The 1153433-nt window shown below is 43.4% G+C and overlaps 1 protein-coding gene, 3 long non-coding RNA genes and 2 other non-coding genes across 17 annotated transcripts, besides 29 other annotated features; 3 read left to right on the top strand and 3 right to left on the bottom strand.

Moving 5' to 3' along the window:
* Nucleotides 8968-10167: an enhancer, noted in NCBI's record as "CDK7 strongly-dependent group 2 enhancer chr11:78333374-78334573 (GRCh37/hg19 assembly coordinates)". NCBI's record gives its function as "activates an origin of replication core promoter dependent on BRD2, BRD4, P300/CBP, MED14 and CDK7 cofactors, with strong dependence on CDK7, by STARR-seq in HCT116 cells {active_cell/tissue: HCT116}" and the evidence as "EXISTENCE:reporter gene assay evidence [ECO:0000049][PMID:35650434]".
* Nucleotides 38039-38538: an enhancer, noted in NCBI's record as "H3K4me1 hESC enhancer chr11:78362445-78362944 (GRCh37/hg19 assembly coordinates)". NCBI's record gives its function as "activates a minimal SCP1, AML or CMV promoter by ChIP-STARR-seq in naive H9 embryonic stem cells {active_cell/tissue: H9 hESC(naive)}" and the evidence as "EXISTENCE:reporter gene assay evidence [ECO:0000049][PMID:30033119]".
* TENM4 (teneurin transmembrane protein 4) lies at nucleotides 39468-827669 on the bottom strand. Of its 10 annotated transcripts, NM_001098816.3 has the most exons (34): nucleotides 827148-827669; nucleotides 684127-684182; nucleotides 602447-602548; nucleotides 535349-535445; nucleotides 456361-456648; nucleotides 451377-451646; nucleotides 289907-290162; nucleotides 277877-277975; nucleotides 276424-276659; nucleotides 249601-249771; nucleotides 242603-242817; nucleotides 240743-240953; nucleotides 200933-201034; nucleotides 198761-198955; nucleotides 191931-192131; nucleotides 173537-173722; nucleotides 165241-165267; nucleotides 157631-157777; nucleotides 143444-143660; nucleotides 125090-125209; nucleotides 118955-119216; nucleotides 116015-116282; nucleotides 112718-112861; nucleotides 109307-109556; nucleotides 107009-107029; nucleotides 99121-99353; nucleotides 95000-95154; nucleotides 88165-89042; nucleotides 74693-74865; nucleotides 62791-63026; nucleotides 58672-58968; nucleotides 55576-57190; nucleotides 48088-48230; nucleotides 39468-45455 (listed from the first exon to the last, which is right to left on the bottom strand). In NM_001098816.3, exons 5-34 carry the CDS (start codon nucleotides 456581-456583, stop codon nucleotides 44697-44699), a joined length of 8310 nt encoding a protein of 2769 aa, NP_001092286.2. In that variant the 5' UTR covers nucleotides 456584-456648; nucleotides 535349-535445; nucleotides 602447-602548; nucleotides 684127-684182; nucleotides 827148-827669; the 3' UTR covers nucleotides 39468-44696. The 10 variants fall into 10 exon arrangements, with proteins under 10 accessions (NP_001092286.2, XP_016873014.1, XP_047282692.1 ...); XM_017017525.2 differs by lacking the exon at nucleotides 535349-535445; XM_047426736.1 differs by lacking the exons at nucleotides 165241-165267; nucleotides 535349-535445.
* Nucleotides 100399-108931, top strand: LOC124902724 (uncharacterized). Its single transcript, XR_007062800.1, has 3 exons — nucleotides 100399-100828; nucleotides 102438-102691; nucleotides 108840-108931. It is a non-coding gene; the product is annotated as an uncharacterized LOC124902724 (long non-coding RNA).
* Nucleotides 101768-102967: an enhancer, noted in NCBI's record as "P300/CBP strongly-dependent group 1 enhancer chr11:78426174-78427373 (GRCh37/hg19 assembly coordinates)". NCBI's record gives its function as "activates an origin of replication core promoter dependent on BRD2, BRD4, P300/CBP, MED14 and CDK7 cofactors, with strong dependence on P300/CBP, by STARR-seq in HCT116 cells {active_cell/tissue: HCT116}" and the evidence as "EXISTENCE:reporter gene assay evidence [ECO:0000049][PMID:35650434]".
* Nucleotides 188717-189218: an enhancer, noted in NCBI's record as "OCT4-NANOG-H3K4me1 hESC enhancer chr11:78513123-78513624 (GRCh37/hg19 assembly coordinates)". NCBI's record gives its function as "activates a minimal SCP1, AML or CMV promoter by ChIP-STARR-seq in primed H9 embryonic stem cells {active_cell/tissue: H9 hESC(primed)}" and the evidence as "EXISTENCE:reporter gene assay evidence [ECO:0000049][PMID:30033119]".
* Nucleotides 275857-276471: an enhancer, noted in NCBI's record as "H3K27ac-H3K4me1 hESC enhancer chr11:78600263-78600877 (GRCh37/hg19 assembly coordinates)". NCBI's record gives its function as "activates a minimal SCP1, AML or CMV promoter by ChIP-STARR-seq in naive H9 embryonic stem cells {active_cell/tissue: H9 hESC(naive)}" and the evidence as "EXISTENCE:reporter gene assay evidence [ECO:0000049][PMID:30033119]".
* Nucleotides 315181-316048: an enhancer, noted in NCBI's record as "OCT4-NANOG-H3K27ac-H3K4me1 hESC enhancer chr11:78639587-78640454 (GRCh37/hg19 assembly coordinates)". NCBI's record gives its function as "activates a minimal SCP1, AML or CMV promoter by ChIP-STARR-seq in naive H9 embryonic stem cells {active_cell/tissue: H9 hESC(naive)}" and the evidence as "EXISTENCE:reporter gene assay evidence [ECO:0000049][PMID:30033119]".
* Nucleotides 316049-316916: an enhancer, noted in NCBI's record as "OCT4-NANOG-H3K27ac-H3K4me1 hESC enhancer chr11:78640455-78641322 (GRCh37/hg19 assembly coordinates)". NCBI's record gives its function as "activates a minimal SCP1, AML or CMV promoter by ChIP-STARR-seq in naive H9 embryonic stem cells {active_cell/tissue: H9 hESC(naive)}" and the evidence as "EXISTENCE:reporter gene assay evidence [ECO:0000049][PMID:30033119]".
* Nucleotides 360446-361053: an enhancer, noted in NCBI's record as "OCT4-NANOG hESC enhancer chr11:78684852-78685459 (GRCh37/hg19 assembly coordinates)". NCBI's record gives its function as "activates a minimal SCP1, AML or CMV promoter by ChIP-STARR-seq in naive and primed H9 embryonic stem cells {active_cell/tissue: H9 hESC(naive and primed)}" and the evidence as "EXISTENCE:reporter gene assay evidence [ECO:0000049][PMID:30033119]".
* Nucleotides 412101-412745: an enhancer, noted in NCBI's record as "OCT4-NANOG-H3K4me1 hESC enhancer chr11:78736507-78737151 (GRCh37/hg19 assembly coordinates)". NCBI's record gives its function as "activates a minimal SCP1, AML or CMV promoter by ChIP-STARR-seq in naive H9 embryonic stem cells {active_cell/tissue: H9 hESC(naive)}" and the evidence as "EXISTENCE:reporter gene assay evidence [ECO:0000049][PMID:30033119]".
* Nucleotides 446320-446820: an enhancer, noted in NCBI's record as "H3K4me1 hESC enhancer chr11:78770726-78771226 (GRCh37/hg19 assembly coordinates)". NCBI's record gives its function as "activates a minimal SCP1, AML or CMV promoter by ChIP-STARR-seq in naive H9 embryonic stem cells {active_cell/tissue: H9 hESC(naive)}" and the evidence as "EXISTENCE:reporter gene assay evidence [ECO:0000049][PMID:30033119]".
* Nucleotides 446821-447321: an enhancer, noted in NCBI's record as "H3K4me1 hESC enhancer chr11:78771227-78771727 (GRCh37/hg19 assembly coordinates)". NCBI's record gives its function as "activates a minimal SCP1, AML or CMV promoter by ChIP-STARR-seq in naive H9 embryonic stem cells {active_cell/tissue: H9 hESC(naive)}" and the evidence as "EXISTENCE:reporter gene assay evidence [ECO:0000049][PMID:30033119]".
* Nucleotides 453325-453891: an enhancer, noted in NCBI's record as "H3K27ac-H3K4me1 hESC enhancer chr11:78777731-78778297 (GRCh37/hg19 assembly coordinates)". NCBI's record gives its function as "activates a minimal SCP1, AML or CMV promoter by ChIP-STARR-seq in naive and primed H9 embryonic stem cells {active_cell/tissue: H9 hESC(naive and primed)}" and the evidence as "EXISTENCE:reporter gene assay evidence [ECO:0000049][PMID:30033119]".
* Nucleotides 456388-456944: an enhancer, noted in NCBI's record as "H3K27ac-H3K4me1 hESC enhancer chr11:78780794-78781350 (GRCh37/hg19 assembly coordinates)". NCBI's record gives its function as "activates a minimal SCP1, AML or CMV promoter by ChIP-STARR-seq in naive H9 embryonic stem cells {active_cell/tissue: H9 hESC(naive)}" and the evidence as "EXISTENCE:reporter gene assay evidence [ECO:0000049][PMID:30033119]".
* Nucleotides 473711-474433: an enhancer, noted in NCBI's record as "OCT4-NANOG-H3K27ac-H3K4me1 hESC enhancer chr11:78798117-78798839 (GRCh37/hg19 assembly coordinates)". NCBI's record gives its function as "activates a minimal SCP1, AML or CMV promoter by ChIP-STARR-seq in naive H9 embryonic stem cells {active_cell/tissue: H9 hESC(naive)}" and the evidence as "EXISTENCE:reporter gene assay evidence [ECO:0000049][PMID:30033119]".
* On the top strand, nucleotides 479487-485694 carry TENM4-AS1 (TENM4 antisense RNA 1). 3 transcript variants are annotated; one of them, NR_199025.1, is made up of 4 exons: nucleotides 479487-479522; nucleotides 479844-479990; nucleotides 480104-480225; nucleotides 480374-480474. It is a non-coding gene; the product is annotated as a TENM4 antisense RNA 1 (long non-coding RNA). The 3 variants fall into 3 exon arrangements; NR_199026.1 differs by lacking the exons at nucleotides 479487-479522; nucleotides 480104-480225; nucleotides 480374-480474 and adding an exon at nucleotides 482650-485694 and having other exon boundaries at nucleotides 479912-479990; NR_199027.1 differs by lacking the exons at nucleotides 479487-479522; nucleotides 480104-480225; nucleotides 480374-480474 and adding an exon at nucleotides 483989-485694 and having other exon boundaries at nucleotides 479912-479990.
* Nucleotides 486723-487017: a silencer, noted in NCBI's record as "tiled region #11539; K562 Repressive DNase unmatched - State 12:CtcfO". NCBI's record gives its function as "represses a minimal TATA promoter and a strong SV40 promoter by Sharpr-MPRA in K562 cells {active_cell/tissue: K562}" and the evidence as "EXISTENCE:reporter gene assay evidence [ECO:0000049][PMID:27701403]".
* Nucleotides 578390-578932: an enhancer, noted in NCBI's record as "H3K27ac hESC enhancer chr11:78902796-78903338 (GRCh37/hg19 assembly coordinates)". NCBI's record gives its function as "activates a minimal SCP1, AML or CMV promoter by ChIP-STARR-seq in naive H9 embryonic stem cells {active_cell/tissue: H9 hESC(naive)}" and the evidence as "EXISTENCE:reporter gene assay evidence [ECO:0000049][PMID:30033119]".
* Nucleotides 649327-649892: an enhancer, noted in NCBI's record as "H3K4me1 hESC enhancer chr11:78973733-78974298 (GRCh37/hg19 assembly coordinates)". NCBI's record gives its function as "activates a minimal SCP1, AML or CMV promoter by ChIP-STARR-seq in primed H9 embryonic stem cells {active_cell/tissue: H9 hESC(primed)}" and the evidence as "EXISTENCE:reporter gene assay evidence [ECO:0000049][PMID:30033119]".
* Nucleotides 656701-657200: an enhancer, noted in NCBI's record as "H3K4me1 hESC enhancer chr11:78981107-78981606 (GRCh37/hg19 assembly coordinates)". NCBI's record gives its function as "activates a minimal SCP1, AML or CMV promoter by ChIP-STARR-seq in naive H9 embryonic stem cells {active_cell/tissue: H9 hESC(naive)}" and the evidence as "EXISTENCE:reporter gene assay evidence [ECO:0000049][PMID:30033119]".
* Nucleotides 723343-723845: an enhancer, noted in NCBI's record as "NANOG hESC enhancer chr11:79047749-79048251 (GRCh37/hg19 assembly coordinates)". NCBI's record gives its function as "activates a minimal SCP1, AML or CMV promoter by ChIP-STARR-seq in naive H9 embryonic stem cells {active_cell/tissue: H9 hESC(naive)}" and the evidence as "EXISTENCE:reporter gene assay evidence [ECO:0000049][PMID:30033119]".
* Nucleotides 788661-788748, bottom strand: MIR708 (microRNA 708). Its single transcript, NR_030598.1, has one exon. It is a non-coding gene; the product is annotated as a microRNA 708 (primary transcript).
* Nucleotides 805183-806382: an enhancer, noted in NCBI's record as "CDK7 strongly-dependent group 2 enhancer chr11:79129588-79130787 (GRCh37/hg19 assembly coordinates)". NCBI's record gives its function as "activates an origin of replication core promoter dependent on BRD2, BRD4, P300/CBP, MED14 and CDK7 cofactors, with strong dependence on CDK7, by STARR-seq in HCT116 cells {active_cell/tissue: HCT116}" and the evidence as "EXISTENCE:reporter gene assay evidence [ECO:0000049][PMID:35650434]".
* Nucleotides 808808-808865, bottom strand: MIR5579 (microRNA 5579). The gene has a single exon (NR_049841.1). It is a non-coding gene; the product is annotated as a microRNA 5579 (primary transcript).
* Nucleotides 827258-827367: a silencer, noted in NCBI's record as "silent region_3814". NCBI's record gives its function as "represses an Ori minimal core promoter by ATAC-STARR-seq in GM12878 lymphoblastoid cells {active_cell/tissue: GM12878}" and the evidence as "EXISTENCE:reporter gene assay evidence [ECO:0000049][PMID:35858748]".
* Nucleotides 827628-827797: a silencer, noted in NCBI's record as "silent region_3815". NCBI's record gives its function as "represses an Ori minimal core promoter by ATAC-STARR-seq in GM12878 lymphoblastoid cells {active_cell/tissue: GM12878}" and the evidence as "EXISTENCE:reporter gene assay evidence [ECO:0000049][PMID:35858748]".
* Nucleotides 858430-858996: an enhancer, noted in NCBI's record as "H3K27ac-H3K4me1 hESC enhancer chr11:79182835-79183401 (GRCh37/hg19 assembly coordinates)". NCBI's record gives its function as "activates a minimal SCP1, AML or CMV promoter by ChIP-STARR-seq in primed H9 embryonic stem cells {active_cell/tissue: H9 hESC(primed)}" and the evidence as "EXISTENCE:reporter gene assay evidence [ECO:0000049][PMID:30033119]".
* Nucleotides 860242-860825: an enhancer, noted in NCBI's record as "H3K27ac hESC enhancer chr11:79184647-79185230 (GRCh37/hg19 assembly coordinates)". NCBI's record gives its function as "activates a minimal SCP1, AML or CMV promoter by ChIP-STARR-seq in naive H9 embryonic stem cells {active_cell/tissue: H9 hESC(naive)}" and the evidence as "EXISTENCE:reporter gene assay evidence [ECO:0000049][PMID:30033119]".
* Nucleotides 889720-890219: an enhancer, noted in NCBI's record as "H3K4me1 hESC enhancer chr11:79214125-79214624 (GRCh37/hg19 assembly coordinates)". NCBI's record gives its function as "activates a minimal SCP1, AML or CMV promoter by ChIP-STARR-seq in primed H9 embryonic stem cells {active_cell/tissue: H9 hESC(primed)}" and the evidence as "EXISTENCE:reporter gene assay evidence [ECO:0000049][PMID:30033119]".
* Nucleotides 938502-939701: an enhancer, noted in NCBI's record as "BRD4-independent group 4 enhancer chr11:79262907-79264106 (GRCh37/hg19 assembly coordinates)". NCBI's record gives its function as "activates an origin of replication core promoter dependent on BRD2, P300/CBP, MED14 and CDK7 cofactors, and independent of BRD4, by STARR-seq in HCT116 cells {active_cell/tissue: HCT116}" and the evidence as "EXISTENCE:reporter gene assay evidence [ECO:0000049][PMID:35650434]".
* Nucleotides 985866-987018, top strand: LOC105369405 (uncharacterized). Its single transcript, XR_950347.3, has 2 exons — nucleotides 985866-985948; nucleotides 986861-987018. It is a non-coding gene; the product is annotated as an uncharacterized LOC105369405 (long non-coding RNA).
* Nucleotides 1002535-1003734: an enhancer, noted in NCBI's record as "P300/CBP strongly-dependent group 1 enhancer chr11:79326940-79328139 (GRCh37/hg19 assembly coordinates)". NCBI's record gives its function as "activates an origin of replication core promoter dependent on BRD2, BRD4, P300/CBP, MED14 and CDK7 cofactors, with strong dependence on P300/CBP, by STARR-seq in HCT116 cells {active_cell/tissue: HCT116}" and the evidence as "EXISTENCE:reporter gene assay evidence [ECO:0000049][PMID:35650434]".
* Nucleotides 1061900-1062121: a silencer, noted in NCBI's record as "fragment chr11:79386305-79386526 (GRCh37/hg19 assembly coordinates)". NCBI's record gives its function as "represses an EF-1alpha promoter that drives an FKBP-Casp9 reporter gene in an ReSE screen in K562 erythroleukemia cells {active_cell/tissue: K562}" and the evidence as "EXISTENCE:reporter gene assay evidence [ECO:0000049][PMID:32094911]".
* Nucleotides 1065310-1066144: an enhancer, noted in NCBI's record as "OCT4-NANOG hESC enhancer chr11:79389715-79390549 (GRCh37/hg19 assembly coordinates)". NCBI's record gives its function as "activates a minimal SCP1, AML or CMV promoter by ChIP-STARR-seq in naive H9 embryonic stem cells {active_cell/tissue: H9 hESC(naive)}" and the evidence as "EXISTENCE:reporter gene assay evidence [ECO:0000049][PMID:30033119]".

Consider the following 1153433-nt stretch of genomic DNA (forward strand, 5'->3'; position numbering starts at 1 on the left):
AGATTGCCCTTCCTGACATGGGTGGGCCTCATCCAATCAATTGAAGTCCTAAGTAGAACCAAATGGCTGACATTCCTCATGTAAGAGAGAATTCCTCCTGCTGGCCTGTCTGCCTTTGAACTGGGACGTGGACTTTTCCCTGCCTTCACATTCAAACTCAAAGATAGGCATTTCCTGGTTCCCAAACCTGCCAGTCTTTGGACTGGAACTACGTCATCAGTTCTGGGTCTCAGTCCTTTGGACTCAAACCAGAACAACATAATTGGCTCTCTTGAGTCTCTAACTTCCCGACTCACCCTGCAGGTCTTGGAAATTAAGACCAGCCTGGGCAACAAAGCAAGATCTCGTCATTACAGATAATAATAACAAAGTTAGCCCGGCATGGTGGCATGCACCTGTAGTCCCAGCTACTTGGGAAGCTGAGGTGTGAGTATTGCTTGAGCCCAGGAGGCCGAGGCTGCAGTGAACTATGATTGTGCCACTGTACTTAAACCTGGGTGACCAAGTGAAACAGTGAGACCCTGTCTCAATTTTTTTTCTTTTTGTCTTTGATTTTCTGCAGTTTCAATATAATATGCCTGTGTGTAAATGTCTTGATATATATCCTGCTTGGTGTTTTCTGGGCTTCTTGGATCTGTGGTATGGTGTCTATCATTATTCTGGAAAATTCTTAGTCATTTGGAGTAATTATTTTGTTCCTTTCTTCTCCTTCTGATATTCCCTTTACATGTATGTTATACCATTTGTCATTGCCCCACATTTCTTGGCTATTACATTCTATTCCTCCCCCCCTCCACTTGCTTCCAATTTGCTTTTCATTTTGGGGTTTTTATTGACATATCTTTAAGTTCATTGATTATTTCCTCATCTGTGTCCAGTCTACTGGTGAAGCCATCAAAGGCATTCTTCATTTCTGTTATATATTTTTTTGATTTTAAAGATTCCTTTTGAATTATTTTTAGAGTTCCCATTTCTCTGCTTACATAACCATCTGTTTTACATGTTGGTAACATTTTCATTAGCGCTCTTAGCATATTAATTATAGTTCTTTCAAGTTTCTTGTCTGATAGTTCCAAATTTTGTGTCATACCTGAGTCTGGTTCTGAAGCTTGTTCTAGCTCTTAGACTATGTTTCTGCTTTCTAGCATGCCTTGCCATTTTTGTTCAAAGCTGGACATGATGTATTGACTAAAAGAAACTGAGTTAAATAGGCTTGTATCGTGAGGTTTTGTGTTTATCTGGCTAAAAGCTAGGTTAGGTTTACTATTTGCCATAGCTGTAGGTGTCAGAGGCTAAAACTTGCTCTAATGTCCTTGTTTCTGTCTCCCTGTTGTCTTTGGATTTTTTTCCTTCTTTTCTTTTTTTTTTCTTTGAGACAGAGTCTTACTCTGTTGCTCAGGCTGGAGTGCACTGGCGCAATGCAACTTCCGCCTCCTGGGTTCAAGCAATTCTCCTGACTCAGCCTCCCAAGTAGTTGGGGTTACAGTCATGCGCCACCACGCCCAGATAATTTTTGTATTTTTAGTAGAGATAGGGTTTTGCCATGTTGGCCAGGCTAGTCTCGAACTCCTGACCTCAGGTGATCCACCTGCCTCAGCCTCCCAAAGTGCTGGGATTATAGGCATGAGCCACCGTACCCAGCCTGTCTTTGGATTTCTTTAGAGACTCCTTCCAAAGCCAGCCTGAGCCTTGAAGTTATTTCAGTTGTAATCCCCTGTTATTATGTAGGAGCCTGACTGATGTGGTGGTAAGGAGAGGTATATTAGGATTCTCTAGAGGGTCAGCATTAATAGAATAGATATATGTATGAAGGGGAGTTTATTAAGGAGTATTGACTCACACGATCACAAGGTGAGTCCCGTAATAGGCGGTCTGCAAGTTGAGGAGCAAGGAAGCTAGTCCAAGTCCCAAAACCTCAAAAGTAGGGAAGCCAACAGTGCAACCTTCAGTTGTGGCTGAAGGCCCGAGATCCCCTGGCAAACCACTGGTATAAGTCCAAGAGTCCAAAAGCTGAAGAACTTGGAGTCCGATGTTCAGGGACAGGAAGTATCCAGCACAGGAGAAAGAGGAAGGCCGGAAGATTCAGTAAAGTCAAGTCCTTCCATATTCTTCTTCTACCTGCTTTTATCCTAGCCATGCTGGCAGCTGATTAGATGGTGCCTATCCAGATTGAGGGTGGATCTGCTTCTCCCAGTCCACCCACTCAAATGTTAATCTCCTTTGGCAATACTCTCACAGACACACCCAGGAACAATACTTTGTATCTTTCAATCCAATGAAGTTGACACTCAATATTAACCATCACAACAGAGGAAGCATTCTATAATTCTAATGTTATGTCTTATTCTGCTAGTCTTTTATTGAGCCTATGTCCTAGGGCTATAACCTTCCCAAGTGCTTCTCAGCTCTTTTTCCTCCCTTAGGTAGGGCAAGAAGGCTAGAAGGTTTTGGAATTGGGTATTTTTCATTCTCTGGGTAGGTAAGGCTCTGGAAAATAATTTCCCTGAGGGAAGGCTTTTGTTAAGAAGAACAGAATGCTGTAGGTGTATTTCACAATCATTGCTTTTTCCTCCCCCTGGTGGAAGCGTGAAAGGATTTTTCTCTGAGAACCTGGTGGGGTTCCTAAGGACAAACTCATAAAAGTGTGGGGATCTCCCTAAAATTGAGCCCCCAGAGTTTTAACTCTCAAACTAGTACACAGGGAGCCTCCAGTGATTTGCCAATTACAGTTTGCTTAAGCATTCCTACCACATTAACAACTTCAGTGAGATAATTTTCATGTGACTCAAAATTGAGAAGAAACGAAAGAAAATATTGATAATTTGTATATTAAAAATTCCTTTGCACAGCAAAACTCATTGCAAACAAAGTTAAAAGACAAATGACAACTAGGAAAATATTTGCTACTCAAACGACAAATAAAGGCCTAAATATTTTAAAAATTGAGAAAAAAGGACAATTATTTAGAAAAGTGGACAAAAGATAGAAACATACATTTTACAGAAACAAAAGCTTTTCCATATGTGAAAACTTGCTTAACCTCAGTCATGAGATATACAAATTAAAACTTGCTTATGTTGTTGATTTATCAGTTTTCATTTATCAGATTGGTAAACATCCAGAATTTTGACAACATAGTCTATTGGGAAGGCTGTATGGGAATTAGGCACTCTGGCACTCTAACACATTTCTGGGAGAATTGTGAATGACACAACTTTGGAATGGAATTTGGCAACATACTAGCAAAATTCATTTACTTTTTTATTGTTGTTTAGAGACAGGGTCACCAAGGCCCCCAGGCTGGTCCTGAACCTCTGGCCCCAAGTGATCCTCCCACCTTGACCCCACAAAGTGCTAAGACCACAGACATGAGCCACCAAGCTTGGCCTCATTTACCTTTTGACTCAGCAATCTTACTTCCAGAAGTATGGAAGTGTGATTCCAGAAGTGTGATTCCAAAGATATTATCAACAAAAATAAAATACAACTTATGCATTTCATTGTGATTTAATTTATAATAACAAATGATTGGGGATATCTCAAATGTTTGTTAATAGGGGACTAGTTGAAGAAATGATGGTACAACCACACAATGAAGTACTAGGAAGCCGTGAAAACTGATGAAAAGATCACTGTGTATTGATATAGAGTGATTTCTAGAATATATTGTTAGGTGGGGGAAAAATTAAGGTACAAAACAAGGTTTAGTATGCCAATTTTTGCAAAATAAAATAAAATAGAATAAAATAAAATAGCAAACCAAAATCTATTAAGGTGTTCCATGTGAAGAGAGAGAGAACAGCATGTAGAAGATAGGCATAGTAGTGAGATTTCTGTAAATTTAGGTTATATAGTTTTGACTTTGAAACCATGTAAATGTTTTACATGCTTAAGAAAAGATTAAATGAAGAAAAAATCATACCAGTCCTTAACAATACAAAATTTCTTCAAGTGATGCAATTTTGTTTTGATACAACAAGAACAAAAAAAGCTATAAAAATCTTAAATGATATTCAGTAGTCTTATCGTCATTTTGAAACTCTAAGTTTATTGTAGAATAAAGCAAATAAGTAATTATGTTGTGTTTTGAAATCAAGGTTTTCAACATAAGAAAGAAAACTAAGTATGAAATCAAAAGAGTTTAGTAAAAACCATGTAATTTGTCCAGGCACAGTGGCTCACACCTATAATCCCAGTACTCAGGGGACCAAGGTGGGAGAATTACTTGGGTCCAGGAGTTTGAAACCAGCCTGGGCAACATAGGGAGATCTTGTCTCTACCAAAAAAAAAAAAATTAGTTGAGTGTGGCGATATGCACCTGTAGTAGTCCCAACTACCTAGGAGGCTGAGGTGGGTGGATAGTTTGAGCCCAGAAGTCTGAGGCTGCAGTGAGCTATGATGGTGCCACTGCACTCCAGCCTAGGCAACAGACTGAGACCCTGTGTCAAAAACAAACAAACAAAAAACTATATAATTTTATATTTAAACCAGAAATACAGTAAGAATTTTATTCCCATTAAAAAATAATTTTTCTAGTTCTGTTCACCGAAAAAGTCTGTAAGCCATGACAACCCTGTGGCAATAAGCATTCATATATTCCAGAATGTCATATATGAACACAGTTTCTCAATAAAAGGAACCAGGGATCTGATTCCAATTCTTTGGCTGTACTAATTTTCATTCTGAAACACAGCGTATAAGGGTTTTCCTTTCCTACATCCTCAGTAACGTGTTATTTCTGTCTTTTTGATAATGGCCATTTAAACCAGGGTGAGATGAGATCTTGTGGTTTTGATTTGCATTTCTCTAATCACTAATGATGTTGAGCATTTTTTTCATATATCTGTTGGCCATTCGTATGTCTTCTTTTGATAAGTATCTATTCAGATCTTTTGCCCATTTTTATGTTGGATTATTTGGTTTTTGGTATTAAGGTGTTTGAGATCCTTATATATTCTGGTTATTAATGCCTTGTCGAATGAATAGTTTACAAATATTTTCTCTCATTCTTTAGACTGTCTCTTCACTTCATTGATGCTTTCCTTTGCTGTACAGAAGCTTTTTTATCTTGATTTGATCCCATTTGTCAAGTTTTGCTTTGGTTACTAGGGCTTTTGAGGTCTGCGATGTTTAATACTGAGTTTCAACTTGATTGGATTGAAGGATACAAAGTATTGATCCAGAATGTGTGTGTGAGGGTGTTGCCAAAGGATATTAACATTTGAGTCAGTGGGCTGGGAAAGGCAGACCCACCCTTAATCTGGGTGGGCACCATCTAATCAGCTGCCAGTGAGACTAGAATATAAGCAGGCAGAAAAATGGGAAAGGAGAGACTGGCCTAGCCTCCCAGCCTATGTCCTTCTCTTGTGCTGCACGCTTCCTGCCCTCAAACATTGGACTCCCAGTTCTTTAGATTTGGAACTTGGACTAGCTCTCCTTGCTCTTCAGCCTGCAGACAGCCTATTGTGGGACCTTGTGATCATGTGAGTTAATACTTAATAAAATCCCCTTTATATATATATCGATTCCATTAGTTGTGTCCCTCTAGAGAACCCTGACTAAGACAGATTTTGGTACCAGGAGTGGTTCTATGGGAACAGAATATTAAGGATGGAGTTCTTTCATTGGTTTTGGGGTTTCTGGAGTTGGCTGCTTAATATAATTCGACCCCTAAATGCTAAGGACTGTACTTCTCATAGTATGGAGAACAGTGATAGTCCTTGGCATAAACTATTTAGAGAGTTATACAAAATAAATGCATTCGGCACTCGTGATTCACCACTCGTGAGAGGCAAAGGGTTTAGTTACTCTATACATAATACCTTTGACCATATGTGGAGAACCAAGGAACATAACAAAGCTGGTTGGTTGCTCCTAAGTTCAGTGGACAAAGTGATGAAAGAAAATGATCAACTCAGGGATTCTGTCTCCTGGCTTCAGCAGCAGAAACTGAGCCTCAAATCTGCTAAGATTGCCCTGAATGAGAGCCTTATCTCCTGTAGAGTAAGAGCTGAAATTGTGGAAAAACAGACACAAGCTTTTATCATGCAAGGGGCTGACCTGTAAGGAAAGGTGCATGGACAGCCTTGCCAGGTGTCTATTGTTAAAGTGAGGGCATTAATTGGAAAAGAATGGGACCCTGCAACTTGGAATGGGGGTGTGTGGGAGGACCCTGATGAAACTGGGGACACTGAGTTTGTAAACTCTGATGAACCTTTTTTTGCCAGAAGAAACAGCTCCCCGACCTCCAGTAGTGGCAACATCCCCTCCCCAACCCATGCTGCCATCAGTCTTTCCACTTTTGTCTGAGGAGATAAACCCTGCACTGCCTGAGGCAACAGTGATGGCCTCCCAAGGCAATTGCCAGGCAAGATAATGCTGATTCTCCTCAGAAGCCACCCCCAACACCTGTTTGCTTCTAGACCTATGACTAAAGTCCCAGTGGGCCCCTAGAGGCGAGGTTGAGCATGTGACCCATGAGGAAGTACACTTGAAAAGAACTGCTTGAGTTTTCTAATTTATATAAACAGAAATCTGGGCAACAGGCATGGGAATGGAGATTAAGGGTGTGGGATAATGGTGGAAGGAACATAGAGGTGGATCAGGCTGAAAGTATTGATTTGGGCCCACTAAATAGGGATTCTGCATTTAATGTTGCAGCTTGGGGAGTTAAAAAAGATTCTGATAGTTTGTTTGCTTGGTTAGCTGAAATATGGATTAAAAGATGGCCCACTGTGAGTGAGTTGAAAATGCCTGACCTCCCTTGGTTTAATGTAGAGGAAGGGACCCAAAGGCTTAGGGAGATTGGGATGTGAAGTGAATTAGTCACTTTTGACCTACTTATCTCAGCTGGGAGAGTCCAGAATTTACACACTTGATTAATGCCTTGTGAAATAGATCTGTGAGGGCAGCACCTGCATCTTTGAAGAGCCCTGTAATTGCTTTTCTCTGTATGTCAGATCTAACAGTGGGAACCACAGTCACTCAACTACAAAATTTAAATACAATGGGAATAATAGGATCCCAAGGTTGCAGGGGCCAAGAGATCGCACTCAACAATCAAAGGCAAGGTGGGCATAGCTGCCATAATGGACAGTAGAGGCAAAGTAGCAATCAGAATAGTCGGACTTGTGTAGAGCTCTCACATTGGCTAATTAATCATGGTATTACTAGAAGTGAAATTGATAGGAAGCCTACTGTATTCTGACTTAATTTATACAAGCAGAAAATTTCTAGGTCGAATGGACAAAAGACTAATTTGAATTATAAAAACAGAATCATGGCTCCTCGATCAATTTCCAGACTTAACCCATTTTACAGACCCAGAATCTCTTGAATGATGGGGAGGCTGGGTCCCCTTGAGGAAGGACCCACTACATTACCAACAATTTATCTGGTGAATTCTTCTTCCATCCTTCCCCAAGGAGACCTCTGGCTTTTTACCAGGGTAACTGTGCACTGGGGAAAGGGAAATGATCAGACATTTCAGGGAATACTGGATAATGGCTCTGAGCTGATGTTGATTCCGGGGGACCCAAAATATCACTGTGGTCTTCCAGTTAAAGTAGGGGCTTATGGAGGTCAGGTAATTCATGGAGTTTTAGCTCAGGTCCAACTTACAGCGGTTCCAGTGGGTCTCCGGACTCATCCTGTGGTCATTTTCCTAGTGCCAGAATGCATAATTGGCATAGACATACTTAGCAGCTGGCGGAACCCCCACAATGGCTCCCTGACTGGTAGGGTGAGGGCTGTTATAGTGGGAAGGGCCAAATGGAAGCCATTAGAGCTGCCTCTATCTAGAAAAATAGTAAATCAAAAACAGTATCACATCCCTGGAGGGAATGCAGAGATAGTGACACCATGAAGAACTTGAAAGACACGGGAGTGGTGATTCCCACCACATCCCCATTCAACTCTCTCATTTGGCCTGTGCAGAAGACAGATGGATCTTGGAGAATGACAGTGGATTATTATAAGCTTAACCAAGTGGTGATTCCAATTGCAGCTGCTGCACCAGATGTGGTTTCATTGCTTGAGCAAATTAACACATCTCCTGGTACCTGTTGTGCAGCCATTGACTTGGCAAATGCCTTTTCCCCCATGCCTATCCATAAGGCTCACCGGAAGCAATTTGCCTTCAGCAGGCAAGGCCAGCAATATACCTCTACTGTCCTACCTCAGGGGTATATCAACTCTCCAGTTTGTGTCATAATCTTATTTGGAGAGACCATGATTGCTTTTCGCTTCCACAAGCTATCACACTGGTCCATTACATTGATGACATTATGCTTATTAGATCCAGTGAGCAAGAAATAGCAAACACACTGGACTTATTGGTGAAATATTTGTGTGCCAGAGGATGGGAAATAAATCTGAGTAAAATTCAGGGAACTTTTACCTCAGTAAAATTTCTAGGGGTCCAGTGGTATGGGGCCTGGCAAGATATGCCTTCTAAGGTTAAGTTGCTGCACTTGGCCCCTCCTACAACCAAGAAAGAGGCACAACGCCTAGTGATCCTATTTGGATTTTGGAGGCAACACATTCCTCATTTGGGTGTTACTTTGGCCCATTTATCGAGTGACCTGAAAAGCTTCCAGTTTTGACTGGGGTCCAGAGCAAGAGAAGGCTCTGCAACAGGTCCAGGCTGCTGTGCAAGCTGCTCTGCCACTTGGGCCATATGACCTAGCAGATCCAACGGTGCTTGAGGTGTCAGTGGGAGATAGGAATGCTGTTTGGAGTCTTTGGCAGGCCCCCCCATAGGTGAATCACAGTGGACACCTCTAGGATTTTGGAGCAAGTCCCTGCCATCTTCTGCAGATAAGTATTCTCCTTTTGAGAGACAGCTCTTGGCCTGTTACTGGGATTTGTTGGAAACTGAACGTTTGATTATGGGTTATCAAGTCACCATGTGATCTGAACTGTCTGTCATGAACTGGGTGCTTTCTAACTCATCTAGCCATAAAGTGGGTCATGAGCAGCAGCATTCTATCATCAAGTGGAAGTGGTATATATGTGACTGGGCTCAAGCACGTCCTGAAGGCACAAGTAAGTTACATGAAGAAGTGGCTCAAATGCCCAAGGTCTTCACTCCTGCCACCCTGCCTTCTCTCCCCCAGCCTGCACAGATGGCCTCATGGGGAGTTCTCTATGATCAGCTGACAGAGAAAGAGAAGACTAGGGCCTGGTTCACAGATGGTTCTGCATGATATGCAGGCACCACCTGAAAGTGGACAGCTGCAGCACTACAGCCCCTTTCTAGGACATCCCTGAATTACAGCAGTGAAGGGAAATCTTCCCAGTGGGCAGAACTTCGAGTGGTGCACCTGGTTGTGCACTTTGCATAGAGGGAGAAATGGCCAGATATGTGATTATATACTGATTCATGGGCTGTAGCCAATAGTTTGGCTGGATGGTCAGGGACTTGGAAAAACCACAATTGGAAAATTGGTGACAAAGAAATCTGGGGGAGAGGTATGTGGATGGACCTGAATCATCAAAAACTGTGAAGATATTTGTATCCCATGTGAGTGCTCACCAGCGGGTGACCTCAGTAGAGGAGAATTTTAATAATCAAGTGGATAGAATGACCCATTCTGTGGACACCACTTAGCCTTTTTCCCCAGCCACTCCTGTCATCACGCAATGGGCCCATGAACAACGTGGCCATGGTGGCAGGGATGGAGATTACGCATGGGCTTAGCAACATGGGCGTCCACTCACCAAGCCTGATCTGGCTACAGCCACTGCCGAGTGCCCAATTTGCCAGCAGCAGAGACCAACACTGAGCCCTCGATGTGGCACCATTCCTTGGGTGATCAGCCAGCTACCTGGTGGCAGGTTGATTATATTGGACCTCTTCCATCATGGAAAGGGCAGAGGTTTGTCCTCACTGGAATAGACACTTACTCTGGATATGGGTTTGCCTATCCTGCACGCAATGCTTCTGCCAAGACTACCATCCATGGACTAACAGAATGCCTTATCCACCGTCATGGTATTCCACACAGTATTGCCTCTGACCAAGGCACTCACTTTACTGCTAAAGAAGTGTGGCAGTTGGCTCATGCTCATGGAATTCACTGATCTTACCATGTTTCCCACCATCCTGAAGCAGCTGGATTGATAGAATGGTGGAATGGCCTTTTGAAGTCACAATTACAATGCCAACTAGGTGACAATACTTTGCAGGGCTGGGGCAAAGTTCTCCAGAAGGCCGTGTATGCCCTGAATCAGCATCCAATGTATAGTACTGCTTCTCCCATAGCCAGGATTCATGGGTCCAGGAATGAAGGGGTGGAAGTGGAAGTGGCACCACTGACCATCACCCCTAGTGATCCACAAGCAACATTTTTGGTTCCTGTTCCCGTAACATTATGTTCTGTTGGCTTAGAGGTCTTAGTTTCAAAGGGAGGAACACTGACACCAGGAGATACAACAACGATTCCACTAAACTGGAAGTTAAGATTGCCACCTGGACACTTTGGGCTCCTCTTACCTTCAAGTCAACAGGCTAATAAGGGAGTTACAGTGTTGGCTGGGGTGACTGACCCAGACTATCAAGATGAAATCAGTCTACTACCCCACAGTGGAGGTAAGGAAGAGTATGCATGGAATACAGGAGATCCATTAGGGCACCTTAGTATTAACATTCCCTGTAATTAAGGTCAATGGGAAACTACAGCAGCCCAATCCAGGCAGGACTACAAATGGCCCAGACCCTTCAGTAATGAAGTTTCGGATCACTCCACCAGGAAAAAAACCACGACTTGCTGAGGTGCTTTCTGAAGGCAACGGGAATACAAAATGGGTAGTAGAAAAAGGTAGTCATCAATACCAGCTATGACCACATGATCAGCTGCAGAAATGAGAACTGTAATTGTCATAAGTATTTCCTCCTTCTTTTGTTAAAAACATGCTTATGCATGTATATACTTGTACTAAGAAAATATCTTCATTTTATTTCCTTTCTCCTTTATCATATGACATAAGATTTAATGACCTCACATCAGCATTTAAGTATTGTTAACTTCATGTAATAGTATTTGGGTTGGGGACTGGTACATTTCTGATTATACAAAGGATAGTTATATTATGTTAGAAGCAATTATGACCTTATTATTGTCTTTATTTGAAGATTATATATGACCTCAGGAGATGCGTATGGGTCCGAATTGACAAGGAGTGGACTTGTGATGGTTAATACTGAGTGTCAACTTGATTGGATTGAAGGATACAAAGTATTAACCCCAGGTGTGTGTGTGAGGGTGTTTCCAAAGGAGACTAACATTTGAGTCAGTGGGCTAGGAAAGGCAGACCTACCCTTAATCTGGGTGAGCACAATCTAAGCAGTTGCCAGCATGATTAGAATATAAGCAGGCAGAAAAATGTGAAAAGACAGACTGGCCTAGTCTCCCAGCCTACATCTTTCTCCCGTGCTGGATGCTTGCCGCCCTCGAACATCGGATTCCAAGTTCTTCAGTTTGGGAACTCGGACTGGCTCTCCTTGCTCCTCAGCCTGCAGATAGCCTATTGTGGGACCGTGTGATCGTGTGAGCTAATGCTTAATAAATTCCCCTTTACATATTTATCTATTCTATTAGTTCTGTCCCTCTAGAGAGCCCTAATACGAGGTCCTACTCAAGAAATCTTTGCCCAGACAATGTACTGAAGTATTTCCTCAATGTTTTCTTCTAGCAGTTTCATAGTTTCAGGTCTTACATTTAAGTCTTTAATCCATTTCAGCTTGAGTTTTGCATATAGTAAAGGATAGGGGTCTAGTTTCATTCTTCTGCTCATGGATATCCAGTTTTCCCAGCACCATTTACTGAAGAGGGTATTCTTTACCCAGTGTATGTTCTTGGCATCTTTGTAAAAAATGAGTTGGCTATAAATACATAGATTTATTTCTGCATTCTCTATTTTGTTCCCTTGGTCTGTGTGTCTGTTTTTATGACAGTACCATGTGGTTTTGGTTACTACAGCATTGTAGTATATTTTGCAGTTAGGTAATGTGATGCCTCCAGTTTTGTTTTGTTGCTCAAGATAGCTTTGGCTATCTGGGGTCTTTTGTGATCCATACAAATTTTAGAATTGTTTTTTTCTGTTTCTGTGAAGAGCGTCATTGGTATTTTGATATGGATTGCATTGAATCTGTAAATCGCTTTGGATTAAGCAGACATTTTAATAATATTAATTCTTCCAACCCATGAATATGGGATATCCTTCCATTTTTTGTGTACATTCAATTTCTTTCATCAGTGTTTTATAGTTTTCACTGTAGAAATCTTTCACTTCTCTGTTGAGTTTATTCCTAGGGTTTTTTTTGTAACTATTGTAAATGGGATTGCTTTCTTGATTTCTTTTTTAGATTGTTTCCGGTTGGTATACAGAAATGCTATTGATTTTTGCATGTTGATTTTGTATCCTGCAACTTAACTGAATTCCTTTATCTCAATTGAAACTGTTTTTTGGTGGAAACTTTCATTTTTTCTTTTTCTTTCTTTCTTTCTTTTTTTTTTTTTTTGAGACAGGTTCTTGCTCTGTTACCTAGGCTGGAGTGCAGTGGCATGATCTCGGCTCACTGCAGCTTCTGCCTCCCAGGTTCAAGCAATTCTCCCACCCTAGCCTCCTGAGTAGCTGGGATTACACGTGCACCACCACGCCCAGCTAATTTTTGTATTTTTAGTAGAAATGGGGTTTCACCATGTTGGCCAGGCTGGTCTTGAACTCCTGACCTCAGATGATCCACTCTCCTTAGCCTCCCAAACTGCTGAGATTACAGGCGTGAGCCATCGCACCTGGCCAACTTTTGCTTTTTCTAAATATAAGATCATATCATGTGATACGATCAAACAAGGACAACTGAACTTTTTCCTTTACAATTTAGATGCCCTTTCTTTCTCTTGCCTAATTGCTTGAGCTATGACTTCTAGTACTATGTTGAGTAAAAGCGTTAAAAGTGAGCATCCTTGTCTTGTTCCAGTTCTTAAAGGAAAGGCTTTCAATTTTTCCCAATTCAGTATGATGCTAGTTGTGGGTTTGTCATATATGGCCTTTATTGTTTTGAGGTATGTTCATTTCCTACCCAGATTGTTAAGAATTTTTATCAAAAAGAGATACTAAATTTTATCAAATGCTTTTTCAACATTTATTGAAATGATCAGTTTTATCCTTGATTATATTAATGTGATATATAACATTTAGATTTTTTATATGTTGAACTATCTTTGCATCCCTGGAATGAATCCCACTTGATCATGATGAATGATCTTTTTAAAGTGTTGTTGAATTTGGTTTGCTAGTATTTGTTGAGGATTTTTGCATCTATTCTCATCAGGGATATTGACCTATAGTTTTCTTTTCTGTGTGTGTCCCTGTCTGGTTTTGGTATTAGGATAATGTTGGCCTCGTAGAATGAATTTGGAAGTATTTCCTTCTCATCAGTTTCTTGGAACAGTTTAAGAATAGTTGGCATTAATTCTTTAAATGTATGGTAGAATTCAGCAGTGAAGCCATCTAGTCCTCAGCTTTTCTTTGTTGGGAGACTTTTTATTACTATGTCTGATTACTTGCTATTGGTCTGTTCAGGTTTTCTATTTCTTCCTGGCTCAATGTTGGTACATTTAATACATCTAGAAATTTATCCATTTCTTCTAGGTTTTTCAATTTGTTGGTATATAGTTGCTCATAATAGCCTGTAATAATCCTTTGATGTCTTTTTTTGTCTCACATTTTGTTTATTTGGGCCTTTTCTCTATTTTTCTTAGTTTAGCTAGTGGTTTATTGATTTTCTTTATCTTCTCATAAAACCATCTTTTCATTTCATTTATCATTTGTATTGTATTTTTAGTCACAATTGCATTTACACTTGTTCTGATCTTTATTATTATTTTTTGATACAGAGTCTTGTTCTGTCTCCCAGGCTGGAGTGCAGTGGCACAATCTTGGCTCACTGCAACCTCCGCCTCCCAGGTTCAAGCAATTCTCCTGCCTCAGCCTCCTGAGTTGCTGAGATTACAGGCACCTGGCACCATGCACGGCTAATTTTTCTATTTTTAGTAGAGATGGGGTTTCACCATGTTGGCCAGGCTGGTCTTGAACTTCTGACTTCAAGTAATTCACCCGACTCAGCCTCCCAAAGTGCTGGGATTACAGGCGTGAGCCACCATGCCTGGCCCCGATGTTTAATATTTCTTTCCTTCTATTAGTTTTGTGTTTGGTTTGTTTTTCTAGTTTGTTAAGGTGCATTGTTAGGTTGTTTATGTGAAGTCTTTATACTTTTTTTCCTTTTCTTTTCCTCACCCATAGACTCAGGTCACAATCTACTTTTTTGGTGTAGGCATTTATTCCTATAATGTTCCTCTTAGTACTGCTCTTTCTGTATCCCATAAATTTTACTATGTTGTGTTTCAATTTTTGTTTAAAGAACTATTTTTATTTCCTTCTTAATTTCTTCATTGACCCAATGGTAGTTCGTGAGAATGTCATTTAATTTCCATGTATTTGTTTAGTTTCCAAAGTTCCTCTTGTTATCAATTTCTCATTTAATTCCATTTTGGCTAGAAAAGATACTTGATATGATTTTGATAATTTTAAATTTGTTGAGATTTGTTTTGTCGTCTAATATATGGTCTATCCTGGAGAATGTTCCACGTGCTGATGAGAAGAATGTCTAGTCTGTAGTTGTTAGATGAAACGTTAAGTGGAATTTAAGTCCAGTTGGTCTAGATTGTTAATTCTGACATTTCCTTGTTGATTTGCTGTCTGGATGATGTTTTTTGAGTGATCTATTGTTGAAAGTGGGTTTCTGAAGTTCCCTACTATTATTGTACTGCAGTCTATCGCTCCCTTTTGATTTACTAATATTTGCTTTATATGTTTGGGTGCTCTGATGTTGGTTGCGTATACATTTACAGTTGTTATATCCTCTTGCTGTATTGTTCCCTTTATCATTATATAATGACCTTCTTTGCCTCTTTTTATAGTTTTGACTTCAAATCTATTTTATCTAATGTAAGTACAGATACTCCTGCTCTTTTGTGATTTCCATTTTCATGGAATACCTTTTTCTGTCCCTTTACTTTAAGTGTATGTATGTCTTTATAAATGAAATAAATGAAGTAAGTTTCTTGTAGGCAGCATATAGTTAGGTTTTTTTAAACTTTATTCAGCCACTCTATGTCTTTTAATTGGAGAATTTCGTCAACTTACATTCATTGTTATTATTGATGGATAAGAACTTACTACTGACATTTTCTTATTTGTTTTCTAGTTGTTTTGTAAGTCATCTTTTCCTTGATTACTGGCTTTGATTGTGGATAAGTGACTCTCTCTGGTAGTATGTTAGTATGTTTCAATTCCTTGTTTTTTTTTTTTGTTTTTTTGTTTTTTTTGAGACAGAGTCTGCTCCATCATGCGGGCTGGAGTGCAGTGGTGTGATCTTGGCTCACTGCAACCTCTGCATCTTGGGCTGAGTAGCTGGGATTACAGGCGCACGCCACCACATCCAGCTAATTTTTGTGTTTTTAGTAGAGATGGGATTTCACCATGTTGGTCAGGCTGGTCTTGAACTCCTGACCTCGTGATCTGCCCACATTGGCCTCCCAAACTGTTGGGATTATAGGCGTAAGCCACTGCACCCTGCCCCTTTTTAAAAAATTTTTGGATACTTACTGTAAGTTTTTCTTTGTAGTTACCATGAGGCTTGCCAAAAAAACATATTATAGTTATAACAAGTTAAACTGAGGACTATGTAACATTGATCACAAAGAAAAGAAAGAAAGCGAAAACTCTACACTTTAATTTCACTTCTCCACTTTTGGACTTTTTATTGTCTATCTTTTTATATTGTCTACCGCTTAACAAATTGTTGTAGTTTTTGATAGATTTGTCTTTTAGCCTTCATACTAAAGATATCAGTGGTTTATATTCCGCAATTACAGTATTAGAGTTTTATGAATTCATCTGTGTACTTATTTTTACCAATCAGTTTTATACCTTCAGATGATTTCTTGTTGCATATTAGCATCTTTTTCTTTCAGATTGAAGAACTCTCTTTAGCATTTTTTGTAAGATAGGTGATGAATTCCCTTGGCTTTTTTTTTTTTTTTCTTGTCTTGGAAAATCTATTTCTCACTCATGTTTGAAGTGTAGCTTTGCTGGATACAGTATTCTTAGCTGGAAGCTTTTTTCTTCTTCTTCTTCAGCTCTTTAAATATGTCATCCCACTCCCTCCTGGCCTATAAGGTTCCCACTGAGAAATGTGTTACCAGATGTATCAGATCTCCTTTATAAGTTATTTGCTTCTTTCCTTTTGGTGCTTTTAGGATACTTTTGATGCTTTACCCTTGAGAGTTTTATTATTATATGACTTGAGGTAGTCTTTTTTTTTTTTTTTTTTGAGACGGAGTCTCGCTCTGTCACCCAGGCCGGACTGCGGACTGCAGTGGCGCAATCTTGGCTCACAGCAAGCTCCACTTCCCGGGTTCACGCCATTCTCCTGCCTCAGCCTCCCGAGTAGCTGGGACTACAGGCGCCAGCCACCGCGCCCGGCTAATTTTTTGTATTTTTAGTAGAGACGGGGTTTCACCTTGTTATCCAGGATGGTCTCGATCTCCTGACCTCATGATCCACCCGCCTCGGCCTCCCAAAGTGCTGGGATTACAGGCGTAAGCCACCGCGCCCGGCCGAGGTAGTCTTATTTGGGTTGAATCTGCTTGGTGTTCTTTCACCTTCTTGCCCCTGGATATTCATATCTTCCTCTAGGTTTGGAAAACTCTGTGTTATTATTTCTTTGAGTAAACTTTTACCCTGATCCTTTTCTCTACATCTTCTTTAAGGCCTGTAACTCTTAGGTTTGCATGTTTGAGGTTATTTTCTAGATCTTGTAAGTGTACTTCGTTATGTTTCATTCTTTTTTCTCCTTTCTGTATTTTCAAATAGGCCGACTTCAAGCTCACTAGTTGTTTCTTTTGCCTGATCAATTCCGCTAGTGAGAGAATGATGCATTTTTCAGTTCATCAACTGAATTTTTCAGCTCTAGGATTTATGTTAGAGTTTTAAAATTTCACTTTTTAAGTTTCTCTGATAGAGTTCTGAATTCCTTCTCTGTGTTATGTTGAAACTTATTGAACTTTCTCAGAACAGCTATTTTGAATTCTCTGAGAAGTCACATGTCTTCATCACTTTAGGATTGGCCACTGGTGTCTTATTTTGTCTGCTTGGTGAGATCATATTTTCTTGGGTGTTCTTATTGCTTGTGGATGTTCACTGATATTGGGTCATTGAAGAATTATATATTTATTCTGGTCACCACCGTCTGGCTTTGTTTGTACCTGTCCTTCTTCAGAGGGCTTTCCAGGAATTCAAAGGGGACTGGGTGTTAAATTACCTAAGCCTGTGGTCATTGCAGCGTTACAGCATTAGAGGGTGCTGTAAGCCCAGGTACAATGTGACTCTTGCAGACTCCTTGATACCCAGCCCTGATGGACTTGGGTAGTACAAGGGAGAATTTCCTGGGTTCTCAAGCACAGTTTCTCACTCTTTTCCCTTTCTTTGTCCCCTGTGGAAGGAATCTGTCTAATCATTAGGCTGCCTGGAGTTAGAGGGGTGATATGAACACTCTTGTGGCCACCACAGCTGGCACTGTTTTGGGTCACACGTGAAGCCCATGATCTCCCAGACCAGCACAGTACTGGCACTCACCCAAGGCCTGTAGCCACTAATGCTAGACTGGCAGTGATGTTTATTCAAAGTCAGAGGTCACTTCAGTCAGCAGGTGGTGAAGCTTACTAGGACTCGAGTCCATTCCACCAGGGCAGCTGATTCTCTTCTGGCCTGGGGTGGACCTAGAAGCACCATCTGGGAGCAATGGCCTGAAATCAGGGGCTTCTGGATTCTATCTGGTACTATATTTTACAGTTGCTGGGCTGGTAACCAGTTGCAAGACAAAGTTTCCTGTACTTGTCCCTTCTTTCCCACAAGTGGAAGGAGCCTCTCTTTGTGTTTCACTGCCTGGAGTTGGGAGAGGGGTGATGCAGGTACTCCTATGGCTGCCACAACTAGTGTTGCATTGGGTTGCACAGCAAAACTACAGCTTCTGAGATCAGTACAGTACCAGGGCTCACCCAAAGACTGCAGTTGCTATGGCCTGCCTGCCACTAAAATTTGTAGGTGCCTCAGGCCACATTAATAAATTGCTGGGGAAGTGGGCTGAGACTTGGATTCCTCCTGCTTGGGCAGCAGATTCCCCTCTGGCCCAGGGATTTTCTAAATAATTCCTGTGTAAATACCAGTGAAATTCTTCCCAGTGCTTTATTCCACTGTGACAGAGTGAAACTGAGTTCCAGTGCAAACTCCCACACTCGCTTTGCTGTGCCTTCCCTAAGCACACAGATTCTCTCCTGTGGCTGTGCTGCCTGGGGATGTAGGTTGCAGGACAGTGGCGGAGGCAATATAGGACTTCCCTTCTTACTCTCTTCAATGTGTCTTGGCTTGTTTTCATTTTCTTTCTCTCTCTCTCTCTCTTTTTTTTTTTGATAAGATGTGGCTCTGTGGACCAGGCTAGAGTGTAGTGGCACAATCCTGGCTCACTGCAACCTCCTCCTCCTGGGCTCAAGCCATTCTCCCACCTCAGCCCCCTGAGTAGCTGGGACTACAGGCACATTCCACCAAGCCCAGATAATTTCTGTATTTTTTTTTTTTTTTTTTTTTGTAGAGATTGAGTTTTGCCATGTTGCCCAGGCTTGTCTTGAACTCCTGGGCTCAAGTGATCCATTTGCTTTGGGCTCCCAAAGTGTTGTGATTACAGGCATGAGGCACCAGCCCATCTTTCCTTGTTATCAGGCCAAAACCAGATAATGTGAATGCTCAGCTGATATCCGGTTCTTATGAAGGTGTAGTATCTTGCAAGGATAGTTGTTTAATCTGATGTTCCTGTGACTGTTGGGGGGTAAGGGGAACGATTGCTGGAGGGTTCTATTCAGCCATCTTGCTCTACCTCCTGAGCAATATTTCTAGTCTGAGTTCTTAAAAAAATGCCAAATTGTTTCAATACTGTTTCTTGAAAAGACTATAAATAACCATTAAATTTCTTTAGCACCTTTGTCAAAAATCAATTGACTGTGTGGGTCTATTTCTGGTCTCTGTTCCATCCCGTTATTCTTTTGTCTGTCCCTTTGCCAATACATATCATACTGTCTTGATTACTGTTGCTTTATAATAAGTCTTAAAATTAGGTAACATATGGTCATACAACTTGGTAAATTTATTAAATCGTTGGATTGTATACTTGAAGTAGTTGAATCAAATAATATGAAAATGTCTCAATAAAGTTATATATTAAAAATCAGGTTGTGAACTTTTCCAACTTTGTTTTTGTTTTTAAAAATTGTTTTTGGGTAAACCATCAAGGTGACTGACTAGAGAAACCCGGCATCCACCTCCTCCACAAAGAAGGATCAAAACAGTGAGTGGTAATCACATATTGAATAGATAATTACATGTCAAATATAGAACCTAAGAAAGAATACCAGAATTCAGCAGGGAAATGATAGAGAACCTCTGAGCCACAGAAGGAGAAGGGAGAGAAGCAGCCAGCGTGACTAGGATCAGCTCAGAGTCAGGATAAACTCCTCAGTGTGGGGAAAGGATAAATGAGAGATCCTCAGTGGTTCACATTTCCACTGTGGACTCTTGCAATGCTAGCCACAGGAGAGGCCCTCAGCCTTTGTGGGTTCCGAGACTAGTATAAGGAGCTGTGTAGTCTTTGTGATGGCATTTTTCCAGAGAGGGAGTTTATGCTGGGTCCCACACATCTCCGTAAGGCCCAAGCAGCTGCAGCACAATTACATTTTGAGAGCCCAACCCCAACACACTACATCCTTCCCTGAGGCTTAACACCCCCTACATTTTCACATCCCTGGACCCCTGCAGACATCCTCCCTGTATCCATCCAGAGGGCGGCAATATTGTGACACCAGCTAGACAAAGCAGTACATGTTGGTCCCTAGCACTCTAGCCCATACAATGTCCTACACCCTGGGAAACTGGTGGTACAGTACACTGGGGACATTTGTCCCTAGGAAAAAGGGAGCTGAAATGCATGTTCCACAGATCCTGATAGACACCTATCTGGGGAAGATTTCACGGACAGCAGCAGGGCTACCGAGTGCCAGCATGCACTTTCAGGGGCCGGAAGACAGGCTCACCTCACCCATTGCCACGACTGCTGACCGAGAGTGCCACCCAAGGGCCTGGGGATTGACCCACCCCACGTGTCACAGCTTATGCAGGCCATGGTGGGGGGTGGCTCTGAGCACAGGCCTGTCCTGCCTAGCCTGCTGCTATGACAGTCATTCTGCATGCACCACTTGGGAACCTGGGAACTGGCCTACTCAACTCACCTGTGCCACTGCTGGCACCAGCACGTGCCATCTGGAGGCCCAAGGGGGTTGGCCTACCACTGCTACTGCTGTTGCTGATGCACACATGCCTCCTGTCCCTCTGGATAAGGTCCTGAGGACCCACTACCTCAACCCACTCTTGCAACTTCTGGCATTTGAGTTAGCCACCTGGGTGCCCAAGGGCCAGCCTGCCCAGACCTGCTACCACTGCTATTTGTGTATGCTGCTAGGGGACCCAAAGACAAACATGCTTGGCCTACTTGTGCAACCACCTACTAGTGCCCAAAGACCAGCCTGCCTAGCATCCCCAACTCCAGCAAGCCCTCATCTCAGCCTCCATTAACAACCACAGCCTAAGCCACTGAGGAACTCACTGACATCACTGATACTAATTACAGCCCAAGCAGTCATATAGAGACTATGCTACTGTACCCACCCACCCACCCAGAATCAAAGCCAAAGCACCCTACCCAACCAACACTATAGATGTATCTACAGAAAATGTCTTTCCCTGTGAAAGGCAACGCACACATTTGAAAGAAGCAACTCTTACACCACATGCATAGATATGAACATACAGACACAAGAAATATGAAAAAACAAGAAACATGACACCTCAAAAAAAAAAATCACAAACATTCTGCAACAGATTCCAAAGAAAAAGAAATCTATGAAATATCTGAAAAGGAATTCAAAATAATGACATTAAAGAAGCTCAGTGAGATAAAAGACAACACAGATAAACAATACAAAAAAACCAGTTTATAATCTGAATGAGAAATTCAGCAGAGACAGATATCATTTAAAAAGTACCAAATATAAATCTGATGTTTGAAAATTCAATGAATGAAATAAAAAATAAAATAGAGAGTTTCGAGTATAGATTAGATCAAGCAGAATAAAGACTTTCTGAACTTGAAGACAAGTCTTTTGAAATAACATAGGCAGACAAAAAAGGAAAAATACATAAATAAGAATGAAGAAAGCCTGTGTGACATATGAGATACCATAAAGCAACCCAGATTTCAAACTTGGCCAGGCGTGGTGGCTCACACCTGTAATCCCACCACTTTGGGAGGCTGAGGTGGGAGGATTGCTTGAGGCCAGGAGTTTGAGACAAGCCTGGGCAACATAGCAAGACCCTGTCTGTACAAACAATAAAAACAATTAAAGAAAGCTAAAGCACTTCTTTGACTGGGCACAGTGGCTCACATCTATAATCTTAGCACTTTGGGAGGCTGAGGCAGGACTGCTTGAGCCCAGGAGTTTGAGACTAGCCTGAGCAATATACTGAGATCCTGTTTCTATTTTTAAGAATTAAAGAAAAAAATTTTAAAAAGAAAGAAAAATCCTCAAATGTTATGTGTTTCAGGATAAGAGATGGGCAAAGTCATAGAAAACCTATTTAACAAAATAATAGCTGAAAACTATTCAAGTCTTGCAACAGATATAGATATTCAGATACAGGAAGCTCAAGGATCTGCAAAAAGATTCAAGCCATAGTGGTCTTCTGCAGGACACATTGTAGTCCAGCTGTCAAAAGTCAAAGACAAAGAGAGAATTCTAAAAACAGCAAGAGAAAAGCATCAAATCACATCTGAGGAAATCCCCATCAGACTAACAGTGGATTTCTCAGCAGAAACCTTATGAGCCAGGAGAGAATGGGATGATATATTCAAAGTGCTGAAATAAAATAAATTTAAAAAAACCTGCAAGGAATAATACCTTACCAAAAAACCACCCTTCAGAAATGAAGAAGAGACCAGGCGCGGTGGCTCACACCTGTAATCCCAGCACTTTGGGAGGCCAAGGCGGGCAGATTGCCTGAGCTCAGGAGTTCCAGACCAGCCTGGGTAACATGGTAAAACCCCATCTCTACCAAAATACAAAAAATTAGCCGGGTGTGGTGGTGTGCACCTGTAATCTCAGCTACTCGGGAGGCTGAGGCAGGAGAATCACTTGAACTCGGGAGATGGAGGTTGCAGTGAGCCGAGATTGAGCCATGGCACTCCAACCTGAGCAACAGAGCGAGACTCCGTCTCCAAAAATTAAAAAGAAAAAAGGAAAAGAAAAAGAAATGAAGAAGAAATAAAGTCTTTCCCAGACAAGAAAAACTGAGGGAATGTATCACCGCTAGACCAAACTTAAAGAAATTCTTAAGGGACTCCTAAATATGCATGCAAAAAGACAATATCTACAATCATGAAAACACATGAAAGCTTAAGACTCACTGGTAGAGCAGATGCACAAATGAGAAAGAGAAAACCCTGAAACAATACCACTATAGAAAACCACCAAACTGCAATGATAATAAGAGAGGAAGAAACAAAGCATATACACAATAATCAGAAAAAATGAACAAAATAACAGAAATAAGTCCTGACCTATCAGTAATAACCTTGAATTTAAACTGGTTAAATTCCCCACTTAAAAGATATAGACTAGCTGGATAGAAAAAAAGACCCAACTATGTTACCTACACAAAACTCACCTCACCTGCAAAGACACATATAGACTGAAAGTGAAGGGGTGGAAAAAGATACTCCATGCAAACAGAAACCAAAAGCAAGTGGGAGTAGCTATACTCATATCAGACAAAATAGACTTTAAGTCAAAAAGTTAAAAGAGGCAAGGTCATTATACAAGGATAAAGGGGTTGATTCAACAAAAATATATAACAATTATAAATATATTTGTACCCAACACTTGAGCACCTAGATATATAAAGCAAATATCATTAGATCTAAAGGGAGAGATAGACTTCAATACAATAATAGTTGGGAACTTCACTACCACAGTCTCAGCATTGGACAGATCATCTAGACAGAAAATCAACAAAGAAATTGAATTTAAACTGAACTTTAGACCAAATGAAACTAACAGACATTTACAGAACATTTCACCCAATGGCTGCAGCATACACATTCTTCCATCAGCACATGGAACATTCTCCAGATAGACTATATATGGCCACAAAACAAGTCTCATTAAAATTTTAAAAATTAAAATCATATCAATTATCTTCTTAGAATACAACGAAATAAAACTAGAAATCAATAGCAAGAGGAACTTTGGAAACTAAACAAGTACATGGAAATTAAACAACATTCTCGTGAATGACCATTGGGTCAATGAAAAAACTAAGAAGGAAGTCAAAATATTTCTTAAAACAAATGAATATGAAAACACAATACACCAAAACCTATGGGATACAGCAAAAGCAGGGCTAAGAGAGAAGTTTATAGCAATAAAAGCCTCCATTAAAAAGGGAGAAAGATTTCAGATAAACAACCTAGTAATATATTTTAAAGTACTAGAAAAACAAGAAAAAGCAAACCCCAGGTTAGAAGATAAGAAATAATAAAGATCAGAGCCAAACTAAATAAAATAGAAACTAAAAAGAAAATACAAAAGATCAATAAAATGAAATGTTGGTTTTTGGAAAAGATAAACAAAATCAATAAACCACTAGTGAGACTAATGAGACAGAGAGAGATCAAATAAAATCATAAACAAAAAAGGATATATTACAATTGATACCACAGAAATACAAAGGATCATCAGATACTATTGTCAACAACTATATGCTAATGAATTGGAAAACTCAGAGGAAATGAATGCATTTCTGGACATGTATAATAAACTACCAAGAGTGAACCAGGAACAAATAGAAAACTTCAACAGACTAGTAACAGGAAGTAAGACTGAGGCCGGGCGGGATGGCTCACGCCTGTAATCCCAGCACTTTGGGTGGCCAAGGCAGGCAGACCACCTGAGGTCAGGAGTTCATGACCAGCCTGACCAACATGGTGAAAGCCCATCTCCACTAAAAATACAAAAATTAATTAGCCAGTAGCCAGGCGTGGTGGCATGTGCCTGTAATCCCAGCTACTTGGGAGGCTGAGGCAGAAGAATTGCTTGAACCTGTGGGGCAGAGGTTGCAGTGAGCCGAGATTGCGCCATTGCACTCGAGCCTGGGCGACAGAGCCAGACTTCATCTAAAAAAAAAAAAAAAAGATTGAGTTAGTAATAGAAAGTTTCCCAACAAAGAAAATCCCAGGACTGAATGGCTTTACTGCTGAACTCTACCAAACTTATAAAGAAGAATGAATGGTAATTCTTTTCAAACCCCTCCAAAAAATTGAAGAGGAGGGAATTCTTCCTATTTCATTCTTTTTTTTTTGAAACAGAGTCTCGCTCTGTTGCCCACACTGGAGTACAGTGGCATGACCTCCACTCACTGCAACCTCTGCTTCTTGGGTTTGAACGATCCTCCCACCTTAGCCTCCTGAGAATCTGGGACTACAGGCATGCACCACCACACCTAGCTCATTTTCGTATTTTTTGTAGAGACTGGGTTTTTCCATGTTGTCTAGGCTGGTCTTGAACTCCTGAACTCAAGCCATCTGCCCATCTTGGCTGCCCAAAGTGTTGAGATTACAGGCGTGAGCCACTGCACCCAGCCTTCTATTTCATTCTGAGGCCAGCACTACCCTGCTACTAAAGTGAGACAAGAACATGAAAAAAACAAAAAACCAAAAACCACTACAGGACAATATCCCTGAATAACACAAAAACAAAAATTCTCAACAAAACATTAGTGAACTGAATCCAACAATACATCAAAAAGATAATCCATGATCAAGTGTGATTTTTCCTAGGGATGCAAAAATAGTTCAACCTATACAAATCAGTAAATGTGACACATCACATCAATAGAATGAAGGACAAAAACCATGTAATTATCTCAATCAATGCAGAAAAAGCATTTGATTAAATCTAACATTGCTTCATGATAAAAACTCTGAACAAACTGGCTATAAAATGAACATACCTCAAAACAACAAAGACCATATATGACAAACCCACAGCTAACATCCTACCGAACACGGAAAAATTGAAAGTCTTTCTGAGAGGTGACAGCATGCTGGCAGCCCTCGCTCGCTCTCAGTGACTCCTCAGCCTCAGTGCCCACTCTGGCCGCGCTTGAGGAGCCCTTCAGCCCACCGCTGCACTGTGTGAGCCCCTCTCTGGGCTGGCCAAGGCCGGAGCTGCCTCCCTCTGCTTGCGGGGAGGTGTGGAGGGACAGGTGCAGGTGGGAACTGGGGCTGAGCGCGGCGCTAGCGGGCCAGTGAGAGTTCCAGGTGGGTGTGGGCTTGGCGGGCCCTGCACTTGGAGCAGCCAGCCGGCCAGCGCTGCCAGCCCAGGCAGTGAGGGGCTTAGCACCTGGGCCAGCAGCTGCGGAGGGTGCGCTGGGTCCCCCAGCAGTGCCGGCCCACCGGTGCTGCGCTCGAATTCTAGCTGGGCCTCAGCTGCCTCCCGGTGGGGCAGGGCTCAGGACCTGCAGCCCGCCATGCCCAAGCCTCCCCCCAAACCCCCACCATGGGCTCCTGTGTGGCCTGAGCCTCCCCGATGAGTGCTGCCCCCTGCTCCGTGGTGCCTGATCCCATGGACTGCCCAAGGGCTGAGGAGTGTGGGTGCACAGCGCAGGACTGGTGGGCGGCTCCGCCTGCAGCCCTGTGCAGGATCCACTAGGTGAAGCCAGCTGGGCTCCTGAGTCTAGAGGGGACTTGGAGAAACTTTATGTCTAGCTAAGGGATTGTAAATACACCAATCAGCACTCTGTGTCTAGCTCAAGGTTTGTAAATGCACCAATCAGCACTCTGTATCTAGCTAATCTGGTGGGGACTTGGAGAAACTTTATGTCTAGCTAAGGGATTGTAAATACACCAGTCGGCACTCTGTGTCTAGCTCAAGGTTTGTAAACACACCCATCAGCACCCTGTGTCTACCTCAAGGTTTGTAAATGCACCAATCAGCACGCTGTGTCTAGCTCAAGGTTTGTAAACACACCAATCAGCACTCTGTATCTAGCTAATCTGGTGGGTACTTGGAGAACCTTTGTGTCTAGCTAAAGGATTGTAAACACACCAATCAGCACCCTGTGTCTAGCTCAAGGTTTGTAAATGCACCAATCAGTGCTTTGTGTCTAGCTAATCTAGTAGGGACTTGGAGAACTTTTGTGTCTAGCTCAGGGATTGTAAACGCACCAATCAGCGCCCTGTCAAAACGGACCAATCAGCTCTCTGTAAAACAGACCAATCACCTCTCTGTAAAATGGACCAATCAGCAGGATGTGGGTGGGGCCAGATAAGGAAATAAAAGCAGGCTGCCCGAACCAGCAGTGGCAACCCGCTTGGGTTGCCTTCTACGCAGTGGATAATTTGTTCTTTTGCTCTTTGTGATAAATCTTGCTGCTGCTCACTCTGGGTGTACACTGCCTTTATGAGCTGTAACCCTCGCTGCGAAGGTCTGCAGCTTCACTCCTGAGCCAGCAAGACCACAAACCCACCATGAGGAATGAACAACTCCAGATGCACCGCCTTAAGAGCTGTAACACTCACCATGAAGGTCTGCAGCTTCACTCCTGAAGCCAGTGAGACCACGAGCCCACCAGAAGGAAGAAACTCCGAACACGTCCGAACATCAGAAGGAACAAACTCTGGACACACCAACTTTAAGAACTGTGACACTCACTGCGAGGGTCTGCAGCTTCATTCTTGAAGTCAGTGAGACCAAGAACCCACCAATTTTGGACACATTTCCTTTAAGAACTGGAACAAGACAAGGATGCTCACTTTCACCACTCTTACTCACATAATACTGAAATCTAGCCAGAGTGGTCAGGCAAGAAGAAAAAAAGGCATCCATATTAACAAGAGGAAGTCAAATTGTCCCTCTTAGCATACAATGTTATTTTTTTATATAGTAAGACTTTAAGATTCTACCAAAAAAAGGGTAGAATGGATAAAGGAAGTCAGTAAAGTTGCAGGATACAATATCAACATACAAAAATCAGCAGCATTTCTATACGCTAATAATGAACTAGCTGTAAAAGGCATCAAGAAAGCAATCCCATTTATAATAGTTACAAAAATTACCCAGGAAAAAATTAACTAAGGAGATGAAAGACGCTTACAAGGAAAACTACTAAATGCAGATAAAAGAACTTGAAGAGGACACAAACAAATGGAAAGGCATCTCATGCTCATGGATCAGAAGGATATTTTTTAAAAGAACATACTCTCCAAAGCAATCAACATATTCAATACAATCCCTATCAAAATACCAATGACATTTTTTATAGTAATAGAGATAACAATCCAAAAATTTCTATGGAATCACAAAGACCTGGAATAGCCAAAGCAATTCTGAGCAAAAAGCTGGAAGTATCACACTACCTGACTTCATATGTACTACAAATCAGTCCCAGCTACTCAGGAGGCTGAGTGGAAGGATCTCTTGAGCCTAGGAGTTCGAGGCTGCAGTGAGCTATGATCACACTACTGCACTGCAGCCTGGACAACAAAATGAGACCCTATCTCAAAAAACAAAAAAGAAAAGAGAAGAAAAGAATAGTTACATTTATAGAAACCATTTTATCCTGAAGGAATTTGCAACTCTTTCAATAAAACTATGAATTCAATTTATTAATAATTATTATAGTACTATGGAAGTTATTTATTCCATCTTGAGTGTTTTGGTAGCTTATAATTTCCAAAGAATTGACTTATTTCAATGAAGTTGTTGAAATTATATGTGTAGTATTGTGTATAGAAATTATGTATTCATATTCTCTAATTATCTTTTAATTTCTGTTGGATTTGTAGTGATAGCCTGTTTATTCCTAATATTGGTAATTTGTGTCTTCTCCCTTTTTTGTCTTACTAGAAGTTTTATAGTTTTATTCATCTTTTTAAATAACTAAGTTTCAATATTTTTGTTGGTTTATTTGATTTCTGCTCTTTATTATTTCCTTTTTTTCTGCTTGCTTTCTGTTAATTTTGCTCTTATTTTCTTGTTTCTTAGGGTAGAAAGTTTAGATTCTTGATTTGAGAACATACTCTTTCAATTATCTTAAAATTGTGAAAACTTATTTTATGACCCAGGATGTGGTTTATCCTGGTGAATGTTTCACGTGCACTTGAAAAGAATGTGCATTTGGCTGTTGTTGGGCAGAGTATTATATAAGTGTTAATTAAATCTAGTTGGTTGATGGTTTAGTACAGTTCTTCTATATCCTTGCTGATTTTCTGTCCATTAATTCTATTGATTACTAAAAATGGCATGTGGAACTCTCCAACTATAATTGTGGATTTGTTGATTTTTTCTTTCAGTTCTGTCAGTTTTCGCTTCATGCATTTTGAACCTCTGTTGTTAAATGCATGCACATCTAAGTTTGTTGCATCTTCTTGGTGAATTGACCCTTTTATCGTGATAATTTATCTCTGGTAATTTGCTTTGAAGTCTGCTTTGTTTGATATTAATAATCACTGTGGCTTTTTGATTAATGTTTTCACAGTATTTTTATCATTTTTCTTTTTTTTTTGAGATGGAGTCTTGCTCTGTCACCCAGGCTGGAGTGTAGTGGCATGATCTCGGCTCAGTGCAACCTCCGTCTCCCAGGTTCAAGCGATTTTCCTGCCTCAGACTCCTGAGTAGCTGGGATTACAGGTGCCCACCACCATGACTGGCTAATTTTTGTATTTTCAGTAGAGACGGGGTTTCACCATGTTGGCCAGGCTGGTCTCAATCTCCTGACCTCGCGATCTGCTCGCCTTGGCCTCCCAAAGTGCTGAAATTACAGGTGCGAGCCACGGTACTAGGCCATCATTTTACTTTTAACTTATGCATAGCTTTATATTTAAGATGATTTTTAAAATACAACATATAGTTGGGTCATATATTTTTATCCTGATATCTCTTTTAGTTGATGTGTTTAAATCATTTGTATTTATTGTAATTATTGACATCTTTGTATTTAGGCCTTCTATTTTGTTATTTGCTTTTTCTTTGTTTTTCATTTTCTGTCTTCTTTTGGGTTCTTTGAACATTTTTTTCTTGTATTTAAATTATTGTGTTTTTACTATATGTCTTTTAGTCATTACTCGAGATTGGAATAGATGTTCTCAATTTTTTGCTCAGAAATAATAAGAAATATTCACTACTTCAAGTGGAATGTAGAAAGATTATTATGTAGTTCTTTTTACCCTCCCTCCTCTGTATTGAAACCCTTTGAGACTCTTTTACTTTCAGACTCTTTTACTTTCAACAATCAAACATATTTTAAAGTACTTAAGAGAAGAATAATCTGTCATGTTTACACAATTATCATTTTTTGTTGCTCTTTTCCAGCTCCTGATGTTCCAAGAGTTCTGTCCAGTTATCATTTCCTTTGTCTGAAGAACTTCCCTGAGCAGTTGTTGCAGAGCTGATTGCTGATGAAAAATTCTCTTAGTTTTACTTCATTTGTGAATTCTTACTTTTACCTTCATTCCTAAAGGTTATTTTCACTGGACTTAGAATTCTGAGTTGACATTTGTTTTCTCTGAGCACTTTAGAATGTTCTGTCTTCTGGCTTTCATGGGTTTTGATGCAAAGTTCACAGTCACTTGAATCATTGTTTCCGTATAAGTAATGTGTTATTTTTTTCCGGACATTCTCTTTTTTTTTCTTTTGCTTTTAATTTCAGTAGTTTGGTTATAATGTCTAGGAATGAATTTCGTTGAATTTGTCTTGCTTGGAGTTTCCGGGGCTTCCTGAATCTGTAAGTTTATGTTTTTCTCCAAATTCGGAAAGTTTTCAGTTTTTATTTCTGTAAGCATGTTTTCTGCACTGCACTGTCTCTTCTCTTTCTCTGACTCAAATGGCACAATTAGACATTTTCATGTGGTCCCATACATCCCTGAGGCTGTATTCATTGTTTCCAGTCTTTTTTCCTCTGTGTTGTTTAAATTGGCTATTTTAAAATGTCTGTCTTCAAGCTGATTCATTCTTTTTCTGTCATCTCCATTCTGCCATATTGAGCCCATCCAGTGAATGTTTAAACTTTTGGTCATTGTGTTTTTTTAGTTGTCAGATTTTCATTTGGTTTTTCTTTATATATTTTATTTCTTTTCTGAGACTTCATACCTTTCATTTGTTTCAAGTATGTTCCTTCTCACTTTTGGAGCACTTTTATATTGCTGCTTTAGTCTTTCATAGATAAGGTCAACATATGTGTCATCTCAGTATTGGCTAAGATTTTCCTCATAGGCCAAGTGTCTTGACTACTTCAAATGTTATAACACTGGATCTTAATTCTATGGAGAGTTTTTTTTTTTTTTTTTTTTTGCAAGCATTTGACTAGATTGGGTTCAGAACATGTTTTGACCAACCTTCTATAGATTGTGGTTTCAATGTCTGCTTGGTTTTCCAAGACACTGTCAGGCTATTCAAATCTGTTCTGCATGTGTGCCACCCAATGGGCAGTCTGGGACCAGAGCCACGGACTCTTTTCTGAGTTCAGTTCTCAAAGTTTATGGCATACTGCGTAGGATCAGATCTATGCATGCGATGCTCAGGGATGAGTCTGGGCATTCACAAACGACTTTACCACTGTCTTGAGCTTCTCCATCATCACCATCTCCCTTGGTATTTTTCATTGCCCTGAGGCCCACATTTTAGGTTTTCCAGCCAGAAATCTCAGGCTTTATTTGCCTCTCTCTGACACACACTTGCTGCAGCTACTGCACCTGCATCTAGGACCAATTGGTGAAAGGACAGAGAGAAAATGTAGTGGAGGTTCACCCATACTCTTGACACCCCCGCTCCTCCAATCAGAGAGAAGCTTCCCCCATGTCTATGGGCCTCCGCTGTTAATGCTGCCACTCTCAGGGGGCCCCTTCCCACTCCTCGAGGTGAAATAGAGGTTTCTTTTGGATGCGCACCTCTGGACTTTCAACTACCTGAGTCAAGGCGTGGGGATACCAGAGTGGAAAAGGGAGGTGAATTCTGCCAGTTCAGTGGCCCTCCAAATTTTGTTCTTCTCCAATCTGGCTGCCACTATTTGCTTTTCGGCTCCACATAGCTGCTCTATGCAGCCTGTGCAGGTTCTCTAACTGCTCCACTTACTTGGATATTTTACTTATTTAAAGAAGAGTTCCAGTTAATGAAGGAATAATAGACTAAGAAGTCAGCATTTTTTTATTTAACGTCACCAAATCTTATCACTAGAAGTAGAATAATCAAACACTATGTGTCCCCCATTAGATGTAATAGAAAGTACCTATGAGTTAGTCTTGCTTAAAACAATTGAACCTGAATTTAATTAAGCCTTTAGTGCTACATGCCAGCTTCTAGGAATTATGAGGCCTGAGAACAAGTAAAGTGACACCATGAAGAACTAGCCGCTAAATCCAGGTTGTGAGATATCCTGGAGTACAAATAACCTTTTTCTTTAATAAATAAATAGCATTAAAAAGAAGGGAAAACTATTATAGAATGGAGAGACTTCAGAAACACAACACATAAAGGGGGGATAAGTAATAGTACTCACGAGATTCTTAAGATTCAATTAGAAGAGCAATGTGAAGTGCTTTTCACAGTGCCTGGCAAATGGTCAATGGAAATGATTACTACCTTGTGCCACCTCTCAGAGTCTCAGTCTCCTTTTGTTTGTAACACACTAGGAGATGACAGCCTCCCCCTGTCTTAACAGTTAAGGAATTCAGCCACCTTAGTCCTCCATCCCTCTGCACCTGGTCAAGAAGGTGGCCTTGGCAGTATCTGCTGCAGTGTGCACAGTTGGCCGGTAGATGGCAGCTCAGGCCAGTTTATCTGGAGCCTTGGACCCAGGAAGAGCTAGTTCTGTTTTTGCTGCAAGAGGCTAGGTCCTGCTTGACCACCCATCAGACAGTATTCACCTTCTCTTCCTAGGTAGGAGGGATAAAGCTAAAGGAAGAGAATCGGTGGAGCTTTTTAGATATAATAAGGGCTAGCAGTTTGCTGAGAATTCCTTATCTGCTGGGCAGAGAGGTATTCTTCAGACCCCATTAGACCAGGGCTTGGGCACTGCCTGGCCAGCTGTCCCCAAACTCTGTTTCTCATCCCGTGAGTCCCAGTGCCTGCTGCCTCATCCTGAATCACTGGTGTGCAGGTACAACCTGGCTTAGCTTCTCTTCCCACCAGACTGAGGGAATTAACACCTACACACTCATCCACACCTGGTGTAAGATGTCCTTGAGGGAAAGTTTGCAGAATGAGTAAATAAGTGAATGCCTTATGGATCTTCAGTTATATATCTCTCTTCCTAAGTAGACCAGTAAATTCCAGGACAGGGTGTACACATTTTCTTTTTGTCTCAGCCTAGGAGGGAGTCTGGGTAGTGATGAATCGTGCAAGCCTGGAACTAGGTTGCTCAGCTTCAACTCCCAGTTCCATCTGCTTGCTACCTCACATGCCCTTGGCAAGTGCCTGCCTCTCCGCCTGAAAATTGGATACTAACAGTACCTCTCTTGTTGTACTGTGGTGAGTAATAAATGAGCAAATGCATTCAAAGTGCCTAGGAAACTGCTTGACACATTGTAGGCACCCAGTACATGTTAATTGCCATCTGAAGCTTTCCTTGCAGTGGGAAAGATTTAATGAACTTACAAAAATGCATTCAAGGAAGAAGTGTAAAAGGCCTAGTGTGGTTGTCTGATAGAGGGAATGGCTCTCAAGAAATAGCTCCTTCTCCTCCTCCTTGTTCTGCTTGTTATTGCTGTTAGCATCATTGATTGTTTAAAGATGCCTAAGTTAAATCTCTCCAAGCCCCATGAGTCGTGAGTGCTGTTTTGTCCACCTTTTTCCAACCTCAGGCACAGCAGCAGCCTCTGTAGTTGTCTGTATGGTGCTGGGGGCACCACATTCAGAACTGAAGGATCCTCTTCACATTGGCCCAGGGAGCAGAGGGAAGGTAGGGACTGCTAGAGCTAATTTTCCTGCTTTTCCTTTCTGGTGTGAGAGTGTGAGGTGCTTTTAGGGCATCATCTGAGAGTCATTGCTGAACCTTGGGACTGTTGTACAGGTCGAAAGGGTTCTCCTATGGAGGTCGTCTGAACTCTAGGAAGTACAGGAGCAGGACAAGGGATGAGCATGATCTTACCTGATCTCACCCATGTTTTTCTGCCTATCAATTTGGAGGAATGGGAAAGTGTGACAGGTGGCCACTAGGTGGCGTTATCAATGTGAAGAAATCAGGGGTGTGTTAATACATCACCTGTCCTGTACAGTAGAGTGGAAGAGCAGATAAACGCCTAGCTGGAGAAAATAAAGCTTCTCATATAAATGCTTCCCAGCCATCTGGCAAGATTTTGGGTGGAAATGGAGACTAACCCAGGAGAATGTGCATGGTGTGTGCATGAATATTTAAGAAAACCAGAGGAGGAGGAGGAAAAGTCAAGTCTACCTGATTGGCCTCTGCCCACCTGTTCAGCCCTAACTCTTAAGGCCCCTCCCCTGGCTCCCCCACGATATGCCAAGCCACCCGCAGGACACATTGGTACCTTAACTCTACGACACCCTCCACCTGGAATGCTCTTCTTCATTTCTTTCTTTGAACAGTTAAGGGGTTGCCTTCCTCTAGAAGCCTCTCCTGATTTATCCTCCCCTAGGCAGAACAGGTTTGTAGTTTCTTTGTGCCCCACAGTCTTTACCTGTGCTCCAAGTCTTTGCCACTTAATGGACTTAGATGTTTACCACTGAGTGGGGGTTTCCTGGCTTGGAGCTGGTGGGAAGGTCTCGGCTGGTTCTATCCAGTCCTGACCCAACATGTATGGAAGGGCTTTCCTGCCCACAGCTTCCCCACCCATTTGGGGGGCTCCAGGGCTCATCCTCTGCCTCAGGTTCTTGAGAATGTCCTAGAATGCTGAAAGTTTGTTCACACTGGGTAAGCAGTGTGGACAGGGCTGCCTCCATAACTTGCACAGCCCAGTACAAAGTGAAAACACAGGACCTTGTTCAAAAATTAAGTGTTTCAAGATGGCAACAGCAGAGCATTAAACCAAGAGTGGGCCCTAAGCGCAGGACCCTGTGTGACTACACAGGTCGCACGCCTTTGGAGCCAGCCCTAAATTTGGAGTTGAGCGAAGTCTCAGGTGAGCCTTGTGCCTGTGGATGGGTGACTTTCTGGGCACTGGAAAGGTGGTTGTCCATCTTCAGATGTCAATGTATGAAGCCTGTCACATCAGAAACTCCCTCACTCCTGAGCTTTAAGATGTAAGATCGATAGCCTAGAACTTGGAGTTAGGTAAATCTGGACTGATGCTGATTCTATCATTTAATAGCACAAACCATCTCTGGGTCTTATAAAGCTCATCTGCAAAATGGAAGGTAATAATACCTACCATGAATTTTGTTGTAGGTTCAAATGAGATTAAATGTAGGAAGTACTGGGTCTGCAGCCCACACCTATCGTGTCTACTGAGCCACACTGCTTGTCCTCAAAAGCATCTGATTAGAGAGAACAGGGCAGATGTTGGGCCTAACAGTTGGGTGGCACTTGCTCAGTGAGGTGGGTCACCATGTGATGAAGCCCCAGTGAGCTCCTCCTGAGCTCTGTGGTCTCAGGCAGCATCAGCTGAGTCAGGCAAGAACTGATGGGGGGAACTAGGGAGACCTGGAGCAGCTCTCAGATAACAACATCACCATGGGGAGATCCATTTATCATTTATCTAACAAACCTGTGTACAAGGTTCCTGTGCCAGGTACCAGGGATACGGTGGTAAACCAAATAGGTGGGGTCCCCCCACCCCGCGTCAGCTTTAATGCACGTGATTATTGTGTCCTGTTCTCTTGGATGCATCCTTTGCTAGCCAATAAGCAACCAGCATTTACTAGGTGCCTACTGCGGCGTAGGATATGAGATTTCAGTAGATGCTGTGAGACTCCTTCAACCCTCTTGGATGGAAATGAATGAAGCCTGTGTGCTTTCATTCCCAGCAGCTAACACCTGGGAGTCTTTGTAGGCAGGCTGTCCTCAGGCTGCCAGAGCTCATTTTGCCTGAGTGCACGGAGAGCCAGAAGTGCCTGGGTAAAGACAGTCCCAGGAGCAGCCCTTAACTGATGACTGGCAGGTGCAGAGGTGTCAAAAGCCCAGCTGCCTGCCCCCAGGGGGAAAACTCCCAGGTGTGACTTGTTATGTTTCCACAACTCTCCTGCAGGACTTAGCCAAAATTATTCTCTTGGAACTTTGCTGGATTTTCACACCCTTGATCGGCCCTCCCTATTTCCTCTCCCTCATCTCTATTTGTGTACCCATTTTCCCTGGGACCACTTCCTAGTAACCTACTTTCAGACACATCCTTATCTCAGGATCTGTTTATGGGGAACTCCCTGACCCACAACAGAAAGAGGAGAAAAAAGGAGGTAGCAATTGTTCCTGGTCTTTGTGTTACTACAAACAGTGAAGCAATGGGCCAGGAGTCAGTCATTATGAATACTAAAGTACTACTTGGCAAATTATTTTTGCTATAAATTAGCATGCCTTCAGAATTGTCCCTGTAACGTGATCTTTCTCTTTCTTGCTTGCATTCTGAGATGCTTTATGAGTGGGGGAAAAAGAAGAGGTGTTCCTGCGTGCTGGGATTTGCAGATCACCGCCACCCACGTCATCGCAAATCTAGGCATACCTATGGGAGTGGGTCCTACATCAAACATCAACCATTGTGGGTTTTGCAGTGTGAAAAAAGTGGAGACATGCTGGATTGGAGCCCCAGGAAATTTTGGCTTCATGCTTACTGGACTTGGTTTCCAGAAGTGAGGCTCGGAGGCCCAGGCTCCCCCAGGTCCACATGAAAAACACACTTTCCTCTCACCTGATCTTTTCTCACTAAATCCACCTCTTCCAGGAAATTTTCTCGGGTTCCTTCCTCTCTTCACTCAGCCCTCCCTGAGTTCTCCTTTGGTACCGTGGAAAGCAGGTTTTGTTGGAGCTACTTTCTTAGCACTTGGGTACTCCCCCTCTCTCCACCCCCAAGCCAGCTGGAGGCGCTGAGTTTTTAGCCCAGATCACAGGCTGATAGAGCACATTAGGAACCTTAGCCATGGGCAGGACGTGGGGGCTGGGGCTGGTCCTGCTGTCACAGAATCATGGCTATGGGCAGGTGATGAGATTGTGTCCCCCAGAGCTTGGTTCTCCCCACCACCAAACCCATGTGAGTCGAGTGTGGACACCAGGGCACTTGTGTCCATCTCACTGCCACGTTATCACCTTGCCCTGCTTGTTCCTCTAGCCCCTCTGCCTAGACTGACACCTCCAGGGTCTGGACCAGACTCTTGGGTGTTGATGGGATTCTGCTGCCAACAGAATTCTGCTCCTGTACCATCCAGTCTGCACCCTCACACTCCGTAGTGTTGGAGCCCTGGCTGCTGTAAAACTGGCAATGTCTCAGACGCCAGACTGAGCTCAAGCTAATGGAGCCTCTTGAGTCCACTGGGTGGGCCTCAGGCCACCTCTCTGAGATTTCTGGGTTCTAGCAAGCTTGGATGCCGAGGCTTCTGGAATAGTGACAGAGAGCACATGCTCCTTAGTATCACAGAGTCTGTTTTCTGAATCTTTCTAGACTCCCTGATTGAGTGGTGATGCTTATCAGCAAAGGGTCCTGTCTTACACCTTCAGGTTTTCTGAGGCTGCTTAGGCTGGGATCTTGTATATATGAAGTGCTCATTAAATGGCTGTTGACTGATTGTAATTCCTCCTCCAGGCCTTGTCAAGGGCCTGGCTATGGTGTTTATTCATACAGTCATCCATTCTCTACTCATCCATTTACTCACTCATATAATAAATATCCGAATCTGAAAGAATGACCCCATTTCCTCTATTCTCATATCATAGGTTGTTACCCTAAGAACTTAGATATTCATCAGAAGGAATTTCAAAGCTCTACTGCGTCTTGGCCCAGGTAACGGGTACAATTCCTAACTCTGGTAGTCCTGGGAGTGGGCTTATTTTGAAAGCTCTACATACAATGGCAGCTTCTGACGTTCTTTGGGACAGGATGGGCTTGCAGATTACAGGGCAGATAGGAGAATGCTTCTGTTCTTCTCCTTGGGTTTAAGGCTGCATTGCTCCTGAGAAGTGATATTCGTCCTTGCAAGGTGTGTGCGTGTAACTCCACATATATGTTTTGGATTCTTGAAAGGGTGAAGAATGTATTTGCAACTCCTATTGTCCATGAGACATTGGAAGGGGGCTGGTCTGGGGGTGGGAACTGGGGCCCACCCTGGGGTTATTCCAGACTGATTAATTCAGGCTTGAGAAATTAATTGCTAGATTGCCTGACGCGGGCAGGGGTGGGCCCTTGTGTATGGATGGAGTTTCCCAGGGTCTGGGGAGAGATTTCTAGTGTGAAGGTTGGAAGGAGAGCCTCCCACAGAGGTGACTATGAGGACCAGGAACAAGGTCAGGGTGGGATGTGACCAAGCGGGAAGCCCCTGTAAGACGTTTAACGTTTAGCTTCTTAGACGCTTCTCTGGATATGGGAAAGAAAGAGTAGTACTCACTTTTAAGGTCTTTTTCCTCCTATGTTGTAATTTTCTCCACAGCCTCTGATGGATCAGGAAAGTCCTAATTACCCACACAACTTTGAGGGCAGGATTTTAGCGGGACCTGAGGACCTGGGGCTGGCGGGGAAGGAGAGGCCCTGGTTCTTACCTCTTCCTCCTTCCTGAGGGCCTTGCACAGCTGCAGCAGCTTTGCGAGGAGAGTGGCTGAGGTGGTGTGGGTGGGGGGCAGGGAGCGGGCAGCCCGTTCAGAGGAGGCGTGGCCTCCATTCGGAAGGGAACAGGAGACAAGGCCCTCTTTCTCAAATACATCAGAGGGAGTGGGATCTTCGAAGAAAGCAAAAGCTGACCTTAGGGTGACCCACGGCTGAGAAGCTGTTTTGGGTACTGGGAAACACACAGGAAATTAGACAGCCTCGTTGGCCTGGAGGAGCGCACATGTAAGAATGATCGAGTCCTGAAAGGGCATGTGCATGGCAGATGCTTAGGGAGTGCCTTTCCAGAGGGGAATGAGCAGCAAGAGTTTATTTCAGCTGGGCTCAAGGCAGCAGCTCGTGCAAAGGCCCATGTGGGTCAAAGTCTAGAAACAACTGTGGGCTGGTGCATGACCCATGCAGCAGACTGTGGCTATGTGGGGAAGAGAAGGGGCATTGATTGAGCGTATTGTCATTGATTGAGGGTATCTGAAGTGCCAGGCTCAGTGGCTTATTCTGTACAGTATAAAGGATAGTGTAGTTGGCAGCGGCTCTCAAGCCTGATGGGGCATCAGAATCACCTGGGAACCTGTTATCATTGCAGATTATAAGGCTGCACCCAGACCCACTGATTGAGAAATTCTGGTGGTGGAACCTAGCAATCTGTGTTTTAATAAGACTTCTGGGTGATTTGGATGCAGCCCAAAGTTCGAGAACCACTGGTGTAGTGGAAACAGTACTAGACTTTGGAAGGTGGGGTGGGCTGGTGGGGGAGGGAGGTGTGACGGGGACAACTCATATTGGGCACTGGGGAAAGTCTGCTGTGTTCTGAGTCATGGGCTACATTACTCGCATGTTCTTTCAAGTGCTCTAAGCAGTGACTGGGGGTGGTGGTGGGGGGTCTATATCACCATAATCTCAGCATAGATGGAAAATCCAAAGCTTAGAGGGGTTAAATGACTTGCCAAAGATCACACAGTACTAGAGCTGCATTCTGCACCAAATTTGGCTTGATTCCCAGAGCGAGATTGTCAGTGCCTATTGGGACCACTGACCCACCAACGTGCAATGGTCTGGGCAGCAAGGCCTGGAAAACCCACAGGGGCCTGGGTGGAAGGAAGAGCCCCAAAGCTTGCGGCTCCTTCCCTGAGGACCTGGTGGTGACCAGTCCTGAGGCTGATGGGCGAGAGATGAGGACTTCTATTCTAATTCCTGTCCTCAAAGGACAATTATTTGAATTTTCATAAGGTTTGCCATTCACACCAGGGAGCTGGGCTTAGCACGTGTACTCTTTCAAGAGACCAGCTGTTGTCCCTGACTCCTAGGGCTGATAGGTTCAACATGAGGTTAAGTGAGAAAAGCAGGGTGAAAAATTACCCGTATGCTGTGATGACAACACCTTAGATAAAAAACAACAACATTAAGAACACACAGAGGCGGGGAAAGCCCGAAGGAATTTTCTTCCTTTCTCATTTCCCAAGGTGTATTATGTAGTTACAATTATTTGTATGATGAATATACAGTCATTTATTTTTAAAGTGCAACGGCTCACATCCCTTGTGGAAGGCAGTGGCATGGTGGATGACTCTGTGTGCCCAGTGGTGGAGCAAGGCTCCCTCCTCTGGGAGGGTTGGGTTCGTTGGCCCCTTCAGCCTGTCCCTGAACGAGGGCAGCAGTGGGATGGGGAGCCACGCTGCACTAGTGATGTCAGAGGAGCTGTGATATTTATTCCTGTCATGCAATTGCAAAGTCAAGCTTCAGGGTCTTAGAGACCCTCTGGACATCCCTCTTGACAGAGCTGCAGCCTGGAGGGATTTAGAGGGACCCTGGGGCCTAGGACTGAGTCCTCTCCCAGGTCATCCTGATAGCAGCCAGCAGGGAAGTGCAAACCCAGGATGGCTCGGGGGCTGGGACAGGCAAGAGGAAGCCTTTATCTCCAAGCAAAGGCCACCAGACACCTGTAAACACAAAATAGTCTTTATTTGTCAACGAAGGCTACACGGGATCACTTCTGGTTTTGTTTTTATGCTTTTTTTTTTCTAGAAGGTATCTACATCTGCATTTATTTACAGCCTTGTTGGTATTTACACAGTCAAGATACAGTGTTAGAAACACAAAAGTGTTGAGAAAAAAACTTCTCAAAATTAGTTCCAGACTTCAGGAAAATGATTTCCACATGGTAAGGCCAGAGTCTCCAGTGTTGGTCATCCAGAAGCAGCTTGGTACAGACTCCTTTTGCCGAAGCTGCGGGTTCAGAGGTGCTCAGAACAACAGGTGGATTTAGAAAAGTGGGATTCTGGTGTTGGGTGAATCCAGGGCTGCTGGGGCACCGCCAGACACCTGAGGCTCAGCTCCTGCCAGGACGGCCGAGCGTGCTCCAGACTAGTCCTCCCTTGGCTGTTCGCCCTCAGAATAAATCACATTTTCTTGGGGACCAGGAGGTCACCTAGTACCTTGCCTTTGGCATTCCAGAGGGGGTAAGAAACACAACATTGGCCCTCGCCTGGGCCTTCCCACACTCTGATATTCCACATTCGTAATGAAACCTAAGAGTCACCACTGTCTAGGGCAGTCAAGTACACAAGGATGGTTTTTGTGAATGTGAAGGTTGGAGAGGATAAGGTTTCTCTCTATCACCTCAGCAATGAGTCTTTAAAATGAGTTTGCTGTTTTTGGAAGGTTAAATGAAAGGGCCTTGAACTGCAGAGTTCTTTTTTAATTCCCTTTCCTCCAGTAAAATATAGACAAGTGTATAAACCTAGCTGGGAATGATGTGCCTTAAATAGAGAGGTTTTCATTCTAACAAGGACCCCAAGGGAAAGGAAAGACTGGGTTCTTTCTGGGATCCCTCAGGAGATGTGTCCCCGGGCCAGGTCTGGCTCCTGGGCTTAGTGGCTGCCGTGAGGACTGGAGAATAGCCTGGACTTTGAGCAGTGGATGCTCAAATCCCCAAGCCTGACACCCTGCTGAGAGCTTGAAAGCTCATTCCTCCTGGGCAGAAAGCTCAGCATCACCGCCCTCACCACATGGCCACCACAAATACAAGACTGCAAGTGGTAAAACTGCATTCTAAGATTTCACATTGAAATCTTAGATTCCATTTGCATAATGGAAATCCCTGCCATCTATAAAGGTGATACTTTAAAGTTGCAGCTGCGAAGATTTGTTTTTCTTCTTTTTTCAAATTCTGATTCTTTGTTCTGTGTCTACAAAACACTGCCCAGTCTGCCTTGCCATCATCTTCTGTGCCCCCTCCTGGTTATTTGGACACACACCTCCTGGCCATTCTCACCCTCAGTCAGTTTCTTAGGGATCGTTTCCAATCCTCTCTCCCTAAGTAGAAATCAGGCACTGGTGTGGTCCTTGGGTTAATTCTCAGCCAACAATTCTGAGAGATGAGGGTCAGAGGCTGACAAGGCAGTAATTTACCTGCATGCCTTCCCCTTCCTCCAGTCTGCCCTCCAGCAATGTCTGTTTGGGGTGTGGGGGGGTGGGATAAAAAGGAAATCTCATCCTACAAAAAAACAAAGTTGGGGAATCAGTAAAGTCCTATTTAAGGTGGTGGCAGAGGGGCTGAGGATGTAGGACCAGTTGGCAGCTGTGCGGGGTAGGAGAGAAGGCAGGAACTGTAGGATCATACACCTGGGCAGGTGAGGGAGGCCTGGTCACTCTATCGAATGAACAGATTTGGTTGGTGAGTGTCAAAAGGGCCGGTCCTCTCAGGATGGGAGTCGATGCTTGGAGCCTATTACATAGGCACAGGGTTAGGCCTTCACACTCACCCTTGCCATGGGTTTGTGACTGCTGGTCTTAGCAGGAGGACAGCTTGAGGAGGGAGTCACTGAGTCACCTGCAGCCCAAATGGAAACCAACTCAAAAGGGCCAAGGCCAGAAGCACCACCTTCAATACAACAGCACCAATGTGGCAGTGAGGCGCATAACACTGCCTGTGCCACAGCTGAGATCCTTTTTCTAAAGCTTCGGGATCCTTCAACTTCTCTCCCCACAGAAGCTGGGCTGCTGTGGTGGTATGTAGCACAGGAAAAATATAAGATCCTTTAAAGAAACAAACACTCAGTCCAGGCGCAGTGGCTCACACCTGTAACCCCAGCACTTCAGGAGGCCAAGGTGGATCGCCTGAGGCCAGGAGTTTGAGAACAGCCTGGGCAACATAGTGAGACCCCATCTCTATGAAAAAAAAAAGAAAGAAAGAAAAAAATAAATGAAACACCCAATAATTCTGTTTTTGATCCCTAAAAGTCCACCCTATTCCTTTGGGGAGGGGGCTGTGGAGGAGGGACAGGGCGTGGGGGAAGCGTAGGGAGCTGGTTCCTGTGGACCGCATGCCGTTCCTGACCTCTGAGCAGACATCCCCAGCAGGTCTTCACTGATGTCAGGCAGCCAGGATGGGACTGATCAACTGGGCAGGAGCACTTTGCCCAAGGGCCCTTGGTATGAAGAGTACATTTTGAGAGGCGTAAGTCCCTTCTGGAGGACAAAACTTGTGTTCTTCAGGCCAAACTGTTTTCCATCTCATCCAAGAATGATCCTGCCAGATGGGAGCCCCCATCTCCAGCTCATGCCTCCCACAGCAGGCCTGCAGAGCACTGTATCTGACTCAGTAGAGCTCTGGATCCAGGGGCAATGGGCAACCAGTGGACAAGCAGGCCAAAGCGCACTGCTGCAGCAGGGTGGCTTTTTTTTTGGAAACAGGAAGAGCACTTAGCGAAACACATCCTCTAATCCCAGTGGGATGACGTTAAGGCGAAATCTCCTCTCCCCAAGAAGTTTTGGTTGCCTCCCTCTGCCAGGCAGAACCCAGACTACATGCTGCTCCGATCCTCATGCAGTCAGACCTTCTCAGTTTCATTAACTTGTGTAATATTCTGAAGACTATGTGAGTAAGGCTATAGAGGTGCCATGAGCTTATCAGTCCAACAAGGTTTCCACGGGGAATAGCTCAGACTCAGAATTCATTTTCCACACTTAATGTAAATGTAACCCATAAAAGTTCCATTTTCTAAGAAGCCCAGCTTAAAAGGAAGCATTTGGCTTCCCCTCCCATCTCCCAGAGCCTCCTGTGAGTGGTAATGACAATGGTAATTAGGCGGATGAACCAGGAATGGAATCCTTGAACAAGGGGCTCCCAGCTCTGGCTGTGACTCCCCCTGCCCTCACTGCTCCCCCAGCCTGCTGGCTGCTGCCTCAGCTTGGGCGTGCTCTTCAGGTGTGGGCTGTCCCTGCTTCTGAGAGGGCTCAGGCCTCTCCCTGACGACACAGGCACAGTTCTTCACAGGAATCATGCCAGCCTGGCCTCCCAGATCTACGGGCACCCACCTTGGGAACTGCCCTGCTCCTGGTGGGGTTGTATGATATGGGCAGGCCACACCACATCAGCTCTTCCCTCCTTTCTTCCTGTCACTAAAAAACACATTGGGTGGGCTTCTCTAGAGGGGAAGCTGTTTCAGAACTTCAGGAATTTCCTGGAAGCCCAGCCTGCCCCAGTCCAGCTCTGCGATCAGCTGGTACATGGAGGCAGATGGGACTTTGGGAACTGGTTAGAAGGATGCTTAGCTTATGCCTTCCTCTCTTTGGCTGGCTTTTTTTGTTAAGCATTTTTCCAGAATCAAAGGCCACCAAGCACCTCCCTCCACATTCCTACGTCTCAGTGGTGGCGGCTGAGTGGTGGAGGGAAGATACTCAAAGTCATAGAGAGAGGGCTTTGCCTCGGAAGGCAGGCTGGTGCCCTCGCCACCACTGCCATGCCTTTGCCATGGGTGGCCTTCTGTTCTGTGGACATGGTGCCCACATTGAAGGCTTGCTGTGCAGTGCTCGTTCTCACATCTGGCTTTGGGAGAAAGGAGGAGATGAACAGGAACATCATGGAGGACCAACCAATCACAGGCATCCTGGGTGCTTTCCCTCCCGGGAGGATGGGACTCTGAGCCCAGGATGTTATGTCACTGGTCTGGGGGAAAGGACCTGGGAGACACTTTCTCTATCCCAGCATGGGGGTGGCACCGACAACTACACAGGATTTGCAAAAGTGGTAGGGGGTTTCATTCAGCATCAAAATAGAAAGCTTGAACAGGAGTTTGGGGCAGCTTAAAAAAGGTGCTGAACAACACCATGAAATTCCCTGGAGCAAGATGAAGCCATCTATGATCCTCTGGAGGCAGAGAACAAGGTGAGAAGAAATCCACCACTCTTCTGCAGGAGCCCTGCCAAGGAGCCTCAGGTCCTACAGACCCTCCTCCCAGGCCCCCTTGGAAGGGGTGTTGTACTGGCCCATCACTCCCTTTACTCCTGCCCGACCCCAGTCGAAGAAGAAAGGGTTGCACATGAGACAAGTTAGCACAGACATTCATGTCCCACATCACACTGGGTACCTAGGGACAGACGAGGACACACCCCAGGAGATGCATCTCAGAGAGGAGATACATACCCCAAACGACAAGGGAAAAATCCTCAAGGAAAAAGGGAACAAAAGACAATAAAGTTTTCATTGTGATCACACTACAGAAAAAAATACCTTCTGTTCTTTGCAAAAAATGTGCGAAGGCCAAATCTGTGTTTTTCTTTTCTAAAAAAAAGGATGTTGCATGAGTTACAATGCAACCAGTATCTTTTTGTTTCTGCACTTGTTAAAAAATCATTTTTTTAAAAGTACAACACAGTCAGGTATGCGGCCACAAAAGAGTAGCTGTCTTTGGCAAGAAGTCCTTGGTCCTCTCTGTCACCTCCGGCCCATCTCGCTCTGTCTCATGAAGTGGATGTTGTTGGCGCTGTCTGACAGTTCTGGGTACTGCTCGACAGAGATCACGAAAAAGCCGTCGTAGCCTTGCACCCGCCCTGTGCTCAGCACCTGCTGCTTCTCCCCCTCTGTCCAGGCCCGCAGGCCTTCCTCCCCTTCCCGCAGTCTCTGCTGCTCGCGGGCCCACGCTTGGCGCACGGCTCTCTGCCGGGCCAGCTCCAGGACCCGTGCCTTCTCCTCATCCAACGTTGTCCCGTAGCGTGTGTTCAAGCACAGTGCCCCGTACTGGAGCTGGATGTCTGTGTAGCGTCTAGTCCTGCCATTAAGTACTGTGTTGATCTGGGACACAGTGACGTTGACCCCATTCTCCAGGGTTCGCCGCCCCCCACTGAGGCCCAGGATGGCCAGGTCACCTTCTGAAGGTCCTGGTTTCACAAAGTAATGGGTATCCACCCCATCAATGGTGAAGTGCAGGTTCTCTAGGTAGTGGGCATGGTTCAAGATGGCAGCAACCCTTCGCCCATCCTCATTGGCCACACTGATGATGTCTGTGGTCACTCGGCCATCCTTCAAGGCAAACTTGACCCCCTTGCCAAAGACTGAGCCGCTGGATGCAAACTTCTTGGTCTTTGGAGCCTGCTGGCAGCTGGTGATTGTGGAGCCATAGAGCTGGTCAAACCGTTCTAAGGTGACAAAGGCCTTGAGCTGCTTCTGTACTTCACACTGTACCCCGAGGATAGACTGATGGGGGAGGAGAGTGAGAGAGAGAGTAAGACAAAGGGGAAAAAACCCTGAGAACCTGGAGAATCAGCTTAAATAATGAAGTCAAAACCACACATATTTATTAACCTGCGGCATGTAGCTCTACCGCTGACCACCAGAACATCCAGGTGGTCGCCAGAAGGTCAGAACATCTGCTGACCTTCATCCATCCATCCACCCACCCTTCCATTTAGAAACTGTTCAGGGGGTATCTAATCTGTGCCAGGTCGTTTTGTGAGCACTGGTGACAGAAAAATGAATCAGACATCATCCTTGCTCTTAAAGAACTCATCATTTAGTTGGGAAAGACAGATATGACAACAATAATTGCAATCAAATGTGATCACTGGTGGCCTAAGAGAGGAACTAGTAATAGCCATAGCTAACATTTCTTGATGTTTCAGCCAAATAATTACCACTCATTATCTCAGTGATCTTCACAATCACCTTATACGGTAGGTGCTGTCATTATTCCAATTTCATGTCTAAGGAAACCAAGGCTCAAAGAGGTTGTCACTGGCTCACAGTCATACAACTAATAACAAGTCAACCTGCAAGCCCAGGTCTGTCCAATTCTAGAGGTTCAGTTTCAAGGGCTGCTGGAGAAGGAAGGAGCAAACAAAGCTGAGAAGAATCTTGGCTTGAAGGTGGAGGAGGTGGGGTTTGAGGACAGGCTCAGGCTTGAGTTGGGACCTGAAGGATGGGTGGGGGTGGTGGGATGCCGTCAGATGGAGGATTGGCAAGAAATGCATTCTTGGCAGGAAGGCATAACATGGTGAGAGGCAGTGACTGTTATTAACCCTCCCACCCTGCTTCACTGCTCTCCACTGCATTTACATCTGATTTCTAAGGAAGGCCTCTGCCCCACCGTGCTTCCTTGGGGCTCCTGGGGTGCCCCTACTCTTGGCTGCTTTAGGGGACAGGTCGGGCCCTGCCAACTTGGCGTATCATCTACCTGTCCCTTCTGTGGCTCACAGAGCTTGGAGAAGCCACACTCAGGAAGGCTCCAGGGCCTTATCAGCAAGTTAGGGAAATGGCTTTAGCAACAGGCCTATCGGCTTCTCACTGAAATTAAGTCCTCTTTATAATTAATAGAACCCTGTCTGTGAACAATTATTTCCTAGAGTTTCACGAAAGCTGGAGTGCTCAACAACAAAGATCTCCGATGCTTGCCAAGGGCAGAAATCAATAATTCATTGACAGGCGAGGTTGGCAGACAGGCAGTCAGAGACCGGGGCTCTCTGGAGTGCAGGAGGGAGCCTGGTGAGGGAGGAGGAGCTGTGCTGCAGTGCTCAGCCCTGGGAAGAGCAAATGCCAGGATATCTGGGCGGGGCCTGGAGGTGGTGGGAACTGGAGAGGCTGGGCAGCAGAAAGACGATGGGCTCTGGGGCCAGGCAGACTTGGGTTCTCCATTGAATTCTGCTGCTTTCAAACCCTGGTCCCCTCACCTGTAAAATGGGGAAATGTCTGGGCTGTTTACTTCTTTCAGCCATTTATTTATTTAGCAAAAATGCTTCATGCACCTACTGTGTGCTATCCTGTATGCTGGGTACTAAATGAGACCCAGTACTTACCCTCTTGGGGCTCATAATCTAGTAGCGAGACAAGAAAGAGGCATTAAAGTACAGTGTGGGAAGTGCCACCAGCGTACAGGGGTGCAGAATCCCATTCTCCGGGGTCTGGTAGGAGATAGCTATGCTGAGGCCTAAAGGAATCAATCTGGAGTAAGAAATATGGATATGAAAGTTTCTGACCACCAGCAGCAAGCCATCTGGCAACCTGCTTTCCTCCTTAGTCTGTCATCCCCTGGGCAAGCATCCCTTGAAGGCTTAGTCTCTGCCTGATTCATCCCTGCGTTCACTGGGCACAGCATGGGGCTTGGCACAGAGTTGGGTTCTCATAGAGAATTTATGAATGGATTGGGGTAGTAGGGAGGGGAGAAGCGAGCAAATGAATGCATGAAGTGAGTGGGTGGGATGAGACTGTTTTTAAAGACCTTTCCAGCTATACAATTCTGAGTCTTTGAAATTGGGTTATAAAAGCGAGACAAGAGAAAGTGAGTCTTTTTGAGCACCTACAGTATGCCAGGCACTGTACTCAGCAAGAGGATACAGAACAGGCACATCTGGGTTTGAATCCCAGCTCTACCCCTTCCTTGCCGTGTGGCACTGGGAAAGCCTCAGGCACGAGTCTGTAAAATGAGAACAATACGGCTGTGGGATCTTTGTGAGTTACATAGAATAACTCACATAAGGCCAGGTGCATTGAAGTACTCAGAAAATGTCACATTTTTATTTAGAACCCACCTTCTCTCCCTGTGCTTTTGTTCTGGATAGTGACCAAGGCTTATTATTTTTGTGGAACTCCAAACTCAGTGTAACACACAAAGCTCCTTACTGCAGCTTGTAAGCGTCTGTGTGTGGTCATGGCTGCGTCCCTAGCAGCTTCCTAGTGGTGGGTTACTAAGTAGTTGTTGAACAACCTCTGGCAGGCACTGTGGAGGCACCACATTGGTGTCTATCACTGGCCCATGCTTTTCTGAAAAGCTGAAGGGACCCCCTCCAGTAATGTCTGAGTGGCCTGAGGAGTGGCAGCCTTGTGCAGGAATTACCTTGCTGTTGTCCCACTCCTGCGTTTTCATCTGTGTGTGGATGAGCTCGTAGGAGGGTTCCATGGCATCCATGTCTGGTTTGGGATAACCAGGGATCACGTTGTGTAGCTGGAATCCAAAGGTGAGCAGCCAGCTGTTAACATCTGGATGGGAGGGAAGCAGAAACATCTCCATGGAGTGAGTGGACCTCATTTGCAACCCATCCCCATCTCACAGCCTACAGTTAGCTGCAGGGTGTGGTGAGGGTGTGGATTGCTGCTGGTGGGAGAGTCAACTGCTACATACACTTTTCATTCTATGAAAGCCAAATGTACTCCTGGGACCCAGCAATCCCCATCCCAAGTATATACCCAAGAGTGATGACACTGAAATAGAACCCAGGTTTCCGGACTTCCTTTTCTATTTTCACTTCAACTCCCAGGACCTCTAGCTTCATACCCGGGGCAGCTGTTGACAGATGAAGATCCCTCCCTTTCACCCCAACATCCATAGGAGATACTTACAAAGGACAGCCAGACCCACCAAAAGAAAAGATTTTAATGATTGACTTGCAAAGAGACAATTCACTTAAGAAACACACTCCCCTGCTCTCCCACCCTCCTGTGCAGTAATTAGAGCTTCAGGGTCAAAGTCCCACGGGTTACAGAGATGGCCTAGGCTGCGATCAGAGTCTTCCCTCTGCTTCTACCTTTTATACTCTGACAGCCCAAGGATGCCACAACCTCCCTGTGCCTTCATTTTCTTTCTTTTTTTTTTTTTTTGAGATGGAGTCTTGCTCTGTCACCGAGGCTGGAGTGCAGTGGCGTGATCTTGGCTCACTGCAACCTCTGTCTCCTGGGTTCAAGCAATTCCCTGTGTCAGCCTCCCGAGTAGCTGGGATTATAGGTGCCCGTCACCAGGCCCAGCTAATTTTTGTATTTTTAGTAGAGACGGGGTTTTACCATCTTGGTCAGGCTGGTCTTGAACTCCTGACCTTGTCATCCACCTGCCTCAGCCCCCAGAGTGCTGGGATTACAGGTGTGAGCCACCGTGCCCGGCCACCTTCATTTTCTAGTCTTTACATTGGGCTTGGGGATCAAGTCCCATAGGCATGGGAATAATTGATTTGATAACATTCCTTGGGGTTACTAATTATAAAATATTAGGTGTGGGGATAGATAGGATTTTGCCATGAACATCTGGCTTACTGGAGAATGGAATCAGGAAGCCAAGACATGAGGAAATGAAGAGGACCAGTCACCTGGCCCACTATTGCTGAGTATCTTCTATGTGCCCAGGACTATGCCGTTGAGACCCTCATCTCACATACTCACAACTCTGAAGGAGAGATGAGACATGGGCATGAATAACATTGATACAAGGAAAAAGATTAGAGGAAGGCGGAAGCCTTTCATTTAGACAGGCTGACAAGACCACATGCAGAAGGTGGCATTTAAGCCAGTTACTGAAAGCTGTGCCATTTTTCTCAGGCACTGGTAGAGATGAAGTGGGCCCTTCAGGCAAAGATGACTATACTAGGCAAGGCCTAGAGAGGGAAGGTGTGGGTACAGGGAGTGTTCAGGTAACCAGAGAGCAGCTCAGCAAGGTTGAGAAAGAGCCAGAAAGGATGACTGTGGCCGGAGCAAGAAGAGCTTCAGATGGCAGGGGGAGGTGAACTGGGGCCAGAGGGAGACAGACAGACAGACAGACAGCCTGTGTCCCAGCAGGCTCAGCCTTCCTCAGGAAGGCATAGCTGAAGATGCCAAAGCAGATGTCAATCAGAGACTAAGAATCCAAATTCTTGGGGAGGCAGGATTTTGATTTGAGCCTTAGAGCCAAGGCTGATTATGGCTTCTTTCAAGTGGAGATAGAACCCTGATCGCAGAGGTCCTGTTTAGGTTCTAGGATGATATAGTTTGAATATTTGTCCCCTCCAAATCTCATGGTGAAATTTGATCCCCACTGTTGGAGGTGGCCTAATGGGGGGAGTTTGGGTCATGATGGCAGATCCTTCATGAATGGCTTGGTGACCTCCCGAGGTAATGAGTGAATTCTTGCTCTATTAGTTCATGCAAGAGCTGGCTGTTTAAAAGCGTGTGGCACCCCTCCCTTCTCTCTTGCTACCTCTCTTGCCATGGCCACACTGGCTCCCCTTGCCTTCCGCTACGAGTAAAAGCTTCCTGACACTGAGCAGATGCGGCTGCCATGCTTATAGAGCCTGCAGAACTGTGAGCTTAGTTCCTTATAAATTACCCATGAGCCTCTTTTCCTTATAAATTACCCATGCTCAGGTATTCCTCTAAGGCAGCATAAAACAGACTGAGACATAGGTAGGTTTAGGCAAAATTGTCACCTGCCACCCACTGAGTTCATCCTACTGGTGTGAGTGACTGTGTCCCTGTCACCACTGGGTTCCATGTTACCATCCCATTCAAGAACCTCGTGTTTGCCTTTGTTTTTGTTTTGTTTTCGGGTTGTCTGGGGCCCCCTCTCCCGAGTGTGCAACTTGGTGGTGCTGAGGTGGAGTGGTGGTAGAAAGGGAAATTTGGAGCCCAGTTCTACTTGTTTCAGCCTTACTAGGCAAAATCATAGGAAAGAACATGGTAGCTGAAGCAAGACAAACCCAGTGTCCAAATTCTGGCTCCCCAACTTACAAACTGTGTGAACTCCGACAGTTTACTTAACCTCTTTGAGATTTAGTTTCCTTATCTGCATATTGACAATGGAAATGGTTTTAACCATACTTCTATGGAGAAGAATACAAAGTGTTACCATTTGGTGGCAGTTATCGCGTGGCAGGAGCTATTCTAAGCTTATATATAAATTACTGGATTTAATGTATTTTGATTTTTTTTTGAGATGGGATCTTGCTCTGTCACCCAGGCTGGAGTTGAGTGGCATGGGTTCAAGAGATTCTCCCACCTCAGCCTCCGGAGTAGCCAGGACCACAGGCGTGCCATCATCCCTAGCTAATTTTTTGTAGAGATGGGGTCTCATTGTGTTGCCCAGGCTGGTTTGGAACCCCCAGGCTAAGCAATCTGCCTGTCTTGGCCTTCCAAAGTACTGGGATTACAGATGTGAGCCACTGCACCTGGCAGATTTAATGTGTTTTGAAGAATGCAGCTCAGTACCCACTCACAGAAGATTTTCTCTATTTTCCACCAACCCATGCTTCCACATCCCAGGACCTCCATTTTCTCCTCTCTAACAGAAGGAGCTTGGACTAACTTTTCTTCAAAGTCCCTCTTCTCACTGAGTTTTTAAGAGTCTTTGATTCTATAAATCATGGCAGATGGTTCTTTGGGAAATTAAAACAAACAGAACAGGAGGAAAAAATGCCCTATAAAGCCATTTTGCCTGAGGCTAAGAACTTGCATCTGAATTTGTAGTTGCAAAGGAATGCTTCTATAAGGAATACTGCAAATTCTCAGGAAACTAGGGGGCTGAGAAGAGGGCTGGGCCTTAATTACAAGTGACGGAAGGTGGAAAACTTTCCTATTTTGCCTTTAGGAAAAAATGCTGAAAATGAATTTATTCATAAGTTTTTCTTCAGTGCTCCTCTGAAGAGCTGGGAATTTTACTCTTCCTTCTTACCATATCAGAAGTAGATATTTCCCTCAAGTTAAAAAATTCCTCTTCACTCATCCATCCCAGAGTTTGGTGTTGTCACAGGGGAGTGATGAAATGTAGGCAACAATAATCTCCTTCCTTCCTTCCTTCTTTCTTTTCTTTTCTTTCTTTCTCTTTCTTTTCTTTTCTTTTTCTCTCTTTCTTTTCCTTTTTATTTTCTTTTTCTTTATTTCTTTTCTTTCTCTCTTTCTTTTCTTTTTCTTTTTTTTTCCTCTGTCTCTTTCTTTCCTTTTTTTGACAGGGTCTCACTGTCACCCAGGCTGGAGTGCAGTGGCATGATCTTGACTCACTGCAACCTCCGCATCCCAGGTTGAAGCAATCCTCCTGCCTCAGCCTCCCAAGTAGTTGGGATTACAGGTGTGCGCCACCACGCCCAGCTAAGTTTTGTATTTTTAGCAGAGACGAGATTTCGCCATGTTGGCCAGGGTGGTCTTGAACTCCTGACCTCAAGTGACCTGCCCACCTTGGCCTCCCAAAGTGTTGGGATTGCAGGCATGAGCCACAGCACCCAGCCAATAATCTCTTTCATGTGTGTGGTTTTGTTCTTTACAAAATGTATTTGAATCCAAGAATGAGGGTTTTGGAATCAGAGCAGAGTTCTAATCCAGCCTTGCCACTTCTTAGTGGGCCAGTTACTTTAGCTCTCTGAACCTCAGAACCTCACTTTTCTCCTTTGTAAATGGGGTCAGTGATCCTACCTCACAAGCATCAAGTGAAGATAGAGTGCAATGATGTACATGATATATCTGTAGCGGACATTTTTTGGTTGCCTTCCCAGCAGTCCATTCTGCCTTCTCTTTCCTTTCTGGAGTATTAGTGTAATTATAGGGAAGTTGAATCCACCTAAGGGGTTGGCATGTGACCTAGGCTAAGCCAATCAGTGCATTCTTTCCCTCTAGCCACCAGTAAGTGCTTCAGGGATTGTCCAGTGACCTAAGCCTATCTCACTGGAATACATCTCAGGACCCTTGAAGAAATTTTTGGGAAAAAAAGAATTTTTTTTTTGTTGTTGTTGCTGGATGGGAATGAAGATGCATGTAGTCTACCTGGATGCTAAGAGGTAAGGTTTAGTGAGAAGTAACAGTATCTTGGTTCTTATTCGTGATTGCACATCTTTTTAAATTTGCTAAAAACTGCTTATATGAAATCTCTTCTTTGCACACCATGGGTTTTCAAACTGTAGGATATGACCCACTATGCAATGAAATCAATTTTGTGAATCATGACCAGCATTTTTATTGAAATGGAACAGACTACATTAGAAAATGAGTGCATCACACTTAAGTATTCTTTTGCAAACCTTTTGTCTTCGTGTTTTATTGCAATGTAAAATCTTTTTCTTATGGTGGGTTCCTAGTCAAAGAAATTTGAGAAAAGCTGCCTTGGACCCTGTGATCTATGAAGGTGGGTATTATACCTCACTCCTCTCTGGATCCTTAATACAGGTTTGGCAAGGAGTAAGTATAAATAATATACTCTTTGCTGGATTTAACTGACTGGAATATAGAACCTAAACTGAAAATGTTAGGTGCCCCTTGATGGTTGGTTGCTTTGTTAAAAGCTGGATTTGGAGGCCAGCATGATTGTAGTGGAAGGTGTTCTAGAGTCAGAGAGCCCTGGATTAGAGTCCTAGCTCTGTGGTCTACATCTGTGTGACTCTGGGCAAACCCTTCATTGCAGCCTTGAATGACATTTGGAGTCTCATCTGCAGAAAGGAGATAATGATGGTGATCTCACAGTTGTTGCAAAGTTTAAAGGAGAGCATATCTGCCAAGTGCCAGATAGCATAGAGAGTTAGTCATGTTAGTGCTATTCTGGAAGGAGACCATATGTATATGGTGGTGTACAAAGGAAAAGGGGGAGGGAGTAATATTTTGGAAAGATGCAATGTTTTTTTTGATAGAAAAGTACATTTCCTATTGCACCATGTTTTTTTTCAGCTACAGTAACCTGCCAAGACATCTCACAGGAAACTCATTGGAGAGTGAGGCAGGGGGTGTGCTTAATGCAGACAGATGTAATGGAAATGTCATCTCAATCTGTCAAGTTTCTCTAGAACTAGCAGCCAAGTTGAGCATGGTGAAGGCTGTGAAACATTGTTAGCATATTCATGTTTATCCATAGGCCCCAAGTCTGTTTTCATCACACCTGTCCACCACCTTGTTCTCCCTTCTTCCCTATGCTTGGGATGCTATTCTCCCCTCTTTCCTATGCTTGGGATGCCTGCTCTCAATGTGTGACAACATGGAACTCTTCTTGAAAAAGGAATTCTTCTACTGCTGTCAGCAGAAACAGGGTCCAGGTGGGGGCTACCAAGTTTGGGAGCTGGGAAGCCACGTCTGTAAGGGGCATTCATGTGAGCTGTCATGTTGCCCCTCTACACTTCTGTATTATATGTGCTGCCTTCCCTCTCTGCAATGCCTTTCTCCCCCATTACCTGGTGAACACCAGCTCAGGAGCTGGCCTCAAATGTCAGCTACTTTGTGAAGACTTCCCAGAATGCTCTGGGCAGAGCAGGTGGCTTTTCCTCTGTGCTTCAATGGGCATCTGTGCAAACCTTTGTCATGGTCCTCCCCTCTTGACAGCAGTTGCCTGTCTCTCCCCTTACAGTGAGAATTCCTGGAATGCAGGGATCATTTTTCTCTCCTCAATGCCTGAAACAGTGGCTGCACAGAAGAAGCACTTGTAGAATGAAGGAAACTGCCATAAAAGAGGGCAGGAGAATTGAATCGCACGACAAAAGAGGGGAGAGACTACTGGCTTTGCAAGGTGGGATGTGCCCAATTTTTGCCTATCACAAACTCTCTTATGTAAAAAGTGTGGGCTTTACCCAAACCCCCACCCACTCTCTGTGGGGTTGAGGGCCTCTGTGGCTAACCTGGGACTGGCTGCTTGCTGGGAGGGCTGTGGCTGCTGGAGACATCCCTGCCTGTGGGACCCTGGGACACTTTATACTCAAGTTGGTTTCATGGTAATGGAAGGCAGAGCTCACTTTTCAAGTTAGGGGGTAAAGGAAAGGGAACCAACACGAGCCAGGCACTGCGCTAAGTACCTCATGAAATGTATTTCACTTCACCCTTGCAACCACCCTACCAGGTAGGTGTTAGTTTCTATTGTTGCATGTGTTCCTTATTCTTTTTTTTCCCTCTTTTCCTGCCCTCTTTGGATTATTTTCTTGTCTTCCATTTTATCTCCACTGTTGACTTATTAGCTAGGACTCTTTTTTTAGTTTTTATCTTTTTAGTGGTTTCTCTAGGGTTTATAATACACATATTTAATTATAGGTAGATGTTCTAACTTCAATTTACGTATCAGGAAACTGGAATTCAGGGCAGTTAAATAATTTTTGTAACATGTCATGGCTTCAAACTGGTGGATCCTTCACTCCATTCTTACATTATCCCAAATTGAGAACTAATTTTTTTTTAAAGCCATACCTTAACCCAATCAAGGACTCATTAGCAGTTTGATTTGTGTGTCAGAAACTCCTAAAGTGCAATCCATGGGATGTATCCCATGAGATATTAGGATTTCATGGTGAAAAAAGGGCTTTTACGGTCAAATAAGTTTGAGAAATAGTGGGCAAATATATTAAATAGTTCACTTTTATAGCACTTCCCAGAGCTTATCATACACTGAAATGTACTATGAAAATGTAATAATGGTGGTGACCCTGACAAATTTATTTGATGCTGGAACCATTTTTCCAGAGTATTTTCTGAACTAGTGTTTCTTCAAACGGACTTTGGAAAATGCTGCTCTAAGAGAAAGTCAGTGTTTCCTGTCACCTTATGCCAGCTTTCTCAAAGAAGACTAAGTATTGTTAGGTAGTAAGAGCACTTTATGGGGTCCTGCCCCTGAGTGAGCCGTGGTCCTTACCTGTCATGAAGCACTTGATGTCCTGGGAGTTGCTGATGGGGTTGTTGTTTTTGAACATATAGAGATTAAAAGGCATGACGTTGCTGCTACTAAGGTGCTTCCACAGCTCGTGGTCTGGGCTAGTCCAGCGTCCGGCCAGCACATCATAATCTCGCCGGCCCATGTGGACAAGCTTGGTGAGTGGATCATAGAGGCCACCATGGTAGCCTATGATGATCTGAAAGTTGGGGTTGGTATCCATGTAGATCTCCCCATAGGCTGTGTACAGGATTTGCTTGATCATCAAACCTGTTCCACTAAAGACAGCAAGAGGGGTCCCGATGTTGTCACAAGCTATGTAAAACTCATCACCACTGCTCAGCTCCATGGCAAAGAGGTGTCCTTGCAAGTCGTAGTAGAGGGAGGTGATCTCAGAGCTGGAGTGGTTGTACAGGTGGGTGACCTTGGTGGGGTTGGTCAGGTCTGCATAGAAGAACTGCAGGTGGTGGCTGTGGCTGCTCTTGCTGGACACGCGCCGCCCCAGGCCATCGTAGCGGTACCTGACACTCCAGCTGCCAGCCCGGTTGTAGGCCTTGATGAGCAGGCCAGCTGAGTTGTACTCAAAGATATCACCGCCCCGCTGCCTCAGGAAGCCATCCTCATCCATCTTGTATTGCACGTCACCCAGCCGAGTGATGCGGTCGCGGATGTCATACCGTAGTGGTGTGAGCCGTGCACTGTTCCCAGGGCTCAGTAAGTGCAGGTTCCCATTGAGGTCGTAGCTGTAGCGCCAGAGTGGCTTGTCATTGATGGAGACTGTCTGCAGCTGGCCGTCAGCATCATACTCATAGGAGTAGCGAGTGGTATTGGCGTAGGGTCCTACCTTCAGCTCCTTCTTCACTACTCGCCCCATGTTATCATACTGGACGGTCATCCAGTACATGAGCGAGCGGAAGATCTCATACTGCACTTCCTTCATCCTGCCATATGCATCAAAATGCTTGGTGTGGGTCATGACAGCTGTGGTGATGATCTGGTTAATGTCATAGTAAATGACACCAAACTTCCCAAACTGCTCTGTCTTGCCTGACACATCATCATAGCGATAGAGATCAATGGGCAGTGGGGTCTCGTTGATCACAGCCTGCATGCTGGTCACCCGGAAGCTGTTGTCATAGTTGTAGTCAAAACGGGCGTTGACCATGCCTTCCTCAGTGAAGCGGAAGATCTGTCGGTCAATCAGGGGCCCAATCTGACGGTAGCGGATGGTGCAGGTGAAGCCCTCATTCTGTAGGTTGATGGTCTTCAGCATGCCTGCCGTCTCGTCATAGGTGAAACTGACCTTGGTGGTGTCATAGAGCGTCTCTGCCAGCTTTGACAGTTTGCCATACTTGTATATCACCCTGCGGCCAGTGCCCAGGTAGAAGGTGTGAAGGAGGTGCCCATCCTCAGTGAAGTCCTGTATGACTGAGGCATTGCCCTCAGGGGGCTGATAGATGTTTCTGTAGTAGCCCACTGAGCGGATGGTCTCTAGTGTCTGCCGCGCCACGTTGGGCATCGTCACAGAAGAGAGGCGGTCATTCTTGTCGAACTCAAAGATATACTGCCTCTGGCTGTGTAGTAGCAGCACCATGGACTGGAGGGAGAGGAAAACCAAGAGATGAGAGGAGGGTGGTGAGGAGAAAGGGTAGGTCTACATACCCGAGACTTAAAGGGACGGAATGAATGTCCAAGGAGAATCCTGAGTTTCCATGGTTCTCTTGAGTTATGCTCCAACCAGAGCTCTCCAACAGGAGTGTCACGGGATACTGCAAATAGGTTACAGATGTGCCAAGATGAGGCTTTCTCTCAGCCTCATCTTAGCACAGCTTTAACCTTAGCACACCTGTAACCTACCTGGGGCCTAGGCCTCCAGGTACTCAGGCCATTTGCTGTCCTATGGTGAGCAGCCTCGTGGGTTTGCCCCTTTGTGCAGGACAGACCTGGTTACTTTTGTGCGTGGTGGGGTGTGAGAACGGCCAAGAAGCTTTGGCCTGAAGTATGTACAGCAGTCTGGCTTCCTTGCCCCAGACTTCTCAAACCAATCTTCCTATTCAGGCAAGAGTGAGCTCCTCCAAACACAGTCTCACAATTTCTTTTACCTGCTAAACAGTTTCCGCTGACTCCCTGTGGCTTACAGCACGAAGACCATATTTGAGAAGGGCATTTAAGGCTTTGCACAATGACAGGTCATAAGCCTACTCTGGGATAGGGCAGACTGTGATGGGAATGGGAGAACCTGGTTTCTAACAATAGTCTCCTTGTGTGGCCCTGGGAAAGTTCTTCCCCTCTCTGGGTTTGGGTTTTCAGTATGTTGGATGACCTCCAAGGTCTCTCTCTCTCTTAGTACTAGCGCAAAATGTCACTTTTGGGGGTACTCACCCAGTGGGTAGAGGAGACCCACCTCAGAGCAAGCACAGCCTATGCCCTGGACAGGTCACCAGGGTCAGGAAACAAAGCAGGGATCTGGATACTTGAAATGGGGCATGCAGTGCACTTGTTCTCAGGAAAAGATCAGCAGATAAAAGGCCTAGAGGCTTTATGCTGCAAAGCTACCATTTTTTCCTATTTGAGACCAACTTTTGATTTTAGGTCATTTCTGATTCTTACCCCTGGGATGACATGAGTTCTGATGCTAGAGCAGAATAGATTTACTAAGGCCATGCCCAGCACTTGAAGCTCAGGAGTAAGTGCCTCCTGCCTATGTACTGATGCCTAGGCTTCTGCCTGGTTCTCCACAACTGGATTGTACCACATGCCCTAGACCTGGGAGCAGACCCTTGGCCTGGGTCTGAACCCCGAGTCCTGCTCTGCAAATCCAGTGAGTATTTGGGCCTCTACTCTATCAGGCAGGTCTTTCATGTTCTCCTGCCCTAGGACCACCACCTGCCATGCTATCTCCCTGATCCATCCTGATGCCTCTTGGGACCCCATGCCCTCTGTGGCAGACTTTCCTGAACATTTCCTTTTGGTGACATGGGTCAGATACAGCCCACTGAGGCCACCAGGCTGGGCTTGGCCGTGAATGATTGGCCTTCTGTATGGCAAGGCCAGTGATGCAGGGAGACAGACACCTGCCTTCTCTAAGTATGTGTAGCTCCATGTCTTCCCATCAGCGAAGATCCTGGATGTGATGCGGCCCGCCTGGTCGTATTCCATTCTTTCAGACATGATGCCCCTCTGGATGCCAGCAATGTAACCCCCAGGGGAGTATGTCACGTTGACACCATTCAGCCTGCTGCTGGGTGACCAGAGGCTGGGCCGCCCCGCCTGGTCGTACAGAATCCGAAGGGTGAACTTGCGGTGGTCATCATAGATCTTCTCTGTGCGTGTTACGCGATCAAAGTCCAGAGATAGGAGATTTCGGTTGTGAACCTGGAGAAAGGGTTGGAAGGAAAGAGAAAATTAATCTGGACCATGAGAACTTTGGTCTGATGGGCCACGTTGCTCTCAGCTCTGCTGGGAAGCTCTTGAGTAGAGGAGGGAGCACAGTCCTGCGCAGCAACAGACATGGGTTTGAATCCTGGCTCTGTCATTTGTCAGCTCTGTGAAGTTTCCTCACCTGTAAAATGGGGACAATAATGCCAATTGCACAGGGTTGTTGTGAGGATGAAGATGATCCCTATGTTGAGAAATCAGTAGCTGTGACCAAAGAGGATCTGCATGTTTTCTAATGTGATTCTTCTAATGAGGACACGTTTTAAAAGGCAGATCCTTCTTGACTCCCTGCTGAAAGGAGACCCACCAAGTGAGCCCAGAAAATAAACTGACCCATCTCTTCCACACCAGACACTGCGGAGACCAAAGCTCAGGGAGGTGAAGGGATTTACCCTGGATCTCGTGGCTGGTGAGTGACGGAGTCTGGACTTGACTCTCACACATACAACGTGCCCCCAAACACTCAGTGGCCCTCTGAGCAATTCGTGGCCTTCTGGGGGCTCTGAACTTCCCAGCCCCTGTCGGGTGTCTCCTGCTTGCCACTACAATCAGGGCTTCTTGATTGCCACAGTCAGTACCCAAGACATATTCTTCCCAGAGGTGCTGGGAGGCAGTGAGTGTTTGTCACTGGGATGGCTTTTCTGCCTGTGGGCCGAATGGGGACACAGTCCTGGCTTTGAGGCACTTTGCTCCTGCCTTCAGGATCGGGAGTGCCTTGTATAAACTCCACCTGGACTGCTAGGCCAGCACACAGTTCAATTTCCTTTCAGAGTCAGAAAGACAGGGCTCCTACAGACGTAGTGGTAGGTTAGGGTTTTTATATTTTAATAAAGAAATATACTTCAGGGGCCTGTTTCTGTATTTGGATCTGCCCTGTAGGCATTGGTGGCCCCTGAAATATTGCCAGGTATTCTGGAACTAAAATACTGGTTTCCGCTAATTGGTGTCTGGCCTTATGGGACATTTGGGCACATTTTCTGTCTCTTCCACTAGTCATTGCTTAAGGTTGACAAGTAATACAGAAGACCCAAGAGGAAAGCAGATAATTAGGTCACGTGATGCAAAATGGCATGTGTGGACCGAGGCAATGAAAGGCCCTCTGGATCCCTGTGTGGTTAAAAAAAAATGGGTGCAGGTCTAGGAATGAAGGCCAGGATTCTAGCTGCAACTTTGTGACCAACTTTTCTATCAACCTTGGGCAAGTGCCTTCCCCTATCCGAGTCTCAGTTTCTTACTCTGTATAACAAGAGTTGTTGTGAAGGTTGAAGAAACTTAGTAAATCAGTGGAGTGCTAGGCACATAGAAGGTACTGAATAGATGGTTGGAATTATTTCCATTAAATGACAGCAAACGATCGTGGTCATATCCCAGGAAGGAGAGATGTGTGTGTTTCCTCCTTCTCCCACACAAATTCTAAGGCCTTGAAAATAACGATTTATAATGACGATGCTGACTTTAGCTGTGAATGACCTGGTTATAATAAGGTTACCTTCTCTGGGGTAATCAAACACAATTGCAGATGCAAAAACAGTGTGGCAGATGATTCCCATGAAAAATCAGAGGCATTGGAGGCTGAAGCTGTGTTATTTGCAGACAGGGCACAGGAAGATACAGGGGCTGTGCCACCAACAATGACAGAGGCCTTTTTAAAGTATCTTTTGGAAGGTCCCGCTGTGACTCCCCTCAGGGTGGTGCCACCCAGCCAGCTGTCCCCCTTTCTCCCTGGAGGATCTCTAGTGAAGGGGAGCTGTACCTTTTTGGCAAAATTAATAAAATTAAACAGCTCACTGGGGAGCCGCCTAATGCGTCCTGTGCTCGGCAGTGGCGGCAATGAGATTATTTCACCTCTTTATTAAAAAAGTTCCCAGTTGTATAAAAAATGAACTCCATTATGGGGAGGCACACCCGGCTAACATTCTAATTCCACCTGCCACCACTGTGGGTGGCCATTTATTTGGGAGGACATGTAGACGTGGCCACCCGTCCCAATCTCAGGTTGGGAGAGGGACCAATTAAAGCCTGGGAAACTTTTGGTCCAGTTCACACAGCAGAGAGGAAATCCTAATCATGCTAATCGCTGCCATTTATTGAGCACCTGGAGTCTACCTGTGCTGGGCTAGGTGCGTTGATTGTATCATCTTGTTTCTGCAGAGGCACCTGAGGCTCAGAGGAGCTGCTCAAGGCTCCACATGGCACAGGCAGGAATCAAACCCAGGTCAAACTTCCCATTGAGGACACTGCCTCAGAGGCGCATGCAGGAGTCTGCGAATTCAGACGGGGGAGCTCAGTGAGGCCACAGAGAACAAAGACAGCTAGGCCTTCCTCGGGGAGCTAGTGCAAGGCTGTTTCCCACAGTAGATAGTCACTAGAGCTCTTGGCTGTTGAGGGAACAAACGAAGCCTGGTTTTCTGGGTTCCAGTTGTGTGATATTGGATAAGTCACTTACTGTTTCTGTAGCTGCTGTGGGCCTATTTTCTAGTTTTTTTTTTTTGAGACAGAGTCTTACTCTGTCGCCCAGGCTGGAGTGCAGCGGCGCGATCTCGGCTCATTGCAACCTCTGCCTCCCAGGTTCAAGCAATTATCCTGCCTCAGCCTCCTGAGTAGCTAGGATTACTGGTGTCCCCCATCATACCCAGCTAATTTTTTGTATTTTTAGTAGAGATGAAGTTTCACCGTGTTGGCCAGGCTGGTCTCGAACTCCTGACCTCAAGCAATCCACCTGCCTCAGCCTCCCAAAGTGCTGGGATTACAGGTATGAGCTGCTGTGCCTGGCCTATTTTCTAGTCTTTACCACCACCTCGCTATGAGACTCTGGAAAAATCGTTTACCCTCTCTGGATCTCGATTGTCTCATGTGTAAAAGAGGGGCTTCAGTGAACTTTCTTTGCTGAAGGGCAGGGGACTTAAGAGAGTCTGAGCTGTGTTGCTATGAGGATGCTTCTGGAATGTTAGGAACATGTAGCTCAGTTCTGTAGTTTGTTTCATCTCAGCAGGTATCTCCTGAGCACCCATGGTGTGCAAGGTGCTGTGCTGAAAGCCATGGCTAGTTCATTAACTTTCCCTCTGTTCATCACCTGCCTTTCTCAAGGTGGAGGAAAAAGAAGCTGGGCACTCAGGCCCTGGCAGAGGCTGTACTCTACAGAAACACAGGATGTGAGGCAGACAAGGAGCTGGCTCAGGGCATCCACATATTCAAAAGCACTCTGAATGTCAGACCATGATGCCAGCCCCAGCAGTGATGGCTCGGGTGAGGTCATTTTGGAGAATGTAGCTTAGGTTCTAAGTAGCTGAGCTGAATTTTGGGACATGCTAGCAATAGTAATAGCAATAATGGTAATAAATCATAACAATAACAATAAGAGTAGCTATTATTGACCACTTGCTATGAGCCAGACTCTAAGATGCTTAATATATTACTTCTAATCCTTGTAGCAACTTGTAAAATTGGCCTTGTCCTTCCCATTTTATAGATGATGAAATTGAGGCTCTAAGATTACTGATCTGTCCAAGCTCACTCAGGGAATAATATAAGCTGGAAATTCAACTCAGACCTGTCTAACACCAAAGCCAGTAGTCTTTCCACAAGTAAAAACTAAAAAGACACACAAGGGTCTCTGATCACACATGGTTCCCTGATTTAGTTCTCCCCTTTTGCAGATGAGTGAACTGAGGTCCCAGGGAATTTCAAGAACAGAGCCCCGTTCTCCCGTTCCCCATTCTTTCCCCCCAGGACGCAGCCACCTCCAGAGGCCTCGCTCACCCGCAGCCGGCGCCCAAAGACAGTGACCTGGCCCCGAGCCTGCTCTTTGCGCTGGCGCCACTCCACCAGGTTGAGGCCGTTGTCGATGGGCAGCGTGACATTCCTCTTGCCCACGGTGGGGTTGACGGTGCCAGCCAGCAAGTGGGGCTCAGTCTGCAGCGCCACCTCCATGCCGTTGGCCAGCAGCAGCCGCAAGGAGCCATCGGCCCCGATGTAGTAGCTGTTCCGGACTTGGTCTGCAGGAGAGGACAAGCACAGACTGCTCAGAAGGAACGAAGGTGGAGGGAGGTGTGAGGACAGCAGAGGCGGTGGAGGGGACTTTAAAGGATGCTTTTCCTAACTATGAAAGCAATACATCATCACTGAAGAAAGCGAGGAAAATACATGGAGAAGACCATCCAGATTCTCCATATCCAAAGAAAACCATTGTAAATATTTTGTATGTTTGTAGATTTTAGGATATTTCCAAATGCCCTTACATTACAGTTTAAAATAGGTAAGAGTTTTAAAACAGTTATACAGTTTTTCACTGATCATTGTATTATATCATGTTACTGAATATTTTTCATAAACATTTTTCTTAATGACCATACAATATTCCACTGTATGAAAATACTTTAAGTTATTTAACCAAGCCTCAAATAGATACTCAGTTTGATTCCAGTTTTTCAGAATTATAAGTACCACTGTATATATTTAGTTTAAACATTATTCTAAGTGAAAAAGAAGTCACATGTAAAAGGCTACATATTGTCTGACTCCACTTATATGAAATGTCCAGAATAGGCAAGAATCTCTAGAGACGGTGGTTGCCAAAGGCTGAGGGGCAGGAGGGAACGTGGAGCAGCTGCGAATGGGTATGGGATTTCTCTTTGCGGTGATAAACATGTTCCAGAATCGGATCATAGTGATGATTGCACAGCTTTATAAATATACTAAAAGCCACACAATTGTATGTTTTTAAAGAGTAAATCTTATGCTATGTGAATTATACCTCAAAAATACTTTTTAGATAAATCAATATCCAATATCTTCATTTTAGATTTTCAAATCAAAATAGATTCCTAAAAGTAGGATTACTAGAGAAAAGGGTTGAACTTTTTTTTTTTTTTTTTGGAGACAGGGTCTTGTTCTGTTGCCCAGGCTGTAGTGCAGTAGTACAATGTGATCATAGCTCACTGTAACCTCATACTCCTCGGCCCAAGCAATCCTCCAACCTCAGCCTCCCAAGTAGCTAGGACTATAGGCATGCATCACCACACCCGGCTAATTTTTGAAATATTTTGTAGAGACCAGGTTTCAATATTTGACCAGGCAGGTCTTGAACTCCTGGGCTCAAGCAATCCTTCCACCTTAGCCTCCAAAAGCAATGGGATTACAAGTGTGAGCCACCATACCTGGCAGGTTGAACATTTTTAAGGCTCTTGATACACTCTAAGGTAACAATGTTTTTTATAACAAGGTGAAAAATAACTTTGACACTTAAACCACTGACAGAATGACAAAAAAAAATACATAAATATAAACATATTTTAAATCATTGTCACAGGCATATGACAATGATTTAAATATACATATGATTTGAAATTTTAAATTTGATTTAAAACATTCTAACTTAGATTCTTTTTTTTTTTATTATACTCTAAGTTTTAGGGTACATGTGCACATTGTGCAGGTTAGTTACATATGTATACATGTGCCATGCTGGTGCGCTGCACCCACTAATGTGTCATCTAGCATTAGGTATATCTCCCAATGCTATCCCTCCCCCCTCCCCCGACCCCACCACAGTCCCCAGAGTGTGATATTCCCCTTCCTGTGTCCATGTGATCTCATTGTTCAATTCCCACCTATGAGTGAGAATATGCGGTGTTTGGTTTTTTGTTCTTGCGATAGTTTACTGAGAATGATGGTTTCCAATTTCATCCATGTCCCTACAAAGGATATGAACTCATCATTTTTTATGGCTGCATAGTATTCCATGGTGTATATGTGCCACATTTTCTTAATCCAGTCTATCATTGTTGGACATTTGGGTTGGTTCCAAGTCTTTGCTATTGTGAATAGTGCTGCAATAAACATACGTGTGCATGTGTCTTTATAGCAGCATGATTTATACTCATTTGGGTATATACCCAGTAATGGGATGGCTGGGTCAAATGGTATTTCTAGTTCTAGATCCCTGAGGAATCGCCACACTGACTTCCACAATGGTTGAACTAGTTTACAGTCCCACCAACAGTGTAAAAGTGTTCCTATTTCTCCGCATCCTCTCCAGCACCTGCTGTTTCCTGACTTTTTAATGATTGCCATTCTAACTGGTGTGAGATGATATCTCATAGTGGTTTTGATTTGCATTTCTCTGATGGCCAGTGATGATGAGCATTTCTTCATGTGTTTTTTGGCTGCATAAATGTCTTCTTTTGAGAAGTGTCTGTTCATGTCCTTCGCCCACTTTTTGATGGGGTTGTTTGTTTTTTTCTTGTAAATTTGTTTGAGTTCATTGTAGATTCTGGATATTAGCCCTTTGTCAGATGAGTAGGTTGCGAAAATTTTCTCCCATGTTGTAGGTTGCCTGTTCACTCTGATGGTAGTTTCTTTTGCTGTGCAGAAGCTCTTTAGTTTAATTAGATCCCATTTGTCAATTTTGTCTTTTGTTGCCATTGCTTTTGGTGTTTTGGACATGAAGTCCTTGCCCACGCCTATGTCCTGAATGGTAATGCCTAGGTTTTCTTCTAGGGTTTTTATGGTTTTAGGTTTAACGTTTAAATCTTTAATCCATCTTGAATTGATTTTTGTATAAGGTGTAAGGAAGGGATCCAGTTTCAGCTTTCTACATATGGCTAGCCAGTTTTCCCAGCACCATTTATTAAATAGGGAATCCTTTCCCCATTGCTTGTTTTTCTCAGGTTTGTCAAAGATCAGATAGTTGTAGATATGCGGCATTATTTCTGAGGGCTCTGTTCTGTTCCATTGATCTATATCTCTGTTTTGGTACCAGTACCATGCTGTTTTGGTTACTGTAGCCTTGTAGTATAGTTTGAAGTCAGGTAGTGTGATGCCTCCAGCTTTGTTCTTTTGGCTTAGGATTGACTTGGCGATGCGGGCTCTTTTTTGGTTCCATATGAACTTTAAAGTAGTTTTTTCCAATTCTGTGAAGAAAGTCATTGGTAGCTTGATGGGGATGGCATTGAATCTGTAAATTACCTTGGGCAGTATGGCCATTTTCACGATATTGATTCTTCCTACCCATGAGCATGGAATGTTCTTCCATTTGTTTGTGTCCTCTTTTATTTCCTTGAGCAGTGGTTTGTAGTTCTCCTTGAAGAGGTCCTTCACATCCCTTGTAAGTTGGATTCCTAGGTATTTTATTCTCTTTGAAGCAATTGTGAATGGGAGTTCACCCATGATTTGGCTCTCTGTTTGTCTGTTGTTGGTGTATAAGAATGCTTGTGATTTTTGTACATTGATTTTGTATCCTGAGACTTTGCTGAAGTTGCTTATCAGCTTAAGGAGATTTTGGGCTGAGACGATGGGGTTTTCTAGATAAACAATCATGTCGTCTGCAAACAGGGACAATTTGACTTCCTCTTTTCCTAATTGAATACCCTTTATTTCCTTCTCCTGCCTGATTGCCCTGGCCAGAACTTCCAACACTATGTTGAATAGGAGCGGTGAGAGAGGGCATCCCTGTCTTGTGCCAGTTTTCAAAGGGAATGCTTCCAGTTTTTGCCCATTCAGTATGATATTGGCTGTGGGTTTGTCATAGATAGCTCTTATTATTTTGAAATACGTCCCATCAATACCTAATTTATTGAGAGTTTTTAGCATGAAGGGTTGTTGAATTTTGTCAAAGGCCTTTTCTACATCTATTGAGATAATCATGTGGTTTTTGTCTTTGGCTCTGTTTATATGCTGGATTACATTTATTGATTTGCGTATATTGAACCAGCCTTGCATCCCAGGGATGAAGCCCACTTGATCATGGTGGATAAGCTTTTTGATGTGCTGCTGGATTCGGTTTGCCAGTATTTTATTGAGGATTTTTGCATCAATGTTCATCAAGGATATTGGTCTAAAATTCTCTTTTTTGGTTGTGTCTCTGCCCGGCTTTGGTATCAGAATGATGCTGGCCTCATAAAATGAGTTAGGGAGGATTCCCTCTTTTTCTATTGATTGGAATAGTTTCAGAAGGAATGGTACCAGTTCCTCCTTGTACCTCTGGTAGAATTCGGCTGTGAATCCATCTGGTCCTGGACTCTTTTTGGTTGGTAAACTATTGATTATTGCCACAATTTCAGAGCCTGTTATTGGTCTATTCAGAGATTCAACTTCTTCCTGGTTTAGTCTTGGGAGAGTGTATGTGTCGAGGAATGTATCCATTTCTTCTAGATTTTCTAGTTTATTTGCGTAGAGGTGTTTGTAGTATTCTCTGATGGTAGTTTGTATTTCTGTGGGATCGGTGGTGATATCCCCTTTATCATTTTTTATTGTGTCTATTTGATTCTTCTCTCTTTTTTTCTTTATTAGTCTTGCTAGCGGTCTATCAATTTTGTTGATCCTTTCGAAAAACCAGCTCCTGGATTCATTGATTTTTTGAAGGGTTTTTTGTGTCTCTATTTCCTTCAGTTCTGCTCTGATTTTAGTTATTTCTTGCCTTCTGCTAGCTTTTGAATGTGTTTGCTCTTGCTTTTCTAGTTCTTTTAATTGTGATGTTAGGGTGTCAATTTTGGATCTTTCCTGCTTTCTCTTGTAGGCATTTAGTGCTATAAATTTCCCTCTACACACTGCTTTGAATGCGTCCCAGAGATTCTGGTATGTGGTGTCTTTGTTCTCGTTGGTTTCAAAGAACATCTTTATTTCTGCCTTCATTTCGTTATGTACCCAGTAGTCATTCAGGAGCAGGTTGTTCAGTTTCCATGTAGTTGAGCGGCTTTGAGTGAGATTCTTAATCCTGAGTTCTAGTTTGATTGCACTGTGGTCTGAGAGATAGTTTGTTATAATTTCTGTTCTTTTACATTTGCTGAGGAGAGCTTTACTTCCAACTATGTGGTCAATTTTGGAATAGGTGTGGTGTGGTGCTGAAAAAAATGTATATTCTGTTGATTTGGGGTGGAGAGTTCTGTAGATGTCTATTAGGTCTGCTTGGTGCAGAGCTGAGTTCAATTCCTGGGTATCCTTGTTGACTTTCTGTCTCGTTGATCTGTCTAATGTTGACAGTGGGGTGTTAAAGTCTCCCATTATTAATGTGTGGGAGTCTAAGTCTCTTTGTAGGTCACTGAGGACTTGCTTTATGAATCTGGGTGCTCCTGTATTGGGTGCATAAATATTTAGGATAGTTAGCTCCTCTTGTTGAATTGATCCCTTTACCATTATGTAATGGCCTTCTTTGTCTCTTTTGATCTTTGTTGGTTTAAAGTCTGTTTTATCAGAGACTAGGATTGCAACCCCTGCCTTTTTTTGTTTTCCATTGGCTTGGTAGATCTTCCTCCATCCTTTTATTTTGAGCCTATGTGTGTCTCTGCACGTGAGATGGATTTCCTGAATACAGCACACTGATGGGTCTTGACTCTTTATCCAACTTGCCAGTCTGTGTCTTTTAATTGCAGAATTTAGTCCATTTATATTTAAAGTTAATATTGTTATGTGTGAATTTGATCCTGTCATTATGATGTTAGCTGGCGATTTTGCTCGTTAGTTGATGCAGTTTCTTCCTAGTCTCGATGGTCTTTACATTTTGGCATGATTTTGCAGCGGCTGGTACCGGTTGTTCCTTTCCATGTTTACCGCTTCCTTCAGGAGCTCTTTTAGGGCAGGCCTGGTGGTGACAAAATCTCTCAGCATTTGCTTGTCTATAAAGTATTTTATTTCTCCTTCACTTATGAAGCTTAGTTTGGCTGGATATGAAATTCTGGGTTGAAAATTCTTTTCTTTAAGAATGTTGAATATTGGCCCCCACTCTCTTCTGGCTTGTAGGGTTTCTGCCGAGAGATCCGCTGTTAGTCTGATGGGCTTTCCTTTGAGGGTAACCCGACCTTTCTCTCTGGCTGCCCTTAACATTTTTTCCTTCATTTCAACTTTGGTGAATCTGACAATTATGTGTCTTGGAGTTGCTCTTCTCGAGGAGTATCTTTGTGGCGTTCTCTGTATTTCCTGAATCTGAACGTTGGCCTGCCTTGCTAGATTGGGGAAGTTCTCCTGGATAATATCCTGCAGAGTGTTTTCCAACTTGGTTCCATTCTCCACATCACTTTCAGGTACACCAATCAGACGTAGATTTGGTCTTTTCACATAGTCCCATATTTCTTGGAGGCTTTGCTCATTTCTTTTTATTCTTTTTTCTCTAAACTTCCCTTCTCGCTTCATTTCATTCATTTCATCTTCCATTGCTGATACCCTTTCTTCCAGTTGATCGCATCGGCTCCTGAGGCTTCTGCATTCTTCACGTAGTTCTCGAGCCTTGGTTTTCAGCTCCATCAGCTCCTTTAAGCACTTCTCTGTATTGGTTATTCTAGTTATACATTCTTCTAAATTTTTTTCAAAGTTTTCAACTTCTTTGCCTTTGGTTTGAATGTCCTCCCGTAGCTCAGAGTAATTTGATCGTCTGAAGCCTTCTTCTCTCAGCTCGTCAAAATCATTCTCCATCCAGCTTTGTTCTGTTGCTGGTGAGGAACTGCGTTCCTTTGGAGGAGGAGAGGCGCTCTGCGTTTTAGAGTTTCCAGTTTTTCTGTTCTGTTTTTTCCCCATCTTTGTGGTTTTATCTACTTTTGGTCTTTGATGATGGTGATGTACAGATGGGTTTTCGGTGTAGACGTCCTTTCTGGTTGTTAGTTTTCCTTCTAACAGACAGGACCCTCAGCTGCAGGTCTGTTGGAATACCCTGCCGTGTGAGGTGTCAGTGTGCCCCTGCTGGGGGGTGCCTCCCAGTTAGGCTGCTCGGGGGTCAGGGGTCAGGGACCCACTTGAGGAGGCAGTCTGCCCGTTCTCAGATCTCCAGCTGCGTGCTGGGAGAACCACTGCTCTCTTCAAAGCTGTCAGACAGGGACACTTAAGTCTGCAGAGGTTACTGCTGTCTTTTTGTTTGTCTGTGCCCTGCCCCCAGAGGTGGAGCCTACAGAGGCAGGCAGGCCTCCTTGAGCTGTGGTGGGCTCCACCCAGTTCGAGCTTCGCGGCTGCTTTGTTTACCTAAGCGAGCCTGGGCTATGGCGGGCGCCCCTCCCCCAGCCTCGTTGCCGCCTTGCAGTTTGATCTCAGACTGCTGTGCTAGCAATCAGCGAGATTCCGTGGGCGTAGGACCCTCTGAGCCAGGTGTGGGATATAGTCTCGTGGTGCGCCGTTTCTTAAGCCGGTCTGAAAAGCGCAATATTCGGGTGGGAGTGACCCGATTTTCCAGGTGCGTCCGTCACCCCTTTCTTTGACTCGGAAAGGGAACTCCCTGACCCCTTGCGCTTCCCAGGTGAGGCAATGCCTCGCCCTGCTTCGGCTCGCGCACGGTGCGCGCACACACTGGCCTGCGCCCACTGTCTGGCACTCCCTAGTGAGATGAACCCGGTACCTCAGATGGAAATGCAGAAATCACCCATCTTCTGCGTCGCTCACGCTGGGAGCTGTAGACCGGAGCTGTTCCTATTCGGCCATCTTGGCTCCTCCCTAGATTCTTAACTAAATGAAACTTACGGTGAAAAAAGCAAATTTCAGCTGTAAAATACACATAGAGTTTCTTTCTATAGATGAAAATACTATCTCTGGATTTGTGCTGCACTCTCCTGTCTCTGGCCCTTCCTTGGCTGTTTCCTCTGCACTGCCCCCGTCTTCAGTAAGTGCTGGCTTAAGACTCCCTCCAGGCTCTGCTAAAATGTCATCTCTTTCCAGAAGCTTCCCCTGTTCCACTGGCCAGAATGTATGACTCCCTGTCCTGTACACCCCTCAGCCTTTCTATGGGCCTCCTCAGTGGTCTTGCAGCTGAGGGGTGTGGGAGTCACTGCTCCGTTAATGAACAAATTCTCCAATATTTGAGTGCGTGCTGTGAGAGGCACTATGGCACAGAGATTAGGAGCTTGGCTTTGCAGCCAGGCTACTTCAGCTCAGGTTCCAGCTCTGTGGCTGCCTTGCTGTAAGACCTTGGCCAAATTCTTAACCTTCCATGCCTCTGGTACTTCATCAGTACACTAGGACAATAATTGTACCCTGCTTTGCAGGATGCTCTGAGGATTGAGTGAGATCATGAATATGAAGAGCTGAGAACTGTACTTGGCATATAGTGTTATGTAAATGTTAGCTGTCACTGGTTTTATGTGCCTGGCACTGTGCTAGTCACTGTCATGTGTGTCTCTTGTCTCTCCTCTATCTCCACCATCCCATTTCTCTCTCTCTCACAAACACACATACACACAGACACACACACACACATCATGGTGAACTTCTCTAGTGCTGACCATGGTCCTGGAATAGGGCCCCTTGTCTTTAGATTGGCAGTTAAGAGAATAGGTTCTATAGAGCCTGTTTGCCTGGGTCCAAACACCCAATTAGGTGTGTGACTGGGGCAAGCTACCTAACCTCCGAGTGCTTCTCACTGCCTTCATGCAGAAAACAGAGACAATAATACTTACCTCCTAGGCATATGCGGTACTATATGAGGTACCTTATGAGGTACTGCTTAATGTAAAATGCTGAAAATATGCTTTGCAGTTAATAAGTGCTCCAAAAATGTTAGCTATCATCATCGTTAGGATTATATGTGCTCAGTAAATTTTTGCTGGATGAAACTAGTTATGTTCCAGGCTATGTCAAGAACTAAAGATAGTTATTAAGCAATAGTTTTCATGGGAAACCCTCACTGAATATTTTCTGCTAGAATGGCTTCAAACAGGCCCCCCCCACTCCCTCCTCTCTCCATCTTTCTCTCTCACACATGCAAAAATTCTAAAATCTGCCTCAAACTTGCTATGCATTATTCACTGACAATCTATATTTTTCTGCCTTTGAACAGTGAAAAAGCCTGTGTCAATTTATCCTTTAAAGCTGCTCCTTGCTGAATCCACATATGTCCATTAATGGTGACTTGGAGGGAACAGCATCTGTAGAGGCCCATCTCAGATGATCCCATTTAATGTGGGCTGTGACTTCCCAAGGCCGCTGCTCATTAGCAGCTACTTCTTATTACTTTCCACAGTTTAAACAGAAGATGAAACCGAAAGAGCTTTTCACAGAGACTCTAGTGAGGCAGCTGCAAAACTGAGCATCTGAGCCTGGTACTCAAGAAGGAAAGAGCTTGGCAGAGCTACCAAAGAGGAAAAACAGGTACCATGTTTCCTGGATTCCAAGAAGTGATTTTTCTTTTCATATTTTAATGTTTTTTTGAAATTGGAATGTGTCCACGTATGCCTTTTGAGCAGTATGACTTTTTTCCCTCTGCCTAAAAAGTTATTAAATTGATGAATACATTTAAAAACTGAGGAATGTGGCACTTTCAAATTTTAAAAAGTTGCCCAAATATAAGAAAGCCCACATGAACCTTTGAGAAAAATACTCACAGCCAGTTTAGCAGTATGGAATGGATGGATAATTCTTAATCACAGGGAACAAGACAGGCCTGAAGGACAAGATGTCTGAGTAATTGGTGGTCCTGCAGTCCTTGGTCAGGCAAGATCTTGGCTGCCTCAGAAATTGTACCTTCTCTTGGCAATAATCCAGTCAGAGCATAAATCCCTGGGGTCTGTCCCAACCCACTTGTGATATTATGATTATATATCCACAGTTCCCAGCTCATAACTCCTATACCCCTTCTCATAGTCTTTGGTTCTAATGTTGAGGCACTTCAGGACTCAGAAGCAGGCCTTAGGAAACAATCTCTCTGCCTCTCTCTCTGACCTTCTCCTGCCCTCCTCTCCAAGGCAGGACTCTAATCTGACTGTGGGTCATAAGACGTACTTTCAGAGGGGATCCTGCTCCATACCCTGGAGGAAGGAATGAGTGCTGCACAGAGAGGCCAAGAAGAATCTGAAGAGACAGGCCTTGCTGGGTCCGATCACATTTCTACATGGTTGTCAATCATGCCTATCCAATGAAGGCTTCCTAAAAGGCCCAAGAAGACAGAGTTTGGGGAGCTGAACATACGGAGGTCCATGGAGGGGTGAAGGTGATGTGCCTGGGGAGGGTGTGAAAGCCCCACGCCCCTTACCCTATATCTTGTCATATACATCTCTTCGTCTATACCCTTGGTAATGTCCTTTATGATCAACTGGTAAATGTAAGTATTTCTCTAGTCCTGTGAGCTGTTCCAGTAAATTAACTGAACCCAAAGAAGCAGTCATGAAAATCTCAACTAGAAGCCAGTCAGATAGAAGTTCCAGAGGCCCAGACTTGTGACTGGTGTCTGAAGTATGATAGATGGGGTGGGGTTGGGGGGGCAGTTTTGGGGACTGAGCCCTCAACCGGTGGGATTTGAGGCCATCTCCAGGTAGATAGTGTTGGAATTGAGTTGAAGGACACCCAGCTGGTGTCCACTGCAGAGTTGATTGCTTGCTTCATGGTGGGGAGAACCCCACCTCTGCCTATATTTGGTCACAGAAGTCTTCTGTTGATGACTATTGTGTGAGAACAGACGAAACACTGAGTTTTCCTCAAAAACCACGGTTAAAGGTGCTTGGTGAAGAAGGAATTCCAGCGTGTGGTTTCTCTTTCTTTGAGAACCTTTATTGTTCTTGGAGCTCTTTGAAAGGCAAAGGACTAAATTTGGGAGTAAAAGTGGTTGTAAGAATATACAGACATTTATTTTCTCATGGTAAGTTAAACTGCTTGCTAATTAATTAATTACTTAAGGAATCCAATAGTATTGCTTATTGAGCAATAGTATGTGCTTGGCTCATGCTAGTCACTACACTGTCTAAAGAGATCGACTGAGCAGCCCTGTGGGGCAGGTGTTAAAATTCAGCCCCCTTTCCCAGACCCAGAGACCAAGGCTCAGAGAAGAAGAGTGACCCCAGCCAGTTCACACAGGTGGGAACTGGCATGATGGGCACAGGGCCCCAAATCGCCCACCCAGAACCCCTGCTCTTCTCACTGCTCCACCCCATTCCACACAGCTTCAGCTTGCTTTCTTTTCCTGGAGAAGAAACCAAGGGTCACGGTGGGTGATGTGGTGGCAGAGTCAGAACTAGAACTTGGGCTTCTGACTCTTACCCTGAGGCTCCTTTCACTGCTTCGTGTGAAAGCCTTTGGAGGTACAAAGAGCCATCCAGCGGGCAGGAAAGAATCAGGCAGAGCTTTCCCTGGTGATGGCTTCTTTCTTTTCAAGTTTACTAAATCCCACAAAGCTGCAAGCCCACCTGGGTCACCACATCCCATGAGAACAATTGAGGCAGATAATTAACAGCAAGATTTCATCATTGTGAAATCTTTTTACTTGAAGCTAAAAGACCAACCCGTAACAGGATGATTTGACAAATGCAAAGAAGGGTCTCTTTTCTATGAAATCCTAGAAGAGGCACAAACCTTCTCACCTGGGCTTCAGGAAGGACTTCTCCATAATCAAATCCCTTTCATAATTATGCGTAATTATTTTTGTCCTTTGTCCTCACCTACACCAGTGTGAGTGTGTCTGTTAATCTGGGAGTCATTAGGATGGCAGAATAGCGAGGTCACCTGGATTAGCAGCTAATGAATTCCCTACCCTTTGTTCTGATAACAGGATAGGACAATAAAATATTATTCTTAAGCTTCTGAGAGGGAATTTACTTGACTCAGGCTGGTATATTTTGCAAATTAGGTGATAATACAGAGAGTTGCAATGCTTTCCTGTTCTTGGGCAGCTCCAGCAGCAGCCTATTTCTTGTGCCATCCTCCTCCAAAGGGGTCTTCCCACCCCTCTGCCTCAAAGTCCCCTGGCCCCCACCTGACTTACCTTGCAGCAGTGTGTAGAAGGCGCCTGAGGCAGACAGGTTGGTGGTTATGGTGACATCATCCTTGCTGGAGGTCTCTACCTGGACATGCACTGAACTGTCTGTATCACTTCGGAAACTGCTCACCTGGCCAGTAGGGAAGGTCACATTTGTCAGGCGGCCAAAGCTGTCGTACCTGGAAACCAAGGGGTGGCACTGAGTAGTAGAAATATAATGGTGCTCTAGCTGGAACTTGGTGCATTCTACCTCATGCCATGGTTTTGCTGTGCTCTGCTTTTCTTTCTGGCTGGATACATTCCCATGTCTCCCACATATCTTGCACAGGACCTGGTACATAGATTTCAGGATGTGACTCCACCTGCTGATATCCAGCTGCAGGAAAATAACTGACCTCTCTGAGTCTCCCTTCCCTAACCCAGTGGGGATGATAACACTGACCTGCCTACTGCCCAGGAGTACAGCTATAAACTAGAATTCAATTGTGAGGGGGAGAGATGATGGTGGCCATAATGAGACAGCTGACCCAGAATCTTAGAACTGGGAGACTCCCCAGAAATGATGTAGTCAAGCTTGATGCCTGAATACCCTCTGCAAAACCCGCAAGAACTGGTTATACAGGTTTTTCCTGAAAAACACTAGAAATGGGAGCTATTACCCAGGGGTTTCCTAGGTTTCTACACATCCTGGGAAAAGGGGATTCTGAATTCAAACCAGGACTTAGCTAGATAAATGGTGTCTTGCCTCTTGCAACCCCTTCCATCTAGATTTTACATCTGGCACTAAGCATTTTTGTAACTGCAACTCTTAGAACCCCCACAGCTTTGCTCAGGTATGGTCTTTCTAAAGCATCATAATTGAATCTTAATTCTCTTTACTATTCTCCTGATAATAATAAAAGAAATACCTACCATCATTGAACACCTCCAATATACGAGGCATGGTGCTAGTTGCTTTTCATGCATTTTCATGTAATCCTCATTTAATACATTTTTCATGTAATCCTCATTTAATCCTTGTCTAAAAGGTATGTATTATCTCTTTTTTGGAGAATCAGAAATTGAGGCTTGGAAGAGTGAAGTCACCTGCTCAAGGTCACACAGCTAATTAAGTGTGGGTAGAATCAAAATTCAAACTCAGATCTATTTGCTTCCAAACTGCCACCTGCCTCTCTGTCTTCAATGAACATTTCTGTACCGTCCATTTGCAAGTATTCAACACATGCGCTCCTCCCTGGCAGGAGTGGGCTATTAACATTTTAATTATTGTTTTTAATTAGGGGAGGATGAAGTGTAAAAAGGCAGGCTTAAATAGCCTTTTTGCACTTGTGTGTGAATGGGGACACAGTTCTTCCTCTACATGGCAATATTCCTGACTGACTTGCTGGACACGGTTGCCCCTGTGTACTTCAGGTCTCCCTACTGGCTTTTTTTTTTTAAACTGTTTTGTTTTTACCTCTGGGGTAAAGCTGGCCCCTGGGTTCCTGTGAGGGTTTTCACAATGGGGCAATGAAAGGTCAGAGAGTTCAGCTCTGTCCAGGCTCTTCCTTCAGCTGGGCCTGGCTTCTTGCTGGGATTCCTGGGTCTGCAGCTCCTATGGTATCAGGGGAGACTTGGTGGGTGAGATTAGGCAGGTCTTTGCTCAGGAATTCTCTGCCCAAGGTCAGACTTGGGTGCTGCACTACAGACTCTGCCATTTGCCAACTGTTTCCGTGCCTGAGCCTGGCACAGATCACAGCACTCTACACTGAATCTAACAGTCCCTGGCACACTCTGCCACAGAGGAGGCATTGGTAGAGGTCTTCTGAATATATCACCCCTGTTTTTGTCCTAAGATCAATTCTGGGGGAGGGGCCGGTGGCCTTTGGGGAAGTTGGATGCCTCTGCGGCTGGGGCCTTTTCAGGATGGCAGGCAGTGCTGTGGCCTCGAATACACTCCCTGGGCAGGGCTGCAGGCAAGGCTGTGGCTCTATCAGAGGCTCTCCTGTGGGTGGTTGGGGGCTTCAAAAACCCATGTCCTGCCATGATTTCTCCTTTCTCTTTCTTAGTACGGAGTCAGGTTCTGCCAGGAAAAGGTCAGTCTGGCCTAGGGGAGGCTGAAACCTGGAATGGGTGGTCAAAGGGGTGGACTGCCTCGCAGAGCTAAGTGAGCAGTAGTTCTGAGAGACGGCGGCTAGGAAGGAGGGTGTCTTGGAGTAAAGATCTGAGATGCATGTCCAGAGACTTCTCTCACATGGAGACCCTCTCAGAGCTCTGCTCCCTTCAACTCTGAGAGAGGCTGGGATTCTTTTTAACCATTTGTGGCCACTGGAAATTTGAATAGGAAGGAAACATACAAAAATATTGACAGTGGTTATCTCTGGGAGGTAGAATTACAGGTGATTTGAATTGCTTATTTATGTATATTTCCATGCTTTAAAAATAATAAACATGGATTATTTTCATAATCAGAAAAGTGTTGTGACAAGCAAGGTAAAACCACACGTGAGAGCTCATGAGCATGGCCATCTGGGGAGGCAGATGCCTTAAATTCCAGGCTGTGCATAGGAGTCTCACTTATAGGGCAAGTTGAAGATAACAATTTCCAGGCATTTTCAGCAAAATATTACTAGGGTACTCCAAGTTTTTGAGCTAAAAATCAAGACCCCCAAAACTGGTTTTGCCCTGGTCATCTTAACTGTATCTGTGATTCATGATTAAGCTGGGTCCGGTCAGATCCTGAGTCATCTTTTAAATCAACAGGAAGATCCATTTCAGTCCAGCAGTTTAATGGGATGGGGATGCTGTTCTAGGCTGACTCTTTGAACACCTGTAATCCCTGTACATACTCTTTATTAAAATAAGACTATTCACTTGGACTGTCTATTTTCCTGACCTAACCACATGAAAAAGATTTTATTATACCATGCAAGACACTGCAAAGCCATTTGTGGAGTTTTACAGATAAGAATTGATAGATTGTTAATTAGGAGTCAGATGTCACTTTGACACCACTCCTACCATGGCCTTGCTCAAATGCCACCTCCTAAAGCCCTCCCTGGTTTTTCCTGTCCCTTCTCCCAGTGATATCCTGTGCACAGCTCTGTCCTAGAATGCCTCCCCTGCACTGCAGTGTTGATGTACAAGTCGTCCCCCTCTTTGGACTGTGAGTGCTTGAGGTCAGAACAGGTCTGTGGAGTCTGTGGATTGACACCACCTGGGTTCTGCCACCTGCCAGCAGCGTGACCCTGGAGGACTGGCTCTCAGTTCATCTCTGCTTCACCAGCATTGGAACTGGCATAGAGAGGACCGGCAGGGAATGTTGGCTGAACAAATAAATGAATGCAGGATTGGATGTGCAAGTCCTCTTTCCTGCTTTGTGGGAGAGGAGACACCATGATTCATTCACACATTCCCTCCTACAGGACTTGGCACAAGCTGGACACACAGTAGGTACATGATAAACACTTGCTGAATGCCAAAATATGGAAAAAACAACTCTTACTAAATAACACTTTGGCAATCTCCCTAGGTATCTCACTAGAGTTTTAGTCTTGAAGACAGAAAGAGGCTTTGTATAAAGGCAGACAATTGCAATTATTATTGAAGGTAGCTTGTAAGGCATAATTACATTGATCCTAAAGAAGATACAATGAAAAGGCCCCATACCTTCAAGATCTGGTTTTCATTTTATATGAGAGGGTCAAAAAAACAGTAATTTCCACTCTTCACATTTTCCATTAGAAGGACTGAATGTCTTAATGAAATGAACATCATATAGAGCAACCAATTTATAAAATTTTCTTGTCTCCTATTCATTCATTGTAGTACCTTCCAGAGCTTGGGAAATGACCTGGATCTCTTTGCTGCTTGATTGATACCTGTAATTATCCCACCAGAACTGCTCCTTCTGACTGTGGATGGGAAGAAGTAGGGTTGCCAGTCCTCTGGGCCCCGCACACCTTTGCCCTGTGAGCCACCTCTACAGAACCCTTTCTTCTCCACCACAGAGCTGCCACAACAAAGAGCAGGGACCTGGAAGGGGCAGTTCTCTGAACTCCCTGGGCTCCAAGTGGCTGCCTCAAGTCCCGGCCCCATGATTAGGTGGCATCTGGACAATGGCTTAGTTACATTTGTGACAGTTTTCATTATGGGAACCCACAAAGTACTGGCAAATTTTCTTTCTTTCTAACCAAGAGGAATGAAATGAATAGTTTTTTAAAAAGGTCTCTGGAGCCAGATAGTCTAGGCTTTGCATCCTGGCTCTACACTTGCCAGTAATGTGATCTAGAGGACGGGCACTTGGCTCTGTGTTCCTCCTAACTATCAAGTCTCCACCACAAATGATACAATTTCAGGCAGGCTATATCATATAACCTCGGTGAGCCTCTGTTTTCTCTTCTATAAATGGGGATAATAATCCTGTTTCATAGAGACACATGAAGACCAAAAGAGGTAACCTACTTAAAATGAAAGGGAAACTTCTTCCCAGGGCCCCCAGGACCCCAGGAGATTGCCCTCAGTGGAATGTCAACTCCCTGAGGGCAGGGACTTCATTTGGACCCTGCTGTATCCCTGTAGCTTAGAGTGTGTGGCATATAGCATGTGCTTCCTCGTGTCAATGAATGTTGGCTGAATGTTGGCTCCTTCCTGCCTTTCTTTCTGACTTCACCTGGAACGTCACTCTCAGCACGTCCTTCTTCTCCCTGTATCTGCTTCTGGTCCCCAAACATGCCAAAGTCAGTGCATGCTGGGGTGCTCATGCTTCCCGTTCCCTCTGCGGGAATGCTCTTCCCTCCAGTGTTGGCATGGCTTGTTCCTGTCATCAATCATGTTTCAGATCAAATGTTATCACTTCAGTGAGGTCTTCCCTGACCACCGCTTCTAAGACAGATAAGTCCCCCCAACCTTTGTATCATATTTTCTTATTGACCTCACTATACTTATTATTTATTTGTTCTTTGTTTTCTGTCTCCTCCTAATATAAGCTCCATGAGGACAGAGACCTTGTCTGTATTCTTAGTGCCCAGAGGAGTACCCAGCAGGTAGACAGTACTCAGTACATGTTTACTTAATGAATAAATATATAAGTAAATAATAGATATTATTGTTGATTCAAGACATGGGCTGAGAGCAACGAAGAAATTCATTTGTTTTGCCTTTCCTTGTCCAAATGAGGTGGAGAAAGGTCACTAATATTCATGTGGTACCTTTTAGGTACCAAGCATCATGCTCATCATCATCTTCTGATGTAGGCATTATTATTATCATCATTTCACAAATGGTGAAGAGGAGGCTCAGAGAGGATAAGCAACTTGCCTAAGATCACACAGCTCGTAGAGGAATATAAATTCAAAGTCAGGTCTGTCTAATCTTAAATAATGTGTTTTATTCATCAAGCTTCCCATAAAAATGATGCTGTTTCAAATAAAAATCTTTGGGTTCATCACTGCAGTATATAGAAAACACTGTTTTCCCAAGTCTCAGGTGGGTCAAGAAGACTGGCAGTTGTTTTATTTTCAGGACGCTTTGCTTGCTACCACTGCAATTGACTTTGCAGCGATGCCAAGCCCCCAGTTGGGGGTATGATAGGGATGACCAGATGACTGGCTTTTCATTATTTCCTCCCACTGATTTTTCTTCATTCCATTTATCCAAAGCATCTTTGGAGCACAGTGAAAGAAAACACATAAAACATTCATATAGGCCAGGCGCAGTGACTCACGCCTGTAATCCCAGCACTTTGGGAGGCCAAGGGGGGTGGATCACTTGAGGTCAGGAGTTCGAGACCAGCCTGGCCAACATGGTGAAACTGTGTCTCTACTAGAAATATAAAAATTAGCTACGCACGGTGGCTGGGTGCCTGTAATCCCAGCTACTCGGGAGGCTGAGGCAGGAGATTTGATTGAACCCGGGAGACAGAGGTTGCCGTGAGCCGAGATCGCACCATCGCACTCCAGCCTGGGCGACAGAGTGAGACTCCATCTCAAAAAAAATGATTCATATAGTTGCTGTGAACTTGGCTCTCAGAAGAGGATTGTCAAAGGACATCTTCACACACACTGCAAGGCTTTCTTTTTCACACTCAATACTTCATCTCGAGCCACTTACTATGCATGGCTGGCAAGGAAAACGCCGAATTGCCCTCTGATACTAAACTTTTGCTGATCTTAACTTTTCGGTTAAAAAATAAGATTTGATTTGTATGACTTTCATTTCTGATTGTTTCAAACAACACCATCACCATGTCAGGGAACTGGGCACTGTATTGTCTGTGGATAATTATGGTTCCTGGCCCAGGCACACCAATAGTTCCCCTGGCCCATGTCACTGTAATAGATGTCATCACGACATCATTAGCTACTCCAAAACTGGATCAGAGCCAGAGCACTTTGTGGCTTCTGCATTAAAACCTTGTACTTGCTGTCCATTTCCTACAAAATTAAGTACCCAAAATGAATTCTAGCCCTCAGGATTCCCAAGATCTGGCCCACTCTGCCATACTGTATTTGAGGTGGTGCCTCTGGTGGGAACTGCTTAGGGTTCAGGCAGATCTGGGGCTGAACCCTGGCTTGGCGACTCATGGCTAACATGTCACACAGCCAGTCAGTCTCTGTGCTGGTTATTCTCTGTTCCCCCTACCTCCCAGATCCATTCTCTGTCCTCTCTCTGCCCAGAGCAGCTGACCCCTGCAGACTGTGTCACTGGGGCACTCTGGCTGGCTCACTTCTGGTTAAGCTAAGTCCGTGGTAGGCACGGGCAAGAGACTGGAATTCAGAAGGTTTTCCTCACTCCTCACTCCTTCTTTCCTCCAGTGCCGAATCTCTAACAGTGGCTGCGTGGATCCATGATTTCAGCTTCAACTAGGGGGCTTCTCCTTCATCATTACAGCTCCCACTGGACTTCAGTCATGATATCCTTCAACTTTCCCACCTTGCTCTGCAGCCTGGGGGTTGGTAATGGCTATTCACTGTTTTTAGTGCCTGGGTGCCTCAGCGTCCTTTATTTTTATTTTTAATTAATTAATTAATTTGCTTAGGGACAGGATCTCACTCTGTTGCCCAGGCTGGAGTGCAGTGGTGTGATTATCGATCACTGCACCCTTGAACTCCTGGGCTGAAAAGTGCTCTTCCTGCCTCAACCTCCTGAGTAGCTAGGACTGCAGGTGTGTGCCACTACATCCAGCTAATTAAATTTTTTTTTGGTAGAGATGGGTATTTCTATGTTGCCCAGGCTATTAGCATCCTTTCTAGGTTCCCTTACCCCTCCCTATACCTCTATAACATGTCTTCATTTGAAAGATATTTTTATTGAGTATAATATCTGAGTGGACAATTTTTTTTGTTTGTTTTTGTGAGACAGAGTTTCACTCTTGCTGCCCAGGCTGGAGTGCAATGGCACATCTCAGCTCATTGCAACCTCCGCCTCCTGGATTTAAGTGATTCTCCTGCCTCAGCCTCCCGAGTAGCTGGGACTACAGGTGCGCACCACCATGCCCAGCTAATTTTGTATTTTTAGTAGAGGTGGGGTTTCACCATGTTGGCCAGGCTGGTCTCGAACTCCTGACCTCAGGTGATCCACCTGCCTCGGCCTCCCAAAGTGCTGGGATTACAGGTGTGAGCCACTGCACCTGGCTGTGGACAGTTTTTCTTTTTTTTTTTCTTTCAGCACTTCTGTCTTCTGGCTTGCACAGTTTCTGATGAGAAGTCTGCTGTAATTCTTACCTTTGTTCCTCTTATAAAATGCTTTTTTTTTTTTTCCTGGCTGCTTTTAAGGTTTTCTGTCTCTCCTTTTTAATTCAGCCATTTGAATATATGGCTAGAAATGTGTGTGTGTGTGTGTGTATGTACTTATTCTGCTTGGTGTTTTCTGAGCTTTTTGGATCTGTGGTTTGGTGTCCATTATTAATTATGGGTAATTCTCTGCCATTATTTCCTCAAATATTTCTTCTGCCCTATTTTTTCCCTCTTCTCCTGGAATTCCAATTACATGTATATCAGACTATTGGATGTTGTCCCACAGATCTTGAATGCCATGTTCTGCATTTTCCACTCTTTTTTTTCCTCTCTGTATTTTAGTTTGGGTAATTTCTATTAACCATCTTCTTTCCTCAGCTGTGTCATGCTGTGTCCTCCAGAGAGAGCAGCCCATCAAAGGCATTTCTCATCCTTATAACCGTGGTTTTCATTTCTAACAATTCCATTTGATTCTTTCTTATCGTTTCTGTCTCTCTGCTAAAATTATCCATCTGATCTTGCACATTGTTCGCCTTTTCCATTAGAGCCTTTAAAATAATTATAGTTATTTTAAATTCTCTGACAGATAGTTTCAACACCTGTGTCATACCTGAACGTGATTCTGATGATTTCTTTGCCTCTCGGGAATGTGTTGCCTTTTCTTGCCCTTTTGTACGTTCAGTTGAAAGCGTGACATCTTGTGTAGCATGGTAGAGCCTGAGTGAGTGATAGGTTTATGCCTGGAAATGGGTGTGAGTTTCCTTGTGCTAGGACTTTTGTGAGGGGGTTTGGGTTAACCTAGGATTTGAAGTCTGTTTATGGTTAGCCTCTAGGTATCATAGGTTTTAAATTCCCTTAGCAATTCCCTGTGTTTAGGATGTGAAACTGGTTTGCCAGAGGGTTTTTTTCCCTCAAGGTCCACAGTTCAGCCCTTGGGTCCTCCCTTTGTGCTGACTCAGAGAGGGTCTCTTTCCATGTTCCTGCCGTTCTCTAACTCCCTCCCAGCAGTCTTCTGCCCTTCACTGATGCTTTTAGCCTTCCAGCTAACTATGGTGGTGGCAAAGCCTTTGCTAGGGTTCTGACTCTCAGGTATGTGGGATTTTTTTTTTTCCATTTCTTTTCTTCCCTCATTCAGCTGAAAGGATTTTCCCCAGTGCCTAGGCAGGACAGTGTTCGCTGCCCTTCTCTTCACAGATGAAGGGTGTTGTTCCTGATGGAAGATGAGGTGAGCAGGGTCTGGGTAGAGTGGTCAGGGGTGTATGCTCCTCCCTCAGCAGCTGCTGTGACCTTCCCCCAGGTCGACCACAAAGGACACTTTCTTCTTAAATCTTTCCTCACTCTTTTCTGTGGGAAAACTCCTGGTGGGATTTGTAGAGAAAAAAGTCCCTAAGAAGACATGGACCTGCCCAATTGCTACAGCCTCCAAGGGCTTCAGACTCTCTTGCCAGTACACACTTAGCCTTTGTAAATTCACCAGCCATCCCAGCTGAACTCTTTCTCCCCGGAGCTGGTGCATCTGCCCACAAGCAGCAAGATGTGGTGCAGGGCCCACATCTTGTCTCTTTCTGCAAGACTCTGTCTCTCCTTGGATTTGACCTCAGAGAAGGAGTTCAAGGAAACGCACGAATTTACCTTTTGTCTGGCTTATTTTCATGATAAGGTTGGGCATGATGCACTTTCCAGCTTTCCTATCCCCAAGTAAAAACCAGAGGCCAAATCTCTTCATTTGACCCATTTCAGTTGAGTTCTATGTCCCGTTGGGAGCACTGGCAGTGCTGGTGCTCAGACGTGAATCTAGCATTCTTCTCACTACAGCATATCTTTTCTTCCTGTCTCTATTTCCCTTCCATTCTGAATTTACGTGTCATTATAAAATATTGACTATCTGTCAGCCGACTAGTTGGCAAACCCTAAGCTTGACGCAAAGACAAATTTGTAAGGGTCTCACAGTAGTTAAGGTGAGCATAATTATAATAGGAGTTGTCACAGGGCACTGTGGGAGGCCAGAGCCCCTTCCCCTATGAAATTCAGGGAAGGGGGTTGCTCATATCCATCCAGCAAGTCAATTCTGGAACCTGCCTCATACTTATGAGGCCATTTTCTCAGCCACCAAATGCCATCTGACCAGGAGCTAAGTCTGAGAGTAACGATGCCACACATGGGAGGTGGGGACTGCATTTCAGACTCCTTTGAGCTTCCTACCAGCAGACCTGTGGGCTGAGGGGAGGAAAGTAACCTTGATTCTCCAAAACTGTGAACTCTGTAAATCAAGGTGCTCTGAAGTGTGTGATGTTTATGTTAGGTGTACTATTTAATCTTTTAAGAGAATTGGCAAAGCTGACTTAAAACTTGTTTCAGGCCGGGTGCGGTGGCTCATGCCTGTAATCCCAGCACTTTGGGAGGCCTAGGTGGGCGGATCACTTGAGGTCAGGAGTTTGAGACCAGCCTGGCCAATATAGTGAAACCCCATCTTTACTAAAAATACAAAAATTAGCCGGGCGTCGTGGCAGATGCCTGTAATCCCAGCTATTCAGGAGGCTGAGGCAGGAGAACTGTGGAGGTTGCAGTGAGCCGAGATCGCACCATTGCACTCCAGCCTGGGCAACAGAGCGAGACTCCATTTCAAAAACCAAACCGAACCAAACCAACCAACCAACCAACCAAACAAACAAACAAATAAACAAACAGCTTGTTTCAATAATAGCCTATGTCACAGGCAAGCCTGGGCAATTTTTTTTTTTAGAAAAATAGAACATTTCGGTTATAATCTACTAAACTGCCTCATGAAGCTAAAGGTAGAAAATTCACTAGATTAATGGTTCATTGGCAAAATCTGTCCAAATCCTTGTTAAGAAACACCATAATGAAATATCTGTACACCTCTAATTCTAGACAGCCTCATAGTTTGCAAAGTTTTTTTACTTTCAGTATTTATTTAGTTTTTTAGTCCTCATAATAGCCCAGAAATGGGGTAGGGCAGGGGATTATTTCTGTCTGGTTGAGACTTGGGTCTGGAGGCCAGCTAGCCTGTCCCTGAGTCACATGGCTCGCAGCCAGTGAAAATAGGTGTCTGGCACCCTTGCTTCATTCTCAGCCTGAGCTGGACCATTTTGCCTTGGGTGGCTCTGCGTGTTATTTTCCAGCCGACTTTGGATATTCTCAGGGATCTGACTTCTTTCTTAGTTCATTTCTTGATCTCTCATATTTGATTCTGCTCTTCTCACCTGACCTCTGATTCCTACCTACCTCAATTAAAACTTTTGTCTACTCTTTTGATTAGTTTACTTGCAGTTGCTCCTGGGAAATACCTTTCACACCCAAACAACACTTCTGCAATTACTGGTACTGCCACTAATATTGCTTGCATTAACAACAACAACAACAACAACAACAACTGCAGCAGCTATCATTTGAGTACTTATAATCAATCAGACACTGAGCTTTCCATATTTTATCTCACTGAAATTTTGAACCTCATACTATTCCTATGAAATACATAACTATTGTCATCCCTATCGTACAGATAAGTCACAAAGAATGTAGGTGACCCTAGCCAGTGCAGTTGAAAGAACAGGGACTTGTGTTCTGGTTCTGCTACATACTCACTGTGTGGTTTCAGGCTTGTTATCTAATCTCTCTGTACTTCATATGTAAAAAATGTGGATGATAATTCCTGCCATCTGAGGTTGCTGTGAAGATTAAATGGGAAAGAGCCTGGCACATAGTAGGATCTCAGAAAACAAAAACAAAAACAAAAACAAACTAGTTTCCCTTTCTATTTTAGGACTTTTATCTACCACTTCTGGTTTGTGTTAACAAGGATAACCACTCTTGGGTACCGCTATGAAGTGCAGTCTTTGGAATTCCAGACGCCATTTTATAAAAAAGCAATTGTAAAAACTTTTCCTTCTTCACTAAACATCAACTATAGCTGTATATTTCATCAAGGAAAGAAAGGGAGGGATCTTTCCTGGTAGAAGTGTAGGAAACCGTTTTAGATTTCAGGGGTGGTGGAGCGTAATGGATGCAGTGATGTGTGAGCATTCGGTTTGGGATCTGAGGGAGTGACTTTGGGAACTAATTGAGTGCACAGACTTGCTCTGACAAAGAAACCCCTGTATTGGCTAAATAATGTATAAGAGATTTCCATCGGGCAATGGGCAAAATGGAATTATTTAGCGTATTTCCATTCCAATGAGTTAATCAAGATAATTGCTGTTTTCCTGGATCTTTGTCTTTTCTTTGTAATTAACAAGGTCCTTGTTTGGAGAAAGGAATTTAGCCAGTGAACTTTGTACAAATCGCTGTGACATGTCTGTTCAAATTATATTTAAAAATCAACTACAGATCCTTTTCCTTTGGATTCTCCTAGGACTGTTAGAAACTGATGCTTGATCAAGCTTGAGAAAAACTTTAAAGAGTCAGGTTCATTTGGAATTAACAAACTCAGTGTGGCACTGGTGCGGGGGTAGGATGCAGGGAGGGCAGCAGGGCAGCACTGAGAAAGCCCAAGCTCTGGCATCAGACTTGGACTGCGATCCCTGTTCTGCCATGTCTCACTATCAAACAGTGGGCAAAGGAGCCTTCAGAGCCTCAGTTTCTATGTCTGTAAAATGGATAATATCACCCATCCTCAGAGCTGTTGTGCAGATTAAATGCAGTGGTGTAGCTCCTAGCCCACAGCTAATACTCAACAAGGCTAGTTCCTTCCCCACCTCTCACATGCTTATCTAATGGTGACATATTCAGCAATCTCAGTCGTGTGAACCATGGCTAAGACCTCAAAAAGCAGCTTAAAAAAATCTAAGTAGAAAGAGCGATGTTAGTCCATTCATTAAATATCTCTTAGAGGAACACCCCAGATATATATATTTAATTGTTGCTAGGATTATAATAAGCTGAACTTCTGGTTCTCTGATCACACCTCTTAAGAAGTCCTCCACTGGATGAAGAATAAAGAAATGAGCTACTTGAGGTGGGCACTAGGACTGAAATAAATAGTGACACCACAGCACAACCCTGAGGGAGGAGGCAGAGAAACCTACCCTTTAGATACAGGGCCTAATAAAGTAATGGTTTAAAATCACTTCAGGCAGGGGCAAAGGGCTCTATATCCTCATTTCCCTACTTCCTGAAAGCTCTCTTCATATTACAGCGTAATATGCAATTGTTGTTCCTTATTAATGACCCTGAATCAGAAAAAGAAAGGTTTCATTATGTCTGTGTAGTGTGTTTGAGAAGGGAGGTATGCAATACACTTCATAAGAAAAGTCCCATGCAAAATGGTTAAAATGAAAAGGGTTTTTTTTTGGAATTTGAAGACAAGAGCTTCAATTATGTGGAAAATTCATCCACATGTGCCTGTTCCTTCTCCCCTTGCCACATTTGTGGACAGTGGTCATATGAAGATGCTAGCACTTCATCAGGTAAGTACTTTTCATCTACACCATCTCCCTGTGGTATGCTGGGCAGGTATCCACTGTATCCATTCTACAGATGTGGAAACTGAGGCCAATAGGGATTAAGTCCATGGTAGAGTGGGAACTGATGCCCAGCTCCTCTGACTCCAAAGCTTATGCCTTCTCCACTAGACCATTTCCTTCCTAGGAGAAATCATGTGGAATATGAACATGTAGAATGTATTATAAGTAATAGTTTTTATCCCAAATCCTGAATTAAAATAAAATACTCGATCAATTTACCTCCAATCCTACAATGAATTAATGAAACAAAATCATCAAATGGCCTTGTTTTAGTACTTACTCATAAAATGTTGTCCATCCGTTTTCATTGCTTTTGGTTGCCAGAAGGCCGGAATTGCCATGGTATGTCATCATGGCCAACTCGTGTCCTTGTGTGGTCACACTCTTGAGTGCACTGTTGGTGCCCATGGTCACCCAGTACACCTGGCCATCTGGGACCACCAGCCAGAGGGGCATCCCAGTAGAGTCTCGGCGGACATTTACCATGTTGCCATTGTTGTCTGTGATGAGTGTGATGTCGCCGTCCCCAGTGTAGGTGAAGTTGTACAGGTAGTCTCCTGTGGGCAGGCTTTGGGTGTACAGGTGCTTGCCGGTGGTATCAAACAGATAGAGCTCCTGGTCAATTGGTGAAGACAGCTCATACATGTTCTGGGTGTTGAGGAAAGGCTTGTTCTTCCGGATAAACCGAATTCGGATGTTCCCAAGGTCGGCCACGTAGAGCTCCCCATCAGCACACACAGCCAAGGAAGATGGGGTATTTAACTTTGCATCCTTGGCATAACCATCGTCTCCAGAAAAACAATCACAGTTGGCATCATTTTTACAGTCACAGCCACTGGGGGCCCCAGCAACGAGTGAGATCTCTCCACTAGTGGTGACCTGCCTGATGCGGTTGATCTTTTTCTCATCAGTCTCAGCAATATACAGGACCCCATTGTGTGAAACAGCCAAAGCGGTGGCTGACTCCAGGGTTGCGTGGATGGCCACCTTGCTTAGCAGGAAGTGGTCAATGCCAGGGACCTGGCAGTGCATGGGCCTCCCGGCGACAATGCGCACCTGGTGGTTTTCAGAGATTTGCAGGACCACATTGTTGTCGAGGACATAAAGTGAGTTGTCCATTGGGTTGATGGCTAAGTCTGTGGGCCACTCCAGGTGAACCTGACAATGAAGACACCGATACTCAAATGACTGGCAAGATGCCCACCACTAATCCATCCCATAGCCCATGTAGCCCATAACAGTGTCCAAAGTGGCTTCATATACAGTCTTGCTTGATCCTCATGCAGCCTATCATCAACAATGAAGCGTCAGCCCCCTGATCACCGGGAAACCATGAAAGAGCTGCCACTGAGACATGTGATGGTCTCATTAGACTGACAAAACATGAAGAAGGAGTTAACAACAACAAAATAGTAGGCAAAAGGGTAGACTTTGGAGTCAAATAGGCCTGAGTTCAGAGCATAGTCCACTACTTATGACTGTGGGCAAGTTACTTTGCCTCTCTGAGCTTCAATAGTCACATATGGGAAATGGGAATGACAAGAGCACAGAGTCCCTGACCCACCATAACCCACCAAATAATGGCAGCTGATGTTCTAAGATGGGAGGGAAAGGCAGATGGAGTCTGGAGGCTGAAGTAGGAGTTGTTCAGAGGCTTAAGAAAGATTCTTCATACATGGTTGATATGATACATGTATGATTTCTCAATTCTTTGAGTTCATGGATTAACAGCTGGCTAGCTGCTAGAGACATAAAGACAAGCTAACCATGGCCTCTGTCTGTCATAGTTCTAGACCAGTGATTCTCAAATCTGGCCTCACATTCAAATTATCTGTGGCGATTTTAGAAAATAATGGTGGGAAAACCCCACCCTTGGTGGGTGAAATCAGATCCCTGGGCTTGGAGCTTGGGCATCGGCATTATTTTGAAAAGCTTCCTGAGTGATCCTGATGTGGGCTTGAGAATCATGACTGGATCCTTGCTCCTTATGTGTGGTCATCAGCATCAGCTCACCTAGGAGCTGAGCATAAACGCAGAATGACAGGCCTCCTCCAAACCTACTGAATCAGTATCTGCACTTAAGCAAAATCCCCAGGCGATTTCTGTGCACACTAAGGTTTATGAAGCCCTGCTCCAGACAGTGGTTCTAGTACCTCAGAGAACAGGTCCACCTGGAAAGGATTACTGAAGCTGGTTGTAGGAACTAGGAGTTCAGAAGTGCTGGGCCCCATGTGGAACCTCCTCTGAGCCAGGCTGGGAAACTGGCATAGGTCATGGTGAGTCTTCAAGTGGGCACCCAGGGGATTGTAGCTGGCATGGTCTGAGGGGAGGAGTGTTTTCTTCAGTGGACTTGAAGGCTGGATTGTTGGATCTATCACACTAGGAGGTATTGGCACTAAGGGGAACCCTTTGCCACCTGTGTCTCTAGGAGGTCCAGCCATGTTTTGTGTGGGCTGGAAGTGCCGACAGGTGCACCCTACTGCTGATTTTTCCACCCCACCTAAAAATTCACTGCCTTAGACTTCCTGAGCCCCCTACAAACCCTTGATATTTGGTCCAATCTGGGGTGCGCTTAAGCAAGTGTATACCTTTATTTTAATTTACTTATGTATGTATGTATGTGTATGACTGGGTCTCACTCTGTCACCCGGGCTGGAGTGAAGTGGTACAATCTTGACTCACTGCAGCCTCCACCTTCCAGGCTAAAGCGATCCTCCCACCTCAGCCTCCTGAGTAGCTGGTACTACAGGCATGTGCCACCACACACACACACACACACATATATATATACACACACACACACACACACACACACACACATATATATATAAATATATACATACATATACATATGTATGTGTGTGTGTCTATATATATATATACACGTGTATGTCTATGTGTATGTATGTGTGTCTATATATATATATATATATATATATATATATATATTTGTAGAGACAGGGCTTTGCTATATTACCCAGGCTGGTATCAAACTCCTGGGCTCAAGCAATTTGCCTACCGTGGCCTTCCGAAGTACAGGGATTACAGGTGTAAGCCACTGTGTTTGGCCTAAGTGTATGCTTTTAGATAAGAAGTTTTTCTTCCAGGAATTTACTTTTGTATACCATCGTCTATAAGAGTGTTTTTAATAATGATGAAGCCATTTTTAATAATGACAAAGACCGAGAACCAACTCAAATGCCCAACAACTGAGAACTGGCTAAATAATAGTACATTTAGTTTGCTCATAAATTGGAATACTGTGTGTAGTTGTTAAAAGTGATGTTATAGATGGATATTTAATGACATGGAGAAATGTTTGCTATGTATTAAGTAGAAAGAACAGGTTACAGAACTGTAAGCACAGTGGGATACCAATTGGGGAAAAATATAAGAAGTTTAGCTAGATTATAGATAAAGAGGAGATTAAGTGCTTGAGGGATGGCATATATATCAAAATGTTAACCATAGTAAGATTAAAGGTGATTTTAATTTCCTTCTTTGTGATTTCTAACTTCTTATATTTTCTACAATGTACATGTGGTAGTTTACCAATGTAAAAAGAAACCCCAATACATTATATACACACGAGTGAGGCCACCTCCATCTGTCCCTGCAGCTCAGGGACATTCTCAGGAGGGGGCAGGCCCTTTCTCAGTTCTTTAGAGCATGATCTTCCGGTCCTGCTTTCTAAAGTCTTCTTGTCCCCTTACTCCCAGCTCCCTCTGTCCCTGCAGAGCCAGGGAGCCTGCAAACTCGCCAGGGCCGCTGCCGGCCAGTGCTGCTGCTTCACACTCCCCTCGCTCTCTGGGCAGTGTCGTGGCAGCTTTTGGCTGCATCAGGAACACAGTTTGCTCTAAAGTGACAGGGGAATTTTCAATTTCTTAAAACCCACTTCTTGTCAACTCTGGCCGCTAAATATTTTATGCCTTCTGGTCCTGTGGCACCTTGGGGACCTGCTTGTGGAGACCTTTCTGCCTGTCGTTATGATGAAAAGATCGTTCCTTGATGGGAAGACTAGGGGGAGACAGAGTCAGTGGAGGGAGAGAGGAGAGGAAAGAGAGGAAGGAATGTAGAGCAAGTGCTTTCCTACACTTTCCCCTTATGCCATGTGCACAGAGGTGCCTGGGAAAGGAGAAGGGGCATTGCTCTTGGAGTCAGTCCTCACTCTGTCACACTGCCCGTGTGATGATCCTGCACCAGACCAACTACCTCAGCCTCTCTGGTTTCACCACCCTATTAGCGATGATCGTGCTGAGACTTGATTTCCCATCCCCAAAATGAATGGACTAGACTTGATAATTTCAGAGGTCTTGCAGCTCCCACGTTCTATGGTTCCAGTGTGGAATGGGACCCTCTTCCCTGTCCACCGGAACATTCTGTGCCTTTATTAAAGCACTTGGAGCTGGCTGCCTTGTTGCAGAGTGATTTTCTTGCAAAAATGGATTGTCAAATGAATGAACGAAGGAAGGAAGGACCAGCAAATGGCATAGAGGGAGTGAGAGATTGGGGTCAGGACACCTCACTTCCTATTCCAGTTCCACAATTGCTACATGTGTCACCTACCTCAAGTTTCTTAAACACTGAACATCTTTCTCTATATCTAAAAGGGGATAACACATATTACATAGGGTAGTTGTAAAGCTTAAATGAGACAATGTACAAGGAAGTTTTTTGTGGATTTTAAAGGGAACTAGTATTCACATCCTATTACTAGCTGCTGGGCACTGTACTAGACAATTTGTGTACATAATTTCATTAAAAAATTCATTTCCATATCTCTGATGGAACCTGGTACAGGGCTCTACATTTATAAATGCATTTGCATTCATCACACCTCAGTATTCTTATCTATAAAATGGGGGTAGATCAGCTCTACCCTATGAGACTATTGTGATAGCTAAGTAAGAAAAGAGAAGTTGTACTTATTCTGTACCCCCATTTCTAACAGAGCGCCTGGCCCATACTAAGTTCTTATTTTGGATCCTAAGCATAGAGTTATTCTCTGTCGGTGGTGGCCATCTCCACTTCTTAACAGGTTGCAACAACTTCCTTCTGTTCCTTCTCTGCTCTGTGCCTCTCTCTTTAGTTTCTTTTTGGGCCTGGGTTTGTCTCCTCCCAAAGGAGCTGGTCCAAGTTCCTTGGCTCTCGCCTTCTCACTCATGCCTCTGAGCTGTGTGCTCTCCCTTGCTTACCTCCCTGCTCCCCATGGGGCAGCGGAGTAGAGAGGAAGCTCTGAGAATGAAAGCCAGTGACACCTGCGCAAATGTGTCTGTAAAATAGATGCCAGTATTGGAGAGTTTGGTTAAAGAAAATCCCATGCTGACATTCAGACAAAGGTAGTGAGGGCCTTTAGAGATTTCAGTCCAGGATTTCTGAATCTAAGTGTGGGTTTTAGCATTTTTTTCCCCCTCCGCCATATGCCAGTTGTCTTCCAAGCCTTTGATCCGGCTGCTTGGCAGTACCTCTATCTAAAGTTAAACAATTTTCCGATGTGTGGACTGAAAATTTTCGGCACCCTGTGCTGGCTGGTTGAGGGCCCATTTTGAGAATTGAAAATACTTGTATGCACATCCTTAGGCCATGGCTTCCTGACGGGTAATTCAAGCTTGCTCACAGACTGGAGAGGGAAACTCACTAGCCAGCAAGGGTAAGCCTGCCAAAACTGCAAAGACGAGTGGCAGAGAACAGCATCCACTCTGGAGTGTAATAATCACATTAGCTGGTGCAGAGGGAAACCATCCCAGCATGCGATGGGGAGGTGACATGAGTGCTGGGACCTCCAGCAGCATCCACAAGGCTCTGTGGAAGGACTTAGCGATACATGTCAGTAACAGAGGTAGGCATGACCAGAAAGGCTGGAAGCAGGTGACACAGTCAGTGGAAAAGGGCCTGTGTGTGCAGGCTCCCCTAAAAATGAAGGGGTTTAAAAAGCTAAATGTTGCTGGAGCTGAAATCAATTTGCAATTTGATGTAACTCAATGCTCCTGATTTCCCAGGTTTTGGTAATGTTGGCAAGATTCAGCACAGGCCACTGATTCAGCATGGGCCTGGCCCAGCCAAAGGATCCAGCAACAAAGGACATACCCTTGCCAAGTCATCACAGGATGTACTAAGGACATGCTGGATAGCCAGTCACTTGTGTCTCTTTTTGACCTATAATGGGTTCCTGGTATCCACCTGCAAATGTGCAAACTCTTTGGCATGGTACAACAGGGTCCGTCCCTTCCTGGACCCAAACCATGCTTCTTGTTTTAACTGCGGCCACCTGCTTCCAAGCACCCTATGCTATGGTTTTCAATTTTCCACTATTCTTTGAGTGTACCAGCCTCATTAACATCTTTGTGCCTTTGCACATGCTGTTTCCTTTGTGTGAAATGTCTCCTTTTCTTTCTTGCCACTCAGCAAACCCCTATTCTATTCAACCTGTAAAACTTGCATAAATGTCACCTCTTGTGTGAAAGCAGGCACTCTAACTTTTGTTCATTCATCACCTCTGAAGGGCCAAGCAATGCTAGGAGTCGTGGATGCATTGTTTCATGTATCTTCAGGGTAATCCTACTGGGCCGATGTGAATTATTTCCATTTCACAGATATAAAAAGTGAGGCTCAAAAGAAAGTTACTGAGTGAGTGAGTGGCAAAAGCTAGGATTCAATCAATCGATTAATCAATCAGCAAGTATAGACTGTGCCCAAATTTGGGTAGCCAGGCACCCTGGTTACTGACAGCATTTCTGTCCTCACATAGCTTAGAAAGAGAACAGGCAATGTACAAATACCCATCAGTGTTACCAAAGAGGAAGTTCAGGTGGCAATGGATTTAATGTCACGTGGTGTAAAGCTCTGTCTATCCTACTCTGCTGCTGCTGAGGTTTCCTTAGGGAGATTTCTTCACTGTCCCCTGGGCTTCCACTTGTTACTCCTGATGGTGAACTCCCAGGACATGGCTGTATCTTACTTGTCTTTGTGTCCTTGGTGCTCATCACAGCCTGGCACCAAGTAGGTGCTCTTTAAAGGCTTATCAGTGCAAAGATGAATGGCCAGCAGGCTGGCTGGGTGGCAGATGAGAGGATGAGTGGGCAGTCCCAGGGCTTTGGTAGATGAAGCCATCTTACCTGGGAAATATCCATGACAGAATCACAGCTGAGTGGCCGGGCTGATGTGAGATCATTAGAGCCGAGCAGGGTGGAGATGATCCCATTCTGATCGATGCGTCTGATCATGGTGCCATCCACGAAGTAGATCAGCCCAAACTTGTCCACTGTAATGCCTGGGGGCAGAGAAGCCAAAACAGGAACTCAGCATCAGAGATGACAATGACCCGCACATTCCTGGAGCCTTGCTAACTGACAGAGCACCTCCTCTACATGATTGGGTTTGAGCCTCCCACAACCTTCATTCCTCTCTCAAAGAGGAGGAGTCTCAGGCTCAGAGGCCTTGAGTGACTTGTTCAAAGCAGGGATTAGAACTTTTTCAGATCTTCCAGGGCTCTGGTCCTCCCACCTTGCTGCCTCCTGAGATTTTAATCTATCCCCTTAGCCATCCACTAAACCTGGATTCATAACTTCTGGGGGTTTTTAAGCACTAGAGATACAGTGGTAAGGAGGATCTTTTTCAATATTAACACTGTGAATTATTTAAATTCACCTATTTCTGAAGCTCTGTAATTATAATAATTAGTTCCCCTTTTTGGTAACCATTTTTCTTTTCTTTCTTTTTCTTTCTTTTTTTTTTTTTTTAAAAAAAGAGTCTCGTTCTGTCACCCAGGCTGTAGTGCAGTGGCGCGATCTCGGCTCACTGCAACCTCTGCCTCCCAGGTTCAAGCAATTCTTCTGCCTTAGCCTCCCAGTTAGCTGGGACCACAGGCATGCGCCACCATGCCTGGCTAATTTTTTTTTTTTTTTTTTTAGTAGAGATGAGATTTCACCATGTTGGTCTTGAACTACTGACCTCAGGTGATCCACCCGCCTTGGCCTCCCAAAGTGCTAGGATTACAGGCGTGAGCCACCATGCCCGGCCCGTCCTTCATGCTTTTCTATTCTTATTATTTTAGTCTCACTGATCATTACAAAACTACGGAATCTGAATAGAATCCTATGGATTTGTGTAGAGAATATTGTTGAATTGAATTTCTAAAGGCAGCACACTGAGGAGAGGAGTCAGAATCATTACTCAACATCACCTGCTCCATTCACTAGACTGTCTCACCCTGTTAACTTTCTCCCTGACCCAACTTGTGTGACCTCGGGCAAGTCACTGAGCATCTCTGTGTTTGTCTTCCCAGCTGTCAAACAATGAGATTGCTCCAAATCTGTATTTCTCACTCTTGGATGTGTATGGGAATCCCCTGGGGAGTTTGCTAAACTGCACCCCCCAGGTAGCTGCTTCAAAATATCTCAAGTGGAGTCTGAGCTACTATCTGCATTTTTGACAAGCACCTTGGGTGATAATGACACAAACCAGAGTCTGAGAACCACTCCACTGTATCAGTACCTCTCAGCCTGTGATGTGCATCACAGGCACCTGAAGAGGTTTTTCAATATACACCTGCTGGCCTAACTCCTGGAAATACGAATTCAGCGGGTGGCTAGGACCAGGAACAGGGTGCTTTAATAGTGTACATGGGTGATAGTAATTTCCATCCCAGGTTCAGAATCGCAAGAATCAGACATAACCATGAACTGTCGTGGGATACAGATGAGACATGGCCCTGGGCAGCACCCAGTTTAGATGGAAAGGCACAGGAATGAATCAGTACCATGTGAGCAGCACAAGAAAGGACAGACTCAAGAGGGTCATGGTAAAATACAGGAGATTCTGGTCACTTTTGTTTCACTATGTTTTCTCTGGGGAAGGCAGTGGAAGAAGGGTCAGGAAGCCTTCACCAAGGTGGAGAGACTTGAATTATAAAATTTTCTGGTCGTATTAACTTGGGCATATTACTTCACTTTGAAGTCTTCATTTCCTCATTGATAAAACAGGGATTCTAACATCTGACTTGTAGTAACTAGCCCTCAATAATTATTAATGACCATTGTAAAAATGAGAAAGTGGCTGGCACTTTGTGAGTTTCAAGGCCTTTGCTCCGGGGACCCACGTGTCTCTCACTGGCCAGCAGGGTGCTTTAAGATGCCCAGGGGCCTCTGAGTGCTGAGAACCTGCTGGAGCACCAACTGTTCCTTCTTAGGCTGGTCAGGCTGGAGAGTGATTTCACACAGAGGACCAGGCAGCCTCAAGGCTGGGAAGCCTTTCTCATGGTCCTGTCGTGAATGTACATTAATTTCATTCTGTAAGTGCCAAGACAGGCGTTTTCTTGTCTGCCTAGCTATGCCCCATCTTTCTCTTCCATCTGTTTGGACTGATGAGTGCTCCATGAATAGTTGGGTTTCTTGTTTACAGAGTTGGCTGCACAGGCTAATAGAAGTGATCTGTCCCCTGATTAATTACCTAATTTTTCTCCTTTTGTTGTGTTAAATAGACGGACATCTTTTCTCCTCCCTGCTGCAAAGTGCCTGCATATCGTGGCACCCTTGTCATTTCTATGTGGGTTAATCATAGGCTTTTGGGTAAATGCACTGCCGCTTCATCTGTGTGAGGGTGGGGGGCCACGAGGGCGGGGAAGAGAACACACATGTGTGGAGAACAACTGAAAAGCCCTGGAGGGAATAAAAATTCTTAGAAAAAACTGTTTTAAACCTAAGAGAGTAGAATGTTGTGGCTGCAAAGGGTCTTGGGGATTATTTAGCCCAACCTGTTCATTAATTGACCAATGGGGAAACTGAGGCCCAGAGGAGGAGGTCCCAGGGCCAGCCAGTAGCAGAGGAAAACCATATAGGACTTCTAAGTGCAAGCCTAGTGTTCTTTCCACTCCTGGCTACTCTCTCAGTATTTGAAAATCATAATTAGGCGGGATTAGCCTTTGTTGATACAATATTTACCCCACACAACTACCACCTGACACTCCAGGTATGTGGTAGAGACAATGTGACTTGATATGATGTGATGTGATATAATAGAACAACAATAATAGGAATCATCGTTTATGGGATGTTTACCATGTGCGGGGTACTACTGCGCTAAGCATTTACATTCCTAATATTCAATCTGTACCACAACTGTGCAGCATATCCCTATTACACAGATAAGGAAAATGAGGCTCAGAGAACTTCAATGATTTGCCCAAAGTCACTCAGCTGTAGATGACAAAGTCTGAATTTGAATGCCTGATTTCACTAGAATCTCCTGCTTTGATTTGAAACTAGGCCCTGAAATCTGGGATTATTTAATAATACAATCACTTAGAATGTTTCTACAGGTTATTATTAAACATATTAATTTTGACCATCAGAATAAACCTAGGAGGTAGACACGGATGGCATTATTACCCCCATTCTATCAGTGAGGATCCTGGGGCTGAGACACTGTAAATCACTGGCTATAGGGTTGCAACACAGTGAACACTCCACTGAGTGTGGATAATGATGGCTTCTCCAAAAAGCTTTCCCAGTCTCCAAGGCACAGGGGTCTCTCTTGGCTCTAAACCCCCATGAACAGCTCTTTCTTCTTGCCTCTCAGAGAGCACCTCTTCCTCTCACCCATGTCACAGTGATTCACACTCAAGTCTTATTTATTCTGCTGCAACAAACTTATCTATGCAACCACTCTATGTACTTGAATATTTGCTGAATAAGCGAATAACAAATTGTGATTGTGGGCATTTAGAGGTTCAACTTTTTGAGGGACTCAGAATTGAGACCTACAGTTAACCCACCCGATAGCATATGAACATATGAAAACACGATACACTAAAATGTTTTTGTGTAACAATAACATGAGAGACAGCATATATGTCCAATAGTAGAGGACTGGGACATCCATTTGCTGGAAAACTATATAGTCATTAAAAATGAGTACACAGAAACAATTTAATGACATGGAGAAATGTTAATGATCTAGCATTTAGGGAAAAAAAGCAGTTTGCTTAATGTGATCTCATTTTGTTTGTTTTTAGTAAACACTACATACACACAAACACTTTGAAAAAAGACTAGGAGAGAAGACAGGAAATGTTAACTGGGAGTATTTCTGGCAGGTGGAATTATCACAGTTTTTACCATCCTCCATATATTTCTTGGTATTTTCCAAAAATTTTTGCAATATTAATCATGCATGTTTTTCTGAAAAGGAAAATACCCCAATAAATGTTATTGACAATGTCTCTAAGGCAAGGCCTTACCCCTGGGATTGGTGAGTGTGGCTTCTGTGGCCTTCCCACCATCCCCGCAGCGAGTGTCATCAAAGGGGAGGCACTGGTCACCTGTCCCCGCAACCACCTCAGAGTTCTTGACAAGGTCCTTCACCACCACAGTGGACTTGATTTTAAAGACCCGCCGGCTGTTGCTGTCAGAAAGGAAGACGGCCCCACTCATGGGGTCTGTGGCCAGGTAGTATTTGTGTGCTGGACTGTGACTAGAAAACAAAGACATGGCCAACTGGTGAGCATTTTCTTCTTCCTATGAGTAGCTGGAGATGTACAGATGAACCCCTGGCCCTTTAGAATCCAAGCAAAAATATCTTATGGGGATGATGCCCCTATTTTGGGTGATGGTTCCCCAATTTTTCTGACCTCAGTCATTGGCTTAACTATCCTTCCCACCCACTATTCTTGCAAAAACCCCTTGCAATTCTTGCAAGAACCCCTTGCACTATTCTTGCAAAAACCCCTTCAAGATGAAATGATTAAGATGACCAGCTCAGTGCCATGTTTGTATCAGGTGCTAAATACACGTTTTCTTAAGAAGATGATCACTGAGGCCTACCACTGGTGTCCCGTTCATTCAAGCTAGAAGGATGGATGCTCTTGACTTTAAAAAAACACTTCAAGAGTTCAAAAACACAAGCCCTTTTCCACAGGATCTTTACAGCAGTCCCTCATCTCCATCTTGGGACTGATGGATGAAACCCTGGCTGGCTCTGACTCCCGGTCAGCAGCATCAACACCGTCTTCAGTGGATACTCATGTTACACTTATCAGGAGCCCAGGAGTCTCCCTCTGGCAGTCAGATATAAGTGAACTGCAGGATTAGTTTGTAATTTGCAGTGAAACCCAAGGAAAAAAAATAAGCAACACAGAAGAGCAGTGCTAATGATGGTTCTGTTTCTGGAAAACAGTTATAAAGATCAGGCTGTGCCAACAGAGAGAGAAGCTTGACTGCAGAGATGCCTTGGGGAGACAAAGCACTGCCTCTAGCCACAGGGTGAGGAAACGGCACAGGATTTGCAATCAGAACAGTCTGGGTTCCAAGTCTAGCTCCGTAATTTCCTGGTTCTGAAACTTGGGCAAGTTACCCGACCTCCTGAGCCTCGAATAGTCCTTATGTGCAAAATAGGGGTGTTAACAGCTACCTTGCTAGTATATTGGGGAAACCAGAGATAAAATAAAAAATGCAAAGTAGCATAGTGTAGTAGATGCTCAATAATAATTATTATTTTAATTACCAATGATTGTGTCTCTTCTTGCACTTGGAGATGACTACGTAGTAGATATCTCTTATTAAGACTGAATTTTTTTACCCCCTGGTACTGACATACAATTTCTTTCAAGTCTAGGGCACATCGGAGTTGAACTTGGTGCTTCTGAGAAGCTAATTTTAAGTTCCTGTGCATGGTCTGAACATTTGCCGGGCCCTAAAACTGCATCTCAATATTGGCAGCCCCTTCCAAGTCTCCGGAAGGTATTTTGATTCAAAGGAAGCTCTGTTTGGACCGGATGGTCTGGTGCTGGCCATTTTCATTGCACAGTGAGGCATAAACTGTGCTAAGAGACTCGGGACAGACTGAGCAGTGATGAGAGCACCAGCAGGGCCAGAGCACTGCAGACCCCCTTCAAGATGAAAGCAAGAGAATTTGAAAAGTCTAGAAAGAAGCTATTTTGCATTTATCAGGTATGTAAGTTTGGGGTCCTTTTGAAAAGCAAAATTTTATTTTACAGATTTGTGTTTTTTGAATTCCCTATGAAGGCTGGGGCACCATAATCTTTTCAGTATGTAAGTCACTGAAGGTCTTAATCTGGCCCTGGCAGGTTTGTCATTATAAATGTCTCTTGCCTTGGACAGTGTCCTTGGGGACTGGCTACCTCGAAAGGGGCCAGGCATCCAGATCCAATGCTTTCCTTCTTTGGTTTTCTCTCCCTGAATTCAACTAACCTGATATGATTTTCTCCAACTGTCCTTCCTCTTTAATCCTTCTCGAACCAAGGGGAGGTCTCTCCGCCTGTAGCCTGGGTCCTCTTCAAGCCATTCTTGATCTAACCCAAATACCAACCTGCCATTTCAATGCTTTCCCTTCAAGGATTCCTTAATTCTTACAGAGAAGGTATGAGCTCCCTGCCCCTGCACAAATCCCAGCTTTCTGCTGTGCTGCTCCACCCTCCCATCCTCCCTCCCCTCCCATCCTCCCTACACCTGGCCACAGACCTGTCCCTGCAGCATGCCTCAAGTCTGCCTGCACCTGCTGCTCCTGCTCTGCAGTGTGCCCCGCCCCTCCCTTTCCTACTCACCCTTCACCTGTCAGTTCAAATGCTCCCTCCTCTGCAAACCTTCCCCAGCCTTCTCCCCGTGCATGGAGATTTGCATCCATTCATTGCTGGACGATAGGACATAATGCTGTGACTGTTCATTTATGTGTGTGCCTCCAAAACCCAATCGTCAATACTTGAAGGGAAGAGACTGGATTTTGTTCGTTTTTGTTTTTCCAATGTTCTGCTTCGTGCCTTCTAGCCCATGGCAGCCACTTGTTTTAAGTAGATGGCATGTCTATTTTTAGATTACTTAGGTAGTGTTTGCATTCGCATTATTTAGCTCTTCTTTTACTTCTCTTCTGGGGTTAGCAGTAAACAGGACAGGTATCCTGTCTATTTTGAAATGTCCCCTGAGACTTACCCTATAATGTAGCACAGATTTAAGCTTCCCAGATGACATCAATTCTGGCTACATAAAAGGCGGTGACCTTAGATCCTACTGTGTAATCCTGGGGCAGCCTTGATCTTTCTGCTTTTCTGATGACAGCTCTGAGGCGGGGTGATTTTTTTCATTTCTTTGCACATCACTCATGATAAACTGGTGCTATTTACCTCGGCAGAAAAGGGTCCCTGAGGGGGTATGGTGAGGGGGCCCTGTCCACTTAGATTAGCCCCCTGAGTTTCCAGCTCCTGTCTCCCTGCACTGCTCCAGAGAAGTGTCACTCATGTGGAGTTTCTCAGATCAGTCAATTCCAGGACAGGGTGGCATTGGCAGGATTATCCCAGAGTCCGTAAGAGCTGTGGCTGCATCTTTCAGCCCAAGGACAAATCTGAGGTCTGCTGGTAAGTTAAGCATAGGGAAAACAACAACTAGCTTTGAGCTTAGAAGGTGTAGGCTCTCATTTAGGTGAGTCACCTAAATAGTTCAAATCGTAGGTCCCTTAGCTGTCGAATGACTAAGTCCCTGCTCGGCTAGGCTCACAGGCTTGTCGTTGGGATCAAATGAAATTATACATCTCAACAGCCCTTTCTAGTTTGCAGAGCTCTCTGAACATTCAGCTCATTTCGTCCTCCTGCCACCTGGCCCTGGGAGCTGCAGCTGCATCTATGATGCCCATCTAGACTCCACCAGGCTGCAGCGCCACCTGTCTGCAGAACAGAGCTGCAGAGATGACTACCACTGATAAGAATGCATCTGTGACCACCTAGGGATGCCCATTCTGTCCCAGACACTGCGCTAGCACTTGATGCACACATGACCTCATTTTCTTCACAACTACCATATAAGGTAGGTACTTTCCTCCCTTATATTTCAGAAAACTGAGACTGGAAGAGGTGAAGTGACTTGACTGGGACCACAGATTCCTAAGTGGCAGGATGAAATTCCAACCGAGTTCTGCTTGACTCCAAAGTCTGTGTTCTTTCTACTTCCCCACCCTGCTGCCCAGGATCTAAAAGGTTCCTCTGCCCATATTCACCTGGGAGTACCTGCTCATCTTCTGAGGTTCAGCTTATCTGTAATCCCATTCCTGAACCCCCTCTTCTTCCCCACTGGTAGAACTGGCCTCTTCCTTCATTGTGTCTCCACTAGAGCTTACAAAGTTTATACTTTTAGTATCTGTAGCACCAATTAAACTTTTCTGTTTAATTGTCTGTCTTTTGGATGAAACCTTGAACTCCTCAAGAGGAGGGACTGATTACCAGTCTCTGCGGCTTTGAACTGGGCTGATGCAGAATAAGTACTCCAGAAAGTTCTGCTGAATCAGCCTCCCTGGCTGGAGTATACATAGGAAACGCTCACTGCTAACAATCTTAGAGTGATGGTTCTCAAACATGGCTACACATCAGAATGGCCTGGAGAGATTTAAAAATAGCCCTACCCATAATGATTGAAGGGTGTGGGCATCTATACCTTTGAGATCTCTCCAAGTGACTTGGAGGCACAGCCAGATTTGGGAACCATGGCCTTCGAGCAGTTCTTTTTCAACTTTAATGTGCCACCTGGAGCCCTTGCTAAAATGCACATTTCAATTCTGTAGCTCTGGGGCGGGGAACTTGAGAGTCCACATTTCTAACAATCCCCAGAGCAGGCCAGTGTTGCTTGTCTGTATTTTGAGCAGCAAGGCCTTAGAATACTCTACAAATCATAAATGTCTCAGAGCATGAGACGGAAGACGGCCTTCAGTGGAGGCCTCAGGCCTGGCTGTGTGGACAGGGAGCATTTCCTGGAAACGGACCATGTCTGATTCTGATTCAATTCTGATGCCCAGTATCCTGAGCAGGGCTGGACACAGAGTAAGATCACAGCTTCATTTTCAGTTTGCTGTAGAAGTCTCTAAGGACCCACATTCTCTTCCAGTTCCTCAAACATAACCTTAGTTTCTCTGGAAGTGATGTAAAATCAAGAGGCCTTCAGGGTACCATTCCTGAAGTTAATGAGCTGAAGCCAAGCTTCACTCTGCCCTCATTCTGGATGGTGTTTGGAATTTCCCAGTAGGAGCTGGGAACCTAGGAGTCTGTAGGGACATACAGGCTCACTTCCTTGTGAGTGAGAATTCTCTTTGTCTCTAAGTAAGGTCTGCCTCATGCAAAGGAGTGTCCTTCAATGACAGCAGTTGGCAGCCCTGGCAGAATTTGATTCCCTGGTTCTCAGAACCAGTGGGAAGAGGTTGAGTGTTGGAGCCACACAGTCAAGGGTTCAAATACCAGTTCTACCATCCACTTGGCTAAGTGACCCTGGTCACATCACTTCTATAGCCTCAGTTTTCTGAAGCTGAGAAATGGGGATAGTCACACCTATTTCAAAGGATTATTTTGAGGACAAAATTGCATGAAGAATATAAACCTCTGAGCATAGTGCCTGTTCCACTAAAAAATAAAATACCCAATAAATGGCAGCTTTTAAGCAAAGCTGGTTCCTTTAGAAACTACTAGAAGATTTGGTGCACAGTGGAAACACTAAGTATGTCAGACTTTATTTTGTCCTGCTCAACCTATTTCCCGGGACAATTAAGGGCTCTGAGTTAATATAATATGTGTATCTGGGTTTGATGGACACTGGAGTTCAAATGTACTTCTGAAGAAAAGGCTTCAAACATCTTCCATGACCCTGGGGAAGAGCTCTGGGACGAGGCAAAGATGCTTATTTCCTGAAGGAGTCTGTAGAGGAAGATGCCCCATGGATTATGGGTTTCTGTACTGAGCATGCCCGACACAGCAGGCTGGCACTGAGGCTGGAAAAGCAAAAGGCAGACATGAGTCTGCTCCGGGGAAGCACACACACAGCCTACAGTTGCCAGTCATGGGGCCAGACATATTACTGGGAGTGGCTGGGACAGTTAATGGAGGAAGAGATACAACTCTATAATTTTTAAAATCCATCTCCAACATTTACTGATGGGGACACTGAAGCCCAGAGAGAGGAAGAGATTTGCCAATATCCAGGTGGCAGTTAATATCAGAGCTGAACCCAGGCTCTCTGTCTTCTGGTTGTCTTTAGAAAACTGCAAGGCAGAAAGTGATTCATTTTTTCCTTTCTACTTTGGTTCATCTTAGAAAGTTTTTAGTACCGAAGAAAACAATTAATTGACGAAGGGTTTAAAGTCATACCATGAATATATAAAAAGATCACTGAACATCAGAAACAAAATGTTCCCAAACCACAAACTCTTTCAGTTTATACATGAGACTGGAAACCAGAAACGCCAGGTAACCAGCCCAAGGCCATATGGTGAATGTGCAGCAGGGCTGGACAGCACCTGGCCTTCTGACTCTTCCCAGCTATGTCCCCCTGGGTCATGGCTGTGTCCTTTGCAGCCGCCACCACTAACTGAATGTTTCAACATTAAATGCTAGGCTTTAATCCAAGACCTGCATGTGAAATGTACTTCTGTGTTTTCTGTACAACTGAAGTTGAAGGCATGGGTCATTACATAGTTCAGTATCATCCATACAAATCTCATTGAAAATCTCAGATTTCAGTGTCAGGAAAAAAATGTTCTCTTCTGAGAAATGGGCATGTTTTCAATTTCTGATGCCATAAAGTATGAAAATAATTATGTTTTCTTATTTACACTGGCTGCCAGGAAGCTCAGAGCTTAATCAATAAATAATCACATATATGTTTCCTCCTTTTTTGTTACCAATTTCTCTTTGATTTACTTTAATACATGTGCCTTTGGGTGTAAGAGGATTTAATTCCTTTTTGGGGAAGATGGAGACATCATAATTATCATATAATAATAATTGTTATGATAATAAATTATAATACTGTTAACTCTATAGGATGTTATCATTATTATTACTACTACTACTATTTCTGGAGCTCCTCCCTGTGCCTAAAAGTACTGAATAGTTTACAAATATCTTCTGTGATCATTACAACAAGACTCCAAGGGAGATTTTATTAACCTTATGTTAGAAACTAAAGCTTAGAGAGATGAAGGAATTTTTTCAAGGCCACATAATTGGGGAGCTTCAGTTTTCTCATCTGTCTACTGATGTAATCATGGATATCTGCTTCACAGAGTGGTTTGGCGATAGAACGCTATAGTCCATGTAAAGGACATAACCCTCTATCTGCTACATAGTAAATGTTCTATACATGTGAATTATTAAATAATTATATTTACTACTTATAAATATATTATCTTAAAATAACACATACAATTATTACATGAATAATGAAGCTACTTCAATTGAAAGAGATAGAATCATTACTGGATTCTGGGTCTGTCTGACTCTTTCCACCACCCCTAAGACTTTCTTTCATCCCAACTTAGCACCACCCTCATGCCACTTTGATCTGAGCTGCAGGTGGATAACTGAGAGCCACTTCTGTGGCCATGCAAGCTGCAGCTCTATCTGCCCATGGTTACTTTCCAAGTCACCACAATGTGTGTGAGGTCAGGGGACTCTGAGGTGACTGCTATCCAGGAGTCAGGTGAATGCCATAGTGACAGGTGATGCTGACAGGCAGACACTTCTCTTGGTGTGCCTGACTAGACCCATTTCTGTTTACTGCATGTCGCTGTGAGTCTACATGACAAACCTACTCTGGGACAAAGTTCCTATTTGGGGATTGATCTCTGCAGTTGGTTCCTGGAGCCTGCTTTCTCACTGATGGCAAGCCTTTTGGGTGGGGTTGCCTGGCATCCCCAAGCTGAGGCACCTTGAATGCCCACAGAAGTGTAAATGTGAAATCTGTCTTCTTCCAGATTGTTCACCTGATCAAGATGTTCTCAGGACTTCCTATCATGACTATCAAAGTCGTTCAATGCAGTTAGGATGACATCCTCATTTATTCTAAGGATAAGCAGGCTGTAGCATTCAAATTACTATTCCAAGGTTCAAATTCTTTCCCATATTACTTTCAGACTATCAAAGTAACTGCCTCACTTTGCAACAGATCCAAGGAGTTCAGGCTCCTGCCACCCATTCTTGCCATTATTAATGACTTCCTCCCATTGCAACTGATTACCCCAATCAGTTCCAATCACACAGGATTCTTTTGCCATACAGCCATTTGAAATTGACATGTGCAGCTTACCATACAGCATGCAACAAGGCAGGGGTGAGGCAGGAAATTCTCCACTGGTTGGCTTACCTATGTCTGAAATCTTTATTTCTGACAGAAGACAGGAGAGCAGGGAATAGAAGAAAGAATGAGGTGTTAGCAGCAGGGTTAGAAGCATTATTAGCAGCCTGAAAACTTGACAGCAATGGTACTATACAATACTGTAATAAATAAAGACTTAGCAGCTGTGACACTGATGTATTTTATATTGGATATTACTTGTCAGTAAGTTCACTTACAAGCAGCTACATATCACAGAAGAGGCATGGTTTCACCTGCACCACTACTGCTGACTTTGGGGGAAGAGGACTAGGTTGACACATTCTGCTGCTTTAACAAGGGCTAAGACAGAGATTGGAATAGTGGATTCTCTCCTCTGTACAGACACATACCCAGAGATACACATGCTTACTGCCCTGTGTCTCCACATGCACACTTCCCTACAAAGAGTTACCCAAATTTGGGTCACTTCCCAGGAGCCTCCTCACAATAGAATACAGAATTGGAGATAGACTATAATTAGAAGGGAGGGTATGACACAGAAACAGGCCTAGGAAAAAAAGACTGGAAGAAAAAATATATCAAAATGATAATATACTTCTAAATTTATTTTTTTCAAATTTCACTTATATCTCCCTTCTTCACCCACTGTCATGATCTCCCCAACAACTGTGGGAGGGAGGCAGGGAAAATGGGGTCTCTTATTGGAAAGAGGTGAAAACGGAGGTCCAGGGAGGTTCAGTGATTAGTCCAAAGTTGCACAGCTTCTCTGCCGAGGCGAGCTGATTTCCTCGTCCATGGTGCTTTCTGTTGTGGTCCATATATGCAGTTGACTGACACAAATACGCTCAAAGAATCCTTCTTCCTTGACAGATGTCTGTGCCAGTCAGACTCATAATAGACAGCAGAAGGGCAGAGAATATTCCCCTGGTGGTCCTCTTCTCATTCAGCCGATATCTGATTTCCTATGAACCTACCGCGTGTGTGCTTGTCTGGCCCTGTGTGTGGGGCCAATACTAACTCTTCTCTTTAGGGCTTATGGCTGTTGGCCCTGCCTTCCTTTCACGCGTGCGCCTTAGAGTGAGATTCTTGCAGTAGGATCTTACCTCCAGGGAGGAACTTAACAAGGCATTAAGTCGAAGTGGCTCTCATTGGGCCAGGTGACAAGGCTTTGGCGAGGCAGAGGTGTGTAATGATCTCTGGATTCGGGTCCACCATTCTAGAAGCTGGACCTCAGGCAGGTTCTTTAAATTCCCTAAGCCTCCATCTTTTCATTTACCAAAGGGGAATAATAATAAACACCTTACGGAATTGTTATGCTTGGCAAATAGTAGGAACCCAGCAAAAGTGAGTTTTCTTTTCCCCTGCCCACTGTGGAGGAAGGCTTTCCAGCTCTAGGGCCTGTCCTGCTCACATGCACCCTGGCCCAGAAGACAGGCAGATTCCATTCCCTAAAGGAGTTGGGAGGGAGCTTGGCGCAATTCCTCTTGAAAGGGAGTGTGAGGCTCCCTTATCTCTAAAGCACAGCTCTTCCATGACCCCTAAGCCCACCCTATGACAGTGCCCTGGTTCTAAAATGATCTAGGTTAGGGAGGCATAGAGAAAAATCCAACATATCAGGTCCTTCCCGGAGCTCTAAGCGTGGCTGTGCTCCATCACTCAGGGTCAGGATGGGGAAAGAGGCTGACTCAGCTGCTTCTGCAGCACCTGAGGAGCAGAGAGGTCAGTTTTCTCGATATTGGTCAGTTGAAGGGAACTGCCCTTGGGCTCAAGGGATCCTCCTGCCTGAACCTCCTGAGTAGCTAGGACTACAGGCAGGTGCCACCACACCCAGCTAATTTTTTAAATTATTTTTTTGCAGATGGGGGTCTCATCAGGTTGCACAAGCTGATCTCAAACGCCTGGCCTCAAGTGATCCTTCTGCTTTGGTCTTCCAAGGTGCTAGGATTACAGGTATGAGCAATGGCACCCAGCCCCTTGTTTTTATAAAAAAGGTTCATGTGACTCATTCTAATCAGTTTACTTCCAGGAAACAGAAAGAAGATTCAGTGGCTTCCAAGGAGTCTAATTTTTGGCTGCTAGCAGCCTTCTATGTCACAGATGTACTCTGGATGCCAGGGACATCTCCCTGTCCTGGGTAGCTTGTCTTCACTGTAGTGCACTGGGGAAGCAGCACCTGCTTGAGCTGGGAGGTGAAAAGTCTCAGAGCCTGACGGGCAAGGCTCTGTCCTATCCCACTTCCCTGGGCTCAGCAGGTAATGTGGCGGGGCCCAAAGGATGGCAAAGGCATATTATTAGGAACTATGAAGAAAGCATCACCTTACATACCTCAGCTCTAGGATGTTGGTGACATTTCCAGAGGGGAAGATCCTTCTAATGTAGTTGAAATCACCCACATAGAGGCTCCCGTCAGAGCCACAGGTGAGGGCCACTGGGGCCAGGAGCTTGTTGCCGTCAGCAAGGCCGTTGCAGCTGGGGCAGGAGATGCTTCTCCGGCGCCCATTGCCCATGATGCTCCCAATGACAGGAGGCTGCTGAGACACAAACTGGTTCTCCCCATTCCCTTTGTGCAGGATGCCTGGGACAAGGAAAGAACAGAATTGCCTGTGGAGCAGGAAATGGGTATCTTTTCCTGTGGTTGACCACAGAGTCACCTGATTTTGCAAGGCATGCAAGATCTCCATCAACCATTTCCAGGATCATAGCCCAAGGCTTTGCCTCACCCCCCCAATGGAACCCAGATTGTCCTAAACAAGTCATACAGATTTAATTCACTCCATAGCTCTGTAAGATAGACACTATTATTATCCCTACTGTAACAGGGGACTGTCCAGGTAACTTAACCGACCTTACCCAAAGTCACACAGAAGATAAGTGGAAGAGCTCCAGAGTCTGGGCGCTTAGCCATTCACCTACACTGCCTCTCAGGTAGGTTGTCCATATCTCATGTACCCAGTCCATAGCTCTATGACAGCATGAATTATTTATCATACTTACTTGTTTTTCTCTTTCAATTGATACCATTTCAAGTGTGGAGACTATGTCTTTTTCCTTTCTGTATCCCCAGTGCTTAGCGCAGAGCTTGACACAGAGTAGATACCAGTGAATGTTTATAGAAATGAATGAGTGAAACTCACAGTCTCTTCTCATCAAAGGAGAGTCAAGAAGCGACAGGCTTTTACCTGGCTTTGTTATTAATGGGCTGATCCCAGCTCCTGTATAGATCTCTTTACTGCTTTAACTGCCCTTGGGCCTGTTTCCCCACCAACAAAATGAGGGGATTGACCTCAATGACGCAAAAGCTTCTTCCCATATCCATCCTGTTTCTTTTTAGTCTGGATCTTCCTTTTTCCTCATGCACACTTCACAGCCTCCAAACTGGATCCTCTGCCCGCTGCCTCACCTCTTCCATACTGAAGCCCAAGTGAGCTGTGCTCTTACAGATCATCAGGATCTTCTCCCAAACTGTTACCTGTTAGCTTTGTCAAAGCTGTCCTTTGTTCAATGGATAGCTTTAATTTTTACGTACTCTAATCAATCATTTTTCTACCTTAAAGTTTGTACTTTGTTAGGTTTTAGGAAATCCTTTCCTGAGATTTTTACAAGTACTCCACTAATTAATTAATTAACTACTTTCTTTCTTTTCTTTTTCTTTCTTTCTTTCTTTCTTGCCTACCCTCCCTCCTTCCCTCCCTTCCTTTCTCCTCTCCTCTCCTTTCCTCTCTCTCCTTTTCTTTTTTCTTTTCTTTCTTCTTTTTAATTGAGACAGGGTCTCACTCTGTTGCCCAGGCTAGAGTATAGTGGCATGTTCTTGACTTAACTGTAGCCTTGAACTCCTGAGCTCAAGTGATCCTCCCACCTCAGCCTCCTGAGTAGCTGGGACCACAAGCATGTGCAACCACACCCAGCTAATTTTTTAAAAACAATTATTTTAGTAGAGATGGGGTCTCACTATGTTGCCAGGCTAGTCTCAAACTCCTGGCCTCAAGCGATCCTCTCGCCTTAGCTTCCCAAAGTGCTGGGATTATAGGCATGAGCCACGGTGCCTGGCCTTTTAAATATTTTCTTCCATCAATTTTAAAGTGTTATCTTTCTCATTTAGATGTTTAAGAAAACATCTGAATTTACTTTATATATAGTGTGAAGTGAGGACTTAATTTATCTCTATATATTGAGCCAATTTTCCCAATACTAAGTTCTAAAACACCCATCCATTCTCCACTGATATATGATGCTATCTCTGTCATGTTCCAAGTTCTTATATACACATGGTATGTGGCAGAAACTTCTCCTTCCTATCCACCCTTTCCTTCTTTTGCAGTTACAGAATCCCTGCTATTTAGCTGGGCACGTGACTGCCTGGAACAGACCACGATCCCTGGCTCCAAGGCAGCTACATCCACGACTAAGTTCTTGCAATGGCATGTAAGTAAAAGTGATATGGGCAGCTTCTGGGAGGTGTCCTTACAATGCAAGGGACTTGCTCTTCATCCTTGACCTCCTTCCTGATGGCTGGAAAGTGGATGTGAAGGCTGGACCTGAAGTGGTCCCCTTGGATCATGACTTTGGAGATGAAAGCCTGAGTGGAGCACAGAGAGAGAGGAGCCTGGGTCTCAGACCCTGCAGCCCTGGATTATCTACCTCCAGACTTGCAGAGTGAGAAGTGAGGTGAGTGAGAAGCAAACTTTATTTCCAATTCAGTTATTTTGGCTTTTCTGAAACTTGGGGCCAAAGCTTAGTTTAATTACTCTTCCCAGGTCAGTTTCTGAATGCGTTCTATTCCACGGAATCAATTTATCTGTTCCTGTGCCAGCACCACACAGTTTTAGATAATATGGTTTTTCTAGGATAGCTTAATATCTGGTGAGTCCCTCTTCTTTGTTCTTAAAGGCTGCGTTAGCTATTTACAAGTCTGTATTCTATCGTAAATTTTAGAATTAGTTTGTCAATTCCCCCTGAAAACATGCTGTGGTTTTGATGGGCACTCACTGCCTTTTTAGATCAGGCAGGTGATATCTGACATCATTACCATATTTAGCTGTCCCATCCCGGCTCATGGTCAGAGTGAGTTATCTATAATACAGATCTGATGGTGCCACTCGCATGCGTTAGTCCCTGCAGAGGCTTGACATTTGCCTTGGATGAAGTTGAAAGTCCTAATCTTCTTACCCTGGGTTCCAGCTGCTCACACCCAAGTTTTGTCTTTTGCTGTTCCCTTCATGTCATCCTCTGCTTAAATCACAATGAACCTTCTCTCCAGTAACTTTCTTTTAGGCTTCAGCACTTTGGCACATACTGTACCTTCTGCCTAAAATGTTCTCCCTACTTGATACACAGGGCTAATCCTATAGACCCTCTGAGACTCATTTCAGGAGTTCTTGCCAAAGAGACACATTGATGAACCAAGACGCTGGGTGAGGTGCTCTTCTTCTAGCCTTCATAGTGCCCTGTGCCTCCCTCTGTGATGTCAGGGTGCATATGGCACAACATTGAAACTGCCTGGTGAGTATTTGTGTCTCACAGGCATAAAGCCTTGAGGCCATTCATTTCTACATCCCCAGTGCCTAGCACAGTGACAGGCTCAGAGGAGGTCTTCAAGCAATATCTGTTGACTGAGCTCTCTGACCACATAGGAGCCTATGGGATTCAAAATGTGAATTTTTTGTTTGGCAGGGCACAAGGGATATGAGACAAGGTTCCACCCCAGCCTGGTTCAAGTAATTCTATTAATCCACTTACCACTTTGAATGTTGAGGGCATGATGTTTGTCTAGGCTCCATCCTCCAAGCTTGGACGCGTCAATTTCATAGCCCTGCAGCACTGTTGTTCTTTTTTCCCACAGGATTAGATCTGGGCAGGATTCATATTCATAACCCACGGAAACTGTAGGTGACAGAATGAGGCAAAATGCATAAGTGAGCAAAGCCCACTCTTTGGCCTTTAGACCTGTAGGCAAGGCCCCTGGCTTATCTTTTGTAGAAGAGGAAAAAAGGGTCATATTTCTAAGTGGCAACCAGAACGATGTGAAACACTAACACAAGGTTGCTGAGCCTTAATCATTTTTTCTTTTTTTTGGAAGATCAATTTTACATTTGGGGAAAAGTTAAAATAAATGTACCAATTACTTTAAAAGGATCTAAGTGAATCCCTTCCAAGGAAATAATCTTTAGTATGTGATGGGGTTTGTTTCTGTGTTCCCAACCCAAATCTCACGTTTAATTGTAATCCCCAGTGTTGGAGGTGGGGCCTGGTGGGAGGTGATTGGATCATGGGGTGGATTCTCATGAACGGCTTGGCACCATCCTCTTGGTGCTGTTCTCATCATGGTGAGCGAGTTCTCCTGAGATCCAGATGTTTAAAAGTGTGTAGCACCTCCTCCCACCACCCCAGGTCCTGCTCCTGCCATGTAAGATGGCTGCTCCCGCTTTGCCTCTGTCATGAGTCAAAGCTCCCTGAGGCTTCCCCAGAAGCAGATGCTGCCAGGCTTCCTGTACAGCCTGCAGAATCATGAGCCAATTAAACCTCTTTTCTTATAAATTGCCCAGTCTCAGGTATTTATAACAACACGAGAACGGACTAATATAGTATGGAAAATATTTTGTGCACAAGTCTTCACCACATTATTTAATATTGGAAACTTAGATGTAATCTAAAGGTTCAAGAGGGGTGAGAGGGTGAGCAAACCCAAGTGCATCCACTGTAGGAATACTATGACGCCACTGGAAATCACAGTGAAGAAGAATGTGGTGACCTGGGAAATGCTTATGGAGCAATGCTCAGTTGAAAAGACTGGTTATATATGGTAATTTGCATTAAAAGAAATTACGGGTTGGGCGCGGTGGCTCACGCCTGTAATCCCAGCACTTTGGGAGGCCGAGGCGGGCGGATCACGAGGTCAGGAGATGGAGACCATCCTGGCTAACATGGTGAAACCTCGTCTCTACTAAAAATACAAAAATTAGCCGGGTGTGGTGGTGGGCGCCTGTAGTCCCAGCTACTCGGGAGGCTGAGGCAGGAGAATAGCTTGAACCCAGGAGGCAGAGGTTGCAGTGAGCCACTGCATTCCATCCTGACGACAGAGCGAGACTCCGCCTCAAAAAAAAAAAAAAGAAATTATGTATGAAAAAAGAAAACTAGTTGTATTTGTTTACAGAATCACATATGACTTTTTTCTATTTTTGTCCATTTTTCAAATTTTTATTAACGACTATGGTGTTTTTTAAATTAGGAAAAATGTTTAAAGTCATTTACAGTGAATATATAGAAAAGGAACTTAGTTGGATTACTTTTAAAAAGCTGGAAGTTACTTTGAGGTTTCAAAGCTTTTGTTTCATAAATCCAGGACCCCTTAGAAGGTCACTGGGATGAAGGCTAAACATGACAGCCTCCCTGCCCCTGGGTGTGTAAAAAGTCCTGTAACTGGACTATGGAAAGGAACCAGCAGAGACAGGAATGCTATTTCTTCCAAGCGTCTTTCTGGGCAGCCACTATTTTCCAGTGGACAATATTCTACTACATGTTCAAGACAGGAATTAACAACTGAGCAGCTCCTTAAAGTTTCTTGTAGATGCCATAAAAGACTGCCGACCATTTATGGCAACGGGGGAATGGGCTGGAAGACGTCCCTGTGACCCCTTCCCCCATGGCCTTGAGTTCCTTAAGCAGCCACTGTGGTCACTTGTGATCTTAGGAAAGTGACTGCAGCCCAGTCACTTCCCTTTTTAACTGACTGGCGGGCACTAGAAGTGCTCATTTTTTCTCAAGAGGTTATAAGGCCTCATTTTAAAAAAGACGACAGAAGTGGCTTGATCTACAGAAGGGATCATGAACAGTGAGAGATGGCACCTTTGCTCCCACTGTGCCCTTCTTTGGTAGGATTGTATGCGAACCCATAGGAAAGATCTGGAATAAATCCAGCTCTGTTCCTTTCTAGCTGTGCATCTCACTGGGAAGTCATCTCAATTCTCTGGGCCTCAGCTTCTTAATGCAGAATTTGGGGGTGACAATTTTTGACTCACAGAGTATAAGGATTAATGGAGTGACTAATGTACAGGGGCACACATTGCCCACAGTAGGTGCTCAAGCAACATTCTTTTATTTCCTTCCCACCTCTCTCCTCCTCTTCTTCCCCCCTCTTCCTCCCTCCCTTCCTTGCTTCTGCTCCCTCCCTCCCTTCCCTCTTCCCGCCTCCTTCCCTCCCTCTCTTCCTCTTCCTCCTTCCCTCCCTTCCTTCCCCACTTCCTTCCTTTCTAAAAACATTACTTCTCTGCTTCCTCATTCTGCCTTTGCTGAATCTCTACCTTTGCTGAACCTAAGGGAATGAAATTGGAGTGGGGTTCAAGACGAGAAGGGATTTGCTGGATGGTTACTCTTAAGTGCTTGGTGGATCAACTCCGCAGGGTTAGGCCTGCTGAGAGTCTAGCTCTGAGCCCTTCCTAGGACCTCCTCTAATCTGGAAGCAGAAATGCATACAGCCAGCCCCTGGAAGCCCAAGGGCCAAGAGAGGCTAGGACTCCAGGTGAGGCTACAGCCAACTTCTGTTTCATCTTACAAAGAGACAGCAATAACAAAAACAAAGAGATGACCTCTCTGACTGGGTAAAGAGGCCAAAAAGCATTTTTGATGGAGGAAGAATCTTAGTTACTGCACCTCAAAAAAAAAAATGAAAGAAACCATTTTTTAGCTCTCCTATTTTAATGGGTAAGTTCCCACAGGATGGCTGTGGGGTGGCCAGGCAATGTCCACCTGGCCCTGCCTTTGTGGCACATGACCTCTTTTAGCCCCTCACAAGCCAGCACAGCACTTTTCAGGGCCCTTTGGTTCTGTAGCCTCATTGTAATGGTCGGGTTTTCTACATTCAGGTCTTTCAGTTCACATTCTTTTAGGTCCTGGCCAGTCACGGACAGGTCTTAAAGGTCAATTAAGCCTTAGGTATTTTTGATCTGAGAAGAGGAAGGAAGGAAGAAGGAACTAGGGAGGTAGAAAGAGTCCTCCCTGCAAGAGCTATTCTCTGAGTCCTGCAGCCGGGAGGCTTACCAAAGGCTTCTGAAAGCCCAAACACCTTCTGGTTGTAGACGTCTGTCTTGTCCCAAATGAAATAATAGGACAGGTCTGGGGCTGCAGCGAACCACTTCCTGAAGAGGCGGCCCTCCACCGCTACCATGAGGTGCACCTTCATGAGGTTGAAGGGGATGGTCGGGTGGGTGAGGCTGATCCTCAGGACAGATTTGTAGCCAGGGGTCCGGCTGCTCAGGTAGCTCAGCCTCATCTTGCAGCCAGAGATAGAGATTTCCTCCTGCAAAGCCTAGAAAGCAGAGGCAGATCACAGCAAGGGACGGTCGTCGACTCACCGAGTGGAGGGAAGATGGCGTGGCCCCATGGACTCTGGGTGTTCAGGAGGTAGAGGGAAAGGCAGAAGGAGAGAGGAGGGGAAAAAAAGAGGAGACAGTGGAAAGAAGAGGGGAAGCAGAGGGTGAAGAGAAGCAGGAGGAGGAGGAGGAAGGGAAAAGCATAAATGAGATGGGAGAAAGATTGGGGAGGAGTAAAACATGTCAGAGGACCTGGTATCTGGGGCCAGTTTTCATGTGGTGACCCTGCAGGAGTCACCTCACCTCGCCAAGCCTCAGCCTCCTGCTCTGTACAACAGGGATGACAGCACTCATTTCACTGCAGTTTTGAGAGGAATACATAGGATATGCATATAAAATACTTAGATCACATTGCCACTGGTTCTCAAGCTGTGTTATCCTAGAAAGCTCACGGAACCTCTGAATCTCAGTCTCCTCACTGGCTTTGTGTGAGGACTGAGAAAGGTCACATAGGTAAAGTGCCTAGCACAGAAACGCTGTCAGGTGGCATGCAGTGCTGCTGCTGCTGGTGGTGGTGCTGGCAGGAGGGATGCCATGAAGAGAGACTACTGCGGCCAGCTGCCTAAGCAGGAAGGATGGTTTCTCTCTCAAAACTTTCCTCAAATGAGATCTGTTCCAAATGACTTTCCTTTTCGGGAAATTAAACAGACACTACGAGATGTTGACCAAACAAATAATTATGCAGAGTTCAGACCACAGCCTGGCAGGACCTGTGGTTCACAGCCCCAGCTCATCCACAGAGAGAGGTTGGACTGGCTGCACGGAGCTTCTGGCCACTCTGGGCCCCAGCTCCAGTGCCAGATGGACAGAGTGGGGAAGGCTATGACCCGGGGAACGCTCAGGTCACTTAGCTACTGGGTGCAATGAGCCTAGTTCTAAGTTGGAAAGTTTAAATGAATGCCAGCATGCCCAAGCAGACAGCAAAAGCAGATAACTTTATCAGCTTGATGCGCTGGGCTCTGTTTCAAGAAAGGAACATTAAATCAATTGAGGCTATTGTATCTATTCAAGGGACAATGGCTATTCTACCCTACGTTTACAGTGGATCTGGGCCTTTTTCATCCTGTCCATTTCATAGACAAGTGTGAACGTTTACCCTCACCCCATTCTCCTGAACACAGGAAATTTTAGGGATTGGGCTTAAACTAAGGCAATCTTCCTAAACTACAGCTTATAAGTTTGAGGCAAAGCAGGACTTATACCCTGGTGAGCCCCTGGCATGACTGAAGTGCCATCCTGATGCTCTCAAAAATATTTACCTTCTTTAACATACCCTTTAAAATTCATATCTCCCAGCACTTGCAAAGGTTAACCTGTGAGAGGACTGGGAAAATCCAAGAGTTTGTTTATGTGTATTTCATGAATCTGATAATAAGCAAGATTTTTGCCCTAACTGAACGTGCAGGCACCCAGCTCAGGGAGCACTGTAAAGAGGGTGTGACCTTTAACCCCTTTTGTTCCAGAGTCCCTGCTCCTGGGAAAAATGTCTAGCTGGAGCTGAGCCAGGGTTGAGTAACAAATTACTTCTCTCCAGCAAGCTCTGTCTCCACTGACAACCATTTCATAAGAAAGGTCAGCCTGGTAGTTGAGACAGGAGACAGGCGCTGAATCTCTGAAAAGGAGGTTTCAACCTGTGAGTGCAATGAGAATTTCAAAATGATTGTATGTCCTTCTTGTTGGCTGGCATCGGAAGCCACTCAACAGGGTACGCACGGAAAGGTGTTTGCTCAGCCAGGCATGAAATATACACAAAAAAATATATAAAATCCCTGCTCCACCAGCGCCCGCAATCCATTAATAGGCACATTGCCTGAGTTCTCATTAGGCAGGTGAGACAACCGGGACTTCTCCTGGGCTTCTACACTGACATCTCTCCACTTCCTCAGGCCTTCACTGCTGCCATTAGAAACTGGGCTGGGGACAGCGAAGGAAATTCAACTGGCAGAGCTTTGTTAGGTGAAAATATCTATCTTGATTTCCATCAGATTAAAATGCATCTTTCCCAATTACTTTCTTTTAATGATAGTTAAGTAAAGCAGTTGTATGTACAGATTTGAGCCAAGGCAATCCTTAATTGGCATGAAGGCAGCGTGTGTTAAATAATCTTAATAATAATAGCTAAAATTTATTGAGTACTTATTAGGTGACAGACATTGTGCTAAGCATCTCATATACATTTTTCTCATTTAATCTTTATTATAATGCTCACTCTTCGGGATCCTTTGGCACATTCCTCTTGGTAGAACCATTTATTTTAAGTAGTTTTAACAGAAATAATGACAGAGGGACACAGGAGGCTGGGGAAAAGGAAAGTAGGCAGAAGTGAACTAACCAGGAGAGTGGAAAGACAGAGAGAATTTAGTATAAACCAGAGTGTGCCAGGCAGTTCCAGGCACTCATGTGTTTTCCATGTGTAAGAGGGGTGCCCCTCATGCCCTTACACCATGCCTGCTGTGGGGTTTGGTGGCTGGATTTTGCATAACAGGCTGATGGGACCTGACCCAAGCCCTACAGAGGTGTTTTTTCTCTTTCCACTGTCTCTGAGATCCTCCTCCACCCCCAAAATGAAATAAAAGCATGGTGGAATGCAATTAGGAAAGCTGGGTACCTGAATTTCCGGCACAATGGGGCCTTTCTCTGCACAGGAGCTGGCGAAGGACGTCAGTGGGGATGGAGAGACGACTGGGTTGGGGCGGGCAAAATTGCTCAGGTCACAGCTGGGAATCTCATTCTCCTCATGTCTCATGATGATGGTTTCCATGACAAAGAAGCGATCCCATGGCAGCCACAGGGTGTGCTCCTGTGTGATGAAAGGTGCCCGCTCGAACCGCAGGATGATGGAGATGCCGCCATTTGTCACCAAGTCAAAGCTGTTTGGGAGGGGAAGGTTGAGAAGGGGCGGGGAGCAGGAAGAGCAGGAACCAGGATGAGAAAGAGAGAGACAAAGAAAGGGGAGAAAATTACACCAAAGGGTCTCAGCATTTCTTGAGGGAGGCTCTAATGCCTAAATATTTGACTGCAGCTCCAAACAATGGCAGTGATTTTAGAAAGCAGTTTTTTTTTACCCCATAAAATGATTCACATAGAGAATTTGCTGAAATGAACCACTGCTGTGGAGAGCCATTTTTCAGGATACACAAGAGCTGACAGTGGTGCTGCTGGTACTTAGGGCCTTTCAACCATGTCAGAGCTGAAAGCCCAGTGAAAAGTCAGTGAATAAAGTAGGGCAAGCCTTGATCTGGGTGTTAGAACCCCAAGCCTGGTCCTGGCTCTGTCTTCAACTATTATGTGATCTTGGGTAAGTCACTTAGCCTCTTTGATCCTCATTTTTTTCATCTGTAAAATGCAAAGGCTCAAATGGATTATTCTTAAGTCTCTAAGATTCTATGACTCCACAGCAATCTTAGCTCTAATTGTGATAGATTACTCAACAAAGGCCTTTGCAATTACAAAATAGCTAAGCAGTTTAAAGATGGCTCAATTAGAAACACAGTATCTTACAAGTGAAAGGAGAACCAGAAGACTGAGTGCCAGCCTCCTAGTTGAGATGAGATCACTGTGACAGCATCTGGAGAGCTGGCAGCCCAGCCTCTGTTCATCAGCCTCTGAGGATGCTGGGGAGGTCTGAGGAGAAACCTGCCCTCCTAGTCCTAGTTCTGTCTTCAATGTGACACCAAATGGGTTTGCTCTATGATGGTCTCCAGGCCTTCCCTGATCCTAGATGACCCCCTGCTAAGTCCCTCTTGTTTCAGGCTTGTGGGGATTGTACAGGCAGAGTCTTCCTTGCCTCACCCCAGAATATCTTGTGCCCAAACAGGACCCAGCCAGAAACATACTGGCAGCTCTGTTTGGTGCTGGCATCTTAACTCCAATCACCTGCAGACAAACCTAGCAAGGCACGTTCCCATCCAAGCCTTGGCATGCACTTTTACTTTTTGAACATTGAAGAAAACTGAGTTCCTCCCTATTTGTACACCCAATGTTTCTGACACTGCCCAGCCCCACATGGAACCTGATTTGAGGGTTCTGCAGCCACATGTTTAGAAGCCAGATGGACTCAGATTATAGATAATGGGAAAAGAGGGCCACATGTGAACCAAGGTACATCACTAATCCGGCAGGCTGGGTCTGCTGAATTAAGAAGAGGGCATAGCATGGCTGCTACTTAAAGCCCTATCATGCAATAAGACATAAGACTAGGCCAGGCATGGTGGCTCACATCTGTAATCCCAGCACTTTGGGAGGCCGAGGAGGGCGGATCACCTGAGATCAGGAGTTCGAGACCAGCCTGGTCAACATGCTAAAACCCCGTTTCTACTAAAAATACAAAAGTGATGTGAACTAAGTGATGGTGGGTGCCTGTCATCCCAGCTACTTGGGAGGCTGAGGCAGGAGAATGGCTTGAACCTGGGAGGCAGAGGTTGCAGTGAGTTGAGATTGCACCACTGCACTCCAGCTTGGGTGACAGAGTGAAACCTGTCTCAAAAAAATAAAAAATAAAAAATAAAAAATAAAAAGATGTAAGACTAGAATTTTGTGTCCTTTCTCTTCTTAAAACAGAAAGTTGAAATCAAGTAATAGGTGAACCACTGGAGAGGAACTTAATGGTCATCTGACCTAGCCCCCCTCCCATCTGATGCATCAGTTCCTTCTATAGAACCACCATCAAGGGCTCATTCAGTTCCTACTTATGCAATTCCAGAGATGAGGAGATTGCTATATCCACAGGAGGACTGTTCTGTTTTAGGTTAGTTCTGACTGTTAGAACTTTTTTTTTTTTTTTTTAAATTGAGTGTGGGTCCCTCTCTTTCCAGCTTCTTATTCACTGGGCCTGATGTCTGTCTCCTGGGTGACTTCAAACTAGTCCATTCCTTCTGTCACACCCTGGCTGTAGTAGGCATTTTCAAAGCCTGTCTTAATTGGCTTTGTTGGATGGAGAACTCCTAACTATCAAACTGTATAGCTCAAACTTCACCTCCCCCACACAGCCTTACCCAGTCAGAATTCCAGCTTCCTCCCTGGGTTCCACTGCCCCACACGCATGGCATTGCACTGTCATTGCTTGTTGAGCTCTCTGGCCCAGGGACATTGAGTCCTCTGTCTTTTCAGAAACTAGCCCAGTGCTTGATGCTTAAAAGTTGATGGAATAAATGCATGAGTGACAGCATCAGCTGCTCCTGAACTGACATCTACTAAACACCCTACGTCCCTTCTTACTTTGGCTGTTACTGCAGTTAAATCTAAGGTTCATCTGGGCAGTTGGTGTGAGAGACCTCAATGCAGGATCTGATCTTGACTCTGATAAATCCACCATGTGGGAATGGGCCCATTGCTGCAGCTTGCTCTTCTCTCCTCCAGAGACTGAAAGGATTCCGCATGGAACCATCCTTTCCTAGTGTCAAGTTCTGCTCTTGGTAGATGGCATCCCCAGATTTGGGGCTCCAAGCTCCAAAGCCTGACTCTTCCACCCTTTGCAGGAGCTATCACCCGTTTGCCTGTTCCTCATTCACTTAGATGAAGTTGAGTACCACCATCATTCAATGACAGAGAAACACCTGAGGTGGGGTTTATTTTGAATCAATAATTCAGGTTTTGGCTCTCCAGGAGAATACCCATGGTTTTGGGGAAATACTCAAAGAACAATTTTTCTGTCACAGAACTGAATAGCATCTGTGCCTTGATAGAACATTTTTAACTGTCAAACAGAATTTTAGCCAGACTTATAAGCTCCCTTCATGAGAGGCTGTATGTGAGGAGGGAGGAAAGACAAACATGAAAAGACATATTCCCAAGGCAGTGAGCAAGCAGGGGGCAGCTGGCCTTGCCAAGAGCAAGTAATGAGCTGGGGCTAGGCCCGCTCCTCTGGAGGGGAAACCCTGCTTTGGACATGAATGTGAATGTGACCCCAAAGGGAAGGCCTGGTTATCATATGAAGCCCAAACAGCGCAGGGCCATTCTGAACACTACTACTTGCTCCATGGGTGAATTATATCACCTTTCCAAGCCTCAGTTTTCTCATTTGTAAAATGAAGCTGATGATCATAATCATTTGGCAGGGTTATTGATTATACAGATGGGATAATAGATGGGAAAAGCACAGGGCCTCACACATTCCCTTGTCTTGGCTCCCACCCCTCCCCTCCCCTCCTCTCCTCTCCTTTCTTTTCTTCCTTTCCCCCTTTCTCCCTTTCCTTTCCCCTTTTCTCCCTTTCTCTCTTTTCTCTTTCTTTCTTTCTCTCTCTCTTTTTTCTTTTGAGACAGGGTTTCACTCTGTCACCCAGGCTGGAGTGCAGGAGTACAGTGGGGCAATCATGGCTCACTGAAGCCTTGACCTCCCTGGGCTCAAGCAATCCTCCCACCTCTGCCTCCTGGGTTGCTGGGACTACAGGTGCATGCCACCACACCCAGCTAATTTTTGTATGTTTTTTTGATAGAGACATGGTTTTGCCATGCTGCCTAGGCTGGTCTTGAACGCCCAGGCTGGTCTTGAACTCCTGTGCTCAAGTGATCCTTACGCCGTGGCCTCCCAAAGTGCTGGGATTACAGATGTGAGCCACTGCATCTGGCCCCCAATTTTTAATTCAATGAGCCTAATCTACATCTCTTGCCTGCTGTTCTTTTAGTTTTTCTTCATGGCCTCTATTTTCCATTTTTTAAATGATCTCTTTGGCTAACTTCTCTGCTACTGTTTTCTGTTTGTAAGCTCCTGTTAAGGTGTGAAGTCTGGGATTTCAGCAAGTGTGTGTGTGTGTGTGTGTGTGTGTGTGTGTGTGCGCGCGCGTGCATGTGAGTAGGGGTGGGGGAGCTGGATGAGGGCAAGTATCATGGTGCCTTCCTGGAAAGCGAAGAATACATGTCCCTGGACTTTCAGTCCACTTGTGCACACTGTTATTTCCAGACTATATCTCTTAGTCTTATGGTTTTTCGTAAGGTACGGGAGGTAAGAAAGAAGGTGAGTTAAGGAAGGGTGGGAGGGCAGTGATACCTGTTCACATGTAACAAACAGAGATTTTTGGATACTAAGAGAACAATTGATAACTTTCCCATACATTATGCAGTGGCTGAGTTGGGAAGAAAATTTGAGCCCCAAAATGCATTGGTAAGAATTGATCTGAAATTCAAGCTCTGTTGCAGCAATTCTGGCTACGTGATGTAATTTAGGAGGATGATGCAGGAAACAGGGCTGATATTTAGCTCCATGCTCTCAGTGGGCAGTAGAAATTGTAGAGGAAGCACAAACAGGAGGAATCAGGAAGTGTCAGAGACTGAGCTTTCCCCAAAGGCCACTGAACTTATGCCAGACTCGGTGTGTTTTATGAATCTACTCTAACCAACCACAACAGGGCATAAGGACTGACGATTTGCCATCTCACAGGAGTGACTGGCAAGTTTCATGGCAAAAGTCAGTCCTGAAAGACTCCTTTTGGATGAATGTTTCACAGCAGGTAATAATGTGGTCAGAATACCTGTTGCCTAGGAGGCTCACATCTGCCACTTTCATACAGCAGGCAGCATCCTTCATGCTGTAGTGGGAGTCTTCATGAGGGCCTTCCTGGGTGGGAAGGTGTATAGGGTAGGGAACAGTGGCCTGGCCTGGCCAGTTTATCCCTGAAGACTGGCCACTAATGTCTTCCAGCTGGGCCTCTTCCTATTCACATGGAGTGAGAGGTGGGGAGGGGGCACCCCATGCCAAGCTTGCCAACCCCATCTAAGAGGCACACATGTCTACAAACAGATGAGCCTCTACTTCATTATCACCTCGGCCGGGACATGTTCACATCTGATATTGGATTAAAGAGGTGCTAAAATCAATCAAGCTGGAGCATAATTTCCAACACAGAGTGAAAATCAACCTTATGGGCCCACGCTTAGCCAGATGGACTGCCACCACCTGGTTTTATTAAAAATAGAGGACTTGTCACCACTGACAGCCTAAATATTCCACTTTCCTCCTTTTTTCCTTTTCTCCAAAATATTCTCATTGCCTGTCCTGTCACCATCACTTACTCATTCAATAATCTGTAATTTTAACAAATAGCTAATATTTATTGTATACTTACTATGTGCCAGACACTGGAAATACAGCAATGAATCAAAGTGGGGTGGGGAACTAAGATTTGTTAACCACGTACTATGCGCCAGGTGCTTCCCCATTCACCATATCTTCTAACCCTCAAAACCAATCTGTGAGATAAACAGCATTAGGACCATTTAACAGATGAAGCCAAGACACAGAGAGGTAAGGAGAATTATCCTAGGACACACAGCAGGTGGGAGAGCTAGGGCCATTAAGGAAGTTTTATTTCATTCTGCTGATGGTTCTTGGAGGAATTCAAAGGTCAGAATTCTGTCATCACCCAAATGGCTTACATAGATCTAAGCAGCTGCAGGATGGAAACCACATAACAGGAATGGCTGAGATTTCTCAAGCTGTCTGTTCTGCAGAAAGTGGTTCGCATGACTGTTTTATATCATAAGTCATGGAGCAGGATATGTATAAGGTACCCTCTCCTTACTCTGAGAACCAAATGAGAAGAAACTGCTAAATCTAGAGTCAAAGGGACATAGGCCAGAGTTAGGTACAAGGTCATACAATTAGTAAGTTGCAGAGCTGGGCATTTGAATTCAGGCCCTCTGAATCCAAGACCCATCCTCTTTCCACATTATCAGTCCAGCAGCAGCTATATGGCAAGACCACAAGAGCGGGACCTTCACTGTTTCTGGCTCATAGAAGGTCTCCTACCTGCCATCTTGCCTGCTGATTGTATATCCAAAGAGAGGGTTATTGACAAAACTGATGTTCACACCAACCAGGGGGGTTCCATCTGATGTCATCACTTGGCCACGAATAACACAAGCATGCCTGTGGGAAGAGAAGAGAGAATAAACATGATACACCTTTCATGGTCAGAGCCCTGGCTGGCAGGGAACCCCGAGAGGCCAGAAGCCAGAAAATCAGTCACTCAGACACATCTTGTACCCAGGGGTTCATGGTGTTCACTCAAGATGCATAATAATCTTTAAAAAATATCACCTCAGTTTAGGGCATCAAAGTGTCCTTGAGAGAATTACTATTGGCAGGTGATTCAATGATCTCACTCGGAGGTTATTTTCTAAGGATACTGTATTATGCTGTAAGGAGATAAAGCTGATCACAGAGGGCAATATCGCCTAGTTCTGTGTGTGGATGTGTAGTTCAATGATCTGGGGTCTAATCTTGGCTCTGCCACTTCCTAGCTCTCTGAACTTCAGTAGGCATGTGCCAGTTCTTTGAGGCTTTTTTTTTTCATCCTGGTATAGGGTAAGCTCCACAAATGACAATGGCTATTACTGTTATTAACAGTCTCATTGGAAGTGAACATACAAAAAAGTGAGCAGGAGAGAAGGTACTTCCTTTCATCTGACATTCGAGACAGGAGAAGGACAGATGCTAGCATGCTCTCAGAGTGAGTTTTGGAACCTGACACCTCTCCCAATATCCCTCCTCCCACTCTTACTCTATATTTTGGACAAGAAATTACCTGCTTTTCCCAAACTTGCCAGGCAAATGTTGCTTAGTGCCTCTGTCTGTGCAATGTTCTTCCATCTGCCTAAAATGTCATTCCTGCACTCCTCTCCCAACTATTTCACCCTTGAAGAGCCAACTATTAATGACACCTCTTCCTTGAAGCCTTTCTTGATGTCCCTAATCAGAACTAGTTCCTCTCTCCCACAAAACCTGATGCAGACACCTTGATACTCTACCAAACCATACACACTCCTCCCTTCCACTAGATCCTGAGCTCTTTGAGGGTAGGTCAAGATTTCTTTCTTTCTCCTCACAGTGCCTGAACTATGTCTAACAAATGCTAGGTTGCCACTGAAAACATGGTGGTTGAGCAAATAAATGGGACAACTAGAGATCATCTAGAATGGTGGCTTTTTAAACATTCAGAAACAGAAACGTTAGGGTAGATGACATTTTATAAGGACTCCAAAGTGGAAAACGAATGAAAAGATCTACGCTGGATGAAGTCGGGATGGAGGCCTCCTCTCCCTTGGGGTGATTTTGAAGGCAACTCTGTGGAGTTTCCGTGTCTGCAGAAGTCAGTTGGAAGATCCCTAAGTTAGTGGAACTTTCTCATTGTATGGAAGAGGAAACTGGTTTCCAGAGAGGTTATATTATGTGCCCGAAGCTCCATAGAAAGCAGGTGATAGAGGCAGGACTTGAACCTGGGCCTCACCACTCCAGGTCCCACTCTAACCAGTCACTTGCCACTGGCCGTGGGTGGAAATGAAGGCACTGGCTGGTGCAATGTCCTCAAGGATCCGCACATTGGGGAGAAAGCCCTCGCTGAAAGACAGCTGAGTCAAAAACGCAGGTGCTGCGCACCACATAACCTTCTCTATTCACCTCAGGTGAGAAGGCTTTTTCTTCTGGCCTAGGGAAGAGCTACTGACGAGGCCCATGGGCATTCATTAAAAAAAGATCTCAAATTCAGTAACTGCCGTATGAAGTACCCACACCTCTACCTTCCTAGAGTGATAAACTTTTCTCTGTTGGACGAGAAAAGCAATTAACACCAGGCTTGTGAAGCAGCTGGTCTCACTAGTGTCAGCTTGTCCTTTCTGAAGGCAAGAACAACTACCCACAATGCACCAGACTCCCCACCCCACCCCACCCTCCTCACCTCACTCCACACAATCTGGTTAATGCTAATTCAGTCAGTGGTTTCCTTCCGAGGCCCTTGGTCTAAATGCAATTACACGGCAAACAAGTTAAGCGGGTGAGGCTCAGCAAAGACTTTCAATTCTGCTCTGAAGGTCTTCCAATGTATTTATGTGAAATTATCTCTCCGCTAATGGGGAAGATTTATTCCACCGATTGTATTCAGCTGGTGCTGAGAGATGTTTTCTTTAATGGAGGACAATTGAATTTCGTATTGCTGGAACTCTGTCCTTCCAGAGAATTACTGACAGATCTCATCTCCTGACGCTGGCCACCAGCCAGCCTTCTCCAGACATATGTGCCTCTGGATTCTGCCTGGACAGAAACCAGTCCTGGGGGGATGGCTTCCTTTCTGGGGCTGTCCTGGCTGCTGCCCCTAATACACATGCAGGCCAGCCTCCTCTGATTGATCTCTCTTTGGGGATTTCCTGATAATTGGGAAACATTGAATCGGCACCATTTGGCTACCATGTAGCCTCCAACTTGGCAAGCCAGAGCAGATGCAAGTTTAGCCTGGGCTCCCGTGGATTGCTTTTGGATTCTGGGGAAGATTAGGTTGACTCCCTGGACGCCGATAGGCCATAGAGGCCTCTTGCCAACACAGGCATTTGGCTCAGGAATTAAATCCTGGAGAAAAACACTTCCATCCCTGTTCTGTTTTCATGATTTTCACTTGTCTGGAAAGCCCAGATTAACATAAAGCCTTCCCTGGAACAAAGGAGATGGGAAGTCAGCTTGGTGGGGGCCTCTGAATTGTGTCTTGTGCCACATGCATTTGTCCTGGGAGGTTTGAAAAGATGTGAGTGCTGGGCTTCCCAATGCTTGCTTTCTGCATCCATTTATTTAATGGATACTATCAGTGGGGTGCTGGCAAATGTTTAATGACCGACTTTTGAAAAAAAAAAGAAACAAAAAGAAAACCAGCTTCAGTTGCAGCGTTTGCTCATTTCTGTGGTGTAAATACTCTCATCATGGCTGTTTTCAAGCTACCAATGAGATGCCACTGAACACAGAGGTGGGAAGAGACACACAGGAGGATGCCATTATGCGGTACTGCCACCGTGGAGACGCGATGGTCCTGAGTAACCTCAAGAGCAAACGTAACATCAAACATGGCAAAATAATTAGAAAGTAGTAAGTTTTGAGTATTTATTACCTTTGTTTTTAATGTACCTTATTTAATTTTATATAATTTAATTTTTAATAATGGCTGTGTTTAACAACCAGCTTGCAGAATTTCTGAACATTTAATAATCAGTTCTTGCGAACTGGTTCAAGCTGGCTTCTGCATGCCACTGGAACACTGACCCTACACTGAGGGTTGGGCACTCGCTCAGGGCTGGAGATGTGGCTAAGAAATAGTTGCTGCTTTGAACGTAGAACTCCGCAGTGGAAGACTGCCTTAACTGCCTTAGTGAAAAACCATTAACGTGGGAGCAAATCACTGTCACCGACTTGGCTTCCCAGCTAGCTCATATGATCCTCTATTACCAGTCCTCTATTTGACATGATTTGCTTCCTCATGGTCACTGTCTTGGTGTAATGGAGTTTTGGACTGTTATTTTCTACTCGTCCTTAGAGTCTCATCTAAGCTGTCACCACCTCAGTAAGGTTGTCATCAACTTTTCCTGACACAATGAATCACCCCCTCCTTTGGGCTTTTATACACCTTATAAGTATCTCTCTAGTATTTGATGGTCGTATGTTTATATCATTTGCATTATATAGCCATCTCACATGTTTACGTGTGAGCCAGAGGAGGGCTGGACCACATCTCCAGAGAGGATAAGCACGGGATGCTGCTCTCAGAGTGTTTGTTAAGTGAAAAACAATCAAGTAACTGAAAGAGAGAAAAAGACTTGCTCGAGGTCACCCAGAAATGAATTCACTTGGCTGAGCTGACACTAAAGCTAGGTCTTCTTACTTCTGAGGCCTTAATCTTACTACTGTGTTATGTACCTGCAGTCACTAAAATTCCTTTAATTTCACAAAAAATCAGGCGCCTACTATGAGCCAGGCTCTGTGTTAGGTGCTGAGTTCCAGAAATGTATGAATTACGATCTCCACTTACTTGCTAGAGCTCACTAAAGCCAACGTGAAATGCCCCCGTGTAGTTTTCTCTGACACCAGTGAGTCAACACTTGGGTTTGGCATATGTCAGGCAGCTGGGATATAAAACAAGCAGTTAGGCTAGGTGAACTCTGCCAGGAGGGAGCGCTTGTGCCAAGCCAAGGGTGGTGTCAAACATACTGGCATGAGTCCAACCACACACTCAGGGCCTGACTGAGGTGCCCTTGCCGACGCCAACAAGGGAAAAGATCTGCCTGACTGCTTCCTGAAGAGAGTGACAAGGTTTGGGATCAACAGAAGAATCTGCTGGAGAGACAAAACCACTCCAAAACAAAATCAAGCAAATAAAAAGCCAACCTCAACTGTTGCTCAGGGAAAAGTTGTAGGGCTGTGGTGGCAAGAGCACTAGGCTGGGAGTCATAGTTCCCAGTTCTGACTCTGGGAACTAACTGTATGATTTTGGAGTCATCTGACCTCTCTGAACCTCCATTCTCTCATCTGTCAAATGCAGGCTGAAGTTTTTCCCAACCTGGTATAAAATAGAATTCAACATATGTTTAAGAATTTATAACTGTTTTAATCTCATACTACCCAATCCAGCTAAAGCAGCCCTACTGCACGTGGCTTCAGAATCTTAATGGAGCTCATGCAATACTTATACTTATCACTAAATTGTTCCCTCTATCTGGAAACTTCCACCTCTCCTAGGGCATTCACCAAGCAGTATACACCACTCCTGCTCCTTCTGGGCTACTCCTCATGAACTCTGAGTGCTGTTGCTCTGCCAGGACAATCTTTTCCCCAGCAGAACATGAGCTCCATGAAGACAGGGACCAACCACATGTCCCTTACTGCTATATTCCCAGCATTGATCACGGTTGATGGTCATTTCTGAGTGGGGAAAAGAAAACCTCCTCCAAAACAGGTGTTTGCTCTGGAATTCGAATGCAGGGCACAGAGTAAGTTCTTGATAAATTATTTATGCAATGAATAAAGAGCTTATGTGCTTCTGTAACTTAAGGTGAGGGCGATGTTAGAGAACTTTGAGCTACTTGACCTTGACAGGGATATGGTTAGAGAACCTAGGGCTGGAAGGGTTGTGCCCTTTCAAGAGGCCAGCCCGCACTCTCCCTCAAGGCTTGGGTACCTTCCCCTGGAAGACTCACTTGCCTCAGCCTAGCCCTGACCCTTTGATTCTATACCCTCCTCATCTGTACCACCTGTGATCTGAAAAACTTTGAAAAAGAATGCCAGAAACAAAGTTAGATTGATTATTCAATGTATATTATACAAGCAGATAAAGGAAGGCAAAGGGAGAAAAACTGCAGCTTTTATTATTTTGTGTGTGTGTTATTTTGTTATTAAGTGAAAGCAGCTACTTTGGTATTCAGGAGACGGGAATATCATTTGGGATCTAGGTGGCAAATGATAAATCTAGCCTTTCTCTCCTTTAAAGTATTTGCTAGTCTATGCCATTATTGATTATGTAAATCACTCCTTTGCATTGTGTATTTTAAACAGGTTTTTTTGCCTGACTTGTGTAAATCCTTAAACTGTTTTCTGCTAACTTCTGCTGATTGAATGGGGATCTTTCCAGCATCTACTACAATTTACCTGAAGTCTTGTAAGAACATTACCTGGGCCCAAATGAGAAGCCTCACTTCAGAGCCTGTTAAATTACTGCCACTGAAGGTGTTTCCAGTCACAGCCTGACATTGTCCTCTCTGCAGCTCCCAAGACCATCTTTCAAGCCCAGCCACCAGGCTGATCTGTAGCTCTCTCTTCCTAGTTTTCCATCTGACGCTCTACCTCAGTTTCTTGAACCAGCTTTTCCAGCCCAACATCTTCTGCCTATATACGTATTCTTGGGAAACCCCTGATTATGAAACATTCGAGTCAGAAGAACCCTTCCTGATCACCTCTTTCAAACTTCTTTTGGTAAAGGTGAGAAAATAAAGTTCAGACAGGGAATGGACTTGCCCATTCTTGCAGACTTGTGGGGAGCCAGGACTGAATCAAATGCAGGATTCGCCATGAGAACTTGGGAGAGTCACTCCACCTCTTAAGATACTTGCAGTCTGACCGACACGTACTGAAATAATTGAGAATCCCAATTTGTCTTGGCTTCACAATTCAGGGTTCACATAATTAGAGCCGGGTTCTGGAACCATTTTTGATTGCACGCCCTTTCTGTAAACATTTTTGAGCAGGCTCCTTCAATGTACTTGCATTCATTTATAAATCGCACACATGTGCTACCATCGCTGGTTCACCTTGGGAAGGGTAACATACATTTGGTGCAAGGTTTGATGAGTATTCATATTTCAAATAGCCTGCTTGATAATTTTGACTCTTTAAGTGAACTCTGCTAAGATTGTTGATCATTTTGAATCTCTTAGTTAACTTTTTGTTCAGTCTTATGAAAATAATCATTTCTAACCTCATAGCGAGGTTGAGGAAAGTATTTAATATTAGGAGTAGAAGAAGTATCAGCTCTGCCATTTTGTTTGCTTGTACTCGCACTATTAGTATTATCTTCCATTTGTATTTACCTTGCAAGAAACCTTTAAAGCCACTTTACCATTTTATGAGTAAGTTTGGTTAACACTAGATTTTATACAGATACACAGACAGACACGCATACAAACAATTATGATGTAATATACTATTACATCATAATACACAATAATACACAACAAACCAGTGTGGGTCCACTGTCCCTCTTTCTTTTTTTTCTTTTTCTTTTTTTTTTTTTTTTTGAGACAAAGTCTGACTCTGTTGTCCAGGCTGGAGTACAGTGGCGTGATCTCGGCTCACTGGAACCTCCACCTACTGGGTTCAAGCGATTCTTGTGCCTCAGCCTCCTGAGTAGCTGGGATTAAAGGTGTGCACCACCATGGCCCAGCTAATTTTTTGTATTTTTAGTAGAGACAGGGTTTTGCCATGTTGGCCAGGCTGGTCTTGAAACTCCTGGCCTCAAGTGACCCACCTGCCTTGGCCTCTCAAAGTGGTAGGATTACAGGCATGAGCCACTGTGCCCGTCCACTGTCCCTCTTTCTGTGGAGTAGATCTTGATCTCCCTCAGAATGCCTCATGTGCTGGTCCAGACATGTAACCAAGTAACACAGAGACCAAAGGAACAAATCGGTGAGAATCCAACATTCTATAGAAATAAACCAGTCTTGCTTTCTTATTTCTTAAGATAAAAGAAACACTGTATAGATAGAGCCCCTAAAATTTTCTTCCTGTTCTCATGGCCCACCTTCGGTATCTACCTTGGGACTATGATAGTGTGTATGTGACTTTTTTGTATACAAAATAAACTTGAATATGCTATTTATTATTATACCCCAAAGCCAACTTCTCATTGTGCTTCAATCTTTATAACTTATTTCAAAGCTCATCCTATATTTACCATGTATATTTTCCAATAGCCTTATGCCCAAACCAGTAAAACTTGATCTAGTCCCTTTTTTTATTTTTTTGAGACAGGGTCTTGCTCTGTCGCCCCAGCTGGAGTGCAGTGGCATGATCTTGGCTCACTGCAACCTCTACCTCCAGGGTTCAAGAGATTTTTCTGCCTCAGCCTCCCCAGTAGCTGGGGTTACAGGCTCCATAGTCTCCTTCAGATTGACAGGAGGGAGGAGTTTACCTTTTAAGTTACAGGGGTCTTCTGAGTGACTGAGTCCACGTTCCTCATGTACAGGTGAGGTCAGTGATATCTGAAGGTGGGGCATCCCTTCCATCACTCCTTGAGGAGGGGGTACCACCAGCTCCGCCATGGTGCCGTGACACCACCTGGGGCCATCTAACAGCAAGATGGCCCAGCACTTACTAGTGTCTTCAGGGACCTGAGGCTGTGCTTCCCGCAGAGCCCAGAAACCACTGTTCTGTGGCCTCCTAGCTAAGCATGGCTGTTGAGCTCCTTCAGACACCAAGGGAGCGTGAGCTCCCAGGCTGCAGAATCAATCTGTCAAGGCTGTGGGCAGCCTGGCTGCTCAATGCTGATGCTTCAGGCTGAGTCCTCTCCCATAGGAATCTTCTGGAATATTTTCTGCTGGCTGATAAAAGTGTACACAAGACCAGAGCCCTTGACTTGTCCACCATACTATGCTTCCAGGGAACTGAGCCCATCGACTATGGTGAGGGAGAAGCAGGACTGAGACAGTCTGGCCAGCAGGGAGCAAGGCCCTTGTCCCAGCTAAGTGGGTTGGTCATGTCTGGGGACATGGCTCAGAAATACCGTCGTTGTGCCTGGGGACATGGGATATGTGGTGCATGTTCAGATAGGCTGTTTTCTATGCTGTGTGGCCAGAAGCTTGTTTCAAAGAAGACTTTTCAGGTGATGGTTTGTGCTGTTAGAAAAATACAAGGCAGCTCTGCTAAAATGTGACTCTAGCCACAGTCTCTCAGCAGACAAGTTCATTTCATGACCATGTGTCTCGCCTTCTGTCAGGGACAGGGCAGGTCCTGCTTCACCAGGAAAGGGGAAACCAGAATGAACCATGATCAGACCCACTTCATGGGGAAGGGGCTGATGCCAGGCAGAAACGCAGCTAAGGGAGTCTGCACAAAGTTCAGCTCAATAGGCTGGAGCTGAGGTGCACAGCAATACACAGCTGGCCTGTAATGGAAATAATAATTCAAAGGATGAGGGAGGAGGGGCTGACAGGAAGACAGCCATGGTGAAGGGGCTCCCAGAGGCATCTGGATGTGGACGTCCCGTGTGTCACTAGGTTATCATGCCCAGGTACAGCAGGGATGGAGCTCCAGACCCAGATGTGGCAGGGATGGGAGCCTGTCAAAAGAGGGCAAGGTTTGAGTCCTTTGGTGCCAGGGCACTAGGCTGCTGAAGTCAGACACAGAAAGTGGGGCCAGGATTCAGGGACAAGGCAGAAAGCCATTTGGCACAGCTGGCAAGTCATGGGTCAGACAGACAACAGTAGGAAGGATGTGAGGTTGAGCAGCTGGGGCTGCTCTAAGTCCTTCTTCTCAGATTGGGATTGGTCCTAGAGGCCTGCAGCGTTAGACCCACAGGGTGGACTCACATGGCCCCCACTGTGGTGGGAGGAGGAGATCCAGGCAGGGGAGGCACGAGGGGCTGGATCTCTCCCCTCTAGCAAAATGCCACACAGAGGCCGCATCCCTCCCTGTCAAGCCCCTCACTGTGGGATTTGCTTGGAGCAAACTCTTAATGCCTCTGAGATCTAATTGGAGGGCCAGTTAGACTACATGCAGAGGTGTCTGCAAGGCCTGATCCTATATTCTCTATTGAGGGCAATATTAGTAATGTGAAACATGGCTCTCTAAATATTTTAACTTCTTATTGCTTAAAATTTCTCAGTGTTGGATAAAAATGCAGAAAGTCTTTGATTTACAAACAGCAGAATTACAGTTTATAGTTTGAGATATACGAACCTTCACTTGGGACTCCAGGTTCTCTGGGACTCAGGCCTGGCTACTAACTTGCTGAGCCAGGGGCTCTCTCTGGCCTTGGAGATTCCTCTTCCAGCACAGAGGGCTGATGGTCTGGAAGGTCCATTCACCCCTGCCATCCTAAGGTGCTAGGACATTTGCCCCAATTACACAACTACACCGATGCTTCAGGTTAAGATTCTCATTTTTCTCCCAGTTCTCAGTAGTGACGCTAAAACCTGTATGTATACTAATGCTATAGCTAATGCTAATATTAACATTACTGCTATTTAGTGACAGTGGCCACTATCACTTAAATGAATGCTTACTGCCCTAATACCTAAGTGTTTTACATGTGCTAACTTAATCCCCACAAAATCCCCATGAGATATGGATTATTATTTTCATAGTGTAGAGGAGGGAAGTGAGGCACAGAAAGATTAAGAGACTTGTCTAAGGTCACACAGCTAGCAAACAGTGAGGCTGAGAGTCCAACCTCTGAGGTCAGTGCTCTTCAGCATGAAGCCTTACTGCACATGGGTTTTTTATGATGTAGTAGAATATTGGAGAGAAAGTCAGGGCCAGGTGGGGTGCTAGGGTTGTAGTGGCACCACACTGTATGGATTTCTGAACTGAAGATGCTGAGCAGGGAACATAAAGGACTCAGCGGAGAAGAAGACAGGCTCAGTACATGGGCTCTAGAGCCAACTGGGCGTGGCTTCCAATGTTGGCTCTGCTATTACAAGCCCTATGACCATGGCCCAGATTACTTAAATTCTCAGTAGCTCAGTTTTCATTGCTTAAAACAAGGGTGATAAAGTCCCTATATCATAGGGTCTGCCAGAGATTTAAAGGTGTTACTACCTATAAAACATTCCAAATAGAATATCCTTGGTAAATGTTAGGTGTTAGTACTGAACGCATGCTATGAGCCAGACATCGGGCTTCTGGGTATTTTATCTCATTTAATCTTCCAAACAACCTGGCAGGGTGGAATTAGTGACCCCACATCAGAGGGGAGGAAGTTGAGTCTCACCAGCCCAAGGTCCCATGTTCTCACTTTCCCAAGGACTTGAATCCAGGCTCTCTCCCTCTAACCCAAGCTGTTCCCGCTGCACCACAGCATCCTCTGCTAATGCTTTCTGTGATGGACAACTAGGAACAAGCTCAAGCTACAAAGCAAACAGAGATCGTAATTCATTTTTGAAATCAATAAAGGGATGATCAAGTGGCAGAGGAGGAGTTGTTAGCTGCTCATCAGGATGATGTGAGAAGTCGTTGCCTGCATCCTGAATTGAATCACCTAGTTGCTTTATCATCATAAACATTCATTTCAACGCGGGGAGGGATTTTTAAAAAACCAACATGAATAATATATAATGGCTGACATTTTGGAGGAAGCAGGATCTTTGCCTTCTTCTATCTTCCATCAGGTAATTTATCATTGTCTTTCTTTCCTTTTTTTTTTTTTTTAAACTGATGGGGTACCCTGTCAGCTCAGCTTGTTCTGAAAATGCAGGAGTATAATTCAATAATAAATTTGCTCAGAGGCCAGCTGTCAGGAAGTTGGTGTTTATTTGAAGTCCATTAGATGATCTCTGCTGCTCGCCCTCTTGAGGGCTTCCTGAAGGCTGTCTAAAGCCTGGGTGGAGGTGTGGGGTGGGGAGCAAATGCTCTTCTGAAACTGCTATGCCACTGACGCTTGCATATGGCTTTAGGTTCACAGTGGGCTGATAAAAAATCACATTGCATACATGGTCATTTCTCTTTTCCATCATTTTTCACTCTTGAAAACTCTTGCTTTTAAAATTCCTGGAAGCTTTGTGCCTTTCTATAGGGTGTGAATGGAATTCTAAGACTTAGGTGGAATCAAGGTTATTTCACTCCTGTTTAGAGCCAGTTTTAGGTCCTGATTGAGATGAAATGCTGGAACTTGGTTAGTGAACGGGTGAGGGTCAGATCTTTCTCAGTTCCTGCCCCTAACCCACTTTTCTGGCCTCATAGTTCCCTATGTTCCTCTTTCTCCCACATGCCCCCTTTGCTCACCATGCTCATATACCACAGATTTCCTAAGCCCATCTTGATTTCAAATGTCAGAGCACGTCTTCTGACCTTTGATGTGGAAAATAATGTCACCATAATTATCCTCCAGACACATTAAAATTTTCTCCATTCTCTGATTGTCCTGGAAAGTTATGCTGTTGCTCACACTGGTTCTGCAGTATAGAATGCTTTCTACAATCCTGTTCAACTGAAACCCACAGTAAGCAATACAGCTTATCCAGTAGTTCATGCATACACATACACATGTAACTGAAATAAGTTTCATGAAATACATATTCTTTTTACAGTGATGCACTGATATTTTCTATTTCCTTCTACTCCATTCCAGTTAAATTTACTTCTCTTTTTGAAAAGAATAGTTTCGACCTGCTGAATTGATTTCATAAGGTACTAATGGGTTTGTTGTGACCTGCAATTTGATAAATGATGCTCTAATGGCCAAGTCTCCCGACTGAAATTTTTGTCTCAGGCTGAAGGCCATCTCCTGCCAGAAGTCTTCATTTGTTCATTTGTTTTCAACAGCAAACTTTTAATATTGTCTACTCTAAGCCCGCCCTGTGTTACATGCTGGAGAAGCAAAGCTGTAGGAGAGGCAGCTCTCATGGTGTAGGCTCAGGGGGCAGACGTGCAGTGAGAGTGATGGTCTTGCCTTTGAGCTCACAGAGCACTTTTGTCTCTACTTCTCTTCAGGCACTCAGCAGGGACTGGCTAATTCATTGATTTATTCTATCATTCACTGTGGTTCACTCTGTGCCAATTCCTTTGGGTTCAATGACAAACAAGGCATGGGACCCACAAAGAGCCCCCAAAGTAATGGGGTGAGATATCTTCTTATTCCACACCTAGTACAGAGTAGGTGCTGGTCAATATTTACCAAATGAGGCTTGTGTGTGTGTGTGTGTGTGTGTGTGTGTGTCTGTGTGTCTGTGTTTTGAGACAGGGTCTGGCTCTGTCACCCAGGCTGGAGTGCAATGGAGTGATCTCTGCTCTCTGCAACCTCTGCCTCCTGGGTTCAAGTGATTCTCCCACCTCAGCTTCCTGAGTAGCATGGACCACAGGCGTGCACCACCACACCTGGCTAATTTTTTGTATTTTTCATAGAGACGGGGTTTTGCCACATTGCCCAGGCTGGTCTTGAACTTCTGAACTCAAGCGATCCATCTGCCTCGGCCTCCCAAAATGCTGGGATTACAGGCGTGAGCCAGCATGCTTGGGCAGCTTGTGTGTTTTTCTCTGCTCTGTCCCTCGCTAAGCCTGCCCAGTCTCTCCTCCTCATAGGCTCTGACCCTCTGTATAGGATACGATTCTCTGCCTCCTTTGGGGTAAATTCTCTGGTCACCCATCCTTCCTTTTGCTAAAGTCCCCTGACTTCTTGAGCCTTTTCTCTTGGGGCTCAGTGTCTCCTGTCAGCTGAGTCTTGTAGCTCCCTGTCCACGACCATCTATTGCCTGATGGAGCCAATAACCTATTAGAATTAGAGGAACCCAGCAAGATTTGCCATCACATGATTTCTCAAATTCCCTTCCTCAAATAATGATTCAACAATCTAAACCTGCCTCCTCTCTGGGTGGTTGTAATACTGTGTCCTCAAACCTATTCTGAATCTATATTTGAATAACCTGGGGGTGGTTCGTCAGAACCTCTTCCTGTAACTTGCTAACCTGTCCAGCATCGGCAACCTGTAACTATTCACTGAGGGGATATCTGACCCACATCCAGCCCTTTCAGTCAGAGGAGTCCTCCCCAAGAGCACAGATGCACCCAACAACGGGAAACAGCTCTGGCTCGAGTGCTTGCCCAGGAGATGTCTCACGTTGCCCTCCCTTTCCCAGCTCTCTGATCCCAAACCCCACAGTGTGTGTCCTGGACTCTTTGTATTGACAGTGCAGTTGGAGGTCCTGCAGACCTCAGAGCTCCTCCTCTCCTAAGTGTCAATAGTGGACACCCTTCACTGTATTCTCCCCATGACTCCATGGGAGGGACAAGTATTCCACTAGGCAGATGGGACCCGGGCATCCAGGCCAGGAGAGAATGGTGGTATTCAAACCACTTAATCTGGTGACAGTGGTTCCCATGCCTACTCTGTCCCCTCCTACTTTAGGTCATCTCTGTCACTCTCCATCACAGCTCTGTCACTTTCTGTGGGTTTGAGGACAGCAGTGGCAGGATGTCAGATAGAGCTACTGTATTCATTAAACCTGCATTAAACACCTGCTCTGGACCCAGCACTGTGCGGGGCCCTGGGGACACAGATGAACCAGAGAGGGCCCCTCAGGGAGGCCTTCATCACTCCAGGAGATGGGGTCTGGCCTCTGAGGAAGTGAGTCTTGGGGAGAGCCCTGGGTGCTGGGGACTGGCTTGCTTGCTTTCACACCCAAGGTAGGCCAGTTGGCTCCAAGCCCTGGGCTTGAATTCCCCTCCCTCCTCTGGTCCCAGCAGCTGAGGTCCCAGTGTGCCTCATACTTGAGGCTCCCTGAGGCTGACCCAGCTGGGAATCTGCAGAGAGAAGGAGCTCCACTCTGAGGCCTGCCTTTCCTTGCTGGTCTCAGAAATGCTGTTGGGTTCTGGGTGACAACCTGCTTCCTGGAGGCTGTTAAATGAAATCTCAAACTACAAATTGTGGCACAGCACATGGGGTGCAGGAGAATATGGGGTTTTGTTGGTTGGACACAGGCCTAATTGTCATACACAGGCACCAAGTCAGGTCTGCCTCCCCATCAGAAATTCCACTCTCTGGAGAAACGCCACTGGGCTCCACTCTAACAAGGATCCCAACTGACAGCTGGCTGGCAAGAATGCAGCCTTTTCTCCCTTCCTCAAATAATGATTCAACAGCCTAAACCTGCCTCCTCTCTGGGTGGTCGCTGGACCTGGAGGGCAGGTTCCTCTCAAGTTTTACTTTCCATTAAGGAAGTGGATTTGGAAACTCTTTTTAATTAACATCATCATCACCGCCATGTAATTAGCAAGCAAGTTTTTGTGTGGCAGGTACTAGGTTGAGACTTTATGTACTTTTTGTTCCCATTTAATTCTCATAGCAATCCCTAGACACATAGACGTTAACACCCTAATCTTACAGATGAGCAAGTTGGAGCTCATATAAGTGAACAATTTAGGAATTTTCCTAAGGTTACAAAACTGGAAAGTGGATGCAACAGCCTTTTAATCTTGGTCTGTCAGATTCCCAGGCTTGTGCTATTTTCACTATGATATGCGGCTGCTACAAAAGCCACCATTTACTGATCACCTAATATGTACCAAGCCCTGGGCCAGGTGCTTTATTTTAGTTTATCCTTTCAACAGCTTTCATGAAAGAGTACCATTATTGCCAATTTATAACTAGAGCCACCTACACAAAGGTTAAATCATTTCCCTGAGGTCACACACAGCTAGTGGGAGGTAAAGCCAGGATTGTAACTCTGGGCACTTGCTATTATACCAAACTCCCTCATATGAGAGGACAGAAAGCAACTACTTAAACTGGGTAGTTGATTTCACTTTATCCCAGCTGTGCAAATAAGCACTGTCCTACTGGTCCAGACCAAGATCATCGAATACCAAGTAGTTAGTCTAATGAGAAAAGCATCTGCTGCCTCATGTTTCTACATTTCTAGTCACTTGGGCATATTTTACACAGGAATCTGTTTGGGGGTCCTTCCTGATAGCTGTTTCTTCTGAATCTAGATCAGTGAAGAGCTGGTACATAATGATTCTGGCAAATGTTAGGTAAAAGGAATTTTTACAGTAACTTTTTTTTTTTTTTTAAAGAGACAGTAACATTTTGGAAGCTTCCATTATCTATTCATTTGTAGAGCAAATACTATATCCCTGGCCCTGGCCAAAGTATTACAGGTTTGGAGAGATGAATGGTCTCTGTTTTCAAAGTGTATATAACCAACTGAAGGTGACAGATATATAAACAATGATCTGCAAAGTTGACTTCTTCTGCTTCTGTGACTAATCTGCAATGTGATTTTTAGCAGGTGATTTAACTTCTCTGGACTCTGAATCCTCAGTATAAAATTAGGTAAAATAGATAATATGTCCATCCTTCCTCCCTCCCTCAGTTCTTCCATTTCTTTATTCTTCAAGGCAATTTATATGTATATGTTTTCAGCAACTACTAAGTGCTAAAATGTGTAAGATGAAGTGTTTCCCTGGAGGACTTGGTTTACAGGGGTTGACAGACATTTACAGGATGCACTCTATTAAGCTGCTTGTCCAGAGCTATGTATCTAGAGCGGCAGAGCCAGGATCTGAAGACCAAGCTGGCCTCTCTCTGAGGCCTGTGTCTTCCCTACTGCTGAGGGGTCCATTTTCCCCAGCACAGGCTTCTCAAACTCCATACTTGGCTGGCTCCTTGAGGCCAGTCAGACTTGCTGGAGCAACAATACCGAGACCTGTGTGCAGGTCCCACAGTGGCTCATGGCGCTTAAGCAGCAGGCTCAGGAAGTGACCAGGAGGACATACAGGAGACGTGTCCCTGCTGGCATTGATCAGGCTGGCATGGCAAGGGCATCCAGTAAGCAGAACAGCCATAGGCAGCCAACAAGCCATGGCCCTAATTGGATCCAATAATGGGCCCCGTAAAGAATGACTGAGCAAGTGACAATTTCCTTGGTAGGAATATTAGCTATATCTCTAGTGGATTAAAAAAACTCACACTGTGGGAAGGCCTACAAGCATACATACAAAATCACACAACTGAAGAAAATAGCAGGAAGCTTCCCACCCAGAGACAGAAGCAGCATTTCTGGCCAAGATAAATGAATAGGTTTTCTCCTCACTCCGGCTCTGCCACTTGACTAGCCTTGTGAATTTGGGAAAGTTACTTAACCTCTCAGCTTCTCAGTACTCCGGGGGTAAGTTGGAGGGTTCGGACCATCAAGTAGCTTCACCTCTAGAAAGGTGGAGGTTTGAATTCTGCCACGCACTTGCTGGGCTTCCTTCATCTCACCTTTCTCATCTCGTCACGACTCCTTGCAAGGATGGGCTAGGGTGGTGGAAAGTGCAGGGGCTCCTTCCCGAGTCTGACAGACCTGCATGTCTGCATCCCGCTCCGTCATGTTCCAGCAGTGAGGACTTCTCTTTGGCTTCCCTTGTCACCCTCTGGGGATGACAGCAGCTGCCTCACAGGGAGGCTCCCCATGGCTTCTTCTTCAGTCCCTGCTCTTTTCTCATTACATATTCCCCTTGAGCAAGGTTTTTTTTTCTCCCTGAGATGGGGTCTTGCTCTGTCACCCAGGCTGGAGTGCAGTGGGACGGTCTTGGCTCACTGCAGCCTCAACCTTCTGGGCTCAAGTGATCCTCCCACCTCAGCCTCCTGAGTAGCTGGGAGTATAGGTACCTGCCACCACACCCAACTAATTTTTGTTTTGTTTTTTTGGAGAGATGGGGTTTTGCCATGTTGACCAGGCTGGTCTCGAACTCCCGGGCTCAAGTGATCTGCCCGCCTGAGCCTCCCAGGGTGTTGGGATTACAGGCATGAGCCACTGCGCCCAGCCTCCTCGGGCAACCTTTTGTGTGCTCATGGTTTCAACTGCTTGTTCATTGATGGCTCCCAAATCAAGAACTCTAAGCCCTAACTCTAAATGAGCTCCAGAATTACTAACTGCAGATAGACATTTACTCGTGGGTGGCCTACTGTGGTGTGTCCCTTTATCACCTTGCTCCCACCCTGCTCCTGCTCTCTGCTCCTCAGCCTGGTGAAAATACCACCATTTACCCAGGCATTCAAGCGGGAGACTCCTCTCTGCAGCATCCCGCAGACACAATCAGTTACCAAGTCCTGCTGATTTCCCCTTTAAATAGAGCTTGAAAATGTCCCTTACCCTTCCTACCCCCATCACTACCCCATTGTTCCCTCAGGACAGGGACCCTCTGGCACAGAAAAATGAACATACGAGGTGCACGGTGACTGCTGAATTAACCACACTGACTTTTAGAGAAAGTTCTGCACATATGAGGCACCACTACGTTGGAAGACATTCAAAAGAAATGATTATAAATCCCTGCTCTTGGATATGCTGTTCACTGCCCTGATCTAGGGTGCAGAGATTAGAGAGCTATTTTGTGTCTCTGGGTCTTTGCATGAGCTCTTCCTTCTCCCTGGCACACTCTCTCCCTTCCTTGCCTAGTTAACCGTCTCTCCTCTTTAAGACTTGATTCTAAAGCCCTGGCCTCCCTCCTACCCAGGAGTACATCCTCTGTGCTCCACAGTACCCTGGGGACAAAGTTCTGGCCTAATCACACTGTAACTGTCCCTTTTTTGTCTTCCTAGTGGACTGGGAGTGACCAACAATCAGGAACTGTGTTCTGCTCAACTCTGCAATCCCAGCAAAGGACCTGCCACAGACCTCCGTATAAAATTGTCCAATGGATGACACAACTGAAAACAGGGAGATTGTATGGGTATGTGGCCTGGGATGGCAGCAGATGTACCCACCCCCTGCCTAGCAAAGTCTTCTGGATGTCTGCTTTGAGGGTGAGCAGCATCAATGCCTTTCAGTTCATCTGGAGACCACAGGATCAGTAAGAGCTGACTGCAAAGTGGGTATTGATCCAAGATTCCCCTTGGACCTTTGGTTTCTCACTGTCTTCATCTGTCACCCAGTGGGAGCAACAAAACTTTGCTCATAAAAATTCCAAACTCCTTGGAGAGTAGTTTTATAAATGTAGGTACCTGAGGCTGCTTCTCTGCCTCCCCCGACATTCCATCAGGAACCATGGATGCTCTCACGTTCCTGGCTTCCTCCCACCCCCATTCATCCAAAAGAGGCTCTAGAGTGATTCAGTTCTCCCTCAGAGAGCCCTGGCTGGAGCTGGGGCCCTCGGACTCACCCTCCATCAAAGGGGTTCTCCCCGGGGATTATGTGCGTGCTGTCCCTGCCCACGAGGAACTTGATGCGGTCATAGAAGGAGTGTAGGTTCTGCTGTGACACAGGGACCTGTGTCTCCTGGATGATGTCCAGAGGGTTAGGGGAGCCAAGGCACAGCGGGTTGATATGGCACAGGGGCTGGAGGCAGCAGTCAGGGTCCATGCAGTCCACCAGGCCATCTGCAGGAGTGACAGAGCATGTGGTTTATATTGCTATGTTCAATCAGCCATGTTTATCCAGAATGCCTTAATTCATTTCTTCTCTATTTTTCACTCATTCAAAAACTTTATTAAATGCTGATATAAGCCAAAGTCTTTGCTGGGCACCAAACAGATGCAAGTGACTCAGATGTGGTCCTAGCTCACTAGTCTAGAAGGAGAGATAGACAGTAAGTGTACAGTGTCTGTACTGTATGTTTTTCCTTCCATCGAGAATAGAAGAGATTGTATGTATGAAGACCCAGAAGTGAGATAACACATGAACATTTGTGATGCTATATTCAAATGCTGATGGCCAGAAGGTGAGTGGAAGAGCACCATGTGAGGCTGCTGAGGTTGACAGGGGCACACCAGGCTGGGCCTTGCAGGCCAAGTTAGGGAGTTTGAATTTCACCCTCAGAACAATGGGAATCACCGAAGGCTTTTAAGCAGGAGGTGACTTCATCTGGTGTGCACTCCTGAAACCAAAGGGGGCCTCAGTGGGAGCTGGGAGCCAGACAGGAGAAGAGGGCATCGCTGAGGTTGCACAGGTGAAAAATAAAGGTTGCTTAGACTGCAGTAGTAACAGTGGCAATTAAGAGAAGTAGATGGTATTGAGAGACATTTAGGAGGTAAAACTGTAAGCCCTGGTGACTGCCTGGCTTTGGGAGTGAAGGCACAGCAATTCTCAGCGTCTCTCCCAGCCTCAGTGTAAGCGTGTGGCCTGCGGCTGAATCCTCGGTCCTCTGGAGGCCTGCTCTGCTTTCTGTGAGAGGAGGCTGCAGGGATATTTGTGCTTTTTGAGTTTGCTGGATGGTTTCAGATCCCTGACAGAGTTTCCATTAGCAGGGAATTCTCTTTACCACATGGATGGGCTTCTTCAGGACTGGAACTTGTATTACAGCTCTACTATCTTCCCAAAGTACAAAGAAAGTCCACCAGATCACAGATTTTTGGCCTCATTATATCAAAGTACTTTTACAGGCACCTAATATTAATAGACCAGCTTAAAATACATAACAAAGAGATAAGCAGGTAGTGTCCAAAGTGGTGGACAGGAAAAGCCCAGGGGTACAGTCTATGTGCTTTGTCGGCAGACAACAGTCTAACGACATGTATTCCTGCCTGGGTTCAAATTCTGGCTCTGCTGCGTCTCAGCTGTGTGACTTTGGGAAACTTCCTCACCACCGTGGGAGCGCACAGATCTGTTCTGTGTTCCAGCACTTAGTGGAAGTGCTTAAAACATAACTGCTATACAAATAAATGAATGGGAATTGAATGAATTAAATAGTGAAGCAGGGGTTGTGACAAATGCCAGTCCATAAAAGCCAGAAAACTGTAACTTCATCCCATTGAGGTAAGCAGTGTGCTATGGTAGGAGGACCATGATGTTCAGAGACTAAAGTTCAAGACCAAGTATGGCCCCCAACAGTGACCCTGGACAAGTTCCTGTACTTAGTCTCTCTGAGCCACATTTCATAAATAATGTGGGAGTAACAGTGATATACCTACTTCTCTAGTTTTCTCCATGGAGTTTACAATACAGAAGCTGCCCACCAAAGTACTGCAAATGCATTGGTTAGACTTGGTGTCCCCGATCCTCCTTGCTAGTGGTGTGGCCTCAGGTAAGCTACTTGATTGTCCTAAAACCTAGTTTTTTCCTTAATAAATTAGTAACAAAAAGCCTTTCTGTTTCTCTCCCATTTCTGCATGGTGCCCAGAAGCTTATAGTCTCCTTGAAGGCAGATAGTGATAAAGAGTATGGATTCCAGAGATAGACTGTCTGGGGTCAAATCCTGGCACTGAAACTTACTAGTGTGTGACTTTGGGCAAGTTACTTAAACTCTCTGGCCTCAGTTCCCCATATCTCTTAAAGGGGGATCATAAGAGTAAGTGTCAAACAAGTATTTGTTATATAGATAAAAAGTGCAGCATTATGTCCCCAAATCTAGCATAGTATCTGACACATGGTATCATAGTGCTTAATTCTGGGTTAGTTTCCCTTCCTCATCCTGAACTTAGAACATGGCTCACCAACATGAAGAGCCATTCATCCTTTCTCTGCTCACCTGCTAGATTCACTCTGAGATACGGAAGGAATGCCTCCCCTCACCCCAGCATTGACCTGCATCCTAACTTGTGGCTCCTGTCCCAGCTCCCAGATACAACTGCCTAGCAAAGCACCTGTCTTCTCCAGCAGTCGGCAGCCTCCATCACACATTCTCATGCTGCCCCTGTCAGACATTGCTTAAACACATAATTACAGCCCGAGCTGAGGGTTATTTGCATTCTGCTATTGATGTTAGCATGACAGATTCAGCTGTTGCATCCATAACTCTGCAGAAATGCTCCATTATTCAATCCCAGTGAGCAGGGACATTGACCATTAAATCAGCTAGCACAATTGAAGGGCCGTGAAAAGTCATGGCTAATTTGAAATTTTATTAGCTCTTTCCTGGTCTTGTTTACCACCAAAGCAGTCCCTGGAAGCCTGTGTTTTACCCTTTTATAAACATTCAGCTCTGTGGCACCTGGAAAGAGCTGCTTCCTGTGAGAAGGGATGTCTGCTCTCTAGTCCTGGGGGAAGGTTAGCCAGGAATGATAGCTGTTCTTATTAATATCTATATTACAGTGATGGCGATGATGATGATGAATTGCCACATTTATTGAGTGCCAGGCATTCTGCTAAATATATTACAAGGAATGCATCATTGAATCCTCTATGAAGTAGCCACTGTTGTCACTCTCATTTTAGAGAAAAGGAACCAGAGGCTCAAAGTGGTAAAGCAACTTGGTAAAGGTCATGTAGTCAGTGAAGAAGCTGACTCGGAATCTGAACTCAGTTCTTTCTGAGGCATATAATGTTCTTTAAGCTCTGGAGAGACTTTTAGGAACTATTTCTTAAGCAGAGAACATGAATTTCTGAATCTTAGTGAAACACTACTCTTCTGTGCCTCTTCCAGCCTCTTGGACAACTTCCATCACAGTACGTCTCTTTCCAATATTGTAATTTTGATTTTCTCTCCGTCCCCTGACCCCCATACTCTGCAACCCAAACGATGACCTCCTAGAGATCAGGGGTTGTCTGATTCATTTCATTATCCCAGGGCCCAGACCTGGGCAGGAACAGTGACTGTACTCCACAGAGGTTTGAGGGATGAATAAATGACTGACCCAGGTCAGGCCTGTCCCACTAATCCAGCATCCACGTCACAGGACAACAGAGGTCGACGGAGCCTTTTATTCTGTGATCGGTGGCCATATGGTGCTTAAGAGAGCCCTCTCTCCAGGCAAACTACCTGGATTTGGACCCCAGTTCCCAATTCTCATGCAAACTGTGTGACTTGGTCCAAGTTGCTTAACTTCTCTAAACCTCAGTTTCTTCATATGCACAATAGGGGAGAAAAAGAAGGATGGTTAATTCCTTAGACTCACCAATCTGTCTCTACAGCCAAGCGTGAAGCACAAAACTTCCCTTGGATGTCTTGTGACAATGAGACAAACATTTTCTAGAGAGGAACTTTTAGACTGAGACTCTGACTGCAAGCATGGGACCCAGCATGTATGCCTGCTCCACATAGGAACTGATAGGCCACACCATGGCCGTTTAATTAGTATTTGTGTCTCTCATTAGTTCTGCAAAGTTTGGTTTTGAGCTCTTTGAATATCCTCCTCTCCCTTTCTCTCTAGTCTTCAGGAAATTAACTACTAAATGCTTAGAGGATCTTCTAGCTTTCATGTCACTCAACCTCTTCCTTAATTTCCATCTTTTTATCCGCGTTCTATCCTGATTTGTTTCTTCAAATCTCTATTCTACTTCACTTATTTTCCCATCATTTGTGTCTGGTCTGCTGTTTAATTTGTTCTTCGGGTCATAAATTATCTTACTTTAAAATTTCTGAATAGGCTATTTGGAATTTTTCAAAATCCACCTGTTTCTTTCTTGATATTGTCTTGTTCTATGGTTTTTATATATCGTTTTCTCTCTTTAGTCATTTAAAAGTGTATTCATTTTATAGCCTTTTTCAGACTGTTAAGTTCTCGGGAGTGGTCATCCTTCTGCATGTTGTAGTTGTTGATTCTAGCTCATGGTCAATCATTTCCTACGTGTTCTATGATTCTGTTAATTCTCGGAAGGCTTGCCTTCCTATGGGAATCTTGTATGGTTGAACTAACCCTCCAGGGTGGTTTTCTTTTTTTTCTTTTTCTTTTTTTTTTGAGACGTTGTCTCGCTCTGTTGCCCAGGCTGGAGTGCAGTGGCGTGATCTCGGCTCACTGCAAGCTCCGCCTCCCGGGTTCCCACCATTCTCCTGCCTCAGCCTCCCGTGTAGCTGGGACTACAGGCACCTGCCACCACACCCAGCTAATTTATTGTATTTTTAGTAGAGACAGGGTTTCACCGTGTTAGCCAGGATGGTCTCGATCTCCTGACCTCGTGATCCACCTGCCTCGGCCTCCCAAAGTGCTGGGATTACAGGCGTGAGCCACTGTGCCTGGCCCAGGGTGGTTTTCTGATTACGTCAGCTGGCCACCTCAAGGGTACCATTTGTCTGGGACCACTTTTCAGGTTGATTTCTTAGGTTGGGGTTCTAGGACTGCTCTAGTATGTGAGTTTAGATTTCAAGGTCTTTTGAGGTATAGGCTTGGTCTCTTAGCACACCCCCCCAGCCCCGACAAGCCATGGCAGAGAAATGCCTCCATGTCATCCTTCTGGTCTAGTAGGCACTGTTTTTTTTAGTCCTTTTCTCACATGACTTGCAGCCTTTGAGGATCCCAGCTTTATGCAGGGCCTCAGTTCCAACCTCCCACTGTGGATGTGCCCTGTCTGCTGACTCTGAAATTATTCTGTTCTGAGTCTCCCTGGCGCTGATGATCCTGCACGTCTCCCAGGCCTGCTGTAGCTTGGGCTCCTGTGCCCACTGCTCTGGCCCATCAGCTTCATCTTGTTTCTAGAATCCAGGGCTCCCTTGTCTCCCTTTTCTTCTTTGCTCAATTTTATACACGAACAGTTGTACCCTGTCATCAGAGAATCTCTGTATGACCTAGTTGGCCATTTTGCTGAAAATAAGAGTTCCAGCAAGAGCTCTGAGCCTCAGTTCTCTGATCTGTAAAATGAATCATCAAACTTACTTCATAGAGTTGCTGTGAGGATGAGGCGAGATCATGGATGTGAGGCACTTAGCACGATAACTAGCAACTAAGCAAGTACTTGGCAAATGGTAGTTACTTAAATTAGCTCCTGCCCAGGAGCCTCCCTTGAACCACATTCTGGTAACAGGCCCTATACTGGCCCCTCCCTACACGCACATTACATGACAACCCTTTCTGGATAATGCAGTTTGGCCTTAGAGAACTGAAGTGGATAAACATGGTCATAGCAATGCACTGTAAATTAGGGTAGTAGAGGCCTCTGGGGATTTGCAGATTGGGGTCCTCTGCAATGGAAATATCACAAACTGTGCTCTTATGAGAGGCTCTGGCACTGTGGAATGTCTTACTCCATGCTTCCCAGGTGGGAGTGATTAATGCCTATACCTTCCTGTGGTGATGCTTCCTAATCATTTATTTAACAAATATTTGCTGAGTAGTAACTGCGGACAAAACTTCCACCAATGGAGGCAATCCTGTATAAATGAGACACACAAATGAGTAGGGCTTACAGCATTCTTTTCAAAGGCTGCAGTTTACAAGACCAGCTTCTGAGTAAAACCCTCTTTTTATTTTCAAATGTAGCATATGGTGGCCTGAAACAGTGCATATGGCTGTTCTACAGTGAGGGGGAATGGCTCCCAATTTAATTTTCTTAGGCATAGATGACAAATTTTAGAAGATTCTCATTAAAAGGAAAAAAAAGCGTGCTGTAGGGACAGAAATGTAATTTTTGGGATAGACTAGAAACATATTAATACACAGTTTGGGGGATTCTCTGGTTTTTGGGTGGCTTGGAAACATTTATAGTTTCCAAATACTTCATATCTCACTTAATTATATATCATACGTAAGTTGGTTGACTTATAAATTCTCTGTGTTTTGTATATTTGCTATCCCCATTCAGAGACCCTCATTATCACAGCAGAAAAAGAAATCAGGAAAGCAGAGGGTTTGCTTCTATGTCCTTCAAATTTTCTGTAAAACCCTCCTAAACCCCAGCTTTTGGGAAATAACTTTTTTCCCGGAAATTTCATTTTTCCTCATAGTTCTAAACACACACCCCCTTTTACATGGTGACAGTGAAAAGAGGCAGAAGAAAATGTCAAAAAGGCCAGGCAGGCCCTGGACGCTAGGGATGCAGCCATGCTGCACTCGAGTGGCCCCTGATGGGGAGTGGAGGGCAAAGAAAAGGGGGAAAAAAAGAAGGGGGGCCAGCATCTGGGGGCACTCAATGAAACAATCCAAAGTGGTTCACATATTCCTGACCCTTGAACTTGAAGCTCTGTGGTGCTCACATGCTGCTGGTGCATGGAGGGCTGGCTTCTGCTAACGTTTTCATCTATGTGCTCTGGCTGGAGGATGAAGGCCCTGCCATACTCTCACTGAGATCCCTCTTTGATGCCTGCCTTGCAGGTAGTTGTCAAATGACCCGGAGAACGAGGGAAAGGGGTGTGTGGGAGAAAGAAATCCAAGCTAGATGCCTGAAGACCTAGCCTCTCCCCTGTATCTGCCCCTCTCTGGCCATGAGACCTTGGGCACACCCTTCCTATGCCCGAGACGCAATTTGCTCCTGTGAAACCAGGATACTAGGCTCTGCCAACCTCTCAGGATTGCTGAAGGGCTCCAGAGTCTAAAAGAGTGAACGAGTAAGTCAACAAAAGAAATTTGAGTGTCTTTCCCATGCTGGTAGCTGTTCTCTGGAGCTCCCTCTGGAGACAGGGGCTGGGCTCAGACATAGGCCAAGTGAACAATTGCAGTCCTGACTAGAAGTGGCTTCCTGTTTGTTGTGTGACCTTAATGGTGGCCAGTGACTGGTGGGCCCTTGGGCCCCTCATTTCCCTTTCTTGTGTCTGCGTCCTTATCAGGGAGGCCAAGAGTACATGGGGCAGTCTCAAGGCTGTGGGCCTGTCTGATGGCCACCTCCTGGCCTTTACACACCAGAGACCCATTTTCCCTGGTGGCCAGCTTGCTGTGACTTTCACAGGAAGTAAAAGGTATGCAGGAGCGTGCTATTAAAGATGGGGGCAAGGCCAACCTTCTCACCTTTACAAATAAGGACACTGGGGCTCAGGTTATGTAATTTCCCTGACATCGTACCGCTAGTTAAAGAGCAGAACTGGGAATTTGGTCCATTATCTTTCTGTACATCGAGCTGTTAGGCACAATTCCACAGTGGACAACTCTTTACAGCAATGCTCTGGATTTTCTGGCTTCCAAGCCCTGTCGCCTCTCCACGTGGGGCAGAAATTGACTTGTTTATTTCTGTATCTCAAATGCACAGCACAGTGCTTTGCACACAGTAAGCATCACAATGGTTGAATGAATGAATAAATGCATGCATTTTTTTATGTAAGAATCTCAAATTAGACAGCTCCATCAGCTTGACAGGGCCCATCAAGGGCCATGGGGTGTGGTGGAAGCCATTCCCTACAGGAGGAGCTCATCCCTCTCCTTAGAAAAGAGACACAGGGAACATGCCTGTTAACGTTCACTTAGTACCCATTATGTGGCTGGCAGGACCTGTGTTAGGCACTGGATGCTCAGGAATAAAAGAGTCACGCCTCTAAAGGATTTGGTGTAGTGGGGCAGACAGAGACAATTGAGTGCTGGAGAAGAAGGAAGTAGAAGGGGCTGTGGAAGCCCAAAGGTGGGACCCCAACTCAGGCTGGGGGCTGGATTATTTCCTGGAAGACAGAATGCTTAAACTGAATCTGGAAGGATGGGCAAGGATAAAAAGGAGAATGGGGGTGTGGGCGGGGGCAAGGTGGGGCAATCCGTGGCCTAGTAAACTCTTTGTACTGTAGTTGTTTGCATGGTTCCTTAACCTCACAGCCCCATGGACAGTGTATAGCAAGCCCATCAGTCTTTTTGCAGGCTTAACTCTTCCTTGGCTTGACGACCCATTAGCCAACCATATCTCGCTCTTGTCTGCAGTCTGGCCACAGAACTGTTTTACAATAGTATCTGAGGAGGCCCTGGGGGTGGAAGGTGGAATGTGTCTCCCCTTCTGTACACACTGGGGAGAAGATTTTGTCATTTGCTATAATAAATTCTGTGCCTTCTTTCAAAAGGCTTGCAAAGTCTTTATCTTCCCGTTAGAACACAAGATTTTTAAAGGTCAATTTCTCTCTTGTCTCTTATCATGAGAAATGTGGTTTAGAGATAGTTTGAAGGGTGACCAAATTCTTTGGCTTTATGTGAACTCTCCCTTCCAGCAATAAGAGATGAGGAGGAAAAGAGAAGACAGAGACCTTTGTTCTCAGTTTTCCTGAAATTTCTCCTTCTAGGTTGCATATATCAATTATCTATTGCAACCCATGATTGTTTTTTCATGGGAACAAGAGCACCAAAAGAGATTATCATACCTTGAAGCTGCTTAAAGATCCTTTATCAGAAGAGGACTGGTTGCTTAAAATCCAGTGGAGTTTTTATCCTGGAGGCTTTTTAAAAAGCATAGGTTCCAATCTAATCCTAGCTCTCCCGCTGAGCCACTGTGTGACTTTGGGCAAATCATTTCAGTTCTCTGAGCCTTAGTTTCCCTGTATGTAAATGTGTGCCTTGCAACTTTGTTGTAAAGGCTGGAGATGATGTACGCAGAGCGTCTAGCACAGTGCCTGGCACTCAGGAATGTGCTCAAAAATGGCTGCTGTTTTCCTTTATGTACGTTTGGATTCTTTTCTAGCAAAGAGCGTGTAACAGTTTGGAATACAGACTTTAACACAGAAAATGAAAAAGATGAAAACATATTATATAGAGAAATATACCATAATCTTAAATGAAAAAATAGAATGTAAAATTTTATAGAGGACATAATTCCAATTTTTAAAAATATTTACAAATACATATTTTATAATAAATATCATGTTTCTGTGATTGCAGGTGGAGAGAAGCAGGAGAAACAACTGATATCTGTAGTTGATAAACTAAGTCTTAGAGAAGTTAAGTACATCACTCAAGGTCACACAGTGAGCAAATCAGGGAGCCAGGAGTTGAATCCAGATAATCTGGGTACAGATCTTGTACTTTTAATCATTGTGCTATGTTGCCTCTCAGGGCCTTTCAATATATAACCTGTGATCCTTATAGCAGCCCTGCAAGGTGGGCATTATTATCCTCATTTTACAGTGACTTAGCATCTTTGGGGCATGGTGTCACCATCTTTGAAATGGGCATGAATAAACATCCCTATAAGAGGATAAAATCAGAAGATGCATGTGTCTGTACCTAATAAGGGGCTTCTCAAAGCACACAGTATGAATGGGGTACACCTTCTTTGTCAAGTGGGGCACATAGAGACTTCACTTTGAGTAGGTGAGTTAGGGCCCCTCTGCTTGTCTACCTTCTGGTCCCTCTCAGGAGCCAGTGCCCAAGGTGAGAGCATCAGGAGACTGGCAGTCATCGAGTCACGTGAGGGATCTTGTTTCCATTTTTAAATCTAGCCAACAACCATACATGAAAATAAAAACAAACTAATAAAGCTGCTCCCTGGCTCAGTCATACTGTTCGGCTCCCCCAATTTTTTTTTTTTTTTTGACAGAGTCCTCCTCTGTTGCCCTGGCTGGAGCGCAGAGGCACAATCTCAGCTCACTGAAACCTCCGCCTCCCAAATTAAAGTGATTCTCGTGCCTCAGCCTCCTAGGTAGCTGGGATTACAGGTGCGCCCCACCAAGCCCAGCTAATTTTTTGCATTTTTAGTACAGATGGGGTTTCGCCATGTTGGCCAGACTGGTCTCAAACTCCTGGCCTCAAGTGATCCACCCGCCTCAGCCTCCCAAAGTGTAGCTTTTTTCTTTTTGTCTCATAGTTTAAAAACACTGCTGTAGCATTCTTTATGAAACTTGAAATTCAAGTTTAATTTAAAATATGTTGTTTTAAACCCAGCAAATTGGGAAAGAAGAGTAACCCGGAGATCTTAGATAACTTGAAGGGCTACAGGGATCTACAATGGGCCATATGTCAGAGGTCTGGACACAGTGAGAAGCTCTAATGTCGCCAAGACCTCACATACTCTGGCAGTTTCTGCGACCGGCCAGCTGTGTGACTTCTGCGAAATAATCGCTAAGCTTCCTTTTCCTTATCATGAGGGAATAGTAAGTGGATAATAAGGCCACATTCCTCACAGTGTTGCTGGATGGATGCACAATTGCTTTGCAAACTGTAAAGTGACATACAAGTTATTACGCTCTCGTAAGCCTTGTGGTACTGCTGCAGCCTATTTAAATCTGAGTAAGTACTCACACTACACTTCTAGGTGGAGGATAAATCACTAGGAGAAGGCAGAAGTGCTCTAGGTTCACAAGGCCATGTGGAATGGCTGAAGAGTCTAGTCCAGGCCATGTAATGACTTTCTCTGTGATTATGATGTGTGTGATGTCACCTCTCCTCTCTGGGCTCCAGTTGTCCTGTCTGTAAACATGCAGGAGAGGGAGTTAAAGTCAATGTTCTCTGATGTCCCTTTCAATCCTGTTACTCAACATTAAACTCTGTTAATTTCTTCTCCAAGACTTGAGTCATATCATCTAAGAACAACCACTAGTGAGACTCTAACACAATTTCCCTCCAGCCTGAATGATTTATCTTGGATTATGCTGTATACCCTGTCATGGCTGAAATAAAGGCACTTATTTAATTCTGCTTCCATTAGATTGAGTCATCTGGATGACAATTTCTTACAAATGACTGTGAGCTTCTTGAGGGAGAAAGACTGGGCCATGTTCACTGGTCTTTATGTCTCCTTGGAAAGGAGCATGGTGCCTTGTAGATAGCATGAGCCCTACAAAGGTGTGCTTGGCTGAACTGAAAGTAGCCCAATGCAAATATGGTTTACTCTTGTGCTCCTTTCTTCCTCTCTCCCTCCACTAAAACTGCCCCCGTTTGGCCAAGGCACAGAGTAATAGAGGCCAATGAGGATAACCCTTACTACCCTGGCACTTGGGGACAGTCCACTCTCTATGGTTGTTTCATCTATGCCATCCTGCAAAGCAGGGGTCCTCAGCACCTTCCCCTTGGCTCCCGCAGTGGGTGGACAGCCCACTGAACTGAGAGGGCCCTGAGGTGAGACGTTTCCTCATTTAATAGTTGAGAACCCAAGGTCAAGGACCCTCAACAATTTGGCCTTCCCAGCTGGTTCTATTTCCAACCATGATGACCCACGGGATGTCTTCCCGGCTGTTCTGAAAGTCCCATGGGACAGAAACCACATCACAGTTCCCAGTAGGGCACCCAGGCATCTGATATCAGTTGAATGAGTGGATGCTCCTTTATCCTGGCAATTGTCCCACTGCATTGCAATTACTTGCTGTTTCTCTCTCTCTCTAGATTGTGACCTTCACAAGGGTAGGGACTGTGTCTTATTTATCGCTGAAGCCCCAGTACCCTGGACAGGGCCTGATAACAATGTAGACACTTGGTTAACATTGGTTGAGTGAGTGAATAAACTACGTGCAAGCTCATTTCAGCCCATAACATGCTCCAAAAATGCAAGTGGCATATTCTCCCACAACTGGGGATTTTCTGGTTGATCTTTTCCACTTCCTACTGGCTCATCTCTCAGAACAGCTGAAGGAGGCTCTATTCCCCTGGGGTCTGCATCAGCCCCATTTCCTATGACAAGAACCTCTCTCTCCCCCCGAGCTGTGGGCTTTGGGCTATGGTATGCCTATGCCCCATGTTACCACTGGTGCATTCTAGTGCTAGGAGGGCTGGCTCTGAAGTATGGCAAACAAAGGATACACTTGAATTGCATTTCATGGGAGAGAATCAATGAGCCTTGTTCTATAACCTACGCTTGTATGTATACCGGTAGGGAGAGAGGTACGCCCTTTCCCCACATTTCCTAAAGACATGCAGTCATTTTGCTGCCCAGATGTTCAACAGCTGTTTAAAGGCTTTGGCCAAGACTTTTGACTTGTGAGAAGGGAATGGTGGCTCTTCTCTTCTTTTCTTCTATTACATGAGTGTTATTATTAGTCATTGGAATTGTGCCTACACAGGCAAACTGAAGGGGAATGCTGAGGAAATCATGCAGATAATGTAGGCTGACATCTCTTTCCTACGAAGAGCAAATATAAATACACTTTGCCTTGTCTGAAGACATGGGTGCTTAGTGCCCTTCCCTGCTTTGTCCTGGCTTGGCCCATAATGATGTCTCTGAATAGAGAGCCCTTTCCTTTCCGGGAAACCGCTACCCATCCAAGTGTCACCTTCTGATGAATGCTTTCCTACTCCCACAACAACTAATATATAACTCTACAACAGCACTTATCACAGTTTATTAGCACTTAACTTTGGGTCTTTCTCCCTCATTTGAGGTCCTGGCATATAGGGAGAGGACTTCCTTATCTCTATGCCTGGTATAGGGCCCAACTCTAAAATAAGAACTCTGGATATTTATGGAGCACAAAAATTAATGAACTCCACAAGTTTTAGATCGATTAAGGGATATTTCAATCCTCCAAGACCTCAGGAGAACATAGGCCTTCTGTTTCTGCCTAGCTACTGTGGCCAGCCCCATAAGCTCCCTGTTGACAATTGCTCCACTGGGCCCAGGCCTGGGTACATCAGGCCCAATTACCTCCTGGATTTAGGCAGCAGGTGGAAGGGCTGAAAGCCGGCTGGCTCAAAGAACAGTGCTCCGAAACAGCCCTTTCTAGGCTGCTGAAACCCACTCAAGGCAAATAAACCACAGAAATCACAACATCACACACTTGGCCTTTTAATTCTTATGGTGCTTTGGGGTTTGAGAATCCCTCTAAATAGAAAATTCCCAAAGGTTAGGATGCTGAGTTTCTGACCTATTGATTTCCTACCCTGTGCAACATATTAGAAAGTCCTTTGGTATAAATATTAGGGAGCCACATAGACTTGTTGGGACTAAGCCAATTGTTAGGCCATCACTAGGAAGAAAGGGTTAACTGTTTTGATGTTTTTTCATATCTTTATCTTTTTATTCTCCTAATAACCACCTGTGAGTGGGAGAATCAGGAAGGATTGATGTATCTTCCAAGTGGGAAAGTAGAACACATTATGGTTGTATTTACCCAAGTGAATGCAACAGAAAAATGAAGGCTAATTCTACGACTAAGATAAGGACTGAAATGGTACTCATGGGCCAGCTGCCTCATTTTATAAATAGGGAGAGTGAGGCTCAGAGCCACCAAACAGCATGTGTAAGGATGCACAGGGAGTCAAAGCCAGAACTAGAATTAGAACCCAGGTCTTCACTCTCAGCTAATGAATGTTCTAAAAGATGAGCACCTCCTTCCTTGGGCTTTGACTGTCTAGCACTTTAAAAAAACCCAAAGCAAAGGCCATTTCTATTACAAAAGGTGTCTGCTGGTGTGCAGTGAGGGTAACCTCCAGAATCAGAGGAGAAGAGACCTTGACCAAAGGTAACTCAACCTCCTTCCCTGGGAGAAGCGTCCCTCTGCAGCTTCTGTGATAAAGAATTAGATGGTCTCTTCTTATCCATCTCCAGTGAGGGGGACCCATAACTTTGCCAGACATCTCATCCTACTGTTGAATTGTTAGAAACCTCTTTCTTCCATATGCCTTCTCTTCTATAGTGGCTGCTGGATATCAATTACTTTCATTTACATTAGTTAATTTCAATTGATTCAAATGGAACACCTGTGATATGCACTCATCCCTAAGCCACATGTGCAGTTTTTTGCTTGCCCCGCAGGTCCCCCTGACTGGATGACTGGTGTGTTGGTGGCCTGTTAGCTCAGTAATATCCATTCTCCACTCTGGGCCTCCCACCCTCTGGAGCCGCCTGGAGCCCATGGGTGCCAGAGCCCTACCTCCATCATTGTCTTTGCTGTCACCGCAGGCAGTCTCCATGGAAGTGTCACAGCCAGCTCCTCTCCAGCCCAGCTGGCAGACGCAGTGCCAACCATTCAGGTCTAAGGTACATCTGCCGTTGCCATTGCACAACCCAGGGCAACCCTCTGAAAGACAAAGTACAGGGTTGAGGTCTGATCACCCAGAGTCAACTGCCATCACACACACTAACACGCTACCTGCCAACTTGCAAAATGCCTTCATATCCATCAGCACACGAATGCCCACAGCAGCCCAGGGAGGTAGGTATCATTAGGAATTGCCACTTTACAGAGAAGGCAACTGAGGCTCAGAGAGGTGAAAGGACTTGCCAGGGTCGCACAGTCAGAAGCGGCAGGGACAGGGCTGAAACCCACACCTTCTGCATCTAAAAGCCCCTCTTTCAAAAGTGACCGGGATTCTGGAGCCGGAGTCAGTGGATGTTGGCCTATCAGAATCTAACCAATGGAGCTTTTTGCCTGATCCTTGCTTCTTGTTCATTCTCATGTGTTCCTCTTATCTCTGGCGGCTGTTTAGCACAAAGGAAACATCTTTCTGTTTATTCCTTGCTTCCTTCATCACTTCTGGGTATCATTCTAAAGGGTGTTACTTTTTCCAACTCTTGTAGTAGGTCAATTTTATTGGACCCTAGGCTTTTCATTTATTTTGTCTTATTTTCTCCTAAACAACTGTCTTTGCTTTGAGGAAGAGGGCTTGGGGCTTTTTCTTAACATCTTGTCTACAGCTACACTTAGAAAAGGGCCCTGCACCCAGAGGAGCTGTGATCGCCATTGTGAAACACTAACTAGGGCTGTCTGTGAGTGCAACGCAGGTACAGCCAGGCTGCTCTGCTCTCATTACGCTCATATGCACATCTGCCTGCCTGTCTGTCATTTATTAAGCATCTTCTTTGGGCTAGCACTGGAGGTACAGAAATGAATAAGACCCGTTCTTATTCATGAGGTGCATGAAGCCTATCAAAGGAGACAAATTTATGTAGGCAAAAAATTTAACTGCTAAATGCCCTAAAGGAGACGTACAAAATATGGTGGGAACTTAACACAGGTGTGGCCATCTGAGAGGGCTGTAGATGATTTGATCAAGAAGGGTCAGGCAATATTTAGATGCTGTGTTCGTTCTGCTTGGACCATATTATAAAGTGGGGAAGTTTTTAAAAAATACTATTAAAGTAGATTTGCAGGTTTTTTGATTGCCACATCTTTAAACCTCTCCGAGTTTGTGGCTCAGAAATCTACGTTTGAGAATATGTTAAATTACGTGGTTCACTTCAGCTTCTATTGTGCCACTTGGTTTTCACTCAAGTCCTTATATTAACAATCCTGCCAACCCCCTTCTCCAAGGGGCTATCAAAAACCACCTGTCACTGGCAAGAGTTCCATCTCCTCTCTGCTGCTGCTCAGTCTTGGGAGAGGTATGGATGTGAAAGCACTGTGTCAGCTATAAAGCTTCATTTGTTTTATTATTATGAGCAGCAAAGTGCTCTAAATATGGCCACAAACTGGATCTTCTGCCATGAATTAATGGGAAATTGACTCATTATTCTTAAATGGGACAACAAATGTGAAAGTGGCTGTCCAGTACAAGACCTGGGCCAAGATAGCCACTCACTAAATGGCTGATCAATCAGAATCTAAAACTTGAGTGTTCCCAGGACTTTTGATAGTTGACTGTTATTCCAAAGTAAAAGAAAATAACATGTTTATTTCCACTTGAGATGTTCCACACAACAACCAAGCAATTTGGCCACTGTGTTTTCCATTCAAAGGAAGAAACATGTAACAATTGTGTACTCCAGCCTCGGAGGGATTCCTCCAGAAGTTAGAAGTGTATGTAGACTATGGGTTTCTGTATAGCAGAAGCCTGCTGGGAAAGATGAGAGGCTACCAGCATGGCCACCCCAAAAAGTGATTGAGAAAGAAGTTTTAAAAGCGAGCCCCAGGAGCAGAGCTGTGACACACAGGCGGCTATCCAGGCAATCTGACTTGGTTGCCAACATCAGCCACCATTAGTGATCTAAGCAATCACAGCTTTCTTTTTTCCTCAATTAGTCTCATGTCAATTTTTGTCCGTCCAGCCGGGACTTGTTTTCAATTAAGCCTGGTTTGTATTTGGAATTAGTCCTGGAGGAAGTAGGGTCTGATCTTTAACAACGGTAGCTGACTGCTTTCTTTTGCTGTAAGATAAAGCCTCTTGTAAGATGCAAACAGTATCTCTTACGTAAGAGCACAAGCTTGAGAGGCATATCAAAGTTTGCCTGTACCACTCAGTGGCTGTATGACTCAGGCATGTTATTGAATTTCTTTGAGCCTCAGTCTTTTTACTTATAAAATGGGGTTTTGGGGGCGGTTAAGTAAGGTATGCATGATGCACAAAGCCTGGCATACAGCTCAAAGACAATATCTGAATCTTCTACTCACCTTTACCTTCTCTCTATTTTGGGCAGAGGGCATATAATATCATATGTTGTACCCACAACCTCAGGTGGGGCTCACAGAAAGGCAAAATAGGAAACTGAGGCAGTTATCTAGATCAGAGTCAGCAAACTTGTTCTGTAAAGACCCAGAGAATAAATAGTTTAGGCCTGTGAGCCATATGGTCTCTTGCAATTACTCAACTCTGCCGTTATAGCTTGAAAGCAGCCATACACACTTTTAAATGAATAAGCATGGCTGTGCTCCAACTAACTTGATTTACAAAAATAGGTGATGGGCCCGATTTGGTCTGTGGGCTGTAATTTGCCAACCTCTGGTTTAGATGCTTCAGGACAGTGAGACAATGACAGCTGCCACATACTGAGGGTCTACTAGGACTGGCCACTGTGCTAGGCACTTTATATAGATTTCTAAAATAAGTAACTTTTTGTTAAAAATGTTCAGATCTTGATTTTCTAGGGCAGATCCAATTTTACACCATTTAATCCTAAATTTTTAGTAAAAGCCATGTGTTGTAATAGAGCGAGGACTTTGGAGGTGGACAAACCTCAGTTCAAATCCTAGCACCATCATTTTACTTACTACCTGTGTTACAACTGGCAAATTACTTCACTCTAAGCTTCAGTTTTCTCATCTGTAAAATGGAGATAATACCTGATTCAAAGAGTATGTGAGAGTATTAAATGAGATAATATATATCAATTATTTATCACAGTGGGTAACATACATAGGGATTCAATAAATGAGAGCTGTTATTATTATTATTGGATTTACTTGTTTTAAGTTTGTATAACTTCACTAAGAAATTCATAAACAAGAAAATAAACCTTTGCCAGCCCAACTTGTGTAACGTTTAGGTCAAAAGCTATGGTCCTTATAAATAAATCCTTGCCAAAAACGGTCAAGACAAACACTGGGCTTGCCTCATGGCTCCGTGAACATGCAGTGCAGTGGGAGGCGGCATGATGGGTTCAGGGCTGCGAGTCCCAGTGCAGGCCACCATTCATGCTTTCCTAGCATATTGTACTTCTCTCAATAGCAACTGTCCCAAGGATACTGAAATGATCAATTCTGCAATTAGTTTCATTGTCTTACTTCTTCCGTTAGAATGTACCAGTGCCTGCATGTAGCAGACACTCAATATATATTTGTTAAAATAAATCAATGAGAGGGACAAGAGGCCTGCGTTCTGGCCTAATATGGGGGGAGTTGGGAAAGTTACTTTCTCTCTTTGGGCCTCAGTTTCCCCATTTATAAAATAAGGATTTGGATGAGATGATCCATTAGGTCCTTCCAGCATAACTGACCCAATAGAGAAGGTCAAAACAACGTCAAGTTAGTTGATTCTGTTCTTAAATTCAATAAACTTTACTCAGTACCTGGTGGATGCTGGACTTTGTGTTAATTCACAGAGATGAGATATATCATCTGCCCTAAAAAATTTTACATTCTCTTTATTTATACCATACTTTGTTCCAGGAAGGGTTTAAAATAGGTCTTATAATCACAAACCATACTTCTGAAAGTGAACCTTGTGAAATAGTAGTTCTATGAGGTCCTCAAGAAGAAGCTCCTGCAGTCAAATAAGTTTGGAAAACGTTGCATCCTATATTCTTATTGTAGAAAGTCACACTGAATATCAATATATTAAAGGCTCCAAGAAGTCTTAGAATAAAGAAAGCTGCTTATTCGATTACTAGAGCATTATCCAATTTGACCTCAGAACTCTTTACCCCACCCAGTAACCTGTGTAATATTCCATTCCATGGAACCCCCTCTGGGAAGCCCTGCTCTAGTGAACTCCTGTAGGCACATGGCATCTTGGGCACATAGTCCATGCTGCTCTGAGGCTGCCTGAAAATATCATCACCAGACCTTTAGTGGGATTGGGTCAATGAATCATTGAGGTGCCAGTTTGGAAGATGTGAAGCAGGTGTTCTCAGGGAGGGTTAGCTCTAGATGTGGAATCACAGAGAATCACAAATGTGGAAATCCACAGTCAATTTCTTCAAATGGACCAAGTGATACCCTGAAGATCTGCAGTATCCTATAAGTTTCAGAGGGACTTTGAGTACCTGTGGGTGGAACAAGGTTTGCTTTCATCCAGCCATTTGCTTCCAGGATAATCACACCCCCATTAGCCAGCATGAGGAAGGCTCTTCCAGGATGACTTGCTGACTTTCTTAAAGCAATATGCCCGTCCTTACCCACTGAGGCTAGTTCCGCAAACCCTGAAACTCATCAATAATTCAGACAGCCCACGTGACATTAATAATCCCTTCGGAAAGACTCACACCAGGCATTTGCTAGAGTCAAAGTAATGTAATTTTAAAGTTTAGAGAAGGGCTAACAAAGCTTTTCAAAAGAAATGATGCCCTTTAAATGACAAGGGACCACTTTATCTTCAATCTCCTGCTTAGGCCTATGAAGAAGTCCCCCTTGCAGCTAGCACCAGGTATGATTAGAAGACTTTCAGAATCCTTGAAGGTATTTATTTTTTAGTTAAGTGGCATGGATTCTATGCAATACACTTATCATATATCAAATGGCCCATTTCTTTATGTTTCTCTTACTGGTCCTCTTGTACTTTTTTTCTCTCTCCATATTCACTTCCCTAGACAAAGCCATCATCATCTCTTACCTAGATGACAGCAATAGTCTGCTAATCGGTCTTCTTGTTCTCAATGGTCCCCCCTCAATTCTCCTTTCACAATAGGGCCAGACTGAACTTCCAAATCACAAATGTGACCTAGTTATCATCTTGCTTTTAAAAACCTTCAGACGCTTTCTTATACCCTCATGTTAAATTCCGCAATCTATAAGGCCCCAACAATCCAAGTTAGTGGGGTGGTTACTTGCTAAGTGGTAGCCTCTGGACTCCCCTGTCATAACCCTCATCACACTTTGTTGGAATTATTGGTTTTAGTGTCTTCTCTGCTAGACTGCAGGCACCTTGAGAGCAGGGACCATATCTGTTATGTGGTATTCATATTTCCTACCACTTAGGAGTTCAGCATATTTGTTGAGTAAACATTGTTTCTTTAGTCTCTACCAAAGCAACTGGGAAGCAATGAACAAAATCCGGCCCATCTTTGAACAGTAAAGTACTCTACTCTGACAAGACCTGAGCTTCCATGACACAGATCTCTGAATTATTTTTTTAGAATTAGTATCCATTATACCAAAATATCAGCCAGATGAGGGCTTGGGTCAGACCTTGATTTTGCCAAGAAACATTTGCCTTTTAAAACAAGTTATGATTCATTGACCTAATCCAACTAAAGTTCTGGTGATGATATTTTCTGAACTGAAGAGCAGAGCAGGTGATTTGAGAAAGAATATAGGCCACTTCCCAGTAAGGGTGCCAGTTTGGAAGATGTGGTGTGGAGGAAAATATACTGGAAATTATGGACATTCTCGGTGACTTATGGTGACAGAAGATAGAATGCTGAAACATGGATAAAGTCAGGAAATGCAGAGTCCTGGTTCTGCTACTTATTAGAAGTGTGAGCCAGGATGACCCATTCAACTCCCTCAACTTCAGTTTCCTTTTTCAATTGAATGGGTATCATTATATCTATTCCCTCAAAAAAAAATCACATGACTCACCTAAGACTCATGGATGTGAAAAAACTTCACATAGTAGGAAAATTTTCCATCAAATAGATGGTAACATGATAAAATTTAGCCCACCCTGAAGAGTCCTCTGCTAATGATAATGTGTGAAATGCCTGTTTTTAAAGAGGCTAGGAAGTACTACTCTTTCTTGCTGGAATGATTTTATTGTCAGTTGAGGACCAGCACATGAAATATGAAGACCCTTGCTCTTCCTCCATCTGTTGGATCCTATGCGACACCTTTGCTGTATTTGGCAAAGCTGTCCTAGCTGAAAAGCATTTAGTCAGTTATGTTTCCCCAAAACCCTTTCCATAAGTTTTAAAACAGCTGTTGCTATCTCTTATTAAAAGCCAATTTAGCCTTTTCCTTTACAGTTTCAAAAATTAATTTAGCTAATGAAGTCCTTCTTCAAATTAAGGGTGAGAATAAGAATAAGAATATGATGATAAAGCAGTATAATTCATACTTATTGAGCATAATTCCTGCCTATATACTAAGCACTTTGTATTTGTTACTTCACTTAATCCTCATACTAGCCTTATGAGGTGGGTCCTGTTAGCAAGAGAAGAGAAGTTAAATCACTTGCCCAAGGTCACTTAGTTCCCTGAGTGTTGAAGCTGGGATTCAAACCCAAGCAGTCTGACTCTAGAATATGTGTCCCTATCTGCAGAGCACACATTTTGTACCAGGTGCTGTGTTAGGGCCTGAGAACAAAAAGATGAATATGACATGGTATTTCTCCTCAAGGAGCTTAGAGTCTTTTCAGAGCACACATATCTGATTATTCTGAGACTTGTTCTTAGAGCTATGTGGCCTATTTGGAAAATCAGGTACCACCCAACTAATGTAAATGTTTAAAATGGAAGGAATTACTTTGCCTCTAGGGAACACTCTTCAAAGACAAAACTTACCAAAGTCAGGCCTTCTCTGAAAAGGAAAACAAACAAATAAACAAACAGACCATCTGCTCCCTGAGGTCAGGGATCTGTTTGTCCCCTTGTCTCCAGACCCTGGCGCAGGTGCCTAGTACACAGTGGGTGCTCCATAGATGCTCGTTGGACGAATGAACACAGTAGTACTAGAAAGTAGTCCTTAAAATTTCTTAACTTGCTCTTGGGTCTCTTCCTTTCTCAGGCCACCCACCCTGGTTGCCAGCATCTTAATTCTGGTGGACCAGGGGCCATAACAGATGGGCAGGGTGACATGAGATGGGGTGGAAAGAGTGAAAGGTGTATGTATGTGGGGCGGGGGGAGGGAAAAACAAAAGTACAATGGTATTGTCACAAACAGATCTGAGCATCTTGTGGGGAGAATGACACTCCAGGTATATCAACCACCTTGTGACCGAAAACCCATCCCCTTTGGGCAATGGATGCTGCGACAAAACTGGGGATGCATTAGCTTCCAGACATCATGCTTATGTGGTGTATATACATTTTTATATACACATTTCTTCTTTTATACTCATACACAAACACACACACAAAGACAACAGGAAAATAGAGGAAGGAAGACCATACCTTTAACTACCCTATCCAGATAGTGAGCTAGGGAGATAAAAGACAGGACATTTAAGGTAGGATCCAGTAAGTGCAATATCGCCTGCCACATAACCATGCCAGATGCTACACAGACAAAGGGATTGTGCCCCACGTTTGGGACAGGCCTATGCCATGGTGGGGAAAATAAAACCAAAGACAGGATGACATGAGAGAGGAGAAGGGAGAGCAAGCATTCTCCAGGGATGGCCAAAAGGAACTTCAACTCATTCTGTGATCCAGGCATTTGGAAATGTGATCACAGAAACAAGAAGACATATGAATAAGGAAAACAGACAAAGAAGGATGGGAAACTGCAAAAGTGGCCACACTCCTGCTCTGCCAGCTTCGTCTGGCTTTACGGAAAACTAGAGCCCGTCCCTTTGACTACTCAGAGCAGCATCCAACCTCCCTACAGGTGAAGCAGCCATAACAAGAACAAGTGGTACCCCATCTCGGCAGAGGCCTTTCCAAGAAGTTGGAATTTAGAAATACGCAAAATTTGAATCATCTCTGATATGCACTAGTGAAGGGGGTTGAGTCTTTGGTCAAATATACTGCTGGATTATCTGTTTGCCATTCTTGAATTTTCCATGTACACATGTGCCCACATATGCTTGAATGCAAAATGCTTAGCGTTCTAAGTAAGATGCATTCCTCCTTTGTGCATCGTACACAGACTATGAGGTGCAGGTCAATGGATGTCACTGTGAAAAACAAGACAAAGCAAAGAAAATCTGACCACTTCTCAATGCTTATTAACCCTAAAGAAAGATGTGTGCTTTGTTTTCCAATGGAGGGGTTGTATCCAAGCCTTGAGTTATTTGGCCTTCTAAAGTTTTGCTTATTTGAGGATGAGCATCAAAGGTTGCTCTGAAATAAACCCCACTGTGTCTATATATGGGTGTCTGGCTGTGTGTTTAGAGCAGGGCAGGCCTCTTAATTCCCAGCATGAATCACTAATACCATTTCACCTGCCCTCCCTAGGCTGTAGTTATAGCTCTTTGAGGAGCTTCTCTTTCTCTGTCTCTCCACACCTCCTACTAGTGTGTTCTGCAAAGGCCGGGTAGCTGGGCAGTCTCCTGAAGGATCTGATGCCTTCAGCCAGGCTGCACTCCAGCCCCAGCTGAATTTCACACATGAATCAAAAGTCCATCAGACAGGACCGGACTGCAACGGTGTGGCCTTATCAGGAATCCCTAGGGTTCTTTAAATATTCTTACTCTCTTCATAAAAAACCATAAATTATATTTTTTCAATTCTCTGGATAGAACAGATATTGTTGTTCATCACTATATATTAGCCTCAAAGACTAGTGGATGAGAGGCTGTGTTCTTAGTTCAGGTATCCGTGTGGTCTCTGGTTCAAGATGAAATATGCTTCTGGAGCCTGCACAGCCAAGTGGAAAATTGGGAAGAGGAAATTTTAACTGAGGCTACATGCTTTTCTTCATTCTTACAGATGTCGTGGAGTCCATGAGATGCAGGATACAAGATAGGAACATGAAAGAGAGTACTTATTAAGTAGGGGTGAGTAAACAAAGCTATGGAATGCCAAACAATGAAAAATGGGGACAGCCCACACGAAAAATGGCCTAGGAAATACCTCTGGCTAAAGGGAAATCTTTCTTGATTCTTGGCTTATCTGTCACTTTAGTCTTAGTCAAGCTAATTTATCTAATTTTGCAAAGTGGTCTAAAATTTCTTATATCTCATCTCCCAGGATATGCTATCAAAGGGCATGAATACATAGAATCACCTGGCTCTTGTGGTTTTGTTAGCTTTCTTATCTGCAGAATTTTTTGGAGGGTCCCAATTATAAGTTCTTATAATAACTCTGAATCCAGTTATAGAAGAGGTGTAGTGAGCCTAGATTTTTTTTTCCCAGGGATGGCTAGGCTGGATGAGATGCCATCACTGGGATCCAAGTGGTCATAGCTTCCACCGTGAGGGAGTTCTCTGATGAAAAAAACTTTCCTGATTGTCTCCAAACTTAATGGTAGTATAGTGGTTCTGGTGGTGAGTGAAGCTTATATCCATTCTACAGGATAATCTCCCCAGGGCCAGGGGCTGACTTAAGAGAGCTCTCTCTCTTCTAATGCCATTTCATTTTCAAGAACCACATAACCATGAAGAGCACTATTAAGTGAAAATATGTTTTTGATACCTTTAAAAATTCTTACTAATTTCTCCAGACCACAGGTAGGAAAGAAAATCAGTGGAAATGATGGAGGCAGGCTCAGGTTACCATCAGCACTGTGAGTTTTCAGGAGACAAAAGTAGACATTCAAAACTTCAAATCCTGACTCCACAAATCAAAAGGGATTCCTTTGCTACAAAGAGCCCCCGAGCCACACTGTGAATCCAAAAGCTGGTAACAGCCAGTTAATACCAAGTCCATGAGTTTTCCGGGAATGGAATGGAGCTTCCTTGTCTCTGGCTATTGAAAATGGGAGTGACAAATGGGTCTTTGAACTTTACTGCCATTTATTTATAAAAGGCATATGCGGAAGTCCATACTGTGGTTGCTTTTATTGTTTGAAAACCTTGGCACATATGCTGTTGAGTACAGTTGTTTAAAAATTCATGATTTTAAAGTACCAACTTTTAGAAAAGATGATGCAAGCTTTGCATTATGAAAGGTGGATTCAGGACTTCATCAATTCCTGCATCTTTCTCTTCAGAACTTCAGGATGAAGATGATGGCAGTAGGCATCTTTTCTCTTGGGCAACGCTTGTTTCTTTGGCATTGTACAAATGTTTCTCATACTCCTACTATGTTCCTATCTCTGTGTGAAAAGCCGGAGATAATAAAGGTACTATAGCTATTTATGCTACAGACTGAGCTTTTGGCATGAGGTTGGTCTGCACGGTCTTAGCTCTCTTTGGCCTTTCTCTGATCACCAACATAAAACTTCTTTCCTTGACTTGCCTCTACCAACAGAGGTTTCCAAAAGTTTCTCTTGGGATAATCTTAAGAATCTTCAGGGGCCCCCTATCCAAAGTTATGGAGAACATGGCAAGAGGCTTTCCATTCTTACTCTCCAGGAGCCTCAGGGCAACTCGAACGGCTGCATCATTGGTACATGTTAGGCCACAAGAAACAAGGATCACTACAGCAGGTGATGGGTTGGCGGTTCTAGTCATCTGAACTTCTTTCGGATGGGTGACAAACCACCAAAGAGATGTTCTTGCTAAGCTCTTGGATACATCAGTGCTCTTCTCTCTTTGGATAAGTGGTCAGTGACACCCACACTGAGAGAAATTCAAAGCCAGATTCCCACCCCACCACGTGTGGGCTGAAGTCTCCCAGGATCATCAGCAAATTAAACTTGTGCTCTGATAACTTGAGGTAGATCCCTGTACATTTTCTCTTTCTCCTTGTCAGCATCTGTCTTGTCAAACCACAGGTCCTGTTGTGAGTGAATGCTTTCAGGAGGGATAACCATAGCGTTATCACAGGGTCCTATACCTCATGAGTGATTTGTGGGCTCTTGGTTAAGGATTTTCTGATTATGAAAAAGAAATCTGATAGCTATCATTCAAAAGCAAACAAAGGGCCAGGTGTGGTGGCTCGTGCCTGTAGTCCCAGCACTTTGGGAGGCTGAAGCCGGTGGATCACTTGAGGTCAGGAGTTGTTAGAGACCAGCCTGGTCAACATGGTGAAACCCCGTCACTACTAAAAATACAAAAATTAGGCCAGGCGTGGTGGCTTATGCCTGTAATCCCAGTACTTTGGGAGGCCGAGGCAGGTGGATCACCTGAGGTCAGGAGTTTGAGATCAGCGTGACCAACATGGAGAAACTCTGTCTCTACTAAAACTACAAAATTAGCCAGGTGTGGTGGCGGGCGTCTGTGATCCCGGCTACTTGGGAGGCTGAGGCAGGAGAATCACTTGAACCCGGGAGGCAGAGGTTGCGGTCAGCCGAGGTCGTGCCACTGCACTCCAGGATGGGCAACAAGAGTGAAACTCCATCTCAAAAAAACAAAAAACAAAAATTAGCTGGTGTGGTGGTGCACACCTATAGTCCCACCTACTCGGGAGGCTGAGGCAGAAGAATTGCTTGAACCTGGGAGGCGGAAGTTTCAGTGATCCGAGGTGGTGCCACTGTACTCCAGCATGCGCAACAGAGTGAGACTCTGTCTTTTTTTTTAAAAAAAAAAAAACTGGACAAAGCACGGAAGATTTTGTGGCTTTTCTTTATAATTTCTCTTCATTGGGAAGTCTGGTTTTACTCACACAAGTAATTGCATCTTCAGGGTATCATTTTGATCTTTACCCCCAGAGGAAGCTTTTGTTTAAAAATCAGGACTTCTAGGATTGGACAGCTCTCCTGAAGTCTGGTAAATAATTCTGTATATGTGGTATCTTGAACAATCACAGCTTTAGAGTCAAGCTGGAATTTTATTAATGTAATCAGAAGCTGGCATTTTCTACAGGTGTTTTCTTTACTTTAGAGACAAGGGGCACTGAGGTAAATAGAAAAACCATGATAGAATTGATCCAAAATGTTAGTAGTGTTTTCAAAGAAATAGGAAAAAAATTAAACGCCTTGTTAAATTTAACTACGATTTTCAGCTTTCTCAAAGGAAATCAGAGGTCAAGCACCAGACTTCATGGATCCATAAAACTCCTTGAAAAGATCCAAAAATATGCACTTGGTGACTCTCTGTCAATCATATACTTGAGAAACAGATCCAAATCAATCCATCTTAGCCTGACTTCTGGACTAGGAAAACTGGGTTTCATATATGCAAGTGGGAGTATTAGTGCCATGTAAGTAACAGTAAAAATGAAGAATCCCTTTTTCTTCATGAGATATTTTTAGGAGCAGGTGACTCACTTTTGGGCTGATGGGTGTGCAGTTCTGTGGGCAGTGGAGGAGGGGGATGAACTTCTGTCACCCTTGGGGACCTACTCCAGCCACTCCATTCTGTGATTCATGGATAGAGAAACTAAAGCCTCAGGCAACTGCGTGGTCTGGCCCTGGTGCTTTTACCAAAGACCCTTCTTCAAGATGCAAAGAGACAGGTGATTCCTAACATAAGGAATTAGGATTGAATGTGAAATATTTTTGCTGTTTGACAAAAATACTGTCATTGAAGAGGATGCCACTGTCAAATTCCCTTTCATTCTGAAAACCAACCTCTCTTGAGAAGAATCATGTAGCTTCCATGAAAGATAAGGTGAGCCAAAGGCTCCAAAAGAAGATATTTAATTCCTACTATAATAATCTGCTCTGGGAAATGTCACTGGGGTAAAAAGGCTCTTAACGCTGGGGACTTGGCCATAAGGGGCCCAGATTTGTCTTGTTCTTTAAATTCTGTATTCCTGCTGTAAGGTCATCAAGCCATTCCTTCCTGTTTACGCAGGTCGGCAGTATGTAAATAAACAGGCCCTCTTTTTTTGCTTCCACTGCCTAGAGGTCTCGAAATCAGTGTCATGGATACCAGCTCTTTCTCTGGTATGGGAAATAACTATTGCAGCTAGGAGCTAGCTACACGATAATGACCTATTGTATGATAATGAAATCTGATAACAAGAGAAAATTTAACACTTTGAATTTCTAACTTTTCACATCAGCAGTTTTTTTCTTTTCCTAAATGACTCTCACAGGGAGTAAAGTTCTCTGGAAACAAGGAAATGCTTCTTGTTACCATCAAAGACTAAAAATGGATTTCCCCTTCTCATTTCTATTTCAACAAGAAAAGGATGGGACCATTGTTTCTCTACTTTGCCTCCCCTCCCCCTTCCCTTATATCCTACAGGGTTATTGAAGTGTTCCTTCAGCACGAGGGTGGTGAGTTTCTCATGGGGACGCAGCTGGCCACGGGCAGAGACCCACAGAGAGAAGGTTACCATGCAGGAAAATTAGACAAGGACGAAGAAAATGCTCACCACACAATGAGAGGTATTAATAGAATTCCCAGCCAAAGTCCTTTCAGCTGAGCCACTATGACTAGTCTATTGCTTCTTCAATGTCCTATGACATTTCTTTGGTATTTAGGACCGTCAACCTTATTCTTATATTGTGCACATTTACTTTGATGTATTTCTTATCTGGAGGGGAAAAGGTATCTGCATCCCCAAGGTGGAATCTGTTCTAGAAGAGCGACAACAGAGCATACAGGGGAGGTAGAAGTGGATGGTTTGACTTCTTGGCATCAAAATAAAAGGGACATTCTTAAGGCCAGGCTGATGAATATCCAGAAAACACTGCCTGTAAAACAGCCTGCCCACAAGCCCCAACATGAGTCATGTGTGACTAGACGAAGGGAGAGGTTCCCTAAGATGAGATGCGTTTATCTTATAACATTTTTGTCCAACATTTGCAAACGTTTTGGAGTTTGGTAAGATGAGCTGAGGACTCTGTAAGCAAGAGACAGCAAACAGAATGGGCCCTCTCTGGGCTCTGGTTTTTTTGTTTCTGTTTTTGTTTTTTTTTTTTGTTTTTGTTTTTTAGATAGGTGTGGGCTTTCTTCTGGGCTGGGAGGTTGAAAGGTTGGTTCATCCTCAGTCATGCAGAAAAGGGAAGGTGAGGGGAAAGCAGAGTTTAAAGAAGAGGCCCCCTCAGATGACCAGGGCCACTTCTCACTAAGGGGTTTCCAGGACAAGTGTAAGGGAGGATGACACCGATATAAAGAAGCCATCAAGGTGCACACAGTAACATGACGCAGCACAACCTGCAGTGGCTGCCATTGTGATGGAGTGGCTCTGTTGAGGGTGGAGGCTGGGCAGATTAGGTGAGGGACTCTGAGTGCAGCTGCCACGACAGGGCACAGTCTCCAGGAGGGACAGGAGCAGATGCCTCAGTGGAAAACCAGGACTTTATCGTGCAAGGGCTGCAGAGTAAGCAGCTGGTAAGGAAAAATCGAGTGTCAAATTCCTGCTCTACCTCTTTGAAGTTCCGTGACCTTAAGCCTCAGGTCCTTGAAAATGAGGAAATAATACATACTGCTTCACAGGGTGATTGTAAGGAGGATAAAATAATGCAGCTAAAGTTCTTAGTGCAGCTCTCGGCACGTTGTGAATACTTAAAAATCAGAAGCCATTATTATTATTAATATTAATAAATGTAAGGTATTCCATGGCCAAAACCCAGGGATGTTGCAGGGGCAGGGACCAAGGATACAAACTAATGTTAGGCTTCAAAACAAAAACAATGAAGACTGAAAAAACCCTCAAGGGGTAAGAGGTAGCTCTGTTTGCTCAAAATTCCTTTGTCTCTCCAAAGCTGTGGGGCTTGTCTTCCAGTTTCTCTAAGACCCAAGAGGTCACTTTCTAAGCCAGAAAGGTACCTGGAATCCTGCCTTCTAAAGCCATGTGCTCACCATCTGATCACAGACCCTTCATTTAAAAAAAAAACCAAAAAACAAAAAACAAAAACGGAAGGGGAAGAAGCTAAAACACACATATATACACAAACCGGTTGATTCAATAAAGAGCTTTTGGTGAGTGCTCATTCCAGGATAATAAACCAAGCAAAACGTCTGGCTGAGTTTAAAATCAACAAAACCGGCAGGAAAGGCAGAAGGAAGGGAACGAAGTGATCAGCTTGTTTTCAGAGCTGCTTCAGCAGGAGCTGGTGCCGAGGAGACCCCAAGGGAGGGGAAAGGAGACAAATGCAGACAGGATGGAAGCTGAGGACGGGGGAAGATCCCAGGCCTAATGGACTCCAGATGTGGCCTTAGGGCCTGTGGGGAGCTCTCCCCAGGATTCCAGACCTCTTGGGGAATTCTGACCTAGGAGCCCAGTGGGCATGGAGGGCTCAGAGCTAAGCCCCAGCCATCCCAGCAAGATAATGCATTGGATAATAATGGCTGCATGTACTGGGCACTCCACTGTATGCCAGCCTTTGCTAAGGTCTTCACATGTATTATTATCCCCATCTTACGAGTGAGGAAACTGAGGCTCAGAAAGTTGACGGGGCTTGCCCATAGCTGCTAAGAAGTGCTCATCTGCCTCATTCCTCAACACAGAGCTCCCTGACACAGATCCATACCGCATGTAGCCTTGGAGGAGCTAAAGAGCAAGGTGTGCTAACCAGCTAACCAGGACATGGGAAATGGAAATTGGGAGTAATAAGGTTGAAAATACCAAATCGTGAGTTTAAATCCAACCGATGGCTAGGAAATGCCAGTCATAATACCTCCAGATGAAAGGACTTTCTTCCCCATCCCCACATGCGATGAGGGCCCAGGCTGGCCCTGAAATGCCCCAACAGACAAAGATGTCCTGCAGACCAGAGAAGGTACCCGGGGACCTCGGCCCGCCATACCGATGGTGCAGTGTTCGCCATTCCAGCCAGGGCTGCACTCGCACTTGCCGTCGCGGCAGGTCCCATGCTCGGCACAGCGCGGGTGGCAGGCCCGCTGGTCGCAGGCTGCCCCCATCCAGCCATCCTCGCAGCGGCAGGTGCCCCCTACGCACACGCCATGGCCACCACAGTCGGCAGCACAGATCTCTGTGGGGAGGAGCAGAAGAAGGGAGGACACCAGGGCCAGGATGGGAGGCAGTGGCCAGAGGGGCAGGGGAGAGAGGAGAGAGAAAAACAACAAGTATTGAGCAAGTTATTGTTGGAAACCAAAGTCACACTTGGCTACATACCTGGGCTTCTGTGACAGATCAGGATTCCAGAGGCTCGCGAGACTAATCTCCGTGGACAATGACCCTCAGATGAGAACAATTCTCTGGGCAGAAGCCTGCCCTGTGCCTGTTTCCCCACCAAAAGAGGAAGGATTGTAGGGCTCTGCTCAATTTGCTTCTCCTTCTTGCCAACCTGTCCCTGCCTTTGTGCTTGCCCCTTCCAAAGGGGACCGGCATTCTGAACAGACATCAGGAAAAGTCAAATGTAATTAAAAACCAGTTATGTGTGAAAACAAAGTAAGGATGAGTCCCCTTCGCCCAATGAAGTGCTTGTGGTCTGGCTGGGCACGTGATGAGTTCTGGGGCCTGCATTTCATGACGGCCTGGACTCTGATTGAGGTTGGGGTGCGGGAGGGAGGCTGAACCCCAACCCCATGAGTATACTCTAGGTTGTTGTCCAAAACCTGCAGTTTGTTCTGAGCTTTTGCTGGGTTTATTCTCTTTCAGCTTCCTGCTTCCTCACCCCAACTCCAAGAACCATCTAAATGGGGTTTCAGATCCAAAGCAAATGGTTTGGAGGGGGGCCCTTCATAGCCAGAGTGGAGCTGCCCACCCTTCACAAAGGCACATCTGTGAGATGGTGCAAAACACACAGGGCCCGATTCACAAGCCCCTCAGGCTCCAGGCCAGCAACAGCTTCATGCTTACTGCAGGGAGCGGTGGTAAAGTCTTCCAAAATACAACTGCTCTTTAGGAAACAGGTTGAGCAACCATGTCCACTGAAGCTCTCTGCCAGGGCTCTGAGGGAGAGAGACTGACTTGATTCTCATGCCTCGTGGCCCCACATGCTTCAAATTCACATGAAAATCTCAATCCTTTTCATTTCTTTCAAACTAAATTAGCTGGCACCTCTGTCAAGGTGCATTTGCTCATCTCCCTTCCAAACTGCATGCTTAGTTTAGAAGCTGCTAATAATCTTAGCTACTTTGAAAAAGAAAAGAAAACAAAATTAGGTCTCAGAGGCTCAGACCTTCCTACCAATCTACAAGACAATGAATAAAATGTTTGAGAATTTAACAAATAGTACGAGTCCCCATGTATGTTGTGTTCCTGTGCCAGACATCCTGCCAAGCACATTACCTCAAAAGGGAGGTACTTATTACGTGCAGTAACACATCAGATTCTTCAGCTGTAAAGTGGGAAGGGACATCTCTGACCTGGAGCCAGGGACCTGGATCCTATGCCAGGCTCAGGAGCTTCTGAGCTGTGTGACCTGGGGCAGGTCCCTTGACTTCACTGAGCTACGGTTCCTGTCTGGAGAGTTCCTGGTCCTGTCAGACAGTTCCTTGTCTGGAGAGTGTGAGCTGCATGATGCTGCCTTGCAGCAGCCCTTTGCTGACCTAACTGGGCTCTGGCGAGCACCCAGTGAAGTGGATGACAAAAAGGCATGACAAAGATCAAGCAACTCAAGAAAGGTTTCCTGAATTGAGGTCAGCACAGTGAACTTCAGACAGGGAGTCTAGGAGGTTTGTGAGATCTATACCTGCTCAGCCACTAATCTACTGTGTGGCTTTGGGGAGGTCACTTCCTCTCTTCTGGGTGTCAGTTTCCTCATCTGTTGCAGGTGGAACCTAATGGTATTTAAGATCCCTTCAGGCTGTAAGAATGTGGGATTCTATGACAGAGCACCCTCCCTGTTAGACAGTGTAATCTACCCCCAAGACCTGGCTGAAAAGCACCCCCTCCTCTGAGAAATCTCCTGTAATTCACCCTGTGGGTTATTCACTTGTTTCTTTCCTTCCCATTTTTACATGGTAGAGTGGTTTTCTGTTTCTTTGTCTGTCTTATCATCAGACTAGGAACCCGAGGCTGGTCTAATTCCTTTGATCACCTCCATCCCGGGTACCAAGCACAGATCCTGGTATAGAATAGACCTCTTACTAAGGTTTGTTGGATGATGGATGAATTACGGTATGCCTGGGGCTATAGGTGCCTGAGAATGGTAAACATTCACCACACCCCACTTAGCCTGGCTGAAAAGTCCAACCAGGCCCACCTGTCTGTTTCTCTCTAGCGACCTGCCTGTATGAGACTGTCCCACGTGAGGACAGGGCTGCGGAGCTATGTCAAGCAGCCCCCTAGGATGTTGTTCAAGCTCTTTTCCTTTCTTGCTCACATAGACAAACACTTGGGCTTGCCTCAAGATAAAGAATGACAATCTCCAGGCCCCAGGATATCCTAGGTCCTGTCTCTGTAATTCCCATTTCTTCTGTACAACATTGAAAGGGCAATGACTTCCTGGTGACTCTGGAGGCTGGGCCTGGGGTCAGGGCTGGAACTTTCCCTTGAGGGCCCTTGGAGAGATGAAAAATCAGCTTAGTATTTGTTTGGGTTTACTCAGCACTTTTGCCAGGTGGTGGTTTATGGTGTGAAAGTAAACAGCAGAAAGCATACTATTCACTGAGGTGTGAGCCAGGAGAGGGGCGGGCTGCTGGGGCCAAAGCCATGGTGTTTTCAGGCAGCAGAGCACATGGAGCCCATCAGGGACCAAGAGAAGAGGCAGGCTTTTCCCCACAATGAACTTCCAGACTTCAGGTCTTAGCTAAAATGTACTTCATTCCTTTATTAAGTCACCTGGAGACAGTACGGACAAAAGACAGTAAGACTTGGAATCAGATGTGATTCCAGATCTCAGTTTTGCCTGCTCTATGACCTACTCAATAGCTGTAAGCTTCCTTTTCTTCCTCTGCAAAGTGGCAATGATGATGACAACCACTTCAGAGGCTTCTTCCTACCTTATATATAGTAGGTATCAATCAATTCATACTAATTCATGTATTCTTCTAATAATATCCACACATGCCTACTATATGCCAGAGACTGTACCTGGTGCTAGAAATACAGAGGTCAATAAGATATAATCTCTGCCCCCCAGGAGATCTCAGTCCAGATAAAGCACAAACTAATATTGGCATTCAAAAGATTATCCAAATAATCTATAGCTATGACTCATGCCTGCACCTTTTTGCTATGTACAATGAATTAAAGAACATGGAACTTAGGGTCAGACAAGTCTGATCTGCCTATGGCTTTACCACTTACTGGCTGGGTAATCTGCAAGCTGCCAATTATGCAATTCATTGAGCCTTGCTTTCCATTTCTGTAAAATGGGGTTGATAATTCCCACTTCACCAATTTCACAGGGTTGGTGTTAGATCAAATGAGGTAATATGTGGGAAAGCCATTTTTTATTTAACTAATGCTCACATCAAGTTTTACAGTTTGCAAAGCACTCTTCATGGACAATTTCTCATTGAACTATCACAACAAGGCTGTGAAAATGCCTGGCTATTATCCTTCTTAGTGGTGTGGGTACTGAGGCCCAGATAGTATGAGAACATTCTATGAGGTCATGTGATCATCTAGTGTCTTTTCATTGTTTTGACAATCCTTGGAACAGTACTTCAAGGCAGACATTTCACAGATAAGGAAACGAAGCCTCAGAACAGGCAAGGAACACTGACCTGTCACAGGTGGGCTTCCCTTTGAGAGAAACTCTCAGCTTTTCCAGCAGATCCCCACCTCCTGCCACTCCTGGCCCTGCTTATCCTTTGTTATATCCAAGTCAGACCCTGATATATGTGAAATGAAATGAGGTCCTCTACACAGAGTTTCCCAGGCACTTAGTCTCACCCTTCCCATCTGGAGACTACTGCTCTGTCCATCCAAACACTCAACTTCCTTGCCAGTTTACACTAGACATGCTCTCCTGGCATGAAGTTAAAGTGGCCTGGTGACTGGGCACTCCTCCACCAGCCCTTTACAAGCTGGGTTGTGAGCTCTTACACATTTTAATGGAAGGGCCCTTGATGTTTATGGGGTGCTAACTGAAGGTAATACAGCTTGGGAGTGCTTGGATTCTCTGCAGATGGGCCCATCTGACTGAGTGAAGAGACCCACAGACTCAAGATGAGAGTAGAAACCTGTGATGCTACTTTACCATTTGGCCTCAAGTCATAGTCCCTATTGTTTCTTTTTTTCTTATTTTCAAATACCTTGAAACAAAAGGAACTGTTTTATTTTTCCTTCTCAGATTCTGCTTTGACATTAAAGCAGATAAAATTTCCTGAAGTGGCTAGTGAAAGCTAAACAGGACTATGCTAAAGAATGTGCTTTGACAGCTCATATGTCTTTTACATAATGTAAGTGGTCCTTTGTGAAATGTGGGTTACAGCTCCTCTCCTAGTCACAAGTTCCCTTATGTAAAACAGGGATGACGTCAACTACTATACTTTGGAGGACTGCTGTAGGAATTACTTTCATTTGGTTGATTTCTTGGGTGCTCCCTGTGTGCAAGCCCCACAGTGGGCACTGGAGATCCCATGGTGATTATGACAGGCATGAATTTTTCCTTGACCTCAAGGAGTTTACATTCTAGCATGGCAGACAGATATAACCTAAATCAATTTAGCATGAACAAAAGTATAGCTTCTAACATAGTGCCTGGCACATATTCAGGATATAATAAATACACACATTTTTATGAGAAAGGAGATGTAGTGGCAAGTACACTAGACTAAACTTAGAAGACCAGATATGAATTCTGACGTTTGCAACATACCCAATAACAAGGGAGGGTTTGATAAATGCTAGTTGGCTTTCACATGACCAACATCAGAGCTTTCTGAATTAATGGAGGAGGGCTGGGGTCTGGGAGGAATCTTTTGAAGTACTAGGAGTACACAAGCCATAGAGGAGACTTGAGTTCAGATTCTGACTCCCCAGTTTCCTAGCTGTGGGTACTTGGGGAACTTAATCTCTCTGAGACATAATTCTTTACCCCTAAAATGAGGAGAGTAATAATGGTCCCCCTCTAGGATGAGTGGTGACAACTGAAGAAAATAGTTTATATGAAAAGCTCTGTGTACACTATGCTGTGTATGACTAATTGATGAGGACCTAAGATGATTCCATCAGCACAGCTCCAAGTAACCCAGCAGAGGAATGTGTTCCTGAAGAATGAAATATTTGCTTTTCTAGTAGTGGTCTCAAACTTTGGGGCTACTACTAGAAAAGCATGCTCTTCCTCTGGTCACCTAGCATGGCATCATCAGCCAAGAGTATCAAAACCTAGGTAGAAGCCATTTGTATTTGTAGCCTGGACTTCCTCTCAAAATCAGAGGAAAATCTCCAACTGTCCAAAAATTCCTATTCCAAGCTTACAGAGTTCTTGATTGAACTGTACAGGCCCTTGGAGATGAACCTGGCAACACGTGAGCTCTTCCCCTACAGAAAGTCAAACCCATAGCACCACCCTTTCCCTACCCCACCTCTTCCCTGCCTCACCCGTGCACTGTCCTCTCTCTAGATTGGAAGCCCACCTGATGGGAAGATCAATGTGGTCCCCTGGCACTAGCACCAGGTGTGGCCCAGCATGGCTTTCAACAAATGTTTGTTGAAAGAATAGATGAATGAAAAAAGCTTTAATGGAAGAGGTGTATGTCGGTTGATGCGACTCTATCTCAGTGCCACGTTGTACACAGGTTATTTTGTTAAATATATTATGTAGAGGCTCAGTGTCCTTTGTGCCTAAGCTTCTTAGAAACTCATTTTCTCCAATCTCTGTGTGTGAACTCTGTAATTTAAAACAATGCCTCAGTCCTTACACCCACAGACACATCTTCTTCATGCTAATGCCCAAGTCACACTTGTTCTCTTTCTATGATGTGGAAGGGGGTGAACACACGAGGAAGAGGCGAAAGAGCAGGGAAAAGACACAAGGTTTGGCTCTTGGTTAATTATGTCAAAAAATGTATATGTACAGGAAAAGCTGCCCCAGGCTCGTCTCATTAGATGTTAATCCCCGTGCAAGCCCAGATGAAGCCTGGGACCTATCGCTGCTACGTTTTAATTTGTCTGGACTTACTTTACAATCCTGTTCATTAAAATAGCTGGTAGGGGAAGCTGTGCCTTTCTCCGAAAGGGAAAGACTTATGCACAATTTTCCCACAAAATTTCTTCTACTTGGAAAGATGCTCAAAACTGATACAAGTAGGGGGTAGAAGGGCCCCCGCCCAAAGATCTGCACGCCTTCCTGCTGAGCAAGGAACAGGTGCAAATGAAGCTGTTTCTAAAATTCCAGTCATGTGGAAACAGAGTCTTGCTCCCCGGGACCTCCTGGGAAGTCCTTTCATAAGTCTGCATTTAGCACTAGAAGAGGTAATAAGTATAATTGTTCTATTTTGCTGAGGACCTGAGATTCCAAGAGTGACCTTAAGAAATTTTAATAGAGGGTTAATTTTAAATGATTCCTGCCACGATTTTTTGTTTTATCACTAGCTCATCTGAGTTACTGCACAAGTGGGGGAGTTTATCAGAAATTCTGGCATACTTAAAGTCCAAGCCAAACCATTAATAGTCAGCATTTGAGGCAAAAATAAGAAAATGAAGTACCTTCAATGTTCCAGAACTGCAACTGTTGTTGTTGGAACACAAATATTAACTCATTAAATTCTCTCAATAGTCCTGCAATGATGCTTTCACTCCCATATCATAGTTGAGGAAACAGCTTGGAGACATTAAGTGCTCAAAGGTACTTAGCTAGAAATGAAAGGTGACTGTGATTCACATGATTTTTGGCCTATGAGTTGTGGGATCAGGTTTAGACAATACCTCAGATGCCATATGAGTGTATCCCCTGATTGTTAATTACATCTTAGATCATAGCCCCAGCTAGACTATAAGATCTCTGGAATCAGTGTTTTCAGTTTCCTTCCTCACCTCAACCCAATGCTGACTGTGTTAAGCACTTTTCCTTTTGTTTGTCTGTTTATCCGTCTGTTCATCCTCCATCCAACTGTCTGCTCATCCATCAGCCCATCTATCTGTCCATCCACCCAAATGTGTAATCACCTAACCAGCTGTGTGTCACCAGGCCATCTAAGTGTCCCAACTATTTCATGTTTATGTGCTGGAAAGCATCAGGGAAAGGAGGGGTTGAAGATACTGGAGGGAGCAAGGGGATGCTCAGCTGAGGTGCCTTTCAACAGGTAGAGAGGACTGTTTCCGAAGCACAATCAGAGGAACGGGCATAGTGGGTACTTCACCCTCTGGGTAGAGGGATCAGACAGAGTCATGTGGGACACAGTCTGTATGGGAAGCAGGCAGGATAATGGGGCAGCACTAAACTATTGGCCTCAGCGTTCTCCGTGAGGTAGGAGGCGGGAATCTCCCTGGAGCAGGGTGCTGGTGAATAGATGTGAACATTTGAAACAGCCCCCTGGCGAATGAGAGCGAGAACTCACAAAGTACAAGAACTGCAGCTGGGAGGGCCCAGGAGAGGCTAAAGATCAGGAGCATGATGTGATTTGGCTTAGTGGCATTCAGAAGCACAGCTTTGAGATCAGAAGTGGTGAATGGTTAAAATGATCCTGGGTTTTGCAAGGTGGATGTGGAATAAAGGCACAGAGACCAGGGAGCTGTGAGTGATGGACCAGCGGAAGAGCAGAAAATGTAGAAGGAGATTGAGCCAGGAGAGAACTGGCACTGGGTAGGAAGTGGCCTGGTTCTGGCCAGGACATTTCCTTTAGGTGGATTAGTGTCAAGGAAGAAAAAGAGCAAAACTAGAGGAGCAGGCTTTATGGTTAGAAAAGAATTCTCTAGATGGGAAAACTAGGGCCCATCTAGGAAGTACCTTATCCTATGCCACACAGTGACATGCATGTCAGTACTTGAGTAGGAACTTGCTGGCTGCCTTGGCAAACAGTCAATGTAAGGGGGCAGCTGGACAAGTAGCTGCCAGATGGTGGTCGCTGCGCTCTTTGGGCCTTCTTCTGTGCTTCTGCCTGGGCCATTTCCATAGTCTGGGCTCCTTTACCGTGATCTTCATGTATTCAAATCTAAATGTGCTTTGAGTTCTGGCTCCAATGCCACCTCCTCCTTGAAACCCCCTCCCGGCAGCTGGAAGGAGTTTCACCTTCTGCCTTCCCAAAGCACTTTTACGTGGATCTCCCTTTCTCAGGGTTATTAGTCTACCTGAGTTGTCTAGAGAACCCTGCCATCATCAAATTAATCTCTGCATTCCCTAGTGAGTCTTACACAGGAAACATGTCTTCTGACTGTATCTGTATTGCCAGATTCCAGTGGTACAGGACAGAGTGCTCACGTAACTGTTCAAGATTCTGTGATTTTTCAGAGAAGAGGCTTGGAATCAGGTAAGAGCCTGCTCTGCTACTTCCTAGCTATGTGAAACAAATACTGCACACCTTTGAGCCTTATTTTTGTCATTTATAAAATGGTGATAATGATATCTATCTATCAGAGTTTTAAAACAGATTTAAAAATATACTGAGCATCTACTATGTGACAGATAGGCCTAGGGGCTGAGGATACGAGATTATATGAAATTATTCGTATCCACAAGAAACTCAAGTCTGCCTATGTGTGTAAATGTGCACAATGCCAGCCACCATGCCCAGCACACAGTAGGCTAATTAAAAGTTAGCTTTTTCTCCCACAGACCAGATCTCCATATATTTTGTACAAATTAGCATTCTGAAAGTATGGCACCCACGCTGTCTCCCTGCCTCCCTCACTAAGTTGGACAGATGGCTTTCAGTCTCAGTGCAGGTTTCAGGAAGAAGCCAGAAGGGGAAGAAGGTACAGCAAAGGAACCTCTGACTTCCTTACAGTAATTAGTCTCCTTTAGACATTGAGGCCAAACCCAAGCTACTCTCCTGTGCTTTTCAACTTCCCTCCCTATCACCCGAGAGTCAGAGCTGCTTCAAGCCATGGCTCTGTTCCACGGATCGAGATGGCGGAAAGTTAATGAGCCTTGGAAACCACACGGCCTTTCACCTCATTCAAGGAGCTTGGAGAGCTTTCAAACCAAGCAGAAAAGTGGATTCCAGTATGTGGGTGCAGAGCAGGTCTCCACATCTATTCCCCCAGGACTAGATTTTCAAGTCTTTACAAAGCACCTACCACAGGAAGCAGTAAGCCACTGCTATTCCTCTTAATTGGAGAGTATCTGGCTTCCTGATTAGAGGAGTTCAAACCCAGCTTGGAGGAGGCCTCCAAATAGGAGCTGACTTTGCAGAAGGATAACAAGTCAGGAAAGAACTAGTGAGCAAGGAAGCCAAATAACGAGACTGGGATGTGTATTTTCGGCCAGGACTGGAACACAACCTGACCCCCACTAAAAGGGCCCAACTGGGTGAAATGAAGAGACAGCTGATGTTACACTCTCTTCCTAATGACCTCTGACCCTAATAACCTTTTGTAAAAGGCTCATTTCTCCACTCAGTCATAAGCTCATCTATCTAACTCTTTCCTGGACACTTCCACCTGGCTGTCCCCCAAGAACCTCCAACTGTATGCTGACAATAGAGTAGGTTTCTAAAACCAAACCTGACCTTGTCACACCTCCGCCTAAAACTTCTCAGTGGCTCCCAAAGACAGAAAAAACCTAAACTCCTTCAAGATTATTCATGCTGGCTTTCCTCATCTTTTCCCCCTCTCACTACTGCCACAAATATCCTAAAAGCTAAGCCACTTCAAGCTACTCATCTTTCCTAGAAAATGCCTTGATCTCCCATCTTTGTATATGTTGCAAATCTTTGACTTCTACAATTGGCTGTTGCAAGGTGCTTGCCTCTTCCTTTTATCACTACCTACTCATATCCAACCTCCACCACCACCTTGAATTCCACTTCCTCCAAGAAGCTTCCCTGACCATTGGTTGAGAGCAATTGTTCTTTTTCTGAAACCCTTGTAGTAATATTAGTACACCAAAGTCATGATCCAATTTACATGGTTCCTCTGGCAGTGTTACTAAATGAAGTGCTATCCAAAACCTGATACCTGATTTACTGGCAGTTTCAGCACAAACCTTGGTAATAGCCAATGGCAGAGTTGTGCAGAGGATAAACATGGGCTCTGAAGCCAGAGAAGCCTGGAAGTGAATCATTGTTTTCTCAGAGTGTCTTTGAGCAAGTCACGCAAGTTCTCTGGACCCTGGTTTCCTGGGAGTAACACCATCTGCAATGTCAGAGGTTAATGTATTTGCTGTTTGAATAAGTCATGAAGCACGTACATGAAGGAGCTCTGTAAAATATAAAATTTCCATTGAAAGAACAGTTTTTTTTTAAGATTACAAGTTATAATAACAGCAGTTTGATTCAGGAAGACAACTAGAGATTTTGTACAAGATATCAGCTTGGGCATCCAAATAGAAACTTCATTCTGAAGCCCAATTTCAGAAGGGCTTATATTTGCATACTGAAGAGATCCAATTCTGATAGAAAACGTTCCAGGGCTGTCAGGGGAAATTCTACTAAATTACAAATCTGCCAGCTCTTGGTTTATCAACCTTTAACTCTGGCAGTATTTAGCAGCATGCTTGTCTGGGCCCAATTTTCCAGTCTTTGATTAAATGTTAGGAACTGACCATCTCATTGTGTCTAAACCGCCACACTACCTCCCAGGCAACTGGGAGGCTCTTCCGTGCCGCCCTCTGACACTTCCCTTCCTCTCTATGCCACTGTCAATCTCCTGGATATTTATTATTCTGAACTTTGATTTCAGGCTATCACTTGCTGTTGGGAAGGGGTACAGGAAATGTCAAGTCTCAATGGATATTATTCCTCTGGAGAGATTCTAACCTTGAGTTTCCCCTCCTATAACATGCCTATACAGAAATAGCCTAACTTGATTGTTTCCTTTTGATGTTTAATTGGATGTTGGTGCTGTGCTTTCTGGACTGAGAAGCTAATGCTTCTCAGAGAAGGAACAATTCTAGCTACACAAATGAGACTTGTAACAGGGGAGAATGCTCAATGCTGAATCTAATTTTCTCTCCCATCCATGAACATAAGACAATTTCTCTGGCATTAAAGCATCTCACTCAGTCTTTCTGTCATTAATAAGAATTAAATTCTGTTCCCTCAAATTTAAATGTAATTATATTTTGCCTCGTAAATAAAATTGAATTTAGCTCTAGTGCAACTGCTATGTTTAGAGCTTTAATTATTTTAACCCGGTTGCTACTTTAAGCTTATTTTTGTTAAAGCATTGAGTTTATTTTGCTGTCGATTGTGACCTAATTTGATAACAGGGCTTTTCAGCGCCATATCCATCTAGTCGTTATTGTTATTATTTATGCTTTGTGATTCTCTTTCCCTTTGGGTAGGGGAGGAGATTAATAGAGAATAAACTGAAAGCTTAGAGGATCTGAGTGTGAATTCTGGAGGGTTCCACTGTGTTAAGGTAGAATCTAGGCCAGATTGAGTTGAGAGAGCCAAAGAAAGAGATCTGATGTGGAGTCTGAAAGGGCAACAGTCAATGTTCATTGACAATTATTTTAAGCCAAGATTTTCGGCACAGCATTCAGCGGGCTCCGAGGTTTGGATCCTGCCTACCTCTGGCCTTCTTTCCTGCCACCCACCCCTGCAGCTTCTATCTCCAGCTGGACTGAGCCGCGACTGTCCAGCTGATCATGCATGCTCTCTACTTGTGCACACGCTGTTCCCTTGGCCTGCACTGCCCTCTCCTCCTTGGCCACCAGGGGGCCTCCCTTCAGTCCCCTTTCAGGGTCTGGCTCACAGATCTCTGGCTGGTGACAACCTTCTCCATTTCCTCTCCCATCCCATTACTGGCCAAGTTCACTGCTTCTGCTTTTGTGCTCCCAAACCCTACTGTACACACAACAATCAGAGCTCTGCTCATGCTGAATAATTAGGCGTCTCATTTCCTGACCAGGCTGTGGGGCTGTCTGATCCTCGGTGCCTAAAACAGTGAATGCCCAGCACACAGGATAGGCCAGAAAGATTCAGTGAATGAATGCAGTGAATGTGTCAGCGTGGGAGCAGGTCTGGAGCTACTGTGGGGTGCTCTCTCTGAGGAGGTTGTGCTCTTCTCTGGAATGGACCTCAGGAAGCTTGTGATGCTGAGAGGAGGCTGACCCTAACTCCCTTGTGCTGTGGGCCACTGACCTAGTTGTTTGGGGTTAATGTGTCAGCTTTTATCTGACTCTTCATCTAGACAATGATCTAGATAATGACTCTTCATCTAGAGTCAATGACCAGTGTTGGGGCTGGGGAAAGGGGATGGTAGAGAGATTCAGAAACTGCAAGGAAACTGCGCCTCTGAGAGAGCAAGTGAGTTGTTTACGGTTACACAGATTCAGGTCCAGGCCTTCTGGCTCCAAACCTTCACTGTATAAACTGTCCTAAGAATTACACTTGTTAGAGTCTAAGGACTGTTTGGATAACTTAAATCTAATCATGCATTCTAAAACTATATAAAACTACTTCATTTATTGACTGCTTACTGAATGCAGCCACCATATACATGTGAAATCTGATTTGGAAAACAACCCTGCAAGGCAGGTGTCATTAGCCATAGTCTATGCTTAAGCTTAGTGTTGAAAATCTAGCCTGGTCCTACTCCAAATTTCATGCAATTCTTGCTGACTGCACGTGTTACCTCCAAACCTGTGCCACTGAATCTCTAAAACATCTCCACCTGTTATTCCACAAAACTCAATTGCAATCAAATGATAAGAATCATAAACCCGCAGCATGAGCATTTTACAGGCAAAATCTCTGCCATGTATTGCTTCTGTGAGCCAGCAACCCTAAGGAATAAAATATAGGGAGAGGGCCCTCTCAAATAAAAGTCATTTATGGGAGACAAGACTGGAGAGAGCTCATATAGCAGTGGAAATGAGGAATAAATTTATGAGGCTGAGGAGAGAGGCTATGGGGGTAAGGGTGGGGAAGGAAGACCTGAGGGAGAACCAACAGGGACAAATGATGAGTCTAAGGGATGGCTTTTGAAAGCGTACCATGGAAAATGCCACAGAGGCTAAAATCTTTAGAAGCCATTAAGCTCTGAAAGAAAGGTGAGCCTTTCCAATTCTAAGGACCATCTCAAAGAGATTAAATTCTTTCCCTTTTCTGAGACAGCTCTGAGCCAAGAGGGTGAAAAGCCAACTAAAGCACAAGGAAGGGGAGATGGGAGGAGTTGTTCTGCTCAGCAGTGCTGCTGAGTGTACCCACTTTATGCAAAAGTTGATGAGGCATTCAGCCCAGCAGGCCTGCTCCCTAGGGAAGATGGCTTGAAGGAGGTGAAATGATGCCAGCTCTTGTCCAGGAGGGCTTCTGGCTGGCTGGCACTGCGCATGAAACTAACATGATCTAGGTCTGGGAAGTGACAGACAAGGAGCACAGAGATTTGGTGTTAGCCCAGCACACTGTGTGGGGAGTGGGAGGGAAGGGGTTTATGAGGAGGTGGGGAGGAGGTGGAGTCCTGAGAGAAGGGATTAGGTTCGCTGTCGGGTAGTGTGCTGGGATCTTCCTGGACAGAGCTTTCGGCTGCAGCCCCTCTCTTCCCTGTGTTTCCAGGGGGCTCTTTTTCTTTCTTTGACTATTCACTGGTTAAGTCATTCATGCAATAATCACCAAGAACCTAATGTATGTTTGTCCCTATGCTAGGGATACTTATAGGCCCTGACCTCACAGAGTTCACAGGGGAGAGAGAGAGAGAGAGAGAGAGAGAGAGATTGATTAGAATACATCAGTCAATATAACATAGTGTTTAGGAGAGACCTTGGAGCCAGATGTGGTTTGAATCTGGACTCCGCCACTTATGAGTCGGGTGAGGGTTGGGGGAGAAAAGGGATGCCAGTATGTAATTTAATCTTTCTGAGCTTCAGTTTCCTTATCTGGAAATGGTAATACTAGTAATACTTCCTTCCCAGGGTTCTTATGAACCTTAGCTAAGATAAGGTTGTAAAGGACTTAGTTCAGTGCCTGGTACATGCTAAATACTAAGAAATGGATGGCTCTTTGTTACTCTATCCTGTGGCTTGTCAGAAAGAGAGATAAGAATGGCAACATGAACACCTCTTTGGATAGAAAGGGGGCATGAGGCAAGAGCTGAGGACTTGGGAACAAAGGGCCTGGATTTAATTCAAACTGCCTCAGGTAAGCTGAGTCACTTAGGGCCAGTCATTCCCCGCTTCCAACTCTTTTCTATCTGTTTAACAGCAACAGCAGTAGCCACCTCCCCCACCATCACTACCACCACCATGATCAGTATCATCCTCACAAGTGACTCAGGAAGTGAAGTCCCACTGGGGCCTATGTCCTGTGCTCTTCTGGGGCATAAGAATCTGTTGCAACAGTTATGTCGTGTGATTTATCAGGAAGGAAGACCACATGCATGAGGCTGGACTGAAAGAGGAATTTCTGAGACGAGACTGGAAGCCAAGTTGCCAGGAAGCCAGGGAACTGAGTAAACACTTGTATAAAATCTGACTTCACTGTTTCCACAAACCTAACCAAAGTGCTGAGGAACTTGTCAGCTCACATTTCAATACAGGGCTGGTTGTTGAGTGCAGGGCATGTTGATTTAAGCTGCTTTCATTAAATCCTGTTCTTGGTGCCAAACAGCAAGACACTCATCTCAGGGAATAGACAGTGTTCCCTCCTAGGAGGCAGCAGGCAGCAGGGGCCCATCTCTACCAACCCAAGAACCCAGAACCAATGCTGATGGTGCAAGGATCACTTGGGATTTGTCCTTTGGCCTGCAGCTCCTGATGGGAGGGACTGGGCAGTGTCTGTGCCAGCTCTGCCATGCCAGGCAGCAAGCAGCATAAGCAAGATGACTTGAGCTACCGTTTGTCTAGGGTGTGAGCTGTGCCAGATACTACAAGAACTACTTTGCCCAAATTTCCTCACCTAATCCTCACAGTGATTCCATAAAGTAATTTTACCTAAGGGAAAATTAAGGGTTAGAGGGTTAAGCCACATGATGAAGCCATTCAACGAGTGGGGAGCAACTCTTCCCCCAAAAAGCCCAGTGCCTGTTCTGCTGCCCTGTAGCTAACTCCCTAAACAGAAAGATAGTTTCTTGGCTCTAGTGAATCCAGGCAACGAGGCATTCCTTGCATAGCTTCACTGCAAAAACTCAATAGCTTTAAAACAGCTTTCACTCAATGAAAGTGCCCTTGGAAGGGAGGTGGTAGAAAGACATTAAGTGCTTACTGTATGACGGACACTGTTCTACGTGCATACCAAAACGATGTACTTTAATGATTACATAACCCGCTGAGGCAGGTACTATTACTATCTCCATTTTTCAGATAAGGAAACTGAAGTCAAGAAAAGTGAGCTTTCTTGCCAAGGTCGCATGGTTAACATGTGGCAGAAGCAGGGTGGAACCCAGGCCAGCAGTTCCTGCACAGCAGGGGCTGAGGAGAGAGAACAGTTGAAATGCCCTCATTCTCCTTCAAACCAGCTTCCAGAGGTGAAGTGACAGCTGAGGAGGAACGTGGCCTGTGGAGAGTGCTGGAAAGCAGGCTGCCCCAGCGTGGGGCCAAGCCTTGACTCCCAGCTTCCTCCCTCACCAGCATGGCTCATGCAAGTCACGGCCACTCCTCTAGCCTCATCACAGGAACAGGGGCAATACCGTACCTGTCATCCCAACCTCACAGGGCTGCTGTTGCGCAGGGTGTGTGTTGCCATGTGAAACATCTTTGTATGCTATGGGACACTCAACAAACGCCAATTGTTTTCACTATTACAATACTTTTAAAGCTGCCTTTTATATTCCTGGCCTTGTGGCAATCATGAGACCCTTCTAGTCATTTATAGGATAGAGATTTAAAAATTAGAATCTATATTTCTGAAAGGGATTTCATCTTCCATCTTATAATCAAATGTCTTTGTTAATATCAAGTGCTCTACCAATGAGTGTTTTAATCATCATCATAACAACAGCTAACAACTATTGAGCTCATATAATGGGCCAAATCTTTTTTTCTTTTCTTTTTTTTTTTTTGAGATGGAGTCTCACTCTGTTGCCCAGGCTGGAGTACAGTGGCACGATCTCAGCTCACTGCAACCTCTGCCATCCGGGTTCAAGAGATTCTCCGCCTCAGCCTCCTGAGTAGCTGGGATTACAGATGCTTGTCATTGCGCCCGGCTAATTTTTGTAGTTTTAGTGGAGACGGGGTTTCACCATCTTGGCCAGGCTGGTCTTGAACTCCTTGACATCATGATCTACCCACCTCGGCCTCCCAAAGTGCTGGGATTACAGGCGTGAGCCACTGTGCCCAGCCTTTCATTTTCTTAAATAATTCTCACTATAACTCCAGAAGGTAGGTACTATCATTATCTCCATTTTATAGCTTCAAAGGGTAAAGTAACTTGCCCAAAATTATAATTAGTAAGTAGCAGGGCCAAGATTTGAAACCCCCAAAAAAAGATTTGAACCCAGGTCTGTCTGACTCAGGGACTTTCCTCATCACATGGTTCTCTCTTGCCTTTGCACATGAGGACAGATACGTGTTTGACACCAGTTACGGGGAGTGGTATAGCCAGGACTGAGGAAAGGGAGATCTCATAATTCTATTCAAAGTCCCTTCTAATAGTTCGGTTGTTTCCGTTTACTGAGCTAACTAAAGAATACTTAGTAATCTCATCCAAAGTTATACGTACCTCCTCAGAGGCTGTGGGGTTTCATCAGGGATTAACAGTGCAAGACGCAGTTATATACCTATCATAAATTAGCTTTGTGGCCACATAATGAACAATGCAAGCCAGCGTAGCTTTAAGAGGACCATTTATTATATCGCTATAAACAGAGCTATATAAAAAGAATTATTCCTAAGACCCTGCACATCTGTGCTTACAATCATGCCTTTACATGAGCTTTGCAAACAAGGATAAAAGTCCAATTTAGACTGTGTATTGAACATCAATTCTCTATTCAACAGGGAAAGGTAATTCAAAGTATCCCAAAGGCATGAATGCTACATGGATCTCATTTTTGCCAAAGGTCTCAGCCATCTTTCTTGGTCACAACCAGAACTGTTAATACACAACATAATGAGCTAATCTGATACTCACTTTGTTTAAACAGCGTGGAGTGCCGAGGAAAATGATTTTGAGTAAAAAAGCATAGCTGGAGATGCTATCACTTTTTAGCTTTTTGTCCCTGGGCAGGATCACTTAAAATTTTTCCAAGCCTTAGCTTCTTTATCAGTTCACTTATCTCCATTTTGTTGTTGTTGTTCCCCTCCCCTTTCCCAGAATGCACACTCTACGAAGGCAGGGGCTCTTTGGTCTCCATCCTCTCTGATTAGAAGAGTGCCTGGTATACTGTAGGGGCTCAGTAAGTATTTGCTGTTTAAAGTATTATGTAAATTGGTAAAACATGGATAGCTGACAGCTTTCTTGTAGGGTTTTTGTGCAGATTAAATGAGAGATGAGACGTGACCATAACCCACTATATACCTATACTGTGCTAGGTGACTCACGTATGTTCCCATTTAATCTTCACTTTGAAAGGACCTGTAAATCATAGTGTTTTCAAACAGAAGGGTGCCAACATAATTATCCTTTGTACCTTATATGTACAAACCCTGTGATGAACCAAATGCCACAATCAAGAACACATTCAATCATGTGTTCATGCATTCATTTATCATTATTTATTGAGCAGGTGCTGTGGGTCAGGCCATGCTGAGTCCTGGGGCTGCAGAGGTGAACAAGACATGTTTGCTACCCTCATGGAGCTTAGTGACTAACAGAGCATTTGGCTAGAAGGGCAGGTGGGGGCCAGATCCCAAAGAACCCTAAACACTACACTGAGTTTGGACTTCATTCTGAGAAATGGGTGAAACTGAAGGGTTTGATGGCTGGGACATTTATCCTATAAGGCCCACCCCTACAGAGCTTACCTAGGTACACTTTCCCTATGGCCTTGCCTCCAGGGATGATGTCTTAACATGAGATGAGAGTTCGGTGAAACACATCTGTAATTATAAGCTCCATTGTTAAGGGGTAGTTTTGAATCTCAGGGCCACTACTATGGAAGGAATGATGTAAGGATGTAATTTTTGAATCCTCTCTTTGTCTAAGAGTAGAGGTGTTGAAGGCTAGAGTTCAGAGAAAGAGGAAAAGCACTCAGAGGCACGGGGAATGCATTGCTACGTGATTGGGAACAGTCACGTGATTGGTGACCATGTCACAGTGGAAATCCCCTCCCTCTACCCATGCTTCTTCTCCCCCTGCATTTACCGATAGAACAGTCGTGTCCAGTCCAGCTTGGGTCACAGCTGCAAAGCCCGGTGTCCGGGAGGAAGGTTCCGTGGCCTGAACACTGGTCTAAGCATGTGGCCCTGGGGGTCTCGCAGTTGGTGCCTCCCCATCCCACAGAGCAGTGGCATTCGCCTCTCACGCAGACACCCCGGCCTGAACATGTGGGGTCCATGCAGTCCACTGTGAGATGGAGGAAGGAGAACATAGGTAAGCATCTGACCAGCAAAGGTGAGGCTTCTTTAAGCAAACTACTTAGCTTTGTGGCCAAGGGGCTTCATACATTCTGGCAGAAGGATGCATAGGTCACTTAGTAAGGTGAGAGCAGTACTGCGGCAAATGGCAGACCTGGCTTCCCAACTCCACCCAGGTAGAAATCCCTACCACTTCGTTTGTGGGGCAAAGTAAGAAATGTGTCTCAAGCATCAGCATAGCACTTCATGTCTACTAGATTCTGTTTCATTCACTTCTGAATCTCCACCTCCTAGAACATTGCCTAGCACACAGGAGGTGTTTAATAAGTCTTCATAGAATGAACTTTTATTATCACTTCATAATGCAGGTTTATTTTTGTAGGCATGAGACTAAAATAGATTCCTTCATTTAAATGATAATTTATTTTTAATTAAATTCCATTAGATTTTATCATCTTCCCCAAATTCTTGAGATTGATATGAACTTTCAAACTTCACTTTCCTGGCCAGGTGTGGTGACTCACACCTGTAATCCCAGCACTTTGGGAGGTTGGGGTGGGAGGATTGCTTGAGGCCAGGGGTTTGAGACCAGCCTGGGCAACACAGCGAGATCCTGTCTCTACAAAAAATAAAAAAATGAAAAAAATTAGCTAGGCATGGTGGCACACGCCTGTAGTCCCAGCAACTTGGGAGACTGAGGCAGGAAGATTGCTTGAGTCCAGGAGGTCAAGGCTGCAATGAGCTATAATTGTGCCACTGCACTCCAGCCTGGGCAGTGAGCAAGACTCTGTCTCTAAAAAACAAACAAACAAAACAAAGACAAAAAAATTCACTTTCCTGAGGGCAAACACTTCAATATGTGCTGACTTTGCACAGCTTCTCCTCATGTGGTAGGTGAGTCACATAGTGGTGGCTCACAGCCAGGCAGCCCTTTAGTGCTCCCAGGGCCAAGGGTCAAAGTGGTCTCAGGAGACCAATCCAGAAAGAGGGAAGAGAGAGTAACATTGTGGGTTATCTGCTCTGTGCTTACATGCTAAGCACTTTATATACACTATCAGATTCAGTTTTCTCAGTAACCCAGTGAGATACAGATGAGGAAACCGAGGCTCTGAGAGGTAAATAATTTATGCCAGATCACACAGCTAAACTCTGCCAGAGAGGAATTCTTTTCCTGATTTCTAAAATGGTGGTAAAATACACATACATAAAATTTACCACCTTAGCCACTGTTAAGTGTACAAGTCAGTGGTGTTAAGGACATGGATACTGTTGGGCAACCATCACCACTGTCTCCAGAACTCTTTTTATCTTGCAAAACTGAAACTCTGCACCCATTAAACAATTTCCTATTTCCCCTTTCCCTCAGCCCTCGACAACCACCATTCTATTTTCTATCTCTATGAATTTGACTACTCTAGGTACTTAATGTAAGTGGAATCATCCAGTATTTATCTTTTTGTGATGGCTTATTTCACTTGTCATAATACCTTCAAGGTTCATCCATGTTGTGGCACGGCCAGAATTTCCTTCCTTTTTAAGGCTGAATAATATTCCATTATATGTTCATACCTCATTTTGTTTATCCATTCATACATCAACTGAAATTCAGGTTGCTTCCAACTTTTGGCTATTGTGAATAGGTTGCTATGAACACAGATATACAAATATCTCTTTGGGACTCTGCTTTCAATTCATTTGAGTATATGTCCAGAAAAGAAATTGCTGGATCATATGGTAAATTCTATTTTTGATTTTTTGAGGAACCATCATGCTGTCTTCCATAGTAGTTCTACCATTTTACATTCCCACCAGTAGTGCACAAGGGTTCCAATTACTCCACATCCAGAATCTGAAGACAGCTCTGTCTGATCCTGAGGCCAATATTTCTATCAGGGGCTGACTTTCCCTAATCAAAGCTTTAGTTATGGGGCTACAACAACATTAACAGAGACCTCTAATCTTCTGCAAAGCACTGCATGGAAAAGGAGAAGAGTACTGAGAATTAACTGAAGTGGCTCCAGTTCATATGGAAAGTGCAACAGGTGGCAGAGAGAAGACAGGATTGGTAAAGGAGGTCGATTCATGTTCTTTCTCTACCAAAAAGTTGTTAGGTCTATCTTTCTCTTTAGGGAGGTAGGGATGCTATTCATTTTATAATTGTTAGGGGACGGTGGTATCCTGGGGAGAAGGGGCAACATGTAGCTGTTGGAGAAAGGGTGCTGATGACACTGTGATGAGTATGGTCAGGCCCCTCCTAATAGGAACTCACTAGGGAGCCCTATGCTGCAGAAGAAAAAGCTCTCCATTTGGCCTCAAGGGTCAAGGGACAAAATGTACTGGTTCTAGGTCCATGGTCCAATTACATAACTGCTCTGTGCTTCCCATCTATAAAGCAGGTATGGTAAAGATACTGACTACTGACTTCTCAGGTTGCTATGAGGAGCAAATGACATGATGATTTGAAAGGACCGTATAAACTGTTGCAAAGAGGTTATCTTCCTATCCTATCAGGACATTCAGTAGCATAGCTTGGGGTAAACTATGGTCAGAGCTCATTTTAATTCAGACATCCTTTAAATGTATTCATTAATTATATTTTGTAACCTGGTATATTTGACTTTTACATAAAAGACTGGGAAACCCAGGCTGGGTAGGTAAGAGTCACAGACACAAATGGGCAAAAACTTTACAAATGGCAATATTCTGGGAACATTTATTTTGAGAACTAGCTTATTAAGAAAGTTATTTTGCTATTTAGGGTCTTAAAGGTGTTCAACCTAATAACCTAAATGATAAATAAGACGATCGGGGTTCAGGAGTGATCATTTGGTAATAACACAGTAATGATCACAATAACAATCAACATTAACTTATTCCCTCTTCTCTGCCATATTTTGCTATTAAGCATTTCATGGACATTATCTCATTTAATCCTAACAATGTAAGTATGAGGTAGCTACTTTTATCATGTTCATTTGACAGCTGAGGAAACAGAAAGCACAGAGAAGTTAAATAACTTGCCCAAGATTACACAGTAGTATGGCAAATGGAAGAATTTAAATTTGAATCACCCTTTCCTGGTTAGGCCTCTTACCATTTCCCCTTACAATCTTACTGGTTCAGAAATACATGCATGCATATATACTTACATAAACACAAAAAATGTCTTAAAAATAGAAATCAAAACAAGAAAAGAAATAGAGCAATGTGGAGGATTAATGAAGTCAAATGAAGGCAAAGAATCTCTTCTCCTGCAGTCTCCTGACACCATTCAAAAATGGTTAGAGCATGACCTGTTGGAATGCCTGATAATTAAAAATAATAAATGTAATAATTGTGATAAATTCTCATGACCTGCCTCAGATCTTGGAACCTCAGAAGGATTATTCTGGCCCATTAGGCTTCTGTGACAATCCCCTAGACCCAGAGAGCTTTCCAATTTGACAGGAAACAACTCAGCAATTCCTATCCTGAGGCCAATAAAGGTATTTCCTTTTCTGTAAGTGCCTGAACCTCAACTTTGGGTTGAAACTGTCTCTGAGAATCCCAGGGCACCCTTGAGGTCGAACCTATAAATCCCCATCATTAGCAAGCAGGCTGGGAGGGTGCCAAGTGCAGCAAGAGGCTCTGGGTGGCACAGGCGTGTGCTTCCTTAGACGTAATGAGTCTAAGGAAGGACTTAGGAACCAGCAAAGTGAATCCTACACTCCCAGCAGATGGCCCAGGCAGAGAACAAAGATCAGAAGGAACTGACGAGAGGCTACCTCCAGGCAATTAATCTTTGCTTCTGAAGGTCAACTGGGTCAAGTTATTGTGGAGCAGGAGGGAAGTTTTAAGGAAGACTGCATCTCAGGAGGGAAGGCAGCTCCCAGAAATCTAGGCTGAACTGGCTGAGGTTCCTGCTGGGGCTGGGCAGACACTGTCCTTGTGCTCTACTGATCCTATAGGGCCAGTATCTATGCCACAATGATGCTCTGCCAAAGAGGTGGTAGGTAGACTCTGCCTCTGCCTTTGCATCCTGGAGCCTCTGGGGTGGTGATTAAAGTTGGCTTCTTTCCATCACACTGGGACAGCTTCAGGAACAATGGTGATTTCCCAAGGAGCTGTGTGTAAAGTGGGGAGAAGCGGCCAGCTTGGGGTGGAAGGGAGTGGTGATGAAGGAGTAGGAGCAATGGTCAGGGAGGTGGGCTGGCCTTTGTCTGGAAGACAGCCTAACTTAGTTTCCTCTTAGAGATGTGTCAAATAGTTACCTTTTTTCCCCTTGCAGAGCTTGCCATTCAAGCCAAATTTCTGGCAGAAGCATAGCCCATTAACAAAATGATGAGGCCTGCATGACCAGGCTGCGGACACAGGTCTTTCCCCCAAAAATGCCATGCTTCAGTGACCACACAAGCTATTAGACACTCTGCAGGACCAAAAACACAGGGTCTCACTTTTCACTGTGAAAGGTCTAGGTTTTTTCTTTTCTGCTCCTCCCCCAACTCCTTCCCAGTGTCCTACTGGCTGCGTTCAAGCTTTAAAAAATATGGGGCAATAAACTTCAGAAGAAGGAAGGGGGAGAAAAAAAAGTGAGCTTGTTAGCTGATGTTTTATAAACACAGTGAAACCAGTTAGCATAGAGCAGAGGGAGGAGGGGAGGAGAAGTGTGGAGGACAAAGGCCCCAAGAAAACCCCATTATAAACACAAGGACAACGCAATGACGCTTCACCAGAGAAACAGAAATAATAATGGGAATCAGTACCAGATGGCCCTCCTCAGAAAAGAAAGCTGGAGTAAGAACATTTCTTTTCAAATAGATAACGTAAATCAAAGTTCCAGACATTTTTTTCTCTCTTATAAATAACACTGCAGCTCTGGGGTGCTGTGCGATGCCAGCTCATCTGGGGAAGGACGACTGCCTTTTCCTGGCCCACACAACATGGGTGGGATTGGAGGCAGCTCACAGTTTCAAGAGGAATCTCCTCTTTGTTTCTCTTTCCTTCTCAGGGTCTTCACCTCAAGTGACTCGAATAAAAAGGGACAGCAGATGAAGGTCACCATTCTCTGGATAAAAAGGCCCAGTTCCTTTGTTAAAGGGGTTGGCGTTCCTTCTCTCTCAGACAGCCCAAAGTAATCCCCATCAAAGTTAACAGGTCTGAATCAGGACTTCCAGCCACGCTTGGGGTTTATATACAGCTTGTCTCAGAGAGGCGATGCTTTTCAGACACTAATCTCTTCTTGTTCCCCACTCTTTGAAAATGGGCCTGTTAATGTTCTGTTTTATTTTTAGAGCAAAATGACGCCTGGGAGAGGGCTCTCTGTTAAACAGTAAATGGTTTAGAAGATCAGCTCTCCTTGGAGCCTCTTCCACCCACTGGGGAAGGTGCCAGGGTGCTAGATGGCAGAGAATGGGAGGTAATGACAGGCACACAGCATCATCCGTCAGTTTCAAACGGCAAATTCCAACCATTTAAAAAGACCTTGGATGAAGTGAGTGGGGCGAAACAGGAAATGTGCTTCAATTGTCCCCAGAATAATACTAATAACATAAGAGCTCACATTTATGGAGCGTTTACTATGTGTCAGACACTGAGCTAAGTGCTTTACATGGGTCATTTAATTCAATCCTCACAATGGCCCTCAGAGGAAGCCATTCCCATTTTATAGACAAGGGAACTGAGGCTAGTTAGTGGCAGGGCCAGGATGCAAACCTATATCTGATTCCAGAGTGTGCACTTTTAACAGCTACTTTACATTGCTTGCGAATAAGGCTCTTCCTCTCAGCTGGAAACACCATGCAGTCAAGAAGGAAGAGTCCTGGATTTGAAGTGAGACCTGGGCTGAATCCCAATTCTGCCATTAGTCAGTTCTATGACTGTGGGCAAGTCACTGCCCTTCCCTGGGCCTCAGTTTCTTAATTTGTGAGATAGAAATATTCATTTATTTCACTTGGTTGGATTTCCTAGCAAAGAACAGATGTCAGTGTTAAATCAACAGTTCACTTTTCCAGCCTCAATCTATACAGCCATATATTTATTTTATAAAGGAGAGGCATGCTCATGGGCACTGCAGAGCCATACACATGAACACACACACACACACACACACACACACACACACGAGTGTGATAAAAGAGGGCAGAGTTTGGAGGCCTATAATAGAATCACACTTCAGAAATGGAGATTAAAAATGAGCAGATGAGCCTAGAGGGGAGTGAAAAGAACTTGGGCTATGGAGCCAGAACGACTGGGCTCAAACTCAGCTCTGCTGTCTACTAGCCATGTGTCCTTGGGCAAGTTATTCAACCCTCTGAGTCTCAGATTCCCCAACTATAAAGTAGAGATGATTACTCCTCCCTAATAAGGTTTGAATTACATGACTCGAGGCTTCTAGCACAGCCCCGTATATGGTAAGTGCTCAATACATGACATTTCTCCCCTTCATTGACCAGGACTCCGATGTGTTTGGCCTCTTCCTTTGGATTAGTTACTGTTGCTGGTGGGTGGGCTCCTGGCTTGGGGAGGTGGGGTCACAAAATGGCTCAGGAGGCTTCCCCTGCTCCCTGGTCACCCTCTTGGCACTATATGCCAGCCTCTATCTCAGAGGAAGGTGCCGGAGCTGCCACCTGCAACTCTTACCTTCCTCACAGCTCTCGCCCTTGTAGCCAGGGTTGCAGATGCAGGTGCCCGTGATGCAGGTGCCATGGTTGCTGCAGGCCACATCGATACACTGGTTGGTGGGCACATCGCACTCAGCGCCTTTCCAGCCACTGTGGCACAAGCATCTGCCTTTCATGTATTGGCCATTTCCGCTACAGAGCACGGGGCAGGAGGCTGGGGAGACAGCACCGGAGTCTGGCATGAATCAATGTCCAGCACACCCCAACTGCCTTTGTCTCTTTCTCCTCCTGGCCTGCCTGGCTTCACCAGTAGCCTCAACTGCTCTGCCACAAACACCCATGTGTGCCCATCTGTCTTCTTCTCTTGCTTTATTTCTTTCCAGTTTAAACACACCTAGATTTGTAGGTGATAGTGCACAGTGCAGGGCCTGGCAGGGTAGGTATCCACTTAACCCCATCCCCTTCATGTTGCTGATGGGGTACAGTGGCTGCCAGGAACCTCAGACAGGAAGCTTCAGTCTGTTCCTCCATCTCACTGGAAAAGCCAGTGGCTGAGCCTCCTGCCTGCCCTGAATCCCTCCTCCAGCGCTCTCCTCTAATAACACTCCACTTTCACTTCCCCACACCTCATCTGCAGCGCCACTTACTGTCCTCTTTAACCCAGCAAATCTCAGCTTCCCTTGCCTTTCAGTCCTCCACTCCAGCCCCATATTCTACTGCCCCCTTAAGAAGAGAGCAGAGCCCAACTTGGCTCTTTAAAGTATTATCTTTTCATTCTGCCTCTTAGAGTAAAGGATTTTGTGATCTTCTCTATGAAGGATACTATATAAAAATAAATTATACTGCATTGTGCTGAAAGTACTTACCAGTCTTATCAAGATCCAATAAGGCTTTTTTACACGTGACTCTTAAGTGCATATGGGACGAGACGGTAATTCTTGTTAGAAGGAATGACTCATCTCTCTCTGCACCACCTTCCCCTGGTCCCCACCTGGCTTCTTTCCTTTTTAAAGCACTCAGCAGGTAATCACTGTGTTTCCTTGGGGCTGCTAGCTTTGCTGCCTCAAACTGAGTCTGTCTCACATTAGGAAGAATAAACAGACTCTCATGGCATAGTACTTGCAGGGTGTAGTTCACGCAGCCTGGAAAATCATCTCTGCCTTCTACTTATGAACAATTTCTCAAGCCTCAGGACTCGGGTGTAGTGTCACCCTCATTTGGGAATCCTTTCCTGAAATTCATCCCTTCTACTCTCAGACTGCTCTTCCCTTCTACTCTGATAGAAGCTCCCTGTATTTAACTGTGTTATAGCGTATTTCACTTACTATCGTACTGCTTTGCAGTTGTCTATTTACTTGTCTGTCTCTGAGACCAGACTCAGCGCTCCCAGGATTGGGTCTTGCCTAGCACAGGACCAATCCCTAAAAAGGCATGAAGCAAATGGCTACTGAATAAGGGAAAAAGGTAAAAAAACAAAACAAAAGAAGGGGCCAAGTTAGTTTCCCAGGGGAGTGCCAAATTATCAGGACTGCAGATCTCCTTGACACTTTCCTTGTTAATTATTCCAGGACAGAAATGATGGCCAAAAGCATGGGATAGATCGTGGGCAGGCTTTTAGACTATCTCCACAATGTTTATCATGGGCACTGGCAGTGTCTAAATATCAGGCACCATTAGGGTCCTCTGTGGAAAAAAGTGGCCTGGCCTCCTCAGTCCCTCCCCTTGGGGTCTTGGCTGATTCTGCCTGTGCTGTTAGAAAGTAGCAACAGAGCAGTCGTCAGGCTCCCCATTTACAGGCCAGAGAGACATCACACTAGCATGAAGATAAACTTCAAAGATGCACGGCCAGGGACGATCATTGCTATAAGAGGAAATCAACGTTTTAAAAGAACCCCCACTGCCACTCCACCTGCCCCAGCAACAGACACTGACTTCACTGTGGCCACCCCACAGTGAATTCACCCTCCCTTCCTGACCTCCCCGATCATCCACATGTGGATAACAGCAGCTGACAAGGTTATGGCTCTGCCTGCACACCTCCCTCCAAGGGCTTCTGGAGAATGGCCCTTGGAAACCCTTCTCGTGGGCATCAGAAGGTGGGCTGGATTCTGCACTTGCTCTGAGAAGTAGAAGTGAGCTGCCTGAGGGGTCTGGGAAGCAGAAATCCAGAGCTCCAATGCAGAGTTCTCACCTCTGCCACAGTCGGGGCCCAGGAAACCCAGGAAGCAGTGGCAGGTCCCAGAGATGCAGTCACCATTGCCATAGCAGTTGCTGGGGCAGTTATCCACCGACTCTGGGGAGAGAAAGGAGAAGGAGAGTTGAAAACAAATTTCCTTACCCAAACAGAGAGCCCAGGAATCAAGCTTTAGGTTAGCCAAGACCCACATATTTGAGCTCTTGTGGCCCCGTCACTGAAAGGAATGAATGGAGTTAAAATTCTATGTTATTTTTACTCTTATGGAAGCACAGTTCAATTGACATTAGCAGAAGTGTTCTGGAAAATGTCTGCCTGAACCAAATTTTTATAAATCAAATTTGTATCTACAAACACATTAGAGATTCTTCAGCTAAAAACACTGAGAGAGAACAGTTTAACCTGTTAACAGTGGTTTTCTTTGGGTGGTGTGTTACTGGGTGATTCTTATAGTCTTCTTTATACTTTTTGTATTTTATGCTTTTCTCAGAATGGGCTGATATTCCATACTTTGTTTTGATATAAAGCTACTGAGCATTTACAAATCTGTCTTTTCCCACCTCTGGCTTTTCATATATCCATGTAGGTCCCCACCGTCTCTCACTGGAGCCACTACACCAGCCTGAGGCAGGCCTTTCAGCCTTCCCTCTTGCTCCTCACCTTGATGTGTTCACCACCCATCAGCCTAAGTTATTTCTTTGAAACAAATCTGATCCTATCACTCTCCTTAAAACCCTTCAAGGGCTCCCCATTTGCTAAGATGAAAAAAATCCAAGTCCTTTCCAGAGACAAAGACGTTCTCTTTTCTGGCTGGGCGTGGTGGCTCAGGCCTTAATCCCAGCACTGTGGGAGGCTGAGGCAGGTGGATTACTTGAGGTCAGAAGTTTGAGACCAGCCTGGCCAACATGGTGAATCCCCATCTCTACTAAAAATACAAAAATTAGCCTGGCATGGTGGTGTACACCTGTAATCCCAGCTACTCAGGAGGATGAGGTGGGAGACTCACTAGAACCTGGGAGGCGGAAGGTGCAGTGAGCCGAGATTGCACTATTACACTCTAGACTGGGCAACAGAGTGAGACTGTGTCTCAAAAAAAAAAAAAGTTTTCTTTCCTATTCCTTCTGCACTACTTGCATCCCCAGACACGCTCTCTGTCATGCCCCCCTTTTGCAGAGATGTTCCTTTCTCTAACTCCTCCTAATACGTTTGTTACATGCTCTGTGTGACAGGTCAAGAAAATATAGAATCAATTTCAGAAAGATTTTAATCAAAAGTCAGGCACTGTTTTGTAGCTCCTGTTGGTAAACCTATTATCCAGAATGTGTGTTTATTTGGAACAGCTCATTTCTCAATAATGCTGGATGTGGAATGAGGCACAGAAGCAACTATATGCCAATGCCTTCTTTGTGCCATGTATTTCCACAAATTTATCTCATTTCACGGTCACCAAATCTGACAAGTACATATTGTTATTCCTATTTTACAACAAAACAAAACAAAACAAAACCAACAGGTGGCTGAGAGAAATGAAGTGACCTGTGGAAGGCCACAGATACTAAATCAAAGAGGCAAGACTGCAAGGACTGGAACCCGAGCCTTCGGGCTCCACGCCTGGCCTTGCTGCATGACACTATGCTATCTGGATCTTGAAGGAACTTATTCCACAGCAGAATCTGGGGAAATGAGCAAGGCAGATCTATCGGTATAGGATCCCCCAACTTCCCACTTTTTCTGTGTCCTGATTGAGAAATACAGGCCTTGACCGCTCTGTGACTGACACAGCCATTAGCAACTCTTCTGCAGGCTGGAGTCCACGCTGAAGCCTTGAACATTCTCAGGTACTGAAAAAGGTGTTTAGGTTGTTTCCCCAAACAGTAAAGAAACTAGCCCTGGCCTTGAGCCAAACTCCTTAAATCTCTATATAAACTCCATACCCTGGGCACCTTGCTATGGAGATACCTAGGTAGAAAATCCCTTTCTCTTGCTGTCTGCACGAGAATTGCTACAGCACTCTGTAAGTTCCCCTAATAAATGCTTTGGACAGATCAACCTGGCTTTTAGTGCTTCTTTCTTTGCAATCCCAACCAGCCCTATCTTGGGATAGTTTGGGGCACCCCCTCATGGGAACACTTCCCTGCCTCTATTTTTGTGGCGACTCTAGCTATGGGTTCACTGGATCAAACAGTGGGACAGAGAAGCCCATCCTGAAGGCAGCAAAGGATCTATTTGTAGGATAGAGAATTCTATAACTTTCAGAGCTTGGAGGGATCCTAGAGACATCCAGCCCAATGATCTCATCTGATACAGAAGGAAACTGAGACCCAGAGGAAGGGCAGTGACTTGCCCGAGGTCTCAGAGGGAACCAGTAGAGTCAGATTTGAAAGTAAAGGAAAAGGTTAGTTAAGCAGGCAGTCTATTGTCTTAGCTCACAACTATAAGTCATGAAGCCAAGATCTAGGCCTGTGTTAAATGAATGTTACTACATTAGATACAAGCCTTGCCTATAGGAAATTTGCAGCTTAACTGGGAGAATAAAATAATAAGTCAACTGTTGCATGAGGCATAGAAAAAGCTCTGCCTGGAGGTAAGAAAACCTAGTTTTGGGATCTACTCTTAGTACCATGATCTGTGACCTAAAGCAACTTCCTTCCCCTCTCTGGGCCTCACCTTCCTGATATGTGAAATGAAGGCAATGGTGGAGATGATTCCCTGCAACTGCTTCCTGTTCTAAAATTCTATGAGTCTATAATTAATTAAGAGATCAAGGGTGGAGAAAAGGCATCTAGACAAGGGCATCAAAACTTAAATGCAGCATAGCACTTAAGGGTAGTACTGTGGCAGCTGGAATGGGGCAAAATTAGCAGAGGGAAGGCTTCTCAGAGGACGTGGGCTTGAAAAATGGCTTGGTGATATATAGGTGGAGGTGGCGGCATTTATAGCAGATGCATTTTCAAGAAATGTCCTTCTTCAAGGTCTTAAAGTGTCAACTTAAGAACTATTTTTAAAGTTTGGAAAAATGGTCCAAATGTGTGGCTCCTTTAGTGAGTGGGCAATTCCACTCACTCAGTGTTGTCTCTGCTAACACAAGCAGTGCTTTATATTAACACAGAGTTAAGAACAAGAAGGTCTAATCCAACACGTGGCCTCGTTTCAGGGCAAAATGGTCTGGGTCCCAGCAGAGCAAGGCTTAGGCTGGGGACCTGAAGATCTCTATTCTCCATTGGCTTTACTTGGAAGAATCCATGTTCCCAAGACCTTTAAGTCAGTAGTGGATTCCTAAACACTGTTTTCAGAAAGAACCACTTAGGAAGTTTCACTTTGAATATTCTTTTAAAAAATTAAAATTTTGAGTAAAGTCTAAGGCAAGATAATTTCCACTTTAAGCTACTGGGCTAATTGTACAATTGGAGAGACAGTCCTGCCTGCAGGGCTGAGGAAGGAGTATAGAACAGAAAGGCAGACGGCCTGGCTTCCAGGTGTTGTCCTGCTACTGAGTGGTTGTGAACCCTTGGCCATGTCACATGATCTTTCGGTACCTGTCTTCTCATTATTGCACTTGCTCCTACCGTACGTTCCTGCTTGGCAACTTCTATTCCTTCTTTCAAATCCAGTTCAAATGCCACCTCCTTGGAAAGGCCTGGACATCTTACACAGGCTAAGTTACTTCCAGAACTCTTTTTCCCTCCCTCTTATTAAAATACCATATAGGTTTCATTGTTGACTGTGAACTCCTTGAGGATAGAAATTGAGTTTACTCATTTATGTATTTGCCCTGGTATTCAATCCAGAGGAGGGTCTCAATAAATATTTGTTTCTACTCCTGAAAGAATTCCACTAGATGAGCTCAGAAATCCCTCCCAGATCTAAATTTCTATGGTTCAATCCTTCTCAAACCCAATGGTATAAAGTATAGCTCCTAATAAAATTACTATAAATACAAGTTGCATTTTTAACAGGATCAACTGCAGATAAGTGTTATATACTTTGTTAGATTCTGATTTCCGGAGTCTGCAAGATACAACCTGTTTATCATCTGCCGAAAAGCCTTCATAGTGAGAAAGGGACGAAAGCATATTTTCTGTGACTGAGTGTAGTGTTGGTTGCTAAACCTGACAGCATAGAAGCCTGTTTGCTACAAAACTTGCCCCAGGCTACTGGTGTTAGAGAAGGCAGAAGTTTTGGGAGACACGAAATAATTTTAAGATAGCAACAAGGAAATGGAAAGGAGAAATATAGAGAATATTTTCTTTTGATAAAATGCTTATGTATATATTTTTCTTCCACTTGGAGGGATTTCAACAACTTGAGGTTCAGTTAGGATCCCACAAATAATGAGTCTCCACTGACCAGGTATCTCTGTGCTACATTCTAGGGCAGAAATGATATTCTTTGGCTTGGGAAAAGTGTGAACTTTAATGCGTAAGTACTGTGGATGTTCCCAATTAGTGTTTGGTGAATTTCTTCCCCCACAGTCTCTCCTGCTTTGCTCATGTTCACACTGCAGCTGCCTTCATTTAGCAGAAGGTGTGCCTTTAGATCTGCTTGGATCCAAATTAAAAATTCAGCAGCCTATGAATAATTGGTTTTCATAATTGGGTATATGGCATGTTGGAAAATGGGGCCTTTCCCCCAGCTTGTTTTTCTATCACAGCAGTGGGTCCTGGTAAAAAAAAAAAAAAAATACATGATTTTCAGGAACTTGTTTTTCCTTTCATCTGTATTGGAATGCAGAGTTTAAGTGTTTCCTTAGCTCATTCTCTGGACATGTGTTGTGAGTGGGAGTGTTCTCTGGATATTGAACAAAATGTTGCTTGAAATACAAAGGGGCAACTGCAGAAGGAAGAAAAGACAACAGTGCTTCTTCCCAGTGGAGACATGAGAGTCAGGAACCCACAGAGGCCTCAGGGAACCCACTGCGGTGCCCGTTTTGACTGTTCACTACTCCTGATTTGTTTTCAGAAACAAATCATTAGCGCAGCTATGTCAAGGTGAAAGATGATCACAGCTGATAACTAAGTTCTCCTGAGTCCAGGGTTGATGTTGAGGAAAGTCTGCCCTCATTTGCATCCTTCTGGTTTTCCTTTCTAAAATCCTGAAGCCTCATTTTGTAGGAAACAAGGAGAGACCACAGAAGAAAATCCTATTAGGAGGACTACCTGGACAGCCCAATTGCCTCCTTAACTGTCTCACAGGGGCAGTAATATCAGTAAAGGGAAGGCAGCTTTTCTCCTCTGTCAGCTCACCATGGCATGGGCATACCTGCCTCTTGCCTTGCTCTGAGTGGGCAAACCTCTGTGGACGTGCGAGCTTGATGCCGGACTCCAGCATCAAAGACAGAAGGAACCAGCTTTGTGAATGAGGTCAAGGCCCACTCGACACTCTCATTCTCTCCTTTCTGCTCACCCCACACTTTATCCCTCCCTCCCAGAAGCTCCTGTATGTCTTGTTCCCTTGTGATATGTCCAGGCTAATAGAAGCCTGCATTTACTACTAATATCTCCTTCTGTTTTTGTTGTCTCCTTAAATTATAAAAGTGGTTGTCAGGAACTCTTTGGGAACACCTGGTTGAAGTACCAAGGTATACCCATTGCCAGAGATCTACCTTCTGACTCCTCCTGGCTTCCCCAGAGGAGGATGGATGATAATGCTACAGGCAAGAAGGAGCTTGAACTCCAGGATGGCCACCTGGATATATCACTTTGACTGCAGCTGGTGACATTTATACTTCAGGTTACACCTATTTCATCCCCTTTGCTCCTGAAATAGAAGGGCTGGATTTATTATTAGCAACCAAAAAGAAGAAATGGAAACTAGATAGCATAGCTGGGATTTAATTCTACAGCAACTCAAGGTTGAAGGAAGAGTCCAACAGAGACCCTCTCATTCCCTGAAATGGAACTGCGAAAAGCAAATCATATATTCTAACTTAATCTTCATAAGAATTATGAGACATAGGTACTTATGTCACCATTTTACAGTCTTAGATAGAGAATGGGAGATGAAGTCACCTTCTCAAGGTCACACAGCTGATAGGGGAAAATCTGGTAGGTGAACCTGTCCTATATGCAGCCAAAGTTTGCAGCATTTGGCCTGGACCAGAGTATGGGCTCTGGAACCCTTACTAGCTAGATGCCTTTGGACAAGCCATCTCTATACATTACTTTCCTCATTTGTGAAATGGGGTGAACAGTAACACACACCTCAGAGAGTTATTTTGAAGACCAAATAGGGTGATGCTGTGCATGTAAAGAGGTTGGCCCAGGACCTGGCAGAGCTGGTATTTTGGTTTTAAGGAAGGGTCACACATGTCTTCCATTTATGAATTAAAAAACAATCTGACTTGGTCAAATGAATCCAAACAAGGAAATGTGGGTTTCTGGGGGGTAAACCCACAGACACATAGGCACACAAGACACATGGAAACTCCCCATGGTAAAAACTGGAAAACAAACAAGCAATGCTTCTGAATGTGAAGAAGGCAGGGTGTTTGAGTAAATTTTCTCCTGGGGGAAAGCGCTGTGAAAGCAAATTAAACTTGTCTCCCAGAAGCACAAACACAAGCAGGCTCCTGCCAACATCTGAAAGAAGTTTTCTCCCATTGCACTCTAGATTGGCACTGGGCAGGTGCCAGGTGCTGGAAAGCTGTTCCATGGCCTGTGATGTGTCGGTCCCTATGGATGTCCCAGCTTTCTTTGCAGACGATGGAATTCAAAGGCCTTCAGTCTACAACAGTCTAGGTCAATGCAATGACAAAAATTTGACAAAGCCCCTGACAGACTGGGCTTGAAGCCAGTTCTGTGCCAACATTTGAATTGGAAGATCTGTTTTCAGTCATATCCAGAAGTCCACCAACCACTATTAAGACCAGCTCTAAGGAAAGGTCTAGGAGAAAGATTGTTTCCTTATTATATTCAGTCTTGGCTATTTGTTAATTATTTCTTTGGGGACAAACCAAATTTTACCAATAAGACTGTGAACTCCTTCAACACAGCCATTATGTCTGGTTCTCCAAAGAGTCTTGTGATTGCTAAACACAAACCAAGAACTCAATAATATTTATTGTATTGATAAACAAAGCAGGAATACAAGGGGAAAATAGAGGAAAGAGGTCAGAGAAGTGGGGATGCCACAATAATCAGGTTCCAGAGGCGTTTGGTGGCCAAGAAACATACTGTTTCCTTTGCCTCTATTTTTTTATTACAATGCCTAGAATAAACAGTGATACGAAGCTGAATTCCACATTGTACTCTCAGACCATATTTGGAGTTCAGCAGTTCACATCTGGGAGCCACGTTTAAGACACTGATGAGTTAAGCTAGAACGTGTTCACTGAAGAACAACCAGAAAGATTAAAGAACTTGAAACCACATTTCAAATAAAGAATTCTTGAAGGAATTGAAAATTCAGCTTACTAAGGGGGTTATGACATCTGTTTAAAAATATCTGAAACGTAATCAGGTGAAATAAGGACTTTGTTTTGTGGCCCTAATAGGTTGACCAGGGTCCAGTGAATAAGGACTATAGTCCTTGGGAAACAGACTTGGTTCAAAAGAAGAATCAACTTACTCACTTTCTAAGAGTCAGAGCTGAATACTACTTACTACATTGGGTTACGTTCTGTTTACATGTATGTATCTGCCCAAATATTGTAAACTTCTTGAAGGCAGGAAATGTGTTATTCATCTCTGGATCTCTGGCAAATAATATCTGACTCAAAGCAGGTAATGAATGTTTGTTAGCTGAATGACTAAAACGAATGACCTAGGTGATCTACAAAGTCATATATTTTCAGTCGCTGGATGTATTCAAGGAGAGAGCAAATTAATGACTAGTGGGGATACTGCAGGGGGTATTAAAGATGAAGCGTATGACATCTTCCAAGCCTGAAATCTTATGACTCTGTGAGTCATGGTGTAAAGGAACTTGCTTGGACTGTCTCAAGAAACTTGGGTTCTAGTCCTACTCCTGCCATCCACTTGTTAAGTGACACTGATCAAATTCTTTCCTCCTCAGGGCCTTTCTTTTCATCTACAAAATTTATAAAATTTATTCAGTAAATATTTACTAAGAATCCACTCTAGCTCAGGAAGTGTTCCAGTGAAGTGGATGGCTTTAGTGATTGGTCAGGTCTAACCTCCTGTGATCTGATGAATCAACCTGAATTGTCAGGACTTAGAAAATGATACATATAGATGAAAAAGCTGAGAAAAGAATCGTCATGTTCCATGAGAACACATGGATACAGGAACGTGAACAACACACACTGGGGCCTGTTGTGGGGTGGGTAGAGGGAGAGTATCAGGATAAATAGTTAAGGCATGTGGGGCTTAATATCTAGATGACAGGTTGATAGGCGCAGCAAACCACCATGGCACACGTTTACCTATGTAACAAACCTGCACGTCATGCACATGTACCCTGGAACTTAAGATAAAATTTTTTTTTTAAAAAAAGAAAAACAATAGACAAGAAATAGGAACTAAGGGCTGATTTACATTTTATTACTTCAACCAATACAAACTGTAAGTTAAAATTAAGAAGAAGTCATCATGTTCGTGGCCGGGCAGAGGGCAGAGGGGGAGACGTTTGCTCATTTCAGGAGCTACCTTAACTTTTTAACCCTCCCTGCGGTTCCTGAGATAACAGTATCGCATTATCATCCATCCCTTGATGGGAGCCTCAAGCGGCCCCGAGGTTAGCCTCCTTCCTGGCTGTTGGCAGCAGCGCTCTCGGATGCCAGTGCCACACTCTGGGCTCTTGTTCTGCTGCGTCTCCCAGCGGTGCCCCGTGAGCACGTGCCAGAGAGATCACTGAGACACACACCAAGTACTGGGGAGACAGCCAAGTGCCGCGCTCTTCAAGAGCACTAGGCCCTTCTGAGGAGAGGCGAGCGCTCCCGGGAAATGCCTCGTCTTCCCTCCACCCTTAACCCACAGCAGCTCCAGTGCAATGCCCCGGCCTCAGCGCCTGCCCAGCGGTGGCCCAGGTGCAAGAGACAACACCTCGCCCCGTTCCCACTGCCCACAGCTGATTGGACCCGGCTGAGCACCTGACCCAAGCCAAGCTCAGGCACAGGCTGAACGGTGCTCTGTGACACAGCCCACTGGGCAGAGGTTCCGGGCCAATAAGAGCCCGTTCTCTAGTATTTGAACTAAAATGTACCCAGGGAACTTAGCATTCAGGAGCAGGAGCCAAGGGGTGTGATAGGAAGAGACGGGCTGGTGAGGTCCTTAAGGTCAAGGTGGAACCAAAGTGAAGAGGAAGCAGTCCTGAGTGAGGAGAGAAAGCTCATGAATGGAGCTGAAGCCTGGAAAGAGGCGGGAACACTGCAGCAAGACCAGCAGTGAAGCCCATGAAGGAAGAGAATGAATGAATGAAAGGCCCCTGAGCTGCCCGGATTCCTAGAAGCTTCTCGGTGCCTATTTTCGTCCCCAGCAATAGGAATGTTTTAGAAACGACTTCATTGCCACATCAGCTTTTCCTTGAGATTGCTTGTGTTTTGCCCCTTGCAACGGAAAAAACTAATTTACCTTGGCACGTCACCAGGATCTACTTCATAGCTTGGAGGCTTTGATAATAGCTGATAAGTGCAGAACTTTTTGTTTTTCAAGTATTTCCACATACAGTTTTATTTCATTCCTACAACAGTTCCGTATGTAGGAAGGGAAAGTGTTCTTTCCCATTTCGTAGATGAGAACATGAAGGCACAGATACTTGCCTAAGTTGATGCCGCTAATAAGTGACAGGGCCAGTATCAAAATCTGGATTTCTACTCCTACCTAACCTAGGGATTCTTCTACCATACCACAACTGCCAATCCGGTTAAAAAAATAAAAGCATGCTGTATTAGTCTGTCCTCATGTTGCTATAAAGAAATACTGGAGACTGGGTAATTTATAAGAAAAGAGGCTTAAACGGCTCATGGTTCTGCAGGCTGTACAGGAAGCATAACACCGGCATCTGCTTCTGGGGAGACCACTGGAAGCTTAGAGGCATGGTGGAAGGTGAAGTGGGAGCCTGCATATCACATGGAGCAAGAGCACAAAAGCGAGTGGGGGTAGGTGCTACACCCTTTAAAATGACCAGATCTCGGGAGAACTCACTATCATGAGGACAGTACCGAGGGGGATAGTACACACTCCCTTTTCAGAAATCTCCTCCCATGATCTAATCACCCCCTACATTGGGGATTGCATTTCTTTCTTTCTTTTTTTTTTTTTTTGGAGGTGGAGTCTTGCTCTGTTGCCCAGGCTGGAGTGCAGTGGCACGATCTCGGCTCACTGCAACCTCCGCCTCCCGGTTTCAAGCAATTCTCCTGCCTCAGCCTCCCAAGTAGCTGGGACTACAGGCGCACACCACCACGTCCGACTAATTTTTTGTATTTTTAGTAGAGATGGGGTTTCACCAATGTTGCCCAGGCTAGTCTCGAACTCCTGAGCTCAGGCAATCCACCCACCTTGGCCTCCCAAAGTGTTAGGATTACAGGCGTGGGCCACCAGGGGATTACATTTCAATATGAAATTTGGATGGGGACACACATCTAAACTATATCACATGCTGATCCCATTCCTTTTGCCTGTAGATTAGTCAATTATAGAGTCAGGACTACTGCAGAGGATGCTGCCAGGGCCAGTACATTCCAACTGGTATCTATTTTGGCTTTGTTAACTGAAACTCTGGTTTTCAAACATGCCTACCAGTATTCAAAAATCAAAATGCTGCTCCAGCCACTCGCAAATGTATCACACTTGGACAAAAATATTGATTTGTTGATCAAGTCTCTATTGACTCCACTGTGTTAAAGCTGTCAGGAGGGAGGATCCAAAGCATAGTCCTTATTCTCGAGGAGCACTGGGAAGGCTTTAGCCTTTAGAGTCACTACACCGGTCTAGGTCTGAATTCCAACCGTGTGACTTCTGAGGGTGTGATTTGGAGAAGTCACTGTATCTGAGTCTCAGTTTACTTATTAGTGAAATGAGAAAACTATTTGCCTTACACAGTTGTGAAAAATAAAACCACCATATATATGCACCTGGTACATAAAAGATACTCAGGAAATATTAGTTTACTCCTGTATAAGCTCTGTGATTTTCAAACTTTATCCTTGTCAGCCATCTGAAAGCTTGTTAAAACATGGATTGCTGGGCCCTACCCACCAGAGTTTCCAATTTAATAGGTCTGGGGTAGGGTCTCTGGTGATGATAATATCCTTGGGCTGGGGCTTTGAGAACCGCTCGTCTGGAAGAAAGACAGACTTTACACACAAGTCTGTAAAAAACAAGCCAGAGGGGGCAGAAAGATCTAAACTACCCAAGAATGCAAAAGAGCTTGTGGACCAGTTCCAAAGAGGAGGGCTTGGTCCTCCAGGAGGTAGTATTTGAATAGCTCTTAAAGAATATACAGGCTTTTGAAATGCAAAGCAGTTCTGGGCAAGATGGAGGTCAAGTAAGAGTAAGAGCCAGATCCAGAATAATCATTTTTGCTGCTCCCACACAGTGACCGGCTGATCATAATGCCAACTTCATGTCAAGTCTGTCTCTGGGACAAATTACTTAAGAAATCAGTGTAAAACACTCAACTCAGCTGCTGGCTAGAGAGTTCCATCTAATGAGCATCACTTTGTGTTGAATTCTTCTGTGATGACAGACAATGCAGGAAAAGAAACAGGTTCTGAGGAAGTGGGGTGTGGGGAGCTGCTAATTAGTCTCCAATCATTTATCCAGGCTTGTCACCAAGCTCTCTACTACTTACAAACCAAATAGAAAACCAAATCCCCCTCCTTTTTTTTTTTTTTTTTTTTTTTTTTTTGAGACGGAGTTTTGCTCTTGTTGCCCAGGCTGGAGTGCAGTGACACAATGTTGGCTCACTGCAACCTCTGCCTCCAGGGTTCAAGAGAGTCTCCTGCCTCAGCCTCCCAAGTAGCTGGGATTACAGGCATGTGCCACCACGCCTGGCTAATTTTTTGTATTTAATAGAGACGGTGTTTCACCATGTTGGTCAGGCTGGTCTTGAACTCCTGACCTTAGGTGATCCACCCTCCTTGGCCTCCCAAAGTGTTGGGATTACAGGTGTGAGCCACCATGCTCGGCCGGTCTCCTCCCTTTTAAGTCAGCATAGTCAGATATGAAAATGCACAAAACTATATAAAGATAACCTAGAGACTTACAGGTAAAAACCTCTATGTTGGCTTGGACTGTACCTGGAAAATGGAAATATCCAGGCCATGTTACTCATGGCCTGGACTGCTGCATCAGCATTCTAAGTGGACTTCTGTCTCCAGGCCTGCCCCTTTGTGATGTCTACTCCAGATGATAAGGGGCAGTAGCCTTCCATAGGGTTACTGTCCCTTATCATCTGGAGTAGATATTACAAACAGGAGCCCTATGGACACTTCTGTTTATGTAGTGTTTTCAAAAATTTGAATTAGTTGCCAGAACTTTTTAAAAATGAGGTCAAAGAAAAATCTTCATGTTGGCTTTCATATATCTATTTCGATACTTAGAACTTGTTAAATACAAAAAAAAAGTTTTTAAATTGGAAGATCCAACATGGGAATAATCTCTTCTCATTTAGGGCAGGCCCAGACCCTATGATCAGCCACAGGCCATCTCTGTAGCTTCCTGCACTAATGTCACCTGCCTGGTTTCTAGGCATCCGAGTATACCACCCAGGCCTGGAGCAGTGTTTTCTAAAAGTCACTTATTTGGGTACTGCTTTTATGCTGTTGCCATATTCACATACCATCTGTCCTATTACTCACTTAGCATTTTTCAATTCATTTATTTTCTTAACTTTATTTAACATAGAAATTCAATATCACTATGAAATAATGATTTGCTATATCTAACTATATTTTTCCAGTTTACTAAAATAAATACATAATTTTTGAAATAGAGTCTGTCTATGTATAATCTAAAATAATCTTGGGAACTATACTTTAGAAAACACTGGAGAGGAGAAAGCCCAAATTTCTGAACCAGGAGTTTAAGGATCCAATTGCCCTTTTCAAGTAAGGTCTTTCTCATGCCCTCTTTGTGCTGCTGCCAAATTACTCCCCACCTGAACCCACACTCCCTTTTCAGCCTCCCTGACTGAGCCCACTGCTCATAACTTTACCTGAAAATCCTCTTTTCCCACTTATCCGCTTGTCCAAGTCCTATCCATCCTTCAAAGCCTATTTATTTATTTATTTATTTATTTATTTATTTATTTGATGGAGTTTTGCTCTTGTTGGCCAGGCTGGAATGCAATCGTGCAATCTTGGCTCACTGAAACCTCCGCCTCCCGGGTTCAAGCAATTCTCCTGCCTCAGCCTTCTGAGCAGCTGGGAATGCAGGCATGCACCACCATGCCTGGTTAATTTTGTATTTTTAGTAGAGATGGGGTTTTTCCATGTTGGTCAGGCTGGTCTCGAACTCCCAACCTCAGGTGATCTGCCTGCCTCAGCCTCCCAAAGTGCTGGGATTACAGGCGTGAGCCACTGCGCCCGGCCAAAGCCCAGTTTAAATATTACCTCTTTCGTGAAGGTCCCCCTGGCTCTTCCTAGCAAGATAGAGCTCTCATTTGAATCCTGATGGCAGTTTACTTCTGTCTTTCACTTATTACCTACTGCTGTCTACTTTGCAATCTAGTTATGTATAAGTATGGCTGTTTTCCCCTAGTAGACTGCAAATTCATTGAGAGGAAGGATCCATTTCCAATTCTCCCTCTTATCTGTGCTGCCACAGTGACTAGCACAGTGTTCTGTCTGGAGTAGCTGGGCAGTCAACACTTTTTAAATATCAAATGACAAAGTGCAATTTCTGGTTGGTTTTATGTCCTTTGGTGTGTTCAGCCTCAAATCTTAAGGCTGGGCTCTCTCTGTGGAGAATGCACTGCTTACTTCCTTGCTGATTTCTGTTTTTTCAAATTCCCTTTTTATAAATTGTTTCCAGACCTGCAGCTTCACTGTGATCTGTCTTCCTCTGGGCCTTTTACGTTTAGCTAGACATGGTACTGGCCTCTCTTCTCCCAAAACAGCACTAACCATGTATTTGGGGGGCATGTAGTAATATCACTTTGCAGGACCCCAATTCTTTTCTCTAGCAAGAGCTGCCAAGATGGCATCTGTGAATTATGTACTTAAATTATTTCTATCAGGATATAACACAGTAAGTTGAATAGCAAGATGGATAAATTCTCAGGCTGCGGTGGATTTTTCTTCACAATAATTATAATGCGTGTTGGTCAGCAGCACGATGATTTGAACAGTATTTCTTTCTTATTTATCTACTAGGTAACACTCAACATAATAACTTGGGTCTATATCTTTGAGCCAGAGGCCAAGTTGGACTTCTTCTTGACACCAAATCCTATTAGAGATCATGGTAATGTAATTATATGTTCAAGTCAAATATTTTATAGCTGCTCTAGCCACCTAGGCAGATACTTCCTCAGCCTCTAGGCAGAAACTGCCCAGTGGCAAAAGCGGTAGCTACATATCTTGCAAGAAATTGAGAAATAGTTTCTGTTGTGAAAACTTTATAGAACCTTCTGGCCATTTCTGACTTTGGCAGCAGCAGGACTTTAAGCCACCACTGGATGAAGTTATAATACAAATGTTAGCTCCAGCCTGGGCCTGGCCTAAAGGGCCAGTTCCTCCCCAGTTCCCTGACCAATGTGACCAATGAGAGGGTGGCCTGTGGGGCCATCTGCTCTCCACCCAGTGGGAGGTTTGGAAGTGGTTTGGTGCTCCTACACTCAGCTATCTGTATGCCTAGATGAAGACAGCCTGAGGGGCCCCTCAAGCACTAGACTGCAGCCCCTCTGTCTGGCCAGCCTTCCTCCTGGGTCCCTGGTTCTTTCTACTTGTCCACTGGGCTGGTGTGTGAGTGTGACCCACGTGTGGCCAGCAGGGCCCTATCTCCCCATGTGAAGTCTCTGACTGCCCCTCAGTTCAGGGGTGGATCTTGTCTCTGGCATGTTTTGACTTGACAAGGCTGAACTCCCTGGTCCATGGCAGAGCATGGACTATGCCATCAGACAGACGTGGGTATGATTTCCAGCTCTGACTCTCACTAGTTGTGTAACCTTGGGCAAACCATTTAGTGTCTCTGAGCTCTGGTTTCCTCACTTATCTGTTTCATGTTGGGGTTGGAGGGCTCAATGAGATAATGCATGGGAGGCATTTAACGGGGCCTGCAGTAAATGTCTCATTAATAGTAGGTAAAATGAAACCTAGTCAGAACAAACCAAACAAAGCAAAACCATTGGGACAGGCCAAGTCGGAGGCTGCATGGTATAATGGAGAATGCACCAGCTTGCAGGCTTCAGAATGAGACTCTGGGGGTTCTAATTCTACTTTGCTATCTCCTTTGTGACTTTGAACAAGTTACTTCATCTCTCTGTGTCTCAGTTTCCTTGTCTGGAAAATGGGAGTGATAAGAAAGCCCCTGTCCACAGCAGGGATTATAGTATTAGCAAGGGAAAGACTGGAAATAGGGGCCTGCAGACCCTTCTGTGTGGGTTAGTTTCTAGTGGCTGTCCCCTAGCTGGCCTTAGCTCACTTCTTCTCCTTCACCAGGGGCTCCTAGCATACTGTGCATGCAGGTGCGTGTACTTTGTGACAACAGGATAAGAGGGAGCCTGGATCTTGTCCTGGAACAACAGCAATTAATGCTCCAACACCATCTCCACACAGTACTGGCTTATATCATTCAGACACAGTGAGTCCGTGTGAGATGATGTTTCTTCCGCCTACACCACAACACACAGGGATGCACCCACATGGACGTATTGGGGCTGCTGAATCCTCTCTTCCTTTTGGCTCATACCTCCAAGGTATGGACAAACATTTTACAGACATTACTCCCTCTTTCTGTGAAAGATGAGTTTTAAAGATCTAGCCTATTCCTAGAACCCCCCGGGGCATTTCCCATAAATTCCCATCATACTGGCCAATGTCTGGCTTCTTTCCTCCACTACTGCTCACCCTGGACACCTCGGTGGTGCCCATGACCAGGGAGGCTGTTCTGATGACTGGGCCTGATCCATCAGTACAGCCAGGGGCTGGGCCCAGCAGCCCAAGGTAGAGGGTGCACAAAGGAGAGGCCTCTGAGACCTGCTCACTGTTGGCTGTTAAACTGAGGGAGAAGTGGGGCTGAGGCTAGACTTGCTGGTCTCAAGGCTTCAAAGGAATGTAACGGAAAGCAGGAAGAACAGATCAGCACCCTCCCAGGGAGCAGACTCCCCCCTGCTGAGCCCTCCATGCCTGGCAGTGCACCAGTGTTTAGCAGGACGCAGGTGCACATCCCCTCCAGAGCAGTTGGCCTGAGGTGGCCGCTGCTCGGGTCATCTGATGGCTTTCCAGGCTACGACTCTCCGAAGGCTTGGGGAGAGCAGCTTTAATTAACGATGGCTGAGTGTAACCTCGCTTTCCTCTCAGACCCTGGGGAAATCCCAACCTTCACACTCAGCCGCCAGGACAGTAAATTAAGAGAGAGACTCCGGGCAGGAATACTTTCAAAAACATCCACTGAAAGTCAAAGAAGTACTAGAATATTTGACCTCTCATTCATCCCATCTAAACTTCTCTGATTTTTAGTGCAGATCCAAGTTTTTAATAATAAAGTGATGAATTTAGACATGAAATAAGGTAACAATAGTAGCCATCACCACCACCTGTTATTGAGTCCTATGTGCTAGGCACTGTGATAAACCCATTAAACTCATACATTATTTCATAACTCTTACCCCAGCATTAAAAGTTAGGTATGGTTATCCCTACTTTTCAGATGAGAAAATGGAGGCCTAGAGAAGTGAAATGACTTGCAGATCCCAAAACTGTCAGGCTTCCCAAACAACTAGTCACCGAAACCCTACTATGTGCCATGTGCAGGCAATTAAGGGATTAATTGCTTTCTTCTCTGGTTCACCCACAACACTGCCCAAGTTTCATGGCAGCTCAGGAAAACTGCACTGGCATTAGTCATCTGCATGTCTGCCTGCTGTACTGTAACACGAGCTTGGAGGACCAAGGTGGGACCTAACTCCCTCTATGGCCCCAGCTCCCAGCTCCCAGCTCCTGGCCGGGTGAAGAGCAAATGCTTGGTCAGTTGTGATATGATGAAGGCACAGCCTCTGCCCTCTACTCTCACAGTCTGATGCACAATGTGCTAAGTGCTTGCGGTAATAAATGCGTAAAGCCCAGATGATGGAGCAACATCTCAGGGAAGGCGAGGAAGGCATTGTCACTCAACCTTGGAGACTGGGCAGATATTCTCCAGGCAGAGAAGGGCACAGGGAATATTTAGAAAGAAAGAACATTACCTTCAAAGGCAGATGTTTTCAGAATTACAGGTAGTGCAGCGGGGCTGGCACACAGGAGGAGCGGCAGAACTGAAGCTGCAAAGGGCGTCAGCTGACAGATGCCAGTAATGAAGGACAAAAGAGACTTCCCATAGTTTGAGCTGAAGGCTCAAAGCAGCTTTATTTTAGGCAAATCACAATGCCTACTATTGTAAATATTTCTCCTCTCTGAACAGTCTTTTGAGACTGACAATAACCAGGCTGTTGGAACTACAGGTCTGGGCCTAGGGCTCTGACTCCCTCCAGAAAGCTTCCTCATTCGAACCCCAAGCCAGTCAATATACCCTTGCTTTGGGATTCAGACTAAAAGTACAAATTAAACAAAGTAATATGAGAGCCTATTGCAAGTCAGGCACAGTGCTGGTACATTGCATTGTGTCATTAATCCTTCCAAGGCTCAGGGAGGATAACTGATGTTCTCAAGGTCTCACAGCTGGGTGGCTGCAGAACCAGGATGGGAACCCCGCTCTCATTCCCAGCCAGTCTCAGGAGGTTTCCCGCATACTTCAAGCAGCTTCTCATCTTGGATTTTTGTTCAGTGCCTTTTCCTTTCCTTTCTTCCTATCCAAATCCTTCCGGGCCTTCTTGGTCCACCCTAGTCTATAGTGACCCTCATGGTTGGCTTTCTCAAAATTCCCTTGACAATTCACCTTGTGCCATATAGTACTCCCCCAATTGTTGTTTTTAATGCTGTCAACGTTAAGTCTTCTCAGGCTGTGAGAAGCTCTTAGAGGACAGGGACCTCAGACTTGCACTGCCTTTGTCTCCCTTTTGGGAGCAGCATAGTGCTTTGCGTATGCACGCACACACACAACACCAATACATATGTTTGTAAATGGATTTGCTTTTGCTTTTTATCCATATTAATAGAGTTGGGCTTTAAAAAGTAAAATCTAAATTTGGACAGTTGTGTGACTTTCATAATTGTGTGAAAGCAAATATGAAAGAGGAATTTGGAATAAAAATAATATTAACATCTATTGCACACTTAGTGGGGAGCCTGCTCTGAACACTTTGCATGTGTTAACTCATGTAATCCTCGTAATAAGGGCAGGGCCTATTATTAATCCATTTCCCAACTTGTTGCCTTTGCTAAGTCTGCCCAAGGCAATGTAGCTAGTAAGAGCAGGTGGAGGAATTTGAACCTGTGTACTCAGGCTCCAGAGCTTATCCTCTGAACCCGTACAACAGTGTATGGAAAGGCTGCTAAATTGTCGACATGTTCCAATCACCACAGTATCCTTAACTCGGATTATTCTAGATAATGAATGCCTAGAAACACAGACTCTCTTCCTGGAGAGAAATAAATGCATGCTTATTTGGGTCGAATGCTGGGTGTGGACCTTGCCCTCAAATAAGCCATCCAAATGCACGGTGCTAAGTGAGGAGATGTAGAAGAAACCCCACAGGTCTCCTACAGTTCCTACCGCTGCCTCCAATGCACATTCTTCAATGTCCTTTCTTCCTTGACCTCTGTAGCATTAAAATGTTTTCCCCCTAAATCAAAATAATATATGTAAACAGTTTAAGAAGCCAAAGAATACTATGAAAGTTTATAATAAAAAATAACAGTCTTCTGCTTCACCCACATACCTGAGTGCCATTCTCTCAACTCCTTTGCTATTTCTTCCAGAATTCACTTCAACATATCTAAATAATGTGCTTATACAGCAATTTTTGATTGTCATGTGATGTTCTCTACTACTTCCCTCCATTGCATTATCTGCCACTTCTGACCAGTAGAATCTAATGGAAAGGCGTCATTTTTTGCTTACTTAATTTCCTATGTTTCTATTAATACCTCCACCCAAATTAGCTGACAGAACTATAAAATCCCTCTGACATAGACTTTCCCGCATGGTCAAACACACCAGGTCATTTATCTGACCCACAGCTGTCATCTGCCCAGAGCCCTTGCTGCTGGAGCCCTCTGCCTGGCCACAGTCTGGTCAGGTTGTTTTCCAGGCCTGCTAAGCATTCATCATTTGTGACTTCTTATCACCTCCTTCTTTATTAAACCTTTTGCTTCCTGGACCCCCTTCCTTGGCTTACTTTATCATGTCAGCAGAGTGCATTTTCCAGCTGCTGTCTGAGAAAAGGTGAATCGGGGGTATGATTTTAAGATCTTGCATGGCTGACGTTATCTTTCTTTTACTCTTACACTTGATTGATAATTTGGGTATAGAATTTTAAATTGGGAATAATTTCCCCTCAGAATTCTTAAGGTTATTCATCTTCAGGCTCTTCTCTAGTGATGTCTATTGGCATCTGCTTCCTAACTCTTTGCATGTAATCTCTTCCCTTTCTGGGAGCTTTCAGGAAGATGAGTGACTTTGAAAAAGTTAACTAGGTTGGCCACTTGCAATCCGTCAGCCCATGTCCCTCAGCTATGGGAAATGTGCTTGTATTATTTCTCTGTTCTTATTAGTCAGATTTTGGACTTGCTGAATTGATCCTTTAGTTTTCTTACCTATTTTGTTCTATTTATTTTTAGCACACCTCCCCTTCCATTTATCTTTCAACCCATTTATGGGAATTTTAACTTTCCTATTTCTAATGTCCAAGAGTGCTCTCCTTTTCTCTGATCTATACCCCTTTGTGTATATGTTCTTGTTTTACATTGACAGTAATATATTTTCTTTCATATCTTGACAGGCTATAGTCTTTTTCTCTTTGAAGTTCTCTTCTCCTATATTATTTTGTTTCCTTTGAGTTCTTTTGTTTTCCTATTTGTCTTGGTCTTTTCTTACTTGCTGGAAGGTTTCCTCAGATGTCTGATGATCCTCTGTTCATATTTAAGAGTGAGATGCCAAAAAGCTCTGTGTCAACTGCTGACTGTCATCGTAAGGTGATGGAGTGGGGACCCAGGGATTTTGTGGAGGATCCACAGAAGGCACTACCAGAGTCTTTTGGTCCCCCCACTCTTCTGCTGATTTCTTTTCTAATCTCCTTCCTTATAGAGGAGATATGATACATTTGGCTGTCAAAAATGGGATCTAGAATGTCATTTTCAAAATTCAGTTGGTACTTATTTCCTCTGTTTTTGGTATGGTGACTCTCCCTTCCCTGAATCTGGAAGCTCCTTGTTGATATCTCTACGGAACAAGCCTCCGATCCTCTGCCAGGGTGGGAGAAGACAGTCGCTTGTCCATGTGAGATGAGGGAGGAAACTTAAGGGTTTCATTGCTGCTGCTTCCACGTCACATAGACTCTGAATCCACCCGTTTCCAGCTCTGTGCCTCACCCCTGCCTTTGCTGTACCTGGAGGTTTTCTGTGACTCTGCTTCTAATTGATACCTCCCTCAGCAGGGGCTCAGCATTCCGTGTCTCCACACTGCTAACTCCATCCACTCTTTTTTTCAAAAGTCTGCTGGCATCTCTTGCTGGCTCTTGTCTCTTATTCTGTTTGTCCTTGTGGGTTTACTCCTGCTTGTTTTAAATCATTACTCTTATTATAGTGGGACTCCAGGGCGGTGAGGCATGTAACAGTCAACCACAAGCTCCTCTCAGTAGCATTTGACATGATTCTCTAGCTCCTCTTTGCTGAAGCTCTCTTTTCCCTCAGCTTTAAAAACAGCACACTGGCCGGGCACAGTGGCTTATGCCTGTAATCCCAGCACTTTGAGAGGCCGAGGTGGACAGATCACAAGGTCAAGAGATCGAGACCATCCTGACCAACATGGTGAAACCCTGTCTCTACTAAAAATACAAAAATTAGCTGGGCATGGTGGTACACACCTGTAGTCCCAGCTACTGGGGAGGCTGAGGCAGGAGAATCACTTGAACTGGGGAGGCAGAGGTTGCAGTGAGCTGGGATTGTGCCACTGCACTCTAGCCTGGTGACAGAGCAAGACTCTGTCTCAAACAAACAAACAAACAAAAATCAAACAAACAAAAAAAGCCAGCATGCTTTCCAATAATCCTACCACTGTAGGCCCTAGTCCTCATCCTCCTTTTCTGGCTCTTCCTCTAATTATTAATTGTTGGTGATCTTCAGGCCTCTGTTTTAAACCGATCCCCCCTTCTCACCTAGCTCTCTCTATCCAATTTTTTGAGGTCTCAGCTTAGATGTCGCTGTCATGTACTTAATATAAACCTTCCCTGACTCCTACCCCAATTAGGTTAGCACCCCTTGTTGGTGCACTCCTAGGCCCCATACTTTTCCTCTGAGCTCATCACAGTCACATTACTGATCAATGTCTTTCCGGACAGACTTGAAGATCCACTAGGGCAGAGTCCCTGTCTGCTTGTTCACAACAGCAGCCACAGCCTGACCAGAGTGCAAGGCATATAGAAGGTGCAAAAGAAACACATACCGAATAAACACATTCACAAAAATACATGAATGAATGAAACGAGAGAAGTGCATTTAAATCTGGTCTTGTCACACTTGCTGTGTGATCTTGGACCAGTGAGAAAGCCTTTCAGGGTTGGGGGCAGTATGGTGGCTCATGCCTGTAATCCCAGTACTTTGGGAGGCCGAGGTGGATGGGTCACCTGAGGTCAGGAGTTCGAGAACAGCCTCACCAACATGGTGAAATCCTGTTTCTACAAAAAATTAGCTGGGCGTGGTGGCGCATGCCTGTAATCCCAGCTACTCAGGAGGCTGGGGCAGGAGACTCGCTTGAATGCTGGAGGCGGAGGTTGCAGTCAGCCGAGATTGCGCTGTTGCACTCCAGCCTGGGCAACAAGAGTGAGACTCTGTCCCAAAAAGTAAACAAAAAAACAAGAAAAAAACCTTTCAGAAAAGAGCCTTAATTTTTCTGAAACTCAGTTTGCTGTGTCTACTAAGTTGGGACAATAATCTTACCATCCTATTCAGTAGGTTGTGTGGATCAAAAAGGAAAAAAGAAAAAATGGTATGTCATTGTGTTCAGTAAGCTAAACTCTTACACAATGTAGGGGATTATTACTGTAATGGTAAACTCTGTTACACAGAAAATTCTTGTCTGTTTTGGGGATGCGGATGTAGGAAACAGAACAGCAGGCTCGAGTTTTCAAATCTCAGGATTCTTTAAAATATGCTTTCTTTCTTAAAGTGAATCCTCAGTAAGCCTTCTCTGTATTTTCTAACACTAGGCCTTCAAGATCTAGAGACCATCTGGGGTCTTTTTTTTCCTCTCAAGCAAAACTGGTTTAGAAACATGGTGGGCCTTCATGGCTAATGGTTTTAACTTAATGCAATTTCTTAAACAACAAAAGCAAACAACATTGGAAATATTTAAAATATTTATATGCATACAGGTGTGTAACAGAGCTGACAAAACATACACGTGCCCATGTCACCAGGGGCACTTAAGTAATTACACTGGCAGGAAGACTTTTGCTCAACTCAGATCCTTTTCTGGTCCTTTACATTTGTTCATTTTATCACTTGAGCTAAATGGGGAGAGGAGGAAACTCTTAGAAAATCCTAGCTCTTAGAGGTTTTAGGGTTGACAAAAGTGTTGTCTTTCTGATATGGTTTGGCTGTGTCCCCATCCAAATCTCATCTTGAATTGTAGCTTCCATAATTCCCATACGTTGTGGGAGGGACCCGGTGGGAGACAACTGAATCATGGTGACAGTTCTCCCATACTGTTCTCATGGTAGTGAATAAGTCTCATGAGATCTGATGATTTTATAAGGGGTTTCTCCTTTGGCTTGATTCTCATTCTCTCTTGTGTGCCACCAGGTAAGATGTGCTGTTTGCTGTTTGCCTTCTACCATGATTTTGAGGCCTCCCCAGTCATGTGGAACTGTTAGTCCATTAAACCTCTTTTTCTTTATAAATTACCCAGTTTCAGGTATGTCTTTATGAGCAGCATGAAAACAAACTAATACATTTTCACATCCCCATCAGAATCTTTGAAGCACCACATCAGGCTCAGCTTGGTAGATCCACTGGACTCCAGTGATCAACCTGATGAACCTTCTCCTGACCATACCCTGTAAATGGTGCCTTGGCTTCCAGGGAAGGAAGTGGGCAGGTGGAAAAAGCAATGGTCTCAGAGTTGAAAGACTTGAATTCCAGTTCAAACTCTACCTCTAAATATGTGGATTAGGCAAATTACCTTGTTATTAATACACATGTTTATATTGTAAACATAACTTCTGTTTTCTTTCTCTTGGACTGAAAATTATAAGCATTTTCCCATAGTTCAGACTTTTATGATAATTTTAATGGCTATATAATATTAAGTAGATATACTATATTTTATTATATGCTTTCTTATAATTAGACATTTGGATTGTTTCCAAATTGCCACAATTTTAAACAATGCTGTGATAAGTGTGCAGCTTTTCCTAGGTACTGGTTTATTTCTTTAAGAGATACTCTCAGAAGCTGAACATTTTTATGGTTTAATACAAAATGCCAAATTGCTTTCCCAAAGGGTTGTACTGATTTATGATGCAACTAGTAATATATATTGGTATAGTTCCACCGCAGCCTCAATGGGATTGGATATTAACTTGAAGGATTCTAACTTATTAGGCTAAAAAAAAGATACACCATTATTTTAATTTGTACTGCTTCAATTATTAGTGTGGTTAAACATATTTCATGTATGTTTATTGCGTACTATACATTTTTTAAAGCTTTTCTACACATAAGCTTTAGCCATTACCTGTAAGATCATAATGCCTTTTTTCCTCCCACAGCATCTGAGCTTTAATGTAATATACATATTAACTCTTGGTCACTCATGTTTACTGCATATATTTTCTTACTCTGTGATTTTTCTTATTTTGTAAGTTTTATAAGACATGTGGAAATTTTACATATTTATGTAAACATTTCTCAATCTTTTTCTTTGTGGTTTCTTCAGTGACTTTAGTGCTTAAAAGTCCTCTTCGACCCAGAGATATGTGAATATTGGGTTTTACCCTCTTCTAGCTTGACTTTTAAATATTTACCTCTTTAATCCGTCTGAAATTTATTTTGGCATATGGTATGAGGTGAGGTCTGAATCAGAGGTTGAAAATGAAAATTCCTCTAGGGGGCAGGCAGGTAAGTTAAAGGAGTAAAGCAGGCCAGGTACATGTAAGAAAAATGGAGGAGGTGGAGATGGGTGAATTACAGAGTATGAGTTCCATCCAAAGGGGGCAGGGCCTTGTTCTCACAGGAATTTTGGTCTTCTAATTTTTTAAGGGAAGCCATAAACCTGTAGTTTTATGGAGGGTCATCCAATGTTAAATAGTGGGCCAACACTGCAGGCTAAAACTCCTTCTCTGTGTCTTATCAACTGCATCCATCTCACTGAATGCCACTTTGCAGACTCGGGTTACATTTGATGCTTTTCCAAGTTATTGCAAAAACATTTATTGATCCAGCCTTCTCTTCTCCATTAATTTGTAATTCTTCATTTTTCAAATAATAAATTTTTACATGTAACTGGTAATATTTGTAGTACTTCACTAATCTGCTTGACTCCTATTCTCATTTATTAAGGATTTATGATATATTAAGATATTTAAAGATGAGTACCCTTTCATGATTCTTCTTCCTGTAATTTCTTCCATACTTTCATCTGTTTATTATTCCAGATGAAGTCTTTAGCCATGCAATCAAATCTCTTCAATTCCCTTTAGGATTCTGTTTGACATTCCATTAAACTTATAAATTGACATATTTAGAGTATTTCACCTTCCCATCTAGGAACATGTTATAGTTCCTAATTATTCATGTCCTGTTTTATAGCTCTCAATAAAATTTTGCAGTTTTTGTCACACAGGTCACATGTAGTCCTCATTCAGATGATACTTTAATTTTTATTGATTTTTTTTGACTGGGGCATTTTTCATTATATTTCATAAGTGGTTGTTGCAGGTATATGGGAAATCTATTGACTTTTGGAAAAGCTATCTTGTGCCCCAGTTACAAGTTCTGAATTCCTATTAAGTAAAATAGTTTTTCAGTTAATGTTTTTTTTTTCTCTAGGAATACAAACACACCCTTCACAAATAACGATGACTTTTTCTCAGCCTCTTGTTTCTATGTCATATCTTATCTTGGACAAAGCTTCTAAAACAATGCTAACTAATCGGTGCACCTTATTTTATTAGTGATTTTAAAGATAATTTTTCAAACATTTAACCAGGAACCATAATATTGACTTTTGACTAAAAGCTGATGTTCTTATGATGCTGTTTCTTTTTCTGTCTTTCGTTTTCAGTATTTCTATGACTTAGTATTGTCCTCAGAGGTGTTTCTGTTACTTAGTGAACACAAAAGACACATCTCAGCACGGTGCATTCAAAAGTGTTGGGGGCTTGCAAAATACATGTGAACCAGATACACCTGCTGGGGTCCCTAGCTCTGCCTCTGCCTGCCTTCAACACAACTCCCTGCCTAATCTGGAAAATGGAGATAGTAATTCTGACTGCATAAGTTGGTTATGAGAATTAAAATAAGTTAACGTAAATAAATTGTGCTTAGGGTAATATTTGGCACCTAAGAAAAGCTCAACAGATTTCACTTTCTTCCTCCATCACTTAAAAGAAAGAGATAATGGTAGAACAATCTCCCAAATGCAAGCTTTCCAAGGAATAGCGTGCACTTACAGGCCTGAGAAAACTCAAACTCTATTTGTGGAAAACATCACGTTAGCCTTCTGCTTTAGGTCACAGGGCTTTTTCTCACTTTCTCAAAATTATACAGTCCATCCCTTGTACCCTGACTAGACTCTCTTGGCCTATGACACAAATGAAAATAAAAAAAAAATCAGGCTGACATGTAATATGAACCAGGAATGAAACAAACTGGGCTTCTTTTAGCCGAGAACATGAGCATTGCTTAGATAAAGGCATGAACAAGCAGCTACTCAAACTAAAACCAGATGCTCAGAGGTTTCTGGCTTACAATTTGTTATAACCCTTCATATAACACTCATTGTGCTGGCGTTTCAACAGAAAGTCTTCTGCTCTGTTTAAGCAGCAAGAAACCAGCCCTAACCTCCCTCAAATTTGCCATCACTAAATCTTTGCTTAATTGTAAAGGAGCTCTTCCCCCAAACAGAGATTCTTGGTATATACTCTTCCGCCCAGAGAAGTGTCAGGGAGTGACAAAGCTCGCACCCTGCAGCATCCTCAGTCTGAACTGTCTTCCCAGTGTTGTATGAAAGGAAACACGGGGGTACTAAGGAACTGGGTACTGACTTGGGAGGGGCCCAGGAATGAAAGCCAGTGTGGATAGAGCATGATTCTTCAGGCAGACTGGCCTAGATTCAAATCCTGGCTCTGCTCTTACTCAATGTGTGACTGGGCAAGTTTGTTAATTTCTCGGAACCTTGTTTCATCATCTCTATAAAGAAAATAAGAGTTGTTCCTGCTTTCCCAGGTCTATTACAAACTTAAAGTTAGGTAATGCAGGTATAACACTTAGCATGCTCCTGGGACCCTGTAAGCCCTCAAAAATGTTAGTGCATGTTACTGCCAATAACAATAGCGAACACTTATATAGCACCTATTACATGCCAGGCACTGTTCTCCATATTTTACAATTAACTCATTTTAACTTCATAATTACCTTCATGAGTTGGGTACTAATATTATTGTCATTTTTCAGATAAGGAAACTGAGGCACTGATGGGTTATCTTTCTTGCCCAAAGTCCCACTGCTATTAAGTGGCAGAGACTGTATTCAACCAGCTACCTGGCTTCAAATCCATTCTCTAACCACTAAGCCACACTGCCTCTCTTTATTGTTATATTGCACACTATTTTATTTAGTGCCACCTTGAGACTGCCTTCACACAGAAGGGAACACACACAATTTAGGCCATAAGTGGGTTACTCTGTCAGGCAATCCATTTCTGGAAAGCACTGCTGACCCTGAGATCAGTGTGAATCCTACCCTGTATCCCACTCCCCTCCACCTTCAAGGTTGATCTCATCTTCCTTGCCCTCTCCCCATCCCATGGGAAGAGGTGTGTCTCCTCCTTTCCTAGGCTCCTCCTTCTGCCTCTGCCTGCCATTCCATGCCTCCCACCTTCTTCCATTAGTCATCTCCCCTCTCTCCTGGGCCTCCAGTCTTCCCCCCTGGCTCCTTTCCCACAGCTGACAGCACGTCCAGGGCTTCCCCACCTTACATAAACCTTTACTTGAACCTGCCTCCTCCTCAGGTTACTCCCATCTGTCTCCTTCCCTGCTCTGTCTAGAAGTAACTGTTTCCACTCTATGCCTCTCATTCACTCCTGAACTCGTGGTGACCCTGCTTCTGCCTGCACCAATGGGTGGAAACTGCTCCCAATGAGGGCGCCAGTGACCTCCTAATGACCAATGCCAGCAGCTTCTTTGTAATCATCTTCCTAAGTTTTCTCTACTTTTTCCCGTCTGTCTTCTGAACGTTGGGGCTCCATCCTTAACTCCTTGCTTCTTGGTTGATACATCTCCTCAGGTACTCTAAGCTCCACCTGCTACTCTGTTACACCCACACTCATGCTGTCCACCAGGTAACTGTCTCAAATTCAGAGCTATCTCCAAGTCAAGACCTACTTACCCATCTGCCTATTAGTAACTGCCAACAACTAACTTCCACTGGGAAGTTCCATTAGCAGCTCAACAACTAACTTCCCCTCCTTATTTCCTAATGTAATTAGTGATATCACCATCCATCTATTCTCCAAGGTCGAAACTCAATGCCTCTCCCTTACAAGGTAAAATACAAGTGGTCAATAGAACCAGCCTATAATGTCCTGGAATGTCTTCCCTCCTTTATACAAAAGCGGTGGCATTTGCTTTAGTGTAGGTTCTCTTCTCTCATCTAATCCCACTGGCTAAAGAAACAGTCTTCCAATTGGTCTCCCTGTCTCATTTATATATGTTGCTGCCAGCCAAAGATACCTATACAACACCCAACTCATGCTACATCTTCACTTAAAAACCATCCTGTGCTTCCCACTGCTTTCAAAACCAGACTTCCAAGCTGGCTAGCCAACAGAGACAAAGCCTGTCCCAGGCTGGCCTGAACCTCATTTTCCAGGCTCTCCTCTGGGTATCACCCTCTCATGTACTCCTCCTACTTCCAGTCTCCTGGACATACCAGGCACTCACACAACAAGCGCATACATGAGAGAGGACATGGTGAGAAATGTGTAGATATTAGGGTCAGACAGAACTGGATTCAAACTCTAGCCCCTTCACTAACTGGGTATTTAACTTCTGCCTAGTCATTTAAATATTCTGAGCTTCATTTTCCTATGGAGGGGTGGTAGGCAGAAAATATTTGCTTCATATGCCTATTGTAAAGGTTTGAAATAGTTTATGTAGGCCAGGTGTGATGGCTCATGCCTGTAATCCCAGCGCTTTGGGAGGCTGAGGTGGGAGGGTCACTTGAGGCCAGGAGTTCAAAACCAGTCGGGGTAACATAGAGAGGCCAGGCATAGTAGCTCACACCTATAATCCCTGCACTTTGGGAGGCCGAGGCGGGTGGATCACCTGAGCTCAGGAGTTCAAGACTAGCCTGGCCAACATGGTAAAATCCCTTCTCTACTAAAAATAAAAAATTAGCTGGGCATGGTGGTGGGCGCCTATAATCCCAGCTACTTGGGAGGCTGAGGCAAGAGAATTGCTTGAACCCAGGAGGTGGAGGTTGCAGTGAACTGAGATTGCACCACTGCACTCCAGCCTGGGTGACAAGAATGAGACTCTGTCTCAAAAACATAAAAATAAACATAGAGAGATCCTACTTCTACAAAAAATAATTTTAAAAAATTTAGTCAGGTGTGGTGGCACACATTTGCAGTCCTAGCTATTTGGGTGGCTGAGGTAGAAGGATTGCTTGAGTCCAGGAGTTCAAAGCTGCAGCGAGCTATGATTGTGCCACTGGACTCCAGCCTGGGTGACAAAGCAAGACCCTGTTGCTAAAAAACAAAAAAAAACAAGAAATAGTTTATGTTAAATATCTAAGATAATACTTAGATACAGTATGCATTGAACAAACAGTAGCCAAAATTATTAATTTTGCCAAGTAGTTCCAGAGAAGAATTTGTAAAGATTGAAAAGCCCCGAAACTAGAATGGGACATTGGAGAAGTTCCTTATGAACTCTGAAGAAAGCCAAATTTATAAGAACAAATAAAAGTTAGTGCTTTGGAATGTTCTGGAACTCACATTTCCATTTTTGAGTTAAGGAGTACTGGCAAAGAAAGATGGAATCTAGCAGCCTTGGGATGCATAAAGTCCTGAGGACAGAAAGAGCCTTCCTTAGCCAGGTACCTGGCAGTGCCTTGAAAGGGTGGCTGTGCCTTCATTCCCTCAAAGCTGCCGATAAGAAGTTCATGCCCATAACAGAAGCTTCTAGCTTGCAGGGAAAAACATCAGTGATGCCTGACCTTCTTGCTAGGTGTTCACTGACCCTCTGATGGGGGTCTTCCATGTTCCCTGTCTTGTCAGGCAGCTGGGCTCCAGGGGAAGTTACTGGAGTTGGATTCGAAGACTCGGCTTTATGTTGTGTGAGCCACTGGTCACAGACTGTTTCCTCATCTTTAAAATGCAAATAATGATCCTTTCCAGCCAGTTCATCTGTGTGGTTGAGCAGAGACTGCTACTATCTTATGGTCTTCTCAATTCCTCCTTGTTATTAACTGTGTCCCCTACCAAATTCATATGCTGAAGCCTAACCCCCAATGTGACTGTATTTGGAGATAGGGCCTATATGGAGATAACAAAGGTTAAGTGAGGCTCACAGTAGTGGGGCATTAATCTGATAGGACTTATGTCCTTATAAAAAGAGGAAAAGGCCGGGTGCGGTGGCTCATGCCTGTAATTCCAGCACTTTGGGAGGCCAAGGCAGGCAGATCACGAGTTCAGGAGATCGAGACCATCCTGGCCAACATGGTGAAACCCCGTCTCTACTAAAAATACAAAAATTAGCTGGTTGTGGTGGCGTGTGCCTGTAATCCCAGCTACTTGGGAGGCTGAGGCAGGAGAATCGCTTGAACCAGGCAGGTGGAGTTTGCAGTGAACCAAGATTGCGCCAATGCACTCCAGCCTGGCAACAGAGTGAGACTCTGTCTAAAAAAAAAAAAAGGAGGAAAAGACACCAGAGATCTCTTTCCCTCCATATATACACAGAGAAAAGCCCACATGAGGACGAGGACAAAGCAAGAAGGCGACTGTTGCCAGCCTGGAAGAGAGGCCTCACCAGAAACCAACCCTGCCAGTACCTTGATCTTGGATGTGCAGTGTTCAGAACTGTGAGAAATAAATTTCTATTTTAAACCACTCAGTTTGTGGTATTTTGTTATGGCAGCCCTAGCAGACTAACACACTCCTTTATTTCTTCTTTTTAGGGTGACTCTTTTCTTGTATTTTTCTTTCTGGATTCCCACTTCTGCTCTGGCCCCAAGTTGTTAATAATTATTTGTACACTGCTTTCCAGCTCACTAAGTACTCTTCTCAAAATATGTCCTTTCTGCCTCACAACCTCCTTCTACATGCCTGGCAGAGGTAGCAGCCCTCCTCTCTGCTCCCATGGAGCTCCCACAGACCCCTTTGTTGGCCCAGGCCACATTATACTAGAATTATTTATGAAAGGGTTGGTTCTCCCGATTGATTATAGGCTCTTTGAGGGCAAAGCTTCTGTTTTATTCACTGTGAAGCCTCTAGCACTCAGCAAAGTAGATGTTCAGCAAATGCTGAATACTTGACACATTTAGAAACACACTGAGTACCTACCACAAATCCTATGCTTTCACATCATTGTCAGATTCTCTAAAGTAAGTTTGATTCCCAAGGATAGATGAGTTTGGTGAGGGTAAGACTTATCCAAAATCCCACAGCTCATAACTAATACAGCCCGCATCTAAACCCAGGCTGGGCTGACTCCAAAGCCTTTGTCCTTTCCTCGGACCACACCATCTATCTGGTCAGCTCTACCCCCAACTGTACTCCTGCCTCCAACAACCTCAACTATCGACCACCAGTGCCAATTCCAGCAGAGATTCACATGTTACTTGCAGCTAGGTTATTCCTAAGAGGGTGTTACCGAACAGGCGGCCTCACATTTAATTATGTCCCACATATCAGTGGTGCTGTAAAGGGAAAGAAAAAATAATATCACTATGTGAGAACCCTCTCAAAGCTGCCGTTCTGTCAGTGGAAAAGCCAGCTGGCAAACGGGAATGAGCAACTGCCTTTAGCGACTGACAGAAAAAAAAAAGAGCTAAAAGAAAATAAAAATTTAATCATCAGTTATAAAAATTAAACCACTGCTGACAAAATATCTTCTATCAGAATCTACATCTGAATGGAGGATAGGAGCAGGGGTTCCTTCAACAGGAGTGAGTACCAGGTTAGAGATGTTCTATAAATAAGTCAGATGAGCGGACTGCAGGCACGTGGCCAGCACACTGTGAGCCTAGGAGGTGTGATGCCATGGTCTCTAAGACCCTATCTGTCTTGCTGATTCTCTGACTACGAGAGGGTATAAAGACACACATGGATGTCACCACTCCAGAAACTTGGATTTAGACCTGGTCACTGAGATGTAAGAGTAAGAATGTGTGTTTTGGATTGCTAACCTAACTCTGCTATTTCCTATTTATGAGATCTTGGCAATTAGCATTAGATCTCTGAGCCTCATTTCTGAATTAGGCTTCTACGTGTTTCTCTGGATATCTTTTCTAGGACGTGTGCTTACCACTTATCATTATTTATCTTTACATATGTGTATATATATTTGATGATTGTATTTAAACTTGAGAATCCATCTCAAACTGCCTCAGACCTGTCTATGAACACCATGGAGGCAGAAAGCATGGCTATTTTACATACCAGTGACAGTACATGCCTGCTCAGAACTGGCACATGAAAGGCAATGAGTAAACACGGGTTGAATAATGAACAAATGAACAGATGCAGTGTCTAGGTCTGTCTGCAACTGGCGTCTACCACTCTGGACTTGCTCCTGCTGTCTGTCCCCGTTAAAGCATCATGCAAGGTGCTTCGAGGCATAATGGAAAACGTCCATGGTTCCTGGATGATACAAAGAGACTGAACCAAGCCATTTTCCTTCCACCTCAATTACATGGGCAGCTTCTCCTTTTTCTCAGCTTCGCTTACCCTAACTTACTAGCCCATGAGAAACCTCAAGGCCAAGTACCATGTCTGCCTCCTGGCTATACCCAATGTCCAGACAAGGGTCTGGCACACAGTAAGAGGGGGTCTCAGTTGGTCTTTGTTGAACCAAACAGACCTGATGAAGTCTGTGGCAGACACTGCTATGTGCCTACCCCATATTCATTTCCCTTCTCTCTGAGAGAACCCTAATTTTGTTGAGAGTACCAATGTAGCAAGCTAAAAATATCCCCTTCTTCAGACTTCCTTATATCTCTGAGTGTCCAAGTGACACAGCTCTGCCAAAGAAATGTAAGCTGAATGTTTTAGGAAAAATTCTGCTTTCCTACTTCCTTATCTTTTCTTATTTTTCCTGCCTGACATGCAGACATAAGCCCCGGAACTATAGCTACCATTTTATGACCATGAGGTAGCAAGCATAAAAACAGCAGCCCATCTCCTAGACAAAAAGTGTGCACCAGAACATCAAAACTCTACTTAAATGCTACTCTAGTGGGGATTTTGGTTATCTGTATACCAAATGCCTTGCTAAGTATTTCCCACAGAAAGACAAGCCTTTATTGCTTGGTTCCTGCAGTGTCCTTGGGCTACTTTTTCTTCTTTCCTGCCCTTGCAATTCCAGGTAAAGATTCAGAAGGTTCAGCAATCGAAGGTAAGATCCCAAGGGCAGCAGAGATGCTGGGGGTGGGGACAGTGGGGAGCCCTGCCCTTCAGTGAGCAGAGACAGCTACTGGCAGGGCTAGTCTCTGAGTCTGCAGATGTAGTGCTCTGATACTCCTAGCTCTCTTCCCCTCAGCAGAATTTTAGCCACAGTCTGTCTCCAATGTGCTGACCTGAGCTCCCTTGGCCTACAATTTCATTCCACTTATACCAGATTGCTCCAAATAAATCACTGTATCAGGGAGAGGTAAATTCACAGGGTGCTTTTCCAAAGAAGTGTTTCCATTAGAAATTTCACAAAGTGCTGCCAATGTCATTTACAAGAAGGTTAATTTATTACCAAGAGACCTCAATTCTTCATTGCTGTATTTATATCTTATAATATAATTCAGAGGAAGGGGACATAAGGAGAGGTAGAGAAGGGGCTTATTAAAAACCAAAAATCACTCCTCAATCATTTTTCTTAGTGTCTTCAATGAAGTAGTGCAGGTTTTTACACAAATTATGGTATATAATGTCAGAGATTTTTCTCTCCGGATCTTTGCAAATGCACTCAGAGGCAAATACCCAATCAAAGTAGGAGAAATAAAGAAATAGCACAGGCCAGTGTTCTTTGGAAAATCATGAAGGACCCAATTTTGGTGACTCTTGGAAGATAGGAACTTAGGTGAAGTATCGAGGCATACCTAGAGAAAAAGAGGAATGGATTGTAGGGAAAGCAAATGAAAAACACCACTGAACATCATTGAACAAGTCCTTTGTCCTTCCTCACTCCCTCCTTCCCTCCCTCCTTTTTTTTTTTTTCTTCTGAAGTCACTAAGTTCAATCCCAGTAACCTCCCTTGACCACATAAATTCATGAGCTCTTGTTCCGGGTCTCATCAGATAGACCTCTAGCTCTAATCATTTTATTCCCTTGCTCAAAAGCCTGCGATAGTGCCTAATACTTAAAGAATAAACTTTTTGCTTAGCGTGGCATTTAAGGCTCTCCTTGATAACTCATTTCTGCCCTTTAAGGCATCCTGGGCTCTAGTCAAACAGAACTGCTGGCTCCTTATAGCCAGCTCTTAATTTTCTGCCTACTGAACTTTCACTCATGCTGGTAGTACCTACTACCTGGAATAATTTCCTTAACACCTGCCCTCCCATTTTCCTTTTTTAAATGTAAAAATTTCACCCATTCTTTAAGGTCCAAATTAAATGTCACTTCATCCAGAAAGCCCTCCTTGACCCATCCAGCTAGGCAAGTCCTCACCTTCCTTCAACCCTCATGGGTCTTTGACCAGTGACTCCAGGAGTGACTGTTCTTACTCTTTTCCTTGGCTTAGAGCTGTTTACCGTATAAATCTTTCATCTCCCTTAATCTGGACTATGAGCTACTTTTGCCAGAAACCATGTCATACCTTCCCTGTATCCTCAGCTTGGGAAAGAGCAAGGATGCAATCCTTGCTGGATAATGGAAAGCAAAGAGGAAGGAAGGAAGGAAGGAGGAATAGAAGGAAGAAAGAAACTAAATCTGTTTCTAATCCCTGGACATAAAGAACAGACTGATTTACAGCAACCACCTGGATACGAACAAAATGACTCTTCTCTTCAATGAGCACCAGAGAGGCCAGAGCAAGTTTCTCGTAAAAATTCCCAGTCCCTACATTTTCTAACAGCAATTCTCATTTCTTTTCTCTAGGTTTCTAAATCCACTGCAGGGCACCTCTGTTATGCTCCAGCCTGGCTCACATTGCCACAATGTCAGGCTGATCTGTCCTCTATGCTTCAGCATCAGCCAAAATGAAAAGATAAGATGCTACCTGAAGAATGAAAACGAACTTGTTAGGTCTTGAGTTGCAAGCAATGCATACAAAGGTATTTTTACTTTTAAAGTTTTAGATGTGAGACTTTCCTCATGGTCTTCTTAATGACTTCTCAAGAAAACTTCTTGGGTTGATGTAATATGGTTATTAATAATGGAAGGCAAGGGGGAAATTACATTCCATATAATACAAATGGAAAAAATATTTAATAGTAACCGTGACAAATAGTGAGAGACTGTGGTATTGTGGGGACCTTAACTTTGGGCTAGTCAACCAAGCTTTCTGAGCCTTGATTTCTTCATCTGTAAAGTTGAGGTCAACATATCTATTGTCTAAACTTCTTGTGAGGATTAAATAACATAAAAAAGAGAGCTAAGCATGGTCCTCAACACACAATAGGTGTTCTGTAAATATTTGCTGAATGAATGAATGAATGAATAGATGGAAAAGAGAAGTAAGTGATACCAAAAACGGGGGTTTGATGCTGGGAAGAAGGCAAATTGCTAAAGGAGGAGGATCATAAGCTTTGGAGTCAGACAGACGCAAATTCATGTCCTAACTTTTCTTTTAACAACCCTGAACCTTAATTTACTCATCTGCAATAGGGAGGTGATAATAAAAATAAGAATAATCATCTCATGGAATTACTGCAAGTCTTAAAGAATGTATGTGAAAACCCTTTGCAAACTGCAATGAGTGAATTATAGTTCAGCTAGTGATATACATTCTCCTCCTTTATTCAACATTCTGGGGTCAGCTAGGCAGCCCACCTCGGCCCAGCCAGGACCAGGGTCAGTACCCTCAGATTCTGGATCTCCACCTGCAGGGAAAGCCTGTTGTTTCTGAAAAAAGCTTCCATGTTTTATTCTAAAACTTGCTTGGTTTCAGTGCTCTGTGTGTGTGTGTGTGTGTGTGTGTAAATGCATCTAGTTCACTGGGAGCTCTGTCAACATCAGGTCTCTGTGCGTATATATTTGTGTGTACGGTTTGTAAAGTGCTTTTAGATTTTTTAAAGGCAAAAGTTAAACTCATTTCATTTAAAATCATCAGCTGGATTGCATTAAATGGAGGAGAAAGCAAAAACATACACAATATAGCCATTTGTGAAACACAATTATTTCTCCTGTTACTTAATTACAAACAGACATAAATACTCTGGATTCTGACATCTCAGATCTTCTTAAATTCTAGATCTGCATTTTGACATATAATGAAGGAAGGGTCAGATTCCAATTTGTGTGTTAAGCAAACCCGAGAGTTACAATTATATATTGGGGCCATAATGACTTCACTAAAACAAGACCTAAACTTTTAATTAACCTGCCAAGACAAATTACTACTCATAGCTCACAAGTAATGATCACAGACAGCTGAGACTCAATGCCAGGGACTCTTGGGGAAAGCGGGATTAATAGCAACATCAGAATCAGTCTGTTTTTGTATTAGAGAAAAAAACAGTATTCATTAAACCATCACTGTAGCTTGAAGGGACACAGACAGGTCAGAAAGGCAGCAAGAGAAAGGTGGAAGGAGAAAGAGGATGGGAGAGAATATTAAAACAGCTTCCATTTATTGAGTGCTTGTGGTAGCCCAGAGCCTGTGCTAAGCACTTTCTATTTCTCTGTTTAATTTTCACGATGGGGATTGCAAAGTACTATTGTTCCATTTTCCAAACAAGAAGAATGAGGCTCAGAGAGGTGGCATGACTGTCTCTGATCACAGAGCTAACATGTGACAGTGGGGAAGGAAGGAATGGAAAGTAGTTCTCATAAGGCGTCTGTCTTCAAAGCTTCCTTGACAGAACACCAGAATCAGGATCCCCTGGGCTTCACCGCAGGCCTACTGAGTCATATTTTCTGGAGAAAAGGCCCAGGAATATGAATGTTCCCCTGGCTTCCCAGGTGATTCTTTTATTCAACAGTATTTGAGAACCATCTGTAAAGTACTATGTCTAACCCCTTGCCACTTAAAATGTGGTCCACAGCAGCTTCAGTATCACTGGGTGATGGTTGGAAATGCTGAATCTAAGGTCCACCCAGACCTGCTGAAGCAGAATCTGCATTTTATCAAGATCCTCAGGTGGTTCACTCAAGTCTGAGAAGCACGGTATGACCTATTGGCCCTAAAATACAGGGTTAAGAGGAAGTGAAGACAGGTGTCCACATTTAGGTGAGAATGGCAGAACCAAAGGGAAAAGAAGACCGTCTCCCTAATTATGAGAAGACAGGTTAGCAAGCTCTGACAAGCCAAGGGTTGGCAAAGATGCCTCACTGTGCCTATGGTTTATTCCTCTAAGATGTGTATCCTAATTAAAAGTGGCTTTCTTCTGGGGTTTGATTAATATCCTTTCATATTTATGCTAAGTTATTAAAAATAAGGAATTCTGATTGTAAAAGCACTTAGTTTTGAACAAGCACTACTCTATGCTTCTCTGTAAACCACGCTTAAGGGAAATCAGGCCACGAGACCATGAAGCTGTAACTCAAGCACCACCACGACTTGATGATCATGTCCCTAAACTGTCGTCATCCTATCCGGAGAGAAAAAAGAATCAGGGCCTGTAGCCTCCCAAACCCTGCCAAGTGACAGCCTAACAAGATGACGGCCAGACTGGGGCCTCTGATGACAGGGAACAGGCTATACTGTTAGCCTTAATGTCACCAGTGACTCTGAGCTGCAGCCTCAAATACCAGAATCCTGAAAAACTAAGAGCTGGGAACCCCAAGTGATTTGTGCAAGGTCAAAACCCAAGTTTGTGCTGGAGACTGAAAATGGAGCACAATCCCTGCCACAGTTCACAAGAAGGTATCCAGGGAGGAAACCAACAGCACCACAACTGCCTGGCAGTTGCTGCCGCCAATCCTGCCAGGGGAGTTCGTTCCCTCATTCACTGCACGACACTGCACCCCACTGGGCTGGGTGCCAGGAGGCAGACAAGATCCTGTCAAAGCCCCTGCCCTCTAGGCATTCGGAGTCCAGCGGCTCAGACAGACATCTCTAAAACAAGGACTGTACAAAGTGATAATTTCTACATCAGAGCTAGTTGCCTGAAAGCCTCCACCTCCTTCATTTTGCCAAGAGGTGAAATATTGAGCCTGTATTTAGAGCAGAAGCTTTTCAGCCACACCCTGTATTTAATGGGAAGATACTTTCTGTCTCAACACAAAGGGCAAATTTCAAGTAAGCAGGAAATGGACTGAAAATGACTCCTGTTGTTTAGAAGTAAGAACCAGGGGCTGGGCATGGTGGCTCATGCCTGTAACCTCAGCATTTGGGGAAGTCAAAGTGGGCGGCTCACTTGAGCCCAAGAGTTTGACCAGCCTAGGCAATGTGGTGAAACCTCATCTCTACAAAACATACAAAAATTAGCTGGGCATGGTGGTGTGTGCCTGTGGTCCCAGCTATTCGGGAGGCCAAGGCAGGAGGATCACCCGAGCCCAGGAGTTCAAGGTTGCAGTGAGCCGTGATTGAGTCACTGCACTCCGGCCCAGGCAACAGAGTGAGACCTGGTCTAAAAAACAAAAAGTAAGAACCAGGGTCTTGTAAGAGTTTTGGAAACCTAGTACCAGATTCAGAGATTTTTTGGGGTTTGTTTGTTTGAGACAGTGTCTCAGTCTGTCACCCAGGCTGGAGTGCAGTAGTATGATCATAGCCCACTGCAACCTCAATCTCCTGGGCTCAAGGGATCCTCCCACCTCAGCCTCCTGAGCAGCTGGGACCGCAGGCATGCACCATCGCACCTGGATACTTTTAATATTTTTTTTTGTAGAAAGGAGGATCTTGCTATGTTGCCCAGGCAGGTCTTGAACTCCTGGTCTCAAGCAATCCTCCTGCGTCTGCCTCCCAAAGTGCTGAGATTATAGTATGAGCCACCACACCTAGCCTGGATTCAGAAACTTTTATCAAACTCCATTTTTCCATGTCAGAGAGATTCCTAGCCAACGACTGAGACAGAGTTTTCAGGTGAACTCCAGACCACATAGAACTGTTGATTAAGCAGAAACCCCATTCCCAGGTGTTCTGTTTAATGGAGTTATATTCTTCCATAACTTTTATTTTCCTGTAGGGAATTTTTATCTCCAGACTATGTCATAGTGCTTCTAATATAAACTCAGAAAAAAATGTTTTCTGACCCGAACTGCCAAGACCACTGTGTCCTGCAGCACATTAGGGCAGTCTAAGAAGCAGACACATTCTGTGCAATGTATTGGTAAAGAAGAGAAACTCTTTAAATAGGGTGCCAGGCTTCCCAGACACCTACAGGCTTCTGAGCTGGCCCAGGGGCTCAGGGTGAACTGGGAGCTGAGGCCCTCTTCCACTGCGAGGGAGAGTGAAGGTGTTAAGCACTCATTTATTTCGCACATCAGGGCCCACTCTTTGTCAGAGATTAGGACATCTCTATTCTCAACAAAACCCCAGTCTGACTGATGGCATGGTTCATCCAGCCTTTTGCACTGCTGTTCTTACTCTCTCTTCAAGCCTGTATCCTCTTTTCTCATTGGCCAGGGGTTGTTGGCTCCAAAACAAAAAAGAATGAAAACCAAAACAAAACCCAAACCACAAATCAGTGAGGTGAACCAAGTGAGACTCTAAAGACAAATACGTGGGAGAGAAGTGCCAAGAAGAGAGATGTTGCCTCTGTGTGGCTTGTCCAGGATTCCTGTCTCACAATTCCACTCCCACCTTGAAATGCACTGCACACCAACCACAGACAGCAGGAGAGAAGCAGCGGGCAACAGCCCTGGGCTCAGAAGCCAGCTCAGAATGGCGGGCGATTCCCTGTGTAGCAGGCCCAGTCAGGAGGGTCTCGTGCCAAGCTCCAGGGCCATCCACAGCTCTGACATCCCCTTGTCAGTGTCAGTCCCAGAATCTCCATGCAGCCTCCGACCAAAAGAGACAATATCCCACAGCCCCCAGAGGGTGTGGCTCCCTTACCAATGGCAGTGGTGAGAAAGGAAACCACTTCTGACTCCTTTCCGTCATTGTAAAAAGCCAAGTGCCAGATTCCTGAATCCAAATACTGGATGAAGCCTGTCTCATGGCTGGAGGGGGGCACAGTTCCCCGAGACTGGCGCGGGGTCCCCTCTAGGCTCCGCGCCTCCTGGGTTAGGAGCCTCCTGCCATCCAGCAGCTCCACAAAGTCAAACTGAAAGACAGAGAAAGCACAGTTAGCAGTGGGTCTGTTCCACCACGCACCAGCGTCCTTCCCGGGGCTTCTCCTGGAGAGGACATTGGGAAACACAAATAGAGGCAAAAAGGGCCCAAAGAGGCTAAGGGTGCAGGAAGGTTGATCAATCAACTCAACTCTTCCCCAGACCCATTTTTTCATGGTGATATTCTCCCGGTTCTCCTGTGAGTGAGGCATAATTAGAGGATTATTTTTTAGTCTCATTTTGTTTTAGTTCTTTTTGTACTGGTGGTGAATCTTCCCCTGGCTGAGTCTGTACCAGGACAACCATGCTTTTTTGCAATGCCGGGTGTGTGGTTAGAAACACAGCCACTTTACAATTGGTTGAACTTCATGCAAGTCCTGACAAGAATCTTGGGGGGTGGTGGAGGGGAGCAGAGGCGGGTGGCTGGGACTGGGATTGGAGCATTGGATGTGATTGGAACATCAGTCATGTGCAAATGAAAATTTGATTTATGTCTATTTTCCTTTGGTCAATGGTTCTTTCTGAATGTTCTAGTTTCAGGGAGCAAATTTAGGGGAACTCAACTGGATTAGCTCAAAACTCTATCAATAATTACATGCTGTGTCAAATACAATTGCCAATTGATCGGAGACTGCTTGTGTGAGACTCCAGAAAAGTCAGTTACACTGTGTTAACAACAAGTAGGTGGTTAAGTCCTACTGGCCTATTAGCAAGCAAATTGGGTAGTTATCTAGCTAGCTAGCTAGCTAGCTTTAAAAACCAAACAAGATATTTATTCAATTTCATGAAAAACTGTCTGGAGATATGCAGGCCAGGACTAGCATACCAGTCTGCAGTCAACAGGGTCTCAAGGCTCTTCTCCTGTGATTCCTTCTTTAGCAAACATATCTGTCTTTTAGCTAAAAATCTTAAATAACTACTAGGGCTAGGAAGGCTGCATTTGGCCTAGGAATGCCTGATGAATGCCTATGATTTACATTACTCCAATTCCAGGGCTGGCAGGACCTTGCACAAGTGTCTGTTCTTCATTAATCATGATTGGTAATATGTCAGTCATCCTGGACAAGGTTTTTTCAGTGTTTCTGGTGTGCATGTGTTTGAGTCAATGTGTAACCCTGAAGGAGAGAAGGAATAAGAAAGACTAGGGAAGAATCATTTATTCTGAGCCAGGTCCTGCACTAGCTGCCTTATAAATGTTATTCTTCTTTCTTCACAACAGCCCTGCCAAGTGGGTATTGTTACCGGCATCTTATAGATGAGGAAACTTGCTCTGAGAAGCTAAGTGATGGAGCCAAGGTTACAATGCTGATAACAAGAGGATTCAAACTCAGATCTGTCTGATTCTAAACTGCATGCTTTTTTCTCTAGATCACATTTCCTGGATAATTTAACTTAGGAGACTGAGTAATAGCAGAAAGGCTGTTAAGAGATTTCCTAGAATTCTTTCCTCCTAGAAAGCCCCAGTGATATAACCTTACTCATCTGAAAGGGTGGGTCTGAGAGGGACTACATGAATGAATGGGCTATAAAATATATAAATGTCCCTTCAGGCTTAAGGCTCTGGATTGGGCTTCTTAACTTTGGGTTAAGATTTGAGGTAGGAGCCCATGCAGATCAACAGGGTATGTGGGGTTCTGGTTACCTGTGTATGTGAAGGAGGGAGGCCTTTTCTGCCATAAATGCCAACCAGGGCTGCCTTTCCCAGAGACACATTGAATTTCAGATGCACAGGATGGTCTATGAACACTTGAGATCTCCAGAAAGTGCCAGGAGGAATCTTCTGGGAAGCTCGCCTTCCCACATCAATTTCTCCAGAATCTATGAAACTGTCCTCTGGAAAGAAACTACTGGGCTTTCCTACCAAGATAGAGGGAAGGGAAGACAAAGACATCTCGGTTAGCCACATGGGAAACGAGAAACCAGGGCATCTGAACACCCGGGACTCTCCTTAGCCTCACATCCTTCTCTATAATGTTCTGCTGTCAGCTTCCTCCCCACCCTGGCCCTCCCCACATGGAGGAGTAAAAAGGTCCAGAACTTTTTTTTCCCCCCAGCGATGCTCAAATTATTCTGCTAAAAATATGCATTCTTCCAAAGCAGTATGGGTCCTCCCCAAGGGCCATCTGTTTACTGCATAATTCCACAGCTTGTTAAGATATATTTTGATCCTAAAAATAATCATTTGTGGTCACATGAAAATAGCTCTGTGATTTGGTGTGTTAAGGGGCTCACGGTAAAATAGAAAGGATGGGGGAACAAAGTGTTATTAATTTTCCAACTCAGAATGAGTCCCCCAGCAGTGGGAAGCATGACTTGATGGAGTAAGGTATTTAAAAAGCTCACTAATTTGTGTATACATTGGAAGCCAAATTCTGAGGCTGATATGTGGATGGGGGGTTGTGCTTAGGGCAGGGTTAGGGGCTGGGGAAGATGAGGAAAAGGTACTTCTGAAAAGAGGAAATATTTCTGCAAAATGTTCCTTTGTCTTTGGATGAGGGTAAATATAATATCTGTGCTAAAATGGGTCAAGCTGAGGGAATTTCCCAAGTTCACACACCAAGCCTATGCCATACCTGGAAATTCCACCCAGGCTCCCAACCCTGTGCTAAGCATCCATGCAGGGTGTCATGAGTAAAGTCTCTCGGCCATTTCTATACTGATTAGGAGGGTGACAGCTCTCTGGGGGCACCACAAATGCAAGCAAGGAAGGCAGCTTATCAAACTCCTTCTATTTAGTAATTAAGCACACTCATATGTGAAAAATACAAACCCTAACTTCCTGCCAGACATCAGCCTCCTGAAGAGTTGAGAAGGAACAGGAGAGACTCTAGGGATGTTAGGAAGACCACCCTTAGCACACTGAAAGACCAGCATCAAGTCAACAGGCTGTATTTTATTTGTTGTTATGAAGGACTTCCTGGGTATCCTGGTTCCAAGCGGTTTTTTTGTGATGTTAGAGATGTTCGAAGAGACACTTCAGAGAACAAGAATTCATTTGTAAAGAAAACACACTTTGGAACTTTTTGTAAACAGCATTTGGGGAATAGGAAATTAAAATGTCTTTCTTTCCCCCTAGCTTTGTAAGACTCCTTACAAAGCACATTTGATGCTGAAATGAAGCCTGGCAGGGCATTGTTGTAGTCATAAAACATTTTACTGTTTTAAATAATAAAATTCAATTTAAATGTTAAACTTCTCCATATGTTATCACTCCCTTATAAACTCCTAGGCAGAAACATCAGGTTTTTAGCTTCAAACTGTTAAATGTTATTTTAATTAAAAATATGCCAACAAAAAAGTTAAAATGTGCACTATCAATAAAAGTACCACTAGTATTCTGTCATTAGCATGGGAAAGAGTTTGCTTTTTAATTCCTTTATGGAAGGAATGTACTTCAGACATCAAATATAGATACAAAAACCACCACGCTGTGATTCACAAAGTTCAAAGACAGAACCCAAATTCACAATGCATTGAGATGGAAGAGAATTATTTACATTCTTTCTTATCTGATTTTTGGGTTCCCAATACCACAGCCATTCTATATTCCAGGAGGAAATAGTCTGCCATCAGCTTTTAATTTTGCTAGGGAGGCAGAACTAAGAGGGAGAATGAAACAAAGCAGATGCCTTCTGAGCTTTTTCCTCCTAGAAACTGAAAAGAAATAAGCACAACACTGCTAGTTCCAAGGATGCGTTTCCTTTGTGAGTAGGTGGCAGTCTGAGCTGATGGGATTTGAGAATTGTCTGAATTCAAATAATTCCCATGTCTGAAAATAAATACTGGAAAACTGCTCCCCCATTTTAGCATGCTGCTGGAGAACCCTGCACAGTTCATTTTCTCCCTCAATGAGCGTATTTTTAGGAGACAGTGACTGTATCAGCTAGGTTTTGCAGCCTTATAAGTCAGAGGTCTGCAGGCCTCAGGCATAAATAAGTTGGCTCTTACCCCAGAGGAGGTGACAAAAGGGGACTTTTCTAGCACTTTAGTATTTCACCTAGATGGGCTGGATGGGAGGGAGAAATTGTCTTGAGTGTGTATATGCTGAAAAAAAAAAGTGAACTCTGCTCTGGGGCATATCCTCTATCAGGACCTTGAGGGCCTCTGGTCACCAGTGGTCTCCAAATCCCACCACAGGGACAGGCTGGGAGCTGTTGAGGGGGAAATGCTAACAGCCTGCTGATCACCTTTACCTGAGGGGAAAGAGTCATGACATGGGCTGGGCTGAGGGTTGGGAAAGTGAAATGCCTTCCTTCTGTCTTGCTTGTTAAAAATCCTTATTGCCTTACACTTTCTAGATGCTATAAGACTTTTTGTCCTTAATTCTGAGCACAAAGCTGTGAGCACTAGGATATAAAATATCCTCCACCATGAAGCAAAAGCCACCAGTGGTGGAATCATAAGGGAGAGGAGAGGCTAGAGGCAATTGGAGGCAAAAAGTCTTGTGTATACAATTCTTCTTATCCCTACCTACACTCTGGAAGATAAAAATAGTAATAGATTTTAATGGTGGAAATAGCAATAAAGGTAGAGGTATTAGTATTACTAGTCATATTGGCTTCCACTTGATGAGCTCCAAGCACAGTGGCAGGTACCTTCCTGTGTATCAGTTCAGTTAATTAACATCTGTATATGGAGGCTCAGAAAGCTTAAGAAACCATTTTGGGATCCATCTTTATTTATTAAAATATGGCTTCTGAAGGGATCAAATTGATGAATGATTAATTAAAACACTACAAAGACATTCTCAGTGGTGGTGGGGTGCATTGACCTTCTTAAAGATCAAGAGTCCGATAGGATTCACAGCCCCAGCAGGCTAAATATCAGAGCTTGACCAGGTAGATCCAAGGCCCATTAAAAAACTTCCTGGCATCCTAGGGTACAAAAAGATCATTTGTATGAATTAGGAACCTACAAACAGGTCCAAAAGTTAAAGGGCAACAGTCAGGGTCTCAAAACATTCATGAGAAGGACACTCTACAATCACTGGGTGCCCCCAGAGACTTAACAAACACTGCAAAAAGCTTAGGTCACAATTAGGGCTCCCCTACAGCAAGATTAGGCCTCACAAGGCAGATTTTACTGATAATAGTCCTTTGCTTTGTAAAGCTAGATAGATTCAGGCTTCCCATAGCAATGCTGTGCAAATATGCAATCATGTCTATAAAAGAAATTTCTTAATGAATTGCTAAAATGGATAGCTCAGTCAAAAAGCAAGATTTGGAAGAACTGAAATTTCATGCACTTCTCAATCATAGCCTTTACTTTCTTGAACTGAGATCTACCTATATAGATTCTAAATTCCTAATCAACTAATGTTCTTTCTCTCCCTCCACCTTTTTGGTTCTTTTCAATGCAATAACTTGCATGAAGAATTCTTTAGTTTCCTTAGCAACTGGTTGAAATTTATTTGGTTATCAAAATAAGCTGTTCTGTTTTGGAGAGCCCAGCTGAGCCTGCGCACAGCAATTTGCATGGTTCAAACTAATGGGCAATTTTTATTTCACTGCAGAAAGAAGAAAATGCTATCCCAAGCCCACCAATTCAACCATCAGAAATGCCTGTTTATTCAATGTTTTTTTCCCTTCCCCATTAATGTGTAACACAAGTTCTTGTGGCTTTAGTTCGAAAAGCTGCTGTATTTGGTTTCTGTCCCATCACAACCCTGGAATGGTTACAGCCATTTGGAAAATATAGTATGAACTGCAGTTTCATGTTATTCTCAAGGACATGATGAACATTTACAATTCTTGGATTATCATACATTTAATTCATATAAATAAGAAATATATATTCTTTAACATATTCAAAAATACCTCAAACCTTTGCAGAATCTGTGGCAGGGAGAGAATGTTAATTAGTCTGGACTTCTGGGATTTTAATAACTAATATGGAATGGCATGGGATTTGAGTGGATAAGAAGAAGAGAACAAATATTTGTTGAGTGCCACTTCAACATTAGGCTTTGAATGGATAGATATAGTTATCCTTGTTCTACAGATGAGGAAGGTCAAGGGAGATGCAGTAAGTGCCATAAGTTAACAGAGCCAATATAAAGCAGGGTCAGGATTAACATCCTATACTGTCTGGCTCCAAGGCCCATTTACCCCTTTCTATCACACCACATTGCTTTCTCCATCATTGTGAAGCAGAGACTCTAATCTTAATTCTGGAATCAGCTGTCTTCTTGAATATCCTCAGAAGGGATGAGAAATATGTGCTCACATCAGAGTTAAAGACTTTCTGCATTGAGATATATCTAGGGGAATGCATTTTTAACATCACAATGAAAAACATACACTGAGTAGACATTGGTTTGACCAGGGCAAAATAAAGGAAGAACATTGTGGTCTCACATAAACTATAGGAAGCTTTGTCCTCTGGTTTCCAGTCTGACGTATTTTTTTTGTCACAGTGATTGCTTCTGATGCTGACCACTTTGCAGCACAGTGCTGCATTGAAGGCATTTGCAAACAGGATTTCCATTTGCATCAGTAATGACAGATAATCCCTTTAAGCAAAAATACTCCAATTAAAATAAACCAATAATCTGGTGCAATTTTATTTTATCTCTTATCTGCACCTCCTGTTCCTTACAAAAACAAAACAAAACCTAAACAACCCACAGACTAATTTCATTAGAGTGAGAGATTTCAGATAGATCCGACTCCTGTTTAAAGAACGTCTGATAGAGATCATAGAGGGAAGAAAATACGTTTTGCCAAATGAGATCCTTTACCAGTTCCTTGAGGGTTAAGCATATTTTAAATCTACATTTGTACATGCTGATCTAAAGACAGTCTTCACATTATGGTATTAACCCATGGCATCTGACGCTAGAAGCTGACATGGGCACCACGAGCCAAAAGGCAGGACCATGGACAGGGCCAACATGACATTCTGAAGAGCCATCTGGTTACTTACATGATTCTATTGCTATTTTCATATGTAGAACTTACAAATCAGAATGCACCTTAGAGAGAATCTAGCTCAATATTCTCCTTTTGAAGAGGAGAAAAGGACTCCCAGAAAGTGTGTTCAAGGGATTTGCTTAAGGTGATACCACAGGTCAGTGGCTGCAGCTGGAATTGAACTCAGGGCTTCTGACTTCTAACCCAGAGCTCTTCCCAGGTCCCATTCATGATTCCTCCCTCCATATCCTATTAAGAGGCAAAGAAAGTGTGCACTATTTAGCATTTTAAGACTTAAAATCTTTGCAAATGAGAGGACTGGCTTTGTCCCTCAAAATAGTGGGCAGGGGTTCTGTGTGGAAATGATCTCAGTTCCCACTTCCCTTAAAGATGACCAGAAGCCAAGAGTTGACTTTGGCCCTCAGGATCCTCATTTCAGAGGTCATGAGTAGATACTCTGACCAAGTATATGCCACCCTGTTAAACAAACTGGTGGCTGGAAGGCAAATTATTGCAAGGGCAGAGAGGCTCAGATGCTATGACCCAAAAGTCAACTGAGAGAAAAGAAGATGTAAGCAGTGAAAGTTAGAGGCAGCTATTGCCAATGTGCTGACTGAAGGGTCACAGGGAGAGAAAGCAGGCCATAGCAGGTGCAGGAGAAGGGAACGCCACACTGCCCAGAATGACAACCAGGCTGGGTTATTAGCTCAGACATCTTTCTGGGTGCCAATTTTTGTGAGTCTGTGCCACTCTTGGCTGACAATGTCCATGGCATGTTAGAAATATTTCTAAGACATTGAGAACATGGGCCTATGGATATCCCACTCAGGAATAGCAAACCCAATGCCACCACCATTTCCATCATTGATAGGAAATATCCATGTCTCATTGTACAATAGAATTTCACACCCACATCTCCTTCAGGGCCTTGTAACCTTGGGGTAAGTCAGGTGGGGAAGCTTATGGAGATAGCGAGAGCCCTGGAGTCACAGACCTGGGCTCATATCCCAGACTCTACCATTTACTGGCTGTGTGACTCTGGCCAAATCACTTAATTAGTGCAATCCTTTGCACCAATTCTAGTTTCTATATCTAGAATAATTATAAAATAATTATCTTACAGGATCTCTGTGGGAATTAAATGTGAAATGCTTTTGGCAAAAAGTTTTAAAACAAACATGCTGTACGAACACTAATGATTATTGTTATTATTGCGGATGCGGAAACTGAAGCTCAGGCAAATAAGTGACTTGCTCAAGGTCACACGTTTAGTAAATGACAGACCACTTAAACTGGTGTTTCTATTAAACCACAAGAGTCCAAGAATCTTTCCATTACAACACCCCATCTACCTGCCTCCCCATACCCCACTCCCACAGATGCCCAACTGTCCCATGAGGTTTGCCCAGAAGAGCTCCTCTCACCCCACACAAAGATGGCCACCCCAGCAGTGTGAAGCCCCTAATGCTTCCCTCAAGGCATGGGATGGGATTCTGCTGAGCACCATGAGCCCTTCCTGAGCCTCCCACGAACTCTCAGTGACAAGGAACTGCGATGAAGACACAGGTGGACTGGCAGCTTGACAGCTGGCGTGGAGTGTGGAAGGATGGAGGGAGCGCCAGAGCATGGAGCTGTGAGCCAGGCACATGATGCACGCACGTTATGGAGGGCTCTTCAGCTCAGAGGCAGACACAGAGGACTCACAACACGGACAACGCAGCAACCCTACCTTCTGTGGTTCCTTTGCCTTTCCTGTCAGGGGTCTCTAAGCCAGTGCCCCCTGAGGGGTATAGGGAGACGTCGGTTGGCACAGGCCAACTGCTGGCTGTGTCCTCCGTGATCTCATACATCTGCCCCTCCATCGGCTGCAGGTGCCAGTTTAGGCCAAACAGGTGCATGGCTGTGGTGAGCAATGAGAAAAGTCATCTTTTTCTGCTGGAGGCAGAAACGGGACTCCCAAGCCATAAGGGAAAGGTGGGCAGGGTGGGGGAACACAGGCATTCAGTTCAGTTCAACAAGTAGCCCCAAAAGGAAGCTCTTGTAGTGCCAGCCCTGCAAAGGAGACTGGGGACAGAGAGGATCAAGGTTCAGACCCTGCCCTCAAGGGGCTCACAGTCTGGTGGAACTGGGAGTAGGCAGGATCGGGGAGTCTCAGGAGGTCTTGGTCTTTGCTTCGAAAGATAAATAACAATCTGGGGGAAAAACTGCAATTGGTATGACAATGTTAATTTCCTTAACGCAAAAATAACTTGTACAAATAATAACCAAAGTCCAACAACTCAGTAGGAAAATAGGCATTGGATATGAACAGTTTACTGAATAAGAAATACAAATAGCCCATAATCATATGAAAAGACTCTTGGCATTATTCATAGCAAAAGAAATGTAAGTTAGACTCTGAAATACTATTTTTCACATATGGTTTGGCAAAGATAAAAAAGGTTGAAAATACACTATATTGGCAGAGAATGGAAAGCAAGCATTCCCATATTTTACTGGTGTGAGAATATAATGTACAAAATCTATGGAGGGCAATTTGATAAAAGCTAGCAACATTAAAATACACATACCCTTTATCCTGGGACATAAAGCTTCCAATTCTAGAAATTCCTCCTCCAGATATACTTATACATGTACTAAATGATGTACATACAAGGTTATTCACTTCAGTATAATTTGTTATAGCAAAATATTAGAAACCAGTCCATTGATAAGGGGCAAGAAAATGAAGTAATATCCACACAACAAAATTGGATGCAACCATTAACAAGAATAAAGAGGTTCTTTATGTATTTTTGTGGAAAGATAAGTATAACATGCAGAAGTGTATTTGATATACTACCTTTGGGTTTAAAAATTCCTGGAAATGTATAAAATATTTCTGGTAGAATATGAAAGACTGGTAACAGTAGCTGTGTCCTGTGAAGGATAGAGATACTATGGATCGGGGGATAGGAGGGAAACTTGCTTTTCACTGTACACCTTTTGCACATTTTCATTTTGTGCCATGTGCATATATTTCTGTTCTAAAGATATTTTTCCATACAAAAAATTAGCCGGGCGTAGTGGCGGGCGCCTGTAGTCCCAGCTACTTGGGAGGCTGAGGCAGGAGAATGAAGTGAACCTGGGAGGCGGAGCTTGCAGTGAGCCGAGATCCCGCCACTGCACTCCAGCCTGGGCGACAGAGCGAGACTCCGTCTCAAAAAAAAAAAAAAAAAAAAAAAAAAAAAAAGATATTTTTCCAAGGTAGCAACTGCTAAAAAGTCTTGTACGACAATCTAGAAAGAGACCATAAGGCGCAAAAGAATGAACATTGTCCCTTGAGATATACATGCTTGAGAAGGCTGGGAAGTTCATCTCCAATAATGTTTGTGATCTAGCACAAAATATCTGCTTAAATCCCATTTTAGGATTCCAGGCTTGGGCCTTGTCAGTGGTTCAGGCTCCCCTCTTCTGATGCCCATCTGAATTCCCCACACATGGAAGTAAGCGCTCAAGTCCCTGGACCCTCATGACACCCTGGATGTAACATTCACTCCTTTGCTTGGTGAACACTGTCTGAAAGCCCACTCCATGGCAGATTCTGGAGAGCCAGAATGAAATCAGAGAGTCCTTGCTTCAGTGAGCTCACAGCCAAGTAGGGAAGACAGACAAATAACAAAGTCTCTTCAGCAAGACCAGAAGGCCTAGAGGAGGGGGTGCCTGACCCGCTAGGGGGGCTAGAAGAACACAGGGAAGGATCTTCAGAGAGATGAAGGCCCATAGTAATTGTATTTACTGTGTGACAGGCAGTATGTGGGGGAACTTGTATATATTAATCCTCATGGCAATCTCACCAGACTGAATTTACAGAGGTGCATATTAAGGCTCAGAAGGTTAATTAAAATTAAGATAGCCATAAAACTATTATTTATTGAGTACTTAATGATATGCCAGGCATTAGGCTGAGAGCATTACAAGCAATAATTCCTTTAACTCTCACAATAATCCTATGAGGTATTAATAACCCCATTTTACAGATGGAGAAACTAAGGCACAACAAGACTAATTAACACACGCAAGGTTAAATGGCTAACAGGTTGCAGAGACGAGACTATAATCCCAAACTCTTCCAATCCTGAAAACATGCACTGTCAGTCTTCTCGGCATCAAGGCCCAGGCTTGCCTGCTTGGCTAGGGCACCTCTTGCTTGGTGTATCTATCAGGGTGGGCGTTACAAAGACATCCCCCTTTTGTACATCAAACAGCCTCCAAGGCTTTTAAGTCTCTTTTTAGGCAGTAACACAGGATCCTGTGAGCTAGAGAGGGAACTCTGTTACCTGGCCCCAGTGTATGAAGGTGTCACTGATGGTGGTTTTGAGGGGCTGTGTGACTGCCATCAAGACACACACAAAAAAACTACCGAGGAGACTGGAGCACAGCATACCCGTTTGACTTCTAGTCTGAACACAAGCCATGGGGAACACACACAAGTCTGCTTCAGCCAGGAGGCCACGCTCGGGTGAAAGCAACGAGATCCGACACTTTGCTTTTTTCTTTGGTTACTGTGGTACAGGAGAAGGTGTGTGGGACCAGAGGAAAGAAACTAGTTTTGAATCTCAGCTGCCACTGCCTAGCTGCATTCTTCTCATCTGAGCAATGAGTATAGAAAGCTTCAAAACATTGTTGTACCTAATGAGGTAATACATGGTAAAATGCTTTGCAAACTGTACACATGTGTGATAACTATACGTGATAACCATTCATTGCATTTGTACTGTTGATGATAATGAAATGACAATAGTCACTGACATTTATTGAGCACCTTTTTTGGTACCAGGTACCAGGTGAGGTGCTTTGCACTGCTCTCCTCTACCTCCTATGTAGGTGACAATAATACTTGAACAGTTAACCTGCCTGGAAGCAGTGAATATTCTGCTATTTCCAAGGCTGGATTAGCTCAAAATTCTGTTTACCTTCTTACTTTATATATTAGCAACTCCAAAGGTAACGGAGAAATTGTTTGAGCTACAGACGAATCAGATATATGCAGCTAAGTAAGCAATGCTTCTTTCCCCATTAGAATCAATTATCTCATCTAAGTGTGCAACAGTGCTGTCTTGTTAAAAGGTCATGAGAATTAACTAATCCCAGAATGAATAGAACTCTCACAGCTTTGTGAAGAGAAACATTTTTATTGTCACAGCTTTCTTTTATATTTAACAAGATGCAAATAAGTCCTTGCTTAAAAAAAAAAAAAAAAAAAGATACGTTGTGGGTAGGGGTGGGAATAAGCCAGGGAAAAAAGTGTTGCAGGTGAAAATGATCAACAGGTCTGGGGTCCCAGGGAAGTTAATGAGGGCAGGACAGTCCACAGTTATGAGGGTGGGGGAGACATGGGGGGAGGGGTGTTGGCACCCCTTCCTCTCCACTGTACCCCCCTGGCAATCACAGAGGCCAACACAGCTGTGAGGCTGGCCAATAGTCTCCGTGGCCTGTGGAAGATGCACTCCTGAAAACTATCTGGGAAAGCAAAGCTCTGTATTCAACTCCAACTTAGACTGAATCTCTCAGGAGATTTAACCATTCAAAAATAACTTTAGAAGCTGGTGGGTAGGGAAGGAAACCTAGGGTCACCCAACCAAGGTTGGGCTGAGAAATGGCTACCTGGAAAGTAAGGAGTAGGATGAAGCAGAGATTCAGAGACATGAAGTTCAACCAGTAATGTCATCTTTTTAAAAAAAATTTTAATTTTTGTGGGCACATAGAAGGTGTATATACTTATGGGACACGTGAGATGTTTTGATAACAGGCTTGCAATGCATGATACTCATGTGATGGAAAATGGGGTATCCATCCCCTCCCTCCAGCATTTATCTTTTGTGTTACAAACAATCCAATTATACTTTTAGTTATTTTAAAATGTATTGTTTAATTGTTATTGACTATAGTCCACCCTGTTGTGCTATCAAATAGCACAGTTCTTTATTTATTCTATTTTTTTTTTGTACCCGTTAACCATGCCACCTATCTCCAAACCTCCCACTAGCCTTCCAAACCTCTGGTAACCATCCTTCTACTCTCTATCTCCGTGAATTCAATTGTTTCAATTTTTAGCTCCCACAAATGAGTGAGAATACAGCAAAGTCATCTTAAAGCCAAAATAAAGGGGACATTTAATCTGTGATCCAAGGTTTTAAATATAAGTCATGCTAGTGACCCTGTCATTCTTTTACTGTATTGTTAGGCAGGTGGTTAATTCTATAGTTCTGGGTTATGGGAGAGGGGGAGAGGGAAGGGAGAGAAGTAGTTTGCTCTGCTCTCCTCTTTCCAAAGGACACAGCACATTCTCAGCCAGAGTCTGCCCATGAAATACATATGATCGAGTGGCCTCTCTTCTTTATCCTTTGTAATAATCAAAATCATAACACAAAAATTAGTATCATTTGAATGCACACTACATGCCAAGTGCTTTATTTATATTATTCAGTTTCATACTTATATAAAAGTAGGTTGAAAAAACATTACTGGAGAATGGAAGTAGAATAGAAATAGAGCTATAGTGCTATATTCTGATTTACTCAGAGAAGTAAAGTAAGTTACTGGAGACCACAGAGCTGGTAGAAATTTGAGGCAAGTTTAAAACTCAGGACCCTGTGCTCCCAAGCCAAGCTTCTTCTTTTATATATTTTATTTTAAATAGAAGATAAAGCCAGCAGCAAATAAAATTTGAAATAAATATTTAGGGAGGGGGAGCTGATAGTGATGATAAATATTCCCTGGCCCACAGCAATCTTCATTTAAAGCTGTGTATAGCAGCTGAGTGCGTGTTATCCAAATGATTTGGAAGACAGAGCCACAGATTAAAAAAAAAAAAAAAAGCTAACAAATATAAACGGTTCTCCCCAGCCTGCTAAGGATAGACTGGGCCACTGAAACAATATAAATTATAATCACTGTATTCCATGTTCCCTGAAGAATGAACGGTAACTACTCATCATCTGTGTTACGTCACAGGATTCTCTATATGATACTCTGCAGTGTGTATTTATAACTGTTGTGCAAAACCTTCCTCAAGTACACTCAAAGTGACCTAGATAAGTAACTTGATACTGGTTTTCCCGTTAGACTAGTTTGTAATTCAGTGAAAAGGTGAAAAGATGCTAAGGAGTTCAGAAAAAGGCTGTGGAAAGGTAGCTGGTTCACAAGATCACCCACGCTGAAATGTTAATGATTTCTAAAAGCCAAGAGCCAAGGTGGGGGAAGTTCTGATTCTCTTGGCTCTGGTCAATCTCATCCCAGGGCTGACATTTTCCCCGTCGCCTTTTCCTGTCCAGTGAGACATGAGAGATGGCTCAGAAAGTGCAAGCTCTATCTTGACATTTTAAAGAAAGGCTCCATAGATGTTCAGACATTGAAGGCTCCCCTCAGCACCCGGCCAGCAGGAGGCAATTAACAAAGTCATTATGCAGGAGTCACCAATATCAGTACAGGTGAGTTTCTGCTGTCACGATGCACACTTCCCTTCCAAAACTGGAATGCACAAACCCACTTGCATCTGTGCATCAGCAGCTCCAGGGAGTGACTAGACACGGTTATAACCACAAGGAACTGTTGATTCAAGTGGCATTTTTGGTTTCAAAAGGCAGTGGGAACCAACCCAACCACGCAGCTACCCACTTTTCTGTTTTATATTAGTGCTCAGTTTTTTTTTTTAAATGACTATTTCTATGAAATCAGTCACTGAGGTTCTTTGACTTATGGTCCTCTAATGGGGTGAAAAACTAAAAAGATAAAATAATAACAGAAATGACAGGCTTTCATTCCCTAGGTTATCTTCCTGGTTTTGCTACAAAGCCACCACATTTAAAAGTTCCAAACCAAGAAACTATATACACAAGATGTACACGGCAGGATAACAGAAAAAAAATTGGAAGCAAACTCGATGTCTAAAAATAGGAGAACGACTTAGCTAACTTATGGTACAGGTACAGGATGGAATATAAGGCAATCATTACAAAAAATAACTAAGATAAACAGCGATGCAGGAAAATGCTTAAAACACAATGTCAGGAAAAGAAAAGGCAGGGCACCAAATTGCATGTGTTTCCTGACTGCATCTCTGCAAAACCATGTATGCATATGAAAAACAATTTGTAAAGAAATACATAAAAATGACCTCAGGATTTGAATTACAGCAGACGATTATTTCCTAGTTTCCAAACTCATTTTAGTGCATCAGCATTAAAAAGGAAGCCTCCAACTTAGTGTCACAAGCAATAGGTAGAAGAGAAAGATGATACAGCATGGGGGAGGGGTCCTGACTTTGAGCTTTTGCCTTGTGTCCGACCCCAGACATGAGGAATTACATATGCTCTCTCACTCAATCTTTACATGAATCTTGAGAAACTCGTTTGACAAATGAAGAAACTGGAGGCTCAGAAAGGCTCCTCAGCTGGCCCAAAGACACACAGATAGGAAGTACTAAGGCCAAATTTGAACCCCGATCTAAAAACAGATCTGAATGGTTCCAAAGCCCAGGTTCCCCTCCTGGCACATCACACTGGTGATGAGTTACAATGCCTGAAAACTACATTACAATTTAAAAAAAAATTTTAAGACAAAGATTTCGCTGACAGCATAGCTAGATTTGCTCTTTTGAGATAGTTTGTTAAGAGGCTTTTTTCTCAGGGACAAAGCATGGGCCCCCATCCTTTCATATCCTGACTGCCTGACCAGCAACTGATCCCCACAAACAAAAACCATGTAGATGCCAGTAAGCAACTTGCCACAGGCACAGTCAGTCTGTGTTTGGGTCTTTCTATAAAAGCACTCAGAGCTTGTTGAGTTACTGGTTTTGTGACTTTGGGCAAAGTACTTAGCCTGTCTGAATCTCAGTTTCTTCACCTGTAAAATGAAGCTGATAATATCCACCTCAAAGGATTGAATGAGATAATGTAATTTGCTTAGAACTATGCCTGGTACATACCAGGAGCTCAGTAAATGGCAGTTGTATCATCACTGTCATTTTGCTATGCTGATTTCCCTAATTCCTATATCTACTGAAAACTTTAAGCCAGCTCTGTGATACTGCCTTTTTCTTCTTTCTATATGTTCCCTATTAGTTCCCTTCCATGCCAGTTGCCAATTTCTTTAAATTGAGGGCCCTCACCTGCTCCCATTAGCTGACAGACTTTGGTAATGGGAACTAGAGATATTTGCCCAATAGATGAAACATCTTTTAAAAGCATGATTGCTATAAAACTGCCTGTCAGGATCCCACTGATGACTACGTGGGGGTAATTTTTAATCAAGTAAATATACTGCTTTTCCTCCTGTCTCTGGAAAAACTTGGCTGCAATAATCAGGGCTACTGTCTCTCACTCCCAAATTAAGTGTTTTCTGGAGAATGGATTCTGGCACAGTTAATCATTTCTCTGTGCCATGCAAAGTTATAGGGAAGGAGGCCTTTCAGCAAGGATTCATGGGTGCTGCTCAATGTTTCTTTAAATCATGGCGGAGTTGGTCCCGAGCCAGAGGATCAGGTGCAGTCAGCCACAGAGGCAGGGAACAGGTGAGCCCACCACCAATACAGAGGAGGAATGTCACCTTAACTGGAGGGCACTGAAAACTGGTGACAAGGCAAGTTGTAGGGGAACTGGAACTGAAACCTAATTTGTACAGAATAAACTGCTATTATTGCAGTAATAGAATAAGAAAGCTGTGTTTTCTGGGCACCTTTCCCCGGGTGGGCTCTACTAAGACCTCTTCCGTATATAACTAATTTAGGAGTTGGCCACCCCCCACCAACCTTTGGACTCACCTCAGCCCAGTTATCTGACCTCTCCCTGCCAGACCTCCCACATTGTGCTGGTTCCCAAGTCAAGAAAATGGCTGTGAAGAGCAGTGGCTGTGAGCACAGCCTCTGGAGCCAGAGAGACCTGTGTTCCTTCTCTGGTTCTGATGTGACCAGTTACATGACAACTTTACTCTTTTGAGCCTCTGTTTCCCCATCTATAAGACGGTGATAATAATACCTAGCTTTGAGAGTTGTGGAGATTAAAAGAAGTGACGTGTTTTATGAGCTCCTCATGGAGCTTGGTATTTACTGACATGAACTACCAGATGGGAGCTCTCTTTGTTGGCATCATCTTCATTGTGTATCAAGGTTTTCACTGAAAAATGAAGTGAGGACATATCAGGACCTGGGGAGTGAGAAGCCTGAGTTTTGTATTAGGGGACATTGCTATGACTGACATCTCAGCTCCCAGGTACCTACCAACCCACTCACCGCACAGATGAAGAAACTCAGGCTTGATTAGCGCCTTTGTGTCAGGGCCTGGGACTGAGCTAAGCCCAGTTCTTCAGACTTCTAGTTCAAAGCTCTTCCCACGAAGTGACCCTGTTATTACATTAATCACAATAGAAAATCATGTCCAGAGCAGGACAGCCATCCTCATTGCTTGTTCTTCCATCAGGCGCTGCTTCCCAGGTGAAGGGAACCATCTCCTTGGGTCTAAGGTAAGGGGAATGAACCCACAGCACGGGCCATGTCAGGCCATCAAGCAGCCCTCCCTTTAGGGCAGGGATTATTCCAGTCATCTCTGCCCCCCCAGAACCTGGTCCAAAGGGGTGAAGAAGAAAGCAAGGAAAGGAAGGAGACAGAGTGAGGATTATTATTAAAGAAACAACAGCTCCTACTTATTAAAATTTTACCTTGTGCATGATATAATACTGGAGGATTCACATTTATTATGTCATTCAAACTCACAACTCTTTAAGTTAGATAGTATTAGTAACTCCATTTTATAGATTAGGTGCCTCAAAACAGAGATAAGTAGTACATATTACTACTTTAATTTTCTATCTCTAGAAAACCGAGGATCCAGAATTGTCTACAATTGTACCGTTCAACATAGCAGTGCCAAGATCCAAAAGCAGATTCCAGTGATGCCAGATATGAAGTTCTTGTCACACTGTCATCAAGGAAGCACAGGACAGGCTTCCATTTCATCCTGATCAGGACAAAAATGCAGCTTTTGTCAAATCACTATCAACAGGGCAAGCATTCTAGGAAGCGGCTCCACACAGAAGGGGTGCTTAAACCTAGTACAATGCCTACCATCTGCCCTTCATAGTCAGGCCTCACTAGTGATGCAGTGATCACTGAACCCAAAGGATCTCCTGCCTGTTCAAACTGCTCTGCTGGTGTGAGGAGTCAGCATTGCCCTTTGGGTGGTACAACACGCCACTGCCAGGTCTGGGATGGTGCCTGTTATTTCCCAAGTGTGCCATCATCACATTCCTTTCTTTGTGGCCCTTGAGTCCATGATGACACCATTCCCAGTGCTATCTGAAGTGTCTATATAAAGGTGTTCCAACTTGCAAAGGACCAGCCTCTCACCTGAGATGCATCATCCCCTCCCTCACCTGTGTTAACGATCAAATGAGGCAGGAAAGAGAAATGTGTGTTTAGTTGGTGCTTGGGAGCTCACACAAGGAGAAGGTGCTTGTTGCTATGCTCCATTTCCATAGCTACAAGAAAATGTACTGCTACTTGGCTGTATAGAGCAACCCTCCAGTCTTCTGATTTTCTTTGGTGTGCCAGCCATGCAACTGATTTTTTTCATGATCAAAGTCAATTAGGAGGTGGTCCCCACTGTACCTCAAATGGAGTTTTAATTTGTGTATGTATTATTAGGAGAGGCCTTTTCCCTTTGGATCATTCACTTCAGCAAGAGGAATGAGGGCAGACAGCTTAACGTGGAGCCTGCCACCCAGATTTGTAACTTGGGATAATATTTCTTTATAATGAGAAACATTTCAAAATAGCACTTTAAAATCACACAGAACAGAGTGTTTGATGTCCCTCCTTTACACCCTACAGCTTCCCAGTCTCCAGTCCCATGGGTATTTTCCAGCCCTTGGGGACCATATCATATTTTCCTGCCCCCCTGCCTTTATCTGTGCACGGAGCAAGGCACTCATATGTGAGTTACCTCTGCTTCTTGTTTGATTACACACAGACCCTTGGTTTGGTTTAGTCTTTAACTAAAACTAGGAAGTTTAAGGCAGTAAGGAATTCCAGGGACCATGATGATGATAATGTTAACAGCCATAGTCATTACTTGGAAGCTATACTGTACCAAGCACTGTGCTGAGTGTTTTAGAAACAGTATCATTTAATCCTCACAAAGCCCAATGGGGTAAGTATTGTTATTACTCTCATTTGTAAGATGAGGAAACTGAGGCTTAAAGAGGTCTATCAACTTGTCCCACGTTACCTTCTAATTAGAGGTAGAGACCAAATTCAGATCTGAGTTAAGTCCAGATGGAACCTGCCCCTAACCACTATACCACACTGCTTTTCTGATTAGGTATCAAGCTGTGAAAATGTCAAAAATGGAAAACAAAAAACAAAGAAACCAACATTGCCAATCTCATTGTTATATGGACCTGCCTTTTTACTCAAATTTCGTTGGCAATATTTTTCTGAAAATAGACACTTGACATGGTATCTCTTCAGAACAGAAAGGATGTTAAAAGAGCATTTTAAATGTGTGTTGAACACAATATTCAATGGTCTACGCTACTTCTGCCTGCTCAGGAGTCTCACTTTGTGTGGATTTCTCTGTCTCTTGAGCCTGCCTGGCCATCTAGCCTCCATGCCTTTGCTGATACGATGCCCTCTGCTTGAACGGTCACCACCTTCTCTATTAAGAAAAAATTCCCCCATCCTTCAAGACATACTTCAAATATTGCCTCTTCTGTGAGGATTTCCACCATCACTCCCAGCCAAAAGTAGCCACTGCCCTCAGCCCTGGGCCCTTATCATTATTTCTGCCCCTCTCCCATAAACACTGCCCTCATGGTATGCATACCTGTGCTTCCTGTCCCTTGCTGATTTCTCTACCAGGCTTAGTACCCAGTGGAACAGATCTGTAGAGAGACAGTAAGGCTCCCAGCTCTGGCCCTTACCAGCTGTGCATCAACAGGGAAGTCACTTAACCAACCTGACTCTTAGTTTTTTCATCTGTGGAAATGGAAATAATAGAAAACCATCTCCCAGGCTCTTGTAAGAATTAAATTTAATGAGGATTCTTTAGAATTTAGAATTTAGAGATTATAAAGTATATTGAAAATATAAGGCATTATTATAATATTGCTTAATAGTTAATGAATGAAAGAACACCCAAATGTCCTAATGTAATACAGTCTGTGTTTAATACACAGACTGTTACAAAGATTTATATGTGAAACCACCCACACAGTTTCAGACCTCAACAATTAGGTGTATGCATAGTGCTATTTAATAGACTTACTGCACTACAGAAAAGTCAGAAGACATAAACAAGGTAGAAAAGAAGAATTTTCAGCTTCTAGGTAAAGAAAAGTGCTAATTATCCTAAAATTTTCATTTAAAGCTTTGTTACCCTCCTACTCCATCTCCTCTCAAATACCCTTTTTGCAAAGAGAGTTGGAATCAAGTGTGTGCTTATATACACAGTGCCACACACAGGCTGAGACACACACAGGGGTCTGAGGAATATACTCCATTCTACAGATGATCTGAGTGGTAAAATTTGAGACAATGTGATGAAATGGAGGCCACACTACAATTAATGATACTGGCATTTTTTCTTTCCCACTGGAGGCTGTGAACAAAATCTAACTCTAGGCTCAAGGGCATGATCAATCTAGCTGCCTGCCACATGCCAGCAGGAAGGGCTTTCTCCAAAGTGACATGTTACGCCAGTGACAATCTACTCATGCTGGAGGAAGCCTGGAGAACAGCAGAATCAGATACTACAAGGTGCTGTTGCTCAATAAGCAATAGGTTTTGAGGTCTCCTGACATTCATAACCTGGCCTCCTGTTGGCTCCAGTCCTGAAGCACTTTGGGTGCAAACCGCCGCCCCAGTCAGTGCACATGTGCATGGCAGTGCTGGCACAGTACACGGGGCAGGACAGACGGATGGATGTTCATTTTTCCTTCATAAGAAGATAAGTTAGTTTCTTTCATTTTTTTTTCTTTTGAGACAGAGTCTCACTCTGTTGCCCAGGCTCACTGCAATCTCTGCCTCCTAGGCTCCAGTGATTCTCTTGCTTCAGCCTCTCGAGTAGTTGAGATTACATGCGTGCACCACCATGCCCAGCTGATTTTTGTATTTTTAGTAGAGACAGGGTTCCAACATGTTGGCCAGGCTATTCTCAAACTCCTGGCCTTGAGTGATCTGCCCGCCTTGGCCTCCCAAAACGCTAGGATTACAGGTGTAAGCCACTGTGCCCAGCCTAGTTTCTTTCATTAGCAAGGAGCTACTTGCATCCTCTCAGTAGTTCAGAAGGGTGAAAACCTTCCCTAAATGCCCCCCAGCATATGGGAAGGGTAGAGGCCAATGAGGAGAGGATGGGCTCTGGGTGTGAGTCCTGTCTCTTTCTCTCACTAGAGATCTGGCTTTGGACATATCATTTAACCTTCGTGGCCTCAGTTTCTCATCTATGGAAATGGAAATAAAAACAGCATGGTGCCCCTGTTTGCACTTAACAAATACTTACTGGATAAGTAAGACTGTTGAAGAATATTAAATGAGGAAATACATGTAACACTCAGAATAGCACCTGCCTGGCACAAGGCAAACTCTAGATTTGTGTGTGCTGCCATATTTGTGTGTGCTGTTACATCAGCTTAGGCTTTGCTGGGAGTGGCTGGGAGCAGGGGCAAAGGCAAGCTGCAGACAGAAGGGCAATGTGGCCCTTGTTTGTTCTGAGCCTCAGGTATGGGGACAGGGACATGAGAGGAGGGCTTTTAGAGGCAGCACGGTCTGCATAGGGTTTATAGTTGGAAAACTGGATTTCTAGGTCCAGCGCTACTACTTACCAGCCATTCCAGCCGAACAAGTTATTTGACTGCAGCAGGCCTCAGTTTCCACATCTGGGGCTTGCAGGGCAAGGAAATGCAGTTAATAATTATAGAGAGTGCATTGACTGCTGGAGAGAAAAATTAAAAGGCCTTACATAAAGGCATGGTATTTATTCTGTATTTGCCTAGTGGAGCCTCTCTTCTAAGGGGAAAGGCAGCCAGTGTCTACCAGCACTTGTGATTTCTGTAGTTTTATACTGAAAGTCTTCAGTAAAACAGAATGAAAGTACAGATTGAGGCCCATAGATAGGTAAAATGCACAAATGGACACTTTAATGTGGACTCTTCTGATACAGATGCAGAAATATCCAACATTCCTGTCTACTATCCTCTACCTTTGCTTAGGCTGTTCGGTCTTCCAGAAAGCCATTCCGATCTTCTCTTTCAATATCTTACTTGATTTACAAGCTCAATGCCTTGTAATTTTTTCCTGATCCTCCCAGTTAGAATGAATTGCTGTCTCCTTTGGAATCCCACAGGGATAGGTTCAAACTCCAGTAATATACCTTTATCATCTGCATAGAATTGCCATCAGCTCCTTACACATCTGGCTGTCCAAGAAAGTATGGATGGCTCAGAGGCAGTGACGCTAGCTTATCTGGCTTTGTCTGCTCCTCACAGCCTGGGACACAGTCCAAAAGACAGGCTCAGTGAATGCTCCCCACCAGTTTAAACCTGAATTTGGGGAAGCTCCTTCTGCTTAATCACCTGAAATCCCTGCATCCAGGGATGGCTCTTGGCTGCTAAACCTGAAAGGGTTTAAAATCTCCTGGTGATTCAGCTGCTGGAAAGCTGCGTTTACTCCACACCTACTATGGGTCATCCACTGGACTGGGCCCTTTGCAGATGTTCTCTTGCTTAATGCTCAAAACACCACTTAGATACTAATTGACATTTTACCAATGAGGAAACCAACATACAGAGAGGTTTGAAAACGTGTCTGAGCTGGGTTTGGAATGCAGGTCTTACTCGGCCCAGTCTGTGCTTTTGCTCTGAGATCATATTGCTGTCTTTAGAAGGATGAAGCTGTTTAGTTCTGGTTTTGTTGTTTTACTGATAGGAAGAAGCACTGAGTGGAAGGAGAAATACTGTGGTTTTTTCAGCCCTCTCTCTTCCTCTCACTGCTCCCTTCTTCCTTCCACCCTGCTCTTCCTCCCTGCCATGAAAAGAGGCTGAGCTCTGCTCCCGCCTTGTCCCCTAAGCCTAGCAGACTTAAGTTTGGCCCCTTCCTAACTTCTCCTCCAGTTAGGTATTTACTCAGTGCAAGAATAGCCATCAGGGGGGCTGTTTTCTCTTTCTCTCTGCACTTAAGTGCAATTAAATTATGTTATTTCACAGTAATTAGTCTGGAATACAAACGAGACGGGGAAAATTCCTTTCCAAGAAGGCTAAAAATCTATAAAATCAACTCCTTTTCCATACTCCCTGGGCAATGTTGTAAAAGGAGCACCCAGAGATGCAGTTGGGGGTCCTTCCTGACCAACCATGGCTGTGCTGCCTCCCCTGGGGGCTTTAAATTGCCCCCAGGGCCTCCAACCCCTAGGAGAGTGTGTTGTTTCTGCAGCTGCTGCTGTTATTATTAAAAATGAATATATGAGTAAATGTGGGTCCCTTCTTTTTGACACATTTCCAAACTCAGAAACTGCTTGGCCCTCAAATTCAACACATCTTGTTTGCCAGGGGGAAGGGGCAGGCAGATTTCATTTATGAGTGGCTCTTACTATTAAGAACTAGGTGCCTGAGAATCATTTCATCTCCACAGCAGCCTCTTATCTACATTCATGGGTCAGGAAACTGAGGTCTGGGAAGAGTACACTTCTTGCTTGAGTCATAAGTAGTTAGGAGCAGATGAGCAGTTAGGGCAAAGCCAGCCTGTGCCCCGTGCCGGCTATGTTTCAGCAGCCGCCTCTGGCTTTGTCTCCTCTGGTTTTCCCTCCACATAGTTTCGAGCAGCCATTTTTCACTCACTGATATACACTTTCCACCTTTGATCTCTGTGAGAACTTGGAACCTCTATTCTTTCCTTTTTCTTTCTCCCCTCTCCATGCCTTGCAACATCTGTTGGGTTCTGATCTTGTCATCCTGCCCTCCTTTCTTTCCTTGAACAAACTTTTGCTGGACACATGCAACATCACGCCAGACCCGGCACAAGAAGCTGTGGCTATGATACTAAGTATGACGGAAATTTTTTCGGCCCTCATGGAGCTCATAATCTAATGCTGGGGACAGATATTAAACGATCCACGTCACAGTCATTTAGCAGCAATTGTGAGGAGCACCACAAGCACCATAAAGGCATAGAACTGGGTTCCTGGCTCAGCAGGAGAGGCTCACAGATGCTTCCCTGAAGTAGCGACACTTGAGCTAAGCTCTTGAGAAAGAACTGATTGGTAGAAGTGGGGTAGGAGGTGATGGGCAGCTCTCTTCAGGAATCCTTCAGCCTTTTTTGGTCTCAGAGCCACTTGTGACCCTGCGCCCACCTCCCACCAATTAAACTGGCAGACCCAAGATCAGAGAGAAAGTTTTCTTCTGGCAGGACTGTGGGGAAATTGGATACCTGGATGGGAGCCCTGAAGTTCAGTCCTACCCTTCTGAAGAGGATCTAGCAGTGAGTAACAGAGCTGTTCACGCCTTGTGACCCAGGAATCCTGCTCTGGGGAATACACCCTTTCTAAAATAATCCAGATATGAAATAAGAAAACAGAGCAGAGGCACAAAGATGTTTACAGAAGTGCTACTTATAATGCCAAAGAACTGGAAACAGCTGGAATACAATGATACAGTAATAGCACAAATATAATGGCTTTTACACTTGGCAAGAATGAGAATTGTGTCAGTACTTGAAAATGTTTGCATGAAAAAATGTCCTGTGCACCATCCCATCTGGGATGTGAGGAGCGTCTCTGCCTGGCTGCCCCATCTAGGAAGTGAGGAGTGCCTCTGCCCGGCTGCCCCAAATGGGAAGTGAGGTGTGCCTCTGCCTGGCCACCCCATCTGGGAAGTGAGGAGCACCTCTGCCCGGCCACCCCGTCTGGGATGTGAGGAGCGCCTCTGCCCAGCCGCCACCCCGTCTAGGAAGTGAGAAGCGCCTCTGCCCGGTCGCCCCGTCTGGGAGGTGAGGAGCGCCTCTGCCTGGCAGCCGCCCTGTCTGGGATGTGAGGAGCGCCTTTGCCCAGCCGCCACCCGATCTGGGATGTGAGGAGCGCCTCTGCCCGGCCGCCCCGTCTGAGAGGTGAGGAGCGCCTCTGCCTGGCAGCCGCCCTGTCTGGGAGGTGGGGAGTGCCTCTGCCCGGCCGCCCCGTCTGGGAGGTGGGGAGTGCCTCTGCCCGGCCGCCACACCGTCTGGGAGGTGAGGAGCGCCTCTACCTGGCAGCCCCGTCTGGGAACTGAGGAGCGCCTCTGCACGGCCGCCACCCTGTCTGCGAAGTGGGGAGCACCTCCACACGGCCGCCCTGTCTGGGATGTGGGGAGTGCCTCTGCCCGGCCGCCCCGTCTGGGAGGTGGGGAGTGCCTCTGCCCGGCCGCCACACCGTCTGGGAGGTGAGGAGCGCCTCTACCTGGCAGCCCCATCTGGGAACTGAGGAGCGCCTCTGCACGGCCGCCACCCTGTCTGCGAAGTGGGGAGCGCCTCCACCCGGCCGCCCTGTCTGGGATGTGAGGAGCGCCTCTGCCCGGACACCACCCCATCTGGGAGGTGAGGAGCACCTCTGCCTGGCTGCCCCGTCTGGGAACTGAGGAGCACCTCTGCCTGGCTGCCCCGTCTGGGAAGTGAGGAGCACCTCTGCCCAGCTGCCCCATCTGGGAGGTGTACCCAACAGCTCCAAAGAGACAGCGACCATCGAGAATGGGCCATGATGACGATGGCGGTTTTGTCGAAAAGCAAAGGGGGAAATGCAGGGAAAAGAAAGAGAGATCAGATTGTTACTGTGTCTGTGTAGAAAGAAGTTGGCATAGGAGACTCCATTTTGTTCTGTACTAAGAAAAATTCTTCTACCTTGGGATGCTGTTAATCTATAACCTTACCCCCAACCCCGTGCTCTCTGAAACATGTGCTGTGTCAACTCAGGGTTAAATGGATTAAGGGCGGTGCAAGATTTGCTTTGTTAAACAGATGCTTGAAGGCAGCATGCTCCTTAAGAGTCATCACCACTTCCTAATCTCAAGTACCCAGGGACACAAACACTGCGGAAGGCCGCAGGGACCTCTGCCTAGGAAAATCAGAGACCTTTGTTCACATGTTTATCTGCTGACCTTCTCTCCACTATTATCCTATGACCCTGCCACATCCCCCTCTCTGAGAAACACCCAAGAATGATCAATAAATACTAAAAAAAAAAAAAAAAAAAAAAAAAAAAAAAAGAAAGAAAAAATGGCCTGTGAAAAAGGCAGAAGGACATAAAGCTGTTTATCCACACTGACTATGCTGAGGCTGTGGCTGCTGTTGTTATTAAAAATGAATATATGAGTAAATGTGGGTCCTTTCTTTTTGACACATTCCCAAACTCAGAAACTATGAGCCATGATATGGAGGTCAAGGATAACACACAGAAAACCGCAGAATGTTTCTGTTGTTTGCCCCAGTATCTTGAATTCTGGATGATACCTTAAAAAATTTCTCAACAACACTGAAATATCTGAGTTTGGAGATTATTTTAGGTAATATCTGATTTTAAAGCCAGTAAATAAATCACTTCTTTACTATATTTCTCAAAAACAGTGCCTGAAACTACAGAGACAGAGAATAGATAGATGAGTGATTGCCAGAGGCTGAGAATGAGAGGGGGGTTGACTTCAAAGGGGCATGAGGGAACTTTTGGGGGTGATGGAATGGTTATGTGTTTTGACTGTGGTGGTGGTCACGTAACTCTACCAGTTTGTCAAAATTCATACAGTAGTACACTTAAAATGTGTTAATTTTCTGTATGTACATTATATCTCAATAAATCTGATATGAAGGAAGTGGCCTGGGCCTGGTGGCTGAGTGGGTGCAAAGGTAAGGGACAATGTCTGAGCAGTGGCTGGGGTTTCAATCCTAGTTAGGTCCCTAAGAGCACAGTCAGAGCCCTGTGCATGGCTAGGGAAAGGAATTATGACACAGGGGAAGACAGATGTCATCCCGCTGCCTTCCACACTCACTCTCTATCCTTTTTCACCCTGCTCTGTGCCCTGGGAGGCTGGTCCACATGGCCTGGATCAATGGTTCCCTTGAGCTGTGACTTCTGGTTGGGTTCCACCACCAGGAGGAGGTTGTCAGGGTGGGAAGAGAGTGAGGTGGAGATTTCCGTTCTCCGGCTCCCTCACCGCCATGCCTCTATTGAAGACCATACATCCATGTCAAGCAGCACTCTCAGCTGGCTAACTTCTCCAGGTTCTAGTAACCCCTCCTTCCCCCTTGCCCCTTCATGCCCCTTCATGGTATCCTAGAACCATTAGCCAGGGGGTAGTACCATTCCTTGACACACTGCCCTCACTTTTGTACCCAGCTTCTTAAACTCTCCTCAAATTAAAAGCAAATGAATGATCAAATGACAAACCCCATAACCCGCTGCCTGAATACTTCCATTGCCAGGAAGGGCACTGTCAAACTCTTCTATCATGGGGAGGCTCTGCAAACTGGAAAACGTTCATTTTCTTCCCTCTTCAGCCCTGCAGAGCGAGTTGGTCCCTTCTCCCTTCGTCAGCATTTCAGACAACTGCAGAGAGCCATGCTGGTCTCCTAAGTCTTCCTTTTAGGGATCTGGAAGATATCTGTCTGTGGCCTGTTATAATGAGAACAACCTATATATATCTTGCTATTAGCAATTCCCACAGAGCAGCATGAAGGAATCGATCTTGGAGAGAGAAGGCGTTAATGCAGGATCCTGTATCTTTATCACTTTTTCCTCCTTCTAAAAGACCAAGTTCAATCATCTCCATTTCCCATTCTTTGGGCTATAAAGTTAAATCTATGGCTCCTGTCCAAAAGGCCTGATGTGAAGTCAAAGAGAAAGGAGGGAAAATGAGCCTTACTGCACACAAATAACACCTAGGCCCAAGTGTAATAGGCTCATGCTAATGAGGCAACAGCATCTGAGATCCTGATATTGTATGAGCTGAGCCAGATGGAAATGAATGGGTGTTGGGGGGTGGATAAATTCACCCTGGCCTCTATCTGTAATTCTTTCTCTACACATCTCATGTCCATTTCACCTGTATCTTAGCCCCAGAACATAAAATACACAGTTCGGCCACCATGCTTTTGCCCATGCTGCTCTTCTGCCTAGAGTACCCTTGGCAGACTTAACCATTTTGCAAGGCCTCTTATTCAACCAAGTCTTAATTTAGCACAGGTACCTTGTGCCAGGCTTTGTGCTAGGGATTGAGTATGTGAAAGCAGAGAGTAAGACAAGAGGAGATGGGGGAGTGAAACTCCATTAAAAAGAAGGGAAGTCTAATATGTCTTCTAACTGAATTGCTACCATACTGAAGTCCAGTTTGTATGATGAAATGTCAGAGATATTGACAGTCTATACCACTCTACGCAACTTGCACTTAATGCTCAAGTTCACCTCTATCACCATTTCCTAGATAGCCTCAAGAACTGCATGACCCAGGGTCTTCCAGACCAAGAACTGCAATATTATTCCAACAAGCAAAGCTCTCTAATAGCTGCCTTTTGAAGAGCAGCAATTAAGCATTAAGCTTAGCAACATTCTCAGTTATAAATTAAACTATCACCACTTCAAGCAAGGGTTCTGATTTTTTTTTTGTACTCCACAATCAGTCCTTCTTGTGCAGTTGAAAAATGCAGATGCAACCTAATTTAAGAAAGGATCCCTCATTGCTATTACACAAATTGGAATGTTCCACTGTGGTTACCCAGAAGATGCAGAAGCCCACATCTGAGACTCCACCCTTTATATCCTGGTGCAATTTCCTAGAGATATAGAAATACAGACTAGGAAGGACCTTACAGGACAATCCACTCCTGCCACACTGTGGGTGAGGTCCAAGGACGGGTAACAACCATCTCCCAAGGCGACCAGTAAGGGACATCTCCTTTATCACATGCTCTGTGTTTTTCAACATCATCTCATTTAACCTGCACAACAGCCTTATGAAAGTAATACTATTATTCCTCCCACTTTGCGTTTTTCAACATCATCTCATTTAACCTGCACAACAGCCTTATGAAAGTAATACTATTATTCCTCCCACTTTGCAGATGAGGAAACCAAGGATCAAATGGCTAAACAGCTGGAGAGTGGCAGTGCTGAGATTTCTGCGGAGGTGGTCAGGCTCCAAATCCCATCTTCCTTCCTGATGAGAACCCCACGCTGCATTAGAGAAATCACAGAAAATGGCGCCACTGCCCTGCAGGGCAGACCTGGACCTGATGATACAGCAATCAGCAACCAGTGTCCTCTCAGGTCTTCATTTAAATGTAAAGCCGCTCCTCATTTTAGATTTATTAACAAGCCTTTTTCGTCTCCTATTCCAAAGGCCTACCTGGCAAGACAGGTGCTTGAAGAAACCTCAAGTTACTAATCTGAGGCTCTTCTGCAGCACGCAGTGTCTGCGTTTTACATACACATTCAGAACACAAGGGAAGCTGTCAGTTTTATCTGCACAGAAGCAACAGTTAGTGAATCACAAATCAAGTTTTGTCCTAGTTAGAGAAATGATGTGAGCTGCTTTGCAGCTGACGATTCTTCTTGTGGCTGCATTGCTGGAACAGTGAGACATCCCTACAAATGTTTTCTGACAGGTCCCCCTGGTTGTTCTGTCAGCTGCCCTTGTGACTAACACGGGCCAGGAAGCCTGTTGGTGCTGCAGTGAGACAAGCCAGGTCCAAGTTCTCACTCAGGAGTAACTAATACTCTGTTACATGAGATGCTAATAATTCTAATAATACTTTTAACAACAGTAGTGTCTAACTTTTACTGAGTGCTCTGTGTCAGGGAGTGAGCTAGGTACTTCTTGTAAATTATCTTACAGAAATTTCACCCCAACCCTGTGAAGTAACCACTATTATAATCCTCACTTTACAGATAGGGCAACTGAGGCAGAGAGAGGTTGTGTAAACTCGCCAAATGTCACAAAGCTTGGAAGCAGCAGTGCTGAGATTTAAAAGCAGGCAGCCTAATTTCAGAACCTATGCTCTCAACCATCATGCGGCTCCTGGTTCCCTCTCCTATAAAATGGGACAGTCTTTCCAGCCACTTCCATAAGGAAAGTGAAAACCAAGGTTCAGAGAGGTTAAGCAAACTGCCCAAGTTTACACCGTCAGCAAGTGATACAGCCAGGGTCTGAGGTGAGATCTTTTGATTCTACATTGTCTGTTCCAGCCCAGGGCTATTATATAGCATAGTTGGCTGAAAGCATGGCCTTTGAAATCCCAAGTCTTGGTTGCATCCCAGCTATGTCATATACTGGCTATGTGACCCAGGCAAGTTGCAAACTTCTCTGAGCTTTAGTTTCCTTTTCTAGAAAATACAGAAAATCATACTCATCCCACAGAATTGTGGTGAGGGTCCAGAGAAATGATACACGTAATGGGCCTGGCCCAGTACTAGGCACATAGCAAAAATTCAAAAAGCCAAATATTAAGATGGGAGAATTACAGCATACAGGTTAAAAGTGTGAGCTCAAAAGAGAAAATAATTCGAAAGCATCAGCTCAAGAGCTTGAGTGCCTGTGGTTGGGAGGATCATAGCCCTAACATTTACCATGCAACAGTGGGCAAGCTACTTAAGCTCATGGGGGCTCAGTGTCCTCATCTGTCAATTGCGAATAATAACTCATGATTGTTAGGAGATTTCAGTGAGGAAACACAAGCAACGTGCTCAGAACAGAAGGGCACGTGGACAGCATACAATCAAAACTAACTGCTCTTTATGAATGATAAACAGCAGCCAAATGTGATTTTTACTACTCTATATCACACCTTTTTTGCTAAACATGTTTTAAAAACAATTAAATGCTATACAATAAAGCATTTAATTGCTTAACAACTGGCAGTACAAGCTTCAGGGTCTGACCTAAAACTAGCATTGCCCCTTTCGACATCATCTCATGTAACCTGCACAACAGCCCCCATTGTGTTCTGCCAACAGATTTCTCCAGAAAAGAAAAGACCGGGTATTCAAATGGAGACTAACAAGGACCTGAGAACTGTACTAGGAAGAACTGGTGAATAAAGCACTGTAAACTCATCCTCAGTGGCTGTCCTTCTGAATTGGTGCCTTTGGAGACAAAAATACATATTTTCTCTCTGAAGAGATCCCACAGCTGTGTGAGGGTCCTCCCTGGATTCCCAGCTCAGGCCAGAGCAGCCAAGTAGCACTCCCAGGAGAGGAGGAGATGGCCCATGGGCAAGCCTCTGGCTTCCGCAGTCTCTGTTGGTGGTAAGTGCTGACTCCAGTGTCTCTACTTTCTCATGAAAATACCTGTAAATGTATCTGTAATTGAAATGTCCCTGGTGGCACAAGTTTCTCAAGACACTTTCTAACTAAGAAATGGAACATCAGCTGGGCGTGGTGCCGCATACCTGTAATCCCAGCCTGTTGGGAAGCTGAGGCAGGAAGATCATTTGAGGCCAGGAGTTTATGGCAGCTTGGGCAACATATTAGACCTCATCTCTACACACACACACAAATTTAAAAAGTAGCCAGGTGCAGTGGGGCACAACTGTAGTCCCGGCTGCTCGGGAGGCTGAGGTGGAAGGATCACTGGAGCCCAGGAATTCAAGGCTGCAGTGAGCTATGACTGTGCCGGTGCACTCCAGCTTGGGTGACAGAGTGAGACCCCCATCTCTACACAAACAAACAAACAAACAAACTAAATGTCAAATGAATCTGTCAGGATTACCAACCAGACGTGACAGCCCTAGGCAGATAACAGCAAAAGAAAAACTATTTTCCACCCTCTGTTTCTGCCTCCCACTCTGGTGGTGAGCTGATGCAATTCTTATCTGGAACCTGATAGGATGTAGAAAATAATTACAAATGAAAAGGTTATTCATAATTCTTAAATGAGTTAATTAGTAAACCCAGTCAGACTCACTCATTACAGTAATTAATAATTGATTATACTTGAAATTAAACACAATTTTTCATCAAAAATCTAATTAAATATCTGTGCTTTTGCCTGTTGATTAGATCGGTTGGTCTGCTGGAAAAGGGTCTTTGTTAGGGATATTTGTGCTCAGCTGAGACAATTAATTTGATTTTTAATAATTGATAGTTCCTTCCAAGTTAGTCGTCACAGCCTGTAATTATGGCCAAGCAACAAGATGCTTATGCCTTGTCCTCAGCAGCTGCAGGAGAGCAAGCAATAAGGCTGCTACCCCCTAGCTTGTGAAGCAAGGGTGGGATGGCCTGCACACCTGCAACGCGTTCACCTGCGTTGGCTTATACCAAGCTCACAAGCATCCTTCTGAGGTATGGGTTGTGCCTATTTTCTAGATGAGCAAATCAGAACTCAGAAAGAGAAATGACTTTCCCAAGGGTGAGCAGCTGCTGTGTGGTAGAGCAGGGCCTGGAATCCAGGGCTGTCATGGTAGGTGTAAGCTCTTCCCCAACACCTTGCTGACTCTCCAGGAAACAAAGGGAATGCCCAGGCTTGCCTCTCTGGCTTGATCCTTGTATATGAGCCCTAGCATCCAGTCCAAGTATTTCGACACAGACACAATATTATCTGTGTAGAAATATCTGTGTTATTCTTGGCAAGGACACACTATCAGTGAACTGACCATTCCTGGCTCAAGACACAAATTCTTCAAAATTGACCTTCCATCCACCTCCTCTTCTCCACCTACGTTGTCAGTGTTGTAATTGAAGCGATCAGCTTTTCCTGACTAGTTGACTGCAATAGTTTCCCAACAGGTAAGCTTCTACTCCTCCTTCCTCTACCCTTACCTTTCTAAAATAAAAATCTGTGTCCTATCACTGCTTAAAACTGTTCAGTGGTACCCCAGTTGCCCACCCAATTAGGTCCTCAACTTGTCCTCCAAGCTGATCTCCACAATCTGATGAAACACTTCTGTATTAGCTCCAACGGTGCACCCCACACTCCTCAAATGCTTCAAACACAGAAAACATCTTTGCTACCACATCATCCTCTTTCAAGTCTTTGTAAGCTCCCTTGCTTTGAAATACCCTTTCTGTATGTCTACTTCTGGCTAATGCCTACTTTAAAATTCAGCTCAAACATCACCTTTCCCAGGAAGCCTTCCCTACTCCTCTTGGCTGGGGTTGGGTATTCCCACAGCCTCTGAGCTCTGTGTAAATCAGTCACTGTTTCAGATTTGCCTGCTAACATAGCTATCTCTTCTTTTAAGCTACGAATACCTCAAGGGTAGTGACTATATATTTAACCCTGGCACTTAGCATAGAGCCTGGCTCAAAGCAGGTATTCCATATGGTTTGCTGAGTGAAAAATAAAATTCACAAAATTGTGGATTTGAAGACTGTCAACGTTGGAAGGAAAATTAAAGGTTACCCAGTGAAAACTCCCAGGCAGTGCTTGAATCTTATTCTAAGTGGTCCCTGAGCTCTATCTGTATCCTTCCTCAGACAGAGAGCTCACTAATTCCCACAGTTGCCCCTATCTTTAAATAGCTGAAGACTAATCATGTATTCTTATTAACTGGGAGAGAAAGAAGCCATGAGATGGAAAACAGGAGAGAGTTTGATTAATCATGTAAACACTTACTCTTTCTCACTGAATTAGGCTATATGATATAAACCTTAAGACTTCAACGCAAAACAAATGGATGTGTATAGCAGCAAACTACTCAAATTATGACTTATGACTGCCTGTCCAGAAGTCTACTCACTTATGAAAAATAATAATGTTAGTCAAAACCAAGAGCTGTGCCAGTGGTTGGTGGTGACATACTATTCGTGGTGCCAGAAGAAACCTTCATGCCAAGTAATGGTACTGGAACTATACAACCCTCATTGGTAACCCACTCTATATCAACGATGCACCTCACAGAGCCTGGGTAGGCCTTGACCTCTCCCAGTCTGGCTGTTTCATTTATACAATGACCCATAGCAGGGATGGCAAATACTTGACATGTCATCAATATTCTCCATTTCTGTGACCATAACAGACATCACTAATCAATCACAGATAGTCTCTTACATTGAGCCTAAATATAGCCCCAGTATCTTCCTCAACACAGCATTCTAGGCAGCAGCAACTAAACAATCAGACAGAAGAAGAGATGACATGCATGCCACCTTGGCCTTGGAGCCATGGAATTGTCTAAGCCAATATTCAGAAGGGGAAAAGAGACCTGACATGCCAGAGGAGGCTTATTACAGCTTGAGATATTGAAGGGGACCTCCCTCTTTGCAGGACTGTCATCTTCCTGGTCACTTATTTTTATAAAATTCAAGAATCTTGAGTGGAATTGACCTTACAGCTTATGCCACTCAAACCCCATCCATGCTTGAACCACTTCTCTATCTCTTGAACATGTGATGGCCCATGTTGTATTAATCATTCTTAGTGACACCTCTTACTACTTCTCAAGACAGCCCCTGTTCAGCCACAGTGACTTTGCTGGTTACCAAGTTCTTTTTCACAGTGGGCAGCACTGTCTTTTTTGGCCTCTGCCAGTTAGTTCTATTTCTGTTTACTGGGCTTGTGCTGAAAAAGTCCCCTTTGCTTGCAGAATTATCTTAGAATTCCTTAGCATGGGTTCGAGGCCTTCTCAAGCTGGCCCAACCTACCTTAAGCCTTTGAATTACAGGAAAGGACCTCTAGGGTTAAGCCAATCTCCCTTCCAATGCCTTTACTAAGAGGCTGATTTATATAGAGGCAGCAGATGCTACACAACACCCACAGATCTCTTTGGATTAATATCTTTCCTGGGAAAAGACCAAAGCAAGGGGTCAGAAGTAGGAAGGGGTCAGACTGTGTTACAAATTCATCAGAAGACTGCACAGGGGGAGCCATCTGCTGTATCAAGGCAGAGGTCGGGAGGAGCTCCTTATATCTGTGTTTGCACCCAGGGTCAGGTGAGCACTGCTCCGTGTCTGTGCGCCCTCAGCCAGCGTTCTCTGCTCTCTGTGCTGGCTGGGACCTTCTGCTTCTCAGTCAGAATTTCCCTGGGTTCCTGACCATGGTTTAACTCTGGACCTTGGTTCCCACAATACCCTCAGACTGCCTTGCCAGACATCTACCTTCAGACGTGCTTTCCTGCCAGTTTCCCTCCAAGCCCAGGGTGCTCCACCTCCTTCCTGCTCCTCACTGCAGCCACACAGTCCCAACAGGAGAGGCTACCTGCTGTTCAGCCTCTCCAACTTGTCATTTAGTTGTATTGACTCAATCCATGACACTTATGCCATAGATCCCCATCTCAAAGGCTAGTCTTACTGAGCACTCACGCCTTAATACCAGGCACCCAACACACAAAAGGACAGATGCCCAGCTTCCTTCCTGATATAAGTGCAGAGGGATGGAGAGGAAAGAGAGGAGGGCCCTGAAGAGCTGCCCTTGCAGTGTCAGGGGTGCAGACTGTCCAGAACTCCAGGGCTGCCTGGCTCACACTGCGTGCTTTGCCTGCCATGCTAGTAAGGAGCCTTCAGTGCCCACACGTGTCTTGGTTGCTGCCCTCTGGGCCAAAGAGGAGCAAGGGGAGCTGGGGTGAAGAGGTGCTTACCCACAAAGTATGCCAGCAGGATGACCAGAGTGGCTGAGATGACGATGGCGCTCAGGGCTGCGCACTTCCAGTTACAGTACTTGGAGGGCTTCTTGAGGTTAAAGGCCGGCCGGGCGAAGGTGCTGCGGGGCAGGGGTCGGGGCGGAGGAGAGTACACTGTGCTGGACGTCAGTGGGTACCCTGGTGATGTGGTGCAGAAGAGCGGGGAGGTGCCTCCAGGCTTGAAGAGGAAGTGCCTGCAGATGGAGAGCAGCAAGAGGGTGTCAGGGGCTGCCCACAGACCAGGCACCCAGACAAACCTGGAGGCCAGAGGCGGCAGTAGAAGAAGCATGCAGAGGAGCCTGGATAGAGAGAGTCACCACAGAGACCTGGGAAAGGACAGGAACAAGGAGAGCTACGGACTAGACCATGGAACAGGGCACACAGAGACACGTTTCCACTGAACACGGATGGGACAGCCCTACCCATGGGAAAACCCACCCACGGCAAGGCAGAAGGTGTTAACCAACTCAACAGAAGGCTGGCACTGAGATCCTTTTCCTGGGAACGGATGGGGCTGGGATACTGTTTCTTGGGGAATAAACTTCCTATTCTCTAAAATTATTACAGTAACTTGGAAAGGATCTAAAATCCTGTTGTGTACCCTGGAGATAATGAGACTTAAAATTGTTCTTCTCCCTCCAATGCTTCTGTTGCCGGTGTATCTCAACTGAGGATTGGAATACCCTTCTTTTTAAAGGGGGTTTTATTGGTGTTGAAGCCAAGAAACCACCACTAAGTTATGCCATGGCCATTAGTCCCCTAGTGGCTGTCACACAGCCAATGGCAGCAAATGCCTTCAAAGCACTCTGTCCAGAAGCCAGACTGCTGCCTCCCAAGTCCAAGGTGAAAGCTGTGTCGGGGGACAGACAGGCAACTGCACCCTACAGCCTAGTCATGAGGGCAGCGGGGTATGGTCAAAGCACATGGTTGTGACCAAACTAGGTGTCAGGAGCTCCTCCACAGCTTGGCTTTAACCATGGCCATGGGAGGACTTGCACACAGCCTGGGAAATGGAGTGTGCTGGTTGCACTGTACCCCCCAGAAGCCTTAGGGCAAACCCACCCCTATTGGGGTACAAGGTGCCTCAGGTCACAGAATACACACTCAGGGCCAGAGTCCATACAATACAGGGCCTGTGCTGCATTAAAAATGCTATGTGAGATGGTTTTGGAATGGCAACGGCAGCCAATGAGATGCCAAGAGCTGCATATTAACAAGACTGCTGTTAATATGCTGGGGGATAGGGTATTTAAAGGATAAACTGTTGCAAGTTGAACACGGACTTGGTGATGAGCATGCCACATGGATCACCTCCCCCAGAAGATCCCAGGGAAAGGTCTCAGGGTCTGCATGCAAGTGCAGGAGCCACAAGGAGAGCACACACAGAGAGGAGAATGGGGATGTCACCTACCCGTCACTGTAAGCCCCATCATGGCGGGAGGCGCCGAGAATGTCCATCTCAATGAGGTTGTCCTGCAATGTCCCTAGGAATGGCTGCTTGCCTAGGTTTCTACGCACACATGGAGACATGAATGAAGCAATGAGTCATGCATTGATGAAGGGGGCTAGTAGAGAAACACACAAAGTGGCTGTTTGGTGCAGCTGTGTGCGTAAGACCAGCGGGACACGGTTTCCAGGCAATGGGTCAGTGTGCAAGCCACATGTGCAAGGGGTCCACCTGGCACAGAGCATCCAGAGAGAATACTGTCTATATAAAAACAAGGTTTGGCAGTTGTGTGCATCAAATCACAGTTCTCACTGGAGAGGACTGACATGTGTCCGGGACTGAGCTAGGTATGCTACATCCAGCCTCTCAAATCTTCAAAATGGCTATGTGAGGAAGGCAATGTAATCCTCATTCTACAGGTGAGGAAACTGAGATGTGGAGAGGTAATGGGTCTTGCCAAGGTCACCAGCTAGCAAAGTTCAAAGCAGGAATTAGAGCTCAGGTTCCAAAGCCTGTGCTCTCTCTCTCTACTTGAGGCTGCTTACATCAGCTTAAACAGTGGCTAGAGACACTCATTTGGCTAGTCCAAAGAAAAAAAAAAGTTAGCATTTTTGGCCACTGTCTTCTAAAGCCATGGTTCTCCAACTTTCTGGAGAGCTGAGCATTGCTGAGGCCCATCCCTAGGGATTCTGTCAGCAGGTTGGGTGGGGCCTGAGGATCTGTATTTCTCCCAGGCCCCCAGGTTAATGCTGACCATGGTCAGAGGATCATCGTCCTTTAGCGGTGCAGGGACCTGGGTGATAACTGGCTAGCAAGGATGGAGCTCCACGGAAGACAAAAGAGGATGCTCTTTGTTCCCCAAGTGCATAGCATTTTGTGACTTTACCTATTTCTAACCCAGAATGAAGACAGACATACTTGCCCTTTTTGGTCTCAACCAGGTCTGCTGAGTGACATGATTCACACTCAAGTAGGCTGGAGCCTGTCTCCTGATCTTTTCAGGACAGCTATCACCTCACTTTCAGACTCTGTGGTGAATCATTTGTAACAATCCAGTGGTGGCTTCAGCCTGTTGCATGCACCCAAGAAAGGAACTGACTGCAGAAAGCCAACTTTGGACCCAGCCCTGCCAAGGACCTTCTTTCTGACTTCGACCAGGTCTTAGAGCCAGCATTCCCAAATTCAAGACCCTTTTATGCCACTCTCTTCCTGTGCAACTTTGGGTATAACCCTTAACCTTTCTTTATCTTATGTTCTTCATGTAAAAAGGGATTACAGTACTGAGCTCACAAGGTTGTTATATGGATCGGCTGAGATAATGGTGGAAGAAGTATTAAGGGCTATACAAATATTATAGGAGTACTAATGCTAAGTATAATAGTTACTACCTACCCTACATCTACCACATATTATTTATTGTTCCAGAAGCTCTGCAACTATCTAATTTAAATTTTATTCCTCACAATAACCCTACAAAGTCAGTACCGTCATCTCTATTTTGTAGATTGGCAAAGCAAAGCTTGTAGAAGCAACTTTTCTAAGGCCATATCATAAACAAGTGGAGAGCCAAGCTGGAGCCTGGGGTTATCTGACCCCAGAACTCAGGCTCTCTCCACTTTATAACCCTGTCTCTCTCTGCACAGCTTTGTGGCTACTGCCCCTGGTCAGCCTCAAAGACCCAAACGAGGAGGGGCTGTAAGTACTATCTGGAAATCCCCTTTCGTTAACATCCCTTGGGACAGTGGAAGCATATGGCAACACTATTTGCAGGTACAGTGCTGAGTATGCAGTGGTGGTGGGGACCTCCTCTTTTGGTGAGTCGTGAAGCACTGTCTGGGCCAGCGGCCTGGGTGGCAGTCTGTTCTGCTGGTGTGCAAGCCCCTAAAGTCTTCCCCAGTGCCTGGGAGGAGCTTCAGAGGTGTGGACATCCCTCAGAGTGGCTCTATTTCCATCACCAGGCAGATAACCCTGCTGATGGGAGGCCTGGTGGCCCAATGGGAGGCATACAGGCCCTGAGGCCAGACAGATCTAGCTTCAGGTCCCATAATCATCATTCACTGGCCCTGGGCAGGTGACCCAATCTCTCTAAGCATCCACAGAAGGGGATAATTGTTCATTTTACAAAACCCAAAGTGTAATTTGGATCATATCACTTCTCTGCTCTCAACCCTCCAATGGCTTCATAAGCATTTTAGAATAAACCATAGTCCTTACCAGGGCCCACAAGCTCCTATAAGCTCTGGCCTCTAGTACTTCTCAAGCCTCATTTTCTATGCTACAGGTACACTGGTCTCCTTGCTGTTTCTTAAACAAGCTAAACCTTGGCTTTCCTCTGCCTCCCTCAACTATCTTTATGAATCAGAACCCTCCTGAAAATATCTTCATGGAATATAACCTCCTTCCTCCCCTCCTCAACTATTAGCTTCTTACCCTAACTAAAATAGCTCCCAGCCCACTCTTCCCAATCACTCCCTGGCCCCTTGTACTGATTTTTCAGGACTTCACATACACACACACACACACACACTCCTCTCTTTCTCTCTCTCTCTTTCTGATGAAAAATAAAGCAATACCGGAGCAAGGGGCCAGGAAGTGATTAGGAAGTGATAAACACACACACACATATCCAATATATATATGCTTATCTGATTATTGTGCTTTTTCCTAATGCATTTTAAGTTCCACAAGGCAGAAGTCTTATCTGTCTTGTTCACTGCTATGTGCCCAGAGTCTAGAGGAATATGTGGTACATGGTAGCAGGCACTCAATAAATATGTGCTGAATACTGCTGAATTCAGGATACACAAAGGGAAGCATGCCCGGCATACAGCAGGCACATAGTCAGTGCTTCATTGAAGATGGCAGCAGAAGGCATTCTGATTGTTTCCTCCATCCCTGCATTTCAGGAGGGAACTGTCCACTCTCTCTACAGCATGAGCAGGTCCAAGGAAGAACTCCTGCTGCCCCCCGGGACCTGAGGCTGGCTGCATGGCATGCTCCCTAGAAGACCTGGGAGTCTGGCTTGAGTCAGAAGGCTCAGATCCCATTTTAAGATACAGAGTCAAATTTATACCTTAAAACCATCAGAAATAAACAAAAAAATACATTCAGAGAAAAAGACATAAAGGATAAAGATCAAAATGTTAGCAGTAAGGATTTTCAAGTGACTGGAAAAACAGTGATTCTGATTTTAACTTTTACAATTTAAAAAGAAACAGTTATTTTTAAAAAAAGAGAGACTGGACAATTATCTTCTAAAAGTACAGATCTGTTAGGAGAGGGGAAGAGGTGATGCAACAGAGTAAAGGATTTCTAGAGTAAGAGGGTGCCCCAGTCTCCTGAAAGAGCTTCCACACTCATGCTCATGTGCATATTAATTATTTAGATCTCTCTGGAATTTGGAGAGACATGAGCACTTGCTGAAAATGTTGGCTATTGGCCAGGTGCAGTGGCTCACACTTGTAATCCCAGCACTTTGGGAGGCTGAGGCAGGTGGATGGCTTGAGTGCAGGAGTTTGACGCCAGCCTGGGCAACATGGCAAAATCCCATCTCTAGAAAAAAATTCAAAAACTAGCCAGGCATGGTGCCACGTGCCTGTAGTACCAGCTACTGGGGAGGCTGAGGTGGGAGGATCACCTGAACCCGGGGAGGCTGAGGCTGCCATAAGCCTCTGCACTCCAGTCCGGTCCAACGAGACTCGGCCTTAAAAAAAAAAAAAAAAAAAAAAAAAAAAGAAGACAATTCTGGCTATTCAGAATGCTACTACCGCCTTGAAATAGTCTTGTTCTGCTGGGCGTTGTGGCTCACGCCTGTAATCCCAGCACTTTGGGAGGCCAAGGCAGGTGGATCATGAGGTCAGGAGATCGAGACCATCCTGGCTAACACGGTGAAACCCTGTCTCTTACAAGAAAATTAGCTAGGCACGGTGGCGGGTGCCTGTAACCCCAGCTACTCAGGAGGCTGAGGCAGGAGAATCGCTTGGACCCAGGAGGCAGAGGTTGCAGTGAGCCGGCGATTATGCCACTGCATTCCAGCCTGGGCGACAGAGTGAGACTCCGTCTCCAAAAAAAAAAAAAAGAAAAAACGAAATAGTCTTGTTCTGTACTTTTAAACTTAGTTCTGGGTCAAATTACTTGGTGTCATTTGATTGATGAGGAAACTGAGGCCCAGAGAGACATGTGCCCTGCCCTCATACCCATACCATAGCAAGTCAGTGGCAGAGCTGAAACTAAAACCCAGGCACCCTGACTTCCAGTTAAAGGAACCTCCCCTCAAATCTCCTATCCACCCACTCCCCAAAACTCTAGGTGTCTAGTTCTTCTGAGAAACAAATGCCCACCTTTCTTGATGGGGACCCTAAGCTGCAGAGCCCACCTTGGGTCATAGTCACGCAGGGTCTCCTGCTCACTGCTGCTGAGAGCTCAAGTGTGGGCACCTGATTCACTTGACCCTCACACTGGTGGGTGCTATTACCTCATTTTACAGATATGGAAACTAAGGCCCAGAAAGGTTAAGTGCCCAGCATACAGGAAAAATTAGGTGAAGATGGGATTTAAACCAGATCTCTCTGACCTCACAGCCCTGAGCTGCCTCTCAGGAAAGAGGTTCCTGAGTACTTGGAGAGGAACCTTCAGCTAAGTGGTGGGCTGTTCTTAAAGAGGGGATAGACTGGTTCCCTCTAAGCATGTGGGGAGGCCTTGGACTAGCCCCTGAACTGCCTGTAGGAGGGGCTCCCAGTCCCATGTGTCTGACTTAAGGCAGGCTGAGCTCACCTCTCAAGGGCAGAGCAAAGGGCTTTTGGGAAGGAAGTAGCCAGGAAGCTGCAAAGGCCAGTAGTTCCTCAGGACCGCCCTGATCAACGGTTCACCCTCTCACAGTGAGCCCGCTGTCCTGGGCCGTGTTTCCACCCACAAAGCCACGGGACAGCCACAATTGCCTCTGATTCTCACAACTACCTACTGGGGCAGGACAGGCAGGGATCACACCCCATATTCTGTAGCTGAGACCTCCAGGTGTGCAGGGGGTTAGTGACTCAGCCAAGACCACACAGAGTTAGTGATGGGGCTGGCAGCTGAACAAATGAATGGAAAAAAAAATGAACCAGGCACCAGGTCTTCCAAGCCACGGTCATCCTTCTAAAAGGCCAATCCCATAATGGCACCTTCTGATTTAAAAGCTCTTGCTAGCTATTCACCCTCATGTCTACCACCCCAGCCTCCAGGCCCACAGGGAAAAGTACAACCTCCTTTTCATGTAGCCCAAGATCCTCCATTGCTGATCTCCATTTAATCTCATCCTCAAGAGACTCCCTGTGCTCCCGCTTGAGCCAACTACTTGCCATCTCTCCAAAATGCCAAGCTCTCTCCTGGCTCTGTGCCTATCTCTCAGCTAAAAATTCCTTTCTCCCCTGCAAACTCCTACCAATTTATGCCTGGAGAAGCTATTTTGAACAATCAGGAAGACGGCACTGCATAGTGGTTAGGTGTGTGGGCCCTGGAGCCAGCCAGCCTGGGGATGGACCCTGGTTCTGCCACTTACTGGCTGTGGGACCTGAGGCAAGTTACTTAACTTGTCTGTGCTTCAGATTCTTCATCTCTAATATGGGGATGAGAATATGACTACCTACATGCGCAGAAGAGTGAAGACAGCAGCCCTGACTGCTATCCTTTGCAATGCCTTCTTATAACAGTGGCCCTGGGCTGGCATCTGGGAACTCAGGTTTCAGGAGAGTTGCCACCATTAACTGACGAGAGTGGCTGGCTCACTGTGCCTCAACAATTATGATGAATAACTGCTTTCCTTTGGGGAGTCTGGAATCCAGGTACTTGCCGGGCAGGGGGTGCCGACATGAGCACCCCCAGTAAAAACCCTGGAGCTCAGGCTTTAATGAGCCTCCCTGATTGGCAACATTTCACACGTTGTCACAACCTGTTGCTGGGGGAATGAAGTGCGTCCTGTGTGACTCCACTGAGAGAGGACCCCAGAACCTTGTGCCTGGTTTGCCCCAGAGTCTACCCCAGGCTTCTTTTCCCTTTGCTGATTCTGCTTTTCTGCCTTTCACTGTGATAAACCAGGGCTGTGAGTATTAACACCTATACTCAACTACGTGTTGAGTCTTGTGAGTCCCACTAGTAAATCATCAAACCTGGGGGTGGGGGCCTGGGGACTCCCAACACCCACCTTATGGAATAGCTGTGAAGAATGAAGTTAACATGTGCCAAGAACTTAGAACAGCACCTGGCCGTTCCCAGTAAGGGCTCTCTCTACTGCTGCTCCCAAGCAGAGGGAACCATGCTCTCTTCTCTGCTCAGAGGACTCCCTCTGTCACAACATCAGTCATGGTACCTGTCCTCATTCATTTACAGGTCTGTCTCCCTCAAAAGACGGTGAGCTTCTTAATAACAGTTGGCTGTGTCTTCTGCATGTCTTTGACTGAATCACCAAATTACAAGGAAGACTGTATATCCCAATTCTCTGCAACGCTCTGGGGCTGACCTGGCCTGCCAGAAGGCACTGTGTGTGCCATTCTGGGAACCACACTAGGGCTGGTCTGGAGACCACCAGGATGGCCCCCATCCCTGAGGGTGGGCAGGGTTTTTCCCCAAATTCAGTGTGACCACAAAATGGACCCCAGGCTTCCCTACCAGGCTTGAGATGAGATGAGCTGGAGCCAAGGTCTGGCAGCCTTCTGCTCTGACTTCCCCTCACCCAACAGGAACCTGATGGGTTATTAATCAGACAGTCCCTGGGAAATCAATTAAGTGTCTGATGCTGCAGAGTGCAAAAGAAGTGGATCAGGGTTTGGGGGACCCTAAACATATGGCTCCCTCCAGAATGGATCACAGATGCACCTATAGAAGCTTAAAGCAACATCTTACCCCAGCTCAAAGGGAGCACAGGTAGGCCCAGGCTCCTCAATGGGGGACTCAGTTAACATTGGAGACTGCCAGAAGTATGGCAGGTGCAGAGAAAGGAGCACATTTACCAAAGCCCTCTCTCTTCTTCATCCTCCTGCTAGCCTTTCTTTTTCTGCCAGCATGAAATCTAAATCCCTCTTGGTCATTCTACCAGCTGTTATAGTATTTATTCAGCCATTAATTCTAGACTCTCAATACAGACTGAGTTTGACAATCAGGGAAGGGCCTGTGACTATTTCTCTGATATCAAGAGGCTCCCATTCTGGTGGGGACTGGCAAAAGCTGTTTAGGCTCCCATTCTGGTGGGGACTGGCCCAACCTGCTCTGTTGGGCCGCTAGGCCTCTGCTCAGACTGTGCCCTCTCAGGCCCTCCTTTCTGCCCCTCCTCTGCCTGGGAGACTCCTGCTTGCTCTTCTCAGTCATGCTGTACCAGGTCTTCCAGGAAGCCTTCCTTTCTCCCCACTCAAGTCTCAGTTAAGTATACATATTCATTCATTTATTTCACCTGTGTTAATAATTATCAAACAGCTACCATGTTGTGGGAAGCCCTGTGTTGTGTGCTGGGGATCTCAGGGCAATTAAAAAGTAGCATTATTTCCTGTACTTTTCTCTATCAAAGCACTTATTCTATTATAGGAGTCTGTTCTCTGAAATGTCTTACCTGGTAGACACATAGTAGACACTCAGTGAATATTTATTGAATAATAAAACACTACATAATAAGTAGTTGAGCATTTACTATATGCTAAGACATTTTCAGACATTATCTTAATATGTTTGTTACAACAGCCTTATGAGGTGGTGTGGTGGATTAAAGATGGCCACAAATTCTTGGACACTTTTTCCACTGAGAAGTGGGGTCTGTTTCTCCTCCTCTTGAAGCTGGCCAGCTTATGACTGCTTTGACTAACAGAATATGGAGGAAATGACACTATAGCATTTTCAGGCCAAGCCTTAAAAGCATCAATAGCTCCTGTCTCAGTGCCTTGGAGCCGCAAGCCACTGAGTATGAAGCACAATTACCCTGCTAGGAAGCCTATTTGGAGAGGCCCTTAGAGGGAGAGGATGCTATAGTTTGGATGTTTGTCCCCCCAAAGCTCATGTTAAAATTTAATACCCAGCTGGGCACGGTAACTCACACCTGTAGAACCAGCACTTTGGGAGGCCGAGGCAGGAGGATTGCTTGTGCCCAGGAGTTCAAGACCATCCTGATCTCTACAAAAAATAAACAAAATCAGCTGGGCATGGGGGTGGCACATGCCTGTAGTCCCAGCTACTTGGGAGGCTAAGGTGGAAGGACTGCTTGAGTCTGGGAGGTTGAGGCTGCAGCGTGTCAGGATCATGCCACTGCACTCTGTCTCAAAAAGCGGGGGGGGGGGGAAAAAGAAAAAAGAAAGAAAATTTGATACCCAATGTTAGAGGTGGGGCCTAATGGGAGGCGTTTCGGTCACGAGGGTGGATCCTGCATGAGTAGATTAAAGCCCTCCTTGGGAGGAGATCAAGTTCTCACTTTTATTAGTTCCTTCCAGAGCTGGTTGTTAAAAAGAGCCTGGCACCTCCCCACCCCTCTCTCTGTTGCCATGTGATCTCTGCACATACTGGCTCCCCTTTACTTTCTGCCATGAGTGGAAGCAGCCTGAGGCTCTCACCAGAAGCAGATGCTTGTGTCATATTTCTTGTAAAGTCTGCAGAACTGTAAGCCAAATAAATCCTTTTTCTTTATAAATTACCCACCCTCAGGCATTCCTTTATAGCAACACTAAATGGACTGAGACAGAAGGGTACTGCCAAGACCAGCTTTCCAGCCATCCCCCCACAAGATGTCAATTATGTTAGTGAAGTCATCTTGGATCCTTCAAATGAGTCCAGTTGCCAGCTGAATACTACCAGTGGACCCCTGTCAACGCGATGTGGAGTGGATGAATAGCCTAGCTGAGCTCTTCCTAAACTCTTGACTCACACTGTGAAGTGTAATCAACTGGATGTTTCCAAAGCCACTAAATTTTGGAGTCATTTGTTTGTTGTGCAGCAATAGATAATCACAGCAGAAAGTGACTTTTATTTTCTCCATTTTAGAGATGAAATTGAAGGTCTTGGTCCATAGCTAGTGAGCACTAGGGTGGGGTTTCTGAGGATAGGGTATGTCTGATCCTAAAACCGGTGCTTCAAACTCACTATGGTGAATGGGCCATCACTTGTACCCTCAGAACATAAGGCCAAACTTACTTCTCTGAAGTAGAGAAGAGGTAGAACCTACTATTTCCCCTCAACTCCTTTGGGGCGAGTAGGAGCTCAAGAAACTCTTTTTGAATGACATTTTTATCCACAGGGTGGATATGGAGAGAAGATGTATATGAAAAAAATGGGAAATAGCTTTTAGAGTGTGTTTTCTAAATGCTAGGCACTGTGCTGTGTGCTTCTTATATATCACATTTACTTCCTCCCAACCTCTTTGAGAGGCACGAATTCTTATCCCAATTTATAGATGAGGAAATCAAGGTTCAGGGATGTTAGGGAACTTGGCCAGCTAGTAAGCGTTAAAGCCAAGGCAGGTATGAAGGTCCCTCTGACTTTGAAGGCCATATTCTGTCCACCTTGCCAAGGTGGTCAGCTTGTGATTCAGTCTGCCAGACTTGATGCTGATCCCTCCTAAACCGTGCCTTGTTAGTTTTGTGCCTTCAACCAGTTAAGGTCAGCATCAAGATCTAGAATTCTGATTGTGTATTCACTGAATTAAGCACCTTTTCCGGCTTTAGGTCATCCTTGGAGGGACAGGACTCTGGGGTCACAGAGGAAGACTTCCTCAAACATTTCAACCGGGGCTTCAAGAATAAGTAGGACTGGATAGACCACGAAGTGAGAAGGTGAGCGACTCTGGCAGAGCTCTGCAAGACTCTGTGAAAAGGCATGAAAGGGCCTCGCATTGGGGGAAATACATGTACATGCACATACATGCATATACATACACTGAATATTAAATATATATGATATATATCACAAATAATGTTATATATGTATATAGATGTACATAAAATGGTGTTATGTGAGTATATACCTACATGTTAACAATGGTTACTTTTGGTGACAAATAAAAATGATTTTCTTTTCTTCTTGCTTATTTCATTGTCTAGCTGTTTTACAATGAACATTTCTTATTTGAGTAATAAAGTATAAATAAAAAGAAAAAGCTGCATGTGTTTGAGCAATGGATGTGGGAAGATAGAACATCAGAAAGGCAGGTGAGCACAGAAAGACAGGAGACGTGAGCTGGGACCACCTTTACAACTCACACTAACCATTAGGAAAACCGCCTTGCTGCTCATCCTCTATCTTCCTTTCCTTGAAAAACCTGGAGACTCAGAATAGGAAGTTCTAACTTGATCCTAAGTGGGAAAGATGAACATCCAAGCAGAGGGAGTGGTGACTGTGGTCCATGCAGAGCATCAGAACCATCGATTAGTGGCTGGCTTCTTCCAGTCATGTTCGGTCTTTCAATGAGCACATTGGAAATAATGGAGATCTGATTAAGCTACCCTGGGCAGGCTGACACACAATTATCCTACTCTGTTACTGATGAGGCACACAGGGAAAAATCACACACGATTTTAAAGGATGCCAACAGAAATAATATAAATTAAGAGACTGGAGGCGGGAGCGGGGAAGCTGCTTGGGCTGCATCTCTAAGAATTTTGCTTTCGGAAAAACAATTCTACAGGAGTAAAGTGGTACAAACAATGTTCATTTTCTCTTACTGGCCTCCACAAGCTTGATGTGCCATTACCATAGCTGTGTGCTAGGCAGTCACATGTCCACACTTTTCACATGCAGGTTAATTTTACTTCCTTAACTGTGGGATGACCTTTGTTCTCTTCACAGATAAAGAACAGGAGTTTGGGGAAATAAAATCTACGTTTCCCACTACTTTAGGAAGTAGGGTAGAAGATAAAGTGGTTCCAGTTTTGCCAGCCTAGGACACTTCATCTACAGTTTAGAGAAAGGGAAAGGCTATGCTCCCAAAGTCAACAGCGCTTATCTCAGAGTGGTAGGATTATGGGTAAATCTTAATTTTTGTCTTCATAGTTTTCTGCATTTTCTCCGGTGAGCTTGTATGGTTTTTAAAATCATAAACAAACTTCATTTTGGAAAAACAGTGTGTAGGCAGAGGGAAGGAGAACAGCTACAGAACTCAAGGAGACTGATGTCCCTGAGCTGACAAATCACTGACCAACAAAGCTGGAAGAAGGAACAGGGCAGAGGGATCCCGGCCAGCAGAGACGAAGAGAAGGTGGCTGGGGTGTAGGTGAAGCAGCACTGGACAGGGAGTCAGGCAACCTGAGTTCAAGTTTCAGCTGTGCCTCAGTCGCCTGTGTGAAGTGAGCTAGTGATGGACCCGCTCTGATTCTCAGCTTCCAAATTCCCAAATGGGGATTATCATCCTAATACCCACTTCATAGAGGTATGAGGATTACATAATGTCACACACAGGAAAGCCCTTGTAACCCAAAGCTGATGTATACATGCTAGGGGTTATTAGGGCTTTGGGCATAAAGGTGGTAGCACAGCAGGGAAGGAGGAGAGGTGGGGAGACTGACATAGCTGAGTGCCGACGCCAGGCCAGGCAGGTCTGACACTAGGCATTGGGTGGTAGAATCATGTAGGGAAAGGCAAAGATGAGGGCCCGAGCCAAACCAGACTGAGAGCCTGCTGTTGGTCACACATCTGTGAAAGCCTCGTTCACACATTAGCTCTCATCTCCTTTAACAGTTCCGTCCCGCAAACATCATGGCCATTGTGTAGATAAGGGAAGAGAGGCAAGGGGTTGGTGCGGGGGGTGTCTAGCAACTTGGCCAAGGTCACACCTTTGGTAATCAGCAGGCTAGCACTGGACCTTGGGTCTCTCGGGTTCCAAAGCCCATGCTGGCAGTCAGGGAACCGCATCCCTAAACCGTGCACCCAACCCCAGCTCCTCCGGCCGGCGTTATCTGGGGACACTGAATGGCCCCGCCAGCCAAAGACCTTGGTCCGGGCCCCGGGTGCCCACCCTCCTCAGCCTCACCCTCCCTACCGGCCGCGCACCTGGTCTCCAGGGGGATGTTGCTGTTGAGCAGCCAGTTCTCCTGGGCGTGGGCAGGCTCCTGGGCGCCGCCGGCAGGGGGCTCTCCGGAGAGCGAGTGGTCCGTGGGGGCCGGGCTGGGGTTGCTCCTCGGCGTGAAGTTGCCCCGGTTCAGGGAGTTAATGGAGGCCGCGTGGTGCTGGTTGGGGGTGTGGGCGTGCGAGAGCGGCGGCGGCGGCGTCCGGAGCCGCGCGTGGTTCTGCAGGCCGCCCGGATGATCTAGGGCACAAACATGGCGGTCAGCGGCGGTGAGCTTGGTGCTGCCCCTCGGCTGGAAAAGCAGCCACGGAGGTCTGAGCAAGACCACAGAAGAGGGAGCCGGCAGATTATACATATTGATGCAGTCAATCAGTAATTACACGACAGTTGTTTATTGAGCACCTACCATTCTAGGTGCTAGGGATACCTTAACCAACTAAACAGACAAAAATTCCCGTCCCCACTGAGCTTAAATTCTAGCAGGGGAGTGAAACAATAAACAACATAAAAAAGACTAGTTACCCATCTCAGCAACTTCACATTGTTTCATGCTTTTAGGACGTGGTTTTTAAAGTGTGGCCAGGGACCAGCAGCTTCAGCATCGTCTGGGAACTTGTTAGAGATGAAAATAAGCCCTGCCCCAGGCTGACTGAATCATGAACCCTGATAGGGCCCAGGAAACTGATTTTACAAACCCTCCAAGTGACTCTGATGTATGCTAAAATTCTAGAACCGCTGATTATATATGATGGTACACAGTAAACGAAACAAACCAAGTTTTTAAAAGTAAAACGTGGCCGGTCGCGGTGGCTCAAGCCTGTAATCCCAGCACTTTGGGAGGCCGAGGTGGGCGGATCACAAGGTCAGGAGATCGAGACCATCCTGGCTAACATGGTGAAACCCTGTCTCTACTAAAAATACAAAAAATTAGCCGGGCGTGGTGGCGGGCGCCTGTAGTCCCAGCTGCTCAGGAGGCTGGGGCAGGAGAATGGCGTGAACCTGGGAGGCGGAGCTTGCAGTGAGCTGAGATTGCGCCACTGCACTCCAGCCTGAGCTACAGAGCAAGACTCTGTCTCAAAAAAAAAAAAAAAAGTAAAACATAGAGTTTACTGAGATGGTGATAAATCTAAGAGCACATACAGCCAGGAAGGGGACTGTGGCCTGTGTATGTAAGGGCAGTGGTGAAATTTTAGATAGGGTGGCCACGTAACGAGAAAGATGACTTTTGAATAAAGTGAGCCATGCTGGGGTCCGGTGGTTAAAAACCACTCAACATTTACTGAGCACATCGAATGTGCCAGAGTCCCGTTCTGAGCCTTCTACAAGTGTAAATTCAGCTAATTCTCACAACCACTGCAGAGTAGGGACTGCTTTTATCCCCAGTTTACAGATGAGAACATTGAGATACTTTATTTATTCCCTTTAATTATTCAGAACACCAGGTATCATCACCAATTTATAGATGAAAAACGTAGACTTGGAGCAGGTAAGTAAAGTGCCCAAGGGTTTGTGGCTAAGTAGGTGTTATTGGCAAAGAAAGAAAACAAATACAATTTCTGGTGATACCACAAATGAGGCAAGTTGTGGAGGTAAATCTTCACCATCCATCTAAGCTATGCTCACAGAAAGCCTAGTCTTTCAAAGCAGATGATATTATGCGGGTGGTGAAGAGGCCAAGAAATTAGATTCTAACCTAGATTCTACCACTTATTAACCACATGGGCATGGACAAGTCATTTAACCTCTTTAAGCCTCAGTTTTCTCATCTGTAAAATAGGGGAAATAGTTTATTTGGGGGATCACAGGGCTACTGTGAGATCAAATGAGGCAATTGGTAGGAAATAAATATTTCTGAAGTATTCTGCTTCCTTTGTTCCTCATGAGAATTCTGTATTTTATAGAGGAGACTAAGAATCAGAAAGAACAGCAATATTCCAAAAGCTGTGCTCTTCCTTGGATAGGGAGAAGGCTTTTTGGAAATCATCAAGCACAGTCAAGTATGAAGCACCATTAGTGTTATGGATTTTTTTAGTGTAAGATGCATCACTCTGCTTTTTGAGTAAATCAACCTTTTATGCCAAAGAGGTACAAAGCCAATCTGGTGGGGAATTCGGGAAAGGGGAGTTAGGGGTGGAAGGGAGAAAGAAACAGGAACCCCTCTAAGTGGATCACTTCCTTATTACAAGCTGCTACTTTCGGCATAAAGCCCACACCTGGCTTATTAATACAAAACCCTCCGGAATCCGATCCATGTCTTCCAGCCTCTTCTCCCATCAGCTCCATCATGCATCCTCCACTCCAGCCACATTTTTCCTCCGAGGCCAGGAGATGTACTGAGACCATCTGAATGGCCAAAACCTCAACTCCCACAAGGAGGGTCCCCAGGAAGGTGACAGAATGTGAATGGTACTCCCTGAAGATATGCAGTTCTGTAGTGCTGGACCAGAAGGGAACTAGCAAGGATGTTCCTTGCTGGGAAGGGAGAGAACCTGGCAGGCGAATACAACTTGTCCAGGCAGAGTGGTGTCCCACTCAGAGAACAGGGAGTATTGGACGAGAAAGAAGGTGAGAATGTGCAGGGTCATTTGTTTTGTCCAGCTGTCCTCAGGTGGCACTTCGGTGGAGACAGACAGAGCCTGGGACAGAAGCCAGCAGCAGAAGCAGCCTCTTGGGCTGACTGAATGTTCTTCCCAGCCTTGGCCTTTCAGGCTGCTGGCAGTAGTTCACCAGAGCAGTGGGAGGCAGTGGCTGAACCACTACTGTCCAATGGTTATCAAGAGGCCAGCAGAGAAGTGTGACCCAGTCCTTGCTCCTGCTCTGGTCCTAGGAGTCAACCTCATGGCATTTTACTTAATTGATATAGTTTCTGCTATGTATTGGAGCATCTGTAATGTGTGCTTTCAAACCCTTAACGTTTCTAATGCTCACAACAACCCTTCGGGGGCAGTATTTGTATTCCCATTTTACAGATGAGGACGCTGAGGCTTACAAAACTAGTCAGTTCTCATAAACACAAAAGCCAAATTCAGTCTACCAAACCATGGTGCCTTTGCATAAAACTTAAACACCTCCTGGAATGTCTGTCCATGGCTAAATGCAGGAAAAAGGTCCTCAGTGAAGACAGTAGCATCTGATGTCTGAGGCAGGCAAGCCTACAGACATTTGCTTTGTGACTAATGGGGACACCAGGCTCTGGCTTGATAAATGTTCAGGAGAACTGTCAAAAGTCCTGCAATGATGAAATTTTAAGTAAGATCACTGGTCCAGGTCTAAAAACTAACTTCTAAAAGGAAATTCTCCTATGGGGACAAGGAATGTTTTCTATGGGGACAAGGAATGTTCTGGGCCAAATCCTTTCTATCTTTTGAGCTCTCAGCTCAACTGCCTCCCCGTCCAGAAAGACTTCCTTGATCTGTCCTTTTCCTCTTGAATGCTGACAGCAGGCAACCCAGACCTCTCATTTTCATTTCCTCCCCAAGAGCATGCATACTGATGTCCACATGTTGCCTCCTCTGGGAGGTGTGAAAGTCCCTATCTTCTCTTCTCTGTGCTGGGTGAACACAGAGCCTAGAACTGAGCAGATGCTCAATTAAGTTTATTGAATGAATAGCCATGTGAATGGCCTGAGCTGTCAGTGCAAGCAAGTGAGGTTCATGTGGGGCAATTTGTGTGCAAAAAATCATAGTAGACCACTCTGGGCCTGCTAGACCATGGGTCTATGCAGGCCTTCACTTATTTGCCTGGAGCCAGAGTTGCAGAGGCTTGAGCTAGGCCCTTTATTTCCCTTCCCTCACCCTTTCTAGCTTGAGAATGTTAAGAAAGGGGACCTTGATGTTTCCTGGGTTCCCAAAGGAAAAGCTCTGTATTTGGGAGCTCAGCAATGGAAACCTCACTCACAAACCCCAGAAAGAAACATTAACTTCCCAAAGAGCAAATGTTTCCTCTGGTCTGAATGGACTCCTTTTTTTTTTTTTTTTTTGCTCCTATGGCCAGGAGGGAAGACAGAGGTGAGAGGCTACAGAGGAGACTTCTTTTATCCCCCGACAAATATGCACCCTCGTCTTTGGAGGGAATCTCAGAATCAGTTCACCCATTCAGCATTTATTGAATGCCTATTCTGTGCCAAGTATTGTACACTAGGTATTGGGAATAAAACAGTGAACAAGATAAACATGGCCTAAGAGAGAACTCTCTTATAGTTTCTATTTACTGGCTGGGTGACCTGCAACAACTCACTTCTCTTCGGTCCTTGGTCAGTGTGTGTGTGAAAGGGCACACTTTCCTACTTCACCACTTTCTGGAGGATGAAGAGCCATGGGTACCATCAACTCCTACTAAGCCCTGAGGGAAAGACCCATGTGTCATTTCTTTCCATATCCCCAGCGTCCGCACAGAGCTGTGCCTGATGCATGGTAGGCCCTCAGTAAATATTTACAGAATGTCGGGGAAAGAACAACAACTCAGGTAGTTGGGCTTTTTGCCTGCACAAGCAGTTGCTTCTCTCACGCTACCTGGGAGTACACATTGGTACACTTGCAAAGCTGTGATGGAAATTCCAATTTATACCCTCTTCTTACAGATATAGCTACCAAGTATATCTGTGAATCAAGCCCAAATGTGAGTCATTTTACTGCTATTTGTGCACACCACTGCCAGTAAAGGTCACTTGCTTACCTGAGTTTTGCAAGCCTGGTTTTCCAGGAAGTTTCTTTGCTTCCTACAAGTTCTTAAATATATTTGCAGTTACTAGTGTCCTCCAACACGTTAGGCAGTTTTCATTTTAGATGCACAGAAATCCTGAACACCGAAACCTCCTGGCTGCACCTCCCTGAACCAAGATCATAGTGAGGCTCCTTTACAATGCTGGGCAGAGCCGTATGTAAGAGAAAGAGACTCGGCTTTGGTGTCAGAGAGCCCTGAGTTCAAGTTTTGGCTCTGCCACTTAGAAGCTGTGTGACTGTCATCAAGTCACTTACTTTCTCTGGAGCTTTAGTTTTCTTATCACTAAATGGAAATAACGCCCACCTTATAGGATTGTTATGAGAATTAAAAGAGATAATGTATGTGAGTACTTAGCACCATGCTTGGAATATAGGAATTCTGAAAAATGGTAACTATTAATTCCACAATTACAATAAAGTCATGTTGAATGAATAAATCGCAAAGCCCTGAATCATCACCATGGTGATCACTCTTCAGCGTTTACAACAGGGGTTCCAAAGCAAAAAACCTTGAGAGAAAAAGAGCAGAACATATCTAACAGAAGTGTGATACTATTTTATTACACTGAATCCCACTCTGGACAACCTGCTGGCTCCTAGGAGCTCTAGTCGCAGGAGGGTGCCTGTAGCTGAACTTGCAGTTCAGAAACTGATGAGAATGGCTGTAGCCCTGACACTCAGAATAAAACCAGACACATGGGCTCACCATGTATTCAAAGATGAAAGCTCCTTTCTGCATTAGACTAGCATCTCAGAGCAAACCAGGCAGGGGCTGCTACCCAAATCCATACCTCTCTGCCCTGGGTTGAAGGTGTGCCATAAGGAGAAGGCCCTAGTGTTAATCAGCCAGGAATATTAAACAGCCCCTTGTTGTATGCAGGGACTTGATGGATTAAAAGATGGGGATAAGCCTCATCCTTGACAAGTAGTCAGTGGTTGGGAGGACAGCTGGCAAAGATACAAGAGCAGAGCTCGGGGATCTCACAGACCTAGACCTTAATTCTGTCTCCTACTGGCTACATTCACCTCTATGAGCCTCTAGTCATTCATCTATAAAATGTATATATAATAGTAATGGCAATAAAAGGAAGAGAAAGAATATGGACTACCGTAGGTTGAATACATAGAGATTGAGAAATAAAACAAATATGGTCCTTGACTTTGAGATGCTCATAGTCTAGTAAAGAAAATGGATATACAAACAGATATATACTACACAAACTGGTGATGATAAAATTACACATCAGCATCATCATCGCATACATTAGTTAACATTTACTGAGTATTTACTACTTGCCGGATACTTTCTAAGTACTTTGATTATTTAATCCTTATAACAGCTCTGTAAAGAAGGTACTGTTATTACTCCCAGTTTTGTAAATGAGGAAACTGACACATAAAGGCTAAGCAATTTGCCCAGGATTTCGAAACCTTTAATTGGTGGAGCCAGAATTTGAACTCAGGCAGTCTGCCTCCATAGACCCTACTGTTAAACATTCTTTTTTGTGTGCATTCAATGAGTGAATGCAGGTAAGGTGCTTACATCAAGGCCTGCCACATACTGAGCACTTTCCAAGTGTCGACCACAATAATTCTTATCGGCATACGCCACAGCCCCAGGGAGCACCACAGGTATGGAGGGCAGCTGCCAGACTGACTGTCAGGCTCAGGAAAGGTTTCTGAGAAGTGACATGAGACCTATGTCTGAGGGGCATTCTAGGCAGAAGATAATGCATGTGCAAGGGTTCAGAAGCAAGGCCAGCTGGGGACAGTTTTATAACTAGAGTGAAATGGCTATGTGAAAACAGTGGCTGCGGGTGAGGTAGAGACACTGGGGCAGGCCCAGGTGGTCACTTCCTGGAGGTGCCAGGCTAAAGACCTTGGCCTTTATCCAGAGGGTGGGGGGTCACATTAGTATGTGAGGAAGATTTCTGGTGGCCACGTGGAGGATGAACCAGGCCGGGACAGGCTATAAGAACCCCCTAGACTGATGGCAGGGTGCCTCCCTCGTGGAAAGATTCCAGTGGAGTCTACCACTATTCTTTTATAAGATCACATTCATGAGAAAAAGCCATAAACTTCCAGAGCTTTGGCTCAGGCAAGGAACTCAATCATGTCAATAGCCCTGTGATCTAAGGACAGCTCTGGCTCCAAGAAAGGGTGCCAGGCTGAGTGCCCACATCCAGCCCTGCAAATGGCAGACAGGTGCCTGAAGGTCTCCTTGCTACGGAGCTAATGATGACCCAAGCATACACTGCAGTCATTAATTGGGTCCTAAAGATTGTCAGATATGAAAGATGATGGTATTTAGTTATCATAAAACAAAAACTCCAGCTGCCTGAGAATGCCAACAGAAAGAGTTATTTGGCTTCCATTAAAATGCCATCGACTACCACTGACATGGGATGGTGATGTAGCAGTGCTGAGAGCTTAGCTAATGAATCTTGGCCTACACGACCAATTTATGAAGGCCGGAAAGCTCTTTATCAACACAGTCAGCAGTCGGAATCTGATAGCCTGACTTCCAGTCTCAGTTCTGCCTCCTTCAAGCTGTAGAATCTCAAGCACTTTATTTAACCTGAGTTTCAGTTTCTTCACTTGTCAAATGTGTATGAAAGCACCTTGCAAACTGTAAAGTCTTGTGCAAGAGTTAGAGAAAACAATCAGTATTATTGTTACCTGAACCTAGAATGGATCAAAACAATGAAGTCCACAATGTAACCACCAGTCTGAACATGAGGCTAGGGGTCACACTTTTTGTAGTGTTTTCTCTGCCTATTCACTCCTTCTCCGGACAAAATGGTTTCGGTTCATTCTCACTTTAGTCCTATGTCACGGCCAGTGCTCAAGGCTTCTAAACAGTATTTGGCCTGAAATCCCAGATGGACTCACACACAAGGAAGGGCCCACAGAGGACAGCAGACTGTGGGGCTTCCCTGGCTCCCCTTCCAGTATTCTGATGGGGAATAAAAAATAGCACCTTGAGGTCATAATATGGCTATTTCTGCTTCCTCATTCATTTAGTCAGGACAGAACTTTCGGTGAACACTCAGATTATTAAATTGCTTTGCATTTTACAAACAGTGATGAAGGGACAATGTATGAAAAAGCCTCATTGTATGATGCAGTGGTTTTTAAACAGGGGTGTATGGAAATGAGGAAGGGTGTTTTCTGGTTGTCACAATGGCTGGGAAGCACAGCTGGCCTTTGGCAGGAGGTGGCCAGGGAGGCTAGCTGCATGCAATGACTGGGACCAGTGATCCCAGGGGATATGTACTCCAGTTACAGTAGGATGGGTAAACAGCTACTGTAAGACTTTATTCTCTGTTTGCCTCCTCCAGCCCCATCCTTAGTTCCAGACCATTCTCTGCCTTTCTGTGTCCCAGGAGGCTGACTCCTAAGGACTGCATCACCTGGGCTCCCTTGCCCACTGGCTTCTGGATAGGTTTGGCTAATGGTGAGCACAGCAGGACACTGAAAGGTAGGAAGAGAGAGAGGCTGGAGTAACCTTCTTGCTATTGTTTGGATGTGTACCCCAAATGTCATGTGTTGGAAACATAATATCCAATTCATATATTGATGGCATTTGGAGGTGGGGCCTTTGGAAAGTGATTATGGTGAGACAAAACCATCAGGGTGGGGCCCCAGTAGTGGGTCTGGTGGCTTTATAAGAAGAAGAGAGACCTGGTCTGACGCACTCTTGCCCTCTCACCATGTGATGTCTTCTGCAAAGTTATGACATGCTAAGAAGGCCCTCACCAGATGTGGCCCCCTGGACTTTGGATTTCCTAGCTTCCAAATGTAAGAAGGAAATTTCTTTTCTTTAGAAATTACCCAGTCTGCTAGAGCACAGATAATGAACAAGACACTTCTTTTCCCCCAGCCCGTGGCAGCTCAGCTTCCGCTCTGAGTCTCAGGCAGTAGCCACATCCCTCCAGGATACAACAATTTACACATAGAGTGGTCTAGGAAAGCTTCTAGGAAGAGCAAGAACTTGAACAGAGCACTGAAGTAGAGGCAGGACAGAGGCAGACAAAAGGGGAGCAAGAGGGCATTCTAGGTAGGGGCCTGGCATGAGTGAGCAAAGGCCCACAGGCTGAAAGATACAGACCCCTTGTGGCAGCAGTATGGTGAGAGACCTGGGCACATGGAATAGAGATCTGGCAATGGACCACAAAGAGAGATGAGGTTGGAACCCACCTTTAAGAGCCTGGAGCCAGAGGGAGTTTCAAGGGTGTTCAGAAAGAGGGCTCACCCCGACTTCCAGTGAGACAGAGTCTTGCTCTGTTGCCCAGGCTGGAGTGCAGTGGTGCGATCTCAGCCCACTGCAACCTCCGTCTCATGGGTTCAAGCAATTCTCCTGCCTCAGCCTCCCGAGTAGTTGGGATTACAGCCGCACGCCACCATGCCTGGCTAATTTTTAAATTTTTTTAGTAGAGACTGGGTTTCACCATGTTGGCCAGGCTGGTCTCGAACTCCTGACCTTGTGATTTGGCCCGCCTCGGCCTCCCAAAGTGCTGGGATTACAGGCGTGAGCCACCGCGCCTAGCCGACTTCCAAACTTTTAAAGCTAAGAGTAGTCATAAGAGTGAACCAGAACTCCCAGGCTTCATTAAAATGCACATGAGGTTCCTCAACCATCAGTGAATGTTCTCTAGGATAGGACTGGGGGAGAGTGCCCTACTGCCCTTTAACTAGACAATTGAGGGAAGAACAGAGTTTTGGCAACTGCCAGAGAGAGGTGTAATCAACAATGCTCTCTATTCCTAGGGTCATGGTAATTCATAGACAAATTAAGCCAAGAGCATCAAAACCTGTCTCTTTTAAGCATGGGGCTTGCATAATTTGACTGGGCCACCATTTGAATCCAAAAGTAGAACTCTCTCACAACATATACTCCACCAAATTTCATTCTTGCGCTTATCCCAATCAGCGGCTAATTTGCTGTGTGACCTTGGGCAAAACACTTAACCTATCTGAGCCCGTTTCCCCAATTGACAAACAGAAAAGGAGGTGGTGGGAGTCCATTCCAATTTTAAAATCTAAGACTATATCATTCTGAACCTGTACTTGTTAATGAACATCTGCTTACAAAATATGTGCACAGCAAGTCGTGTATTATATTGTGTTGTGTGACTGGGCACCAAACAAGGCAAAAGGATGGAATGAAAGAAAGGGAAACATGTGATGGTTCTTCCCTTCCTCCTTCCTTCCCTTCCTGCTTCTCTGCTTTCATTTCTTTTACAAACATCACTTTTTATATGCCTTGTCCTCGATACTGGAGACATAGAGATGGATTAGACAAAGTTTCTGCCTGTAAAATCTGAACAGGCAGATTTTGTTGGGAAAGGCCAGCTGCAGCCGGAGGGGTGGGATCTTTTCTGGATACATGCTTTCCCCCAACTTAAAGCTGTGTCTACCTCAAGGCAGAATTTGTCCTGGGAAAGCTTTCTGGCTGTCAAGTGAGTTTTCCTTCCTTCCATTGCCACCTTCTTACCCTTTTCAAAAATGATCTGATCCATAAACAGTTAGGTCAAGTCCCAAATCAACAAGGAACCATAGTTGATGGGTAAGAGGTATGTGTGTGTGTGTGTGTGTGTGTGTGTGTGTGTGTGTGTGTGTGTGAGTGTCGGGGGTGGAATTCAGCTCAACAGGAGTCGGCAGTGTGATGGAGCGGATAAGCAGCTCATGGAAATGTAGGTAGGCTGCATTCACAGAGGAAAAGCACGAAGAAACAGGGACGGCCATGCTGTGCTGATTTGCTGGAGCGGGCCCAGAGGAGGGATACTGGATGGCGGGGTCAACTCAGTACAGTAGAGGCTGATCCTTCTCAAGGTCTCTGGAGCTAGTTAATGCTTTCCCTGGCTTCCTTGGATGGTGAAGGGTTTAGAAACTGTGTCCCTGAGGGAGTAGGGGGAGGACTGATGCTGTTAGCCTGGAGAGGAGAAGGGGAAGGAGAAGAGCTTAAAGAAGGAGTATGTGTTTAGGAGTCCAGCTGAAAAACGCTAAACGCCTTATAATGTCCAAGTCTCATAGCTTATGCCCACAGAATTCATGTGCTAGGAAATAAAACACCCAATCACACGGTGTATTCAACGGTCCTAGATGGAAGAACTATTCCCAGCCTTGCCTTTAACTCACTCTGTGACTTTGGGGAAGTCCCTTTCTTTCTCTGGGCCTCAATTTGTCTATCTGAAAAAGGAAGTTCCTTCATTTTTAATCTCCTGAGTCCCTTCCAGCCATTGATGGTCTAGTTCCTCTTGGCTTCCCTTGTTCCTCTCAGGGAATTTCTTGGAAAGAAGGAAATAGCGAGAATACTACTGCTGCCTTCAAACTGCCAAAGGGGTGGGAGAAGGAGTAAATCTACTCCATGGGGCTTTAGGAAGATGAATGACAACCAAGACCAGGAAGTTACCTGGAGCAGACAGCAGTTAAGCTTAAGAAAACCCTTCCTCCTGCCAAGCTCTCCAGTATTGAATGGGCTGCCTCTTAAGGTAGTGAGCTCCTTGTCAGTGAAGCAGGGCTAATATAATGAGCCTCAACCTCCTGCCTGAATGTCAAGCCTCTACTGCTCTAACTAAATGTATACACAGTTAAACTTAATGCCTCCCTGTCCCTGCAGCCCCAATTCTATACTCCCTCTCCTAATGCTCCTGATCTCAACATCACCAGCTGCTGTCAGAACCTCCCACCCAATCAATCAACCAGACCTCTGGGAACTGCCACTGTGTCTTCCTTCTTTTTCAGGTTCAACAACTTAACAATGTAACCAATTCCTCTAGCTGTCATCTTCCACATATCTGCTAGCTCCTCACCACCCCTACTGCCACTACGTTAGCTCAGGTCCTCACTGGTGGAGAGTCAGGCCAGGGGCATAGTGAACATTGGTGCCCCAGCCTGCCGGCTCACCCGCTTCAATTCAGTGGCTATCCATCAGATGGAGTGAACTCCCTAAAAGGAAACTGGGTTATGTTGCTTCCCTGATTGAAAGCATTTTTGTGGCTCCCCACTGCCTACAGTACGAGACCCCCCACCATCCGGCATGAGTCCACTGCTCCAGGGTAGCACCCCATAGCTCGCCACCTCCCTCTTTAAAAAGGTGCCAAGGTTAACAGGTTAATTAGACACCACTCATGAAACTGCTCACTGCTTGTCTCATGGCCATGGCTATGCACATATTGTTTTCTGCGTGGGAGGCTTTTCACACCTTTGCCTGGTTAACTCAGATTAGAAGTTTCCTCCTCCAGGAAGCCTTCTCTGACCACTCTCACTCCTAGTTTGGGCTCTCTAGCCTCCATGGCTCACTCTGAGTTATCACCATTTGTTTACGGGTCTGTCTCTTCCACCAGACTGTACGCTCCAAGGGCAGAGGTTGTATCTTAATATATCATAGCCTGTGTGAGGCTAGAAGTGGATGATTACCCTCTCTGGGGTACCAGGTAGGTTCCCATCTGTGGACTCTCTTACCTAGGAACTGTCACTGATTCTCGAGGGGCCTGGGGTGATTTGGGCACTCTGTGCATCCTCATCCTTCTCTTTAAACTTGACCTGACATTTCTCCAAACTGCACATTTAAGACAGCTGATAATTGAGATGGGCATAAACTTTTTATTTTTATCCACAGTTGGAGATGCCATGAAAAGAAAATCAAGACAATGAATCTCAAGGCTCCTGCAGGGAATAGCCTACTTTGTTGAAACTGATGGCCAGCATCAAAGGTCAAGGCAGGTTATCAGGTCATTTTCCAAATTCTAACCCCAATTCCATGGGCCCTGCAGGAGGCTAAATACCAGCACATGGAAGAGGTGAATTCTCATCCATCATGTTCATACCTTTCCCTCCACTTTGTAGCCATCAGTAATTTTGAAGAAACGACTTTCTCTTGGAAAAGACACTGAGATTCCTCAAATGAAAGGGACAGGTTGGCTAAAAGGTCGCTAGAACGCACAGAGCAGTATTGCATGGTGGGTAAGCACTGTGGCTCAGGCTCAAGCTGCCTCGGGATCAAATCTCACCTGCCCTGCATACACACTGGTCATATTACAGACCTTTTCTGGACCCCAGTTTCATGCCACAAACCTCATTCAAACAGCACAGTGGCCAGGAGGTTGAGTGCTGAATCAAATGGAACAAAGTTTGAAACCAGGGTTTACCACTTACTAGCTTTGTGGCTTTGAGTGCGTTTTTAACCTCTGAAAGCCTTGATTTCTTCATCTGTAAAATGGGGATAATAGCATAATCTACTTCTTAGCGTTGTTGTAGGAATTTAGTGAGACAGTGGATATGGAGTCCTTAGCATAGTGACCAGCCAATAGAAAGGATCAATTTAGGCTATTAATTCACTCTCATAGCTCCTTGGAATTACATCTAATTAATTTTTCCTTATGCTATAGGGTCTCCAAGGGCAGAAATCTTATTTGCTTTTCCACTTAGTGCTTGGTGGCTATAAAATGTTTGTTGAATGAAACTAAATTAAGCCTTTGTCCATGTACAGTCTTTAGGTCTGGACACTGGGAGGTTGTCAGGGAGGAAAAAAATAAATATTTATTTTTAAATTTATTTCCTTTATTTTAAAAATTCCACCATGTAGAACTAGAGACTGAATATTTATTGACACATGACAATGATCAGGGCTTTTACAAAGGTTTCCTTAGTTCATCTTCAGAGGAACAGTATAGAGTAGGACTTAATTTCTCCATTTTGCAGATGAGAAAACTGAGCCTCAGAAATCTACTCACATCTTTGTTTATGAAATTTTTCAATTTTTTTCAATGATGGGATATTTCAGGCCCTAGCATTGGGGTCAACTCTGTTAAATGTGACATCTTGATTTAAAAAGCAAACAACATACAAAACAAGAAATCTGCCCATGGTCACACTGCTGGGAAATGATAAAAGCTAAGATCCCAATACAAGCTTCTGATTGCTCTTTCTACTTTTGATGCCTCCTAGAGGCAGAAGAAGAAAAAATTAATTCTGAAGTACCTCGGCTACATGCACTGAGCAATTTATTAAATGCAAAAACCCCTCATGTATTTTTGTTATGCTTGAACAGCAACCATATCAATAGTTATATGAATGATGTTTTGGGGACCACAAAAAGTGTTGCTGTTTGATAACACACCAGAAGGACAATCCTAAGATATGGGTGTTATTATCCTCCTTTCACAGGTAAGAAAATGGAGACTTTGCAAGGCTACACAGCTTGCCCAGGTGGCAGAGCCCATAAACAGAGACTCCAAATGCAGAGTCCTTCCCAGCCTTTAGAGAAGTTGCATGCAAACGCCTCTACCTTCACCGAAGAGCGGCCATCCAAATCCAGCAAGTCACAAGGCAGCATGGTGGCCTCCTACTCATGTGACCCTTACCTTCTTCCTCAGGCCCTAAAAGGCCTCACTTGGGGGAAAAGGTGGAAAGCATCTAACTAAGTGTACAAATCAGAGAGATGCTTTTCATCATTTACGACTGACCACATGTGGGTTTTTTTATTTTTATTTTTTTTATATCGGCTCAGGAGATCTTGGGCAGGTATTCCATCCATCAATGTCCATAAGCCAAGTCATACTACAAACAGATAAAAGAAATTTTGTCTTCCTGAAGTCCTCTCCAAAGTGCCCAGCTCAATCCCTAGGCAACAGAAATGTAATAATAATACCAATGATGGCCTCAAAATATTGAAGGCTTGCTGGGCTGCTAGTTAGTCTGCAAAGCATCTTTAGGCCACTGTCTTTCCATTTCATCTTCCCAAGAGTCCTCGGACATAGGTTTAAGAGGAACGTAATACAGTATGGTAGGAGGGTGGCCTGGGTTTGAATCCTGGCTCTACTATTTCCTAGCTGTGGCCCTGCCCAAGTTACTTAGCTTTTCTTGTGCCCATTTTCCTGGCTTGAGATATAGAGACATTAGTCATAGGGTTGCCATGAGGATTCATGTAAAGTGCTAAGAACACGCATGACACACAGCAAGTACTCACCTAATGTTAGCTATTGTTATCTCTATCTTCCAGAAGAGAAAACTGAGGCTCGGGGAGAGAATGTGTTCATGCTCCATGGCAACTAAGTGCCAAGAAATCCAAGTCTGTCTGGCTTCGACTCCCGTGCTCTTAACGGCGACAGTATAATTTCCACCCCTCACTGACCTGTACGTTTCACCTGGCATGCAGTAGGTGTTCTGAAAATAGTACTATTATTAGTATTTAAGAATGTCCTCTTAAGTGCTGTGGTCCTCGTCAATGCCCTCCTACTCCTTCTCTTACCACAGCATCATGTGCTGTTTATAGAGCAGTCCCCTCACAAACCCCAGAGTCAAGGCACAAACGACGCTAACTTTATTTCAATACAAAAGGTGTACATTCTGTGGGTGCCACCTGGGCTTATTCCCCAAGTTAATTCTTTTCTCTCAGCTGTGGAATATTTTATTTTTCCAATTTTAGAATCTACTTATGTTAAAAAAAAAAAAAAGGGACAGAGAGAGAAATCCAATCAGCCCAGTTCAGGTTTGTGAAACAAATAATGCAGCCGGCATGGAACCTTAATCAAACAGTTATATTCATAACCACAGCGGTCACTGTTCTGCCTAATTTATACAGCCCAGGGCATCCTGAAGAAAATGTCTCTTGACAATGTAAGATGCAATGCAGAGGTGCGCTGACACCACTGAAGGGGTGTAGATCTCCAGGCCTGGCATCCTGATGAATCTGAAGCAAATTGGGATTCGGAGGCACATCCCCAGGAATTCCACCCATGCCTGAATGTCATTCTGTATTTTCTTTTTAAATAAGGAAGTGCGAGAAATAAACTTTTACCTGGCTGCTTCCTTTGTTTTTTGGAAGAAATAAAGTAGAAAGACCAAGCTGCCTTCATGTTCTAGAGAGGACAAGTGCTTCAGAGTCCGGTTGACATGGGTTTGAATCCCAGCTCTGCCACTCACTCAGCTGTGTGGTCTAGACAAGTTACTTAGCCTCTCTGAGTGTCATCTATAAAATGGAGATAATTGTACCTACTCAGAGATTGAAGCTTAAATGAGAGAAAGTGAGTTTCCTATATGAATTTTTGTATTCCTAATGGTCCCAGCACAAGACCTACTTATTGTAAATCTAATCTAAATGTGTATTCACTATGTCTACAGTCCTAATGTCTATGGTTACTGAGTGAATACTATGTGCCAGAGACTGTGTTAAGTTCTTTACATGCATGAACTTATTTTATTCTAAAAACAACCCCATAAAACATGTATTATTATCCAATTTCCAGTTTGAAATAACCAAGGCTTTGAGAAGTGGGTAGACTGGTCCAAAATAACACAATTAGTAAGAGGGGGAGCTATTAGAGGTGCCATGATCACAGAGGTAGAGCCAGGATCCAAATGCAGGCTTGTTGATTCTTCTTCTCTGTCCTGCCCCCTCCCTCCACATCACCCATCAAACTCCATGCTCAGCACCCTGGCTAGGGTGACTGATTCAGGCAAATATGTGACTTTGGTCAGGCCAATCAGAGGCAATCACAAGATTTTTCTGGAGCTATAGAAAAAGTGGCACTGTTTTTTTCCGTTTGGTTACAAGGCTGGTAGTAGATAAGCTTGCAGGGGTCCCTTTGTCATCATATGAGGAATGCCTGCCTGAGAATAAGGCCAAAACAAAGGGAAACAGGGTCAGGAGGGATTCATTAAGACGTCTGAATGCCTAGATCTAGCTGCGCTGATGGGAAAAGGAGCCCCTGGACTTTCAGTAACACCACCGTGACATTTTCCTTGCTTAAAAACGTGAGTTGGAGTTGGGTTTCCATCCTTACAGCTGGGAGTCATGCCTAACCCGCTGTGCTATCAGCCTAGAGTGCCTTTCCTAGACCCTCCTCAATCCGTGAGGTTAGAACTCAACTCAGAGGCTGAAACACCGCGTCACTCTTCAGGCAGACCTGACCACACCCTCCTTCATGTCCCAGGAACCCAAAACCACAAGGTAGCTGTGCTTGTCCAGCTAGCACACTAACTCGTATGCATGCATATGTCCCCCACTAATCTGTGAGCCCCTCGAGATGCCTCTTATTTATCACCATGTCACTTGCACTGAGTCCAGTGCTTGTCACATAGTAGGTGCGAATGTTAGTGAACAGATGAGCAGGAATCACTCTCTCAAACCTCATCAACATCTCAGCAGATGTTCACTATTTCCTCAGACCATCGATATCAACTCAGCCAAGCACTCCTTTCTCAAATATTTTTTTCCTGGAGCACCTCTCATATGCCAGGCATTGAATCAGGCACAGAGGGCACAATGACAAACAAGAGTAGTTTTTAAAACCAGAGATGTTTTAAAATATAATGCTCTACTACTATAAAGTTCTGACTATTTCTACTTCGTAAGAAAAATGTCCTGTAATGATCTGTGGATATTAAGTAATATTAACGTCCATTTCCAGGTGGACAGACCATGACCTGTGTGGAAATGGGAGCAGCTGCACCGCTGAGCCCGGAGGCAGGAATAGGCATCCTCTGGGTAACAGTAACACAGCCTGCAGCTTTGTTCACGGTCTCGTCCTCTCGCTGCATTACTCCTGGACGCTGTTACTAATCACACTTACTCACATTGATTTTTTTTTTCTCCCCGAGGATGAACTACCTCATCCTTCCTTAATCTAATGACTGAAATTAGGCAAAAGCAGCCATCTGATAGATGTTAGGCATCATCCCAGAGAGGAAAACATCAAACAAGATTATATATATGTGTGTATATATATATAAAAGCCTTTTAATGTGTCCATTCTCTTAACTGCCCATGCAAATCAGGCAGAATAATTCCAAATGGGGAAAAATGTATTTGAGTCTGTGGCTGTTTTCATGACCCTTCCTTGTGTCAGGTCAACCAAAGAGTGCATTTTTGTGGCGGCCAGTCTTTCCTCGTAAGTACATGCTGAGCCTCCTGTGTGCCGGGCTCTGTGCTAGGTACTTTAAATCTGGGCTTTCTGATCTGTGTTACAGCACTGTGAAGTTTAACGCTATCAACTTCATTTCACGAATGAGGAAACTGGGTCTCAGGGAAGTGAAGGGTTAGCATGAGTCTGTCCAATAAGTGGTGGATTCAAACCAAGGACTAGCTTGACTCTCCAAGCACAGGGTCTTTCTACCTCTCTCCATTGTCTACCATTGACACTGTATGTTACAGGGATCCAGAAAAGCTGGGAAGAGCCAGTCCTGTGAAGGCTGGCATTTATACGGTGTGTTGGGTCCCACCTATGGCGTGATATTACTTAGGTCTAGAAAGTAATGGGGGAGATGCCTGGGTCTGTCATGTGTCTGGATATCCCAAGCTGAGGTCTGGAGAGGGAGTGCCACGGCACAGCAACCATGTCCAAAGACAAATGCACTGTGCCCAAGGGAACTTGAGAAATACAACTCTGTTTTTCTCTCTCTCTAGAACTCAAATGTGGCATTTAGGAATATTTCTAGATGTCGAAAGCCTCCATGAAGATACAGTCTGACTGTCCCCTTTACATACACTTGAGGTACACAGACACTTCCTTCCTGACTGTTCGTATTTGCCGTGTATGAGCCTGACTGTACAGCATAGCGGGGCTGTAGCCAAAGCAACCAGGCTCCCTGGGGAATCCTGCTTTCCCAGTAGACTGACAGGGAAGGCCTAGAGATGGAAGGTGCAGGACCAAGGCAAGGAGGGAGGTGTCAGTCCTGGGCAGCCTGGGGTCTTATTGACAGCTCAAGGCAATGTTTTGGGCTCATCACTAGACTGAAATCACACACTGCCTATCTCACTTGTGATCTCAGACTGAGGATCATGAGAATTCCCTTGGGGCCCTCAAACCCACAGACTCTCTCCCTTCTCTGCCTTCAGAGTACAGAGGCAAGTCAACCAACTTTCACTGGTACCTACTATGTCCAAGATCATGTGATAGGCATGGAGAGAGGGAATAGCACGAATGTCATCTCTACCATCAAGGCACTGAGCCTCCTGAAGGAGACAGGCTTACAGACAACAGCCCTAACCAGATGCAGTGTGGGAACTGCTGGCACCCAGGCTGTATATTGAATGTGATGAGGCTGGAGTGACTGATGTTTTCTTGCAAAATTGGGAGACAGTGCCCAGGAGAAGGCAATAAATGCCTATCAGATGTCCATGTGCAGCAGGCGCTCTGCAGAACATTTCTATTCAAGGTCTCTGAGGTGATCTCTGGAGGCCTTGAAGGATGGACAGAATTAAATGATAGGGACAAGGTATAAAATATGCAGAGACAGCATGAGGAAAGGCAGGCAGGCAGAAAATAATAGGAGGGCAGCCTATACCTTTCAAAAGCCAATTAATTTAATTAAGCCTTGCCCTCATGATGTCTTTATGATGACAATTCTCTTGTTAACTCCTCATGTGTTTTTGCCTAGTGTCTCCAATTAGGACAACATGTCTAAATACTTCTTTAAATCTCTGTTTCTCCCTAGAGTCCACACAGTGCTCTGTTTGCAATAAAATCTGACTTAACTCTTATGATAAAATGAGGACTACATTCCTACATGCGAAAAAAACAGATTGGACTGACACAGACACAAATATCATTTCTGAATATCCTATCCAAAGGCAGATTTTAACTTCAAAAAGAAAACCCTTTGCATGGTGATCCAAAGACTAGCAGTGAATGAAGGCAACAGCAAGAGAATCCCGGTCAAACACGTCAAACATGTGATTATAGTTCAGCAGGCATCAGCCCCAAAGGCCTAAGACCTGTGACATATCAGGAAAGTGAGTTAAACAAAAATGTTCCTCAAGTACAAAATACAAGGAGAGGCATTCGGGAGGTTAGGTGCACCCGGAGGTAGAAGACTCTCAGGCCTGGGATGAGAATCCGCCAAGGAAGGAGGTGAGATGTATGATGCTAGCCTCCAGCCAGTGCTCAAGACATCCTCAGCATCTCCATCACTACCACTTACCACTATTTCCTCAGACCAGCGATATCAGCTCCACCAAGCACTCCTTTCTCAAATGTTTTTTTCCTGGAGTACCTCTCATATGCCAGGTATTGAATCAAGCACAGAGGGCACAATGACAAACAAGAGTGGTTGGTTCTTGCTATCAAGTGGGAGGCAGAGCAGTGAACACTTAAACATTGTATGCAGCAGGCAGTCTGTGGTGAGGGCCAGATTCACGGGTGTGTGAACTCTTTAGTCACCCAGAGCCCTGCACTCAGAGGGCCCGTGTTTGGTTTGATGGGCTGTCACTATCTTGAAATTCTGAAAAAATTTTGAACCAAGGGCCCTGTATTTTCATTCTGCCTGGGGCCCCATAAAAGACGTAGCCTGTCCTGGATACGATGAAAGACTTTTGCTCTCCAGCTTCCATTCTGCCTTTTCCCTTGAGTAACAACAGTGTGGTTTGGGGAACTGATCTACACTCAAGGTGCCTGAGTGACCTAAGGGTGACCTCATCCCCTGAGCCAATGAGTGTTTCAGGAATGAGCAGGTGACCCAGTTCAAGCCACTGAAACTCCATGGGAAGATTTCCAGAAGTTTCTGGAAAAAATTGTTATTTGTTTTTATTTTTATTTTTATTTTTTGAGACAGGGTTTCACTCTGTCCCCCAGGCTGGAGTGTAGTGGTGCAATTTTGGCTCACTGCAACTTCTGCTTCCTGTGTTCAAGCAATTCTCCTGTCTCAGCCTCCTAAGTAGCTGGGATGACAGGCATGCACCTGGCTTTTTTTTTTTTTTTTTTTTTTTTAAAGTAGAGATGGGGTTTCACCATGTTGGCCAGGCTGGTCTCAAACTCCTGACCTCAAGTGATCTGCCCACCTCAGCCTCCGAAAGTGCTAGGATTACAAGCATGAGCCACCATACCTCGCTATTCTTTTTTTTTTTTCTTTTCTTTTCCTTTTGAGACAAGAGTCTTACTCTGTTGCCCAGGCTGGAGTGCAATGGTGTGATCTCGGCTTACTGCAACCTCTGCCTCCCAGGATCAAGCGATTCTCCTGCCTCAGCCTCCCAAGTAGCTGGGATTACAGGTGCCTGCCACCACGCCTGGCTTATTTTTGTATTTTTAGTAGAGATGGGGTTTAACCATATTGGCCAGGCTTGTCTCAAACTCCTGACCTCAGGTGATCCACCTGCCTTGGCCTCCCAAAGTGCTGGGATTACAGGCGTGAGCCACCATACCCAGCCTGTTCTTTGTTTTTAATACTGAGCAATGGAAGCCAGTCTGTCTTGACCATTCAGTGAACAAGCACATGGTCCACAGTGCTGCTAGCAGCCACCCTACAACAAGGGGAAACTGGCCTGAGTATGGCAGAGCAAAACCAGGATGAGAATCTGGGTCCTTGATGATACTGCTGGTCTCTGGAGCAGCCAGCCCTGAGGCCCACCCTACCTCTGGGCTTCCTTTTATGTGTCACAATATATGTCCCAGTACTTGGTGTTAAGTTTTCTGCTAATTACAGCCAAAAGTATCTCCACTGACGCAGAATCAGATCAACCTCATTTTATAATAAATCTTGATTCTACCACTTACAGCAGTACATCTTTGGGGAAATCCCATTTTCTCTCCTCCACTAGAAAATGAAGGCAAGAAATTACACTGTATTAGACTGTAGTGAGTGTCAAAGGCTGTAATCTTAGTGAAGATGCCTGGACAGTGCCTGGCACATAGCAGGGGTTCACTCCGTGATAGGTATTATGATGATGATAATGTTCGGCCCTAACAGCTGTCTGCCACTGTGTTTCTGGTGATGAGTTGGTTAGGAGCTGAATTTCCCAACTGTAAGAAAAAAACAGCAGAAATCATTTTTTAAAAAGGTGTCTCTTGGCATAAATAGCAATGTATCACTATACTAATAGAATTTAAAGAATTTGACAAGCAAATTCAATCACTTTGTATGTTACAGAAGCAGTAAGTTGGTCAGTTGCCCTCTCGGAAATCTGGACATTCCCTGGTCACCCATAACATTGGGGCTTTCCTCTTTATGAATGCTAACTGCTAGGTTCACTTACACAGGCTGAGAGGGCAAAGCTGTGATTTTGCAAAATTAAAAGTAATTTCATACACGTCACCGCTGATACAAACCCTAGTTTCTTTCTGTTCTTATTTGAGTAACCTTCTAAATCTTAATTCTTATCCTGTATTCTAACTCTGATCTCTTGACATTTCCAGCTTTTTCCCCTTCTCTCCCAACAAAACAAAACAGAGCAAAGAGCGTCAACTGAGATTTGTGTGATTTCAGCTTCAGAGTTGGATGTCTGAGTGTAGAATAAATTCTAATTCACTGGTGATGGGAAATGCACAAATTCTATCCATCAGCATTTTAGCTATTTTTACTTAAAAAAAAAAAAGTGTGTATGTATGTGTGTGTGTGTGTTAGTAGTAGTAGTTTTCCTGTTGCCCATAACCTGGACCTCTTTGAGACTGGATAATTCCAAGCGAATCAGGAAATTCCAGTTGGGTATACTTGTGAGATGATTTTTGCCCTTCCTTATTTTCCATATTTTCAGGGAAGGAAAATGCAGGAGAGCTGGAGTCTGTTAGTGACTTGACAAACTCCCACCCAAGTGTGGGAGTTTCCTAAAGATGACACCAGTTGTGCTGGAAAGATTGTGAAAATGCAGATGCTTTCACACACTCCTCCATGTCAGTTTAAAAACTGTTTCCATATGGACCTCTCACATAGCCATGGGAGGAATGTTCCAGAAGGTCACCTCCCTGCCCTTCCATGGCTCCGTGCTACCCTCAAGTCCAAGTTTCTTAGCCTGGCATTCAAGGTCCATTAAGATCTAGTCCCTTTTACAGCCTTGTCAGTCACTGTATCCCTTATATTAAGGATCCTGTCCCAGCTACACTGAACCACTTAAAATTTCTCCAATAAGGCAAAGAAAAAAAAAAGCAATTAACAACTCCAAGAAAATAAATGAAGGCATGTACAAGAAAAGAGGAATAGTTACAGTGCACTATTTGGCTCAGGAGGAAAAGAAATAAAAAAAAAAAACAACCCCAAAGCCCATATATTACATAATTATATAACCAATGACTACCTATTTAACAAAAATGATTATAATATTATGATAGAGTTCTATCGGGGAGGGAAAACGAGAGAGAAGGTAGTGTGGGAATCTTCTTCTATTGCACAAAGTCAACAGATAATGTATAAAATTAATAAATGAAAAATAGCAGTACATGCATGTTATTTAGAAGCATGGAGGTAAATGGCAGAAGAAACAGGTAGAAGAGATTAGAGTTCCTGTCTCCTGGGGAGTGAGACTTGGGAGTGGGGAGGGATGGGGCAAAGAACTGACTTTTTTTTTTTTTTTTTTTGAGGCAGAGTCTTTCTCTGTCGCCCAGGCTGGAGTGCAGTGGCATGATCTCGGCTCACTGTCTCTGCCTCCCGGGTTCAAGCGATTCTCCTGCCTCAGCTTCCTAAGTAGCTGGGATTACAAGTGCATGCTACCACGCCTGGCTAATTTTTGTATTTTTAGTAGAAACGGGGTTTCACCATATTGGTCAGGCTGGTTTCAAACTCCTGACCTCATGATCCGCCCGCCTCGGCCTCCCAAAGTGATGGGATTACAGGCATGAACCACTATGCCTGGCCAGAAATGATATTTTTTATTATAAACCTTTTACTAAAATGTAACTTTTAAAATTTTGTACACATATCACTTTCATTTAGAAATAATTAAAAATAAAGGTGTTTTTTGTTTTTTTTTTTTTCTGCCACAGAGGCATAGCTTTAACATGAGATTTGACGTTAATATTATAGACACTTTGAAAAAGGACACAGTAAACAGAGCTGCAGGGTGGTATTTTACAGATCAAGATAACTTGTTTTCTAATGTGGTGAACACCAGTGATTAGGAGAACCATCTGGAATCCATCAGTGACATGGGCTTTTGAAGCTTTTAGAAATGTTTATTTACCTGGCTTTGCGTGATTTTCTAGGTTTGAGAGATAAAGATTAAAATCTTTATGATACTGTACATTTTTGTTGCTTGTTATAAAGCATTAATGCTGACCAAAATATGTTTTTTGTACAAACAATTAAAATGTTTTTCTTTGCTTGCTGTGCACTAATATTCAGTGAACTATTTGCTTGTAGTCCATGTATGAGCATGATGTTGGAATTCCTTCACATGGATTATTTTGCTGTATGTTTGGAGCTTGTTTCTGATGAATAATTTGCTTGCATGCATTGTGGCTACTACACAGGAACTGATTCAATGTTAAAATAGTTTGCTAGCTGCTGTGTGCCATTTTTTAACTGATATATTTTTGCTTTGTCTACATGGATTGCACAGCAATTTATTTCAGTTTATTTTCAAAGAAAAGGACCAATGATGTGTTATTTTTATATTAGAAAAAAATGCAGACAAAATTTGTAAGGAAAGTAGCTGGCTCTACTCCACCTCTTCTCTCATTTTTCTACTAAAGATAATTAAGCAGGTGTCAAGAAACATTAGAACATGGTTGCTAAGGGATGTAAATGAGAAAAAGTTTATACAGGTCAAAAATATAAAAGAAATATCTAGGGGATGGAATGGGACTTGAAGAGTGGCTAACAGAGGCTTTTCTTATAGAAGATGTTATTCAAAATAGAGGAGGTTTCGTACCTCCCTTTGCTCAGCGTCAGGCTGGCTCCATCTCAAAGCGCTTATTCAACCCAGACACACATGAATGACACTCATGCACCTGTGTTAAGGCAAAGGGCTCTTCACTTTGAAGCCCCAGAAGATGTGTGTAAAATTTTCTGCCAGTTTTGCTAACCATGTCCTTCAAGTCAGGAACCATGTCAAAACACAGAACCTGTCAGAGTTGGCACTCAACCAGGCTCCACTTTCTCCCTTCCATCCTAAAAGGAAGAAAAGCATCCTGTTCTCTCTCTCTCTCTCTCTCTTTTAATTACACTCAATCTAAAGCAATCCTTGGTGATAGCCACAGCTTCCATTTCAAACTTCCCGACAGCCCAAGGGTATGTTGTAGCCCACTAAGTCTGTCCTGCTGGGATCCCTTAAGCCTCTTCCAAGGAGACCACCAAACCCACATCTCCCTACTGCCTACTGGTTCCTGCCAACTAAAGACATAGTCCTGTGGTAGGGTCACTGTCTTCTGTGAAGCTGTCACCAACACCACCACCCATCCCTAGACTACCCCAGCAAGACCCCACCTTCCCCGTCTCCTTACTCTGCAGCTCTTTAAACAGAGCAGCCCCTGGGGGTCCCCGCTCTGACTACAGTCAGAATTTGTGTGCCCTGGAGCAGTTTCCTGGAAGGAGATTAGGAGGACCAGGGCTGTCCTACCCAGCTTGCTGGAAAGTTTTGAGAGGGCAATATCATACGTTAAGAAGCAAAAAATACACCGCCACCCCATGGTCTTAACACTACAGGTATATATAAAAGCCTGGAAGGAAAAACACCATTCTGCCACTAGTTCCTAAGGTAACAACTCTCAATATTTAAGTGTATAATAAAGCTAAATCAAAACAACAAGGAAATAGGTCAAAAATCTGCAAGGTGCTTGACGGAATAGATTCCACAGCCTTGGAATACACAAGAACTCACTATATAATTAAAAAGGGATAAAGTGGGGGGTTACAAGTCTGGGCTTTAGAATCAGATCCACATAGGTTCAAATTCCAACTCTTCCATTTGCTAGCTGTGTGACTTTGTACATATTATATCACTTTCAAAATCTCGTTTTTCTCACAATTAAACCTAGTTTATAATTATGTAATAAATTGTTGTAAGGATCAAATAACAAAATATAAGGGACTACCAAACAAGTACTGATTGGGTGGAGCAGGCTTTAAAGTGACATGGACCTGGATTGATCTAGGTGCCATCACTTACTAGTTGGAAAGTCTCATTTCACTTTTCTCATCTGTAAAAGGGAGTTAATGGCTACATTTATGAAAGGGGAGATCTGTGAAGGTGGCATGAGCCACTTCCTACAGTTTTGTGTCTGCATCTTGCAGAATGAAAAATGCACTGGCAGAATGAACGAGAGCAGAGTGAATTGTGAACCTCATGGCTGGGCCCGGAGTCTCTGGAAACCCACCCCATCTGTGCTCTGGCAGGTACCTCCCTGCACCTGCAGCTGGGCAGCTCACCATGCAGAGAAGGGAAGTCCATCTCACCCTCAGAATGCTCATTATCCACCCTTTGGCCCCATTTGCCTATAAATCTGGACCCATCAAAAGTTGCCTATAAATTCAGATCACCTTGCCTTCTGCTAGGATATTCCAGACACTCAAGGAGGGTGAACACGGCTGTCAGCTGAGGTTGAAATAGGACAAAGCAACAGCAATCAAACTGCTTCCATGTGCGGCAGGTAATTACAGAATCGGCTACATTACAGTGATTACGCATTGCCAAGGAGAAGTCAAAAGAAGTCTCCAGCAACTTCAGAGGTGGGAGGGGGAAAGTTTAATTAAACAGCTCTTTGCAACTGATTTAATCTCTCTCTCAGAAAAACTCACAGGTTCAGAAGAGAGACAAGAAGGAGAGAGGGCTAGGGAAGGGGAGCCAGGGAAATCCTCCTACAATGGGGCTGCCTAGGTCTTTAAATGGTTCTTGGGGACTATGTGATGAAATGGGAGCTGGTGGCCTTTATTATGGAAATGTAAGACTTAAGCTAAGGATCAGGGCCCCCGGGGGAGATGGTAAAGAGGGAACCTGGTTATAATGGTTTTTAATATCCTGCTGGGGCTGGGTCCACTTGCATAAATACAGCCAAGCCAAGCTTCAGGTGGCTGTAGATTTTCTCTTCAAGGATTTATTCTCTTGTGTCAAAAGTTCACCACCTCCAGACTCTGTCATTTTGGTGCAAAATGTGCCTTTTTTAGCCACCAAACATTGAAAACAAAGCCTTCTCTGCTGGGAGCCTATTTTACCAGCAAAAGTTTCTTTGAAGACTAATTAAATTAAGATTCTGGACAGAACAGAACCCGTTGCAATTGTGGAGTGGAGGACAGAGGACTGAACAATTTAAACTGGTTGGGGCAGCTCTGTGCCTCCGTCCTAAATGAATTTAGATTTTACCATGGGTGCTTTACAGAGAGGATGGGCTTCTGCAGACTACAGTTTGCTGCTGGGCTTGTGGTCCCCAAGGGAAAATGGTGCTCAGACTATAGTTAATGTCCTGGTTAAATGCTAAGCTTGTGACCTTGGGCAGCTTATAAAACTTTTGTGGGTCTCATTTTCCACATCAGTACAAGTGCCTACTTGCTCTGGGTACCTTACGTTATTTTGATATGATGGAGTAATATTGAGATTAAATGTGAATGACTTAGAAAGGAAGAGAAGCTAACTGATCAATGTTCCGAAAGCTCTGTTTATGCCATTATCCTACTCAGAAACCTTCTGTGGCTCCTCATTGTCCACTGAATATGGTCAAGTTTCCCCTTGATTAGAGAGTTAGCTGTAGTGTAGTAAAAAGGGAAAGGAACTTGGAGTTAGTCTTGCACACATAGGCAGGTCCCTCCACCTGAAACAGTTTTCCTCCCTTCTCCAAAGGGCTAAGTGTTACTCATCCATTAGCTGTGTATGATCTTGACAATGACTTATCCTATCTGAGCCTCGGTACGCTCACCTATAAATGAGGAAAATACAAAGCCTCAATGTCAGGATCCTGGGGAAGATGAAATTCACCCACCCATGTGAACTGGCCCGGGCCACAACGGGTTCTCAATGGAAGTTTGCTGAATGTGACAAAGGTCACACTGCAGATTACCAGGCAAAGGACAGGAAATCTTATCCAAAAAATTTTGATTGTAACCTCAAAGAACATTTCAGATATTTTAAAAAGTAAGCGGTGTGGATAAGAGCCCTTTCTTCTGACTGTGGCAATGATTAAAACCAGGCCCTGAGCGAAGAAAAATTCGACACACTCTAACCCTTCAGAGGCAGGAAGCTATCGTTAAAAGGTCATCTTTTGGGCCCAGACTTCATACGGTCCAGGGGAAGGGTTCCAAATGGTTATGCTTTTCATTTTGCTGTGTAGCCAAGAGGATTGAGAATCCACAGGGCCTCATCTGTTGTTCCTTAAGCAAACATCTAACGTAATTTGAAATTTCACTTCATCATGTTGATGGCCGCCAGCAACTCTTCCCCGGCCTGTTAACTCTCCCTTTTAGGTAGACTAGGGCACTTTTTGAGCAGCCAAAAAGGTGCCAGCTTGCTATGAATTCTCATGAGGAAAATTACAAAACAGGCTGTGGAGAAGCGCCCTGTCCACGATTTCCCCATGTGCCTTGCAAGGTTTCTCTCTATCTCTCTTTCTTTACCTCAAAGCCAGTATTTTTAAAAGACATGCTACGTCTGAGTCCTAACAGCAGGCCCATATTAAAAAGAAAGGATATCCACAGCCTTGAAAGGAGGCTCAGCAAGAAGGGAGTTGGCTGGGCCCTGCGGTTTGTCTGACTCTAAAATACACAGCCTAAAGCACTGGTGTTTTCAGTAGTTGAATGCAAAAGAGGTGCAGTAGAAAATAAGTGGTAGGTATAACATTTGCATCAAAGCATCTAAAAGTGAAGTCAGTAAATATTTACTTGCCACTGATCTCATAAGGAAGGAAACACCTTTATCAGCATCCACTGGCTTTTGGCAAATTGTCATCTTATTTAATCCTGACAAAATCAAGTGAAGTAGGTGTTATTGTTTCCGTGATAGAGTATCTGGTTAAGTGGCTGTCCTAGGCTCACTAAGCTGCTATGGGGTAGAGTCACAGTATGGAATGGTAAAGAGTACTAGTGGTTCTGAAATCAGACAGATCAGGATTTCCACCGGGGCTAGGTGTGAATTCAATTCTTTAGTGACCTTCAACCGGTTAATGAAACGCTGTGCTTTAGTTGCTTCATTTAAAAATGGCAATAAACCAGCTGCGGTGGTACATGCCTGTAGTCCCATCTACTTGGGAGACTGAGGCAGGAGGCTCACTTGAGCCTACGAATTTGAGGCTGCAGTGAGCCATGATTGCACCACTGCACTCCAGCCTGCGCCACAGAGCAAAGCTTCATCTCTAACAACAACAAAAAAAGGTAGTAATGGCTACTTCATAGGGTTATGGAAGGATTTCGCAGGCTTGGAAAGCACTTAATAGGCTGCCTGGCACATGGTAAACACTTGATAAATGTTAGCCATTGTTGTCATTACTGTGAAGTAACTAGATGGCATTGCTAGAGGACGTTCTCACTGTAGGCTTCAACTAAACTTCCTGTAGCTGTCTGTCAAAGTCCCAGATCTTTGCAAAACACAATAAACAAGTCAGAAAAACAACAATAACCCCCTCACCACCACCCCCAGGTTGTAGGAGCTCCAGCCCTATGAGATGATGGGCTAATTCCCCATGACAGGAGTTCTGCACATCAGTTCAGGGGACAGCAGATACAGGTCACTCAGTCTGATGATGCTGTGGCCTCCGATTTGCCCTCTGGTGGGAGATGGCTCCGTGAGCATGAGATGGGATTAGGGGGAGGCCAGAAGGGTTCTGGAAGTGTTCCGAGAAGATCTCTGACTACTCTCTGGATTATCTCACTTGATGGGGGGAGAGCTGGTATTGAAAAGGAAGCACTAACACTGATATGTGACCAAGCTAAGCTAAAAAATTCTCTGTTGCAGTTTCCTTATCTGCATAAACTGGGATGGGGAGACTTACTTTACTGCAGTGGTCCCCAACCTTTTTGGAACCAGGGGCCAGTCTCGTGGAAGACAATTTTTCCATGGACCAGTGGCAGGTGGGGATGGGGGTTTGGGATGAAACTGTTCCACCTCAGATCATCAGGCATTAGATTATCATAAGGAGCATGCAACACAGATCCCTCGCATGCGCAGTTCAAAATAGGGTTCGAGTTCCTATGAGAATCTAATGCCACTGCTGATCTGACAGGAGGCGGAGCTCAGGTGGTAATGCCTCCTGTCATCTCCTGCTGTGCGGCCTGGTTCCTAACAGGCCACGGTCCGGTACAGGTTCGCGGCCCAGGGTTGGGGACTCTTGCTTTACAGAACTGTTGGGCTGGAGTTCAATATCTTTGTCACAGAGCTGTTCCACAGGGGAGATTGATGTACCCTGGAGGCTGGGAGCAGGACCCGAACTCCGCTCCTGTTCTCCAGGCACCACATTCCACAGGCAGCACAACCTATAAATTTGAAGCTAGATTTGACTGTGGAATAGGCTTCCTGGCTGCATCTGAGGTAAAAGGCTGCCCAGTGCTTCTCCCTGGGACAAGTGAGAATCGGTTTTCTCATTGGTAAGGAGGGGATAATATCTCCTCTAAAGAGCTGAGGAGAGAAATAAAATAGAAATAATATAAAGGGCTTCACAGGGTAACTGGCACCCAGCTGGGGCTCAGGAAACGGCAGCAATAATTATTACAACACACGTGAAGGAGTGGGGAAATTAAAATGCTGCATAAACTCAACATATTATTATTAGTCTTCCTATATCTACTTCATAGATCCTCAATTAAGGCATAATTAAAGATTAGCTAAGGTTACAAGGTTGGCTGCCCACATTTTCATTCTTGGTTTGGTCTTCAGTGCTGCTTGTAACTTTTATTCAGGCCTCAGGCAAGACATAAAAATACACTCAAACACCCAGCCACGTTAAATGCCAATGAGATTCTGCAACATCTAAACCTGGAGAACACTGCTGCAGATTTGCTAAGTTTCAATCTCAGAAGCGTTCAGGAGGCCAAGGAGGTTCACTCTGGGGAGGCAGTGCAAGGTAGTTGCACTGGAAGGCAGCCAGCCACGTGTAAGCTGGGGGTCTCACTCGGCATCCCAGGACCTCTGTTTCTGTAGTGTGAGGGTAAGAATACCTGCCTCTGGAGAAGAAAGAACATATGTTGCTCCTGGCAGGTGCTCAATAAATGTGAGCACCTCTCTCCCCTTCTGTGCTTTATAAAGAGCTCAGGGCCTTATATTTGGCTATTTCTGTCCACCAACTGCAGATACAAATTAAAAATACCTTCCTGGGGAAAGGGGGGGACAAGAGGACAATTTCTCCTGGGGATTCTAGCACAAGGGTGCACTGGGAATTAGAGATACTGTTAGGAATTTTAAAATACCCCTCAAATGGGCAGTACTCAGGGCAGTATTTTTGCCAGGGAAAGGAGCATGGTCATCCAGTTGACAAAAATAAAGACCAATAAAGGGGGACTGAGGGAATGCTGCCTGGGGAGATCCTGCAGAAAGACAGAGTGGGGCTGTAGTCACAATATTGGGGCTTTGATGCAGGCTCTGTTTATTCACGCATTCATTTGTTCATCTTTCCCAATCCTAGAGAATCAGAGAGGCAATTAAACCTGACATGCTTATCTTAAAAGGAAGAAAAGGAACCATAAAACAAAGGCACAAACACAAACCCTCAGCAAGATCTCAGTTATTGTCCTGCATTGTTTTGCTATGTGATGAGCGAAGGATTCTCAGGGAAACATGAATCATGTGGGATCTTTCCCCAACTCTGCGTGTCTTGGGGACATCTCAGGTGTTCTCTAGGCCTTAGTTTCTTTATCTTTCACGGGTTAGACTGGCGGACCTGGAAGGTCCTTCCAGTACTAAAGCCTTGACTCTCTGAGTCTATGAAATCCACAGTGCTATTAGGAGTGCTTATGTACATCACAGAAAGGCATTCTCTCTTCCCAGAGTGAATTTAAAACAATTGCTTCACACGAGGTCAAATTTCATATACTTCAGGGATTCAGCCATTACCTAGAGCAAGCTCACCTGACCTGCTTTTATATTAGTTCATAAAGTAGGCGGTGGGAGATGTGTTAATAGTTTTCATGAGGTGCTATGGCCCAAGATCTGGAGATGATATGAATTATGCTTTGTGTTAAAGCTGTCTTTATTCTCCTGGGAGGAAGAAACTAGACATACTATATGCAAGTTTTTTTTATTTTTTATTTTTTTAGAGTAGAGGAACTTTTGATTTACTATGCAGGAGGGGGTTGTGTTTCATGACCAACACTTATTTTGGTTCTACTTCATTATTTCTGTGCATTTTGTGAGTGAGGAAGTATGCAACTTTTTTTTTTTTTTTTTTTTTTTTTGAGACGGAGTCTCGCTCTGTCGCCCAGGCCGGACTGCGGACTGCAGTGGCGCAATCTCGGCTCACTGCAAGCTCCGCTTCCCGGGTTCACGCCATTCTCCTGCCTCAGCCTCCCGAGTAGCTGGGACTACAGGCGCCCGCCAGCGCGCCCAGCTAATTTTCTGTATTTTTAGTAGAGACGGGGTTTCACCTTGTTAGCCAGGATGGTCTCGATCTCCTGACCTCATGATCCACCCGCCTCGGCCTCCCAAAGTGCTGGGATTACAGGCGTGAGCCACCGCGCCTGGCCGGAGGTATGCAACTTTTAAGAGTTTCTTGAACACTTGGAAAAAAGGAAGGGGAAGAAGGGCGCTAAACACCTATTAAGTTCCAGGCACCTTTTATTCCTTGTACTCCAATAACTTTACTCCAATAACTTATGAGATAGGTTATTGTACTCTGCCCATTTTACAGGTGAGGAAATGGGCTCAGAGAAATAAAGTAATTGTACCAAAGCTAATCGGCCAAATGAATCTGTTTAACTATACAGTTCCCACAGTTTGTGCAATTTTGGGTTGGGTTGGAAATGACCTAATGAGCTTGGGTAACAGGAAGCTGTCTGGGCCACAGAGTAAGGAACAGAGTATCAAATACACATTTAAGAAAGTTCAAAGTCATTGCTATGTTCTAGTGCTGTGTTATAATGCTGATAACAATTATACCAAGACATGCAGAAAAATATGAGGTAGGAACCATCAACTTGACATAAATTCCAAAGAAATATGTACTCTATTGAAGAAAATGGTTAACTTATTTTTAAAATCCCAGGCAGGAAGTTGAAGGAGCTGGATTCTAGTTTCGGTTTTGCAACCGTTGAATGGAGCCACCTTGAGCAGATCACCCAGTGTCCCTGAGCTAGCATTTCTTCCCCTTGAAATAATAGGGTTGTACAGTGAGATCTGTAAGGGCCCTCTGAGTGAAAGCTTCGTGATTCCATCTGTAAAATTCACTTAATGTAACAGTTCATTCCCCAGTGAGGGATAAATGAGGTGTTACAGGTCTGCCTTGTAAGTTTCATGCACACGTTTCATCTCCTTCAACTAGAAGGTGAGTTCTTGCAGGGCTGGAATGCATCTTATGGCACCCAGCACATGTCAATAACTGTTGAGTTAACTGGAAGAGTGAAAGAAGGAATGAGTCTTATCATTCCTTGTGCTAAAGAACATGGACTTGGGAAACAGGAAGATGTGCATTTTAATATAGCTTGAGTCTGAGCCTCACTTTCTTCATTTATAAAATGGGAGCAATATCACCTACCTCACTGGGTTGTTTACAGTTTATTATCATTGCCAAGTTCAGTGTTTTTATTGAAAGAAAGGCAAAAGAGAAAGAATAAATAAAGATCTTAAAGGGTGCAATTAACTCCTTAACTAATATCTTTATTAGACTAATGGCAGCTGTGTGCATGTACCTGTGTTCACTCAAGTATTTCTGAGGAACTGTTAACTGCAAAGTATAATGCTAATCACTGGAAAAGGGGCCATCAGAAAGAGTATTTACCAAGTACCTAAATATACTATGTGCCTAGCACTTTTCTGCACTAGCTATGGGAAGTAGGAACTGCTCTTCCCATACTGAGGATAAGAAAAGCAATGCTCAGAGAGGTTAACTAGCTAGCTGATGGTCAAACAACTTGTAGAAACCAGCAGATGTGACAAGATCAGAGGGTTTAATGAACTAAAATAAAATAGTGAATAACTTGTACATTTCAATAATCATCCTGTACTATTGCTAACGACAAGGTAGTGTGTTAGAATGAGAAGGTGGGTGGGGAAGGAGGAGAGGCTGCCCTAAGTAATTATAGCACATAGGTCAAAATCAAGGTGGGGTTCACTTATAAGGGGGGTAAGGAACTTAAAACTACATGTATTTGTACTGAAATGCAAAAAAGGGTTAATTAAGGAACTTGATTGAAAAGTGACACTTAAAGAATCCTTCAAAAATGCTTCCCTTCTCAGAAACACATCAAATTATTTATCATTATTGCAATTAAAAAAAATTGGGTTGGAAATTTGTCCTAGGCATCTGTGATGTTATTGTTTCTTTGCTGTTAACAAACCCACAGAAGAGCCTTCTGTGCATGGGGAAGGGCAGTGATCCTGGAGGTTCAGAAAGCTGGGGAAGGAAAGAGAGGGTCTGGTAGATACCCACTCTCCCAGTGCAAAGGGTTCCATATGCATTTAGGCCATGGTTTCTAGTTTGCAGGATATAGAAAGAGAGATCGTGCTACAAATACCTCTCCATTTCAGTGCCAGCATGTGTTTCCCAGAGGGTGCTTTTCTGAACACAAGTCCTGTGAGAAGTTCCTGAGAAGGTTCCATGTTCAAAAAGGTTTGGGAAACCCTGCATATCGTCTCTTCTGCTTAGACAATCACAGTGCACATTAGCTAACAAGTTAATGCTGCTGAGAACTCCTGTAGCAAGGAATCTCTTCCACCTTAACATTTCCCAAATGTATTTGTCCATGGAACCCCTATTTCAAATAGCTCCTATTAACAACCTGCAGAGCTAGTTCTCTTAGGTGTTAAATAAAATTTATAGGAGGCCATTGGTTTGGACTGAGCTCTTGCACTAGGCCCAACAGAGCAAACCAAAATGGAGTCACTCATGCAGAAATTCCACTACCAAGCCAAAACGAAGCTGTTCATCTGGCCTTCTAAGAAATCAGGAGAGAGAGATGATAGTCATATTCCCAAACAGGCCAGTTTTAGCCAGCATGATAAGGAAGCCCCCTCTGCTGTAATTTAAACAACGAATGCACTTTTTGGTCTCTGTTTCTGTTTTCCTTTTCTGTCTACAAAGCTAACCTCCTCTGCTCAGCTTATTGGAAAATGAGTATTGCCCAATTCTAGAATCCCAAAAAAAGCCAATTAAGATCTAAATTTGTTGTAATTTCATCTTTTGACATAGGGATACTTTTAAAGATCATCCTTTCCCACCGAGGTTATTTTAACAACCCCCAGGCTCACTTCTCTATAATCATCCTTCACCCTGATAATTGAGTGATTGTTCTAGTAGGAAATCTGACTATGTTTGGGTCTTAATCAAAAACTTTCCATGGCTTCACACTATCTACAGAATAAAGTGTGAACTCTTTAGCCTGATATTCAAGATTCTTCCTGCTGCAGCTTTAAATGACAACCCCATGCTACTCCTTTCTATATTCTGCCTGCTGGCACCCTGCCATTCACCCTAGGTGCTGGCCTTTTTTATTTTGAAATAATTTTAGATTCACCTAAAACTTGCAAAAATAGTACAAAGAGTTCCTATGCACTTTTCACCCAGCATCTCTCAGTGATAACATCCAGCCTTTTCCAAATGATAATCATCATTTACCACTCAGAGCATCTATCTTAAGGAACACGTCCATGTTTGATTCTTCTCTGCATTCCTCCTAGCACCTGGCACTAAGTACAGATCAACAAAGTATAGGCTCCGTGGTGCCCAGATTTGCATTTCATAGTCAATTTTTTTTTAAGTTGAGAACAAAAATAACAAAAGAAAAATATGCCCTCTACTTATCATTACTTCATTGAAAAAATAATATTTTAATAGGAAGGGCAATGTTAGAGTAAGAAACAATCCTGATGAACAAGTGCCTACATTATTCTGCTCGTCTCATTTGTTGCAAGCAGAACCCTTGTGGCCAAGCAGAGCAGACCATCATCTGGTAGGCCAAAAGCTTGGCAAACAAACCAAGGAGGGTTACATTGGCTTTCTAGCACTTTGTCAGATTTATGGTGAGGGGTTTGGGGACTTGTATACTAAATGCAACTCCAAACAAGCTTGGAGTATAAGCACTTATAGCATGGTCACACAAGACTTTCCTTTGTTCTTACAGCAAAAACAGAAGAGATTTGGACTAACGAAGCCCAGAAATTGCATGCAAGACCAAAAGTCCATTTGGAATTCCCAAATCTCTCTTCTGGTGGTAACACCTTTTCTTGGTCTGGGTAGTAAACACATTTCTGTGCACATACAGCTCCCATCTGGGGGCTTGATTCCACACGGCTGCAGTGACTTTCTACAAGCAGATAAGGGTAATGGAAATCACACATTTCTGTGGCCTCCCGTTGTTTCCTTTCTCCTTCTCTGCTACTTCAGCTGGAACGGAGATGAATTTTCCTGCAACACTCAGTCTCCCGAGGAACACTTCTCTCTCCACATACGGCTGAGCTTTTCACAGTGTTTCAGAAGCCCAGAATGATCTTTCTCCAAGGCAGAGCTGACCATGTCAGAGCTCCTTGATGGCTCACTGCTGCCTAATATAATCACGCTCAAACTTTACAGCGTGATCTTCTATGCCCTTCATAAACTGGCCCCGAAGGCCCTTCTAGCTTCTCACTGGGGAGGAAGGAACATGGTATTAGCAATTTCACAACAATGTCTTGTTCTTTCATTCCTTGATATCTTTGTGCATGGTATTGCCTGTACCCAAAAAACTCTTTCTTGCTCTGTCCACTTGGAGAACTCACATTTATCCTGAAAGAATTAGCAGATGTACCAATTCTTCGCTGCAGCCTTCTTGACCCCCACATAGAGAATTAATCTCTCCATTCTCTATGTTCCCATAGCAGCCTGTACAAACTATTAGTAAAATGGGTTAAAAGCCACCTACTTCATGGAACTGCAATGTTTAAGTGCAAGTACACATAAAGCCCTTAGAACAATCCATAGCACTTAACAAATGTGTAGGTATAATCACTGTTATTGTTGTTAAAAACAACGTATTTTTGTTATCTGCTTGTATATTTTTAAACAAGTTAGGCTATGAGCTCATGAAGGACAGAGACTAGGTTCTTCAGATAAATCTCTTATCCCCAGCACCTAGCACAATGCTAGCTATATAGTAGGAGTGAAATAAATTAATTTGTAAGAAATTAATTTCCTCTAGACTCTAAAGTAACATGTTTTCCCTAGAAAATATATAGAAGAAAAAAGTACAAAGGAAAAAAATGTATAAAAGAAAAAAGTACAAAGGAAAAAAAACAAAACCCAGTCACAGCTACAACAGTAATAACTGCTGTTAATGCTCCCTGGTATATATACATTTCCTCCTAGTCTTTTCTTTTACATATTTAAGCATATGTTTATCAAATTAGGTTCATACTGTATATACAGTTTATATCCAATCTCCACTTAACATTATACTATGAGAATTTTATCTTTCAAATATTATTTGAAAACATGATTTTAATGACTACCTAAAATTTCATCAAATGGACAGAAGATGTTATTTTACCAACCTCCTACTATTAGACATCTAAGTCATTTTCAGTTTTTCTGTTTTTGGAAATATTTCTTGACTTGAATCATAAGTTCTGCCAAGGGGTAGGCTAAGTCCCACATTAAACAGAGGACCCCCATCCCCACTTAGGAGTGATGATGGTCTGGTCTAGAAGAGCAGAGGACGAATTCCTCTTTCCTGGGGATGGTTTAAGTGTCTCTTGGAAGGACTAGCAGACATTCACGGATGAGCTCACTCAAGAGGCTGACAGGGCAGCAGGCTCAGACTGAAGTCAGTCTCTTCTTCCTCCCAGCCCCCCTCCATTCTCCATCCCATTAACATTCCTCCTGGGAGATGGCAGTACCAAAGGACAAACAGGCATTGTTGGGACTCAAGGACCCTGAGAATGGGCCCTGTAACCTGAGCCCCACTGGCTTGGATATGCTTGGGCAGGTCACCCTGGGGATGCCATGGTGACAGATGAAAGTGCATCTCAGGGCCTGGATTGTGTTTCCAGGGCACAGGTGTGGGGAGATTATCTTTCTGACAAGCCAAGCACTTATCCCAATCTCTACAGCTGCTTTCTCTTCTCTCCCTGGTCCTAGGCCTACCAGAAATAGCACCCTCAAGCCATTCTCTGTTAAAGCCAAGAGCTGTCTTCACCTGAGCCTTTTTGCCTGAAAAGTTACCAAAAGAACCTGACAAATTGCCTCACTTTGTCAAGTGAAAGAGTGAACAAACATCCTGCATTTTGAATGCCCAGGCAGGCATGTCCCCCGCAAGCCAATGGAGCCTTAAAGCTCTTCCAGGGAGCTCACAGCCTGGCGGGTGCAAAGACTGTCAGCTCTAGCACCGGATCCCCGTGGGCTTGACACTTGCTAGCTGCCTGACCTTTGGCAAATTGCATGATCTCTCTGAGCCTCGGTTGCCTCACTTGTGAAAAGAGGACAATGCTGGTGTCTTAGAACTGCTGTGAAGATGAAATGAGACCAGAGACATAAAAGCACTTAGCACCTTACGTGCTTAGCAAAGGTGTTCCTGTGGAAAACTGCAGAGCTGTGAAGGCACCAGGTGTGTTTGAGAAACAGAAAGTGGCACATGGGGCTGGTGGGTGGGCCTATAGGTGAAGGCCTAGGGACTTGCCTAAAGCATTTGGCCAAGCTGCCGAGGGAGGGTGGGGGAAGGGGTGCCCAAGTAGGGAAAGGCTGTTCTGTTCAGGCCTCAGCAACACCCATTCAGATGTGACTTGGAAGCAGCCTGACCTCTAGGCTCGGAGGCAGGAAGGCAAGCCCTGGCACGGCGCCGGGGCGGGGTGGGGTTGGGGGGGTGTCCCACAAGCAGCAGGTGCTGGGGCAGGGCAGATGTGGGAACAGGAACCCCTTGGCTCTCAGCGCCCACCCCAGCGTGTTGTAGAATCCAGAGCAGACTCTCCCTGCAGCCCGAGGCTGCCTGGACTCACTCTCACCTCACAAAGCTGTCCCTGAAATGGGCAGAGAGCTGACTCTGACACAACACAGGCTGCATTCTTGGCCTGTCTGTAATCAGATTTCTCTTTTGTAAGATTCAACATTTTCTGAGCACCTACTGTGTGCCAGGCACTTTTGTACACAGGCTCTCTTTGGCTCCCATGACAGTCCTGGGGAACTATGGGGCTAGACACACTGAGGACAGCATGTAGTGCTGTGGTGGACCAGGGCTCACTGCTGGCTTTCCTCTGGGGCAGGGGTGTCCAATCTTTTGGCTTTCCCTGGGCCATACTGGAAGAAAAATTGTCTTGGGCCACACATAAAATACATTAACACTAATGATAGCTGATGAGCTAAAAAAAAAAAAAAAAAATCACTTCTGGGTGTGGTGGCTCATGCCTGTAATCCCAGCACTTTGGGAGGCCAAGTTGGGTAGATGGCCTGAGCTCAGGAGTTTGAGACCAGCCTGGTGCAACATGGTGAAACCCATCTCTACAAAATACACCAAAAAAAAAAAAAAAAAAAAAAAAAAAAAAAAAAAAAAAAAGCTGGGCATGGTGGCATGCGCCTGTAGTTCTAATAATTGGATGGCTGAGTGGGAGGATCACCTGAGCCTGGGAGGTCAAGGCTGCAGTGAGCTGAGATCATGCCACTGCACTCCAGCCTGGGTGATAGCACAAGACCCTGTCTCAAAAAAAAAAAAAAAAATTGCAAATAAGGTCTCATAATTTTTTAAGAAAGTTGACTAATTTGTGTTGGGCCACATTCAAAAGCCGTCCGGGGCTGCAGGCGGCCTGTGGGCCAAGGGTTGGACAAGTTTGCTCTAGGGCAAAGGCTGACCGACCTCCCACTCCTCTGAGCCCGTAGTCATTCCTAAGTGCAAGCTCTGTGGGCAACACGAGACAGAATCTATCCCAGAGGAGCCAGTGGGCAAAAGGATGGTCTTGTTCTTGTGCCTTGTATGTGCCAGGCTTCCTGCTTAACTTTTCACAAATACTACCTCATTTGCCTCCCTCTCCCCCTCCTACGTAAAATTTATTATCCTTATTTCATGACAGACAAAAAAAAAAAAAAAAAGGCTCAGTGAGGGAGGTAAATTGCCCAAATGCTCTGCGGTCACAAATTGGAGAAATGGTGATCTGAAGCCAGTTCTGGCTGACTCCAAAGCCTGTGCCCTTCCACGGTACTGTGTCTTTCCAAGAGAAGCCCTGTCAGGCCGGAAGTGCTCAGATTTTCAAATCCAATGAAACTCTCCCTCAAGAGTCGGTGCATGGTCCTGCGAGGGTCTTTAGGACAGACTCTTTCTCCCTAGCCCAGAAATGTGCATCTGCTATTAGCTCCAGAGAAGAGGACTTCAACTCGATATCCTTAATGAATGTGCACCTTTGAGACAAGACGTGCTGAGTTTGCTCAGACAGCAAACGCAGTCTGTAGGTGGCAACCCCCAAGCTAGGGCAGGAGGCCCTGGAGGAAGGGGGAGATTTCACACCCCAACTTCTAGGAAATTTTCCAGTCCTAAAGGAAGTATGTTCTGAAGCTTGAGTTATGTTCCAAGAAGGATCTTGACTCTTGGAAGAAGTGAGACAGAAGAAAAAAAGGACGCCTTGGTGTGGGGGCAAGGGGTGGGCGTCAGTGTGAGCAGCAGACTCTTATCCTGAGGAATGTGGAGAGTGGAAATGTCTGACCCATTGTGCAAATGAGCAGGAAACAAGTCTGGTCCCTTCCTACCCTCTGCCCCTCTTTATATATTACTTTCTCTGCTTCACCAGGAGAAATTCACATTCAACAAATACACATACATCATTTAATTGCCTGTCATAAATTCTCATCTGTCCAGAGGGATAGAAATTTTCAAGGCATATTTAAAAACCATTTTTTTTTCTAGTAGGGAAATGTACCTAGATCTTTAGTGATACTGTAGACAACCTGTTTGAAAATCTTTATAATCCAGGTGTGCTACTTTAATGTGCAAAAATACACCGTCAAGAATCTTGATGACAAAATCAGAATAAATTAAAAGTAGTATGTGGTAAATAAATGTTAGTTTTCTCCATCTCCTATTCTGTACTTAAAATGCTTCTATTTATTAAAGATTCTATTTACCATGTATTTTAGTAACAACAAATTCTGTTTGGGTATAGCCTTTTGGGAAAACGCCTGTTGCACAAAGGTGTGTGTATAACGTGCCTGCCTCACTGCAGAGTGCGTGGTGAGGACTGCGTTTCTGTTCCCCACCTTGGGAGCACTCATACTTTCACATGCCTTATCTCACAGAGGCCATATGACAGGCTAAAGAGGCCACCAGAGCAGCTGGTTTTCTTCTTTCCTTAGAGATAAGCAAAGTGAGGGCCAAGAAGGCAGAGTGACTCTCCAGTGTCATCACTAGTGAGAGGCAGAACTGGGACTGGAAGCAGAAATCTGCCTGGGATGAACTAGCTGACATGTGGTGACTCCAGTGAAAATGCTCAACCTCTGCAGAAGCAGTTTGGGGTTCGTAGTCCTGACTCAGGCAGAAAAAAAAAACAAAGAACCTGATTCTGGTCCACACTTTCCTACCCATCCCTAGTACGTTTGCCAAAAGAAAAAGGCAATGATGAAGATCATTTTCCCTACCTGACCACATGTCTGGGAACCTAGGCTCTGAAAAAACCAGGTTGCCTTATCTGAAGGAGCTGCCTTACTTTGAAACAACAAATTGAAGTTTCTTCTCATCCTCAGTGTCCTCCCAGCCCATCAAATCCCTAGTAGCTTGAAGGGCTAGGCTAAGAGACAGCTTCAAAAGGGCAGAAATCACAGTGCATTTTTATCATCTATTTGAAGATCTGCAGGGCAAGGCTTTTGATGTCAGCTGGCTTCCCTTGGTCTGTCATTCCTGGTGCCCAAGAACAATACTTGAGAGACAGGTCTGGATATCAGGAGCGTTCCTGCTCTTCTCAGATTCGGTACTAATTGTAGCTCTGTTCATTAAATGCTTTCTATTTGCTAGGTACTGGGCTAAGAGCTTTTCACAAAGCACACTGTATCTTCACTTCCCTTTGCTGGGTCAGTATTATTATGCCTTATTTTACAGATGAAACCACTGAGGCTCAGAATGGATTACTAATCTGTCTGGGTCACTCTGCCAGTAAGTGGCATGGCTGGGATTTGAATTGAGGTCTGTCTGACTTCAAAGCTTCTCCCGCCCTTCTACTAAAAACTCTTAATAAAAGGATAAAATCAAATTATTTTCCTGTGATTTTCCACATTATTTCTCTTCTATTAAGGACTGTACTTTGGCTATCTTTTAGATGAAAGCAAGAGTAATTTTGGAAAAACTTCTGTTCATAATCAAAACAACGATTCTCTATAGAGATCTACGTAAGGGCATTCCTTGTTTTATTTCACTTTGCTGTAGCGCATTTTGCAGATACCATATTTTTACAAATTGAAGGTTTGTGGCAATCCTGAGTCAAGCAAGCCCATTGGTGCCATTTTTCCAACAGCACATGCCCACCTCATGTTTCTGTTTCTCATTTTGGTAATTGTTGTAACATTTCAAATGTTTAAACTATTACTATCTCTGTTATGGTGATCTGTGATCAGTGATCTTTGGTGTTACTATTGTAATTGTTCTGAGATGCCACAAACTGTGTCTGGTGTAAGATGGCAAACCTAGTGATAAAGGTTTGTGTTCTGACTGCTCCACTGACTGGCCATTCCCTGTCTTTCTTCCTCTCCTCCGGCCTTTCTATTCCCTGAGACATAATGATATTGAAATTAGGCCAATTAATAACCCTACAATGGCCAAGTGAAAGAAAGAGTTGTGTGCCTCTCACTTTAAATCTAAAGCTAGAAATAATTAAATTCAGTGAGGAAGTCATGTCAGAAGCTGAGACAGGCTGAAGGCTAGGTCTCTTGAGCCAAAGAGTTAGCCACATTGTGAATGCAAAGGAAAAGTTCTTGAAGGAAATGAAAATTGCGACTCCATTGAACACACAAATGATAAGAAGGCAAAACAGCCTTTTTGCTGTTTTATGTTTTATGGAGAAAGTTTTAGTGGTCTGGATAAAAGACCAAACCAGCCACAACACTCCCTTAAACCAAAGCCTAATCCAGAGCAAAGGCCCTAACTCTTTTCAATTCTGTGAAGTCTGAGAGAGACAAGGAAGCTGTCTAAGAAAAGTTTCAAGCAAGCAGAGGTTGGTTCATGAGGTTTAAGGAAAGAAGCAGCCTCCATAACATAAAAGTGCAAGGTGAAGCAGCACGTGCTGATGGGAGAAACTGCAGCAAGTTATCCAGAAAATCTAGCTAAGATTGTTGATGAAGGTGGCTACACTAAACAGCAGTTTTTCAACATAGACAAAACAGCCTTCTATTGGAAGAAGATGTCATCTAGGACTTTCATAGTTAGAGAGGAAAAGTCAATGCTTGGCTTGAAGCTTCAAAGGATAGGCTGACTCTCTTGTCAGGGGCTAATGCAGCTGGTGAGTTGAAGTTGAAGGCAGTGCTCATTTATCATTCCCAAAATCCCAGTGCCCTTAAGAATGATGCTAAATCTACTCTGCCTGTGCTCTTTAAATGTAATGACAAAGACTGGATGATGGCACATCTGTTTACAGCATGGTTTACTGAATGTTTTAAGCCCATTGTTGAGAGCTACTGCTCAGAAGAAAAGACTTCTTTTAAAATATTACCACTTACTGACAATGTACCTGGTCACCCAAGAGCTCTGATGGAGATAACTAAGGAGATGAATGTTGTTTTCATGCCTGCTCATGTAACACCCATTCTTCAGCTCGTGGATCAAAAAGTAATTTTGACTTTCAAATCGTATTGTTTAAGAAACACATTTTATAAGACTATAGCTGCCATAGATAGTGATTCCTCTGATGGATCTGGGCAAAGCAAATTGAAAACTTTCTGGAAAGGATTTACCAATCTAAATACCATTAAGAATGCTCAAGATTCATAGGAGAGGGGTGAAATATTAACAAGAGTTTGGAAGAAACTGATTCCAGCTCTCACGGGTGACTTTGAGAAATTCAGGACTTCAGTGGAGGAAGTAACTGCAGGTGTGTTGGTAGTAGCAAGAAAAATAGAAGTGGAGCCTCAAGATGTAACTGAATTGCTGCCATCTCATGATAAAACTTTTATGGATGAGGAGTTGCTTCTTATGGATGAGCAAAGAGAGTGGTTTCTTGTGATGGAAACTACTCTTGATGAAGATGCTGTGAACATTGTTGAAATGACTGCAAAGAATTTAGAATATCATATCAACATAGTTGATAAGGCAGAAGCAGGGTTTGAGAGGACCGACTCCAGTTTTGAAAGAAATTCTACTGTGGGTAAAATGCTGTCAAACAACATTCCATTGTACAGAGAAATCTTTCAGGAAAGGAAGAATCGATACATGAGGCAAACTTCATTGTTTACAGAGTACCCACCGTGTGCACTGGTCTCACGTACACAGTGACCACACACCTGTATGGTCTGGATAACCCTGTAATAAATATTGTCTATAAATAACCAAGAGGCTGAAGCTTAGAGAGGGGACTCAACTTGCCCAAGGCCAGACAGCTTCAAGGCTCAGTTTCAGAAACCAAGACTCCCTGGTCACAACAGAACCCTCCAACTACAGGATGCAGCAGCTTCTGTGTGTGACTGGATTGTGGTCTAGGCTTGAGGTAGGGAGTGAGGTGGGGACAGGGTGTGTGGGGACCTGGAAAAGCAGAAGGAGACAGACAAGACTTTATTCCCAAACACTGCCTCCTCAGAAAACTTTAAAAAGAGAAGTTTACCTTTGCAATCTGGAGGAGGTTTTCATGTTTCAGCTCATGCTGAATTGTTTTATGCCTTAGCTATAAACCTCCGACAGAGAGAGTGCGGGGGCAAGGCTGACCCAACTTTAAGTATGGCTGTGCTGCTGTAAAGCTCAGGTTACGAGGATCACTTCTGGTGCCAAGGCAGTTTAACAAGTATGAATGTGCATAATTCATTCCAGTTGTCCTGCCTCGGCACAGAAGGGCTATTTCTGGGGTGGAGCTCCCTACACTTCTGCCAATGTGGTTCCCATTACTGGATCCGGTGCCTTGCTGAAGTTCCCTCCATGCCCAGGAAGGGCCTGTTTTATCACAACTGCCAAACCATCGGTTCTCTGTAAAGGTTTGGAGGGGTTCTGTATTCCAAGAGGCGAAGTCAATGCTTGGTGTAAAGCATTGCTTGGTTGTGAGGGTGGGCTCTCATGAAAAAAAGCACCCAATCTCACCCGTCCCAAGAAATCTTTCCAAAACCCAATTGCTATTGTCCAGTCTCTAGCCAATCTAAGTACAGGCACTCCCATTTTCTATTTTGAAAAATCTCAACCCTAAGGAAAAGTTGAAAGAATAGTGCAGAAAAGCCCATATACTCTTCATCTAAATCTGTCAGTTAATATATTGCCACATTACTTCATCTCGATGCATAAAAAGTTTTTCTGAATCATCTGAAAGTTGTAGACTTCAGTACACTTTATATCAGCACACATCTCCTAAGAATAAGAGCATTCTATCATCTAACCACAATATGACTATTAATGAATAATTATTCCATATCACCTAACATACATACTATAGTTTAAAATTTCTCCAATTCTTCCCAACTGTCTTTTTTTTTTTTTTTTTGAGACGGAGTCTTGCTCTGTTGCCCAGGCTGGAATGCAGTGGCAGTGATCTCGGCTCACTGCAAGCTCCGTCTCCCGGGTTCATGCCAGTCTCCTGCCTTAGCCTCCCAGTAGCTGGACTACAGGCACCCGCCACCGCGCCTGGCTAATTTTTGTATTTTTAGTAGAGATGGGGTCTCACAGTGTTAGCCAGGATGGTCTCGATCTCCTGACCTCGTGATCTGCCTGCCTTGGCCTCCCAAAGTGCTGGGATTACAGGCGTGAGCCACTGCGCCCGGCCCCCAACTGTCTTTTTTATAGCATTTAGAAAAACAGGATTCAATCACTTGTAAGAGTCAAGTTTTTGGCTGATTTCTTTAGTCTCTTTTAATCTACCAGAGCCTCCTACCCACCCAAATACTCATCAGTCCTTTTGTTCATGGTATTAGCCTTTTTGAAAGTCCAGGCCAGTTATTCTGTAAAATGTCCTGCATTCTGGATGTGTCTGATTGTTTTCTCATAATTGGATTCAGGTTACATGTTTTTGGCAAGTGTACCTCATGTGTGATGAGACGTACATCTTACTGCGTCATATTAGGATGGCTCACTAATGGAGTGCTAAGTTTGGTCACTTGGTTAAGGTGGTGATTCCTAATCTCCCCACTATAAAGTAACTCTTTTCCCTTTGTAATTAGTAAGTAATTTGTGACACAAAGCCCAGTCTCTTTAGATCATTTACTTAAACTGCCTCTGCCAGCTCCCCTCCCATCTATCCTCCTCTGGTTTTAGCCTCCACATTCTGAAAATGCCCTTACCAAAGTCGCCAGTGGTCACATGGATGCCAAACTCAATAGGCATTTTCATATTTGCGTTTTGAACCCTCAGCAGGACTGGATGTTAATGCTCAGGCCCTTCCTTGAGGGCAGGAGCACTGTCTTATATATGTCAGTACTCTAGGGACCAGCTCAGTATTTGACACACAGTAGGTGTGCTAGAAATCTTTGTGTAATGAATAAATGAATACATACATTGAGAGGAAGTCAAGATTGGGAATCAGAAGGCGTGGATTTGAATCCCAGCTCTGCAACTTTCCATAAAATAAAAGGGTTGATCTAAATCAGTGGGTTTCAAACTTGGAAAAAATCCTAATATTAGAAGTTATCTTTAAATAGGATCTTTATTCAGAAGCAAATGTAGGAAACTGATCAAAGGGAGCAAGCTGCTTTTGTTGAAGCAGGCAGCAGAGGCTAAATGGTGTTGCTCACAAGACTAGGGGCTTGGGGAAGGATCAGAGGGGCTCAAGAAGTAGGGAAAGGGTGAATTCTGGTAGGCCATGGCTGCCAGGTGAAGTTGGAACTGAAATCTGCAGCATTAGGTTTCAGCAATGAAAGGAACAGCTGGGAAAAACAGCCTGGTCTGGTTAGTTGTGGGCCTGCTGCATTTGGAGAAAGAAACAAGCCAAGCTAGGAAAGCACAGTACAGAACTGGGTGCAGGGGGAGGTGGGAAGTCAGGAATGATCACTGTCCTCTCTCTGTCTCGGTTTCCTCCTCTGAAGTCCTTTGTCATTTGAATGCTCTTTGATTCTCTCTCTCCATTATTCCAGTGTTCCCCTTTGGTTGGCGGGGCGGGGGGTGCATCAATGGATGATGAGCAGGGTCAGCAGAGGCCTCCTGTGTTCTGAGGGGGCTCTAAGGGACTCAGGGCCATTCCACTGAGTGATTTGATGACCTGAGAAGCCTGCCCATTGTCCAGGCCTTAAAGGGCCACTGCCCCTTACCATTAACCCACCTCAGGACAAAGGCCATCACCAGCTCAGACAAATAAGCTGCTTAGCCAGACCTCATGCATCATCTTGTCATCCACACAGGGCCCAATAGAGGCATCTGAACAGAGCAGAGAGCCGGAGTGCAACTCAGCGGTTTCCATTCAGGGGCCTCTGGCCAGGGGTCATAAACTGCTCCCAAAATGTGCATGCAGCTTGATCCTCTGTGCAGCAGGGTAGGGTATAGTGCAGGGCGGGGGGAGAATAAATCCCTGATCTGCTTTAGAGGTTCCCTTAGACCCTATGGCTGCCTGAGGGTTGTCAAGAAAGGGAGAGATGGCTGTTAGATAAGGGAGGCAGTCTGGTGGGAGTGAGAAAAGATTGTGAAGAGCCAGGCACACCTGGGATGCAAAAATGCCACTTACTATCTCTGTGACCTTGGGCAAGTTATTGTATCTTTCTTAGGCTCTGTTGAGTAAAACACTAACCAGAAAAATGACAACAATGATAGAAATTTCCATTTATTAAGACTGTACGATAACTGGGCACTTTGCTAAGTACTTCACATATATTATTTCACATTGAATTCTAATACCACCAATGATGTAGGTATTATTAATATTATCCCTGTTTTACACATAAGGGAAAAATGAAAACTCCGAGGTTAAAAGCATTTGCTAAAGATCACAGCTAATAATGACAGAGCCAACATTCAAACCCACACTCTTAGCTCTTCTGCTCTAGAGCCTCCCAGCTGAGCAGACTCAATGGAATGAGAAAGGCGAAGCCCCTGGCACACTGTAGGTGCTCAGGAATGGGATTTGCTCATCTGTTCTGCTGTCCAAAGGTGTGATCAGGCCCTCTTTGATTCCAGCACACCTGCCTGCAGGTTATGTTGCTTGTCTCCTCCCACATCAAACCCCGGGAAAATGCAGCGTGCTCAAGGGCTGCTCCCTGAGAGCTGGAAGGGGATGGATGGAGAGTGGGCTGTAAAGCTGGCCTTTGCCATGGCAGCCCTTCCTTCCTAGAAAGGAAGAGAGCCTTGCCTTGTCCCCCTGTCTGCGCAGAGGACTGCAGTGCTTCCTTCATGTGTGCCCAATGCACATGGCTGCCCATGGTGGGCACAGATGAGGTCTGACCAGAGTTCACTCTCCAGCACAGGACCCCACACAGAGCACACACCAGGAAGAGTCTGCTAAATGAATGGACAGATGAATGAATGAATGGAGGAAATAAACACTTCCAGACCCCACAATTAGGTTGGGAGCATTTGGTTACACACAAATAACAGACATGCAAAGTCTGTATGTCTAGGCTCATCCTTATACCAGAGCTCTGGTCTTAGTCGGCTTAGGCTGCTGTACCAAAATTCCATAGACTAGGTTGCTTAAATAATAGAAATTTATTTTCCCATAGTTCTGAAGGCTGGGAAGTCCAAGATCAAGGTTCTGATGGGATTCGGTTTCTGGTGAGGGCTCTCTTCGTGGCTTGTAGATGGTCACTTTCTTGCTGTGTCTCACATGGAGGAGAGAGAGCTCTTTGGGGTCTCTTCCTCTTTTATAAGGACACTGGTTCTATCTGATCAGGGCTCTACCCTTATGACCTTATTTAATCTTAATCACCTCCTTAAAGGCCTTATCTCTGATGCCATCACATAGAGAGTTAGAGCTTCAACACATGAATTTGAGGGTGGTGAATGTTGATGGTGAACACAATTCAGTCCATAGGAGCCCTATAGATACATAAAAGTAAAGTTCACTTCCAGATAAGCCTGAATGTGCAAACTTGCCTGTGTTCCTCAGTAGTTAGCACCTTTCTCTAGGAAGTTCCCCCAACCTCCCAGTTTGCATTACACCTCTGTAGCCCCACACACCCTGGCACACTCCGTCACCAGTTCCCCTTACTAGTGGCTGCTTCAGGGCAAACTGTTTAGTGTGTTTCTGTCTCCCCAACAGGGGTGAGCTGACTGCTTTCTATCCTCCATGGACCCTGGCACACAGTAGGTCCTTAACAAAAAATTTGCTGAGTTGAATTGGTTCTGAGGGTCAACAAGCCTCATTTTTCCTCCATATCACTCGAAATCAGAAAGACCTTCCCTATTTTCACTCTGATTAGTGAGGCTTTGGTCTTTTCTGCCGACATCACCAGACACTGACCAGAGGCTGTGTTGAATCTGCATGAAAGTAATAAACTCGAGGAAGGATAGGGCTCTGGGAAGAAGGGCTGGGGCTGCCCTGCTAAGGATCAGGACCCGAGCTGCCAGCAGCGGGAAACCCAGGGAGGGCACTAGCAGGGGCTCTTTGAGAGGTAACAGCTGGAACAACGTGAGGGATGGATTAAAGGGAGAGACAGGGGCAGGGAGGCCAGAAGGATGCTACTGAAGCGGTCCAGGAGAAAGGAGACATAGTAGGAATGTTTTGGCTAAGAGGAGCAGCATTTTGTAAAACTAGCAAATAGACAGGGATCATCTCCACTTCCATTTTTGCTCCTTCTCAGGATAATAGCAGACCGGTGATCACAACTTTAGTTTTGATGAGATAACCTCCTTATCTCCTAAAAATGGTCTCTATTATTTTCCAAGAGAAGACCAGTAAACACTAAACACCTGCCTTGATCTCAGTGTCTTAGATGTTTTCCTGTTTCTCCTTTATCCTAGCAAACTCCCCAGGTTGCTATTCTTATTCCCATTTTATAGATGGGCAACTGGGTAAGAGAGGTAAGCTTGGTGAGGTCACTGAGATAGTGGGGAAAGGAGCTTGGTTCACATCAGGTATGCATTCCCCCAAGGTTCCACTGGGGCATCTGAAGAAGGGTTTCTGGAAGTGCAAATATAGGTACTGTTGTTGTTAGCTGGTTAGCAGCTTCCCAGAGTTATTTATAGAAATAGGATCCACCAGGAAAGAGGGAGTGGAGCATAAATGAATTACCAGTCATTTTCCTTTCCTTTCAACTCTGGGGGAAGGCCAGCTGACCAGAAGGAAAAAGCATCACAGCGTTTCATCTGGTACCAAACATCAGCACTCCATCGCTGGAACTATGGGGACTGGAAACAGCATACGGGCTCCAGCAAGAGCATCTGAAGCTTTGTCTCTGAGACTACATGCTATGTTTGTTTAGCTGGTGCCTTGGGCTTACTGTCCCACCCGAAATCTCTGGAAATCACCCAGGAGGGGGAGGGGGATTAAAGATCATGACTCCCAGGCTGAGCTGTTAATTGCTGGGGCTCTTCCAAGCCAGGAGGGGTAAGAGTGTAGGAATCTGCTTGCCTCCCAGGAGTATCTGGCCAAAAACTTTTGGGGTCCAGAAAGGGAATAAGGAAACTGACATTCACTGGGCATCTATTATATAGCAATCACTGTGAGAGAAGCCTTATCCATATTTTCTCATTTATACCACAATTTTGTGAAGTACAACTGCCCCTCCAAATCCATGGACTCAACCAATGGTTGACTGAATATCAAAAATAGTCAGAAAAAAAAGTATAAAATTTAAAAATACAATATAACAACTATTTACATAGCATTCACATTGTTAAGTATTATAAGTAATATAGAGATGATTAAATTATACAAGAGGATGTCTGTAAGTTATATGCAAATACTATGCCATTTTATATCAGGGCTTGAGCATCTAGATTTTAGTATCCCTGGAGGTTGCTGTTGCGGGGAGGGTCCTGGAACCAATCCCCTGTGGATCAAGAGAGAAGACTGTACTATTCTCCATTTTACAGACGAGACTGAGGCCCAGAGAGGTGAAGCAAATTGCCCAAGACTACACAGCACAGACCTGTAAACCTCCACAACCTATTTTTCCCTGCCATTGCTCCACATTGTGCCATTTCTGTTTTTCTTCTGGCTTCAGTCCTTTTAGGCCTTATAAAGCAGAGGGAATTTTTTTTAGTTGTTTAATCTCAAACACCTATATAAATAATGGCAGTTCAGAAGGAGAGGAAGGGAAGGGAGAAAAGGAAGCCACAAAGTTTCCTGGTTTAAACTGGGAGCCATTAACCAGTAATGGGGGATCCAGCTGAGCTCAAAGCACCCAGCTCAGACATGATGACAGGGGCAGAGGGCAGGGGGCTGCCTGGGGAAGGGTGGGAACAGATGGCTCCCAAAGACCACGTTTAGGAAATGGAAGAAGGATGGGCCTGAGAGCAGCGAGAGATGTTTATTCTCAAGGTGAGCAGGCTGTGTGGGGGCAGCATTAAAATCCTACAGAGTACTGGAAAAAGCCACAGAGCTGTGTACCCAAGGGATGTGATTTCAGGTGATTACAGTGAGAACAAACATTAAATAACACCGAGTCACATGCAGAATAGCTTCTATTTTCTTTCAACCCTTTGGATGATGTCAAAGAGGAAGTCTAAGTTGGGAACTAGTGTGTTTTCACCACCTATCAGTTGCCAATGTCCTTGTTTAATGCAGAGAGGCAAATCTCTCCTCACTGTCCTTGAGCAGACATTCTGTCACCAGAATGGGATAACCTGCTTTCATAGTATTTATTTTTACAGTTACCTTCTATTTATGGCAAGTCATACACTTGCCATATGGCAAGTGGAATGCAGCAGTAATATACAATTTCCTTTTGAAATAAAAAAATTCACTAAAGGAGAAAAAGTTTGGAAAAGGCAGCAGTTTAAAGGAACATAAATAACCATTTAGGTGGGCACACCGCTGTGGCACAGACTAAGACAGTGACACAGAAATGAATATGGTTTGGGAAATGCTGGTTTCATCCAGTTCTCTCACTGCTCAGACTAGAAAGCCGAAGAACCAACAGATGAGCCTTTTGCAAGGTGACACAGCAGGCTAGAGGCAGAACTGGGATCAAAGCAGATCTCCTGCTTCCAGGCCTGTGCCTCTCTGTAAGCAGGTTTTCATGATGAGGCTTCTCCAGATGAAGTTTGTAACTGGGAAACTGAGCTCACATGATAGCAGCGGGCCTCACATGATGGCAGTGAGCCTCACATGTTGGACTGACCATCCATGAACAAAGCCCAAACTAGTTCCAAGCCTTGTGGCCAAGGGGCAGCTCTGTGCTAAGCTGCATCTCCCTGAGCCTGTTTCTCACATGGACACAGTGTTCACCCTCCTTCACATTTCTCCAATCTCACAGGACTTTTCTGTGGATCCAGTGAGATGACAGAGGAGAACGAGCTTCGGGAATGAGAGGGTACACAAATGTTAGTTCTACTAATCTCCCACACTCTCCTTGGCCTCCTTCCAGGTGCCTCTTCAACGGTCTGGGCCCTAAAGTGTCAGGAGATGGTTTAAAATGTGGTCTGGTGTCCACAAGGGATCCATGGAGCAGACCATGACCATTTCAACAGGGTCACAAACTAGGCTTAGTTTCCAGATGGAGAAAGCCTGGACACATAGCTAATGTGCCTTCCTCGGGGAGTGGTGTAGGAATTCCTAGGTCCAATCAAGCCATACATGGAAAAGTGTTATTTTTGTACCTTTTAATGCAGTGGTATTTGGGGAAATTAGTGGAAAAGGAACTGCAAAGAGTCTACAATGAGTGACTAATTAGAGGGCCCTGGTTCTCCCAGGATGTTCAGTTACATTAATTCAAAACGTGACCTGTTTATTTTGCAAGGTCAGGAAGAAGCCTTACCTCCTAGAAAGCCAATGTGGCAATTAAATTAGAGTCACCAGAGTTTCCCAGAGGTAATGTATGAAAAAGGGCTTTGTCAACAGTATAAAAACAGAAGTGACCCCTGTGAGGTTGTCACCACTGCCCTCAATGCGGGGCCATAATGGTCTGCCCCAGGTGGAAGGCCATAGGTGAGAGCTTGTCTAATTAAGGGAGGCACCTGGTAGAGTGGAAAGAACACTGGAGTCTGGGGCCATGCTTTGCATCTTGACTCTGTACCTAGACAAATCGCTTCATCTCTGTGACTCTCCACAGCTGTATCATGTATGTGCCTCAGTGCCCCGTTCCTAGGGTTATTGCTGTGCATGTGTGTGGACGGGGTGCTGGTGGAAAGAAGGAAGAAAGGAAATCAGCACTTTTTTTTTCAATTTTGATTTTAGCACATACACATACACAGGGCACTGTGCTCAGCCCTGGAGATAGTGTACACAAGGCCTACCTCTAGGAACTGGGAGTTGCACGAGGGAACCAGAAATGTGAATAACTAGGTCCCAGACTGTTAGGGAGGAGTGAGTACAGAAGACAGTGGGGCATCAAAGAAAGGGGGCCCGACAGCAGACAGTCTATCAGGAAATGCTCCTTATCAACTCAGAGTTGCCAAGTTCTAGGCTTCTGACCACTTGGCTTCTTTCCTGCTGAATTTCCAGGCCTGACAGCCACCCAGCCTGCTGGTGTTGGCCTCCTGAACTCTCATTTCTATAGCAGAGCGGCTAGGCCTTTCTAAGCAGTGATTATGGATAAACAATAAGCACATCTATGGAGCTTCCTGGTCAGCAACTTGTACCTGTATCATGCTGTCTAGTTTTCAAGTTATCTAGTTATCTCTACAACCATGAGTAAGTTGCTAAGTCTTTCTGAGCTCCGCTTCCCTCATTTTTAAGAAGACACAATTCAGGATCACCATCTATTAGCCATCATTCTGAAACCCCAAAACTCTGAGACTAAATGTTTAACCAAAACTCATTTAGAGGCAAAACCTGACCTGAACTGACATGAGGCTTGGAGTCATTTTAAAATCCCATGAGTATAAGTATTCATGTTTCACGGCAGAAATAGTGATGTGTTTGATTACTGCAGGAGTGTTAGGAGAAATACAAAATATGCACTCCATTTTCTTTTTTAAATCTGAACATTTCCAAATTCTAAAGTGCTTCTGATTCCAAGGGTTTCATTTAAGGAATTTTAACCCAATAAATTAAATACCAATTTTAAAGGGTCTCTCTGTTTAGAATACCCTTCATCCCTCATCTCTCTGGAAAACATCCACAAACATTTAAAATGTCATCATGAATGAATGAATAAAGGAAGAAATCAATTTGTCTTGCCAACAGGAGTTAGGTACTTAACTTTGCTACATAGCTGGTGTAGTAAGAATTTATTTACCAACGAGGGTCTTTTGCTGCAAGAGAGTTGAGAGAAGTGGTGAACAACATTGCTGAAAACTTTACCTACCCCAGTGTTCTACACCCTCAGAACTAGGTAAAGAAGCACATCCAAGTAACTGCAGTTGGCATGAAACAACAACAACAACAACAACAAAATCCCAGGCTCCACGAAATTCATAGTGAAAGAAGACAAAAATCTCACTGGACCTTCCTTTCAACTGTTAGAAACAGGCACAATTTTGCTTTCTGATTTCATAAACTGACTTAAAAGGACCTTGGTTGACACCCCCAGGGACTCTGAATAGGTTCTCAATTAAGTTGAATTTTTTGTTTTAAGAAAACACTTTTAGAAGGAGCTTACAAACATGGCAGTGTTTCCCATTTAGAAAGAAAAATAAACACTCCTCCACTGGATTGGTAGTCAAAACAAAATAATCCCAGCTGCTTAAGACCTGAGAAAGTCAATGAAACTGCCAAACAACAGTGATGCTGACCAGTGAGAAATTTGTAAGGCAAGGCAGTAAGGACCCAGTGCTGAAAAAAGAAAAGACCCATGGACGGCCCAGCATCCAAAGTTTGGCTCTGAGGAAGCTGCACCAAAGTTTAGTGCCCGGTCATCTGGTCTGATTCATCTCATATAACAGGGGCTTCGTAAAGGTTTGTGAGGTAAAAGGAATCCAACAACTTGGAATTCTCTTAAAACCAGCTTTTCTTTGGTGGAATTCCTCTTATCTTCTTCAAACTCCTACTAAGGAGAAGACAAAAGTAACAGGATCTGATATTTGAAACAAAACAAAAAAAACAACAGAAGGAAAAAAAAATGGGGCTCTAGAGTCAAACAGGCTTGGGCCTGAATCTTTTCCATGCCCTTATGACCAATGACTAATGGGCAAGTCACTGCCCCTTATTGAGCTTCAGTTTCCTAAACAGTGAAAGGGACATAAATTGAGACACAAATACGATAATGCATGTTTTATAGAAAGACTTCGAGCACATAGAAAGTCCTTATTAAATGTCAATTCTCCCACCCACCCACTACCTTACCTAGGCTTTGAGAAACTGACACATCTCTCAGAGCTATTTATTCCCCGACCCTCTTAAATATTAACCACCAAGTTTTTAAAGCCCCTTTGCTTTAGAATTTAGATGAGAACAATTCACGAAACATTTAATATTTATTCTGAAAAGTTTCTATGGGGTAGGGACGAATACCTACTTAATCCTAACCACTTCCTTTGCTTTTTCAACTGTGACTAGTTGATATTTTAGTGAAATCTTTCTTTATATATATCAGTGATTTCTGGATGATTACCCTTGGGGAAGGATTAGGATTTTGATAAGAGAAAAAGCTACTTCCCCTGTTTTCTTCTCCACAGGGACAATGAGCTGTTCTGTGATACCCCACGGTCCTCTTTGCACTTTACATGGGGATTTTAGCAGGGCAGCTCTGAGGCCTACCAGATCTGGGATGGCAGCTCAGGCTGGAGTTGACACAGCTGTGGGCAGAGGGCCTCTGGGGTGATGCTGGAGAGTCCAGCGCAAGCTCCCGGGAAGGCTGGCTCCAACAGCCTCAGCTCCCACCATAGGAAACTGTCTCATTTTCACCCTTTAGGAGCCAAAGAGGCATTCTTTGTAATTTAAAATATAATCTGAATGCAGTCCCAGCTGGCCCTAAAGCAACTGCTCTGTTGAGGGTGGTCTCCAAGGTCTCAAATTGGTGGAAGGAGATGGGGGTGTGGAGATAGGGAAGAGAGATAGAAAAGTTTTATCAGCTTCAACTTTTTTAAATACCACAACAACCTTGGAAGGTTTTCTCCCATTTCACAGATGGAGCAACCAATGCTTTCAGAGGTTGGAAACATTGCCTAGAGTTGCACATCTGGGATCCAATTTCAGGCTTGTCTCTAGAGCAATGGCTATAGCTCTCTGCTACACTGTGGTCCTTAAGCATTGCTTGCTCATTGGTTCATTCACTCACTCATTCAATGAGCACTAAATTAAAAGTCTCTGAAAAACCATGCACCAAACTGTTAAACGTAGTTATATCTCGGAGGAAGGATTATAAGAGAACTTAACATTTTACCTTTCCATATTATTTGAATGTTAACAAGCATTGCTACTTTTATAATTGGCAGAAACAATAAAGATAATTCCATTAAAATAATTTCACATTTTTTCCATGAAAAAAATCAAATTAAAAACCATAAAAGCATTTATTAGGCCTGCTACATCTACGTACCAGGGCCCTCTAATCTTCACTCACTAGTGCTGAGTCCACACCAGTACCAGCATGTCCTTTGGCTCATAGAAGATCCCTGGTTTTGGGTTTCAGGAGAGAGGAAGGCAGTAGGCAGGGTCCAGATGGCAGAGACTCATTGAGCTCTCTCATGATCCCAACCCCAGAGGAACAGACCAGTAAGGACCCAGACTCTTCCTTCAGGCATGAGACATGCTTATTACCAACTTTTAGAGTGACATTCAGAGCAAGGGCCTGGGGAAGGGATCCAAAGTGACAAGGTCCCCTGGGGTGCAGGAGCATGGAGGAGCAGCAATGAGCAGACAGCTGCAGGCTAAAGTCCCCCATCTCCTTCCCTGCACATCAATAATGCAATAATGTCATCAATTTGCCTTAGAACTCGCAACAAAGTGATTGCTCTTGTTCACTAATTTGCAAAGGAAGAGATTAAGGACTTTAATCTCTTGCCTTCTCTTCTACGTGTAAGGCTTACTCAGAAATGAACAAAGAACATCATTACACATATACACACACACACATATATATATATTTCCCCCCTACCCCATAAGCTTAAGAAGGCTACTGGCAGGAATAACTTGTGACACTCCTAAAATCAGGGTACCTTAGAAATTGCTCCATCACTGGCAAAATGGGGAAACTGAGGCTTAGAAAGACAGTGATTTGCCAAGGATAAATAGCCAGTGAGCCACAAAGCTGGGTCTGGAACCAGGTCTCCTTGCTCCCAGCCCAGGGTTCCTGTGTTTCTGTGCATCATTTGAAACACAGGCAGCTAAAAGGCATAGAGGAGTAGGGACATTGAACCACCAAGAAAACAAGCCCACCCCAGGGAGCACTGAGAAAAAAGGAGGAGGTTTGGGTCTTGGTCATGGAGAATGCAGGGTGTAAAATCCTGTCAGAAGAGAATCATCAAGGACAAAGATCTCTCTGATTTCCAAAGACAGTGGAAGCGGGGAGGTCCTAGCTAGAAAAGGAGGGTAGGTAATGACCGCCCTTCATTGTCATTTGGTGGGGGAACTCAAGCCAGTTCTCAGAAGAGCTCAGGTGACTTTCACCACATGGCCTTCCATACCCTTCCAAGGTTCACACCTATTTACAGCCCAGGCTCTCAGGTTTAAAAGAGCTGGGGCAGGCTTCCCTTGTCCCCACCTCAAGTTCTTTGTCCATGTGTTCCCTCTGCCCAGAACACCCTTGGTAATCTCTGTCTGGCACACCTCACTAATTTCTTCAAGTCCTGTAAGTGCCTCCTTTAGGAGGCATTTCCTAATTCTCTTAGGCAGAGTAGAGGCTTCTTCCTCAGTCACAGAACATACTAGGTTCCTACCGCCTTTGCCACCTTCGGCTATAATGATGTACTCCCAAGAGAAAAGATGGCATCTGACATTTCTTGGAGCATCCCCAAGTGCCAAGCAGTGTGCTGGGAGCTTTCACAGACAGGCTGTCTGTAAATCCCCTAGAGGCAGGTGGAGGGGACCAGGCAATGACTAACAGTTACCACACTCCTTCTGTGTTCCAGGCACTGTGATGGGTGCTCATCATGAGGTGGGCACTACAATGGCCACTTGACCCTTGAAGAAATAAGCCTGGAGAGGCAATGTGACTTATCTAATGTCCCACAGCAATAAAGCTTGTATGTAATTCAAAGCTGTTTGGTTCCAGAGCCCATAGACTGTCTTATCCCTCTTTGAACCTCTGCCTCCTTTTTCAGAATCTGGCCTGGAATTTAGTACCACACAAGCACTTATAAATAAATGTTTGCCAAATCAACACAAAACCTACAGTGTTATTTGTGGGGAAACAGTTTCATTTCCTCTCTTCTCCAAACATCAGGAAATCCTGGGGCTATTAAGGTGATCCTAGGTTACCTCATGTACATCCTGCCCCACCTCTTAGAGGTTTGAATTCCTTCCTGGGTTTCCTTGCAAAGAAGCTGACTGGCCTCTGCTGGACAGAGAGGGCAAGCACCTTGGCTCAAGTCTAACAGCACCTGATCAGGGGATACAAGCTGGTCACCCTGGAGCTCTTCTGCCATACCCCACCTCCCACCTTAAGAACACCAGGACAGAGCTCAGAATAAGAGAGCTTGCAGATCCATGCTTAAACCCAGTGGCTCTCTCTGCAGCCGGCATTTAGCCCTGCAGCTGGCTGGGGCTTCAGGGCCGCCTGTCTCCAGGCTCTGTGAAACTGGAGAACTTTTAAAGCCAGCGCTGTTTTATGGGTAATGGGGTAATCCTTCTCAGTTTTTCCAGTGAAAATGGGGACACTAAAATACTGAGTCTCTGGGCATGGTTGTGACAGTGCCTGGCACAGTCCCTGGCACAGAGTAGGTAGTTGGTTGGTGTTGCCTATGTCTTAACCTTTTTTTTTTTTTTCTGTCTGTGTCAATCTTTGTCTCTACCTTTACCTGTCTGGGCCTTCACCTGATGTTTCCTTCTCGTGATGTCTGTCTGTGCATCTTTGTCGGTACATCTGCCTGTCCGATGTCTCTCATGGGGGTTGGGGACAGAAGCAGCCCTCCAACTCTTGCACACTCCAGCGGCGCCGCGGGGCAAGAGCGGGGCTGCCTGAGCCCGCGGAGCCACGTCAGGCCCCCAGCTCCCCCGGATCCCACCACGCACCAGGCCCCTCCGCCCGGCAAGTGGCCCAAGCAGGCATCCGCAACGGAAGGACAATTTTAAAAACAAACCCTCAAAAGTAGGAAGAGAGAGGGACTTACCGTTCGCCGCGACCCCCAGGCTGGCGGAGCCACTTTTAACTAAGAATGAATTAGGGACAAACTCTTCCTCAGAGTCTGAGTCCGGGGTTGGCTGGGCCACACCGTTGCCTAGCAACCGCCTCTGGCTCTCATTGGCCGGAGGGGAGGGGGGCGGGGAGGGGGACTGCTCAATAGGGGTTGATGAAGCAGGATGAACAATGCAAGGGAGCACCTGCGAACCACAAAGACAAACACAGACAGAAAAAATAATGAAAATTGATTTTGAGGCACACGGGGAGGGGGAGGGAGCAAAATAAAACACTCATCAACGGGAAGGGGGGGCTCCCAACACGGGGCGATCTACTGCACACGTGGGCCGGGGGCGGGGCTGATGCCTCCACAGAGAAAGTTGCTGCAAACTCCTTCTGAAGAGCTGGGGCCTCAGTGCAGGCTGGCAAAGAGGGAATCTCGGAAGCACACGGAAAGCCTTTTCTGTTCTGCCTGTTCTTTAAGACATACCTGAAAACCCGGGGTCTAGTCCTGACGGGGCTAGGTGATCTATCAAACAGCTGCCCCTCTCTGGCCTCAGTGGCCTCGCTGATAAAAGCAGCAGTGGGGACTGGGTGATCCCTGAGCCCCTATAAGCTGGCCATTCTGTGATGTCACCGAACTGATATGATGTTCCTATTACTGAGATTTTATTCCGACCTGCCTGGAACAGGCCCTAGGCCTCGTAAAAAGGTAGAGAGAGCTGGAGAGAATGATTCAAGGCTTCACCTTTGGCAGTCTAGGATTTCAACACAGCAATGTTTCATTTTTCTAAGAATCTCACATTTTATGATTCTTAAATTCTGACATTCTCTGGAACCTGCCTAAAAGCAAGACCCTTAGGAAATTTTGTTCATGTCTTTATATTCAGAATCTAACATAATGCCTGGCACATAGTAGGCATTGTAGAAGTATTTGTTGACTAGCTTAATTCTAGGGGGTCTCACATACTAGGATTCTTAAGTTCTGATGTTCAAAGATTAGAACATGCTATAATTTTAGGACACTCACATTCTGTGAGTTCCAAGATGTTGTAAATCAGTCAGTCTGACCCCAAGTTTCTATCATGCCACGGTTCTAAAACCCCAGCTTTCTATAGTTCTATGAGCAAACTCCCAACTCTTCAGAAGGAGGAGGCGATGGCTTGGGACAAGAACTTTGAGCTCAGACAATTTGCAGTCTTATCTGTGGCTGACCTTTCAACATGTGCAGTACATCGTCTATAAGAGAGCTAACATAAGCACAGACATATAAAAGTATACAGTACAAGACAATGCAACCACTTACAGCAAGGGCTGCTCATTTTCTCCCACCTTGAGTGACAGAAGGTTTATAACATAGTCATATCCATCCAGCTTTTCAAACAGACTGAACCTTAGGAAAAATAATGCAGACCCAGTGGGCCATCTTAAGGTTCAGCGGGGCTCTAAGGGGGAGGTGGCACAGAGAGCGGCTGATTATTTGCAGGGTAGGGTGGGAAGCTTTTTGTGGTCTGTCCACACAAGAGCAGCCCACTTGGTTCACAGTCACCAATTCCTATAGGATTTGGCAGGTTCCATGACTTTTTTTTTTTTTTTTTTGAGACAGAGTCTCACTCTGTCACCCAGGCTGGAGTGCAGTGGCACAATCTTGGCTCACTGCAACCTCTGCCTCCCAGGTCCAAGTGATTCTCCTGCCTCAGCCTCACAAGTAGCTGGGATTACAGGTGCCTGCCACCTGCCTATTTTTTTTTTCTTTTTTTGTATTTTTAGTTGAGATGGGGTTTCACTATGTTGGCCAGGCTGGTCTCGAACTCCTGACCTTGTGATCCACCCACCTCAGCCTCCCAAAGTGCTAGGATTACAGGTGTGAGCCACCACACCCAGACTTTTTTTTTTTTTTTTTTTTTCCCCTAGATGGAGTCTTGCTCTGTCGCCAGGCTGGAGTGCAGTGGTGTGATCTTGGCTCACTGCGTCGTCTGCCTTCCAGGTTCAAGCAATTCTCCTGCCTCAGCCTCCTGAGTAGCTGGGACTATAGGTGTGCACTACCACACCCAGCTAATTTTTGTATTTTTAGTAGAGACAGGGTTTCACCATGTTGGCCAGGATGGTCTCAATCTCTTGACCTCGTGATCTGCCTGCCTCGACCTCCCAAAGTGCTGGGATTACAGGTGTGAGCCACCGTGCCTGGCCCCAGGTTCCATGACTCTTAAGGTTAACCCCTGAGCTTAACTTTATGTGACAACATTTTACAGAGTTGATGTGTGTGCCACTTGGCTGGTTGATATTAGAAATTCAGCAAGAAGAATTGAAGCAGCAGAAATAAATGACCAAGGTACAACCTCTGGGTGGCTTCTTCCTCTGTGTTTTGGTTTCTTTACCTAAAAATTCAGGCTATGATTCACCGTACAATCTTTTAAGCCAGCATTCCCGATTCACCTTGAGAGCCTGCCTTCCCTGACACCACTGACCACCCAGTACTAGAGGGCTGAACATTCTGCATTCCTTTCTCTGAATTAACCTTGTCTTCAGTTCTGATATATCTGCTCTGCTATATTTCTATTTATCTGTATCTGTCTCCTACATGAAAGTATATAGTATATTCTTGGGGTACAGTGCACTTGTGGAATGAGCTTTGGAGTTCAACAGAATTGGGGTTTGTATCACAGACTTACCTCCTATTAGTTTTATGATATTAGGAAAAATACTTCCAGCTCCTCATTTGTAATTTTTAATTTTTTTTTGACAGGGTCTCTGTCACCCAGTCTGGAGTGCAGTAGTGTGATCTTGGCTCACTGCAACCTCCATCTCCCGGGTTCAAGAGATTCTCCTGCCTCAGCCTCCCCAGTAGCTGGGATTTCAGGTGTGCACTACCATGCCTGGCTAATTTTTGTATTTTTAGTAGAGACGGGGTTTCACCATTTTGGCCAGGCTGGTCTCGAACTCCTGACCTCAAAAGATCTGCTCGCTTAGGCCTCCCAAAGTGCAGGGATTACAGGGGTGAGCCACCACGCCCGGCCCCTCATTTGTAATTTGTCCACCCACCACCCCTACCTTTTATATAGCTGCTGTGAGGACTAAAGATAATGTATGTGAGTACACAATATGCATGAGCAGGTGGTTAGTGTTCACCAAATATCTATTAAAGGTAACAAAACCGCCCCACCAAGAACCACATTCATGACTCCCCCTACGGTTCCAGTTTTGGAAAAGTTCTGTCTACCAGGCCACATGTATTAAGCCAATATACGTTGATTTCCTCATCTTTTATTAACCAAAGACACAATATAATCTTCAATCGGAGCTTCTAATGAGCTTGAGATAACCAGTCCATGCTGAGTTGTTAGAATTTCAGACAAAAATTAAGAAACATGATATGTTGTTTCAGGGTGTTTGTTACAGCCTCTTCCTGAGTAAATCTGTCAAGCTTTACGAAATAAATAGTTCCAGAACTAAGTAAATTGTTCCGTCATAAACTTCAGAAGCCCTGGGGTGAGAACGGCAGAACGGCACTGAGCCCTCCCAGGCCTCGTCCCTGTCTCTTCTTTCTCCTACGCATTCCCTGGTCTCTCCTCTGGCCTCTGGGTTGCTCTGAATATTCATAGCTAACATACAGGAGCCCGTAACAAGTTGCCAGGCCCTTAGTAGGTGTGCAGAGTTTCTGTGAAGTACAGTTATTATTGGAAACAAGTTAATTTCCTTCCTCTTAGTCATTGGCAACTTTGAATTTAAGTGGTTTCCAAGGTAGGGTACACAGAACTATTTCCTAAGATGTAAGAAAACATTTTAACTCATCTATTTCAAATTTCTGTTTAGTATGTTTTTTAACATATGTAATACACGAGTGCTTGGAATATGTGTATGAAAATGCACTGCTGTACCAATCCAGCATGTACCGGAGCAGGGTAGGGTCACATTGAGAGTATGGCTCTGGAGCCAGATTGCCTACATTTGAAATCCGGTTCCATTACTTGCCAGCTCAGTGACTTTGGGTAAATTACTTTGCCCTTTGCACCTCCGTTTCTACACCTTTATAAAGGAAAATTAAAAAAAAAAAAAAAAAAGAAAGAAAAGAGTGCCTACTAATTTCTGGGTTGCTCTGAGGATGAAAGAAATTAAAATTAAAATAAGTAACATGTTGAGAACTGTGTGTGGCAGCCAGTAAATACCTATAATAAATGTTAGATGTTGCTATGCATAAATATGTACATGTAAAGTGAGGACTAGCTGTCTTCATGTTTTCTTTTTTATAAAACAGTGTATGATCACGAAAGTATGGCAAATCCTGTTTCATTCCACAAACATTTCCTAAACACTCAGTGATTGGGCTAGAAGGTGAGGGAGATACAATTAGGAAGCACAGCTGCAAGGGAGCTGGAAGGAGGGGAGGGAGAGTGCACAAGGAGGTCTCAGCAGGGCAGAGGTAGGACCTGTCAGAACAGAACCACAGCCCAGTGCAAGGAGCTGGGGGGCTCATTTCAACTGGAGGAACTGAGAAACGCTTCACTGAGCCTTGGAGGATTTCAATGAGAAAAGATAGGAGCATTAGTATCTGCGGCAGAGGGAGGATACTCTGGCCTAAAGCCTTCATCCTTCACCTGGTCTTCAGCAATCTGTCTCCCCACCTGTCCCCTTACCTCCCAAGTCTCATTGTTACCATTAGCTTCTCCTTACCAAGTCCACTGAGACTTGCTGAGACACGCTGGCCTGCTCTCATTTCCATGGACTCAGTGCTCTCTCTTTTGCCAAGTTTGCAGAGCTCTAGGGCACTTTTTGCATTAAATCTATCTGAACGGCAACCCATGGAGCACAACCACAAAAGTTTTGCCTCTGAGCTTTTGCACAAGCTTGTTCCTCCTCCCTGGGGCACTTCCTTTCCTCTTCCTTCCTCCTCACAACTACCACCCTATATGTCTCTTAGCTTCCACTCATCCTTAGGGTTTAATTTCATGACCTCCTCCCTCAAGAAGCTTTCCTGATGCTTCAAGCCTGCATTTGGCACCCCCTCTAGGTGCTCCCACAACTCCCTGGACTCTCCCTCTTGCAACATTTCTCTCCCTGCAGTATTTACTTGTCTGTGTCCACCCACTAGCTTGCCTTGCCATTACCATATGTGCCTAGTGCAGTGTCTTGCACATAGAACGCAGTAGTAAATATTTGTTAGGTGAATAAAGGATAGAAGGAAGGTAGGAAGGAAGGAGAGTACCTTGATTATGGCACAAAAGTCTATCTCAAGAGAGCAGTGAGAAATAAGACAGGAATGAGAACACTAGAAAAAGGAAATCAGACCTTAATTGGGGAGTCATGGAAATTTTTAAAGCAGGAAAGTGACAAGACCGGGGCTGTACTGTAGAAGGATCTGCTCTTTAAACATAAGGCTCCTGCTCAGTCACCTAGATCTCCTTTCTAATTGGCTCAGCTCGGGCAGGATGGTGAAAATCCAGATGATCTGAGCCTGCTTTTTGGGTGGGGCTCAGATGTATGTTCACGTGGGCAAATAAGGATGCCTGATTCCATGGGACTGGGGTGTAGGTGTGCCTTCCCACATGTCCTGGTTATCAGCTGAAGGGAACCTGGCATTGCAGATGCTTCTACTGTGTTTGTAGTAAAAAAGAGTGGGATGACTGAAATGAAACTCCTCACACCCGACTCCAACAACCAAGAGGACCAGTGAAGGTGGAGGGGAACCATCCAGGTTTCTAGAGAGGCAGTCTCAATGAGCCCAGCTCTGGCTTATAGGAGATGAAGATGGAGAAAGAAGGAAACAAAGTGAGTGATACAGTTTGGATACCTGTCCCCTCCAAATCTCATGTTGGAATGTGATCCGCAGTGTTGGAGGTGGCACCTGGTGGGAAGTGTTGGATCACATGGGTGGATCTTTATGAATGACGTGGTGCCCTCCCCCTGGAAATGAATCAGTTCTTGCTCTGTTAGTTCACTTGAGATCTGGTTGTTAAAGAGTCTGGGACCTCTCTCCTCTCTCTGGCTCTCTATACTCATGCTCTCTGTCTTGCCAGGTGACACACATGCTCTCCCTTTGCCTTCTGCGATAAGTAAAAGCTTCCTGGGGCCTCACCAGAAGCAGAGCAGTTGCTGGTGCTGTGCTTGTATAGCCTGTAGCACCATGAGCCAAATAAACCTATTTTCTTTTGTTTGAGATGGGGTCTTACTCTGTCACCCAGGCTGGAGTGTCATGGAACAATCTTGGCTCACTGCAACTTCCATCTCCTAGGCTCAAGCGATCCTCCCACCTTGGCCACCTGAGTAGCTGGGAGCACAGGTGTGTGCCACCATGCCTAGCTAATTTTTTGTATTTTGGGGACAGACGAGGTTTCGCCAGGTTGCCCAGACTGCTATTTTCTTTATAAAGAAACTCAGCCTCAGGAGTTCTTTTATAGCAATGCAAAATGGGCTAACACAGTTAGGGAGTGCAGACACCTGTATGGTGGAGATTGGCAGAGGGGTGGGGCATTTACAGAGCCTCTCCTGGAGGCCAGGAACGGGCCCAGATTCTTCACAAGATTTTTTCCTTAAAACATTCTCACTAGGAAAATTCATCTCCATTTTTCAGGTGAAGAAACAGAGGCTTAGAGAAGTGAAGTAAATTGTCTATGGTCGTAAGGCCCAGATGACAACCCATAACTTCAATGCTGTTTCCAAGTGGTGGTGAGAGTGAAATTCATCAGCTCTGGTTTGGATTTTCCACCAGGCATAGGGAAAGGGAGAGGCCTGTCTATCAGGGAAACACAGCTAAAGCAGAAAGACCATGAACTTCCTATTGGGCAAACCAAGGATCAAAGCCCAATGTCGCTGCTGGCTGTGTGACCTTTGATAAGTCACTTTACTTCTCTTAGTGTTAATTTTCTCCTTAGAAAAAAAGGAGTAATGATACCCACTGAAAACAGTTGCTGAAGGACTGGTGATCTTATGCTCACCACAAGCCCAGCAGTCTGCTTGCTCACTGTAAAGGCTCAGCCAATATTGATTTCGTCTGCCATCTCTCCAGCTGTAGGTCTGTCATAGAGAGAACATGGTGGTTTTGGGAAAGAAGCAATGACAGATTTGCAAGCCTGCCAATTACACTTTTATCAATGTGTTATTTGGTGATATCAAAAAAAGGGGCAATGTGTTAGGGAAACTGTCCTAATACATAAAGAGAACATAGGACAAGGGAATCCTAAGATCTGCAGAAACAATTTCTGTTACTCACATCCTTGTGTGAATCGGTGATGGTAACTTTCTCTTGCATTTGAAATCTAACCTATAAATAGAGCAAGCTAGTTGTCCAAGAAGAACATTCAACCATTCTGGATTCTTAGTGTATCTTTGGAATATACCACGAGACTAAAATTATGAGGGCTAGCTGATGAACAAGTTTATTACTCTGTCAAAAAGAAAGACCATTAACAAAATATACTTTTTAACACTTTGCTCAGCAGTCCTGAGAAATCCATCTAAATGCCCAAATGGAATCTTATTGGTCTATGATAAAACCCCATCTAGTCTATGGTAGGAAAATTCATGTGAGCTTACACAATGGAAAAGTGTGAGTCCTCAACAGTAACATGAGCACTAGCTGTGGGCTGCAGGGAAGGCACTTTTTTCCCTGGTAATTCCCTGGATTATCGGAAGAGCTTCCTAATAACCTTTTAACTGGCAGCCCTGTAATTTAGAGGCTTGTATGTAAAACACTTAGCCCAACACACAGCCATTACTCAATAAATGACACCTAGAAAGAAAATAAAACAAAATCCTTAGACCTAAGCAGGTACCTCATCTCAGTGGCACACTGCCCTGATGGATTCAACCTTTCCAGAAACATTTTAGTTTCTTCACTTAAAACCAAATGCATTCTTTTTCTTCTCATGTGCTAGCCATAGGGCATTCAGTTGCTTCACTGAATAAGTGAAATTATACTCAGTTCTGAGCAGAGGATGGGGCACTGAAGAAAACTGAAGTTTCCTTCTGATAGAAAGGTCTGCGGCTCGTGGAGGGTCAGGAATTCTAATGCAGTGGTATCATGCCCTGCTTTTTATTCCAGTGAGTTATGTTCTTGTCTACTGCTTGAATAGACTATCCTGCCAAAGAGGGACCACGTATTGCTCACCTATGTGTTCTGGTCTTACTCAGAGTCTCAGCTCAGCAAAGAGAGGCAGAGCTGGTTTCCCTAGTTATTTGAAATGGATTGGAATCCACTTTTGAAAGCATTTCAAAGAGCTGGAAATCTGAAAATCTAGAGTGACTATTCGTTCGGGTTTGTCAGTGACAGCCCCGATTTACATCTGTTATCCTGCATGGATTAATAATAGTTTCCCCTTACTGTAAAAATGTATTGATTTGGTCAATTAATTACATGGCCACCCTCTTTTAGGGCAGTAAAGTACATATTCAGTTCCACATCAGAGGATGCAGTCTGTAGCAATGGAATAGTGGTCCAGATAGCTGGGTGCAGGTCAACAAAGCAGTCCAAGATCGTGGGCAAAGCAGTCCAAGATCCTTTCCTCTCTGTTGGATGGATATTCTCTAAGGTTCCTTTATGGTCCAACAAAAGACAGCAGTAGCTGTAGTCTACACCTCAAGAGGTTGCTCTGAGGGTTAAAGGAGACTATGGAAAAAATGTAGGATATAAATGACTTAATTTACAATGGAGAGTCAGATTCCTCCAACATAGCAGATACTTAAAAATAGTTATGGAACAAATAAATTTGTATAAATGTACAGGAAAAAAGATTGGTTAAAAATAAACAAAAACCACATTAACAACGGTTATCACTGTTATGGGCAATAGAAAATTTTTAATATGCTTTTATATCTTCAAAATTTTCTATAATTAGCATATATAGTTCTTTTTATTTTATTTATTTATTTAAAAAATTTATTTTAGAGCTGAGATCTCTCTGTGTTGCCCAGGCTAGAATGTAGTGGCTATTCACAGGCACAATCACAGGGTACTGTGGCCTTGAACTCCCGGGTTGAGGTGATCCTCCCGACTCAGCCTCCCGAGTAGTCGGGATCATAGGTGTGAGCCAAGTTCTTTTTACACTTTTAAAGATTTTTTTAAAAACCTCATGAGAAAATGAAATAATAAATGTGAAAATATCTGGCATCTAGTAGGTATTCATAGATGTTGATTTTTAAATAAGATTTTTGTTTGTTTGTTTGTTTTGTTTTTACAGACGGAGTCTTGCTCTGTCACCCAGGCTGGAGTGCAGTGGCGCAATCTCGGCTCACTGCAACCTCTGCCTCCCAGGTTCAAGTGTTTCTCCTGCCTCAGTCTCCCAAGTAGCTGGGACTATAGGCACGCGCCACCATGCCTAGCTAATTTTTGTATTTTTAGTAGAGATGGGGTTTCACCATGTTGGCCAGGATAGTCTCAATCTCTTGACCTTATGATCCACCCACCTCGGCCTCCCAAAGTGCTGGGATTACAGGCATGAGCCACTGCACCTGGCCCCTTAAATAAGATTTTTTATACATTAATATTAGTAGTATAATTTAGTATAAACTGATTTTTAAAATGTGAAAGCTTTTCAATTGAGCAATTCCACTTTTAGGAATTTATCCCTAAAAGTATGATGTCTCAGAAGATTTACACTAAGGATATTTATCACAACATCATTTGTAATAGTAAAAAGTAAAACATTAAAAAAAATGTTAAAAAGGAAAAACATCCTAAATGTTAAAAATTAAATGCTTCCTTGTGTAATGAAGGGATAATGCTGATATCACACAGATATTGTAAGATAAGTTTATAAAGAATATTAAGTGACGTGGGAAATAGGATATAAAAAGAGCATGATGCAAAACTGCGTAAAAAGTAATTCTGACTTTTGTTGAATTACGTATGGGTGCAATCTGTATAAAAATGTTAAGACCAGTAATCTTAGGGCAGTAAATTAGAAATAATTGTTTTCCTGATTTTTTAAAATATATTCTAATTTTTTCAAGTAACACATTGTGAATATGAGATTTTTTAAAAAAACAATAAATGTTATTTTTAACAGAATTAGACACACATACAGAAAAGTCAGCCATGATGACAGTTTCTTCCTTGGGTCCCTAATGGGAGGAGCTCAGCAGACCCACAGCCTCCCAGGTCTTTTCCAGCCTATTAAATCTTGTGGGTCTTACTCCCCTGGTCCGGCAGCTCCCACTAAGTCAACTCTCCTCGACAATGGTTATTTTCAGGAGCGGGTCCCAGGCCATTTGTCTCTGTGAGTTATGTTGGAAAAATGGTCTTTAAAAAACAGGACGCAGTAAATTTCTCAGGCTCGTCATTTGATCTCTAGCTTTCCTCCTCACAGGTTTCTCGGGGACTTTAAAAAAATTTTTTTAAAAAGTGTTTGTCAGGAACAGACCTCTGTTTCACCCGCCTGCCTGGGAAGCTGGTCTCCTGAATATCAAGAAGAGAGCCCTTTAGGTTCCTCTGGTTTTCACACAGGGATGGCCTGCCAGCTAGTCTGCTTGTTTGACACAGGTATATTTGATGAGGACTTTCACTGAGTTTTTAAAAATATCAGCTTTATTGATGCATAATTCACACACCATACAGGCCACTCAACTAAAGTGTTCAATCCAATGGGTTTTAGTATATTCACAGAGTATTGCAACCATCACCACAATCCATTTTAGAACATTTCATCACCCTAAAGAGAAACTCCACACTCATTAGCAGTCACTCCCTATTGTCCTCCAATTCCCTGCAGCCTAGGCAATCACTCATCTACTTTCTGTCTCTATGGATTTGCCTATTCTGAGCATTTCATAAAAATGGGATCATATAATATGTGCTCTTTTGTGACTTCTTGCACTTAGCAAAATATTTTCTCAAGGGTTCATCCAAATTGAAGCAACGATTAGGATTTCATTTCATTTCACTGACAAATAACATTGCATTGTATGGATATGCCACATTTTGTTATCCATTATGAAACTTGGGTTGATTCAAACTTTGGTTGTTTTCACTTTTTGGCTATTATCCATAATGCTGCTGCAAACCTTTGTGTATACATTTCTGTGTGAGAGTATGTTTTTACCTCTTTTGGGTATACACCTAGGAGTGGAATTGCTGAATTGTATGCTTAACCTTTTAAGGAACTGCCAGATTGTCTTCCAAAGTGGCTATGTCATTTTAAATGCCCACTGGCAGTGTATGAGGGTGCCAATTTCTCCACATCCTTGTCAACACTTGTTATTATCTGACTTTTTTATTCCAGCCACTATAGTGGGTATGAAGCAGTATCTCACTGTGGTTTGATCTGCATTTCCCCTAATGGCAAATGATGCTTGGCATATTTTCATGTCCTTATTTGCCATTTGTACATCTTCTTTGGAGAAATGTCTATTCAGATCCATTGCCCAATTTTTAACTTGATTTATCTTTTTATTACTAAAGTGTAAGTACTGCTTTTTTTCCCCAAGAATTTGTTTTGTGCTTACTCTGTCAGGCAGTGTTCTAGGCATCACTGACAAAGAAGACAAAGCCCTTGCTCTCAGAAGCTTACATTCTAGTGAAAGAAAACATCAATGAACAAGTAAGCAAATAACTATATAGAACAAGATCAAGTATGATAAATATTAGGCTGGTGCAAAAGTAATTGTGGTTTTTGCCATTAAATATAATGGCAAAAACCATAATTACTTTTGCACCAACTTAATACAAAGTTGATGGCATGGGCGTGTTATTTTAAATAGCATGGTCAGGGAAGCCCTCCCTGAGGAGGTGACATTTAAGCAGAGATTTGAAGTAAGTGAGGGAGTGAGCCAAGCAGACACCCAGGGGAAGAGCTTTTAGGCAGAGGGCCCCACAACTGCAAAGTCCCTGCAGCAGGACCAAGTTCATCTAAGGGACAGCAAGGAAGCTAACAGGACTAGAGAAGCATAACAATGAGGTAAATGCTAGGAAATCAGCCTTGAGACATTGTCAGGGGCCAGGTTAAAGATGTGCAAATACTGCAAACTAAAGGTCAGGATGCCTGGGTGTTCTTGTTGGCAAGTTCCCTGAGGGTGGGGACTGGTTTATTCATATGGCCACAGGCCACATGGTAATTCCACATATAGTGGGTACTCACTACATATTACAACCGATTTTGACCTAATGACCTCCTAATAAAAACAACATTTACATGTGAGTAGTATTTATTCTACATTTTACACAGGATTTTCACAGCCATGATCTCATGTGATCCTTACCACATCCAGGAGGGTAATAGCCATCACCCTCATTTTATAGATAAAGAAACTGAGGCTAGGAGAGGTGATATGACTTGTGCAGGGACACACAACTTTTAAGGGGCCAAGTGGGGCTCCAACCCAGGAGACAGGCAGCAAGTAAGATCTGGATTTAAAACTGATTATTTTGATTTTAGGCAAATTGTTTGATCTTTTAGAGCTGGGGAGCCTCAGGATGTGGTCCTACCTTACAGGAGTCCTGTGCAGAGTAAATGCATAAAAGCATGCATGTCTGGGGCCTACCATGGGCCTGACATAGAGCAGGTACTCAAAAAGTGGAAGTGGTAGCTCTCCCACACCTCCCTTTCTTTCTTTTTCTTTTCTTTCTGTTTTTCTTTTCTTTTCTTTTTTTTTTTTTTTGAGACAGAGTCCCAGACTGGAGGGCAGTGACGTGAGCGCCTGGGCTCAAGTGATTCCTGTGCCTCAGCCACCCAAGTAGCTGGGATTATAGGCATGCCACCATGCCTGGCTAATTTTTATATTTTTAGTAGAGACTGGGTTTTGCCATTTTGGCCAGGCTAGTCTCGAACTCCTGACCTTATATAATCTGCCCACCTTGGCTTCCCAAAGTGCTGGGATTACAGTGGTGAGCAACCACGCCTGGCCTGCACCTCCCTTTCATCACCAGCCCCAGCTACACATCCAGGCAACCTCTCTGTGTGAAGCCCTAAGTGGGCACTAGAGACATAGAACTAAGTCTACTCCTTGCCCTGGAGAGGCATGCAGCCTCATGGGTGAAGGAGACAAGCAGGAATGGCTCAAGAGGGAGAAAAGCTGTGAGGGAGGTATTGGGGTATGGGGGTAGGGTGGGTGGGGCGACAACTGGAAGACTCACTGAGCTCCATGTGTCAGCTGCAGCTCCTGGTGTCTCACAGATTGTTCTAACCTTGCCCACGCGCTGCCTCCAGAGGGGTGTGAGATGGTTCATTCACACCTCTGGAGGCTGAAATTGGGCTGATGGAAAGGCCAGTTTCCATGGGATGTGGGAGAGAGGAAACGCACAAAGCAAGCTGGATTATCTCTGACTGTCAAAATCTGCTGGCCAACGTGACCAAGGAGTCACTGAAATTTATGGCAGACCTTGAATAATCTGTGGTCACAGAGTGCTCTCTTCAACAGGGAGGCTTGGGCTCTGCACTTTGGTACTGAGATTTGACTAAGAAAGTCCTTCCAAATAGCTGTTTTCAAGTCATTTATTACTTCCTTGGGATACACACACCCACACACACACACACACACATATATATATATATATGTTTTCCTCCCTCCATTCAATTTATACAGTGGCAAAATTCCAGGCCTCAAGATGGAGTAAGACCAGAATCTAATAGTCCAGCCTCCTACTCAGATACTGGAGGAATGATGGGGGTATTAGGTACAAAGGAAAGGGGCAAGAGATAGGAAGATTCTGAGGGAAACCAGCAACTGTGGGAGGGTGGGAGGGCAGGGATATTAATTGGGTACCTACTATGTGTCCAGCACTGTGGAAGGCCCTTGATGTAAATTATCTTAATCAACCCTCATGCCCCTTGAAAGTGTGAAGACTTCTCCAGCTGACAGATACAGACTTGGAGGCTCAAACAGAGGCGGCTTAAGGTCACCCAGCCGGTGGGTACCAGTCTGGGTGCTGAATCTTGGTCTGCTGAACCCTATGCCCACATGCTTCCGACTAAAATAACCTTAATAAATAATAGTAATAAACATAATAATGTACATTTGTAAATTTATGAGTTTACTTCCTTGATCTTTCATCAGCCCTGGGAAGAGGACAATAATGTTCAAAGTGAAGCCATTTGCTCAAAGCTACAGACCTAGTGAGGTGTGGATCTGGGCTTCCAGCCTAGGCCTCCTGAGCCTACAGCTAAAGCTCCTTCCATAGCATCTTAGAGTGACAGTCAGGGATTCGTGTAACCAATGAACCAGGCAAAAAACCAACCAGTGGGGAAGAAAACCCAAAGCATATAAAATAAAACCAGAGCTGTGTATTTATCATCTGTGGAGTTTCTGAATATCTGTTATATTTCAATAAAAAGTTTAAAAAAAAAACCAGAAAGCCATGTGGTGTGGATATAAGCATATACTAAGAGATATTTTTCTAAAACAGCTTTTCCCCAGTAAATGCCCTGATTCGAAACAGCTTTCCATGAACTTGATCACTGCGCCAAGGCCTCTTGCTTGCATTAGATTTCTATAAAGATTTGTGAAACTTTTTTGGGGAAAGCACAAACATAATGAGGACCAAGAGTTCTAGAAATTCCTCTACTGTCACTCCAAGAAATCTTGAAAATCGAGGAAGGCAGCTGGGGGAGAGTGGACATGTAGAGAAATGGCTTTCCAACCTTGCTCCTGAGTGACCAGGTCTGGTTCTTAAAGCAGGAACCCTTCAGGCAGCTTTAGGTCCAAATTGGAAGAAAAACAAACTTTTTTTTTGATCCTAAATTGCACTCTGTACAGAAAGGAACCTTTGAGATAAGTGAAGAGAAAGGAATAAGCATTTGCCAAATACCTTTTGTGTCTGGCACCGCACTAAGCACTTGCCACGTGCTTTCCAACATAGCTCCGTAACAGGAATCACTCTCGCACTCAGCAATATTACTTGACATTTAATATGCAACAGAAATTCATTGTCTCATGGTTCTGGAGGGCAGAAGTCTGAAATAATGATATGGACAAGGGCCATGCTCTCTCTGAACCCTGTAGGGGGATGCTTCTTTGCCTCTTCCTAGCGCTAGTGGGTTGCTGTCATCTCTGGCATTCCCTGGCTTGCAGCTGCATCACTCCAGTTTCTGCCTTTATCATCACATGTGTGCTCCCTGCGTGGCGCTGCCTTCTTCTGAGAACACCAGTCATAGTGGAGTAGGTTCCCACCCTCCTCTACTATGACCTCATCTCAATTAATTACATCTGCAACAACACTGTTTTCACATATGGTCACTGTCTGAGGTACTGGAGATTAGGACTTCAATATACCTTTCTGCAGGGCTGGGTGGTGGGTCAATAGTGCTCAACACATAACACTGTCCTTGTGGAACTTACACTATAAAAGTCCCCTTTTACAGATGAATACATTGAGGCACAGAGAGCCCAAGTGATTTGCTCAGGATCTACTGGCAGTAAACTGCAAATCCAGGTCTGACTCCAGAGCCCATTTTCTGTCTACTAGACTACCTTGTCTAGCCTACACAGGTTCTCCTCAGCAGGTGGTCATTTGTAGAAAAGGAGCTTTACTCATCATTACTGGTCATTAGAGAAATGCAAATCAAAACCACAATGAAATACCATCTCACGCCAGTTAGAATGGCGATCATTAAAAAGTCAGGAAACAACAGATGCTGGAGAGGATGTGGAGAAAGAGGAAGGCTTTTACACTGTTGGTGGAAGCGTAAATTAGTTCAACGATTGTGGAAGACAGAATGGTGATTCCTCAAGGATCTAGAACCAGAAATACCATTTGACCCAACAATTCCATTACTGGATATATACCCAAAGGATTATAAATCATTCTACTATAAAGACACATGCATACATATGTTTATTGCAGCACGGTTCACAATAGCAAAGACTTGGAGCCAACCCAAATGCTCATCAATGATAGACTGGATAAAGATAATGTGGCACATATACACCATGGAATACTATGCAGCCATGAAAAAGGATGAGTTCATGTCCTTCTCAGGGACATGGATGAAGCTGGAAATCGTCTTTCTCAGCAAACTAACACAGGAACAGAAAACCAAACACCCATATTCTCACTCATAAGTGGGGGTTGAACAATGAGAACACATGGACACAGGGAGGGGAAAAACATACACTGCAGCCTGTTGGCGGATGGGGGGCTAGGGGAGGGATAGCATTAGGAGAAATACCTAATGTAGATGACATGTTGATAAGTGCAGTAAACCACCATGGCACATGCATACCTATGTAACAAACCTGCACGTTCTACACATGTACCCCAGAACTTAAAGTAAGAAAAGAAAAGAAAAGAAAAGAAAAGAAAAGAAAAGAAAAGAAAAGAAAAGGAGCCTTAGCATAAATGATCCATTTAGTCCTTGCAACACTTTTACAAGGTAGGTATTATTGTTTCCATTTTACTGATGAAATGAGCTCCAGACAGACTAAAGTTAGTTGGTTCATAAGAGGAGAAGCAGGAATGAACCAAAGTGGGCAGGCTCTCTACCCATCCTTTTTTTTCCTGCAACCACACCAAACGGACTAATGGCATTGTCAAAGGGGAAGTGGACACCAGGACGGAACGAGAAATCAACTAATAAGAAGGCTGGTCACTCTGACCAAGGGCACTAGATTGGGAAAAAAAATTAGAGGTTTGAATGTTTTTGTTTCTTGTAACCAAAAAAGCTTATCTGGAGAGAAAAGAGTTCATACTTTGGAGGTTAAGGGTATTCACCATTCAAAGCTCAGAAGTTCAGATCTTGCCCTACTCTGGAGAGCAGAGTCTGACTGCTGCTAACAAAACAGGGTTTCTTGCTTTCTGGAGTGGAGGGCACTGAGTGAAGTTTGTGTACAAAGCTTCTCGGTGTTTCTTGGGCACATCGTGAGAAGCAGCATTCCTGTGACTTTAGTGCTGGTGCACATGGGCTGCATGTGCCTTGGATTTCATGGGATTGGGGAAATGACAGAAGAGAAAGGTGCCTGTAGGGTAAGAAATGCATTCAGAATGTTTCTGCAAGCCAAATTCTCAGTGTCCAGTGGTCTGTGAGGCTGGGAGGGGTGGCTGGTTCTGTGTGATTTGTCACAGGTCCCTGAGCTAGTTGGAGGAGGGCAGTGCCAGCCACTTGAGGAAGAAGGCCAAGCATCCCTCTGGGGTGTCCTGCCACTGAAATCCTGCCTGCTTAGTTCTCAGCCCTCCCAAGGGAGGGACTCCAACCAGCACCCCAATTTAGTCATAGAGGGGAAGTCGATTAGGTCCCTCACCTGCCTTTGGGAAGTTCCCAGTTTAGTGGCTGAGCAAACCCGGAATATGCAATTCCCCTACAATGCTGTGAGAGGCAAACACAAAGATCAAGGCCTTAATTGATGGAGCCTTGGGGCTCAGTGGCCCCTTGCTAGAGAAAGGGAAATTTAAACAGAAGCCTAAAGGTGAACCAGGAGTTGGCCAGGTTAAGAAAGCATTGTGGGCATGCATGTGTGCTGTGCATGCACATATGTGTTGTACATGCACATATGTGTTGTACATGCATGTGTGTCTACAGCAGTGGGCTGGTTAGAGTGTCCCAGGCAGAGAGAACAGCTTATGCCAAGGCTCACAGGGAGAGAAGAGCACGATACAGCTAGGGAACTCCAAGTACTAAGAGTTGAGTAAGTTGGGAGCAGAGATAGGGATGGTGGTAAACAAATGACTGAGGAGACAGGCCATGTTCACATCCTATAAAGGCTTCTGGTAGAATCCAGGGTCTGTCCCGACTCCCTGGGCTCTAGATCCATCATCAGTTATCAACTTGTCTGTACCACCTGAATTGAGTCACCAAACTTCTCTGGGTCTGAAATTTAGCTGAAAATTAGCATGGTTACATGAGTTCCCTTCTAAGCTCCCTTAGAGTTCCAATAATAAAACTAGCAAGACTGATTTGTGCTATTCCACTTAATCCTCATATTAAACTCTCTGAGTTACCATCACCCCCATTTAGTAGATGAGAGAAGATAAATTTAAAGAAGGTTAAGTGATTATATTCTGTAAGTCTATGATTTTCTGAAAGAAACTGCCCTCAAGCTTTCTGGCTGAATAACTGAGTCCTTTGCTGTCAGAAGAACTTTATTCACAGAAGAGGAAGATGACTTGCTAATAACAACAATGATAATAATTGTTGTTACTATTGATCGAGCACTTTCTCTTTGCCAGACATTGCATTCATGCTGTGTATAGACATGCATCCATTTTTAATTGTCACAGCAATCTTAAGAGGTAGGGACTTTCATTATCCCCGTTTCAGAGATAAGGAAAACAGTGGTCAATCAACATGGCCAATGTCACATAGCCACTGGTAAGGCGAGAGCCAGGAGGTGGCCCCAGGTGGATGATTCCACTCTGAACTCCTAATGACTTCTCTGTGAGGCTTAAAAGGAGCAAAGCTCTATAAGCTCAAGCTGTGGAACTGCACATGAGGAAGTTGAGGCCTGGAAGGTGACAGAATGAGCCCAAGGTCCTATAGGAAGGCAGCAGTGGAAATGGTTTTGTGCCATTAATATCAACAATAGTAACAGTAGCGAAGTCTGGCTTAGCAGGGTGGTCAGAACATGAACTCATGTCTGAGTCTGAATCCTCGCTCCACCACTTAGTAGCTGTACAACCGTGGGCAAAGTTTTAGTTTTCTGAGCCTCAGTTACTTTACTTATAGAAAAGGGATAATAGTACCTACCTCACAGGGTTGTACAGGGGCTTAAAGAGTTCTATGAGAGCTCTACTGAAGTGTTTGCTGTCATTGATTTGCTACCTGCTCTGTGCCAGGTATGGTGTTGATATACTTTATCTTTAATTCCCACAGAAACCTTTGGAAAGAGATTATTATTCCTGTTTTCTAGATGGAGAAATAAGCTTAGAGAAATTAAATAATGTATCTAAAGTTACATGGCATGAAAGGTGTAGAAGCTGGATTGGAACCTGTGACTGATTTCCAAATCTATGTTATATCCCACAATAATCTCTCCCCCATGTATACGGCTTTGCAGAGAGCACTGACATCCATAACCTCATTACTATGAAGTATCTGGCCTATTTTTAAATGCTGATGATTTTTATATCTCTATGACAGGTGTGTGTATGCGAGGAGGGGATGATGAACAAGAAAGCACACCACAAGCAGGATGGATGACTGCATTCAAGTGTCATCTATTATTCTATAACAGAAATATAATTATTCTATAAGGATAGTAACAACCCATCCCATGTGCAGAACACTCTATGATTCAGAAAATCCTTTTACACCCATTATCTCATTGCATCCCCACGACAGTCCTGTGGTGGGGGAAGTAGAGCTAATTATATTATCTTCCATTTGTAGCAGCCACTCTTGGTTGCATAGCAATACCTACTGCCCTCCTAACAGAATCCTGACTTTGCTCAGCTAGCCACACTGTGGTTATGTGTCTCAGTTGGAAGATCCTGACTGGCAAGTTACAAAAGTCCCCTTCCTCATGAGGGAATCTGGACCACCGGCCAATCTGATATGAGGAGAGGTCTGGGGGTTCCCTGGACGGGGAATCATCCGGACACAATGCCTGGGACTGTAGCAGTGGAAGCCAAGAAGCTGAATCTGAGCCTTGATGAACATGCCTGGAATTGCCCTATCTCTGGACTTCTTGCTAAATGAGATAATAAATGTTGAAGCTAACGATAATCATTGAAGCCGGTTTGAGTTGCGGTTTTGCATAAGGCATCTTAAGATCTCCTACCTCACTGTAGACAGAGTCTTCATAAAAACCCACTCCCACTGCTTTCGTTTCCACCCTTATTGTTGAGCCATGTCCTTTGCTAAGTAAGACTGTGCTGCTCTCATGGAGTTGCCAGCAACACCCAGCTCAGTTTTTTGGTTCCCTCTCCACCACCATGCACATCTCCTGCATGCCCCGTGTCTGTCCCCAGGTCAGGACTTGCCACAGGGTAGCCATAAAGGAATCACACCTGCAAGAAGCCTGATCAGTTTGGTTGCATAATGATTCTGAGGCTTTTGCTTCTTCAACCGATAAGTAGGATAATAATATCCGCTTTGCAGACTGCTTGTGGGGCAGGGAGAGGGTGGCATCCTCAGTCTCCCTCCAAGGAAATGCCACTTGCCTTAATCAGTAATAATCCTTGCATCTTCTGGTTGGCAAGTACCATGTGCCAGGCACTGGGACCCAGTGGTGAGTGAGCAGAGCCACCCCTGTTCTTGTGACACTCCTTGTCTAACAAGGCAGATACAATACATGCTTGGAGGCCTTGTCCCACATTAGCTCCAGGTCCACTCGCGGCTGTGGCCTCCTCTGAAAACCAGTAATCAGGAGTTGTCCTCTTCCTCAGGGATGAGGCCAGAGTCCATGGACTCACCCTGGGCTCCTGTTTCCTGTCTGCTTAAGTGATTGACAACTGGCTGACACCCTGGGCGCAAGTCTCAGAGGGTCCCCTGCAGTGAGTCCGGGAATCACAGCATCTCAAGTGGTCATGCTGGGCCCTGCCCCTCTGGCTCTCCTCACACCCCCAATAGGCCCTGTGGCCCAGGGATGCATTCACACTCACTGGAAAGTTGTTCCTCTTCTTGCTGCCAATTTTCCACCCAGCTGCAACATCCAACAATCCAGCCAGGCCTGTACTTATGCACATCCCTCAGAAGGGCTTATACAAAGCGCAACAGATGGCTCTCCACGTCAAAAATTATTTCCTGATGCCCAGCTGAGATGTCCCAGACCCTGCAGTGCCCATTAGTGCTAAATCCCTGTTTCTCCTGCCCTTTGGAAACTTGTTATTCTCTGAGATGCTCTGGCAAAGTCTCTGAGCTCAGCCTTTTTAAAGCAGCCCTGAGCATTGTCCTTGCTGGTCCCCTGCAAGGGTCTCCAGGGCAGCTCTCGCAGTTACTGACCACACAGTGGCCTGGGTCTGAGGAGTTAGCTCCCTGTGACCTTTCCCGAGGCACTTGGCACTTTCCTGGCCTCTGGCCTTTGCTTGACTATTTCTTTGACCTTCAATACCCTTGCCGGTATCTTTTCTTGAAGGCTCAGTTCAAATGCCACATTCATAGGAGGAGGAAAAATAATTCACACTTTTTGAGCACCTAGTGTATAAAATGTTCTCAAAATCTCACAGTCTATTCACATTTGTTAGTCATTCATGCATTCACTCACTCATTCAACAAGTATTTATAGAAAGCCATGCTTGTGTCAGGCCTTGGGTCAGGAACTGGTGATAGACCAGTGATGCTGCCCTCAGGAAACTTACCAAAGAGTGGGTTGCCCACTCTATGTCAAACACTCTTAGTGCCTTATTTTAAAACAAACCTGTTAGATATTTTAATATCTGTTTGCAGATGATGAAAACTACTGCTATTGTCACAAGTCAGCTAAACTGTGCCCTAGTCTGTGCTTTTGTTTGTCATCCATTCGACGACACATTCCTGATGCTCATGGTGTCCTGCCTTGGGCTCTAGGGACACAGATGCATGGGTCATGGCTCTATGGGGGTTCTGATGAAAAACCGACTGGCTTTTGCACAGTGTGGTACATACTGGAGACTAGCGGCTTCCTGAAGGCAGGGAGAGGCCTTGCCTGGCATGTGCCAAGCCTGGCAGTGGGGACACGCTGCCCCCAGGGCATGCCTACCAACTGTGGAGAGGAATCAGAAGACACGGCAGGGCCTGTCACCCTCCTCTAGAGGCCTTTGAGGCCAAGCCTCTCTCCTGAGTGCTGTCCTATCCTGTGGGGGTGGGGCTGGGTGGGCTCAGTGGGGTGGCAGCTCATGAGAGGGAGGCAGGAGCCCTGGCTTTTGGCCTCTGGGTCTCACTTTCTTTGTGACCTTGAGCAAATCACTAACCCAAACAGGACTTCATTTTCTCAGCTATAAAATGGAGGACTCAGGGAATGTTCTAGAGAAAATGGATGGTCATCTGTCTGTCAAGGGTCATGTGGAGAGGATTCCAGGAGTGAGGAGGAGTGGGAGGCAGGCAGGAAAAAGCCCTGGGCTCTTCGGACTCTGGCTTTCTCTGGGCCACCAGTTTCTTCTCTGAAAAATGAGGGAAGCAGGCTAGAGACTCAGGAAGGTTTAAGTTCAAACCCCATCTCTGCGTCTTACTTTGTAATCTGTAATAGGTGACTTAATCTCTCTGAGCCTTAGATTCCTCCAAAAGCAAAATGGGGATTTACAACCTCTGCCTTGTTACACTCATGTAAGGCTTAGAGTATCCTAAATGAAGCCTAGTAAAGTATTTGGCACAGAGCAAATATCCAGTAAATGTTAATTCCCCCTTCTCTGAAGGGCTAGATACCCTCGAGAGTTCTTGAAAGGAAAAGTTTTGGTGACATAGTTTCCCCTCCGAGGTGTCAGTGAGATGAGTGTGGATTGCATTCGCCATTTGGGATCAGAGTCCCACTGGTGAACTAAACTTTGAAAATCGGTAACTCTCCAACCTCTTACTGTTATCCGCCCTGTTACTCTGCCCAAATCCAGTGCCTGAATCCCATCTACAATGTGGTTGCTGCTGACATGACAAGGGACTCACTACTCACTCCAGAGGCAATCTATTTCAGTTGCATTGAGCTCTGATTGCCATAATGTTCTTCCTTCTAATGCACCAAAATACTGTCATTACTGCTGCTGCTGCTACGCTACCTCTACTACCGGTAACCACAGCCAATATGGCATAGTGATTAAGCACGGATTCTAGAGCTGTGCTGTCCAATATGGTAGCGATTTTAACTATAAATTTTAATATTTAATATTATTTATTTAAATATTTAATATTATAAGAACAAGTCTCAGCTCCTCAGGCATAACAGCAACATTTCAAGCGATCAGTGGTTCCACGCAGCTAGTGGCTACCGTATTGGACAGTACAAGTTCTAGACCATTTCTGTTACAGCAGTGAGTTCTACTGGAGAGTGCTGCTGTAGTGCTAGCATGTCAAGGGCGGAATCCTGGCCCTACCACTTAAGGTGTGATCTTATTCAAGTCACTTAACTTCTCTGTACTTCAGTTTCCTCATCTGTAAAATGGGGATAAAAATGGTATCTGCCTCACAAGGCTGTTTGTGAGAATTAAATGAGTTAATACATGCCAAGTGCTTAAGACTGTGGTGGCTTTACAATGCTCACTTATTCATAAAAACCACCACCAGTTTGGTACCTACTCCGTGCCATGTCCTATGTATTATTTGATGTACACATGCCATACAGATTTTTTTTTTTGATCATACTGGAATGAGTATCTTTGCAAGCTAAAAGACAAATTGCTGGGCCAAAAAAATTAATATTTAAAAAATTTAAAAGATAATGCCAAATTACTTTCCAAAAGAGAATGTATAGATTTTATACTCTTACTAATAATGTGTGCTTCTCCACAACCTAAGCAACCCTGGGTAGTCTTAACTTTTTAAATCCTTACTGACCTGATAGGCGTAAAATAGTTTAAAGCCATTTTGATATTCATTACTTTAACTATTACTGAGTTTGAGCATTTTTCTATGTTTACCAGATATTATAATATTTACTCATTCAAGAATTGCCATACTTATCTTTGTACATTTTTTGTGTTGTTTATTTTATCTATTTATTGATTGGTAGGGCTTTCTGTACGTTAAAGAAGTTAACCTATCTTATAAAATGCAAATATTTTCCTTGTTTCCTTTGACATAGCTTTGTTTTTTGTTCTTTTTAAATTTTTTTTTTATTGCCATGCAGAAATGCTTAACCTGTCTGTCTCAGTCATTTTCTTTACGGCTGCTGGGTTCAATGAAGGTCAGCCAAGTTACCGAGCTACTTCCTGCCATCAGCTTTGCCCAGGCTCCCCCTCTGGGTCTACAGGCAGCACAGAAGCTCAGAGACAGAATAGAGGTGCCACTCCATGCCCTCCCGTGTGCATTCAGGAGGCCCTATGCATCTAATGGAGCCTTTTCTTCCTTTCAAATCCCTGGTGTCCCTCCAAGGTGTATCAAGAGATGAAGCACAATGTCTTTAGAACATTGATTTTCATTTAGAATATACTAGGAGCAATTCCCTTTTTTTCTACTGGGCTCCTCTTACTCCTAGAATGGAGAAGCAGGGATGCTGGGGTAGATAAAATGTGATACAAATTTGCAGTTTCCAAGGAAATTCTAACTTGGGTGTTGGCTGAAGGAGTGAAGTGAGATTTCTGAAAGTTCTATAACTCAAAGAAACATCTCTGAAATTAAGAATTTTTAATTTGGCAGAAGGAAGAAAATGGATATTAATCAAACACATACTGTATTCCAGACACTGAGCTAAGTGATTTTATATCTTATTTTCATAAAATCTTTTCCCCTTCTGTGGTTTTCAGTACAATCCTCCCCGCTTTCAGATGAGGGAACTGTAGCTTGGGGAGATTACATGGGAACCTGTCATATTGTAAGTGGATGAGGTGGCTTTTGCCCAGGTTCTCTGACCCCTGGCATAGTAGTTAAAGGCTGTAGGAGCCAAATGGGCAAATTTTATCTTGGTTCTTTGGGTGACTGCCAGTTTGGTTTTTGTTGTTGTTTGTTTTTTGAGACAGAGTCTCGCTCTGTCGTCCGCCTAGAGCGCAGTGGTGTGATCTCGGCTCACTGCAACCTCCGCCTCCCTCCACCTCCCGAGTTCAAGCTATTCTCCTGCCTCAGCCTCCTGAGTAGCTGGGAATACAGGCATCTGCCATGATGCCTGACTAATTTTTGTATTTTTAGTAGAGATGGGGTTTTGCCATATTGGCCAGGCTGGTCTTGAACTCCTGACCTCAGGTGATCCATCCACCTTGGCCTCCCAAAGTGCTGGGATTGCAGGCGTGAGTGACCCCACTCGGCTGGTCATTGTCATTTTCATCGTAAGCAAATCACTTAACCTCTGTGAGTCCAGTTCCCTCAACTGTCAAATGAAGATAATTATATTCCCTTATACAGATTCCATGAGGGTTAAATAGGAAAAGGAATATATAAACACATAGTCTAATGTCTGGCCCACAGGAAAGGCTTAATACATTTTAGGTATAATAATAAGAACAGCAGCAGCAACAACTATTTTATTGCTTCCTCCCCATCATATTATTTCTCTATCAATCATAGTTTTCCAGCTGGGTACTTTCGTATTCTCAGTCTACTTGGTGGTGCTGATGATATAATAACAGTGATGTTCATAGCAGCTTTATTCATAATAGTCTGGAAACTTTCCAAATGTCTATCAACAGGTGAACTGATACATAAATTGTAGTATATTCATACAATGAGAAGCTTCACAGCAATTAAAAAAAAACTATTGATAAATGCAACAGCATGGATGCATCTCACAGATTCTTTTTCACAGATTCATTCATGTTGAGTGAAAGAAGCCAGATGCAAGAGTCCACACCACATGATTCTGTTTCTATACAACTTAATTTGAAAACTAAGCAATACTTACAGAAGTGAGAATAGTAGTTGTCTCAGGGTAGGTGAGTGCATGAAGGAATCTTATACGTTTGCTAAAAATGTTTTATATCTTGATTTGGGCTATGGCTGCAGGGAAGGATACATTGCAAAATATCATTGTACATGTAAGTGTACTTTACACACTGTAATGCATGCATGTTATTCCTTGAAATTCTTAAGGGAGGGCAAATAAAATGTAAATCTAAAAAATGATAAATGTGAAGGTGCTACATTCAAATAATAAAAATAGTAGTTACCATTATAGCCACTTTCTATCTTGTAGGCACTGTGGAGGACCTTATTTATTCTATCTCATCTAATCTTCATTACAACTCAGAGAAGTAGGTACTACTCTTATTTCTATTTGATAGATGAAGAAACTGACGGTAAGGCAGGTTACGTTTTTTCCCCCAGGCCATTCACCCACACAGGGCCAGGACTCAGGGCTGGCTCTGTCTAGGCTGGTGCTATTACCTCTTGACAACACAAGGGACTCTCATGTAAGGTGTAGCCAGGTTGAAGATGGATGCTGCTGAGCTTCACTTTCTGATATTCACGCCCTTGTATAATTCAGCTCAGTAGAGCGGACCTGTGATACCAATAGGATATTGTGGAAATAGAGAGTTTGACTTCCAAGGCTAGCACATAGAAGATATTGTGGTTTACTCCCTAGGTTTGCTCAGATAACTTGCTCTGGAAGAAACCAGCTGCCATGTTGTGAGGATACTCAAGTAGCTATGGAGGGGTCCATGTGTAAGAAACTGAGGCCTCCTGCCAACAGCCAGTATCAGTTTGTCAACTGTGTGAGTGAGCTACCTTAGTGACCAATGGTCCAGCCCTGGTCAGGTCTTCAGATGGCTGTAACCCTGGCTGACACAAAAAGTCAGATCACTGCCTGTGGCTGCCTGTGGATTCCTGACTCTCAGAAACTGTGTAAAATAATAAATGTTGTTGTGCTAAGCAGCTACATTTTGGGGCAATTTGTTATGTAGCAATTGAAAACTAATGCATAAGGCCTATTTGAATTCAATGGTAAGCAGCTCTCACTGATGAGCTTATATCTTAAAGAAGTCACACATACACACAAAAAGAAATCACAAGACCAATAATCTGTGCCCCACCTCAGAGCTCAGATGCAGGTAGCTGTTTCTCAATGTGTAGCCTGGGTTTTAAATTGTTCCTTGGTTTTCACAATCCCCCCACTCCCTTTTTGTAAAGACAGGATCTTATTCTGTCCTGTCACCTAGGCTAGACTGCAGTGGCATAATCACAGCTCACTACAGCCTCCACCTTCCAGGCTCAAGCAATCCTCTCACCTCAGCCCCCTGAGTAGCTGGGACTACAGGCATGTGCCACCATACCCGGCTAATTTGTTTTACTTTTTTGTGGAGACAGGGTCCCACTATGTTGCCTAGGCTGGTCTCACACTCCTGAGCTCAAGTGATCCTCCTGCCTTGGCTTTCCAAAGTGCTAGGATTGCTGGCTTGAGCCACTGCATGAGGCCACGATTCCCTTTATATTTTTATTTTTGTGCTCTGTCCACACAGCTAAGGTCCAGACCTCAGCCACTGCACACTTTAGCTGGGTCCTCACAACTCTAATCCTATAGGCCTGAATAATGTCAAATCTTACAGAGAAGAAATAAAAATTTGCAACTTGTTTATTAATAAGTTAGTCCTATTGAAGGCCAAAAACAGTTCAGCTGTGTTTGTTATCAACTCTCCTCCTTACACGTTATTATTATTATGTTCTATTAACATTAACCAGAGGTTACGTTTTGGTCAGAACTTAGAAATTAAAGACTGAAAGAGTCACAGGATGTGGGAAAGCATCTAGAAATATTTTTGGTCCAGTCCTTCTGTCTGAGGCAGATGTTTTAACTATGTTCAAATACAATCCAGAGTTAGAGAGCCACATAATATTTTTTGGTGGCAACTTCTGCTGTTTACTTTTTGTTTAATCCCAGTAATCAAATAAATGTCTTCTCCATTTCACACAAATTTCTACTGCTTTCATTTCAGTTCCTTTTCTTCTGCTTCATCTTCTGAGAACATGAAGAACAAGTGTTAAGAACTCTCTTTAGAGAAATCCTTCATAGATTCACAGAGATTAATTAAATCACAGTTCAGCCATCTCATCTTCAAGTTAAACAGCTCTAGTTCCTCTGCGCTAACTCATGGGGGTTTTTCCATTCCTTTCGTCCCAGGTAGAGCCGTCCCTGGATGCTCCCTCTCTTCGGAGCAGCAGTGCTTAATGAATGCAGCAATGGCCTAGCGTGGAGTATAAAAATGATGGTTTAGGCTGGGCACCATGGCTCACGCCTGTAATCCTAGCACTTTGGGAGGCTGAGGCAGGCAGATCACTTGAGCCCAGGAGTTTGAGACCAGCCTGGACAACATAACGAAACCCCATCTCTACTAAAAGAAAAAAAAATACAAAAAATTAGCCGAGTGTGGTGGCATATAATTGTAGTCCCAGTTACTCAGGAGGCTAAGGTGGGAGAGTCACCTGAGCCCGGGGAAGTCGAGGCTGCTGTGAGCATGATTGCACCACCATACTCCAGCCTGGGTGACAGGAGTGAGGCTTTGTTTAAAAAAAAAAAAAAAGATGATTTGGCATTTTGGCCTCCTTTATTGGGTCCCAGGGTCACTTTAGAACTTATTTTAAGTTTTAGACTCACAGATATGTTAGAGGTACAGGAGTCACTTTGTTCTAACCCATAATTTTATAGCTGAAGAAGCATGGGTCAAAGAAGACAGCTCAAGGTTACTCAGACAGAGTGGCTGAGCTGTATTTGGAACCCAGGTGTTCTGACTTCGCATCATGAGTCTCCAGTCTCTTCTGCTCAGCTTGGGGTCGCCTGGCTGTGGCCTCCCACCTGCTCTGAATGTCTGTCCTCAAATTCCCACTGAGAACAATAGGACCGGAGCACCCTGCCGCTGGCACAGAGGACAATCTCCATGGCAGCGCTGTTTGAAACAGGGAAGACAGAAAACCCCGGGGCACCCTATGCCATGGACTATTCTGAAGCTGTTAAAAAGAATGAGGATGATCTAAATATACTGCGAGGGAGTAATCCACGAGATATACTGTTCAGTGGAAAAAAACAACTTGCAGAGCAGCAAATAAAGTATACGATTCCATGTGTGTTTGAAAGGAGTACACAAACACACAGATAGGAGTCTGTATAGAAATTCCTAGAAAGATACATATAAAACTGTGAACGACAGGATGGGTGTTGATGCTAAAGACCTTTACTTTTCATTTTACACCCTTTAGCAGCGCTTGAATTTTTAACCATGTGATTTTATTACTTTTATAATAAAAATCATATAAATATTTAAAATGTTCATGCCGGGGATTTTCAGTTTGTTTTACTTGTCATGCTTCTCTGTTCTTTGACTTTTTCAACTACCATGTGTTAACTTGCATAATTAGAAAAAGGATATTAAAAAGAAATACACATGAGCAATAATGTTCTGCATCTGAATACTTGTTTTATAGCAGTGCTGTTAGGACACAGGGCCCAGAGAGATGATAAATGCTGCATAGGTGAGATCAGACTGTAACCTGGCAGTGATTTCTCAGATGGCGCATGGGGTGTCTGCGTGTGTGCCTGTGTATGTGGAGCTGTGTGCAGCTTGTTTTTGGTAGTCACAATGACTAAGATGGCTGCTACCGGCACTGAATACACTGAAGCTGAGAATGCTAAGACTGTCCTGCCCAAAATCCCAGGGTAGCCCTCCTGAGAAACACTGGTAGAATATTTAAAATAAAAGTTTTACAATGTCTCTATCTAGTCCCTTATTTGAACTTCACATCCCTTTTGAGGTTAAAAAAAAAGGATTCATTATTGCCTCTTGTTGATAGGAAGGAAACATCTGAGAGGTAGGTTACTCGAAGGTCTCAGAAAGGGAGCTTTCTCTGAGAAAGAAAGGCAGGATGGTAGCAAGATTGTACCGAGCAACCAAGAGGCAAGAGCACTTGTTGAATGCTTGTGCATATAAATACTGTACCACAACTGTGACATCCCTTACCACAGTTAATAGGGTGGTATTCTCCCTATTTTACAGGTGAGTAAACTGAAGCCTTGTATTAGACCACCAGCCCTAGGGCACTTGGCTAGTAAGTGGCTCAGCTCAAACCTGGGTCTGTAGGAGGTTTCTAAAGCCCTTGCTCGTCACATTTCCCCATGTGGCCTCTCTCACAGCCATGCAGGGAGACCAGGTGGCACCTGGAAGCAATTTCTCCCTTGGTTTTCCCCATGGACCCATGCTACTTTGGTAGGGAATTCACAGTAGGAAATTAACCTCTGTCTGCAAGGGCCAATTATACAGTCTAGGATTAAAAAAGAAATGTGGGCCCAGACCCAGGCAAAACACTGGCTTCCTCACCCTGTGCTGCTGCTGGTGGAGGTGGCTGGGATGGGAACAGGAGGGGTGGCAGGAAACCCCATTCTATTTTGAGAAAATAGTTGTGTTTGATTATCCAATAATACCAAGCTATAAGGCTGGGACAACTATGGATTTTCCCTAAATTTGAAAAATAGTGACTCATTAACTTCCCACTCTGAAGGTAGATCTATTCAAAAGAAATTTAATTCCCTGTAACAAGCACTAAGGAGGAGTCAGAGTTACTGCAGAGGCAGACTTCTGTTAGGAAAAGGAGTTCAGACCTGAGAGCACCTGCTGGTGCACAGCAAAGGAGAACGAGCAGCTTCTAAGAGGACTTCCTGCCATCCCACTGACCTTGGCTTCTCTCACTGTGTCCTCTAATGCAGGCACATGGACTTTTTGTTGCATTTGTATTTTATACTTTGTCCAGTTCTCATATCCTTAAGACTCATGTCAGGCATGACCTCTTCCGGGAAGTCCTCACTGAGTAGTCTAGTTGGCTCAGGGACTCCCAAACCCCTAGTATTGCCTTCTCTCTTGTACTGATCTCATTTGACCAAGGACTCTTTCTCTGATTACACTGTGCATTGCTTTAGGTTAGAAGACATAGCTCATTCATCTCAGGATTCCATGGCTTAAAAGAGCACGGGCACTCAGACTTGCCTTCTGGATTTGTGGTGGTATGTGAACTCATTTTTCCTGCCGAAGATAGTTTTGATGTGGATCTTGAGAAAGAACGGGACTTCACCAGGTGGGTGAGAGAAAGGCAGAAGAAATAGCATGGACAAAAGAAAGCGTAGAGCCATGGGAATATATGATTAAGAAATAGGTTGTGAGTAGGAAGTAGAGAAGGTGTTTTGTCCAGCTTTTGAAATCAATCTTGTGGGGATAACCTACAATCTCACTTACTATCTGCGTGACCGGAGGCAATTTACTTAGCTCTTTGCCCTTTGCTTTTCTCATTATAAGACTTTAATTAGGTGTATATAAATGGCTTACCACAGCACCAGGCATTCAGTGGGCACTCAATAAATTGTGGTTTTAAATATTATTATTCTGAAAGGGGAGGCATAATTCTCTTGTGGGATGACCTGGGTTCCACTGCTTCTTGGTGTTGTTTGCTTAGAAGTCCAGGATTTAATAACCAACCTGTGCTATTACCTTTATTCATTCAGGTACTTAATTCACCCATTTAATTGATTGTTGAACAGCTACTATTGGCAACATGTTGTGATATGCCGTGATAGCCTCAATGCAAGATGAATTCCCAGCCATTAAAAAGCTCAAAATCTTTCAAGGGGCATGAAGCATAGACCCAAAGCTATGATCAAGACAGAGTCAAAGGGGAGTTGAGGAAAAGGTGCTAAGGGAGCCTGGAGGAAGAGGGGGCATTACTAGAAGGAGAAATTCATTTATGAAAAAGGGGAATTTATGTCTTTTTCTGGTTGCTTTTTAAGATTTTCTCTTTATAATTGATTTTCAGCAATTTTATTACGGTTTTGTGTTTATTCCTGTGACTTGTTGAGTTTCCTGGATTTGTGGGCTTAATTTACATCAAATTTGAAAAAATCTCAGCTATTATTTTTACTGTTTTCATCTCTCTCTTCTCCTTGTGGGACTCTAATTACATGTTAGACCACTTGACATTGTCCCTCAGGTCACTGAAGTTCTGTTCATTTTTTTCAGCCTTTATTCTTCTCTCTTTCTGCTTCAGTTTGGATAGTTTTTATTGCCCTGTATTCAAATTCATGAAACTTTTTATTCCACAGTGTACAATCTGCTGTTAAACCCAACAGTGAACTTTTTATTTCAGATACTACATTTTTCAATTCAAGAATTTCAATTTGGTTCCATTTCTCTATGAAGATGTTCTGTTTGCTCACTCATTATATTCATATTTTTCTCTAATTCCTTGAACAGATTTATAGTATCTATTTTCAAAGTCCTTATTTGCTAATTCCATAATTCCTGTAATCTATGTTTCTACTGAGTAATCTTTCTCTTGGTTATGAGTTCCCTATCCTTCTTCTATGCACACATAATTTTTTATTGTATACTGCACATTATGGATATTAAGATGTTTGGGGTCTGGATTTTGTTGTCTTCCCTAAAAAAATGTTGAGTTTTTGCTTAGGTAGGCAGTTAATTTACTTGCAGATTAGTATGATCATTTCAAGGCTTATTTTAATCACCATTAGATTAGGCCTAAAGTAGCCTTGACTCTATAACTAGATTAACCCTATTCCTAAAGCATGGCCTTTCTCCAGTGTGTAGTGGAAGCCTAGGAAGTTCAACAAGGTCCTTCCCTTCTGGGTAGTTGGAACGGAAACATCTCTCAGCCTGGTGTGAATGTCAGCATGCAGCTGCTTGGTAGTTGTTTTATTTCCTGGCAGTTGTTTTTTCCCCAGTAGATGTTCTTTGACCAGCCACATGAAGTTTTTCCTTGCATATGTGAAGCTTGGCATTTAATCAAAGGCTCATGAGGACCTCAATGCAGATTTCTGTAGCCTTTTCTCTCTAGTACCCTATCCTACAAATTCCAGATTTGTCAATGGCCCTAAACTAGTAGGATGGTTGTGTTCTATCTGAACTCTACTACTTGGGAGTTTTATAAAGTTCCTCTAAGCTGAAAGCTGGAACGACCATGTAACTTGTGTAGTTTTCTACCTCTTGGAAGCCATAGCTTTGTGCTGCCTTTTATCTAAAATCAGAAAATAGTAATTTCATACACTGTGTTCATTTTTACAATCGCTTACGGTAGGATGGCTAGTCCAATTCCAGTTATTCTATTATGGCCAGAGTGGAAGGGTGGGAAATGGAGAATCGGAAGAGTTGTTTGAAGACTAGGGAAGATACAGACATAAGGCAATAAATGAAGAGACACCTCTCAGAAAGAGTATCAATCTCTGTTTTGTGTTAGGCACAGGGGATTTTGTGGTGAATAAGACAAACAGAGACTTGTCCTAATGGAGTTTATAGCTTGTTCTGATCTGTGTTCATTTCCACCATTCCCCGGATGCCTATTCTGTGCAAAACACTGGGGTGTGCAAGAAGTTGGTATTACAAAGAAGAATAAAACGCAATTCTGGTCTTCAGGGATTTCATGTCTTTTGGGAGATATGAACTAAGAGATAAATAAAGAGTTTCAACATAAAGTAGTGAGTGAGGTGACAAAGTTATGCCAAGAGTGCTATCGGGTAAGGGAGATGGACTTGGAAGTCTAGCCTCCTCTATGATATATGCACTATATTTCCTAGAATGAGTAAGAGTTAACCAGGAGTGGAAGGAATAGAGTGAGGCCCTCTAGAAAATAGCAACAAGATAATCAAAAGCACAGAGACACACCGTACCGGCTGAAAACTGTAAGCATCTCAGTGTGATAGGATGAGATAAGACTGGAGAGGCAGATCAGCTCTTAAAGGGGTTTGCATGCCATGTCAAGAGTTTAGATTTTGTCCTGAGGGCAATGGGGGAGCCATGGAAAGCTTTGAAGCAGAGGAGTGACGTCCTGAAAACTCCTGTCCTTGACATCTCCCAGCTGGCAGGGAAAGTACTGAGTACTCAAAAGGGGATTTATGGGACTGGAGAGGGCTTAGAAGTCAATTACCTTCTACCAGGAATTTGAAGGACCCTTTCATAAGAGCCATTTGGATTTCTAAAAAAATAGTATAAGACACTTACAAACAAATGCTATGGGTCAAAATCTTGTCAACAGAGATACAGAAAAGTAGCAAATGCAGCAGGAGGAGATGTGCTTCTTCAGGTAAGTGGTGGGTGGAAAAGAATTATAAAATTTTAAAGTTAGAATGGGCCTTGAACATCACTGCTTTTTTTTTTTTTTCTTAATATATGACATTGGAGGCAACTAAGATTCAGAGAGATGAGATGCAGAGTGAGGGTGGCAAGAAAGGCTTTGGAGTTAGGCTGACCTGAGTTTGAATCCTGGATTGACCATTTTACTAGCTGAAACCTTGCATCGATCACTTAAGCTCTCTGAATTTTAGGTTCTTCACCTGCACAATGGGGGATAAGAAAACCTACCTGGCTGAATTGCAGTAAGACTCATAAGAGATCAGTGGAGTGGTTCCCATTGAGCCTAAACTGAGATCGCTTATGTAAGGTCATCAGCTCCTTAGCTGCTCCTTTGCTCAGCTGATTTACGTGGAGAGAAGAAAGCCGCAAGGAGGACTGTTTCCTTAGGAACAGCCTCAAAAACTAGGGGGAATGGCAGTGGATTTTAAAGATGGCTGCAAATTCTTTGTCACTAACCTCATCATGAGCTAGGGCTTATTTTCTTTCCCCTTGAATCCTGGCTGGCCCTGTGACTACTTTAACTAATTGAATGCAGCAGATGCTAGCTCTGGGCCCACACCCTAAGAGAACTAGTAACCTATGCTTCCTCCCTATTGGAACACTCTTGAGATCCAACTATCATGAAAAGAAGTCTAAGCTAGTTAAGTGGAAAAACCACATGGAGAGACAGCGGTGCCAGCCTTCCAACTGACCCTGTGAAGGCACAGAACACATGAGTAAAGCCATCTTCGATGTTTTAGCCCCAGCCAAGAGCTCCAGCCACCATGCGACTAAAGCCTCATAAGAGACCCTGAGCAGAACTTACAGAGCTGCCCAGTCAACCCACAGAATTATGAAAAATAACACATGGTTGTTATTTTAAGCCTTTAAGTTTTAGGATAGTTTGTTACACAGCAAAGGATACCCAGAAGGGATAGGAAGGTTTGCTCTCCTGCCTGGGCCCAGGGTCAGCTCTGAGCCTTATTGGGAAGCTGAAGAAGCTATTAAATAGTGGACCCAAGCAGTGCTGCTTTGGGGCCTAGGAATCAAGGTTAGCATGGAGTCAAGGTGAGGCTCCTTCTCTTCCCTTCTCTAGGAAACAGCATGTTTATGGTACACTGTAGACAGTGCAGTGATTAAGGGTTTGCAGCTTTGGGATGACCCTGGGGCAGAAGAATGGTGGTCTTGTGGAGGGCTCCAGCTGTAAGGGCCGGGGCATGGTTCCACCTTCCCAGTGGCTTGTAGTCAGAGAGAATATTAACAAGGGGTGCGATGTGAAGGTGCCAAAGAAGAGTTCTTCTCAAACACATGGGAGGCCTCTGGAGGCTTCCAGAAAGCCCCAAGGGGGGACCTTCAAGTAAGCTGTAGGTCCTGTGCAAGTTGTTGGGGCGGGGGTAGGGTGGGTGTAGGAATACAGGAAATTTGGATTATTTCCATCAAAGTGACCACAGGCTGCTGAGGCCCAGGAACATTCATGTTTTGTGTATAAAGCTCCTAAGATAGTGTTTGGTACATGGTAAATGCTCAATAAGTGACAGACTTCATCATTAGGAAAGTGGCCCTAAAATTCAGAGCAGTCCAGCGTGTTCTCTCCATGAGACTGTGACCTCTGCAAAGAGCTCACACTATTCTCTGGAGACTCAGGCAAATCCCATCAGTCTCCAAAGTTTACATATGTCCTTGTTTTGGCACAGAAGATAATACTCTGATTTGAGGGTTTATGACTCTGAATCTTAAAGCAAATGTTACCTTTCTTTGCTAAACCATTCAACAAAGAAAGTTGGAAAAAATAAAATGACTGTTACAACTTTAAGACTGGTTAAAATACGTGCCATAGTTATAATTCAGGAGCTACCCACATGCAAAGCACAGTGCCTCTCAGTAGGATGGCTGCAGGAGAAAGGACGTCCCACCATCACCTCTTAGCTTAATGGGGAAAAGAAGAAAGGCCCTGAGCTTCAGCATCCACAGCTGGAATTTATCCATTGTTTCTTTCCCCCTGAAGTTTGGCTTTGATGAATATGAAGACCCAGTGAAACTCTACAGGCCTCAAGTCAGCAAGAGAAAGCTAAGTTCTGGACTGGCGTCTATTATGGGTTGAATGTATGTGTCCCTTTAGAATTTACATGTTGAAGCCCTACCCATGATGTGATGGCATTGGAAGGTAGAGCCTTTTTAGGAGGTAATTAGGTTTAGATGAAGTAATGAAGGTGGGACCGTGATGACAGGATCAGTGCCCTTATAAGAGGAGGAAAAGAGAAGTCTTCTCTCTCTCTTCTCTCTTTCCTTGGTGTATATACACCGAGGAAAGGCCATGTGAACACACAGTGAAAAGGCTGCTGTCTATTAGCCAGAACGTATGCCCTCACCAAAAACCAAATCTGCTGGCACCTTGATCTTGGACTTCCCAGCTTCAAGAAATGTGAGACATAACTGTCTGTTGTTCAAGCCACTAGTCTATGGTATTTTGTTATAGCACCCCAAGCTGACTAAGGTAGCTTATTTGCTCAGTGGTCAATGGAACCACACCCAGGCTTCATGGTACAGTAGAAAAGCACTGAAAGACAGAAATCCAGGCTGAAAACCTGGCTCAGTCAGTTTCAAGCTGGAGGACACTGGGCAAGTCACTTAGCCTCTCTGAGCTTCACTTTCTTTATCTTTGAAATGGCACTAACAACATTGCTCTGTCAGTCTCACCTAGACGTTGTTAGAATCAAAAGAGATTTAAGAGGACTTTAGAAATTATAGGGGGGATTTTGGCCTATGGCCAAATGAGGAGGTTGACAAATCATCTCTTCTCAAAAGGAAATGTAAAGTTTGACAAAATTGACAAAAATAACTATTTTAATTTTCTGGAAATTGACAAAAGGCATATAATGATCTCCGAAGTGATTATGCTTGAAAAACTGCTATATTTTAGGTAAGAACAGTGGGACTCAGTGGTGTTATCATCCTGGGCTTGTTCTGTCCACCACGCCTTGGCCAGCACAGTTCTGCCAGGGTGAAGTTGCTATGAGGATTGGCAACTTGGCTTACAAGGTCAGTGGGAGCAGCAGCTGATGCCCATGGCTGGTGGCATTGTCGTAAAAGTAGTGACTCTTGGCAGCAGGTAAGTGGGGAGGGCCAATGGTTCTGGTAGCATGAGGTCATAGTGGGGCAAGCATATTCTTGGCTGAGATGTGAATGAATAGTGGAGTCCAGAGAGGTTCCAGACCATTCTCATACTTCTGGCCAACCCTGAGGATGCATAAATGAAGGCATGCATACATACAGGAGATGTAAAAGGACCCAGTGGAAATCAAAAGCCAGACAGGTTTTAAAAAGACCTAAGCTTTGAATGTATTTCCCTTCATCTCACATCTCCATTGGCAGAACATCTGGCTCAAACACATGGAAGTGTTTTGAGCACAGTCTCTGTCCATCTGTCCATTGGTTGATCACTAAGCTATGTAGTCAGAAGCTGAAAAGTGACAAGAAAAAAATCAAGTGATTAGGGACACCAGTGGTCACACCGCGGGAGAGAAACATTTCACAGATTTAGCCCAGACATGTTCTAAACAAAGATAAACAATGGGCTGGGCGGGGTGGCTCACGCCCGTAATCCTAGCACTTTGGGAGGCTGAGGTGGGTGGATCACGAGGTCAGGAGATTGAGACCATCCTGGCTAACATGGTGAAACCCTGTCTCTACTAAAAAATACAATAGAAATTAGCCAGGCGTGGTGGTGTGCGCCTGTAGTCCCAGCTACTCGGGAGGCTGAGGCAGGAGAATGGCATGAACCCGGGAGACGGAGCTTGTAGTGAGCCGAGATCACACCACCGCACTTCAGCCTGGGAGACAGAGCGGGACTCCATCTCAAAAAACAAAACAAAACAAAACAAAAAAACCACCAAAGATAAACAATAAATAAAAAGAGAACAGTAACAACAATCTTCATAAGTGAAAATTAGAATCCAGAGTTGTTACAATATAGTAACTGAAGTGTCCAGTTTTCAACAACAAAATCAAAATTACAAGACATGCATACAAAGAAACAGGAAAGTGTGACCCATACTTAGGAAGGAAAGCAGTCAATAGAAACTGACTGAGAGTGGGACAACATTAAGCCCAACAACAAACATATAATAAAGGCTCCAGGAGAGGAGAAAGAGAGAAACCAGAGAAAGAGAAGAGAGAGGTGCAGAGGAAATTATTTGAAGAAATAATTATTAAACTTCCCCTTATTTGATGAAAAACATTAATCTATATATCCAAGAAGCAAAATGAACCCCTAGCAAGATAAATGAGAAGAGATCCATACAGAGACACATCATAAACTGTTGAAAGCCAAAGACACAGAGAAAATTTTGAAAATTGGTAAGAGAAAAATGACTGATTGTTTACAGGAAAGCATCAATACAATTAATGGCTGACTCCTCATCTTAAACAATGGAGGGCATATCAGAGCTGTTAGAGAAATAACTGTCAATGAACAATTTTATATCCAGCAAAACTATCCTTAAAAAGTGAAGGTAAAACAAAGACATTCTCAGATAAACAAAGACTGAGAGAATTTACTGCTAGGAGACCTGCCTCACATGTCTAAATCAAGTCTTTTAAGCTGAAAGGGAATAATATTGAGATATACTCAAATCCACAGAAAGAAGTGAAAAGCATCAGAAATGGAAAATACACACATTAATAAAAATAAACCTATCAATATAAATTTTCTCATTTCTTCTCTTAATATCTTTAAAAAATATAAGATTGAGTGAAACAATAATTATAACACTGTATAGTTAGGTTTATAATATGTATATATATATATGTGTGACAAAAAATAGCAAAAGAAAGAAGAAAGGAATACAGTCATCTTGGAGCATAGTTTTCAGGTTTTAGTGAAATTGGTAGTGACAAAATAGATTGTGACAAATTAAAATGCATTTTGTATTCCCTAGAGCAACCACTAAAAAAAATCCTCAAGATATAGTTAAAAAAATCAACAAAGGTATTACAATGCTACATAAAAACTTTATTTAACATACAAAAGGTAGTAAAATAGAAACAGAGAAATAAAAAAGACAGGGAAGTTATCAAAAGCAAATAGGAAGGGCCGGGTGCAGCGGCTCATGCCTGTAATCCCAGCACTTTGGGAGGCTGAGGCAGGTGGATCACCTGAGGTCAGGAGTTCTAGACCAGCCTGGCCAACATGGTAAAACCTTGTCTCTACTAAAAATACAATAATTAGCCAGGCCTGGTGGCATATGCCTGTAGTCCCAGCTACTTGGGAGGCTGAGGCAGGAGAATCACTTGAACCCAGGAGGTGGAGGTTGCAGTGAGCTGAGATTGCACCACTGCACTTCAGCCTGGGTGACAAATTGAGACTCCATCTCAAAAAAAGGAAAGTAGCAAATGTAAATCCAATCATATAAATAATGACAGTAAATATGGCCTAAATGACCCAATCAAAAGGCTGATATTGTGACAGCAGATAAAAAAGCAAGATCCAATGATATATTGTCTATAGGAAACATACTTTAGATTGTAAGACACAAACAGCTTCAAAGTAAAAGAATGGAGCCAGGAGAAATGTCTGCCACTGAGAGGCTGGGACATCAGGAAGACTGATACATTCTAAGTGGATCTTCAGAGGGAAGACATTGATAGTGGATGAAGGGAGGATGCAGATGCTGGGCTGAAGGCGGGGGGAAGCTGGGAACCCTGCATGGGGCTACTGAGCACCAGCCTGGCCCTCAGCAACTCCTGGGGAAGGGTTGGGTTGAACAGGCAAGGAATGGCATGCTCTTGCCATGAACTTCCAGAATCCTGGCAGCAGGAGACCCCCCCCAAATCCCATGAACACTTGAGCTGTCAAGGAGAGATGCTTATAGAGGTTGTAGGAGCAGGGCTCCAGCCTGCGCAGAGCCCAAAGGGTTTGGTGCAGGAACATCTGCAGTAGAGCACGGCCAGGGATGGCCATTCTCCATGGCTTACTATTCTCCTTTAGGAGATTTTAGCCTTGAGGGGGACTACTGAAGCTGGACAGAGCAGGGTGGTCTTACTTGTGAGATACAGCCAGTCTGAACTAATTGCCCCCCTGTATGTTGGCCTCTCCTGGGACCCGAGTTTGGCCATGCCTACTTGCAATGCAGCCTTGGATGCCCAACCAGGGTGCATCCTGGGGGCTCTCACCATAGCTCCTTTGTCAGCAAACCATGCCTGACCATTGGAGAGCTCCAGCAGAACATCCCCTGCCAATGTGCACCAACTCACCTGTATTCTTCCCCCAATGCCTGCAGCCTCCCTCCACTGTTTTGCTGTCATGCATTTGCCCATAGCTCCCCATCTCCCCTGCTTTTCTGGTGCATCCAGGGTGCACCTGGCTTCCCCACCCCCACCAGCACATGTGTGCAAGCATACCCCACTGCACTAGCTGGCATGAGCACACCCTGCCATCCCCACCCCCCCACTGATACATGGGTACCTGGTTGTGCTGCCCTTGCTGGCATGAAAGCACATACAAACACTAGTGGCCCTGCACCTCCCCTTCTGTAAACGTGTGCACAGAAGCCAGCAGCTTTGTGCCTGCCAGCACCTCACTCCTGCCAGTGCAAATGCACACAGGAATGTTGGGGTTCACTCCTGTGAGTACTCTGCCCCAGCCAACACATGGGTACCCTGCCATGCTGCTACAGCTACTGACATGTGCAAGTGAAATGGATCCTGCTGCCCCTTCCCTGATGAGGTGCTCTGGCTGGCACCACCCATTGGAGTGTTGTGGCCAGTGAACTGGGAACACCTCAGCCCCTCCAATGCAGCAGGTTCCTAACCTCTAGAACAAAGGCAGGGGCCCAGTACTAGTTTCCAAGAGTTACAGCACACAGCCCAAAAGTGCCAAGCTGAGTCTTGGCCCTCTAAAATCTTCAAGAAACAAGGCTAGTTGAGTGAATCCACCTTATACCAAAATCAAACCCCCAAGCGCATCAAACAAGATAAAATCAAAAAAACCCATTGGAAGGATAGCAACTTGAAAGACTGAAGGAACATCAGCCCACACAGATGAGAAAGAACTAGTGCAATAACTTTGAGATTTCAAAAAGCCAAGGGGTCTTCTCATCTCCAATTGACTGCACTAGTTCCCCAGCAATGATTCTTAACCAGGCTGAAATGTCCAAAACTAAAGAAACAGAATTCACAATATGCATAGGAGCAAAGATCATCAGGATTCAGAAGAAACCTAATCCAAGGATTCTAAGGAATACAACAGAACAATACAGGAGATGAAAGATAAAATGGCCATTTTAAGAAAGAACCAAACTGATCTGATAGAGCTGATCTGATACAGCTGATAAATTCACTTTAAGAATTTCATAATACAATTGTAAGTATTAACAGTAGAATTAACCAAGCTGAGAAAACAGAGCTTGAAGACCAGTTCCCCAAAATAACTCAGTCAGACAAAAATAAAGAAAAAAGAAGAAAGAAGAATGAACAAAGCCTTTAAGAAATATGGAATTGTGTAAAGAGGCCAAATCTGTAAGTCACTGGCATCCCTCAAAGAGAGGAAGAGAAAGCAAGCAACTTCATATTTGAGGATATCACCCAGGAAAATTTCCCCAACCTTGCTAGAGAGGCCAACATTTAAACTCAGAAAATGTAGACAACCCTTGTGAGATACTGTACAAGATGGCCATCCCCAAGACACACAGTCTTCATATTCTCCAAGGTCAAAATGAAAAAAAAAAAAGTTAATGGCAGCTAAAGGGAAGGGGAAGGTCTCCTACAAAAATAACTCCATCAGGCTAACAGCAGAACTTTCAGCAGAAATCCCACAAGCCTGAAATTGGGGGCCTATATTCAGCATTCTTTAAGAAAACAAATTTCAACCAAGAATTTCATATCCAGCCAAACTAAGCTTCATAAGCAAAGAAGAAATAAAATACTTTTCAGATAAGCAAATGGTAAGGGAATTTGCTACCATGAGACCTGCCTTACAAAAGGTCTGCAAGGGAGTGCTAAATATGGAAAGACAAGATGGTTACTGGTCTTCAGTAACTGCTAGATATTGTACAAGATGACCATCCCCAAAGGTCTATGTACACACATAAGTATATAGACCATTGACACTATAAAGTGACAACACAATAAAGTCTGCATAATAACCAGCTAACAACATAATGACAGGATCAAATCTGCACATATCAACTCGGATAAAGAAGCAAGACCCAACTGTATGTTGTCTTCAAGAGACCATCTCACATGCTATGGCACCCACAGGCTTAAAATAAAGGAATGGAGAAAAATCTAGCAAGCAGAAAGCAAACAGAAAAACACAGGGGTTGCTATTCTAATTTCAGAAAAAAAAAAAAACAGACTTTAAACCAACAAAGATCAAAAAAGACAAAGAAGGGCATTACTTAATGGTAAAGGGTTCAATCCAACAAGAAGATCTAGCTATCCTAAATATGTATTCATCCAACACCGGAGAACTCAGATTCATAAAGCAAGTTCTTAGAGATCTAGAAAGAGAGTTGGGTAACCAGATAATAATAGTGGGAGCTGTCAATGTCCCACTGACGGTAGGAGATAGATCACCAAGGTAGAAAACTAGCAAAGAGATTCAGGATCTGAATTCAATGCTTGACCAAATGGACCTAACAGATATCTACAGAACTCTCCACCCCAAACCAACAGAATATAAATTCTTACCATCTGCACAAGGCACACACTTTAAATCGACTACACAATCATCGGCAAATTAAGAGATACCAACCACGCTCTTGGACCACAGCACAATAAAAATAGAAATCAATACTGAGAAAATTGCACAAAACCATACAATTACATGGAATTAAATGGAAATTAAACAACCTTTTGTGTAAAGTATGAAACTAAGGCAGAAATCAAGAAATTCTTTGAAATTAATGAGAACAAAGATACAACATATCAGGATCTCTAAAGCATTGTTAAGATGAAAGACTATAGCGCTAAACAGTCACATCAAAAAGTTAGAAAGATCTCAAATTAACAACCGAACATCACACCTACACTAACTAGAGAAACAAGAGCAAACCAACTCCAAAGCTAGTAGAAGACAAGAAATAACCAACATCAGAGCTGAATGGAAGGAAATTGAGATGCAAAAAACCATAAGAAAGATCAATGAATCCAGGAGTTGGTTTTTTGATACAAGTAAGACTGACAAGCTGCTAGCTAGGCTAATAAAGAAAAAAAGAGAGAAGATACAAATAAACACAATCAGAAATGACAAAGGTGACATTATTAATGATCCCATAGAAATACCAAAAAAAAAAAAAAAAAAAACAACTCTGACTACTATGAATACCTCTATGTACACAAACTAGAAAACTAAGTAGGAATTGATAAATTCCTCAAAACATACAATGTCCCCAGATTGAACCAGGAAGAAATTGAATCCCTGAACGTACCAATAATGAATCCTGAAATTGAATCAGTAATGAAAAGCCTACCCACCAGAGAAAAACCAGGACCAGATGGATTCACAGCTGAATTCTACCAGATGTATAAAGAAGAGTTGATCCATTCCTACTGAAACTATTCCAAAAAATTTAGGAGGAGGTACTCCTCCCTAACTCATTCTATGAGGCCAGCATTATCCTGATACCAAAACCTGGCAGAGAAAAAGAGAAAACTTTAGGCAATATCCTTGATCAATATAGTTGCAAAAATCCTCAACAACGTATTAGCAAGTCAAATCCAGGAGCACATCAAAAAGGTAATCCACCACGATCAATTAGGCTTATCCCTGGAATGCAAGGTTTGTTCAATATACGCAAGTCAATAAATGTGATTCATCACATAAACAAAACTCAAAACAAAAACCACATGATCATCTCAAAGAGGCAGAAAAGGCTTTCAATAAAATTCAACATTGCTTCATGTTAAAAACCCTCAACAAACTAGGCATTGAAGGAATATATACCTCAAAATAATAACAGCCATCTATGACAAACCCATTACACTGAATGGGCAAAAACTTGAAGCATTTCCCCTGAGAGCAAGAAAAAGAAAAGGATGCCCACTCTCACCACTCCTATCCAACACAGTTCTTGAAGTCCTAGCCAAAGCAATCAAGAAAAAGAAATAAATAAAAGGCATACAAAGAGGAAGACAGCAAGTCAAACTATCCTTGTTTTCAGATAATATGATTCTATACCTAGAAAACTCCACAGTTTCTACCCAAAAGCTCCTAGATCTGATAAATAACTTCAGCCGAGTTTCAGGATACAAAATCAGTGTACAAAAATCAGTAGCATTTCTATACACTAACAATGCCTAAGCTGAGAGCTAAGTCAAGAAAAAGTCTGAAATCACACAAAGTATTTTTTTCACCACAACAGAATTATATTAGAAATCACCAACAAAAAGAAATGTAGGAACTCTACCTGCTTTCTGGTTCAGCAAAACATGGCCTACAGTAGCCAGGTGATGGGAAGCTATCCCTCTCCTGGGAGGGGAATACTTGCTTTTTGAGGCAGTCATAATGTTTTCCTCACCACTTCTCTTTTCCCCTCCCTAATCAGTACCTCCCTTTCTACCCCCTACTCAGTACCTCCCTTTCTACCTTCAGTTAGAAATTGCAACCCCAAGAAAATGGGTGGCACCTTACCTATTGGGATACCTTCAAGTTGGTTGATGGTCAGTGTCAGAAACTATAAAGATGGAGTATTCATTTTCATGACCCCAAACACATAATAGGATAGCTATGATATACGCAGATCTAAATGTGATGCTCTAGCAATACTAAGAAGGCAGGAAAGTACAGGGCAGGCTCATTTACTGAGTTCAGAACCTTGGTCAGGTATCACACAAGGCATTTTAATATCTGATTCCTGTGAATCTTCACCAAAACTCTATGAGGTGTAGACGTGATTCTCTTATTTAACACACTAGATAACTGAGGCTCAGATAGGTTAAGTCAATCACCACCCAAAGCCACATAGGGTGCATCAGGCCTGGGATATATATCCACCAAATTTAGATATACAGGCACAGGCCTTAAGGCCTACATTAGAAACTTTGCTATCTTTTGTTACAAAGAATAGAGTTGCAGAAAACTCTGAATGTGAAAAAGCACATAGAACATTGAATTTTCTTAGAAGCTTAAAAGATGAGTTCTTGTGATGGTTAATTTTTATGTGTCAACTTGGCTGGACCACAGAGCACAGATATTTGGTCAAACATTATTCTGGATGTTTCTGTGAAGGTGTTTTTGAACAAGAATAACATTTAAATTGGTGGACTTCGAGCACAGCAGATTGCCCTCCTTCATGTAGGTGGCCTTCATTCACTCAGTTGAAGGCCTGAATAAAACAGAAGACTGAACCTCCCCCAAAGAAGAGGAAACCCTGCAGCAGATGGCCTTTGGACTTGGACGGCAACGTTGGCTCTTCCCAGGTCACAAGCTTGCCAGCCTACCCTGCAGATTTTGGGCTTTCATAATCATGTGAGCCAATTCTTTAAAATAAGCCTCTTTCTATATATACAGACATCCTGTTGGTAGTATTTCTCCGGAGAACCCTAATACTGTGCCTAAATGCTATTTGAATGGTTTTACTTGACTGGAGTATGGAAATATTCTGTGATAATATTTTAATAAAATGGGTAGAAAGAGTGGGGGCTGGAGCGGGGAGCAGTAGTAGGGGAAGATGGGAGTTTATTATCCTCACTCTCCGAATGAGAAAACCAGAGCTGAGAGAGAGACTATGTGAGTGATTTCCCTTGGGTGACAAAGCTGACTGGGGGCTAAGCAGGGTGTAGAACACAGGCCTCTTGGAGCCCGTTTAGTGTGGAAAGCAGTGGCTGTGTCAGGCATCCACTGGGGCACTGCAAGCGGTATGCAGGCAATGGACTCCTGACCCATCCTTAGGTCTGGTCGTTGCTAAGAGGCTGCGGAGACCCTTTCCTGAGACAAGGAGTAAGGCAGGCTCCTTCCAGAGGGCTGTGGGTGTCCACTAGCTGGGGCCTCCTCCCCACCTGTCTAGGGGCAGACAGGAAAAGAGCACTCCAGCCAAAGTAGCTCCTCCTCCAACACCCTTCACAACCCCTTTTTCTTCTTGAAGGATAGCCATCTTTCCTAAATCCTCTCCCTTGCTTGGCCAAATCCGTGTACCTTCCTGAAAGAACAGTGGGAAGTTGGCTCTTTATCATGACTATGCACTGCACACTCGGCACAGGCCCATTTCTTCCTTTTTTTCCCACCAGTTCTGCCCTGGATCCCTGTCTTGACTTGATGCCTGGAGTTCTACCAGGCATCACTTAGCAATGCGCCAAGCCACTGGGTTTAAAACAGCAGGGGACTTGAGAGTTTCAAACCCGCAGCTCTTGGTCAGTGAATGGGATTTTTATGAGGCCGCTGGAATCAGTCTTGCATGCAGGGTGCTAAAAATTTTTATGGCTGGCTGGGATTCGTTGGAAGCGCCAAGCTGGAACGTGATGGAGTTACCCATTAGAGAATGTCCCCAGGAAAGTGGGCTTGCATGGTTCCCTGGTACTCAGAGGTGTCAGAGAGCTGGTTTTATGGAAAGCAATTTCCTTAGCAAAGAAAAAATATGCTCCAGAGACAGAGCGATTTCAGCACAAGGGCTCTGCCACCCCGGGTTTAACGGGCTTCCTTAGCAGGCGGTCCCTGGTGATTGCAAAGACAAATGGGTCCTACTCGTTCTGGCTGCCAGCAAACTTTTACTTCCCTTCTTTAGAAACATGTATTTTAAACATAGAATAATAAAAATTTAGAAAAAAAGGAAAATGAACTGTAGTGACATCATTCACACAACACTATTAACATTTTGTTATATATACACATATTTTTGACATAGTTTTGACATAGCTATGATACAGTTTTATACCTTTTGCTTAACATTTTATGATAAACACTTTGAAGCCATGAAAGCCTCTTTGTAGGACTCATTTTAAGTAACTTTATAATATTACATTAGCTTGGTATGCCATAAAGTGGTAGTACTATTTTCCATACTGTGGGATATGGAGCTGGTTTCTGATTTTTTTTTGTGATTATAAATAATGACATCATGAACATCTGGTAACATAAAGCTTTGGTCCTATTTCGAATGAGATCCTTGGAATAGATTTCTAGAAACACAATAATGGGGCCAAGGGATGGACATATTTTAAAGTGTCCTGTTATATATTGCCAAGTTGCTTTCCATAAAGGTGATCAGTTCACATTTCCATCCACCCTCCATGAGAGTGTCTATATCACCACGCCCTTGCCAACACTGAAATCTTTAATATAAACATATCTTCTATGTAATTTGCTAAGTAAAAAATGCCATCTCTTAGTGTTTTAGTTTGCATTTTTGGATTAATAGCAAAGGTGAACATTTTGCTCATTTGTGTATCATCTGTCTGCATTTCTTCTGTTCTATTGGAGTCTTAGTGCTTTCCTGTTTACTATACAAAGGGCTGTCTGCCATATTTGTTACAAAAATATTTTTACCAATTTGTTATTCCTGGAAAACTTTTCAAGCCCAACCCGAACACTAACCCTTACCCTAACCAAGCTGGACACACGTGGGTTTTTAGTTACTCATGTTTAGTTGTACAATGCTTACCCCAAGGTTATCTCAGGTCCCAGCTTTTGGAGGTTTGGTGTTTAACCTTTGGTTAGGTATGTGGGGTACACAGACTGGGCCCAAATTCAGCTTCAGACACTCAAGCAAGTATTTTATTGTTCTTATGAGCCTCACCCCATGTGCCCAGAACCTGGGGATGTGGAGATGAGAAAGGCACAGACCCTTTATGAGCTTGCAGCCTACCTGGAAATAAAACAAGTACACCTGCGACTAGAGTCCAAGGAATGGGGTAATAAATGCCATTTGTGAGGGGTTTGGCCCAACACCTGAGATTCAGGTTCTTTAATTCTACAGAGCATTATGGACAGTTTTTGGATCCTGGGACCCTGATTTTTAGGCCATAGGATCACTTAGTGTTGTTGAGAGGATCCTAGCAATCATTTGCTGAACATCTCCATTTTGCGGATGAGGAAACTGAGGCTCAGAGAGGGCAGGGACTTGACCAACGTCTTGGGGAAAGTTAGTGGCAGGGCTAGTCTGGCATCCAAGCCTCCTGCTTCCCAGTGTAAGCTTTCCCCGAACACTTCAATTTCTTTATATTCCAGTGATATGGTTTGGCTCTGTGTCCCCACCCAAATCTCACCTTGAATTGTAATGATCCCCACATGTCATGGGAGGGACCCTGTGGGAGGTAATTCAGTCATGGGGGTGGGTTTTTCTCATGCTGTTCTTGTGATAGTGATAAGTCTCATGAGATCTGACAGTTTTATATAGGAGAGTTCCCCTGCACATGCCCTCTTGCCTGCTGCCCTGTAAGACCCGACTTTTTCCTCATTCACCTTCCTCCATGATTGTGAGGACTCCCCAGCCATATGGAACTGTGAGTCAATTAAACCTCTTTCCTTTATAAATTACCCAGTTTTGGGTATGTCTTTATTAGCGGTGTGAGAACAGACTAATAGACCCAGTCTTTCCTGTCCTTCTCCTTACCTACCTGGCTACCTTTACATGATACTTTTCATGTGCCAAGCACTAGGACATGGAATTAAAAATACGGTTTCTGCTGCAAAGGAACTCACTGTTTGCGGGGAGAAGGGCTGTGAAGGGGGCAGTGTAAGTACTCTGAGGAATACAGAGTAAGTACTTTGGGCCACTGGGGCTCAGAGGAGACTTGGGGAGGCCAGGGAGGCCGGAAGTCTTCACTGGGCTTCCATTGCTCTGGGGGAGTTTTCCTTAGGGTATTAGTCTGTTATCATGCTGCTAATAAAGACACACCCAAGACTGGGTAACTTATAAAGAAAAAGAGGTTTAATGGACTCACAGTTCCACATGGCTGGGGAGGCCTCACAATTATGGTGGAAAGCAAGGAGGAGCAAGTCACATCTTACATGGATGGTAGCAGGCAAAGAAGAGCTGTGCAGGGAAACTCCCCCTTATTAAACCTTCAGATCTTGTGAGACTTACTATCACGGGAACAGCAGGAGAAAGACCTGCCCCCATGATTCAATTACCTCCCACCATGTCCCTCCAACAACATGTGGGAATTCAAGATGAGATTTGGGTGGGGACACAGCCAAACCATGTCAGGGTTCTAGGGGACAGGAAACCAAGGGAAGGCCAGAGCAAAGGTCCCAGCAGAAAGCCCCTCTTTAGCACCTGTCCACAATGTTTAGGAGAAAGAAGACAGGCTTTAGAGTCAGACTCTGCCCCTTACTAGCTGTGGGTCCTGGAGCAAGTTACTTTATTCTCTGGGCCTTAGTTTTCTGATCTTTAGAATGGGCCACTGGGTTATATGTGAGAAATAAACAAAACACATAGTAGAATGTTTGATGTGTAGTAGGTGTGTTCCCTTCTCTAGTCATCCTTATTAAGCCCTGTTAGAATATTTTCTTTTTGAAACCTACCCTGAATGTATGCTTTAGAAAAGGAAAAACAAAAAACCTTCCGTGAATCCAGAACAGATGGGCCCACGCATGGGCTCTGCCCCACCCTCCCAAGAGGGTGCTCGCTCAGCTTTCTGCTTGCTCCCTTATTGGCTGGGCACTGTTCTGATTCTAGCTCCCTTTTAAGTTGATGTCTGGGCCTCTGAGTTATTCTCTGAGTCAGAATCACAGCAGGGACTGTGTCCTTTCAGGTATCTGCATTTTTCCAAGGCTCTTACATGGGAATTTTGGAGTCCCAGTTCCCAGACCTGTCTTGGCCTTGGTCCTGTTTCTGGGTGCGTTTTCTAGTTGCCTGCCCAAGACTCTCCTAAGCGAGTATTGCCTTGCTTCTGTAAGACCCTCTTCCAAGACTGACCTCCCTGAGGTTCTTGGCTTAGATGCCCAGGTTCCTGAGTGTGGGATGTGGGGCCAGATCCTCTGCCTACACTCTTCCTCCTCTCCAGGAACTGGCTGCTGGTTGGAACCCCAACAGGGGTCTGCACCCCCGCTGGCTTGGCAGCCCCTATCCAGCTTCATGGAGTTGGCTTATGCCTGCTGCCATCTTTTCCCCACTGCCCCACCTGCTGGGAGAAACTTATGGCCTGAAATAATGTAATTTAGAGGAATATTACAACTGGAATCACTAGCACAGTCATCAAGCATAAAGAAGAGTGTGAAATTTCCTCATTAGGGGAGCCTGCCCATCTCTTCTTACTTTTCAAAAATCCAATGACTCTGTCATTCTGATTCAGACTAAATACCGATACAGTTCCTTCTCAGTTCCTTTCTTTAGATGAAACCCCCTTTTCCCTGGATGTAGCCCCCAGCCTATTTCCCACCTCCACGCATCTTTATGTAAAAGTTGGTGGGCAGCAGCCAAGTGGCCTGCTAGAACCCTTGGGACAAACTGCAATCCACGTTGCCAGCCCTGGGAGGATCAAGGAGGAACAAATGCCCAAAGCACATGTCTCCAGAAAAATGAGACCGGCTCCTCTGTCCTGGGGGACGCAAAGTTGAATTTGATCAGCACAATTTCCAGATATTTGAGTTAGAAAGACTCAGAAAAGTCACCATGAGAGTGGCCTCTATTTTTAAGCCGTGTGTATTTGGCTTTTCCCCGACGGCCTCATGTCTGCAATTAGATTCTTCGCCTTGTGGTAGGGCAAGGTTTTCCAAAGCCAAGGTCCTGAAGAAAACAGGAGGTTGCCAGACCATCCTATCTGCTCTTAGGATCTTGCCTGGAAAAGCTTGAAAGATGGGAAGATGGGTGTTGGTGCTTACTGAGTACCTACCATGTGCCAGGCAGTTCCCTCATTTGATCTTTGTAATAACCCTGAGCCCAGGAGAGTACCCTTGTTTCCAAAGGAGAAAATTGAGGCAGTTTTCTCACTGTCTGACACAAAGTGGGTGCTTAATAAATGCTCAATCTGAACTTATCTCCAAGTTCTTGAGAAATGATAAAGTTTTCTGAAAACATGAAGGATTATAATTCTTATTATCAAGGTAGTTTGCTGTGCTGAACGAGATATAGGAGGAGGTACAGGATGATGTTTACTGAGTTTACAGCATATTCACCAGGGGTAGGTGCTCACTGGCCACCACAGGTATGCTCTTCCCTCCAGACACTGACCTGGGGCTGAAAGTGGCTGCTCAGCGAGGACGACCTTTCCCAGCTCCCCTGGCAGCTCCATGGCACCAGTGCACTCCATCTCACAGAACTACCAGAAGGTGTGATTGTTCTCATCCAAGATGGCTAAAAAGTAGCCTTCACCCTTGATCCCTCTTTTGCAGATGACACTGAGGCTCCAGGGGATGGAAGACCAAAGAGAGGAGTCCAGGTTTTTCAGTGATCCCCAACATAAAGAAATGTCTGCTATCAGGAACACTACACCAGACTGATACACGAACAAGATTTATGCAGTCCTTGGAAATGGCTTTCCTACTAATAACTGGCATTATCCTAATATACTCAATGTGGCTGATATTATGGTGCCTCTTTCAGACATTCGGGAAATGGCAACATTCAGGGGGCACGAGAGCTGGTTAAGTGCTTCCTGGTATTTCCTGACTTAGATCCTTCACCAACACCAGCCACCAGACTATCCTCCACCCATTTCCACCTCCCGCATTCCTTGCAACGTCTTCTCAGGCTCTTCCTTGTTAATATCTTACCTATCTTTCCAGATACCCTCCAATTTGCCCCCTCTGGGAAGCTCTGTGTGCCCCTCTCCCAGGCAGAATTAATCCCCTTAAGTCTTTCTATGCTGCTTATCAGACTTGTCCTGTTGTTATATTTTGAAGCTCCTTCCCCCAACCCCCTTCACTGTGTTCTCTGGGCAGGCACCAGGCCCACTGCCTTTCCATCTGCCTCATGGGTGCAGGCCTGGCGCAGCCCAGCAGCCCAATCATGGGGTGGGGAAGTGACTGGAATCTCACACTTCCTCTGGAGCGCCAACAGGGAGGGACTGGTAGAGCTCCTGGAAGGCTGGATGAACAAGATTCCAAGGCCAAATCAGGCTCATGGGAAAGATGGTTATGATCACCCAAGGGTGCAGGAGAAAGCAGCAGCTCCTTGCCTGCCATGAGTCAGCCATTCCAGATCCAACACATACTAAAATTACAGACCAGGAAGTCCTAGAGGAAGTATAACAACTCCTCTGCTGGGCACCCTCCAAAGGCTCTTCAACTGCATCCCAGCCAGAGCCCAGGCCCCCGCAGTGGCCCTCAAGGCCCTCAGAGATCCAGCTGAGTCACTTTTCTAACCACTCTTTAAAATTGCACCCTCCCTCCCTGCTCACTCCCCATCTTATATTCCCGATTTGCCCCTCTTCTTACTTAATTTTTTCTCTATAGTCACTTTTTGACTACCTAACAAAGTCTATGACATTCTTATTGATTTGTTTTCTCTGGGCAGGAACTCTTGTTATCTGTATCCTCAGAGCCCGGCACAGTCTGTGGCACACAGTAGGCAGTCCACAAATATTCATTAAAAGAATAGATAACAAAAGAAGTGAGTGAGCCTGGGACTCATGTCCTGTGCCATTTCGACTATAACAAAAAGCTGCCCTTTTCCTCAGCATCTAACTTAGATGTTGTCATCATGATGCTTGAGCCAAGAGAACCTTAGGAACCATGGCCCAGGCACAGCCAGTTCCCTCTTCCTCCCCACACCTCCCTGGTGATAGAGAGGAAGCCTCTTTCTTAATGCTAATGCTGGCACAGGGGTAGGAGAGGCCACCGGAACTTTGGAATCCATTTATCTATTAATTTATTATCTAATTAAGGCTCACAATGACAGTGCTATTTGTTCCAAAATGCCCTCAGACGAAACCAATACAGCATATGCACATTCTAATCAATTAAAATGGTTCTCCTTAATGTCTGCCTTCAGCAGCCAGTAACTGTTGCACTCCTGGGTCCAGAGCACAAAATACCTTTGCACTTCATTAGGCCCCAAATGGTCTTCATGCACAGAGGCCACCAGGGCTCTTCTGCTTAGAGAGGAGGCAGCTGTTCCAGGATCCTGGGTGATGCATGAACAGGATTCTTTTCAGGGAGAACTGCCTTTCACTTGCCGTTTGCAAATCAAGTTATAACCACAGAGAAAGCCGGTTCTGGGAGACAAGAAGATGGGCAAAAGTGGGCAAGAGTGCCTTAATCTACCACACCTGTAGCCTTGGCCAGGGGCGGTGACTTTTATAACCAGGAAGGCTAAGTGAAGTGGATTTGCAGATAGGTCTCCATGGGATTAATGCTCTCCTGCCTGGACATGCCTCTGCCCCTGCACTAACTTCATTGTTTCACTCTACACAGTTGTAAAGTGTTCCTAAGAATTTGGGAGCCCCTTTAGGATCCACTCATCCCTGTATCTCCAGGCCCTGGCAGAGGGGCACAGGAAGTGTTAGTTGAACTAAACTGAAACATAAATATCTCATTAGGCCATTGGGAAAAAAAGTCTCTGTAAGAAGTGCAGCACAGTAATGATGCTAGTGATCACTAAGGACTTACTGCCTGCCAGGCCCTGTGTGTTAACACATGGAATCCTCACAACAACCATAGAAGGTGGGCATTGCTTTTTATCAACTCATTGTAGGGATGAAGAATTGAATCAGAGCTGGGATTGGAACCCAGGCAGTCTGGCTCCAAGTTCATGGTCTAAGCCACTGCAATCTCAAACACCTTTGCTGCACTGAGTGACGCAGGAATTATTCTCCAATGATGCTCTACTGCCTCCTTAGGTACGAGGAATGCTAGAGGCCACCTCTTTCCATTTCATACTGTGGATCACTAACCTATAGAGAAAAACTACACTGCTGATTTCATGAGAAAAAAAGTCATTTAGTGTGTGTGTGTGTGTGTGTGTGTGTGTGTGTATGTATTCTAAGAAACATTTTTATTGTTCAACTCTCCCACAGTGCAAAACCTATTCAATTAAAACAACAGGTAATAAAAATTATATTGCAGCTTTCTAGTAAAGCCTATTACATGGAAGAACCAGAGAAAGGCGAAAAACTAATTCCACAGTACTTGAGAGTCTGCTGCACTATGTGTCTGGCACTACGCTTACTGCTGGAGGTACCACAATGCATGAAAAAGACATGGTTTCTGCTCTGATGGAGCTTCTAGTTTGGTGAAGAGATAGACAATAAACACAAACAAAACAACCAAAAAGGAATGGTCATAAGTGCTCTGTCAGGTATAAATAAGTAGGACGCCTTGAGAGAGGATACCAAGGCATGAATTCTGATAAGGTGGTCAGAAAAGGCCCCTCAGGAGAGTGAGTTAGATTGGACCTAAAGATGTCAAAAGTGGGTGGAAGAGCATTCCAGGAAGGGGAAGAGCATATGTGTAAAAGCCAAAGGCAAGGGCGAGCCTGATGAGACCAAGGTACTGAGAGTGTGGCTGGGGCATGGTGAGTAGAAGGGTAGGAAGTGAGCTAGAGTGGATCCCAGACAAGGGAGTATTGTAGGCATGGTCAAAGCTCTGGATTTTATTTTAGGAATAAAAAGAAGGTTTTAAGTGGAACACAATGATGCTCTCAAAGATCTATTGTATAGGGGGCAAGAGTGGCAACAAGGAGAAATGTAAACTGGGTATCCCAGCAGCTCAGAGGGGAGATGCTGGGGACTTGACTTAAGGTTATGAGTAGAGAGAAAAGTGAACCTGGGAGACATTTTTGGAGGTGGAACCAACAGGACTTGTTGGTGATTTAGACACAGAAGATGAAGAAAAGGCGAGAATCAAAGATGACACTAGTTTCTAACTTGGGCGAGTGGGTAGATCACTCCATTTACTGAGATGGGGAAGACTTTGGAAAGATAATGGATTTGGGGTCATGATTATGAGTTTTGTTTTAGTTATGTTACGTTTGAGAGGCTACACTTTCAAGCAGAGATATCAACAAATGGTTGGAAACAGAAGTTTATAATTTGGAGGAGGAGTCTAGGCTAAAGATACACATTCGGTTGATATTTAAAGCATGGAAACGAGATTATCTTGAAAGTCAAGGTGGAAACTCTTAAATAACATAACAGGTAATAAAAGAAACAGCATTCATCATGCCCAAGAAAAACTACCCAAATGAAAGTTCATAGTTAATAGCATGTGTGTGAGGAAGTCTTTGGGGGAAGCATTCAGCTTTCAGTCCCATTATTTGGTTCATCAAAAGACCCCAAAGAGATTGAGAGGGGAGGTGAGACTGTGGTCTTGTTAAGAGCATGGTTTGGAGTTAGACAAACCTTGGTTTGAATCCTTTCAACACTTACTTGCTGGGTGACTTTTTGTATGTTACTTTACCTCTCTGACCTTGAGATGCCTCATCTGTAAAGGAGGGACTATAAGACCTATCTCCCAGAGTTGTCATGAGGCTCAATGTGATGTTTATAGATACATAGCATGGTTCCTGGCACAGAGTCAATTTCCAGTGGAACTATAATTATCATTAAGTGGGCTGCATTGAGGTCAGGTGACGAGAATGATGGAGGAGATCAATTTTTTTCTGCTGTGAGCAGAGCAGCCCACCTTTGGTGGGTCAATTGGCCAGCTCTGGGCCTCACACATTCAGAAAGTTGCAAACAGGATCAGTTTAGACATCACACTCTGTGAGGAATGGCTGAAGGAATAGTCTAGATAAAAGAGGCGGAGGCTGGAGGAAGTGGGGTAGGTGGGAGTTTAGTCTCTGCTTTTACATTTCTGCAGGGCTTTTCCAGGGAAGAAATGGCCTTGTTCCAAAGGTGGTGAGAAGAGTGGGTGGCTACTGTCCTGGATACCAGGAAGCAAGTTCTGATGCAGGGCACAGAAGACCTGTTTAGTATGCAACCTCTGAATTTTAAAAAAGGGAAAAAGGCAAAAATATAGACTTCTATTTGCAGAAAGAAACCCTGAGAGGATACACAAAAAAACAAAAAGTGGTTATCTATGGGAAGGGGATAAGGGATGTTGGGAATGGTGGGGGGAGAAGTGGAACTAATACTTTGTAACTACATAGCACTTTATGTTGTTTAACTTTTAAGCCAAGTGAGCATATTACACATTCAAGATATTAAATTAAAAATATAATTGAGGCAAACCTGCAAGCAAGCAGGCAGAAGGCAGGCAGGAAGGAAAGTACATTCTGAGTCTGTGCTCTTGAAATGCGGCACAGGCTGCTTAGGGAGCAGGTCCAGCCTCATGGGCACAGGCCCTGTGTACAGGGCTCAGGCTCAGAAGGGCCTCATCCTTGATTCTAATGCTCTACTGTCACTGTCTTGAAATTCTTAAGTCTTTGAATGTGGAGTCCTGCATTTTCATTTTACACTGGGTTCCACAAATGATGTTAACAGGTCCTGCTGGAGAGGAAAGGTGGTCCTCCCACTTGGGGATGTAAGCTGGGGCTGGAAAACCATTTGGCTGCCTGCTGTGGGATAGTCTCAAGCTGGGGAGGAGGGCTGGGGGATGAGGGCTGGGGGATGAAGCCACTTCTCCATCTGAAATAAAATCTTGTTGCCCAACTGAATGCAAGGACCTCTTAATCCTAGATGTTTGTTACCCTGGAACCCTGAGGCTGGGATGACCACATGTTCCAGTTGGCCCAGGATGATACTGGTTTGTGCCTGTTCTTCCAGTGTAATTATTAGCAGCGATCCCATTCATTCTGAGCCATGTCCTGGTTTGAACAACATATTATCTGGCTACCCTAACCTGAGGTTCTCTTGCCAGCAGCTGGCTCCTTGGTCTGATAGGCCAGGGGTAATCTCATTTCTCTGGGCTGCTTAAGGATCAAGGTTGCTTCCTGGCTCCTGTCCACTATCTCCAGAACCTCCACTCTCACACACATGCACACACACACACACATCCCCCCACACACATCCCTACCCCACATGCCTGGCCTAGCTCACCAGTAAGCTGATTATTTATAATGTGGCAGAAGATAGTTTTAAGATAAAGAAATGGAACTTGGGCCTGATTGAAACAATGTGTGCTTATCTCTGTCTCGGTAGGAAAGAGTGGTCAGAGAGAGATTACTCAGAAGAGGTTTACTTACTTCCCGGAGACCTCTCCCCCACGCTTATTTTCAGAATGGGTTTAATATGTGCATTGTGATTTGAGCCAGGCAGGGAGGGAGAAATGGAAGTGATTCACTCTGGCCATGCTGATCTACATGTTATTCACTGACATTTTTTTAGCCAGACTTTTAAATGAGCAGTCTTAGAATGATAGGGCTGGCAAAGATTATTAAGATTATTTTAGAGATGAGCTAGTACAACTTATTCATTTCACAGAGGGGAAAGCTGAGGACCAGAGAGGAGAGGAGGCTTGCTCCACAGTCTTACAGCTTGGAGCCTTGGCTCCCAGCCCCTCCACCCACCCTCCATCTCTTGGGTTTCTTCTGGGGGACTCCCTATTCCATGGTAGTGGTTTGAATGTCCACTCATGGGGAAGCGAAGCAAAGACTCTACAAAAAATACCCAGAGGCACTTCTGGACAACTAACTTCTCCTCCACACTTCCATGCCTCTGTGAAAGCCACTCCTTCACATGAAATGACATTGCCTGTTTGTACTGAAGACAGTTAATTCCTCCAGGGCCTGGACCTATTACTAGTTTCCTGGAGCCTGGACCAGATCTAGGTAGAGGACGGCAGCAAGGCAGAAGAAAAGATGGAAGTTAGTGCAGCAGCATGGTCACTAACCTGAGCATCCCACTAGACCTTCATTCTCTTACTTCTTTGGGAATGGGGGAAGGAAAAATGGCTACAGTGGAGGTCACAGAGTAGAAGAGCCCATCCTCTCCAAAGCCCAACTCTTCTACCTCTATAACCACCCAGGGTGCCATTTCCCCTCAACTAGCCATAATAGCTGACTCTGCTGAAAAGGCAGAATCATTGTCCCTATCTTTCAGGTTTCTATTTGAATGTCATATCTTCCAGAAAGCCCTCTAAAAGCTAGTTCTTCCTTTACTTTGCTCTCTAAGTACTTTTCCCACATTCTAATTTATTATTTCAGTGAATATTTATTCATCACCCACTATGCACTGTGTTCTATACCATGTACAGGCTCTGTGCTAGAAGTTGAGGCTACAAAGGCAAATAAGATGCCATCATTATCTTCAAGTTTGCAGTCTTGTGAGAGGGGGGTTGAGGAAGTGGAGACACAGACACTATGACATTAGACAGTGAAATTAGAAGGCAGCATTGGGAGTTAAGGGAACATCCCCTCCAAGCAAGATTCCTAGGAGAAACAAGACTTGAATTGCATCTTGAAAGGTAAGCCTGGAGCCTGGGGGTGGGGAATAAAGGTGAAAGTGAAAGACAGGTGCCAAGGCCTTCAGGCACCTGAGTACCTGGTATTCTGTTGCTATTACTTTTCTCAATATCCCACCACCCTGCCAGCCTGTTAGCTTTGTGGAGACTGCCACGGCTCATTCATTTTCTTATCCCCACAATCCCTTGCCCTTTCCCAAAACTCATCACTTCTTTGTTAAATAGAACAGATCAACAATGGCTCTCGCTCAGGGTAAAACAAAGCTTCTTGTCTTCTGGCACAGATGATGTTAGTGTGTGTTACTGATCCAGAGAAATCAAGAGAGCCCCCTTGCTGGAGAGCAGGGCAGCTGGGACCAGCCTTAGCCATCAATTAACACTACTGCAAGATCAACACCGAACACTAATTTTGCAGACACAAAAAGCACTATTAGAAATTTATTTCCAAATGTTGAGCTCATGTCGCTAATTCTGTTTTAATATTAACTATCTCATTTGGCAATTCTATTTCAATAATGAAAAGGTTATCTCTACTGTAAGATAAATAATGAGGAAGACTCACTGGCTTTGACTTGATCATTCAAATTTATGTGTCATTGGAGCTGTATTCTCTATTATGACCCAACAAACTGATTAAATATCAGCCAAGCATGAACAATAGCTTGCAGCTCTAATTCCTCCTTCCCATCCCACCTCTGAAAGCCTTTAAACCCTGGAATGTAAATGCAATTTTTTTTTTCCTGGCATTAAAAAAAACATGAAAAAATTGTATTTTTGACTCTGTTGTCTACTGTTGCTGACAATGTTCAAACCACTTGGGCCTTATTTCTTGTCTGAGATCAGTGATCTATGGGGAAAGGTGTTTCCTAGTTGGGCAAAGGAATCATGGGGTCAGAGGCTTCTTCCTCTTCCCCTGAACTGCTCAGTTCAATTCAACCAACATCGCTGAGCACCTACTCTATGTCAAGCCCAGACCTAGACCTAAGGCCCTAAAGAGAATTCCATAGGGAAAGAAAAACAACTGTTGCTGAACACATGCCTTACTCTTTGGAGTCCCCACAGTACCCTCTGCAGCTGCACACCTAATAGAATGCACAGTGTTGAAATGCCCTTTCCTGAGTGCTTCAGGGATAGAGGATGTGCCTTATTCATCTTTGCATCCCTGCTGGGCCAGCTCAGAGCCTAGCATACAATAGACACTCAACAAATGTTTGGTGGATTTTAACGAATTGCCTGAAATTTTATATACCTTACTGAGTCCTCACAGCCAACCAGAAAGTGACTCTTTATTCTACCCAGCCCTCATCACAACTAAACTTGAGGGTTTCTAAGTCTCTTCTCAAGAATATAAGCATCTGAAAGCAGGAGCCATTTACCATTCATTCACGGGTTCTCAGGAAACTTTTGTTGGATGAATGGCCATGTCTTTTTCAGTGGTTCCTCTTCTATCTAGGACTAGTTTCCTACTGTTTGGGTTCCCTCAGGAGCTAACCCTAAAAAAAGGATTCAAATGCAAGTAGCATCTGAGAGTAAACTACTTATAGGCAAAGGAGTGGGGATGTGAGATAGGGAAGGGAAGGCCCCTAAGAATGGGTGTGTTGCAGAATTGTGCCATCAGATGGTGGGCGGGGGAGCTGGGGTATTTATATGCCTGCCCATCAGTTATTTGTTGGGGGCTGCTTCCAGGGGGTGTTCATACCTTTTCACTTCTGATCTGCTCCATGTATGGGCAAAGCTGCCTTTAGAGGCCAGAAAGAGCTTCAGGAGAAGAAAGTAGACTTGGAAGTTGGGCTGGCTGTACTGAAATGGTCATAGGGTATAAATGGGGTGCCCACTGCCACAGCTGCAGGTGAGTAATTGTGATCACATGATGATGTGGGATGCCTCCAGAACATTCAAAGGGAAAGTGAGACACTCATAGGTCTGGAGGTTAGATAAGAGGACATCAGAGATTCCTTACAGTACTAACATTCTAGAATGCCATGACTTCAGCATACTGGCTTTTAAAGTACAAATCACCTTCAGAAGAAAATCCCTTTGTCTTTGGGTTGAGCAAGTAAAAGACCCAGGGAGAGGTGTGTGTGTGGCATGAGGGTGGCAGAGGATACGCAGACAATTTGGCTCAATCGTGCTGTCTCTAGAGAAACCAAGGGACATTGATGGTGAGATAACCCATAGTCATGGAGAGATGGATGGCTTAAGTCCTAACATAAGCGTTAGGGAGGTCCAATCACCTTGCTGGCCTCCACCAAATAATCTGATGCTTTACCGACCACCTATTTCACATCAGGCACTGTGTTTCACTCTTCACATATATGAATTTGTATTATTTAATCTTCACAGCAACCTTGGAAGATGTTATAAAGATACCATTTTGCAGATGATGAAACTGAGGTTCAGAGAGGCCCAATAGTCGACACAAAACCAAGGTGGGAATGTGAATCTGTTTTTCATTCCGTGACCCTGTGGTGCCCTTCTCTACAGCTGTTCATCCACAGACCTTCAAAGGATGTGCCACCAGTCTCAGCTATGCAGTAAACAGTCCCGGCAAAGGATCTTTGTGCAGATTTGTGATTAAAGGCAAACAAGATAATGAGTCCCAGGACCAGGGGAGAGCAGTCCGCACTCTCATGCATTCCTCAATTCACATGGCCCTGGAAACCTTTCAGTGTGGCAGTGGCTGTGGCAATCACTCTGCCAACTGCAGAATAAAGGGTCCTGTCTGGAAATGCAATTATTTCCAAATAAAAGGTTTTTAAAAGACACACACGATAGCATTTTTGGTTTTCAGAAACTGATATACCAAATAAGGACAAAAATTAACTTTGTAAAAAATGAAGATGATGAAGACAATGAAGAGATGGTGATGATGATGATGGATGAAGATTGTGGTGATAAGCATGATGAATATATTGAGAAGGTGAAGATGATGAAGATGAAGATGGTGATGATGATGGTAGCAGCAACCACCATTTTCTGAGCACATAAATGTGCCACTCACTATGTTGGCTACTCTATAGACATTATCTCTAATTATTACAATAACCCTGTAAGACAAAGTTTAGCACCTCCATTTAACACATGAGAAACTGAAGCTCAGAGAAGTGAAGTAACCTGCCTGAGGTCACAACCTTAGGCATGAAAAAGGATTGACAGAGATTACTGCTTGAATTATTACTCCAAATCCTGTGCCTCTAACCACTAACATAACCACTTCATTTGTTTACTCCTTCATTTATTTAAAAAATTTATTCATCTATTGAATGAATGTTTACTTGGTCTCAGATATACCTATGATACCTGCTAGACCTTCCTAATCCCCATTTGTCAAGAAAATGCCACCACCCTCACATTAGGGATAAATGAAAATGAGGGTGAATTATATTCAAATCAAGGTTTATCAGCCTGGCGTGGTGGCTCATGCCTGTAATCCCAGCACTTTGGGAGGCTGAGGTGGGAGGATCACCTGAGGTCAGGAGTTCAAGACCAGCCTGGCCATCATGGCAAAACCCCGTCTCTACTAAAAAAATACAAAAATTAGCCGGGCGCAGTGGTGTGCACCTGTAATCCCAACTACTCAGGAGGCTGAGGCAGGAGAATCGCTTGAACCTGGGAGGTGGAGGTTGTGGTGAGCCAAGATCATGCCACTGCACTCCAGCCTGGGTGACAGAGAAAGGCTCTGTCTCAAAAAAAAAAAAAAAATCATGATGACTCTTTCTACAACTAGTGTGAAAAGAGCTATCAATTATTTTTCAGCTCCTATAAGCTAATGACAATTATCTGCTTCACTGTTAATTAATGTGGCAGTAAAAAGCTACATAGTAATTGGTTGATAAAGAGAAGCGTGTGCTCTAGGCAGAGGGCCCAGTGGACCAGGGTGGGTGGATACCAGGAAGAGCTCCTGAAGGCTCTTAGTGCTGGGCCAATACTGGGGAACAAACATGGCTGGACAGTTGGGCAGTACTCACTACCTGGCTATTCCCTGATGTGGCTTGATAGGCAGGGGTGGGCCTCATTCTTTGGCATTTACTAAGTGCCACTACCAGATACGATGGCACCTACCACGAAAGAAACATTAAGCATTGCTAGAACTATTTCACAGTTCAGAGAAGTTAAATAACTTCTTTAAGGTCATTCAGTTAGAAAGTAGGGGAATTAAGATTCAACCTGATCTATGAGGTTTGTAAGTTTTCCCTTAGAGTTGCCATAAATAGAGATATCCTTCCCATCCCCTGTGTAGTGGGAAGGACGAAGACAATGAACGACTTGGAGAAAGTTTGGAAAAGGTCTGGTGGCCAGGGTACCTGGCCCAGTTCCACCACTGACTTAGAATGTCCACCTGCCTGTAACACCTCTGTTGGCTGTGCCTCAGGATCTTTACCTAGAATGAAAAGTGATTGGCCTGTGGTCTGTCTCAGTTCCATTCCAGCCTCCCTAGACTTCCAAGACCCTGGTTTACAGTTTGCTCAACTATTCTTTAACACATCTGATCATGAGAACTACTCTAGCAGAGAGGGGGGGCAGCATGGGTTGTTTATGTACTTTACATGGAAGGACTTATGATATTCTAAAGCTATTCACATCCAAGAAAACACATCTCTGGAGTAAGCATGTAACTCAATGGAAAAGTCAGATTTAATATATAGAAAATTGGTTTACACCATAAAATCAGATATATGGCCTTGTACTCTCTCATTCCCTGCCTAGATCATCTGTGTACATTTTTTTCTCCTCAATAAGAAGGTGAGTGGATTGAGAGTATTGCTTCTTTTGCATCCTCCATAGACTCTAGCATACCCCTGGGCATGGAAAGGGATTGACACACATTGTTGCTTGAATTATTACAAAGAGTAATGTTTCAGCTCGTGTGTATGGTGCCTTTATGTATTACTGCAGAGTTCACCTTGAGCAATACTGAGAATACTATCCTCATTTTCTACAGAAGGAAATGAGGGCTCAGAGGAGCCAAACAGTTTGGCCAAGGGCCACACACCAGAAAGCAATGGGTCTAGGCCTCTTGATTCTTACCCGGGGCTCTTGTCACCAGCATCTTAGAGAGAGACCAATTCCTCCCTCAGAAGAAGGGGGAAGATGTTAGGATATGCCTCTCTTGAAGACAGCAACATCCCTTGAAAAACCTGCCGGAGGCAGCATTTTGAGAATTGGCATGCTCCTTTGGGAACCCCTGGAGGATGCCAGGGGAGGAAGGAAAGGGATGGGGAGACTCTTCCAGTTCAAAGAACCCCCACTTCTTGCCATAAGATTTGGCTAAGTACCCCTCTGTCTCTCACACTAGCCTGAGAATTCCCTGAGACAGGGTAGGGGTCATATTCATGTCTATTTCCCCTACCCCTATCACATCCAGGAAGACTTGGCATAACACTGGAATGAATGAATGAATGAATGAATGAATGAATGAATGAGTGATTCAGTCTGCCAGAAGGGGACATCTAGAGGCTTTCACATAGGTGTGGCCTAACAGGCCCTAAGGACGGTTCTGCGCTTTTTAATAATAATTAATAATAATAGACATCCCCCTAGCTCCGTGAAGTTTTGTAAACACTTCTGTAGGACAAGGATTATCATCTCAGTTTGGGAGATTTGCCCAAGGCCATGGAGACAGCATAAGTAGCTATCATTTAATGAGCTTCCTGGTAATAGCTCATTTAGCCTTTGGCAAGGATAGATACTCTGTGGTAGGTATTATTATTATCTCTATTCTCTGGATGAGGAAACTGAGGTTGCAGAAAGTAGCCTGTGTAAGGTCCCATGGGCAGTCATTTTATGTAAAGCCAAAAGGATCTGGCTCCCCAGTGTGGGCATTTGCTCTTTACGGCTAATCTGCCTGAATCAACATTCCTGAAGCTTGGAGTGGGATGTCCTAATGAGGTGCTGTCAGGCTGACAACTCTCTGCTGAATGGAGGCTAATTGGGAATTTTACAGGAACAACAGGAACAAACCCGATCTCTCTCGATTACAATGAATGTGAATCTGTGTGTGTGCTACGGGGCTGGCTCCGGGACACATGCACTCTGCTTGTGAGTGTATGTGGGGGAGTGTTGTGTATGCATGTCTACTTGTCTTCCCTGAGGAAAAAAATACAACAGACCCATCCAGTTCTCTTTTCTTAAATATTTCTAGATGCTGTAAGCCTTCGATTCTCTGTGCTCCAACGAGGGCAACGATGTCAGTGATCACAGCATGTGTGAGCAGGATTCAGGGCAGTGCCTGGCCAGGTGTGAACACGAGGGCAAATGTCCCAGTTCTGAAAGGAATTACAGGTGGTACAGTCGATTTTGTTATGTATAACATTCATTAAGGGTATTCTACCAGTCCTACATGACCCTGGGTGTGAGGCCAGAAATAGTTAAAAATGTAACAGTGATTACAGTAAAACCAACTTGAAAGGGTTGTTCAACCAGGCACTGTTATCTCAGGGAGAAACAAAAGCAAACGTGTGCAGATGGAATTCAAGGCAGAGCTCTTTCTGACAGTGATCAGGTAGCAGGGAACTAACAATTGCCCAAGGAAGCGAGTGGAAGGAAGGCTTAACAAGAGCGCCATGGACACAGTGCATAGGACTATTTTCTACCAAAGGCATCTGGTAGGAAAAGGAATTGAGCAGGGAGGACATCTTCCAGCCCTTCAAAGTCAAACTTTGGAGAGATCAGACGTCCTAGAACCTAATCAGTGGTGTTAGAAGTAGTACTTTTAGTGCTTTTTTGAATATCTACTTTGGGTCAGGCACTGTTGGGTCCTTTCTATGAATTACTTCAGCTACTTCTCACAGCAACCAAGAAAGGGTATTATTAGTCCAGCTTCGCAGAGAAGGGATTCAATCACTCCTTGTTAGGTTGAATGAAGTACTGGGTGGTCTGATCCCCAAACCTTACAGAGTGGCTTCCTTCACAAAATGAATTAATCAAGATGATCACGCAGCAGAAAAGCCAGCTTCTTGGACTCTGGTAAAAGGGCAAAACAAATAAATTTCCTGGGATCCTTCCATCCAAACAACCCTGTGCAAAGCTGGCCACTCTATATAGATTCTAACAGAGAGAGAGAGAGAGTTCATGTGAGTAAGTGAGTGGGCTAGGGAGGCAGTGAGATCTGTGAATCAGTATCCTGGGTGTTCTAATACTTCCTACTGAGTTCCTACACACTCCCATGTGTAATTTAAGGGGTTAAGTGCTGAGCGTGGAGGCAGAGAAGAAGTAAATGTGGGTTGAACAAGAGACTTAAACTTGGAATTATCCAGACTTAAAAGTTCTAAAAAGGAATGCTGTAAAATTTAGGGGAAGAGGATAGGGCAGAAAATGCTTCTAACAGTAGGTTTGTGGTTTGTGGCTTCCCTTCTGAAACCACAGAGGGCTAGCACTTCAACCCAAATTAGAGCCCAAAGATTCACGCAGTCACCAAGTTTCTGACCTGGTAGAGTCTTAGAGATCCTAAGTCCTGATTCCCATCTATATTTCTAAATGAGGCTGAAATTGGGGAATGTGGACTTTCCCTGGATCACACAACTCTTCTGTGGCAGAGCCAGGATAAGATGCTCTTTGAGTCAAAGTCTAGTAGTTTTTGGCTGAGAGCGATGTAGGTTAGGTGGCCACAGGGCCTAGACCCTAGCAGACCATCCTTTGTCACTGTGCCAGAAACTGGCATTCTCAGCTGCATCCTTAGTTTCCTGCCTTCCCAAAAGCTCTGAGCAGCTGAGATTTGTGCATTGGTGCAAATGATTTTTTCCTTTGCTCAGTCTTGTTCAACACAGTCACCTCCTCTCGAATCCATATCTCTCATTTCCTTGGACATTTCTTCTCTGGCCTTCTGTGAACACCAGCCAGCTTAGGGCTTTCCATAGGAGACATATTTCATTCAGGCATTCCCTGAAAAGTGTTCACCAGAGACCTGTCAAGACTCCACAATAGCTAGACCTATCTGTTCAGCTGGTGCCTGTTGGGCTACAGGCATGTGTTAGATTCTTAACACCGACTGAGCCTCAATTCAGCCCCCTAACACGCTTGCAATGTAGGTACTATGAAGCCCATTTTACAGGTTAGGAAACTGAAGCTCAGTTGGGTTCACTCACAGGAAGGTCATAAAGCTAGCACATGGAAGAACCTCAAATAAACCCTGAGAAGCCATAGATTGTAGTGGTTAAAGGTCTGTTAGGCCAGACAGTATGGATTTGAAACCCAACTCTGCCACTGTGTGACTATGTGACCCTTGGCAAGTTGCTTAAGTTTCCTGTACCTCAGTTTCCTCACTTGTGAAGTGGGGATAAGTAACAGAGCAGTTGTAAAGATTTAGGGAGAAGATAAATATAAAGCACTGAAAACACTGTAAGAGCCCAATAAATATGAGTTGCCATTATTATTATATTATCTCAAGACTATGTATTTTCCACTGTTTAATGCTGCTCAAACCCATCTGAAGTATGCTTGTCCTAGGTCAGCTTCCCTGGGAAATAAACTCTGAAATGGAGATTTGCTGGCAGGAGGCTTCTTGCTCTCATGAGCAACCCCTGTAAGGGAGGGAGAAAAGCAGAACTGGGCAGAGGGAGAACTTGAGCTACAATGCGGCTGCAACACAGGCCTCAGCCAATCTTTTCAAGAGCTCTGGAGCTGGGCTGGCCTTTCAGAGTTGTCTCAAATTGGGTCAAGAAGGTTGGGTCTTTGTAATCCTCACTCCTACTCCCACCTTTCACATGGAGGACTCACTGGTGACAAGCTGCCTCCAGGGATGGGTCTTAACCTTGGGCTGGGCAAGGCAGCTCCTTTCAGGGGAAGACAATTCTCAGAGAATGAAGTAGCTGTGGGCTGTGAACTGCTGGTCTTGGGTAGAATCTGGGTGATACACCACAGCATCCACTATAATCCTGAATAGCAGAAGGGTAGGTATTACCCGCTCTCCAAGGCAAGGTTGGTGTTAGTATAGTTGCAAAGATATTGTGTGGGGCACTAGTTAACATGCAATTTTTTGAGTTCAATTTTAGAAGTATTGTTAGTCATAATCTCTGGGTAGAAGGCTCAGGACTCTGAGTTTAACAAGCACACTAAGTGGTATGTGTACACCATTAAGATTGAGAACCAGTGCCCTAAAGAGTCTTGAGAAATTGGCCATAAGTGGTCATTTCAATAAATTCTCATCTTAAGAATTTACTCACATTTTGCATCCTTTCAAAATATATTTTTTAATACAAAAATATTTTTCCCCTCGCATCTTCAGAAATACAGGCCATCGTTACCTCTCTGTCAATCTCTGCACAGGCCAGAGAATACTCTCATCGCAGTTTGAGAAGGCTGGCTGCCTCTTTTTGACTATCTTTACTATCTGCTGGGGATGCAAACAAAGTAAGATCCAGCCTCTGCTCTTAAGGAGCTCAAAGTCTAGCGGAGAGCTAATACACAAGGCATCTTCCAGAACTGCAATCTTTCCCCTGGCCTCCTCCGCCTGCTAGATTCACCTGCTTTCAAATTTGTTTTCTGGGAGCCGAATAACCAATGCTCTTATGGAGTTAGCAAATTTGTTTTTCCCAGGACTGCCACCTCCCCACCCTCAATCAATTTCTTTGTGTCTGAGGGCAGTGTATGGCTGGTTTAGTTTCTCCTGTGTCCATGTTCTCTACTTTCTGAATCATTAAATCATTCTCGTCCAAATACAGCAATCTATTTCATCTTAGAAGCTTGGCTGTCTTGGAAACCCAAGAGCCCCTGGGGGAGTGGAAGGCCCAAGAGAACTGAGTGATTTAGAACTCCTCAAAACCAGGCCTCAACATTTCTCAGTCTCATTCCCAGAGGGGCCTTCGCAGTTGGAATCTTAATTCAGAAAGTGCCTTCCAAGTTGGAAGGCAAAAGAAACACGGGGAGGGCATAAAACGGGACAAGAGTGACTTGGTATTTGTGACAAGTAGCTTTCTCTATCCAGGTGGGCTCTTCTCCAGGAAGCCCTATTAATAACATATTCACTTCGGTAACAGCTTTTATTTTGAGAAATCCCCGGGTCCTTTATGGGGAGAAATCATATCACCTGACAATGAACTTGATCTGCTGAACAGGGTAAGTTAACAGCTGTTAAACAGCTGCATTGCTCTAGCCCAGGGAAAGGGAGGTTTAGGGCCTTGAAAGGATCTAGGGAAAGGTAATAGGCAGAACCCCACCCAGTTCAATGGGAGGCAATCGGAATCCGCCCTGGATTAAAAGCAAGATTCCTGTCTACTTTTCATTCGGCAATCAGGCATGTAATCAGAGGAAGAGACTAGGAAGCTGAGAGGAACTTGGGGCCAGAGCTGGTGTTGACTGAGCTTTTCATGTACCAGGTACTGTGCTAAGCCACTTACATGGATTATTTGATTCCTCACACTGATGGGAGGATGTAGCTTTGATATTATCCTCATATATATAAAGGGAAATTGAGCCTCGAAGAAGTGAAGGGACCAGCTCAGGTTTACCTGGTGGGTAAGGGGAGCCCAGGTTGGGTTCCCAAGTCCTCACTTGAAATCAGGAAGTTTCAGAAGCCCTCTCTCACTGCCTTGGCTGAGATGCTAGGTTGGGAGCCACCCTAGCTTGATTCTATGGGAAGGCTGTGCTGCTATCAAAAAGCTAGAGTCATTTCGGCTGGACATACCACCAATGAAACTCGGCAGCAGGCAGGGAGGAGAGACAGCTCCCCACTGGATATCTGGCAGCCTGTCCTTCTCAGGGTGTCAGTCCTCTCCAATTTTAGAAATTTCCTCGAGCTGCATGCCAAGCAGAGTGAAGCCGTGTGCTGCTCAGGCAGGACTCTTGGTGGATGATTTATGGGCCCCGTATCCTTCCACAATCCCCAGGAAGGAGTGATCCTTCTTACTTACTGCCCAGCCCAGCCGACTCCTGTCAAACAGCCTCGGCAGACCTCCTTAAACGACAGTAATTCTCCTACCAGGAGGAAGCCAGGGTGACAGATTTCTGACCAAGATCCAGCGCCCCTGAGAAGCCTCTCAGCAGGCCCCCGCCAAGGCCCTGCTGGATATAGATGGGGCGTAGGATGGAAAGCACCAGAGAGACCCAGGAGACAGAGGCAAAAAGAGGAGCGAGACAGAGAGAAAGTGGGGGGAAGGCAGAGAAGGACAGAGAAAGGAGACACGAAGGTGGATAAAGGGACATATATGTGGGTGATCGATTATTTGACGAAAGCCTGTCCCTCCCACTGCATTGTAGGGACCACGTCTTGTTTTGCTTAATCTTGTATCCGTAGCACCCAGCACAGTGCCTGACATGGAGGAGGGGCTCAGAAGTACTTAGCAAATGATGTCACAGATAAAGAGATGTAAGGATACAGACAGCACAAATCCTGGCACATTAGAGGAGCTCAGCAAAGGCTCGCTGACTGACAAAATGCCTACATACAGATAATGTATTTGGGGCAGGGGAGATACCCAATTTTCAGGACAGGAGCCCAAGTAGATTCAATAGGGAAAAGAAGTAATGAGAGATGAAGGCTCATAGGCAACAGCTGCACCCAACAGATGGTCCAGGCTAGGGTCTGAACCTGGGAATTTAAAGCCAGGGTGGGGAGTCAGCAGGGAAAGGAGCTTTCTCATAGGCACCAGGAAGCCAGAAGCACACCTTCAACCTCAGGATCAGAGAAGGAGAAGGGCAATCAGTGGTAGGGTAGAGAGCTCACCGCTGCTGTCTCAGAATCCAGCACCGATCCAGGCATGCAACAGGCATGCAGCAGAAGTTTGCTTAATTAGTGAATGAGTACAGAATTGTGGGATAAGAAGGTCAAGGTGAGGGGTTTAGGACTGTACCTGTGGAAGGACAGTGGGACTTGTGAGGCGGGCACAGAGGCTTAAAGGGGCATGCTGGGTTGGACATGCCCTCCCTTAAGACTTGGTGCCTCTGGGCAAACGTGAGTGAACGTTGCTTCTACTTTCATGCTAGGGCATTGGTTCTTAACATGAGCAATTTTGCTATCCAGGGGGTCATAGAGCAATGTTTGGAGACATTTTGGACTGCCACAACTTGGGGAAAGGGTTACTGGCATCTAATGGGCCAGAGCCAGGGATGCCACTAAACATCCTACAATGCACAAGACAGACTCCACAACAAAGCGTTGTCTGGCTCCAAATGTGAGGGTTGAAAAGCCCTTTTCTGTAGCCTATGGGAGTACCACTGCTCCCTTGATCCTGAATCTCAGGCCTCACTTAGATGTATTTTAGTCACCATAATTAAGATTACTACCATCAGTAAAGATTTATTGAGTACTGACACATATAAGCAGATAACTACCATCTTGTACTTTTGTTCCTTAAAACTGATGACAGGGGTTTGGGATTCAGAGAAGGCCAATGGGAACACAATCCATTGTACAGTCCAGCTGGAGATGTGAGATCACAGCAGTAATCACCCTGAGGCGGGGGGCACCAGGCCGGGGACTTCCCTTTAGCCTTCTGGAATTTGTAACCCTGGATGTAGACCTCGAAGGGTCCATAGGAGCCTCTTGTCCCCCTGCTTTATCTTACAGGTGAAGCAGCTGAAGTCTGAGAAGAAAATGGCTGTCCAGGGTCACAGGGCAAGTACAGGCCTGGAAGCACAGATCTCCGGACTGCCAGCCTAGTGCTTTTTCTATGAGAAAGAGCCTCTGGTGATATAAGTTTCTAAAAGGCGCCTCCTGCAGTGAGAAGTGTGTGATAGGCATGAATGACGTGAAAGCCTTTCAAATGTCCAGGTAATCAGGCGCCGTTCCCCTTAGACTGACCACTGCTTAGGGAGCCAGAGCCTACTAGAAGGTTCTGGTGGGAGTCTGTGGCTCATTCACCTTCAACAGAAAGATAATTGCTTGAAGATACTGTATTTAAGCATTCATGGGGGATCCCCCTAAGATCCAAAGAACAACATGACTTTAAAAGAGTTAGAATACTTCTCCCCTAATGTCCCAAGGAAAGGCGATACTAATAAATGAAAAGATGAGCACCACAAATAGGGACTGATATTTTTTTCCCCATTCCTCAGGCCCCTGAGAATTATTTTCACGACAAAAAGTTGTTATTCACTTGTCCAGGGAGAACATGCTGGTGACTGGCTTATTTGGAGTGGAAATTAAAGACCACAGGCTCAGCCAGAGAAGTGGGGTCATCTAACAAGTCACAGAGCAGTAAAATTCCCTCTGCTCCTCAACCTCCCTCCACCTGGAGACTGTTCCTGCAGCATCTACCCTCTAAGGCATTTTTATCCCCACTCCTCAGGGAAGAACTAAATCTGTACCACTTGATGACCTACTAGATATCTATGCAAAGACCCCAATATGTAATGAATTTGTTTATTGGGTCACCCTTCTTCTCCTCTAGACTGCGAGATCCATCCCTAGTGCTTGGCACAGGGACAGCCATACAGCAGGTGCCCAATAAGTATTTGTTGATTTGTCAAAACCAGGTTCCTGGAGGTCAAGTTCCTAGGGGAAAATGTGCACACCAGAGGAGAAATGGGGTATGTGTGCTGGGAAGGAAGAATTAAGTTCTGTTTTCCTGTCCTGCTTGTACCCAAGAAGGAAGGATACTAATATTTCCTGATCTCCTACTCTGCACAAGGCACTTACACTCACAGGGTTAGTCCTCCCAACAATGCGGTGAACAAAGTATTATGGTCCCTGGTTCACTGATAATGAAATGGCTACTAGAGAGCTGGGATTACATGGTGCCAAAGCACAAGTTTTCCTGGTCCATCCACCAAGCTGTGTCTTGCACCATAAACAGTCTCTTTCCAGTGGGTCAATAAAACCTGATGATGCCTACTTGGACAGGTGGGAATTTGTCCCATAAGAGCTTCAGTCCATGGATGTTCTCATATTTAACATGGACACTAGTAAAAGTAGCTGGTTTTGCTATCAGAGCACTAGAAATCTATTTTCTAAGCAAATATAAATAAATAAATAGACTTGATTTGATTTGTGAACTTAAAATTTATGAAGTGATTTATTTGGAGGGTCCTAAAAAGATACAAATAAACTACATTTTGCTAAGCACTTAATGAACTGACTTTCGTGTTTAAATTCCCTGAAATCAGCTCTATTTCAAAAAATCTAGGGCTTACCACAATCATTAATCATAGGAGGCATTTAGCGTAATGGAAACAATACAGGATGGAGCGTGAAAAGAGCAGGGTTGGGTCACCATGCTGCCTTTTAGGAGCTGATTCTCAGTTTCCTTATCTGTAAAATGGGAGTAATAACATGCAGCTCACTCAGGTCTATTTTGAGGACATGGAGGTGAAAGCATTTTTGCAAACTGCAGAGCGACATACAAGCATTTTTACAGTTGTAGAAATTTCAGCATTTTATGCCCACTTATGAAGGCTCAATTTCAAAGAAGCTTTCATCATGTATATGGAAAAAGTTAAAAACTACCACCCTGAAGTGTGTACAGTGGTTGGACCACTTCTGCATGTCAGTTTCTGAGTTCACTGTCTTTCCTTTCCCACTGCATGCTGGGGCTGAGAGGGCCTTGTAATTTGTAGCATCCTTAACTAGTGTAACCACAAATGCTATTCTGCTGCCTTATGAAGGCGCAATCCTTATTAACCTCCAGCACTCAGAGGCACACGCTGGAGATCCTGCTCTTGTTGTGAGGATAATTACAGACATTTTTAGCTTTCTAGGAATTTTTTTTAAAGAACAAAATGTTCTGAAGAAATCTGAAACCACCATGTAGAAAATATTGTGGAAGTTTAATTAAAAAAAATTTTTTTTTAAATTAGGTATCTATGGGGCCTAAAAAGCATCTCAAAACTGTCTTTTGGAACACTCTATCTGTAAGATGCTAACGGGTGCTCCATAGAAAGCTGTCTGTGGTCAGACGGGCCTGGAAAATGCCTGGATAACAAGGTGAGCACATGGCTGTGGGACTGGCATACGTGGACCATGATGATATGCACGGACCTCTAAGAGCAGACATGGTGAGCGAAGGGTCTCAAACTTACCTGGAAACCTTTATTCCTCAGGACATCTGGGGAACTAGTTTTCATAGAACTTTCAGAACCTCTGCTCAAAACTGGCTTTCACACTGTGCTCAACAGGATCCCAGAGGCTACTGGAGGGGGTCTGAGGAGCTACAGAGGGCTGGGGCTAAGGTCCCCTCATCCCTTGCAGAGCACATCCCCTAAACACTTGAAAAAGTACTGCTCTAGAACATGCAAGGACATGAGGCCTTTGAGTTGGCCTAAACCTTATTGTTAATCTTCAGACCATAATATTGCCTCTGCTGTTCTGAGCCAAGCAGTGCAGAGGACAGTCACAAGATGAGGTCTGAATCCGGGTTCACTCCTCCCTTAACCTTGGGCAAGTTCCTTGACCTCCCCAGCCTCTGCTGCTCGGCTGTGCAATGGCCATGGTGCTCATCTTGCAGAATCCACAGGGGACACGGCTGGCACTCAGCAGAGGCTCAAGAAATAACACCCCCTGTATCCCAAACATTACCTTGTTGCTTTTATTTTTTATTTTATTTTAAAATTCTCAGCTCACCATCAGTGAAGCCATTTGCACCCTACAGCTCTGTGTCACTCTGCTGTGCCTGTGGTAACTTATGTCTCTTCATCCTGCCTTTGTCATTCCTCCTTAAAACAGTTTTGGTCTATTTTTCTCATCACACAAGGGATATACATTCCTTGTAGAAGATTTAAAAAAATTCAGACAAGAAAAAAAAAAAAGAAGGAAAACAAAGCAAGACAAAATCGCCCATAATTCCACCACTTGGAGCTATCTTGTTAACACAAAAACATATTCCTTTTCAATTTAAGCTCATCTCAGAAATGCCTGTGAAGCTTCCTGGGTTTATTCTATGCTGTGTTGTTAAACTTACATTTACCCAAATCTCCCATTCTTCTTCTTTACTTTTATCTTTCCTACTTTTTGGTTCAAAAATAATTCTAGCATATTCACATTTGAATTCCAACAATACAGAACAAGCTGAACACAAATATAAATCCTCCTTCCCTCCTTCCACCTCACCCATCCCACTCATCTCCCAAGGAAACCACTGTTAAATGTTGTATTTACAGACATTTTCCTATTTATTTTCATATTATAGTCAGTCTTGATGCTTAAAAACATAAAAGATGATCTTAGATCTACTGTTTTATTTCCCAAGCCTCTTGAATCATCTTTTTAGTGTGTCTGGCCTTAAAACTAAACCTAGTATTTTCCCTGAGATAACTTTCTTCAAAGTCTAGGGCATCGCTGCTCGACTTCAGGATGTATGAGGTGCTTGGAGAACTTGTTAAAAAGCAGAATCTGAGTCAGTGGGGTCTGGAGTGGGGCTGAGATTCTGCATTTCTCATCAGCTTATGCTGTAGGTTCCCTGGAGCACTTTGAGGAGCAAGGCTCCAGGACACTCGTCCACCCAAGGCAGGCATCCTTCTCCTTTGCTTATATAAACTCCACGATGAGTGTTGTTCCTGTGTATCGCAGGCACCTGCATCACCAGCTATCTTTGATTGGCCAGACTTAAGCCCAATGCACAAGTCTCCCTCAAGATTTGGGATAGCTGGTGGTATGGGGATCCCTGGAGTTCTGGATTCCCAAATAAAAGGGAACTCGGTGTTCAGGCATCTTCTGCATGGGGCAAACATCCAGAGGAGCAGCAGACATCATGACCAGTGTACCACACTCCTGAGAGTGTGGCATGGTACTGGACCAAAAGACAGCCAAGGGAGCAGTAGTGAGGGGCTTTAGCCCTAAGTGGGGAAAAAAGCCCAAAGAAGCACAGCAAGATGCAGACACCCAAGTTTAGCCAAAGTGGTCAAGTACTTGTTGGCAACTGAGTTGATGTTGTAGGTGGAGCCTGAGAAGTGGAGATGGGTGAGTCAGAGAAAGAATATACACTCGGCCAGGCGCAGTGGCTCACGCCTGTAGTCCCAGCACTTTGGGAGGCCAAGGCAGGAGGATCACAAGGTCAGGAGATCAAGACCATCCTGGCTAACGTGGTGAAACCCTGTCTCTACTAAAAATACAAAAAATTAGCTGGGCATGGTGGCGGTCACCTGTATTCCCAGCTACTCAGGAGGCTGAGGCAGGAGAATGGCGTGAACCTGGAAGGCAGAGCTTGCAGTGAGCGGAGATTGCATTGTGCCACTGCACTCCAGCCTGGGCAACAGAACAAGACTCCATCTCAAAAAAAAAAAAAAAAAAAAAAAAAAAAAAGAAAAAAAAGAAAATACACTCAAGATGTATTCTGACAAAGGACATCTGGGGTGAGGATGAGGGCAGGTAGGAAAGGGGCGATTGTATTACAACATCATCCAGGACAGGAGGGACAGCGTGGAGTGGTGCTATGCACATGGGCCAGCTGCCTGCTCCTCTAACCTCAAATGTGGTCCCTTTAGGAGGCTCTCTTGCTGTCAGCTGCTGCACCTATGAGGCAGCCCTCAACTACATGGCAAGTTTCATCCAGCACAGTTCTTAAACCACAGCCCTTTGGCACTTCATAGTGACCCTGGCCTTGGGTTGAGGTGCTGGGGGCAGAGCCTTAGGAGTTAATCCGATGGCCAGATTTCTTATGCATCTGGAGGGTCTAATGAGAATCTCCTTCTACTGCTATATTCCGAGAATGAAAGAGCCAGGATTTCTGATTGGTTAGTGATCAAATAATGAGAGCCTAGAAAACAAATTCCTTACAATTTTCACAGTTAAGCACATCATATTTCATTTGGCTTCATTTTTTTAAGCTGTTGGTTACTAGAGCTTAAGTCCATACACTTTGGGAGAAATCCTTCCCTAATCAACCACCATGTCTCAAATTTTCTTTGCTGATGTGTAAGAGACTTTTCTCCATGATTTGTCTATTAATACCTTTTCTCCCAAATAACTGAAACCTGCCCAAGAAAGCCAGTGGACACTTATTTGCACAGTTTTCATTCAAATCCATCAGGATATCCATAGCTAAGAATGTAACGGTCAAGGGAACTAAATATATGTATTTCTAATAAACTTTCATGAATTTGACCTGCATGAGAATCATCATAAAGACTCCTTCCCTAATCAAATCAGAATCAAGTACTAGAAAATGATTCCTATTGTGGAACAGAGAGAAGGGCTTGCACTCAGAACCAATGCTTGACAGTCAGCCTCTGCTCTAAGATGCCTTCTTTTTATGAAACATCTCCAGGGAAAGCATAATAGGGACATTTGGCCAGACCATCCTACCCAGAGGTCCTGCAAAGTCAAAGCTGGACAAAGGAAGCCGGAGACAACCATCGCCTGAGACATCTGTTTTGTTCATCATTGTATTCCCAATATCCAGCATAGGGCCTGCCTAGAGTAGGTACTGTACACATTTCCCTTGCCTGGGTGAATGAATGGATACATGGATGAGAGAACAATCACCTCTAAATCAATATCTCCAGGACCTCTTATTCAGCTCCAGGTGTCTGGTAATCATGTCTACTTAGATGCCTCCCAGGTGCTTCAAACTCATCACATCTGAAATTCTAACTCATCAAGTGCCACCTGCTGTCCCTGCAAACTCCTCCTCTGGGACTCTGGAATTTCAATGCCATCTTTAACTGTCTGTACTTCTCCTTCTTACCTTCTTCATCTACCAAACTCCCAGTACAAATGTTACCTTTTCCCCAATGCCTTCCTTGGCCACATCTTGCCTGCCCCTCTTCACTGGCCTTCTTTCTTATTTAAAAATAGATTTGAGTTTGAGGTGATGACTTTGACTTTTTGTGAACAGGGAAGGGAGGCTGAGCAACACACAGGCAGTTGAGCTCTCTCTGAAGGGCAGAAACTCCTTTTTTTCTCTTCCGTTTCATTTCTCTCTGTTGCTTTTCTAGCTGCAATAGGACAGAACCCTATTTGGGGGAAACAGAGAAAGCCAAGACCTCTGGGCACTAACTGCAGAAGTTCAAATCCTGGCTTGGGAAAAAACCATCTTAAAACTATGCAAGAGTTTAACTTGGCAGGTAGGTTGCAAGAAGCCTAGCCTCATAGAAGAGAAAGAGCCAGGGAAGGGAAAGAGCTTTCATACTGATGGTTCTGCTTTCAGGTGTCACAATGGAAAAGTAAGGTTTGAAACTTCTGATGAAGTCCACTGACTGCCCAAAGACCACCAGGATTACATCTAGAGTGATAAATAAATGTATTTAGCATGCTGAAGCAAGGGAGAATGTACCCCAGGGGGGCCTCAGGCACTTGGTGGTGGTAGGGGCTTGTGTTGGAGCATTCTAAAGAGAATGCAGAAAGTTCTCTTGGAACTTGGGGCCCCATTCTTCCAGCTTAAATAGCTGTTACCTGCTTTTTAAGCCCTGTCCCCTTTGCCCAATTTTCTAGCTAGGTGAAGAAACAACCCTTAAGCCCTATCCAGAGCAAAAATGATTTTGTGATTTGCAGCATCTGTGCCTGGTGCTCTGCTGAGTCATGCCCACTTGCCTTACAGCCTCAAAGGGTTTTTGGTGTTGTGGTGATGGCAAAGTGAATGCCACCAACAGAGGACAAATCCCAGCCCCACACTTGCTGTACGTCAGCACAGCTGTCAGCCTGGCTCACATTTCAGGATCTTTCAGGAAGCTGTGAGACGCAGAAAGAAGCCAGTTTTAGGCTCTGTGGGCAAGAAGATACCTTTTGACTTATAAACTGCAGATCCTCAGATGTGGATGTTGTCATAGGACTGAGTGTGTTGGTCCTGCACATGGTCCCCAGTAGAACTCCTCTACAGAAAAGAACCCTTTTATCAGCAGATGGGCAGGAACCCCTCAGAGGGAGAGGTAGACACTCAAGCCTTCACTTAAGACATCTATAATAAGGGGAGGGAGAGCATTAGGACAAATACCTAATACATGTGGGGCTTAAAACCTAGATGATGGGTTGAAAGGTGCAGCAAATCACCATGGCACGTGTATACCTATGTAACAAACCTGCACGTTCAGCACATGTATCTCAGAACTTAAAGTAAAATAAAATAAATCAACAAACAAACAAAATAGTACCTCCTATAAACTGTGAAAGAATGAAATGAGATGGAAACGTATCTAAAGCATTCAACACAGTGTCAGACATGTACTCAGTGCTTGCTAATGCTAGCTTATATTATTCTGATGAATCATATTAGCAAATGAAAATTCACCTATTCACTGAATCTTTTGGGGACCACTACTATATTCTCGGCTAAATAAAAGAGGCAAAATGATTAAAAAAAAAAAAAAGACTTCTATAAAAAGCCACCAGCCAGCTAGAGCAACCAGAACAGAACCTCTTCGTGTCTCTATTCCCTTTTTTCTCCCTCCTAACCCTGGAAGTCTTTCCTGAGGACTGAGTGCAGACCCGGTGCAAGGATGTTGGGAAGTAACTTTGTCTCTGAGCTTCAGTTTCTTTTTTTGTAACATGGGAGTCATAACATTGACCTAAAAGAGTTGTGTGCAATTGAAGAGACAAAGAATGCAAAACATAGTCTGTGAACCTACAAAAGGTGCTCGCTCAGCTCAGTTTCAACCACTATTCCCCTCTCCTTCTTCCTCACTGACTGCCTTTGTCCAGCCTCCAGGAGCAGCCAGCCTCCAGGAGCAGCCAGCCTCCGGCCTCCTGCCTCCTTTCTGTGCCAGCCCAGCAACCTGAGTCACACTCTGGATTCAGTCCCAGTCTGCTTGGCTGAAGTCTGGTGTTTGCTGCACTTACTATTCCAGGCACCCTGTGATTTACTTTTCTAGTGAGTTAATTGCAAAATCCATATGGAGTGGAGAGAAAACATCAACCCAAGCTTGCCATGAAAAGCAGGGGAACAGAGGAAGTTTTCCATCTTGGCCAGCACAGCCTGGAGAGGAGGCAAAGAGGGAGGATGATGCTGCTGCCCCACTTGCCAAGCTCAAGGCAAGTCACATGGTGTTCAGGCCTCTTTACTCCCCCTTTGTTTATTCTCTCATCTAATTAGACAAAAATTTAAGTTTTAGAAACCCACTGTGGGTATAAACTATAGGTGATCAAATCTCAATGTGCATAAGAAGCACCTGGGAAGTTTATTTAAAATGCAGATTCCCAAGCTTCTCCCTCCAGAGTTTCATCCAATAAGTCCAGGCACAACCCCAGAACTTGCATCCTGCTTGTGCCCAATGCAGGTAATCCACAGACCAAGGGTTAAGAAATGAAAATACAAAGGGAAGGGCAGTGCAGTAACTCGGGAGTTAGAAGAATTTAAGATTGGTTCTTGGACAAATCATTTGCCATTCTCCTCTTTTTTTTTTTTGAGACAGAGTCTCACTCTGTCACCTTGGCTGGCGTGCAGTGGCACAATCTTAGCTCAATGCAACCTCCGCCTCCCGGGTTCAAGTGATTCTCCTGCCTTAGCCTCCTGAGTAGCTGGGACTACAGGCATCTGCCACTGCACCTGGCTAATTTTTGTATTTTTAGTAGAGATGGGGTTTCGCTATGTTGGCCAGGCTGGTCTTGAATTCCTGACCTCAGATGATCCGCCAGCCTCAGCCTTCCAAAGTGCTGGGATTATAGGCATGAGCCATCATGCCCGGCCTCATTTGTCTCTTGAAGCCCCAGATTTCTTATCTCTATAGCAGGAATGAGAATACCTACCTCACAGGACCATTGAGAGAATAACAGATATTGAAATCCCTTAACACAACTCTTGGCACATTGGAGGCACTCAAAAAAAAAAAAAATCGAAGAAACAATTTACTTTTCTTTCCTGGAGAAGATTCTTTTTAAAACTGGCCCAAGGCATCTTTGCTCATGAATGTGAATACATTTTTGTATCTGTTTACAATTTACAACATCCAAAGAGTGGCCTTTGGGGAAGCAGGCTCTTGTTTTGAAATCACTTTGAAGATGAAAAGGTGTCAAATCCTCCAGTCTTGGTTGGTGGAAGTTAAAACAAATATTTAATTTGGTGAGTTATAATTTATTAAAGCCTTTTGGAAAATGAAAGTACTATTTATGTTGTCACAAGGGACCCAACAGTTTTGAATAGTTTGTAGTTAATTCACTCATTTTGTTTAAGAAACATTTACTGAACACCTGGGTGCCAGCCCTCGCAGGGCTCAGGGTCTGAACAATGATAGTAACTTGGTTCTGACCACAACGGGGGCTACAGAAGCCCAGGGAGCAGTGACTTCCCTTAGCCGGAGGGTCTGGGCCTTAGGAAGGTGATCAGCAGGAAATGACTCCATTTTGAAAGCACCCAGATTTATACACAATAGACCTGGTACCAATAGATGCGTAACTTAAAATCCCTGGAGGAAAGAACTACTTTCCCCAGAGGTTACCCCTACACCTTTAATTTCTTAGACACTTGGGAAGGGTAGGCTGACTCTCTTCTAAGCTTTCAGGCCCTAATATCCAAGTGCTTTAAGACACCTGGATTTAGAGGTTCCACAGGTATACAGACTCAACAATGTCTAGCACTCAGCTTATTACTTCTCTCTACAATCATGCTCCAGCATTTCCTTGCTGCATCCACACAGTTACCCTGCTATGGTCTGAATTTCTGTGTCCCCCACAAATTCATATGCTAATACCTAAACCCCAAATGTGATGGTATTAAGGAGGTGGGGCCTTTGGGAGATGATTAGGCCAAGAGGGCTCTTCCCTTATGAATGGGATTAGTGACCTTATAAAAGAGGCTTAAGGGAGCTTGTTTGCTCCTTCTACCACGGGAGGACACAGAAAGCACCATCTGAGAAGCAGAGGGCAAGCCCTCACCAGAAACTGAATCTGTTGGTGCCTTGATCTTGGACTTCCCAGCCTCCAGAACTGTGAGCAATAAATTTCTGTGGCTTGTAATTTACCCAGTCTAGGATATTTTGTTATAGCAGCCTGAAGGGATTAAGACATGCCCCAGTCAAAATTCAGGCCACAGACCTGTCCATTTCCTTTCCCCCAACCCACATCTATTTAGTTACCAAATTTTAATCACTTCTTTCTGCTAAGTACCTCTTGAATCTGTCTGCATGATTACTATTCAGATTCCGGGGGCCACAATCTGTCTCTATCTCTCCTCTGTCAGGTAGAACCAGGGTGATCTTCCTAAAATATATAGGATCATATCCTTTCCTAGAAAGCTTTTTAGTAGCTTTCCCTACCTACAGAATAAGGTTCCAACACCTACATGTGGTGCCCAAGCACGTCTTGCCACAAAAGCCACCTGCGCTGAGCTCCCTCAGTCATACAGTACATGCATGTATGAGCATGCCATGACATTTCCTGGCTAGACTGCCAGCAATCCCACCCCACTCTGGGATATTCCAGTAAATGGCTCCCTCCTCTCAGAGCTAACAGCACAATTCCTCTTCCCCCTCTCCAACACATTGTTGGATTCCCTCAGCTGTTACTTAAGTCTGTTCACTTGTCTCTTCTGCTAGATGGAAACACCTCAGAGGATAATGTTCTATTGTGTTCATACCTCAGATCTTTTTATTCTATGTTGTGTAGAGACTTTGGGTACTCATTGTGTCTGGTTCTCTTCTGCTTCTGGTGCATGGAAGGTGCACGTTTCCCTGCTCCTTTGTAGTTAAGTGGGGCCATATGAGTAATTCAGGCCTATGGGCTGTGAGAAGCAGCCAAAAAGGCTATTTGCTCCAGAGTGGGTAGCTCCACAAGATGGTGGAGCTTCTGTCACCCTGGGTCCATGAGAGACTGTGTGGAACAAAGTCTCCCCCCAGCCCCAAAGCATGTTGGGTACATAACATGAGAAATAAACTCTGTTAAGCCACTCATATATTAGGGTTGTTTGTCACTGCACCATAAATTAACCCTCTGTTGTTAATTTAGCTGTTAACCTATGCTGACAAATACAGAAACCTTATTTTTGTCTATAATCACTAAAACAGGACATGGAAATATCAGGTTCTCTATAAACATCTGATGAATGAATGAATGGCTGAATGAACAAATAAGCCTAGAAAAATGAACATGAGATCCGGAGTCAAAAGAAAATAGCTTATAATAACCACCCCCATCTCTTGCCCCACAGTGCTATTCTTATCTCCATTTGGCCTCAGAGGCAGGATTTAACCTGTTGATTCTGCTCTCTGAAGTATCTCTGTACTGATGCCAACCCAAACTGCATGCAGACCATGGCTTATGGCTCACTGTCTAGAGGAGGTGAACTGGTGACATATTTTGCCGGTTTTGCACTAAGCCATAATCCCACTGACTTTGAACTTCATGCTTCCAGGGTTACATCTGGACTCGGTCCCAAGGATGGGGATTCCTGAGCTCCCTGAACCAAAGGCTGCTAATTCTAACAGCTCTCCCAACCCCATCAGATTAAAGAATGGCCTCATTAGACCAAATATATGTTTACATGTGGGGAAAATATTCAATAATTATCCTTAAATCTTTCAACACGTTTCAGTTAAACACAAAAGCAGGGCTGTGAATTTTGGATGAATTCTACATATTTTCAAAAACAAACACAAACATAAAGAATGTCATTCCAAAGTCACAGGTTTGTGAAATTACTGCTTGGCAAGAAGGTCAGGGCACTAATAAAAACATCTAGCAGGCCAAATCTAGCTAATCAGGTCAGAGGGATCCCTGTGCAGCAGTGCTGACAAGGGAATAGGGTGGGGCGCATAGGAGGCGGCAGGACTGGGTAGGGAAGATGGTAGAGCCTTCAGCCAAAGGATGCAGAGGAACTGTCCTTAGCCAAGGTCTGTTTTGCTAATATGTCAGTAATACATGGTTTCTGCAACCTCTAGCTGTGCTATGCTTCAGTTAGCTTGTGAGTGCTGGGCCTGAAACTATTATGGAGGAAACACATCGTACTAAACGCAGGGTGGGTTCATATCCTATTACATTCCTTAAGAGCTGTGTGGCTTTGGATAAGTCTCCTGTTTTTGTGATTTTTAGGTTTCCCATGTATAAAGTAGGGGTGAATATAACAACATCTCAGTGATTTGAGGATTACGCAGACTACTTGGGTTAAAACGGAAAACACATTTCAGCAGCATATTAGTCTGCATCCCCTAACCCCAAACACATTTGTATCCCCGGGGCCTGATCCTACGGATGCACTCAATAAATGGATGCTGAAGTGAATAAAGCGAATAAGGTGCCCTGGGTTGTTTTTTTAAAGTATGTTTATTATAGAAAAGTATACATAAAACTCATCATTTTAACCATTTAAAAGCATGTAATTCAGTGGCATTTAGTATACATCCAATGTTGTGCAACCCTCGTGACTACCTGGTTCTAGAACATTTTCTTCACTCCCCAGAGAAACCCCCATACCCATTAAGCAGTTATTCTCTTTCCACATCCCCAAGTCTATGACGATTTTAGCTAAAATCAATACTTTAAAACATGGCTGGAGGATATTGCGTTGGTGAGAAAGTTGGCAGGAGCTGGTCAGGCAAGAATTGATTTCCTGAGTGTCCACTGCGTGCTCCTCTCTGTGGGAGGCACAGGTAGATGCACGGTCACAGCTCCACTGGGCATGTGCAACACTATGAAGGAGGTTGTGTTCCAGGAATGTGAAGAAGCACAGTGGAGTTGGAAGCTGAATTAAGGGAGAGTGGTGAGAGACGGGGTCAGTGGGGTCAGAAGGGGTTGGATCAGGAAGGGGCTTGGTGCAGTAAGATTGGGATTTAAGTCCATGAGTCGATGACTAGAGGCTCAGCCCTTTCCTCTCCTACCTAGTGTGGTTTGAGGATGCTTTTAGGAGGAGAGAGACAAAGAGACATGCACCCCACCCCCTTACTGACAGGTCTGCAGTGGAGGGCCCTGGCCTGGCTGCTACTGGAGCTCAGGCTGCAGAGGAGCCCGGCTTGGAGGCAGGCAGCCACGGACAGTTAATGAGTGATTTATTGGTGCTGCTGCAGAAGCAGCTTCTCTGGGACCTGTTCCTAATTAACAACCACTAACTGGATGACGCCTTTTTTTTTTTTTTAAATTAGAAAAAGCCCCCAAAGCCCTTTTTCCTTATCTTAGTGGGAAGAAAGACTTCACCTTTGCCTGCTGGTTAATTCTAAAATACAACAGGTATTTGGCAGAAATCCCCACCCACTCCTTCACTCCTGTGCAGACACGCAAAACACACCCTCATGTGGAGTCAAACCCACACATTCTTGCTCACGTGTTCCCCAGTCACACATTTGTTCCTGTGCTAATGTAACTGCACTGACATTGTCACACACTCCCACTCATATGGTGTCGAGAGCATCTGCACTTTGCACTTGCAGTCACTCTTACACGTGCATTCCCACACAGCCACATCTCCTGCTGTTCTAGGCAAGGCCACAGGTACACACATGGTCTCAGGCAGGAATCTTCCCTGTGGCATCATGCCTCCGGTGAAGGGGCTGACTCACTTAGAAGGGGCTTAAGATTGTGTGTCCTGGCCCAGCCTGGTCAGCTGTGAGATGCTGTGAGCCAGGGAGATGGGGAGGGAGTTGCAGCCAGGCCTCAGGGGCCCAGCATGGAGAGTGGCAACTGCTCCATTGTTCAGAACAAAACGGTTTCTTCTGTTACAGTTCATGGAGCACCAAAAAGCTGCAAATTTAAGACCCAGGCTTCTGAGGGGTGGGGAGTTAAAAGAGCCTGTCATAGTGCCTGGCAACTAATGGGGTGTGCTTGGCATCTGTTATGGGATGAACTCTCCCCCCCAAAAAAACGACAAGTTGAAGTGCTGACCCCTAGAACTTCCAGATGTGACCTTATTTGGAAATAGAGTTGTTGCAGATGTAATTAGTTAAGATGAGGTCATAGCCGAGTAGGGTGGGAACCTACTCCAATATGACTTGTATTCTTATAAGACAGCAGCCATGTGAAGGCAGCACCATGCAGGGAGAATGAAACCGTGTCACAATCCAGGCAGAGACTGGAGTGATGCAGCTGCAAGCCAGGGAATACCAGAGATGGTGGCAACCCACTGGAGCTAGGAAGAGGCAGAGAAAGATTCACCTACAGGGTTCAGAGAGAGCATGGCCCTGTCTATACCACCCAGAACCACGAGACAATGAATTTCAGTTGTTTTGAGGCACTTGGTTTGTGGTACTTCGTGACAGCACCCTAGGAAATGAATACAACACCCAATAAATATGAGTTCTATTCCCTTGTTTCTTCTTTCTGGGCCTCCATCTAGCATTCAGAAACATAGGCTTGATGATTCATCAAGACGCGATGAGAACCCATTCTAATCTATACATATTTATGGAATTTTATGTGCCAGGCCCTGATTACACAGAGATAGATAAACCATGGCTTTGCCAAGATTGACACAGATCTGTGAAAAGGTTTCACGGCATTACCTTGAAATAATACTTAATTAAAAGTAACGGCAAAACCCGCAATTACTTTGCGCCAACCTAATGTAAAGTGGACCACTGAAGAAAAATAATACCTCTGACCAAGAGACAGACTTAAAAAGGACTTTGAATTCCCCCTCCCTCCACAAAACAATGCTGGACCTCTGACAGGGATGACGAGGTCACCCATCAGATCTACTTAAAAGGTTTCACCCCAGCTTTTGAGCTCTAGATATTGAGTTTCATGAAGACACTGTTGTGGTGGAATACAAAGCTAATCAATAGTGGGCAGCTCTTTTTCATATTAATTAGCCAGCTGTGCAGGAATAAAAAATACATCAAGCTCACTCGTGCTCTCTGGGGATGCTCACTTTGCTGGTGCAATGACAGCAGCTCCCGGGAACCACCACACTCTGCCAGGGACTGGGCTTCTGCGGGCTGTCACAGTCTGTGGTCCTGGAAGTGCTCTGTCTGTGAACACACTTCGGATTTGTCTCAGAGCTCTTAGGCTCCTTGGACTAAGACCAGTCTCAGCTAACAGCTCGGCAGCACTTCTCCTTCAGTGCCCATGTGTCAAGGGGGCCTAGGGTAGTGGGAGGATGCAGGTTCGGAGTCAGGCGGGTATCTGTGTTTGAATTCAGCCTTATTAGGCAGGTGGCCTGACAGCTGGCACTTAATTTGTTTGAGCCCCTATTTCTGTAGCTGCAAAAAAAGAAAATACCAATTTTATAGCGATTTTAAGAGGAGAATGAAATGAGATAGTGTATTTGAATAGGCTTATGTAATATCTGACCTGTAATAAGTACTAAATGATAATTATTAAATAAATAATTATTGAAGAGCACTTAATTAATATAATAACACCTATTAAGTTATTTTCATTATTATTTTTCCCAGACACAGATTTATCATGGCCACAGGTCACTGAAGGCTCTTGAAGCCCTGTCATACCTGGTACAATTTTTCTTTTCATTTGTCTTTTGATTTGGGATAAAAAAGGAAAAATTAGTCCCTGACAGCCAGGAGCTGGCCTGGCACTCACAGTGAGGTGACGGCATTCACCTGTTGAATATCAACAGTTTCACATACCAACCTCAGACAAGGCAACTCTGACTGTAATGGATCAAGACAAAAATAAGGTCACTCTACAGTCATGTCTGAACTCAGACAAAAAACACAAGAACATTGTTCAAGCCACACAATGACCAAACACTCCCTATCCTGCCTAACATGAGTGACTGCCACCTTTTTTCCAGTGACCACTTCAACTTCACACCATTCTTCCTGCCTTCTACATAAGATTTATGAAGATACCCCGGCAGAAGATTGCCCATTCCCTGACAGTAGGCAGTCTAGAGCAAAGCCCTGATCCTGGACCCCACCCCCAAATCATGTGACACAAGGGCCAATCCTGCACATCCTTTCTAACACCCTCTACCGAGACCCTAATGGCTCTGCATGGTGTGGTGCTTCTGTGCTGCAAAGAGTCTGTGATCGTGTCTTGGTTCAACCAACTGTATGTGAGTTTCTGGTAGTCTTTGGCCAGATTGTATTAACAGAGGTTTCAGTGTTACCCTGACCTAGCAGGAAGACTGATTCGGGGTAGCAACACCTCTGGGCCTTTTCTGTACCCGGATACCAGGTAAAGCTTTCTCCCTAGCCTACTTTCTCTATCAAACGGGGATCCTGACTCCACAACCTTTAAGTTGCCTCTTTTGCCACTGGAACTCCTGAAAACCATGTTACAGGATGGGCAGGGGCCATTCTGGTGGGCATTCTTCTGTCTGTGGTCCCATCCCAGATCTCCCTTGGTCGGTGCTTAGAACCTCAGGGGACCTTAGGCATCATTTTATCCAGTTGCTCAAGCAGAGCTGGATTTCTTCTGCGGATTCTCTGGCTGATGGTTACCCAGAAGAGTCCTCAGCACTGATGTATGCCTACGTAGGTGTCTGTCTTCTGTATACCATGAGCCCCTGAGGTAGAGACCACGTCAGGTCCAGTTAGCCTTCCTGCAGCCAGGCAGCACTAGCACCTTGCCTGGCACAGATTGCTGAATGGGAGCAGCACACAGACAGTCACTGGGCAGCACAATTCCCTCCCCCAGTCCCCAGTTCATCAATACAACTATGGACCAAGTAGCACTGGCCCACTGTGAGAGTCATTTGGACACGGCTCTTCCCCCCTACTCAGGACGCATCATTTCATTTTTCTCTCCACTTTCATTATCAGCACTAGCAGTGCGCTCTAACAGAATTTCTCACAAAGTTTATAATCACTCTCTAAGAGTTATTGCATGAAGGAGGATGACTAGAGAAAGAACTACAAGGCCGTCCTGAGAAGTATACACTAGGGGGATCTGCTAGGGCCGCTCACTAATCAAACAGGAGGGCAGTCCAAGAGGCAGGGGGCAGAAAGGAGTTAACATAGCAGGCCGAAGCCTGCATCCTTAGAAAGCTCTGCTTGCAAAGCTGGCCTTGGGCTGGTGCCTGAGAACCTGGCTGGTAAACAGTTGCCTAGGTCCTAAATGATAGGAGGGGCTATCTGTGCCTAGATTGTATTATGCCTAGATTGTACCAATAATGAGTGTATGTTAAACACCTTATTTCCTTCCGGGAGATTGGAATTTGGTGCATGCTAGGCAGAGGGCACCTATGTGACTAGCACCTGATCAACACTTGGGGCCCTGAGTCTTGAGCTTCCATGGTAAACAGCACTTTGTAGGTGTCATCACAGCTCCTGGCTGTAGGAACAGAGCACTTCCCGCATGACTCTGCTGAGAGAAAAACTCTTGGAAGCTTTTGCCCGGCTTCCTCCGAACTTTGTCCCATGAACCTTTTCCCTTTGCTGATTTGCTTTTTTTTCCCTTTTGCTGTAACAAATATTGTGAGCCCCACTCCATGTTGTGTCCTGTAAATGCTTTTAGTGACTTATTGAACCTTGGGCACATCCGGACCCAGGCTCCAAGGCCAAAGGGCCACTGTCAGCATTTAAAGCCAGGGTATGGGCTCAGGTGCCCTGGACTGGGGAGATGATGTCATGACTTATGAAATGTCAGGTATTAAAGGGCATTGTGAGCTATTATGCACTCCCTAAATGTGAATAATAATGGCCAGGCTGCCAGAGCAGACTCTTGAAGAGCTTTTGAAATCTGGGGAAAAAAGTGACACGATCTTTTTTCAAAATAAAATCCATCTTTTAGCACTAGCTCTAGTGCTGGGGTTATAAATTATTGAAGGCTGTGGATGCAGGTAGAGAGAAGGGCAAATCCTTTGGGCTTAAGCGGTTTCCCTCTTTTTGCTACCAGGTGAGGCCGCATGTAGAGTGAGAGAGAGACGCCTGGAGGCACCTCACTTCTAATTGCTGTCTAACTTCTGACTTAGCCCATTTGGTTCCCATTTGAAGCACCTTCTTTTGCACTTTCATAGCCCACTTCACACCCATGAGGGCTCTTCTCTCCTCCCTCTTGCATCTTTACAAGCAGCTGGAATTGCAAACAATTTCCCTTTGTTTATACCATGCTTTGAACCTGGTTTGTTCCATACACTTATTTCCTTTTTGGAGGCACATTCAGGAAAGCAATTTGTTTTGTAGTTTAGGTACTACACAAACTAAGTACAGCAAACTCATTTAGAAGCCAGGCTGCTGAGCAATGGCAGAAAGAAAATCCCTCTTCGGTGTTTGGGACCAAAAGGATTTGGCTATTTATTTGAGGGAGAGTTTCTTCCAGAAGAAGGATCCTTCTCACAGAGCAAACTGGGAGAAAGTGGCCTGAAGAAAATCAGGCTGACTGGAGCCTTTTCACACTTGGTCCTGGTACCTAGGGAATCATCTCTGGCAGTTAGAGCCAGGCTGACCAGCTGCCAGAGAGAGTTATGAACAGCTGTGCATGCGTGTGGAGTCAGATAGACCTGGGGTTGAATCCCATCTCCTCCATGGGCCAGCTGCATGATCTCAAGAGCACTTCCAAATGAGAATGAGGCCGATATCTACCTCAAAGCTTGTCACAAATGTTAAACAAAATATGAAAACACTTTGTAAATCACGAAGTGCAATGCATTTAACAACATACACTTAAATAGCACTTCCTGTGTGCCAGACACGATTCTAAGTGCTTTAACTTTCTTACCTCATTTAATCCTTACAACCACACTGTGAGAGAGATACCAGAATTATCCCCATTTTACGGGTGAGAAGACCGAGGCATGGAGAGATGAAGAGACCTGCCTTGTTTAACACAAGGTAACACAGCTAATAAGTGGAAGTGCTAGGGTTCCAACCCAGGCAGCCTGGCTCCAGAGTATGTGCTTATAAGTTGGAGTCACCAAGTGTGTGTTTGCAGGGGCTAGTCTGATACATCAACACCTTTTTAACCTGTAAAATTACTGGCAGTCATTCACTCAAGTAGTTCTATATTCCTGTCTCCATCAGGTAATATGACTAGGGTAAGAGCTTTGGATTTGGATAGCCCTGGGTTAGCTATCAGCTTTTTAACTGGCTAGCTGGCAAGTTACTTATGCTTTCGAGGCTTGAATTTCATCAGCTCTAAAATGGGAATAACAACCCCTGTTTTTCTTCTTCAACTTTTAAGTTCAGGGGTATATGTGCCAGATGTGCAGGTTTGTCACATAAATAAACGTGTGTCATGGTTAGCTATTCTTCCTGATGCTCTCCCTCCCCATTGCACCAACCTCCAACAGACCCCAGTATGTGTTGTTGCCCACAATGTGTCCATGTGTTCTCAGCATTCAGCTCCCACTTATAAGTGAGAACATGCAGTGTCTGATTTTCCATTTCTGCGTTAGTTTGCTAAGGATGATGGCTTCCAGCTCCATCCATGTCCCTGCAAAGGACATGATCTTGTTCCTTTTTATGGCTGCACAGTATTCCATGGTGTATATGTACCACATTTTCTTTATCCAGTCTAACATTGATGGACATTTAGGTTGATTCCATGTTTTTGCTATTGTAAATAGTACTGCAATGAACATAGGTGTGCATGTATCTTTATAACAGAGTGATTTATATTCCTTTGGGTATATACCCAGTAATGGGATTGCTGGGTCAAATGATATTTCTGCCTCTAGGTCTTTGAGGAATTGCCACGCTGTCTTCCAAAATGGTTCAACTAATTTACACTTCCACCAACAGTGCAAAAGCATTCCTTTTTCTCTGTAAACTTGCCAGCATCTGTTGTTTTTTGACTTTTTAGTAATAGCCATTCTGACTGGTGAGAGATGATATCTCATTGTGGTTTTGATTTGCATTTCTCTGATGATCAGTGATGGTGAGCTTTCTTTCGTATGTTTGTTGGCCGCATGTATATCTTCTTTTGAGAAGTATCTGTTCATGTCCTTTGCCCACTTTTAAATGGGGAACAACCCTTGTTTTATGGGCTGATCATGGTAATGAAATGAAGTAATGCATGTGCACTATCTGGTTCACTGTAAGTATATAATAAATAGTGAGCATTACTCCTGTAATTATTGACAGGTAGAGTTTATGAGTAAAAAGAAATAAAGAAAGGAGCAGGGGGGATGTGGCGAGGGAGGGAGGGAGGAAGAAGCAGTTAACAGCAGCATCCATCACAGCTTATGCACCCTTTCAGTCTCTTGGGGTCGCCATCTGCTGGCCTCTCAGCCAATGGCAGCACTTCAGCTGCCACTGTGGCCAGTCGGTCCATTGAATTCTGCTGCCTAGCACCCATTAACTGCTTGTCTTGCCTTCCTCCCACAGACTATTCTGGAGAGTAGACTGCTATGTACAGCCTGCCTGAGAGCCTTCTCAGGAGGCATTCCTGCTTAGAGACCAGATATGTCTCCTTGCAGCTTGTTGTGAGGCACTGGCAAGCATGGTAACACATCACCGTTCTTTGCTTCTCATCTTTCTTTGTTTCATGTTCCTGAGTTGACTTCTCCTAAATAAAGCATCAGCTTTTAATCTTTGCCTCAGCTCTGCTTTCTAGGAAACTCAGACTAAATCAGGTTTATTAAGACAAGAAGATAGTAATTATATATACAAACAAACTCTTTATAAACAAAATCTGATAACCAGTTGGGCACCCTCTAAAGGATTCTTAAAGTCAAAATTTGGCAGAGGCGGGACTTGAGGTTCTTGACAAGTTCATGGTTAGTTAGTTATTCAGGGCAAATGCATTATGAATGTGGGTTCCAGCCTGACCTGCAGCTTTATTTATTTAAACTGCTAGTAATTCAAAGCTAAAGGCAATTGTAGTCTTCTCAAGAACAAGATCACTCTAGATGTCATGTCTGTTCTTACCTGAATCAGAGAAGGCATTTGTCACCTTTAACTTCTCCCTGCTTAAAATTTCCCTGTGGTTCCTATCACCTTCAGGACAAAGGCTGAACCCTTGAGCCAGCAATTCAGAACCATCTCCTGCTATGATGCAACCCAGCTCTCCTCTCTGGCCTCATCTTTTCTTAATCTCACAGGCTTTAGCCATAATAGATCTTTGCTGTTTCCTAAATAGTCTCCACCAGCCAGAAGTCAGACCCATGTTCTCTGTCTGCAGTCCAATGCCCCTTTTCCTGATTGCTGCTGCTTCCCACCATCAGAGGAAGCCAGGCTTGTCACTTTGGGGAGAGTTTTGGGAAGGTCTGGTCATCCCTAAGGGCTCTTCCTGAAAGAGATATTTTGTGGGGTATGGGTAATTGCTGCCTCCTGGGCTTCATGTATCAAACCCATATAAACTCCTGGAGTCCCTCTTCATCCTTTGCTTCCTATGCTCCCTTCCAGACTGAAGTCAAAGGAAAGCAACCAATTACTATACAGTGCTCTGTCCATCTGCCTGGGTTGATTAGTGTGAAATTAAATTTGTGGTAAGGATCTATGGGTTGGAAGAAGCCAGATTTCTCTTGACATGCTAGTTTCATGTTGTGCCCATTGCTATCTGCTCTGGGTTCCTCTCCAGTTGCCTTTGTGCTCAGTGGAGAGATCCAGGTGGGTGCGTGAACCCAGCTTATGCCTCATCTAGCCCCTGTATCTTCCTAAGTCAGCTCTCCCTGTTCGGGGATGCTTTTCCTGCTGTCCCCACAGCCCATAGTTACTCTACGGCTTATTAATCATCCCAATGACCATTTACATAGGAGGGAACTGGGAGAGGAGAGAGGAGAGATGTACAGGTTCTACAAATTAGGGATTCCAGCTTTATCACTGTACAAGCTGTGTGACCTTGATTAAGCCTCTGATCCCGGAGTCAATCTTCTTTCAGCTGAATCATGAGCCCCTGCCCAGATACTTAGTCATTCTCAGAAAGGGGATCCTAGAAATACTAGGCCAACAGTTTTTGACCAAGACTTTTACATCATGAATCATGGAGTTTTTGAGCTAAGGGGTCCTTGAAGGAAGGGAATTAACATTCACAAGGTCCAGGCATATTCCAGGTACCATCTTTTTTTTTTTTTTGAGACAGGGTCTTGTTCTGCTGCCCAGGCTAGAGTTCAGTGGTGTAATCATAGCTCACTGCAGCCTCGATCACCCAGGCCCCTACCTCAGTCTTCTGAGTATCTGGGATTTCAGAAGCACACCATCATCCTTGGCTATTTTTTGTTGTTGTTATTTTTAGTTCAAGCGATCCTCCCGCCTTGGCCTCCCAAAGTGCTGAGATTACAGGCATGAGTCATGGTGCTTGGCCCCCAGTTACCATCTTTTAAGCTTGTTTTTACTAAAACCTATAATAATAAATATATTTTACATGACAGTTGACTGCATGTATTGTGTGTAAAGTGTAACTGACTGGCTGGGTGCAGTGACTCATGCCTCTAACACCAGCACTTTGGGAGGCTGAGGTGGGTGGATCATCTGAGGTCAGGAGTTCAAGACCAGCCTGGCCAATCTGGTGAAAGCTCATCTCTACTAAACAAACAATTAGCCAGGCGTGGTGGCAGAACCTGTAATCCCAGGTACTTGGGAGGCTGAGGCAGGAGAATTGCTTGAACCCAGGATGCAGAGGTTGCAGTGAGCCAAGATCGCGCCACTGCACTCCAGCCTGGAAAACAAGAGTGAAACTCCATCTCAAAAAAAAAAAAAACCTGTAACTGGAATAAAAAGTTTACAAAATAATACTTATCTTCTATGTGCCATACACTTTATTCTGCTTCTCTCTATTCTATCTATTATATTATTATTATTACTAATTTATTTATTTTGAGATGCAGTCTCACTCTGTTGTCTAGGCTGGTGTGCGGTGGCATGATCTTGGCTCACAGCAACTTCTGCCTTCCAGATTCAAGTGATCCTCCCACCTCAGCTTCCTGAGTAGCTGGGACTACAGGCACACACCACCACACCCAGCTAATTTTTGTATTTTTAGTAGAGTAGGGGTTTCACCATGTTGGCCAGGCTGGTCTTGAACTCCTGACCTCAAGTGATCTGCCTGTCTCGGCCTCCCAAAGTGCTGGGATTATGGGCGTGAGCCACTGTGCCCAGACTATTTATTATTATTTTAAATGATGTTGCTGAGCTATAAAATTTATTTCATGATTGGTTGACCCATAGTTTTGAAAACACTGTCCTGCTCTTTCACATGCATGATCACCTTCCATCCTTATTACAACTTTAGGAGGTAGACAGTTATTCATTCCCAGGTTGCAGATGAAGAAACTGAGTTTCTCCGTTTCTTCATCTCAGTGAGATCTAGTAATTCGCACAAAGTCACTCAATTCCTAAGTAGCTGAGTTGGGATTCCAAGTTTGACTCCAAAGCCTATCCTCCTTCCAAGTTATCTCACTGTCTGAGATTCCACTGACCTTTTTCGGCTGATGGGGAAACTATGATAATGCTCAGAGAGAAGTGACTAGGTCAAAGTCACACTAGGACTAGTGACACAGCCTAAAATTGAAACCAGATTCATCCCTGGACTCCACACATCTGGCACTGGAACTAGGCTCCCATAGGCAGGAAGCTCCTTTCCCAATGTTGGTTATACTCTTTCTTCCTTGAAGTCATCCTGGGTCAGATGAAGTTCAAGCAGCCTCAGAAACCACTCTTCTTGGACAAAGCTGAGCTTACTGACAGGGAAAAATGCTTCTGAAACATCTTTCGGTAGGAAGTTTGTCATCATGCATGTTGTTGCCTCCACTGGAATTGAAAATCGTGTTGTCTCAAATTAAAAACAAAACTCTCATTTGCTGTACCTCTCTGCACACTCAGCAGGTCTCAACCCAGTTTCGGGAATGCAATCTGTCTTAATTTACCATGGCTCTGAGCCTTCCTTTTCCTCCCTTTCCCTTTCAGAAGCAAGGTGCTGTTGTGTTAGTATGTGCTGCCACCAGGGAGAGTCACAGAGCTTGCCAGCAGGAAGCGGTTATGGGGTGCATTTAATCTGGGCCAGGACTTCTTAAAGGGACTCCTAAGAACAACAAAGCTAGTAGCCGTCAGTGTTGGCTCCCAGATCACAGGCAATTCCAGCCAATTTCGTGCTATGCGGAGGAGGCCCCAGGTCAAACTTCACTAAGGCAGCTTGAGGCAACCAAGCAGAAGGAAAGGCTAAAATTATGGCTTAAAGGGAAGCTGAGATTGTATCAAAAAATGATGGTTCCAAGAGTCTCATGTGGAAGATAAGGCAAGGCTGGGTGAGGGAGTCAGGCACCAAGGTCAGAAACCAAGATGATCTGCAGCAGGATGGAGCGTGGTGGGAGGAGTGGGCAAGGGATATGGCTCATCACCAAAGCTGTGGACTAAGAACAAGAAAGCACAGGGTATGGCATGGGACAGGCCATGGCTAAAGGACCCGGAACTGGGCCAAGGTAGCTGTGAGGCTGGGAGAAGGATCAGGGGCAAGCCCCCCGTCCTTACAGTACTGGCAAGCCATTTTGGTCACAGAATTTAAGAGTCTTGAAGTCATCCTCAATGCTAACAAGATGGTGGGGAGGAGCAGGGAAGAGAAAGTTCTATCCCCATCCACAGGTACAGGTACTACCCTCACTGCCACACCTCAGTGAACTACAACCCTTGCCCATTCCTCACCTATGGCTCACTCTGACCTGAGCACCTGTTGTCTCTCTCCTGGATGACTGCAATAGCTGCCTACTTCAGCCTTTGCCTGTTAGTCTACTCTCAACACAGCTTCCAGAATCATCCTGTTCAAGTATTAGTCAGACCTCATCACTTCTCCACTCAGAACCCTCCGTGGCTCCCCTGCACTGGCCTGCACACACCCCTACTCCCTCCCCTCTTTGGCCTCCTCTACCATCTAGCCACTCTGGCCTCCTTGCTGCTTTTCAAACTAGCCACACACACACTCCTGCCTTAAGGCCCTAGCACCTGCCCTTCCCTCTCCCAAGATTGTTTTACTTCCAGACATCCTCACAGCCTGCTCCCTCACCTACCGCAAGGCTATGTTCAAATGTCACCTTCTCTGTGAAGCCTTCTCTGGCTACCATCTTTACAACTGCACCTCCCCATGACACTGCCCAGACTCACCCTGGGGACTTACTGTCCCCCTTTCCATAACAACTATTATAGAGAAACATCCTATGTTATTTATTTTTTACCTTGTTCATCATCAATTTTCCCACTAGAATGTATCTCCATGAGAGGGGGCAGTTTTGTCTGCTTTGGTCATTGCTGGAACCCCAGTATTTAAAACAGTGCCTGGTACATAGTAGGTGCTCAACAAATAGTTGTGGAATGACAGACAATCCAGCTAACTTGCAAACCTTACCTCCTAGTACACTCTGCCACCCTATTCCCAGTTGCACGCGCTTATGTCCTAGCCTCATATGACAAACCTTCTCTTGGTTTACCCCCAAGCTTTGCCCACATAGAATGTCCCCTCTTACCCCTCTTTGCCTGTTACAGTCCTTTCCAGCCCTCAAAACCTAGGGGCCAGCACTTCTTCCATAAAGCTTTCTCAGATACCTTCTGATGGGATATTTCTCTTAATCCTCTAAAACATGTACTTCAAATGTCATTTTTCTAGCATGTCATAATTTGAGAGTGGCCCAGTATGATCTCTGGGTCCTGATCATTTCTAATAGGTTATGGGTTCAATTTCTTTTCTGGAAGTTTCTAATATTGACAAAGAAGTTTATATTCTGGATATAGCTAGAAGCATCTCTAGCATCTATATTTTTTGGGTTGAGCTAACATGAACGTGTCTCTATAAAACAAAAAAGACTGTAGAACACGGTGGTCAAGAAGGATAATGGGCCAGGTGCGGTGGCTCACGCCTGTAATCCCAGCACTTTGGGAGGCTGAGACGGGCAGATCATAAGGTCAGGAGATCGAGACCATCCTGGCTAACACAGTGAAACCCTGTCTCTACTAAAAATACAAAAAAAATTAGCCAGGTGTGGTGGTGGGCGCCTGTAGTCCCAGCTACTGGGGAGGCTGAGGCAGGAGAATGGCATGAACCCTGGAGGCGGAGTTGCAGTGAGCTGAGATCGTGCCACTGCACTCCAGCCTGGACGACAGAGTGAGACTCCATCTCAAAAAAAAAAAAACAAAAAAAAGGATAATGGACACTGTAGTAGGATGGATCTGGATTCACACCCTGGCTCTGACATTTACTAGCTATGCACCCTTCAATGAGATAACCTAACTGCTCCAAATCTCTGTGTCCTTGGCTAGAAAATGAGGGAAGGTTAAGAGTTGGTGGGCTTGTTGTCTCCAAGGTTCTTTCTAGCTCACAGATTCCGAGAGGCTCAGAGGCTCTGGCTCTACCAGGCTCTCCTCAGTCCTCTTGGGAGCCTGGGGGCAAGCAGCAGAGTAATCAAATGTGGGGCCCAATCCCTACCCTAGTGGATGGGACCTAACTTCCCATTCTAGAAGATGGTGTCCCATTGTACAATGAGTTGGGTTGCTGCAGTATTTTGACCACTTTGGGACTTAATGATAGATATTCTTATAGATTTTTAAAACCAAGTCTCTTGGGTATGGGGCCAAGGAGAGCAGAGGATAAATGGAGTTAATTGGTAATGAGTTCCTTTCTCACTGTGCTTTGGAGATGCTCACCTAATCTACTGACTCTGAATGAGCAATTTGGCTGCCTAATTAGGTTAACCAATAATTTCCCTTTTGACACCAGGCTGCTTGACAATTTGGGGCAGGGGTAACTGTGATTCTGTTTCATTGTTTCCTTTCAAAGTAGGTTTCTTAATTTGCCTCTGGGATTAAATCATGTACATTCTTACTGTTCCCCAGACCCATCATGCTTCTGCGTGCCTCCAAGCCTTGGGTCATGCAATTGTCTCTATTGGGAATGCCTCTCTCAGATCCCTCACACTCAGTGAAATCCTACTAGGCTTTCAAGCCCCATGCATAACATGAGTGGAATGAAGGAATGAGCCTCTGCACCCTCAGGGCAAAATGAACTGCTCCTTTATTGTCATCATCCAGCTTCTTAAAAAATTAATATTAATAGCTCCCGTGAATTAAGGCCCAACACAGACCTGACGCTTCACAAATGCTGTAGTACAGGCTCACGGCAACACTTCAAGGAAGGAAGATGGCATGCTGTTTTTGTAATTTTTTATCATGTGAAAAATACATAACAGTTAATCTTTTTAATCATTTTGAGGAATAGAGCTCAGTGGCATTAGTGTAGTCACATGGTTGTGCATCCATTACTCTTATCTCTGAACTTTTTCATTATCCCAAACTGAAAATCTGTACCCATTAAACAATAACTCCCCAACAGCCTCTTCTTAGTTCCTGCTAACCACTGATGTGCTCTTTTTAAAATGACAAAACTGTGGCTCCAAGAGGTGAAATGCCTTGCCCAAGATCTCAGAGCTTAGACTGGGGCAACCAGGACTTGAGGCCAGGTCTCCACATTGGACTCTGAAACTAGCATTCTTTTTCCACTCTGCAACACTGCCTGCTGCACCTCTATTAAAGAGCTGCAAGGTGGTCACAGCCCTGCCTCCCTCACCGGTCATCTAGAGTCCACATCCTAGAATCATGCTGCACACTGAAGGAGCTCAGCATAGCTGTGGGACAAATTACAGAATGAACCCACAAAAGACACTGTGTCAGCTTGACCCAGTGCTTGGGAGCGAAGCTTGAATTGCAACCTCTGCTTTCTAAAAAACATCTATTGCATGCCGACTGTTCCTGACAGGCCAGCTTCTCACTGCCTCCCGACCCCCAGCCTGTTGGCCTCTCACGGCAGGGGAGGAGAGGCCTGAGGGCTGGCTCTGCCTGAAGGCCCCGAGTAGGAAGATTTGTGTTTACATTACCCAGTCAATTCTGTATTTATTTTAGATATTAAGCAGTGACATAAAAGCTGCTGACATTAACCTTCAGGGGCAGAAATTGTCTTTAATGGACCCCATAAAAGTTATTATTGATGGCAGCTGCATGCAGCATCAGTGTGACCTCTGCAAAAGCCTCTACCGCTATCAATACTGTTGACAATTACTATTGACTAATGCAAGGCAGGGTGTGGAGGCAGAGTAAATGTTCCTGTGGCTGGAGGTTGCTGGGGGTTATGCTTCACATTTTACATTTATCTGGTAAGGATCTCTGAGAACTTGGTTGCACATTTTTGGTGGCCTCAACTGAGAGCTGAGGACGCCTGCAGACTCAAATGGAGGCAGGCAAAGGACTCAGAGAAACCAGACTTCAAATATAAGCTCTGCCAACTTGCTGACTCGCAGGCTATTGTGTCTCAGTTTGGAGCCTCAGGTTTCCCATTTGGCAAATGGGAATGCCACTGAGTTGCCAGGGAGATTAAAGGCAATTGCACATGTACAGTGGTAGGCCCATAGCATGAGGTTGCTGCCTTTGCTCTACCCCTGAGAAGTGACCACACTGTGATGTGTTCACTGACAGGTCCAGTGGAACTGAGCCCTGTTCTGATGGTGAGATCCGAGTTCTCATCACAAGAAAAGGAGAGGTCTGGCTGGGGCCCAGGGGTTTGTTGAGGTCAGTGGGAACTAGAGAAAGATGGGAGAAGGGGAAGGTAAAAGAAAAGGGAGAGACAGGGTAAAAGGAACCAAGACTTTTGTCATAGAGCCTGGCTCCAGCTCAACTAGATATGTGGCCCTGTGCACAGCCTTTAATCTCTCTGTGCCTCAGTTTCCTCCGCTATAAGTTGGGGAGATAATAGTGTAAGAGGAACCTGAACCTAATCAGTGAATAAAAGGGAGCCATTCCCATGATTGCTGTCATTATTTAGATCTGAGTACCGCATAACGAAGCTGTTAATGTAACTTCCTAACCAGGAGCAAGTAGACAGCCTTTGGGCACCTATGGGGAGTCTAGGTTTAGGGAGTCCAGTCTTGGAAGGGATGTGGGAAACAGAAGCCCTTTATTAGATTCATCTGCCTACCTCCTCTGCCCACCCGTCTACCCTGAGTACAGTGAGGCTTTGAGTTCTGTGGCCAGTGGGGAAATGGACGATCACAAAGAAATGACAACATGGCCAGGGGAGCAGGCAGCCATTTCTCTGTCCCACTATCAAAGGCTGAAACTCTTCAGGCTTGATTAATATGTCATTATCACCCAACAGAGGCTTAATTCAGCTGTAATTCAGCTCTCAGGGAATATACAATAATGTGCGCAAGTGTGCACCTCTTTCTGTCATGACTTTATGTTAAGTGATCATTTGTCACCATGGCAAGAAGCCTTCAAAAGAACAAATAACCCAAGTATTTTGCTACAGAGGGAACTCACTGTAACTAGGGCTGTAAGAGTAAAGATTTTAGAGTCATGTAGGCTTGAGTTCCAATCTCATTTTGCTTGCTGTGTGACCTATGCAGATTTCTTAACTTCTCTGGGCTGCGGTTTCCTTACTGTGTGCAATGGGGATAATAAAACCTTCTTTAAAGGGTTGTAGGGGGAGTAAATGAGATAATATAGCTAAAGCAGTTAGCACTGTGCTTAGGTTGAGATAATCGGTGGCAACTATTTTTTTTTTTTTTTTGACAGAGTCTAGCTCTGTTGCCCAGGCTGGAGTGCAGTGGTGCAATCTTGGCTCATGGCAACCTCTGCCTCTGGGGTTCCAGTGATTCTCCTGCCTCAGCCTCCTGAGTAGCTGGGATTACAAGTGTGCACCACCATGCCTGGCTAATTTTTGTATTTTTAATAGAGATGGGGTTTTGCCATGTTGCCCAGGCTGGTCTTGGACTCTGGCCTCAAGCAATCCATCCACCCCAGCCTCTGAAAGTGCTAGGATTACAGGCCTGAACCACCATGCCCAGCCATACAACTATTAAGTATTAATGCTGTTATTATTATCATTTTCCTCTTGCACACCTTCATCTTGTGCATGCAATTAGGATCCAAGAATTCTACATCTGGAAGGGCCTACAGGTCATTTCATTTAGCTCAGCTAGACCCAAAAAGCGTTTATTAGAATACTGGTCCCACCAGATGCTCTGAGAATAAAAGAGTTCTGTGGTCAAATTGATTTGGGGAATGCTGCATACATCCTCCCTTGGTAATTTATCCATTAGCATGCACATTAACATCTTAAAAACTCTAAGAAGCCCTGCAGTAAAGAAAGTGGTTTAAGTTTGTTTGATTCAGTGTTTCCTACATTATTTGACCACAGAACAGCCCCTTACCCCATCTAAGAACTAACATTCTCAGATCAGGGGATGCTAATTTCATTTAAACTATTTATTTTATAGATGAGGAAACTGAGGTCCCAAGAAAGGATGCAATTTACCCCATGCCACACCCTAGACCAGTAATAGAACTGAGGCTCCCTGCCTGCTGTGGTGTGATGGCACAGACCCTATTCTCTTTGTGCCAGGCCCTGCACTGCCCTTCAATTTAATGCTCAAGTTCAGTGCGTGGTCGGGGTGGGGAGAAGCAGGGTTGCTGGCTGGGTATGGCCTTGGGAAGGTGGGTGAGGGAGTGTGGGTGGTTTCCCACCAGAGAGAGGGAAACTCCTCTGGTACTGAGGTCATCGGCCCCTTCACAGGGCTGGCTGGGGACCAACGGAGAGTGACAGTGCTAAGCCACTACCCAGTACCCAAGCAATTGCCACCCTCCCACCCCTAGACAAGTACACAGGCTCCCTAGGCGAACATGTTAGTCCTCTGGGAGGGGTGGCAGGATGCACCTTTGGAACTCTGCCACATGGGACTCTGGACCCTAAGGGGATACATTTCCCCCACCTGACCCTGACCGTGCGTGGTCTCCTGCCCATCCCCAATCTGGGGATCAATCTTGGTTTTGCACCACTCAGTTGGAGCCTCCTCTTCAGAGACTAACCCCTCTAAGCCTCATCTCTGACCTGGTCCCTGCCCTGATCCAGGGGAATCCCGGGCAGGAATCACGAGGATCTACATTTGAAGCTAGAAGCCAGCAGGGGGCACTGGCACCAGGCTAGGTGCTTCCTATTCTATTAATAATTCAGACTGCCCTCCCCTTACCCTTTTGCTGGCTGTCGTGCGGAAGCACCAGCAGGCCTCCTCTTCACTGGGCTTCCCAGAAACAGCCCTCCAGGTGCTGGGGCTGTTCCTGGGCTCTGCCACTCTTTCCTTTGCTGCCAGAACCCAGCAGGACCCACCTCGGTGCTGACCTGGCTCAGCAAAGCTGCCCAAGGGCTGGTAGGGCATGAAATATATAGAAGGGGAGATTCCCCCCAGGCAATAGTCTCCACGCAGGACCACGTTCGACTCAGAGCCCCTCAGAATTCTGCCAGCAAGGTCCCAAGGGAGAAAGAGGAAGACGCTGAAACTGGGCCCCCTTTCCTCCACCATGAAAAGGAGGTGTGTGAACCAGGTGTCATCTTTTCCTCCCACAGCCTCTCTCAGGCCTTGGGAACGAGCCTCAGGGAGGAGAGTGGAATAATGAGTGTGCAGCTGGCACGTCCTGGGATCAGGGGGAAGCTGCAGCAAAGCCTCAAGTTTTAATCATTAAAGTTTATTTTTTTTTGTCTTTTTACTTTCTTTTTATTTTTAATAGACAGATAATAATTGTATATATTTATAGGGCACAATATGATGTTTTGATACCTAAATACCCTGTGGAACGATTAAATCAAGTTAATTAACATATCTCTCATCTCACATACTTATTTTTTTGTGGTGAGAATATTTAAAAATCTACTCTTTTAGCAACTCTGAAATATATAATGTATTATTATTAACTATAGTCACCATGCTGTGCAATGGATTTCAAAAACTTACTCCTCCTAACTGAAACGCTGTACCCTTTGACAACATCTTCCCTAAACCTCAAGTTATCCCCAAATGACAGTTTTTGTTTGGAAGCCATCCTCTGAACAACATAAGATGCTGATGTGGGACAGCGTTCCTAGAGGTTGCCCAGGACAGCTGAGCACCTGGAGCTAGAGATGGCATGAGCAGGATTCAGGCAGGACCAGGCCTTGCTGATTTGATGGAGGATAAACTATGGGGAATCTGTTACCACTGCCCCATGCCCTCTCTGCTCCCCTGCACACAGGCACCTTATGAGCAATGACCCAGAGACTTAGGCGCCTCCCTAATCCGGAAGCAAAGAGCAGCGACCCAATCTCTGGCATGTCACTCATGGGTGGGCATTTCACGTGACTCTCCAAGAGACTCTGACATTTGACCCCTGAGAGTAAAGCAATTTTTCACCAACTTCACCAGAGCCCCGGCAGTGGAGCAGGAAATCAATATTATAAATAAAACCCCAGCCCCACCACCCAGGCACCCGGCACAGACCAAACCAGCCACTCACCAGTCTCAGTGTTTTCATGCTCGGTGTCGGTGAGTGTGAGATTGGAATTGGCCCGGCTGGACAGGCAGGAGCTGCGCCCTGACCGTGTGCTCCGGCCCCACAGACGCACGGGGTGCTCAGGGGACAGCACCGTGTCAGCCTCCATGTCGGCATCAGAGCCAGCCCCCATGGAGTAGCCGCAGTGGGGGAGGCCAATGTCTGTCCGGTACAGGGTCCCGTGAGGGGGCGTTACTTCTTCCAGCCCCAGCTCCCGCAGGGTGAAGTTGGCACCTGGGAGGAAACACAGGTGAACTTGGTTAGGGCACTGAGATGAGGTCTGCGTCTGCCTCTGCCTGAAGCCTGGCCTTCTTACCCCAGGGCTCACTGTCGTTCTTTGAACTTGCTGTGGCATTCTATGCCCATGCCTTTGTTCAAGTGATTGCCTCTGCCTGGAGGGCTTTTTCTGCCCCCTCTTCATCAGCCTGAACCCTCCATTTCCCTTAAGCCTCAACTCAAATGGCACCTGCTCTGTGAAGTCTACCCCAATACCAACACCTGTGCAGAATTCATTTTCACTTTCTCCAAGCTCCTTCCAGAGTCCTTGGGCCTGGTCATACTGCACAGTAGAGTTGTTTAAGGGTCTACCCCTCTGCTGGAGGTGACCTCAGCAAGGGCAGGCACCATGTTTTGCTTATGCTTATTCTTAAATCTCTTTCCCTAGAACAAAAATGCAGTACTCAGAAGGGGCTCAATAAATGCTTGTTAAAATGAATTGAGGGCTTCAGGTCTCCTTTTCCAGGGAGGACTTTTCAGCAAGTCCTGAGCAGGGCAGAAGCCCAGTCGATGAGATCTAAATGTCTCCCTTGGGGCCAGAAGTTCCTTTCTGGCCAGGTCAAGAAAGCCTGAAGCTTGAGAGTGAAGAAGATGGGGACTGGCAGAGAAAAGTCAGCCTCACACCAGGAAAAAGGCTCTGCCTGCTGCTTCCTTATCCCAAGTGGGTCTGTGATGGGGAACTGGCAGAGACAGGTCTCTTGAGGGCTTGGGCAGGCCTGGCAATGCCTAGGACAGAGGCTGGGTAAGAGAAGGTCACCTAGGAGTAGTACCTGAGTGACAAAGAGAATGCTGACTTCATGGAAAACTAGCCTCCCTGTCACTCCTGCATGTGAATTCAATGTCTATTCAGGGACAGCTTCTCCTGTACTTCTAGTATTCCCAGGAATGTGTTGCAGGGAAAAGGAAGAGGGAGTATACAAAGTCAGTAAGGGTCAGATCCCACTTAACGTGACGATCTGGAGAACTGGAGTTATAATCAGGCAGAACCCACATTTAAACCAATTCATGCCGGCCCTGGGCCTGTACTGAGATACAGCAGTGAATAGGATACAGTGCCCAACTTTACAGAACTCTCTGGCGGGTAGGAGAGACACAACCAAACACATGATTAAGTGTGCAAGTTCAAAATGGGGAGATCCACAGAGTGCTCTGGGAGCGCAGGAGCAGAAGGTGGGATATTGGGGTGAGGAGCTTAGAGGAGAGGTTTGCGATGAGAGTGAATGTGGAGAATGACAAGTTAGAAGGCAGAAGAGGTGGATGGCCAAGCTTTAAAGGCCTCCTCGGCCAGGACTGAATAGGACAAGCCTGCAAAGGAAAGCAAGAAAGAACTGCCGGAGGGGTAGGAGGCGAGCCAGCAGAGACGCCATCTTATTATAATGGTGTGTCTCACTCTTACAGATAAACTTGTGCTCCCCTGGTGTGTCCTAATTATCTGAATCCAACACCTATCACACCTGCTGCAGAGTAGGTGCCCTGTAAAAGTTAGGTAACCACACACATGCAGACACACACAGACGTGCACGCGCACACACACATGCACACAAGCACACACGCGCGTGCACACACACGTGCGCACACACATGAACACACAAGTGCACACACACGTGCAAACATGCACATGCACACACACGCACGCATGCACACTCGAGCACACACACGCATGCACACTCGAGCACACACGCGCACGCACATGCACACACGCACGCACAAGCACGCACACACACACAAGCACATACTCTGGCAGTACTCTGGACAACAGATAAGGGGACAAGGAAGCGGGGAGGAGAGACCAGCTGGGGTGCTGCTGAAATGCAAGCTGCTATGCTAGGCTGTGGTGGTGGGTGGAGGTGTATCTCAGGCCTCCTACTCAGCTGGCTCAGGCTGGGACAGCCTTGATGCCAGGTTACAGTCATGAAGTACTTCCACACAGCTTGGTAAATAACTTGTGCCAAGCCACCTCAGTGCCTCCTTCCACACCCAGTGCCTTTCAGCCTCTGCTCTGGCTGTTCCAGCCCCTTCCCAATACCCCCAATCTCCTCATGATCCAGTTACTAAACAAAGGGTTAATGTCCGCGGACCAGGCATAAAAGAAGCCCGTGGGCTCTGCTCAGTGGCCAGGCAGACATTCTGATTGGTTAGAGGCTGGGCCAACCAGATGTTAAGTATTTTGCATACCACTCCTCCGTGCCCTACTCCAATCTGCCCTCCGATTTTGCTCTCCTTCAAAGAAAAAGAAAATGCCAAATTAGAGCCTAAATTCCTCAGTCGGCTTCCTGCTCTCCCTGCGTATCACACTCCCTGGCCGCTCTCTGATCTACACTCCTCTCTCCTGTCCTGCTCTCGCCCCCTGTCCCCATCCACAGTTCTATCTGTGCTCTGTTCGGCCGGCCCTCTCAAAGAGAAGCCACTCACGTGTTATGAAGAATGACTCTTACATTAAGTGAAAAATCAAATTTATTTGCAACAAACAGCCTGGGCTGCATTGATTTCCATCTGGCTTGTCCTGCATGCCCTTTTAAGCAGCCAGACTCAGCATCAATACAAGTGAGTTAAGACATCTCGGGACTAGGATGTCTTAGGAACTTAACTCCTAGGAAAATGCAAGGTAAGGGCTCACTCTAAGGGTTCCATGATCCTGTTGAGCCAGTCAGCTCCTCTGATGTGTGAGTTTGGAAGATTTACTTCATCCAATTTAAGAAGTCCTCATGGTTTACTTGCTTTATGTCCTTTTTGGCCTCTTTTCTGAGGCCCGGGGCATGAGTTGACATCCCATCTCACTCAACATCTAGCTGTGCAATCTTGGGCTTGTGATCACCTGAGCTTCAATGTTCTTGTCTTTAAAATGGGATGATAATCTATGACCTGCTACCTTCAAAGGATTTTTGAGGATCCAGGGTGATAATTTGAAGGAGAGTATTTTGTAAACTGCTACGCACATGCCTGCCTATGAGATGAGAATGCTTATTTGTTATTTACAAAGACAAGGAGCCGCCCCTTCCCTGAGCCTCATGTGCTAGGTCCAAGCCAACCGGGGCTCACTGAGCTCTGTCACTTACGGACAGGACGGAGCAAAAGAAAAGCTTTCAGAGACCATTTTGTCTCTTCTCTTCAGTGAGATCCAGAGATGACAATGAATAACAGGCAGCATTTCTGAAGCATCTGTTCTGTGCCAGGTACTGGTGTCAAGTGTTTCATTTATAGTTCTCATCAATCCTCACCACCTATTAGGTACTGTTTATCCCTTTGCACAGGTAAAGTAGCTGAGAATACTAAAAATGGCAGAGCCACAGTTCAAATCTAGGTCTGTTTGATGCCAGAGTTGGAGCCTTAACCATAAGCTGGGAAAGGGACTGCTCATTTTTCAAGCCTCACAGGCAGAACAGGTCAGCTTTCACATGGATACAGGCCTGTGGGAGAGAATGGAAATGAAGAGGTCATAGGTGTGCTCTGTGTGTGTGTGTGGCCAGCTCCTCTTACCTCTGTGATCTTGGGCAAATGATTCACCCTGGGGTTGTTATGAGAATTAAATAACACTGTCAAAATGCATATACATTACATAGCACAGTGCTCAGCTGACCCTGTCTGTGAAGGGGGAGAAGGGCAGAGCAAATCAGGGTGGGCTGCACAAATTGTCAGGCATTGGTCATGACCCAACAGGCATCAAAGAGGGCTCAAGCCTCTGCAGGCAGAAAAACAGGAATCACCGAGGCACCAGGGTAGGAAAGAAATATCATGGCAGGTCTGGAAACTTGAGCAGTTCAGCAGGGCTGGCCCATGAGTGGTGGAGTGTGGAGAGTTAGGGGACAAAAAAAGTCTAGAAAAACAGAAACAGATTTGGGGAAAGAGTTCTATGCTAGGGGGAGCTCAGTTTAAGGGCAACAGGGAGTCACCCCCAAGCTTCATCTGGCTGCAGTACAGAGAATGGCTAGAGGCGGGCAGCTCTGGGTGAAGGGGGGTGGTTGTGGTTAATCCTCCAAGAAAAATGATAATGGTTTGCACTGGGAAGTATCAGAGGGAATGGCTAAGAAGAATGGATTTGAATACTGGGGCAGGATGGATAGGCTTTGGGGACTACTGTAGGTAGAAAGTGCAGGAGAGGGAGCCAGGCACCAGAATATCCTACAAATTACTAAGTTTTCATGTCTAACCATCTCGGGAAGGTCTTCCTCTCAAGGTCACACAGGGCTTGACACAAAGAAACTGCTAAATATGTTTGTTGAATGAACAGCAAAACTAGGAACTAACATTTATTCAGCGCTTACTTGGTATTATCAGGCTTACCACTTAAAGGCCATCTCATTAAGTCCTCAGGACAATTCAGTGCACTAGGGAGGCTTCTCACGGCCATGTAACAGTTGAGGACTGAGGCTTAGAGGGGAGCCTAACTCAACTCTAGGCAGGTAGACAAACACTGGAGCCCAGCTCCTAACCACCTCACTATGCCAGGGAAGTGGGTGAGCGAGAAAATAAATGAACTAAGAATGAACTACAGGGCAGGCTTTTTACCAGGTCCAAGTGCCCAAATGGCAGAAACTTGCTGTTGATATGGCACCCCAACTGGTGTTCCAGCTCACCTGTGCCACGCCCACCTGCGCCACGCCCACCCGAGCCCATGCCTACCTGAGCCAAGCTCACCTGCGCCTGAGGCCCGCCCCCTCGGCCTTGTCCTTACCTGTGCGGCAGAATTCCTCGGCCTCCTGCGGCACAATGTCCTTGACGCGGCTGCCATAGGCTAGGCGGGCGTCCTGGTCGTAGGCCTTCAGGGTCTCGCTGGAGCTGTACGATTTCTGCGGGGCTTTGCCCTCCTCGCTGTCCGCGGACGAGCTGGTGTAGCGGCGCTCGGCGTCGCGGCGCCGGGTCAGCGAGCGGTAAGGCTTCCTCTCCTTCACGTCCATGGCCTCCGGCCCGCGCTCCTCCACATCCACAAACAGGGTCCTCGCCGCACTCAGGGCCGAGTGGTCTAGAGCCAGGGAAACCAAAGATAGGGCGTGAGAGGCAGAGAACATTCCCGGGTTCATCCTGGTCCTGGATTCACCCTTGCAGCCCTGTGGACAGAGAACCCCAGGCAGTGGAGGAGAGGGTACCGCTCCACCACTACGCAGCCCATAAGTGGCAAAGGAAAGTCGCACCCAGGACCTCTAATTACAAATCCTGGCCCTTTTTGCTACTTAGCCTATTCACCTTGAGGAGGCCTCCTCCAGTGATGGGCACCGAGGAAGCTGACAGCAAAGGCCAAAGGGCACTGGTGGTTAGTAATATTCCTAGGTAGGAACCAAGCCTGTTTGGTTCCCATCACATCCCACATGGAGCAGGGCCTGACCCAGCTCTGGCCCAGGGCTCCTTAAAAATCTGTGAGATGAATGATTGCATGCAAACACTGGGGTAAGCACTTTGCATATATTATCTTAGTAAATCTTGATATCTTCTGAGATGTTATTACTCTCTCCAACCTCTTTTGGAAACGAGCTAAGGTATAAACAACCAACCCACACTTACCACTACCAGATGATTATATAATTATTTGCTTTTTGCCCATCTCCTTCTGCTAGTCTGTAAGCTCTATGAGAGCAGAAACTTTACCTGTACTGCTCACTCCTGGTCTCTAGCACCTCGAACAAGGGCTGGTACACAGTAGGCGCATAATAAAGATGTGTTTAATTAACCAGCTAACCATCCCCATCTGACAGATGAGAAAACTGAGACTCGGAACCCCCTTCAAGGTCACTTAGGTGTCAAGTAAAAAAGCCAGGATTGGAACTCTGATCTGTTTGGCTCTAAAGCCTGCATTTTTCCTATTCCATTCTGCCTCCCTGAGACGTCTCCCTCCTACTCTTAGTACACAAAAGTGCCCTTCCAGTTACTCAGAGAATGTCCCTCACCTCCAGACTTGCCCATCTCCTCAGTGCCACCGTCAGCACTGGGCAGCACAGTGTCTGCCCCATCCATCTGGGTGTTGCTAGAAGGTCTGACTGGTGGGAAGCTCCTAATAGCCCTTTCTCCTCTTTTCCCCATCTTGACCCTTCTGCCCTACACTGACACCCCTGGATTTTTGAGTTGTGATAGCACCCTCTTTCTCCCTCCAAATGTCTTCTTTGAGCTCTGGGGTAGCAAACACAACCATACAGGGCCAGGAGCTCAATACAGAAGGAAAGCAGAATATCCTCCGCAGAGACATAGGGCATCACTTAGTTTTTATGAAACACAACCTGCTCAGTTCTGGCTTTCTGTTGCTCCATCTTTCAGAGCAGCATGGGTACACAAGACATTCCCCTGCTTCACTATCCAATTAGAGAGACAACAGAGCAAGAGCTGTGATAAATGCTGCCAACATCAGATCTCAGTGTCCAGGGTGGGGCCTTGACAGCTGGGAGGGTGGGTCTGTCCAAGTGCTTGCCTGTGCTGCAAAGTGGGAGTGTGGGTGGGAGTGTCTGGGGGGTGGGGGTGTCTTGTGAATTTTTAAGACAAGCTGGAAATTTGGAGTTAGATATAAAAGCTATGACTTTAAAATGTTGATCCATTATTATTATTTAATTTTAATACTTTGCAGGCCAAACAAAAGAGACTTCTGAGTTGAATTTGCTCTGAGGCTCGTAGTTTCCAAATTCTGCCTTTGACCATGGACATCAGAGGTAGCTCTTTGGCCCGTTTTTCCAAGAGTGCAAACATTTGTGATTTTATTGGTGCCTCACAATAACTGTGAAGTAGAGATTACAATTATTTTCATCCCCATATTATAGATGAAGCTACAGTGACCCAGGGCCATATAGTCTCCTGCCTAAGGCCACATGGTGAGTTAGTTGCAAAGCTGGCACTAACTACATAGACTGCAATGCCTCGGGATTATACCTAGATCCAATTAAGATGAATAGTTGACACTGTTTTGGTTCCCGATTCTCAAAATATCCCTGGAAATTAATGCTGGGGCAAGGGGTGTAACTCGAGACACACAGAAATCAAATTATATTACTGAGGCTCAAACCCAGAGCTCTGAGCTCTGCCATCCTGATGCTCAGTGTTCCCAATAGCTGGCAAGATGATAGTCCTCTGAGTGTCTGAGAAGCAGGACCACAAGGGAAGATCAGTGATAGTACCTTCTACTCCAGGGTTTTAAAAACTTTCTTGACTGCAGTCCATAATTAGAAAAACATATTATGGCCAGGCATGGGGTGGCTCACATCTGTCATCCCAGCATTTTAGGAGGCGAAGTGGAAGGATCACTACAGGCCAGGAGTCCGAGACCAGCCTGGGCACAGCAAGGCCCTGTTTCTACAGACAAACAAACAAAAATTTAGCCAGGCATGGTGGCACATGCCTATAGTCTCAGCTACTCAGGAGGCTGAAACGGGAGGATAGCTTGGGCCCAGGAGGTCAAGGCTATAGTGAGCTGTGATGGTACCACTGTACTCCCCGCTGGGCAAGAGTGAGACCCTGTCTCAAAAAAAAAAAAAAAATTACAATATCTTACATAATGACCCACTACACACATTGATGTATGCGAATGTGTGTGTTTACATGTATAAAAGAGAAACAAAAGATTCACAAAAGTTATTGCATGATGAGAAATGCACTCTGATATGTTCTATCTCATTCTCTTTCATTTTTAAAAAATGACTGATTATAACTCTAAATTGATATCACAACCCAATACTGGCTTTCAACGCAAAGCACTATTCTGGTATAATTTGAATGAGGATTTATGGCAACTGCTGCCTCTGCCTGTTTACTTCTAACCCCTGAGTGACAATAATGATGATGATAATAATAAGCATAAGTACTCCATAATGTTAGCCATTATTAATATGACTCACTAATAACTCATATTAATAACTCATAATATTAATAATGGTTTGAACAATATAGCTAATAGACTCTTAGTAGCTAATATTTAATTATTGCTTGCTTTTACTATGATTATATATAACATCTTTAATCCTCACCCCAACCCTGTGATATAGGTATTATGATTCTCTGCAAACTGCAGATGAGAAATTGTGAGGTTAAGTATGCTGCCCAAGGTTACATGGCCCTGGCATGGTGGAGAAAAAATTGTGATCCTGAGGTTGAACTCAGCAAATGGGTATAACTGCTGTATGGGCTGTGCCAGGGGAATTTTTGAGGCCCAGGTCATGCTATTGTCCTGCTTATGCCCTCTAGCAGCCCTGCTGAGCCTTTGGGGTCAATTCTGGCTTCCTGGTCAAAATGAAGGCTCTTGTCAGTCTGGCTCACCTCGCTTCCATCTTGCTGAGCCACTCACACTTTCCTGGATGTGAATTCTGTGGCCTCTCTGACTTTGTGCATGATGTTTCATCACTGCACATGCAGCCCACTAGATGATCTTTTTTTCATGTCTGCCTCTCCCCTTGACTACGGTTCCTTGAGGGTAGGTAGGCTTGGTATCCGGTGCTCACAAAATGCCTGTTAAGTGCATGCATGAATGAAACTACTTGGCAGCTACTTCATGTCTTCTTATTAAGCCTCAATAACATAAAATATTAGTAGTTCACTACCAATTAAGTAAAGTATTACGTAAATCTAAGGCTGAATTAGAGGCGTTGCTCACATGTATTCTTTTTTTAAATTTCAAAGGTAGCCCAGGCTTGCGGTATGCATCCCCCACTGACCGGCTGAATGACCTTGGGCAAGTTATTTAACCTCTCTGTGCTTCAGCTTTCTCATCTGTAAAACCTCTTAGGGTTGTTTTGAGGATTAAATGAGTTAAGATGTGCCCCTAGCATATACAGCCCCTGATACACAATGAGTGCTCATAGATGTTAGCTATTATTATCATCAGAAAAAACAAACACATTTTCTGTTTAAAAGGCATAATGTAGAAAGCTACGGGTAAGTGTCAGTTATAACTGGGGAAGGGGCATCCCCTCAGAAGCATATGTAAATAAGGCTGAGAAACGTTTTAGGCTGTTAAATTGGTGGGTGACTATTTCCTCTTATCAGTGTGTGCCTGTTGACTGAAGACATTGGCATCAAGGCAAAGGCTCAGTAATCACAAATTATTAAGAACATACACACCTAACGCACAGCTTCCCTGTCACAAAGCTGAGGCAGGGAGAACATTCGCCTGGTTCTCATTTCCTTAAAATTTTTTTTTCACATTTTAGGCTTAATATAGTAATTCAGCAAATATTTACTGTTTTTGAACAGATGGGAGGTCAGTTATGGTTCACACTCAAATTGGCATTTAACAGAGCGAGAAAGAAGAGGTTGGGGTGAAAGAGGAGTGACAGTGGAGAAATGCTCCCTCTGGAGCAAGGGACTTCAGTACAGTGACCTGGAGCCCCCCGGCAGAAGGACAGAAGGAATGCTGGGGAAGGGGCCCACCTCAGACCCTGCAACCCCCAGCCACAGGTTCAGGGACAGAAGCACATGGCACATATCCATGCCTAAACGTGTTCGCTCCCTCCTTACCCACCAACCTCTGGGTTCCCCATAAAACCCATGAGCGTGACATCCAAGGCTTCTGGAGATCTGAACTTTCCTTGTCTCTCTCTGCTTCCTCTGGCTGCCACAGAGCAACCTGTCTCTCGCAGACTCATATGCTCCATTTCAGTCATGCAGAACTGCCTGCCATTTGCCAGACATCCCATACTCTTTAACATTGCTGAGCCTCTACAAGTGGTGTTGGGTGGACTCACCTAAGGGCGGCACCAGGAGGAGATGGGGGCAGGGTCACATTAGGTGAGAGGCCAGAGTGTGTCTTCCCTGCCCCCACTAGCTCTCTAGTCCTCTGTCCATGCCTTCTCTGACAGGTAGCCCCTCCTCCAGGCCTCCGCTTCATACTGGGCTCTGCTAACATCTTCCCCTACCCTCATCTGTGCAGGACCAGGGATGTGCCAGTTTCTTGCTGTTGCTACAGCCCAGGCGTCTCACCATCAGGGCTGGCTCTCAGACCCTGCTGCACCTCCGTCTCTTCATTAAAGTCTGCTCCTCTAAGCCATCTAGAGTGAACTGTTTCCTGTTAGGATCCTGACCAATGATACAGCTTCACCCCTTACTTTCTGTTGGCTTTCAGCAATCATCATCGTCATTGAACTAATAATAACACCAGCCACCACTTACTCAGGGTTTGCCATAGGCCAGGCACCGGTCAAGTGCTTGAGATGATTTCATTTAGTTCTCATCATTTCTACCTCTGTGAATCGGTCCCATTTTATTGATGAAGAGCCTGCGGCTTAGAGAAGTAAAATAACTGGCTTGCAGTCACACAGGAAGAGACTCAAGAGCTGGAAGTGTCCAACTGCAAACCTTCTTTCCAGAACCCTCTATCCTGACAGTGATAGAATGAGCTCCAGGCTAGGAGTAAGGCCTGTCCTGGCCACCTCCTAGCTGTGTGGCCCTGGGCACAGGACATTTAACTTACTCCAAGAGGCTGAGTTTGTTAGATGTTTTGTAAACTGTAATGTACTAAATTGGTATAAGGGATTGGAAAATCATTACTGTCAATGCCATCATCATTATTGTGTTGTTATTTCTAAACAACAAATTATGTAACTACTTTAAACCTAGACCAAATTAGGCAGGTGAGAATGTTTTGGGAAGCTCAAGTAGCAAATATATAACTAAGGACCAAACTAGTAGCTCAGTCATTGTAGGCCTCAGGCTAAACAAAGAGGCTCCAATCAAGACGAAGAGCATGTGGCCCCCAGGTGAGCACATTGCCACTGACGCCATCTGTGAGATGTGTAAGACCCTGGCAGGGACTCGGCCTGTCAGTCTGCTCCAGACATGGCGCAGTGTTCTGAAACTCTTCTCCAAGCAAAACCTGAGTACCACAAAGGTGCCTTAGAGAAGAATTCATTTTCACAAACTGTTGCAGACCAGTCTAGTGCTGGGCACTGGAGGTTCCAGAGAGGAGCGGGTCACAAGCCCTCCAGTGACAGCTCACCATCTCTCTGGGGTGTCAGCCCTAGGGACCATCACCATCAGTGACAAATGCTTTGATAAAGTATAAACTGCAGTTTTATAAGCTTGTTCTTATGCTAACGTGGGTCTTGGTTTTGGTGTGTCTGTGGAGAAGGAGAGTAGGCCCAGAGGAGAGGAGGGAAGAAGACATATGTGTTGAGCACAGTGCTTTTCACATACCCCCATGAAAGCCATAATTATTTCTCGTTTTTGAGGCCAGGCTAAAAGATCCAGTTATCTGATCAAGTTCACACAGCCAGTAAAGGACAGGGCTGAGACCTGAACCCAGACCTTCTGAATTTAAAATCCATGTTTGGGTGGTTGTATGAGTTTGTTTTCACGCTACTGATAAAGACATACCTGAGACTGGGTACTTTATACAGGAAAAGGGATTTAATGGACTTACAGTTCCACGTGGCTGGGGAGGCCTCACAGTCATGGCAGAAGGTGAAAGGCACATCTCACATGGTGGCAGACAACAGAAGAGAGAGCTTGTGCAGGGAAACTCCCCCTTATAGAACCATCAGATCTTGTGAGACTTATTCATTACCACGAGAACAGCATGGGAAAAACCGGCCCCCATGATTCAATTACCTCCCACAACACGTGGGAATTCAAGATGAGATATGGGTGGGGACACAGCCAAACCATATCAGTATTTTTTTTGTTTTTGTCTTTTTCCTTTATGTGAAGCTGGGCTTGGATGGATCTGGAAGGTTTCAATAGGGACGTGAATGTGGGGAGGCCTGGGAGCCCCCTGGTGGTGATGGTGATCAGGGGATCACTGAAGACAGGAAAAGAAAGGGCTAGTAATGGTAAGATAACTACTGTTAATTGAACACCTCCTCATGTGCTTGGTACTGTGTAAATTATTTCAAATCCCTATAATAACTTGGTAAGTTAGGTATTATTCTTTTATTCTTTATTTTCTCTTATTTACTCTTATTTTATCAATGAGATAACAAGCCCAGAGATTAACTGGCTTGCTCTAGATCACGTGGCTTCCAAGTGTCAGGGTCTAGATTTGAAACTGAAGAAAATGTTTGAACCTCAAGAAAAGGATCAAAAACCTAGTTCCATAGGCTCATTCATTTGGTAATCATTGCTAAGTCCCTTTTCTGTCCTAAGTGCTGCAAAAGATCCAAGGAGGCGTCATAGGAGACTCCCTTCTTCTCTCCTCCCCGAACTCCCAGTTCCTACCCTCCTGTGCCAAGCCTTGTTGGAGGCATCAGAGGACAAGACAGATGTGCTTCTGACTCCTAGATGCTTCTATACACTGGGCAAGTCAGACAGAGGGAGAGGCAGGGAAGGACACCACAGGGGCCTGCCCCACACCCAGGCCAAGGTGGGTCAAAGGTGGAGAGACCATCAGGGACCACTCCCCAGAAACAGTGACATCTAAATGAAAACCAAAGAATGTCAAGTAAAAGACGGTTTTGAGGTAAGGAGAGAAAAAAGTTTAGATCTGTGGCTTTCAAATTTCTCTTGCCTACAGTAAAAATACGCTTATATTGCAATCCAGGATACACACATCTACAATTTTTTTAACTAAAACAAAAATTTCATGAAAAGATGCTGAACCTTACTGCAAGGGTGAAATCTGATATTTTATTCTCTACTTAACTAGAATTATGAATGAGATGCCAATCTACAGTCTGAAAAACACTGTCCTAGATCACAGCATGGAAAAATGAACCTGGCACAGACAAAGGCCCAGTTATATTCCGAGAGTTCAGACTCTGGGGAGGGAAAGAGGTTGGAGAGAAAGCTTGAGAAGTGAGGAGGGAGCAGCCTGGTAGAAGAAATAAAGTAACATCCCTACATGGTAAATGTAAGTGGACAGTAAAATGCAAAATGCATGTGGCAGAGAGAGCCTGCCCTCGGAGGACCTGGTAGGGAGCGTGCCCTGCAGCTAGTTTTCAGAGGCCCTGCTGCCTTGGGAGGCTGGAGCTGGTCTGGAAGAATGGCAAGAGTGTGGGGCCCGGGAGAAGGGGAGATATGGGAAATAAAGCTTTTGGTGTTTGAGGAGAAATTCAAGAAACAAACCTGGCCCCTTCACATGGGTTCCAGCAATATTTATGAAGGGGCAGGAGCCTGGAGCATTCGCAGAGAGACTTCCACAGACAGTACAGTGCTCGAAAAAACCTCTGCCCCTGCCAAAACCCGCAGGGAAATGGGGGCTGTTATCACCCCGGGTTACCTCGCAGCCTCAGATACAGCCAGAAACGAGCCAGGAAATTGACTGAATTCCTACTGGACTAAAGTTTTATAAGTTTTCCTTAACATAAGCACAGGGTGATATTTTTAGTTCTTTGTGTGTCAAAAAGGGCCCATAAATATTTCAGAGCTAAAATGTGTTCCACAAAATATAAGTCCTGGGTAGCATCTGTGTGTGTGTGTGTATGTGTAAAATCGTGAATTTTACTTTTCTTATTCCTTCAAAGTGTGGTCTTTGAGTCCTTTATTTTAAAGTGGGGGTGGGGAGGATGGCTTGTGGTGGTACCTGTTCTTGTACCAAGTATTGTGTTGGGCTTTGTGCAAACCAGAGAAGGAGGCACTCCTATCCCCACTTTACTGATTTAGAAACTGAGAGTAGCAAAGTGATGCTCAAGTTCACACAACACACCAGGACTGGAATCCGGGAGCTCTGCTTCTGAGGTCTGTACTCTCTGTTGTAGCACCCAGAGCATATTTCTCTGGCACTGTCACTTTGGGGAATCCCTGGCCTTTTTCAACAGTGAGACAGTGATTATAATAATGGTGGCTAAAAGCAAGGTCTTTATATGCATTACCTCACTGAGTTCTCACCACTCCCAAAACCATCCCCATTTTATCGACAAAGAAACCAGGATTTAGGGAGGTTAAGTATCCTGCCTGGAAGGCCACAACAAAAAAGTGACAGAGCTAGGATTCAAACCTGTGTCTGTCTGACCCCAAGGTTCAAGCTTTTAATCATAACCTACACTGCTTCCTGCATACGTCATTCTATATTCTAATTGGCTTAAATGTTCTATTTGTTCTTTCACCTTTTTTAAAAAACATTATTAATTCTTCTGTTGAACTGAGTCAGCACCTGGCCTGGACTCCTGGGAGAAGCGCTTTTACAGCTGCTGCTTGATACGTGCCCTGTACAGAAAGAGAACTGTCGGGACAGAGACAGGGCTTTCCTGGGAGCGTGGTGGAGTGTGGCTGTGTGCCCAGCCTGGCTACAGGGACATCCCTAATCAGCGGCTGGCAGGCAGGTGACAGATGGTGCCGCTGTCTACAGAAGCCATCTTGCCCTTCTGTTAGAGAGCTTGTCAGAGGCCAGGTATCAAAGGGCAGACAGCTGCTGTATGGGCACTGCTTCTCTGATCCTGAGCTGCGGAGCTGGGAGGGCTCCCCCCAGAGCTGCCTGACCCCCTAGAGGGCTGGGCATGTGCAGGGCCTAGGACACAACAGGCCTTCCATCAACAGATGGTATTATGGTAGCTGTGTCTTCCAGATTCCTTTGGTCTACATCCTTCCTGCCCCCAAAGTCACGTAGGAGCCAATGATTCCCTTTGACAAATGGTGGCATCTTAGAGTCAGAAAATGTGTTAGGCTGGGCACGGTGGCTCACGCCTGTAATCCCAGCACTTTGGGAGGCCAAGGAGGGCAGATCACTTGAGGCCGGGAGTTTGTGACCAGCCTGGCCAATGTGGTGAAACCCATCTCTACGAAATATACAAGAATTAGCTGGGTGTGGTGGTCCACACCTGTAGTCCCAGTTACTCAGGAGGCTGAGGCATGAGAATTGCTTGAATCTGAGAGTTGGAGGAGGTTGCAGTGAGCTGACATCGAGCCGCTGCACTCCAGTCTGAGCAACACAGTGACACTTTGTTTCAAAAAAAAAAAAAAAAAAGAAGAAAGAAAATGTGTTCGGATTGAAAACAACATCAAAGGTCAGCTGATTCAAGCCCCATCAGGTGCCCAAACCCTCCTCAGTCCCATCCCTACTGAGTGGTCACACCAGCTCCAGAGCTGGGGACTTTACTACCTCAGGGGGCTGAAACCTGCCTCCTTTTAGCTTCCTTCCACAGGCCTCAGCTCTACTCCTTGGGGTCTCAGGAAATAAGCCTAATGCCTTTGCCTCAGCAATAGCTCTTCCAGACTGAAGACCGGGCTGGTCTGGGTGTCTGCATCCTCTCTTCAGATTTAACATATCTCCCACAGTTTTCAAGCCCTCACCTTTCTGGTGACCTTTTCCTTGGGTTTGTCCAACCTCGTTCCCTCTTTCCCATCCAACAAGGCTTTATGAGATCCTAGGGTAGACCCGGGGACAAGGGGTTGGAGCGGATGCAGTCTTGATCCTCGAAGAGCCCACAGGAATGTCAGAAGGACAAACACGTCTACAGGTGATTCCAGCACAAAGGATGCAAAAGAGCAACTGACACAGACACCCGGGGTAGGGGGGCACTGCATCAGGTGGGGTGGGCAGCAGAGGCTGCCTGAAGGAGGAATCCCTGGGCCGGGTCTGAAAAGCCGAGCAGGGGTTAACAGGGCAGGGAGAGGAAGATGATCCCGTTTGCTGGCCTGCCTCTCCCATTGTGTTGACTGGAATCCACTGGAAGCCTCTTGGTGCAGCCTGAATGTCCCCCCTGCACCCCTTTCTCCTGTATCTGACACATGTTGCCTTGGGGCACTCAGTCCCATGTGGCTTTCTTGGAAGCCAGACCCACTGGGGCCCCAAGTACAGCTGGCTGTTAGGACTCTGAGTTTCCTTGTAAGCAGCACTTTGGGAAATTGCCAGTCTCTTCTGTACTTCAGGCCCCAGGGAAAAATACTTCCTTCCTTCTCCCTAGAAAAACCCTTTTCCTAGAAAACCCCTTCAAGGGTCAGGCCTGAAACCCAGTTTATTGGATTGCCAATTCTCTGTAAAAACATTTTTTTCCTGACTTTCTCTGGGCTTATTCTGGGACCACACTAGGAAGCAGAGGGAAGAGGGAGAGAGGCTGATTAATCACACGTCCCCTACTGCGTCCAATCTTAACCTGTAATTACCTGGGTGCCCTATTAGGCCTCCACTCTGTGAGGTGAGAGAGGAGAGAGACAGAAGGGAAACCAACATCCCAGAAAGGCAGGCATCAGTTGAAGGATTCTGGAAATGGTGAAACTTAGTTTTAACACAAAGGCCTCCTCAGCCTGAAGGAAGTTCTTGGTTGAACACAACAGCTGGAGGAAGGGGTTAGTCCCTCTTTTCCTCTGTCTTCTCAGCCAGACGCTGGGCCTGAGTTCATACAGCTTTGGGTCTGTGGCTAAGGGAGGATTTAGAGACATCCTTTCTGCTCTTTAGGCCCAGAGAAGATGCTCTGTTGAGCAGGGAAGGAATATCACAATGGCTTCTCCGGGTGCCATCAAGATACCTTGTGTGCACAATAGCTTCTTGTCTTATAAAACTCCAGGTCCAGACACATGTAGTCTATGCCCTGGGCATACCTGACACTGATGCTAAGCTGAAAGGATAGAAATCTAGAGGTCACCATCAGCCTCTGATCACAGCTGGGAGGACAGCAGGGATTACCCAGGCTGTCCTTCCTGTCAGAGGTGGTGTGTGTGTGTGTGTGTGTGTGTGTGCATGCACACATGCTTAATGGCTGCTGGCCCACTGCTGTGATTGTTCAGAAACCAAAGGCTCTATTGTAACTCTGTTCACCAGGCCTTTTGCTATTGAGCCCTGGGGATGGAACTGGATCAAGCTCAGAACTGCTGCCCAATGGATGTGGGCTCGGAGTGCTCGTGGCTGACACAGGTTTCAATTTTGCTGGTGGGGCAGGGGCAGGGCGGGCCTAGAGGAAGAAAATTTCTGTTTTTATCCCCCCAGCCCTTATATTTCCTCCTCAGTTACTATGACTCAGGCCGTCCCTCAACTCGTGATGACTGAAGCCCACACAATAGCGGTTTGAAAGTGACCTCGGAACAGTCCTTCCCTCCCTCAGCTGGTGCTCACATGGGCTCTTAGAGCAGGTGGGTTGTCCTTGGGAAAGTCCCTGCATTGCTCTGTGCCTCAATTTCATCATCTGTTAGGAAAATGCCCACACACCTGGATCATTAACTTCATTGGTACTTATAACATCTCGATTCTTCCCCAATGCTAAGAACAGCTTAGAGGTGCATCCAGGGTTTGCTGGGTTGAACCAAAGTGAATAAAAATATACAACTCTCCATATGCCACCTCCATGGTCCTTCTAGGTGCAAAGCTCTCTGACTTTCTCTTTGCCTAATGAAAGCCCCAAAGCTGGAAACCTTTGCGAGCCAACCCTCTCCCTTGGCATCCTCTAAGTGGCTCTTTTTCGGTAGCACAAATCCACTCCCTCGGCCCCACACAAGCTCCCCAGGTTTGTGAAGGGGGCAACTGATTGTGCCCTCCTGATGCTGCTTGAAATTTTGTTTTTAGAGAGGCGGGAGCTAAGGCTTGGGGGGTTGTGACTGGCAGTCAGCCGCATCCCAGCAAGTGAAAAGCCAGAAGCTGTCAGCTCCATCCTGCTTCCTTCCACGGCCTCAGTTTTCTCTTCTGCAAAATGGGTTGGTGTGGGGTGTCACATTTAATCTATGCCTGAGAACTGCCCTGATACCCCAGAAAAATGCACATATGTGTGCACCCATGTGTGCACACACACACACAGGAATTTAAAATGCTCCATCTAGGGCTCCAAGTTCTGTGAGATGCAGTGATTGCAAAGGCCCTTGGGGAGGTGTGACTATGGGTCCTCACAGCAGGAAAGGTGGATTAGTAAAGGCATCTTGGAAAGGAAGCTATGTAGAAAGCAAGGGAGAGATGTAGCTTTGGCAGAATTTCACTGACATCTCTGGGTATCCAAGCCTCAAAGGGGTGGAGGAAAAGGCCCATAATGATAGGAAAACCCTAACTGCCTGAAGCTGCCTCCATCTCTAATAATTAAAGGCAGACTTAATAGATATTAAGGCCCTCTTTCCAGCAGCTGGGTGGCCAGGCAACTTTTATTTCAATAATTAGCCGCTGTAAGTCACACAGAACTGGAGACAGATAAAGGCAGGGCCAGTCTCTCATGGAGCTAATTGTGCCCAGAGTTCTACACGCCTAATCAAGCCTTGTGCTGCTCCCATTCCTTTCATCCAAGGCCTCAAAGGACTTTGCCGTTGGTAATTAAGTCTTATAAGTGCCGTAAAGAAAGGGATTCTCCAGGGCAGTCTGAATGGAGAAGAGGCTGCTGGGGTGGAGGTGGGGCAGGCAGTGTGCAGCTGCCTCCAAGATGGGGACAGGGATCCAGGAATAGGCCCCAGCCTCACAGCCTGTGCCATCGCAAGCCTTCGGCCTCCGTGCATTCTGTCCCTAGACAAGATAATGGCAGACTGGGTGGCTTCAGCTGGCCACCTCCTCTTGAGACTGGTTCGGTTTTGTCATCCAAAGCCTTTATACGTTTCTCAACCCGGGGGATATATTTGTTAAAAACTCCCATTCAGGCAGGGCTAATTCAAAAACCACACTCCCAAATTCTTAGTTAAAAGGGAACATGAGGGATACAGTTGCCCAAGCCCCATCTGATGCTTGAATTCCTTCTGTGAGTCCACGTGGATAGCAGCCAGCCCTTGTTTGAGCTCCCGTGACAGGGAGCTTACTCCTAACACATTTCATTCTCTAAACTTGGCCTTGGACAATTCATTCTGATAGTGAGCTGAAACTTACCTCCTGTGAGAGCCTTCCTGGCGGCCCTAACTCCATATGCCTTAGAACCTCACAAGCAAGCCAAAGACCTCCTCCCAAACCAAGACCTCTCTTCTCCAGGCTCTGGGAAGCAGTGGAGCACCATGGTTAAAAACACAGGCTTTACATCAAAGGCATGATCAAAAAAGGAAAATTTGATAAATGGAACCTAACCAAAATTGAAAACTTGTGCTCTGAAAATACCCTTAAAAGGAGGAAAAGGCAAGCTACAGGTAGGAGAAAATTTTTGCAAACCACATACTAACAAAGGAAGGCCTAGTATCTAGAATATATATATATGTGTGTGTGTGTGTATACACATATATATATGAAACTTTCAAAATGCAACAGTGAGAAACAAACAATCCAATTAGAAAATGGCCAGAAGACGTGATCCAATATTTCACCAAAAAGGATATATACACATGGCAAATAAGCACATGAAAAGATATTCACCATCGTTAGCCATCAGAGAAATTCAAATTAAACCACAGTGAGCTATCACCATACACCTATCAGAATGACTGAAATAAAAAATAGTGACAACATTAAATGCTGGCAAGGATGCAGAGAAACTGGATTACCCATACATTGCTGGTAGGAATATAAAAGTGTACAGCCCCTCTGGAAAGCAGGTTGGCAGTTTCTTAGAACACTAAATATGCAATTACTGTACAACCTAGCGCTTGTATTCTTGGGCATTTATCCCTCAGAAATAAAAGCTTATGTTCATGCAAAAAGCCGTACAATGATGTTCATAAAAGCTTTATTCATAATAGCCGAGAAATGGAAACAACCCAGATATCCTTCAACAGGTAAGCAGTTAAATCAATGACAGAATGCCATGGAATATGACTCCGTGATAAAAAACAATGAACTAATGCTACCAATAAATCACCAGGGAATTATGCTGAGTCAACACATAGCCAATCGCCAAAGCTTTCATCCTACATTATTCCATTTATATAACATGTTTAAAAGAAAAATGATAAAACTTTAGCAATGGAGAACAGATTGGTGGTAGTTAGGGGGTTAGGGATGGGGTAGGGGTGGGAGGGAGGTGGGTGTGGCTATAAAAGAGGACTGCGAAGGAAACTTATGGTGATGGAAATGTTCGTTGTCTTGACTGCATATACTCACCTACACATGTGATAAAATAGTATAGAAGTAAACACGCACATGCATGCACACACACTCATTCAGATAAATGCAAGTAAAATGGGGAATCTGAATAAGATGAGTGGATTGTATCAACGTCAACATCCTGCTTGTGTTATCTGTTCTTTTGCTATAGTTTTGTAAAATGTTACTATTAGGAGAGACTGAGTAAAGGGTACACAGGCTATCTCTTGTTATTTCTTATAATTGCATGTGAACTATAATGTTCCCAAAAATTTCAATGTAGAGAAAAGGGTTTTTTTTGGCCGGGTGTAGTGGCTCATGCCTGTAATCCCAGCACTTTGGGAGGCCAAGGCGGGTGGATCACGAGGTCAGGAGATCGAGACCATCCTGGCTAACATGGTGAAACCCCCTCTTTACTAAAAATACAAAAAAAAAAATTAGCGGGGTGTGGTGGCGGGCACCTGTAGTTCCAGCTACTCAGGAGGCTGAGGCAGGAGAATGGCGTGAACCCGGGAGGCGGAGCTTGCAGTAAGCTGAGATCGCGCCACTGCACTCCAGCCTGGGCGAAAGAGCGAGACTCTGTCTCAAAAAAAAAAAAGGGGGGTTTTTTTTTTGGGTCAGGCTTTTTTGAGTCAGGCAGACCTTGATTTGAACCCTGAATCTCTTACATACTTCTCGTACAACTTTGGATGATAAACTCTCTAAGCCTCAATTTCCTTATCTGTAAAATGGGGATAGTATATACCACCTTACAGGGTTGTCTTGAGGCTCAAATGAGGTGATGCATAGAAAGGCTCAATCCTATGCTTGGCACTTAATAAAGACTCAGTCAATAGGTGTAAATGTTGCCTTGTTATCCAGGAGAAGTATTTATTTGCCTTCCCCTGATTCAGTCCTCACTCACGTTGTCTCCATCCTGGCCATTCTTCTCTGAAAAAGTTTCTTTTGGCTAATGTAAAACACCAAGGTTGAAAATTGAAGTCAGATGCAGTCTTATTACCTGAAACTGCTCTGCATATACCCATAACCCCACACTTTACATGCTGTTTTGGCCAATTGCTTGCCACTTATTTCCTGTGTAATGTCACTTTTCCTTAATAAGGTAGCAAGCTGCTCAGATTCATATTGACCGACCAATTCTTAAACATCTACTATGTACAGTCACCAATATTCATACAAACACCACAAGCACAGCATCCTGTATTTATTACTAAGTCACCAGAACGACTCTGGAAGTGAGGCATGATGGTAGACTGCCATACTAATGGCTCCCAAGGAATCATACCTCCCTGTTTCCAAACTCTTGTGTAGTCCCCCACACTAACTCTGGGGTTGGCCACATGACTTGCATTGGCCAGTGGGCCAAGCGGATATTAGCAAACTTGAATCAGAGGCATGAAAAACACTTGAGCCTTTGGGATTGCCTTCTCCCCCTGCTTTTGGAAAACAGCTGTCATATAAAGAGGCCCAGGCTAGCCTACTTGTTGCTGGAGCCACAGGGCTGAGCCAACCAACACCCGGTAGATTATAGCCACACAGGTGAACCCAGGGGAGACTAGCTGAACCACCTAGCTTTGCCCAGCCCAAATAACTGACTCTTGGAAACAGGAACCAACATGCAGTCATTTTAAGCCACTGCATTTTAGGGTGATATGTTATATAGCAAAGGCTGGCTGACATAGGTATTTTTATAATTCCCATATTACTGGGGAGGAAACTGAGGATCAGATCATTAAGGTATTTTAAAAATAAGAGGAACTGGGTCAGGTCTGGTGGCTCATGCCTGTAATCCCAGCACTTTGGGAGGCTGAGGCGGGCAGATCACTTGAGGTCAGGAGTTTAAGACCAGCCTGGCCAACATGGTGAAACCTCATCTCTACTAAAAATAGAAAAATTAGCTGGGTGTGGTGGCTTATGCCTGTAGTCCCAGCTGCTTGGGAAGCTGAGGCAGTGGGATCGCTTGAACCTGAAAGGCGGAGGTTGCAGTGAGCCAGGATCATTCCATTGCACTCCAGCCTGGGTGACAGAGCAAGACTCTGTCTCGCAAAAAAAAAAAAAAAAAAGGAAATATTACGAGGGTAATAAGGATAATGCTGCCTAGTGTTTAAATAGTACTTTAGAACTTATACATTTCTAACACATTTTAATGTGATTTAATCTACCATTCTGTACCTTTTTTTGATAACTTACCAAAATTATATTTAAGTAGTTGCTTAATTATATGCTCTAAGCTCTACAGAGTTGGGAACTGTGTCTCTCTTGTTCGGCATAAAACCCAAGCTTCTGTCCTTGCAAATGTAGGCACTTAATAAATAATGGCTAATTGAACAAATGAACAAATGTTTCTGAGTAGCTATGATCCTGTATTAAATAAAGAACTGAAGCTTAGAGAGGCAAAGTGCCTTGTTTCCAAGTCACACAGCTAGCAAAAAGCAGGAACCAGGACTCAGATAAAGCCCAATTCTTTTGACTCTGAGTGCAGAGGTATGTCCTTAAATTTTCCATGCATTCCGAGGGTGAGACAGACAAGGAAATGATTAACTACCCCCCAGTTAGAAGGGAATGTCGTTGGATGAATTCCATATGTTTGAGGAATGCCAGTCCCCATGCTGAGAGGATTCTGATCAAACCAAGCTCCCCGCTGGAGCAGAAACATGCTGCATGGGAATCCTATTGCTTGGGATCAGAGATCGCTGTTAGCACAAGTCCTGCATGAACTTGTACCATCCAGCCTCAAATCCCTACAAGGCTTCCAAATCAAACAAAAAACCATCTAACAAACACAGAAGCGCTGAAAAGATCTGTCCTCGGCCCTGGGCCCAGTCGCATGTTCCTTAGTGAGGGATCGAGGGATGTTAGCTCTGAGCTCTGCATTCTCCTGTTTCAGATGCCCCCTTCCCTTTACAAGGTCCTTCCTGCAGCTCACTGTACAGAGGTGACATTCTCAGAATGTCCTTAATCACTCTGCACTGGGGGTGAAGGAGGGGCCCCTGACTCTAGCTGAGGAGGCCCTGTTTGCCTTCCTAGCAGTCACCAGGGTATACAGGACAAATGCTGTGCTCCTCTACAGCCTCCAGGCTGCACACGCACTACAGTGGGCTCTTGTGGGCTGAGCAGAGCCTCCCTCAGCAACTGTGGCTGCCTCTCTACCTTCCAGGAGGGCCCCAGGCTGTTCTTTCCGTGGGGAAGCTCTGGCCCTTGGCCCCGCAGCTGGCTAATGTTACACCTGGGTCACTGGAGTCTGGCTTCCCAGGGCCCGATCCTCACTTTGTTCTCTTGATTGTAGTTCTAAATTTGTTTTCATTAAGACACTCTGCCTGTCACTCCATCGGTTCTGCTTTTATGGGTCTTTAATCTCAGTTGTGAAATGTACCAGTCTTGGAGGCTCCTCCAGCTGGAGTGGGGCTGCTTGCTCTCTCCAGGGCTGAAACCCAGAGGGTGATGGTATCTAGGGCCCAGCCTGGCCTCTGCTGGCCGGCAATGGTCCAGATTGTCTAGTATGGTGTTTCTAATGGAAAGCTCCTTCACATCTCATGTCACTGAGACCCTGTATTGCGGGGAGACAGGGAGGGTGAAGGTCATCACCATCTGAACCTCACAGAGGAAGACATTCCTGTTAGAAAGAAAGGGGTGCATAGCAGCCCAGACATTGGCTCTGCAGTCAGGAAGCCAAGGTTCGACTCCCAGCTCTGTGCGCCCCAGCTGTGTGCCAGGCACAATTCACTTAACCTCTTTATTCCTCTATATCATCTTTGAAGTGGAGATAATTGACCTACCCAATAGGGTTGTTGGGGGGACTGAGTGAGTTAGAAGGAGCTTAGAACAGGCTTCGCACTTGGCTGTTTATTATGACTACTATTGCTAAGTATTATCAAGTATTTAATACTTCACTCCGGCCCAGATGCAGTTCTGGATTTCTCCGGCCCATTCACACTATTGCATTAAGACGAATGTTCCTGTTCAGCATTATTTGTTTATTCAGTCATCACTGAACAAATATGTACTAGAAACCTACTATAGGCCCCATCTGTGCTGGGATTGAAGGTGACAAGGGTTTGGTTCTTGTCCTAGAAAGACAGAGCAGGCACCAGTTTTGAGCAGGTATGTTGCAGTTTGAATCTCAGCCCTGCATAGCCATCCCAGGCCTCACTTTCCTCATCTGTAAGATGGTCAGTTGTTTATATCCCTGCCATCCTGCCTCTCCTGCAGACCCACATGGTCATCTGGGGGTCTGGAGCGGGAAAATGTGATGGAGCCTTCCCAGACAAAGCCCTGGTCTTCCTCCAGCTCTGGCCAGCAGGGAGGAGAGGAGAGCAATCCTTGAAACAATTACCTTGGGTCACTGTGCAGGCCTGTGCTCTCTGGGAAACCTGAACCACCTTCAAAGGGAGGGTTTTAATTGGCTTAGACTCTGTGCCTGCTCCAAGGGAGCATCACAAAGGGGATTAGCCCCCAAGAGGGCCAGGCCCCACAACAGGCTAGATGGCTGGAAACTGGCCCTTTTTGCCTCGACCTTCCCAAGTTGTGCCTGCTTTGGCCTGCTAGCTTCCTTCTCCTCCCATTCCACGAGCGCAAGGAAAGGGTGTTCAAGTCAGAGCCTGGTGCTAAACAGGAAACAGGAAGGGCCCAGAGAATGATTTTTAGCATAATCTAAAAGAAAGAGTCTGGGCTTATAATTTGGTCTATAGCAAGTAATTGGATCTACCTCACCAGAGGGAAGTGCCCAGTCCTTACCTGGACCTGGCACTTCATGATGTACACAGCACTGCCAATCACACTGCCCCAGCTAACCCAAAGAAGCAGGTTTCATATCCTCATCCCAATGGTTCAGTGAGCGAATAGCAAGTAGTATCCTTGCTACTTAATGTTTGGCCCACAGACTAGTAGCATTCCAATGGCCGCAGGCAAGAGTGTGGGGTCTGGCTCAAGAGAGCTGACTTTGAGACCTGGCTTTGTGATGCTAGACGAATGACACTAATACACCAATAACAAGTACACACAGTGGTTCTCATTTGCTGGGCTCCCACTAGGTGTCTGGTGATATTTGTGTGCTGTTGTGTTGCCATTTTATAGAAACTGAGAATCACAGAGGGCAAGGATTTGCTCTACATCACAGCACTTCTTAAGGGAGCTGAGATTCAAAGCCCCACACAGAGAGCCTCCATTTTTTTAGCTATATCATGGAGGTGATAAAGGTCAGCTACATTTAGATGGAAATGTCACAGGGGCAGGCAGATGTGGCTTTGAAGCTGTGAAGCACTATACAAATATATGTTTTTCTTGTTGAGGAAATTAAGCCTGCACCAGGAGAAGTGACTTGTCCAAGGTCACCTAGCTGGCAAGGAGCAGAGCTCGGACTCTACTACAGTGTTCTGATGCCCAATGTCCCTTCCACAAGGCTGCAGCTGCCGTCTGCAAGAGGATTTCCCTGGTGCAGGACAAGGGCTATGAATCTGCAGGAGCAATCAGGCTGATGTTATTTAAATACTTGGCTATTTGAAAAATATAACAACAGGCAGTTGAGAATAAATGCCAAACCTCTAATTGGTTACAAACACCACCTGAGGGCACAGATATTTGTCAGCGTGACTGATGCTTCCTGCTTAAATGCAACATGCAGACACCCGTGCAGAAGAAAGGCAGGTGGCGAGCTGCCTATGGCAGCAAGTGAAGAGGGCTGCACTGTTGAGAAGGCATGGCTTGCATCTGGCAACTCATTCGTTCTGCATTGCATTCCACTGAAGGGAGAGTTGTTACACTCCTGTTACTGATGAGAAGCCAAGGCACAGAGACGCTCAGGACTTAGCCAAAGTTGTATAGTCAGTAAGTGCCTGGGCTGGGATTTGAACCCCGAACTCCATCCCCTGTGCGCCTCTGCCTCCCATACTACTTTTGGCACTTAAGAGGTAAGAGGTAACATGTTTGGGGTTTTGGGAACTCAAGCCCTGGCCTTGGGACTTGGTGGCTCACCACTCCATCTCTGCCCATCATCCTTTCCTAAGTTCCCTATTCAACCGACGTCCCTGTGTTGGGCATGAGGCTGCCAAGATGGGTCTTTTATGGTCCTATCTTGTGGGACTTCACTGTTTAGTGGGAGAAACTGAGCCAGAAACAGATAATCCCCATCCCAGATCCTGCTGAAGGGCTGCCTCCCTCACCCATTCTGGGGTTGTGGGGGAGTCAGGCTGGCTTTTTGGGGTGGCTGATACTTGTGAGAGTCTGGAGGTACAGTGGGAAATGTCAGACGCTGGCAGTCAGGAGAAAGGGGAAGGAGTAGGTTGTTAGGTTTCAGAGCTCTTACTCCCGGTCCAGCCTAGGCGCTTACTTATTTTTTATGTGATTCACATATTGGGCTTCCATTTCGAGTTTCATTTAAGCAATCAGATCTTTGTCTAAAAACAAGCTAGAAAAACCACTGCCTTAAGACCTATTCTCTATTTGGACTGGCCTGAATGAATGATTTATAAAGTATCAGCTTGTCAGCCTGGGATAACTTGATTCATTCATTCTTCCTGTTTTCTCATTTAAGAAGTCCGTCATAAATGGCTAATTTATTCCTTTTACATATATCTATTGATTATCTGTTATGAGCCAGACACCATTCTAGGTGTTGGAGATATAAAAAAAAATAAATCTCTCATCCTGCCTGCATTCCTCTACCCTGCGGAGGAAGCTTCTTTGCAGTCTTCAGCGTAATTTTTCTAAAAAGCAAATCAGACCACAATCCTGTCCCTGCTCAGAACCTTAAATGGTTCTCTACTGCCTAAAGTCTTGCTACTCAAGGGGTGACACATAGACTAGTAGCATCAGCATTACTATGCTTGTTAAAAATACAGAATCACAGGCTCTCCCCAAGACCTACTCAATCAGAATCTGCAATTAGATCCCCAGGTGACTCCTATGACACTGAGGTCTGAAAAACATGGGACTGCAGGATGCCAACACAGACCTTCACATCCTCACACCTGATGTGACCTCTCCTATTTCATCTCCACCCTCTTTTTTCAAATATACTTAGTGCCACTCTGGCCTGCACACCTGTCATCTCCTGCATCCAAACCTTTGTACGCATGCTGCCCTCCCCTAGAATAACCTTCCCCTCATGGCTGCCAGCTGTAATTCCTTCCTAACTTGGGAGTCACGCTTAAATCCTCCAGGAGCTTCCTTAGATGCCCTCCCACATGCCCCCTGACTTCATCGCCTCATCATCCCTCACTTCCCCAACCCAGTGCTCCTGGATTCTGTTGGAGAGCTCAGTGCTCTGCAATTTGTCTATTATTTAGGTGGGTGTTGGTCTCATTCAAAATATGGTGAGCCCTGGAGGCAAGGGGCAGGCCTTTTTTTCTTTACATCCCTCCATTCCAACTCCATCTCTGCTGCCAGGCACTGGGGATGCAGATGGGATTTAGAGCCTGCCTTGGGGAGCGCCCAGTCTGGTGGGGCAGACTGACTTTCAAAGTAATGAGTGTACGTACATGTTCTTGACACAGGTTTGTGGCAATGCGTGAGATGTTTACTGAGCTGAACCATTTTCAAGGCTGAGGGAGCCAAGTGAATGATCACTGACTCCCCTCCTCATGCACCTTTCCCAGTAGATCTTCCATTCTCCCCTGATGGAGACCTCCTGACTCCTAGGCCAAGTTCTCGGGAGACTGCGTCATTCGCATGGACCCAGCTTTGTCCCCCATCACATCCTGGCCATCAGTGGACCTTCTAAGTGTGGCCTCTATCTTCTCACATGGCTAGCAGAGTGTGCACAATTGGTAGGAAATGAAATGCTCACAGCCAGCCAGGCCTGGAAAGGGTTCATGCTGCTTATTTTAACTAAAGAGTAGGCGGCCAGTTCTCTTCATTCTTATCCCCTGCTCAATGAGTCAAGTTAGTACATTAATAAAGTAATGCATTAATTAATAGATCCATCAAACATTTACTGAACACCTATTTTGTGCCAGGCCACAGAGGCAGATGTTTAGAATACAAAGATAAATGGCTTCTGGTTGCTGCTCCCAGCTGAGGCTTTTCTCCTGGTTCGTAGGAGGAGGCTCTAGAATCTGGAGAGCTGGCTGCTAGCCCTGGATCCCTTGTTTCCTGAGGTAAGTTACTCTAATTCTCAGAGCCTTGTTTTCCTTATCTGCAGTATGAGGATTGTAACCACTGAGCTGTCTCACAAACTTGAGAGGCTCAAACAGAATTACATGTCAAGAGTACTTGGTAAGTTGCACAATGCTATACTAATTGTGCAATGGTTACTGAGACAGGTGGTGTTAGTGACTTAACCCAAGAATCATTCTCTACCCCATTTTCCAGGCTAACACAAGCCAAATTTTGCTGGAGAAAGCAACACACTTAGCCCTGGGGCAATGACTCATAATTTGGCTAAGGCAATCAAGACAAGTCTGTTTCCTCTTTGCCAGATACTCAACTTCCCAGCCTCCCTTGCAGCTAGTGGTAATCATGTGACCCACTTCTGGCCAGTAAGATGAAAAAAGGAAGTTCACTGGACTGGCAGAGGGAGCTTGGGAGGGCTTTTGCTGATGCCACTTGTTCTTCTTGCCATAAAGGTAAGCTCTGCTGGCCATCTTGGGATTGGAAAGTGACAGGCATGAGGACTACGAGCCACCTTTAAGGACGGTGGAGTAGAGCAACTTTCCCTTTCTACTTCCCCCATTCCTAGGGCCCCACTCAAGGCACCATCCTCTCCTGGGTGGAGGCTACAGCCTCTGATCATCTGCTGTATGATGATTCACTGTGATGGCAAAGTGGGAGGAGATGCTGATCCTGAAAACAGTATTTATGGTCCAGTGTGGGAAGTCCTTGGGGCAAAGAAAGCACTAGACACAGTGGGAACAAAGGAGGGGGAGGCCCAATCCAGAGTGGGGATGGCTTAGAGGTCAGAAATGCTGGGGGAGGAGTTGGAATGCATCCCCTTGTCTCTGTCTCATAGGTGCAAATCTCATCCATGCAACAGGACAATTCCAGGGCTTACGTCTTCTCCTCCTGGAGCCTCCATTGCTCTCAACTCAATAAACACTAAATAAGACTTGCCCAAGGCCATGTACCTTGAGCCAATGCCAAGCCAAGTCTTCACATCCCATCTTTACGGTTTAGGCTTATGCTGTCCAATATGGCAGCCACCAGCCAGGCACAGGTAGCTGAATTTAAGTTTCTAATTAAAATCAAAGTTACAAATTGAGTTCCTTAGTCATACTAGGTACATTTCAAAAGTACAATAGCCACATGTGGCTAGTGGCTACTGCATTAGAGACTGTAGACATAGCCCATCTCCATCATGGCGGAAGGTTCCACTGGACAGAGCTGGTTCAGAAGCTTGAGATAATCAGAAAATAACTCACAGATCCCTGCCTAGAGAGCACAGGACTGCACAGCAAGCATGGGTTTTGGGGCCAGACAGCCTGAGTATTTGGATGGAGTAAGGAAAAAGGAGGGGAGAGAACACTTCCTGAGTGCCTGTGATGGGCCAATCACTGTGCAGTATGCTTTATATGTGCTGGCCCATTTATCCCTCACAGCAGCTCTGTGCAAGTGCCATTTTTAAATTCCATGTGACTGATGAAGACACGGAGCTCAGGGGTGTGAAAAGAGTTGTCCAAGACCCCATGCCTAGGAAACAGTAGGGCTGGGATATGGATCGAGATCTGACTCCGAGCCCATATTCGTCTACCATGCCTCTTTTCCAGGATGTCAGGTTTGGAGGTGTTTCCTCCCCTCACTCCCTTGTGAAAGAAAGGGGTGAATCAGTGAGAAGTGTCAAATTCCAGTAGGCATTGGGGGGTGGGGGATATTGTCCACACAGGCCCAGAGAGAGGTAGTCCTCCCTTCAGCTCTGACTGTCTCCCCAGCCTAGGAGGCTAGGTCACAGGGCAAAATCATTCTTTCCTGGGCCTCCTCTCCCAGGCTGGGCTGTTGCTATTAGAGGCCTCCGTAAATCAGGCCCCAGTCACCCCTGGAGACTCCAGACCAGTGGGGGAGGAGCTCCTACTGCAAGAAGATCAAGGTGCTAGGGCTCTCCCAGGGAGTTTGCGGAAGATTCAAAGGCTGGGGCCTGATTTACGAGGCTGCCTGTGGCTCCAGGCTGTCCCAGATCAATGCCTGCATCATCCTTAAACTCTGCATTAGTCTAGAGATGTGTCAAAGGATCTGAGGCCAGACCCAGGACAGGGGCAGATCTGTCCCTTCTCCCCTGCAAGGAGGCTTGGAGTCAGCCATGCCTGGCAGGAGATGTGTCCATGTCCAAGATCTTGCATCAGCCTGGGCATTTTTGGCTCTGCCTGATAGGGGTGGGGAGAGGGGGGTGAAGGGGCAGGAGCAGGCCCCTCTTGGAAATGGGGTCCAGGCTGCAGTCAGGAAGCTCTGCCCACAGAAATAGCCCTAGAGCCAGCCTTCACTCCTCATGGCAACCCTTTCAGGGAGGGAGGACTCTCCCTTTTTCATATGAGGAAATGGAAGCTCTGAGAGGGCAGGTGCCTCGCCCAGGTGGTAAGCAGCAGGGCAGGATTTGAACCCAGTTCTGACACTGAAATCTCTGCTTCTTGCCCTCTGCCTCCTTGCACAGTACCCCACACTTAGCGAGTCTTTCTCTACCAACTCCAAAGACAAAACTTACAAGCCATATCATTAATAGCAAGTATATATTCCTTTGTACTCTTCCAAGCTCTTCCATAGCCCTAATGAGTGATGAGAGGACACTGCATTATCTGCCCTGGGAAGTTTATAAAACGGGATGGACTCCCTTACCAAGGCTGACATCCAGGCCGGCAACCTGCCAGGAGACCCAGGGACCCGGTGACCTCCAGAGGCCCTTCCAGTTTGAGGCCCCTCTGGTGACTAACCTGGTCCTCCTACCAGGAAGGAAGCAGACTCCCCAGTGCTCACTGAAGCCATAAAGTTCTCAGTTCTTAGCCATTGTAGTACTAGTTTCCATTTAAAGACACATGCCCAAGAGGTGCTGGGTCACTCAGTCATCAGTATTTCTTTCAGTAACCTGGCAAAGTATTTTAAATGTGATTTGCAGAAGCTTATAGGAGTTAATGCCTCACAGATAGTAAGTAGCAGAGTTAGGGGTCAGCCTGGCTTCATTTACTTCCCACACCCTGTGTTCCCATGGCAGCACCTGGCCTCTAACAGCAGGCCAGGCCGGGAGAACCCATTGAGGGTCTCTCATGTGCCATCCGATTGCTATCTCTTTGTTCCTCTGCCCAGACGGTGTCTGACTTCCAGGCAACAATGCACACAGAAGTTACAAGTGTGGATACTAGAGTCAGAGCCTGGATTCCAATGCTGCTTCTTAACAGCTGTGTGACTTTCCACAAGTAATGCAACATCTCTGGGTCTCTGTTTCCTGTTCTGCAAAATGGGGGTACTGTCTACTTGCCCCAGGGACCTGCTGTGCTGAGGATCATTCCCAGGAAGCACCTAGCACCATGCTGGGTCCTGGCAAGCCACTGACAAATGTTCACTGTCACAATGGCCCTGCTTCCTCTGGTGCTCGGCACCAGGCTGACATCGAGTACACAGTCAATGAAGAAACAAGGAGACTCTGCAAGGAGATACATTAGGATGATGTACTGACAAAGCCTTGGGAAAACTGCTGGTGCCTTTGCTGGGGGGAAGATTTCCAGATGGAGCTCCTCAGGATGGCCTGCCAATCCAATAAACTCAGGTTCCTAGAAAGCCTCCCCCACCCCACCCCACCCCCACTCTGTAAGCCCCACCCAAACCAGGACAGCAGCAATTCTCCCCTTCCCCTGGTGTGCCTTCCCCGGTGGTCTGTTTCTTTAGGACAGGAACGCAGCTGTCTGGAAGGCACCCAGGGAAGCCATTCCTTGGGACATGTCCCCTGACCCACCCCCGGCAAGGCTGGGATGACAGAAGGACAAACCCAGCCAAACATATGGACCCGTGGCCCAGGATAGGCAACAGCTGGGCCACTGCCTGACTTTTCTTCTGCTCCTTGGAATATTCTGGCAATGAGAAGACATAGTCTCAGCAACTTATAGACATTTTCCCAGGAAATCCTAACCGCTAAGGGAACAATTTGCTCCATTCTCACACATTTCAATCTACTTATTTGGAAGACCAATCCTTGCGTGGGCATGCACGCACATGCGCGCGCGCGCGCACACACACACACACACACACACACACACACACACCCTTCATGTGGTCTTGTGTAGAAGTACACAAACCTGATAATAGCAACCACTAATATTTAGTATATGCTAAGTAATAAAAGTAGCTACTATAGTCATCATCTCATATAGTCCTCACAACAAGCATTGAGACAGGGGCTCTATCCACATTTCACAGATGAGGACACAGAGGTGGGCTGCCTTTCACAGAACAAGCTGCTAGCCATGCTGGGGCTGGCGTCGGAGCCCAGGTCTAAGAACTCTGGTACAAGGAATCCACTCCCTTTCCCGGATTTGCCTCCTCCACCTGTGCTTAAGGAGTTAACCTTGTCGGAGAGGTTTTCTTTCCTTGGTTATGTTTTCTATTCTTTGGGTAAGTTTGACAAAGTGGGGTTCTTTTTCATCGCCAGAGTCTGTGTCCCTGGAGGCTGAGGAAGGAACCAGAAGTTGCACTTTCCAACATGGATCGCCTGCTAATTTTCCAAGGCAGCTCAGCCCCTGCCAGCGTCCCCTCCCTCCTTTGGGCTGAGGGCCCAGGAACCCAGCCTCAAAGTTCAGCTTGCTTCCTCCAGCACGCACATTTGGAAATTGAAATTTCCCACATTTTCACCACACAAAAGCCAGGTTGTATTTTTGTTCTCTTCAAAATATGCCAAAGGAATTTTTCCTACCCCTTGAACTTTCTCCAAAAATAAGTAGAAAAAGTCAAGACCATTTTGCCCTGTAAGCTGAGAATAGAAAAATCAACATGCAGGGTGCCATTTCCAGGATGTTACGAAACAGCGAACATGTGAATCCGTCTCAACACCATTTGGCAACTTTGGGGATACAGTAGATGATATTTCTCACCCACAAACTCCTCACTGAGTTTATATTAACATTTTGCTTTTTTTTTTTAAAAAAAAAGAAAAAAGATTCTGAAAAAGGTAAGAAGCCTTGATAAATTACCACCACCTGGATTAAAATTCAGAGTCAGCACACTGACCACCAGCAAATAAAACATGAAACTATACAGATAACTTAGTAAAACAAAAAACGATAGTGGCCCAAGATAAATTAAACTTGCAGCATAAAGGTTGAAGCCAAGGAAGGAAGGGAAGTATTTATCCCATAACTAATGAAGACTGCAAAGAACTAAGTATAATCGTAAAAGTACATGGATTATTCTCAACTCACCAGATCATCCATTCCCAGGATTGTCTGCGATCCTGGTCTGGGCTTCCCAGGCCCCTGTATCTGCTGCCTTCAAAACCCTGCATGCGGGTCTCTTGTGTCTCCCCCACCCCCCCCCATCTCCCAGCTCAGTGAGAATCATCTTTCACAGTTTGATCACATCACTCCCAGCTCTGCTTATCTCTCCTGGCTTCCCTTCTCAAAGCCAAACAGCTAGCTCTGCCCCCAGGGCCCTTCTCCTGACCCCTGGCTCCTGACAGCCTACTCCCCAACCCCTGCTCATCACTTCCCAGGAATTTGCTTTAAGCAAGGGACCTGCCTGTGCACTGGCCTCCACTCAGCACGAGTCTGAGAGAGTCCAAGTAGAAAACAGGACACTTAGCTACCATCTACTCCCAACCTCTCTCCTGAGGAGGACTCACCCTAAAGGTAAGCTGGCTGAGTCCATCAGAATTTGCTCCCATGACTCGAGTAACCGGGAGCTCATGCACACCTGTACGGAAGAAAAGCAGACAGAGGACAAGGCTTGCAGACGAAAAGTGTACATCCAAACCCATCTCTCCCAGCTACCAGCTGTGCCATACTGGGCAAGCGATGGGTCTTCTCTGGGGCTCAGACCTTCCGTCTGGAAAATGAGGCTAATGAGTCCTACCTCATAGCCATCAACGACATCAGGAACATCATCATCATCATCCCTGGACAATTTCAGTGTGAAAGGAACGTGGTATTGCAGCTAGTAAGACCTGAATTGGAATCCCAGCTCCAGAACTTGGGGAAATGAGTCAACTTCTCTGACCTTCACTTTCCCCATCTATAAAGTAGGGATAGAAAGGTCTCCCTCAAAGGGTGACTGTCTAGATTGAATAAGATGACACATGTAAAAATGGCTTTGCAAACTGTTTAATTGGAATAAATATACGCATTTTTTTCTGCTGAGCTAAAACCTGACTTACGGTAACTCACCTGGGAACTTTGGTACACAGAGATGTTCCTGCCACAAGGACCTCTGAGCCTTCCCTCCTCCTGTTGGAGGAGCTCCGTTCCTTAGTCATTCCTGGGGGTCTCTGGTTTGCCTTGGGCACCACCTGGATTCCCCTCCTGCCAGGGGTGCATCTGAGGGAGTGCTGCTGGGATTTCCTTCTGTGGGGATCTAGCCCCAGTGCCTTTGCTCCAGACCCTCTCTCCTTTGCAGGCCCCCCATATAGTCTTCTGTGGAACATCCCATCCCATTGTTCATGTCCTTTTCCCTGTCGTTCTCATGGTGTGAATTTAAGGTCCCATGGGGAGAGGTCAGAGTCATGGTGTCCTCTTTGCCTCTGTGGTCCTGAACTAGTCATTTCCCCTCCCAAAGCACTTGCTCCCCTGGGTCTATATCAAAGAGGTGGATGATATCATCATCAGGTCTACTAATTGCAATGATCATCAAAACTATTTCATGCAGATTTTCCCAAAATGAATTTGACCTTGAATACTCCCCCACTTTCCCCTTTAATTTTTCAGTAGAGCTTCTCAGGGATTGTTTAGGAAGGACTGGGACTACAGCTCTTCAATGCTGACACCCTATACATCTGTATGCTCTTTAAGGCAAGATCCCCAGAGACCTTTTTGTAATCCTCACCACAAGGAACATAAAAGTTGGCCATAGCCATGATTGCTTCTAGATTGACAGAGAGCACAGCAAGCTCTGCTGTCACCACGTGGCTCTTGTTAATCTGTACCCATCTATCTGCCTAGCAAACACTTGTACTGTAACCTTCATGGGTGCCCATGGGGGTTTTAACAGCTGTGGAGCTTTTTGTTTCTCATGCATTTGTGCAGCCATTTGCTGCCCCAAGTATGGGGAGATGCTGTTCATAGCAGTTTAGCAGCAGTAAAGGGCTGTCTGGTTGAGCACTTTCACGCCAGGGCCGTTTTTAGCATCTTTAGCAATCTTTGCCTGGTACTCTCAGGTGGAGGAGGGGAGACAACCACTTATATCCCTCCCCTGAGCACGTTTCCCTGTCTGTAAAATGGGTATAAGGATATGCAAATCATAGGGTTTCCGTAAACATCAAATGCTATAACAAATACATGGAGAACAGCATATAGCACACTGTAAGCAGTTATTTCGCACTTTTCTCAACTTAAAAAGCTCATCACCCTTAGGTCCCCGCCCCCTCCTACACATCACTGACATCCAGTGGCAGATCTGGGTAACTACAGGTGTGAGTACCCAAAGCTCCAGCCTCTTCCGTGCCCAGTGGACCTCGTTTCAGGGATTGTGGGGTGTCTTCTAAGTAGTGTTAGCCAAGACCTGCCTCTGATTTTCCAGGCACTTCCATATTTATCATCTAATTTCATCCCCACCTCAACCTTTAATGGTGAATAGCTTACAATGACAAAGGGAGGATCATAGCTAGTTGTGGGGCAGGACTGAGGCCTGCCCTCGATGGTAAATTCCTTGAGGTCAGGGAATTTGTCTGTCTCATTTCCCACGACATCATCCCTGTACCTATGGCGCTGCTTGGCACACAGTAAGTGCTCAGTAAATATCTGTAGAAGCAATGACAATTTTAGGAAACCCCAATCTGTGCCAGTCCCCCTCCAGTTTAGAAGTCCATATGGTGAAGGGACTTGCTCCAAGTGACAAGTGGCAACCTGCTCCAGGAATAAACTTACAAGGAAGCCCCTCCCTCTCTCCTCCCAATGTGTTTTCAAGTGGACAAAAGGTATTTAGCAGGGGTGTTCTTAACCTTCCACTCCCCTTATCTGGAAAGGAGTCTGCCTGTGTCCTCTGTCCATTTTCTCCAGGCCCTTTCCCATCCCCCAGAAAAGGTCACACCAGACTGGGGTAGGGAAAGAAGCAAAAATGGAAGCTGCAGAGGCGTGTGGGCTGGACTGGGGAGAGTGCTTCTCTGGGGGAGGGTTGCAAAGCATCCAGGATTATAAAGAAAAGCAAGAGAATAAGTGTAGGAGGGCAGCTACCTGGGAAGAGGGGAGGGTATTGGGGGCCATCCCCAGGGTTTCAAAGGTGGCATCATGTTCTGTTTCTTAAGCTAGCTGGTGGGGCCATGAGAGTTTCTCATTATTGTTTACACTGAACATATTTGTTATAAACACTCTCTGTAGAATATAAAAAATTTTCATAAAAAATATTTTAAAAGAGATATAGGAGAAGCTGATGTCAGTAAATGCAGTAGAGGGCAGAGAGAAAAGGCGGATTTTAAGCAGTTTTTCTGTGGATTTGGTGGTTCTTGATAACTTCTGAGAAATATTAGGTGGAAGTCTGAGTTATTCTGATGTTATTTCTGATTGTTGGGCCATGTCTTGACCTTGGCATGCTCCAGGACTAACACACAGGGTCCTGGCTTTACAGCCCTTACTTTGGCTTGACTTTGAAATGGATTGACATGGCGGAGAGGCTCTTGATTGATAGAAGCAGAATTAAGAAACCGTTGCGTCCTGGAGGGCTGAGTAATCCTGCACAGTGCTTTACTTCTCTGGGTTCCTTGTGTTACGTGGGTAAATGATGCTCTGCGCCTCACTTTCCTCTCAGGGCTGGTGTGAGGATTTAATGAGAACATGCAAATGAGGGTGCTTTATAAACCAGAAAACATGCTGTAACTGTGGGACGACTATTACCATAAGCACTGCTGGCAGAAAAGTACTCTGAAAATGACATAAAGTGCCCCCCAAATGTGAGGCATTTATGTTATAACTGGGCATAACTTTCAGCCAAGGTTTCCTGGAACAGAATCAAGTTTTCATACCACTCCAGCCAAAACAGGTGGAAAGTGCACTTGGCAGCTGTCTTCTAGCTCCAGAAGATTTATGATGAGAGACTGGATAGTGCCAGGGCTAGGAACCAGGCTCCAGGGCCAGATCGTGTGAGTTTGAGTCCTAGCAACACTTTCTACTGGCTTGGGCAAAGTATGACCTTGGGAAATTTCTTAACTTCTCCATGCCCCAGTCTCCTGATGTATAACATGGGCAAAACAATGGTAGCTAGAGCATAGAGCTCTTCTGAGAATTAAATGAGTTGGTATGTACAGTGATCAGGACAGTGTCTGACAAGGAGGAAGCGTCCGTCAAGTACAGCAGTTATCAATGTTAGTACAATATAGGCTCCATTTTCTGAGGGAAAAATAAACAGAAGGAATAGGCATCTGTTGCAGTCATACATTGGAAAGCTGGGTTAGACACTTGGAAGAACTTCCTGAGAAGGTCGCACAGTGCTCATCATGAAATTTGGGGGATCCCCAGGGAGCTCCCTCTTGTTCAACCATGGGCTGGTGCAATGGTAAAGCTGAAGCTCCAACACTCCTCAGCCACCCTTCGAAAAATATAAGAATATACTCTGGCTCCTGGAGAAGCCAGCGCTGAGCTAGGTAAATAATCGGGAAATGCTGAAAAATGACCCACAGCCTTGTCCCTGCTCCCAAAGCTCCTGGTACCTGGTGGACATCTGTGAGATGTTATGAGGGTTCAAGGAACAGCACATGTGAAGCCCTTGGCATGGTGCCTTGCACACCGTAAGCACCATGGTCATTGCTATCGCTTTTGTCTGTCCATCCATCTATCCACCCATCCTCAAGTGATCTTTCCAAAGCAACTCTGTCCAAAAAGGACTTTCTGTCACAATACACACATTCTGTATCTGCACTGTCCATGTGGCCAGCTAGCCACCTGTGGCTGTTGAGCACTTGAGATGTGACTAGTGTGACTGAGGAATTGAGTTTTTCATTTAACTTTTTTTTCCAGATGTTCTTATGGATTTTTTTTAAGGTCACTTTTAATTAATTTAAATAGCCGCCTGTGGCTTGTGGCTACCACATTAGACAGCATAGTTCTAAAGCCAAAACATAGCCATGTCACTTCTTGGTGTCGAGTCTTTCCAAGTCTCTAGTCCCTTTGATATGCATCCAAGACCCAGTACAACCTCCAGATGAGGGGTGTTCCCTGTGCTCATCCTGCCTTGAAGCCAGATGGAACAGCTCACTGCTCCCTGAATACACTGGCGGTGCCGCTGTCCCTCTGCTTCCAATGCCCTTTCTGCCTTGTCTGCCTGGTAACCTCTTCAGGAAGCTTTCTTAGGCTCTCCCCACAATCCAAGGAGGGTGGGGATGCCCCCTTGGATGGCTCCCCCAACCTCCAGGACTCCCCCCTCCCCTGGGATTTACCCAGCATGGATCAAATGCATATTAGAATAAAATAATGTTGTATGATTATAGAAATAACACATTGTTATTGCACATAATTCTGATTGCTCCCTGAAGGATGACCAGGGCCATGTTGTAAGCATTTCTGTGGCTGGTGCTCTGGGGTGCATAGAGGTCTAGAAGACTCAGTCCACTGTTGTGGGCCCACAGTGCATCCCCTTTAGGTGGAATCATGGACTTCCACCAAGGCCCTTCCACTTCCCAAGGTCCGTCCTCTTAGCATCACTCGCATACATTACTGCATTTCATCAATCCTAAGATGCCAGCAATTGCAAGATGCACCATCGATTCAGTAATAGGCTTTCTGAGACAAGAAAACAAACAAAGCACTACCTTAATGTACACATGGATTGTAAGATACTTTCCGATTTCATAAATGTCAAAATGTAAAGAAAAAAATTGCTGAAAATCAAGGAAAGTGAGGCAAACTGTGAGCTGGCCTCTTGGGAGATGCCCCTTCTAGAGACTCATTCTGCAGTGGGCACTTGAAGGGCACCTTCCTCTGCTCCCCACTCGCTGTCTTAGGCGAACTGCTATCTGATTGGGCCTCCGGAATGGAAGGATTCAGATGGGTCCTATGGTTTTTTGAATGGACCAAATGAATATTAGAATAAAAATTTTTCTGGATCATAGAAATAATACGTTGTAATGGCACCTAATTCTCTTTCATCCAGGGCGTTTGTGTTAGCTGTTTCTTCTTCTTAGAACACCCCTATCCCAGATTTCATTTGGGTCTCTCTTCCCTATTTTTCTCAATTAAATGCCCCTCTAAAGAGTGGTCTTCCCTTCCTAGCTGAAATTGGTCTCACCTCCCCCTGCTCTGTCAGTTTTTCTCAAATTAACCATCTCATTTTCTTCCCAGCACTTATCAGCATTTGGAATTAATTGTCTAATTATTTATTCCTTGTCTTTCCCCAGCAAGATAGTAAGCTTCTGAAAAGCAAGGATTTTGTCTCATAGGTATTCAAGAAATTTTTGTGAGTAACTGAAAGTACAGAAAAGAATAAAGAAAATAATAAGGACTCCCTGTGTCCTCACTACTCAGAATCACAATTAACATCTTAGCGCATAGCTATCCTTCTAGACATTTTCTGCATCTACGTATGCTCATACGATCACGTTTTTAACATTAGAGATGTGACCTTTCTATTTAGACTGCTTTCTAATCTGCTTCCCCACCTCACTTACTATACCATGAGTATCTTTCACATCCATATCACAGCTGGGCCTCACTGGTTTTAAAGGAGGCATGCTATTTCCCCATATGGAGTAACCCTCATTGATTTAACCGGACCCTGCAGGTGGACACTTAGGTTGCTCCAGGTCTTCCCATTATGATAAGCAATGCTGCCAATGAGCATCTTGCTGCAAATGCCTTTGCATGATGTTCTGCTTATTTCCATTAAAACGTTATTAGTGGGTCAAAGAGTATGTGATATTACTAGGCTTTGGCTAAGTAGTGAGAATGGGGCCATTTCACAGGTGAGCGATCCTACTGTACACAAAGCACTTTACAAGGCTCCAAGGGGGTTGAGAAGGAGATAGGAGGTGGGCTCATCTCCATCCCTTGGGCAAATACTGTCCAGCACCCTTGTGAAGTTTCTAAGCCTCAACTGAACGGCTGCTTGGAGCTAGTGACTTAGCCATTAGAGGTTTTAGTCATAGACATTATTTTTACAAAAATGATTTTAAAAGGTTTTAGAATACATAAATACATTCATGCATGTGCCAGAAAGATGCAATTTACAATTAAGTTCTATAATCACACCTGACCAAACCCACAACTCAATATAGCACAGGTGTGAGCCACCAACGAACCCCAATTTCAGTTCGAAAGGGTGAAATCATTATTTTCACCCTCTCAACATATTTAATAGTTGTTGTAAAACAAATGAATATAATTTGGCTTCATTTGGAATTCCCTTTTCTGTTATTGCTTCCTTGCAATTCTAGTTGAGCTGAAATCTATTAAATACAACAACTTCCCATCACCTGTGTGCTCAAGCAAATCCAGTCTGACACTGGGTGAAGAACTACAGTTTGGAAACACAGGAACAAAGGATGTGTGGAAACACTGACTTCTCATCCTCTAGAGTTCACATAATTCAAATCCAATTCTCCCCAGCCCTCCCAGCTCTGCCCTGCCTGCCTTCATTGAGGTCAGATAGCAGAGTGATGCTGATCCTTCATATAAAAACAGCACATCACAAGCTATAATATAAGTTCCACCTTTGTTGCTCCTGATGCTGGGAAGGTTGGCTGAGAAAACAAGGGCTCACTTTGCAGATGAGGCTCAGGTCAGGGAAAGGTGGAGCTGGTAGGGGCCTGCCAAATGAGGCAGGCTGGTCAGTGCCTATGTCTTTCCCCCTTCCCCAAGCTGGTTTCAGCCCCATGGTTTGAAGTAAAGAAGTCCCCAAACTTCAATTTGGCAGCTATTGCCCTAAACCAGATGACTAAAGGGCTGACTCTGAGCAGCAGTTTGCAAGAGCAAGGTAACAGTGTTGCTGGCTGGTTGAGAGAACCAGCTTATGCCGGGTGAACTCTACTTAGTATTATGAATTAATGGTGCTAGGAGATGCTAATTATGTTCTAAAGGCTTACCTAAGTAAAACAAAATGTTGGAAACTTTTATTTTGACATTTTGCTTTTCCATGAAATCTTAAAATCAGAACCACTGATTCATACAACCACAAACAAGAAGTTATATTATTTTTAACAAATTACCTAGATTCTAGTCACCACGCTAATGTCTCACACATGCTCTCTTCAAGCCTCAAGATAATCATATGAAGTGGAAATCATTATCTCCTTTTTATAGACCAGGAAACTGAAGCCCAGAAAGTAACATTATTTGCTCCAAGTCACAGAGTGAAGAAGTGGCAAAGGCAGGATCCTAACTCAAGTCTAGCGCCAGAGCATAGCTACCTAGATGAGGGAAGGAGGGCAGGAATCTCCCCAGCATAGCTGGGTAATGATGCTTTTATTCATGGATCACACCTTTGCAGAATACCCTCTGGGAGGAAGCCCAGCCTAGTGGAAAAAGGCTGCTTAGGGACAGGCAGTCCCAGGCTGGGGTCCTTGTGTTCCCCCTACCAGCAGAGTGACCAGCTGGCTGCTTAACCTCTCAGGGCTTCAGTGTCTCCAAGTGTAATGCAAAGATATGCTATCTTCCTGTTGTGTTGCTGGGAGGACTACAGGAAGAAGCATGTGAGGAAAGAGCTAAGCAGTGCCTGCCACATAGTAGGTGCTTGACAGACGTCGGTCCTCTTGCCTGTCCCTGAAGGGAAGCCACTGAGCAAGTCACCAACACTCAGGGCTTAGGGTTGGATGTGCTCTTTGATGTCAGCTGGCTCAACTCTCCCACTTTACAGATGGGAAAACCGAGGTTCAGAAAGGAATGGCAACTTGTCCAAGATCACAGTGCAGGGCAATGGCAGAGATGGGACAAGAACTCATCTGCTGACCCGCATCTTCTGCTTTTTCTACAACAGCCTGTTGGTAACTTTACCTCTTCATGGCAGCTGCCAAGTGAGCTATAATGTAAGTAGATTAGAGATGAAGAACAGCATGAATATTTTGATGGGTTAGTGAAAGGAAAACAATAACTATTTGACCAAAGAGTAATTGTCTAGAATATACTTTCTTATTTATCAAATAAGTATGCAGCACTTACTCTGCACCTGCCCGGAACTGTTCTAAGGCCTTCACAAACATGAGCTTGCTTCATCATCAGTACAATCCTAGGAGGAAGTTACTCTTTCTATCATCCCCATTTTATGGATGAGGAACAGGTGGCACAGAGAGGTTAACTTGCTCACGGTTCTATTTCTAGTAAATGGGCAGAGCTGGGATCTGAATCCAGGCAGCATGGCTACAGGGTCCATATCATAATCACTATGGCATGCTGCTTCTCACAAGGAATAATGAATTTATTTTTACTGTATACAAGACTGCACATTACTTGAGAATACTAATCATAATCATAATCATAATCATAGTGGCATTAATAGGAAAAAATACAAACAGACGATCCCCTCTGTGAGTTTCTTTGGAAACTTAATGGTACCTCCCCAAGTTTCCAAAATTCTCCTTCCCCATCTCTCCACCCACCTCTGTGGCACATCCCATTCCCCTCACCTGGAAATATTTTCCTTCCTTGTCTGACTTCCAGTCTTATCCTTCAAGACTCAGCTAGGATATCACTAGCTTTGGGAAAGCCTTTCCAACAGTGTCTCAATCACAGAGGGTCAATGTTCCCTGATTCAGCAGGGTTTGACCTTGTGTCCATGATGAGAATGGCTAAAAAAGATAATGACTTTCCTCAAAGAACCTTCCCAGTGGTCTCAGATCACTCCGCTCATCAATGATGCCCAGGAGTAAGATCATAGTCACTTCACTGAGGCATGGATGTGTCTAATGCCCTTGATGCCACACGCATTTATGGGATAGCTTCTTTGCACCTGGCATTTTCACACGTTATTGCATTTAATGAACATTCCAAGCTTTGAGGCAAGTACTGTCAACCCTATTTGAGCAAGAAGGACCCTGGATTGGGAAAATCAGATAACTTGTCTGAGGCCACACAGCCAGCTAAGTGATAGCACTGGGATCTGAAGCCAGGTTCCCAAATCCCTTCTCCAAGAGAAAGCTATTTATGTAACTGTCACAGTAAAAATTGATCCTGGCAAGAACTAGCAATAGATGCTTAATTCATGGGGAAAAGGTTGGACTACTTACATAGTCTTGAAGTTGTCTCCCTCCAAAATTCGTATTACAAAAAGGAAAATGATAATGGGAGGAACTGGAGACCATCTGGGATGCTTAGTTTTGTGTCAATGTGGCCAGGCCTTAGTGCCCAGTTATTTAGTCCAATGCAACTCTAGGTGTTGCTGTGAAGATACTTTGCAGATGTGGTTAATATCTACAGTCAATTGACTTTAGGTAAAGGAGATGACTTGATAATACGAGTGGCCTCATCCAATGAGTTGAAAGGCCTTAAGAGCAAAAACTGAGGTTTCTCAGAAAGAAAGATGTTCTACTTCAAGACTGCAGCATCAACTCCCGCCTGAATTTCCAGGCTGCTGGCCTAGCTGACACATTTCAGACTTGCCAGCCCCACAATCACGTGAGCCAATTCCTTAAAATAATATGTATGTATATATTAAGAGATTACACATATGTATACTGTGTGTGTGTGTATATATATATATGTAGAACATATATATGTAGGTATACATAATATTCCATTAGCTCTATTATCCTGGAGGTGGCTGACTAATATGCCATCTTAACCAACTCACCAAAATTAGCATCACCGATGAGCATAATGTACCTCCAGATGTTGTACCCTGAGAAGGAGACAACATCATTCAGGTAGTATTAACATTTGTAATTGAAAAAAGATAAAAATATTAATGAAAAAGAGCTATCCTCCTCCCTCCATGGCTCACAGGCCAGCAATAGTAGTGGCCACTGGACCTAGTGATCCTGGGTGCCCCTGACCTGGAAACGGTGGAAAATTTAGCCAAGGATCTCCTGGGCTCCTGCCCAGTTCCCTGTCTGCTTTCCCTTCTCTTAGCCCCTTTCCTCCTTCCCTTCCACTCTCTCCCCTTCCCCATTCCCCACACAAACACACACCGACTCACAAACACCCACCGCTTGAAATTTTCTCTCTGCCGCCCAGAAGGCCTGGGATAATTCCATCTCCTCGATTTTATGAAGCCAGAGTATGCAGTGAGTCACTTTGCACACATCTGTGGATTCCCCTCAGAGCTGGTTGTCTGCCTACAGAGGGATGTTAACATTTACGGCCGTGAGCAGGGACATGCGACACTTCAAGGAAGCAAGGTGCCAGCTACCTTTCCAAGCTGCAGGTGGTTTTTAATGGAAGCAGAATATTGCTATTTATTATTTATTTCACTTCTTATTTTTAAAATATGATTAATATAGCTCACCAATAAATCTAGCCAAGTACAAGCACTCGTGAAGCACCCTTGGAGGGCTTGGTGTGACAAGGCCTGATAGCTGTGAGGGCAGAGGCAGCCAGGTGAGGGGAGCTTCCTTCAGCCTGAACATGAACCAGTCTTTTTTGTGTGTGCCTTTGAAGCAGTGATTCTCCTTGTGAGGTGCCCAGGGGACAAGCCAAGGAGGCCTTCTAGCAAGCAGGCCAAGGTGCAGGAGACAGATAGAAGTGAGAGGCTGGTTCTGCGGTTGCCATGCAGGGGAGAGGGTTTTGGAGCCAGGCAGGCAGGCCGAGGTTCAAATCCCAGCCCACGCAAGCGAGCCAGGCAAGCTGGAGAACCCCTCTAAGCTTATGTTCCTGCATGTAAAATAGCTATGAAGTGTCAAAGGGTTGCCGAGTAGGTAACGAGTACATGTTTGGAAAGTTCTGAACCCGCTGCCTTCCAAATCACAGACACTCAGATATCTTTAGCCTAGTGTTTATAAAGACAGTGGACAATGGAACAAGAACAGTTTGGTTTTGAATCCTACCTCTGTCACTCACTAGCCATGTGACTCTGGGCAATTCTGAACCTCTCTGTGCTTCAGTTCTCTTGGCTGTGAAATGGGGCTACCCACAGGGTTGTAGTAAGCATTAACTGAGATAATCCACACCTGGCACACTGTGAATGCTAATGCAGCTATTGTTGCTTTCGTTACTCCTTCCTTTACTTTCTATCCACCTTCTTCCATGGTCTGATCCCAAATGACAATTCCTGCTGGCACATTCCTACTTATTCACCGAAACCTAGTTTAAATATCATCCCTTCTATAAAGTCTTCCCTCACCCTTTTCGTAGAAACAATACCCTCCTCCCTCTCTGTTGCCAGGAAACTTTGTGCAACTCCATCATCATCATAACACAGACTGCCGCCCACCTGATTATAAGGGGACCCTTGCTCCTGCATCCCCTTTAGGGTAGGACCAGGTTTTATCCATTGCCATAAGCCTACTATACAGCCCAACCCTTAACAGCTCACAGCACACAGAGAATCTGGTGCTGTTTGTCTCACACTGCAGCCCCCTCCCTAGCCACCCTGAAGCAGAAGGGGTTGAGAGCTGTGCTCCCCTGTAATGGCACTCACAGCACCCTGGGGACTCACAGCGCCCTGGGCACTGCAGGTGGACAGCTGCAGCCTGGTACCTAGAGTCCATAGCCCCGGAGGTGGAGAGGAATGCATGCTGGTGAAGGAAAGATGGGTCATGAGGATTTTCTCACCAGCTGCCTCCTCTCCCTGCCAACATTTTTGACAGGTGACAGTGCTGGCCTAGGAGGGAAAGAAGTCTCTGGAGTTCCTGGATCTGTAAGTTGAAGCAGAGCCCATAGACCAGCCAGGTCCATAGAAACGTGCATGTCAGGTAAGTTCCAAAGCTCAGGTCAAAAAAGAGGTCAGTTTGTGGCACAGGCTCCCACCTGGGAGGATGGATGGCATGGGTCTGCTTTGGAAAGGGGGACACTGGCACCTGGGACATGGTATCTGAGAGATAGGCCCTTTGCCGGTAAAGCACCCGACCCTGCTCTCCCCGGCTAACTTGGACACTTTCCTGGGCTCTGCACTATGCAAGATCTTTGTTCCTCTTTCAGGGCTAACTCATTCACTAAAAGAGTATCAACAGCTCCACTCAACAACAGCCATTCCTGGAACCTCCTTGATATGGTTTGGCTGTGTCCCCACCCAAATCTCATCTTGAATTGTACCTCTCATAATTTCCATGAGTTGTGGGAGGGAGCCGGTGGGAGACAATTGAATCATGGGGGTGGATTCCCCCATACTGTTCTCATGGCAGTGAGTAAGTCTAACAAGATCTAATGGTTTTATAAGGGGAAACCCCTTTCGCTTGCTCCCATTCTCTCTTGCCTGCTGCCAGGTAAGATGTGCCTTTCGCCTTCCACCATAATTGTGAGGCCTCCCCAGCCATGTAAAACTGTGAGTCCATCAAACCTCTTTTTCTGGCCAGGCGCCGTGGCTCACACCTGTAATCCCAGAACTTTGGGAGGCCGAGGTGGGTAGATTACAAGGTCAGGAGATTGAGACCATCCTGGCTAACACGGTGAAACCGCATCTCTACTAAAAATACAAAAGATGAGCTGGGCATGATGGCGGGCACCTGTAGTCTCAGCTACTTGGGAGGCTGAGGCAGGAGAATGGTGTGAACCCGGGAGGTGGAGCTTGCAGTGAGCCGAGATGGCGCTGCTGCACTCCAGTCTGGGCAACAGAGCTAGACTCTGTCTCAACAACAACAACAACAACAACGACAAAAAAACAAAAACAAAACCCCTCTTTTTCTTTATAAATTACCCAGTCTCGGGTATGTCTTTGTCAGAAGTGTGAAAACAAACTGATATACTCCTTAATGGACCAGAACCTGTGCTGGGCACAGGGGACAGAGACAGGTGAGGCCATGGGCCTGCCCTCGGGAGCCCACATGCTAGTAAGAGAGGCTGCCATGGAAACTCAAATATGATGTGGCAGCACACACACCACAGAAGAACATGGGTCATACAGAGAAAGGAGGTGGGAGGGGGGTGGTCAAGAAGAGTCTCAGAGAGGAGACGTGGGTGAATCCTGGCTTGAAAGAATTTATTAGATGAAGAGCAGTGTGAGAAAAGCACTTCAGGCAGAGGGATCAACACAAAGATATGGAGTTACAAAAAAAAATCTGTGTGGGGAACTCTACATTCACTGCAGGAGGGCAAGGTGGGGGCAGAGAGAGGAAGGGTGATGAAGAGGCTGCAGAAGTCAGCTGGAAGCTGCCTCATTGGTCGTGTAGGGTGCAGAGGAAGTGGTCTTCTCTGCCCAGCCATGAACACGTTCCGCCATCAGCAGTGCCATCTTTGGACACTTGAAAGAGATGCACGTGTGCGCACACACACATGCATATACCCGTGTCTGTAAATTTATATATGCTTGTGCATAAGTAATATGCACAACCAAATTCTAGAATGTGGGATGTTAAGCTCTGAGATGTAAAGATTCTCAGAAATCCAGATAGAATTCAGTGTGGTGGAGCATATGGCATGGTTGGGGGCACAGAGAGTGTAAACTGAGAAAAAGAGAGACCTGGTTGTAAGCCCTGCTCAGGGCTGCTGCATATGGTTGGGCAGGTTGTTCACTGCTCAAGCACACAGCTGAGCGGGGTGATTCAGGACTGTGTTTATGGGAAGGGGGCTGGGGTGGAGTTAGGGTGAGAGGTAGGTGGGTGGGAGATGGACAGGGAGGTTGTCTGAGGGGAACCACTGGTCAGTTCAGGTCAGGCCAGGGTCAGGCTGGCTGTGGTGCGGTAGAGACCCTTCTTTTAAATAGAAGCTCTGGCTTCAGTGACTTCCCAAGTCCTTTACAGCACGAACACACCCATACACTCAAGTAGGTTGCCCTGGTTTCCTCATTGGTCAAGGAGCATCATTCCTAGGGGATTGTTCCCATCTAGCCAGGCTGGACTCCCTGCTGTTCCACTTTCCTTCTCCAAGGATCCCACTATGGTCTTCCTCTTTCTTCAAGGCAGAGCCCCACCTCCTCCAGGAAGTCTTCCTCCCATCCTCTCCCCACCCTTCACTTCCTGGTCACTTATACTTCAAATGTCCTCTCTGCACCAACAAGCCGTTCATATTGACAAAGGCAGAAAAGATCAGTTCTCACTTCCATCAAGCACTAACTTGTCCTAGGAGGAAGAGACACCAAAATGGGAATTCTTACACCCTTGCTGGTTTCAGCAATTTTCAGGCCTCTATTCAAAGTGAAGGACCCTCTCAGATGGGAGAATAGGCTGGCTGAGATGGTAATGAAACACACTTGACAGCTGCACAAAAGCAAAGATGAAAATCTACTCTTTGTTTTATCATCCCTTCAAGTGAGAAAGCAGCCAGCCCTGGGGGTCAGAGTCAGCTGAGGGTCAGGGATATAAGCTGGACTTCATTCAGGAAAGGGAGGAGGAGGAGAAGCAAGAGAGGGAAGGGGAAGGCTGTCTTGGAGTGGATCCAAGACCCACGGAGGGAAAGCATGAAGAAAATTCATATCCTTCATATCCTGAATCTCTGAACTTCATGGGATTCTGTCTGAGTTACTCCCCCGCCTATTGGATTGGTGTGTGTGTGTGTGTGTGTGTGTGTGTTGTGTGTGTGACAGAGAGAGAGAAAGAGAGGGGGTGCTTCAGATTTCACAAAATCCATTTTAATCACCCTCTGCAATCCACAACACTCTGTAATTACAAGTCTCTTACTCTCAAGGACAAAAAAACTCACCGAGAAAGCAACATTAAGCTTGCAAGCGGAAACATGAAAATTCATGAAACGCACAATTAAGGATCCAATGACAATGTTAACTCTCCCCTTTGCCAGCCTAGGCACTGGGGATTAACCAACAAAATGGCAATTCTCAATCCTGAGGTGTGTGTGGTGGACATTGGGAACCCTGGCCCTGCCATGCCTGCTCTGTCTCTGGATTCCTATTTGCTGCCCTCAGAGGCTGTCCTGGGGCCCAGCATTTACTGTCTGACCCTTATAGGAGTGGAGAAGGACAGGCCTAACCTTAGAAGGAAGGAGACCAAGACTTGTGTTTGAGAAATGACTCTCAATGCTTGTTGTTGCCTGCACAACTCCTGAAAGACATGACCAGACCTTGAGACTCTTTCCCATGAGTTAAGGGAATTCATGAAGGGTGGGGGTTGTGATCATTCTCCCATCAGAGTGGTTTCAGCTCCCAAACGATCTCTCCACTCCCACTTCTAACCCCTTAGTCCAGGACCTCCTCTGTTCTCTGTTCCAGGGCCCTAACTCTGCCTCTATCTCAACGCCTTGCTGCCAACCCTGTACCACCAATTCACTCTATGAGCTCGTGTTCAGGCCAATCTCCCTCAACATGTATTTTAAAGCCCCTCCCTCCTCTCTCAATGTCTTGTGAATAAAGCAGGATACAAAGTTGTAGCTGAAGTACAATCTTAACTATGTTACATAGAAAAAAAATAAACTTGGAAAGACAGAAGGAAATCAGCCAAGTGTCCACTGGCTACTTTTGCATTTGGTGTCTGCAAGGCAAGAGGTAGGAAAGGGAGGAGATTAATATCTTATACCTTATAATTATATACCTTTCTGCCCTTGTGCAAATTTTCTTCAATAAGTACGACTTACAGTCAGGAAACAGTGAAACTGTAAAAGTCCCCTCTCTTCAAAATCCTTCTGTAGTTTTTTATTTTCTACATGACAAAATATAAATCTGGAGCCTGGTATTTACAGCCTGCTAAGATCTGGTCCCCATCAGAAGGGCTTCATGGGTGTGTGACCTGTGCAGTCACAGAGGGCCAACACTCAGAAGCAGCCATGCTTGGTTGAATGCTCTGCCATGACTGTCTTGAAATTCTTTATTTTTGAACAAGGGGCTCCACATTTTTATGTTACATAATTTATGTAACTGATCCAGTTCATCAGACTGTCTTCATGCAGAGAAATAATTATCCAATTATACAGGACAGAGCAACATAGAAGCCCTCTGGATTGTTGTGTCTGGGTAAGGATCTCCAAGGCATTGGCCAGGATAGATAGGAAACCCTGCCATATGTGCAGAGTCAGAGAGAATAAGGGGTATTCAGTCTGGGGATGCGAAGAGGCAGGGGATATTTAGCACATGTTTATTAAGCATCTTGAGCACTCTTCTAGGCTCTAGGAATATAGCTGTGAATAAAGCAGATCAAGTCTGTCCCTGCTATACTGAGCTTAAGGGCTAGTCAGGGAGATTGATAATAATAACTAAACAATTATCTATGTATGGAGGGCTATGAAGAAAAATAAAGTAGGAAAGGGAGATAGTGAGGGCTGGTATGGGAGGCAAACTATTTGAGTTAGGACCTGTAAGGAAGTGAATAAGCACTTGGATGACGGAAACTTGGAAAATGTCAACATGTACACAGACAATTACTATACACGGTGGGGTTTGCCATGCAGACACTTGGTGGGACCATAAATAAGAAGCAACCTGCCCAGCCTGGGGTGGGCAGAGGAGAGGGCTGGGGAGGACCTTGGATTTAATCCATGTCAAATTATCTCTTTTTATCTCTTTTCGCCAACTCTCAAATCAGCAGAAACCATATTCTACTGACTATACCTTAGTAATTCTCTTTCCATTCCCACTACCATGGACTAGCTCAGGTCTTCATTTCCCCAGAATCACTACAATAAAGTCAGTTTGTTCTTTTCTTCTGATGCTCTACCCTCCCCTGAGTGATCACATCTCCTCCTGGGTTTTCACCCTGAATCTTATCCTCTAGCCTGACCTCTTTCTTGAGCTCCAGACGTGAGTATCCAACTGTCTTTATTCCTGTGGATTCTGAGCATCTGAATGAGGGTGAGGCTTCTTAATGTTCCATGCTGGCCTCAGATGCTGTCCCTATTTGGGCATTCCAAAGTGCTTGTCCAAGACATCAGAACCCTGCAAGCAAGGTGAGGAAACTGAGGCACAGATGAGTGAAGAGGGCTGCCCAAGGGCCTTCAGTAGCAAATTCTGCTCTTCCTATCATATCTGCCAGGCACCTCACCTATCCCTCACAGGCCAAGATATGTCCTTCTATGTAATCTCCAAGGTCTGCTCTGACTCGAAGAGTCTAGGTTTCTCTACTCTGATGAGGCCCCAGATGGGCAGACAGGAGAGGCAGAATCTGGGGGAATTTTCTCTGCCTTGGAGTCAGGACAATAACTTGGCCCTTTCAGAAACCCAAATTTATCAGCACCCCAATGGCAATAGGACCTGAAGACACTTGAAAAGTTCCTGTGAGACTGAAGCACAAAGCAGAATAACAATATATTAATTGACACTGAGAAACAAAATTGTCCACATTGGTCTTACCGTAGGTTTCTACAAAGAATAAGCCACATTATCCTCAGAATGTTGTTGGGTGGGCATAGTAAATCATAAATGGCATTTCTCACTTATTCGGTGACACTTTGGAACAGAACTTAACATTCATTATGTAAAGTTATTCTGCCCACTTCACAGATGAAGAAAATGAGTCTCAGAAATGCTAAGTAGCTTGCTCAAACTCACAGCTAGTAAGGAGTAAAGCTGGGGTTCAAATTCAGGACTTCGGCACCACAGCCTGCTTGTTTAACCACTGACAGATGCCAAATGCATGCTGTTGCCACAGAGAAAAATAGTGATAAGTTTTTGTCTAAGTCAAGTTGACGTTGAACATAATACCCGTGACGGTGCTGTGAAATAGTAAAATAGTATTGTAGCCTTACAGATGGGAAGGATTATTGTTGAAAATGCTCTCCCCCAAATGAATCTTTATAATCAGGGTTTTATGTTGAACACACTAGGTGATAGTTACTTTTTAAAGGACTCTTCCTATACAGCAAGTAAATGATTTTGTTTCTGAAAATGAATCATCAACCCTGATTTACTTACTGTTTAGCAAATCTGTGGGAGTCCGAAATATATCGCCTGGGGCCAGGTAGACCTCAGATTCCAATTCTGGATCAACATCAGCCATGTTGCCTTGGACACATGAGTCATCTGCTCAGTCTTCCTTATTTGCAAAACAGATGATACTGTCTACCCCACAGGGCTTTTTAAAGAGAAATGGGGGGAAAGGTGTATAACATGCTTAGCATGGATCCTGCACAGGGTAAGCACAAGTTTTACTTTTTATTTTTCAGGGTAATCCAATTTACTCTCCAGTTCAGTTATTCAAGTTGCCTGTGTCATTCTTACCACAGCTACTATCACCATCATCATCATCATTATTATCATTTTTATTCAGCTACCCAATGTAGCTGTTCAATTCACTGTGATGATGGTATTGATAATGCACCTATTCAATATGCTGTCCAATTCAACTCACACATTTGTAATAAACGCCTAACCCTGATGTTGACTTTAGCAGTAACCACCCCACTGGGCCCTGATCACACTGTGCCCATGTGATTTTCCCCTTCATCAGCTCTCTTTACGTCAGAGACAGGCACATAATGGCCGTGCTAGGAGGGAAATCGGAATTCTTTTTGTATTCAAGGGGCATGCATCTTTCTTGGTTGGCCTACATAGGCAGGAGGCTATTTTCAAGCCTGATTTGAAGCCCATCTCATGTCAAACAATCCCAGTCTCTAGAAGAGGCTGTCCTTTAAATGTTGTGATCATGACAGAGCCTTGCCTAATAGTAGCTGGGACTGGAAGGGCTATCAGGGGCTGGGCTCTGAGCACCTGCCAGGTGATGGGGCGGGGGCCAAACATGACCTTGGCTTCATCAAGCCTCCACTTCCCCTAAGGATTCTGGGGAATACTCTTCAACAAACTTCTCATTGCCTCAAATGATGTTCAAGCCAGTTCCAAGTGTAGCTCCTGGCACATTCTCCCTGGAGAGCAGCAGCCACTGTCCACAACCATCTGTAGGCAAACCTGCTTGACAGGGTGTGGTAAGGCCAGCTGAACCTTGCTCTTCCTTGTCTTAGTTTTGTGATCTCAGGCAAGTCATTTAACCTTTCTACACATCAGTCTCTTCATCAGTAAAATGAGAATACCCACTTTCCACAGGTAAATGAAGGTTGAATGGAATAACTCCTAATTAGCCATCAACACACACTAGTTCCCTTTCCCCCTTCCCTTCAGACATACCTGCGCAGGGAACACACATAAGAAGACCCAGGGAAGAGAATGGTTATGAAAAGGCTTGGCAAATGGCAAAGGGAAAAGAAAGAAATGCTTTTGGGGCATTCACTGTGTGTCAGGCACTGTGCTAGTTGGATGCTTTACAGATGATATTTTATGCCACATTGTTTTTCATAGCAGCTACATCATTTTGCTGAATCCATTTTTAAAAATGATAAAATTGAGGTTCAGAGGCTAAGCAATAGGCATGAGACCACACATTTAGGAAGTGGCAGTAAGTGGCAGTCAGACATCATTCTGAGTCCTGTGTGCCATCACTGAGTAGTAATAAGAATATGGTTATGAAAGGACTTGGCAAATGATAAAGAGAAGAGAAAGAAACACTGTCAGGCACTGTATTAGGCTCTTTAGAGATGACATTTTATGTCATTCTCAGAATTACTCTGGAAAGAAGATATTACCTAATCCCCTTTTAAAACATTGAGGTAAAATACACATAATATAAAATTTACCATTTTAACCCTTTTCAAGTCTATACTTCAATGGCATTGAGTACATTCACACTACTGTGCTGCCATCACCATCATCCCTGTACAGAACTCTTCATCTTTCAAAATTGAAACTCCATACCCATTAGACAATAAAGCCCTATTCCCCCTTCCCTCCAGACCCTGGCAACCACCCTTCTACTTTCTGTCTCCATGAATTTGACTACTCTAGGTACCTCTTAAAAGTGGAATCATACATCATATGTCTTGTTGTGACTGGCTTATTTCACTTACATAATATTCTTCAGGTTGATCCACGTTGTAGCATGTGTCAGAATTCCCTTTCTTTTTCAAGGCTGAATAATACTTCGTTGCATATATATATGCTACATCTTATTGATCCATTCATCTGCCAATGGATACCCAGGTGGTTTGCACCTTTTTTGGCTATTGCAAATAATGCTGCTATGTCCATGGACATATAGACCTCTCTTTGAGACCCTGCTTTTAATTCTTTTGGGTTCCACTCAGAAGTACAATTGCTGGATCTATAGTAATTTCATTTTTAACTTTTTGAGGAATTGCCATACTGTTTTTCACTGTAGCTACAACATTTTACCTAATCCATTTTTAAAGATAATAAAATTGAGGTTCAGAGGCTAAGCAATAGGTATGAGATCACACATTTAGGAAGTGGTAGTCAGACATCATTCTAGGTCCTGGGTGCCCTCACTAAATAGCAGTTCCCAAAGCCAGGGCTCAGCCAAGTACATTAGAATCATCCAGCACACCTGTTAAGCAAATAAATTCCTGGGCCTCCATCCAGGTCTAGAGAAATAGAATTACTAGGGATGGGGCCTAGTAGTCTGTATTTTCAAAACAACAACAAAAAATAAGCTAAACAACCAACAAATGTCTGGGTATTTCTGGTGAGCATCTAGGTTTGATAATCATTATTATTGTGATAATCATTATCATTATTGTCCTTGTTGTTATAAAAATCATTGTCATAACAATTCCATACCCACTTCAGGTCATTGATTTATAACTATCTGAAAACAGTGGGAATGCAAGGATAATCAAGGAAAGAAAGTCTCAGAACTGGCTTTGCTCTCCAGCAACTGCTGGCTTTCAAAGGGGGACACATTTAGTATTCTAATCATCAAGGCATCAGCCAGGCGCCTGCCCAGACCTTTCTTAGATTCCTAACGCTCATTAAGCAGTTCAAACCAATGTGTTCCTAAGTAAGTGTGCGCAGAGGCAGGCTGTTGGCATTTTAATCTCATTAGTGAACTGAAGCCCTAAGAGGAAGTAGCCACAACAGCCTCTTGCTCCAATGGGGTAAGACTCTTCACACCCTGAGACTGGCAGCCCGCCCCTCTACTCTCTCCCATCTGTCCTCTCCAGATGTCCATCCTCTCCTGATCCTGGAGCAAAAGGCTCTGGTAAACTAGAGCTTGATGACTTGCAGGGCAGTGGCTGCAAATAGCTCGATAACCAGCTCAGGTAACCAGGCTGTCTATATCCCAGAATAGACATTGAATTATCTACCCCAGCCTGACATATTCCGTTGGCACCAGGCCACAGGCACTGCTCCCTGAATCCAACTGTCTGGGTCCCCTCCCCCATCAATACCCTTGATAGAAGCCAGACGAGGCTTTGAAGCCTTGGGAAGGAAGCATCCACAGGCATCTTCCCAGCACAAAGCCCTCATTGTTGGATGAAGAAGGCATGGGAGTAGAAGAGGGAGTGCTTGTCTATTGTCAACGCAGGACAGCTGAAAGGACTTCAGTGAAAAATGACCTTATAAACCAACAGATGAGGGAATATGCAAAATATGTAACTAGGACCATCTACTTCCCTAAGATAGAGATAGCTGAGGCTTTCTCTGCAAATGCTCATAGAAAAACACACAGTAACACCTGTACTCACTTATTCTGCTGAAATTAAATCAAGAGGCAAATGTAAAACAGATCCATCCATCCACCCATCTGTCTGTCTGTCCAGTTAATTGTTTTGTTCAATAAAACACTAACTTAGTGCCCACCATGGGCATGAACTAGGCTGGAAGGAACAACAATAATCAAAATCAGACGTTTCTAACTAGGGACACATTGTTACTGGTAGGATTTGGGCAGTAACAATGCTGAGGTCTCACCAAGCATTGTCTATAACTGAGTCCATGTCTTATGCAACATATGTAGGAGCTGTTATGATGAATACTCATTCAGTTAAAACATTGCTGAATCCACAGCAGCTTGTTGTCATTACATATTTTCCCAACAATAAAAGTGAAAAATATAAATACTAAATACTGGGAGATTTTGGACATGCTCTAGGCAGATAAAAGTGCAGAATCACAAAGTATGGTTTCATGAATGGAGATGATCACAACCAAAACCACTACCATAATAACTTACTATTATATGACAACAAATAAATAACTTACTATTTGTTGGGCATTATTCTAACTGCTTTACTTGTTAACCCCCACAGCAAATCTATGAGATAGACATTACTGTTATCCCATTTTGCAGATGATAAAACTGAGGCCTCGGGAGCTTATATAACTTGCCCAAAGTCACACATTAGTAATGGGAGAGCTTGGATTTAAACTCAGCTCCAGAGCGATTGCTTTTAACTATCTTTGTAATGGTAGTTGTGATCATATTGTCCAAAACACTCTTAGATGGGGAGACAGAGACTTAGAGAGGCCATGTGACATGCCCAAAGCCACACAATGAGCTCTGGAGGAGCTAGGGCTTTCCTGTCTTCCATTCTAGTTTTCTTGTTTACATAGGCTTTCTTGTTTACATAGGCTTTCTAGGAGCTTTCCTGTCTTCCATTCTAGTTTTCTTGTTTACATAGGCCAGACTTCACCCCAAAGTGGAAGTCAAAATAATCTGGGCTTGAGGACAAAGGAAAGGCAAGAGAGACCAGAAAGTTCAAGGTAAAACAAATGCTGTCTTTTTGTATAATCTGGAACACGGTTTTCTTTTCCTGGGTTGTTGCTTTGTCTAGGATTTCCTTGGGAGAAACCCCTGACACATGGGAAGGAAGACTCAGGCTGTACTGAAAAGACTCTGGGTTCCCAGCCAAGTAGCTTTATTTTAGGCATAAAGGACCATGCGGCGGAGTAGCCCAGCTCTTCCCTGGCCCACACAAGACTTCATTTCTCTCTAATTAGCATCTCACAGTTGCACAGCCAGGAAGCCCTAGGAATGAGGGCCCTGTTCCTCTGAGCAAGTAGTGTCCAATTACATCCCAGTGATCTGTCTGTGGCCACTGCAGCCATGCCAGACTGCACAGTTGGCTCAGGAACCCATCGTTTGCTGGAGGACAGGTCTTAGGGAGGCAGCAGGTGGTGGTGGAAAGAGTTTGGAGTTTAACAATACTGGATAGGAATTCTGGACCCACTGCACACTGGCTGTCTGACCATGGACAAGTTTCCTCACTATTCTAGGACCAGTTTCTGAATCTATAAAATGAGGATAATACCTTTCTTGTTTATGAGTGAACATATGCAAAGCACCTGGCACAGTTTTGCTCTGAAAAATGAGAATATAAGAATAGATTGATGTTGTCCAAACCTTTTATCATAGGATAACCACTTTTTGTTTCCCCACCGCTCAAGAAAAATACTAAGGTAAAATTTCAATGTCTAACAGAGATTCAGGATTGCTGCTGGTTGGTGAGGGGTTTGTGGGGTTCAGGGTTCTGCTTAAAAATGTGTCTCCTTTCTTCCTACAGTGGGCCTTGAGGTTCCTCTAGGGAATGCAATTTGACCAGGTGATTGCTAGTCCCCTTTTAATGTTAATTAATAAAAATAATGCAAGGAAATAAGGAAGGAAGGAGGGAAAGAAAGGAGGAAGGGAAAGCACTCTTTTCTTTTATCACTGGGAGATTTATATTTGTCGGGCACTGTTACTAAGAAGAGAATGGAGCTAATCGTCCACTAGAGAAGTTGGAGCCTGGACAGCCCATTTAAAGATTAAAAGGTGATTTTTAAAAAGTGGGGTTCTATGGGAACACAAAGCAGGGGGTCTGATTGAGTTTAGCAATCAAGGAAGCTGAGACTTGGAAGATGAGAGATGTCCGCTGGGACTAGCTTAGCAATGGCGGTACAGAGAGGGGACTGGATTCATGACCTTTTGGAGATAGCATCTCTAGGCCTTGGTGACTGACTGGATATGGGGTCATGACAGTAAAGGGTGCTACCAAAAAACGATACCCAGGTTTCTGGCCTGTAAGCCAGGTTTGAAGCTGAAAGTAGGGCATAAAAAGAACAAGAGTCCACTGCCTCCATGATCAGATCCAACAAGATCCAACTGGTACCCCTTGTCCACTGCCCACACAACTGTCCATCCTTCCCCCACTAAAGGAACTGATTCCCACCACACCCTGTGAAAAGCATTAAGGTCAGGAGAACTCTACACAGTCTAGAAAACATCTGTAGGCAGAGGTATTTCTGGAAAGTACAGCAACTGCTTGCAGTAAATTAATAATAGATGTGCTGGACTCCCTCAGAAATATTTACCCAGCCTGCATGGTTAAGCACCAATAACCGGGAAGGGAACCTGAGCCTTACCTCAAACAGCCCTGACTACTGGAAATGAAGCAACGTCATCCTGGCTCTTCCTGATGCCAGTGGGGGCAGAAAACAAATTTGCAGAGTGCCTCACTCAGGAATATGAGAATCTTCAGTCTGCTGGGAAACGTTGGGAAAGGGAACTCAGACCCTGGGAGGTAAACACTGGAATAAGACAATAGATGAGGACTGTCTCATGTATCTTATGCTTACATAGTGCTTACTATGGGCCAGGACCAAACCTATATTAACACATTTAATCCTGGGCGTTATTGAGCTGGACACTAAATAGTTATAGCACTATTTTTAGGCCCATTTTACAGCTGAAAATACTGAGATATTGAAAAGTTACGACAACTTTCCCAAGGAACTAGCTAGGAAGTGATGGAGCTGGGGTTCAACCCAGGTAGTCTGGCCCCAAGGTATATGCCCTAAACCACTTTGCTTTGGCTGCCCCTTGTTGCCAGTAGTCAAGAGAGGGGGTCAAGTCAGAGGAAAAAGGCCCTACATTAAACTGCCAAAAGTACACTTGGACGACACCCTGCTATATGCATCCTCTCTGTCTCCAGCCTCTGTTGAGAACTCTGGACTCTTCTCTCCAGACAAACGCAGTAGCCCCTTTTTTTTTTTTTTTTATTAAGAATTTACTGAGCACTCACTGGGGGACAGAGACTGTGCTAGGCTTGGACTGGGCCTTGTGCAATGCACACAAAATGTCCCTTTTCGGGGAAGCCCCATCCTCTCTCCTTCCTTAGAGCTCTAACCTAGCCTTCAGGCCATTCTCTAGGATGAACTGAAGAACAGAGGGGTTTGAATAAACACGCAAAAGGGATTCTGGGGCAAATAAGTTTGGGAAACATGAGGCTAGCACCCTTACTGCAGGCCTTCTCAGAGCCTTTAGTGTGCTAGTGGCCCTGAGATCAACCAAGAGGAGTCAGTGTACAGGGCTTCTCAGATCACTCAACAGGGAAAACTTTCTTTTTCTTCTTCTTCTTTTTTTAAACCCATTTTATAGGGCTGATGTATCACAGAACACAGCTTGGGAGCCTGGGATATTTTGTCCTACAATAATACCTACTATGTCAAATTCATATTGGGTTTTGACTGTGGGTCCGTTGGCAGGACTCTGAGGCTGGGTACTTTGTCCTGCATCTCTGCCAAGCTCCTGCCTTCAGCCAGGCCTAAATCAGAAGAGTTCTCTGCAAGTTTTCTTCCACAATGGTGTGATGGTTAATATTGAGTGCCAACTTGATTGGATTGAAGGATACAAAGTATTATTCCTGGGTGTGTGTGTGAGGGTGTTGCCAAAGGAGATTAACATTTGAGTCAGTGGGCTGGGAAAGGCAGACCCACCCTTAATATGGATTGGCAAAATCTAATCAGCTTCCTGGCTAGAATATAAGCAGGCAGAAAAATGTGAAAGGAGGGACTGGCCTAGCCTCCCAGCCTACATCTTTCTCCTGTGCTGGATGCTTCCTGGCCTCAAAAATCGGACTCCACGTTCTTCAGTTTTGGAAGCTGGACTGGCTCTCTTTGCTCCTCAGCCTGCAGACAGCCTATTGTGGGATCTTGTGACAGTGTGAGTTAATACTTAATAGACTACCCTTATCATATATATATGTGTGTGTGTGTATATATACATACATATGCACGTATATATATATATGTGTGTGTGTGTGTGTGTGTGTGTGTGTGTATACATACATATATATATCTAGAACCACTCCTGGTACCAAAATCTGTATTAGGGTTCTCTAGAGGGACAGAACTAATCAAATATATATATATATATACACATATATATGTGTATATATATGTATATGTATGTGTATATATATGTATATGTATGTGTGTGTATATATATACACATATGTATATATATGTATATGTATGTGTATATATGTATATGTATATGTGTGTGTGTGTGTGTGTGTGTGTGTGTATGTATATATATATATTTGATTAGTTCTGTCCCTCTAGAAAACCCTAATACAGATTTTGGGACCAGGAGTGGTTCTAGAGAAATAGAATATTAAGGATGGAGTATTTTGGTGGTTTCAGGGTTTCTGGAATTGGTTGCTTAATATGATTAGACCCCAAAATGCTAAGGACTCTACTTCTAATCCTGTGGAGAACACTGATAGTCCTTGGTGTGAACTGTTTACAGACTTATGCAAAATAAATCCATTTGACACTCCTGATTCATTGCTCGTGAGAAGCAAGGGGTTTAGTGACTCTATACCTAATACTTTTGAACATATGTGGAGAGCTAAGGAACATAATGAAGCTGGTTGGTTGCTCTTAAGTTCAGTAGACAAAGTGATGAAAGAAAGTAATGAACTCAGGGATTCCATCTCCTGGCTTCAGAAGCAGATAGTGAGCCTCAAATCTGTTAAGACTGCCCTGAATGAGAGTCTTATCTCCTGCAGGGAAAGAGCTGAAATTGTGGAAAAACAGACACAAGCTCTTATCATGTGAGTGGCTGACCTGCAACAAAAGATGCATGCACAGCCTCACCAGGTGTCTACGGTTAAAGTGAAGGCATTGATTGAAAAAGAATGGGACCCTGCAACTTGGAATGGGGGGTGTGTGGGACGACCCTGATGAAGCTGGGGATTCTGAGTTTGTAAACTCTGATGAACTTTTTTGCCAGAAGAAACAGCTTCCCCATCCCCAGTAGTGGCAACATTCCCTCCCTGACCCATGCTGCCCCATCAGCCTTTCCATCTTTGTCTGAGGACATAAACCCTGAGCTGCCTGAGGCAACAGTGATGGCCTCCCCTGAGGCAGTTGCCAGGCAAGATAATGTTGACTCTCTTCAGGAGCCACCCCCAACACCCCTGTTTGCTTCTAGACCTATAACTAAAGTCCCAGCGAGCCCCTAGAGGTGAGGATGAGAGTGTGACCCATGAGGAAGTGCGCTACACTCAAAAAGAACTGCTTGAGTTTTCTAATTTATATAAACAGAAATCTGGAGAACAGGCATGGGAACGGATATTAAGGGTGTAGGATAATGGTAGAAGAAACAGAGTTTAATCAGGCTGAATTTATTGATTTGGGCCCACTAAGTAGGGAATCTGCATTTAATGTTGCAGCTTGGAGAATTAAAAAAGGTTCTAATAGTTTATTTGCTTGGTTAGCTGAAATATGGATTAAAAGATGGCCCACTGTGAGTTAGCTGGAAATGCTTGATCTCCCTTGGTTTAATGTAGAGGAAGGGATCCAAAGGCTTAGGGAGATTGGGATGGTGGAGTGAATTAGTCACTTTAGACCTACTCATCCCAGTTGGGAGGGTTCAAAAGATATACCCTTGACCAATGCTTGTGAAATAGATTTGTGAGGGCAGCACCTGCATCTTTAAAGAGCCCTGTAATTGCTCATCTCTGTATGTCAGATCTAACAGTGGGAACCACAGTCACTCAACTACAAAATTTAAATATAGTGGGAATAATTGGATCCCAAGGTGGCAGGGGCCAAGTGGCGGCACTCAACTGTCAAAGGCAAGGTGGGCATTGCTACCTTAATGGACAGCAGAGGCAAAGTGGAAATCAGAATAGTCTGATTTGTGTAGAGCTCTGGCATTGGCTAATTTATCATGGTGTTACTAGAAGTGAAACTGATAGGAAGCCTACTGCATTCCTATGTAATTTATACAAGTAGAAAAATTCTAGGTCGAATGGACAAAAGACTAATTTGAATAATAAAAAAACAGAGAATCATGGCCCCTCAATCAATTTCCAGACTTGTGCCAGTTTACAGACCCTGACCCCTTGAATGAAGGGGGAGGCCAGCTCTGCTTGAGGAAGGACCCTACTACATTATCAACAATTTATCCAGTGAATCTTTCTCCCATCCTTCCCCAAGGAGACATCTGGCCTTTTACTACAGTAATTGTGCACTGGAGAAAGGGAAATGATCAGACATTTTGGGGACTACTGGACACTGGCTCTGAGCTGATGCTGACTCCAGGGGACCCAAAACATCATTGTGATCCTCCAGTTAAAGTAGGCGCTTATGGAGGTCAGATAATTAATGGAGTTTTAGCTCAGATCTGACTTATAGTGGGTCCAGTGGGTTCCCCCACTCATCCTGTTGCCATTTCCCCAGTGCTAGAATGCATAATTGGCATAGACAAACTTAGTAGCTAGCAGAACTCCCACATTGGCTCCCTGACTGGTAGTGTGAGGGCTATTATGGTAGGAAAGGCCAAATGGAAGCCATTAGAGCTGTCTCTACCTAGAAAAACAGTAAATCCAAAATAATATCCATCCCTGCAGGGATTGCAGAGATTAGTGACACCATCAAGGACTTGAAAGATGCAGGGGTGGTGATTCCCACCACATTCCTGTTCAACTCTCTCATTTGGCCTGTGCAGAAGACAGATGGATCTTGGAGAATAATAGTGGATTATTGTAAACTTAACCAAGTAGTGACTCCAATTGCAGCTGCTGCACCAGATGTGGTTTTGTTGCTTGAGTAAATTCACACATCTCCTGGTACCTGGTATGCAGCCATTGACTTGGCAAATACTTTTTTTTCCATTCCTGTCCATAAGCCCCAACAGAAGCAATTTGCCTTCAGCTGGCAAGGCCAGCAATATGCTTTTACTGTCCTACCTCAGGGGTATATCAACTCTCCAGCTTTGTTTCATAATCTTATTCGGGGAGACCTTGATCACTTTTTGCTTCAGCAGGATATCACACTGGTCCATTACATTGATGACCTTATGCTGATCGGATCCAGTGGGCAAGAAGTAGGAAACATGCTGGACTTATTGGTGAGACATTTGCATGCCAGAGAATGGGAAATAAATCCAACTAAAATTCAGTGACCTTCTACATCAGTAAAATTTCTAGGAGTCCAGTGGTATGGGGCCTGTCAAGATATTCCTTCAAGGTGAAGGATAAGTTGCTGCATTTGACCCCTCCTACAACCAAGAAAGAGGCACAATGCCTAGTGGGCCTATTTGGATTTTGGAGGCAAGACATTCCTCATCTGGGTGTGTTACTCCAGCCCATTTATTGAGTGACCCAAAAGGCTGCCAGTTTTGAGTGGGGTCCAGAAAAGAAGGGTCTGCAACAGGTCCAGGCTGCTGTGCAAGCTGGGCCAGATGACCCAGCAGATCCAATGGTGCTTGAGGTGTCAGTGGCAGATAGGGATGATGTTTGGAGCCTTTGGCAGGCCCTCATAAGTAAATCACAGCAGAGGCCTCTAGGATTTTAGAGCAAAGCCCTGGCATCTTCTGCAGATAACTACTCTCCTTTTGAGAGACAGCTCTTGGCCTGTTACTGGGCTTTGGTGGAAACTGAACATTTGACTATGGGTCATCAAGTCACCATGAAACCTGTACTGTCTATCATGAACTGGGTGCTTTCAGACCCATCTATCCATAAAGTGGCTCATGCACAGCAGCATTCCATCATCAAAAGGAAATGGTATATACGTGATTGGGCTTGAGCAGGTCCTGAAGGCACAAATAAGTTACATGAGGAAGTGGCTCAAATGCCCACGGTCTCCACTCCAGCCACCCTGCCTTCTCTCCCCGAGCCTGCACCAGTGGCCTCATGGGGAGTTAGTTCCCTATGATCAGTTGACAGAAGAAGAGAAGACTAGGGCCTGGTTCACTGATGATTCTGCATGATATGCATGCACCACCTGGAAGTGGACAGCTGCAGCACTACAGCCCCTTTTGAAAGGATATCTCTGAAGGACAGCAGTGAAGGGAAATCTTCCCAGTGGGCAGAACTTTGAGCAGTGCACCTAAACAGTGTGCACTTTGCATGGAAGGAGAAATGACCAGATGTGTGATTATATATGATTCATGGGGTGTAGCAAATGGTCTGGCTGGATGGTCAGGGACTTGGAAGAAGCATGATTGGAAAATTGGTGACAAAAAAATTTGAGGGACTCAAATGGACAGAGCAGTATGCAGAGGCTTGCACTGTGAACTTTAGCTCCAGATTGACTACAAGAACAAACCAGCAATCCTGAGAGGATCCACAAACCCTCTGAAGGAAGCAGACAGCTCCTGCAGGACCTGGGAGATACCCCAAATACTGTGAGTGCCCCAACTGCAGAAGGGGGAAAGGGAGAGCCTCCTCTCCTGAACACATACCCCCACTGGAGAAACTGAAGTTCTGTTTGTGGGAGAAGTTTCTGACCTTACCTGGAACTAAGCCAATTTAGAGAGCTGAGCAAAATACAGGGGTAGAGGAAGCAGCAGAAAGGCCCTGGGAGCTTGCTGGGAGCCCAAGCAGGCCATTCCTGCCTGGCACCAGAGGGATCCATTGGGAGGGTGGCCAGAGGTGGCGGGGTGGGTTGGGGGAACTCCACAGGGAGAAGGAAATCTCCAGCTGAACTCTGTAACAATTTGAACGGGGTGAGAAGGCTCCTGGCCAGAACTTGGGGGAGGGCACAAATCTGGTGTGCAGACTCCACAGGCGGAGGAAGAACCAAGCCCTTTTCTTTTGCAGCTGGGAAGTGGGTAGCCTGGGGCAAGTTTTCAAGCCCAGCTCGCCCACCACCTGGAAACAGACTCGGTGCTGTTTGTTGGGGGGTAGGGAGAGCATGGTGGGAGTGAGACTGGCCCTTGGGTTTGCATGGGAGCTGGGTGAGGCCTGTGATTGCTGGCTTTCCCCAGCTTCCCTGACAACTTGCATGGCTCAGCAGGGGCAGCCATAGTCCGCCCAGGTACACAACTCCAGTGACTTGGGAATCTCACCCCCATCCCCTACAGCAGCCACAGCAAGACCCACCCAAGGAGAGTCTGAGCTCAGACATGCCTAGCCCTGCCCCCGACCTGATGGTCCTTTCGTACCCACCCTGGTAGTGGAAGACAAAGAGCATTTAATCGTGGGAGTTCTAGAGCCCCACCCACCGCTGGTTCCTCATCATACTACCACAGCTGAGGCTCTCTGGAAAGTGTCACCTCCTGGCAGGAGGCCAAAAACCACCAAAATACAGCATTAAACTACCAAAGCTAAGAACCCTCACAGAGTCCATTGCAACCCCCTGCCACCTCCACTGGAACAGGCACTGGTATACACCACTGAGAGACCCATAGATAGTTCATATCACAAGACTCTTTGCAGACAACTCCCAGTACCAGCCTGGAGCTGGGTAGACTTGCTGGGTGGCTAGACCCAGAAGAGAGACAACAATCATTGCAGTTCGGCTTACAGGAGCGCACATCCATAGGAAAAGGGGGAGAGTACTACATCAAGGGAACACCCTGTGGGACAAAAGAATCTGAACAACAGCCTCCAGCCCAAGATCTTCCCTCTGACAGAGGCTACCCAAATGAGAAGAAAACAGAAAACCAACTCTGATAATATGACAAAACAATGATCTTTAACACCCCCCAAAAATCACACGAGTTCACTAGCAATGGATCTAAACCAAGAAGAAATCCCTGATGTACCTGAAAAAGAAGTCAGGAGGTTAGTCATTAAGCTAATCAGGGAGGGACCAGAGAAAGGCAAAGCCCAATGCAAAGGAAAAAAAAAATACAAGAAGTGAAGGGAGAAATATTCAAGGAAACAGACAGCTTAAAAGAAAAACAGTCCAGGTGCAGTGGCTCATGCCTGTAATCCCAGCACTTTGGGAGGCCAAGGCGGGTGGATCACGAGATCAGGAGATCGAGACCATCCTGGCTAACATGGTGAAACACCATCTCTACTAAAAATACAAAAAATTAGCTGGGCGTGGTGACAGGTGCCTGTGGTCCTAGCTACTTGGGAGGCTGAGGCAGGAGAATGGTGTGAACTCGGGGGGCGGAGCTTGCAGTGAGCCGAGATTGCACCACTGCACTCCAGCCTGGGCAACAGAGTGAGACTCCATCTCAGAAAAGAAAAAACAATCAAATTTCAGGAAACATTGGACACACTTATCAAAATGCAAAATGCTCTGGAAAGTCTCAACAATGGAATTGAACAAGTAGAAGAAAGAAATTCAGAGCATGAAGACAAGGTCTTAGAATTAACCTAATCCAACAAAGACAAAGAAAAAATAATAAGAAAATATGAACAAAGTCTCCAAGAAGTCTAGGATTATGTTAAATGATGAAACCTAAGAATAATCAGCGTTCCTGAGAAAGAAAAGAAAACTAAAAGCTTGGAAAACATATTTGGGGGAATAATTGAGGAAAACTTCCCTGGCCTTGCTAGAGAACTGAGCCATCCAAATACAAGAAATACAAAAAACACCTGGAGAATTCATCGCAAAAAGATTGCCTCGGCACATTGTCATCGGGTTATCCAAAGTTAAGACGAAGGAAAGAATCTTAAGAGCTGTGAGACAGAAACACGAGGTAACCTATAAGGGAAAATCTATCAGAGTAACAGGAGATTTCTCAGCAGAAACCATACAAGCCAGAAGGGACTGGGGCTCTATCTTCAGCCTCCTCAAACAAAACAATTATCAGCCAAGAATTTTGTATCCAGCAAAACTAAGCATCATATATGAAGGAAAGGTACAGTCTTTTTCAGACAAACAAATACTAAGAGAATTTGCCGCTACCCAGCTACCACTACAAGAACTACTAAAGGGAGCTCTAAATCTTGAAACAACTCCTGGAAACACATCAAAACAGAACTTCTTTAAAGCATAAATCACACAGAACCTATAAAACAAAAATACAAGTTAAAAAGCAAAAACAAAAAACAAAGTACACTGGCAACAAATAGCACGATGAATGCAATGCTGTCTCACATCTCAATACTAACATTGAATGTAAATGGCCTAAATGCTCCACTTAAAAGATACAGAACCGCAGGGTGGATAAAAACTCACCAACCATCTGCTGCCTTCAGTCCTTACCTAGCAGTAAGGACTCACATAAATTTAAAGTAAAGGGGTGGGAAAAGGCATTTCATACAAATGGACACCAAAAGCCAGCAGGGGTAGCTATTCTTATATCAGACAAAACAAACTTTAAAGCAACAGAAGTTAAAAGAGACAGAGGGACATTATATAATGGTAAAAGGCCTTGTCCAACAGGAAAATATCACAATCCTAAACATATATGCACCTAGCACTGGGGCTCCCAAATTAAAACAATTACTAATAGACCTACGAAATAAGGCTAGGCATGGTGGCTCCTGCCTGGAATCTCAGCACTTTGGGAGGCCAAGGTGGGCGGATCACGAGGTCAGGAGATCGAGACCACCCTGGCTAACACAGTGAAACCCTGTCTCTACTAAAAATACAAAAAAAAAATGAGCCGGGCGCGGTGGTGGGTGCCTGTAGTCCCAGCTACTCAGGAGGCTGAGGCAGGAGAATAGCGTGAACCTGGGAGGCGGAGCTTGCAGTGAGCTGAGATAGCGCCACTGCAGTCTGGCCTGGGAGAAAGAGCAAGACTCCAACTCAAAAAAAAAAAAAAAAAGAGAAATGAGATAGACAGCAACACAATAATAGTGGGGGACTTCAGTACTCCACTGACAGCACTAGACAGGTCATCAAGACAGAAAGTCAGCAAAGAAGCAATGGATTTAAACTATACCTTGGAACAAATGGACTTAATAGTTATATACAGAACATTTCATCCAACAACCACAGAATACACATTCTATTCAACAGCACATGGAACTTTCTCCAAGATAAGCCACATGATAGGCCATAAAATGAGCCTCAATAAATTTAAGAAAATTTAAATTATATCGAGCTCTGTCTCAGACTGCAGTGGAATAAAATTGGAAATCAACTCCAAAAGGAAACTTTAAAACCATGAAAAAAACATGGAAATTAAATAACCTGCCTCTGAATGAGCACTGAGTCAAAAATGAAATCAAGATGGAAATTTAAAAATTCTTCGAACTTAACGACAATAATGACACAACCTATCAACACCTCTGGGATATGACAAAGGTGGTGCTAAGAGGAAAGTTCATAGCCCTAAACACCTACATCAAAAAACACTGAAAGAGCACAAACTGACATTCTAAGGTCATACCTCAAGGAACTAGAGAAACAAGAACAAATCAAACCCAAACCCAGCATAAGTAAGGAAATAACCAAGATCAGAACAGAACTAAATGAAATTGAAACAAAGAAACAAAAAATACAAAAGATAAATGAAACAAAAAGCTTATTTTTGAAAAGATAAAGAAAACTGATAGACCTCTAACAAGATTAACCAAGAAAAGAAGAGAGAAAATCCAAATAACCTCACTAAGAAACAAAACAGGAGATATTACAACTGACACCACTGAAATACAAAAGATCATCCAAGGCTATTGTGAACAGCTTTATGCACTTAAACTAGAAAACCTAGAAGAGATAAATAAATTCCTGGAAAAATGCAACCCTCCCAGCTTAAGTCAGAAAGAACTGGCTATCCTGAACAGACCAATAACAAGTAGCGAAACTGCAATGATAATTAAAAAATTACCAACAACAAAGAAGTCCAGCACCAGATGGATTCACAGCAGAATTCTACCAGACAGTCAAAGAAGAATAGGTACCAATCCTTTTGACACTATTCCACAAGATCGAGAAAGAAGGAACCCTCCCTAATTCATTCTATGAAGCCAGCACCACCCTAACCCAAAATCAGGAAAGGACATAACCAAAAAAGAAAACTATGGACCAATAATCTTAATGAACATAGATGCTAAAATCCTTAATAAAATACTAGCTAACCAAATCCAACAACATATGAAAAAAAAATAATTCACCTGATCAAGTGGGTTTCACACCAGGGATGCAGGGATGGTTTAACATAAGCAAGTCAATAAATGTGCTACACCACGTAAACAGAATTAAAAATCACATGATCATTTCAATAGATGCAGAAAAAGCATTTGACAAAATTCAGCATCCCTTTATGATTAAAACACTCAGCAAAATCAGCATACAAGGGAGATACCTCAATGTAATAAAAGCCATCTATGACAAACCCACAGACAACATAATATTGAATAGGGAAAAGTTGAAAGCATTCCTTCTGAGAACTGGAATAAGACAAGGAAGCCCACTCTCATCACTCTTCTTCAACACAACACTGGAATTCCTAGCCAGAGCAATCAGTCAAGAGAGAGAAATAAAGGGCTTCCAAATCAGTAAAGAGAAAGCCAAACTGTCACTGTTTGCTGAAGATATGATTGTTTACCTTGAAAGCCCTAAAGACTCCTCCAGAAAGCTCCTAGAACTGATAAAAGAATTCAGCAAAGTTTCCAGATAGAAGATTAATATATACAAATTAGTAGCTCTTCTATACACCAACAGCGACCAAGTGGAGAATAAAATCAGGAACTCAACTCCTTTTACAATAGCTGCAAAAAAATAACATACTTAGGAATCTGCCTAACCAAGGAGTCAAAAGATCTCTACAAGGAAAACTACACAACACTGCTGAAAGAAATCATAGATGACACAAATAAATGGAAACACATTCCATGCTCATGAATGGGGAAAATCAATATTGTGAAAATGATCATACTGCCAAAAGCAATCTAAAAATTCAACCCAATTCCCATCAAAATACTACCATCATTCTTCACAGAACTAGAAAAAACAATTCTAAAATTCATATGGAACAGAAAAAGAGCCTGCATAGCCAAAGCAAGACTAAGCAAAAAGAACAAATCTGGAGGCATCACACTGCCTGATTTCAAACTATATTATAAGGCCATAGTCACCAAAACAGTGTGGAACTGGTATAAAAATAGGCACATAGACCAACGGAACAGAATAGAGAACCCAGAAATAAACCCAAATACTTACAGCTAACTGATCTTCGACAAAGCAAACAAATATAAAGTGGAGAAAGGACAACCTATTCAACACATGGTGCTGGGATAATTGGCTAGCGACATGTAGGAGAATGAAACTGGGTCCTCATCTCTCACTTATACAAAAATCAACTCAAGATGGATTAAGGACTTAAATCTAAGACCTAAAACTATAAAAATTCTAGAAGATAACATTGGAAAAACCCTTCTAGAAATTGGCTTAGGCAAGGATTTCATGACCAAGAACCCAAAAGCAAATACAGTAAAAACAAAGATAAATAGCTGGGACCTAATTAAACTAAACAGCTTTTGCACAGCAAAAGGAACAGTCAGCAGAGTAAACAGACAACTCACAGAGTGGGAGAAAATCTTCACCATCTGTACACCTGACAAAGGACTAATATCCAGAATCTACAATGAACTTAAACAAATCAGTAAGCAAAAAACAAATAATCCTATCAAAAAGTGGGCTAAGGACACGAACAGGCAATTCTCAAAAGAAGATATATGAAGGGCCAACAAACATATGAAAAAATGCTCAATATCGCTAGTGATCAGGGAAATGCAAATCAAAACCACAATGTGATACCACCTTACTCCTGCAAGAATGGCCATAATCAAAAAATAAAAAAAAAACCCAGTAGATATTGGTGTGGATGTGGTGATCAGGGAACACTTCTACACTGCTGGTGGGAATGTAAACTAGTACAGCCACTATGGAAAACAGTGTGGAGATTCCTTAAAGAACTAAAAGTAGAACTACCATTTGACCAATGAATCCCACTAGTGGGTATCTACCCAGAGGAAAATAAGTCATTATACAAAAAAGATACTTGCACATGCATGTTTATAGCAGCACAATTCACAATTGCAAAATTGTAGAACCAGCCCAAATGCCCATCAATCAACCAGTGGATAAAGTAACTGTGATATACATATCATATATATACACACACATATATGATATATCATATATGTATGATATATATGATACATCATACATATATGATCATACATATATGATATATACATCATATATACATATATGTATATATCATATATACATATATATGATATATATCATTATATATGTATGATATATATATTCCATCATATATATCATATATATGATGGAATACAACTCAGCATTAAAAAAATGAATTAACAGCATTTGCAGAAATCTGGATGAGATTGGAGACTATTATTCTAAGTGAAGAAACTCAGGAATGGAAAACCAAACATTGTATGTTCTCACTGGTATGAGGGAGCTAAGCTATGAGGATTCAAAGGCATAACAATGATACAATGGATTTTGGGAACTTATGGGGAAGAGTGGGTTGGGGGCAAGGGATAAAAGGCTACAAATATGGTGCAGTATATACTGCTTGGGTGATGAGTGCACCAAAATCTCACAAATCACCACTAAAGAACTTATTCATGTAACCAAATACTAGCTGTACCCCAATAACTTATTGAAATATAATAATAATAAAAACAAATTTGGGGAAGAGGTATGTGATGGACCTCTTTGAGTGATCAAAAGCTGTGAAGATATCTGCATCCCATGTAAGTGCTCACCAATGGGTGACCTCAGCAGAGGAGGATTTTAATAATCAAGTGGATAGGATGATCCATTCTATGAACACCACTCAGCCTCTTTCTCTAGCCACCCCTGTCATCGCCCAGTGGGCCCATGAACAATGTGGCCATGGTGGCAGGGATGGAGGTTATGCATGAGCTCAGCAACATGTACTTACACTCACCAAGAGTGGCTACAGCCACTGCTGAGTGCCCAATTTCCCAGCAGCAGAGAACAACACTGAGCTCTCAATATGGCACCATTCCTCAGGATTATTAGCCAGCTACCTAGTGGCGGGTTGATTATACTGGACCTCTTCCATCATGGAAAAGGCAGAGGTTTGTTCTCACTGGAACAGATACTTGCTCCGGATATGGGTTTGCCTATCCTTCACGCAATGCTTCTGCCAAGACTACCATCCATGGACTCACAGAATGCCTTATCCACTGTCATGGTATTCCACTCAGCATTGCCTCTGACCAAGGCACTCACTTTATGGCTAAAGAAGTGTGACAGTGGGCTCATGCTCATGGAATTCACTGGTCTTACCATGCTCCCTATCATCCTAAAGCAGCTGGATTGATAGAATGGTGGAATGGCCTTTTGAAGTCACAGTTACAAAGCCAACTAGGTGACAATACTTTGCAGGGCTGGGGCAAAGTTCTGCAGAAGGCCGTGTATGCTCTGAATCAGCATCCAATCTATGGCACTGTTTCTCCCATAGCCAGGATTCATGTTTCCAGGAATCAGGGGGTGGAAGTGGCACCACTCACCATTACCCCTGGTGATCCACTGGCAAAAATTTTACTTCCTGTTCCTGTGACATTATGTTCTGCTGGCCTAGAGGTTTTAGTTCCAGAGGGAGGAGCACTGCTATCAAAAGACACAACGATTCCATTAAAGTGGAAGTTAAGATTGCCACCTGGACATTTTGAGCTCCTTCCACCTTTAAGTCAACAGGCTAAGAAGGGAGTTACAGTGTTGGCTGGGGTGACTGACCTGGATTATCAAGATGAAATCAGTCTGCTACTCCACAACGGAGGTAAGGAAGAGTATGCATGGAATACAGGAGATCCATTAGGGCATCTCTTAGTATTACTCTGCCCTGTGATTAAGGTCAATGGAAAACTACGACAGACCAATCCAGGCAGACTACAAATGAACCAGACCCCTCAGGAATGAAGGTTTGGATCATGCCACCAGGCAAAAAAACCCACAAGGTGCTTGCTGAAGGCAAAGGGAATACAGAATGTGTAGTAGAAGAAGGTTGTCATTAATACCAGTTACAACCGCGTGACCAGCTGCCGAAATGAGGACTGTAATTGTTGTAAGTATTTCCTCTTTCTTTTGTTAAAAACACGTCTGCGCATATATACGCTTGTACTAAGAAAATACTTTCATTTTATTTCCTTTCTCCTTTATCATGTGACATAAGATTTATTAACTTCACGTCAACATTTAAGTGTTGTTAACTTTATGTAATAGCATTTGGGTTGGGGATTGGTGCGTCTCCAGTTGTATGAAGGATTGTTGTTTTATGTTAGGCATAATTATGACCTTATTATTGTCTTTATTTGAAGATTATGTATGATCTCAAGAGATGTGCATGGGTTCAGGTTGACAAGGGGTGGACTTGTGATTGTTAATACTGAGTGTCAACTTGATTGGATTGAAGGATACAAAGTACTGATCCTGGGTGTGTGTGTGAGGGTGTTGCCAAAGGAGGTTAATATTTGAGTCAGTGGGCTGGGAAAAGCAGACCCACACTTAATCTGGGTGGGCACAATCTAATCAGTTGCCAGCATGGCTAGAATATAAGCCGGCAGAAAAATGTAAAAAGAGAGACTGGCCTAGTCTCCCAGCCTACATCTTTCTCTCATGCTGGATGCTTCCTGCCCTCAAATATCGGACTCCAAATTCTTCAGTTTTGGAACTTGGACTGGCTCGCTTTGCTCTTCAGCCTGCAGATGGCCTATTGTGGGACCTTGTGATGGTGTGAGTTAATACTTAATAAACTCCCCTTTATATATATATATATATATTATATATATAATATATAAAAATATATAATATATAATATAAATATAATATATATTATATAATATAGTTATATATAAATAAAATATATATTATATTATATATAAATATATATTATATTTATATATAATATATTTTAATATATTATATACAAATAATATATATTTATACATAATATATTAAAATATATTATATTTATACATAATATATTAAAATATATTATATTTATATAAATACATAAAACATATATTTATATAAATACATAAAACATATATTATATTTATATAAATACATAAAACATATATTATATTTATATAAATACATAAAACATATATTATATTTATATAAATACATAAAACATACATTATATTTATATAAATACATAAAACATACATTATATTTATATAAATACATAAAACATACATTATATTTATATAAATACATAAAACATACATTATATTTATATAAATACATAAAACATACATATTTATATAAATATACAAAACATACATTATATTTATATAAATATACAAAATATACCTTATATTTATATAAATATATAAAATATATATTATATTTCTATAAATATATATTACATTTCCATAAATATATAAAATATATATTATATTTCCATAAATATATAAAATATATATTATATTTCTATAAATATATAAAATATATATTATATTTCTATAAATATATATTATATTTCTATAAATATATAAAATATATATTATATTTCTATAAATATATATTATATTTCTATAAATATATAAAATATATATTATATTTCTATAAATATATATTATATTTCTATAAATATATAAAATATATATTATATTTCTATAAATATATAAAATATATATTATATTTCTATAAATATATAAAATATATATTATATTTCTATAAATATATAAAATATATATTATATTTCTATAAATATATAAAATATATATTATATTTCTATAAATATATAAAATATATATTATATTTCTATAAATATATAAAATATATATTATATTTCTATAAATATATAAAATATATATTATATTTCTATAAATATATAAAATATATATTATATTTCTAGAAATATATAAAATATATATTATATTTCTAGAAATATATAAAATATATATTATATTTCTAGAAATATATAAAATATATATTATATTTCTAGAAATATATAAAATATATATTATATTTCTAGAAATATATAAAATATATATTATATTTATAGAAATATATAAAATATATATTATATTTCTAGAAATATATAAAATATATATTATATTTATATAAGTATATAAAATATATATTATATTTATATAAGTATATAAAATATATATATTTTATATAAGTATATAAAATATATATAATATTTATATAAGTATATAAAATATATATTATATTTATATAAATATATAATATATATTATATTTATATAAATATATAATATATATTATATTTATATAAATATATAATATATATTTTATATTTATATATAATACATAGATTATGTAATATATATGTATTTTCCATTAGTTCTGTCCCTCTAGAGAACGCTGAGTAATACAGATGGCATAAGTGAGTGCTATAATACAAAATTTGAAGATGGAACCAACATTCCTTATGTCCGCTTACATCTTTTATTCTGTCTCCTAGGTGACAGGCATTTCTTGCCTAGATGACTCTCAGGCATGGTCTCTTATTCACTCTGGACACTCCTTGTCAGGGCACAGAGCCCTTCACATCTGCCCCTGCCAATGTCTTCTGGATCGTCTCCCATCTCTCCCTATATGCCTCCTCAACTTCAACTCCCCAGAATCATAGGCAGTTCCGGCGTGCAACATGGCTTCCTTTAGACCAGGTTCCCACCTGCTAGCCAGTCCTCAGCAACCTCTGCTGTGTGGTTTCCCTTTCTTTAATCCTTTGCTCAAGCCTCTTGAGATTTGAAACCTTCTTTGAAGACATACCATCCCCTTCCCTCCGGGCTCCCTACCCCCAAGGTTGGGCTAAATGCCCTTACTTTGATGGTCTGGACTGGTCAGTCCTAAGCCTCACCTATTTACCTGAGTGGGTGGGGATGTGTCCTAAGTAGATATCCCATGTGTTTTGTGCTGTGGGTCATAGTCAAAATAGTCAGCAATCCACTGATCTTATTTACCCTCCTGTTTAAGACGCTTCCAAGTCTTGTGTGAGGCTCAGACTGAGCCTTTAAAATCCCCACATTTCCCTTTTCTGGGCTGCTCTGCCTGGCAGAAACAGGGCTACATCTTGTTCTTGTACTCTGGAAGCCTGGTAGCACTGTTTGACCACCACAGAAGAAGTCTGCTTAATGGACTCACATTTTTGTAATAAAATAAAAGCACCAAGCCAGAATAGAAGCCTTCGTTGTCAGATCTTATTCTCCAAATGTATTTTCTTCACAGTTTTCTAACTTCTAAAACCATCAAACAGCTTTGGCATGACAGTCGTCTTCCACAAATGAAAACAGGATTTAGTGCAGTGGCGTTTCTGCTGCTCTGAGGGAAGCTGATTTAGACAGAAGAGGCAGGAAGGAAGAGGGAGGGGATCTGTGGACCTGGAGCCAGGTCCCTGCAGAGGTAGCTGGGCCTCTGACTCTACCGTCTGTGGGTGGAAAAACAATCTTTCCCCTTGGACCAAAAGTACCAGGTTGCCTCCCTGAGATTAAGGTGCTAGACGGAGCCTATTAATGTGAATATACCATTCAAGGCAGTGAAAACAGGCTTAACACAGAATCATCAGCAGCAGGAGACCTAGAGACTTCTTCCTAGCTCTGTCTTCCTCCTACCTCTGCTCCTAATTCCCTTCTTCTCTGGGCCTCAGATTCCTCACCTGAAAATGGAAGGATTAGATTAAATCAGCGGCTCTTATTTTCTGACTGTGACTCAACATTAAGAAATACATTTGAAGACTAAGAAACAGAGAAGACCCAAATAAAATCAGAGATGAAAAAGGAGACATTACAACTGACACTGCATAAATTCAAAGGAACATTAGAGACTACTATGAGCAACTGTATGCCAATAAATTGGAAAACCTAGAAGAAGTGGATAAATTCCTAGACATACACATCCTACAAATATTAAACCATGAAGAAATCCAAAACCTGAACAGACTAATGACAAGTAATGAGACTGAAGCCATAATAAAAAGTCTCTCAGCAAAGAAAAGCCTGGGACCTGATGGCTTCACTGCTGAATTTCACCAAATATTTTAAAAAGAACTAATACCAATCCTACTCAAACTATCCTGAAAAATAGAGGAGGAGGAATACTTCCAAACTCATTCTACAAGGCCAATATTACCCTGATACCCAAGCCAGACAAAGATGCATCAAACAAATAAACAAAACCAAACAAACAAAACTAGGCCAATATGATTGATGAACATCAATGGAACAAAACACTAGAAAACTGAATTCAACAACTCATTAAAAAGATCACTCATCATAACCAAGTGGAATTTATTCCCAGATGCAAGGATGGTTCAACATACAAAAATCAATCAATGTGATATATCATATTAATAGAATGAAGAATGAAAATCATATAATCATTTCAATTGATGCTGAAAAGGCATTTGACAAAATTCTTTTATGATAAAAATTCTAAAAAACTTGGTATAGAAAGAACATACCTCAACACAATAAAAGCCATATGTAACAGATTCACAGCTGGAATCATATTGAGTGGGGAAAAACTAAAAGCCTTTCCTCTAAGATGTGGAACGTAACAATGATGCCCACTCTTGCCACTGTTATTTAACATAGTACTGGAGCTAGAGCAATCAGACAAGAGAAAGAAATAAAGGGCATCCAAATTGGAAAGGAAGAAGTCAAATTATCCTTGTTTGCAGATGATGTGACCTTACATTTGGAAAAAGCTAAAGACTCCATCAAAAAATTTTTAGAACTGATAAACAAATTCAGTAAAGTTGCAGGGTACAAAATCAATGTAAAAATATCAGTAGGATTTCTATATGCCAACAGCAAACAATCAGAAAAAAAAATTAAGAATGTAATCCCATTTATAACAGCTATAAATAAAGTTGTTAAATACCTAGGAATAAAATTTACCAAAGAAATAAAAGATCTCTACAATGAAAACTGTAAAACATTGACAAGAAATTGAAGAGGACACCAAAAAATAGAAAGATATTTCTTGTTTATGGATTGGAAGAATCAATATTGTTAAAATACTCATGCTACCAAAAGGAATCCACAGATTGAATGCAATTCCTATTAAAATACCAAAGACATTCTTCACAGCAATAGAAAAAACAATCCTAAATTTTAGATGGAGCCACAAAAGACCTGGAATAGGCAAAGCTATCCAAAGCAAAAAGAACACATCTAGAGGAATCACATTACCTGACTTCAAATTATACTACAGAGCTATAGTAACCAAAACAGCATGGTACTGGTATAAAAACAGACACATAGACCAATGGAACAGAATAGAGAACTCAGAAACAAATCTGCATACCTACAGTGAACTCATTTACAACAAAGGTACCAAGAACACACACTGGGGAAAGGACACTCTCTTCAGTAAATGGTGCTGGGACATGAAAAAAATGCTCATCATCACTGGCCATCAGAGAAATGCAAATCAAAACCACAATGAGATACCATCTCACACCAGTTAGAATGGTGATCATTAAAAAGTCAGGAAACAACATGTGCTGGAGAGGATGTGGAGAAATAGGAACACTTTTACGCTGTTGGTGGGAGTGTAAACTAGTTCAACCATTGTGGAAGACAGTGCGGTGATTCCTCAAGGATCTAGAACTAGAAATACCATTTGACCCAGCGATCCCATTACTGGCTATATACCCAAAGGATTATAAATCATGCTACTATAAAGACACATGCACACGTATGTTTATTGTGGCACTATTCACAATAGCAAAGACTTGGAACCAACCCAAATGCCCATCAATGATAGACTGGATTAAGAAAATGTGGCACATATACACCATGGAATACTATGCAGCCATAAAAAATGATGAGTTCATGTCCTTTGTAGGGACATGGATGAAGCTGGAAACCATCATTCTGAGCAAACTATCGCAAGGACAGAAAACCAAACACTGCATGTTCTCACTCATAGGTCGGAATTTAACAATGAGAACACTTGGACATAGGGTGGGGAACATCACACAATGGAGCCTGTTGTGGGGTGGAGGGAGTGGGGAGGGATAGCATTAGGATAAATAACCTAATGTAAATGACGAGCTAATGGGTGCAGCACAGCAACATGGCACATGTATACATATGTAACAAACCTGCATGTTGTGCACATGTATCCTAGAACTTAAAGTATAATAAAAATAAATAAATAAAATAAAAAATAAAAATAAATAAATAAATGGTGCTGGGAAAACAAGGTATCCATATGCAGAAGAATGAAACTAGATCCCTACCTCTCACCATGTAAAAACATCAATCAAAGTGGATTAATGACTTAAATGTAAGACCTGAAACTAGGAAACTACTAAAAGAAAACATTAGAGAAACTCTCCAGGACACTGGACTAGGCAAAGATTTTCCAAGTAAAACTCACAAGCACAGACAACCAAAGGAAAAATAGATAAATTGGATCACATCAAGTTGAAAAGCCTCTGCACAGCAAAGAAAAACAATATCAACAAAGTAAAGAGACAACCCACAGAATGGGAGAAAATGTTTACCAACTATTCATCTGACGACGCATTAATAATCAGAATATATAAGGACCTAAGGCAACTCGGCAGGAAAAAAATATAATAATTTGATTAAAAAGTAAACAAAAGATCTGAATAGAAGAATGTCAAAAGAAGACATACGGATGGCAAACAGGTAGATGAAAAAGTGCTCAACATCATTGATTATCAGAGAAAAGCAAATCAAAACTACATGAGACATCATTTCATCCCATTTAAAATGGCTTTTATCCAAAAAGCAGGCAATAATGAATGCTGGCGAGGAGGTGGAGAAAAGGGAGTGAAAATTAGTACAACCGCTATGGAGAACAGTTTGGAGGTTCCTCAAAAAACTAAAAATAAAACTACCATATGATCTGGCAATTCTATTACTAGGTACATACCCCAAAGAAAGGAAATCAGTATATTGAAGAGATATCTGCACTTCCATGTGTATCGTGGCACTACTTACAATAGGCAAAATTTGGAAGCAGTCTAAGTGTCCATCAACAGATGAATGGATAAAGAAAATATGGAACATATTCACAATGGAGTAATATTCAGCCATAAAAAATAAAGAGATCCTGTCATTTGCAACAACATGGATGGAACTGGAGGATATTATGTTAAGCAAAATAAGCCAGGCACAGAAAGACAAACTTTGCATGTTCTCACTCATCTGTGGGAACTAAAAATTAAAACAATTGAACTCATGGAGATAAAGAATGTAAGGATGATTACCAGAGGTTGGGAAGGGTAGTGAGCATGGGGAAGTGGGGATGGCTAATGGGTACAAAAAATATAGTTAGAATAAATAAAATTTAGTATTTGATAGCATAACAGGTTGATTACAGTCAACAATAATTTATTGTACATTTAAAAATAACAAACTGTATAATTTCAATATTTATAACACAAATAAATGATAAATGCTTGAGGTGATGGATACCCCATTTAACCTGATATGATCAGCATGCATTGTATGCCTGTATCAAAATATCTCACGTGCCCCATAAATATATATACCTACTATGAACCCATAAAAACTAAAAATTAAAAAAAATTTAAAAAAGAAATACATTTCATACCTCAACTTGGTCTATACACACATATTTAGAGGGACATGTAACTGAAGTTTCACTTAATGATGTTTGTCCTTATGACCTGCTATATTTTCTCCTCTGTTATGCTCATTTTATAAACTTTTATTGAAGTATGACTTAAGTACAGTAGAGGGTACATATCATAAATGAATAGATTGATGCATTTCTACAAATTGACAACACCCATTTAACCTGCCCTCCTACCTCTGAATTAAAAGGCAGAATGTGACTAGAGAGCCCCTTTGCACTCCTTCCCATTTACCAACTCCTCCCTCGGGGGCAACCACCATCCAGACTTCTGAAAACACAGAGTAGTTTTACCTGGCTTTGTACTTTTTTAAAGTGCAGTCATAAAGTTTCTTTGTGCCTGCTTCTTTCTTTCACCTTCATGCTTCTGAGGTTCATCAATATTGCTATGTGCAATATTCCACTATGTGAATATGCTACCCTTGATCCATTCCAGGGCTGATGGCCATGTGTTTTGGTGGATATCTGTGTACATATCTCAGGGGTATATTCCAAGGAGTGAAAGTGCTGGTATGTATATGTTCAGCTTTAGCTGATATTGCCAAACAGTTTTCCAGTGTCATCAAACCAATTACATTTCAGCTAACAGTGTGTAAGTTTCGGTTGTTTCACATCTTTGCCAACACTAGATAGAGTCTATATTTTTTATTTCAGCCATTCTGATGAGTACATAGTAGTATTTCATTATGGTTTTAATTTGTCATTCCCTGAAGAGTAAAAATGTTATGTGCTTTTTTGGCTATTTGGACATCTTCTTTTATGAAGTATCTGAGTCTTTTGCCCATTTTTCTATTAGGCTGTCTGTCTTTTCTTACTGATTTATAGGAGTTTCTTCTTTTTTTTCTACCATATATATTTGGATATGAGACCTTTGTTGAGTATATGGAGTGCAAATATACAACATCTTTACCCACTCTGTGGGTTACTAGGTTACTCTGTTTTTACTTTAATAAATGCTGATCTTGAGCCACCAAATTAATTTCATGACCTGTTACTGGACTACAACCCACAATTTGAAGCACCCTGTGATACACAATTATGCAGTCTTTCCTGGGTCAGAATAGCCCAGAAAGGGGCATTTCTAGCCTGTGGCATCCACACCAACATTGGCCTGGATCAACACCTCTGTATCTACTGTGAGCCACTGTCTGGAGAACAAGGATGTTAGCTATATTTAATTTCCAAATTTAAAGAAAATACTTTGTCCTATACCTTGAGTGATACCAGTTTCCAATTCTTCTGAATTTAATAATTGCCAGCCCCATGGCCCAGACTGAGGGAAGAGACTCAGAAGGATGGCCAAGGTGTGGAAACACCTCTGAAATTAGCCCTTTCAACAGGTACTAGAGGGTACGTTTTCCTACACAGTCTCTCTAGCCACCGAGGTACCTAGGTCTTCAGGGGCATGGTCTTATGGAACCAAAGATACCTTCAGAGGTTCCTTTTATCTAACGAGTTAACACAACATTCCCTAAACTCTGAGAAAAACAAACAGAAAAAAGCCACTAACCAAGGGAGAAAGACTCTCCCATATCCTAAGCACTTTCTTGGTGTGAGAGATACATCCTATGCTGCATCCTCCCAGCTCCTGAGAGCAGCCCTATCCACAGACTTTCAGCTCCAGGAAGGCGAAAACTGTACCACTCTTATCAAATAATGTGACCAAGGCCACATAACTTGTAAGTTATAGAGCTAGGCTGACTGACACCATAGCCTGTGTTTTCATTCCTCTGTTATACTCCTTAGAGGCAGCCAGTCACTGGATAAAGAGTGGTGACTACCTCCAAAGGGTCAAAGATTCACACACATATGCACAAACACACACGTGTGCATGCACACACATGCATAGACGTGTGTATACAGATATGTACATGCATGCATACGTATATGCTATTTCACTCAGAAATCAGTGGGGCTGGACTCTACAGGTTCATTACACAGTCAGCTCATCTGAGTTCCCCCCTTTCTTCTGATTTGCAAAGTATTGATACAGTCCATAATACATGAATCACACAAAGGCACATATATTTGTAGGAAACTTTACAGTTTACAAAACACTCAATCTCTCATCCAACACTCACCACCAGCCTTCTGAACATATATAAATATTTGATGATTTGCAGGCCTCCCAGTCTGTGTGTTTAAGGACCTTCATTCTGGGGGGCTCTAATCCTTACCATCTAGGACCGGGGCTATGGCATCAGTGAGAGATTGGCAGGATTTGTGCAGCTTCTCGGACCCACTCTAAAATTTCCCTTTTAACTGTATATTTCCATAGCAACCCATCATCCTTGTCTGACTCTGAGAAGTAGAGTTTTAACCTCATGAATTTTCTGAGGTTGGGCTTATGTTTGCATGAGAGTTTATGAGATGTGAACACTACTGTATCCCTAATGAGTATGCCCGTTCTTTTCTCTCCTTATGAGAGTCTCTAGCACCTCCTATCTTCTCCTCTGGCTAAAGGTAAGTAGTTCTGCCATTACTTATAATCATACTAGCAACTGCCATGTTTTGAACACTTTCTATGTACCAGGTACTAGGTGCTTTATGTACATTATCTCAGTACATCCTCACGCAACCCTTTGCAACATTTATTGGCATCCTCATTTAACAAATGAGGAAACAGATGATCAGAGATGAGAAATGGCAGTCTATGGCCACATAGTCAGCAAGTGATAGGGCTTGGATTGGACCCAGATTCCATGGATTCCCAAGACCTGGCCCATTCCAGTGCCTGAGATGGTAAGAAGCAGCAACTTCTTTACTCTGAGTCAGCAAAACGATCCAAGTGGAGGTCAGAGGCATGGTAGTGACTATCTCTTCCTACCTTCCTTGTTTTCACCAAGCTCAGAATGATGAAGTGACTTTCCTGAAAACACAACAAGAGTAGAACTGGGGCTGAACCCAGGCCTGCTCTTTGGGTTTACCCTGCTTTGATTCTCATCCATATACTGGGCAAAGATCACTGGAGGTGCTCTGTCTGTATTCCAAGTGACCAGGGTGGGAGCTGCTCTTGAAACCAACTTATGAGAAATGATTGGAGGAACAAATAACAAGAAAAGATCTTGAGGAGGGACATGCTGTTTACATTCACCTATTTTAGGATGTCTAGTAGAGAAGAAAGAGACTTGGCAAGACGTGGAGTGAATTTCAAGTCCAGATTATGGGAGAGCTCTACAAAAATCCTAAGTGTGGGGAGATACCAACCTCCAAACCAGTCCCTGCAAGTTTCCAAGAACAGGCCAGGGATCTATAGAGATGCTGTTGTGGGTTTCCCAGCATCCAGGAGGGAATGGTCCGTACCTCTAAAACCCTTTTATCTCTAAGATTCCACAAGCCTTTGAAACATATAAAAATCTTGCAGGGAAGGCAAGCAGTAATCCTGCACTCTTTGTTCATTGTTCTTAGGGAAAAAAAAATCTTTATTGTAAAATAAATGAAGATAAAGTCTACCTATTAATGCATATTTAAGAGGTAGAGAAAAAAAGAACCCATAACATTAACTTAAATCATGAATACTCTCTGAAGTGTAAAAAAAATCAACTCACTTTTCTTTAAATCTTCTTAAAAGGGTCTAAGAATAGTCCTTCAAATAATCCTTGAAGTATGCAATTTTAATTTGGACACATGGTAATTTCAGTCTACCTGTTGAAAGAGACAAGAGACAAATCAGTCATTTTTGATGAGGATGCTGTTCTGATAAGCAGTAGAGAAGATTCTGGCAGCTTGGGAGGTGGGGGTGAGACGTGGGCATGGGCATTAGTAGCAGCAGTATGAGCTTTGGTCCCAAGCTGAAGTCTAGTGTTTGAACGCTCAGAGGAAAGATGCAACTAAAGTAGCTACTAGCACAGTGCCTGGCACATGGCAAATGCTCATTAAGTAGTTGATGGACAAGTAAAAGGATGGCTGAGAAAATGAGTGGGATTTATCATCAAGCTTTCATGCAGGGAGTTACTTTGTAGCCTCATCTCTTCAACTCTTAGGGAGAGAGAATCTCCAGGTACTGGGCATATAATGGAAAGCAGCACAGAGAAAGGTACCAGTGGAGTAAAGAGAGTGAGGGATTTGAGCCAGCCATAGCTATGCCCAAATCCTGGCCCCACCACTTCTGACTGCACAACTCTGGGCTGGTTTATTTACTTATATTTGCTGTTGTTCCTAAATTGGATACTTAACCCATTCATTAATTTTCAGCTCTTCTTTTTTAATATAAGCATTTAAGGTGATAAATTTCTCTCTAAGTGCTGTCTTGGCTATATTCCACAACTTTTGATATTTAATATTTCTTTGGTCATTCATTTATAATCATTTTATAATTTCTGTTATCATTTCTTTTTGATCTGAGAGTTAGTTGGAAGTATTTTTATAAATATATCTCAATATAGGTTTTTAAAAAACATCTCATCTTTCTGTTACTGAGTTCTAACTTAATTGCACTGTGGTAGGTGAATATGGTCTGTAGGATACTGACTCCTTGAAATTTACTGGATTGTATTTTACGGCCTAGGATACAGTCCACTTTCGTGAGTGTTTTATATGTGCTTAGAAAGAGTGTGCATTCTCTGGCTGTCGGGTTGATCTTGGGCTGGCTTTCTTTAAATGTTTCTGCATCTCCATTTCCTCACCTGTAATAAGGTATGTGAGCAATACACATTAGTTCCCTCACACCATTTAAAATTATACTCACTGACAAAGACACAGTGCACAAGGAAAGATCAAGGTATGCTCTTTTTTCTTTATAACAGTATCACTAACAATGCCCTACACTGATAAAGTACTTAAAAGTTTCTAAACAATGACCACGTCTGTTATTTGGTCTTAAACCTGTATAATGTCACCTAGGCAGGTAGAGGTGGGAACCCACAAAGAAAAAGGACACACACCAGTTGGTGCAGTGATTTATTCAGTCCTCAATGCCAGAACCCCAGGATCCCTCTGACTCGCCTCTGCCCCTCACTCCTCACTCCTGCTCGGTTCAGCCTTCTTATCATCTTTCAAATCCATCCTTGTTATGACCTACAATGCCTCCATCATTTCTTACCTGCTTGGTTCTCACAGATCATTAAATTCCTACTGTTTTAAAAATACAGCACAGAAAGTAAATCCTGACAAAATCCTCCTGGCAGATGTGGCTCTCAAATAAGCCTGGTGTTAGGTCTTGGGTGCCAGAACATCAGTCTTGCAGGGGAGAGTGATGTTTATGTCTATCAAAGCAGGCATGAGTTTAGAAAGGTCAAAAAACACTGTGTTGAGTTCAAATTTCTTCATCTAGCAAACAGCCCTTCCCATGACCTTGTCCCCTGTCCTGCCCCCAAGTTCCTTTTCTCCTTTTCAGAGAGATTTCCTGAAAGAGTCATCTAGACCACCACTTCCTCCACTCCCACACTCTTCACAAATCGTTGCCTTGTGGCTTTCAGCCTCTTTCTTTAAGATCATAGGGATGTTGTCACTGCATATTCCAGACACTTCTTCTCAATCTGCAGTGGCCTCTCTGGGTCATTTGCTAGCAGGGACCCCTTCCCTCTAGAAATTCCTGCCTCCATATCAGCAACACCAGTTTCTCCTGGTTCTTCTTTCCCCCCAAGGACTTTCTCTGACTCCTTCACAAATTCTGTGGTTTGAATGGGCATTTTCATAATTTAATTAGAAGTGTTTTTTTATAAAATAATAACCATAAACTACACTTTATTAAGGGCATACCAATCACTGTGCTAAACATTATTTTATTCTACTTAATCTTCACAATAACCACACGAGGTAGACATTATTAATATTCCTATTTTACAGATGAGAAAATAGAAGCTTGGAAAAGTGACCTAATTTGCCCAGGATCACTCAGCTACTATGTGGCAGAACAGGGATTCAAACCGCAGTCCATCCAATCATAGCCTGTGCTCTCAGCCACTACATTAACTCATCCTGCCTTCCTATACCATGGCTTCTGTGACTCACCATTCTTCCACGATGTCATGGATTTCATGCTCTCATTTTGCTTCCCTCTGAAGGGAAGGCCTTTATCCATACTGTGTGCTGAGAAAATTCTGTTTATTGTTTAAAGCTCAGCTCTTCCCACAAAGCTATTAGCGAGCCAAACCAGTTTCACTGCTTCCATCTCTTTGCTGTGGCAGCTCTACAATGATATGAAACCATCCATTCATCCATCTGACCATGCATCCATCTCTCCACCCAAGAATTACACAAGTATAGTAGAAGATTGCTTATCTAGAAGTCTAAACACAAGAAGCATCCAGACAAAGGAATTGTTCCAAAGGATTTTTTATGTTGACTCTTTGAAAAAATAATCATACTATGGTCAAAATTGAAGAAAACTTGCTAGAAGTTGTGGTGTTTGGGGAAGAGATGTGCTCTGTGTGTCATGTGTTAATGACTGGTCAAGGACAGTCATCCATGGGACCTGGCCGGGGCGCTTTCCGAGGTTACTAAACTAGATCTGTCCAATTTCCCTTACCCAATCCCCACATTTTAAAATCATATTTACATATCATCCCTGGCTCAAATACCTCATTATCCCTGAAGTCTTCCCTGATTCTCCTCCCCCAACAGGCACAGATGAACCTAGACACTCCCCCTACCCCTCACAATGTATCTCTCTGTGTTCTCTCTGCTGGCACTTGGTATTTAATCATTTGTAGATAATAGTGCATTTCAAAAAGCACTTCAACATTTTCATTGCATGCTTTATCTCCACCTCCTGTCTCCTTGGAGGTAAGAGATGCATCTAATTTACCCTAGATATTTTCAGAACCAACCCCAGTGGCTGGCACACAGATGTCAATGAGTGACTGATTGATTAAAATTAGATGACATTGTCCTTGAATGGAGAAGGCCATCCAAATATCACTCAAATGCAAGCACCAAGCAGTGTATTATGCAAAGAGTACGTGCTAAATAAACATAAAATCCTTCCATCCTCTCTCCACTCCTCAAAATTGAGGACTAGAAAAGAAACGCAATGTGTCCATTGAGCCTGAGGTTTCTGAAGATCTGTGTTCCATGGTTCACAAATATTAATATGTTGGTGTGGTGGCTTTTGATATTCTCCATGATCAACCAGGAACTGAAAACCCATGTTTGGCTACATTCTACTTTGCTTAGTCAGAAAATGAGAGTTAGAGCTTTGAAGATAGACAAGACCTTCAAAGTGAACGGCTACAACCACTTTCTTTTACAGAGGAGAACCGGAGAGGTTCATCGTCTCCAGGTCATAGGCCAAGAAAGGTTGTGCAGATGCATTTTCCCTGTTCCCTCCTAGACTTGCAAATGAAGCCTCTAGGAAACTGAGTGCTTTCTGGATGGCTAAAAATAAACTCCCAGAAACTTCATCTAGATATATCATGGCTGTAATTTACAGCGTCTAGAACTTTAGCATGGTATAATTAGCAAATGGATTACAACAATTTATTTTTGGTTTAAAAGCTCGAATGAACACAACCTTCCAGTGGAACGGGAAAACAAGGGGCTGGGAGCCAGCTGCATTCCTCCAACCCCTTCCAATGCCACAGTGTTTGTGCTGGCTGGCAGCCCTCTACTGATGTCCAATGGATATGCAAAGAGAAGGAACTGCAATTCTGAGCTCTGGGCTCCCTGAAGCATGACTTCCTGGACATAGCCTCCCAAAATGGTCAATGTTCATCCTTTTAGTGAGCAGGAAGATGTCCAAACTCACCTTTTCAATGCACAGGAAAACCCAACGGCATTCATCAAGAGGACAGAAGAGCTGCCAACCTTAAACTGATGCAGAAGAAAGGTATACACTGAACAAAACATACCAAAGACTAATTACATGGATGTTTGTTCTTCTAAAGATTCTGGGCACATTTTTAGAATGGCTTTCCATCACTTGCCTTACTGCGGGGAAAGTTTGTTGTGATGTCTCTGAATAGGCAGTACTAAAGGATGATACCAAGATAGACACTTGTCACGAAGCTAGAAGATGACTAGACTGGGGTCAGAGAGGACCTGTGCTCAGGTTTTGGTTTGTTATGTGTGCCATGAATAACAACCAATTCAAAACCCTTTTATAAAATGTCAGTAATGAGTAACTACCTCACAAGATTGTTATGGGGATTAAATGAGAAAAATGTATGAAAAGGATTTTGTAAATGAATATTAGATGATTCTTCTTGTGTGAATACATGTCCAAAGCAGATCATTCTGATGAGGACTTTTTCTGACCAAAGCACTGTAGAACATTGCAGCAAGGGCCAGGGGCAGAGCAGCAGAAATCCTGGGAAATTTTCTTCTCATGTTTCCTTGCACGGTGTCTGGGCAGAGGCAAGTCACCCAGCAGAACAATCAGAGCTAGGAAAGATGGATCCCGACTTGGGTAAGGAGCACAAGACAACCTGTCTCCCTTCTCTCACACCCCTACCAAAACCAAGTATCTGCCCAAACACCCCTTAACCTAGAAGGTGGCATGATGGTGGCCAGGCAGTGTGGGAAACCGAAGCAGTGGTTCTTGCGGCTGAAAGAAGGGGAAGGGTAGTTTTCTGAGCATCTGCCATGTACGAGGCACAGTGCTGGGTCCTTTCACACTGGGGCTCTTCTCCAAACCATGCAAGGTTCCCCTGACACCATGTTATACCATTGCTCATGCTGTGTGTGGGTCTACGAGGCCCCCTTTCTTCTCTCTGATTCTTCAACCAGCCCCTGAGCAGGAAGACTTAGACCCTCATCCTCTCACTCGTTCAATTCTTAGTGATCTTAGGTAAGGTAAGTCATCCATTTTGGAAGGACTTCAGTTTTCTGATCTGTCAGGTTAGGACAAGAACCCCAAACTCACTGCCTTACCAGATTGCTTTCAGACTCAAAAACACTGGGTGTGAAAAGTTTTAAAAACAGTGCAAAAACCTGAAGGCTTATGTCACCCCTTGTTCAAGCTCCTCAAGAGCTTCCTCTTGCTGCTTGTGCTAGTTGGCTTTTGTGTTGCTATAAAGGAATACCTGATGTTGGGTAATTAAAAAAAAAGAGGTTTAATTGGCTCATGGTTCTGCAGGCTGTACAGGAAGCATAGTGTTGGCATCTGCTTCTGGTGAGGGCCTCAGGAAGCTTCCAATCATCGGGGAAGGAGAAAGGGAGCCAGCACATCACATGGCAAGAGAGGGAGTGAGAGAGAGAGAGGAGGTGCCATGTTCTTCTAAACAACCAGATCTCACATAAACTCATAGAGTGAGAACTCACTCATTACCATGAAGAGAGCACCAAACCATTCATGACAGATCTGTCCCCATGTCCCAAACACCTCCCACTAGGCCCACCTCCAACACTGGAGGTCACATTTCAACATGAGATTTGGAGGGAACAAAACATCCAAACCATACCACTCTTAAATAAACATTACATGTCTACTTTGTCCCCTGACCCCCTGCTGATGTTATGTTCCCATCAGGGCCCCTTGTTCCCCCAGCTCCATCCAAACCAGGCATCTTTCAGGTAATTATGCTCAAGGAGTAAGTGCCGTCCCCAAGGCTGGGAGTCCCCTCTTCCCCTTCAGCTCTCAGCTTAGCCTTACTCACTTGCAGGAGAGCTCCTTGGCCCCTCAGAGGAAGGAGTTTCCTCTACTCTACATTCTCAGAGCCCTTGTGATCACACTTACCAGAGTGATGATCTGATTAATGCCTATCTCCCCAGCTAGAATATAAGCCCTCTGAAGCAGGCCCACCTGTATGTTGTCCACCGGGGTGTCCTCAGGGGGCCAAGCATGCAGTAGACCCTTACCTATTTTGTTCACTGCTCTGGACCAGGGCAGGGCACATAGTAGGTACTCAAAAAATACTTGTTGAATGAGTGCATTTCCATGCAGTTCAAATCTGAAGCTGGGTCAGCTCGACCCTCCCTTCTCTGCTCTCCACAAGCTCTCCCTTCCTTTCCCCTGCACTCAGGGCCCTTTCCTGTACTGTTTGCTACCAGGACCTCACCATTATCCAAGTGAGTAGCTTGTCTCCCCTGAGACCACAACAGCCCCAAGGAAGGCCTAGAGAGGCAAACCCTAGCGGGACCCAGAAGAGGGACAGATCCGGAGTATCTGGGCCAATGGAGGTGGGGCACACAGTAGGGGCTCCTGTGGAACCCACATTTGACCTACTCTGAACTTCTGCTTCACAACCTGTTTCTAGGGCAAAGCTTCCAGCCTTGAGCTTTTGCTTCATGGGCTAAAATATGTCTCTCTCTCTCTTTTTTTTTTTTTTGGCTTGAAATAAATGGTTAGCCATTATGATGTAAAATGCAGCTGTCACAGTCCATAGAACAACAGACAGGTTAATATGGGTTTTTAAGAATGCCATTTCCTCATATTAACCCCAGAGCAACGTCAACCTATCAAGATAGACTCCAGAGTGCTCCGGAAACCTGCTGTTTTTGTTCTTTAATAATATTTGATGTTTAAATAATAGTTGATGTTTGTTTCCAAGTAGTTTAATGGTCCGCCTTTCCCTCCCTCCCTCCCTCCCTTCCATCCTTCCTTCCCTCCCTCCCTTCCTTTTTACCTTCCTTCTTTCCCTCCCTCTCCCCCTCCCCTCCTTTCCTCCTTTCCTCCCTCCCTCCCTCCGTCCCTTCCTTCTCTTCCTTCTCTTCCTCCCTGCCTCCTTTCTCTTCTTCCTCATTCCCACTCTAAGAGTATCCTGGCCTAGGCTTTCTCCCTGAGATCTGGGATATAAACATGAAGATGTGTATCTGGGTCATGTCTGGAATTCTGAAGCCTCCTGACTGGGTTCCTTGACCCTCATTTCTTCCTTTTATCCCCCCACCCTTCCCACCTGCCAGCCATCCCATCCTTCCTACATGTTGTCTACTATAGAACTAATTTAACTTCAAAAATATTTAAACTTTAAATAAAGTGTTTAAGTTATTCCCTAAGAGAGGTGAGCTTCAGTTACATAGAAAATGTCAACGGTTAGGACTGGCCTCTCCCAGCAGAAGTGAAGGCACACTGTGTTCTCCTGCCTAGAGGGAAGACTGGGTGGTGTTAAAGGTATCCAGGAAACTCCAGAGGGACAGGTCTGGGCTTGCACTGTGGCTCCGGCCACTTGGCAGCCTGAGGAAGTGACTGTAGAGTCTGTCCTGCACAGACCATTGTAGCTCCTGCCCAAGTTGGCAGCCCAGCACCAATCAATAAGTCCTGCATGGAAGAGTGATGTGCGAGGTGCTTGTCAGCATGGATAGATTGATTCCTCTCTGGTCCCTGTTCACGTTGTGTGTAACGCATACCCCACCAGGGAGTCTTGGAGGGAAGAGGTGAAGGGCGAGATTCTGGCATCACCAGAAATTACTTGTAGATCCTGAAATGGGCAAGGCTTTCTCAGGCCTCCAGCACTTTCTACATGCTGTTTCCTTAGTCTCAGTCACCCTCATCTTTCCCTGAGTAACTCCTTGTCCTTGAAGACTCAGTGGAAGGTTACCTCCTCCTGAAAGCCTTCCTCACCCTCTGTCTAGATCAGAGGTCCATCCTGAGCTTCCAGCACCCTCCTTTTCTTTCTCCCCTGCTGGTGCAATTGTCCCCTTTGTGCAATGCTCTGCTTATTTGACTGTCTCCGATAAATGTCTCCTGTGAATGCCTACCAGTCTAAGGTGCTCTGGGACAAAGAAAAAATAATCAATACACTAATTAATCTATGTATTTACTCTCTGCCTTGCTCCAAAAATAATTTAAGGAAGCACAAGGATCAAATATGCCCCCAAGTAACTTTGAGTCTGGTGAGACAGCAGACAACATAAGCATTTTAAAAATATATGACAAAGGCTGACAATGTGATCAAGTTGAGGGGTTGGGCAGGAGTGGGGACCCTCTCTCTGATCTCCTGCAGGACCAAGCATGACACACAAGGATGCTCAGTGAATGTTTGCGGAATGAGTGAGATGGGTTGAGAAGGAGGACCTGAAGGGGACTTGGAGATCACTTATTTCAAGGGAGGAAATTGTAGTCAGAGAGGAGATGGGACAGTGCAGGAGCTCCCCAGTTAGTAGCAGTGCAGGACACAGAGCCCAGGACTATACGACATTAGTTGGTCATTCTAAGTCCCATTTATTGGATATGCAATAAGACAAGCCATAACTGAGGCTCTCTCTGAGCCTCAGTTTCTGTCCTGGACACCCAGAGATCCAATACATCTTTGTGAACCTATTCCCTTCATACAGGTCTTTAACACCCTGGGCGGCTGTCCTCAATAATCTGTGCTGCAACGTGGAGTAAATCTCTGACTTCTTTTCCTTCTCTTCTGTTGCTTTCTCTCTTTCTTTCATACCTTCACTCACTTACTCATGCACTCAGCGAATGTGTGCCGAGTCCCTACAGCATGCCTGGCTCTGTGCTCTATGTGCTACAGCTACAGTGGTAAAGAAGACCCAGGTCTTGCCATCTGTAACTCAGTACTCTCCTAGTACTCACCCAGGCAGTTTTCAGAGCTACAGTTTCTTCACTGTGCATTGTCCTTCTATTCCTCCACAATTCTGTTCCTGCTGTGTGTCTGCCTGGAACATCCTATCTACTGATCTCCACACTTCTACTCCTCTTCTAAGGCCTCGTCCACAAGCTGCCTCCTCTGTAAAACCTCCCCTGAGGGTTCCATACCTCCTTGCTTTCTACCATAATCCTACTGTACTGTATTGGTAAATTCTGTCTGTTGGTCCCGCTACTGTGAACTCCAGAAGGCCTTGGACAGTGTATTTTTACCATTGTATCTACAGCAGCAGGGAACCAGCAAATGCTCAGGAAACCTTGGCTGAAGTGGCTGAACTTCCTGACCAGCATGTTCTAACTAGTCTGGGGAGTTCTAACCTCTGGTGAGAGGGCAGAATCGTCCTCATTCCACTACACGTCCTACCTGCAAAGCTAGCACAATTATGCTGTGCAGCTTACCTCTGCTCTCAGAAGTCGATCCCAGCTTGCCCAGGACCCAGGGACCCTCCTCCTGCACTCTGGGCTGCTTGCCCCTGCATCCTTGTGTGTCCCACCTAATCTCTGCTTAGGACTTTCTGCAGATTTGCTGGGGAATGTGCATAATCAAAAGTAAGAAAATCTACTTTTGTAACATTTCCACAAATAAAAAATACTCATAGACACTTAAGCTTTTCTGGCCACACCAGAACATTTTGGTAAATTTCCTTTAGGAAGAAAGAATGATCTCCCCTTGCAAAGTTGTAGTCATACTAGCCAAGGCATAGGAGACTACAGACACAGGCAAGACCCTGCCTTGGAATAAGATGGCTGGGGTTGAGCCTGGCTCTGTCATGATAGCTACAAGGTCTCAACAACTTATTTCTTCTCCCTGAGAAGCCTCCAGGTCCTTACCTGTAAATCAGAGTTAATAGCACAACCCTTGCATTGGTGCAATGAAGATTAAATTAGGAGGTAAGACTCTTGACATATTGACTGTGACACTGTACTCAGTAAGGATTAGTACTCTCATGAAGGAATGGGGAAGGTGAGTAGAATGAGAAGAATATCATTTCTCATTGTAGTTTATACTTCTGAAATTGATTCTACACACACTGTCACATTTACGCCTCAATCAACATGTGATATATGCATGATATTATCCTTTTCTTATAGAGAAGGTATCTGAGGCTTAGGGATGTTGAATAATTTGCACAGGATCATACAGGCAGGAGAGATGGATTCACCAATTCTCTGACTCTAAATCTGGAGTTTCAATGGCCACCAGCCACTGAGGAAGCTGCTAGCATGGGTCTACAGCTGGAGAAGTACTCCTCCTCAGACCATCACCTCTATTGGACCAGGATCACAAGCCCCAAATAACCCTAGTATATGGTAGACATGGTCAGTGCTCACTGAAAAGCCCCTGTTCTTCGCAGCCAATATCCACTTTCCTTATAGAGAGGTTGAAGTGAGTGGCATGGAGATGTGTAATTTCCAGGCCAAGAAACAATGAGCCCCTCTGTACTGTTCCTCTTCTGTGGTGGTGACCCTCAAAGCCATGATTTCCAGAATGCAGAGCTATAAGAGGGGGGCTCTACATGGCCCTCATCTGTGATATGAGCAGGAAACGCATCTTTGTTGAGTCAACATCGCTGGGTTTGGGGGTTCTTTGCTGTTATATCTTATCTTAGTCTACCCGGACTGCTGTGTCTAGGTTCAAACTATCGATTGATCACCAAATAAACACCACAGGGAATAACAGTTGGCATGTAGTATCTGATTTAATCTTACCCTACGCACTAGGTAGCATCACCCTTATTTTGCGAATACAGAAACTGAAATCTAAGGATTAAATTTAAAAATGAAATAAAAAGAATAAATTGCCCAAGATAACATGGCTAGCCTGTTTTCAAATGTCTTGTTTTCAAGCTTTTTGTCATTCCTTTTGTCCTTAGTTTTCGCATCTGTAAAAAGGGGGATGGGGCTGGACCAGATGCTTTTAACATTTATCCCACCTCTCATAATTATAATTACATGACTCTTCCAGCTTTGCCCGCCCTCCTGGCCTCCTAATGTGTGGCTGACCCAGATGTTGAGCCTCTAGGTAGATAGAGCTCCAGTCCTGCCCTACAACCCCAGTCTTGCTGCCGATCGCATCTGTCCAGAAAAGAAGAGTGATTTGACTACTGGTTCACTCACTCGTTCACTCAATCAATTATTCTATTATTTATTCATTTCTACTTAATACTGACTCAGTCATTCATTTACAGATGCCTTCCACTTCCTCTTCCACCACCTGCTGGCCAAAGCTCATATTCAGTTCCCCCAATTTTCACTCATTTATTTCCTCAAAATCACACTTGTTCACTCATTCACTTGTTAGCTTCTTCATTTATTTTCTTGTTGATTTATTTATTCACGAATTCATTTTTTACTTATTTATTTCTTCATTTATTCATTCATTAAGTAAATCATTCATTTACCATTTTCATTCTTTCTATCCTTCATTCACTCCCTTCTCCATGCACTCACTCACTCATTCCCTACTCTCCTTCCTCCCTATTCCCCAGTGCAGCATCCTCCCAGGAAGCAGAGCCTCCATCATGGCTGGGGCCATTAGTCCTCCCTCCCAGAACACTCTCTTCCATTTTAACATCCTGCTTGTTGATCTGTGCAGGCATATCTCCTGGTGTGCAGGGGATATGCTTTCCACTCAGAAACTGATGTTCTTGTAATTACTGTTTTGACTTTCACCCTCTAATGATAGAAAATTCTTTCCACAAACTCCTCTAGTATCCAGGAAGGCAACCGTGCAGAATGGGCAAGGCATGCAGTGCCTGGGGGTTCAGATTCCAGAACACAGGGTATTCCTGGCAGTCAGAGCTCGGGGGACTTGGGGAGAGCCTCTCTTCTCCAGGACTTTGCAACCTGGGGTGCAGGGCTGAGATGGAGATGGGGGCATCTCGGAGAGCAGCAGACTTGGGGAGCCAGGTAAAGGAGTGTGAAGAAAAAGCGGCCCATCTCAAGACTGTGGAGTCATAATCTGTCTGTACTTGGGTTACTACAGTGACAGGTGCCAGGGTCAGGGGTGAATATAGAGGCTTATCAGCATGTCACCAGTGAGAATAAGTTGTCAGCAATATCATGGCAGAAGATCAACATTACAATTTACTGACCTCTTACCCTGTATCAGGTATTTCTCATACTTTATTCTAGTTGTCCCTCAATGATCAATCTCCCCATCTTTCATTTAGAAATTTAATCCTTTGAGTTTTAGCTGGTTCCATGACCTCTCAGCCAAAGACTAGATTTCCCGGATTCCCTTGCAGTGAGGCATGACTGTCTAAGTTTGGGCCAATGGGTGTGAGCAGAGGTGTTATGTGCAACTTTTTGCTTGCAGTTTTAGAAAAAAGCCGGTTGCCTTCCACTTCCTCTTCCACCACCTACTGGCTAAAGCATGGCCCTTTTTAGTGAGCCATCTTTGTCTCTGGGGTTAAGGGCATCTTGAACAGCATGTTAGAAAAAGATAAAAGAAGCCCTGAAGAACCTTGTGAAGTAGAACATCTCTATCCCCCTGGCTGAGATTTTATGTGCAAGAGAAACAAGCTTCTTTTATGCTTTGGCCACCACTGTTCTGATCTCTGTTAAAGCAGCCACGCCAGTGTCTACTAATCCCAGGAGGAAACCTCTTTGCCCACATTACGTCTTCTTGAGGATAAACTTCCCTTATGGGAACACTCTTGCCTTACCTTATTCCATTACTAATTTCTCCTTTTCATGGTTGAAACGTGTGCCTTCAAAATTCATGTCCACTGAAAATCTCTGAATGTAATCTTATTTGGAAACATGGTTTTGCAGATGTAATTAAAAGATTGATATAAGACCACACTGGATTAGGGTGGGCTCTAAATCCAACGAGGGGCTCCTTACCAGACAGAAAGGACACACAAAGACACAGAGGGGAAGGCCATGTGAAGTGGGGGTGGAGACTGCAGTGATGTGTGTCCCCAGGCCAAGGAGTGCTGTGGAGTGCTGACAGCCGCCATAGCTAGGAGAGGAGCATGGAGTGGATTCTCTCAGAGCCTCCAGAAGGAGCCACTTCGCCAATACCTGGACTGCAGACTTTTAGCCTGTCCAACTGTGATAGCATATGTTTCTGTTGTTTTAAGTCAGCAACAACTTGTTCTCTGTGAAAGGAGTTCAACCTTTATCTTGTGGTCAGTGGGGACCCATTGAAGGGTTTGCAGTAGAGAAGAGATGATAACAAGAATGGCTAACATGGGTTGAGTACTAACTCTGCACCAGAAAATGACCCAAGTGCGCACTTAGACATACCACCTCAGCTAATCCACAGCACAACATGGACACAGGTACTATCATTACCCCCAGTTACAAATTAGCAAGTTTGTGGTAATCTGAGTGACAATGATTGGGTTGGTGGGTGTGGGAGAAGGAACCGGACCTGCCTCACCCAGTACCCCCTGTATGGCCTATGAAGTGGCCTATGGAAAGCACAGCTCTTCTCCTCTCCTTGACGGGATGGCCAAGTCTGTCTAACTATAGGTCGAAGTGTTAGCAAGACCCTGTGTGCAGATCTAAAGCTGCCCTGTGGGCTTTCCATGGTAATTGGTGGAGGGCAGTGGTCAAGATCATGGCCTTGGAAGCCAGACCACCTGGCATTAAATCCTAGTCTTCCAGTTACTAGTTCTGTGATATGGGAAAAATTAATTAAACTTTCAGTGCCTTGGTTTCTTCATCCATCAAATGGGGCTAAGAATAGTACCTACCTTATAGAAATGTTGTATTAGTTAACATCATAAAGGGCTTAGAACAGAGTTTGACAAATAGGAAATACTAAATAAGTATTAATGCTTAACTAGTGGTCATGATGCTATAAAGTATTTGCTGTTATTATTTATTTATTTATTTATTTATTATTATTGTTATCTGTCTGACTCCTCTATGTCTTAATTAATTTTGATTTTAGGCCAGGAAGATAAGTATTATTTTCTAGCTCCACCGGAATCCCAAAACTTATTTAATTTTCTTTAGCCTGATTTTGCAGATGAGGAAACTAGGTCTGAGAGAGATGAAATGGCAAGCTCTGGACAGCCTTCGAGTCCTCCTCCACATTCCCTGGCTGCCCAGTCACCCATCTGGTCTAGTTGTTGGGTTTGCGGGCTCACCCCTCCCTGGCACCAGGTGGCAGGTCCTGGAAGGTCTCCCTCCTGGCTCCCAGGCAGTGTGCAGGAGCCCATTGGGAACTCCCTGGGCCAGCTGTTCATCTGCTGCACAGCATGCTGAGCCATGCAGCCTGGTCAAGTGGACATGGGCCCATATGAGGATCCATAGTCCCTGTTCATACAAGGCTGGCTGACTCTTCAGCTCTGAGGGAGCTATTTCTGCAGGCCCAAGGTGCGCTGCAGGGAAAGCAGGTTGCACATACATGCATAAACATGGTCCTTCTGCCTAAAAGGTCCCTAGACCTTGTCCCTGAGTGAAGGCAGCATGTTTAATGTAGAGAACCAGCCTGCTTACCAGACACCTGACCCCACATACCAGTTCATTGGGAGGACAGAATTTCCCTCTGCCCAATGGCACAGACGATCTGAGAGGACAGGGGTGAGAGGGAGAGTGAGAGAAGGAAAGGGGAAGGGACATTTGTTGAGCATTTACTGCAGGCCAGGCACTATGCTAGTTGCTTCACGTTTGTATGAATATAACAATTGTTATATTCATAAAAATCCTATGCTGTAAACTCATTTTAACAGGTGTGGAAACTGAAGCCCAACAAGCTGAAAACACTTGTACAAGCCACATAGCCAAGAAACACTGGAGGCCTGCCGAACTTTTTTTTTAATAGTTTTTTTGGGGGAACAGGTGGTTCTTGGTTAGATGAATAAGTTTTTTAACGGAGATTTTGGTGCACCCATCACCCGAGCAGTGCACCCTATACCCAATGTGTAGTCTTTTATTCCTCACACCCCTCCTACCCTTTCCCCTGAGTCCCCAAAGTCCATTGTACCATTCTTATGCCTTTGCGCCCTCATAGCTTAGCTCCCATTATGAGTGAGAACATATGATGTCTGGTTTTCCATTCCTGAGTTACTTCACTTAGAATAATGGTCTCTAACTCCATCCAGGTTGCTGCAAATAGCATTATTTCATTTCTTTTTATGTCTGAGTAATACTCCATGGTATGTGTATATATATACACACACATACATATATATATACACACACATATATATACACATATATATACATGTATGTGTACATATATATTATATATACATATATACACACATATATACACATATATGTACATATATTATATATGGATATATATCGTATATAGGTATATATCCATATATATCATATATATCTATATAGTACTATATATCTATATATCTATATATAGTGTATATATAGTGTATATATAGTATAGTATATAGTATATATATAGTATGTATATAGTATATATACACTATAAATACTATGTATATATAGTGTATATATACACTATATATACTATGTATATATAGTATATATACACTATATATACTATGTATATATAGTATATATGTATATATACAGTATATATAGTGTATATATGGCATACTATAGTGTATATATATACTATATATAGTGTATAGTATATAGTATACTATACTATATACAGTATATATAGTATATATAGTATATAGATATACTAGTATATATAGTATATAGATATACTAGTATATATAGTATATAGATATACTAGTATATATAGTATATAGATATACTATATAGATACTATATATACTATATATAATATATAGTGTATATACTATATAGATATACTAGAATATATATAGTATGTAGTATATAGATATATATGTACTATATAGTATATATAGTATATATATAGTGTATATATATAGTGTATACATATAGTGTATATATATACACTATACATACTATATATATACTATATAGTACTATATATATCTATATACTATATATACTATATACTATATATATACATATATATATCTATATAGTACGGTTTGGCTGTGTCCCCACCCAAATCTCAACTTGACTTGTATCTCCCAGAATTCCCGTGTGTTATGGGAGGGACACAGGGGGAGGTATTTGAATCATGGGGGCTGATCTTTCCCATGCTATTCTCATGATAGTCAAAAAGTCTCACAAGATCTGATGGGTTTATCAGGGGTTTCTGTTTTTGCTTCATCATTTTCTCTTGCTGCCACCAGGTAAGAAGTGCCTTTCACCTCGTGCCATGATTCTGAGGCCTCCCTAGCCATGTGGAACGGTAAGTCCAAGTAAACTCTTTTTGTTCCCAGTCTTGGGTATGACTTTATCAGCAACATGAAAATGGACTAATACTATATATATATGTGTGTGTGTGTGTGTGTGTGTGTGTGTGTGTGTGTGTATACATATATATACATGCACCACATTTTCCTTATCCACTCATTGACTGATGAGCATTTGAGCTGGTTTCATATTTTTGAAATTGCGAATTGTGCTCTTATAAACATGCTTGTACAAGTATCTTTTTCATATAATGACTTCTTTTTCTCTGGGTATCTACCCAGGACTGGGATTGCTGGATCAAATGGTAGTTCTACTTTTAGTTCTTTAAGGAATCTCCACACTATTTTCCATAGTGGTTATACTAGTTTACTTTCCCACCAGCAGCATAAAAGTGTTCCCTTTTCACCACATCCATGCCAATATCTATTACTTTTTGATGTTTTGATTACGGACATTCTTGCAGGAGTGAGACAGTATTGTGTTGTGGTTTTGATTTGCATTTCCCTGATCATTAGTGATGTTGAGCAGCTTTTCATATCTTTGTTGGCCCTTTATATACCTTCTTTTGAGAACTGTCTATTCATGTTCTTAGCCTACTTTTTGATGAAATTGTTTGTTTTGTTCTTGCTGATTTGTTAGAATTCCTTGTAGATTCTGAGTATTAGTCCTTTGTAGGATGTATAGTTGAGGAGATTTTCTCCTACTCTGTGGGTTGTTTGTTTATTCTGTTATTTCTTTTGCTGTGCAAAAACCTTTTGGTATCATTAGGTCCCATCTACTTATCTTTGTTTTTGTTGCATTTGCTTTCAGGTTCTTGATCATAAAGTCTTTGTCTAAGCCAGTATCTAGAAGGGTTTTTCCAATGTTATCTTCGAGAATTTTTATTGTTTCAGGTCTTAGGCTGAAGTCTTTGATCTATCTTGTGTTGATTTTTGTATAAGGTGAGAGATGAGGATCCAGTTTCATTCTTCTACATGTGGCTTGACAATTATCCAAGTACCATTTGTTGAATAGGGTGTCCTTTCCCCACTTTATGTTGTTGTTTGCTTTGTTGAAGATCACTTGACTGTAAGTATTTGGCTTTATTTCTGGGTTTTCTATTCTGTTCCATTGGTCTATATGAGGCCTGCCTAACTTTTTCTCTGACACCACATTATACTTACCTTCATTCTGAATAGGGAGTGTCCTTAAGGTCCAGAAGAGACCCAGAGCAGGTTCTACTGCATGTCTCAGCCACTAATCATCACCGCCAGCAGCAGTGTTGTGGGCAGCACTGAATCACACTTGACACTCCATGGGGGTCTTTTACTTGTATTATCTCTTTTGACTTGATGTAAGTCAAGACATGCTCTGCTAGTGATTGTACTAAGAAAGTTCCATAGCAGAAAGATGAAGGTATTTCGTCTTCTGGACCCCACTGGCTCCATTTCTGGAAATGCCAAGGGCATAGAGCATGTTCTCTTTTTAAGAGGCTTTCATCAGCAAATTCAGCCATCATTTCCCAATGCCCATTTGGTGCCAGGTACTATGCTTGGGTAGGGGATTCAGAGATGAATCATACAATCCCTGCCCCTGAAAGGTTTATGCACAAGTGGGAATTATAGATCTGGAAGCTTAAGAATATCCATGATGAGGATGATAATAAACACTTATTGACTGCTTACTATTGGCTATTCTAAGTTATTGACCCTTATTACCTTATTTAATCTTCATAAAACCCTGTTATTTGCTTCATTTAATTCAGGAGGAAACTGAGGCACAGAGAGAATGGAATTACTAATAAGTGGCAGAAGTGGGAACTGCATTCAGTCGGTCTAGCTCAATTTTGTAGTCATGCGGTGATTAATTTGCCCAGAATGGGTGAAGAGGTCAGTTACAGCTTCATAGAGAGGCAGAATCAGTGCAGGGTTTTGAAGCATAGGCATTTGCCAGGCAGAAAACAGCTGACAGTGCACTAGGAAGTTCCAAACAGAAGAAGAATGAGAAAAGCATGAACAATGGTTGAGAGGCACAAAACTATGGTGTGCAGAAGAATTTCCATGGAGTTCAGTATGGCTAGAACATAAAGCAGGGGAGTGGAGGGTGGGCTATAGTTTCAGAAATGAGGCTGCAGAGGGAACAGGAACTCTTAGAGGCTCATGAATGCCAGGCAGAGAAGCCAGAACATTTTATTCACCCATTGAACAAGTGGAGTTTATTTGTTGCATATGAGTAGTCTGGGGAGAGGCGGTTCAGGCCGGCACGGCAGTTCTACAGAGTTACCAAAGCCCAGGCTCCTTTCACATTTGAACTCTTCCATACTTAGCATTTTCTGCCTGGTTGCGAGGTGGCTGCCACACCTCCAAGCATCATATCTGAGTTCACAGTGGGAAGAAGGGAGAAGGATAAAGAACAATGGCCTGGTCTTTGTGACAGGAGTTCAACCTTTATCTTATGGCCAGTGGGGACCTGTTGAAGGGTCTGAGGTAGGACAGAGATGATAACAAGGATGGCTAACATATATTGAGCAACTAACTCTGCACCAGAGAATATTCTAAGTGCACACTTATACATATCACCTCAACTAATCCATAGAGCAACCTAGATACAGAAACTATCATTATCCCTAGTTACAAATAAAGAAAATAAGGAGACACAGAAAAGTTAAGAAAATTGCCCAAGGCTGCCTAGCCAGGAGCAGCAGAAACTGGGTAGTCTGCCTCCTGGGTCTTGCTGCTGATCACCACATTCTCGTGTATTTAGAAAGGTCCACTCCGACTGCCAGAAGGCTCCAGGTGAAGGGGATGGGGCTTGAGCAGGGTTGGTAGCCCAGTTGGAGGTGAAGGTGGCAGGGTAGGAGGGGAAGAGTCAGGACACAGAGAGAGACTTGGTGTGGGGTTGAGGGTGAGGGACGAGTGGAGGACACCCCCAGGTCTATCTGACCCTCCCCTCTCTAAACCAGGCTCCTTCTGTGTCCACAGGGCCTGCAAAACTGTGGCTGGGGCACCTACCCTGGATGCATGTAGAGATTTAAAAAAATGAGTCATACCCTTGTAGCAGGCACAGCCTGACTCTGGTTTGACATCCACACTGACACCCACATCATTAACATGGTTCCCTGTGCAGACTCTCACCCTAGACAGTGCCAAGGATGGAAAAAGCATCAGCTAGTTTGCAGAACTGGGGCCATGGTTAGATCATTGTCTTGTGCCTGGCAGGCAGGAGCAGGGTGATGCTGAAGTCTGCTGCTGGCAGGAGCCTGAGATGGGCTCTGGGTCTGAGTAAAGGGGATAGAACAAAGATTTTGGGACTTCCATTCCAGCTGGACCTCAAGCCATCCCTCAGCAATCTCCTAAGCACCTATATGTGGCAGAACTTCAGTGGGGTGCTGGGGTACAGAAACAAATCTGATTATCTCCCAAGTCAAGAAGCTCCCAGTCCTCACAATGTCAGTACCTGGTGGTGGGTGCTGTGACACAGGAAAGCAGAGAGGGTTGTGGGAGAATGACATGGTGATCCAGGGGTGTGGGGGGATGCCAAACCAGTCTGGAGGTCAGGGTGGGCTTCCTGGAGGAAGGGACTGCAAGCTACTTTCCCATAGTGAAAAGTTGGCCGGGCAAAGAGTGGAACTGTATTTACTGGGACCACATGGACTAAAGGGAGAGGAGAGAAAGCTAGACACATAGAGGAGCATCTGTTACATCATCACACTCTGGCTCCTGGCATCTTGGTAGCTGGTTGATACAGCATCTGACTGCTGCAGAAAGCAAAGCTCTTTGTGCTTGCAGTAGATTCACCGCAAAATGAACACAATTCTTCCCCCCTTATATCCACACCCCTTTGCAATGTGACTCTGTAGCTCCTCCCATAGGAGGTGGAGTCCATTTCCCCACCTGTTAAATGTGGGCTCATCCTGTGACTTGCTTTGATCAATAGGACGAGGCAAAGTTGTGATATGTGAGTTCTGAGCCCAGGCTTCAAGAAACCTTGCTCATCCCTGCCTGTTCTCTTGGAACTTTGCTCAGCTGCCCAGGTGAACAAGCCCAGGCTAGTTTACTGGATGACATGAGACACATGGCCCAGTCTACCCCCACCCACGCCATCTCAGTCCTTCATCTCAGATAACAATCAGCCTTCAGCTGATCCACCAGCTGACCTAGGGTGACCAGCTCATCCCCTTTCACCCAGGACCTTTCCTAACTTTAAAACTGGAAGTCCAATACCCCAGGAACCTCTTCAGTCCCAGGCAAATGGAGATGGCTGGTCACCCAGACCCACTTCAGATGCATGAATGAGCCTAGCCAAGCTTTATCTAGATTAACAGAATTGCCCAGCTGACCACACACTCAGAAGTAATAATACACAGTTGTTTTAAAACATCAAGTTTTGGGTAGTTTGTTACACAGCAATAGATGAGGGATACCCTGGCACATCTGTGAATTAAGCCCAGACTTGTGGCCTCAGTAGCAGTTGGGAACTGACCAGATCCCTCTCCTTGAGCATGCCGTTGAGTGATCGCAAGAGGGAGGGCGGTGGAACTTGGGGAGGCTACGCAACCTGTCTGGGATCTCAGAGCCAGGGCATATTGGCAGTGGGAACAGACTCAGGTCTTGGAATCCTTCCTCTTCCCCCAAGCTGCCTCTTTAACTAGCACATTTGTGCTGCAGTAACTCAAGCTCCCCCAGAGACTGTTGATTGAACAAATCTCTGGTCATGCTCAGGCTCTTTGACACAGTTTTCTTGACAAGATCCAGTGTCAGACTGTGTGATGTGACCCCCTCCCCCCAAAAAATGATGAGACCAATACTTAACCACAAGCCACCACCAATTCTGCTGTGGCCAGAGACTAGGGCAAAGACAAACACTTATCAGTCAGCAAAAGAGATATGTTCAGAACATTCTGATGCACAGGTTGAAAAGCCAAACAGGTTTTGAGCATGCATAAGGAGCTGGCAGACAGAGATCTTAGCAGGGTCTTCCCTGGGGAACTTAACTTGTGTTTCCTTTTTTGTGGATAGAGTAAGAAATCTCTCTAGCCATCTTGGGGAGGGCAGGGGACCCTGACAGATTAATTTGGAAAAAATGTTAGTTTGTTCCCTATTCCAAAGACAAATAGGATGGGGCTTTTCTTTCTGGTGCCTGGGCATCTTTGCCCCTAAAGAGAGCTGGCTGGCTTTTTGGGCTTTTTGACATTCCCATGAGCTCTTTCCTGTCCAGCTGCTCTGAACCCTGTGATATGTTGGGACCTTGGGGTTTTTGGAGGATAATGGTACTAAGGGGACCTGGTGGTCTCAGTGGTCTAATGGGGAACACCAGAGGCAAAATATAGCACTGAGAAGACTCCTTTCCTTCCAAGTTCATGAAGGCTTGGGTGGGAAGTTGGGAACATAAGACTCTGTCACATCAGGAGCCCAGCACTGGACAGCTTGCCATGGGCCAGCAGCTGCCTATGATGCAAAATGGCAGTAACCACAGCAGTGGATTGAACAATAACAGAGACTTTCCATACTTGAGAGGTGTTATAGGTCAAACAGCATTGCCCAAAATTGATATGTTGAAATCCTAACCCCTAGTACCTTAGAATGTGACCTTATTTGGAAACAGGGGCATTGCAGATGTAATTAGTTTAGTTAGGATGAGGTTATACTGAAGTAGGGCAGGCCCCTAATCCAATATGACTCGTGTTCTCCTAAGCAGTGGAAATAGTGACACAGACATGCACACAGGGAGAATGTCATGTGAAGATGAAGGCAGAGACTGGGGGATGCCTCTATATACGAAGGAATGCCCAAGGTTGCCAGCAAACCCCCAGAAGCTAATGGAGAGGCATGGAACAAGTCTTTCTCACAGCTCTTGAAAGGAAGCAACCCTGCTGACACCTGCCTTTCAGACTTCTAGCCTCCAGATGGGACACTATGTTGTTTAAGCCACCCAGTTTTTGGTACAGTCTTATGGAACCTAGCAAACTAATACAGGAGTAGGAGCCGGAGAGACCTTTTTATGCGGGAGAGGATTGTATACATTTCCTTGGTTCTAGGACAAGGTGGGGAAGAGGAACTAGGGAAAGGGATCATAAGAGAACCATCTGGACATGCCCCAATCTCTGTGTGAAAGCTCAAGTCAGTTTAAATTTGACTTGAGAAAGAGAGGACTGTGCTATAACTCCCCCAGCCCCGTGAGTATGATGTTGAAGCATCTTTTCCCATTACATGAAGGACATAAGCACAGAGGTAGAAGCACACAGAGGTCAGAGAGGCATCTTCTCCTATCTTACCTGTGAGAAGATAAAAGCCCAGAGAGGGGAAGAATTTGTGTCAGAGTCCCACAGCAGGAAAGGGTAGAGAGGGCCTAGAACCTTGGTATCTACAAATGTCCTTCTCCAAATATCAGCATGCCTCACCCAGTATATGGTATTTGTGTGAAATGCTAATGCCTCTGTGGGCACAACTGCATATTTAGACATCCTTAAGAAGGAAAGGCAGCTGGAAAGTGGATCTTTGCATTTCACAAAGTATTTCAGAGCCAGGATGAGTGAGGATTATCTTCCAAGACTGTGCCTTCCTAGAGGGAAACCCAGCCATGGAAACGCTGTGGAGTAGAAAGTAAGTGGTTAGTGCCTAAACAAAAGCTTTGATCTATGAAACGATTAACCGTTGGGTTCCTTTAAATAGAGAGTCCCCATAGACTGATTAAATATGGTGTTTTAGAAATCTTTAACAACTGGGGAAGGAGAGAGGAAGAGGATCTGGGAAACAGAGTTCCATTCTAGGGTTGGGAGCCACATGTCTTGGAAGACAATCAGACAGGGGGATTGGTTGAATAAATGGATAAGAATTTATCTTATCCATTTATTGCTTGCTGTAGAACGTAGCCTAAAATAATTGTGTAAGTTAATGAGCAAAGAAGAGTCAGCTTTTGGACAAATCTTCATTAACATAGCTAATGCTGATTGACATTTTCCATTTACTGTTTTTCACATTTCAAAGCACTTCCCCAACAATTCTCTAACAAGCTAAAATTCTCTAAGCTGGGGTAACCAAGTACTTTGCCATCCAAAGCAGGTCACTTTTGAGGGTGAAAGGAAGCATTCTTTGATTGTTGTTTGCTTGTTTGAGACAAGGTCTTGCTCCGTTACTTAGGCTGCAGTGCAGTGATGTGATCATAGCGCATTATAAATTTGAATTCCTGGACTTAAGGGATCCTTTCACCTCAGCTTTCTGAGTAGCTGGGACTACAGGCACGTGCCACCACACCTGACTAATTTTTATTTATTTTTTGTAGAGACAGGGTCTTACTACGTTTCCCAGGCTGGTCTGAAACCCCTGGCTCAAATGATCCTCCAGCCTCGGCCTCCCAAAATGCTGGGATCACAGGCATGAGTCAATGCACCTAGTCAGCACTGTTAATAATTACACTGGATCAGCAGATGTAAACCAGGGCTGTCCTAGGCAAACGGGGGCATGATCAGCCCACTACAGCCTCCTAAAGAGACTGGGTGACCAGGGACACCGTTATTCATTCACTTATCCATTTATTCAACCAATCCCCCAAACCAGCCCCTTCTACTTTACCCCTATCCATTCAGTTACTCAAATAAAAACATAGGTCATTCTCAATTCTTTGCTTTCCCTCACAGACCATGTTCCTCCCCAACTCCAATCCATCAGCAAATCCTGCTAACCCTATCTGCAAGTTATATCCCACGTGGCCTTCTCCTTTGTGTCCTTCTCTGATTTCATCCCTGACTTAGGCATCATCAATTCTTGCTTAGACAACAGCAGGAGTGTTCTAATTCATCTTTTCTGTTCCTTTTTTTTTTTTTTTTGAGTCAGGGTCTCTATCTGTCACCCAGGCTGGAGTGTTGTGGTGTGATCTTGGCTCACTGCAACCTCTGCCTCAACCTTCAGAGTAGCTGGGATTACAAGTGTGCACCACCACGCCCAGCTAAATTTTTTGTATTTTTAGTAGAGACGGAGTTTCTCCGTGTTGGCCAGGCTGGTCTGCAACTCCTGACCTCAACTGATTCGCCTGCCTCGGCCTCCCAAAGTGCTGGGATTACAGGCGTGAGCCACCGTGCCTGGCCCTCGTCTCTCCATTTTCATACTTGTCCTTCTTATAATCCATTATTCAAGAAGCAATCAGAGTAATTTTTCCAAAATGTAAATCTCATCATATCTTTTCCTTGCTCAGAATTTTCTAGCAGCTCTCTACTGTACCAAGAATCAAAAACTAAACTTATTTTGGCCCTAACTTTGTTCAATAAGTATTTGTTAAATAAATGAACACACAGTCGACATGTATTTATTGAGTACATTTTATCGACCAGGCTCAGTCAAGGCACATTTTTAGCTTCTGTCACACTTATGTCACCGTTGGAAGGAAAACTTCATCTTTATTCCTGATAGTTATTTCCATGGGAAGGGAGCCCCATTAGTGTTCTTGTGAGCCATCTTGCCCCTTTGGTCACAGGTAGTGGTATGAGTTACATGAATGGTAAACTGAGGAAGAATATGGTTATTCTCGGTTGAGTCTCAATTTTCTTCTTCTTGGCAGTTGGCAACTTTTTTTTATGTTCCTCCAGGAGCTGGCTTATCCTCTGCCTCATCCAACGTGGCCTATCACCAGGTGGGTCAGTCTGCCTAATTCTGGGTCCAATTATCAAGCCTATTTAGCTGTTACACTAAGCTAAATTATTCATTATCAATAATAAACATGGTATTTTAGCTTTCATCTGCTATCTTCCATTTATTTCTCAACACGCTTAGGACTTAGGTAGAGAAGGGTTGCTACTTATTGGGCTGCCTCAAAGACCTCAGATACCCTTGCAAAACAGGAGAAGCCAGTTGCATAAAGCCTGGTGCAGAGCTGCTGGCAACCCAAGGGTATAGCAATCTGGGACTCGAGAAGTGAAAGCTGTAATAGTGCAGTTGCCGCCTGAGCAAGGATCATGTGGGACTCACAGTGAAAACTGAAGTACAAATTTAGCAGCCGCATTTAGCCCAGAAGAATGTCTTCAGGAATGAATCACGAAGGGAATGTTGTCATTTGTGCAAAGAGACAGAGGGTTATAAGGGAAAAGGTGGCTAGAGAGTCTCATTTATGTTTATGAAAACAGATGGCCTTTTTGAAAAACAGAAAGCCAAAACAAAAGCATCATTTATTCCAGGAGTTTAGAGATTTTTCTATTGACATCACATAAAAAACCCATCTCTTAAGCTTTTTAACCCCCTGGGGAATTCATAAATAGCACTTCTTAAAATAAAAGCAAAATGAGTTTTCATAAAGATGTAAGTTACATAAGACTACCTTGGTCTCCCCGCCCCCACAGCTTATCCTCCCTTTGTCTGTTCTTTGCCCGGGTGCTTCTAAAAACCAACACTCTGCTGGGAGGGGTTTGCAAGAGGTGGCAAAGGTGAAACGTTGTACATGATGCTCTCGGGGGAGAGATGTACTGACTCATACCTCCCTATGTCTCAGATACCCCTACAGCAAGTGAAAGACTGGGCTGGAATTTTGATTTTGTTTCCTCACTATCTTTAATTTTTTTTTCTTCAACCCATTCTTCCCTTTGTCTTCAGACTGATTTAAAATGAAAAAATCGATGCCTGTGCTTACAGCTACAGCTGTGCCTAGTGCATGTCTTTCATCGGCTCTTCCAGATCCACTGCTCTCCTTTTCCAGCCTGTTCTGTGCCCTGCAAGGCTGCTCTTTAACCACTGGGTCAACTGGGCTCTCTCTGGCTTGCAGCTGGGTTCAGCCAATGGGAGACTCTGGCAGGAGGTGTGAGGAGGTTGGGAGAAGAATGAGGTTAGGGTTTCTATTCTCCAGATGACCTCCCTGCTGGGAAATTGCTGTGTTGCTATGTAGGAAGGCACGACTCCTTTGGGCAGCCTTTTGCTACAGCTATCATATTGCTACACCTCTCTCTAAGTTGCAGGAACTTCTCCTTCACCTTGCTCATCAGGTCTAGGAGTGACAGCTCCCAGCTGTTGTTAGCCTCAGGGTACTTTGCCAACCTTAGTGGTTGTCCTTAATCCTGCTCATACTTTTAAAATAATCCCTTCACTACACTCTCCTCAGCTACCCCATATGACAATGCCACTGTTTCTTGCCAGGATCCTAAGTAATATACTATCTATCTCTATATCAATATCTCTATCTATACATCTGTCTTTATTTGACTTCAAATAGAGCTCTATTTCTTTCTTTGCTGTCCCCATCAGACTTCTTGAACAAATACCCTAGAAAGTTTGAGTTCAGCAGGGCATATTGGACCGTCAAACCTGGTGTTAACTAGTACAGGTTTTTTAGAGGTTAATTTGCCAAAGTATAGCAAAAACCTGTAAAAATGTCCAATGCCTATAGCTGAGAAATTATAATAATTCTAAAAAATATCCCAAGCAAGCCATGGATTTATATAAAATTTTTTCCACGGGTGATAGTAAAAACATTTAATGACTGGTATGGGCACTCACTAGTTGAAGTGGGGCAGGTTGTATTAATATGTCAATGCCAACTGAATATCAGTGCTGGGTACTCATTGTAGTATTGAATAGAAGAATAAATAAAAGGAGGAAACAATCTAAATGTCTAACAGCTAGAGAAATGGGAATAAACTCTGGCATTCCACAGGACGCAATACAATGCAGCCTTACAAAATAAGCCTAAGAGATGAATATTTAATGACATGGAAAGGTAGACTATATGTTGTTAAATGAAAAAGAAGATCACAAAATTTAATGTGGAATGCAGTCCTATTTTTAGAAATTAAAGGCAAACTTGTGTGTATATTTACAGAGCTCAACGGTATTTATTTTAGTGTGGTATGGTAATAGCTACTTTTAAAATTTTCTTCCATTCTCATATCTATAGTTTCTAAATTTTCAAGAAAAAATAAGTATAATTTACTGATGAGGAAATATCACAATAAAATATATTTGTAAAAATAGTCAGGCTGGGTGTGGTGGCTGCAATCCCAGCATTTTGGGAGGCCAAGGCAGGAAGATCACTTGAGCCCAGGAGTTTGAGACCAGCCTGGGCAACACAAGGAGACCATGTCTCTGCAAAAAATTAAAAAATTTGCTGGGTGGCACTAATGGTGGCACACACCTGTGGTCCCAGCTACTCGGGAGGAAGAGGTGGGAGGATCACCTGAGCCCAGGAGGTCGAGGCTGCGGTGAGCCGTGATCACACCACTGCACTCCAGCCTGGGTGACAGAGGAAGACCCTGCCTCAAAATAAATAAATAAATAAATCACCCAACCAAGTTTTAGAGATGTGCTACTCAGATGTTCATAAAATATTTGTTGGGAATCTCTGATTACAAACTGTTTACTCAATGTACTGCCCATAGGGTCAGTCATTCAACTGATGACTTCTGGTCTCATTAAAGGTGGTTGCATTTCCAAACAGTGAGATGCTGATCCAACAGGGTCCTTGGGCCATCTTCTACACTCCATTTACTCCAGTTCTGCTCAATGGCCACTGACTCCTTGCCAAGAAAAAGATGCATTCCACACTGAATCTGTTGCCTGAATCCTTAGCAATTCTTTTCAGATGTTCTATCTCCTGAACACTTAATATATTCCTAACAGATTGACTACATGTTATTAATAACTATATTGTCTGTCAATCAACACCATCTTCTGAGAGAAACTTTCCAAGTCAGTCATATTAAAAACCCAATTAAAAAAACTATTTAAAAGGCATTCTTTCTCAATAGTACTTTTAATTACTTGACACCTAATTATTTACTCCTTCATTTTTTAGTCTGCCTCCTTTTCCAAAGGACTCAGTGAAACTAATTAGCCAACATGAAGCTGTATGCATATTCATGTGTATGAGAAGATATGTTCCTTTTAATACAGTATTTAGTATATAGTAATATATGTTATATAGTGTATAGTCAGTGATAATAATATGGTATTTAGCACATGTAAATACAATCATTTTATTCAGGAAGAGAAAGCACAGACCAAAGAATGCATCTAACATCGGTCTGAAGAACAGAGAAATAAATGGGAATTTACTGAGGTTCCTGTAGGAGACCGGTCAGGGTGGGGGCAGGTTCCTTTGGTTTTCTGATTGAAAGGATAACATTGCTTTTACCTCTTGTCCAGCTAGATTCTCTGCTCTGGTTTCACCCCTTCTCCACTAACCATACCCCTGACAGACTAAACTTCACAATATGCAGACATGACCGTGCCACTTATCTGTTCTAAGCCCTAACATGGTGACCCGTGGCCTAGAACAGTTGTTTTAAACGAATTGTTTAAACCTTTTTTTTTTCAAAGCAGTGGAAACTTTTCCTCCAAAATAAAATTTATATTGGTATTCAGTATATAAACAGATAGAAGAACTGTTCTCATTAAAGCAGGGGCAAAGGGTTGGAGCCCCCTTGGTTTTCAAACCTAGTGCACCCATCATCCTTACTTTAGTGCTCCTCCACCAGACTGGGTCTCTTTTCTCTTTTCTTTCTCCTTTCCTCTCCCTTCCCCTCCCCTCCTTTCCTCTCCTTTTCTTTTTTTTTCTTTTCTTTCCTTTTCCTTTTCCCTTTCCTCTTCTTTTCTTTTCTTTCTTCTCCCCCTCCATATTTGAAGCCTCTCTGAGCACCCATAGGTATTGCTCTACATTCAGGGATCAAGAATAAACAGACAAAGCCCCTACTTCAATGTTAGAGTCTAAGGTGGAAGTCAGATAACAAACAAAACTCTGACATGTTAGGTGATGATCAATATTATGGAGGAAAGTAGAGTGGGATAAGGAGGAAGGAGGGTATGGTTAGGGCGGGAATGTCTCTCTGATAAGGTGGCATTAGGTAGGAACCTGAAGGGAATGGGGCAGCTATCCCTGCAGGCAGCTAGGACAATAAAGGTCCAGAGGTGCAAGGGTGCCTGGCACGTAGGAGGGGCAGCAAGGAGGCAGGTGTGGCTAGACAAAGGTGACCCAAGGACTGAGGGAGGAGATGGGAGCACAGCATCAGGGTGGGCCCTGCTGTGACAGATGTGTAGAGCCCCATGGGACATGACAGCAATTTTAGCTTTTCCTCTGAGATGGGGAACCTTTAGAAGGTTTTAGGCAGAGGAGTGATGTGAACAGATTGAAGAAGAGCAAAGAGGAAGCAGGAAGAACAGGTAGGAGGCTCCTGGAATAACCCAGGAGAGAGATGGCCAAGGTGAGGGTGTGAAGGTGAAAGGAAGTAGTCCGATCATATACTTCACATACTTTTGAAGGCAGAACTGAAGATATCTGCTGATGGGTTGGATGTGGGATGTGAGAGAAAGGGGAGACAAAGAAACTCTAAGGTGTTTTGCTTGAGTGAAGCAAGGAATAGAACTAACACAGGAAGAGCAGGTTGGCAAGCAGGTGGGAAAAAATCAGGGAACAGGCTTTGTGCATGTTAGGTTTGAGAAGAGCTGTTGCCTGTTTAGAGGGATATATAAATTGGAGTTTAGGGCAGAGGTCCAGACTAGAGATATAAATCTGGGCGTCATCGATAGATAGATGGGTTTAAACCTGGAGGTTGTATAAGATCTCCCAGGGAGTGTAGAACAGAAAGAAGAGCCCTGGGGCACCCCTGCATTCAGAGGATTCATGAGGAGGAAGAACCAGTGAAAGAGGTGGAAGAAGTAGTGAGTAGTGTGGTGAGGCAGAACCAGGGGAGAGCAGAGACCCTCAGCAAACAAAAAGGAAATGCTCCAGAAGGAGCGTGACATCAACCACGTAAATAGTTTGAGTCATATGAGGACTGAGCAAGGACCACTGCATATAGCAACATGCAGGTCCTGGGGCCCTTGACAGGAGCAGTGTTGGAAGGATAGCGGGGAGAAAGGTTGACTGGAGTTCCTCAAGGGCAGAGGCCACCTCTCATTCACTTCTGTCTCCCCCACACCCACCCACAGGGTCCAGCACAGTCACAGTATCTGGCACACAGTAGGCAATAAGAAATACCCGTCAGTGGGTGAGCCATCACCCCCATGAAGCCACCAAACTTTTATTTTTCCCTGTTCATAGGATACACTAATTTCATAGAAATGATCCAGTCTTTTCATATGTGTATGTATCTGGCTAGAAGAAAGTAGCAGAGGAAATCAAATAAAAAATTGTATCTTGCTTCCAGAAAGTCAGTGAGGGCTGCCCTTATTTACAAAAGACTCCATATTATTTCTGCAGAGTAAGGCTGGTACAAGGACGTCAGTACCTTTAATTGCCTATGCATGGAAAATGTTCTAATGTTAGCAACAACAACAATGATGATGATATACTATATTTTGTACATTTTGGAAGAAGCTATCATATGCATCACCTCACTTCTCCTCCTTGCCAACTACCTCACAACGTTTGCAAGAGCTGCTGGCCTTACGTAGTCTGCTGAGGGAACTTTGTATTTAAAGAGCACAGCAAACTCTCTTAGGTCAGAAGTCTGCAAACTGCAAACGATGGCCCAGCACATGTTTTTTAAATAAAGTTTTCTTGGAACACAGCCACAACCACTTATTTGCATACTGTCTATATCTGCTTTCATACCAGAACAGCAGAGTTGAGTAGTTGTGACAGAGTCCCAACAAAGTCAGAAATCTTCACTATCCAGCTCTTTACAGAAAAAGTTTGCTAATAAACTGTTTTAGATAAGCTAAACTGGAGGCCTTCAAAACAAGATGATTAAGATAGTCCATTGAAATTTGGGATAAAATATTTGAACATCTCTCTCTTTTTAATTTTAAGAAAGGAAGCATTAAACTTACCTAATATTTAGTATATGGATTGAGAATGAGTCATGGATGTAATTTATAAATAAAATTGCAAATACTGAGGATGTGTACTCAAAAAACATTTATTGTTAAGGACAGATGATAAAAAGTTTGAAGACCAAGCGAGTGATTCAATAAAGAGTTTGACATATAGAAGGTGCTCAAAATAGTTTAGAATAACATTAGTTAACATTTACTGAATATCTAGCCTGTTTTAAGAGCAGAGCTATGGGCTTTACAAGCATTTTTCTCATTTAAATCAACAACCATCCGATGAAAATGGTATTATATCCCTGTTCCATTTTACAGATTAAGAAACTGAGGCTTAGCAAGATTAAAGATCTCCTTACCATGGGACAGTGAGAAAACGGTAGCTTTGGGAATGGAATCATGATCTCTCTGTCTCCAAAACCTAAGGTCTGGGCTTGCAAATTGCCCTGCAGTTTTAATGGTGCTATTTTATATAAATATGTTTTAGGTACAGGCTTAAAATTAACCAAAGCAATGAGGAAAGGGAAAACATTGACTTTGCATCTTAAGCTTATTAACAAGATTCTAAAAATGCATTTTGGCAAAAAGGAAAGAAAAAAACCCAAGGTGAGAGCAGATCCCTGGAACCTCCCCCGTATTTATGATTCACCCTCCACTCTCAAGTGTCTGAGTGTGGAGCTTCTGTAACTACCATACTAGGTATATGGCCATGAGGTAGACAGTCAAAGCCTGGAATTAGACATGGGTTTCCTCACAGAAACCTTATGGCACATACGATCTATAGATTCCAAAGGTTGAAGAAGCATCATAGTGCAGTGTTCAACAGCCAAGTAGTCAGGCAGAATTGGATTTTGCTCCATTATGAACTAGCAGTGTTGCCTTGGTCAAGTCCTTTAATCTCTCTAAGCATCAGCGTTCTCATTTATACAGTGAGAACAATACCGCGCACTTGGCAAGTTTGGAGACCTTCTGAAACACTTAGTAATTGTGCGTGGGGTTAATCATAACTATACTTATATATATATTTTTATATTTGTTTTTAGTAATTTGTGTTGTCTGAATATTTTTGTAACAATGCAGTTAAACATAAATAAGACTGGCTGGGCATAGTGGTGTGCACCTGTAATTTCAGCTACTTGGGATGCTGAGGCAGGAGGATCCCTTGAGCCTAAGAGCTCAAGACCAGCCTGGACAACAGAGTGAGACCACATCTCAAAAATAAGTAAAGAAGACAAATAGATTATCTGAATAGTCATATATATACACACACATATATATATGTATATCTAAACATATATATGTATGTGTATATATGTATATACATATATAAAAGAAATTGTATTAATCATTAATAATCTTCCAAAAAATAAAGTACCAGGCCCACATGTGTTTACTGGTGAATTCTACCAAACACGTATGGAAGAAACTATACCAATTATCTACAATGTCTTCTAGGAGACAGAAGCAGAGTCAGTTCTTCCTAACTCATTCCATGAGGCCAGCATTACCCTAATGACAAAACCAGCAAAGACATTACAAGAAAAGAAAACTACAGGCCACTATCTCTCAGGAGCACAGATACCAAAATCTTCAACTAAATATTAGCAAATAAAATCCAACAATGTACATAAAAAACTACACACCATGACTAAATGGGATTTATCCCAGGTATGCAAGGCTGGTTCAACATTCAAAAACTGATTAATATAATCCACCACATCAACAGGCTAAAAAAGAAAAACCAAATAATTATATCAATAGATGCAGAAAAAGCATTTGACAAAATTCAACACTCGTTTATGACAAAACCTCTCAGTAAATGAGGAATAGAAGGGAACTTCCTCAACTTCATAAACAGCATCTACAAAAAATCTACTGGTAATACATTTAATGGAGAGAAATTCAAAGCTTTTCTGCTAAAAATCAGGAAGAAAGCCAGGGTGTCTGTCCCTTCACACCACTACTTTTTAATATTTTACTGGATGTCCTAGCTAAAACAATAAGACAAGAAAAGGAAATAAAAGGTATATAGATTGGGAAGAAAGAAATAAAACTTTGTTCACAAATAATATAATTGCCTATGTAAAAGTCCTGAAAGAACTGATTAAAAAAAAAAAAAGAAAGTCCTGGAACTAATAAGCAATTATAGCAAGGTTGCAGGATACAAAGTTAACATACAAAAGTCAATCACTTTCCTATGCATCAGCAATGAACAAGTTGAATTTAAAATTAAAAACACATTACCGTTTACATTAGCACCACCCAAATGAAATACTTAGGTATAAACCTGACAAAATATGTACAATATCTATATGAGGAAAACCAAAAAATTCTGATGAAAGATCAAAGAACTAAAAAAAAAAAAACTGTTCCACGTTTATAAACAGGAAGACTCAAAATTGTCAAGATGTCAGTTCTTCCCAAATTTATCTATAGACTCAATGCAATCCCAATCAAAATCCCAGCAAGTTATTTTGTGATTGTTGACAAAATGAGTCTATACTTGATATAGACAGCAAAAGATCCATAATAGCCAACTCAACATTGGAGAAGAATAAAGACAGAGGACTGACATTACTGAACTTCCAGACTTACTATAAAGCTACAATAATCAAGACAGCATGGTATTGGAAAAAGCAAACATAAATACATCAACGGAACAGAATAGAGAACCCAGAAATAAATCTACATAAATACAGTCAACTGATTTTTGACAACAGAGCAAAGGCAATTTAATGGCACAAACATAATATTTTCAACAAATGGTGTAGGGACAACTGGACATCCAAATATCAAAAAATTTATCTAGACTTAGACCTCATTCCCTTCACAAGAATTAACTCGAAATGTAAAATGCAAAACTACAAAACACCAAGTAAATAACATAGGAAAAAATCTAGGTGATCTTGGATACGGTGATAATTTTTAGATGAAATGCCAAAAGCACAATTCTTGAAAGAAATAATTGATAAGCTAGATATTAAAATTAAAAACTTATGCTCTCTGGAAAATGATATGATGAGAATGAGAAGACAAGCCATAGACTGAGAGAAAAATATTTGCAAAAGACTATCTAGTGAAGGACTGTTAGCCAAAATATCCAAAAAACTCTTAAAGTTCAACAATAAGAAAACAACCTGATTTAAAATTGGGCAAAAGGTCTGAACAGATGTCACATCAAAGGAGATATTCAGATGGCAACTAAACATATAAAATGATGTTCAGCATCATATGCCAGTAGAGAACTGCAAATTAAAACAATACTAATACTAACCTATTAGAATGGCAAAAATCCAAAACGCTGACATCAAATGCTAGTGAGGATGTGGAGCAGCAGGAATTTTCATTCATTGCTCATGGGAATGCATAATGGTACAGCTACTTTGGAAGACAGTTTGGCAGTTTCTTAAGAAACTAAACACATTCTTATTGTATGATCCAGCAGCTGCACTCCTTGGTATTTACCCAAATGAATTGAAAACTTATGTCCAGAAAAAAACCAGCACATGAATGTGTATAGTACTTTTATTAATAATTGCCAAAACTTGGAAGCAACCAAGATGTCTTTAAGTAGATAAATAAATAAATAAACTGTGGTACATCCAGACAATGGAATATTATTTAACACTAAAGTAAATGAGCTATCAAGCCATGAAAAGACATGGAGGAAACTTAAATGCTCATTAAGTGAAGGAAGTCAATCCGAAAAGTCTACATCCTGCATTATTCCCATTGACATTCTGGAAAAAGCAAGACTTTGGAGACAGTGAAAAGATCAGTGGTTGCCAGGGATTGGAGGGAGGAAGGATGAATAGGCAGAACACAGAGGATTTTTCAGAATAGTGAAACTATTCTGTACTACAATGGCAGATACATGACATTATATACATTTGTCAAAACTCATAGAATGTACAATACCAAGAGTGAACACCAATGTGAGCTATGGACTTTGGGTGATAATGATGTGTCAATGTAGGTTCATCAGTGGTAACAAATGTACCACTCTGGTTTGGGATATTGATGTGGCAAGGTTGTGTGTGTGTGGGCACAGAAGACACAAGGGGACTCTTGTTTTCCACTTAATTTTGCTGTGAACCTAAGACTTCTCTTGAAAATAAAGTTTCTTAATTTTCAAAAAGAAAGAAATAAAATGAATGAACGAATGACTCAAAAGGAGAGAAATAAAATGAATGAATGAATGACTCACTCTATTCTTCATGTGCATTAGGATGGCTTATCAAAAAAACAGAAAATAACAAGCATTGGCAAAAATGTAGAAAAATTGGAACCCTTGTGCATTACTGGTGGGAATGTAAAATAGTGTTGCTGCTGTGAAAAAATGCATGGTAATTCCTCAATTTAATTATAAAAGAATGATCTTATGATCCAACTATTCTATTTTTGAATATATACCCAAAAGAACTGAGAGCAGGGACTTGAACAGATGTTTGTACATCTATGTTCACAGGAGCATTATTGACAACAGTCAAAAGAGGAATCAATCCTCGAGTCCATGGTCAGATAACTGGATAATGTGATCTATGCATACAATGTAATATTATTCGGCCTTATAAAGGGAGGAAATTCTGACACATGTTATAATATGGATGGACCTAGAGCAGCAGCCCCCAACCTTTTTGGTACCAGGGACTGGTTTCATGGAAGACAATCTTTCCACAGATAGCGGAGGAGGATGGTTTCAGGATGAACCTGCTTGATGTCAGATCATCAGACATTAGATCCTCATAAGGAATGTGCAACCTAGATCCCTCCATGCTCAGTTAACAATAGGGTTCGCACTCTTAAGAGAATTTAATGCCCCCACTGATCTGATAGGAGGCAGAGCTCAGGCAGTATTGCTCTCGCTGGGCCTGCTGCTCACCTCCTGCTGTGCAGCTAGGTTCCTAACCACTTACTGGTACTGGTCCATGGCATGGGGTAGGGGTGTGGGGGTGGAGGTTAGGGGGGGTGGGAACTCCTAACCCAGGGGACATTATGCTAAGGGAAAGAAGCCAATCACAAAAGGACAAATACCGTATGATTCCACTTATGTGAGGTACCTAGAGCCGTCAAATTCCCAGAGACAGAGAGTAGAATGGGAGTTGCCAGGGCCTGGAGGGAAGGCAGCAGGGAAAGTTATTGTTTAATGGGCATAGAGTTTCAGTTTGGAAGATGAAAAGAGTTCTGGAGATGGACGGTTGTACAACAATGTGAATGTATTTAACGCCCCTGAACTGTACACTTAAAAATGGTCAAAATGTTAAATTTTATGTTAGATGTATTTCACCACAATTTTAGAAATTTAAACAAGTAAGACTCTCAATATCCCATACTAAGCAAATGACAGATACAGCTTATATCTTATATTCTGATCAAAACAAAAAGTACATTTCTTTGAAACATAAAAAAGAAATGTTTAGCTGGGCACAGTGGCTCATGCCTGTAATCCCAGCACTTTGGGAGGCTGATGGGGAGGATCGCTTGAGCCCAGGAGTTTGAGAATAGCCTGGGCAACATGGCAAAACCCTGCCTCTAAAAAACATTTAAAAATTAGCTGGATGTGGTGGCACATGCCTGCAGTCCCATCTACTTGAGAGGCTGAGGTGGGGGGATTGTTTGAGCCCTGAGTGTTGAGGCTGCAGTGAGCTGAGATCGTACCACTGCACTCTCCAGCTTGGGTGACAGAGCGAGTCCCTGTCTCACAAAAAACTACAACAACAACAACAACAACAAAAACCCCCAAAACAAAAAACAGCAACAACAAAAACCCACAAATGTTTAAAATGCAAGAAAAAAAGTCCTTTGCTTCTTAGTCCATGACTTTGAAAAGTGACAGACTAGAAGATTATAGTCTCATATCTGAGGCAGCATCCAACAGGATAACTGGGCCCAGTTAAATCACCAGCCAATTTTCATATTGTATCACCAGCGAATGGCATGGTGCCATTTGACTCTTGGTGCCAGGAGGAGACAATCAATGTGGAATTTTCCACAGAATGCTATTTACCATGAGTATTGGCATATACCATTTAACTTTCACATTGCTTGGACCACATGAAAGCTGAAAAATCATTGCCCAAGTTTGGAGGTGCAATTGTCTATGCCTACCCCCAAATTCTTCATTCTGATGAAATCATAAACCTTAGCAGTCCTTAGAAAAAGTACATTGGCCTAGGAAGAAAAACATCATTTACCCTGCAGAGAGTCTTTCCCTTTTCAAAATTCCTTCTGATATAGTTTCCTAAAATCTCCAGAAACATCTGCCAAAGAGGTAATGTTCATAACGACAATGATGATGATAATGCAGTTATCCCCAAGTCTGAGTGCCATTTCTGTGCCAGGGACAGAGTGTGGCATTTTACATGTATAGAAGGGTTAGTTTCATTGTCCCAATAACCTTTCCAAGCAAATATTTTTCATCTAGCTTTTAAAGATGAAAAAATTGAGTTTCAAAGAAATGAAGTAATGTGTCCAAGGTAAGGTGGCAAAGCTAGGATTTAAATCCAGATCTCTCTAACTCCAAAAACTATATTCTTTCCTTTATACTATGCTACCTTTACTAATATTCCTATATCTTGGATGAATACCACCACCTTGCCATGTCTTATGCTTGTCATTGGCTAAGCTAGTGACCAGGCTGGGAGTTATGGCTCAGAATGGAGGTGCCCTCAGTAAGAGAAATGAGACAGGAATCCACCATACAGCCTCCCGCCCTGAGCACTTCTTCCAACACTCTAAGCCATCAACAGGGCCTTGTAGCAACAATTGCATCTGTTTATCAAGCAACTGTTGTACCAGGCACTACAGCGGAGCCTTTACGTGCTTTATCTCTAAGCCTTATAGCAATTCCAGAAAGCAGGTATGTTATCCTCATTTTATAGATGAGGCTGAGAAAGGTAAATGACATGCAAAACAAAACAGCTAGTCAGTGGCTAACTTTCCTCTTCTTACTGTAATGCCTAATGGCAGTAACCCAGAGCCAGTTTACGGAGAAAAGCAGAGGGTGGTGCGATGATAAACTAGGCTATCACCCATGAGACAGGCAATCTGGAGGAATTAAATATTGGGGGATTGGGTAGGATGATGAGGGCAAAGAGAACCTTGCCATCTTGAATTTTTTAAAGAAATTGCCTAAGTTTTCTAGACCTATGCAAATAAATACCGTGTGTTATTGTTCCTGGAATAAACTGCTTTGAATCTATACTTGAATGCACTGAGATTATTGATTCACCTGCTTCCAGTGTATATTATTATGCACACAGCTCTAATTTACTGCATCTGAAACAGCCCCTCGGAGCCCGATTCTCTGGCTATTGGCTTTGGTGAAAGATTCTTCTCAGATCATGTATTTACATTGCAGGTGATATTATAGAAAAGGTTTTGTTAAGAAACTCTCACTGGAGAGTAGAGTAATTTATACAAGATATTTGGACATCCTCCTTAGCCCCATTGCCCAACCCCTTCCCATTCCTCCCCTTCATTCTTGTTCTGAATGTTAAACTTTTACACACACTGCTCTAATGATATGATAATGCTTTTGGGTTAATATGTTTTTGCTGTTGAACTCCAGGGCAACGACTTGAGCCTCATCTATTAATTTGACTATGAGACGGGTTCAAGATAGAGTAGTTACAATAATCCTTTCCACTGGGGATAAAGGGAAAAGTGCAAGACTAAGAATAGCAGCACACATAAATAAAACACAGTTTCTTCCTATCTGTCAGGAAGACGAGGCAACCACTGGGCTGGCTACTTGCTAACATGGTGTCCACAACTCCTGCTCAACCCATGCATGGGTCCTTAATAATTATCCTGGACCCACTCAGCCAGAAAGTGCTTCCTAAATAACCTTTTGTCAATAGTGGTTTGAATTAAGACCAAGTTCTAGATGCAATAGTGTTCAATGGATAGGCTTTATTCTCACCCTCCTCCCATGACTGCCTCCCTAGGCAGGACACTAGTGAGACTCTACAAGGAAAGGAATTTTACTCAATTTGTTATGAGATGAATGGTGCCTCCCACTAGTTCCTATGTTGAAGTCCTAACCCCCAGTACCTCAGAATCTGATTGTATTTGGAGACAGGGCCTTAAAAAAGTTAATTAAGGTAAAATGAGGTCATATGATTGGGCCCTACCCCAGTACAATTGGTGTCCTTATAAGAAGAGATTAGGACACAGATACACAGAGGAAAGACCATGTGAGGACATGGTGGGAAGACAGCCATTTGCAAGCCAAGGAAGGCCTCAGAAGAAACCAACCCTGCAGGCACCTTGATTTTGGACTTCCAGCCTCCAGAATGGAATGCAATTAATTTCTGTTGTTTAAACCACCCAGTCTGTGCTACTTTGTTATGGCAGCCTAGCAGACTATATATAATTCTACTCATCTGCAAAGAACAGTGTTTCAGTAGAGCTTGGGAGGGAGAAAAACTCACTGTTGTTTAGCTTTGCCTGCATGCCAAACACTCACTCATGAGACCTCATTTAATCCACACAACTGCTGGGACATTTGCACTTTCCAACCAGTGAGCTCTCTTCACGAAGGGCTTCTGTGAACTTACTTTCTCCACAGCTGCAAATTTTAAAGTCAATTGTAGATAAACTATGACTCTCACTTGTCATGGGAATTTGGGGAAACAAGAAACCGAAGACTAGGAATTGAGAAGAGAAGTGGGAGATCCAAGTCTAGAAATCTGAGGATCTGGTAAAAGCTATAAAACTTCTCCCTGGCAAAACACATTCATGGCCATGAATCCAGAATGCTGACTTCAATTTCAAGGGTTAATGCACAGTTGGAAACTCACTCACAGACTCTGCAGGATTCATAGACCCCAGCTTATGAACCCTAGAGTAGAGAGTTTCAGTGAAGTCCTAGTAGAGAGGAGATGATGGAGGTGAGGAAAAGGGAAAAGAGAGGAGGAGAGGAAGAAGGAGGGAAGGAGAGGAGAGATGAGGGGAGAAGGAAGGGAGAATGGAGGAGTGAGGAGAGGAGTCAATGGAGGAGAAAAGCAAAGAAGAAGGAAGGGAAGAATAAAGGAGAAGGGGAGCAAGCAGAAGAGAAGTGAGGATGGGGATGGGGAAGAGGAGAAAAGAGAGAGAGGAGGGAAGGGGGAGACGAGGAGCAGTAGAAAAGGGAGGAGGGGATGAGAAGGGGCTGGGGTCTGTCCACACTTGTCCAGGCAGGGCTAAAGCCAAGGATAGGGTGTGGTGATTGCAAATCCAAGTCTTGACCTCAGAAAGGCAGTCAGTACTGGGGGACCAGATGTGGGGAAATCTTCGCACATGTTACCTGCAAGCATGCATAATAAACATTTAAACATGTCACTGAAATCATGAAAGAGGGAACCTAAGGAATTCCTAGTCCTCATGGAAATTATTAGTATGAAATTCACAGGTACTAAAACAGGTGTAACTGGCACAGTTCCTTAGGTGGGATGCCTTTCTTGTTGAATTTTAGGGAACGTAAAAACATGGGTAGGGGCTTAGCAAGTCATTTAAAATACTATTTTGTATGAATGTAAACACAGATATGGTATGGCACAGAATGCAAAATTTCATGTTGTCATAATACATGATCTTGAATAAGGTACTTTAATAGTTTCAATTCCCACATTCATAAAAAAATCTAAGAGGAACTAAGAAGTGATGTAACACATGTAAACCCTCAGCATTTAGTAGGTATTTGGCAAATACAAGATCCCTTCCCTTTTTCAGAGGCAGTTAGCCACCATCTCTCTGTGTTCCCACCACAGTCTCCTGCTCCTCCATCACACAAGCATTTATCATAATTATATGATTTATGTCTGTTTCTCGAGTGAAGGAGTATGCTTCCTAAGAGTAGGGACTGTGTCCTGTTCTTTTCTGGTTCCCAGGCCTTAGCACCATGTCAGCATACAGTAGGTGTTCATCAAACACTGCAAATGAATCAAACATACCTTTTTTAAACACTCTTGTGATGTCCTGTGACAGCTCTTCCCATGTCATTTAGCACTACTCTCTCTCCTAGAACGAGAGCCCCTTGAAGTCCAAAGCTAGGTCTTAATCGTCTTTTTATGCTCTGGATATGTAGTGCCTGTGTAAGGTGTTGTAGGGCCTCCATAAGTATTTGCCAAGTGGATTTTCCTTTGATTTGAAATGGAACCAAAGCTAATATTGACTGACCACAGCTGGCAAGAATAATAGAAGAGAGGCCTGAGAGCGCAACATCAGAAGTTGCCCAGTCCTGCTGGTTTTGCCAACTCAGACTTGCCTGCGCAGCCTCCGTTGATGGCCCCACTCCTGTTGTCAGATCACAGAGCACTCTGGGATCTCTACGCCACTGACGGTTAGAAGAAATGCTTCAGAGGCAGTCACCTGTAGGCTTAGAGGTTGCTTTTCCACATGTAGCAGGATTTAGATAGAGATGACTCCCATTCTTTTTAAAGGGGGAGCCTTCTGGAACCTTCAGTCCAAGCAACGTGAATCTCTCCCTTCTCTGTGCTCCTACTGCAGCTTGAAAGGAAAAAAGAAATCCTCTAACTTTATCCCCATTACAGGGTACTCCCCTATTTGCCTGTTTGTCTTACTTGGTAGACCTCACCACCACGGCATTTTAAAAGATGGTCACATTTTTCGCTTAGACACAAACTCCCGTGGCTGCCTCTTGTCAGCTACCAGTTAAATTGCCCTGGGCACTGTGTTTATGTCTCAAGTCTCAGCTTCCTCATAAGTAAAATGGGAATAAGAAGGCCTGTGTCACCCTTGGTAAGAGGCTTAAGTGAGATCACACGTGTAAATACGTGGCCTTGCACCTTGTAAATGGCAAATGTCTTTCTTTTTCCTCTCTGCCCTCTTTGGAGGGCAGGACTAAGTCTTATTTTTCTTTAAGACCTTCAAGACCTGGCACAGGACTTGGCAAAGGACAGATCCTCAGTATTTACTTTTAGAATAAATGAATGAGAGTCAAAAATAATACAACACTATCCCCTATTCCCTCAAGAAGCATCATGAAGACCCTAATACAGGCAGCCCATTCAAACAGACATACAGGTTCTGGCCGAATAAATGTGGAAGGAATCACATAAAAATGTAAATAGTCAATATGAATAGGTGATGCAAGTCAAGAAATGTGTGGTTTTGTTAATGTTGCAAAGCAGTTTTCATTATAATTACAGTTTAAAAAATATTTTCGTCCCTCTCCCTCTCCCGTCTCCCTCTCCCTCTCCCTCTCCCGTCTCCCTCTCCCTCTCCCTTCTCCCTCTCCCTCTCCCGTCTCCCTCTCCCTCTCCCGTCTCCCTCTCCCTCTCCCGTCTCCCTCTCCCTCTCCCGTCTCCCTCTCCCTCTCCCGTCTCCCTCTCCCTCTCCCGTCTCCCTCTCCCTCTCCCGTCTCCCGTCTCCCTCTCCCTCTCCCGTCTCCCTCTCCCTCTCCCGTCTCCCTCTCCCTCTCCCGTCTCCCTCTCCCTCTCCCGTCTCCCTCTCCCTCTCCCGTCTCCCTCTCCCTCTCCCGTCTCCCTCTCCCTCTCCCTCTCCCGTCTCCCTCTCCCTCTCCCTCTCCCGTCTCCCTCTCCCTCTCCTTTCCACGGTCTCCCTCTCATGCCGGGCCAAAGCTGGACTGTACTGCTGCCATCTCGGCTCGCTGCAGCCTCCCTGCCTGATTCTCCTGCCTCAGCCTGCCGAGTGCCTGCGATTGCAGGCGCGCGCCGCCACGCCTGACTGGTTTTCGTGTTTTTTTGGTGGGGACGGGGTTTCGCTGTGTTGGCCGGACTGGTCTCCAGCTCCTAGCCGCGAGTGATCCGCCAGCCTCGGCCTCCCGAGGTGCCGGGATTGCAGACGGAGTCTCATTCACTCAGTGCTCAATGGTGCCCAGGCTGGAGTGCAGTGGCGTGATCTCGGCTCGCTACGGCCTCCACCTCCCAGCCGCCTGCCTTGGCCCCCCAAAGTGCGGAGATTGCAGCCTCTGCCCGGCCGCCACCCCGTCTGGGAAGTGAGGAGCGTCTCTGCCTGGCTGCCCATCGTCTGGGATGTGAGGAGCCCCTCTGCCTGGCTGCCCAGTCTGGAAAGTGAGGACAGTCTCTGCCCGGCCGCCATCCCATCTAGGAAGTGAGGAGCGTCTCTGCCCGGCAGCCCATCGTCTGAGATGTGGGGAGCGCCTCTGCCCCGCCGCCCCATCTGGGATGTGAGGAGCGCCTCGTCCCGGCCGCGACCCCGTCTGGGAGGTGAGGAGTGTCTCTGCCCGGCCGCCCCGTCTGAGAAGTGAGGAGACCCTCTGCCTGGCAACCGCCCCGTCTGAGAAGTGAGGAGCCCCTCCGCCTGGCTGCCACCTCGTCTGGGAAGTGAGGAGCGTCTCCGCCCCCCATCCAGGAGGGAGGTGGGGGTCAGCCCCCCGCCCAGCCAGCCGCCCCGTCGGGGAGGTGAGGGGCGCCTCTGCCCGGCTGCCCCTACTGGGAAGTGAGGAGCCCCTCTGCCCAGCCAGGAGCCCCTCTGCCCAGCCAGCCGTCCCGTCCGGGAGGGAGGTGGGGGGGGGTCAGCCCCCCGCCCGGCCAGCCGCCCCGTCCGGGAGGGAGGTGGGGGGGTCAGCCCCCTGCCCGGCCAGCTGCCCGGTCTGGGAGCTGAGGGGCACCTCTGCCCGGCCGCCCCTACTGGGAAGTGAGGAGCCCCTCTGCCCGGCCACCACCCCGTCTGGGAGGTGTACCCAACAGCTCATTGAGAATGGGCCATGATGACGATGGCGGTTTTCTGGAATACAAAAGGGGGCAAGGCGGGGAAAAGATTGAGAAATCGGATGGTTGCCGTGTCTGTGTAGAAAGAAGTAGACACGGGAGACTTTTCATTTTGTTCTGTACTAAGAAAAATTCTTCTGCCTTGGGATCCTGTTGATCTGTGACCTTACCCCCCAACCCTGTGCTCTCTGAAACATGTGCTGTGTCCACTCAGGGTTAAATGGATTAAGGGCGGTGCAAGATGTGCTTTGTTAAACAGATGCTTGAAGGCAGCATGCTCGTTTAAGAGTCATCACCACTCCCTAATCTCAAGTACCCAGGGACACAAACACTCTGCCTAGGAAAACCAGAGACCTTTGTTCACTTGTTTGTCTGCTGACCTTCCCTCCACTAGTGTCCTATGACCCTGCCAAATCCCCCTCTGTGAGAAACACCCAAGAATGATCAATAAAAAAAAAATAAAATTAAAAAAAAAAATATTTTCAGCACAGAGTCTGTATCAGTATCTTGAGCATATTAGAAAAAGTTTTCAAGAATAACCTAGACGATATGATTATTTTCCCTACAGGGATTGTGTGGTGACAGCCTTTTCTGGCCAACAGCTCAAAGCTGCTTGCTTGTGACTCTGTTCCCAGCAAGGTTGTAGGCAGGGGATGTGGCAGAAGATACAGGAGTAGCTCAAGGAGCCTCACAAGTTCCTCTTGGTTCTTCCCCTTCCTCTCCAGCCTCCCAGCGCCCAGGACCCCTGCCTGAGCAGTGAGAGGCCCTGATTGATGCCCAGGACAGCAAGCTTTCCCACCAGCACCAACCTCACCATTTTCTTTCAGTATTTGAGGACTGAAAAGAAGGCTTCATAATGATGGGTACCATTTCTGGAGCAGCTCACTAAGGTCCCTGTTCTAGAATTTTACTCATCCTCTTCCTCATTTGACAGATTTGGAACCTGGGCCTCAGACGGCTATGACCTGCCCAAGACCTCACAAGTAGTGAGGTGGGCAGGGCAGCCGGAACTCAGGTGTCAGTGAGGGAATACTGATGTTCTTTCCATGTGAAATGCTGCCTCCCATCAGGATGACTTACATTTTAGGGGTTTCATGTGGTGGGATCATTTTTGACTTTAGTCTCTTGTATTCCGCTTTTCCCTAGGTCCTACGGCACTGTCTGGTGCATTGGACTGAGAATCAGGAGACAAAGCTTGTGGCCCGGCCGGTCATACTCTGAGTTGCTGCAAGTCATGGTCTCTTTTTGTCCTTCACCTGCTGAGTGACGAGTTGGGCTGGATGGCTTCTGTAGGAAACTCCCCACAGACTGACACATCTGATCCTACAAGTGTCCATCCACATAGCAGGGTCCCTGACACTTACCAAAGAGTGAAGCACAGTGCCAGGGACACGGTGGCCTCACTCATTCTCACAGTAGGTGGGCAGATGGGTTCTTCTCTCCCACCTTGCAGGGAAATAAAATGAAAATGAAAGCTCACAGAGGTCAGGTGATAGTCAACCTGCCCAAGGTCACACAGCTAGAAAATGGCAACTGTGTTGGGTTTCAGGAGGGGTATGAAGGATGGGAGTGTTTGGAGGTTGGGGGCAGCCCAGCTGCTGAGACATCCAGACAGGGCCATGGGAGTGGAGAGCAGGGGTAATATGGTTTGGCTGTGTCTCCACCCAAATCTCAGTTTGAATTGTATCTCCCAGAATTCCCACCTGTTGTGGGAGGGACTCAGGGGGAGGTAATTGAATCATGGGGGCCGGTCTTTCCTGTGCTATTTTCATGACAGTGAATAAGCCTCACGAGATCTGATGAGTTTATCAGGGGGTTTTTGCTTTTACTTCTTCATTTTTCTCTTGCTGCCGCCACGTTAGAAGCGCCTTTTGCCTCCCACCATGATTCTGAGGCCTCCCCAGACATGTGGAACTGTAAGTCCAATTAAACCTCTTCTTGTTCCCAGTTTTGGATATGTCTTTATCAACAGCATGAAAACGGACTAATATAGTAAATTAGTACAAGCAGAATAGGGCATTGCTGAAAAGATACCTGAAAATGTGGAAGCAGCTTTGGAACTATGTAACAGGAAGAGATTGGAACAGTTTGAAGAGCTCAGAAGAAGATAGGAAAATGTGGGAAAGTTTGGAACCTCATGGAGACTTGTTGAATGGCTTTGACAAAAATGCTGATAGTGATATGATCAATAAGGTCCAGGCTGAGGTGGTCTCCAGTGGAGATGAGGAAATATTGGGAACTGGAGCAAAGGTGACTGTTGTTATGTTTTGGCAAAGACACTGGAATCATATTGCCCCTGCCCTAGAGATTTGTGGAAATTTGAACTTGAGAGAGATGATTTAGGGTATCTGGTGGAAGAAATTTCTAAGCAGCAAAGCATTCAAGAGGTGACTTGGGTACTGTTAAAGGCATTCAGTTTTATAAGGGAAACAGAGCATAAAAGTTTGGGAAATCTGCAGCCTATGTGACAGAAAAGAAAATTCCATTTTCTGGGGAGAAATTCAAGCCAGCTGCAGAAACTTGCATAAGTAGAAAGGAGCCTAATATTAATCCCCAAGACCATGGGAAAAATATCTCCAGGCCATGTCAGAGACCTTCACAGCAGCCCCTCCCATCACAGCCCTGGAGGCCCAGGAGGAAAAAGTGGTTTTGTAGGCTGGGCCCAAGGTCCCTGTGCTGTGTGCAGCCTAGGGACTTGGTGCCCTGTGTCCCAGCCACTCCAGCCATGCCTGAAAGGGGCCAACATAGAGTTCAGGCTGTGGCTTCACAGGCTGGAAGCCCCAAGCCTTGGCAGCCTCCACATGGTGTTGAGCCTGTGGGTACACAGAGTCAATAATTGAGGTTTGGGAACCTCTGCCTAGATTTCAGAAGATGTATGGAAATGTCTGGATGCTGAGGCAAAAGTCTGCTGCAGGAGTGGGGCTTTCATGGAGAACCTCTGCTAGGGCAGTATAGAAGGGAAATGTGAGGTCAGAGCCCCCATAGAGAGTCCCTACTGGGGTACTGCCTACTACTGGAGCTGTGAGAAGAGGGACACCATCCTCCAGACACCAGAATGGTAGGTCCATTGACAGCTTGCACCGTGCACCTGCAAAAGCCGCAGAAATTCAACAACAGCCCGTGAAAGCAGCCAGGAGGAAGGCTGTACCCTGCAAAGCCAAAGAGGTGGAGTTGCCCAAGACCATGGGAACCCAGCTCTTGCATCAGTGTGACCTAGATGTGAGATCTGGAGTCAAAGGAGATCATTTTGGAGCTTCAAAATTTGACTGCCGCTGGATTTTGGACTTTCATGGGCCCTGTAACCCCTTTGTTTTGGCCAATTTCTCCCACTTGGAATGGCTGTATTTACCAAATATCTGTACTCTCATTGTATCTAGGAAGTAACTAGCTTGCTTTTGATTTTACAGGCTCATAGGTGGAAGGGACTTGCCTTGTCTCAGATGAGACTTTGGACTGTGGACTTTTAGGTTGATGCTAAAATGAATTAAGACTTTGGGGGACTGTTGGGAAGGCATGATTGGTTTTGAAATGTGAGGACATGAGATTTGGAGGGGCCAGGAGTGGAATTTTATGGTTTGGCTGCATCCCCACACAAATCTCAACTTGAATTGTATCTTCCAGAATTCCCATGTGTTGTGGGAGAGACCAGCGGGAGGTAACTGAATCATGGGGGCTGGTCTTTCCCATGTTATTCTCATGATAGTGAATAAGCCTCACGAGATCTGATGGGTTTATCAGGGGTTTCCATTTTTGCTTCTTCCTCATTTTTGTCTTGCTGCCGCCATGTTAGAAGTGCCTTTCGCCTCCCACCATGATTCTGAGGCATCCCCAGACATGTGGAACTATAAGTCCTGTTAAACTTCTTTTTGTTCCCAGTTTCGGGTATGTCTTTATCGGCAGCGTGAAAACAGACTAATGCAAGAGGGCATCTCGCAAGCCTGGACTGAGGGGAGATAGCACCAACCTGAGCCCAACAGGCCTGGCTCTGAGTCCAGGCCCTGCTGCTCCTTAGCTGTGTGACACTGGAGAAGTCACCGTGTGTCTCTGAGCCTGTTTCTTCACCTTGGCTCATCTCGTAGGCTTGTTGAGAAGATCAAATGGGAAAACAGGTCTGAAAGCTACTATGGAAGTCCACAGCCTCAGCCTCAGCACTGACTGGTTCTATGTCCCCTTAAGCCTCAGTGTCTCTGTCTGTGAAACTGGGGTCCTAACCCGACCTATCGGGGTGTTGTGGAGAGTAGTGCCTGTGTCTGAGGAGTCAGCCCCCGGCTGGTGCTGTTGATGGTAGCCGTTTGCCATTCCTATCATGGACAAGGTCTGTACAGGTGTGTGTTCAGATCAGACACTGTTCCCCATGTTTCCTGAGGACATTTCCAGGGGGTGCATTCTCTTCTTAACAGGGCCTCAGTCACACTTGTTCTCAGGCTTCTGGCCCCATTGTGCTGCTCATCAAACAGAACATTCTAGAGGCTGGAAGCCTCATTTTCTCTCCTCTTCCAGGCCTGGAGACTTGTCTCTCAGCTGTGACAGGCCTGAGAGCCCACCTGACCCACATTTCTAGAACTTTCCAACCAGCCTCACTGACAGAGCCTTGTAGCAGTAGCCTCAGCATGAGGAGGAAACAAGCTGCCTCCCTCAGCAAGGCTTATGGATGCGTGTTCAGCAGATGGCGCCTGGTCATGCCCAGGGTTAAGAGGTTTTCAGCAAAAAGCAAAAAGGCTCTGAGTCCTCAATATTCCATGCCAGACTGGGGCCCTTTTCCCCCATGCTTTCATTTTACCTGAGCCAACTAGAATGTAGGGCTGGCACTGGTTTCTCTTGGAGGCAAAGGTGTGACTGGAAACAGGCTGGGATGTTCCCACTGACTCACCACAGGTTACTGAGAGCAGTTCGTCTTGCTGGAAGGGACTGGGGATTGTTTCTTCAAGTGGTATCATGCCCATTTGAGCGGGGAGAAAACTCAGAATGAGAGGGGAGACAATGAAGGGAAAGGAGGAATTAAGCTGAGCTTCCCAACCCTGGCTGCTCATTAGAATCACCTGGAAGTTTTTTTTTTTAAAAAGCCCCTGCTTGGGCCCAACCCCAGCTCAGTGGAACCAGAACCAAAAGCTGCTCAGGACCTTTTGCCGGAGAGGTACCTTGTTTGCAGTTAATCCTAAAGCCATGTCAGCATGGGAGCATTAGTCCCAGGCTGGATTGAACCAGGTCCATCTGACCCCCAAGTTCACAAGTACCCAGAATTCCAGTTTAACACTCTCCCCACACATCAACAGCAAACTTCCCACCTAATCCTTTCCACTTCCATCCTCCTGTGATTTCATGTTCCCATTTGGCATTTTATTTTGATGTTCAGGGCATAAAGGGCCAATAGCTTTCCCCAAGTTATTTCTCCTCTGAAGCAGTGAAATAAGTTAGCAATTTTGGAGCCATTTAAAATGCATTGTTTTGCTGGGGGACGTGGTGGGGGGAAACCTGGCTTTCTCTCCTCCTGAACCCTAGCACAGAATGTAGCAGGCTTCCAATCAAGAATTTTTTTTTCAGAGTCTTGTTAGTCATGAAGGTAGAAGCCTTTCTGCACACACTGTGCTCCCGGTGGAAGGAAAGGAGACTCAAACACCTGCAGGCCGTGCAGGCCACTGCTGGAACACAGGCTCAGGGCATAGAGGCCCAAGTTCATACCTGGCCTCTCCCACTCCTCCATGTGTGACCTTAACCTGGGCATCCTCTTTTGTATGATGGCAACACCATCAACCACCTAACAGGCATTCATCAGGATTAGGTAAGAGGCCTAGCACATTGTTTACTCAACAAATAAATAGTAACTATTATTATTAAATGATGAGGATGATAATTATTGTTCAACCACTGCCCTAATCTTTAGTTTCTGTGAGGACAGCCTCCTTGATTAGGCCGCCACTGTGTGAAGAACCACTGAGTGGGGAGGACTGGTCTGGGTTTCCTAACAAAGGCTCTTGTCTTCTCTCTGATGGCCTGGTCTCCCAAATACAATCTATGAGGACCAGGCCACATAAACTAAACAAGTGTCCAAGCTCAGGCACCACCCACAGAAGTTCAGATTCCACTGGCCTGGGGAGGCGCCAGGCCTGGGCTTTCAACACTCGCCAGGTGATTCTAATGAGCAGTCAGCCAGGTTGGGGAGCTCTGCCTGATTCCTCCTTCCCCCTCCTTCCACCACTCTCTCCTTCACAGTCTTTATTTCCTCCCCTCTAAAATGAGAGAGAAGAAGTTATGTGAAGAAACAATTCCCAGCACCACACATGTGCTCTCAGGAAACTGGTGAGTTGGTGGGAATAGACCCAGCCTGCTTCTAGAGACACCGTGGCCTTCAAGAAAAACAGGTGCCAACCCTGCTTTCTAGCCCTGCTTCCATGCACTTAATTGACAAATATGTATTGGGGACCTACTCTGTGTCAGGCACTGAGCAGGATGCTGGGGACGCAGAGGGAGGACAGTGGCATTGTCCTGCCCTTGCGGAGCTTTCCTTCTGAGTGTGTTGAGCAGGGAGATGATGGCACTTGAAGAAGGAGCACGGGGACTAGGAGAAAGATTAAAAGAGGGGGCTGACCTGATCTGCCTGGTCTGGGGAAATCAGAGCAGCCCTCTCTGAGGAAGCAACATGAATTGAAACCTAAGGGATGACCAGGAGGTGGCCAGGAGAAGAAGGGATGGAGTCTGGAGGAGTCCCTGATGTTAGACGCTGCAAGTTAGCAGAACTGGAAGATGGCCAGTGTGGGTGGAGCAAAGAGAGGGGGAAGAATGAGTCAAGATGTGAGTAGAGAGGTCAGATGTTCATTATACAAATACTCGTGGAGAGGTAGAATAATATGGCCAGGGCAGTTAGGAGCAAGCCCACTGTACCCGGTGTGTCTGGATTCAAATCTTGCCTCTCTGTCCTCCTCTCCAAATTGGAGATGATGATAATACTACCTACTTCAAAGGGTTTTTGTGAAGATTAAATTTGCTAATTCATGTAAACCATGTAAAAGAGTGGCTGGAATACAGTAAGCTGTATAAACATTTGCTGTCGTTACTATTATGTGCTAGGCATTCATTGTTTCAGCCGCCTCATCTGCAAGATAAGAATAATAATGTCCCTGACTCGGAATGTGAAGATTGAATGAGAAGGCACAGGTGGAATACTTCCATTACCTGATACGTGGTGAGCCTGCAATACAAGTTCATTGTCATTATTTATCCATAATCGTTATGTGTGCTGAGTAGAGGATATGGGACTTTTTGGAACAAACTTGCAAGCAATCAAATACCCAGAAATGGGTGGAGCTCTCTCAGGGAATGCCCTTCCATTACAGATATGCAGTCCTGGGGCTGGACAGCTCACTTAAGCAGGGTGGCTGGATGTGGTGCCCTTGTAGTCTAAGAATCCACAATTCTACTCATCTGTAATCTCTATTGATTTCCACCCATCTCTAAAATTTTTCAGGAACATGTCCCGGAGGGTTTAGTCCCAGACAGTAATCCTCTGCTGCCTGTTTTCCTGCTGTGGTTGGGAGACATTCAATCCAGACAACTCCTCCTCCACAGCAGCTGACAATGGCTGTAAGAAGTGTGCCACACAAGGGTGAAAAGTGGTTCCCTGGGGTTGGCACCCAGCATTCTCTGCCCTTGCAGCATACAGGACAGCAGTGGCCTCACCATACCAACCAAGGTCACGGTGAGGCTGATAAGCAACTTCCCAGGCAGACACCTTGGAAAAAACTGACTGAGATCCAGCTCAGGACCTGCAGCATCTCTAGAAGCATCCAGTCACTCTTCTCGCCTTCTCTCCTGGGGTGCCGTTCATTTCTGCCCTCTAAAAATAGCAGTGGTTATTCAGGGAAATGCACCGTGCTCTGTCTCTAGGGATGCCAACGCAGGCCTCTTTCAAAAATAGAACCCCAATCAGTTGTGCTTCCTAGCTGTCTCTTCCTCCAGTCTCAGAATCCTTCAGAAGGACCCAGAGGCAGGGCAGCAGTCCGATGCTGGGCATCACATAGTGGGGAGAGCTAGAGCTGGGGCTTCTCACCCAGGTTTATCTCCTTCTAAATATCTCCACTTTTAAAAGTCCACTTCACCTTACTCCGCATTGAATCTAGTGTCCCCCAGGACATGCCATAGGTTCCTTCATCAGTGCTGGAAGGGACCTCAGAGATTTACTCCCAGAGCAAACTTGGCCCAGGAAGGGCAAGGGTCATCCAAAGTCACACATCAGAGCAATGCAGGCTGGGCCTTCCAGGCTTACTCCTCATCACTGTGTGGCCAGGCCTGGTGCCCTTAAGGGACACGGGCATCCATTAAAACACTAGAGGCAGCTGCTATTTTCATCCCATCTCTCTTTGGCTCAGCTGACACATGGATGCCTTTCAATTCTAGGCTGATCGTTCTTGACAGAACATTTCAAAGTCAAGGCAGGGGCAGGAGAGGAGGACAAAGCTGTTGCTCCAGGCACAAGCACAGCCTCTGAACGTTTTGCCTGTCACTAGTAGTTTCTGTCCATACTAGGGGATTATTATGCCCTGGAAAAACTTCTAGCTGGGGCATTACAAGTGACTCATACTCTGGTTGCCTTAATACCCAGAGTCATCCAGGAGAGATGCTTGTCAGACCTTGTTTAATCAGTCCCAGCAGAAAGTATGCTTGAAGGATGAACACTATTATAATTATGCCCCACACAGCTTTCTGACATTATTGAAAAAGTTCGTGCTGCAGAGGGTCTGCAGGAAGAATCTTTTGTTCCAACTGGTACAGCGGGGCCCATCATTAGGACTCATGGACATTAGTAATTCCAGAAGTAGGACATCACACAACACAGAGAATATGATCTTGGCTGGAAGAAGGCAGTTGGGAAGTTTGGGCTTGGCCTCATGCTATTCCATCATCTTGTGAGTAGGGCCTGAAAACTGCGTTTCTAACAGTAGTGTTTCTAACAGTAGTGTTGACACTGGTGGTCCAGGGACTGCACTTTGAGAACCACAGAAATAGCCACCTGCCTTGCTTTCCTCATGGGATTCTAGTGATGCCTCCTTTGGAAGAGCTGTGGCTAGTCCAGCTCTGCCATATGCCTGCTGTGTAGGACCCTCAGACCATCACTTATCATCTCTGAGTCTTGGGTTTCCTACTTTTAAATGGAAATAACTCCTACCATGTGTACTTCAGAGTGGCGAAGGTCAAAAGAGAAATAACCAGGCAAAAAAAAAAAAAATTCTGAAAATCATAAAGATTACTCAAATAACACACATTTATTGGGTACCTACCATAAGTCAGAAGCTCTGTTAGATGCAGGGGATACTGGCATGAATCAACCAGAATTCCTGCCCTTAGGGAGCCCAGGGGAGAATGGGGAAGAAGATAAATGAACCACTGATATAGTCCCGTGCAGTAACAGAGACTCACAGAAGCATGAAGGAGGGGTGGGGCAAGTGGCTGAAAGCCCTCTGATTTCATCTTTAGGGTGAAGGGAAACCACTGTAGGGTTTTCAGGTAAAGTGACCCAATCTCATTTGTTTTATGGGAAGATCAGTGTGGGCTGGGGAATGAGTCATCAAGAGGTGCTAGGCTAGAGGCAGAGAGGCAGGGAGACACTGGGGAGGCTGCTGCAGTGATCCAAGAGTGAATGAATGGAGGGAACTTGATGCATTTGAGAGATATGCAGGATAGGATTCACACGGCTTTGTGACTGGTCAGGTGTGTGAGACAAAGAAGGAGGCAGAACCAGGGTGGCACCCAAGTTTCTGGTCCACTGACTAAGATGGGAAGGACTGGGGAAGTGGGTGGGGGAGGAGATGATGTGAGTCTGTTTGGGGCATGATGAGCCTGAGGTGTCTTTGCTGCCTCCTGTAGACACTGGTCACAGCACTGCCAGGAACAGGACCTCGTCCCATAAACCACTGCCACTCTGACTGCCAGGTCTTCCCTGCTGTGAGGGACTTTTCCCCTTCCACCCTACCCATGCTCTGGCTTTACAGAGCTGCTGTTCTCTGCCTCTTCCACATGCAGCTGTGCCTTTCTCATCCAGAGGCAGCTCCAAAATGAACAACAGTAGCAATCAGCGAGTAATCATCTTTTTTTTCCCTCCTATACAATGTCTGGGTGTGCAGATGATGTTTGTGATTGTTGCAAAAATGGTGGCATGAAAAATTTGGCTCCTGCCAAAGAAAGGAAGGAAAAGAAAACCAATTTAAATAAACTCACATAGTTCAGACCCGATTTGAAGCTTCTTAACCTGGAGCCTGCAAAGGTTCTCTGTCCCTCTGTTCCCTGTGGTGTTTGTTTGGCGGTGGCTTGTTGTTTGGGGGTGGCTTGTAAGAACCTGCCAGGTTGGGACAGTCCAGTGGTGGCCCCTGGGGACTCTGAGAGTCAAGGTGATGGTGGATCTGCTCTAACTTCCACTGTGAGTGCTGGACATTCATGAAGAGCAGTGCTCTGGGCTTTTCACTCACACACAGCTTAGCTCCCAGACAACTGAGAGGAGGTGCTCATGGCAGTTCTAGGTGGCTTTATGAGCACCCTAGACAGAAAGACCATGGACTAGAGGAGGCCCATAATGACAAACTGTCACTGTTACTCTGTTCCCAGGACATGCAAATGGCATCCCACACTGTGCTAAAGGCTTTACCATTGTCTTGGTTTAATTTGTCCTCACAATTGTCCTACAAAGTGGGTATTAATAATCTCATTTTACACAGGAAGAAAATGGAGGGAAAAGTTAATTATGATACTGCAGCTAGTAAACAGCAAAACTGGGATTCTAACCCAGGTTGCCTGATTCAAAAGCCCATGATTGAGCTATAATACAAAAAGACATATAATAACAAATATTGATGAAGATGTGGAGAAACTGGAACCCTTATACACTGCTGGTGGAAATGTGAAATGCCACAGCCTCTAGAAAACATTCTGGAAGTTCTTCAAACAGTTAAACACACCATATGATCCAGCAATTCAACACCTGGGTATTTATTTGCTCAAGAGAAATGAAAACATATCCACAAGGACAAGTGTTTATAGCAACATTATTCATAATAGCATAAAGGTGAAAACAACCCAAATGTCCATCAGCTAAGAAATGGGTAAGTAGAATATGATATGTGCACACAATGGAATATTGTAGTTTTCTCCCTTTATCCACAGAGGATACATTCCAAGGTCCCCAGTGGATGCCTGAAATTAAGGATAGTACCAAACCCTGTATATACTATGCTTTTTTCTATACATACATATCTATAATAAAGTTTAATTTATAAATTAGGCACAATCAGAGATTAGCAATAATAAATAGAGAAATTATAACAATATACAGTCAGACATCTGTATCATGGGGGATTGATTCCAGGACCCCCTGCAGGTATCCAAATCCAAGAATCTTCAACTCCCTCATATAAAGTGGCATAGTACAGTCTCTAATTGTGGATTTCTATCTGCAGTTGGTTGAATTCATAGATGCAAAACCTGTATGTCCAAAGGGCTGACTGTACTGTAATAAAAGTTATGTGACTATCATCTCTCTCCCAAAATATCTTATTGTGCTGTATTCACATGAAAATGAAATTGTGGAAAGTGAAAGTGCTATATTTGGCAAGAAAAAGGAATGAAGTACTAACACATACTACAACCTAGATAAACCTTGAAAACACGCTAAGTGAAAGAAGCCAGCCACAAAAAAACACATGTTGTATGATTTCATTTATACAATAACATTTCCAGAATAGACAAATCCACAGGTGCAGAAAAGAGATTTGTGGTTGCCTAGACCTGGCCAAAGCAGGGATGGGAATAAGGTGGTGCAGGGGGTGGAGGCATTAGGTTAGGAAGAAATCTGGGGTGACTGTTAATGGGTATGGGTTCTTTTGGGGTGAATAATGAAAATTTTCTAAAACGGATTCTGGTGATGGTTTCTCGACTCTGCAAATAGTAAAAAGCACTGAATTGTACACTTTAAATGACTGTATGTATATGTCAATTATGTCTAAATAAAGCTGCTATTTTTAGAAAGTGATGGTTACATATTTAAAAAGAAAAAATGAAGAAAAAGCAACTATAATCCTTCCAAGTAAAAGCATCTGGAATTATTATTTTTTATTCATTCAACAAATCTTGAGCCCCTACTATGGCCTGGGCACCTATCTCTGGGAGCTGTGACTAGAAGTTTCCAGTCTGGTTGGGGAGATACAATGTGGGCACAGAACCATGCTTCATGGTAGAAGAAGCCAAGGGAATTGAAACAGTAGGATACCATTTCATACCCACTAGACTGGCAAAAACTAACTTCTGATATTACCACAATGGCAAAAATGCAGAGCCATAGATAGGCTGATATACTGCTTGAGGGAGAATAAATAGGTATAGTTTGGAAGGAAATTTGGCAGTGTTTAGTAGAGCTGCAGATGTGCCTGCCCTGTGTCCTAGCCATCCTATGCGCTCCTAGGGTATAGTGGGGAGAGTCTTACACATGTGCACAAGAGGATATCAGCAAAAACCTTCACGGCAACACGGCTCGTGCTGGATGACTGGAAACAAACAACCAAGTCCAGCAACAAGTGAAAGGATAAATGAGCTCTATTACAGTCACACAACGGGTTATACACAGTGGTAAGTTCCAACAAAACCCAATATATATCAAGTTTGAAGATATACCAAACGATAGCATCTATTGTTTGTGGATACTGTACATACATATGTAGTAAAAGTACAGAATTGTGTGGGAATGAGCAATACTAAATTCCAGATACTTGTTGCCTCTTAGGAAGGAGAGGAATGAGATTGGGGGGCACACCGTTATCTTCAGTTGTACCTATTATGTTTCTTTTAAAGTTACTTGCAATATCTTTCTTTTTTTAAATTGATATTTGTATTGAGATAATTAAGGGTTCACATGCAGTTTTAAGAAACAAGAGAGAGGTCCCTTTTACACTCTGCCCAGCTTCCCCAATGGTAACATTTTGCAAAAGTATAAAATACTGTCATAGCCAAGATATGGATATAGATACAGTCTACCAATCATATTCAAATGTCCCATTTTACTGGTACTCATGTGTGTATGGGTTAAGTTCTATACAATTTTACCACTCGCATAGGTTTGTGTGTCCATCACCACAGTCGAGATACAGAACGTCTCCACAGGCAAGGATCCTCATGTGTCCTTTTATCTCCATACCCGCATCCCTTCCACCCCCAGCCCAGGTCCTCAACTCCATCAGCCACTCACCTCATTTCTAAAATTTTGTCATTTCAAAAATCAATGAAATCAGACAGTAGTTAAGTTTCTGAGATAGTTTTATTCTCACTCAGTGTAATTCCCTGGAGATTCATCCAAATTGTTATACATAAGACAGTTCATTCCTTGTTAGTGCTGAGTAGCATTCCATAGCATGAATGGACCACAGTTCACTGTTCACCTGTTGAAGGACATCTAGGCTAATTCCAGTTTTGGCTATTATAATAACTAGAATGTTTTAATTCTTGGACTGGGTGGTAGGTATACAGATTTTCACTGTATTCTTTATTCTACTTTTTGATACAAGGAACACTTTATAATTGAAATGAAGGAAGAGAGAAAGGAGGCACTACTAATGTTGAACCAACTCCATGCAGCCACCGTGCTGAGAAGAGGGTAGCTCAGAGTACAGAACTCAGAGTGAATGCTAAGGCCAAGGCCATGGGCCACTGGCAGGTCTGGTGTTCAGGAACAAGGCCAGGGTGCCCACTTGCTTCAAGTTTCTAGGCCTTATAGGGAGCAATGAAGCCTGTCCAAGTCCTTTAGCCTCTGGGCAAGTGCTTAGGGAACCTCCCCTATGGTAGAGCTCTTTCCCATGCCTGGGTATCTGGGTGTGCTGCCCTGAAGTGGGAAAATCAAAAAGAAGGCAGAAGAAAAGAGCTCCCAGTCAGGACATCTAGAAATGCCCCTATGTTCCCAGAGAAGGCAGAAGAAAAAGCCAAGGGGACAGAATGAAATCTGGCATCTCCTGAAGGCCTTGAGAGAGATCTAGAATTGCAGGAAAGTGGCTGCCTGAACAGTGCTGGAACAGAGACTGCCTATTGGAAGGAACTGAGAGCTTTCTTCTAATTTGAGGTCAAAGCTATGTGGGGCTTTTGTTGCCAGTGGTAGATAATGAGGCCCTCCCTGATTCTCTGTGACACTCAGGTGCAGGGGACACAGGTGTAGCCCTGGCTTCCCATGTACTTCTTACACTCTGATATGGTTTGGCTGTGTCCCCACCCAAATGTCAACTTGAATTGTATCTCCCAGAATTCCCACATGTTGTGGGAGGGACCCAGGGGGAAGTAAATGAATCCTGGGGGCTGGTCTTTCCCATGCTATTCTCATGAATAAGTCTCATGAGATCTGATGGGTTTATCAGGGATTTCCACTTTTGCTTCTTCCTCATTTTCTCTTGCCACTGCCATGTTAGAAGTACCTTCCACCTCCGGCCATGATTCTGAGGCCTCCCCAGCTATGTGGAACAATTAAATCTCTTCTTGTTTCCAGTTTCAGGTGTCTTTATCAGCAGCGTGAAAATGGACTAATACACGCTCCTCACCATGTAGCTTTAACCTTCTTTGCCTAAATCCCTGCAAACACCAATTATGAATTTCTTAGTCCTGGGCAGGACTAAGAATGGGACAGTGACAAATTCATGATATAAACATTTACTGGGGGCCTTCGTGGTGCTCAGACATCTCCCTGACCTCAAGAGCTCCCAGTCAGGACATCTAGAAATGCCCCCATGTGCCCAGAGAATGGTGACATATGCTGGGAAGGCCACAGAGACTATCGGCTGTGGGACAGGGGCAGAAGCAAGGCAATGAGCCTGTGGGGTCGGGGCAGGCTGCCTGCAAGTTCACCTCCAGGGGGACCTGGGAGAATGAGCAGGAGTTTGCCAGGCTCAAGGTATCCAAAGGGCTGCACATACTGAGAGAAGAGCTTTGTAAAGGTGCAAAGGCCAGGAAGCACTGCTATGAAAGCTACAACTACTGCTGCTGTTGCCAAGAATAATAATATCCCAACTAACACGGAGTGAGAGTGTTAACCATGTGCCAGGTGGTGTCCCAAGTGCTTTATGTGTATTATCTTATTTGACCCTAACAACAACATTATTTTGTTATTACTACTATATCAATTATACACATAAAGTTCCAGAAGCACAGTGTGGCTAGGTAACTTGCTTTAGGAGATGGACACACTTTGGAAGTAGAAAAGCCCAGATTTGAAACCAGAGCCTGAGCTCCCTGCCATCTGTGATAAACTCTTGGGAAAAGGGATAATACAGGTGGCGGGGTGTGGTGGCTCACACCTGTAATCCCAGCACTTTGGGAGGCCGAGGCAGGTGGATTGCTTGAGCTCAGGAGGTTGAGACCAGCCTGAGTAACATGGTGAAACCCCGTCTCTACAGAAAAATACAAAAATTAGCCAGGTATGGTGGCATGCACCTGTAGTCCCAGCTACTCAGGAGGCTGAGGTAGGAGGATCGCTTGAGCCCAGGAAGCAGAGGTTGCAGTGAACAGAGATTGTGTCACTGTACTCCAGCCTGGATGACAGAGCCAGACTCTGTCTCAAAAAAAAAAAAAAAAAAAAAAAAAGTGGGGGATAATTTAGGGCCTCCTATGATACAGTGTAAAGTCTGGGCTTCCTCTGGAGAGCAACGGGAAGCCACTGAAAATCACTAACTAGAGAGAGTCACAAGCCCACCTCTGACAGGAATGCTATTCCAGAGCCTGCTCTCTGTCACTGTACCATATGGCCTTCTAACATGCTTGCCTCTTAACATCCTGGAATTCTTGCTCTAGAATTCCTAGAGCAGGAGTCTCTATCAGGAGTCTCTCAGAGCACGGGTCATCGGCATCTCAATGGCCAGCAGAGGCTAACAGCAACCAGAATACCCATTCCAGTGGGGCAGACAGAACACCATGAAATTAATGATCAATTGCTACATAGTATTAAGCACATCTATGAGTAAGGCCTTTGCCTATTTTAGAAAAGTGCTATTTATGACAGAGCAACAAACAGTGACAGATTGCTGAGGCTTGCCTTCTGAAGACCCAATTTTGGAGAATTATTCATCTTGAAAGTACTTCTCTCCACCCTGGTTTCCTCATGTGTAAAATGGGGGTGATAAGAATACCTACTATCACTGGGTTGTTGTAAAGATTAAATGAGCTAATACTACTCAGGCAGATACTGACCATGCTACAGATGGTAGTTCTTGATGTTGTTCTTGTGATTATTTTCAACCCAGTGGGAAGAAGCTCGGCTTCATAGCAGATGACCTTGATCCAATTCCAGACTCCCTTACTTCCTAGCTGTGTGACTTAAAGTCATTGACCCTCTCTGAGGCTCTGTGGCCCCATCTGTGTATCAGAAATAACAACGCTTACCTCACTGGGTAGTTGAGAGTGTTAAATGGACTGTGAAATGCCTAGCACGGTGGCTGACATCTAATAGGCGCTCAACAAATGTCTGTTCTCACCCCTGGAGTGTTTTCTGCATACTTGGCTTTTCCACTATGGCCAGAATCCAAAGAGGCAAAGGTTTATGTGCTTCTCATTGCTCCTTTCTACCAGGGGAATTTTCACAAAGGCAATGGGAGGTGGAAGACCCATTTCTCAGCGGGTAAGTCAAGGCAGTACAGCGACAGAGGTCCACAGCCTTGCAAACAACCCTCGGGCCACTACCTCAGTGGCTTTGGATAAACTGACCACCGAGGTGTGCAGCCGCAGGTGCAATTAGCAACAGGAAGCGAGCCCAATGTTTGGGAGGATTTGGTAATTGAATCCACCAAGGATAATGACACTGACCTTCCCATTTGGAAATAAACTAGCATTTGGCTTGTAAATGGCTCTGCAATCATTCTGACTGCACACCCAGCACTGTGCAGCTTCCCTACTCCGAGGATGCAGGATAGGTAAAGAAGGATTGCATCAAAGGGGTTTTGGAAGAGCAGCAACATCCACAGCAGTGGCTGAGTTCACTCTGCTAACCCCAACCCGGCCGGCCTTGGGAAAGGGCAGAATTCCACACTTAGCTTCTGTGGCTGTCTGCTGCTCCTTCCCAAAGCATGGGAGCCCTGGGCCAGAAGGCGTTCCCTCACAGTATTCCTTTTTTAAGCAAATCGGGAACTCCTGGGTTCCCAGCACAATCTGTGGCACCTTTTAAATTTCATCTTAGGTTCACTGCTCCTTCTTCTTCCCTAAGCCTATTCATGTGTTCAGTTAGTCCACCAGGAATAGTAATGAAGCTAACACTGGGTGCTGGAAGACAATGGTGGTATGGGGAGGCCGCGGGCATCCTGAGTGCTCTGAGTAGAGACTGGAGGTGCAATCACAGGGAAGCAGAAGAAGCCTAGGAAGATAGACATGGTCTGGAAAGAAAGAGCTGAAACCGGCATGAGGTTACCAGTGGCCACTGCAGCACTGCTAAGGACCGCTCCAACCTCACCAGTCAGTGCATGGCACCCTGCTAGAACCAGCCTTAGCATTTCTCCCTGTGTGGGGAAAGTATGGTATTTCCAAAGGACAAGACAGGCAGGCCTGGCTTCAAACTCCAGCTTTACCAGGTATCAGCTATATGTCCTTCTCTGCATTGCAGTTTGATTACTGGAAATGGGGACATTTCTATCTCTTAGAGCCAAAAATATATAGGTTTTTATAGTGAAGATAAAACATACAATATGCCTAGCATAGATACCAAGCCATAGTAAGAGTTCAGTAAATGTTTATTTATCCTTACTTAACAGACATAATTGGCACCATATGGGACAATATACTCTTAGCCTCATAAGGTTTGTCTGCTTTACTCAATATTTACATAGGAAGTACGGTGTCCTCTTTAGGATTATTTCTTCAGTCTGACCCTGAGAAAAAATGCACTGTCCTAACTCCTTTGACTTCCCAGTTCTCATCGCCAGCCAGGATGAACAGGGCCTGACCATGTAATAATCTCTGTCACCAGTACCTGTATTTAATAGCAACATGGGGTTCACATCTTAATCGTCATGTCTTCCATGAAAAGCAAGCAACACGAAAGCAGGGATTATGGATTGTCTGCTGTGTGCATGGGAACTGTCATGATAGACTCCAATTGGGTGGACCAAAGGAGCATATTGGTGTCCCTGTTCAATTTTCCAAGAACTGAAAAATATGTCTGGAAAGATACAACAGAAACACATCTTTAAAAGAGCAGCAGTACATAGCAGTAAACACTGAAGGCCAAGCAAACAGTGCCAAGCAAGCGTGGAGTCGTGGGAAAAGCGGTCATGGGCCTTGAAAGAGGCTGATGGGAGTCTGCAGTTTGAATCCCAGCTCTGGCTTTTACTAGCAAGGTAACCTGGGGAGCCCGGAGGGGAGGAAAATCTGCTTATCCATCTGAAAATGGGGAAAACACCGCCAACTGCTGCGATGATGACAGGAAGAATGCCTGGCACATAGTGAGTGCTCATTTTGCTGCTGGTTTCTTTCCTCCTCCTTTTTCTCATTTCCCCCTCTCTTCTAGATAACGGGCATTACTTTATTTGCTAATGAATTAGAATTAGTAGTGGATGACTTTTATCTGCCTATTGGTGACCATAGCCCTCTGTATACATACATTTGTACACCATCAAGAAGTTGCTTATAAAAATACTTTCAATGGCTTCTTACTTTTTAAACAACAATCACAAAAAGCCCCACCTCCTTGGCCTGGCATCCAAACCTTTCCCCGGTAGGCACCGACCCCAACCTGGAACCACACCTGCAACCACTCTTCTGCTTAAATGCTCACCCACCAGGGTTCTGGGTGAGGTGGGGAGTGCAGTTCAGCCTTGGGTTTGGAAAGATGGTAAGAAAGGCAATCTGAAGGCAGTTACACCAACTTGACCTTAAAGCACCAAGAAGATTCTGCTAAACAGACTAAGTTGGGAAAAGCATTCTAGGCCAAGAGAATACCATGTGCAAAGGCCTAAGGTCTCCCTACAGCAGTGAGGCGTCATTCCAGGAGAACTCCTGTCCCCTCTGTACTGAGACTGTTCCCACTTCCCGTCTTCTCTTTACTAGATTCACGGTTGACTTCCTCCTCACTCCCCGCTGGACTCGGGAGTATCTCACCTTTTATACCCACAGTTTTCAAAGTGTGCGCCAGGGATCCCTGAGGGTCCCTAAAACCTTTCAGGAAGTCTGTGAGGTCAAAACTATTTATAACAATGCTACAACATCATTTTCCCTTTTCATTCTGGCTTTCTTATGAACTCACGGTGGAGTTTTCGAGGTTGAATGCAGAAGCAGATACCTCTATATAGCCAAACGTTGAAGGGATTTGCCAAAATGTAAAACAATGCCACTCCATTCATTTCTGTTTCTTTTGGAAAAGTCATTATTCATAAAAATATGTTATTTATGTTAAAGTAAGGGTTTATTATTGTTAATTTAAATAAGTGATAAATGACAATTTTAACATCTTTCAGTATTAATTAATAATATGTCAAATTTTGACAGATATAATCCACATAAATGAAAACCCTTTGGGGTCTTCAATAACGTTGAAGAGTAAAACAGAATGCTGAAATGAGAGAGTTTGAGCACAGGTGCTTTAGGGCATGCTGTGAAGAAGGCAGGAAGGCAGGGGAGGACAAGGTATATTAGTGTTCTTGGGCAGCCTCCTCAGGCAGCAATTTCTGCCCATGACTGGGATCCATTTTGAGTTAATTTTTGTATATGGTGTGAGGAAAGAGTCCAACTTTATGTTTTTGCATGTGGACATTTAGTGCCCCAGCACCGTTTCCTAAACAGACGACTCAGTCTCTCTGTGCCTTGGTAGCCATAACTCTAATGTGAACTTTAAAAGACCACCTTGCAAGGTCTTGTGACATTTAATGAGACAGAGAGAGAAAAACATGATGTGGGTTCCCTGGCATGTAGCAGATGGTCAATGCTTATAACTGAAAAAATGGACCATGGATCTGAAAGTGCTCTGAGGCACGGGCCATCATGATTACCACATGACCAGAGCTGTTCCATCCTTAAAGGTCTTTAGCACCCATTTTCTTGTCACCAAGGCCTGTGCCATCCTCAAGACACTGATTTGCAACCCCTTTCCAGGAACCCCTGTTTCTGAGTGGTCCTGAGAATCTCTTTTTCTTCTCCTCTTCCCTTTTTTGTCCCCTACTTTCTACCCTAAGCTTTTTATTAAATGTTCTTGGACTTAATTGCTTAATTTTAAATTGTTAACCTACTCAAATCCTTTTTGGAAAGGGGGTGGGAAGGCATGACTGAATGAATGAGTCAGTCAGCTAAAAGACCCCTAATTTGAAGACTGAAAAGTGAAGGGCCTGCAGCTACGGTGACTCACAGGGGTCATCCCACTGCAGGTGTGAGAGGTGAGGCCGTGTGAAGCTAACTCCAGGGCTCTCCACAGTCCCCATTTCCTCCTCCTACCCTGGAAACATCCTTTTAAATCACGTCTCCCTCCTCCACAGTGTTTGCAACACCTCCCGATTTAGTTTTCTCTCTGAATTTCATTAGTGTCCCATTTACCTCCTCCCCCTGATCTCCCAGCCGTTAAGCAGGAGGAGGCTAAGTTGGCAACAAGTCTCCGCCTCCTGACCGAGGGAGACGGGAACTCACAGAGGAGGAAAGGGGCCTCTGGGCTGCAATGCCAGATGCTGTTCTGGTCCACTGGGCTCGAGACAACAGACAGTAACTGGGTCCTATCTGTGTGTCAGGCACTGAGGGCTCAATGAGGAGCTATTCTTGCCTCCAGGAAATCCCCAGGCTCATGGGGATGAATGGATAATGTCTGTGCCATGTGGTGAAGGGACCTCACCCTCCTGGGCAGGCAGAGTGAGTGCATGAAAAGTGAGCTAGTGGTGGGAGGAGAAAGGCAGTGGGGACATTCCAGGAGGAAGGAACAGTGTATGTGGAGGCTGGATGGCTTGAATAGTAGCATGTAAGCAAGTCACAATATGGAACCTGTTCAATGATTTGTTCTTATGCTCCCATTTTGAATCTTTACAAAGTGCCTGCCATGTGCCAGGCATCTTTCCTGGCAGAAGAACACTGCAGGGGCCAACAAAGTAGGTCCCTGCCCTTGTGGAGCTTGTGTTCTAATAGAAGAAGACAGAAAATAGGCAATTAAACTTGTCTAGTAATATACACACCAGGTAGAGACAGATGCTATGGAGAAAGGTTTAAGCAGAAGAGGGGCCCAGAAAGAACTGGCCTGGGAGGACTGCTCCATCCTGCTAGACTCAGATTCTTGCAGCCTAGTATTTTTGCAAAACGTCTTTCCTCCTCCAATTTAGATGAGTTTGATGGGACCAACTACGTGGAAGGCCCCCATGTGGGGATGAGCAGCCAAGTCTCTTGGGCTGGGCGTTGGGGAACCAGGGAGAGAAAGCCCCCGGTGAGAGAGGGGTTGAAGAGGAGGAAGAGGAGACCACACTTCAGATTTAGATGGGGTGGAGGTCTAGATTCAATGACTTTTAAATTTTAACTTTCATGTCACTATTACAAGTGAGTATGGTGAGGTTGAAGAGTTCAGCTTTTATCTTACTATGCTGAGTGAGCATTGGTTTTCTTACCTTAAAAAATGGGGTCATAAGAATACCTTATGGGGTTGTGGGAGTCAAATGAGATGCATCATTCAACTACTTGGCACAGTGCCTCAGTAAATGTGACCCCACTTTACCTGTCCTTCTAAAGAAAGCAAAAAATAAATTTTTTTTTTTTTTGAGGTGGAGTCTCTGTCTGTCACCCAGGCTGGAGTGCAGTGGCACAATTTTGGCTCACTGCAACTTCTGCCTCCAGAGTTCAAGTGATTTTCCTGCCTCAGCCTCCCGAGTAGCTGGGACTACAGGTACCTGCCACCACGCCTGGCTAATATTTTTTTTACTTTTAGTAGAGATGGGGTTTTACCATGTTGGTCAGGCTGGTCTCGAACTCCTGACCTCAAGTGATCTACCCGCCTTGGCCTCCCAAAGTGCTGGGATTACAGGCTTGAGCCATCAAGCCTGGCCAAAAAGCAAAAAATATTAATGGAGCTCCTCAGAGAACCTATGTCTCTACTGCACAGCATTGATCTCAGTTTGTAGTTATATACTTGTCAGGGTGAGGGAAAAGCCTACCTTTGTTTTTATTCCTTGTGATATCCCCAGAGCTTAACATAGTGCTGCACTCATGGTAAATCTTCCATATGTCTTTGTCGAATAACTAAATAAATGATTAATCAGAAGTTATGTAAGGTCCAGACTCCAGCACTTTTTATTTGGAAGACCTTTGACAAGACAATTTCTCTAAGCCTCAATTCCTTTCCTATAAAATAGAAATCATATCTACTGTGGCAGGGGAAGTTACTGCTCCTAAAATATCCATGTCTTCCCACACCTCCTGGAATCCCAGAAATCAGGCAGGACCACAGGGCTAGTTCTGGCCAATGGGTGGTGTGTCACTTCAGGACCAACACATTTAAGAGTCAATGTTCAACCTTCCAGTGATTTCCTCCTCTGCTACAGAGACCAAAGGGGCCAATCATCCAGGTCGTACCCCTAAAATATGGGAGAGATTTCATCAGCCTGGTCGCTAAGTCACTAGGTAGAGCAAAGCTTTCTACCAACCTTTGATGGATGCGTAGCATGAGAAAGAAATAAACTTCCGCTATGTTAAGCCACTAGGATTCTGGAGTTAATTTATTACTGCAGCATAACTAAGCCTAAAAAGACTCATATTTCTATCTTGAAAGATTGCTGGAAGGATAAGAAAAAGTGCTTGGTACCTAGTAGGTTCACAGTGGGCTTTCAATAAAGGCCATACTCCCTCTTCCCTGGATCCTTCCTGTGTCCTCAGCCTCCCTCAATGTAACCAGTTTTCACTTACAATTTCACTCCTCTCTGTACCATGTTCCTCCTCTAGCTTGAAACATCTTCCACTTTTCCCATAGAATCCAGGAGTTTCCTGCTGTTTTTTTCATTGCTTTTCTGCACAGCAATATGAGGAAACGCTTCTAGAGAGCCATCTTAGGCACTAGACCTGGCCTCCAGACCACCTGCCTTCTGGACAGCCTTCCACTCACCTCCCCGTATCCTATTCCCCACTGTGCCTCTGATCTCACTCCAGTTCAGCTCAACACATAGCCACCAGACTCTGGGCCCTGCACCCTGGTCTCCTGTACCCAAGAATGACCTTGATTGGCATTGCTGCCTCTCTGGTCCTAGACCGACATGTGACCTCCTTGCTGCCAGCACCCCCATCACATACCTGCTAGATGCCCCATCCTTGCCCACCTTGCCCTCCCACCATGCTGGCTGCCAGCTTGGTTTCCAGCAACCGTTGCCACCTACCAGTCCTACTGCATCTGTTCCCGGAGAAGGCTACCTTTACTCTGGCCAGAACTCCTCTACTTTCTATGCTGCCAAGTCGTAAAAGCCTCCAACCAAAAAACATGCAAATGTTCAGAGTCTGAGATTGCATTTCTCATCAAGGCCACAAATTTGCAGCTAATGACAGAAAATCAGAGCAGACAAGGGGACTGACCTGGCTCCATGTCAGCACGTTCTGAAGAGTCAGCAATGTCCGTGGGCCCTGCAGCCCTCTCTCCAAGGCCATTGGATCCTGGAGGATGGTGCGGGATCTTTTCTGTTGAAGCAGAGAACACAGATCCAACTGAGTGAGGTGGCAAGATGCCCCAATCCTTTCTCACAGACCCTCCGCTCCAGCAGTCATTGCAAACACACACTATGGGAAAATGAGGCTTGTTCCTGGTCCCACAGCAATGAAGAGAAGAAAGTGGGGTCCTGGCACCCTGCAAATCCCACACAGATGGTTCCTCTATGCAGCCTTCCTGAGAGGCTCAAATGTACCTTCTTCTGTTCTCCCATCTCATCTTGTGCTATGGGAGTAATGGTCTTGCCTTAAAATAATTGTTTACACACCTTTCCTTGAGTGAACTGAAGCTTGCAGGACAGGGACTGAAGATCTGCCCTTTATACAACCCAAGCACCCAGCACAGGGCTTGGAGCAAAGTAGGAACTGCGTGTTATTTGCACAAAGGATTGACTGCATACTGTGATGGGAGTAGACAAGGAATGCAACATGGGGCTAAGGTCTAGGGTTAGTGGCCAGTGGCCCCCGTTAACAGTTCTGTCACAGATTCACCAGACAAATAAGTCACTGGCCTTCTCTAAATCTTACTCTCTTGCTGCTATGGTCTGAGTGTGTTCCTCAAAAGTGTTGGAACCTAAATTCCTCAATGTGGTAGTGTTGGGAGGTAGGGATTAATGGAGGTGCCTGGATTGTGATGGCTCTGCCTTGATGAATGGATTAATGCATTCTCATAGCAGTGAGTGAGTTATCTCAATCATGGGTTGTTATAAAGCAAGGCTGGCCCCTCATGCTTGTCTCTTTCACATGTGTTCACTTGCCCTTCCGCCTTTTCCCCTGGGATGAAGCAGCAGGAGGCCTTTACCAGATGCCAGCACCATGCTCTTGGATTTCTCAGCCTCCAGAACTGTGAGCTAAATAAATTTCTTTTCTTTATAAACTACCCAGTCTGAGGCATTCTGTTACAGTAGCAGAAAATGGACTAAGGCACTTGATCTGTGGAATGGGTCGATCTTCCTGTAATATACCACATGGGAGGGTTGGAGTCACCTGGGCAGAGGTCCTTACGCAGAAGAGTCCTGGTTCTGGCCCAGCTGCTGATTGCAACCTCTGGCTAATGACTTCCCCCCTCTAAGCCTCAGTTCCCTCATCTGAAAGAAGGAAATTCTGAACTGGGGGACACGTGAGGTCCTTTCTGGCCCTAGAATCCTATGACTATAAATTTGATTTTCAGGACTCTGGGACAAAGGAGATACCCGTACAAAATAAAGGTTTTTCCAAATGAAGAAAAGAAATTCTACCCTACTCAAAAGAAGGGTAAGGGGGAGGTGCTAAGGTTTTAGGTCATTTGCCTCAGGTCATTCCAAGAGAAGGAATAGGAATTTGAATATAGGCCCTCAAAGACTCAAGGTCCCTGTACTTTTCCTGCCCCATACTGCCACACTCACCCATAAAAAATACTACAAAATGCCTTATTATACAAGAGACCTACTAGGCTAAAGAATAAGGCATGAAGGATACACTTAGGCATAGGAGGTTAACCCCCAAAAAGCCATTATTTGAGAAGTTCCCTGAATTCATTTTTCCCAAATAGATCTAGGATCCTAGCTTAAAAAACATTGCTGTTTATTATAAGGTGAGGAATTGCTGGGAATTCCCATGAAAAACAAAATCCACTTAATAGTAAAATTTTGTTGTCTTCATCTACATTTACTATGTTTCTTTATGGCAAATTATTTTAAATAAAGAGTAACTCTATTAGGCAGGAACATTCAGCAGCCTCTGGCCAAGTACAGAGTATCCTGTTGGTACTCTCCAGAGACTGGCTCTTGAACTACCTTCAGGGTAGAATTTTTTTTTTTTTTGAGATGAGGATTTTGCTCTTGTGGCCCAGGCTGGAGTGCAGTGGCATGATCTCAGCTCACTGCAACCTCCGCCTCCCAGGTTCAAGTGATTCTCCAGCCACAGCCTCCTGAGTAGCTGGGATTACAGGTGCCCACCACCACGGCTGGCTAATTTTTGTATTTAGATGGGGTTTCGCCATGTTGGCCAGGCTGGTCTTGGACTCCTGACTTCAGGTGATCCACCTGCCTCAGCCTCCCAAAGTGCTGGGATTACAGGTGTGAGCCACCATGCCTGGCCAGGGTAGGAAAATTAATGGGCACAAGTAAAGTTAACAAGAGTTTGGGAGTAAACCTAGAAAAATCCTTATAAATCATTATATTCATTAAGATTAAAAATAGGCAGTACACTAATTAGGATATGACTATCATTTTATGCATTTCAAATAGGCAATAATGGCTATTACATCTTTAATTTTTATTACCCTGCCTTGTTCATTAGAAGTTTACCCCCTGCCCACCCACCCCCGACACACACAACCCCACCCCAAGTTCCAAAGACAGCAGGAAATTGGCTGCCTTGGCTACAAAAATGGGCAAGGGAAAAGGTACTTTCTCTGGTGTTGGGGCTCTCCCCAAATGCCAAATGTCTGGTGGCTTTTAGGACACAGAGCTGTTAGCTTTGTCCCCAAGGGTCCTGCTGGGGTCCTAGTCATGTAAGTGATATGTACGTTTTATGCTTGGATGAAACACTCAAATTTCTTTCTCAGGCTCCCTTTTTTGTGTCTGGGTTATAAAACTCCATCATCTCTCCCTTCCCCTCACAGCTTCAGGCCAAAGCTTGTGACTTGGCTTCTCACCTGTGCCTTATGGTCCCTCCCCTCTTGAAGAAGCTGCAGAGCTACAGTTTTTACTCCTCTTCTGCCCTCATCCTTGCCAAGGCTTCAGGGAAAACCTCAACTGTTTGTCTTCAATCTTTCAATCTGTTTATTTCCTTTTCAAATCCCATCCCTAAATTCCCTTTTTTTCCCAGAGTACCTCCAGTAGACAAAACAAAGACAGTTAATGAAACTAAAATGCTCATTTGTTGCTGGAAAGTTTTTAAAAGTATTTATATGCTAGCATTCCGTTGAGGGGAAATTGAGTTAGGAAGGGATTATGGCATTATTCATTCATTCACATATTCACTCATTCATTCATATACTGAGGATTGTTGCTGGATAGAATACAATAATGATTCAGAAGCAAATCCTGCTTTTGGGAAGCTCATAGGCTGGCAAGAAAAACAAGACATAGCCACGGAGAACTATAATGTTTGGCAGTTTTGTAAGAGAGATGCAGACAGAACCTAATGTGTGGACAGAGGATGGAGAGATCGCCATGGCTGACAAATCATGGAAGACTGCCTTGCAGCAGACTTTGTATAAGGTAGGGGACATGGAGACAGGGCAGGTACTCCACATAAGGGAGGAGAGGCATGGGAGGTAAAAGCATGACAAAGAGCAAGTGTCGAGCTCAGCTTTCCAGCATGTGTAAGCTGTGCAGAGGGAAGTGGAGGACATCACACCCAACAAGAGATGTGGGCCTCAACAGGCTGGGGAATGTGGTCATTGTTCAGTGAGTAATAGGGAGCCTCTGAGTGCTGTTGAGCAGAGCAGAGATGTGACATAATTGGAGATCTGCTCTAGGAAGATGAATGTGGCAAGCCTTGCACAATATGAATTGGAAGTGGAGTTGCCTGGGGGCAGGGAGCTCCTAATTGTGTGCCAGGCATTGGGCAGGCTATTAGGTGCTTTGATGTTATTTAGCCTTCTAAATAACTGCAGGAGGCAAGCATTATCCTTCCAGACTTGCAGGTGAAGAAAGGAGACTCTGGGGAATCTAAGCTGCTTGCTCCAAATCCCCTAGTGAGGAAGCAAGGGAGACAAGATCCAAACCCTGTTCTTTTCCTCTCTAGGCAAGTCATAAAGCAAGCTGTAACCCTGTGCATGACACCATGTACCTGACACAACCGTCTTTCTTCTCCCAGTGCATCTCCTGGCTGTCCACCGGTATGTGGAGCTTGATCATTTCCTGGGCTGCCTTTCAGGAAGGCCCAGGTGGAATTAAATGCAGAGTGCCTCTGCTTCTGTTGGATTTCCCCCAAACTGACCACAGATCAAGGAGATAAGATGATGCCTTGAGTTAAGTCAGGTTCCAAAACAACAACACTGACTGCAGAGAACTGCAAAGGTAGCAGGAAACCACCCTCCTCTCTGGCAAGGAGTGTTAGTTTTTGTCTTTCCCTTCTCGGCTAAGCCGTGGTACCCGGAGCAGTGGATACAGAAACCCGGGAGAAAATCTTCTGGATACCCAGGAACCTGCTGGGTCCCTGAAGAATGTCAGTGAGAAACTCAGCGTTCCTGTGCCCTGGGCTGACCCCCTGTTTAGGGAAGGCAGCCCAGAGGGCTCCTAATGCACTCAGAACTGTATCATCGCACCTGCAGCCTGGAGGAGATGACCTTCCATCAAGACGCCTGCTATTAAAACTTTGTTTAAGGAAAATAAAAAGATATCCTCATTCTAAACATGGGACACAGTGATAGGTGTGTTCTGTACTTGACAATCAAGGGTTCCAGTTTGCTGAGGGGAAGCCTGGCACAGTGGCAAGAGGTGGAGCTTTGGAAGCAGAGTGGGGCTGAATCACAACTCACCCAGTCACCAGCTGTGCAGCGTTGGCCAAACCACTTAGCTTTTTACATTTCTTTATTATTAAATAGGAATAAAAATAATGGACTAGAGAGAATAAGTACCTGACCCTTAGTATATACATAATAATGTAGAATAATTTCTTCTAGTCTTAAATGTTCAACATCATGGGCATTGCTTTCTCAGGGAGGTAGCTTTCCTCCTCACAAATTTACCAATTGAAGGAATGAATCTTTAGAGAAAAAATGCTGAAACTACAGCAAGCTATTCCTGTCCTTCAGCTAGCTCTTATGTCCAGTGTCTTATAATTATTCATCTTTACAACTTTCTTTTCCACCAGACTGGGAGCTCCTTGAAGACAGTGACCACTATGTCTTCAATTCTCAGCACATAGTTCTTTCTACCTCAGCTACCTTATTTTGAGATCTGTACAAACTACAGAGTCTGTAGTTCTTCTGGGATTTTTATGCTCCCAGCCTGGTTTGAAGAGTGACTTTAAGCAACACCTTTAGGAGCACATCCAATCTTCTGAAAACCATCTCATTATCACGTAAATTATTAGCACAAAATACTTCACCTTGTTACTCTGCGAAGAGCTTTGGTTTCTAATCCAAGCCGATTATATGTGCCAGCATTTTCAATAACATCTTAATAATGCCAATCCTCCCAGGCCTCTGGACAGAATCAGACCAGGTGGAGAGATCCAGAGTTCAAAGGCATCCTGAAGGGGCATGGCAGCGGGGGAAGAAACGAAGCATCAAAATTGGATTCAAATCCTGGCTGTGCAGTTGGGACAAGCCAGCATAGTGCCTGGGATCAGGATAAATGCTCAGTAAAGGTTAATACCCTTCTCCTGACTCCTGAGAAAAGTAAAGAAATAAAACTTGTTGCAAATAAACAGGGAGAGAAGATCCACCACATTCCTGAGTCCATTTAGAATATGGATTTTTTTTAAGCCTTTCTAAGGACTGGATGAAGCAGGTTATTTCACTTTAATTATGGCAGCTGCAGCTGCTGCTTGTGGACTCAAAGACCAATTTTCACATTAAAAAGGGGGAAAAAAAAACATCCACACCCACACACAAACTCACCGAGAAACTTCACTGCATACACAGAAGAGCATCTCCTTCAGAGAGCACGTCAGTGAGGTGGAAAAATCTGGAATGCCCTGTTCTAGACACTCAGAGCCCAGTGGAAATCCCTGTGCGTGCTCACCCCTGCCTCTCCTCCCACCTTGCCTCCTCTCTGTCCTGAACGTCAAAGAGCAGCTCGTGAGCCACACAGCGTAATGGAATGTTTCTCGGTGAGCAGCTGCATATTTTTAATGCACACAAGGGGAAATAAAGGCAGCAGATGGTTTTATGTAATCTTCCTATGAATTTTGAACTGAGAGTCCTCATTCATGAAGACTTGAAAAGGTTTTGTTGTTTTTTTTCTTTTTTTACACGTCCTCTGTGGGTCAAGCCAACCAGCTCTGGACATGCCCTGGTGAGGCTGTGTGTGTTTGCCTCTGCCAGGGCAGGGAAGCTGAGAGGAGCCTGCTTGCCTTCTTCTGGCCTGGTTTCCACTCCGTGTTCTTTCTTGTGGTTCTTTGTCTGTGAACACACGAGTGGTCCTCAACATTCTCAGTGTTCACAATGGAAAACTCAAGGCAAACTCATGAATCCTTCATAGGCATAGGTGTGCTGTGAAAATCTGAACCTTATGTTCAGTCTTATGTTTGAAATGACTGAGGATCTGTGCTATGGCAGGGACATCTGTCAGCGAGAGGGTCAAGGGGAACAGGTGGGGCAGATGCACCAGTGTAAGAGAAAAGATAACAGTTCCCACTTTTAAGTGAGAGCATGCAGCGTTTGGTTTTCTGTTCCTGTGTTAGTTTGCTGAGGATAATGGCTTCCAGCTCCATCCGTGTTCCTGAAAAGGACATTATCTCGTTCCTTTTTTATGGCTGCATAGTATTCCATGGTGTATATGTACAACATTTTTTTTCATCCAGTCTATCATTGATGGGCATTTGGGTTGGTTCCGTGTCTTTGCTATTGTGAATAGTGCTGCAATAAACATATGTGTGCATGTATCTTTATAATAGAATGATTTATATTCCTTTGGGTATATACTCAGTAATGGGTTTGTTGGGTCAAATGGTGTTTCTTGTTCTAGATCCTTGAAGAATTGCCACACTGTCTTCCACAATGGTTGAACCAAGTTACATTCCCACCAACAATGTAAAAGCATTCCTATTTCTCCACAGCCTTGCCAGAATCTGTTGTTCTTGACATTTTAATAACTGCCGTCTGACTGGTGTGAGATGGTATCTCATTGGGATTTTGATTTGCATTTCTCTAATGATCAGTGATGTTGAGCTTTTTTTATACATTTGCTGGCTGCATAAATGTCTTCTTCTAGAAGTGTCTGTTCATGTCCTTTGCACACTTTTTGATAGGGTTGTTTTTTTCTTGTAAATTTGTTGAAGTTCCTTGTAGGTTCTGGATATTAGGCCTTTGTCAGATGGGTAGATTGGGAGCTGAACAATGAGAACACATGAACGCAGGGAGGGAAACAACATACATTGGGGCCTGTCAGGGGGTTTGGGGAGGGAGAGCATCAGGATAAATAGCTAATGCATGTGGGGATTAATAACTAGGTGATGGGTTGACAGGTGCAGCACACCGCCATGGCACACGTCTACCTGTGTAACAAACCTGCACATCCTGCACATGTATCCCAGAACTTAAATAAAATTAAATATAGAAAAAAAAAATAACAGGCTCTCATCTGAGAAAGATCGTGTGTTTAGAGGATATGCAAGAACTGCCTGTAAAAATGGCCTAACAAGAAGCACTGGCAGGGGAGAAAACTGTTCTCAAATAGCCACAAGTGCTAAAAAGCAGCCTGATGAAGTTTATGCTATCTGTGGAGAATTTTATCAATTTTCTGAAACTTGCTTTTATTTAAGCAATGTCCACCTTTAACCCCTTCAAGCACATCATCAAAAATTCTGGGATTTAAAAGTGCAGGACTAACACTAAGTCTAGTTCTCAACCACTGGAGTTGTCCCAGACCTCTGGGCCTCTGCTCAGAGGTCAGTGCTATTTCTAAAATGCAAACCTGACCCTCCTGTTCCCGGCTCAAAGCCCTTATTGCTCCCCTATTGTCACTGGGGGAGAAGAAATCCAAACTCTCCCCTATAGCAAGCAGTTCTTTTCACTGTCCAGCCTGGCCACCTTTCCAGCCCAGTCCCTGGCCATTCTCACCCCAGACCTTGTATGCTCCAGCTAAACCACAGTGTTTTTAACACCCCACTGTCTTCCATGGCTCTTCCTTTGGCCTCAGATGCCCCTGTAGTGCTTATCCACTAGTTTCCCTGGGCAGCACCCCATCATATTCTGGTGAAGCATCTCCCCTCTCCTGGGAACCCTTTTTCCCACTGCTCCCACCACGTGGGTTGTGACAGTCATAGGTGCTGTGCGTCAATTATTTCTGGCTCTCTACTTTCCAGGTACACTGTGAGAATGTCCACCCTGATAGGGCCATGTCACTAACTGTGGTGTGAGTTGTGAGCAGAAGTGTACCACTTTCAGGTGTTAGATTTAACTGCCAATACAAGACCCTCCAGAGCTCTCTTTCAGCACAGTTGGGATGGCTTGTCAGTCTGGGTCCCTGGGGACTACAATAAGCAGAAACCCCTCTCCTCTCACCATCTCTATTGCCCATAGAAGATGTGGAGTGTAAGACAGGATGAACTCCTTGTTGCTATCAATTCTCTATGATTTAGAGGATGATTTGTACCCAGCATGGACTGACTGATCTGACAGATTCATGGGTCCCATGACGATTGTCATGGTCTTAAACAATCCTGCCTCACTGGCTGTCATTGATTGGTTCAGGGCTGGGCACCTTAACAACGCCGAGTTAGTCATCGTTCCAGACCCGGTTTCTTCCCTTGAGGAGACCAGAACCTGATCAAAGATGAACCAATTAGAATTCTTCCCTGGGATTTCTGAAATCAGTAAGTGAAGGAAGAATGTAGTATCTAGTAGTGCAAATGGTAAGATGCAAAAACTGAGAGCAGTTGGTGGCCATGTGGGTGTTATGGGTTGAATTGTATCCTCAAAAAAGAAAATATGCTGGAGTCCAAACCCCCAGTACTGCAGAGTGGGGCCTTATTTGGAGATAAGGTCTTTATAGAGGCAATCAAGTTAAAATGAGGTCATTAGGGCAGGCCCTAATCTAATATGACTAGTGTCCTTATAAAAAGGGGAAACTTGGCCAGGTGGATGGCTCACGCCTGTAATCCCAACACTTTGGGAGGCCGAGGCAGGTGGATCATCTGAGGTCTGAAGTTGGAGACCAGCCTGGCCAACATGGCAAAACCCTGCCTCTACTGAAAATATAAAAATTAGTCCGGCATGGTGGCGCATGCCTGTAATCTCAGCTACTCGGGAGGCTGAGACAGGAGAATCACTTGAACCTAGAAGGCAGAGGATGCAGTGAGCAAAGATTGTGCCATTGCACTCCAGCCTGGGCAACAAGAGCCAGACTCTGTCTAAAAAAAAAAGGGGGAGGGGGGAAATTAGGACACAGAGACAGATATACACACAGGGAAGATGCCAGGTGAAGATGGGATTCACGCTGTCCCAAGCCAAAGAAACAGCAGAAAGAAAAGTCCAGGACAGATTCTTCCCTGGCACCTTCAGAGGAGCACGGTCCTGCTGACACCTTGATCTCACACTTTAAGCTTCCAGAACTATGAGACAATACGTTTCCAGTGTTTAAGCCACTCAGTTTGTAGCACTTTGTTCCGTCAGCCCTAGGAAATCCACAGAGTGAGGAAAGCACGTCTGCAGTGAGAGAAGGAAGCTTACACGCCTAAGAAAAGCAGACTGGAGCAGCAGAAAGGGTCAGAAAAAATCTAAACAGAATTAGAGTTCCAATTACAATTCTCCTGCATCTCTGCCTTTTCTCTGGCTGGAGGGTTCATCTGCTTCTTGGATTCTTGAGATGGTATTATGTCCTCCTGCTTTTTTTTGAGACTGGGTCTCCCATGACTCCCAGACTAGAGTGTGGTGCCATGATCTTAGCTCACTGCATGCAGCCTCTGCCTCCTGAGGCTCAAGCAAGTCTCCCACCTCAGCCTCCTGAGTAGCTGATGTGTACCACCATGCTGGCTACTTTTTTTGTAATTTTAGTAGACATGAGGTCTCTACTAAAGACCAGAGGCATACACCACCATGCTGGCTATTTTTTTGTAGTTTTAGTAGAGATGAGGTCTTGCCACATTGCCCAGACTGGTCTCGAACTCCTGAGCTCAAGCAATCCACCTGTCTCGGCCTCCCTCCCAAAGTGCTAGGATTACAGGCGTGAGCCACCGTGCTCAGTCCTTTCTGTTTTGAGTATGATGGTTTGGAGGGATGATGGTTCTGTGACTTCAAGCCAAGAATCCTAATGAACATTTTTATAATATTTAATAATGATCACGATCATCACCTTAAAGTTACGAAAATGAGTAATATGAATGGATCCATGTACTGGTGAATGGACTAGACCGGTAGCTGATGGACAAACAGGCCCACTGCTTCTAAATGCTGTCCAAACATGTCCCCAGAAGACAGAGACAAGATCCCTCCTGTCTGGCTGCAATAGCCTTCATACATTCACACAGTTTGATCCTCCTGGTGTTTTCTTTAATCTAGTAACAGTCAGAATAAAACCTGAAAAGGATTTTCTTCTGCACAGTTATGCCTTTCTTCCCAATCCAAACACAACTGCATGCCTGGCCCCTTGAAATGCTCCAAAACAAAACAAGAAAGCCCAGCCAAATCCCTCATCGTGTTTTATGTTATTTTCTTGGCTGTACAAACTTAGGAACCCTTTGTTTCTTCTGCTCCGTCCTTGGACTTTTCCTTCCCACATTCACCTCTGTCCAGAGCTGCTATATCAGCAGCAAGGGCTCCCAGCTAGCAGAGGGGGAGAGGGGTACTCTGAGGGAACGCAAGCTGGAACTGATTAACCATCTCAGACTTCAGCTGAAGGCCCCCTGAAGCAATTTACCAGCCTCCTGGAATAACCATTGAACACAGGCCCTCACGGGAAGAATGTGGCTGGATAACAGGGTATGGCTTATAGGTTTGGTCTTGCAGAGCAGAAGATCATTGTTCAAGGTACATTTGAGCCTCTGGGACAGCCACCATAGTATGAATGAACAGAATCATTATACCTTGATGATCTGTAAAAGGCAAGATCCTAGCTCTTCTCTGAAGGACTAGGGACAGCAATGATACTCCTGAGCAAGATTTGATGACTACAGTGTTGTAGACTTTACCGCCCCCTCCCCAAAGTAAAACAGGCTCTTGATTTTTCCTCATTTATTCTATTCAGGAGACCTTATAAAACATGATGGTTTTTATCAAGCTGCCAGCTGGCTGATCAGAGAAATTAGAAAAGAGCAAGAGTTTTCTAGAACAGGTGGGGGCCAACTCAGCTTTGAACAAAAGCGGGTGGGTGGGAGTGCGCAGGCTGAATGGACGCTTTGCCAGACACTTGTCTATTTGCTCCCAGATCCACTCCCCACACTGGCCTGCTCTGCTGTGCTCTGCAGGGAGCTACATTTCTCAGGTTCCCTTGCTGACTGGCTTCCGGGTAGGTTGGGCTAAAGAAAGTCCCTGACAGAAGATTGGAGATGAGCAGACAGCAGCCAGGGTATCTTCACCTCTTACTTTGTCTTCGACAACATCCCTGGCAGTGGCCACATAACCCCCGTGGCTTCAGGTCCTGACAGTCACCCTACAAAATGATTCTAGCTCCTGCTGGATTATCCCAGCTTCTGGGATCTGGAACTATCACCTCCTCTTATTGTCCCTCCAGCCTTGGTTGCTGTCATTGGTTGCTGTCATTGGTGATTTCTGGGCTGAAATACGTACTGTTTAGCTTCTTAGCTGTTTTGTCAACTGTTTGACCAGTTCTTTACATTAAATTCTCTCAATGGAAAGGTCGAGAGGGGTTTCTTTTTTCCTGCCTAAACTCTGACTGATAAACGTGCTGAGAAAGACTCTGCAGGCAGGAGCGTCACTCTGTAGCCTCCAGGACAGTGAATATGCAAAGACTCTCAGTGCTTGGGCTGGGATAAAGAGCCCCTTACAGCACTGACTGCTGCACTGAAGCCCAAGAGGGAAGAGTGATAGGTGGGGCCACTGTGAGACTGGGGAGGCAGCCCTAGAAGGAGAAATGGGGGACACAAAAGCAGGTTTTTGCTTCTTTCCCCCGTAGGTCCAGTCAGCTTGCATGGGACTTTTTTTGCTGTTGGTTGATAAACTAATGTGGGAGAGGCCATCAGTAAGTCAGTGAATGCCAAGGATCCTGGCTGTGACACTTCAGAAAGCTTGGTCAGGTTAGGGTGTTTGAGGCACTGCAGGAAAGCTGGAGTCTAATGAAACTGAGGCAGACCAAGAAAGACACCTGTCAGTAGATTGGTGAAACACTGACATCTTAATGGGATGTGACTTTCTTTAGTCATGTCTGTGTAGCTACCTGCAACTGTAGAGGGTAGCATTGTCCTTCTAAACCCAGTGGGTGGGGAAAGTCATTCTTTATTGAGAGAAGAAGGGGTCAGGAATACAATGAGAAGACATTTTAGTGACTGCTGAGAGACAGGGCATCCTTTGTCAGTGAGAAAGAATTTGGATGTGAAAAAAAGTATCTATAAACAGACCGACACAGGCCGGGACTGAGAAAGAGACAAGGGCAAAATAAAGCCCACTAGAAATGAAGGGACAAAGACTTGCAAGCTCTCCATGGAGCAGGCCCCTCGGGTGGTGGGCCAGCTTCCCAGCAGAGGTCAGCTTCCCACTGTCAGAACAGGGGACTCTGGAATCCCAGAGCCAGGACACATTTGCTTTTTGCTTCTGCTCAGGCCCTTGTCACAGGTGGCCTTTTATTGACTGACCCAAGTGTCCCAGACCAATGTCGCCCACAGGAACTGAAAGGACCACCAGGTGCAGAACAGCAGGGCTGTTAATGAACTGCCGCATGCCTCACCTCCCGGGAAACCTCTCTTGGTTCCAGGGAGGAAACCAATGCCGAGACTCCAGTGCAGACTTGCTTGCCACCTCGCCATCCCCACCCACCTTCTCAGACCTCACGTGCCCACCCACGCAGACACACGTGCTTATTTCTACCTTGGTGAAGCTGAACGCATTTGTCAGGGGAGAAGCCAAGTTGGAAAACAAAGAGTCCTTTCTGGAGACGAAAAAAAAAACAAGAAAATTTGGAGGTTACATATGTTCCCCCACTTCATTTTTTTCTAATTTTAAAAAAGTCTCCTGTTTTTTAATAAAAATTTTAAACCAGTTAGAGATTATAGAAAAATTGCCACGATAGCACAGACCTGCTATACCTAACACCTAGTTTTCCCCATATTAACACCTTTCATCAGTATGGTTCATTTGTTATAATGAATGAACCAATATTGAAACATTATTATTAAATGAAGTCCATGATTTATTCAGATTTCTTTCGTTTTTCCCTAATGTCTTCTGCTCTGGAATCCCATGCAGGACACATTACATTTAGTCATCATGTGTCCTCAGGCTCCTCTTGGCTATGACAATTTTTTAGATGTTCTTTGTTTTTGATGGCCTTGACTGTTAGTGTGAGTATTGGAAAGGTTTTTGTAGGATGCCCCACTATTGGAATTTGTCTAATGTTCTTCTCATGATAAGACTGGGGTTGTGAACTATTGGGATGAACTGTCCCTTATGTTTTTAACCATTTTTTGGTTGCAAAAGCCATGACTGTACTCCTACTGGGCCCCTGGCCAAAAGCTCAGGGAGCAGCCTTGGTAGACAGGTTCTGCCATCCTGGCAGCATCTACGCAGTCTCTGCTAGCTTCCACCTTCAGAAGACCAAAAAGCCCTCATAGTCTATCCACAACCTACTTCTCCAGCATCAAGTCCTGAATTTTCTTTCTATCTTCCACACCAGATTTGCTTGCAGTTTTCCAAACATGCCCATATCCTTTCATAGTTTCATGTCTATACTTTTGCTGTTTCTTCTGCCAAAAATGCCATTCTTCCCCTTGGCTAACTTAAAACTCCCCTCAGAAGTCAGAGCCTAGCACAAAATCCTCCTCTTGGGAGCCTTCTTTGATCCACCACTCCAAATGTAATTGAACCCTGTCTTCTCTGTGCCAACACTGCACATTCCTGTCCATTCTTAACCACCCTGCTTACCACCCTAGCACCCTTCAGCATTGGACATTGTATGTTCATTAACTTGTTTATTGTTTGTCTCCTCTGCCAGAATAGAAGCCTCATGACATTGGTCTGTTTTGTTTATTGCTACATTGAAAGGACAGTGCTTGACACACAGCAGGCACTCAATTATTAATATTTGCTGAATGAATGAGTGATACTGCTGGAGCATTTCCTACACTTTTTTTTTTAACAGACAAAGTACTTGCTCTTTAATCCAGGCTGGAGTGTAGTGGTGTGATCACAGCTCACTGCAGCCTGGAACTCCTGGGCTCAAGTGATCCTCCTGCCTTAGCCTCCCAAGTTGCTGCAACTACAGCTGCATATCACCATGTTTGGCTAACTTTTTTTTTTTTTTTTTTTGTAGTAGAGACTGCGTCTTGCTATGTTTCCCAGGCTGGTTCTACATCCTTTACAGTTATTTGGGCATGTATCTGTTTCTTCAGGTAGACTATGAACTTCTCGAGGAAGGACCAGATATAGATCCTGTTTAATGAAGGAAGGCTTGACAAAGAAGCTGGCATTTTAGCCACACCTTGAAGACCATTTCAGGACACGCTGGTCATCCTTAGCCACTGTTCCTTCTTTCAGGACATCACCCCACACTCTCTGGAGGAGTATCTCCATGTGGCTGGAAGAGACATACGGTGTATTATGCAAGGTCTTCTCCAGAAGTTTAGAATCTAAGAGCTTCGAAGCAGTGGCAAGGCCCCTGTCTTTCTAGACTAGACTTCCGATCTTGAACACTGCCCCTGCTCTATTATTGGGTGGTCAGGGCCATCTCCAAGAACCGTCCCCAATAACTAATTTGATAAGGCAGAAACAGCAGCAGCTCTGAAACCCAAGGAGTGGGGTCCAGCCTCTGCCTGTGGCTAGCTTGGGAACCATGGACAACCTCTCTGAGCCTTAGTTCCTTCACCCGATAATGGAAATAACATTAATACTTACAATGCTATTAGAGGCTTACTGTGAGGACCTACTGAAAAACAAATAGCAAATCACTTTATAAAAGTCAAGTGTGATCTAAGGCATTTTTTACTGTCATCAGCAGCAAGTATCCCAGGCCTCATGTTTTCTGAGCCCTGTGACATTTGGCCAATGACAATGGAGACAGGCAGTGGGCAGGGAGATGAGAGCTACCAGGTAGAGTTTTAAAGGCAAGTTACTGGGCCTTTGGACTAAGATCAAAATCAAGTGTGTAATACACACATATAAGCCAACCACATGTTTATGGTACAATAGCTTTGTCTTCTGGCTGCCTAACAAGAGCCCTTAGGCTGAGGGCTGCACATCCACCTTGGATGTTTCTGTCAGCCCACCGGACTCACTGGGGTTGGGGAAAAGGTATGTGTTACCTGGGGAAACCCACTTCCAACCTTGGCTGGGGATTCTGCATGCTGATTCTATAACTTAACAAAAATGAAAGTTAATTTTATTTTATAATTCTGCATAACATAAAAGAAAGAAAATAAAGTAAAAGGGACATGGAACTGGCAAAATATTTGTAGCATGGAAGATAGAAGAGGGTTAATATTCATTTGATAAATATTTGGTGCAAATTGATGAGGGAAAAAAATTCAGGACCACAGCAAATAAATTGCAAACAGACATGGCTGGGTTATTCAAGAAATATGTTAAGTGAATGCACACATGGAAATAATGTTCAGTTTCTCTAGTAATCAAAGAAATACAAATTAGAGCAAAAATAAAATACCATTACACCTAAATTAGTAATTTTTTTTTTTTTAATTTAAAGGGCTGAGATGATGGGGAAAGGTCAGTGTGCATTGAAGGCAGTCATTGAAGAGTATTTACTTATCACCTATCATGTACCAGCCATGACTTCAGGCATTCTGGATAAAATAATCAGACATGATCCTTAGCATCAGGGGGCTTACATCCAGGGCATCTACTTTCTGGCTGCGTGACCTCAGCCAAGTTATTCAACATCTCTGCGCTTCTGATGTCCTTATCTGTCAAATACAGATCATGATACCCACCCTCAGAGCAGTTGTGGCAATTTGTGACAATTATAAATCTTCTTCACCTGCTTACTCATTTGATTCACCCAGCTCTGAAGCCTAAGTTAGGCAGGGAACATTAGTCCTGAGTGCAACTGAATGTGAAAATGAATACTCCAAGAGGGGGCCAGGCGTGATGGCTCATGCCTCATAATCCCAGCACTTTGGGAGGCTGAGGCAGGGAGATCACTTGAGGTCAGGAGTTCAAGACCAGCCTGGCCAACATGGTGAAACCCCGTCTCTACTAAAAATAGAAAAATTAGCCAGGCGTGGTAGCACATGCTTTTAATTCCAGCTACTTGGGAAGCTGAGGCAGGAGAATTGCTTGAACCCAGGAGGTGGAGATTGCAGTGAGACAAGATCATACCACTGCACTCCAGTCTGAGGGACAGGGTGAGACTGTCTGGAAAAGAAAAAAGAAAAAGCAAACAAAACAAAACAAAACAAACAAAAAAATAAATAAAACCCCACTACTCCAAGAGGGGAAGTTACTGGTCCAAGGTCATAGAGCCAAGGGTTCCAACCCAGTTCTTCAGGGTTCTGGGTCATGCTTTCTGTGGAGTCAGTAATGTGTAAGGGGCCCTGAAGTGAAGCTGGTGAGGACTGTTTCAGATAGTACAGAGGCTAGCAGGACGCATGAAGAAAGGGCAGGTTAAGGCCAAGAGAGCATGCTGGGGCAGAGTCTTCAGGCGCAGAAACCCTGCACGGGCAGCCCCAGCCTGTGCCCCTCCTTTTCCTTACTTCTGAACCCAACATGCACTGACCCCATCTGCATTCAGCAGTGACTGCGAGTGAGTTTTCCATTTCTTTGACAGATGATTAGAAAAGCAGGAGGTGGCAGCTGGCCCATTTATTATCTGCTCCTACCAGGCACTCCAGGATGATGGGCAGATGTGGTGAGGCAGGAGCTGCTGAGTGCATCCCAAAACAATTCGCCATCCACACACTCAACAGGCACCAGTCCAGTGAATTGTGCTAATATTCAAGACACATTGTGTCCAGAACACAGGGAGAATATAAAGGAATTTCTCCAAGGGTGATTCCGAACTCTTGTGGGTGAGCAGTGTCTGGGAGAATAAAATTGCTGTTTGGATAGATCCTCAGTCAGCCAGAAAAGGAGGTGAATCAGTGATCTGGTTGGAGGTTGGAACCTGGGCAAAAGCTCACCAGGACACCCAAGTGAGGTCAGGAGAGTGGAGTGGTTTAGAGCTCCCTGCCCATGGCACTCCCTTGGTTAAAACTGTCCGGGGTGTACCATTGCCAACAGGTGAAATTCCAGATTCACAGCACAAAGCACTTCATGGTTTGGTCTCTGCCTTGCCAGGAACCACCCTTCCCTCTAGGCTTGTTGGGCATTTTTAGCTCCCCACATGGGCAATGCAGGGTCAAGCCTTTGTATATGCACAGTTGCCCTGACCCCATGCCAGCCCCTCTAGAAGCCTCCGCTGAGGCTGCCAGACTGAGTCAGACGCCATGCCTTGGGTTTCCCTTCCCAAACAATGTTATTTACTAACATATCTCTCTCCACCACTACAGACTGGTCTATTTCTTATCTAGCTCTGCATCCCAAGTCTAGCATGAACTCTGACACATAGCAAATATGCATATATTCAGTAAACATGTATTGGACAGATGGAAGGTTGGGTGGCTGGTTGGATGGTTAAAGTACATGTTTGACAAAGCTCATCTATAATTATACAGAAGATGGGGGCAGAAAGGGAGCTATGAAGACCAGGGAGGAGGCTGCTGCAAAGGTCTAGATTGTGGAAGAGGCAGGGGGACGGGAAGGAGGAGGGGACTTGAGTGAGGATGGTAGATGAACTTAATAAAACCTGGTAAGTGATGGCACAGAAAGGGTGAGAGAGCTGTGCCTGAGGCTGACCCCTGGTTTCCAGATGGAGCAGAATGTGAGGCACTTAGGCAAGACAGGGAGACACGGACCCAGGTGTTAGTACTTCATATTGGTGGGGCAAGGCGGGGGGCTGTGAATGGGGAGAGGAGATCGCCAGTTGGGGTAGAAGCAGGCCTGTGGGCCAGTAGAGCCCTGGTATGTATTCCTACCCCACCTCCAGGTGGCCCTTTGTGAACTTTCAGTGGGCAAACCTTGGTTAAGATGGCTCAGAAATAGAGTTTACATGATTCCAGCAAATAGAAGGCTCTTCTGGCTTAGCCATGGTCTGGATCCTTCCAATGAGCGAAAAGGAAGAGGCCCTTTCAATAGGTTGTACTGAAGGGTGACATCCCTGAACTCACCTCCCACATGGCTGTGTGAGGGGAAGCATGCAGTTACCTCTGCAGTGTGATGGATCCCAACGGAGGTTGTTCAATGTAGTGCAAAGAGCACAGAGTTTGGACTCAGGCAGACCTGGGTTCAAATATGGCGTTTGCTACTCAACAGCCAAGTAGACTTGGGCAAGTCCCTTCATTTCTCTGAGACTTGTTTCCCTATCTGTAAAAGCAATAAAACCCACTTTGTACTGTAAATGTTAATTGAAATAAGCTTGCATATGCCTGGCACTTTCTTCCCTTTGACCTTCTTTTCCTCTGAATGCTTCATTCATCATTTGAACAATGGGGAGAAAATTGCTATAAAGAAGCCTGTCAAGTACTTATTGGGTATTTGATATGTGCTGGGCACCCTGAAAGCTATAGAAAAAGCGAAGGGAAGGTTTGGCCCTCTATGGACCTGAAATGATGAATGATATTGGCATGCATTCCCTGTATAGGCATGTGCATCTTATGTCAGTTCTTACTGGCTAAGAGGCCTCGGGCAATTCACTGCATGGGGCTGAGCTCAATTTCTCCATTAGCTCACAAAGGCCTGTTAACCTCTGTACCAAGGGCTGCCCTCAGGCTGGGATGAGATCACTTATGGGAAAGCATGGTGGGTGGAGGGTGAGGGCAAGGAAATGCTCAGGGAAGGTCCCATGTGCTCCCTTCTTCCACCTCTGCAGAGTGGCTTTCCTGGGAGTTCTCAGAGGCTCCTTTCTGCTTTCTCATTTAAACACTTAATGGGTCTCATCCTTTTAAGTGACACCTGCTGGAACTGTAATTGTGCACATAATTGCTACGTGGGAATGGAGGTGGGTTTATTTCCCAGCGCTAGTGCTTCCCTTAGGAAAAGAAACAGTGTACCCATGAATACGTTGCCTGTGTCCTTGGAGTGGGGCCCGCAGTGAGCCTTTTCCCTGGATGCGGGGCACCTGGCTTGCGGGGTCTGGCAAGGTAAGAAGAAAATATCTACTGAAGCATTGAACTTTCCAGAAACCAAATATCTGGCATTGGGCTCAGTGAAGCCACAGGGCCTTGTTAAAATACCAAGAGGGAAGACTAAAAATCCCATCAGAAGTCTCCCTGACTGGCCAGGCGCGGTGACTCATGCCTGCAATCCCAGCACTTTGGGAGGCTGAGGCGGGTGGATCATGAGGTCAGGAGATAGAGACCATCCTGGCTAACACGGTGAAACCCCGTCTCTACTAAAAATACAAAAAATTAGCCAGGCGTGGTGGTGTGTGCCTGTAATCCCAGCTACTCGGGAGGCTGAGGCAGGAGAATCGCTTGAACCTGGGAGGCAGAGGTTGCAGTGAGCCAAGATATCGCGCCACTGCACTCCAGCCTGGGTGACAAGGTGAGACTCCGTCTCCAAAAAAAAATGAAGTCTCCCTGACAAGCATTCCAGTCAAATTCTGAGAGACAGGGTGGCCCCCCTGTAGAGTACAAAGTGAGAGATGCAGGGTTGAGACCTGGGACGGATGAAGCTCCTGCTGCTCTCTTCCCTAGTCATGCGGCCTGACACAGGGGAGGTGCTCAAGATAGGGACCCTAGGACCTCTGTAATAACACTAATGATAATCGTTAGCATTGTTGGCAAGACTGTTGTTAATGATTGATCAAATGGAACTCAAGACAGGAAGGTTTGGGAAGGCAGAGAAATGGGAACTAAAAGCTGGACCAGGGGACAAGAAAACAGGCCTTAGTGTCAGCCTCCACATAGCTATAAATACATCAACGTATGACTATAAATAGTTATACAAGTGCATAAATGTATTTTGAGCTCTTCAGGTTCAAAAACTGATCACTGGTCTGTGGCTCTATGGAAACGACTCTTTTCCTCATAATGAACACTCCCTTCTCCAGGCCCCCTTGCCCTCCTTTCTTTGAGCTTTCCTAGATTTATCTGAACTCTGGTAAGAATGAGGACTTTTTTTTTTAGCTGAACTTGTTTTGCTTGTTTAGATGGATTCTTTCGTGCCCTGATGCCTGAGGTTCAAGCTCTTCCTTCTGTGCATTCATACAATGCATAGGAGAAAGCCGCTGCTGCCCTGTAAACAATGCGCTCCTCTTCCAAAAGTGTCTGCATTTCTGTTTTCGGGAGACTTGATTCCTGTAGGAAGGATACTCAGGGTTCACGGTCCCTGGCCTATATGGTACTCATTTGGGGAGTGAGAGGCCTCTGATGCTGCCATGAAACCTCCATTACCTGATACCGTATGGAAAAAAGGTATATAATCAATAATAACACAGAGTACATGAGTCCCCAGATTTCCACGTCTCAGTCCTGTAGCACAAATTGTAAAGGGAAAATGCACCTCGTTATTTGTGGAAATCCTTCGGATGCCTGTTTGAGACATTCCTGCCTTCTAGTCGAAGTCTCCTGAATGCAATCTAAACTTTCCTTGATGGCTAAGGATCACGCACAGCTATTCTTTTTACTCTGCTCTATTACGCTGATGCCCTTTGTGACTACCTTCTGCAGGGTTATTTGCTCCTAAATGAAATGGCCCCAGCATCATTTCATGCTTTTGAAGTTTCTGCGCTCTCTCTTTCTCGCGCTGTGATCTTCTCCCTGACTGTCAGCACTCCAGTATCACTTTGTGCTCGCTTTGTTGTGCTTGTGTCGGATGGTGAGCGAACCCTCAGAACACAACTGTACAGCAGGACTTGGCTCACTGGACTCTCATTATCTGGCCACATCTGCAGCAGATACCAAATACAGGCTTTCTCAACACCCACTTCAACCTCCTTCCAGTGTGCTTTCTTTTCCACGAGCCTAGACAGCTGGAAACAATATACTGACTCCCTTGCGGCGAGACCCAAGTTCTATGGAGCAAATGCACCCACAGGATTGTAGAGGGCGGATGTTGTTACAGGAGGTGGTGACTATGCTCGGGTGCACTGGATCTTCCCACCCACACAGTGGTGGAGGTGTTTGTTTATCTGGACAGCTGTGGCGTAGGCTCTGCTGTCTGGTTCCCGGAATGTTGAGTCCCAAGGAGTGAGACAAAGGGGATTCCGTTAAAGGAGCCCTATGCCATGCCAGGTACTTCTCTGGTTCTCTGGCAGCCAAGCTTGAGTCCCTGGCATTCCTGAAAGGTTTGCAGGCCATCTAATATCCTGTATTAAATCCTTTTCTGTTTAAACTAGACAGAATAGATTCTGTTGTCTGAAACTAAGAACATTGACTGAGCCAACACCCGTCTGTCCCAAAACTGTAAGCTCCTTAAAGAGAAGAGATTTTTTTATGTCTTTATCTCCCCTATGCCCCAAACATACATTGCGCCTTAAAGACCTGTATTAACTGGATGACTGGACTAAGACAGGGTGGAGAGACAAGCTCCTCCGGAGGCCCCACCCACCACTGCCCTGATGCCCTGCTACAGTTCTGCTAATGCCTGGGAAATCAGATCACCTGGCTTATTAAACTCTGGTATAAAGTAAACATAGGGCCTGGCATGGTGGCTCATGCCTATAATCCCAGCACATTGGGAGGCCGAGGCAGGCGGATCACCTGAGTTCAGGAGTTTGACACCAGCCTGGCCAACATGGTAAAACCCTGTCTATACTAAAAATACAAACATTAGCTGGGTGTGGTGGCAGGCACCTATAATCCCAGCTACTTGGGAGGCTGAGGCAGGAGAATCACTTGAACCTGGGAGGTGGAGGTTGCAGTGAGCCAAGTTCGTACCACTGCACTCCAGCCTGGGCAACAGAGCGAGACTCCGTCTCAAAAAAATAAAAAAATAAAGTAAGCACAAACAAATCAGTTGTGAGTGTGGGTTGAGAGGATTTCGTATCACAAAAATCTGAAGACTGCAGTGCACGGCCAAATAGAAATGTGTTTTGTCGGCTCAGAGGCTCTTTTTCGTTTCCTGCTTGGCTAGCTCTCTGCTGCATTCCAAATAGCTGAGGGACTTCCAGATAATCAAAGTTCTCTAACCATACACACTGTTAGTAACTCCTTTCAGCCCCCTTCCTGTCCAGATGTACAAAGAGAATAGCAAAGGGAAAAAAGCCCAACACTTCCTCGCTACAGCCACCGAGCTGCTAAATCTCAGCAGTTCTGAATCATCACATCTTGCATTTCTCATTAACTGCCCCTCATATGCAGCATTTTCAATTAAGCTGGGAGCACTGCTGTACTAATTATGTTATGATATTTGTCCCCGCAGATTAATATGCACTCACGGTTTGGGAGTGCTGTCTGAATTGTATTTCTCTATTTACCTGTAAGGAAGCCCTTCCTTGACTTGTCCAGCTGTCCTGGACTTGGGGACTCAGGGGGATGGGACCTGTGAGGGTTAATTTCATGTGTCAAGTTGACAGGGCTGAGGAATGCCCAGATATCTGGTTAAACATTATTTCTGGTTGTGTCTGTGAGGGTGTTTCTGGGAGAGATTGGAGACCCCCCTCAACAATGTGTGTGGGCAGCACTCCGATCCCTTGAGGACCTGAATAGAACAAAAAGGCAGAGGGAGGGTGAATTTGCTCTGTGCTTGTGCTGGGAGATCCATCTCCTCCTGCCTTTGGACATGAGAACTCCTGGTTCTCGAGCCTTTTGACTCAAACTGGGACATATTACACTGGCTCCCCTGGTTCTCAGGCCTTAGGGTTTGGGCCAGAACTACACCACTGGCTTTCCTGGGCCTCCTGGAAGGTGGCAGATCATGGGTCTTCCAAGCCCTCATAATTGCCAAACCTTCATAATAAATCTCTTTCTCTCTCTCTCTCTCTCTCCTGTTGGTTCTGTTTTTCTGAAGAACCCAGACTAATACAGGACTCAAGAATTAGGTGCAGGCCAGGCACAGTGGCTCACACCTGTAATCTAACACTTTGTGACGCTGAGGTGGGTGGATCACCATAGGTCAGGAGTTCAAGACCAGCTTGGCGATCGTGGTGAAACCCCGTTTCTCCTAAAAATACAAAAATTAGTTAGGTGTGGTGGCACATGCCTGTAATCCCAGGTATTCAGGAGGCTGAGGCATGAGAATCGCTTAAACCTGGAAGGCAGGGGTTGCAGTGAGCCAAAATTGTGCCATTCCACTCCAGCCTCAGTAACAGAGCAAGACTCTGTCTCAAACAAACAAACAAACAAACACGCAAAAAGAATTAGGTGCTCTCAGTTGAGCTCTGTCTGCAGAGACAGCTCTGGTTGCAGAAGGACATGATGCCATCAAGTCACAGGTGAAACATCACAGGGCCCTCTAGGTGGGGCCACATTTTATGTTTCCTCTGCACCTCCACAGAGCCTTGTGCTCATCAGATATGCTCAGTTAACACTTTCTCATCAAACCAGTCTTGAAAAGTCCTACTGAAGAAACACGACAGGAAGCAATATGCTTTTTATCAAAAATATGTCTCTCATCCACGAAAAATACAACCAGAAGGAAAAGGGAGTCATATTTGCTGCTGTATATTCTGAGTCAGACACTTCCAAAATACCTTGGCTCATTTAATCTTCCCAAGTATCTTGTGAGGCAGGTGTTACCCTCATTTTATAGATGAGATGAACTGAGGTTCAGGAAGGTTAATTGCAGAGTGTGGGACCAACTTAGGAGATGGCAGAGACCTGGATGCATGAACTCAAGGGCCCATGCTCTGTCCAGTGCACCATCATTCATTAACTCTGGGATGATGGTGCATTGATAGGGATGGTGCATCACAGAGAAATACAAGACATGTGTCCCTGTGCTCAAGAAGAACAAAAGAAACTAACAGTCGTTTGCTACTAATAATCACTAATCATTGACATTCATTCAGCACCTACTATTCCTGGGGCACTCTGCGGAGTGTTCTACATGTTTTGTTCTCATCCTAGACCTGTGGGCTAAACATCATTACCCCATCCCAGGAATGAGAAAACTGAGGCTTGGGCACTCAGGTATAAAAGATAGGAAAGACCACGCGCAGAGCTAAGGGACCACGTGACTTTGGGTAAGTCACTTCAGAACTCTCCAGGCCTGTTTCCTCCTTCAAAAGGTAAGAACAACCGATTGTTGCAGCAATCAAATGAGCAGACATATGTGACATTATACTGCTGATTATCAAAGCCTTTCCAAACGCAAGGTACTCGTCACAGAAAACTATGGTGGTAAAGTGCTCTAGAGCCAGGCTGCCTGAGTTTCGATCCTGGCTTTGCTATTTAATAGCTGTGTGACCCTGGGTGAGGCACTCTCTGTGACTGGCTTTAGCTTAGTTTCCTTGTCCCTCAGGAGGGTGATAACAGCACCTACCTCACAGGGTCATTATGAGGACTGAATGACTGCTGCCCATAGAATTTAATGCTGCTGTGCCTAAGTCAAGAAGCAACAATGGGACTTGTGGATTCTCAGCACTTCCATGACATGGACTCTACCCTAACATTGGCTGGGCAATGTTATAACTTATAAACTTATAAGTTTATAAGTCCATCCCTTGATTTTAACAGGTCTGAGCAATAATGTGGAAAGGCTACTGGTAGCCACTGCCAATAAATCAAATCCATCATAGGCCACCTCCTCCAGAAAGCCCACCTGGACTATGCTGTCTTATTGTGACTACTTCCTTGGCTGAATTTCTATGGGATTTGAAATTCAGAGAAATTAAGTAACTCATCCAAGGTCACACAACTAATAAATGGTAAACTGGTTTACCATTTAGTAACCAGGTTACTAGTAACCATTTACTGGTAAATGGTAAAGCAGGATTTCAGTCCGGCCATCTGACCCCAACGCTTGTCTGCTATGCAAGCATGGGAATCTTATGTTTTTTGCTACCTGGAAAGTTTCAGCATTGAATCATCTTAGCCTGGGGTCTTTTAAAAATAAATGATTCCATTAAAACCTTTCTCAACGGGCCCTTTGCATATAATTTTTTTTCTTTCAAGTTTTTCTACTTTTTTGGGAGTCAGTTTGACTAATTTTCATTTTCCCGGAAAATCACCTATCTTGCAGAGATTTTCAGATGTATTAGAGTACCACAGCACCTTGTATTGGTGCAATTTTAAATCACATCAGTTGCTTTATTTCTTTTTTCATATATTCTCTTCATTTTAATATTAGAAGTCTTCCAGCGCTGTATTTATTTTGCAGCATACAGAGCAATAAGAAGCACACACACAAAGTAGTTTTAAAATGCTGGCCCCAGTGATGCTGAGTGGCTTGAAAAGAAGGCAGAATGTATCTTTGATAAAGCACTCTTTTTTTTTTCAAGGAAAAATACCATGATGAGTTTGTTTGGATATGAAAGGGAAGGCCTCCTGGGTTTAGACAAAGAAGAGTTATGTTGTTCTATCTAAGAAAGCAATGAATGAATCTGACAGTAGACTGCTGGAAGAGGGGTTTTGTGTGTGGGAGGGAGAAACCTAAAAGGAGGAAGACAGGGAAGGAGGGCCAGGCAGCAAGGTGGCAAGCAGGGACGGGCTGGCAGTGTGACTTGGAGAGAGTGGGAGGGCCTCAGCATCCTGTAGCCTGTGTGTTGGGGCCTGCATGGCTGGCTTTTAACATTAAGAGAATTCGTCACTCTGAAGTTGGAGGGGACCCCGATGAGACCATCAGGCTCACTCCCAAAATCATAGGAGCTGCACATGCCAGCAGAAGGAAGAATGTTTGAGTCTGCCACACTCTAAAGTGAGGCTTGATAGTACTTAAATCACAGAGTCGTCATGGGAATTAAACAAGGTAAAGCACTTTAGAGACTTAGCATGGTGCCCACTCATTGTAGCCTGTCACTACACGCAGCATGCATTTGTGCAGAGGGACAGAATCAATGATGATGTGTTCACATGTGAGCGTGTGTGTGTGTGTGCATGTGTATGGTGGGGGGCGGAGGTTGGTAGGGTTAAGGAGTGAATGCTCAGCCACCAGCCTTAAGAATCCCCTCAAGCCCAGATAGTCTCAAATCAACCCCCACTCATCCCTGAGCTGGTAAAAAACTAGCAAGGGGGCGGCAGGACCCTGGAGTCTTATATGGAAGGTGGCAGGTGGAATCCGGAACAGAGAAGTAACTCCAGTTAGCTCCTCTGTGACCTGGGATTGTGCAGAGTCTCTTTGGCAGCCCAGCCATAAGGCAACCAGCCCGAATTTCATTTCTGATCCTTGCATTTGGGCCCCATCTCAATTAAGATCAGTTAGAAGTCAATTTCACAGTGGCTGGTTTTTTAAGATCCCTGAAAAATGATAAGCTGGAAGCAGGCGATCGCTTCTTTTAGGAGCAGAGGCCTTCCTCGACAGGGGCTCAGATGCTTTATTTATTTTGATTTGATTTTAATTTGGTAAATAACGTTTATTTAATTTTTTCTCTGATTTCAAAAGCAATGCATGTTCAGGAGGGAAAAACAGCTGTCATATCCCTCGCCAGGCCTCAGACTAATGGTGATGTTTTTTTCCTTCATTGCCTGTGAGGCTTAAATAAATACCCAACACCGATGACCAATAGTTTCCAAATATAGAAAAAAATAAAAATAAAAAACCAGAAAGGTGGAAAGAAAAGAAGAAAAATCATCCGCAATCCTACCACTCAGAGACAACTACCGTTAACAGTTTGTGTGTGTGTTTTTCCTTCCTGTTATTTTTCTGTAACTGTTTTACATGGCTGAGATCACACCGTGTGTGATTTTACATCTTGCAAAAGACAGGGTATAAAATCACCATAAGCATACCATAAGCATTTCCCCATGTCATTAAAAGCTCTATAAACATCATTTTTAACGGCTACAAAATATTCCACTCTATGAATGAACCATAATTTACCTAACCAATTCCCTAAAGTGGAGCATTTAGTGGTTTCCAATTTTTCACTCACATAAATAAAGCTATAGTGAACACCCGTGTGGATTCATTTTTGTCTGCATTTCATATTATTTTCTTAGGACAGATTCCCAGAAGCAGAATTACTGGGTCAAGGCATGTAGACTTTTTTGAGGCTCTTGAGTCTTATTGCCAAACTTTAGTTCCCAAATCTGCCCCTTCCACAGTGTGTGAGGTATCCCTCCATGCAGGCCTTGATCTGATGCATTTTTAAACTCTGTACCCTGGGGAGGGAGATTGCCACTTGTTCGGGGCCTGGGGGCTAGGAAGGGTTTTCATTCCTCTAGTGCCCCTTGGGAGCTCCAGGAAGGGTCAGTGGATTTCCATCCCCCTTTCTGCTCCCCTCCCCTTGTCTGGGGCTCCACTTTTGTTCCTGGCTTCAGTGACTTTCATCGGGGCACTGAGGGGGGCCTTGTGTGCTCCTTGTCCCCATCACAAATTCATGACACGGTAGGAGGCAGGGAACAGGGGAGGAGGTGTCTGTGTTTCGGGGGTCATTTTTAGCACTTTTCAGTCATTTATCAGACTCCAGGTATTGTGTTTTCTCCTTTTGTGAGGCACCACGGTGTGCATGGGCTGTCTTGTCGTTGTACTCGGACACATCTCGGCACAGTGGATTTTGCGGTCCATTTTGAATGGCACTGGAGCAACTCTCTTTCTGAATTTGTGCTATAAAGTCACTGGATGTGCCCCAATCAGAGGGCAATGCTGAATTTAAACAAACAAACAAAAAATGAAACACTTCAAAGGGGAAACCCTGTGAGCTTTCCAAGAGTAAAACAGAAAATGACAACAAAACGCTGCAGGGGATATTGAATCATGAGAATCAAACAGAAACACAAGAGGAGGGAGGGCTGCAAGAACACAGCCACTGTCTCCAGGGTGGGCCAGTGTCAGAGGGGGCAGAAGGTCACCCGCTCACCAGGGACAGGCAGGAAGAACAGTGCCGAGAGCCTCCCGTGGAGCCGGGACTGTGGGAGGCATTTTCCTAAACCAGGAGAGCAAATATTTCCAATGCACTAATGCAGGGCGCTAACCAAGACGCTGAGGCTCAGATAAGTCATGTGCCAGCCAAGAGCAGGCGGCAACTGAGAGGCAGAGCAAGGACTCAACTCAGGACCAGAGGTGGCCCATGTCCCGCGGTGCCTACAGCAGTGTTCCTCAAAGTTAATGTGGACGAGATTCAACTGGGAGTCTTGTTAAAATGCAGACTGTGATCCAGCAGGCCTTGGGTGGAGCCTGAGAGTGCATTTCCAACAAGCTCCCGTGATGCTGATGCTCCCGGTCCCAGGACCGCCCTTTGAGCAAGTCCTACGATCAGTGGTTCTTAAACCTTAGCAAGCAACAGAATCGCCCTGGAGAGCCCCTTAGAACACAAGTTGCTGGGTCCCACCCCCAGAGTTTGTGACTCAGAAGGTGTTGGATGGGCCTGAGAACTTGCATTTTATAAAAGTCCCAGGTGAGGCTAATGCTCCTGGCTCGGGGAAAATGTTCCAAGAATCATTGCCCTACTAGACTGTGGCTCCACCGGGGGTGAGCAGGGAGCAGTTCTCGGCCTGCTCCAGTGCTGCTGCTTAGGCCTTTCTGTGTTCTGAAGAAGGAGTTAGGGCCTTGTTCTTGAGAGGGTCTGGAAGTGGGATTGTTCTTGTCCAGAGACCCTCATCTTTTGGATGTGGCATTAGGAGGGACAGGGCTGTATGTGTCTATGTGTGTGTGTGTGTGTGTGTCTGTGTGGTGTGACGAGTCTCCAAAGCCCTTTTAATCTCCGTGCAGAACCAGGTGGTGATAGGAGAGGCCAGAGAATTTCTCAAGCAGCTTGAGGACTCACCCATAAAAAAGCCGCTTGCAGTACATCAGTTATATTATGTTGTCGAACAGAGCTTCCTGCTTGTTGGGTCTTGGAGTTTAATAAAAAAATATATTATGACTCAGTCCAAACTTACAAAAGTCCTTGGGGAATCTGAAATGAATCATGTTAAGCTCTTGTTATAAAACAAACAGTCATTTCTTTCACAAGCCTGTATCCACAGCAGACTAGCTGTAGAGGTGGGAGAAAGGGAAGGTGGGGAAAAGACTCAGGGCAAGGGGTGAAATTTTTGCCCGGAGTTTTCTTAAACAACCAGAGACCTTCAGGCTGAAGGAAGACAGAGCCCAAAGAGGCTGTGTGTGGGGGAAAATGCTTCTTTAATGGTGGGCTCACCCTCTAACAGCAGAAGGTAGCTAAGGAAGTAAGGATTTAGAGGTTACCTCCTTCAGAAAGCCTTCCTTGATTTCTCCAGGAAGAATGGCTCTAAACTTCACAGCCCTTTATCTTTGTCACTGAGCACAGAAACCCAGCTCTGTACATGCCAACTGTTTATGGCCATGGTGCTCTCCTACTGGACTGAATCTTCTGAGCTGACTGAATGCAGGCACACCTTATCTCCCAAGTTGCCATCCTGCACGTGGAAGCCTCTGAGAGGTAGCAGAAGCCCTGCAGCCATTGCATGTTTGATTGACTGACTGACTTGACAAAGTTTCTCAGTCTCCCTATCTTTCTTCTCATACTGAAGGAAGAAACTTCATATGTTGTCAGAGCCCAGATTACAGTAACAAAACTTGAACTAGGACGTGGATCAGTGTGCAGTTGTCAATAGGGCATTAGCCAGCATCAAAATACATTTTTTCATGTAGAGTCCTGGCTGGGTGCCCTCCCTAGAGGGAAAAGTGAGCATATCATCCCTGGCTCCACTACCTACTTAACTGGGGGACCTCAGACTGTCACTTTCCTTCTCTGTGCCTTAGTTTCTTCACCTGAAAAGCAGGGATAATAATGGAACCAACATTGTGGCATTTTGAAAAGGTTAAATGAGATGTCACGTGAAAAGTACCTAGCATATAACACTTTATAGAAAAAGAAAGGAAGATAGAAAAAGAAAACAATTGGCCGGGTGCAGTGGCTCACGCTCGTAATCCCAGCACTTTGGGAGGCTGAGGTGGGCAGATCACCTGAGGTCAGGAGTTCGAGACCAGCCTGGCCAACATGGTGAAACCCTGTCTCTAATACAAATACAAAAATTAGCCAGCCATGGTGACGGGTACCTGTAATCCCAGCTACTCGGGAGGTTGAGACAGGAGAATTGCTTGAACCAGGGAAGCGGAGTTTGCAGTGAGCTGAGATTGTGCCACTGCACTCCAGCCTGAGTGACAGAGAAAGACTTTGTCTAAAAAAAAAAAAAAAAAAAAAAAAGAAAAGAAAAGGAAAGCAAAACAGGAGATCCTAAATCTAAAAGAGAGAGTGAGTGAGAGAGAAAAAGAGAGAGAGAAAGACAAACAGCGCAAGTGGTAACGTCCTCATATAATTTCAGGCTGAAATTCCAGGATATATGCACTGAAAGGGGAAATGAGGGGGCCAGAAGCATGGCCTACATTTATAGAGTGCTCAATAAGTGTTAGCTGTTATTAAGAACCTATTCTGTGCTAGATATATGCTAAGCACATAAACGTCATTTCACTCCATCTTTATAAAACCTTGGGATATGACTTATTTCTCAGATTTTATAGGTGAGGAAACTGGGGCCTCCCTAGACCAGACTGGCAGAGTTGTTTCCTTACAGCATAAGTTAATGAAAAGACAAGTCAGCAAACTTTGGAAAATAATTTGGCATTATCTAGTAAAGCTAGAGATACCAGGCCTATGAACCTCTAATTCCTTTCTGAGGTATATACCCAACACATCAGCATTCTCAAAAGACTTGTACAAAAATGTCCATAGCACCATCATTTGTAACAGTCAAACACGGGAAATAACCCAAACCCCTCTTAACAGTAGAATCGATAACTTCTGGATACCTGGATGATGGGGTATCACAAAGGAACACACTGGAACTATCCACAATTTGGATGACTCTTAAAAAGATGACATTGAGCAAAGAGGGTCAGATACAGAGAGATATGTATTGGATGATTCTATTTGTATGAAAAATGAAAACAGGCAAAACAGCTGGGTTGTCTGGATACATATACTTAGATGCCAAACAATAAAGGAAAGGAATGATGAGGTTCTCCACGACATGAGTGTGTTACTACGAGGTGGAGGTGAGGGAAGAGGGAGAGGGTTGTTTCTTGGGAGGAGCCCAAGAAAGCTTTGGGAATATTACCGGTGTTCTATTTTTTGCCCTGAGTAGTGGTAACATGATGTTCACATTGCAATTATTTGTTGGACAGTACATGTATGTGTTGTGCCCTTTTCTGGATGAATATTGTATTTCTCAAAAAAAAAAAAACACCCCCCCACCCCCAAAACAAAACCAAAATGATAAGGCTTCTCTTCTAGAGGGAACTCCTGAATATCCCCAGAGTCTAAAGCTGAGACAATTAAGAACAGGACAGATGGAATTCAGTGTATAAGAAGAATATGCTGGCCAGGTGCGGTGTCTCACGCCTGTAATCCCAGCATTTTGGGAGGTTAAGGTGGGCAGATTACCTGAGGTCAGGAGATTGAGACCAGCCTGGCCAACATGGTGAAACCCCATCTCTACTAAAAATACAAAAATTAGCCGGGCATGGTGGCAAGTGCCTGTGATCCCAGCCACTCAGGAGGCTGAGGCAGGAGAATCGCTTGAATCTGGGAGGCGGAAGTTGCAGTGAGCTGAGATCACGCCACTGCATTCCAGCCTGCCCAAAAGAGTGAGACTCTGTCTCAAAAAAAAAAAAAAAAAAAAAAAGAAGAAGAAGAACGTGCTGATTCCAGGCCTTGTGCAATGACCTGGAGGCGGGGCCTTCCCTTTTCGACTGCAGAAAGGGTCTTCATCCACAGCCACTGCCTATTGAGGACCCAGCAGTTCCAGACCCCGTGTTGGGAGTTTACCTTCATTATCCCTATTCCTCACAACAGCACTGCAATGCAACCATTAATAATTTATTCTACAGCAACAGAAATATGTGAACATCCTCAAGGGCTCCCAGCCAGGAAGTGATGGAACTGGCATTTTACCCATGTCTGTCCCAGGACAGTGCTGCTAGTGACTACATGCTCTCCTTCTATACTAGACTTACCTTCTGCAGTAAGGTTTTTTAAAACCAAAAGACAACTCAGTTGAAGGAATTTTCTGGACTTCCAAAGCATTTGAGCACTGCCTTAGAGTTATATGTTCTTTCCTCTGCTGTTTTTACAGGAGAAGGAGAAACCGGGGGAAACTGAGGTAAAGGGCAATACACATAGAGTAGCCCTTGCCTGTGGCCAGATCTTTGTAGGAGGGCATGGAAGCCCTGTCTACCCTGATGGCTTGTCCTCTGGTCCCTTATAAACACGCAGGGCTGGCCATCCATCTGGTGGAAGGTGGAAGAGCCCAAGATGACGTGGCTCATTGGGAGCTTTGTGGTGGCCTGCCTTAACTTAATGTCCCCATGTGTCCTCAGCTCCTCTGAGGCTCAGGCCCCTCAGAATGAAGAGACTGCGACTACCTTCAGAAGTAGGTGAGATACCTGCGCAAAGCTCCCCACAAGGTACCTGGCACAGGCAAGGCATGGGATACATACAGAGTGTTCACTCAATGGCCTACATGATTCAGGAGTTAGAAAAGAGGTCCTGCAAACCTCTCCTTCCTGAAGGTTCACACAGTTCTGGGCATTAGAGTGAGTGAACCCCTTCCTTGTTGGCTAGGGACCACAGTATTACAGAGTTCCCATTAGTGCCAGAAAGCAACATTTTGCTGGCCACACAGAGTAAATGTATGGAGAATCTTTCATAAGTGTCCCCCACACTTTGGGGAACGTCTATTTTGGGCATCTCAACTGTGTCGGTAATTTCATCCCTAAAGTCATTTTGCACATCTTCCCAAGGATTCAAAAATAAAACTCTGTCCCATAAAGGCAGTAAAAGGATTTTCAGGGGGAAAAAGTCTTCAAATACTATTTTTAAAAAACCATACACACCTTTCTGCCTTCTCCTCCTGCATCTTCACAAGAGACCTTTGAGTTATGAAGTGCACTTAACACCATTAATTGCCATGGAAACTACAGCATCTTCTGCTCGATATGGTCAACTTTTTCTGCAGAGACTTTTTTTTCCCCTAGCAGAGACTTTGAATAATGGGCTGTTTTTGCTCCATTTGAGGGAAGACAAAGCTTCCCTCCCCCACCCATTCCTTGTAATGTGTTACTTCCTCTGGCCACATTAGTGACAGCAGACACTGGTTACCAGGTTTCTAGAAGGCCAGGAAAGAGGAAGAGGAAGAGAGGAAGAAGAATATTTTCTGAATTTCAGCTTTCCGATGACACTACCTGTGGGATCCAGGTGTTTTCACCTGATCTTCAGCAATAATTTGGTCTTCAATTTTTATTTAGCATCATTGACACAACCCTAGTAGCATGCAGTAACAATTACTAATAATTCTTATTTGTTTGAGTGCTTACAATAAAAAATAATAGCTTTTATCTAGTACTTACTACCTACAGGGACTATTCTAAGTGCACTGTATGTGTTAACTTATTAAATCCTCACATAAACTATAGAGATATTCATCATTCCCATTCTGCAGGTGAGGAAACTGAGGCACAGAAATATTTAACCTACCTACCCATGGGCACAGAGCTAGTAAGCACAAAAGCCGAGATTTGAACATAGGTCCCTGTAATTCCAAATCTAGCCCATGCATTTTCCATCATGCTTCTAGTCTACCTTTTAAAAGGTATGACAGCATAACCCCTCACCAGCAAGTAAATCATTAATGAATAGATTGAATCATAAATATTTATTAGGCCTCTGCTATGTGTCAGGGACAGTGCTGGGTTCTATTTCAAATTCATTTACCCACCAAACTCAGCCATCTGAAACTTTTCTGAGAAACAGGAATTATGCCAAAAAGCCTCTCAGCAACCCAAAGGTATCGCAATATTCACACGCAGTATTTATGTGAGAAATACTACACCAACTCCTTTACTTTCTCTATACACAATGTTAATAAGCTGGTCATTTAAAACCAGACACTTGGATTTGAATTCCAGATCTGTCACTCCCTAGCTATGTGGCCTTGGGATTTATCTAACAACTCTCTGCTGGTTTCCCCATATTTAAAATAGGAGCAATCTCAGGAAGTTTTGAAGATTAAGTCAGAAGATGTATGTCAGGTGACTATTCCAGTAACTGGCACCAAATAGGAGCTGAACAGGCAATTTCTATGAGCAGTAGTGGCGGCATTACTCATTTATTACGTAAACTTTTATTGTGCATCAGTGATTCCCAGCACACTGCCTATTTGTGCCCTGCACTAATTTTCTTTTCTTTTTTTAGATGGAGTCTTGCTCTGTTGCCCAGGCTGGAGTGCAATGGCGTGATCTCAGCTCACTTCAACCTCTGTCTCCCCTGTTCAAGCAACTCTCCTGCCTCAGCCTCTTGAGTAGCTGGGATTACAGGTGAGCACCACCATGCCCGGCTGATTTTTTGTATTTTTAGTAGAGACAGGTTTTCACCATGTTGGCCAGGCTGGTCTCAAACTTCTGGTCTCAAGTGATCTGCCTGCCTCAGTCTCCCAAAGTGCTGGGATTACAGGCGTGAGCCACCACGCCTGGCCGGCACTAATTTTCTTTTAACAGAGTGCCTAGAAATTCAATTGTGAGGCTAAATGAGATAATCCACATATAAGGCAAAGCAGGATGCCAGGCTCAGGTCAGGCATAGGTAGGAAGTGGCAGAGCTAGAATTTGAACACACATCTAGTGACTTTGAATCCTGCACCTGGGAATGATTAGACTGAAGGCATTTGTCCCAAATGGGGAAGAAAGCCACACATTCTCAATCACTGAAGGCCAACCCCACTGTTCTATGCACCTTTTTAAGAAAATATTTCAAAAGTTCTGCTGTAACTTTTGCTATTCTAATGGAGGATGCCTGGTTTCCAGGCCTTAAAAAAAGGAGCGATCCTAGCAAATATTGCCTTCTATTAACCCAACATTAGACACAATTCAATGTCTTAATGGCATTTATAATCATCCCATGCTTCTAGTTAAAAATTAATAATTGAAATTCTGATGATCACAGATGTCCACGGAAGGCAAATTTAGACAACAACTTGCTAGGCGAAGCTTAAACTTTCAATTGCTTTTTAAATCAAATAGGTGTCTGGCTATACAATTACTTCACAAACATGCATTTCTTTGGGCTGTATCCTTGAAAGAGGTTTAAAATGAAAGGATCCACTAGTGGTGCTTCAAGAAGCTATAAGTGTTGAACTTCTGTTTCTGGCAACATAGTAGACTGGTTTTATGGATCTCTCTTCCCACCAAAACTATATAGAAATGTGGTTCAAAATGAATTGGGAAAAAAAGCAATTAAGAAACATTTAACCAAAGCTTTAAGTGAAAGAGCTGAAGACATAGTAGGCCAGAAGTATATGAGACACAGGCACACGTCTTAATAGCTAGAGGCTAGAGTTTTAACATCCACGTGGGGGAAAAAAGATGTAGCTCTGGGCCATGTGAGGCAGAGTTGAAACTAAGCTCTGACACCCTGAATAAGGTCTGGACCTTGGAAGGGTTTCCTCCCTCCATGTATGAGATGTTTGCCCATCCAGCTGCATAGGAAACCAAGAAGCTTCATTCTGCTCAGGGCTTTGGACAGAAAAATAAATAGCCTATGATGTATAAAAACTCAAACCTGCACCACATGCAAGCATGAAGTTCAAATTTATATCACCCGTGGGTTGCTAAAATCCTAAACCAAGAAATTAATGTAAAAACTGTCCTAGGACAAGTAGGACCTCTAAGTTGCTTGCTCAAATCAGGCACGAAATAGCTCTTTAGACTCTGTAGGGTCACTTTTATCACCTTGAATGCAGGGAAATCCCACTGGAAAAATAAAACAATATCACAAACTACATCACCTGAAAATGAGATTACAAAAAAATTAGAAATCACCCAAGAAAACACTCTACCAGCAGAGCAACAAGAAGGTTTGACACCCTTGACATACTAAAATACTCTGATAGATTATACATGTATTTAAATTACTAAAAAGATAAAGGAATAAAAATCATGTTAAAATAATAAAATTATGAGAAAATATAAGCTTGAAAAATAAGCAAATAAAACTCGAAAAAATGAAAAAAAAACATTATCACTAAAATTAAAATTCAGAAGCTGAATGAAACAGCAGATTAAGTACAGCTAAAGAGATATTTAGTAAAATAAAAAATAGACTTGAGGAAATTTCCCATAATGCAGCACAGGGAACTAGATGGAAAATATGACTGATCTGTCAAAACAAAAGAGGGCAAATCAGAAGATCTAACATACAACTAATGGAAATTTCAAAAGGAGAAAATGAGGGAGAGGAAACAAAACTATGGAATAAAAAGGGCAAAGAAAAAATTGTAAAAGCTCTCGGAGTGTTGGTTTTCTTTTGCTTTCTGAAGGTGGCCAATCTTTGGAAGGCTGAGGAATTATGAAATAAACAGAATCTGTGAATTGAAAGCAGCACACGGTTTAACAGTCATCCCTGGGGAAAAGGATGCTGCGAAGAAGTTCTCTCTTTTTCTTTTTTGAGACTGAGTCTTGCTCTGTCGCCCAGGCTGGAGTGCAGTGGCGCGATCTTGGCTCACTGCAAGCTCTGCCTCCCGCGTTCACGCCATTCTCCTGCTTCAGCCTTCCGAGTAGCTGGGATTACAGGCGCTCACCACCACACCCGGCTAATTTTTCTTTTTTTGTTAAGTAGAGATGGGGTTTCACTATGTTGATCAGGCTGGCCTCGAACTCCTGACCTCGTGATCCGCCCGCCTCGGCCTCCCAAAGTGCTGGGATTACAGGCGTGAGCCACTGCGCCTGGCTGAAGCAGTTCTACTCTCTAGTTTGTCGGCCAGAAAACTAGGGCAACTACTGGGTGCTGTGAACTATCTATAGTGGAAGATTGAATCATTGCTCCTAATTCTTCACCCTTCTCCTCGTGCCCTTTGCCCTGGACTTTTCAGTACTTCCTACTACAGGTGGAGTGCATTTCCCTACCCACTAGGGAGCTTGACCTCTCCCTTCTGCTGCCATGAAAAGAATGTGCCCCAGCTCTCCTGTGGGTCCAAGGAGGATGAGAGACTCATGGAGCAGACCCGGATCCACCTGCTGATTGGAGTTAAACCCCCCAGAGCCCAGTTTAGATCAGCTGACCCCAGCTCACTCCCAGACAGACGAGTAAGAGTCAATGATTGTTTTAAGCTACTGAATTTTCAAGTGGCTTGTTAATGCAGCATGATTGTGACAGTACAGTTGCTTAATACATATATTATATCAACAGATTTTAGAATTCTGAGATAGACATTGTTACCTCCATTTTACGGTGAAGAAAAGACAAAGGCTCCAAGAAGGAATGCAACTTACCCAGTGTCACACGAAAGTAAACTCAACAACTAAGGCTTATTCTGTCTGTGAAGCCCCAACTTTTAACTTCTGTACCAAATTGCTTCTCAGCAAATGCTTGTTGGATTAATGGATGAACAGACAAAGGAATAACAGCCCATCCACTGGGGCCAAAAACATAAACTGCACTCACTCAAACTCACACTCAGGGCCTGACCACCGTAAGGCCTGAGCAAACTCATCAATGTTCCCAAAGAGGCTATTTTCCTTTTATGAGGTGTCTGCTGCACAAAGAGCTTGCCGGGAAAACAAATCCCCTTCATGCCAGGAAACAAACAAACACTGCACTGGAGTGGAAAATAATCGCAGCCTGTCAGACTCCTTGGCATGCTGATGATCTTCATGGTCCAGCAGATGATGTCAAGGATGTGACCTCCGGAGGCTCACAATAGGCAGTCGAGGAAGCCCTCATCTAAATGGATGACACAGAGTCCCACAGCTGATCCGCGTCTTAGTGCCTGGTACTTTAGCAGCTGCTGGGGAACTGTCTGATTGGTACAGCTTCTCCTCTGAACCGATGGGATCCTAAATAATTAATCGCCCTGTTTTCTGTGGGGTGGGAATGGGCAGACCGTCCAAGAGGCTACAGAGGTTTCCCTGTTTAAGTAAGAGAGGATGAAGACGTTTAGACCTTCATCCCTCCCCATTTGATTCAGAATCTCAAAATAAACTGAAATAAAATCGATGATGAACTTCTTTTGGTTTCATAAAAGTACCAAACTTATCTCCAATCCAGTAGAAAAAAATAGACAAAGAATATGAATATTCTATTTACAGAAGAACAAATACGAACAGCTAGTAAACATATGAAAAGACACTTGGTCACACTGATAGTTAAAGAAATGCAGATCAAAACAACAGTGAAATTACATTCTTTTCCCTATCAGGTTGGTGAAAATGGAAAAGCTTGATAATTTTCCAGTGTTTACCCACAGGAAAGGGGCATCCTCATATGCTGTCGATGGGAGTGTCCACTGGTGAAACTATTTTGTAGGTCAATTTGGCAATCAATACCTATCAAAATTTAAAACTTTTTGGCTCATTTATTCTATTATTAGAAATTTACTCTCCACTTACACCCATCCCCCAAAACATGCCAAGATAGGCATATGTCACAGCAAAAAACTAGAAAAACGTAAGTGTCTTTGAGCAGAGACTGAGGTAAACGATGTATGGCACATTCAACAATGGAAAAATATGCAGCAGTTAACAAGAGTAATTAGTTTTGTAAGGACTGATAGTGAAACACCTCCTAGGTACGTTGTCAAAGGGAAAACCCAAGAACAGAGGATAAATGGGCTCTTTGGTATAAATAAAATATGAGCCTACACTTTCTTTTACGGAAGAATAGCAGAAAACTCTTTTGCTGTGGCCACCCTTGGAGAGAGGCAGCTAAGGAGCTAAGACAAGTCACGCGTTCTTTTCTGACTTTCTGGACTCTGTACTTTCTGATCATGCACATCCAATTTTTTAAAGTCAACAGGAGTTACTGGGGCAATGAGATTAAAGGCCATTTTGTTTTCCTTACCCTTGCACACATCAAAAATCACTTATATTAAGTGCTGCAACTGACTATAATATTGTGTTAATATTATATAATGTGTTCAATGCCACGCTGGTGAGGTGAGAGTGGAGGAGAGTCACATACACAAGCAGCTGGTGTACAGGAAAGGATCTGGAAGGAAAGATAGTGTCAATCACCCCAGTGGGTTTATTTGACAAGCTTGAGTTGTTCTTCCCTGGGAATAATCAGAAAAATAAGAAACTGGGGCTTGGGAGGTGGAAGGAGACAGTGGAGGTCGGGTAGAATAGAAGCTTTTCCATGCATCCTTGAGAGCCATGGAGGGGACAAAGGAAAAGTCTTCCCAGTTCTGGAAGGGCGTCATATGCCTTGCAGATGATGGGAAGCCCAAAGTGAGAGGGTCCCACTGGGCTTGTGGGGGCATGGGCAGCAGCCCCGCTGGGTGACCAGAAAGGTCTGGAATTCACCGCAGAATTGGGGGCGTGGTGCAAATCTCCCCACAGTTAGGGAGGTTGAAGAGGAAAAATAAAGATGCCTATTTTTCCATCTCAAGTGTCCAAGTTTATTTTCCTGTGGGACTAAGCTGCAGAGTACAGGTGACCCCTCTGTCTCCTTTACACTCTGCACCCAGCATGGTGCCCAGTGCACAGAAGGACCTGTGTGTGAAATGCATGGGATGCTGACACAGTCTTTTCAGTCCGGCCTCTCATGTTCCTAACGCCTCCGTGTCTTACATAGATCCCTGCAAGCCTGCAGCCAGGTATCCTTTAGAGCCTAGAGTCGGCTGGCAGAAGATATTTATACATGCAAAGAAGCTCAAAGAACTCCTCTTGGAAAGCCTGACCTATTTCACCAGTTAGTGATATCTGAACAATAAAGATTCATTTGACTTTATTAGATCAAATGTAAAACTGAATTTAAAATTAATTAAAAATGACGGCATACAGCTCCTTACAAAAACACCTTTGATGTGCATTCAACACATTGAATAGCTAAAGTTAGGGAAGCCAATGAGTTTTCAATTATCCCAGCTACAGGCAGAAAGAGATAACATGGATAAAAGAAATCCACAGATAATCAAAATTAAAAATCCTTTATTCTTTCTTTCCATTTCAACTTTTGTCCCTAACACAATCTTGTTAAGACTCTAAGGAAAGCTCAGGTTTGTTCAATCTTCTCTTCTGTCCCTTTCTCTATTGAAGTAGAGATGTAAATAAGGTAAGAGAAAGTGGCCTGTCCTGAGAAAGCACTGTGTGTCAGAGCAGAGCTGGGCTGGACAGTCTTTGCTCCTCCAGCTCTTTTCTCTACCCTTCGCTGCCCTTTTCTGTGCCCCAGGAGGCTGAGCTTTTGGGGTGATATCAATGGAATTCTTTTCCCTTTGACTTCCGGTTAGGGTTAGGCTATTGGAGCCACCAGCCTCAGAGGACAGAAAAGAGAGAGGCTGGGTTGTTTATTCCCCCAACTCTTCCCTGCTAGGCTATAGTTGTTAGTAGTGGCTTCTTTCTTCTACCTAAGGCATGGCTGCTGTCCAGCATCTTCTCCTGTAGCCATAGCTCTCAGTAACTACTCCTGCCCTTTCCTATTTAGGCCTAGTGGGTAGTAACAGTTTCCTGGTGTTGCTAATCCTGGGGTGCTGCGCTATCTCACCGGCTTTCTGAAACCCTGCTCCTCTCTCAACCCTCCTCAGTTACTCCATTTGAGTGCCTATCAGTTCCCCACACTTGCCATGTATTGTAGCATTTCATGTCCTCATTTTCCAGGGAAGTGGAGAGGCTGAAAGAGGGTAACTGCTTTGCCTAAGGCCACATCACCAGGCACTGGCAGAACCAGAATCCCAAGCCAGGACTGCCCAGTGCCAAAGCTTGGAGATCTGACAACTCGATTTCACCAGTGGGAAACCAAAGCAATCAGTGAGAATCTGCAAAATGGTGTCACCTACAAGAGAACCATTTGAGTTTCCATCTCAGAGTTCAAAGGGTTCAGAGGCTGGATCTTTAAGACTGTCCATGTCAGGTTTGTCTGGACCTGTTAGGAATCCTGCTGTTTATCAATGACTTTGTCTCTTGGATTTTAACTTTTAAAGGTCCTGTCTCATTTGTGGCTCCTGGACTCTGAGCCTCACACAGGAGACTTTCAGATTTCAGGCTTTCATTGGGTGATAGGGCTTTCTGGGAATAGGGCTTGAGAGTGAGGTGGAAACTCAGTTACGTTACTAATCATGTCCTCATTCATCCATCCATCTGGTCACTGTGCAATTACTAAGGGCCTGTGGAGTGACCAAGATGAGCAAGACATAACAGATGGCTCCTCATCTAGTCAGGATCAGTGACAAAGTCTTCCTGTAGAAAGCAACCACTGAGCTGCAATTTAAAGGATAAGCAGGAGTGGGCATGTTGTGGATATGAGAGACAGAGCAGTGAATGAAGGAAGGCAGGAGCATTCCAGGCAGAAGAGGTGGCCTGAGCACAGGATGCATGCAGGTGGTAGGAGATGGGCTGGAGGGGCACATATGGACCAATCATGGTGGGCATTGTTCAGTGTACTAAGGAACTAGGCCTCAAGTATCAGACTGGGGCCCAAGGTCTGGGCCAGCCTAGTAGCCTCTCAATCTGAATGTTGTGTCCCAAAGGGTTGTTATGCCACTTCTTAAAGAATTAAAAAAAAATTTCCCAAACCTATTTAGAAGTAGAGATAATAGTTCAATGAACTCCTATAGACTCAGCATTCAGGATGCTGTTCCTTAATCACCTCCAGTTTCAGGTAAAGACTGAATCTAGTGCCAGGAGCTCACCAAGGCTGTGGTGCAAATGTCCTCAGCTAGAGGGAGAGGACACCAGCCAGAGGTGCTCCTTGAGCCTAATAGAAACAATGGCCAGCAAATACTGATCCACTTGCTTCTTTTCATCTGCATCTTGGAAGGGTGGAGGGTGGAGGGGCCCACAGCTAATGCAACAAAGTTAATAAACTAGAAATAGTTGACACGTGTCTTTGACACACAGGCTGCCAAACCATCTGCCAGGGAGGTTGAGAGCCTCCTCTAGTAGAGGTTTCTGGAGTAAAAAGGAATACACAGGCTATCAGAGCAGGTCACACAGAATCTCACACTGGCCCATTATTAAGGCCACCACATTGCTGCTCAGAAGGGGAAATTTCAAACTGAACTTGAGACCAAAGAGCATCCTGACTCCACAAATGCTATCATTAAGGATCATCATAGATAATGTGGTTTTAACTAGAAGGGCTGAGGTACTGGCAAATGTTCAAAAGACTTGTCACGTGAGAATCCACCAGCACCATGGTGAAAACAGCCTGCAGAATGAGAGTCTGCTCAGGTGCAAGAGTTTAAGCCTTCTTCCTGCAAACACCTGCGAGGTGAGGGGTTCACTCAATCCATGGTACAGACAGGTTGGGTGGAAAACTTGGTGTTATCCCCCTTACATTAATGGGGAGAGGAGAGGGGTTTGGTGTCTTGTCATGTGCTGAGATGGAAAGGGTTTTAGAGTCAGACAAATAGGCCTTTGGAGTCAGATAAATAGGCCTCTCTATTAGTTACGATGATGAGACCTTGGACAAGATGCATAACCTTTCTGAGCCTTGATTTCATGTGTAAAATGGAGACAACTACATCTACATTCTGCAGGGCTAACCAAAGGTTTAAGTGAATTAATGCATCTCCACACTGGTACAGGTGACTATTATACAATGGATGGTCAGAAAGCATTACTTTCTTCCATTTTCCAGCCTCCCCAAGCTAGTAGGCAGTGGGGCCTCCATTCAAACTCAAGTCTTTGTGAATTCTAAGGCTGGCCCCCTTCAATAACTCTATACAACTTCTCATCCTTCCTTGGTAAGGGCCAGGACAGGGCTTTATTTCACAAGGTCAAGTGTGCAGTAAGTGAAAGTGGCCTTGACTTGTAATACACCAGTTTCCAAATGTGAGAAGTTTCCTGCCTGCATCTCTAAATCCTATCAGCCTCCTGCACCAGGGAATCTTTACTGACAGTGAATGCATTAAATACCAATAGATGGCTGGGCTTCTGAGCACATCACATAATCCTTGTCTGCTAACAGAGCCAGGGGCTTAAGCGGATGCAGTTATTTCAACCAGGGAGGCTCAGGCAAAGCTGTTTGTCTCTTTTTAAGCAAGTGCTCCCCCACCGGCTCCCTGGCTCACTAGAATGATGTGTCTGTCATTTATTCATGCAAGCCGCCCACCTCTCTAGGCAGGCAAATCATCTTTATGCTCATCTGAAGAAAAACATGCCCGAGATGAGCAATCTGAAGCTGAGTTCCAGTCCTGGCCCCCCCCACCTACTAGCTGTATGGCCAGGGATAGTTTCTTCATTCTTCTGGTTCATTCCAAAATAGTGAAGATCACACATATTTGGTTCACAATGCAGAGAATTACAGTGCACTAGGTCACGTGCTCAGTGTTGAATTAGCTCGTATTTCTCAAAGGAGTTGGAGGGTGTTCCTAGGACAGAAGTAGGTGTGCCATAATGAGAATATTGCTTGGCCAAAAGGAGGGTTTCATCAGTTATGTACCTACGCAGACTACTTTGCACAGCTTGGTCAAGGATCAAATAAGATACAGAATGTAAAGTGTAAAGTACTGTTCAAAAGTAAACTAGTATGAATTCATCTATCTGTGCATCTACCCATTCATACACTGTTTCCTCCACCTATCCATCTAATTCAACAATAAATATTTACTATCTGTTACATGTTAAGTCCTAGGCATTGGACATACATCAATGAAAAAAATATGTAAAAATTCCTTCCTTCCTAGAACATACATTCTAATGAAATCTACCTATCTATCTTCATCTACCCAGCCATCTGTCCATCCATCCATCTATCCATGCATCCATCCATCCATCCATCCATCCATCCACCCACCTACCTACCCATATACTCACTCACCCATCCACTCATCCATGCATCTATCCACTCATCCATCCACCTATCCATCCATCCATCCCTCCACCCATCCACTCCCCCATCCATCCATCCATCCATCTATCCATCCATCCATCCATCCATCCATCCATCCATCCATCCATCCATGCACACCCATCCATCCATCCCTATACCCATGAACTCAATCACCAAGTATCCATTAAACATCTACTATGTACTCACTATGGCGCTAGGTACCAGCAAGCAATTAAAAGAGAAAAAATCTCAACAACTCTCTTTTGTTGTCATTTACTGTAGTCACGCAAGATGGGTTAATATCACATCGCTTGCTGACAAGATCCCTGGGCTCTGAGCATCTTATTATGGCCACTTCTCAGACCTACCAGTTAAAGAGCTATGTGATGCAGGAAACTGTTAATAATCAACTTAGTGGGATACAGTGAGCACTGCCACCTGGAGGGCTGTGGGTGGTGGAGAGAAGTGGCTTTTTATATGGAGGTTACAATTTTTTTGTAGAATGAACAAACATTGTGCCTCAAACATAGTTGTACATCTGTTTCTCATGTGAGAATAGATATTGTTGTGACAAAATATAACTTCATTTAAGGGCATCGGTGAGCCGATAGTCACTTTCAATCATTACTTAACATCAGAGTTGTGACTAGGGTAAGGTGAGCGAGGCACCAAGGGTAAAAATTTTCAGGAGGCACTGAGTGCTGACCCTGTGATGGCTCCACCCTGATTGCGAGTGCTTCCTTAATTTCTACCCCAGGATGCCTCACCTACATCTTATCAGCAGTATAGTAAGAACATCCCTTTAATGAACACATTCCATATGTCTGGACATGTGCTATGTATACTTGGCATATATTATCTTACTTAGCTTTTACAATCACCTTAAAAAATAGAGATTGTTAGCTCCACTTTACAGAAGAGTAAGCTGAGGCTAAAGAAGGCATATGATTTACTTCAGGTAATGGAACCAGGGAACCTAGGTCTGTCTGTTTTCTGACCAGAGAACTCTTCAGGGGCAGGAGATCTGCCTTGTTCTTCCCTGTTGCCCAGTATGCGGTAGAGGGACTCAGTGGACTCGTGACTGTGGACTCCATAAATTACCATTTGCTTTAATTCAACTCCCTTCTTCCTCCTCAAGCAGCACGCCTCCGGTGCCAACTCAAGGCTCTCCAAGGCTGTACCTCATTACTGCCAAAAGGGCCCTCCCACCTGCCCAGTATTCCCTACTCCTGACACAGACTGGCCTGAGGTTCTTCTGGGGATCCAACCCCAGATAATGCCAAATCTTCCCCCAACCCACTTCATTCCCCTCTCTTACAACTCCTTGACCAAAGGGACAACTGGGCTATGAAAACGATGTTTCCTGAGCTCAGAATTTCTTCTTGGAAACAGAGCAAAAGAAATAGATGAAAATGAGGCAATTTAGAGAGATCAGCCAAGTCAATTTGTGATAACCTGGGTTCTAAAGTGGCCATAATTGAGTGACAATTTGCCATGAGGCACAGGGGGCAGTATTCCTATTTGCCTTGACCTGGCAGGTTGGAGAGGGAGGCTGTCTAGTGGGTAATTTCTGACCTGAGCCATGGAGACTGGACCTTTTGTGTGGAAAGTTCACTGGGAAGTACGACCCCCTGACCCTGGGTCCAGACATAATTTCATACCTGGAGATCGACCTCTGCAGAAAAACTGAGCTGAACTAGCAGGGTAGCCTCCATGCTTGTGTGTGGGGAAAGCTGATAGATCTGACCCCACAAACCTGTACCAAACCCTGCTCCAGGGGCTGTGGAATGGACATTCATTAGACACAAACTCTGTTCCCGGTCCCATGCTAGGCCTGTTCCTGTGAATTCCTTCAAGAAATGCTTGCTGTGATTCCATGAAATGCTGGGGGAAGCATCCTGGTTTCTTTTGGGGATGATGGAAATGTCCTAAAATAGATTGGCTTGGCTTGGGAATGAGCCCCCACAGTATCTTCGGCTCTATATGGAACCCCACACCAGGAACCCCTGGGGACAGCTCTTCCCACCTTCCTTGGGTCTGGAGGCTGGGCTGGGAATATACAGAGAGAGAGAGCTGTGGGTTTTGTAGGACGTGATGGCTTCTACAATTTTTTTGGTTTGCTTTTCTTTAGGAGGAGGAGCGCTATGTGTTTGGAGATGAAACCATTTAAAAAGCACAGATCTTGACAAAACAAAGCCAGTGGCTTCTTCCTCTGCAGCCTCTCAAATTTCTTTCCTGACCCCCAGAGACAAATACTGGGGCAGGCCTCTGAGTCCCTCCAAAGAAAGATGTTATGCTGCCAACATTTGGTTTCTTATAACCTCTGGATGGATGAAAGCAAGTCATATGCATGGTCCATGGGGATGCCAAAGGGGCCTGCGGAGGAACATGAGATCACAGCCCTGTAAGGATTTTCTTATATTTTGAAGAAATAGCCTTCGGGATAGATTACTTTTCTTGAGGCAGAGACCATAAGATGGAAGACAAAAGCCTCAGAGCTAGGAGTCTGAAGTTTCAATGGTGTGTGAGTACCCATCACGTGCCAGGCGCCACCTGCATCTTCTGAGACACGATGGGTCCCAGCTCTGCACTGGACCCAGGAAAGTCTTGGAGGCTCAGTTTTCTCACCCACAAAATGGGGTCAATAATGACGCCTGCCTCACTGGGCTGCTGTGAGAGGGCATGGAAAGGCTGAGAGGTTGCAAAGTGCTGTGTAGTGCACAGTTTATGGGTGCTTTTCCTGTGTTCTTTCACAGGCTCTATTCACAGAGCCCAGCCATTGGTCTGACACTCCAATCTGGACTCTTCTTTGAAAATTACCAGATTCAACAAAAAACATCTGGCTCAGGGTAGGGAGCCCCAAAGGAAGTGGACGCCAGTCTTGATGACTAAATTACTACTAGCCCTTGCTAGAACTGAAAACAAATTTTATAACTGTAAACTGCTCGTTCCATCCATTTCCCCTAGTCTTTGAAGATCCGTCTCTTTCCCAACCCCATTTCCTCACTACAGCAAGAAGAGATGCTTCAGAAATGAGACCTCAAGATGTAACTCTGAAAACAATTTAAAAAGGAATGTGTGACCCAGCAAGTGGCAGAGGTGCTTGGAGAAGCAGCTTGGTGTATTAGGTTTAAAGAACAAGACTTAGAGTCAAATCCCGGCTAAGCCTTAGGCTGGCTGTGTGATCCTAGACACATTTCTTAATATCTCTGAGTCTTTTAAGTATCTTACCTGTAAAGTGAGGATAATGACAATTACATGGGAGGATATCTTCGAGGAAAAAAATGAGATGATACATATAGGTGACTAATAGAGGCAGTGCTTAATAAATATTCCCTGAATTGAGTCGAATTGAATCAGTGCATGCTATCTCTCTCCCTTCCCTAACACCTTTGCTGAAAGCTCAGCTTTTGTAGCTCTCCCTGACCACCTGCCCAGCACAACATTCTTTTCCAATGGGCTCAGTGGCGAGAGGAAGATGGAAAGCATTTGGCCAGAACGCAGACCTCATTAACTCCCGTGTCTCTCCATCTGCTATCTATCAGGAACCCAATGCATGGAGGCAGGTGACCAATAAAAGCCCTCCCGTTTCCCTTTGTCTCTGGGCCAGTGCATGACAGTGCAAAGCTGTCCACAACTGTGGGCCCCGTCAGGGCTCTGCTCTGGCCGTCTGACTCCTAGCAAGAGCAGAGACTTTGCTGGGCTGAGAAGAAGGAAGCTGAGTTCACAGCCAACTCAGAGGCAGCAGCTGGGCCCACCTGGCCTTGTCTGTAAGTCAAGGGGGAGTCTGAAAAACCAGCAAATGGCACCGCAAACATGGTGAAGTAACGAGGTCATTATGTACAGCACAAAAATCTACAATTCAAATGAGTTTCTTTATTTCCCAAGGGCATTGAGAACATTGCTTGTTTTACAAAAGTGAGACGTGCACTCTAGTTTTTCCAGAAACATGGAGTTTGCAGAAAGAAAGGTGCAAAGAGTCCATGTAGACAATAAATGCTCAGTAAAATGTGAGCTGTTGTTACTACAGAAAATGTCTGCTGAGAACTCCTTCACACTTGTTGCAGGTGGTATGCAGGTTTGCCCCTAAATGTCCAGGTAGCCAATGGAAAGTAGTAAACATGATTAGTTTTAATCAGTATCACAATTTCCAATGTCTAACAGTAACCCTAGTAACCCAGGACCAGCACCACTGTTAATGCTACTAAAACCAGGGACGAATACAGCTCTCCCTTGGTATATATGGGAAACTGATTCCAACACACCCTCCAGTTTATTGAAATCTGTGCAAACTTAACCACATATGAGAAAAGTGGGCCTAGACCTCCCTATGCATGGCCTACGGGGCTTCGCATCCCTTGAATATGGTATTTTCCATCAACATTTGGTTTAAAAATAATCTGTGTATTAAGTGGACCTATGCAGTTCAAACCCACTTTGATCTAGAGTCAACTGTAGTATCTTCCTTAGGTCTTCCAGAATGGACATTGTGTAATGAGAAAAAAGAGATGTTCAAGTAGGAACTGCAAGCGCCGTTTTGCTGATGCTGACCATTGCTCTTACTTATCAGTGTCCGACTGTGAAGAAACCAGGCTATCCTTCTCACTGAGATACCACGGGAGCAGTGAAAACATGGCCGGCACGGGTGCTTTACAATCCCAAGCTACCCGGGCTCAACATCTATCTTTTGGCCTTCCTGTTTTGTCACTAGTGGAATTAGAGTATTATTAATCAACCAATCAGCCAAATAAGGCTCATTACCATTAAAGAAGAGAAAGTAAGCTTTATTTATGCAATTATAAGGCATTTACAAAACAAAGGGATTATTATTAATACTTGAGCCTGGCAATCTTCCCAGAGTGGTAAACCGACAAGGGCTTTGTTCTTGAAGAGGCAACACAGCAGTAACGGATTCCCGTCCCCCTGCTCTAAGCTCTGGGTGTGTGGCAATACCTCCTGAATATTCAAGGAAGGTTCTGAGGGCCTCCTCTTCCCCTCAGTGTTGTTTGGGGAAAACATCAGTGGGTTGGGATTAGGAGGCTGGTGTACTACGTGACCCCAGCCCAAACAAACAAAATCTCTGGGCCGTGGTTTCCCAGCAGTTACACGTTGGAAATGGGACTAAAATCACAGGGTAGGACTTGTAGAAAATACTTGGATCCCATTCCCATTTCAAACCAATGGAATCAGAATCTCCGACGGTGGGGTCCCAAAATAGTATGTTCAAAAACTGTTCTAGGTGATTCTAGAACATAAGCAGGGGCTGCAAACCACGACTTGGATGCCCTCTAAGTCCATTCTGTTTATACCTCTGGTCTTGTCAACACTTAGGATTTCTCAGAGACACCTGTTCCTGGGTTATCAAAGGCAAATGTCTGCAGAGGGTCTGCAGGCAACCTAATGAGTGGAGGCAGCCAGGTGTGGGGCCAAAGGTGTTCAGCTGCCTGTAGACGAAGCATAACACCTGCCTGGGTAGAATGTTTTTTGAGATACAGTACAGGAAAAATCAAATGGCACACACAGCCTACAGCCCTCAGTTTGAGACCCCGGACAAACTGACAGATCTCAGTTCCTTTTAGATGGCTAGCTCACTGCCTTGTAATGCATGAAACTGCATGCTCCCTGGTGACACAGGCCATTTCTTGTTTGACTTTATATCAGAAGCCCTAGGCACATGAATGAAGGGGTGAGTGGGTGGGTCTCGGACATTCCTTGGTTCTTCAGTTTCACATTGCGTGATAAAGACTTTAGGAGTCTAGGCCTGCACTGTTCAATACTGCAGCCATTGGCCACATGTGGCTATGGAGCCCTTGAAACGCGGCTCATCCAAAGTGTAAAATACATATCACATTTCAAAGACTTAGAGTGAAAACAAGAATTTACATTTTTCTTAAATTTTTAAACAAATTACATGTCGAAATGATATTTTGAATAGATTGTGTTACATGTATGATTAAAATTAATTTCCCCTGTTTCTGTTCATTTTTTTAAATGCAACTACTAGAAAATTAAAAATATTATATTTCCATTGGAGTGTGCGGCTCTGAGCCATTTTGCTTTCATCTACTTTTCACATATATATCCATGTCAGCCTTGTGTGTGATTTTTTTTTAACATTTCTCTCCTATCAATAAACTCTATCTTTCTCGCTTCTCATCTTCCAGTAGGATTATAATAAAACAGCATGAGAGATGGGGAGGAAACAGGGCTTTGGATTAAAAACCTAGTCCTTCTCTCAGCCTAGGAGGTTATGCTATCTGTTCCCGTCTCTCACCTTCTACCCAGGGTATTTTCTTGTAAATGACCATGGCAACTGTCTCAGCTCCCTCCCACAAAGATTTCCTCTCTCTGATGCCTTTCTTCTCATTTCCTACTCTCAGAACTCTTATTCATCCTTCAAGACCCAGATTAAATGCTACCTCCTTCTGGGAAGCCCTATCTGATTTCCCAGGTGGAGTAAGTAGCACTCCCACTTGCCTCTCCGGCACTCAGCTCTTACTGCTGTTGTAACACTTCTCCCAGGAATGACTGTGATCCTTTGACCAGCTGGCCTACGTCATAAGACTTACTGAGTGCAGGGCTGATCTATTCTGTGTTCCCAAGGTCTGACTCAAGATCTGACATGTGCTCAGTAAATGTTAGATGAATGGATAGATCTCACGCATCAAGGGAAGTATCTTTATACATTCCTTAATCTTCTCAACAAATATCTACTGCATACCTACTAAGTGTCAACCATACCAAGCACACTCTAGGCACAGGGAATACTGCAATGAGCAAAATAGTCAAAAATGCCTGCTTTTATGGAGCTTTCCTGCTTCTGCTAAAAAGTACCTTGCATCATCCTAATGCCCAGATGTTCAATAAATATTCACTATGCTGATGTTGAAGAAGAGGAATGATACAGGCAGGAGGAGCTCCTGTGCCCCAGAGCCCATCCTTCTGAAAGGCACAGGCCCTTATCTTTGCTACTGGTGTCAGTAGGCCCTTATCTTTGCTACTAGTATCAGTAGAGGCTCCCTTAACAGAGTCTTTACAACCTTCCACTTACGCTGTGCACTAAAGAGTTTAAGAGGTGCAATAACATTGCAGCAGCAGGTATTTATTGGTTTTGATAGAGACAGAGGCAGCTCTGAATTGGCCAAAGCATGACTTTTGCTTTTTTTAGAGGCACACTAGTAGTGACCAAGGAGACTGATAAGACTTTCAGAATTGTCTAGAAGAGTAACCATAAAAAACAAATTGAAGCCATTGCGTGCATTAAACAAAGGATCATTAAGCAGAAGGATCTCTGCCCTTCAGTACCACAGAGTTTTATGGGAGAGACAGGCATATATATAAATTATGAGATACAAAACACGTTGGGATAAAGGTTACCACATTCACAAGTGAGCATTTTGGATATCTTATAGGAGTTTCATTCTTCACCCACCCAAAACAAAGCTCCTCATCTTCTCTCCACAATCGCTTCTTCTCTGGTCTCATGATTGGCCCCACCATCTACCTAGTTACTCCAGCCACAAAGTGAGACCTGTTTGTCACCTTCCTCTCCCTTTCTCACCATCCACATGTAATCAAGAACTGAATCTTGTCAGTTCTAATTCTAATCAGCTCTACAACCTACACATGCCTCTCCAAACTCACTACCAGCACCAGAGTCCAGCCCATCATCATCACATACTTGGCCTATTGCAAAGCCTTCTTGTCAATCTCCATATGTCTACTCTTGACATAGTCCCTGCACCTGCCCTGCCCCACTGTTCTGTGGAGGCCATTTACCCTGTTCAAATCCAAAGATGAATGTCCTAATATGAGAAGAATGCCAGAAATGCCTCACTGTTCAGCCCATAGTTCTAATTCTGAGATTTGGAAAGATAAAGGTTGATGCTAGGTAAACTATATAGAATAATGGAGTATATAGTAGGGACTAAGGTTTAGAGTCAGACACACCTGGCTTTAAATTTGAAATCTCCTATTTCCTTGCTTTGTGACCTAGACAAATTAAAACATCTCTGGTCCTTCATTTCCTCATCTGTAAAAGAGGATAATCATCTTTACCTCCATGGTATAGACTCTCTTAACCTATACAATATATTCCTTAGAGAATAAATTATATAAGGTATGACTAGCACTTAAGGCCAGTATCTGGCACATAATAAATTCTTGATAAACTGTAGTTTGTTGAAAACAAAAAGATTATTCACAGAAAGTAGGTATTTGTCTCATTAGGGAAAACTATGATTCTTACAGAGCCCAGGTCCTGCCCCAGATGTACCACTTCATTACTGAAAAATCCCAGACACCTGTATCACCTATAAATTGTTTGAGTTTTTGACTGTGCCAAAACAATCTAACATCCTGCTAGTGTAACCAAAATGGAAGATCCTTTCTGTTCCTATCAAGCGAGTGCTAGGAATCTGCAGTTTTACTAGGCTTTAAACTTCTTAACATCAGTGTAAAGAAGGAAATATAATCAGGTATAAAATTCCCAGTGTTCAAGAGGGAAAGACAAATTGCCAGGGAAAAGCACAAAAAATTCTGGTATTGAGACAAGAGAGAACTTTCTCAACTGTGAACTCAAAGAGAAAATCTGGAGTACTACAGGAGTCAACAAACTTTTCCCTAAAGGGCTGGGCTGTAAATAATTTAAGCTTTGTGGGCTATATGACCTCTGTTGCAACTACTCAGCTCTGCCATTGTAGCTCAAAAGCAGCTACATAGACAATATGTATATGAATAGACTGTGTTTCAGTAAAACTTTGTTTACAAAACAGGCAACAGGCCTGTGGGCTGTAGTTAACTGACCCAAGTATAATATAATGAACCACATTTCAGCTATCTGACACTGGACAAGTCACTTCTTCTCTTTAAATCTTACTTTCCTATATCAAAACATGAGAGTTTTGGGCATGAGTGAGATGTAAATGAAATAAGGTAGAGTCAGTCCTTATTATTCATGGACTACCTATTCACAAAATTGTATTTGTGAATTTTGCTATTCCCAGAAATGTACTTGTAACCCCAAACCCAACACTATCATGGTCATTTGTGGACCATGCATAAAGAGGTGAAAAATTTGACTCATCAGGTGCAAAGTTCCCAGCTGAGGTTAAACAAAACAACACTCTGCCTTCTTGTCCCAACTCTCATAATGTAAAAAGTTTCCTTTTTGCAATCTATTTAGTACTACACTTTTCACATTTTTGTGCTGTGCTTTTTGTTGGTGATTTCATTGCTTGAAATGTCCACCAAGCATAGTGCTGAAGTGCTAGCTGGTGTTCCTAAGTGCAAGAAGGCTGTAATATGTGTTATATGCAAAATGTATGTGCTAGATAAGCTTCATTCAGGCATGAGTTATAGGATTGCTGGCTGAGAGTTCAATGTCAAGGAATCAAAAACATATATTAGATAAGATGTCTTTAAATAGAACACACACGAAACCAGATGATGTATTAATGAGCTGACAAAAATGTTTTGATCAGAGGCTTACAGGAACCTAACCCTGTATTTCCCTTAGGAGCAAAGGTTCCACACTCACTAATTCAGGATTCCCACCTACTTTATATAACATAACTACTGTAAAAAATGAGAATCACCTGTACATGAACATGCTGTTCAAAGTAGTAGCTAAAATTACTGTTACAAAATTCTTAGTTAAAAACTATGCTGTGATAGTCTTATCTCCTAATGCTGCAATAAAGCTATAACTAATTCACCATTTTCGTTTTATTCTGTTTGTATTATTTAACAAGAGTGCTGTGTTACTGCTATTAAGTGGTTGTATCCAAAGTTAGCCAGAGAATGTGTCTACTTTTTCTTTTTCCCATGGCTTCCTGAAGAGAATAAAAACAAAAATAAAGCCTTCCTACAGACTGTCTCCCAGGGGCTTCTACAGACAGAAAGCAGAAATAAAGCACTCTCTAGAGCCACAATTTTAGGCAAAGATGAGAGCAGCATCTTCCAGGAGGGGAATAGGGAGCTGCGTGGGTGGGGACTCGAGGCTGCACCCCTACCTGGGAGAGAGCAGGGCTCCTCAGGGCTCCTCAGGGCTCCTCAGGGCCCTCGCCTGCCCCGATGGCCAGGCAGACTCTGAAAAGCAGTGCCCCTGGCTCCTTGCTGCCCTAGTTAAAATGCCAGCCTGGCATTTATTTGTTTTCTCCCAGACAGATGCCAATTACAGGGGGCTGGGGAAAGAGACAATGGCCCAGATCTGATTGACAACGGCTGCTGAACAAGGGGCCTCTGTGGCATGCTTAATGAAAAGGCAACTGTGGTTTTATTTCATCTATTTGATTTTAGAGTGTCTTTTATAAAAACAATTCAACCAGCAGGATTAACTACTTCTGGGCTTTCTCTTCACCCTCTGGCTCTGTAGATGTCCTGCTATCCCTGACTTCCCCTCTTCCTCCCTCCACTCCCAGCAGGTTCCTTTCCAGGGCCTCGCAGAGAAGCACAGGCCTGCATGCAGCCCCACTCCACCAAGACTCCTCAGTGATTGCTGGATTTGTCCCCAGGTTCCCATCCCCCTAGCACCACCGTCCTTTCGCCCAGCATCTCCTCCTGCCTGGCCACCTGCAGGAGCCTTGAGGCTTAGCTCCCTCTGTTGTTCTTTCCTCCCTGGAGGCTTTGGAAGTGTGTGGAGCCAGTTTGGGTTGTTAACAATGAGGGTGTAACTGGCACTTAGCACTTATGGGTGTGCACAAGGCATGTGCCATCCAAAATGATCCCCAGTGATTTTATTCCCTTGGCCACTTTGTAGCCAAAGTGACTTTGCCTCTAGTCCCACAACCTAATTACCAAATTGTATGGCATGTGAATTATATTCAAACAAATCTGCTATATAAAATTTTAAAAATCTAATTACCATAATTATCTACTGAAAACTCCTAAATGATTTGGGATCATCTGTACTGGATCAAATTCAAACTCCCCACATGGTACCTAAGGGTTTCTCAGACCTCTGGGCCCTCCTATCTCTCCCATGTATCTCCTCTCACTGCTTCTCACTAACCATGGCTCTCACCCCCATCCCAGTGAACTTTTCATTTCTATTCCAGCTCTGCTTGCTGTTCACATTCTCTCTATCTAGAGCACCCTCCACTTCACTTCCTTCCATGACAAATGCTTACTCAACTTTCAAAGCTCTATGTAGGCATCACCTCCTTCAGGAAGCCCACCATGACTCCTCCCAGCCTCAGGCTGCCTCTCTGTGTTTCCCTTGTATAATTTGCAGGGCAGTTACTCAACTATACGGCCCCACGATGGCAGGGAACAGGCTGAATTCAGTCCTTAGCAGAGGGCTGGGCTCACAGAAGAGCAAATCAGGTGGGAGAACAGCTCCCCTCCTCCCAACCAGAAGCAGCTTTGCCTCTTCTGTTCTATGTATTAGGACATCACAAAAGACTGAAGAAAATTCCCACAGTCACAAAAGGTTTGGAAACTCTGATCTAGGTCATTGAGTTTGTCTGCTGGGGAAATTGATGACTTCTGAAGTCATTTTTCATGATGACTTCTGAAGGCTAAGAATGGAATTAGTCAGTCTGGGGGTAAAAGACCAACAGGTACTTGTATGCCTTTCTGACCCCAGTGAAGATCTCAAGATCTAGGGTAAAAGCAAGCTGCAAGGGGAACATTCAAACTGAACTCAACAGCCAGCGTTCCTGAGCCGCCCGATAAAGCTTCTTCCCCAAAGGGTTATGTCTTTGAAGAGATCATCGAATGCTAATCGGAAAGACAAAGATGATTACAGAGACTTTTTCTTGTCTTTCTAAAGGGCTTTAGAGACGGCAAAGCCACTTGCTCCTCTAGGTTCTCTTGCCATTTATTTGCACTTTTCATACCAATCTGGAGTGTTCTATTTATAGGTCCATAATCCATAAGAGACCATGGCCCCTCCATGATGGGGCTGAATCGTATTTGCATTTGTGTCCCCAGGGCCACAGTGGGTAAACAGTCTGTGTTTGCTGAGCTTACCTCCTTACCTTCCCTCATGAGGGGAAAGGCAGGGCCAGCCCTCCTGAGGGCCTTACCTAAGGCACCAGCTGTTTAATGGCGGGGCTGGGTGGAGCCCAGGTCTTCACCTTCCACTCTTCAACCACAACACTGAACTTGCCAGAGTGGTCCTGGCACGGGCTCTTCAGCCCACCTACTCCCCCAGCTCTCTCCCACAGGGTCCTGGGGTGGCAGTAGAGGAAGTGGTGGCCTCTGGCCTGGGACTACCTCTTGGCAAGACCACCTAGTAATGAGGGCTTTTTGTTCCTTAAGTGACCAAACTCTCCCACTCCAGGAAAGGAGAGAAGGGGAAGCAAACATACTTCCCATGCACTGAGCACCTGCTGTGTACCAGAGACTATGTCAGCCACACACACAGAGCTCATAGTTAAATAAAATGAGAACATAGATGATCTCATTTGGTTCCTGTAACAACCCTAGGAGGTAGTGATGTCTGCTTCCATTTTCCAGATGACAAAGTCAAATTAAGAGTAAATGGCAAAATAGGGATTTTCAGCCTCAGGCCTTTGTGACTCTAAAGTCACAAAGTGCTTTTTCCACCTCCCACATCCCACCTCCCAGAGGGACTCAACCAGTCCTGGATTCCACTCTAGCATTCTCACAAGTTTCTAGCTGCTGCAAGCTCCTTTCCATTCAACAGTCATTGCCTGGAAGCTGAGTGTATGTGGCTAGAGGGATTGTTTAGATCATAACTGTTTTCAGAACAGTTCAGATCTGAAACCTGTGTGATTTTAAATTTTCTAGTAGCCACATTTAAAAAGCAAAAAGAAAAAAATGACAACAATTTTAATGATGTTACATTTATTTCATCTATAAAGAAATTTTATTTATCTAAAATATTATAATGTTGCTACCTAATATAGAAAAAGCACTCATGGGACATTTTATATTCTTTTATTTTTCCTCCCAAGTCTCTGAAATCCAGGGCACATCTCGTATTATATCTATGGTACATATTAATTCAGACTAGCCACATTCCAAGTCCTCAATAGTCACATGTGGCTGTTGGCTACCATATTGGTAGTGCAAAGCTGGATCTTTCAGTTTCTCCAACCAAGCCACACACACTCTGGCCTCTTCTCACATGTTCTTCCCTCTGCTTGGGGCATGCTCCCCACCACCCCAAACCCACTTTGCTGGGCTGACTTTCAAATCAGAGGTCACTTCCTCCTGGAAGCTTCCCCTGGCCTGAGTTAAGGGCCCCCTCACATGCTGCCATGGCATTCCATATTAAATGGATTGTAATTGCTTGGGTTTCTTGGACTTTAACTCCATCTATATCGTGTTTACCACTGAGCCTCCAATGCCTAGGATGTACCTTGTACATAGCGGACACCCAGTAATGTATGCAATTTTGCTTGCTAAAATAAAACATCCTTTAGGCCCTGGACATTGATCTGCTCAGGGATGGTCCTAAGAAGCAAAGAGAAACCAGCCTCTCTCTTTACACTTACCCAAAAGAGCACAGGCTTTGGAGTCAGTCAGGCCTTGGTTCAAATTCTGATTCTACCGCTTAACAAATCTGTGTCCTGGCCAAGTTCCTTTACCTCTCAGAGCCTTAGTTTCTCCATCTGTAAAATGGGGCTATCAATCTGCCATGCATAATTGTTGCACTGAGAAAAGGGAACAATAACCTCCAATGACAATGCCAGTTGAACTATGACATGCCTTCAACTGTAAGATGCATCCTAATTTCAGAGATGTTAAAAAGTTAAAGTAACCATCTTAAACTCAATGACATTTGATAAGTGATTCTCCCCTCGTCTTTCTCCCTGGAGAGTTACTGGACAGAACTCTTAGGTAGAGGATGCTGACCTCTGACCTGTGTCACATCACATGGAGCCATGGGACTTGGGTTTCATGAGGTGCTCTAGAAACGATAAAGAAAGAAATGGCTATTTAATGAATTCCCACCACAGGCCAACCACTTTCCTTACATTATTTCAATCGCTTCGCAAAGCAATCTTATTTGGTATATTTCTCATTTTTAAGAGAGGTTAAGTTGTGTAGCTAGTTCAAAGAGGTTAAGTTGTGTAGCTAGTACACGGTGGAGCCGGGCCTGGAACCAGGGCCCATGTCATGCACTGCCCCACTGCCTCCACAAAACCCAGTTTCTAAAGGCCTGAGATCTCGAGGTTGGCTGGCTGTTCTGAAAGCCTCGTTAGCAGCATCCTGTAAATGCGCTGTAAATGCCCTGAACTCCTAAAACAAGCTCTGGATCAAACCATCAGCCCTGAGCTTATTAGATTTAATGCCAGGAACAAACCTTGAAACAACAGGTTAAGGAGACCCCTGCAAAGATCTGAGGGAGAATCAGAGCCTGGCCCTCCAGGGGCAGCGGGCTGGCAAGACAAGGCTGTGCACAGCTTGCCAGATCCAATATCAGTGAAAGGGAAGAATGCTGGCCTCCTCCTCAGCATCTGCAAGCTTCAGCACTCCTCCACGGCACCCCACTGTGCGAGGGGGAAATGAGGAAGAGCCTGAGATGCTGAAATGGCCAGGGGTGCAGGGGTGGTAAATGTGGAGCAGGAGGATGTTAGGAGGGAAGTCCTAATGTGGGGAAGTTACCCAAGCTTGTAGGTGCCTGCAACATAAACATCAAATGTAAACACCTAGATGGGTGGCAGGGACTAAGGACAGAAGGCAGAAGGTCCCTTTGGTTACATATTGGCGACCAAATTTGCTCACAAATTCTCGTGAAGGTCTTTTGCAGAATGCATCCCGTTTTTCACTCTCAGATTTGCAAAGGCTGAGATGACATGCTGGTCCTGCAATAAATTAAGATACAGGAATTTCCTTACAAAGTTCAGTGTCTTTCCACAAAATCAACTAAATCAAGTTGCTGATTTGATCATCTGAGGAAGTTTATACTTCATGGGAGTTTCTCAAGCTTCTTCTTTGTTTAAGGTAGCTCCCTGCATCTTCTTTATATTTTTCCAGATGAAATCTTGGTAAAATGGTTAAGAGAAGACCTAGTATGGTGAAGTGGAAGGCAGGGCTCACCAGGCCACCCCTCCTCTCCTATCCCCTGGTGAAACCCCAGCATTGGGCAGAAGAGAGATTAAAAACCACGGAGCTGGCACTTCCAGCTGTGGCATTTGATGAGTCTGTTATAAATTGGGGGGGAAAAAGGCTTAAACATGTAACAGTGGAAGCCTGTTGTAGTAGAGAGGATGCTGGTTTGGTTCACCAAGAAAGCAGCATTTTCAACTTAGTTTGGCTGGGAAATGAGTTTCCCCAGGGTTTGGCTTTGGCATGGGTGCTGGGCCCCACCCTTCACTTGCCATGTGACCTTAGCCAGAAGACTTCTCCCCGGGCCTCAGTTTCCTGCAGGGAGTTGGGAATGCTCAGTGGCTCTCGCACAGTGCTCAGGGGAATCCTGGAAGCAACCCTCCCTCACTTCACCACTTTATCCAGAACATCTCTGCTTTTCTGTATTTTATACACTTTGGATCCCTGTAAAACTTCCTTTGAAGATGTCTTTGTGGTCAGTAAAAGTTGGAACTCTGACAGACTGAATAATCTCCTACATTCCTTCCAGCCCTAACATTCCCTGACTCTAAAAATCACCAAGTTAAAATCTATTCATGGGAATAAACAATCCTCAAAGAAGTTAGAAGGTGCTGGGTATGTGTGAGCGGGGTGTGTGTGTGTGTGTCTGTGTGTGCGCGCGCATGCGGGCATGTGTTTGTGTGTGTTTAATCCTTCAACATTTATGTGTGTATGCCTGTGCTTCTCAGACGCAAGCCACATGCAAACATTTCCCCTGCAAAGTTTGGTGCTTTTAAGTTATTTATGTGCAAAAGATGCCTGTAGGCAAAGCAGGGCAAGCATGTTTCTGTGCCAGCCCAGAAATGCGCTTTGCACTCTGCAGGTGAGAAGACACTGCTGCCCTGCGGCCTGCAAACAAGCAAACCAATTGAGAGCAACACAACTCCACCAGGCAGGTACTCACACCCTTGGTTTCCTCATTTTCCTGCTAGCCTTGTCTCCACTCCCCAGGCCTTCCCTGATTCCTGCCCATCTCTCCAAGATAGAAAAAGGAAGACAGAAAATGCAGCCCAGTAACCGTTTCAAAACAGTGACATGATGCTAGAAAACAGTCATTAAGTCCACTGCAGACTTGTTCAAGTTTCCCAAGTCTTGTTGGGTTAAACTTCCAGACCCAGGGCCATCATAGTGCCACAGCTGCAGATGCAGCTTGAGGGCAAATAGAAGTTGGTTCTCCCTGGGTGACAGGTAATCCTTAGCATCCTGTATAGACAGGCCTCCTGGTCCAGCCTAAGACCCTAGCAGAAGGGAGCAGATAACAGCAACATCAGACCATGAATAAATCAAAAGTAATTTCCATTTCTCTTTGGATCATATGGGTTTTATGTGGGGGGAAGGTAGAGCACACATGCTTTTCTGATTATATCTTCATTATGCCGCCTAAAAACGAGCAGATAAATAGACTGTAAAGCTGAAAGAGACCCTGGAGGGCATCTCACCCACCCTCCTCATTTTAAGGGCAGGAAAATCAAGACCTGGTATGGGAAGGATCCTTACTGAGAATCATCCTGCTATACTACCTAGGAGACTGGACCTCAGGCCACTGGCCATTTCATTCAGCCCCAAAGCTGTTGCCAAGTATACTTATACAGTATGCTGTGGCCTTCACTTGCTAATGGCATACTGTATAAGACATGAGGACAGGAGGGACCTCAGAGCCAGCTCACACTCTGCTCACCCAGCCTTGTGCCCCGGTGCCGGGCTATGTCTGCCTGGAGGAAGGGCATTGTCTTCTAACCTGCACAGAAGGGCTAGCAGGGTCTCCAGGAGGCAGGAAGTGTTCACAGAGGGGGACACTGGAGCCCCAAGATGAGTTTAAGAGCAGAGAAAGAAAGTGTAGATGTTTGGAGGGGGGTGGGAGAATGTGCAAAGAGCTGCTGCTAGGGATACATCCGGCATGCATCTTTCTCCTAGCGCAGGCCCAGCGCCCCCTGATGCCTGGGCCTTTATCCAAGGCCTCTCCAGGAAGACACAGCCAGAAACATGCTCTTTGGATCCCATCTTGGAGTAGAAGGTTACAGAACCCACCCCTCCAGGACTCTCTACAGCTAGGTTCCAATGGCCCTGTCATCCTTACAGGAGACTTTGGGGGCCTCTACCACTGCCATACTCCTTGCTGCTTTGGGGGTACCATTTGCAGCCTCCCCTCTCCCTCCCAGCAGCCTTTTTCCTCTGCCACCCACATCCTGGGGAGAAGGAAATCACCCAACAGAGAGAAGGGGAGACCTAGCCCAGCTGCTCTGCCCAATCCTGGCAATAACCCCTTCCCCCATCCCCCCAACTTCTGCTGCCTCAGGAAAGGGCTGAAGACATAGATTCCAAATATAGGTACACCCCCACCCCCAATCCTCCTGCCCAGCTAATATTAGCCCTTTTGTAGAATCCACTGACAGCATTATTCTGTTTTTTTGGCTGTGCTGGTGGGAATTCTTCTGCTTACAGTAAGGAGTGAGGCAGGCTGAGCCAGCAAAAGACTGCAGAACACACTGAGCCAGATACAGAGAGAGCTCTGCTACCAGGGGCTGTGCCAGGTGATTTATGGAGCTCCTTTTCAGACACGAGATTTATGATTCTGCAAACAGGGAGTTTTGGGAAATGGGCAGGGCATTGGGATGAGGATGGGTGGTTCTGGTTAATTGAATTTGTCAGCTTCCAGATAGAGGGGGCACTAACAGTTGTTGACGATTTACTCTGAGCCAGGAACACTGCTAAGGATTTTGTGTACATGATTTCATTGTATCTTTACAATAACTCTATGAGAGGGGTAGAATTATCCCTATTTTACAGATGAGGCATTGAGGCTCAAAGAAGTGAAAGTAACTTGCCCCCTGACAATGTCTAATCAACGCAAAGATGGGATTTGAACCCAGGTCTTTGTGACTCCAAAGCCCTGGCTTTTCACCATGTCATCAGGCCTGTTTGTTTCAACACTGGCAGAAAATCTTTTGAAAATGGTGTGAGTGTGCTACTTCTGCACGGTCCATAGTTAGGGGCAGGGAAGCAAAGTGCTGATTTTGGAGTGAGGGGATGTGAACTGGGGGCCTGCTGCTGTCAGGCAGACTTGGAGTAACTTATTAGGCCTGTCTGAGCCTTGGTTTTTCCACCTAGAAAATAGGGGTGCAGACAGAGAAACCCCAAAGGTGCTTTTGGCCCTGACTCTTGGAGTCTGCATAGTTTTCTGAGGGTCTTCTTTATTTTGATGGCTAGTTCTCACCATCTTGGCCCAGAAATGCAGCTTGAAATGAGCACAGTGGCATGAGGTGAGGGCAGAGAGCAAATTGAACATGTACTGACCAGAAGGCCCCCTAAGCAGCCTTCCTGCTGAGAACTCACTGTCTTGCAACTCCTTTCTACAAAGTGCAAAAGAACAAAAAAGCTAATTCTGCCTGAGGCAGCATAGCAAAAACAAGGTCCTCCTGGTTTCTCAAGTTCACTCAGAGAAGAAAGAGAAAGCAGATTTGAGAGAGAGCGTATAGATCTGGAGTGACTGGTAATACATGGGGGAAACAGTAGGTATTGATTTCATTCCATTGCTTATTTTCCCACCTTGTTCCGATGAGGATTCAAGGCAGGGGGACTTAGGAGTTGGTGATGCCTAAGGGGTTCACAAGGCCATTCACTGAGAAAGGAATAGACTCAATGAATATAGCTGATTGAGTCTAGAAACACAACGTTGTAAGCTTGTCTCCATCAGGAAAATGAGACTGGCCGGACAAATGGACTGATTTGTCAATTTGACGGCTGTCCTACTGGCTTAATTTTTGGCACCTGGAGAAATGCAGCCTTTGGGGCAGTCCACCTTGCTGTCAGCATTGTGATTAAAGGCTCAGGAGGAAAGACCTGGGCCTGCTTGCGATGGGGAAGCCAGCAGGAGCCGCTGAGAACCTCTTGAAAGAACTCTCTTCCCAGACTCCAGACATCGGAAGAGCTTTCCCATCAAAGCAGCATCAGCAGAAGCACCCGAATTCTTGCCACTTCATCTTTGTTGTATTTTATTGACGTTAAACTGATACTGAAATTTCATTTCCAGAAACCTTTCCTGGACCATTTCTCTGAGGAAGGAAGCTAGCCCATTAGTGAGCCACTCAAGTGGCCCGTGGCAGTCTCTCAGGAATTCTCAGAGCTTGCGGCTCCCAAGTGGTGCTGGGTATGTGTGTACATGTGCACGAGGGACAGACAAGCGCAATGACACTGTCACTATCAGGAAATCACAAACAACAGGATTGTTTTCAAGGTGAGGCCTGGGCTCTTCATCCTCCAGAAACCAACAGAGCCTAAAGGGAAATCTCACAGGCACGGCCACGTGTCCAGACCCAGACAAGCGCACAGGGCCCATGACACAGAAGCACCCAACATGCACCTCTGAGCCCAGACACACGTCTGCTTTCAGGCACGTGCACAGGTGTTTACACCTTTAGATGCCTGCAGAGTCCTCACATCCCAGACAAACAGGCACACACTGGGGCCACGGAGGGTGGTCTCTACAAGCTGAAAGTTTACCACATTAGGGACTCCTTGGCTGAGCACCAGCTGTGGAGGATTTCCAATCTGATGATCTCAGAACTCCCTAAAGTGTCAATATGTTCATTTTCACAGCTGTTTCTTCATCACCTTCTTCCCAGAAGGCCTTAGAGAGAGTACTCCAGGCAGAAGATGAGTAACACAGTCCTTTGGGAGCTTACAATCTTCTGAGAGTAGCAACAGGTAAGATGGTGTTAAGGAGAGAGGCAGGCAGAAAGGGAGAGGAAGTGTAAACTTTCTCAGGGTCAAGTCTGACTTCTTTACTGTTGGATATCCAGAGCCCAGCAAGGTGGGAGCACCTAGTATAGCTTCATAAATAATTATGTAATGAATTGATTCAGGGCTATTGCAGGCCAACCTTACTTGGTCTCTCTATATGCCTCTCTGCCACCCAGAGTACCAGGTCCACACTCCTTATAGCCTGCCTTCCAGGGTCAGAACCTGTCTTCCCACCTCATGTCCTATCCCACTGCCCCATAGCTGCCTCTCTACTCTTTATTCCTGTTCCACTGAGCCTCTCCCCATTTCTCTAGGACTCCAGGGCCTTCCAGGTCTCAGGGCCTTTATGAAAACTTTCCCTCTGCGTACTTTTCTGTCTGGTGAGCTCTTTTTCACCCTTTCAGATGCATATCAAATATCCTCTTGCTATGGTTTGAATGTGTCCTCTCCAAAATTCACTTTGAAACTTGATCCCCAATGCAACAGTATTAAGAGGTGTGACCTTTGGGAGGTGGTTAGGTTATGAGAGCTCTACCCCTGTGAATAGATTAGTGCCTTATAAAAGGGGTGGAGGGAACTAGCTCGGCCCCCTTTTGTTGCCTCTTCTGTTCCCTCTGCCATTTGAGGACACAGTGCTCCTCCCCTCTGGAGGATGTGGCAGCAAAAAGTGCCATTTTGAAAGCAGAGACCAAGCCCTCACCAAAAATCAAACCTGTTTCATCTTGATCTTAGACTTCCAGTCTCTAGAACTGTGAGAAATAAATTTGTTCTTTATAAATTACCCAACCTCAAGTATTTTGTTACAGCATTATTAATAGCTGAAGATACCAGTCTTCTGTAGTTTCCACAGCTTTTCCTTCTCCTTCCCTCTCTTCTCAAGTCAGAGTTCACTGCAGCCTCCAAAGAGCTCCAAAAGGCCTACCTTCCTCCTTTTGTGGCCATCTCCCCACAGCAAGTGGCTCCAGTGGGCAGGCATATCCTACTCATTCCAGAGCCTGCCACCCACTAAGTGAAGTTGCTGGAGACCTAGCAAGGTGCCACCACAGCTCCAGGGCCTGGCTCTGGGCTTTGTAAGTCCCTTAGCTGGCCCCCTCCCATTTGAGTGGGAACAGGAGAAGCAGTGGATGCCACACATGGGAACCACACAGGGAAGAAGCGAGCCGGAGCACAGACTATACTACACCTGCTTTAGGGCTGCTGTAATCACCCACGCCTGGCCCCGGGACACATAGGAGGCTGTGATTCCCATCTCTCCGTGTCCCTGCCTCCAAGCCTGTGGCTCCTGTAGTCACCTGTCCCAATTAACCCTCCTGAAGCTCTTTTCTTGAGAGGCCCCTGGGTATGAAACATCATTAAGGACATATCTCTCCCAGGTTAAACTCCCCAGTGCGAAAGAGATGCTGGTCTACCTTTCAGCTGGAAAATCTGGGACAGCCAGGCTGGGTTAGTGGGAGCAGGAGCTGTGGGCCCTGCCTGCTCCCTTAGGGAAGCCCAAACTAATTAATACCTGGTTGGCCCACTCGGCAAAATAAACACATAAAATGAGGTGGTTTAACATCTTTTTTCTTCATTGATTTATTTAGATTTCTAAAAGGTCACAGTCAATTTGTTTTTCCACTGGACAGAAACCTGGAATGAGTAAAGGGTTGAGAGCTGCAAATGAATTCAACTACAAAAACACTGGGCTGTCTTTAGGCGTCAAATGATGGCGTTACGCTCTGCATATAGAGATGAAGGAGATGCACCTCAGCCTTCCGGGAGCTTCCTTGTTCACATTCAGACTCAAAGGCAACTCCTTAGCACCTTTGATATGCCCAGGAACAGCACAGTGATTATTATACTTACTCCTCTCAGCAATCCCCATAGGGAGGTATTATGATCATTTTTATTTCACAGAGGAGGAGATGGAGACTCAGAAAGTTCACTGATTTGTCTACGGTCAAGCAGCCATTGGGAGAGTTGGGCTTTGAACCCAGGTCTGTGTAGCTCCCAACATTGATAGTCTTATTTTCATAAGAGATGGGTCCATCTTTAGTCCAGTGGAGATTGTTGAAAGTTTTTGGAGAATGCTTTTTTAGTTTTAATTTATCACGACAACCCTAGGAAGTAGGCATCAAGGTCCTTATTTTATCACTGAGAAAGTGAAATTCAGAGTTATCTGCCCCAGCTTGGAAATCATAGTCAAGATCAGAATTAAAAACTTTTAGTTTGACCTCTTGGTGATGTGGGATGGCTCTCTGTAGGGCCATGGAGGGAAAATAAGGCTCCTAGCGGGGGTATGCTTGATGACAAGTCCCCAGGAGGCCTGCATCCCATCTAAGGACAATTCTGCAAGGGCTACAATGGCCTTTGTCACCAAATCTCATATCAATTCTGCCTCTCTGGCATAACTGGGTTCTAGAAAAAGGTCCCAAACCATTAAAACCTTTAATGTCCCAGGATAAAGTTCAGACTCCTTCACAAAGCAGGTCCTTTAAGGTCCGCCTTCTGGGGTCTCTCCAATTCAGCGCTGTACCTTTGAGCCCTTGTGAATGTCTCTGAATGTGCAGTTAGACTCTTCTCACTGAACTGCTGGTTCTGCTTGGGCCTGGAAGGCCCTGTCCCACAGGCCCACTAGGCAGATTCCTATGCATCTTTCATGATTCCATGTGGATCACATTTCCTCTGACATTCCTCTGAACATGTAAAGATGCTGAATATCATTCATCATTAGGGAAATCCAAATCAAAGCCACAATGAGATACCACTTCAAACCCGCAAGGAAACAAAAAAGACATTAAAAAGTACTGAAAAGGATGTAAAATGATCTCTCCTTTCTCTACATTTCTGTGGCCCCCTTTATGCCTACATTATAGTCTTGATCATGTTTGGTAGCAATTGTTTGTATAGAGTCCAATATCCCTCATCAGATTGGGTGGCCCTTAGGAGCAGAGACCCAGATGGATTTCTTTCTGTGTGACCCGATACTCCAGGGCCTGGCACAGGAAAGGAGCTTCATAAATCGTTGCTGAATGAATTAATGAAGTGACTGCTGAATAAATGAATGGCCACAATTCAAAACTCTCTTTTAGACATGTTCAGGGACTCACATCATTATCTTTACTGCAGAGAAACTGCTGGCTTCCAGGGTGCAATCTCATACTCTTGCTTCTCTGTTCTAACCAATTTCAGCCAGTAACATTCTTTCCTCATTTTTACGTGTTAAAAAACAACAAAAACAAACACTTGATTCTTTTGTTAACCTGAATGGCAAGCTATTAATACTTGTGGATATTTTGATTTTCTAGGAGGACAGGATGGATTCCAGGGGAGATAATGGTGTAAGCATTGGTCTTGTTCAGCATGTGGTCCAGAGGCCAATCTCTTATCTGTTATGAAGGAGAAAGTTTTGCTTCAATGGAGTATTTATTCAGGCATTTGTGTGGAAATATTTAAAATTGGAAAAAAAAAAACTGCAGGAAAAAGGCAGGAATTATAGCATTCTGTCCCAGGCTGGGTCCCCAGTATTAAGCACCTTGCCTGGCATAATGGCCAGAGACTCACTGCCCTGCCCGTAAGGAAATTTTCAGGCTTCACTGCAGTGTTGTTTCTGGCATTTGTAGGATGTTGTTGTTGTTGTTTTTCTGACACAAGCACATGATAAGGCATGACTATTAGCTGTAGTAAGCCTTGTTCTTATCACCACCTTTTAAAGTTTTCCAAAATACAGTCAAGATTAACACAAATTCTTTATAAAACTCTTACAAGAAATACAAAAGGAGGGAATCCTTCCAACTCATTCTATGAGACCAGCATTATTCTGATAGTAAAATCAGACAAAGACATCACACACACACAAACACACACACACACACACACACACACACACACACACAAGTACAGATGAATATCTCCCAAAAATAGAAAAATACAAATTTTTATAAAAATATAAAAATCTTCAATAAGATAACATTAAATTGAATCCAACAACACGTAAAAAGAACTATACACCATGACCAAGTGGGATTTATTAAGGAATTCAAGGTCGGTTTAACATACAAAAACCAATCAATGTAATAGACCACATTAAGACCATAAAAGACAAAAACCACACGATTATGTCATTAGACATGGAAAAAGCACTTCACAAAATCTAACATCCTTTTGTGACAAAAAAACCCAACAAACTATAAATAGAAGAAATACTTAACTTGATAGAGGTCATCTACAAAAAACTCACATCTAACATTCTACTTAATGGTGAAAGACTAAAAGCTTTCCCCCTAAGATTAGAAACAAGGCAAGGTGACTGCTCTCATCACTTCTTTGAATACTGTACTGGAGGTTCTAACCAGGAAAATTAGTTAACAAAAAGAAATAAAGACATTCAGATTGGAGAAACGAAGAAATAAAACTATCTCTACTCATCAATAACAAGGTCTTATATATAGAAAATCCTAAGGAATCCACAAAAGAGCTATTAGAATAAACAAGTTCAGCAAGTTTGAAGGATACCAGATCAATGTACAATCAGTTGTATTTCTATACACTAGCAATGAACAATCCAAAAATGCAATCAAGAAAATAATTCCATTTATAATAGCATCAAAAAGGATAAAGTATTTAAGAATAAATTTAAAAAAAGAAGTGAAAGACTTGTATACTAAATATTATAAAACAGATTAAAAAGAAATTAAAGCCGCCTTGAATAAATGGGAAGATATCTCATGTTTGTGGATTGGGAGATTTAATATTGTTTGGATAAAAATATTCCCCAAATTTATTTATAGATTTAATGTATTCCCTACCAAAATCTCAGCTGGATTCTCTTTTGTAGAAATTTACTAGTGTATCCTGAACTTTATATGGAAATGCAAGGAACACAGAATATTCACATAATCCTTAAAAAGAAGAACAACGTTGGAGGAACCCCACATCTCAATGTCAAAATTTACTACGAAGCTACAGTATTCAAGATAATGTGGTACTGGCATATGAGTAGATATATAGATCAATGGAATCAAATTTAGAGTCTTGAAATAAACCCTCACATTTATAGTCATTTGATTTTTGACAAGAGTACCAAGACAATTCAATAAGAAAGTCTTGTCAGGAAATGATGCCAAGATAACTGAATATCCACATGCGAAAGAATGAAGTTTGCTCCAGACCTCACACAAAATACAAGGATTAACTCAAAGTGGATCATAGATCCATGTGTAAATCTAAAAATATAAAACTCTTAAGAGAAAACAGGAATAAATTCTCATTACTTTAGATTAAGCTATGGTTTCTTAGATGTGACACCAAAAGCACAAGTGACAAAAGAAAAAATGTAGATACATTGGACTCTTTCAAAATGAAAAAGTTTTGTTCTTCAAAGAACATTATCAAGAGAGTAAAAAGATAACTCACAGAATGGGAAAAAAATTGCAAATCATATATCAGACAATTGTATCCAGAATATATAAAGAACTCTTATAACTCAACAATAAACAACATAAAACCCAAATTAAAAAATAGGCAAAGGACTTGAATAAATATTTCTCCAAAGAAGACAAGAAAAAATTGCCATAAGAACATGTAAAGATGGTGAATATTGGCCAGGCACGGTGGCTCACGCCTGTAATCCCAGCATACTTTGGGAGGCAGAGGTGGGCAGATCACGAGGTCAAGAGATCAAGACCATCCTGGCCAACATGGTGAAACCCCGTCTCTACTAAAAATACAAAAATTAGCTGGGCATGGTGGTGGGCATCTGTAGTCCCAGCTACTTGGGAGGATGAGGCAGGAGAATTGCTTTAACCTGGGAGGCAGAGGTTGCAGTGAGCCAAGATCTTGTCACTGCACTCTAGCCTGGCAACAGAGAAAGACTCAGTTTCAAAAAAATAAATAAATAAAAAAAAAGAGAGATGCTGAGTATCATTCATCATTAGGGAAATCCAAATCAAAGCCACAATAACATACCACTTCAAACCCACAAGGAAATAAAAAAGACATAAAAAGTATTGAAAAGGATGTAAAAAAATTGGAAATGTCATACATTGCTGGTGGTATTGTGAAATGGCGTAGCTATATTTGAAAATAGGTTGGCAGTTGCTAAAAATGTTAATCATAGTGTTGCCATATGACCTAGCAATATCACTGCTAGATATATACCCCAAAGAACTGAAATTTATGTCCACATAAAAACTTGTCCATGAATGTTCATAGCATCATTATTCATAATAGTTAAAAATGGAAATAACCCTAATGCCCATCAACTGATAAATGGATAAACAAAATGTGGTATGTGTGTGTGTGTGTGTGGGTGGGTATGGGTGTTGGTGTATCAAGAATAAAGTATTGATTCATGCCTAACATGGATAAACCTTGAAGACATTATGCTAAGTGAAAAAAACCAAAAAAAAAACAGACACAAAGGCAACATCTTGTATGATTCCATTTATATAAAATGTTCAGAACAGGCAAGTCCATAAAGAGGGAGAAAGTAGATTAGTGGAGTGGTTGGCAAGGGCTAGGGGGAGCAGGGTATGGGGAATGACTGCTAATGAGCAAAGGGTTTCTTTTTTGGGGTGATGAAATGTTCTAAAGTTAGATTGTGGTGATGGTTGCACAACTCTGTGAATAGACTAAAAAAATACTGAAATGTTACTTTAAAAGGGTAAATTTTATAGCACGTGAATTATATCTCAATAATGCTGCTACAGAAAACGTATGCAAGAAAGAGGCTATAGGGAATGTGGAAAAAATGGAAACAGCTGATTTGCTAGAAGTGGTGCAATGAAAGGTGATTGTATTTCTGTTTTCTTTTATTATTGTTTCCATGTTGTTTGCACAATAATAATGTGAAAAAAAGAGAAAGGGAGCGAGAGAAAATGAAGTAGAGAATATGAGCACTCGCTCTGGAGTCCAGGAGTCTAAGGCCATCATCCCTTGCTCTACTAGTTACTATGTATTCTGGGTAAGTGGCTTCACGTTTGACCTCAATTTTTGTTTTCTATAAGTAGAAATAGGATGGGCACGGTGGCTCATACCTGTAATTCTAGCACTTTGGGAGGTGGAGGTGGGGGGGATCACCTGAGGTCAGAAGTTTGAGACCAGCCTGGCCAACATGGTGAAACCCCGTCTCTACTAAAAAATCCAAAAAAAAAAAAAAAAAAAATTAGCTGGGTGTGGTGGTGGACACCTGTAATCCCAGCTGCTTGGGAGGCTGAGGCAGGAGAATTGATTGAACCCAGGAGGCAGAGGTTGCAGTGAGCCAGAATCGTGCCACGGCACTCCAGCCTGGGCAACAAGAGCGAAACTCCGTCTCAAAAAAAAAATTTTTTTTTAAATAGAAGTGGAAATAACACAAACCTTTAGGACTGGCGTGAGGATTACATAAGCAGATATGAAGCAGGTACTCATCATTCTAATTTTCTTTCATCTTCATTTATTTCCTCAAACAATTATGGAGCATCTATTACATAATTGGGAAATAGATGAATTAAGATTGGACCTCATTCTTAAACATCTTAGAATTTAGAGAGGAAAACAAACACATAAATAAATTTTAAAAGTTCATCAGGAAACTTGATAGCCACAAATAGCATGTTGGATAAGCTGTCTGCATAGACCACATACATTCAGGAACTTGTGTTGGGAGCTATTGGTGAAGGGGCCAGACCAAGAAATAAAAACTCGTAGGAGATAGAATTTTACATTTGCATATGTTTGTTGCGAAGTGTGCTTTCATGTGTATTATCACATGCAATTCTCAGAGAATGCTACTAAGGAAAGTAGTATTGCCCTACTTTATAAACGAGAAGACTAAGTCTTGGAGGGATCATGAGAGTGTTCTCGTTTTATAAAACCAGCACATGGGGCAGGATGACTTTCACTCTGCCCTGGTGGCCTCTTCTGAACATTCTTGGTTACATGCCATTAGAAAGGAAGATGGAATAGGTGAAGTACCAGAAAATGAAGAGGAATCTTCTCCACATCATGGCTGGTAGAAAGTATTGGGTACGGAACCTAGTCTCCTCAGGGTCCAGTGAGAAAGCGTGCCAGATGATGACCCCCAGACCCATCCAGCCCTGGGTCATCCAACAAAGATTTAATGTAGTCCTTGAGAAAATATCCATGTTCTGTAGATCATGAATGTCTAGTAAACACTTCTCCAGAGACCTCACTAAGTAATGAGTTGGGGGTGAGGAAGGGAAACATCCATCATTTATAGAGCACCTATATTATACTCCTGGTTCCCCAACAAGTAGGGTGCTTGATGCATTATAATGGCCATTTTCAACACTGACACTGAGGTAACACTGAGGACCAGAAAGGTCAAGTGACTGTCTAAGATCACATAGCAAATCTGTAGCAAAAAAGAGAGTGAGGACTCAAATCAGCCCATCTTTTCACTCATCATGAGGATTCTAGATTCTTCCCTAGGCAAAAAAGTAATTGTCTCAAGGGCAGAGGGTATTATCAACAAACTGTCAGAGCTCAGAAGTCACACTGCATCAGGAAGCTGTGGGGCCCATGTCTGCTATTTAAGCAACACCAAAAACACATCAGCCCACACCTTAAGGGTGAAGGAGTGGGATGCTTAGCTGAATATCTGGTACAGAATAGGGGCCTCAGTGGGAACCCCAACAGCCTAATTGATCTTTGGTTTCAATGGAACTGGCCCTCAGCTAAAAGCAAAAGACCTCTCTACCAAATACCTCTTCCTTGAAGGAGAAGGATGGTAGATATAGGCACAGGCATTCAGCACAGAAACCCAGGTTGGTCCCCTTGTGAAACTGCTAGGCTTTTGGCACCTGGCCAGCTGGACTGGCCACAGTTCTCATTTATCAAAAGCCATAACCAGCCCTTTACTTGGCTTCAGTGTCTCCCCAACCCTTAGACCCTGACTGTGAGTTTGTGATCCCAAAGTCTCCTTACCACTGGAATATCTTCAGAAGTAAATGAAACAGTAAGCTAGTAGACTTAAAAGCCAGGCTGTGCCTAGCACTCTATACTCTGTTCAGTGAAAGCAGAAATGTCCCCAGCTCACCCACTGGGGTGAAGTAACTCTTATCACTCTGCAGTTATTCACAATGACCTGTGGGATTGAAAATCAAACTATGTAGGCTTCTCCGCTGATTCCACAGGGAACTCTGGCAAAGCTCAGTAAAGAGAATCTGGATTCATGAAGAGATCATCCCAACAAATATTTCAAAGGTACGGAAGAAAGAGCACAGGCTTTGGGAGACAACAGACCTACGATAAATCCCAGCTTATCTTCAGATCCATGATAACACCCGGCTCCGTCTCTTGCAAGACGTTACATCTTCTGAAAGCATCTTGAGAGAGCTAAGTGTCAGCTTCTTTCCTGGCTAATGTGAATGTAATTTGCTGTTTGTATGGAGGCTAGAGAGGCTAAGCAGGTGGACAGATTTAGTGGATGATTGGAAATATAAAACTAGGGGGAAGGAGGGATGTCTAAGGTGGGCTGCTGGTTGAAATAAGAATGGGTGAGATGACAAGATAGTGTGTGGTAAATTAAAAAAGAGAAAAAAAAAATGAACCATAGGGAAAACTGCATTTACTAGGGTAAGGGGAAAATAAGTCAGAGCTTGGATGAAGTGTGGTGAGAGGCCATCATAAGGAAAAATAAGAGAAAATCTTGTCTCCCAGGAGACGTACAGGGAATTGTCTAAGGTTTGCCAACTGTTTGATCTTGAAAGAGCAATCATAACACTCAAGACTTATTATGACACCATCAATAAATGTTTCCTACACGTGTAGAGGGCAAAGGTAGCAAATAGGATCCTTTTTCATGAGCAAATTCCAGATGATTGATAATGTTTATCCAAAGTATTGTGTTTGAAAAAATTCTGAGCCCTCATCTGAATGCAGTGGTAAAGAGTTGTTTCAACAGTGGTGTTTGCAGGGGAGTGGGAGAAAAGAATGGCAGCCCACAGGCCAAATGTAGTTAATGCTGTGATGTGCCACCCTGACTACCTTCTTTGGGACTGAGACACTCATTCCTCCAGCTGCAGGGACTGTTGCTGTTGGCTGCTGACAGGTATCAGTTGAGTCTCCAGGAATGGCCTTCAGCCCAAGAGAGCTGTCACCTGTGGGCAGTCCACAGCTGTCACTGCAGTGGGCAACAAGGCCAACTCCCTTTGGCTCAATGTGAGACATCTGAAGACCATCCCAGCTCCAGAGTTCCCTGTGGAATCAGCTGACATTTTTGCTGTGATTGCTTTGCAGCTCAACTCCTCCCTTTCTTCCCTTACTCCCTTACAGGTGCTGATCCTAAGAGCATGCTCCAATAAACTTTCTGCATGCAAATCTCTGTCCTAGAGTCTGGTTCTGGCGAATTCAACCTACTACATCAAGTATTTGCCATTCCTGCACAAACTATACCTCTCTCTGCTTAGCTAATAGCTTGTCATCTATGTTTACTTACTCCTCAACAAAGGAAGACTCAACGTTAACCAAGGGGAATAATTTGTAATCCATTAGCTTTCTCTTTTTCCCTTGGTGGCAAGGTAATTCAAAGATAAGTTATCAATTCTTTCTTCTCTTTTGCCTAGGTTAGAGGTAAGTTTCTACCTTTTTTCTTTCTTTTTCTTTTTCTTTTTTTTTAAGTAGAGATGGGGTTTTGCCATGTTAGCCAGGCGGGTCTTGAACTCCTGACCTCAGGTGATCCGCCCACCTCAGCCTCCCAAAGGGTTGGGATTACAGGCATGAGCCACTGCTCCCAGCAGTTTCTACTTTAGTTAGGCTTGGAGGCTCTCTAATCTATAAATGATGGGTTGGCTCTATTCCTCTCATTCTCAGTCAGTTCTCCTCCCAGCCTCCAACTCTAGAAGAGATAGCATTTATCCGTGACTCACTTTTTAAAATCATTTTAGATCAAAGGTGTCAGTAGGAGGATGAAGAATATGTGCTAATAACTCTCATTGGCATAATGCTTTCAATTTATATGTATGTAATATTTTATAAACATAGCAACTCTTTAAGGTTATTGTTATTTCTTTTGAGCAAAAGGAAGAGAAAGGCTAAATGATTTCCCAAGTCACCTAGAAGACTTATTGCAGAACCTAGACTAGAATCTGGGTTTTTTGGCATCCGATCAATCCAGTCACAGGCAGAAAGTGTCTACCTCTGCTGCTTTCTTAGAAATCAGTGTGTGATTTCTAGAAAACAATGGAAGTGGCTTGGGAACTCCCCTCACCATCGCTCCCTTTGTACCACTGCAGTATCCAGGGATCTCGGTGGTGATCAGATCCTGGAACAAGCACTGATGAGCATCCTGTAATCCAGAAGATGATCTAACCATCCAGTGCTAGAATCCCTGATACCACCACAACAAATGACTGTCTTCTTCCTCTTTGGACCATTTTATTGATGGGAAACTCATTATTGAGAAAGTGGCTTATTCTGTGTTCCCTCATCTGTGCAACTGGAATGACACCAAACAGGGAAAGATGTGACATTTAAATGGGAGAATGAATGCAAAGTACATAGTAGGTACTCATAAGGAATCCTCCCAGAAAAGCTGGCACATCCTGCTCATTTAGAGCTGTTTGTTTGTAAAGGCACAGCTGAGTGAATCTGGGAGCCAGGTCCACAGGCAGGCAATGAAGCATGCTATCTGCCTCCTGAAGAGACATGCCAGGGGCTGGGATGGAAAAGACAAACTCCAGCTTTCAGATCTGCCACTGCAAGAAAACCAGGGTTTTTGCTGTGGTGGCTCTGGGTGGAGTGGTGATGGTGGTGGGGGCAGATGGGCAGTAAACAAATAGCCAAACCCCACATAGCCATGTGGATTGGTGACATCCAGGTGACTCTGTGACCCTAGGATGCACGGGGAAGCACAGAAAACCCTTCTCAAAGACAAAAAACTGCTTTAGTTCTGTGTAGCAGTGGCTTGAAGGTTGATCACTGGTATGATGTGCCTAAGTTAGGATGCAGCTGGCATGGAACAGCACGGTTTTCCTCTGTCCAAAGAAGGTTTGCAAACAAGAGTAAAATTCAAAACATTTAATAATTGCTGTGGTACAGGCACACTGCCAATGAGAATGGAGATCAGCTACAACCAAACAGCATGGTCATGGGGGGGTGTGCCAGCCAAACATCCACCCTAGCAACAAGGAAGCCCACCCTGCAAACAGGGAGAAGAGGATCTGCAGGGTGGGGGCCTAGAAGTCAGCAGAAAATCTGCCTATCTCCTATGGAAATCCCAGAGAGGATTTCATTAACCTCTCAGGGCTCTGCAGAGCATGATTTAAAAGCCATTGCTGGGCCGAGGGGGTGGAAGTGGGGAAGTAAGTGCCTTCAGTGTCCAGCTTCCAGGCGCAGTATTATTACTCCAGTGTACAGGGCCAGCCTCCAAAAGGGCAAAGCCCTGGTTCCACCCAAAGACAAGTCCATGAAGGCTCTGACAGGTCATCATGCTGTTAATCAGCATACTTCTCCCTCTGCCAATGAGTATTCATATGTAGTCTCCCCAAGCACTTGTTCCTGTTCTAGCTTTTATAGATGAGGGCACTAGCACCCCTCACTGCAGTCCCAGGACTTAGAACACAGCCTTGATTCATGCAAATTGAGCCCTGGTGCTGGCAGGAGTCAGGGATCAGAATCCTAGTCCTGCCCAGGTCGTCCAGAGCCACTCCAAGCCCCTCTCTTTCCCAGCTCATATGTGTCTCCCAGCTGCTGATCTTTCACTAAGAGCACATGTTGCTGCTACCTTCTGGATGAAGTCACAAGGGGTCAATTATCTTGCAGCAATGAAACCGGCATACTGTTTCTTCAGCTTGCATAAGATGAAGCTCCACATGATGAAACAAGTCAACGGTCCATGAGGTCTTGGGGAAGGCACTAGAAGCAAAAGCCCTCCCTTGAGAGCAATGCACCAAGACCTCCCCTTTCTCCTGCCCTCGACCACCAATGAGCATGCTGTAGTGGACTTGCCAAACTCAAGAAATACTCACAGTAAATGCCACTGAAACATTTCCCCACTGTTTTCCATGGAGCTCAAACGACTGTACCTCTTGAGGCTGATTTTGCCCCTACTTGTGTCTTACAAATTGGGTTTGTTCCCCAGGAAGTCACCCTTTTCTTGCTAATTCTATCAGTGGCTTTTCATGCTGTCTTTCATACATAACTACAGCTTCCTAGCCTTCACCAGCTTTGTCTCTTCTAAATGGAAACCTCTCATAGCCCTGCATTAGAAGGCAATGGATTTGAATGGTAGCTTCCCAGTAATTCTCTGAAGGGGCCATGGGCATCGGCTGTGGCTAGGGCACATGCAGGAACACCTGCAGGAGGCCAGTATATCTGGGTGAGACATTAAGCACCAAGCTTTCATGTCAGTCAAGCTGGGTCCCATTCCCAGCTCAGCCACTTACCAGCTATGCAACCTGGGAAAGTTATTCAAAACTCTTTAAGGTCTTTTCTTTAGTGTAAAATGGCTTTAATAATAGTATCTATCTTATAGGGTTGCTTTGAGAATTAAAATAATATATATAAGGCACTTAGCACTATGCTTAGCAAATAGCCATGTAGCCATTTTCAATATTGTTAGTCATTCACTTATCAATCAGTTGCTATAAACCCTGTACCCTGTTAAAGGCTGAGACTCCCAGTTTCTGCCCTCAGAAACCTCACAGTCCAATGGGAAAGGACCACAGGAGAACCAGCAGTTAGGATGCAGGATGGTAAGTACTTTATTAATAATCACTTTTTAAAACACTATCACTAATGGGTGACAACCATTTTTTGCTAGCCACTGTGTGCTACATGCTTTATGTAAGTCAAGTACATAATCTTTCTAGTCTAAATATGTGAGTTCAAATCCCAGCATTACCACTGAATAATTATGAAATCTTTGGCATATTTATTAACTCTTTGACACTTGGTTATTCATCTTGTAAATAGGTACAGAAGTCAGAAAAAGTAGGATGGGCACGGTGGGTCACACTTGGCAACATAGTGAAACCCCATCTCTACTAAAAATAAAACAATTAGCCAGGCATGGTGGTATATGCCTGTGGTCCTAGCTACTTGGGAGGCTGAGGCAGGAAGATCACTTGAGCCCAGACGTTTGAGGCTGCAGTGAGCTGTGATCACATTATTGTGCTCCAGCCTGGGTGACAGAGCAAAACACTGTCCCTTAAAAAAAAAAAAGAAAAAAAAAAAGAAAAAAAAGTGTTAGGGAAAAATTGTATGTAAGATGTCACCAGAGTGTCTTGTATATGGTAGGTGCTTCATAAATGTCTGTTGGCTAGAGTTGAAGTGCAGCGACTAAGGGGTGTTTGGAAAATGCATGCGAGATGGCTATTGTTCCTCACCCCTAGAGAGTCTGTCTGGGTGGCTTTGAAGGCCCAGGCAACATGTCCACCTAGGCTGTGAGGCAGGACTCTGATGCTCAATGGCTTACCCGGTTTGGACCCCGTTCTGAGCCAATGACTGCAGCCACAGGGACCAGAGGCTAGCACACCAATGGGGTTTCTGGCAAGAACCAGGCAGAATGTTCTAAATAGGGCAGGCCCTCTAGGACCAAGGTAGATAATGGGCATGGACCTGTAGGCAGAAAGAGGTTCTGAGCTCTCCCAGGCATCCCCAGTTTTGCATACCTTGACCTCACATCATTGCCAGGATGGCTTATGCTGTCTCCAGGTCAGGCCTTCAGGGGCTCACAGTAGGCAAGTCACATCATATTTCTCTTTGTCCCAGAGAGAGCAATCCTAGTCCTGTCTTTAATGCATGGCTAATGAAATAATCAAATACAAAAGAACCTTGCAAAATATAAAGTACTACAAAAATAAGGCATTATCATTACTGACATCATTACTACTACTACTGCTGCTACAATTACAGCTACTAATGACCACTATGATTTGTCAGTCTCTATGTGTCACTTATACTTTATGGATAATCACAAATCATCCCTAAAGCCTATTTAGGTAAATGATGAAGAAATTGAGGCTGAAAGAAACAAGGCTACTACCAGCCCCGTTATTGACTTTACCTGAATTTGAAAAAGATGTCTCTTCTTCTGGGCAGATGTAGCCCCTCTGGGACACATGGCTTGGCAGGTGGAATGCAGGCTGGTTTTTAGCCTCCACTAGCCCTTGAATAAGCAGGCTTGTGCAGGACACACCCTCAACATCAGTTTTCTGCAATCTCACAGAGAATGTGAGTAGGCTCGTTCAGTAAGAAGCTAAGTTGGGGGCCAGGCGCGGTGGCTTGTGCCTGTAATCCCAGCACTTTGGGAGGATGAGGTGGGCAAATCATCTGAGATCAGGAGTTTGAGACAAGCCTGGCCAACATGGTGAAACCCTGTCTCTACTAAAAATACAAAAATTAGCTGGGGGTGGTGGCGGTTGCATGTAATCCCAGCTGCTTGGGAGGCTGAGGCAGGAGAATCGTTTGAACCTGGGAGGTAGAGGTTGCAGTGAGCCAAGAACCCATCACTGCACTCCAGCCTGGGTGACAAGAGTGAAACTCTGTCTCAAAAAAAAAAGAAGCTAAGTCAAGAGTTACATGCAGGTGTGTTCCATTATACAAAGCATGGGTACTCCAAATGGGCATTTGCTGCCTGGAGCCAGCATCTTCTATGTAGACCACAAACACTGGCTGGCCCTCTGCACACTCATCCCTGTGCTGCTACTGTGGGATGCACAAGGATGACGCAGACAGGAGCCCATACCCCAGGGAGTGCATTGCCTCTGAGAAGCAGCAGAGGTACTCCTGCTCAGAACACACCAGCCCCAGAACTGAGACGGTGCCCAGAGAGGAACAAAAACGCACAAACCCAGTCCTGTTTAGGCGAATGAACATTCTTGTAGCAGGGCTTGATAAGCCTGTTGCTAAGCCTACCTTTCTTCCTGTCACTGAGCACCTGGCTCTTGGCTCAGGAAAGATAATCACTCTGGGAACCAGCTCTCCTCAGGAGACCTGGCAGAATGCTGGCAGTCCAGAGCAAAACCTGCCTTTCAACAGAGCTTCGCCTCCTCCCATGTCAGACAAGGGGAAACTCAACCTGTAAAGGAAAGGGTTTGCACACACACAATTCTGCTGAGAGCCTGCAGTAGTAAGTGACCCCCGCCCCGGGAAAGGAAGGAGCCCCAGCTCTCCCAGCTCAAAGTGCTTCCTAAACAAAGACCCTAAGTGTCCTGCCGCAACAACTCAAGACATGGGACACTCAGGTTCCAGGAGCACCTGCAGCTATCATCTGTCAGTCCTGACACCAGCACTGTCTGTGCTGAGGTTGAAGCAAAGAGATCAGACAAGCACTGGGGTGGGAGTGGGGGCTGCAGAGGGCAGGTGAAGGGGAAAAGGCTTTGGAGAGACCAATATGAATAGCAGGCATTTTTGTCTGACCCCAAAGAAGAGGGCAAGGGAGAGCTGTGATCTGAGCCAAGATGAAAGAGTGATTGGCCTCCCCTAGTAATCAAAGAGTTTAATGAGGCTTATTAAAAGCCCATTTCTAGGTCTTGTTGAAAAATTACACCCGTAAGTGTTTTTTTTTTTTAATAAGAATTGCCTCCCAGGGATTAAACACACACACACACACACACACACACACACACACACTCCCCCAAAATCCCATACCCCACACATTCACAGTCACATTCCCACAAAAGCTGCGTATCATGTACATTACAGCATTCTAGGTGCATCTACATCAACCATGGTCATAATTCGCAACATACACATATATTGTAAGACAGAAAAGCCAGATCACTGAGGTCATTCGTGCACCTTTTGAAATTCCAGACATTGAGGGAACCCTAGAGCTTCATCCTCAAGAAGTTGTGATCCATATAAACAAAGAGCATAGCCTCTAATCCACAGCATTCTCTGTGTCTTGCCTGAGGCAAGACAACTCAGCAAAAGCAGAAGCTACCATGCTTGGAGTCCAGGATCATTAAGCTTTGGTAAAAAAGCAGCAGTTTTACAGCAAGGTCACTGCACAAGAAGGGGGCCGGGGGGCTGTGTCACTCCTTCCACCCATGGTGAATTCTCTCTGATATGCTAAATCCCAGCCACTTGGTAGAGCCAGCCCTGGGCCTGGAGCAGGTTTCCCTTGGTTCTCAGCTTACTGCGAGCTCACAGCTGCCTTCACTCTCAGGCGGAGAAAACATTGCTTTCTGGAAGAATCAGCTAGATGCAGAAAAGAATCCCTTGCAGAAAATTATCCCACCACCAGAGTGCTGCTAATCTCCCCAACATGATACTCACTGCCAAGTGGTAGAATGCAACAATGACCATTCAGATGCTACAACTACCAGGTGGAACAGTCTGCTGTTATTAGAAACAAATGTTTTAGATTTAGTAAATCTGGGTTTCAAGCCTAGCTCTAACCCTTACTCAAGGTATGGCTTTGGCCCACTCTTTCAGCCATCGTTTTCTCCTTTGCAAAATGGCAGGAACAACTTCCTTCTACGTTATAGAGTTGTGGGAAAGATCACAAAGTACCCTTCAAACTGTATACCCCAAAGCAGATGCTAGAAAGTCTCATAATGAGACAATAATGGGAAAATGGAGGAACTCACTGATTGGGTTGTGAACTCCTCAAAGGCCTATGTGGTATTTATCTTGTTCTCAGTGCCCAGCGCCGAGACTGGGACTAAATACCCTGGGAAAAACAGTGTGAAAGAAAGAAAGCAGAAAGAGTGAATCTGTGAGTTAAGTGGCTTGCCTAAGGTCACAGAGCAGGTCATTGCAGGACTTGAGCCCAGAACGCTTGACCACACTAGTCCAGAGCTCTCTGTTCTTGACGTACCAAACAGTTGGGTCTATTGAAGGGAGAGTGAGTGTCACAACAACTGCAGCATGGACCAGTTTTCAATAAGCCCCACTATTCCCAGAGAAAGACCCAATGTTGGCCATGTATGGCCTAAAAGGACTTCACAGACTCACCTGTTAAACATGTCAACTCCACACTGGGAGCAAACAGAAGCCACAAGTGCAAGTAATACTCAAATGCCTCAAACTGGCTCATCTTATTTACTGACTCGTGCAATACTGACTTGAATTGCACAAAACAGAAAAGTCACAAGCCTGGGACAATGGGCCTGGCAGGGGTTAGGTTGTGCAGACTAGAAGCATATCTTGTTTTGGGTTCACTTTCAGCATCATTACTTACCTACCGACCAAGTGTCTGAGAGATCACTAGCCCTCTCTGATTCTCAGTTTTTCCATCTGCAAAACAAGAAGACAAACACAATTAATGCCTTGAGATCGCTGGACTAAAACGCATCATCGGTTTTATGCCTGGAATTGGTTACCAACTACTTATGATTCCAGGTAACTGGGAAAACTGTGAGTGGTCAGGGGCTGCAAAATAACTAAAAAATGAAGTGCAATAATAAATTACGCATGATAATTAATAGTTATGTGTCAAGCAGGACGCTCGCTGATGGTGCCCAACTCTCAGCACAGAAAATTCAGCCTTCCAATCATTTGGGCACTTTTTATTTTTCATAGATGTCAAAATATAAAAGACCATTAAAAATACCAGGAGAAATAAAGCAAAGAAAAGGGCCACAATCTCAACACATTCATGTCCAACAATTTGGGCTTTTTTTTTTCTTTTTTTTTTCCTTCTATACATAGAGTTTACCATTTTTCAGAGCAGAGGCTATCAAGATATCCCATATTAAAAAGCACCACGCCAGTCATGATTTTCCTCTCTTGCCACCTGTGTTAGGCCGTGACAGTTGACCATTGCCCTTATTAACTCATTTTCCTTCCCATCCTTTTCATCAGTTTCTCCAAGGCCTTTCCAGGTGTGTGGTCAGGTCTCTGACAGGCACTGTCCATACCTGAGCCCAGAAGAGTGAGAAGTGAGCAACTTTTGGAGCCCTCAGACTGGTCTTTCCCTAGTCTAGGTTCAGTTACCTCATATGAAAAACAGGAATCCCAGCACTTTGGGAGGCCGAGGCGGGTGGATCATGAGGTCAGGAGATCGAGACCATCCTGGCTAACAAGGTGAAACCCCGTCTCTACTAAAAATACAAAAAATTAGCCGGGCGCGGTGGCGGGCGCCTGTAGTCCCAGCTACTCGGGAGGCTGAGGCAGGAGAATGGCGTGAACCCGGGAAGCGGAGCTTGCAGTGAGCCGAGATTGCGCCACTGCAGTCCGCAGTCCGGCCTGGGTGACAGAGCAAGACTCCGTCTCAAAAAAAAAAAAAAAAAAAAAAAAAAAGAAAAACAGGGAAACTGGACCGGCTGGTCACAGATACCCTTTTTAACTTGAAAAAGCAAGGCTAAGGAAAAGAGAAGGAAACTCCTATATTTGAGTCCCTACTATGTGACAGCTATTGAGCTAATAATATCTACAGATATGATTTCATGATCCTTATAACCACCCTGGGAGAGTTTACAGGGAAGAAAACTGCAGCTCAGCAAGGCTCGGCGAGCCGTCTAAGGCCTGATGCTGTAATTTTGGTACCCCATTCATATTTTTGCCATATCCATGTGTCACCTCTACTATCATTTACTAATTTTTCCAAATCAATTCATATTTTTTCTTAACTATATTTTTAAATAATTTTCAAAAAATGTTTCTGCAGCTCTCTATTTCTGCCCTTTCTCTCCTATGAAAAGCAACCTTGCAACTAAGATAGGTTCTGTAACAACGTTGCTAACAGCGTAAAGGAATTTGTCATTAAAACCATTCGGACAATATCTAGGAAGTCATAGGTGTGAGGTGCTGTATCCACACACACACACACACACACACATACACACACACATACATACACACACACAATTTATTAAAATAAATTAGTTTTGGAGTTGAAAGCGCTCATCCATGTACTATGCCAACTCCCAGTGGTGCCCCTGCTACACTTTGGGGAGCTGGTCTGAAGTCCTTCAATGCACTGTGACTTCAGAACTGAAGTCTTTCATCTTTCAAAGCTGAAATCGTAAAAATGCCTAACACTTAGTCTATGTCAAGAAAGTCACTAGGGTCACACAGCTAGTAACTGAAGGAGCCGGGACCAGGCCTCTGCTTGCCTGCTTCTAACCCACCCCAGTGCCCCAGGAGCGCACTCAGTTTCTGTCCCCATCCTCAGACCCCAGATATGCAATTCTGTGCCATCTGGCCACCAATTAAGTTGTTTTCAAATCCAGGCAGGGTCATCCTCTTTTGTTACATTGTCCTCAGCTTTTCCGTAAAGTGACTAGATTATATCGATACTTATTTACATTCCCAAAAGAGCGCTTTGGTATAAAACTGCATAATTTCTAAAACCACATTTTGAAAATATGAACTGAACGTGATTCTTTCTTCAACGATCCAAAATAGTAACCGAGGAAATAGAAAAGGCTGATAACCTAATACCCAGGAATGCCATTGCCACCGCAAATGAGTATAAAATCCCAACCCGGTCAGGGGAAGTGGAAGAAAGTGGCAAAGTGACTATACTGGACACTAATCGAAGCTGTTGTCTAGTGTCTTTCTAAAGCTCTAAGCTTCCATTTCCTGTCATCTGGTTTTAAATTAATTGGCATGAATTTTTTATGACCAGAGAGCAAACAGGTTGAATGTCCCATAGAACTGGGTTGGGCTTGCTTTCTGCTGAGCTCCCCATTTCTGCACTGAATATGAGCTACAAACTACGCAGAAACAGGAACACAAATGGACCCCTGACTATTCATTCTCTGTCCAATGACACCTCTTCCAGGAAGGCTTCTCCCACCAACCTGAGTCAGAATTAGTACCCCCTCCTCTGGCTTCCCTCAGGGCAACACTTCTTGCAGACTCTGTTACACTGCAGTCATGCAGTTTGTTTTCTTTTTTTAAAAAAAGTATTTTCTTTCTGACTATTCACTAAATACAATAAAAACTCACCTAACACCATCAATATGATTTTAGATATACTTCCTTTTAAGCTTTTTTGTATGAATACTCACACAGACATCCACACAATGTACATTCAGATGCTTTACAAGGTGGGATCATACCATACAAGCTAATTTTAATCTCTCTTTAATTTAGTAAAATAGCATGCTTTTAAATGGTTATGTAGATTTATAATTAATCTCCTACTGATGGACACAGCATTATTTCTAATTTTTCACTAGTGTAAATACTCTAATATCTTTGTACATATTTCTTGTAGGGTTGTTTGATTATATGCTTATACTGTATTGCTTAACATTTTAAAAAATTATAGCTGCTCCTCACCCGAGTGTATCACTTGTCATTTTACCAGCAGTACATGAGCATGCCAATTCCTCTCACTCCCATAAATATTAGGCATTAGCATACTTTAAAAAATCTCTATTGATGTGATAGGTAAATGGTACCTAATTATTTTAATCTGCCTCTCTTGAATATCAGTTAAACATCTTTCTCTCAGTTTCTTGGTCATCACACTTTTTCTTTGGGAATTGCATGTTCGTTATGCTTTACTCATTTTGTGTGTTAATCTCTTTCCGGTTGCTGCATAAGGGTTTGCTATTTGTCTTTTACCCTGATTATTTTTAGCTTGCTTCCAGCATGTCTAATCACAGAAAAGGGCACCACCAGAAATCTGGGTACCTGTTTCCTACCAGAAATCTGGGTACATGTTTTGACACCCCCCTGCATGTCACTACTACTCACAGCCAATCAATCACCAAGTCCTATCAGTTCTACCTCCTAAATACACCTTGATTTGGCTCCTTTCCCTCCCTCTCCATCTCCATGCCCTCATTCATGACACCATCATCCCTCTGGGGGACTTCTGCAGTGGCCTCCCAGTAGTCTCCTACATCTTCTACTCCAATTCTCTCACCACCTGAAGCCAGAAGTATTTTTTAAATGCAAATTGGGTTATCTTTTCTGCCTAAAACTTTCTGACACTTTCCTATTCTACTAAAGATAAAATCCAAAGTCCTTCATGTGTTCCTTTTCCTCACAAGGCTGCTTCCAGAACCTGGCTTCTGTACTGCTCGGGTATTGCAGATACATCCATCTGCCCCACAGTCTCTGTAATTGAGCCACACTGGCCCCCTTTCAGGTTTGCGAATATCAAGACCCTGGGTGCTGCTCCCTTGGGCTGAAAGGTTGTTTGCTTTCCTCTCTGCCTGGCTGACCCAAATGAACTCTTCAGGCTTCTCGACTCCAATGCCATCTCCTCTGAGAAGCCCTGAACCCCTAAGTTAAATAAGCCCCTCTGACTATTTACTAGGGTTTCCTTTGCAGCACATCTCACAACTGTACTTAAGCACTGTTTGGCATGGTTGGTTTAATGAGAACCAGGCTGTATGCTCTATGAATGACATGGTTTGGATCCGAGTCCTCACCCAAATCTCACGTCGAATTGTAATCCCCAATGCCACAGGCGGGGCCTAGTGAAAGGTGATTGGATCGTGGGGTGGATTCTCATGAATGGTTTAGCACTATCCTCTTAGTACTGTTCTCTTGATAACGAGTGAGTTCTCTTGGCCTCACCCCCCTTGCTCCCTCTTCTTCCTCCTGCTCCAGTCATGTGAAGTATCGGCTTCCCCTTTGCTTTCCGCCATTATGGTAAGTTTCCTGAGGTCTCCCCAGAAGCCCAGCAGATGCTGTCATGCTTCCTGTACTGCCTGCAGAATGTGAGTCAATTAAACCTCTTTTCTTTATAAATTACGCAGTCTCAGGTATTTCTTTGTAGCAGTGCGAGAACGGACTAATACAATCAGGACAGAGACTTGGTCTCTCCTGTCTACCACTGTCTATCCGGAATTTAGCATGGTACTTGGCACATTCTAGGCACTCAATAAATACTTACTGGATTACTTTCTTTAAAAATATATATTAAAAATATTTAAATAACCTATCTACTTCAAGGATCAAGCAATCACCTCTAGGTTTTCATAAGAAATTAACACAGGTCTTCACACAGAAAGCAGCTCCAGTGACAAACCAGTCCTGTCTTCAAATGTGCAGGGTCTAATTTAAGCCTATTCAAGAAGGACTGTTCCATTTCTCTCCATGTACAAAACTCAAAGCTCTGGCTTGGGCAACCACAAGTACACTAGGGTGAAAGTATCTCAAGAAGTCCATGTCTCATGCTTTTCTGCAGCTCCTTCCTCTCTCCACCCTATGTTTTGCCTCCATTCAGTGAATGCCTCTTAAGTGGACTTAATTTCAAATTATATATTATATCTAATATAGTATACCAAATTATATCTAATTCACTGCCTTCTCTCCCAACATTTTAAAACCAATTTGCATTATTAGCATTATTGACTTGATGGTTGTCTATAGATCAATACCTGTATTTATGAATATTTTCTGAAGTTACTTTCTTGAATTGATTGTTGGTCAGAGAGGCTCAGTACTTCTCTAGCCACATCTCTTCCCTGTTCCCTGAGTTCACCTTGTCCTCAATTCAGCATTTAGTTCACCGAATTAACTGAAATTGTATTTCCCCACTTTCCTATAGGGTCTCCAGGATGTAAGTCAGAGATCAGGCTGCGGTGTAGAGCCACCATTTCCTTGACCTAATTTGGACTCTTCTCAAACTCACCACAAAGCACCTTAGGCATAATGATCAGTTGCATGTAAGGTGTTGATGCCCTCACTTTGGTCATCTTAGGCCACTAACATACTAGTTCAAGGAGTAGAAGGAGGTCAGCAGGTCAGATATTTGCTGGGGCCTATTATGGAGGGCTTAGGAACTCACTCATGCCAAGGAGGCACAGGATAAGAATAAAAGCTCATTTCCTGCCCTGGAAGAAATTGGGTTTTAGTTGGGAAGACAAGACCAATAGGCAGTAAATGGTCTTGGCCTTGCCTGTGTCTGAAGCCTCCTCTCTTCAAGATTCTGCTTCAAGATTCCTTTTATTTAAGCATCCCTCTATATAGCTGAAGATTCCAGGAAGAGGAACTGGAATAACTGGTGAGGTCCACTAGGTCTTTGTTAAATGTTGCATTGGCTATGGAATCAGAGTTTGGGTTTTACCCCTGGTTCTATTTCCTCCTCTCTGGGTGACCTTGGGTGGCATATTTAACCTCCCTAAGCCTCTGTGTTTTCATTTGAAATGTGGGGATAGTAAAAGTACCTACCCCTGGGTTGCTGCAGTGCTTATGTGTCTATGACCTAGTAAAGGCTCAACAAATGTTGGTGAATATTATTCTAATTGCTAGACTGTGATAATCTTAGCTAACAATGAAGTATTTACTGTGTGCCAGACATTGTCCTAAGCACTTTACAAATATTAACTCATTTAACCCTTATAAATAATTCAGTGAGTTAAGTACTATTATTTGCCTCGTATTATAGATAGAAACTGGGGGTAGTGAGAGGCTAACAAAATTGCCTGAAGTCACAAAATAAATGCTGGAGACAGGATTTTGAACCCAGGAGGTTTGGCTCCAAAAGTCATGCTCTAAACCATTAGACTATCAATCATCATAATAATCATTTAATGAGTTACTATAAATTTTAGTTACTAATAATCATGATTTATTTTTATTAATGATGGATGGCTGGCCTACTCAAATAGGTCCCCGGGCAGCTAGGGTGATTGGGATGGGGTTTGGGCTGGTAGCGTGTTAAGAAGCCATCCAAGCTCACTGAAGTTCAAAAGAGTCTTCCAGTTCCAGGCAGGAACCAAAGATCTAAACAGGAAACCAGGGCAGAAGCCCAGTTGTGTGTGTTGGGCTAATATGGTAGGAGTGGGAATGGAATATGAGATAGCCTGGTAAGCCCTGGGTACTTTGGGAAAAGGGTTGGAAGAAGGGCATCTGAACCTCCAGGCTTCACCTACCAGGAGGGCTGAGGCTTCCACTGGGTGTCTCACTGTATCAAGGTGGACTCTAGGGCTAAGTGGGTCACAACCTGCAAGGGAAAGGTCCCAGTAACTTGGCAAAGAAGGGCTAGAGAAGGTGCAAGCTAATGTCTTCTTTCTGGAAGTCTCTGCTCTCCCTGCTCACAAAGTCCCAGGAATCCTAAGGCTCAGAGATGCTTCTTGAGCTGGACGTATGGCTCAGAGATCCTTCTTGAGATGGAAGTATCTACTCTTGAGGTGCGAAAGCCAATTTCAGGAAAGTCTGTTGATCTAAGCTGAGTTGCTTGCATTGCCACTGGATGTCTGAGTAAAGATGAGCTCTCCTCCAGGGACCATGGTCTGTCAATTCCAGCTTTATCATTAATTATCAGGCCTTGGATTTTTCCCCCTGGACATCCACTGCTGATCAGGTCCTTGAAACATGCTCACTTTGGTTTTCTTCAGAGTCAAAGATTTTGTCCTTTCTCCCTCCCTCTTGTTTAGGTATCATTTTTGAGAGCAGTCATGGTGGTGTGAAGCAATTTAGGATGAGAACACTGTCCTGCAGCCACAGGACCTCAGCCTCAACAACCTACCAACCTACCGTGGCTTAGTGGGGCCAAAAGTGAAATCCTAATGTATTAACTGGCCTCCAAAGACCAGCTGTATCCTCCTCTGGGTGCTCTCATCACAGCTGCCTCCGCTGCAGGTGCTCCCCAGCTGAAGACACTCTGCATCAACTTCCTTTCAGAGTGAGATCGTTTTCTGTGTTGTGCAGCAGAAATAACAGATTTTCTTATTTACCTAAAAACATGGAAAGTCTAAGAACAATCTAAGAGGTTGCCTCATACTGTCACTTCTTTTCAGCCAGGCCCACAGAACCATGTGAGAAAGCCTTTTTAATAGAAAAACAAAAACAAGGAAGTCAGCTCTTCTTGAAAGAGAAACTTCTCCACTCAGCAACTTTCTACTCACCCTCTTTCATTTAACAAGCAATGTTGATTGCTTACTGTGAACGTCAGACTCAGATTACAATTGGTGGCTGGGAAGAGTGAAAAGAGCATGGGCCTGATCCATGGTCAAATCCCAGCTCTGGCTTATGTAAGTTGTGTGACACTGAGAAAGTTACTTAACTCCTCTGAGCATCAGCTTCTTTATCTGCAAAGTGAAGATCTTTATGCCAGCCTTTCAGAGCTGATGTGAGAATTAGCATTTCTCAAACATCTAGCTGAGGCCTTCAAGTCAGTCCTTAAGAATACTCACTGCTTTTACCATTTCTACTACTAATCATGGTTAATAAGACATGCTCACTGCACTAAAAAGGTCCAAAGTGTTACTGGTGGATGGGAAGCCTGTTATCTATAGTGGGATCCAGTGAGGAAGAGGTCAACTCTACCGGGATGGAATGGGCAAGACAGACTTCAAGGGAGACTCATGAGCACAATCTTTTCAAAACAAAAGGTCTGTGGCAAGAGGCTTAAAACGTAGATACATCCTGAGAAGTACAAGCTTTAGAAGGAGATGCGGAACCTCTGACCGAGCACAGGGACTACAAAGGGCTCAGGGGCCAGCTTCTAGCAATGCGGTCATCCACCAAAGGCTTTTAAGCTGGGTAAAGAGAAGGCCAGATTTGTCCTTGAGATAATCAGTCTGGCTGCATTCGAGACAGACTAGAGGGATGAGGCTAGGAGGGAAGCTGGGACAGAGCTGCAGAGCCGAGGCTGATCTAGGCCCAAGGAAAGTGTCCCTAACTTCATTTGTGAAGCCACTGGTCACCCTTGCCAGCAACTTCTAGCAGCCTGGCCACAGCAGCCCAAATCCTGAAGGCTGTGGGCCTGGCTGCCTCAGAGCCGACCTGTGGAGGGTCCTTTCAGGAACCAACTGCAAAACCATCCACCCAAGCTGTTCCTCTCTGACTCTGCTGGCGCAGGGGCTCCTCTGCTTCAGGCCCTCTGATCCCTGCACCACTCAAGTCTGGAGCCACGGACAGGGTGACTGGGCTGCTGCCCTAGCCTGTACCAGTCCAATTAATTCAATTCCATGCAGTTAAATGATGTTTTTGTGTGGATCCTGTGCTCATCTTTGAGGGTTGTATGACACTGTAAGAGACAAGGCACACGAGCTTTATGGTAAAAGAGACACAGCTGTTCTGTAACCCAAAGCTGAGTGCTGGAAAATGCTCAAGAGAGGGCTGAGTGACAGTGTTCCACTCAGGGATATGGGAGACAGGGCCAGGGATCCTCCTTGGCAGCATCAGAAAAGCTTTATAGAAGAGGAGCACACTTGCCTGGGCCTGGAGACTAAGAAGGCCCTTGATAGTCAAAGGATGAGAAAGGGGCATTTAGGCCGAGGGAAGGTGTGTGGGGAAAGTGCTGTTGCCTGTGGTGGCTAGACCACAGTAAGGAAAGGAGGTGAGAGAAGACCAGGGCAAGATAGGTGGGCTGAGGTCGTGCTGGGAAGGGCCTGAGGTCACTTTCTATTTTCTTCCCTAAGGCAAGAAATGGTCACATAAGGAGCAAGACAGTAATTTTCATTCAGTACCAACTATGCCCCTGGTAGTGTGCATTATATGAACTCTACATGCACACATTTAGTCTGCATTTTATAACCATCCTCAGAAGCAAATATTATCACCATGCCCATTTACAACCAAAGAAACCAAGGCTTAGAGGGATTATGTGGCCTACCTGAGGCTGCTGAGGCAGAAATGGAACTCAAATTATGCATTCCAGCCCAATGATGCCCCCTCTGTACAATACCAACTCCCTAAATGGTGGAGGCAGATGTATGTCCTTCATTCAAACAGCCAAGAAAACCTAGACTCATCATCACCACCACTGCTGCCATAGTCGTGGACTCCAAATTTTATTTCGTAAGGGAGAAAATGTACCAGATGTGCCTCTTTGTAAAAGGATCTTTTAAGATTCCTGAGGATATATGTTTAAGTAAAATCAACCACTATCAGACCACCTGTGCTCACTGATGACTTACCATGTGCAAGGTGCTTCCACTCCATGTTCATAATAACCATCACAACAACCCTATAAAGTCGGTTTTACTCCCCCAGTTTTATAGTTGAGGACATGGAGGCTCAGAGAGGCAATGTGAATTGCCCCAGATGCAGAGTGGCAGCGGGAACTAGAAGCACGTGTTGTGGTGCTTGGGCCCACCTGTTCACCTCAAACTCAGAGCGCCAACAACCCAATCCTCACCGTTTCTCTCCAAAGGGTCCTCTTCTGCTGATCCCCATCTCAATAAGTGATGCCACCTTCCACCGGCCGCACAAGCTAGAAACCTAGGTCACTCCTGACACCGCTCTCTCCTGCACTGAACCCCCTAGATCTAAGCCATCTTTGAGTCCTGCTGGTTCTAACTCCTCAATCTCTCCCAATTCTGTCCACTTCTCACCATCTCTGTTTCTACTACCCTATTCAAGCCATAGTCATCTCTCAACTGAGCTTCCACAATGGCCTCCCAACCAGTCTCCCTGCACTCGTCCTCATAGAAGATGTGACCCCAGCCCTGGTGACAGGCCCCAGCATGGCTCAGCCACTCTCAGCAGCCCCATTTCCTTTTGCTCGCCATTCTTTCCTTTCCTCAAACACTCCATTCTGCGTGACCCTGGGCTTTTTGCTCTCTCTGTGTCTCAGCTGCCTTCTCTGCAAAAGAACAAGAATTGCCCAGGCCCCCCAGATCCAAGATTCCCCACCAAGGATCTTCCAGGTGGGGAGGATGAAAACTGAGAGGATATGGAGACCTAGAGATCTGAGCAGCACCGTGCTCTCCCACATGGGAGACCTCAACTTGGAGCCAAGGCCAGTGGGATGGCAGGAGCCTGCACTCCCTCTCCTCCTACCCCATCCTGGGCTTCTCAGACAGCTTCAGCCACCAACAATTGGGAGATGTTGGTCTGATGTAACTGAATGCCAACAAGGCTGCACAGGGCCCAGGGAATTGCCTCAGAAGCTGCTACTGGTAAGAAGGTGGCTCAGGCTGGGTGGAGAGGCCGGAGGCAGAGCTTGGCACTGAATGAGGAGCCACGGGCCTAATCCTCAAGGAGTCTGGAGTCCCAGGAGTTTGGGCAGCCTAGAGATCAAGGGCCTTCGCCTTTTTGTCCCATGGACCTTTTTGAAACTTACAAACCCTTTCTCAGAGAAATGTTTCTAAATTCATAAAATGAAAATAAGATTACAAAGAAAACCGATTATATTCAAATAGCTATCAAAATGTTAAAATGAAAAATTTGTGAGACAGTTAGATTTTTCTTCCTTTTTTTTCAGTCATAACAAGATCTAACGGCAGGTCTATTAACTATCATAACCGTGAGGTAGTGATGAGTGTAAGTGATATTTTGAGGTATCTGCAACAACTATAATGGGATACAAAAATATCTGATTCCTCCTGGTAACAAAGTCCCAGAGACTGCTAATGCTATTGTGGTTTATTACCCATATTCACAGTGGGAGAAAATGGTAACTTTCAGTTATTTTTTCCCAGCCACATGCTCACATTACCAACCTCTAATTGACAGCAGTGACCTCACTTTACAGAAGAGGAAACTTGAACTCCCAAAGGGGCAGGGGCTTGCACAGGGCTACACGGCACGTTAGAGTTAACTCGAGGCTAGCACAGGCCCCTGGTGCCTCCCAGGCCATGCCACCCACTCTGCAGAGCCACCTCCTGAGTGCGAGACCCACAGAACAATCATTTCACTTCTCTGGGCCTTAGTTTCCTCACCCGTAAAATGGGAATAACCACACCCACTTTTGCAAGCTGCTGTGAGGACGGAATGAGAAAAGGAGCAGGAAAGGGCCTTGTTACCTGGACAGTGCTCTGTACTTGGGTATATCAGTAACAGGCAAGTAATTATTATGCACTATCTGATGAGAAACCAAAGGATATGAAGCTCAGAGTGGCAAAGCAGAATGCCTATAGAGATAAGATAATAAGGAGGGGTGGGGACTATGGTAAACTCTAGAACTCATGCCCTTCTGAAAAAAGGAGCATCCACTCACCACCAGTGGAGGATGGCGAGCCTAGTGTTAACAAATCTGACTTTCTAAGAGATGGTGGAAGTCCACATGTTTGGTAAAATGTCCTTGTTTCTATATTAAATTCTTTGGTATTAAAAACAGAATGTGAGCCCCAAAACATATCTATATGCTGTCAGTTTGCAGCCCCTTGGGTTTACAGGTAGGCGAATTTCATTGCCTTGGGAAGGAAAAGATGAAGCAGGTCAGTGTTTTTCCCATACAGGCCAAGAGGGTCCTCATCCCATCCTGGCCCTGGAGGTCAGATGGGGCCCATACAGGGTGGGCATTCTTGTGATAGCCACCAAGGCCTCCCAGACAAGAAAGTTAGCTACACATTTGTGCTCCAGCCCTTGGCTTCTGGGGGACCGCCTGGTTTTATTAATAACCCTGGATCGTGCTCATAGCACATCAAGGTAAACAGAGACATTCCCAGGGTGTGTACTGTAGGCAATTCTAACAGATGAAGAAGAAGCAGGTTTCCAAATATAAATACGAAGATAAGATAAGCAGGCAGAGATCCAAGTCGGCTTCATACTGAGTTGCAGGCTGTGAGCCATAGACTTAGAGAATCGTGGCTCACTGGGGCTGGAAGGGGCCCTCATTTGGAGGATAGAGAAACAGGCCCAGAGAAAAGACAAGACTTCCCAAGATTCATTAGATACTTCTGATTTCTTATAGCATCGGTTTCCTCACCTGAAGAAGCTCACAAATCCACTCACAGTTTCCAGAATGTGTCATCCTCTCCCCATCCCAGTGCTGCTGCCCATGCTGTTCCCCCATCTCTGGCCATGTCAGACTTGACTGCCAAGATAATCTGGGTCTGCCTGTGGGAGCCTGTCCTGACCCTTCCAGGCAGGGCTGGATGTGGTGCTGCTCAGCACCTCAGCCCCTGTGTCTCTGGCTCCAGCAACACATGCCACATGGAATTACCACTGTCGGTGTGTCTGCCACTCCCAAACCCCTGACGCAGGGTCCTGCCTTAGCCAGCTCAGTCTACCCAGGGCCCAGCACAGGCCCCGGCACAAAGGAGGTACTCTAGAAACAGATGCCAAATGAAACAGAGGCCAAATAAAATGAAGAACAATGCCTGATGTCAGTTCCCTCTCTCAGTGGCATAAGGAGGTTGCAAGCAAAGACTGCCATGGAATAGCTCACCAGACACCATCTTGATATTAAGTTAACATGTCAAATGGTCCCAAGTCTAAGATAATAAGACTTTGGCCTATCATACCAAAGGCCAGCCAAAACTCTGATAAGGATGATATCTATCTTGTGAATAAAGGAGAGCAGCAAAATAAGTTGTTTTGGGGGTCCAATAGGTGCCAGGCTCTAGCCTGAATACGCACTCATATGGCCTCCCTGAATTCCCTAGCTTCTGAAGAAGATACGATACACCTATTTTAGAGGTGGCTGAATAACACCCATGGCCAGAAGAAGAGAAGAGAAGGCAGGACTGAATCTAAGCCACATAACTTCAGAGTTCTTTCCACTCAATCAAAGTTGCCCTGTAGTTAACAACGGGCAGCTTTCATCCTGCCTGTTCTAGACCATGGCTTGTCCCAGGCATGGAGCAGCTGAGGCAGGGGAGCTTGGAATAAATTATTTCCCCATCCCCTTCACTCTGAGTCCTGTTTTTCCAGCCCTGCCACTGACACAGGTCTGGGGCTTGGGAAGAGGGGATGATTATGGGGGATGGCTGATGCTTTCTAGGAAAAGAAATAAAATGCAAAAACAGAGAAGCCTGAAGCCCCCACTCACTACAGCAACTAAGTGGGTAGGAGAGGGTTCTGTTCAGCCTTTTTTAAAAAATAAATTATTATTTAAACATTATTTACATTTCTGTGTTACCCCTAGAAAACTTTGGTTTAGAGAGTGACTGCTTGGAGATGAAAGTCTTCAGGTTAATTCATTCCTTCATCAGCCTAATACTAACGATTCAAATAGCAGCAAGATGGGACAAGACGGGTCTTGGCGAATGTCGTAGCTAACACAATGGAAACCATTCTGATTGCTCAGAGTGTACATAGGGCATTTCTAGCTTCTGACCGGACAAAATCCTGCATCCAACAATAATTAGTACACTGAATTCCCCCGTATCCTAAATGGATGAGGCAGAGGCTTGGAGTCAGAGACAATGAAATCTCAAACCCACCTAACCTCTCTGATCCTTGGTTTCTGTGCCTATGCCTCACAGGACTTCTGCGATGACAGTGACACAGGTCAGGTAGCTAGCACAGTGTCTGCCCATTAAGTGCTGGTCTCCCTGGTTCCCTATGGCACTCACCTCAGAGCCATTGGAGGCTAAGTGCTGGGGGCAGCTGGGGCATTGAGGGGAACAGACACAGCGGATGTGCTACTTGTTTCCTCAGGCTTTGCCTCCATCGTACTTTGTGAATCCTAGTTTGCAGATTGGGCTGATATTTTACAAGCCCACAATATACAGTTTTTTATGAGTCCATAAAAATCTTCAAAGTGAAATCAAATTTATGTGCCTCTTTCTGGTTTACAGACTAAAGCCCAGCCCTTGAGCTTAACCTTCATGACTCTCCCATGAACCTCCCTCCTAGTGTGTACATGGTGGCCACCACACACGTCTGCTCACCCTTCTCTAGACAGGTTCTGCCCATCCCTGCCTCTACACCTTTGCTCATGCTCTTCCTCTTTTGGAGCAATCCAAACCCTTCCAGGTTCTACCCCTGCCCACCTGTGTGAAACATTGCCCTGCAACTTAAGCCCTTGCAGCCTTCTTGGAATTCCGTGATGTTCAGATAAATGGCCATAATTTTGATTTTCTTTTTCCCTGGGATGGTTTTATTTGCTTCAGGGTCCTGAATGAGTCTCTGAACTGTTCAAGGCCTCCACATACTCACAAGGAGGAGAGCCTCCAAGGCAGGGCTGGTGCGGACCCTCACCCTGCTATCTTCATGTGAGGAGTTCCTCCTAGCCTTCAAAACCCACAGGAAGAGCTCCCTCCTCCAGGAAGCTTCCCTATTAAGCTGGCCTTGTTCTCTCCCATCTACAGCTCCCCACAGGACTCCATCTGAATCATTCTCAGAGGACATATCACTTCCTGCCGTGTAGAGTAGTCATTTATGTGGCTTGCCCCTCAACACTGTGAGCCAAGGAGGGAACGGACTATGTCTGCTCACTGCCATGGCCCTGGCATCCAGGAAAGGGCTTGACATAAGGGAGATTTCAGTAAATATTTGCCTGATTCATAAAAATAATTGCAGGAAAAAACAGGTATATAATGCTTACTATGTACCAGGCATTATTGCAAATGCTTTGCATGCATTAGCTTACTTAATACCATACATATATTAGCATATTTAAGGTGCACAGCCTCCCTATGAAAGTATGTCCTATAATGATTCCCATTCTTCAGATGAAGAAGTCAAGTCATAGAGAGGTCAGGTGACACATCCAAGGTTGAGCAAGTGACAGAGCTTCTGCTTGAATCCAGACCATGTTGTTCTAGCAACTGTGTTCTTAACCACTGAGCAATAAATACCACCTCTGAATTTATTCACCTTTATAGCCTCAGTGCCTAGCAAAGAACCAGGCAGCTAGCAAGCACTCAATTAGCATGTGTTCCCAACACTTCTTGGTTGGAAGGCTGCCACCAGTCGTGGTGAGGTGCAAGATGGAATGGACACCTGCAGAGTGGATCCAACCCCTGCCAAGCCTGCCACTAGCATATTCTGAAGTGGGCTGTTCCTTTCTCTTAATGAGATGCACAATCTCCACTCCACAGAGCCTTCCCTGCCAGGGCAAGCTACTCACTCCATTCTTAGTAGTAAGCTGACACGGGAAGGCTGTGTGCTTTGTTTCCATCAGGATTCGCTGCCCACCTAATTCTACATTCATTAAGGCTTCCAGGAAACCCCATCCCTAGTCACTGTCAGAAATAATCAGCTTGTCTGTCTGGTGATGCTCCCTGACCTAAAAACGGAAGGCAAGGAAGTAGATCTTGCATCATACTTCTCCGACTTCAGTTGTTTTTATTACTCTAAGACCCATTTTCAGGCATGCAACATTCACTTTTCCTCAGATTACAAAATGGAAGGGAGTTTCTAGTGTTTGAGAATGCTATTCCAAAGCCAAGTGAAATTAATCCTTTCACTTATTTATTCCCAGACCTTGTGCAAAGGGAGCAGGGCTGCAGACAAAGACAACTCCAGCTGAGGGTTCTGAAGATTCTCATCCAGGTCTCCCCAACAAAGCATGCCAAAACACACGCATCAGACTCTCCTTTCCTGCCAAAATACATCCCATGTCATGTTCTCCAAAAGGATAAGCCTTTGCTAAATCCTACACAATCATTTCCAATGTTTGCTGGTAATGGACACCAGAAAGCTAGTGAACTTCCCTTAGCTCTAAATACACTTGCTAATAACTCTTTCACAGAAAGAGCTCCATTCCTGCTGATTTCAAGGATCTGGAAATCAGACTCCTAACAAATTTCCTTTGACTTTGTTTCACATAATCCTGCTTCTGTCTGCTTCATGCTCTTCTCCAAGTGTGTTGGGTCCCAGCAGGCCATTGTCCTCCATGAATGATGGCTTCAGACTCAACAAATGGCCTCCATCTATCATCACCGAGCTCCAGCAGTGACAACAGAGGCTCTTCTGTTTCCCTCCGCAAGCAGGCAGAGTAATGGCCCTGCCTCGGACTCATCTCCCCACTGTCTTGGGACAGATACTAAGATTACTGGAGTTCTGGGGAGGGGAGTAAAGGCAGGGCCATTTCCAGTTTCGATGTGAAATCCTTCTGGTCTGTGGAGACCCCATTTATTTTCTCTACTCCCCGGTGGCCAATCCTTTCTCCCATCCATCCTCCACTCTGCAGCCCAAGCCTTTCTTCTAAACCCGTCATTCATCTCCCTGTTGAGCTCTGAGAATCTAATGAGATAATCATGTTTGCAAGTACAGAATGTGCAGAGCTGTTAAGGAGGACTGGATTTGCAGTCATGAAGGCCTGGGTTCAAATCCAGCTCAGCCACTTTCAGAATGTGTGGCCTTGCAAGAGCTACTTAGCCTCTCCAAGCCTCCGTTTTCTCATCTGCAAAGTAGGAATGATAATGCCTGCCTCGTGGTGTCACCATGAAACTCAAGTGAATTATAAAGGCAATGGATACTAATCACTAAGCATAGTGCCTGGCAAACAGAAGGCATTTAACTGGGGCTGCTGTTATTTTTAGAAATGTATGCTATAATAATATTAATAAGAATTTTATGTCTTCCCTGCAACTCTAGAAAAATGGATGGTGGAGATAAATGAATTGAGTTTACCTGTGGTGTTGAGTCTTGCTGACCGGAAGTTGGGGCCGGGAAGCCTGGTGGTGCCAGTTCCAACCAGCTCCAGCACAACCCTGGATCTAGCGCAGACCCCAACAGGGGAAAACAAGATCTACCTCACAGTTCTGTTGTGAGTACTCGTGGTTACACAGATAAATGTCAGTCTTTGGTTCCCGGCATACAATAGGTGCCAGAGAAAGTTTGGCTAGTCATATTAGTTACTTATTTGTTAGATGCTTTATGGGAGTCTAGGACATTTTGCAAGGTGCTAGATGACTTTTGGAGGAGGAAGAGGAAAAGGGGTAGAAAAGGGGAGTAAGACATAATCCATATACTCATGGAGCTCACAGGGTAATGCAGTGATTCTCAGCCTTGGCTACACATCACAGTCACTTAGAAAACTTTAAAAAATATTGGTGCCCTGGCTCCATACCCAGAAACTCTGATTTAACTGGTCTGTGTGAGGCCTGGGTTTCAGTATTTGGCAGAAACTTCTCAGGTGATTCTAATGTGGCCAGGGCCAAGAACAGCTGGCTGATTTTTGGGAAGACATAAACACATAGATGTTTTTAATAATATATATGCTTAGGGTTCTAAAGAGTTATGCACAGAGGGTGGTAGGAACACAGATGAAGGCACAGATAACGCCTTGTTATTTAAGCTGAGTAATAGCGTGGGAGTAGGAGTTTACTAGAAAAAAGGATCTGCGAGAAGGGCATTCTGAGCCTTTACTGTAAGGCCCCAAATAAAGGCAGAGCTGCAGTAAGTCACCAGGCAGGAACTGGAGCAAACCAGGGCACTCAAGAGGGAAATGAGAAGAGCTGGAATGATTCTCACGAGCAGAGCTCCCTGGATCCTGTACCTGTCCCCTACTCCTCAGCTGGGGCCCTGCTCCCAGAGGTTCACCGCTCAAGACCAGAAGGTCCCCTCTGTGTAGAAAAGAGAAAAAGGGCATTCTGCAACATCACATGGCCCCTGGAAAGTTCCTTTGCTTCCTCATCAACTGTTGCCACATGTCTTGCAGAGAGGTCAAACACAGGGTGAGGCATAGGTTTGTTGTTTGGCTGCGGATAGGGGAGCAGGCACAGGTTTGCCTCCTGTCCATGGTGCTGAACAATCCTTGTGCTGGAGAACAGGGGTGCTCAAAGTGTGGTCTGTAGACACACGGCATCAGGATCCCATGGGAGCTTGTTAGACATGCAGAATCGTGGGTCCCACCCAGGACTTACAGAATCAGAATCTGCCACTTGTCAGCATCCCAAGGTGATTTGTGTGTACACATTAAAGTCCAAGATGCACTGCTCAAAGCCAGTGTTTTGAAACTGTAAGTTGCATCCCCTTCATGAGCTGTGAAATTAACTTAGAACATCCAAAAGAGAATTTTGAAAGAAAATAATGAAATAAAATGAAATGCAACGGAAAAGAATAACAAATGTTAGAGTTCATCACACTTATTAGGCTGGTGCAAAAGTAATTGCACTTTCTGCTATTACATTTAATGCATTACTTTTCCTGCCATTACGTTTAATGGCCGAAACTGCAGTTACTTTTGCACCAACCTAATAGTAAGAGCAAGTATTGTTACTCTATATATGAGTGTTCTAAGCAGAACCTAAAAAGTATTCATTATTAGGAATTGCATTTTCAACAATGTCTGAAAGGCGCTGCTTGTTTTTTCCTAATTCTGGGACACTGGTGATTTTTATCCAGTATCTCCCAGGATTCTGAGACAGGAGAGGAAGCAGATAGTGGGAGAAATGAGGGTTATAGGTTGATACAAAAAAGAGAATGAAAGATATAAAAACAGATTGAGAACTGATATAAAAAAAAGAATGAGAGAGTGATACTGAGCCTCCAGGAAATGTATTCACTGAGAGAACAATGGGGAAGGAAAAATATAAACAAGGCTGGTTTCGACATCTTTTACCAGTTACTACAAAAGAAACAACAGCCAACCATAGCTCAATGATTGAATGAATATCAAATGATGGAAGGAATATGGGTACAGCTTGGCGAATGTAGGTATGGACAAGTGAGTCTGTGTGGGCTAACAAGCGTACCCAGTTGTACAGAGAAGACTGGGTTGAGTATTACTGTCTGCAGAGTTACTTTAAAGTGCTCTTGACTTCCTTTTTTATTTCAATGAAATTTTGTAACAATTTACATCACCCTTAAAACAAGTATTGCAGTGAGTTTATATGTTTCGATGTATGTTGCTGATTTCATATACTGAGAATTCCCTAATATTTCTGATGGTTTGCTCCCCCAGCCCCAGGAGCAGTGGTAGAAGTGCAGGCGGGCAGGCAAGAGTGCCTGTGGATTATAGTCAATAGCCCTGGTGTTTTGCTCCTCACCACAGGCAGATTTCTTAGGTTTCTCACTGCCCACCACCAACCAAAAAATTCAGAGGCAAAACTCTACAGAACTTTGGAAAGAAATAAGCAGAGGTCTCTTTAAAATGCACAAAGATGCTTTGTTCGCTTCAAGGGGTGACAGAACAAAATGTCAAGAGTAGAAGTGACTCTGTGATTTTTCTTCCTTTCAGAACTGGGCAATGGGAGTTATTAACCTCTTGCCACACGTCTGTTATTTCATTTATACAACACTGTCCTACATTTGATTCTGCCTAGGAAATTGGTGTCTAATGGAAGATGACAAAAAGAATGACTTTTAAAATAATTTTCTTCCAGGCTAGCAGTTTATAAAATACTGAGCTCAATATTCCCACTTTGGGAAATTCTCCATAGAGGGAATGTTATGAGACAAAAGGTTTGTTAACACTCACACACGGTTTCAGCTTCAAGGAAGACACAACTCCATGTATCCAAACGTGTTTGTTCTACAAAATGGCAGAATGAAGACCAGCCTATCCTCCATAATGAGCCATGAAGTCAGCTTGGACACTTTCACTTTAATAAAAAATGACCAAGTGATATATCTGTAATCTATAAAGGTAATTTTTTCTGGGAAGGGGGGGTCAGGGCGCAGACAGGCTATCTAATTTTTAGGGCCCTGTTAAGTTCCTCGGAACCCTAAGTTAGTTGTCATGATGCTTGATATGATGAGCAGAGTGGCTGCCTCTTACTGGTAGCTATTATGTTCCTGGACTTTTATATCTTTATTAAATTCATTTGACAAACAATAGGGTGAGTATTACAATCCTTATTTTCAGAGATCGTAAAATGAAAGGTCAGAGAGGTTTTGTGACCTGCTCAAGGTCATATGGCATATCAGAATGCCACAAACAGAATCTGAACTGCAGCATGTCTGACCTCAAAACTCCAACCAAGTTGACCAAGAGTCAACTCATTGAACTGCCTTTCTGCCTTAGTTTCAAACGCCCCAATGTCCCAAAATAACCTCTTTCCTATGGGCTTCTGGCTGTTTTCCCAACTTGGCGCTTTCATTTCTCCGGGTCTTGCATCTGAGTAGGCTGACATTTCCCACTGCTTTTGTCTGTCACTGAGGAATTGTCCTGTGTGGGTGGATGGTCACTCACAGAGAGGGGTCTTCTGGAAGCCAACTAGCTTTCCATGGTGGCCCAAAATGACATGTGTTTCTCTATTCAGCCAGTGATTGTAAGAAACAGCCTATACTCAAAGAGGGAGAAATTCAGTAAAATTCAGCTTTGAAGCTGGATTTCTTTAATATCACAATTTAAGCATTTCTGACACTGGTTGATGCTTAGAGGGAAATAGTGCGCTCTGAGAAATGATGATTTAAAAATCTTGATCTGAATACAAAGACAGTCAATACAAATACAGCAACACTTTCCCCAGGGCCTACCGTGTTCCCCACACTGTGAACAGGGGGGATAAAAAGGCACCAAGGCACTATCCTAAACCATGACATTTACTTACCAGTGAGAAAGCAAACTCACTGAAAATTCTAACTAGAATTCAAGCTAGGAAGAGACACATTTCAGCTCAATATAATGAAGGATTTTCTTCCCATCAACATTTGTCCAAAAACGAAACAGCCAACCTTATTAATGAATTTTACCCACAGATATGCTGGTAAATATTTGACAACTGACTTTCCAGAAGAGGGGAAAAAAAAGGCTTGATTTGTAGTGTTTGCTGATTTCCATGGTGTAAATACTCCAACCATGGCTGGTTTCAAGCTATCAAGTTGACGTCATTGAAGGTGGAGTTGGAAAGAGATGAGTGATAACAGCCATCATATAGCATTTCCACCTATTTACCTGTTTTACACAGGTAAAATAGACATCAGTAACCTCTGGGGTAGAGTATAATGTAGTAAAATAACCAGAAACTGGTGAGTGTCAAGTACTTAGTCCCTTTGTTTTTAACATAATTTAAGTGTGAATTTATGCAACTTAATTTTTAATAATGGCTGTTTAATAACTAGCTCACAGAATTCCTGAAAAATTAACACTTGGTTCTCATGAGCCAGTATGAGGGTCCCCAAAACTCCATAGAAGAAAACTCCTCTCCATGTTTGGGAGAGGAAGTGGGTGATCTGACTGGATGGCTGTCATGGATGTGATTCCCTGTCTTTAAGCTGGTCCAATCCAGCCATCAGCCACAGCTATAGCTGCATTATCACTGCTGGTGGCACTTCAGGGCCAACCATGTGCCAGTGAGAGTGCTGAAAGCTTTGCCTGCATTACCTCATTGATCTTGATGAAGGCCCCATAAGGCAGATTGGAACTAACAGCAACCCCATTTTACAGATGAAGAAACGGAGGCTTAGACAAATTAAGTAGCTAGCCTAGAGTCATAGAACAGTAAGTGGCAGTGTTCTCGAAATGTTTGACTCCAAATCCCTTTTCCTTAAACCAGGACATTACACTTATATAATAAGAAATGCAGTATAGCTACTGGTTCATGTACCTCCATTATCCTTCAGTCAAACTCATTTGTAAAGTATAAAAAAAAGAAGACAGTCTATTTCCAGTTACAGGTTTCGGAAAAGGAAATCTGCTCACCCTTATGAATCCAGAAACTTAAATTGAACTCAGAGCACATAAGGGAAGTGTTTAAATGAACAGCATGCTCCTTTTTTTGTTTAATAATAAACAGAAAAAACCCTAAAATCTTAAATAGATTCATATAAAATCACCATCTTTGTAAGAAAAAATATAAAGTCAAGTATGTGCAACTTAATGTTGTTCCACCAAATGGATGATCCTGGGCATGCTGGAAGGACTGCCAGCAACGCGCAGCCTGATCTGAAGCCTTGAGTATCGATGCTAACAGATAACAAATGCTTTTCCTTTATCCAGACGATAGCAAAGGGATGAGAAATATGAGCAAACTAGATACCTAACGTGAGCAGGACAACATTATCTCTGTGTTGAAAGATGCAAGTGGGTACTGAAGTTTTGTCCCAGTACCTGCCACCACCTTCTCTACTGTGCAGTGAAGAGGAGGATCCCATGCTAAGCCAGCAGCCCTCCAACCTGTCCGGTCCTGAAGCTCCATCCCTAGTCCCCTTAGTCCACACTAGGTGACCACCACAACTGGGCTTGTAGTTGGTTGACAAGATTTTCTTATTAGGTAGAGGCTCTACCAGTGATTAATTTGGCTGCAGTGTACCTCCCTCCCTCCATGTGTTTCTCACCTACCTTCTACTGCAGTGGAGGTTCCTGGCAGGGCAGGAGAACATAGCTCATCGTAGAGCATGGAGAGCCCAGAGCGCATACGCAAGGCACAGTTCATGGGTTCCCCTTCCTCTTCCCTTCTGCACCCTCTGACTCCTGAAAACATCCCCAGGAGTGAAACTGGATGCAAGCGTTTGCACTCAGTGTTTACCTGTGGAAGTTTCGGTCACCCACTTAACCAAGATCCCTGAGCTGTGCATGTTAGTTGCTTTTTCATCATGTCTCCATAGCATGGAATTACTGAGGTACAGCTGCATGATGCAAACTATCTAAATTGTGGGCAATGGCTCCTGTTGCGACAAACACAGGGTGTGAGGAGGGCTGCCCGGCTTTGGTTGGAGGAATCTTACTTTAAAATCAATCAAAATAGCAGTTGAGAAAGAAATAATGACGTTGTAAATTTTTTACATAAATGATGTGACAGGTGAGTTATTTCTAGTCCTCACGAGCAGCTCCTCAGGGTAACTATTGCTATTCCACTTCTTGGATGTGGTAAACTAAGTCTCAGGAAAGTTGAGAAGCTTGTCCAATGTTACACTGCCAGTAAATGGCAGAGCCAGGTTTTAAACTCATGTTTGCTTATATCCAGAACCCGCATTTTAGCCACATTGCAACTCTGTCTACATAAAAGGGGAAAAAATAATTACTAAGGGCTTATTCTGTGCCGATAATGATGATAAGAATGAAGATAATGATAATGATAATAATGAAAATAGCTAACACTTACATAGTGATTACAGTGCTCCAGGCACTGCTGAAATTCAGGTTTTCAAATTCTCCCTATAGCTTTCATTTTAGGGATGAGGAAATTGAGGCTCAGAGAGGCTATACAACCTGCCAAGGCCACAGGGCTAAAAACTGAGCTAGGTGTCTCTGCATAAATGCTTCTCTTAGCATCCTCTTCTCAATCTTGACAAAAAGGTGGAAGCATCCCTGATTCACAGCTGAGGAAACCGAGGTTTGGAGAAGGTAAGAGATGTGCATTTATCCTAGCAATTATTCTATCTCAGAAGTAGAAGGAGGCCTAGCTTCAGGGTTAGTGTACCACTTGCTGGCTGTACAACATTAGACAAGTCCCTTGGCCTCTCTGTGCCTCAGTTTACTCATGAGGACAGTGAGGGGCTTTAATCAGGACATCCTTCTTATCTCATCCAGCCTGGACACACCAGGACTCCTGGATACCAAAACAACTAATGAGATGTTTCCTACACTAACAGGAGGAGAAAAGTGCTGCCTTCAGACTCAACACATGCATCCCCCACCACCCCGGCTGCTACACTTTCAGGCAAATAAACAGCCTCAAACGCTTCCCAAATTGCTGCTTAATGCTTCTCCTCAGAGCATGATCTCATTTATGAATCTGCAGAAAGCGTTTACAGCAACACTGTTGATGGTTCGATGTCCCAAATGATTCATCTGAAAAGGTGATGTAAAAGAGCAGCAAGAAATCACAGGAAAGGGGGAGGGGGCTAACTACCCAATTCTTTCTGGGAAGGAAAGAGGCAGACATTACCAGAGGAAGCAGGCGATCTCAGTTCAAACAACTCGTCACTGGGTGCCTGTGATGACTTTCTGCACAAGCAGGAAATTACCAAAAAAAAAAAAAAAAAAAAAAAAGGGAGAGAGAACTTGGGACATGCCAAAGGGGCTGACAGAATTTCACGGAGCTTGTTGACATCTCAAAGCATAACAAAGATGGAAATGCTGAGTGCAAAACATATCTCAGAGCCATCCCTATCTTAGCTAGTTTGGGTCAGACAAAAGCTTGAGGTATCAGAAGGGCTACGTATAGATCTCACATTATCAATGACTGTTTGGCCTGTCCCTGTGCATTGTGGGAATATCAAGCTACTTGGAAGAGAAGGCAGAGGTCAGATGCAACAGGGCAGATGAGGATGTACCATGTCTGGGCCAAAATGGGATTACATAGGGCCTGGAAATCAATGTGAGATCAGTTTCATGTGGACCTTCTGGGACTGGAATTGATGTAAATGACAGGAAACAGGGAGGGCTCACCTTGCCTTAACTTCCCTGCACCACCTCCTGCTACATCCCCTCTTGTGACTTACTCCATATCCCTATGTCTTAGTACTAGCGGTTCCCTCTGTCCAGATGGCCCCTCTGCTGGGCTCCACTGGCAAAGTCTTACTCTTCCCTTCAGCTTTTTCAAGTGACACCTGACTCAGGAAGCCTCTTTCCCTATGAGGAATGGATTCAGGGCCATGCTAATCCACACAGCTGCACAAGGCTAGAGGCTTAAAAGAGCCCTATGCCCGGCTTAATATTCTACTGTTGCTGTCATTAAATTCTTAATTTTTGAAAATGATACTCTGCATTTTCACTGTGCAATGAGTCCTGCAAATTATGTGGCTGGCCCTGCTCCTACCCGTTGAGGCTGTGGTCTCACAGCACCTCGTAGGCTCCTTTAGTATAGGATGTGTCACTGTTCTTAGTTATTTGTCTATATCTTTCCACCCTGCTCTAGTGCCAAGAAAAGAGAGAGATTAAACAGTTAAAAGGAATTCTACACTCTCCCCAAAACACAACACAACAAAAAGCAATTTGGCATAAACATAAAGCAATTTGGTAGTAGATGAGAAAGGGAAAAAAAAGACAAGCAGGTAATCAAAATTGAGCTTTGAATTAGTTTAATTCTCTTAACATGTAGACCTTGGTTTCTACTGTATATTCCCTAGAAGTCTACAAGGACAATGAAATGTTATTGTTCACACAATTCCATGTTTACTGCATAAAAATAAATCAACTTCTCTGGAGAGGCATATTTATTCTTAAAATTGAGAAGAGATACAATTTCTCTTGAGAATCCTCATAAAAAGGACCTTGTAAACCAGAGGGTTTTAACCCAGTACCTTCACCTCCTGAAATAGTCTACAACATTCAGTGTCTCTTGGGGTGAACACAGTTCTGGAGAAAGCTCCATGGCTGGTGCTGGATTCTCAAATGGGCCTAAGACTCAAAAAGAATTAAGATTCACTGTGCTGTAATCATGGGCACTCACAGTAGATACTTTGTCATAATGACCTTTAATCCAGGTTAATGTTTCCACAAAGCACAGTTCCACACAACAAGTCTTATTGATTTGGTACTGGAAATTTGCTATAATGAAATTATTTGTGTATGGGCCCCTCTTGAGGCAGACACCTTTTTCTTCTAAATCCTGATCCCAGAAGGCCTAACCCAACACTCAACATATAATCAGCATATAGTAAAATTGGCTAGGCAGCTGGATGAAAGGACAGGTGAATAAGTGAACCAAACTTCTAATAATCTACCTGCTCTTCTTTCTACTACAGCATGATGAGGACTGAACACTTGCTCAGAAACGTTGACCCACTCTCTAGCTACATATCTGGTGATAATTCCCTGGGTTGGGGGACTCAGCAGCAAACTGGGCCTTTCCCAGACCCCTGAGCTTCCTAAAAAAGGTGATGCACCCTCTAGGTCAAGACTTCTCAAGGACTGTGGTGGTTAATTTTGTGAGTCAACTTGATTAAACTATGGTACCCAATCGCTTGGTCAAACACTAGCCTAGATGTTGCTGTGAAGGTATTTGTGGATGTGATTAACATTCACAATCACCTGACTTTAAGTAAAGCAGATTATCTTCCATAATGTGGGTAGATTTCATCCAACTAGGACTTAAAAGACTGAGATTTCCCAAGGAAGATGCAATTCTGCCTCAAACTTCAACTTAGAAATCCTTCCTGGGTTTCTAGCTTGCTTGCCCTGCACTGCAGATTTTGGACTTGCCAGTTCCTACAATCGTGTGAGTCAATTCCATAAAATCAATCAATCTATTTTTCTCCATCCCTATACACACACACACACACACACATATATACACTGACATACATGCAGATACACATACATACATAAAGCTACATATACACAGCCATTGTCCTTCAGTATCCTTGGGGGATTGGTTGCAGGAACACTTCACAGATACCAAGAGCTGTGGATGCTCAAGTCCGTTATATAAAATGGCATAGTTTTTGCATATAACCTACACACATCTTCCTGTATACTTCAAATCACCTATAGATTATTTATAATGCCTAATATAATGTAAATACTATATAGTTTTTATACTGTATTTTTTACTCATTATTTTTATTGTTGTGTTATTTCTTATTCCTTTTCCTTTATTTAAAATTTATTGTTATTGTTTTTAGAGACAGGGTCTCACTCTGTCACCCAGGCTGGAGTGCAGTGGTGAGATCATAGCTCAGTGCAGCCTCAAACTCTTAGGCTCAAGCAATCCTCCTGCCTTTGTATCCCAAGTAGCCAGGACTATAAGTACATACCACTATGCCCAGCTAATTAAAAAAAAAATGTAGAGATCAGGTCTCGCTATGTTGACCAGGCTGGTTGGTCTCAAATTCCTTGCCTCAAGTGATCCTCCTGCCTTGGCTGCACAAAATGCTGAGATTACAGACATGAGCCACTGTGCCTGGCTTGTTTCTTTTTTCAAATATTTTTTGATCCACAGTTGGCTGAGGAACCCATGGATGCATGGAATCCATGGATACAGATGGCCAACTGTATGGATACGGATATAGATATAGATATAATCACAAATACACATATATATGTGTATATATATGTAGATGTATATATAGATATATAGAGAAAGACACATTCTATTGGTTCTGTTTCCCTGGAGAACCCTCTACAGGGGCTAAGAACTCTTGATTATTCTGGGTAGATGACACTGCTGCTGTCCCCCGGAGGCCATCTCCATCAAGGGTTCATAGCAGAGGACACAGAGAATATCTAAAAGGGAGTTTCCAGAACCAAAATGAGTATTATAAATCAGCTGCTCTGCCTTAGGAGTCAGGTGAAATGGAAGTCAGAAGGGACCACTCCCAAGAGGCAGGCCCCACCTCTCTGTGCCTTCAGTCCCTTTCAGGGAAATGCCAATGGCCACTCAGCCAGGGACAGGTTTTTCTGAGAAGGAGGATACTGAAAGGCTCTAGTGGCCCTCCCCCATCTACCAGGATTCAAATAAATTGTTGGAATATTCCAACGTTGGCACGTGGAAGAGAGAGAGAGAGGAAGGATGTTTTAGGGAAAGGCTGGCAATGGCATCTTTTAGCTGGCTCTGCCCATTCCTGAGAAGTGAGTTCTAACCTGGGCTGGAGGTGTGGGGTCCCCAACGTCCACACTTTTAATGACTCTTCAAGAGCAGCTGACATCTAGAGGCCCAACACGGGCCATACATAGGCTACCTTCATCCTGTCAAGTGCACTATAAAGGAGGAATGACCACATCCATTTTGAGGGAACTTGGAGAAGTGAAGTGGCCAATATGGAATTAGAACTCACAGCTGTTTGAATGAAAAGACCCCAAAATTTCCCCTCTGCCTTGTCTGCTGTTTGTGTTGTGCTCTGAAAGGAATGCCCCACTGGTATAACCTTGGCTTCACCAGTTACTAGCTGTGTGAGCATGTGAGCATGGGCAGGTAACACAATGTCTCCAAACAGCTGCATCCTCCCCTGTCAAATGCCTCTCTGTCGAGATTAACTGTTAACTGAGATCAGGCTACCCAGTACTCGCTCAGGAAGGCATTTAGGCAGTGTTTATTATGAGCAAAGGCTCACTGTAGGAAAGTACCCAGTACCCAGTACTCTACCCAGGCGCTCAGTGAACAGAGGTTATTGTGATCATTTTATAATTCACTGGGTCAAAGATACAGATGATTCACCAGATCTCTATCATGTCTCCACGAGAACACACCCAAATGGCTCCTTAACCCCAGCAGTAGAAGTTACACCACCACACTCTGCTGCTCCTACCATCCTTAAGAGAGCATGAAACACCAGCTCCATCAGGAAATTTCGCACCAGGGTGGGAGAGCAGGGAAATGTGAAAATTAGGAACCAAAATCACTTTGTGAACTCATTAAACATGAGCCTGCTCGCATCTCTGCGTGCGTCTCCTGTTCCCGCTTTGGGTTGCATGCCTATTATTAACCACCACCCCCAGAGAGCAAACGTGCGCCTTATCCCAGGAACATATTGTGGGGTAAGAGATTTCCTAATATAGTGTGATCAACAAGTTGTTTAAAAAGTCCCACCTCTCTGAAGTAGAACCTGACTCAAAAACCCTCTTGGGCCCCCCGCGGCCTGCAGAATGAAGTACAAGCTTCTAGACAGTCGTGGAAGGCCTTTATCATAAGTCCCTAACCCCCTTTCCCCTTGGCTTCCATTTCTCCTATACACATCAACCCAGCCCTGCCAGGCCACCCAAGGTCAACTCAATGACCTTTCCTACATTGAACCTTTGCTCACAGTGAACACTGCCTAAATGCCTTCCTTGCCTGTATCTTTGCTCCTCAAGTGCTCAAGACACTTCTCAAAGGCTTCCTTTTCTGCAAAGCAAGCATGGACTCCCCATTCCAAACTAACCTCCCCCTCGCCTAAAGACCCACAGCTCCTCACTCATTTGTCTCTTGCAACACCTGTTGTATTGCATGGAAAACTGTCACTTTCTTGTATCCTTCCAATATCCTCTTCCTGTCCTGCTCACCACCAGATTCAGGTTGGATTCTCCAATAGCAACCAGGAACTAGGTTGGGATTAATAAGCAACCTCTCTCCCCTGAGAATCGCCATATTCTGACACAGAACCATGAAGCTTGGTGTTCCACACTCAGTTCCCATTTAACTGAGTCTCTTTGTCCCGTTCCCTAGAGCTTTTTCATGTTCATGGCTGTCTCCTAAGCTAGGCAGACACCTTCTTTTGGGAAGGAACCAGGTCTATTTATCTCTGTCTCCACACTCCAGTGCCAGGCATATGGAGCATTTTGGTAAATATCTATTCACCATTATATAAATTAGGAAACAGACTAACAAATGAGTAAAAAAGAAAGAAAAAACTTGATCAGAAGCTCCTTACGGGCAGAGCCTCATCTCACTTATTTTTCTCTCTCCCTTTAATGCTCTGGCTGCAGAAAGAGCTCAATTAAATATATGGTTTGCCCTGAACTGAGTGATACTCAGGACTTGATTCTTAAAACAGAACATTAATCTCCAGAAATGCTCAGACATTTTTCCCCCAGCCTTAGTAAAGTGAGGTTATATAAGTCAGCCAGAAGGTGAAGCAAAAAGACTGTGTTGACAATTTTAAGTGCCATAGAAATAGATAATTTTAATGGATACAGTATTTCTACAAAAATAAAACACTATAATTGAGACAGTGGCCCCGGGTTTCATCACTAGATGATAGTGAATTTTAAATTTGAATCAATGAGGAAGGTCTACAAGTCAATTACCTTTCATTTCACTCCTTTGCAAGAAATGAAGGTTTAGGGCCAATAGCAAAAGTACATTGGAAAGGACCATTTTACAGTTTCTCAATTCATACATCACTACCACAACAGATGTTCTCTCTAAAAGACATCCATATTTATTAGCTCATTGAATTTAAGTCAATCTTAAAGTTCATAGTGAGTTATGCAACACAGTGACTTAAGTTTCATTAACATTCCCATTTTACAGATAAGAAAACTGAGTCTTAGTGACTTGTGCATGTTGCCCCAAATCACTTATAGCGAGATAAAGCAGAGTCAGAATTGGAAAGCTTTTTTTTTTTTTTTTTTTTTAACCTCCAAGTCCTGTACCCTTTGCCCCAAACCAGACCTACTAAGGAAACCAATGGAAAAACATAGTGGCGAAAAGAAATCTAAGTCCAGTGATCTGAATCCTGGTACCTCAGAGTCCTCTGTGGGTGTCCTGAAAGAGGCAACTCCACCATTGTCTTTTAAATGCCAGTAAAATGGGACAGTGCCTGAGAACTAAAAATTTTCAAGCCCTGACCATGAACTATGAAAAGGAATGTTTCCAGGGCACAATTTAGGGAATAGATGCGTCAGTGCACTTAATGACAGCCCCACAACCTGATCAAGTCCCTTCTGCCACCTTAAGGGACCCAAGGGTACATAAGCATGGGGAGATTATTTGAAAAGCTTCCTTTGAAAGGCATCTCTTTCTTTTGTTTTCTGGAAGTCAAAACATTTCTCTTTCAGACCCATCCTAACATTTAGCCATCAGCTCTATTGAAGTTAAGAAAAAGGTGAAGGAAGAGAATGAACATTTAGGCTCAGTATTTTGCATAGACAATCACCTTCTCTTTCTATGGTCCTACTTGGATGTGATGGTTCTCATTCAACTAATGAGGATGCTATGGCTCAGAAAGATCAAGTGACTTACCCAGGAACCAAGAAGAAAGTGGCAGGTCTTAAACTCCAACCCATGTTTTTGGGTCTCTAACATTGTTCTTCTTCCTTCCCCAAGCTGGGAAGAGAGTGCTTTGTCTTTGTAACCCTCAGAAGCCTCAGAAAATCACAGCAGCTGGAAAGACAGAGTCTGTCTCTCAGGTATTGCAGACTGCCCAGCTGACTGCAAGAAAGCCCCTCTATCCTCATGCTAAGTGGCTTCTTGTTCCTGTGACAGCAAACCCCACAACTGTGACCCTGCAGCTGCCACAGGGTCCAGTTCTGTATGCCTGGTAAGAGGCGGTGGCGGTGGTGGTGGCGGTGTGGGGACCGAGGGAGGCGGGGACACAGGAAGAGTGTGGGAAGAAGCCTGTAAGCAACGATGTGGTGGACGAGGGGATCATCTTCTACAACGTGCCCGCTTCTGTTCTGAGTTGGAGAACTGAGGGAGAAATATAACATTTACTGAACACCCACTATGTACCATGCCTGATGTTAAGCATGCATATATATATGTAAGCACAGGTAGGTAACATAGCACCTCACAGTTTCTTCTTCTTCCCAGAAGAAGAAACTGAGGTTCCTAGGGGCTCAGGGACTTACCCAGCATTCCAGAGCTGATGTAGCCCAAGGCTGGGCTGACTCCAGAGATTCTTTGGAAATAACATAAAAGTTTCCCATAGGAAAAGCTACCGTCTCTACAAAACTGTCCTTCTAGCTGGCAGAGAACCATCCCAACTGACCTGTCCCAGTGAACCATGTGACTAGGCACTGACCTCTTAGACACCATTCAGAAGCAGCTAAGCTGTTCAAAAGCCATGGAGAATTCTGGGCAAGTGGCAGCCTTCACTAGATGAGCATTTTTGTTTTCTCCTCAATATATTTTTCCTTTTCCCTCATGGCATGTAGATTTCTGTTCCGTCGTCTCCAGATCTGGTGCTACCTCCACAGTTGGCACAAGGGTAGGAATAGAAGAAGTTCTTCAGAGCAGAGCTGGGTTCTTTAAGGATTCAAAGAGACTGAGGCTCAGCAGTGACGGGAGAGGCCTTTGCTGGGAACATCTTCTCTTGGAGACAGACTTTCATTCATTCATCAAATATTTGCTAGGCACCTCCAACATCCCAACCTCAGTTACTGGCAATATAGAGCTTTTGTTTTGGTGGAGAGATGGCAAATTAAGCAGCAAACATAAAAGACATGAGGAGCTATGATAGAAAGTGGCTTTGAGCAGGAGCAGAGGTAAGTAGACAGGAGGACTTGTCTATGCTGGGGGTGGTAGTCAAGGAAGACTTCTCTGAGAAGGTGGTACTTGGTCGAGGATCGAGATAACTAGAAGAAGCCAGCCATGCAAAGACCTGGGGCAGAGCAGTCCCAGCAGGAGAAGCACAAAGCCCCGAGGCAGGAAGGTGTCAGCTTTTTCCAGGAATACGAAGAAGGCCAGTGCATCAGAGGCTGGGTTAGCAGGGAAGGGAAGATGAGATCAGAAGTTGGCAGGGCAGGTAGAGTAGGCTGTGCAGGTCTCAGCAAGGAGTTTGGTTCTCATTCTGAGTGTTCTGGGAAGCCACGGGAAGGTTTTAAAGAAGGGAATGACAGCAGCTGATTTACATTTGTAAAATATCTCTCCAGCTGCCTGGTAAGGAATGGATCACAGAAGGGTGAGCGGCAAGGCTGAGCAGAACCTGCTGAGAAGAGGGGAAAGTGGCATTGACTAAAATGGTAGAAGTGGAAATAAAGAGCAGTGGAGAGAGATCCGGGCAATGGTGTGTTGTTAAGTGCTTAATGACTGGCTCTCTAGGGGAAAAGCCCTGTTTGCCTATTTCCATGGTATAAACACTCTTACTGTGGCAGACTTTAAGCTAGCAACATGGCATCACTGAAAGCAGAACTGGGAAGAATGGTATACAAGCAACTCTTGAAGCTGGTGTGAGCTGCCAATTCCAGCACACAACCAGGTTCAGGGGTAGACTTGATAAGCCTTGCTAATGGACTGGCCATGGGAGTGAGGAAAATGGAAGAATTGATGGGGACTCCTAGGACTGGGACTTGAGTGATGCGAAGCACAGAGAAGCCACTTCCTGAATCGCTGGCCTCTGCTCAGTCCCTGCCTTCTAGAATCCTGAAAGGCAGGGGGCTAGGGGGAAAAGCACACCCACTAGGCCCTGGGCTCTCTGAGAGTTGATCACAGGCCTTAATCCTCCCTCTTTCTCACCCAGCATTCAGCCTGGTGCACAGACAGAACTTAATAAAGGGCAAATGCAAGAACAAATGAGTGACCTCAGCTTCCTCATCTGTAAAACGGAATGGCCACATTAACACCCTCCAAGGGTAACTGTGAGAATCAAATGGGAAATAATATAACAGCCAGCAGAGTCGAGAGCTATGTGGTCCACAGGCATGACATCAGGATCCGCAAATTAACCCTGTGAAATTTTACTATCCCTCCTGGCAGATGAGGAAAGGAGGTTCGGAGCCATTAAGCAATGTGCCCAAACCCATCCAGCTAATGTGCAGCAGAGCTGGGATTCAAACAGCCCCAGTGTCAGATGACATTCTCAGCGCCTGGGGCCACCGCAGACAAGGCCAAGGGCTGGCCAGTTTCTGCTTTCTTACCAGGAGCAACAGAGACACGTGGGGTCATGAGGATATGTCGGCCATCCCTGCCTCACCAAGATCTGCAGATGAAACAACATGAATAAAGTGAAACTCAGGCAAGAGTTGGGAACCAGACGTTTCCCTCTCCTGGCCAGGAAGGAGGGAAAGAGAGGTCTTCCCTGGGGGCAGAAGAGGATTTGCTTGCCCTCTTTAGGATGAATGATTCAGAGTTAGAGAACTGTGTAGGGACGGAGGCATGGCTGCCTTGCTGAGAAAAGCCCTGGTTGTGCTCAGCATAATGGCGACTGTGTTCCCCTTGTGGAGACGGGCTGACCTGTCCCTGACTGATAAGTGGACTTTTTTTTTTTACCCCTTTGCACAGCCAGCATTTTTTCCCAGCCTGATATAGATGGAGGAGCCCAGGCCTTGGAGTAAGAGTCTTGAGTTTAGACTCCACTCCCACTGCTCACAGCTGTGTGATCCTCAGCTAATGGCTCATATAAGCAACCTGCACCTCTGTTGTTGCCTTATCTGTAAAACAAAGGCACAACAGAGTCCTTGTCTCAGTGGGTTGCAGGGAGGCCTGGGTGGTGCTCACAGGGTGCATTAAGAGGACAGCTGGGGCGCCAACCACAGTGACCATGCCTTTCCACTCTGTGGAGGGGCATGCCCATGCTCCCCAACATCTACCGGATACAGTGTCCCCAACATCTACTGGATACAGTGTAAGGAGACTGTGGGAGGAAAACAAAGAGCAGGAGGGAAACTCAACTCACTTCTAAGTGTTATACAAACGTAAGTGACACATTAGCTCCCTCTCACCCTGGGAAGGCTATAAATTGTCAAGCCTAATGGCCCTGGTAAATCACAGTGCTTCCTGCAACCCCGGGCAGGGGAGCCTCGCAGGGGCTGAGAGCTCAGCCTACCAGCCTCTCTATTCAGGTGGAGGCTCCAGACAGCATCCTTGCTTTGCCATGTAATGGCTCTAGTTCCAGCAGCCTCTGCTACTCATGCAGAAAGGACACTTGTTCTGAAATCAAAGTTGTCAAAGCCTGTCAGGTTTTGGTGCTCAGATGCACCGCAGCACAAATCTAATCAGCCAGAGGAGACAATGATTTGCATTACAAGAGGATGCTTTGCTTTAATAATAATAGATGCTGTTCACCGAGCATGTACTCAATGTCAGGCACAACTCTGATCCTCACACAACCTGTAAAGTAGTTTTGATTATTATCCCCATTTTATAGCAGAGAAAACTGAAACCAGAAAGGTGATGAAAGTTACCAGCTAGAAAGCAGCAGAGCTGGGACATGAGCCAAGGTAGCCCAATGCCAGAAGCCAAACCTTCAGCTATCACTCCAGGCTGCCATTTCAGTCCCGCAGTGCAGGAGTGGTTTATTTCCAGATTACAGGCTGGAATGTAAGGCTAAAATCCTAGAATTTAGCATGAAAGACTAAGGCCACAAACCAAATGGCTTCAGAGGCCAGAAGGCAGGTCTGTTCTCAGTCTCAGCTCCATGTGGCCAGGTGAAAATGAGGGCCCAGTCATCACATCTTTCATCCTTCTTTGTAATTAAGTTGAACAACTTGAACTGTCACATGAAATCTCTTTTAAAAAAAAAATAAGGCCAACCTTATGCCGGCCCACCGAAATCCATCTGGGGGCTAATTGTGGCCATGGGGTAGCAGTTTGCAAGCTCTGCTCTTTGCAACCTCACAGTTTATAAGCACTCTTCCCATCTCACCCATTGCTTCATTTTGTTTGGATATCCAATGTTGTTGTTCCCCCACTTCTCAGATAAATAAACTGAGACTAAGAGCTTAAGTAGACTATATATCTTTCCATGAATGATCATTACAAATTACTGAATATTAAGGACCTTGAATATACAGTCTGCACCTCTACGTTGTCCTGGCTAAGCAGCTCACAACTTCTGCTTGCTCACCTCCTCTGGTGCCAGGGATCTCACTCCTATGAGAGCAATGTGAATCATTTTTAAATTGTTCTAGTCTTTAGAAAGTCACCTAAACTTCAACCCGCCTGTCTCACTCTGAAACTCTGGAGGTATACCCAATTCCCCTTCTACATGACAGGATTTGTCAACCTTCAACAGTGAATATAGCAGGGGAACAAGGTAGAAATTTCACTGAACACCTCCAAGGCAGGAAGTTCAGTGTTCAGTCCTTACCATACTTTTTATCACTGAATCCCTAGAAGAGCATAACACAGCAGTCTTCCCTATCCCCATTTGCAAAGATGTTCGGGGAGACTGAGTACCATCCCCAAAGTCAAAGTTAATATATGATAAGGAGAACATTCAAAACAAGGTCTGTCAGATTTCATGGCCTGCCCATTCATCCATCCATCCATCTATCCATCCATCCATCCAACCAACAAACATTCACTGAGAACCTACTATGTGCCAGACACTGCTCTGGACACTGAAATATAGATCCAACTTCCCCTCTACTTTGCCATCATCTTCTTTTTTAGGCAAAAATACCTGGGGTCTTTCATTTAATCTTTATGTGGTTGGTTTCCACACCATTCCTCTTTCCCAGCTTGTTTGAATGAACATGTGTCAACATCCCTATTACCCAGAATGGAAAGTGATCTTTGAGCAGAGCCCAGACAGGCATGTGGCTAGGAGTGACCCATCCCTAACTTAGGGCTCTCTCCTTTTACTGACAGAGCCTATGCACATAGTAGTTTCTGGCGGCCTTCCCACAAGCAACTTTTCAACCAAAACCATAACAATTGTTTTCACAGCTGCTGCTACTAAACCATGTCTGGTCTTCAGATATTGGGTTTGAAGGCCTAAGAAAAATGAAACTACACCTAATATCTATGAAGCCAATTGTACGTAGTAAAGATTTTATCAACATCTTACATTTTGTATTACTATTTGCATTTTCCAGCAATTAAAAAGTAAGACTCAAAGAGGTGAAGTGACTTGTCTACGATCATCTAGCCAGTAAGTCATGGAGCTGAGATGTGAGCTCAAGGCTGTCTGGCTCTAGAGCCTGTTTTTTCCCTAATGGGTTTCACACTTGTACCTGTTCAATTTCCTCTCCCTTGAAAAGGGCTATTGCTGTGGACTATTGTCTTTGATCTAATAAGCTGACAACACATTCTGCCTTTTCTAGCACACAGAATGATCGTCTAAGTCATCTGTAGTTCATGAGAACAGCAACACCGAGCATGGCAAACATCATTGACTACCTAACTGGGCTTGTGGGACAAAGTAAATGGAATGAGAGCCCCAACAAAAACAAGCAACAGAATCAAAGAGCAGGTCCCAGCTGCTTTCCAGGTAAAGAACTGCTGCTGAGCAGGTGAATGCCTTACAGTGTCGCATATAGTCTGGCAGGACTCAGCTGGACCTCAGAGTGGGCCCATCTGGAGATCCTCAATGATGTCTCTGAATGTGATCACCCTGGATTGAGGCTGAGTGCCCTGACCTAGGCCAGGTGCCAGGAGATGCCTGTACATCCACAGCAAGAGATACCAAAGAGCAACTTTCACCGCAGCCTTCAACCTAGAATTTCAGTCTGCAGGCTCCCCTCCCTGACCCACCATTTCTCTATTCCCTGAGCACTTTCTAACACAGGGTCCTGCAAAAACCTTTCCATGGCTGCCCAGCACTGTCAGGGTAAAATCCCATTCTCACTTCATGCTGCTAGAGGCTCCTCACAGCTGACAGGGGCATCCCTTGCCTGTCTCCAACCATCCTCAGGAAAAAACCCTATCTGTAGCTTAGCATTTTGCAAGATAGGTTCAAAGAAATCCTACTCCTAAAAGATAGTCTAAGTGTCCTGAGACATCAGTAAGTCTAGGAAATGCTGCCAACAATCTTATGATCTTGAACAATCACAATGAACGTTAGCATGTTGCATATGACTGAGAAATCCTGTCATAAAGAGATCTGTTTCATTTTAAGCCTGAATTTCTTATTCTATAACAGAACTCCTAATCTGAATAACACCTAAGGGAAAGAGGTTTGGATTAGTCAGTGATGTCACCAACTTCCCATGATTTCTTTCTTGCCTTTGGGGTCCTGCATCATACCGTGCCCTCCAACAAATGTGTTATTCTTCTTTCGCCACCTTCAAAACTTATATTCATTCAAAGCCTAGCTCAGCTTACAACTCCTCTGAAAAATATTCCTGAAAACTCCAGGCTTGATTTTGTTCTTGCCTTGATAACAACACTTATCACAGGGTTTGTTACAATCCTATTTCCTTTTCGAGTGGGAGCTCCCGGAGGACAGGGATTGGGCCTGATTGTTTTCTAGAAGTACAAGTGTATGGCATAGTTCCAGGTTGATGTGGTTCAAGCTGGTTCTGCTACAGAACCTGACAGGTCTCCCGCCACCATGACTGGGGAAAGCCCCCTTCCCTTGGCAAGGCAACATGATCTCAAGGCAATAACTGCCATGCTCAAAGAGAGCCAATAGGTCACTTCAGGGAGATTCAAAATAGATGCCATCCTGCTACGTCACTTGGCATTGCTAGGAAACAGCTAGTTTGCTATAAGGCAGGTTGATTAGCATTGCGGAGAAGACATAAACTAAGAAATGGCTGTATCTTCTCAAGCTGCCCAAACCATCCATTGGTACATTTGTATCAATTTTTTTGCATCAATTTCCTACTCAGCTTAGGGGGAAAGGCAAAGTTTGAAGTCAGGATTGAAGACTGCAGATCCTTCTCAGAAGACACCAGAGTACCTCTGATGTATGGGAGTGACTCTATAAGCACTGAGACCAGAAAGGGACAGGATTAATTCATGAGGTCTGTTCCACCTCAGTCTTTCACATAAGGCCTGTGTGCATCTTGGCTCAGGAGAAGCCTAGAGGGGACATGGTCTGGGAAAATGTTTTGCACAAAGAGGAGAGACTGCCAACTCCCCCGACTGAGTTATAGGAGCCCGCAGCTTGCAGTGACTAATTCTGCCTGAAAGATAAGGAGAGGTTGCCTAGGGGTCTCAAAGGGTAACTGGGAATCACCAGACTAGTATGGGATGAGCTCTTACAGACAGCAGACCGCTCCCTCCCTTTCAAGTGGGCCATCTGGGACCACTTCCTCTAAGCAGCTCTCTTTGCTGATTCCCTGTCTAAGCTCCCTGAGCAGTGTGCTAGATGCTTTCATGGAGGTTATCACTGTTTATAGATGAGGAAGCTAAAGCTCAGGGGACTTGAATCCAGGCCTGACTAACACATGTGCCATGAAGTTAGCTAGATCTGAACTAAATGGGGAAAAAAAATGTAATTTTTAATCTTTGAATATTTTCCCCCCTCCAAGATGGAAGAGTGTCTTGAGGGGTGGGAAGGAGGTATGGTTTAGTCCATAGAGCCCAAATCATGTAGTCAGGGCATCCGATTCCACATTTGCTCCACCACTAACTAGCTGCATTGCTTTGAGCAAATCCCTGTCCTCCTCCAGGCCTCTAGCTTCTGATCGGTTAAATGGGAGTAACAAGAGCCATCTCGCATACTTACTTCCCTAGGTATTAGATGACAGAGGAAAAAGAGTATTAAATGATAGAGGTATTAGATGAGAGAGGAAAAAGGGTCTGTTATAAAAGGTATAACAGACTATGCAATAGCCAGCACATAGTAGGTGTTCAGAAAGAATCGGCTGGTTATGTGCTTATAAGCTATTACCACAATGCAATAAGGAATCTAGAGAGCCAGGATTGGGCTCCATTTGCTTTCTATCACTTTGGGCAAATTACTTAATCTCTCTAAGCCTCATTACTTCTATCTGTAAAATGGGAATTACAATGCCACTTTGAAAATATTGCTATGAACATGCAATAATTAAGGTATGTAAAGACCCAGGCCCAAAAGGATGTAACATATTTGAGTTTCTCTCTACCCCCCTGCCCTTTTTCTAGAACCATTAGAAGGCAGAGGCATCCTGCTAGCTGTCTGTCACTCCTGCTGGTCAGTGGCCCAGGAGGCCCCCAGTTGCTGGGATTGGGCAGTGTTCACATCGACATTTACTGAATTGTGCCCTGCAGGATGAGACAAACTGTAATTTCCAAGGCTGAGACCCAGCCCCACTCAGGGGCACAGCATGGAACCACTTTGAGAAATCCACATTCAAGGCACAGTCTCCCCAGGCCCCAGGGAAATGCAATAGCCGAGGGGACAAGGAGGTTACCAAGCTAACTGTTCCTGATTAAAGCAACTGGCCTAAAGCCAGCAAAGCTAGCCTTTGAAAAGTTTAAGTTTTGTCAGCAACTATTGCATCTTGCATCCACGTAGCAACTTACAATTTACCAAAGCCTTCTGTAAACAGCAATCACTCAATAAATCCTTTCAATATACAAGGAATCGGCCTGCCAGAGGCTTTTTAGAAAACCCCACATTACATTGGTCAGGGCAGACTGGGAGGAGCAGATGTTTGATGGCAGCTGCATAACAACATTTTCTTGTAAGAGAAACTGTTCCATCCACAGCCCAGCCATGTGTATACCATGTGATCGTGCCTCACCGTGATCACAGCTGATTAGGTCAGAAGGGGGTACTTGTCCCTTGGAAGGTCCAACCTTTGGCTGTCCAGTGACCTGTGATTTGTCTCAATTAGGTTCTTCCTTTGAGGATTTGAAATTGGAATTGAGGAGCAGAGACTGGGGTAGTTACCAGAGGGGAGAATAGCCAGAAAGGGTTGCTAAGAGTTGTAGGTTATTGAGAAGGCCAGGGTAGGCAGGACGGACCTTCGCAAGGTAAAGCTCTGTGGACCATAACCTATGAAAAAGCAAAGGAAATGGGGAAACTGGGGAAACAGAGCCACATGGACTCCCTGGTTTCTAGCAACTTCCATTTTTTTGTTTTGGTGGGGCCATGCTACATTGGAGTTCTCACCTTTGGACTCTCAAAAAGATCTCTGAGACCTTATCACAGCCATCCTTGCCAGAGTGGGTTTCTGCCCCATGCCATCGAAGGCCTTGCCAAGGACAGGGGCAAAGTGGGTATCGCTATCCACACTCTGCAGACAAGGAACCTGCAGCTGGGGTGGTACCTAGACTTGCTGGCATCTCACAGCCAGATCAGGGTCCTTCCTCCATGGCCCCTCACTGCTTTTGAGACTGTGAGAAGTTGTATGACTATCCACCAAGTCTCAGAGGAAGAGAGGGTCCTGCGCAAGCACGTATTTGGGATGACTGCTTCTCAACTGTCTCTTCCCCTAGAATGTGAGTGCTGTGAAGACAGGATCATGCCAGCTTGGTGACTGCTGCACCCCCACAGGCTAGAGCAGGGCTTGCCCCAGAACAGATGCTTAAATATGTTTGTCAAATGAATGATTGAATCAATTAAGCAGTCCCAGCATGTTCCAACCACAATAAAAACCAGGGAGGTTTGCATGTCCTCACCTATAGACAACAAGAAGAGCTGCTGCATCTGAGATTCCAGATTCTAGTGGGGCAAATTTTCATTTCCTTCTCCCTTGGGAATTGTTTCTGAAAAGCAGCTGCTGTCAGCTTGGGTTCAACTCCCGTTCAGCACTGGGAAGTAAGCAGACCATCTAATCCTTGAAACGGGATGGCCCCTGACTGCCACCCAAACAGCAGATTTGGAATTACCTCCTCAGCACCTCCAAGTGACCTCTGCCCTTGCCCAAATTGTCCAAGGGACCTGAGGTCATCCCTTCCATCACTGGGCAGCCAGAGCAGGTGGAAAGTTGACTTTACACTAATTGTAACTTCTTTCACCTTAGCCCTGGCTCTAGGCCTGAGGGTCTCACAGAAGCTCCCCAAACTATCCTAAATAGAGTATGGAATGAAAAATGTTCTGGAATGCAGCCTAGGGAGACAAGAATTCCAAATTTTCTGGGTGACCTTGAGCCAGTCGCTTGATATTCCTGAGGCCAAAAGGCCTGAAGTCTTTGGCTGGACCTAGGTTCAAAGTCCCAGCTGAACCTTGGACAAGTCACACTCACGGAGCCTCAGTTTCCTCAACTGTGGAGGAGAATGCTGCCATCCAGCTGAGAGTAATGTCTGCTCAGGGCATCCAAATGGGCTTTGACTCAAGACCAACATGGAAGTTGAGTCTACTCTGGAGATTGACTCAGTTCACTTTGGGGCTAGAAACCCAAAGGCCGAGCCTTGAAGCGGGAGATGATGGAGCTGTGTTGGCAACGCCTGCTCAAACCTCAAACACAACACAGTCACAAAGCTGGGGCTCTGAGTGCCAGGAAGATCCAGCAGAAAGTGGTTTTCCCTGTACTCCAACTCCAGCATCAGGAGAGTGGCAGGCCAAGCAGGGGATTGTTGGACGGGGCTGTCCTTTGGTGTCCCATTCCGTGATCCAGTGAGAAAAGAACAACAGAATCAATAGGCAGATGACACAAGTGCAGATGACAGAACACCAGACAAATCACTTGAATTCTGTGAGCATAGGTCCTCATCTATAGGGCCGGCTAGGATGCCTGCTCTATCTCCATCAAAGTGTTGTCGTGGAGATCAAACTTGGTAATAGGTCAGGAAAGTCCTGGTAAACTGAAAAGTGCTGTGTCTTTGAAAAGTATCACACTGCACAGTTTGGTTGCAGTTCTGCATCCTTCTTTATTTTATGAACCAGAGCCAAGGTCAAGGGCGCCTGTGCAGAGCTGGCAGGCCCAGCACTTGCTCCCTGCTCCTGTGCATATCCCTCTCTCCCTACTATTACTATGGAATCCTCATCATCCCAGTGAGATGTGCCTTATTATGCCCATTTTACAGATGAAGAAGCTGAGGCCCAGAGAGACCGAGTAACCTGCTGGGTCCCATGGTTAAGTGATAGCTATAATCCTAGGGCAAGAGTCACAGGGAGAGAAGGAAGAGACATGAAGGAGCAAGAGAGGGAAAAAAAATGGGAAAAATGCAATATCAAAAGAGAAAGATGGAGGAGAAAAGGGAGGAGAGGGAAAGAGAGGAGGAGGGATGAAGGAGAAAGAGTAAAGAATGAGAATAAATCAGCCCTGTTGGGGGCACAGAGGGGACAGTGTGGGAAGCTGCCAAGCTGCTCCCCGTGGTTGGGTGCAGGATGTGGGGTAGGCAGACCAGGCATGGGTGGGGGCCACAGGCAGCCACGTGAGGAAGTGACAGGTCAGCAGAGCCATTCAGCTGAGCTACAAAAGCCTTCTGCCAGGGTGGTGAAAAAAATATTAAACGAGACTTCCTCGAGCTTTAGAAATTGCTGAAATACCGAGGCCGCAATGGAAGATAAAGTGTCCTACAAAGGGAGCTTCGAATGGAATCAATTTCCCTGGACCAACTTTCATGTCCTATTACAAGAAATTGAAAAATTATTTCAGTGGAAATGTCACTTTGCTGGTCTACCTCTCCTGAAGATATTGAGAAGGAAAATGGCTTCCAATAAAGGGGCATTGGGTCTTGTCTTCCATTACTGGAGTTGATCCTCCAGGTGCTGTGTCTTGGGAGCCCAGCCCAGGGAGGTGGGGTCAGGGGGAGTCTGGAGGGCCCTTCTGTCAGAGCTTTGGTGCTGGCAGAGAAGGCAAAAAAATGGAGACAAATGTGACAGCCCCAGGGACCACCAGCTCTTGATGGCCAGACATACACACTACAAGCTGGAAAATGATACTCTTGAGGCTGGCTGGACTGGGCTAGGGTGGAATGTCAAGATTTCCTGCACGGGACATCATACCACAGAGAGGACTCTGGCAGCTGCTGCCATAGCACACGTTTGCTTCTAGAGTCACAGCATAAAAGGCCTTCCCGCCCATCATTCCTTCTCTCATATCCACTTTTTCCCATTGCCATGAACTCCTTACCTTTCTCTATCCATGGCAGGCTTTCCTTCTATGCCTTGGTGCTCTTGCTTTGTTTGAAAGACCCATTCCTGCACATCCATCTGGCAAACTCCTACTCATTCTTCAAGACCCATCTGAAATGTGCCTCCTTAGGAAATCGTCCCTGCACTCCCTCCCCTGGTGTGGTAGGCTGAAAAATGAGCCTCCCCACCAACAAAAAAAAATACTTATGTCCTAATCCCCAGAGTCTATAAGTATGTTACCTTACATGGTAAAAGGGACTGTGCAGAGGTGATTGAGTATCTTGAGATGGGGAGGTTATCCAGGTGGGCCCAGTGTAATTACAAGGGTTCTTATAAGAGGACAGTGAGAGACTCGGAGTTAGTGTAGGATCTGTGAAGCAGGAGGTTGGAGTGAGGCTGGGGAGAGACCACACACCACAGAACGCAGGCACCTCTAGAAGTTGACAGAAGTGAGAAAATGGATTCTCCCTTTGGAGCCTCCAGAAGGAACCAGCCCTGCCAACGCCTTTACCCCAGCGAGACTGAGGTTGAATTTCCGATCTCAGGAACTATAAGAGAATAAACCTGTGTAGTTAGGAGGCACTCAGTTTGTGGGAATGTGTCATAGCAGCGATGGGAAACTGAGATCTGTCAGCAGGGTTCCCTCTGCCTCCTCTGGGATCCCTTGCAACTCCATGCCCATGCTGCAGCTCCTCATGACCAGCACTTATCCAGTGCCCTCCACGTGCCATGCCTATCCTGAGTGCCACACAGGCATTATCACACTCAATCTTACTGCAATGCAGCTGGGCAGGTACTAGATCCCCAGTTTACAGAGGAGGAAAGTGAAGAGCACAGAAGTGAAGCAACTTGACCCAAGAAAGTCATACAGGTCATGAACATGACAGAGCTAGAACTTGAACTCAGCACACACTGTGCAGTGATTATGTATGTAAGCGTTGGTCTCTTCCACCAGAAAGTAGGGTAAAAGGGTAGATGTTGGGCCTCCAACAACTGTAGAATGAGCAGACCTCTGAATTGGGGCCTCTCTGTGCTCTCTGAGAGGTTCAGTGAATTCTTGTGTGAAGGATGTAAAAAATGGAATGTCTGCCCTTGGAAACTAGAACTTTTCATCAAACTAGATTATTTGTAACAATGACCTAAAGCACATTATTTCACATTCTCTATGACATTTCCTTATGGGTGGTGTGGTAAAGTAGGAGTCCAGGACTTATAGTCCAGACTATAATAACTCTGGGTGAGTTCCAGCAAATATACCCTAAGCCTCAATTTCTTCATCTGTAAAATGGATATAAGAATCCTACTGCCAGAAGAAGCCCTGGTGAGGACAAAGGAGAATGTGCACACAGAAGCATTGGGTGCAATGTGAATGCTGCTCTTGTTCTCTCTGGGCCATGAACAAAGCTGTGCAGCACACTGGGTGGGTGGTCTTTCCCCACAATCACAGAGGACACTGAGACCCCACAGGCAGCTATTGCACCCCACTAGAAAGTATAAAGCTGCCTGGCCCAAGTACCAGGGGGGCTGTCCAAGCTCTGTGCTGCCAGAATGCAGATATGGAGAGGTCATTTTGGGCTGACATGAGGAGAGTTGACCAGAGAAGCCAGCCTGTGATTGTCAAAGGTAGGTGTGACTGCATGGACCGCGATGAGATGAGGAGAGGGCTTCGCAATAGCGCACATGGGTGAGCAGAGGCACGGAAGAGATAAAGTCCCATGGGGAAGGCAGGCTCTGAAAATGTGGAACATGGACTTTGTGGCTAAGACCACAGAGCCAGTGGGCAGGAGGAGGCGAAGAGGGTGGGAGGGATGGTGGCTGGGAGTACAGCGGGCCACACAGAAATAAGGAACTGCGTGGCCTCCCTCTTTCAGTCTCTTGTGTGTCTAGGAGCTGAACATCCAAGGGGCTCCAAACCCATCATCTAGGCAGGGGTTCTCAGTCCTGGCTGCACAGAGAATCACTTGGGGGAGTTCTACAAAATCCCAATGCCCAGGCTGCACTCCAAACCACTTAACTCAAAGTCATCAGGAGTGGGACCCAGGCATGAGTATTTTTTGAAGCTTCCTAGGTGATTCCAAAGTCCAGGTGAGGCTGAGAAATTCTGCTCTAAGCCTCAGCTCCAGGGCCAGGAAGCCAGCCTGGCGTCATCTGGATTCCAGTTGGGCTCATTACCTTCAGCAGTTCTCAGTGCAGTTCCCTTCCCCCTGCCTGCGTCCCTGGCGCCCTGCAGCTTTGCATGAATGTGATACTTCACTTCCTGTCCTTGTCCAAAACTGGGCCTCTGGGGGGTGTTTGCACAGTTGTTTGAGGATAAGTCCACCACATTCATTTTTCTGTGGTGGCTGGACTGACTCTCCATGGCCTGGTGGCCCTGCCCTGAAGCGTGGTGGGCTTCCGAGGCACTGGCACACGCAGCTCACCCTGAGCATCAGTAAGCCTTCTCTGCAGCCAACCCCTAGCATGGATAGCTTGGGCACAAGGGGATGGGAATGAGGAGCTTCCTCCTCCTGGCCCCTGGAAGAGGGAGAAGAGAGCATTTACTGACCACTAAGCACTCTGTGCCCAGCATGGGAGCAGGTGCTTCACATGCATTATGGTTAAGTGATCCTTATCACTTTTCACCTTATGATGCAGATATTTGAAATCATTCTATTTTACAGATGAGAACACAGAGGCTCAGGAAAGTGAAGCAGCTTGGCCTACGGTTTCACAAATGGAAAATGTTAGAGCTGGGTCACACACAGAGGTCTGCTGGCTCCAGAGCCTGAGCTTTGGCTTTCAGGGTCTCAGTTTCTCACTTATAAAATGGGTATGACAAAAAAAATCCCTCCTTCACAGTGTTCTTGTGAGCATTAAAAAAGTAGCAATGTTAACCTATATAAAGCAGATAGTAGAGTGTTGGGAATTCAGCTGATGCTTGATAAAAATGGCCCTGACTCACCTTTTTAAAAAGGACTCCAATGCTTAATATGGTCTAAAGAAAATACAGTGTAGCTAAGTTTAAAAAAAAAAAAAATAGTTTGAGACCAGAACATTATTTCCATCTCCACTTTCTTCTCTGTGCTCTCTGAAAAACGAACAAGCTTGTTACCAGTACTAATTAGTTCTTGTCCTGGCACCCAATCAACAAGATGTTGAAGGTCAGCCATCTGGGGTCCTTTGGGTGAACTCTGAGAGCTGAGGCAGGGCTGCTTCCCCAGGCTCATGCCTGGGTCTGCAGGAGCCTGGATCTGCAGGGGCTTGTGTCTGCCACGGTGGACATCCCCTTAGCTGGCACAAAGAACATAGATGGGGTCTTGGAAATCCCAGATACTTCCCAGCTGCATTCACAGAGATGCTGCTTTTAGCATTTCTCCCTTTCAGATATCAGTGTTTTCTCCCTATTTTAAAGCATTCTCCTATCAATGAAGCATCCCAGATCACACAATGAGGAACTGCATTCCATCTACTCCCAGACCTAGGTGGGACAGTGCCTGGTACACAGTAGGCACTTAATAAATATTTGTTGAATAAATGAATGAGCATATGGAAACTCACTCATACTGCCCGAGTCTCCCAATTTCCAGGCTAAGTACTCCTGAGTTTTTCAACCATTACTCACACAGGTGGCAGAGGGGGTGCTCAAAGCATGAGGCTTTAGTGAACCAGAGGCTGAGGGAAGATACGTCTCTTCCCTATGGGCTAGGGGAGGTGAGGTGAGGAAGTCAGAGAAGGGAGTCTGACCTGGGCATGCACTCGCTACTCGGGCAGAGAGGGAAGAGCCAGAGAATGAGAAAGACACAGGCCCATGAGGAGATCTCATACCCATGAAACTGCCCCAGCCAAGCTGGTTTGGAGCTATGGAACTTACAGAAAGAGAGTACATGACACCCCCAGAAGGGGTCTGCATGCACCTGACCAGGTAGACTGGCACTGGAGTCTTTGAAAACAAAACTTCTCTTTGACCAACATGCAAGAGTGCAGACCATTTTGAAAGTCTCAGAATCCTTCCCTGTCTTCTTCCATCTCATGCTGGGCCCTTCCTTTTGACCCTTCCAGAATGACAATATTTCATTTTACTCAGGAAAAACCAGCAGTGCAAAGAAGGAAGCAGAGTAATCAGGCCATCTGCCCAATTTTACCTAAATTTTCTACCTAAATTGCCAAGACAAATATTTCAGGAAACTGCACTTGGCTGGAATGGTTAGGCAATTCATCTTATTTACCATCTAAATGCACTTGAGAGCTGAGATAGATTCACTCATGTTGTCACTTCTTAGTCAGATGCAATTCACAGTAGAAATCGCTGCCATCCAAAGCTTCCATAACTTCCTAAGGGTAATGGATTTTTTTTCAGCCCATCTTTCTTCCCCACTCATATTTGCTTGAGAATTCCAAATGGATTCTATTTACTGTAATTACTGTTCTAACTGCAGCTCACTTGCAATGCATCAGGTTAATGTTAACAAGATACTCAGCGGATGCTGGTAATGTGTATTCATTGTTCAAACTCTTTACCCACCCCCTTTGGTGTTGTCTCAATTCTATTCTCTGAACCCAAAGGGGAGGGAGCAAAGCCAAGAAACACGGGTGGATTTCTTTCTGTTTTATTCTTCTCTAATGTCATGGGCTTTTTCTCAATGGATATTCATTGTTCTTGGGTTTTCCTATTCCTGAATTTACGTGACATTATTACAAATGTTATGCTTTGCTTAAATACTGATTTACACACTTCCCTCTCTCATTTTTCCATGCTACTAGTGTCATTAAATTCCATGTTATTTGATTACTAATAACAAAAATTAACATCAACAAAGTCCTGACAATTTGCAAGACACGTTTCACCTATGTAATCTCTATAACAAGCGAAATAATGGCCAAGTGTATCAAGAGGCTTAATCTCTCACTTATGGGGTAGTTTATATTCATAATTTGAATCTACGGAAAAAGCACACTCTTCAGAGGGGCAAAGACTAGGGTTCATATTCTAGTTTCACCATTTAGCTGTAGGAGTTCAGGTAAGCTTATCTCTCTGAACTTCAGTTTCCTTATCTGTAAACAGACAAAACTATAACCTACTTCATACATTATTGAGAAGTTCCTTGCAAATCACAGGTGCTTAATAAATTATCTGTTATTATACCTTACCGATAATTTCAATTATCTGGCCACATCTGAGGACCCAGCACACACAGGTGGGAATGTATTTTAATAGGACTTCCAAGTGAACAGTTTTTGAGCTATGAGGAGCTTGGAGATGAGACCCTTACTACTCAAAGTGTGGTTCACAAACCATCAGCATCATTATTTGGGAACTTATTGAAATAGATTCTCAGGTCTTTCTTCAGAAAGAAAAATGTGTAATTATCACATGTCTCCATAGAGTTGACAGAAAAATAGACTATCCCTTCAGTCCTGACGACCTGATCTCAGTCTGAAAAGCATAAGATGGCTGAAGAGGAGACATTCCCAAATAAAACTCCGAAGTCCATTCTAGCTCATTCCACTATGCAGCAGCTGTAATCCCCCAGAGAACATTTGACTCTCCTCCTCGCGATGATGATCATTAAGCATGATGAATACAAATGCCATTTGTTGATTCAGGTGCTAAGAGTCTGAGCCACACAGCTTCGATGTCAGCCGGACAGTACCTCAGTGTCTGGGTAAGTCTCTTCTCCTTTCCACCTAGGTTACCTCATTTATAAAATGAGAATTACAATACCTGCCTTCGGGGGTGTTTGAGAATTAATGCAGACAGATGCTTATCATGCTGTCTGGCACACCGTAGGCACTCATTTTCAGCTGCAGCAGCGGTAGCCTTAGGAATAGTAATAAACATGTGTTTATTGAACACTCATTGAAACTGCTGCTTCAACCCCCACCTCCCACCACATACACACGCTTATTCTATTACGAGTAATTAGTAATTACTATTTATTACTGTTATTGCCATCTCTGCAAAAAGATCTACCATGTCCCTGTTCCCAAAGCCAAGTTCTTGGTGTCAGTCACCTGCTTTCATTATAGGGAAGCAAAGGAGAGCTGGAGCTGGAATTCTAAAAATCCGCTTCACTTTCCTTCTCCTGGTAACTTTTTTGGGAAAGCCACTTAAGCCCTGACAATCACACTTTCCTCATCTGTAAAATGGGCATAAACCATTTTCCCCCAACTGCCTCAAGGCCAAAGTGAAGAGCTCAGAAAATGAAGTATCTGAAAGTGATTTGCAACCATACAGTATTAGTTGAACAAATGTAAAAGATCCCTGTGATCTCTGCTTTCTCTTAGGTCCTGATCTCATGGTTCGGGGTTTCTCTCCTTATCCCACCAAACCACTGCCTTTGCAGAAGCCTCCATTACCACACAGGTCCCCTCCAAGCTCTATCCTGGGTTTCACTTTCCCCTTTCAGACCAATTTGCTCATCACTAGGGATGCATCTTACTTAGAAACTGTTCTTTCGCTTCCAAAATCAAAGGTGGCATTATTAAGGGTTGGGGAAGAGCAGTGTTTTAGCTTCCATGTAAACTTCACTAGTGCCAGCTCCCACCAAATAAACATGCAGGCCACGTCAAAAATGTGTCTGCTACATAAATAAAGCTTCCAGGCAGGTCCTTCAGCCTCTTACCCCCATACCCCACTAGTCACCACCACGGTGCCTTTACACTGGTCCTGTAGGGAGACTCTAGAGCTGCCTTATACCAAACCCTCATGGCTTCCTCTGCATTTTCTTAACCATTCAAGGAACTCCTAATAGGCCATGGACCTCAGGACAAGGCTATAAGGCTGGCTGACTTATTTTCCCCATGATGAACTCAAAGATGATGGAGACCCACTTGACTCACTTTAGGGCCAGGGTTCTTTCCCCACTGGAGGAGGTATAAGGTGGGGGCTCAGTGCCTCCCCAGGGAGGACCTCATTCTCTTGGCACTTTGGTATTACACTGTTTGCAGTAGGGCCCCGCAGACAGCCACACTCTCCAGACATCTGTGTGAACTTTGGCAAGCCGCTTCTCTGCTGCTTAGCATAGGGACCTATGCTTCCTTCAGCCTCCATTTCCCTGTCTATAAAAACAGGAACATGCAGCTGGAGTAATGTAGTATAAATCAGATGTTTAATTATATCTATCCTCTCCTTTTTTTTTTTTTTTTTTTTTTTTTTTTGAGACGGAGTCTCGCTCTGTCGCCCAGACCGGACTGCGGACTGCAGTGGCGCAATCTCGGCTCACTGCAAGCTCCGCTTCCCGGGTTCACGCCATTCTCCTGCCTCAGCCTCCCCAGTAGCTGGGACTACAGGCGCCCGCCACCGCGCCCGGCTAATTTTTTGTATTTTTAGTAGAGACGGGGTTTCACCTTGTTAGCCAGGATGGTCTCGATCTCCGGACCTCATGATCCACCCGCCTCGGCCTCCCAAAGTGCTGGGATTACAGGCGTGAGCCACCGCGCCCGGCCCCTCTCACTTCTTTTGATAAGACTCAAGGGGCCCCATTTCCCAGGATACCTGGACAAAACCATTTTTTGAGCCTTTTGTGCCCAACCATAGTCATTAGTCTTTTAACAGAGCCATCTGTTCATTTATGTAATAGACACTGATTGAATATCTTTCACGTTCTGGTATAAGGCTACACCGAGGATATAGTGGTGTGCAGTACTGCCATGGTGCCCAACTGTATGGAGGTGGCACTCATAGCAAACACCGGTTGCCTCCCAAAGAACTTTTCCAACACAGCAGAATCTCCTTCATTGGTATCCCATACCAAAACACAGGGATCATACAAGATGCCTCAGAGTCAAAATTCCAGCTACTGATCACAGTTAAGTTTTGGTTCTATCACTTGCTAGCTATGCAATAGTTACAGACAGAATGATTGCATCTTCACAAAATTCATTGTTGAATTAACCCCCACTGTGATGGTATTTGGACACTAGCCTATTGGAAAGTAATTAGGGTTAGATTAGGTCATGAGGGTGAGACACTCATGATGGTATTAGTGGTTTCATAAGAAGAGGAAGAGAGAAAGGCCATCTGCAAGCTGGGGAGAAGGTCTTCAGTGGGAACCCAATTGGCTGGCACCTTGATCTTGGACTTCCAACCTCCAAAACTGTGAAAAATAAATGTCTGTTGTTTAAGCCACCCAATTTATGGTATTTTGTTATGGCAGCCCATGTGAACAGTGACCTTATCTTCTCTATGCCTCAGTTTCCTCATCCAGAAAATGGGGATAATTATAATCCTATCTTACAGATTTAAAATTAGGATTAGATGGAATATTACAAATAAAGTGCTTCACACAGGGACTTGCCCAATAAATGATCGTTTTTATCGAAGTGCCTAACTGGAAATGCCAATCATAGAATGCTAGAGCTGGAAGGGATCTTGCCAAGCCCCTTCACTGTATGGAGGAAAGGAGGCTCAAAGGGGAATGGCTTGCCCAGGACTACAATACCAGGGTCCCGACTCCTGCTTTAGGTTTGTTCCCCTCCACCGGCTGGGGAAGGTCTCATCCTTCCTCCTATCACATGTCTCATCCCTGACACTGAGCACACCCACTTGAAATTGTCACCCCATTTACCTGGTGAGCAGCTCCTATGTGAGGTTGCTAAGAGATGAGGATCCATCACTGAGTTCCACACCTAGGAAGTCTCTTAAATTAGGTTGTCAGAATTCTTCTTTTTGAAGAAAACCCAAATAGAAAAAAAAGATTTCACCGACGTTTCCTTGGAAAATGCTGTGGGAGGAGTTAAAACTATGCTAAAGTGTGCAGCAGATTTATAATAATAGCTGAACACCTTTCATTTGCTTTGCCCTTTGTGGTTTGCAAAGCACATTTCTACATATTGTTGAGTCCCCAGAATCAATCAATCAATCATTCCTTCGTTCATAAATACATATTTAGCACTTTCTATGTAGCACACACCATTCCAGGTGCCAGAGGTTTTGCAGTGAATAAGACAGAAAAAAACCTCTGCTTTTATGGGGTTTATGCTCTAGCAGGCAATAAATGCAACACACACATGTACACCTACAGACAATGTTTTCAGATATTGGCAGGTATTGTGGAAAAAATAAGGCAGGGAAAGGGGAGAGAGAGTTAGGGGACTTGTTTTGAGTGGCCAGGAAAGCTCTCTCTGGAATGCAATCCAGGCAGAGATTATTAATATTGCTGAATAAATATCTGAAACCTCAATTTATAGATACAGAAACACAGTCCAGACTCACAAAGCAGTTAGATAGTAGGGCCTAGAGGAGAATTCATACTCTCTCTATCCCAGCCTGTGATAATGCCAAGTCTCATGTCTGGATCCAGGAAGCCAGACCGGAGGACGAGGAGAGTGCGTGGAGATCAAGTTCTCGTGTCCCATTCTATCACATTGCCCACCTACTATCGCTTACTGTGTGCTGGCCCATGGGCTGGGCACTGGGACTAATGGGATAAAGCAGACATAGTCCCTGCCCTCAGGAAACTTCCAGACGAGTGAGGAATATCAGACAAGTTCACACATAACTGTGCCTCCTGTTAGAAATCCCAAGTCTTCAGAATGGGGCTTCAGAACGGGGCTGCTTCTCCAGTACACACTAAGAAAAAGGTCTCCAACCTCCCAGATTTTCTTCTTTTTAATCAACAATCACGAATTAGCTGCCAACTCCATACTGACCACTGCTAGGGATCACCTTTGTCTTTCCCACCCAGGCACCTCATACGCAAATTCCAGCAACCTCTACTGCTAACACCTTAGTCCGTGCTGTCATCATCTCTTGCCCAGAATACTGTCACAGCCCTCTTTATTTTCCTTTCTTGGCTTTTTTTTTTTTTTTTCCTGAGACAGGGTCTTACCCTGTCACCTAGGCTACAGTGCAGTGGCACAATCACAGCTCACTGCAGCCTCGAACATCTGGACTTCAGTGATCCTCCCATCTCAGCCTCTTGAGTAGCTAAGACTACAGGTGTGCACCACCATACCTGGCTAATTTTTTCTTTTTTTTTTTCCTTGGTAGAGATGGGGGTCTCACTGTGTCACCCAGGCTGGTCTCGAACTCCTGGCCTCGAGTGGTCCTCTCACCTCAGCTTCCCAAAGTGCTGGAATTACACGCATAAGTCACCACTCCTGGCCCTGTCACAGTCTTCTAACTTCTAATTTCTAATGCTGCTCCTGCTCCCAACTACCACGCCCTTCAGGGTGTTCTCAACCCAGCAGTCAGAGTGATTTTTTAAAAAGTGTATCAATCATGTCATTCTTCTGCTCAGAACCCTCCAATTACCCTCTATGCTCTCTGAGTAAAAGCTAAATCCTCACACTGGCCTCCAAGATTCTATGTGGCCTGACCCCTCCCCTACCTCCCTCAGACCTCACTGCCTTCCTACTCGCCTCCTTGCTTGACCTCCCCGGCCATACTCTCCTTCCTTTTCGCTTTCTTCCTGTGCACCAGTCATGGGCCTACCTCAAGGCTGTATACTTGCTGTTGTCTGCCAGGAATGCTTTTCCCGCAGGTATTTTTAAGGTTTTCCCCCTGAAAGGAGATATCCTTTAAGGCTTTGTTCAAATCTTACCCTCTTTTAATTTGCAATAGACATGCCTTCCTCATCACAACCTTCCTTATTTCCTGGTTTTTCTTCCTATCACTCTTGCCTTCTCATATATGGTATCATCTACTCACTGATTGTGTTGCTGTCTGCCTTCCCTTACTAGAATGCAAGCTCCACAAGGACACAGACTTTTGTCTGATTTATTTAGTGTCTATCCCACTGCCTGGGAGAGTGCCTGCCATAGAGGGGATACTCAGTAAATCTTTGTTGAGGCCAGGAACGTTGGCTCACACCTGTAATCCCAGAACTTTGGAAGGCTGAGGCGGGCAGATCACTTGAGATCAGGAGTTTGAGACCAGCCTGGCCAGCATGGTGAAACCTCATCTCTACTAAAAATACAAAAATTAGCCAGGCGTGATTGGCAGGCATCTGTAATCCCAGCTACTCAGAAGGCTGAGGCACAAGATTGCTTGAACCCAGGAGGCGAAGGTTGCAGTGAGCTGAGATTGCGCCACTGCACTCCAGCCTGGGTGACAGAGTGAGACTCCATCTCAAATAAAAAATAAAAATAAATAAATAAATAAATAAATCTATCTCTGTGGAATAAACATCCAGACCAATCATCTTCTCCATCCCAAACTTGTTTCTCCTCTGACATCCCTTTTTTCTGTTGAGGGCATGATCATCTACCTAATCACTTGTGACTCAGTGCAACAGTTCAACAAGCCTAGATTGGAGCCAAGGAGGTGAAGAGCCCCGTGCTGGGTGCCATGGAAACAAATGAAACTGGGAGTCACTTCTAGTTCCTGATTTCCTCAGCCCCCTCAAATCCAAACTAAACATCAGTTTTCTGATTTGTAAAATCAAGATAATAATACCTATTTCATAAAATGAAAAGAGATAACATGTATAAAAGATTCAGGAAACATATGTGCTGCATAGTAAATACCTAAGAAAAAATAATTCGGCTGGCACTGAATTCTGGAGTCTTGTTCCTGAATATCTCCAAAACATGCCAATGTCTCACCCTTTCCCTGTCCTGCTGCTGCCAGAATGAATTAGAAGGCTGGAAGGAGCAGAGAGCACTGAGGGCTAGGAAGGAGAGGCATATGGTTAGGGGTGACCCTGACTGCCAGCCAGCTCTTGGTTTCAGCTGAATGCCTGACCCAAACACAATCACCAGTCACATAGGCAAGGGTAAGACCACAACCGTCTAGAGCCACAGAGGCTTTGGGTTCCCATGGAGCCAAGAGTGACCTCCCCTCTGCTGCCCCAATCATGCCCAGCCCCCACCCAATAGACCTGCTCCTTCCAAATGGGCTCCTCACACCACTGCCTGGGTGACATCGTGGGAACAGAGAGAGCCACGGAGCATGACTGCCTGCAGCAAATTGATTTGTGCCAGTTGCTGACAGAAGGATGTGCATGACCCCCATGGAAGATTAGGAGTGGGACATTCCCAACAGACAGGCCTGGGCAGGCGAGAGAGGCAAGGGGAAAATTCTGCCCCTTGCTCTCTTTGCCGGCCAGCTGTGGAGTCCCATAGCAGCCTCCTCTCTGGCCTCTGTGCATTTATTCCAAAGGGAAGAAAAAGGAGACAGAGAAGAAGGGAGGAAGAGAGCGGGAGACAAAAGGGCAGACAGATGGGAGACACAAAAAGAGACGCAACAAATTATGGTTTTTGAGGGCTTTCTGTGCACCAGGCCCAAGTTCTTTCTTAAGAAGTAGAAAATAAAAAGGCAGTGTGAGGGAAAGAGAGGTGAGCCGGAGAAAGAGGCAGGGGCAGAAAAATGACAGAGACAGGGACAGAAAAATGACAGAGAGACACAGGCAGACGGATACCCTCATTGGCAAGGCTGGCAATTTATGAACAAGATCACTTCTTAAATGTTGGGATAAAGCTGTCTCCCAGGTAGGGGGACAGGCAGGGGGAAAGGATGTAGGGCTCTTTGGGCCCTAAATACTTTTACCTTATGGGGCAGGAAAACAAAGCTTAACCAGCACGAGGCACCAATGAGAAATACTTGCTGAGGGCTGGAGGAAGATGGCCATCTGCCTCCTGGACCAGATCGTCATTGACATTCCATGACCTTATGTCTTAGTTGAATTGAGATTGTTTTCTTTGGGGGGTTTTCCTTCCCTTTAAATCTATCTGATAAAACAGATCTTACAGGGAAAGCCCAGCTTCTGGTTGATAATTTGTAGAGAGGGAGAGACTACATCCTGATGGTCAAGTCCAGGAAGGCTTTCTGACCTAAGCAATCTCATTTCTGGACTGTCTCTTAACGTGGTTTTTGGGGAAAAAAATAGTTTTCGCCTTGAACCTGACAAGCCAGACTCTGAACTGCTTAGACTTCCTAAGCCTCATCTGTCACCCCACAAACATGCCATCCTAGAAGTGTGACGATCTCTAATGTATCATGGTTTACAAATGAGTCTGAAGTGACGCTTGGTACCTGAAAAACACTTATAATCAATCAAGCAAATCAGAAAAGCTGTAAAAATAGCTTATAGCTTATATATCCACTGCCAAGAAAGGCTACAAAGGATATACTCATGATCAACCAGCCAGAGATATGTGATTAAAATAGAAGAAAAAGGAGGAAAAAAAAAAAAAAGAGGGTTTACCACTGGGGTCAGCAAACTCAAGCCTGCAGGCCAAATCCAGTTGGCCAGGTTTTGTTTATTTATGTAGTTTTATTGGTACACAGCCACGTCCATTTATTTGCATAGCCTCTATGGCTGCTTTCCACTATAAGACAGAGCTGAGTCGTTGTGACAAAATCTAGATGACCTGCAAAACCCAAAATATTTACTTTGTGAGTCTTACAGAAGAATTTTGCCAATCTTTGGGGCAAAACCTAGACTCACCGCTTTTCATCTGCAGAGGCTAAATGCAGACCCATTGTTTATTTTTGTTGTGACCTTGGTTTTTGCACTTACAAAGTCAGTTTATAACATTGCCCAGATAGAGAATAAAGTTAAAAAGTGAAAGCTACATAAAAGTCCTTAACACTCTGCCTGGCACATAGTAAGCCCTCACTGAATGGCATCCTTGTATTATAAACGTTATTTTAAGTTGACGTTGTTTCCAGGACAGGACACGGAGATCTTCGGGGAAGGCAGAGCTGGCTGATGAACCCTACCCAGTGTCCTGATTAATGCATTACAGGGAATCTTGAAGGAAGTCAAGGGAAATGAACATTTGGTGAGTGGCACTCTATTGCAAGTGCATTTTATTTCATTTCTTTGATTCTCATAAGGACTTGGTGCCATTTAACAAGGGAGAATGGATGTCAAGGCTCAAAGAGGTCACACAAAGATACAAAAAGCCTAGGAATGCAAGCACAGGTCTGTCTGCTTCAAAGCTTAAATTTATATTTTTCTCTACCTTAAAATAAGTAATGTGGTTGAAGGAGCTGGTGATTTTTACTTAGAAAAGAAAGACTCAGTGGTGACCCATCAGCCTGCCTCCAAATACTTAAGTGTTCCTGTGTACCAAAGAGGTCTGAAATACAGTAGCTTCAGAGGATAAAACAAAGACCCTCAATCCATCCCTTTTCTGATTATGTGTTGCTGAAAAATTAAAGTTGCACAGATATGTGATAATTCTCCCTACGTCATATGCAAAGAAGCCCCAAAACAATAACAAACAAACAAAAAAAGAATTTGAAGTCTGAAAAGTTTAAGTCTATCCTAAAGATAAGCTGGCATGAATAAAATAATATTCTATGTGTGCAGTGTGTTGGTAGGTTATGAAGAATTTCCATATGTATGATTTTATTTGATGTTGTGAACAAATGTGAACCTGAAAGAGCTAATCCTTCAAGATGGATCCCTAGCGGCTAACTGGGTCTACATTTAAAAGAGAGCCAAGAAGCCATTTGTTGACAAGAGTTCCCTAAAAACCAAAGCCAAACCTTTTTAACTTTTAGAATTTCAGAGCTCACTTGAACCAACTAGAGCTCACCTGCCTTTACCAATCAGGGCTCAGCCATGTTGACCAATCAAAACTCAGCAAGTTTGAATCCTTCATTTGCATGAACAGACTTGATTGTGAACTTAGGTGAGAACTTTTGCTATAAAACTTGAACCCTCAGCCAGTCATGGTGACTCACACCTGCAATCCCAGCACTTTGGGAGGCCGAGGCAGACAGATCACCTGAGGTCAGGAGTTCAAGACCAGCCTGGCCAACATGGTAAAACCTCGTCTCTACTAAAAACACAAAAATTAGCCAGCCGTGGTGGTGGGCACCTGTAATCCCAGCTACTCGGGAGGCTGAGGCAAGAGAATTGCTTGAACCTGGGAAGCAGAGGTTGCAGTGAACCGAGATCACGCCACTACACTCCAGCCTGGGTGACAGAGCGAGACTCCATCTCCAAACAAACAAACAAACAAAACAATTGAACCCTCTCTGTTCTCTGGAACACACCTTCTTCTGTTTACACCAAAGGCCATGTCTTCCCATTATACAAACTGTTCACTGGAATAAAGTCTCTTTCCCTCAAATTCCTTTTCAGAGAACCTTTGTTCACAGTCTGCAGCAAAATCATGTGAGCATGGTGAGACACATGTCACAGCCTCCCATTTTACAGAAGAGGAAAACTGAGACTAGAAAAGTAAGTACCTCAGCCAAAGTCATATAGCTAGCTGGCTTTAATAGAGCTGCAGCTCACACTGACACATGAGACCACAGTGACAAATTACGGAACCTCAGTGGAACAAATTTATGCAATACAGTATTTGTCAAGATATTAGAAATGAAAATTACTCTGATCTTCTTATGGGAGCACATTTCCTATCCCAGGGGTTTGAGGGGCCCAAGGCAGAACTTCTTTCATATTACTTAGGTCTACTGCCTCGAGGGCCCACAGACTCACCCCAGGCAGTAGCACTGTGAGCCACCCAGTGGTGGATCTCATCAGTGGTCAGGATGATGACCATCACCTGGGCAAGATGAATGCAAGGTGTAGGTGCCCATCAGCAGATCCCTGCCTTGCATCTGGACGTGAATCCAAGGAGAGGACCTAGAACTTCTCTCCCTTCTATATTTAAACCTCTTCTGCAAGAGTGTGGGGTAGTGGTCAAGAGGGGAGCCCTGGATCAAGTCCCCCCAACTAGTTGGGTAGCCTTAGGCAAGTGACAACCTTCTCCTCCCTCAAGTTCCTCATCTACTAAGAAGGGATACTAATTGAATCTGCCTCCTGGCTGGCTGTAAGGATCAAACAAGCACATTCATGTGAAATGTTTGTCCCAGTGCCTGGTGTAGAGTCATCACCACTACTACTACAGCGTGGGGCTAGGTTACAGCACAGTTTAGGAGAAAGACCACTTCTGGAATTGTTCAGGCTTCTAGCTTGACTCTATTCTCCATTTGACCCTGGTTAAGCCACAGAAGCCCTCTGGGCTTACAGTTTCTCCTTTATCACATGGAAATAATTAGCCCTGTAATATCTATCTAGTGGGGTCATTCAGAGGATCAAGAAAGATAATAGATAACGAAAGGGCTTTGTAAAAAATGGTGTTCACAAATGAGTCAAGGTCATTATCATCATCATCATCACTATTATTAGTCCTAAATGATGGAAGTGTTATTGTATTGGGTAAAAAAAAAAATCTGCAGAATGATTCCTATTCATTTTTATATCTAATAGAATAATGCCATTTTTTGGTCCTTTGTCTTTGATCTGGTGCTTGCTCTCAGCAATCGTTTCCACACTATATATCCATAATGAATATTATAATATGAGAGATTTCCTTTTTTTGATGTCTACCATATTCTAGTAAGAGAATCTACTTCTCAGACCTCAGTATGCTGCTGGAGGGAATTGGGTGGGAAGGTGTTATCTTAATTTTACCAACAAGAAAAATCTGTCCCAGGCCAGAGACCCTCTTCTCTTCTTTCACTCTGCCCCCAACAAAAGGCTAGGAGACAGAGCAAATGAGGTGCTGGTGCCACATTCCACATGGTGCGAGATGCTTCATTGAGTGACTGTGGGCAGCGTCCTTTTAAATGGTCCACTAAACAGGGCAGTAACTGGCACATGCCTTGTCTGAGGACTGGAGACTTACCTGGAAGTTCCCAAAGCAATGGCATGATCTCCAATGCTACACATTCTTTTAGGTTGTCCCCAAAGATGCCTGTGTTGCAGATTTGGTTCAGAATATTTCTCCTTCTGTCCTGAGGCCACTTTCATAGCCAACTCTTACATCAGCCTGACTTGCTGTGAGAGCATTCTGTTTGTAAAACCTAACCTGGGGACAATCCCTATCCAGTTTTCTAGGGAATCGCTTGAACCATTCTGAATTCACCTGGGGGTGTTGTCCACTCCCACCTAGCATTCTGCCTTAATCCAACTATGATGATGTGGGGTTTTGCAAATGTGACTTTGTCAAAATTCCTGCTCTTGAACATGGTGGTACCCCAACCTGATCATAACCCATTGACTTTGCAGTTCTCAAAGCATGTTTAAAGGCCAAATTTTAAACAGGCAAGTCATATTGGAAGACAGTATTGCCCATAGTACAGCAGGTACTAAATCTTTTCAAAAACAACCACCATTCACCAACTTCTTCCAACCTTCCAAAATAAAGATGGGGGAGACAAATATAATTGATGACAATTTATTTTTTGGTTAAATGTATGCCTTTGGTTGATAACCCCTAAATTATCTTGCCCACTTGTAGCAACAACTATCCAAGTGTGGCATATGTTTATAGGTAAATAAGGACTGTAAAACATACCACAAGAACACTCAATTCCTGGAACATCAAAACAGCTCAAGTGTATCACTATGCATTAGGCTAACTGAGAGATGGAAATAGATTAAATGGAATGGAAATGTTTCCACTTTGAAATATTAACGTCGTAATTACCATGCCCTGAGCTTTATTTACCATGCTCTAGGGCTACCCCCCAAAATATCACTCCTTTACAACACTCTCCTCCTAAAGGCTTCTGGGCTCTGGTAAAATCAGGGCTATCATCACAGCAGTCCTGCTAGATGAGGAATCCTCCCAGGTGCCTTAGAATTATTAGCTCTTCATCCACTTAGTAAGCTGCCCCCTTCCCCAAACATAGGATTGACAATTTCAGGAAATTAAATGATAAATATTACTAAAATGACCTTTAGCACAGTGCCAGCTGAGTAAATGCCAATATTACATCTTGTTGATCAGAAGCCTGGAAAGCCATGATTATCAGGCGGCTTATGAGGTGGTATCCCCAGAGAGCTCTAGGCCAGACAGGGACGCTCAGGACCCAAAGCAGAGGCAGGAAGCTCTGTCAATCATTCATGGGCCGGATGAAAAATGCTTATGTCACCATGTGGGGAAAGCAGGACACAAACTGTATGCATAGCGTGATCACAGAGTACCAAATTATGCCTTTGTAAGAAGCTGCATTCAAAAAACTAATGTGGGTAGTGAGGCTAAGCGTTCCTTCCCTCCTTCCCTTCCTCCCTTCCTGCCTGCCTGCCTTCCTTCCCTCCTGCCTGCCTTCCTTCTTTCTTCCCTTCTCCTTCCCTCCCTCCCTTGCCTCCCTTGCCTCCCTCCCTCTCTCCCTCCTTCCCTCTTCCTTCCCTCTTCCTTTCCTTTCCTTTTTTCCTTCCTGACCTCTAACTTCCTAACTTCTTAGCTTCCTCTCTCCCTCCTTCCTGCCATTCATTCAATAAATACTAACTGAACAACCACTATGGGCCAGGCACGGAGCTAGATACTGATGATAGTGTAGTAAAAACGAAAAACACCTTTATTTTTTATTATATTTTTGCAAACTTTTTTTTAAGTAAAAAGGCATTTTTTTTTTTTTTTGGCATAAGAATAAATCTATGGCTAGGCATGGTGGCTCATGCCTGTAATCTCAGCACTTTGGGAGGCTGAGTGGAAGGATCACTTGAGGCCAATAGTTCAAGACCAGTCTGGGCAACATAGCAAGACCCCATCTGTACAAAGAAAAAATAAATTAGCTGTGCATGGTGTTGCATACCTGTAGTCCTAGCTACTTGGGAGGCTGAGGCAGGAGGATTCTTTGAACTTAGGAAGTTGAGGTTGCAGTAAGCTATGATTGCACCACTGCACTCCAGCCTGGGTGATAGACTAAGGCACTAAAAAAAGAATGAATCCAGTATTAAACATAACTGGTTGTAAAACTCTACAGGATAATATGAACAGCAATGGGATAACTGATGCTATTAAGGAATTCTTACACATCATCCAGATTTTGTTTTTTTTTAAAAGGTGGGGAAATCTTTTTTTGAGATACACACTAAAGTATTTACAGAGGAAATAATAGGATGTCTTGGAATTTGACTCAAAATAATCCAATGACCAGATATTGATCATTGTTGAAGCTGGGTGGTGAATACATGAGGAGGTTATTACAGTCACTTCTAGTTTTGCATAAGCTTGAAATTTTCCAATAAAAGTAAAACAAAACAAAAGCATAAAAGTCTCATAAAAATTAATAGAACAAGTCTGCTGGGAAGTGCTGAGGTCGAAGGGGGGAGGGTGAGAATAGGGGCAATGGGTAAAGAAAAGCAGGGCAGTTACCTAGAGAGAAGGAAAACTGCAGATCAGACTTTTAAAAAACTTTTAAAAGTTACATCTTGTTGATCAGAGGCCTGGAAAGCCATGATTATCAGGCAGCTTATGAGGTGGTATCCCCAGAGAGCTCTGGGCCAGACAGGGATGCTCTGGGCCAGACAGGGATGCTCAGGACCCGAAGCAGAGGCAGGAAGCTCTGTCAATCGTTCATGGGCCGGATGAAAAATGCTTATGTCACCATGTGGGGAAAGCAGGACACAAACTGTACGCATGGCATGTACAGTTGATAACCTCCAACTGTATCCTTACTTAGATAAAAGTTGTCATCAGCATCAAAGTCTCTTCAGACACAAAGAACATCCCTCCTCTATTCATTACAGAGCCACAGCCTCTTCCTCAGTGGGTCCCTATGGTACTTTGTGCAGTTGGATAATATTTATTCTGCTTTATTATAGTTCATTTATGTGTCTGACTTCTCCATTAATTCCATGAGCAAGAGCTACATATTCTCATTTCCAAATCCCAGTTTCTCATACTGGGCTGGGCATACAACAAATGCTTGTTAAACTGATTTCAAAAATTTCTTGTACAATTCATAAGTTTCAGAATGTTTTCCCTAAAATCCTAATAATGTATGTGATCAGGCAGAAAGAAAGAATATATGAATGAAATAGAAAGGCACATGACATTTCTTCCCACTCAGGATCAGCGTGTTGATTCTGTTCACATAGGGAACCTCTCCCTCCTCAGTTGGAGTAGGAATTTATCTTTGATCAAGCTTGTCATCAATGGTATGACCAAGAAGCACGCAAGATGGTGCTGCACCAACCATATTCCTTCCTTCAAAATCAAGGATATAAAATCAGGCTGAAAATTGTCATTTGTGCCAGGAGATATCACTTCAACTACAAAAGCATATCCCAGTGACAATGATGGAGCTAAATGCCTCTGTTTGGTATTTTAATAGACTGTCAGATTTTTAGCCGTGTGAATTACCAATTCTCTCGAGACTTTATTTAAGGGTAACTTTATGGATGAGCAGGCTATAAATAAGACCTTCTTGTTATATACTGAGCGATCATCTTAAAGTGAAGAGGGGAATTTCTTAAATTTAACCCACAACTACAATGCAAAATGTGTTGTAGAAATATCAACCCATCATGTCTCAGAATGTACTAAAAACTGTCTCTGAATGATCTCTTCCTGCCCTGCCCACAATGCCCTAAGCCTGTGATACAGCAGACCAAATGTGCATTATTACAGACTGGTCATATTACAGAGCTCCATGTGACTGTCCATGTCTGATGCCTAGCAATTATCATGCAACCTGTGACAATGTAGTGAGATGATGCTGGTAGCATTGGCCTTAGAACCCAGATGTCAGGTCCAGATGATATTTAAGAGGATTATGCTAGACTTTTGGAATGACATGGGTGAAGGTATGAGATCCAGCAGGCATAATATCAGTGCCACCCCTCTGCAGAAATTGGGGAAGTTTGAGAGGCTGAACTCAGGGATCATCCCCCGATCTCTGGTGTCTTTAGCTGGAAAGGGATCCTTTGTGCTTATTGCAGTAAACGTAACTTGTGTCAGATTCATGATTTTAGAGTGTTCATTCTTACCAGCCTCAAATACAGTTCTCTGCTGGACTAGTTCATGTCCCTACCACAATGTCAGATAATTATTTTTTAAGTATGAACTAAATTCATCATCAGCTCCAAACCCTTCAATGAATCCTCATCCATCGAGCAAGTTTTCCTAGGTTCTAATACGTGTATCTTCTCTTCACCCCTTAGACTTAGTTTTGTCACACTCCCAGTGTTGCTAGTCTCTGGGGGCTTCAGCACTGCTTCTTGAGTCCCTGTCCTTATCCACACCTTTGTAAATAGTCCATTCATTGAACTCTTCAGTCACCCCTTTTGAGAGTGCTGTCTATTTCCTGCAGAGACCCTGAATGGCACAAATAGACTACTTTGAAAAGAAGAAGAAAGAAAGTACAGTTGCTTTTCCAGATAGCAAGATATGTTATTTAAACTGTGTGTTATAGATGGAAAATAAATATCGCAACAGAAAAAAAAAATACAGAGACTATGTATCTGTGGGATTTCAAATATGCTGGAAGTGGCAGTCAAATCAATAGGAGGAAAGAATAGACTATTCAGTAAATGGTGTCAGGACAATTTGGTTAGTCACGTAGCAGAATAAAACCTGTATCATAGAAATGCAAGTAACATATGTTTACTTACAAGTCCAGTCTAAAAACTAGGCCCTGTGTGCCTCAACACAGTACATATTTGTGACAAGTATCAGATGTTGGAGCAATATCATATGTATCTCGGGAGGCCTTCTGGATGAGATTCTTGCATCCAGTTAGGAAAAAGGGTTGTTCCAATTGAGAGATGAAGAAATAGAGACCAAGACTGATAAAATGGCTTGTCCAAGTTCATATAAGTAGCAAAAGAGATACAATCAGTAGAACCTGGTCTTACACATCTTTAAGCTTGAAGGTAAGATGTGTAACTGCTGAGTTTTGCACCATTTCACCTCACTTCCCAATTTCAGGTGCAGAGGCTTGAACACAATGAGCGCAGACAGCTGCTGCATGTCAGCAGAGGGGGAAATAATACCTGTTCATCAGGGAGCTAATTCTGCAAAATGCACCATCTAATAGGTACTGTATACACGGAAATAGGATGCTCTAATCAGTGGGAAGGCAGGAACTGCAATCTATCCCTCATGGACCTAAAATATAATGGAGCTAAATTGAAGGTTTTATGATGCACAGAGCACTTTACTTGGAAGACTGATGCTTTTCCAGGCAAGGTGTTCATTTCCAGAACAAGTTCCCACACTCTCTGACATCCAATCCTGGGGAACAACGGGAACTGAACAAAGCAATGCCTGGGGCAGCTCATCAGTATTTATAGAGCCTGTGGGAGACAGTACAGCGCAGAGGCTAAGAGCACAGATTTAGAAGCCAGCCAGACCTAGGTTCAAGTCCTATTCTACTATTTTTGTAGCTCTGTGACCCTGGGTAAGTCTCTCAACCTCTCTGAACCTGTTCTTTCACCAGTAAGAGAAGCATGATAGTCTACCATGGGAGTGTTGGAGGATTAAATGAAATTAACATAGACAAAATGCTTACAAATACGTAGCAGTCAATGAGCTTTAACCGTTATTTTTAGACTGATTTTCTGGTGTGGCCCACCTTCTTGTTCCAAAGAATATTCCTGGGAGAGAGCTCTAAGATGTCAGCAGTGGCAATAATGTTGGAACAAGCACATTGCCTGACTGGCGATTAGTCTGACGTGGATGACAAGCAGATCATTGGACACTGACTCACACAGGTGGATTGCAACTCCTGATATGTTTTGTTGGCTAGTACAGTTGCTTTTTTCTTTTAATTAAATTAACTGAAAATATATTAAAATAATAAAACTTTACATTAAAAATCTAGATTTCCAGTTTCTCTTGGAACAATAAAAGGTATAATGACAAAACACTCACCTTCCTTTCTGACCACAGGGTGCTGCAGTTCAGCGGCAGCTGCCCCTTTTAGGGCAATTGCTGTGTGTTCTCCATTCCCATCCAGCCCACTTGCTCCATCTGCCCAATTCCTACAGGCATTTAAGTTTAGAACTCATCCTTGGGAGGTTTTCTCCCAACCGGAATGTAAAAAAATGTGGAACTGGGAAAGGTATTACATTATCAGAAAATAACCTGCGATGTAATAACTATGGAATTTGACTAACCTGAGTTTGACTTGTGGCTGTGCCACTTCCCAGCTGTGTGGTATCGGTGCAGTCTGTTGTGACTATCCGCTGTCTCTGAAACTCATGTTTCCTCATCTGATAAATGGGGATGAAACACTTATCTCCCAGAGGCAATGTGAGGGTTACATGAGACAATGTGTGTAAAGTGTCCAGCACAGAGTCTGGCCAGTGCAGATTTTCATATGATATAATTATCATAGTAATTCTTTTGGAAAAGATTGAGCTGGGGGACCAAAGTTATGAATAAACTAATAAAATGTCTTCATGTTGTTTTACTAAATGATACTAAAAATAATAGATTGCACATACTTAGGAAAAAATCTATTTTATCCATCTAATTTTTATGTAGTATATCCTATACATTTCATCTCATACACCAATCTTTGCTACTTAGAAGCACTTTGGGATTTCCTTCCTTTATTGTTTCAGTGAAATGACCGTGACTTTGTTGGCTTGGTTGCAAGTGACACATAAGCTGAAAGAATTTTTTCTGGGTCTGGTCCTTCAACTTAATGTTCAATTACTTTGATGTTTTCACTTGGAGCTGTTGGCTGTCACCTTCTGAATGCCATCATATTCCCAGAGATGAATGGTTACTTTGCTGATCGAGATGGAAAAATGCTTTGGGTGACCCTTATTTTACCTAAGTTACATCATTGAGGAGATACTGTCTATGAAAAGAAAAGATGAGTAATCTTAGCTCTGTCATGGAAACTATTCATTAAACACACACATGCTCCATAACCGCATGTGCCAGAGCCTGTACCTGATGGGCACTGGAGAGGAAGCAGTGAATACGACAGACACATGCACCTTCCTTAAATCTCAGCACCCCCCGGCCCAATGGGCCTGCCATGGATGACAAGGCCTGGAGGAAAGGGTTCCTCTGTAGTCTCTCTCTCCTCTTGTTCCCTCATAATCTCACTATTTTTTCCCTGCCCAAGTCTGATTCCCTTTCCCCAAAACCCCCAGATGTCTCCATCAGAAGGTGGCTCCAAAATTCATGTAGCTCTACCTAAAATCTCCGTAGGTATGGGAAAGCTATGGTAAAAATCTGAATGAGGCCAATTTATTAGTGGGCAATGAAATATTATATGATATTATTTAACAATGAAAACAAAAAATAATGAGCACTTATTAAACATCTGTTACATGACATCTGCACTATCTAATTTAATCCAGTAACTCTTTGAAGTATTTTCATCCTAATTTTACAACAAGAAAACTGAGGCTTCTATCACACTGAGGCCCCAAGTTACACATCTGTAAATGCCACAGTGACAGTTTAACCCCAGCCCAGTCTAACACTCATGCCTGTGGTCCTGTCTACTGTACTAATTGTCCTACATTTGCTTTAAATATCAGTCTTCATAATTTACCACTTTGTAAATCTCTTTTCTCAAGTGCATTTGATAGGGATAATCAAAATTAGCTAGAGGAATTTACAGTACAACAGATACATTGCTTTTTCTTTAAAATTTAGTTGTTTTTATGAAGAAAGCAAAAACTGTTGGGAGACATGTTTCAAAATCTTACTAATGAGGTATTTACCTGATAATCCACAATGGCTTTGATTGCGAGGATAAATATGTGATTGCCACTCAGACTTTCAGGAAAATATATGTAATTACAAGGATTTAGCAAAGTATAAATAGAAAATTGTTTTCCAACTCCTGGCACTAAAAATTGCAGCCCCAAGAGGCTTTGAGCTGGGATAAGCACTATATCTACCCCAAAATACCCATTACACATTAGGTAAGTGTCCCTTTGTTGTGACAACTTTCTTCCTAAAGAATAAAGAGTTTGCTGGTCTTTGATGAAGGAAAATCCCAGCCCATGGGCCCTTCCTCCTCCTTAGGCCCATCATGGCCCCTAAAAAATCAGACAGCCGAAAAGCTCCCAGTAGCAACTGTATTATGAATGATTCCAGGATCTTTTAATTGGGAGGTTCTGAAATCAAGAGATTTTTAAAATAACCAAGTCCCTGGGTGTTAAAATCCTACCAGAGACAGAAGGCAAATACCCACAAGAGGCTGACCCCTGCTGCCTTCTGACCAGCCTTCTCTAAATCCCATTGTCTATTCCAGAAACATTTTTGCCAAGCTCTGGGCCAGGCGCTGAGGACACAATGATGAACATGACAGCCACAGCTACTGCCCTTTGGAGCTTACACTGCAGTGGGGAGACAGGCATTAGCATCTGACTACTGCATAGGTTAGTGTTCTACCATGACAGCAACAGGCACAGAGGGAAGCAGGAGGAGCTAAGCCCAAGGACAAGGGCAGCTCCACCAGATCTCAGGGGGTCTGGGAGGTTCCATGGAGGAAGTGACATTGGAGAAACCCAGTATGATTGAGGAACATGCAGATGCCCGGTGCGGGTAGAGGCAAGGGTAGAAAAAACCTGTGGTGGGGTAAGGCATTAGGAGCTGGATCATATAAGGTCTGAAAATGTTAAGGACTTTAAACTTTACTTTGAAATCAATAGGAAGACACTGATGGGCTCTAAGCAAGAGAGCCCATGCTTAGGTCAAAGGTCATGCTTCAAGTGATCAAGAGCCACAGTAAGCTAGTGGCTATCATGCTAGATCCTTTAAATTACTAACCTGTCTAATCCTTAAAACAGTCTGCAAAACAGGCACTCTGTGGCCATTTTATAGGTTGTATTCTTTCCACGAGACCTCCCCACAACTGTTTTATCCCCAGCTCTGATGCTGTGAAAAGGTTTCCACCGATGACTCAGGGCAGCATTAGCGGAGGTGCAGAGCCTTCCAGTCCTTCTCCAAGACTCTTCTCAGGAATGCCCTCTTTGTGTCACCTTCTTGAGGAAGACCCAGGCTGGTTGGGCTCCTAAAGGCCCTTGGAATAAACTTTACTATGGCATTTGCCAAGCTGCAAGGGAAATGTGCGTCATAGGTGTGTGTTCCTTATGCAACTGCTACTATACAGTTTGTAGGAGGTGGCAGACAGAGTGATTCACAGGTTTAAGGGCTTACTAGCCCCTGCAGCCAGTGCACAGGCTGTGGATTAGGGGATGTCCTGAGGAAGTATGATGGGGACTGGGTGCTCCTCTCACAGTGTGATCTCTCTGCTTCAGGAGCAATTCATGGAGTTCCAAAGGTAATGTAACCAATAGGTAATTTTCTCTTTGGGCACTAACATTAGGTGTTAATTCCCTGGTGCTGCTCCACTGTACAGTGCCTGGCAGTCAACTTCCCTGTCTCTGCCATATTCATTGTAAGCTCCTTGAGGCCTGGGAAGGTACTATATTCTTTCTTGTGTTTCTAGGCCCAGTAGGGTAGCCAGAAGTTAAAATAGATCTAAACACAGGAGAAATCACATCACAATAAACAGTGGATGGATCAATGAATGAATGAGTGATACAAGTCATTATAGAAAAGTTCCTATCATTCATTTTATAGCTCTGCCAGAAGGCTATATATCAGTGAAAGCCTAGTCACCCATTCACAGCTCCCATTTGAGACTTATCAATATTTTCTTCCTCCTTGGATCAGAAAATAATAATACAATAGGTATCATTTACATATCTTGGGCAAAAATGTGCTACAAAAGATGAACACTAAACTTTGGAATTATTTGAACCAGGATTCACATCCTCATTCTTATACAAATTGGCTGGATCACTTTCAACAAGACTTTTCTTGGGCCTTTGGCTCCATTTCCTTATCTGTAAAATTGGGAAACTAAGGGCTAATTCACATGGCAAAATTGAGAAGATGAAGTGAATCTATGGGTGAACACCTACAAAGGTAAACCTACTCAATACGTGCGGTTTTCTCTTTCTTACCTTCTGACCTTATATGCATGGCTACTAGAATCCCCGATACTCTCATTGGAGGATTCCTTTACAAGAAGCTACCACCTGTGAGTCAGCCAGAAAGATTATTTTTATTTCTCTCTCTTCTTCTGTCCCTCCCCTTCCTCTCCCTCTTCTTTTCCCTCTCCAGGAGAGTCTATGAAAATGATTCCTTTAAATTCCTATTCCTTCTGCCAAGAGTTAATACATATCACACCTTCTCTGATGCACATATGTTATTGATTAGGTACAATGAAAGAATTGCCATCATTTTGTCCATAGCTACTTGTGAAAGGAAAAAATATATTATTATTTACTTGCTTATAGTTGTCTTGGCAATATGAAGGAGCTTCAGAAATAACTGACTTATGCTAATCCAATGTGTCAACAACCTGCTGAAACTACCTAAAAATAGAGCAGTTTTATCATCATTTTGACTCAAATTATTGGAAGAAAAGAAAAAGAAGAGAGACATAACAAATGTGACATTCAAATGGCCTGCTTTGACCAAAAAACACAACTTCTTCCTTGAAGGCTTCAAAAAGCAACAATTTGCAAAGTTATTGATCTTTCTTTTGGCAGGGTGGTGGGGTCTTTTATTTCTGAGGATCAAGAGTTTCAAGCCTCCTTTGTGTCAGATTAATAGCAATAATAAGTGATAATCACTTGCTACATCTAAATCTGACTAAAGCAGGTGGAGGCTGCTGTTTCTTTAGTCAAAAGGAAACCAGCATGGGGTTGAAAGAGGCAAAGTCCTACCATGTGAGTTCGCTGCGGCCCTTGGGGATTCGGGGCAGGAAGGCACCAACGCCAGAGTCCCACCCCAAGACTAGGGACTCCTCCAGGGCAGGACTGGGTCAGTCTCATCACTGTGCTCATTGGTCTCCCACCACAGAGAAGCCAAGAGCAGCCACTCAGTTTGTTGAATCACTGCTCATTCAACAGACCAAGCCTCCAGGAATTATTTTATATGTTTAATGAAATAAGCCAGCAAGTGAAACCACGTAGCTTAAAAAGTGGCCCAGAGCCACAGTTAGCATTTGTGATCCTGGGCAGATCAGCTGACCTCTCTGAGCTTCAGTGTCCACCAACCTCGACAGAGACAGTGAGAATTAAATACGCAGTAATGTCAACCAAGTACAGAGGCCACCCTTGGCCAACATTCCATACATGCTCACCTGTAATACTATTTATATCAGTATGAGATGGGACAGCCAGGTGTGGCTGAAAGGGCAAGGATGTTTAGACTATGTCAGTCTTGCTTTCCAACTTCCATCCTAGTGGTTAAAAGCACAGGTTCTGCAGGCAATCTGCCTACATTTGAACCCCAGTCCTGCCATTTACCAGCTAAGGGGCAAGTTATTTTATCTTTCTAGGCCTGATTTTCCTCATCTGAAGAATGTGGATCATAACAGCACCTACCCCACAGGGTTATTGTGAGGAGTGAATAATGCAGATAAGGAGTTTATAATAGTCTCTGCCATATAAATATAAGCTTTTATCACCATCGTCATCATTGTTGTCATCATCGTAGTGGGCAAATTAATTAGCCTAATTTCTCCACATAACAACAGCTGTCTCGCGGAGATGTGTGGAGTCAATACGTTCAGGAATGACAGGTACTTGGTACACAGTAAATGTCAAATAAATGTTAGTTTTCTCCCTTTTCTTTCCTGATTCCAGTAATGATGAAGCTTTGTTGAGGGGGCTTTGGTGGTTGCAATGTACACAAGCCCATTCTTGTCTGCTTTTATTTCTTTGCAGAATCTCCTCCCCACTCTCTTTTCCCTTAACAGTCTCCGGTCCCCAGACAAAAAAAGAACAGACCACATCCTAGCTGAGAATGAAATCATTTTTTTTTTAACTGGGAACTGTCCCTGCAGCTGGCAGGGCCAGGAGTCACTCCAAATGACACCACCAAATTACCAACGAGTCTCAGAGGTTTCCGAGAGATGCTTAAGAGCCTGGGCAAGGGTTTGCAGCACTTAACCTGCCAAAGCCTCTTCAATTGCAGCCTGTCACCCCCTGAGTTAAGTAGCGGATGAAATCAGCATGTATAATTTCTCATCTTCCAAGGTTCAGAGGGGCGCATTACATTTCAGCATGATTAACACTGCTTTCACTTTTTTTTTCTTTTGCATTTACCCTTCCCAAGGACCAGTGATAGGGTTCAAAGAAATGGAGAGGAACAGAGGTGGGCACTTCAATAGAACAGGTGCTCAACTTTAAGTGAAACACTCAAACAATTGATAGCCAGGGAAAGAGATCTTCCTTTCCTCATTCTCTGCCAGATTTAGCAATTTACCAGCAAGCCTTCACAGGCTAAGAGAGAGGACAGGGTGAAGAAATAGTCAACCTCTTAAACTCAGGCTCATGTCACTCATCCAACCATCCCTCTGTCCATCCTACAAGCTCTTCCCTCTCTACCAGCTTAACTTTTATTCATCTGTAGACCTTAGCCCATATCCTTCCAGAACCTTCTCTCAACTGTGACTGGGTCAAATTCCCCCAAGATTTCACAGCTCTGAGTAGATTCACTTAAAGCACTGACCATGGTGGCAAACATCACCTTTATTTGTGAAATTATTTAATAAATGGCTCTTAGAGCTAGGTTCAAACCCAGGACTGTCTGTCTCCAAAGTCCAGGATTTTTCCAGGTGAAGCAGCTGGAGCCCTGGCCCTGGGTCTCCAGCCCACAAACCATGCAATTTTCCGTAAGCTGCTTCCTCATTCTGGGTCTGTTTCCTCATCAGTAAGAAAAAGGGTGACATTCAAACTCCCCCTGCCCTGCTTTAATTTTCTAGAATTCATCATCATGTAGGAGTGATGTGTTCAAGGGATGGCCCCAGGAAGCAAAGCCCAGCCAAGAATAGAGGCCCCAGGTTCCCTGAGCCAGGCTCCTGCTCACAGGCCATGGAGGCCAACCCTTCACATGGGCCCCCTACGACGGAGGCCAGGGCCCTCCATACCATGACATTATCATGACAGCACAGGCTGTCACCTTCTTCCTTTCCACTGTCTTCCAACTTCACAGGTGCCTCTGTGCCTGACACCACAGCTTATCAGACTGGAGTAGAGATGGGGGCTGCTGGCCGCCTCATCTCAAGCCGTTGTGGTGGCAGCCCTCCTGGGGGAAACCTGCACTCATTAACTATTCCCTCCATCATGCGAAGTATGAGCACCCCTGAAGTTCAGAAAAATTAAAAAATAGAAAATTTAATTAAAGCCCTCTCTGCCTAGTTGCCTTCCCCTTGGCTTATGAGGTCCTCTGAAGGAGAAAAAACAAAACTCTTTATCCTCCATGTCCATCTGCAATTCCTAAAGCGTGGGGCTTCTGTTGGGAGGAACCTGAGCCTCATGCTCCTGTCCTCTCTGTGAGTTATTAGAAAACAACATAGAAGAATATCTTTGTGACCTGGAGGTCACTTCTTAAATAACTTCTTAAAACTCCTAAATAACTTCTTAAAACTCCTAAAGGCACAACTCCTATGGTAAAAAAAAAAAAAAAAAAAAAAAAAAAAAAGTGATAAATTTGGTAATCCCAGAATTAACGTTTTTGCTTAAAAAATTAAAATAGATGTACATAGTTTGGGAAAAGATACTTACCTAAAAGTGACAAGGGATTGGTATTTATAATACACTAGGAACTCCTTCCAATTGACAAGAAAATGTCAGGAACTCTAATTGATAAATGGACAAAGGATGTGGAGAAGTAATTCAATGAAGAGAAACCCAAAAAGCCAACAAATGTATGTAAATACTCAAACTTATGTAGTGTCAAAGAAAGGATAAAACAAAAACAATTAAACAATAAGCTATGTGTGCACCCAGCAGATTGGCAAAAATAGAGAGCTCTGTCTCAAGTGTCAGAAGCTATGCAGGGATAGAGGATACAGGTGGCTTCATGTCAGTGTGAGTGCAGATTGGGGTAGCACTGGAGGAAAGCAATGTGGCACTACCTAGTCAAGGTAAGTACACATGTGCTTTCTGTCCCAGGTGCACAGCCTACAGCAATTCCCACTCAGGCCCATTAGGAGGCACTGGGTGATGCCTACTGCAGCTGGAGAAGAGTTGGGCTTGCTTCTGGTCACCGGCTGGGAATGTTGTGGGCTTGGTTCTAGGACTCTGACATGTAGAAAAAAAAATCACCTCTACCAGTTTGGGATATGGGCCAAGACAAGATCCTAACAAGCCCTGAAACACAGTGCTCACCATTGGCTTTAGTTCTCCAAGGAATCCTCACAGCCCCCATGGGCTTCCTTATCACATATTCTAGAAGGATAAAATCTGCCTGAAGAGTTTGCCCTTCACAACATCCCAGATCTCTTTGCTTCTCTTCCCCTAGCCATGCCCCTCCCCAGGTGTGCTTTCAGACAAGCTAGGGAACTGTGGTTCCCAAATTTCATGAGTTCCTTGAGAAAATTCACAAAGGAAATAAGATCTGTTGTTAATATGATAATTGTTGTTACTAGTGAAGTCAAGAAACCCCCTGGGGAATGCACATAGCAAATATGATCACCTACATCACCAGCCCCCTGTAATTCTGAAGAAAGAGACTTTATTTTACTTCCTGAGCTCAGAGCTACCTTTTATCCTGATGATTGGGGCAAATGGTCCCCAAACACCATTTACAAAGTGAGCAGAGATAAGAGGTAGGTGTGAATGGCAGCTGCGATGAACTGAGGAAGAGAGCCCAAGGTGTCAGGGATAGAATTTGGAGTAGGAAATGAAAGAAATCCTTTGAGAGCCCAAACAGCAGTGCTCCTGCCCTGCCTCTATCCCCCTCGTGTATAGATGAACTTCATGAGCTTTTAGAAGGGTCACCAAAAGTTTGGAATAGAAAGATTGACTTTTGTATCATTACCCCAGCTTGTGATATATATTTTGAGTGGTGATTTTATTTTTATTTTTTCCAATCCCAGTCTCAAAGGGTCAATCCAATACTTATTAGATGGACATCCCAGGGTTTACAATACAGTCAAGACCCATATGATGGGATTTGGATGGCAGAACCATTTTCTTTTGCAGTAAAATGTAATAAGAGAATCTGCAAGAAAGGGAGTTTAAAATTATATGTTTGCAGAAGTGAATGACTTTGCTGTGTCAGAACCACACAAGCCCCTGTTCCTTTAGAAGAACCAGGGCTCTCCCTTTCCAGAGTTTCTACAGAAAATCAGCAAGGATGTGGGGTAGGGAGATGGAGCTTATCTCTCAGCTGCTATCCTTACTAATGTGTGAAACCAGAAACTGATCCTTTGCTCAGAGCCAATAATGTCAGCAGAGAGGACTTGTAACAGAATCTGGTAGAACTAGGTGTGAATGCTGGTCTGCAACAACCAGGCTTTGAGAATGTGGACAAGTCATTTGACTTCTCTAAGCATCACTTTCCTCTTCTGTGAAATGGGAGGGGAGGGGGGAATCTTGTTTGGAAGGATATATGAGCTCATGAAGATATGGGGCTTGGCATGCAGTAGGCACTCAATAAATATCAGGTTCTACATTACTCTCCTCCTTCTTTCAAGTTAACTTAGAGAACTACACATAAGGGAGATGGATGGCAAGCCTTGGCATTGTGGATATAGCTGACTTGGACAAGGTGACTTGGGCAAGGCATTGTGGACACAAATGGACTCCACAGCCTGCTGGGGAATCAACCGTGCAGCCAATAAAGTGTATTATTGGAGCTGTATTCAAACTGCAGATAAGAGACAACGAAATGCTTAGGATAGGAAGTTTGGGCCTGTTTTGTTCATTAGGGCAGAGTTTTTCTTAATTATGAAAAAAATATATATCTAAAGACATTAAATATATGTAAAGAAAAAGAATCTTGTCTTTTTCACTGCTGTATCTGATACAACAGTATCTGATAAACAGTAGATACTCAACGCCTGTTAGATGCATGCATGGATGGATGGATAGATGCATGGGTGGGTTGATGCTTGGCTGGCTGGCTGACTGGATAGATGGATGAATGAATAAAGGTGTAGATGGATGCATGGGTGGATAGATGGCTGGCTGGCTGGCTGGCTGGCTGGCTGGCTGGCTGGATGGATGGATGGATGGATGGATCGATAAATGAATGAAGGTGTGAATGGATGCATGGGTGGATAGTTAGCTGGCTGGCTGGGTGACTGGCTGGCTGGCTGGATGAATGGATGGATGGCTCGTTGAAAGGTTGGCTGGCTGGCTGGTTGGATAAATGGGTGGATAGGTGAATGAATTCATGGGTAGATACATGGGTGGGTGGGTGGATGGATAGTCAGGAGGCATTTCAAAGAGAAGGTGAGAAGAGAATCAGCAAATAAACGCAGTGAAGGAAAGAAGAAGGAGGTCGAAAGATCATATGAAATTATCAAATTCCTGTACCTTCTCCAGCAATACAAATTATCATTTTAAAAAATGAAAACGTTTTTCTTAATCTAAAAGGTAACATATGGTGAGGTAGTTGATTCAAAAAATGAAAATTAAAAACCTTATATGAAATGTTATATAAAATATATTTGTTTTCTATAAAGGCCTGACTCACCATAGAGTCAAAAGTAAGCCCCAAGATATCATTAAGTCAAAGGCAAATATATTTATTTCAAAGCTCAAGGGCCTGATTACTAGAGATTACTTTCATTTTCATGCATTCCCAGGCAGAGGAAAGCAAGTGTTCCAGGACAATTGGGGTGAGGGCCATCCAAGGCTGGGGCAGGAAAGCAGGTAGGAGAGGGGGGCATGCAGGCAAGCCTGGGTTGATGGACCAGGAACAATCAATACTTATCCACAGAGCTCAACAAGTAAAAGAGGACATGACAATTTTCATGAATTCAAGCCAGCACGAAGGGTCATCTGATGATTTACCAAGATAAAATTCAAGACACTCTTTGAGGACCGAAATCTTCAAAGATCAATCTTCCCATGCTATGACCACAATGACCCCTCCAAATCGCCTCCAACACACATGGCTATTAATACATAATTAATAGCAATACCCGTACTTTTGCAGGGATTGAGGTGGGTGTGGGGAGGACATCTGTGTCCCTATGTGGCAAAGTCATTTGTCGCCTCAATCTTTATACATAAATTTGCACACACCCACACATCGACATAGAAACTAAGGCGATAAACATTTTACATACTGACTCCTGTTATTTAAAACTAGCATTTCAAATGGTTGCATTTAGCCCACTGAGTGAGCACAATTACTGGAAAGCCCATTTCCTTAGTGTCAGATATTAATTTCACCTTGTTTCCAACTATATATATCTATATCTATATATCTATATAGATATAGATATATCTACACATAAACCTTGGATTATATCCTGAAGAGTTCAAAAATGATATCACTAAGTCATGGTATAAGCTTGGTCAAAAAGTTTTCTAAAATTTGTTTTATATGAGGATCCTAGTTTTTTCACAGGCTCACTAATAGAAATTATTACTAAGCTTTACTCTTGGTAGTTTAAGAGAAAAAAATGATAATGGGTTAATTTCTAAAATAGTTATAGTCTAGAGAAAGGCATTACTACAGTGAAGTTTTAACAGAGTCCCAAAGTGCTTACGAAGCAGGCGAATGCGGTTGCAAGCCGGGGGTAATTAGTAAACACACACGCACTTCATGGGAGTTCTGCTTTGGCTGCAACGACGGGCAAGCCTTGAACTCCTTCTCCTTTCAAAGACTCTAATGCCACTTTGCCCTTTTTTCTGGGCATTAGTCCCTGTGGGAATTCCATGAGAAAGACTGGAAAGAAATGAGAGAGAGGGATTTCAAATATTTTCTTTGTCCAGCCCATAATAAGGATTATTCTAAATCTTTTGTCTAACACACAGAAGATATCATGACAGTTAATGAACAAGTTGATTGGTTAAATCATTCTAGTGGGGGCCTCCAATTCATTCCTAGTGAGCCTGTAATGTGTGTAAAAGATTAAAGCTGCATTTGAGGAAGGACCAAGATAGCAGATGGCTCAAAGGAGCCTCATTGATACTTTATTTTTATTACAGAAGTCATATGTTCTTATTTAAAAAATTTGGAAAAAAGAAAAAAGTAGGACAAAAACAACAGTCATCCTATAGCTTCACAATCCATAGCCAATATTTTGATAGATTTTCAAGTGAATATACATGAATTTTATAAACTTGAAATTAGACTGTGCATAGCTCTTTATCCTTTTTCCATTCAGTATAATAAACTTTTCTAATTTAAAAAATGCACTGAAAACTTATTTAATGGTTAAAGAATATTACCTAGAGTGAATGTATGATTATCCTCCTGTTAAGTATTTTACTTCTGAAATTTTATTTGATTTTGTTATTATTATTTCTTTCACTCAACATATATCTAACACATACCTGCCACGTAGGATAGACCGGGTCAACAAAATAATCATAGACCCCTGCCCTTCGGAAGAAAAATGTGAAGCAATTAAGACATACACATATTTAATCAAAGCTGTATAAATGCAATAAAAGAAGTGACCTTTAAGAGGAGACCTGAAGGCCATAGGATTTGATGGGGTCGGAATGGGAGTAAGAGTGTCGCAGATGAGGGGTATATGTATGCAAAAACCCAAGGCATTCTAGAAGGGGGCGGTGTGGCTGGCAGTAGGAAGTTTAGCATTGTGGGATCACCACAGTGGGAGGGGAGGAAAGCAGCTCTGCTTTCTATCCTAAGGGCATTGAAAAACTACTCAAACAGTGAGAAACACAGGATGCACTTTTACATTCTAAAGGAAAAGTTGTGTTAACACCAAGAACACTGGGGGACTGGATTCCTTAGACCTGACAAGCCTTTAATTAGCAGACAGTTTGCATTCAGACTTCACTGCTGGCCAGTCTGCCTGTCTGCACACTACTGGCCACATGTACAGTACAACAGGGAACGCATCCAATGGAAGACAAGCCCTGTCAGCTGCAGAGACTTGCAGAAGCTGTCCCTTCTCCTTTGGTGGGTTTCACCTATGTGGATGGAGGGATATGAGGCACAAAGATAGTAGGTGAACTCAAAACAAGATCAAATACCTGTCTCTTGATGTCCTCACCCAAGATTTGTCTCAGCCTGAAAATGAACGATTGGGCAACCTCAGCATGTAGAAAACAGGTTCAGTCTTGATCACATAGCTTTGCTAATGCTGCTCTGCTAAAGTGTCCTTTCTCTGTCTTGGGGCTACCTGCCTCACTCCTACTTATCTTACAGTCTCAGTTTAAGCCTGGCCTGCTACTGGAAGACTTCCCTTCTTGATAGCACATTTCTCCATCCCAGCACTTGCTATAGTCTATATAATAGTCCCTTGACCTATCTATGAGCTCCCGAGGGCTAGGTACAGAATATCTGCTCAATAACTTTTCGATGAATGAATGAATGAATGAACGAACAGTGGTCCCAACATCTCCAATTTAATTCTTGTTAGAAGCTGGGCAATGTGTATGTCCCTCCCCCAGGACAAGAATGGCACCACTGCTAACTGCCTATCCTGCCCTTGCCAGGGTGGTATGTCCCCTCAGAGTGGCTCACACTCAGCCCCTCCTCCTTCCTCTCCACATGTACTCTCAGAATCTCAGGATCTGTGCTTATTCTCTATGCAGCCCCTAGTGCTGGTGTGGTCGGCTGAATAATGGCTCCCAATGATATCAGGTACTATCCCTCGGAACAGGGACATGTTATCCTATTTGGTAAAAGGATCTTTGCTGATATGATAAAGTTGAGAATCTTAAAATGAAGAGATTATCCTGGATTCGCTGGTTGGAGACTAAATGCTATCACAAGTGTCCCTATATGAAAGAGGCAGAGGGAGATTTGACACAAACACACAGGCGATAACATGGAGATGGATGCAAAGTTTGGAGTACTGTGGCCACAAGCCAAGGAATGCTGTCAGCCACCAGAAACTGGAAGAGGCAGAAACAGATTCTCCCCGGAGCCTCCAGCACAGCCCTGTTGAAAGCTTGTTTTAGCCCACTGATACTGATTTTGAACTCCTGGCTTCCAGAACTGTGAGAGAAGAGATTTCTATTGTTCTACATCACCAAGTTTGTGGTAATTTGTTATAGCAGCCACAGGAAACCAATGCAGCTGGCTAGTGGATGGTTCTGAGGGTCCAGACACCCAGCATGTCATCCCAGCTCTGAAACTCTCTCTCTCAGAACTAGAATTCTCATCCAGGCTTCATCTCATTCACAGCTAACCCTGAGCAAGTCCCTTCTCTCTCTGGCCTTTTTTTCCCTAGCTGATAAGATGGGAGAGTAACAGTTCGCACCTGCAGAGTGGTTGGGAGGATTAAGAGGGACACATACATGCAATCCCTAGTATAATGACAGGCACACAGCAGTCGCTCCATGTAAATTACTTCTGTTCTCCCTTTTTTGTTATGCAAATAAGTGTCAGTGCTAACCTAGTGCTCACTATGTGCCAGTCACCAAGCTAAGCCTTCACTTGCAAGGGAAGTACTGGACAGCATTCCCAAGAGGGAAGCTGGATGGGTTAAATGTGGCCCTAAAAGAAAAGTGTTCTGTACTCCCTAGAAAGTGGAGATGTGATTTACTGGAAAGCTATAACGTCCTAGAAAGAAACACAAGCCAAAAAACAAAACAAAATACAATTAAAAAAAATAGAGATATTTTACTCTGCCAAGGGCACCTTTCCCATCCTTTTGTAACCAGCCAAGGATCTTTTCCCGGTAAGTGTGTCTTTCCCATAATACAGAGGTCAGGCTCAAACACTAAACACAGTTGAACATCCTCTCATTTCATCATCTTTACTCTCCGTGCCTTCCTTGAGAATTGACTTTTCTAGACCCACTGGTCTAAAATTTTTATTTTAAAAAAAGGCAAATTAAAGTACAAAGCTGCTGGTACCACCTGAAAATGTCAAGGTTAGAAAGGCAACAGCTTCTCCCCAGGAACTAATGCTTTTCTGTCTCATAGGAAATCTTGTGCATGCCTGGATCTTGGGCACTGGAGACCTGTCGCCACCAAGATCTGTCCTGCACCTGTAGGGGCCAATGGAGTAGGGGGCCTGGGGCCCTTCTCTGGCTCTTTATCCTGGTCCCTGCCAAGGCCTTAGTCTGGATGTGGGGATCACGCTCCTGACAGGGCAACTGGGGAAGAACAGGGGAAAGAAGATGATGAAAACGAGCAAGACTGGTGGAGAAGGAACATTGCATGGCTGCCCAGCTAAGTGAGGAGCATGGGAGGAATAATCTAGGTCTTTCTTCTGGAATCCCGGTCCAGACTGTCACCTGGGGGCATGCCTTGCTCTGAACCACTTCCACACTCCACCTTATGTCCAGACTGGGCTCCCACTCACACAGTATGCAGAGAAGGGGCAGGTGCAGGCTCCAGACTGCTGGGGGTTGAATCCTCGAACCACCACTAATGAACTGAGAGGCACAGGAAATATGTCTTAACCTTCCCTGCCTCAGCAGCCTCACCTGTAAAATATGGATAATAGAAAGAAGATGAGAGCCAGGCATGGTTGTGTGCACCTGTTGTCCCAGATACTCAGGAGGCTGAGGTGGAAGGACCGTTTCAGCCCAGGAAGTTGAGGCTGTAGTGAGCTATGATTGCACCAATGCACTCCAGCCTGGGTGACAGAATGAGGCCCTGTCTGTTAAAAAAAAAAAAAAAAAAAAGGAAAGAAAGAAAATGAGGAAAGTGTGGCTCAGGAAACCTGTAACACAGTCCTTCTTTATTCCTTCTTCTGCATTCTTTCTGCAAACACACTGGTAAGCCCAAGCCTCTGCCCTCATAGAGGTTACAGTGCTTGTAGGGGTAAGAAAATAAGACAATGAGAGTGTGAGGAAATGCACATTTTGCTGGCAGAGACAGGCCCAGGGGAAGGCCTTTACAAGCGAGGGTGCTGGACGGGTTAGCAATAGGTAGCAGCATATGCAAGGCCAGGAGGAGAGAAAGGCTCGTGGGTTCAAGGACAGAGCAGAGGTCAGAGTGCCTGGAGCAGTGGACTAGGTTGAGAACAGCACAAGGAAAGTCAAAGAGCTACCTCCCAGGCCAGGTCAGGCCTGAGTTGTTTAAGTTTTATTTTAATTGTGATGCTAAACCTACTTTGAGGGTTTTTATGCAGGGGAGTGAGGCTGTTATAGCCGTGTTATCGGAAGACCTCTCTGGATGCTGTGTGGAGACTGTACTAGCGTAGAGTGGAAACAGGACCCCTTTTAGATACGATTGACGTGGTTCAGGGAGAGATGACAATGGACTGGATCAGGGTGGTCCAATTTGAGATGGAGAGACGGATGGGTTCAAGGAGTACTGTGATATCTGATGTTCACTTGAGTGCTGCTTGGCACTGTACAAAGCACTGAGCATCCACTATTTTATATGCTCCTTCTGACAGCCATATGAAGTCAGTGCTCATGTTATCTCCAGGTGAGAAAATTAAGGACCAGAGAGGTTAGGTGATTTCCCTCAGACCACACAGTGAGTAAGTGGCAGAGGCAGGATCTGGACCAAGGCCATCCTGTTCCAGAGCCCATACACCACACTGCTCTTCCTTGAACAGGCCTGGACAATGGATGGGCTGAGGGTGGTGAGGGAGAGGAAAAATGAGACAGCTTCTAGGGTTTAGGCTTGAGGAACGGGGCTAATGGTGGTGCTGTTTACAGATGGGGATTAGCTGAGGGAGAGACTGGCTTGTCAGGGGCTGGGGGATCAAGAGCTCTGCTTTAGACATGTTGAGTTCCAGCCACTTTCGTCTGCTCTTCAGCCCTTTTCTGTCTCCACGGGGCAGTCAATAATGGGGGTGAAAGTGAGGGCAGGGCTGGTGGGGCAGAGAGAAGCAGGACAATTGTTCTCTGTCTACAGAACCTCCTTCCCCCAACACATGCAGCTATGAGCCTCCCAATGTCCTTTTATAAAAGGAGGTGTGATGGCAACATCTCCAGAAATGCAGCAAATGTTGAATGAGAAAAGCAAAGCAAGATTGTCTAAACACCTTTTGTTTGCCTTCAAGATTTCTCATAAGTTATCAATAGTTCTTGGGAGTGGCACACATGGGCATTTTCCACATCAAGACAGTGTAGGGAAAAAAAAAAAGAAGAGAGGAAGAGAATGAATGACAACACAAGGCTGCACTATGCTTCTGAATGCTGGAGGCGGGAATCCAATGCTATTTCAGGGACTGGGGTGGTATCATGGGAGAATCTCCATCCTTGGGGGCCCACTTGCTGAGTCAGGTCTTGGGAACAGGCTGATTGATCTATTTCAGTGTTTACTGAAGAGTCATTTGGCTCTGTAGGATGTTAATAAGCATTAACAAAGCAAAGATTCCTTGTCGCATAAGCTTGGGAAAAGCTGGCTTATTATAGCTTCTTTACTGCAGGACTTCTCAGAATCTTGAACTTGGGAATGCACACTGTGAACCTCCAAGAAGGAGGGGAATTTCCCAAATGTGTTTAATCACAGAACGCTTTTGTAGCCAAGCACTCCAAGGATGCTTGTTCCAGGAAACAGATTTTGGGAAATGTTCATCAAATTCGTTTCATTCTTACGGAAAGGCAATAGAACCATTACTCAGAATTGAATGTTGGAGGTTCCTGGATGTGCAGACTGGAAAACCAAGCCAGAAGCTTTGTAAGGAAGATCGAAGAATAGAGGCTGTGTAGTAAGGCTTGGGGCTGTGTGACCATAAGCCATTCTCAATCTTGGTTTCTCAACTGTCTGGTGAGAATGAGAATAACTTCCCTGTAGAATTCTTGGAGGATTAGTGGAGATAACTCACACTAAGGCCCCAAATGCAGGAGCCTAGAACACAACAGGCCTCTCTAGATCCTCCGAGGCCTCTGGCAGGCTCCTTGTAGCCCTGACTCTTGAGTGCATGATCCGTGCAGGTCAGATAGCCCTTCTGACCTCCTTGCTACACCAGCTTGCTTTTTTCCTTGGCAACAGTGCTCCCCAGGTAGCCCAATTCCCTGCCATTATCAGGCTTCTCAAGTGGTCAATCAAGGGTAGCCAAGTCCGGCCTGGAACTTCTAAACAAGTACCCCCTCAGGAAAGCAGTCTTTATAGCCAATGATGCAATTATGTCCCACAGCTCAAATGGCCTGGAAAAAAAAAAAAAATCCAGGAGGAAAGAACCAGTGTGCACAGCTTTCTAAATGCATCAGGTTTCTAAAATGCTCCAAGGCTCCTTGTCTGTTGTAACCATGGCTTCTGCAGTGGCTAACACACAGGACCTAGCCCTGTGTTTCAAGAGTCCCCAACGTTTGCTCACCACTCAAGCGTTCATTCAACCCGTTGACCGAATTGAGTTCATTAAACTCTGGACCGAATTTGGGGCCAGGTATTAGGGTGCAAATGAGCAGCCCATCTAGTGTGCAAGGTAGACAGTGAGTCAGTAAGCATTGGGATATTTGAATTGGATGGGTTCAAGGAGTACTGTGATATCCGACGTTCACTTGAGCGCTGTTTGGCACGGTACAAAGCTCTGAGCATTCACTATTTCATATGTTCCTCCTGACAGCCATATGAAGTCAGTACTCATGTTATCTCCAGGTGAGAAAATTGAGGACCAGAGAGGTTAGGTGATTTCCCTCAGACCACACAGTGAGTAAGTGGCAGAGGCAGGATCTGGACCAAGGCCGTCCTGTTCCAGAGCCCACACACCACACTGCTCTTCCTTGAACAGGCCTTGACAATGGACGGGCTATACACAAATTTCAATGACAACAAGAGGGTCCAGGCTTTGGTTCATTCCAAGGTGGGGTTTCAAACTAGGTCACATTTAGGGAGCATTTGGCACGTGCCAGATATGGTGGTAGAATATTTTTGCATAAATTATCTCAACTTAGACATAATTACAACACAATTTTCCGAAGGAGAAAATAGCAAATCAGATAGGTACAGGGAGTTGCCCAAGGACACACAGCTCATTAGGGGGAGGGCCAAGATTCAAATGTAACTCGTCTGGCCGGGCAGCCTTCAGCCAGCCACACCTGAGCCAAATCAACTGAGGGAATTGGCAGTGGCCGTGCCAGAGGGTTCTCTGGGGATTAGAGGTGGTGGTCTCTGTGAACACCCTTCCTTAACCTGGGGGCTTCAGACACATGCTCTTTTGTTCCTTCTGTCTTGTGTTTCTTTTCCTCTGCCTTGTGCAGGCTTCGCTTTCGGTGGAATGAAAGCCTCCTACTTATGTACATGCCACTCTCAGTCCAGAATTTAGTCAAAATGAGCAAACATGGAGTTCTCAAGAAAGTTTTTACCAGCATCTGCAATCCCCCATGCCCTGCAGAGATCAGCCTCAGGAACTCTACTGGCAGCAATCCTGGAATACTTCCTGAAGGAAGCCTCCTATGTGGCAGAATCCAAGCAATTATGAAGTCCAGAGCATCTTGTAAACATGGAGACCTGAGTCCTCAGTGAAGCAGGGAGAAGGGATGGAGGGTAGGGAGGGGGAGGAGGACACTGGGGAAGGGGTGCTACCGTGAGATTTGTTTCCCGAGAAGAGGCTGGGAGCCTCTTCTTCAAAGGCTCAGAGCTGGCTTCAAGCCTGAGAAATGAAACCACTCCTCTCTATGGGGAGAATCCTTGGAAGAATATTTATGAGACATTAAAACCACTGCCATCAACCCTTTAAAAAATTCCTGTACATGTAATTATGGGTCCAGGGATGAGATTCCTGGATATGGTATTAATTACTTCCCTGAAGCACACAGCCCCCAGGGGCTGCGAGCAGGCACGCTCTGCCTGTGGCCTCCTGGGTCTCCCTCTGCCCCTACAGACCCTTCCCTTCATGAGTGTGCTGTGGCTTCTCCAACTGCACCCTGGCCCCGCCATCCATCTTCTGCCTTTCTGCCCTGCTCTGTGCCCAGGAGGCTGGTCAAGTAGGTGTACCCTCTGAGTCCCCTTTCTGGCCACCCCTCACTGGCTTTGGCCAACAGAAAGCACTAGCAGGAGAGGGGAGGGCAGGAGGGGAAGAGCCTTGCCTCCGCCTTGCTTCAGTGCTGCCTAGCACTACAATGCCAGCTCCTGCCCACAGCAGCCTCTCCATCAGGCCTTGCTCTCTTTTGGCTTCAGAAATACCACTTTCTCTCCTTGCCTTGCCCCTTTAGACCTGGGTGGTTTGGTTCCACCCCCAGGTGCCCTCAACATCTCTTATTTGTTCCCTTAACCCTGACTGCTCCACTTCCACAAAACACTTCCTTCATTCAAGTCTCTTTATTTGGACCATCTGGGATGAATTCTATTTTCTGATGAGAATCTGACAAGAAGCAAATCAGGAAGGGAGCTGCGATATTTCAGGCCCATGGCCACAAACTCAGTAAGGAGTAAACCTGCTCAATCACCACCTCACTGGTGTGTCTTCATGTTCTGTGCCAGGTGTGGGTGCTGGAGATGCAAGCTGTGGGCCAGGGAGGGTGCTCATGGCCGGTGGGGAGCTCCTGATCCTGTTTCTCTCTCCTCTTGACCCCTCCCACTCCCCACTATATATACATGTGTTTCTATTTTTTTACTGTAGTCTAAAACAAAACACCACATTACTGACATCCTTGATCAACAAAATATTAGAATAATAGAGATTTTTCAATTCATCATTCATGCACCAAACCTGCCCTGCTTTCTGTGTGTCAAGCCTTGAACAAGAAACCACGGCACAGAAATGAATGTTCACATAAGGCACGTCCCTGCCCTTCAGCACTGCCAGAATATTGAGCCCCATATTTCTATGAAGCAACCAAGGAAACCTTCTGCACTAGAATCAAGATAACCTGCCCCCCCTTCCTTTCTTCCCCATGGGTTCATCTGCTAGAACACAGCTAACCAGCCAGCCAGCCAAATAGCCAGCCAGACAGACAGGCACACATGCCAGCCTGATGACCAGGAATTTCATTCAGTGCCACAGCAGTGTTAATTTACAGTGTTTTAGACCCAGCTTGTGGAGGAATGAATAGAAACTGAACATAGCAGAGGGCCTGAATCCATACAATTCCTTCATTTTCCTCAATAGGACCTAATCAGTATTTCTTTTGCGAAATGAAGAGTAACATTGATAGTAATAACACGATGCTGTGCAGGCATGCTTCTTGTTTTCATTCAACAACAGTCATGGAGCACCTGGTCTGCGTCCAGCCTCGCACTTGATCTGTGGGCTTCAGAGCATCCCCATTTGGTGTCCTTCCCTCCAGTCAGGGACACCCACTTCCCCATGCTGCTCATCATCCTCACCCCTCTGCTGACCGTGCCAGATTCTGAGCTCCTGGTCTGAGATGCGGGGGGGTTGAATTTCAGTCCCAGTCTATCACTGACTCACCTGCTGTATGAACATGCACAAACTACTTCTTCCTTCTGACTCTCGGATTTCCCACCTGCACAGTGAGGCATTAAAATGGATGGTCAGCTTAACAATAACCCACAAAACTCGGAGCACGCAGTGGCTCACGCCTGTAATCCCAGCACTTTGGGAGGCTGAGGTGGGCAAATCACTTGAGGTCAGGAGTTCAAGACCAGCCTGGCCAACATGATGAAACCCTGTCTCTACTAAAAATATAAAAATTAGCTGGGAGTAGTGGCAGGTGCCTATAATCCAAGCTACTCGGGAGGCTAAGGCAGGAGAATCTCTTAAACCCAGGAGGCAGAAGTTGCAGTGAGCCGAGATGGCACCACTGCACTCCAGCCTGGGCAACAGAGCAAGACTCCGTCTCAAAAAATAAAATTAAAATAAAATAAAATAAAATAAAATAAAATAAAATAAAATGGATGGTCAGGAGCCACCCTTTCATGAAAAATCACTGCACATTCTAAAGCCTGTGGTCACCGAGCAATGATGTGGGCTGCACAACATAGGGTTGCAGCCCAAAGTGGCATTGGAGAGAAAGAAAGGCTAGTTCCATGAGAGTGAATTAACTCTCTCTAGGCCAGTGGCTTTCACCTTGGATCCACGTTATAAACACCTAAAGGGCTTTTAAGAATCCAGATGCCCAGATTGCTGCCAAGACCAATCAAATCAGAACCTCTGGGGCTGTCACCCAAGCATCAGTATTTTTTTCAAAGTTCCCTTCATGGTGTGCAGCCAAGATTGAGAACCACTAATCTAAGTTCACTGTCAACATTTTGGGTAATTTCCACCAGATGGTCAATAATGTTCATTCAGATCACATATTTTAGATCGGGAGATTTTTCAATCATAGAAGACTGAAAGAAGCTAGGTTATTAAACCCTCTATTTGTGCCTCATCTACAAAAAAGTAATCCCCTGTTAAGATGAGAGTATATATGGATTAACTTCTATAATCAAAAATGCAATTAATTACCCAGTTAGAACAAGATTTTGAAGAGCGAATAATGCCTAATTACAAATTATGTACCCTCATTAAAATCTAACTGTTACAAATTCTTATTCAAAAAATAACCCCTTTTCTAAAGTAAATTTGCTTTACTTTACAGCTATAGAAAATATAGAAAGATTTGTGAGATTTATCCATGTTATTCCATGAAAAACATATTTTTCCCCTATCCTTTGGGAATCCCCAGAGCTTTTCAAAGGTCCTGGTTCACAGTTTCAGCCTGTTGGCAGCACTTTTCCTAACACCATCTCTCTTAGTCTGTGGACACAGGATCCCTGTGCCCCTCCTCCCTCCAAGTTACCACACACCTGCACCCTCCAAACCCCACTTGCCATTTGAGACTTTGAGTACCTGTTGTGTCTCTATTAAACAGCACAGAACAATCCCCCTCAAAAAAACAGCATATTATGTTCTTTCATCCTTAGATTGTTCCAAAATCATTTACTCAAATTCTTTCTATTATAGAATAATGAAAAGAAGATACACTTTAGAATCAGATAGCCCTGGCCTGAAACTTTAACTGCAGGAGTCCAGAAGCAGACCCACAAATGATCAGCCACCTGATCTATGGCAAAGGTGACCCTGTGGTACCGTGGGGAAAGAGTGGTCTTTACAATAGACGTTGTTAGGTCTATTGGTTATCCATATGCAAAACAATGAACCTTGATCACGATTTCATACTTCACACAAAAATCAATTCCAAATGGGCCACAAACCTAAATCTAAATGGTAAAACAATAAAGATTTTGCAAGAAAATGTAGAATGTCTTCTTGACCTTGCAGCAGGCAAAGCTTTCTTAAACAAGACATAAAATGTGCTAATCAAAAAGGAAAAAGGTTAATAAACTGAATTTCATTAAAATTAGGAACTTATCTTCACCAAATGACACCACTGAGATAATAAAAAGGCCACAGAATGGGAGAAGATATTAACAATATCTGGCAAATGACTGATGCCAGAATATATAAAGAATTCCCACAAATAATTAAGAAAAAAGCAGACAACCTGATCTGGAAAAAAGACTTGAACAGGCATTTCACAAAAGAAGACATCCAAATGGCCAGTAAACACATGAAAAGGTGCCCTATTTCAGTAGATACTAGGGAAGTGCAAGTTAAACCATAATGAGACACAACCATACAACCACCAGAATAGCTAAAATGAACACGGCCGTTGAGTTCATTTTTTTTTTTTTAAGTGAGCAAAAAAATTTTTTTTTATTTTTTTAGTGAGCAAAAATATCAGAACTCTCATGCACTTCTGGGTATTTGCTACAATCACTTTGGAAAATTGGCAGTACTTACTAAATCAGAACAGATACATATCCTATAACCCAGAAACTCCACCCCAAGACCAAATTAGTACCAAAAGACATGCATAAGAATGTTCACCGAAGCACCATTTGTAACAGCCCCAAACTAGAAAGTAACCGAATGTCCAGCAAGAGCAGAGTGAATAAATAGATTATGTATACTCACAAACGGCAATACTATGCAGCAATGAAATGAATAAACTCCGACTCTATGGAGCAACGTGGATAAATCTCACAAACACAATGTTGAGTAAAAGGAGCAGACAAAAAAGAGTATATGCTCTGTGACTCCATATACATTAAATTATAAAATGGGCCAACCAAATCTATAGTATTCTAAGTCTGGATAGCAGTTAACTTTGCAAGAAGTAAGGGGAAAGATAGAGACTGGGAGGGGGGATCACATTCTATTTCATGTTCTATTTAAAGTTCTGGTTACATTGGTATGTTAATTTTATGAAAAATCCACTGAGCTATACACTTAGGAGTTGGGCAGTTTTCTTTATGCTATATTATGTCCATAAAAAGTTTATACACACAAACTTGGCTGTTCCACCTTTTAACTGTGTATGACCTTGGGCAAGGCATTTAATCTACCCAGCATTGTTTCCTCTTCTGTAATAGTTGGAAGTATAATACCACATATATTGCAAGGTTGTTGCAGGATGACAGTGGGGGAAGCTTGTACCCACACTTACATATGGAACACACATAGCATGTACTTCATAAATGAGTTTCACTTCCCTTCCCTTCCCTTCCCTACCCTATTGAAACTCTCTAATATCCTCTTATGACCTGAGACCTAGTCTCTTCCCCTTATGAACATTAGAAAATAAACAAACAGGCTGGGTGTGGTGGCTCATGCCTGTAATCCCAGCACTTTGGGAGGCCAAGGCAGGTGGATCACTTAAGCCCAGGAGTTCGAGACCAGCCCGGGCAACATGGTGAAACTCCATCTCTAGAAATAATACAAAAATTAGCCAGGTGTGGTGGCATGTGCTTGTGGTCCCAGCTCCTTGTGTGGCTGAGGTGGAAGGATTGCTTGAGCCCAAGAGGCTGGGGCTGCAGTCAGCCATGATCATGCCTGGGTGACAATAAGACCCTGTCTCAGAAAATAAAACAAAATAAACAAAGAAACTCAAAACTTGAATAAACAGAAGATGTTTTGAGTGTGAAAGGTGGTACAGGGCCTTTCACAAATAGTCTTGAAATGTTCTGGGAGTTTCTATATGGAAGGAGACAGTTGCCACCTTCACTGAGGTTAGAGCCAGGCCTGGGCCCCAGCAACAGAGATGTGAGTTCAACACAAGGATCGACCCCAGAGCAAGGCTGGTTCAGAAACAGTGACAGTGGGGACTGCACTAAAATTACAGAAAGAATGCAGTGGGATGCTGCATGCCAATATAGCAACCATACTTTCTTTCCTTTTAACCACACAGGGACTCAGTTTTTCAGCAGCAAAATTCTTCACAGACCAAAAACAAAACAAAACAAAAAACCAAAAAATTCAAGGGAAACCACTTTGTTGCTTTACAAGTGCCAAGTCACAATGTGAGAAAATGCAAGTTACAGAAAACATGAGATTCCCAGAAAATAAACTGGTGATTATTGTACCAGGAATAGGAAACAAACCACTGCCTGCCATACCTTCATTCCCACCCCCACTAGATCTGGCTCCTTTGGGCGTAAGAGTGGGGCCTCGTGCACACAGGCAGGAGTTCCTCCCAGGCTACTTAGTTTGTGCCTAATCCCTTTATTCCTCTGGCAAATGTTTACTGAGCACCACTCGATGGGATGCCAGCTATAAAGCATCCAAGAAGAATGAGATGTGGCCACTGCCCTCATGGAGCTCACAGTCATGGAGGGTTCCAAGAGGTAAATGAGCAATTCCATGCACAGTGTGGCATGCTAAAGCATGACAAAATACAAGTGACTCCAAAACTGGAGAGGAGAGGGCATCTTCCTGGAGAAGAGGAGGACACCGGAGCTAAAGCTTAATGGAGGAAAACTGGGATGTGTGCATTCCCAGAGGGAACAGTGTGAGCCAAACCCAGAAATAAGAAAGTACCACTTGGTGTTACTGGACAAAGGCTGGACACAAGAAGAGCCAGGAAAAGAGGTTGGAGAGGTTGGCAGCACCAGATCAGGGAAGGTTCTTGGCCTCTGTCCTGTAGGCCAGCAGTGCTCAGTACTGGCTGCAGGTCAGAATTATGAAGCATCTTTCAAATCATACTGATATCTTGCCCTCATGCCCAGAGACGAGTGGGGTTTTTTTAGTCTGTTTGTTTGTTTGTTTGAGAAGGTCTCACTCCATCCCCCAGGCTGGAGTGCAGTGGTAAAATCATGGCTCACTGCAGCCTTGACTTCCTGGGTTCAAGCCATCCTCCTGCCTCAGTCTCCTGAGTAGCTGAGATTATAGGCATGTGCCACCACGCTTGACTAATTTTTAATTTTTTTTTGTAGACAAGGGTCTTGCTATGTTGACCAGTCTGGTTTCAAACTCCTGGCCTCAAGCAATCCTTCTGCCTTGGCCTCCCAAAATGCTGGGATTACAGGTGTGAGCCACTGTGCCCAGCACAGAGATAAGTGTTTAATGGGCCTAGGCCCCGAGTCCCATCATCAGTGTTTCTTAGAAGCACCCTAGGTGATTCCAGCATGCAGCCAATGTTGAGAAGCATTGCTATAGTCCAGGCATCTGCAAACTATGGGCCTCAGGCCAAATCCATTTCTGTATGGCCTGAGAACTAAGAATGGTTTTTACAGATCAATATTTGCAATCAATTTCATTGTAGGGAGCATGAACTCCAATTAAGCAAACTCCAATTTGAACTCCAATTAGGCAAAATGTTATCCCCCACAAAAAGAAGTTCCATTTCTCCCATCAGTAGACCTGTGTCACAAAAAAGTACTCAATTATTATTATATTTTGAATGTCATCAATACAGATTTGTGAAATGTGTTTTCTCTCTTATTAGGTAAGTACTCACATAGTAGACTCAATTTCACCCCTTGGATTGTAAAGCCTAAAATATTTACTACCTGGCCCTTTCCAGAAAACGTTTGCTGACTCCTGCTATAGTTGATGGAAAAGTAACATGGTGGGTTTTTGTTAAGAGGAGGACTCTGGCAGCTGTGTGGGGATAGATTTGAGGAAGAGAGACTGGGGACAGGGAGGCCAGGGAAGCAGCCATCGTTTAGTCTTGGCTTGGGCAGGTGAGGCCTAATACAGAGCAGTGGAATGAAGGTGGGGTGGGAAATGCAGACCTCAGAGGTTAAAGGAAGAGGAAATAGTGCAGGGCTTGGCAGCCAATGGGCATAGGAGGTCAGGGCAAGAGAGGGGTCCAGGAGACCTTCTTGGGACCACCAAAGACCAGACAGAGCCACCAGCACCATCCCTTCCTTGTCTTGGGGGAGGGGTACTCCAAGGCCTGTGCCAGCACAGTTAATGGGAAAGGGCTAGAGTCCCTTCCCCTTCTGCTCTTCTTCCAAAAGACGCCATTTGCTCTCTACAGTACTTGGATATAGTTCCCTTCCTGGCACCTCTGTGCATAGACAAGAGAACAGAAAGAACCAAATTGTGCTTTAATATCCTTTAGCTCCCTGAATCACAAGTATCACCCACTATAACAGTCAGGGCAGGTACTGCTATCCTCATTTTTCAGAAGCTGGGGCCCACAGAGAAAGTGAAACTAACCAAGAATACAGGGTCAGGAAAGAGAGGCCGATTCAGAGTCTTTCTAGTCCTCCTCAACATGCTGGCATATAACCTAGAGATCGGTCTGGCTCCAGCTGTTCTCAGAATGCCACATTAGTCCCTGGGCTTCCATGTAAGCTCCTGAAGGCCAGTATCTGTGACCTCACTCCAAGATCCTTGGCTCCAGGCCAATGTGTCCTGGGTTTGAATCCTGCCCCACATGTCCTCCACTGCTGAGCCTCAGGTCCTTCACCTGGGAAGTGGGGGATGAAACTCTACTTTATATAGTTATTTAGAGGCTTAAGTAGAATAATACAAAGAGCTGAGTATAGAGCCTAGCACACAGTATGTATTCAATAATGCATATTATTTTATTAAGGAGGTTCATTCTTGCCAGTCTAACTCTTGTTTGCTTGAGCCTGGCTTTAGTGGACATGGTTTTTACATAAGAGGCAGCGTCATTAAAAGTGTGAACTCAGAAGCCAAAATGCTGGGGTGCCAAGCCCGGCTCTGCCACTTACTATGTGAACTTGGGGGAGTCATTTCTAAAAATAGTTGCCACCTGATAGTGTAGTCATGAAAATTCAGTGAGTTAAAATATGTAGGGCATTTGGAACAATGCCTGGCAATAGTAAGAGTTCTACAAGGGTGAGCTATTGCTATTGTTTTATAGTTCCTTTTTTTTTTCCATCATAATTTCAACAGTAGGCCAGTTCCTGGGACCCAACAGACCTTGTGCCAACAGTGAGCCTGCAGATGCATTTACTCACCCAATGTTTCTCAGTTCCTTCCTCAGGGCCTGATCTGTGCTAGCCTGTGGGATGCCAAGTGGAACCAGGCTCCCCTAGGGTACCTGAGGTCCACATGTCTTTGGGAACTACTGAAAATTGATTTATGCAGTCTCATACAGGCAATCTTCATCTCTCTATGAATTTATATAGTAAAGTAGCAAATATTAATCAGAGAGCCACAGGCCCTTATCAATCCTGACACTCAAAAAATTCTAAAACCAAAAGGTTGGGTTTTTTTTATAACTCATTGGGTGAAAAACCTGACATGAAGTAATGTGAAGCTATTTACTGTCTTTATCTTTCCTACTTAGTGTGTACAATCATACATTTTGCTGCAGAGAAATTAATGGCTTTGATTATGGAGCACAGCCTCAGACGTATCACATAATATACAGTATATGCACCCTATTTCCTTTCAAAAATCTAAAAACAAACCAAATTCTGAAACACACCTCACCCCAAGGGCTTTCAATGATGGACTGTGGACATGCATTTATTATTTCTATGGGACAGCTGTGAGCACTCCTATTGTTCCCCTCCACCAAAAGATACAGAAAATTGGTTTGGCATAGCCAAATGATTTTTTATTTCCCTTTGAAAAAAAAATCAATATATTATTGGGATCCAAGAAATAAAATTGGCTTTCCTCTTTCATGCAGTTGATATTACAGAAAACATTTACTTATAACCAACACAGACTCCATCAGCCTGTTCTCAGACAGAAAAATCCAGTTCTGAGGTCAAGGACAGCCAACATCCACAGTGGCTTAGCCCCAGGAACTCTGAAGGATGGGTTTGGAGATGGAGCTGGGTCTCAGAGCGGAAACCTTAATCCCCTGTCTTACATCCCAAGATAACCCTTTCCTTATGATGTTTGCTCACAGGGAAGTTCTGGGCAGAAACAGAAGACATGAGCTGAAGCTGAGCAGGAGAGAACATATTGTGAACTTGGAGGCAGAGGGAGCAAGGGAAATGGAACAGTTACTTCATTGGCTAATTAGGAGATACGCACGTTGTGAATTGCTGATGGCCTTGGGGCATTGAAGTGACAGGTTACATTAGCAGCCAGGATGGCTGGGTTGCTTGCTAGTGAAAGTCCCTTTAGAAAAGGAAAGTCGCAGGGAGAATATACACCCACATGTTTCTTTGTGTGCTCCTGGATCACAAGGATTTGGGGTAAGGAAACCAGGATATAGGCAATCAACCACAGGTCCCGGCTTCCCAGATTGGGCTGCCTGGGCCCTGCCCCTTCTGTCCTGCATCGCTGTGACACAGCAGGGATAAATAGGTCCTGGGAAACAGGTGTCCTAATCTCTGCTATCTACTTGCTGTGCAACTCTGGGCAAGCTACAGAGCCCCTCTGAATGTCATCTTCCAGACTTATAAAGCATGACGTAGGGTTTAAGGTCTTCCTAAACATGTTTTCTTTCTTGGGCTGCTTCAGTCACCCATCCTGACCTTTGTCTCTCCCTTTCTCTCCGTTTGACCAAAATGACACATGAATTTCCCAGCATGTTAACATTCCGAAGGGACAGAGTGATCCACATACAGCAAGGGAGTGAAGACACAACTAAGAATTTAGTGAGAAATCCATTTTGGCTCCTATCTTGGACACCAAATATTGAGCACTATCAGGCCCTAGTGTCATTTCCCAAACCCCCCACAGTGCCTGATAACTCCCCTTTTCGTGCCTCTTCTGCACCCTCCAGGCTCCTAACCTCTTTTCCTTGTAGCTATTTTTCTGTCACGGTTTTCCCTTCTTTCCACTCTGAAATCCAGCTACAGTCAACTGAGTGCTTACTGTATGCCAGGTAGATTACTGGGTTTAGACCTCAAAACAGCCTTGTGGAATATAAGAGGAGTCTCAGAGATCCTCCTGTTAAAAAAGAAGAGGCTCCGAGATCAAGAAATTTGCCCAAAACTACATGACTGGCAGCTGGTGGAAGCGATATTCAAACTCAGCTCGTTGGGCAAGTTCCTAGACAGATATCTCTCTGGGTCTCCGTTTCCTCATCTTCACACTAAGTTAATCCTAGCACCTTCACAGGATGCTTTTAAAGACAAAATGGGACAACAGCAAAGCCATCCTTCAGTCCTCAGTGGCTGTCAGAGTGGCTTCTTATAGCCTAACAAGGGGCAAAAGCACACCTGCTGTTTCCCACTTCTGAAGTCTTAAACTGATGGGACTGCGTCAGCCCTCTGGTCAGCTCCTTTATTTTAACAATGGCAAATGAGATTGAAATGCAAAAAAGGCAGGCTGAGGAAACAGGGATTTCAGAAAGCTTGCCCAGAGGAGCAGAGGCGGGCACTCCACGATGCATATGGGCACCACTGAAGAGCCAAGTCTTACTGAAGGGACTCGGTGTGTTTCACAATTTGTGTCATACACAAATGTGAGGGTGTGTTCCAATAGGTGGTGCTGCCAGAGGATGCAGTGCGTGCTACAGTCAGCAGGAGTCTGGACTTTGCCCTGGGGCCATCGGAGACACGGGGGAGTGAGGAGCAGATGGCTGTCTGGCTCTGGCAGTGGGGGGTTGGAGGATGCATCAGAGTAAGAACAGGCCTGGAGGAAGAGGGTGACACTGAAGGAGGGAGGGGAGCAGACGAGAGGGGAGAAGAAGCCTTGGCAGGGGCCTCAGGCTTGTTCTCTGAAAGGAAGAAAGTGAGAATTGAACCCTGGCTCCCCGCAGCTTGGAATGAGGTACAGTGAATTCAACACCTCACCTGCGGAAATGCCCACAGACTCACTAAACCCTAGTTCTCTCAAAATTTGGCTTACACTCTCTGACATGTTCAGTAAAAGTCATTGTTTGCTACCCTTGAAGGTTCTCTCCAGAGCAAGGGTGAGCTTCTGAATGCAATTCAAGCCAACAAGTATTTACAGAGCACCTGGTTCTCCTCAAGCATCCTGTGAGCCCTGTGGGGATGTGAGGAGGGTGGCATGCCTACCCCCGCATCCCAGCAGCTCCCAAGGTCAGAAGCACAAGGGGAGAGAACAATATATGAGTTGGAAGTCCCAGCTTCAGGTCCTCCTCCTTCTGTCACTTCTACACTGTATAATTTTGAGCAAATCACTTTTTGAACCTCAGTTTCAGAATATATAATAGGGCTGATTATGCCAGCTACCCTTAGGGTTAGTGTGAGAATTTAATGCAATCATCACTGTCGCATGACCCATAAAACACCATATAGAGGTATTATTTTGTTTAACACTAATATGTGATAACGAACTACTGAGAGTTGAATCATGTTCCTCCAAAAGCTATATTGAAATCCTAATTTCTGGTACCTGTGGATACAACCTTATTTAGAAACAAGGTCTTTGTGAATGTAATCAAGATGTAAGTTAAGGTGTAGTCCTGATGGAATAGGGTAGGCCCTTCATCCAGTATGACTGATGTCCTTATAGGAAGAGGAGGAGACACAAGCAGGCACACAGAGTGGGGAAACCACCCTGTGAAGACATGAAGATATAGAGAGAAGATAGCCATGTGAGGGCGGAGGCAGAGACTGGACTTATCAGCTGCAAGCCAAGGAGCACCAAGGAGTGTCACAATCACCAGAAGCCAGGAACCAGACAGAGGCATGGAACAGATTCCACCCCTGGAGCCCCCAAGAAGGAGCCAACATTGCCAACACCTGGATTTCAGACTTCTAGCTTCCAGAACTGTGAGAAAATAAATTTCTGTTGTTTTAAACCATTCCATTTGTGGTACTTTGCAATGGCAGCTGTAGGAAGCTAATATGCCAATCAAGACAGGGAGAAGGTGCCCAAACAGATGAGCCAAGTGTTGCAACACAGAGAAAAAAACAACTAATTCCTCCCTGAATTCCTACATCTCCTGCCATCTCTTCACATCAGCTATTTTCCTTCCAGTCCCTTGCTGTCAGCAAGACGCCTCTGGAAATGATCTGTATAGGTACCAACCATCGTTATCTAAAATTGACACATCAGGTGATAGTTGAGTGCCTACTATATTCCAGGGCCAGGCATTGAGGATCCAGGGGTGAATCACACAGACTCCATTCCTAACTGCACAGAGTTCACAGTCTAGATGGAGGATACTTTGGACAAGAACTTGCCACCAGGAACACATTCCTGAAGAGGACCGGGCATACAGGGTGCTCTGAGGAAATGCAGCAAGAGGATAAAACATGACCCACTCAATCGGTCACCAGCTCCGTGTTGTTGTTGACAAATTCGCCCAAGTTCCAAAAGGCCACAGGCATCGGATTACTCAGCCCAGGGGCTTTCTATGGCTCCCAGAAGGTATAGCATCAGGTCCTACCTCTTGGATTTTACTCAGAATTCCCCTCAATCCTCTCTGGACATTTACTGCCCACTCCTCTTTTAGAAACACTTTCATACTCACTCCAATAACTGGATAACACAGGCCTTGGGGGGATTTTGAGTTTGAATCCTGGCTCTGCTTTATGGCCTTTAATATCCGTGAATATTTATCAGAGGCCTGTTCTGGAACTCTGTACTCAGGATACAGAGATAAGTAAGACATATTTGTCCCTGTTCTTGAGCAGCCAAAGAGCTAGTTGGAGCTCCTTGGCCTCAGTTTACTCATCTGTAAAATGGAGGCAATAATATTAGTCTTAGTTTATAGTTGGTAGGCATACCAAGTGTCTAGCTCTCAGCAGGTGTGCAACAAACATCAAGTCCTCATGCATTTATTTTCCTGGATGCACCTTTGCTCAGACCTTCCCCCTGCCTATGTTCTTCCCATCCATCTCTAGTACTTCATGGCCAACACATTTTTAAGACTCAGATGAAAGCTTGATCCTTCTGTAAGCTTTTCTTGACCAGCCTAATGGCTTCTTAGAATTCCAACCACTCCAACTGTATGAGTCTTAATATTCTCCCCCACTGTATGGTCCAATTAGGCATTTTTTAAATTTGTGTCTTACCCCATCCTAGCTTCTTATCTCTCATGGTTCTTTGTATCATGCTTTATATCTAGTTCTTGTTCAAGGAGTAGCTATAGATTGGTTTGCTAATTACTTTATTATTGCAAGTCCCAGAAAGTAGGAGGTAAAAATATCACACAAAATTGGGCCATTCAGGGTTCAGTCCCTCCTAAAAGTTGAGACAACAGGACCATTCTTAATAGAAGCCCTGTGATCCCCAGACCTAAATGGTCACTTCTGCCTTCCTGGCTCCCAAAGCAGCCCAACTGTTCATACCTTTGCAGGGACCCCTTCCACCCCAGGGCAAGGAAATGGCTGCCAAATTGCAGCCATAATTGGGAGGCCGGCAAAGGAATGGCTAGAGGCATAATAGCGCTCCAGCGGCCAAGCCAAAGCGTCCACTTCCCTTTCTTTTGTATGACGCATGCATGGTTCTCCCCTCTAACCTTCAGGCATGGTGGCCACTGGGTCTCCCAAGACCTCTCTCCTCTCTGGTTCACACTCCATAGGACCATTTAGTCTCTCAGGGGCAGAGAAAATAGAGTGGCTTGAATAGCTTTATGAGTCACAACCAAAGCCAAGAAAGACAGAATCAAATGAAAATACTGTCTGAGTCGGTTTGCCAAGGCAAAGGTTGAGGGAGCCTGGGCTGCTGTCATTGATACAAGGGACTCTGCCTTTCATTTCCTCTTTGAGTTTCTCCTGAGCACTGTGTCAAGGGGGCTTCAGAACCCAGTCAAGGACGCAGGTGCAGGGACTCTATAGGTCAGATGGCAGACCTCTGGGCCTCAGAAGAGGAAGTCACAGAATTTGGCTTGACGTGTTAGGGCAGAACACTCAAAGGGATGAGATTCAAGGAAAAGCAGGAGCTAAGAAGGAAAAGGCCATTCCAGCTAGTCATGGCTGAGGACAGAAAATTCATGGTAGCCCACTATGTACCAGGCAGTGTTCTCATTGATTTTTATACATCATTTTATTTCATCCTCAACATAGCCCCATAGTTATAGGTATTACTGTTATTAACATCCCCATTTTGTAAGTAAAGAAACTGAAGCCCAGGGGACTGAGTAACTGGAACAAAGCTGGAAAACCAGTAAGCCACAGAGTCAGGATTCTAACCCAGTTCTGAGTGACTCAAAGCCTGCCCCCTCCAACTATGTGCTACATGGCTACCCAGGAACCCCAAAGATGTGTCACTCCTGCTTCTTCTCCGGATACCATTTCCTGAGTTAACTGGCTATCTCCAAATTTTTGGCATCTGAATAATTCCTTTACAGGCCAGAGGTAACTGCCACTCATGGTCAAAAAGGAAGGATACCCCAGCAACCAGATACAGAATAAGAGTAAGTAGAGAATGCAAAGGGTTAGGAGGCTTTGTGAGCCAGGAAGGCAAAAGCCAGGAAGGGCACTCAGGTCTGGGGGATCACAGTACTTCTATTGGCAATGTTTCTCTTATCTCAGAATTTTTAGGGAGGGCTGGCTGCTGAGTGGCCCAAAACTTAGGGCAGTTTGTATGATTTTTCCCCCTCCTTTCTTCTGGGGCTTGTGAGCAATCAGCAAACCAGTCCACAGATACTGTCAAATAGAGGTTGCATGGTAGAAAGTTAGAAGGAAAACAGTCTGGAAATGCCAGCTCTGTCACCATGCAAGGCCCATTTATATGAGTTTTCTCATTAAATTTGTGTGACATCCTTGCACAAAAGACTATCATTCCCAGCGAGGAAAAATTAAGGTTCAGAAAGATTATTTTTTAAATGAATGAATTTACATATGTGTGCTTGTTTGTATTTATCCCAATTTGTGCAAGACAAATTATAAGGAATCCAGTGCAGACAGAAGGTAGAAAATGCAGCATCGGCCCAAGTTTGCTACACATTCTGTGCTTTACTTTTTTTTTCCTATGCTTTGCAACTCCCCACCTCATGTGTCCTTTAATCTAGGACAACCCCCAGCACCATGAGTTCAAAATAGAATCCAATAAGAAGAGGCTCAATTTACCTGTGAATCTTCAGGAGCAGCAGACAAGTAGGGGTGGGCGCATCTCACCTGGCTCAGTGGTCAGGTGCTTTTAACAGTCAGCAATGTTCATCCAGCCTTACCTCTCAGGGTCCTGAGAGAGAGCTGGGCTGTGGGCCACTGCAACTTACAAACTGCATGACCCTGGGCAGACCATCTAACCTCTCTATGCTTTGGTTTTCTCATCTATTCACATTATGGAAATACTAACAGTGGTAGCTCCTCTTCACTGAGTGCGGACAGGAATATAAACCACTTGTAATCAGAAACTGCTGCACAAACAAGTGGCTTAGTTTTAGTCCTACCTGGGTTAGGCTACTAAATAGTATGGACCCAATAGAACTTAACATGATCAGGGATGATCACAGAATATATTCAACTGTATTCAATAAATATATTTTGAGTACCTGGCCCTGTGATAGAAGATAGTCAGATGCTTTAAAAAAAAAAAAAAAAAAAAAAGAGTGCCACAGTGTGTTAGGTTCTAAACTGAGGAGATGGAAGACAGATAAGGTATGCTGGGGGCCCAAGTAGAGGCTGGTAGAGTGGACCTAGGGCAGATGGGAAAGCACTGCCTGCCCTCGAGGGGACACTGGAACTGAGGCTTGAAGAATAGGTAGGAATTGGCTAAGTGGACACAGTGAATGCATTCCAAGCAGAAGGAACAGCACAGCCGAGGCACAGAGGCCTGAGCAGGATGGTGTGCAGAGGGAAGTGTGCTAGGCCTGGCTGCCATGCTTCATTACAAAAGAACAGGATTTATTCAGCAGGGAGATGTCACTGTAACTACCCTGTATCATGACTTTCCATAGGCAGAAACATAAAGACAGCCCCAGATCTCACCCACCCAAATGATTCCCAGCATTTTTTGTGCCATTTCTCACTCTGATTAGCGAGCAATTTCCTGAAGGCAAGCCAGTCCACCAGGCACAGAATATGAGTTCCAACTCTTTCAATGAGCAGAAATCTACTGGTTCCATATTCTTCTCTGGGGAAGGAGAATCAGCTGAAATGAGTAGTTGTTTCCCATATTTACATGGGTATTTTCTTCTTATTTGAAATGCTTATGGACAAGGACTAATCTGTTAGGAAGGCAGAGAAAGATTGTGGTCCCTGCTACCATAGCCAAGGAAGAAGAACTGGGGAGTGGGAGAGCAATAAGTTTTTATCAGAAAAATTTAAAACTGATTGTTTGGAATTTGAGAGGAGACCCTAAAATTAGAGAGGAACTTGGAGGCGATCTTGTCCAAGATGCTACTCAAAGCAAGGCTCCCTTATAATACAGCCTGGCTAATTAACAGGCATCGAGTCTTGCTTGAATACATTTGTTTATTAATTTGATAACTTGATGGATCTTAGTTCTGGTGGAAACACATACATTCACATCAAAAAAAAAGAGAGAAACAGAAACATGTGGAATCTTGGAAACAGACGTAGAGTCAAATTTGGCTCCTCTACTTACACAGATTGAATTACTATGACCTTAGGCAAGATATTCAAACCCTCTGAGTTCCTTCTCTGTAAAGAATGGGTTATAAAACCTTCCTTGTCGGTGTTGTTGTGCGGATTAAGTGGAATCATGTATATAAAGTGCCCAGCAGAGTTGGCTGGCACACAACCAACACTCAATAAATGGTAATTATTATTATCTCTTTAGCCCAAACTCCCACCCAAGGCAGAAATCCTTCTTTAAACAACCCTGACAAACCAGAGAGCTATCAAGTCTCTGCTAGAATAAATATTTGTTGATTGATTTGGTAATCAGTTGATTCTAAATACCTGGGAGACACATAAACACACACCACACACACACACACACACACACACACACACACACACACACACACACCCTCCAGGATTATTTCTCCAAGTCTTGTGTGAGGGAGATGCTTTATCAACAAGACCATATCCCCATATCCATCCTGTTGGGTGATATTCAATGGTTAAATTTGCAGCCTGGAGCCAGAATCCAGTCACTGCAACTTTCTGCTCCATGGTCCGCTTCCTTAACCATTTTTTTTTTTTTTAACCACACAGACTCCTTTGAAGACCTTCCCAGACAATGCACATACCTGGAACAAATTGCCTACAACTTCAGGAGTGTCACAGACTTTGTGAAGGGCTTTGTGCCTTCGGGGCTAAACTCCTCTATGCTGGCACATCCCCAAACAAGGCTCTGAAATTGCAAACACTGCTCCTTTCTCCTGACAGGCATCTCTCTTGCCCTCTCCTCCCTGTGCTCTTCCTGGAACTTCAGAAGAGGGATGCAGTGCTGGACTTAAGCTCTGCAATCAGTGCAAATTCCAGTTTCCCCATCTAATGCATCTTTAAGCCTCAGTTTCCTTGCTTACAAAATGGCAATTGTAATAGTGCCTGTGTCACAGAGCTGCTGTGAGGGCTGAGGGGACAGTGCGTGTTGATGCATAGCACAGTGCCTGCACAGAGGAAACACACAATTGAAGTTTGCAATTGTCACTTCTATTCTTATGTTATCTGTTCCCTTGCTCTCCTCCTCCCACAGACATTGCAGTTTGCCATCGTTCCACTTTAAAAGAAGCTCCAGAAGGTACACTCAGCTCCAGAGAACTGGAGATAGCCCTGCATGCCATGACCTAGGTGTCAGGCAGGGGGCACTCTGCCCAAGTCAGACTTGGGACAGCAGGTGGCATATGCCAGACTTGGCCCTGAGAAGCTCTGATTGGGATTTATAAGGCCTATGATTACTAAAAAACAGAAAAATTCAAACTACCGAGTGAAAAATCAGTGGTACAGTAGATTCAAAAGCTTAATAAACAAAGGATCTTGGGGACAGGAAATAATACAAGGGATCCATGGAGGTATAACATTTGAGAATTCTGGTGTCCTTCACCTTTTTGTTTTCCTGCCTCCTTCCCTCCCTCTCTTCCTTTAAAGAACAAGCATGTATTGAGCAGTTATGTATGCAAGCCTTGTGCTAGGCACTGGAAATGAGAGATGAATAACCATGATTCCTGCCCTCTCGGAGCTCACAGACTAATGGAAGAGCCGATTTACAGAAAGAACACAGTGCAACAAGTTCCCCAACAGGGTAAGCACACGTGCTGAGGCTGTCTAACCCCGGAGCCTCAGACTCTTTGAGATGCAAAGGAATAAACAATAATTCCCAGAAAAGGTGACACTCAAATGGAGACCTGTCAATCATTTTTATTAGGCATTTTTGCTGGTTACAAAAGTAATAAATACTTTTTGCAGGAGATTTGGAAAGCACAAGGGTGTCAGAAAAAGAAAACGTCAATCATTATTTTACCATTAGAGGCAACCACTAATACATTCTGAAGCATTTCTCTTTCCATCTATGTACTTAACATCAATGAGTTCATCATGTCTATACATTTGATAGGCTCCCCAGTTTACTTAACATTGAAACATAAGCACTTTTCCATCAAGCTCAGTCCAAATGAGTGACCCCTGGATCTTTGATCTGGGGGACCAAGTCCAGGAGCCTGGAAGCCAGGGCTGGCCCAGAGGAGATATGACAAGCTGGGTTTTGGTGAGCAGGTTGAGTTGGCAGTGCTGTGGAGCATTCCACCCGGGGAGGAACACTGAAGATGCTGGAGAGCTGGGTGTGGCACTCAGGAGACAATTCAGGCCTAGAGGGTCCTCAGGTGGTGGTTGACGCCATGGGGATGGATGAGATCCCTCAGGGAGGGTGTGCAGGGTGAGAAGAGAGATGACTAGGGTAAGGTCCCTGCCCTCTAGAAGCTCACAGTCTAGTTGTGTTCATGTGCAAGTCATTTACCCCCAGCTAGATTGTAAGCTCCTTGAGGGCAGTTACCATTTCACACACAGCAGTCCCTCGCCAACCATGGGGGTTAGGTTTCTGAAAACCCCTGGGGCAGGAGAAGTCAGGCTTCAGGAATTTAGGACCTTATTGGGGAAAAAATAGGGTTAGGGGAATGAAGTCACCAGTGAACTTGTAAAATTATTATATTTTTACATAATGAGAAATGACAATGACAACATATTCAAAACACTGAATATCAGTGACACAAATTATCAACATATTCTTCAATTAACAACATTTTACAACTTATTTTCATGTACCATCTATCCCTTTAGTAGAGCTTGCCCCTTCACAGCTACAACAATATGCTTGTAAATTCACTTTTGCATTGCTGGAAAAAATACACTTGCTAAGAGTCCTTTTCTTATGTGTGGTTTCCCATCCAATTATTCAATGCATTTTGGTTTTTATAACTCCAGGCTACTGACACCTGTCTCTTGGTCCCACCCACAAGTGCAAGCACACACCTACATCCTAACAGGTAGGAGTGTGTTTCTGAGGTCTGATCCACCCCCTCCCACTCTCCTCTCTTCCCCAATTTTACTACAAACACCTCTCCTCTGCAGCCATTTCACCTACTTCCCTCTTCCCCAACCTCTGGGCAGATTTCATCAGTTCCCCCATAGGAATGAGCAAAGACTCCTGACCTTGGGATTCTCCAAGGCTTCTGACAAAGTATGCAAACATGAAGTTGTCAATATTAGAATTTGGTGTCTTTCTTTGGTAGACACTAGCATATCATTCACTCACTAGCTCATAGTAGGTACTCAATAAATTCTTGTTGAACTGAGCAATTTCCAAAGTAAAGGATGTGGACTTTTTTTTCTCTTTCCCCATTCACTGCTCCAAATGAATATTAAACCTTCACACAACATAAATATTGAAATATTTGTAGGCACATTTTATTTTCCCTTCTGGCAGGTCATGATGACAAGAGGCAGCTAATAGATGCAATCTATCTGCATTCACGAAGGCAGTTTTGAGTTCCACATGACATGCTGTCAATAGAGTCAAAAGATATGGCCCTTTAGTGAAGGAATTCTCCATATTTTCCAGCTCAGACCACTTGGATAAAGGAAAACACCTACTAACCAACGATTCTCCCATGCACATTTATGACAAAAAGGTTGTCGCCATGACTAAATGGGAGGACTAGCACTGTTTTTCATGAGATATCAACAAAACCATGTCTTTTAAATGAAACAATAATCAGTTACATTTATACAGCACTTTACATTTTACAAATGCTTTCAGGTACATTTTTATCTCACTTTTTCTTCACAGCAACTCTGCGAGGTAGTCAGAGAAGGCACTGATAGTTCCATTTTGCAGATGAAGAAACTGAGGCTTACTCTAAGGAAGGGACCAAAAGGGGCAACTCACTAGTCAAATTTGATACCCTTTCCATCTCCCATCACTGTTCTGTTGCCAGTTGGGTTACAATGAAAAACACAAAACTAAATTGCAATGCTGTTCCACTGTCATGTAATTGCCAGTGCCCAAGAGGTAGCCCACCCCTCGACACTCACATTCTCCCATTCCTCCCACCCCCAGTTGTCTTCCCTCAACCACTATCCACTCCACAAGTCAGTACCCAGACTGGCACATGAAGAATCTGAGTCAGTACCAGAAATGGCATTCAGCACTTCATGCATAGAAGCAAAGCTATGAGGCCAAAAAATCCGGGGGGTTGAGGGGGGTGGTGGGGGTGGTTCACCAGTCTTATCTCATTTAATCCTCTGCAAAATACTCACAATGATCACCCTTTCAAAGATGCAGAAACTGAGGCTCATCATGTGTATTAGCTTGGCCATGGTCACATGCCCAGAGAATGACAGTCAGCATTTGAACCCAGCTTCAGTTCCTGGACAGCAGGGCAGTCCCAAGAAAGCACTTCACTGGCTCAGAGCCACATGTGTTCCATTTCAGCCTCCCAGCTCAGAAGGACCTTGACCCTCCGCTGAAGCTGCTGCCCTCATGGCAAAGCTTCTTACAAAGGGTCCTCATCTGGACTAAAGCTGGATCACCTGACATAATAATTAAGCCCCAAACAGCCCCAAATCCTTTGTGGAAAAGAAAATCTGCTTTTTAAATGAATTCACACAGACATTTTGGTTTCAATTGCAAAGAACCTAAAATTTCCAAACAAGGAAGTGGGGATTCAGTCCACTTATTCATTTCACAGGATCTTTAACCAAATGGCAAAGGGGAAAAAGCTCAATGAGCACAACTAAGAAAACATAAGGGTTAAATTTTATGTGTGGCTGCAGAGAAATTTAAAAGCCAAGTTGCAGAGAGAGAAAGTAGACTAGAGGCTGCCAGGGGATTGGGGAAGGGGAAATGGGGAGTGACTGCTGAATAGGTACAGTTTCCTTTTGCTGTGATGCAATGTCTTGGACCTACATAGAGGCGATGGTTGCACAACACTGTGAATGTTTTAAACACCACTAAATTGTACACTTTAGAATGACTAGTGGTTAACTTTATGTTCTGTGAATTTTACCTCATTTTTTTTAGAAAAAGACAATAAAAAGAATGTTGCGTGTGCTGAGCAAGGAGTCTGACAGATAAAAGATGCCTCAGGAAGTGTTTATATGCACAAATGATTGGAACATACCCACCTGCTCAACATTAAGATAAGAGTTAGTTATGAAATCCCAAGACAAAATACTGTATATCTATTCAAAATGATATATATGGGGAATTGTAGAGCCGTAGAGAAATGTTTATGGTACAATAGAAGACAGCGGGGGGTGGGGGAATAGTAGACAAAATAGTAGACAAAGAGGACCAGATGAAGCTTGTCCTCTTGTTCCTGAACCTGTGGATATGGAAACTCCTAGCACAGGGAGTGTGCAGCACCAGAGAAGACTGTGTGCACATGTGCATTTGTTGACTTATGTCACTCTGCATGCCTGCGTGTGTTTATGCAACAGGCAGAGGGGAGGAACTTCAGAATTACATTTTTTACAGCTTGACTCTTTGGTTTAGTAAATTGTTATGCCTTTCAAATTCACTAGTAGTAATAATGAGGAAAACAATAACAACAATAACATTATTATTATTATTAACATTATTATTATGCAGGTACTATTTCTTCCGAGGCTTATGAGCTAGGCACCCTCATAAGTGTCTCTCATGCATCATCTCACTTACTGCTCACAGCAACCCATGAGAAAGGAACTCTTCCCAATTTTCAGTGGGGGAAACTGAGGATCACAAAGTTAAGGACTTCTCCAAGGTCTCACATTAGTCAAGACAGAAACAGGATTTTAATTAGGTCTGATTGATGCTCGTCATTTGACAGGAAAGGGAGAGCATAGTCAACATTTAGAATTGTAGAAGAAGGCTTAGAATGTAAAAAAAAAAAAAAAAGACATTTTTTGAAAGACACATAATCACTTTAGCTAGAAATAACAACCAGTAACACTCTAACATGTTTACTTGTAATTGTTTCTATGTCTTTTACATAGTTGAAATAAAGCTATAGATGCAATTTTGTCTACTATTCCCCCCACCTTCCATTGTACCATAAACGTTTCTCTACATCTCTACAGTTCCCCATATATATCATTTTGAATAGATATACAATATTTTGTCCAGGGATTTCATAACTAACTCTTATCTTAATGTGGAGCAGGTAGGTGTGTTCCAATGATTTACGCATATAAAAATGATGTGGTAAACATTTTTGTCCATCTAATTTCTCTGAATGCATTGTGATTTCAAAAAAAAAAAAAAAAAAAAAAAACAACTAGCTCCTAGATGTGCTCTTAACTGCATGTCCTTATCTGGAACTCCGGATGGGCGAGAACCCCATCTATGGAGGTGTCTACAAATGCACACATCTGGCCCTGCCCCAGAGCTGGGACCAGAATCTCTACGGTGATCTCCAGGTTGGAGTGGGGGCTCACTTTGATGGTTCCAGCCTTAACCACCGCACCAGGGCTGATGTTTCTTGGCCTGACTGTGCAGACATACAATCTTGACCAAAGACAAGGTTCTGTTCTCCCTACACTGTAGCACCCGAGACTTGCTGACAGTCATTGTGGCATGAGGCTCCTTCCATCTTTTGGATTTCTGCCACACCCCCAGCCTATCTGCTCTATTATTAACCTAGTGCAATTTTTCTTCACATTCAACTGACTCTTTGTTTCTGGAATCAATTTATTTTAAAAGGAAAATGTATCTCATTATCTTAAGTGAAAAAAACACCATCTTTTCATGAATAGAAAACAAAAAGGTTAAAAAATGAATATGATGAACAAAACAAGGTGAATACTGTTGCCTCCTCATCCAAACTCAGGTCTCTGTTAAACAGGGAGATGAACAAGCATTGGCGAGGTATTAAATACCTACCAGTGCCAAAATCAGGCTTTCTCCTCCACTAAATCAGAAAGATTAAAGAGGAAGTGAAACAAGACTTTCTCACCATGTGATCCAATGTTACTTAACACCGTGCTTAGGTAACACACGCAACCATTTGGTCCCAGTCCCCCGTGGAAAACACCTATCTAGTCCAGCCTTCTCCATTTACACAGGAATAAAAGAACCCAAGAGTTAAGCGTCAGGCCTTTGTCACATCTAAGCCTGGCAGCAAAGCAGAATGGAGAATCTAGGTCTCCTGGCTCCTAAGTCTTATTTGATAATTCTTTAAAAACTGTATTTTTAAAAAAATATGGGCAGCAGAGTATACAGGGAGAGAAATATATATTTACTCTGATCTTTCCTTATCAGATCCCAAAGCATATTATGATAGAAGAGGTTAAGGAAACAAAGCATATCTGTATCAAAAGGAAAGCAAAAAAATTTGATCATCAAGTAATTATTGACAATCTACTTCTGTGCCAGGCTCTATGCTCTGTGCTGGGCCCATCAACAGAGAACAAGAGACAGTTTCCTGCCCCTGACCCCCAACCTGTCAGTGTATGGGGCCAATATTTGGACTAGAAGTGGCCTGTGTGGACTGATCATTCACTCAATTCATTGCTCCACGAATATGTATGAGTACCTAACTATGTGTCAGATTTCCATAAATAATTTTTATGGGAATATTGATGGTCTCTTCCAGACAGTTACTCTGATCATTCTACTTACTGCTAAGAGTCAAACATAAGAATGGCAGGATTTAAAAGTTAGGTCAGTTATAGAAAACTGTTTTATAAAACTGATGCTGGACGTCTTAATGAGGGATATAATTTAAAAGCATTAAACAGTTTAGAAACTGTTACTAATAATAGCTAACAAGCAAACCAATCATGTAATTAGTAATAATCAGCTAACATTTGTTAGATATTTATGATATGCTTGATATCGTGCTAAGCACTTTCGCAGATCCTGACTCAATACTCACAAGAATCCTGCTCATCTGCAATACACAGACTTGGAACCAAGGCTTACAGAGGTTAAGTAACTTTCCCAAGATCCTGCTGCTAATAAGTAGCGAGACCTAGATATAAATCAGGATAGGTGACAGAAAGTTAAAACCTCCCAAAATGTAAAAGACATGCTTTCTAGAAGAAAAATATACATTTGTTGAAATTTGTATCACTTTAATTACATTCACAAAGAAGAGGGGAAAATTTTAACCTCCTTCAAAGTTCATCTACTAGTTGAACTCTTTATCAGTAGTTAACAAATGGGTGAAGATAGTGTTTCCCAAACTTTTCTGTGCTAAGAATCACCTGGAGGGCTGGTTAACAGGAATTGCTGGGCCTCATCCCCAGGGTTTCTCATTCAGTAGTTCTAGGGTGGAACCTGAAGATTTGCATTTTTTCTTTTTCTTTTTCTTTTTTTTTTTTTTAAGAGAGTCTTGCTCTGTCTCACAGGCTGGGGTGCAGGAGCATGATCTTGGCTCACTGCAACTTCTGTCTCCCAGGTTCAAGTGATTCTTCTGCCTCAGCCTCCCAAGTAGCTGGGATTACAGGCACCGGTCACCACGCCCAGCTAATTTTTGTATTTTTAGTACAGACATGGTTTCATCATTTTGGCCAGGCTGGTATCGAACTCCTGACCTCAAGTGATCTGCCCACCTTGGCCTTCCAAAGTGCCAGGATTACAGGTGTAAGCCACCATGCTGGGCCAACCACTGCGCCCAGCCATCTTTCCTTTTCTTTTCCTTTTGGTTAAAATCCTAGAGAAAAACTTAGGAAAAACTCTACTGGATGCTGGCCAAGATTTGCATTTCTAACAAGCTCCCAGGTGAAGCTGATGCTGCTGGTCCGGAGACCACACTTAGAGAAACGCCAGGTTATGAGTTCGTGGGCTTTAGAATTAGACAGACTTGGGTCGGAACCTTGATTTTTCCATTTGCTTTATGTGCAAGTCACAGAGGCAGAGCTACTTATCTAAAAAAGAGAATATCACTATTGAATAAAATCGTTTTGAGGATTACATTAAACAAGAATATGTAACCTCTGTAATAATCTCCCAAATACCTGGCATATACAGGTATTCAACACACTGGCTTTGTTAATATTATTGACAAACAATCCACTAGGAAAAATGTCTAATAACTTTTCCACTACATGCTTTATTGGAGATGGAAAGGAAGAAAATTGCATTTTGGGGGATTGTGATATTTCCTCCCAATAAGTTTGTCTTTTTTATGCATAAAGATGTTAGAAAATGGTGGCTGATGAAAAAGGAAGGCATATGCAGTGGAAACCCATCAAAGCCAAATGCCAGGAGTTGAGAAGGGCAGCTCTTTTCCCAGCACCCATCAGGTGGTACAGAAGGACTTGTAGGCAAAATTAGAGGTGCTTGATGGGATCTGGGCTCAGTGGAAGCTCATAGCAGAATTAATAATTATCACATAACAATATAATTGCATGGCCTTTTTAAGGCACTTTACTGTTGAATGGAATAAATAAGAAGTATTAAGTTCTCCTTTTGGTCTTCCTTTGCCTGAATTATAAAGTGTTGTCTATGAGGGATATTTTGTGTGTGTGTGTGTGTGTGTGTGTGTGTGTGTGTGTGTGTGCGCGCGCGCGCGTGCGTGCACGCGCACGCACATGCGTGAGAGTTAGTGGTTTTAGAATAAGCTGTAGAGATAAATTTTGTTGTGAGCTTCTCTTCCAGAAAAAAAAAAAAAGATTATACTAAGGAATAGAAATTGGCATTGGAGCTAAAAATAGCTGTGTGGTAGAGTGGTGGGAACACTTGGGCACATTTTAGAGCTGTTTAGGAGTGTTTAAAGCATTTAAAGGTAGATTCTGGGGCATAGAGCAGGACTGAAATCATCTGATGAGGCATACATTTCTAAGGCTATTCACAGGTTCATAAGAGTGAGGCATATTTGTGTGACCCAGTGGAGAAGGGTTAAAATGGAATGAGGGGCGGCAGGAATCCAGCGTGGCTAGGGAATTTCACCAGCTGCGCCTTTGCTGATGCACTTTAACTCTTGGAGCTGCAGGTTCCCATGAAGGAGGGTGGAAGAATAGCCCCCCCGGAACCATTCTGGCTGCTCCATAGCTGCCCCCTCTAGTCCAGGTCTCAGCTCAAATGCAGTCTGCCTGACCACGCACACCAGCTGTAGCAGACACTACGGATGCCCTCAACCCACCTGCAGCCTCCATAGACTGCTTCCACTCCATAAATGCTTCCTAACTCAAGTCAGACACATATTTCTCTGCTTTGGGACTCTCTGGAGGTGGAGGCTCCACAACCAATGAGGAACATCTGTAGGTGGATACATACCCCAGCTTTCTTGGCCCCTGATGGAACAATAGTCCAGCAAATGTGTCAGTGTCCCTCTGAGGGTCCCAGCAGGAATGAGCTCTAGTTGCCCACAGTGGTAACCTAATCATTAAATTACCCTCTGTTTACAGGGGTATCCAATCTTTTGGCTTCCTTGAGCCACACTGGAAGAAGAACTGTCTTGGGCCACACATAAAATACACTAAAATGATAGCTGATGATCTAGAAAAAAAATAGCAAAAAAACCCATAGTTTTTAAAAAGTTTACGAATTTGTGTTGGGCCGCATTCAAAACCATTCTGGGCTTCATGGAGCCTGCAGGCTGCGGGTTGGACAAGCTTGCTCTATTAGCTTCCCTTCCTTTCCCATTTCACTTCCTTACTTTCTCAGCAGGCTTCCTGGAATCACCTTGCAAATTGTTACCTACACTCAAATCCTTTTCTCAGGGCTTTAGGAAGAACCCAAACTAAGACAATATCTAAGGTCCCCAGCACCTCTCCAGTGCTCCATCATACCACACTGTTTAATTTCCTCTCTGATCACTTTCTGAACTTACTTGTTTCCTCTTCTCAGTTCTCCACAAGGGCAGAGAGACTGGTTCTACTGCATCCCCATCACCTAGAACTGTGCCTGACTGGGGCTCAATACATATTAACTGACTAAATGACCACTTTGAAATGGCTTCCTCCTACAATTGTTTCTATAAACAGGAATTACACTATTATCACTTGATATCAACTCCATCTTTTTCCCAGAATATAGTCCTGTCCTAACACATATGTATGAACAGGCAGAGAAGTGTATATGAAAAGAGTTTTGGAATTCAAAGAGCTGTGACTTTGGGCAATTTATTTGCCTTCTCTGACCTTTCCTGAGGCCATCTCAAAATTAGGAATAGTATTGCCTGCCTGATGGGTTTACAGTGAAGGCTAGGAGCTTAGGAGATGTGAAGTGCCTGGTACGTGGTAGGCATTTAATAAGTGTGAGTTTCTTGCTTGCCCGTTTCTTTCACTTACCTTCTCTCTAAACCTCCATAGTAAGTCCTGTACTCTACAGGGAGGGTTCTTTGAGAACCTTTCTCCATGTCGGGCCTACCTCTGTCCTTGTTAATCATCCCTGTGCCCCTCTACACACACATACACACACACACACATACAAACACACACTCAAGTGGATATGGTCACTCATTACAGGGCCAGCACCCATATTCTCTACTAGCTTGTACTTTCTGCTTCCATGTGGTAGATCCTGGCCCTTCTATCCAGGCTACTTGGCCATTTCACAGATAGGAAAAGTGAGGCTCAGAGAGGGTAAGTTTAAAGCTTCTGGGCTAGTAGGACACACAGACTGCCTGACTCCTGAACCCTTGATCTTCCCCAGGCCATGGTATTTTCATTAGGCTCCCTAGAAATCTAGAGGCCACAGTGGCTGTGACTGAGTATTGTCCTAAAAGCCTGCTGAGATGTGTAGCAATATAAACCCTTGTGCTAAATGGCTCTCCCCTTGCTTTTGTTTGATGATAACTAATACAATGCCCTAGGCACTATCCCACACAAACTCTTCCAGGGGGTATTATTAGCCCATTTTACAGTTGAGAAAACTGAGACTCAGAACATGATAGAAGCGATTTGCTCTCCAGCGTGAAGCAAGTAAGCAGTAGAAGCAAGAATCAGGACTAGGTCTGTAAAGCCTATGCTGCACTTAGGCTACACCACCCTCCTGGCCTTGCGCTGCAGCCTTCCTCTCTTCCCCCTTGTCATTTATTGCATCTTCTTGGTGCTCTTCTGCTACAGCCCTTCTCCCTCCAGTCTTTCTTTCCACCAAAAGCTGGAAAGAGGGACATCCAACAGATTGCAAGCTCCTTGAGGTTTTGGGGTTTTTGGTTTTTGGTTTCCTCTATCTCATCTCCAGGCACAGTTGTAAGCTCAGGAAGAATTTGTTCAATGGAAGTGATCAAAGCCTTAACAGAGTGGATGGGATGTTTCACTTCTCTTCCAACTCTAGAAGGCTACTCCTCTGATAGTCCTATTTCAGCTCTGTCAATGTGTGAAGACAAGTATTGGGCAGCAATTCAAACCACTGAACAACATTATTAAACATCAACAAATGCTCATCTTCAAGAGGAAATTCTATGGTAGTGGGAGCCGATATTCCTGACTCCAGCTTCACAAAGGAGTCTAGCAGAGCACTGATGCTTGGCTCAGCCACAACCACAGAGCTGCACTGGCTCAGCCTTCCTGTTAGAAGTCAGGCCCTGGTGGCCAGGCCTGGCATGGACTGGGTGCCACCACCAGGACAGCTCAGGAGCCCTCCCGAACACCCCAAGAGGACACAGCCTTCCCAGCTCTGCTAGCAAGTTAGCCGGTTGGTAAAGCCCAAGAGCATTCTCAAGAAGCATCCGCATCACTGAAAGCCTGCCACGTAAGGATAACCAACAGGCTGTGAGATGTCAGGCCCCAGGAATGGCAAAGATGGCCAGCTCCCTCATGATGGCCCAGCTGGGTGACAGACCCTCTGTTGTCTGTAAGCCCAGGACAGCCTTAGCGACAGCCCTCGTAAGACAGTTGGGGTCCACCAGTTACCAAGTGATTTCCCTGACTTTGGAACACCCAACCCCATTCCACACAGAGTGAGGTGGCTAACAGTAGACTCTAGAGCTGAATTATCTGGAATCAAGTCCCAGCTCCAACTTACTACCCATGTGACCTTGGATAAGTCACCTAACCTGTCTATGCTTTGGTTTCCTCACATACGAGGTAGGAAAAGTAACAGTCCTTACTTCCTAGGTTTGTAAGAAAATTAAATTCATTATTTATAAAGTGATTAAAACAGCACTATGGCATAAAAATACTTTATAAATATGTATCAAATAAATACTCATCCCATCTCCCAGTAACTTCCAACTACTAACCTCTTGGAAAACACTCCTGATTATCATGTTTTCGTGCATGCATCCATTCATTCATTTATTTTTTCTTCTCCTATCTGCTCCCATAACATTCTGTCTTACAACTCTGGATCACTGCAGCCTATTCCATGAGCATCTTCTTTGCACCACAGCCAGGCACTGTGTCAGTATTAAGAATGGAACTAGACAACACTCAGTCCAGAAAGGAAGGCAGACACAGATATGAGTCACTACATAACAAAGGCAAGGGCAGGTGCTAGAGGCACCCATGGTGGGTACCTTTGTGAAGCATTAGTTACAGCATGTCCTAATGATGTGGTAATAACTAAAGGCCATCAAATCAGGCTACTGCAAATAAAAACCTATTTATTTATGTCCACAAGGGCAGGTTCATTTTCAAAGGGCTGTAACCAAAAAATAGAATGAGAATCAGAAAATGAAGTCAGAGTAAAAACACACATTCTGGGCACCTTGTGTTCCAAATCTGCCCTCATTTCATCACATAGGATTCCCAAATCTCCCAGCAATTGTCCCCAGTTCCCAAGGTGTCTACAGGCTCACACTCCAGGCTGCGCACCACTCCTTTGGGAAAACTCCCTGCTTCCTAAGAAGCTGGCTGTGGACTGCAGGTTTCAGCTCCTTGGACTCCATAGCCTTTTCCAGCAAGAAGCTAGGCAGCTCTGCCTTTCCCTTTCCCCGCCTCCCTGGCACGCTCCATCCTGACACAGAGAGTCCAGCTCCTCCTACTGATTGGTCAGCAGACATGAGAGAGAAGACACAAGGTTCCCATGAGACCTTCACGGCCAGCCCCTAACAGCTGCCTCAGCTGGAGAGGGTTGTTTCACTCTAATTTGCAGATGATTCTAGCTCATGAAAACTGCTTATTAGGAATGTTGGTTCAACATACCAACCAAATGTAATGCATAAATCTTGTTTGTATCCTAGTTTAGGAGAAAAAAAAAGCCATAAAAACATTTTTGAACAATTGGGGCAATCTGAATATGGATTAGAAGTTAGATGATAACTGTAAATTATTATTACTTTTCTTAGGAATAAACATCATATTGTGGTTATGTAGAAGAATGTCCTTGCTTTTAGAAGTGGCATGCTAAAGTATGTAAAAAAGAATCATGTCTGCAAAAAAAAGGAGAAAAATATATATCTACACATATGCATGCACACACTGATAAGTCATAGACGGCAAATATTTTAAGAAAAAGAAAGATCAATTCCTTGTGGCTCTGCATGGAGCTTATTCATGTACCCTATATTAAGAACAGAAAAAAAAAGAGTAACAGAAACACAAGATACGTATAATTTATCTCTATACCTCAAAATTCAACTTGACTTTGCTCTCAAAGGGAGACAGATCCCTTGGTCCTGCCCTGCAACTCCACTCACACACACATGAACACATATACACACATGTGTACACACACACACACACACACACACACGCACACAAACATGCACATGCACGCACTGGAAAAGCACTTCCTTCAAAGTCAAAGCCCTAAGAGACATCCCAGAATAGCTGGCCTGGAATAGTAAAAAGAGCTTTCGACTCTGCACTGGAAGACCTGGATTCAACCTCTGCTGCACAGTAGCTGGTGATCTTGAGAAGCCACTGAACTAACCTGAGTCTCACTTTCCACACTGTGACAAGGGACTGTAATCATCCTGCCTCCCAATCCCAGAGTATTGGTCCAAGGACCAGAAGAAAGAGTGGCTATAGAGATGCCATCTGAATATGCCTTATTACTGCCTATGCTGACAAGTAAAACATGCCAACTCAAACTCGAGAAGGGTATCAACCTGCTGCCGAAAGCTTCTTCTGTGCCAGTCTTCTGGAATTGGGCCTCTAAGAGTGGACTGTTCCAAGTTGCTGGCCACTGGAAACAGATGTAACTCTTTGAGCCCTATATGTTATGGCAGAAGCAAAAAAAACACAACTTGCTTTTTCATTTTTTTAAAACAGTAATTCCCAAAGCTGTCTTATATAAATGGATCTGAAACACAGATCACAGAGAGAGGGGCTGAGCAGAGACATGGAACCCAACCAAGCAGCCCTGCCTGAATCATGGGCAAAAAATGTCAAAACCTTGGCCGGGTGCCTCCTGAGCTCCTTGAACCTAAAACTCGGGCAGAAAACCTCATTCATTCAGAATCCATTAATTCTGATCATTTAGACACGGCCTCAGCTGACCTTGCCACCGTTCTATCTGTGGAAAGCGGCCTGGCTTAGGGGAGAGGCCTCGTGGTGCAGGGGCAAGCATGCTGACTGGGGCCAGGAGGCCGGTTCCCTCTTCACCCCACCACTTTGCAGCCCTGGACAAGGCACCTTTCTTCCTCAGCCTCTGTTTCCATGTCTGTAAGATGACAGGGTTGCATTAAGACTGTCTCTCTCTTGTCCGATTCTAAGATTCTATGATTAGTCACTTCCTTTGGGAAGTCCTTCCAATCCTCAAAGAATGTCTGCTGAACAGAACTGGGATCTGTGAAATTAAAGCATGTTTAATCAACCAAAAAGAACAAACTGTTTCAGAGCACTTTGGAAGCACTCATGTCTATGCCCCCAAGGAAGTAAAGTGCATTTTGGTTTTCACCCAGGTTGACTCACGTGAATTTTCATTCGTTTACAGGTGGTTTAGGGTATTTAAGTATTCCGCATACCTGAAAATAATAAATAATGCTATCATTATAGACAAGCATTTGGGTCATCCACTATAGGTCAGACTCGGTGCTCAGGGCTTTATGTATATTAACTCCTTCAAAGGCCCCAGGAATGATGTGATGTAGGTTTACCATCTCCACTTTCATATGGAAAAGCTGCAGCTCAGAGAGCTTAAGTAGCTTGCCCAAGGTGACAGTGAGTGCTGGGGCTGGGAGTCAAACTCCACTCACTGTGGTGGCATCTGAAGAGAACTCATCATCTTGTAAACAAACTCCAGCATGAGGATGTGATTTGTCTTTCCTTGTACTGAACATTAACTTAAACATACTTTATTGAGCTATATTTGATATACAATAAACTGTACATGTTTAAATTGCACAACCTGATGAGTTTTGATATCAGTATACAACTGTGAAAACACCACTACAATCAAAATAGTAACCATATTCACATCATCCCCCAAATTTCCCCATCCCCCTTGATAATCCCTCCCACCCCTTCACCCTCTCCAGGCAACCCCTGACCTGCTTCCTATCACAATAGATTACTCTGCAATTTGTGAAATTTAACATAAAAGGAATCATACAGTATACATGCTTTTGAGTCTGGCTTTTTCCACTCAGTATAATTATTTTGAGATTGATCCATGTTGTTGGGCTAATCAAGAATTTATTCCTTTTTCACTGCTGATTAACATTCCATTTTATGGATATACCACAATGTGTTTATCCATTCACCTGTTGATGGACATTTGGGTGACTTACAATTTTTGGCTATTACAAATAGAGGTGCCTCAAACATTCTTGTACAGGTCTTTGTATCTCAATACGCTTTCACTTCCCTGGGGTAAATACCTAGGAGTGGAATGGCTGGGTCACAAGGTAGGTATGTATTTATGGTTTTAAGAAGCTGCCAAGCTGTTCTCTGAAGTAGTAGTCTCCTTTTACATTTCTGTTGCTCCATATCCTCACCAACACGTGTATGGTCAGTCTTTTTAATTTTAGACATTCGAGTGGGTTTGAAGTGGTATCTTGTGGCGGTTTTAATTTTCATTTCTCTAATGACTAATGATACTGAGCATTCTTTCATGTGCCTCTTTTTTGACAAAAGAAACTCTTCAGCTATAACATAAAAATTTGGTAAAATTAACATTACTGGTTTCTGTTTATTAAGGTACAACCCTACTATGTGACAGATATGATGCTAAGAGGTTTACATGCACTGTATCATCTCACCCTCATAACAACCTAACGAGATGGTATTAAGATCCGGGTTTCCAGATGGGGAAACTGAGGCTTAACAAGGTCAGGTAATTTGCCTCAAGTCACAAATTAATTGGTGGCAGGCTCAGGGTTTCTCTCCAGGTCTCTGCTCCAAATCCTGTAGGGTATGCCTGCTACTAACACTGCTTTTGCGCAAAGCTTGCGTCTTCTATCTCAGGTACAGTTAGGATTTTGGTACATAACCAGACAATGGCAAAAAAAAAAGAAAAAAAAAGACAGACACTACAGGCAACTGTAACATCAACGCTTTCTTGCCACTCACACAGTCATTCCTTGTTTGCTAGAAACCTAGGACAGTTTAGCCAAGATATACTGTGGCTGAGGTCCTGATCAATATCTCAATACTGTATAACATTAAGGGCAAAACAGATATCTGGAAAGTAGTTAACTGAGAGTCTCAAATCTAAGGGCTGGCATAAGAATGTCAATGTTTAGCACATTTATGTTGTGCTGAAGAAATGGCTTAAAAGAACTTTACTTTTGCTCTTTAAAGGCAGGTGTGTTTCATGCGTTGACTCTTACGTAAGCACTGAAAACATGTCTAGAGTTTCCTTTAGCCCAGAGACTAAGTCCTGGCACCAAGGGCAAGGCAGTGTAGTGCAAGGGAAACCTCAGCAGCTTTGAGCAGGTCAGCCAGCCTCTTTGGACTTCAGCGTCTTCCTCTGGGCTGTTTGTTGATGGCTCAAAGGGGACTGGTCCCTCTTATCCTTTTTTGTGCCCAGATGCCGTTGTTTGGACTTAAAGATTTACAGGAAATACCAACCACAAGAGTGGTTGGTAAACATGACCACAGTGGTAGTAAACATTACCACATAGCAAAGAGAGCTGTACCTGAGTAGAAGAAGTTTCAACTTCGCATTCTGCTTCTAAAAGCTTGGCTTTGAACCATGGTGTTTATGCCCCATGTCCAAAGAATTACATTGTCCTTTGAAGAACACTATGTATGTCTCCTATAGTCCTGGATAATGCTCATGACATCCCTGCTCATACTTGCAATATGACATCATCTATGTAAAGTGTCCTTGCTTCATCAGAATAGAATCCAAGCTCCTTGTGGCCTTCTTTCTTCCTGAGGTCGCCTCATCCCACTCCATATCCCCCAGGTATGTGCTTTTCTGGAACCTCCACACCTTTTCTCATGCTCTCTCCTCTGGAAGAATCACTCCACATTTCCCTACTCAGAGATTGCCAAAACCCTCAGAGCCCAGTAATAAGAAGTTCTCTCCTCTTGAAAGCCTTTCTTACTGACCTCCAGGCAGATCTTGTCACTCTTTAATGGCACTCTTCCTGGCTGGGGTGCAGGCTTCAAGGAAGGCCCTTTTCCTACAGTATACTTTAAACGGTGTATGTATCAGTAGTGGGATTGTCTGTCTCCTCGCACTAGACTAGTACTGCCTAATAGAAAGCAAACATAAATATGACAAACAAGGATGCATAATAAGTAACATAAATTATATATTATATATGATACAAATACAATTTAAAATTCTATTCTAGCCGCATTTCAAGGGTCCAACAGTTGCATCTGACCAATGGCTACCCTATTGGAGGACAGAGATGCAGGACATTTCCATCATTACAGAAACCTCTACTGAAAAGCACCTACCTAGAATCTCTCTGTGGGGATTTCTTATCAACTTGCTTCTTTAGGGTATAATGGATTTCCCTAAACAAGCAAAAACACTGAAACTACAGTATGCAGGACATGAAAACAACAAGAATACTGATACTAATGGTTGCAAGATGCCACTTGTATCTGTTGAGTCATAGCCAATCATGTGGCTTACAAGCTGGCTCTAAACGCCAATTCTGGCTCTTATGAATCCCACCAATCTATTCTCCCTCATATGGCTCCACCACCCAACACAACATCCTCTGCTCTAGCCCTACTGAAACATGATTTCTCATTTTCCTGTGGATGTGCATATGCTATTCCCTGCAACTGGAATGTCCTCTCTGGTCACCCTGGTGAACTCTGATGACCCTTCAGTACAGTTAGTTCATGCTTCACCTCTTCTGTGAGACCCTGCCTGACTGCCCCCATGCAGAGGTGGCTCTTGTATGTCCCCTGTACATTTACACCCCACTCCAATTACTCCATTACGTGGCTGTGTCTTCCAACAGGTTGTCATCTCTTTGAAGGCAGGGATTGGCTTTCCTCTGACTTTGCCCAGCACTTTTACAGTGCCTGGAAATTGGACACTCTTAACAGACATTAGTTGAATGACTGAACTCCCACATTCCCAAAGAGGCATACAGCCTTGTGTTTAGCAATGGTGGCATCACTTGAATAAATGTATGGCCTCTCCAGGTGCCACCTCTGAAGGAAGTCAAACTCATTGGATTGTTTATATTCCAGGTCACATCTAGACTAGGCTTAGCTCATACTTGTTTGAAGCATAGGATTGACAGAAGCCCACGAGGGCAGCTGAGCCATTTCCCTGCCTCCAGGACAAACTCGCATCTAAAGTGGTGAAGGAGATGAAAAGCCTACCTGGCTTTTCAAAAACACATGGAAGGATCAAAAACCACTCCCAGCAAGTCATGGCAATGTTGAATCAAGAACTGAGGGCACCTCCCTCTACCCGCTGAGTCAGTGGCCTTTGTCTGCTTTGTGACTCACCTCACTGCTTATAAACCACCAGAGCACTTGGGAACAGGGCAGTCGAGCTGTTCACACCCACAGGTAAGAGGTCAGCTCCCTTCCTCCATGTTCCCAATGGCACCCTTAGCACCCACGGCACGGGGATGGATGTGTTCCCTCCTGACTCATCAGAAGGTAACTGGGTGGCTACCTTGCTCTGTCTAGTAAGTCAGGGATGGATAGTGGATGAGATGGTTAAATTAGATTGGCAAAAAGGAAACTCACATTCTGGACTTGACAGTGTGATATGTACTTTGTATGGGCTCAAATCCCACTATGAGGCCAGTTACCAGCCATGGGTCACGTTGCTTGACATTTCCTAGTTTCATTTCCTCAGCTTTAATGAAGATAACACCCATAACCTGGTTGGTTGTAAGGAGGTAAAGAGATTAGGTCTGCTACACAGTAGGGGTGCAAAGCATGTCAGACATCATCCACATCTCCACTCCTTGGCCTGACGTCCCATGAACTGGCTTCGTGGGTTGGCACAAACTCCTTCCCTTCTCTGGGCCTTCAGTTTCCCCAGCTACCTAGGTGAGCCAAATTATTCCTTAGTTCCTTCAAGATACAAGGTGGGTGCGGGGAGGGAGTTTGAGTATGAGACTTCCTATGTGATATTTTATGTGTATGTGCATGTGTGTGTGAGTGAGAGAGAGAATGAATGAATGAGAAACCATTTATTTTAAAGTTCCCTTAATGGAATAAGACAGATTTAAATATTTTGAATCCAACCCACTGTGTTCTCTTTGTTCCATATATGTATTTTAAAAGCTTATCTTTGTCTTTTAGCTCCTTCAAGGATGCAAATCCTTCCCAATCTATGGTAAAGGTTTTCTCCCTCCTGATCATTTGAAATACATTTTTTTAACATGTTAAATCCTTACTCTTTGTATTTAAATACTTTGATGTTTTCCATAAAATAGGTTGGGAAGGGTTAGAACAAAAACGCATTTCATTTATCTGAACTACTAAGATGTCAGAAAGAGAGGCAGCTTGCAGCCTCCCAAGAGGGAAACACTCAGCCCCTGCAGGACTCTCCAAGCTTCCTGCTTGGACCATATCACTAAGACAGGAACCATAATCAGAACCCTACAGATTCAGAAATCCACAAAGTTAGCACTTCCCAAAGAGCTTCTGAAGAAACCCTACTCTTGTGAGAGTGCTAAAAATGGTTTTGCTTTAGAAAAAAGAAAACTCATATTAGAAGTTTGGGAACTCTTATGTGCTATTTATGCCTCTCTTGGAGATTCGCATAAGCATAGTGAAGACTCTGAGACTTTCTGCAGCATGAAAATACATTAACCTCTCTAATTTGGCATTTATCAAACTTATTTGGACACAAACCAGTTTTTTTTTGGGGGGTGGGGGATGGTTATTTGCTCCTATGGTGAAAAGGAAAAAAGAAAAAACTATTACCCCTCCACATGCTCACACATCCACACAATACGGAAAAAATATTTGAAACCTAGTCCCTGGAGCTGGGATGGGACAGAGGTAGGAGCAGTCACTCCAGAGTCAGATAAACCCAGGTTCAATGCTAATTCCACCAGCAGTGTAGCCTCAGGGATGATACTTCAACTTCCAGAAGTTTCCAAAGCTTTCCAAACCTTCCAAAGCTTTCACTTAGCTTTGCTGTAAGTGAAAACCAGGCTTCTAGAGTGCTTGTGTGTGCATTAGATGAGTCGAGGAGTGCACAAAGGTATCTGGTAGGGAGTATTTTTTAAATGTGTAAACTATTTTTTAAACGTGACTCTCCCTACTCTCCCTTTGCTTTTCTCTTTGCAAAATCACAAGTAGAGGCATTCGAAAGCACACTGGTCAATTTTTGCAATGCTTATAAAGCTTTAAATCAAATTATTTCACATAAGAGGCTATCTTGGAATATCATTCCATTACCTTGTCTATATGTTTTCATAAATAAAGTCACCCCCCCTCAAAAAAAAGGTAGGGCCACTTTCATCCATATGTATGTGAAGGAGAACCTAGTATTTCATACAGCTATCTGAAATTTAATATCAAGGAATTTACCTGTGTCAAATATTACTTTATTTAACAGAATGTGATATCGCTTGATATAGTCATAAAGTGCATTCCTATCAAAATACAGCTGTTATTAACATTACTAACAACTGCTTTACCCCAGTGATTTTTATTGAAACTATAACGATGGGCACTTTTGAAATAAGTGTTCCTAGCTAATTTGCAGAGGGCTATCTCCCAGAGAGAGTTCATATTATAATTCTAACGGGGTTTTCACACAAGGTAGAATGAGGAGTTTAAAATGCTTGAAAGAGAGTCATCTCGAGGTCACCAATAATTAAATAGGAGCTAAAGGAACGGAACAAGGAAAATGTGTAATCTTCCCTGGCTCTGAAATTAAAAAAAAAAAAAAACAGTTATCAGCAAGACAGTGCTTCTGCAGGGAGGCTGATCTCGATCTACAGTAGGATTCCTTTCAAACCAGGATGTCTATTTCAAAATGCCCATTAAAAGTCTATGATGGACTTTAATTATGAGAGGCAGCAGATAAGAGTCCAGTTCATTCCCTCCTGTTGTCGGGGTGGTTTAGAGCTGCCAATCATCACCCCCTTCAATGAGGCCCAAGGTGCAGATACCCCTTTCAAGAGGCTGGCTAGACTGTGAGGGAAGGGCTCTTAACGCACACCCCACACGTGGCGCCTGTGAAGTGCAATGAAGGGACCTCCTGCTAGGGCTGCAACAATCTTCCCATTCCCCCAGGATGCAATAACCAAGGGAACCACATCCCTGCTTCTCAGTGCTCAACCTTCTGAGGCTCATCTTCTCAACTCTGTTCACCTCCACAGTGTTTGTGGGTGATTTGATCTGGTACTCCTTAAGCTAATGGTGACAGGGGCCTGTTAGCTTAAGGAGTACCATATTAAATCACCCACATGGTTCTTACACACACACACACACACACACACACACACACACAGAGTAAAGGACAGAGCAGCAGCAGTCCAGCTCAGTAGAAGCAGCACCAGCTCTACAGTAAGAAAGACCAGAGTTTGAATCCTGATTCCTTCACTTCCTGCTGTGTGGTCTTGGGCAATTTACTTACCATCTCTTTTTGTAACATGGAGACTAGATACCTGTCATCTATAATACCTGTCACCTATGTTTAATATGGGGCCCCTAATTCATAATAGGATACCTAAGAATGTCATTCCCCAAAAAAAGCAGAGGCCCTGCAGTCAATGTTTGTCTGCCTCCATGAGTGCCTAAAAAACAACTCCCTCCACCCCAAGAGAGAAACTCGCTGGAGAGGCCAGCTGAGAAAGAAAAATGTTAAATAATTCAGAAGCACTAACATCAAGTCTGAGGTAGGTATAAAAATAGTTACAAAACACCACACTCCTCTTGTTTTCCTTACAGCAACCTTGGCTCCCTGGTAGAACAGAGGGAGGGAGGGTCTGACCCAAGGCTGGTTCTGGGCCTGGGGCAGGGACTGTGGCCCAGGAGCCTCTCTGGGCTTCTATTTTGGCTCTTCTAATCACTCCTCTTTGTACAAAGGTAAGGCAGGCATTTGCTTGTCACCTCTACATTTTAAAACAGCCTTCTGATAGGCCGACTTATTTTTAAACTGAAAGTATGCTCAGCTGGGCCATTTGAATCAGAGGGAATTCTTTGCATCCTGTCTTCTAAAGTAGACCAACTGGTGAGCCTTCCAAGGATGCCGGACCCAATCCCAAAGCTTAAGTTAAAAGGAGAAGGCTGGGAGGCTGTCCTAAACCCAATCCCCCAAGGAGTCCCATGCCATTGGCCTGTGTCATCCAGAAAGACTATGCTGTCCCTAAAAGCACAGATACTGGGAAGAGAACAGGAAGATTCCAACTGGAGAGGTAACATTGACTAAGCACCTACCATGTGCCAGGCACCCTGCCAGATCCTTTACCTATATTATCTCCTGAAGCCCTCACAATATATCCCAAATCAGTTGCAACCCCCACCCCCGCCATTGTACAGATGAAGAAACCGAGGCCCAGGGAAGTGAAGACACTTCCTACGGCAAAGTTCCACTAAAGAGTCAGGGCTAAAACTGAGTTGGTCTGACTCGTAGCCTGTGCTTTCTCCCCCATACCATCCACAAGAGCAGAGCATGTGGTTTGAAAGGGTCTTCATGAAATATTCAACTGCATTTGTAGCTCCTGTCTCGTTCAAGCCAGCTCTGAATGCTTACAAGTGCATTTTTTTTTTTTTTTTTTTTTTTGCAAGGAAACTGCATGGGTACAAATTTCCAATTCATACTTAACAAGGTGGGGAAACGGGTCATTCTTGGCCTGCTCCAGAACAAGGGGCGAGTCTATGCACTCCTGGAGCAGCAGGCGCAGGGAGGGTTAAATGTGAGGCCAGAACCAAATCTCCTGTTTCCAGGAGCTGAGGATTTAGAAGAGTCTCTTTGGTTGATTTTTACAGGAGAGAAGAAGGAGTGACCAGCAAGTGAGAGGAGGCCTGCAAGGGTAGAGGAAGGAGGATGAATAATAATAATCACAATACTTCTAGTCCTTTTGGAAAATATGTTCTCATCCTTCAAGTCGACGTCAAATGCTTCCCACTTTTTGAAGCTTCCCTGCCTCCCCCACTAACCTGGGTGTGAAGGTTCTTTCTCAGATGTGTCTGTCTACTTTGTGCCAGGCTCCCTGGTAGAAGCTTGATTAATGCTATTTCATTTCATTCTTACAGCAGGTATTGTTGTCATACATTAAAAAAGATGGAACTAATACCAAGAGTTTAGTTTGTCTGCCAAAAGTCATACAAGCTAGTCCAGTGGCTTCCAACCAGGGACGGACAATCTTGGCAATTCTTTGCTCAGTGAACTTTTGGCAATGTCTGTCAACATTTTTGGTTGTCACAATTGGCGGGGAAGGCACTGGAATCTAGTAGATAGAGGCCAGGGATGCTGCCCAACATCCGTGATTCACAGAACACCCCCTACAACAAAGAATTATCTGGTCATTTGTGGCAAAGTTGGCCAGGTGCAGTAGCTCACACCTACAATGCCAGCACTTTGGGAAGGCTGAGATAGGAGGATCACTTAAACTCATGAGTTCGAGACCAGCCTGGACAACATGGCAAAACCTAGTCTCTACAAAACAAAACAAAACAAAAATTAGCCAGGTATGATGGCTGGATGCCTGTAGTCCTAGCTCTTATACTTGGGGAACTGAGGTGGGAGAATCATTTAAGCTCAGGAGAATCAATTATGCCCAGGAGGTCAAGGCTGCAGTGAGCCCTAATCACATCACTGCACTCCAGCCTGGGCAATAGAACCAGACCCTGTCTCCAAAAAAAAAAAATACAAAAAGGCTGGCACAGAGGCTCACGCCTGTAATCCCAACACTTTGGGAGGCCGAGGCGGGCGGATCATGAGGTCAGGATATCGAGACCACCCTGGTTAACACGGTGAAATCCCATCTCTACTAAAAATACAAAAAATTAGCCAGGCGTGGTGGCGGACGCCTATTGTCCCAGTTACTCAGGAGGCTAAGGCAGGAGAATGGCATAAACCTGGGAGGCAGAGCTTGCAGTGAGCCGAGATCACACCACTGCACTCCAGCCTGGGAGACAGAATGAGACTCCATTTCACACACACAAAAAAAAGTCAGGGGTGCCGAAGTTGAGAAAGCCTGGTCTAGTTGTGGCTCAGCCCAGATTTAAACTTAGGTCAGTCTGACTCTTCAGCTGATAATGTCTTAATAGTACCTTTAACTGGATCCTAAGTGCCTTGAGATCTGAGTGGCGTACCCTCCTGCTTTTCTGTCTTGAATCACATCTACTCCAGAGCCCAGCTCACTCCGCAGGCCCTTACTGATTGGATTAATCAGTATACTTAACAACGGTGCTAAGGATCAAGGTGAGGAGTGTACCAAAGGGACCCAGCCTTTCTGTAGCTGAACTTTTCAGGAGGACATTGAGTCCAATTTCTCACCCCCTGCAGGAAGCTTCTTAATAGACTTGACAGCACTGCTTGCCCTCCTCCAATGACAGGGAGCTCACTCCCTCCACAAGCTGTCTAATCTCTTCTGGGATGTTCTGGCTGATGCTGAACTAAAGCCAGCTCTCCCCACATCCCTAGCACATCTCAGTGTCTGGAGCCTTTGGGGAAAGACTCTTGGTTAGCTACTAAGAGACTAGCCCTAAACTCCTGGCCATGTTCTCCTGAGTCCTAGAAAAGTGAAGTAGAAGAACACGGACTTGGAGCCAGACTGATCCAAATTCAAATCCTGGCAACACTACTCATATAGTCAGTGATGGAGCATAACAAGACTGTTGGCAGTGTTGCTGTGCTCAGCACACAGTAGGTGCCTCTTAGCACACAGTAGGGGCACAAATGGCCTATCTATCTGAGGTGGCAGGACCTGCTCACGTGGCCTTGGCTCCCATCCCTCTGGTATAAGCTCTGTGACATCTCTTTGGTCTCTGCCTGCCTGCCTGCCTCTGGGGTCCACTTCTGAACAAGTGAATTTAATTCCATGATTATTGAGGGGAAAGAACAGTGAGACATGTGATGACAACAGATCAAGAAATAACAACCATAAGAGTGAACAAGGCAACATTTTGACTTGAAAAGTTCTAGGAATGTGCTGTAAATTATAGGTGTGTGCCCACACACCTGTGCACAAACATGTGCCAAAATGTGGGGGTCTTTCAGAAACCTACTTTGAGGCCTTGAGACCATCACCCACACTCTGGTCTAGAATGAATTTCCCCACACTATTTCCCACCTTCAGGAGTAGGCTATGAAAGGAGTATCTCCTTCCAAAATTAATTCTTGAAACAAGGCTTTGTTCATCAGTGCAGGCAGATGTGAGAAGAGGATACATATCTTCTATTAAAAATGTTAGCTAACAAGTTCAGATGACATCAAAAGATGGTGTGTATCTTGTTCCTCCCACCAGGTATAAGATATTCAAGTTCCCCATCCCCTCCATGGCTCATGAACTTACAACCAGCACCTCCTGGAGAGGAACATTTGCTTTACGGACAGGTGGATGTCTGTAGGGGACCCTGGCTCCCTGACTCACTGGTAGAGTGACCTCAGGCAAGATGTCTAACCTCATTGAGTCCCTGTTGCCCCTCTGGAAAATGGGAACTAACAAGACCTTACTCAGCTCCATGTGAATAAATGCGATAATATAGGCCAAATGCCTCACACAATTCAACAAAGAGGATCCTGTGATCATCCAGATGAGAGAAGATCGGAGTGAACCCAGGTGGTAGCAGTGGAGAGCATGAAGAGTGGTCCGCTGTGAGGTTATGGCTGGAAAGCAGAGCCAATATGATTTCCTGACGGCTGAGCTATAAGGTATGAAAACAAAAACAGGAGTCAAAGATGACTCCAAAATTTGAGGCCTGTGAACCAGAAGGACGGAGTTACCATTAGCTGAGCTAGGAAGGATTGCCAGTAAAGCAGGTCTTTCAGGGAAGATGAGTTTCGGATGTGTTAGGTGTGAGACACATATGAGATTATTCAAATAAAAATAGCAAGGAGGCAGTTGGATATATGAATCTAGAATTTGATAGACACAGTATTGGTACCTTTCATTCCCCTTTTCTTCTCTCCTTTAAAACTGCAGATACCTTCACAGATCCAGGAAGCAAGATATGGCCTAGATCAATCTTAATGACCTAGTGACCATCTACCCCTGTGTGATGCAGTTCAGCACACATGAACCAGGAGGTGAAGTGGCAGAGGGGGCTGTCTGCTCAGGGCTTCTCCAGTGCCACCATGGTACCCTGGTGACACAAAATGGGAATGATGAAACTCCCTACACAACACAAGAATGATGAAAACTTCCCTGGTCAAACTACTACCAGACTAGAGGGACCCTGGTCTTGGTTCCATGCTTCCACAGGCCCATCACGGATCAGCACATTGTCAGAAGCTTTAAAAAGCTGCATTATCTTTGACCTAGAAATTTCAAGTAAAGAAATTGGACTGAAGAAAATAAACAGACAACTACATGAAAATGTTGATCTCAGCATTATTTATGGTGGTGAGAAATGGAATACAACAATAGAAAATTAGTTAAATAAATAATGGTATATCCTTATGAGGGAATACTACATAGCTATTAAACATCATGTTGGAGGAAAAATTAATGGAACGGGGAAACGATCGTGATAGATTAAGGTTGCAAAACAATGTGTGTAATGTGCTCCAAATTATGGTGGGAGAGGGTAGTGGTGAGAATTAGGATTTTACATAGAAACAATACTGGAAAGAAAATCAAAAGGTTAGGAGAAACTACCTCTCCATGGCAAGATTATGGGTTCTTTTTCTTGTTCTCTGTGTTATCTTAGGTTTCCTAAATTTTCTGTTGTTTATATGCATTATTGTCATAATCAGAAGAAAACCACATTAAACAAAAACATAATAAAGGTTATAAAATTTTCAAAGTAATACTTATCCTAGTAATAAAAATCACTGCCTATTCCACAAGGTGCCATGAGGCTTAATGTGCTTGAAGATATAAAAGAAGCCTGGAGAGTATAACATAATACGTGGAACTGGAATCTTTCCACGGCATGATGATAATGGCCACTATTTACTCTGTCTACTTCACACTACAATTGCCTCCACTGAGGCTACAACAATACTGACAAACGGTTGCACAAAACTGACAGATTCCATTCACTCAATGACAGTCTGCATCTGATGCTCCTGGACCTAAGAAGACAGAAGGGAGAAAGCAGAAGCAGGAAGGAAGACCAAGGTCTTAGAGCTCTGCTAAGCCAAGTGTGGCCTTAGACTGGCGGCATCAACATCTCCTGGAAGCTTGTCAGAAATGCAGGAGCTGAGGCCCATGCTCCCACCCACTGAATCAGAACTTGCATTTCAATAAGTTCTCAGATGGTACCTATGCACATTAAATGTTAAAAGCCCTCTCCAAAATACAACACATTTCCCCAGTTTGAGGTGGGTTTGAGAAGATCTCAAGAAAAAATCAGACCGCTGAGTAGAAGTACTTCTCAACCAAAAATTTATTGTCTAAGAGATGTAAAATCACCAAATCATGCATAAGTGAAGAGCCTCCAGGCCTTTGGGTCATGCTAAGTCTCTGTCACTAACCCTGGAAAGCTATTATCATCTGATAAGCATTTTATAGGATGTGGACAGAAATCAAGCATTCTCTCTTCCACTTGAAGAATGCTGAGGCCTTGCCAGCTTGGTGGAGGGTTGTGCATGAATGGTTAATGGGGCACAGCCCAGAAGTGAACAGAAAAGAAACAAAAGTAGGTCAAAGGACTATCATGACATCTCCAGGCAAGGGCCAGGCATTTCCCAGCACTCAGAAGGCAGCTGTGTTGGAATCAGAAGAGGACAGGCTGAGTAAGAAGGCCACTTTTCTGACCCAAATGCCCCAGTTTGCCAAAAACGAGGGCAGGGGTGGGAAAGAAACCTTGATTACCATATCTGCAGTCCCATGGCTCAAACAAATTAGGTCACTCACCTCGTACATAAATTACTCAATATAAGATCCCTTTATGCTGCTTTGAAAATGGAGGAGACTAACATTCAGTAAGGCTGTATTCTATGCAGCATTTCTCAAGCCTGCTGTACCTTAGAATCACCTGGGCAGCTTTACAGAGTTCTGATGACTAGTTCCCACCTGGAACAGTTGTAGAGCAATCTGTGGTGGGGGCATGGTGCTAGTCTTTGGTAAAAAGCACCTAGGTGATTCTAATGCACCGCCAGGGTCAAGTAACTCTAAATCTAGTGCCTGACAGCAGCTCAGAGAAACAGGTGTAATATCATTCTCATTTTTAACATGATCAAGCTGGTGCAAGGTGGCAAAGAAACAGAGCTGGAATTTGAGCCAGGATCTGCTGTCTCAATCTAGAGCCCTTTGGTTTTTCTATGTCTACAGGCAACTTTATTTTCAGGGGACAAGAAAGCTAGGGGTCCTCTCAGAGTCTGACCTGAAATAACCTGCAATAGACTCCTATAGAACCTCCCTCTATTCACATCCTTCCCCCTCCCGCCTCCTCCCCAATAAACACCTGCACTCGCCACCGGACTGTGCTGACAGGGTCCAGAAGCAGGAGCCAGCGGACCAGCAGCTGAGAGGTGGGGAGATAGTGGGGAAAAGAGCAATGCCAGGAGCTACCATTCACATAGACAGTGATTATCAGGCACTACCCAAGCTACTTCGTGAATCCCACAACAACCCTTGGAGGTAGACACTTCTATTTTCTATTTTCTAACTGAAAAAAAAAAATGATGGAAGCATAGACAATCCAAGGAACTTGCTTGAATGCATACAGCTAGTAGGTAGCAAAGCAGAGAATTCAACCCAAAACCTGTTGGCATTTTTTCACTGTCTTATATGGCCTTAGTCTTATATGGACTTAACTGCAATATATGGGAGAACCATCAGTAGCAGAGAAAAATGAAGCAGTGACTTAGTGGTACCTCAATAAATTACTTCTAAAGCTTTGGAAATAATGGTGCTGATTCAAGGATGGCAAGGACTCACAACACTGTCACAAAGATTACTGCATGATAATCCTACCAACAACCCTGCCAAAGACTTATTATTATCCCAATGTTATGGAAAAGAAAACTATGGCACACAGACATTAAGTAATTTGACCAAGGTCCCACAGATAGAAAGTGTGAGAACTGGGAGTTGTAGCTGATGACAAATTTAGTGCCTCTTTCAAGCCACCAAGAGGTGAAATTTGGGAGGAGACCTTGTTTCAAGGTGGCAAAAAGTGAGCTGAACCACTAGTGAGCAGTTTACATTCTTCCTGGAATGTGGCTTGGCTGCTGTCACTTAGCAGCGTTGGGCTACTTTTTTAGTTAGGCATGTTTGTTTCAATCATTCAACCTGCGAAAAAAAAAAAAAGAAAAAAGAAAAAAAAAAGGAATGTCTGCTTTATTTATTCCTTGAGAGGAACAAGTAGCAAGGCTGGGAAATGTTGAGGGGTTAATGGCACCACAATGAACTGCAGCCCAGGGAAACCAATAAGCAAAATACAATGGCCCAGATGGGAACAGAACTTCCAAACCTGTACCAGAGAGAGCATAAGACTCAGAGTCAGCCAGACATCTGTCCAGGTCCTGAGCCTGCCATTCACAAGCCCTTATGGCAGGGGTCATGTTGAGTAACCACCTGATGCCTACTCTCCCTCTTCTGGAGAGTGATGATCCTACAATCTCAAGAGAGTGGCACAAGCACAAAAGGAGTGTACATTCTAAAGGGTGCTGCACCCCAGGCATGGAAGACATTTGCATTTTTATTTACCCATATGTGCCAGATGTCCCACTGAAGTGAGCACAATCCACACAGCCATGAGATATGGGGTAGATTCTATTGCTTCCCTCTTTATAGATGAGGACATTGAGGAACAGAAGGGTCGCCCAAGGTCCCATGGCAAGGAGGTGATGATGGTTCAGGGTCTGAATCTAGTTCTTTCCATCTTTGAAGTTGATGTCTTCTGCAATACCCCATGCTGCTCAGTCAGAATCACCTACTACATGTAGAAATGTACTTAAATGGCCATAAAGAGAATTCAGTTTTAACATTAGAAAGAACATCTAGGCCTTGAAGGCAGACAAACTCTAGAATAGATAAGCCAGAAGTTCCAAACGTGCTAGAAAAAACAGATTAGGAGCAGCTAGGAGTCTCTGAGGCATTCTATAGCAGAAAGAGCACAGGGACGCACCGTTGCCAATTTTCTTAGGTTAGTTCAATTAATAAATTAAATAAATAAATAAAACACAAAACTTAATAAAGAAAAAAGTCGAAACAATCTTCCCCAAACCATCAAAAATTCTATTAATTCATAAGCTACTACTCAGTACTTTATTTCTCTAGTCCTGCTTCAACAAATATCTACTTTTAAAAATACTTTTGGGGTTTAGCAGTATAGTGTTTAGTATTTTTTAAACATAATTTTTATCATGGCATTTTCCCTTGTCACAAAACACATTTTCAAAACAATACGTAATCTTTGAATAATATTCCGCTGCTAGGCTTGGCCACATTTTACTTATTCCACCCAATTGTTTACCTTTTTCCTCTCTTTTATAAATAACACTGCAATGAACATTTTTATTCTTAAATTTTCTCTGCCCATCTCTGATTATTTTCTTTGGCTAGATTCCTAGAATCAGAATACTGGACTAAACGGAATAAGTGTTCCGAAGTCTACTGACAGTTACTGCCAAATTGCTTACCTAAAAGGGTATATTAATTTGCATTTCAACCAGCAGCAAAGGAGAGTACCTGTCTCCCAGCACCCTCTCCAGGATCCAACACTGCCTTAAAAATAATCTCAGCTAGTAAGACAAGTGAAAAATAGCAGCATGAATCAGCATAGAGCATTCAAATAGTCTGCCTGTAGTCATACATCATTTAAATAGTCATCTACCTGTAGTCATACATTCAGTACGTGGCATACCCAGGAAATGAACCCAGTCCTCTAGCTCCAGAAGCTGGGTCCCTAACCATTAGCCCAAAGAACTTAACCACAACTTGAATTACTCAGTAGTTGCCATGTGTCAGCTATTGTTTTAGGAAATTTTACATTGGAGTTCACAATGGCAAGGATCCTTGCATTTTTTTTTAATCCCAACCTTAATCGAATGTCTTACAATGATAGAAATGTTCTATAACTGCACTGTCGAGTATGGCAGCCACTAACCACATGTGGCTGTTGAGCACTTGAAATCTGGCTAGTGCAACCAAGGAAATAAATGATTAGTTTTGTTTCATTTTAATTAAATTTAGTTTAAAATGTGACTAGTGACTACTATATTGCATAGAATAGCTCTAGATTATCTAGTGCATTGCTCAATAAATATTTATGAAGTAAAAAACTTACATGGTCTTCTAATTCCACCTACTTCTACCACATTTCTTTCAAGGCAAGAGCTGCCTTCTTCCTCCCTCATCTCTGTGTGTCCATTTGTTTTCTCCAATGCAACGTGAATGCTATTTATCTGTCATGTGGGATGATGTGAGGGTCAGCTAATTAATGTTTGCAAAGAGCTGCATTGCTGACTGGTTCTCAGAATAATTGCACATTAATAAAACGTTTAAATGATCAGTTCTCATCCTGAGGTCAAAGCAGAGCTGGGTTTATTTAGTAAAAAGCTGGTTTCTCTGACTCACCCTGAACTGGATCCTTTCACTGTGGACCTCATCAATACAAGCCCTTCACATTTAAAAGTTTTTTACCGAACAGAAGATACTGAAATTTACCTTCACAATAGTTTTGATGTCACAGTTTGATGAGTAAATTAATAATACAAACAAGGTTGGGGAGGGTGGATATTTAACCAACTTGAACAAATTGCTTTTAAGCTCTTAAGCACTTTAATTGCTTGCATGATAATGATGCAAATTTTTACATGTCTCGATCCACTTTCAAAGTAGGCCCAGAAAAAGGACCTCTAAAGGGAAACACTTTGCTAAATTATCAGTTTGAATTACATGGCATATTCTCGAAAGTTACAAAGTTGCCATTCTAGGAGAAACAAGGATTTAGGAGCCAGAGAGGCCTACCATCAAATGCTAGTTCTAGTGGTGTGACCCTGGGCTCAGCCTTACTGAGCTTCAGTTTCTCTGACACACAGAAAGCATTGAGTATGTGTTCGTTTTGTTCTTGCCTCATTTTCCATCTCCTATAGGATCACAGGATGAGAGGACTGATGCTGCCCCTCTGCACTTTATTTCCACTGTTTGTGGAAATAAAGATTATTCCCCAAATCTAAAATGAAAGAATGGGCACATCCCTTTATAGTGTCATTCTACAAATATAAGCAACTCCTCTTGACATCCAGGGGTCATGATTATGACTTTCTGAAATAAAGTCAGAGCAGTAGATAGCTTGAAATCTTGCTACTCCATGTGTGGACAATGGACCAGGAGCATGGCAGCACCTGGGAGCTGGCGAAAAATGCAGATTCTTGGGCCCCTCCCCAGACCAAATGAAGTAGAATCTGCATCTTAACAAGATCCCAGAACTAGGGGTGTGCACATTAGAGTTTGAGATTGCACTAACTTAACAAGACATGGAAACCACTCTCTTCTCCCAAACCAATTTTATAGTGAGGAAAACTGGCATCAGGAATTGGCAAGGTTTACCCCAGGCCATAAATGTACTAACTGCAACCCTTTTGTTTGACTTTCAAAGGGTGCAAGACCAGCCTTTCAGAAATCAACACTCATCCCACAGCGAGAAAAATCGACTTTCAAAGAAAAACATTCTTAAAACCTAATGTTCTTAAGGATTTTAATGATTAACCAATTGCCTCTGATACCCTTTTGCACTATTGGGTGAGGCTACAGTGATGCCATTGTGTAAAGCCAGTGCAGAACACACAGGGAAAGGGAACCGGGGTGCTGACCACTGCTCTGGAGATCCCATATGGCCTGTTTCCTTTCTGTTTTCCAAATGAAAGAAAAGCTCTGATTTGATGTTCAGAACATGACAAAGAACAGAAACACCCCTTCACCTTCCCTAGTGAAACTAGAGTGGCATAAGTATCAAAGCAGCATCTAAACCGTTGTCTGAAGTCAGAGTCAGCAACCAACAGAGCGGGCTCCCTCTGTGGTGACCACACCGTGAAACAATCCTGAGGTGACCTCTCTACCTGATCTAAAGGAACTCCTCATGTCTCCTGCTGAGCATGGGGGCACCTTGGAAATGGGAGGACTGGACTTCCCCCACTGGTTCCACTGAATTCTTTGTCAGATGACTAGCTATCTAACTACAGGGAACACATCTTTTCTGGTCACAGAAATCCCACACTTGAGAAGGGGTAACGGCAAAAGCACCCTCTGATTGATTGAACCATGCAAAGAGGGGACAAGATGCCTAACAATTTCCACTTTCAAAATAGCATGTAGGCATGTTGATTGATTGATTGATTGGGCCCTGGAACTGTGAAGGGAGACTCCGTGGGGTTGATTTTTCCTAGTAAAATGCCATACAGCAGGTGGAGATAAGCTTGCTGTGGGGTAGAGTCTCAACTGTTTGCTTTGTAAGATCTCCCAGGCCAGTTTAAGGCCTCTGAACCAAAGGGAAGGAGAAAGGTGGGAGGGGGAAATCCACAGCCTCAGCAAATGCTGAAGACACACACTCTTCTCGGAGGAACTATTTGTCATTCACCATGGAGCCAGCCCCACCTACAACGCTGAGGAACATATTTACATATTTCAACTCCATTGCTGGCTGAAGCACTCCAGAAAGTGATGATTCCAAGAGCCAGGGAAGAAAAATGTTCTTGGAAAAAGAATTTGTGTATCAGTTCAGCAGAACAGCTCAAAATTATGCAAATTCCCTGCTTGAAGTTTGACTGTCACCCCTGCCTTCTTCTACCACCTGGGCTTCCAAGCCTGTAAGGGACTGCAAAATAAATAGCCATATTCTGGTTAAAAAGATGAAAGAGACATCATGGTTTACCTAACTGCTTTTCATGTGTGACAGAAGCTTTAGTATGGTATCTGCCTTTAACCCTGAAATGCTACTTTCTAGGAATTCATCTTAAGGAAATACTAAAACTACACAGTATGTACAAGGATGGTTACTACAGTCTTGTTATGATAATAAAAAAAAATAAACACAAAGTCAAAAAATTAGGTACTCATTAAATTATATCTGTCATACTATAACATTGGGGGTCTATGTAGCATTACAAATGTCACCGTAGGAGGAAAAGAGAGCATGAAAAGTTTTGCATGCTTTATCATTAGATGAAAATAAGCATTCAAAACACTATACTAGGATCTCATCATTTTTTCTACATTCATAAAGTCACAAGGTACAACCCAAAATGTGGTGGAACATTTTGGCTTTGCTTTTCTCTGTAATGCCTGAATTTGCTACAGTGAGCACATATTACTTTGGTCATTAGAATAAAGACTGTAAAAGAAAAAAAAAGTAATAAATATATAACCCCGGAAGCAATAGGCACATATATCTACATGGCTTCATTAGACATTTTCCATACAGAGAACATTCAGGGATCCATGTTTGCTTGGCTCCCTGAGAACTGGGGCATATTACTTTCAAAGTGGCCCCCACAGCCCATCTGCCAGTGCAAAGCAAAGATGGAGTGATTCAGCTTTCAGTTACAATAAAAGCCAAGCTGATAGACCATGTAAGAAGGCAGGTAGAAATCGGCCCCTTAGATCTAGAATTGACATTGATTTACCCTGCTAGGCTCTTGGAATCAAATCTGCAAGGAGGTGATTTAAATCCTATTCTTCTTTTGTTTAACTTTTTAGATTAATGGATGTGGGAGAAGTTACTGGGACAGGAACTACAAAAGGTTTGGGCTGGGGCTGTGTAGCTGTTTGTTAGACCAGGACAGGGGCTGAGAACCCCGGGCGGAGACTTGCACCACTGGTGCTTATCAAGTCTCATTTTCCTTCAACCTCTAGCACAATTAGAGTGTGAGCTGGCATCTTAAATTGAGTCTTTTGCTTGTGTTGCCCAACAATCTTTAATTCCTAATCACCTTCTTTTCCCTTATTTGTAACTTTTGATTTGGAAATATCGGGTTATGTAACATGTCAATCTGCATGAGGATGCAACTCTGTCAGAAAAAGGGACTCAATGAAGCACAAATTCTAACAAAACTGGAAATGACTTTCCTAAGAAAAGAAAAGAAATTTTCATTTCACGCATTTGAAGCTGGTTTTAAATAGGCTGGATGCAAGGTTGGTGGTTCTTTCGGGGCTGTTGATTTCTCTGCCCAATCTCCACCCAACAAATGCAGGATGCTTCCTGGAAGGGGATAAGGAGGTAGAAAGGAACAAGCATCTGTGAAGGGACCACAGTATGCCAGAGGCCTTATCGATGTTAAAACTGACAGTGTTCAATAATATGAAAGATTTAAAAAGATGAGGAAATGTTCTAGGTTAAAAGAGTTTAAAGAGACATGAAAAGCTGAATGAACTCATAAGCCAGGATTTTCTATTGCTATAACGGACGTTATTGGGACAATTGGAAAAATCTGAATAAAGTTTATAGACTGGATCATAAAAAAAAACCCTGACAGTGTTGCAAACTAAGTAATATTGTGCCATTTTACAGGGGAGAGGACTGAAGCTCCAAAGACAATTTGCCTAAGGCCACAGAGCCATGATTCCAACCCAATAGTTAAGAGATTAAAGTCACATCCTATCACCTTACTCCCACAAAACCACAAAAGATTGAGGAGACTATACCAAATAGAATCAGATTCTATTGGAAGAGAGTCCGTGGGAACCCATTACTCTAACACCTAGCCTTCTACCTCATATTCCAGGTCACTCCACTCACTATAGAACTATCCTTTGATGGTTCTTGTTCAGACCAAGCACTAGTTCTGCCCGTTGGCATCCGCACTGGTCAAGGCCGGTCTATTAGGGTGGCTGATCCGCTTACCGCACCACTCTACCTCCACCCCCAAACAGAGGCCTTGATGAAAACAAGATGAGAGCAGAGGAAGAACCCAAGAACTCTTTCTAGAAAACCAAAGCTCTCCGTCCCTGATCCCTTCCCCCACCACAGAAGATGGCAATTCCACAAGCCTTCCGCACCCTGCCCTCCCCTCAGTTCAAGACACATGCTGGAAATAAAAGCTTCCCCGAATTAGCCCCCTAAAAGCACACAAACATCTATGCCCTAAGTCCTGGCTGAATATCTTGAGGACTTTCAGTTCCCCAAACATTTCCAAGGACCTACGGCACACAGGTGCCGCTAAAGGAGACACCCGTTCACTCCAGGCAATCAGCTCCAACAGGTCCAGTTCCACTAAGTGGAAGGGCTTCCCGTCAACACCCTCACCGGAGAAAACGGATTCCTCCTCAGCATTCCCTTATAACACCTGGAAAGGGGAAACCTGTTTTTTGTGCTATGTGTGACTTCGCTGCAAATCTCTCTGCTCCCCAACACATGCACACACACACACACAGGCGCGCAGAAAACTAGTTCCCACTGTCACCACCAGTGAAAACACCCCTCGTAACTTTGACGAGAAGGGCTCCCCCGCTGAAAGCCCAACTGCAGAGCGCCCGGAGCGCGCTGTGAGTCCGCAGGAACGCGGCCGGGCCGGGGACGGGAGAAAGGCGCGGCCGGGACCCTGCACTGTGCCGCGCGGCGCTTGCGGCTGGAACTTGGCCTGGAACGCGGTCTTCTCGGCTCCAGTTTCCCGCCCAGGCCCCGCCCACCCGGCCGCCCCGCTGGTTCGCACCGCTGCTCCGGCCACCGAGGAGCCCAAAGTTGGCGGCGTCCCGCGGACTCCGGCGGAGAGCGCGAGGGAGTCGCGGCCGACTCCTGTACCACGAAGACAACTGGAGGCCGGCGGGGGAGGCGGGCCACGAGGGGCTGGGGCGAGGGAGCTGGGATGCGCGGGCCCGGCTCGCCGGGAAACAGGTTGCCGCGGAGTCCCGTCCCCTCCCCCTCTGCGGTCCCCGCCGCGACCTGATTCCCGCCCTGCCCGGGGAGCTAACCCAGCCGCCTCCGGGGCGCCCTCCTTCTTCCTGGATTCCCACGGCTGGACCAGAGCCCCTCTGGCAGCCGGGTTAAAGGCTCCTTCAGCAAGGTCAAGGCGCGGCCGGCTGGCACCTGGGGATTTTTTTCCAGCCGAGCACTGGCTTTTCAATCGCATTGTTAAGGATCATGGCAGCGGCAGGAAATCCGAAGGGCCCCACAGGTCTGCGGGAGGGAGGATTTATTTTACAGCAAGGAACAGATTCAGACAGATCGGGGATTTCAGTGGGAGGGGACGAGAGGTTTCAGGACGCTGGAATGTGGCAAAAACAAAACACTCCCCACCCATGCACATCACCATCTCCTGACTGCGGGCTGGGGGGAAGGGAGTTCAGGGCCAATGTGTCCCAGACTTCAGCGTTCCCCACGGCTGTGTCAGGGCTGGGGTGGCTTATCCCCCTACAGACGAAAATCAAGATTTAAAAGCATACTCTTACTGTGGTTTCTCTATCAAAGCCCATCAACGTGATACACAGGCTGCGGCGCTGGAGGGAAGCGGCGAAACGGGGAGAATAAACGCAACAGAAGCAAACTGCTGTCTGCAGAGGCGAGAGGCGAAGGAACGGAAGCCATACCCGACCCCAGCCCCATCCCGTCCCCATCAGCGCCGGGCTAGCGCAGGAAACCAGGAATAGGTGTAGGTAAGGGTGGCAGCCCGGCAGAGCCAGCGTTCTACTCCCTCTAACCCCTCGCCAGCGTGGGCCTGGATGGCTGGGCTGCCTGGGCATCTCCAAGGGGGACCAGGCACCGCGGGCAGGTTTCTAAACACGTGAAGGGCACAGGGCTTGAAAGACAAGGAGGGGCGCCCAGGAAGGGCGGAAAAGAGGGGCTTTGGGGCTCCCCAGGACACCAAGTCAGTTTCTGAAAACGGCGTTCCCTGGAAGGCCTTCCAACACCTCCGAGGGAAGACTTGGAGCTCTGAAGACCCAATGAAACCTCAGTTCTGACTGACTCCTCCTCTGCGATCAATTCCGGATGCCCCCACTTAGTCCCTGCCTCGGTAACCGGTTCTTTGGGGACAGCAGCATCAGCACCCGACGCCCATCGCACAAGTGGGCGCCGTGGTGCGAGGCGTATCCTAGCTACCCAGGCCGGGGTGGGGGCGCCCCGGTACTTACACTCCCCAAGCAGGCAAACTTTCAGGCTTGTCTTTCGAGAACCGGGAGCTCGCATCACAGTTCCGGGTAATCACCGAGGCAGCTTATGTAATTGCCCGCGATGCCGCTCAGCAGATCTCTCTCCTTACTCGGCCTCAGAGCTCAGTACATGGGCACCCTCTTCCCCCCACCCCCCACCCCGGCGATTGGAATCCCGAGCTTGCCCCACCACCGCCTTCTACAAAGCAGCGGGGTGATCTCGTGTGCTACAAACACCAAGCCAGTATGCAGGTTCAGGCAAAACTCTGGCTGCCTCCCTGCGCCCCTTTCACTGCGTCGATGGTTTACAGATAACTGCATTTCTATAAACCCTCTCTCCACGGTTAGGGGGTGGGAGGGAGTTAGAGATCGGGTGGGGGCTTGGCGCGGTACTGTTGAGGGCTCTGCACCCAACTGAGCAGTAATACACTCATCCACATGGACGCGGGTGCATAAATCGCCTTAACATTTTGCCCTGAAAGCGGAGCCAATTTCCAAAGTTAAGGACCACGCAGCTGAATTTCCAGTACTTTCCAACCTCGCCTAGGCGGGGGCAGGCAGAGAAGGGGCGGGCAGCGGGCAGCTAACTCGCCCGACCCCCCCGCCAAGAAGGACTCACTAGGTGAACCCCCCGCCCTTCACCCAAGTAGTTGGTTGTGTATTCCTCGGTTGCGTGTGTGTGTCCACACACACACACACACACACACACACACGCCGCCCCACTACCTTCCAGTCTGCTCCTCCAATGTAACGACCGCATTTAAAAATGGCAATTAAAATGACTGAGGAGCTCGGTGATCACATTTCAACCCAGAGCACATTTCCCGAAGCTGGGGGTGAGAGTAGTCATACAGTCACACTCACACCCGGGAGCCCTCCAAGCGTCCATCTGGCGGCTGCAGCCTCAGTTGGCTCCTAGACGAACATCAATACCGCGGCCGGGCGCCCGGTGAGGAGAGGCGGGCGCCCCGCGGGTTGCAGAGGGCGAGGAGCTGGGGTCGCATCTCCAGGATCTGAGCTCCAACCACCGCCCGTGCGGGGCTGCTGCAGCCGGCACTTGCCCCGCAGGGCAGGCTGCAGCCGCTGAAGCCCGGCGCCGCCTCGCGGGCTCCTCCAGCGCCCGACGGGGGCCTGGGGCGAGCTAGTCTGCAGAGGGGCTGCAGGCGACCGGGCCGGGGCGGGGAACGGGATCCGGGAGAGGCAGACGAACCTGGGGCGCGCCGCCTCCCTCCCACCCGCTTCCCACCTCCCTGCCCTCCCCCAACCCTTGCTCCCAGGCTCCAGTCCGCGGCGGGCTCCGGGGGCTGCGGCGGCTCCAGGCTCCAGAACAGCTTGCCTCTTCGGCCACCCGCGCCCTAGCCTCCCTCCTCCTGGGCCAGGGGAGCAAGCAAACATCTCCCGGAGCCCTCGGCAGCCGCGTGAGCTACCCGAACCCTGCCCGGGCCAGCAGTGCAGAGGGCGATGGAGCTGGCGAGGCGTCGCCGCGGTCCCCAAGGCGCTTTTCCGTAGAGCGGATCACGCCGCCTTACCGTGGCTGCAGGCTGCTACCGCCGGGGAAGCGGCGAGGACGGCGGCAGGGAGGCAAGGCGCCGCGCCGGTGGCTCCTCTCTCTCTCGGCGGCGCGGCTCCTCTGCTCCGCGAGCCGTAGCGGGGCGCCCAGGAAGGAGCAGGTCCGGGCTCTGCGCTCAGCTCCAGCGAGACCAACAATAGCTCCCGCGGGGAGCGGAGCCCCAGCGAGCCTCCAGCCGCGCGCGCACGACCGGCTCCCGCTCCCGGCCGCTCCCGGCCGGCGTCCCTGCCAGCACTGCTGCCCCACATGAAACAGCTGCAATCCCGAGGCTTCTGGGGGGTTGGGGCGGGTGTGTGCGCGCGCGTGTGTGAGTGTGTGTGTGTGTGTGTGTGTTTAATAGCTTCCCTTCTCTTCTTCCCCTCCCTGCCTGCTCGCCTGCCTGCCTCCGTCCCCCACCCTCGCTCTCTTACACACAGAAAGAGAGGGCGAGCGAGAGAGAGACACACACACACACGCACACGCACACGCAGGTTACATGAATGGGAGGCGGTAGCCAATCCTACGAGGCCGGCGAGCCGCGCGGCGCACTGGCGCTGGGAGCAGGGCCGCACTCCGGCGCGGGGGGGCGCCACGCAGGTGATGGGCGCCTCTCCGGGGGCCACGCGCGGCCGCTCCCTCACCCCAGTCTCGGTTCCTCTGTCTCCTTCCCCCTTCCTCTCCGCCGCCTTCTCCATCTTCTCTCCTTTTACCTCCTTTGCTTTCTCGAGTTCTCCGAGCTCTCTCAGTTCGGTATCTTTCTGGTCTCTTTCTTCTTTTACCCTCCTTGCTTGCTTTCTCTTCCCCTTTCTGAAACTTTCTCTTTTCCTTTCTGGACTTTCTTGTACTTCCTCTCCTCTTGCCTTTTGTTCTTTCCTCCTCCTTTGGCTTTCTCTCCAGGCTCCCCGTAGCACGGTCTCGTCCCCTCTCCCTCCTCTTCGCCTTTCCCTGGGTCTCTCTGGCGCCCAGGGCCTCCCTTCTGCCTGCTCGCTGGATGTTACTCCACACCCCCCACCCCAACACTTTTCTAGGGACGGTCTCTTTCAAGTTGCTACTGCAGCACAATCAGAGTAATTAAGAGCTGAGATCTTGAGTTCCTTCTTCAGGCATGCAAGATGCCCAAAGAAAGGCCCTCCTTCCTCGGACAACTTCCCCAAAACCATGGTAACAGCTACTGAGTCGTGATAACAATCACTTAAAAAATAGCAGTGATTGCGGTCCAAGAGATTTCTGTCCCTCGAATGTTTGGATCGTGATGGCAAGCACATTTCCAAGAGAAGGGCATTTTTATGTGATGAGAGCGGTAGTTTGACTGAGTGGCAACTTGGAAGGGCTTTGGGGAAGAGACTGGAGGAATTCCCACTCCAGCCCTGCTGCCTGCTGGCTAAAGGACTTAGTGCGAGCCATTTCCCCTTACCCGGCTTCAGTTTTCTCATCTATAAAATGGATGATACCGACTTCACCAGTTTTGGTGAGGATTAAAAGAGAGAACAATGGAAAGAAAGCACTGGGTGTATATGAGATGCTTAATTTATGTTAGTTTCCTTCTTTAAGACAACTTCCTTCATGATCTTCTGCTACAGTGTGTCTCTCTGATCTAAAGTAGTCAATGAAGGAGGAAATGTGACAATGCTAATTTCACATAAATGTGAAAGGAGGGGTAGGCTATTTTGAAAACTCTTCTGTGTGGTGAGGAGACTGTCTAGCCAGTTGCCATATGCTGATTATAAAGGCATCACAGATTATAAACGTGGGGTGCTGGAATGCCCCTTCAACATCTCATAACTAGGGCATCTCAGAAAGGCAGGGATGGGTTGGGGTGGGTGGGAAGTTTCCACACAATCTGTCCAATCTATTTTTAAAATCTTTATGATAAGTGTACAGTGACCAGTGACAAAGCCTCTGAGATTAACTAAAATGTCAAGTCTCTGCCTTTGAATAGCATTTATCAACTTTGTGTCCTCACTGCAGACATCAAATGCTGGGCATCAGCTGTGATTGGCAGTTAGATTTAGTCCTTCAACAAATATTTCTTGACCACCTACTTTGTGGCAGGTGCTGTGATAGGTCTCGGCATTCAGTGGTGAGACAAACAGGCCCTGTTTTCTGAGCTTACAGTTCAGTAGGCATGTTTCATGAATGTACACTGAGAAAATGAGACACATGTACCTGAAGGAGTAACATTGGTTTGGTGGACAAATTCTTTCATTACAGAAGATCCAAGACAGGGAGTATAAGAAAGGGATCTTTGAGAGTGATAATTTTGCAAATCACTTTCAGTCTATGCATTTCATTTGACCAGTGAGAAAAATGAGACCCAGATGCTAAAAGTAGTGGGTGAAAGTATGTTGAGAAACAAAAAATATATATAGGTTCAAAGTATCTGCCCACATGATACTGATTAATTTCAAAGGGGAAAATAGTAACTTTTCAATAGAAAACCTGAAAGACTCCACCTTGAGTGATTAAAATCAGTATTAGCAGGAATGTGACAAATAGACATCAAGTGGCCCCTGATATAGTGCACTGGGAAGGACATATCACTTCTGTGATATTCCTGGTAGACATGAATAACCTGAATCTAATCATGAGGGATGCCCAATGGAATTGTTGGGAGTAAGGGAAGACTTCCCATAGGAGATGACAGGTTCTCACTCTGTCATCCAGGCTGGAGTGCAGTGGTGCCATCTTGGTTCACTGAAGCCTCAACCTCCTGAGCTCAGGTGATCCTCCCACCTCAGCCTCTTGAGTAGCTGGGACCACAGGCATGTGCCACCACACCACGCCAAACTAATTTTATTTGTTTGTTTGTTTGTTTTACAGATGAGGTCTCACTATGTTGCCCAGGCTGGTCTCAAATACCATCAATCCTCTGCCCTAGGCTTCCCAGAGTGCTGGGATTATAGGTGTGAGCTACCATACCTGGCCTTGAGCTGAGTTTTGAAGGCAAGGAATTAGCTAGACCGTGAAAGGAGGGGAGATGCTTTTTAGGTACAGGCAATAGTATGATGACATGGACAAAAGCATGAGACACTCATAGCAGAGTTGGACATATTGGGGGAGGGTCTTGGAGGAGTCTAGATGAGTCCCTAGCATCTAGGATTGGATTTTGACAGGGCCTGAAGGAGGCTAAGGATCCAAACATCCTGAAAGTTCAGGTACTGGGGCAGAAGGAGGGTAGACAGTTAATAAAGGCTTTTAAGAAGAGGAAGGATGTGATCTTGAGTGTGTTTTCAAAAGATGATTTGGCAGCAGTGTAGAGAAATGGATTAACTGGGGTGACTTAGGAAGAGTAGAGGCAGGAAAAAGTAGGTCATTTAGGGAAACTAAGGCAGTTGCAATGAAGCCAGAAAAGGGAGGAGAGATTTGAGAGAGATTGAGGATGATTTTGATTTCTGATTGGATGGGGGTAGCAAGGAGAAGCCCAAAGTGACACTCAGTTTTCAAGCTTGGGTATCTCAATAGAAGGTGGTACTACTCATTGCGATGTCAAGAGTATTCAGGAGGAAGTAGAATTCAGGGAGCATTTTAGAGGGGGGAAAAAAGGTCAGTTGCTACCATGTTATAATCTAACTCTATAGCTAACCGGAGATTCTCCTATATGGCTGCTCTGTGCCATAGGAAACACTAGTTGTAAAATTCAGCCTAAGACCTCCAAACAGCCAGCTCTACGTATTGCCCAGAAAAACAGGAGATTGGATATAATGACAGTACATTATTTGTAATAATGGGAAAAAAATTGAAGCAGCCTAAATGGTCAAATAAAATAAGTAAACTGGAGGACAGCCTTTGTTGGAATATTATGCAGCTACTCGAAAGTGTTTTTGCAGTTTTTCGTGCCATAAAAAAGTTAGTATTGTCATATATAATATTTTAAAAGAGAATTCAAAATTGTTAGCTACATAAAAACCCTCTTGCAGAAAAGTCTGAAGAAAAAAATGCCAAATATTAACCGTGTTTTCTTCTGGGTGATGGGGTTATGAGTAATATATATTTTCTTCTTTATACTTTTTCTGGCATTTTATAATCTTCCTACTATAAACATTCATTATTCCATTATAAAAACTTTTTAAAGCTGCCATTAAAAAAACACAAAGACATGGCTATGATCATTCCCCCTCCCCTGACTTTATCCCTTTTCAATCCACCGTTCCCACTCCCCCTGAAGAGTAACTGCGTTTTGAGTTTTATCTCTGAGAGTGAAATAAGGAGGCATTTAACAAATCAGGGGAAATTAGTAGCTGGGCTAGAGAGGGGGAGAGGGCATTCTTATGGAGGCAGATACATTATGAGAGCTGTTGAAACTGTATATATTAAAGATGTTTGCATTGCCCTTATTGATTCTGTGATATGTTACAAGCAAAAGAAAACATATAGTGGGGTCAAGAAAATGTGAGTCTTTAAAGGGCAAGTTTTAATTAGCAAATGTATTTATTTGCAAAAAAAAAATCCTTCCCTTCAGAGTCCAGCTGTTACTATAAAATTGTTTCAGGGAGTAAGTACTTCAAAGCAAGAAGACACTGAGGAGCAAGAGGCAATGCCTCATGCCTGTTGTCTGACACCACATCAAATATGCAAGTTGGTTACTTAGGATTTGGACACCTACTGATAAATGCCATCAAACTTCCATAATTAGAGGGTGAGAAAAGTGCCTGCCAGAGGATAGTCTCAGTCTTTGGAAAAGTTGCTGTAAATAGTTCCCTGGTGAGGTTACATCTGCATCTCTGATTTTCGTCTCACAGAAATATTTACCCTGTGGGTAATTTCCCCAACCTAATAATAATAACACCTTACACAGCATAGCCCTTTCACCTTTTCAAAGGGCCTCCGCATCTGTTGATTGACTCAATCCTTGTACCCACGCCTGCTGGAATCCTACTTCCAGTGTGCACCAAGAGGAAGAGGGACCCAGAGAGGTTCAAACAAAGAGGCAGAGCAGGGGCTAGAACTAAAAGAAGGAATAAGAGACATTCTTGAAGAGCCTTCTGTGTGGCCCTGGAGCTTCCACGGTGTGTTATCACATAGAATTGTGATAACTAGAGGGGGAGAGTGAACACACTGAGGCTTGTGAGGTTCTGGCTCAGCCGAATCAGAATCAGAATCCAGCTCTCCAGAACTCCCAAGCCACTTGCCTTTCCCAGCATAGCCCCATTTTTAAAAGCCAAGAGGTGAGGCTGGTGGTGATTTTCTGTCTGACTGACTCCATTTAATCTGTGAGCTGTCTTTCTGTGAGGTTTGTCTAACCTGTGAGTTGTCTTTCTGTCTTATAGGTATTAGAAGCTAGTGTTTGGGGATTTGGTGATTAACAATGACTTTTGAATTATCTCATAGAAAATAAGGGGAAAGCCTCTGCTTGGGTTCACCATACATATTCCCTAAAAGGGAAATGATTGGAGCTTGTCCTCCATTTCACCCCTCATCCTGAAATGTTTAGCAAAGTACTGGCACTTACAGGTTCTTAGTAAATATTCCTTCACTGAGTGAAGAAATGAATGCTAATAACAACAATAGCTAGCATGCATTGAGCATTTTGCCAGGGGATGAGCAAAAGGCATTATCTTATTTAAATTGTAATGCTATACTTTGTGGTAGATATAATTATTATCCCTAATCCATGGGTCAGAAAACTGAGAAGTTAAGCAAATTATACAGTCACATAACTAATAAATGGCAAGGCCAAAGTCCACCTTGGATTGTTCTCAGCTACCACACTTTATTGGATGGATGGATGGATGGATGGACAGATACAATTAATAATACCAGCAGTGCACCGGGCATGGTGCCTCAGGTCTGTAATCCCAGCACTTTGGGAGGCTGAGGTGGGTGGATCACCTGAGGTCAGGAGTTCGAGACCAGCCTGACCAACATGGAGAAACACCATCTCTACTAAAAATACAAAATTAGCCAGGTGTGGTGGCCCACGCCTATAATCCCAGCTACTCGGGAGGCTGAGGCAGGAGAATCTCTTGAACCTGGGAGGCAGAGGTTGTGGTGAGCCAAGACTGTGCCATTGCACTCCAGCCTGGGCAACAAGAGCGAAACTCCATCTCAAATAATAATAATAATAATACTAGCAGTGAAGTGAGCTCTGCATGAACGGCAATACATTTTATGGTATGGCTAATCTTGTCCATTACTCTATATGGTTGCACCCTGTTTATTTCCTTCATGGTATATTTTAGAAGCTGCAGTTACTTGTTTCTGCATTCATTTTACTTTTTAAATCTGCCCAACTGCAATCAATATGAGTTTCATAAGTGGAGTGACCAGGAGTATCTTGTTCACTGTTGTGATCCCCAGCACCTAGCACAGTGCTTGCCACAAAGTAAGTGTTCAATAAATATTTCTAAAATGAATGAATGAATGTGGGCTCCCCTCCTTCCTAAGCAGTGGAATGCCTGTGAACATATATATACCTATGCACTGTTGATAGGGGGTATTTTACACAAACTTACTCCATCTCCATGCCAACGGTATACTTTCTGCCTTTGAAGGCATATGATTTGGGCAGTGGGGCTCAAATTCAGATGAGCCTGTAATGGTTCTGATGTCAGATTGTACTCCTCCACTGACATTTGCTCCCAGATAGCAGGGAAAACACTGATCAGAAAATAGCAGCATCTGTTGTGGTCAAAGGTAACGAGCTGGCAAAACTCCGTGGTGGAAGCATCCCCCTGATTAGGTCAGCCTCCACTCTCACAACAGAGAGGAAGTGTATCAGCTGACATTGCTTGCATAATGTTTCTTTCTGAGGGCTGGTCTCCTCAAAAAGAGCTCTCCTAAAGCATTCTCCTGCATGCTTAATGCCATGTGATGCTCTCCAAAAGGGATGCGCCAATTTTTTGTCCTATCTCTTCCCATCATTTGCCTAACAGACTTCCTTGCCACTCATGTGGATTTGCTTTTTTCATGCATCAGGTGACAGGTGCTAGTCCTCTGCAAAAGTAAATTACATCCATTTCTTAGTCTTACAATTCTGCAGCCTTCATTAGATCTGCATATTTGTCCAGACGACCATGGGTGAGGTAATCAAGAATGAAACAGACAGAATAAACAAAAGAGCCTCCACTAAATGACCAAAGTCTCTGTAGGGTGATTCTAATGATGGTCATGTAAATGACGTGTCAGACACTGACCTAAAGCCTTACACATATTCATACATTTAATCCTTACAACAACCCTAGAAAATCAATTCTTTACTACTCCCAAACCAGACTGCAATTCAGTACTTCAAGGCCTTATCAATCTGTAGGACAATTAGGACTTATACACTGTTCTGTTTTGCACATTATATTTTTCATGTATAATATATCTTAAAAATAGTTCTATCCATCTAAATATAAATAGGTGTATATATGTGTATAATACCTTGGAAATTGGTGTATTACTTTTCATACTTGCATATGTTTTAAAAGACATTTGACTTTTTCATCGATTCATAATAATTGTACATATTTATGGAGAACATGTGATATTTTGAAACATGCATGCAATATGTGATGATCAAATCAGGGTATTTAGGATAATTCATCACGTCATTTATCATTTATTTGTGTTGAGAACATTTCAGATCTTCTAGCTATTTTGAAATATAAACTCAATGGGCTGAGTGCAGTGGCTCACACCTATAATCCCAGCACTTTGGGAGGCTGAGGAGGGTGGATCACTTGAGGCCAAGAGTTCAAGACCAGCCTGGCCAACATGGCAAAACCCCATCTCTACTAAAAATAAAAAAATTAGCTAGGCGTGGTGGTGGGTGCCTGTAGTCCCAGCTACTCAGGAGGCTGAGGCAGGAGAATTGCTCGAGGGAGGCAGAGAATGCAGTGAGCTGAGATCATGCCTCTGCACTCCAGTCTGGGCAACTGAGTGAGACTCTGTCTCAAAAAACAGAAAAGAAAAGAAATCTACACGAAATTATGGTTTACTGTAGCCACCCTACTGTGCTATGAAGCACTGGAATTTATTACTTCTATCTAACCGTATGTTTGTATCCATTAACCAGCCTCTCTTCACCCCAACCTCCAATGCTTCCCAGACTCTAGTAACTATTGTTCTACTTTCTGCCTCCATGAGATCATTTTTTTGGCTCCTACATATGAATGAGAACATGAGACATTTGTTTTTCTGGGCCTGGTTTATTTTACTTAACATAATGATCTCCAGTTCCATCCACATTGCTGCTAAATGACAGGATTTCATTCTTTTTTATGACTGAATAGTATTCCATTGTGTATATATACCACATTTTCTTTACCTGTTCATCTGTGGATGGAGAGATAAGTTGATTTCATGTTTTGGCTATTGTGAATAGTGCTGCAATACACATGGGGGTGCAGGCATTCCTTTGATATGCTGATTTCTTTTTCTTTGGAGAAATACCCAGTAGTGGGATTGCTGGATCATATGGTAATTCTATTTTTAGTTTTGTTGTTGAGAAACCTCCATACTGTTGTCAAAGCAAACTAAATATGGTCTGAGAAGGACTCCATACTTCCATACTTGAGTCCTCATGGACGAACGTAACCTAACTTAACAGGTAGACAAGATTGAAAGCCTAACTTAGGAGTAAGCGCCTATAGCAATAGCTGAGTCTTGGCAAATCCCAGCAGCCACACTTCAACCACTCATACACAGCTGAATGTTCAAACTGTGTTCAAATAAGACAAACTCCAAACTGTAACCATCCAGCTGTTTCTGTACCTCACTTCTGATTTCTGTAGGTCACTTCCCTTTTTTTGGTCTATAAATTTGTTCTGACCACGAGGCACCTATGGAGTCTCTCTGAATCTGCTGTGATTCTGGGGCCTGCCCGATTTGCAAATCATTCATTGCTCAATTAAACTCCTTTAAATTTAAAGTTTGTCTTTTAACACTGTTTTTCATAATGGCTGTACTAAGTTGCAAACTATTTTATTATATAGACATAGCCTATGAATTTAATCACAGAGATCACAGTGATTATGATATATTTACTTAAATAAATCTCAAGCAAGTAAACAAGGTAAGACACATAGTAGCTGCTCACAAAAGTTAAATTATATTATCACTATCAAGTCTGTCGACTATTAAAGTAACCCAGAGGAAACTGAAGTTTCAAATTAGTTTCACAAGATACACATTTTAATTGATGTATTGAGGTAACTGACAAACCACTGGGAGAGGGCTATAGTATGTCTTTAAAAATGTTCACACTGAATGTAAAAAAGGAAAATATGAAAAGAAAACATAGGTGACAATGTATATGATTTTGGATGTGAAGAAGGAAGACCTTTTAAAATGTAAGATGATAAAGAAGATATTGTAAAGAAAAATGTCAGTGTATAAAAAAATAAAATGTTTGTATATTTTAAAATCCAAGATAAAAATCAACAAAGAACAAAATTCTGGGGGAAGTATTTGAAACATACATGAAAATGTGCTACTGTTCTTAATATATAATAAGGTCTTATGAATTTATAAGAAAAAAGTGCACAAAGAAAACCCTGTCTCTACTAAAAATAGAAAAATTAGCCAGGCATGGTGGCAGGCGCCTGTAATCCCAGCTACTGAGGAGGCTGAGGCAAGAGAATCGCCGGTGGGAGGTGATGGTTGCAGTGAGCCAAGATCGCACCACTGCACTCCAGCCTGGGTGATGGAGTGAGACTGTGTCTTAAAAAAAAAAAAAAAAAAAAAAAAAAAAGCACAAAGGACATAAAAAGCTAATTTACCATAAACATATACAGCTAGGCATGTAACATATATTTAAATCATTAATAACTCCAAGAAAACAAGAAACAAAAACATTGAGTTTTTCTGTTTTGTTTTTGCTTATCAAATGAGAAAATGTAAGAGAAGAATAACATGTACAGAAAACAGTTAACTTTACCTATACCGCCAATGGGTATATATTGGTACAACCTTTCCAAAAAATAATATGGCAATATATACTCAAAACCTTTTATTGTGTGGAGCTTTTGACCTAGGTATCTATGTCTACATTTAATGAAATTAATTCACGGAAAATAATGATGGGTGGACCCCCAAAATTATATAAAGGGGTTTCATCAGTGTTAGTAGCAATAGAGGCCAATTGGGAACAATTTAAATGTCAAGAAACTACTAAATGATCAAATGTATTATGGTACACAATTGTATGATGAAGTATTATACAGTCATTATAGATCATGTTATAGAAGAATTTTTAATGAATCTGGAAAGGAGTCATAATATTTTTGTGACCTTTCTTTAATGTATTATGAAAAATTTCCCCCAAAATAAAAAAATCCATAAATTGATTATAGCAATTATTTAGCTTTAATTATTGTCAATTCATGTCCAATCTTGTTTTATCTACACCCTTCCCTACCCCCCTTATTTTGAAGGACTTTCCCTGATTGTTTCATAAATTTCTCTTTTTTTCGTTTGTTTGCATCAGGATCCAAACAAACTCCATGTGTTACAACTGGTTGATTTATCTCTTAAGTCTCTGTCTATAGGTTTTCAGCCATCTATTCTTTTCCCTGCTTATACATTACTTTTTTTTTTTCTGAGAATGCTTCCGTCTAGTTTTTTTTTATTTATTTTTTATTTTTAAATTTATTATTATTATACTTTAAGTTTTAGGGTACATGTGCACAATGTGCAGGTTAGTTACATATGTATACATGTGTCATGCTGGTGCGCTGCACCCATTGTACATTACTTTTAAAGAGATTGGGTTGTTTGTCCTGCAGAGTTTCCTGCAATCCAGGTTATTGATTGCAGCCTTCTGGTGTGGTTTAACATGTTCTTCTATGTCTTATATTTCCTGTAAACTTGTAATTTATTCTAGAGGCTCAATCCAATTCAGAGTTAATTTTTTTTGCAAGACTGCTTTATAGATGGTACTGTGTACTTTCACAAGTCTTTGTATTGTTAGCAGCCTTTGATGCTCATTTCCTACATTCATCATCTCACTAGAGTTTGCAAACTGATGATATTCTATCATTGCTTCCTTACTTTTAACAGGAATACTTCAATAAAAAGAAACTTCCTCTCATCAACTATTTGGTTACCCAAAAGGACAGGATAAATATTTGATTTTTTCATTTTATTTGCCAGATTTCCAAAGAATGAGTTGGTTCCTTAGAATCTTCCAGAGGCGGTCCCGCCCACCCATTAATGCATCCTGCATACAACAGCCAGATTAATCCTCCTAAACATGACCTTCATCATCCTCTCTACTCAAAAACCTTCACTGGCTTTCTAACGGCCTGTGGAATAATCCAAAATACTTGTGGGACGTTAAAGGTGTGGTATAAGGTGTGCTCCTCCTCCTCCAATCCTATTTCTCACTGTCTCTTTACAGCAGTGTTTCTCACCTCAGCTGGACATTTTGGTCCTGACAATTATGGACATTTTGGACCTGACGATTTATTGTCGGCCACTCTCAGGCATGTGGTAGAACTTTCGGCAGCATCCCTGGCCTCTACTCACTACATGCCAGTAGCACCCCCTTACCCGAATTATGACAAACAAAAATGTCTTCTAACATTGCCAAATGTCCCCTCTGGGGGGCAAAATCACCCCAGCTGAGAGCCACCAGTCTATAGGAAGGTCAACTCTGTTCTCCCACCCCCAAAATAATAATAAAAACAGACATTCATTCATTCAAAAAAAAAAAAAAAAAAAAAAGAATCTTCCAGAGGCAGACAATGTGTGTGTGTGTTTCTATTTTATAAATCAGTAATGAGCTCATGTATTTAAATATGTTTAATATATTTTCATTTATATATTGATGTCCAAATTGTCCCATCTTTGGTCTGTGGCAAACATCTTCATATTGATTCTCAAGTGTTTGATAGCCTTCTTTCTTTCTTTCTGGAATAAAAGATGTTCTAGGCTAATCTTATATCTTTCCTAAGCCAGACGTGAAATTGTCCAGGACCTCCTCCTTTCTTTTTAAATGGGAAATGTTTTTTAGAAACCACAGTCTTGTTACTAGGAGTTGCTCATCGCCACTGGGTTGGTATTGTTTCTAGCCTTTTTCTATTGGAATGGCTAGGATATATATAATTTTTTGAAAAGAAAATTTGCTATGAGTTTATACCAAACTTATAACTCAGTTTTTACTTAACCTATCAGTCTTCTATCTATTGCTCCTTTCTTCCATCACAAATAATAAATGATGCTGTAGAAAAATATGTAATTTGGGGAAATAGTCATAATATATATTTCAGTGGAAAATAATCTTATATATATACCAAATGTATAATACCAGTAGTTATTTCTTAATAAGATTAAAATGAATTTTTAGTTTCTTTTTTTTTTTTGCTTTTTAGTATTTAAACATTTCCATAAGGAATTCATTCTATTTTTGCTATAAGAAAAGTTTTGCTAAAAAAAACAAAAATAAGCCAGATGGTATAAATTATAATATAGTAAACTGTCTGCCAATCTTATACGTGGGTAGAATAATGATAATCCATTACATCTGTGGAGTGCTTTACAATTTACAAAGCATTTTACATCTATTATCTTTCATGATCATCACAACAGCATTGTGAGGAAGATCGAATAGAAATACTGTTTTATAGATAAGAAAATTGAGGTTTGAAAGGATCACATATGATGGAATCAGGGCTAGAACTCATAGCTCCTGATTTGGTCAGTGTTCTCTCCCTTGCCTCTCTATCTCTAGATGATTCTTACTATGTTTTCTCTCATTTTTCAGGAAGACAAGAAGACCCAGTAATGTTCTGCCTGCTACTTCCATTGCTATCCTTAGAGCCCTCTTTCTTCAACATAAGACTTGGAGGCCCAAAATGCCAGTACTTCTTTTTCAACTTTATTTTTGTCAAAGTTATTCATAAACATAATTTTAAAAGCTAAATATCACACAAGGATTTAATGCAAAACAGAGTCCACTGACCTACAATTCACCATCCAACTACACCTAATATTCCCTCTCCCCCGAGGCAACCATTTTAACTATTTGAGCTGTTTCTTCTAAATTTTATTTCCATATTTCTAAATATTCTGCTTCTACTATATTCTTGATTCTTTAATTGTTAGAAACTATCAGTATACTTCCTACTATTGAAGATGATCATTTAACTTTTTCCTCTTTATAGACACTTCCCTTTTCCCTATATCTTCAATGCACTTACATTAGAATTTTTATTAATGTTAGTATTGTCATTATTATGTGTGAAAAATTACTCTCAACTAAGCCATGTAGTGTACTATTATGTACTATATTGTTTTAATTTTTGTTTTCCCTTGAGTTAATAATTGCCTCTTTTCCTTTCATATTTGCTTAGTGTTTTAGGTACCTATTGCTATTTCATCCCCAAACTATCAAATTATAAATCTTCTCTCAGTACATTGCAGTATATCAATCTATCTCCTCCCCTCCCCTCCCTTACCATCCCCTCTCCTCCCTTCCCCTTCCCTTTCTCATAGAAATTTTATTTCCTTTTGTCTAAACTGTTCCCAATATAGGCTCCTTACTTTCTAGTCCTGCTGCATAGTTCTTGTTTTAAGATCCCTTGCCACCGTATTCCTAGGGATTTTATTGGATCTCTCTCTTGTATTTGTACCTTTTGTTTCCAGGATCCTGTATCTTCCTCTTTGTTTTTTTCCTCTTTATGCTGAGAACAAGTGTATAGAAGGTAAAGTTTTTGAGACCTGCTTTGGCTGGTTATAGAATTCTAGATTGAAAGTACATTCTTTATTATTTTAATGACCCTGATGGTTTTATTGTCTCTTGCTTTCAGCGTTGCTTATTAAAACTGACGGAATTTTGTCTCTTTCTCCTCTTTGGGTGGACTTTTTATTTTTCCTGCTCTCTGCAAATTTTTAGGATGGTCTCCTTTTCCCAGAGTTCAAAATTATATGAGGATCGGTGTGGGTCTTCCTTCATCCAATGTGCTGAACTGTGGCTGAGTTCTTCTACTCTAGAAACTCTGAGAAATTTGTTTATTTCATTGATAATTTCTTTGTTCTCTAGTTCCAAAGTCATCTTATTCACATATTGAATAAGATATTGAACCTCTCAGACTGTTTCTAATTTTTTAATCTTCTCTTTCCTATTTTCTACATTTTTGTCTCTTTGTTTTACTTTTGGGAGATTTTCTCAGCTTTGCCTACCAATCCTTCTGTAGACATTTTTATTTCTGCTGTCATATTTTTAACTTTCAGAAGCTTGTTTTAGTTTTTTGTTTTGTTTTTGAAATGAGGTCTTGCTCTGTTGCCCAGGCTGGAGTGCAGTGCTGTGGTCACAGTTCACTGTAGCCTCTACCTTCCCAGCTCAAGTGATTCCCCCGCTCCTCAGTTTCCTGAGTAGCTGAGACTATCACCATTGGGAGATAGTCTCACCATTTCTATACAGATTTCATTTACTTCTCCTGTTCCTTTTTTTAAGCACAGTATATCTACCTTTAGCTGAGCTGTTTTCCAGAAGTCCAGACTTTCTCAGGCTCACTTACTATAGTCAGTAAATCTCCAGTCCTCTCCTTGGGGGTTGACAGTGCAGGCACTCAGGAAAACAAAACGGAGAAGGGAACCTTAAGACAAACAACCAATTTTCCTTTTTTCCAACCCCACCCAGGCCCCTACTTTCAGAAATGCCTGAGGCTTCCCATTTCTGAGGTTTCCTAGTGCTCTGCAATGAAAATCAGATCCCTTCTGGATGTTTTCCACTGATAGCTTAGGTTTCACTTTCTCAGGTCTGCCTGTCAATTATTTCTTGTCCATCTGCTTTATAGTTCCAAAATGCTATTGTCTTCTCATTGGTTCTTTTTTCCTTTGTAGTTTTCTGCTTTCTTATCATTTCTCTGTCATTTTAGTAGGTGTTAGGGAAAGAACAGAGGTAGAAGTGTGTTTCTTCCTCTGTGTGTAACTGAAGTTCAAACTCTTCTTCCAGGCCAGTATTTTAAGAGGTATTCAACCCATACAAGGGTCTTGAGCTCTTTCTCTGAGAAGCACTGTGGCTCCACTGTTTACAGGATTATAGATGAATCCGGGAGGCAGAGTGGCATCATCTTTAAAACATAGATAATAACATCTGCCTAACTGGTTATTGTAAGGGTAACCGGGATGATGTTTGATCTGTAGTTTCAGATTCTAATAATTTGAAGAATGTCAATAAATAGCAGCTATGCTGTTTTTAATATTATAATTACTGGCAGACTGTGTTGGGGTGGACAGCTCATTGAGTTACTAAGGGAAGTGGTAAGGCAACAGTAGGGAACTAGAAAATCCTCTTCTACAAATGCTTTGATAAGAAGTCCTGGATTGCAGAAAGTAATAATTGATGATAGTAGCTAATATTTACTAAGCGCTTATTGTACCTCAATTACTGTGCTTCACAGGTTATCTCAATTAAGCATCACAACAACACTATAAATAAAAACCATTATTATCTTCATTTTAGAAATGAGCAAATTGAGGTGTGGTAATGTTAAATCACTTGGTCAATATCACACAACAAAGATGTGGCAGGTCTTAGATTAGAACCCACAGTTTGCTTTAGAGCTGTTACTCCTAATACCGAGGCCAGAGCTTCTCAAACCTTACCGTCATCACAAATCACCAGGGGATCTTGTTATACAGCGCAGCTCTGGCTCAGTAGCTCTGGTGTGGGGCTGCAATTCTGCATTTCTAACAAGCTCCCAGGTGATGCTGATGCTGCTGGTCCCAGGACCACACTTCGAGTAGTGCCTAGACTGTACTCTCTATGCTGGCCACATCATATGGAACCTAATTTGTCCCAGGTACAAATGGGACCACAAGAACAGTGATGGTACCCATCACACTGTCGTTCTGCCCTATGTGCATAATATGCGTAAACAGAACCTCAGAAATCATTTCTCCTACTGCACACTCTCCCCAGGAGCCCAGGCATGTCTCACACACTTAGCCTTCTCTGCTGCTTTGACTGCAAGATACTCACTACTTTCCACCACCTTTGAAGTCAAAGGTAGACCCTCACTGTTACCTGCTTCTATGGCCTTCTCTGAGCACACCATGCCTGGAGTTTTAACTCTGGGTATTCTGAAATATGCAAGAGCCTTAAGGTGTGGAAAGACATCGAGTTCCTTCCCTCCAGCCCTCAGCAGGGTTGTGCTGTGTTCACTGCAAAAAAAACAAGAAGCCCCTCTTCCGCTCAGGGCTGCCTGGGCCCCAGGCAGCATTACTTGTGCTCTCGATCTCACAGGTTCCCTTGTGAACACAGCGCTGTCAGCTGCTGCCTGTAGCCTTACTGTCCTGGGAAAATATGCTGTCTTCCTGCCTCCCTTTTTCTCTCACTAGCTGAAAAAATGCTGTCATTCTGCCTCCCTTTTTCTCTCACTAGCCTCTGCTTCAGCTCTCTTAGAATTCACCACCCTGAAAGCAAGTTAACTCAGGCCAACTTCCAACTTGGGTGGGAGGGGTGAATCTCAGCTTAGGCTCAACTAGAACCATACTCTGGGTATGACACAAGGCATAGTAAAGGAGACATTGGAGAGGCACTTCAAAGATTCAGAGTTCATAATGAGGCAAGGGAAACTACTGGAATAAAGCTGAGTCTGAGGTGGGAGACTCACTTCTGCCCCAACTTAGCTGTGTGACCTTGGGCGTTTTAGCAACCCTCTCTGATTATTCCAAAACTATAAGGAGAAAGAGGCTCTAGATGACCTTCAATGTGTACCTTCCCATTCCATGTGATGTTCTGTTATCTTCTAATAGCACCTAGTGGTTTAGATAAGTCTATAAGAAATTATTCCTACTTACCAAACATCTGTTCTACTAAATAGAAATTAGAGCAGTGCTCAATAGAGAGTTAAAATGTAAAGCCAGGTCGGGCACAGTGACTCATACCTGTAATTCCAGCACTTTGGGAGCCCAAGGCAGCAGATCACCTGAGTTCAGGAGTTCAAGACCAGCCTGGCCAACATGGTGAAATCCCATCTCTACAAAAATACAAAAATTAGCCAGGCATGATAGCTGGTGACTGTAATCCCAGCTACTCGGGAGGCGGAGGTGGGAGAATTGCTTGAACCCAGGAGATGGAGGTTGTAGTGAGCCCAGATCATACCATTGCACTCCAACCTGGGGTACAGAGCGAGACTCTGTCTCACAAATAATAATAATAATAATAATAATAATAATAATAATAATAATAATAATTAGCCAGGCATGGTGGCACACACCTGTAATCCCAGCTACTTGGGAGGCTAAGGCACAAGAATCACTTGAACTCAGGAAGTGGAGGCTGCAGTGAGCTGAGATCATGCCTCTGTACTCCAGCCTGGGCAACAGAGGAAGACTCTGTCTCAAAATAATAATAGGCAAATAGCTTAGGCTCCCCCATCACTCGCTCTGTAATCTTACTTAAATGTCACCCTTCCTTTCAACTCTTTAGTTTTCTCACTGTAAAGTGAAGGGGTTATACCAGCTGAATTCATAATAATAAAGGCTTCAAACTGGAGGCTCTTGGGCTTCATTCAGTCTACACACATGCTTTGCTTAATCAATAGAGTATTTTAAAATTTTTCAATCAGTTACTAACATTTAAAAATTAGGAGATTTTACATAAAAATCTGGTTTTCTGACTTTTCTTGAAAGATCAGAAAATCTAGGCAACATGGGTCAACCATTACTGCAAAGCCACTATTGGCTGAGCTGCACTGCGGCAATCTTTTTTAAAAGGGGGATGTGCCCTCTGCACTGTCACAGCTCCTACTGGTTCCACATTATTCATTTATATTACTCAAGTCCTATAAGTATTTGAGTTTGTGATCCCTGGACAGCTATCATACTGACGAGCTGTGTAATATCAGGGGAGTACTTATCCTTTTTAAGACTCAGTATCCAAATTATAGAATGGGAATAATAAAATTTTCACATCATTGCATGGGCTGTATTAATGAGACAGAGCAGGGATCAGCAGCCTTTTCCGTAAAAAAAGAGAAAGTAAATATTTTAGGCTTTGCAGGCCATATAAGATCTGTGTTACATATTCTTCTTCTATCTATTATTTCTCTTCTCTCCTTTTTTTAAACAATCTTCTAAAAATGCAAACATTCTTAGCTCTCAAGCTGTACAAAAACAGGCTGCAGGTGGATTTGGCCTATGGGTCATAGTTTGCTAACCCCCTGAAATAAAGTATTTGGAGCACATACAATAATGCCTGGCATGCAGTGAGTATCAATAAATGTTAATTCTCATTATTTCAGTATCAGATCTCTCATTCTCTTACTCTCAGACATGAATGGACTCCGCAGTACCCATCAGAACTCTCCACTGCCATTTCAATTCTCTTCTGACAACACAGAGGGGGAACAGCATTTTGTCTGTTGAGACATGTTCTTCTAAATAGAAAGCGCTGCATGGTACATAAAGAGCTCCAAAGCAGCACGACAAATACAGTGCAACTGTGTCATCACCATGAAACCAAAACCATTGTTTAAGCCATTTGCTAAACCACATCCCCATTCCAGTTATTCTGTCTGAAACGTTACTGAACAATCACAACTGGATGGAGAGCTGGACGTCCTGAAAAATCTGATTATAGGTCCTCTGTTCTCACAGCTTTCCTCCTTTGTTTTGGTCCTTTAACTCTCCTCCTCCCTAAACACCTTGTGCTGTATAATTTATTATTTAACTTGAATGCCAGGGATGCAGCTTGAGATGAAAGGCACTTGACAAAATAAAATTGCATTGTGTTGTAGGACTCTCATACATGCAGCTTGGCATAATTAAAATAAGAGAGGCATGATATTGTTTGTTCATTCAAAGAATGTGTTGACTGAATCTAAAGAAATGTCAGTTATTTTCTATGGTATCCAAGGAACCCAAGGAGAACATGCATGCATTTAAATAAAAGAGCCAAGGAGCACATCAAGAGATTGTCCAAAAGATACACATACTTTTTTCCCTCTTACTGGTAATTCACCAAGAAATGGAACAAAATCATATGTGGGGCATAAGCCAAGTTCCTAGAGTGCCATTGACCCAAGTTTCCTTGATCTGGGCCCTGTGCGTCATGGTTATGAGGATTCACCATAATTGCAGTAATTTAGCAAATATTATATGAGCACCTACTGTGTGCCAAACCCTGTGCTAAGTGCTAGAAATGAAGGGATGAGTAAATTGAGGGTCTCATGTTAAGCACATAATTCCAATCTAAATATAAAGTATTAATTAGTGGTATGATAGCAAGAGCCAACGCTTATTAAGCATATACTCATGCCCAGCATTGTTTTAAGTGCTTTTTAGTTGATGAATTTATTTAGTCCTCTCAACAATCTTAAGGGTTATATGCTATTATAAATTTCCATTTTGCAGATGGGGAAGTGGAGGCCAGAGGCTAATTTAATTATTTAAGGGCACACAGCTAGTAAGTAGAAGAGCTTTGATTCAAATCCAAGGAGCCTGACTTCAGGGCCAAATCCCTTAGAAGGCACTAAACAGCCTCTTAATAAAAGGGCTTGAATCATGTTCTGGGAACACAGTGCAGCAAAGACCCTAATTCTGCTTTGGGGGTCAGGGAACACATGGGACAACATGTTTGTCTCCAAGATTCCTTTCACAGGGAAGCCAAGCCAGACATTCTAGGCAAAGAAAGAGCATATGTCCAGAAAATGGTATTTGTAACAGCCTCAGAAAAAGAGAATATTTAATTTTGACTGTTATACTTGCCTTTAAAGAAAATAACATTCAGCATTGCCAGTAGCTGCTTATTCAATATTAGTCTTCCCTGCAGTTCCACAAACTTCAGGAGGGCAGATGCCTGTCTTATTGACTACTGTGTGTCTAATGCCTAGCACATGCTTAATAAATAAATTTTGAGACACATGAACAAATCTAGTCAAGGTAGAACAGTAGGATAACGATGAATCTAACATTATCTGCCATGGACAAGGGTTAATGCTCAGCTTTATTTGATACCCATATTAGCATTTTAAAATTCTAATTTCACACTGCTCTTTACTAGACATGACCATGGTATTCCTAAAAGGCTTTAAAAGCATAATATTGTAAAAACTCCCATTACTATATGTATCAATAACATTTTGTATATGTATCTGTAGTAATTATCCTACGCACAGAATTCTAAGCAGAATGCTATACTTAACCCATGGTAGCCATTAATTAGATAAAATGAAATGACGTTCCGTTGCTTGCAGCACATTTTAAAGTGAAACCCCACGTGTGACAATAAATGAATTTTCTTTTTATCTCCTGTAGAAGAAAACCAATGGCTAATGTAGAAACCTCCCAAACATGCTTTCCTAGTGAAGCTAGCAGAGCTATCTAAAGAAAAGAACTATTTTGACTTTGCTAGTTAGATCAATAAATATGTCTAAGGCTGGGGTAAAAGGGGAAAAAATGGAATCTATTTGCCAGAAGGTAGAGCTGGAGGAAGTTTGGCGATTTGATTATTTCCTCTTAAGATGTCTTTGGAAGTATCAAATTGAGAACAGCATCTATTTAGAAGGCTTGTCACAGATTTTGTTAAGTGCAGGGGCGGGGCTTAGTAAATTTTTCCTAACAATAAATATTTTTATTAGAAAATTATTGCAGTAGAATGATTCAGATGTTTAAGACAGGTATTTGAATTTTCCCTAAAATAATTTCCCAAGACTGGGCCACGGAGAATTGTTTACCTACAACCAAGCAAAATAATGCATGATTATAATTCCTAACTCTCTAGAGTAAGCCAGAGTACTGAAATCCAAGAGTAGTGTTCATTTTTGCCTCCAGTGGGCACTGTGCTCATAAATGAAGGCAGCCAGTTCTGGCACCTACTCTGTGTTGGGCTTCTTCTGGCAACAGTTGAACTTTCAAGTTGTTAGATGCATTCATGAACGAAGAAAAGAGGAGAGTTTTGTGTTAACCTGACCTGAGTTCCACTTCTGTCTGTACTACTCAGTAGCTGTATGTCTGGGCAAATCATGAGGCTGGCATGGAACAGTATTCCCTCCCCTCTCTGATTACATTTCCAAATCTGAGCGTGGAAAAGAAATGAAGAAACAGCCATTGAGAGATAAAACAAGTAATAACTTGCCTAATCCTGAATTGGAGAGATTTACAGTTGGAAACAACATATTACCTGGCCCTGCCCTGAGTTCTGAGACAATATGTAACATAACAATCATCATATGTATATGTATATGTGTGTGTGTGTATATATATATATTTGTGGTGTATTTACAACATACCAATGACTGTGCTAAGGAATGAGGATCCATGTAGAGCAAATGTAGACATGGTCCCTTTGGAGTGGTTCACAGTTAGCAGATTCTTCCATATGCATATCTCAGCAATGTGAAATAGGAGTTGTTGGTGACCCAATATTACAGATGACAAAACAGAAGCCAAGAGCCAGAAAATCTGAATGTAACACAAGGAATTGGAATCAAGAGTGACTCTCAGAAAGTCTGGCTCTAAAGCTAGCTCTCTGCACTGCACTTGTGGACTCTCCGCTTTATATCAACAACAGCATAGATATCTGTTTAATGTTGGACAGGTGGCAAAGTGCTTTTTGCTGACTCAATTTCATTTAACTCTGTGATGTAGATATTTTTACTATTATCTCCACAATTCATTGATAAAATTGAGACCCAGAGGGATGTGGTGGCTGGTCCAAGATCACTCAATTAGCTAGATTCAGAGAGCAGGGACTAGATTCCAGTGTTTCTGATGCCAAACTGTCCGCCATACGTGGACTCCCAGTTTAAATATTTCTAAATTCAGAATCATTGAGCCTTATTTTCATGGTCGAGGATTATTTCCATGATCTATGTAAATTATAATTAAATCCATGCTAATAGGCCATTTTGTGGCAAAACCTCAATAAGCAGTGAGCCGAGGCCTGCAGGCTTGCAAAATTATTTATGGTGAACTCCGAGGGCTGCTATTACTCAATCTATATGTGCTGCAACAAAGTGTTTACTCCTCTATGAAAGCTGGCTACTCAACTACATTTTTCTTCATTCCCCTTCAGCAAAATTGGGGAACCCAGCCTCTAGCATATGGAAGCATTTCTATGCTGCTAGATTTTCTGATGAGGGTGGGATAGGGATGGTGGAAGTATGAATTGAAACGATGTGTTGGAAGAAATATATATTTCTGAGTGAGGTTGATTGGACTAGATTCCATGTGGCAAAAGTTGTCTCCAGAAAAGACGTTTTTTCTTCCACTTTACCCCCACTTCACCATTTGTTAAAATCAGTGATTTCTGAATCTGCTTGACACTTGTGAGAACACAAAATCCAGAAGATCCAGGCTTTTTTTTTTTTTTTTTTTTTTTTTTTTTTCCTGTAATGCTGGCGCTTTCTGGTGGGCTCAGGTTTCTGCAAATTGCTCCCAAATGGTCACAGACAAGGAGCTGAGGACTTCCTTCAGGTGTTCGTGACCACACTAAAGATTTTTTAAAGTAAATTAAATTACTAAATGTGTAAACACTGTGTGAATAGATGGCACCTTTAAACTTAGTATGCCTAACATGTTAACTTTATGAGTAAACCTATACATAATACATTATTCTATTCTCAGACGAACAAAGGGCTTCTCCAGCTGCCAAGGGCGTGGAAACAATGTGACATATATCTTTAGTGTTCTAAGAAATACCCATTTTTTTCCTCCTTCAAATGATACTTTTCCCTTTATTTAGACTCAAATTTGTTTATGGCGCTGGTCTACTGCATCAGGTAAAGATCTGTCAACCACATAGGAGCTTTCTCTACCTCATTTGCTATTTAGAAATGCACAGAAACATAAAAAAACTAGATGCTTTTGCATGACTTGGAAGGACTCATGGATAATTTGAAACCAGAGTATTTGATGTGTGCCAAGGACCCTAGCCCCTGCTTTGTCGTTTTAACAATGCCTTAAGTGTACATGCGTTTGCAGCTCTCTTCTCAAGGATCTCTCACAGACATCCTCTCATTTGTTCCTCCCAGCATCCCTGGATGTCTGCCTTCAGGGATTTTTATTATCCCTGTTTTCAAATGGCAAAACTCAGGATCCGAGAGAACATGTAACTTCTTGTAGGTTACACAGAGTGAACGGGTGGAGTTCAGGTCTCGGCTCTTCACAGCCTCCCCACCCACTTGCTGCAGGCATATGGGTATCAAGGGTGCTCTTCCCAGGATTGGAGTGAGGAGCACTGGGAGTCCGGGGACAGAGACTTCCTGGGCACCCTGGCTCCTGCATTAATAGAGTAAGGGGGCTGACCTGGGTACCATCCCTATGGCTTCCTTCTTTGACACTCTGAAGGTCTTGTACTTTCAAAGATCTAAACCTTGAGGCAGTGACTCAAAAGGTCTTGGATTTGGGTTTTTAAATTTATGTACTGCCTCTCACAGGTGTCACATAATTCAAATTCATAAATACTTAAGGGTAATAATACTATTTCTTAAAGTGCTCAAAAGGGGGTGGAGGGATTGAAGTTTTACTTGGGTCTGACATCACCATTGAGATATTCACATTTATATGTTTCTCCCCAATAACTGAACTCCCAATGGCAAAGCTGATGGATTTGGTGCCATTGTACTCCCTTCCTGCTACCATCTCCACACCCTCCTTTTTCTGTCTCAGGAACTAGCACAGTGCCTGGTGCCTAGCTAGCTACTCAATAAAGAGATGCAGTTTAGCTTTGCCATTATTTTATTCTTATTTAATTCTACCTAATATATAAAGCCACAGAGATTTTTAAACATAAGTTTAAAGAAGTGATAATAAATGCCTCCCAAAATAAAGTAACTCTTTATAGCAACTTACTGAATCAGTATTATCACATGTGCAAGCTATACTCAGATAATATGCAGGTCAATTAAAAACAGGGCTACCTTCTAAGAAGGTTTGAAGAGTTTCCAATGTGAAAGGCACTGAATACTGTGTATGAAGGCATGCCTGATTTTCTGGGACACTTCTTTTTTTCCTGTAATTTTACTTTTTTCAATTATTTTATTAAATGTACAACTGGATATAATTCTACCTTTAAACCATTGTTAGATTTTCATATAAGTTCATCAATTTGAAGCAAACAAATCCTTTTTCAGGCCAAAATCAGGTCTCTTGATTTTTATCTTGGAGAAATTAAGTCCCTGTAGTTTGGTGGCACATGAGAACCCTCTTGGGTGGACTGGCAAACACGATCCTCTGCTTTTTTAACCTAGGACTCACAAGACACTCTCAAATCAATTAGTTTTCAAAGCACCCATGCATTGAGAGTACGCTGTATGTGAGGCATTGTACTGTTCGGAGTAACCACGAAGGCTGACTCTGATTGTCTCCATTTTATAGGAAAGGAAACTAAGGCTCAAAGCCACATGGCTAGGAGCTGGCAGAGCAAAGTGTTAGACTCTGGTCCGTAGAGCTCCAAAGCCCATATTCTTTCTACCACCTCCCTCTAATCTACTGGTCTGGGACTCTGATCTCTTCCTCTATGCAGAATTCACTGTTGACAGAGCTCCGAGCTAAAAACCATTGCCTCAAAATGACAGAGGAAAATCGAGTTGTCAGATGTGACCCAGAGCAAAGCTCTAATTCAGAATCATTTAATTTCATATCTGCCACCTGAGACCACAGCCACATTTCTCCTTTCTCACTGAAGGAGAACACACAGACATATTTTCTCAGACTTACTTTTTAGGACCTGCTTCTGTGGAGGCCCTGCTGCCATGGGACTTCCCAGTCACTAACATTTAGAATTACACTTGCTACATGATGGTTGAAACCCCCATGCCTACTTACTTAAAAAAAATTCCTGTTCTGGATTTTTAGCAGATCCCAGCTTGCTACTCTGTCCTGTGGCTGTATCTCCAGACCCACTGGGCACCATGGAAAGCCAATGCTCAGTTTCTTCTAATGACGCAAGAGGTAGAAAGAGCCTCTTGAAGCCCTAGTTACCTGACAAAATTCACAGAATTTTGTCCCTTGCCACAGATCACACCCTATTTTAATATTACAAACAAACAAACTCAAAAATGCTGAAAGTGAGTTTCTGATCTCTGAATAAGGAGGTACTTCTAAGGATGATAAGTGGAAGAAAACGTAATGAAAGATACTAATAGATTGACTATGTAAGGCTTAAATTTCTGTGTACCAAAACATTCATTAAAAAATAAAAGGCAAATAACACTGAGAAAATATTTTTTAATAGAGTGGCAAAGACCTAGTATCTTTCATAAAGATTGATCTTTTATGAAATGATGAAAAAATTAGTAGGAAAATGGACAAAGGGCATAAACAGAAAATTCATAAAAGAGTAAAGACAAACAGCTAATAAACATGAAAGAGTTTTATCTCACTAATAATCAAAGAAATGAAAATTAAAACAATATTAAAGAACTAGTTTTCGTATATCAATATGTCAAAGGTGAAAAAGAAAAATAATTCCTAATGTTTGTAATGTGAGAAATGTTTTTTCAGTTTGATATACACAAATTCACCTCTCATTACTGTTCAACTTTGCATTTCTTTGACTATAAAAAGTTTTTAAAATATTGATGTTCCTTGACTTATTGATTCCAATTCTAGTAATCTATGCTAAGGAAATAATCAAAGACAGAAACATTAATTATATATGTTTATCACAGCATTATTTACATTAACAAAAGTTGGAATGGTAGAGAACTGAAATGTCCAGGAAAAAGAATTGGTTCACTAAATAATGGTACATGTATTACTATGCATGCATAAAAATTGTTGTAAAAAATAGTTGTAATGACATTAGAAAACATGACATATGTATACATACATAGGCACACACACGTATATACAATATAATCTTAGCTGCTTAAAATGTCTCCTATAAACATACCCACAAAAGGGAAGGAAGTTCATAAGTGTGCAACAGTGATTATTTCTTGGTGGAGGAAATATGGTATTGTGGGTGTTTTATTTTCTTCTTTCCATTTAACTTCAATGTTTTCTATAATGAACGTGCATTGCCTTAATAATCAGAAAAGAATTCCAACAAATGTTATTAATAAATAAGAAAAAAAATATCTGGGCAGCTTGTGTTGAAGGCCCACCAAGAAAGTCTAAACACAGACTCCTTCCCTGAACAACTCTGCACACAGAGTCCATCACATAGTTTAGCTGCTGAGTCAGAGTCTGGGGATATGAACCTCCTAGAATTAAGCCTGAATGCAGAGCTAAAGTTAAGCTAAGCCAATCAGAGCGTGCCTGGTTATTGCCAGCATACCATGAAAGTAGTAAACTGTAAAATGCATTTTGAATACTTGCTTAAAAGTCAGGTATGATGCACATGAGACATTTGCTACCACAAAAGTGAAATGTTAGTTACTATTTGGATGAGTAGAAACATGCTGTTCTAAAAAAGCACCTTTACTTTATATAACAATTCTTTTAAAAATATGAAAATATTTTTCTTAAATATAATGTCTGTATATCATGGAAAATTTAGAAAATATGGAAAAGTAGAGATAAGAAAATGATAGTTCTACCAGGTAAAGATAACCACAATTCAAATTTTATAGTATTTCTACCCTTAGAATGGTATTTTTATTTATTTGTTTTTGGTCCTATTTCCTCCTCATAATTGAGATCATAACATATTTTGCTTCTAAAGAAATAACTTTTTTTTTTTTTTGAAACAGTCTCACTCTGCTGCTCAGACTGAAGTGCAGTGGCATGATCTCGGCTCACAGCAACCTCTGCCTCCCAGGTTCAAGTGATTCTCTTGCCCCAGCCTCCTGAGTGGCTGGTATTACAGGCATACACCACCATGCCTGGCTAATTTTTGTATTTTTAGTAGAGACGCGGTCTCACCATGATGGCCAGGCTGGTCTCGAACTCCTGGCTTCAAGTGATCCATCCACCTCAGCCTACCAAAGTGCTGGGATTACAGGTGTGAGCCACCACACCCAGCTAAGAAATAACCTAAACTGTTGTTCCTTAATGTTTTTGCATTGGAGGAAAAATCAACATAATATAAGGGATTTGTAATTCACTGAGTGAGTGAGTGAGTGAGTGAGTGGGGTTGGGGGAAGCACACAATACTGTCTCCTTGCACATGAAGGAAGAAGCGACTCCTACTAGAGGTTCACAGAGAAATCCACAGGACAGAATTGATGAGCAAATACTATTGCAAGTGCATTTGAAAATAATGTACCAGGCAGAGGTATTTTTATCACCTAACTTTGATAAGTATATTTTAAAATATTTTAGAACATCTTATACTCTCTTTTTGGAAACTTTGGCTTAATCTGTATGCACACGAACTCATATCCTTGGGCTTTGAAATGAGGCATAGAATCTAACCATTAGTTTGAGGCTCTGAAGGCATCTTATTGGATCTATTTCAACACTAATAGAAATGAGAACGAGGCCAATCATGGCCTGTATTTTTAAAGGATTTGTGGTTCTCATTTGTATTATCAAACACTTTGTGAGACTTCTTTGGGCCTGAAATTGCCATACTTCACAGTCACAGCCAGCTGTGTCCTGTCAGCCAGAGACAGTTCACCCCCAAATCTCGCTGCTCTCTGGCAAGGAGATTCTGTTGCTGAAATGAGCAGTAACATTTGGGGATAGTATTTGCAAAACAATTTAAAGCCTTGAGAAATTTGTAATACTTGAGTAAAATCTAGATAATATTTTCAGTTATCTCCACCCATCACTTTAGAAAACAATGAGTGAATGAGTAAATGAAAGAAGACAGGCACTGAGAAACTTCCTTGTGGAGAAAACAGAGCCCAAGTCTCAAGGAAGTTATGTTAAAAACGGCGTTAGGTTTTGTTTATACTTTGATCTGTATTTTCTAAATCAGGAATTTCAAATAATGTCAGCATAACAACTGGCACCATTTATCTAGTGCCTCAAGCACTGTGTGAAAGCTCTTTTGTAGCTATTACAACAAGTAACTCTTCAATAGTTCTTGGTCATTATTCCCCTGTTTCACAGATGATGAAACTGATGCATAGTGGAAAAGATAAAAGTGGAATGCCAGTGTTTGTTTGTTTGTTTGTTTGTTTTTCTGGGTTTTTTGCTGTGACTATCTTTTTAATGTAGTCCTTGATTGGATCTACTCTGCAGTTACAAAGGGATCATTTTGGTCTTTGATAATAATTAGTTGGAATTTATTATTTACTTTTGTGACCGTTCCTGTAAGTCTCAGCAGTAGGACACTGTTAAAATCTGTTGTGTTCCTCAGGACCAGAAACAAAATACCACATGTTCTCAGTTACCACAAGCTGGAGCTAAACATTGAGTCCGCATGGTCACAAAGAAGGGAACAACAGACACTGGGTCCTACTTGAGGGTGGAGGGAGGGAGGGAGGAGGGAGAGGATCGAAAAACTACTTATCGGGCACTATGCTTATTACCTGGGTGGTGAAAGCCCCACGACACACAATTTACCTATGGAACAAACCTGCGCATGTACCACTAAACCGAAAATAAAAGTTAAAAAAAAAAATGAGTACTTAACAGAAAGTAGTTTTCTTTACCCCCTTTTGTAACATCAACAGCTAGCATGTATCTGTGGTGGAGGCCCTGTGTTCACTATTTGGCATGTACTACTGTGTATTATATTCTCACCACAACTCTACTGATGGAAGAAAGACCAATCAACCAACACATTAACCAAAAACTTATTTTTCAAATGAGGAATCGGAAGCATAGGAAGGCTAAGTGACCTGCCTACAACATACACCTAGTAAGCGACAAACAAAGTTTGCCTCCCTCTCAGTCTAGGCCCCATCTTTATCCACTGAGCTGTGATCTCCACTAGTCAATAAGAATCCCTCATCATAAAATCACAGAATTTAGAGGAATAAGGTCTTAAGAAGCTCCTTATAAGAAAGTACATGGAGGCCAGGCACAGTGGCTCACGCCTGTAATCCCGGCACTTTGGGAGGCTGAAGTGGGTGGATCACTTGGGGTCAGGAGTTCGAGACCATCCTGGCCAACATGGTGAAACCCCGTCTCTACTAAAAATACAAAAATTAGCCAGGTGTGGTGGCAGGCTTCTGTAATCTCAGCTACTCTGGAGGCTGAGGCAGGGAAACTGCTTGAATCCAGGAAGGGGAGGTTGCAGTGAGCCGAGATCGTGCCACTGCACTCCAGCCTGGGCGACAGAGCAAGACCCAGTGAAAAGAAAGTACATGGACAAAGGGATGCAAAGCCCAGAGAAGCCAAAGATTTGCCTTGGGTTACACAGTGAAGGAATGGCAGTGAAGACTGTAGGCTTCCAATTCAGTGTCTTAAAAGTAATCACATTATCAATTGGTAAAGATTTATAGTCACAGGTGAGTTTTGTTGGTAGCTTCTTGACCGTCAATTTTTCATCTTCTAAGAGCTCTGTGTAGATTGCTCAGCATCTTACTCTTACTAATTCCTTCATGTCAAAGACCCCCAGCAAGGGTGCAGTGTCAAGTGCTTTCCAAAGGGACAGAGGCCCTGGCTGTTCTACACTCTCCTTTCATATCCTTGTCCAAGGCCCAGGGATAGACAGAACCACAGGTCCATTTAGTAGCACCAAACACCCCACTTCTACTAATGACAGGCATCTCTTGAACCACTGAGCCAAGGTGGGGCTTCCATTTTCTCCCATTTCTCCTCCCCTGCAGCATGCTTTTATGAATTCCCAGCTCCTGCAGGGATCACCCCACCTGTGACAGGGGCTCAGTACTTAGAATCCCTGGGTTGGAGCACAAGAAAAGGAAAACCAGAAATAGGTCTAGACTTCAGAGTGCTCTGTTTAGCACAGTCCTGAGCATTGCTGTTAATAATGAAGGTCTAACATCCACATTTGCAACTTTGCATGGCTCCAGAAGTCCCTTCACACCCACCCCAGGCATTTCCCCAAGTGACAGAGAACAGCAATGAACCACAGCTTGGGCTTTCTGTTCGGCCCCTTGGCTGGGCTTCAGGAAGTCTGTCTCCTTTAGTGCTTGCTAGAATTGGCTAGAGAACAGTCCTTGACTCGAATAACTGAAAAATATACTTAACACCACATTGATTTTCCATATAATTTTATAAGCACAAACATTCTCTTTCATTTCCTGACAAACAACTATATTCCCCAAAGTGTCCAATAAAAATCAGTAATTTACACATCACTGTTTTTGTCGGTGGCTGTTGTTTGGAGTTAGTCACCAAGACCAACGTCTTTCTCCTGATGCCTTTATCCCTCTGCACCCCCTTCCCCAAACAAATCCCAAAGTTGAACTCGGGAATAAGGGTGGATAGCTATGTAGACCTTCCTGGTGCTGTGTTCAAAGCCCTTTTTGAAAAAAAAATACATAATTTTTAAGCAATTCTTCATGGAAAAAGGAAACCAAGGGTGGAGAAGAAACATGCTACACTAAACACAGCACTGTCTCCACAATTCTGAGATAGTGCATAGGCTGCACAGGTCCCCTCCCCTCCAGCTCATCCCCAGCTGTGAGCAGGGACAAATCCTTCTGGTGCAAGTGGAAAGCTGGGATGATTGATTCAATGGCTGACAAACGTCTCAGGCCAAAAAGGCACCCCAACGTCCAGTGGCAAGTGTCACTCTAAGGTTGCATCATAAGACAAGCAATGACAAGGGTGAAAATTGAAAATGGTAAGTTGTCATTCCTAGGAATCTTCATGTTGCTCCTTCTCCCCCTAGCAGCAGGAACACAGCATAGTGTGTTCATTTTTATGTGTCATTCCTAACTTCCAGGACAGCCTTTCCTCCCAACCAACCTCTCCTCTCTTTGAAACAGCGACCTATGCTGAATGTGGCAGCAAAGAAACAAAGAGGAAGGTGTGGATGCTCACCCAGAAGTCTTGTCTCCTCGCAGTCCCTTAGAAGCTCAATCCTCAGGAGACAGTGCACTGGGGGTTGCCAAGGGGACCTGAAATACCGGTTTGCCACAATCCTGACCAAATCGGCTCCCAGGGCTGAGAAGGGAGAAGGTGTCAGTCCATTCAAAACCCATCGTGGCTGATTTTGAAGTGGAAAAAGAAAAAAAGAAGCAAAGAAAAGCATTGCTCAGCAATGGGCAGGAAGAAGAGTTAAGAGGCTGAGCTCTTCGGCAAGAAATGCCATAGCTCTTTCAACTTGGACAGAGCCAGGACCACAGGCTGGTTGTGTCAGAAACTGTGTGTTCTTGCTTAGTGCTTAGGTTTTGTTGTTTTTCCTCCCTCTTTCCCTGAGCCCTGGCACTGGGGAGCATGGAATGGCTCAACCTGTTGTAATCAAACATGTGGGTTGCTGCTTGTTGCAAAGATATTGCAGCAGCCTCTTCATTAAAGGAGGCTGTTCTTAGATGCTAAGAATTAATTTCCTTGTCTGTGGTTGCCTGCTTGTGCTCTGGCCTTGTTGTGGAGTGGGGCGCTGGGTGGGAATATAGAGAGTAGGACAAAGGGAACACTGGGTAGAGTAGGACTCCCTGTGCCTGGAGGCTCCCTGGAGGAATGACCCATAATTCTCACTTGCTGGAGCCAGTGGGCTCCTGACAACCACCTCCATGTCTGGTTCTTAGGAGATGTGGCAGATACTACAGGGAACTCCAGCACATGCAGTCTATGCACAGTTGGGCCCTAATCTTTAATCCCACCCCAGACCTCTAGCACCAACTTGAATACTGTCTCCTGGAATCTCAGTCGGCCCTCTGAATCCTGTGCTTAGCGGGTGGTGTCATCTGGGAAAATAGAGAGGGCTTTCATTCACCCATTTGTTGGCTCATTCACTCAGCTATTCCTTCATTGCTGCATGTGTGCATTCATCAGTCCATTCATGTGTTTATTCATTCATTCCTCCTTGCATGAGTGTATTTACCTATTAATTTATCCATTCACTCTCATGTGTACATTTGCCCACTTAATATTACTCATTCATATATGTATTTATTGATTCATTAATTTACACATTCATTTACATTATTATTCATTGACATATTCATTCATTTGCCTATTACTACACCCATGCAATCCATGCACTTGATTAACGTGCATGCACTCATTTTTGCCTATGTGAGAAAAACTTATTTACTTTTTCTTACAAGTGCTTGTTCCTCCATCCATCCATCCATCCATTTATCCCCATATCCAGTCAACCACTTCTAACTTCGTTTATTCATAGATATGTTGTCTGTTAGCTTATATGTTCATTTATTTATGCACTCATTTATTTAACTCTTCATCGGTTCATGTTCCACACACATCCTAAGTGCCTACGACGTGCTTGGCACTGTGGGGGAAAGAAAATAAAGAATCAGGCACCCCTCCTGTCCTGAACAAGTCAAAGACAGAAGACCTGTCTGTCCTCAAGGAATCTAATGAAAGAACATGATGGATGCCCTAAGAGAGGGGCAGAGGAATGTCAGGTGGGAGATTGTAGGGAGAGCTGAGGTCCCAGGCTGCAGCTGGGAACATTGGAAAGAACACTGGGCTTGGCTTCAGTCTCACTGACATGGCCTCAAAGCTCGCTCTGCCACTTGGCGCTGGTTAATTAACCTTTCTGAATCTCAGTCTCCTCCAATGATGTAGGCCACACTGGGGGGTTGGGAAGACTAAGTTAGGTCACCGACATGAGATTAACAAAGGCGGCGTGGGGCTCTGTAATGTTCAGTTTTTTCCTCCTCCTCCTCTACATTTATTTTCTAAACTTTGTCAGCAAGTCTGCCTTTACTTACTCTGGGGGTAGAGCAGGGAAGAAGGGGTGAAGCCCAGGGGTGAATCTTCCTCGGCTCACAGGGAGCTAGTTGGAGGGGCTGAGGAAGCAGAAGTTAATCTCTGAGAGGTTTCCAGACCCTCCGCAGGGCCCCCTGAGAAAGGCTGAGGGAAGCTGTCAGTCTTTCAAATGTAAAACCTGCCAAGTGAATTGGTCAAAGGAATCTATTAACATAGGATTTGCACAAACCCTCGTCATTGGGTGAAAGTGGATGAAGGATTTTATCAAGAACAGAAGGAGATCAGGGCCCAGGTGCCACTTTGGGGATGGGATGAAAGGAGGGGGTCTGACTGGTGGGAGTGTACACCTCTCTGAAGTCCTGTGGTTCCAGGGGGAAAGGGAAGGGAGCCTCCATTTCTTGAGCCACCCACTCTATTGTCCAGACCTTGTGTGGATGCTGGGTGTACATTATCTCACTTGTTTCTTACAGTGGCCACATGAGCCCGGTATTATTATAAATGAGGAAACTAAAAGGTTCAGCAGTTTGCTCAAGGTCACATAATTAATAAGAAGCAGAAGCAGAATTTAAATGCAGGCCTGTCTGATTCCAAAATCTCTGCTTTGATCCACGATAACACGCTTCCTCATGAAGGTTGTCCACACTCTGTAGTCTTTTCTAAAAGCTTATGTAAATAGGCTATGAACGGTCATTGTCCAAAGATTTTTTTACTGTCTTTACTAACTGAATCCTAAAATGTAAACAAAAGTAGGCCAGATCTTCAAGGGAACAAATGAGAATTTTTATTTTAGAGTCATATACAATATATGTGTACAGTATATATTGTTTTCATTTTATTTTAAAATATTTTTAGCAGTTGGGACATAAAAATATGACATGAAACACAAACAGCTTCATGGTTTCCCATTATGCTTCAAGGCAGGGGGCCTGGGGCTGTGGCTGTCTTGGCAGGACTGGCTTCATAGCCCAGGCTTGCAGTGAGAAATTAAGAATGTGACAGGTTCAGAGCTGCTATTCCAGATATGTGAGTACAAGTGTGGTGGGGATATGGGGCAATGAGAGTCCTAGGCCCAAATCACAGAAGGCCAGTGTTACAGGCTGAACTGTGACCCCTCCAAATTCATGTGTTGAATCCCTAACCTCCAGTATCTCAGAATGTGATTGTATTTGGAAATAGAGCCTTGAAAGGGGCAATTAAGGTAAAATGAGGCCCTCAGAATGGGCTCTAATCCAATCTTACTGGTGGCCTTATAAGAGGAGATTAGGACACACAGTGGGACACCAGGGGTGGGCGTGCGCAGAGGCAGGACCATGCAAAGAGGCAGCAAGAGGTCAGTCATCTTCTAGCCAAGGAGAGAAGCCTCAGCCAAAACCAACCTAGCTTGTACCTTGATCTTGGACTGCTGGCCTCCAGAAGTGAGAAAATACATTTCTGTTGTTTGAGCCACTCAGTCTATGGCATTTTGTTATGGCAGCCCTAGCAAACTAATCCAGCCAGGGAGCATCTGTGGTGGCCAGAGGAACTTGGGGGGATTAGAAACAGTGGCTTTTCATACTCAACAGGGAGGCACTTCAGTATTTTAACAATGACTACAACCATTTGGGGGCATACTGCTGCATTGGCTCTGAGCAAGTGTGGCCTAAATAAAGGGGAAGGGCTGTAGATGGGGTGACCCTGTTCAGAAGAGACATTCCCAAGTAAGTGGAGAGGCAGTGTGGCAGTGTGAGAGAGACAGGTGGAGGAGATGTGAGCATAAACTACCCCAGAAGATCCCCTGGGACCCAGAATCAGGTGGAAGGAAGTATGGAGACTTCTAAGACACAATCTAATGAAGACAGGGAGAATGGGAGAGAAGATAATAGCAGCATTTGAGCAGGTGACAGTAGACTGTAGAAAGCCCAGTTCTGAGTCAGTGGTGGGGAAAGCCAATAATCATCCTAATTTCTACTGCCAAGCCTGCAAATGGCTCAGGAATTAGCAGCTTCAGGTTTATCTGGAACTGAGGGGAGGAGAGGAGTCAGATCTCTAGAACCCTCCCTTGCTTCACATTTCTGGGAGATTGGTCCTTCCCCACCTGGGGAAAGCTGGAGATTTATTGTCTGGAGAGGGTAAGTATATTAGTCTGTTCTTACACTGATAATAAAGACATACCTGAGACTGGGTTATTTATTTATTTATTTATTTTGAGATGGAGTCTCACTCAGTCGCCCAGGCTGGGGTGAAGTGGTGCGATCTTGGCTCATTGCAACCTCTGCCTCCCGGGTTCACAACATTCTCCTGCCTCAGCCTCCCGAGTAGCTGGGACTACAGGTGCCCACCACTATGCCTGGCTAATTTTTTTGTATTTTTAGTAGAGATGGGGTTTCACCATGTTAGCCAGGATGGTCTTGATCTCCTGACCTCGTGATCTGCCAGTCTTGGCCTCCCAAAGTGCTGGGATTACAGGTGTGAGCCACTGCGCCCAGCGAGACTGCGTAATTTGTAAAGGAAAGAGGTTTAATTGACTCACAGTTCAGTATGGCTGGGGAGGCCCCACAATCATGGCATAAAGCAAATGAGGAGGAAAGTCACATCTTACATGGTGGCATGCAAAAAGAACTTGTGCAGAAGAACTCCCATTTATAAAACCATCAGATCTTGTGAAACTAATTCACAACTATGAGAACAGTATGGGGGAAACCACCCCCATGATTCAATTATAACCACCTGGCTCCACCCTTAACACATGGGGATTATTATAATTCAAGGTCAGGTTTGGGTGGGGACACAGCCAAACCATATCAGTGAGCAATAGAATTTCTCTGGGCTGAAGGACACCAGGTACAGTTGAGGCAAGTCACCTGATATAATTAGGATCTGTGTCCCCACCCAAATCTTATGTTGAATTGTAATCCCCAGTATTAGAGGTGGAGCCTGGTGGGAGGTGATTGGATCAAGGGGGTGGAGTTCTTATGAATGGTTTAGCACTGTCCCCTCTGTGCTGTTCTCATGATAGTGGGTGAGTAAGTTATCATGAGATATGGTTGTTTAAAAGTGTGTAGCTCCTGCTCTGGCCAGATAAGACAAGCCTGCTTTCCCTTTATATTCTGCCTTAATTGTAAGTTTCCTGAGGCCTCCCCAGAAGCGTAGCAGATGCCAGCATTATGCGTCCTGTACAGTCTGAAGAACCATGAACCAATTAACCCTCTTTTCTTTATAAATTACCCAGTCTCAGGTATTTATTTCTAGTAGTGCAAGAATGGACTAATACAGCACCCCACTGAACAAAGGATGTGTGTATATATCTGCATGTAGAAAGCCAAGACCATCCCACTGCCAGCTCCCAGCCACAGGCTGTATGAGGTTTCTACTGCTGTTGTAACGTCCACAAGCTTAGTGACTTCTCTTTATTATCTTACAGTTCTGGAGGTTACAAGTCCAAAATCAGTTTTAATGACTAAAGTCAAGGTGTTGGTAGAGCTGTCTCTTCTGGAGGCCCTGAGGAAAACCTGTTTCCTTGCCTTTTCCTGCTTCTGGAGGATGCCCACATTCCTTGGCTCATGACCCTTCATCATTTCAATCTCTGCTTCTGTAATCACATCTTTCACTTGGAGCCTCTTTCTTCCTTCTTTTTTTTTTTTTTGAGACAGAGTCTTGCTATGTCGCCCAGGCTGGAGCACAGTGGCACAATCTCGGCTCACTGCAAGCTCCACCTCTCAGGTTCACGCCATTCTCCTGCCTCAGCCTCCTGAGTAGCTGGGACTACAGGTGCCCGCTACCACGCCCGGCTAATTTTTTTTTTTTTTTGTATTTTTAGTAGAGATGGGGTTTCACCGTGTTAGCCAGGATGGTCTCGATCTCCTGATCTCATGATCCGCCTGCCTCGGCCTCCCAAAGTGCTGGGATTACAGGCGTGAGCCACCCTGCCCGGCCACTCTTTCTTCCTTCTTGTAAAAGCCTTTGTGATTACAGTGGATGATCCAGCCCACTGGATAATCCAGAATAATATCCCCATCTCAAGAGCCTTAACTTAATGACATCTGCAAAGCCCCCTTTGACCTGTTAAGTAACATATTCACAGGTTCTAAGGATTAGGACATGGACCTTTTTGGGGACCATTATTCTTCCTACCACACAGGGTATTGGAAGGATCTTCTCTGAAAGTCTAGTTTATCTGACTCATTCCAAGAAGACCCAAAGGGACTGACATTGGGTGTTCCCAGCACTGGCTTGGTTGGCTCTTCTGCAGTGACATTCACTGTGATAAGCCCCACCTACAAGCTCAACCAGCTTCTCATCCCCAGTTCTTAAATATGGGCAGATATCTGAAGAGAGCCACTAGCATGGAAGACAGAGACCAAAACAGAGAAAGGAGACTTGGGGAAGATGGAATCCATGTAGGGAGTAGGACAGTGAAAAGAAAAACTTTCAGGGAAATTATACCCATTAGAAGGATTGGAAGATGAGGTTGAGATCTCTTATTAAACCAAAATACAAAACAAAACCAAGGAAGTGAAAAGTATGAGAAAAAAGATAAGTAAGTGAGAAGACTGATGTAGGAGATTCTATATCTAAATAATAGGAGTTCCGGAAAGGAAAACAGAAAATGAGTAAAGAAATCATTAATAAAATAATTCAAAAATGTTTCCAGAATTGAATGGTATGAGTTCCGAGATGTAAGGGCCCACTGAGTGCCTAGAATAGTGGATAAAAATACACCCACCCAAGACACATCATTGTGAGATTTCACAACTCTGGGGACAAAGAAAAGAGTTTAGAAGTTTCCAGAGAGGAGTAAGCTCAGACAAGAGCTGAGGAATCTGAAAGTCTTCCAGTTGCTCAGTGGTAACACTAGAAACTGAGACAGAGGAGTAATACTTTAAAAATTCTGAAGAAATGACTTCCAACTCAGAATTCTATGAGTGAGGTGGGATAAAAACATTTTGAGATATTCAAGGCTTCAAAAATTTTTACCTCTCATATACCTTGTTTCAGAAAGCTTTTGGAGAATGTCTTCCCCCGCAAACAAGGAAGTAAACCATGAAAAAGCAAATGATGTGAAACTGGTAATATGGAATTGACTGATTGATTGATTGATTGATTTTGAGACAGTCTCACTCTGTTGCCCAGGCTGGAGTGCAGTAGTACGATCTCGGTTCACTGCAACCTCTATCTCCCGGGCTCAAGAAATCCTCCCACCTCAGTAGCTGGGACCACAGACATGTGCCACTGCACCTGGCTAATTTTTTTTTTTGTATTTTTGGTAGAGATGGGGTTTCACCATGTTGCCCAGGGCTGGTCTCAAACTCCTGAGCTCAAGCGATCTGCCCACCTCAGTCTCCCAAAGTGCTGGGATTATAGGCGAGAGCCACTGTGCCCGCCCAATATGGGATTTAATACAGGAGAGAGGAGAAGCCAAGGCCAGGTAGGCAGGTATGCTTTAGGCATGGAGGGCGTCAGTCCAGATGGAGATGGTCAGAAGGTTCCAGAGGGAGTCTGGACCCTGCTGTCAGCTCTCCAGGCCAGGGGGCTAAAGGAGACTTCTCTCCACCAGTAGAAGAGTCTACAGCTGCTTTTGTTGCCAAAGATATAGATTGCCTAGATTCTAGACAATCTTGTTTTTATTGATCTGACTCAGTATCCCCTTCAGCATTCTAGATCCCTGAATTCCCTAGCTAGGGAGTAGCTAGAGGCTGCTTCATGAGCTCTCAGCCATGTGTGGACAGCTCACTGGGGACTGTGATATTGCTGCTTGGGGCTGAGGTTTCCACAGGCTCATTCACCTACTTGCCTATCTCTTATCCTGAGGTAGCGCCTCTTTGGCCAACACACACTGGACTGGGAGCTCTCCATTCCTCAGGATTCTCCTCCACAGACAGTCTTCCCCCAGTGCTACTCTGCAGTGCTCAGGCCTCTTCCTTCATTCCACTAACCCAGGGTGAGCGGGTGAGTGGGGACAGTGTAGCCCACGAGGTTTCATGCCAGAATCTCTTGGCGTAGAACATCACTGCCTTTTGATGTTGAGATCCTCTTTCTGCTGGCTCCAAAACCAGAAACCAAGACCTGAAGATAAGGCTAAGTGGGGGAAATAAAGAGATTCAGCCTGTTGTTGCCTGGCTATCCATTTACCCTTTGCCTTCCTCCACAACAAAACAAAACAAAAAAACCCCTTGAACACTCAAGAGCAAGAGTGACATTTATCATAGTAGTCATGAATCTACTCTAATTTGAAGAGTAAATCGTTAGCAACATCAAGCAGATGGTGTTATAAGCTAGTATAAGTAAAAATTACACACACGTCACTACTGATGGTGACATACCAATGTAAATGGCAGACAATCACAGGTTTTTGGAGGAGGCCAAACATCTCTCTTTCTTTAATCCTTTCTTCCATGGTCTTTCCAGAAAGACACCCATCACTTGGAGAGAGGGTGGGGATTGTAGAGTGATATTCAAAACTGCTAGTGGAAGTCAGTTTCAAGGAACATTCATTGCCCATCTATTATGCACCAGACATTGAACTGCTTTAAAATACTCCATGTGATTAAGTCACGGAAATGGGGACACGTGAAATTATTATCATCAATTATAGCAATGGATATATGTGCATTATGGGAGACTCCCTCAGTCATCCTCTTTTTTGCATCTATAAAGTGGGGGTGACATTTTCCATCCCAGCCAACTCTATGAGGTAGAAGAGCCTCTAACTCTGAATGAACTCTAAAGTTTAGTCTCACAAGTGTTGCTGCTGAAATTACTCTTTCTGGAACAGAAGTTTACAGGTTTTAAAACATCTCAAATTCATTATGTGTTTTCATCCTCTCAGCATTCCAAGGAAGTAGGCTGGAATTAGAACTTTTCTAGCAGTTTTTGGCAATACCATCAGAAAGGGGAAAGTACAATGTCGTCCTAATGTCATTAGCACTTTGAATCACCCAGGCAGGCATGTGTTGAGGCTTTCCAGTGTGAATGTTCTCATTGAAACAGTGTTCTGTATTTTGATACTAAAACACGAGCAGGCCTGGTCTGCTCTGTTTGGCAGAGTACGAGCTCCCTACAAATGACTGTGCCTTTCTCAGTTCAGGTTTAGCACCTGGGAAAGAAGAAGAACTCTGGAAGTGTTCATTGACTGACTGACTGAGTGAATGGATGGGTGGATGGATGGATGGATGAATGAATAAATGGGGGAAGGCACAGGAAATTAGACTAATGGGTAGAAGAAAACTGAGATCACAAAGATCTGGGACTAAGATCCTTAAAATGTGATGAATATAAGATAAGAAGTTCCCAACATAAAAACTAAAACTGTAAACTGAGAAAAGAATAGATTAAAATATATATGAAATTTAAAAATGTGAACATATGTTGTATTTAATTAAGATCAACAATAAGCAAATGAGAAGCTTGTGTCTATGTTGACGTTTCAATTCTCACCATGATTTTTGATTAGGTTATATTTATTTATGATTTTTGGCACATTAAAGGGCTTTTTTAAAAAAAAAAAAGAGAAGAAATCCTGAGAATCAGCTTTGAAAGTAAAACAATAAACACAAACACAATTTTCCACTTTACTAAATTTAAATGATATCCTTCTTAATCAACTAAAGAGAAATCAACTGTTATTAATTAAATGCTCAATCATGGAATGACAACTAGCATGATCAACAGAGACTCATCTCCTACACCACTGGTAGCTAACAAGCCTTTTTATGTGATTGACATTAGCAACCATACAGCAAACAAAAGGAATGTCCAGTAAGGCCTGGAGGCTAAAAGTGATTGTGCTCTGGATTGTTGGTAGACGATTAACTAAAGATACACACACACACACACACACACACACCCCAGGTAAAGCCTTTTATAAACTATATATTTTTTATCTATTAAATAGCAACACATATAATTCAACTTTATGGGCAGTAAGAAGTCACTCGTTTAACATAGTCATTGGCCTGGCAATAACTATGTGCCAGGCAGTAGGTGTGGTGTATGTAATGACTATGTGCCAGGCAATAGGTGTGGTGTACGTATTGACTAGGTGCCAGGCAATATTTATATGTAATAACTATGTGCTAGACAATACGTATATGTAATAATTATGTGCCAGGGAACAACTATGTGCCAGGCAATACATATATGTAATAACTATGGGCCAGGCAATATGTATATGTAACAACTATGTGCCAGGCAATATACATATGTAATAACTATGAGCCAGCAATACATATATGTAATAACTATGTGCCAGGCAACAACTGTATGTCAGGTAGTATGCATATGAAATAACTGTGTGCCAGGCAATATGCTTGATGCTGGGGATACAAAAGCAGACAAACTCTAAACTGAAAGTGCTCACAGTCAAGAAGTGAAAACAGACCTGGAAATCAAAGGAAAACAACTTGGTTTGATGTAAAAACAAGAAGAACAAAAAGTGGGGCAGCCCAGAGGAGGAAGGGAGAAATTGACTTTCTTAGATATAAATTCTTGTTTTTTAAAAAAACTCCTTTGAACCTGGTGCTCCATGGGTCATGTCTACTTCACACTGTAGCCAGAGAGCTCTTTCCCAAATGAGAATTTGTGATCATGTTGCTCTTCTCCTTAAAAAGCTCCAGTGCTAATGTCCATCTCTTTGACTAGACTCTCAGTTTCAGGAAGGCAGAGACTGGGTTTGTTTTGCTTGCTGCTTAACACTTCACATTAATCATGAGTTCCATGCAAAGTAGGTACTTAAGTTTATTTGTTGAATGAGTGAACTGGAGACACCAAAACATGATCATAAAGTTTCAAGAAGTTTTCTTCCTTCTCTTTCTACGTCAGTGTGTTCTGGTGGTTAGGGTTTGTAGGAGCTTCCCATGCAGAACAGTGTAGGGTTAAGAGCATGAACTTTGGACCCCATGAGATACAATTCCAAATCTTGACTTCCCCTTTTCCTGTCTGTATGACCTTGAACAAATGATTGAAACTCTCTTAACTTTAGTTTCCCCATCTACAAAACACGAGTAATAACAATAATGATATCTGCATGACAGGATAGCTATGAGGATTATACATTTACAGGAGATGCCTGGCAGACTCCCCTAGGTGTATTAAGTGTTCAGCAAACGTGGACATTATTTTTGAAATTCTCCCCTAAGCAAAAAATCAAATTCCCAAGCTTTTACCATTGCTCAAAACGCTGGGGGTTTTCCTTTGGGACAAGCTTCCAGGGTGCTCATTTCTGAGTCTCAGAAGAGCCTCCAGAGCGGGCAGAATCTGGAGGAACTCAAGGAGAATTCAGTGTCTCCCACTTGGCCACTCAGTATGTTCATCAGATTCGTCCCCAAAAGACTCAGGATTATTTCCAAATTTCAATTGAAAAAGCTAAAGACTTTTCCCCATTGAGAAGTCCAGAACCAATGTTGTTTTGTGGACAACCTGGGGGTGGAGGACAGAAGGGAGTACTTTCAAGAAGGAAGCTCTCCTGATCACTGGTTAAAAGGGGCTGCCTCTTTAACTTAACCTTGTGTCCACCTTAGAAAAGCTAATTTTGTTTGTTTTGTCTGTTTGTTCTTATAGTACATTTCTGCAGGGGAAAAAAATAATGGCAACAAAGGGTGCTGGAAGGTTGGATAAGTGGAAAAGACTCAATCTTTTTGGTATTTGACATCTGATATTTGCATATTTCGTTTTAGGAGTCAGATTTAGATAAGTGGATATATACAAATCACCAAGGGACAGCACAAGGAATACCCACACTTACCCCAGTTTAAAACAGGGTCTCTGTCGAGGTCTCTAATGAGATTTCAATAGTCTGATTTTATAATTTTGAAGCAGTCTTGTAATTAGACATTGTCTGTATGTGGGTGGCATGCTGGAAAGGAAGTGAGAAGGGAGCTGGGAGGCCCAGATTCTAGTTCTTTGTCTGCCTTCCTGTGGTGCTGTCTTTGGGTACATGAGTTCCTCTTTCTATACGTTAGTTGAATCATATTTGTAAATAATGACATCCTTGGTATCTTTTTCACTATGAAGGATCTACTTTTCACTGTTTTCCCCACAGGACCCAATTTTTTGTAAGACTTCGTCTACTGAACAAATAAGAATGGGAAGCCTATTAATAATGGGCTTGTGCAAGCTATACTAGAGGCAGGCAAAGTATCTAGGAGGCAAATTATCAAATTAGCCACTGGAGAGCAATTCTGTCCCAACAGCAGGGATATTCCTGATAATAATTTGAATTGTATTAACTACAATCATTTATTGGAAGCTTACTGTGTGCTAGACACTCTATATACATTATCTAACTTAACCCTTACCACAAAGAAGGAGGAAGGTGCCATTATTTCTGCATTTTACAGATCAGGAAACTGAGAACAGGGGAGGTGCAGTAGCTTGTCTAAGGTCACATAGCTAGTAAAGGTCCGACGAGCTACTCAATTCAGGTCTGTGTGATTCCACAGCTCAAACCCTTAATCACTAGAGTCAACTGCCTCTCAATTCCAATAGAATAATGTCATCTGTTTAGGGCTTACATTAAAAAATCAGGAAATATGTATAAAATTGCATAGAGCATCGTTGCCCTCAAGACTTCCCTAAAGCTATATAGCGTGGCAAGACGTTTACATTAAAAAATTGAGACCAAATAGAGAAAAAGCATCATCAGGCCTGCTCTGGGGCACATCTCGTTGGCAGAAAGATAGGCAGAATTGCTGCCCTATTTCAAATCTTTATATTACGTATCATTTTTCTTTTTCACTTTCTCCATTTTTTCCTCCTCCTTTCCTTTATTGAATGATTTTAGTTAAAATTACTTATATTAGTTTTGCATTGCTGCCATAACAAATTATCACCAATTTAATGGCTTCAAACAATAGCAATTTATTATCTTACAGTTTTGGAGGTCAAAAGTCTAAAAGAGGTCTCATTGGGCTAAAACAAGGTGTTGGCAGGGCTGTTCCAGGGGAGAGTCCATTTCCTTGTGTTTACCACCTTGTAGGAGTTGCCTATATTCTGTAGCTCTGGGTCCCCTCCACCTTCAAGGGCAGCAAGTCGCCTGCTCAGACCTCTGTTTCCACTTCACATCTCCACTGACTCTCCTCTTTCACTTATTACACCTTTTGTGATTAAGTCAGGCCCACCTGGATAAACCCGGATAAAATGTCCCATCTCCATAGCCTCGATTGAATCACACTTGCAAAGTTGCTTTTGCCATAAAAGGCAACATATTCACAGGTATGGGTATTAGGACATAGACATCTTTGGGGGCCCTTTTCTGCCTACCACACTGCTTAAGTTAAATGCATGCATACTGAGAGGCCATGGTATTAAAAATATGTTCCATGTAAAAGCTCCCAAGTGCTTCTACCCTTGTGTTCCCGGAGGGCAGAATCCCAGGACATTTAGTCATTGGATCCCTAGTACCCAACACAGTGTTTACAGTAGGTGCTCAGTAAATGTTTGTTGCATAAAGAAATAAATGAGGCCGGGTGCTGTGGCTCACGCCTGTAATCCTAGCATTTTGGGAGGCTGAGGTGGGCAGATTACCTGAGGTCAGGAGTTCGAGACCAGCCTGGCCAATGTGGTGAAACCCTGTCTCTATGAAAAATACAAAAATTAGCCGGGTGCGGTGGCGAATGCCTGTAGTCCCAGGTACTTGGGAGGCTGAGGCAGGAGAACCTCTTGAACCTGGGAGGCAGAGGTTGCAGTGAGCCGAGATCGGCCACCGCACTCCAGCCTGGGCAACACAGCGAGACTCTGTCTCAAAAAATAAAATAATAATAAAAAAAGAATGAATGAACTAACACCTTTTTTCTCTTTTTTTATTTGATATGGACTTTCTTTTCTTTCAAGAAATTTCAAAACTACAGTGAATAATATAACAAGTGCCTGTTGATGCACCATCCAACACTGACTATTTTTAACACTGTGGTTTATATACACCTTCTTTCTTTAGAAAATGAAATACTTCTTGTGAGATTATGTTAAAATTTTGCTGAATGAGCCATTTTTGACTCTGCTCTGCTCAGTTTTGGGTTGTTTTGTAACAGAGGTTAACAAAGGACTCTTCATGTCTTTGTTTCTGCTAAAACATTTTGAGAAAGGGTGTCCAATACTCCCAGTTATCAAGTAAGGTATAAGACCAATAGGGCTGATTGGTCAGACATACTGTTCACAGACCCCTGCCTTTAAAAGAATTGCAGTGGTCTAGGAAAATTTGGAGGGGATTCTTGAGGGAGCCATCAGTGAGCTTTGGGCTCCAGCTTTGCCCCCAGAGATAGGTGATGTCCTTCCCTCATTGTGCCTAGGGACAAGGCTTCCATGAGCCCACTCAGAGAACTCCATATGTCTCTGCGGTGCTTGGGCACACTTTACTCTGATGTTCAACTCACATCTGAGAAATCTAAAGGGCAAGAGATTGTGGCTGGCTACTGAGCAGACAGGAGCAAAGAGACAGTGCTGGACCAAGGGGCCACCTGCCTTCTCAGAATTTCTCAGCACCAGGTATATGGGCTACCTGAGAAAGAGAGCAGGGTGGTCCCACGTACTGACAATGAGGGGCACCACGAGGAGCTAGGGACAAGCAGAAGGAAGCAAAAGATGACACCTAGGGACTGAGAAAAGAGTCCTAAATGATCAGCCAGGGGAGGGGTCTTTGTCTGGCTTAAGAGAATCGTGGGTGACCCTTCCTAGCACTGAGGGCTCAGAAGCAGCCAAGAATGTGCCCTCTGAGAGGCTGGCCAGCCGGGATGTGCCTTCAGAGCCTGCAAGAGTACCAGTCAGGCAAGAACTGTGCTGCCCCTCCCTCTCCTCCCTTCAGCTGCAACCAGAACACCACCTTTCAAATGCAGAGGGCCACCAGGGAGCAGGCTCAAGCCAGGGGATGGAGAAGCTTTCACTTTAAATGGATTTGGACACTGTAACAATTACATGGGGCGCTTTATGCTGATTACTGAACTGAGCCTTTTTTGGTGGGGAAAGTGACTGGAGGACTTTTTGCTACCCGATGGAACTTGCCTTACATTTTATCCGAGGGGACAGGGTAGACCTAGCCATACAGAGCACACTGAATAGAGCTGTTTTTGGATCACACCCCAGACATCCTGCTCGGACAATGTAATGATGATGATTGTGCATTTTGAGTCTCAGAACGGAGTCTTCCTTATCCCCAAGTTCTTACAGGTATCCAAACTTCCTCCCCCGTGTGTTCCCTCAGCATCCCCAGAAGTAATCTGGATTTTCTTGGTTTTCTTCCTTATAGTGTCTGCAGCTTAAGAACAGTTCCCCTCCAGTCTTTGGTCTTTGATCTCACTGCCTTTGCTTTCACTTTGTCTAAAGGGCCATCAAAGGTGTGAGCATCTGCAAGCTAACTGGGAGGGGCTTAGTCATGTAGGGAAATGACATCTCCTGGCTGGATACTGGTGACTTTGGGAATGCGCTCGTCATTCATGAGCTTTCAAAACAGCAGTGTCTGGGAACTTGCCTGAAAGCTGTCCTCGTGGCCTTTTCAAATAAGCTGAAGATGAAAGGGCCTAAATACTTGAAGGAAAATAAAAGTGGGCTCACTCTCTTCTCCAGGGGCAAAGTCTCTCTCTCTCTGAGGCACAGTGGATGTGCCTTTGGTTGGAGAAGTCAGGGAATCTCAGTGAGTGAGGAACAAGAGGAAACTATTTGAGGTGCTGAGTCAGATTATTGAAATTAACAAGGCCTGAAGAGGTTATGACTAGATCAAGGTCACACGGCTGGTAAGAGCCACAGCCAGTACTGAAATCCAGGTCTGCCTGGTGGCAAAGTCTGCAGCCTTGCCACTACAACCTGTTCCCTTCTGTCACAGGACTTGGAGGGAACTTCCAAAATAATCACCCCAATCCTTTCTTTAAGTGAGCGAGGAAACAGAGCTCAGGAAGGATAAGTGCTTTTCCCAAGGCTGTACACAAAGTCATTGGCAAGGTCTAGAAACTAGGTCTGCCTGTTCTCAGGGTGGTGCTACCCTTACTCCTGCGTGCCAGGATGAAGCCACATCTCTCCTCAGAGGAGGTGGGAGGAACAAGTGAATTTTAATGCTATGTGCTCCCCTACTCTATCCTCTCACATAATGTCAGTTTGGATTGTCTTATAGCTATAGACACCTACATGGGCACCCTGACTATAATCTCATCCTCCACTGTGTAGTCAGATTGCTTTCTTTTTTTCCCTCCCTCCTTCTTTCTTTTCCTTCCTTTCTTTATATTTGCATTGGGTTTTATATTAAATAATCACTCCAATATAGGAGGCAGGATAGGATAGTGAAAAGAATGTGGATTTTGCAGTCAATGATAATACATAATAATAGTAACAGCCAACACATACCATATGGCAGGCACTGTTCTAAGAGTTTTATATACTGCGATAGACTGAATTGTGTCCCTGCAAAATTTATATGTTGAAGCCCTAATCCCTAATGTGATGACACTTGGAGATGGGTCCCCTGGGAGATAATTAGGGTTAGATGAGGTCATGAGGGTAGGCATTGATGATGAAATTAGTGGCTTTATAAGAAGAAGAAGAAAGAAAGAGGGCTTCCCCTCCACCATGTGAGGCACAGTAAGAAGGTGGCCTTCTGCAAGCCAGGAAGAGGAACCTCACCAGTAATTGAATCTGCAAGCACCTTGATCTTGATCTTCCAGCTTTCAGAACTGTGAGATATAAACGTCTATTGTTTAAGCCACCCAGTCTATGGTATTTTGTTATGGTAGTCCAGGCTGACTGCTGACTAATACACATATAGAAACTCATTTAGTCTTCTAACAACAGTATAAGGCAGGCACAGGTATTGTCTCCCTTCAGCAGGTGAAGAAACTGAGGCTTAGAGAAGTGCTGTGCTAGGTACTTAGATGGCCACTAGGAATATGAAGATTAATGCTTTGGGTTCCAGGAAATAATCCAGTCCAGTGAGTTCAATTCAGCTTGGCCTTTAGGGCTGTACCCTGGTGCCCCAAAACAGGACTATATCCATTGGCAGAACATGTTTTGCTTGCTTAACAATTGGCCTCAATCATGTAAAGCCATGCTTTAATGCCACTTTGGGAAACTCTACTTCTAGAAGTTTCCTCAATCATCAAGAAACATCTTTCCTGAGAAGGGACAGAAAGAGGCCTGACTTCCATTCTTTTGTGATCTTTGGCAAGTTACTTGACCTTTCTGAGTTTCAGTTTTCTCATTTGTGCAATGGGTATAATAACGACGATTTCATAAAATTAATGTGAGGATTTGATAAAATTGAGATGTGAAAAATGCCAGCTATGCCACAAATACCTTAAAGAGATTCTGGCAGCCACCAAGGACCAGCCCTCTCCCCATGGAACCATGACTTAGCCAAGTGGGGGAGAGCAATCTAACCCTTGCTCCAAAATCTCTAGGTAAGCTACATTTCACAACTTCCCGGAGGAGGACCGTCTGTTGGCCCAGACCCAGCTCCCAGGCGCTTTCCCAACACTGCCTGCTGACTTTAACCTCATTTCCCATCCTGGAATAATTAAAAGAATTGTAAATGTGTTATGTATGGATTGACTTACATACATTCCTTATTCCTTAAAATCATTCCTTATTCCACAAAAAGAACTGAGGGGTCTCCATTTGCATGGCGAGGACCCTCTACTGAAGAGAATTCACATCACTGTATCCTTTAATTCTCACATCTTTATTTCACTTATACAGAGACTGGGGATCAGAGAGGTTGTGTGACTTGCCCAGGTCACTCAGTTAGAAAATGCCACAGCTGGAAATTTGAAACTGGCTGATTGGGACACCAACTTGTTTTTTCTTCTAGTACTCCCGTCTTAAGGGAGCAACAAATCTTCAGTCTCAAAAATGAGGAGGATAATATAGTAGCCATCTCGCTACCTCTCCCACCAGCATGATCAATAGCATCGGCTGCTGATGAAGGACAGGCCAACAAAAACGCTAACAGAACGACCCTCACATCCCCTGTTCGTGGGCTTCTTATGCTGCTCCTCAAAGGGAGGGAGTGCTATCAGCGGCCTGCTATGGAGAATACAGTCAGACCCTGTAAAACTTTCAAGCCTCTGTCCCATGTCTCAGAAACATTAGGTCCTTGGCATGCCTGGGTCACCAAGCTTAACTGTTGCATCATCTAATTTTATAGTTTCTTAATTTATGTTTTATATAATTTTTCCTCATGATTCCAAGATAAGGTGGATTTTTGACGTGCTTTTAAGATATCTATGTAAAAGCTTTTTTTTTTTTTTAAAAAAAAACTTTTTGGTTCAGGGTACATGTGCAGGCTTGTTATGTAGGTAAACTATGTCACAGTGGTTTGGTGTATAGATTATTTTGTTACCCAGGTAGTAAGCATATTATCCCATAGGTAGTTTTTCAGTCCTCAACCTCCTCCCTCCCTCCACCCTCAAGTAGGCCCCAGTGCCTGGGGTTCCCTTCCTTGTGTCCATGTGGACTCAATATTTAGCTCCTGCTTATAAGTGAGAACATTAGATATTTGGTTTTCTGGTTCCTGTGTTAGTTCATAAAAGCTTTCTCTTTTTTTTTTTTTGCTACTTACATTTTATTTTTGCCTCAATTTTCCTGGGTATCTATAGAAAAAGTTTCTTTTTTATTTTCAAATTTTAAAATGTATATAAATCCCTCTGGTATTTACATTTTCATATTTCAAAATTTCTAAAATACAAATAAAATAAAAAAGAAACCAACGTTACATTAGAACTATCTTAAGAAAAGATGGATAAAGCCAGATGTTGGAACATGGTGGCTTATAAAGTAATCTTTAATAAGTTTTTTAAAAGTATACATAAATCATAGTCATTTGGTAGAGTTCTTAATTAATACCTGGTGGCACAGAGCTTGAGATTGGGCAGGTGCCACATAAATGTAGTATTTAATTCTAGATTGTTCCTATTATATGGCTGTGCAAACTGAGGTCTATGAAAATTAAATGACTTCTTTCACATAAAAGAACAAAGCATTATTTGCTTTGACAACAAGTCAAAGACAACAAGTTGTCTTGGAAAAAATATGGCTAGAACTGCAAAACTGAGCTAGATGAGATGTGAGGGCCACAATCTAGCATGGAGATAAATAGCTGTCCTTTTAGACCACTGACTGCTCTCCAAGGGGGGTTATGTGTCTCTGGCAATTTCCACTCTTGGAAAGCAAGGGTCTTAACTTATACTATCTCACTTTTGGGGGGAAGGGTGGGGTGAGGTCTAAATCTTAGCATTTTAGGAACTTGGGTAGAGGTTACATAGGTTTCCTTCAATATTTTCCCCAGGAGTTTCTATGTCCTTTATGCAAACAGGATTCTTGGCCTGCTCTGAGTTCCCCCAGGTGAAAATATCTTATGAAGCAACCAGCCACTCACACATTAGTATGATTTAATCATCTCTAAAGAGATAGCTCTCTGAAGCTAAGACTCTGCAAAGGAGTAGAGGTGGGAGGTGAAGAAAATAATGCTTTGTTCTTTTATCTCTGTACTATTAAGTCTTCTTTGTCTTTCAAGATCTCATTCAAGTGCCATTTCTTCTAAGAAGCCTTCATTAATCTCTCTAGTTAGACAGATTGCTTCCTTCTTGTTCCTTCAATAATACCTTTTTCTTTATGCTCTACACCAGTACTTCTTACAATCTCTTCCATACATTTACTTATTGGTGTGTTCATCTTATATTCCCCCTGGACTGGTAGTCCCCTTGAGGGCGGGGATACTTTTGATTTACTTTCTTACCCCTATGTGTTGTCTAGCTCAGAGAAGGTAAGGTTATCTTCTGATATCTTAAAATTCTGAAATTACTTGGAAGTGAGATGCAGGGTGTCTGTCCAGTTTTGCACAGGCTCCTCTAGCTCCTGCACCATTTCCCTACAGCAAAGTTTGGGCCACTCGGAAAGAAATCTTGAATCTCCTCTGTACTCTCATAGTCTTGGTGCAGAACCAGTGGTTCCCACCCACCGTTCTCTGCCTGCCAACCTGCTCTGGTTTCAGAAAACACAAGGTAGATTCCTAGCTAAGGAACTTTCTCACTTTGTTGTGACCTTGAGTAATGTATATCATCTTTCTCTGCAGTTTCTTCTTTTATAAAATAGGCATTATTCTTGCCTCTTATGACTGTTGTTCTGAGGACTGGATACAACACCTGCTGTATTTGACACAATACTTTGCACATAGTAACCTCAATAAATAGTAGCAATTTTTTTTTCAATAAAGAACAAAAATGTTTAAGACATTGCCTGGTATATAGTAGGGACTGTAAGAGCTGTGTGCAAGCATTTTAATTCTTATTTTAGGAAAGCAATAAAATGTAGTAAGAAGAGCAGGAGCTTTGGAATCTACTTGGGTTCAAACTCTTGCTCTGCTAGTTGCTTGTTGAGTTGTGTTGGGTAAATTGCTTAACTTTTCTAAGATCAGATTCCTCATCCCTAAAATGGGGGATAATTCTACCTTATAGAATTGTGGTGCTGATTAGAGAGAAAAAAGTATTTTAAGAGTTTTAGTGGATTGTATTTACCAAAGATGGCCACATTAATATCTCTCATCTGACATCCTCTTCTAGAACTTTGCTGTCCTCCCTCCCCATCAAGAGCTGGACTTGAATTTCTCTGTCCTTGAATCTCGGTGGGTTGGTAGGACACTTGTGATTAACACAATGCACTGGTTGTGATACTAGGTACCTTCCTAAGCTAGGCCATAAGATGCCATGTGGCTTCCATCTTGTTGCCACTTGCCTGTGGAGTCCTGAGTGGAAGAAATCCATTATGGGGTAGTGCATAGTAAAGACCAGATGAGACAAAATAAGAGCATTTATTATTAGAGCAATTATTAGAATTATTACCATCTCGCAGGGTATGTCTACATGGCCCCAATATGCAGGAGAACTCAGCCCCCCAGGCTTCTGCCCCACCCCCAATCTCTCAGTCCATGAAAATTTAGCTTGTGAGCCCCTCTCCACGCCTGCCACATGGTTCTGGGGGCACAGGAGACCGAGAGGATGTGGGAAGTGGTTCTGTTGGCCTCTTGAGTCACAAACTGTGGGGATGTTAGGGGACCCTTCTTACTTGTTTTGGTGCAGCTTTCTTCCCTACTGAGGACGCGGAGTGACCTTTTGTGTAAAATTGGCTGGCCTTGCCTGTGTGAGCACATCTCCTTAATCTCCTGTCCTCTGGCACTTTTACATATTGACTGGACAGAGGTCAGCTCCATGGGAAACATTCTTTGTTGCAGTTAAGCCAAACCCTTCAGGTCTTAGAATTGGTTTAAACCTGATTAACTCACAAGGAAAAGGGAAATGTACATTTTGGGACTGGAGAATAAGATATTTAAGCCACTCTTAATAAATGCTTTCCATCTTGCTACTTTCAAAGCCACGTGCTCTCTCTCTCTCTCTCTTTGAGTCTCTCTCACTTTTACTCCTTTAGCTTTCAAACTGGGTTTTTCTCTCTTCTCTTTTTCTCTCCTACCTCTTTTCACCTCCTCTCCATTATTTGCGCTTTCTTTCCTATTCTTCTCCAAATTCTACCCTCCCTGCCTTCTCTCATCCTTTGTCCGTCTCTCCGTGTTTCTCTCTGCTTTGCTCTTCCCAACTTTGATATCTGTCACTTTCAGCAACTTTGTTTCTGAAGGGGTGACACATGCAGCTGTCATTGAAGATGACAGTATCGTCACCAAACAGTTACAGAGGGAGGATGGAATTCTGGAACTTCTGCAGTTAGCTTTGCTTATATTCTGAGCAGTCTTGGTGGAGACAGTACCCAGCAATGTGTTTCAGGTCTAACGGGCCAGATCTCCGTCAACAGAGAGGCTGGTGGGAGCCAGACTGTGGGGTTGATGGTCCATTCACTAGGCTTACCGGGATGTCTCCCATGCTGTCCTCTGGAAGGACAGCTCAGGGCAGGCAGAGATCTGAGGGTGATTAAGCCTCTCTCTGAAGACTTTGGAAAAAGCCTTGGACTTGGGGTAAAGATCTCAGGCCCCCACCAGCTGTGTGATCTCAGGCCAATCGCTGTACCTCTGTGAGCCTGTTTCTAATCCATAAAATGGAATAATGATAGTCATCTTGCCTTCCTCAGGGAGCTATTATGAGGCTCACAGAGCTAATGAATGAGAAAGCATTTTGTAAAGTAGAAAGTGCTGTACGAATTTAAACCCTTTTTTATTATTGTTGTTATCATGATCAAAATTTTTATGTCTCACTAATGTTCATCTTACAACTCATCAGTATTAAGAAGAATACGCTCTAAGTGGAACAAAATCTTGTTTCTCCGTCGTGCATGAATGTATGGCATATTTGTGGGAAATAAATATTACTGTTTTGTGGGGCCTTTATCAAGTCCCCTGCTTCTGCCTCACCCCCATCCTGTTCACTTAAGCCTAGCCGACCCTCTCTGCAAGAGGGTGCTGGGAAAGCCAGGGTTGACCTTACAGGCATGGACAAGCTTGGCGGGATGTGCTCTCAAACCGGCACCTTGCATCCTTGCATCCTATCCCATTCCTGCATCTGCCCACTGTGGTGTAAGCCCGGTCCCGGTCTTTGCGCCTGAGACAGAGTAGCTTCTCTGAGGGCAACCCCAGTGTGCCCCAGGACTCAGGCAGCCACCTACCTTCTCAGGTAGTCCTTGGTGCCCCCTCTCCCCGCCTGGCTTCGGCCACCCTCTCCTTAGTCTCTTGGGCTCCCCCTTGTGGTAGGCTTTAGCCAAGCCCGCCTCCCTGACCCTCCAGCAGGTCCTGCAATCCAAGAACAAATAAGCCTGCCATCTAGGGAACTGTGGCTCCTGGAACCGCAGATTTCTCCATCCTTTCAGGCTGCTGAGACCACTGACCTCCGGTGCCTCCGGGAGGAGCAAAGGCAACTCTGGGGAGCTGTATCCACTTCACCACCTGCGCTTGGCTTGGAAATTTCATTGCTGTTAAAACCAGTCATGGTCATCTTATTCCAACCTGAGTCAGTATTCTTACCAATCTTCAAGCCTGCATCAGATATATGCTCCCAAGAGTTGAGGAGGGGCTTACAAAGGGTAACAGGAAAGAGGTGGCAAGTGCATTCAGTGGAGAGTTTGGTTCCACTCACCTCTTGGGCCTCATCCCCCGGGTCTGTGCCAACCCATCCAGCCTCACCCTGGATCTGTCCTGGTGCTCCTGGCTCCTGACACAGTGCACTGCCCATCCTTGCTCCTCCATAGGCCTTCCTCTCCCCTCTCTGAATCTTGGGGTGGCCTTCTACTTGGTCTCTCAGTCCCAACCCCATTTTGGCTCCCACAACTACTCCAAGAGAAGCTCTCATTGCATTTTACAGATGAGGAAACTGAGGTTTAGGATGTTAAATCACTTGTCCGAGGTCTGAGGGTTCTTGGGGTGGGGGGACCGGAAGCCGACCAGAGTGAAAGCTCATTCCATTACGATATGCTGCCTCCTCTGTGGTTTTAGAAAAATGATTAGGGCTTAGCCTTTGCCTTCAAGGAGCTCAGGGCCTAAAGGAACAGACAGAGTCACATAGACAAACGCTTGCTATCAGCTAAGGCACTAGTGCAATAAGGGAGACTACCCATAGCTCTCAAAATTCAGAAGAGCTATTTAGTTATTAATTTGGCCCAAAGAACTAGTGGTGGTGGTGGGTTGTGTGCGTATGTGTTAACACTTTCAGAAGAGGGGCTGTCATTAAGTGACATGGTCAGTATTTTCCCCAGAAGTCTGGAGAGCAAATATTAGTGTTTCATGCTGCCATTTCCCCAACCTTGCCCATGGCAGACACTGATGATATGTCTTCTCTAGTGAATCCAGATATGGCTTCAGCATCTTTGCCACAAAATGCCCAGATGATTATAGCTTTTGATTGAGGCTGGCAAGCAAAAGAGCATTTTTTGTTTGTTTTTTGTTTTTTGCTACTCTGCAATCTTAGATAAACACTTGTGCTTTCTACAAGAGAAAACAGGCTCAGAGAAGGAAATGACTCTTGTACATCACTGTGGAATAACAGCAGCAACAGCATCTCTGATTCCACCAGGATTTGCTTCTCTGAATGATTTTCTTATCTCTTGGACATTACTTAGTTCTTGCTAAACATTCGTTGAGTTCGATTCTGCGGCATGGATAGGAAATACTAACCTGCATTACCTCTCATTCTCACAACTACCTGTGAGGTAGTCATGATTATTGCCACTTTACAAAAGAGTAAACTGAGGCCCAGAAATGTAAATAGCTTGTTCAAGGTCACACGGCCAGGAAGCAGTGGAACCAATATTTGGTCTCAGGTCTTCCTCCAGAGTCTATTTATTTTTTAATTCTTCTAAATGTGTTACAAAATGTTCAAAAAATCTAAAAAGGTTTAAGATGAATACAGTGAATACCCTTGTCCCCACTCCCCAGTTAGAAACAAAACAAAGCCTGTTTCATTTTTGCAGAATACCATACTGCCCTTCATAACACATAATAAAATGAGATTTAATAATGTAATTGAGCCATGTTGAACATTTCTCACTGAAGCCTGCTTTTAGTGGCGTTTTAAAATGACTTTTCTTTATAAATTGAAATAATGTCTTTGGATATTTGAGAGATTGCAGCAAGGAAAGTCTGCTGTTCACAGACCTGGTCATTGGAGGAGTAATTTAATGCCATAGACGTAGATTTCTCATTTTACCTTTTATCAGTTCTAACAAGCCAGATGGTCATTGCAAACGGGTCCTCCAGCATCGCCCTTTTCTGCTTTGGCCACTCTCGGGGGACTTATTTGAATTTGGTTCCCTGTAACAATCTTTTTTTTTTTTCTTTTCTTTTTTAGAGACGGGGTCTTGCTGTGTTGCCCAAGTTGGTCTTGAACTTCTGGAGTTAAGTGATCCTTCTACCTCGGCCTCCCAAAGTGGTGGGATTATAGGCATGAGCCACCACGTCCAGCCCCTGCAATAATCTTATACCATTCATTTCTTTCCCTGCCACCATTTGCGTCACTCCCTAATAGTCATAACTCTATCTTCTCCAGTTTCCCCAGTTGGAATGAGCCTTTTCTTCATTATAGTCTTCCTCAGCACCCAATAACCCTAGTAAAGCATACATATGCCTTGTATTAGTTATTTGTGTAAGTAATTTCCCCATTAGACCCAGCCTTGCTCATCTATAATCGATGTAACAGTAATTATCATAACTGAAGACTTTACATTTTCTGAGTGCTTTTCCTAGTCATAATCTTATTTAGTTTGTACAATATCTGAGGTATGTATTTTTAAATCATATTCAATTATACAGATATGACCACAGCAACTCAGAAAGGTGAGGTGACTTGCCTAAAGTCACAGCTAGCTAGTTGCAAAGTTCAGAGAAAATTTAGTGTGCCTGTCCTCCTCTTATTAGAATACACAGTATTCTGCCAGGCCTAGTGGCTCATGCCTATAATCCCAGCACTTTGGGAGGCCAAGGCGGGTGGATCACAAGGTCAGCAGTTCAAGACCCGCCTGGCCAACATGATGAAACCCCGTCTTTACTAAAAATACAAAAATTAGCCTGGTGTGGTGGTGTGCACCTGTAATCCCAGCTACTCAGGAAGCTGAGGCAGGAGAATCGCTTGAACCTGGGAGGCAGAGGTTGCAGTGAGTCGAGATTGCACTATTGCACTCCAGCCTGGGCAACAGAGCGAGACTCTGTCTCAAAAAAAAAAAATGTGTACGTATGTGTATGTATATATATATATATACACACAATATTCTATATGTGATTTAAAACCTGAAATTTGTTGTAGTTTTACTCAAACTACCAACTATCAATTGCTTTATTCTGTAAATACCTACCAAGCACATATTATATGCCAGGAATTATGTGGGGTTCTAGGGAAACAGCAGTGAATAGGACAAAGAAGGCCCTTATCTCATGAAGCTTACAGTGTAGTAGTTAGATAATTAACAAGTAAGCAAAGAAATGAACAAGGTGTGGTAGGTAAATGGTGATCCACCTGCTCAAAGATGTCCACATCATTATCCCTGGAACCTGTCAAGTTTACCTTACATAGCAATAGGCCCTTTGCATATATGATTAAATTAAGGGTCTTTTGATGGAGGGATTAACCTGATTTTAGCTAGGCAGGCCCAATGTAATGAACCTTTAGGAAAGGGAGTCAGTAAGATCAGAGTTAAAGAATAAGACATGAAGAGGGAAGCAGAGGTCAGACTGATTTGATTGACAGCTTTGAATATGAGAGGGGGCCATAAGCCAAGGAAAGAAGGCAGGCTCTGGATGCTGGGAAAGACAAGTAAATGATTCTCCCCTAGGGCCTTCAGAAAAAGTGCAGCTCCACTCACCCGTTTTAGACTTCTGACTTTCAGAAGTATAACAAAATAAATTGATGTTGCTTTCAGCCACTAAGTTTGTGGTAATTTGTTATAGTTGCAAGAAACTAATACACAAGGCACAGCCTGGGTAACATAGCAAGAGCCCTGTCCCTACAAAAAATGAAAGAAAAAAAAATTAGCTTGGTGTGGGGGCATGCGCCTGTGATCCCAGCTACTTGGGAGGCTGGGACAAGAGGATTGCTTGAGCCCAGGTGTTTGAGGCTTCAGTGAGCTATGATTGCACCACTGCACCCTAGCCTGGATGACATAGTGAGACTCTGTTTTTGAAAAAAAAAAAAAAAAAAAAAAGTAAAATATACAAGGCATTTACAGATTATGATCAAAATTCCAAATAAAAGAGACATTTTGATTAGATAACAACTGGGGCAGCCTTCTCTGAAGAGAGGATGAGAGTGAATCAGTCCAAGGAAAAGCACTCCAGGCAGAGGGAACAGCAGCTGCAAAGGCCCAGAGGACGCAATGTGATGAGTGGCAAAGACAGGGCCAGTGCAGCTAGACTTTAGAGAAAGAGCAGAGGGTGGGGTGAAGTGAGGTTGGAAAGTTAGGCCAGAGTCAGATCCTATTAGACCTTTTAGTCCATAGTGAGGGGTTCAGATTTTGTACTAAAAGAAAAGGGAAGCTCTTGAAGATTTTTAAACCAGGTGAGAAGTAAATTGCTACTGCATTGCCCAAAGTTCCTAGCATGATGAAGACCCTTTCTTGGGGCATGGGAAAAACTTAAACTCACTCAAGACCAACCCACCCTCCAAATGAGCTCTCCTGTGCTGTACCAGGTTTGTAGAACATGTCCAGTCTTCACTAGGAAGTGTGGGGTTCTCTGCCAACCTGGCACTCCAATTCTGTAAGGGCGGGTACCTCTGATGTAAACCATCAGCAGGAGACAGTGCTCTTACCTATAATTTCCCACAGAGAGACATGGAGGGAAACTGGGCATTACTGTGCTCAGAAATGCCCCTGCCAAGGGGTCGAACTTACCATCTACTATGCAAATATCTTGCTTCATATTTGCTCTGTCTTGAGATAGTAAACTCTGTGAAATTAGGGACGATCTGTACTTTTGTCCTTGCGTTTCTAGTTTTAGCATTTAGTAGATGTTCAATAGGCACTTGTTGAAAGCATGGATAACTGGAGGGAAGGGACATAAGTAATTTAGTGCTCTGTTTTGTAGGAAGCAGAAACAGTAAGATAGCTAACAAGCAGGAAAATACAAATATCGAAACACCCTGTCAGTTTTGCTATAATGCTTGTTTTGAAACTATGAATTTGTTCTAATGCAATTTATACTAGGGAACGATGTGAATATAAGACAATTTCCCCCCTTGAAAAACACTAGGTGAATGCCAAAAACCCAGCTGAACAGACCTGCGTAATACACAAAATGCACACACACATACACATCAAACATTCACAGTAACTTTAGATCACTGTACGTGTGAGGCTCCACACCCATCCACATCTGGTGTTCCAACTCTGTCCCATTTCAGATGATTCTCCTCCCACCACCTCACAATTACTCATGGTCTTCCTGACGCCCACTTCCACAAGCAAACTGCAGATCTTTATCAATGTCAAGTGCCATATTTATTACAGTACTTATATTTTTAACTATTAAATATGTTTAAGACAGGGCTGCTATTTTTATTGGGCTCCTATTTTTTTTTAAATGTGTCACTGGTGAAGTTTGTGAGTGTTATGCCCCTAATCCCATTTGCCCCGTAAACATGTGTTTTTTAGTGGGTAAATTTGCACAGTACAGTGATTTTTTTAGAACACGAATGTGGCTCTCGCTCTCGCTCTTGCTCTCCCTCTCCCTCTCCCTCTCCTTCTCCCTCCTCTGCCTCTGCCTCTGCCTCTCCCTCCCCTTTGCACGGTCCTCGTCTCACCTTTGCACGGTCTCCCTCTGATGCCGAGCGAGGCTGGACTGTACTGCCGCCATCTCGGCTCACTGCAGCCTCCCTGCCTGATTCTCCTGCCTCAGCCTGCCGAGTGCCTGGGATTGCAGGCGCGCGCCGCCACACATGACTGGTTTTCGTATTTTTTGGTAGAGACGGGGTTTCGCCGTGTTGGCCAGGCGGGTCTCCAGCTCCTGACCGCGAGTGGTCTGCCAGCCTCGGCCTCCCGAGGTGCCGGGATTGCAGACGGAGTCTCGCTCACTCAGTGCTCAATGTTGCCCAGGCTGGAGCGCAGTGGCGTGATCTTGGATCGCTACAACCTCCACCTCCCAGCCGCCTGCCTTGGCCTCCCAAAGTGCCGAGATTGCAGCCTCTGCCCCGCCGCCACCCCGTATAGGAAATGAGGAGCGTCTCTGCCTGGCCGCCCATCGTCTGGGATGTGAGGAGCCCCTCTGCCCGGCCGCCCAGTCTGGGAAGTGAGGAGCACCTCTTCCCGGCCGTCATCCCGTCTAGGAAGTGAGGAGTGTCTCTGCCCGGCCGCCCATCATCTGGGATGTGGGGAGCACCTCTGCCCCGCTGCCCGGTCTGAGATGTGAAGAGTGCCTCTGCCCGGCCGCGACCCCGTCTGGGAACTGAGGAGTGTCTCTGCCCCGCCGCCACCCCGTCTGGGAGGTGAGGAGCGTCTCTGACCAGCCGCCCCGTCTGAGAAGTGAGGAGCCCCTCCGCCCGGCAGCCGCCCAGTCTGGGAAGTGGGGAGCCCCTCAGCCCGGCAGCTGCCCTGTCTGGGAAGTGAGGAGCGTCTCCGCCCGGCGGCCGCCCCGTCCAGGAGGTAGGGGGCAGCCCCGCCCAGCCAGCCGCCCCATCCGGGAGGTGGGGGGCAGCCCCCACCCGGCCGCCGCCCCGTCTGGGAAGTGGGGAGCCCCTCTGCCCGGCCGCCACCCCTTCTGGGAGGTGGGGGGGCCCCTCTGCCCGGCAGCCCCGTCTGGGAGGTGAGGAGCCCCTCTGCCCGGCCGCCACCCCGTCTGGGAGGTGTACCCAACAGCTCATTAGAAGGGGCCATGATGACAATGGCGGTTTTGTCGAATAGAAAAGGGGGAAATGTGGGGAAAAGAAAGAGAGATCAGATTGTTATTGTGTCTGTGTAGAAAGAAGTAGACATAGGAGACTCCATTTTGTTCTGTACTAGGAAAAATTCTACCTTGGGATGCTGTTAATCTATAACCTTACCCCCAAACCCGTGCTCTCTGAAACATGTGCTGTGTCCACTAAGGGTTAAATGGATTAAGGGCGGTGCAAGATGTGCTTTGTTAAACAGATGTTTGAAGGCAGCATGCTCCTTAAGAGTCATCACCACTCCCTAATCTCAAGTACCCAGGGACACAAACACTGCGGAAGGCCGCAGGGCCCTCTGCCTAGGAAAACCAGAGACCTTTGTTCACTTGTTTATCTGCTGACCTTCCCTCCACTATTGTCCTATGACCCTGCCAAATCCCCCTCTCCGAGAAACACCCAAGAATGATCAATAAATACTAAAAAAAAAAAAAAAAAAAAAAAACCAAAAAACACGAATGTGGCATTATAGCAGAACTGACTGTACTTTCTTCTGTCTGCAACACCAGGCAAACAAGAAAAACACACACGGTGATTAGTGAAAAAGTGAAATCAAACCAATAGAGTACTAAGAATGCTTCATGATGTCCTTCTGGTGTATAGGACAATCTTCCTGCTATTTATTCATTTTTTCATCCATCCTTTCTTCCATTTATTTATTTATTCTATCAAATACCTACTATGTGTCAGGTCCTGAGAAAGGCCCTAGTGAACAAAATTAGAGTCTTAGAAAGTCTTAGGATTAGGAGAAAATAATATATGAACAGAAAATGATAGTTCACCTTTATTATAGGCTTACTACGTATCAGGCACTATGATCAGCACTTTACCCATTTTACTTAATCCTTTTAATAACCTGGTGGTTATTGGTAGATATTACCAATAAGTGAGGTATTAGTATTCTTCCCATTTTTCAGATGAGGATACTGAGGCTTAGCAACACCCAGGCGGTCTGACTCTAGAGCCTTTGTTCTTGAATGATATTGTTGAGGTCTGGCCGCCCTGCTTCTGTTTGCTTATCTCTAGTGGGGAAAACACTGCTTCTCCTTTTTTGGAGAATGGGGAGCAGCCTGTTCCATCTTTGGCAGTGTATCAAAGGAGTGAAAAAATATATTTTAACAGCTGGCACCAGAGTTCACGGTAGAGGGAGAGTTGTATTTATTTAAGAAAATACATTGGGAGGCCACTTCCTTCGGGGGTGCAGAAGAATCTGAGGGAAAATCTGAAAGGACCAAGCTATACTGTTTTGCATAAGATTTTAGTAGGAAATTTTGGATTGGGACAGAGTAGAGGAGGATGAAGACAGAGAAGGGACTGTGCACCCTGGCAGAGCACTGGTGCCCGCGGGGGATGGTGGTAAGGGAGGATATCCCTGAACAGGACTGGCCACAGGCTTTCAAATGCTGGGGAGCCCTTTGACATTGTTCCCTTGGACATTATTTGCTTTACTGTGATGTAAACACTCTCATCACTCAGACCTCCATAAAGTATATGGCACACTGTGGGGAAAACCAAAGCTCAAGGGTCATGTCTGAAACTGGGCTAGAATGGAGCACACCTGGGGAGGAAAGGCCCCCTCAAGCACATGCCCATTAAGTGATGGCCAATCACTGCTGATCTTCCTCTGCCTGGCAAGGCAAGCAGAGCCATTGCTGGGACCGGAGGATATCAGGGCCAGCTGTGAAGTAGGGGCGTCTGGAGAGGGCTCAGGTATAAATGAGGGGCATTCAGGTCCATTTCTGTGTAGTTCCTACAGGACTAACTAATGGACTTCAGATGGCCTTTGGGTTACAGTTGTTAGGAGTAGGGCTGTCAAGTCAGAGAAACCTGGGTTTGAATCCCAGTTTGGCCATTTACGGGTGACCTTGAACAATGTACTTAACCTGCCTGTACCTCTGCTTTCTTCATCTACAACATGGAGATGACCTTTCCTACTTTGAGTGGTTATTTAGAGAACCGAATGGATGTAAAATGTTTAACACAATGGCTGGCAAAATAATCAAATGATGATTGTTGTTACAACTAACTCCAGTGGTGGAGTGCTAATGGCATAGGCTTTTTACTTGGTAGGATCAGGGATCGAAATCCATTTTCGCTACTTACTAGGTCTGTCTACCTGAGCATGTGACTAAACTCTGGCTGTTAGCAAAATGGGGAAATAAGACCTACCTGGAAGGGCTGAGGTGAGGATTAAATGAGAGAACAGAACATACCTAACACTCTTCCAGGTACACAGTAGATATCCAATGATCAGGGCCAAGTCTAATCCATAGAGTACCTTTTGTGAATTAGGTAAAGTTACCCCTTCTTTTAAGCGACCCAGTTTGCAGGTTTCAGCCTCACTTACCACCCTGGCCTGGGTACCTTGGTGATGTGCACAACATGCACATCTATAGGACATGGCCTACCAGTGATGGGTGGCTGGTAGGACCGTGCTAATTAGCATTCTCCTGCCTCTGACTTGTCCGCTTTGTTCTGGCTTAAGACTGTTCTTGGTTTGGAAGAAAGCACCTAGGCTCCTTAATTTTCTCTCTTCTGGCCCCAGCTCCCTTTCTTCTTGTGACCTGGTTTCTCCACCCATCTCCCCCACTTCCACCCCCAGTCTTCTTACAGACAGGATGCTGGCCAACCTCTGGCTGTGCAGCTGGCCTGGAGACCACTCAGCTGGGAGCTGGATCAGTGGCCTCCCTCGTGACTCGCAGGCTCAGCCTGGGTTCTGGAACAGCCTCTGCCGAGATAATCTGTGCTTTAATTGCCAATGGCAGTCAGAAGGAAGCTGATGATCACCGCCCATAAAGGGCGAGAGTCTTTGGTGGGGAACTCCGCTGGCTGCAGAGCCATTGCAGGCTATTTTTAGTGCTTGGCCATAGAAGTGCAAGGAGAAAATGCCAAGCTGGAAGGCAGCCTTACCACAGAGGACTGGGCTCCCAGGGGGCTGTCTGTGACTTTCAACCCCAGCCCTTTGTGCTTCCTTTCCCTTCATGGTGAGGATTCCAGGCATTGCTGATAGCAGCAGCCATCCCTCTCCTGGAAGCTAAAAAAGCCTGGGAAGGACAGCAGTCACTGGTTCCTGGGCTGGCTGCATGAGCTGGTGTTTAACCCGCTGGCAATTCTTAGCACCAGGGAACTCAGCTCTCGTGGTGTTCCCATTTTATAAATGAGGACAGTGGGCCTCAGAGGTATGAAATAACTTTCTTAAGGTCATTATTCCAGTAAGTTCTCATCACAGTTGTCTTTGTCATTGCTTCCTTAGGAGCATCTGTTCAGCAGAGTGGTGGAAAAGTGCAACCAGAGTCCCTGCGTTTGCCTCCCAGCCTCTCACTAGTTGTGTGATCTTGGACAAATTACTTACCCTCTCTGAGTCCCAGTTTCCCATCTGTAAAGTAGGGGTAAGGAAAGTGCCACCACATAACGGTTGACAATTAAGTGAGAAAAAAACCTGGAAGACGCTTATAAATGTGCTTGACCTGTAGGAAGTACTCAATCAACGTCAGCTGATGATGTTCTGCTGCTGGGCCATCTGCTGACTCTTGGCAGGCATCTTAGCTAACCCCACAACAACTCAGCGAGGCATTATCAGCCCCATTTTTCAGATGGGGAAACTGAGTCCCAGAGAGATGAATTGAATTCCTAAGGGCACATGGCTAGGAAGGGCAGGAGGTGGACCTCGAACCCAGGGCTCTGACCTTCCAGGTCCAAGATCTTTCTCCCATGTAAGCTGGCGTTTCCTGTGTGCTGTGCCCCTTGGAAATCTGAGCAGAGGGAACAGGTGTAGGTGTCGAGAAGGTGATAAAGACAAGGTGAGGGTGTATGTGTAACATGTTAGAAAGTTTGGTGGGCACGAAAAGAAAAACAGCTCTGACCCAGTGCTCACGTTAGCAAAGATCTAGCTCCTCTCTCCTTCCTCATGGCTTCCAGGGTGTCCTTGAGACAAATTATGTAAGAAGGAGCCTCAGAGTCATCTTGAGTGACCTCCCCTGAGGTCCTACATGAGATTACTCTCCAGTCCTGCCATAATCAGTGGCATGGCTGTGTGAAACCCAGAGGGTGTCCCTTCAGGGTTAGGTTTGCTAGAATCAATATGGCCTCTATAGTCTGGTGTTGGGGTAGGTCTCCCTCAGCCTGGCCTGCTTTTCTCTGTCCTTGACCATTCTGTCTTCCAAATAACTCTTCTATGTACTCTTTCCTCTCCAGCCCACTGCCATCACCCTGATTTCAACCTTCTTTCCCCAGCAGGACCATTGCCACAGCCCTCTAATTGGTCTAGGCCCCATCTCCAATCCACAGGGGCTGCCTGAGAGGGTGGCCTTCTCAAATGTGAATTTCATGGGGTCACTTCCCTTCTTACATCCTTATGAGCTTCCCAGGGCCAGAAAGATCAACCTTTTGAGCTTCTAGCTCCCCCACCCCAAATACCCCAGGGGTGAAGCCCAACAGTTCTCAAAGGTGTGTCCCTAGAAAATATGCCTTTAGATTCTTAGTAGGTGGGGGCAGCATTCCGTGGGGAAATTATTATGGGAAAAATACTGAATGAGGTTCAGCAGGTTTATTTGTTGTGGGACTTCTTAGAACTTCTATTATGCTAACTTCTGATACAAAAGCGTTCCAGTTAACCACAGGCAAGGCTGCCTGGAAAACAGTAAGTACCAAAGGTGCTGAATGAGAAGGAAAAAAAAGGAAACAGTATGGACTCCTAGTTTGAGCAACAGCTGACACTAACATAGCACTTACTTCTGTTGTGTGCTTTGTTTCTGTTGACTCATTTAGTCCCCATAGTTCTAGGAGGCAGGCACTATCATTATCCTCATTTTGTGGATGGGGAAACTGAAGCACAGAGAAGTTAAGCGGGTTACCTAGGTTCACCAAGCTAGTTAGCAGTGGAGCTAAGATTCCAACCCAGACATTCTGGCTCTGAAATCTGCACTCATAGCCACTACACTAGAGCCACACTTTGAGGACTCCATATGTACCTGGCATTGTGATAAGCACCCTATATGCATTATTTCCTTGATCCTCACAACAACCCCACACTTATTATCTTCATCCTTTTTGTTAGGGAAACAGAAATACAGTGCACATTGAGCTAAGAGGTGCCTAAGCTGAGGTTTGAACCCAGGTCTTTCTGTGATTTGTGAATCTCCAGCCTGTCTTGTTCTGAACAGAATAAGGGAGTCCTTTACCAAGGGGCATCTTGCAGTGTGTAAAATATACACTAGAAAAGCTTCCTTAGCTATCTGGAAATAGTCACTGCCAAATTATATCATCCTGTTTCCCGACGCCAGGACTTTGCTTGTACTGTTCCCTTGGCCTGGAGTGCCATCTTCCTGCTCAGTCCTCCGAACACCAAGGAAGAACTAAAATAAGGTCCCATCTCTTTAGTTTTCCCAGACTTTCCCCTTTCAAGCAGCTGTTCCCTATCTGTGCTTGCATGGCACTCTATGAAAAAATTATGCACCAATGGTCTGCTACAGTATAGATTCTTTCATTTATTCATTCTCTCCCTCATTCATTCGTTCATGCATTTACTTAACAAGTATTTATTGAGCATCTCCTAAGTACCAGCATTGTTTTAGGTCCTAGGGATACAGCAGTGAAGAAAACAGACACAAATGTAGACCCTCATGGAACTTACACTGTAGTGGGAGAAAAGGGATAATTAAATAAGTGAACAAATATAACATTTTTGAAGGTGAAGGGGGATAGGGAGGGATTGATTAAGAAAGGGTTGCACTTTTAAATAGAGAGTTAGATAGCCTGGTGTGGTGGTATGCTCCTGTAATCCCAGCTACTCAGGAAGCTGAGGCAAGAGAATATCTTGAACCTGGAGGCAGAGGCTGCAGTCAGCCAAGGTTGTGCTACTGCACTCCAGCCTGGGTGACAGAGCGAGACTGTCTCAAATAAAAAAATAAATAAATAAATAAATAAATAAATAAATAAATAAATAAATAAGGGGTTAGAGAAGGCCAACCTGAGGTTGTGACCTTTGAGCAAGGACCCAAAGGAACTGGCACGTTCCCAGGTCAGGGTGGAGCCACCTTGGCTGCCTTGGGGCGAGTGAGGAGAGAGTAGCTGCAGATGCTCAACAAAGGTTTCTTTCTTTCTTTCTTTCTTTTTCTTGAGATGGAGTTTCACTCTTATTGCCCCGGCTGGAGTGCAATGGTGCGATTTTGGCTCACTACAACCTCCACCTCCCAGGTTCAAGCGATTCTCCTGCCTCCGCCACCCAAGTAGCTGGGATTACAGACATGCACAACCACACCCAGCTAATTTTGTATTTTTAGTAGAGCGGAGTTTCTCCATGTTGGTCAGGCTGGTCTCGAACTCCCGACTGTTAAGGACAAACTGCCCCAAAAAGCTTCTTGGTACCGCCGACACTCCCTGCAAACCTCTCCTTGCTGCCCACCCTTCCCCCAAGCCTCTTTACATTTCTAAGCCCTTATCTAGGTTCCACAGTGAACCCAGCAGACTTCACTTATCAGACCTCGCTATGATAAACAAACCCCAATTACAAACCATCCAGATTGCACAGGGGGAGGTCGTGGGAAGCATAAACAAACTACCTACACCCTCCTGTTATAAACATCACAAGGTGATATGTGGCAAAATTAACCAGCAAACAACCCCAGGATATGGCCCTACCAAAGAACTCCCTCAAACTCTCTTCCCCAATATAAACCCCTCATTCTGTAAGCTTGCTGCTGCCTCCTCTGTCTGTGGTGGAGCAGCTGGTAGGTTAATATACTTACTTGCCTGACTTTGGGTCTATTCTTCCTTTCTCTCGGCTGACCTTACACCGATCTTAGGTGACCCGCCTGCCTCGCCCTCCCGAAGTGCTGGGATTACAAGCATGAGCCACCGTGCCCGGCCCAAGAAAGGTTTCTTAATTTGAGTTGCTTAACAAAAGTTTCAGACTTTCTCAATGGTATTATCCCCAAACTTTTCATTAGCATTTTTAGAAGAAATATTTTAACGATGAGCTAAAGTACATGTGACCACTGAGCATAAAGCCAGCATCTGAAAATCTGGGGATCACTGAAAGCCTGGGACAGAGAGTTAGGGACCTGCTTTAACCTTGACCTCGGCAATCCCCTTCTATCTTGGCCACTGTTTTGTCCCCTGTATAAGGGACCTAAGGATGTCTCAGGTCCCTTCCAGTTCTGGCTTCATGATATTTCAGAAGACTCAGTCTCCTTTTCTGTGAAATGGGGGTTATAATACCTGCTCCAGTCTCTCTTCTGGTTGTTGTGTCAAATAAGGCAATGAATATGCCTTTTCTCTACCAGATAAAATGTGGAGTCCAAAGTAGATAAAGGCTAGTGTTAACAGGAACTCTATTATTACGTGTTGGTAACCAAATCTGCCGTTCATGTGTGCTTGTGAGCATTTCCTCCGGTTAATCCCAACAGTCACTCTACGACTTGAACATCACCAGTTCTGTTTTATGGCTGAGGAAACTGCCTTAGAGAGGCACATTCACTTGCGTGAGGGCAGAGAACGTGTGAGAGGAGGACCCAGGATTCAAATTCCAGAATGTGTCAGGGCTTGTACTGGCTTCCCAGTACACACAGAGGCCCGGTTGAGGTCAAAGCTAAGCCTACAGGTAGGGACAAAACAGAACCAAAGGCAATGGGAAACCAAACAAATTCTCAGCCCTTACAGCTGCTCCTAGCCTGGAACAAGGTGAAAAAAAGTGGGATGGTGGGGTGAACCATCTGAGTGGCCTATGGGGGTGAACCGTAGGGGCACCAGGAGGAACCAAGCTGTGGATTGAGGCTTCGGGCCAGCTCAGGAAGGGAGGTGACATGGAGAAGCCACCAGCCAGTCCCGGCTGCAGCCACAACCCATGGTGGACTGCGAGGCATGTGCTCAGCCCCCTTACAAGGGGTCTGTATGTAGCAAAGGGCCCAAGGGGTCAGCCTTGGCCACTGTTATGTTAATATTAAAGATATTAACACACATATCAAGGACTTTACAAAACAAGAGAAAAGAATGGGGAAGAAAGAACAGAAAATCATTTCATACATATTTAATAAATAAAAGACCTAAACAAAACTCTTTATTAATATTTCCATACTAGTGATAAGACAGATAGATTGGAATTAGATATGGAAAAATGTAATATTCTACAAAAGAAACTCTAGGGAGACCCAGGGAGTTATGAAGGTCACTTCTCATTAAGGGTAAACTTTTCTGTCCTTTCTGCCACTGCCTTTATCCTAAGCCTCTGCCAGAGTTGGCAATTTCCCACTCCCTTTTTGTGTTGGAGACAGACGGTGCCACCAAATGCCCCCCTTGGCTAGTCACTGCGAGGCTATTTTTAGTTTTCCAAGCAATTAATGAAATTGTCCGTTTGTGGGCAGTTTTTTTTTTATTGGCTGTTTCAGCTGCTCTGAAGTATAAGCAGTGTATTATTAATAATTCTGTAACTCTTAAGACACCTAGAATGGGGGACATGGCTTTCCCTTGACTTGGGTTATAGGAAAAAGCAAAGATTCCTAAATTTTGGAGGTGGCAGCTACCTTGGGAGGACTGTAGGCTTTGAGGTAGACCTGAATTTCCAAGACATAGACTCCTTGGCTGTAAAATGCGCATCACAGTACCACCCTTTAGGTTGTGTTGCTGTCTGTGAAGTGCCTATAATGGAGTCTGGAACAGTCAAGGAAGAAATATTTGTTCAAGGAGTGGATGAATGCATGAGATCACATTGGTGTGGCTTCCACTAGAGCAAATGCTTATTGACTAAGTGAAACAGGGTATGTATGTGCAGCACTTAGCAGAGCAGATTATTGTTGGGGAGTGTTATGGGTTGAATTGTGTCCCCCCAAAAAGAAATGTGGAGTCCTCATCCCCAGTACTTCAGAATGTGACCTTATTTGGAGATAGAGTCTTTAGAGAGGTAATCAATTTAAAATGAGGCCATCAGGATGGTCCTCATTCAATATGACTAATGTCCTTATAAGAGGTGGAAATTTGGACATACAGACACATGCAGGGAGAATGCCATATGAAAATAAAGGCAGAGATTAGGGTGATACATCTACAACCCAAAGAATGCCAAAGAAGGCAAGCAAGCTGCCAGAAGCTAGGAGAGGGGCATGGAATAGATTCTTCCTCCCAACCCTCACAAGGAACTAACTCTGATTACACCTTGACCTCAGGTTTCTAGCTCATAGAACAGTAAGACAATACATTTCTGCTGTTTAAGTCACTCAAGTTTGTGATATTTTGTTATGGCATCCCTAAAGAATGAATACAGGGAGTGCTATGGTCTGAATGTTTGTGTCCCCTCCAAATTCATATGTTGAAACCCAACCCCAATGTGAGAGCATGAAGAGGTGGACCCTTTTGGGAGGTGATTAGGTCATGAAGGCAGAGCTCTCACAAATGGGATTAGTGACCTTATAAAAGAGTACTGAGGAGAATCGCTTGAACCTGGGAGGCAGAGGTTGCAGTGAGCCAAGACTGCACCATTGCCCTTCAGCCTGGGTGACAGAGTGAGACTCTGTCTCAAAAAAAAAAAAAAAAAAAAAAAAGGGTCCTGAGGGAGCATGCTGGCCCCTTTTCCATGTGAGAACAAGGCTAGAAGGCGCTATTGCTGTCTTTGAAGCACAGAGCAGCACTCACCAGACACTGAATCTACTGGCACCTTGATCTTGAACTTATCAGTCTCCAGAACTGTGAGCAATAAATTCACACTGCTTCTAAATTACCCAGTCTAAGGTATTTTGTTATAGCAGCCTGAATGCACTAAGATAGGGAGCATTAGTGGGATTCCATATGCTGTAAATCCCTGGCTCCGGCCTGCTGTAGAGTATACCCTCAATAAGTGCTTGTAAAAATGAATCAGTGAGATAACACAGAGCAAATACCTCACTCAGTGTCTAATATGTAGTAGGTGCTGTTAATACTTGTTAAATGAATGATGAGCAAGGCTATCCATGAAGCTTGTATTCCAAAGCTTGGCGTACAGGCAGATAGATGTTGGGTGAAGATTTCCTAACCGGATGGCCAGCAGAGCTAACATTTGTATAACACTTACTATGAGCCAGGCAGTACTCTGAATGATTGACGTGTATGTAATCCTCTTTTAATCCTCACAACCACTGTATTATTTGTCCCATTTTAAAGATGGGGACACTGAGATGCAGAGGGGTCAAATAACTTTCCCAAATTCACCTGGCTAATGAGCAGAGTTGACTGTTGGATCTGGTTTGTCTAGGACGAGGTGCCTACTCCGAACCACTATTTGGAATCATGTATGTGAAGAGCCTCACACATCGTAGGTGACCAATTCCAAACCAGCGAGTGGACGGGACTGCCTGGACAAAGTCGTGGGCACAAGGCCCTGCCCCAGTGGCCTTACAGTAGAGGCAGCCCCATTGCTCCATTCCTTTCTCTCTTAAGTTCTCCCTGATTCAGCCTCTGTCTCCACAGACCTCTGGGGCTTTGTGCTTCTCAGGGGCAGAAGGGCAGCTGCTTGGGCCCAGCCAGAATTAGCACGGCCTGTCTCTGAGTGGAGACCCTCATATGTCAGTCCCCTCTTCCTACTCCTGGTCCTTCAGCTGGGCAAAGAGGAAGCCGACTTGATGCTGAAGAGGGAAGCGGAGCAGAGGGGGTGTCAACACCTCCTGCTGTCCATCAGCAAAGCAGCTTCCGCTGTCAGAGGGCTGGTGGCACTGAGTGTCCCACCTCTTCTCCATAATTCATCCCAAACCAAGTGAGGAGCGCTGACTCGGCACTTCTGGTTGCAGGGCCTGGCTGTTCATAGGCTTTCCCAGACGCTTCTGGGCTCCGCCACATATCAGCAATGGCAGTGATTTACGGTGTCACAGGCCAGTGTCCTCTACCCTGACCACTGCTCTCAGCCACAGATTTAATTATTTAAACAGATTTTACATTTTATGAGCATGCCCTCAGGCCTGGCAGAGGAAAGAAAGCCTCGGGAGAGAAAAAACAAAAACAAAAACAAAAGCAAAAAAACCTTTGCTTGAAACATTAAATTGAAATATGGAAGGACGGAGTACAGGAAACATCCCTGATTCTTCAGTGTGTGGTATTCAAGGCCTTCTGAACTTGTCCCATTTTACCTGTTCCTTCCCTTGTTTCTATCTTACTGTAGAAAAAAGTAATACTTGACCATCCTGTGCAAATGAGTGAGAGAGCAAACAAGAAAGTGAACCACGAAATGCTGGAGTAGAGAGAACGTACAGGAGATTCCCTTGTTTGCAAGTTCACAATTTTGTTTTTGCTAACTAGCCTTTCTGTGATGCATGTGTACTCTACACACACACACACACACACACACACACACACACACACACACATATTCACTCATAGGGTTTTACTATGTACCTGGTACTAAGGTAGGACTCGGAATGCCTTAGTGAACAAAACACACAAAAATCCCTGCCCTCATGGAATTTCCATTCCATGGCAGGAGGTATCGTTACCTCATCATTGGAGCTCCTGCTCTTTCATGAGGGTCCAGCTAAAATGCTACTTTTCCTTCCCTCCTGACCTTCCAGGAGAAATTAATGGCTTACGTGACACTCTAATTGTCTATCAGAGCCAAACTCACTCTGCCATAACTGTCGGTAAACTTGAAGCTCCTTTTCTTAGTCTGAGAACTCCTTGAAGGTGAGGACTGTCAAATTTTGCTTCTCTCTGAGCACCTAGCACAGTGCTTGCAGCATGGTAGATGCTTGTCATGTGGACGGCCATTGGAAGACTCCTCTGCCGCTCTTTTCTGGCAAAGGGAGTCTCCTCGTGTGTTCTCTTCACTCTGACATTTTCTGGTTTGTTTTGTTGTTTGTTCTCTCACTTCCTCCCTCAATCACTCATTCATTTAGTGAACATATATTTAGTGAGCACCACTCCATAGGAAGCCCTGTTTTAGGTGCTGGGGATATGTTGACAAAGATAGAGAAGGCTCCTGACCTTGGTGTGCTTGCATCACAGCTGTAGAGGGAGGGAGGAAGCAGCTGTTCTATGGTTCTTTGTATATTAGTTTCTCAAACTGCCATAGGCAGTCATAGGCCCTCAGTGCCATGGCACACCCAGGCTGGGCCTGGGATGACCCATCCTAAACGCAGGTGGTGAGGTGTCTGTGTTTTCCCTGCTTGGTTCAGAGAATAAGGCTGAAGTAAATGAATCTCACCAATCTCCCTCTTCCAAGCTCTTCACCTCTGTGTAAACAGAAGATAACAGAGTCCAAGGCTATTAAAATAATAATGCAAATAATCCATATTTTTCATTTTAAAAGCACTTCTGGAGCATCCGATTAATCTTCTCAGTACCCTTGTGTGTAGATAAGTATAAGGTTTTGCTTTTAGATGAAGGAACTGAAACATGAGGTGATTAAACTATTGGCCTGAGGCTATAGTGAAAGCAAGGTTTTGAGTGGGGATTGGATTCATCAGTCCTCAGTTACTTTGAGCAACTGCAGACTTCAAGGGCCATGTCCCGTGGGCAGCTGCAGGGATTGCAGCCAATCTGCCTTGGTGGGGGCAGTGCAGAGGGGTGGGGAAGAACTGAAGCTCTGCAGGCCCACAGGCACCACCATGTAGGGCTGTGTGACCTTTGGCAAGTGCTTTGAGCTCCCTGCACTCCAGATTCCTCATCTATTACATGGAGATAATCACTTTGTTGCAGGGTTATGAGGGTGAAAATAACTGAGATTATGTTTGTAGAGTGCTTAGTGTGGGGCAGGATACCTTTTTCTTAAAGTTTTCTAGAGACAGAAGCATTTGAAATGGGCAAAGTGCTTAGAGCTACGAATCACCGTCATCATCATTATCATCCAGCATCTTTTGGGCATTTGGTGTATTCCAGACATAAAGGTGCATTAGCATAACTTCATTAAATGCTAAGTGTCTTGTTATGATCATCAGTCAGGTGCAACACCTATGTCATGTCATTTATCTGATTTCTTTCTCCACGAACAAATGCCAGGCATCTGTCCTGTATGCTGCAGGGGATACAGAATTGCCTTGAATATGGACCCTGCCCCCTGAGAGATCCAGCTGGGGAAGCATCAGTCCAGTTAGTCATGAAGGGCCTGGGTCTACATCCTCAGCATCACCCAGGGTCTGGTTACCTGAAAGCCTTTTTGGCTCCAGCAGGGAAAGTTGCAATTAGCTTTGCTATATAAATAGCTCACATTCTAGATATGCCCTGCATGGCACCAGGCACATAACATGCATTCTTTTATCTAATCCTCATAACAATCCTGGGAGGCAAGAACAATTATCACTTGGATTTTGTAGATGAGGAAACTGAGGTGCAGAGAGAGAAATCACTTTTGTGAGGTTTCATAACCAAACACATAGTTGGCCAATCCTCAGTTTGGTATGTCTGAGAGGAGATTTGTGTCTGAAGACAGAATAGAGAGGTATAAATTAAAGCCAGATTCATAATCCAGCTCATCATAACCTGCTATTGGGACTTTCAGGCTGTCACCCAGTTTTCTATGCAACTTTTAGTAAATCACCAAGGATTTATATGATCTCTGTTATTGGCCCAAATTGTGGATGTTACAAGAGCAGTAGAGAATACCTTTTATTCTTGAAGATATTTGAGATGAAAGCATTTGGATTGGACAGGGTGTTTGGACATGCTCATCATCATCATCACCATCTTTATTATCACCTTCCAATATCTTTTGGGCATTTGGCACATTCTAGATATAAAGGTGTCTGGCATAGACTACCCTATTGAATCCCCCCAAAATCTTTATGACTAGGTATTATTTAACCTATTTTAAAGATGAGAAAACAGGCATGCTAGAAAGCTTACAGATGTTAAGTAACTAGCCCAAGGCCACAGAGCTAGCAAATATGAGAGCTAGATTTAAATCATGCAGGGTTGCAGGAGGGAGTGCTGCCAGTCCTGGTATGGTCCTGTTTGAGAAGCCTCCTGTCTTGTCTCCTCTTTCAGTGCTCCAGGAAGCTTTCTCCTCCAGCAAGAATGAGAATTAATAACTTTAAAGTTGGAAGAGTCACTCTTGGTTTGCACACTTTTACGAGGCTTCCTTGGGAGGATGTTTAACCTCTGTCTGCACCTCTGTTTCCTCATTGCTCTCATGTGCCTGCCTCCTGGGGTGTGTCTGCATTATTAATGATGGCAAAGTGATGTGAGCACACTGCACCGAGGTAGATTCATGAGAGTGCAAAGTATGATTAATCTCCAGAACCATCCAATCGGGCCACATGGAGCTGAAGGACATGGGTACCCTACATTTTGCAGGGCCTGGACTTAAGTGTGTTCACATCACTCTCACATCGGATTTTCCCTAAGACTCTGTGCAGGAGGCTGCATGGCAGACAGACGAAAGAGTATTAGGGCCACAGAGACCCATAGGATTACTGGAGGGAGAAAAGAGCATTGGGCCAAGGAGAAATTTGTGGCACAGAACTGCTAGTGCTCACCATTATCATGGCTATGCTAGTTTTTTAGCTTCCTTGCAATTAGGTGTGCCCATGTGACTGAATCTGGCCAATGGCATGCAAGTGGATGGGGTATGTGCCACTTTCAGGTGTGGCTCCTAGAATTTCCCCCTTGGGACCTTGCTAGAGGACTTAAATGAGGGTGGAGCCACAAGATGGACAGAGCCTGGGTCCCTGAATGATAGCTGCTTTTCCTTGCCAACTCAGACTGAGCTGTGACGTGAAAAAAAAGCTTTTGCCATGTTAAGTCACTAAAATATTGGGGTTTATCTGTTGCATTCACTAGCATTATTTACCTAATAAGCAATAATAAAAATGTGACTTTTACAGCATTTGTGGTTTTCCAATCGCTTTCATATACTATAATTTGGAGGATCTTCAGGAGACCTTTGTGTTTTTAGTATCACAGAGAGTTGTGTTTCTGGAGGGAACTATTTGTGTTCAACCTTATGGATATCTTGTGGGTTAATCATCTTTTCTTCTGTCACCCTGCCTTTTAGAAGGCTCATAGACATTGTGGCCTTGTGATCATGGCTGCATGACATGCTGTTTGAGTACCAATTTCATTTCTGTGCCATCTTGCCTCCTAAGTGATTCACTTTCTTCAAACCTCAGTTGCCCCCTCTGTAAAATGGGGATAGACAAAGAGCCAACTTGGTTAGATGTGGCTAGACTTTCATCCATCTGAATAGCTCACACCCAACTCTGCTGCAGAGTCATTTCCCAAACCCTGATTCCCAGAATATGGAATGCAGGAGGAGGCTCAGCAATGCCCACTCCGACCTTTCATTCAGTGCTTCTCAAACTGCTGGGGATTGTTAGTGGTCTGCCAGGAGATGAATGAAGCCAGAGAATAAATATGGCATAATTTTGCTATAAATGTGCAGAAACAAAACTTTTCAATTTTGATATGGCATATGCTTAAGCAACATCAGGAGATGTTTTCTTTCCATGTTATCCAAGCTAAAGGTCCTCCCTTCTCCCCATCCCCCCAAATCCTGGACAGTAGAAAATTCTTATTTGCCTGACTGAAAGGACAGATTCACTGGCTGGCTGCCATGGTAACCCCTGCATGCCCTCCCTCAGTTGCTCTGCAGGTCCAAGCCTTCGGGTTTTAGCAAAACTCCCAGGGAGCAGCCTCTTGCATTATCTTTTCACACTTGCAGATCACTTCCTAAATTCCCAATGTGCCCTACATCAGGAATTTCTCTCTGAGTTTTGTATAGGAAAAGCATCACTTTCCCAAGGAATGGTCACTTGTTCTCCTGCTGTGATAAGGAGTCCTACAGAAATCATCACATTCTTCCTTGATCCTTGGCAGCCTGAAAGCCCAGGTGCCAGGTTTTGCACATATTTGTTTTCTCCCATTTCATTTAAAGAAATTGTTATCTCTCTCCTCCTCCATCCCTTTCCTTATTATTTTATTAAGTCTATTGTAAATGTCCGTTTTTTGTAATTTTCCTCAAGTCCTTCCTAGGGTGAGGCAGAATGGAAATCAATTCAAGAAATTACAAGTGCCTAAATAAACCAGCATTTCTAACACTCTAAGGGGGCCAGATTTTTTTGTTTGTTTGTTTTCCATTCCCTCTGCCTTCTCCCACCCATGGGGTCATTGGACAACCCTCATTCCTTGCCTAAACTCCCCTCCCCTCCCACCTTCTTGAGTCCTCATCCTTTATTACCCAGATAAATAATCCTGGCAAAGCTACACAATAAAAAGAACTAGTAGTTTTAATAAAGCAAAAGGACATTCAAAGCTCCCCTTGAATGTCAGCCTCAACTTTTGGCTACAGTGGAGGTGATGTAGAGCAATTATGATGAGGAGCTGCAAATAGGACCTAGGGTGGGGGGACTCACAGGAAGCCACCAAGGTAGAAGGAGTGATAATGTGGGGTAGGGGGTGCAGGGAGAGCTGATGGGTGGAAACAGATGGGTTAATGCAGGGAGGAGGAAGAGAATGGCTAGATGTGTTGACAGTGCCCAGGCGAGGAGCTGGTGTGATTACTTTCAAGTTGGCTACAAAAAAAAAAAAAAAAAGAAAAAAAAAAAAAAAGGCTTTTTCCCTCTGTGTTGGATGTTTTAAAAAGTTGTAATACCAGAAAGTTGTGCTTAAAACAAGACCACTAAAAACAGAACCCAGGAATTCAGTCGCTAACCATCAAACATTAGAAATCACTTTGGACTTAAGTAAATCATTTGCTAGCCTTAAATGCTTTTAATATATATGTTTAAAAGCTCCTGCCCTCTTTTGCTTTTTTATTTTTTAATGGCTGTCTGCCTGCCTCCGAACTGTAACATCTCAAGTGTTTTCTTCTTTTCTGGGGGGATAACCAAATCATAGTTTCTTTTGACCCGGTTCACTGTCAGGTCTCTTCTTCCTCAGTAGTTAGAGACCAAGGGTGGGTAGTGAGGAGCCTGACATAATTACTAAAGGGGCATTCCTGCCGAGTCTTGCTAGACTCCAGAAGTCTGCAGAAAACAATTCCTGCCTGTTTTGATTCTGGAAACAATGAAATGGGGCACAGATGCCCCTCCATGCGATTCAACACATGTGGACTGGCACCTTCTTAGGAACTGAGGGAACTATCCAAGACATGTAGCTCAACTTCTTAAATTGAGAGAGGAAAGATAGAGTCCAGAGAGGTGAGGTGACTACCCCATATTAGTCTGTTCTCTTGTGGCTAACAAAGACGTACTGGAGACTGGGTAATTTATGAAGGAAAGAGGTTTAATGGACTCACAGTTCCACATGGCTGGGGAGGCCACATAATCATGGCAGAAGATGAAGGAAGAACAAAGGGATGTCTTACATGGAGGCCGGTAACAGCGGTTGTGGAGGGGAACTCCCCTTTATAAAACTATCAGAGCTCATGAGACTTATTCACTGTCACGAGAACGGCATGGGAAAAACCCAGCCCCATGATTCAATTATCTCCCACTGGGTCCCTCCCACAATACATGGGGATTATTACAATTCAAGGTGAGATTTGGGTGGGGACACAAAGCCAAACCATATCAACCCCTAATGTCACAGTGCCAGTATGAGGTACAGTTAGTACTAGAATCCAGGCCTTCAGACTCTCTACTTGCAGAAATCATGGGGTCTTGGTCCCAGGAGAAGACATAGGAGAAATAACATTTATAATGCACCTAGTATCTGCCTGGCACTACCTTAGGCATTTTACTCCATTACTATACAACCACTGAAAATGTCAGCTATTGCTTATTGAATACCTGCTACATGCTAACTATGCCATGCTAAACACGCACGTATATTTTTTCTCATCCTTACAAAATGCATGAGGCAAATATTACTCCCATTTTTACACACGGGCAAGCAGCCTAAAAGAGCTAAGTTACCCAAGGACACACAGCTAGGGAATATGGGAACTGGGACATGACTCTAAACCTATGTTCCTTCCTGAATCCCTATCCTTTTCCCCCAGTGACAGTTCTCACTCAACTGGCTCAGCCTTTGCAAAGTCCCATGGTAGGTGTTTGTGACTCAGGGAGTGGGTATAAGGTGTCCCTTTCTGGGATGTTTTCTTTTCCTCCCCTTCCCACTGTGTTTCCTGCTCTTCTGAGGCAGATGCACATACCTGGGGAAATACAGCATGGCAAAATGGAAAGAACACTTCAATGTCAGCTCAGTTCCTGCTACAATTCTACATGCCATGATATTGGGCGAGTTCCCTGACTTCTGTGAGCCTCGTTCTCCTCATCTTTTAAAATGGAAATAATAATATCTATGCCTAAGGGTTGAAATCCAACATATGAAGTGTCTGACTTATAAGTGTTTAGGAGTGATAGCTGTAAGCTGTGGCCAGTTCTGGAAGGTTCCATGCCAGTTTTCGAAGTTCCCTGAAAAGCCCTAGGAGACCTGGCCTATCTTTTCCCCTCCTGTATCTGATCTTGGGCCTGGAAGTTCTGGGAGAGCAGGGCTGAGTGAGCATCTGTGTAGGGCCATTCTGGGTCATGAACCATTGCCAATGGTGGAAACTGTTGGGTTCATCAGACTCATTGTCCAGTGCATAATTCCTACATTCATCACAGGGTAATGCAAAATATTCTTGTTCTACATATACTATGGAGAAGAAGAAAAATATCTCCATACTATTGTTTATGAGGAGGAGGAGTCCCCAGAGGTGAATACCAACAGCTTCTTGCAGACATTGAGGCAGGGCAGTAAATAAGAGATAAGCAGATTGGTGATGGAAGCCTTTCTGGTACATACATGTGTGCATGTGTGCACATATTTGCATGACCTTGGTTTGAGTGATTCTATATTTATGTGACAGGTCTCTAGTTCTGTCAAGGTGCAATAGGCTTGTTTTGTCCAGGTCTGTTGGAGATACGCACAGGTGTATGAGGTTGTTCCTCATTACTAGGAGGAGCAATGAGGGCTAGTATTGTGGTTCCCAAGCCCAGCTATGCTTTAGGACCTGGGGAGCTTGCAAACAACCCTGCAGAGTCCCAAGCCCCACCTCTAGAGAGCTTGATACAGCCTGGGTAGGAATGAGGTACCGATTTGTAATTTTAAAAGGCTTTCCCTGTACTCCTGATGAATAGCCAGGTTGGGAACCATGGAGACAGTAGACAGGTCATGGTGTATGATCCAGATTGGGTCTGAATTCCTTTCCAATATGGACTAGCTAGAGACCCACAGCTCTGATGGATCATCTCATTTGCTTCTCAGAGTCCCTCTGTGTTCCTGTGTCATCATCCCCCTCTCAAAGCGAAGGAGAAAGGCTTCGAGAAGTCACCCAGCTAGGAAGGGCCTCACTTTGGATTAGTGCATTTTTCTCATCATAGCAATATCCATGGACATAGGTATCTGGCACTAACCACACTGGGCGGCGGGTGGGGGGGGGGCCCACACTGGGTAGCCAGTGTCATTGGTACACACCTCTCTGGGCAACAGTTGCTATTTACTTAAAAAAGTAAGTTACAATTGGCACATTTTCTGTTTGCAATAATAAAAAATAATTCCTCTTCCTTGCGCACAAAGGCTCCAATTATGATTTAATTCAATTCTGATTAACTATGCTTTGATGGCATTTCCATTACATAAAAAATAAAATGTATTAGCCAAGCATAATGTGTTTTGACTATAGTTCTGATGCTAATAAGGAGGCTGCTTGGCGGCTATGATCCCACACTTAATTCCACAGTTGCAAAGAATGAGAGGGAAAAAAATGAGGCAGATAACTGAGAAATCCCACATGAGGGGCATTGTGGTTTGGGGGTGGAACGGGGGCTACCAGCCTATGCCTGGTGTTCTCAGGTTTGGTTCTCACAGCCTCTACTTAAGGTGTTTCTAGATGTGCATTGGGCAGGAAGCAATGGCTATCCTGCCTCCTGTCTTAGGTAGGGGTGGGGTGGGGGAGAGGTATGAAGATGGAGCTGACTGCACACCCGCTCCCGTGAGTCGCTAGACCAGTCAGGCTTGTTCCCACCACATCAAGGGGAACAACACTCCTCCTGCCTCCCAGTCTCTCTCCCAGTTTGAGTAATCTGCAGCCTCCTGGCCCCTGCTCACCTGGTCTCCCACTAGACAATGCTTGAGATGGCCAGTGTCCCCACCTCCCCATGTCCTTGATGCGTACATATAGTTAGTAACCCTTCCTTGGGCCCTAACTGGTATCCTTCCATCTCTGAAGAAGGGGCTGACCTGGGTGAGCCTCTGTCCTGACACTTGCTCTACAGCTGTGATTTTGCCAACAAAATCAGTTTCCTGTCTATGAAAGAGGAAACTGGTGGATCTGGGCCTGTGTGCTCTTGGATTCGTCTCTTGACACTTTCTCTCCTCTCTTCTATTTGGCAGGGGCTGACCTCTGACCCCAGCCTCCTGGCTTCCCCTGGATTTGGCCAGTGGAGGGCACTGGCTGGATGAGGGAGGCAGAGGCTGCCTTACTCTGTGGGACGTCTCCCATGTAGGGACCACTCCTTAGGGACTCCTCTTGACCTTAGAGGGGGATCTTCTGCTTCTGGCTGTTGTTAATCTTTGAGTTGCCTCATTCTTCCCTGTTGGCTTCTCAGCTTTCCAGCTCGCATGTAACCAAATCTTTACCATCCAGGTTTAAAAACCGTGTATACTGATTAAATCTTTCTGTTTGCATTTTATGCATGCTCGCGTGTGCACACACACACACATGCATGCTGTGCATATATATGAATAATCAAAACATGAATGGGTCATATTACACACGTTGTTTGATCTACTGTTTAGTATGTTATTAAAATTTTATTTTCTTATTTAATTTCTAAAATATGTTTAATATTTTAATATTCTGTCATAAGATCTATTATAATTTATTTAGCATCCTGTTATTGAGTACTTTGATACTTTACTTTTTAACTTATATAAATAATTACATGGAACTTCTAACTAAGGGAGCAAAATAAAGCCAGCTGAACAATTGCTGTCACCTAGTTTTTGACTAAATGAACAGTAGATAATTAAAAGTCTGCTCATCTCTTTCCCTGCAATCATCAGTAGCACCAAATAAAAAAAGGTTTACAACTTAATGCCATAAACCTCAAGAAAAGATTTTGACCCTGCTGGTGTTGTTCTTAACTCTATCAGGTCAGAAGCCAGAGTGGGGAGAAGGAGTGACTCAGAAAAATGCTGAGGTCTCTCACTAATCATCCCACATCTGGAGGGGACCAGAATGAGAATGTGGGATGTGAGCAGGCTGTCCAGAGGAAAGCCTCATGGCCTCTACTTACTATCCCTTAAGCCAAGGAGCTAGTCTTCCCTGATTCACGATTTTTCTGGGACATTATGTTCATGTTGTGAAACATTGGGAAGCACTGCCCGAGACCACCAAAAAGTTCTTAATCTTGTAATACTACAGCTATTGATATAGAGTTCAAGAAGAGCAGATATAAGATATAATGAGAAGAGAGTCAAGAAAAATTTAACCACATTACATAGAAACAGAAAGAAATAAAAACAAATAAAAATTGTCCATGTCGAGAAAGACGAAAAGAAATCATGTGGCAACTAAGCAAACATATAATCCCCACCCCATCCGACCCCCAAAGAAAGAAAGAAAGCAAAGAAAGGCTGGAAGAAATAAACAAAAGAGACTATTGTTTGCAAAAGACAAATGAAAAACTTAACCTGAACGAAAATATATCCCAAGGAAAAGAGAAATTACATTGTGTATTTTGTAGTACAGAAGAACTTAATAAAAATCTGAATTCCATGAAACAAGGACTCAGTGATGAGAAATGAGATGACAACTCAATGATAAGAAAATTGAGGACTCAAACTATACTATTACAGAAATAATAAACTATAAACAAAAATAACTAAACCAGACAGCTAAAAATTATATTTCTGACATAGAGAAAAGGTTTGCTAGAATATTGATGAAAGCTGAGAAAAAAGACATAGATTAAGGCAGTTGGAAAGAAGATAATATACATGAAGGACAAAATTGATTCAAAAATAAGAATAATTGGTCTCTCTGCTGAAGAGAACTCCAATAAGTGCAGTAGAAAATACATTTCATCCTGTTTTTTAAGGATTGAAAGGGCATACCACATTCCAGAAAAAAAATATTCAGAATGATAAGCAAGAGAGAATATCCTGTTACTTCCAAAGTTGAATAATGAAGGAAAAATTTTTCTGGTGCCTAAATAGAGAAAAAAAAGTTATCTTCAAGAGGAGAGTAAAGCTCACTTCAAACTTCTCCACAAAGGTGTTCAATGCCAGAAGGTAATAATGCCTAAAAAGTTGTGAGGGAAAGTCGGAGGGACTAAACCTTATCATACCTGACCAAGTTACTGTGGAAGTACAAAGGCAAAAGAAGACATTCAAAAAGAAATATAAGGACTCAGCATCCATGAACCCTTCCAGAGAAAATGACTCAACAGAAATCTAGCCATGGATGGCTGGAATGGAGAAGACAGGGAAGAAAGGCTCATGCCACACTCAAAGGCAGAAAGTGGTATAACAGTGTTTATATGATCCGGGGGGAAAGTGTGATCCAAAATTGCTATCTTCAGCCAAATTGCCCTGTATAAGTAGGTGCAAGAGAGGAATACTCCATTTTCAAGCTCTTAGGAACTTGGAGATTATAATTCTGAACTCTCTGTTAAAAAAAAAAAAAGCTGTTTGATGATGAAATTCAGCCACCATAAGATGAACCAATACAAAGAATTCTAGAATGGATATGCTTTGGTAAAGGACTGTAGGTTATCATTCAATTTTTTAAACATTAAAATAAACCAAAAAATAAGGAAAAACACTTTAAAATTATTTCAATATAATATTTCAAACAAAAGCTAAACAACTATAGAAGTTATTGTTGTATTATAGAATTTAAATATTACAAATCCTGCCAAAGTAAAATTTCCCAAAATATTGGAAAATAAGGCTGGGGGGAGGGCGGGTGGGAGAAGGATTATAAAAATGCTATTTTTTTCATCTTTAGCAGCAAAGGGTCAATCAGTAGTGTTTAAAATTGGACCATGGAGTTAAAAACATAATGACTCAAACTTCTCAAGAATTTTTTAGGATTTTTTTTTCTTAAAAAAGATTTTTTATTTGATATATATATTTATCATGGGTTGAATTGTGTCCCTCTAAATAGAGACACTGGAGTCCTAACACTCAGCACCTCAGAAGGTGGTTCTATTGGAGATGGGTTTTTACAGAGTTAATCAAGTTAAAATGAGGTCTTAAGGGTAGATGCTAATTCAGTATAACCGGTGTCTTTACAAAAAGGAAAAATATTGGGCACAGACTTGGACGCAGTGACAAGATGGCCATCAGAAGAACAAAAACCCCAAAACAAACAAAAAACTGAGGCTACCAGAAACTAGGAGAGAGGCCTGGAACAGACCTTTCCTGGCACCCTCAGAGGGTCAGGCTGACACTTTAATTTCAGATCTCTGACCTCCAAGATCGTGAGACAATAGATTTCTATTGTCCTAAGCCACCTCGTTTGAGGCAGTTTATTACAGCAGCCCTAGGAAATGAACACGGTATTTTAAAGGGGATTGTTAGAAATGAAATCTCTTGTACAGAAACACTTATCTGAAGTTTAGTAATCTCCCAGATTTATTTCAATTTCTATTCTTTTCTGTACATCAACTAAAATAAGTGAAATCGTTTATTTTCCTGATTATAGCATTAGATAAGGCTATTTTATAAGATCATTTCCATCTATCCAAACACCAAACAAATTCAACCAACTTTTTTTCTTCATGCAGGCTCAAAAAAGAATTTGAAATGTTGTCACCTTTTTTTTTTTTTTTTTTTTTTATTTATTTTTTTTTGAGTTGGAGTCTCGCTCTGTCACCCAGGCTGGAGTGCAGTGGTGTGATCTCGGCTCGCTGCAAGCTTCGCCTCCCGAGTTCACACCATTCTCCTGCCTCAGCCTCCAGAGTAGCTGGGACTACAGGCGCCTGCCACCACGCCCAGATAATTTTTTTGTATTTTTAGTAGAGACGGGGTTTCACCGTGTTAGCCAGGATGGTCTCGATCTCCTGACCTCGTGATCTGCCTGCCTCGGCCGCCTCCCAAAGTGCTGGGATTACAGGCGTGAGCCACGGCGCCTGGCCTTGTCATCTTATTTTAATGATGGCTATTTATTTTAATGATGGTCATAAGTTTTTGGCTGGGGCTGGGCGCAGTGACTCATGCCTGTAATCCCTGCACTTTGGGAGGCTGAGGCAGTTGGATCACTTGAGCCCAGGAGTCTGAGGCCAGCCTGAGCAACATGGCGAAACCTCATCTCTACTAAAAATATAAAAATTAGCTGGGCATGGTGGTGCACATCTGTGGTCCCAGCTACTCAGGAGGCTGAGGTGGGAGGATCACTTGAGCCTGGTAAGTTGAGGCTTCAGTGAGCCATAATCATGTCCCTGCACTCCAGCCTGGGCAACAGAGTGAGACCCTGTCTCAAAAATTTTTTAAAAAAAGAAAAAGATTTTGGTTGGTTGGTTGTTTTGTTCACTTTTTTTGTACTTGTTATTGCTTGAAAGTTTTTCAGTAAGTATGAATACTTTATTTAAAAATAATAATATTGCAATGAAAAATCCTTGTGTTTTAGTCCATATTTACATATCTCATTTTTAAAAAGCTATTGCATCTTGGAGTTTGAATATTTTTAGGCTCATGATAACTATGGTTAAATTCCTTTTTGTATTATAAAGTTTATAGTCATACAAACAATGTATTATGATGCCTGCCTTATTATACTATTGCAGCATTATTATTATTACAATAACAGTTTGATGAACTAAAAATGGCATCTTGTTTCAATTTGCCTTTGTTTAATTACAAGAGAAAGTTTGAACATCTTTCACACACCTACAGCCTTCTTGTATTTTTTTGTTCTGTTCATGCTTTTATACCTTTTCTACAGTTGTTGTTTGCTTATTTATGAGTACATCATACACACACAATCACCTGTCTTGTTTGTGGCTAATATTCTTAGTCTATGCTTAGCTTTCTAATTTTGTTCCTGAATTGCTCATACATTTTTTTATATTTTAGCCAGAGATTTTATTTTCCTCTGATTTCTCTCATGGATTTTGACTGATGACTTTTTTGGCATGACTAATCCTTTTTTATGTACATATCATAGCCTCCCAACTGTTCTGGCATTTCCTTGTGGGTAGTATCTTCTACCTCTCCTCACCCTACCAGTGCATTTTTTTTTCTCACTACTTTAAAGATTTTAAAGTGGAAAATTCAGTGGCTTTTAGTATGTTTACAATGTTGTCCAACATCATCATTATCTAATTTGAGAGCTCTTACATTACACCAAAAACAAACCCATATCCCTCAAGCAGTCATCTCCCATTTTCCCCTCCCCCTCAGCCTTTGGCAGCCACGAATTTGCTTTCCATCTCTATGAATTTACTTATTCTGGACATCTCACAGAAACGGAATCATACAATATGCTGCCGTTTGCTTGTGGCTTTTTTCATTTAGCGTAATGTTTTCAAGGTTTATCCATATTGTACCATGTATCAGTAGTTTGTGTGGTGGAATACTCTTCCATTGTATTGACATACCACATTTTGCTTATCCATTCACTCGTAGGTGGACAATTGGATTCCTTCCACTTTTTGGCTTTTATGAATAATGCTGCTCTGAAAATTTGTGTGCACGTTTTTGCTTGAACACCTGTTTTCAATTCTCTTGGGTCTATAGCTAGGAAGGGAATTACTTGCTTACATAATAATTCAATAATATGTTTTTGAGAAAATTCCAAATTATTTTTCACAGCAGCAGAACCATTTTCCATTTCCATCAGCAAAGTATGAGGTTTCAATTTCACCACATCCTTTGCAACATTTTTCTTTAAAAAAGTTGATAACCATCCTAGTGGGTGTGTAGTGGTATCTCATTGTGGTTTTGATTTGCATTTCCCTAATGACTAGTAATATCGAACATCTTTTTATGTGATTTGGGGTCATCTGTATGTCTTCTTTGGAGAAATGTCTATCCACAATCTTTGCCCATTATATAAATTGGGTTGTTTGTCATTCTGTTGTTGAGTCATAAGAGTTCTTCATGTAATCTGGATACTAAATGCTTATCAAATACATGGTTTGCAAATATGTTCTCCCATTCTGTAGGTTCTTTTCACTTTGATGAATAAAAGCTTTTACTTTTGTTGAAGCCAGTTTTATCTGTTTTTTTTTCTCTATTGCTTGCGCTTTTGTTATCATATCTAAGAATCCCTTGGCAAACCTGAGATCATGAAGATTTACTGCTATGTTTTCTTTTAAGAGTTTTTTAGTATTAGATCTCACATTTAGGTTTTTGATTCATTTTAAGTTAATTTTTATATATGGTGTGAAGTAAAGATCCAACTTCATTTTTTTTTTCAAAATGTGGCCATCCAGTAGCCCCAGCACCAATTGTTGAAAAGATTATTATTTCTCCCATTGAGTGATCTTGCTACCCTTGCTAAAAATCAGTTGACCATAGACTCATGATTTATTCCTGGATTCTTGATTCCATTCCAATGACCTAAATGTCTACCCTTGTGATAGTACCACACTGTCATGATTACCATTGCTTTGTAGTAAGTTTTGAAATGGGAAGTTGTGAATTCTTCTACTTTTCTTTTTTAAACATCACTTTGGCGATTCTGGATCTCTTGCAATTCCATATAAATTTTAGGATCAGCTTGTCAATTTCTGCAAAACAGTGAGCTGGAATTCTGTTAGAGAATGTGTAAATTCAGACATCAATTTAAGAAGTATTGTCATCCTAACAAAATTAAGTCTTCTGTCCATGAACATGATCCCATTTATTTAGATCTTTTAAAATATCTTTCAGCGATGTTTTGTAGTTCTCAGAGTATACTTCTTTTGTTAAATTTCTCCTATATATTTTATTCCTTTTGATTCTATTTTAATGAAATTGTTTTTAACTTAATTTTTGGATTTTTCATGGCAAGTTGTATGGAAATGCAATTGATTTTTGTACACTGATCTTGTCAGGATTGTGGTTGCTCTTTATCAGAGTGACAAAGTTCCCTTCTGCTCATAGTTGGTTGAATTTTTTTTTAATCATGAAAGGTTATTAGATTTTTATCATATGCTTTTTCATATGTTGAATTGGTCTTGCATTCCTGGGATAAATCACATGTAGTCATGGAGTAGAATCCTTTTAATATGCCTCTGTATGCTGATGGTTGGAATTTTGTGTTTGTTTTCAGAAGGGATGTTGGTCTTTTCTTGTGATATCCTTGCCAGGCTTTAGTATTAGGATGTCTCGAGGAGACTATTGTGATTGATGTAGGGACTGTACTGGCATTCAAAGTTTCAGGCTTTTATCCACCACACTCTTTATTCTATCTTAGATTTGTCTGGTTTCGTAGGTCTAATTGTTGGGCGTCAAGCTATTCCTTCCACCTGAAACCGTTTTCTTACTCTCCCAGATGCATTTGTCAAAAGTCTATCAAGACTCATATCGAAGGCCACTAGTTCTGGGAGAACAGTTCTAGCTCTTTAACTGGAAGCAATCACATTAGTCTTGGGCTCCCATAGAACGTTATACAGAGCTTCCTTACTTGCACCTATTGCCTTTTTTTTTTCATAAACAATGAACAGCTGGTGAATCAGCAATTGCATATGACCTATTTTATCTATGTCCTAGTCCACAGAGTGGTACTGATAATCTGTTCACAATTACACATTACTGTAATGTTTGTGAGATATAATTTTTGTAGTTAATTTTTTAAAGAAATTTTCCTCACCATTTTTTGGTAGTTTTATAAACATTTGGTTACTTCAGGGATGGGCAGGGGTGAGGGATTAGGGATTTACCTATGTGAACATGATCTTTTGTGGTGGAGGAAGAACGAAAAGCCCTTCACTGGAATGTGAGCTCTGGGCCCTGGATCCTGACTTTATCATGACTATGTTTTCAGCCCTTTGGCACCCTAGGCACAAAATATACACACTCTGGGAATGTTGGTGAGTTAAATGTATCCCATTTCCATGAATAGCTCTTTTCTGTATGATCCTTGTCTGTCTGACTTTTAGCATCATTTCTTTGAGTCAGATCTTCATATCTTAGTACATTAGAAAAGTCTTTCCTATTCCTCTTCTTTTCCTTTGCTCTTTCTTCTATTGGCATTGAAATATCTTGTTTCCATAATAAATACAGAAATATCAGTTTGAGGGGATTGCATGTCAGGTAAAAATTAAGTTAGTTCTATATGGGATCTTAAACCACCTTCCTCCACCAGCTTCCACTCTAGCCCAGTCCCCAAGGTTAACTTATCTTGAGGGAAGCCTGGTGCGGGGAGCCAAGTAGAACTTGTTCACTGAGATGCAGTGTTCTCCCTCTAGGAAAAGGCCAGATGGTACAGGTGGTACATAGGACCAAGTATTGTCAGAGTGCTGCTAAGGTGAAAAAAACCACATGCTTTGGAGTTTTAAACAGACTTACATTCAAATTCTCATTTTTTAAACCTATGATTTAGATTTTTTGGGCAAGGTTTTTCTGAGCCTCAGGATCTTCACTGTAAAACAGGAGTCATAAAAGCTACCGCATAGGATAATGAAGAGGATAAAGTGGGATGCATGTGTTTGCTGAACATTATGTTCAACTTGATGAGTGGATAAATGATGTATGATGCCCACCATCAAACTACAGTTGGCCTAAAATCATTGACTTAGGCAATGGCTTTCTAAGGAGGGAATATGGTAGGAGTAGAGGTTTCCTGAGTATTTTTATCACTGACATTGTTTAGGATTTCCAGAATAATATGGAGACTAAAAAAAAAGCATTCTTACTTTTGATTGTTATCACTGCTTTTAAATTCCCTGCAGACAGTGGACCCCTTTATTGCTTATACCCCAAATGGACTGCTCTCTTATTCCCCCTAACCCCACTTCCCTGAATGTCTCTTCAATGGAGATGGGACTTGAGGATTATGGAAGAAATACTTGGCCCTGTCTGTTCCTCTGGGTCCTTGCTTGTAGACTCTGAGTTATTTCTGAAACTCTTTGCTTGTTCAATCTGAAAAGTAGTTTGCAATGGAAATTTTTCCCCCTTGAAATCCTTGTTAATCTAATTGCAATTGAAATGCATAAATGAAATGACAAAAGCTGCATTTTATCAGCAATTATAGTAATTTTCTTTTATTTACTGGAGTCTGACCTCTGCTGTATTGATGAATTGCACTTTTTCAAGGTCTATTTTCCCATCAGCAAAGTCAGGTTGTTTATAAAATGATTGGCATAAAATGTTGTTCTCCCCTCACCTGTTTTTTTCCTTCATATTTTAAAAATGTGTTCTGGGTTTGAAGAAATTGACTAGGAATTTATGGAGCCTGTACATCTCTATCTGAGTGGATATTTTTTACATGGAGCTTTAAAGCATCCAACAACACTCTTTTCAATGCTGAAATCTGAAAAACAAGCAGCATTTAACATCTCAAGTCTCTGTCTTCTTTTGAGTCCTTATAGATTTGATTTGTAAAATTTCCACCTATTATATTTTCAATCTTTCATCTGATTGCTCTTTTCCAAGGTGACATTGTCAGGAAGTCACCATGGGAAGCTTGAGATGAATGAGGGGCCTTGTACCCCTCCCCACGTTCAGGCAGTTACCAAGCCCTGCCAACACTACCTCCTTGGATCCTTCTTTGTCTCCATCTTGACTGCTACCACACTGGTTCAGACTTTCATCTGCTCTCCCCTGGACCACTGCATCAGCCTCCACACTGGCGTCTCTGCCTTCAGCCTTAATTATTTTCCTTGCTTCTTTTACAACCACCATACAGCTGCTAGAATGATCTAATGCACCCCATCATCTACAGGAACACATCTTATCTCTTGAGGATAACTCATGGGGCTGTAAGTGATGGAAGTGTGAATCCCTCCACTTGTCCATGTCATGGTCTACCTGCCCTACTTCTTGCCCTAAACTTCAAGGACTCAGAGCTGGTTCCAATCTTCATGCCACAGGGTGACTGCAGTTTTTGCTCTTCATAAGCTTGGAAAGCCTCTTCCTTTTTTTTTTTTTTTAGATAGAGTCTCATTGCATCACGCAGGCTGGAGTGCAGTGGCGTGATCTCAGCTCACTGTAACCTCCACCTCCCGGGTTCAAGTGATTCTCATGCTTCAGCCTCCCAAGTAGCTGAAATTACAGGTGCATACCACTATGCCCACTAATTTTCGTATTTTTAGTAGAGATGGGGTTTCACTATGTTGTTGGCCAGGATGCTGTTGAATGCCTGACCTCAAGTGATCCGCCGACATCCACCTCCCAAAGTGCTGGGATTACAGGCATGAGCCACCGCGTCCAGAAGCCTCTTCCTTCTTCTTGGTTCTTCACCTGGCCAAGCTTTACAAGAATGTATCTGTCACCTTCTCTGTGAAGCCTCCTTGATTACTCTGATGTATGTTATTTATCTATTTATCAAAGTTCTCAGTTCCTTGTATTGAATGACTTATCTTCCTTCTGTGCTTCCCTATCAGACTGGGTAACAGGTTCCCTGAGTGTAGGAAGTGTAGCGTGATCAGCTCCCTGCAGACAGTGGACAGTATCTCTGGTGCCTAGCTCACGTGGCCACTAACATATGATTTGTTGAATAAATTATACTATCTAATATTTGCTCAATAAGTCCCAGTTTCCTTCTCTTTTCACCTTATTCCTCAAAGTACCAATTTCTTTATATGTAAACTGTGTATAAAGTTACTTTTCTTGCCTAGCTGCATGCATTGCTCTGAGGGTCAAATGAGCTATTGGCTATAAATCTGCAATATAGACTTGAATACTTGAAAGCATTTTCTAATGTTAATTTTTTTTGCCCTTTTTTGGCACTTTCATCTAACACCCAATCACACCCCACCATCCCTATGAACAACCCTGACTGAATACAATATTTCAGATGGAGATCCGAAGCCCCCAGACAAACCAAATATGATAAATAAAACCAAAGCCAAACACATAATGAAGTGGACCCTGACTAAGGTATGCAATGAACTCATATTAGGGGTTTATTCAATTTTTGCCCCCTTCCCGTCAAATCGTATGATGTCCAGGCTTCAGATAGCTGCCTCACATTGTACACGGTGGGTCTCAATTCCTTTTTCATGGATGACCTTGTAGTCTAAGCAAACGATAGTTAACATTGTTAATGAGAGTTGATATTAGCATTCACCATATGCCAAATGGTAAACTGCTAAACTGAATGGATTGTCTCATTTAATTCTCGCCAGATCCTTGGAGGTGCATACTGTTATTTTCTTCATGTACAGATGGGGACACTTCAGACTCTTCAGAAGCTGCCCAGTTGGTAAGAGGTAGAAGGGAGTTGAGAGGCTACAGACTTAACCCTCATGTTCTAGGGCCTTTCAGGACTGTGTGTCTGGTTCTCCCTCTGCACTGTGGTCTCCTGACTAGGGTCTTTTAGGTGGCAGGAGCTTGGCCTGTGGTACGCTTGCTCCTCCAGACTTCTAGGAAACATTCTGAAGTGGAAATACTCCCACTGGAAGCATTGCAGTGTGAGCGAAAATGTTCTGTTGAGACACAAGGTCTAGATTAAAAATTGTGGCTTCCTGGCTTTACAAGTGAGCCTCTTTTCCACTTCTGGAAGATGCGTAGAAAAAGAAATCAACCTCATAGACCTGACAGGAAATGGAATGAGATATTATAAGTGGCAACACTTAGACAATGCCTTAGTCAGCGGGATACTTGGTGAATACTAGTTTGAGCCTCCTGGAGCTTTAGTTTTGCCATTCATGAAAATGTTTTTTTTTGGATGGTATCATATTAAAGCTTGGCATCAATTCTGTGTGGTGTTTGGATGTGTGTGGATGAGTGTGTATACGTGTGAGTGTGTGCGTGTGTGGGTGTGTGGGACTGTGAGTGAGCATATGCGTATGTCTTAGTGTGTATGTATGAGTGTGTGTGTGAGTGTGATTGCCATTTCTCATCTTATGAAGGAGGAAACAGGCACAGAGAAAGGTTGTGAGCTCGTCTCCCCTAGATAAATGGCTCCTGATTTGAGAAGCACAGTGACCAAGGCATGCCATGGGTCACCTGAGAACTTACTGCCATTATCAGGTTTGCTCAAGTCAATTCGGATGACTTTCCCTCTATTTGCACTGTGCCCAGTCTGGTGAAGGATAAATGTTTCTGTTGCACCATGTGTCTCAAAAGTTCCTCAGTCAAGAATGTAAGATATGTGGCTTACCAGGCAGAGTTAGGCCTATGACCTAAAAACAACCTCTTTGATCTCATTCTGTTGTCCTTTGCTGATTTTTTTTTCCAAGCTGATCATTATACCTTAAATGTCTTTGGCTGTAAGGGTGCTGCCTGTGCCATCCAGGACTGAGCCCCTCCAGCACAGAGAGGAAGAGTAGGTTCTTACCCTCAGGGAGGTCCTGGACGTTGGGGAAACCAATGCTTAAACCAGGACTCCAGAAGAGTTACACAGAATTCCCTAGAACATACACTTGGTATGCTCTGTGGCTGAAAGTCTCACAAAGTGGATCTGGAGCTTGTCCTTGAAGAGCCTGGTATAGCTTACCAGGATGGGAAAGTGGGAAAAAGTGGTTGGGTGGAAGGACATGTGGGCAAAGGCATACCACCACAAAGGCCCATTGCACAGAATCACCCTCTTTCTAGAATATGCTAGAGTCAAGCCCACATTAAATCTTGAATCTGCAAAGCAACAGTTGGGTAAGTATTTCAATGGTGGCTCCCTAGCCAGGAGAAAACAGTACCCAACAGTCCTGGCCCTTCCCTTTCCCGGCAACTTATTTCTATACTCATCATTTTAGCTCTACCAAATATTTAAAGTGTGAATAATGGTGATCCGTGGTAAGGGAATCCAAGTCTGATATTTCTCTTCATGGAGATTAATAATTGTAATTTTCCCTGTGGCTGGGGGGAGAAGTGGGGAGAGTTGTATAAGAAGAATGGTCTACCCCACGAGGAGTTTAGGTCTCAAACAAGGCTTAACTGGACAATTACAGCTTTGCATGCTGTTCATAGAGGAGTGTGATGCAGCAGAAATTACCCCAGGGCATGGATGGCCTCATGGGTAGCCCAAGACAACCAAGTGTCATTCTGGGATCTCAGCTGACCTGTGCCCAGCCCAGTGTACCTTTCTAAAGGGCAGTTCTGTAGCTGCTCTTGTGCCCTGAACAGTGCCCTATACATGTGACACATAATTGATAAACTCAGCATAAAAATGAGACAAAGAATCTATAGCATAGCAGTTAAGAGCAAGGATAGTAGAGCTAGGTAGAGGCAGAACAAATCATGGCCAGTCACTCCCTAGCTGTGTGACCTTGGGAGAGGTAATTCACTTCTCTGAGCCTCTGTCTTCCTCATCTGTTGGATGAAGGTGTTGTGAGGATATATATGATGCACTTGAAGCATAGTAGAAGCTTAGTAAATGCAGGGCCATTTTCTTCTTCTTTCTTCTTCCTTTTTTTTTTTTTTTTTGAGACAGACTCTTGTTTTGTCACCCAGGCTGGAGTGCAATGGCATGATCTTGGCTCACTGCAAACTCCACCTCCCGTGTTCAAGTGATTCTCATGCCTCAGCCTCCTGAGTAGCTGGGATTACAGGCATCCATCATCATGCCTGGCTAATTTCTGTATTTTTGTAGAGATGGGGTTTCATCATGTTGGCCAGGCTGGTCTTGAACTCTCCTGACCTCAGGTGATCTGCCCACCTCGGCCTCCCAAAGTGCTGGGATTACAAGCGTGAACCACTGTGCCCTGCCCATTTTCTTCTTTTCTCTAGATTTGTTTACCCTACTATTGTACATGTCCTGTTCAGAAAAAGAAAATGTGAAAATAAAGTGTTCAGGGGCATTTAGCATTTTTCTGAGTGGGTTCTTCACCTGGTGACAGTGGCTACTTCCAGAGGATGGGATGAACTGAGCTCTGAATGACCAACAAGACAAGGTAGTATCATGGTTAAGAATATCACTGCCAGTGCCAAGAGCTGTGTGTTCAAATCCTATCCTTGACTTTCTAGCTTAGTGTCCTTGAGCAAGGAATTTTGCATCTCTGAGCCTCAGTTTTCTCATTTGTTAGATGGAGATGATAATAAAACCTGCCTTAGTGGACTATGAGCTTATTAACATATGTAAAGTTCTTGAGTTCTCGGAACAGTGCCTTGTGCATAGTAAATACTACATCATCATTTGCTGTCAGCCTTTCCTTTTATTGTTTCTTGTCCTAAGAGTTTCTTGTTTTCTAATTGATTGTTATCAATATTTCATCATTTCCCCTTCTTGGAAGAATTGTGCATCTCTGTCTTTCTGTCCTTCTTGCTCTCATCTTGGACTATGTGTCTTGAAATGCCAGGGCAATGAAGGGAAGGTAATTTTGTATGTGTGGATATTGATCATTTCAGGTTATGACTGTTGCTTTAAATGTGTCTGAATGCTTCTTGCAGTACCTGTCCTTTTCTTTCATGTCGTGGGAACCTTGCCACATTGCTGAAAAGTTGAAAAGAAAGAAGAGAGGGGAGTCTACCTTTGACAAAAGAGGAAACCAAGGCAACCCCCACCCGCTCAGAGTCTCTACTTTCACATCTGGAAACCAAGGAGTTTCAAATAGATGTTCTCTCAGGGCTCTCGCAGCTCAAAATTTCAACACTAAGACAGTATGAATTTAGTTCATCCAATAGCACAAAAGAGGTTGAGGGCATAGGGCAAGATCTATTTCACATAAGAATAATGCATTCTCAAAAGCAATGGTATATTCATGTGGTTACTTCAAAACTATGAGACAATTCTGTATCACCCTGTTTTAACAAAATAAAAAAACAAGTTGCTATGTAAGTTGAAGCATGACTTTGGTAACCTTCCTGACAATTAAAATCCTAAAATGAATTGTTCAGGATTCTCTCATGAATGTTATTGCTAAATAATCTTGGGATATTCCAAAGAGGAGGGATGTCTTCTATAGAAATGGCAACAGTCTCATTCAATACAGGGCATGTATTATATTAATTAATTTCTTGTTACTGTCTTTCTGCCCAGGCTACAGTTGGAAATGCACATCATTAATTCAGAGGAACAATCCTCCTTCATTTCTGGTAGGGGGAGTAGAGGGACCTCTCCATCCCATGATTGATGGCAGTTTTAAATAATTTCTGGTTCCATTTTACTAATAGAAAGTAAATCATCTTTGGCATTGACTCCTGTAATGGTTTAAAAAAATCAGTCCTTATAAAGTGACACGTGAGTGTCTCTCTTCTGGTCACATTGTTGTTAGAGATAGCCATTTCCTAACACCCAGCATAACAGGTCAAGTTTGGTCTAAAGCCTCCTTTCTCAATAAACCATCTCAACAAGGCATTTGGAGGCAGTATATAAAATACTGTAGAGGACTTTATATTGCTCTCTGATGTGATCACACAGTTATTTCCGGCATAATGGAATCATGATGCAGGGATAAGGATGCTTAGACTCAGATTCAGGTTTTATTAATGACTTTGCTGTGGGGCTTTTCCCTAAGCACTTAACCTCTCTGAACCTTAGTGACTTCAACTAAAAAATAGGAAAAACCCAGTCTTCCCCCCTTTTTCCTCCCACAGTTATTTTGAATATCACAAGATAATGATCTGAATGTACTTTTTACAATTCTAAACTTTTGTAGGTAAGTAATTAATTAAGGAATAGTGATATTCCTTAATTATTATTATCGATTACCAGTCAACATAATATTGCTTAAAAAGAAGTATCCAGTAATAACTCTTTGAAATATTATTTCTATACGGTTTTCTTAACATGAAAGGTCATTGGCAGAGTGAAAACTGCTGATTATATATTGACCAATCAATCAAAAGGTAGGAAAAAAGCACCTACTACGTGTGCCTTGCCCAATTCTGCTAGGTTCTGTTGGGGAATGTACAGTAGGAACAAGACTTGCCTTCTTCCCACAGCTGTTGTGAGGGTTAAATGACCTCATATATGGCATATTATTTACCTTATTTTCTCCCTCTCTTCCTCCTTCTGTGCCTCTCTTCCTCTAACAGGTATTTAGTGAACACTCAGTGCATGACTCACTGCTTACATGATGATGATAGAGCAGTGCACATAACAGAAAGAGTCCCTGCCCTTGGGGAGCTTAAATTTTGGTGGGGATGATGAACAGATAAATACATATGATTTGGTAGAGACAAATGCTCAGGAAAAAAATCAAATGGGGTAAAGGGATGGAGAGTGTTGGGAGGCTATGTTAGAGTATTTGGGGAAGGCCTCTGTGAGGGGGAAACCCAGATGAATGGAGGAAGTGAGCCATCTCAATATCTGAAGCTTGTTCTTTGCAGAGGGAACAGCAGTGCAGAAACTTTGGAGGATGGGAACAGGGAACGTCATTATCTGCTTTGATTTTGGATAGCTCACTCTGGCTGCTGGATGGAGAGCAGACTGGGTGGCAGGAGAGTGAAGCCAGGCCGACCAGTTACAGGGGAGATTTGTTGGGGACAGGAGAGCGCTGACGGTGGCTCCAACTAGATTGGCAGTGCTGGAGGAGGTGAGAGGTGGTTAGATTCTAGGTATGTGTAGAAGGAAGAACCAACAGGAAGTACTGATGGAGGATATGGGGAGTGAGAGAAAGAGAGGAACCAAAGGTAGCTCCTATGTTTTTGGCCTGAGCCACTAGACCGAGACAGCTTCCCATTCAGCAAGATGGGAGACTATGGGAGGACCAGGTTTGTGGGCAGGGGGTAAAAGTCACAAGTTCACTTTTGGAGATATTAATTTATGGATGCCTTTCAGATATTTGAACAGAGATGTCACATACACCATCATATTTTTAAGTTAGGAGGGAGATTGGAGCTAGAGGTGCTGTATTTATTCAAGCATTCACTAAATACTTGCGATGTGTCACAGAGGTTTAGTCTGATCACATATTTAGCCTTCAATGATTGCTTAGTACAGTACAGTGCGGCTTAGTATAGTACAGTGCTTTGCTCTGAGGCCAGTTAAGTTTCCAATCCATGTTTCCTTTGGCCCATCAACCTCAGGGTTGAGAATGCGTAGGCCGAAGTAGGGAGTCCCTGTGAACTCCTTCATGGATGCTGGCCACTTGCTGCTACTCAGTGCCCTCAGGAATCTTAAGAGAGGCAGGGCTCTCTGACAGTCTTGACTTTACATGCAGGAGAAGGAAATACTGATCATCCTGCTTATTCTGGTTTCTAATCATAAACCCCAGGCTCGACTCAAGTACGGAGTCACAGATTGCACACCAGGATCCCCATCAGTCTCCCCCTGGTTTCCGGGCTTCTTGCTGGGAGTGCGATGTGTCTTGCCTGAAGCTGTGGCCACGTATCGGGAACTCACATTTGCGGGAAATTAAGAAGTCACAGCAGACAACTACTGCTGGTTCATTAGCTGGCTGGAAGCTATCACCAGGTAATCCCTTCAGACTGAGAGAAACGGGGCTGCTTTAGGGTAGGGGAGAATGTGAGCCCACTTCGTCCCTACCCAGATTGAAGAGAACTCCATGCTGGTCACGTCAAGGCCAGAACAGCAGCCAGGGCTGTGGAAGGAGCCCTGCACTGAAGGTCAGGTGGCTGTAGCTCTAGTCCTGCCACCAGCTCTGTTGTGATGTGTTATATCAGGTGAGTCACATTTCCTGTCTGTTTCTTTATCTGTTTTTGAAGAGGTTGACTTTTAGGACATCTTAGGTGTAGGTCCTTTCAGCTATAAAATACAATGAGAGGCAGACAGACTCTGTGGTAGAGTCAGAGGTGACTTGACCATTGTCCTTTCCTCTGCAGAGGCTTTTCCGCACTTCCTAAGTGTTGGGCTTCCTCATTTGAGGTTTCTGTTGCCTTTCTTCCCTCTCTGTATGCTTAGGATGGGTGTGTACCTTCCCTGCCAAGGCGTGAGCTACCACTCATGTGCTGATGGCTTCAATGCCACTAGCTCTAGAGCCAATGTCCCGCTGGGCATCTTCATCCCCAGCTCTTCCGTGGACCCCCTCATGTCAAGATGCTTAAAACTGACCTTATCACCTTCCCTTCCAAAACTGTCTTTCCCTCTTGAGTTTTGTGCCTTCATTAATGACATTTAGTCTTCCAGTTTAGAAATATGGAGGCCATCCTAGCTATGTTCCTTTCATCCACTCAATCACCAAGTCCTGACAGTTCTACATCATTGTCATCTAGTCTCTCCACCCTAGCTTCCCATCCTCCTTGCCAGTGTCTTAGCCTGATGACATCTGCATCTTCTCCCAGGCTTTCAGCCTCTGGCTGCCTTTAGGAGTAGTCTTGCAGCACAAGGCCTGACATTAATTTCTTGCTTGAAACCTCCCGTGATTTTCTATTGCCTGGTGAAAAAAATCAGCACCTCGAGTAACTGATCAATGTCTGTTCAAGGAATTAATTGTTGTTCAAAAATGAAATTTCAATACAAAATACCAATAGTTACTGTTTATTGTACTGGGCTTAAAACTTTATTTTCATTTTCTTATTAAATCTGCATAGCAACCCTATGTGGAGGACATTTTAATTCCCATTTTGTAGCTGATATTGAGTCTTTAAGAAGCTGAGCAACTTTTGTGAAGAACTCCACTGGCAAGTGGCAGAAGTGGAAATGAAATGCAGGTGGGGTCAGACATGCACGGTCTTGTCATCATCTCTGTCTTGCTCCAGCAAGCAGGAGCCTCACAAACGGGCTCAGCTGAGTCTTTCCATTTCCCATTGATCTCTTCATCTCCTCCTATCATATACCATGTGTTTGTTTTTACTACAACTCAAATCCACCCTGACTTTCATATCATGACGTCTTTGCTACTTTCTCTGCCTCAGATGTTATTTACACCCAACAAATTCCTACTTCTATTGGAGGCCCCATTCCAATAGCACCTCTGTAAAAACTCTTCTCTGTAGTAGGCAGAGTCCATCATATTATCTTTTCTGCCAAAGCATCATACTTTGCTACCTTCCATACCACCCAGCATGCTATGATTTGAATGGCAGGTGACTGTCAATACACCAGAATATTCCAAGCTCCCTGATGGCAGGGACTGTATCTTATTCCACTTTGTAGCAGTTTGTAGCTGTCTTCAGTTCTAGGCTAGTGAGTGATGCAAAGGAACTGCTCAGTAAGTGGCTGTTGAATTAAATGGAGCCCAACCTCAAATATTGTGATGGCATTGCTGGTAATGTCAGTGTTAGAACAGTAATGTATTTTGAGTTATCACACTCCACAGTTTTATGGATCATTACTTGTGCATTCTGCTCTGTGCTATAAAGTTTGGAGGACATTGAAGATGGAAAAGCAGTTATCATATTGGCTAACATTAATTGGGCACTTACTATGTTTCTGGCTGTGTAGCTTCTCATTTAATCCTCATGCCAATCATGAGTTACAAAGTGTTTTATTCCGATTTGTAAGCAAGAAAGAGTGTTAAACCTGACTGAATTCACACACTGAAACATAAATGATAATGCATACTCTCATACTGGGAGATGCAGCAGAGGTACAGGAAAATGCAATGGACTGGAGATAAGGACCTGTGTCCTAGATAAGAACCCTATTTATAGTGTGAATTTGAGATCTCAGTTTTTTTCCCTCTATGAAACCCATACCAGGTCACACAGAGGAAATTTTTGTGGGTCATAAAATCTCAAAGAGACTTGTAGTGGTCCACCACTACCGTCTTCAATGTTTGCTGTGCATTTGGAACTTCCTAAACAGGTATTGCCTTGTATTCTGGGTTGAATAGTGTTTCCCCAAAATCCATGTCCACCTAAATCTGTGTATGTGACCTTATCTGGAATTAGGGTCCTTGAAAAATGCAATCTCATTAAGATGAGGTCTGACTGGATTAGGGTAGGTCATAATCCAATGACTGGTGTCCTTTTGAGAAGAGGGAAGTTCAGATGCACACAAACACAGAGGACAGCACTATGTAAGGTGGAGGCAGAGACTGGTGTGATATGTCTACAAGCCAAGAACACTAAGGATTACTGGCAACCTCTAGACAGTAGGAGAGAGGCATGGAAGAGATTCTCCTGCAGAGCCTCCAAAACAGAACCGACACAGCTAACACCTTGATTTCAGACTCTGAGCTTCCAAAACTGTGAGAGAATACATTTCTGTCGCTTCACCCAATTTGCAGTACTTTATGGTAGCCCTAGGAAGCTAATATACCTTGGATGATAATGATGATTTTTTTATGATGATGGTAGTAATAATAAAAAAAAATTGAATTGAATTTATTTCTGTGGGAGTGTTACTGCATAACTTTAAAGTGCCTGCATGAGGTTTGACCAGTTTGTTTGGGATGGTCTGGCTTAAAATATAAGGCTTGACATGGACTTAACTTGGCTGCCTTTGAAGATTCCTCAAAGCAACTGACAGTCACCCTCCAGGAAAACCCCATTCCCATGCTGCCTGTGTGGGAAAGGTATGTCAGACATCTGAAGACACCTTGTACAGAGAAAACAAACAGTAGTTTATAATATTAGGGCCAAATAGAAATGCCCAAGGGCAGACCCTAATTTGTGATGGAGTGGTTTCTCACATGGGTGACCCTCTATACCTGTCTTCCAGGTGAGCAGCAGCTGGGAGTTGCTTATTTAACTGTGGCTAATGATCTTCAGCCTAACCCTGGGGAGACCAGCTGGTGCTGCAGAAAAACCAGCCCTCGGGGATTACTTACTCTATGCAGAATACTTTGTGAACCACGTTACATCATCTCATTTAATGCTCAGAATCATAATCACCCACATCTGACTGAGGTTTAGACTCAAACAACTTGGCTCAGGGCACAGGACTTTGACTTTGACAAACTGGGACTTTGAATTTGGAGCCTGAATTCTGAACCATGAACTTCACTAGTTGAATGTTCCCCATTTCTCTGAAGGGAGAGAATTGCCAAAAACTGGCCAGTAGGTGTCTTGGTTAAAGGCCTAACTGCCCCGTCCACACATCTCATGGTCTAGGATGAGTGAAGGGCTTCTGCTAGCAAGTTGTATTTAGCATGTTGAATTTAGCCTGGCATGGTGGCACATGCCTGTAGTCCCATTTTTTGGGGTAGGGGGACAAGTAGATGGCTTGAGCCCAGGAGTTTGAGGTTGTAGTGAGCTATGATTGTACCACTGCACTCCAGCCTGGGTGACAAAGCAAGACCCTGTCTCTAAACACAAACAAACAAACAAACAAATAAACAAAAAACCGAAGTATGTTGTGTGCCTTTTTCTTTAGCACACACTTCACTCTGGTCTACATTCTAGTTGATTTTATACATAACCCAAGAGCCAGTTGCCGTTCTCTGTCTTTGACATTCAAAATAAGTTGGCTCGAGCCCCATCCATGGCAATGGCAGCCCCATATCCCTTCCAGCTCCCTGATGACTTTAAGTGTGTGTGTGACAGACAGAAGAGAGAATGTGGATTTCTCAGTCTTTTCTGCTGCCAAGGTTCTGTTTCTGCTTAATAAGTTCAGTGAATAGATCACGTAAACCAAAAATAAAATTCTAAGCCCCCTGACTGAGGGACCCTCCCCTTGGCTGGGGGCATTCCAAATTATCCTGACAAACTAGTTCAAGCTATGATGGGAAGTGGGGGTCAGATATGCGTCATAAACATCAACATAGAGACCTTAAGTCTGATAGAACAGACTTTTTAAGTCTGATAAGAAACATTCACAATCTATTCTCTCTGAAGCCTGCTACCTGGAGGTTTCATCTGAATAATAAAACCTTGGTCTCCACAATTCCTTATCGTAATGCAGACATTCCTTTCTATTTGATCCTAGGTCTTTAGATAATAACTCTTTCCACCAAATGCCAATGAGAAAAATCTTTAAATCTACCTATGACTTGGAAGCCCCTGCTTCAAGTTGTCCCACCTTACCAGACCAAACCAGTGTACATCTTTCATGTATTGATTGATGTCTCATGTCTCCCTGAAGTGTATAAAACCAGCTGTACCCCCACCACTTTGGGCACATCTCATCAGGACCTCCTAAGGTTGTGTCACAGCCATGTCCTTAACCTTGGCAAAATAAACTTTCTAAATTAATTGAGACCTGTCTCAGATACTTTAGGTTTACCATCATCTCATCATTAATTGGTTCTTTCTCTAATCTCCAGATGGAGAACAGAACCTCCTTTCACTTGATTTTCCCTTAAATCATTGCTCACAAGGCATTTGTGAGTATAGCAAACTTTGCAGGTTGGAAGTGATGAAAGGGTTTATTCCTTCAGGTGGCTTTGCTCCCTTCAGCTCTCCTCTCCTCTCCTCTCCCCCTCTCCCACCTTGAAAGACTCACCTTTCCCAGTCTTGCCCAAAGATTCAATAATATGCTCTGTTAAACAATGGGCCATTTACTCCAGGCTAATCATGTAGCAGAAACAAAAAGTTGGCAAGGACTTTGGAATTTGGGTTCATGCCTCTCCTCCTATTTCAGCAAGGGCAAAGAAGAAATTTAGAAATGAGATAATCCTGACATAAATAAATAAAATTGGGATCCACCCAATTAGAAAGCAAAAGTGGCTACTGTTAATGTAAACTGTAATTTGCAGTAATTCCTTTTTTCTCCTCTTGGTCACTTGTCTGACTTCTCTGTTAGATCACGTACTTCCTTAGGGAAGACACTCTGTAACACCATTCCTGGGTCCCTCTGAGGACCTGCCATGGTGCCTACCAGAGCATAAGGACCAGAGAGAGCTGGTGGAGCTGAATTGCTTCTCTTGGTCATCATTTTCTGTGGAGGTCACCTTCAGAGACTGCAGTTTCTTGGCTTGGACTTTTAAAACATGGGAGGAAAAATGTATATACCTGGGAGAGTGTCAAATGCAGAAGTATTTTAGGGAACACTCCCAGGATTATTAGAACTGGCTCTTATCTCTGCATTTGCAGGCCCCAGCATCCAACTCCTTTGTAGGGAACACTGCTTGATCAGGGTGCCTTATTTGGATTGGTGGGGATTCTTGACTGTGCAGAGGAACTCATTCCCTGCAACCCCAGGCAGGCCTGAGTCAGGCACAGTGGGGCACAGGGCAGGCAGCTCCCTTGCTGTGAGGTCTCCATGTTAAATGTTCAACTAATTAACGTGCTCAGTGGAGGCACATCCCTTTGATTAATCACAACTTGCAGAGAATTCAGAGACTGAAAAAGCAGCACCTTTGCTTATTTACTTACTTAAGGACTAGGCACCTATATTAAAACTTTCACTTTGTCTCTAAATTAAGACATCTGCATCTGTTTTTGAGGCAATTATACAAAAGTTCTTTGTCTTTAAAAAGCCTATTTAGAAAGTTGTGAATAATAATGGTCACAACTTTATTGACCATTTCTCAATAAAAGCCTACAAGAAAGGGAGAAAGTCTCCTAGAAAGGGAGACAAAACCAACCAAACTTAGAAGAAGATGGAATTTGGGGCTTCAAATATAAGAGTATCTGGGTTTAGTCTCCAGCTCCCTTATATCTGTAACATACTCTTTAGACTAAACCTGGAACCAGACCAAGAACATAGTAGGTATTAATTGAATGATTACATGGAAGAATAAATAAGACAAGATGTTGAGAGGCTTATCCTTTCAGCACTGAGCACACAGTATGTACACACACAAGTAGAGGGAGGCCCAGTAATGTTTCAGAAACACAGCACCCTTTTGTCAACAGAGCATGTCCATGCCATCTTGAATTAGGTATAATTTTTAATTGCTGATATTCTTTTACCAATCAAAATATGCCTTATTTCTTCTAAAATGCACAGATCTTAAAGAAGCATTGTGCCACAGTTTAATTGGTGGAGATTTTTTTCTTTAATAATGTACATACAAGCATGAATTTGGTGGTAATTGTGGTGAGGCTTATATTGGTGTCATTTTAGATTTGGTGAAATACAGTATGTGGGAATTTCTGTTAAATTTTATTCACATTGATTGTTTGGTTATTGTCTAAGTAATGCTTTGTTCTGTTTTTGTTGTTATTTTTGCTGTCTTAATTCTTTGTTATTTTTGAGTTCTTTTTCAATATAGGAAAGAGATAGAGATAAGATATTTAGTTGGGATATAGTGAGTTGTGACTGACATTAGTGTCCTCTGGTCAAAATAAATTTGAGGATTTCTGCCCCAGACCAGGGTCAGTACACAAAGAGCCTGTGCCATCCCTCCGCATCCCTGCACCCATGTCAGACATCACTAATTGATTGCCATACTCTTTCCTGTTGGGCTCAGATAAGGGCTCCTGATCCTCACTACAGTGCCTTGGGCGGTCACTACTGATGATCTGGGCTTGGTATTAAAGATAAGACCTATCTGACATCACAGGCATTCTTGGTTCTGTTTCTGGATCAAATCAAACCATTAAAAAGCTTTGCATTTATATCTTATTTCCTTTGCATTTGGCAGCTATGCTGTAGGCTTTTATTGAGAAATGATACAAAAATTGCCTTACAAAACTGTTTTCTGCATTTTTGCAAGGAAGCTGTTAAAGTCATTATTCACTACATCGCTTGGTGCACCTCATAAGGATTTTTTAAAAAAACGTATAAGCTGCTAGGAAATATATACTTTCTGTCTCTTGAGAAACGATTCTGTTTCTTTCTCAGATGACTAGAACTATATAACTAACTGGGTCTCTATTTTGGTTTTGGCTGCCAAGAAGCTCACAGCCAGATCTGAGAGATCTTTATAGATTCATTTAGCATTTATATTTGTGTTCTTCCTCCAGCCCCAATTTTTGACTTTTAGCCTTTATATATGTTACAGATTACTTTATATTTTATCATGCACTCATTTCCACTGTATAGTATGTATTCTTATTGTAAGGCTTTTGTAGACCAAGCTGCAGTAAAATAAGAGTGTAACTGAATGGTTTGGCCTATAAGACCAACAAGAGTTCAGGCCAAAGTTTTTACGGAGGAAAACAGGCATGCTCATAATGTGATGTAAATGATAACCTTCAGATCTGGGTGACTGTGGGAGGCAGCTTCTCAGATGGCTCTCAATGATCCTTGCCCTCTGTTTTTCACCCTATGTGTAAATCCCCTTTGCTTTGTTACGGCCTGTGAGAGACCCTGAGACAGAGGACTTCATTAAGCCACAGAAACTATGAGATAATAAACCTTGTTGCTTCAAGCCAATAAGTCGGGTGGTGATTTTTTGTGCAGCAATCGATAAACTAAAACAAGAAGACATCCCAGCTTATGCAAGCTTCTCATTTGATTCATATGTCAACATTAATGGCTAGGTGTTATCCTCACTCCTGGTACATAGAAGGGCAACGAGCTCTGGAGCTCAGAGAGGAGCAGTTTCACAGGGAAGTTCACTCAGATAATGGCAGAGAACTTCAGATCACGTTGTTGGACTCCAAGCTCAGTGTTCTTTCCTCTACAACAGTGACTTCTTAACTCGGGCTGATATGAGCATTGTTGATGGCAACCCATTAACTAGTTAAATTGATGGAACTTGATAACTTTCACCTATATTCTCATGTGGAAGCTATAGGAACATATTTTATTGAATGTCTGGAGTGCTGTACATTTTGTTGATTGTCTCATTTGCTGGAGTTTTAGTCTTCATGTACAAAGCAGGTTGCACAGTGAATATTTAGTAATTATAATTTTACAACAAGCATGGAGGCAACATCTGTGTGTCAGTTACTTTTTAATCTAGCTAATTCAATGTATACCATTTGAACCTCACAGCTGATCAATGAGGTAAGTTACAGATAATGAGGACTGAGGCTCAAAGAGGTTGAAGGATTTGCCCTAGATTACCTAGAAATAAGGCCCAAAGACAGAGTTTAAACCCAGTTCTATCCAAGCTAAAACCCAAGGTTTCTTCACCACAAATTGGATTCTTTTTTTTCTGTAAGTAGATCAATTCTAGAAAACTGGCAAGTGTTGAAGTGGGGTGAAGTTTCCTTCTAAAGTTTTGTCTTTGTATTAGTGGAAAGAAATCTTTTTGAAAACCACTAAAATGCTACAGAACAAATCCTAACACCTACTCATACTACTTTTAAAATTTGGGATTCAGCATCCCGCAAATCCCTACTGTATTAAAGGACATTTTCTTGTCCCCAAAGAAAAAAAGAATAAAGACATTTTGAAATTGGTATCAGTTTCACTTTAACAGACCCTTCTCAAGGGCTTTTACATGTAAACAAGATCGTTAAACACTTAACGTGACATTTATTACCTTTAAATATTCATAAGCCACTGAGTACCGGGAAACACCTACTGCACCGTTCAAGCTGGCTGAGTCTCTCAAAATATGATGTGCACGTGAAGTACTTTCAGGAACCTCAGGTAACTTCAGGGTACAGCTTCCTCCTCTGAAACCTTAATGGCACTCACTAAGTTTACGAACCGTCTTGTTTGCAAACAAGGCAGTAAACCCAATAAAGCAATCTGTGTCTATTTCCTTACACGTGTGAGTAAAATTATGCTTTCCTTTAAAGAAGCCAGCAGGAAAACATGCGCATTTTGTCTGGACTTGTTCTACCAGGCTGTTCCCTTGCCCAGGGTTAAACAACCAAACCCTAGAAGGATGAAGGCTACCTTCTTTTCAGCCCTGATCATTGTGACCAGTATTTGGCATCAGTTCTAGGATGTGAGATAGGAAACTTGGACCAATGGCAGTGAGAAGAAAATGCATTTTTATTTTGTTGCAAACATTGTCCTGTGTAGATGGGAAATAAATCTACCCCCAGACACAGCGATGAAACTCTGTCTGTGCATGATTTTTTCCCTCTCTATCTCAGGAAAGTAAAAAATATTACTTAGGTATAAAGTTAGAGCAGTAAGAATCTGGAGATTGTAGGGATGGGCAGAAGAGAGAAAGATCTCTTCTCACCTTTTATTCCCTCTATGGCAAAGTCTTGTGATGCTGTCAATTCCACCGTTGTCAGTATTGAATCTCTTTCATGTTGATAGTAATCATATTAATGATTATCATACCCACTTTATAGGTAAGAAAACTGAGGTTCAGGGATTTTGAATGATTAGTTCAGAGTTGCACAGCTGGGACTCAAAGTGCTATTTTAACCCTAAATTTAGGACTCTCTACCACAAACACCTAATTTTACAAGTTCTGCCCCTGTCCATTTGGATTTCCCAGCATCCCTTGAAAGAACTGGATATTAAAAGCATGAATCAGAGAAGGCCAAGGAGAGATGTGGTTTCTGTCTTCAAGTAGATGGTCATATGAGAAAGGAATTAAGGCTGTTCTGTGTGGTTTGTAGATAATGGAATGAGATCAATTGGTAGAAGTTTAAGGGAATAGATCAAAGAATTTTCTAACCATCAACACTAACCAACTTTAAAACAGACAATAATATTAGGTGGTGAGTGTCTTGTCCTAAAAATGTTCCAATAGCATCTGGCTGACCCTCTGACTGGGACTCTGTGACTGGGATCCCCGTACTGGGGAGTATGGAATACTTCAGATTCCATAGTATGCTTGATTGCTGAGTATTGAGGGCTCTGCTATAGCTCAGCCTGAAGCTCAATTAAGTGTACTAACATACGACTAACTTAAAAACCTCAGTATTCCACAGAGATGCTGCAGGGTTCCACAAGTGCCTGATTTGAATTTGAAGTTTTGTGTTTTCTTATATAACAAGAAAAAAAAAAGAACCTAAACATATGTTTTTTTGTTTTGTTGGTTTTTTTTTTTTTTTTTGAGACAGGGTCTAGTTTTGTCACACAGGCTGGAGTTCAGTGGCACCATCAAGGCTCACCTCAGCAACGTGAGTAGCTGTTACTACAGGTATGCACCACCATGCCTGGCTAACTTTTTTATTTTTTGTAGAGAGGGAGTCTTGCTACATTGCTCAGGCTTGTCTTGAACTCCTGAGCTCAAGTGATCCTTTTGCCTTGGCATCTCAAAGTGCTAGGATTACAAGTGTGAGCCAATGCATCCAGTCTTCATAAATGATCAAAGATGGCAGTTAAAAAGAAATAAAATTTTCAATAAATATTGCTGGGACAAATGCCTAGTTATTAGGACAAAAGTAAAGCTGGACCTTTCCCTCATTCCTTTTGTGGAAATAAATTCCAGCTTAATCAAATATTTAAACCCTAAAAATAAATATTAGAAGATATATGTGAGGGTAGCCACACGCATACACACAGGCGTGCAGCACATGTGAAGGATGAAGGGCTGGCTTCCTGGTCTGCAGAGTCTTTTAGTGCATATTCCAAAGTTCTTGCACACATGTCATTGATCAGGCAGTTATATCCCTGAATTTTTTGTTTTTAAAAGTCAGGCTTGTGCATGTTGCCCATGTGAGTTGGTTCACCCCTATCGCATGGGGTGTGCTGAAGAGAGTTGTGTGATCTATTCCTAGCAAAACCCGGGTGCCTCTGTTCTTGGCATTCTCCTGTAATAACAAAATGGACAGCAGAGTAAAAATAGCAAGCACATTTCAAATGTTTTGTTGTGTGCTATTATTGAATTAGGAATCTTTTTGTTTTCACTGGAACTTTTGGGTGATCCTTTTCTGTACTTCATATTCATGTGAAAAATATATACAGGTGTCGTTGGAGGTCATCAGTGATTGAACTTTGAAAAGAAACTTTCCTTTGGCTCCTCTTTGAAGTTTGTGGATCAGTTGATTTGAGGGGCAGCCGGAGATCGTGAGGCAAGCTATGAAAAATGTGCCATTTGCAGCTACTTATCTGTGCAAATAAGGACATTCTCAAGACTGGCAAAGCCACACAGTGCAGGAAAATCAAATGAATGCTGAGTTTGATTTAAGGTTGTAGCTTCACAACCTCATTGTTCTCTTTGACTTAATAAGTCAATGCTACATTTTGAACTTAAAAAATACATTGGAGCTAAATAGACTTTTTTTGTTGTTGGGGCGCTTGGTATGGTGTTGTTATGGATAAAAAGTTTTCACTATTGAAAAGTTTGAAAATCAGTGACTTAAGATGTATTTTTTTCTGGAAAAAGAAGTCTTCTTTGATTATCATTGCTTTTCCTTTACTCCTTTGGCCTCAACTGTCAAGATAATACAGAACTATGATAGGCTTTCAACTGTAATAGTGTCCATACCTTAAGTTTTCTAGGATAATTATTTCCCTTCTTTTTCCATCATTACTTCTTTTAAAGATATTTGTTTTTCTACTATCTGTCAATTGGCTTTTTTTTAAAAAAAAAAAAAATTAAAACTACTTCTTATTCTGGAGGCAGGTGGGATATATTTGGTCAAGAAATATTTAATGTGATGGATATTTATTGCCTGTCTACTATATTTCAGGTACATTTCTAGGTGCAGAGAAATTAGATAACAAAGGAGAGTCTCCAGCCTCATGGAGTTTGCTTTCTAATAGGTTGACATAGACAATAAACAAATGTATACTATGTCAGGAAATGATGAGGGCTAAGCAAGCTAAGCAGGCAGAGTGAGGGCTGGAGGATGGATGTCCCATTTTAAGTCACAGTTGGCCTCTCGGAAAAAAATATGATTTGAACAGAGACTTGAATGAAGTGAGGAAGAAAGGCATAATGACATCTGAGGGCAGAGGTGACCTGTCTGAAGAATCCAGAAAGGGCGTGAGGTGGAGCCTTGGACACCATGCATGTAAATTTAGAAAATGAGAATGAGGGAGGCGATTGCATTTCTCCCTTTGTCAGCGGAAATGAGTTGGGACAGGGGACTGCCAATAGCATTCCCTAACCTGCCTGCCTCTCTGTCCACTCACTACTGTGGACACTTGTTCCCAGGGCTCAGCCAGTCTTTCTGGAGAGCTCAGGAGCCACTGAAATCTTACTACCATATTCCTCAGGTTCTGCCTTCTTTAGTGCCACTTTTCTACCGACACCGACATCTACAGCATTCTGGCTCAGCCCGTAGCTCCCAAGCTATTTCTAGTCAATAGCTGACCTACCAGGGGGGTTAACCTTGCCAGTTAGGCCAGGCACCTTGACTGCCAAATAATGATGACGGTGATGGTGGTGGTGGTGGTGGTGGTGATGATAGCAGCACCTACCACTTATTGAGCACTCACTCTAAAGAAGTGTCAACAATCTTTCAGGGCAGCTAATATTTTCAATCTACAAATGAGGAAACTGAGGCTCAGAGAGGACAAATGCATTGCTTTACGCCTCACAGGTTGGGAGAGATAAGCTGGTGTTTGAACGCAGGTCTATCTGACTCCAGAGAATGAGTCCCTTCTACTACTGGGTGCTCCTGAGGGTCAATGCAGGTTGCTGTGTAGTCATTAACAAGTAACCCACACCAACTGCATGCCTTTTGGCCTTGTATCAAGGATTGAGCTTCTTTCATGGTTCCTAATTATTGCTCCAGTCACTTGTTGAGAGGACACATTGACTGGTATTTTCCAGAACCTTGCCCAGAATGGTGGTCCCTGTCCATCATTACCTGAGAATCCACTGAAACAGGTCCTCTATAAACCATACGAACAACCCTGGACATCAGTGCTGATAGGCATTTTGGCTGCCATGCCTCAGCTGTCATGGAGCAGCCCCAGATTTGCCACCTTTTAAAGAATTCCATATAATTTAAACTTCTTGTTACCTGCTTCAGGGACCAGTCCTTTTAGTGAATGGTTTTCCTTAGACTGAGTCCCAGACAGACACTGCCTGGCTTACTCTTCTTTCTGAGTTTGCCTGGGCTATAATCCTTTTCCTTGATGTGAGAACATGTTCCACAAATGCAGAACTATAATGAGCATTTTTGCCAAGATTTTATCCTCTATATGCTCACTTTTTTGGGATATGTTCCAAAACAATTTTTTTTTAATAGGATAATTTCTGGGGAGAAAGCTTACTGTGTTTAAAACCTGATATTTCAAGGGCAGATGAAAGATTTTTTTCAAGAATTAAGAAAACACTTCATCATTTATTTCTTTGGCAGAGTATCTGCATGTGTTTCTTTTGAAATCCTCAGAAATTAAGGCCATACTGTATTCATTTTCAAATTATAGAAAATACACTAAAGAAGAAATGAACAGAAGAGAAGAAAGACACGCTTTGCTAAAAGCCATGTTTTCTTAAATTGCTTGGTCACATGAATTCATTTATTTGTCTAATGTAGAAATTGGCAAACTTTATTTGTAAAGGGCCAGACAGTATAAGTATTTTAGGCTGTTTGGCCATATAACCACTCTCACAAGAACTCAACTCTACCATACATGAAAACAGCCATAGGCAATGTGCAACTAAGTGAATGTGACTGTCTTCCTATAAAACTATTTCCAAAAACAGGTGGCAAGCCAGATTTGGTCTGTAGGCCATAGCTTGTTCACTCCTTGTCTAGTGGAAGAATACTTACTATATGGCCCCTTATGCCAGCAACAAGGTAGGCACAAAGCTGGTCAGAACTAGAAGGATGCTTATAGGTAATCTATTCTAATTCCTTCATTTTATCTTTGAGGATTTGTTGATGCTCAAGGTTACATACGTTGTTATCAGCAGCATCAAAAAAAGAATTAACATTAATTGAATGTGTTCATATTCATGACAAAAATTGCTAGTTTTCTCTAATATCCATTCTCCCCAACTTTTTTAGTAATGGAACCCCAGATTTTTATTTGGTTATATGGCCACTGGAATTAAGACTATATTTCCCAGACTCTGTTGTCTTTGGGTGTGGCTGTGTAACTAAGTTCCTCTCAATATATGTGTGCTACTTAAAGGAAGTACTCTAAAAGAAAGGGAATATGCCATTTTTCCTCTCTCTTTTCTTCAGACTGGAACGTGGATGTGTTAGCTGAAGCCTGAGTAGGCACCTTGCACTGCGGTGGAAGCATTGTGCTGACAGTGGTGAATCAATAACAGATAAAGTGCTCAGATGCCTGATGCTATGTAGCACCACAACTGAACTGTGCTGCCTTCTGACTTCTTTTATTTCAGCAGATTCAAGATGTTATTCTTTGCTTTCTGATCTGGATTGCCTCTGATGAGAAGTCTGCAGTAATTCTTATCTCCGCTCCTCTCTATAGAGTGTGCCATTTTCTTTCACTGCTCTTAAAATTTTCTCTTTATTGTTGATTTTTAGCAATTTGATTATGATGTGCAATGGTATGGTTTGTATTTCTCCTTCTTTAGTGTGTAGACTTCTTGGATCTGGAAAATTTAAAGCCATCATGATCACAAGTTTTCTTAGTTCCCTCCTCCCCTTTCACACCTTGTTTCTGGGATTTCAATTAAATGCATGTTAAATTGGCTTATATCATCCTACAGGTCACTAAAGCTCTGTATTATTTTTCCAGTCTTCATTCTCTCTGTAATTCAGTTTAGAGAGTTTCTATTGTCTTACCTTAAAGTTCACTGATTTTTTTTTTAAATTTTCTGTTAAATCCAATCAGCCAGTAAGCCTATTCAGTAAACTCTTTTAAGACGTTATAGCTGGGGAGGAGCCAAGATGGCCGAATAGGAACAGCTCCGGTCTACAGCTCCCAGCGTGAGTGACGCAGAAGACGGGTGATTTCTGCATTTCCATCTGAGGTACCAGGCTCATCTCACTGGGGAGTGCCAGACAGTGGGCGCAGGTCAGTGGGTGTGCGCACCATGCACAAGCTGAAGCAGGGTGAGGCATTGCCTCACTCAGGAAGCGCAAGGGGTCAGGGAGTTCCCTTTCCTAGTCAAAGAAAGGGGTGACAGACGGCACCTGGAAAATCGGGTCACTCCCACCCAAATACTGCGCTTTTCCGACGGGCTTAAAAAACGGCGCACCACGAGATTATATCCCGCACCTGGCTCGGAGGGTCCTATGCCCACGGAGTCTCACTGATTGCTAGCACAGCAGTCTGAGATCAAACTGCAAGGCGGCAGCGAGGCTGGGGGAAGGGCGCCCACCATTGCCCAGGCTTGCTTAGGTAAACAAAGCAGCTGGGAAGCTCGAACTGGGTGGAGCCCACCACAGCTCAAGGAGGCCTGCCTGCCTCTGTAGGCTCCACCTCTGGGGGCAGGGCACAGACAAACAAAAAGACAGCAGTAACCTCTGCAGACTTAAATGTCCCTGTCTGACAGCTTTGAAGAGAGCAGTGGCTCTCCCAGTATGCAGCTGGAGATCTAAGAATGGGCAGACTGCCTCCTCAAGTGAGTCCCTGACCCCTGATCCCCGAGCAACCTAACTGGGAGGCACCCCCCAGCAGGGGCACACTGACACTTCACACGGCAGCGTACTCCAACAGACCTGCAGCTGAGGGTCCTGTCTGTTAGAAGGAAAACTAACAAACAGAAAGGACATCCACACCAAAAACCCATCTGTACATCAACATCATCAGAGACCAAAAGTAGATAAAACCACAAAGATGGCGAAAAAACAGAACAGAAAAACTGGAAACTCTAAAAAGCAGAGTGCCTCTCCTCCTCCAAAGGAACGCAGTTCCTCACCAGCAACGGAACAAAGCTGGACGGAGAATGACTTTGACGAGCTGAGAGAAGAAGGCTTCAGATGATCAAATTACTCTGAGCTACGGGAGGACATTCAAACCAAAGGCAAAGAAGTTGAAAACTTTGAAAAAAATTTAGAAGAATGTATAACTAGAATAACCAATACAGAGAAGTGCTTAAAGGAGCTGATGGAGCTGAAAACCAAGGCTCAAGAACTACGTGAAGAATGCAGAAGCCTCAGGAGCCGATGCAATCAACTGGAAGAAAGGGTATCAGCAATGGAAGAGGAAATGAATGAAATGAAGCGAGAAGGGAAGTTTAGAGAAAAAAGAATAAAAAGAAACGAGCAAAGCCTCCAAGATATATGGGACTATGTGAAAAGACCAAATCTACGTCTGATTGGTGTACCTGAAAGTGACGGGGAGAATGGAACCAAGTTGGAAAACACTCTGCAGGATATTATCCAGGAGAACTTCCCCAATCTAGCAAGGCAGGCCAACGTTCAGATTCAGGAAATACAGAGAACACCACAAAGATACTCCTCAAGAAGAGCAACTCCAAGACACATAATTGTCAGATTCACCAAATTTGAATGAAGGAAAAAATGTTAAGGGCAGCCAGAGAGAAAGGTCGGGTTACCCTCAAAGGGAAGCCCATCAGACTAACAGCAGATCTCTCGGCAGAAACCCTACAAGCCAGAAGAGAGTGGGGGCCAATATTCAACATTCTTAAAGAAAAGAATTTTCAACCCAGAATTTTCAACCCAGCCAAACTAAGCTTCATAAGTGAAGGAGAAATAAAATACTTTACAGACAAGCAAATGCTGAGAGATTTTGTCACCACCAGGCCTGCCCTAAAAGAGCTCCTGAAGGAAGTGCTAAACATGGAAAGGAACAACCGGTACCAGCCGCTGCAAAATCATGCCAAAATGTAAAGACCATCGAGACTAGGAAGAAACTGCATCAACTAACGAGCAAAATCACCAGCTAACATCATAATGACAGGATCAAATTCACACATGACAATATTAACTTTAAATGTAAATGGACTAAATGCTCCAATTAAAAGGCACAGACTGGCAAATTGGATAAAGAGTCAAGACCCATCAGTGTGCTGTATTCAGGAAACCCATCTCACGTGCAGAGACACACATAGGCTCAAAATAAAAGGATGGAGGAAGATCTACCAAGCAAATGGAAAACAAAAAAAGGCAGGGGTTGCAATCCTAGTCTCTGATAAAACAGACTTTAAACCAACAAAGATCAAAAGAGACAAAGAAGGCCATTACATAATGGTAAAGGCATCAATTCAACAAGAAGAGCTAACTATCCTACATATATATGCACCCAATACAGGAGCACCCAGATTCATAAAGCAAGTCCTGAGTGACCTACAAAGAGACTTAGACTCCCACACATTAATAATGGGAGACTTTAACACCCCACTGTCAACATTAGACAGATCAACGAGACAGAAAGTCAACAAGGATACCCAGGAATTGAACTCAGCTCTGCACCAAGCAGACCTAATAGACATCTACAGAACTCTCCACCCCAAATCAACAGAATATACATTTTTTTCAGCACCACACCACACCTATTCCAAAATTGACCACATAGTTGGAAGTAAAGCTCTCCTCAGCAAATGTAAAAGAACAGAAATTATAACAAACTATCTCTCAGACCACAGTGCAATCATACTAGGATTCAGGATTAAGAATCTCACTCAAAACCACTCAACTACATGGAAACTGAACAACCTGCTCCTGAATGACTACTGGGTACATAACGAAATGAAGGCAGAAATAAAGATGTTCTTTGAAACCAATGAGAACAAAGACACAACATACCAGAATCTCTGGGACGCATTCAAAGCAGTGTGTAGAGGGAAATTTATAGCACTAAATGCCCACAGGAGAAAGCAGGAAAGATCCAAAATTGACACCCTAACATCACAATTAAAAGAACTAGAAAAGCAAGAGCAAACACATTCAAAAGCTAGCAGAAGGCAAGAAATAACTAAGATCAGAGCAGAACTGAAGGAAATAGAGACACAAAAAACCCTTCAAAAAATTAATGAATCCAGGGGCTGGTTTTTTGAAAGGATCAACAAAATAGATAGACCGCTAGCAAGATTAACAAAGAAAAAAGAGAAGAATCAAATAGACGCAATAAAAAATGATAAAGGGGATATCACCACTGATCCCACAGAAATACAAACTACCATCAGAGAATACTACAAACACCTCTATGCAAATAAACTAGAAAATCCAGAAGAAATGGATAAATTCCTTGACACATACACTCTCCCAAGACTAAACCAGGAAGAAGTTGAATCTCTGAATAGACCAATAACAGGATCTGAAATTGTGGCAATAATCAATAGCTTACCAACCAAAAAGAGTCCAGGACCAGACGGATTCACAGCCGAATTCTACCAGAGGTACAAGGAGGAACTGGTGCCATTCCTTCTGAAACTATTCCAATCAATACAAAAAGAGGGAATCCTCCCTAACTCATTTTATGAGGCCAGCATCATTCTGATACAAAAGCCAGGCAGAGACACAACAAAAAAAGAGAATTTTAGACCAATATCCTTGATGAACATTGATGCAAAAATCCTCAATAAAATACTGGCAAAACGAATCCAGCAGCACATCAAAAAGCTTATCCACCATGATCAAGTGGGCTTCATCCCTGGGATGCAAGGCTGGTTCAATATACGCAAATCAATAAATGTAATCCAGCATATAAACAGAGCCAAAGACAAAAACCACATGATTATCTCAATAGATGCAGAAAAGGCCTTTGACAAAATTCAACAACCCTTCATGCTAAAAACTCTCAATAAATTAGGTATTGATGGGACATATTTCAAAATAATAAGAGCTATCTATGACAAACCCACAGCCAATATCACACTGAATGGGCAAAAACTGGAAACATTCCCTTTGAAAACTGGCATAAGACAGGGATGCCCTCTCTCACCACTCCTATTCAACATAGTGTTGGAAGTTCTGGCCAGGGCAATTAGGCAGGAGAAGGAAATAAAGGGTATTCAATTAGGAAAAGAGGAAGTCAAATTGTCCCTGTTTGCAGATGACATGATTGTATATTTAGAAAACCCCATCGTCTCAGCCCAAAATCTCCTTAAGCTGATAAGCAACTTCAGCAAAGTCTCAGGATACAAAATCAATGTACAAAAATCACAGGCATTCTTATACACCAACGACAGACAAACAGAGAGCCAAATCATGAGTGAACTCCCATTCACAATTGCTTCAAAGAGAATAAAATACCTAGGAATCCAACTTAAAAGAGATGTGAAGGACCTCTTCAAGGAGAACTACAAACCACTGCTCAAGGAAATAAAAGAGGATACAAACAAATGGAAGAACATTCCATGCTCATGGGTAGGAAGAATCAATATCACGAAAATGGCCATACTGCCCAAGGTAATTTACAGATTCAATGCCATCCCCATCAAGCTACCAATGCCTTTCTTCACAGAATTGGAAAAAACTATTTTAAAGTTCATATGGAACCAAAAAAGAGCCCGCATTGCCAAGTCAATCCTAAGCCAAAAGAACAAAGCTGGAGGCATCACACTACCTGACTTCAAACTATACTACAAGGCTACAGTAACCAAAACAGCATGGTACTGGTACCAAAACAGAGATATAGATCAATGGAACAGAACAGAGCCCTCAGAAATAATGCCGCATATCTACAACTATCTGATCTTTGACAAACCTGAGAAAAACAAGCAATGGGGAAAGGATTCCCTATTTAATAAATGGTGCTGGGAAAACTGGCTAGCCATATGTAGAAAGCTGAAACTGGATCCCTTCCTTACACCTTATACAAAAATCAATTCAAGATGGATTAAAGACTTACATGTTAGACCTAAAACCATAAAAACCCTAGAAGAAAACCTAGGCAATACCATTCAGGACATAGGCATGGGCAAGGACTTCATGTCTAAAACACCAAAAGCAATGGCAACAAAAGCCAAAATTGACAAATGGGATCTAATTAAACTAAAGAGCTTCTGCACAGCAAAAGAAACTACCATCAGAGTGAACAGGCAACCTACAAAATGGGAGAAAATTTTCGCAAGCTACTCATCTGACAAAGGGCTAATATCCAGAATCTACAATGAACTTAAACAAATTTACAAGAAAAAAACAAACAACCCCATCAAAAAGTGGACAAAGGACATGAACAGACACTTCTCAAAAGAAGACATTTATGCAGCCAAAAAACACATGAAAAAATGCTCATCATCACTGGCCATCAGAGAAATGCAAATCAAAACCACAATGAGATACCATCTCACACCAGTTAGAATGGCAATCATTAAAAAGTCAGGAAACAACAGGTGCTGGAGAGGATGTGGAGAAATAGGAACACTTTTACACTGTTGGTGGGACTGTAAACTAGTTCAACCATTGTGGAAGTCAGGTGGCGATTCCTCAGGGATCTAGAACTAGAAATACCATTTGACCCCGCCATCCCATTACTGGGTATATACCCAAAGGACTGTAAATCATGCTGCTATAAAGACACATGCACACGTATGTTTATTGCAGCACTATTCACAATAGCAAAGTCTTGGAACCAACCCAAATGTCCAGCAATGATAGACTGGATTAAGAAAATGTGGCACATATACACCATGGAATACTATGCAGCCATAAAAAATGATGAGTTCATGTCCTTTGTAGGGACATGGATGAAATTGGAAATCATCATTCTCAGTAAACCATTGCAAGAACAAAAAACCAAACACCGCATATTCTCACTCATAGGTGGGAATGGAACAATGAGATCACATGGACACAGGAAGGGGAACATCACACTCTGGGGACTGTTGTGGGGTGGGGGGAGGGGGGAGGGATAGCTTTAGGAGATATACCTAATGCTAGATGACGAGTTAGTGGGTGCAGCACACCAGCATGGCACATGTATACATATGTAACTAACCTGCACAATGTGCACATGTACCCTAAAACTTAAAGTATAATAATAAAAAAAAAAAGAAAAAAAATTCAGGAAGGATTGACACCAAGGAATGAATACATTTAGTAAAGATCTTTACTCTTATTTGTTTTGAAAAAAAAAAAAAAAGATGTTACAGCTTTCAGCTCTGGAAGTTCTATTTGTTTTTCTTTTCAATAGTTTCCATTTCTCTTTTCATTATGTTCATATTTTCCCTAAAATCCTTGAAAATATTTATAATAGTGTATTAAAAGCCCTTCTCTGTTAATTCCAAAATATTTGTAAATTCTCTGTCTGTTCCTATTGATTGATTTGACTCCTGGCTATGGGTTACATTTTCCTGTTTGTTTACGTGTCCTATAAGTTTTATTAGGTGCTGGATATTATGCATGTTATGCATTGAGTTCAATATTGGCAAGCAATTAATTTATGTATAAATTAGCTTGATCCTTTGAGTCTGAAAAATTTTGTTGTGGCAGATCAAGAGTAGCATTTACTCTCTAAGGATAGTCTGGCTCTCTAAGGTGTGATCTTTTTAGAGTCTCTACTGAATATTTACTAAGTGTTCAATGACCTTCAGACTCTGGGAGATGTTCAGCTGATAGCTTTTCCCATAGTTATTTTCTTTTTGTTCATTGTTCTTTGCCTTGCCTTGTGGAATCTCATTCTACATTTGTGTCGCTTAGTATTAAGCCAAAAATTCAAGGGGATCCCTATGTTGAGTTTTTGGTGTTTTCTTTGCATAGCTTCTTTTTCTCTGGTACAGCGCTCTGAAAATTTCAGCTGCCTTAGCCTCCCTAAACTTCATTTTTACAAAGATGTTGTACTCTGCTTGGGTTCCCCATCTCTGTTGCAGGGAGGAAGATTTCAGGCATAAATCTGGGAAAATCATTAGTCTCACTTTCTTTGTTTCCCTTATTTCAAGGATTATAGTCATGCACAGCCTTTGTCCCATGACTGAGAATAGTTGCTTTATATAGTTTTTTTGGTTTTCTAGTTGCTTACTGAAAGAAGACTAGTCTAGTACTAGCAATTACATCATAGTTGAAAGTGAGAAATACTTATGTTTAAAAGAAAGGGAATAAGAAATTTCTACTTGTAACTTGTTTAAGTCCCTGTAATTTTCATTTTTTCAGTTACTTGCTGCCAAACCCAGTCTTAAATACTCCACTTGAAAATGCCAACTGCTAAGCTAGGTGTTTCATATACATTATTTCATAGACTTCATTTTAGCTACATAAAAGTCCTATAAAGTTGTGGTTACTGTTATTCTCACTTTACAGATGAAGAAAACTGAACTACAGGGGAAAAGAAAATGGAATCAAGGCAGCTCCTAAAAAGTCCATTGGGTAGTTAACAAGGTCCTGCATTTGAGTGATCGCAGAGAGAATGAAAAATAAGGTACCTGAATTACACTGGGTAGATAGAATTAAGTGACATCAATAAGTGATTTATATGGAAAAATAGAAAAAATCTGTGAGTGTTGGTATCTAGAATAATAGCAGTACTATGAACATATACAGGAAAGATTCAGTGATACTGCATTTACTAAGGCAGGAAAGATATTGGTGTTGTGGTATAAAGAAGCTCAAAACTTAGGGCAAAATATGGTACTTTTGTTATTAAATCATTTTCAGAAACTCACAATTTTTATTTTTTCCTCATGTATAACTGAGTTTTGCTTTTTGGGATTTCTGGCCATCCAAGAGGGCTGCACAGGAGCCACTGCTGCTGGAGTGGCTTCGTCTCCACCTGTAGGTAGAGTGCAATCACCATAGGGTGGAAAGGCCTTTTCCTGGACTAAGTTTACAGACTGGATGCCTCTGGGGCCTTGCCCCAACATCTTCTGGGCCCAATTTCTTACACCAGTCACTGCCCTGGTGACCAATTTCCTGCAGGCTTTGGCAGCTTTGCGTAGGTATGATTGGACAGCATTTCACCTTAGGCCCTATGCCACCTACCTTTCTTTCCTTCCCTGGGATTTCTTAGATACTATGGAACAGGACATCTTATAAAACCTGCTCTATTTACATATATGCAGCTAGGAACTTCAGAGAAATTAACACTTGTGGGGCCATCCTTGATGAATATGGGAGAGAGGACCCAATGGATAAATGCTACTTCCCCTTAAGTCTCAGGGCAGGTAATTCTGATTTGTAATTTATAAGCCTTCTGGGAAGTTCCTGGCAGGATTGAGAACCAGTTGCTTTAGTAGTGATTAAGCAATGATCACATTTTAATTTTAATTTCTCCTTCTCCCTTCTCTTGCATTTCTGCTCCCTGGGATCACATTCCCAGATAAATTACCTGCGTGAAGATCATGGCCTTAGTCTTTGCTTTGGGAGAAACTTAGCCTATGACATTTTGTGAAATAGAACAACTCAGGGAGTAAGTCTGAGAGCGTCATAGGTCAATGTTTTAGGGTTGACCTAAACCCTAGAGAGGAAGGCACTGTAGGGACTAGAAGGATAAAGACAGAGACATAAAAAATGAGAGAAAATTTGTTGAAGAAACAAGAGGTAATGTCATCTATCATAGAAACACCTGGTCATAGAGTTAAGAGACAAGAGAACTCTTCAAAATTTTTCCTGACCAGTTGTCTAACAACCAGCTTGGCTTTATGAACAGAAATTGGACAACATCAGTTTAATTTCATCTTAAGATATAAGGTTAGAAATGAGAGAAATTGTTCTACAGAATCTTGTTTGTAGAGACTTGATTTCTTGGATCTGCAGGGTCAGGGACAAGAGGGGGAAGTTGAACCAAACTTTTGATGTAAAGTTGACTAAACAGTGCTACTACAATGGCTTTTTAACTGGATTTACCACCTCCTGCCTCTTTGTACTGCCTGCAATCAATTCTACTCAACAGCAGCCAGATAACTGTTCCTAGAGCTCAGCAGCAGGGAGACCAGACCTTCTCCTCACAGACCTTCAGTGGCTCCCCATTGCTTAGTTTAGCTTTCAAGGCCTTCTACAGTCTGTTTCCAATTTATCTAAAATTCCAGTTAAATTGGACTGCTGCCATTCCTTGAATGCATGCCTTACTCTCCTGTCCTCAGGCTATCTCTTTCACCTGGAATATCCTTGCTTAACTCTGCCTGTTGAAGTCATACCTACCCTTTGAGAACATCCCCCAAGTGCTACTTTCTTCAGGCAGCCCAAACAACACTTCCTGCTCTGAACCCCATGGTCTCTTGTACTTGGTCTCTAGGGCTTATTATTAAGTATTAGAGACATTTGTGAAAATGCCAGTATCACCTTTAGAATATAGAATGCTCTTCTCCATTCATATGTGTTGAACTGAACTATTAAATGGATATATACCCAAAAGAGGTACTTGGAGAACTACAAAATAAGAATTCGCATTCTTCTGACTTATATAGGGTTGGTGAATATGGAAGTAGGAGAGAAAGGGAAAGAGAATTGACTTTTATGGAGGAACCACTGTGTGCCAAGTGCTTTCCATAGTTTGCGCATTTTTGGAATATGTATAATACCCTAGAAAACATGTAGTATTGAACTCATTTTACAGAAGGAGAATGTGAAGCTCAGAAGGGTTGAGTGAATTACCCTCAATGCACAGCTAGTAAGTGGTAGAGCCAGGATTTAAGCTCAGGTCTCTGTGACTCCAAGATACTTCCTTATTCCATAATAAATAGGTGACCATTTAAGTTATTGCCCTGACTGGAACACTTTTGAAAATGAAAGGGCATGCTATTAAAAATTATACTGGGACAACTTGGGTAAACTGGGACTCTCCTGGCTAAACTGTGTCCTATGATCACCCTAATTGTAAATCACCATTGCCTCCTTGCCTCTTGAGTATTGACTGGTCTGAACCAGAAAACTAAACTAAACCTCCTCTTGAGATTGTAATTCCCTCAGACAGGGTAACTTTGGAAGAAACAATTTGGCATTTTAGGAATTTTCTTTTGCTGATAATTGGAAAGAAATCCACGTTATCCAATGGAATGAGTGAGAAATCTTCTCATGTTCTTTTCAGAACAATCCTCCCACTTTGGTGATATGGTTTGACTGTCCCCACCCAAACCTCATCTTGAATTGTAACTCCCATAATTGTCACATGTTGTGAGAGGGGTCTGGTGGGAGATAATTGAATCATGGGGGTGGGTCTTTCCTGTGCTGTTCTCTTGATAGTGAATAAGTCTCATGAGATCTGATGGTTTTAAAAAGGGGAGTTTCCCTGCACAATTCTCTTCTCTTGTCTGCTGCCGTGTGAGTCATGCCTTTCACCTTCTGCCATGATTGTGAGGCTTCTCAGGCACGTGGAACTGTGAGTCCATTACACCTCTTTCTTTTGTAAATTGTCCAGTCTTGGGTATGTCTTTATCAGCTGTGTGAAAACGGACTAATACACTTGGCCTCCAAAATTCTTCTTCCATTTTATTGCCTTTTTTCTTTTCATTGGGGTCTTACTCTGTTGGCCAGGCTGGGGTGCAGTGGTGCCATTATGACTCACTGCAGCTTCAACCTCCTGGGCTCAAGTGATCCTCCCTGCTCAGCCTTTCAAACATCTGGGATTACAGGCATGTGCCACCATGCCCAGCTATTTTTTTATATTTTTTGTAGAGACAAGGTCTCCTATGTTTCCAAGCTGATCTTGAACTCCTGGCCTCAAACAATCCCCCCACCTCAGCCTCCCAAAGTGCTGGGTTTACAGGCATGAGCCACCACACCCAGACTTTTATTACCTTTTCTAAAAGGGTTGGTGGTTGAAAAAACCACCTGCTGGGGCCACGCTGAATGAGTTTGCCAGAGTCAGGCATACTGGGCCCAAATCTAGCTTACCTGCTTATGAAATGGATAATAACAATAGCAATAATAGCAGCTATCTTCATCGAGTTCTTACTAGGTACCAGGTCTTTTATAGGCATAATCTCATGTGTTTCCTATTATATATTATCTCATTTATTCTTTATAACAACGCTATAAATTGGATCCTATTTCTATTCCTATTTTACACATGAAGAAACTGAAGCAGAGAGGGGGACCAACTGAGTTACTTAAAACCACCCACTTATTTTTGCAGTGGAACCCAGATTGTCTGATTGCAAAACCCAACTCCTAAATAGTGAACTATGTGGCCTTCCATAAGGAGATCATGGTATCAAACCAATGGGGTTGCTAAGATTAAACAGTAGGACATTTTCAAAAATGCCTATAGGTAGGCATTCAATAAATGGCATATGCTGTGATTATTTACAAGCTTCACCTTCCAAGAAAAACATGCTAAATGCCTGTTAGCACCCTATGTCTCTCTCTAACACATCTCTGATTCTACCGTAGAACCATAGGTTAGAAATGAAAATAAATTTCACCATTTATCAAGCCAGTGTCAGGTCTTGGAGGCAGAAAATCCCCAGGGTTCTTCCTTGATAAAATCACACTCTAGCAAAAAGGACTGACATCTAGTATATTCAAAAACTCCAGGTTATAAAACAAAGGTATGCCTAAGATGCCACAGGATCATTCGCTCCAGAAACACTTGGCCCATATTGTTCTAGGCCTTGGAGAAACACAGGCTATGGAAGTATAGGGAATAAGGGATTAGTTTTACTCACGGAAGTGGGAGAGTCAAAAAATTAAAAAAAAAAAAAGAATTATTTCACAGAGAGAATATTCAAGGTGGGATTTTAAAGACAAAAAGCAGTTTGTTATGGTGGGAGGGGCATTCCAAGGTAAAGGAACAGTCAATGTAAAGGCATGAAGGAAGGAAAGTCTACAGAGTGTCTGGGGAGTAGAGAAGTTAGGTGTGGCTCGGGGTGTGGAGGTGCTTGTGGGCTGGCTGAGCAGATGGCAGTAGGGCTGGCTGCAGGAAGGGAATTACTATCCACCAAGAGTCCTCCAGGAACCAGTACTGTGCTGAATGCTTTATGAACAATGCACTTGACCTTCAGAGGAGCCAAGTGTAGTGGGTACTAGTAGGTTAAACAATGTGGCCAAGGACCCTTCCTAGTAAGAAATGAAGCCAGGATGTGAAACATGTCAAGCACCCTCTGGGCCCTGCTGCCTCTCAGGTGGCAAATGAGGGACACCATGGGGCCAAACAGCCTCCTCCGACATGCCATTTTGGCTGGTCGTGCCACCTCTGCATGGGTGCCCGTTCGCTGGGGGGTTGTGGCATTTTGCCCTCACCATTTATTTACCTAGCTCTTGGCCAAGCATTAGAAATGTGTGCTTTGGGACTGCACCTCTCAACACATCATGGGAATAAGTGACATTTGACTTTCCTTTGTGTTGGGAGTGTTTGGCATTTCACAATTAAGACTTGTAAAAATTGCATCACACTCTTTATATTGGTGTCTGGGCATCGCTCTCTGTGGTAGCACTTTCATGATGGCTTTCTGCCTTTTCTTTTCAGCTTCCACATGCCTGTTGTCAATATTCAAATGTAAGAAGAGCTTTTTTGATTGGGGAACATACAACATATAAATGCCCCAACCTATGAAAGGACTCAATTGAGGGTGGGAAAGACTTTTCCAGAAGCCAGTAAATGAATGTTGGAAGATGTTAAAATAAGCAGACTTTTAATTCCTAGTTCTGTGGAAATCAGCCTCAAGAGGCATTGTAAATTTAAGGAAGTTCTTTGGATTACGGTTGAGGCAAAGAAGAGAGAATCTCATTGAGCATAAGCTACATGCTCATCATTGTGTTGGGTGAAAAGGCTCAGCTCATGGAACACTTACTGAGGGTCTATATGAGATGTTAAGGGCTGAACTGTGGCCTCTGCAAATTCGTATGCTGAAGTCCTAAACTTCTGTATCTCAGAATGTGACTGTGTATGGAGATAGGGTCTTTAATCCCTAGTTCTGTGGAAATCAGCCTCAAGAGGCTTTGTAAATTTAAGGAAGCTTTGTAAATTAAGCAAGTGGTAATTAAGTTAATATGAGGTCATTAGGTTGGCCTCTAATCCAATATGATTGGTATCTTTATAAGAAGAGGAGACTAGGATAAAGACATGCACAGAGGGAAGATCACATGAACATAGGGAGAAGAACCCCATCTACAAGCCAAGGAGGGAGGCCTCAGAAGAAGCCAACCCTGCCAACACCTGGATCTTGGCTATCTGGCCTCCAAAACTGTGAGGAAATACATTTCTGTTGTTTAAACCACCTTGTCTGTAGTACTTTATGGCAGTCCTGCCAAACTAATGCACCAGAGATTAGCAAACTCTTTTAAAATTAATTTTAATTTTTGATTTTTTGAGGCAAGGTCTCACTCTGGCATCCAGGCTGCAGTGTAGTGGTGCGATCGTGGCTCACTGCAGTGTTGACCTCCTGGGCTCAAACGATCCTTCCTCCTCAGCCTCCCTAGTAGCTGGGACCAGTGCTACCATGCCTGGATAATAGCAAACTTTTTCTTAAAGGGCTAGATAATAAGTGTGTTAGTTTTTGTGGGCAAATGGTCACTGTTGCAAATGATCAGTTCTGCTGTTGTGCAAAACCAGCCATAAATGAAATGTAAACAAATGGTCATAGCTGTATGCCAACACAATTTTATTTACATAACCAGGCGCTGGCCAAATATGGCCTGCAGGCCATAGTTTGCTGAGCCCTGATCTATACTGACCAGGTTCTGTGCTGGGAGAATGAAGCCTCACTCAGCCTGAAGGAGTGCACAGTGTGGTGTGGAAGACAAACAATGAAACAATTCTACACAGGATGGTTAGCGTAGAGTGGGAAACTCAGGACAGCGAGGGGAACAAGGGAGGGGTGTGTGGTCTAACTTGGGGGTGGCTGGGTAAGGATGGGGATAGTCTCCTTGGAAGAAGTGAATGTGTGAGCTATGTATGGACTGAGACACATTTTACTTGATAATTCTTTTTTATCCTCCGCAATGAACTTATGGTCCTCCAGGCCTCAGGTTAAGGTCTTGAGCCCGCTGGCTGGAGTCTCTCCAAGGGTAAGGTGACTGTGTCAGTGGTCTCCAAGGTGCTTCTGGCTCAGTCAGACAAGGACCCTGGGGGATGTTGCCCTCTCAGTGTGGGTTCCAGTCCCCTTCCTGAGCTTTCTCATTCTGCGGCCCACTGAGCTCATAGAGTGACCTGGATACCCTGGCCCCAGAATACCACCTCCCTAGCTGCTGCATTCCATGGCTGTGCTTCCCAGCTAGCCTGCCTGCATCCAAGTCATTGAAGGATGACACACCAGAGAAGCCCCTGTGATCATCAAGGCTGAATGGCTGGAGGCTGAGGGTGGCTCACACTTTGGGTTTGGGTCTTTCAAGCAGCACTGCTTTTCTACAGGATGCTGGAGTGAGGAAGAACCTTAGAACTCAGAAAATTCAGCTTCCTTATTTTGCAGATCTGGGGAAAGTGGCCCAGACAAGGCAGTGGCTTGCCTAGGCTTCAAATGGGCCAGGAAAGAATTCAGACTTCCTGCCTCCGGGGCTGAAGGCCGGGGTTGCCTCTTTCAACCACTCATAGGGTAGCCTGTGGGAAGCTCAGCTCTCAGAAGACATTACCCTTTTCCACAGTCTTCATCTCTATTTTTTCAGCAGGGGACATTATATTTTTTCTGGCAATAAAATTAATATATATTAATTGCAGAATATTTCAAAACTATACAGAGGTGTTAATAAACAGAAACATTCATTTATGATGTTACCTCTCTGAAATGATCACTATGGACACATTGGCCTATTTTCTTTAAGTTACTTTGCCATTTTTTTAAACCATAATTGAATTCTGATTTTTAATACAATTTTGATATTTACTTTTTGTGCTTTAATCTTTTAAGCATTTTCCTTGCCATCAAAAATCCCCAACCATCATCTTCCTTTCCCTTTGCTGAGCTTGAATCTACTTGATTCACGCTTTCTCTGGGCAACAAGCTATTTATGAGCCAAACAGGATGGAAGGAGCCCTTGGGATGGCATCAAGAGCTGGAGTTCTGTCCTGCCTCTGCTGTTGACTTGGTGGTGAAGAGAATCTGGTCTCACCCATTGACTGGTCCTCATTTTTTTCATTTTTATGTAAGAGCGCTCGTCCGAATGCCCAGGGTACCTTCTGGCTCCAGAATGCTGCTCTATGTATTGCTTTTTTCTGTTAATGTGCTTAGATAGATTTGCTGACAGGTAGTTAAGAAAACTTTCAAACTAGCTTTGCTTAAACACAACATGACTCTAAATTCACTGCATCAGGAATGCTTTGAACAATTAAAGAAGACAGATTGCTCCATAGGGACAAACAGCTGAATGTATAAATTGGAGATCATATTTCAATTCATGGCACTATTTAATGATAGTTTGAAGATGGGGAAGGTAGGAGGAGTGAATGGTGGGAAATCAGTCTCACTTCAGAGGGTCTACAGATAACGCTTCTCTTTCTAACCTTCTTTCTGACCCTTTCCCTCCTTTGTGGTTCTTGAGGCTCAACCCTGGTCTTTTCCTCTTTCTCTGGTAGAACTGAGAGTGAGTAAGCTTTCTTTTATACTATACTCCTGTGTGTGTGATGGCTGGGGTGGTATACTTTGGATTTTATCATAAAGCTAGAAGGAAATCCAAGCTGAAGGGTTTTGATTTGTGTAAGTGTTTCACGGGCTTTGGAGGTGAACTGACCTGGATATGAAGCTTGGGTCTGGCATTTTTACTTTGGGCAACTGCTCTGAGTCTCAGTCTCCTAATCTGAAAAATGGAGATGGTAATGTCTAGCACAACAGAATTATTGAAGGGAATACATGAAACAACATTTATAACATACCTAGTATATTTAGGAACACTAGAAGGCATACTATAATTATTATAATGTACTAGGCTTGCACGTGTGAATAATTTATATATTAGTTGTAAAGAGTGTGCTAACATTTTCAGACATAATTCTCAAGACACACTACCTGTAGCCTCTAGCATGAATGTGTGCATTCTCTGTGTACAGAATGCATAGCAAATGAAATTCCTTTATAATCATCTGATAATTTTTCCTTGAGCAATGACAGAATTTTAAAAACTTTCTCTAGGAGAGATTTTGATAAGAGCTTTAGGTTGATTACTTTTTATATCCCATGTCCTGTTTGGCTGATAAGCTCCCAATCTCTGCATTTCATATTGTTTTTATCTTCCTGGGCTGTACCCACCTTGTGACTGTCATCTTTTCAGTAGTCAGAATAAAATTGAAGGAAGACAGAGCGGGAGTGAGGCATTGGGAAGGGGTGGCTACACCCCCAGGCAAGGGTGACAGGTCAGTGCTTCCTTAGAAAAGGCTGTTCTGGTGGCAGGCATTAAACATAATCTCTAGGACACAGGTCCTTTTACTAATTTGGTACACAAAGTGTGGCTCTCTTATTATGTTGAAGCTGTAGGCTTCCTCTTTCTTGAGCTAATGAAATCCTGGATTTTCACAATAGCTGCTTCAGTTCAATGTACCTTTTAACCCCATTATTTCTTGGGAACCAATATATTATGAGAGTCAGAATTTTACAGTGGAAAGGGACCTCGGAAAATACTCAGTTCAGACTTTTCCTTGTCAAGAGGGAGCCAAGTCTAAGGGAAGACAAGAGACTTTCCCAAGTCACTCATCAGGTTAGCGATAGCAGCACAGAATGTTAGTGCAGCTTCCTGTCTAAGGGTTTCATAGGGGCCTTACTGTAGATGGGTTTGCCTTTGAGTTATTCATAATTGCACTGACATATTTATGGTTAAGTGATCTATTCTGGGTAGCTCCTTTCATAGTATGGTTTCAGTTATCAATAATTACTTGAGCTTATAAAGCCATGATTTTACAGAGCTCCTTCAGAGGCTGTTGGGAGAGAGATTCAAACAATTTTGGAACCATTATGCTGGATCCTCATTTGGAAAGCCTATAAAACTAGCACTTCTTATGGAATGGAGCCCAAAAAGAACCTGTTCCTGATTGAGAACTATTACGGATGGAATATTTGTGTTCCAATTCATGTGTCAAAATCCTAATCCTAGTGTGAAAGTATTAAAAAGTTTGGACTTTTGGGGGTGATTACATCATAAGGGTGGGGCCCTCATGAATGAGATTGGTGCCCTTACAAGAAGGAAGGGCTAGGAGAGCTTCCTCTTCTTTTTTCTCTCTGCTATGTGAGGACACAACATGAATACAGCTGTCAGCAAACCAGTAAGTGTCCTCATCCAGGACACTGGATCTGTCAGCACCTTGATTTTGGACTTGTCAGCTTCCATAATTGTGAGAAATAAATGTTTGTTGTTTAAGTTTCCCAGTCTATGGTAATTTGTTATAGCAGCCTGAACTGACTAAGACAATGACTGTGATGGACACTGGTTTGCTCAACATCCATTTCAATCTCCTTCTATCATGCCTTCTTATAATATGGATCTCGGAAAGCTACAAACTACATTCCTCAGAATGCCTGTGGCTGGATCTCCACCATTAAGATACATCTATACAAGGGTGAAATGTTATACAAACGGGCTTCTATTATTATTATTATTATTATTATTATTATTATTATTATTATTATTATTATTTGCTGGCAAGGATAGTCATAGAGGCATTTGATTTTTTATGTGGCTACAGCAGACGTCCCTAGTGGGACATCTGTTTGAATCATAGCAAAGGTAGAGTACATTCTGGAGCCAGCACAGGCAGTGGTGGCTTCCTCCTCTCTTAGGCAACTTCCTGTTTCTACATCTTCCTGATTATAGTAGGGGCAGCCACTTTCTTAGAAGCTCAATTCTGCTGTAAGACTTTAAGAATTATTCCTGGAAGCTAAGCCTAGGTTCAGTTTCTTCAGCTCTTAGTAATTCTGCAAGCCAGGGGTTGGCAAACGTTTTCTGTAAGAGACCAGACAGTAACTGTTTTAAGTTTTGCTTGCCATATGTTCTCTGTAATAACCCTTTAACTCTGACATTGTAGAAAGAAAGCAGCTTTAGACAATGTATAAATACATGTGTACAACTGTGTTACAATAAAACTTTATTTATAAAAGCAGGCAGATTTGGTCTGTGTCCTGTAGTTTGCTGATCCTTGTATAATACATCCCTTTCTGCTTTCCAGCTAGAGTGAATTCTTCTTCTACCGTTGAACACTGACCAATGCAGAGATCTCCAAATCCAAGAATGGATGAAGTATGAGAAAGGATGAAAGGGAGTTTATGCCACAGATTTCTGGTTCAGGGGCTAATAAGGACATAAAGTATGCATAAAGCTAGGTGTAAGCTTGACAATGATCTTTTTCTATTGTACTGTGCCTTTCTTTTTCAAAGTGTTTTCATGTGCAATATTTCATTTGACCTTCACAACACCTTGTGAAGGTCAGGGATATGAGCAGCTATAGTTGGAAAATCTTGGAAATACTCAGAAAGGTTATAACTTTCTCAAGGCCACCTGGCTTATAAAAAAGTGAGGTAGAACTTGAAACCAGGCTTACTGCCTCCCAGTCCAGTGCTTCTTCCAGGGATCTATTCTGGTCTTAGGAGCTTGCTACTGAAGCTGGAATGACTTCAGATGAAGAGCCTGACAACATTTGGGATGCCACTTGTGGAAGTTTTGACAGTATTAAGAAACTTTGTGTAGAAAGGCCTGGTAGGAACTGTCTACACTTTTGCTAGTCAATTTGTGGCCTATGGCCAGCAGCACTTGGGAGCTTGTTAAAAAAGCAGACTCTTAGGCTTCATGTCAGATCTACTGAATTAGAATCTGCTTTTAAACAAGATCTCCAAATGATTCACATACATGATAAAGTTTGAGAAGTATGGGTAGACTATTCTTCAAAAAGAAGTGCTTAAAATTGAATTGCCAAGGCTCAGGAGATATAGTGTACACAGCACAGTCAGAACCCAAGGCCATGGGAAGTTAAGTAGTATTAAGAGGAGATATTAAGATGTCACTGTTATGCTATTTCGCTAGGAGACCTGGGGATATCTGAACCTCCCTTGACCAGCCATTGCTCCTTTTCAGGGGGAGATGTATGCTCAAGGAGGAAAAACAAAGTAAAATAAATCCTAAGATAGAAATGGAGTGAGCATGTTCCACATAAAATATTTTTTATGTTTGCATTTTCTTATTTAATATTGCCCCAACAATCCTGTAATATAGGTGTGGTTATTTTGTTTTCCATTTGAGGTGTATCATCATCATCATCATCATCATCACTGCCACAAACCCTGCATAGCTTGTAATACTGTTCTAAGTCCTTCATACATATAATAGACTTCATCCTTAGGATAATTTTATGAAGCAGCTTTACTTTCCAGATGGGAAGACTGAGGCACAGAAAATTTAAGTAACTTGCCCAAGGTCACACAACTAGTATGTGATAGGGCTCGGATTCAAGCCCAGGCAATTGGTCTTCAGAGCACATTCTTATAATTCCTATACCACATCCCTTTGCTGAGCAGAATGGCCAACTTGCTTGAGATCACACAGCTAACAAATGGTGAAGGCAAGGCTTATACCCAGCATAGTCTCACTCCAGACTTGGTCTCTTTACCACAACACAGTGTTCTCAAACAGGGAGAGACTCCTGGAATCCAACTTGGACTTCCTGCATCTGCTATATAATTTTAAAAAAAAACAAACCGAGAGATGATTCTATTGCCCAGCTCTGGTCAAGCTGCATGGTACTATCCTATTCTGCCTTTTTGCTCAGTTAGACATCTTTGTAATTTCTACCGGATTGTTAGTTCATTAAAGACATATTGTGTGTTTTATTTATCTCTATGTCTCCAGTGCCTAGTTCAAGACTTGTCTCACAGTAGGTCCCCTATCAATGTTTGTGATTATAAGTGACCTGATTACTGCCCAAAGACCCCTTACTTTGGGGCAGTGGTTCTCAAACATGAGCATGCATCACCTGGAATATTTGTTAAAACAGCAATTACTGGGCCCCACCTCCAGAGTTTCTGATTCAGTAGGGCTTAAACATTTGCATTTCTAACAAGTTGCCAGGAGATGCTGATGCTGCTGGCCTGGGGACCACACTTTGAGAACCATGGGCCTAAGAAAACTTTAGAGAGGAAAAAAAATTGGGCAGGGCTTTGAAGCTTTCACAGGGAACACAGACAAGTGAGGAATGTTATTGTTATACTATTTAAAGTGCATGTTTCAAGAGATAACTCACTATAGCTTTTTACGAATACCTGACCCCATAAATCAATATGAGAAAATATGACATATGATAATATTCATATTGAGACAATTGTGTCTTTAATTTTATCATATTCAGTTATGTGGAACAGTGCAGATGTAGACATTAGTAATCATCAACTAATTGGGAATGCATGGTCAATCTTTTAATTTTCTAAAAATCTGTCATTATTAGAAATTCATCATTACAAGGTAGAGTGCATTTACTTGGTATTGATTTGAATGTAAAACATTTCATTAAGACATATTTGAGTTAGAAATTAGAAAAGGAAATCTTATTTAAAACATAAATGGACAAAATAGACAGGCAAAAGGCTACATGCTATTATTTGCTCCTACTGATTCCTAGCAGAGTGGAGACAGTTGGTCATTGAGGCCAATAGTGCATGTGTAGAGCAAACTAGCATATAACCTAGGAGATCTGAGATCCCTTTAGTCTTCTTTGTTTGAGCATTTTATCCCAGAAAAAGGGATAGGAGGTGGAGCAAGAGATGTTTCTCTTTGACAGTCTTTCTCCTTTCTAATCAGATTCTCCCAGGAATCACATCCTGAGAAAAATGTAGATAACCTGGAGCTACCCAGAGGATGATGTCCAGTCTGGAAAATTACAGGTAAGAAGGAAGCAGAAGTTCCTCCTAGAGAAGGAAGCAACCTTTGTATCTTTTCTTGAATTTCTAAACACTCTTGGTGTGTTGCTGTCTGACAGAGCACATTGTAATCTATGAATTTGCTAACTTATCTCTCTCTCCTGTCTCACCACTGAGTTCCTTGAGAGATGGGATTAGGTCTTATTTACCCCTAAATCTCTAGCATCAAACATAAATCTTTGAATAGTATGAGACCTCAATAAATGTTTGTTGACTTTAAATATTGGAATGTTGTCTTGGGAATAGGCAGTGCACTTGGTCTGTGTGACCCCACATGACAGAACTGGTTGAGAGTGGATATGAAGAGGGAAATGTATTTTGGTCCTATTCAATCAGTTTTTACATCTACATTTATATGAGTAATAATGGTACTTGGGAAGAGTAAATGAGATGATTTTGTAACAGGCTTGCACAGTGCCTGGAACATAGTAAATATTCAAAGTTTTCTATTATTATTACCATTATCAAATAGCCCCTTAAATTTCCATAGCTTAAATTCTAAGTTTTCATGGACATCATGGTTTTGGGCAAAATTTCCATTCCTCCTTTTCCCTTCTCTTCTTCCTCCCTTTCCTTCTTCTTTCAACTATGATTCATCCTATCTTTCTACTAATCTATCTATCCAACTGCCTAATTGCCTATCCACTCATTCTCTCATCTACGCTTTCATCCATTCACACCTCTATTTAATTACTTACTTACTTAACCTAGCCATTCATCTTTAATTGCATGGCTGTGCTGTAGTGGAAAGTGTCTGAATACAGCCATATCACACCCTATTAGTTGAATCCTTGAACAGTGTTGGCTGTAATAGACAGTGGGGGACATTGATATTGGTATTTAGTATGGCTGAGAGGTAGACTGTGGACCCTGTCCAAGTGACATTTCATGGCATTTCTGAGAGCCATTGAGGTCTGCGGTCCCCATCAGGGCACTCCGGGAAGCCACTCAAAACAGCAGTATCTGAGCTGTGATGTGCACATTTACAATTAGATGGTATTATTCATCATAGTAATATTTTATTTAAAGAAACCAATAAAGCAGATGGAGACTGCTGAAGATGTGACTATTTTAGCTGGCATGTTTGTTCAGCAACTGGCACAATAACAGAGATGCAGAAAGGAAGATGAGATGGGAAACACCGATTATTTTTTCTTGGAGAGGGGAACTGAGATCACAGTTTTGACCTTCACAAAGCTTAAAATTATCTGGATTCTAGTAATTTCAAGATGATCATGAGATACTTGGTAGAGTGGGAAAAAAAATAAGGCTGTGACTTTTACATCTGATTCCCTTGTGCAGCTGAATTAATTGAAGTGCAATATCTAGAGCAAGTCCAATGATCCTAAAAATGTAGCAGAAAGAGCATGGGTTTGGTGTTGTTCAGATCTGGGTAGGGATTCCTGCTCTTCTGCTTGCCAGCTGTGTGTCCTTGGGCAAGTCATTTAATCTTTCTGAGCTTCAATTTCCTTATAGGTAAATGAGATATAATAATACCGTTATATTATTCAATGAAGATTAATGTGAAATAATGTTGATAAAGCAGATGACAGAATGCTAGATGTAGCTCGATACATATTGGTTCCAACACTACATGCTAATCAGGTCACACGTGGAATATTGTGTGCTTTTCTGCACAAATGCTATAGTAGTTTAGTGTGTGCCCTGAAGAGTGACCAGGATGATGAGGGACTTGAATTCACGTCCTGTGTCCAGTTGGAAGGGGATGAAATATCTAATCTGAAGAGGATAAACTTGAAAGAGGCAATACTGAGGTCTTTAACTATTAAAGTTGTTGGAGAAAGAGTGTATAGACTTATTGTAGATATTTCCCCCAAGAGACAGATGAGTGAAAGCTACAGGCAGATACATTTCAGCTCAAATATGAAATAAATACTCCAACAAGAAAACAACTTGTACAAGTGAGTACAACATAAGGGAAGGGAAGAGGCTGCCTGGAAGAAGAGATGAGCACTCTAGATCTTGAGAGTGCAGTGGTGTCCCAGACAGCCTGGGGACATTGGCAGTGTTGGATTATCCTGGGCAGGGAAACATGAGATGTGAAGGCTTGGTGAACTGGAACAGCACAATGTACCTAGGGAGCCACACTCTGTTGGCAAACTCTTGAACTTGGATGAGGTGGGGTTGAGGCAAGTGGCAGAATGTGATAGGTATTGAGGGATCAGGAATATCTGAGTTTAGAGATATTTCTGAGATAATGGAAGGTTTTTAGCTGGAGAATAGTATGTTTGGATTTATCTATCATAACAGAAAAAAAAGTCACAAACAGGACAGACACAACAGCCACTTCCAGCTCTACCATTCAGTGTGTAATCTTGGGCAAGTCATTTTAGGCCTCTAAGAAACACATGTAAAATGGAGTTCATAATTCTGCATTGCTTTTGGGGGGCACAGGGGCGCTGACATAAAAACTGAATGCATGATGGATGTTGAAACACATGAGAAGACTGCACAGTGCCCTGACCAGTTAAAGGATGATTAACTTCTTGCTATTTTCCCTGACTCCTGGTGAAGATAAGGAATGGGACAAAGGTCTGAGAAGAGTCATCTCTAAAGATCTTGGTTCCTTTTTTGCAATTTTTTTTTTTAACTTTGACCAGCTCAAACCAACCATAGTGATATCCTGATTCCCTATCTCATTTCATAGAGCCAAGGGGAATCAAAAATGTTCTGGCTCTTCCTTGTGGTCTCTGCCAACACTTGCTGTGCAGCCAGATGTTGGGGTGCCTGAGCTGTGTAAATTGCAAAGTGCTGTTGCATAGGAAGATGCTGTATCCACATCTCACATCTGTATTAAAGCATCAGTCTCATGGTATTATAAGATGAAGCCTGAGAAAGATTATAGTGTGCTATGGTTCCTAGATCCTCCATCTAAAAATTGGAAATCAAATTCCTGACACCCAAGGCTATTATAAGGATCAAATGAGATCTAATAAAGTACCTGGTATATAGCATATATAATTAAAAACAACAAGAAGAAAAACAAGAATACAAACTGTAAGAAACAGTAATCATTTAATGGGATATACAAATTAACATAAATATATAGTTTAAATATATGTATATGTAGCATGTAGCCAGGTACTTTTGTTGTTTGAATTAGAAATAAAATCAAGAAAAAAAAAGGACTGAATAAGCCTGTGTGAATATGTTTCTTCAACACTAAGACAAGACTTGCACTTTGCATTAGAATGTTCTCCAGCCCAGAGTGTGATTGTGTCTCAGCCAAGCTACAGAACAATTCTGGAGGCACAACCTCTACAAAGTCATGGAGGTGGGCCCTGTAGCCCAAGGAACATCAATACAGACTTCAATTACGGCTCCTGGGTACTGGTGACAGCCACAGCTTTGAATGGCTCTTCACAGCTCTTCCACCTTATTGAGCTCTCGATTGCTTTATTTCCTTGGAAAGCTGTTGTATCTTCTCTACTTGCTCCCATTGTGGACTGAACCTGCACCCACTCTCCAGGTGCCTGCCTTTTTAAATGGAGTCTGAAATTCTACTTTTCCATGGAATGGCTCCTTATCTCTCTGGAAGAGGCTCCTGGGTGGTCCTACCAGAGGTAGAGGACTGGCCCTGGTAGCTATGACAGAGCTCTCTGAATTCTGCTTATGAGTGGCTGTGGGACAGGAGCAGGGACATTCTTAGGATGAGCACTGACTGCTTGCTTTCTCAAGGTGGCTTCCAGAGTATCCTCAACTTCAGCTCATAGAAATGAATTTTGGGGAATCCCCAACATCAACCTGGATACATTCTTACCATTTTTGGAAGGATTTTTCCTCATACCATCTGGAATTTGACAGTATTTATAAGAGGTCATAGCGTTCTCTTCAATATTATATAGTAGCAGTATTATACAGTAGAAACATTTTGATACTTAAAGTTAGACCATCACTAGAGTTTGAGTCTGGGATCTACTCCTTATTAACTTATTCTAGGAAATTCTTTCAAACTTTTATGCCTCAGTTTCCACATGTTAGAAGTGGGAATGATAACCAACTTTTTAGAGTTATGATTTCTGAAAGATAATGTAACTTGCCTGAAACCTAACCCCATTCAATGTTATATTTCAAATGTCAAAGTAATTGACAAGCCATTTAGCTCTTTGTCAAATACTCTCTCAAATACATGAAGTGTAGGATATATTTATAACAAACAACAAACTTTATTGAAACATTTCTTTCTCCATCACTCTATTTCTCAATATCTTTCACACATCACCATTTCTCCAAGACTTTCTCCTTCTGTACACCATTGTGTCCAGAGTCTCTCATAAAAAACAGCTTGTGAAACCTCCCTGGTCTCACTTTTCTCCTATTTCTGCCTTTCTTGGCTTTGCCCCAAAAAAGGAGGGCCCTGGAACTAATATTACAAACCTGAATCCTTCTACCATAGGAAAGGGAAAGGGAGGGTGAGGTACAATCACAAACACTTACAACCTGAATAACTGAATGGGGAGTGAAGAATTGGCTACCAGAACCCAAAGCTAGAAGCAAAGGGATGATGAGTGCCACATCCTAAGGAAAATTTGCGGTGGGCACACATCACACATTCCAACCTGACCTCCTCCCCCACTCACCCTGCCAGCTGTTTAGAAAGACTAGGGAGACAGAGGGAAGTCCTTCAACTGTGTCATTAGCCTAGCCCATGCACAGGGTGAAAGAATCCTCTGTAAAGACTGGGGGTATGAGCAAGAAGCAGAGACACATTTCTCCTTCTCTAGCTGTGAGTCTGTTTCGCTGCAGAAACAGACTTAGAACTAGGGAAGTCTTTCACTGGTGTACTACATGCCCATCTGAGCAGGAGGTACAGACAATTGGAGAGGGATGGAGTCAATAGTAGAACAGAGAAGGGGTAGCAGCTGGGCAGCTTACACTCTCCGTGCGTGGAATGGTAAGGAGGGGTGAGTTTTCTCAGAGTCAAGGGTCTACCATGGAAAGCAGCCAATCTACAGCCATCTGGTATGTCTTATCTAAAAGACTGGCTGCTGGGAGTGAGGACTGGCTGTAATAGTCCGTGGGGTAGATCACACTGGATGGAAGCTGGGGCAGAAGGGCAGGTTTCGAAGAGGTTGGCCAAGGTGTGAGTTTCCTTCCTCACCAGAGAGCTGCCCCTGCTGGCTCCTGAAGAACTCTTACCTGTGTCCACAGAAGCTCCAGTGTTTGGACATCTGCCATCTACAGGACATTGTGCCCAGCCTGAGAAGCTCACAACAGAACCCAGATAAGTAACAGAAACTTGTTTCCTTCCATCTTTCATTATGGGCATGCTTACCTCCCTGTTATCTCCATGACAAGTTGGTTAGGCCAAGGCCTGGCTAGCCCTTGTGGGGAGAGGATGAGATAAGCATTAAATAGGAGATTAGATTGAAGTTTAAAATGAGGCTGGGCACTTTTAGACCTGAAAGCAATGAGGAAAGTATGAAATCTGCCTCAGGTGTCATTAAGGGGTGAGAAAGGAAGATTTGACAACATGGTTGAAGGTGGTGATTAGAGAAAATATAAAACCTGTTTATATTTGTGGCCTGCTGAGTTCAGACTGTTCAATAAGCCAGTTACATGTGATGAATTTTCTTTTATCTCTGATACAATATAGATGAAAATTTTCTGTAAACTGGGATGTACTATACAAATATTAGTTATGATTAATAATCATTATAAAAGAGTAGAGAAATAACATGAAGTTTTTCTTGACATTCTCAATATTATTTTAGAAATCCAAAGCATAATTCCTGGTCTGGAGTGAGGTAGAATTAACCTAGCACATGGCCATTGGGGAGCAGGGCAAGTGAAGTTCTTTTGATACAAGAGCTGTTTGGCTCAGGATTCTGTCTGGGCAGGGGGTATCTAATTCCACATTCTCCTTGATGACATCACCGTTTCTTGCAGACATTGAAGATTCTTTGAATATCTCTCCTACTCTTATCTCTTCAAGCTGTAGCTAAAATTTTAAATTCTACTTCTGAAATGCTTTCATTACCAATCCTCTCTCTCTACCTCTATTTACAAAATACAAACCACTCAATGAGTGTCAGGTACTGTATAGTCGTGTTCCTTCATGCCTCACAGCAGCTCCATGAGGTATGTACTACATCATCTCCAATATACAGATGAGAAGACTGAAACTCTGAGAGGGGAAATAACAGACCCACACTCAGATGGCTAGCAGGTGGCAGGTGGCAGAAGGGAATCTTGACCAAGAGACTTACCATAGCCTAAGTGGTTCCCCATGTGTATTAGTCCATTTTCATACTGCTGTGAAGAAATACCTGAGACTGGGTAATTAATTAAAAAAAAGAGGTTTAGTGAACTCATAGTTCCACATGGCTGGGGAGGCCTCACAATCATGGCAGAAGGCAAAGGAGGAGCAAAGCCATGTCTTACATGGTGGCAGGCAAGAGAGCTTGTGCAGGGGAACTGTCCTTTATAAAACCATCAGATCTCATGAGACTTATTCATGATCATGAGAATAGCATGGGAAAAACCTGCCCCATGATTCAGTTACCTCCCACTGGGTCCCTCCCATGATATGTGGGGATTATGGGAGCTACAATTCAAGATGAGATTTGGGTGGGGACACAGCCAAACCATATCACCATGTGAATTCTCTCCATTTCCATCCATCCTCCACACTGCTGCCAGAGTGCTCTTTCCAAGTCTGCTGGTGCCATTGTCCTGATTAAAACCCCTAAATGATGTTTTAATGTCTTTGGGCATATTCCACAATCTCAGCTTCATGTGTGCCCTCTCCATGAGCCAACTCTAGCCTCTCTCAGGCTCTCTACTCCACAGAGCTCCTGGACCACATCACAGCATCGCAGTCGTGGAATACGACTGCTTTTTTTTTTTTTTTCCAACTTGCTTTTTCTGCCTGGATACCTGATGGTCATTCTCTGTCCTTCTTCAAGTACTGGAGAAGGACTGTCCAAGCACAGCCTGATGCACATACTTCACTCCACTACAGGCAGTTATGTGTGATGGCCAAAGCAGAGGCTCAGGAGAAAGACAGAACTGAGTTAAGCCTCTTCCTAGCTACATGAACTAGGATACTTCGTGGAAGAAAATTTTTCCATGGGGTGAGGAGCAGGGGGATAGTTTTGGGATGAAACTTCCACTTCAGATCATCAGGCATTAGTTAGATTCTTATAAGGAGCATGCAACAGAGATCCCTCACATGCACAGTTCACAATAGGGTCCATGCTCCTATGAGAATCTAATGCCACCACTGATCTAACAGGAGACAGAGCTCAGGTGGTAATTCTCGCTCACCTCCTGCTGTGCAGCCTGGTTTGTAACAGGCCAGAGACCCATATTTGTCCATGGCCCAGGGGTTGGAGACCCCTGCTTTATAAGACAATGAAGGGAGACCTGAGCTGCCACACTCAGCCTCCTCATATGGGATGCCCTGTGCCACCTCAGGACCCTGCAGAGAGTCCCCATCAGCAAGAAGGCCTTCAGCAGATGCGCCTCCTTAACCGTGGAATTCTCAGCCTCCAGAGAAATACATTCCTTTTCTTTATAAATTACCCTATTTCAGGTATTTTATTATAAGCAACAGAAAATGGTCTAAGACCTTTTGCACCTTCCGAGAGCATTTCCTGAGATGTGGCTGGGGGGAATGGGAGTTATACTATCTTTTATAATATGTAATCCCGAGGGGTAGGCATTCTACAATTGAGGAAACCAAGGCCTGGAGCAATTAGGAGATTAGGATTAGCCTCAACCTTTCAGGATTCACCAGGCAATAAGGAGTTGAAGACAAATCTGGAACCAGATTCATTTAAATTCAAACACAAAATTCTTTCTTCTATACCAACCTGCCTTGTATGGTGGATGAGATACTTGACTACTCTTAAAGAGACTTTCTAATCTCTTGCTCTCAAATGATGAGATGATTAAGTGAATGAATAAATGAATGAGTAATAAAGCATTAATTGGTTAAAAGTAAACAAGAAGACCTCGCAAGGTAGCAAAGGAGAGTATGACTTTAAGTGCAAGTATTCAAAGCTAGCAGAGGCCCTTCCCAGATCCCTTAGAGGTAAGATGCAGACTTAGGCTATTCAGAACTCAAGTATTTAAGTGTGTTAGTGTCTTCAGAATAAATGGACAAATATTTTAACTTTTGCGAGTTAGTTCCTAAGAAGTTAAAAATAAAGATGTGGCTTTGTCCCACCTCCCCACTATCTAGACCCAATCAAAGCAATACTACTGTTATCAAGTTGATACTTGGGGTCTCATTAAATATTCCTTTATAAATAAGGATTCTGTGCTTTAAAAGAAATAGTTGGAAACCACAGCTCTAAGTGATCAGCTGCCACAAGATGGCTTGGGACAATCTCCAGAGCAGGGGAGGGAGGGATGGTTGACAGATACTGTTTAGCCGAATGCCACTATTCCTCCCCCACTTCCAATCTCTTTTTACTCAAACACATGCCTGGCTGATGTTCATAGCTTACAAACACCTTTCACACACATTATTTCAGCTGATTCCAACAATGACTCTGAAGATTACACAGGAGTGTGTCCCCTCCAATTTAAAGATGAGAAAACTAAGGTTGGAAACAGTGAGCAGCTACAAAGTGGCAGAGCCTAGGCTGGGACATCCATGTTCATCTCTCTCTGATTTTGTCGGTCAGTCTTTGTGGTAACTTTTCGCTAAGCAGATCCAATTTTGCTATAAAGTTATTTAGAAGAAATACAAGCCAGAAGTTTTGCCTGGTCTAAATTCGGCATCCTCTACTCTAAAAAGCATGTGTCTAATTTGGGGATGGGGCCCTAGAAAGAGAAGAGTGCCACCAGACTTGGAGCTCAGGGAGAATTGCATTTCAGAAATGTAACCCCATATGTGTAAAATTTCTTGCATCTCTGCTGGTCACAGTAACTTGGAGGGGGAGGGGGAGGGTCTAACCCACTGAGGAATGTGGCATCTCTTGGGTACTTTTCTGTCCAGGCAACCTAGCATTTGTTACAGCTTTTTCCACAATAATCCAAGGACCAACTCCCTCCTAACAAAATATAGGCACAATGCAGAAAAAGCACTGGATGTGAGTTGCGGTATCTGGTTCCCACCTGGCCTCTACCATTAAATGCTTGGTATTCTTGGATGGTCACATTCCTTCCCAGAGTCTTCTTTGTCATTTATAACCGAGGTGTCCACTCTAACAGTCTATGACTGCAGCAGCCTCTTACTTCCTTCTAAGCTCTGCTTCTCTTGGCTGTGATTGCCAGACTCCAGTCTCTTTGATCTGAGCTAGATAACAACCGGCCTCTCTTGGTCCTTGACAACGTATGGAATATGTCTGGATCTAAACTGAGTCATGTTTCACAGAGATATTTGATGGAGGCCCTTGGAAGGCCACTTGAATAATTTTCTGTATGTCCAGTGAGTTTCTTCATTCCCTGCTCCTGAGCTAATAGGAAGTCATGTGACCTCCCTGTTCAGAAGGTGACCACCACTCATCACTGCCCCAGACCATTTCCTACATGCACAATCAAATGGAGCTACTACAAATCACCTCAACAGTCTCTCTCTTTTTCTCGTGAGGGCTTGGCACTGAGCTCAAAGCCATGATGAACTTTAGGGATCAAATTCCTGCTGCTAGGAGGTTAATTAAAATTCTAGGGCCTGAGGTAGCTTTACTTTCCCTGCTGGGTTGGAGGAGAAGGGTCTAATTGCAATCAATGCAGCCTCCCTTCTATTCCTTCCCCAGGTTTCTCTGACCTGGAAGATAGCTTTAGAGGATGAGAAAGAGGTAACAGGGTAAACAGGTGAAGTTAAGAGGAGGAGAGAGAAAATAAACACAAAGTGACCAATGCAGATAGACAGTTCCTGCATACTCTGTTGGTGGAGTCTACTCTGGGCAGCATCACTTAGAAAAGAACCTGACCTTGAATAGCAAGAGCCTTAAATGTGTTCATGCCATTTGACCCAGTAATTCCACTTCTACAAATCTGTCCTAAGGACCTGATCAGAAATACAAATAAAGCTTTATGCACAGGCATGCTTATCACAGGGCTGTTCAGTATAAATGAATATTGGAAATAATCTAAGTGTCTGATCTGGGATTGGTTATGTAAATTGTGACTCATCTATATAGGATGGAACATTCTGTAGCAATTTAAAATGATGTTAAGGAAGGCATTTTTATGGCATGGTTAAATGCTTATGATGTAATGTTAAGCAAAATCAGGCAGAACAATTTTTAGAAAGAAATTATCAATAATATTATATGCAGATAAAAAAGTGCTTAAGTATCCTGGAAAGAAATATACCAACATGTTAACAGTGGTTGAATTATCAGATGGGATAAAATTTGCTTGAATTTTCCAAATTTTTATAATGATCATGTAATTTTTTTATAATTAAAAAGGAAGATAAAATTAAAGAGAACTAAAGAGCTATTTTCTCCCTTGAAATCACGAATGTTTTGGACCAACCTCTATTGCAATGGCTGTTAAGTCTATAAGCTTAGCCTTAAGCCAGTAGGCTATTTGTTCTATCAACAACCAAATCAAAAAACCCTGTTTAAAGGCTAAAGATTACGTCTGGCGTGGGTGATATTCTGAAACCTGAAGAATCATCTTCTCTAAGGAGCCTTTCCTGGCTCATGTCAGGCACCTCTCCATGTTCCCAGGTCCCTCATATAGACCATCTGTGCTTTACCATTTAAAGGATTTTGTGGTGTTTAGGGATGGGAGGGATCTTAGAGATGATTTAGTTCATATATTAATTCTTTTATTCATGTATTCACTCATTCATTATAAATAACATTTCTTGAGTTCTGAGTTAGGCATTAAGGATCATAATACATGGCCTTTACCTTAGAGCCTCTGACAGTGCAGTGGGTGGGGGCCAGGATGGCCAGCACAGAGTGGGAAACAGGTAATGATAATGAAGTGTGGGAGAGTTTATTCATCCTCTCTGGCACATAGTGCCCACTAAATGTTTAATGAATGGATGAATTGTGCACTGAGAGGGGTCACAAAGGGTGCTATGTGACTTTGAGGGAAAGATACTCAACACAATTCAGCGCTGGTAGTATTCAAAAAATAACTACTGTAGGGGTATCCCATCTTACTAATGAGGTCCATATATTATACAACTTGATAAAGGTTCAAAGTGCTTTGGTGACAGGGCTGAGCTTTGAATTCAAGTTTTAGAACTCTCAGTTCTTCCAACTATACAGAAGTCTGGATTCACCTTCAGGACTTAGCTCAGGGGTTCCCTTATCTGGGGATCCTGTCATGACTTCTTCACAGATGGTCAGGTGGCCCCCATCAGGGATCCCACAGCCCCCTGTCCTCACTGCATCATAGCACTGCATGTCCAAGTTGGAATTGTTGTTGACTTACCTGCCCCTCTCCCCAAAACACATTTCTTCAGTGCAGGACTCTGTCTTGTTTGCCATTGTATACTTAATGCCACGCCCAGAGCCAGAGCTCGGTAAGTATTTTATGAAACACTTCTAATTGTTCCTAATTAGCGCCAATAAAATAAACATCCTAACTATCCTGGGTGTTGTCTTAAAGCTTAGTTTTCAGGCAAATCGCCCCATTGGTGCTGACTCAGGTCTTGCTGGCTTCTGAGGCTCACTCATCCCTCATCACTTCCAAGTTTTTGCCCTGAGAGCCAACTGTCACCCTGGCTTCCAGTGGTCACACTTTAATGGCAAAACTCAACTTCTTCCTCATGTTCTTGCCACATTTGTTCCTTTCCCAACTCTGCTTTTCTGTGGTAGATGCCGGGGTCACATGTGCCAGGGATATGAGAGATGATAGAGCTGTCCATGCTTGGAGCACCTGGAGGGGTGTGTTTCTTTCATTCTATCCTCCTTCTCTAGCTTAGCTTGGGCTGCGCTATCTCCTCATCAGCATGGTTCTTATCATCACTCTTGCTCCAACACTTACATAAACCTCTGTCTCACACCTAGACCCAACTTGGTGGCCAAAAGTTTGCCTGGGACAAGTAGCTGAGGAAAGAGTAGAATATGGGCAGAGTGGGGGCTTGGAGTCAGGCAAGCTAAGTTTGAATCTCCTTTTGGCTGTGAGAAAGAGACTGCTGTGCAGCTGTGGTTTTTGCCAAGTGGCTTCCATTTGCCTTCTTTTTTGGTAATGGTACCTTGGCATTTCCCTGGGGAATTGCTCTCTCCCACACTGGTCTTCCAGGGTGCAGCACCTGACCAAGCCTAGCAGCACAGAGCCTTCTTCTGGCCACAGTGATGGGCTCAGGGAGGTGCAAGTGGCATGCTCAGAACCAATAAGAGGAAATGAGAGTTCTGATGATACTTTCAGGAAAGAGAATCTCATTTTTTTTTCCTATGGGTTCTGAAACTAAGAGAATCGCATGGGGCTGCAGCTGTTGTTACCATGCTAAAACTTAAAACCAAGCAATGGGCCGGGTGTGGTGGCTCACACCTGTAATCCCAGCACTTTGGGAGGCTGAGGTGGGCGGATCACCTGAGGTCAGGAGTTAGAGACCAGCCTGGCCAACATGGTGAAACCCTGTCTCTACTAAAAATACAAAAAATTAGCTGGGTTTGGTGGTGGGCACCAGTAATCCCACTTACCTGGGGGGCTGAGACAGGAGAATCACTTGAATTTGGCAGGTGGAGGTTGCAGTGAGCCGAGACTGCACCACTGCATTCCAAAAAACCAAAAAACAAAAAAACAAAAAAACACTGAGCAATTTCCGTTCCAAGATGGCCGAATAGAAACAGCTCCATTCCGCAGCTCCCAGTGTGATCAACACAGAAGACAGATGAGGTACCTGGTTCCATTTCCAACTGAGGTACCTGGTTCATCTCACTGGGACTGGTTGGACAGTGGGTGCAGCCCACGGAAGGCAAGCTGAAGCAGGGTGGGGCATCACCTCACTGAGGAAGTGCAAGGGGTTGGGGGATTTTCATTTCTTAGCCAAGGGAAGCCATGACAGGCTGTACCTGGAAAAATGGGACACTCCGCCCAAATACTGCGCTTTTCCAAGTCTTAGCAAATGGCACACCAGGAAATTATATCCCCTGCCTGGCTTGTTGGGTCCCATGCCCACGGAGCCTTGCTCACTGCTAGCGCAGCAGTCTGAGATCCACCTGCAAGGCAGCAGCTTGGCAGGGGGAGGGGTGTCCCCCATTGCTGAGGCTTGAGTAGATAAAGTGGCTGGAGAAACTCGAACTGGGCAGAGCCCACTGCAGCTCAGCAAGGCCTGCTGCCTCTGTAGACTCCACCTCTGGGAGTAGGGCATAACCGAACAAAAGGCAGCAGAAACTTCTGTAGACTTAAACATCCCTGTCTGGCAGCTCTGAAGAGAGCAGTGGTTCTTCCAGCACGGTGTTTGAGCTCTGAGAATGGACAGACTGCCTCCTCAAGTTGGTCCCTGACCCCCGTGTAGCCTAACTGGGAGACACCTCCCAGTAGGGGCTGACTGGTACCTCATACAGGCAGGTGTCCCTCTTAGACGAAACTCCCAGAGGAAGGATCAGGCAGCAATATTTGCTGCTCTGCAATATTCATTGTTCTGTAGCCTTCACTGGTGATACCCAGGCAAACAGGGTCTGGAGTCGACTTCCAGAAACTCCAAAAGACCTGCAGCTGAAGGACCTGACTGTTAGAAGGAAAACTAACAAATAGAAAGGAATAGCATCAACATCAACAAAAAGGACATCCACACCAAAACCCCATCGTAGATCACCAATATCAAAGACCAAAGGAAGATAAAACCACAAAGTTGGGGAGAAACCAGAGCAGAAAAGCTGAATATTCTAAAAACCAGAGCACCTCTTCTCCTCCGAAGGATTGCAGCTCCTCACCAGCAATGGAAGAAAGCTGGATGGAGAATGACTTTGATGAGCTGACAGAAGTAGGCTTCAGGAGGTTGGTAATAACAAACTTCTCTGAGCTAAAGGAGGATGTTTGAACCCATTGCAAGGAAGCAAAAACCTTGAAAAAAGATTAGACGAATGGCTAACAAGAATAAAAAGCATAAAGAAGACCTTAAATGACCTGATGGAGCTGAAAAACATGGCATGAGAACTACGTGACACATGCACAAGCTTCAATAGCCGATTTGATCAAGTGGAAGAAAGGGTATCAGTGATTGAAGATCAAAGTAATGAAATAAAGTGAGAAGAGAAGTTTGGAGAAAAAAGAGTAAAAAGAAATGAACAAAGCCTCCATGAAATATGGGACTATGTGAAAAGACCAAAACTACATTTGATTGGTGTACCTGAAAGTGATGGGGAGAATGGAACGAAGTTGGAAAATACTCTGCAGGATATTATCCAGGAGAACTTCCCCAATCTAGCAAGGCAGGCCAACATTCACATTCAGGAAACACAGAGAACACCACAAAGATACTCCTCAACAAGAGCAAATCCAAGACACATAATTGTCAGATTCATCAATGTTGAAATGAAGGAAAAAATGTTAAGGGCAGCCAGAGAGAAAGGTTGGGTTACCCACAAAGGGAAGCCCATCAGACTAACAGCACATCTCTTGGCAGAAACTCTACAAGCCAGAAGAGAGTGGGGGCCAATATTCAACATTCTGAAATAAAAGAATTTTCAACCCAGAATTTCATATCCAGCCAAACTAAGCTTCCTAAGTGAAGGATAAATAAAATCCTTTAGAGGCAAGGAAGTGCTGAGAGATTTTGTCACCACCAGGCCTGCCCTAAAATAGCTCCTGAAGGAAGCACTAAACATGGAAAGGAAAAACTGGTACCAGTCACTGCAAAAAACATGCCAAATTGTAAAGACCATCAATGCCAGGAAGAAACTGCATTAAATAACAGGCAAAATAACCAGCTAACATCATAATGACAGCATCAAATTCACACATAACAATATTAACCTTAAATGTAAATGGGCTAAATGCCCCAATTAAAAGACACAGACTGGCAAATTGGATAAAGAGTCAGGATCCATCAGCGTGCTGTATTCAAGAGACCCATCTCATGTGCAGAGACACACATAGGCTCAAAATAAAAGGATGGAGGAAGATCTACCAACCAAATGGAAAGCAAAAAAAAAAAAAAAAAAAAAAGCAGGGGTTGCAATCCTAGTCTCTGATAAAACAGACTTTAAACCAACAAAGATCAAAAAAGACAAAGAAGGCCATTACATAATGGTAAATGGATCAATTCAACAAGAAGATATAAGTATCCTAAATATATATGCACCCAATACAGGAGCACCCAGATGCATAAAGCAAGTCCTTGGAGACCTGCAAAGAGACTTAGACTCCCACACAATAAAAGTGGGAGACTTTAACACCCCACTGTCAATTTTAGACAGATCAACAAGACAGAAGGTTAACAAGGATATCCAGGACTTGAACTCAGCTCTGCACCAAGCAGACCTAATAGACATCTACATAACTCTTCAACCCAAATCAACAGAATTTATATTCTTCTCAGCACCACATTGCACTTATTCCAAAACTGACCACATAGTTGGAAGTAAAGCACTCTTCAGCAAATGTAAAAGAACAGAAATCACAACAAACTGTCTCTCAGACCACCGTGCAATCAAATTAGAACTCAGGATTTAGAAACTCACTCAAAACTGCACAACTACATGGAAACTGAACAACCTGCTCCTGAATGACTACTGGGTAAATAATGAAATGAAGACAGAAATAAAGATGTTCTTTGAAACCAATGAGAACAAAGACACAACATACCAGAATCTCTGGGACCCATTTAAAGCAGTGTATAGAGGGAAATTTACAGCACTAAATGCCCACAAGAGAAAGCAGGAAAGATCTAAAATCGACACCCTAACATCACAATTAAAAGAACTAGAGAAGCAAGAGCAAACACATTCAAAAGCTAGCGGACGGCAAGAAATAACTAAGATCAGAGCAGAATTGAAGGAGATAGAGACATCAGAAACTCTTCAAAAAATCAATGAATCCAGGAGCTGGGTTTTTGAAAAGATCAACAAAATTGATAGACTGTTAGCAAGACTAATAAGAAAAGAGAGAAGAATCAAACAGATGCAATAAAAAATGATAAAGAGGATATCACCACTGATCCCTCAGAAATACAAACTACCATCAGAGAATACTATAAACACCTCTATGCAAATAAAGTAGAAAATCTAGAAGAGATAGATAAATTCCTGGACACATACACCCTGCCAAGACTAAACCAGGAAGAAGTTGAATCCCTGAATAGACCAGTAACAGGCTCTGAAATTGAGGCAATAATTAATAGCCTACCAACCAGAAAAAGTCCAGGACCAGATGGATTCACAACCGAATTCTACCAGAGGTACAAAGAGGAGCTGGTACCATTCCTTCTGAAACTATTCCAATCAATAGAAAAAGAGGGAATCCTCCCTAACTCATTTTATGAGGCCAGCATCATCCTGATACCAAAGCCTGGCAGAGACACAACAAAAAAAGAGAATTTTAGACCAATATCACTGATGAACATCAATGCAAAAATCCTCAATAGAATACTGGCAAACTGAATCCAGCAGCACATCCAAAAGCTTATTCACCACCATCAGGTTGGCTTCATCCCTGGGATGCAAGGCTGGTTCAACATATGCAAATCAATAAACATAATCCATCACATAAACAGAACCAATGACAAAAACCACATGATTATCTCAATAGATGCAGAAAAGGCCTTTGACAAAATTCAACAGCTCTTCATGCTAAAAACTCTCAATAAACTAGGTATTGATGGAACGTATCTCAAAATATTAAGAGCTATCTATGACAAACCCACAGCCAATATCATACTGAATGGGCAAAAACTGGAAGCATTCTCTTTGAAAACTGGCACAAGACAGGGATGCCCTCTCTCACCACTCCTACTCAACATAGTGTTGGAAGTTCTGGCCAGGGCAATCAGGCAAGAGAGAAATAAAGAGTATCAATTAGGAAAAGAGGAAGTCAAATTGTTCCTGTTTGCAGATGACGTATTTAGAAAACCCCATCATCTCAGCCCAAAATCTCCTCAAGCTGACAAGCAACTTCAGCAAGTCTCAGGATACAAAATCAATGTGCAAAAAATCACAAGCATTCCTATACACCAAGAACAGACAAACAGAGAGCCAAATCATGAGTGAACTCCCATTCACAACTGCTTCAAAGAGAATAAAATACCTAGGAATCCAACTTACAAGGGATGTGAAGGACCTCTTCAAGGAGAACAACAAACCACTGCTCAAAGAAATTAAAGAGGACACAAAAAAATGGAAGAACATTCCATGCTCATGGATAGCAAGAATCAATATAGCGAAAATGGCCATGCTACCCAAGGTATAGAAGGAACAACCTGCTCAAGGTAATTTATAGATTCAATGCCATCCCCATCAAGCTACCAATGACTTTCTTCACAGAATTGGAAAAAACTACTTTAAAGTTCATATAGAACCAAAAAAGAGCCCACATTGCCAAGACAATCCTAAGCAAAAAGAACAAAGCTGGAGGCATCATGCTACCTGACTTCAAACTATACTACAAAGCTATAGTAACCAAAGCAGCATGGTACTGGTACCAAAACAGAGATACAGACCAATGGAACAGAACAGAGCCCTCAGAAATAATACCAGACATCTACAACCATCTGATCTTTGACACACCTGACAAAAACAAGAAATGGGGAAAGGATTCCCTATTTAATAAATGGTGCTGGGAAAACAGGCTAGCCATATGTAGAAAGCTGAAACTGGATCCCTTCCTTACACCTTATACAAAAATTAATTCAAGATGGATTAATCAAGAGGGCCACTTTGAGGGAAACAGTGACCTTGGATTCAGGGACACTGGAGGGAAGGAGCCAGGGAAATAAATATCCTGACTTTGGATTGCTCCTTCCTCCAGGATTCTGTTGGAGATTCTCATTGGCCAAACCCAACGAGAAGCCAGAGGCTGTGAAAGCCCTGTTGATGGGGCCTGGACAATGTGGGCTCCCCAGACAGTGCAGGGAGAAGAAGGGTTGCAAGCGGATCTGGACAGGCAAAAAGAAAAGATCTGGCACAATTCCTGAATCCAGTCTGCCCCTAGAATGTTCAGATTACTTGAGCCTGTAAATTTTCTTTTTTTTTTTTTGAGACAAAGTCTCACTTTGTCACCCAGGCTGGAGTGCAGTGGCGCAATCTTGGCTCACTGCAGCCTCTGCCTCCCAGGTTCAAGTGATTATCCCACCTCAGCTCCCAGAGTAGCTGGGACTACAGGCATGTGCCACCATGCCTGGCTGATTTTCTGTATTTTTAGTAGAGACCGGGTTTCACCATGTTGGCCAGGCTGGTCTCAAACTCCTGACCTTCAAGTGATCCACCTGCCTCGGCCTTCCAAAGTATTGGGATTACAATGCTGGGACTTGGCCAGCGTGCCCAGCTGAATTTTCCCTTTTTGTAAGTCAGTTGGGTTGCATCTTCTGTCATTGGCAGTCAATTGAATCTCAGGTGACAGTGGCTTAACTGAGCTTGTTTCTTCTGTTGCATTTTTCAAAAATGTTCTTTAATTGTGATAAAATATATGTAACATAAAACATGCCATTTTAACTCTTTTTAAGTGTACAATTCTGTGCTATTGATTACATCTACAATATTATGTAACCATTATGGCTATTTATTTCTAAAATTCGTTCATCACCCCAAACAAAAACTCTGTACCCATTAACCAAGAACTTCTCAATATTCCCTCTTCTCAGCCCCTGGTAATCTCTAATATACCTTCTGTCTTTATAAATTTACTTATTCTAGATATCTCATGTTAGTGGAATCATACAATATCTGAACTTTTGTTCCTGGTTTATTTCACTTAGCATACTATTTTCAAGGTTCATTCATGTTGTAGTATGCATCAGAATTTCATTCTTTTGTGTGACTGAAAAATATTCCATTGTGTGTGTGTGTGTGTCTGTCTGTCTCACACAATTTGTTTATCCATTTATCTGTTGATGGATATGAGTCGTTTCCACCTTTTGTCTCTCATAAATTGTGCTGCTATGAGCTCTTGCTCTGTATTTTAAATACCTACACTACAAGAAGACCAGAGGAGTAAAGGAGCTGATGGTAATAAGATGCATAGTGTCTTGTGGAGGGGACTCACAGATGGTTGTCAGAGCTATTGCAATTGAGTGTCAGGGCACTGCTCACTCGGGGGCCAGTCTCTTGTCAGAAGCACAGGGGGTGAAGGGGAGAAGCCATTGATGTCTGGAGTGTGGAGGCCTACTGACTTAGGGTGTTGTTTTTGAAAATACCAGAAGCCCATAGTAACCTAGTAATTAGACTGGCACTGTCGCCGACGTTTGTTTAATGGTTGAGTGATCAGAAGTTTTCTTTCATTATTTTTCTTTCTCCTGTCAACTCTGGCTCATTAGAAAGGCATGTGAATCTTTCCTTACACATAATTTTCCAACTCTGAAGTGAGAAATTGAACTGAACTCAATTACAGCAGCTGATCTAATGTACTTAATTGCACACAGGAGCTGGGAATTTGGAGGGTTCTTTGGGATATGGGGGTGAACAAAGTGGACTTGGAGTTATTGATGTCACCTCTACCTGTGAGTATGCACATGGTCTCCAGGCCACCTCTCCCCCGTCTCTAGCACACATTTGTGTGTACACATAGAGGAAATGCAGATGCTGTAACATCATGTCCTCTGAGGTGGTGGCACTTCCTCTTATGGTTTGGCTTATGAATTTACAATTGCTTTCAAATACTAATTCAGAAGCGTGCATAAGTTTTTTAAAAATATGTTTCCCCGCTGAACAACTGCAGCAAAACTAATGAAAAAAAGTTATGCAAAGAAGGAAAGTTGACTGGAGGGCAGAGCTTCTCTCCAAAGGAAAAACAGTAAACAGGACAGGTTGGAATCCTGCTGCTTCTCAGCAGAGCACACAGCAGCATTGTGGGGTCTGTGAAAGCTGGCGTCCTGTAATCAATACAGCCACCTTGGCCCTAGGGAGCTCATCATCCTCATAGTGATGACCATGCACTGAGCACTGGATCTGTGCTGGGTACTTTGTCCTTGCTTTTCATACCTTAACTTCAGTCTTTAAGACACTCCTGTGCAGCAGATAAAAGTGGTATTCCTGTTTTACAGATGGGGACAGTGATTTTCGGAGGGCACAAAGACTCGCTTGAGTGAGTAACAGCATGGGGTTGAATCTCTGGTCTGAGCCAAAGCCAGGGGTTGTTGCATTATGTCCCAGCGCCACACCAAAGCTTCCGAATCCAAGGCACAGAGAGGGCCAGGCAAAACAGAAACTGTCATCTGCCCCTCCTTCCTCCTTGACCCTTCCCTGCCTTCTGCTTCCATTGTCACTTTCTGTACTCCTCATCCTTCACTTTCCCTTCTCCCTCATTTCCGTCCTTCCTCCTGAAGTCATCCTCCATTCTTTTTCCTTCCTCTCCATTCTCACTGATCTTTCATCAATAATCGGTCATGCAGTTGTCACTCTGAAAACCAAAAAGGGGCCCTAGGCAAGAAAACTTTTCAACATAATTGTGAGGTGCAAGGTTGGCAGGAGCCACTGAGATTGAGCCATGATACTCTGAAGGGCAGCAATGAGCAGCCTAAACATGAAGAAACCCTTGACCTACATCGGGGGCCTGTGACCAGGCACCAGTCCTCTGGCCTGGGCTATTGCTCCAAAATAGGCCAGAGAAATGTCTTTAACTTTCATTGGTGGGTGCTGTCCAAATCCAGGAGCTATGCAGAATTGAGCATCAGATTGTGAGAAAGGAATTGAATTGGCTTGGTTAAGAAGGAGGGGAGCCGGCCGGGCGCAGTGGCTCACACCTGTAATCCCAGCACTTTGGGAGGCCAAGATGGATGGATCATTAAGGAGACTGAGACCATCCTGGCCAACATGGTGAAACCCCATCTCTACTAAAAATACAAAAATTAGCTGGGCATGGTGGCGCGTGCCTGTAATCTCAGCTACTCGGGAGGCTGAGGTCGGAGAATTGCTTAAAACAGGGAGTCGGAGGCGTGCTGCCAGTGACCAGTTCTGATGTGTCTCGCTTTCCTTGGCAAGGGGTATGGCAGACCCAAGCCATTTGAAGCCTGGGAAGAGGGTTACCATTATCTGCTCTTTGGCTGGCATCGCTATTTTCTACTCTTAGGTTTTATACATTTCAGATCCACTTTGGCGAGTCTGATCATGAGGTCAACCAAGGCAAGGACCAACTCTATGATTATCCCATGTTTATAAATGACAAAACTGAGAGTTGAGTTGGAGGATAAAGGATCTTCTTCAAGGTTGCAGAACTGGGAAGTGGAAAAGCCGGGATGATAAACACAGAAATTCTTTCCACTTATTCATGCTGCTTGATACCCTGTTTGAAGGCCAGGAAGAATGGTATTTGGAGACGAGAATAGGATTTGAAGTCAGCGGAATCCTGTTCTGAATCTTGACTTCACAACTTATAAGCCAAGTATTTCCACTCTACATGTTTTTCCACTACACAAAACTCTCTTGGTTTGTCTTGTGGTCTGCTTTATACAAGTAATTGCAACAGAATTCACAGAGGAGGAACTGCTCCATGGTGCTTAAATGTCTGGTCCCTGTTAGTTGCTCTGAGTACACAGAAGGCAGCCTGACAGCATGACTCTCCTGGGAGGGAAGCCTGGCAGAGCCTAATTACGCCCAGAGAACAACTTTCACCTCGTGGGATCAGGGCCTTAACTGATGGGGATGTGTGCTAAAAAGCATTTTCCAAGTGAGAACTTGGATGCTGTAAAAACAAAATGGAATGATTAGGGAGGCGCTGGACCATGGGAGTGTTTTCCTTGAGCAAGTCTTTTAACCTTGCTGTGAAGCTGACCCTCGCTCAGGCACTGACAGCCTTTTTGGAACAGAGGAAACAAGTTAAGTTCTTTTTAATGTATAGTAAATTGAGCTTGTCAACCTTGACAAGGTCCCTTTAAGGAGATGGTCACTAAGAGGACAGCTTGCCCAGAAGACATGCAGCTTGGGAAGCTTTGTAGACGGCATTTTCTCTCATGATTTAAGTGGAACAAAATCTCACTCTTTTCTTCCCTGTCTTCTTTTCCACTTTTTTTTTTTTTTTTTTTGGGGGGGGGACAGGTTCTTGCTCTGTCATTCAGTTTGGAGTGCAGTGGCATGATCATAATTCATTGCAACCTCGACCTCCTGGGCTCCAGTGATCCTCCTGCCTCAGCCTCCTGAGTAGCTAGGACTACAGGCACCCACCACTGTGCCCAGCTTAATTTAAATTTTTTTGTGTGTGGAGATGGGGTCTTGCTATGCTGTCCAGTGTGGGTTCAGGCAATACTCCTGCCAAAATGCTCAGCCTCCCAAAATGCTGAGATTACAGGTTTAAGCCACCATGCCCAGCCCGTTTCATCCTTCTTTAACAAAGTCTATCATTTATTAGTAATTACAATGGGCCAAAACCCATGCTAAGCACTTTTTACATGTATTCTCTGATGTAATCCTCCTAACACTCCTATGAAAAAGGTTTAATTTTATCCTCATTTTACAGCAAAGGAAAGTAAGGATCAAAGACATGCTGTATCACAGTTGATGGCTTTCAATAGGTGAGTCTGACTTCTACCCTTAGATTCTTAATATCTTTGGATAATATTATTTGAACAAGTCAAACTGTTTTCTTTTGCTATGTGTCCTTCCAGATCTTGCCCACGCATGCACATGATTTTTACATAACTGTAAAGTTACTTTATAGCAATTATTTGTATTCTTTTAAGATAATTATTTGTATTCTTTTATGATTAAGTCGCTAAGGCTGGGCACGGTGGCTCACACCTGTAATCCCAGCACTTTGGGAGGCTGAGGCGGGTAGTTTGCTTGAGCTGAGGAGTTTGAGACCAGCCTGGGCAACATGGTGAAACCCTGTCTCTACCGAAAATACAAAAAAATAGCTGGGCATGGTGGCACATGCCTGTAGTCCCAGCTACTCCAGAGGCTGAGGTGGGAGGATCACCTGAGCCCGGCAGATCAAGGCTGCAGTGAGCTGAGATTGTACCACTGCACTCCAGCCTGGGTGACAGGACAATACCCCATCTCAAAAAAAAAAAAAAAAAAAAAAAAAGTCTAAGTCTCATCAAAGTAATACATACATATTTTTACAAGTCAAATAGTATAAAACATATACCTTAGAAAACACAAATCCCTGTTCTTTGTCTCTTCTAACTGTTGCTCTTGGTATTGATCTCCAAATTGCTTAATAACGTGTTTATATTGCTGTTTTATAATTTATGAGCTTTATATATTGACTTCCTTGAGTGTTAGATGAGAATGAGCTCTCTTCCCCCACTTCCTTTTCACACCATCCACATGATTACAAGATAGTTTAATTCCTAAGTCACAAATATTTCTATTATGACATTATGATCATCCTGCGAGCCAAGTTGTGCTTCTTTTCTTGTATTAAACTTTTTTTCTTAAAGGTAATAATTGCCGTTTTATTTGCATACTTTAAACTAGCTCTAATTTCTTTCACATGTTCTAATAACTCTGTCACTTACCTATCAGTAATTTTTCTATAAACTCAAACATATCAATTTCACTTTTTCCCCTGAGGATTATCCCTTTGGATCCATGTGTCTTGTTTCATCTTGAACTGTTTGTTTTCGAGGGTGGCTACCCAGCAGGTATTTGGGGGCTTTTTTCTGACCATCATCCTAGGAAGGCCTTTTGTGGCTCTCATGTGTTGGTTTCTCCATCTTCTGCAGCCCAAAGCTTTCTATGATATAATTTAATGTTTGATTTACTTTCCTAAGATAGGGTGTTTGAGTTAATTTTTTTTGAGTTTTTGATAGTCTGGTTTTTCATTTAAACTTACATGATAATTTTAGCATAAATTTCTAGCTTGAAAATGATTTTCTTTCAGAGTATTAAAAGCAATTCTCCATTGTCATCCAACTACTGGTTTTCCCATTAAGTCTGAGGCCAATTTGATTCCACATTCTTTGTATGTGGTCTTTTATTCACTCTGGAAACATTAAGATGATATTCTCTTTATTCTTTGAGTTCAGGAATTATATGATGATATGATTCAATATAGGTCTTTTTGCATTCTTTGCACTCAGAACCTGATGGGTTCTTAAGAAAATTCTGGCAAATTTTCTAGTCTTACAGTAATTTACAATGGGAAGATTATCTAAAGTTTGACCTATTCTGTTTTATTGAACATGGAAGAAAGGAAATTCATGTTTACTGAACAACTAGTATGTGCCAGACATTGAAATAGAGACTTTTTACATGTGCTGTTTATTTCATCCTTATAGAAAACCTCCAAAAGATTTCTACTCTACATGTTTTTCCACTACACGAAACTCTCTTGGTTTGTCTTGTGGTCTGCTTTATACAAGTAAATGCAACAGAATTCACAGAGGGGGAGCTGCTCCTTGGTGCTTGAATGTCTGGTCCCTGTTAGTTTCTCTAAGTACACAGAAGGCAGCCTGACAGCATGACTCTCCTCCAAAAGGTTTTCTATAAGGATGAAACAGCTGTTGACATTACCACCATATAGGTGAGAACCCTGGGACTCTGAGCAATTAAAAATTTTGTCCGTATATACCCAGCTATTAAACACCACAGTGAGAATTCAATCCAGTCCCCTAAATAAGCAATTCCCTAACTATGTATTTGGGGACACTAGTGTTTTATATGTTTCTGTAGTCTATCATGTTAGGGAAATGCTGAGATAAATAAATGTCTCAGTTACAGGATTTCTCAGAGTTGTTGATATCCTAATGTGCATTGTGAATCTGTTAGTAAGAGACTGTGTAATGCATCCTTTCCCAAAGTAGATGAATGTGATATTGAAGCTACTCCTTGAAGGGTGAGTAGAATTTGAGTATGAGACTTTTGATCTGGTTGCTGACTGGCTGGCCAAAAGGACAACCAACTGACCATAATACTTTGTTTTTCTCCATTTTGCTCCTCCCTTTCTAATCCGCCCTGGCCCACCTTGCTCAATGAGCACCAATCGCAGTGCCCTTTTCTTTCCCCTCAAGTTCTTAATTACTCAACAACCATACTGGCTGTCTTTCATATGAATGTAAGCCCCTTTCTGCCTTGGGAATTTATAATATACTGCTCTTTCTGCCTGGACTACCTTTCACCTCCATCACCTAACTCACACTCGTCTTTCAGAGCTCAGCCTAAAGGCAGCTACCTGGGGGAAAACATTCCTAAGCACTCTAATTAGGTCAGATCTCCCTTTGTTATGTTCTCAAGGTATGTTGTATTTGTGTATCATATCAAGCATAATATGTATCATTTGCATGTGATGCACAACATATCAATTGCAATCATATATGTATTTTTATTTGTTTATCGTCTGTCTTCTTTCTGTAGACTCCAAGATCCTTTTGGGGTAAGGACTATGTCTGTTTTGCTTATCACCATATGCTTAGAACTGAGCATGGTACCTAATACTTGCTAGATGCTCAGTAAACATTTGCTAAGTTATTGCATGAATGATCAAATGGATGAATGAAAAAGATGACTTAATTTGTTATCATCATTAATGATAAAGCTAATTAATAAACTTTGCTTAAAATGGTGGCTCTTGTTAGAATTCCAACAGCTCAATTCTGCATCACAGGTCTGCAATGAGACAAGAAAATAATGCAAAAACATAGCCTCAAATGTGATAAATATTCCATGAAACAAAATCCTAATTTTAAAAAAATTGTTTCCATTCTGTGCATGAATTATTTTGCCAACAGGTATCTCAGCATGAAACTGCCTTCACCTCAGAAATACCCAGCCTCAAAAGCATATTCAAGCAGTTCTTCATGACTCCCGTAAATCAAGCTCTCATCATTGAGCCATGGGAGCAAATGAATATTCTCTTTTAAAGAGTGAACAAGCAAATGCTTGGAATAAAAAGAAAGAATTACATTGAATCTTTTAAAAGACTCAGTTTTCCAACCTGGGCTGGCTAAGCAGGTAAGCCTGACCCAGAGTCCTGGGCCAATGTTTCCATCTTCTGTGAAATTTGTTGGCCACTGAGATGGGATATTTTGGTAGCTGTGCCTTTTGTTTTACCATAGAGGACTTCTGGGAAGAGTAAATAGCATAACATCCCCCAAACATCTAGCACAATGCCTGCCCATACATTATATGCCAGTTCCCTTGCCCTTTCTGTTCTTCTTCTAGCTTGTTCTGACCTTAATTTATTGATTTATTAATTAGCTCTTCCTGTGGGTACCTCCACTCTAGACAGTGGACACTTTAAATGTGGTGATAATGTCTTATTCATCCCTGCATCCCTAGTCTTTCTACAATGTCTGGTACACATGGGACACTAAACAAATGTTAGTTAATGAAAGAATGAATGATCTCATCCACAGTCTGCAAAGTGAGTGTGGGACCTTTTATGATCTCCTGTTACACAGTGGAAGAAATGGAAGCTCAGACAGTTCAGGTGACTTACTTGTCTGGGGATCCAACTGATGACCCACAATCTGTGCAAACCCTCAGTTAAGGCTGGCATTCAAAGCCTTCGCAATGGTCTGAATGTTAGTGTCCCCCCCAACATTCATATGTTGAAATCCTACCTTCTAGGGTGATAGTATTAAGAGGTCTGGCCTTTGGTAGGTAATTAGATCATGAGGATGGAGCCCACACAAATAAGATTAGTGCCCTTATAAAAGAGGCCTCTGAAAGCTGCCTTGCCTTGTCTATCATATGAGGACACAGTAAGAAGGTACCATTTATGACCCAGTAAACCAGCTCTCAATAGACAACAATGTTTCTGGTGCCTCCATCTTGGACTTTTCAGCCTCCAGAGCTGTGAGAAATAAATTTCTGTTGTTTATAAGCCATCCAGTATGAGGTTTTTTTTTTTTTTTTTTACAGCAGCCTGAAGGAACTAAGACAGCCCTGCATGACCTGGCCGCTGCCTGCTATTCCAGGATTCTCTCCTGCAGCTTCTCGCCTCGTTTATTCTCTAGTAATGCAGAATAGCATGTGGCTCTACCCATGTTCTGACAGACTGAATAAATACTGAAAGAATGCTTTTTTTGTGTATGTCTGAGCCTTTGTTCCTTTTGCTCCCTCAGTCTGGCAGGTCCTTATTCAATTTACCTTTCAATTCTCTGTTGAGGCATCTCCTCCTCCTGGAAGCCTTCCGTGGATAGCACTTCCCTGCTCTGAGATGAATGTCCCCCACTCCACATAATTAGAGGGTCCTGTGCTTAGCACAGCACTTGCAACATTGTATGCTGGTTACTTTCTGGCTTACCTCCCCACCTGGAGTGTGAGCTCTTCCAGGGTAGGGGCCAGGGCCACCTGAGGTTAACGCAAGATGTGTTATAGACTACAGCTTAAATGTTTATAAAAAAACAACAAGGAATGCACTCGCAGTCCAGTGCTCTTTCCCAGACACCACGTTGCTTCATAGATCACATAATGTGAGCATCAGGAGAAAAAAAAATAGATCAAATGGCAACACAAACCCAAATTGGCAGCCATCCTCAAGATGCTGAGAGGCCGCGCATCTGCTCTCCTCACATACTAAATCCACAGTTGTGCCCTCCATGCTGAGAGAGCCGGCAGCAGCTGGCCCCCTGCTGCGAGTGAGGAGAGGAACGATTTATGACAAACGGCCCTCTCTGAATCAATCTTCGAATCAGCCCCGGCCTCTAGGAGCATAGGCAAGCTTGCGGGCCCTGTCCTCTCCCTGCTGCTGCTGCCTCTGCATTCCAACCGCATTTGGCCAAAGCCTCACCAGGGCTTGAAGAAGATGGCTGATATTCATTTCCAGGAGCAATTTTGGAAAATCAGATATTACAACATTTGATTCTCTTCAAAACAGATGGGTGTACTGCTGGCATGTCCCAAGGCTGCAGACCCCATGGCTGGCTGGCATCTGGGTGATATACATGATGCTGGGCAAAGGTTTCTGGCCAATGAGGTCTTTCATGAAACTAGTTTCCATGGCTGATGCGTCTGCTTACCTAATGATGTCTCTGGCAGCCACATCTGGGAACATCTCTTATTTGGGAATCACTTACCATATTCTTTTTGTTTTTTAGACATGGGTTTCACTCTGTTGCCCAGCCTGGAGTATAGTGGTACAATCTCGGCTCACTGCAACTTCCACCTCCTGGGCTCAGGTGATCCTCCCACCTAAGCCTCCTGAGTAGCTAGGACTACAGGTGTGTGTCACCACAGCCAGATAATTTTTGTATTTTTTTTTTTTGTAGAGATGGGGTTTTGCCATGCTGCCCAGGATGGTCTTGAACTCCTGGACTCAAGTGATCCTCCCAACTTGGCTTCCCAACGTGCTGGGATTACAGGCATGAGCCACTGCACTTGGCCTCCATATTCTTATTCTCAGAGTTGGAGCTTGCAAGTTGAACCTGGGATATAGTCCTCTGTAGTATGTTAGCCTGAAGTTGGAGGAGGAAGTCAGTCCTGATGACTCAACATGGATCTTTTCTAGAGGTCAGATCTGCTCTGCTTAGAGCCCAGGCTGAAGATGTTGGCCCTCTGCACCCCTGAGTTATACATATGATCCTGTCCTCTGGATGGTGCTGTTTGAAATAATCAAGAGTAGGGAATTCACAGGCTTGTGCATGACCCATTAGCCATTCTGATGCTAAGCTGGGCCAGTACCATTTACTCTCTTGAGAATGTGAACTAAGGAGCCCCCAGGGAATGAGGTTGTTTGTGATGACAAGAGCTGAAGCCGAGCGTTCAGATGGAAAGATGAGAGAGGTGTGGACAGCCACACACAAGCAGAAGTTAGGCAGACACAAAACAATAAGTGAGCTGAAGCCATGGTGTAAATACATGTGGGCGGGCTCAGTGGGAAGGGAGGATGGGAGCAGATCTGTGGAGAAGGGAGGCATCATCCTGAGAGAGACTATAGAGCCCTGCAGGCGTTCAGGCTGCACTCCAGTTCTCATGCCCAATGCAGGTAACTTGAAGGGATGTCTGTTCTTTGAACCACAAAAGCTCCATTTATGCGTTTGCTCATTAAACAGGGTTCAACTAAACCCTGGGCTAATTGCTGCTGGGGGAAAGGACTGGGATGATTGGTGGAAGGCCCTTTGTCTTAAGGAGCTCACGGTCCTGTGGGAGAGAGAAAAGGGTAACCCAACAAGGACGTAGCTCAGCAATGGTTGATAAAACGCATAAATGTAAAAAGTAAAATGGAAATGAGGAAGGAGCACTTGAGTTTGTCACGAGATGTCAAGGCAAGCTTTCCAGCTAGGTTGAGGAGGGGTGGGTACAGATCCTAGGTAGCTGAAATAGATGGATTAAAAGTCTAAGAGGGAGCACAGCATAATTGGAGCTCTAAAGACACTGGGAACTGCTGGAACATAAAAGGAATATTCATGCAGAGGAGAAAGTGTAAAAATAGATATCATGACAAGAATATTCAATAATCAAGCATTGGTGAGTTAGCTTTCAGAAGCAACAATTATAAAATGATGGAGATGAAAAGAACCTTAGAGATCATCTAGTTTATTTTACCAGAGGGGAAACTGAGGCCCAGAGAGAGGGCATCACATTCATGCTTCCATGAGGCTTTCTGGAATTTCCCAAGGATATAGGGGGCAGGAAGAGGACTAGATGCGGGACTCATGAGTACTGGCTCCAGCCTCTGACTAAAGGACAGGTGGTTGGAGTGACTTGATAGCTTTTCCACTTCAGCCTGACACTTGATGGGGAAGGAGAATCCAACCAACTGCTCCCAAACAGAAGCACTGAGAACCCAGAGCAGCGAACAGTGAAAGAGCACATATTTACTCTATGAATAAAGGAATAAAGGAGAATGCTTGCCTTCAATGCATACTGCTAACCTGGAATGCTTTCTTTGTCTTCTCCAAATCCTGTTTTCCTTTCAATATTTGGTTTAACTCCCTCCTCCTCCAGGAAGCCTTCTGTGAACACTCAGAACCTGCAGTTTGGAGGCTTTCTCTCTCCTATGGCCCCTCAGGGTTTACCTCCACAGTGAACTCACATGACTTGTCTGCTGTTGTGAGTTTCCTGCTTGTCTATGGAGTTCTTTCTTCAACTGGAAGTTCCTGCTCTGTGGAGGGGCTACCTTTGATACTCTCTTATACCTACAGCACAGTCCCATGCCTGGTACAAGGAAATATGGATGGATTCTGCTAAGTTTTGCAAAATGATTTTTTTCTGCCTTCCCTCTCATCCTTCCAAAGCTAATTGGACTTAGTATTATTGTCTAGTTTCTATTATTGCCTGCCAGAGTTTCCTCATGTTTTTCACAACACTGAATGCTGATTTTCACATCTCTTTATGTTCACAGTGGGCTTCATAGTTGACAAATACACTCATATATGTGGAGACTAAAGGTTAGGAAAATTAAGTGACCCTCTAGGTTTTGGGGGTGATGCTGGTCAAAGTGATAAATGAGTTCAAAGTCACAGTTACATGAACTGAGGGCTGGCAGGAGGTTAAGGAGAACTGCTGATTTAAAAATCTTCAGGTAGTGAGAGTGTTGGAATAGCACAGGCTATTCTTCTGCATCTCAGAGTCCTCATGTATGATGTGACTGATGCAGACAAGATTAGGGATCTTTGATCTCTGGCTGTCTATGATAATGCAATAGTTGCTTTGTGGGTTTCACACTCATTGTCCTATTATTAAACCCATCTATTTGACCTACCTGGTGTTTATTGTGTTTTGACAGATAATGAGATGCGTTTTCTCATTCTCTTTTACTTTTCTCTTTTTCTTACATCATTCTTCTCTTAATTTGTTGCATATTCAACCTCTGGCCCAATCACATTAATTGTATGCCCAGTATATGTTAAAGGACGTTACTAGGCTGAACCTTTTTCATTTGACTCCCAGATCCACTTTCACTTTTCTCCACCCTGCCTGTACTCATGGAGGTTGCCCCTCTGTGGACTGCAGCAGTGGGCTCTCTTGACCTGTGGTGTCTGATTGGCCTTGGCTTGGCCAGTGGGAGGCAACGACAGGAGGGTAAAGGGTAGGGGTGAAATCGAGGTCAGAGTGTCTTTGCCCTGGCTGTCACTCTGCTGGTCACTGGGCACTGGCTGCAGCCTTTTAGGAAGGGCTCAGCTCTTGTCAGGGGCCCTCTCCACATAGCCATATTTTCTGGGTCCCCTTAACTGTTCCTTTAGGCTTAGGGTTGGAAACAGCTCTCTGCTCTTGCTAGTCATATGATTCATATCCTCCCTTGTAGTTTTCTTAAACCTGTCCAAATCTTTGCACATATGCCTTTCTTAAATTCACCACAATTACCCAATTTGAGTGTGCCATCTGTTTCTTCCTGGGACCTTGACTGATAGTCACCACAAAAGTACAAAAAAGGAAGGATTCCACTTATATCATGTACCTAGAAGAGTCAAATTCATAAAGACATAAGGTAGAATGGTGTTTACCAGGGACTGGAGGAAGGGAAAAATGGGGGGTTCTTGTTTAATGGGTACAGAGTTTCAGTTTGGGATGATGAAAAAGTTCTGGAGATGGTTAGTGGTGATGATCACACAAAAATGTAAATGTATTTACTGTCACTGAACTGTACATTTAAAAATTGTTAAAGTGGGAAATCTTATGTTATATATATTTTATCACAATGAAAACAATAAATAAAGGAAAAATAGATGCCAATTGTTTATTAATGCCTTATAGGCTAGAGCCAAAACAATATCTTTTTTCATTTTCCATATTCCAGTGGAGGGACCATTTTGGGTCAGCCCGTGCATTTACTGGAACGTTTTTTTCCTGCCAAACTATTCATCATGTTCAGAATGCTACTTAATTTATTTGGGCAAATAGATGTGCGTCCGTCTTGGTCTGGAAAAAAAAAAAAATAGCCCTGGTATACAATACTGATAGATAGTATCCTCTAGTCTTGTCCTTACTTTAAAGCCTGGCTCATCTCCTCATATTCCATGAGGATTTCCAAAATTGCTACAATGTGTTTTGTCATTCTTCTTCCTGCCTCTGAACTCCAACAGTACTGTGAACCTCCTGTCTCTGAACTCCAGCAGTACTCTGTAGAAGTTAGTCCATTATTTTACTTCTGGTTCTAATCTCAGACAGTTGTCTCCCAAATATTCAGAGTTTCTTGAGGACAAGGATCATAGCCTTATTGCTATGTACCTTATTACAATATATACTATATTATATAATATTATAATTATATTGTATTATTGCCATAGTTGCCCCATTTACCTAGATTGATGTTGAATGGTCTTCAATACATGCTTGGTGATTGATTACAACCTTACATAAATGATATTGTGCAATTTACATAATAAAATATATTGCAAAACAGAATATGTTTCTCTCTGACTCTGATTTCTATTTCTAGGAAGACTAATTTTCTCAAACTTACACACAGCCCAGACTCTTGACAGAAATCTGGCATCCAGGAACCATGGGGTGGTTTGGTGGTTTGGGTGTTTTTTTTTTTTTTTTTTTCCTTCAGTTTCTCATGCCCTCTAAGCCAGAATTTTAAAGAAAACACTTAAAATCTTTAAGACAGCATGAGCTCCACTCCAGGAACTGTGGAAGTGGGCAGCAGCAGACCTTCCATTTCACCAAAGAATAGACATTTGTTCTGCTGGAATTGTTCTTAGACTACTTGTTGTTTCCTCCTTTGCTTCTCTCTCTTTTTGAGTAGCAAATTATGTGACTTATTTATATCATGATCCTTGTGTCATCTTAAGCATGGCTTTTTCCATGGAAGAAGGAATTTGGTTTTATTCAGAATATGAAAACTGCTAGTAATTTCCAGTTCCATATATGAGCATTGCTCAAATTAGCTGATATGTTAGAGACTCAGGGAGGTGAGCCCTAATAGCCCTAAGGCTTACTTTTGTCCTGTTCTCTGAATTGAATACTGGAATGGAATACTGGAGTCCTGAAATTGGAATGTGACAATAAATTAGAATATTAGTGTGTTCAAGTCCTTAGCTCTTTTATCTATTATGATCTGTGTTTATTTTATTTATTTTACTTTCAGTTCTGGGATCCATGTGCTGAACATGCAGGTTTGTTACATAAGTATACATGTGCCATGGTGATCTGCTGTACCTATCAATCCGTCATCCAGGTTTTAAGCCCTGCATGCATTAGGTATTTGTCCTAATCCCTCCCCTTTCCCCCTATCCCCCGTCAGTCCCCAGTATGTGATGCTCCCCTCCCTGTGTCCACATGTTCTCATTGTTTACCTCCCACTATGAGTGAGAACATGTGGTGTTTGGTTTCCTGTTCATGTGTTAGTTTGCTGAGGATGATGGTTTCCAGCTTTATCCATGTCCCTGCAAAGGACATGAACTCATTCTTTTTCATGGCTGCATAGTATTCCATGGTGTATACGTGCCACATTTTCTTTATCTAGTCTATCACTGATGGGCATTTGGGTTAGTTCCAAGTCTTTGCTATTGTAAATAGTACTGCAATAAACAAACGTGTGCATGCTTCTTTATAGAAGAATGATTTACAATTCTTTGGGTTATACCCAGTAATGGGACTGCTGGGTCAAATGGTATTTCTGGTTCTAGATTCTTGAGGAATTACCACACTGTCTTCCACAATGGTTGAACTACTTTACACTCCCAAGATGATCTGCATTTCTTGTTGATTTGTATAAATGATTTCTATATTAAAGATAGCTTGCCATATTTTATATTTATCACATTTTAAATTAGTTCATTGTCTGTCTCTTAATTTTATTGTGGCACTATGTAAAATTTTCACTTTTATGTAATTCTTATGAATTAGTACTTGACTGGTTGGGTGTCTCATTCCATTGAATTGTCTATTTTTATGTTAGTACTGCATTTGATGCTAATGAGCTAAGTGGCTTTTCATACTTTTTTTTGTGAAAATATAATTGGTGAAACTATTCAGGAAAAGCAATTTTCCAATAGATTTCAAGAGGCTGAAAAAACATGTTCATATCCTTTGACCCAATAATTCCCCATCTAGGAATCCATACTAAAGATAGAATGTAAAATAGTGTATGCAGTATGATCTCAACAATGTGAATAATCTACAAAGAAAGGTTAGAAGAAAATTAAGAGTGGTTACCTCTGGTTAGCAAAATTATGAGTGAGTCCTTACTTTGCTGCATATTTTTGAAAAAAAATTATTGTGATAAGAACACTTAACATTAAATCTACTCTTAACATGTTTTCTTCCATGAGTTTTACAGTTTCATGTCTTAGGTTTAAATCTTCAATTCATTCTGAGTTGATTTTTGTTTAAGGTGTAATAAATTATCCAATAAAGATAATTGTCGAACTTCATTCTTTCTGCATGTTGATATCCAATTTTCCAAGTACCATGTATTGAAGAGACTATACTTTCCCCATTGCATATTCTTGTCACCCTTGTTGAAGATTAGTTGACCATAAATGTGATATTTCTGGGCCCTCTATTCTGTTCCATTGAGCTATATGTCTGTTTCATGTCAGTGCCATGCTGTCTTAATTACTGTAGCTTTGTAATATTAAAATCAGGAAGTGTGGTGCTTGTAGTTTTCAGTGTATAAATCCTTCAGTTTCTTAGTTTGGTTTATTTCATTCCTTCTGATGCTATTGTAAATAGGATTGTTTTCATAATTCCCTTTTTGGTTAGCTTTTTGGTAGTGTATTGAAATACAACCGATTTTTGTACGTTGATTTTGTATGCTGCAACTTTACTGGATTTGTTTATTGGTTCTAACAATTTTTGTGGAGTCTTTAAGGGTTTTCTATATTTAAAATCCAGTCATTGGCAAACAGGGACCATTTTACTTCTTATTTTTCATTTTAGACACTTTTATTTCTTTTTCTTGCCTAATTGTTCTAGCTAGGACTTCCAGCCCCATGTTCAGTAGAAGTGGAAAGAGCAGGCATCTATGTGATCACCCTTCTAGTCCATTCTACACACAGTAGCCAGGGTTATCTTTTCAAATTGCCAACGAGTTCGTGTCACCCATCTGATTATAACCTCCAGTGGTTTCCCAGTTTTCTTAGAACAAGATCAAAACCCTCCATATGGGTTGTGTGCCCTGAAGCACCTGCCCCTAACCCCCACCCTACTCTATTCTCCCGAGAAACCCCTCTCTTTATGCCTTTCTGGGCTCTGGCCCCACTTTCAGTTCCTTGACAGTGTCATGCTCTTTCCTTCAACAGGGCTTTTTGGTACATGCCACAGTGCTTAATGCTGCCATCCGCACACTCTACAAAGCCCCTCCCAATCCCCTCTCCTGCTAGCTCAAGCATCATTTCCTCAGGGAGTCTTTGCCGACACCGGCTCTAAGGTGGCCAGGTCCATTGTCATGTTCTCTCAGTAAACCATGCCCCTTTCCTTTAGACCACTCATCCTAATTTGAAGTATTTGTATAGTTATTTGAAGAAATACAACTTTTCTCCCTAACGGCATCATGATAACAGGAGCCATATCTTTCATTCTTCATGATTATATTCCCAGTATCTGCCACGGAGCTTGGTAGTTGCTTATTGAAAGTCTTTTAAATAAATGACTGAGTAAGATATAACTTCCTCTGTGCAACCTTCCAGACTGTGCTGTGTGGAGTTCGTAACCAACTCCTGTCTTTGTGCTCATCTGGCACTCATATCCAACTATGGCTTTCCCCATCTGTAAAATGGGGCTAACCACATGTCACAGTGTTGAATAGAAAGTGAACTTTGATGATGGACACGCTCATTGCAATGGCTGTCATTCAGAGAGTGCTCAAAAAAGTGCTTGTTTTCTTTACAATCACACTTAGTTCTTTTAAGCATGAGCACTCTAAAGGAAACAGGCCTCACCTCTCTCATTTCATTAGCCCTCAAAAAGCCTTGCACATAATAAGTGAGCCCCCAAGAGTGCTCCATGTCTGAATGATGGAACTGAGACATTAGTTGACACTCTCCCTGGCTGTCTTTTCTAAGACTAAATCCTTAATTGCCTCATCTTCCTGTGAAGCATCTTTTCTGATCACATAACTCTTGGCACTCCCTGGCTAATTCATTTTTATCAGCTGGATTGCTCTACAGTTAAATTCCAGTGCACTGCAGCCTCTGGAGTTCTCCTCAGCACTGGAAGGCAGTTTGGCTCATTTGAACAAATTGCTTAAGATGTTAAATTAGACTTAATTGTATTTAGGAAGAAGAATTAAAAAAAAAGGAAGGATATCAATTGTCCTCATATCTACAATCTTCCCAAATGGCCTTATTTTATTACTGACAGTTCCCAAGGCATGTTTTGCATTGTGACTGTGACTTGTCCTGAGTAGGAGGTTTTAAGTAATTTTTACTGTCATCAGCCAAATCACTGAGAATGTACTAGATGTTTGGCACTGTGCTCACAGCACAATAGAACTATTCCTGACCTCAAGATATGTACACCGTGGTTGGGGTAGTCCATTAATAGACTGTTAACACCATTACTTTGTCTACTCATGCTTTTCCCTTTCACCTACCCGGATCCACTGTGCTCCTAATGAAATCCTATTTATTCTCTAAAACCCAGCTCAGACATCCTCTCTTCCCAGAAATGTCTCTATTATTTCACAAAAAATTAATGACTCCTTCAATTGGATTAAATCTGTATTGTGAACATACTTCTATTTTTATACTCAACAGTCTGTGTTATTTTGTTAAATATTTCTCTGCCTTTTGGGAGTGTAAGATTCTTTAAGGTAGGGGAATAATCAAATCGTCTGCACTTAATACAGTGATTAGAATATAGTACATACTCAATAAATGCTTGTTGAACTGAATTGACAAATTTGTTTGACTAAAAAAACATTTATTGTACATCTACTGTGTGTTAGGTGCTATGGACACAGATATGAATAATATCTATACCCTGCTTTTAGGAGCTTGTGTTGTGTGGGGTTTTTTTGGTGTGTGTGTGTGGAATGACAGATACATATAGAAAACATCAACAAAGTGTCATAAATGGAATCACAGAAGTGTATGTGAAGTGCTATGGAAGCCCAGAGGGGAGTGGCTAACACATAAACTGGAAATAGACACGTAACAGTGAGACTGTGAGTAAATACTTAGAAATGTACCACTAATAATTTAGAGGAGGCAATTGGTGTGACTGGGATGATCAAGGCAAGGTTTGGCCTAATTCTTTGATATTCTAGGCATAATCTCACTTACATAAGCAGAAGTTCCTTTTATCACAATCATGCCAATGTTGCAAATTAAAATATACAATATTTGTCCACACTAAAGAGGATGAATCTAGGTGTAAGGGTGTTTGAAGCCTGGCAGAGCTGACAGCTGGATGGTTCTGGGCCAATTTAGCAACATGAGAGTACTATCAGGGCTTGCCTCTGAAACTGTTGTTTGAGGTTTACAGCTTGAACATTAAAGAATACATAACTAAATAAAAAGGAAAGAGTTCATTCTGGAATTAAACTCTGAATGATAGAACCTGGTTTTGCTGGTTCCCCCAACGTGATGAGGCATGCACCCACTAGGAACCAGGCAGGGCAAATTTCCTTCATCCAGGAGTGGCTGCCATGCGGAGAGGAACAAGAATGAGCATGGCTCAGGCTCCTGGCCTCCTGCTGGAGAGCTGGTGCATTCGCATTGGGCAGCAAGTGGGGTCTGGCACCCTGTCTTTGATTCGGGAAAGGAGGTTCAATAGGAATTTGCCACTGCAACCATAACGAATGGGCTTTGTGGGCTTGGTCGGTGGGGGTCAGGTGGCCCTGGGAGGTTCTGAGCACTCTGTGCAGGCCAACACGCAGAGAGACACACCCCGGCCAAACATACACATGCATGGATGCTCCTCTTCTGTAAAATGATGGCGTTGGCAAGTGGCAAGTGCTGAAGCAGCATCATGCAGTGGAAAAATCAAAAATGGAAAATAAGGAGGTGCAGGCCTAAGTCCCACCACAACCTGATTATGTGGGCTGAACCATGCGTGACTTTCAAATGCTCCTCAGGCACCTGTTGCTTAAGGTCTGCAATAGAGGAAGGGATAGAAGCCCATTCATTTTGAAACCACTTTCCTCTAACCTGTGCCACCTTTGGGTCACTTCCGACCTTACAAAGGCATATAGACTTTTTGGTAGGGGAAAGTGTTTGGGTAAGATGGCCCAATCCTTTTCCTCCGAGACCTGCTTCAGAGCCACTTAATCCTCTAAGCCTTCTGCATTTCCCTTCTCCTGTTCTCCCTCTGGCTCTTGGGAGGGGAAACCCTGTGTCCATCTTCCCCTGCCAGCTGCAGTTGGGGGCATTAGACAATCAGGAAGAGGAGGCATGGTAGGGAAGACAGTGGTAGCTTTGGTCCAGTTCCTTTTATTACCCCTTTCCTCCTTTCCTTGAAAGGCTCACCTTGTTTCCAGACCCCTGATTGTATGTGCCTGCGTGGGTCATTTCAGGGCTCTTCTCTGGAGGGTGGAAGAGGCCTTGGGCTCGCCCAGAGGGTGGGCTGTGCTGCCAACGAGATTGATGCTGAGGCAGAGTGTGGGAGGAAAACTGCAGGGCACAGAAGAGCAGCAGCTGGCTTGTCTTCCATGAAGCATTTGCTGAGCATTTGGTAGAGATCAAATGACTTTTTAATCCTCATAACCTTCCCAAAAAGATAGTATTAGCATTACCTTACAGATACGAAAATGGAGCGGTCAAGAAGTGAACTTAGTTGCTGGGTTTACCCCTTTACTGGGATCAGCTTGCTTGATTGCTTTAAGGAAGATACCAAAAATAGGTCTTTGTGCATAAACCCATGTGCTATGCATGACCTGAAATGGAGCCAGAAGCTGGCAGAAATAAAGGTGGCTGCAGGGAGTAGGCATTCTGACTTTTTGTTTCTCTTTTGTGGAGACTTCCATGCTCTCAGCTTGCCTGCTTCAGTCTTCCCTTGTGCTGACTGGCCAGCTCTCCCTACTTCCCTAGTCCATACCCAAAGGGGCAAGTGAGAATGGTTTGCTCATCTTCACTTCCCCAGGAAGGCAGAGCTCAGCTGCTAGGATACCTCACTGGCCCTTGAAAATGGTGATGTCTACATTTGAAAAAAATTATTTTTTTTCGTCGTAAAAAAGCATGTATTATAACCAGTTGCATGTATACATACATGTCATAAGGTAAAGCTGTAAATTCACACACATAGCAGACACAAACACACAGATATACAATCACACACACCCACATATATATAAACACATTTTAGAAACATATATAACTGAAAAACGTTTTATGAAACAATGTTACATTCAAATTACTCTGATATTTTCCATTCTTTTCTATCCAATTAGAAGTACTGCTCATTATCCACCAAAGTGATTTCATAATCCACTAATGAGTTGAAACCCTTGCATGGAAGAACGCTGATCTCCCTGTTGGAAGGGCCTCGGGGCTCAGTCCTTGGCCCTCTCCCATTCTTTCTCTCACTCCCTTTTGATGATCTCATCCAGTTTTATGATTTAAACATCATATATACTGATGACTCCCAAATTTACACCTCCAGCCAGGGCCTCCTCCCGCACCTCCATCCTCACATATCCAACAGCCTGTTCTTAAAGTCCAGTGGCAGCTCAGACTAGATCCTGACCCTCACCCCCACACCTATGCTTCCTTCAACCCACCTCAGCAAATGGCACTTCCATTCCTCCAGATGCTCAGGCTAAATCACTTGGAGAGATTTCCCTGATCCCACACCATATCCAATCCACTTTCAGATACTCTTGGCTTCAAACTACATCTAGAAATCAACAACTGTTCACCAACTCCACCACCTCCATTCTGCTTCAAGCACCATCATCTCTCTCTCAGGTCATTCTAACAGCCTCTTAGCCAATCCCCTTGCTTTCACCTCTGCCAGAGACCTTTAAACATATGTCAGATCATGTTGTTCCTCTGCTCAAAACCCTTCAGGGAATCCTCATCTTATGCAGAGTGGAACTCAGTCTTCCTTACGGCCTTCGTGGACCTCCGCCATTGGGTTCCTGTGACTCTCCGGCCTTGTCCTTTGTTGCTTTCCACACCTCCCATGCACTCCACCCAGCAATTCCCCACCCACAACAGCCCACACCTGCCTCTTGATATTTGCTCTTACTATCTCCACTGCCTGAATCGCTCCTCTAATTACCCACATGGATCACAACATTAGTCAGGTTCTCCAGAGAAACAAAACCAACAGGATGCATGAATAGAGAGAAGGAGATGTTTGGTAAGTAATTGGCTCATGCAATTATGAAGACTGACAAGTCCCAATATGTGGTCAGCAAACTGGAGATGCAGAAGAGCTGATGTTTCAGTTCAGCTCTGCAGGCAAGAAAAACTGATTCCCCACCTCAAAGGCAGTCAGGCAGGAGGAAGTTTCTGTTACTGGGGGAGGCTCAGCCCTTGTGTTCCATTCAGGCCTTCAACTGATTGGATGTGGCTCACCTACATTAGAGAGGGCAATCTGCTTTACTCAGTCTACTGACTCAAATGTTAACTCATCAAAAAACACTCTCATAGAAATATCCAGAATAATGTTTGACCAAATATCTGGGTACCCCATACCCCAGTCAAGTTGACACACAAAATTATCATGCTCACTTCTTCATCTCCTTTAGGTTTCTGCTCAAATGTTGCTTTATGAGAGAGGCTTTCTCTGGCCATTTAGATATAATGGTATCCTTCTTCCCTCCCATGAGCCTTTAAATCCCTTACTCTGCTTTCTCTTTTTCCAAAGTACTTAGAATTAATGTATTATAAATGTATTATTATTTTTGTTTATTGCAGTCTACTGAAGACTGTAAACTCCAAGAGGGAAGAGATCCTGTTCTGTTTGCAGCTGTATTTCCAGTGTCTAGAAAAAGACACATTACTACATGATGGACATACAATAACCACTCAAATAATATTTATTGAATGAATGAATAACTCTCTAGCTGGACAATGAGCAAGCCGTTCTTGGGTTAGATACTTGCTCTGATCCAGCCAGTGGCTACCTCTTGTAAAAAATAGCTGACTTTGTTCCCTGAACTGGGTCAGTCCCTGGCAGGACTGTTAGCCAGGAGGGGCCTCTGGGCATAGTAAGTCCACATTCATTGAATTACATGTAAAATAAACCACATCTTTTATTTCCTTGGCATGGACTATCACTGTTTTTGTGTTCTTTGTAAAGTTCCATGAAAAACAAAGTTACAAGAGCCACAAGAAACTTGAAGATGGTATGCACATCAGAGAAGGGAGAGACTGAATCCAGCTAGTGGGACAGTGTCTCCTTGTGCAGAAGGGGTATCTTAACTGAGCCCTGATAGAAGGATTCGGGACTGGGGTGGGTCTGAGCAGAAAGGGCATGTCAGGCCAAGAAATAAATATAAGCATAGACAAAGGGGTGAGGACGTGCACTTGTATGTGAAAAACAGTGAGTAGTGCTGCTTAATGGAGCATTTTGTAAGTACCAATTAAAGATAAATCATGAGTGTCAGATCAACAGGAAAATTCCGGTGAGATATAACTCAAGCCCCCAAGTTTTATTTTCCAATGAGGTAGTTTGATGTCCTGGCTTACCCAGATCCTTGCTTCTCCTCACCATTTTGGTAAGCTCTGCATCAAGGCAGGCAAAAGCTTAGAAATCTTTGCCTCTCCTGTTTAGGACACCTTTGATGTTCAGCAGGTCCAGGTGAGATCATGGTAACTCCGAGAAGTAATGGGAGCCTGCATTTGCAAAATGCTTGTCTTCACAGTTCTGAGTGTTTAATTAGTTGATTCTCACATCTTCAATTGCACAAGGGCACCTGAATAATGCTCACCACAGCATCGGCTTTCTCTATGAGGTATAGAGGGTAAGTGTTTGAACAATTTTCAGAGTGACAGAGCCACAATTTCCCTCTCAGTGTTCAGTGATTTCACTACTTCTTCAAATTTATCCAGACTTGCTAAAGAACTGCACAAGCAGTTGGTATCATATTATTTTTCATTCTCCTCTTCCTAAAAGTTACCAAATTTTCATCATTTTAAGGACCTCCCGGAAGAAAAGAGATTAAAAGATGTTCTTAGCTTACAGACCTCTTTCTCTATATTTTTTCTTTCTGTCTTTACTCCTCTGCTTGTCTCTATTTCTGTGTTTGTTTCTTTGCCTGTCTCTATCTCTGTTCACTTTTCTCCACTCAGGATCTCTGAGACGTGATGAAGTGGACTGCATAGGAAAGAATATTTGAGAGACAATGAGGAGAGCTGAGACCTAGGTGCCAGTGCCAGCTTTGCCACTTAATAATTGGACATCACCAGAGAAGTTGCTTAGCCTTTCTGGACGCTGTTTTTCCTGAATGTACAGCAGAGTTGCCCACAGATTAGGGAGGCAGGGTGACGTCATGAAGAGCAAGAAATTCTAGTTGGGATCAAAAGACCTAGGTTCTCCTGTGGTCCCTGTCAAAGCAACCTTGTGGCCCTGAGCAAGTTCTTAAACCTCCTGGCATCTCAAGTTTCTCACCTGATAGAATGAAGGTAACACAAAGCTCTAGAGAGAGAAAAGAGGGAGTAATCAAGCACGGAGCATCACGGCTTTGCATTCAGGCAGGCTGGGGTTCAATTCCCACTCATTACTAGCCATGTGTTCTTGGGTAAGTTACTTAACAATAATAGTTAATATTCCTCTTGCATGTTTCACATACCAGACACTATCCTAAACATTTCTTTGGATTATCTCAGTGATCCTTCCTAATGTGATGAGGAGGGTGATATGATTTTATTTATTTTATATACAAGGGAATGGGGCTCCGGGAGGCTTGGGTAACTGCACAAGCTCAAAGAACTAGGCCGTGGCAGAGCAGGGATGCACGTCCAGCTCTTCTCACTCCAGAGCCCACACACTTTGCCACTGGGCTATCATGACTCTAAGTCTCTGTTTGGGCATGGCAAGTCCACAAGTAAAATTACTTGTATAATAAGTGCTAAATAATTATACAGTTATTGTGAGGATTGAGATGCTACATACAAATGATTTACCACGTGTCTCATATAATTCTGTAGTAAATGTCAGTATGTATATATATTCCACCTTAAATATTTAACTTTGGAACATAATGGGGTAAAATGTGTACACTGCAGGTATGTGAATAAGTGGTTTGCAACATTTTACGTGCTCTGCAAGGCACTGTCATGATGACACTCTCTAATGTTCCTTCTAGCTCTTAATTCAGACCTTTGTGACTCATTTTCTCTAGGTTATCAGCTCCAGCGGAAGTTCCCAGGCCACTTTATGCAGTGATGATGAGTGTTTCCAGAGCACTTTGACTTCTGTATTAATTAAATGTGAGAAAACATAGATCTCCATGGAAAGACACCTCTGTGGTTTCTTTTTAAACTCTGTACTTCCACCATACCTTGCAGCTATACCACTCAGAACAACCTGCATACAGTATTCTATTTATCTTCAGAATCATGAGTCACAGACTAGTTATTGAAGTTGGGTCATATGTTCTGAAAAGGAAAGATGTATCTTGAGAAGAAAGGGAGGAGAAAAGTGAGTCAAGAGGCTTTGAATAATTCGTTCAAAGGTCACAAGTACAAGGCCAACCTTTACCCATGTATTCCTTCACCAAATACTTATTAAGCCCTTATGCAATACTAAGCACTGGAGAAACAAAGTCAGGTATGCCTTGCTTCCTGTCCTGGAGGAGGGGAAGAGAAAGGGTTCTCAATTTATTGCTTGCTTGTTTTGGGTTGAGCACTGGGCTAGGAGTTAGTTGGGGTGACAGGCCAAAATTGTTACCAAATGGAATGACAGCTTCTGGAATTTCAGTCCTGCAGTACATGTGCGGCCAGCAGGGAAAGTGTCCCAACAGCTATTGTCAGATCTTTCATTGCCAGCCTTAGAGAGGAGGATGATCAAGTTTTCTGCTTCCTGTGTTGTCTTAATCCATGTGTGTGTATCTGTTCAATTCAATGGCTAAAAGCTCAGGAAATCTTAAAGGTCTGGAGTGTAGAGCCACCTCGAAGGCTGCCACAGGTGCTAAAACCTGGCAGACCTGGCCTTCCTCATGCAGATGCAGGAAGGACTCTCTGCAGCAGCCCTGGCTTGGCTGACAAATTGTAGGACAGACTTTTAGGACAGGCTGCCCACAGTATTCCTAAACATGGGTCTCACCACATTGCCCCTCTGCCCAAAACCCTTCCATAACTCCCCTGGCATAGAAAAGAGGCAATGTCCTGAGATGGGTCTTGAGGCTGTCCTCTGTGGGGTGGCCCTAATCTGTCTTTGTAACATCCTTTATCACTCAACCACCGGTCCCTGACATCTCCAGCCATACCTCATCCCACTTCCTCCTTTCAGGAATTTTTTTTCCTTTTGCTCACACAGTTTCTCCAATCAGCTAAGGCTTAACTCAAATGCCTACTGTTCCAGGAGACCTCAGATCTTCCCAAGTGGAATGAATCAGTCTCTCCTCTCCCTTCTCACAGCACTTTGCTGACACTTCTGAAATAGCACAAAGCACAGCCTGCCTTTGATTATGCCTGGTCATGAAGGCACATTCCTCAAGTACGAGACTTGGTCCTCGTGGACTCCTCCTCAGGAATAGAGCCTTGCTCATGATATGTACTAATAAGGGTTTGTGGAATTGACTAGCAAACTGTGAAGTGTCTACGGGGGCTCCAGTGCCTGTGTGGTCATTGGCTTGTGCACCTTCAGAATCATTCTCCTGCTCTGCTCTGGATTGCAGAGGTCTGATCCTTGCAAACCATGCTTTCCAGGCTCCTTTGCAAACCACATTTCCCAGGGTCCTGGCTCACATTCTGAGATCATATCATATAGGCATCAGGAAACCTAGATGCTAATTCTGGCTCTGACCCTAGGTATCTTTAGGTAACTCACAAAATTTCTTTGGGTTTTAGGTGGCTCTTTAACAAAATGAAAATGCTGAATTGATATTCTATAAGAGCCTGAGCATCTATCTATCTATTCTTTTGTCCATATACTCATGAAACATGTATCGAGCCCTTCCCCTGTGCCAGGTGACAGAGATACAGAGGTAAGCACAGCATGGCTTCTACCCTCAGTAAGCTCACCCTGGAGCAACAGAAGTACTTTTAGAAGGAAAATGATGTAAGTGGGCATATTCTTTAGACTAAATGTGTTCTTTAGTCTGCTGGGGGAGGGGGGTTGGCAGGGTGGACAACAGGAGCCAATTTCCCAAGGGCAGAACAAAAGCTATGGATAGAAGTCAGAGAAAGACAGATTTCATCTCAGGATGACAGCGTGGATTTTCTAACAATTAGAGGAACTCCACACTGCATTATAAGGTAGTGATGTCCCTGTCAGCAAACATATTCAAGAATGAGCTGGATGAATCCCTAGCAGGTAGCAGAGAAGCACTTTCCTGCTTTGGGAAGATAGAATAGATAGTTCTTAAGACATTTTCTTAATTCTAGGTTATTCTATGATTCTAAAAGTCAATGTTTCCATGCTTCAAATGTGTTTGACATCCTTTTAAAAAAGTAGGAAGATCTTATCTTTTATTTAAAGATAAGATCTTTATAAAACCACTAAAATTGAAGTTACTGTGGTTAACGTGCAGGGACCCACTCTCTTAACCTTCCCCTCAGTTCCTACAAAAAATACAGCTCCAGCCCCCCACGTCCTCCTGTCTCCCTGGCCTTGCAGCCTGCACATGCAGTCCCCTTCTGCCCTGTCTGCCCTTGGCCGAGAGAGGTTAAGGATCCAGCTTGATGCCATGGGACTCTGCAGCATATGGCCCTGACTCCAGGGCTGGCTCTGACTTTGTCACACTCTGGTGCTGGGCTGCCGGCAACTGCCTCAGCCTCCTCGTCTCCACCTTCCTGACTCTTAGTGGCCTGCAGTCTCTATCAAGGCACCAGATCACTTCTCTTCCTTCCTCATCCTCCCCGACCCAATCCTCTTCTTTTTCCCCAGCCATGAAGGCCTTCATTATTGTGCAGGAACTCACATTTGCTATGTCCTCTGAGCCAGGCTTAATGCTCATGTTTGATCCTCACATCAAAGCTGAGAGTCCAGCATTAATATCTGTACCTATGTCACAAATTTAGCTTCAGAGAGGGCAAGTGACTTGCTCACAGTCACTCAGCTGGGAAGCAGCTGAGTTGAGTTCAAACGATCTGGCTCTGCCCAACCCTGGAGCCTATGTTCATTCCACACTCAGTGGCAAGCTGGTCCCTCTGGAGCCTGGGCCCTGCCTTGCTCTTCCTGGGTGTCCTTTCAGGTGGCAAGACCTCTCATTGCTCCAAGACGAATTTCCCACCTAGTTTTCTTGAGTTTCAGCTCTGAATTCCATTTTATCTTAATTTACTTATATACTCTGACATTTATTAAGCCCTCACTCTATACTAGGAATGGTTTTAAGCACTTTACATGCATTAACTTATGTAATCCTTTTGAAAGACCTGTAAGGTAGGCATAATTGTTCACCTATTTTACACTTAACAAAACTGAGGCCCAGTGAGGTTGGGTAACATGGTTATACAACTATAAAAGGGCAGAGCCAATCCACACCTGGGCATCTGGCTCTAGAGCCTGATTTCCTAATAACTAAGTCACTGTATACAGAATTTTACCTGGCTGACTTATGTCCTTTCCACCACCAGCAGCTGAGATGGTAAGATTCAGTAACACTGGGACTCCATCTGACTTAGTAACTGCCCCTCCCTGAAGGTGTCAAGGTTGTAACTACTCTACATAGCTGCTTTGACATGGGGACATTTTTTATTCAGGCTGATAAATAAATAAATAGTGAAGCAGGTGTGTGTGTGTGTTTGTATTTGATGGAATGGAGAACAGGGGTATCTCTGCATCCATTACTTGGTAAGACACAATTTTTTCCATTTCCACCTAGCCATATCAGAATGTCTTGCTTTGTTTCAGTGAATGGCTGAAGGTATAGGCTAAGAAATAGATTTAATCTCTTGTTCCAAGTTTGGTTGATTTATGGTGGCTGCTTGGAGCCACAAGTTGGGAAGGATTCTGAGGTCACATTTGGTCCCAGCAGGAAAGAGAGCCATGATCTATTAATAATGTCTGCCATGAGCAAGAGAGGTGAAGGTGATGCACACAAGTTGTTTATCTGACATTCATGAACTGATTTCTTATCCTGACTTCCTGACTCTTTCTTGTCTGTTATATCCTTAATCAGTTAAGTGTGGCCAACCCCATTCTTATTGTAAGATGTGACCTGAGTTTTGCCAGGATCTCCATCCAGTTCCTACATGGATGGCCTTGATATGAATATGGTGTAGAATGGGGAGATAAGAAGATGGGGATAAAAGCATTCTTTGGGTAGTATATTTTGTCTTGGCATTCTTTCATAATTCAAACAGAACGTAGAAGTTTTCATTAATAGCTTGGAGAATCAGTAAAGATCTTTCTCCTCAGTTATTGGAGACATGGCTATGAGATTCTTCCCTATAGCACTGTTCTGTATCCTATCCTGCCAGGAGTCATAGCAAAAACAACAGCAGCTCCACAGTTTGCTCTGGACTCCGTTTCTTCCCAATGCTCTTGAACAGGTCCTGGTGGGTTGTGTGATCTGCAATGTTCTTCCCTCAGGTCTTCCCAAAGCTGAGTTTCCTTATCTTTCAGGTCTGAATCCCCATGACGCTACCTTAAACAGGCTTCCCTTCAGCACCTTACCAAATGATGTCTTCCTCAGTCATTCTCTATCATACTACCTTATTGTATTTTATTCTATTCCTATCTTGCATCATTGGCTTGACTTATTTTTCTCATTGATTTGCTTACTTACTAGGTGTCTGCCCCTTCATGTTTGTAATGCAAGCCCTGTTTTAAATTTTCTTGTTCACCCCTCTTTTCTAGTGGTTTTGACCATCTGGCATAAGCAAGACAATGTTCTCTTGCAGTAAAATGGATCTTTAGAATTTCTTGTAATTCAAATGCTTCTCTGCTTTTGAAGATCTTTTCCCGTGATGTGTACTCACCTGGCCTCCAGCCTAAGTTTTCCATCAGATCTGTCACATGCTGGAAATATCAGGTCTATGGTAGTATACTTTCTGAGAGTGAATTGTAGCTCTTCACTCAGGCAAACTTCATGAACAAAGCCTAGGAGTTCCATGAAGGCAGGAGCCCTTGTGCCCAGTGTTGTCCACACTGACTTTCTCGATACACTCCTTTGGTCATATCTCTTCCATATCCTTTCCAAAATCTTCAGTGATTGCTCATTGCCCAGAGACTAAAAGTCTAAGGTCTTTAGAGTAGGAACTTAAGGCTTTTCAGATCTTCCTGGCTCTTGCTCTTTCGACTCAACACAGGAATAAACCTTGGCTTGTTCCCTGAACATGCCTGGCATGCATTCTCTCCTCCATGAGGTTCTTGCTCAAGCATCATTCCTTAGGCAGTCTGCCTTAGTTTCCCTTATCTTAGAACAGATGACTGTCCTACGGGCCCCTTGCAGCCTGACATTCCTGCACACTCACACATGATTTTGAAATATACTGTTTATGTGCATTATCCTAAATAATAAGCCTCTTGGGGACAAGCATTATTTCTAATTTACTTTTGTATCCTAGTAATTAGCAGAGTGTCTAGCCCAAATTACAGAAGTATGAATAGAATCACTCCATCATTTTTTACAAATAAAGAAACTAAAGTGCACAGCGTAAGTGTGTCTTGCCCAAATCCACATAGCTAGTTGCCAGGGGAATCAAGACTTGAACATCAATTTTTTATACTTAGAGAGTACACACTCAAATGTCAAAAGGGGCTGATTACATAAGGGCTAAAGCATATTAATAAAATAGAATTGAAAGTGGGGGTCCTGTCTATCTAGGAGAAGCTGCCCATCAGCTCCAGAGGACAATGTTCAGGTGGGCATATTGGTCCAGCTCTTCCACATAATCAGGTTACAAGGAAAAAGTAGAAAATATTATTTGTATGTGACATCTCACAAAATTTTTCATTTTTCCAACTAGCTATAATGAAAACTACTTCATGGTCTAAGCACATTCCCTCTGTGAGCCAGATGAAGCTTCAGCCTGCCAATTAGTGACCTGTACTCATTTCTATAGGACTCCCTTGAATACAGTATCATGGGTCAAGGAGCTCAGACCTGTAGAATGAGAGAGAAGTTCCAATTTCCTTTGTGGCTGACTTATTTAAAGCCACTGATATTGGGCTGATCTTAGAGCCTTCAAGGTGAGTGGGACGAACACCCTCGAGTTTCACTTGAATGCTCTGGAGCTGTGTCAACTCCAAATGACAGTTTTCCTGGTCATTAAAAATGACCAAGAGTGCGAATGATGGTCTGCAAATGGGCTTTGCTGTGGATAAATGCAAATCAATACAAATTATGAAAGGGGCCCTGTGATGGATTGGCTGGCTGTCAAGAAAGATGAAACGCTGAAGGATTATTGTGTGTGTGTGAAGGGGAGCATATTTCTCTGAAGGCCTGGCTCTTTGGAAATGGGGTGGAGGGTAATGTTCAGTCTTAGAGGAAATGATCAGCTCTGCCTTAATGTAGGTACTGAGAGCGAGGCAATGGGAGTTTTGGCCACATTGACTTGAACATTCATTTATTATGATGAAATGAGCTAGTATTGACCTGGAGAACCTAATGCATAGTATCAGCATATTAATAACAGGTCATTACATGCTATGTCTAACTGCTAGGGTTGAAATGATTGCTGTCCTTTCAAATATCAAGGAAATGGTGTCATTTAGATTTGCAATTATTGCTCCCAGGTTATCACGACTACTTTCAAATTAGAGTTCAGGGAGTAAAGGAGAACAGCATGGAGTCAGCATGGGTTTATATCATAAGTTCACTATTATTAGACTTATATCCTTGGGTATATTGCTTAAACCATCTTCGGTCTCAAGTTTATAATTTGTAAAATGGGGATAACATTTTCTTCTTAGGTGTGTTGGCAGATGGCATTTGTAAATACACCTTGCACAATGCCTGGTAAAAACTTGATGTTGAATGTATGTTCATTTCCCTTCCTCTATCAATTCCCACAGCACTCTGTCTGAGCCATGTTTAGGACTTCGTTGGCTTTCTACCTGAATTTCTCTAGTCACTTCTGTCCATATAATCCTTTGTTAGGCAATGAATTATCTCACAGCTGAGTTTTTAAAAATGTTTTATCTTTTCATCTTCCACAGGGTCTGCCCACAGTAGGTACCCAATTAATATTTGTGGCATTAATGGATCCACGACTAAAGGCACAAGGGCTGTGGAAGTCTTGGTCAGCATTTTCCCTGCCAGTCATCTGTGCCATGAAGTTGCTCTATTATAGCAGGCCAAATGAATCAGGAAAAGCAGGTGCATCTGCTGCTCCTGGTGCATGTAAGCTTTCCTAACTCATCACCTGTTCTAAGTGTGGACTAATGGCGGCTGAGATGCAAGTAGAAGCTATAATTTCTGTGACTAAGAGTGGAAGATAGAACATAGTAAACTTCCTTGAATACATGACTTCTGAGCTGGGCCACATAATATCAGGGAGATTTTTCTAGGTAGAAAATAAGAAATGACATTCTAGGCAAAAGAAACAGTCTGTGCAAGGGCAGGAGGTATGAAAATAGAGGATGTGTAACTACACAAGGGAACTGGAATTTTTTGAGCACCTACTATATGCCAAGAGCTTTTTTTCTGTTACCATATTTCATTCTCTAACTCATCTTGCTTGGGAAGCATTGTCCTTCCTATTTTAAGGGGAGAAAAAAAACTGTGCTAAATGTTTAGGAATTTGTTGAGACCACATAGCACAAAAGTGGCTGAGCTGGATTTTGAACCTAGGCCTGTCTTACCATAACCTTTTCCTTCCCATGATATGTGGTGAAGGACAGGAAGTGGAGGGCTAAGGGACTAGAATTAACTGACAATTCCCCAACATACTATTGTCAACTTCAACCCTGAAGATGAGAACAGGTGTCTGCTCCTCTGAAACTGTATTCTTTTCCAGTTTTGAAAATTTCCCATTGGCTTGAAAAGTGATCCTCAAATTTTCAGAAAGGAATGAGATCGGGCATGTGAGGAAAGAGATCTATTTTCATACACGGGGCTTGTTTCACTTTGCAAGTTGTAGCCAAATTGCCTGAACTATTTTCATACTTGGATTTCAGACAACTTGCTGAGATCCATATTATCTGATTCAGGATGTCTTTGTGCAAAGTCTTTTGATTTTATCAGGTGCATTTCACTCCATCAAAGCCCAGGCTATTTGCCCTGGCGATGCCTTGAAAAACTGGGTTTGCAGTTTGAATCGGAGCTGGAGAAAGGCACTTCCACAGGTCGTGTGAGTCCACGTGCATAACGGCTCCTGATAGAGCATCCCTGGGGACTGATTTGGGGGACCATCTTTTATCTGATGCAATGATCTTTTGGATTACATAGGCCCCCAAGTTCTAATGGCAAACCGAATTGTCACACTATCTTTTTCTTAAGTTAAGCTCACTGCTTGGAGTGACTTTATTAAATTAGATGTAGAGATTTCATTCAATAAGGGCAGGTAAATAAATGGATACTCAGCAAAGCATATGAAGTCAACAGAGCGCCTACCCTTTTCAGGAGAGCAGACTTTAAGGACAGACAAACTGAACTTAGAATTCTTCTTCTCCCCTTTCTAATGTGTGACAATGGGTGAACATTTCAACTACTATACAGCTTTGTCTCATCAACAAAAATATAGGATTAATAATACCTTCCTGTGAGATTTACATGTAATAGCATTTGTGAAGCTCTAAGTACATTTCCTGGTATATACTGCCCCCACACCCCAATCCCTATTTGGGAAAAAAGTAAGTTAACAAGAAATAAAGTGTTATTTTTATATCAAAACAAAGACATGCTTTATGCAGTAGATATCAAAATTTACATGACATTTTAGCTTAAATAAAAGAAAAAAACAAATTTCAAGCTTGCAGCCATTGCTTTGAGCTAAGCCTCAAGACCTCTAGAGAGAGAGAGTTTTGTCTTTTGAAGGGATTTGGTGGAAGAGTTCAAGTGCAGCTATGGTCCAGTCTTCCAACCTTTGGTGGATGAGTTCAAGTGCAGCTATGGTCCAGTCTTCCAACCATTGATGGAAGAGTTTAATTTGTGGCCTCTGATTCTGTTTACACATTTAGGTATCCTTTTCCTAGATAGAATGTTAAAATTGTCTCTATGAATAGTTACACAACCACTTCATTGAATCACAGGATTACACAGAACTCAAAGGAAGCTTTTATCACACCAGATGCATTTTACTCTACCTGCCACATGCCATAATGGGCTCAGATAAGTTCTGGAAATTGGTCTGCTGCTTGGCAAGAGACCCAGAGACAAGCATTTCCACAGGTAACCATAGTTCAGGCACGAGGTGGAACTTGTTTAGGGTCTAATGGCAGGAATAGATACAATGAAATTTGTGACAATCTCAGTGAAAATGTGCTTTCCACAGAATTTAGATGGGCTTTTGAGCCAGTCTCATATTAATGTTAAGGGGCAGGGGACTCATAGGTGATCTCTTGGTCACACAAATGTTTGATATAATAATTAAATGTGGAGACTCAGGAGTCTATGTTGGATTTCATATTTTGGTTTGGAAATATTGGCAAGTTACTTAACCACTCTGAACCTCTGTTTCCTCCTCTGTAAGATAGGGCTTATATTAGTAGTTACTTCATCAGGCTGTGGTGAGGATGAGATAGGAGAAGAACAGAGCTCTCAGCATGGAGAGTGGTCCGTGACAAGCACTCAACAAATAGTAACATACCTCCCCACACCCCCCAACTACTAATACTTCACCTAACCATAACAACAACATATGGCTGATGGTATTCCTCCACATCTGCAGCACTCTGTACTCGTGTCTCACTTAAGATTCTTGTTGTATTCTCCTTTGAACCAGTGGTGTCCATGTCCTGTCTTCTCCAAGCCACCTTGAGCACAGTGACCTCAGCCAATTTTTCACTGTGCACTTCCAGCACTGGGCTATCCTGTTTGGGGACTCTGGACAAACCCCTTTTGCTACCTGTGTCCTCACCCCCAGACAAAGAGCACTTGGCCATGGCACTTCCTTTCTCTGGCCACCAGTTGCTTCTTAGTTGAACCTCTAGACCTAACACTTGATGCTGATGTAACAGATTATATCTCAGCCTTTCCAATTTAGGCAAAGCATGTTTTGAAATGTGAGTGAGAAATTGACTTTAGTTCTCTATTTTAGTATGGTTAGTGGTTTATACTTGTATCTGGGTCATTCAGTCCTGACTCATGGATACTTTTACTAAGATCAAATCCACACCCAGATCACTCATGAATTTTTCTCTGCAGCCTGAGCCACAAGGCATGCACCAGATCTCAGCTCTGGCAGTAGCATTCAAGACGGGTTTCAGAAATGCCATTTCCTTCCTGTTGATGAGACGGGGCTGGTTTCTTGGGGAACTCCAGGCTGCCAGGACATCTCCGCAGCCCCTTTTCTATCATAAGAGTGGGCAGTTTGTGTCATGAGGAGTGAGAAGTGGAACCCTTAGCTCTATGTTCTGGCTAAAGATCCTCCTTTTCTTCTTTTTAGGGCCTGAGGAGGGAAGGAGGCGCCTGTAAAGCTGTGTTCTCTGTATAAAGCCCTTCACTTGGAGGAAAAAGAACCTGCACCTGGGCCTCTTTCTGGAACTCAAAGGTTAATCTCTGATGGACTCACTAGGTCATCTGCAGGAAAGGTCCTGGCATGCAGCAGGAACTCAGAGAATGGCAGCTTTTAATGATCAGTGCTGATTCTCATTGGTAACCCTTCAAAGTTGAAATAATATTATAATTCAATTTTACACATAAGGAAAGGAAAGTGCATTTTAAACATTAATTATTATAAAAATACTTATCTCTACAATGATTACTTTTCAATGTTTGGAAACCAATCAGAACTAGTTTATACACATTTTGTATTCCTTTTCTTCAATAACAGTCACATGAAACTTAATAAATTAAGCATAGTTATTAGCAACAGACACTTCATTGCAACCAATGAGAAATTAGCAGAGAGTTCACCTATATGGGGTGCTGTCAGAATCCACCATGCACAATCCCTTTCAGGCGTGTGTGCTGCCCTGAGGGACTTCTGGCTGCTCAGGAGCTCAATCCTTATCAGTGTGGCTTTTCCAGCTTCTTCCATAAAAAGTAGTAAGTGACAAGCCTGCTGGGGCAGGAAACAGTTTTGCGCTAATGAGTTTGTGCTTCACTGACGCTTTCCCATTAAAATGATGTTAACTTTGCCCCCCCCCCGTTAATCATCCCAAAATCAGTTTATTAATTAACTCATTTTGGGAAATCGCAATTTAGTCAGATCTCTCCAGCTCATTAGCATGTTACCACGACAGAGAAAATAGATGTCATTGAAATCCCTCCTTGCATGTTTAGCTCACTGGGGCACTGAGTCTTCTTCAGTCTTGTTGGTTTGTTCTTCCATTAACTCATTTGACAAATAATTATTGTATATGTCCTAGGTGCCTGACTCTGCACTTGGCTTGGGGATAAGAGATGGCAGGCCCAGCCTCTGCCTCAAGAATATCAGACAGTTGGGGAAGCAAGATTTGTGAACTGTAAACAAGTGATAGGAGAGAAGAGCGTGGGCTGGTTTTGATTCTAGCACTTTTTAGACCCTTTATCTTTATACCAGGTGTTGTCTCAGAAGCTGGAATTGCCTTACAAAGTCACATCTGAGTCAGTGAAAACTGGCTAAATGCATTTGTCTAAGGAACTCTGAGGTTTTCCAGCCAAATCTCCAGTTGTATAATAATATTACAAACAATAAGAACTAATATTAATTGAATAATTACTGTGTTACAGGCACTGTCCTAACTGCTTTACACATAACTTATTTAATTAATAACAGTGCTTTAATAACTTATTTAAACAATAATAATGTCCATGAGTTAGTAATTCATTTTGTCTTCATGATAGCCCTATAAGGTAGGAACTATTAGTATCTCCATTTACAGATGAAGAAACTGAGGCATCTTGCATAGATCTGAATACCGGCAGTTTGACTCCAGAATCAGGTAAGAGAATGAGACCCAAGAAAGGAAGTGTCTTGTCCCAAGTCACATAGAGAGCAGTGAGAACAGAACTCAGCCCTCCCCAATGGCCAAATCAGCACTCTTTCTACCATTCCCTCCTATCTGTTTCTAGAAATTCCCACCTCTGGATCAGAGCACCATCTCCTGAAGGTTTCTCATAAAATGTAATACAAAGCCTGTGCTCTTTGGGGGTAGGGTCCAGAAATAAAGGTTTGTGGTAGATTTTTTTCTGGGGTCTCTATTCTGTCCCAATGATCTATGTGTCTGTTTTCATGACAGTACCATGCTGATTAGATTACTATATCTTTGTAGTATATTTTGAAGCCACGTGGTGAGATGCTTGAAGCTTTTTTTTTCCCTTTGGATATTTGGGGTCCTTTGTGGTTCCATACAAATTTTATAATTGTTATTTCTATTTTTGTGAAGAAAGTCATTGGTATTTTGGTGGATATTGCATTGAATCTGCAGACTGTTTGGGTAATATGAACATTTTAACAATATTATTCTTCCAATCCATGAACATGGAATATCTTTTTATTTATTTGTGTCCTTTTCAAATTCTTTAATTAATGTTTTATAGTTTTCATCGTAGAGGAAGACTACCCTACTTACATCAGGTACCATAAAAAGGTATGTGTAATGAGCCACTGAGGTTTGGGGGATATTTGTTATTGCAATAAAAGTTGACCTATTTTAATTAACTCAGATAAGTTCTATTGTAATCATGTTTTACAGATTATAAAATCAAGGCCTACTGAGGTGAAAAAGCTAGTAAAGGGGCAGAATCAGGATCCAAACCGAGGTTGGCATGATGTCACGGCTTGTGGTTTTTATATTATATCACAATTATGAGATAAAGGGAGAGAGGTAAGACAGAGAAACAGCAAGGAACTACAAGACATGGATTACACTGTGTAACTTTGGGTAGGGCTCTTTAGCTCCCTGAGTTCTGTGTGCTGGCCTATGAAAGGGAAAGCTAAACATTTCTCACCCCCTCTTCCCATCATCTTTGGATGTTGGCCAAGAAATTGAGTGGTGGTGAGGAAAACAGCAGCGGACTAGGGGTCATGAGGTACCAAACAAGGCACCGTGATACCTATCAGGCCTTTGAGGGCTGATGAAATGAAGGCTTTCTGTTAGGCTCCCACCTTAACATTTTCTTAAGAAACCAGTGATTCAGTAGCATCTTCTCCTTCCTTAGATATAAATGACATGTGGGATATTGACCCCATCCCCCAGCTGCAATTATGAAAACCCACTTGAGTGGCAAATTAATATGCAATTATGATTTTGGCAAGCATTCCAAGGAAAACCAAAAGGGCTTAATTGACTGGCACTTTCACATGTGCCCATCCCCAAACAAATGGCACAAAACACTTTCAGATGTGATCTGGCCCCTGAAAGCATAGGGGAGGCTTTTGTGATCTCAGGAGGAGAAGGGTGCTGACATCTTAAATGTGGTGATGGGAATTCAACCCAACAAGTATTTGCTATTTGGGTTTGCTATGCTTCAGTGGGAAATCACACCATTAAGAAACTTACAATGTAGAGGAGAGAACAGAAAAAAAATCCTACCACAATTAAAATAAAATGTCATAAGTCTTCCCCAGTGGGATTCTTTTGGATCTAGTCAAAGGCTAGGGATTCAACCTATGTGGGGGAAGGTTGAGAAATTTGGGTCCAGCTCAGGGTTTTGAACTTGAGCTGGGCAGCATGGAAGGCAGAGGCAAGACTCAGGGATGAGCTGGTAGGAAGGCAGTTTGGGGCTCAACCCCAGCAAGCAATATGACTGTGAAATCTCCTACTTCATACCATGTATGGTGCATTACAAATGCATTAAAGATTTAAATAGGATTGGGCGCAGTGGCTCACACCTGTAATCCCAGCACTTTGGGAGGCCAAGGTGGGTGGATCACGAGGTCAGGAGATAGAGACCCTCCTGGCTAACATGGTGAAACCCCATATCTACTAAAAATACAAAAAATTAGCCAGGCGTGGTGACAGAGGCCTGTAGTCCCAGCTACTCGGGAGGCTGAGGCAGGAGAATGGCGTGAACCCGGGAGGCCGAGCTTGCAGTGAGCCCAGATGGCACCGCTGCACTCCAGCCTGGGAGACAGACTCGGTCTCAAAAAAAAAAAAAAAAAGACTTAAATAAAAAAGGAAAGAAAATTAGTAGAATATTTTTACAACCTTGGGAGTTATGGGAACCTTCCTAAGCATTACAAGAAATTCAGAAGCTTAAAGGAAATTATAAATATATTTAAGTGCATAAACATTTAAAATTTGTAATGTGACCAAACTATGAACAAAGGGCAAAAACTCAAAACAAATGATAGTCTGGAAGAATATTTGTAACACCTATGAAATAAGGTTATAGGGACCTAAGTTAATGTGCCTGTGTACAAAATGATCTCATGAATTGACAGGAGAAAATCAAATTAATTTTTAAAAATAGGCAAAAGTTATGCACAAGCAATTCATGGAAGAGATCATCTAAATGGTCAATAAGCATGTGAAGGATCATTTTGACTTGCCAGGAAAATAAAAATTAAAGCAACAATATATACCACTTTTCACTATCTAGATTGGCAAACATTGTAGACAGCAAAAATATCTGCTTATAGGGAGAATGAAGGGCAACAGGTAGTCTCATACACTGCTGGTGGGAGGAGGAATTAGAAACAGTTTTGTAAAGTTACCAAACAATATCTTTTAAAATTAATATTACACATATCATTTGTCCCCAGATGTGGGTCCATCCTACATTAAAAAATACCAGCATGCAAAGATTTATGTATAATAAAATTTATTGCAGCAAACAGCACAAAACAACAAAAGAAACTTGAAAACGATTTGACAATCATTATTCTGGGAATCATGAGTAAATAGTAGTATATTTATATGTATTATGGAATAATATATAGCTATTATATGAGTTAGTTATATATCTTCTTATAAATTTTGACCTGGAGCATTCTTGCAAGATACTGCTAAATGAGAAAAGCAAAAGTAATGCATATTGTGATTTTGAAGGTAAAAACAAATAAGAGCAACAACACTTTGTACACATATGTATAATTTTATGGTGTAAGGTGTTGAAACGGGAGTGAGATGAAGGGTAAATATTAGATTTTTACTTATTCATTTTTCATTAGAATGCATATAAATTGCTTCTGTAATTAAAAACTTAAATAATGGGAATACAAAAAGAGAACCCCTGAGAATGAATAAATTATAATAGTTATTAAACAGACAAAGATAATGAAATCTTCATCACAGGGAGAACTCTGGAAGAAGCTAGTGGACTATACGTTGGGATGATGTGAAAGGGATTCCTGCTCTGGGTGGGAGGGAGTTTCATTTCCAGACATTTAAAATCCCATCTAGTTCTAAGAATCTTTGGTTGGGTTAGAGGACAATGCAGGGTCACAGCAAATCAATGAAGGGGCGATGTTCGATGGGGTGGAGTGACTCAGGTAGAGGTGATTCCACAGTGAAGTCAGTGAGGGTAAGGCTACACACTCTCATATTTCATGAGCAGTAGTTCGCTGGTGGCCTTTAAAGGAGCGGCCTCAGCAGGTCTGTAGCAACAGAAACAGGATTGAAGGGAATGTAGGAATGAGGAGGGCAAAGGGGAAAGAGTAAGTTAAAGTCAGCAAGCTTTGGACTGGAAGGAAGGAAGGTGAGAGAAGGCTGCTAACTAGAGAGGGGGTAAGACAGAGGGAAGGTTAGGCTTGGCTAGACCTGAGAGTGTTTGTGGAAGGGGCACCCATGTGAGCAGATAATCTATTAAATGAGGTCTATGAGGGCCTGGGTTGGGTTACAGTGCAAGGGAGGGGTGCTCGGGTCTGCCTTGTGGGGAGAGCCCTTGCTCCCTAAAACAGTAGGGTGGGAAAATGTCAAGATCAAGGACTTTGGATGGTTTAGTCTTTGGAGATAAGCAGATCTTCAGTTTGGAACTCAAGTTACTAGCTCCGTGGTTTTACCTGTCCAAGCCTTAGTTGTACTCTTGTTAAGTGGAAATACTTAATTTCTCAGGCTTGTTGTATTAGGGAAAAATACTTAATTTCTCAAGCTTGGTGTATTATGGAAAAAACGCACACATTGTGTCTGGCCCACAGTTGTTACTGATTAAATGACAACTGTGGCTATTGCTTAAGAGGCAGCAGAGCATAGAGGAGAGGAGGTACGCTTTGGAATTAGACAGACTGGGGTTGACTGGAATCCAGGACTCCACACTTAATATTTGATGACCATAGATATCCTACTTAAGGCTGTATTCTTCATCTATCAATTGGAGCTATGGACATAAGGCTGTTGGGAGGTTCAGGGATAATGTTTGGCAAGTACCATGCCTGGAACAAAGAAACTGCTTACTGCAAAGAAGCTGTTATTGTTTATTTTTCTCATTGTCCTTTTCATAGGTGAGGTCATGGGATGACAGTCTTTGCAACAGATTAGGAACAGTCTGAGAGGTAAATAAACAGTTTTCCAAGTAGCAGAGAGGCCCTGCTCAATTAATATGGTGTTCTCCGGCTGTTTCTGGCTTCCTGGAATTGGGATTGGAGAAGGGCGATAGAAGGTGGCAGTCAGAGTAAAGGAATAGGTACCCCTGACTGGACCACCTAACTAAGCCTCTATTTGAGCATTTCTGTTTTGTAATTATTTTTTTGCATATCTGTGATATTTCATGGGAGAAGCAGGAAACAAATCCAGGTGGACCTACAATTTGATCACTTGCTTGTTGGGTGATACTGGGCAAGGTGTTTTATGAGCTTCAGATTCCTATCTGTAAGATAGTAATAACTCCTACATCAGGATTCAATAAGCATTCGTTGATACAGAGCTGGGCGTAGGGTGGATGCTCAGTACATACGAAGTTTGTTTCCCTTGGATGCTAATCAGGGCCCTTGTCTCATTCATCTCCCATTTCTCACAACCTACCATGAGAACTGACTCTAACAAAGCACATTTCATAAATAAATGGATAAATGAATGAACAAATGAACTAATGAACACTGGTGGGGGCAATGTCAAAATGGATGATCCTGCAAATATGGGTCCACTGCATGTAATAGAGCCATGTGGTTCTAGCCTCAGGAAGTACAGGACCTAAGAGACCTTTCTTCCTGCCATCAGAGATAGTGATAAAACAATAAATTACCTTACAGCCGACAGTAATTAGACAAGAGGGTTGTTTCAGTCTCTCTCTCTTTCAGCTCTCCAGGAACAATTATGGGGCTCCGAGGGCAGCCATTTCCTACCGCCCCTGCACCTATGTTAGTTCCTGCATTCATGGGCCTAATGGACCCAGAGTTGGGGGAGAAGGTACATGCAGGGCTAGTGCAGGGTTGGCTGTCACTGCCTACTCTGGAGATTTCAGGCTGACTGGAGGATGTGGGCAGGGTTCTGAGGCCCCTTTGCAACAAGTCCCATTCTTTCTCCTTTTTTTTTTTTTTTTTTTTTTTGAGACAGAGTCTCACTCTGCCACCCAGGCTGGGATGCAGTGGCACAATCTTAGCTCACTGCAACCGCCTTCTCCCGGATTCAAGCGATTCTCATGCCTCAGCCCCCTAAATAGCTGGCATTACAGGTGTGTGCCACCATGCTCAGCTAATTTTTGTATTTTTAGTAGAGATCTGGTTTCACCATGTTGGGCAGGCTGGTCTTGAACTCCTGACCTCGAGTGATCTGCCCACCCTGGCCTCCCAAAATGCTAGGATTACAGGCATGAGCCACCGCGCCCAGCCCTCATTCTCTTTCTTGTTCTTGGTTCTCTCTTCTATAAAGTGGGAAGTTTACGTTAAACGACTGACAATGCTCTTTCCAATTTTGAAATCTTATGCCTACATTGATCATTTTGAATCAAGTATTTAGCTTGACTTCAGGTTCAGGGATATCCACAAGAGTGAACGCCTGTGTAGGGTTTCTGAAGGTCCATTCTGTAGTCCCCACATACTTACAGATGCTGCACTAACTTTAAGATGCTCATTTGGTAATTAAGATTGCTTATGTAAGAGCTAATTCTAAAAGGATCCTTCTAGTCTAGAGCTTACACTGGCTTTGTTATCATTCCTAAATACTTAAAGTCCCCTATTATCTATACATTCTGATTTACTGATTCTCATTGCTGATCTCTTCCTCAAGGCATTTGAGTTTGTGACTCTTGAAAGTCAAGACTTTTCATTTTATATACAAATCATTAACTCAGAAGGAGGGGATGTGACTTGTCCAAAGCCCCTCGGCTGAGAGTTCAACAAGAACTTCTGACTCAACCGTGAGCTGTTTTTTCCACAGCAATCTAGAGAGAGGTTCCAGTTCAAGGCCACAGGGAAGGGCAGTCCTTTGACATAAGCGTCTTAGGGGTGTCTGATAGTGGAGACTTCCCTGAAGCAGATTTTAAAGAGAAGAACAGATAAATGTTTCAGATGATATTGGCCTCAGTTTTCTCATTTATAAGAAGTACGGTGATCCTATTGTGCTCCCTGCCTTGAGGAGTTTTGAGGGTTTTAAGTGAAATAGTGCCTGAGAAGGAGACTATAGGTGTCAGGATATTATATAGCTACCTTTTCTCTGAGAATTTCCTGAATATGGGTGAGGGATTGACTGGGCCTTATTCTCCTGATCTCCCAAATTGTAATAATCACATGCATTTTTGCTTTTTGTTCCACAAAAGTGAAAATTTGCATAAAAATGCATAAGAAGGCCTTGAGAGACTTGGGAGTGCCAAGGCCCAAGCCCTGAGGGCAACCTCAACACCTACCTTCCCTTCTGTGGTCCAAGTGTCTGAGGCCAGCTCCTGCTAGGATGGACCATGGACCTCACCCAATTTCCCTGAGTTTGCATAATGCAAAAAAGCATTTACTTTAATAGTCCCACCCTCTCTAGGCTGAGATGTGTTTTCCTTTCCTGAAAATATCCCAGTGCGGATACATCACATTTCTGACAACATATTCTCTCACCCAACGGATCGGAATGATCATTTAAAAGCTCTGAGTGAAAGCTTGGGCTTCTGATTGATCCGATAATATTGTCTCATTCCCATTTTAAACTACCTGTTCCTTAAATTGCATATAAAAATACAGTCCATGCAATATTAATACACTAATGAATAATACACTAACAATTTGAAGCATGCCAACCCACCCAAGGATTTTTCATCTCCTGCATGTTTCATCAGAGACACTTGGTATATACTGAATAATCGTTAGGATGATGAAAATGATAATAATAATGAAATAAATATGGAGCAGTTTTACTATGGTGGGGAAAAACATGAAAGGTAATTTTCAATTATAAGTGAGAAATGGACACCTGTGATCCACGGATCGGCCTCTGCTTTTGATGTATCACAGGTAAGGGCAGCTGCAGCTGCGTGTGAGGGTATGTATAACACAGTCTCATCTGTCTAGTGCTGTCAGAGAAGGTGTGATTGTACAAAAGTGGGATTTCTAGATATCAGAAGTGAAGTGGTTTGAGAGAAAAGGCATGGACTTTGGAGACAGCTGGCTCTGGATTCAAATGCTGGTTCCCCCACTTCCCTGCCCTGTGAGTTCTTTCTGCTTTTTATTTTCTATCTGGAAAAGAGGATAATAACTGCCCCACGGGATTATAGTGAAGATTAAATCAGATCATGTATATGAGAATGTCTGGGCCAGGGCCTGAAACCTGAGGGGTATCCACCAAATGATTTCCTTTCCCAAAGCACAGTGGACACTACCTGTAGTGGCTTCATAAATGTTAGTCCCTTCCACCTATACCTTAATAAACTTTGAGGCAGCTCGCTCAAAAATTCACAGGCTTTTTCTTCTTATCTGTGGATTTGGGAATACACTCAGGCTACTGGAGTTTTGGGGTCCCAGATCTGCAAATCAGAGAGGTGTTATGGCACGTCTATATCCAATTATGGATGTGTAAGCATGGATGGTATGCCAAATGCTCATCAGGAAGAAACAGTCTATAGGTGTATATAAGCTTTCTTTTAAACATGAAGGTTTATGGGGGAAATAATATCTATTATTTTTGGAAAAGCATTTTATGCATGTATTTTTGTTTTAGAGACAGGGTCTCACCCTGTCACCCAGGCTGGATTACAGTGGTACAATCATAGCTCACTGCAGCCTCAAGCTCCTGGGCTCAAGTGATCCTCCCATCTCTGCCTCCCTAGTATCTGGGACTACAGGCGTGAGCCGCTGCGCCTAGCTAATTTTGGCCTTTTTTTTTTTTTTTTTTGTAGAGATGGGGTCTCACTATGTTGCCCAGGCTGGTCTCAAACTCCTGGGCTCAAGCAATCCTCCTGCTTTGGCCTTTCAAAGTGCTGGGATTACAGGGGTGAGCCACTGCACCCACAGGGAAAAGCATTTTAAATGGGATTTATTTTGTAAAGTTTTCTGAGTTTTTTCTTAAAATTGAAAATAGGTGCTTTTATTCGTTCATTCATTCATTCACTCATCAGTCCTTTACTGACTGTTGACAGTGAGCTAGTCACTATGCTGTAAACACTGAAGATGCAAAGACATGATCCAAGGGGATGACAGGCCCATGAACAGCGACTAGTTAAGTGGAATGAAAAATGCTAAAATGGGATACAAAACACTGTGGACATAGCGTACAGCCAGAACCAAGAAAAGTGGTAAGTGTTTCAGGGTAGTGGATATACAGGTTGACTATCCCTTATCCCAAATGCTTAGGACCTAAAATGTTTTGGATTTTGGATTTTTCTGGATTTGGAATATTTATGTATACATAATTAGATATCTTGGGGATGGGACTCAAATCTAAACATGAAATTCATTTATGTTTCATATATGCCTTAAATACATAGCCTGAAGATAATTGTATACAGTATTTTTAATAATTTTGTGCAGGAAACAATGTTTGACTGCACGTTGACTGCTGCTGTCACGTGAGGTCAGGTGTGGAATTTTCCACTTATGGTGTTGTGTCAGCACTCAAAAAGTCTTAGATTTTGGAGCATTTTGAATTTCGGATTTCAAATTTAAGGATGCTCAACCTGTATAGAGTATGTGACGTGTTGTGTGCATGTATGTGTACCAGAGTGCTCGAGGGGTACGATGCCAACCCTCAAGCTGGCCGCTATTAGTCATTGATTGCTGAATGTGTTCTAACCCACTTTGCAAAGCACTTACTCATGTTTTCTCATTTGGTCTTAACAACTCTGCAGGCTATGCATGGTTGTCCCCATTTCACCCTTGAAGAAACTGAAATTCAGAGAAGAATAACCAGACAGTATATACTCGGAGTTTTATTTTGTCTTTCTAGCTCAAAGGCTATGTTTGAGCTCTGCTAAACTCCAAGCCTTTGCCTTAACGGAGATGCAGAAGAGAGTAAGAAAAGACCTTGCGCCTAAAAAGCCAGTTGTGAGACTAAGACTTAAATGGGAACTAAAGTTTTAAGATTTTAGGCAAAATATGATCAGTCCCAACCTGGAGGGAAGTGAGCTGCCAAGTTCGTGGCTGGGGTGAAGTTTAATAGAGGAGGAGCTTTTTGAGTTAAGTCTTGAAGTAGGAATAGGACTTTGAGAAGCTGAAAAGAGGGAAGGGCACTGCAGTCAAGGGGAACTAGAGATTCTGGAAAGCACACACCTAATGCTGGGGTTAGAACAAAATAAAGAGAAGGAGGATGTGCCAGGGGTAGAAGAAGTTAAAAAAGAGTTTTCAACTTGTCTTCAGGATACCAAGATTTTTGTGCCATTTCCTTTTCTGACTAAATGTGACAACTTAGGCAAGGCTTTTAACTTTTTAAATTTTAATATTTTTTCTCCATATGTCAAAAGTCATCCAAGGAACTATCATAAGAAAAAAGGTAATACTATGAAAAAGCCATCAGAAGTCCTTGATAGAAAAGTGCTCTGTAAATACGGGAAATTAGATTGTAATGGACAACAATGACCTGGCCCAGAACAGTAGACCACCACGGTAGGAGGAGAGGAGCTGACTCTCACCTGCCTATCAGAGTCACTTCCTCCCTCAGGCAGATGATGTCTTCTGCCTCACCCTAAAAGTCAGCTCAAACTCCTTAAACTGCCACTGTTTAAGCTTTTAACCATCTGGGGAGAATTGTAGACATGTGATAGTAACAGACTACTTTTTGACCAAAGCAACCAGAGGATATGCCACTACTTGTGCTATACAACACAGGTAATACCGTTTCACCACCCTGGACCTCAGTTCCCCATCCGTAAAATGAGGAAGTAGGAGGAGATGTTCCCCAAGGTTGTCTCCAGATGTAATGTTCCATAGCAATGAAAGATGACAATTCATCCAGAGTGCTTGGGATGCTAATATGTATCAACTAAAATTCAAAATAAAACAAAAACCAACCAACAAAAGCAGACGAGAAAAACAATAAGGAGGGAGGGATTCTATGGTCAAATTTTGTTCAAAAAATTAAACACAGCTCATTACTGAAAGCCTTCAGTAAGTTGAAATGCATTGATAATCTAAAGGAGGATAAGATATAGAACTCCTCCAAAACTTACTTGTCCACATAGTTGTTTTTTCCCAGATATATTGTCCATTGGAATATACTTTTAAAAAAATTACACTAGGTTTGGCCTAATCAGTTCAAACCCAAGGCAGTTCTCTCCTAGGCTCAGGAGAGAAGGTTAGTACGTAGAGAAAGCCCTGGATTAGGGCTGTCCAGACCAGGAATACTCATGTTTTAAGGCCACTTCTGTACTCTTTCTTACAGTGTGACCCTGGACAAGTCATTGCTTTTCTTTTACCTCATAATTAAAACAGTTTGGATAAAGTGGTCTCCAAAGTATCTTCTGGTTCTAATAATATTTTGTGAATACATAATTTTCTGTAGCTTGTTCATTCATTCAGCAAATATGCACAGAGGAGAAGTTGTGTGCCAGCAACTCTAAGGAGACTGAAAGAAAAATCGAATATGTGCCATGTGGGAAGTCTCAGGCCACTAAGAAAGATAGACACATGCACAGTGACAAATGAGTGTGATCAGTGCTTGTGTCCAAGCGTGGCTCGAAGAGGGCATCTCACCATTCTGGGGAAGGGGATGGTTAGGAATGGCTTGTTGGAGGCAATACTGGTGGAAGGATGAATAGGAATTAACATGGTGGTAAAAAGAGCTCTGGGTGAAGAAACGTCATGGATAGAGAGAACACTGAATGCAATGTATCTGGGAACCATAACATCAACAGCAAAAACAATAGTAATGATGGCATCAGCGGCTATGATAGCTCCAGCAAATATTAGGTGTTAGATCAGAGCTAAGGGCTTTACATTCATTAATCTCTAATTTCTACAACCCTATAAAGTAGTTATTATACTGATTTTATAGTTGAGGCAGTAACAGCCAATTCATTATGTTTTGGGGGGATGTTTCCTTGAATACAATTAACTTTCAGCTAACCCTAAATAATCTATCTACTTAATCTATTACTCATATCATTTTCAGTCTGAGATTTTTTTTCCCCTTTAATTCAAGTTCCTTCTGGCTGCTTCTGATCAACTCCAGTGAGGGCATGAAATGGAAACTCTTTTCAGTATTGGCTTAGGCAAAATATTAGGATGTGCAAACATCATGATGGATTTTAAACAAAAAATGAGTGATTTTTAGAAATTTCCATGAACATTTCTCCCCTCCATTGGGTGAATTATTGTGATTAGGACTTAATTAATTCAGTTGTCCTTCCTGACTTTGGAAAGTCTTGAACTTTTTTTATATTAATGCATTCATTCATCAATCATTTATTGAAAACCAATCCCATGCCAGACACTGAATAAAACACTTTGGGGATTACCTTGAATACCACATGACTCAATGGAGGTGGTACCTCTTCCAGGAAGTCTTTCTGGCTTTACACCTTCACGTGTGCAACAAGCTGGGTCAAATGACTTTGTCTGCTCCCAAACTGCTCTGCATCTTGATTAATCATAATACTTTGTTCATTGTAGCACAATTGTCAATTTGCTTATTTGTAATTTTTGATTTGGTATCTTGATTATGTCTATGAGGGCGGAGATGGTGTGTGCTGTTAACTGCTGTATTTCCAATGCCTAATATACCACTTGGCTGCATAATAGGTCCAGCACATGGTTGTGTATTGAATGGATGGACTTTCAGTTTTTTGAATACAGAGATCTATCTAACATTTTAAAAATCCAAAGTGCTTATCAAAATGCCTCAACATAGTAGGGGTGCCTTAGAAATTTGTTGAATGAAATGAATAAATAAAAGATGACAGGCATAGTCTCTGTCTCAAGAAGCCTACAATCTAGCAAGGGAGATAGGTTACTTGTGGACCAGCTTCTACCCTTTCTACTGAGGAAGAGAACTCCATCTTTCTCTATTCATGGGCCGTGTGGCTTGCATGGGGCTCCACCCGCAGCTAGGACAGAGAAGATCGCTCCAGAAATTGATTCAGAGGTGGCCACCTGATCCAACCAATTCTTGCCAGAGAGAACATATGAATCCCAGGTCTTGGAATTGAAGAGATCTTGGTTTCCACTGATGTTGGAAGTAAGGATATAAAGCTTGGAGCTTTTGCAAACAACTGGCTACTATGAGGGAAGCAATCTGAGAGTGGAGCCAGCCCAATGGAAGGAAAGCTGAGAGACTGCCTATTGGTCAATATATTTCCTTTTATCACTGTATGAGTTGGAGTTATCAGATATTTGTAATAGATCATTTTAACTGATATAGGCATGGGCCCATAACATTGTAAAGGAAGAGAGTTCCCAATAATTTAGAGAACTCAAAAGAGAGATTTGTCATTTCAATGAAGAACTCAGGAGAGAGGTGGAAATGTTTAATCCAGGCCATTAATGCAGGTGATTACTTGAATTCTCAGGTAAAAGTTAAGTGGAAGTACTTGAATTAGGCCTTGAGAGATGAAAAGGATCTATCTATTAATGTAGGTGAAGCACTTCCAAAAGAGGAAGCAATGGGAGCAATGTGATGAGGCCCAAACATAGGGAACACTTAGGAATAAATGCCTGGCTGGAGCCTGAGTTCCATCTTAGGCAATGACAGGAGAGAAGCAAGGACAGGTGGGTAGGATGGAAGACCTTGAACACCAGGCACTGCAGTATGGGATCTGTAGCAAACGTGCATCTCCCTTCCTGGGAGGTAGGGTGTGGAGTGGAACTGTCCATCGAATGCCCACCAGATGGCATCCCCTGGGCCTACCGTAGACTTTTGGGATCAGAAGCTGAGCCCGCCTTTCTGCTTTATGAAAGATGCCTTAGGATCTCCCCTCATTCGTGATTATTTCCTTACACCATCTGCAGATTTTTAACTGGCTATTTGTAGGGAAAGGGAGAGAAGAAGAGAATAGAGAGGCACCAGTGATAGGCCCTTTGGAAGCTTCAGGTCTCAATATGAAAACTGCATCCCCAAGACACATCTCCTCACAATGGGAGTGAAAGGAGAGGTGAAGGAAAGTATCAGAAAAATAGTAACATGAAATTCCTCTTCATTTGCCAGGGCCATAGCAAGAAAGAATGGGGCCTTGGTAAGAGACATTTCCAAACTGACAATCAGGGTTTCATATGGGATTTTACACTCCTCTAAGGCGGAGGGCAGGTGTTCACCTTCCATCCTCTCTGCTGCCAAGACCAAAGTGGGTGTTTCAGGCTAATTCTGCTCTACTCAAATCAGCTGAAAACTTAGGCAAAATAAGCTTTCTATGTAGGCCTGGCTTCATGAGCATGCGATCTATTTAGCTGCATGAAGCGTCCATGCTTAGAGGGGCCCAAAGCTAGATTTAATGCTCTTCTGCCATCATTAAAATTTTTAATATTTTTTGAACAAAAGTCTCCATAATTTCATTTTGCACTGGAACTTGCAAATTATGTAGCTGGTCCTGCTTCTATGTCTCAGGGAGTGGAGGGAAAAAGTCAAAGGTCACTTAAATTACTAAGATTTGGCTGCTTTCCTTTGGCCATCTCGTGGTGGTAACTTGCCTTACCTGGTAGGTTGTTGCATACGTCCCACAGCTTCTGAACCTCTCTCCCCTGTCTCCTACTTTACCACTTTAGAAAGTGCAGCCTCTACTTCCATCAGTGTGTGTCCCATCTGCCTCTCAGGAGCAGGCAGAAATGATTCCCATCCCTTCATTATATTTTCCCTGATTCTTCCTGTTAAAAGGTATTTCCTTTTTTCTGTCATCTTACATTGAACTTTTATCACTTTTGTATTGTATTATGGTTACTTTCGCCAGGTAAGATGGAGCCAGCATAAGCTTTTAGAGAGAAGAACCTAGATTGAATGCACAGCTTTGGAAATACAAACTTTCTGAACCTCAAGGTCATTATGGGTTAAAATGGGAGGAAAAACTACTTATCATTTAGGGTCACTGAAAACATTAATTGAGATACAGCTAGTGAGTCAAATCTTTTGGTTTGCCCAGGACAATCCTGGCCTATGCCTATTAGCCAAACATTATTATTAATATTGCCCCCTTTTAACTTCAAAGCATCCTGGTTTGAATAAAAAGTTATATGGCTCTCAAGTTTCATATTTTAAAATGCCCAGGAAGGCATCTGACACATAGTAGGTGCTTGAGACATGTTTGCTGAATCAGAAGCTCTTTTTTTTTTTCTTACAAGAAATTTTCTTAGCTGTGCATGGGTGTTACACCTATATTTCTAGCTATTCAGGAAGCTGAGGATGGAGAATCACTTGAGTCCGGGAGGTCAAGGATGCAGTCAGCCATAATTGTACCACTGCACTCCAGCCTGGGTGACAGAGGGAGAGAGGGAGGGAGGGAGGAAGGGAGGGAAGGAAGGAAGGAAGGAAGGAAGGAAGGAAGGAAGGAAGGAAGGAAGGAAGGGCAGGAGGGAGGGCTGGAGGGAAGAAAGGAAGGAAGGTAGGGAAGAGGGAGGGAGGAAGGCAGAAAGAGAGGAAAGAAAGAAATAACGGGAGGGGGGAAGGAAGGAAGGAAGGAAGGGTGGGAAGGAGGGAGGGAGGGAAGAAAGGAAGGAAGGGAGGGAAGAGGGAGGGAGGAAAGGAGGGAGGCAGGAAGGGAGAAAGAGAGGAAAGAAACAAAGGAAAGGAGGGAGGGAGGGAAGGAAGGAAGGAAGAAAGAGAAAGGAATTTTTCCTTCCCTTTTGAGGGGCATGTGCATACATTTTTATATCTCTACCAAACTTTACAGATTTATAATTAATGACAAAGTACGCAGAAGTTAAAAAAAACCACTGTGTGATGGAAAAAAATGACAAAACCACCACTTTCATCATGCCTCTGATTCTTCAAGGGCTGCCATGATGGCTCTTTTGCCCTTTGTGTGGCTTCATGGGAGGGAACAGGGCATGCTGCTCTTTTGTTTTATTGCTATTCCAGTGGTGTGCAGGTACGCAGAGGTGCAGGGACAGTGGAGTGCTTTTAGTTTTACATTTACACTGAATAAAGCACATTCATGGCATCCCCATCTCCTTTGAGGAGGAGCTCGAGTCTGGGGAGGGGGGGAGCTCTGACCTATTAGTATTGAGGGAGTATCTACTATGTGATGAGTGCCAAGGCCAACCCTTTATATCAACTGCAGTGGGGTCGGTGTCTGCTCATGAGCATCCCTGGAGTAATTGGCTTCATGGAATCTTGCTTTGGCTGGCACAGTTTCCTCTCACAGTCTGGGGAACCTCTGAACTGTGGAGTTGATTGTCATGACTTGCCCAGCTCCCCGGCCAGACACCTCACTCAATATCGCAATAGCACAGATGCATTGGAAAACACGGCATCTTGATCTTGTTGTTTGGGTCATAACACTTTGCCCTCACTGTTTTGATCACACTTGGATCTTTTCTCCATCAGCAGTGGGGGCAATTAATCTGTGGTATGCAGAGCGGTTGGAATTATGGATTAGAAATACAATGTGGCCAACCTGGACATAAGTATGATCCTGAAATGTCTGCCAGGTAGGTAGACAGTAATGAGTAATATTGTTAATTCATTAGTTATGAATTAACAACAAAAAAGCTTAGTTTCGTTATCTAGTTCACAATGAATATTACTGGTAAAAAGACAAACTTGAAATAAAACTGATGGCCATCAAAACTGAACTCCCCACAGACTAGGCGCTCCTTTTTTGCACTCCCTTAAAACTTGTTGCCTGTCTCTGCCTCGCCAGGGGTCACACTGTTCTCTAATGTGTAGGTGTATTAGTCTATTCTCACACTGCTATACAGAACTGCCTGAGACTGGGTAATTTATGAAGAAAATAGGTTTAATGAACTCACAGTTCTACAGGCTTAACAGGAAGCATGATTGGGAGGCCTCAGGATACTTACAATCATGGCGGAAGGCGAACGGGAAGCAAGCATGTCTTATCGTGGTGAAGCAGGAGAGAGAGAGCAAAGAAAGCCACACACTTTTAAATCATTAGATCTTGTGAGAACTCACCCACTATCACAGGAACAGCGAGGGGGAAACCCATCCCTATGATCCAATCACCTCCTACCAGGCCCCTCCCCTGACACACGGGCATTACAATTTGACATGAGAGTTGGGTGGGGACACAGAGTCAAACCATATTAGTGGGCTTATGTGTTTTTCTTGCTGACAAGACTGGGAACTTGTTGAGAGCAAAAATGATCTTCTTCATGCCTGTGTCAAGCAGCAGTCCAGTTCAGACCAGTATTTGTCCAGAAATCTAGCACTTGCCTCACATAGGAAAAATGAAGCAGCTTGGCCATCAGTACCTTCACCCTCATTTTAAAGTGTGCTTTGTTTGTGGAGGAGACACTGAAAGTCATTGTAAGGTCATTGGCTGAATTTTAGTTGGATTTAGTTGGGACCCCTTAGAGAGTCTTGGGCAGAGGAATGACATAATCTGACTTAGGCTTTAAAAAGATCGCTCTGGCTGCTGGGTCAAGAACAGATTGTGAGGGATGGAGGTTCAGGAGACTGGCTGGGGGGCTACATCAGCCACCTAGGTGAAATACGAAGTAGGGCTTGAACCAGGGCAGAAGCAGGGGAATGGTGCCATATTTTGAACATGAGGCTGATGGGTTTGGCTCATGAAGCAGATGTACGGAGTGAGGGAAAGAAAGAGGAGGCAAGGACGACTCCAGTGCTTTTGGTCTGAGTAATGGAAGACTGGAGTTATTATTCATTGAGTTGAGGAAGGGTGGGGCTGGGAGCAGATTTGGAATACTATCCACTGTAGGAAGGGAGACTGTCACTGGGCTTGTCCCCAGCCTCTCCCAACTCCCCATTCCTGCCTTTGGGAAACCCCAGTCCTGCCCAGGCCCCGGTCTTGCTCCCATAGCACCAGCTTCTAACCTCTGCCTCCTTCAGCATCCTTTTATGTGCTGCTCGTACCCTAGGATGTCCTCATGTCTGTCAGATGCATCGGGAAGGAAAATCAGGTTCTACCCAATTAGCTCATCTTAAGTGGATTTCACTGTGCATTTAATTAAACCTGTTATAATCTTGAAGGGTATTTTGATACATGGCACTTGATACAGAGTAATTAGACTACTGTGGGCATGCACATAAATAACTCTGGGCTGAGGTTTAAGCTGGGCTCTGCTGCTATGGGTTTGTACCAGCTATCTTGCCAATAATTTCAAAGCCAATAATGTTTACACACTCTAGTTTGCAGCCTTCTTAGTCCTTCTGGCTGGTGGATCGATTGCAAGGTCATCTGGTTATACTTTGCTCTGGCATAGAAGAAGCATTCCTGATCTTGTCACTCCCACTCAAATGAATTTATTTTAAAAAAATTGACACATAATAATTGTACATATCTATGAGTTACATAGTGATGTTTCCATACATAAAACGTATGTATCAGATCAGGGCAATTAGCATATGCATCATCTCAAATATTTATCATTTCTTTGTGTTGGGAACATTCAATATCATTCTTCTAGTTATTTGAAACTATATATTATTACCTACAAAGCTATAGAAGACTAGAGCTTACTCCTCCTATCTAGCTGTATCCTTTGACAAATATCTCCCCATCCTCCTTTCCCCTACTGTAAAAACTCCTTGAGTGTGCATTCTTGGCCATGCAAAATTTTGGTGGCCCATTACTTTTCCAGTATATACTCAGTCCTCAAAACTTTATTCTACCGGACAACTATATCTCAATCTGCCTCCAAAACTTTGCTTCAGCCACTTCCTCTGCATTGAGTTTCCTTTGTCTTTCTTTTATTCTGTATTTGTCAGAACAGGATAGATTATGCCACAGTAACAAATGACCCCGACATCTCAGTGGCTTACTGTACCAAAGGGTTTTATTTTTCTTTCTCTCTCTCAGTCCTTCTGTACAACCACTGCAGGTCAAGTGCAGCTCAGCTCTATGCTGATTATTAGGGTAGAGGTAAAAGAGAACATGGGTAATCATATACTGGGTCTTCAAGCTTCTACTGAGAAATGGCATATTCATTTCCAATAACATTTCCTTGGTTAAATAAATCACATGACTGAGCCTGCCATTAATGGGGTGGGGAAGTAAAATCCTCCCCTGGACAGACCGTGAATGTTGTGAACAATAATATGGTCTGAAGTTGCACTATGAATCTTTCCAAGATAACTCCTCATTTTTATTTCCAAAGCAGGGGTCATTCTGTACTTTCCATTAGAGTTTCAAAAGTTTGTGTTTTTCTCCTTTAACAGATATGGAGCTGGCAGACGGGGCAGTGCTTTTTGTATCTTTCTCACCGAAGGTGTCTAGTAGACACACATTAAATGTTATATGAATAAAGGTGGCCTTTCCAATTGTGTACTATCCAGGAGGCAACATTAAGAAGCAGAAAAGCCTGAGAAAGCTAGAACTGCTCCCCTTAGAAGCGCATATGGTTTTGTTCAGTAATAGCTTTATTTCATTCTATCCTTATGACAACCTTAGGGGACATAGGTAGTATTTTTACCCCCATTATATATATGAGAACACAGAGGCCCAGAGAGACACAAAGATGCTCACTTTCAGGGTGAATTAAATTATTGTCGGTTTAGCACTTACTTTTGAACTTAAAGTGATGTTTAAAAATGAGGATTACTGTTTCATGGCCAAAAGGATAGGCTCAAGCCTTCTGTCTAACAGGAGCATGCCTTTGCCAACACATATGCCCTCCAGAGAGTAGGGATGGGTTGCGTCGGAGAAAATCATTGGGTTACCCAACAAGATTCAGATAGACTCACTTAATTGCTGGAGTTTATGCTTTCCTGAATTATTACATTAGGCTATTGTGTTAGGGAGAGCCAGAGATTTAAAATCGATTCCTTGGAATGAGTGGAATGGATTAGTGTTTACCCAATACTTGTACCCCATTGTATTAGGAAGTAATCAGCTTACTTTTGATTTTACAGGATCATAGGCAGAAGGCACTTGCCTTGTCTCAGGTAAGACTTTGGACTGTGGACTTCTGGGTTAAAGCTGAAATGAGTTAAGACTATGGGGGACTGTTGGGAAGGTATGGTTAGTTTCAAAATGTGAGTACATGTATTTGGAGGGGCCAGGGACAGAATGATATGGTTTGGCTGTGTCCCCACCCAAATCTCATCTTGAATTGTACTCCCATAATTCTCACGTGTTATAGGAGGGACCCAGTGGGAGATCATATGAATCATGGGGGCGGTTTCCCCCATACTGTTCTCATGGTAGTTAATAAGTCTGATGACATCTGATTGTTTTATCACAGGTTGCTGTTTTTGCATCCTCCTTATTTTTCTGTTACCACGGTCATGTAAGAAGTGCCTTTTGCCTCCCACCATGATTCTGAGGCCTCCCAGCCATGTGGAACTGTAAGTCCAATTAAACCTCTTTTTCTTCCCAATCTTGGGTATATCATTATCAGCAGCATGAAAATGGACTAATACACCATCTCTACAAAAAATTTAAAAAATTGGCTGAGTACCATGGGACATGCCTATGGTCCCAGCTACTCAGGAGGCTGAGGTGGGTCAAAGATCGCCTGAGCCCAGGAGGTTAAGGCTGCAGTGAGCCAAGATCGTACCACTGGACTCCAGCCTGGGAAACAGAGTGAGTGAGGTCCTGTCTCCAAAGCAAACAAAAACCCAAAATATATAAAAATATACACAATGGAAGGAACAAACTCATTTGTGGAGACAATAAAAATGTATGCTTAAAAAGTTGTCATTATGTCAGTTCATTATACAGAGCTATTCATTGCCAATACCTATGCTAAGTATTGGAGAAAGAGAGATGGAAAAGAACTAGTTCCTAGACAGGCGTGGTGGCTCTTGTCTGTAATCCCAGGACACTGGGATGCCGAGATGGGTGGATTGGTTGAGTCCAGGAATTAGAGACCAGACTGGGCAACAGGGCAAAACCCCATCTTTAGTAAAAGTGCAAAAAATTAGCCGGGTGTGTGGCATACGCCTGTAGTTCCAGCTATTCGAGAGGCTGAGGTCAGAGAATCACCTGAGGCTATAGTGAGCCGAGATCACGCCCCTGCACTCCAACCTGGGCAACCAGAATGAGAACCTGTCTCAAAAAACAAACAAAAACAAAAACAAAAAAGAAAACAAACAAACAAACAAACAAACAAACAAAACTAGCTCCTGCCCTTGAAGAAACCTCATACCTAGGAGAGGAAGCATCTTTCATTGCAAGGCAGACTAATAACCGTCAGGTAGGAGGCACAAACCAAATATTTGGGAGCACAGAGAAAGAGAAGGGGAAGGCAATACCGGAGGGAAAGCTGCTGATCCCAGCAGTATTACTCTAGTCCAGGTGGCTTATTAACCAGATTGTCAATAATGTCATGGTAAATGTTTCTAATGTTTTTTTAAAAGCCTCCAAGCATTTTATTGCATTTGACCCTTCATCTAATAAAACTATCTGCCTACACCAAGTGGTGTCAGCATGTCACTTAACATGAGCGGCCAAGTCCATTCCAAGGTCCACAAGGGAGAGGGGCTCCTTATGAAAGCAGTTCTTCCTCCCCGCATGCCTGATCCAACTCACACCCTCCACTATAAATTCCACCCAGGCCATGTCTGATCTGTGTTCTTGAGTATGTTGTGTATGTATCCTAGTTCTGCTCCAGACTCTGGCAAGTATTTCTACCATGGAGGCTAAATAGCATCAGCTAGGAGTCAGGGCTCTCAAAGCAGCCAGTATGTCTGGATTCACATCCTGGCTCCATCACTGAGCCGTAAGCCCATAGAGAGGATCAGTTTTCTCATCTTTAAATCAGGAATTATGAACATCTGCTTTGCTGACATCCTGTGGATATTGTGAATGCTTTAACAATTCCCTATTATTAGCCCTGCCACCACCACCAATACCTAACATATACTAAAAATGTCATTTGTGCCAAGCCCTAGGCTCAGCATTTTGTGTGCAACATCCTATTTAACCCTTACAGTTCTCCGAGGTTAACCATGTATTTATCTCCATTGTAGAGATGAGGTGACTATGGCTCAGTTACCTCAAGCAACCTGCCCAATATTATGTAGCTCTGGAGTGCCTGGGACAAGACTTGAACCCAGGTTAATCATGCTACCAAGGTAAACCCTTTCCGACCACATTCTACTCACAAAGGAAGTGGAAACATGGTGCCCAAGTCAGGGTATAAGAATTACTTAGAAAAGACACACCTGGCCAGATGCGGTGGCTCACACCTCTAATCCCAGCACTTTGGGAGGCTGAGGTGGGTGGATCACAAGGTCAAGAGATCAAGACCATCCTGGCCAACATGGTGAAATCTCGTCTCTGCTAAAAATACAAAAATTAGCTGGGCATGGTGTCGCGCACCTGTAGCCCCAGCTACTCAGGAGGCTGAGGCAGGAGAATCTCCTGAACCCGGGAGGCAGAGGTTGCAGTGAGCTGAAATTGTGCCACTGCACTCCAGCCTGGTGACAGAGTGACACAGTTGGCCAGGCACAGTGGCTTATACCTATAATCCCAGTGCTCTGAGTGGCTGAGGCAGAAGGATCATTTGAACCTAGGAGTTTGAGACCAGCTTGGGCAACATAGCAAGACTCCATCTCTTAAAAAATTAAAAAATTATTTGGGTGTGGTGGTAGGTGCCTGCAGTCTCAGCTACTCAGGAGGCTAATGCTGGAGGATTGCTTGGCCCCAGGAAGTCCAGGCTGCACTGAGCTATGCTCCCACCACTATACTCCAGCCTGGAAGACAGAAGAAGACCCTGCCTCTATTTAAAATAAAAAAAAAAAAAGATACACTGCAACATACCACAGCACAAACACACACCACAACACACACACACACAACACACACACACACACACACACACACACACACACACACACACACACAATCCCTGGTTCCGCTTCAGCAGATTCTGGTTCAGTGCATCTGGGGCTAGGGAAATTATGTATTTTTTTAAAAAGCAAATGGCCTAGGTAATTTTGATATAGCTGGCTCTTAGAAAGACTTTTGGGACCTCACTTTGAATTAAAGGATGTCTCATTCTGCTCTTCTCTGGTACTTGAATCTGGTCTACATCCTCAGACTTTTCAAACTAGTTAGAAAGCCATCCATCCATCCACTGACTCCACATACCTGTGTGCTGGCCATCAGTGACAGAGACCAATGTAAGGCACAATTCCCAATTTGGAGGAGCTCATGGCTTCAGTTCTCATCTTCACTGGAACTCTGCCTCCTTTCTGCTTCTGTGAATTAGTTCTAGCCATACATTCTGGAGGCCTTGTGGAGAAAGCTCTCCTTCGCCCCTAGCCCTTCTTTGGTCCTTTCTTCTTCTTCTTCCTCCTTCTTCCTTCTTCCTCATTCTCCTTCTCCTCCTCCTCCTTCCTTCTTCTTCTTCCTCCATCTTCCTTCTTCTCCTTCCTCCTTTTTCCTTCTTCTCCTTCTCCTACTCCTCCTCCTTCTTTCTTCTTCTTCTTCCTCCTGCTCCTCCTCCTCCTCCTCGTTCTTTCTCTTCCTCTTCTTCCTTTTTCTTCTTCTTCTTCTTCTTCTTCTTCTTTTTTTTTTTTGGTGACAGAGTCTTGCTCTGTTGCTCAGGCTGAAGTGCAGTGGTGTGTGATCTCGGCTCACAGCAGCCTCCGCCTCCTGCATTCAAGGGCTTCTCCTGCCTCAGCCTCCTGAGTAGCTGGGACTACAGGTGCATGCCACCACGCCCAGCCAATTTTTGTATTTTTAGTAGAATCAGCGTTTCACCTTGTTGACCAGGATGGTCTCGATCTCCTGACCTCGTGATCCACACATCTTGGCCTCCCAAAGTGCTGGGATTACAGGCGTGAGCCACCACACCCAGCTTCTTTGTCTTATTGTGTGTATTTAAGGTGTACAACATGATGTTTTGATATACATATATGTAGTGAAATGATTATTATAGTCAAGAAAATTAATGTATCCATTATCACATATGGTTACTTTACTATACTCCTCTTGCAGTCTGTTAGATCTCTACATCTTACATGACTGCAACTCTGTACTGTCTCACTTACATGCCCCTATTTCCTGTTATCTCTTCTTTTGTCACAATACCTCTGAAGGAGAGGATGGAGAAAAGAGTGCTTTGTAAAGGTGTGTTAGGTCTCACAGGACTTGCTAGCTCACACTCTCTCTCTCTCTCTCTCCCTCCCTCTCTCTCTCTTTCTCTTTCTTGGTCCCCCTCCCTAATAGCCAGTTTGGCGCATACCTGTGGTTGCTCTGTCTACCTTCCTGTTGTATCCCAGTAGATCCCCAAAATAAGCATCAGCAGCCACATTGGGACCCTACCCTCCACAATGAGGAAGAGATTGAGAGGTTTGGAGACAGGACAGGGAGGCAGGCAGGGTCAAACCAAAGGTTCCCTTGGAGAATCATGAGTGGGTTTTAGAGGGGTCAATGAACCCTTGAAATTGTACACGTATCCCTTATATGTATTGCGTGTGTGTGCAGTGGTGGTGGTAGGAGAGCTCATGACTGTCCCTGAGTTTGCAAAGTGTTTGTGACTCATAAAAGGTTGAGAGTGACAGCTATCCATTACTTCAAAGGGGGTAAATAGTTATCTTCAGAGAAGAACTTTCATGAGGGCCCACACATTCCCTTAATTTCTTACCCAAGAGTCTTATTTGATTTTCGACATAACCATGTAGAGTAGTTATTAGTTTCACTTAATGATTTGAGAAACTGAGATCCTGCTAGGTAAAATAACTTGGCCCAAGCCCCATAGTTACCAAGTGGCAGAGGCACAGCCCACACCCAGATCATTCCACTAGAAGAAACAAAAAGTTCTCATTCGCTCTCAGGAAAAATTAGGGAATTAACCAGTTTTAATTGGTAATGAGAATTCAATACTCACTTTTTGAGTATCTACTATATGCTAGTCAAACACATATACACACACGTGTGCACGCACACGCACACACACACACACACACACACACATATATATATATATTTCACAAGAGCCCTGAAAATCCAGGCAAACTTTTTGTTCTACAAATGAGGAAGATTAATCCCAGAGAGGCTAGATTAAATTGTTCAAACTTCCACCACTGGCAAGTGAGGATTTAAACCCTGGTCTACTGAAGTCGTCAGTTTTGTCTCTTTTGATATCTTTCTCACCTCCCTGGGTAATTTGCAGAACCTTTGTGGGAACTGCCTGGCTGCTGGCTGAGGCAGAGTTGAGGGAAGGGAAAGGAAATGATACACTGCTAAATATCTCTGAACCTCAGTTTTTTCATCTATGGAATGGGAGAAAGTCATATTTTAAAAGGAAACTGTGAAGATCAAATGAGATAATGTATTTAAGTGCCTGACATGTGGCAAGGCCTTGCTACATTTAGCTGTTATTATCTGACTGAAAAGAGAAGGACACGCTGCCGCGGTGGGACTGTCTCCCTCCTCAGGGCTCTGCTGTTCAGCAATGCCTTAGTGGCCTTCTGTGAGGTGGAACCAGCTTTATTAAAGAGTTTCTCTTTTTCATCCTGCCAGGAGATTTGAGGAGTTCAAAACCATTTTTCAAAATATGTTTTGACATTTAATTATATACATCTTCCTCTTCGGTTATAACTTCCCTTGCCATGTCTGCAACAAACAGGGATTTTTGATGTACTAGTATAGTTCCTATCCCTCCATAATCAGTTTCCTGCCTTTAACAATTAGTAATCTCAACATCGAAGTTCAAACACCCAGGTAACTTAATTATTTCTCTTTCTACTTCCCTTAACCAGGAAGAACCAGCAAATGACACATTGGTTTATCCAGCATTTTTTAAAATGTGACTTTAGACTGCACACTGGAACCAGTGACCCTTCTCTCAGACCACATTCAATTAATATGCAAATGAATTAGACCTTCTGGGTCAGCACTGAAGTTTAGAATCAAAGGAAATCCAGGGGCAGAGGAGGGAGGAATTAACTACTTAGAGGAGTAGTTCAGAGAGTACAGGATTTGGAATTAGATCAAACAGGGTTTGAATCCTAGCTCTACCATTTACCTTCTTTTAACTATGGTCATGAGCAACTCATTAGCCCTCAATAGCTACCTCTAAGCAAGCTCTGGGGACGTGAGTGTCCATCTCAGGTCTATAAGCAAGATTTCCTAAACAAAGAACAAGCACTGTGTTCCCTGAGATGAGATCCCAGATTGCAGCATGGGGGAGAGGACTGCAGACCTCCAGAGAGCAACCTTAGGACCCGGAACCCACTTCTAGCCCTACCACGGGGTAATTGTGTGGAAAGGTCACTGGAGAGGCTTGTGTCTTGGCACTTTCATTTGCATGATAGAAATAATAACAAACACCTCCCGCTATCCTCCCTCCTTCCCTCTCAGATATAGTAGAAGATCTAACAATAACTCAACAGCATTTTCTGAGTGCCTGCCCTAGGTTAGGCCATGCGGAAGAAGCTGAAGATACTCAGATGAATGAGACCATCCTTGTTTTCAAGGCATTCAGAGCCTGATGGGGAAACACACACTAATGACCATTTGTCTTAGAATAAGGTGATTGAACCACAAGATAAATGGACTAGGACAGTGGGAAGGAGGAGGAAGGGGCCTCTAAGCCCTCTTGGGATAAAGAGTTCGGGACATGTGACATAAAGAAAAATAATTTTTATTGGTGGGGTGACAGAACTAGTAAATGTCTTTTCTCAAACGTCTGTGATGTTGTAGAAAGGTACTAGAATTTCATTTGGTGTGTTTACTGCTTATTCATTTATTTATTCATTCAACACATTTCCTGAGTGCCTACCACATATCTGTTTCTGTGCTAGGAACTTAAGTTTCACTCTCTCACTTTATATGATGATAGATCAATCTGTCTGTCATTTCCAGTCAATGAGATGGTATTTGTATTTTTCAGCCCCTAGTTGGGGCCATTGAATATTTGTTGAAAGTGAGCAAACAAAGGAACACATGTTTGATGCAGTCTAAAAACCTTAGAATTGACTTCTAAATGTCTTTGAAAGGATAAATCTTTTGTGATTCTATTAAGGAACTTGAGTCAGCTTCTGTCAAATGCACTGTGTTTGGGAAGCACTTGGGTGTTCAGAACTCTTCAGTTCCTGGGACTTTGAAAAGAATACTTTGACTATGTGGTCAGTTTACCATCTACTTAATCAATTTTGCCTGGAAAAGACTTAGGATACACAGAGCAACTTAGAAAAGTGGTACCCAGTACTAGCAACCTTTTCTTCCCTGCTCTGTTTTCCTAATCTTGCTTCATTGGGGGAAGGAATATCATGTTCATTTTGGCCGAGGGAATCAGTATTGTGTTTTAATAGGCAATAAGGTATGTCTCCCTGCATTCTGGAGCCAGGTGGAGCTCCCAGCAAAGTGGAAGAGAAAAGGCACAGGGCAAGGGAACTATGGGGTGGGGACTGATGAACTAGCAGTGATTCAACCTGAGACTGTGGGCACCTAGAACTTTGTGCAGATGTTCAAGACATGTTAGGTATAACAGGATGGCTTTCTTCTTCTTGACCACAAAGCAAAAACTTCATCCATCCGTCTACCCACCCACTCACTCCTCCCTTTCCCCACTGACCCATCCACTTGTCCAGTCAACCAGTCTCTACAGGCAGGCTCATTTCTAGCCACGAAGTATACAGAGATGAATGAGGAAATACAGACACATGAACAAGCCAATTAGGATACACTATATCTACAGCAATAGAGACATGAGGGAGCTGCTGAGAAAATCCAGCAGCTATAACTAACTCGCTCAGCAGGAATCATGGAAGGCTCCCCAGAGAAAGTGCCAACAGAGCCTGGAAGAATAAATCTGAGATTGCCAGAACAGGTAATGTGGAGAGTTGTACCAGGAGGTGTTAAGAGCAATCTCAAGGTCATGGAGGCAAGAAAGAAATATTCTGGGGAGTGGGAGAAGTTGAAAGTGTGGCTAGAATGCAAGTTTGTGGCATTTGCAACATATTTTGCAGGATGGTTGGTTTCTAATTTGCTGAGTTTTCAAGAGCTCACCTTAGATGGCATCAGCCTTGAAGACATATGAATGCATTTTAATATCAAACAAGATTAGGTTAAATATACTGGCTCTATGCTCTCATATGCGTATCTACTGTATGTCCCCAGTTGAAATGCCCATTATACATCATTCATTCTTCTGTTCATTCATTTTAAAAAACAAATGTTTATTGAGAAACTACTCTGGGCCAACAAAGGCACAGAGAGGTGAGTTTTTCCACATTTACCCAGCTAAGTTCATCATAGCAACTGATAGAGGAGAACTCAACTCCCAAAGCCCACACTACCTCTGCTTACACCAGGCATTATACAACATGAATTTCTCTTTGGAGAATAAAGAAAGGAGCTAGCTGTTCATGGAAACTGAATTATTTGAACTCTGAGTTTTGCTTGGCTTTGGTAATAAACATTACTAAGGAAGTGTCTCTTCCTGGGTCACTTCTGCCTGTTTATATCAGAAGGCTTCATCAATGAGCAAAACAGATGAAGACTCCTGTCCTTGGGAAGCTTACTGTACAGTGTGATTACTTGGAATTACCTGTTCAAAATGGCTTTGCCTTCCAGACAGTAAGCACAATGAAGTCTAGAGTTATGTCTGTCTTGTTTGATGATGGACTTATTACAGTGCCTGGCACAGAGTAGAACCATATATATGTATTTTATTACCTTTCCAATCTGCATCCATCATCCCAGAAGTAAATGACAACTGGCAAGCTATTCCTTGCAAGCTAATCTCATGTCCTTTGAGAGGGCTCTTAATGGATTCCACACTCATATAGCAGCCACAGTCATAAATGCGCTTAAAAATAAACAGAACTTTGTTCTGCCAGGCTTTATGAATGCCATGATTACATGGGCAGAAGTGACCCATGAGGAGAGACTTCCTTGGTAGCATTTACCACCAGGGCAAAGTGAGGCTCAGAGCTGTAGGAACTCACGTTCCATGCATAGCTAGTACTTTACATTCTTTCCTTCATCTATCTAAGGAGAAATTCACACTGTATGATGCCGAGCCATAAGTGGAAGAAACATGGGTTTGGGGGTTGGTGCTCTCTTCTTTCATTTGCTATGATGAATGTGGCCAGATACACGTGGAAAAATTAATCTCTTTGTGCCTTTGCTCTCTCATCTGTAAAATGCCTGACTTGAAGCTCAGGTGAGAGCATTGAATGAAATAATATATTGAAAGCATCTGGCCCAGTACACCTAGCCCAGCATCAGCCTGTAAAATGATCATTATTATTACTGTGGTTCAGACTTTTGGGGAGATGTGTTAGGCTGTTTGGGTTTTGTAGAAAGAATCTAGGACCTAGAGACAGGGAACTTAAGTTCTCATCCCGGCTCTGTCACCTGTGAGCTGTGTGATATCAGCTTAGTTACTCAGCCTCTCTGGGCCTTGACTCCTTATCTCTTAAAAAAAGAAGTTGGTCCAATAATTTCTACTTATAATTTTTTCTTAGCAAAGTGCCCTCCTCTCAATCCCTACTTGCTAATGGCATCATTCAGCCTCTCTTGGATAACAACTGCCAAGCCTCTATAGCTACCAAATTAGAACATGGTGATCCATCTGGGCAAATTGGAAGGAGCTGCGTTTCCCCTGGGTAGACCCAGCCCCATGCTGGAGCTGCCTGGGGAGCTATTTGGGGGCTGGATTTTGGTCCCATTTTCTCCCAGCCAGGGACTATAGTGCAGTGTACAACCTGACCCACCATACGCCGTGGCCCTGGCCTCCTCACTGGCCTCCAGACATACCTGTCCTATTTCAGTCCTTGTTCCACACTACTCCTAGGAATCACTTCCACTCTGAACCCTAAGCAGGATTCACTCTCCTTCCTGCACAAACCCTTCACTGGCCCCTCTTGGCTTCGGCATAAAACCAAGCCACTTTGCTAGGCCTCATACAAGCTTTTCCTCTCTCAGTGGGGCACCATAAGTGCACACATGCACCGTAAGTCTGCAGTTCCCTGGACATACAATGCTTTTCCTCACTGCAGAACCTATGCACACAAGGCCCCCTCAGCTCAGAATGCCTTCTTCAAGTTCCTCCTCTGTACTCTTCACCCATGCTAATGCCCAGACACCCGTCAAGACTCAGCTTTGTGTCAACTCTTCCAGCAATCTTTCTGTAACCCCAACCCTTAAGACAGACTGGGAGCCCCTGTACTGAGCCTTCATTCTTAGCACAAAGCTACCTCTTCTAGTGAAGGGCCTCATGTTATAATTGAGGAAACTGAGGCCTAGACAAGAATCACAAGACCAGCAACTGGCACTTATTGACAGCTGTGTGCCAAGTGCTGACAGCCACTCTAGGATGTGGGTATTGGCATTTCTAGTTTACAGCTGGGAAAGCTGAGGTTCTGAGTAGCATCTAGTCTCTGTTGCAGTGGTTCTCAAAGTACAGTCTCAGTCCTGCAACAGAAGCATCAGCATCAGCGGGGAACTTGGGAGAAATGCAGACTCTCCAGCTGACTCCAGACATATTCAATCAGAAATTCTTGGGGTGGGCCCAACCATATGTGTTTAAAGAGCCCTCCAGGTAATTCTGATGAATGCCAAAATTTGATTAAAGTTTGCAAACTACCGGCCTAATATTATCCAGCTGGTCATGGGTGGATCTGGGATTTAGAACCATATGACAGATAGCTAAAAAAATTAATAAGCTTATGCTTTTAACTTTTATGCTGTGTCTACCTATGGGTTTTTCTCAGTGAGGCCTCCCCTGGTCGCCCGATTTAAAATCACTTCTCCCCTCCTACCATCCACTGCTAAGCATTTCCTATCTCCTGCCCTTTCTTTTACTCAATAATACTTCCCAGTTGGCATACTACACATTCTAAATCTTAGTTTACAATTTACTATTTGTCTTAGTAAGATTGCACTGCCATAACAAAATAGTACAGACTGGGTGGCTTAAACAACAGAGATTTAGTTTTTCACAGTCCCAGAGCCTGGAACTCTGAGGTCAAGGTTCCAGCATGGCCAGGTTCTGGCGTGAGCCCTTTATCTGGTTTGCAGACAGGTGGCTACCTTCTCCCTGAGTGTTTATATGGCTGAGTGAGAGGGCAAACAAACTCTCTGATGTCTTTACCTAAAAGGGCACAAATCCCATGATGAGGGCCTTGTCCTCATGACCTCATCTCATACTAATTACCTCCTAAAGTCTCCATCTCCATATGCTGTCACATTGGGGTTTAGGGCTTCAACGCATGCAGGAGGTACACAAACATTCAGTCCACAATGATCTCCTTCTATCTGAATGTAAGCCCCAGCTGGGCAGGCATTTGTCTGTGTAGTTCACTTGCTAACTGCTAAATCCTTAGTGCCTAGAACACTGCCTTACACATAGTACGTACTCAACGTATACTTAGAAATAAGTGGTTACATAGCTGGTTGGTGACACAGAAGGGAAACTCACTGAGGTCTACTTATTCACACTTCAATACATTCCCTATGCCTCCTCAAATCTTTGCCTCCTTTTTAGTGATCTCCTGATAGCAGCTCTCTCCTTCCTAGAGAGGTCATTTTCCAGTATCATTCTTTTACCAATCATCACTTGCAGGAAGAGGGTTTTTTTCCAGCAAGCCCTGCAGTGCGGTTACCCTAGGCATGATTTAGCTAATTTACTCAGCGCTTTGTCTTAATGGTTCACCAAGTGGACATTTTTTTCAGTAATGACAGTAAATGCATTTGAAATGTAGATATCGACCCAGGCGATGCTGTATATTCGGCTCATCAAATTTTCATGTTAAAATTAAAATTCTTTTTTTTTTTTTTTTTTTTTGGTGGGAAGGGAAAAGCTGAAGTGTTGATTCACTGTGGCATACATTTTTCCAAATGAAAAGAGAAGGCTTTAATCTTACATACTTCCATGGCTACTGCCACATAATGGGCGATGATAGCAAGAGAGAGGGAAAGAAACCAGACTCCTTTTGGAGCTATAATGTTCCACTCATGGCCCTCAGCTATACACAAAAATGTGCATGGGATACTTTGCCCCACCACCCTCAGCCAAAAGAAATGTCATCATCATTCCATTATTTCTCTCAAAATCTTTCCAGAGTTCCCAGCTGCCTCAGTCATCATCAGAGATTCTCCAACTTCTGCTACAAGATTAAAACAATCCCCACTGTTTTTCACTTGATTTATCACCTCCTCAGTGGTGCTTCCCTGACCACCCTATCCAAGTAGGCATCCCATGTTCTTCTCTATTATCATCCTGGTTCTACTTCCTAGTACTTATTATAGTCCATAACTCTTCATTCATTTTTTTTTACTAGTTTATTTTTTACTGGTTTGTTGTCCACCCTTAGATAAGCCAAGACTTGTAGAGCCATAGCTAGTCTTTCCTTCCTGGAGCAGAGATGGGGGAAGAAATATCAATTTATTTCATATTAAATTTACCTGCTACACACACTGACCCAATTTACTGTTCGCAACAACTCCATGGGGTGGGGAATGGCACCACTACTTTGTCAATAAGGCCACTGAGGTCAGAACAGTTAAAGGATTTGGCTTGCAAAACATCAGATAAGTGAACGGTCTTTAGTTAACAATCAGTTCTGCCCATCTCCAAAGTAGAGCTAAGCAGCAAAGCCTATAGTACTTGGAAGCCAGCTGACTTCTGTTCAAATTCTGGCTCTGACCCCTACCAGCTCTGCGGCCTTGGATGAGTTATTTAACTTGTTTTAGTTTCTCCACTTGTGAAATGGGAATAATAATAGGACCTACTTAATGGGGAGGTAAAATTTGAAGAATTGAAAATATAAAGGATGTTGAACAATGTCTGGCACATGACAGTTATACAATACATTTTAGCTAGGGTTTCAACTTCGCCATGTTGGCAATTCATAATTGCTCACATTTGAGTAGGTTTTACAACACACTCTACTTTAAGACAATATTGGCAACAACCCCCACCCCCACTCTTAATACACACACACACGATTTCCCCCATTTTCCAGATGAGGAAACTAAGGACCAGAGATTTTCTGCCACTTGCTCAAGGTCAGAGAGCTAAGAAACTGGCAGAGTGAGGACGAGGTCCAGGACCCCTGGCTCCTTCTCCAGTGGTCTGCCTCCTCAGGCCAGAATTTATATGGGCTCTATGCTTCGAGGTTGCATTTGTGGCCTTAGGCTGCCAAGCCTTTTCCAGTTCCTTGAAGGAACTGACCTAACAAACAAACAAAAACTATTAAATGCAGTAAGTCATTTATCTGCCAAAACAATGTGGTGAAAGAGAGATCCAATAAAAAGAGGGGCTGATGAGCAGATCAGAGTATAGAGATCTGAGCACCCTGTACACTCTCCCAAGTGGGCAACTGAGGTTCTTTTGGGCCCTGCTGGCATCTCCCCATTGGCTTTCTGTTATCCTTCATTGCAGGACCTTTGTGTATGGGCAGCAAGACTGATGGCTTCCTGAACAGTGTGATTGGAAAAATTCTGCCTTTATCTTTAACACAGTTATGTCCAAAATAATTTCCTCAATCAGACTCTCAATTCCACCATTCAAGACACAGTCAGGATAAACACTGCCCCTCAATTATCCTGCCCATGGGGCAAGAAAAAGTTTTCAGACTCACTTTTGAAAGGTGGCCTGCCTATTGGTGGCTTTCCTTCACTGCATGTGCCAAGTAATCCTACAAAGTGAAAGGGAAAGAGACTCATGTTTTACTTTGGGCAATTCCTATGTTCCAGGGACAGGTAGAGCATTTTGTGTATATTGCTGTATATCATTTAATCCTATGTCGACACTGAGATATTAGTAGTATTGTTTCTTTTTGATGCATAAAGAAACAAACTCAGAAAGCTTAAAGAATTTGCCAGGGGTTACATAGCTCATATTAATGGGTCTAAAATTCAAACCCAGGCATGCCCAGCTCTGGAGTCTGTGCTGCTTCCATGACAACAAAAATGACAGATCATGAGCTTAGCAGTTTGGCTTTCTGTGTGACTATGCAGGTATACATGCAGCCTTTTCTTCCTTATTGGGCCACTCAAGATGGTACAGTTGGAAACCTCTGTTTAGACCTTGAGTCTGTTTACTTGGAGGCTGGGCATTATACTTAGTTTCTAAACATCTGCTCTCCTGACACCTAGAATGCAGAAGCGCTCAAGCTGGAAGTCCTGACTTGTTTTGACTCCATGTGACAGTTTGTTTCTACTAAAACTCATGTCATGTGTGTATCACTGTTAATGATTTTGAACTATTCAGCCCTAAGGTGGGGCCCCAGGAGCAATTTTCTGGGTCCTCCCTTTTGAGTGTAAAATGATCTACAGAAAAATGTGTCTGTGGTCCTCCTAGCATCCCAGAGGCTACTGGGGGCTCTGCTATGGCTGGACCATGTGCCAGTTCTGGGTTCTATATCAGGGATTCCTGTCCATGAGCAGGCGGCATCCTCAGCAGCTCATTCCTACATCACTATCACCTCTGAGTCTTTCTTTTATCCACAACCCAAATGCCTTACCTCATACTTCTACTGACACTGTGTAGACACCAGCTTTTTAACACCCTGAGTCCCTCCATCTTTTTCCTTAGCATTTTCTTCTTCCTCCTTTTTTAAAAATAATATTTCTTTCCACTGTCATATTATAGTCATGCTTCTCAGCCCACCAAAGCCTTGAAATGGTATTTGACTCCCAGGTGTGCACTCTTGACTTTTGTGCCCTATCTCTACTCTCAACAGCAAGCCGTAGACATCTGCAGCCATACGTAAAGTTCTGAGCAGTCTTCTCGTCTCCCTCATGCTATCCAACGTAAAGCCTCACAATGTAAATCCTGTAAATCTGATCTCTCTGGAAGTCAAATGAAGTGTCCTGAACATCAGTCATATGTCAGGCACCTGCTTTCCCTTAGGCTATCTTAATTGTGCCTCAGTACAACCCAGAGAGGTAGGAATTTTTGTACCCATTACATAGATTAGAAAACTGAGACTCAGAGAGGTTGAATAATATGGCCTCACTCAAACTCCTGAGGGTCAGAGTTAGGGCTGTGATGTTTCTTTGTCTAATTTGAAGGTCAGGTCTTTCTATGACAAAGTACTGGCTAGCATTGAAGACCTTCATACTATCCTGTCTTGTTCTGCTTTCTGGAAGAGCCAAGTATTACAATATGCTATTCTTTGCCGTGTTGTGACCAGGTTAAAAATTAAAGCAAGGTATGTCAACTTTATGCCTCAGCAGTCACTCTATAAAGCAGCATGAAACCACACATGGCCACAAATACACATTTAAAATGAACCATAACTTTATAAGAGACATTTAGAACTTACAATCAAAAAGCCATTTATTAACAGTTCTATCCACATTCACCAATTAGATGGCCCTGTCATTTATCTGTTTGAACATCAGGCAGTTCTTCAACTATTATTTTAATTAATTAATTCAGCCCTTTTATCCCTAGGGTGGGCCCTGGGAGACACCTGGCTTATTTTCACAGCAGTCCCTGATGCTCAGCTGTCAAGCCACATCATGACTGGCACTCCGAGCTTCATGCAAGGCCAAGCACTTAATCTCTTTAACAGAGACCTGTCATCACTTGCTTTCACTCCAGCACAGCCCCAGTCTGTGTTGAGACACAATGTCTCATGCACCTGTCCCTGCCTTCCCATTGTAACAGCCACCATATGGGTTCAGACCCTTCTCAATTCCTCTCTGCATCATTGTTCCTGCAATTCACTGAGAGCCTGCTTTGTGCCAGGCACCATGCTATGCGTTTCATATTCCTCTTCTCTCATCCACAAAACCACTAGGCAAAATAGGACTATCATCCCCATATCCCCCAAGAGGAAATGGAGTCTTAGAAATGTAAAGTGACTTGTGCAAGATCCCTCAACTAGGAAGCTGTTAAGCCAGGATTGGAAGCGAGCTCTATATTGACTTCGATGATTGCGTTTCTTCCACTCTTCTGCATTGTTAGAATCTTGCCTTTAATATCTAAGATCTAGGAATGAAAGACAGAAGCTAGCTAGGCTATATACTATATAAAGGGGTAAAATGGAAAAGAGGGTCTTCAGAAAAAGCATGGCAGAGGGCCTGCTAAGGGGAAATAAGACGTATCAAAAAAACAAAACACCTGTTGAGCAGTCTTCTGTGGATGTACTGTGTACATTCTCTTTACTCTCTCCTTTGTGGACTTTTCAGTAAATTCTGTTTTGTTCCTGATATTTATGTACAGTGTATTTATTTGGTAGTGGTTGTAGAGCAGGTGTTCAGGGCTAGCAGGAGAAGGAAGAGACAGTGGACAGTTGGATTATATGTTGATTTAAAACAGCATATGATTATTGGCCATATGTATGTCTTCTTACATGTGGGCAACAATAATGAAAAACATATCAATATCACTGATGATTAGAGAAATGCAAATCAAAACTATGATGAGATACCATCTCACACCAGTCAGAATGGCTATTATTTGAAAGTCAAAAGGTAACAGATGTTGGTGAGGTTGTGGAGAAATAGGAACACTTACACACTGTTGGTGGGAGTATAAATTAGTTCAGCCATTGCGGAAGACAGTGTGGCAATTCCTCAAAGACCTAAAGACAGAAATACCATTCAACCCAGCAATCCCATTACTGCGTATATACCCAAAGAAGTATAAATCATTCCATTATAAAGACAAATGCATGCATGTTCACTGCAGCACTATTCACAATAGCAAAGACATGGAATCAACCTAAATGCTCATCAATGACAGACTGGATAAAGAAAATATGGTACCTATACACCATGGAATACTATGTAGCCATAACAAGGAACAAGATCATGTCCTTTTCAAGGAAATGGAAGGAGCTGAAGGCCATTATCCTTAGCAAACTAATGCAGGAAGAGTAAACCAAATACTGCATTTTCTCACTTATAGGTGGGAGCTAAATGATGAGAACATATGAACACAGAGAGGGGGAGAAACATACACTGGGACCTATTGGAGGGTGGAGGATGTAGGGTGGGAGAAGGGACAGGATCAGGGAAAATAACTAATGGGTACTAAGCTTAATAGCTGGGTGATGAAATATCTATACAATAATCCCCATGATGCAAGTTTACCTATGTAAGAAACCTGCACTTGTACCCCTAAACTTAAAATGAAAGTTAAAAAAATAGCAGGTGAAAGAGAGTGATGGTTGCAGGGGGCAGGAGGGGGGAGTTGCCACACCTGGATGAGGAAGGAGGGCATTTCAAGTGAGGATACAGTTTGTGCAAAAGCCCAGAGCTGTGATGAGTACCACACTTCCCAGCCACATATGTTCCTGGGAATATGACGGTTTTGGTTTTCAGAAGGATCCTTTTTGCACGGAAGATACTGAACTTATCTGCTTGCATTCAAAAGGCTATATAGGCCTTTCATAGTAACTTCTGACCAGCTTTCATTCCCAAGTGGTAGCTTTATAAGTTCTGCCTTTTACCTTTCCCCCATGCTGTTTAAGCTGTAAAAAAAAAATGTAGAAAAAAAAAAAAGGAAATCCAGCCATTTTGAGTCCATTGCCTCTTAGCCTCTTAGCCTCTTAGCTGCCCTAGGGGGTGCCACCTCTAAGCTGAAACCTTCTGTAATTGTTTGGGGCTCACTGGGCCTCCCAATGACACCTTCATTTAATGCCATTACAGTGTGGCTCCAGGTTCTTAAAACTTGGTACCTGTGCTCTTTACTTCTGCTGCCAGAAGGAATTGCTTTTAAAAGCTATCCTTTATGCTACTAAATTAGTTCTCACTATTGCTTTGTGTATCCAGGTAAGATGGAACAGTCAAATCCTTCATTCTCTGGGTTGTGGAGGCAGTTTGAAGCATGTCTCAGAGTGTTTCCCAAAGCATGTCCTGTAGAACACTGAGCCCATGATACCAGCTTCCAAATGTAAGTTTAGTAGTCAAATATTCTTGGGAGATGTGGTGCAATGCATCCCAGTCTGAGAGATTCCTAATGCATATTGGCAGATTAAAGGCATGGAGAAAAGGCCCACAAGAAAGAAATCTTTTTAACCCAGTGTTTCCTAAACTTACCACCAAATAGGGAATCCTATTTTTGCATTATTTCTACATCCTTTGGTAAGTGCTGCTCTAGGGAATAACAACCCCTTCCAGGTGCATGGTTTCTAATATTTTACATTCTGTTAGAGCAATACTATGAGGAAAGCAGTATGACTCCTATTTTGTGAGTGATGACATTGAAGGGCAAAGATGTTAGTGACTTGTGCTAGGGAATACATCTGGTAGGAGGCAGTTGAAAATTAGGGTCTCTGTTTTGTAGGGTAGGGGGTCTTTGTCATCAAGCAACAGGGCCTTTTTGTGGAGCCCATTTGCACCCTTCAAGGTTGGTCTAGACCATATACACACATATACACACATGCATGTGTACACATACACCCACCCAAAATGTGCTTTATAAATAGTCAAGTTATTATTGCTTTAAAAAATCCCACTATGGGGTAGGTGGGGAGAGCTAAATAAAGAAATTCTTATTTAATGCAGAGGAAGCTGGGTGCTTCATATACATTACCTCATAAATTTTTGAACTAATCGTGAGAGGTAAATATCTGTATCCCTGTTTTATAGAGAAACACACCAAGGCTCAGAGAAATTAGGTAACTTTCTCGGTGTCACAGAATACCAAAATGCTCAGCCAAGCTTTACGTTTATATTTGATTCCAAAACCCATTCTCTGTCCTCATCCTACTACATTTTGCTAGTGAATGTCACTATTCCTCTTAGCCTAGAACCTAACAGAGGAAGCTAGATTTACCCAGTTGCCTCTGCAGAGTGACATGATGTGTGTTCCAACAGGTGGTTTAGATAAGGCTGGCTTTTCCTGGTGCTTTGAGAAAAATAAGAGTATTGAGAATTAGTAACTCTGCCCTAAAAGGAGATCAAAGGGAACTGATGCTTAAATGGTTTGACAGTGTTATGCCCCACCCTGGAAGGTGGATTTGGGACTTTATCCCTTAAACAAAAAGAATAGTTGGAGCCTTATTAGGGAACTGAGCAAAACTAACCAATATAAGGGCTTGGACACTGCTCAGGCCAACAAGTTGCCAAGTTGGATGGAAAAGCAGCTCATAGCTAGGAGAGGCCAAGGCCAAGTTGTATGGAAAAAGCCAAGTCAAGAGGTAGAAAGGCTGAGGTTTCTAGCCTGGGCTGTGCATCCATAGAGTGTGGGATCCTGGTAAATCTCTTAACTCCTCTTGGCCTTAGTTTCTCATATTTAAAATAAAGGGGTGTGAAAAGATGCCCAGAGATGGTAATTACTATGGGGAAGGGGAATCAGGTTTCTGCCTGGAGGCCAGAGGAACCCATTGTCTGCTCTGGATTGTCTCCTCTGGCCTCATTCTGGAAAGAGGCCTCACTTTAGGTCCCCCAGAGGGGAGAAGGTTTGGTGACCTCAGCCTCCTGAAATGAACACAGAGGGGACTCCCATACCTCACGTTTAGCACAGAGGGCACTGGGAACAACAGACCAGGGACCATAAGGAGGCTCAGCTCATGGGAGGTTGGGGGCTTTCCCCCATTGGTTACTTGGTTACCTAAGTTTATGTCCTAGGTGGAAAATCTGCAGAGTTTGCTTGCTGTTTGTCTATTTGGGGTATGGTTTGTGTGGAAGTGCAGGATACGTTGCTTTGGATCCTGCATCCTACTCTCCAGCTAAGTGGGTTGTGGTCACGCTAAAGAGGGAGGGAAGCAGGATGAGGCCCTGGGACTGTGAAGGGAAGGGAAGGCAGGGTTGCCAGCATGGGCCTGGGAAAGGACTCTAAGCTTGAGCAACAGAAACTTTCAGAGGCCCCCACAATGAGTGATTGGATTAAATGATTTCTCAGCTGCATCCCAGCTCACACATAAAGTGTTGATTTCATTTCCCTACCTTCCTCGAGCAATGCAGCAAACATCGGCACCACAGATGTGCTCAGACTTGAGCCTGACTCACGGAAGAGAGTCTGGGGCTGCCAGGTCTCAGACACCAGATTATAATCAGCTTCTTCCCAGGTGCTGCACACATGAGGCCCATGCCATGGGCAAACAGTGCCCAGGGGTGGTTCAGGCCCTGCAGAGACCATGGACAGTTCACCTGACAGGAAAGAAGATCGGGAGGAACTCACTTCACAGATCCCTCAACAGAGCTAACAGTGTTCTTTGGGCCCCTGTTACTATTTAGGTGAGAGTTGCAAAGGCAGCCTCTCCTAGATTACAAAGTGTGGGTGGAAGTCATCAATACTTCAATAGTACCAGCTGTCAGGACCTACCCTCAGGCCTCTCCTACACCCTCCCTGCCAGGCTCCTAGCCTTCCCACAAGGGAGAGTTGGCCAGTGCTTTTGCCTTGGGGCTGGAGGTTGGAAATACTGTCAGCAGTGCTGTCAAGGTGAAGCTAAAATACGGCATCTCCAGGGGACACCCAGGCTGTGGGCCATGGCTGAGGCTGCAGCGTGGAGGTCAGCGTGCAGGCTCTGAGGGGGCAGGGATGGGCCCAGTGGAGTCCCCACCACCCAGTAGTTCCTTAATAAATTGTTGAATGTTTGATTAGCGTGGAGAGGTGGTGAAGGAGGGGTCACTGAGTGGGTCACTGAGTGCGATGGGAGAGATTGGGGAAGCAGAGATCTTTGGAATTTGGTTTTAGAGAATTAAGGATGAATTAAGGAAGGAATAATTTCTGAGTGCCTACTCTGGGGGACCCACGTGATTGACACCTCACATGAGTTACTCTCCTTAAATCCTAAACAAGAATTATTATTATCCTTCGTTATGAGCTGAGGTTTGAGAGGCTAAGTGAATTACCCAGAGACAAATCATTTCTAAGTGAAAAAGGCAGGATTCAAATCTAGATCTTCTGATTTTTCTGCCTTCATATAGTTAGGTCATTATTTTCTCCATTTTGTAGAGAAGACTGAGGCCCAGAAAAACAACTCAGAGCTAGGAGAGGGCAAAATGGAGACTAAAATCCAGGAATCTGGCTTGCCAGCTTTGCTCCATTCATGGACTGCTTGATGTTCTCCCGGGACATCCAGGTCTCCCTCACCCAGGTCAGCATTGAGTGTACTCAGCAGCTTGTCCTGTTCCCGTGGGGGCTGGGACTTACCCCACCCTGCAGTCCTCATCTTCTCCCTCATTTGTTCAGGCAGCCCCTTTGGGGAGGGCGGACATCTGGCTCACAGCTGGCCTGAGTGAGGCTCATGCAACTCTATACCGAAGAATGTGGGCTTCATGTGTGTTTTTCTTTTCTCTGTTGTAACAAAATTGGATAATGAGCCTGGTGAATGAGGCCCCAGCTCTGCCATGCTGTGCCATTGGGTTACCCTCTCTGGGTCCTGGTATCCCCATTTTTAACAATGTGGGGTTATGCAAAATGACACCCAAGATCTTCTCCTGGTACTGACTTTCTAGAACTCTGTGTAAAACGGTTACCACACATACACCAGGAGAGTCAAGCATTCTTCCTTGCCCATGTAGTGAAATCTAAAACTAAACATGCATAAAATATTTTGATGTTTAAATCAAACCTTGGCATTTTCTATTCACTTTATTTTTTACCCTTGTATAAATTTTTAAAAAATAGTCTTCACTTTATGAGAAAAAGATATTTTCCCTTAAAAGTGCATAGAATTTCAAACTCTTTTTGTTGTTCTTATGCATTCTTTCTTAAAACCTTAACTAAAAACAAAGAAAAAAGGAGATGAAGTGCCTAAATATAAAAAACTTTCTGGGGTTCCTGTTTATTTACATCTTAAAATAGTTAATATTTGTGTCAACCTGGCTAGGCTATGATGTCCAGGTGTTTGGCCAAACACTAGTCTAGATGCTGCTGTGAATGTATTTGTGGGTATGATTAACACTTACCATCAGTTGCCTTTAAGTAAAGCAGATTACACACTATGACGTGGGTGGAACTCATCCAATCAACTGAAGGCTTTAAGAACAAAAGCAGGTTTCCCAGAAAAGGAGGAATTCTGCCTCAAGATTCAATGTGTAAATCCTGCGTGAGTTTGAGTTTCCAGCATGCCCTGTGGGTTTCCATACGTTCCCTGTGAACTTTGGACTTGCTAGCTCTGACAATTCTGTTAGCCAGTTTCTTAAAACAAATCTCTATTTCTGGCCTGGTTGTGGTAGCTCACACCTGTAATGCCAGTGCTTTGGGAGGCTAAGGTGGGTGGACACCTTCAGGCTAGGAGTTTCAGACCAGTCTGGGCAACATAGTGAGACCCCATCTCTACAAAAAACTTTAAAGTTAGCTAGGTATGGTGGCACATGCCTGTAGTGCTAGCTACTGGGGAGGCTGAAGCAGGAGGATCGCTAGTGCCCAGGAGTTTGAGGTTACAGTGAGCTATGACTGCGTCACTGCACTTCAGCCTAGGTGGCAGAGTGAGACCCTGTCTCAAAAAAAAAAAAAAAAAAAGAAAGTATTTATCTCATCTATCTCTCTATCATGTATGTATGTATCTATCTATCCTTTTTTTTTTTTTTTTTTTTTTTTTTGAGACGGAGTCTCGCTCTGTCGCCCAGGCTGGAGTGCAGTGGTGGGATCTTGGCTCACTGCTAGCTCCACCTCCTGGGTTCGCGCCATTCTCCTGCCTCAGCCTCCCAAGTAGCTGGGACTACAGGCACCCGCCACCACGCCCGGCTAATTTTTGTATTTTTAGTAGAGACGGGGTTTCTTTCATCTTGTTAGCCAGGATGGTCTTGATCTCCTGACCTCATGATCTGCCCCACTTGGCCTCCCAAAGTGCTGGGATTACAGGCGTGAGCCACTGCGCCCGGCCGTATGTATCTATCTATCTATATCCTATTGGTTCTGTTTCTCTGGGAAGCCCTGACATACACATCTGCTAGACTGGAAGACTGTTTCCACTGGAAATGTCATAGGATCCATGGTTCTTAGAAACTTTCCAGGAGTGCTGTCTTCACTTTCTGGCTGCATCATATCATGGCTGGTGAGTTTGGGACTCAAGTGACCTGGGTGTGAAGCCAACTTCACTGCTTACTAGCTATGAGGCCTGGTGTAGGCAGCACGCCCCCTGGGCCTCAGTTCCCTCATATCTGGAGCAGGGGGTGGGGAATGGGGTGTGTGATGATAACGCCTTGCTCGGGTTTGTTGGGAGGGTCAGGAGGGACAATGCATTAAATCACCTGACGCAGAACGTAACCTCCACGAAGAGTAAATACTACCCATATTATTCCTATAACTCCTCCTCCTCCTCTGATTCCTCCTCCTTCTCCTTCTATCATAATTATTAACTGGACTCAGACAACATTTAGAGAGCACTGCCTGGTTGCCAAGCCCTATACTGGGGAGCCAGTGATGGCAGATGAAAGTAAACGTCTTTACCCTTCAGGAGCTGAGTCAATTGAGAGGAGAAAGCTCCGCATGCTCTGTGAGTCACAAGACAAGATGATATAAATCAAAGCTCTCCTAAGCCTTCAAGGCCCAACCCAAATCCTGTCTCCTTCACAAAACCTTTCCAGATCCCCCTATTGAAAAGTAATCTCCTGACTCCCACGTCCCCAGGGCCTTTGGCTTGTACCTTTCCTATGGTCCTTACCACTATTTACCTTGTATTAGAGTGATTTATGCACATGTCAGCCTCTCCCACTAGAATGTGAATTCCTGAGGACAGAAATATTTATGAAGGGCTTTTCTATGACTTTGACTACTCTATGAAGGACCAACATAACAACATCAATAACCCACTTCACATTTTAAGATGATTTTATGACAAAATAATTAAAATTAAATGTAATTAAAACATTTTCACATATTCATTCTCATAGCCAATAGTGTTTTTTGTGTCCCTTTTATAGATGCTGCACAGGAGGCAGAGAGATGGCCGTGACCTGTACAAGGTCAGAGAACTAGTTAACAGCAGGGCTAAGCCCAGAATTTGGCCCATCTGTGCTCAGCAGTCTAAGTCTGGCACTTAACTGATGTGGCTGCGTTGCATATTCCTAGTTCCATTAAATCACCCTTAGCGAGCAATTCTGTATTCTGCCATGCATAAGCAGTTTGGCTTCCTTGTCATGAGTGTGGTTTAGTAAGTTCTCTCCCTGTTTAGACATAAAACCAAGCCAGTTGAGACAAATTGCATCTTTTAAGTGCCTTTCCAGACTGGTTGTGACTCTTACCCTGACATTTTTTGGGTCTGCAGAGGCTCCTCTGTAGCAGTTTTCCCCACAAAAACCATGTGGCTTCAGAGTGATTAGAGTTGGGTGTGCTTGAACACTGATCTCTCCACTCTTCCTCCCTTAAACTTCTCAAGGCTTTGTGACAACATTGATAGGCTCAGTTATCTGCCTTTGACAAATGAGGCAATTGAGGCTCTGAGAGGTGGAGTGACTTATGTGCCCGAGGCTGCCACTGTCAGGATTCAAACCCACATCTGTTCAGATGCTAAAGACTTTCCATTATGCCCACATTGAATTCTTTTCCCTAATGGGGAGGGACTGGGAAAGAAGGGACTGACTCTCTTATCTCTAGCAACCAACTTCATTTGTAAGATGTCAATTACAGGACTGATTTTTCTGGGAGACTTAGAATCATTAGATAATGACCATGAGCCAAAGATTCACTTTTGAGTTTGGTACGCACTGCTTGAAGGCTGGGTATGACTATATGATTGTTTTTTTTTTTTTTTCTCTCCCAGTTTGAACACATTAATTGGCAGAAGTTTCCCCTGTGATCTTCCAGTACAACATTCTTCCTGCAGCCACACCTGACCAGTGGGAGGACTGACTAAATTCTTCATCCTCTCCATCCCATGCCTTTACGTCTGCTGTGTCTCCCACGTGGTGAGTCTTTTCTTTACACCTCTAACTAGGCTCCCATCTGTCAAGATCCCACTGGACTGGGCACATGAACTGGCTGAATTGAGTTGATTTGTACTTTGGCAAGACCGGTCTTCATGCAATAAACATTAGGGGACAAGTCAAAAGTAGAAGGTAACTAATAACGGAAGGAAAGGAAGGAGAATTGGTGAGGGCCAGATTTGGCTCAGAAACTTGAACTTCTTTTATTGGGCAGTGGGGAGCCATGGAGGCTTTTGAGCAGAGAAGCGGGCCACATGATGCAAATTATATTTTAGGAAGGTAGATCTGGTAGGAGAAAGTAAAAGTATGAAGGCTGCTTAGTAGATTCTTAGAATAGTCTAATTATGATGTGATGAGGGCCTGAGGCAGGTAAGTATCCGTGGACTGGAGAGCAGTAATAGTTGGGAGGTATTTTGAATGGGGTAGACTGGAGTCATTTGCTAATGGGGTCTCACAAAAAATGTGGCACAACACAGAAGAAAGCATCCAGGCTTTGGAATGAATCATCCTGGGTTATGAATCTCAGCTCAGTCACCTGCAGGTGTGTGACCTTGGGCAAGTCATGTAAACTTGCTGAGTTTCAGTTTTCATCTGTCAAATAGTAATATTTGACAACTCAGACCTGTTGTGAAAATCAATAGAAGTGACAAACATGCAAAGCTAGTCACATTGCAGAGGATCAGTCAGTGATCACCATCATAAAGGGAGGTGGGAATGTATCCTAGCTAAGGGCAGGCCTAGAAGTGTTGCGCTTCTGCTCCTTTGCAGCTGTTTGAACTTGGGAAAATGACTGAACCTGGGTGAATCTTGGTAACATGGGAATAATAATAGCTCTCCCACAGATCTTTTGTAATGAATATCATATTAAATTAGATAAATGTATGGGAAGTGATTAGCTTATGATGGGCACATAGGAAGCCCTCAGGTAAGGAATAGTTGCTAATATTATCATTATTAGAGCCTGATGGACACTGCTGATTGGCTGAACCAGCTTCCATTTCTACCCCATTTTCTCTTTTCTGCTTATACTATAGAATTTCTAAATACTGTCTTTCCTAGCCTCCTTTGCAGCTGGGAGTGGCCACGTGACACAGTTCAGGCCAATAAGACATGAGCACATGTCTGCTGGGGGATGCGGGAAATGCTTTTAAACTCAAGATTAAAGGAAGAGCCCCAGTCAGTGTGGTCCAATTTCATTCTGCCCCTTATTCCTGCCTTAAGTTCGTGGATCGTGCCTGAGGCTGGGACAGACAACTCACAACCATGAAGAAAAGGCAAAGAGAATCACAAAGATGCCAGCCCAACGCTGGGAAGCTACTAGCCTACACCAATGCTAACAACCATCCATTTATGACTTCTTGTCATGTGAGGAGAATGAACCTTCTGTGTGTAAGTTACTGTATTTGTGTTTTCTGCATACTTGTAGCTGAATGCAGTCCTAACTGATAAAAGAGGTAAAGGAAGGAGAACAGAGAAAGGTCACTAGGTGCTTCAGAGCATCAACATTCCAGCTAAAGGAAACTGCTCCATGTTTTCCATACAGGATCACTGTTTTCCTTCTTACAGGGATCTCCCTGACTGGAACCCTCACTCTCCCCTCAGCCCCTCCAGTCCCCATCTCTGTGCACATAAATCCTTTAAGGCTCAGTCTAGAGTCACCTCACCTATGAACTATCTTAATCTCTCCATGTAGAATCAATCTTTCCTCTTTTAATTTCTGTTATAAATACTTACAATAATCATATTCGCAAATGGCTATGTAGTGTGTTATTGGTATTCATAGCTTACTTCTACTAGCAGAAACTAAGTTCCTTTAGATATATTATTTCTGAATAAGACACACACAGTCTTACAAAAAATATTAATTATTATTATTTTGTTAAGTATTTGGTCTACTCATTCAGTGAATGTGTACTATGAATCTACTATGTGTACCATTAGGGTTAATAACTTAAACTCTAATGACAAACAGTTTGGGCTCTCTCTATGGAACAATTTACTGTTTCTTTGTCTTTCAGATAGGGATAATGGTAAAAATAGAGATTTTATGAAGAATAACTGAGTTAATATCTGTAAAATATAGAGAACAGTATCTAGAATACAGAAAATACTCAGGAAATATCTATTGTTAATATTATTATTATTATTGTTGTTGTTTACCAAGCTATTAGTTTCTAGGCATCTACTTGTTTTCTGCCATACAGCAAATGTTGAATGAATAACTTGTGAATAACTTGTGTATGTGTACCTCTGAAATGTTTAAAAACTCCAAATGAAACTAATTTAAATTCATATATACTTAAGTATATTAATGTTCATGAATAATTCACATGAACAAATATGTGTTTTTCAATTGATTTTCTTTGGAGATTGCATTGAGAATTTCACAACAGCTCTTGAAGTAACTGGAGAAGCAGTGGCAACTACCACAAAACCAGAAACAGGAATGGCTTAAGTCAATTAGAAAATTCATTTGCTTTTAAATTCAACAGTTGTCTACTCTCTGCCTGCTCTGGTTTAGCACCTAGAGAGCCTCCTACCACGTGAGTCTCCAGAGTGAAAGGTGACCCTTTCCTCTGACCCACAGGAACCCCCCCATAGTCTGAGCCCAACATACAGCAGCAGCTTCATTTCCAACCCTTGCTAAGAGCCTGGGTACTGCAATCAGAAGGTCTTTGTTTAGATTCTTGTTCTGACCCTTGCTAGGTGTGTAATCCTTCTGGGCCTTAGTTTACCATGTACAAAATAGAACAATAAGGATATTCCTCATACTGAGTTATTGTGAAGCTTGGTTGTGTAATGATCCAGGTGAAGTGCTTAGCACAGAGCTGAACACATGGTACATGATCAGTAAGTGTGATTCATCATGTCATCCCAGTTCACCTAACAGTCTAGGCACGTTGTCTTCTTAACGGAGCTTCTTCAACACTACACAATTTTGCACCTGCTCTTCATACCACACAGTCCTTTTTCATGTCTTCTATTTTATTTATTAATTTTTTTTGAGACTGAGTCTCTGTCACTCAGGCTGGAGTGCAGTGGTGCAATTGTGGCTCACTGTAGTCTCAATCTCCTTGGCTCAAGCAATCCTTCCACCTCAGCCTCCAGAGTAGCTGGGACTACAGTCACATGCCACCATACCCAGCTAATTATTTTTATTTTTTGTAGAAACAGGGTCTTCCTATGTTGCTCAGGCTGGTCTCAAACTCCTGGGCTCAAGCGATCCTCCCGCCTCAGCCTCCCAAAATGCTGGGATTGGAGATGTAAGCCACCACGCCTGGCCTGGATAAAATTCTATTTATTCATCAAGAGTCATCACAGATAACACCCTAATGAGATATATGACAGGACATAATCATGCATTCTGAGTTTATTTTCTTTTTGGGGAGACAAACAAGTAAACAATAGTACTAACAACAACAGAGAACATTATGAGTGAATTACTTAGAGGACCCTTTACCAAGCACCCATATATTTTACTAGCCTGGAATATTTGACATGTCTTTCCGTCTACCATTCAATCTAAGTGAGCCCATTATTAACAAAGACCCTGAGAAGAGAATCCTATTCTCTTAAATTGAGGTGGAATGTCAGATCATTGCTGAGTCCAGGAGGGACTGATATTTGTTAAGTATCTACCATCTGTTGGTACTTAAGTATGAGGGCCTTATATGTCCTCATCTTTAGTCCTTACTACAACCCTAGGAGGTAGATAGTGGTATTGATTTTACACAGGAGGAAACTGAGGGACAGAGATGCTGTGTTACTTGCTTGCGGTTATACAGTGGATATGCAGTGGCTTTGGGATTTGAACTCAGGTCTCTCTGCTGACAAAGTCTGTGTGTTTCTCTAGGTTTTGCTGGAGAGGAGCTAGAGCAGTAGCTAGAGCAGGAGCTAGAGCTAGAGCAGGAGCTAGAGGAGTTTAGGGGGTGGATAGAAGATACAGTGAGGAGTTGGGGCAGGCAGGAAAGCCAAACTTTTTATCTTTGCCAATCTTATAAAGGGCTGATCCTGACTAAAACTCTGCCAGGTGTACATTAATAATAGAAAAACATTTCTGTGTAGACTCATTTTGTTTGCAGAATGGAAATTACTACGTCATGGTCACACACACAAAAACGTGTTTTATTTGGAAACCAAGAACTTTGATCATCTTGTGAATTCATATTGAATTACACCTGGCATGTTGGAGAGCCTGTTTTAGACCTAGTCATTCCTAAATTAGAATCCAGATTCTGACACATGAGTTGTCAGGCTTGAGGCCAATGACTTAATGGAGCCTCAGTTGCCTCATCTGATATGAAGTTATTGATGGTATCAACTCAGAGGTCTATAAAATGAAGTGTGATTAGGAATGCATATATAATTTATCATTTAAACAGGAACATGTGAGAAGTAGGTTGGGGGTATTGGTCCTGTTAAGAATCTTACTGGGACAAGTGTAAACTGATACTGAACAAATTAGATTGTATTGCCACACCAGGTATGATCTGTAAGAAGTGTCTAGCCCACTACTTTCTATCTTGTTAAGTGCCAGCAAATGCTCTTCCTTGACGGTATTTTAAGTACAATCCCAAAATTAAGCGACTTTGTCCTGTTTAAAATTTTCTGAATGTGTTAGACTCACAGGCAGGGTTCTATTAGTTATTCATGTTCTCAAGTGTGACAGACCAGTGAACGTGTAGAGACTAATCAGAACAATGAAAGAGGCTTCTCAGTGCAGTTAGAAGAAAAGAGGATTCATTCAAAGGGAAGAAAAAAGAAGTATGCACTGTAATCTTTTTAAAAACAAAAAGAGAACATACCAGCTTCAGATCAGAAGATGGGAGGGGGGATGTAAAGGAACAAAAGACAGTAAGTTAGAGCAGTCCATTTATTAACCAACATCCACGAAGGAGTGAAGGTGGAGAGGCCAGACTACCCCAGCAAGCTGAGGCACCTTCAGCAACTGCTAAACAATACGCTGGCAGATCCAGCAGGGGATAAAGGTAGACTAAATACTAGGATTTTGTTGTTCCTGACAGTAGATACTTAACAAATGTTAGTTTCCTTTCTTTCACTTCATTTGTGGTAAGGATTGATAAAATAATCTGAGAAGCTGGTTTATATTTTATACCCATAGCCTAATAGCTGCTGAATGGAGTAGAAGTTGATGATCACTAATGCCTACCTAATCATTAGATCTCCATTCATTTCTCCCTTCCCTTACCTTCTTCTTCTCTATCCTCCTTTCCTTCCCCCTCTCCCCTCATCCCTTCCTCTCTTCCTTCCTTCCATCCTCAGCCATTTATTGAGCCAGGAACAGAGGATATGGTGGTGAATAGAAAGGCCTGCAATTTTTCAGGAAGACAGACACTGAGCAGATAATTAACTGCAGTGGTGTCGGGTATCTTGAGATCTGAGTCGACTCCTCACTTTGGGCCCTTCATTTTTGATATGTGTTTGACATGTCCATGTGGCTATTCGCAAAGCATCTCAAACACAACATGTCCAACCCTAAACTCGTGACCTTCCCCTCACATCCAGATCTTCCTGATTTACCTGTCAGAGGTGATGGTATCACTTGGTCAACCCAAGCCAGGAGAAGCCTCAGGGTTACTTTTGACTCTTTCCTCTCAATTCCTTTAATTCTATGTATTACTTTTATTTATTTATTATTATTATTATTATTTTTGGCACAGGGTCTCACTCTGTCACCCAGGCTGGAGTGTAGTAGTGCAATCTTGGCTCACTGCAACCACTGCTTTCCAGGTTCCAGTGATTCTCCAGCCTCAGCCTCCTGAGTAGCTGGGACTACAGGTGCCCACGACCATGCCCAGCTAATTTTTGTATTTTTTGTAGAGGCAGGGCTTTGCCACACTGCCCAGCCTGTTCTCGAACTCTTGACCTCAAAGCAATCTGCCTGCCTCAGCCCCACAAAATGCTAGGATTACAGGCATGAGCCACTGCACCTGGCCAGTCTATGTGTTATTAAGACTTGGGTTCTCCTACTATATTTTGTCCTTTTGTTTTTGTTGATGATGAAGATGACAAGTCAGTGGGGAGGGTGGCTACAGAGGGGAAGGGGAGCTATCTGTTCACCCTGCTTTATTGGAATAATAGTGTCTTATTTGCTAATTTTTTTCAGTCAATGACAAGAAAATCAACAACATATCCACCAGGACACACTTCACCCTTCATCCCTTCATCCCGCCATATCTATCATCTATTTACCATTTGAGTAATGAGAGGAATAAGCAGCTTCATAATTAATCTCATTTTCCCTGAGTGTTTGGAGTTAAAAATCATTTGCGTTTCCACAATGGTCCAGCAATCCCTTATCCCATCCATCAGTTGGAATGGTAAATTGGCTGCCCAGTTTCCATCTGATCTTTAGTTGAATAACTGCATGTCATCATCACAAATTTGCAGTTTGGCCTAGAGCTTGTTTTGGAGGGGCTTTGCTTCTTTACTAAAGTGTTTCCGATTTTAACTTTATGTTATATCCACGTACAGGGTGTGACAGTGTGTGTGTGGACAGAGAGAGGGAGAGAAGTAGCTGGGGGTGGCAGTGGGAAAGATGTAGAAATGAAGGTGTTGGAACTGCAGACGCACACACACCACTAATTAAAATGGGGAAATAGCATTCTTTCACTTGCAGCCACAGGCAATGAACGTTCCTTGAAAAAAAAAAAAAAAACTGGAGCCTCTAATACTCAGACATTTGCAACTGGATAATAACTTTGCAAAATGTGACTGACAGTTACCAGATTATCTCCTTAATCACACTTTTGTTTCCATTAAGCAGGGCTTATGCTCCCAGCAGGTTTCAAACATGTGTTAATGTTGAACATCCCATGGAAGAATCAAAGAGCTGTAGGGACTGGAGCTTTGTGGAGGGACTCTGCAAACAGAAAGATTCTGGGGTGAGGGTCAGGAAAACCAGTGTGGAGCAAAAATAGCTTCAGCCTGCTCTGCACTGGTTGCACTAAATTCACCCCCTGCCCCCCACTCCTATGACGTCTCAGAAAGTCAGGAGCATCAGTGAAAGATGATAGAAATGCAGGGGAAAGCATGAAAATCAGTAAACCCTGCAGAAATTTTGTTGTCTTTTTGTCTTAAAAAAAATCTTGGGATTCCAAAAGTCAGTTGTTTTAATGGACTAATCCTCAGAGATTTAATATATCATTTTATTGAGTCTTCTTTGTTTCACTCCAAATGTCTAACAACTCTGAATAGTTAACCTGGCTATAAACCCTCTGAAAGAGAGGAAAATGATCAGAGTACCAGTCTTTGTGGTTTAAAACAGAGCCCCCAGTAAGATCCAGGGTACCTTAGGAGTTACTAGAGCCTCTTTGTAGAAGTTTGCAAAGGGCGGATACTGGGAAATTAACACTAGCTAGGAGTCTATACTAGGTGCAGTGTGTATACTAACTTGGCCAATCTGTACTCTGGAATCTATTATTATCCTGTGTTGGAGATGAGGAAACTGAGCCTCAGATCCATTAACTTGCTCAAGGAACCACATTGAGGAAATCATGTTGTCAGAATTTGCACCCAGATCCTCCTGGAGCAAAGTGCACAGGAGTTGTTATTGGAGGGTTTCTCTCTAGATCCCAATTTAAAAGATTCCCCTTTCCTCTTCCCCATACCTCCCCTTTCTCTTTCTTCTCCTCCTTTTTCTTCTTGCTTTTAAAATTTTCTTCCAATTTCCAAATGTGTGGGTATTTTCCACTAGCTTCTCCACATCCATTTCCCACGCTGATCTGTGCCTCATAAAATAGCCACCCTTGCTTTCTGGCTTTGAATTATGTTTGGCCAATAGCAGGCACTGTCAGTGGACTGGACGGAGGGAATTTATTTCCCCGGCTCCCTCCCTACCTTCCCTGCTGTGGTGGTTGCCCATGTCCTGTCAGGTGGTGTCTTCTACATCAGCTCCAAATTCCCAACATTTCCCAAATGTTTTGATGTCAGGATCCCTTCATGCTTTTAAAAATGGTTGAGGAACCCCAAAGAGCTTTTGTTTAATTTTCTTGATGTTTACGGTATTAGAAATTAAGACTGAGAAATACTCAAACACAAGAATACACAGATGTATATTCCATCAGCCATGAGAGCAATGACATCATCACAAGTCAGGTAGTGTCCGAAAAACTTCACTATGTACTCATGAGAGGATGAGAGCGAAGAAGGCAAATGATGTCTTAGTATTATTATGAAATAGTTTTGGCCTTGGGGACACCTAGTAGAGTCTCAGGAACACCCCACAGGTTCACCCTTCCCAAACTGCTCCTTCAGGGTTGCTCTGGGTTGCTTTTCCATCTTTTGTTGACTCTCCTTACTCTGCCTAAAACTCCTTATTACTCTCTTGATGCAATTCTCCTCGATTTCTCCATTTGAGCGTGGGATCTGTTTCCCTAGGAGACTTGACTCCTCACGGGCTGACATATGGCTGGGATTTTACCTTGGAGGAAGGGTCAGGTCAGAAGCAGCTCAGAAGTGCTGGGGGCAAAGAAAAACATTTCTTCCACTGGCAATTACCTTTATTCTGCAAACTTCAATTCATATTGTATTATGTATTGTAAGTAATCTAGAGGCGATTTAAAGTATACACGAGGAAGTACATAGGGTTATATGCAAATACTATGCCATTTTACATAAAGTGCTTGAACATCCATGGATTTTGGTATCTGTGGGGGAAAGGGGGTTGGTAGCATTTCCTGGATCCAATCCCCTACAAGTACAAAGGGATGACTGTATTTATAATTTCCTCATAGATCAAAGGTAGTGTCTAGAATCAGAGCGATAACCACTTCTTTGTGCCTGACCCTGGCCAGGACATAAGAGATCTGTTTCTTTTTAGAGCGGTAGACAAACCAAAGCATTTTCAGAGGAGGACAGGTAGGATTCCAGAAACCAAATTCATCAGGAAGAGTTGAAGGAATAGTTTCCTCTGAAGGAAAGAAGCCTCAGGGGAACTTGGCCATTTTCATATACCTCTTCCTCAGCCTTTCTTTTTCTTTTTTTTTTTTTCTTTTTTGAGACAGAGTCTCGCTGTTGTTTTCCAGGTGCCAAGGCTGGAGTGCAATGGCACGATCTCAGCTCACTGCAACCTCCTCCTCCCCAGTTTAAGCCATTTTCCTGCCTCAGCCTCCCGAGTAGCTGGGATTACAGGCGCCCGCCATCATGCCCAGCTATTTTTTCTGTATTTTTAGTAGAGACAGGGTTTCACCATGTTGGCAGGGCTGGTCTCGAACTCCTGAACTCAGTTGATCCACCCGCCTCGGCCTCCCAAAGTGCTGGGATTACAGGCATGAGCCACCGCGCCCGGACTTCAGCTAGCCTTTCTTGTCCCAGGGAATGCTCAGATCGAGTGGGTTGGACTAGAAGAGTGGATTCCACCTTGTGTGTGTGGTTCTCCATCTCAGGGTGTCATTGAAGGGGTGTGGTGATCCACACAGACACCAAGTATTGTTGGCCACCTAAAAAATTAGTATCCCTGGCTTATATCTGAGCTATGTTTTCATATATATGGAGATGCGCTTATAAGTGATAAAATACAAGATTAATGCAGTTTTGAATTTGTTGTATCTATTTTTCCTTTTTTTTCTAACCAAGAGATAATAACATCATCTGATGTGGTATGTTATGACATTAAAAGAAACACTTATTCTTGGGAAAATTGGGTATCACTGAACCTCAAGTCTTGGTTTTGATTCTGAAGCCTGTGGCTCTGGTGAAGAGAGAAAAGACAGGGAAGTTTATCTAACCTGTAGATATGAAGGGCTTTACTAACCATGGTAGTGAACACTGAGTTAGGTAATATGCAGCAAAAGCCAATGAACATATTTTCTAATTGTCTATTTTTTTCCTTCTTCACAGATAGTATCCATGACATAAGTACAAGTTCCCATATTATAAGAAGAGTATGAAAGTATTTAAACAGTATAGAGGCAATGCTTTTTCCCCTAAACGTTGATAAATCATTACTTGATCTCATCTTGGATAAAAGATCTTTATCTGTTATCATCATTCAAAAATATTTTAGAAACCTATTTCCTCTAAAAGATGAGACAGATTAGGGGGAAAATTCAAGCTACTGAACAACATACCTTAGAAGCCACTAAACAGATTAAAATAAATTTGTCAATTTTCAGGGATATTTACAAAAGCCCAATTTGAGGAACTCAGTAGCAATTGAATGGGAATTTTCAGTTCCTAGAACTAATGAATGAAAGAGCAATGCTTTAAAATTTTTCAGTAATATTTATTTCTATATTTTTCTATTTATTAAAATCATACTTATCCATTGTAGAATTTGGATTCCCCTTCCTTTAATTTTCATTTCCAAAGAAAATATGTTAATGTTAATCTACATGCGGTATTGTATATGCTTGTATATAGCTCTATTTCCATATTTATAAATTTAAAATTGTTTTGTATTATTCACACTATTTGATGACTTGCTGATATGGTTTGGATCTGTGTCCCCACCCAAATCTCATCTTGAATTGTAATACCCATGTCAAGGGAGGGACCTGGTGGGGGGTGATTGGATCATCGGGGGGTGGGTTTCTCCAGGCTGTTCTCATGATAGTGAGTGAGTTCTCATGTGATCTGATGGTTTAAAGCGATGTAGCAGTCCTCCCAAGCCCTCCTGCTTCCATGTAAGACATTTCTTGCTTTCCCTTCACCACAATTGTAAGTTTCCTGAGGCCTCCCCAGCCAGGTGGAACTGTGAGTCAATTAAACCCCTTTTCTTTGTAAATTACCCAGTCTCAGGTAGTTCTTTATAGCAGTGTGAGAATGGACTAATATATTTGCTTTCTCTTAAATTTTTTTATTAGACAGTATGGACTCTCATAAAGAACTGTAGGTAAGGTATATGTAAATTATAAAGCATGATAATAAAATTTTGAATCACATAATCTTATAATAATGTTTTCTCACTGTTTTTTTGTGAGATTTTTATTCAATTTTACATTTATAAGATTCATCCAAGTTATACATACTGTATTTAAAAATTTTTATTACTGTATACTATTCAATTGTGTGAGGTTACTGTACTTTATCTAGACTCCTGTTGATGGACATTTGAGTTATTTAAATTTTTTTGTTTTTCTTTTTTATTTCATAAAAATTCTACCAGGAAATTTTTATGTTTCCTGATGCAAGTGCGTAGGAATTGTCTGGTAGTCTACTAGTAGTGGACTAGGTCATAGGTATATACATATAATACCAATTTGTTTTCCATATTAGTTGTACTCCACAATCAGTATATAAATAAGCCTCCTTTTCCTTACATCTTTGGCAATATTAGATATTTCCCATTTGGCACTGCTTATATAGATCTCATTGTGGTTTCAATTTGCATTTTCTTAATTACTTAAAAAATATTTGCCATTTGTTTTTCTTTCTCTGTGACATACCTATTCAAGTCTTCTGTTCATTAGTCTATTGTTTTGACTTTCTTTTATTGGCATCTAGCTAACTATTGATTATTAGTAAAGGGAAACTATTTTACTGTTACAGTATTTATGGCTGACGTCTTAATTGACCAAGCAGAAGCTATTTCCAACCTCTTTGCCTGTTGCTTCCTCATACTGTTGAAGTTTCAAAGCCAAACAATAATTTTCCCAGAGTCTCTTGCAAGTAGGAGTAGCATGTGAGTCATTTCTGGGGCCATGACATGCAAGCATACATCTTCTGTGGATGTATCTGAGAGAGCTTTGGCTTTCCTGATAAAATGATGCAGATGCAGCTGTCATAACCTTGTGCCATCCCCTTACTTGATTCTGACTTGAATGCAGATGCAATGCTGGGAGCTACAAAAGCCATATGATGAGCTTGAGGGAAAAGCTAAGAAATTTATAAAAATTCTGCCCTTGACAATTCTTATTCATCTCCAAATTTCTGGTTATGTGACTTTTTAAAAATATGGTTTGCTTAGATAGTATAAATCCAATTTTCTTTTAATTAGAGTGGAATACATCTTGACTTATATGCCATCTTATCCACTAAGTCCTCAAACTAGATTCTCATATCCAGCAGTGTCCAAAAAGGTAGTAAAGAAATTCCATAAGCAATTTTGTTAATTCAGAACACAAAATTTTTAACAGGGCTGATATGATCTGGCTGCTCCCTTTCTTTTATCTTTAGAGTGCACTACTTGTCCTGTCGCTCATTGGCTTCACCCACCTTCCCCTTCATCATTTCCAAGAGAGTATGGAATTCTTTCCTACTTATGGCCTTCAATCATCCCATTTCATTTGCCTGGATTCCCTTTCCTTTAACTTTCATTTCCTTTCTAAATTATTCTCACCTGGTATTTCCTTTTCATAAAGCAGATCACGATTTGTTTTCTTCACTAGGTTTTGAGTTCCGCCAGAGAATACTCTATGTCAGTTTCCTTCTTAATTTTATACCCAGCATAGCCTCGCCCTGCACGAGAGACAGGAAGCACTCAAAAACATTTTGTTAAGTGAACAGATGAATATCTTGTATGTTAACCAAGTGCCAAACAACACCTACTTAGTTTCTCTTTAACTTTATAAGCCTCAGGTTTTTCACTTTTGGGATGAGATAAGAATTCCTCCACCTCTCAGTGTGGTTTTAACATTAAATGTGATAACTGTGTGTATGTGCTTGGAATGGGGTCGGGATCATTCGTCTCTGAGAAGGGGAATAATTATTTACCAATTAGCAAATTTTTCTCTCAACTTCTATTCTTTGGACTTTAAAAGTAATACTTGAAATGATTATTAATCATTATTTAATCTAACATTTGTTGAGTATGTGCTTGTGTACTTTATACACACCAAAGCACTTTACATACATTATCTTATTCATTTTTATGAGGTAGCCTCTGTTATTATCCCCTTTTTATAGGTGAGGAAACAGGCTGAAGAAGGATAACTACAAGCCTTGTGAGGTACTCTACCATTACTTGTAGACATACATGATGAAATTGTGGTTGATCAGTTACTATCTAATCAGACTCTGCTATTTATGGGAAATGCTCTCTGCACTTGCTTCATTTTGTTCTTTTCCTGAGACAAAGGAAAAGCAGAATAAAACATGCTGATATCAGGTTTTAAGAAAAGCAGCTTCCAAACACTGCTCTGAGGTCAATACAGATTTTCATTCCAATCTTCTCTCCTCCTAGATCCACAGACTCGGAAATGAAAATTGACACTCAATCTGGTGACCCTAGGAAAGATCCTCGGCCAGGAAACAATGGCTGAGTCCTGCTTGGGCAGCATACTTTTGAGGTTCCAAAAAGTAGATTAATGTACATTACAGAAATTTTGCTGAACAGATTGAAACCAGAAGCATTTATTTTAACCAGAGCTCCTAGTTTAGTAGTTCACATGTAGGGGGTTCTTAATAAATGCTGGTTGAAATGCATTCCATAGCATGATGATATAGTGCGATTTTATTATAATGTTCAGTGCTCAATGTAGTTTATCTTAAGTGCCACTCAATGCATGAATTGATGTTCTTCAAAATTTGCCCCAATTTACCATTACAGTTTTTTCTCTTAACTTTCTACCCCTGCCTATATTTCTAACCACACCAGAGTACTGTTTTCTGTACACATCCTAACGTTTCTATACCTTTGCCTGTGCTGTGTGCTTCCTAGAATTCCTGCACCACCACCCCCTTTAAAAAAAACAGGCCAACTCATTCTGTATTTCTTTGCTAGACTGACTTCATTCAGCCTGTCCAAGCTAAGACATATCTACACACATGCGCTTCCAAATCTTTTAGATAGAACTATGGCAGCCTTTTTCATTTTGTGGCATAGCAGGGCAGGTGGATAAAGCATAGACTTTAAAGTTGGAAATATCTGGGCACAAATCCCAACTCTGCCACGTAAAAATCACGCACCCAGTGCAAATTTACCTAAACATGAGCTTCCATTTTTTTTTTTTTGAAGATGGAGCTATTATTATCTGTTGATTAGGGCTGTTGTGAGGAATAAGTAAGAAAACATGCAAAATATTCAGCGCAGAGTCTGACACATGGTCAGCCTCTGCCTTGTTCTGCCGATTCAGGTTCTCAGCTCAAATACGATTTCTTGAGAAACGCCCCTGTTTAATATCCCACACGTCTTCTCCAGTCTCTTTTTAAAGCTCTGGACCCAGGCTGTTGTGTTCAGTTCCAACTCTACCATTTATTAGCTTGGGTAAGTTTGGGCAAGTTACTTAACTTTCTTGCCTCGTTTTTCTCACATGTAAAATGGGGCTAATAATAATTGCCTCATAGACATGTTATAGGGATCATTTAAACCTTAAAACAGTGCCAGACACAGAGGAAATTCTGGCTGTTGCTGTGTTGTTCTTCCTCTTTCCCCAGGGTCTACATTAGTTTGTGACTCAAGAAGGTACTCATTTCAGATTTGCGGAACAACTGAATGTGTACGCTCTGGTTCCCTTCTCCTTCTCTTGCATACGTGGCTCTCCATAGAGTGTGGGGTCCTCTAGGGGCAGGAAAGGACATCGTTATTATGTGCCCAGGATAGGGTCTGGCACCAGGTGATGCTCAGTTTTATAGGGTGGAAAGGAAATTTTTCAGTTTTGTAATCCTGCCAAGTGATCCCCTGGAAAGGAGTTCATAAACATCAGAACAGTCAGTGCTCTACCCACCACTCAGCAACTTCTTGCCACCACATACTCAAGTTCACTTAGCAGAGGATGACTCAAGTGTAAAAAGTCACTTCCTCCCTGGCACAGCAAAGGCCCAGACCATTGTCTTTCTTGACTGGGTACAAGATTTACCTTGTCCTGCTGGCAGATTTATTGGTCAATGTCCTATTTGGCTGGCAGTAAGATGACTCTTTTCTTTTTTGTGGGTCTAATCTCCCGAATCAATATTTGTTTCCACTTCCCTCTGTCTACAGGCAGAGACTACTTAGCTGATAGGACATTTCTAAAGCAAGAGGATAGCATGGCCATGAGAAGGGGTTTGGGGAAAGACAAGGAAGGGCTCATCCTGATGGCATCTCAATAGGTCAGGTACTTTGCTTTTCAGTAAAACCAGCCACTTATGGGGTGAATTTGTTTAACCTCTTTGCAAGCCTCTAAAAAGAGGTGGCATGAAAAGCATGGGTGATGCAGCCAATTAAAATTCAGTCCCAACCAACAAGGAGAAGTAGGCCATGGCTGGCTAACAGAGAGGCATTGACAGAAAGAGACTCAGGCACTTGGAGCCCACATTACTTGAATGTTCTTTTCTTCCAAAACAAGAAACCCTCCCAAAGCATGGAGTTGTATTGTCCATGTCTGGGTTTATAAAATGTGGGTTTCTCTCGTGTAGTGCCCACAGCACAATCCCTTTGGCTTGCTTTATATTTTCCCCCTTCATCTCTATAGGACACAGACGATGCTTGTCCATTTTCATCACAGAGTTTTCTTCCTATTGCCAGATGTATTATCTGCATGTAGCCTTTAGGCAGGTTCTGAGTGTGCTACCAGACAGATGCCATCTCATAATACATTCACTCCTTGTGCCAACATGAGAGTCTTTCCCCAAGTCCTCTGCTGGCTGATCACTTTTTAGGTCAGGGGAGAGGAGAGAGAGAGGAAGAGGGAAAGGGAGAGAGACTGAGGAAGCCAACGGTGTATGGAATTTGAAATTTGGGGCCTTCAAGCCATATGTGATCAGAGGTCACCCAAGAAAACAGCATACCCTACATCTGTTGTAGGTCCTTGAAAACGGGTGTGAAATCTGAAGCAAGAGAATGTTAATCAAAAAACTTGTAAAATAAGAACATTCTCTTAACAGCTAAAAGTCATTAAATTCACTAATTTATCTTACTTTTTAGACATAACTTTTGATATATAGTCCTTTTATTTTGTACATGACCTCAAATTTGGCTCTTCTCTTGCACAACTGAGCACACAGTTGGCAGGTTTAAGTCTAAAATTGTCCAACTGAGGTCAGACATGACTTTTACACAGGCTTAAAATTAGTCCTTCAATCAGTTATATTAAGGCGACAAAGCCTGGTTTTACTTTCTATAGCTGTCACATGAACTATGATAACTATCGTACCATTATTCTCATCACAGATGAGGAAGGGGGCACCACTGTTTTTTGGGAGGCAGCATCTTCATGTTCACAGTGTGCATTTCACTAATGGAATGCCGCATAAAGTAGAAAAGTTCTGGTTGCTAAAAAATCACATGTTATGTAGTCACGAGCTAGCTGTGGTAGGCAAGAACATGGGCTTTTTAAATAAGAGAGGACTTGAATCCTGGTTGCTGAGTCTGAAACTCAATGATTTCTGGGGTCCGATTTTTCAAGGTCAGTGTTAAAAATATCAACATTATAATGAGCTAAAATCTGATAATGGAAGAAATAAAGAGTCAAATAAGTCATATTGTTAACTAATAGAGAAATGTACTTGCTCTTGAGGGACTGGACCAGTTTTAGCACTTGGTAACTCTTTCATTGTAGCTAACCCAAAGCTGCCCAAGCTAAGCTTTCCTTCTGTTACAGCAGGGAAAGAATGAAAGTCATAGGCTTTAGAATCTGAGAAACTCACCTTCTGTATGAACTTGGGTACCTTAATTACACCCTCTATAATTTCATTTCACTTACGAAATGGGGATAGTACTACTTACTTAATATTAACTCATAGGATTATTATGAGGCCATGTCTCAATGTTCAAGACATTATCACAGCTGTGGTAGGGGTCAGGGGAGAATAGATGCTACTGGCTTCTAATGATTGTCAGCATGATACTAAATACGCTACATTTTACAGGACAGTCTTCTACAGTAAGGAATTATCTGTCCCAAAATAGTGTCAAGGCTTAGAAACCCTGGCTAAATAAACAGTAGCCACTATGTGTCAGATATATTCCTGTACTTAACTGATCTCTTTCAACTGTACACATTCCAAAATGTGGATGCTGAACTTTCAGGCTGATAGTAATGACAACATTTTCTCATTTACAAAAAGCTTCCACATATCATCTCATTTAATTTTCACAGAAACTGTTTGTAAGAATGATTGATGCAATCTTCATTTTACAGTTGGAAAAACGAAGGCTCAGAGACCCTGGATCACCCAGTGAGTAAGCAGCATGCCCAGGTCTAGCATACCATTCTCCTGCTTTCAGCTCTTGTATGCTATCCACATGCTTACAGCATGCTTGGACAATGCAGAAACTCAGCTTTGGTACTTTGGGTAATCTGTTCATCTGTGAAATGGGATAACTCATGCTGATCTACGGACAAAAATAACTGTAAGGATGACATGAAATGATGCAGATAGCAGGCACTCAAAAAACAGAGCTCTATCAACATTCCTGCTTCCTCTCAATGACTGGCACTGAACCGTCCTTAACACCCCATTTCTAAGCCAAGAGATTCTTCAAGACCAAGCCAAGTCTGCCGTGCCACTGTCCCCCGCAGGAGCCTCTGGCTTCATCAAGCCCACAGATCCACAGTTGCTTTGTTCGCCGAGTGACATTTCTATCAGGCACCACCTTGGGCTGGTCACAGAAACTTCGTAGGAGCCATCAGTCCTGGAGCTCAGTACCCCAGGGTTGATGCCTTGACAACTGTGTCACCACTCTCTTATTACCTATCTGGAGGGTCACCTTTCTGACAGACAGCTTTGAAAATTCTTTATTAAACTTTTTTTTTTTTTTAGTAGAAAAGACAGATTATAGTTCTGACATGCTCTACTTATTATGACATGAAACAATGTTCTTATTTCTTTTGCTTGGGGATGTTGAACTGCTGGCTTTGGCCCATGTGGGGTGTCACAATGATGTATTAGTTATTAGGTCAGACTTTCCGTAACCTTTACGTATTCATTTATTCACTCACTCACTCACTTACTCACTCACTCACCTATACATTTGAAAGTCTACTGTGAACCGGGTCTAACAGAGGTTAGACATTTAGTGGATTACACAAAAAAAACAAAACATTTACCCTCAGTCTTTGATCTGAGGATGTCCCAGTTTAATAGGCAATGCAAGGGGGCAAAAAAGATAAAATTTTACCGCCGTGGTAAGTGAAATAAAAGACCTATGTGTTGTACTTGGTAACATAACTTTGGCAGGATGGAAACCAGAATTGGTAGTGTATCTGTAGAGTGGGGTGCCTGGTTCACTCTGGATGATGACAGGTGGTACAGCAGCAGAGGCTGAAGACTAGATTTTGTTGGAATACTCTATAATCTGTGTATAGGAGAAGGAAGAGGAGCTGATCATTCACAGTTGAAATAAGCTGGTGACAGGTACTCCTCTCCAAAAGAAGGCCTGGGTGCCAGATTTTGGGCTCAGAGTGACTTAATAGTTCTGATACACATTTGATAAATAATATCACAAAGGCACCACTGAACATCTGAATATATGAACAGAGAGCTATGAAAAAGGTAGTGACTAACCCTGCCAGGGGAGGTGTAGGAAGTGCCCCAGAAAATATGATATTTGAAGAGGGCATTAAGCATTCAGAGGGCATTAAGCATCCATGAGAAGCGGAAGTATGGCATCTGAGCAGAGCAAAGGTGAAGGTGACATGCTCTGAGAAGGATGAGGATTTCTTCAGAACAAAGTATGATTGGGGGCTGGGGTGGGAGGTGAAGCTCAGGGCACGTTGGGACCATTTTAACACCAGGTCATGGAGTCCAGGCTTTCTCTTCAGTAGGACTTGCTGGGCTGGTGGCTGGTTTATGCAGAGGAGTGTTATGAGAGACTGGAGTGCAGACAAATCTCTCTGCGGGCGGTATGGGTTTATGGGAGGGTAGACTGAAAGCTCAGAGACACAAGGCAAAGAAACAGGTCAGGTGGCTACTACAACCACCCAAAAAGAGAAGCTGGGAGACCTTCCCTCAGGTTTCAATCCAGCTAAGGCCAGTAAAACCCATGTGTTCATTTAGGAGACTCTTGTATATTTATTAAATAAATAAACAAAAGAGAAAAGGCCAGGGATCAATGAGTTTCTTAAACAAAAATTTAAAAGGCAAAACTAAGATATGTTAAATAACACCTAGTAGAATTTAAAGTGTACATACTTTGTGGAATAAATGCATAAAGACATCAGAAATAATCAAGTATGGAATAAGGGTATGGGTCTAGTGAAACAGGGCACTGAAAAAGCTGTAAACTTCCCAGGCAGAAACCTCTGCTCTCATCCTGAGTCTGTTTTCATTTATGTATCATGTGATATCATGTATCATGTGCAATACATGTGATTAGTAATTTGACTCACCCCCTCAGTAAAAGTCACAGTTCCTGTTTACCGAGCACCTGCTAGGCTTAATCATGCACAATGCTCAGGATACCACCTATATTATCTCAGCCAATCTGAACAACAATGGCAAAGCAGGCTTTATCAGGCCTGAGGTTCAGAGAGTTTAGGGATTTACCCAAGGTTGCGGAGCAGTCAGCAGAATTGAGATTTGACCCTGATCTATCCAGCTGTGGAAAGATTCTCTGCGACGGTACATCCTCTGCGATGGTGCGCCCTAGTGAGTATAAAATTTCCATCATCGTAGAATGAGAAATGCCTGAAAGCTGTTAATATACCTACCTTTCTGGACTCTTATTCTGATTCTGTGTCTTTAAAACACGATGTGGACAGAAAAATCAGAAAATTTGGGGTGAGAAAGGAAATAATGAGGAAAAAGAGAAGAAAAGCTCTGCCTCCAACTTTTGCTTTGGTCTTGTGTAAACCTGTTATCATCTTTGGGTCGGAGATTTCTCTTCAATAAAATAAAATAGATGAACTAAATCAAATGTAAGATACACTTTGCCTTAATACTCCTAGAATCAAATGCCCTGAGCTGAGCTTGTTATATAGTAGAAAGGAAGGTTGTAAAATGTAAAATGTGTTCAGTTTTTTAAACCAGTCTAAAGATAAAGCAAGAAATTACTGTGTTCAGTTTCAGAAGATAATGGAAACATTATAAACCTTATAGCATTCCCAGATTTAGCAAATAAAAATGTAGGGTGTTCAGTTAAATTTGGATGTCAGATAAGGAACAAATATTTTCTTAGTATAAATATGTGCCGTGCAATATTTGGGACATAGTTATTCTAAAGATTATTCATTGTTTATGTGAACTTCAAATTTAACTGGGCATCCTGAATATCACTTGGCAACCCTGAAACCTTGACAAAGTAAAAATAATAGCACAGCTGATTAAAGTCAGAAGGAAAGATTGAGGAAACCATAGAAGAACCAGTTTCCTTATTTCACAGACTGGTGAATCAACTGATTCTAGCTAAAATGAGAGTTAAAGAAAGTTTTAAGTTTAGTATTTGCAGTCATAAAGTTAACAACTAGCAAAACTGAACTAGAAAATATAGTAACAACAATAAAAACCTCAGGAGGTTGGGAGGATAGGTGGAAGGAAATACAGGTATACCAAATTCCTCTTTTAAAGGAAACAGCCCAAGGCACAGTCTACAGAGGATGAATCATCAAATAAAACCATAAAGAAAAAACATTATTTAGCATTATGGTTATAATTATCAAAGAACCAAAAACAAAAAAATTAAAAAATGTTTTTTCTTGGTAGTGGGGTTACAAAAGTGGGTAGAGAGTTACTTTTTATTTTATTCTACCCTTATTAGACTTTTACATCTATGCCATGTGTAAAATTAGATTAAAAACAAAATAATTATATTAACCATTGTTGCCACCAACCATCATTCAGCAAACTGTTAAGCTTTTGCTGAAGTATACTCTCATGTTCTCAGTCTCAGGCTTATTTTATTTGCCTCTACCAACTTCATTTGGGTGTAAAAATATTAGCAATCAGATTTACAAACCCAAAAGATGCACAAATATTTGCTATTGCTTTGCCATGTATTGCAAAAATATTTCCAGGTGCTCTAGAATGAAAAAAGATAAAAACCTTCAGATAAATCAACATGGTTCATTTAATTTAAAACAAATATTTGACAGTCACTCTCCTAACATGCCTTCGATTGTGAGTAGCAACTCACATAGCAATGCATTACTCTTAGCACATACTTGCAAATGAATTATGCTTTCACAAGCAGAAATTAAAGTACTCTCCAGAGAAATGTTTGGTTGATTTTTTTCAGGGTTTGATTGATCTAACTTAGAAATATATGAATTTCACTCAATACTTCTATTATTTTGGAAGGGAGACACAAGAGTTGTCTGGCGTATCAAAAAAATCATGAATTAAGAAGTCACTTGGCATGGAAGCCTGATTCTGTGAGAGGTGTGTGTATGTATCTGTGTGTGTGTGTGTGTGTGTGTGCATGCGCGTGCATGAGAGTTGGCTTGAGTTATAGACAGATGGTTTGGACTATAAAAAAGTCGCTGATCCTAAGGTGAAGTCCCATTAGGAGAATGCTTAAGTACTATAAAAACATAGAGCTGTAGCTTGTGATTAATGGCGCTTCCACCCAAAACATTACTAATGCACCCTGTATCCTGCAAACCCCGTCATCTTACTTCAGACCCATCTTTATAGTCATTGAACTCTGCCGTCATCACCAACTTGTTGTAGTTCTTTAATACAAGCTTTATAATGTCTTGAAGTGCATCATATTTATAATGGCATTAAAGGTCATTGACAAGCTTGCTAGATCTTTCAGGATGGAGACCAAGAGCCAAACCTTATACCTAGGCCTTTGTGTTAGTTCATTTTACACTACTATAAAGGTATACCCAAGGCTGGGTAATTTATAAAGAAAAGATGTTTAATTGGCTCACAGTTCTGCAGGGTGTACAGGAATGGCACCAGCATCTGCTTGGCTTCTGGTGAGGATCTCAGGAAGCTTCCACTCACGGAGAAGGCAAAGGGGAACAGGTGTGTCATATGGTGAGAGGGGGAACAACAGAGATCGTGGAGGTGCCAGGCACTTTAAACAACCAGCTCTTTCATAAACTCATTACCACAGGGAGGGCACCAAGCCAATCGTGGGGGATTCACCCCCATAATAAAAATACCTCCCACTAGGTCCCAACTTTAACACTAAGGATTACATTTCAACATGAGATTTGGAGGTGACACACATCCAAACCATATCAGCTCTACTGCCTGTGGACTTTGAAGGGAGATCTGCAGCAACAACCCTTTTGTCTAGCTCTCCTTCTCACTTTTTCCTGCCATGAAATCAAATTCCTTCTTCATGAGCTGGCACAAAGGCCATCTCTTCCAGGAGGAAGTTCTGCCTGTCCCAACATGAAGCACTATTTCCCTTTCACAGTTATACTGAAGAATAAATAAGGTAATAATGAAGTCTTATGACTGAGCTAAGGAACTAATCATCGATCATATGTAGAAGGAGAAAGCCAAGGCCTATCTGGTACCAGTGCAAAAGAAATAATTATATAACAACAAAAACAGTCACATCAACTATTGCCACCATTTCCACCATTTATTGAGTGCACTATAGGTATATTAGGAATTTTATTTAATTCTCACCACAGGTTGAGGCATTATGATTCCTCATTTTGAAGTGAGGCAAATAAGGCACAGAAAGATTAGGTAACCAGACCAGAATCACAAAGCAAAGAACCTGCAAAGCCATAGCTCAAATACAGGTTAGTTTCAGTGTGAATCATATGCTATAAATTAGTCCACAAAATTGCCTGTCTGGGCTTTAGTAAGAAGGCTAAAGGAGAAATTGGTAAAAACAGCAGAAATATATTCCAAATAAGCTTGAGAAATTTTGTGTGTAATCTATGTCAGCTACTTTTTTTTTTTTTTAAGATGGAGTCTTGCTCTGTCACCCAGGCTGCAATGGAGTGGCGTGATCTCGGCTCACTGCAACCTCCACCTCCTGGTTTCAAGCGATTCTCCTGCCTCAGCCTCCTGAGCAGCTGGAACTACAGGCATGTGACATCACGCCCAGCTAATTTTTCTATTTTTAGTAGAGGTGGGGTTTCACCGTATTGGCCAGACCGGTCTCGAACTCCTGACCTTGTGATCCACCCACCTCGGCCTTGCAAAGTGCTGGGATTACAGGCATGAGCAACTGCGCCTGGCCTATGTCAGCTATTTTAAGTCACATGCCTAGTATCCCACTCAGAAGTTTTAAGGAATGCGTAAGCATGCACTGAATATGGTGTGCAAGCTATGCATGATGGCGTGTTGCTGGCATTGTGACTATAGGAATAAAGCAGGGAAAAGGTATGTCTGTCCACAAATTAGAAGGCCATCGGGTTATACAGCTCTGTGTAGCCCCTGAGCACCAGTTCACCTTGCCAGGTAACACAGCTTGCTGCCTTGACCATACTGAACCAGGTAACAAATGAAGCTGATCAGATACACCTTGGATGTCTGCAGCTATGGGGACTCCCGGGAGGTTGTGACCACCTGAGAAGGGGTTCTAATTACAATAAGGGATTTAAAAGCATTAAAGAGCTTCTGAAGAAATTGGCAGACATCATTTGTTCCACAGAGATGCTGTCTGTCTCAGACTGCAGCTCAGACTTTCCTGGCCCTGTGGCTGGCCCCAGCAATAGTGGATAGGTGGCCTCCGGGCTAGATGAGAGAATGGCTTAAGGTTAAAGTGTGCCCATTGGTGTGGGGTAGCCCTGGGTTTCTGTCTTGCTCAACTCTCTGTTCTTTTCATTCCTGTGGAGTTCCTGGACCCTGTTGCAATCATCTTAGTTTAACTGCATTTTCTGACTCTGTCTTTGTCTTATCCGTACCTCCATTTCTTCCTTTTTCCCTTAGCACAGAATTTTCTGTACTGCACCCAATGCAGGAAACAGAGAAGATGAAGGACTGTTTCTCAAGGGCCTGACATCACCATACAGAAAAAAATCCATATATATATATATATATATGTAAACCCATATATATATGTAAACCCATATATATGTAAATCCATATATATATGTAAACCCATATATATGTAAACCCATATATATATGTAAACCCATATATATATGTAAACCCATATATATATATGTAAACCCATATATATATATATAGCATTTTCAAACTTATCATCAAGTAGGCACTTTGTAGGTCCTGCTTTCTAAACTTTGATCTCCATTCTTTGAGTTAATATTTATGATGTGCCTACTATGTGCCAAGCACTCAACTGGACCTTGGGCATATAGACTTTAATCAAACAGGCAAAATTCATGCACTTATGAGGCTTACTTATACATATATATAACTATTATATAAGATACAGTGTCATTCTTAAGGTGTTTTTTTATTCAGGGAATAGTTTTTTTTTTATTTTTTACCTAATTACGAAGTATTGTGCTAGACAGAGTTAAAATTCTTTGAAAATTTAAAGAAGGAAGCAGTTACTTCTGGCTAGCTGTTTGCAGAAAAGAGGGCAGTACAAGGGAGACCAGGAGGGCAATGTTGGGGAAAAGAGAATATTTGTCAAACATCAACAGGTATATTTAATAACGTGGAATTTCTTTTTATATTAAGTGAAATAGTAGATACAAAACCTTATACTATGACCTCAACTGCATAAAAATATGTTGTCACAGAAAAAGTATGAAAAGGAAGGATTCATGTTTACTGTGCTTATCTGGGTGGTGGCATTTTCTGTTGATTTATCTATATTGATCTGAATTTCCCTAAAATTATGTTAGGCTGTTGTAAGAAAGCCATATTCCTTTATATGTAGTCCTATTTTGGCCAAGAAGATAGAAACCTCTGCTACTTTGGTCTTTCAGGAAAATAACTTCTCTCCATTCCCTTCTTTTATTACCCATGGATGTAGGTACCATTGTATCATGTATGAGGGCACACACGTGCACATCCTCTCCTCCCCTCTATTTTTCTTATCCCTTTGTTCCTGCCCTTGTGTTTTTCTGACGTCCTGTCTTCTTTCCCTTTTCTCCTCTGTTTAGCTTAAATATTTCTGGCAGCTTTAGTTTCTGTGAGTAGCACTGAGTACTTTGAGTAGTGCCTTAGCTCAGAATGTTTGCTGACCTCAAAGTGCTCAGCAGTGATGAGAGCAAAATTCTGTGAGCAAGCTAAATGTTTAATGTCAGGTTGTTGGTTATGTGAATTATTGTTCATGAATTTCACAGTGTTATAAGCCTCATTTTCACCAGGACTTTGCTGAAATCGTCACCTCCTCAGATACACTTTCCTTCAAACACCACACTGGTCCCTCACCCCATCCTAGTGTTCTTCACTGTACTTACAGCCATAGTCATTTACTCACTGTGTGTCTCCTGCTCTACAGGGTAAGCTCAGAGCTTACCTTAGAGGACAGAGGTTTTGTCCTCGCTGCTAGACATCTGCAGTGAGTGATGCATAGCAGGCCAGCAGGCCATCAACCAAGATTTTTCTTGACTGAATAATTACAGGCATTATAATTATATACATTTATATTTAATAACATGGAATTTCTTTTTATATTAAGTGAAAGAGTAGACACAAAACTCTTGTACCATGATCTCAACTGCATAAAAATATGTTGTCAGAGAAAAAGTATGGAAAGGAAGGATTAATGTTTACTGTGCTTATCTGGGTGGTGGTATTTTCTGTTGATTTATCTATATTGATCTGAATTTCCCTGATCCCTTACAATGAGCAAATATTTTTTAAAATATAGACTGCTTCAAAAAAGGGTTAATGCTACTGGCTCAGTGCAAAGATTTTGTGGCTGGGACAGCTTGAGGGGATGTGAGAGTGACAGAGAAATCAGTGCCGTGGTTGGGAAAATAACCCATATTGAGCTGACTCATCACCCGAACCAACAGTTGACAATTCCTTTGACTGCTAGTGATATGTTTAAAGTGAAAGTTTTGATGACATAAGTGAAAATGAAGAAGTAGAATCAATAGGCTTAAGATTGTTTTTTAGGGTGTCAGGGCTGAAACATGAAAGAAAGTGAGGGTTTGGCAAAGCCCATATTTTTGTGGTGCCAAGCCACAAATGATCCAAAACTGCTTCAAGATGGGGATGAGACCTCAAGCAGACGCTGCACACAGGCCCTCATACAGCATCCATGTTTTCCAGCCCTGGGACAAGCTGAGGTAGAAGATATATCCTCTAGTTGAGCTGAGCTGATGGATGGAAGCTCTGTGGAGGAGTTGGTCTGCCCTTTCCAGCTTTTTCCATTGCTGCTACTGGTCACCTGTCCTACTCACAGACTCAGCTCTCTCCTTTTCTGAGGCAGAAGAGCATTTTCAAACTTATCAGCAAGTAGGCACTTGGTGGATCCTGCTTTCTAAACTTTGATCTCCATTCTTTGAGTTAATATTTGTGATGTGCCTACTATGTGCCAACCAGTGGACTGGACCTTGGGGATATAGACATTATCAAACAGGCAAAATTCATGCATTTAGGAAGCTTACTTTTAAGTAGGGGGCCTGTAGTCTAGTCTTGAGTGCCTGAAGCCCCAGTCTTCTCTTAAAGCTCTTTGAAAAATTTCTAGACTAGTCCTATCTTTACAATTAGATGGCTACATCAGTTTCCACAGTAGCACTAGTTGCCCTGCAAACAAACTTAGCTATGATCCTGCCTCCCTGCCTTGCTCTTTAGGGATGATCTCCTGAGGAATCTGGACTTGCCTCTCTCTGAACAGAGTCACCTCGAGTTTGGCTATGAGACAAATAGTTAACCACAATAGTCACTTTGCCAACTACTCATATTCCAGTAGCAGTAGTGTAGTAATAATAGCTGCTACTTCTTGATCATTTACTATGCGTTAGAAATGCGCCAAGCTCTTTTTTTCATGTTTTATTTACTACCCATGATATACATAGGTTTTGGTTTCCAGTACAGCCAACCAAACTCCTACCAGATCTTATCCTTCCATAGATAGCAACTGTAAACTGTGGATAAATATAAAAACAAAAATGAAAATACAATAAACTAAGGTACTGAAAAATGACAAAGAAATTACAAGTAGATTCTGGAGGGAAATAGTTTGGAAGAAGGTAGTAGCATGTGGTATGCTTTTTTCATTTTTACAGCTTTTATCCTGAGGATAGACCAAATAAGTTATGCAGAATTAGTAAACCTATGATACAAAACCCACAGTCTTTCCAGCGTAAAGAACCAAATGACAGAGTTCAGGCTAACCACAGCCACTGAAACATGAGGAAGGAATCCTGGAAAAGACATGGAGCTGACTTCTGTTTCTAAACTCTTTCCAAGTCTCTGGCTTACCCCTGCATGTGTGGGGCAGACTGGAAGTAGTTTGTATCTAAGGCTTAAAGAACACACACCAACTGCCAGTGTGAATGTTTGCAGTGGGTGAGTCTGACCAAGTGTGATGGTTAGTGTTATGTATCAACTTGGCTAACCCATAGTATGCAGTTGTTTGAACAAATACTAATGTACAGATAATGTGAAGGTATTTTGTAGATATGGTTAACATGTAAAATAGGTTCACTTCAAGTAAAGGACATTACCTTTGATGATGTGGGTGGGCTTCGTGCACTAGTTGAAGATCTTAAGAGCAAAAACTGGTGTTTCCTGAAGAAGAATTAATTCTGCCTCAAGAGTGCAATATCAAATCCTGCCTGCATTTCCAGCTTCCAGCCTATCCTACAGATTTCAGATTTGACAATTCCACAATGTGTGAACCAATTCCTTAAAGTAAAACTTTTATTATAATATGTGAGTGTGTGAATCCTATGTATATATCTCATATATATCCTATTAGTTATCTGAGTTCTCTGGAGAACCCTGACTGAAACACAAAGTTAATTGCCTGCTAAAAACAAAAATGCCAATACTCTTGCAGACTATAACAGAATCTAGAGGCTCCACAATATAATATTCACAATGTCCAAGATAAAATCCAAAATTACTTTATGCACCAAAAATTAGGAGATTGTGACCCAGTTGCAAGAGAAAAGATAATCAACTGAGAATGACCCTGAAATTATTCCAGTGTTGGAATGAGAAAATAACGATTTTAAATCAGTTATTTTAACTATGCTCAATGAAGTAAAGGAAAATATGCTGTGCTGAATAAAGAGACACAAAATCTCAACAAAGAAAGAAAAACTACCAAAAATAACCAGATGGATATAGTCTTGTGCCCACCAGCACTCTGCACCCATGCTAACACCACCACTGGTGTGAATGTGTGCACAGGTGCTGGCAGGGGCCCACTGAACCCCTAAGCTATGCTGCCACAGCCACTGCTGCAAATGCCAGCATGGAGAATGGCACTCAGGCATCTGCTAGCATCTTGCCACAGCATTCAGGCATCTGGCACTCAGGCATCTGCTAGCATCCTGTCACAGCCAACAAGCATGCATGCCACTGTGCTGCCACTGCTGCTGATGCTGGCATGTGAGGACAAGGATGGATCCCACTGCCATTGCCCTGTGAAGTGCTTTAACTAGCACCACCAATCAGAGTGTTGTGACCAGTGGTCCAAGAGCACTTTGGCTGCTTCAGCACAGCAGGTTCCTAACATTGAAGAGCCACAGGACAAAAATGGGGCCCAATATTAGTCCCTCAGAGTTAGAGCACATAGTCCAGGACTTGGGAGCTGAGCCTTGGCCCCATAAAATCCTCCAGAAATGAAGCCACTTGACTGAACCCACCTTATACCACAATCAAACCTCCAAGGTCATCAAATAGGATAAAAGAAAAAAAGAACATCCAAAGGACAGCAACTTCAAAGACTGAAGGAATGAAGATGAGAAAGAACCAGTGCAACAACTCTGAGAACTCAAAAAACCAGAGTGTCTTATTTCCTCCAAATGACCAAATACTAGTTCTCTAGCAAGGGTTCTTAACCAGCCTGAGATGCCTGAAATGACAAAATTAGAATTCAGAATATGGGTAGAAACAAAGATCATCAAGATTCAGGAGAACATGGAAACCCAATCTAAAGGATCTAAGAATCACAATAAAAGGATACAGGAGCCGAAAGACAAAATAGCCAGTATAGAAAACAATATAACCAATCTGATATAGTTGAAAGACACACTACAAGAATTTTGTAATGCAATCACAAATATTAACAGTAGAACAGACCAAGCTGAAAAAAGTCTCAAGGCTTGAAGGCTGGCTATCTGAAATAAGATAGACAAGAATAAAGAAAAGAAACGTTAAAAAGAATGAACAAAAGCTCCATGAAATATGGGATTATGTAAAGAGACCAAATCTATGAATCCTTGGCATCTCTGAAAGAGACAGAGAGAATGGAAGCAACTTGGAAAACATATTTCAGGATATCATCAATGAGAAATTCCTCAACCTAGCTAGACGGGCTAGGTTCAAATTCAGGAAATGCAGAGAACTCCCACAAATACTTCACAAGATCATCCCATGACACATAATCATCAGATTCTCCAAGGTCAAAATGAAAGAAAGAATGCTAAAGGCCACTAGAGAGAAAAGATAGGTCACTTACAAAAGGAAGCCCATCGGACTAACAGCAGACCTCTTGGCAGAAACCCTAAAAGCCAGAAGAGATTGGGGGCCTATATTCAACATTCTCATTTATTTTTATTTTTATTTTGTTTATTTAATTATTTTGAGACAGAGTCTCACTCTGTCACCCAGGCTAGAGTGCAGTGGCGCAATCTTGGCTTATCACGATCTTCACCCCCCAGGCTAAAGTGACTCTCGTGCCTCAGTCTCCTGAGTAGCTAGGATTACAGCCATGTGTCACCATGCCTGGCTAATTTTTGTATTTTTTTGTAGAGATGAGGTTTTGCTATGTTGCCCAGGCTGGTCTTGAACTCCTGGCCACAAGTGATGGCCTGCCTAAGCCTATCAAAATGCTGGAATTGCAGGCATGAGCCACTGTACACAGCCTTCAACCTTCTTAAAGAAAAGAAATTCCAACTCAGAATTTCATACCCAGCCGAACTAAGCTTCATAAGCAGGGAAAAATAAGAGCCTTTTCAGAAAAGCAAATACTGTGGGAATTCATTGTCACCAGACTTGCCTTACATCAGATCCTAAACAAGCACTAAACATGGAAAGACCATTACCAGCCACTACAAAAACACACTTAAGTACCTACACCGGTGACACTACAAAGCAACTGCCTAAGTAAGTCAGCATAATAACAAGCTAACAACACAACGGCAGGATCAAATCCACACATATCAATACTAAACTTTAAAGTAAATAGGCAAAATATCCCAATTAAAAGGCACAGAGTGGCAAACTGGATAAAGGAGCAAGAGCCAATGGTATGCTGTCTTCAAGAGACCAATCTCACATGCGGTGACACCCACAGGCTCAAAATAAAGGGATAGAGAAAAATCTACCAAGCAAATGGAAACCAGAAAAAAACAGGGGTTGCAATCCTAATTTCAGACAAAACAGACTTTAAATCAACAAAGATTAAAAAAAAAAAAACATAAAAAGGGCATTACATAATGTAAAGGATTCAATTCAACATGAAGACAGAACTATCCTAAATATATATGCACCTAACACAGAAGCACCCAGGTTCATAAAACAAGTTTCTAAAGACCTTCAAAGAGACTTAAGACTCCCACACAATAACAGTGGGAGACTTCAACACCCTACTGACAGTATTAGAGATCATTGAGGCAGAAAATTAATGAAGATATTCAGAACCTGAACTCAATACTAGACTAAATGGACCTGATAGATATCTACCGAACTGTTTACCCCCAAACTACTGAATATACATTCTTTGCATTGCCACATGCCAATACTCTCTAAAATTGACCACACAATTAGACATAAAACAATCCTCAGCAAATGCAAAAGATCTAAAATCATATCAACAACTCTCTTGCACCACAGTGCAATAAAAACAGAATTCAAGACTAAGAAAATTGCTCAGAACCATATGATTACATCAAAATTAAATCAATTGCCCTGGAATGACTTTTGGGTAAATGATGAAACAATGGCAGCAATTAAGAAGTTCTTTGAAATGAATGAGAAAAAAGATGCAACATGTATGAATCTCTGCAATACAGCTAAGCTAGCACAAAGAGGGAAATTTATAGCACTAAATGCCCACATCAAAAAATTAGAAAGATCTCAAGTTAACAGTCTAACATCACAACTAAAAGAAGTAGAGAAGCAAGAGCAAACCAACCCCAAAGCTAATAGAAGACAAAAAAAATTACCAAAATCAGAGCTGAACTGAAGGAGACTGAGACACACACAAGAAACTCAAAATATCAGTGAATCCAGGAGCTGGTCTTTTGAAATACTAATAAGATATATAAAACTAGATAGACTAATAAGAGAAGAGAGAAGATTCAAATACACATGATTAAAAATGACAGGGTGAAAATAACCACTGACCCCACAGAAATACAAATAACCATCAGAGACTATTATGAACACCAGCACAGGCTCAAAGTAGAAAATCTAGAAGAAATAGATAAATTTTGGGACATATACACCCACTCAAGACTGAACCAGGAAGAAACTGAATCCCTAAACAGACCAATGATGAGTTCCAAAATTGAATCAGTAATTAAAAAAAAGCCAGAAAAAGCCCAGGACCAGAAGGATTCACAGCTGAATTCTACCAGATGTGTAAAGAAGAGCTGGTACCATTCCTGCTTAAACTATTCCAGAAAACCAAGGGGGTGGAACTCTTGTTCAACTCATTCTATGAGGCCAGCACCATCCCAATATCAACACCTGGCAGAGATTCAACAGTAACAAAACTTCAGGCCAATATACTTGATGAACACTGACGCAAAAATCTTTAACAAAATACTAGCAAACTGACTCCAGCAGTCCATCAAAAAGCTAATCCATCATGATCAAGTAGGCTTTATCATTGGGATGCAAGGTTGGTTAAACCTATACAAATCAATAAATGTGATTCATCACATAAAGAGAACTAAAGACAAAAATTACATGATCGTTTCAACAGATACAGAAAAGGCTTTCAAGAAAATACAACATCCCTTTATGTTAAAAGCTCTCAACAAACCAGGTATTGATAGAACAGACCTCACACTAATACAAGCCATCTATGACAAACCCACAACCAACATCATACTAAATGGGCAAAAGCTGGAAACATTCCCCTTGAACACCAGCATATGACAAGGATGCCCTCTTCCACCACTCCTACTCAACATAGGAGTTTTATTGGAAGTCCTGGCCAGTGCAGTTAGGCAAGAGAAAGAGATAAAGGCATACAAATAGGAAGAGAGGAAGTCAAACTATCCCTGTCTGTAGATAACATGATCCTTTATCTAGAAAATCCCATAGTCTTGGTCCCAAAGCTCCTTAAGCTGATAAACAATTTCAGCAATGTTTCAGGATACAAAATCAATGTATAAAAATTACTAGCATTTCTATACACAAACAACAGCCAAGACAAGAGCCAAATCAGGAATGCAATCCCATTCACAATTGCCACAAAAAGTAAAACATCTAGGAATATAGCTAACCAGGGAAGTGAAAGATCTCTACAATGAGATCTTACAAAATACTGCTGAAAGAAATCCAAGATAACACAACAAATGGAAAAACATTCCATGCTCATAAATAGGAAGAAACAATATCACTAAAATGGCCACACTGTCCAAAGCAATCTACAGATTCAATGCGATTCCTACCAAACTACCAGTGACATTCTTCACAGAACTAGAAAAAAAAATTCTAGTTTCATATGGAGGCAAAGAAAAGGCCCAAATAGCCAAGGCAATCCTAAGTAAAAAGAGTAGGGAGGGGGGAAAAGCAAAACAGAGGCATCATGCTGCCTGACTTTATACTACAGGGCTACAGTAACCAGAACAGCATCGTACTGATACAAAAACAGACATATAGACCAATGAACAGAATAGAGAGCCCAGACATAAGGCCACACATCTACAACCATCTGATCTTCTACGAAGCTGACAAAAGCAATGTGGAAAGGACTCCCTATTTAATAAATGGTGCTGGGATAACTGGCCAGCCACATGCACAAGATTGAAACTGGACCCCTTCCTTACACCATATAGAAAAGTCAACACAAGATGGATTAAGGATGTAAAACAAAAAACTGCAAAAACTCTGGAGGACACTGTATGCGGTATCATTTTTAACATAGGACCTGGCAAACGTTTCATGATGAAGATGCTAAAAGCAGTCCCAACAAAAGCAAAAATTGACAAATGATATCCCATTAAAGTAAATGAGTTCTACACAGCAAGAGAAACTATCAACACAGTAAATAGACAATGTACAGAATGGGAGAAAATGTTTGCAAACTATGCATCTGATAAAGGTCTAATATGCAGCATCTGTAAGAAACTTAAACAAATGTATAAGAAAAAACCAACCCCATTACAAAGTGGGCAAAGGACATGAACAGACACTTCAAAAGAAGACATACATACAGCCAACAAGCATATGAAAAAAACTCAACATCACTGATCATTAGAGAAATGCAAATAAAAACCATCATGAGATACCATCTCACATCTTTTTAATAATAGCCATTCTGACCATGAGATGGCGATTATCAAACATTTATTTTTATTAAATTTTTAAATATCAAATTAAACATTTATTTCTATTAAAATCTTATTTTTTATTTTATTAAATATTTATTATTTTTAATATTAGCCATCTCACAGACATAATGGCTACTATTAAAAAGTCAAAAAATAACAGATGCTGGCGAGGTTGCAGAGAAAAATGCGTACACGCTGTTGATGGGACTGTGGATTAGTTCAGCCTCCGTGGAAAGCAGTGTGGTGATTCCTCAAAGAGCTGAAAACAAAACTACCATTTGACACAGCAATCCCATTGCTGGGTATATACCCAAAAGAATATAAAGCATTCTATCATTAAAACAGATGCAAGCATATGCTCATTGTGGCACTATTCACAATAGCAAAGACGTGGAATCAACCTAAATGCCTATCAATGGCAGACTGGATAAAGCAAATATGGTACATATACAACATAGAATACTATACAGCCATAAAAAAGAATGAGATAATGGATGGAGCTTGAGGCTGTTATCCTTAACAAACTAACATATGTACAGAAAACCAAATACCACATGTTCTCACTCATAAGTGGGAGCAAAAGGATGAGAACAAATGGACACAAGGGGAACAGACACTGGGGCTTACCTAAGGGTGAAGGGTGGGAGGAGAGAGAGGAGCAGAAAAAATAACTATTGAGTACTAAGATTAGTACTAAGTGAGGAAATAATCTATACAATAAACCTCTGTGACATAAGTTTACCCACGTAACAAACCTGCACATGTACCCCTGAACCTAAAAGTTTATTTAAAAAGTGATGTGAAATTTGATAGTGGTAGTGGTTGCACAACTCAGTGAATGTGCTAATAAAACTACGGAATTGTGTGCTTATAAAGGGTGAATCTTATGGTTTGTGAATTATATCTCAGTATAACTGTGATTTTTAAAAAATTAACAGTCTCAAAAAAATAAAAATAAAACAGAAAATATTCAAAAGAAATAATGTGGACCTCTAGGATGTGTCTGCCAAAAAAAAAAAAAAAAACAAAAACAGAAAATTCTGTAAAAATAAAAAGAACAAAATGAAAATGATCAAACTGAAGAGTATAATATGTGCAATAATTATTCACTGGATGTGCTTAACAGTAGATTGCAGATAACGGAGGAAACTATCTGTAGATATTATGCAAACTAAAGAGGAGAGAGTAAAAATATTATTGAAGAAGTGAGAGGAGACTTGAGGAACTATGGGAAAATAGCAAAAAGTCTCCTGGACATTCAGAAGAAGGTGAAAGAAATAAGGAATAAAAATTGTTGAAAGGGTTAGTGGCTAAAATTTCCCAAACTTTGGAGAAGACATAAATTTACAAATTCAAGAATTCAGAAAATGCCAAGCAGGATAGATATAAAGAAATTCACATCTAGGGAGATCACAGTCAAATTACTAAAAACCAAAAATAGAAACCTTTGGAGCACTCAGAGAGAAATGACACATTACATAAAGGGCAATAATAACTCAAAATCTTGCTGATTTCTTATCAGTAAATATGGAGTCCAGAGAGTCGTGCAATAATCTTTAAAGTGTTAAAAAAATACCCAGAATAAAAATAACCAATGATATTTTCGTTCAAGAATAAAGGTGAAAATAAAGATATCTTACAACAAAACAGGCCAGGCACAGTCGCTCACGTCTGTAATCCCAGCACTTTGGCAGACCAAGGCAGGAGGATTATTTGAGCCTAGAATTTTGAGGCTGCAGTAAGCTATGATTGCACCACTGCATTCCACCCTGGGTGACAGAGTGAGACCCCATCTCAAATAAAAGAACCCCCCACAACAATTAAACAAAAAAGATAAAACCAACATAATTTATTGTCAGAAGATCTGCATGATACGAAATAATGAAGTGTTTCAGATTCAAGGAAAATGATACCAGATAGAAACATCTGTCCTTAGGAAGGAATAAAAGGCATTGGAAATTTTAAATATCTGGATAAACATAACATACTAGATTTTCTTAATTTATTTAAAATAAAGCAAAAATTGTAGCATTGTCTTAGGACTGTAATATTTTCAGTTATTATATTACGGCAGCTATAACATAAGGGAAGGGGTGATAAATGAGTATATGGGGTTACAAGGTTTCTACATTTTATGATGTGTTACGCTATTAACTCTAAATAGAGATAAAAGTTAAGGACATAAATTGTAATCCCCAGAGCAATCACTAAAAGATTTCTTTTAGAAAAAGAAAATAATGCAAAGAGAACTAAAAAAACCAAAAGATAAAATAAATAGAATTCTAAAAATTATTTTAAAAACCAGGCAGTAAAGAACAAAGAAAGAAGCAAAAAGAGAGGAGACAAACAGAAAACAAACTAAACTAGCAGACCTAAATTCAACCATGACAATAGTTACAATAAATGTGAATGGACTAAATACTTCAATTAAAACCCAGAAATTAACAGAATTTATTTTTTTAAAAAAGCAAGAAGCAAAGCAACTATATCCTACCTAAAAGAAATGCCTGTAAGTAAGTGGATGGAAAAAGATAACCACGTAAACAGTAAACATAAACAGCTGGACTTGCTGATTTTGTAGCAAACAGATTACTGCTTTCGCCAGTTATCAATTTTATTGTCTCCCAGCTCCAAATCCATCCTCCTTTGGCCTGCTTTATGGTACTGTAGGTGGACTTTAAATATTTCACCATTGCCAACTTTGTTACGTTATGTCAGTAGAGGGTGCTGCAGGGACACGGTAGGAGGAAAGGGCTTTTCTTTCCGGTTTGGTGTACTTTTCTTCTTTCTCCCAGGCATGAGTGGCCTGTAGTGTGTGTGCAAGACATCCAGTGGTGCTCGCTTCCCACTGACTTAGTGGCAACTTTCTGGGCAGCTTTCTAGCCAGTTTGCACCAGCTGACATTCCAATGACTCTTTCGGGTGCCTCAGTAGGTGCCTTTCCAGTGAGTTCCAGCGACACCTTAGTGAGTAGTTTCCTAGTGAATTTTGTCAGGACCCTACTGTGCTGCCAGTTCTAGTTTGTACCTCCATGAACTTCTCGGCCATCCAATGTGCCAAACTCACATTTCCAACCAGGTCTGAGTCTCATGCTTCCGGCCCTGTTCAAAATGTGTTTCTTCCTTAGGTACTGTTCCTTAGCCCCAGAGGTAGTAGCTGCTCTCTGTACCTGCCATTCATCATTCATGGTAGAGCTTGCTCTGCCCCTTAGTAATTAATCTCCTGTTACTACCGAACAATTCCTTAGATTAAATTTGCCCTGTTCCACTTCTGTGTGATTTCTGGACCTTGACTGATATAGATCTCAAGACAAAGAGCTTTATTAAGGACAAAAAATAACATAATTACAAAATAAAAAATAAAAAGCCCCTTTATGGATTGCTGGAGCTTAGGGGTTCTGGTCTTCAGTGAGCTATGATAGCAAAACTGCACACCAGTCTGGGAAACAGAATGAGACCCTGTCTCAGGAAAAAAAATCAAACAAAAACAAAAACAAAAACAAAAATAAAAACAAAAAACAGACAAAAAAAGCCCCTATGAAATGATAAAAGGTCTCATCAAGAAGACATTTAGAATTGACAAAAAGGAACAAATGGATCATTACAGTAGTAACTGGAGACTTTAACATCCTTCTCTCAGAAATTAGAAAAAATAAAAGACATAAATGTTCTGAACAAAACTATCAAACACCTTAAACTAATTAATATGTATAGGACACTATGCTGTAACTAGAAGATACTCATTCTTTTCAAGTACATGTGTTCATCAGAGTGATTATGTTTTCAGCTACAAATTAAAGAAATTAAAACAATTAAAAAGGATTAAATTTATATAAAGTATGTTCTCTGATCTCAATGGAATTAATTTGAAGTCAATAATAACAATAAGATACCTTGAAATATCACAATATTTGATAATAAATATACTTCTAAATAATACATGGATAAAAGAAATCATGCAGAAAATTAGAAAACATTTTGATCTAAATTCGAATAAAAATACAACATATCAGAATTTGCAAGATAGAACAACAGCAATGTTTAGAGAGAGTTATTGCTCTGAACAATGACCCCTGAGACTACTGTAAGAAGCCACCAAAAGAACACCAAAATAAATGCAAAATTAGAAAAAAGAAAGTAATAAAAATAATATGTCTAAGATAAAGTGTATAAAAAATGGCTAATAATTTTTAAAATTAGTAAAGCCCAAAGGTGAGTTTTTTGAAGACTCAGAAACTTAGTAAAACTCTAGCTAGACTGATTAAGGAAAAGGATGAGAAAATACAAATTATCAATATCAAACATAAGAAAAGGGATTATTATTTTGGATACTACAGATACTTAAATGATATTAAAAGAATATTATTAATAACTTATGTCACATATTCAACAACATATTCAACACATTATTTGAAAAATACTGTTTACCAAAACTGACATAAGAAAAAACAGAAAATCTGAATAGCCCTATTTCTAATAAGAAATTAAATCATTATCAAATCCTCTCACAAAGAAAACTTCAGGTCTAGAAGGCTTTACTGGTTCTATCAGACAACAAAAAAAGAAACAAAATTGGCTGGGTGCAGTGGCTCATGCCTGTAATCCCAGCACTTTGGGAGGCTGAGGCGGGCGGATCATGAGGTCAGGAGGTTGAGAGCATCCTGGCCAACATGGTGAAACCCTGTCTCTACTAAAATACAAAAAATTAGCTGGGCATGGTGGCACGTGCCTGTAGTCCCAGCTACTTGGGAGGCTGAGGCAGGGGAATCACTTGTACCCGGGAGGTGAAGGTTGCAGTGAGCTGGAGATTGCAGTGGGCCAAGATCGAGCCACTGCACTCCAGCTTGGTGACAGAGCAAGACTCCAACTCAAAAAAATAAGTAAATAAATAAATAAAATTAAATCCTATCAAATCCTATCAGACATTAAAGAAAGAACTGAAACCAATCTTACATAAATAGTTTCACAAAACAGAGAAGAAAAACTTCCCAACTTGTTTTATGAAGCCAGCATAACCATAATGCCAAAATCTGACAAAATATTAAAAGTAAATAAGGCTAATATCCCTTATGAACATACATGCAAAAATACCTAACAAGATTAGCAAGTTGAATCAGTAATAGAAAAAAAGAATAATATATCATAATCATGTAAGTTTTAATCCCACCATGCTAAACTTAATTAATGCTATTTGCTATATTAATATAGAAGAAAAATCACATAATCACTTCAATAGATGCAGAAAAAGAAATTTACAAAATTTAAAATCCATTCATGTTAAAAAAAAGTCCCAGAAAACTAAAAATAGATGAACATTTCTATAAGCTAATAAAGGACTCTACCAGAAACCCTGTAGCAATTATTATACCTAATGGTGAAATACTGAATACTTTTCCTAGGCTGAAAATACTGAATACTTTTTCTAGGTTGTGTCTCCTAGATAGGAAATGAAGAAAGGATCCAACAATAAAAATACTGGAAAGTTAATAAAGTGGATGAAGTAAAACTGTTTCTATCTGTAGCTAATATAATCATTTACACAGAAAATCCACAGGAAACTGCAATACATATATTAGACCTAATAAGTAAATTTAGCAAAATAGTAGGGTACAATGTTAACATGTAAAAATCACTAAAAATTTATAGCAGTAAATATGTAAATACTTTCATTTACATGTTATACAACATAAAATATTTTGGAATAAATTTAACAAAGATGTAGAGAACCTTTACACTGAAGGCTACAAAATGTTATTGAGCAAAACTAAAATAGATCTGAATAAATGGAAGGATATACTGTGTTCAATTTCTTAAGATAACAACTCAACTTACATTGATCTATAGATTCAATACAATCCAAGTAAATTCAATACAATGAATCCAAGAAAGCTTTTTTCCCCTAGTATCTCTGACCTGGCCAAACTTCCTTTGCCTGATCTATTGTCTACTAATAGCAGGTATGAAGTAGGAACTTTCAGGAACTTTATAATCTGGGCCCTGACTATATTTGCAGCATCATCTCCTGTGATCCCACCCCTACTGTGTACTTCTGGCATGCCAAACTACAAACAACTCTCCCAAAGTGTCATTATATTTCTTTTTGTTTTTCACTTTTATTTTAGGTCCAGGGGTACATGTGCATGTTTGTTACACAGGTAAATTTTGTGTCCTGGGGGTTTTGTGTACAGATTATTTCATCACTGAGGTAATCAGCATGGTACCTGATAGGTAGTTTTTGATCCTCCCCTTCCCTCCTCTGACCCTCCAACTTAAACTGGCCTTGGTGTCTGTTGTTCTTTTCTTTGTATCCATATATACTCAATGTTTAGCTCTCATTTTATATGGGAGAACATGTGGTATTTGGTTTTCTGTATGCATTAGTTTGCTTAGGATAATGGCTTCCAGCTCCATCCATGTTGCTACAAAGGACATTATCTCATTCTTTTTTATGGCTGCATAGTATTCCATGATGTATATGTACCACATTTTCTTTATCCAATCTACCATTGATGGGCATTTAGGTTAATTTCATGTCTTTGCTATTGTGAATAGTGCTGTGATGCACATATGTGTGTATGTCTTTATGGTAGAATGATTTACATTCTTTTGTGCATATACCCAATAATGGGATTGCTGAGTTGAAGGGTAATTCAGTTTTAAGTTCTTTTAGAAACCACTACACTGCTTTCCACAATGACTGAACTAATTTACATTCCCACCAGCAGTGCATAAGTGTTCTCTTTGCTCCACAACCTTGCCAGCATCTGTTATTTTTTGATATTTTAATAATAGCCATTCTAACTGGTGTGAGATGGTATCTCATGATGGTTTTGATTTTTACTTCTTAATGATCAGTGATGTTGAGCTTTTTTTCATACACTTGTTGGCTGCATGCATGTTTTCTTTTGAAAAGTGCCTGTTCATGTCCTTCGCCCACTTTTTAACGGGATTGTTTGTTGTTTACTTGTAAGTTTGTTTAAATTTCTTATAGTTGCTGGTTATTAGATATTTGGCAGATGTATAGTTTACAAATATTTTCTTCCATTCTGTAGTTTGTTCACTTTGCTCATTGTTCCTCTTCCTGTTCAGAAACTCTTTAGTTTAATTAGGTTCCATTTATCAGTTTTTGTTTTTGTTGGAATTGCTTTTGGCATCTTCATCATGAAATGTTTGTCAGGTTCTATGTCCAGAATGGTATTGCCTTGTTTATTTTCTAAGGTTTGTATAGTTTTAGGTTTTACATTTAATTCTTTAGTCTATCTTGAGTTGATTTTTTTATGAGGTATAAGGAAGGAGTTCAGTTTCAGTCTTGTGCATATGGCTAGCCAGTTATCCCCTACCATTTATCGAATAGGGAGTCCTTTCCCCATTGCTTGTTTTTTGTTGATTTTGTCAAACATCAGATTGTTGTAGGTGTGTTGCATTATTTCTGGCTTTCTATTCTGTTTCAGTGGTCAATGTGTTTTTGTATCAGTACCATGATGTTTTGTCCACTTTAGCCTTGTAGTATAGTTTGAGGTTGAGTAATGTGATGCCTCCAGCTTTGTTCTTTTTGCTTAATATTGCCTTGGTTATTCAGGCTTTTTGGTTCCACTTAAATTTTAAAATAGTTTTTTCTAATTCTATGAGGAATATCACTGGTACTTTGATAGGAATAGCATTAAATTTGTAAATTGTTTTGGGCAGTACGGCCATTTTAATATTGATTCTTCCTATCCATGAACATGGAATGTTTTTCCATTTGTTTGTGTCATCTCTGATTTCTTTGAGCAGTGTTTTGTAATTCTGTTTAGAGAGGTTTATAATCTCCCTGGTTAGTGGTATTCTTAGGTATTTTATTCTTTTTGTGGCAGTTGTGAGTGGGATTGCATTCTTAATTTGGCTCTCAGCTTGGATGTTGTTGGTATATGGGAATGCTACTCGTTTTTGTAAATTAATTTTGTATCCTAAAATTGCTGAAGTTGTTTATCAGCTTAAAGAGCTTTTGGGTGAGATTATTGGGTTTTCAAAATGTAGATCATGTTGTGTGCAAACAGGGATAGTTGGACTTCCTGTTTTTCTATTTAGATGCCCTTTTTTTCTCTCTCTTGTTTGATTGCTCTGGCCAGGACTTCCAATACTATGTTGAACAGGAATGGTGAAAGAAGGCATCCTTGTCTTGTGCCAGTTTTCAAGGGAAATTCTTGCAGCTTTTCCTCATTTAGTATGATGTTGGCTGTGGGTTTGTCATAGATGGCTCATATTATTTTGAGGTCTGTTCTTTCAATGCCTAGTTTGTTGAGAGTTTTTAATATGGAGGGATGCTACATTTTATCAAAAGCCATTTCTGCATTTATTGAGAAGATCATGTGGTTTGTGTTTTTAGTTCTGTTTATGGGATGAACCACATTTATTGATTTGTATATGTTGCACCAACCTTGCATACAGTGATAAAGTGTACTTGATCATGGTGGATTAGCTTTTTGATGTACTGCTAGCTTTGGTTTGCCAGTATTTTGTTGCAGATTTTTGCATCAATGTTCATCAAGGATACTGGCCTAAAGTTTATTTTTGTTGTTGTTATTGTTGTCGTGTTTCTGCCAGGTTTTGGTATCAGGATGGTGCTGGCCTCATAGAATGAGTTGGACAGGAGTTCTACCTCCTCAATTTTTTTGGAATAGTTTCAGAGGAATAGTACCAGCTCTTCTGTATACATCTGGTAGATTTCAGCTTGAATCCTTCTGGTTTTTGTATTTTTTTGGCTGGTAGGCTATTTATTACTGATTCAATTTTGGAACTCATTATTGGTCTGTTCAGGTATTTAATCTCTTCTTGGTTCAATCTTGAGATGTTTTATTTTTCTAGGAATTTATCAATTTCTTCTAGATTTTCTGTGCATAGAGGTGTTCATAATAGTCTCTGAGGGTTTTTGCATTTCTGTGGGGTCAGTGATAATGTTTCCTTTGTCATTTCTGATTGTGTTTATTTGGGTTTTCCCTCTCTCTTTTCTTATTAGTCTAGCTAGCAGTTTATCTATCTTATTAATTCTTTCAAGCTAGCAGTTTATCTATCTTATTAATTCTTTCAAAGAACTAACTCTTGAATTCATTGATCTTTTGTATGGTTTTCTCGTCTCCATTTTCTTCAGTTCAGCTTCGATTTAGGTTTTCTTGTGTTCTGCTAGCGTTGGGGTTAGCTCGTTTCTGTAGTTCTTCTCGTTGTGATGTTAAGTTGTTAATTTGAAATTTTTCTGACTTTTTGATGTGAAATTGACAAGCCAATTCTAAAATTTACATGGAAATGCAAGGGTATCCAAAGAAAGCTTGAAAGAACAAAGTTACGTGGTTAACGCTACCTGATTTCAAAATTTGCTATACACCCATAGTATTCAAGATAGTGTGATACTACATAATGATCAAGAAATAGATCAATGGTATAGAATAAAAAACATGGACTAGACCCTCATTTATGCTGTCATTTTATTTCTTAAGACAACAAATCAATCCAGTAGGAAAACAAACATTTTTTCCAAAATGTGGTTATTGTGGTAAAATTCATATAAAAAAATTACTATCTTAACCACCTAAAATTGACTATTTGATGGCATTACATATATTTATATTGCTGTGCAACGATTACTGCCATCTTTCTCCATAACTCTTCGTCTTATAAAACTAAAACTCTGTATACATTAAATCATAACTCCCCATCCCCTCCCCTAGGCCTTGGCAACCACTGTTCTACTTTCTGTCTCTACGATTTTGATTATTCCAAGTTCCTCATATAAGTGGTATCATATAGTATTTGTCATTTTGTGACTGGTTTATGTTACTTGGCATAATGTCATCAAGGTTCATCTATGTTGTAGCATACGTCAGAACTTCATTTCTTTTTCAATAAAGCTGAATAACATTTTGTTATACATATGTACCACATTTTGCTTATCCATTCTTCTGTCTTTGGACACTGTGTTGCTTCCATATTTTAATTATTGTAATAATGCTGATAATAAACATGGATGTACAAATATCTCTTTGAGACCCAGATTTTAATTATTTTGAGAATATACTCAGAAGTTGAATTTTGGATCATATAGTAATTCTGTTTTGAATTAAAAAAAAGAACTTCCATAGTGTTTACCACAGGGGTGTTACCATTTTACATTCCCACCAATGGTAAACGGGGTTTCAATTCTTCCACATCCTCCCCAATTTGTTATTTTAGGGCTTTTTGTTAATAGCCAAAAAATTTGTTATTTTTTAACAAATATGCCACAACTCAATATCTGTACCAAAAACAAAAACAAAAAATCATAACAATAAATCTGTACCCAATATACAAAATTAATTTGAATAAACCATTTAACTCTCTCTCTCAGTAGTCTTGTTCATTCCCACTAGGGAAGCTGAGAACTCCTGCAAGATTATACTATGTAAATGGTAAAGTCAGCCTTTGAAGCCAGATTTCTCTGTCTTCTATACCTGTGCTGTTTGTTGACTTTTGTTTCATCCTTGAGTTCTATCTCATCATCTTTTTCATCACTGAACCACCAGGAACCCTGTAAATACTGGTTGAACAGAGGATTGAATGGCTTCTAGAACTCCCTGCTGCCTGCACACAATCCTTTCTACAAAATGCAGCACACTCCTAGTAATCAATCTCTGGTCTCCTTCTCTATGGAACTTGGTTTTAAAGTCTCATGTTTAGAAGGCATAACCAAATTATGAGAGAGAGAGAAAAAAAAGAAGATCATTAAAAGCCTGCACACTGGAATAAGGGCCATTTGTACCTAAAGAGCTAGTGACATATGATTAAGAATAAAATTTAAAAAATTGGTTTAAAATCAACATAATATTTCCTCTGATTCCATTTAGAGACAGTTTAAAATATTCAGTTTGCTTATCTTTAAAATTAAGAGGCAAAGAGTGGGGTCATCAACTTCTATCTAAAGTACAGTACAATTATTGATGAGAGAGGGCCTGAAGGAGGCTAGGCAGTACTGGAAGACAAAATGGGGGAAAAATGTGGAAGGAAGATTGGGGAAAGAGGAGGCAAATGCAGAGGGCAAGACAGTAAGGGAACATTCTCCTTGTTACACAATACGCAGAACCTGCCACAGTTTTAAAGTATCTAGATAGAAGGACTCTGTCCTGGAAAGTCTTGCCTTCCCCTTGGGGTTGGGATTTCTAATGCTCCCAAGGTGAACCAGTTCCCAAGACTATGATGTTCTGCTTTTAAAATCTAGCCTCAGGGTAGAGAAAGGCCTTTGTTGCATAGTGGAGAGCCTCTGAGCTCTCAAAATAACATTGCCAAGCACTGAGAAAAACACCAATGGAATAGAATGAGAAAAATAGAGGCACCCAAGTCACTGTGATATTCTTTAAAAACAGATTTCTGACCCTACAAGGGTTAAACTTGAGCCCCACAGGGCTGGTGCACAACCAAGGACTCCCTGCCTGGCTTCCTGCCTTCTCAGTTTAAGGCCTGCCTCCTTACTGCTTCTATTTACCTTATTTCTTGCCAGTAGGTCTGTCTGCAAGAGTCCTTGTCACCTTCCCAGCTAAGGTCCCCTAACCCCTTCTTCAGTTTCCTTGGGTAACTTATACTCAGTTTGTTTCTTCATTTTCCAAAATGAGGAAAATGATACTTCCACAGTCTTCAGCTGCTTGTGTTGATGGACATAAGGACGTCATAGTCACTTGCTCAGCTGGAAGTATTTTGTGATTTGGTTTGTGACTCTTAATCATTCATGGAATTTATCAACCAAATGACAATTTTAGAGCTGAAGAGAGTCCTGTTCATAATTACATGGAAACAAGAGTTGTACATGGACTGTCCTGGGATAAAGGTATGGTCATCCCAGTGATAGACTCACAGTAAAGAGATACCACCATTCTAAGCAATCGTATTATACCTTGTAATGAAAATTATCACAAAAACAGTAACAATTCTATTTTCTTTCAGAAAGATAAAAAGGGAGTGAGGCATACATGTACAACTATTCAGGAGAGTGAGAGGGAGAAAGGAAATCAAAGAGGATAAGGATGAGAACAAAAGAGAGGAAGAGACTTAGGTGACACCTCTGAAGGTACTAGAGTGAATGTTGAAAGCTTAAGTCCATTTTTATGTTTATACAGGAGATACTGGTCCTTTGAAATGTTAACTGCTCTATTTCCTTAATTCTAAGAGAAACACCTTTTCACATTTTAATTATTCTGAAATCAGAATGCATATTACAAGGGATGTCAGAAAATAACTCTTTAGCTCCTAGAAAGAGGAATAATTTGTGACAGAGTTCTTATTGCCTATACATGTATGAACTTGGCAATGCACAGCAGGTAGATCTGTTCAGACTAACAGCTGAGTTGATATATTTGCATTGGTAGCACCATATGTGGTTAAATTTTACATTAAATCTAGATGTATAATAATTGCTCAAAATGGCTTCAGCAAGACTGCATTGTGATGTCACGTTATAGCAAAAATTTAATGCCTGCAGAAGACAACTGGCACATTCCAAGCAATGCAATTAAAGGCATTGGAAAGCACCAAGTACCTTCGAGTGCTTCATAGAATTTTCAAGTCTAGTAAAGGTAAATGTGGATAAGCAACGTTTCAAGAACTACAACTTAGGTGCCTATGATATCTGGTAGAAGGTTAGGCTGAAACAGAAATTTTTTAATCTCTAGAGATAACTAGTTTAATTAAGGGAATACCAAAAAGGAGCCATGAGTTTAACCATATAGCTAATCTAGATCAAATTGTGGTCTTCCTCCGTTTGCCTTGAAATCGCACTGTCGGGCCAGGCGCGGTGGCTTATGTCTGTAATCCTAGCACTTTGGGAGGCTGAGGCGGGTGGGTCACGAGGCCAGGAGATCGAGACCATCCTGGCTAACACGGTGAAACCCCATCTCTACTAAAAATCCAAAAATTAGCTGGTCGTGGTGGCGGATGCCTGTAGTCCCAGCTACTCGGGAGGCTGAGGCAGGAGAATGGCGTGAACCTGGGAGGCGGAGCTTGCAGTGAGCCGAGATCGTGCCACTGCACTCCAGCCTGGGCGACAGAGCCAGACTCCACCTCAGAAAAAAAAAAAAAAAAAAGAAAAAAAGAAATTGCACTGTCAATTGCAAAGGTGTTAAAGAGGACAAGAGATGTAAATTAGGCTCAGCCCCTGATGCAATGCCTAACTGCAGATGGCCAAAAGGGATTCTGAAGAATTCTAAGTGTTAAGAAGGATTAGATTCAAATTTTGATCATGACACTTAAAATAAATGATGGGTATATGGGTAAATAAATGTTGTAGAGCAGGAGTTTTTTTAGCTAATTTTCACATTTATTTCACTCCCTTACCTGCCAATGACTGCCCCACCATTATTGAATTAATGGTCTGTTTCATAATTGACTTTGTTTTAAAGTTAAGCAAGTAGAATACTTGTCAGCCCACAACTTCCTTAATATGCATCTTTGGAGGCTCCACCATCAAATGAATAACCCAATTTTCCTAGCCTGATGGGCAAAGGTAATAACTAGAACACTATATTTTCCAGAACTGAACCAGAAAACCAGATTTCTGGTTTAAATTGGTTAAACTGACAAAGAATCAGGTTTAGCACTAAGGAGAAAGATGTGTACTTCTGATATTATTATACATTTTAATACAGATACTAGTAGCTCAATTCCTGAATTAAGAAAAATGTAGAATGTGATACTGATACCACTAAAGGATAATATAAAATTATTTAATTTTGACAGCATTCATGTCACATCAATGCAGAAATTTTAAAAATTAACCAGATATGAATTATGAAGTAGCTATTAGAATATTTAACATTAAAGGTGAATACCAGATGAGAAAATGTATTTTTTTAAAAATCCAGAATTAGAAACTTTAGCCTCAACGTAAAATGAAACATTCATTGACTGTGCTTCTTAGATTACTTCTTTTAGATTTTAAGTGTCTCACTTTGGAAAGCTAGAATTTACTAGACCATTCAAAAAGCTAAGGAAAAAAGAGCAAAACACATCAGCTAAAAGGGTAATCACTTGTGTGTTGAGAACACTATTTTCTTTCTGTTTTTAATAGAGTATTGGCAGAAATATTTTTGTTCAGATTACAGACAAATCATTCTATCTCACTTACCAAAAAGTAAAAACTGATTTCAAATGAGGAAATAAAATATTATTTCCCCGTTACATACATAATTGTACTGACCATTTATTTGCTGCTCTGTTCTATATTAATGTTTGCAATTGAACCAGATTAAACAGTATGGTAAGGGTGTAAATAATTTCCTGCAGGTGTGCTGAGGAACACAACTAAAATATTCCTTGCAACTTATTTCAGGTGGCATTTTGGGATTTTAAGATGTGCACAATATGTTTTTCAAAGGTAACTGAAATTCTGATTTTGTTTTTTATGCTGTTAAAAAGTGAAAAGGATTTGAGTATACCAATGTTTTCAACAATGTGCTGACAATCCAAAAGTGATTACATTGTACTTGGATGGGAGAAATAGAAATGGAATTGGCTTAGAACCAAAAATAAAAACAGTAAAGAATTTGTGATATGTGCTGATGGGAATGTGGGAAGGGATGGAGTAAAATGCGGAGAGGTTGCTAGAGGACATATACAGACATTATGTTCTCAACCAAAATCACAAGGTTTGTTACTGCAAACGTAACAGTGGAAACAATAGGATAGAAAATCATGGCTGCCTCAGAAAAATCCAAAAATTGTCCTTCCAAGAGTGTATAAAGAGGTAGTAAAACATTGACAAAGGTGTTAGTATGGGGAAAACTATAAATAAGAAACCAATTACTGTAAAGTGAATTACATTTTTTGGACTTGTTTCTGTTTTCCCCAAATTATTGCTAGTTGTACAAGGCAAAATGTGTGGGTATGAAAAAAAATGTGTTATGTTAACTGTGCCTTCTGAGTACATTTATTATTTCCAATCTGCATTTATGCATCCAGAAATATGTTGTGCTAAAAACAAGAAACAACTCAGTCTCCAGAATCAACTCTTTTTTTTATAGAAACAAAAAAACAGCTTATCACACAACTCTAGGTATTGTGCCTCCCAATAAACAAAACCCCAAATCAACCTTTCCCTCACACAAAAAAGAACAATATCCCATTCAAAAACAACAAAACATGCTCTGAAGAAGAGACTAGAATAGATAACATGTCTGGAAACGTATTCTATTCTTCCATTAGAATGCAGCTTATGTGAAGGTCAGAAATCTTTTCAGAAAGTTTTAAAATATCTCATTTAATGTCTGCCCTTTGATTTATTTTCCAATCTGGGGTAAGCTTTTCATCTTGCCACCAACATTTCAATAACATATCAAACCAAAGGAGTTACAGAAGCAAAATTTCATTATTGAACATCAGGTATATTTGCAATGTGAATAAATGATCAGTTTTTGAACAAGACAAAAAAGTGATTTTCTTTTTCAGATATATTTGTCACTTTGTAACAGGATTCCTTCAAACACAAAAGCTTTCTAGGGGATTTACATTTTATATATGCTTCATGAACATTTGGTTTATATACAACTCTTCCACAATGCAACTATGACCCAAGGGAAGTATACCTCTAAAGGTGTATGTTATAACTATATATCCAGAGTAATATACTAGATACAGGTGTGGGCAGAACTCTGAAGACTTTGGGGTAGATTTGAAAATTATGAATAAAAATGACCCAAGAATAGAGAAAATTAATCAAATCAAGCTTTCACCATAACTTGGCTCATGACAAAAGGTGACAAATGAGAAGTGAAGAACCATATAACTCACCAATATGACCAATGTTTGTCACCAGAGACCCATGACAAATCCAAGCTCCATTGAACATTGATCTATAAAGATAAGGAAGAAAAGAGTTATCACTTTTGTGGAGATGAAAATATTTTTGTGCAAGGGGTACAGTTTGGACACATTCTGATAGAACCATATTTCAAGGCAGGCTTGGGTATAGGGTACAGAGAGAAACAGTGTGTATTACAATTGCCTTGGTTTTACTTCTTCAGCTACAACTTCATACGTATATTATACAGGTATCTTTTCTTGTGAGTAGAGACCAATACTAGCCCTCAGTAAAACTAACTAATAAAAGTTGAATGAAAACCCTCTATTGGAATATTAAATACCTTTTTTTTCTCCCTGTTTCTAAAAAGCACATCTCATCAAATTACTTCTTTGCTTGAAGAGGCTTCCCACTTTGAGGGTCAAGGCAAGACATCTTAACAGGATTTATAATGCTCATCAGGGCCTGATCCCAGCTTCCTTTCCATCCCAACTTGGTGTCTCCACCCAGATATACTTATTCATTTGCATCTCTAGAAATTCACACATTTGCCATCACCCATAGGCCTGTGAGTATGAGGATCTCTCTGCCTAGAAAAACATGCCTCCCCTGTTCTTACAAAAATCTCTTGCCTGCCTGACTTCGTTCATGCTCAGGATTCACGCAGTTATCGTCTCCTCTAGAAAGCTCCTTTGGCAACCAAAGGCTCACTCAGGTGCACACCCACCAGCCTCTTGCAGCATCTAATTTCTAATTTTACCTAGCATTTAGAAGTTTAGGTTGTGACAGTTTACTAAATGGTGTCAGGTTACTGTTTGATATTTTTATATATCTTATTTGTTTTAATTTTCAGTAACTAGTAGAGTTCCTGACTTATAGTAAGTGCTCAATAAATGTCTGATGCATTACTATATGGACTGAATGAATCAGCATAAGACAGGACAAGTGAATAATTTAGTCATGATCAAGCATTTTTATGCCAGGGACCTAGCTAAATTCATTACAAATAATTGCTCTGCATTTTTTGGCCCAGAGTCTGTCTTCTTGTGATGTAAACTGCTTTTCTTAATTCTCTAAACCCATTCCATTCTCAAGATTGTTTATTCTTCAGTCTTCTAGCTTGAGTTTCTGGTGTTTAATTATCAAAAATTATTTTGCTAGATAAGACCTGTTTGAGCTGACTTTCTTGAACTTGACTCTTAACTCATGTTAGAAGTCTGCCATAAACAACTGGAAAAGAAACCATGAAAGTAATCCCATTTACAATAGCTAGAAATAAAATAAAGTACCTAGAAATAAACTTTTAAAAAGTGAAACATTTCAATAATAAATACTACAACACATTGATAAAAGAAATTGAAGAGGATACAAAACATGAAAAGATATTCCACATTCATGGATTTGGAGAATCAATATTGTAAAAATGCTTATACTACCCAAAGCAATCTACAGATTCAGTACAATCCCTATAAAAATATTAATTACATTCTTCACAGAAATAGGAAAAAAAAATCCTAAGATTTATATAAAACCAATAAAGGGCCAGAATGGCCAAAGAAATGCTGAGCAAAAAGAATGCTGGAGGCACCACACTACCTGATTTCAAAATAAATTACAAGGTATGTAATCAAACCAGCATGGTATTAGCATAAAAATGAATACATGTATACCGATGAAACAGAAGACAGAACCCAGAAAGAAATCTACTCATTTAAAGTCAACTCTTTTTGACAAAGGTGTCAAGAATGTGCATTGAAGAAAGGACAGTCTCTTCAATAAATGGTGCTAGGAAAACTGGATATCCATACAGAGAAGAAAAAAACTAGACCTCTATCAGAAAACAGCCTAAAAAGGCAAATCTAAGATTTATTGGTCTTAAAGAAGAGGCAGAGAAAGAGACAGGGGTAGAAAGTTTACTCAAAGGGATAATAACAGAGAACTTCCCACACCTAGAGAAAGATATCAGTACACAAGTACAAGAAGGTTATAGAACACCAAGTGGATTTAACCCAATGAAGACTATCTCAAGGTATTTAACAATCAAACTTCCAAAGATCAATGATCAAGAAAGAATTTGAAAAGACACAAGAGAAAAGAAACAAGTAACATGCAATGGAGCTCCAATGTGTTGGCAGCAGGCTTTTCAGTGGACACCTTACAGACCAGGAGAGACTGACATGACATATTTAAAGTGCTGAAGGAAAATAAAACCTTTTATTCTAGAAAAGTATATGCAGAAAGATATCCTTTAAACATGAAGGAGAAATAAAGACTTTCCCAGGCAAACAAAAGCTGAGGAATTTCATTAATACCAGACCTGTCCTATAAGAAATACTAAAGGGAGTTCTTCAATTTGAAAGAAAAGAATGTTGATGAATAACAAGAAATCATCTGAAGTTTCAAAAATCACTGGTAATAGTAAGTACACAGAAAAACAGAGAATATTTGATATGGTTTGGCTCTGTGTCCCTACCCAAGTCTCATCTTGAATTGTACTCCCATAATTCCTACGTGTTATGAGAGGGACCCGGTGGGAGATCATTTGAATCATGGGGGAGAACGCATACTATTCTCGTGGTACTGAACAAGTCTCATGAGATCTGATGGGTTTATCAAGAGTTTCTGCTTTTGCATCTCACTCATTTTCTCTTGCTGTCACCATGCAAGAAGTACCTTTCACCTCCTGCCATGATTCTGAGGCCTCCCCAGCCATGTGGAACTGTAAGTCCAATTAAACCTCTTTTTCTTCCCAGTCTTGGGTATGTCTTTATCAGCAGCATGAAAACGGCCTAATACAATATTATAACACTATAATTGTGGCATGTAAACTACTCATATCTTGAGGAGAAAGGCTAAAAGAGAAACCAATCAAAAATAATAATTACAACTTTTCAAGATACTCCCAGTACAATAAAATATAAATAGAAACAACAAGAAGCTAAAAATCAGGGGGACAAAGAATTTATTAGTTTTCTCTTTGCTTTGTTAGTTTGTTTATTAGTTTGTTTATGTAGTCAGTGTTAAGTTGTCACAGTTTAAAATAATGGGTTATAAGATAGTATTTACAAGCCTCATGATAACCTCAAATCAAAAAGCATACAATAGATATACAAAATATAAAAAGCAAGAAACTAAATCATATCACCAGAGAAAATCACCTTCACTAAATGGCAGACGGGAATAAAAGAAAGAAGAAAGAGAAGACCACAAAACAATCAAAAATAAGTAACAAAATGGCAGGACAAAGTCCTAACTTATCAATAATAACACTGAATATAAATGGACTAAACTCTCCAATCAAAAGGCACAGAGTCCAAAAACAACAAAAGTCACAGAGTGGTGAATGGATAAGAAAACAAACCCAATGATCTGTTGCCTATGGGAAACATACTTCACCCATAAAGACAGAGACTGAAAATAAAGGGATGGAAAAAGAGAAAGATATTCCATGCAAATAGAAAAAAAGAAAGAACTGCAGAAGCTATACTTTTTTTTCTTTTTGAGATGGAGTCTTGCTCTTCTGCCCAAGCTGGAGTGCAGTGGTGCAAGCTTGGCTCGCTGCAACCTCCACCTCCCGGGTTCCAACTATTCTCCTGCCTCAGCCTCCCGAATAGCTGAGATTACAGGTGCACGTCTCCATGCCCATGTAATTTTTGTATTTTTAGTAGAGAAGGGGTTTGACCTTGTTGGCCAGGCTTGTCTCGAACTCCTGACCTTGTAATCTGCCTGTCTTGGCCTCCCAAAATGTTGTGATTACAGGCGTGAGCCACCACGCCCAGCCAGAAGCTCTACTTACAGCAGACAAAATAGATTTCAAGACAAAAACTATAAAAAGAGACAAAGAAGTTCAAAAGTATCAAATCAGCAAGAAGATGTAACAACTATAAATATATATGTACCTAACACTGGTGAACCAAAATATATAAAGCAAATATTATTAGAGCCAAAGAGAGGTAGACCTCAATACAATAATAGCTAGAGACATCAATGCCCCACTTTAAGAATTGAACAGATCATCCAGACAAAATCAACAAACAAACATCAGACTTAATCTGCACTATAGACTAAATGGACCTAATAGATATATTTACAGAACATTTCATCTGATGACTGCAGAATACACATTCTTCTCCTCAGCACATGGATCATCCTCAAGGATACACCATATGTTAAGGTACAAAACTAGTGTTAAAAATTCAAAATAATTGAAAGTATATCAAGTATCTTCTCTGACCACAATGGAATATAACTAGAAATCAGTAACAAGAGGAATTTTGGAGTTCTTGAGACCACTAAACCTCAGGGCTAAAAGGGACCTTAAAGGTCTTTATCCTCTGCTGTTCAGTCCTTCATTTCTTTTTTTACAACATTCTCATCTCTGCAGACTCACACTGTGCATCTCTACTGATGAGGTACTTAATTTCCCCAGAGGCAGCACAGCTCTTACGTTGAAATTGATCAGACAAGAACTTCAATTCATTGGTCATAATTCTTTCCCATGTGACCCTACAAGCCAGTATCCTCCCTTTTCTTCATAGCAACTCTAGAGCAATTTACTTCTTAACATGTAAGTTCAGGGGTACATGTGCAGGTTTATTATATAGGGAAACCCATGTCACTGGGGTTTGTTTATAGATTATTTCATCACTCAGGTATTATGTCTAGTACCCATTAGTTATTTTTCCTTATCCTCTCCCTCTTCCCACTTTCCACTCTTTGATAGGCCCCAGTTTCTATTTTTCCCTTTTATGTTTTCATGTGTTCATAATTTAGCTCCCACTTATAAGTGAGAACATGCAGTATTTGGTTTTCTGTTCCTGCATTAGTTTGCCTAGGATAATAGCCTCCAGCTGTGTCCATGTTCCCACAAAAGAAATGATCTCGTTCTTTTTTATGGTTGCATAGTATTTTGTGGTGTATATGTGCCACATTTTCCTTACCCAGTCCACCATGGATATGCATTTAGGTTGGTTTCATGTCTTTGCTATTGTGAACAGTGCTGGAATGAACACACATGTGCATGTCTTTATAATAGAATGATTCATATTCCTTTGGGTATATACCCAGTAATGGGATTGCTGGGTCCCATGGTAGTTCTGTTTTTAGGTTTTTGAGGAATAGCCACATTGTTTTTCACAAAGATTGAACTAATTTACACTTCCACTAACACTGTAAAAGTGTTGCTTTTTCTCCACAACCTTGCCAGCACCTGCTTCTTTTTATTTTCTGACTTTTAAATAGTAGACATTCTGACTGATGTGAGATGATATTTCATTGTGGTTTTGATTTGCATCTCTCTAATTATCAGTGATGTTGAGCTTCTTTTCATATGCATGTATGTCTTCTTTGGGAAATTGCTTGTTCATGTCCTTTGCCCACTTTTTTATGGGGTTGTTTCTTTCTTGTAAATTTAAGTTTCTTATAGATAGTAGTTTGATCTTTGAAGTTGCTGACCTTTGGATAGTCTTTTTTTTTCTTCCTTTATCCTATTTGGTGACCTTAAGGGTTTGATTGTGGTACAGGGTGGATTCAGACGACTAGCTTCATTTCTGGAAGATTTTAGGGGGCCAATGCTCAGCTCCTAGTTCCTGGACTGTGTGGTCTAGGAAACTTGTTTCGTGCCCCAACTTTGTCTTCTTGGCCAAGGTGCTCCCTGACTACTGGTCACTATTCTGATGTGTGGTGTCAGCCAAAGCATTTCATAGAGTGGTGGCAGTGGGATCCATCTTCATTTGCATGTGTGAGAAGCAGCAGTGGCAGCGCGGTGAGGTGCATGCTTCTCAGCCACTGCAGGGTACTAGCGGGTACTGGTGTGCCTGCTTCCGTGTAGGTTCACCACAGTGGCAGAATCAGCTTGCGGGGTTGGGAGGCCCCTGCTGGCAACTATGCATGTGGTCACGCTGGTGGTGGTGTCAGCAAAGGGGCAGAACACTGTTAGGCACAGGTCTGGGTGCACTGTCTTTGTGCCACAGGCCGTGGTGGTCTCTCAGGGTGGGGAGTACCCATTGTTCTCTGGGCCTTGTTTTACTCCCATGGCAGTGTTGACACAAGGGCAGAGTGCTAACATGGCTGTGGCTGGTTGCGGCTCGCTGGCTCCTCGCCCACCAAGGCTCTGACTGCAGTGGTGGTCCAGTGGGGAGTGGGGGCAAAGTGCACTCCCACAACAGCAGTGGCAGGGCAGGGCATATGCACACCGGCTGGGTGAGAAAGCTAAAACCTGTCCACGCACATACATGCTGGAAAAGTGATGTGCATGGTTGCTGTGGGCCCCAGGGATGCTGCAGTGTGGGAGGGAGCAGGCAGGCTGGTATTTGACCATGGGGGCTGCCCTGCTAGATCTTTCTGCCTATCAAGGACAATCTTCCCATGCAGGAGCTATGATGTAGCCCCTAGGAGACCCAAAGCTGCCCTGCGAGCAGGTGCTGCAAGGCTGGGCCCCCAGAAGAGGCCAGTGGATCAAAGGGTGCTCAAGTCGGACTGACCCCGTCTGGTGGGCAAGATTGCCCTACAGAGTTCAGGTCCATCAGTGTCCCTAGGGCTAATGTCTCCTATGGCTAATGTCTCCAAGTTGAGCCTAGGGAGATGGACCTTCCTGGTGGTGCTGTGCTACAGGTGCTCTTGCACGAAACCCTCTAGGCTCCACATCAGCTATGTGCTGCCCCTATGAGTTCTCTAAGCAGCTCTCTGCATCAATGAGTGGCCATGGTGGTCAAGGGGTCTCCTCTTGATTGGATTCCAGAGGCAGGTGGTGAGAGCAGGTTGCTGTTGGCCAGTTCAACTCACCCATTCCCTGGGAGTTGTTAGGGGCCAGGAATGAGTCCTAGTGAGTGGTAGCCTCTTTCAGGTTCCCAGCTTCCTCCCCGTCGAGCCCAGCTCCTGTGTCCTCCCTCCATCCACTCTCGGTGCCTTCCCTCTGAAGATCTGTTAGGAGTGAGCCAGTCATCTTGGTCCCTCAGTGGCAGCTGTTCCACTTGGCTGCATCTAGTCAGCCATCTTGCCCTCTCCCTCTAGAGCAATTTAAATCCCTGAGTTTTCTCTTTTTTCAGTTGAATATCCCCAGTTCCTCCAGTTTATTATTTCTGAATCCCAGACCATCTTTTATGCCTTCTTTGAATAAACTCCAGTGGATTCATGTTTCAAGTGTAGTTTGTTTCAAGGTAGAGTGGCACCATCATCTTCCTATTTTAGATGTTGTGCTTCTATGGAAGCACATGAGATGAATGTTAAATTAGGGTTAATTGTCCTCCCGTTGATCACAGCTCTTTAACATCTCCTCCTCAGTCTGACCACGTGTTACAGCTCTAACCTGTGGTTGCATGTTATCTTGTTCTCTTTGCCACACACACTTAAATCCTTTATCTTTAAAAGCAAATAAAGTGCTTGACATTGGGCACTAGCTCTTTATTCTTCCTTCTGGTTGAACTTTTGCTGGCATTATTTATCTAATATTTTGTTTTCAGTTATGCTAAATGACATTACCAGACCAGAAATATAGAAAGTAGAATAAAGAAAGAAAACAGGTCTGTTAGTCCTGATGCAATTAGTATTGACATTTTGATACGTTTCTTTCAGTCTTAGTTCACGTGTAAGTATATGGGATTGTGGAGTGAGCACGGTACTGTGTAAGTTCCATGTTTTTACATAGTTTTCAAAATTATAATTTTATATCACCTTATATTCTCTCTGGAAAATACATTGAATTCATGTGACCTTTGGTTTGATGTTGAATGTTTTGGTTATTTTCTTAATTCCCTTGTTTATAAACAATTGTTTATAAACAATTGTTTATAAACAATGACACAATAAGATTGTTTTGTTTCTGTTTTCCCACAAGTCATTCTCATACTTAGGACTACTTCTTAGATTTGCTTCCTAGAAATGTTTCTCCTAAATAGTTTAGGAGAAAAAGTTCTCAACTTTTTGGTTAAAAAATTGCAATATAATAGCACATAAGCATATTTTAGAGATCACTGACTTCAGTCTCTCATTTGTAGGAATGTCACTTGACTAAGAACAAATAACAACAAAAGAACTCACCTACGTTCCTTCTAACTAAAGGATGTGTTTATTATTTCCCCTTTCTAACACCACACTCCACAGAACTACTTATCTACATTTATTTAACAAGGCACATAACTTACAGGTGAGTACAGTGTATACCTTACAAATAGACACAGTGATTAATAAAAATAAAAAGTAAAACAATTGAAGAACCTCTAAGAAAACAACAAATTATCCACTCAGGTATGTGTTTATAATTGACAATATTTCCATCTCAATGATCTAGATTGCTATAGGAAATAATGCGATAGGTGTAAATTTTTAGAACATGAAGTTTTCTATAGTGAAGATAGTCTTTACTTATAGCTCATGGAATTGTTCACTGTTTTCCAGTCTTCCCATATGAGACAGGTTTTCCATTGCAAACCTACATTCTTTAATATACAGAGCTTCCTGTATTATGTACAGGATTTGCCTCAACAGCCATAAAAAGACTCCTCCAATCACTGATGCCACTTTCAAAATACCAGACACTAAAAATGCTTATCCAGTCCCCTCTTGGAGCAGGGCAGGTGCTACGTGTCACTCTTATCAATCCAATGCTATCTCCAAAATGTTAACATGGGAAATACTTCTTTCTCACCTTTTTCTTCATTCTTACTCTTCTTTCCCACCATTTAGGAGGTATGATGAACACTGCTTTTCCCTTGAAGTTTACATATCATTTAACAAACAGTTCTCTCATTTTCACTGGGTGCCAGCTACCAAGTTGGACATAAGAACACAGCTATGGGCAGAAAGATGTGGCCCTGCCCTCATTCTACAACATTCTCACCCTGCCAAGTCCCCATGGTAGCCACTGCAAATTGCCATTTTGGTCTTCAAGTCTCTGATTCTGGATTCACCCTTCTCATTGTCAGGAGACTTCTCAGAAAATGGATAACTTAATTAGAAGAAGGAGTGGACCTATTTCAGAGTCTACTCAGTTTACAATGATCTCTCCTGCCCCCTGCTTCCATAGTATAGGCTTATGGCCACCTCTTTCAGCAAGAATACTTTCTTCCTGGCCACAGCTGCTTAGACTAGATGTTGCCATCATGTCCATTCAGAGTTCTTTCCCCATAAATTTGGAAGTTAGACCAACAAAATTAGTATTTATTTATTTATTTATTTATTTATTTTTAGATGGTTGGATTGTCATAGACGCATTTGGGAGCTGGAAATAATTATGCCCTTTTCCATGTGGATCAGAGACCAAAGTAAGCCAGCTCTCACAGGGAGAAGAATGAAGTGCCCACATAGAAAGAGGCAGAGATAAGAGTTGGAGAGTCCAGATAGTTTTCTCATCCTCATCTGCATTTCTGACCTTGTTTGTCGTAAGATGTATTTTTTTCTTTCTTATAATAAGTCCCACTTTTTTTGCTTAACCTGCCTCAGGCTGGTTCCTGTAACTTAAAATCAAGTGGCCTGACTAATATGCTGGGGGTGCAGAGGTGGGCAAAAAGGGAAGATGTGCCACTTCAAGAAACCCAGGCATGATGGTCCCACAGAGAGGGTGGCGGGGTTCTTATGGGAAATGCTGCTACTTAGCAGTCATCAGGCGAAGGGGGTGTTCTTGATACCAGTCAAAAGAAAAAATGAAAGATAATCAAAATTCAGTGCTCTCAAAATTCAGAAGTTAGCGCAAAGGGTCTTTCAAATCAGAGGAAGAGAAAGGGCCTTGGAGATATAATTTAAATAAAAAATGCAAGTAAATGTTAGGTATATGATAGAAGATTGAACACCGGCTTTGCATTTGAAGTAATGAGACCAATTATTTTAGCAGAAGGAACAGAATTTGAACATAAAAATCATTTCTGTCTTATTAAAATGATAACCTGAAAAGCCAGGGTTCTTATTCCCACAACGCTGTGTAAACCAATCCCAAAATGATAGAGCACATGTTGAACGGCTAAAGACAACGTCACACAGACTTGTCTGTGTGATGTTAGGAAAGTCACCAAATTTCTACAGGCCTTAATTCATCTGAAAAATGGGGCAGTGTATACACAATTCAGAAGACTGCAGCGAGAATAAATGAGACAGTGTTAAGTGGCACAGGAGCTGGTATAAAATCTGACAACACGTTAGTTCTCTTTATCTTTGACTTCTGGTAATACACTTAAACGTTTTTAGTCAAGCCAAAAGGCATTTGGAAAAAAGTTTAGTAAATATGGTCAAGATGAGAAATAGTGTTTAAAACAAGGTAGCATTGTCTAACAAGTGTTTATTTAGCATCTGCTGTTTTCTGAGTATAATGACAAACTGTAGGGTAATGAGGCAGATTCTCAAGCATGATTCAGGCTGTGATCCTGGAGTTGGTGCTCAAGCCCCAGTCCAGATGACTCTTAGACTCTGGCACACCGAGGGTGACAGAACCCTACATTGGGATAGGGACTCAAGTCTGTGGGGTTAAAAGGTCACCCGTATTAACTTCATACCTGCTACTAAGTTCTTATTTCTTAATCTTAATTGACACTGTGTATGAACACATGATATTGAGTAGAGCACAACTATTCTATACCAACTGGAAATGAGAAATTCTTATTCCTATGTCGTATGTCCTGAAATGGCAAAACAAATGAACAAACAAACAAGCCCTCTTTTTTTGTTTGTTTTGTTTTGTTTTGTTTTTTTGAGACAAAGTCTGGCTCTGTCACCCAGGCTGGAATGCAGTGGTGTAATCTCGGCTCACTGCAACTTCCGCCTTTTGGGTTCAGCCTCCTGAGTAGCTGAGATTACAGGCACCCACCACCACGCCTGGCTAATTTTTGTATTTTAGTAGAGACAGGGTCTCACCATGTTGGCCAGGTGGCTTTCGAGCTCCTGACCTCAGGTGATTCACCCACCTTGGCCTCCCAAAGTGCTGGGATTACAGGTGTGAACGACTGCACCCAGCCCAAATAGGCCCTCTTTCAGCACACGGTGTTGTAATTGTCTGGCTACTTGTCTGAGGGCCTAGCTAGGCTGACTATGAACTTTGTAAGCTAAAGAACTTTGTGTCTAATCTATTCCTGCCTGATTAAACTCCCAATTCTGAGCACACTGCCTGATATACAATAGGTGCCGTAGGAAAGAAGGAAGGAATGAAGACAACAAAGCAGGAAGGCAGGCAGGAAGAAAAACACCTATAAAATCAAGGTATGGATTGAATAATCTTTGAGGATTTTCTATCATCAACACTCTAAGACTCTGTAAATCTATTTCTAGAAGATGTATAGTGGCAAAGGACCTCCTAGACTTTTACCCTGGCACACCTGCTGGGACAGTGACACACAGAGGCCAGTGGTTTTTCTAACCCACCAGCTAAGAAACTAAACATTTTCCCCAGGGAGCTAAATTCAGAGAAGCCCTAGTTGTGAGTTGAAGCAGAAAAGACGAGGACTCAACTGCAGAGGTCCAAGTCCACTATGGCAAGTGAATAGATACAACACCAGGGTGGGAGTCAAGGACTGTGAGGAAAAAGCTCATGGGCAACAAAATGCCCAGGGCAAAGGCACCATCCTCCACCCACATATGTGCCCACAAAGGTAGGTGAGCACACTTAACTGGTTGGGCAGATTTAATTTTGTGTTAGATAGAAAAGAAAGATTGGTGATCGAGGTTCTAGGATGCAACTTTGATACTGATTCTCTACAAAATATGATTCTCTGATTCATTTATTTACATATATTCAGCTCTTTATTCAACCAGTGTTTACTGATTGGGAAAGCCAAGTTATATGAGAGAACATAGAGGGAACCACCATTCTGGTCTTAGAGAATTTAGGGAGGCAACATAAAATGTTAGGAGGCAACAGAGAGGATGAAAGAATTGATGAGTGTGAGTTGGCCAGCTGAAGAGTAGGAGAAAGGAAATTCCAGTTGCAAACATCTGGCCATTAGAGGGAACATGGTGTATTTGGAGAAACTACAAGGAATTCAGTATGGCTGTGGCATAAGCAAAGAAGGGAAAGACTAGAGGTGAGGCTGGTATCTGGAAATGGCCAGGCTTGAAGTATTTTGCAAACCATGCTAATCAGTGTGTACTTTTTCTGTAGGGCAGTAGAAACCACAGAAGAAAGCCAGAAAACCAGCCAGATAGATGGCTGCTGAAACAATTCAAGAGAGACATGATGATCTACTATAATGGCGGTGGAGAACAGATAGAAGTGAGTAAATTAAGAGATAATTAGGAGGCAGGAATTTTCAATATATCTTTGTTTTAAAGATGCAGACCATAAGGTTCTCTGCAGTTTGGATCCCTCCTTGCAAGACTGGGTGTAAACTAAGTACTTAACAAAAGAGTCAGCGTACATTGGTGCTAACATATTGTCATCACTTTTGAATGTTGGTCAGGGTCTGGTCTTTATGGTGTGATATGAGCCAAATAACACATGTAGCTTGGGGAGTATTTTTTATTTTTTAGTTTGTTGGCACCCAAGGTCAGAGATTCCATCTGCTTCACTTCCATGAAGCTATAAAACCACAATGCAGCTAATGTAACACAATAGAGCAAAGAATGACCCCAATTTCCTCATTGGTCTGAAGGCCCTGAGGTCAGCTCTTCTCAGGGCTCCCAGGGATTAAGCTTTAACAGAGAGAGGGACCTCTGCACTTTGGTACCACCTCTGCCACATGCATGCCACAGTTAAATGTGCAATTTCAAGAGAAACAAAATTGAGTTCAGAAAGCAGTTGCTGAGGCTGCAGGTATTTGATCATGCTACTTGAGAATCTGTGGGTGGGCTAAAGGGTCATGGTAGACATGTATAGTCTTAGATTCTAGCTCAGTCTGTGTAATCTTGCAGCCCCAGGGATTCAGTTTCCTGTCTTTGCCCCAGCTTCTCGAAGTGTATATATTATTTGTTTTGTTTATTGTCTATCTCCTCACCCCTCCCAACAGAATGTAGGCACCATGTAGGGAGACGTTTTTATTTTGTTACTGTAGCCACAATAATTGGAACAGAGCAGGTGCTTAATTAATGTTTTTTGAATAATTAAATTAGCTGAATGAACTTGGGGTAAATTATTTCAGTTCAGACTTTGGGTTTATCCATATTTCAAATGGGACTGATTGTATATGTTTTACTCTACCCTCAGGACTCTTTCAAAGCTATAATGAGAAAATAAAAGATCCCCAGCTGGATGTTCAGCTATCATCTTTTATATTTTAGCTTGTTTATAGTGGCTTTCTATCTAGCTTGTCATTCATCCAGCCATCAATTCATCCATTCACTCATCATCTCTAGTTTAGCATCTGCTGTGTACCTTTGTAGAGCCTTTAACACCATTCCATACCGAGGATTATGCTAGATACCATATTCACCATCTCTAGTGTTTGTGTGAATTTTGGAAAGTGATTGCTATATATTTTTTTTTATATAAATGAGAGAACTGAGGCTCAGCAACTTCACACAGATGTAAAGTAGCAGGGCATGAATTCACATCACAGGTGTGTCCGATTTCTTTTTTTCTTTCCTAGATGGAATCTTGCTCCATCCCCCAAGCTGGAGTGCAGTGGCATGATCTTGGCTCACTGCAACCTCCGCCTCCCGGGTTCAAGAGGTTCTCCTGCCTCAGCCTCCCAAGTAGCTGAGACTGCAGGCGCCTGCCACCACACCCAGATAATTTTTGTATTTTTAATAGAGATGAGGTGTCACCATGTTGGTTGGCTCGAATCCTGACCTCAGGTGATCCGCCTGCCCCAGCCTCCCAAAATTCTGGGATTACAGGGGTGCGCTGCTGCGCCAAGCTCAGGTGTATCCAATTTGCTTTTGACTCCCAGATCTTCCAGTTCCTAACTGTAGTTTTCTCACCTGTGAAATAGGCACTAAAATGCCTACCTCACAGGCTCCTCTACTTGAGCCTGGCATAGACGCAGTAAATTTGTTGAAGCACTTAGATAACACCTCACCCTTGCTGCTGTCACAGGTATTTCCATGGGGGTGCCCCACTGACGATCATCATGGCAAATCACACTCACTACCCTTTTTTGATTACCCTCATGTCCTTCATTATTCATGGTTGTTTTAGCAGGAAAACCACATTGATATTGCCCACTCCTTCTCATTGCTAGCATACAGTGGCATGTAGGTTTCCTGTCTCTGTGCTTCTATTGCCTTCCCAGGTCTTTTCAGTCTCCTCTCCTGGGGAAACTCTCACTCCTGAATGCAGACACAGGCCCTCACTGGGGAAGTTCCAGATGTCTCTTTATGGTTCCTTACTAGTCCCCTCCTATTCAATTCCCTCAGAAAGCCTCTCCTAAAGAGTCATTTCAGTGAACAAAATAAAATTTGACGGTAGCAGTAAAAGTATTTCTCCACGTATTATTTTGCACAAAACTTAGAAAAAAATATTAAATGCTAAAAAGGATACAAATAGTTCATTTCCCCCTACTAAATGTGGCATTTTGGGGCAGTTTCTTGCAATATTGGGCATCGGGGCCTTGTTGAATTATGTAAAGTGGTGTTTTGATAGAGTCAGAAGATACACACAGGCCCCAATCCAAACCCTAGCTCCTTGTATTTTTATTTATATGTATTTGTTTGTTTGTCTGCTGTGTCACTATGTCTTGACCACAAGGTAATGCAACCTTGGCCACTGACATTCTCTTTATTTGCTTCTGTTTAATCATTGCAAAGAGAACGATATTTGAGCATTATACTGACTACTCCCTTACTCAGCTCACAGAGGAGTAGAGGGCTAAGAAGTGAGTTTCCAAATGCCTGCAGTGAGCCAGGCAATGGACTAGGTGCTGTACATATACTGCATATTATTAAATGTTCACAGTTCTTCAAGGCGTGTGTTCCCATGTTGTAGATGTATAGCCTGGAGCTCAGAAATATAAGAAAATTGTCCAAGTCATACAGGTTTGAAACTGGAAATTGAATGTACATCTCTCTGACTCCAAAGCCACTACTTTTTCCACTCCACTCTCACACTTAGCACAGCCCAGTTCTACTTCATCTCTACCATGTATTATTTGTACATATGCATGGCTCTTAGTTTTCTTTGAAAGTGGAAGTAATGTCTTCTACCTTTTTCTCCTTATTTTTTCATCAAGACTTCTAGTGCTTAGTGCAATATAAATGCTTAATATGTGCTTCTTTAAAAACAACATAGGTGAACATGTTTTGTTTTAATGATTAGCTATTAACTCCACGCACCAGACATGAGCATAAGAACCAGACTTTTTCATCTCACATTTTTTCTGATGGCTTTTCTTGTGGCCATCCATGCTTAGAACTGTCTGCCGATTTTGCCCTTGAAGCTTAGAACTGTCTGCAGATTTTCCCCTTGAAAAATGAAACTTTTTATTCCTTTAGTTAAAAGAGTATAATAAAAATCCCCAAACTAATAATGCTTTGATTTTTTTTTTTGTTACTTGCCTTCTTAAAAACTCCTGTTGCTTATATAAAAATGGAAAACTGCCTTTTCCATTGCTTCAGATTACTTTTGTTAAAATACTTCTGGGCGGCCAAATTTCAACCTGAAGCCAATGTTCGTATCCAAATCACAAATAGGAATGAGAAATATGTTTGGGTTATTTCCCCCCACTCTCATTTTTACTTCCTCAATCTAAACTTTCCTTTATGTTAACTGTTAACAGAAGTGTTACTTCTGTTAATACTTGAAGACATTGAGATAAAAGTATTTCTTTCTTATTATTGCATCTGGAAAGAGTTTGACTCTGCTTTTATTTATATGAAGTTCAATGGAAGCCAAAGGAAAAAAAAATAAAGACAAGCAACACTGCAGTGTACTCATATGGAACAAGAGGTCTGCATGGTACCAGCAAGATCAATGATACTGGTCACAAAGCAATGCTTTGGTGACTCAAAGCTCCCTTCTCAAATCAGAAATAATCCTCTAGAAAGAGAAATACAGATTAGAGATAAAATGGCAACCACAAGGAGAAAATCAAACTATCATATTAATGGGCAGAATTTTTTGACAGTAGAAACAAAAAGTTATCTCATCACGGTTTTCTTTTTATTCCATGCTGGGAGGAAACATGTGTGGGGAGTACCAATTTCTTCAAGGGTGCTACTCCTTTCAGCTTTGAAAGGTAATGGGGGAAATGTGGTGGGGTTCAAAGGAGGAAAATGGAGAAATTGATTCTGTTTCTACTTTAGGCTGTGAACTGAAGAGACATTAGATGTCCTTAGTATTTCCTCCCCCTTGAGATCTTACTCAGATTGCCAGGATGGTATATGAGATAGGGCCTGGGTCTGAAACCTTTTTTTTTTTTTTTTTTAAATGAGGGGTCTTTAGGCATATACAGGAACCAAGCATGGCTGCAGGAAGTGGCTGGAAGGGTTGCATCTTGGGTATCCCTTCTTTGGAGACTATAGCTAACAACTTGATTTATTTGGCTCTTGATTTCTTTCATTATAATAAATACGTAGGTATTACTATCTTGTGATACATTAATTGAGTCAGATGATGGATGTGAGACTGCTTTACTAAGGCTGTATTGCTCTGAAGTTAGATTGTTGGAGTTTAAATCCCAGTTCCACCATTTACTAGCTGTGTGGCCTTGAGCAAAATACTTAACCTCTCCATGCCTTGGTTTCCTCTCCTACCAAATGGTTATAAATTTGTGAGAATTAAATGAGTTAGTAAACACAAAGCACTTAGAAGTCTGTTTGACATTCAGTAAACATGCAGTAATGTAGCTTTATCATTGTTTAAGTTTAGGCTACTTAAATAGCATATCCTTATCTAGTATTGCCAATGACCAAGGATATGCAAGACTTATGTGGGGTAAGAGAGCAATTTCTATACTTATTAGAAACATGAGTCCTGGATTCATTTATTCTTTTAACAGACATTTTATGAACATCAAATATGCCAAGCACTGAGTTCGATACTGAAGATTCAAAGACATATCAGACACAGCCACTGTTGGCAAGGAATTCTGAGCCTAGGGGAGAGAGAGATAGACAAACAGGAATTATGGCAGCAATTATGACAGAGTGTGCATTCCTGGCTGGCTGGCTATAGGAACGTGGTGGAGAAAGTACCTAACTCAGAGTGTTCGGGAGCTGGAAGGGTTTCGGAGAAGGCATAATGCTTGAGCAGCAAGTTGAAGGAGTTCCTAGGGAAACTGTGTTTCAGGCAAGGGGAAGAGTAGTTGCAATGGCCAAGAGGTGAGAGAAAGCATGGTGTATGTGGGTGGTGAGAGGGAAGGACAGAGAGAGAGGTGGAGGAAGAGAAGGAGGATGGGGAGGAGAAGAAAAAGGGAAGGAGGGAAGGAGAAGGGGAAGGAGACGGAAAAGGGATTCCTTGTGGTCACCCCAGCTACTAGGCCTGTGGTCCTTAATCTCCAACTCCATCCCCAGATAGTCTGGTCCCTTTGAGGATCCCAGAAAGTGAGGTAGGGTCATGGAAACATGTGGTAGGGTGGGGGAAATGGAGGTTATCATCTCTTCATTCTGCTTCTCCTGCCTTTCCTGAAAGCCTTCTGTATCCTCATTTTTCATCTCTTCCCTTCCCATTCCGCATTATCCACACTGAGCTTCACCCAGGCTCTGGAGCACTCACTGAACTTCCTGCCCAGAGTCTTTCCTTGTCTACGTCTTGCACTCTCTGTCTGCAACACTCTCCCTCCTCCTTCTCATTTCATCTAGTTCATTTCAACTCATGCTTCAGGTATCTCTTAGACACTGCTTCCTCTCTGCTTCCATGACCCTTTCTCTCTCTCTATCCTAGCATTTGTCTTTGAGCTTTACTGCTCTGTCCTCAGCCCCCAGCACAGGGTCTGGCACATAGTTAGCAGCTAGAGAATACTTGCTGAACAAGACATTGAAGGACAAGGAGTTGCTTTTATATACATCCCTGACTAGTTCCCCTTCCTTGCTGGCCAAATGCAGTGGTCACCAAGCTCTATTCTCCTGGATGTTCCCCCGCTTGTCTCTGCACTTGCCCTCTCTTGCCTGGATAAAGACAAGAACCTTCTTATGCCTCCAAAGGCATTCTTGCAATTGGATCCTACCAGTCCTCACTTAAAATTATGCTGTGACTCCCTATTGCCCCCGATTAACATCCAGAGTCCTTGGTTAGCAGTCGAGGCCTTTCCCATTGTAATAAATAGAACTCCATCTCTGTCCTTCTATGAGGCTCTGAGGTCTTTAAGAGCTTGTCCTGCATCTCTCCATGTCCAAAGTCCAGTCAAGCACGTGGAGCACAGTATGTGTCCAGTAAATGTGAAAAAATACATCAGGGTCACATGAATCTCAAGTAGAAAAATATTGTTTTGTGTATTTGAAAAGTATAGACTAAAAAACTGTTTAGCAGGGCACTTAGTTTTAAGGGAAGTGTCCCAACCAGGAAACGGAGTTAAATTCAGCACAGCTGATTGCTTCATGATGCCATTCAAGGATATAAATGACGTTAACTTCTCTTGTCACATTTACGAACAGGGCTGGTGAGCAGGTGCTCAGGGAGTCTGTCTTCTATGGTTACAGAGAATGCTCCTGCAATGGTCCTGGAAACCACCCACAGCTAAACCCAGGTGTGCTGAACTTCTAAAGTTTATTCCTTGCTGACCAGCTGGCATTGTGTGACTTTCTTTGGGAGCATAACTTACCTTTCCTCTATTTCTTTCTCCTGCACCTATGGCCCACCCCTCATTTCTTTTGTAGAAGACACATAATCATGGCAAGGGACTTAAATTTTTTGAAAATCAATTTCTTTCTTTGAAAATCATCACCTTCTTGAGACTCTTTTTGTGAAGCATAAGAGTGCCATTGTCATTATCATCAGCAGCGATAATATGAATGTCTAACATTTGTCCTACTGCATACTATATGCCAGGCACTATGCTAAGTACATTTGCTGGGTACTTTTACATGGATAATCTCATTTAAATTAAAGAGATAACTAACCTCATGTCCCTTAACTCTTAGCACAGTACCTTGTATAGAAGAAATTCTTAATAAATGTTAGTCATTATTATAATTCTGTGAATCCTAATAACCATATTCTGAGGTCAGTATTACTATGAATTTTTTTTGTGTGTGTTTTAACAGATGAGGAGACTGAGGCTTTCAGAGTATAACGATATTTAAGAGTGGAGCTGGCATTCAAGCCTGAGCTGCCTGTCTACCAAGGCTGTGTAATGTAAGAGATGTGAAAGCGCTTTGTGAGGCATAGGGCTCATGTGTTTGTTACTATCCCCACACATAGGTGTTGAGTAGGTGAGGGATCAGCACCGATAAATAGGTAGGTGAGGCAGTTAAACACAACTGATGCAAAATTCTCATCAAATGAGAAATGTCTTAGGTCAGAAGGAAGTGTGCATGTGTAAGTCTGTGTGTCTATGCGTGTCTAGAAGCAATTTTTTGGGGGAAAGATAGTTTTAAGGACCCAAAAGGCTAAGTTTACAGGCTTTCCTTTGAGCTCATGAGGTTTGCTCTAGAGAAAGGTCATGAGTGGAGACAAGCAAGGATGAGTTCCTCTTTATGACTCCCAGCAGTCCTTGCAGTGTTTGGTGAAGTATATACTGCAGAGATTCTCTCCATTTTACAAATGCAGAAACTGACAAGCAGGAGACCTGCCTGTTGCCTTCTGATATGGTTTGGCTCTGTTTCCCCACTTAAATCTCATGTTGAATTATTATCTTCATTGTTGGAGGAGGAACCTGGTGGGAGGTGATTGGATCATGGAGGTGGATTTCCCCCTTGCTGTTCTCATGATAGTGAGTACGATCTCAAAAGATCTGTTTGTTGAAAAGTGTGTAGCCCTTCCCCCTTCACATTCTCTCCTGCCACCATCAGAAGACGTGGTGCCTTCACCCTTCTCCCATGATTGTAAGTTTCCTGAGGCCTCCCAGCCATGCCTCTTGTAAATCCTGTGGAATTGTGAGTCAACTAACCTCTTTTCTTTATTAATTACCCAGCCTCGGGTAGTTCTTTATAGCAGTATGAGAATGAACTAATACACCTTCCTATTTACTATTCTAGTGTTTCTGGCTCAGTTTTCTGATTTCAAGTAGCATGGACTTTCTTCTATAAAACACTTAAAAATTATCTCAACAAACCAAAGTTCAAATCAACTGCATCAGACTCCTCCCCCCAAACTTTCTAAGGACATAGGAGCACTGAATAGGTACTCAGGAAGTTCAGGTCTCAGTGTCAGCTCTCCCATAACCTTCTCCATGACTTTAGTCAAGCCCCTCTCTGGCTCTTAGTTTCAACATCTGTGGAATGGACAGTTTGAGCCCAGTGACTGTGATTTCCAGCTGGAAAAGAACAAGATCCTACTGCATTCAAAACATACTTTTAGGCACATGTTGTTAGACACTAACATTCATATCTTATCCAGAATAAAGTTCAAATGGATTTTTTTTTCTTTAATGTTGCTGCTGCTACTTCTCTTCTTTCTCTTTGTCTTCCTCCTTCTTTTTAAATAAGCCATATTCCCTTGTAGTTGTCTTTCTCCCAAAAGGCATTAAGATGCTGACCCAGGCAATTTGACTCTGGAGGGTTCCTGATGGCTCAAGGCCTGGTTAACCGAGGGCCTCCTTAATAAGCTCTTGCTCTGTCCTGGACCTGCATGTGCCTCAACTGTGGGGTGTGGGTGGGGGCTGCTGCACCACCCAGGCCCCCCAGTAATGAAGGAGTACCAACACACTCAATGACCATCTGTCTTATGCCACTAACTTAGCAGAGTACTCAACTTCATAATCACTCCCTTAGAGCCCTGTGCATGCTTTCCCTACCAAGCTGAAAACATACAAAAAATCTTGGCAATAGTCCAAGGCAGCATTTATCACTTGCTATATCACCCCCGATGGAATCCCCTTCCCCTCTGTGAAGCCAGACTGGTTTCCATACAAGGGAGCTTACTCTAGCTCAGGGCACACATTTCTTGGAGTTGTTTCACGTAGGAATGAAAATGTACACTCAGAGCCCCCATCCTGTGTTCATGTATATGTTCCTGAAAAAGAGGCAAAACTAGTCTTGAAGATGGGCAAAAATTTCAGGTCTCTGAGTGTTGGATCTGCATTGCTATGAATCAACTGATGAGGTCTTGGATGTATCAATGGAGGCATAGTGATCTGAATGAGAGGTGCAAAATGCAATACCTCTTCTGTCTGTTGCACTGACCACACCACGCCAGGAATAGTGTGCAAAGCCCTTGGTAGCATGCTCTACATACAATGAGATCCATAATCTTCATTTTTTAGAAATCATACCTTCCAGGGGATAGATTTTATATTTGTATGCATGCATATTTACAAAGACATACATGTCTGGCTGATATATAGTTGCACACATTGGTATGATACATCAGTTGTTCCATTCAGTGCTTCAGGATGTTCTTATATCCTCTTCTCCTCACCACTGTGTCTGCTCCAATCCCTCCCTTGAAGCTTCAGACCTCCCCATGTGGTAGCAACTAAAGGGTTAACACTGGACCATCAGGGTTACCCTGCTCTAGCCCCCAAACACATGCCTGTTCTGATCAGTCAGTGCTTGTGTCATCTGAGTTCCTATGATTTTAATATTGTGATTGGTCTGATGAATTAGGCACATTATAAACAAACACAAAAAATAGTAATAAAAAAGGTTATACAAAAGGAGCAAAGAGACGTTCTCATATTTTCTTATGGCATTTCAGTGGATCAGGTCAGTGTGTTGTGAAGACCACTGATTTAAATGTTATTATTTTTTAAGTCCAGCCTCTCTCTTCTTTATTCCTCTTATAGCCTTAGTTCAATCATCATCACTTCTCACATATATATAACCATCTAGTTGATTCTCCTGTATCCAGACTTTCTATCCTTAAACCTAATCTTCACTAAAAATCAAGGGAGATATTTTCTGTGACCATAACCCTGACTTGAGACTTCTCTGCTAAAACCTTTCATACCACCCCAGCACAGAAAGATGAGGACTTTCCAAGTACAGTGTCTAGCAAAACAACATTTTTGGGGAAGTGAAAAGACACGCAATGAAAGCAGTTTTACTTGCTCAGGTAAGTCGGGAAAACATCAGGTTGTAGACATTTAATTTTTCTTTCTTTTTTTGAGACAGGGTCTCCTTCTGTCACCCAGGCTAGAGTGTAGGCATCGTATAATCATGGCTCACTGCAGCCTCCATCTCTTGGGCTCAGATGATTTTCCCACCTCAACCCCTGAGTAGCTGGGACTAAAAGCATGTCGCACCATGCCCAGCTATTTAAAAATGTTTTTGTGTAGAGACAGGATTTCACTATGTTGCCTGGGCTGGTCTCAAACTCCTCGGCTTAAGAGATCCTCCCGCCTCGGCTTCCGAAAGTGCTGAGATTATAGGCATAAGCCCTCGTATTCAAGCCAATTTTTCGTTTTTTATTTTTTAAATTTTATATTTTCTTTTGCTTATTTTATGTTTTTCTTTCCCTTTTTACTCTCTTTTCTTTCTCTGCTTTGTGCATGAAGTTTTTTTTTTTTTTTTTAATTTTTAATTGTAGGATTCCTAGAAGCCTTGAATGTGGTCTGTGAACTGTGCATCTTACAAAGGGACCCAGTGTATACAATTTCCCAAACTTTTTGGTTATTAAGCATCTTTTTCAGCACATTGCTACTAATATCATTCAGAACAATGTTTTATTGAACACCAGTGTGGGAAACATTGGCCTTTAGGATCAAATCTCAACATCTCAGTAGGCCAACAATGTCCTTCCTCATCTACCCCTAAATACCAGTCCAGCTTCATTTCTTTGGTATTCTCTCTTCTTATGGTCCTCCCACTCCTACCCCTTGGTTTAGCACAGTGGTTCTCAAAGTGTGTTCCAGGGATGTCTGCAGGTCACCAAGATTCTTTTAAGAGGTCCCCGAGGTCAAACCTGCTATTTTCTTAATAATATTATGATGCTACTTGCCTTTTCACTCCCATAGTCTCATGGATTTACAGAGTGTTCCAGAGGCTATGTGATGTGTACTTTTTGCAGCAGACTCAGTGCAGTAGCTGCTATGATAATCCAGCTGTCTTTTATTAAGTGATATTAAAGGGACTTGAAAAATTATAAAATAACTTTTGTTTTGAAAAAAATAATATCTTTTTATGAAGCATGTTATTTATGTGAACATGTAAGAGGCTTATTGTTATTTTAAATGACTGATAAATTTTTTAAAGTTTCTTTGTTTTAATTTCTTAAATGGTAAATGTTACTGGATATAACCCACATAAACAATTCATAATAAATTTTAAGAGTATAAAAGGGCCTTGAGGCCAAAAATTTGAGGACCACTGTCCTGGTCACACTGAACTATTGACAGCTAGGAGTCTATGCAAATCAGTCTTTCTTTCCTTCCTGCCTGCCAGGCCCTGGGACACACTGTGCTCTTTACCTAGAATTTTTTCCCTGCTAGTTGAGTAAAATGTATTGGGCATCTCTCATGTGCTTGGCATTGTGCTAAGTGTATTTAAAATAATCTTGGAAAAATCAATACTATCTCATTTTCTAAGAGGGAACCAAATCTCAGGAAAGTAAGGTATCTTGACATGGCATCTAGGTTAACACTGACCTATATCCAGTGCTGTGCTTCCTACAGCTGACTATCCTCTGACTCACTCAGCCAAGTCTTCTGACTTTCTTCTGACCCATGTAATCTTTGATTCTGTCATTATTATAAAAGACTATTCTTGTTGCTCATGAACTCTGGGATATTCACCATAACTTCTAAAAAACATCACATCAGAGTGGCCTTCCTAATTCTCTAGTGGTGAAGCCATTGTCTTCAGGCTCCTTAGGTTTTGTCCTTGCCATCCTAGTTCAGAGGAGAATAAGATTTCTTTCTTTCTCCCAGAACGCCAGATCAAAACCTGGCATGCTGCACAAGGGTGTGTTTAATAGGTGGGTTCTGAATATGGATTGTTATGTCTACATGTCAGCTGCTTTGCTTTTAGTCCATTTCTGTATTGCCTTATGCACTGTCTACACCTGAATCAAGCTCGTCACCTAGTTTCTGAATTGGGGGAAAATGCTCTAACCATTTGCCTCACTTCCAGTCATACTCTCATCTCCAGCTCTTTTACTTCTGTGAAGTGGAGGGATGGCTATTGTTTTTATCTACTCAGAATTTTCCTTTCCCTGCTAACAACTCTTCAATTCTCAGATGGGAACTGCTTTTTCCCAGTGTTCGAGCCCTGGTTGGTCTGTTGGTTCAAGAGAGTCAGCTGTAGGAAGCACAGCCCTGGACTTAGATTACAGTAAGCCTAGATGCCATGTCGAGATATTTTACTTTTCTGAGGTGCCCAGTTTTCTCCTGGACAGAGTGTGCACAAGATGGGCTTTATGCAACCTAGATACTCTTTCCTGGGAATTTTAACTTAAGCAGAGTGATTCAAAGGCTGAAAAGCAGTAGTTGTTCATTCAACCCAGCTGTGGCATCCTGAAGAGACCATCCACTGCTTCCTGATACGTAGCTCTCTGGAGTATCTCAGGTTCTTCTAGTTTCTGAGACCTGGTTCTTCAAAGTAAGAACCATCATTTTCCTTCTCCATGCCTACACTCCCCACTAAAAAAAAATATTGTTTAATAAAGGAAACTTTTATTTCCTACATTTAATAATACACATCTTTGTATATATCCTTCTGATGCTCTGAAGTCATTTGTTCACCACCGCCCACATGATAAAGTCTAAAATTTAGCTTGACTTCATGGTCCTGAGTGTCTATTAATCAATCTCCACAGACCACCACTTTATTCCTGATTTCACCGATTTTCTCAAATACACTTGTATCCATTGTTTTAGAAGAATTAAGAGCAGGAGAACCTGATTTTGAGATCCAGTCTTGGCATTTCCTAGCTGTGTCATATTGATAATGATGATGTTGATAGTAACAGCTTCCTTGTGTTAAGCAATTACTATATGCAAGAAACTTCATATATATTATTTGTAATACTTACAATAACCCAGTAGCTTTCTACTGGGGCCAATTTTGCCATCCAGACGGTTTTTGGCAATGTCTGGGGACATTGTTGATCTCGCTAACTTAGGATGGAGTGGTGTTACTGGCATCTACTGTATAGAGGTCAGAGATGCTGCTAAATATTCTATAATACATAAGGCAGCTGCCACAGCAAAGAATGATCTAGCCCCAAGTGTTTACAGTGCTGATGTTGAGAAACCTTGAAATAATTAATACCCTCATTTTACAGAGGAGAACCTTAAGGCTCAAAGAGATTTAATGGCCTATGCCAGGTGTATATCCTGTAGGTAAGTATCCAAACATGGTAACTAAGATCTAAACATAGGCTAGTCTTGGCTCGAAAGTCCCTGCTGTTTCTATTGCTATATCCTATAACTCCAAGTATCTGAACTCCTTTCATAGACGTGCAGAACTCAGGCTGGGATCCTGAGATTCAGAGCTCAGGGAAGGGGTGTGCCAGAAGGGTGGCTTATACAAGTCAGAAGTACAATCTAAGCGAAGGGTCAGCTCAGTCCAAATAGCTATGCTAAAGGGTCAATTCAGGTAGAAAGTAACTGGGTACATATTGAAGTCTTAGAATAGAATATGAGAGTTTCAAATGGAGCACAGGAGGCCCTATGCTCCATAGGGTCTCTATGAGATAGAGATTCTCTCATATAGATTCTCTGTGAGAGTCCACTAATAGTACAGCAACAGGGGTTTTTGATAGTGTGTTAGATCTCGACACCAAGGGGAAGAGATTGTGTACAAAAGTACTAGACAGATGAGACTTTACATCACTTATCATCTCTACAGTTCAGTTTCTTTTTCTGTGCAATTAGGGAAACCTTCCTACTCACCTTGTAAGGCCCCAGAGAGGGAATGGATTTCAAGGAGATCTGTAAATGACAGCTGTCATTCAAATCATATATATTCTAATTGAGATATTCAAAGTCGGTTTATCTTTTCTTCCCCAAAGTACATCACATCCCTGGCTCCCTGTTCTTAAGTTGGTGCTAGCTCTGTGTGTATGTAATGAAAACAACTTGAATTTGCTCCTATTTATGCAATACACTATCCCCATTGGTCTGCAGTTTGGCTATGACTCCTCATCACCATATTTGTTTCACACTATCTTTGTGTTGTTAACATTATATGTCAATAAATCATTGCCTTTTCCTGTGTTGGAGTGCCCAGAGGCCACTGTATTTGGGTTCATCTAGAAAATCCAAATAATATAAGTAGAAAACATAAATAATAGATGGGCTTCTTATTCCCTGGGGGGTCCTGCCAATGTAGTTCACAAATGTAGTTTCTCTTAGTGTCTGTTCGGTCTAATTTTAAGGTCTATGAGAGCAGAATTTAGACCTGAGTAAGAAAGTATTGATGGACATATTTTTTTCTCCTATCAATGATCTTATGTACCACGTGTTGAGAAGGATAAATGTGGGGATACATGTGATTACAAATGAACAAAATGTGGCTGATATCAGAATCCTGCCTTTTTTCCCCCAGTGGTTTTCAAGAGAGGAAGAGACAATAACACTTGTAAAATTATCACTTATACTTTAATAATAATAAAAAGTCTCCATTAAAAAATGAATATTTATCCTGCCATGAATTTAACAAATCTTAGCCTCAGGCCTGTTTTTATTAATTTCCTTTTATTTATTTATTTTTACTCCTCTTATGCTTTTTCATGCAAAGGCAAGGCAATCAATGAAGGCACTTAACGTAATTCTCACCTCCCCACTATAAGTGAAAGCTGGTATGTTCGAGCTCTTATTCCCTGAATTTGTATAGAAAGCTAGTATCTGAATATCCCACTCAACTTTTCAGGATGATCTTGTTACTTCATGTGTTCAACTTAATTTTATTTCTCCATCAACTATCCAACAAATAATTACTTAGAATCTATCATGTGTAACAACTACGACTCTAGCTTCTCACACTTTCAAACTATCTTCTCCATGATTATTAGGGCTAATTTCTTAAAATACACATCTTACACTTCCCAGCTGAAAAGCCTTCAACAACTTCCTATTGTCTGCCTTAGAAGATAATGTGTAAATATCTTATCTAGCATTAAAGACTATCAAATTCAAATCTGTAGATTCTGGCCGAAGTAAAATAATGGGGACCAGATGTACCCTCCTGTCTAAAATAAATTAAAACAACTATGCAAAATACATAAAACAACAGCTTTCAGACATTGGACATCAGGCAGTACAAAATAGTGATAGAGGGGAAACAAACAAGGTGAGCTGTACAATTGTCCCAGCTTACTGTTTGGAGGGAGTTTCTAGCCACAACATCAGCATGGGGCCTAAGGCAGAGTACTGAGGACACCAAGAGTTGATAAAATAGACTTTACAGGACAGGATACCAGAAAAAAAGGGAGCTGCTTAGCGAAAAAGAGAGCTGCTTAGAGAGAGTGCTCCAGAGATTTATCTCCACTCTCTAAGTACTGATCAGATGTGCAAGTAAGGAAACTACCAACGACAGGGAAGCATTACCTAAAAGGAATATAAGAAACAGTCAGCGGAGCTCACACAGGACTAGAAATAGTTTGTGTTACCACCAACTGGAGTAAAAACTTCTCATAGTTGGTATTCAAAAGAATTTTATCTTAGTGGCAAAATAATATTATTACCAGTAGGCTAAAGGCTCCTCTAATCCTGGTTAAAAGCAAACTTAATAAGAGAATTGTTTCCGAGTAATTTAACTGTACTTCACAATAAAGTTTAAATATATATATTATATATATATATATAAATATATATATGCAAAAAAATCAGCCATCAACCAAATAAAATATATAACTAGTAGCATCCAATAAAAAATTACCAGACATTTAAAGAAGCAGAAAAATGATACTGATAATGAGATCAAACAACTGAAACCAACCCAGAAATAGTACACATGATGGAATTAGTAGAAAAGGTATTAAAGCAGTTAATGTAACAATATTCTGTGTGTTCCAGAAGGTAGAAGAAAGCATGAGAATGTCAAGGAGAGATTGAAGATACAAGAAAACACAAGGCAGACTTTTAGAGAGGAATAAAACAATGTCTGACAGTTAGAAAACACACATGCACTAGATGGGAATAACAGATAAATAGGTAGTGCAGAAGAAAAATGTAAACTCAAGACACTGAAAGAAATACTGAAAATAACATGAACAGAACATCAGAGAGATATGGAACAATGTTGAGTGGCTGAATATTTGTGTCACTGGAGTACTTACAAAGGAGTTTGGCTGAAAAAACATTTGAAGAAATAACAGCTATTTTTCCCCCAATTTTTATGAAAACCATATACCATAGACCCAAGAAGAACAATAAGCCTCAAACCAATTAACTAGACAAAAAAATACACTAAGGTATATAATAATCAACTTGGTGGAAACCAGATAAAGAGATCATCTTAAAATGAGCAGGTGTGGGGAAGATTACGTACAAATGAACACCAGCATGAATGATCTCAGAGTATCTTTAAAGCACTGAAAGAAAAAAAAAAACACCCTGTCAACCCAGAATTATATATCCAGTGAAAATCTTGCCACAGTGAAATAAAAATATTGATTTTTCAGCCTAAGAAGGGTGAAATAATTTGTCGATTGCAAAATTACTTTACAAGAAATACTAAAGAAAATCTTGCAGACAAAAGGAAAACTAAACCAGAAGAAAATCTGCATCTATAGAAAGCAATGAAAAGCACTGGAAAAGGTATTCTGCTCTTTTTTTTTCTTTTTCTTAGTTTCAAAATCCTCTAAAAAACAACTTAGCAAATATAAAATAAATAACAAGTAAAGAAAATATACATTTTACTAGATAAAATGGTATATTACTTGATAAAAGATTGTGATAACTTAAAGATGTATACTCTAAACTCCAAAGCAATAAATAACAAAAAAAAGAATTATAGCTAAGTCAACAGAAGAAATAAAATAATAAAATATTCAATTAACCTAAAAGAAGGCAGAAAAAGAAGAAAAAGATTAAGAACAGATTAGACAGAGAAAACAAATAGCAAGTTAGTAGATTTAAGTCTATTCATTTCAATAATCACATTAAATAATTAAATGCCAATTAAATGGCAAGAGATTACCAAAGTGGGTAAAAAAGAGAGATCAAACTATATTTTGTCTACAATAAACCCACTTTAAATTTAAACACACAAATGTTTTAAAAGGATAGAAAAATTGTCATGTTAATCATATTAAAAAGATGTAGTGAAAGTGTAGTATATGTTAACATCATAAAAAGTTTATTTCTGAGTAAAGAACATCACCAGAAACAGAAAGACTTTTTGTAATAATAAAGGGGTCATTTCAGGAAAAAGACCTTAGAATTGTAAATATTTATGCACACAACAGAGATTCAAAATACATGAAAACAAAAACAGGACTGCAAGGAGAAATAAACAAATCTACAATTATAGCCATCTATTTCAATACTCTTCTCTCCATAATTGATGAGGAGGAAGGAAAACAGCAGGATCTAGAAGATCAACCAACTATCAAGCAAACTGACCTGATTAACATTTATAGACACACTAACAATAACAGAATACACAATTTTTTAAGTGTGCATGGAACATTTTGTAGCCTCACCCATATTCTAAATTATACTACAAATCTCAAAAAAATTTAACAAGGTTCAAGTCATACCACATATATTCTCTGATCACAATGGAATTACATTATCAATCAGTAACGTATATTTCTAAAAATTCCTCAAATATTTGGAAACTAAATAATTCACTTCTAAATACTCCATAGGTCAAAGAGTAAATTGAGAGGGACACTGAAGAGAGAACTGAATGAAAATGAATACAACATAAAATATTTGTGGGATATTAGTTCATTATTGGTGTATATAGAAATGCTGATTTTTCTATGCTGATTTTGTATGTTGCAGTTTTGCCAAACATATTAATCAGATCCAAGAGCTTTTTGGTGGAGTCTTTAGGTTTTTCTAAATATAACATCATATCATCTGTAAAGAGAGACAGTTTGACTTCCTCTTTTCCAATTTGGATACCTTTTACTTCTTTCTCTTGCCTGATTGCTCTAGGTAAGACTTCTAGTAATACCTCATAAAAAAATAAAGATGGCTATTCCATTTACAATAGCTACCAAATAAAATAAAATACAATACCTAAGAATTAATTTAAGTATGGAGGTGAAAGACTACAATTTTCCTTCTACAAGGAAAATTATAAAACACTAATGGAAGAATCGAAGAGGACACACACAAATGAAAAGACATCATATGCTAATGATTTGGAATAATAATTTGGAATAATATTGTTAAAATAACCATACTATCCAAAACAATCTAAAGATTCAATTCAATCTCTATCGACATACCAATTACACTCTACAGAAATAAAAAATGCAATCCTAAAATTAATATGGAACGAAACAAGAGCCCAAATAGCCAAAGCAATCCTGAGCAAAAAGAACACAGCTGGGGGGCATCACACCAACCGACTTCAAAATATATTACAAGCGTATCACAATTGAAACAGCATGGTAAATTATATGGTTTGGCTCTGTGTCCCCACCCAAATCCCATCTGAAATTGTATTCCCCATGTGTCCAGGGAGGCAACTGGTGAGAGGTGATTGGATCATGGGGCAGTTTTCTTCATGCTGTTCTTAAGACAGTGAGTGAGTTCTCACAAGATTTGATGGCTTACAAGTGTTTGACAGCTCCCCCCAACCCCACCCCTCTCCTACTGCCTTGTGAAGAAGGTGCTTACTTTTCCTTCGCCTTCTGCCGTGATTGTAAGTTTACTGAGCCATGAGGAACTGTGAGTCAATTAAACCTCTTTTATTTAAAAATTACCCAGTCTCAGGTAGGTCTTTATAGCAGTGTGAAAACAAACTAACACAGCATTGGTATAAAAACAAACAAATAGACCAATGGAACAGAATAGAGAACTGAGAAATCCACTTATTTATAACCAACCAATTTTTGAAAAAGGTGTTAAGAACACACATTGAGGAGAGTGTGTCCTTTTTAATAAAAAGTGCTGGGAAAACTGGATCTCCATGTGCAAAAGAATGAAAGTAGACCCCTCTCCCTCACCACATATAAAAACGAACTCAAAATAGATTAAAGACTTAAACTTAAGACCTGAAACTATAAAACAACTACAAGAAACATAGGAAAACGCTCCAGGACATTGATCTGGGTAAATATTTTATGGCTAAGACCTTAAAAGCACAGGCAACAAAATAAACATAGACAAATGGGACTATATTAAAATCAAAAAGTTTCTGTACATCAAAGGAAACAATTGACAGAGTGAAGAGGCAAACTGTTGAATGGAAAAAAATCTGCCAACTATGCATTCAATAATGAACTAATATGTGGAATACACAAGGAACTCAAAAAACTCAACAACACAAAAACAAATAATTCCATTCAAAAATGGGAGAAGGACCTGATCAAAATAAAACAAACACATGGCCAAAAGGTTTATGAAAAAATGTTCAACACTGCTAATCATCAGGGAATGCAAATCAAAACCATGAGATACCATTTCACCCCAGTTAGAATGGCTATTATCAAAAAGACAAAAAGCAGATGCTGGTGAGGATGCAGAGGAAAGGGAACTCTTACATATATATTGTTGGTGGGAATGTAAATTAATGTACCCATTATGGAAAAGAGTATGGAGGTTTATCAAAAAGCTAAAAAATAGAACTACCATATGATTCATATGGCTATTTATCCAAAGGAAAGGAAATCAATATATTAAAGAAATAAATGTACTCCCATATTTATTGCAGTATTACTCACAATAACAAAAATATGGAACGAACTTAAGTATCCATCAATGGATGAATGGATTTTTAAAAATATGCTATAGTTATATAATTGAATACTATTCAGTCATAAAAAAATGAAATCCTGTCATTTTCAGCAACATGAATGCAACTGAAGGTCATTGTTGTAAGTGAAATAAGCCACAGATAGAAAGACAGTTATCACATGTACTTACTAATATGTGGGTGCTAAAAAATGCTGACCTCATGGAGGTAGAGAGTAGAATAATGGATACCAGGGACTTTGAAGGATGTGGGTGGAAGATGAAGAGAGGTTGGTTAATGGCACAAACATACAGTTAGATAGAAGAAATAAGTTTTAATGTTCAATAGTAGAGTAGGATGACAATAGTTAATAACAGCGTATTATATGTTTCAAAAGAGTTAGAAGTGAGGCCTTGATATATTCTCAACACACTGAAATGATAAATGCATGAGGTGCTGGATATACTAAATACAATAATTTGATCATTACACATTCTATGCATATAACAGAATGTCTCATGTGCCCCATAAATATGTGAAATATTATATATCAAAGAATGTGTGGAATGCAGCTAAAGCAGCACTTACAGGAAAATTTATAAGCAGAAAAGTAAAGATCTCAAACTAATGACTTCAGCTTCCTCCATAGCATACAAACCCATTCATAATTTGACCTTGCCTAGTTTTATGTTGTCCAGGCTGATCTCAACTTTGCAAAGTTTTATAATAACATCTCTCTTCACTAGCTACTGACCAGTATCAGCACTGGTAGTAGTTGTAACAGCAATAGTAGTAACAGCTACTGCTAATTTATTGAGCATTTACTATATGCCAGAAGTGTTCTATACATCACCTCATTTAATCTTCTGGTAGATAGATATTATATGTATCGTCTAATTTATTCCTTACTACAGTTCTATGAGGCATTATTACTATTATTATTAATATTTTCATTTTAATAAGGAGGATGCTTATTTAATAAGGTTAAGGAAATTGCTTAAGGTCACATAATTATCCTGCCAAAGATTATTGAACATTTACCATGTGCAAGACTCTGTTCCAATTACACAGCTAGTGAGTAGCAGATTCAAGACTCAACCTCTGTGGTTTCAAAGCCTATTCTCTTAGGCATCTTGCTTTCCTGCATTTGTATACTCCAAATGCAGGAAATGATGCTTTGCGAACTTTCCCTTCCAACTCCAGGGTTTCAGTCCAGCGTCTGGAACATTGATGGATGTAGAAATTGAGAAAAGAACATTCACAATTCATTGAATTACTGTTCTGTATCAGATCTTATGGTTGCCTTGAACATTTACCATGTGTTATCACCTTTATTCTTCCTTAAAACTGTGCAACCTTAATATTAGTATTTTTAAAGACACAGGTTCTTGCTGTGTTGCCCAAGCTAGCCTGGAACTCCTGGCCTCAAACAATCCTACTGCCTATACCTCCTGAGTAGCAAGAACCACAGGTACACACCAGCACATCTGGCTGTATAATCTGCATTCCAACTTCCAAATATAGTTGATTCTTTCCCCTTTTTACATCTCCTTTACTAGCACTGGAGCCTAAGACACCATCATTTCTTGTCTAAACTACTGTCTTAGCTTCTTAGTTGTTTTCCCAACTTTCACTATTGCCTCCTCACAATTTGTTTTCCACACAGAAGCAGTCATAATCATTCAAATAATATTTTAAGAAATATACATAGGACTGTGCCTTCTGTGTTTAAAAATCATCTAGTGTACTTAGCTTAAAAGGAAAACTAACTTCTTATTGTGGCCTACAAAGATCAGCATGATCTGGTCCCTGTTCGTCTTGTCAGCCCCGTCTCTTTCCACTCTGATCCTGGCTAAAAACAACCTAGCCACATCGGGGTTTTAGTTCTTGGAATATACCAGTCTCTTCCCCATCTATAGCATTCATACATGCTGTTCCTTCTGCCTGGGGTACATTCTTTCACTCTCACCTGGATAATGCTATTCATAATTCATTTCCTTCCTTGTATGTTATACCCTGTTAGAGATCTCTTCTGACCCCATTCCAATATCACTTTGCCTAATTAATCCCTCTCACCTCTCACAACTTCCTGTTCTTTTCATTTGGCACTGAGGTTCAGTAGAGATCTAGATCTTATACAAATTAATAACTCTCTATCTTTATCTCACTCTATTTTGCAACAGCATTTACACACATGATTGTCCATTTTTTCCATTTTTGAAAGAATTTCTTCTGTTGGCTTCTATAACATCACATTCTTCTGTTTGTCATCCTCTCTCACAGACTATTGCTTCTCATTTTCCCATGCTAGACCCTTCTTCTCTGCCAGAATTTTGAATGTTAGCAGGCTTTGGGCTCAATCCTAGATGGTGTTATTTTCTCTATCTTACCTTTCTCTCAGATCTCGTGTTTATGCATGGCTTTAAATCCCAATAATACACTGATTTACCCATGCTTACTAAATATCTCTACTTGGATGTCGGACAGAACTCTCAGAGAACATGACTGAAACAGATTCTTCATGCCCTCAAAACACATAAAACAGATTCCCCAAGCCTTGCCCATCTGAGTAAACTGCTCCACCATTCATTCAGCTGCTCTGACAAAAATATTTAGAAGTAATTCTTGATTGCTCTTTTTTCCTCAGACTTAATTTTTAACCCTAAGTTCTGTTGGCTCAAATTCCAAAATAAATAAAATAAATAAATAAATAAAACAAAAGCAAACAAAACCCAAACTGAAATGTGATTTTTCCCCCACCATCTCCAATACTAGTTTAAGAGACACCAGCATGCCTCATTGGACTCTATCATTAGCCTGCTGACTGCTCTTCTCTACCCACCTTCCCATCAATGATCCTCCATAACAGCAGCTAGGGGGAAGGAACATTAATCATTATTAAGCAGATCACATTACTTTTGTAAAATTCTGTAATATCTCCCCATTGCAACCAGAATGAAATCTTACCTCTTTACTATGGTGGTCTTCACAGCCCTATGTCTGGACCTGCCTGAATCTCCATTCTCACCTCTACTCACTTTCTCTTTATGGGTACAGTAGGTCCAGACATAGGACCTGCCTACATCTCCAATTATTCACTATGTTCCTGCCACAGTGGCTTTTTCTGCTCCAAGAGCATACCAATATTATTCCTATTTCAGGGCTTTTGATCTTGTACCTTCCACTTGGAGTGCTTTCCTCTAAGATGTTTATATAGCTGACTTCTCTCTATAAAGGTTTCAAATGTCATCTCCTCTGAAAATCCTTTTCTTCCCTCCTTGAGCTAAACAGTTCTTCCACCACGATCCTCCAATATTGTTTCCATCATAGCGTTTCTCAAAATCTGAGATTATAGCATTTTTCATTTATCTATTTGCTTATTGTTTCTTCCCCCAAGTTGGAAGTTTCTTGAAGTTGTGGCTTCTCACAGTTGCTTTGTTGCCTTACAGCTTAGAAAAGTACCTGGTTCATAATAGTTAAATATTTGTTGACTGACTGCCTAGATTGTCTTTGCTGAAATTATTTGTCTGGGCAGACTTCAATGACTTTTAATTGGACACCAAAGATTTGAGAAGTATTTTTTTCATGCCAATGTACTTGCTTTTTCAAAACTGACATGAGCAACTGAATCCCAATTAAGGCAAAGAGTCTTGCCTCAGGCAAGAAATGCAATGGCTTACCCAAAATACACATTGGTATTTTCCCAAGATGGAAAGCCCCTTCAAAATCTCAGAGGTTCCCCCAGTGAGAGTGAAGAATCATCACCAGGAGAAGAGAAAGTTGTGAGGACCAATTTTGGATCAGGAAATGAGACCAGCTTAGGTTGTCACTGACTAGTTTTACCAAATCATCAATTGTTTCAGAAACCAAAGCATGATTGCAACATCTTTGTGATGAAGTTGGGGTTTTAGAAGTTAACTTGAAATTTAACTAACAGCAGGCTTAGTATTTGGGTACTTTTAATGTGCTGGATCCTGTGTAAGGCTCTGGGAATACAGAGAGACAAAGACAGGGATAGATATGTACAATTCATCAATCCCAGTGCAGCATAATAAGCACTGCAGCAAAAAAGTGTACAGAGAGCTGTGCAAATAGAGAAGAGCAAGTGCCTCACTGCTGAGGAGTCAGGAAAGATCTACAGAGGAAGTGATGTGAGATCTACAGAGGAAGTGATGTCAAGCAAAGTGTTCACTTGGCAGATCAGATGGGAAGAACGTTTCATGTAAGGCCTAGTGACAAGACAGAGCACGTTTCTTTCAGGAAATAGCAAGCATTTTAGAGGTGCTAGATGGTTGGATCCTTGGGGAAGAGTGTAGAAGATGAGGCACACTAGACCAACTCACAGACTTTGAATAGGCTAAGGGGTGTGATTTTGATCTTGAAGAAATAATAAGGTGTGTTAGAATAATTTTGAAGCTAGGACAGACAGAAGGTGATGAGCTACAGAGATTTAAAGTTAGGCTTCCTAAATTTAGAGATAGAGTGATGGCTCCTTCATTCTTTTCTTTATCATAAAAATGCTTGGGTAGATGTAATGAAATAAAGTTAAGGAATATTACCAAGGTAGGATTGGGGAAATTACGCAGTAGAAGAGGCTGGTACTTGTGCTATGTTTGAGGTGTTAGAAGAAGGACTCTATGAGTCACTACTCTGTACATACACAAACATACATGCACACATGCACACATGCATGTGTGCACACATGGTCCCTTTCTTTCTACACATTCATAGCAACTTTATTTGAAATAGCCCCAAATTGGAAACAATTCAAATGTCCATAAACACGTGCACGGACAAACCCTGGCACAAATCTATACAATGCAATACCACTCACCAACAAAAGGGAATGAAAGGCTGATACACAGAAGAACAAGAATAAATATCAAAACAACTAGACTGAGAGAAAGAAGCCAGACACAAAATAGAAGACATGCTATACAACGACATCTGTATAAATTTTTATAAAATGCAAACTATTCTGCAGTGAATCAAAGCATATCTGTAGCTGCCTAGGAATAAGGCCTTATTTTTAACCTTGTAAGACCTGCAGGGAATAGATCCCATTATTGTTCTCATTTTACAGGTAAAGTGATGGAGTCTGCTACGGTACACTGAAATCTGTAAGTCCTTCTCTAATATCAGACATTAATGTTGTTTTAAGCCTTAATATGATATTGCTATTTTAAAGACTTATCATTAAAATTTTTATTGTCAACTAAGCAATAATAGCAAGATTTCTGTGGGTTTCTGTTGTCTATGTCTGTAATACTTCAATCTGCTAGCATATAAAAATCTCCTAGAAAATGTATACAAAAACAGATTCTTATTTCTCATCCTAGACGTGTAGTTCTCAGGTGTTAGAGTATATTAGAGTCATCTGGGGAACTTGGTAAACATACAGAGGTGAGGTCTCTGTATTTTTTATTAATGCTCCAGGTGATTCTGATAAATACTGAACTTTGAGAATCACTGTTCAAATAAATTAGAGTCTCCTGGGCTGATGCCTGATATTTATATTTTTAAAAGGCCTATCAGATGGTTCTGTAACCAATCCATGGAAGAAATTTTGGTTACAAGTTGAAATACAAATTCATCATTACTTTGTACAGAATCCTTCCAAAATCTGCCCCCCAACTTTCTTTCCAGTCTGATCTGTCACTCTCTTTCAAACAACATCCATTCCTGCCAGCCTGAACTTCTCATGGTCTTTCTTCATGATGGCAGCCAATGGAATGTCCACCATGGACTATGTATTGTCTCACAATGGCAGTCCTTTGCATACCCTTTATCAAAAACTCATCCCCTTTCTTTTTTTAGATACTTGTGTTTACAGGTAGAACGCCGCTGGAACATATTTCCCTCATCAAAGCCTTCTCTGACATCACAGGACCCTTCTTCTATGTTCCTTTGGCATTTTAAGATCCCCATTTATCACTTGAAATTGCACTTTTTCTGTTTACATGCTTCTCTCATGCTTCACTGTCAGCATCTTAAGGCAGGATATCCAATGAAAATAGCACAGACATCTGAGTCAGATGGATGTGGGTAGGTATCCAGCTATGATATTTAGTGGCTGTGTAAACCTGGTCAAGATATGTAACTTCTCTAAAACTCAGCTTTCTTATTTTTGAAATTGAGCTAATAATTGGATTTCTTTCATAGAGTTCCTATGAAGATTGACTAGATAGCAATTGGAAAGCATCTTCCACAGCTCCTGATACATAGTAAGCATTTAATATAGAGTAGCCATTATTAATGTTAGCACATAGGTATAGGACAATGTCTTGGTCTTATTCAATTTATATTTCTAGCACATGGCAGGTACAAACAGATCTGCTGAATGGACTCATCTTTCATATATCTTGACTATCACAAAGGTTTCTCTTTGAGGGAAGATCATTAGAGACAAAGTTTACTAAACTACACACCACATCCCTGACAAAAAAAAAAAAAAAAGTCCTGATGGATGCAGCGTCTATATCACACAGTCCAAATGTACAAACACTGGGCCTTGTTCAAGGCTTGCAACACACCAAATTGTAATGATTTGGGTTTACAAAGCTTGTAGCTCAAGCATGGCTTGCACACTCATACAGATCATGACCTTCTCCAGAAATGTCCTGGAGGAAGCCATTCTTGGCTTTGGAAGTTTGTGGTCATGGCAACAACCCTCATACTCCAACACTCCCTTCCAGGGAAACCAGGGCAGGAAGGCCTTTCATGAACAAACACACACAGAAATTGGGGTGAGGGAGACTGCACACAATGTGGCTGGTTGTGTTATGGATAAAGCCAAGGCTAATGACCAGAAATCTCCAGCAGTCTGTACAGAGAAAAGAGCAAGTGTTCTAGGTGAGCGGGAGGAGGAAAGGAGCAAGGGTGCTACTTTTCTGGTCTCTATTTATCTTTGGGGCCTGCCAAAGTAGCAGTGAGCACAAGAAATAAAATGCAACAATTATCTCTCCAGGAATTCTGATTTCTTTTGGAGTTTTATTGCCAAATGGCTGACACTCTGAATTTATGCACAAATGACTCATATATATTAAGTATTAGGAGCAGAAGGAGGTAAAGTAACACAGTCTTAACTGAGGTCCTCTGATGATCAGTTTTCCTTCTGTGCCAATTCAGCCTCCACAAAGTCACTGGCAAAGTACTTCTAAAGCACTAATCAGATGAGTTCACTCTTGACCAAAGACCTTTATTAGCAACCCACTACTTGCAGGATAACATCCAAATTCCCTAAAAGAGAGCATGAGTCCCTTCATGTCTGGCCCCACAAGCTTCTACTGCCTGATGTTATCCTACATTTTAGTCTTAGGAAATTATTTGCTCTTCCCAGAACAAAGAATCTTGTTTACTACAGCTCCATGCTTCTGCAAATGCTTTCTTTTTTAAAGAATGCCCACCTTACTTGATCTGCTTAGCCAACTCCTATTCATTCATTAAAAACCTGTGTTAGGCTTTATATGATCACCGACCTTCTTCTTAATGTTTCCTCCATGAGTTGACTGTTTGTTTTTACACTATCCCCAACACATGCCTTCATGCTAATACTGTAATGTACTTAGCTATTGATATCTTGTTCCCTGTACTGGGTGGGGAACTCCTTGAGGGCAGAGTCTGGTATTGGAGGGAATACTTTGACACTTCTTCTCACTTCTACCTCCACAGGGCACCATTGCCCTGGAGTATCACTGCGTCTCCTGGTCATGTATGTAGGCTGACAGAGAAAGATAGAAGGCCACTAACATTTTAAGTTAGGCAATGAGAACAGTATTATAGAAAGTATTATAGAAATGCCTAACTAACATTTTAAGTTAGGCAATGAGAAGAGTATTATAGAAAGTATTATAGAAAGAGTATTATAGAAAGTAATATAGAAAGTATTATAGAAAGTAAAGAGTATTATAGAAAGAGTATTATAGAAGGTTCCTGTGTGCCAGACTTCGTGGTGGGAACATGAAGCTAAATTAAACAGAGGCTTTCTCCATACATTTTTACTTCTGAAAGAACATATATCATATTTAATAAATTGTGAGAATTTCTTTCAACGGATATGTTATTTCAACCGATTAAACAAACACCCTTAGAAGTTAGGTCCAATTGTTATCCAGTTTTAGAAGTGAGAATAATGGTTTTCTAGGATTTTACACCTTATGAGAGATCTGGAATTGGAACCAAGTTACAACACGAAGAATAATCTTTAATCTACTATTTATTAAGCATCTGCTGTTTTCCAGGAATTGTGCTAAGTTTTATACATATATTATCACTAATTTGTAATAAGCCATCATGATAATTGGGATTACCTCTACTTTACAGATAAGAAGTCTGTGGCTCAGAGAGACAAAGAGTTTTTTTTAAAAACACACAGCAAACAAGAAGCGGAATCAGGATTTGACTCTGTATCCAACTGACACCCAAACACCAAATTTTCCATCATCTATGCTTGTTGAAGTTTTTAATGTAATATTCACTCAATTCCTTTTTAATATGCAAGAACTCACAGAAACCCACACAGCCTCCATAGGAGAACTGGTATTTAAGCAGTCTCTGCAAAATCATAATAAGGAGGAGGTAAAAGACCATTCCACTGAAGAGGAGATGGAAAAAAAGGAGTTTTAGAAATCTCTCTGCATGAATAGAGGATCTGTTATTAAAGGCTATTTTAGGAAGCAAGAATGGAAGAATCTGCTCCTCTCCTTTCCCATTTCCTGGTTCTTGCATATCCATCAAGGAATCCATCCAATGGGCCCTTTGACACAGCTGGGATAATGCAGGAAATCAGCATTATTCTTAGCTTACTGAATGAATGATATGGTGAAGACTCAAAAGCAGAGTCTCCAAGGGAAATTTAAAAAAGCATGGAAGTTTTAGGTGGGAGAATGAATGACTCAGCATGCATGTTAGAAGACTTTCAAGTATTTGGAGGGTTCTCATTTGGAAGGTGTAAAACCAGGACAACAACTCTGAAGAAGATTAGATTTCCTCTTAGGGTTCATATGTAGAAATCACCAAGAAACAAGATTCTTCAGAACTGACATGAGAGAAGAACTTCCTCAATCACATGGTGGAAGGCAATGAGCTGCCTGTAACGGGAAATACTCCAATAAAGGTGGTGTGACCACTTGGTGGAGATGTTGTAGAGAAAATTCAAGAACTGTAAAGGCCTTTAAAATCCCTGACATCGCAGGCTCCTCTGATTCTGGGAGCTGCACTGAATCCAAATGAATAATACTAAAACCATATTTACCATAGTCATTATCATGTCTCTAGACATCTGAGGAGATGGATGTTGTCTTTACTGTTTAGATGGGAGCATCTAGTCAGGAATAGAATCCAATCACACTAGGAACCAAATGGACTAGCCACTGAGGTATAGCAAATCAGAGTCCCTTAGGGGAGAAGATGAGTCATAGATCATAATCCTCACTGGTGTTGTTACAGTCTTCCTGCGCTACATAGCATTGAAATAGGCTGGAAATGTTCTGTCCTTGGGGTGATAAAATATTCCTTGGTAAGCACACAGATTCATTTTCCTAAAGCAAATGAATCACTTGTGCTTTTCTTCTCATATTTTTTATCAACAGGGTAAGAACCCTGCCTGTGAAAAAATCTGTCTAAAAAATAAGTGTATATTTCAAGAGGGACTATACAAAGAGTAAACACATGGCAGGTCTCATGCCAGAGGTCAAACCAGGTTCAACATATTTGCATATTTTGATGGGAGCTGTAGAATAAGGACTACCAAAATGTACACTTGTTGTGTCAACCCTAAGGGTCTAAATTTGAACACAAACGGCTTTAGGTATTGAAGGGAAAACTGTTGCCCAAAGTATGAATTCTATCTAATAACTCAATCCTCTATTGTTTCCCTCTTGGGGTTTAGTATGCCCACACTGAGATTTGAATGCTAAATCTAGGTCAAACAGAAATTTGCTCAAGTATTCCCAGTTCTGAGGACTCGGAAGCTGCTCTGAAAACACTTGTGCTGAATGACGGCATTTTACAGAGGCAATATGCACTGCATCTATTCTTTGAAAAAATTTTTTTGAGTTCTTTCTCTATGTCAAGTATTCTGCTGGGCCTAGGAATGGGGAGGATGAGGTATGGGCCCTTCCTTCAACTAGCTCATAATGGTGTGCAGACAGATTTACAGTGATATAATTCAGTGTTTTTAGTGCTGCAAGAGAGGTATTTATAATGAACAATGGTTATGTAAAGAAAGGAAAAATTGACCATTTGCTCTGTGTATTTGGGGGGAAGGTGAGGTTTGTAGGAAAAAGTTTATCAAAAGAGTTAACATGTAACCTGTAAGCTGGATGTTGAAGTTTATCCTTTCTTATATAGGTGAAAGATGGGACAGTATTCCAGAGAGAAGGAGGAGAATATGCAAATGTGCCATTTGTGGAAAAGTGTATATATTTAGGAAAATGTTAATATGGCTAGTCCATGGGGTTGTACAGGAGACGGGGCTGGGAAGTAGGAGAGGAGAGTGAGTGATTTTTTTTTACAAACATGATCCTTTGGCTATGGGGAAGAAAAACAAATACAAAAAGGTTTTAAAGAGGAAAGAGACATGATCAGGTTTTATGATTTATAAATGTATGTGTCCATACAGGGAGACTGGATTGCAAGGGAAAAAATGGAATCTGGAAGCATGATTAAAAGTTGATTACAAAATTTATAAGTTGGGTAAAATCTAGTGGTGGTAAGCCTATGGAGAAACAGATATTCTCATACACTTTTGGTAGAAACGTAAATTGGTATAACTTTTTGGAAGACAATTTGCTAACATGTAGCAACTTCACTTTTAGCATTTATCTTATAGATATATTCACACACACACAATGTGACATTTAGTTGACAACCTAAATGTCCATCAATAGGGAACTACATTTATACAATGTAATAGGCTGAAATCATAAAAGCAGAATGAGGTGGAGATTTACATATAGATATGGAAAAATGGTGAAGGTCTATAGTTAAGGGAAAAGTATGATTTGCAGTACAGGTTATAGACAAACAGATTGGCAGACAGATAGACATAAAATTGGTAACCATCGTGTTAAAAATAACTAGAAAAGCTAAGTCAAAACAAACAAACAAAAATATAGTTTGAAGGAAGTGGAGACCTTCCAAGTCATTGAAAAATTATAGGTCTAAGATCCTGGAAAACAAAGAGATTGGGAGAAACAAGCCTGGTATTTGAAGTAGCTTTTTTTTTTTTTTTTTTTTTTTTTTTTTTCCTGAGACTCGCTCTGTCGCCCAGGCTGGAGTGCAGTGGTGCGATCTTGGCTCACTGCAAGCTCCGCCTCCCGGGTTCACACCATTCTCCTGCCTCAGCCTCCCAGGAGCTGGGACTACAGGCGCCCGCCACCAAGCCCCGCTAATTTTTTTTTGTATTTTTAGTAGAGACGGGGTTTCACTGTGTTAACCAGGATGGTCTCCATCTCCTGACTTCGTGATCAGCCCTTCTCGGGCTCCCAAAGTGCTGGTATTACAGGCGTGAGCCACCGCGCCCGGCCTGAAGTAGTTTTTTCACTACAAGTGTCTGCTAGTTCTGGAACAGGGATCTAAGAAACTGAGAAATTGTAAATAGGGCTTTCAACAGATTCATGGAACTAATAAGGCTAAAAATAAGAGTTCAGACCCCTCAAGCTAGGGGGTGTCATTGTGATACACCCCTTTAATTCCAGTTGAGGAGTTAAAAAAGTCTATACTCTGGGAGTAAAGGTAAATCAGAAATACATTTGCCCTCCAAGAGAATGAAGCCTAGCTTTAAAGACTAGACAATATGACATACTGATTTCAAATTGGATTGACCTAGGCTAGCTACTAAAATTAATAATATTCAATAATATTTATTAATAAAATTAATGAGCCAGAAGCTAATGTATTTTCTGAAAAAAAATGCATTGTACCAGCATATATATATATATATATATATATATATATATATATATATATATATATATATATATATATGCTGGTACAATGCATTTTTTATATGTATATAAAATTTTATATATATATATAAAACAAGCATAAGAGGAGATGAGAGATAGGACTAAAAATCAGTAGAAACAATAAGCAGAAGAAACAGGCCTATGGGGGAATGTGGATAATGGAATTGTAATAATAGGAACGTTTAAAATAGCTATGCTGAATGCATTCAAGGGATAAAAGATAATAGTAATAATTTCAGCATAAATTCAAAATTCTATAAAATAACCAAATGGAAATTCTAGAGCTTTAAAATACAGAAACTGAAATTAAGAAAAACATGGAATTATTTAATAGCAGATTAGAACAACTAAAGAGAATCAGTGAACTATAAGATTAGATAGAAAAATATATACAAAATGAAATGGAGATATGAAAGATGAAAAACACAGAAAAGAGTGGATATAACCTTAAAGATCATGTAGACCACATTCACTGGAGTAGGGATTGGCTAGGTGTCTACCAGACTCTTTCAATTTTCTCCTGGTCATCAAGAGCTGGAATACATTTCCCAGCCTCCCTTGTAGTTGAGTGTGGCTATGTATTTGAGGTTCTGGCCCCTGGAATACAGGAGGAAGTGATATATATCATTTCCAGGCTTGTCCTGTGAAAACATCTCGTCACCCTCCTCTCTTCTCTTCTCTGGGATGTTGCTGCCCATGTGACATTGGATGTCACATGTTGAAGATGGTTAAGTCTCCATTACCCTAGGTTCTGAAATGATTGCATGGATCAAAGCGTCTCAGTCCCTGCCTCTGAATGGATTTTACATGAATGAGAAACAAATTGCATATTATATATAGTTTATGTGTCACAGCATTTAGCATTATTTTAACTAACATATTCTCAGCCATTCTAGGAGTCCTCTTTACAACAACCTTTTCTCAGTCTACTTTCAGAATGAGGATCTACAGTGAAGAAGGATGCCTAACTTTTCAAGACAACTAATTTCTTTTTTTTTTGAAAGATATAGCACTTGAAAAAAGTTTTTCCTGATTTCATCTCTTTATGAACTTACTAGACTTATTTATTTATCTGGGACATCTTTCAGAGATATACCTATAGATACTGAAACTAGCCCTCATAAAGAATTTTTATTTTGGAATGTACATTTGAAAGAGGAAATGAAAAATTCTCTGACATTGTCTAGCTGAATGACCTTGACTGTGTCTTCCTCAAACTTGGTTTCAATCAGTAAAATGACTGCATTAGATTGAATGGATCTCTACTGTCCCTTTCACCTTAGAGAAGGTAAGATGTGCTTTTCATCAATTAGCTTATTCTCTATTGAATAGGAAACAGAATATAAATAAAATAATATAAATATATAATATAATACAACATAATGTAAATCCGCATCTATATCCACATTTAGTTGAAATGAGATTGAAGATTAGGTCCATATCTGTATAATGAGGAGAGATGATGTTTTATTCACTTATACTCACAAATTTCCAAGTTCTCTTTAAGGG

Source organism: Homo sapiens, chromosome 11 (assembly GCF_000001405.40).
Source record: "Homo sapiens chromosome 11, GRCh38.p14 Primary Assembly".
NCBI lineage: Eukaryota > Metazoa > Chordata > Mammalia > Primates > Hominidae > Homo > Homo sapiens.

Bases quoted from the DNA above. Each gene is read 5' to 3' on its own strand.
- TENM4 (XM_017017525.2), bottom strand. The intron at 192,132-198,760 runs GTAAGAGTTGCA...TCCATCTCACAG, and splicing joins GGGCGAGAGCTGTGAGGAAG to TGGACTGCATGGACCCCACA. The intron at 74,866-88,164 runs GTAAGTACTAAA...CTTGGTTTCCAG, and splicing joins GGATGGACAACATTTTATGA to GTACGACAGCTTTGGCCGCC.